Source organism: Bos indicus, chromosome 22 (assembly GCF_029378745.1).
Source record: "Bos indicus isolate NIAB-ARS_2022 breed Sahiwal x Tharparkar chromosome 22, NIAB-ARS_B.indTharparkar_mat_pri_1.0, whole genome shotgun sequence".
NCBI classification, from domain to species: Eukaryota; Metazoa; Chordata; class Mammalia; order Artiodactyla; family Bovidae; genus Bos; species Bos indicus.
This window is the reverse complement of record NC_091781.1, coordinates 18,500,607-19,654,039: the sequence shown is the minus strand read 5'-3', so window position 1 is coordinate 19,654,039 and position 1,153,433 is coordinate 18,500,607. Positions and strand designations below refer to the sequence as shown.

The 1,153,433-nt window shown below is 39.6% G+C and overlaps 1 protein-coding gene, 1 long non-coding RNA gene and 1 pseudogene across 7 annotated transcripts; 2 read left to right on the top strand and 1 right to left on the bottom strand.

The window, feature by feature from the left end:
- Positions 1-194,894: 194,894 nt before the first annotated feature.
- Positions 194,895-1,130,629, top strand: GRM7 (glutamate metabotropic receptor 7). Of its 6 annotated transcripts, XR_011562970.1 has the most exons (12): positions 194,896-195,722; positions 485,712-485,928; positions 666,489-666,630; positions 673,626-673,780; positions 779,414-779,554; positions 819,274-819,474; positions 832,372-832,511; positions 935,789-936,724; positions 1,076,973-1,077,219; positions 1,088,325-1,088,445; positions 1,090,444-1,090,503; positions 1,091,347-1,091,446. XR_011562970.1 is itself a non-coding variant. In XM_070776295.1 (11 exons), exons 1-10 carry the CDS (start codon positions 195,204-195,206, stop codon positions 1,082,906-1,082,908), a joined length of 2,733 nt encoding a protein of 910 aa, XP_070632396.1. In that variant the 5' UTR covers positions 194,895-195,203; the 3' UTR covers positions 1,082,909-1,082,929; positions 1,129,432-1,130,629. The 6 variants fall into 6 exon arrangements, 5 of the variants coding, with proteins under 5 accessions (XP_070632396.1, XP_070632397.1, XP_070632393.1 ...); XM_070776295.1 differs by lacking the exons at positions 1,088,325-1,088,445; positions 1,090,444-1,090,503; positions 1,091,347-1,091,446 and adding exons at positions 1,082,838-1,082,929; positions 1,129,432-1,130,629 and having other exon boundaries at positions 194,895-195,722; positions 485,712-485,892; XM_070776292.1 differs by lacking the exons at positions 1,088,325-1,088,445; positions 1,090,444-1,090,503; positions 1,091,347-1,091,446 and adding exons at positions 1,082,838-1,082,929; positions 1,129,432-1,130,629.
- On the top strand, positions 629,617-630,526 carry LOC109576476 (small ribosomal subunit protein eS10-like; annotated as a pseudogene).
- On the bottom strand, positions 1,013,645-1,018,805 carry LOC139178694 (uncharacterized). The gene is made up of 3 exons (XR_011563183.1): positions 1,018,671-1,018,805; positions 1,017,122-1,017,215; positions 1,013,645-1,013,857 (listed from the first exon to the last, which is right to left on the bottom strand). It is a non-coding gene; the product is annotated as an uncharacterized lncRNA (long non-coding RNA).
- Positions 1,130,630-1,153,433: the final 22,804 nt, after the last annotated feature.

The window sequence follows — 1,153,433 nt, the reverse complement described above, 5'->3', positions numbered from 1 at the left end:
CAAAGTTTTCCAGGCCTACAGATCTACTTTTCCAGAAGAGAATCCCAGGATTCTGGATTTGAACATAAAGAAAAAGTAACAAGCTCAAATTTGTTCACCCTCCAAGGTACATTTTATTTTATTTTTTATTTCTACCAGCTTACTGCTACCAACTCATCTCCCTCCACCCTCATGCACGCATGCTCAGTCATGTAACCCCATGGATTGCAGCCTGCCAGGCTCCTCTGTCCATGGACTTTTCCAGGCAAGAATACTGGAGTGGTTTGCCGTTTCCTTCTCCATCCAAGGTACATTTTAAATCCAACTCTACAAGTGACGAAGGTCCTATTTTGAAAATGGAAAAAACCCTTCCTGTTATTTGTTCTTTAGACTTGGGTTGGGATCTCAAGGGAGCCTAAGTATCACTTTTTTCCTCTAGATTATGAACTAATTTGGGCCTGTGGTCAGATCAGCAATGGGAGAGAAAGAAACACAGAGAGAGAGAGAGAGAGTTTAATGAATTGAGGTAAAAATCACTTCAAGGAACATTACATCAACTACATCAACTCATTTTCAACTGGGACTCAATGATGCCAAGTCCTCAAATGTTTATATTTATTTAATATGCATTTACCTGAAAATAAAATTCCATGACAGGCATTGTGCCAGGTACCAGAATTTCAAGAGTGAACTCAGGAATACATTCCCTAGTTTTATGGGGCTTATATATTTACAACTTAAAAGGAAGGATACATAAGTAATATAGAATGAGCTTTATAATCAGCCAGGCTGGAAATCAAATTCTGGTTACATAAATTATTAACTGGGGTAAACTATATTTGACTGGTTATTTTCCTTATTAATTATCATGATAGGTAGTTGTGGACATTTTATGAGTATTGTTTCCTTGTATAGTGTCAGAGTGGAATAGTAGGAAGTGACCTGGATTAGGAATAAAATTTGAGTGTTAATTCAGGTACAGAAAGAACTTGATTTTTGCCTCTGTGAAGATTGTTAATTTTTCTAAAGCTCTCTTTGGTCTGCATTTTGGAGAAATTCTCACTACTGTGGGGAAGATTATAGGAGACTGCAAAGGTAAAGAAACAAACCATGGTTCATCCAGTTCTGCAGTGAATGCCAGTTCTTTTTCCTTCTTTCCCCTGCCCAGTGTACTCTTTAGTCACCTCCAATCTTGCTACAGCTAACACTGCACTCTGGCCTTTTTAAGAGATGGTGTAGAGCATAGACATGCAATGCTTACAAATTGTTTTATATGAGTTATCACTGAGGAGAAAATAGAACTGTTCTTCCAGAGGGAAATCTCATTACATCCCCTCCTTAAATTCATATATGTGAGTGTCTGCTCAATTGCTCACTCGTGTCCATCTCTTTGCAGTCCCATAAACTGTGGCCCACCAGGCTCCTCTGTCTATGGAATTTTCCAGGCAAGAACACTAGAGTAGATTGTCATTTCCTACTCCAGGGCATCTTACCAACCCAGAGAGCATGTATCTGGCAATGTTTTCACATCCTTAGTTTCTGAGAACAGAAAATAGAAGATTTGCCTAGGTCTTTAAGGTACTTTTCTAAGTGTAATTCATATTTAAACTAAATATACCAAGTTTTACATCATTTTACAGAATGATGGGAGTATAATTTTATAATAAACTATTTGATATTCTAAAAAATAACGAGGACATTTCTGATGTATAAGTTGCTGACATTGCCGATATGTTTGCAAAATACCAGTGTAGCCAGAGGGAATGTGTCTATGAATGTTCCATACAATGTTCAAATACTGAATTTTTTGTATTAAGCAACTCTGAAACATAGTTACTTTCTAGTTTCAGAAGCCCAAAATGTTGCCTGTTTTAATACACATTTCTTCATCCCCAATGTGGAAAAAGAAATGAATACATTTTGTTTGGAAATATTATCTTAAGGTATTTCATCAATTACAGTATAATGGTACATACTTATTCAGATTATCCATAGCACTCTTACAACAGTAGTTATTGAGATTATTTTATATTTCAGAACTTGTTCTAGGGTCTATAACTTAGTCTTCCCAATAGTCCTCAGTTTTGAAGTTGAGGAAATTATCACTTAATGAGTTAAGTTGATTGACCCAAGGTCACATGTGTAAAAAATAGAAGAAAGAAAATAAAAATTCTAAATTCCAAATTTTTTATTGCTACCATGTCATGTTGGTAAGGACTTAGAAATTGGACCCCTGAAATAATCCACTCCCAAAGGTCAAATTGAATGTAAAAATTAATTCAACAAAACTACATACAGCTTGCAATAGTCTCTTCTCTTTACAGATGCTCATTGATCCACTCTAAGAATTTTGTCAGCCCCCTACTGTGTGCCAGGAAACAAAGCATGCATGTGAGACACGGATGAGATACCATGTTTGATCTTCAGCACTCACCATTCTTGCCCAAATCACTGGCTGAACCGATATGTTCTGTCATAAATCATGTAGTATTAGTAAAAATATGCAGATGAAATCTTGCTATTTTAAATCACATTTTTGTTAAGTTAGAGGGATACTTCAAGAAAGTTTGTTTCTTATGGTGAAGAATACTTATAATTCAGTAATTCCTTGATCCTCTCTCTTTAGTATCTTCTTCATCTTGTCAAATCAAGCAAAACAACATTTATTTGCAAACTTTCCAAGTCCTTGTGAAGTGACTCCATTTTATCAGTTTGACTATCTCTTTGTCTCTCTATCTGTTCACCACCATTATTCATTCATCACCCCTCAATCCATAAATACATACAACATGTACATAGACTATTTTATTTGCATAAGCAAGATCTGAAATGATATAGAAATATTAGTAATTTTTTTTAGTAGAGGGATTTTGTTTTTTTCACTTTTTTGTAGTTTTATTGTTAAGATTATTTTTTTATTTTGGCAATTTTACCCAAAAACATGCTCTCCAAAAACTACAGACAGCAGCACTCTGTATGGCCCAAGCATTGCCAGCAGAAAGGATAGGTATGCTTTGAGACCCTGTCTGAAGTGGACCTCTCTGCCTTCTATAGCGCAGAGGGCTCTTGCAGTTGGGGATGAGATCTCTTCTTTCATGTATCACTATACCCATCTTGTTGAATTGTTATGTACATGCCCTGTAGCCCTGGCTTGGAAGTAAAATACAAACCCCAATCATAATCATTCTCTTATTTGTCTGTGTTGCAGTCATACAGAGAAACAGTGTTCTTATTAAGGATGGTTTCACTAAGGATATAAATTTTTTAATCTGATCCATGTTAATGGATTTTTCAAAAGGGTTTCTTATTTTTAGGATTAATTGAAAGAATCTTAGTAGACTCAAAGTGGGGAGTTCAGCAGAGGATTTAGAGAGTTTTGATATCTGGGCTTACTTAGCTTAAGGCAGACGTTTCAAGATGGGAAACTAATTAGGACAGGGAAAAGTTCTTGAGATTGAGCAAACTCCAGGAGATAGTGACAGACAGGGAAGCCTGGCCTGCGGCAGTTCATGGGGTTGCAAAGAATCAGACAGGGCTTAGGGACTGAACAACAGCAGTGAAGTTCATAATGTAATAGTTTACCACTGGTGGTCATAGCAAGATGAGAGACTTCAAGTGGGTTTGACAAATGAACTATTTGCCAGATGAACACTCTAAAGTCCCAGTAGAAGACCCTTTTTGCCACGATGGGCAAACCTTTTGTTCAGATATGTAAGTTTGTAGGAATTTACTCATGCAAACAGGAAAGATATCTATTGTTTTGCAGTCTTACAACTGTGGGTATCGTGCCCTGAACAAATGGTGACGTCTGTTGACAGAGGTGCCCTGAGATCACATTTGTGTGAGTTAAACTATGTAGGTGCAGGTGGCCCCAATTCTTATACCTTTCCAATTTTCCTGCTCCCCAATCCAATAAAACTTTTTTTTTCTTTTTTTTCTTCTATTGGGAGATTACTCTTTCCTTTGTAACAAATTCCTTACATTCTTTTCCTGGTTTTCTTACTTTAGTTACTTGTCAAGTATAACTACACCAAGATGTGTCTTCATAGATGACAGGGATCATGTTTAATTTTTATTTTTATCTCCACCCTTTAGACCAATGCTTAACATTATTCATAGAAGATTCTTCAACAATTTCTATTGTATTTACATTTGCTTACTTGCTTTGCTTCCCTTTGATCCTCTGGTAACCTTATATTCCCAATCTAGCCTTCCTTTGGAAGAACAAATGTTTCTTGTGCATCTACTCTATGCCAAATATTATGTAAATTCACTTGTTCTTAAACTTGAATTCCTGTATGATGCAGTCCATGGGGTCACGAAGAGTCAGACACAAGTGAGCGACTGAGCAACAACAAAACTCAAATTCCATTTGAATCACCCTGAGGGTTTTAAAAATAAAAAAATAAATAAAATATTAAAGTTTTTAAATTAACGCTAACCATGCCAGCCCCCAGAGTTTCTGATTTAATTGATCTGCGATGTGCAGGTGTCAGGGTTTTTTAAATCTCTATTTTACTCTTCAGCCAAGCTTAAATACCATGTGATAGAAGAATCAGTGATGATTCAGAGAGCTTAGTGGTGGATACTATACAAATACTCAGGATAATCACTGTTTGGATAAAATTAACAGCAAGTGCTTTAATGGAAGAGTTCAGGGTATGATGAGAGCTTGTAGAGTGAATACCTAAATTTCCTGTTAAAGAGTCAGAGGAGGATACCCTGGGAAAAAGACATTTAGGGTGAAACTTGAAGGATGAGTAGAAAGTAACCAAGTGGCAAAGGAATAGAAGAAGGAACAGCATGCCTTGAGACTGAAAAGATTGTGATAAGTGAAATGATCAGAGAGAAGGCCAGGGTGGTTGGAGTCCAGTGAATGAAAACCTGTTTGTGTTATAATGACCATGGTTAACTAAGCAGGGGCTAACTCTCTTGCAGCTTGTAGGGCAGTGAATGATTTTTGATTTAAGGGAGAAACTGATCCAAAATGTATTTTATGAAGCTTCCACTAGAAGTAGACATAGACAAAATCAGTCTGGGACAGACTAGGACTCTGCAAAATAGGAGGAATGGAGACTGCTGAAAGCCAGAGAATGATAGGTTTGGACAGGAGAAGCTGAAGTGGTAATGGGGAAAAATGGAAGGATTGGAGATTCTCTTTGGTGATACACTCAATGGGGCTTTTCAATGGCTAGGGTATAGCCATCTGTTAATAACTGGACTGAGGGTGAATAACCACTAATTCTATTAGCACTCATGTTTTATAATTATATCACTTTAGTTTATTCACAGAATCTTGAGTCACACACATTAATGCATGACCTAGGTTCATTTAAAGTTCACTAGCACTCTAAATCGGAGAAGGCAATGGCACCCCACTCCAGCACTCTTGCCTAGAAAATCCCATGGACAGAGGAGCCTGGTAGGCTGCAGTCCATGGGGTCGTGAAGAGTCGGACACGACTGAGTGACTTCACTTTCACTCTTCACTTTCATGCATTGGAGAAGGAAATGGCAACCCACTCCTGTGTTCTTGCCTGGAGAATCCCAGGGACAGAGAAGCCTAGTGGGCCGCCGTCTCTGGGGTCACAGAGTCGGACACGACTGAAGTGACTTAGCAGCAGCAGCAGCACTCCAAATATGCAGACACTGGGACATTAAGTCAATATAATTTTTTTTGATGTTTTAGGGGGAATAGGGAGGTTAAGAAACTTTAACTCATGAACATCTGATAAAGTTACACAGTTCAAAACTAATTTTTTTAAGCCAATATCAAGAAAGTTGTGCCTTTTGCTACATTCATATATTGAAAGTGAGCTGACTGATGTGAGCTTGCTACAATGCTCTACATAAGTAATCTAGCCTTAAGAAATTTTAGATTGATAAAAACCATGTTTGCTACAAGTTAACCTCCTAAATTGAAATTTTGTTTTTTAGAAGAAAGTATAATGTAAAGGTCATCCTTCCACTTGTAGTGAATATAAGATTCAGTATTTTCCCTGATAGATTATCTTGTTCACACACCTGTAGTGAACAAGATCAGTTCAGTTCATCGCTCAGTCATGTCCGACTCTGCGACACCATGGATTGCAAAAGGCAAAAGGCCAGACCTCTCTGTCCATCACCAACTCCTGGAGCTTGGTCAAACTCATGTCCCTTGTGTCAGTGATGCCATACAACCATCTCATCCTCTGCCATCTTCTTCTCCTTACCACCTTCAATCTTTCCTAGCATCAGGGTCTTTTCAAATGAGTCATTTCTTCTCATCAGGTGGCCAAATATTGGAGTTTCAGCTTCAGCATCAGTCCTTCCAATGAATATTCAGGACTGGTTTCCTTTAGGATGGACTGGTTGGATCTCTTTGCAGTCCAAGGGACTCTTAAGGATCTTGTTCAACACCTATTTCAAAAACATCATTTCCTAGGTGTTCAGCTTTCTTTATAGTCCAACTCTCACATCCATACATGACTACTGGAAAAACCATAGCTTTGACTAGACAGACCTTTGTTGGCAAAGTAATGTCTCTACTTTTTAATAAGCTGTCTAGTTTGGTCATAACTTTTCTTCCAAGGAACAACTTTTAAATTCATGGCTGCAGTCACCATCTGCAGTGATTTTGGAGGCCCCCAAAAATAAATGGACCACAGCCTTGTCTAACTCAACGAAACTATGAGCCATGCCATGTAGGGATGGGTCATGGTGGAGAGTTCTGACAAAACGTGGTCCACTGGAGAGGGGAATGACAAATCACTTCAGTATTCTTGCCTTGAGAACCCCATGAACAGTATGAAAAGGCAAAAAGATAGGACACTGAAAGATGAAATCCCCAGATCGGTAGGTGCCCAATATGCTATTGGAGATCAGTGGAGAACTAACTCCAGAAAGAATGAAGAGACGGAGCCAAAGCAAAAACAACACCCAGTTGTGGATGTGACTGGTGATAGAAGTAAAGTCCAATGCTATAAAGAGCAATATTTCATAGGAACCTGGAATGTTAGGTCCATGAACCAAGGCAGATTGGAAGTGGTCAAGCAGGAGATGGCAAGGGTAAACGTCGGCATTCTAGGAATCAGAGAACTAAAATGGACTGGAATGGGTGAATTTAACTCAGATGACCATTATATCTACTACTGTGTGCAAGAATCCCTTAGAAGAAATGGAGTAGCCATCATAGTCAATGAGAGTCCAAAATGCAGTACTTGGATGCAATCTCAAAAATGACAGAATGATCTCTGTTCATTTACAAGGCAAATCATTCACTATCACAGTTATCCAAGTCTATGCCCCAACCAATAACGCTGAAGAAGCTGAAGTTGAATGGTTCTATGAAGACTTACAAGCCCTTCTAGAACTAACAAATAAAAAAGATGTCCTGTTCATTATAGGACACTGGAATGCAAAAGTAGGAAGTCAAGAAATACCTGGAGTAATGGGCAAATTTGGCCTTGGAATACAAAATGAAGCAGGGCAAAGGTCAACAGAGTTTTGCCAAGAGAACTCACTGGCAGACACCCTCTTCCAACAACACAAGAGAAGACTCTCCACAGAGACATCACCAGATGGTCAATACCGAAATCAGATTGATATGTTCTTTATAGCCAAAGATGGAGAAGCTCTATACAGTCAGCAAAAACAAGACCAGGAGGTAACTGTGGCTCAGTTCATGAACTCCTTATTGCCAAATTCAGACTTAAATTGAAGAAAGTGGGTAAAACCACTAGATCATTCAGTTCAGTTCAGTTCAGTTCAGGCGGTCAGTCGTGTCCAACTCTTTGCAACCCCATGAATCACAGCACACCAGGCCTCCCTGTCCAACACCAACTCCCGGAGTTCACCCAGACTCACGTCCATAGAGTCTGTGATGCCATCCAGCCATCTCATTCTCTGTTGTCCCCTTCTCCTCCTGCCCTCAATCCCTCCCAGCATCAGAGGCTTTTCCAATGAGTCAAGTCTTCGCATAAGGTGGCCAAAGTACTGGAGTTTCAGCTTTAGCATCAGTCCTTCCAAAGAAATCCCAGGGCTGATCTCCTTCAGAATGGACTGGTTGGATCTCCTTGCAGTCCAAGGAACTCTCAAGAGTCTTCTCCAACACCACAGTTCAAAAGCATCAATTCTTCGACGCTCAGCCTTCTTCACAGCCCAACTCTCACATCCATACATGACCACAGGCAAAACCATAGCCTTGACTAGACGAACCTTTATGACCTAAATCAAATCCCTTACGACTATACAGTGAAAATGACTAATAGATTCAAAGGATTAGCTCTGATAGACTGTCTGAAGAGCTACAGATGGAGTGAACAAGATAATATTTAGTAAGACAGATTAATATTTAACATAGAAACAATTTAGATTCATTCTGGACTTCCAGGAAATTCATTATTTATATGTTTAAGTTTATTTACTTAATATTGTAACATCATATACATTGCCTGAAGCAAACTGCAAAATAATATTGGGAAATCTAGCAGAGGTTGTCAAAGCTACAGCTGCTGGCTTGTATTGGTTGCTTTACAAACTTGTATGAATTCCTACTCAAACATTTCATTAACTCCATTGTGGTCCAAGATTTCCGATAGTGTGTAAAGATGCTCTCCTTTCTGAGACCAATTTTAATCAGATTTTCAATTGCTAATTCAGAAATGGAATTGAAATTCAGGCAATAACTATAATGAATATGTGTCATTATATATTTGTCAAAACCTGTAGAATATATAACACCAAGAGTGAACCCTAATGTAAGCTGTGGACTTTGAGTGACAATGCAGTTTTAATGTAGACTCATCAGTGGAAACAAATGCATTACTCTGGTGGGGGTTGGTGAGCAAGATTATGGGCAGTGACCAAGTGGTATATGGGAAATTTCGGTGCCTTTCCTAACTTAAGGTTTTGTGAAACTAAAACTGCTTTAAAAACAAAAGTCTGTTAAAAATGCAGGCAATATTATAATTCAAATCAGTTCAGTTCAGTTGCTCAGTCATGTCCGACTCTTTGCAACCCCATGAACCACAGAACACCAGGCCTCCCTGTCCATCACCAACTCCCGGAGTCCACCCAAACCCATGTCCATTGAGTCAGTGATGCCATCCAGCCATCTCATCCTCTGTCATCCCCTTCTCCTCCTGCCCTCAATCTTTCCCAGCATCAGGGTCTTTTCAAATGAGTCAGCTCTTTACATCAGGTGGCCAAAGTATCAGAGTTTCAGCTTCAACATCAGTCCTTCCAATGAACACCCAGGATTGATCTCCTTTAGGATGGACTGGTTGGATCTCCTTGCAGTCCAAGGGACTCTCAAGGGTCTTCTCCAATTCAAATACTCTATGGAAAACTATGCTAATGAAGTAGAAATATCATTGTGGAAAATACATTACAGAATACAAGTGTTCTAATGGAAAAGTCACAGGCTAACCTTATTATGCTCTGGTACTGAAGTCTGTACAACTGTGTAGTATGATACTCTCCTAGTCCAACTCATGACATTTGTTTTTTTCTCTGCACTCAGTTTGTGTTAAGAAACCAATAATTGTTCTAACTTCTTTGGGGGTACACTTTACAGCAGAAATATGTTATGACTGTGGACAAGGTAGCCTGGTGAATGGTGTGTGTGTGTGTGTGTGTGTGTGTGTGTGTGTGTGTGTGTAATTGGGGGTGGGCTTGAAGAGGAGGAAGAGGGGGAGCCAGAGAGAGAGGGAGAGAGATTGATTTTGTGAAGACTTAGAGAGAGTAGATTTAGAATTCAGTTTTCATTTCAAATCTCAGCTCTGCTATTTTCAGTCCTGCTTCCTCAAGCAAAATGAGTTAACTTTGCTGATTCTTTTTACACATATACAATTGTGTTAATATCACTACCTCTCAGCGTTGTGATGAGGATTAAATGATAAAGTGCTTATATTCGATGGAGCACAGTGGGTGTCACAGATCAGTGCCACTCACTGTGTGACCTTTGATAAGTTTCCTAACTTCTTGGGGCCTCCAGTTCTTTATCTGAAAAGAAGGTCATTGCACAGAATTAGGGTTTGATCCTTTTCAGCTCTAAAAATGTCATTTTCTTTTCATTGCTAACTAGACTTCAAGGGATACAATCCCTGTGACCTGTTTTCTCATTAATGCCATTTTGTGAACAGGGCTAAATACATTACTAAACTGGAGAAATAAAAATATCATTATTTTATAGGTAGTTTTTTTTTTTTTTTTTTTCCCTTTGAAAACCTGGCAGATGTTGGGAGTATTGAGACCATAGAGAAAGCAATTTCCATTACATTTCCTGTGTGGTAGTAGGGGAGTACTTGTGCTGCCCTTGCTCAGATATTCGTGCAGGTGTGGCTGCCCAAACCCTAAAACCACATATGGCCCAGGACTAGGACTGCCAGACAGAATTCAGTGGTACACTCAGGTAAATTTGGATTTCAAGTGATTTTTAGTATAAACATTTTCCAAATATTGCTTGGGGCATACACTAAAAATTATTCTTCACTTATCTGAAATTCAGATTTAACTGGGAATTTTATCTTTATTTGCTAAATCAGATGACCTTGTAACAGCAAAACTCACATAGCTATCATTTTAAACTTCTACCAGAAGGAGAAAATTCATAATTATCCTCAGATCTTTCTTCTCCTCTCTATTCCCACAGCCACTTGGTTAAGGGTCTGCTGTGGACCAAGTGTTCATGTCCCTCTCATCTCATGAGTCGAAGCCGTGGCATAAGGTGTGATAATATTTGAAGGTGGTGCCTGTGGGAGGTAATGGCTTTAGTTGAGGTCGCGATTTGGATTCTTCATGAGAGATTAATGTCCTTATACGAAGACATTCTCTCTCCTTCATCTGAAGGTACAGTGAAAAGGCAGCCCTCTCCAGACAGGAAAAAGGTTCTCCCCAGGGACCAAATCCTCTGAATGTCTAGCCTTCACTACTGTGAGGAATAAATGTATATTGTTTCAGCCTTCCAGTTACACTATTTTGTAACAGCAACCCCAAGGTTCATTGTATTATTTCTAGGGCTAAAATGCTCAATAGTTTCCTAATCTCCTTAGTTTCATTGATTCCATTTGATTTGATGGAACTTTCAAATAAAAATACTATCAGGATGAATTTTATCTAACCTTATAAAATCATACAACGAAGGTTCTTAACATCCTTTAATCCTTTCTCCTCTTCTTCCAAATTCATTACTGTGGCATAAATGTTGTAAATGGTTATGGTTATCATGTTTCAAAGGTTTACGAGGTAGTCTTTGAAGTGTAAGCATTTTTATCCAGGGTCTGCCTGTGTTCATAACTGTGCCATCTGCATTAAACTTTTTGTGCCTTGGTTTCCTCATCTGTAAAATGAAACATAATACTACCAACATATTTGTCTGTTGTGGTGGATATACTGGTAGGTTGAAAATAGTGAGCAAGAACTTGGCACAGAGTAAAGTCTTAAGAAATATGAGCTGTAATATGTTTCAGATTTTAATAATATAATGTAATGTCATTTCCATAATGACCTGGCCCCTTTGTCCTCTCCTACCATGTGACTGTACTTTAAAAATTTTTCTATCTTCTTATGTCTTCATTCCTGGAGAAGTGTCCTTCTGTTATGCCTCTCATCCTTTGCAAATGCTGTTTTCTCTGCTTGACATGTCTTTTTCCTAGAATCTACTTTTCTAGGCAGCTCAAATATATTTTCTCTAGTTAATCTGTCCTTGACTTTCCATGAATATTAGCTCCTGTCTAAATTGACATTGCCTGAAATGTCTTGTTAACCTCTAAACTTATATGTGAGATAACTAATTTATTAAGTGCTTCCTCTGAAACATTCATTTCAGCAAATCAGCAGAGCAGAAGAGCCTTTGTCATTTGAATCCTGTAGAGGCAGCACCTGAATTCAGGGTTTTGGATGCACTGTGATTATGCAGAGAGTGCTTTTTTGCAACCTCATAAGGATAAGGAAAGCAGGGTAGAGAAGAATGGATGAGAACTGACATGGTCTTACCTGGAGGCTTGCTTTGGTCTGGGAGTGAAGGATAGTCTGAAACATACTTTGCACTGGTGGTGTGCCATCTGGAGGCAGGAGGCTTGCTTTACCTGCCAGAAGGCATCTCCCCTCCTTGATCAAGGACATTTTTCCCAAGAGGGTGACAAACTTAAGCATAACTTGCAGGTCGTCTGGAGGATGAGTGTACTTGTCTTAAAAAGAGTATCAGCACAAGCCTCAGATGTCTGCTGGTGTCTTTTAACTGGAGAAGACTTATGACCCTTCAAATTAATACCTTTGTTTTTCTGCAGAATAACAAATAATGTAGTGACTTGTCCATATCCAATTGTAAATTAATATCTGTAATTAGAATGTAGGTCTTCTACTTTCTAAGCAGGAGCTCTTTCCATTACAGAAAAGATCATTTACTTCTTTGTCTTTTCTAGTATTGAGTAGGACTGCATACCCACTTATTCCCTGCTATGACTTCACTGAGATTCTGGGTTCCCAACATGCTCACTGACCTATTTGGAAAGGACAGCCTATGACCATGGCAAAGAAACTCAGCTCCCTGATTTAAATGAGAGTCAAATTCACAGTGCACATGAAGGGTAGTTTTAACTTATTATTCTAAGGTTAACACCAACCAAGTTAATGAGGTCAGAATTGCATTTGTTGGGTCAGAGTATGAAGTGGTGTTTAGATGAAAAGAAAATTGTTAAAACTGACAAAGAGAGCTAATGATAATGGTGTGCTTAATGGTGTGATGGAGGAGAGAGACAGCTGAAACACTCTCTTAATGGAAGTTCAAATAATTTTTGCTGAACTTTCTCCTAACTCTTTTGCTCTTGCATTATGTATGATTTATCCCACTAAAACTCTGAGCATAGTGGATAAGCCTGGATTTTGAGATATGCCTTCAGACACTCTTTAATCTATTTTGAGGTTTTGCTGTGCATAAGATCCTTTTCCTCTTGAAAGTAAACATAGCTAATACTTATCAGAATATACAGATGGAAATGATATGAGTGGAAGATAATAGTGGAAAAGACAAATCCTAATTCTTAGGCAAATTGTTAGATTCACTGAAATAAAATCATATTTTAAATCATTGCAAGAGTGGGAGAAAATGTACAAATCAAAGCAATATAATATTCTGTAGAACTTAATTTGTCATATTGTATCTCTGTCTTTCATAAAATAGCACTACCTATTGCTTTTCTAATGCATCACCAGCTCACCCCCATAAATTTATTCTTCCAAATGTGTGTCTTTCAGGAAACCAAACTATCAGTGGTATTTAAATATTCCAGAATCAGAAGTAGGCTGAAATCCTGGCTAGGCCACGCTGTAGCTTTCTCTGGCTCTCAATTCCCCCTTTTATACATCCATAGATAAAATCTGCAACTCTGTATTGTAATAAGGACCAAGTAGGTTTATTCATATTCTACTCCTAGTACATGGCAAAGTTTTATTATTTTGAAATAAATACTTATTAGTATTGATTTAATTATAAAATGTAAACTAATACTAGTATTAATAAAAATGATTAAATTCTGCTTTAATTTGGAGAAGGAAAAACTGTCTATTTTTGACTGAAAACTAAAGACAATGAGAAAAAAAGATTACATTACACTTTAAAAAAAAGCCTTTAGTTGGCAAAAATTAGCAGAAATAAAGTTCAAACAAACTAGGAAATAGCAAAACACAAACTATAAAAAATGACTGTTGTCAAGGACTACCTCTAGCCACATGCATCATTTCCTTTTACCTTATGCTTCTTCCTACCACCCACATGCTTTTCTCTTCCCTCTTCTGTGTGCCCAGAACAGTCCTAGACATTCTAAGCTGCTTTTTCTTAAAGCAACTTGTGTCTACTCTTTTCTCACCCATAAATCTCACCTGGATAATCCCTTCCCCCTGAATAAGTTAAACTGGGAGGTGCTTTATAAGTAATATACCCTTTGCCCTTGACTCAAAAATTTCCCAGAAGTTTGGACAGTCTATGTTAGATCTCCTAATTATCAGTGATTGTGTGTCTTTCCTCTGGTTCTGACCATTCTTGTATAGAAAGAGAAAATAGTTGTCGGAAAAGGGAGACAAACCTTTAGTACTTCTCCTGGAAGCCCTGAGAATCCATGAGATGGAATTTCCTTAAATGAAAACTTAGATCCGAATAACTCCCATGTTGGGTTCTACCAACTGCTTCCTTGATCTTGGTTGCTCATCTGTCATCTTCCTGCTTCATGGGGTAACGTACATTAGGGGTTCAGCTTAAACACTGGTTAAATAGCACTTGTATCCATTTCATTGTAATTTTTTCATTTTTCAGTTGATCTCCCCATATTATTTCTACGTTTATATTCATATTCTAGAATGAGTGTTTCTTGAAATAATCATATACTGACATTTTCTGCAAGATCGAACATATACTATTCACCTTATCATGTGGAATTTTGGTTGCCCAAATATCAAAGATGGCAGAAATGAATAAGCTGGCCTCCCAAACATAAGTGATATCAACCTGTCAAATTTCCTATAAGATGCTTATAAAGAGTAGAGAGGACAATAACATTTACTAACCAACTATTTTGTAAATATTGTTAGGCAAATAAAATAGTATTTTAATGTATAGAAAATTTTGTGAGGATATATTTTTCTTTACAATTTCCAGATCTAAAAAAATATTCACAGAGATTAATTTGTTTGATTATATAAAACAAATGTTTATTGAGTTTCTATGATGTGCCGTTTTTTCTTCTGGTTGATGGGGATACACCAGAGAACTACACAGAGGAAGCTCTCTTAATTCTGTAGAGTTTATAGTATAGTGGGGAGAGGTACAAGAAACATGATATTCACATGTATATTAATTTCTTCTCGTGTGTGAAGGTGATATATGCTAAGAAAAGAAAAAGGAAACTTAGAGCAGCACGACTAAGGGAGTGAGGTGGGACCAGGTTGCAGTATTAACTATGATGGTTAGAGGAGACCTCAGTGAAAATGTGAGATGGAAGCAGACACTTGAAGAAAGTGTGGGGACAAGCCCTGTAATTGTTTTGGGCAGAGTGTTAGAGACAGAGTCTGTTAGGGAAGAATATGCTCACACATTTGGGCATGATGGGGAGATGTAAGAAAGGGGAAGGCTTTTGAGAAGAGACTATGGAGTGAGGGCAAGGAAGGTGTAGACAGTGATTAGATATCAGGTAAATTCTCTGTGTAACATGTGTGTGCTGTTGTACTTGACTTGGCTACACATTTTTCTGGAGGAGCTAAGAGTAGAGTCAATTTCCAGGGGCCTCGTGGGCACTAGTATGGAGAATTGGTGGTCTGAGAAGGGGAGGAATGTATGGAAACTGGGGAAGTAGGAAAGTGATCACTGCACTGAGGCCAAGGGCACATGGAAAAGACAGAATGTCAATATCAAGGACATAGGGGAAAAAATCTAGGGACTTGAGTAGTAAGGCCATTTAAAATGGGAAAACGAAGCCCACAGTGGTGGATTAGCACCCAAGTACACACAACTAGTAAGTGGAGAAACTGGGGCTGGAGCCTAGAAATTCTAGCCCCAAATGTATTGCTCTCTCTACTTGGTACTGTTACTTCCACAGAGAACCATGTGCTTAGAGTGGATGATTTGCAGAGCAGTTTTGGCTGTGTCCCTGGGAATAAGTCTAGGGGTAATGTATGGCATAGACCAATGGCAGCTGCTAATTTTAGTTTCAGTTCCAGATACGGAGAGAGCTGAGAGAATGGTGTAGTTTCACTTGCAGGGCACAGTAATGCTTTGCACTTCTCAGAAGTTATTTTCAGCTAAGACTGTCAAAGGTCTTTGTAGAGATGAATCATCTCCTGCTTGATAACTGAGGAGCCAAAGGCAAAGGGTTCAGAATTAGTCAAGCCACCCCTCGAACTACCCAGATGGCCTTGGTCTCTGAAGAGTGGGTCATGGTTGCTTTCTACTATAAATAAGTACACGCACACAAAACCCTGAGACTCCGTAGACCAAAGGTGACCCAGGGAACCTGTGATTAACTTTTCTAGGGCTGGAAAAAGAAAATGAAAAAGCTCAGTAGCAATGTAAATTTTTACTGACATGATGTTGTTGAAAAGCGCCCATGACTCATGCCAGCAGATCTGAGATCTGCACTGGTTCAGAAAGACCATGACCTTAGGTTTTTCCCTTCCCTGTAAAGTGTGATGTCTGGATTGGACCACTGGAGAAGCCCTTTTCAGCTTTAATAGCTTGTGTTCTTTGTTTGGGATCTCTACAACTATATCAGCAACTGAGCTCTGGAACAGATGAGCTCAAAGTCAAGGGAGCATCAGATGGCATGAGAGTAGTCTCCTCATACTTAATCTTGTCAAGAGGAAAGATTCATTGTCGGATTCTGCACAGTTGGATAGGATCCTTGGAGTCGCATAGCTAACAAACTCCCCTTGATAACAGTGCTGCTCATTCTTCGTTCATACTTCACACACTAAGAGTAGAAGGGGTTTAGAGTTCAGTATATTTTCAGGGAAATTCATTCAAAGAAGAAAACAGGATGAGGAAGGAGATAGAAGAAGTGTTGACTCCATCAACAGAAAATCAGAGCAGTAACAAGTCCATTAAGAGTCAGGAACTGTAGATTAAAAATAAAACGAACTATATTTTGATAAAGGTATACTTCCAAATAAAAACATCTATGGAATTTAGTTAAGTGAATTATTAATGTCTTCATGGTTGATTATGAGGAGAACCACATATGATTGTCCTTTAATCAGCACAACTCCATTTGAGAAATAAGAGAGAGATTTTAATGGCTTCCCGCACTGGACACATGAAGGCACTGTGGGTCAGAGGTTTTCTTTCATAAGTGGCCTAGGGTTTCATTTCCAATGAGAAATGTATTGAAACTTCCACCTAATTCCTGGTAGAGGACTGTTTGTATTACATTGTATGTTCCTCAAACTAAGTCATTTTCTCTATGACTTACATTTTTTCCCCCCTTTTCTTTTTGATTTAATAGAATATTACACAGCCACAATGAAATGCAAATCATTTTCCTTTAAGTAATAACTATGGTGATTCTGAACTCTTTGTGTGGGCATCCTTCATTTATCTTTCATTATAATTTCAGTAATGAGTATGAAAGGATCTGGACAAGAATTTGTGTGGAAATACCAGCATAAGATTGAGCAGTGACTCATTTCACTAACCATCTTTATTTCCCCCGTTCTTGCTCCCTGGGTCATTGACGCTGTCACATTAACCAAGTTACAATCCTTGCTTCATATGTTCCCTCTTGCATGAGACTCAGTAATACTAATTAGAGCTTAAGATAAGTACATATCCTAGAAGGAATGGTCTGCCCTTTATTCACCAGACTGAAGTATGATTCAGGATTCTCAATTTCTTCATCACCATTCTTATTCTGCACATCCTGTTTGTTCTCTGCAATGCTTTATCGACTCCTGTCAGGTTGAAAAGAAGCAGACAAGACAAGAAGCCAACGAGGAGCTGGAAAGCATGTGTTGTGTGAATGCCACATGGCCCTGGAGGAGCAGTGGGCTGCCAGCCTGGGCACTGCTTCCTCCCTTCTCTCAGCAGATTGTACACACACACATGAGGTCACATACTGACTTATAATAAAATCATTCTCGTACCCTTAATTTAGGAGAGCAGTGGGAGGAAAAATCATTCAATTGGCCATTTCCAGGTATCCTGGTTACCAATTCCAAGTCAGTTTGATTCCAGGGGAATAATTTTTGGTCGTTAAAACTGTTAATTATCACAAGTCACAGGAAGATGGTTGGTAGTTCTCAGTGTGTTGATATATTATTGCAGCCAACCTTTAGCACCAATAGTCACAGCAAAGGGTGGTGATAGTAGCTAACATTTGTTGAGTTCTTACAACACCCAGTTGTATAGTTAAAATTACAGTGTCAGTTTTCCCAGTGAAACTGTAAATCAGCTATTGTCATTCTTCATCATATTATTAATTTTTATCTACTGTTGAAAAATATATAGACTCAGGAAGATACAGTAACTTATCAAAAGTTAGTGCTTGATTTGGTATGAAGCCCAGATTGAAATCAGCTCTGGAAATCACGCTCTTAACTTCTGTATTTGGGGTCTGTTGGCTTAAGCTCAGCACTGTTCATTCTGTTAAACATTTATTCATTGGCATAATGAATGCCATAATAAACATTCATTACAACTGCTCCCTGGGTGCAGAGGCCCTGGCTGTCCTACCCCCTGTAGTGGCATCAGGGCTTAGAATGGTACCTCCCACATGGGAGGGACTTAATGTCTATTTGGAAAGACAGGGAAAGAGAGAAAGAAAGAGAGAGAGAGGAGGAGGAAAGATAAAGTGAAGGCACAGAGCGAGGAAGGAAATAAGACAGCAGGTGAATTGACGAAGGGCAAGTTAAATTGTATTTTGTTTGTTTGTTGTTTACTTTGTCTTTGTTTTTTTCATCTAAACATCTCAGGAAGCCGCTAAAGGGAGGGAAGGGAGAGGAAGTGATAATGATAATGTTTAAGAAAAATCCAAACCAATCTGACAGTACTCTAGGCTCAACCTTTTACAACATTAGGTTTAATGCAAAATAACATTCAATAAAACATTTATTTAAATTTGTCATCTTAATTGGGAGGATATTTCAGAACATTTTATATGTGTAGTAAGTTATATATCAAGGTATTTTGATTAACTGATTTTTTTAGAGTATATAAATGAATTTATATCCTCAGTAGTTGCACTCCTTCTTTTAAATATATAATTACAATGAGAACTAAATAAAGCTACCATAAAAGTAGTTTATACATATGACGTTAAAATACTTCTATTTTTTGACTTGATAACTTCTACAAAAGCCTTTTATTTTTACTTGATTCTCTCGCTCTCTTTTTTTTTTTTTTTTTTTTGGTAAATGCTTCTAGTGTCAGTGTAAAAGAGGATGAGGGAAATATACTAAATATAGTATTTAACTGTGCATGTTGTATTTCAGTAAGTTATGATTACTTCTCACCTTTCTGTTCCTATTTCCCCTCATCTCTGAAATTCCAGGAACCTATCTAGGAAAGAAGTAGGTTTTCCATCACCCAAAGCAAAGAGCAATGGGCTTGCTAAAATGATCCAAGAACTCGGAGAAGGGAAAGGGATAAAGAATGAACACTTTTGTATAAGCCCTTCTCTTCCTCACACTGCTAAAATGTAATCTTTTATGTTGGTAAATTCACCAAAGAGGGTGATAATATCTTAGCTTCTTTCCATTTGGGAATGTGATATCCAGCTGTGTTTTCACAAGAGACTTTCATCAGAGCAAACATTTCACTTGCCCTAAAGGTTTAGATGTAATGGAATTTGATCTATATCAATTTTTCATAATGTATTCAACATTGAATTTTACTCCCTCTCTCCTAAAAACATTGGGATGTACCCCACCCTCTCTGGCAGCCTTCCTGGCCACTGTTTTGACATGTTTGTAGAGGATAGTACACATCATGTTTTCATTAGTATGGATCTCACCTCTGTTTTGATCCCCAACCAAGTGAAAGCTGTCAACAATTACCATATAACTAAATGTTTAAAGACCTCCCCAAACTATATGTATTAGATTATAATTTTGAGTTACAAGTCATATACAAAGTCAGGATAATTCATAATAAAAAATGAAACACTAGATTTAACTGATGAGTTTGAGCTTAGAAGATGCCTGCTAACTCAGGACAGAGTGCAAGACTTTGCATTTCAGTTCAACTTAATCTTTCACTGTCCAACAAATTTCACTCTTTCACATGCTGAGAACCCAGCAGTGAACACAAAAGAAAACCCGGCCTACATGGAGCTCATGTTAATAGTATATACTATATAAACATAACAATATATGTACTTTAAGCCTATTTACTTATATATTTAAATAATTTTATATACTTATGTATGCATATAAGTATAATGACACAATTATATATGTACTTATATACTTACAAGTAGAGTGTATATGTAGGTATTATGTGTCCTGTGTGTATAGGGGCATCCTGGCTGGTGCTAGTAGTATAGAACGCAGCTGCCAATGCAAGAGACATAGGAGACATGGGTTCAGTCCCTGGGTTGGAAAGATCCCCTGGAGAAGAACATGGCAACTCACTCCAGTATTCTTGCCTGGAGAATTCCACAGACAGAAGAGACTAGCGGGTTACAATCCACGGGGTCACAAAGAGTCAGACATGATTGAAGTGACTTAGCACACACACCACACATGCATACATAATATATATATATATATATATATATATATATAATCTGTAGAGAAAATTTAGCACTCACAGATACATACAAACATACAGATTCCTTCATCTAAAAATCTCATTTGTCTCTTCAGAGGAGCTTTGAAAAAGTCTTAGCAGCCAAAATTCAGTTTCCAAAACTAATTCTATACATATATATATAATATATATATATTATTCTCATTTGTCAGTGAGCCAAAAGAGCATTAAGGTTGTGGGGAAGGGAATGGAAAGGAAGATATGATGAAACTCCAACTGAACATCATTTGAGACAAACTTACTGGGGTGCTTTGTTAGTTTTCCTTGTTGCTGCTGTTACAAATTGCCACAATTTTAGTGATTTGAAGCAAGACATCTACTCTCTTACAGTTCTAAAATCAAAGCATGGCAAGGCTGTGTTCCTTCTGGAGACTCTGATGAAGAATTTATTTCCTTGCCTTTTTGGCCACCTGCTTTCCTTGGTTTGTCGTCCCTTCATTTTATCACACCGACCACTGCTTCTGTTGTCACATCTCCTGTGACTCTGACTCTCCTACCTCCATCATAAAGACTCATGATTATGCTGGGCCCATCCAAGTATCTGGGATAATCTCTCCATCTCAAGAGTTATGACATGAGCCCTGCAAAATCCCTTGTGTCATGTAAAGCAATATATTCAACGCTTTTAGGATTAGGATATAGATATTTTTGGGGCCCTACTATTCAACTTAACAACCTAATCTGATGCTTTCTATGAAATGTTCAGCTTCTGACCTGACTATTCGCTTGTTTGTATGATATAAGTATGTAAGGGTCATCATGGATGCCACTTCCAAAGCCTGAGACTCCCTGGGTGCTGTAACAACTTCCTTTGAACCACCCTTTGCTTGCACTGCTGCAGATAACTTTGCAGTCAGGGAGGAAATCTTTGTTTCATCTTGAGCAGGAAGGTCAAAACCATCCATCAATTTAAATCAACAGATGCATGTAGCTCCTTTGCATTTGCCATTAGGTGTCATACCTCTATTTGGAAACACAAATGTTTACATACTTTTCTTAAAAATATTTTCTATGTAGCTCTTACAGTAGTTCTCTCAGATGAAATTTTCTAGAGTTGCTTACATGTGGCCATCTTTTAGAGTCAATTAGGATTGCCAGCATAATACACATTAAGTGTCGTATATTTTATTTGACACACTAACTGTTACACAGGGAAACTGATTAGGAATCTCAGGACTGAAGGATAAACATGGCTACAGAGTGTCTTATGACCCCTATTCAACAGAAAAAGAGAATCTGGACTCAGCATTTTCTGACCCACTCCAGTACTCTTGCCTGGAAAATCCCATGGATGGAAGAACCTGGTAGGCTGCAGTCCATGGGGTCGCGAAGAGTCGGACACGACTGAGCGACTTCACTTTCACTTTTCACTTTCATGCATTGGAGAAGGAAATGGCAACCCACTCCAGTGTTCTTGCCTGGAGAATCCCAGGGATGGGGGAGCCTGGTGGGCTGCCATCTATGGGGTCGCACAGAGTCAGACACGACTGAAGTGACTTAGCAGCAGCAGCAACCTGACAACAGTTAAATTTATTCAATCTCTATTCTTTTCTCAGAATTTTTGGCCTCACACATATAGGGAAATAAAATTTATACAGAATTACATGCTGCTGCTGCTGCTCCTGCTGCTAAATTGCTTCAGTCGTGTCCAACTCTGTGTGACCCCATAGATGGCAGCCCACCAGGCTCCTCTGTCCCTGGGATTCTCCAGGCAAGAATACTGGAGTAGGTTGCCATCTAATTACATAGTAACAAAGTTAGCTCCATTTTGTAAAGAATTTTAAGATTCTTCATTGTGGATTTAATTATATGACTTCTCTTTGTCTTGACAACCCTAAAATTTGATGGAGGTAAGGGAGAAAAGCTGATTCTACCTGGTTCTCCACACCCAGCTTATATGTCATGTTTACTGATACAATTTTAAATAATAAGAACAATCTTCAGAGGGGCAAAGTATGTTTGTAAAACATATTATGAATTTATTAAGGTCAGGGGAAGATGGAGTAGACCTGCTTCTCCCTGCTTCTCTCCTTTGTTTAAAAATTTTGTTGTTGTTTAGTCACTCAGTCATGCCCTACTCTTTGTGACCCCATGGACTGCAGCACACCAGGATTCCCTGCCCATCAACAGTCTCCCTGAGTTTGCTCAAACTCATGACCATTGAGTCAATGATGCCATCCAACCATCTCATCCTCTGTCATCCCCTGTTGTCCCCTTCTCCTCATGCTTTCAATCTTTCCCAGCAACAGGGTCTTTTCTAATGAGTCAGCTCTTCACATCAGGGGGTTAAAGTATTGGAGCTTCAGCTTTAGCATCAGTCTTTGCAATAAATATTCAGGATTGATTTCCTTTATGATTGACTGGTTTGATCTCCTTGCAGTCCAAGGGAATCTCAGGAGTCTAAGTACAACTAAATACAATTATGGGCTTCCCTGGTAAAGGAAGTGGCTCAGTGGTAAAGAATCCACCTGCAATACAGGAGACCCAGATTCATTCCCTGGGTCAGGAAGATCCCCTGGAGGAGAGCATGGCAGCTCACTCCACTAGTCTTGTCTGGAGAATCCCATGGACAGAGGAACCTGGGAGACTGTAGTCCATAGGGTCACAAAGAGTTGGACATGACTGCAGTGACTGAGCACGCACAAATACAAGTATAAACGCTAGAAGTAGTATAAGAGGCAACTAAATAGATTTCTGAAAGGTGGTAAGAGGGGAAACTGATTAGGAATCTCAGGATTAAGGGATAAACATAGCCACAGACACTCTGTCAACAGGAAAAAAAATATGGACTCAGCATTTTCTGATCCCACCTCCCAGCCTAACAAGGCAGCACAAGTAGGCTCATTCCTCTTGCAAACTGGACTAGAGTACCATGGAAAAAAGAACCAGTAAAACTGGCTAAAGGATCTATTTGGAGATCCACTAACAACAAGCAACCCATAAAACACTCCCCTTCCCACCAGACTTGAAGCGCTGTCTCCACAGAGATAGCAAAGCTGTTGATAGCATCTGTAAGAGAGACTACAATAGCAGACTGATTGGAGAAGTCTCCTTGTCACTGTCTTCTAGTGACACCATAAAAAGTGTGGGGCACATTCTGTCACTTGATCCAAGGACTGCTTTCCAGTTCCCCTGTAGCATGGGAATCCTAACATAGTGAACTCTCAACAGAGATGCCCCCATAGGCCAAGACTTCCTGCACTCACTGGGTGATGCCACTGCAGACATACAGGACTGGCAGGAGGGACTTAGCCATGCAGGGTGTCAAAGTCACAAGGTCTTTTTTGCACATTGGGACTGCAACTCTCCCCTTCCACCCATAGCAAAGATACTGGGGCAGCTGTAGAGACAACAGCATTTACACAGGGATCCAACCACAAATGGCATCTGGCTAAGGAATTTCTTCTCTTTGCTAACTTTTCTTCTGTCAGGGGACACCTAGTTGCCCCACCTGAATAAATCTCTTAGCTTCCTCCTTAGGAAACACTCACAAGAGCCAGTAGAAGTCTTAGGTGTGTAAGACTAAACTAATACCACAAAGGATCTGAAAATTAGAATAATAAAGAACCCACCCTACAAAACACACTAGCACATTACATCTAAACAAGGGGGTTAGCTGCTCAGATGAAAGATTTAAGTAGAGTCCTGACTCTGCCACACAATAGGAAACATGGCCAGGATTCAACTGAATATCATCCATCATATCGGGAACCAAGAAAAGGACAATTTGAATGAGAAAAGGCAATCAACTGACAGGCATCAAACTGAAATGAATCAGATGTTCAAATTATCTGATGAGGATTTTAAAGCAGCAGTCATAAAAATACTCAACAATCAGTTACAAATTCTCTGGAAACTGATGAAAAAATACAGAATTTCACCAAAAACATAAAAGTTATTTTAAAAGAAACAAAAGTAGATTATAGAAAGGAAAATATTGTATCAGAAATAAAAAACTCACTGAGTAGATGCATAGTGGACTGAATAAAACAGAGGAATCAGTTAACCTGAAGACAAAGCAGTATTATTCACCGAATTAAAAAGCAAACAAACAACCCATTTTAAAAATGGGCAGAACTGGTACACATTTTTACAAAGAGGAAATATAGATGGCTAACAGGAACAGGAAAAGATGCTCAATCTCTTTAGTCATCAGTCAGTCAGTCAGTTCAGTCGCTCAGTCATGTCTGACTCTTTGCAACCCCATGAATCACAGCATGCCAGGCCTCCCTGTCCATCACCAACTCCCGGAGTTTACTCAAACTCATGTCCATCGAGTCAGTGATGCCATCCAGCCATCTCATCCTCTATCATCCCCTTCTCCTCCTGCCCCCAATCCCTCCCAGCATCAGAGTCTTTTTCAATGAGTCAACTCTTCTCATGAGGTGGCCAAAGTACTGGAGTTTCAGCTTTAGCATCATTCCTTCCACGGAAATCCCAGGGCTGATCTCCTTCAGAATGGACTGGTTGGATCTCCTTGCAGTCCAAGGGACTTGCAAGAGTCTTCTCCAGCACCACAGTTCAAAAGCATCAATTCTTCGGCGCTCAGCCTTCTTCACAGTCCAACTCTCACATCCATACATGACCACTGGAAAAACCATAGCCTTGACTAGACAGACCTTTGTTGGCAAAGTAATGTCTCTGCTTTTGAATATGCTATCTAGGGTGGTCATAACTTTCCTTCCAAGGAGTAAGTGTCTTTTAATTTCATGGCTGCAATCACCATCTGCAGTGATCTTGGAGCCCCAAAAAATTAAGTCTGACACTGTTTCCCCATCTATTTGACATGAAGTGATGGGACCAGATGCCATGATCTTCGTTTTCTGAATGTTGAGCTTTAAGCCAACTTTTTCACTCTCCACTTTCACTTTCATCAAGAGGCTTTTTAGTTCCTCTTCACTTTCTGCCATAAGGGTGGTTTCATCTGCATATCTGAGGTTACTGATATTTCTCCTGGCAATCTTGATTCCAGCTTGTGCTTCTTCCAGCCCATAGTTTTTCATGATGTACTTTGCATAGAAGTTAAATAAGCAGGGTAAGTCATCAAGGAAATGCAAATTAAAGCCACAATAAGCTGTTACCCTGTTAAATGTCAAGTTGGCTATCATCAAAAAGACCACAAATAACAAATGTTGCCAGGGATGTGAAGGAAAAAGTACCCTCAAACACTGGTTGGTGGGAATGTAAATTGATGTAGCCACTGTGGAAAACAGTATGGAGGTTTCTCAAAAAAAACTGCAGGTAGAACTGCCATATGACCCAGCAATTCTACTACTGGGCATATATCTGATAAATACAAAAAACTATAATTTGAAAAGATACATGCACTCCAATGTTTATAGCATCTTATTTACAATTGCCAAGATATGAAATCATCATAAATGTCCATCACAGATGAATGGATAAAAAGATGTGGTGTGTGCATATATACACAATATATACACAGACAATATATAAATACAATGGAAGACTACTCAACCATTAAAAAAAAGAATGAAATTTTGCCACTTACAGCAAAATGGGTGACCTTAGGCAGTATTATACTAAATGAAATGTTAGACAGTGAAAAACAAATACTGTATAATATCACTTATATGTGGAATCTAAAAACTACAATGAACTAGTGAATATAACAAAAAGAAAGCAGAGTTAGAGATGGAACAGACCAGTGGTTACTAGTAGGGAGAGGGAGGGGCAGTATGTTGCTGGTGCTGCGAAGTCGCTTCAGTCGAGTCTGACACTGTGAGACCCCATAGACGGCTGCCCACAAGGCTCCGCCATTCCTGGGATTCTCTAGGCAAGAACACTGGAGTGGGTTGCCATTTCCTTCTCCAATGGATGAAAGTGAAAAGTGAAAGTGAAGTTGCTCAGTCATGTCCGACTCTTTGCAGCCCCATGGACTGCAGTCTACCAGGCTCCTCTGTCCATGGGATTTTCCATGGAAGAGTACTGCAGTGGGTTGCCATTGCCTTCTCTGGGGCAATATAATAGTAAGGAATTAAGAAGTTCAAACTATTATATAAAATAAGCTACAAGGATATATTGTACAACATGGGGAATATAGCTGGTATTTTATAATAGCTATAGATGGAATATAACCTTTAAAAATTATGAGTCACTATACTATACACCTGTAACATATTATACATCAACTATACTTCAATATTTTTTAAAATAAAAACATTAAATAGATATAAATAAGCAGAAACAGAGGAAGAGGAAGAAGAATAAAATATGGAAAAGGAGAACGATCAATATAATTCACCATGTCAGTACATTGAAGAAGAAAAATCATACAATCTTACTAGTTGACACAGAAAAATTATTTGACAAAATTCAACACCCACACATGTTAAAGACTCCTAGAAATTTAGGCATAGAAAGGAATTATTTCAATTTGATTAAGAGCAACTGTAAAACACTAATGTTTTACTTAATGGTGAAAGACTGTGCTTTCCCTAAGACAGGGAACAAGGCAATGATGTCCTTACTCCTCATATTCAATATAGTGCTGGAGGTTCTACACACTGCAGAGAAGCATACAGATCAAGAAAGGAAATATAAACACATCCATTTCCAGACTCTGCAACCCTATGGACTATAACTCACCAGGCTGCTTTCTATGGAATTCTCCAGGCAAGAATACTGGAGTGGGTTGCCATGCCCTCCTCCAGGGGATCTTCCTGACCCAGGGATCAAACCAGGTCTCTTATGTCTCCTGCACTGGCACTCGGGTTCTTTACCACTAACACCACCTGGGAAGTCCCACGTAGAAATATAACCTACAAAAAAAAATTCTCAGAATTAATAAGTAAGCTCAGTAAGGTTTTAGGACACTAGATCTATACATAAAAGTCAATCATATTTCTATCAATAAATGTAAAGAAACCCAATTAAAAATGCAATAATATCTATGTTCATCCCAAGCATAAGGAAATGTTAGGTTTACCTCAAAACATGTACAGGTTCTGTATGCTGATTACTAAAAAACATTGGTAAAAGAAATCCAAGAAGACCTAAATAAATGGAGAGACATTCTCTGTTCAAGAATGGGAATTCAGTATAGTAAAAATATCAGTTATCCCAAAGTTTATCTGTAGGCTTAATGCAATTTCAACATTTTTTAAAATGGGAATAGAAAAGCTTGTTTTGCAGTGTAAATTGAAAGGTACAAGTCCTAGAATAGCTAAGACAATCTTAAGAAAGAAGAGAGTGCAAAGACTCACTCTATATTTATTGCTCTTATATTACTACAGTATTCAGAACACTGTGGTATTGGCAGAGGGAGTGATGGACAGATCAACAGAGCAGAGCAGAGAATCCAAAAACAGTGCCACATAAATATGCCCAAGTGACTTTTCACAGATCAGTGGGGGATGCTGCTGCTGCTGCTGCGTTGCTTCAGTCATGTCTGACTCTGTGTGACCCCACAGACGGCAGCCCACCAGGCTCCCCCACCCCTGGGATTCTCCAGGCAAGAACACCGGAGTAGGTTGCCATTTCCTTCTCCAATGGAGGATGAGTAGCCTTTAAAACAAATAGCGTCTGCATAATTAGACATACACAGACAAAATAATAAAACTCAACCTGAATGTTACCCCTTAAACAAAAGTTAGCAAAAAATGGGTGGTGCACCTAAAGGTAAAACTAACAGTATAAAATCATTTAGAAAAAAAATATTGGAGAAAATACTCAGGATTCAGATCTAAGCAGAGAGTTCTAGGGGCTTCCCTTGTGGCTCAGCTGGCAAAGAATCAGCCTACAATGCAGGAGATCTAGGTTCAATCCCTGGGTTGGGAAGATCCCCTGGAGAAGGGAAAGGCCACCCACTCCAGTATTCTGGCCTAGAGAATTCCACGGACTGAATAGTTCATGGGGTCACAAAGAGTCAAACATGACAGAGCAACTTTCACTTCACTTCAGAAAGTTCATAGGCTTGACAACAAAATGACAGCTAATCAAAGAAAAATTTTATAAATTGGGCTTTATTAAAATTAAAAACGTTTACTCTATGAATGTTTATATGAAGAGGATGAAAAGACATGTTACGTGAAAAGACCAGGAAAAAAATATTTGCAAAACATATATTTAACGCTAGACTAATATCTGGAATATATAAAGAACTCCCGAAAGCTCAACATTAAAACACAACAAAACAACAAAAAAACAGTTCAAAAAAAAAAAAAAAAAAAGACATCAAGAGACATTCCACTCACTGAAGAGGGTATACAGATGGCAAGTAAAAACATGAAAAGGTGTTTAACATCAGTAGCCATCAAATTAAATTCAAGTTAAAACTGCAGTGAAATGCAATTAAAACTGCAGTGAAATATCACACTATACACCTAACAAAATGACTGATGTAAGAATAAACAACAATAAATGTTGACAAGAATGCAGAGAACCTGGATCTTTCATATATTGCTGGTGGAAATGAGAAACGGTATAGCGATTCAGAGAAATAGTTTGTCAGTTTCTTATAAAACTAAACATTTTACTATAAAATCCATTAATTGGATTTTATAGTTAATGACAGTTATGCCTGGCATTTACCCCAGTGAAATAAAAATTTATGTTCACAAAAAGTCTGTACACAAATATTCATAGCAGCTTAATTTATAATAACCCTTAAATTGAAAGCTGTCCAGCTGTCCTTCAACAAGTGAGTGGTTATAGAAATCTATGCTGCATACATTCCATAAATAACTACCTAGCAATAAAAAGGAAAGAGGTATTGATACAAATAGCTTAGATGGTTCTCTAGGGGATTATGATGAATAGAAAAAGGCCAGTCCTGCAAGGTTACAAGAACACATACTCTATGATTATATAAAATTTTTCAAATGACAGCATGTTTTAAATGGGTAAAATATATTAGTGATTTCCAGGAGTTAGAAATGACCTGGGGGCATTTAGAAAGGAGAGAGTTTTGGTTGTAAATGAGCGGCAATAGTGATCCCCCTGTAGAAGGAACTATGTCATGTCTTCTACATCTCGACTATGGTGTTGGATACACAGACCTAAGTAAGTGATAAAATTGTATAGAGTTAAATATACATGTTAGTATGAGTAAGATTGGGAAATTCTGAGTAAGATTGCTGAATATTGTCAATGTCGCTAACCTAGTTATCATAATGTACCGTAGTTTTGTGAAAGTTATCATTGAGGGAAACCAGATACAGTAGACTTTCTCTGTGGTAGAAGGGCTTTTAAATGATTGTCAATGATCCTGCCCCCCACCCACCCTAGAATGTATGCCAAGAGTTAGTGACTTGCTTTTATCAAATAAAATATGGGGAAACAGTGGGATGTCCCTTCAAATATTAGGTTATGAAAACCTAATGGTTTAAATCTTGGGTATCCTCTTTCTGAATTATCTCACCTGCTTGCTCTGATAAATAAACCTGCCATGGTGTGATATGAGCTGTCCTGTGAAGAAGCCACAGGGCTTGGAACTGAGAGCAGCTCCAGCCAGAAGCTTAGTGAGCACCCTAAGCTGCCAGTCCAAAAATCCACAGGCAACTGAATCCTGCCCAGAGTCATGTGAGGGACCTTGAAAGGAGATCCTTTCCCAAGGAGCCTTAGGATGAAACAGTAGCCATAGCCAACTCCTTGATTTCAGGGAGTTCATTTGCAAGAGATCATGAGCTAAAATACTCAGCTAACCCACATCAAGACCTCTGACCAACAAAACTGTAAGATAATACATATTATCATTCTAAGTTACTACATCATAGGGGTAATTTGTTATGCAGCCTTAGATAATTGATGCAATCTCTGTCTTTATATTATCCGTGGGCATTCAAGAAGCAAACAATGGCAAGACCAAACAGTTTATCTTCTTCATGCAGTAGAGAGAAGAAAAACAATCTGAATGAGTCACCTCTTGTCCTATGTAGCAGCTGAAAGTGTCAATATTCTAAATAAGCATTTACAGTGAGTGGCATAAATATGTAAATAATGCTTGACAAAGCTTTCAGAAGTGTTTTTTAAAGAAACACTTCATTAACCCGGAATGACCTATTTTTGGTGGAATTTCATTCAGAGTAACAAAACAAGATGAATTGTTTTATGGAATGTTGATGATTGGGAGGTATTCAGGGAGTAAGTAGGAAGGTTGCAGTGTATTCACAGATCTATCTAGGACAAGCTCCATGAAGCCAGCTTTGTTCACACTTTCTCCTTTTTTTTTTTTTTACTTCTGAAACAACAGATTTTTCAAGAGGATAAATTATTTTTCCTTGTGTGTGGTAGTGGTTATCTGTTTCAGGTGTAGGGTGTGGGATGTTCCTGAAGCAGGAAAAATAGCTGCCGTGTTTGCAAAATGCATGCTGAAATTACATGTTAGTGAGACGAAGCTGCATTATTTCACCTCCTTTGCTGCACAGCAAGGATTGCCCCCGAAATACCTGCTGGCATTTGCTGTAGTTATGTTCTCCTTTATCATCTTTGGTTACAAATAAGGTGACATTATTTATATGTCTAAATTACTGTGCCTCTATGTACTGATGGACCATTCTTTCCTACCTGGGGATGCCAAAGACTTTAAGTCTGAGAGCTGCACAGGGGCTCACTCCATTCAGTGGAGTTCTTACTAATTCCTTCCTAAATGTTTTCACAAAGAGGAAAGTAAGGTTATTCCATCAAAAACCCTTTTTTCTCTGCTGTTGTTGCTTTAGCTCTGAGTCTCCCTTGAAAATGATCATTTTTTTCCAGTGCAGCACAGCCACTGACTGTAAATACAGAGATAAAGACATTTTTTTTAATTTATTTACTTATTTGGAGGCTAATTGCTTTGCAATATTGTGGTGGTTTTTGCCATACACTGACATGAATCAGCCACACGTGTACATGTGTCTCCCTGTCCTGACTCCCCCCGCTACTTCCGTCCCCATCCCATTCCTCTGGGTTGTCCCAGCGCACCGGCTTCGAGTCCCTTGTTTCATGAATCGATCTTGGACTGGTTTCACAGACGGTAATGTACATGTTTCAATGCTATTCTCTCAAATCATCCCGCCCTCATCTGATTTTAAGGAACATTGAAATGCTTGTTGTAATTTGAGTTGCCATATAGTTGTGCCAATGGCAAGAAATACGCAAGCAGTCAGACAGCCATTGGGTTGGGTCCTTGTACTTCATCTTTTCTCAGTGCTTCTCTATGATCCAGGAAAGTACCCAGCCTCTGATACCTCCCATGCTTGGTATAATGCATATGTGTAACTTTATGTCACTGAATGCCATCATGAAATTTTGTGGAAGAAAGAAAAGTGTGTCTAAGGAGAGACACAGTGTTCCTTAGCATATGTATAACTACCCAAAGAAGTTATATACAGATAGCATGAAAATGAAAATTAAGCAATTACTAAGTAAATTTAGTAATAAAAGACCTCTGTAAAATACTGTAGCCAAGGTTTGAAACTGACATACTATCTTTTCTGCCTTATAATATTGTCGAAAGCAGTTTACAGAGAGAGAGAGGGCAATCTGAACAATGAATGTGTTAGAAGGAAAGCTAAAATGCACTTTTCCACTGTATTTGATGGTTGGGTTGATGGGAATCTGAAATATTTATACTATAATTGTATCAAGTATTTATTGCCTGCATGTGGGAGCCATAGAGAAAGAAGAAGAAAATTGACAGTAGTGGCCAAAAACACATTTGAAATTATCTGCCAATTTTTTAATGTCTTGTCACAAATAAACAAGACTACTTCCTCAAACTTCCAAATTCTAGAGCAACCTAAAAGGGTAGAAACGCTTACTAAACTGCCTAATTTACTTTCAGTGCATAGTATCTGCACAGGAGTATCGGAGGCCTTGTTTGAACAGCATTCTCACTAAAGGTGCTACATCACACACTCACAAAATGGTGTGTTATCATATTATGACATTTACAGAACTTAAAACCAAGTAACTTCTTGCAGGCGTTTTGTCAATAAAATTAGACTAATAAAGAAGAAAACAAATCCAATGTAAGTTAATTGAAGATTATTTGTAACAACAGTTAATGTTAGTTTTCTCAAATTTAGGGTTACCACTATCATCATATTCACCTTGATGGCATATTATACATAAATTGTGTGCAGATTCTTGTGGGCACTTAGGGGCAGGTATTATGAAACAGTAAAAGACTGTTCATCCTTTCTGACCAATGGGGTGGTGATCATATCTAACTTCATAGTCTTTCCAAAATATTTTATAAATTGACTTTTGTCACCATCTTACTACCATTTTAATATGATATAATTATCATTAATACCATAGTGAAGTCACTCAGTCATGTCCAACTCTTTGCGACCTCATGAACTGTAGCCTGCTGCTGCTAAGTCGCTTCAGTCGTGTCCGACTCTGTGCGACCCCATAGATGGCAGCCCACCAGGCTCCCCCGTCCCTGGGATTCTCCAGGCAAGGACACTGGAGTGGTTTGCCATTTCCTTCTCCAATGCATGAAAGTAAGAAGTGAAAGTGAAGTCGCTCAGTCATGTCTGACTCTTAGCGACCCCATGGACTGCAGCCTACCAGGCTCCTCCATCCATGGGATTTTCCAGGCAAGAGTACTGGAGTGGGGTGCCATTTCCTTCTCAGGGAATCTTCCCAACCCAGGGATCAAACCCAGGTCTCCTGCATTGCAGACAAACGCTTTACCGTCTAAGCTACCAGCGAAGCATATCTCCACATTAAATGTCTGAGAGACTTTTTCTTAATGTAATGAATCTACAGCTTAATCTTGGAACTACTCACTTCTGTTCCAGCCAGGATACAAGACAGATCCCATTGAAATGCTGGAAAGAGAAAGTTATGTTCTAGGTCACTTGGCAGGAAGAAAGGGGGGAAATATCCCAAGTCCTTCTCAATTCTCTCCTCTTCCAGCTTCATTTCATGAACTTGAACAAGGAATTATGCTGAGACGTGTTATTCCCAGATTGCTTTCTGAGTCTGCAAGGGCTAGTCTGTTTCCCAAGTGTTTCCTCACACACTTCTCTTCAAACATGAAATACCCATCCTCACCTATTTCAAAAGGCTATGTTCTTATTTGCTCATCCTTAAAAGCAAAACCACCTACATTCCCCTCCCTAGGTCAAGTAACTGGTTTTTAAATTTCTGTGTAGTTTTTTGTTTGTTTTTGGTGTACTGTATTGGTTCAGTTCAGTTCAGTCACTCAGTCGTGTCCGACTCTTTGCGACCCCATGAATCGCAGCACGCCAGGCCTCCCTGTCCATCACCAACTCCCGGAGTTCACTCAGACTCACATCCATCGAGTCAGTGATGCCATCCAGACATCTCATCCTCTGTCGTCCCCTTCTCCTCTTGCCCTCAATCCCTCCCAGCATCAGAGTCTTTTCCAATGAGTCAACTCTTCGCATGAGGTGGCCAAAGTACTGGAGTTTCAGCTTTAGCATCGGTCCTTCCAAAGAAATCCCAGGGCTGATCTCCTTCAGAATGGACTGGTTGGATCTCCTTGCAGTCCAAGGGACTCTCAAGAGTCTTCTCCAACACCACAGTTCAAAAGCATCAATTCTTCGGTGCTCAGCCTTCTTCACAGTCCAACTCTCACATCCATACATGACCACAGGAAAACCCATAGCCTTGACTAGACAAACCTTTGTTGGCAAAGTAATGTCTCTGCTTTTGAATATGCTATCTAGATTGGTCATAACTTTCCTTCCAAGGAGTAAGCGTCTTTTAATTTCATGGCTGCAGTCACCATCTGTAGGGATTTTGGAGCCCAGAAAAATAAAGTCTGACACTGTTTCCACTGTTTCCCCATCTATTTCCCATGAAGTGGTGGGACCGGATGCCATGATCTTTGTTTTCTGAATGTTGAGCTTTAAGCCAACTTTTTCACTCTCCACTTTCACTTTCATCAAGAGGCTTTTGAGTTCCTCTTCACTTTCTGCCATAAGGGTGGTGTCATCTGCATATCTGAGGTTATTGATATTTCTCCCGGCAATCTTGATTCCAGCTTGTGTTTCTTCCAGTCCAGCGTTTCTCATGATGTACTCTGCATGTAAGTTAAATAAGCAGGGTGATAATATACAGCCTTGACGAACTCCTTTTCCTATTTGGAACCAGTCTGTTGTTCCATGTCCAGTTCTAACTGTTGCTTCCTGACCTGCATACAGATTTCTCAAGAGGCAGGTCAGGTGGTCTGGTATTCCCATCTCTTTCAGAATTTTCCACACTTTATTGTGATCCACACAGTCAAAGGCTTTGGTATAGTCAATAAAGCAGAAATAGATGTTTTTCTGGAACTCTTTTGCTTTTTCCATGATCCAGCAGATATTGGCAATTTGATATCTGGTTCCTCTGCTTTTTCTAAAACCAGCTTGAACACAGGAAGTTCACGGTTCACGTATAGCTGAAGCCTGGCTTGGAGAATTTTGAGCATTACTTTACTAGCATGTGAGATGAGTGCAATTGTGTGGTAGTTTGAGCATTATTTGGCATTGCCTTTCTTTGGGATTGGAATGAAAACTGACCTTTTCCAGTCCTGTGGCCACTGCTGAGTTTTCCAAATTTGCTGGCATATTGAGTGCAGCACTTTCACAGCATCATCTTTCAGGATTTGAAATAGCTCAACTGGAATTTCATCACCTCCACTAGCTTTGTTTGTAGTGATGCTTTCTAAGGCCACTTGACTTCACATTCCAGGATGTCTGGCTCTAGGTCAGTGATTATACCATCATGATTATCTGGGTCTTGAAGATCTTTTTTGTAGAGTTCTTCTGGGTATTCTTGCCATCTCTTCGTAATATCTTCTGCTTCTGTTAGGTCCATACCATTTCTGTCCTTTATTGAGCCCATCTTTGCATGAAATATTCCCTTCGTATCTCTAATTTTCTTGAAGACATCTCTCGTCTTTCCCATTCTGTTGTTTTCCTCTATTTCTTTGCATTCATCACTGAGGAAGGCTTTCTTATTGCTTCTTGCTATTCTTTGGAACTCAGCATTGGTTAGCTTTTATGAAAATAATACTATGTAATGGATTTCCCCAATGCTCAGCTAATTAGAATAATTATTTATTATTGCTTAGACGTCCGTGGGTTGGCAGGGTTTCAGCCAGTGTTGCAGTCCTTCATACTGCAAGTCTACAGCTCACCACATGTGGCTCTGGTCTTCCTGCTTCCAACACTATCAGCTTAACTACTGCATGTATTTCTCATGATAATGACTGGGCTGCTTTCTAAATGTGGTTCTAAATGAGGCACAAGATGACAAACAGAACCATAAAAGACTTCCTGAAGTCTATGCTCATTATGGTCATATGATCATTACTGCTCATATACCTTTGACCTGTTGGCCACAGGTCAGTGCAAAATCAAAAGCCCAAAGTCATATGGCCCCAGGATGAGGCTATGGAAAGGCTGTGAATTCAGAAATACATGAAGTTTGGAGCCAATGATGTAACATACTGCCTACCTCTCTTATGCAGTGTTATTGTTTACCTTATGAAGGTTATTTGGATGCCTACTTTGCTCTGTTACTGCCTTTTGCATTGATATTTTGTTTTCATAATGCTTTTCACATAGAAGGTTCTCAGTAATGAAGGAATATACAAGCCTACTGACTTTATTCCCTCTGCACATTGCTCATTACACATAAACTCATATGACCAGTTCTTTCTACAAAGGTGATAATGGCAGTTGACCATTATTTACACAGTGTTGCCCTAAAACTCCATTCACTACTGGGAATCACTGTGTAGAATTCAGCAGTATCAAAATGAATGTAAGCAAGGCCCATAATAAATATTTATTGGCTGAATTAATGAATTTCTAGCACAGGGCTTGGGAATTCCTTTTTGAAAATTTAGATTGAATAATATCCACCTTTAAATACATTTTAGCCCAGTTATATATTCATGAATTTTGGTGATGAAGAGTGGCTGGACAGCTGCCAACATATCTCATTTAAAGTAACTAGCTCATGACCATACTTAGGACTTGATTAACACTTATCAGTCTGACTTACAAAGGGGAAAGCGACTTTTTCCATTTGCATACACCTGACTTTTAGCTCTCTTTCCCCTTTGATGTGTTAGTTGTGGTTCCATGTCCACAGTGATTTATGATTTTCTTAATGGATTCTCCACTCAGAGAGACTTCAGCTAGAATTCTGTGTATTTATCCAACAAAACAAGGGCAAACATTATTGAATGCTGAGGTCAGGATTTTCTTATTTGATTTTCTTCCTCCACATTGTCATTTGCCACATTGTCATTTGCCAAATAGTTTACCTTTGGCACTGGAGAAGGAAACAGCAACCCACTCCAGTATTCTCACCTGGAAAATCCCATGGATGGAGGAGCCTGGTGGGCTACAGTCCACGGGGTCGCAAAGAGTCGGACATGACTGAGTGAGCGACTTTACCTTTGGCACACTTATAAATGTTGACAAGTTTGAGTTACTGTGCTAACGTATTGGGAATTGTTTAAATGTGGCAAAGAAGTAAACTGAATGTTAAACTTTAAGAAGAAAACAGAAAATTTACTCTCAAACCATTTCTGGATGGTTTAAAATAACAGGGATACTTTTTTTTAATTAATAGGTGATTAAAAATTAACTTCTCAATAGAGTGTTTGCTACTAATGATTGAAACAATGAGAACCCCGTAAGGCTGAACAAAACATCAACAACAGAATATCCCAAGTTGTGAATTTTGATTCTTTTTTCAATTTTAGATAAGAACCAAGAGTGTCCCCTAAAATGGTAAGTGGTATTAAATAATACACAGCAGTTAGTCAGAAATAACAAGAGGTTATTTATGATCTATACTTACCAATTCAGACATAGATGTATGAGGTCTTGAGAAACTTTTCATAACACATGACTGCTAACATTCTTTCCTTTTCTTCTCCTATAAACCCAGTACCAGAAAATGTTTGCTTACCCTGATTTCCTATAAGATTAGGCTAACTATCATTAAGACAAGCTAATTTTTAACTAAAATAAACTTTGCAGAGATTACAGGTGTATATTCTCAAATTTAATTCCATTGTCTGCAGGTACTATACCAAGCAAATCATTTAATCAAGGAGAAATTTCCATCTGATTTTCCTTTCTTCCAAATCAAATGTGTCTAATCCAAATCCTAAATATTTTAGGTCCAGAAAAATAGTTAGGTAGAAATTTGGCTTTCTGCATGATATAATGTACACAAATAGATTTTTATACTATTTTTGAGTAAAATCATTTCTGTAGACATTTGTTCTATAGATATTTGTGGTGTAATACTCTTGATAAAATAAGCAGATTGTATTTCTACCACCTGGCCTTCCATCCCATCAATTTCCTACATACCTGTCTTCAGAATCAGAGACACCTGAATGGTGGGGCTGTGCTATACTCATCTTTGTAGTTCATACATTCGCAGGTGCCCAGAGTATAGAAAGGAATTTAATTAGCATCTGTCTAAAGAATTAGGCAAATAACCTCTTGTTATTTCTAACTTACTAACTGCTGTGTATTATTTAATACCATTTTAGGGGACATTCTTGGTTCTTATCTAAAACCACCCCTTGATCCCAACTTAATTTTTTGGCAGAATCCCAATTTGGTTCAGTCCTACAAGACCATGTGACCAGGAAAGATGATGGATCTTTATCAGTTTAATTTAGCCATAGGTGAAATCCGTTCTCCTTATCATTGACTAGTTTGGGGAAAATCATTTTACCGTGTTGTGACCAGTGAGCTGTGAAGCAGACTGAGTGTGGGCAGCTGGGAGGGCTGTTTCTAGGGAGGATTTCCTGTGAATCCGAAGAGATATAAATGAAACATGCCTCTTTTTCTATTGGGAATCATCATGTATACATGTTACATCTGGAACCATAGACGGCAGAGTAGAAAATTTGCAAAACTTGCATCTTTGCCATTTACGCTATTTTTGTTTACTGATTTATGTATTTGTCACTATGCTGGGTCTTCGTGGCTGCTCACAGGCTTTCTCCGTTATCAGCGAGCAGGAGCAGGGGATCCTCTCTAGTTGTGGTGCACATTTTTTTCATTGAGGTGGCTTCTCTTGTTGCAGAGCACAGGCTGTAGGTGCACGGTCTTCAGTAGCTCTGATGCACAGGCTTAGTTGTTCCACAGCATGTGTGATCTTCCTGGACCAAGGATCAAGCCCATGTCCCCTGTATTGGCAGGCAGATTCTTAACCACTGTGCCACCAGGGAAGTCCTAAGCTATTTAAAGCGATTGCAGAACTGAGCTATCTGCAAGTTCTATAGTTTCTTATGATTTAAGTTGAATTTGCCTTTTCCTATACTCTAACTGGTATAAGCATACACTTTTCTAAACTCTTCATTCTTCAAATCTACATGACATTGAGTTTGCCTCATTTTCTAATTCTTGAATTGCTGCTTTTCCTGTGTGTTTCACGATTTGTTTATAGGCTTTTCCCAGGGTTTTTTGTTTTTTTTTTTCTTGGTGTGCTTCATCTCCAGTGGGTGTTCTTGGAGACTTTATTTCATCTCACAGCTTTACTTAGTAAGTCTATTTTGATAAGTACTAAGTCTTTTCTTTGGAAGGAATGATGCTAAAGCTGAAACTCCAGTACTTTGGCCACCTCATGCGAAGAGTTGACTCATTGGAAAAGACTCTGATGCTGGGAGGGATTGGGGGCAAGAGGAGAAGGGGACGACAGAGGATGAGATGGCTGGATGGCATCACTGACTCGATGGACGTGAGTCTGAGTGAACTCCGGGAGTTGGCGTTGGACAGGGAGGCCTGGCGTGCTGCAATTCATGGGGTCGCAAAGAGTCAGACCCGACTGAGCGACTGATCTGATCTGAAGCCTTTTCTAAAAAGTTCTGGCTTTTCAACTTTGCTTCAGATTCAGTTTTCTACTTCTCATAAAACACTTTAGCTTGGAGTTCTCCTGGATTTCCTCACACTAATAAGTTTGTATGAGAACTTATGATCCTTTTAACCACATACTGTCTCTCCTGTGGTCTTGAAGAACAGCTTCCTGAGTTTGCTGGATCAACAATTCACAATCATCTTTGGTCCCTTCTTCTTCCTTCATTCTCCCCAGATGATGAACCACCAAACCCTGATATTTTCCCTCTAACTCTTTTCTGAATTGGTGTCTTTGCTTTCATTGCTGCTGGTACCGTGAAGTGGTTTTTGTGGATTCACACAGTGCCTGGGATAGAGGCATGATGCAGTCTGAGGTGAGTTTAGTTCTTGCCTTTGAAGTTCAACTCCACTTTTTCTGATTCTTTTTTAAGATTCATGAAATATTCTGAAGTTTCTCTGTTATGAATCTGGGTTTGAATTACTTCTTATTTTTCATGTTTGGAATGTTTTACATCCTGAATCATAAAATATGTATTTTTTCATCATTTTCATGTCATTCTTTAATATTTGCTCTTCAGTTTCTGCTTTCCCTGTATTCTTTATATTATTTTCTTTTTGAACAAGATAGCACTTGACATTTTTTAATTTCTACCTACCACTGTATGATTGTCCACTTTACATTTTTCCAACAATAATTGTATTTTATCTAAGTGAAGTAAATTTATAAAAGTCTACCACAAATGGAAATGTGGTATCAAGAGCCAAAAGAGCAATAGCTGTGTCAGGCAGTGCTCTAAGCATTCATGTTAACACATTTTATCCTCTCTGGGACATTATGGTTATCATCTCTGTTTTATGAATAAAGGAAATATGGCGCTGAAGGGATAAAATAACTTGTCATTGGCCATGCAGCTCATAAGCGTAGAATCAGTATTTGAAAACAAGCTCCAAAATTTGTTATTTTTAAGCACAGCATTTGGTAGTCTAACAGTACACTAATCCAATGTGCTCCTCCTTTAGGGTTCTCAGATTGTTCTTTTGGAACTAAAGTAAATAATTTAGCAAGCAGGATCCAAATTTATTTAACTTAAAAATTACAAATTGAATGCAGCAGTGAGCTAGTGATGAGGTTTGAAGACATATTGGCTCAATTAAAAAAGAAAAACTTAAAAAAATATGCATATAAAATGAGGAAAAAAGATAAATCCAGTTATTATACAGTTTTGCCTATAATAGTGTTGTAGGAAGTTGTGTGCTATGGTGTCATTAGCACTCAAGCACACCGAAAGACAAGTGCCTCCTGTCCCCCAGTTGCATGCCTAAAATGTAAACATCATCATATTGTACAACTGAAATGCATTTTTCAGCTTATCAAAAGTAATGGTCATCGCTGAATCTTAGTGATGTTAACATGATGTATCCTACTTTAAATACAGAATGACTTTCCTCCTTGGAGAAGGTGGGAGGGGAACCCCAGTTGACCTGTATCTAATTTTTACACGATCAGGCACTTCCACTTCTTCCATTCATGATAAGAGAGGTGGTAAGTTGACAGAAACAATTTATTTTTATTTATTGGCCATTGCAGTTGTAAAATACTGCAGACATCAGCCTAATATAAATCAGTTCCCTTCAGAAGAATGTGCCTTCAGAGAGGCTTTGTGCCAAGGTTTCCTCACCCCAGCCATATCTCTCTGGAGTGCTCTTGCTCTGTCTTTGGCAGCACTTTTGAATTTATTTTGCTTTTAATTCTGAGTAATCCTCAATCAGAAGACAAATAAACAGAGGTTCAGAACTTTAGAGCTGAAAGGGACTTCGGAAGTTTTGTCAGTTAGATCATCTGTGTCAGAATTCTTTCTGCTGCAAGCAACAGGAAACATGATTCAAACTCACTTAAGCAAAGAGGGAATTAATGGTCTCTGAGAATTAATAGTTCAAATATAAGTCACATTTCAGGTAAGGCTTGATCTGCTGCTGCTGCTGCAGCTAAGTCACTTCAGTCCAGTCCGACTCTGTGCGACCCCATAGACGGCAGCCCACCAGGCTCCTCTGTCCCTGGGATTCTCCAGTCAAGAACACTGGAGTGGGTTGCCATTTCCTTCTCCAATGCATGAAAGTGAAAAGTGAAAGTGAAGTCACTCAGTCGTGTCCAACTCTTAGCGACTCCATGGACTGCAGCCTACCAAGCTCCTCTGTCCATGGGATTTTCCAGGCAAGCGTACTGGAGTGGGGTGCCACTGCCTTCTCTGAGGCTTGATCTAGTGGTTCAAAAATCTCTTTAAAGATTGCCTCACTTTCTATTACTCCACTCTTTATATGCAATATTACCGTCCTGAATTACTTTGTGTTTTGTATCACAAGAAAATGGAATGCACTTATATACTTTAGTCAGAGTCCACTCTTTCATTTGGCAGTACACCCAGTAGCAACCAAACTACATGGCTGCTCTACAAATGGAAATTCATAGTGCTAGATTAAGTAGGAAATATGAATGCTGTGTAAGAACCCAAAAGATATCTTTTATATCAACCCCATTATTTTATAGGGACATCTTTGAGCTACAAGATGGAAGGAGATCATCTATTTCAGACCATCTATTTCACAACTAAATTTGTGTGACTAACAATAAATGTTAATTTCACTAAGCTAGTGAGATGCCAATATTTTTCTCTAACAGTGGGGAAAGGCAGAGTTTCCCATCTAGTTATATTTTCAATGTTTATTTTGAGTTTCAGTCATTGAGCCACATACTTGTGGTGAATATACTTTCTGGCCCTTGCTTATAGAGAATCGATGCTTTGACTCTTAATATTGCAGATATTTAGATTTCTGAGTGGCTAAGTGAGGCTTCTGCTCAGTAAAATGGGGACAGTGAGAAATGTATGCCATGATGAAAGAAATCATTCACTGATTAGTTAGAAATCATATGCAGACCTAGAGCTGTAGTTACATTTCCTCTTGACTTGGACATATTACTTCTCATCTTTCCCTTGAGGTAGTACAAAGGAACCTTAAAACAACAACAACAACCAAAAGAAACCATATCATCAGTTGAATGCCATGCTTCTGAGACAGTGAGCTCACTCTCAAAGATGTTCAACTAGCATCTGAAGCTGTCAGCTCTTTTGTATGGTACTCATTTGCTCAGTAATATTTATTGAGAGTCTATTATATATCAAGGAATCTTCTAGGTAACTAGAGAAATGTATGAACAAATTGGACAGAAATTTTTGCCTTCATAGTATTTATATATAATGGCATAGAAGGGAAGTAAGCAAATAAGTAGAATAGTTTATGCTCATTCATGTTCAACTCTTTGTGACCCCATGGACTGTAGCCACCGGACTCCTCTGTCCATGGAATTTTTCCAGGCAAGAATACTGAAGCAGGTTGCCATTTCCTACTCCAGGGATGGAACCTCCTGTGTCTCTTGCATTGACAGGCAGATTCTTTACCACTAGAGCCACCTGGGAAGTCCAAGTGAAATAGATGGTATAACAAATGGTGTGAGAGCTGTTGAGAAAAATGAAGCAGAAGAGGGGATAAGGAGGGTGATATGCAATAGATTTTGGCCTTGGGTTAGAAGGTAAACAGATAAATTGGTTAATAAGCTAAAGCTAATTGAGATAAGTTTTCAGATTTATGTTTGGCTCAATTGTATGATTCTATAATTCTAGGACATATTCTCCCTTGTTATGGGCGTTTAACCTTGTACACTGTTGGTGGGAATTTAAATTGATGCAACTATTATGAATAAAAGTAAGAAGTTTCTCAAAATACTAAAAATAGTTCTACCATATGATTGAGCAGTTTTACTGCTGGTTATGTACATGAAGAAAGTGAAAACACTAATTTAAAAAGATTTATGCACCCCAATGTTCATTGCAGCATTACTTATGGTAGCCAAGATACCATAGCCAAGTGTCCATCAACAGATGAATGCATAAAGAAGACGTGGTATATTTACACACACAAAGGAATATTACTCAGCTGTAAAAAGAGTGAATTCTACCATTTGTAACAGTGTGGATGGACCTAGAGAGTGTTAAGCTCAGTGAAGTAAGTCAGAGAAACAAAAAATCTGTTATTGCTTATATGTGGATTTTAAAACATAAAACAAATGAATGTATGTAACAGAACAGAAGCAGATTCGCAGATAGAGAAAATGAGTGTGAAAGTCACTCAGTAGTGTCCAACTCTTTGCGACCCCATGGACTGTAGCTGGCCAGGCCCCTCTGTCCATGGAATTCTCTGGAATATTACCAGAAATTACCCAGAATATAAGACTGGGTAGCCATTCCCTTCTCCAGGGGATCTTTCTACCCCAGGGGTTGAGCCCAGGTCTCTCATATTGCAGGCAGATTCTTTACCATCTGGCCACCAGGGAAGCCCAAGAATATTGGAGTGGATCATCTATCCCTTCTCTGGCAGATCTTCCTGACCCAGGAATCGAACCAGGTTCTCCTGCATTGCAGGTGGATTCTTTACCAGCTGAACTACCAGGGATGCCCATTGAAAACAAACTAGTGGATAATAGTGAGGAAAAGGAAGGAGGAGGGGTAAAGAGATACAAACTAATGTGTATAAAATAGGTGAGCAAAAAGCATATATTGTACAGCACAGAGAATATAACCATTATTTTGTAATAATTTTAAAGGGAGCATAATCTCAAAAAATATTGAATCTCTATGTTGAACACCTGAAACTAATATAATATTGTAAATCAGCTATATTTCAGTAAAATAAATTAAAATAGAAAAAGAAAAGCAGTCCCCAAAAGATGTATTTGCACTCTTGCCATGGCCTTCTGAGATCTCAATGCTTATTAAAAGCAAGGATCAATCTTTAAGAAGATAAGTAGTGGCAACAGAGGGAGGTTTTTAAAGAAGTTATGCAGTAGGAAGAAGAGAGGAACAGCCCACTTTCTAAATCCCTTGGATATTATTTCATAAAAGATAGCCTTCTTTCTAACTGCAATTAGTATAGATACCTTTTCCAATGTTGAGGGTTTTTTTTTTTTTCCCTCTTGATTGAATGAGATTTAACAGGATATTTCTACCCATTTAAGAATTTTATCTAAGAAAACTCCCTTGTAGAAAGTATTAGCCCAGAATTTTTAAATGATTACATTAAGAAGAAATTATCTATCTACCTGTCTATAATCTATCATTTATTATTACTTGATGATGTATTCAGCTTCCTCAGAGGCAAGGAGGGGGTGATTTATTGATGGGACAAATACCTGTGAGTAAAAAGAAAAAATGAATATGGGGATTTTCTCCCAACAACAACAACAAACCGGCAATTTTAAAAAGAAGGATGAAGACTATGCAGATAATGAGGAAATTAGGGAAACTGACTTGTAGTGAGATTTCAGAATGAAGAGAAATCCCATGATTGAGAGAAAGAAACATCTATGAAACAGACATCTGGCTAACATTTAGAAGACAAAAACGAAGTGCCAGAAAGATAAAGAAAGTCTAATCATCAGCATTGTTTTGAAGGATTTAATAATGATGAAGAAGCTTGAAGCCAGTTTGGAACATGGCACATACACTGGGAGATCATTACCCTGTAGAGCTCTAATAATAATGTTGGGCTGTATATCCAGAAAGGAAATTACAGACCTACCATCTGTTTTACTTGTGTCAGTGACTCATTTGGATATTTCAGTTTGTATCAGCATCACACATTCGCAAGGCAAGAGCCGGTGGCTCTTGTGTGTTCCCATGGCCCAAGCCAAGCTGTGCTTGAGTGCAGAACTTCACCAAAAAGAGGTGATACACCATGTAATAAAGATGATGGCTTTTAAGAAAGGGTTTAGCAATTAATGACACATCGTAGGTCTTGGACTAAAAAGGCACTATCTTTGAGAAGCAGCTAAATGTCTAGACAGAAAACTAGAGATGCTGACTTTGGCATTTTATTTGCTGTGTGGCATTAGACCACTGGTTCTCAATTATTGGGGCAGTTTTGTCCTCCAGGGGATATATTTGGAGACATTTTGGTTTCCAGAGCCTGGGGAATGGAGGCAGTACCAGCATGTGGTGTGTAGAATCTGGGGTACTGCTGAACATACTTCAACAAAAAGGTAAGCCCGCAGCAGAGACTTGTTGTTTAGTCCCTGAGTCGTGTCCAGCTCTTTGTGACTCCATGGACTGCATCCGGCCAGGCTTTTCTGTCCATGGGATTTCCCAAACAAGAATACTGGAGTGGGTTGCTGTTTCCTTCTCCAGGGGATCTTCCTGACCCAAGGAGCAAACCCGCATCTCTATGTCTCCTGTGTTGGCTGGTGAATTCTATAGGCTAAGAACTCTGGTTCAGACTCATATTTTAATTTTTTTAGCCTATTTCCCCCACATTTTATATTAGGATTATATTTTACAGAGTTAATGTAAAGAAATCGATGAGATTGCATATATACAAATGCCTAAACATGGTAGCCATAAACTAAAATTTGAATATGAATATTTAAAATTGTTTGCCTAATTACAAATTGATTCTGAAATCTATGAAGTAGGTTGGAATATTGTTTTGAGTATAAAAAATGGACTTCAAATTGTAAGGGATACTGAATTGCATCTCTGGGGGAGAAGTGTATACAATATTTAATTTATATCATTTTCATGTTATTTGCTACTATGTATCATGGACCAGAGCCTTTTAATAAGTAGTGTGCATCCTCTCAGGAGAAGGCAATGGCACCCCACTCCAGTATTCTTGCCTGGAAAATCCCATGGGTGGACGAGCCTGGTAGACTGCAGTCCATGGGGTCGCTAAGAGTCGGACACGACTGAACGATTTCAGTTTCACTTTTCACTTTCATGCATTGGAGAAGGAAATGGCAACCCACTCCAGTGTTCTTGCCTGGAGAATCCCAGGGACGGGGGAGCCTGGTGGGCTGCCATCTCTGGGGTCGCACAGAGTCGGACACGACTGAAGTGACTTAGCAGTGCATCCTCTCTCATCCTTGCCCCAAATGTTCCTTAAAAATGTGTATGGAAATTTTAATATAAATAGATTAATATCATTGGAAAGCATCACATTGCTTTTAATAAGCTAACATGTTCTGCAAGTGTTAGAAGATATTATATTTTCTGAAAGCTATTTGACCAAGACAGTGCTGGTTTTCAAAATCTCTCAGTGTCTTACATTAAAATGAGTTATTTCAAAGCCGTTTGGGAAGTGCTGAAGTAAATGAAGGAAGGGAAGGAAGAAGGGAGGGAAGGGGAAGAGAAAGAAGAAAGAGAGAAAATATATATTTGTTTGTCCCCAGGCAAGTGAAATGATCACAATCAAATGGAATGCTTAACAGTAACTGTTGAGGCATCAATACATGCCCTCAAGAGGGTGGATAGTTACCATCTGGAATCAGAAACAGGGGAACAGTAGAAAACAGGACATATGTTCCAGAAAACCTGCTGGTGACAGGTATTTAGATTGCCCTCACATCAACGATGTTGAGCAAATTGAATGAAACACAGTACTGAGAATTGGATTTGGAAACAATCTGGAAATCAGGGACAGTTACTCATCACAGCTATAATATCACTTTTTTTTTTTTTTTTTTTTTATGACTCATGTGCACTTTCAGCCAAGCTGCTTTTTCTGGTCATGTTCTGAAGTTGTTGTTGTTGTTTGTTTTTTCTCCCTCAAACTTGAGTCAGAAAAATCTGAAGGAATAGAGTAAGAGGAACTCTCCCACTCTGTCTAGTACTGTTCTCCAACTTGGCAACATATTGAAGTCATCAGATCGTTAAACAGCCCTGAAACCAGTTTTTCCATCCCTCTACCACCATCAGAGATTCTAATTTAATAACTGTGGGGCCAACTAGAGCTCATAAGTTTTCTGTCACCCCAAGTGATTCTCTGGGACAGTGACCTAGTTAATGCATTACCTAGAATGCCTAAAAATTAAAGCGCTAAGAGAGAAGACTCTCTCTGTCTATCTCTCTGTCTCTCTTTGTTTCTCTCTCTCTCTGTCTGTCTCTTTCTCTGATAGGCATGTTAATAATCTGTGGGGCATCATTGACAAACTAGATTGGAATAAATCTTGAATAAAAGTAGCAATAATGAGAACAATATAATAATGGCTAACATTTACTACATATCTACTCCTTTCCAATTTTGTAAATGTGCTTTACTGTCGGTAATCTATTTAAATCCTTCAACAGCTCCAAGGAAGGTGTTATAATGCTCAACGTGGGATCCTTTACATAAACAGAGAGATAAGCTAACTTGGCAAGGTCACTCAGAAAGAAGCACACTAGTCTTCCAGATTCTAAGTGCAAACACACTGAAACTAAGACCTTGGATATACCAGAACCTGATCTTGACAGAAAAAAATCGAGTGCTTCTTAATTCTGTATGCACATTGATGAGCTTTTTAAATACACACACACACACACACACGTTATTTTTTAGGTTTGTAAAAATATTCTGTATGGTATTTTCATGGTGGATACTTGACACTATACATTTGTCAAAACCCACATAAGTTTACAGCTCAAACACTGAAATATAATGTATGCAGACTTAAAAAATCAATTAAATCAGAGACTCCCCAGATGGAATGCAGACTGTAAACAAAGAATCTAACTGTATTATAAATGTCTAACCACACAGAAGGAGGTGGAAGAAACAGTAACTTTAGATTTGAACAGAGATAAAAGACTTAAAAGCTATGGGAACTGAACATAATAAGCACTGCACTCTAGTAGGTGATTTTCTACAGAGGCGCAGGCTAACAATTGCTAAAGCTCTGTGCATGCATACCAGAAGTTAACAGTGAAGTAAGCAAATGGTGAGTGGTTGCAGTCAAGTTTCCCACTGCTAGTAGGGCTGGCAGGCTTGCAGATAAGAAAGAGGTGAGAAGGCTAGAATGGTCCATGGAATAATAAAATTAGAGCTGGAGACCTCAGTATGAACTTATGTTTATTTCAATATAGATACGTGTATTTTTACAGGATAATAATACACATATTTATTTTCTAGCTCTGTCCTCTGAGATGACCTGGAAGCAACAATATCTTGGAAACCTCAGAACACTAAGTTCACTGATGGTTTCTAATGCCATTCCCCAGTGCAGGGAAACAAGGCTTCTTAGAGAAATGTTTGATTCTAAGGCTAGGGGCAAGGGGTATGCAAGATAAGTCTGGAGCTCAAAAAGACAGAGTGATAGAGTATGTACAAGGGACGCAGGAGACAAAGAAAAGAGCTCTCGTAGCCAACCTTGTAATAAGTTGAGCACCAAAATAAAAAACATAGTACTGGAGCATAACCCAAGGTATAAATTAAATATCCATGAGTCCATACTAACATAAGTAAATAATTGAATACATAAATAAATATATGGGAGAAAACAGGCAAATCTCCTGTGTAGAAGAATTCTCAATAATTTATGAAGCTATTCCCCCCTCAAGGATGTGGAACTTCACTATCTTCCACATAAGTGGGGCTGCACATAGCGACTTCCTTCAACGTAGGGTGGTATCAATGAACAAAGAAACTGTAACTTTATGTGGAGAAACCTGATAAACCTCAGTCAAATGATAAGGTCAATGTCAATTGTAGGCTCCTGTGGATGGCATATCCTCTTGATGTGATGTGATGAGAATGACACTTTACCTCTGTGGTCTTCTTTCCCAAAGCCCAGAACTTCCATCCAAATGTGGGGAAAAACAAAACAAAAGCAAAAATATACAAATCTCAATTTAGGGACATTCTCCAAAATATCTGACCAGTAATCTTCAAAACTGTTCAACTCACCTCTCAAAAGCAAAGTCTGAGAGACTGTCATAACCAAGAGGAGCCTAAGGAGGCATGACAGCTGAATGCAGTGTGGTGTCCTGGATGTGTTCCTGGACCAGAGACAGGATGTTAGGTAAAAACTAAGAACATCTAAATTAGGCATGGGCTTTAGTTAATAATCATGTATCATTCTTATACACTAATCATAACACATGCATCATATTAATAATAGATGATAAACATGGAAAATTGCATTAGATTATAATTTTTTGTCAATAAAATTGACAAAATAGAATATATATAACATTCTCAGAATTATTCTTTTAATATAAATTTATTTATTTTAATTGGAGGCTAATTACTTTACAATATTGTATTGGTTTTGCCATACATCAACATGAATCTGCCACGGGTGTAACATGTTCCCCATCCTGAACCCCCCTCCCACCTCCCTCCCCATACAATCCCCATTTACTAGCATGTCCTGATGTCAATTAACAAAAGTCATTGGTCTCTTAAAAAAGATATAAATAAAAATAAACAAATGGGACCTAATTAAATTTAAAAGCTTTTGCATAATGAAGGAAACTGCAAGCAAAGTGAAAAGACAGCCTTCAGAATAGGATAAAATAATAGTAAATGAAGCGACTGACAAAGAATTAATCTCAAAAATATACAAGCAGCTCATGTAGCTCAAAACAGAAAAATAAACAACCCAATCAAAAAATGGGCCTAAGAACTAAACAGACATTTCTCCAAAGAAGACATACAGATAGCTAACAAACACGTGAAAAGATGCTCAGCATCACTCATTATCAGAGAAATGCAAATCGAAACCACAATGAGGTACCATTTCACGCCAGTCATAATGGCTGCTATCCAAAAATCTACAAGCAATAAATGCTGGAGAGGGTGTGGAGAAAAAGCAACCCTCTTACACTGTTGGTGGGAATGCAAACTAGTCCAGCCACTATGGAGAACAGTGTGGAGATTCCTCAGAAAACTGGAAATAGAACTGCCTTATGATCCAGCAATCCCACTGCTGGACATACACACTGAGGAAACCAGAAGGGAAAGAGACACATGTACCCCAATGTTCATCGCAGCACTGTTTATAATAGCCAGGACATGGAAGCAACCTAGATATCCATCAGCAGACGAATGGATAAGAAAGGTTATGATACATATACACAGAGGAATATTACTCAGCTATTAAAAATAACACACTGGAATCAGTTCTAACGAGGTGGATGAAACTGGAGCCTATTATACAGAGTGAAGTAAGCCAGAAAGAAAAACACCAATACAGTATACTAACGCATATATATGGAATTTAGAAAGATGGTAACAATAACCCTGTATGAGAGACAGCAAAAGAGACACTGATGTATAGATCAGTCTTTTGGACTCCATGGGAGAGGGAGAGGGTGGGAGGATTTGGGAGAATGGCATTGAAACATGTAAAATATCATGTATGAAATGAGTCACCAGTCCAGGTTCGATGCACGATACTGGATGCTTGGGGCTGGTGCACTGGGACGACCCAGAGGGAGGGTATGGGGAGGGAGGAGGGAGGAGGGTTCAGGATGGGGAACACAGGTATACCTGTGGTGGATTCATTTCGATATTTGGCAAAACTAATACAATATTGTAAAGTTTAAAAATAAAATAAAATTTAAAAAATAAAAATAACACACTGGAATCAGTTCTAATGAGGTGGATGAAACTGGAGCCTATTATACAGAGTGAAGTAAGTCAGAAAGAAAAACACGAATACAGTATATTAACGCATATATATGGAATTTAGAAAGATGGTAACAATGACCCTATGTGTGAGACAGCAAAAGAGACACAGATATGAAGAACAGACTTTTGAACTCTGTGGGAGAAGATGAGGGTGGGATGATTTGAGAGAATAGCATTGAAGCATGTATATTACCATACGTAAAATAGATGAACAGTCCATGTTCAATGCATGAAACAGGGCACTCAAAGCTGGTGCACTGGGACAACCCAGAGGGATGGGATGGGGAGGGAGGTGAGCAGGGTTTCAGGACAGGGGACACATGTATACCAGGGGCTAATTCATGTCAATGTATGGCAAAAACCACCACAATATTGTAAAGTAATTAGCCTCCAATTATAATAAATAAATTAATTTTTAAAAAAGATATAAATATTTTAATTGAGATTATAACCTAGATGGATAGTTCAATCCCAGAATGACAGCACCTCAAATGTGGCACTTGAAATGATCACTGTTTTAGTATCAAGTGGCAAACTTTATTGTTTCTTTGTACAGGTTTGGTTTTGAAATCAGAGCAGATGGATATAACAGACAGCAATTAAAGCTCATTTGTCTTTCAGTCTCTCAGTTGTGTCCGACTCTTTGCAACCCCATGGACTGCAGCACACCAGGCTTCCCTGTCCTTCCCCATCTCCTGGAGTTTGCTCAAACTCATGTCCATTGAGTCAGTGATGCCATCCAAACATCTCATCCTCTGTTGTCCCCTTCTCCTTTTGCTTTCAATCTTTCCAAGCATCAGGGTCTTTTCCAATGAGTCGCCTCTTCGCATCAGATGGCCAAAGTATTGGAGCTTCAGCTTCAGCATCAGCCCTTCCAGTGAATATTCAGGGTTGATTTCCATTAGAGTTGACTAGTTTGATCTTGCTGTCCAAGGGACTCTCAGGAGTCTTCTCCAGCACCACAGTTTGAAGGCATCAATTCTTCAGCACTCAACCTTCTTTATGTCCAACTCTTATATCCATACATGACTACTAGAAAAACCATAGCTTTGACTATATGGACATTTTTAGGCAAATTGATGTCTCTGCTTTTTAATACACTGTCTAGGTTTGCCATTGTTTTTCTTCCAAGGAAAATATCTTTTAATTTCAGAATCATAAGCCTTTGAGATTATTCAGCCTTATGGTTTTCCTCTTTGCCACATATTTCTCTAGAGGCTTCCTTGGTGTTTAGATGGCATGAGCCCCTCAGTTCCACTCTAATTCAGTCAGTGTCATTTCTGTGTAACCAATTATATTTTTCTGATGTTTCCATGTAAAAACCTCCTTAAAAACCAACAAATGAACAAAGTATACACACAAAAGCTTCTGATTCTAAGAAAAAAATTTCAGCCACCAAAATAGTCCAATTCCCTCAGTTTGCAGAATGAGTTATTTGAGGCACAGAAGAGTCAAGGACACACACATGGTTCCGATGCCCAGTTCTATCTACCTTATGCACGTAACAATGTATAACCTTGATCTCAACATGAGTGTCAGTGATGGCAGCAAATTCAGACTTTGTAAGATCTTGTCTCTGTGTCTTTCTGATAACCAGAGGAAGTAGATGAACTCAGTTTAAGCTCAGAAATGTTCAGTTACTCACACTAAATTTTGTTATTTATGTCCATATCTTTTCCTTCTCAGGAATCAGGTAATGTATGTTTACATTCCTTTTCAGGGCAGGCTCTACTATATTTCCTTGGCTGTGGATACCTGCTTTAATTACATATTGGACGCAACTGAAATAAGACACACCTGTGTGTCAGTGACTCCTGTATCTCTGAACATAGTGATTCTATCAGTAAAAACGTGCCCTTAAGTCATTCGAGCAGTGCCAATGAATTGAGAGAGCAATGAGCTAAGGTTATGTTCTTACCTATAAAGGAAAGTTATTTTTGTTTGTTTGTCTTTTTGTTTTTGTTTTTTTTTTTAACAAACACTCTTCTAAAGATGCTCAGACCAGACATAAGGTAATTGGTTGTAAAGATCTCAGAATATATTGCAGAAAACTCAGGCAAATGGCATCTTAGAAATATTACCTATTCAACACAGTGGAGTTTGAAGCTACTCCACTCCAGTGAGATAGTTCACTTCCTTACACTCAAGGGTTTAAAAGTTAAACAGAGCAATGCACAAAGAACTTCGGCCTATCTGGTGGGTACACTTCCAAAAGCTTTAATATTTGAGAAACTTTCAACTGTGCAAACACAGCCAACCATACTTTTATTATTACCAGTTTCTGAATATGGCTGAGGAGAGAAAACCCCACTGTATTTTCTTTTAAAATCTTATAATAAGATAGAGCTAGCAGATAGGATATGGCCGTGAGGTGACTTCACTGTATAACTCTTTTAAAAGTTCTCAAGACTAAATTACCCTTAGTCTTTGACTCAGCATTTTACAAGCTAATACCAGAACATCTACTTAGACTTTATTAAAAACCCTTGAGAGAACTGTAATCCCATTTCTGAAATTTTTTTTGGAAGAATTTATAATGTCTGGAAAGAAAAATAGTGGGTACTGTAAGTACATTTTGTTGAAAATCTCATTTAATTTTATTCAACATGAGTTCAGTTTTAACTTAGAAGTCAAAATTAGTGAGCTAGTGAAGAGAAACAGCAATGCTTCACTGATGAGAATATGTGCATCTATATATGTAGATTTTCTAGGTAAGTGAACCTTATGCCCTTCACACTGCTTTTTTTAATCCAAATCATTTTGTAAAGACATTCACGTCCTTTCTTAAACAGAAGGTGTTAATCACAATTATACCATTAATATGCTGAGGGCAGGTTCTTAGGTCAGAATATCTGGATTCATATTCTAGCTCTGTAGCTTGCTAATCCTGCAACTTTTGGCATGTTACTTACCTTCTCTGAGTCCGAGTCCTCATATATAAAGTAGAAATAATTATATTATATATCTCACAGGTTTATTGTGAGGAATGGAATAAAAAACCTATGCAAACCACTTATGCCTAATTTACGGTATAAAAGTATACAGAATGAAAGAAATGTGAGAATCACGTAGTAAAATTAGTTATTATTGCAACTGCTATTTTTATGGTGATGATTTAATATACAGCCCATTCTATCCAGACCCCTGTGTCAGCTATTGCTTTCCTTGCATTTTTCACCATCCCCTCACCTTACGTCTTTTCCCCAAATTCTTCCATTCTTTGATTCTAATCTGCCGTGAATTTGACAACTAGATAAGAAATCTTAACTGAGAATAATAAACTACTGGGAAGTTAGTAGACTCTGAAAGAATACGGATTTAACGTAAAAGTTTGGAGAAAGATTTTTGGCTCTGAGTTTTGTGGGGTTTTTTTGTTTTTTTGTTTTTTTTTTCAGTTTTATTTCATTGTATTTACTGGAGTATAGCTGGCTTACAGCGCTATATTAGTTTCTGGTGCACAACAAGGTGAATCAGCCATGTATCCCCTCTTTTTTGGATTTCCTTCCCATTTAGGTCACCAGAGAACACTGAGTAGAATTCCCTATATTATACAGTAGGTTCTCATTAGTTATCTGTTTTATACTCACTATCAGTGATGTATATGTGTCGATCCCAATCTCCCAATTCATCACCCTCTCCCCTCCACTTTCCTCTTTAGTATCCATACTGTATTTTCCTACATCTGTGTCTCTATTTCTGCTTTGCAAATAAGATCATCTATACCATTTTCCTAATTTTTATTTCAGTGTTTGGGAATTTGTTGTATGGAAGTTTCTGGAAATCTAATTTGCTGTAAAATATGCTTGAATTATACATAAACAACTTAATTCTGCCTACTTTCTCATTACCCACAGCCTACACATTTTATTTTAGCAATATAAAACTGAGCTCCTCATTTTCTTTAACTGTATAATAGTTGCTTGCAGTTTTAAAACAATTCATACAGAATGGACATTTTTAGATTTGGGGGTCCTATTGCAAACAAAGTTTATTTTTCATATGAAATCAGTATTCCAACAACTCTTAAAATGATTTGATGAAAGAGAGGAAAGGTCTCTCACTAATTTCACTGTTCTGGCACATGGATCATTTCTAGTTTTATGCATTCCTTTATAGTTCTTAGGCATAAACACATAAACTCTTAAGTCATTTTGATAAAAAATATATAAAGACTAGGAATATCATGCTTTTCTTAATGTGTCTGAAAAGCTTTAACCTGAACGTTATAGATCTGAAAATAAATTCTTCTTTTTAATCATGAACTCAGTACTGAGCCAGTAAAGAAATAAAAATGTACTCTTTGCAGTGGATATGTTTCTCAGTTTCAGACAAAGAACCAAGAATAAGAAAGACATATATTAATTTACAGATGATGATGAGAAATATTTCAAGTGAAAGCATATTCAGAACCTTTTCCCAATCATACTCCTCTCTGCTTATACATATTTTAATCACACACTGATACCAATTATTCCTTAAAAGACCAGAAAATCACTTTTTGAAGGTTATCAGCATCACACAGTGTTTAATCAAACAGTGAAATAAATTAAGATCTGGAAAGTGATTATAATCATTTAGTACACATACACAAATAGATTGGACTGTTAGAAATTTAAATTGTGTTAAGACTTTTTAAAATGTCATTGGATTATTCCATGCACTGCTGAAAACATTTTTTTCCCTAAGAGTCATAGTCTATTGTTACTGAGTTGGGAATGGGTTTGGCTTGAGTAATTTTGTTCTGTAATGTTCTTTCTGAAATAACAGATGTTCTAGACAGAAAAAAATCTTGAGGTAGAAATTCTCATATGTTATAAAATGGAAAGAGAATAGGGCATACTGTTGTCATAGTAGTAAAAAGGTACTTTTTAAAGAATAGGCAACGGAGGAAGTCTCATTTCTCTGCAAATCTTGGGGCTTTCTTACATAATTTGTTATTAACTGAAAAGCAAAATAATTTGTATGAAAAACTATGAATGATTTAGAAAAGTGTTAACCAAAAGTTGCATCATTTTAAATCAGCTGTGTTTAAAAAATATGAATGAATAAGCTCTAAACATTTTTACATATCATATCTTTATTTAGAATCTCATTTGTTCTTGATTTAAATATATTTGTGCCTTTGATAGTCGGTGTTTAGATGGCTTTGCAGATTTCCCAAGTTGCCAATGTCCCTACTGTAAGTGTTCAAGAGTTCAGGGCAGGCAAAGTGTTGGCCCTGACTCTTAGTGACCATGCAGTATTTGCGACTGGTCAATGCTGGTTTCTGTGCTGGAGGTCTGTGAAGCGTGCCTTTTCTCTGGCCTCTCCTCCTGGTTTCTGTCTTCCCCATTTTCCCACTTGATCTCCATCGTCCTTCCTGTAACCTGGTTACATCATCTTGACTCTCTTGATCCTGACGGGGTCTTCATTTAGCAGTCTCATTTTTCGGTTTTCAACCTTGAATTGTTACCAAGTCACCGAGTCAACATTGCCCCAAAAAACACTGAAGCTCCTCCCTTTATCAAATTCCTTCTTTAATGTGTTGTCTATAAATATTTTCTTCTTTGAATAATAAATGTCATTAAATAAATGTCATTAAACCCACTTACATCCTTGAAGTTCAGATCAGTGATTCTTTAGTCCAGCTGAAAATGACTTTCTGTTTCACCATGATAAAACCGTTAGGCAGGCATATTTCAGGTCACAAGTTTCTGATAAAGTGAGTCCATGATGAAAACATAACTAGACCCAGTTTGTTCAGACTCCTGAACCATCCGTAAATATAAAATAGTTGCTTTTCACTGCTCCCAGTCATCTACCTTTCCATATTGGAATTGACAGCTGCTCTACAATTTAAAAATGAAATTTCCAATTTTCAGTAACAGTTATTCTTTGGGGCTAGGACCAAAGAAAGACTGCACTAAGCATCATCATGGGCTTGGCACTTACAAAGGCTAATTTGAGTCTTTCTTCCAGATCCCTCTGTTTTATCTTACCTCAGTCTTGACCTGAGGGTTTCTAAAGGAATCCGATCACAAGGTTCTTTCCCTCCTCACATGTTAGATTGTGGAAATAGTGGTTGGCAGGAGTGACATCAGCATAACTATCTTATGCTTTCTTTCCGTCTCAGGGACTTACTAGTGCAGATTCTACTGGAATTTACCCTGTTATCACGCTTTGTTGATTTTGTCTTCAATTTAACTCCTTTACCTATCACTGCCCTGTATTTTTTGTGTCAGTGCCACTTTAAAATTGTTTACCTTGCTGATGGTTTTGCTACTACCATAATAGAGACTCGTCACAAGACATGACTGAAATCAAGAAAATAACTGGTTACTCTGGTAGAGGATATCACTGGACCTAGTTCTTACAGACAAAATGGGCATGTGGAGCACAGTCAGTGAAGAACACAGCAGTGGGAAAAGATCAGGTGAAAACCAAAAAATAATCAGCAAGCTCTGGCTTAAGTGATAAGAAGCAAACCATGGAGACTGAGTTCAGAGGTTAGACTTTTATATTTAGAGTGAGTCAGGACAACTTTGCAAGAGTACTAGTCTCTCAGAATATAGTATCAAGATAGGAGTTTATGTGTGAAATAGAATGAGAAAAAGTGCCATGTAGGAGACTGATTATAAAAATGGTCAATTATTTCCTTCTATCTATGCTATCTTCGGGGTAAATCTTCATTTCTTCCATCAAGGAATCTATTTCCCCATCTCATAAATCAGGCTGGTTTTGTGGCTTGAGACCTGCTTTGGCCAATTGAATATGGCTGAAGTGGCAGGGGGCCTGTTCTAAGCCACGGCATTAGAAGACTTTGCCATCTTTCTCTTGCTGTCTTGGATACCTGCAAGCTACCAGATGAAAAAGTCCAGCATAGCTTGCTGCAGGGCAAGAGATTACATGGAGAAAGGGACACTGCCTGCTGAAGCTGTCCTTGACCAGGTGGACCTTAGCTTCCCATAAGTCAATCTCACAACTCCTTTAAAGAAAAAAGGTTTGTACAGAGTTTGGTTCCATGTTAGAAAGCAAGATGCATTCAACCATTTTAATAGTGAATGTCCAGGATATTAATTCAGTGTTTTGTCTTTTTTTTTTCCCCCAGAGAATGGAATTTGTTCTGGGTTTACTGCTACTACTACTAAGTCACTTCAGTCGTGTCTGACTCTGTGCGACCCCATAGACGGCAGCCCACCAGGCTCCCGCATCCCTGGGATTCTCCAGGCAGAAACACTGGAGTGGGTTGCCCTTTCCTTCTCCAATGCATGAAAGTGAAAAGTGAAAGTGAAGTTGCTCAGTCGTATCCGACTCTTAGCGACCCCATGGACTGCAGCCTTCCAGGCTCCTCTGTCCATAGGATTTTCCAGGCAAGAGTACTGGAGTGGGGTACCATTGCCTTCTCCACTTCTGGGTTTAGAATGAGCTTAAGAGCCACAGGTCAGGACTCTACAATGTGGGAGAAATCATAGAGGTTGTTACTGAAAGAAGTATTTTGAAGAAACAAGTCAGCTAAACTCCTTTCATTCATTAAACATATGTATTAAAAGGGAAGCTGGCCCCAAAGAAGTCAAATGGTAGAAAGCTGTCCTTTAAGATTTTAAATGCTAGTTAAGGATTTTGCTAATCAGAGATTCTGTAAAACAAACAATATTATTTTCAAGATTGTGGAGAAATTAGAATGCTGTATGCTGTTCTTGGGAATGTAAAATCACTAAACTACTATGGAAAGCAATATGGGGATTCCTAAAAAAGTTAAAAATAGAACTATCATATAATTCAGTAATCCCACTTCAGGTTGTAGATCCAAAAGAACTGATATCAGGATCTTAAAGTGATATTGGTATTCCCATGTTTCATCTGGCATTATTCACAATAGCCAAAGAGTATAAATAAACTTCCATGTTCATTGACCAATGATCATATAAAGGAAATGTGCTATATGCATATAGTGGTATATTATTGAGCCTTAAAAAGAAGTAAATTCTGCCATATGCAACAACACTGACGAACCAGAAGGACATTATGGGTTAAGTAAAATAAGCCAGTCACAGAAGGAAAAATAGAGCATAATTCCACTTATATTAGGTATCTAAAATAGGCAAATTCAAAGAAACAGGAAGTGGGTTGGTGGTTATCAGAGGGTTGGGGAGGTGCTTTTCAGTGGATATATAGTTTCAGTTATACAAAATGGATCTAGAGATCAACTGTAGCACATTATGCCTATAGTTAACATTGCTTGTGTACTTAAAAATTTTTCAGGAGGGTAGATTGTATGTTAGATGTTCTTACTACATTAAAAAAATTGTGAATGGAGATCAATATGAAAAATCAATAATATTATTTTTCTGGTTTTTTTTTTTCCATGTAACCATAGATATATGAGATCTAACAGTTGGAACTACTTTGTCATTAAATTTCGAGAGAGAAAAGAATCATAGAGATTGTGTACTGCAGTTCTGACATTCTGTAATTATTAAAAAGATTCCTGATTAGATCCTATAAAGAGTAAATGGCAGAAGTTACTGTAACATACATTCATTTCTCAACTGGTGCTTTGCCTTTGTAATCTAATGAGTTCTTTCAAAAGTTAAATGAGTAGAGAATATTTATCTTCAGGCCAAAGTAAAAACAGGTGTGAGTTTAATTTTACAAAAATTGTCTACCTTGAAAGTTCTTTCCATTCTTCCTTAGGCACTGTTGTTATTACTATTCCAGTGGCATATTCTATTGCTGAGACATTTTCCCCTAAATTATTTTTGAGAGCCTCAGAATCTATTTCCTACTAATTGGTAAGAAAGTTATAACTTAGATCATCCTTGGAAAGAAAGAACTAGGTAGAAATGTCATCACAATTTGTGTTTTCAACCTAAAGAGAAGGCTGACTGAGTAATTTAATAACATTCCTCCAGATGATGAAAAGTTTATACAGTAGCATAGGTGACCACATTTTGTGATATTTTTTGTATGTATGCATGAGCACAAAGAGTGTAAGAAAATAAATATGAGCCTTAATGCTTTCTGGTAACTTTTAAGTCAGTTAGTTGTGGCAGGAAGATATAAACACATTTTAAAAAAGTAAGCACATTAAAAAAAAGTATGCTACTGTCTTAATTAGTCCAGGCTCCTGAAACAAAAATACCATAGATAGGGTGGGTTAAACATACAAAACAATGAAATTGCTTCTCACTGTTCTGTAAGTGTGGATGACCAAGATCACAGTACCAGCAGATCTGGTGTCTGGTGAAGGCCTGTTTCTGGGTTTGCAGATGGCTGTCTTCTTATATCCCCACATGAAGTAGAGTAGAGAGAGAAAGCAAGAAGTCATATCTTTTCTTTTAAGGATGCTGATCCCATTCATGGGGGCTCTACTCTTAAGACCTAATTAATCCTCCAAAGCTCTACCTCCTAATACTGAGGGCAAATTTGGATTAGGATTTCAACATATGAATTTTGAAGGAAATGCAAGCATTCAGTTCAAAACAGCTACTATGTTTATCTTTATATGGCCAATCTAAAAATGTTTTATAATGACAATCAACCCAGGAAGACACTATGAGACTGACATAACCTAGAGTGACTTGGGGAATCCTTTTTTTTTTTTTACAGTAGGATTTAAACTTGAAAGAAGGATGGAGAGAGCTATAATTAAGGAACAGGAATGAGCATTCAGTTTTAGGAAAAAGGAAAAGTTTAGTCTCTCATTGCTGACAATTCCTTAGGAAAATAGGGATAATAGCGAGATCTACTTGATTAGAAGAGGAGAAGGAGAGACAAAGTCAAATTAACCAGACTGAACAAAATTAATGGGGCTATTTTTATGTCACTGTGAAGAACTAGAATATTATTTTATAAGTAAAGATAATCTGACCAAATAGACACTGTAAACCAACTAATGCAATCATTGGCAGACTAGTAGTTTCTAACCACTATGAACATACCCCAAGTTTCAATGACATTTCTGTCAATTAATTGTGGAAGATGGTAGCAGTTGTTTTTAGTGTCTTCATCGAACCTAACCAGTCTAAATTTACTATTCCAATAGGAGGTCATTGCTTCAAAGATAACAAGCATATAGACTAACCTCATAGTCTCCCACAATAGACCAGATACTCATGTGAAAGACAGAATCCCCCTATTGTAAAGGCTCCTTGATGAAATTCCCTTAATCTGGACAAGCTTTCATTTTTGTCAGCCTAGGAAAGAAGAGATCTCATTTTAGACTTTCTAGATATTTCATTGACACTTCTATACATTTCACTGACTTGTCAATTCTTTTTTTTTTTGAGTTTTGCTTTAAATTCCAGCATTGCTTGTAGTACAAAGGAGACACTCACAAACTGTTGAAAGAGTGAATAAATGAGTGAACTCTGTTGGCAATATGTTCCTAAGAGCAGCTGTGAGTAGTAATGAGAGAGTCTATTCCTAGGCAAGTTGATAAGAAGTCCGGGGCCCCTGAGGAGGAGAAAGGGGTCTGGGGCTCTCAAGGAGGAGATAAGGGTCTGGAATTCTCAAGGAGGAGGAAAGGACAAACTTTTTTTTCCCCATACATTTCTTAGTCTTAGTCACATAAAAACTTTTTTTTTTCTTTTAAGCCCAGAGCTGATGACTACACAACAAAACAATTCATTTTAAACTCTGTACTAAGGATTTTATATAACAACAATGTATCCTGCTTGAGAGCAGTTTCTCCTTGAAAATCTGATTAATCCTGTCATCTTGAAATGTATATTATGGGAGTGGATCTGGTTCAGTTCAGTTCAACCTTCAGTCCTGTCTGACTCTTTTGTGACCCCACAGACTGCACCATGCCAGGCTTCCCTGTCCATCACCAACTCCTAGAGCTTACTCAAACTCATGTCCATTGAGTTGCTGACAGCATCCAACCACCTTATCATCTGTCATCCCCTTCTCCTTCTGCCTTTAATCTTTCCCAGCATCAGGGTCTTTTCAAATGAGTCAGTTATTTGCATCAGGTGGCCAAAATATTGGAGTTTCAGCTTCAGCATTAGTCCTTCAAATGAATACTCAGGACTGATTTCCTTTAGGATGGACTGGTTGGATCTCCTTGCAGTCCAAGGGACTGGCGGATTCATGGTGATAGATGGCAAAACCAATACAATATTGTAAAGTTAAAAAATATAATAAAATTAAATTAAATTAAAAAAAAAAAGAGTCTTCTCTAACACCACAATTCAAAGGCATCAATTTGTCAGCACTCAGCTTTCTTTATATCCCAACTCTCACATCCATACATGACCACTGGAAAAAACATAGTTTTGAATTTGGTTTTTGATGGACCTTTGATGGGCCTTTTGATGGACCTTTGTTAGCAAAGTAATGTCTCTGCTTTTTAATATTCTGTCTAGGTTGGTGAGAGCTTTTCTTCCAAGGAGGAAGCATCTTTTAATTTCATGGCTGCTGTCATCATCTTCAGTGATTTTGGAGCCCCCAAAAATAAAGTTTGCCACTGTTTCCTTCGTTTCCCCATCTATTTGCCATGAAGTGTTGGGACCAGATGCCATGATCTTAGTTTTCTGAATGTTGAGCTTTAAGCCAACTTGTTCACTCTCCTCTTTCACTTTCATCAAGAGGCTTTTTAGTTCTTCTTCACTTTCTGACATAAGGGTGGTGTCATCTGCATATCTGAGGTTATTTATATTTCTCCTGGCTGTCTTGATTCCAGCTTGTGCCTCATCCAAACCCAGCATTTCCCATGACATACTCTACATATAAGTTAAATAAGCAAGGTGACAATATACAGCCTTGACGTACTCCTTTCCCAATTTGGAACCAGTCTGTTGTTCCATGTCCAGTTCTAACTGTTGCTTCTTGACCTGCATACAGATTTCTCAGGAGGCAAGTCAGGTGGTCTGATAGTCCCTTCTTGTTAAGAATTTTCCACAGTTTGTTGTGATCTACACAGTAAAAGGCTTTGGCATAGTCAGTAAAGCAGAAGTAGATTTTTTTTTCTGGAACTCTCTTGGTTTTTTGATGATTCAATAGATGTTGGCAATTTGATCTCTGGTTCCTCTGCCTTTTCTAAAACCAGCTTGAACATCTGGAATTTCACAGTTCACATACTATTGAAACCTGGCCTGAAGAATTTTGAGCATTACTTTTCTAGCATGTGAGATGAGTGCAACTGTGTGGTAGTTTGTGCATTCTTTGGCATTGCCTTTCTTTGGGATTGGAATGAAAACTGACCTTTTCCAGTCCTGTGGCCATTGCTGAGTTTTCCAAATTTGTTGGCATGTTGAGTGCAGCACTTTCACAGCATCATCTTTTAGGATTTGAAATAGCTCAACTGAAATCCCATCACCTCCTCTAGCTTTGGTCATAGTGATGTTAGTTCGTAGTGATGGTTTGTAGTAGGTCTGGTAAAATGTTTCTATTGTTAAGTTCTATTCCTGTTGTCTTAAAATGTAAATTGTGGGAGTGGGTCTGATAGTCTTTACAACATTGAGACATTCTTTTGATTTATTGTAATAACTAATTTTAAAAAAGCATATAGTTCCCTTGATAAGACTAGTGAGTGGGACAGTCTCTGTCCCCCTTCTGATGTCTGTGTTAGAAGCTTTCTCTGTCCCTTTTTATGCTTTAATAAAACTGTGTTACACAAAATCTCTTGTGTGATCAAGCCTAGTCCCTGGTCCCCAAAGCTAAATCTTCTTCGGAGATCAAGAATCCGACACAGTTCACCGTAAGCTATTACTAACAGTGGGTCAATGTAAGCTTCACAAGGCAAGCATGCTACCTGTTACTATTTCTGCATTTTCCTGGGGACTTAGCATATTGCTGCATAGAGAGTAGGATTCTTCTCCGACATAATAGGTTCAGGGACCATAGGATGTTAAATTGGAAGGAAAATAACGTTCTTTTTCCTTAATGAGTTTTAAGAATAATATTAGATACAAGAGTGTCATTATATATTTAAGTTATCTGAGCAAATTCCTATTATTAGTTAAGCACTATAGAATGTATCTAGTACATCATAGATATTTATCTTCTGACCATCTTTGTTTCAACTCTGTGAAAGTCAGTGTATTTATTCATAAAACTGTGGAAACCACTTACTGAAAAAAAATGCAGTTTTGTAATAGCTTCTTTAGTCTGTGCTCTGCACTCACTGGCACTGGAGCGGTGGCTGTGAGGCACTGGAGCAACTTTCTGGAGATACCCCCACGTCCAAGGTAAAGGGAAAGCCCCAGCAAGAAGGTAGGAGGGGCAAAATTGCATTTAGAATCAAACCCCATACCCTCCAGAGATGCTCAGAGGTCTCAAGCATAACTTGTGGGCACCAGGACACAGAAATCCAACAGAGACTGAGACACAACTGTGTTTAGCTGTCTCCTGAGGAGGAACAGGTCAGCAGTGGACTGCTGCGGGGGCAAGGGCTCTGGGTGCAGTAGACCTGGGTATGGCATAAGCCCTCTTGGAGGAGGTCGCCATTAACCCAGAACTTACACAACACTGGAGAAACAGACTCCTGGAGGGCACAAACAGAACCTTGTGTGCACCAGGACGCAGAAGAAAGGAGCAGTGACCCCACAAAAGACTGACCCAGACTTGCCCAGGAGTGTCCAGGAGTCTCTGGCAGAGGCATGGGGCAGTGATGGCCTGCTTCAGGGTTGGGGACACTGAATGCAACAGTGCCTGAATAAGACCTTTTGGAGGAGGTTGCCATTACCTTCAGTACCTCCACCATAATTTGGCCTCGGGTCATATAAGAGGAGGGAACACAGCCCTGCACTTCAACAGAAAACTGGAAAAAAGATTTACTGAGCATGGCCCTGCCCATCAGAACAAGACCCGATTTCCCCCTCAGTCAGTCTCTCCCATCAGGAAGCTTCCATAAGCCTCTTATCCTTCTCCATCAGAGGGCAGACAGACTGAAAATCACAATCACAGAAAACTAACCAATCTGATCACATGGCCCACAGCCTTGTCTAACTGAAAAAAACTATGAGCCATGCCATGTAGGGCCACCCAAGACGGATGGGTCATGGTGAAGAGTTGTGATAAAATGTGGTCCCTGGAGAAGGGAATGGCAAACCACTTCAGTATTCTTGCCTTGGGAACCCCATGAACAGTATTAAAAGGCAAAAAGATAGGACACTGAAAGATGAACTCTCCAGGTCAGTAGGTGCCTAATATGCTACTGGAGATCAGTGGAGGACTAAAAACAAAAAGAATGAAGAGACTGAGCCAAAGCAAAAACACCACAGTTGTAGATGTGACTGGTCATGGAAGTAAAGTTCAACGCTGTAAAGAAGAATATTGCATAGGAAGCTGTAATGTTACGTCCGTGAATCAAGGCAAATTGGAATTGGTCAAACAAGAGATGGCAAGAGTGAACATCGACATGTTAGGAATCAGCAAACTAAAATGGACTGGAATGGGTGAATTTAACAAAGATGACCATTATATCTACTACTGCGGGCAGGAATCCCTTAGAAGAAATGGAGTAGCCATTACAGTCAACAAAAAAGTCCAAAATGCAGTACTTGGATGCAATCTCAAAAATGATATAATGACTTCCATTTGTTTCCAAGGCAAACCATTCAATATCACAGTAATCCAAGTCTATGTCCCGACCAGTAATGCTGAAGAAGCTGAAGTTGAATGGTTCTATAAGACCTACAAGACCTTCTAGAACTAACACCCCAAAAAATGTCCTTTTCATTATAGGGGACTGGAATGCAAAAGTAGGAAATCAAGAAATATCTGGAGTAACAGGCATATTTGGCCTTGGAGTACAAAATGAAGCAGAGCAAAGGCTAATAAAGTTTTCCCAAGAGAATGCACTGGTCATAGAAAATATCCTCTTCCAACAGCACAAGAGAAGACTCTACACATGGACATCACCAGATGGTCAATACTGAAATCAGATTTATTGTATCCTTTGCAGCCAAAATGGAGAAGTTCCATACAGTCAGCAAAAACAAGACTGGGAGCTGACTGGCTTAGCTCACAAATACCTTATTGCCAAATTCAGTCTTAAATTGAGTAAAGTAGAGAAAACCACTAGATCATTCAGGTATGACCTAAATCAAATCCCTTAGAATTATACAGTGGAAGTGACAAATAGATTCAAGGGATTGGTTCTGATAGAGTGCTTGAAAAGAAATGAATGGAGGTTCATGACATTGTACAGGAGGCAGTGATCAGGACTGTCCCCAAGAAAAAGAAATGCAAAAAGGCAAAATGATTGTCAGAGTAGGCCTTAAAATTGCTATGAAAAGAAGAGGAGTGAGAGGCAAAGGAGAAAAGGAAAGATATACTCATTTGAATGAAGAGTTCCAAAGAATAGCAAGGAGAGATAAGAAAGCCTTCCTCGGTGATCAGTGCAAAGAAATAGAGGGAAAAATAGAATGGGAAAGACTGGAGATATCTTCAAGAAAATTAGAGATACCAAGGGGATTTTCATGCAAAGATTGGCACAATAAAGGACAGAAACATTATGGACCTAACAGAGCAGAAGATATTAAGAAGAGGTGGCAAAAAAAAAAAAAAAAAAAACAGAAGAACTATAGAAAAAGATCTTTCTACCTAGATAATCATGATGATGTGATCACTCACCTAGAGCCACATATCCTGGAATGTGACATCAAGTGGGCCTTAGGAAGCATCACTACAAACAAAGCTAGTGTTGATGGAATTCCAGTTGAGTTATTTCAAATCCTAAAAGATGATGCTGTGAAAGTGCTGCACTCAATATGCCAGCAAATTTGCAAAGCTCTGCAATGGCCACAGGACTGGAAAACATCAGTTTTCATTCCAATCCCAAAGAAAAGCAATGCCAAAGAATGCTCAAACTACCACACAATTGCACTCATCTCACATGCTAGAAAAGTAATGCTCAATTTCTCCAAGGCAGGCTTCAACGGTATGTGAACCATGAACTTCCAGAAGTTCAAGCTGGATTTAGAAAAGGCAGAGGAACCAGTGATCAAATTGCCAAAATCCACTGGACCATCGAAAAAGCAAGAGAGTTCCAGGAAAACATATATTTCTGCTTTATTGACTATGCCAAAGCCTTTTACTGTGTAGATCACAATAAACTGTGGAAAATTCTGAAAGAGATGGGAATATAAGACCACCTGACTTGCCTCTTGAGAAATCTGTATGCAGGTCAAGAAGCAACACTTATAACTGGACTGGAACAACAGACTGGTTCCAAATTGGGAAAGGAGTACATCAAGGCTGTATATTGTCACCCTGCTTATTTAACTTAAGTGCAGAGTACATCATGAGAAGTTCTGGACTGGATGAAGCACAAGATTGGAATCAAGATAGCCAGGAGAAATATAAATAACCTCAGATATGCAGATGACACCACCCTTATGGCAGAAAGTGAAGAAGAACTAAAGAGCCTCTTGATGAAAGTGAAAGAGGAGAGTGAAAAAGTTGGCTTAAAACTCAACATTCAGAAAACTAAGATCATGGCATCTGGTCCTTTCACTTCATAGCAAATAGATGAGGAAACTGGAAACAGTGAGAGACTTTATTCTGGGGGGGGGGGGGCTCCAAAATCACTGAAGATGATGACAGCAGCCATGAAATTAAAAGATGCTGGCTCCTAGGAAGGAAAGTTATCATCAACCTAGATGGCATATTTTAAAGCAGAGGTATTACTTTGCCAACAAAGGTCCATCTAGTCAAAGCTATGGTTTTTCCAGTAGTCATGTATGGATGTGAGAGTTGGACTATAAAGAAAGTTGAGCACCAAAGAACTGATGCTTTCAAACTCTGGTGATGGAGAAGACTCTTGAGAGTCCCTTGGAGTGGAAAGGGATCCAACGAGTCCAATCTAAAGCAAATCACTGGAAGTACTGATGCTGAAGCTGAAACTCCAATACTTTGGCCACCTGATGTGAAGAACTGACTCATATCAAAAGACCCTGATGCTGGGAAAGATTGAAGGAAGGAGGAGAAGGGGATGACAGAGGATGAAATGGTTGGATGCCATCACCGACTCAGTGGATATGAGTTTGAGTAACTCCGGGATTTGGTGATGGACAAGGAGGCCTGATGTGCTGCAGTCCAGGGGGTTGCAAAGAGTCAGACATGACTGAGCGAATGAACTGAACTGAACTGAAGTGAACTGAACTGATCTGTACTCGCTGCCCTCCCTAGACTCATGATTCAGAAATATTCCAGGTGATATATGGTTGCTAATGACTCTCAGTTTCTGAGACTGCAGGGGCAGCTGAGCCCTCTTGTCACATTATGTCTTAACATTATGTCCCACAAACCACAGGCATCAGCCTACAAGTAGCAACTTCAAGTTAGGTTCACAATGAACTTGGCACTTACTATTTATTCTTGATCTCAGAAGAGCAGTCAACTGATGTGAACAGGGCCTCACTTCCCTGAGAATTCTGTGTGGCCACTGTGATGATATGTAATTGTCCAACTGCCTGCATTGTGTCAGACTTTTTGGAGGTGATATTGTGAGTGTTATCTCATAGTGGCAGGCCATGGAGTGTCATAGTTGAAAGTGGTAACTGAAGAGTTAGACTGTCACTAAAACTTGACTTCAAAATATATCAGTCACAGAATGACCGTGAACCAGTTGTTCAAACTGTCAGTTTCTTCAACTCTACAGGGAACCCATAATAGATTTTTTTTAATGGAATTGCTGTAAAGACTAAATGAAGTATTTGGCATTTGTTAGGCACTCCATAAATGTCAGCTAGTTGTTTTATAATCTAATCTCCAATTAGAATTAATATCACATTAAAATCAAAGTGCTCTAGGTTGGAATCCTGCTGGTACTTTTGAACTTATGATCATTTTTGCATTGATTGCAAAGGCAAAGTTGAATATGGGTTGGTTTGTGTAATGTTACCTACATTGTATAATGTTACCTATTGGGCTTCCCTGATAGCTCTGTTGGTAGATAATCCACCTGCAATGCAGGAGACCCTAGTTTGCTTCCTGGGTTGGGAAGATCTGCTGGAGAAAGGATAGGCTACCCACTCCAGTATTCATGGGCTTCCCTGGTGGCTCAGCTGGTAAAGAATCCACCTACAATGTGGGAGACCTGGGTTCGATCTCTGGGTTGGGAAGATCCCCTGGAGAAGGGAAAGTCTACCCACTCCAGTATTCTTGCTAGATAATTCCATGGACTATATATAGTCCGTGGGGTCACAAAGAGTCAGACACAACTGAGTGACTTTTACTTTCACCTACTCTGACTTAGAGATGCACATATTATGTGGTATTATCAGAGTAACTAAGCCAGGATGTGCCAGCAGGGGATTTTACATTCAGCAATCATTCAGGTTGGTTACTACCCCTGTTGTACTGATTATATATAGCACCAACACTTTAGTGTTAACATAAATTCTTGTTATTGTTTTTGTTATGTAAAACAGAGACATTCAAAAAATTTCAAAGGAGGAGAAATAATTATTATGAAGTTACCCATAGGTGAGAAGCTTCAGGAACTGGCAAATCCATGAACTGGCTCTTCTCTTCTTTTTTTTCCTAGAACACACACAGACTCTTTCAGTATTATTTCTCTGTTTTCTTACATACTACCTACATAACGTGGCTTCCTTGCAATTTTTCTTTCTTTTTTTTTTTCTTTTGCAGCAACTTTTCTGTTTTGTCCTCTTCCTTTATGCCCTGGCCTCTTGTTCCCATTTCTTTGTGTTTCTTAGTTCAAATTCCTGAGGAGGTGATTGAATCAGCCTACCTCGTGTCTTTGAGATGCCAGCCACTCTACAGACAGCTAATCTTTTGTTGACTGCTCACCTCAGCTGTGTGGCTGAGGCCAAGGAGCAGGCTGCATTACAAGGTATACAGTTTTGGCTGTGAAGTGTGAGGGGGGATGGGCAGAGCAGTGTCCCAGAAAATCTGTGTGGCTAGAGCAAGCACACGGACATCCATAGGTTGGTGATAGTACTCGTGGATGCCATGACTTCTGTTTGTCTGGCATTTTAGTAGTTTATTTATGGCAGCAGTTCTACTGAAGAGAATAATTGCTGATTCTTGTTGAGGCTTGGATATTAGAACCTAGAAAGTAAATTGAATCAGGCACTGAGTTAATAATGCAGTCAGAGAAAGCATCTAAAGAGAATTTTGGGAACTTCCTTTAAAACATTGTTATATTTAACTAAAGCAAATGTTAGTCTAAAAATGGGCCTTATAAGTCACAGAAGTATTGCTTTTGATATACTAAGTATAGTCAGCATCACTCATGATATAGTAAACAAAACTAAACAGAATGAACACATGAAGAGCTGTTAGGATATGTCATCGGATGCCTCATTTTGACCTGCACATAGATATTTCCTGATTATTAAAGAACACTTTCAACTATCCAGAATGATTAAGCTTCAGTTTTATAGCACGTCTGGAAGATGATTTTTCTTTAATCATAGGAAAGCAATGCTGCTACAGTCATATGTTAAAACACCATTCAATCACCAGTAATTTGAAGTACTTAATAATGAATGTTTATAAAGGAGATGTTTAAACTATGGAAGAGTGAGAATCGATTATTCTATTTCTGTATTGTTCCTTGGGCAAGATATCCTACTTTGTTAACAAATTTACCTCTTTATCATTTTAGCTTTAAATAAAATTTAGTCACCAAGTGGATCTTTGGGAATCATCAGAATATTAAACTTCCCTGCTTGACTTCCCAAAATTCAGCAAGGCACCAGGATAGCCCAATATTGTTAAGTAAAGAGGAGAATAAATAGCTCCATATGTTTCAAATCTGTGACGTTAGCAACATGTAGATTTCTTGCATGTTTAAAAACCTCAGTTTAAGCCTAATGCTTATGACACAGATGAAAGAAAACGACAGGCTCTGTTCACTGTGTCCAGTTGTGGAGGTCTTAGCCATAGGTGTTGTACGGGCGCTGTGGTATTTTTTTCCCCTTTCTGAATTTAATTTTAACATTCTAACTATAGTACGTTGTAACAGCAGTATCTAGGCTGAGCTGCTTTAATATGAAGGACTGACTTAAGTTGTGTCAGACTCAACAGACAGCCTTACAAACCAGCATACCAAGTAGAACCATTTATCCATTTAGACCACAGTGGATTATAGATAACACATAGTTGTTTAGCAATTTTCATGTTCTACACACTGATCTATAAAAATATGTGTTTTCTTACACATATTAATTTTAATAAAATTTAAAAAAAGCAACTTCAAATTAATCTTGTATTTATGTCTTAAAAACCAAGTTTTATGTACTCCTCTTAGTTCATCCTAAAATTTGCCTTTTCTAATGTGTACTTGCCACTTTATGTTTTGTTTGACTTTTTATCAATGTTATTTTAGTTTATCTGTTACCTAAACAAAACATATTACATAAATTATTTTTAGTCTTTATACATCTGCTGGTCAAAATATGAGATATTTAAGAGCGACTGATCTGATAAGTGCTTTAAAATGTTCCCTGTGAAGAAAGCATCTGTCCTGAGCTATGTGTAGGTCACTTGAGATCACTGTGTGGTAATATTGCCAGGGAGGGCTCCCCTCATGGCTCAGATGGTAAAGAATCTGCCTGCAATGCAGGAAACCAGGGTTTGATTCCTGGGTCAGGAAGATCCCCTGGAAAAGGAAATGGCAACCCACTCCAGTTTTCTTGTCCAGAGAATTCCATGGACAGAGAGGCCTGGTGGGCTAAAGTCCACAGGGTCTCAAAGAACTGGACACGACTGAGCGACTAACACACTGTGGGTTGGCTTTCCTATACGTGGCAGAGACTAGAAGCATGAAGCAAAACCTTGAAGCATTTCTCAGACCTGTTTGAGGTTTGAAATAGAGTGAAGACTATGAATGGGGAAAAAGTAAGGATTCTATGTGTTCAGAAAATTTAGCATCATTTGCTGATGTTTGGATAGTATAACCAAAGGTGTATAAAGATTACAAATATCCCCAATATTCCAGGTTAAAGGAATCTCAAGTAATTCCCATTAAGCATTTAGTCCTAAATATATGATGGGATAGGCTTCCCAGGTGGCGCTAGTGGTGAAGAGCCCACCTGGCAATGCAGAAGGCATGAGACTTGGGGTTCTGTTTTGGTCCCTAAGTTGGGAAGATCCCCTGGAGAAGGGAATGACAAGCCACTCTAGTATTCTTGCCTGGAAAATCTCATGGACAGAGAAGCCTGTCAGGTTACAGTCAATTGGGTCACAAAGGGTTGGACACGACTGAGGAGACTTAGCATGCATGCACACATATGATGTGATGTGTGTGTGAAAGAGAGAGAGAACATGACAAATGGTGAAAAATATCACCATACATAAATGCTTAGTTCTGTCTTATTTAGACTCCAGTGCTTGGTGATCAAAGAAGAATGTTGTGACTTGAATTTGACATTGAAGTCAATGTGTTGTGCATAGTTTGGCAAATGCTCCACAAGATGACCCCCAGTTAATGAAGGTGAACCCTTCTTGTGTGATCCTTTCCCCTGAGTGTGGGCTGAACCTGTGGCCTTCTTGCTTCTAACCCACTGAATATAGGAAAAGCAATAGGATGTCATTCTCACCACATAGACGTGTGTGTGTGTGTGTGTGTGTGTGTGCAGTTTTGAGCAGAGTAGTTTGGAGTGAGATATGAGATTGTGGGATGAGTCTCTGTCTTGCTGGCTCTGAAGAAGTGAGCTGCCATGTTGAGGGAGGGGCTGCGCCACATGGCAGGGAACTGTGAGTGGTCTATAGGATCTGGGAGCAGCATCCAGCCAATAAACAACAAGAAAACAGAGACCTAAGTGCCACTGTTGCCTGGAACTGAATTCTGCCAAGAACCACGTGAACTTGGAAAAGGAGCCTGAGCACCAGAAAGGGTGCAGCCCCGCTGGGCCTTTGATTGTAGCCTTGTGAAATCCTGATAGAGGATTCAGCTAAGCCTTGTGTAGACCACTGACCCGTGGAAACTGTGAGGTAATAGATCTATGTTGCTTTAAGCCACCACGTTTTCAACTGAAAACTAGTAACAGGTGGATAGGAAAAAATATGAATACATTTTAGATATATAGAGCCATAGACACTAAGGTACAGAGATTAAAATAGGGTTGATAGACTCTCCGTCTACTCATTCAGCATGTATTTCCTGAAGGCCTACTGTGTGCTGGAGCCCTACCAGAAAACCAATAGGGAAACTGAGGCTAAGAGAGCTTAGCAAACTTGCCGAAGGCTACAAAGGAGAAGTGCAGAAGAATATCAGGATTCTATGAGAAAATGAGGCCAAGTTTAAATGATACCACAGCTAGTTCATGGGGGCTCTGAGTACTCAATCTCCATCTTTGGGTGGAGCTTGTTTTGAGTTGTTTCCTTAGCCTTTTAACTTGTATTTTGTGTAAGATCAACGTGAAAGGATTCATTTCTCCTAGTGTCCAGAGACACATTAGAATAATTAAAGAGTATATAGCTGGAATTACCTCTGTGAATTATTTAGTTTTCTTTTTTAAAAAGTATGCTCTTTCTGTACTAAGTTTCCCAGAGTTTTGAAAAGAATGATAAAAATTGAAAAATAAAATATCTTGAAGGAAAGTAATAACAGGAAGCTGAATTGCTCTTTTTATCTTAGAACTGAAAAGTCTAAATCCATAAAATATTAAGAACTTTAAACTTTGGTCTGACTAAATTGGAGCTGTTAAATTATTGTGCCTTCCTGGGAATTCTTAGAAACCTCCCTGAACTAGAATCACTGCTTCTGCAGCTTTCTTCAGTTTGCTTTTTTTTATTTTTTTACCCTAGAGTGTGAGAACAGGAGATGACTTTTGCTCAACTCAACATTTTGAACAAATGGATACGTATTTGTGGATAAAATAAAATCCCTTTTGGAGTGAGAACTATGGGTGATCTGTCCAGATCTCCTTGGATACTCGTTTCTTTTTGGATGCATCCTTCTGTCTTGACTTTGCTTTGCTTGTACCTGCACTTCTGTTAGGACTGTTTCCCTCAGGTTCCTGAAATTACTTTACCCACATGCTACAGAGTTACTGGGAACTAACTCCCCTCCTTCCCAGACCCTTCCTCAAGCAGGGGCCCTTAGTCAATGAATAACCGAAAGCCTAGGCACTTTTGCCTGGAGTTGGATAACCGAAAGCCCAGGCACTTTTGCCTGAAGTTGGATAATTAAATTAATTTAATGCCCTGCAGCCCTTGCAGGAGTGGACATGCAAACTCTGAGAGACTTTGCGTACAGTTCCATCTTTCTTGGGCTTCCCTCTCTTTGCTGTTCTGCTGGCCTTGCACAATCCCTTACTAATCTCCCTTGGGAGCACTTCTTCAATAAGTAAATCACATTCACCAGAATCACATCCTAGTCTCGGAGTCTGCTTCTAGGGAACCCAATCTAAGACAGATAACTTCTTTTCTGCTTGCTGAAACATAAACTTGGTTTTCAATTCAGAATTGCCAAGGTAATAGGTACAAAGAGAGATATTTAAAAATAGGCAGATGAGTTATATTTTTGTTCATTTTAATAAATTTATTTTGGATTATAAAAGAAGTCACATTAGTTATTGAGTTACAAATCAAATGAAGTAAATTAAATGCTTCATTTTAGTTGCCATTCATATTTTGACAAATAGGAATATCTCCCCAAACTTCCCCCACTTCTACCTTCAACCGAGACTAAATCTTTGAGTGTGTTTACTAATTTTTCTGAAATTAAATTGTGATTCTAATCAACATACAGAATATACCATGCTTTATTGTACAAATATGTTTGACTGTTTACTATATTTTAAAATAAATAGCAACCCCTTTCATATTTTAAATTACAAATGAAAAATGAAGAAAGGAAGGAAGAAAAAAATAAAGAGTAAGGAAAACAATGAAAGGAAAGAAGTCAGGATTAAAATAGAAATTTCTCCTTTCCATTTTTAACTTCCCACATGTAACCACTGTTAAAAGCTTGGTGAAGATTATTCTAATTTTATATGCATATGCAACACACATATGTATGTGTGTGTATATGAAAGTGAAAGTGTTAGATCTCAGTTGTATCTAACTCTTTGTGACCCCACGGACTGTAGCCCACCAGGTTCCTCTGTCCATTGAATTCTCCAGGCAAGAATACTAGATTTGGTTGCCATTCCCTTCTCCAGGGGCTCTTCCCAGCCCAGCGATTGAACCTGGGTCTCCTCCATTGTACGCAGATTTTTTACCATCTGAGCCATCAGGGTATTTGTATATAATGGCTTTTGTATTCTCCTTTTTAATGAAGCTTGTTTATACCACATATGTATTTCTACAACTTGCTTCCTTTGATATAGGGACATGTTACTGAACTCTGTCAACATTTGAGGATAGAGATCTACCTCAATTTTTGTAGCTAACAGGTGAAAGCTATTTTTCCTATTAAACAGTCCTTCACTCCTTGTCATTGTGCATCTCCTTATGCATTTGTAGGGATATTTCATCCAGGATAAGCTAATAGTGAACTTGCTTATTAGTAAGAAATATTTAAATCAATAAACCAGTGCATTTAGGAAAAATTGGCCTCTCTTGAATGCAGATCCCTAGTTTCATACCTCCCTCACTAAAATCCCTGTTTCTTTCTCAAAATATTGTCTTGGTGTAAGTGCATGGATGCAACTTATGTATCCTCAATCAAAATGTTGATTGTTAAAAGCAAATTGCCTTGTAACAGATTGCACTAATATATATTCTAACAAATTTTAGCTTTTGTATTTATAAAACATTTGCCAATTTGTATTTTAAGTTGTTTATGGTGTTTATTTGCCATATAGGAGTTTTTTTTTACTTAAAAATTCTGGGTTTTAATTACATTAAAATTGAATACATTTAATTTTATTTAATTTGTTCATCACTTCTTATTTTTGTTTCATTCTTAAAGAGGAACACTTTCTTCTAATCATATATGTATTTTACATTTTATTTTCTTATCTTGAATTCATTTGGAATGTGTGCATGAGGGAAAGAGGGATATGTTAGGCATCTAATGTCTTTTCCCATACAAAATGGTAAGCATATTGTCAATATTCATCCTATTGAATATGTCTATCCTCTGCCTTCTGATTTTGAATTATATATTTTTTACTCAAGAATGTTTATGTATGTGAAAAATGTATATATAATCGTAGTAATGTATATATATATATGTATATATACACATATATATTTATGTATGTGTACGTGTGTGTGTATACACACACCTGCTGCTGCTAAGTCGCTTCAGTCGTGTCCGACTCTGTGCGACCCCAGAGATGGCAGCCCACCAGGCTCCCCCGTCCCTGGGATTCTCCAGGCAAGAACACTGGAGTGGGTTGCCATTTCCTTCTCCAATGCATGAAAGTGAAAAGTGAAAGTGAAGTCGCTCAGTCGCATCCACTCTTAGCAACCCCATGGACTGCAGCCTACCAGGCTTCGCCATCCATGGGATTTTCCAGGCAAAAGAACTGGAGTGGGGTGCCACTGCCTTCTCCACACACATCTACATATACATATATATATGTATATGTATAAGTTTATATGAGTATATTCATTCCAGAATCTGACTCCGGTTCCCTGATGTCACATTTCCACCTCAGTGCTGTACAGATACAATTCCAGCAGCTTCATGACCTGCTTCCATATGTAGTAAGGCAATATCTCGGCCATTATGCTGCCATGTCAAGATTATTTTAAATAACCTCAAAATTTTATCTTTCCTTCCTGCTTTTCTTGCCTTATGAGATCTCGGATCGCTTGGCGAAATCCACATAGTTTTTAGCTTGATAATCTGATTCTAAAATCAAAACTTACTTGCAGATGTTTTATAAACTCTAGGAGTTGTGTAAATGTCAACTGAACACCTTATAGGGAGTAGTATTTCTCATACAGTTCTTACTCAGCTTAGGTATAGGAAGGAAAAATGCAGTGTTCCTATATCGTAACTATTTGTATTTGTCTCCTACAACTTGATCTTCTGGTTATTAATGAAAAATGTATCCAATATGTAACCTAAGATATTTTCAAGTTGCTAGGGTATTTAAATTTTATTCCCTGCTCTCTCTCAAAGACTGTTCTACCCTAAGCATCCCTAACTCTTTCCTAAAGATGGTGTCCAGGTATGGGGGAGGATGTGCCTCTGCTTCCTCTCGCCATTCTTCCCTTTCTCTGGCCTCACAAGCAGTGCCCCTGGTCTTCTTGGAGCTGTCAGCCCTGTTGGCATTCGGGGCTGCAGTCAGCACCTTGTCTCTGGATGTAGACAGGGCCATGCGATGCTTTCTAACTACCGCAGCGTCACTCGAGCTCTTAATGGTGCTGCCCACCATGTGATTGTCTGACTGTGAATCCCATGTAGCCTGCAGCTCTAGGAGCAAGAACCGAGGTGGCCTCCTCTGCCCGGTGTCCCAGCTTCATGTTCAGCTGCTTTGGCTATGCCTTCTCCACAACTGACCCAAGGGCAGAGAATCTAGGAAACTAACCATCTGCAGCCCTCGGCTTTCATATTTCTACTTTCCACATAGATATGACAGCAGCCTATTAATCCTCCCAGATTAAAAAGTAGGTGAAGGCAAGAGTCGCTGGCCTCACGGTTTCCCAAACTACAGAGAGCGCTTCCCTTGCTGGGACACCCACATCTGGTCCATTCATGCCTTCCTCTCCCCTCGACTCCCATGACCCCACCTAAGTGAGCAGCGAAAACTGTTTTCCTTTTATTTCCTTCTCATCTTCTTGACTCCAGCTAACCCTAATGGGGTACAGAAGTATGTCCTTGCACATTATTCAGATTTTATTTCATGTGATGGCATCCTCTGAAGAAAACCAGTGAATATCATGAGGATGATCCCTCCTGGAGTTGTGCAACTTGGAGGCCTCTATATCTATACAATGAGGGATTCTTGCAATCCGTCTAACTAGGTCAGTCACAGGAAGTGGAAAGAAGACAGAAAGTAGTTTAGCAAATCTTTTATGGGGACAATAGCTTGGTTTTCAAGGCCATTGTCCTACTGAAATGTGAATGTCAGTAGAAGTATTTTCCTTTTTGCATTTCTTCTATAGTAAATTCTATTAACCAGACAAATAGCTAGAAAAGACTGGAAATAAGGTGAAAGCCAGGTGCTATAAAAAGTGAAATAAATATTAAAGAACTTGTAAACATCACCTCCTTATTCTTATAGACCACATAAGATGCAGTATTAACATGAGAAGAACGTGGATCTCAAAGTCATTGTCACCCAGAGCCTCAGATTTTATATAAAGAAAAGTGTATAATAACACCCTTCTATCTCTTCAGAGAACCTGAAAAGCAGCATTTAAAAGTCTGTATACCATTAATCATGTCTTTAGTCACCTCCATTTCCTTTTTGTATTTCATCTCAAAGACTGATTTTAACCACAAATTAGAGGTAGGAACAGCTCAATTAAGATCAGTTCATATTTCTGCAGTCACTAGAGGTTAGGGAGTGGCAGGGGGAAAGAAATGAATGGGTTTTGAAAGCTATCCAGTAATAACATTTCATGTTTTCACTTGGTCAGCATTTATGAGACTCATCTCCATTTCACAAATGAGGAAACCGAAGCTCAAAGGAATCTGGAAATGATTTCAGCTTATATGCTAGCAAGCAGCAAAGACAGAGTTGAATGCCACCCAGGACAAGCTTAGGCTATTTCTCTTTCCATGGCTCTTTGTACTACAAAGAGAATGTGTTTTGAAAAATTTTAAATGTACCTTCTTGCTCCTTAAAGAGTCATGTAAGTCAGAGGTCTGTGTGGGATAAATGTCAAGCTGCTCTATGGTTTTATTTCAGTAGGTGTTTGGCAGTTCCAGTTCCTGCAGATTTTTCCATAACACTTTCAAGGTTAGGTATTAAGTCAGTAAGTTAGACTGTGTTTTACAAGAATAAATATCTGTGGTTCTCTTAACTGTATTTTACAGCTACCAGACACCATATTTTTTCATCTCCTTCCCCTCACATATACACAGTATCACTGTTTAAATTTCATGATGACCATGTTCTCACTTTATTTTTTGTTTAACCTTGGCTTAGATCTTAGTTATTTCCAGGGGAAAAAAGTGACACACATTTTAGGAATACCTAGGTAGATTTAAGAATGATGTATTGCACATTCAATCTCATTTAATATTCAGCTTTACTTACGACTTAATTCCCCTGTCACTTCCAAACACTTCGGGTGTCTAGGACTAGGCAATTTGTGCATTCATTTCACATTTTATATTGATCCTTCTGACCTTACGTATCATGCCTCGTGTTTTTATTACATCTTATCAGACCTGATCTTATCAGAGGATGTTTCATTTTCTCCTATAACTAAGATTTACTGTGCCCAAGGGTTCTCAAATTTTAGAGGCTATTTCATTTTAATTTTGTGTCATTTCTTGAAATGAGCTCCATAATATATATGTAGCTTTGACTTGCCTCAAATTGAAGTTTATCATTAATTTCCTTTTGAAATTGGGCCCAGCCTACTGACACCAGGTAAATGGTTACTTCTCCAATAAATTGCAATGTCTTATTTGTGTCCTAAAACCAAAAGCTTTGTTGTAAAAAATAAAATTGCAGACACCAAAGGAAATAATATTTTGAGGTTAGCTGTCAGGTTGCATAAATGCAATAAAGCTTCCATTTTTATTTGAATTAATTCCTAGCTTTTTTTTTGGTGGGGGGTAGGACAAGTTTTTCAATGGCCTCTGAACTCTTTGGAGACAGAGCATGATTCTTCTGACGTTTAGGAGCTGCTGAAATGAGACCATTTATAAATTTAATAGATATGTTTGTAGGTCTAATTGTAAGGCCCTTATGGAAATACTTTCCAGTTAAGGCACTGCTTTTTAGCTAGAATAAAGAGTCATAAATAACAGTGACCTGCTTTAAAACAATGGCCGACTTTAAAAATAGATAAAACTTGGAGGGGGAAATAGTCGTATTTACAACAAATCTTTTCTCCTATGACCTCAGAATTCCAATTCTAGGAATTTGAAATCTGAAAGAATAATTAGAGACACTTAACAGAGTATTAAGAAGTTCCTTGTGGCCTTTTTCATAATAGCAAAAACATGGGAAACAGTCAAACTATCAAATAACAGGAAAATGATTTCCCATAATAAGCTCCACAGTCCTTACAAAATAATGATGGGTTTGATGTTAAGAAATGACATGGGGAAAGGTGTACAAAGTCAAGTTATAAAATATAACATAAAACAACAAACTAAAATATGAAAAATGAAGCTGTCTACAGTTATAATGGCAATTTGAAAAACATTATCTTTATGCAGAAGAAAAAATGATAAGAATTCATTCCAAAATGATAGTAGTGATATGAAAGGTTGGTATATTTAAGGGTGAATTTTACTTACTGTTTATTAAATTTGGGAAGAAAAAATTTCTAATATTTTTAAACAATAAGACTTATACTAGGCACTTCACAATGTGGCACAAGTAGTAAGGAACCCACCTGCCAGTGCAGGAAACATAAGAGACGCGGGTTTGATCCCTGGGTTGAGAAGATCCCCTAGAGAAGGGCAGGGCAACCCACTCCAATATTCTTGCCTGGAGAATCCCATAGACAGAGGAGCCTGGAGGGCTACAGTGCATAGGGTCCCAAACAGTCAGACATAACTGAAGTGACTTAGCACGCAGTCACTTTCCAAAAATCATAAGTAACTTCTTATTAAGGTTTAATGTTTTGTTTAAAAAAAAATCAGAAAACAATAGGCTAAGAAAATACCAACTGGTGGTCAGTATATTATGCTTTTGTTCTTTAAAGATATTACATCTTTTATACACTTCTGTGAAATTCCCACCGCACACATTCTATCAGATCTAAATCTCTTTTTCACTAAGAATCATGTTGTGCTCAGTGGTTATTTGTGTACAAAAGGGGAGGAATTGGGGACTTTTAAACAAACGTTCATTCATTAGTTCACTTAAGGCAGCTCCAATAGACAGGTCCTTCTCTGACCCTTAGAAGCATTCAACAGTAAAATGGCATTGTTTATGAACCCAGAGTTCTCATAGAAACCTTGAAAGAATTATTCCTAATTGCATCTGTTGCTTAAAATGAAATTTAAGGACATGTGCAGAATTCTTCTTGCAACTTCCCTGAAAAATGTTTTAAACTGTTAATATCATTTTTCAGATCCAATCTGGAAACCCCTAGTCTCTCCCACTCTGTACCCTGGGACCCAATGTTCATCACTAGCAAACTTGCCTTTTTTGTCATCCATACCCACTCTACCTGAAAATGGCTTTCTCCTAGGTCTCTCTGCTTCCTCTGTAGACCTATGCAGTGGTGGCTATTTTTCTTTTTGAGTTGGTGGTGCCATCAACCATCTCATCCTCTGTTGTCCCCTTCTCCTCCTGCCTTCAGTCTTTCCCAGCATCAGGGTCTTCTGAAATGAGTCAGTTTTTAGCATCAGGTGGCTCAAGTACTGGAGTTTCATCAGTCCTTCCAGGTAATGATTTTCTTTTCATATCTTTCACTGCACAGAATCAGAAGTGGGATGGATAGATATCCTCCTTGTTTCTCATTGCAGCTGGACCATGTTTCCTTCTCAGAACTCCAGCTTCTCTCTCTCTCTCTTTTTTTTTTTTTATTAAGGGAATATAACCATCACAAAGAGTCAGACATGACTGAGCAACTGAACTGAACTAAATCTGTTAATAGCATAGTGACAGACTTTATTTTGGGGGCTCCAAAATCACTGTAGATGGTGACAGCAGCCATGAAATTAAGACACTTGCTCCTTGAAAGAAAAGCTATAACCAATCTAGACAGCATATTAAAAAGCAGAGACATTACTTTGCCAACAAAGGTCCATGTAGTCAAAGATATGGTTTTTCCAATAATCATGTATGGATGTGAGAGTTTGACTATAAAGAAAGCTGAGCATAGAAGAATCGATGCTTTTGAACTGTGGTGTTGGAGAAGACTCTTGAGAGTCCCTTGGACTGCAAGGAGATCCAACCGATCCGTCCTAAAGGAAATCAGTCCTGAATATTCACTGGAAGGACATGCTGAAGCTGAAACTCCAATACTTAGGCTGCCTGATGTGAAAAACGGACTCATTTGAAAAGACCCTGATGCTGGGAAAGATTGAGGGCGAGAGGAGAAGGGGATGACAGAGGATGAGATGGTTGGATGGCACCATCAACTCAATGGACATGAATTTGAGTAAGCTCTAGGAGTTGGTGATGGACAGGGAAGTCTGACGTGCTGCTGTCCATAGGGTGGCAAAGAGCTGGACATGACTGAGCAACTGAACTGAACTGCACCTGTCAATAGCATCTGCTCCATCTCCCTAGCATTTCAGTGAAGGTTTTAGCACTTGGTCTTCATGTTCTTCTTCTCTCCTTTTCTGGTGTAGATTAATGCCCCATCACAGCATTTGTTTGGCATATACCCACTGTTCCTTTATACCTCATTCTCTAGTGTGCTCTCCTAGCAACATCGCAACTCTCCTTACATTGAAATTTCTCCTCATTTCATGTCTACATCTGATCAGTGAACATGGCTGAACAGCTTGACTGACTGATGCCATTTAAATTCCTACCAGTGAATCTTAACTTGGTCCTTATCACATTTTTCTGATAATTACCTGCTGTATGAGAGGACACATTTAAGTCCTCTCTCCTCCTTCTGTTCTCACTTTGATAGAGAAATACTCAGCCCATCTTCTGTGTCACTTCCTCCATGTATTCCTCATCCCTTTACCTAACTTAGCAGTGTACTTCTTGCATTTTCTAAGTGAAGCCAGTGCTTAATACATCATCTCTGTTTCATTGTGCTTATTCAAGGAATGCTGTGGCCTCTCATTCTTGACTCCTTTTTCTATTCCTAACAATAAAAACATAAACTAGCTCACCTATTTAAAATTAAATTCCATTCTAGGCCCCACAATCTTTTCTGACTACTCTCCCATTTCTCTATTTCGCTTTATGATAAAAATCCTTGAAAATGTCTGTACCTACCGTCTCTCCTCAACTCACCCCTCCTTTGTTTCTCAGTGTCCCTCATACAAGTTTTGGCCTTCCCCAGTCTACTAGGACCAATTAAAGCAAGGTTAACAAATTAGGTGTTTTTTTACTTTTTTAGAGGCTAGAAAAAAATGTGACATGGAAACCAACGTTTTTAAAAAGGAAATCTTTTTAAAAGAACTTTTAAAAACTTATCTTGGGAACAATTGTTTCCTTTTTTCCATCATTAGGAAGATAGAATCAAACAATTATAATATTAATATTTTGCTTCATCTATTAAAGGCAAAAAAGTGGGTGGCTGGTGGTTGGTCATTCACTTCACACTTCAAATTTGGTGATAGCAGTCCAGAGAGGACAGTGGTATATAATATAACCTGTGGCAGATTCATTTTGATATATGGCAAAACCAATACAATATTGTAAAGTTAACAAATAAAATTAAATTTAAAAAAATTACTAGAATTTACAGTTTTCTATCACATTAACATCTTGTAGTCAGGAACTTCTGTTTCAGTTTTATTAGTAATTTATGCAATTTATTTCCTTATTGCTTGAATTGCTCAAATTTTAATTTTTGTGATATTCTATTTTGTAGAAGTTATATATTGCCAAATAAGATATTTTAACTTTATTCTGATTAATGGATTATGCAATTGATCAGGAAATGACTGCCATATGCAGTCTTTTGATTTACTCTTTTTTTAGTTTTTAAATTTTTTTCTGTATACTCTGAATATAATTTTAATATTTTGATGAGTATTGGTATATAATAATATATATACAAATATAATTTGCTACTTAAGTGGTTTTTACTCAGGCATTTTTGGAGGGGGGAATAGCCAGAATCAGAGAACCAACTAGATTTAGACAGCTTGACTGTTCCAACTGGGCGATGTGGTCCAGTATGGTCATCGTCCAAACTTGACCTCTCTACTTAAAAAGGTTTTAGGAATCGCAGATATGAAGCAATATCCTGAAGCAGTGGTTGTGTGTGTGTCTCTGTGTGTGTCCGCGTCTGCATGTCTGTGTGTTCACATCAGTAACTTATTTCCCTACTGATTTTGATGTTTTGTTCTTTATCTTTTGTACTGATGATTGTCCAGCAAATTTTAATCCTAGTTTTAAGATGACTCCATTTGTAAATGTATAATAGACATAAATAAGATTATTAAAATAAAATAAAATTTAATAAAAGTATTAAAATATCAGACTATATTTCAATAGCACCTTTATATTATCATAGTTTCTCTTTATTTTTAAAAATTATTTAATTTTTAATATAAACCACCTGTAACTGCTAGTTTAAGTTTTCTACTCCAAAAACTGGAGTAGAACTTACTTAATTTTTGCAGTTTAGGTGTGTGTGAATATTATTGGTAACTTGTGCATGAGTTACATTTAATATGATGTTCTCCTTTTGTATATTATCATAGAAAGGTTTTTACAAATCTGACTCATGTCAGTTGATTATAATTATTATTATTTATTTATTTTTATTGCCAATATTTGGAGAATGAAAGCCGTTTTTGAAGTTGATTCCTTCCTTTTCAAAAAAAAATCACTATTTCCATATATGTTTTTAAGTTACTTTTGTTTAATGTTCATAACTTGTACTGAGTCCTTGAATTTTCCTAAATCCTTCAGTTTTCTCAGAGTCTTCATTTTTTTAACTGGTTATTAGTATACAGATTTTGATCTCTGCTTACATATGTGCATTATATCATTTCCACTGGGCATTGAGGAAGATAGCATAGGACTTCTAACAAATTTATGACAAAAGGAAAATTATATTTTTCTTGTTTATATTTCACAGCCTGAGTACATACTGATATTGTTAATTTATCCCAACCTTGTGCATATTCATTCAGGCGTGTCCAACTCTTTGTGACCCCCATGGACTGTAGCCCGCCAGACTCCTCTGTCCATGGGATTCTCCAGGCCAGAATACTGGAGTGGGTTGCCACGCCCTCCAGGAGATCTTCCCAAACCAGGAATCAAACACTGGTCTCCTACATTCCAGGCAGATTCTTTACCATCTGAGCCACCAGGGAAGCCCTATTTAAACCTTACCAGGTTCTTTAATCCTTTTTATCTCTTTTTCTGGTCAGATTTCTCTTCTGTTATTATAACCTATTTGCATATGATTATATATAATCATATATATTATGTCACAGGAAGTCATACTCTTAAATAATACATCCTATGAAATAAATAAGTACAGTGTTACTTATAATTTTAGAAAGAGTTATTTACACAATTGAATTTTAGTTATGCCAGATGTAATGTCACTAATGAATATACAATAAATATAGCATTTTAGAGTTAGAAGAAAAGAAATATGAATATAAAAATCACAAGTAGAATATACATAGGAATTATCTAATAACTAAACTACATGGTCTTTTAAACATTTTGACTGCTATAATGGCTGGGCACTCTTTTTACAGTTTATATATAACCAGATGATTTACTTTAAGATATTAAAAGAAAATAGTGAAAAATGGCAGGGGGGTGGTAAAAACAGTACCTTCTGTGTTTGTAACAGTATATATTGGTAGACTATTTTTTGTAAACAAGCAAGAGCTATATGAAATAAAAAACCTCGAATAGCCAAAGCTATCTTGAGAAAGAAGAATGGAACTGGAGGAATCAACCTGCCTGACTTCAGGCTCTATTACAAAGCCACAGTTATCAAGACAGTATGGTACTGGCACAAAGACAGAAATATTGATCAATGGAACAAAACAGAAAGCCCAGAGATAAATCCACGCACATATGGACACCTTATCTTTGACAAAGGAGGCAAGAATATACAATGGATTAAAGACAACCTCTTTAACAAGTGGTGCTGGGAAAACTGGTTAACCACTTGTAAAAGAATGAAACTAGACCACTTTCTAACACCATACACAAAAATAAACTCAAAATGGATTAAAGATCTCAATGTAAGACCAGAAACTATAAAACTCCTAGAGGAGAACATAGGCAAAACACTCTCCGACATACATCACAGCAGGATCCTCTATGACCCACCTCCCAGAATATTGGAAATAAAAACAAAAATAAACAAATGGGACCTAATTAAACTTAAAAGCTTCTGCACAACAAAGGAAACTATTAGCAAGGTGAAAAGGCAAAATTTCTTAACTCTTTGGTTTAGCTGTTTTACTTCTGTCAGCATACATATATTTTCATTTTATTTACGTGTGGAAAAGTTTAAGCCGTGAATTGGCCTCAAGTTTCATGGTTTTGGAGGATCACAATGATAGCATATTATCTCCTGGCCTCAAGAGTACGTGTGAGTCCAGGTTGCATAAATCACAAAACTTTGCCTTTGGTGGCGATCCACCCGGGTTGGTCCAGGGTATGGGCACACCACCCAAGACAAAGTCTAAAAGGTTTTTCATAATGGAATAAGCACAAGATATCTATTTCTGCTCCATGCCTTGCATTCTTAAGGTAGGAGCCTATGGTTCTTGCCACATGGAAATCACGAGAACAGGCAGCCTGAGAACCTGAGAAAATCCAAGAGTGCAAGGAGCAGTTAATAAAGGAGGCTAGCCAGAAGCAGGGAGATGGAGGGCAGAGAGACAAGACAGAGAGAGAAAGACCTGATGGGGTTCTGTCTCTGAATCCAGTTTCACTCTGTTCTCAGTTATTAACAAGTAAATCCTCATTTAATATTAACCAATAGATCCTCATTTTCGTAAGAGCCAGTTTGAGTTTTTGTTTTCTTGCAACCGGAGTATTCTGACTGATGCAAGCTTTATAAGGACCTATATGATGAAATTAAAGCTACTTATCATAGAACAGTAAATGTTAAAATTATTCTATAACATCTTATATGGAGCATTGTTACAGATGGCCAAAGAGAGACAGCAACCAGAAAAGTATACACTTGTATGTAAAACAGAAGGAAACATCCACATATGAAAAAAATAGCTGGCATTGATTGGTGAGAAGAGAAATAGTTCATTTTCTGAAATTTTTCTGCCTAGTTTTATATTTTAAAGAAAATATTTTACCTTAAAAATAAGTTTAGTAAAGACGATAGAAAACTTTAATGATAATTTTTATTTTACTGAAGAGATTTCTTAAACAGTGATTCTGAAACTTGTCAAAACAGAGTCTGGAGAGTACAGGTTCCTGGCTTTATCCCAGCCTACTGTGTATAAATCCTGAAAATGGGCCCAAGTATTCTGAATGAGAACCTCTGGAACTAAAACAGAGGTGGTACAAAGTAACAGCTGAGAGAATCTGGCTGAGATTTGACAGACATGGATGTGAATACACTTTTGCCATGAGAAACTAACGGTTCAGCTTTGAAGAATGTGTGTGTTCCCTCTCAGCTTTGACTTGTTATCTCTAAAATGAGGCTAATTATTTCAGTTGTGAGGGTGGATGAAACGATGCTTGTGTAGCATGCAGCACCACACGTAGGCACATGTAAGCACTCAAGTATAACAGTGGTGGCTCAGCTGGTAAAGAATCCATCTGCAATGCAGGAGACCTGGGTTTGATCCCTGGGTTGGGAAGATCCCCTGAAGAAGGGAATGGCTACCCATTCCAGTATTCTGGCCTGAAGAATTCCATGGACTGTATAGTCCATGGGGTCACAAAGAGTCAGACACAACTGACTGCCTTTCACATAATAATAGATTATTTAAAGATAAAAAAATACAGATAAATAATAAAAGCTAATATAAAAAAATAATAAATATTATCCCCATTACTATTAGCCTTGTATGCTGATAATGAAAATAAACAGAAAAAAAATAACTGAAGTGCCCTGTCAATTTATATAGTACAGTTTTAAGGTCACATCATTGATGGGAGAAAAATCCTCCATCACCATCTACCGTCCAGGGCAAACTTTCAAATGACATCATTTCCTGTCAGAAATTACTCCCCCGCTACCTTTTTGTTTAATTTCAATTAAAAAGGGATTGCATTTCAAGAGTCACTGCTGCTACACTGCTCTCAGAAACAAAAGCAAACAAACAAATCACCTTGAGTGTTCTTTAAAGGGAAAATGGCAGGAGTAGATTGGAAAGATTAATCATCTGATTATATTTACCCTCTTTTCAGATGCCCGGGTCTGGCTTGACCCCCAGTAAGGATCCAGAGGTACAGGGAACTACAAGAAAATTTCTAGAGATGCCAGAAGGCTCAACAGTCTGAGTTCCAGCCAGCATTTTTTAACTGGCAGGGAAAAAAAAAAAAAAAAAAAGTGAGAGCCAAACCCTTGTGAAATTATCACAGGGGAATCTACACTGAGTCTTTGTATCCTGGGGCTTTTATAGATGACAAATCAATAAAGTGCATATTATCTGCTATGAACAATCTAGAAGGTATATCTTGTAACTATTTAGAAACAAGATGACTGAATACTTCTTTTTCTAAAAGCATTATTAATTTTTTACTTACCTTCTATTTCATAACTTTCCCCTCAGGAAGAAATAACATAGTTTTCAAAATTATTTGAAGTTTATTTTTAAGCAGAAAAATGAGTTATCTGATAATATGTCTATGCCTGTTTCAAGGATGATTGTGGTTGACCAAGGTGTCAGGGATATTCATTTGGAGGCTGTTAGGGTATTTGGGTACCCTAGTCTTGGTATGAGTGTGCCTGTGAATTTTTCTCTACTGAAGTTATATTTTATTTAGGTCAAGTCAAATACATGAAGGACAGAGAGTGTCATGTATTTAAATTATTGTGTTATTTGTGTTAGTCATTCTTAGTTCATGGGGTCAGGGAAATGGGTGAGACATATTTGTTTTTTGGTTTGTTTTTTCCTACTACTTTGCTACCAGCAGTTAAAGCAGTGCCTGGCTTTGAGTAGGCTCTAAGTAAATGTGTTGAAAATTGGACACAGAACATATCAATAAGGTAATGCAGACAATGGCAAAATGAAGATACCTCCATCCCTTTAATACAGAAAAACAAACAAACAAACAAACTCGGAAAACGAAATAGACAAAACCACGAAGTAGCAGGTACCTGAACACCTCATATCACAAAAATCCCAGAATGATTATTAAGAAGTGCAATGGGAAGAAAGGCTCTAATAGGGACAGGAAGGCACTAAAGGGAAGCAGTGTTTCAGCCGCAGTTCCCAAATCCAGTGGATGCCACGGGGCCAAAAGAGCAATATTTTATAACAAAAGATCAGGATGTACAATTTGCTGCAAATCTTCCTGGTTTATAAACTTGATACCACAGAATGTCAGGGACTGGAGTGTAGGGATTGTTGAATCAGATAGCCCATGTCATTTTTACCAGGAGTAGTCTGTATAGGAGCTAAGTTGTAGGAGAAAGATGGGGGAAGTAAAGGCTAAACTACCTCTTTCTCTCTGTCTTGCTCTCACTCTGGCGCTCACTCTCTTTCTCTCCCTTGCCATAATAAACTCCACTCTGAACCAGAGACATTGCAGCCCTGGCCTCTCTGTAATACAAAATCCAGGAAATAGCTGATCTAGGAAGGACTGACCTAATTCAGAGTAAACAATATTTCAAAAGAACCAGCATATCTATGTAAAGATATTTTGGTTGAAGAGGGCAGAAAGAAAAAGGCAAACAGAGAACACACATCAGAAAAATATTGTAATGGGCACGATGAATCCTGTGACCAAATATATGGCTATGGACTCGAATACAGGCATAGCAGTTTGATTTCACTTCACTTTATTGCACTTTGCACGTACTGTATTTTTTACAAATTGAAGTTTTGTGGCAACCCTGCATTGAGCAAGTTTATTGTTGCCATTTTTTTCCCGATAGTATTTGCTTATTTTGTGTTTCTCTGAACGTCTTAGTAATTCTCACAATATTTCAAACTTTTTCACTACTATTGTATTTGTTATGGTGATCTGTGATCAGTGAACTTTGATGTTAGTATTATTTTGATGCATCACTAACCATATCTGGAAAAGAAGGCAAACTTAATTGGTAAATGTGTGTGTTCTGACTGTTCCACTGACCAGCCACTACCCATCTTCTCCTTCTCCTCAGGCTTTTCCAGTCCCTGAGACACTATATAGAAATTAGTCCACTTAATAACCCTACAATGACCAGTAAGTGTTGAACTGAAAAGAAGATTGACATGACTGTGCCTTTAAGTCAAAAGCAAGAAATGATTAACATTAGTGAGGAAAGAATGCCAAAAGTTGAGACAGGTTAGAAGCTAAGTGTCTTCAAACAGTCAGGTTTAAATAGAAGAGAAAAGTTCCTGAAGGATATTAAAAGTGCTTACTCTAGTGACACAAAAATGAGAAAGTGAAACAGCCTTATTGCTGATTTGTAGAAAGTTTTAGTGGTCAGAATAGAAGATCAAACCAGCCACAGATCAAATCAGACCAGATCAGTCGCTCAGTCGTGTCCGACTCTTTGCGACCCCATGAATCGCAGCACGCCAGGCCTCCCTGTCCATCACCAACTCCCGGAGTTCACTCAGACTCATGTCCATTGAGTCAGTGATGCCATCCAGCCATCTCATCCTCTGTCGTCCCCTTCTCCTCCCACCCCCAATCCCTCCCAGCATCAGAGTCTTTTGCAATGAGTCAACTCTTCGCATCAGGTGGCCAAAGTACTGGAGTTTCAGCTTTAGCATCATTCCTTCCAAAGAAATCCCAGGGCTGATCTCCTTCAGAATGGACTGGTTGGATCTTGCAGTCCAAGGGACTCTCAAGAGTCTTCTCCAACACCACAGTTCAAAAGCATCAATTCTTCGGCGCTCAGCCTTCTTCACAGTCCAACTCTCACATCCATACATGATCACAGGAAAAACCATAGCCTTGACTAGACGAACCTTTGTTGGCAAAGTAATGTCTCTGCCTTTGAATATGCTATCTAGGTTGGTCATAACTTTCCTTCCAAGGAGTAAGCGTCTTTTCATTTCATGGCTGCAGTCACCATCTGCAGTGATTTTGAAGCCCAGAAAAATAAAGTCTGACACTTTCCACTGTTTCCCCATCTATTTCCCATGAAGTGATGGGACCGGATGCCATGATCTTCGTTTTCTGAATGTTGAGCTTTAAGCCAACTTTTTCACTCTCCACTTTCACTTTCATCAAGAGGCTTTTTAGTTCCTCTTCACTTTCTGCCATAAGGGTGGTTTCATCTGCATATCTGAGGTTATTGAGATTTCTCCCGGCAATCTTGATTCCAGCTTGTGTTTCTTCCAGCCCAGCGTTTCTCATGATGTACTCTGCATAGAAGTTAAATAAACAAGGTAACAAGATACAGCCTTGATGTACTCCTTTTCCTATTTGGAACCAGTCTGTTCCATGTCCAGTTCTAACTGTTGCTTCCTCACTTGCATACAAATTTCTCAAGAGGCAGATCAGGTGTTCTGGTATTCCCATCTCTTCCAGAATTTTCCACAGTTTATTGTGATCCACACAGTCAAAGGCTTTGGCATAGTCAATAAAGCAGAAATAGATATTTTTCTGGAACTCTCTTGCTTTTTCCATCATCCAGCAGATATTGGCAATTTGATCTCTGGTTCCTCTGCCTTTTCTAAAACCAGCTTGAACATCTGGAAGTTCACGGTTCACGTATTGCTGAAGCCTGGCTTGGAGAATTTTGAGCATTACTCTACTAGCATGTGAGATGAGTGCAATTGTGTGGTAGTTTGAGCGTTCTTTGGCATTGCCTTTCTTTGGGATTGGAATGAAAACTGACCTTTTCCAGTCCTGTGGCCACTGCTGAGTTTTCCAAATTTGCTGGCATATTGAGTGCAGCACTTTCACAGCATCATTTTTCAGGATTTGGAATAGCTCAACTGGAATTCCATCACCTCCACTAGCTTTGTTTGTAGTGATGCTTTCTAAGGCCCACTGGACTTCACATTCCAGGATGTCTGGCTCTAGGTCAGTGATCACACCATCGTGATTATCTGGGTCATGAAGATCTTTTTTGTACAGTTCTTCTGTGTATTCTTGCCATCTCTTCTTAATATCTTCTGCTTCTGTTAGGGCCCTACCATTTCTGTCCTTTATCGAGCCCATCTTTGCATGAAATGTTCCTTTGGTATCTCTGATTTTCTTGAAGAGATCTCTAGTCTTTCCCATTCTGTTGTTTTCCTCTATATCTTTGCACTGATCGCTGAAGAAGGCTTTCTTATCTCTTCTTGTTATTCTTTGGAATTCTGCATTCAGATGTTTATATCTTTCCTTTTCTCCCTTGCTTTTCACTTCTCTTCTTTTCACAGCTATTTGTAAGGCCTCCCCAGACAGCCAACATTCCCTTAAACTAAAGCCTAATCCAGAAAAAGACCTGTGTGTGTGTGCGTGTGTGTGTGTGTGTGTTTATGCGTGCGCACTCAGTCATATGTGACTCTCTGAGATTCCCTGGACTGTAGCCTGCCAGGCTCTGTCCATGGGATTCTCCATGTGAGAACACTGGAGTGGGTAGCCATTCCCTCTCCAGGGGATCTTCCTGACCTTGGGATCAAACATGGGTCTCCTGCATTGAAGGCAGATTCTTTACCATTTGAGCACCAAAGACCCTAACTCTCTTTAATTCCATGAAAGATGAAAGAGATGAGGAAGCCACAGAAGAGTTTGAAGCTAGCTGATGGTGTTTCATGAGAATGAAGGAAATAAAACCATCTCCATAATGTAAAAGTACAAAGTGAAACAGCAAGTGATGATATAGAAACTGTAGCAAGTTATCCAAAAGATCTGGCTAAGGTAATTAATTAAGATGTCTTCACTAAACAGCAAATTTTCAATGAAGACAAACAGCCTTATATTGGAGGAAGATGCTACTGAGAGCTTTCATATAGAAGAGAAGTCAGTGCTTCGCTTCAAAGCTTCAAAGGACTGCCTGACTCTCTTGTTAGGGGCTAATGCAGCTGCTGACTTTAAGCTGAAGTCAGTTCTCATTTGCCACTTCGAAAATCCTAGGACTGTTAAGAATTATGCTAAATAAACTCTGCCTGTGCTCTCTAAATGGAACAACAAAGTGTAGGTGACTGGACATCTGTCGACAACATGGTTTATTGAAAGTTTCAAAATATTGCTGCTCATTAAGAGTGCACCTGATCACCAGAGAGCTCTGAAGGAGATAGATGTACCAGATCCACAGTGTTTTCATTCTGCTAACATGACATCTATTCTGTAGCCCATGTCAAGGAGTAATTTTGACTTTCAAGTCTTATTATTCAAGAAATACTGTTGTAAGGCTATAACTGCTGTGGATAGTGGATTCATCTGATGAATTTGCAAGAAAAAATCGGTTGAAAAAATTCCGGAAAGTATTCACCTTCCTAGATGCTGTTAAGAATATTTGTGACTTATGGGAAGAGGTCAAAATCATCAAGATGATTTGAACCTATGGATGACTTTGAGGGGTTCAAGACTTTATGGAGGAAGACACTACAGATGTGATGGAAATAACAGGGAAATGAAAATTAGAGGTGGAGCTTGCAGTTGTGACTGAATTGATACCATCCCATGATAAAACTTTAATGGATAAAAAGTTGTTTCTTATGAATGAGCAAAGAAAATTGTGAGAGACCATGAAGATTGCTGAAATGACAATAAAAGATTTAGAATAGTATATCAACTTAATGATAAAGCAATGGCAGGGTTTAATATGATTGACTCCAGTTTTGTAAGAAGCTCTATATGGGGAACATGCCATCAAATAGCGTTGCAAGCTACAATGAAATCACTTACGAAATGAAGAGTGATTGACACGGCATACTTCACTGTTACCTTATTTTAAGAGATTGCCACAGCTCCCCCACCCTTCAGCAACCACTACCCTGGTCAGTCAGCAACCATCAACACCAAGGCAAGACCTTCCACCAGCAAAAAGATGACAACTTGCTGAAAACTCTGAGGATGGTTACCAATAAAGTGTTTTTTTAATTAAGGTACACACATCATTTTTAAAACATAATGCTATTGCTTACTTAATAGATTACAGTATAGTATAAGCAGCACAACCTTTATATGCACTGGGGAACAAAAAATAATTGTGTGGCTGGCTTTATTGAGATATTCACTTTATTACTTTGGTCTAGAACCAAACCTGTGATATCTCCAATGTCTGAAAAGCTGTTTAAAAATTTTGATACAAGGGTTTGATTTCAGGGAAGAAAGTATTATCATGTTCTGGTAGAAACAGATGAAAACTGAATCGGTAGAGTTTGGGAAGGAATGGGAAGAGAAAAAGAAAACCATCACATAAATGGAGACCTATTTGCAAAAGCAAAACAAAATCAAGCAAACAAAAAAATCTCAGGTACAGTGGGCACAGTTTAAAGGACAGTGAAAATTTTGGAAGCCAAGACAGTGAACACACAGACTGGAAACTGATAATATATTAGACAGGTTTATAGGGAAAAAAGGATAGATACTGAAAACAAAGGAGTGCCAGTGTACATTTTGTATCCTTGAATAAAAAATATCCTCCCACCAAGATTGAAACTGAAATCATCTTCTAGAATATCATTCAAGAATACATTTTATAAACAAAAGATTTGAAACCATATCATGTCTTAACAAAAACCAATAAAGTGTGGTTAAAACTGAAATACAACCTAGTAAAGTTATCAGTTTTAAAGATAAGGGTATAACTTGTTGGGCATTCCAGCAAAAAGGCCAAATAAGTTATAAGGGAGAAATATCACACTGGCCTTAGTGCTCACAACAATATATATCATTAGAAAGCAGTGGAGAGATAAACTTAGAGCCCTGCAGGAAACAAAGAGTGAGCAATACCTAGACAGACAGTTGAGCTAGAAAGGCAAAGTCAGGTACTTTTGATCGTGCAGGCATTATGAGAATGGATTTCCTATATACACCCCTTAAACACTGAAAAGATAAACCTCAGTTGAACATAAGTTGAATAGAGACACTATAATGGAAGGAGAGAAGTGAACCTAAAATTTGTGTAACTTGAAAACTAAAGAAGAAACAACTTCTGGAATCACATTTCTGGTCTATAATGTGAATAAATGCAATAAATAAACACTATAACTAATGACGGAGAAGGCAATGGCACCCCACTCCAGTACTTTTGCCTAGAAAATCCCATGGACAGAGGAGCCTGGTAGGCTGCAGTCCATGGGGTCACTAAGAGTCGGACACAACTGAGCGACTTCCCTTTCACTTTTCACTTTCATGCATTGGAGAAGGAAATGGCACCCCACTCCAGTGTTCTTGCCTGGAGAATCCCAGGGACGGGAAGCCTGGTGGGCTGCCGTCTATGGGGTCCCACAAGAGTCGGACACGACTGAAGCGACTTAGCAGCAGCAGCAGCAGCAGCATAACTAATGAAAGTTGGGATGAGAATTAGATGGTGGTGAAAGAATATTGGTATTTAATCTATTATAATCAGAAGTCTTAAAGTCTCATTTATATCTGATAATTCAAACAATTGGGATTGAGTATCTTTTAAGGTGTAATAAGAATTAGAAGAAATAAGACTTACAGTAGTACCACTAAGCTGATGTTGGAGAATTGGAGATTTATTAGACCATCATTGCCCCTAGTGTCTACAAAATAGAAGGTTTACACATAAAAAATAATGTTATAGTTGTGAAACAAAACACTGATATGTCCCCAAACAAGATGGAAACTTCTTGAAGCATAGTGAGCTACCCAACACACAAAAAGGCAAAGAACTGTACAGACCTTAGAAAAAAAAAAAAAAAAAAGCAATAAAGGAGGAAACATAACATGTGGTGCTGGAATGAATATAAATCATATATTTTAATCTAAATGGCTTATACTTATTAAAAGAAAAGAACCTCAGTCTACTACAAAGCAAAAGTCAAGTAATGTTGTATATGTGTGATAAATCTAAATCAGAAAGATTAAAAGGATTGTAACACCATAGTAAGCTTACACATATGAAAATCAAGGTTTAATATTGACAAAGATAACTCAGAGCAGAAAGCATGGATTGTGACAGAGGTCTTGTAAATTGTATTGTGCCCGCAGAGACGATATATTTAAGTCCTAATCCTCTCCCTGTGAATGTGATCTTATCTGGGAGTAGGGTCTAGCAGATGTAATCAATTTAAGATAAGGTCATACTGGTTTAAGGTAGGCTCTGATCCAGTATTGTTTTTCAATTGCTAAGCTGTATCTGACTCTGCAACCCCATGAACTGCAGCACACCAGGCTTCCCTGTCCTTCAGTATCTCCTGAAGTTTGCTCAAACTCATGTCCATTGAATCAGTGATGCCATCCTACCATCTCATCCTCTGTCGCCTCCTTCTCCCCTTGCCCTCAATCTCTCCCAGCATCAGGGTCTTTTCCAGTGAGTCAGCTTTTCGCATCATGTGGCAAAGTATTGGAGCTTCAGCATCAGTTCCTCCAAGGAATATTCAGGGTTGATTTCCCTTAGGATTGACTGGTTTGATTTCCTTGTTGTCCAGGGGACTCTCAAGAGTCTTCTCCAACACTACAGTTTGAAAGCATCAATTCTTAAACACTCAGCCTTCTATATAACCCAACTCTCACATCCGTACATGACTACTGGAAAAACCATAGCTTTTGACTATATGGACCAGTGACCGGTATTCTTATAAGGGAGACCCTTGGACAAAGACACAGATGGAGGGAAATGGATGTATGAAGATGGAGGAAGAGATTGTTAAACTACTAGAAGCCAAGGAGCACTAGAGTCTGCCAACACCTGCCAGAAATTAGGACGAAGCAGTGATGGCTCCTCCCCTAGAGTCTTCAGAGAGAACATAGCTTTGTGGACACCTTGATTTTGGACTTCTAACTGAAAGACAATAAGTTAATGTTGTTCTAAACAAATGAGTTTGTGCTACTTTTGTTAGGGCAGCCCTAAGAAGGGTGATAATACACAAAGGAAGCAAAACTCCAATTAGAGTAGTTCATGAACAAAGATATACAGTAAAGGAATGAAAATTAAACAAATTTGCTTATAAGAGGCAATCATTTAACTCTCTGGCCATGAAAGATCAAGTGTACAAAAGTTAAGTACATAGAAGACTAAATGACAAATTGGTAAAGTTGATATAATTTAAATATAACAGTAACTAGACTCTGAAGAAATGTGTACCTCATTTGCCTGTGCCAATTAAATACTCATCCCAAAGAAGAAATTATAAGAATAGACCTATTATAGGCAACTATGTCTAACCCCAGTATAATGAAGCTAGAAATGAAGATCAAAATTAGAAATAATGGGTGACCACCTGGTAAAATAAATGAGAGAGAACAAGAAAGAGAGAGAGAAATAGCATAGGTAGATAGATATTGATGGATGGAGAGAGATCAGGAGAGTGTGTTTTCTTAATTTAAATCAGCAAAGAAATAAAAAAATAAGCCAGGATATGTAAAAAAATTATATAAGGGAACTTATGACATATAATTAAAAGAGTGCCCAGAGAAAATATATATACCTTAAATGATTGTATTATAAACAGATGAAATGAAAGTCACTGCTTTGGACACAAAATATAGAAAATTAATATATGCATGAGTGAGTGAAGTTGCTCAGTCTTGTCTGACTCTTTGTGACCCCATAGACTGTAGTCTACCCAGTCTTCTCTGTCCTTGGGATTTTCCAGGCAAGAATACTGGAGTAGGTTACCATTTCCTTCTCCAGGAGATCTTCCCAACCCAGGGATTGAACCCTGGTCTCCCGGGGAAGTCCAAAATATGCATAAGTATTATGTATTCCTTCAATGCCTATATTTGAGCTAGTGGGAAGATAACTTTCCATTGAAGCTAGACAATGGACAAAAAAGTGTCCATTGTCAAAAATACAAACATGGCATTAAACATTGTAAAGAACCAGATAATGTTATCATTATTTGCAAAAGACCCAGCATAGTAAAAAGATGAAAGAAATTTGGTTTGGAACATATTACACCAAAAAAGGACTCAGAATGATGACTGGGGGGCAAAATTAATATACAAAAATCTATAGCTTATTCATGGAGAAGGCAATGGCACCCCACTCCAGTACTCTCACCTGGAAAATCCCATGGATGGAGGCGCCTGGTAGGCTGCAGTCCATGAGGCTGGAGTCCATGAGGTCGCTAAGAGTTGGACACGACTGAGCGACTTCACTTTCACTTTTCACTTTCATGCATTGGAGAAGGAAATGGCAACCCACTCCAGTGTTCTTGCCTGGAGAATCCCAGGGACGGGGGAGCCTGGTGGGAGGCCGTCTATGGGGTCACACAGAGTCAGACATGACTGAAGCGACTTAGCAGCAGCAGCAGCATAGCTTATTCATACAACTATATTTTAAAGTGGTAGGGAATATTGCATTTATAATAGAATCTTTTTTTTCTAAACTGGAGTTATTAAATCACGATTTCCTGAAGGCTTACCTGTCTATATTTGAAGCAGGACTTTTGAATTTGCCCATTTACATAGGTCAGCTAATAAATCCTCCAAATATTTAATTTGTACACAAGATATATCTAACCCAGAGGCTCTGGTCTACCTGGATTTAATTTGATATTTTATTTATTTTAGAATGGACTAAATATTTACTGCAAAGACTGTAGTTTTCATTAAAACCTCATCATGGACCTTTTTATTCACTCAACAGATATTGGCTTAAGATTTGGATCTATGCCAATAGAGGGAGTATTTGTATAGAAAATAGTGGAAGAGAGAATTACATGTAAATGTCATGTTTTGAAGTACCTTGTAATCCTCAGATATTTTTGTTTAATGTAAAATATTTATGTATATTTACATTCAACTTTCATTTATTGAATGACAGACATTGGGATACAAAAAATAAATGAGCCATGGTCACTGATGATCTTGAAGGGTAGAGAGATGCATGAATGATTAAAGATAACACAATGTGGCAAATGAATTTATAGAAAGACTTGCATGAACAAAGAAGAAGAACATATACCTCCCTCTGGAGAGTGGAAAAGAGGGGACCTTGCTGGGTGGAGACAGTGCCTCTGAGTCAGAAGAGCTGGACTGAACTTATCTAGGGTGAAGACACACCGCTGCAGAGTGCCAGAGCCCTTGTACTGAAGCTCAGAATCTAAAACTTACTAGCCACAGGACCACAGGCAAGTTACTTTAACTCTGTTTAAAATGGTCATTTTTAAATGTATGGTTTTAATGGTGTGTTTTTTTTTTTAATATTTCATAATACTTTATTTTTTATTGCTTTTTTTTTTGTTTAAAATAGTTCATGCATGTCAGTGTTGATTGAATAGTAAATGTTTAGAACAGTCCGTGGAGCATAGTAAGAACAGTATTGATATAAACTATTTCCTTATGTTTATTACTAATTAGGGTAGAGGGGGAGGGGGAAAGGCTCACAGAAAAGAGAGCATAGGAACAAAGGCAGAGGCCGGAAAACCAGCCCTCTTGTAGGATGGAGTTCAAGGGAGGAATGGTAAGACATGACACTGGAGAGGCAGGCAGGGACGGGTTCATCTTGGTCTTGTGTGTCATCTTTAGGCACTTGAAAATTGAGCTGTTGTGGAGGTCCTCTCTGCAGGAGAATGCTACAGTCAGACTCAGCTTGGCGTTCAGAAGTATCACTGTGGGAGTCTGTGGTCGTTGCAACTTCAGTGAACTAACTAGCTTAGACAAGAAGTGATAAAGGTCTGACTAAAGGCATGATACTAGAAAATAGAGAGGACACAAGAAATAGAAGAAATATGTAACGGCTAATGTTATGAAGTGGGAGTGGATGACCTGTTTTCTATTGTGGGCAGAGAGGAAGAAGCATGGGTCCCCTGGACCTTGGCCTGAGGGGAGGTTTTTATGGTTAGCAGCAGCAGATGACATCTGTGGTCAGGGAAGATGAGGATGAGGGAGAAGAGCTAAAAGGCATTATTCACCATCCCTTTACCCGTTTTTTGAAATGCAGAGCCTTTCTTTAAACAGCTAAGCCTCTCAACTTGCTAAAATGTCAGCTCAGTTGAGCGTTACGTAGAATAAGAAAGTGTAAGAGTCTCCCCTGACGAATTATGCCTTCTCTCTGTCTATGTAAATGCTTCCTTAAATCACCCTTACAGTCCTCCCCTATTCCTGAGGAACTGATTGGGAGCTGAAGCAAGCTATAATAATTTAATCTCTACATAAATTCATAAAATGGAAGTGACAGGGCAAAGTTTTACCCTACTATATTCTAAATGTTCACATCTCATTTTTGGATGCTGTTGAATCTTTATCCCTTAAAAGAACATCAGGATCTTAAAATTTTGGTAATTTTCATCTTATTTGATTTGATGTGGCATTCTGAAGAAATTCAGGACGTTTCCCATCTCTGCTTTTGCTCATTTGAATTCTGTAGAGATGCTTTCAAGGTCTTAGTTGCTGAATCTGCATTGTTGAGATGAAATCATGAGCCTTTTGATTTAATGTAAGAGCTTCATTATTCTCAGCTGTGTCGTTTGGGGCCTGTATCTCTGCTGCCTGAAAATGCCATCAGGATTCATCAAAATAAACAAAACTCTCTTAAAATTTACTTTCTGTCTAAAAACAATAGGAAAAGTAGCTGGAAGGGTACAAAGAAGTCTAAAGAAGATGCACAATATAAGTGGGGGAACCAAACAAGAATAAAATATGTACATTTTTTTTATCTGCAAACTTTGTCTCATGCCAACATTTTTAAAAATTTCTGATAAATTCAGAGAACAAAGTCCCATTTCCTTTCCATAGAGGAAGAGTTCAGATTAAAGATGTTAGTGTAGTTTTTTCTTTCAGCTCGTGTTTATGTTGTATTCACCAAGTTAAAATGGATGTTTATTCCTGCAACATTTGTATCTTTGTTTGCTGTGTACTCTCTGCAGATAGATCAAATTTAGTATAACAGAGACAGGAGACCAAGCATCATATGCAACTGTACTTGAGAAACCAGGCCTTGAAATAAGAGGTGACCTAAGACTTATTTTTTTCCAAAGTGCATTCAGACCACTGGTGATAGAGTAATACAACTGGGGGCATGATCCAATGCCCCCAGTAGTATCATGAATAGGATTAAATTACATAGAAACAGATAATAAGGGAAACGTTCCTGGTTCAGTTATCTTTCTACACTTTTGATTACTTCAAGGCAGCGGTGTATTGAAGCTGCCTTCTAGATATCACAAGAGCCGACTGCTTGCATGGCCTCTCATTTATGTTCAGTAACATCACCTTGGGAGCTCCAACTTGGCTATGGTAGGAGTCAGGCAGTTGCTAAGCTTCACGCAGTAGGTCTCTGGTGAAAGGGGAAGGAGGGCCAACCTCTCTTCAATGACCAGGGCCTGAGCCTGCTGTGGGCAGTAGACCGAACACCATTTTCCTTTCATTGCCTTTAATTTTATAATTGTCTTTCACTTATGACTTGCCGTACAGGTTTTGCTTTATACTAATCAAGTGTGCAAAAATTTGAAGTGTCTTTGATTTTATTGAAGTTAGTTCTATAAGGAATGAGCATGGTTTAAAAAAGACTTGGTAAAAATAAAGACGATGTGTAAACTGGTCAATCAAAATTTGGAACAGTTTTCTGGTATTGATCGCTGTATAGTCAACGAGGGGCCTTAGTTCCCAGCGGTAATTTCTACCTTGTTAAACTAGCCTGAAGGAGTAAAGCTGGCTTATCAAAGAAATATGCTTCCTTTTGCCTCTTCTCTACCTTTCCTTTCACCCAGTGTAAGATTCTATGAAAGCTGAAGTAGGAAATTTCTCATTTGCTGTGTTTTTTAAATGGTTCTGTTTCAGTGTCTGCAGTTATTTTGTGGTTGTCTGCCTTAAACATAAATCTCCTTTTCTCTTGGTTCTCTGTGTTGGATCCTGGGTGTCTTCCCCGGGCTCATGTTGTGAGAGCTGGAGTAGGACTGATGGCTGGGGAGGGGACACATGTAAGCCACTGTGTAGCTGCAGAGGTTTTATGTGTGTCTTGTTTACCGATTTGTTAGTATAAAAAGGCAAGAAGATAGAATGGAGATTGGAGACTAGACTTTGGCAAATATATTATCACTGTAATATTGCCTTTGTTTGCCTCTTTTTGATCATTTTATTGATATCTCAGATACATAAACTAGACCAGTTCTTTCCCATAACTTATAGCATCAGCTGATTTATATTGTACTCTGTAGTCTCTTACTGACATGGGCACCAGTAGTCTGAAAGAAATGTGCTATTTAATCCCTTTACTGACTGCCATTCTCTTCAAAGACAGTATTTTGGAAAAGATATAAAGGTAAGAAGATATGGGAAATAGTTTTAAAATGTGTCAGTGTTCAATATTTAGAAGTCAGAATTTAGTTAACTCTCCCTTCCAAAGACTTCTTTCCTTCACTGTGCAGTCTCGTGGACAAGCCCAGAAGGAAGACTAAATGATTTTGGAAGAGTTGAAACAGACAATAAGATTAAACTATTGTTTGAAGGATTTTAGAAAGCAATATGTTTTGCTGAAACATTGCCTCTTGATTTAAATTTGCTTTTTTGTGTTGTTGCTTTTCATATGAAGATAAAACTATGTAGGTAGGAGCTGAGTCACCACTCGGGCACAAGACATTGTGCATTGTCTTTGTAGTAGTGTGACCATTATCACATGACAATTACGCTCATGGAAAATGCCCCTGTTCTTTTCTCCCTGTTTAGCAGACAGCTGTTGCATTTGTGCCCAGGAATGTGTGTGTTCATGCAACTTCTGTGTGTGTGTGTGTGTTGTTATGTTACTACAACATCCACTTGCTTTTCTGTTATACCACCTCTTACAATCTTCTGTGTTTGAAGAGAAAAACTCCTGAAATAAATATTTTATGATCAATATTTTTTTTAAAAATGAATGTGGAAAAAGCCTAAGTGATCATAACTTTCAGCTAGCTGGTATTTTTTTCTAAAACACTATCCAAAGTCTGTAAGTTTAGATGATAATTTTTGTGGGTTTTTTTTTTTTTGGTAGGGAAGGAAGAATCAAGGCTAAGAGGGAAGGAAAGAAGAAACATTAACTCTCTGTTTATAAATCATTAAATGTGACATCTATTTCATGCCTTGTCATGTATAATGACATACTGCTGAAAGAATACTTTGAAATCATAGGTTCTTCCTTTTATGAAAGAGAACTCTGGAACCCAGAGCGGGAAGTACTTGCACAAGGTCACACAGTCCTGTATAGGTCTTAGGCTAGAATCTAGTTTCCCCGTTTCCTTTCCTTGTCGGCATTTTGCTACTTCTATATGTAAAACAAAAATTAAATGTGGCCATAACAAACATCAGGCTATGTATGTTGGTTAGTCATCAACAAAACATGTTCACTGTGAATATTTATTTACTAAGGCAGAAATGTATTCAACTTTTACTTTATAAACCTTTGTATCAATGGATGCCAAGTCAGAAAATATATTAAAGCTGCTTACACTGACTTTGACACATATTAGGTGTTTAAAACAATGCCTACACTAGAGTTGCTTTTCTGCTCTTTAATTAAGAAGATTTTAACAAGTATGAATTTGAAGGGACATTTCCAAACTGTGAAAATTAGTAACCATGCTCTCCTAGACATCTTTGAGAAGTGGACAGAAAAGTACCGAATATGAGGCAGCGCTAAACACAATCTTTATCCAGCACATATGACTCCTTCGATTTTCACTCCCTCAGGACACTTTTTCTGACCAGCCCAACATTTTCAGGCAGCTTAGATCATTCCCATAGTATTCTGTGTCTAAATCTGATGAATTGCATTGAATTAGACTATCAGTACCCCCAGTATCCACTACGTCTCCTGACACAAGGTGAGGTTCTGGTAGTATTGGTAAAAGAACGTTGTGTAAACAGCTTTTCCCAGCATATCTGCTTTGCCTAAGCAGATTTTCCCTGCTATCTTTTCATCATTGCCTTAGAGAGAATGATGTCCACTCTCTAGCTTGATTTCCCAACATCCATTCTTTAATTAAATGATATAATTTTAAGTTGCCATGCTCCACAAAATGTGAGGATTGTGCTTTAAGAATTGTCAATACCACTGCTCAGCACTTCTGCCTCAGCCTTTTCTGATTAGATGCCTGTTAAGCAGGACCATACCTTCTTCCTTGTTTCCCCCACCCTCAGCTCTGTGCTTTGCACATTGCAAGCCTTTCTTGAGTTGAACAAATAAATTGAAGAATCTGAAAATGCTTTGCAACAGTTAAGAGAATTAAAGTGTCATTCGTAAGGTAATGGCACATGAAAGATTTGGGGGTCAGGTGGAGACGGTTCGGTTTCCAGAAGCATTTTGACAAGAGCACAAATTGAACGCATCCAGTGAATTTGAATTCATTGTGAGTCAGACAAAGGGTTGCTGTAAATTATTCTGTTGTCATGGCATATCAAGGAAGTTGATGGATAAAGGGACATACTAATGAGACTCTAAGTGACAATATGAAATGAAATCAGCGGTCTCTAAGAGACTTCTTTTGAATGACGTTGGGAAAGCACCTATTCTCATCATTGTCAGTTATCAGGATCACTAACCTTTGTAGGAGATACATTAACTCAAAAAGATCTTGTTCTTCTGGACCATATCTTCCCAGATATCGGGATGAAAAGTGATGAGACCATTTTAGGACTGTGAAAAGCGTTAAGTAGTCCTTATTCATGATTGGTTTTGCTGCTATGCTTTCTATAGCCACATTTATGTTTTCTAATAATTTCTGCAATCCCCGTACAACCCATATAACACAGAAAACTTATGTTGTTTTCCCATGTTTTAGGTGAAAAAGAGAAACTGAGACATAGAGTCTTTAAGAGTAACAGTAAATTTTTAAATTAAGCACAGCTATTTAGAAATAGAAAATGAGAAAATAATTATCATGATTCATAAAAATCATACTGTGAACATTGATTGCATCTTCCTTTTTTTTCAATTAAATCTTGCTTCTTTCATTTGTTCCTTCTTTCCTTTCCTTGGGAAAGGAAAAGGATCCCCTCTTTAAAGCCTGAGATCCTCTTCCCTTCCTTCAGTAAGACTGCTTCTTTACTATTCAGATCTTTGCTCAGGATCTGAGCAAGGCTTCTCAAAAGCTTCTCTTCCAAGAAGCCATTTCTGAGTATTCTCTTTTAAATCAGATCCAACCCTCTCAGATAATCCCTCTTATTTATTTTATTCATAGAGATAATAACAATCCAATATTAGATTGTGAACTTTTTTTCCCCTATATTTATTGTTGGTCTCTCGCTGGGGTATAAACTCCTCAAAGATAGGAACATCCTTTGGCTTAATTTGACATCTTGGCACTATGCTTAATCATACCAGGCACTTACTGCATATTTGTAAACTGAATGGATTCATTCTCCTTTAAATGAGTTCCTCCCATGGGCCAGGCACCAATAATATTCAACACAGTTGTTGCCTCAAGGAAACTAACGTTTGATGCCTTGAGAAAATTTCTAAGTGGGGTCAATTTCTATTTCCCCTTGAAAGTGAAAGTGAAGTCACTCAGTCGTGTTTGACTCTTTGCGACCTGGTGGACTGTAGCCTACAAAGCTCCTCCGTCCATGGGATTCTTCAGGCAAGAATACTGGAGTGGGTTGCCATTTCCTTCTCCAGGGGATCTTCCCAACCAAGCTCCTCCGTCCATGGGATTCTTCAGGCAAGAATACTGGAGTGGGTTGCCATTTCCTTCTCCAGGGGATCTTCCCAACCGACAGATCGAACCCGGGTTTCCCGCATTGGGGGCAGACGCTTTAACCTCTGAGCCACCAGGGAAGACCTTGCTACACCTTTAATCTTAAAGCAGCTGAGGTGTCAATGACCAGCAAGATCAATTATTATAATTTAATAAGAAACAATAGAGCATAATGACTAAGAAAATGGACAGTAGAGCCAGACTGTCTTATTCATTTGTGGGTTCTGCCATTTGCTGCCTATATGGCTTTGAGCCTGTTACTTTACTTCTTTGAGTCTCAGCTTCCTCATAGTATCTATTTCTTTTCTAAGGACTTAATAAATTAATAATTGTAGAGTGCTTAAATAGTGTCTCATCTACACTTGGTGCAGTGTAAGTGTAAGTTATAGTTACCACATATAGCCAAAGGTGAAAATTCCACACAAAATCAAATTCCATGTAACTCAGGTTAATGAAGTTCAGGGGATAATCTCCCCAGAAAAGCAGTCACTGCCATTGAGAAATATAAGGGATGCAGGGTGAGGATGTCTTACACATATAAATGCTAAGCTAGTTAGTATATTTTGACTTTACTTTACCATCAAACTCATTTTGATTATACACTGAGAACATATTTTAATTTCAAAGTAACCAGAATGAATTTAGGGAAATCAATAGCTTTGTAAGACATCATAGTGCTTCCCAGGTGGTATGGCCCAGTAATAAAGAATCTACTTGCCAATGCACAAGTGGCAGGAGACGTGGGTTTGATTCCCTGGGTCAGGAAGATGCCCTGGAGTAGGAGATGGCAACCCACTCCAGAATTCTTGCCTGGAGAATCCCATGGATAGAGGAACCTGGTGGGCCATAGCCCATGGGGTCACAAAGAGTCAGACACAATTAAGTGACTGAGCACACATTCACATACACACATAAGATTCATGTCATAAATCCTAAAGCCTCCTTTGGATACATCTATGCTGAAGAGATTGATGTATGGTTCCACACATGATGAACATACCTTCACTTAAAGAGACTCAGAATGTTTCAGCACAGCTCCAACAGATAAGGAGGGAATAAATAAAAAGAAGCCACATCTGAAATGGGGATTATGAGCATATCATAAGTACTGCCTTAGCAGCAGTAGCTTTTGGCTCAAAGGATTACACTAGAATCACTCAGAATCACAACTGAACAGAGATGAAATCTAGTTAAAGACTAAACATCTTAGCAGAAAGCAAATGAAATTTTAAAGAAAATGCACAGCAAGAAGATTGGTCAGTATAAACCCTAATAACCCCATACAAGCAATGATTCCAATTGAACAACCCCGTTTAAAAAAAAAATTGTGAAAATCTTTTTATATTATTTAATTTTGTTAGTGCATCACTTCTGTTCTGTGAAAATGTTTGACATCTCTAACTAAAAATTAAGGATCCTAGAAAAGATGATAATAGCAATAATAATTTAGGTTGTACAGTGCAATAACATTGCATTTGAAATGTGTATCTTCACATTAACCAGAGAATAAGTTTTCTAACCTTAATTTTGCACATAAAGTATCTGTCTTTGGTTAAATGTTCCTCAAAACCCTTTCCAGATTGTTAAAGAAGTCATCATGCTCTAACTTGAGCTGTTTAATCTTGTTTATTTTCTCTTTATGTAGCAGCCACTAGCTGTTCCCATTTTCTCATTTCCAGACCTTTCACAATTATTGCCAAAAAGCATATCCATTTGACTGTTCTGTTGTAATTTTGCGGCTTCTTTTTATTATACTGCTTGATCTCATTTCTACTCATGTGAAATTCAGACTGTTAATCTGCATCTTTTAGGTGGTCTATTAACCTACAGATGACATTTTTCTCTCAACTTCATCTAGACTTCACCGTCTACCCATGCATGCTCCCAAATGTCATCTGCTCTTGCTCACTAAAAATGCCATGCTTGTCACCTCTGCACTATTTTAATCTAAAGGCATCCTAATTAATGACTCTTCTATATTTCCTTGCTTGTTTTTCAAGGCAAAATCTCAAATTCTAAGCTCTTAACAAGGAAAAATATGAAAGACCTGGTGTTAACTAAAAAGAAAGTCCAGAATGTATTAAGGAATTATGGAGAGTATGATCTCATTCTTATTCAAATAAAATGATATAATTTATGCATAGAAAAACACTATAGGACTAGATCAACCATTTCAGTGATTATATCTTTGAATGGGATTTTATGGAATTTTTAATTATTCTATATTTTATTTTTATACATTTTCTCCTCAGTAATCACTGGTTTTATTATCAGAAGGAAATAGTAAAGGCTTGTTTTTCTATTGACAAGAAAAGAGAGAAATATATCTATTTTACTGAAAGAAAGAAAAGAACTGTGAGGTATATTCTATGGGATCAGTGATGATAAACATTTAGTAACAGAATAGAGAGAAATGAAAGATGGGACTCAAACCCCTAAGGTACTTGGAATTACCCTATACAATGCAGCGGATTATTAAAAAGTCATAAAACCCTCATTAGTAGGTTATTCAAAAAATATTGGAGCACTCTTAGGTCATTGTTGACATGGATATGTCCTCTGAACTATCAAATTCTCCTATTTTGCAGTTAAAATCTAGTGGAAGAGCCAGACTGCTAATAAATGAACCTATTACCTGGCAATAATAAGTGTTATGAAGAAGTGCATTGCAGAGTAAGAGGAGAGAAGGTCAAAGAGGAGGGACATTTTGGATAGCGCATTAAGGAGAAGCTTCTCTTTTAGCAGAAACATGTGTGAGGTGGCTCTATCAGAGAAGAGCAGAGGAAAGCACCAGACCAAAAGCCCTGAGACAGCACATGTGCGCAGCCTTGAGAACCCCCAGACCCAGCATGCCTGCAGGATGACAATCGGGAGGCAGTGCAGAGGGGAATGAAAGCAGAGTGATACAGTGAAGTGGAGACAAACCTATGGAGCCCCACAGGCCAAGGTAAGGGTTTCAGAGTTTGTAACAACTGCCACGGGAAGTTATGGAAGATTAAATGCGGTGACATTATTTTCTTTACATTACAAAAGAATCATGGCTCTTCGCTGGATTATACTGCTGGAGCTCAAGGAGGAAGTGAGATGACCTATTTGTTGAGAGATGATGGTTTAGGCAAGTGGTTGGCGAATGGTGGCCCACAACCAAATCTTATTTTCACATTTTTAAATGGTTACATTTTAAATGTTTATAGAAGTAGCTACATAGTTTCTTTGATTTTGCCTGTTGACCTGAGAAGAACATACTTACTATGTAGCCCTTTAAGGAAAAGTTTGCCAGCTTCTGGCTTAGGTAACAATATTAGGCCTTCCACCCAAGCAGTTTAATCATTTATTAAATGATTTATTTATCATCCATGCAAGTTTTTACTTTGGAAAGGAGAGGGAGAGAATGATCATTGGAAGATGGAATGAAAGATTGAACATGGGAAATAGAGAAGCAGTTGGATTTAGGCTCTATTTTAAAGGCCGAGTGACTAGATTCACTTATGAATAGGGAGTGTCCTGTGAGAGGAGCCAAAGATGAACATTTAAGTTTTGGTTTGAACAACTGGATGTGTGATGGGGCCCATTTATGAACTGGTAATGACTAGGAAAGAAGCAGTTGGGCCAGGGTAGGGGGGATTGAGAGTGTGCTGTTTGCGGAATGTTAATTTAGGATTAATTAATTAATTAATCTTGGATATGTCAATACTAGACATCCTTATAGAGATATCTAATGAATGCCAGGAAAGTGATTTGAACAATATGTGCTACAGAATTTCAAAAGAGGGCTGGGGACACTGGGGCTGCCGCATAGTGTCATTGGCAAATGAGTAAGACTAGTAATAGTAATGAAATGGTAATTAAGAATAGTAATAATAAGGTCTTAACTCTACTTGAAGAATTGTGCAAAGTACATGACATGCATGAGCATGCACCTGCCAGACCTCCAGTTACAAGGAGCATAACTTATCAAGGACCCCAGCTTCTGAGCTTTTATATCATTATGGTGGTTGCACCAACCACCAAAATGGATGACTCCCAGTGAAGACTAAGCGCAGGAGGGATTCAAAGGCAGGCGGGACTCCTATAAGGGCTGACTGTGGCTTCTGGACACCCCCTCAGTCTTGCTAGACCTTCGAGACTTTATGGCAACTAAGGGCACTTTTGCCCGGCCGTCCTTCCAGAGTCAGACTTGCACCATGGACAATGGCTTCAGTTTCTCAGGTCCTGACCTTGTATCTCTCACAAGGCTTTTCACCCAGATAAATTCTTGGAAGTTCAATCCCATCTAATTTCTACTTCAGATACCCAAACTAAATCCAGTATCTAACATTATTATCTGTTTAAATCCCATTAAAGACCATACAAACAACTCAAAAATAAGTACTTCATTTTTCTCACATTAGAGACCAGGAAAATAAGGACTGAAGAGGTGGAATGGTTTTTATATATTTCAACCATAATTTTCACAGCTTATTATTGAATGCCTGCCATGGTCAAAAACTGGGTAGAACTGATTTTCTAATTCTAAAACATAGGATTAACAGCAGTGGTTTTCCGTTAAGGGTGTTTTTCCCATGGGATATTTAACACCATCTGGAGACACTGCCGATTGTCGACTGCCTGGGAAATCTCCAGGCCAGAATACTGGAGTGGGTTGCCTTTTCCCTTCACCAGGGGATCTTTCTGACTCAGGGATCGAACCCATGTCTCCTGTGTCTTCTGCATTGGCAGGTGGGTTCTTTATCACTGTGCCACCTGGAACAGACAGCATGGGCTGAGGTATGGTACTAAAGTGTGGTATAAAACACATTATATTGGTTACATTTAATTTTCGTGACCTGAAAAGATTTTGTACCACATGTTATGCAGACTGGCATTATTTTAATTTTTTTTTTTTTTTTTTGGCTGTTCTGGATCTTTGTTTTGGTACATGCGTTTTTCTCTAGTTGCAGCATGAAGGCTTTGTTGCCCCATGAGATCTGAGTTACGTGAGATCTTAGGTATGTGAGATCTTAGTTCTCTGACTAGGGGTCACACCCGTGTCTCCTGCATTGGAAGGTAGATTCTTAACCACTGGACCACCAGTGAAGTCCCCTAGATTTAGATTCTAGTTTTATTTGCAAAGATAAGTTCATTAGCAGCTTCGTAATTATTACTTTGTAGAGGTAAGCATTTTGTTGATTGAATTCATTCTTAAGATTTTCATCAAGCCATCTTTTTCTGTAGGAAATAGTTTCCCTAGAGGGTCTCAATAGCCTTATCATTTAGTATTTCTATTGTAGAGGGAATTTAAATAGTCATCAATAGAGGCATTTGCTGTGACTTTTCTAGACTCAGGAGCCATTTGATTAAAAAAAAAAAAATCAGTATCAAGCTTGAAGGAAATATTTTGGTCATCTCTTTTTGAGTACACTTCCCCCAATTACATTGCTGCTTTATTCTCTTTTGTGGGTTTATAAGATGTTGTACAATTAAATCCTCATGCACATTTCTTAGAAATTTTTACACTGTTTAGGCCCATGCAATTTAGACAGATAATATATTTTCAGATTACATTTTTTATTGTGGAGTAGAAAGGGAATGGAATGAAGATAGGAAGTTACATAAAGGGCACAAAGGTTTTCAAGAAAGTTCTGCTATAGTACATTTATTTATTAATGGGCTTCCCTGGGGGCTCAGAAGGTAAAGCGTCTGCCTGTAATGCCGGAGACCCAGGTTCGATCCCTTGGTTGGGAAGATCCCCTGGAGAAGGAAATGGCACCCCACTCCACTATTCTTGCCTGGAGAATCCCATGGATGGAGGAGCCTGGTGGGCTGCGGTCCACAGGGCTACAAAGGGTCGGATACAACTGAGCGACTATTTATTAATAGATTGAACTAACAATTATAATACTAGTCACAACGGGTAAACATTGTTTATTTTCTATGCTAAATCTTTCATGTTTACCCTTACTTATCCCTCACACCACACACTCTAGGAAGTTGGTTCTAAATTCTCCATTTTATAGATGAGGAAATAGATGCACAATTCAGTTAAGTAAACTTGTTCAGCGTGTAAGTGGCAGAGCTAGGTTATAAACTGGGGTGCTCTGAATATCTTAACCAAAATAACTATAAACGAATTTGCTCTTTGTCTACTACATCTTGTTTTGAGCCTCATACAGTGACCTCCAGTTAATAAATAACTGTGCAGAATGGCACATACTATCATTCACTATTTAGAGTTAAGGATTCATTAAGGATTCAGTATACTGGGCTCCAGCCTACAGGATTAGAAACTTTGGAGGATGATTAAGTCCACCTCTTTGGGCCAAAGAAACTTCAGTTGTAAAACTGAATGGACTACATGATGTAATCTCTGAGATCTTTCCACACAGCCCGACAATACTCCAAAGGAAATGTCAGAGGGTTCGTTCATTCTTCATGCCTCTTTTAGGCAAATTCTGAATGTGTAAAACTAGAGACATTCTTGAAAACTAAACTGTGAAATATGGAATCTGAAGAGCTTCTCTCATAAATGGAGGTTCTTCCATTCCGTCCATTTAGAAGCACAGGAATAATATTAGATATCTGCTCTGTGTGGATCTCACTTCAGTTCAGGTCAGTTCAGTCACTCAGTCATGTCCGACTCTTTGTGACCCCATGAATCGCAGCACGCCAGGCCTCCCTGTCCATCACCAACTCCCGGAGTTCACCCAGACTCACGTCCATCAAGTCAGTGATGCCATCCAGCCATCTCATCCTCTGTCGTCCCCTTCTCCTCCTGCCCTCAATCTTTTCCAGCATCAGGGTCTTTTCAAATGAGTCAGCTCTTCAAATCAGGTGGCCAAAGTACTGGAGTTTCAGCTTTAGCATCAGTCCCTCCAATGGACTGGTTGGATCTCCTTGCAGTCCAAGGGACTCTCAAAGAGTCTTCTCCAACACCACAGTTCAAAAGCATCAGTTCTTCTGTGCTCAGCTTTCTTTATAGTCCAACCCTCACATCCATACATGACCACTGGAAAAAACATAGCCTTGACTAGATGGACCTTTGTTGACAAAGTAATGTCTCTGCTTTTGAATATGCTATCTAGGTTGGTCATAACTTTCCTTCCAAGGAGTAAGCGTCTTTTAATTTCATGGCTGCAATCACCATCTGCAATGATTTTGGAGCCCCCAAAAATAAAGTCAGCCACTGTTTCCAGTGTGTCCCCATAGATTTGCCATGAAGTGATGGGACCGGATGCCATGATCTTCATTTTCTGAATGTTGAGCTTTAAGCCAACTTTTTCACTTTCCTCTTTCACTTTCATCAAGAAGCTCTTTAATTCTTCACCTTCTGCCATAAGGGTGGTGTCATCTGCATATCTGAGATTATTGATATTTCTCCCGGCAATCTTGATTCCAGCTTGTGCTTCCTCCAGCCCAGCATTTCTCATGATGTACTCTTCATATAAGTTAAATAAGCAGGGTGACAATATACAGTGTTGACGTACTCCTTTTCATATTTGGAACCAGACTGTTGTTTCATGTCCAGTTCTAACTGTTGCTTCCTGACCTGCATATAGGTTTCTCGGGAGGCAGGTCAGGTCATCTGGTATTCCCATCTCTTTCAGAAATTTCCACAGGGATCTCACTTAGTTGACCTTATACCAAAAAGATAAATTAAATGAGTTAGTAGGGTCAAGGGCAAAAAATATAATATTTTCTAGTATAAATTATTTCTGCTTCTCCATAATAATGTGTACAGGGGAATCAGTGTCCCAGAACATGGAGGGGGTTGGCTACAGAAAGGTCACTTACTGTATGAGAGAATCTTCCATGTGCTGGACACCTCGATCTGTCTTTTGGTACAACCTCACTTTTATAAATTTAGCCAAGCAAATTTAAAACAGTGAGCTACTTATGGATATTGACATAGTCTTACTTTATGTATAACATTTGAACAAGGAAAATTCCCCTAAAGAATCTTATCAGTCAAATCTGGTGATTGAACTCCACTGGGAACTGGCTGTACCCTCCAGACGCTGGAGCTACTTTAGTTAGTAAAAAGAAACACCCATTTCTGCTTCACAATTAGCCTTGGTTTATTTGACATCATCTAGACCACCATATCCCTCTCTTTAAGGTTAGACTCTTGTATTTCATTCAGTCACAACACGAGCCCCTGACTTCATGTCTAGGCATCTCTTATAATATGTTAATGTTCCCATCCAACAGTTAAACTACCAGTGTCCATCTATAAAGGAGCGCATTTGAATCATTTGTGTGAGCATGAAGGTTATAAGCATTAGAATTTAAATACAACATGTGGCACAGCTCAAACTGACTACTTGCATTTTCTTTTAAGGTTTGTACAAGACTTTATTTAAACTTGCAAATGATTATGTTAAAAGCTGAAATCTTATGCATGAAAACTGAGCTACAGTGTGGATTCGATTTAGGAATAATGATGAATAAGCATGTTCATGAATATGTTTAGTGAGAAAGGACTTCTGTGGCAGAATTATCACACAGTTCAATCTATCAGAAACTATTCTTTGAAGGATGTGCAGTTATCAAAGTATGCATCCTTCTATAAAAAGCGCATTGGCCTTTAAATGTAGCTAATTACTAAGAAAGTAGAGATTTAGCTTGCCATTTTTTCCATCTTCAATATTATCAACATCAAAAAAATCATTCAGAATGCTCATAAAATTTGCTTTCTGTGTTTCTTATGACTAAAAACTGTTTCTTAGCAATTGGATTAATCCTCAGTTTCTGAAGCATTTGCCAGAACTCTGAGATGAAAGGAAAAACATTCTTATTATGTGCACTTCTTGAGAAAGCAGTAGAGACAAGATCTAAGTCCAAAATTATTCATTTCTGCTTCCAGTCTTTCTTGAAACCTTTTGCATGGCTGTGATGTACGAGAAATAACTGGAGAATTTTTATCTCCACCTCCTCAAGTAACGCGAATCATCTGTTCCCTTTTTTTATATATATATAAAAATGAAAGAGGGAAACTTGTCCGTGATGATTTGTGGAGAGTGGGTGTGTGTGAGATCTGCTATTTCCATGGTTAGCTCAGAAGTTGGTGTCACGATTGCTTCCTACACAACAATATGGGAAACCACTTAGCAGCAGGAATCCCAGTTGGCAGAATTGCCCGTTGTACCTGATAAGTAGACAGCTATTTGGAGGACAGATCCTCAGGGTACCTTAGAGAAATCAGTCAATGTTCTATTCAGAAATTAGAAACTCCTATGAAATGGGATCATATATTTAGGAAGTACACCAGAGCACAACAGTGAGTTATGGTGATGATGGAGATTATTATTATTATATTCTTATAGCCACATGCAAGTCTTTCAACAAACACAAAAATAGTTTTTCAGAAAACAAGAATTTTGTTGAACAGTAACAAACCTCCAAATTTAAGAAATAAATAAATAAACATTTCAGAATGTTTTCAGAAAAGATTTGGAGTGCAGGAAACGATGACTTGAAGGAAGATTGGAAAATGATGTCCTGAGATTCTGAGGATTTCTAAGATGACTGTGAGTGTTGTTTTGCTAGGAGGTCATTTTACCCGCACAGCACTGAGACTGCAGTACCCGCCTGCGATGGTATTGTGTAGACTGGTGATGTGTAGACTGAAGTATGATGTCAGTGTGATGGCAGCAAGGTCACTGGTTTGAACAACTCCAGGGTTCCACACATACATTCAGCTGCTCTGTGAAGTACCATGGGATAAAATATACTAGAAAGAAACAGTTTGGATAGGCCACCTTAAGTGATCCTTCATAAAATCAGAGTCCTGGTCTACAAGGTGAACACTGAGATCAGTGTTGTTTGGTCCTTGCTCACATAACATTTCTGCAGAGATATCTCTTCTCTCTTTTTCTGCTGTTTGGTGACATCAGGATGGATCTTCCAAGATGCTATGTTCCCCTCTCCCTGTAGAGACTGATTATCTCTTCCAAGAAGGTTGTCAAGTTTTCTGATGCACCCAGTGACAATAAATTATCAGTAAATAATAAATTATCAGTAAATCAGTTTTCTGGTTCTTATTCAGGTGTTTCAGCACTGACTGCCAGTTCCCTTGGAGGCCTTTCCTAGAACTGAGTATAGCCTGAATTTGGGAGCTATTCATGTTCCAAATCTAATGGTTTTCAACCTTTGTTCAAAGAGGTACTTGCAAAGAGCCAGTAAATAAATAAGTAGTCTCGTTGCTGAGTTTGGAGCCTTGTCTAATCCTTTTCTCCATCCACCTGTTGCCTTCTCTTGTCCACAGCAGCCACTGAGGCAGATCCATCGACCATCTCGGGCTCTGCCATGTCCAGTGTTAGAAACACTGCTTAGACAAAAATCTGTTTCATTGTCTTTAAGTCAGTTTCTGCAGGTCTCTCATCATGATATTGGAAATTGTTCTTTTTCCCACTCTAAAAATAATCTCTGGATTCTAACTCATAATCTAAAGCTAGCACTATGATATTGATCAGTGCCTATAGAATTTGTATTATTCAGGAATCCTTTGGCTGCAAGTGCCAGAAAATCCAACTCAATCTGACATAAAGGGGATTATTGGCTGACATAATTGAAAAGCTGAGGGGTAGCATGGGCTTCCCTGGTGGCTCAGATGGTAAAAAAAATCTGCCTGCACTGTGGGAGACCTGGGTTCTATCCCTGGATTGGGAAGATCCCCTGGAAAAGGGAATGGCTATCCACTCCAGTATTTTTGCCTGGAGAATTCCATGGACAGAGTAGCCTTGCAGCTACAGTCCATGGGGTTGCAAAGAGTCAGACAAAACTGAGTAACTAACACTTTAACTTTAGGGGCAGCACTGGATTCAAGTACGGGTGGCCTCCAGAAGGCTTTCTCTCTCTCTCCTCTTCTCCTCTTTTCCTACCTTTCATATTACTTTGCCCACATTGGCTTTATTTATGAGCAGGCCCGACTCCATGTGATAGCTCTCAGCTGGTCTTTTTACGTATTTATTCATTTATCAATGGCTGTACTGGGTCTCTGCATATAAGTTAAATAAACATGGTGGCCTTGACGTACTACATTACCAAATTGGAACCAGTCTGTTGTTCCATGTCCAGTTCTAATTGTTGCTTACTGACCTGCATACAGATTTCTCAAGAGACAGGTCAGGTGGTCTGGTATTCCCATCTCTTTCAGAATTTTCATCAGTTTGCTGTGATCCACACAGTCAAAGGCTTTGGCATAATCAATAAAGCAGAAGTACATTTTTTTTTCTGGAACTTTCTTGCTCTTTTGATAATCCAGTGAATATTGGCAATTTGATCTCTGATTCCTCTGCCTTTTCTAAATCCAACTTGAACTTCTGGAAGTTCACAGTTCACATACTGTTGAAGTCTGGCTTGGAGAATTTTGAGCATTACTGTACTAGCGTGTGAAATGAGTGCAATTGTGTCATAGTTTGAGCATTCTTTGGCATTGCCTTTCTTAGGGATTGGAATGAAAACTGACATTTTCCAGTCCTGTGGCCACTGCTGAGCTTTCCAAATATGCTGGCATGTTGAGTGCAGCACTTTCAAAGCATCATCTTTTAGGATTTGAAATAGCTCCTGCTTATTTAACTTATATGCAGAGTACATCATGAGAAATTCTGGACTGGATGAAGCACAAGCTGGAAACAAGATTGCCAGGAGAAATATCAATAACCTCAGATATGAAAATGAAACCACCCTATGGCAGAAAGTGAAGAACTAAAGAGCCTCTTGATGAAAGTGAAAGAGGAGAGTGAAAAAGTTGGCTTAAAGCTCAACATTCAGAAAACTAAGATCATGGCATCCAGTCCCATCACTTCATGGGAAATATATGGGCAAACCATGGAAACAGTGTCAGACTTTATTTTGTGGGGGGGCTCCAAAATCACTACAGGTGGTGATTGCAACCATGAAATTAAAAGACGCTTACTTGGAAGGAAAGTTATGACCAATTAGACAGCATATTAAAAAGCAGAGACATTACTTTGTTAACAAAGGTCCATCTAGTCAAGGCTATGGTTTTTCCAGTGGTCATGTATGAATGTGAGAGTTGGACTATAAAGAAAACTGAGCACAGAAGAATTGATGCTTTTGAACTGTGGTGTTGGAGAAGACTTTTGAGAGTCCCTTGGACTGCAAGGAGATCCAACCAGTCCATCCTAAAAGAGATCAGTCCTGGGTGTTCATTGGAGGGACTGATGTTGAAGCTGAAACTCCAATATTTTGGCCACCTGATGCAAAGAGCTGACTCATTTGAAAAGACCCTGATGCTGGGAAAGATTGAAGGTAGGAGGAGAAGGGGACGACAGAGGATGAGATGGTTGGATGGCATCATCAACTCAATGGACATGAGTTCAAGTAAACTTCGGGAGTTGGTGATGGGCAGGGAGGCCTGGCTGAGAAGGCACTGGCAACCCACTCTAGTACTCTTCAGGCAAAGGCTTTGGCATGGATGGAGGAGCCTGGTAAACTGCAGTCCATAGGATCGCTAAGAGTCAGACACGACTGAGCGACTTCACTTTCACTTTTCACTTTCATGCACTGGAGAAGGAAATGGCAACCCACTCCAGTGTTTTTGCCTGGAGAATCCCAGGGACGGGGGAGCCTGGTGGGCTGCCGTCTATGGGATCGCACAGAGTTGGACATGACTGACGTGACTTAGCAGCAGCAGAAGCAGCAGGAGGGAGGCCTGGTGTGCTGTAGTCCATGGGGTCACAAAGAGCCGGACACGACTGAGCGACTGAACCGAACTGAGCTGTACTGGGTCTATGTTGCTGTGCACAGGCTCTCTCTAGTTGCAATGTACAGGCTTCTCACTGCAGTGACCTCTCTCGTTGCAGAGCACTCAGCAGTTATGGCGCACGGGCTTAGTTGCCTTGAGGCCTGTGAAACCCTCCCAGATCAGGGATTGAACTTGTATCCCCTGCATTGGCAGGCAGATTCTTAACCACTGGACCACCAGGGAAATCCACCTACGTAATCCTTAATGGGCTTTTTCCAATAATAACTCCATTTTTGAAATGGTGACTCATCGGACCATTTGCTATTTTTAATTAACAAGCCTTCTCTTCAAGCCATTTTTACATTCACAGATAACGTGAGTAGAGAATATAGAGTTCTCATATATTGTCCTGACACAGTGTCTCCTATTAACATTTTGTGTTAATGTGGTACATTTATTATAATTGATGATCCAGTATTGATATATTACTGTTAACTAATGTGCATAGTTTATAGGTGTCCACTGTTTGTGTTTTACAGTTGTATGGGTTTTGACAAATGTAGCATGTCATGTATTCACCATTACAGTGTCATGAGGAATAGCTTCACTGCCCTAAAACTCCTACCTGTTCATTGTCCTTCCCTCCCTCCTGCTGAACCTGTGGCAACCAGTGATAGCTTTGCTTTTTACAGAATATCATGTAATTGTAATTGAAAATTATTTAATTTTTTCAGGCTGATTTGTTTCATTTAGCCATATGTTTTTAAGTTTGTTCCATGTCTTTTTGTCCATTTGTTTTTATTGCTGAATAATATTCCATTGTATGGAAATACCACAATTTATCCATTCACCTTTGGAAGAACACCTTGAATGCTTCCAAGTTGTGGCTCCCTTGGTGGTTCAGTGGTAAAGAATCTGCCTGCCAATGCAGATGACACAGGCTGTATCCCTGGGTTGGGAAGATCCCCTGGAGAAGGAAATGACAACCCACTCCAGTCATCTTGCTTGGAGAATCACCTCGACAGAGGAGCCTGGGGGGCCACAGTCAAGGGGGTTGCAAAAGAGTCTGATATGACTTAGCGACTAAACAAGTTTTGGCAGTTTTGAATAAGGTTGCTATAAACATTTGTGTGAGACTCTGCGTGGATGTCAACTTCACATCATATGGATAAGCACTAAGGGGCATGTAGTTTCCATGGTGTGGTAAGGCCGTGGTTAACTTCGAAAGAGCTGCTAAACTGTTTTCTGAGTGGCTATATAATTTTGTATTGCTACTACCAATGAATGAGAGTTCCTGTTTTCCACATCCTGGCCACTAGCTGTTGTTTCATTGTTTGAGATTTTAGCTATTTTAAAAAATGTGTAGAGATGTCCTGCTGTTTTAATTTGGAATGCCCTAATGAGATTTGACCAGTTTAATTGGTGTGCATGCTTGAACCAATCTCTATAATCAAAGGAATGGAATAAGTTGATTATTCAGGTTTTTGTATCAGACCTGATCACTCAAGCAGAGACCACAAGGATATGTAATGATCTGTAGTTACCAAATCCAAAAAAGAAAAACGATTTGCAGTTACCTAAAAAGAGAAGAGGTGCCATACTGATCAATACAGCATATACCCTCAGTCAAACAATCAATGAAACATCCTGATAAAAATTTAATGGTATTAGAAGAAGTATTCAAAGTGTTCATATTTCAACAATTCTCAAAGGTCGAGGAAATAAGTGGTGTCTGTATGGGGTGGAAGTGGGGATAAGTGGCAACGGGAATATCGGACTCAATTTCTGCAGTATATGTTCAGCTTATTTTCACTGTTATCTTCAATACATTTATTTTCAGTATTAATTATTTGATGCACATATTTATTCATGAGAATGTATAGCTTCTTTCTGTGTGAAACATCACATAGTGGAGAAGGAATAATCCACTAGAGGTCTTTTATGATTTAAATTAAGCTATTATTCAATGTAATTACTAGTTTGAATGTTTTAAAGTTTCTCTAAATTAGAACTATGTCTGCTGTGTACAAGATGGTTCATTGCACAATTATGAACAATCAGTAATGACTATGAGTTGATGATCATCATAGTGTATGTTTTAGTTGAGAACATAATTTTGGAAATGAATGTACAATGCCTATTAATTCAATCAAAAAGCTTTTTATATATGTTGATTTGATGTGTTCTTTGAAAATGAATTGATTGGCCAAGTAATAGGTTGTCACTCTGAATCTAAATTGATGAGTTTGAATCTTGCAGGAAGAAGGAGTGAGCATGGGTTAAATGTGCATAAATATTGGCACAAGTTAGTGATGTGAGTTTGGGAGGAAATAAGGGAGTCATTGTAAACATTTCAGGGTTTTATAATGATAGTTGTCCAACAATTGATTTAATCTTGGGATTGATTATTAACAAAAATGTAAGCCATATGGCATAAGACATTTACAAATATGTTTTTATCAGTCAGTTTTATTCACTGAGGACAACAATGTAAAGATTCAGTATTCTATAAATGTTTATAATACAGTGTTCTAAAGACTTCACTTAGTAACAAATATATTGGTGGAAAGATGCTACCATGTAGGATCTTTGTAGTATCATGGAAGAATAGTGTTAGAAAAGAATTTGAGTTGATGATAGATCACATTTATTCCGTTCAAGGATCTATGTTTATTTCATCCAAAATTCTGATACCATCTGCAGTTGCTTATTTCTGAAATACATTGGAAAAAATAAGAATATATTGACATAGAAGATATAGATTTTCACATGCTCTGTGAAAAACTATATTCAACCTATGTCAAATAGCCAAGAAATTAGAAGTTTGCTGAAAAGAGAAAATCTTATATATTTATGTAAATTTCATCAATATCTATCTGTTTTATAATGTGTTGAGATGATAGGATATTGAAAGGAAGATAATTGATTTACCTACCCATTCCACTGAAACCTTTTCACAGTAGCTATAGGCTTAATCAGCCCACCTCTGTATTTAAAAGGAGGCAAGCTATTTTTGCTGCTATAATGGAGAAATAAGACAGAGGACCATATTTCCTGACTAAGAATTGAAGAACTTAATTTGAAGTTTATGCACTCATTTAAGTGATTTAAGACGGGGGCAGGAGGAGAAGGGGACAACAGAGGATGAGATGGCTGGATGGCATCACCGACTTGATGGACATGAGTTTGCGTGAACTCCGGGAGTTGGTGATGGACAGGGAGGCCTGGCGTGCTGCAGTTCATGGGGTCGCAAAGAGTCAGACACGACTGAGCGACTGAACTGAACTGAACTGATAAATATAATTAAAGATATCATTTAACTGTCATCTTCTAATAATGTTAGGACTTGATCATAACATTTCATTTTATTATCATTTTATTATAACTACTGCTGTTGTCATTGTCATCATCATTTTATTTCCATAGCATTTTATAACAGTCAGGTAGCACACTACACATATCAATACTCAAACATGTTGCCATATTTTTATCAGAAATTATTTTTGGCTCTGAATCTATTGGAAGAGAGATAGAAGGAGAATCTAAATTGAGATGAAGGAATTTAAAGATGGAATCCATCACGTATGTTTAACTAAGAGAATAGTTAATTTGGGTCACTGTTTTACCATAGGTAGAATGTTAGATTGAGGATAGGAAAGAATGACTTGTTCATTAAATGATTTTCCAAAAACCACGTAGTCATTCTGAGTCTTTATTTCCCCAGTTGCAAACTGAGAGAACAGAGTAGAACCTAAAGTCAACATGAATACTTAGCTTATGTAGCCTCTCTCTTTCAAACCAAAATGGAATTGTTACAGTAGAATGCACTTTTACTGACATCTTTATCAGTATTTCAGTTTCTAAAAGAGATGCCAACTCTACCCAACTCTTTCAACTCCATTCTGAGTTATAACAATCTAGCCATTCATTCTCTGTCCAGAACAAGATTAAAATGTGTTTAATTTTAGCGGGGTGTTTTATTTTAGATTTCAGCTATGGAAAAGGACAAACAAATATAAACAGACAAAGCAGACATCATGGGAATATTTTTTAGAGAGACTCCAGTAAATATTTCTAGAAAAACATAGTCTTAAAACTTGCTGCTGGTATTTGCCCAACTTCATTTATTCAGTTTGGTCCAGAAAGGAGGGTGGTTGTTATTTTAAGAGCAAATATAGGACACAATATTTCATTTATTCAGAAGGGGGCACACTTGTGCTTTTAATAGCAGATATATTGAGATTTGCTAGTATATGAAATTTATACAAAAATTGTTAGGAAATGACAGAACCATTCCTCATTATCAGAGTTTCTTAAAATATGTATGTATATACACACTTTAATACTTCTTAAACATAGAGAATAACAATTCAACATGCAGATTTAGTTTTGAAGGAGGGCTTCTTCATTTTAAGTCCAGAGTCTTATTAACTTGAAAACTTTATATTTTGGTCTGATAATTATTCAACACAGTTAGCTTTGCTGTTCATAAAGAGTTATATAATCATGTAAATAACATGCCTTTGACAACCTCTCATGAATTTTAGTTTAGGCTCAGAAGTTAGTAACCTTGTAGTGTTAAGAATGTTTTCCTCACTAGTTTTCATTAATAATAAGTCATCTTCTGTTTGCAAAGATGACGTAGGCCCAATTGGAAGAAGAAGACTTATGCAATGAGTATCTTTCTACCAGTGGATTTAACTGTCTGAGGCCATAATCACCATTTTCAGGAAAGCAAGGTGAACCCTGGTGTGGTATTTGCCTAAGATTAGGAGTTTCTTCTGATGTTTTTGAAAGTCACGTCTAGTACTCACTACTTTGGCCTCAGTGTTGTTCTACCAAATTTAAATATTTTATCCAGATTGATAAAAATCCAAGAAGTTTAAATCATATAGAATATCTGGGATAAATTTGAAGGATATGAGAAGATAGCACATAATTAAATTTTGTTTTGAGATTTTGTTAAAAATTATCTTGGTTGTAATATGTAGCGCAATGTGTGTGACAAATGGTAATGAGTTTAACATATACAGAGCTTTTACAAATGATGAAGAATGTTTAAAATAATCCAATGAAATATGTACAAAAGTAAAAGATAGTCATTTGAATATTTATAAGAATGAAAATTATTATATAATAATAGAAAATTATTGTTATATATTCTATATTTGTGGGAGAATAGACAGTCTCCTGGAGGGCATGGCAACCCAATCCAGTGTTCTTGTCTGGAGAATCCCCATGGACAGCAGAGCCCGGTGGGCTATAGTCCATGGGGTTGCAAGGAGTCGAACATGACTGAGCAACTAAGCACAGCACAAACTTAGTCTATATTGTAATCTAAAAACCACATGTTAAATAGTGAGACTGAGTTTTGGACCCACGTGAATGACTAAGATTATTTTAATACTCTCAAACAATGTTTATTTATATCTGAGTAAAGGAATATATGTGTAAATGTCTGTATACTTATATATAAATACATACTACAAAGTTAAAACCTGTCTTTTGTGTATGTTGCAATTAAGGCTTTTTAATTAAATGTGATATAAAGAATAAGCGATGGATAGGACATACCGATGACAAACAGGCACGTGAAAAGATGCTCAGCTTTGCTAATTATTAGAGAGATTCAAGTCAAAGCTGCAATGAGTTAGCACCTCACACCAGTCAGATAGTCATAATCAAAAAGTCTGCAAATAACAAACGCTGGAGAGTGTGTGGAGAAAAAGTAATCCTCCTACACTGCTGGGGGAGTATGAATTAGTGCAGCTACTGTGGAGAACAGTATGGAGGTTCCCTTAAAAAGTAAAAATAGAGTTACCATATGATAAAACAATCCCACTCCTGGGCATAACTTCAGAAAAGATGAAAACTCTAATTCAGAAGGATACATGCATCCCAGTGTTCATAGCAACATTATTTATAATAACTAAGCCATGGAAACAGCCTGAGTGTCCATCTCAGTAGTTGAATGGATAAAAAGATGTGGTATGTATATACAGTAGAATATTATTCAACCATACAAAGAATGAAATACTGCCATTTGCAACAACATAGATGGCCCTAGAGACTATTATACTAAGTGAAGTAAGTCAGATATAGACAAATATTATATGAAATTGCTTATATGTAGAACCTAAAAATTAATGCAAATTGACTTATTTACAACATAGAAAACAAACATGGTTATCAAAGGGAGAAAAGTGAGGATAAATTTCAAGTATGAGATTAACACATACACACCATTACATATAAAATAGACAAGCAACAAGAATTTACTCTGTAGGACAGGGAACAATATTCAGTGTCTTGTAATAACCTATAATAGAAAAAATCGGAAAAATTATGTATATATTTTATATATATGTAAAACTGAATCACTTTACTATAGACCTTAGGGTTAAGGTTAGGGAAATTTACACAATATTCTTAATTAACTAAAGTTTATTTTTTTATAAAAGAAGATGCCTGAGGTTGGTATGTAATAAATATATCTAGTCACTAGTTATGGCCTAATCTAGTTGTATATTGCAAAATAATTCATCACTTTTGGCTTCTGAACTTCAGCTTCTTCATGCAATGTAAAGAGGTAGGACTACCTAAATCCTAAGCTCTCTTTCAATCCTAAGGCGACAAGATTCCATAAATATAAGGAAATGGCAACCCACTCCAGTGCTCTTGCCTGGAGAATCCCAGGGATGGGGCAGCCTGGTGGGCTGCCGCCTATGGGGTCACACAGAGTCGGACACTACTGAAGCGACTTAGCAGCAGCAGCAGCAGCAGGCACCTTCTAATATGTCTCCTTTTCTCCATCCTCCACAGCCATAAGCCATATCTTACTTGTATACTGGAACTGAATATTTGCCTCCATGGCAGCCATCTTAGGCTATAACACCATAATTTTCATCTGAACTCTAGTAGTTTACCTAAGTGGCTTCTCTGCATTGCTACATTTGCCCCGAGGGAGTCCATATTGACATACAAAGCTCACAAAGTGACATGTTTTAGAAAACAACTTAGATCCTGTTACTCCTATGTAACTTTCCAATTATTGATTACAAGCAGTTTGAATAAAAATCTGAATTTAACTTGGTTCACAAGATCCTATATGAACTGGCTCCTGTCTAACTCCTTCTTCAAATAACATTCTCTCCATTCTCTCCGGCAGAAAGATCAGATGTTTCTATATATTTCTAAAGTTCTATAGAAACTATACATATATACAACTATACTTGTATAGATACAAGTCACCTATCTTGCTGCTGCTGCTGCTGCTAAGTCGATTCAGTCGTGTCCGACTCTGTGCGACCCCATAGATGGCAGCCCACCAGGCTCCTCTGTCCCTGGGATTCTCCAGGCAAGAACACTGGAGTGGGTTGCCATTTCCTTCTCCAGTGCATGAAAGTGAAAAGTGAAAGTGAAGTCCTTCAGTCGTGTCCTACTCCTAGCAACCCCATGGACTGCAGCCTACCAGGCTCCTCCGTCCATGGGATGTTCCAGGCAAGAGTACTGGAGTGGGGTGCCATTGCCTTCTCCGTCACCTATCTTAGAATTCCACATATCTCCAACTTCTAATCATTCAGGATAGAGAACAAACGTTACCTAAGAAAGGCTTTCCCTAATCATTCTGGTGTATCTAAGACACCCCCATGCATTTGCATCCCACTGCCCTGTTTTATCATCTTCATGGTGCCATGTCCTTCTCTATATCATCTAGTTTATTATTTGGTTTCCCACTTTGTATGTCTTTCTCCAGCCTCATTCATATGTCAACTTGCTAAGAACAGGAGTGTGTTCTATGATATGTTTTTCATTACTGGATCCTTATGGCAGAAAGTGAAGAGGAACTAAAAAGCCTCTTGATGAAGGTGAAAGTGGAGAGTGAAAAAGTTGGCTTAAAGCTCAACATTCAGAAAACGAAGATCATAACATCCGGTCCCATCACTTCATGGGAAATAGATGGGGAAACAGTGGAAACAGTGTCAGACTTTATTTTTCTGGGCTCCAAAATCACTGCAGATGGTGGTTGCAGCCATAAAATTAAAAGATGCTTACTCCTTGGAAGGAAAGTTATGACCAACCTAGATAGCATATTCAAAAGCAGAGACATTACTTTGCCAACAAAGGTTCGTTTAGTCAAGGCTATGGTTTTTCCTGTGGTCATGTATGGATGTGAGAGTTGGACTGTGAAGAAGGCTGAGCTCCGAAGAATTGATGCTTTTGAACTGTGGTGTTGGAGAAGACTCTTGAGAGTCCCTTGGACTGCAAGGAGATCCAACCAGTCCATTCTGAAGGAGATCAGCCCTGGGATTTCTTTGGAAGGAATAATGCTAAAGCTGAAACTCCAGTACTTTGGCCACCTCATGCGAAGAGTTGACTCATTGGAAAAGACTCTGATGCTGGGAGGGATTGGGGGGCAGGAGGGGAAGGGGATGACAGAGGATGAGATGGCTGGATGGCATCACTGACTCGATGGACGTGAGTCTAGTGAACTCTGGGAGTTGGTGATGGACAGGGAGGCCTGGCGTGCTGCGATTCATGGGGTTGCAAAGAGTCGGACACGACTGAGCGACTGATCTGAATGTGTAGATACGGTGGTAAACATATGGTTATTGCCCAGGAAATATTTGTTGCATGTTAATTTTTTTTTCCTCAGGTCTTAAATGACTTTTTGACTGGTTCAATGATGCATATTCACCTCCGCAGATTTCTATAATACCACTACGAAATGTTGCAGGGTGTGTTATCTTCCTCATAGGGATATAAGGATGTGCAAAGGATTAAATGAGATATTGTAAATGAAGGTTACTTCATTATTATCACCATCCTGGTTTCACAGATGAGCAGATGACAAACCTGGTGCCCCAGTGGGTACATAATCACCCACGGGCACAGATATGAGCTCTTATATCCTCCACTAACCATCACAAAGGTCCTTTCACATAGTTATTTCTCCCCCTTTGGGCTGAACATCCCTCACTGAAAGGTCGCAAGGATCACAGAGATGTTTCTGAAAATTAGAAAGGGGGGAATAAAGCCACTCTTTGTTGAGAAGGGGCATACAGATCAGTGAAAACAGCCAAAGGGAATATAGGAATGAAAAATTCAGGGCAGAATTTGGCCTACTGGCCCAGACGGTAAGGGAATAAACTACTTGTGATGTTTAATGTAAAGCTATAGAAAAGTTAATAGGTTTGTGAACAAATGTCCCAAACTCTCAGCTCGGGGTATGATTTCCCAATTCAGCAAACTTTTTTACCCTGAGGGTAACAATTTTTACTCAGCTTCTGTGCAAAGAAACTGCTACTACTTCATATTTTCTTTTTCTGTTTCCTCAATAAAAACATTCAGTATTACTTGGTAGAATTCTGCCCTATTGTTTGATATTATGACACTTTCTTCTAGGCAGTGCAGTGTCCTGTCATTGGGAGCCTTTGGTGCTAACCAGAACAGTGTACATTACTGGGGAGAATGCTAATATATTGAACTGTATCTCACGTCTTACATAATTCACAAACCAGCTCTTCAAAATAACTCAATTTCAGACCTGGGTGATATCATTTGTACTATATTTAAGTCACACTTAACTTTTAGTTTGATATATGCTCATTAAAAATATACATTATCTTCCTTGATTTAGGGTCACACAGCTAGTGAGTGAAGGGACTAGTCTTCCAAACTCCATTATTTGCATTTTCAATTGTTTAGCACTTATGCAAAGGCAGAAATTAACTTTGCAGTTATATCGTCTATTTCTATATCCCAGTGGATATACCAATGTCCTCTGAAGTTGTGTAGCTCTGACTTGTCAAGATGTGGCAATGTAACGACACCTTGTGCTGGATTTCTGATGAATTCCCCCACCTTGGCCATTTTCTGAAGGAGCTGTCCAGAACTAAGCTTGCCACGGAGGGGCCACTGAGGGAGGAAGCGTGAAAACAGACTTTTAGGGTTTGAATATTTGATTTTATGCATATCCAGTCTAAGCTTCTAGTTGAAGAATCCTAATGTGCAACCCTAGGAGAATTTGCTTTCTGGATTTCAAATACAAAAGTTCAAATAAGTCTAGTTATATTTGAAAACCCCACATGAAAAAGTAAGTGAAGTACCTTGAAATTGCCAGTGAAGAGGTCATCGTGAAATCTACAGAGGTTAAACACACACACACACACACACACACACACACATGCACACGCACACACAAACACACAAAGAAAACATTGGTTTTAGAAGAGGAAACTGTGTTTTCAAATAAGAGAATGGATATTATAGCTTTTAAAGTGCCATTCATTTAGAGAAGGTGAATCAACAGGGACAAAAAACCTTGAACAAGACTCTTTTTCATGTCTATTTAAAAAACTTTTTTCAATTTGTTGTACTATTAAATAGGAATACAATATTAAATAGCTTAAAATTTATAGTGATATTTCTTACATCCAAATGTGTGAAAAGAATTTTATATAATTTATTATGGCTCATACTGAGGTGACTCTGAAATTGTGAACACTGCCTAATACTTCTCCCTAAAATATTAATAAATTTATATTTATTCAGTCTTAAAAATTTTAATATTATATTAAAATCATATCTATACTATCATTTGAAAATCTAGAATATAATTTCTCAGCCTTGATTTTTAATTCCAATTATATCAAAGCTAAAAATATAAGATTATAACATTTTTTTTAGACTGTGGTTACTTTTTAAAAAGCAATTCACCTGTTGAATTATTCAGTAGAGACACAGTGGCATGGTCTAAGTTGTGGTCATGTGATTCCAGCCTCCAGTAGACTTATAGTCTAGTGGAGGAAAGGTTAAGAAATTGAAACTTAAATGCAGCGTTTTAAGTCCTATAATGGGGGCAGTGCAGCATATTAAAGTCACACATTTCAGCATCCTCTTGTCTGAATTAAGGAAAGTAGGCAGAGAGAGTTCCGTGGGAAAGTGACGTGGAAGGTGATACCTGAAGTCTTAGTAGAAGTCAGCCAAGGCAAAAGGATGGAGAGGAAACTTTCAGTCGCCGTGAGCATAACATGTGAAAGTATGGAGGCAAAAAGAGGATTTGGTGTTCGACGAAGTAAGAGAAGTTCAATTTGACTTAAAAGTCACAATTTTTAAAAAGATAAAACAGAAACTGGAGATAATGAAGAAGACTGAAGCAGTAAGCTGAGGTTGTATCATGGAAGCATGACCATCCTTCTAGGAGATTTGGGATTCTGTAATAAAGTTTTAAATAAGGAAGTTGCCTGGCCAGGTTCACATTCTAGAAAAGTCATTTCAATGTGAAGAAAAAATCACGGACAGGTGAGCCTAAGTCTAGAGGCTGAGGGACTTTTTTGGAATCTGCTGTCATGGTTCCAGGTGAGAGACACTCTTAGCCTCAACTTGGATACCACTAAGGGGAGATGGAATCATCAGTTTTTCAGAAGATTAAATTGAGAGGGCTTCATGATTATTTATAAATAGAGAAGAGTGAGAGTATGAGGTCAGGAAAGCTAATTAGATTTCTAGAATCTTTAGCAGTGGTGGCTGGTTCCGCTTCCAAAGATAGAAACCAGAGGAGAAGTTTGCAAGTGAAGAAAATCATCTGGGGGTATAAAAGGTTTTATGCTTCCCACTGAAATGACTATCAGAAGTTTGGATCTATGGGTTTTGAGGCTCACGGATGACCTAGAGATAAAAATTTTGTAATTTTCATCAGGTAGATGGTAATTGAACATATGGAAATAGGTGATATTATCCAAGGAAGATTCTGAAAAAATTCTCAAACTTTGGGGTCAGATGACCCAGGAGACATGATAAAATTCAGAATCCCGGGTACCAATTTCAGAGTCTTATTGAGTGGGTATAGGATGTAGCTCACAAATCTGTATATTTTACAAGTAGAATCCCATCCGATGATTTTTATGTAGATAGTTCTCTGGCCAGCCCCACTTTCAAGTAAAAGGAAAAGAGAATCTGACATAGAAGCCTGAGTAGTATCAGCACATAAAAGATGGACAGAGGCGAAGGAACCCAGAAAGACGACTATGAAAAAGTAACCACATGCGTGGAAGGAAAATTAAAGCATAAAATATCACAAATTATATGTAAAGAGAATGGACATAAGAGAAGGAATTGTCAACAGGGTCAAAAGTGTTGAGAAATAAAGTAAAGATGAAGGCTGGAATACACCCAGTACATGTAACAAAAAAGGAGGTCATACCAAATTGTCAAGAATAGTTTCAGTAGAATAATGTGGGCTGAAGCCAGATTGCAGTGGGTTGAGAGTTGAATATGAGATGAGGATGAAGAGACGTGAAGCAGAGACAAATCTTTTAAAAGAAGTTGGAAGGGTGGAGGTGGCTACAGCAGAATGTGGGTAGGGGTGAATGTTTTAGGAAGGAAGCAGCTTGAGTAAATGTCTTATATCACCCTTGACATGCTCCGATCTCTAATTTTTTGAAGATTTTTTGAAGTGTTTCATCTATCAACTTTTGAATGAAGATACAGTACAATTCAGCAATAAAAAGAATGGAGTGTGTTTTAAGTTTATGTTTATTAAGAAATTTCTAAGAAACTACCAAATACTTTTCCAAAGAGCTATTCTGTTTTACATTTGTATGTGAGGAAGGGGGCAAACTAAGGTACTGCTTTATGTTCTGTGCATTATGGTTATGCTAAAAATACTGAAATATGCCTGAGTCTTAGCCTGCCCTCTAGTGGTGGCCCAGATCCATGGGGCCACACTTACAAATGAGCTTTTCCTACCCTTTCCATCACATGAGCTGCTGCTCCACCTCTGTCCTTTCTTGCCAGTGCATAACAGTAGACAGCTGGTTTAAACATGCCCAGACAAATTTAGATGGCGTACTGTGGGTTCCAGTGGGGCAGAAGGATATAAGTCGCTACATCCTGGAATGTGCTTGAGATCAGTATCTGCTATCACTGCTTAAAGCATCTCCATCTGGAGGACTTTGAGAATAATACTGAACTCCTTTAAGCTCAGTTTCCTCATATTTACCGTGAAGATTTTAGTAATAGCTACCTTAGGGGGATGCTATGATGATTAAATGAGATTGTGTATATAAAGCACCTAACATAGTTCAACTCAGATTTCACATTCAAGAAACAGCAGGTGTTCGTACTTCTTAACTATAAAAGCAATCAGGAATGTAGTCAAATATTACAATGCAAAGTTTATTAACAATATTTGTTTTTTCTGGTTTTCACTTGCTCATATTCTATGTTAATATTCTCTACTTCAATTGGAAGCTTTTCAAATTTAGAATTAGATCATTTTATTTGATACCGATAAAAGCCACACTCATATCAACAATAACATCCTTCATTATTTTAGAGTAACATTATATCAAGGCATTTGCTGAAATACTTCTTATGTAAAATTTAATGCTGAAAAAGTTTTATGAGGTAGGCAAAGGTCTCAAATGGTCTGTGTTGAAGAAGAGATTTTCATCTGTATCTTTCTCACTCAGACTCCACATCTTGAACTCAGCTGTGCTGACCCTGCCAGTGGCAACTATAATATCAGTTACAATTGGTTGATACTGAGAAGTACAAAGACTGTGTACAAAGTATTGATACTGATACAGATAGTGATAAAACTAGCTTTCTCCTCTTTCATCTTTTCCTCTCCAGAGAGCTTGGTGGAGGAAAAAATACCTTGTATTTACCCCTTGAGAAGCAAAAACAAAATGAACAAAAATCTATTAGCTTCTTTCATTACCCCAACAATACTAGCTATGACTGTTTTTATTTGAATTATGTTTCCAGGCATTTTCCCCCACACTCAACCGATTGACTCACAACCACATAATTTCTCTTCAGCAATGACTAGTTCAGCTTATATCAGAACAAACAATGTTCATCCAGAGCTATAAAGAACAAACTAAAATATTAGTACTTATATCACTTATTAATTGGCTCAACAAACTTACTCAGTCTCTTACCGAACTCATCTATACCCACTATGCAGTTTTCAATTACCTTAGGCCCAGTGGTTCATTTTGAACAGGTGCTGTAATCACTAGCTTCTGCCATAAATCAAGAGCATCTGTATCCCCATTTCTAGCACATGGGACACCAATCCCTCTTATCCCTATGCTAGTAATTATTGAAACTAGTAGCTTATTTATGCAATCAATAGCCTTAACCCTACAACTAAGTGGAGAGTATCACAGCCAGTCACCTGTCAATTCACCTAATCAGAGGAGCTTACTCGGCTCTAGTAAGCGTTAGCCCTCCCACAATCCTCGTTACATTTATTAGTCTTGTTCTTCTCACTGTTCTTGAACATGCAGTAGTCCTTATTCTAGCTTACATGCTCACCCCGACAGTAAGCCTCTACCTACACAAAAAGCACATAATGATTCACAAAATCCATGAGTGTCATGGATTAATAGTAAATCCTTGTCCCAGATCTCTTACAGGAGCACTCTCAGCCCTTCTCCTAACATCCAGTCTAATCATATGAGTCCATTTTAACTCAAATTTTTAATTATCTTTGGGCTGACTAACTAGTGTCTAAATAGTCTATCAGTGATGACGAGACATCGCCCGGGAATGCACTTTTCAAGGCCGTCACAACTTTCATTCGAAAAAGGATGTCGACATGGCATAATTCTCTATTATGGCTTCTTCTGAGGTTTTCATCTCTCAAGTCTTGCCCCTATACTTGAACTAGGAAGTTGCTGATCCCTGACAGGCATTCACTCCCTAAACCTGCTAGATATACTACATCTCAACACCTGTCTTACTGCCTCTGGAGCATCTATTACCTGATCTCAGGATAGCTGGATAGAAGGAAATTATGCATGTTTCTCTAGCTACTGCAAGCCTCAGAGTATTATCAAACAACTGTAAAATCTCAGACGGAATATATGGGTCAACCATTTTCATGACCAAAGTCCTCCAAGGCCTACAAATGATCATTGACTCTACTTTCCCTAATTGTCTGCTGCATGTGACAACTAAAACTTCAAATAATTTCATATTTTAAGCCTCTGCCTGATACTGATATTTTGTAGATGTAGTATGTCTATTTCTATACATCTCCATTTATTGATGAGGGTCCTATTCTTTTAGTATCAATTAGTACAGTTGACTTCCAATCAGTTTTGGTATAATCTGAAAAGAATAATAAGCCTTATATTAGCATTAACCAGAAACATGCTTTAATGTATTAAAGCATTAACTAGCTTTAATACTTGTACTTAGCAAATTCTGACTTCCCAACAGCTGCTGCTGCTAAGTCACTTCAGTCATGTCCGACTCCGTGCAACCCCATAGACAGCAGTCCACCAGGATCCCCCGGCCCTGGGATTCTCCAGGCAAGAACACTGGAGTGGGTTGCCATTTCCTTCTCCAAAGCATGAAAGTGAAAAGTGAAAGTGAAGTCACTCAGTCGTGTCTGACTCTTAGCGACCCCATGGACTGCAGCCTACCAGGCTCCTCTGCCCATGGGATTTTCCAGGCAAGAGTACTAAAGACATACAAAAAAATCAAATCCTTACAAATGTGGATTTGACCCCAAAAGGATTTTCCATAAAGATTGTGCTGGTAGCCATTACATTTCTCTCTTTGATTGAGAAAGTGTCCCCCTTCTGCCCCTGCCCTGAGCAGCCCAAGCTATCAACCTAAAAACAATACTCATCATACCACTAAGCCTAATCTCACTACTAGCAGTAAGTATAGCTCGTGAGTGAACTCAAAAGGGATCAGAATGAACCAAATAGGATAATTACTTTAAATTAAAACAAATTATTTTGACTCATTATGATTAAATTCATAATTACTGAGTATCTGTTGTCTACATAAATGCTATTCCAGCATTCACAGTTTTCCTTTTAGGGCTATAAATATATCAATCCCACTTAATATCTTCTCTACTATGTCTTGCCTGGAAAATCCCATGGATCGCGGAGCCTGATAGGCTACTGTCCATGGGGTCACAAAGAGTCAGACACGACTGAGCAACTTCGCTTCACTTCTACTATGTCTGCACGTGTGCATGCATTCTCAGTCACTTCAGTCATGTCCAACTCTTTGCAACCCTATGGACTGCAGACTGCCAGGGTCTTCTGTCCATTGGATTCTCCAGGAAAGTATACTGGAATGGGTTGTCATGCCCTCCTTCAGGGGATCTTCCTGACCCAGGGATGGAACATGCATCTCCTGCCTTGCAGGTGGATTCTTTACTACTAAGGCACCAGGGAAGACCTGTTGCTGTTGTTCAGTCACTAAGTCATGTCAAACTGTTTACAACCCCATGGACTGAAGTATGCCAGGCTTCCCTATCCTTCACTATCTCCCAGAGTTTGCCCAAACACATGTCCATTGAATCAGTGATTCCATCCAACCATCTCATTCTCTGTCATCTCCTTTTCCTTCTGCCCTAAATCTTTCCCAACATCCAGGTCTTTTCGGTTATTCACATCAGGTGACCAAAGTATCAGCATCAGTCCTTCCAATATTTATTCAGGGTTGATTTCCTTTAGAGTTGACTGGTTTGATCTCCTTGCTGTCCAAGGGACTCTCAAGAGTCTTCTCCAACACCACAATTCGAAAGCAGCAATTCTTCGGCTCTCAGCTTTCTCTGTGCTCCAATTCTCACATCTGTACACGACTACTGGAAAAACCATAGATGTGACTATACAGACCTTTGCCAGCAAAATGATGTCTCTGCCTCTTTAATATGCTGCCTGGGTTTGTCATAGCTTTTCTTCCAAGGAGCAAGTGTTTTTTAAACTCATGGCTGCCGTCATCATCCACAGTGACTTTGGAGCCCAAGAAAATAGTCTCTCATTGTTTCCATTCCATTCTCTCACAGATTCCATTCCCTATCTATTTGCTATGAAGTGATAGGACCAGATGCCATGATCTTTTTTGAACGTTGAGTTTTAAGCCAAGTTTTTCACTCTTCTCTTTCACCCTCATCAAGAGGCTCTTTAGTTCTTCTTCACTTATTAGAGTGATATCATCTGCATAGCTGAGGTTATTGATATTTCTCCCAGCATTCTTGATTCTGGCTTGTGCTTCATTTGGCTTATTAGTTCATGTGATATACTCTGCATAGAAGTTAAATAAGCAGGGTGGCAGTATACAGTTTTGTCTTACTCCTTTCCCAATTCCGAACCAGTCTGTTGTTCCATGTCTGCTTCTAACAGATGTTTCTTGACTGCATACAGGTTTCTCAGGAGACAGGCAAGGTAGTCTGGTGTTCCTGTCTCTTTAAGTTTTTCCGTAGTTTGTTGTGATCCACACAGTCAAAGGCTTTAGTGTAGCCAGGATAGCAGAAGTAGATGTTTTTCTGGAATTCCCTTTCTTTTTCTAGGATCCTGCGAATGTTGGTAATTTCATCTTTGTTTTCTCTGCCTTTTACTAAATTCAGTTGGTACATCTGGAAGTTCTTGGTTCACATACTGCTGAAGCCTAGCTTGAAGGATTTTGAGCATTACTTTGCTAACATGTGAAATGAGCACAATTGTACAGTAGCTGAAGGCAATGGCAAGCCACTCCAGTACTTTTGCCTAGAAAATCCCATGAATGGAGGAGCCTGGTGGGCTACAGTCCATGGGGTCGCCACGAGTCCGTCGCGACTGAGCAACTTCACTTTCACTTTTCACTTTCACACAATGGAGAAGGAAATGGCAACCCACTCCAGTGTTCTTGCCTGGAGAATCCCAGGGATGGCAGAGCCTGGTGGGCTGCTGTCTATGGGGTTGCACAGAGTCGGACACGACTGAAGCGACTTAGCAGCAGCAGTAGCAGTACAGTAGCTTGACCATTCTTTGGCACTGGAATGAAAACTGACCTTTCCCTGCTAGAAATATTATCAAACACCTGCAGCATTGATTACAAAATCTCAACCTTCTCCAATGTTAAAAATTATTATCTCAACTATTATATCGATGCTGCTAACATGTTTATCAAAAAACAATATAATTTGAATTAACATCACAACATACAACTTACTAATTAATTTTGTTAGTCTTTCCCTTTTAACCTTCCCTGGTGGCTCAGATGGTAAAATATTCTGCCTGCAATGCAGGAGACCCAGGTTCAATCCTGGGTCAGGAAGATACGCTGGAAAAGGGAATGGCAACCCACTCCAGTGTTCTTGCCTGAAGAATTCCATGGACAGAGGATGCTGGCAGGCTACGGTCTATGGGGTCACAAAGAGTTGGACACCACTGAGCAACTAACACTTTCCCTTTCACCTTCCTAACCAATTTAATGACAACAGCCTTAACTTTTCTTGAATCATCTCTGACTCTCTGTCATCAACTTTACTAACTGTAACAACTTACCACTTACACTCAGAGCTAGCCAATTACACCTGTGTAAAGAATCACTGGCTCAGAGAAAAAGCAAAACAAAACAGCTGTACAAAGCAAAGTGAAACTTGCTCAGTCATGTCCTACTCTTTGCAACCCCACAGACTGTAGACTGCCAGGCTCCTCTGTCTATGGAATTCTCAAGACCAGAATACTGAAGTGGGTAGCCATTTCCCTTTCCAGGGGATCTTCCCAACCCAGGGATCAAACCCAGGTCTCCTGCACTGCAGGTGGATTCTTTACTATCTGAGCCACCTGGAAAGCCCCACTATGTTAATTTCACTACATATATTTCTAATCTTAACAATCAAGGCCATGAAACTAATTCTATTATGCATCTTTTTGGAGTAACAGTAGTCCCAACATTAGTTATTATTACCTCTTGAGGATACCAGGCAGAATGACTTAATACAAGACTCTTCTATTTTATTTTACACACTAGTAGCATCCCTCGCACTTCTAGTCTCACTAGTGTCATCCAAAACACTCTAGGCTCACTAAACATTTTCACAATACAGTACTGAGCCCCCAAAATACCTAACTCTTGATCTAATATTTTCACGAGATTGGCATGTAAAATATTAAAAGCAAGTATGGGTAAAATGTCCCTTTGTGTGTTGCACCTATGATGCCAAAATTGCATGTAGAAGCCTTTATTACCTGACCCATGATTCTTGCCGCCCTGCTACTCGAATTTGGCGGCTGTGGTAAGCTATGATGAGTCACAATATGTTGTGAGCCCCATAACCAAGTAACAATTCCTTACATTGTCTTTATGAGGAATAATTATTGCGACCTCAATGTCTTTGCAACAAACCAACTTAAAATCATTTATCACATGCTCCTCCGTTAGCCAGATGGCACCTGTCATAGCCGCTGTCCTTACCCAAACACCTTGAAGTTACATGGGAACTACTGTCCTAATAATTTCCCGCAGCTTCATATCATCTTCTAATATATCATTTTGCCTGGCTAATTCAAATTACCAACATTCATACCCGAAATATAAGTTTAGTCCATGGCCTACAAATCCTTCTTCCACTAATGATGGCATGATGACTACAAGTACATTTTACAAACCTATCCCTGCCCCCAGCAATCTGCTTAATCAGAGAACTATTTGTAGTAATATCATCTTTTTCCTGGTCAGTATCATCCTTATTGTCATATAGGGTCACATTACACTCTATGTATTAATCATAACACAAGGTAAATATACATGTCATAACAATTATATTAATCCATCATTAACATGAGAAAATACTCTGATAACCTTGAACTATTATCTCTTCTGCTCCTATGGCTCAACCCATAATTATTTTGGGACCTATGTACTGTAGCATAGTTTAACAGAAGCATTAGATTATGAAGGAATAGAAGTTTACGTCTTATTTTTACTGAAAAGGTTAGCCTTCTCGTGGGTGAGCCTGTTTGCTGGAGAAAGCTAGCTCTTTCCAAAAGCAAGCTACCAGTGATTTACCCTCTGAGAAACAAAAGCAAAATGAGCAAACATCTATTTGCCTCCTTTATTTCCCCAAAGATAATAGTGCTCCTGTTGTTATTTTAATTATTATGTTTCTGTGTATTTCATTCACATCCAACCAACTTAGGTAGCTCTTCAATGAGGAGAAATGAGAGCATCTATGAGAATCTACGAAGATCTATGAGAATCTATGATTTTCTCAGACTCAGTACCTCATAAGCTTTTGTTATGCTGGTAAAGAGAAGAGATGAGACTGAGAATGGCCAGTATCTAATGATTATTACAATCGTCCACTTGGTGATTTAAGTTGCGTTCTTTTTACTGCTCCACGCAAACCACACTTATTTCCTTTTTTCACTTTAATAGCTGAGTTTTATCCCACACTAGTCAGAGGATTCTATTGACCTTTGGCCCATGTAGATGGGTGATAGGATTCAGACTGTGTGGTTCCTTCATGGGAAATAAGAAAGCATCTTCTTGGCCAAACATGATCAGTGCCATCCAGACTTACGCCTCACATGTCTGGCAAGGCATGGATTCTCTTCAGTTGTTTTTCAAGAAAGACATGTAAATTAAATTAGTGACAATCACGTTAACATATATGTTAGGCAACAAAATAGATGGTGCTGATGCAGATGGTGTTACAAGTTGTATTTTTTCAGGTTGGATCAACATTTTGAAAATATGTCTACTATTTCCTTCAATGTCGTCAATCTTAATGGCTTATACTCCATATAATTTTTAAGCTCCTAAAAAGAAAGTCAAAGTGATCCTCTGTAACAGAGGCTGAAACTAGTTTGTTTTGTCAACAAAATTAGTCTTCAGTTTACATGTTTCTGAGTGCTGGATTAAGAGTCCCCAAATCCCTAATTTATTCTAGAATACTCCAGTTAATAAAAACTGGTGTGAGAACAAGTTTGTCTCCTATGATTATTAATAAGAAAATGTCTGTGAAAAAGTGTTTAAATTGCAGGAGATTTAATTTTAAAAATCTTCATTTGGGTTTCTCTCACAAATCAAAGGTTTAGAAATGCTTCCTGTGACCAGAATAGGACTCTGGACAAGTGATACATGCTGTTCTCCTATCAGCTTGAGCGCCCTGGACAACTTTGACTTTTGCTTAATATCAATGTATATTTAATCTACATCTTTCCCTGTAGAAATTTGAACCTAAATTTAAAGGGGTTTTTCTAATGCAGTCCAAGCCAAATGACATAATTCATTTTAAATGTATTTTTAGGACTAGCTTCAAAGTGTGTAGGAAAACATTTAATTTCCCATGTTACTATAGAAATTATAATACCTAATAAATATTACTTACTCTTTGTCAGTTGCTGTGGTTTACATAGCTCATATTTTAAGTCTGACAACAAGCCATAAAGTAGGTGCTAAATGCTATTATTAGTTTAACAAGGACAATGTGAACCTTCAAGAGGTATGTACATTGCCCAGAGTCTGAGCTTGCAAGGGGCTGAGCTTGGAAAGTCTTTTCTTTAAAATTCATGTTCTTAACCACTCACTATCTTACTCTGACACATATATTCTAAACTATTTTAAGTGCATATTTTAAAATATATTAACTATTGCTTCTTTAAAACATGCTGCTGTTCAGTCGCTAAGTTCTATCTGACACTTTGCAACCCCATGGACTGCAGCATGCCTGGCTTCCCTGTCGTCCATTATCTCCCAGCTGCTGCTGCTGCTGCTAAGTCGCTTCAGTCGTGTCGCCTCTGTGAGACCCCATGGACAGCAGCCCACCAGGGTCCTCTGTCCACGGACTTCTCCAGGCAAGAATACTGGAATGGGTTGCCATTTCCTTCTCCATTATCTCCCAGAGTTTTCTCAAATTCATGTCTATTGAGTCAGTGATTATATAAAACCATATCATCCTCTGCCATGCCCCCTTCTCCTTTTACCTTCAGTCTTTCCCAGCACCAGGGTTTTTTCCAATGAGTCTGCTCTTCACATCAGGTGGCCAAAGTATTAGAGCTTCAGCATCAGTCCTTCCAGTAAATATTCAGGGTTAATTTCCTTTAGGATTGACTGGTTTGATCTTTAAAATATATAAATATGGTTATTTCTATAAAGAAACCTTTGTCCTCATACTGAATTAAATGCTCTAGATACTCTCTGCTCCCTTTGTGACCTTTTAGGTCATAAAGACACCTTTTTTAATGAGTTGTCCACCAAAGGGGTCAGGGTTTGCATTCCCCCCCTAGTAGTTTCCTTTTTACCCTGTTGTAAGTGAATTATGTATACACCCTAAAGTAGTTGGCAAAGACACTGTTGTTCAGCTGAATTTTAAACTAATTAATCTGACCTAATTCCTGTCAAAAATAATTAGGGTAAAATATGTCCTCCCTGAGCAACTCTTTCAAGCCAAGATCCTGAAGCGTGGTATCTCCTGTGTATGCACTATGCTGAAGGGAGAGGGCTATTTATTAATGATTTTAGAGGAAATGCTGAAATTACACCTCTTCAATTGCCACCTGGGCATCAGCTCCTCAGTTTCTATATGTAAATAAAAACAGGAAGCTGAACTAACAACATGAGTGAATAACGACACGAGTGATATCAATGACTCCTTAACATGTTGTGGTTTTCAATGAAAAGTTAAAAACTAGCCCCATTTCACAGCCTGTTCAATTTTCTTAATGTAAAATCTATTCAGCTGTCTTCTGACTCACTCCTCTCACCCCTTCCTGTTCTTTTCTAAATGCTTAACATCCTTAGTAATCTAGTTAAATGGTTACATTTTTCATGTAATAACCAAGTCCTAAGTGATATATTTCTAGAAAGACATTTTAGAAAAATTAAATAAGCAAGCTTTACCCCCAGATGCAGTTTGTCAAAAGAAAGGGAGATAATCTCTGGTTGCAGTGACGGCAGGTTTGAATATGATGATACTTGCTATCAGAGACTGCCTGGAGCCCTAACCACTGCTCTGTCACTCTGTAGCAGCCTCTTCTGCACACCCTTTGATCTTGCCCTTTAATATACTAAGGGGCTCATGGGAGAGAACACTGGAGAACATATATGTCACATCGCCATACAGTTCAGATTAATAATTTCCTTATTAAACCTATGAACCCTTCATGTTTTGTAGTCCTCCCTTCCCAAACTGCTTCCAAGTTAGTTTCTAGGCAACCAATAAGCATTGAATTACATTAAGCTCTTTATTTCAAAGCTGCAGTTCAGGATTTTGCTGCATATTTGTTGGCTCCTTTATGGAGACTGCAGCATGGTATTCATTAACTCTGTTGAATCTTCAGTACTTCAGTGATTTGATTCTAAACCACATTGCTGTTGCTGCTTAGTCACTTCAGTCGTGTCCTACTTTGTGCGACCCCATGGACTGCAGCCTACCAGGCTCCTCAGTCCATGGGATTTTCCAGGCAAGAGTACTTGAGTGGGTTGCCATTGCCTTCTCCACTAAACCACATTACCTGTACCAGGTTTTCCATGTTTAAACCACCCCAGTGTAATTTTATCTATTGATTATGTCAAAGCTTGGCTGAGCTCTAGTTTGAATCACAGAGGCAGAATATCCACCACTTCCAGTTCTTGGTGATGATTAAGCACTTTGAGGTAACCTTATAGGATACTGCTAGGTAGTTAGAATAGGAAAAAAGAGTCCAAATGGTGGTGGCTAAAAGACAAAGAAAGGGAAAAACCCACACACACACACACACACACACAACGAACAAAAGAGAATCCATGGACCAGAGTGAGAACCTCAGGTGAAACAAACAAGCCCGCTTCCTGGATAGCCCAATGTGCATAGGGCATGCTCCGGGGGAGGAGACAGAACCTATAAAAAGAGGAAGCCAAGGTGGATCGAGGCCTCTCCTTTGGGATTTGCCCACCTTCATGCCTTGAGGGTGTACTATCCTTTGCCAAATAAAACTCTGAGCTGTAACACTGGTCCACTGTTTTAAATCTTTGCTGTTGTGAGACAGAACCGAGGAAATTACACACTTTTCTGACAATACTAAAATTTTAAAAATCTCCTGTCTTGAATGGCCAACATGTCTATAGCTGGCTTTTATTAAGACAGAACATAGGTTTAGGAATAGTCCAAAATGTAATAAGCATTTGCAAAAAGATGGTATTGTTTGCTTTGACAAATTAAGGTTTTGATATGAAAGAAAGGTTCTTGGAAGTATCTCTTTATTGATGCAAATCAAGGAGTTGAAGTTGTAATTTCACATTTACCCAGCACTATGTGACAATCAATATTAGTTTTCCAGCAAGATTATTATCTGTTTGAAATGTTGACTGTTTTAAGAAATTCTCTAAAAACTCTAACAAGTCCTCTCTCTTTCATTGTGTGTGTGTGTGTGTGCATGTATCTAGGCCCTCAAAACTAAGCAAAAACATAAATTACATGTTTGCTTACTCTGATAAACAACTCTCTGGTTTCATAACACAAAGTATTCACTGATAATGGTCACACTAAAGGATAACTTAGAAAGGAGAAAAGTAAAACTCTTTCAAATGCCAGTTCAGTCTCTTTCTTCACCTACTTTCTAGTGGGGAAGGGTGTATAGGCTGGATGAAAAAAAGTGAGTAAGTCTTTTCAGGCTCAGCCAAGCTATTAAAAATGATTTTGTTGGTAGGATCTGGAACAGTGGTGCTCCGCGTGGTTACAGATGAGGGAGGCTATGTTGTGACATCTAATTGTGCCCCCATCTTTACTGGCCTCATAGGCATACCACTGTTCCAGTCCCTGCCAGTAGCGCTTTGCTGGAGCAGCTGCGAAGAGATACCCACGCCCAAGGTAAGAGAAACCCAAGTAAGACGGTAGGTGTTGCAAGAGGGCATCAGAGGGCAGACACACTGAAACCATACTCACAGAAAACTAGTCAATCTAATCACACTAGGACCACAGCCTTGTCTAACTCAATGAAACTAAGCCATGCCCGTGGGGCAACCCAAGATGGGCGGGTCATGGTGGAGAGATCTGACAGAATATGGTCCACTGGAGAAGGGAATGGCAAACCACTTTAGTATTCTTGCCTTGAGAACCCCATGAACAGTATGAAAAGGCAAAATGATAGGATACTGAAAGAGAAACTCCCCAGGTCAGTAGGTACCCAATATGCTACTGGAGATCAGTGGAGAAATAACTCCAGAAAGAATGAAGGGATGGAGCCAAAGCAAAAAAAAAAAAAATACCTAGCTGTGGATGTGACTGGTGATAGAAGCAAGGTCCGATGCTGTAAAGAGCAATATTGCATAGGAACCTGGAATGTCAGGTCCATGAATCAAGGCAAATTGGAAGTGATCAAACAGGAGATGGCAAGAGTGAATGTCGACATTCTAGGAATCAGCGAACTGAAATGGACTGGAATGGGTGAATTTAACTCAGATGACCATTATATCTACTACTGCGGGCAGGAATCCCTCAGAAGAAATGGAGTAGCCATCATGGTTAACATGGAGTATTACTCAGCCATTAAAAAGAACACATTTGAATCAGTTCTAATGAGGTGGATGAAACTGGAGCCTATTATACAGAGTGAAGTAAGCCAGAAGGACAAACACCAATACAGTATACTAACGCATATATATGGAATTTAGAAAGATGGTAACAATAACCCTGTATACGAGACAGCAAAAGAGACACTGATGTATAGAACAGGCTTATGGACTCTGTGGGAGAGGGAGAGGGTGGGAAGATTTGGGAGAATGGCATTGAAACATGTGAAGTGTCATGTATGAAACGAGATGCCAGTCCAGGTTCAATGCACGATGCTGGATGCTTGGGGCTGGTGCATTGGGACGACCCAGAGGGATGGTATGGGGAGGGAGGAGGGAGGAGGGTTCAGGATGGGGAATAAATTTTTTTTTAAGTAAAAAAAAAAAAAAAAAAAAGAGTCTGAAATGCAGTACTTGGATGCAATCTCAAAAACGACAGAATGATCTCTGTTTGTTTCCAAGGCAAACCATTCAATATCACGGTAATCCAAGTCTATGCCCCAACCAGTAACACTGAAGAAGCTAAAGTTGAACGGTTCTATAAAGAACTACAAGACCTTTTAGAACTAACACCCAAAAAAGATGTCCTTTTCATTATAGGGGACTGGAATGCAAAAGTAGGAAGTCAAGAAACACCTGGAGTAACAGGCAAATTTGGCCTTGGAATACAGAATGAAGCAGGGCAAAGACTAATAGAGTTTTGCCAAGAAAATGCACTGGACATAACAAACACCCTCTTCCAACAACACAAGAGAAGACTCTATACATGGACATCACCAGATGGTCAACACCGAAATCAGATTGATTATATTCTTTGCAGCCAAAGATGGAGAAGCTCTATACAGTCAGCAAAAAACAAGACCAGGAGCTGACTGTGGCTCAGACCATGAACTTCTTATTGCCAAATTCAGACTGAAATTGAAGAAAGTAGGGAAAACCACTAGACCATTCAAGTATGACCTAAATCAAATCCCTTATGATTATACAGTGGAAGTGAGAAATAGATTTAAGGGCCTAGATCTGATAGATAGAGTGCCTGATGAGCTATGGAATAAGGTTTGTGACATTGTACAGGAGACAGGGATCAAGACCATCCCCATGGAAAAGAAATGCAAAAAAGCAAAATGGCTATCTGGGGAGGCCTTACAAATAGCTGTGAAAAGAAGAGAAGTGAAAAGCAAGGGAGAAAAGGAAAGATATAAACATCTGAATGCAGAGTTCCAAAGAATAGCAAGAAGAGATAAGAAAGCCTTCTTCAGCGATCAATGCAAAGAAATAGAGGGAAACAACAGAATGGGAAAGACTAGAGATCTCTTCAACAAAATCAGAGATACCAAAGGAACATTTCATGCAAAGATGGGCTCAATAAAGGACAGAAATGGTATGGACCTAACAGAAGCACAAGATATGAAGAAGAGGTGGCAAGAATACACAGAAGAACTGTACAAAAAAGATCTTCATGACCCAGATAATCGCGATGGTGTGATCACTGACCTAGAGCCAGATATCCTGGAATGCGAAGCCAAGTGGGCCCTAGAAAGCATCACTACGAACAAAGCTAGTGGAGGTGATAGAATTCCAGTTGAGCTATTTCAAATCCTAAAAGATGATGCTGTGAAAGTGCTGCACTCAATATGCCAGCAAATTTGGAAAACTCAGCAGTGGCTACAAGACTGGAAAAGGTCAGTTTTCGTTCCAATCCCAAAGAAAGGCAATGCCAAAGAATGCTCAAACTACCGCACAATTGCACTCATCTCGCACGCTAGTAAAGTAATGCTTAAAATTCTCCAAGCCAGGCTTCAGCAATATGTGAACCGTGAACTTCCTGATGTTCAAGCTGGTTTTAGAAAAGGCAGAGGAACCAGAGATCAAATTGCCAGCATCTGCTGGATCATGGAAAAAGCAAGAGAGATCCAGAAAAACATCTATTTCTGCTTTATTGACTATGCCAAAGCCTTTGACTGTGTGGATCACAATAAATTGTGGAAAATTCTGAAAGTGATGGGAATACCAGACCACCTGATCTGCCTCTTGAGAAATTTGTATGCAGGTCAGGAAGCAACACTTAGAACTGGACATGGAACAACAGATTGGTTCCAAATAGGAAAAGGAGTACGTCAAGGCTGTATATTGTCACCCTGTTTATTTAACTTATATGCAGTGTACATCATGAGAAACGCTGGACTGGAAGAAACACAAACTGGAATCAAGGTTGCCGGGAGAAATCTCAATAACCTCAGATATGCATATGACACCACCCTTATGGCAGAAAGTGAAGAGGAATTCAAAAGCCTCTTGATGAAGGTGAAAGTCGAGAGTGAAAAAGTTGGCTTAAAGCTCAACATTCAGAAAACGAAGATCATGGCATCCGGTCCCATCACTTAATGGCAAATAGATGGGGAAACAATGGAAACAGTGTCAGACTTTATTTTTCTGGGCTCCATAATCACTACAGATGGTGACTGCAGCCATAAAATGAAAAGACGCTTACTCCTTGGAAGGAAAGTTATGACCAACCTAGATAGCATATTCAAAAGCAGAGACATTACTTTGCCAACAAAGGTTCATCAAGTCAAGGCTATGGTTTTCCCTGTGGTCATATATGGATGTGAGAGTTGGACTGTGAAGAAGGCTGAGCGCCAAAGAATTGATGCTTTTGAACTGTGGTGTTGGAGAAGACTCTTGAGAGTCCCTTGGACTGCAAGGAGATCCAACCAGTCCATTCTGAAGGAGATCAGCCCTGGGATTTCTTTGGAAGGAATGATGCTGAAGCTGAAACTCCAGTACTTTGGCCACCTCATGCGAAGAGTTGACTCATTGGAAAAGACTCTGATGCTGGGAGGGACTGGGGGCAAGAGTAGAAGGGGACGACAGAGGATGAGATGGCTGGATGGCATCACTGACTCGATGAACATGAGTCTGAGTGAACTCCGGGAGTTGGTGATGGACAGGGAGGCCTGACGTGCTGCAGTTCATGGGGTCGCAAAGAGTCGGACACGACTGAGCGACTGATTTGATCTGAGAATTTGAATGTGTCTATTCCAACAGTTGTTCTTGCTTTTAACTTATTAATATAAAGTCCCGAGAGCCCCATAATAGGATGACTTCAGTCAGTAGAACCACAAACATTCTTGACTGCTTGCTGTATGCCATGTAGCACTGCAGATTCCAGGGTTCCACAGTCTTCAGGACAGGAAAGGGCCCTGCTTCCATTCCAGTGTTAGACAAGCAGAGAAAACAGACACAGCTCAAACTATTTTGGTGAGTCTGTTAGTTATGCCCATGTAAAGAAATGCAAAATATAAATTCAATTTGGTGGCTATGGAACACATACTAAGATCTAAACTACTCTAGCATTGACCATTTTTTCAAATGTATGATTATTTCCAAATGTTAGTTTGGATAAAGATAAGTATGGATTTCATGTTATACTCAGAAAACTGTGTCAGAGTACATGTGTAGACTCAGTAGGTTAAACATTTCACTTAATCCTTCCCTTCACAGTGAGGAGAAACGCATTTTCAAACGAGTAATACCATCTGTTTTAAGAAATTAAATATTTATTGTGTGCTAAGAAGTGTGTTATTCTCTGTTTTAACCAATTTTTATTGTGAAAATTGGAATCATTAAAGATGAATCTGCTATAAAAGATATGCAGGTCAATGATTTATATAAAAAAGAAAAGAACAGCCATGAACCTGCCACTCAGGGCAACAGATGGGTAATTGCCTGCTTCCCAGAGACACTGACTAACCCAGCCCACTTCTGACTCCATTCCTTTTCCCCTCTCTACTATGCTTCCTCTAAGCTTCTTGATTATTCCTTTGCTTTTCTTTATGGTTTTACCAGGGCTTCCCAGGTGGGACAGTGGTAAAGAATCCACCTGCAAGTGCAGGAGATGCAGGAGACCTTGGTTCAGTCCCTGGGTCGGGAAGATCCCCTGGAGAAGGGAATGGCAACCTACTCCATTATTCTTGCCTGGAGAATCCCATGGACAGAGCCTGGAGGGCTACAGTCCATGGGGTTGCAAAGAGTTGGATGTGATTTAGCAACTGAGCACAATATAGTTTTACCACATTCATATGCGTTTGAAAATTATGTGTGAAGTCTACTTTTAACTTCAAATAAACTGAATGGTAATAGTGTGTATGGTTTTATATCTTTCTTCTTTTAACAATTCACCATTTGTGATAGTCATTCATATTCTTTTTTATAGCATTACCTTGGCCATTTTCATTCCATTGTTTAAATATATCACAATGTTTTCTACTGTATAACTCCATTTTAGAATAAATGGCATTTGGTCATTTGGCTGATCTATCTCCTAATTCTCAAAATCTGGTGTTAGTTATGCTGTATCACATGCTCATGCTTCTGCAGAAATCAAAGATATATGCTTATGAAAGAAAGTTCAAAAGGAAGGAAATGCTGAGGAAACATAATAGAACTATATATACGAAACTTGTTACCTGATTGCAATCTCACAGATTTTTGGTTCAATATTTAATGGATTAAGTTGAGTTCCATCAAGTATCTTGATGAAACAAATGAATAGGAAAAATAGATGAGCAGTGTCCTTTTTAGTGTATGATTACTAATTCTTTATTTAACCTTTGGTAACATGGAAGAGATGCAGTGCCTTTCTGCTCTTAAGTTGGGTTTTCTCATTTTCATTGTATTATTTTCTTCTTTTCTCTAGCCAAGTTCTTCACATCACAGCAAATGCTGCTCCTGTTGCCTGGAATATGTTCTTATTATAAAGTATTGGTTGCATGACTAACTCATTTTTTTATTGAGATAAAGCTGACATATAATGTTAATTTCAAGTATGTAACATAATAATTCAGAATTTGTATACACTGCCACGTGATTACTGCAGTAAGTCTAATTATCTGTCACCATGCAAAGTTACAAATTTTTTTTTCCTTGTGGTGAAAACTTTTAAGATGTACTGCCTTAGCACCTTTAAAATATGGAACTCCCTTCTTTCTCACACTCATTTCAACTCAACTCTGAAGTATTTTCCAATCGTTCTACTGCCCCCAGTCACTCTCTGTTACATTTATCCTTTACAATTGCTGTTAGATCATTCACTCCTTCAATGGTTATCTTGTTTATAGTTTATTCTTTTCTTTCTGTCTCCTCCTCTCCATGCCTTCCAGAAATACAAATACCAAGAATCTCATTTCTTTTTGTTGAACAAATTAGCCATAGTATCTGTAACAATACCAGTTCATAATAAGTGTTCAATAAATGTCTAATGAATAAATGGAAGAAAGGAAGATAGCAGTTTGGAAGGAGGCCAAGCAGTAAAGAGACTGTTCACATGTGTCAAAAATTCTGTAATTCTGCATGACAGGTGTAAATGAGATTTGTGGATTCAGATCTTATAACGAGACTAAGCAATCGAAGATACCAAAGCATTGAAGCTACAAAGAAGCAGGAAGCTCAGTGTTTCCACACAGTGAGACAGACTAAAAGCAGTAAAGCAGGGAGGGAAAGCAGTCTCAGGACAGTGTGTGACTGTCATTCCGGTTTTCTATAAATCTCTGTGCCAAGTTATACATACATGAATTCCTAACAGGCTGACTAATGTTCATCTCAAAGAAAGAATCTGAGTCAAAGTGACCTCAGGGTTACTAGGCATGGAAAGAGAGGAGGGACAATGTGATCATTAGGTGATTTTGTCAAAGAACAAAGGGGGAACAAAAAAAGAAGTCTGATACTCTCTCACATTCGTTTGGAGGAAAGTGGCCAACATCCAAAGTTTAATGTGAGCCAGGAAGTCGGGTAACCCTGGGAGAATGAGTTGTCTTGGCAGGCTCTGCAAAAGCCCTTCTGTCTGTCATCACTGTCATGACAGATACCAAGGGTCAGTATTTACAAGGGCCCACTAGAATGTGTCGTAAGATAAGTCTAGGAGAGGTCCCAGGAAATCCCAGAGCAGTGAGGCTCATAGCACAGGTGCACATTCCAGGAGCTGGCCAAACTGTTAGCAATAAAATGAATGTATATTTGAGACCTCAAAAGAAGAGAGTCAAATAGTGCAGTAGGCAGATCCAATAGGAGTGTAATACTATATAACGGTTGTGGGTATACACAGGGAAATGCTTACATATCTATAGTGTCAAACTGTCATATGTCGATATTAACCTTTTAGTCATATACAGTTTCTCCTCATTTAGGCTATTTTCCTTTCCCTCAAAGATGACAATTTTCATTTTACCATGTTAGTGAGTAAGGGAAATGACTCATTTTACAGACAACTTGGCACGAATATAAAATAAGAAAAGGAGGGCATGAACTGTATCTTGTAGATACAAAATCATTTTCTGAAGTCATTGCTAGGGAGATAGTAAAGCATAACAACCCAAAGCATAACAACCCAGGAAGTCCCAGGTAAATTATATGGGGGAGTAGTCCACTGATGGCCAAGGGGAAAAACATGAGCATTTCTGAGAGGAAAAAATAAAGACTTTAATGTGATGACTACGACACCTAAATGGAGCAGAGAATCTGGGGCAGAGATCCACGCCTCTCATTTGTGAGAGCTTGAACAGGGAAGGTTGTGCTGAGCAATTTTGCTTGCAATGAACTTAATACCTGCCTCCTCTTCCCTCCATTAAAAAAAAAAAAAAAGCAAAATTAGACTAGGTAACAGAACTAGATCATCTCCCTGCTAAAGCCAACTCAGCATTCCATAGCCTTTATATATCAAATTCCAAGAGCTAGGCTATAAAATGTGTACTTCATTTTGTCACCTTGCAAAAGGAGCTTCAGCTTCTCATTTCTCTTACCTTGGGATGAGGAGGCCTAGATGTGTTGTTCCTGAGGACCACAGAGACCCAAAGTGACAATGATAATGGTATCCCAACCTTGACCTCTGTCTGCCCTGGGAACTGCCGAGCCCGATGGGCCTTGAGGATTTTTCTATTTCTCCCCAATCTCCAGGAACAAAGGTATCTCTTTCAACTGGCTACCTCTCAAGGATGTTCAAGGAATGATTCCTTTCATTAAAGTAGCACAGGAAATCCCAGTGCTAAGAGGAGAGGCCAGTACAATCCTATGAAACATATTATTTTCTACTCTAGGGATAAGGCAATAAAAATACTCAGTTTCTGTTTCACATAAAGATAGTACAAGTCAAAAAGTAATCAAATTTCAGGGCTGAAAGGGATATTTCTGACCACCTAATGTAACATCCTCATCTTCCTGATGAGGATATTAAGTCCAGGAAGGAGAAAAAACACATACAATTCATCCTATCATGCATTTATGTAATGTCTTTTTACACAACACCAACCGTTCTTGTGCCGTGCACTTCACTATTGGTTATCAGATAAAATAGTGACCAAGTCTTGATTGTTGCCCTCAGGAACTAGCCATCAATTGGGCAGCCAAGATGAGTAAACTTAGAATGGTATTGCCATAGTACCAAAGAGGAGAAGGCACACAGTGGTTCAGAGTACAGGTTGCGGGTTGAAGCGATCTGAGTTTTAACATGTGCCACTGCTCACAGATTGGATGGCCTTGGGCAACTGAGTTCACTTTACTATGTTTCAATTTCCTTTTGCATGAAATGTTGATAACACTAGCATTTATCTTATATAGGCTTTCTTAATGATGAAGTGAGAAATTATACAAACAATGCTTAGTAAAATATTTAGTAGTTAGTAACTGATCAATGTAATCAAGGCTATCGTCTTCCCAGTGCTCACGTACAATTATGAGAGCTGGACCATAAAGAAGGCAGAGCACCAAAGAACTGATGCCTTCAGACTATGGTGGTGGAGAAGAATCCTGAAAGTCCCTTGGACAGCAAGGAGATCAAACCGGTCAATCTTAAGGGAAATCAACCCTGAATACTCGTTGGAAGGACTGATGCTGAAGCTGAGGCTCCAGTATTTTGGTCACCTTATGGGAGCAGTCAACTCATTGGAAAAGTCCCTGATGCTGCAAAAGATTGAGGGCAGGAGAAGAGAGCATCAGGGGATGAGATGGGTGGCTGGCATCGCTGATGCAAAGGACATGAACTTGGGCAAACTTCAGGAAGTGCTGTGATACAGGGAGGCCTGGCGTGCTGCAGTTCATGGGGTCACAAAGAGTCGGGACACAACTGGGTGACTGAACAACAACAACTGATCAATAAATGTATCATTGTTAGTAGTAGTTACAGTAGAGTAGTGATATAATCATCATTATTATAGAGTTCAGGTGTGGAAGTTAAAAGAAAGCTTCCCAGCAGTAGGATTGATAGACTATGGCTGTGTTTAGGCTTAGGAGGAGTGTTCCGGCACTCTTCCTAAAGGGTTAAATTATTTGCTGGTTTCTCTGACTTTGTGGAGCTTTCTAAATGTCAAGGTTTTTGTCAGAGCCATAACTGAATTACAAATATAACTCTCATGCTCATGGTGATCCTAGGCTTATATGTCACGTGTCCCACCCAGTAAATGATAGTGAAGTTTCTGAGGAAAAAGCAGTTCTTTCTGTTTCACACATAGAAAGAGTTTCAGTTGGAAACATGATTTCTCAGGGTGTTTATTCTTATCCCACTGACCCAAACACAATGAACTACATGAAAACATTGTGTATATCAAAATATGTTAGACAGATGTTGTAAGTTTTGTAGCATTTTCTGTCTTCCAGTATAAGCTGCAAGTATTCTGAAGTCTAGGATGTATCAGTTATCTACTGCTGAGTAACAAGCTACTCCAAGATTTAGTGACTGAAACAGCAATAGTTATTGAGTCTGCATGTTGGGCAGGGCTCAGTTGGGATGATTGGTTCTGCTCCCTACACCATAGCCAGGTCCTCTCCAGTTGAGACTGGGGATCCACTTTCAAGATGGCCTGCTCACATGGCTGGTAGTGAACTCAACCAAAACCAGTGTGCTCATTTCTTGCTGGGTGCTTATTTGGGCTTTTTCACAGCATGGCCACCACCTCAGCGCATTCAGACCACTTACATAATAGGTTAGTTTCACTGGAGAGTGTCACAGAAGTACCAGGCAGAGACCGCGTGGCTTTGTAAATCTAGCTTCAAGAGTCAAATAACGTTACTTATGCCACAGTTGCCAGCAAATGAAAATTCAGGGGGAAAGAACGTACACCCTCATCTCTCTGTAGTGGAAATGTCAAAGTTTCATGATGAGAAGTATGTGTAGGTGTGACACTGTTGAAAAACACAATCTGCTAAAACGGCCGTTCCTGTTTTGCCCACCAGAGTGTCCAGAGTCATGCTGACATAACACTGGTACTTAACAAATCTTTGCTCATTGAATGAATACATTCAGTGAATGAAAATAAGTGAATAAACTAGTATTATTACCGTAGCTCCTGACACTTTCTGGATGACACTGATATTGATATTGAACACGTCTCTTGGCTTGAAATTTTGCTCTTGAATCTGGCACTTATTTATGTGTCTACAGTTGGTGCTGGAGTCTTAAACTCCTTTGGGGAATAAGGAAATGACTACAGAGAAATATCAGCAGTGCCTTTGAAGGGTGGTAATTTGAATAAATGAGGTGGAATTTGATTGTAAAGATTTATTAAGTCATCAAAGAATGTTACAAGAGAAGAAAATAGTTCTGAAAGAGAAAAGTCATTGATGATGAACCAGTATGGTTGCAATGAAGGAAACGATGGGATGGCAAGAGATCGGGCGTTTCTGGAGGAACAGCCGCTGAAAGAAGCATCAGCAAAACTATGTTTAATTAATGAACAGCAGCAAAGAGGGTGCTCTAAAAAGATTAGAGATAGCAATTGAGGCTGTGTCTCCTGGGAAATATTGGATGACTGAAGCGCTTCTGTGTGATGTGATTAAAATAATCAACGAGAATGTTGAACATTGAATCATGAATTTAAAAGAGTCTGTCTCCCTATCTAAAGCTGTAGCAAACATCAAGCAGTAATTTCTGATTAATAGTGGGGTATGGAGAAGACCACCAATATGATGGCTATTTTCACGAGTCATAGTGGAAATGTCTTATTCTTGGTCCATAACAACCTGGTATATTATCATCTATTAAGATTTTAACTCTGTGTCTTTATTGTAAAATATATTCAGAGCTGACAATTGCAGCTTGAACTGTGTAACTTAGGATGTTAGAGACTGTAAATTTCTCTCTGTATCATCCATGGTTATTTTTATTTTTAATGAAAAGATAGAAAAGAATTTGTGTAATTTGATTAATAAGTGGAACCCCCCTCAAACTTCAGAACAAAAAAAAAGTGTTGATTATGTCACCCGATTATTTTATCAAATGTCTCTTGGATTCTTCTAAAATGTTGACATTTACCCAACTTTATTATTTTTTTTTTCCAACTACAATTTTATTTTATTTTTAAACTTTATAAAATTGTATTAGTTTTGCCAAATATCAAAATGAATTACCCAACTTTAATCTTTTAAAAAGTATTTATTTATTCCCTTATTTTCAACTTTTTAGAAAATTGTACTATAGGAAAAGAGTCACACACACAAGTTTAGATATCAGGCTTCTGAGTGTCATTAATTAACTGGAAAGCAGTATCCCATATCTTCTGACTGAACTTCCCATGTGCCCACTCTTAGAGTGGCAATGATCAACAATTCCTTTTATTTTTTTCTTATTTCACTGTATTACAATAAATATGTGTTGTAACTGAATGGGTTTGCCAGAAAATGTACTTCATGTAATTACACTTGTATTGATTTACATATGAACGATATAGGATTTGGACATCATAATGTTATCACTGGCTTTAAAAAATACTTAGAATATTCTTGATACAAGTTCAGATTTGCTATGACAATTCTAAAATATAATCTGTGCTAAATTCAAAGGAAAGACATTCTTTAAAAGTTCTCATAAACTTTAAAGTATGCTTGAGTTGATGTTTCTGGCTAAACTGAACATGAATTTGGTTTTACTGTAGATAGATATATCAGAATTAAAAAGTAAATAGCGTCATTGGCTCCTCAGTCACTCAGATTAAGGGATCTGAAGCAGGCTGGTTCCTGAACCCTTGACCTAGTAACAGAGTTTCCAGATAGGGCAAACACTTATAGCAGATCAGGAAGGTCACAGACAAATACACTAGGTATGCCTTCAAAACACAGCAAACATCACTAGTGTATGTTAAGATGGTCAGATAAAAGGGACAGAAAATTCCGGCTGTGACTGCAAATGAGACAGTGACCCGCCCACCTAAAGTGGTTTCGCTTCTTCATTCTCACCACCTCCTCACTTCCCACTAATACCTTTCAGTATAGTCCTAAGCATCACCTATAGTTAAATTTGCGTTTATGCATTAATATACTTATTATCCATCTCCCTCATGCATGAAAGCCCCTTGATGGAAAGACTATGGATAGTCAATAATTTGTGTTTCCCTCCGAACCTCTGGTACTTAGGATAGGACATCACATAGAATAGGCACTTCAGTTAATTTGCATTAAAGGGTAAAATATGCCATTTTGGGAAAGAGTTTTCTCATTTAACCTTAATCAGAGCAGCATCCGGATCACCAACAGGCTTAAGTTTTAGAGTCCCAGTCTACATTCAGATATATGTGATATCATCAGCACTGCCTCCTCTCAGGCAACACAGTCATATGCATTTAATTCAAGATCTCTTTGCTTCTTTACATCTTACTTTTACATGTCCTGTAGAAATGTTGCTCATCTAGCTATCTTAACTTCAATATCTTGAGGTGACTTGCATGCTGTAAAGTCCTTGATGGAGTCTTGAGGCATCTGCTGGAAAGATATGACTAAAGGCTTGCAAACAATAAAATGGAACAAACCACCTCATCTGTCAGTTAGCGGCATGTCCCTCCAGGGTACAGAGGAAACACTTCCTGGACCAGGTTGTCAGTCAGAAAGCAGGAAATGGCCTTCTCTGTTCACTTCTCCTTCCTCTCTTTAGAGAATTTTGCCTCTGGTGAGTGTCTTTGTATCCCCTCTGCATGCCCTACAGCCTCCGTTCGTGCAGTCTGTCCACCAAGGGCCTTGAGCAGTGTTTGAGGACTTGGATGCAGTCTCACTGCTCAGTCATTCGCTGGCGGCTGTGGTAGAGGTGGACGAAACAAGCTGTGATGGAGCTGGAACCTTCTACTGTCCACCCTGAGGATTCAGTGCTGACGGTAGCACTTTTGAGCTGTGTAATCTTCGGCAAGTTGCTTGAACTTTCAAAATCTCAGTTTATGCATTTATAAAATAAGATTGTTGTGTTTGACAAAATGATATAATCTTTGCAAAGCTCTTAGAAGAATGTCAGCACAGTGAATGAGGATATATACATACCCTCCCACAGATAATAAATGGATATTCAAAAACAAAAGCAAAATAAAGCTTAACCATTGAACATAATTCCCTTGACAAACTTGGAAAACCAAAATAATTATAGCACAATAACTGTCCCACTCCCATTGACTTTAGCATATAAAGTAAAAGATCAGATCTGGTGTGAACCAAGTCACAGCTCAGTTACTAAGTCCGACTTTTTGTGACCCCACGGACTATAGCCCACCAGGCTCCTCTGTCCATGGAATTTTCCAGGAAAGAATGCTGGAGTGGGTTGCCATTTCCTCCTCCAGGGAATCATCCTGACCCAGGGATCAAATTCATGTCTCCTGCATCTCCTGTATTGACAGGCAGATTCTTTACCACTGGGCCACCTGGGAAGCCCTAATGACCTGAAAAGAAGGCTCCAAATCAGAAACTTTTGTTTCCTAAGATATGTTCTTACCCTAAACAGATTATGGAAAGACGCTAGCATATTTGTGCCTCTCAGGAGTTTTTAAAAGTGTCTTTTTCACAATATAACAGAAGAGAAGGTGAGACACTCACAAGCTTAACAGGAGAAATAGATCAGAAACTTTTTTTTCTAAATAAAGATCTTATTTTCATGGTGCCTGGTCTCTCTGACCTAAATTGCAGTAATTCAGTATGTGTGAAATTACCTTTTCTAGGACAGGAAGATCATAGCAGAAAAAGGGGGAGGGGAATGGCAGGAGAAAGAGAAAAGAATATACAATACAGACAAGAGTTCAGGCTGCCTGACAAAGAGCCTGGAACTAATAAGAAATTAGTTGTAACAAAGACATCTCAGAAAGGTAACTGCTAATATGAAGGACTAGCAATTTTCTCCACTAGGCAGCCATGTTCAGGGGGTCAGAAGGTCTTTTAAGAACTAAAATAAAGCAGTGGTGAAGCCAAAGAATGCCATCTAATTGAGTGTCTATTTCTGGGGTTTATTTTATTTTATTAAACATTTTTTGATCACTTTCAAGTTCATGGTGATGGCATAGCAAATTTATTTCTATAATTAAATGGATTGTTAGTTACCAGCAGAAATAAAGCTGGCATAAAAAATACACATGATCAGTAACATAGTTCAGACTTTATGAATTATTACTTAGAACTAATGAATGTTCTTACCTGGAGAATACCAGGGACGGGGGAGCCTGGTGGGCTGCCGTCTATGGGGTTGCACACAGTCAGACACGACTGAAGTGACTTAGCAGCAGCAGCGATGAATGGGATCATTACTTCTTTCCATACAGGTTAGGGAATTGTGTCTCAGGTCTGACACTGGAAGCAGATCAGAAAAGGCCAGTTACCAGCAATTCGTGACCATCCCTGGTTCTCTGTTGCCTCCCTCACCTTGGCATCAGAATAAGTCATAAAAATATCACAAAGTAAGATCTCATTGTGCTGTGGTCAGCACTTAAAGAGCGTGAGTTACAGTCATAATATTGTCACTGGCAAGCGTTACATTGTGGGTTGAATTTTGTTAACCAGAGTCTGATGTGTGGGAGCCTCCAGCTTGGTGTTGGAGTTCCACATGTTAGGGGTGGGTGGTTTATGAACAGACAGGTTCTGAATGAGTCAGCCTGATCCAGGCTTGGCATTTTCACGTGGTGGAGGATACTTCTGGAAGATAATAATGACTTGACAACTCTAACACTCAAGGACTTTGGAATTATTACATCTAGAAGGATGTGTGATTGGTCTGAAAAGTGTTAAAAAGAGGTGACACAGTCTTCATGGCAAGAAAGGGGAATCCAAACAGGAATGCTAGGTCCAGCATCTCTAGTTAATCTCTGCTGAGTTTTACAACCCTTGCTACTACGCCCTTTGAGTTGCTATTGTTGTTTATTTGCTAAGTTGTGTCCAACTCTGCAATCCCAGTCTGTGGCCCACCAGGATCCTCTGTCATGGGATTTCCCGGACAAGAATACTGGAGCTGCTTGCCTTTTCCTACTCTAGGTTATCTTCCTGACCCAGGGATTGAACCCATGTCTCCTACTTGGCTGATGGATTCTTATTGCTAAGACACCAGGTAAGCCCACCCTTTGAGTAAATATGTTTACATGATACTGTTCAAAAAATTTACCCAAATCAACCAAATTTAGTAGAAGAGTGAAAGATAAAAGCACAATTTTCAGTTTGAAAATCTTAATAAGTGCAAGCAAATTATGTATGGAAAAGATCAAATCTCTCTTTTTTTGGTAATAGCCATAAATTAGTGAGAGTAAATCTTTTGAGCTTTACATGGAAAGAATGAAGACAAGAACAGACCTATTGGCAAGACAGTTATTTTGCCAATACAGTCCCCATGTCATTTAGGATGGTTCAGTTATGTTGTGTTAACAAAATTCCTCAGATCTTGGTGGCTCGCTTAGTGTTTGAAGTTATCCCAACTTACAAGTTTAAACTTACAAGTTTGAATTGGATGAAGGCTATCATTTCAGAAACACTGACTTTGGTATTAGAGAGATCTTAGATAATATTTGACCCATCCTCTCACATTACAGATGAAACTGATGAATAAAGTGGGACCTAGTATGTTAAATCACTGACCTAATTGCACAAAGACTTCCCTGGTGGCTCAGATGGTAACGAATCTGCTCACAAAGTGAGACCGGGGTTGGATCCCTGGGTCAGAAAGATCCCCTGGAATAGGAAGTAACAACCTGCTCCAGCATTTTTGCCCAGAGAATTCCATTAACAGAGTAGCCTGGTGGGCTACTCATGGTGTCGCAAAGAGTTGGACACGACTGAGCGACTCACACTTTCACCTCAATGGCACAGCCTCACCTCCTGTCAGAGGTGACCTCTGACTCTTGATTGGCATCTTTTCTGGTGCACTGTACAATATCCTTTGGGATACGATAGCAACAACATAAGTTGTTGAAGAATTTCAGTTGGGATTCAGTAATATTTTACATAGAAAGTAAAGCATTTTTTATTTTTGTTTTTCATAATGCATTCCATGAGTTTACATTCTAGGACTTAACAAACCCTCTTTAATAAAAGTTTATGAAGGACGGGGCATTTGTGTTTCAGTACCTTTAGTATGTATAATAGTATCAGGCACGTAGAAGGTATTAGGTAAATATTCATTTGCGTGTATTTTATTTTCATTTCCATCTGTCCTGGTATCTAGTGAGTTTAAGAGGAAAGAGAGTTTTGATCTATTTGTTTGTATGATATTGGTGCTATGAAAAATGCTTCAGCAGTACCACATAGATAAATATTTGATGGACAAATAAATAAAAGGAATAGTAGGATATCACTAATTTGAGTTATTTAGGAAGAAGACAGGGTGAATCTGAATAACTGGAAAGGTTGAGCTAAAATATATTTTTCAAATAAATCGTTTTATTTAAGTTTGTATAAATGCAGCAAAGCTAACACTATCACCCCAAAGATTCTCTGTCTCAAAATGTATAGCTTGCATGCAGAAATGTGCTTGTACATTTGTTCAATGGAGTGAGATTCTCATAGATTATCCAATAAATGTGCTTTTAAAAAAATCTTTCATTCTTATCTTGGAACTTAAATAACTGTCATCCATTCCATTTTAGATTTTTTTTAACAATTTGGAATGTTTAACCACTTTGACTATCAGTTAGCAAATATACAGGTGGACTTAATTTTAGTTTATTGTAGCTATATTAACATTCTGTCTTTAAGCTGCTGATTCACACATGCTTAAACCTAGTATTTTTAAATATTTATTGCAACTCTCTTTCCAGTACACATTTTGTTTTAAAAATGTGTAAACTACTCATCCTTTCTTCAGTAAAACATTCAGATTCCAAGTCAGATAGCTGTAATATTTGTTGACACATGCAAAAAGCTTAAAATATGAGTGCAAATCTCAAAGTAAACACTCCCTTCAGATGGTTCTCTCCCACTTCCATCTCATTTTATTTAAAGCTTCTTTGACATTCAAGAGATTTTAGGTGAAAGCTCTCTGTGGTCTCTGACCACCGTGGCCTCTCTAGGGATGCACTGGTTAAGTATTATGGTGTGATGAGACTTGTGTGTCTATGTGGAAGGAGAGAGGCAGGTGTGAAGGGCAGGGTAATTTAGTAATTTTTATTTTGCAGTTGAATAACATTAAAAATCAAAAAGGCTGATATAAAAGGCACAAGAGCTTGGTGTCTGTGGGATTGCCTGGAGCAAATAACGCTGTTAGCATCCGTATCCTGAATGTGTCAACCTCTGCTCTCATTGCTTTCTGAGAAGCAAACCTAAGCATTTTGACATATCCTAGGAAGAGCCAATGCTACATTGTATTAAATAGGATTGATATTTTTACCATTCCATGAAGACCCATGAATGGCAATCTATATCAGATACCATATGGCCAGACTTTACGAAATTATCCTAATTTTCTTCAAGTTTCCTTTATTTACCTCACCTTTACACAAACAGTTTTTTTCTATTTCCTTTCTCTGCAGCCTTTGCAGTCAGTGTAGCTGGTTGCAGCTTTCTTTACCCTCCCACCTCTCTCCTCCCCCGAAACACACACACACACACACACACACACACACACACACACACACACACACTGCCTATCCTTAAACAAATCATCTCTCTTAGCTTCTTCAGTCAGGATTCTCATCCTCACTCCATTCAGAAATATAAAATATATGTCCATTTAGGAAGCAAAAGAGACTGTTTATAGCAAAGAATGATTTTTTCCCTGTCACTCATCCAGGAATTGGTACACTGATCTGTGTCCAACTTTGTCCCACACTTAAATTGACATATTAATTCATTTAATCAGCTGTCACTTGTTGACTGACTATGAGTGCCATGCATTTTCCACAGGATGAACTACATATTTAATAAGGTCTCTCAAATTCATGATTTGTTTGAAAAAAAAAAAGCATTCATGCCATTCTCAGTAAACATTTACTGCATGTTGACCATGCAACATTCCCAGAAGTCATACTGGGAGGAGAAAGGATGTTTATGATGCTAAGAAAAGGCAGCCATCTCTCTTGGCGCTGTACAGGTGATAGAAGGAACTTCAACATGATAAAAATAAACCCAAATGGCCACATTAGCCATTGGATACTTATTTCTGGCCTGAAAGTAAAATTTTACAGATTTAAGGTGTCAAAGGTAGATGATCTAAAGCCTAAGACTAAATAGTAATAACAGGAGGTCAGAGTTGAAATGGACCTAGAAGTTATAATGTCTCAAGTTCTATTTCCTGTTTGAGAGCTAGAAAACACACAGAAAGGGGGCAGTGTTCCAAGTCTTCTTAAGTCTTTCCACACTTGGCACATGTTTCAAAATCTATTAACAATTTTATCAATCGTCTTTCCAGATTGATCCCAAATATCAATTTTCCTTTTCAGTAGAGTCTTCCCTAATCATTTCCTCTTCTCACAAAGCATTTTGAATGTGATAGTGCTCCAATTATTATATTTATATACATTTGTCTGCTGAAAATAATACATTGTCCTCTTTGCTTTATTCTTTTAAGCTTCCAAATATTGAACACCTTATGTACTATGCATTGAGGCCCTGTAGTTTTATCCTTATAACTCCCTTTGATTAATGCATTTACATCTCCATTTTATACATGGAAACCAAATCTTAGAGAGATCTGGTAACCTGAACAAGATCACAGAGCAAGTGCAGGTGTCAGTACTTAAACCTCAGTTCTTTAAATGCCAAACTATGTTTGCTTTGTCATAATCTTTATGTATTTAACCAATAACTGGGAAATGGCTAGACACCGATATTTTGTACATAAATACACATATACATATGTACACTAGAATAAGCACACAAATACATTTAGTCATTGTATGTAAACGACTTTAATATTTATAGGCATCTGGTCCTATCACTCCATGGCAAATAGATGGAGAAAATGTGGAAACAGTGTCAAATTTCATTTAATTGGGCTCCAAAATCACTGCAGATGATGACTGCAGCCACAAAATTAGAAGAGACTTGCTACTTGGAAGAATAGCTATGACAAACCTAGACAGTGTATTAAAAAGCCGAGACATCACTTTGCCAGCAAAGGTCTGAACAGTCAAAGCTATGGTTTTTCCAGTAGTCATGTATAGAGGTGAGAGTTGGACTATAAAGAAGACTGAATGCTGAAGAATAGATGCTTTTGAACTGTGGTGTTGGAGAAGACTCTCAAGAGTCCCTTGGACAGCAAGGAAATAAACCAATCAATCCTAAAGGAAATCAACCCTGAATATTCATTGGAAAGACTGGCGCTGAAGTTGAAGCTCCTGTACTTTGGCCACCTGATGCAAAGAGCTGACTCACTGGAAATGACCCTGATGCTGGGAAAGATTGAAGGCAAGAGGAGAGGGGGACAACAGAGGATGAAATGGTTGGGTGGCTTTATCGATTCAATGGACATGAGTTTGAGCAAACTCTGGGAAATAGCGAAGGACAGGGAAGCCTGGTATGCTACAGTTTATGGGGTCACAAAGAGTTGGACACTACCGAGCCACTGAACAACAACAATATTTAAATGTAGAAGGAAAAATCATTAATGTAAACATCTTGCATTAATTTCTTTCATCTTTGCACATAAGTTTAGTTTCAAATATAATATATAGTGCATCTTATCAGATTTTGGATATACAGCATCTAAACCTGCTTTCTGGAGTTAGGTGTATCACCTATCTTATTAGGCAGAGCCTGCCCTGCATTCATGCATACATGCTAAGTCACTTCAGTCATGTCTGATTCTGTGCCACCCTATGGACTATAGCCTGCCAGGCTTCTCTGTCCATGGGATTCTCCAGGCAAGAATACTGGAGTGAGTTGCCATGCCGTCCTCCAGGGGATCTTCCCGACCCAGGGATGAAATCTGGGTCTCCTGCATTGCAGATGATTTCTTCACACTTGGCCACCAGGGAAGCCTGCCCTTCACTACTGCAGTGAAAATACTCAGACTCTAGCTTTCCCAGCCTTTTCATCAGCTACGGGAAGGGCTGACTGACTTTAGATATCACTCTTGGTATGATGGTCACTGGCCTGAATTGCCAACATCCTAGAAGTCCTGGAAGATACCCAAGGGCCTCTTAAGAAATCATGTTCCATTTATTTAACCAGAAAAGATTTCTGCAGCATGGACTTCGGAACCCTGGGTTATGGGTTAGTGGGAAGAACAGAATTTGATGGCAGAATGTCACTTTTCTTTCTTGAATCTCAGTTTTTTAAACTATGAAAATTGGAATAGTAGTAATTGTCTCACAAGGTTATAGTGAGAGTGAGGTGATCTGATGACTGTCAGGTTGAAAGTGCTATATCTGGTAGCAGAAATAGAGCTGCATACAGTCCCTACAAACCAAAGGAATTCTTGAAAGAAATCAAGAGTCTTACAAATTTAAGAGAAAATGAAAAGTAAACACCAACTTTGTTTTGTAAACAATGGATTACAAATTTTTATTTCAGACAAAATCTACTCTGGGGAAAAGGTCTACCTTGGAACATTATCTTCTACATCCAAAGAAATTTTCTGTACTCCTGAAAGCTAACTTCTTAGTCAATGGAATCCTAGGGTAGAAGTCAGCATTATGAAGCACTTGTGGAACATGAGCTCTGTCCAGAAATTGTATATGTGTTATTTCAACCAGTACCCAAATCTAGTATAAATGTGCTTAAAACTCACATTTATGAGACACAAAGAAATAATATGTCTTACTGTAGTGCATAAATCTGGCAAACAAGGGTATGGGGAACCATAGCTTTGACTTCAAGTCCAGAACACTTTCTACCTCTTTATGAAAATGAAATAGGTATTTCATTCTCACCTCTTTGGAAGAGGTGAAAATTTCAGCCTTGTCGAATTTCTAAGTTAAAAAAAAAAAATTGGCGTTATTTAACTCTTGAAATGCAGTGTACATTTATCAGGGTTTTTTTGTTTGTTTGTTTGTTTTCGTTTGCTCCTATGTAGTAGTGCAGTAATTCGGAGAAGGCAATGGCACCCCACTCCAGTGCTCTTGCCTGGAAGATCCCACGGACAGAGGAGCCTGGTAGGCTGCAGTCCATGGGGTCGCTGGGAGTCGGACACGACTGAGCGACTTCACTTTCACTTTTCACTTTCATGCATTGGAGAAGGAAATGGCAACCTACTCCAATGTTCTTGCCTGGAGAATCCCAGGGACGGGGGAGCCTGGTAGGCTGCAGTCCATGGGGTCGCTGGGAGTCGGACACGACTGAGTGACTTCACTTTCACTTTTCACTTTCATGCATTGGAGAAGGAAATGGCAACCTACTCCAATGTTCTTGCCTGGAGAATCCCAGGGATGGGGGAGCCTGGTGGGCTGCCGTCTATGGGGTCGCACAGAGTCGGACACGACTGAAGCGACTTAGCAGCAGCAGCAGTAGTGCAGTAAACTCGATATAAGCCAAAGGGCAAAGAATAGTCCCTATTCATTTCAATATGAAGTGAATCTTAAGTAGAAATATTTCTGATACGTGGAGTTTTCCTCTTTTACTATAACTTCTTGCATTTTATTGCCACTTTATTAGGTCTGTATAAACACCATTTTACTCCTAACAACTAAGCCGTTTGGCTTAAATCTCAACTCCCCCAGTATCAAGCTGTGGAAGCCTGGGCAAGTCATTTAAACTTTCTGTGCATTGGTGTCCTCATCTGAAAAATGAGGATAGTGTCAGCACAGACCTCAGAGGGCTGTTGTATATAGTGCAAAATGTTTATAAAGCACAGAGTATTCAGACCATATTACCTTGTATCTCTCAAAAGAAAGCATAATCAGCTTTCAACAAATATATAATATGAAATTATTATAAATATACTATTGTTTAGTTGCTCAGTCATGTCCGACTCTTTGTGACTCCATGGACTATAGCCTGCCTGGGGATTTCCCAGGCAAGAATACTGGAGTGTGTTGGCATTTCCTTCTCTAGAAGGTAAATATATTAAAAGTAAAAAGTAATAAAGTAAATACATATAGGAATATACATTTATGAATGAAATAGATTTATAAATAAATATATTAACACATTTATATCTAAAATATAATTTATAATACATGTTTGATATATTTATGGCATATATATGTTACAATAGGTAAGATTTATTTAGCAGTAAGATAGATTGTCATTGATATACAGAAATGATACAAATGTAGATATCTTCTAGGAAGAAAATCCTCTGTGGAGTAAATTCTGTAGGGTAACCACAGAAACTTTCAGGGGTTCATACCAAATTTGCTTCTCTGATTCATAAACTATAAGCTGTGACTTTGGTGGCAGGGCCATTTGTCTCTCAGCTTGCAGTCTATAGTCCGTCACTATCAGAAGGTGTTGAATAGGCAGATTCCTAGGCCTCAAGCAAAACTGTCAAATTGGAATCCCTGGGAATAAAGCTTGGCAAGTTGCATTTTTGATCAGAACTCAGTGATTGTTATACATACTTAAGTTGGAATCCTGAAATGTTGTTTCCTTGTTCTTGCTCTGACAATTTCTTGAGCAAGTCATATAGCCTTCTGTGTTTTATGATTTGAATAAAAAAAAAAAAACGAAAAACCAAACTTTGGCCTTAGAGATGGAGATCCACAATCTAAATGTGAATCTTCCCAGTTTCTCATGTGCCTTTGAGAAGAGCACACCGTTAGCCTCTTTTTTATCCATATACAATGGAAATATTAATGCCTGTTCAGTCTAGCATGTGGATGTTATGAAGATAAAATTAGATAATAGAAGTGAGTAAAATTCACTATAGAAATGAGAGCACTTTTTCCTTGTAAAAAAGAAGATGAAAATTTCACAAGTGTGCTATGAAGGCAAATAATATTATTTAGAAAATGTTTTGAATTTTTTCAAGTTAGGTGTTTCTAACTTGAGAAGATTTTAATTTCCAACTTGAGAATATGACTTAGATGAATTAGTTATAATCCTTTTAGTTTGTATTGTTTTACATTGGACAATAGCAATAATTTATAATGTAGTTCAGAATTCTCAAATGAAAAAATATTATAAATATCCTTATGTTTCCCTTATAATTATATCCATAATTTCTAAATGCATCATGGTACAAATAAATGACATTTTTTAGTATAATTGCTTGTTAATGGAAATGCAGTTTTTATGCAGACTGAAATCAAGGACAACCTAAAATGTTATTATAATTAATAATAGCTTGTGCTGTTAAATGATAAATCTTATTTTCACATTATTCCACCCCCTTCCTGCCTGAGGTTGGGCACAGGGCTAGAGGACAGTTCATTTATCAGCATAAAATCCAATCCAGGAACTCATTCTAAACATAGTTAGAACTAAAAAGGACTTCTTGTTCTATTCTAAGTCTCCTGTTTATACCAGGAATTTAATACTTGATTCACAAAGTCTTTTCTCTGAAAGTTACTGTTTGTGCAATGGAATCGCAGAAGTACTGGAAAGCTCAAAAAGATGTGTTCATGTTCTAGCTACCTTGATGTTATCAGTTGAACCTCTAATTCTGTATCTTTTGCTGATGCAAATGATGAAGGATCCCAAGGTAACAAGAAAATTCAGAGTAGAAGTTTCAGGACACATCTTAGAATTGATCTGCGACCCTGACTGAGACTCAGGAATGAAAGGGCATTAGGACAGGCAGGTTAATAGCACCACTCTAGCCACTGATTGCATGCTCAAAAAAAAAAAATGTTTATATTACCCTGAAGTACTTTTACCCTTCCACCTCCATGTTCGTTCCTCTTTTTTTTTTTCATTTCTTTTTTCCATTCTACTTTTTATTTTCTATTTTCTATGGTTTCCTCATTAGGAGACAAATTCTTCATGCATTCTCAATAGAATCCTATATTCCCTTGGCTGGGAAGACATGATGACTCTAATTCATTATAAGGTGTAAATGACTGCTAGCATATCATTTTCAGAGTATTTAACAGGAGAAGGGGCATTACAACCTGATTAGAAAGAAACATAAAATCTTCTAGATACCTTTCTTACATGAATAAAATATTTTTGAAGTTTCTATTCATGGTTATGAGGCCTCTTAACTCAAATCCATTTGGATTTATACTTTTTGATCCAAATCGTCATTACTTTTGGATCACCTGAGGCAGAAGTTTCAATGATATTGTCCAAGTTAATTTATCTTATAAACAATTTAGGATGGCTGCCACATTTCTGGTGTAGTGAATTCTCCAGTTCCTAAAGAAACAATCACCCACGGAGATTTCACCCACCCTTTCAACAATGAAAGGGAGCACACTAATTTCTTAACTCATCCCAGCATACATGACAAAACCATGAATCGAAGATAAGTGTTTTGCTTGATTCAATCAACAAATGCCACTCTATTCTCAGTGTCATGTAGCCATGACACCTGAATATCTGCTCATCCCGACTCCAGCCAAGAGGTAATTGCTTGGATCAAGCCTAGGAATGAAATGCACATTGACTTCCTGTTGGGAACCACATTCAGAGAGAGAGAGACTGTATCAGCCTTTGATTCTTATGTAGTTTAAAAAAAAATCTTGACATTGATAATTCCTCACTCCTTGTAGTTTTTGGAATACTAAGACTACATTACGATTTATTTGGAGCCTCTGTAGAGACACCTATAGACTGTGGGAAAGATGAAAACCCCTCACACAACGCACAGGCAGACTCAGCGTGCTGTTTGCTCTGATTGCATTTCATTTATTGCTGCTGACAATTTTAAGAACATATTCTTCATTGTGTATCTGAAATGAAATTTTTGTTTGTATGAAATTTACCCTAATTCAGGCTTTGAAAAAAATTATCTTATGTGGGAAATAGCTTAAGAAAAGCACTGGAAGGAAAATGGGGGAGACAACATGTCTCCCAAAATTAAATGTCTTCATTAGTAGAAATTAGAGTTACAGCATTCATCTTTTAAATACTGAAATCTGACCTAACAAAATGAAAAATAATCTAATGAAATATTGCTGAACTCCAGTGGTTATTAAGTGTAAATACAATTAATTAATACAAAGAAACTTCATAGCACATTATATTTTATAATTATTTATAATAGTAATAAAATAAAGATTAAAAAAAACCTTGAATGATTGAACTTTTATTAATTGTACCAGTTTATAGTGCTTGCAGTAACTGTGTTTTGTTTTGTTTTCTTTTTCTCCAAAAACAGGTTGAACCTCTAATTTATTTTATTAAATGCCAAATTTTTCAAACACCATAATTAGGAACTAATCGTGATCTGACCCCTTCCAGAATTCACACATTGCTCAAAAATGAATTCCCTTAAAACTTTCTGATAATACAATCATTTCTGAGTGTTCTTGGAAATAGTTTATTTAATAATCTTTGCTTTCAGTTCAGTTCAGTTCAGTCGCTCAGTCGTGTCCAACTCTTTGCAACCTCATGGACTGTAGCACACTAGGCCTCCCTGTCTATTACCAACTCCCGGAGATGGCTAAAACTCAAGACCATCAAGTCAGTGATGCCATCCAACCATCTCATCTTCTGTCATCCTCTTCTCCTCCTGCCTTCAATCTTTCCCAGCATCAGGGTCTTTTCCAATGAGTCAGTTCTTCAAGTCAGGTGGCCAAAGTATTGGAGTTTCAGCTTCAGCATCAGTCCTTCCAAAGAACAGTCAGGACTAATTTCCTTTAGGATGGACTGTTTGGATCTCCTTGTAGCCCAAGGGACTCTCAAGAGTCTTCTCCAACACCACAGTTCAAAAGCATCAATTCTTCAGCGGCCAGCTTTCTTTACAGTCCAACTCTCACATCCATACATGACTATTGGAAAAACCATAGCTTTGACTAGACAGACCTTTGTCAGGAAAGTAATGTTTCTGCTTTTTAATATGCTGTCTAGGTTGGTCATAGCTTTTCTTCCAAGGAGCAAGTGTCTTCTAATTTCATGGCTGAAGTCACCATCTGCAGTGATTTTGGACCCAAGAAGATAAAGTCTGTCACTGTTTCCACTGTTTCTCCATCTATTTGCCATGGAGTGATGGGACCAGATGACATGATCTTAGTTGAATGTTGAGTTTTAAGCCAGCTTTTTCACTCTCCTCTTTCACTTTCATCAAGAGGCTCTTTAGTTTGTCTTCGCTTTCTGCCATAAGAGTGGGTCATCTGCATATTTGAGGTTATTGATATTTCTCCCTGCAATCTTGATTCCAGCTTGTGCTTCATCCAGCCCGGCATTTTGCATGTTGTATTCTGCACATAAGTTAAATAAATAAACAGGGTGACAATATACAACCTTGACGTACTCCTTTACCAATTTAGAACCAGTCTGTTTTTCCATGTCTGGTTTTAACTGTTGGTTCTTGACCTGTATACAGATTTCTCAGGGGGCAGGTAAGGTGGTCTGGTATTCCTCTATTTTTTTTTTTGTCATTTAAAAGCTAATTTTCTTTTTTTTAAATTTTATTTTATTTTTAAACTTTACAATATTGTATTAGTTTTGCCAAATATCGAAATGTATTCCTCTATTTAAGAATTTTGCACAGTTTTGTGTGATCTACACAGTCAAAGGCATTGGCATAGTCAATAAAGCAGACATAGATGTTTTCCTGGAACTGTCTTGCTTTTTTGATGATCCAACAGATGTTGGCAATTTGATCTCAGGTTCCTCTGCCTTTTCTACATCCAGCTTGAACATCTGGAACTTCTTGATTCACATACTTTTGAAGCCTGGCTTGGAGAATTTTGAGCATTACTTGGCTAGTGTGTGAGATGAGTGCAATTGTGTGGTATTTTGAACATTCTTTGAATTTTCGTTTCTTTGGGATTAGAATGAAAACTGACCTTTTCCAGTCCTGTGGCCACTGCTGAGTTTTCCAAATTTGCTGACATATTGAGTGAAACACTTTAACAGTATCATCTTTTAGGATTTTAAATAGCTCAACTGGAATTCCTTCACCTCTACTAGCTTTGTTTGTAGTGATGCTTCCTAAAGTCCACTTGACTTCAGATTCCAGGATTTCTGACTCTAGGTGAGTGGACACACCATCTTGATTATCTGGGTCATGAAGATCTTTTTTGTATAGTTCTTCTGTGTATTCTTGCCACCTCTTCTTAATATCTTCTGCTTCTGTTAGGTCCATATTGTTTCTGTCCTTTATTTTGCCCATCTTTGCATGAAATGTTCCCTTGGCATCTCTAATTTTCTTGAAGAGATCTCTAGTCTTTCCCATTCTATTGTTTTCCTCTATTACTTTGCATTGATCACTGAGGAAGGCTTTCTTATCTCTCCTTGCTATTCTTTGGAACTCTGCATTCAAATATCTTTCCTTTTCTCCTTTGCCTTTAGCTTCTCTTCTTTAGAAAAGTGATATTCGGAAAAATGAAGGAAAAAAAGTAAAAATTATTAATAAAGTATAAACTATGTTTGTTAGTTGTCCCCAAGGAGGGTGGGAGATTAGACTGTGGATTCAGAGTTTCTCAGAGAAGAGGAAGAATTGTGGAAGCAGTCATTATATAACTATAGGAGGAAAACACAGCTGTTAAAATTCATGGCCTGTGGCTATTCTGGACCACAAGTAGGAAAACCATGGAGGAGATGTATCTGGTAGGCCTGCCCTGTGATCCAAAGAAAATCTGTTGAACTGCATGTGCCTGGACCCCTGAACCTCAGAACATTCTTGTTCCTATTGGGCAAACAAACGAACAAACAAAGACACTGTTATTTTCTGAACTGCCCCCGCCCCGCCCCCGCCCACACACATACACACTCTACCGTGCTTATACAGTGGCATTTGTTATTAGGAATTCATGGTAGGGAGAGGATCAAAGCGAGACAGAGCAGAGGAGTGTTTGTGCTAGAAAGGATTCTAATACATTAGAAGGCTGTGACCACAGAAGTCTTAAATCATGACAAAGCACTCATTTCTTTTTGCCCTCTCAGACATTTGATATTTCAAAAATGAGCAGCTCTTACATTTTTGCAGCAAGGCCTTCTCATGCCTACCATGTCCTTGCTGCTGACTGGTGTTCCAGAGTCATCTGGTATCACGTCCCCTTGCTCATCACTGCAGACTCTCTTTTGATTTTAGTTCTGTGCTCCCATCTCTTTTCCAACACCTAGGATCACACTTTCCCTCGGATGGAACATAATTCTCTTTCTTTCCTCCCTCCCTTCCTTCTTTTTTTTTTCTTTCTTTACCTGCATGCTTTCGTATCAGCCTTTCTTTGTCTTCCTTTCTCTGTTCTTCTTGTTTCTTCTACCTCCACAGCCTCTTTTGTAATCACTCCCTTTCCATGCTTATGTCCTACCTGATGTGTCTCTTACCTGGAGATGCTTCCCAGTGCGCCTCATCTGAAATAGGTCCCCCCGTCTTACCCTCAGATATTAATAGCCTCAATATCCCATTTTCATCTAAGAACTATTAAAATAAGATTTTTTTTTTAATTGTGCTCTTCTTTTTGTTGCTCTGCTCCATGGGATCTGGTCTAATTGCTAATACCTAGAAAAATTTGAATACATAACTTCTGAGGTGGGGTTGGGGGATGAGTGAATTTAATAGCTGTAATGAGAACCAAGTCAGTACAACATGCTATACTTCTGAACTATTCTACTGACCTCATAGGAGACCATGACTGCTTGGAAAATGTGGTGGTGGCTTAGTCACTAAGTCGTGTCCAACTCTTGTGACCCCATGGACTGTAGCCCACCAGGCTCCTCTTATCCATGAGATGCTCCAGGCAAGAATACTGGAGTGGGTTGCCATTTCCCTCTCCAGGAGATCTTCCTGACCCAGGAATCAAACCCAGGTCTCCTGCATTGCAGGCAGATTCTTTCCCAACTGAGCTATAAGTGAAGTCCCCATGTAGTATTAGTGAAAAAATAAGCCTTTATTTCCACATTAAGTCAGGGAATAAAATGTATCTCAGAAGAAAGTAAAATTTCAACTAGAGAATGTTGTATCTGTTGTCTGTGGTGGATTCATTTCGATATTTGGCAAAACTAATACAATATTGTAAAGTTTAAAAATAAAATAAAATTAAAAAAAAAAGAAAGGTTGATGAGAATGTAAAAAAGTTAAAAAAAAAGCATTCTAGCAAAATTAACTTTCTTGAAATCACTGTATTCCTTTTTGATTTGTAATTAGCCTGAAATGCATGCATGCATGCATGTTTGGTCACTTCACTCATGTCTTCTTCTTTGCAACCCTGTGGACTATAGTCTGCCAGGCTCCTCTGTCCATGTGCTTCGCCAGGCAAGAATACTGGAATGGGTTGCCATGCCTTTCTCCAGAGGATCTTCCCAGCCCAGGGGTCAAACCTGCATCTCCCACATTGCAGGCAGATTTTACCCATGGGCCACCTGGGAAGCCCCTGGAATTCTTACTTTAGCCTAATAGGATATAACAGACTTAGCATTATATATATTCTATAAAAAAAAAAATAGACAAGCACCATTAAATTGAAGACTATGAGGAGAAAGTGATCAGAGCCAAAATATTCTTCTTAAAGAAGAGCATATTTACATTTTTTGAATTTGTTTCAAGTTCACTGCTATATTTCCCTGACAGCATCAAATGGAATTTTTTTTAAAACAATGGGTAACTTAAGAAAAAAGATAGCCAAGTTGGGAACTTGCACATAGATGATTCTATTCCACTCAGATTAGAATATATTTTTTTAAAATTTTTCTTTCAGGTAATCATTTTTGTGGGGGAAAAAACCAAATTTTTTTTGTTAATGATGAATATATTGATTTGCTGAACATTTGATTCTTTAAAATATTATTTTATGCTCTCATGAAGATAGTCCAATTTATCTGGAGCATGCTACCTATTTTATCAAAAATAGAATTTTTCAATAATATGCCTTGCTATAACATGGTGTAATTCTTATTGAATTCATTGGCCTGATTCAGAAGCCATGAGCTTTGAAAAATGAGAAAATGAGACCAGAATTAACCTCAAACATAAAATAATTCTCCACAACTTTAGTACTGCCATGTTTTTAGGCTATTGATATTTACATATATCAGAATAATTAATTCTGGGATGTAAATTCTTATTACTGTTTAAAAACATTTTGAAGGTATATACTAAAGAGTTGCTAGTTTTCAAAACTGGCTCATGAATCATTTTAATAAAAAACAAAAATAAGAACTCCACATTTTCATTCATGCACATTTCCATAGAATCAATGCAATAAATATTCTTTTTTTCTCTGCAAAGAAGTCAAAATGGTTTTCCTCAGATACTTTTATGTTCTATTCTTAGATTTGTATATTTATATGTTTGAGTGTGTATGTATGTATCTTTAAGTGTGTGTGTATATGTGTATTTTGCTTCCACTCAAATGTGGAAAGAACAAAATATAACACCGATAATTTTCCATAAGTGTACTTCAGGAAACTTTAAACTTTCTAAGCGAATGTAACTCATTATGGGGTGAATACTCAGTGAGTCATAGTTCACACTTAATATCAAGGTTGTTGATCTCATCTCATAGGTGTTCTGTCATTCCCTTCCCCATGTAGACCCACTCTAGGTGAGCAGACCTACCTATTTGTGCCCATAGATTTGGTGAAAGCACCTCGTGTCTACATGTTCTTCTTTTCCTGACATAATATATTCTAGATGACCCGTAAGTGATCTTAACTAGACTCTAAGCCATGGTTTCACATCTTGCTCTACCTGCTGCAGAAGAATCTTAAGGCTGGTATAACTCATAGTCTGTTCATAACACTGTGTTTCCCTTTCCCCAGTAAACTGGCTCAGTCTTGATTTTCCTTTGCTTCAGATCTTCTGACTTTCAGAAATGCTTGCCTTCCAGATCCTGGCATACTGTTCATGTCAAGCATTCCTCCCTAAAGCTACCTGCTCCCTCAGCATGCTGGTCCTAACCTCCTGGCAATCTTGTCTATGAGTCCTCAGCAGTTCCACTGGGTTGTACCAGGCCTTCTAGATCTCTCTCCCATTCTGTGCAGACCTGAGAGCTTCTCATCTCTAATCCCATTGTAAACATATCGAACCACCCTCTCCTTAGGTGAAAATGACAGGCAGCAAATCCTTTTCAGAGGGAAGAACTTTCAGGGTAGTTGGCAAGTGAAGAGGCATCACCATACAATTTAAAAAGTAGATCTCCAAAGCCAAATAATTTTCTAGATGCCTTTCTTGCAAGAAGAGGTTTTTTAAAAGGTTGTATATAAATAACTGTGAGACCACTAACTAAAATACATACCTAATTAATATTTTTTAATCCAAAAGTAGCTTCTACCTTGCTAGGTGCAAGGTCCCTTGGAATTTTGAGATTCTGAAATTATTGTTAACATAATTAGGGTATGAATATTTTTTCCAATAGGAAAAAAAAGTCAACATTGATACTTGAAGCTGAACAGTGACTGTGATATTCTGGGCTGAACTTGCTCTATTTTTACCTCAGGTAATATACTTCATGGCCAAGCCTTCATGGTAGAATGGATACAAAGAAAGAAATCAGCCTACCAGTAAGAAGGACTAGAAAGGTGTTTTAAAAATAAATACATCATATCATATATTATGCTTAGTTTGAACAGAAGTCTCCTGTTTACTCTGATTGGCCTCATTGGTCAATTAATGATAGAAATAATTAAAAAGATGGAGTCATTTAAAAATGTTCAGTATAGATGTATAAAGTTAACTATTGTTCATTTTACAATCATTTGAATTAGGGCTACATTTACTGTTGTTTGTTGTTTTTTACTATTGTTTGTTTTTGTTTTTTAAACGTGAATTTACTTATCTTGTATAAACCGTATTTATAATACATTATCTTTAATTTCCCAGTTGTTTGTCTTTTTTAAGTGAAATGAGAATGCAGACATATTTGTGAAATGACCCAAAACACTAATCCTTATAGATTTTATATTCCACTGCCTGATTTTTTAAATTTATGTTTTTCTATACATAATTCAAGACTTTCTTTGTAACTTGCTTAAGAATTCTGAAACCTTTAAGCATAGATTTCAAAAGAACTGATCTTTCCATGGTCATTTTCCATGATATTATATAAATAAGAGAAGCAATAATAAAAAAAAAAAAGACACCTGGGGAACATTTAAGAGGAAACACAAATTATTCTTGGTAAGCATGCAGCTTATCTGGTGGTAACAGGAATGGGAGAGTATTAGAGAATCATTTAGTATCCTAGAGCAGTCCTTGGTTGATGAATGTAAATTATAAATTTTGCGAAGAAAACTGGGATTCTTAGTTAATCCAAGTGTTTAGTTAAATTGAGGCCAGTTATGAGGGCTTCTCCCATATTTACAAACATTTGTGCATTATAATATCAATCATGCATGTATTTATATTTCTTTTCTGTTTTCTTTTAGCTTGACTAAATCCAGTAGCTTTCTGAAGCCCCTTCTTCCTGGACACCTTCTCAGCTATGTGTTGGGTAGATCAAGGTGAATAATGACTGGAACCTGAATGCAACAAGGGTCTAGAAGAGGGATGGCAAACAAGCATCCATATTTCACGTGGTAAATCCCACCAAGCACAAAGACTAAAAGTGCCTGGTGGTGGTTTAGACTCTTGCGACCCATGGACTGTAGCCCTCCAGGCTCCTCTGTCCATGGGATTTCCCAGGCAAGACTACTGGAGTGGGTTGCCATTTCCTTCTCCAGGGGATCTTCCCAATCCAGGGATCGTCCCCAGGTCTTTAGCACTGCAGGCAGATTCTTTACTGTCTAAGCCACCATGGTAGCCCAAGCAAGACTCCTTGGGCACTGGCCCCCCAGATCACTGAGCCAGTGAAAAAGCACTGGGTTTCACCTATTAAAAATAGTCCCCCATGTCATTTATTTTCCTTTTCTAAGGAATTCCCTACTCAATAATCTTCTTAATTTATTTATTTTTTAATTAAACTTTTTATTTTGTATTGGAGTATAGCCAGTTAACAGTGTTATGATCATTTCAGGTGGACAGCAAAGGACTCAGCCATACATACATACATATATATATATATACACATACATGTATCCATTCTCCCCCAAACTTCCTCCCGTATGTCATTTATTTTTATGCCAGTTTTTCTTCAGTATTTTATGTAAAATTTTACTGCATAGTTTAGGGTATGTTCAAAGATGTAAGAATATCTGGATAAAAGTATGTGTCCTTATCACTAATTGTCAGTCTACATCAGCTGCTATTTTTTTTTAATGTCCTTCACTACAGTGTTTGGGGGGTTAAATTTAAATATTTCTCAGTCTTCTGAGAGTTCTGATTCATATATATAAAGCTCTGAAATACTGTGAGCAGGATGGCATCCAATGCTTTTATGGGTTCTTTTTTTTTTTTTCGCTTATGAACTGTTGTGTGCCAAATGGCCCATTCATAACATCTCTTAACTCTGATAATGAATAGATGTCATTATTTTGCCTTCTGGCACTTCTGATCAATATTAGGCCAATATTTTCTGTGATTTCCCTCTATCTTTTTGAAATTTATAGCAAATACAAAATAAAATATTTAATGTTTAACATAGTACAAGAATGTCTTTTAAGACTTTGTAACTAGGGTCAATTTTATTACATTTCAAAATTGTGAACATATTTTAGTATACATATTTCTTTAGCTTTTAACAATGAATTTATGAGTTCATTGTTAATGGACCATTAACAATGAATTTATGAGTTTTTTAGTTCACTTTCCAAACTACTTTTTGTTGCAATTAAGTTTTGGGGAATACTTTTTTAACTCATTTGCAAGAAAATATAAGGCTGAAAATGGAAATTAGCTCACATTCTTTAGAATTATCTTTCTGCTTATACCTAGTATTACTTATTCATCTTAATAAAATTGCAAGCCAGGTACCTGACACATATTAATATTTGGCACTCAGAAAAGTTTATTAAATGAAAGCATTCAAACTGAAATAACATAACTGCTTAGTTAAGCCTTCTCTTGTAGGTGTGTTTTTAACAAGATTTTTTTTTTCTGTTTTAAAATAGATAATAGAGATAGAAACAGAAAGGTAATGCTAATAGGCACCATAGCAATTATCTCATCTATCTTCTACAATTTTCAGATGAAGCTGACAGCCAAAGAAATTAAGTTATTTAACCAATGGCAAGCTAAATCAACTTTAAGCTTTCAAATATATTATTAAGCCATGTAGCTAATTTGGCTGAAAGGTTTTTATTTAACTAACATATTAAGTGTGTGTAGTGATAAAGGCAAACTAATGAGTACTAAGCTTAAAAAAATGAAATACAAAATTCCTCCCCAAAGTCTGCAAGAGCCATACTAGTATTTGGGAACCACTGAAATTTGATTCTTAGGCTCAGGACTGGAGTCTGGGGTGGAGATACTGATTTGAGAGGCATTAGTATAATAGTCGCAGAAAAGGCAATGGCACCCCACTCCAGTACTCTTGCCTGGAAAATCCCATGGACAGAGGAGCCTGGTGGGCTGCAGTCCATGGGGTCGCTGGGAGTTGGACACGACTGAGCGACTTCACTTTCACTTTTCACTTTCATGCGTTGGAGAAGGAAATGGCAACCCACTCCAGTGTTCTTGCCTGGAGAATCCCAGGGCCGGCGGAGCCTGGTGGCCTGCAGTCTATGGGGTCGCACAGAGTCGGACATGACTGAAGTGACTTAGCAGCAGCAGCAGTATACAGTAGTTATAACTGAAGGCATGCAGTGATTTGAGATCACACAAGAAAAGGAGATAAAAGAAATAATAGAACTAACGATGGAGTCCTGATGAAGATGTATTTATAAAATGAAACAAAGAGTATTAAGGGGAAAAAAGACACAAAAAAAGAAATGAGAATCAGATGATAAATAGAAAGTAAAAGTGAAAGTGAAGTCGCTCAGTCGTATTCGACTCTTTGCGACCCCATGGACTGTAGCCTATCAGGATCCTCCGTCCAGGGGATTTTCCAGGCAAGAGTGCCAGAGTGGATTGCCATTTACCTTCTCCAGGGGATCTTCCCAACCCAGGAATCAAACCCTGGTGTCCTGCATTGCAGGCAGACGCTTTACCGTCTGAGCCACCAGGGAAGATGATAAATCGGTCCTTGAAAATTGAGGGACACACAGAACCAGGTAGTAAGTGATGGAAAGTTTCAGGTATACTGCAGAAAACTTAAAATATGACTTAAAAGATGTCAGTAAAATCAGACATTCAGAATCATTGGGGATTGTTGCAAAAGTGCCTTGCCACAAAGGGAGTAACATATTATGAGCCACACTGAAGACTGCAAAGAATTTTGAAAAGAAGGGAAAAGGAGGAAAAGAGATAAATAAATAAACAGAAGTCCACAATATTCCAGAATGCGTTCTGCTAGCTTTACAGGTTTTAATTGCTATTACTTGAAAAATATAAAGGAGAAGTTTGGGGGAGAGCTCAGTTGTGAGATATCATGAGAACATTTAAAAAGTTAATTTTGCTGCAGGATTTTAGAAAATTTATTTGGTAAATGTGAATGGAGAATATTCACAAGAGGGTATACTTGGTCATCTATTTTCTTTAAAAAAAAGAAAAAAAAAGAACAGTTTTGGTATTAATATTCTATATTAATCACTTGGGAGGTTTTCTTTTGGAATAAAAAGAAATAACCAATAGTGTTCTATTTAACATTAATAGAAAAATAAAGAAGGGAAGGAAAGAGCAGGAAATTAAAATAATTCCTCAGCTTTATTAAGGTATAATTGACATAAAGTTTAAGTGTGTTGATTTGATAGAATTATATATTGCAAAATGTTTACTACCATAGTACTAGCTGACACCTCCATCATGTCACATACTGCCTTTACTTTTTGTGGTGAGAATATTTAAGGTCTAAGAAATTTCAAGTATATTAACCTGTGTTATTAGCTAAAATCACCATACTGTACACATATATGCACACACCTCACATCATCAGTATCCATTCATCTGTTGAGGGATACTTAAGTTGTTTCCCTATTTTAACTGTTGTGAATAATGCTTCAATGAATATGAAACTGCAGACACTTCTCCAAGATCCTGTTTTCATTCCTTTTGCATGTATACCCAGAAACGATAGTGCTGGATCACATAGTAGTTCTGTTTTTAAGGTTTTGAGGAACCCACTTAATTTTCAATAGTGTCTGCACCAATTTACATTCCCACCAATGGTGCAGGAGAGTTCCTTTTGTCTACATGCTTGCCAACACTTGTTCCTTTTTGATAGTAGCCATTCTGACAGGTAGGAGATGGTGTCTCATTGTGGTTTTGCATTTTTCCCAGTGATTAGAGATGTTGAGGACCTTTTCATGTATCTGTTTGACTGTCTTCTTTGAAAAAAAAAAAAGATTGAAGTCATATCAAATGCCTTTTTGGACCCGCAATTGCATAAAAATAGACATTTTCCCAGTTCCGTAGCTTTTCCTAGTTTACCAAGAAGAAAACTGAAAAAAATTTAACAAATATGTGGAGATTAAACAGCATGCTAATGAACAACCAGTGGGTCAAAATGAAAACATTTCTTGAGACAAAAATGAAAATACAATATACTAACATTTATGGAATATATCTAAAGCAGTTCTAAGAGGGAAGATTTTAGTAATAAACATCTACATGAAGAAAAAAGAAAGATCTGAAGTAAACAACTAATTTTATACCTAAAGGAACTAGAAAAAGAAGAACAAACTATAACTAAAGTTACTGAGAGGAAAGAAATAAAGATCAGAGCAAAAATGAATTAATGAGAGGCTCACAGGAAAATACACAAGATCTCAGAAAGCTGAATTTTTTGAAAAGATAAAAAGTACACAGATCTTTAGCTAGACTGATCAAGAAAAAAAGAGGATTCAAATAAATAAAATTATAAATGAAAGAGGGCACATTACAACTGATGCCACACAAATGGAAAGGAATATAAGAAACAACTATGAACAAACTAGAAGAGATGAACAAATTCATAGTAGGTACTTCTACTGGTCCTATATTCCTGCTCATTTTCTAGTACTCTAAAATCTTATTTGAAAGTTTTGGCATAAACATACTTAGGGGAATCCACTGGTTAACAAAGAAAATTTTGTTTCATAATTTAAATTTTCTTTTCAATTCAGAAGTATTTTTCTGTGAGACATTTTTTTTTTTTTTCTTATATCAAGCGAATGCTATAGGGAGTAATCTTCCATCACTCGTCCCTGTTTCTGGAACATGGTTTGCTCTATGGCTTGGCATTTTGGAACTGTCCCTTTTAGGCAAGTCTTGAATAAGCCACCTTTTCACATAATTTGGCAGAAACAAAATGGCACCCTCATGTAAAATGTCACCTGCACTAGATGGTCATTTTTCTTGAGATTTTCAGTATTAGAATAACACTCCAAGATTCCCTGGAGAGGGAAACGGCAACCCACTCCAGTGTTCTTGCCTAGAGAATCCCGTGGTCAGAGGAGCCTGGTGGGCTACTGCCCATAGGATTGCACAGAGTCGGCCAGGACTGAAGCAACTTGGATTGCATGCATGCATTGGAGAAGGAAATGGCAACCCACTCCAGTGTTCTTACCTGGAGAATCCCAGGGACGGGGGAGCCTGGTGGGCTGCCATCTATGGGGTCACACAGAGTCGGACACGACTGAAGCAACTTAGCAGTAGCAGCAGCCAAGATTCCTCTCTGTTTATCTCAGAAATGTCACTACCTGATGGTTTCTAAGAGGATATATTTGGTTATTTTATTAGGTCAAACTTTAATTCTTAATAGAGAACAAAATATTATAAAATATTAATATGACAGATAAAGCTTGATTTATTTAGTAATTAAACACTGGATCTGGAAAGGAAAATATAATTCATTGATTTCTGTAATTAGTAAAATAAATCTAGAAGAATCTCACTTTCAGTATCATTGTGGAGCAAGAAGGTAAGCTAAAATAGTAGAGTTTCTGGTTTCTCCGTTTTCTCCCCTCATAGCGTTTCTTTGAGTTTCTTTCCTTTATTTTTTTATTTTTTGGGGTTTCTTTTTACATTGTGTTACTCTTTAGTAGATGAACATTTTATTTTAAAACAATAATTTAATATAAATATTTCATATTGAAAAGTCAGAAAAAATGTTTCTAAGAGATTAAATGATTCTCCCAAGTCATGACTCTACTAAAAGATATAATAAGAACCAGGATTATGGTTTCTTGTGTTTTAATGCTTTCTGATTTTTATTTCACTTTTCTGTTCTATTACAGATCTAAGAACCCAACTGAAATTCCATGATAGGACATGATGGCTTGAAAAAATAGAAAGGATGAAAGAAAAGAGCTATAAAGAAAATTACAATCATCAATAATTACTCTTGCTACTGTATTTTTTCCCTCAAGTAAGTATTTCTTTACCTGTTTATATTCTGCATGTTGGACATGATAAAAAATTTAAGTAAGCAAATAAAATTTTCTCTGAAATCTGTTCAGCTAGATCAGGGTTTCTCAACCTCAGCACTAAAATTTTGGACTGACACATTTGTTTTGTTGTTTGCTGCTCTATGTATTGTAGAATGTTTAGCAACATCTTTGGCCTCAATCCTCCAGATTCAAGAAGACACGACAGTCTTTTACTCTGTCATGATAATCAGAAACGTCTTAGACAACGCCACATCTCCACCAGGGAGCAATATTACCCCTGGTTGAGAACCATTGCTCTAGATAGTGTACAGTCCGGATCAGAGCTGAGACACCAGGCTGCAGATAATCTTACTGTTAGTTATTGTGTGTAGACATTTGTTGCAAGATTTTAAGCAGTACATTGAGGTATTTTAGAAATTCTAAGGGAAACAATCATGGCTGTTAAGAAGTGAGGTGGGTGTGGGAATCAAACCTTAATGCAAGGAGATGAAGTGGGCTACATGAGAGGTGACTGTATGGTTAGTGAGTATGATGAGTCAAAAATATTTAATATTCTAATTAATAGAACACAGTTCTTGTTAACTTTTTTTTTTAATTTATGTGACCCTATAAGTAATAAGCAGAAGAGTTACATGTTTTTCTTTGATGTCTGGACAAGGTAGTCAAACTCTAAAGGAAAGCGTGGTGATGGTGATTTTTTTCAACATTTATTTATTTTATGTGGCTGTGCAGGGTGTTAGTTGCAGCATGTAGGATCTTTCAGTTGAGGCATGCAAACTCTTAGTTGTGGCATATGAGATCTAGTTCCCTGACCAGGAAACCAGACCTGGGCCTCCTGCATTGGGAGCTTGAAGTCTTAACCACTGGGCCACCGGTAATGGTGTTTTTAAGCTTGCCACTTCAATGCCTGGATGTGTCTTAGAATGGAAGATGGAAAAAGTCATGAAGAAAGGGTTATCTTGAGAAGTGATCTATAGCATTCTATATAGCTTCTGTTCTTAACCTACTCCTTTACTACCAAAAACCAAGTGTCAAAGTGTTAGTCGCTCAGTTGTATCCAACTTTTTGCAACTCTATGGACTGTAGACCACCAGACCCCTCTTTCCATGGAATGCTCCAGGCAAGGATACTGGAGTGTGTTGCCATTTCCTTCTCTAGGGGATCTTCCTGACCCAGGGATTGAACCAGATCTTCCACATTTCAGACAGATTTTTCAACATCTGAGCCACCAGGGAAGCCCCACCAAACACCAAGGACAGCTGTAAATCAGCTTCCCTTAGTTACTATAAAAGGGAATTATTTCTTGGTTGTTTTCTTTTACTTTGTATTTAGTGAGCAACTATTAATCCCAGTGTGGAATTGTTCCTCTGTGACCCACATAGTTCTGCAGAGTCTCTCAACAATAGTGACGGCTTACTTCCTGGTATAAAGCATGACTAAGTTCTGCCCAACAAGATTACTCTTTTAGTTTTTATATTTGTTCTTTGGTCATTGGCACAGAGATATCTGTTTCCTTAGGGTTTTGACCTGTAATGATGTAGTAAAGTAGCTGGGACACTGATTTTCTTGCCTTCCAATGCAAAGAGCCTGGCTACAACAGGAGAGAATTAAGTCACCAAGAGAAAGATACAAAGGCAAACAGACCCTGAAAGATAAAGAGCCTCAAGACTTCTTTAAACACCTGGATCCAGCCATATCTAAACCTCAGGTTTCCTGTTAACATCCAGCAACATTGTTTTTGCTTCATCTAGTTTGTGTTAGGATTCCACCACTTACAACTGAAAGAGATCTACTAAGTATGGAGAATATTCCCACTGGGGAAATTTGGGCAAGGAATCATAAACTCAGGGAAATAAAGTGACAGCTATACAGATGAAAGACTAATACAGAACAACAAGGAAAGCCCCCTGAACTTTAATGCAAGAATAATAAACAAATAGAGTAGGTATGTGCTATCTTGCAAGACCTGTTCCTCAAGGACAAATAAGGCATCAGTGAAAAATGACCTCGTAACAAATTGAAACAGAGATGATAATGGAGGAGGAAAATGTCCAGAATCAAACTAGAGGCTGTGTCCTTCTCTTCACCTACTGCTTGCAAATTCTAATGATGAAGGGCCAATAATTCAGCTCAACTGTGTAAAAACTATATAATTTATTTATTCAGCCAACATTGGCAAATTATCAACCAAGAAGGGAGGATTCTAACCTGCTAAACACCAAGTCTCTGAACCTCAGTCTTTATTTAAGATGTCATTCTACTGGGGAAAATGATAAACAATTCCCGAAACCGTGAACAGTATGAAAGCTATTATATTGTAGGCAAGTGTAGAATGTAAGCGAAAATTCACTCTATTACTTATGGCTTCTTCACTCTAAGTGACGGAACAGACAGTTCAAACTAACTTGCTGCTGCTGCTAAATCACTTCAATCATGTCCGACTCTTAGCGACCCCATGGACTGTAGCCTACCAGGCTCCTCCATCCATGGGATTGTCCAGGCAAGAGTACTGGAGTGGGGTGCCATTGTCTTCTCCATCAAATTAGCTTACGCAGGAAAAAAATTGCCTGAGGGAGGCATTCAGGCACAGCTGGACTCAAGAGTCCAAACCATGGCCTCTGAACTCTGTCTTCCTCTTTATCTCTTAATTGTGTTTGCTTCTGAGTTGGCTTTATCTTCAGGGAATGTCTTTTCATGTTGTTGCAAAGACCATTAGCAGATCTACATTAATGTCATTAGAAGTCATGATTCCAAAGGTAAATTTACCTCCTTCCCCCACATGACATTGATTGACTCTGCTTTGGTCTTAGACCATTTCTGGAGCAATCTCTGTATCTTAGAAAACGTGCCTCAGCTTTGTCCATGTACTGCTTGAGCAGCTGGGTGCTGGAGCCATGATACTGACAGACCCACCAAGATAAGGAGAAGTGAGAGTTTCTTAAAGGAAAAGATAATGATGATAGTGATGATGGTAATCTTCATCATTATGACTGTGAATGTCATTCAGTCTCTTAACACGTCCTGGGTGGGACCCTGAAGTTGTCAAAGCACATCTGAGCTAACTATTACAGAGTAAATATTTGTGTGACCACTATTCAGTTACGATGGAAAAAAAAAAAAAAGAGGATACATTAGTAGAAAGGATTTGGTATAATTACGCAGGCATGCCTTAGCAAAATTCACTGATGTCCAAATATACTCAAATGTCATCTACCATTTATTGAGTACTGATTATGTGCCAGGCATTTGCTAAGTAAGCTCTTTAATTTGATCATTTCTTTTAATTCTCCCAAATTTTATAAGGTAAATATTACTCTCTTTCTCAAATTGCAAATAATGCTCAGTGAGGTGAAATAATTTACTCAACTAGCAAGTGGCAGATTGGATTGAAATGCAGGAAGTGTGAAAAGAGAACTTGGATGTTTAATACAACTTTGTATACTTAGGGGGACCATACATCTCAGTTTATGCCTCTTGTACTGATACAATTATTAACAGCATCCTCTTCTACTTCAAAACATGTTCAGATTTTGACAATAAATTATATGATCACAACAACACTGCCTTCTTCACGGATATGTTTTAATTCCTATGTATTTTTATATACTTGTCTTTCATTCAAAATGATTTTAATAACTTTTTATTTTAAGAGAAGAGCTTCAGGTTTACAGAGAAGTTGCAAAGATAGTAAAGAGAGTTATGAAATCCCCACATTCATTGTCCCTTATTATCAGCATTTCGTATTAATTTGTCACAATAAATGACATTAATCCATTATTATTAGCTACAGTTCATGCTTTATTCATGTTTCTTTAGTTTTTACTGGGTGTATTTTTTTCTGTTACATGATCCCACCCAGGGTATCAAGTTGGGTATCTCATTGTGTTTACTTATCATGTCTCCTTAGGTTTCTCATAACTGTGACAGTTTCTCAGGCTTTCCTTGTTTTTGATGACATGGACTCCTTTGAGAAGGACTGGCCAGGTGTTTTCTAGAATGTCTCTCAATTGGGATTTCTCTGATATTTTCCTCACAATTAGAATGGGGTTATGGGTTTGGGGGAAGAGATCACAGAAGTCAAGTCCCAAATTTATCATACAACATCAAAGGTATATACTATTAATATGGCCTATCAGTGTTGATATTAACCTTGATCACCTGGCTGAGGTAGTGTTTGACCTGTTTCTCCATTGTAAAGTTACTTTTGTAAAGCAGTTATTAACCTTTTCATGGAGAACATGCACACATTTTGTGTGTGAATTCATGACTCTTGACAGATATATTTAACCATGTAACCACTATCCCTATCAAGATGTAGAACATTTCCATCAGCTCTCTAAAGTTGTTTTGTTTTAATTTAATCTTTTGATTTCATAGAGTCCCTAAAGAATCCTTTCAGTTACCACTGCGTGAAAAGTGCCCCAACTCTAGCAGTCATATACAATTTAGAGCTGCTCTGGAAATAAATAACCAGATTGTTGACTATGCTTGACTCTACCAGATTAATTTTTTTGATTGGCCATCTCTCCACATATCTTTCCTGACTGGATTAACTAGGTAATGCAGACTTTACCATCCCATGGACTTGAAACTTTGACCCATAAGTAAGAACACAAGGTTGAACAAATCTAAGAAAGGAAGAGTTGCCAAAAAATCACAAGGAACCAACAGCTGCCTTTATGACAGCTAAGAGTGTGAAAAGATGTGAAAAAGTCTGACATGATGTGACAGAGTTGACTTAGAGAATACTATTGTGGATAAAATCATGGGATACCATCTTCCAAAGAGTAAGAATGCAAAGCAAGAGAATCAAATGGCATTTTATATTCAAAGATTTCTAAGAGCAGACATGAAGTAGGAGCGAGACAGGTATGGTCTTAACATCCTGAATAAGATGTTATAAGATTTGAAAGAGATTTCTAATGAATTTTTATGAATTCCTTTTTAAAGTGTTAGTTATAATATTAATCACTGTTAGATTTGTAGGGAAATGTTTTGCAAGAAGCAATGAATTCCTTTTTAAAGTGTTAGTTATAATATTAATCATTGTTAGATTTGTAGGGAAATGTTTTGCAAGAAGCAATGTAAATATAAGTATAAAAGTTCATGAGGAAACATGCAAGTTTATATTTTATTAATAATTATAAAAACCATGGCACATAGTTCATACTAAGAGATATGTTAAAAGTCAGAGAGCAAAAAAAAACAAAACACAATTCTTCAGTTTATAGATGACAAAAATGGATGAGTTGAAAAATTTGCCTAGATAATGGTATTTTAACCTTTTATATACACTTTATTGAGGTATAATTTAGATAAACAAAAGTATATACTTATTAAATATATAGATTTGTGAGTTTATAATTATACAAACTAAGCATAAAACTTTCTATATGAAAAACCACCACAAATAAAGATGTATAACACTTCCATCGCCCTGCAAAGGTATTTTATACTCCTGTTGACTCAGTCCACCCCCTGTTCTCAGACCCAGGCCGATCTGCTATCACTGCATATTAATTTTGACTTTTCTAGAATTTCATATAAAATGTTTCATATTGCAGACACTCCCTTTTGTATTTCTTCTTTTACTTGCTTTAACATTTTTGAGATATGTCTGTTATAAATATTAGTTTGTTCCTTTTTATGGTTGAGTAGCCTTCCATTGTATGGGCATACCACTTGTAGTTAACGTTTTGATGGAAATTTGTTTTTTTTTTTTTTTTTTTCATTTTAGAGTTATTTTGAATAACATGACTATAAACATTTATACAGAAATAGTGTGGACATACACTGTCATTTCCTTGGGCAGAAGTGGAAATGTGGGGCTGAATGATGAGCATGTTTGCCTTTTTAAGAGGCTGAGAACACCTTATCTGAAGTTGCTGTGCCATTTTGCATTCTGACAGTGTGTGAAAGTGCTAGTTCTGCTCTGTCCTTTCCAATACTCAAAACGATCAGTCTTTTTAATTTTAACCTTTCTAATAGGTAGTGGGATCTCATTGTGGCTTTAATTTGCTTATCCCTAAAAACGAATGGAGTTGAACATCTTTTATGTGCCTACTGCCTTCTGCGTATTTTCTTTAGTGAACTTCTATGTTCTGTATCTGTGTGTATTATACAATCTTCTTGTGCACAAGTTCCTTATGAAATATATGTTTTGTGCAATTTTCTTCATTTCTAATTCCTCCTTCTCTATTTTTTGAAAGTCTATGTGAGATTGACATTTGTCCTTAAATTGCTGATCAAATTCATCAGGGGAAGCCATCTGAACCTAGAATTTTTGCAAGAAGTGTTTTTTATATGTTACTTTATTTTGTTTATCTTATTCAAACAGCTTTGTTGAGATACATTTTATTTATAAAATCTACTGATTTCAAGGGTAAAATTTAGTCATTTCTAGTAACTACTGAATTATACAAACATTAGCATATTACTATATCTGTTTTAGAATATTTTTATTTCCCTAATAACATCTATCATGCCCATTTCCAGTTAATCCCCATTTAGACCACCAGTCCCAGACATGGGAAGGTTTTCCACTGTAAAGGAAATTTAACAAACATAAAGCTTTTAGATTTTTTCTTACTTTTTGAGTCAATCTTGGTGAGTTACATCTTTCAATTCCCCATTTCACATCATTTTTTGACATAAAAATTTTCATGAAATTTCCTTACATTTTTTTTTCATGAGTCTAAGATCTAGAGTGATGCCTTTTCTATTTACATTGGTTGATTCTCTCTTCTTTCTTTTTTCTTAATCTATCTAGCTTAGAAATATTCAGTTTACTGGTCTTTACAAAGAGCGACTTTTGGTATTACTGGTTTCTCTCTTTTTGCTCTTTTCTGTTTCTGATTTATACTCTTTATTCTTTCTTTTTAATTATATCTAATTTATTTTGGTTTTCTATTATCTAATGAAGTTTAGAAGATTGAATTAAATATATGTTTTCTTTTCTACTATCAGGCTTTAAGCTATAAATCTCTCCCTAAGACCTGCCTTAGCTATGGTAAACAGATTTTGACAGGCTTTTTTGTCATCAATCATTTAAAAATATATTCTAATTTATCTGGATTTTAAAAAATGTGAGTTAAATTTCATTTTAAGTGTGTTGTTTAAATATCAAATATTAAAGTATTTTCTAGATATCATTTTGATACTGATTTTCTAGTTAATGCCATTGTTATGAGAATGAGTTCAATCATTTTAAGTGTACTGAGACTTGTTTATAGAACAATATGTGGTCTATCTTGAACAGTGTTCAAGTTCATCTTTCTTATCTTTTGCAGTGTATAACTGCTGTTATACACATGCAGTGAATTACAAATAATGTATTTTTCAGCTCTAGACATTCCATTTATCTATATATTTTTCACTTCTCTCCATGCATTCATGTGTCCCTCAAATGTTTGAAGATCTTTACACTAGCTGTTTATATTTATTTCCTGTTGCTGTGTCACAAACCACCACACATTTAGTGACTTAAAAACAATACTTATCTATCTCACAGTGCTGTGCTGTGCTATGCTTAGTCACTCAGTCATATTTGACTCTTTGCAACCCCATGGACTGAAGCCCACCAGGCTCCTCTGTCCATGGGGATTCTCCAGGCAAGAATACTGGAGTGGGTTGCCATGCTGTCCTCCAGGGGAACTTCCCAACTCAGGAATCGAACCCAGGTCTCCCACACTGCAGGCAGATTCTTTACCAGCTGAGCTACCAAAGAATCTCAGTATCTTACAGTAGAGATGGTAATATGATTTTTATCTTTGTTTTGTTTATGTGGTATATCTCATTGATTGATTTACTGATACTTAACCATCCTTGTATCCTCAGGATAAATCTCATTTGATTAATGTTTCTGACGCTTTTAATGTATTTCTGAATTCGATTTGCTAATATTTTGTTGAGGAACTTTGCATCTGTGTTCATTGGTGTCATTGGCTTGTAATTTTCTTTCTTTGTGGTTTCTTTGCCTGGTCTGGTGGCAGTGTGAAACTAGCCTTAGAGAATTATTTCAGAGTGTTTCTTCTGCAGTTTTTTGGAATAGTTTGAGAAGGGTGGAGATTAAGTCTTCTTTAAACGTTTAAAATAGTTCACCTTGGAAAGCTCTCTGGTCCTAGACTTATGTTAGCTGGGAGTGTTTTATTACTTATTTTGTGTCATTACTGGTGATTGGCCTGTACATATTTTCTATTCCTAGTTCAATCTTAAGAGATTGTAACATTTCTAGAAATTTGTCCACTTCTTCTAGAGTGTCCAGTGTATTGGGGTATAACTGTTTGTAGTAATCTCATGATTCTTTGTATTAGTAGTGTTAGTTGTAACTTCCCTTTCATTTGTTATTTATTTTGGTCTACTTTTGTTTTCTTTTTTTCTTAATGATTTTGGCTAAATCATTTTCTTAATGATTTTATATTTTCAGAGAACCAGGTCTTAGTTCTACTGATCTTTCTATTTTTAGTCTTTATTTCATTTATTTTATTTCTTCTCTGTTTTTTAGTATTTCTTTCCTTCTACTAACTGTGGGATTTATTCTTCTTTTTCTTGTTCCTTTCATTGTAAGGTTAGGGTGTTCATTTAAGATTTTTCATGTTTCTGCAATAGATGGTATTGCTATAAACTTCTCTCTTATTACTGCTTTTGTTGAATCCCATAGACTTTGCATCATTGTTTTTCTGTTTTCATTTGATTATGAGATGAACATAAATTGTGCTTTTAAGATAATTTAAAAACTCACCCATTATACCGAAGCCTTCTTAACTTTTAATCTTAATTCCCACTTAACTGGTCATTTGAAGTCACTGCCATATCGACTTTTATATCATATGCTTAAGGCCTGGATTCATCTTAAGAGGTGGTTCTAAGACCACTACACACTCCATATTGTAGAGATTTAAACTTTCTATAGTTCATTCTCACAGGATTCTAAGAATCAGCAGCAATTTATTAATTATCTGCTTATTTTTAATCAATGGCAACCTAAATTAGTATTCTCAATTTTGAGAGACTCAACTGGAGTGAATCACTAGCTTAAGTGAGGGATGGAATATACTGGTGAACAAATGGACTGTTCAAAGACAAATACAGCTTCAGGCATTGCCAGATCCAGAGTCTCAGATGACTCATCAAGATTCCCCTTTTTTCTCTGTATCTTTGATGTTCTTCTTTTTATGGGTGGATTTTATTCTTAGATGAGCTTTATCCATGTGATGGAAAAGACAGCTACTGGAAGTTCCCGTTTCTATCTTCATAAGAAAGAAGTCAAAAGGAATCGATCTGCCTTGTCTAAGTATTGGCAAATCTCAGGTCCTTTACCTATCCTCAAACTCTTCAGCAAGGGGAGAGAGGACTCAGTTTTGCCAACACTAGATGTGTGCCCACACCTGAGTTTGGATACCGCTGCTGCTGCTAAGTCACATCAGTCGTGTCCAACTCTGTGTGACCCCATAGATGGCAGCCCACCAGGCTCCGCCGTCCCTGGGATTCTCCAGGCAAGAACACTAGAGTGGGTTGCCATTTCCTTCTCCAATGCATGAAAGTGAAAAGTGAAAGTGAAGTCGCTCAGTCGTGTCTGACTCTTCGAGACCCCATGGACTGCAGCCCACCAGGCTTCCCCGTCCATGGGATTTTCCAGGCAAGAGTACTGGAGTGGAGTGCATGAGGTATTAAAGTTGACAGCTCCACCTCAGCTCATAGAGACCTGGAGGAATTCTTTACCAGAGAAATAGCTCATGAGGTTACTAAAGGAACATAAGGAATATTCCAGCCCCTATTAACTTAGGGAAATGTACAAAACTAAAGCTCCTTAACAAGATGGAATCAGGAAATAGATGGAATTAGTGATACAGATGTCTACTACAAGTAAATATGATAGGAAAGTAAAACAGTTAAAATAGAATTTTTTCTGTTTCTCTCTCTCTCTTTCCCTCTCTCCAGGAAAAAAAAAAAAAGGTGACCTTGACCTAGTAATGCAATACAAATGTAAGATTGTATTTCTATAGATAGCATATTGAAAAGTAGAGACATTACTTTGCCAACAAAGGTCCGTCTAGTCAAAGCTATGGTTTTTCCTGTGGTCATGTATGGATGTGAGAGTTGGACTGTGAAGAAGGCTGAGTGCCAAAGAATTGATGCTTTTGAACTGTGATGTTGGAGAAGACTCTTGAGAGTCCCTTGGACTGCAAGGAGATTCAACCAGTCCATTCTGAAGGAGATCAGCCCTGGGATTTCTTTGGAAGGAATGATGCTAAAGCTGAAACTCCAGTACTTTGGCCACCTCATGCAAAGAGTTGACTCATTGGAAAAGACTCTGATGCTGGGAGGAATTGGGGGCAGGAGGAGAAGGGGACGACAGAGGATGAGATGGCTGGATGGCATCACTGACTCGATGGAAGTGAGTCTGGGTGAACTCCGGGAGTTGGTGATGGACAGGGAGGCCTGGCGTGCTGCGATTCATGGGGTCGAAAAGAGTCGGACATGACTGAGTGACTGAACTGAACTGAACTGTATTTTTATAAAAAGCTATGAATGGAGACATACATGAAGGATGGAAGAGTAGAAGAATAGCCAGAGTACTTTAGCAGCAGTAGCAAGAGTAGCAGCACTTAAGAAGGAAGACTTTGTAAACTACAAATTAGATTTAAATAGAGAAGGAATTGAAAATGGAGGCATTATTTTCTACAGAAGATGATGGGCATGGAGAACAACAAAGAAAATAAATAAAAGAGATGATTGACAAAATACATTGGTAAGAATGTAAGTTAGGACTGAGTCCTTAACTTTCATTTTTATTAATCTCTCCGTGAAGATAGATAAGTGACTACACAAATCCAAGCCTGTGGACACACTTTATAATTATGATCATTGTGCTTAAAACCAGATTCTTCTTTAATTGAATATTACACTAAAACAATGAATGGCCAAGTTGTAATCACTCTTACACAAAGATTTTCCATTTATATAATCTCAAACAAAACAAAACAAATTCTATGTCACCTGTCAAGTTCCAGACCCTATGCACTGTGGCTGAAGATAGAAAGATTTTGCAAGCTCAGCATCACTTTCCTGTTTGTCTGGAGCAGTCACCCTTAATCTTCTCTTCAGGTCCTGACCATCCTCAACCAGCTTATGACAATGATGATGGCTTCTGTTATTGGGCCAGCTATAAACACTTGATTCAGGAAGAACCAATTAAAGCCTGCCTTTACAGTTGATCAAGAGCCATGAAATTATAGCATTTTAATCTTATGCAATTTTTGTAAAACAAAATTATTTCAAAATCTACTAATTATCCTTTAAGTTCTAGAAAGTACATTCTGTGACTAAGAGGACAACAATTTATCTGCCATCATTTCTGCTCTGCCCACTGTATGTTTCTGTCACTGTGATAGAAAAGCAGTGGGAAATGGCAAAAACCAGTTCTGATTCATTCAACACATGAGTGCTTCTTAGGTACAAAACACCATTCTGAACATTGCCCTGGATGAAAAGATAAATAATACCCAGCCCTTACCCTCAAGGATCTTACAATTTGGCAAGGGAAATAAAACATGCATATAGATGACTGCAATAAAAGAAGATAATGATTACTGCCAGATGTTTGGGGAGACTGAGCAGAGCAAAAAGACAGCACAGAATAAGGCAACATTCAATAGTCAGCCAAGAACTATTTGTTGAACAGTTGCAAGATGTGAGCTGGAAATGGAAGAGGAGAACATAGACATTCACATGGGCAACTGAAAAAGTCAACTGATATTACTTGTAACACAGCTCTCCAAATATATTTTTGGCACTAAGTTCCCAATATATAGCCTTAAATTAAAAACTCAATGAGGATATAGCCTCTGTCAAGTATAGCCTGAGGTACTGATGCCTAAATACTAGGAGCACCATTTGTATGTTCCCAAGTATGCCTTTCTATTGCTTTGCTTCTTCCCCCTTTCCAAATTAGCTAATTCTACCTTAATAGGATACCTAGTCTACCTGTTCCATCCTTCTTGTTCCTATATAGTAGAATAGGTGAATTACAAGAGGATTTTTAACTTCAAACAACCAAAATAAAATATTACATAACTGGGAAAAAAAAGGCATGTGCGGATCCAAGAGTTCACGTGTTTTAATCAGGCCCCTATCTCTCTCTTCCCCAGCCCTTCTTCTCTCTTCCTTTTCACCTCTCTGGTATCTCTCATTAGAGGATTCAAATATCTCCGTCTATGTAGCAGCTTCTAGTACAGCTACAGGCTTATACCCTCACAGCTCCAGGGTGGCTGGAAGGAGGCGGGGCCATCGCAGGCAGCGTAAGGTGGCACTTACGTACACTTTATGTAGCAGAGCATCACATCTATGAATGATGGATAATCACACTGTATACAGGGGTAGATTCTTATATTTATTATAGTACTGTTTCCTTGAAAATGGCAGTAAAATGTACAAAATCAAATAGTATAACATTGTCCAAAAAATATGCAAAAAGCAATTTCAGGAAAGGGGCCCCTTTTTCTTCTAACTCTGGCACAGTGTCTATTGGACCATGGTAGTTCTGTGTGGCTATCCAAGTTGTCCCACCAGGAGTCCAAGGATTAGCTATGCATGACCATGGTTGGCCTCTGTTTACATCCTTGAACTCATCACTGTAACCAGAAGGTTTTTTGTTTTCCCTCCTCAAACTTTAAATACTGAAACCTGCAGGAGGGGCAATATCTGAAAAAAAATTAATGGACTGTCCATTTTTAAAAGGAAAAAAATAAGTCCTCTGTATCAGGAAATGTTGTTTGGCCATCAGAAAACAGGTATTGTGATCCATAAAGGAACAGAGGATATTGGTCTAAAAACACTACCATGGCCAAAGGGGCGTGGCCTATTTTAAACAGAGGATTTGAGAGTTAAAAGATAAGTTGTAGAACATTCAATTCAGTTTCCTTATTTTATTGATGGAGAAACTAAAACTGAGACACAGGAACAGACATGCCAAGGTAACACAGGTGGCTGATGGAAGATACAGCTGCTCATGTTCTGACTTTTTAGGTTTATGTGTTGTGTGTATTTTGTACAAGGACATTTTTCTTTAGAACATTAACATTAAAATAAAAAGATAGTCTTGTTTTTGGTTTTCTCTCCACCCTCGATTCAATGTAAGATGGTTTTGCTGCACTCCAACAGTAAGCCACAGAAAGAGTTGAGTTCACCATATGGAGTACACTTTGGTACCACGGACAGAGACATTGCCTTTCTGTAAGCAGGAAAGACAATGTCTAGGGCCACTTGTTGCTTTAAGGGGCCAAGTTTGGGTTGGACCTGAAGGAGGGAACACCTTTGAAAAACAGCTTCCTAACTGCACTAAAAACTGCTCTGGCATCCTGTTTCTTTCCCCTCCCCCCACATCTTCAGTCAGGAAAAAAAAAAAGAATAGCATACTGGATTGATGGGGAGATTTCTGTCTAACCCTCTTTCTTCCTCCGACTGTCACCTCTTCCTTGCTATTTTCTGTCCTCGAAAACCTGACTCCAGCCCAAAAGTATCTCTGGAAGTGGGTAGGAGGGAGCCTTCCACCTGTCAAAGCTAGAGGAGAAGGTGCGCTCTGAGGAGTTCTCAGTTGTTCCATCTCTTGCAATGAGAGGAAGAAAAGGAGTGAATCCGCCAGATTTGCTGGAGATCAGGGTTAGTTAGTTCGTCCAGCTCCGGTCACAGTAACCCCTGTAGACCAAGGCTGCACTTCCATTCCCAGCGTTTCTCGTTGTCTTTCCTTACAGGCTAGCCCAGTGCCTGGCTCCAGAGAAGTCTCTGGTTAAAGGTTCTTTACGTCATAAATCAGGTTCTTGTGTGTATGTGTGTTTTTCTTACACAAAACTGGTACAGACGGATTAGCAGTAGAGACTAGGATCTCCCTACTTCTCTTCACCCTCTACCACAGCATCTTGAACTACCTTGCATTCTCCCGGAGCTCACAGCTCCGGCTCCGACCTCAGGGTTGGGAGCAGTCAGCCCCAGACAGCACCGCCCTGTCCCGGGGCCGATGCCACCAGTGCCTCGAATGTGTGTGTCAGTGCAGGCGGGCAAGCCAGAGGCTTCTACACTGAGACAGGAGCAGGAATTCAGCTTTCGCTTGCGATCTGCAATCCCCAGATTCCCTGGGGACCGCGAAACTCCCAATCGGAGGCAGCCGCCCCCCCTTCTCCAAGCCGCCCACCCATTCCCCCCTTTACCTCCTCACGCAGCCCCTCCCTGCGTGATGATGCAAACCAGTGGGGAGGGCGGGCTCTGAGAAGGGTGGGGAGAGCCGGAGAGCGAGCGAGGGTGGGAGGGAGTGGGAGGAGGAGGAGAGGGAGCCGAACGACCATTTAAAGCGATAGCAATCCGTGCCCTCTCCCTAGTGCTGGGCTGTTGGAGAGCTCGAGCTGCAAACCGCGGAGCGCGAGCGCGAGCGCGGCGCGCCGGCCGGGGAACCCCAGAGCGCACGGCACCCCAAGCTGGCAGGCTCCGCGGGACCCCCTACCCTCGTCGGCTGCCCCTCCCCGGGCGCCCCCACCGTCCTCGCCAGCAGGAGCTCCTGGGCTTCCCACGAGGAGCTCACCCCAAGGAGCCCGAACCCCGGCGAGCCCGCCACCGTCCCCTCCAGCGCCGCCGCAGCCGCTGGAGCAGCATGGTCCAGCTGGGGAAGCTGCTCCGCGTCCTGACTTTGATGAAGTTCCCCTGCTGCGTGCTGGAGGTGCTCCTGTGCGCGCTGGCGGCGGCGGCGCGCGGCCAGGAGATGTACGCCCCGCACTCCATCCGGATCGAGGGGGACGTCACCCTCGGGGGGCTGTTCCCGGTGCACGCGAAGGGTCCCAGCGGAGTGCCCTGCGGCGACATCAAGAGGGAGAACGGGATCCACAGGCTGGAAGCGATGCTCTACGCCCTGGACCAGATCAACAGCGATCCCAACCTGCTGCCCAACGTGACGCTGGGCGCGCGGATCCTGGACACTTGTTCCAGGGACACTTACGCGCTCGAACAGTCGCTCACTTTCGTCCAGGCGCTCATCCAGAAGGACACCTCCGACGTGCGCTGCACCAACGGCGAGCCTCCAGTTTTCGTCAAGCCTGAGAAAGTAGTTGGAGTGATTGGGGCTTCGGGGAGTTCGGTCTCCATCATGGTAGCCAACATCCTGAGGCTTTTCCAGGTAGGGGGGCGCTCCCACTGGGGCAGAGCGCGCTGTAGCTCCCCGCGCTCTTAATTCTAAAAAAACCACTGGCTAGGACTTGAGGGGCGCGGGGTCAGGTCAGCCTTCGCTCATTGCCACCCTGGAGATCCTGGCGAATCCCTCCCGCCCCACGCGAGGAGGTACTTTCCCCGTTGGGTTCATTTCCCTTTCATCTCTCCCCTGTCCGCGCTCCACTCCATCCGGCTTGACATCCTGGATTTATGGCCCCATTTACAAGAAGCAATCTGCGAAAAACAAGGCGATGATTTAAATGGGTTTGCATTTGAGTGAAATATGGTCCAAAAACTGGCTCGTAAAAGTGCCAGGCTCCTGTGAGAGCCGGTTAAGCGCAAGGAATTTGAAAGATGAGAAGACGCCTCGAAACTGGGCATTTCTCAACTCCCAGCTTCCCAGTCCCATGCCACCCGGCAAGACGCAGCTCCCCAGGAAAATGTCGAGAAAAGATTAGGGAGGCACTTCTTAGACCGAGGGCTAGGTCTTCACCTGCATCTGAATGTTAATTGCCCATTTCTCCCAGGTCGGATTTCCCGACCTGTAGCCTGTCTTTGAGAAGGCATGGGGCAGAAGACGAGGGGGACGGCCCCCAAGTGGGGAGAGGCCACCCACAGACGTGACCCCCAAGTGATTTGCTCTGGGCAGTTTGCACCGTCTAAATTGCATTTGCAATCCAGCCACTGGCAGGAGCTGGGCGATCAGCTTTCTACTCTTGCCTTTCGGAGCCCAGAGATGAGCTCATGCTAACTGCGAAACAAAATAGCTTTCTCTGTCTCCTCCCTCCGCCCATCCTTTCCCACGACCTCCCTAACGCAACCCCCCAACCCAATCCTGGGCTTTGAGGACGATTCTCAGAGGCAGGCGAGAAGGCACCTGGAGGGAGGCAGTAGGGTGCGATGAGCAAGGCTGGGCGTTCCTCCTGCTGGGGTGCAAGAGGGCGACGGCGAAAATGGGAGAAGGCGGATGGGGCAGCTGAGTGATGGGTTGGTTAGTCTACTGCAGTGCTCTCTCTCGCCGCCTGCTCCCGGAGCCTCAGCCCCAGGGCTCGTGCGCTGCACTGGGTATAAATGGATGGCTGTGAATTAAAAAATTGAATTTCAGGGTCCGCGTGACTATGGGTTCCCTTTTCCTTGTTTCTCTGTCTTTCTCACTGTCTCTTTCTCTCCTCGTGTCTCTTTCTCCGTGCTTTTTTTCCCCTCCTCTATTTTTAATCCCCCCTTTCAATTTCTGCCTCTCTTCTCTTTCTCTACCTTTATTTCCAAGGTTTGTTGTTGTCGTTGTTCATCTCTATCTGGAAGTGACATTTTTTTTTTTTTTTTTTAATGCACAGCTCTCTCCCTGCCTGATAGTATCCAAACTCCCTCAATCCCTTCTGAAGATCTTCTGTCTGACCCTTATGCTCACCCTGTCTAGAGAGTTGGCTCCCTCTCAAATGCCTTTCCCTAAGGGTGTTGGGTTTCTGGAGGGGACTCTGGGTGAGAGTGCAGCCATCACCCCCGTCTGCTCCCAGGAGTATGAAGTTTGTGTTTGTGCCAGTAAGAGGGGTGCCTGTCCAAAGCTGCAACCTGGTATGGACCCTCTGATCCTGTGAGCATCCTTAGTCCCTCCCCAGGATGCCATCACAAAGATCTCTAGATGTTTGCAAACCCTAAAGTGCTTGGGGAGGAAGCCTTCACTTTGAGTTGATGCATTCAAGAAGAGCCTGAATCGTTGTAAGCAAAACCCAGAAGCAATTCCTTTACCTCTGAGATTAAGCCAGAGAACCTGAGGAGGCAGTCCTGTAAGGAGGATGAGGCCAGAGGTCGCCTGAAAACCACAGAGGTGACTCACAGAATTTTAACTGGAGCTCTGGGATTTGAAGGCCCATTTGCTCTTTGACATTTTTTTCTTTTATTAATTATTTTACTGCCTATTTCTCTCTTCCCTCAGAGCTTGGGCAATACTGCAGATCGGCCTGCATGTCTAAAACAGTGAAATCTTAAAGTCAAGAGAGAGCTTGCAGACTAGGCTCACGGATTGTGTTTGCTGAAAAAGATTCCAGGGGGAGCTGATTCCTTCTCTGGTGTGTGGACCTGAGGCCGTTGCAAGAAAAGAAAACGCTTGCCTTGTGCTTAGTTCCCCCATTCCCTGGGCTGGGAAGGAGAGGAACTGAATGCCAGTGTTAGCAGTGTGGGTTGGGACCAAAACCATTCAGAGAAAACACTGTCATTTTCCTCTAATTTGCAAATTACAGCTATTCATGTTGGACTAAACAGCAGAGGGAAAAGAACCCCCAGTTTTCACCTGTATTTATTGAGAAGAGGCTGATAGTAGGAGGGACGCAGCAACTTGTCGCTTGTGCTTTGAGCTCGGTATAAGCGTTGGTGTGGCCATCCCAGTTAACCATTGCCCATGTTTAAATATATAGAGAGAGATTTCGACAGTCTCTTCCAATAGCCTTTTTTTTTTTTCTTGCATGTGATCTTAGAAACTCATGGCGTGCAAGTCCAACCCCCAGTTTCCCAGCCTCTGTAAAACTGCAAAATGAATAGAGAAAACAGTGGAACACAGACCCATTGTTCAAAGGCACAGTCACTTTGGGGAGAGAGGACAAGAATGGTGGGTGCAGTCTTCTCTGGGATTGCAGAGTTCAGCTCAATTAAGATTGTCCTATATAAAAGAAACTCCTCTAAATGATTGAATTCTTAGTTCTCCAGAGATTCAAGTTTTCTTTTGCCTGGTCACTGTGGGTTGCTGTGGGGGAATATGCCAAACCGATCACTTGAGATAAAAATTTATGGTGAGATAAACTTCTAGGTGGGGGGAAGGAATACTTAGTGACTTAAATGGGGATGCTAAGTACTGAGGGTTGGGGGAAGGAGTAAGAAGATAGTAATAGATGTAACAAATGCTGCAGCTGCCAGCAAAGCCTGGAATGAAGTTCTTTCATGAAAATGAGGACCAGGGCAAGATTGAGTACTCAGATGTAAATAGTGTCTCTGACTTGGAATCCTCCTCTGCCTGCTGGTGGGCCAGAGCTGAGTGAGTGCTCTCTCTCCTCTGTATGCACACTGTGTTGGTTAGTCAGTGACATGTCAGAGCACAGGAATCATACCCAGTGGATCTTTCAAATCCAGGAATTTGAGGCTAATGAAATTAGTGTGTGGCCAGGGCTCTGCCAACTAGAATTAAGTCACTGCAACAGCCCTGCAATGCATTTTCAGCCTGAAAGAAGCATCAGGGAGGCATTTCTAGAGATTTGTTTCTGAGCCTGTACAAAATAATACTCTCCTAATGCTAAGAAAGATTAAATGTAAATTAATATTGACTATGAGTAACATATTTTTAAAAAATGATCACAGAGTGGGGGATGGCTTAAAAGTGAAGAGCTTACATAATGTGATGTCCAAAAAATAAATCTCCCCTGACCACTGTTTCATGGGCTATAAGTAAGATATATTATAGTGGAAAGTAATGGGAACGTTTTTATTCAAGGCTTCTCTGCTATTGACTTGAGAGCAAACACTCTGAGAGTATAAATTACTCTTGCTGTGTCCTGACTCTGAATGAACAATATTTCATGTTCAGTGACGTGGTCTAAGGTATAGACTTGGGATTGAATGGCATCTGTTTCGGTTGTTTTGTCCTCTAAGGGGCAACTAGATAGAACAAAGTGGTCAACTTGACCCTTGTGGAAGCATATTGCAAATCTAAACCTGAGGCCCTGGTACCATAAATGAAATGCATTTGTAAATTTGTGTTTTCCTTCTGCTGATTGATGCTTGAATATAATCTCAAACTTGGGGGGCAGCATTTTATACATAAGTACAAGGTTTTCTTGCTTCTTTCTTTCTCTCTCTCTTTCTGCAGCTTATGTAATTGATAGAACTGGGCACCTAGGATAATGTGGTGTTACTATAGTGGGAATAAAAAAAAAACTCTTACTCTTAAAAAAAATTCACAGATATAGGTGTCAGTGCCATTTGGAAGAGTCTCTATAACAATTTCCGTCTCCACATTTACTGTGTTTCGGCAAATTTACCTAACAGATGGTGAGTGGGCAATTTTTAAAGGGGCATTTTTTAAAAGAGCAGAAAGGGAAGGAATAGAGACAGGCACATACTATATCTGAAGATACCTCCACAAGTATTTTATGTATATATATATATATATATATATATATATACACACACACACACATATACATATATATATATATAAACACACACATATACATGCATATATATACTTATACAATTAAAAAGTCTTTGGATATTTTTTTTTCTTCAAGAATTACTGAGATAATGGCTTACTTCAATTTCACAAACATTTAGGATTTAGCAGATTATAAATGCTCTCTTTGTTACAGATAGAAGTTGTATCATGGATTTAAAAGACCACAGTCAATTACACAAAGTGTACTCTAGTCTCAATCCTGCCATTAATTAGCTGTGTTACCTTAGGTCATTCAGTTTTTCCAGGCCTCATTTTTCTCATCAGATATTTATTTTAAAAAAAATGTACTGACGTTTCTAATCTCTGTGTCACAGTTTAGTTTGGAGAAAATCTGTTCTTGTCCAAGCTCCATGATGTCGTATTTCCAGCTCCAGCTTTGAACTTTGAGTGAGTTTGGGGCAACTTTTTAATGATCTTTTCACACAGCTATTTTAGCTAATATTAGTCTAGCTGATTTCACCACTCAAACTTTTTCTTGTGTTCTTCTACCAGTGTGTGCCTTAGTCATATGTATCAAGGCTATTGCAGGAAAAATTGCCTCCTGGGTCAGCTTCCTACGTGGTCATATGACACAGGGCAGGGAGTGGGGACTGTGGATTTTACAGAAGCTGATACAGTTTTCATTATCCACGTCCTCTCCCCTTTCATCTTGCAAAAACAGCAGGCTTTTCTTGGAGAACTGCCAGATAATGACATCCTGCCTCCTCTCTGGCCCTGGGGATGAGTCACAGCAGGTGATTGGTTCATGTGTGGGCATCTAAGTCTCTCGGACTCCTCCTTGAGATTTCTCTCAAAGAAGGATGAGGAAAAAAAGTCTTTTCTCTGTGGAATTTCTAAGCTAAGGAGCCATGTCTCTGGGACTCCCAGTGATCATCCAGCACAAGAAGAGATCTTCTGTAACATAAAGTCTTGCAGAGGTAAGCAGGGCTGAGTGATGGAGAGAAAGCTGGAATTCTGTTGATACTCTGGAACTCCCAAATCCAACTTTGTCTGAATATTTGGCAGCACCCCTGAATTTCCAGTACTTGTCCCTTGAGGTTGTTCTTGTTTGTTTCTGTTTTCAAATTTCCTTTGATGATTTTGAGTTTGTTTTCAGCTGTGTTCAGCTGAAAGCATCATAGCTAAAAGAGCTAATCTTCATTAATGTCAAGTTTGCTTATTGACATTCCTTAGACAAAAAATAATAACTGATATTTTGTTTCAGGAAAATCCGTATAGCCCAGGTTTGAGATATATGAAACTTTGCATCCTCCCCAACTCTATCCAACATTTATTGTTTTACCTTTAAGCATTTATGGAGAAGGAAATGGCAACCCACTCCAGTACCCTTGCCTGGAAAATCCCGTGGACGGAGGAGCCTGGTAGGCTACAGTCCATGGTGTTGCAAAGAGTCAGACACGACTGAGCAACTTCACTTTTAAGTATCTGTGACCATGTATTTCCCATCTTGATGCAGCTGAGAAAGAGAGCAAATACTTCTGATGTAAGCCCTCCTGTTTGGAAGCTTTAGAACAATAGTTGATTCTTATCATTTAAGCAGATCTTTTGCTGATGTCTTCAGAGCACAGAAGCATTTTCATGGCATACTAGAGTACCAAGTACATTAAGCCTGCTCTGCTTCTCACTCTGTTTTAAATTAGTCAAAAAAAGAACACTCTCAAATACATTTTCCCAACAACTAAAATATACATGTGATTATGTTTAGAAGACATTTATGCAACATGTAGTTAGACTAATAAATTAATGAACCTTTTGCCAATTGGCACAGCAAATATATATGTTCAATGTACTTAATTAAAAAGAAGACAATAACCTATTTTTGCAGGCTAAATAATTACCTGAGAAGAGTATTGTGCCTGCACACTTAATATTATAGTATTTCATGCTTGACAAGTAATTTTCTTTCAGTTATATTTACTGCCAAATGTTTCTTGGATCAAGTTATTAAGTTATAAAGTCAAAAGTAAAATGATATGAAATTACAATGATAAAGGAAACATATCTCCCTTTATGAGAAGTTCTAATTTCTTTTCAATATTACTAGCAGTGACCACAGTACTCATTGGAGTTCTTACTGTGAGCCACTGTGTCATGTTTGTTTAGTTCTGACCGTAGTTCTGCAAAGGACGTATAATCACATTGTAAGTCTGAAGAAAGTGATTCTCATAGTCCAAAGTCACCTAGCTAGTAAGTGGCAAAGGCTAGATTCATCTTAGATTTGTCTGACAGTGTGTCGGTTGGTAGTGACTATGAGCACTGCTCAGCTGTTGCACCAAGAAGTGCTTAAAATAATCATAGATTTGCCTACCCTGAAACTGTAGTGATTTAAAGATATCAAAGTTGCTAATTGCTTAACCAAATCTAACATTTTATTTCATTTCTTTAGCAAAATTAATTCTGGGCACCCATAGAAACTTAAGCACACAAATCCTTATCTCCAAAGAACACATGCTTGTTTCCCATTATTCAACAGGTAGCCCTGTGCAGAGGTAATAAATATATAGTAGACTTTTCATACAAATAAATGAGAAAAGATGTTTCTTCTTGTCCTGATTCAGTGCCCATTCATTATGGATTATGACAGTTCTTCCTAAACTTTATTTCATTCACTCCACTCTTTCTATAAACTTCAAGTGAGGGAATCCATCATTCAGATATATGTGCAATGCGAGAGGACTGTATTAATACAATTTCTGGAAGTCAGGTTGATAGAGCACGGGAAGTATATCCTAATAAATGCAACATTAATGTTTGTGTGGGCCGTGAAATGAAGGGTAGGAGAGTTTCCCAGTCTAATGGATTATTTTGTCTATGAAAGTGCTGCACCTTAATAGTCTTATAATTGGTCATTTACAGAGTCTTCCATCTCTGGGTTTTGTGCTTTATTTGCTCTGAGGCTGTTGATTCCTTTTCTCATTCTGGATGGAAGATAGCAATGGAGCCACTTCAGAGGGCTCAGCCTACCTTTTTGTGTTATTCTTCAGTTGAAAATACTTCTATTTGTTAAAGCGCTGTTTAAACATTTTTATCATGTTTTAAACTTGATTGTGTTCTGAAGGTATTAGCACAGGCAGACATAATGGGGGATGTTTTCCAGGAGAAAACATGCTTTTATCAAAGGAATTATCAGAATTTTCATGTAGAGATTAAGAATCAAATTCTAGAGTTAGATAGACCTGAATTAAAATTCATACTCATGACTTATTACCAACCTCATCTTGATCAAACAGATACCACATCTCTCTTTAATTTCCTTATCTTTGAAATGGGAACAAGAGAAGTGTGCCTGATGGAGTTATGCATAAAGCATGTCTGAAAGAATAATCATACAGATAGCACAAGATACACATGGAAATAGTTTAGCATCGAGTTGAGCATGTGATTCATGTTTAATACATTTAAGTGCTATTGTTTTATTATTATTATGCTGTCATTAAATATCATTGTTACTTGAATGTCATTATTGTTAAGTCTACTGTAAAATTACAATAATAATCCATGATGAATTCTACTCTTCTGTTTCCTTTGTTTAAATCAATATCTATCTATCTGTGTATATATGTGTGTGTATGTATATATATATATATATATATATAGATATAGAGAGAGAGAGAGAGAGAGAGAGAACATTTTATCAGTACTACTCAGTGGACTGAGAATTTCCATGGTGCTGGTTAAAACGTATCATTCATTGCATGGACTTGGTGTACTTAGCAGAGAGACTAACAGATTTGAAGTCAGCCATCCCCAAGTGTGAATTCCATGGTGACCCTTTTCTAGCTGTAGAACCTTGAGGAAATCACTTAAACTTTTTGAGCTTTACTACTTACTAGTTTCCCCATCTATATATTTTCCAGAAATACTTACTAAGCATCTTCCTCGTGCACTGTTTTACATGCTTGGACATAGTAAATGAGTAAATTAGACAAGAGCCTTTATGCGTTTCTCTCTCTCCCCCCACCTTTCTTTTCTTGTGCTCTTATTGATAACAGATGGATGTTATAAATAAATTCTATGCTTTGTCACAAGTTGATGGGTTCTATGGGATGAAGAAAAGAATTTGAAGCCACTGAAGAGCCTTGGTTGGGAATGCTAGAGGGGTGTACAGGTGGGTTCTATTTTTAAATAGGGTAGTCAGGCTGGATTTCATAAGTTGACATTTGAGCCAAGACTTGAAGTGAGGGAGTTGTCAGAATGGATTAGGGTGGGGGCATTCCCTGGAAGCAGGAACAGCCGGTGCCCAAACTCTGAGGCATAAATATGCCTGGCAGGTTGGAGGACTATCAAGGAGGCCGCCCCGCTGACTTAGTCAGTGGGGAGGAAGGCGCAGCAGGAGGACTTGAGGTCAGACGAACTGAGTGAGTCCTGGGAGACCATCACATGCATTTTGTCTTTTACTCTAAATGTAGGCAGCCAGAGGCAGGATTTTAGCAAAGGTGTGGCGTGATCTGTCTCTTGTCTGACAAGCATAACTCTATCTGTGGTCTTGAGGAAGAGGGAGAGAGCAGAATCAGGGAGCCTCTCAGGAGGCGATTATAGCCTCCATGAGGTCCATGTGCCGGGATGTTGATGGCCAGTGTTCTCAGAAGTGGTGCATCGGGGAGATTGTGACAGCATTTCCTGGTAGATTAAGTGTGAGAATGGAGAAAAAGGGGTCAAGGGTGAAATCAAGATTTAGTGCCTGCACAACTAGAAAGGTGTGGTTACTATCACATAAAATGGAAAAAGTTTAGGGTAGAGCATACGTTAGGGGATTAAAGGTTTTGGAGGTATAAGACAATATTTTTCTTGACACCCAAGTAGAGATGCTGAACACAGAGTCAGATACACAAGTCTACAGTTCTCATGAAAGGTCTAAGCTAGAAATACATTTTACTAAAATGGAGATATTAAGAACAATTACATGGAAGCACTGTTTTAAAGATAAAATGAAGTGATGTAGTTAACACTGTCTTCTCAACACTTTTAACAACTCTTAGCTAAAATAGCAGTCTGAAATGAAATACCTATAGGTTTTATTGTTTGTTTTTACAGTAAAACTGAATAAAATGTTGTCACAGTTATTTTATTAGTAATAATATTTGTGACACAGTTGTTTTAGTTAAGACACCATGACTACAAAGGTTTAGAATAAACCTTTCAGTCTCCAAATTTTCACTGCTAGTGTACTTGAAACTGTGTCTTGTAACATTTAAGTTAGTTGTAATAGAGTACCTCTTTAAATAGAAGTAATTCTGAACTATCCAGATCAATGCAGTCTTATATACCCTTATATATAATTATTGTTTTATGATCCATCAAACTCACTTGAAAATTTGTATCACTGATAAATGAGAATCTAAGCATTTACTCATATATTCAAGGGAAAATTGTACTTGTCATTTCCATTTGGGTCCCTACTTTGAACAATTTTGCCAGACATTGCACATTTTCCCTTCACTGTGCAATTGAAACATGACAGGGGAAATATTATCTTACTGGTTTTGAGTTCCCCTTATTGTTGTTGTTCAGTCGCCCAGTCACGTCTGATCTTTGCGACCTCATGAACTGCAGCATGCCGGGCCTCTCTGAGTTCCCCTTAGCTATCTGCAAATCCTTAAACCGACTTTGTGGCTTAACCAAAATTCTCTTCCATATTCATTCCACTAGCAGCTATTGGTCTAGGCATGTACTTATACTAAAAAATGCATGACCACGTTGTCTCTACACATCTATAATTTTATGTTAACACTATCATTATGTAAGCTATATTTTAATTGTAATTATAACAAATTTTACATCAACACATCCATTTCTAGTGTTCATCTAGTGTTCAAGGAGAGAACAGAATGTAGTAAATTTTATCAAAATATACCATCTGAAGAATAGAACAGAGGGTAATTGTCTAATTCTGTATTCACTATAATTAAGTTCAGTGGAGTTGGCATAATAGAATTAAGATGAAAAAAAAAAATAGATGTTGAGGTACCATGGCTCCCTCTCCTAACACACCCTTTTCATATCGGAGAGCAGCAGTGTAGCAGCTTTTTGTACAGAAATGGAGACAGGAAGAGGCCAGAGGATGAATGACAGGCACAAGTAGGGTTAAACTATGAAGAGTAATATGGAAATGAAATTTCGCTGTTGGCTTTGGTGAGTGGGGGAGATGTATCAGCATTTGTGCCTACTTTGATCACATTTTCTGGAACAGTTAAGCCCAGCGTCAACCATACTGTCCCATTGTCCTCATAAGTAGGAACATACTGTTACTCGAACCTTTGCTTCCTGTTTCTTGATGATTGGTTGAGAAGATTATCACAGGGACTGCATCTTGTGAGTAACTACATTGTTTTGAAAAGATTGAAATGCACTTAAGAGTGGTAACTCCAACTGTCCTCTTTCTTGATCTTGGACTATTTAAGTCTGGAGTGTAGCAGTAGGTTATGGGGGAGTATTATTGGAATTTTTGGTTATGCATAATGGTTATAGCATGATGGTTAGGAATGTAGATGTTAGTTCAGATCCTGACTTTCCATTTACTAACCGTACGAGCTTGGAAAATTTACCTGATTACCTGAACCTCAGTATCCCTATTTATAAAATGATGATAATAACATTCTATCATTATAGGATGGTTCTCAAGTTTAAAATGAAGTTACCTATGCCAAGCGCTTAATACAATGCCTGGAGCACACTAAAGTTGTTATTATCAGTATTATTATCACAATGCCAGGTACTATTTTTCCTATACCCTTATTCTGTTATCTTCTGTCCCCTTTCATTCCTTTCTTGTTTCTGTATGAAGGTAGGCTTGTCACAGAGCATTTTCTTTCACTGATTCTGACCCCTAGTCATCAAGGTGACTGAACCTCGACCCTGCATTCATTGCTGTTCATTGAAACAATCCCTGTTTTGAGAAGTTGGATGTTGAAGCCAAGTGAGGTCAAAGAGAGAGAAATATTCAAGACATCTTCACTCAGGGGCTAAGGGAAATATTCAGGATTCAGATGAAGAATCAGGCAAAGGGCACCATGCTTAATTTCCTACTGTAGTGATTAAGAACAAGTCAGACAGGCTAGGTTTAAACTCACTTCCATTAGGCTGGCAATGGGACCTTAGGTGTTTTTGTAAGTCCTATATAAGCCTGAGCTTCAATCTGAAAGAGAGCAGTGACATTATCAGGACCTATCATATAGCCTTGTTGTAATAAGTGAAAAATCCTTTTTAAAGTGTTCAGTACACTGTTTTGCATCTAGTAAGAACTTAGTAAGTTGTAACTTCATTGACTACTACCACTCTTAATATTGTTAAGTAGCTGACCAAATCCTAGGCCCATTCTTTTCTTAAATTGCACATAAACACTTGGACAACCAGCTAACATTTATCAAGTGTTGCTTTTATAGAAACCCTCATGAATCCAAAGGTGCTTTTAACACTCTCCCATTCAGAGCGTGTTCTGGAGATGGAATCAACACAGCACTGCCTCCATCATCACTGCCATTGCTGTCACTGTGCTCCCTTTCCGAGTGCCTTCTGTGTGCTGGGCACCACGTTTAGCCCTCTGTTTACACTATATCCTGTTGTTCTCACCTCAGGTGACATCATCCCCAATTTTCAGATAAAGACACTGAGGTGTTGGAAATGTAAGAAACTTGACCCACAGCAAAAGATGGAGGCAGGGAATTCAAATCTCTTTTCTCTCTGACTTCAAGAACCCTTAAATATTAGTATACTATCCATACTACATCTGGTGAAGAAAATCTGCTTCCCTCCACTCTAGTTAGTGTAGAAACAATTCTCAATCCCCATATTCCTCTATTGCCCACGCCACTGTGACATCAGGACTAGTAGGGAGAAGCGACCTCTTCAAAGACAAAGGCAACCTAATCTCTTTCTGCCTTTCCAGAATGAACTAACCAACATTTTCTTTCCTTCTTAAGACTCCCCACATGTTCCTTTTGGTATTTACCTTGGCCTTTTTGAATTCTGACATTCTGTACATGACTCAGCCACTCTACCTAATGCGAGTTTATCGGGGTCAAGTATAGAGTCTTACTCATCCTGAAGCCCAATTACACCCCTGTAACATCTCACTCTGCTTTTCTTCTTAAAGGACATCTGCAGATATTTGTTTGAATTTTGTTGAATTGTTCTCATCAATACTACATTAAAAGTTGTATAGAAAGTACTTTCCTGTCAGAAAAGCCATCTAAATAAATTTCTAGATGGTTACTTTTTGTAGGATTATTATAGAGGTTATGGATCTTCAGGGAATATCTTTTAGATTAAGTTCTTCATATCACCTTATTTTTACATAGAATGATACATCTGAATTTTCTCTATCAAACCTGTGTGGCTTCACTGGCTTATAACTTAGCTTTTTGGTTGCATCTTGTTGACTTTTCCACTTACAATGATATTCGAGCCTGGTATTGATGGGGTTCAGTGGGAAAACACATCTTAAGGCCATGAATTGGTTTTGTAGAGAACTAACATAAAAAACTAACGTTTTATCATATTCTGCAGAACTCATGAATTTTTTTTAAATTCTATAATTCCATTCTTTCAAGGAGTATAAAACCAATTTCAAAATGTTTATCTTAATTTGTTCACCTCCTCCTTCTTAGTCTTAGTGAGAAGAGAATAAACTGAATGGAAAAAAGTCATTATGACCACTGAGGCCACAAGGAAATGAGTCAGTGCCTGAGTATTATTTTCATCTCTCCCCTATGCGTGTGGTCTAAGGTCTTGAATGGTTAGTAGGTGAAAATTACCTAGTTGATCATTGCTAATGGATTGTGTCATTTAATCCCCTGGTAGTCATTCAATGAAAGTATGTATTATTATGGTATCTTATAGAGCACATGCATGGAGCCTAGACTCAGCAACAGTTATTTGCTCATTAAAATATGGATTTTGGACTTGGGTCTCTGACTTCTAAAGCACTTCTAGTGATTTTTACCACTAAATTAAAGTTGTAAAACTCTGAGAGTAGATAGCTTCTAAAATTTCCTCACCTCTAAGTTTTTAGAATTAAATTTTCATATGATTTACAGTCTTAACAGTTGACGGATAGGAGAAATACCAGCCTGTTAAATGGAATTTTCCTTAAATAAGCCTGTTTTATGACACCAAGTCACTCATTCATTCCCTCAGGGTATATTGGATATTCTCTCTGTGCAAAGACATTTTAGGCCTCACAGTGGAGTGAGCTCCCCTTCTATAGACTCTCCCACAGCTTCAGAGAAGCCTTGCACTGTACAGATGGGGTCTTGGTGATGGAAGCCTGGTTTGTCCCCCACTGATAAAACTAAGACATACTCACATTAGTTCACAGGCCTCTTGAACCCATGGTGTAACAGTACAAATGAACCTTACCATTTTGCCTGCAATTAATGATATGAAGGCTTTGGATTTGGATATAGAAAGTGGATGCAATCATGGGCTTGTTGGTTATACATGTGTATGCGTATCATATGTTATCAGCCTGCAGCTACCTGCCAGCCACCACTACTATGTTTCACAGACTAAATAGATACATTCTTATCTCTTCTATGGATAAGCTCTTGACAATATATTTAATATATATATTTAATATATTTATAACATATATATATACTGTTAAATATATTTAGTATATATATATACTGTTAAATATATATAGTTACTAGAGCCTCCCCCAATAAATATATCATTGGCTAACCAATGGTTTCTCAAATATGCTAATTAAACCACCTTTAAAGTAGACTGACATACCACTGCCTATAGTAGACAGTGGCATTCTTTAGAAATCTTAGGGGAAAATGCCACCAGGTACACATTTTTTAATTTATGACTGTCCATATATATATATGAGCAATTTTATATATGTGTATATACTTGTTCATACATATGAATGATTTAAAATTGAAGATATACTTAAATTTAAATTTTGAGGATGTATTTCTATGTTCTTCTGTTAGCAGGTAGCAAATGAAATTATTAGCAGATTCATACAGCAGGGAAATAACCAATCAGATTTAATTCAATAAGTTGCTTTTTTTGGTAAATTTATGGTTGTGGTTATTATATATATAATACATTTGCTGAAGAAAATATTTCTACTGCTTTTACACAAAATTAAAATCATTTAATATGTATACAGTGTGTCTCAAATGTCTTAGTACAGTTTTGATATTTAATATCATCATAAGTAATAGAATTAGAAACATGCCCCCAAAACCATGTAAAGGTATAATTACCTTCATTTCCCTTATATTTTTGAGACTTCTGGAAAATAAATATTTAATTGTATTATCTATTTCTATCTAAGGATAGCAACTAGGAAAACAAATTTTATTTTAAAAAGTCAATATTAAAATATGTTTTTTAAGATGATCAAAACTAAGGAAGTGGTTAAGAAATTCAAAATTTTAAACTTTACAATGGTGCTTTTTTATGAATGTATAGTACTTCTTCTGAAGGAATTAATCTTTTAAAAATATAATTTATTTTTATTGATGTATAATGTGTTAATTACTGATATAAAGTGACTCAGCTATACATATATACACACACACACACACACACACATTCTTTTTCCTATTATTTTCTATTATGTTTTATCATAGGATACTGAATAGAGTTAGTTCCCTGTGCTCTACAGTAGGGCCTTGTTGTTTATTCATCCTATATATAATAGTTTGCATAAGCTAATCCTAAACTCCCAATCCATCCTTCCCCCATGACCCTCCCCCTTGGCAACCAACAGTCTGCTCTCTATATCCCTGATTCTGTTTCATAGAGAGGTTAATTTATGTTATATTTTAGATTCCACATATAAGTAATATCATATATTGTTTTTCTTTCTCTTTCTGATTTACTTCACTTAGTATGATAATCTCATTGCATCTTTGTTCCTACAAGTGGGATCACTGCATTCTTTTTTATGGCTGAGTAGTATTCCGTTGCATATATGTACCACATCTTCTTTCTGCATTCATCTGTCAGTAGACATTTAGGTTGCTTCCATATCTTGGCTATTGTGAAGAGTGCTGCTATGAGCATGGGTGCAGGTTATCTTTTCAGATAGACTTTTTTCTGGGTACATGCTCAGGGGTGAGATTCCTGAGTCACATGGCAACTCTATTTTTAGTTTTATGAGGAATCTCCATACTGTTTTCCACAGTGGTTGCACCAACTTACCATTCTACCAACAGTGTAGGAGGGTTTCCGTTTCTCCACACCCTCTCCAGCGTTTGTTATTTGTGGACTTTTTAATGATGGCCATTCTGACTGCTGTAAGGTGGTACCTCACTGTAGTTTCGATTTGCATTTCCCTGATAATTAGTGATGCTGAGCATGTTTTCATCTGTATTCCTCTTTAGAGAAGAAATGTCTATTTAGGTCTTCTGCTCATTTTTTGATTGGGTTTTGTTTTTATGTTGTCAAGATGTATAAGCTATTTGTGTATTTTGAAAATTAAGCCTTATCAGTTGCATTGTTTGCAAATATTTTCTCCCATTGTGTAGGTTGTCTTTTAGTTTTGTTTGCAGTTTTCTTTGCTGTGCAAAAACTTGTAAGCTTCATTTATGTCCCTTTTTTTGTTTGTTTGTTTTTATTTCTATTGCTCTGGGACACTGACCCAAGAAAACATTGGTACAATTTATGTCAGAGATTGTTTTGCCTATGTTCTCTTCAATGAGTTTTATGATTTCATGTCTTATGTTTAAGTCTTTAAGCCATTTCGAGTTTATTTTCATTCATGGTGAAAGTGTGTATTCTAACTTCATTGATTTACAACTTTTTCAACACCACTTGCTGAAGAGACCATCTTTTTCCCATTGTATATTCTTACCTCCTTTGTTGAAGGTTAATTGGCTGTGGGTATGTGAGTTCATTTCTGGTTTATTTATGTCTATTTTTGTGCTAATGCTACACTGTTTTGATTAGTGTAGCTTTGTAGTATTGTCTGAAGTCTGGGCTGGTGATGCCTTCTGCCTTGTTCTTTTTCTTCAGGATTACTTTGGCAATTATAGGCCTTTTATGATTCCATATTACTCTTAGGATTATTTATTCTAGTTCTGTGAAAATGTCATGGGTGATTTGATAGGGATTACATTAAATCTGTAGATTACTTTGGGTAGTATGGCCATTTTAACAATATTAATTCTTCCAATCCAAGAGCATGGGATGTCTTTCCGTTTCTTTGAATCATTTTCAATTTCCTTTATTAATGTTTTGTAGTTTTCAGCATATAAATCGTTCACCTCATTGGTATTTTATTTCTGGGGTTGTGATTTTAAAAGGTATCATTTCTTTACATTACATCCTTTTTCTGATATTTCATTGTTGGTGCAAAGAAATGCAACCTATTTCTGTATGTTAATCTTGTATCCTTTTACCTTGCTGAAATCAGTCATCAGTTCTTGTACTTTTTGTGTGGTGTCTTTAGGGTTTTCTGTATATTGTACCATATTATCTGCATATAATGACAATTTTCCCTCTCCCTGAAGGAATTCATGTTTAAGTTCTACTAAGACTTTTGGGATGTCTATTTAATGAGCCACTACTCTGTGCCTGAAATTGCTCTATACACTAGAGATTCTAGAATTAGCATAATAAAAACAATAATGCAGATAACAGCAAAAAGCATTCACAAACCTTTCTTGCAAGGAAGCAAAGTCACCAGGGGCAGGGAGGAAAACAAGTGAATCACACGTTCAAAATGGCAGCAATTCTCAAACATTAACGTGCTAAAGAGTCATAACAGGCATGTTAACCAGGGAGATTACAAGATCCCTTCTCCAACTGATCAGGTGTAAAGTCCCATAACTCTCCTTTTGGTAAATGCATTTGGGAGAGTCTCAGACAGATGTTCTCAGTTGTCATCAACCTTCCGTGTGTATCGAATTCACCTGAGAGTGTTATCATGACACAGATTGCTGAGGTCCAGTGCCAGAGTTCTAACCAGTTTCCGGATGGGGCTGATATTATTGGCCCAGGGGGCACATACTGAGAACCACCTTTCAAAACTCTGCAGTATGGGATGGTATGTGTTGTGAATGAGACAGGCACAGAGAACCATAGGAGAGCAGAGGGGCTTTGCTTCAAATTAGCCAAAGGTAAAATCAGTAGCTAGAATTGGTAGACCCAAGAAAAGTTATCAGAATTTTACCTACATTTGCTCATTTAATCCTTTCACTAAAGCACATAGGTGCTACTTAGTGTTCCTGTTTATTAGAGAATCCAGAGGAGGCAATTATTTTGCCTGAGTCCTAAACTGGTAAGTAACAGGTTAAGAATTCAAGTCTAGGAAGTCAGATTCCAGAGCCCACACCCTTAACTGTTCTGCATGTAGAGAGGGGTAAAATGTTGTCACTGAAGGCTTCCTGGGACACTGGTCTCTGAGTGTAGATAGAAGGACGAGTGGACATAAATACTATTATTTGTGTGTGTGTGTGTGTGGCAGCAGTGGGGGGAGGAAGTATCAGGACTTCCAGAAGAATGAGCCCTCCCCACACATCTACTCTAAGCAAGTCTACTTATCAGGAGTCCGGAACAGGAGTATGACTGTGGGGTACTGAGAAGGGTTCTAGAAACCCAAGGTTAGAATTCCCTATCAGTTTGTAACTAACAAAAAGTGGATGAATGACTTGTCTCACTTTCTACGTGTAGCTGGGAGTTTGAATACAGTCCCTATAGTGTTTGTCCAGCTGCTGAGGAATGTCAGTGGGGGACTGAGTTGCTTGGATATTCCAGCTCCCACATCTCTAGCATGTCCCTGTGGTCCACATAGTTTCAAAGGGACTCCAGAATCTCTAAGAGTGTTCCAACCATCTGAGCAGGAAGAAAGAAAAGTGAAAAAGAAATTAAGTAATGTTAAAAAAAAAAGGAAGTGTCTAAATCAAGGAGCAAATTACTTGCCACAAATGATCAGCAGACTTCCTCTTAGAGATATATCAGCTAGGGCTTTAAATCGCCACCGTAGCCTTAAAGGTAATGGGGTCTCCTAAACCAGGACTCTGATACTGAGGAATAAGAGAAGAGTGGCATTGATTAGCAGTGTCTGCACAGATTTCCTCCCTCAAACAAATATTATCCCCAAACTATTTTTTCATATATTTTACTTTAAAGAATGGAGAGGAAACATTACTTATCTGTAAATAGCCTCTTAGAAAGGGTACAGTTACATAATTACACAACCCCCTGGAGAGCTCCTTTCTTCTAAAATCTCTTTGAAAACTGTTCAAGGTAAAGGACATTTCTATCTTAATTTAGTAACTCGGAGTTGATTATCTTGGATTAACAGCCTCTTTCTGCAGATATCCTGTCGGGATTTAGAAAATTCTAGAAGTGGACAGAGAAGTTTTATGGTACACGTACAAGCGATATGCATCTCTTTGAAATAAAATCCATTTAGGGACAAAAAGGCATTTCACGTCTTTGCTATATGTTTTCACAAAATTTCCTTTCCAGTGCCATCCATTTCTCCCATCTGAATTCGTTATTACTAAACATTCTTCAGCACGTTGTCTCTCACTCTCTCTTTGGTCAGAAGTGTTCTCTGGGTCCTCACCCTTCTTCTCATCTCTTATGTGAACTCAGCCATCTGAAACTAAAGCAACTGGCCTGCTATGACTTCTCCATATCTTGAAGAACCAGTCTTTGTGGGAAAAAAAAAATTACTAACTAAAAAGGTAAAATACATCCAATCTTTCTGAGAATTACACAACCAAGAAAGAGAATAAGCACTGGAAGAAACTTATTTTATTTTACAGATATTTTACAGGCAAATGAGGTTTAAAGAAAAAATGCATTAGTTAAACTAAGTAATAAACTTTAGACCTCAGTGGAGCAACACATCAAAAGTTCATTTCTTACTCATTCAGAAGTTCAATATGGACTTTGGCAGTCTGAGGGTCGGTTTTCTGCTCAGTGTTTTCAGGGACTCACCACCTTCATCATGTAGCTCTACATTTGTCCTAAAAGGGAAAGGAGACGGGAAGTTGCAAGCTACACTTATCAACTCATTGCCCTTCAGATATAAACTCTGCATGTCACCTCTGGTCACATTCTTTAGAACAAAACTATACCCAGATGCAAGTGAACATGGAGAATATCGTTCCTGGCTTGGTCCTAGTGATGCCTCGCCAATCTAGAGGAGCTGGCTAAGATGTAGTCAACAGCTGGTTGTTTCTACCACAATGAGGGATTGGTCTGAGACTGGATTAAGTATGTGTGTGGTGTATATACATGTAATACATGCAAACATATATGTATACATGTGTACATGTACAAGGCAATGGCACCCCACTCCAGTACTCTTGCCTGGAAAATCACATGGATAGAGGAGCCTGGTAGACTGCAGTCCATGGGGTCGCTGAGGGTCAGACACGACTGAGCGACTTCACTTTCACTTTTCACTTTCATGCATTGGAGAAGGAAATGGCAACCCACTCCAGTGTTCTTGCCTGGAGAATCCCAGGGATGGGGGAGCCTGGTGGGCTGCCTTTTTTGGGGTCGCACAGAGTTGGACACAACTAAAGTGACTCAGCAGCACATAGCTGCATTAGTATGAGCTGACACTTGAGGCTTCTGCCTTGTAAAATTATACAAACTGCCTCTCTTTCCTGGTTCACAATGACTACTAGTATTTCCTTTCATCCTGCTAGTTCATCCTCACCTTTCAGTATCACATGAAAATTATGAAAGAAATTATTTCTAAGTTTCCAATGCTTTTAATAATAGAATACTCAAACCCTGACAATTTTACTATGTGAAACTTTTGCCAACCTAAAATGGTTAATTTATGAAAAGTAATTTAGATTGATACAAAGAAAAAATGAGCTGATATATATATATATATTTTACACAAATACCCAGAGCCAAGGTGCAACATAAATGGAATATTGGAGGAATTTAAATCCTCTTGGTGTAAATTTAAATATTTTTAATTGTAAAAATAATATAAATTCATTGCATAAACCCCCAAATTGAAAGATTTAAAGAAAAGAAAAGTAAACTCAATCCCATTTCTGATAAATCATCTCTGTAACATTTTTGAGGTTATCTTTTCAGATTTCTTATAACAAGTGTGCATATAAATACAATTCAAGCATAAACTATCTTTAATTATTATGTCAAACTACAAATTGTCTCTAAATAACATATTTTTATTTAGTAATATATTATACTCATGATTTCATATCACCTAATAGAAATCTGCATCATATTTTTAATGGTTAAGCAGCATTCTATTATTTATTCTACCAGTCCTTACTTCTCAAAATTTAGATTATTCATGTTTTGCTTTGCTAAATAATGAGAGAAGCATCTTTGTTCATTTGTCTTTGAGCATTTGTTTATTTATTCCCTTAGAATGGACTTCTAGAACTAGAATGGCTGCTTGTCAGTTCTGGTGCATACCACAGTATTGCCTTCCAGAATGGTTACCTTGCCTTTTGTTTCCACTAGCAATTTAACATCTGGTAAGATTTCTTATACTCATTAGTACCAGCAGTATCAATACTGATACCAATATCAATATTATTATCAATTAAAAAAATTTGTCATTCTAGTGAGTAAAATATGACACCTGGAATATTTTATTATATTTCTTTGACTGATAATAGCAAGATTGAGCATACTTTTATATCTTTATTGGCTGTTAAGACTTTTATTGGAGAAGGCAATGGCACCCCACTCCAGTACTCTTGCCTGGAAAATCCCATGGATGGAGGAGCCTGGTAGGCTGCAGTCCATGGGGTCGCTAAGAGTCGGACACGACTGAGCGACTTCACTTTTACTTTTCACTTTCATGCTTTGGAGAAGGAAATGGCAACCCACTCTGGTGTTCTTGCCTGGAGAATCCCAGGGACGGGGGAGCCTGGTGGGCTGCCATCTATGGGGTCGCATAGAGTCGGACACGACTGAAGTGACTTAGCAGCAGCAGCAAGACTTTTATCCATTTTTCATCATTGATTTATAACAATCTTTTACATATCAGTGTGTTGATTTTGTTTGTTATAAATGCAGTTTTTTTCCTTTAACTTACTAACTTTTATTTTGTGTGTGTTGAACTTTAACATTTTTGAGTCTGTTCAAAAACCCTTTAATGAAAACAACAAATGTGCAGAATCAGTCATTCTCTTGCATTTCGTAATCAATGTATTTCCTTCTGGGCAAGATGGAAATGTCAGTCCTTACTTCACCTTGTGGTTGGAAAGAATCTATCTCCTTGGAAAGGGACGATAGTCTCCACGATGCAAAAATGGAAGATTTTATAGGGTAGGTGGGGTCGGCAGAAGAAAAGGCCCTAAATTACACTCCTCTGGTGGTGGCCTTATTTGTAAAAAAAAAAAAATGGCATTTGAGGTTGTGTGACCACCGTCAGATAAACAAAATTAATTTTTAGCATGAAATACTAATATCAGCAAGAAAAGGCCAGGATAGGCTGACAGCAAGAAGTGAGGGTTTATGGGAGTGAGGCACAGCCTCTGTTTCCTCAAAAACAACTAGAAATTTAAACTCTGGGGCTCCTACTTGACCCAGTAAGCCTGTCTAGTATGTGTTTCCAGGGAGGATGAGTAGACTCAGAAGTCCAGGAATTCATCCTTGGTCCCCTCTGGGAATGAACAGAGGTGATCGATCTGTGCTCTGGAGACTTGGATATCCCCACATAGTCCTCAAAGTCATGGTGAGACAAAATGCCAATACCAATGATCCTAATGACAGTATCAATGAGGTGACAATGAGTCCTTTCAATGACCCAGCATGTGTCTGCACTGTGCCATCCATTAGTAAGTGGGCAAAGCCACTTGACAGATCTATCTGGTACAATGAATGAATCTGACACTCGTATTTTGAAAAACTGAAATTGTATCCATTTGTCAAGAACAGTGGCTACTTGTGCTGCTTTATACCCCCAGTTGGAACTAGATGACACTGCAGGCTGTAAGGTGTTCCTGCATTTTACCCCTGGAGCTGTTAAAAAACTGAAGAAGCTGCATCATGAGTGGTTAGCTCCTTGTCACCAAGAATAGTAAAGTAGATTTGTATTATTAACAGTTAAAGAGATTATAAGGTCTACAATTATTGTATTCATAGAGTATCCAAGTTACTCTAAAGAAATCCTAACATTATATTAGGACAGTTTTGAATATTTTTGTTTGATTAGCCATAATCTTCTAATTATAATGTCCCTTACCATTTTGACCATTGAAACTTGGTCTCATTTTCTTGTAGACTACCTAAGTGATCTTGGGCAAGTCAGTAACCTTTATATGAAATAGAAATAATATTACATGCTTTGAAGGACTGCAGAAAGTTGATCACCAATGTTCATCATGTGCCTAGTAGATAGTCTGGCCCATAATAACTACTTGGTTAATTGAAGATGTTGTTAGCTTCATTTTTAATTTTATTTCCAAACATTGCTCTTTATTTTTGGAAATCTAAAATTTATTCTGAGAGTGGAGGCCTTAGGCATCTCAGAAAGTTGTCTGGACTCCTCCAATATTCTCCATATATCCCTTACGTCTATCTCTATATCATTTATATTAATGGAATAAATGATCTTTGGCATGGTGATTCCAGGGTGATGAGAAGCTAGGTGGAGGTTCAGTAGACCCAGGGAAATATAGGTTTCCATGCCCAGTGCAAGTGTGGAAAAGGTGTTATTCCTGCATTATTGAGGAAATAAAGGATAACCAACTCAAAAGCAAAGGAGAATTCAACTCTGGGTTGGGAGGTAAGAGATTTCATTTCCTGCTGTGTTTATCCTACAGATGCCCACAGGAACTTTTATGTTCTTTAGCAAGAATTTACACCTTATACCATTGTAGTTAGAAGTAAAGTATACTACATAATTAGTATCTAGTAAGGGCTGGAGTTAGAATAAATACCATTTATTTGTTTTGTTTGGGTTAAGCATCTTATAGTTACAACATATTGAGGGATACAATATTGTAGTGATTAAGAGTATAGCGTTTTGAGCTAGATAATTCTGGGTTAGTATTTCACCTTTATTACCTCTTTTTTTTTCTGTTTTATTGTGGTATAATTGACAACATTGTAAGAGATTCAAAGTATTTATTATGATGATTTGATATATGCAGTGCAAAAGGATCCTTTGCATCATGTTAGTTAATGCATTTGGTACCTCATCTTTTTTTTTTTTTAATGAGAACTGAGTTTCTACTTTCTAAGCAAATTTCACTTATACAATGCAGTAGTACTGACTGCAGTCACTACATTATACAGTAGATCCTCAGACTGTATTCATCCTACAGCTGAAAGTTGCTATCCTTTTACCAATCTCTCCCTATTTTCCCCACCTTCAGCCCCTGGCAACCACTTTTCTACTCTCTCTTTCTGTGAGGTTTACTCTTTTGCTTTTAGATTCCACATATAATTATCATTCAGGATTTATCTTTGCCTTGCTTATTTCATTAGCATAATGGCCTCCAGTTTCATCTCAGTTCAGTTGCTCAGTCGTGTCCGACTCTTTGCGACCCCATGGACCACAGCACGCCAGGCCTCCTTGTCCATCACCAACTCCCAGAGCCTACCAAAACTCATGTCCATTGAGTCGGTGATGCCATCCAACCATATCATCCTCTGTTGTCCCCTTCTCCTCCTGCCTTCAATCTTTCCCAGCATCAGGGACTTTTCAAATAAGTCAGTTCTTCGCATCAGGTGGCCAAAGTATTGGAGTTTCACCTTCAGCATCAGTCCTTCCAATGAATATTCAGGACTGATTTCCTTTAGGACGGACTGGTTGGATCTCCTTGCAGTCCAAGGGACTCTCAAGTCTTTTCCAACACCACAGTTCAAAAGCATCGATTCTTCCATGCTCATCTTTCTTTACAGTCCAACTCTCACATCCATACATGACTACTAGAAAAATCGTAGCCTTGACTAGACAGAACTTTGTTGGCAAAGTAATGTCTCTGCTTTTTAATATGCTGTCTAAGTTGATCATAACTTTCCTTCCAAGGAGTAAGCATCTTTTAATTTCATGGCTGCAGTCACCATCTGCAGTGATTTTGGAGCCCAAAGCCCTCCAGTTTCATCTATACTGTCACAAATGACAGGAAGTCCTTCATTTTTTAAGGCTTAATAATATTCCATTACCTCATAACTGAGTGACTTTTAGCACATTGTTTATACTTTCTAAGTCTCAGATATTTTTTCCCGTTTAAAAAAATAGACTTCCAGGTTATTTTCTGGCACATGGAATGCGTGTTGAATCAGCAAATAATTGGTTGAGATCATAAGTGTTACACTTAGCATGACATTAACATTCATTAATACTCTTACTGTCAATTTTATAATAAATTATGTAATAAGTAACAGTAATAGCAATACTATTAATAGCTTTAGAAAATGCTTAGGATGTGCCAGGTATTTTTCATGGACTGTACTCTTTCCTTTGTAACACAGGTTACATGTGGATATCATCTTCCACATTTTTTCCTCTAGAGAAAATTGAAGCTCAGCAAGATTCAGTAGTTTTCTCAAGACATGAACTCAGGTCTAAATACAGGTTCTTAACAATTCCCTGTCTTTAATGCCACATCTGCATTTGTCTGTGGTTGTTGTTTCTAACTTTCCAAGCATCTGATCTAAAATTCCTTTCTTTATTTGGGGTATTTTTCCACTTTGTGACTCTTGGTGAGAAACAGAGCTTTCTTCCTGTTATATAAGCCGAAAATGTCAGATCCACTGTTTATTCTCAAGCTCAGACTCACTTAAAGATGGAAAATAGTCAGATGACCTCAGGTTGACCAGTTGTATCCCTGTCCTGGATTTTGAATTAGAAATATGTGGTGTGAAGAATCAAGGACAGCAGTGCTGGGTCAGCCTTTTGTATCATGTTCCTCTTGGGTAAGCAAAACCAGTTGGAAGTTATGACATCACTCTGGCCTGATCCTATAATTGCAGTAGCCCAGCCTTGGCTTCCTGTTATTTAGTCTGCTTCTAGTTACTAAGACTTAACCAGTGCACTTCCAAAAGTTTCCTTTTCTGATCTAGTTAGTCATATCTGATTCCTGATGTTTACTAATAAGACCCTTCCTGATATACAGTGGTGACCTACTTATCAGGGCAGATATATAACATCGCCTTGGCAGGGACAGAGGGCAGAAAAGTTCTTTGTACATTTGAAGAAGCAGCAGAAAACCTAAGAAGGAAGAATTGAAGCCAGTTCTGCTTCTGTTATAATTTTACCTGCAGCTGCCTCTGTTTCACAGACCACATGCTAAGGACCACATCCCTTCACTTACTGTAGATAAGTAAAGTAGACCAGGGCCTTCGAGCCCAGAGGCCTGCAGAGCTGTACAGTGGACAGTCCAGGATGTGAAAGACTTCACTCATTGTCTTTGATATTGACACGTTGTTCCTCTCTTTGGAAAGCAGCTTTTCTTTTGGGTGACAAGAATATGCTAAACAAAGATTTAAGTGGGTAGAGGTGAAAGATGCCAAAATTGGCTACAGAATAAAAGGCATAAGGACATATATTTCCTGTTATTTGATGGTGTTAAGACCCAATGTAGAATATGAGTCCTTAGGAAAGTTGTGTATGGCCCAGGCCATGCTGAACTTCCGTGTGGCCATATGTTCCTCATCAGTCATGATGATGGTGGTGGTGGTGGCAACATCAGTAGTGTCTTCTGGGCAAAAGGCCCATTATCCTAATGATGTTTTATTCCCATGATAACCTCATGAAGTAGGAAATACTATTCCAGTATCTTCAGGTTTAAAAAAAAAAAAAAGGAATTTATCCACAGTTTGGTGGTAGAAAAAAAAGACCTCTTCCTGAAATCCCCAGACTGTGATCTTGGAAGTTGTATTGCCTGATGCAGAGCCATTTACATGTGTGCTCAGTCACTAAGGCATGTCCGACTCTTGTGATCCCATGGCCTGTAGCCCGCCAGGCTCCTCTGTCCTTGGGATTTCCCAGGCAAGTATACTGGAGTGGGTTGCCATTTCCTTTTCCAGGGGATCTTCCTGACCCAGGGGTAGAACCCGTGTGTCCTGCTTGACAGGCAGACGCTTTACCTCTGGATCACCTGGGAAGCTGCAGAGCCATGTAAATGTTACCAAAGCAGAAACATGTGTCTACTTCTGACCACTTCTAATTCAGAAGCTCTGGAGTTAAGTGCAGAGTAGTTGAGTGTGATCGTCCTTATAGATACCACTGTAACTTAAGAGAAGTTGTTTAAAAGTATATTTTCACAACTGCACTGTGCTGTCCTACCTGTGATAGTTTAGCTATTGAGTAACTAACACACATTCCAATCTCTTCTCTAATCTCATTCATCTCTTGTATAGTATTTGATCTGATGCATTCAGTTTTCTTTGCTGTTTCCCACGAATACAAGTTAAACGTCCAAACATGCTTACCATCTGTGAGTATATTCCCTTAATTATTTAGGAACGCAGTGAGAGTGAGGTAGAGAAAAGACACACGAATATGAAACACGTGTCATCATTTTTATATATCCTTTGTGCTGTTAATCCCTCTTGGTATTTCCTAACATTCACTTATTTGTGATTTCTGTGGTATAGCAGTATATTCACACAGAATTTTTGCGTGTGACCTATTACTTATACTCTATTTTAAGAACACTAGTAATTATAGACTATTGACAAACTCATCAGACCCTACATATTCCTTTCAGAATCAAGAAAATAAGGCAGAAGGTAAGGTGTAAAGTGGAAAATCTGTGTGTTTCTTTTCATTGGTGGAATGAGAAGCTATCTTAATATTACTCTTTTAGCTTTTCCTTTAAATTGTGCATTTTTTTCCCCTTCCATGCAACTTCCATTAGGTAAATAGTAGTCTTAGGGCAAATCTAAGAAGCAGAAACTTCTACTACAACTTCTTTTCAGTTATGGTAAGATCAAACACATTTTTTTCCTCTATAATGAAAAAAATTCTTTATGAAAATTTCACCATGAAAATCTTTCCACTTATAGATATAACTTCCCACTGAATTCTGAGAAATGTCATTATAAAGAGAGGCATTGAGAACACCTGTTTCATTTCCCTCTGCTTTTTTGCCTTTCCTTTTGCTATTGACATTACAATGTACAGTAAATTCACATAGTAAGCAGCCTAGGACATTAATATGACATTTGATCTGAATCTCCAAAGATGAGGATGCTATCAAAGTCACAGGAGGGAAAAAATTTAGAAAGCAAATTTCATTTCTAGCTAATAAAATAACATTTAAGTGATATCATATTATGGCAGAGAAGAAATATATACATCTATTTATTTTTCTGTCTTAAAACTGCTCAGGAGGGGGGACCAATGAACAAAATACATTGTTTTAGGTTCAAATAGTAGTTTTTTATAGCCATCCTTCTTAGCAAGTTTTCAGAAACAAACGTAGTTCACTTATTCTCACTATTAAGTATGCAGTTGTGTACATTTATATGAAAAATTATCAAATATACATGTATTTTTAAATGATTTGTATAGTATGTCTATTCGTATTTGTGCTTACCATTTGTGAATATATTCTCACAAGTATAACAGAGGCCAGTGTTCTTTGCTTTGTACACTGCTTTGATTCTGTAACATGCACCAACATAGTAATCTGTTTAAGACTGTCATTATTCTAGATGGTTCTTATTAACAGGAGTGGAGAAGGAAGACCTCTCTTCTTGTGTTTCCACTCTAGGCTCATGAGCCAGAGAGGGTACCAACATCACTGACCTGACCTTGTTTCAGATATCTATCAGATATCTAGCGTCATTCTAGTGAAAGGTAACTAGAGATCCAAAAGACTCCCTATAACTAGAAGTCCAAAAGATACCCTGTAACTTTTGTGTACTTTATAAACTTGGTACAACAAAAATGTCACTGGAGTGGTCCCTTTTCCTAGAAATTAGAGTATGTTTTTCCAGTGCATGGCAGGATAGAGGTAAAACTGGGATAAAAGTGGAGAACAGTCTTAAAATTCTAGTCCTGGAACAGTACCTCACACACAACAGGTTTTCAATAATCTTGGCCATCATAATCACAAATAACGATCATCAGTTTAACTGTTCTCTTGTGCCAAAGTACATTACCATATTACTTTTTTCCCCCTTCAGCTCTACAACATGGGGTCTGTTATTGTTTCCGTGTTACAGATCAGTATAGTGAGGCTCAGAGCTACTAAATTACTCAGGCAAGGTCACACAGCTTGTAGGAGATAAATTTGCACCCTTTATCTTGGATCCTACAAAACAGGCCATCATTTAAGTCCTGCAAAACAAACTCAGAACATTTGAGTGAATTAATGAATAAATTCTCATAGGGTAGCCAGATCATTATAATAGGTTCAGTTAAGTGAAGGAATGGCATAATATTTGGATAGTTAATACATTAATTTACTTTCATTGACCTTTCTAAACGATGCTTAGCTGATAATTTTGTGGTTATAAACACTGAATAAAAACAAAAATATTTTGGTGTGTGGAACAAGATCTCACACTAAGTAAAATGCATATTATTCCTAGACCTATATGATGTGAGTAACAGATGACATTGAGATGCCATCTAGAAATACTCCTGTGCAGTTCATCATGTCAGCCCAGCCAATACTTTTAAAATGTTCTGAGTATATAATGTATGCAGCCATAAAGCATATTTCTAATCAATGCAAATAATATTTTTTCTTATGCTAAACCCAGAGTTAAATTATAACACTCAGCATAAGATTAATGGGCCATTTTTTCATCATCACTTTGCTAAATTACTTAGTTTGGAAACCATTCAGAAGGCTGTGAATTGGAGCTGAGCAATAGGAACGAGATTTTGCCTTTGATGAAATGACTTCCACCCCTGACCCCTACTTCTACCTTCTTGGGAAAGACAGCAACATTTCTTCTAGAAAAAGTCACAGGTTTATAAGCTGGCTCATATAATACATTTGGAGGAATGTTATATATTTTAAGCAGAGGCTATCTGGGCATGTGAAATATTTTTAACCTAACATTTAATGAAATTAACACTGAGTTTGAGGTTAGGTCTTTTGCCGTTTGACCTCTGGCTCACTTTTGTGAATATATTTTTCTCCTGAGACGGTGTAAAACCAATATATTATCCGTAATTCAGTCTGTGTAGCTGATGTACACTATCTGAAGCATGAGACCAGGCTCTTTATCGACACCTGTATCAGTGTAGCTCTGATGCTTAGTGTCTAGCTTTTAGAAGATGCCCAATAAGCACGTGTACTGAATAAGGTGTGTCTGTGGTGAGCAAATGTTGGCTTCCCATTTTAGAGTTCATCCCAGGTGGCTCAATGGCAAAGAATCTGCCTGCCAATGCAGGAGATGCAGGAGACGAGGTTTCGATCCCTGAATTGGCAAGATACCCTGGAGGAGGAAATAGGAAACCACTCCAGTATTCTTCCCTGAGAAATTCCATGAACAGAGGAGCCTGGCAGTCTATGGTCCATGGGATCTCAAAGATTCAGACCCCACTGAGCACGCACACTATCCCATATATATTCTGTATGCATTGGATAACCGAATCTTACTGTTATTTTTCAGTTCCCTTTGCAAGGTTCATGAAAGGGCATTTCCTATACTTAGAACGTCCACTTCCTCCTGTCTTCCTGGAGAACAACTCTTCTTTCTTAAATACTTAGTCCCATGATTGACTTTTTAAGGCTGAATTTCTTACCTCCCTACAAAGAGAAAGATGTGTGTCCAGCATATCAGCAGCATTTAAGAATTTGTTAGAAATGAAAAGTCTTGTGCCCTGCTCCAGACCTACAGAGTTGGAGCTTCTGGAGTGCGGCCCAGTAGCTGTTTCAGCCAGCTCTCCCGGTGATGCTCATGCATGCTCAAGTTTCAGAACCACTGCTCAGACCTACAACTTAAGGTGTAGACTTTGGACAGATCTGAGTCCTAAACTCCACTAAGACAGTGGAGTGACCATGAGCAAGTTACTTCTGGTAACTTTTTATGATCTGTGCTGCTTGCTTAGCTAATAGCAATTTAATTAAGTAGCATAATGCACACAGTACACTCAAAGGAGTGACCAAAACATACCACGTGTTCCATAAATTCTAGCTGTTGCCATTAGCATCAATGAGAGCTTACTGACACAACCTTGAAGACATTCTTCTAATAAATGTAATAACATGGTTTGCAAAATTAACAATTTAGAAGTGCATATTATGAAGTTCATCAGACTCTCAGCAGGAAATAAGAGGTACATCAGTAAGAATAAATTGAGCTGAATGTAAAGAATCAAGACATAGTGTAGCGCCCTGGATTCAGTAAAACTGTGGCTATTTTAAAGGAGGGGAAAGAGAAAGGAAGTCTTGCCTCCCCAAAGGTGCTGTGATGCCTCACAGAGAAGCTCTGTATGTTAGTTAATGGGGTGCAGCCAACTCCCAGCAATGTGGCAAGAATTCATACCCTGACTTCACTCCCCTCCTTCATTCCCTAGAGTCTCTTATTGGAACTGTTCATTGGTGAGCCCCAACAGAAGCCAGAACAAGGACACATAATAAGACAGGTCATGCATGCCATCCAGAGCATGGAGTTGGATGGAGAAAGGATCTGGAGGGGCAAATAGGCTATATTCCCCACATGTGGTTAATGAACTGTAAAATCACTGGCCATTCTAACCTCATTGCCATTACAGGAGCATGGAGGAACAAGTGGTTAGTTCTGACTTGGCAGATCCAGGAAACTTGAGGGCAAAACTGGTATTTGAGTTGGGCTTCAAAGGTAGATTTGAATTTCCATGGAGAATATGAAGTAAGCACTGGTGAAGAGCCAAGGAAAATGGAGAAATTCATTGCGAAGGGCAAAAAGACACAAAAAGTCAAGTAAATGGAAGAAGTATCAGATACTCTAGATAATGGGTAGATGACAGTTGGAAGTTAAGATGAGGTTAGTCCTTGAATAGCATTAAACCTTCCTCCTTTAACCTCAATTCCCACCTTCTACTCCCTTTGTTAAGACTGAAAAATTAAAAGTAAATTTGACTGGGTTGGTGACACCGGCAGTACAATAAAGAGAGAAGAATAAGAGTAAAAAAAAATTGTAATATCTTGGTGAAGCTGGGTAAACAATGGGTTGTGTTATCATATCAAAGCATGGGCAAGCAATTGTGACACATACAGGTTCATTTCTTGACTGCTGCTGCTGCTAAGTCACTTCAGTCATGTCCAACTCTGTGTAACCCTATAGACGGCAGCCCACCAGGCTCCTCTGTCCCTGGGATTCTCCAGGCAAGAATACTGGAGTGGGTTGCCATTTCCTTCTCCAATGCACGCATGCATACTAAGTCACTTCAGTTGTGTCTGACTCTGCAATTCTATGGACAGCAGCCCACCAAGGCTCTTCTGTCCACAGGATTCTCTAGGCAAGAATACTGGAGTGGGTTGCCATTTCCTTCTCCCCATTTCTTGACTACATGATTTCAATTTAAAATACTTAAACTTTGTAGGCTGCAATCTCCCAATCTGTGAAATGAGGTAAAGTGTGGTTTCCCCTGAGGTGGCTCTGAGGATCTAATGAGAAATGCAAATAAGAGTTGAGTCCAGTAATCAGTTGAGTCCAAAAATCAGTTTGTAATACATATAAACTAATGTGATGATGATAAGGAGACAAACACTTGCTATCATTTATTGAATACTTATTATGAGTCCAGTACTGTGCTAGTCCATTTACTTCTCACTTACCTTTCTTTTCTCTTATCTACCTTTCTATAGGGAAGAGATAGCTGATGGCTCAGTTGTGGGGGAAATGTCAGAGGGAAAATGTGCCCGGGAACTTAATCCTTAATGAATCTGCCAGTCTTAAACAGGGCATGTCTCTACTAAAATGTGTAAAATGTCTGAAAGTATCCCACTGAACACATTTTGATAAAGTATTAATGAATAGCCATGGAGAACTTGGAGCTTTTTGGAGGGTATGTGGTACCATTAGTATTGGTATATCTTTTGAAAGTTCTATGGTGTCTAGAAGTCAAAAAGAAGACCAGGAAAGGGGCAACACTCTCTGAAAGCTACTGGGGAAGCCTAGCTAGGAAGATTCCAAAGTGGAGAATCTAAGAGGCCAGGCCACTCATAGGCCTTCAAAGAATGAGTCCGTGAGTAATATTTACAAGGATTAGATGCTGGAATAAAGGAGAACTCTGGCTTCATAGGGCTTCCCTGGTGGCTCAGTGGTAAAGAATCTGCCTGCAATGCAGGAGACCCAGTTTCAATCCCTCAGTTGGGAAGATCCCCTGGAGGAGGGCACAGCAACCCGCTCCAGTATTCTTGCCTGGAGAATCCCATGGACAGAGGAGCAAGGTGGGCTACAGTCCGTGGGCTTGCAAAGAGTTGGACACGACTGAGCTATTTGGAAACACTCACATTTTATACTTAACATGCTGCCTTTATAAATGATAATTTATTTTATACAAACAAGCCAATGATAAAAATAATGAAAATCTGATGGATTTTTGAGAGTTTCATTAACCAAACTGGTACAGAAGTACGTAACACCTAGATGCTCATAGTTTTAATCAGTTCACTTTGGAGTTAAGGAAAGAGATCACCTGTAATGGTAAGGGTCTTTTATGCAAGGTCACAAAGATTTTTAGTGCTGCATTTGGTTTATAAACCCACTTTCATAAGTATTCTTTCAGAAGTCCAGTGTTTGCCTGTCAGAAATAGCATGGACTTACTTTCAGGAAAAGTTCCTAAGAACAAAATATTTTGAGCAATGAAGAATACCGAGGTAACAATTCATATAAGAATCCATAAACAGAGGTAAAGAGTAAAGCAATTATTGGTTAAGAGTCTGCATAAATTCCCCTGGAAGGGAGATATAGTCAAAGATAGCAATTTAAAAACAGTGAGTCACGAAAAGTAAAAGTTTAAATTACAAGTAGTTCGGGGGGCCTTCAAGAGAGATTTTATAGATTGAACAACAGCAGCAGCAAGGATTCAATATAAGGTTTCTTGTAGGCTGCAGCCTGAAAAGAAAGCATTGCAGAAAAGCCGTATCATCCTAAATTTATATTTCTGTGTATTTGAACTGGTTGGAGACACTAAAGGTGTTTTAAAAGCAAGTGATTTAATTCAACCAGCTGGTGAATAATATGAGATATTTTTGCATTTACATTAGTTTATGATCATAAATACCACTTTAACAATGAACAAAATCCATAATCCTGACACTCCTAAAAAGACTGGCAAGATAACCTTTACCTTGAGAAGGCAGGATGAAGAAGACAGCATAGAAATTTAGGGAGACAGCAGTTTTGGAAAAATTAAATCGACATTTATTAGCTGGTACAGTTTTGTAACGTGATGATGAAAAGTAGACTGTTGATTTCTAAAAGGTAATGGGTTGGCTGAAAAAGAAGAGAATCTTGTTGGGACCTAAAGTGTTCTTTTAAGGATATATTTCAATGTCATTTTGAAAAATACACACATTTCCAATAACAATGCAGTGAGGTTAATGGAATAATGCAAATGAAAGCTTTTTGATCCAAAGGCATTCCATCAGGGCAAGGTATACATTATTATTTAACACACCATGGCCCAGGCTTGTGAATGCCTGCACGGTGACAGCTTTTACATGGTCTGGTGGAACATTCACAGTGGTTCTGGCCTCAGCACTAGGCAAAGATAATTCTGTTTGTATCTTCCTGATTGTTTTCTCTACTAAAATGGGGTCATTCCTCCTCTCCTAAACTGGAAAAGAGTTTTATTCACTCAATAAAAGTAAAGTTTATTCTCCAGGTAGAGGTTTTCTAACTCTTAGAAGTCTAAAATGAGTGACTTGAAATATAGTGTATTTGCGTCTATTTTTATTTGGAAATTATCTAAGGTAGTTTATTTGATTAAATAAGAATTGCCTGACAGATGTCAAAATAAACACTTAACAAACACGTTTTCTTTAAAAAAAAAAGTCATATATATTATATAACTAGATCCACCAAAGAGTTAAATTGTAGATAGGCATACAGTTTAACTATTTGAAGATAATTTTTATTCTTACCACTGAAGTAGTAAGCAGTTAGTAGTACAGTTTGGGGAAAATGATGATTCAGGCTTTTGTTTTATTTTAACTTGTGATTATTTATGAGATCTTTTGTGAAGCCTTTGGTAATAATGTGAAATTAATGGATTTTTAACTTTGTATTGACTTGTATTTTTGTACATCTTAATTTTTTTTCCCTCTGGCTTTAATCTATGCTATCTCTGTTTATTTTTTCATTTAGAAATAATTTATTTTTCTCACTGTAATCTCACTGTAGTCCTCTTAATTTTCTACTTGTCAGACATTCTCTTAGACATCTACTTTTTTGTCTAGTTAGTACATTTCTAGTTTTTACATACTTGAAAAGAACTTCTTCATCTTATGAATTTTTTATATCTTCTCTTTGGAGACAAGATTTATGGGGATTTCCTCAGGCTTAAACTAGACAGAAAAATAAACTTGCATATGACATGTTTAAGGCTTTGTTACAAAGTGAGTTAACGTTATATATGTATGTATGAAATAACCTATATACTTCAACCAGAGCACCTAGCTGTTAACCTCCAGATATCTATCATAACATACTTCCAATACATGGTATTGCCTCCTATTATTGCATGTCCAGGGGAAATTGTTTTATCTTCTAGCAAAAGGCATTAGCTTTTTGCACATTTTTTTTTTTAATGACAACCATCCAAAAAGCAAGCTGATGTCTTCTATCTGAAGACAGAAAAGGACAGTTTTTAGGTAGGTCTAGAATCTAGTTGTCGGAGAAGGCAATGGCACCCCACTCCAGTACTCTTGCCTGGAAAATCCCATGGATGGTAGAGCCTGGTGGGCTGCAGTCCATGGGGTCGTGAAGAGTCAAACATGACTGAATGACTTCACTTTAACTTTTCACTTTTCACTTTCATGCATTGGAGAAGGAAATGGCAACCCACTCCAGTGTTCTTGCCTGGAGAATCCCAGGGACGGGGGAGCCTGGTGGGCTGCCGTCTATGGGGTCACAGAGAGTCGGACATGGCTGAAGCGACTTAGCAGCAGCCGCAGAATCTAGTTGTAACTTTCAGTCACATAGAGAGAAAGGTTAGACCCCTGAAGCCCAAAGTCACAAGTTTTTAGGATTATAGTGGTATATACCTGCAGGGTATAAATTTTTTTACAGGGGGAAAAAAATCAAGTTGCTGAAAACCCAAGTTCAGTTAGAACTAAAATCCAGGTTAAACCCAGAACTAAAATTTTATTCCCTGGAATACTTGGGCAGTCTTTTTCAAATTATAGGTTACTGCCCCATTGTCCATTTTAGCAGCTGCAAAATATTTGTTAGTATTTCAGTGCTACTAACAAAATATAAAAATGTATTATGTCTAAAAGCAGAACATGATTGCCAAGCCAGATCTGCCCATTACTTGAGAGTTTGGAGGCCCACCCAAGTGGCATCTATTGCTCTGACCTTCAGTTAGATTGCTCAAGAATTGTTATGCTGTAGTAACATGCATCGTATGTACTCTTGAGTTTATTGAAAACACATGCAAACATGCATATGCACACACACACATATACACCAGCACACCAGCACACACTTGAATTCTAGAGCTTAGAATTTTAAGAGTCAGAATTTTTTATTTGCTTCTGGATTAAGATGGACCCAGTATTTCCTCCTCGTGCTAATTAGAAATTGTATGAACAAATCAAAAGTGCTTCTTAAATTTCTGTTTTTGAAGAAATTAATGTTAAGTATTGTCCCCAGAGAGTTTTCCTGTGACTTTTCCAATTGATTTTTCTCCTTTCATGTTATAAGCAGTTGGGTTTTTTGTTTGTTTGTTTCTTTGTTTATATTTCATTGTAAAAAATCTATCTTAAAAGTTGATTTCTCACTGCTTCCTTAGCATGGTTGACATGGGAACAATGATGATATTTTATCAGTCTTATATTTAGGTTGAAAGGTTATATGTTCCTACTATCTACTGCAATAATGCTAAGTATTTGTGCAATACTTATGAATCTTACAATATTATTTTTAGTTGTTTTTAAGGCATTTGTACAAAACATACCATTACTTCAGTACATGTTACTTTATCATCAATGTGTATAATCACTCTATTTTCCAGTATCTTAACATTTGTTTTGATCCTCACATTCTTCAGCCAGATTTATTTCTTTTCTCCCTCCCTTTATAACATCATTTGGGCCATTCATCTTTCATATTTATTTTAAACATATGTATATATTTGAAAAACTTAATTGTTTTGTATTTTCTAATTTTTGCAAAAGTAGTATTGACTACAAATCACATCCTATTGTTCATTTATTTCTATAGAAAATTATCATTTTAAAATTTATCTGTGTCACTCCATATAAGTTATTGCTCTGGCCACTGTCTAATACTTCACCATATGTCAATACCAGGTTTTGGTTATCCTTCCCTGGTGATACATGCTTAGATTATTTTCAACACTTTATGTCAACCATAAAGTATTAACACAGTCTTTCTGCATGTTGCCCTGAACAACCATGCAGAGTTTCTCTAGGGATTTCACTTAGACATGAGTGTAATATATATGCCTTATTTCACAGATTCCTCCCCAGAATAGCTGTGCCGTTTTTGTCTCACCAGCAATACTTGCAGTTTCTCTCTACGTATCCTTCATTACCACATGATGTTAATTTGCATTTTAACTCTTGAAATTTGGCATGTGTGGATTAACATGAAATAAGGTGTTTTAATTCTGCATTTCTCTGATTCTAGAAAAGTTATCTTCATATACTTTCTTGCTACTCATGTTTTCCTATGAATTGCCTCTGAATTCTATGAATTGCTTATTCAAGACCTTTGTTCATTTTTCTGTTGAATGTCCTGTGTCTTTATTTAAAGATGTAGAAGTTTTTGTATTCAGATATTCAGTCATTTGTTTTTATTATAATGTATATGTCTTCTATGCAGCAGGTGTTTTTGAATCTGCTTGGTATCCTTTACTGTACATTAATTTCTAGTTCTTTATTAAAGTATAATTTATTCACACTATTGTGTTAATTTCAGCTGTACATGTAGTGATTTAATATTTTTATAGATTGTATTCTATTTACAGTTATTAAACAATATTCGCTGTATTCCCCATACTCCACAATATACCTGTAAATCTCATTCATTTTATGCTATTAGTGTGTACTTCCTAATCCCCAGTCCATATCTTGCCCCTCCCACTTCCCTCTCTTCACTAGTAACCACTAGTTTGTTTTCTGTATCTGTGAATGTGTTTGTGTTTTGTTGTTTTCATTCGTTTTATTTTTTTAGAGTCTACCTGTAAGTGATACCATTCCGTATCTTTCTCCGTCTGACTTATTTCACTAAGCATAGTACCCTCTGGGGCCATTTATGTTGTTGCAAATGGCAAAATTTAATCATTTTCTATGGCTGAGCAGAAAGAGAAGGCAATGGCACCCCACTCCAGTACTCTTGCCTGGAGAATCCCATGGATGGAGGAGCCTGGAGGGCTACAGTCCATGGGGTAGCTGAGGGTCAGACACGACTGAGCGACTTCACTTTCACTTTTCACTTTCATGCATTGGAGAAGGAAATGGCAACCCACTCCAGTGTTTTTGCCTGGAGAATCCCAGGGAAGGGGGAGCCTGGTGGGCTGCCGTCTCTGGGGTCGCACAGAGTCGGACACGACTAAAGTGATTTAGCAGCAGCATGGCTGAGCAATATTCCATTGTGTATATATATTGTATGTGTGTACTAAGTGACTTAAGTCGTGTCTGACTCTTTGCTACCCTATGAACTAGAGCCCACAGGCTCCTCTGTCCATGGGGTTCTTCAGGCATGATTACTGGAGTGAGTTGCCATGCCCTCTTCCAGGGGATCTTCCTGACCCAGGGATCAAACCCTCATCTCTTATGGTTCCTGCAGATGGGTTCTTTACCACTAGCGCCACCTGGGAAGCCCTGTATAAATACCACATATTCTTTATTCATTCCACTTTTGATGGACACCCAGGTTGCTTCCATATCTTGACTACTGTAAACAATCCTGCTGTGAACACTGGGTGGGTGCCATCTTTTTGAATTAGTGTTTTTGTTTTCTTCAAATATATACCCAGGAGTGGAATTGCTTGTTTTATTTTTAATTTTTGAGAAGCCACTGTACTGTTTCCCAAAGTGGCTACCTCAGTTTACATTCCCACAACAGTGCTGCCGGGTTCCCTTTTCTCCACATCTTCACCAGGATTTATTATTTGCGTTCTTTTTTTATGATAGCTATTCTGACAGGTGATATCTCATTGTTTTTATTTGCATTCCCCTGATAATTAGTGATATTGAGCTCTATTATTGGCCATCAATATGTTTTCTTTGGAAAAGTCTATTCAGGTCGTCTGCCCATTTTTAATCCAATTTTTTAATATTTATAAATATCTAATTTTAATTTGGTTAAGTTCATTATTTTTGCTTTATACTGTATGTGCTTCTGTTTGTTCAAAGATATATTTCACTTCTTATCCTGAAATCATATATGTTACATTGAAATTTGTTTTATTCTCTCTAGATTTTATCTTTCACATTTAAATATTAAAACTTTTGTATTTTAGTTTTGTATATAGGGTAGAATTATATAGAGTGAATGAGTGAAGTCACTCAGTTGTGTCCAACTCTTTGCGACCCCATGGACTGTAGCCTACCAGGCTCCTCCATCCATGGGATTCTCCAGGCAAGAGTACAGGAGTGGATTGCCATTTTCCTTCTCCAGAATTGTATAACATAACGGTTAAAGGATGATTTCTGAGGACACACTCAGGGGGTTTAAATTTCAGCTTCATCATGAACTTCTTAGGCAGTTTTCTCACCTTTAAAATGAGAATAATATTTATACTTTAAAGTTTTTTTTTTTTAATGAAAATTAAGTGAGTTCTGTAGGACTGGGCACAACATAAGTGATATCATTAGGTTAGGATCCAATCTCATATCTCTATATAATGACATTATTTCTCCAAAAGCTGTAATTCAACTTTCTCCACAGGACTATGTTGCCGTTTCTTCCGTGTGCCAATCTCTCATCTGTATGTAGCTCTATTTCTAGCCTACCTGTTTGGTTGTGTTTTCTTGTTCGCCATTTCTTACAAGGGATATCACACTGTTTTTATCCATCATGACTTCCCAATATATCTTAATGTGTAGGGCATGTTCTCCATTCTGAGCTTACTTTCCAAAACTACCTTAGTCTTTGGATAACTTAATTCTTTCAGATACATTTTAGAATGACTTTTTTATGCTGTCCCTCAAGAAAAAAAAGAGGTTAGTCATTTATTAGTTATATTTATAGATTAATATAAGATAATTTATATTATTACAGTAAATCATCTCTTTCACACCTATGGTATATGTTTCTTTTACTCATGAGTTAAATTTTTCACTATGTTAAATATTTAGTTTAGATTAATAAATAGTTAAAGATTTAAGTTAAATATTAAAATAGTTAAAGATTTTTTGCATAATTTTTTAGGTGAAGGCCCATATTCTATGGTAAATGCACCTTCTATTATATCTAGTTATTGATGTTAATGAGGAACACAATTGATTTTGGTGTATTAATTTTTTGCAGCCCCTATGTTGAGCTCTTTTTGTAGCTTTAATAGCTTAGTGATTTTCCTGTGTTCTCAATTAAATACATGATCAAAACAATCTACAAATACAGCATTCTAATTTATATTCACCTAAACTTTCTTTCTGTTTTTTTCTCAATACACATATCATTATTTTGCAAGGTTCCAAAAGGTCAGTTCCAATAGATCAGTAACATTAGAAACACTTATCTCAATTCTCTCATTGAAAGAATTGCTAATATTAAAAAAAAAAAAAACTAGGAGTATAATAGTTTTTGTTAATGTGTACATGTGCCATGTACTTTTAGTATATAACCTTTATCAAGGAAAGATAGTTATTATCTGGATCTAGTTTTATAAAATTTACCTTATCCAATAGACTTTGAACTTCATGGGATGCTTTTTATCCCCTCTATCTAAAAAAAAAAAATGTTCATATGATTTCTCCCTTTATTTAACTAATACATAAATTACTTTAACTGATTTGCTGATACTGAACCAACCTTGCATTCTCAAGGATAAACCCACTGGACTATATCATATTACTGTATAGGTTAACTTTGCTATATTACAAACTACCTCAAAACTTAGTGGCTTAAAATCACAATTACTTGGTAATTTGGGACTGTATCCATCCTGTCCCAAATAGGTAGTGTTTACTTTTGGTTTTATCTGGGCTCATTTATACAGCTTTAGCCAGCTGATAAGTCAGCTGAGTGAATGCTGGTCATAGAAAGCCTCACTCATATGTGTTTGGTGGTTGACTTGACCAATGGGAGCACCTGGTCCGCTTGTCTTCAGAACCAAGTAGACTAGTCCGTGGCAACTAAGCAGTCATGCTGATTTGCAATTATCTGGGTCAAGTATGTCAAAACCCCAGTCATTTTGAAGTGATGACCTAGGGATGAGGGTTTTGAAAGGGGATTATACTATCATTTTTGAAACATCCTATCATAATATTCTAATATACCTTAAAACTCTGTTGAATAATATTGTATTTAGATTTTCTTTGCTTATATTTTTAACAGGGGAATTTTGATCGTAATCTTTTTTCTATTATCTCTATTTGGTATGATATTTTTCTTCAGTTTGATCTCTAATTTAAAAATTGTTGGCAAGAAGTATAAACAGTGCTCTAACACCATGGCCTAATAGAACTACAGAACAATTTAAGGTTATTGGATCCAAATTCATATCTTTCATATGAAGAACCTGAAAATCATGCATTAGTGGATGATCTCTAATTCTGTCGTTCCAGATGCTATTTTCTATGTTGAAGAACCGCATTTGAGAGAAATAAGAAGGGATAAGGTCAATTTAGTTTTAAAAACTAATGGAGAAATGAAGATTATTTACCTCATAGTTTGCTGGTAGATAGAGGCCTTCTATGACTGGTTGTCTCATTAAAATAGGGAAATATAGGACAGCATCCAGGAAATCACATCAGTATCCAGGGCAAACACACCTTTAACTTCATTTGTATTATATAGTATTTTAAATTATGAAATTGTTTTCTCTTTTCAGATCAGTTTCTTTTAGTCATGTGGATTTGTTCTCTATTTACTCCTCCCTCTTTCCTTCTCTTTCTCCTTCTCTTCCTTACTGTCTTTCTGTTAGTGAATTGGAAAGAAGGTTTCCTTGTATTTGCTAAATTATGCAATGCTGCTGCTGCTGCTGCTGCTGCTAAGTCGCTTCAGTCGTGTCCGACTCTGTGTGACCTCATAGACAGGAGCCCACCAGGCTTCCCCGTCCCTGGGATTCTCCAGGCAAGAACACTGGAGTGGGTTGCCATTTCCTTCTCCAATGCTTGAAAGTGAAAAGTGAAAGTGAAGTCGCTCAGTCCGACTCAGCGACCCCATGGACTGCAGTCTACCAGGCTCCTCCGCCCATGGGATTTTCCAGGCAAGAGTACTGGAGTGGGTTGCCATTGCCTTCTCCAAATTATGCAGTAGAAAGTCTCAAATGTAACTAATATTTTATAAATAATATAACTATAATGATAACTAGAAAATATTCCAGTGAAAAATCTTGGGAAACTGGAAGGAATTTGGGAGTCTTTCTGTCTGGAAGGAGTTTGGAATGTGAATTTTAAGTTGTCTTTTTTAATGCAGGGTTGCTAGCTGAGCTTTTGTTTCCAAAAAAACAATCAGCTTACAAAGGTGATAGCTTACTTTTTTTTTTTTTTTTTTTTGGTAACAAGGTTATCTTCACATTTGGAAATTAGTAATGATTAAAAAGAATATTATATACTTAAGTGATGTCTTCTTTTTTTTTTTCCTCATGAGCTCAATGTACTTCAGTTACAGCCCTGATCTGTTTAATTTCCAACAATCCTGAGAGGAAGCAAAGGGGCAGATGTTCTTCCCTCATTTCACAGATGAGAAAACTGAGGTTCAAAGAGGTTAAAGTGATTCTGCCAAGGTCATTCTCTGTCTGGGGTGATGCCAGAGCCAGAAACAGCACCCCTAGCCTCTTATTTTCTCTCATGTGATTCTCCATTTGCTGATCCGCTCTGATTGTAAAAATGTACTGTACCAGGCCTCACACAGTCCTTGAAATGTCCTTGTACTAGGGCACTATGATAATGAGAAGACTGACCAGATACAAAAATGCTATAAAAGAGGACTCATCTTTTCTGTTGACGCTGTCCCATAAAATTCTGCAGCCACACTTCATGAGAAACACGAGACATCCATTAAGATCATGTTCCCATTAGTTCTAGCTAGAACTCGATTTTGCAGAAATTAAAGATACATCTTGTGGCCTGACTGCTAAAAATGAGTGTCTCGGGAGTCAGAGATGCATTGCTGCTCAACTAAGTCAAGAATGCCCTTTGTTAATTGTTTCTCCTCCATTTCTGAGAGAATTTAAATTCATGATCGGCACCATATATTATACTTCAATACTATTCATCATCCATCTTGTACATATTTGCAAGAAAGAAAGTTGCCCAAGTCATTATGATTCACAATCTTATGACATTAGGTGGCAGCCCAGAGGGAGCTTCCCAGTACCTTAAATCATCCCTGTTGTGGACATACAAGAGCATGACCTCCGACTTACCAAGCTGTCTCTCCATGAGATGAAAGTGGAACTGAGAGTTTAGGGGAAAGTTTTGAAAGTGTCTGGCTCTTGTAGTCATCTAATGAGATCCTTATTTCTAGCTGCTAAGCCTGTCCTTTAACTTGTGGCTCAGCTGGTAAAGAATCTGACTGCAATACGGGAGACCTGGGTTCGATCCCTGGGTTGGGAAGAGCCCTTGTAGAAGGGAAAGGCTACCCACTCCAGTATTCTGGTCTGGAGAATCCCATGGACTATATAGTCCATGGCTCACAAAGAATCAGACACGACTGAGTGACTTTCACTTTTCACTTTCAAATCAAAAATCAATGATACTATTACTATCCAACTCTATATTTCTCTTTGCTTTCCATCCCTCATATGCCCAATAAAGGAAGCCGCCTATTTGGCCATTATCTTGTGTCACTTACTATTCAAGGATCTTTTTTGTGCTCCTTCAGAAAAGCCCTGGGATTGTATTTTTCACTTGCTTAACAGGAAAATAGCAGAATCCTTGGCACAGATTAAAGCCTCAAAAATGTTAGATGAGTGGATGGATGGTCAATGATTTGCAGCACATAAGCAACTACCTAACATTGTGATTTTTTACTGTACATACGAGGAAATGACTTCAGGCAGGAAAATAAATGCCTAGCACATATGCCACCACTTTTCCCTTCCATCTTCATTTCAGTCCTTACTAATTTATTATGACATTTTTTCCCATTGGATCTAGACATGACCTCAGGATTCTTGTAGAATATAAATAGGACTGCAATATAAACCTTGTACAACACAAAGGCTGCGTTGCTGTTTGATTTGAGTTGGGCCACAAGAAGAATCCTATTTTCCATCCAAAACATAGACATTGGGAATAATAGCTAGTGTTTATATAAACATACAGATTTACAGGATATAAAAAAATAATTTTTAAGAAATAACCTAGTAAAGACTCAGGGGGAAATATTTGTCAACTTGATTATAGAAATTTGGTTCAACCACTCAGCTTCATCCTTGAAAAGGCATGTAAATTTTTATTTTAAAGCATCTTATGGATCCAAGATGTAGCAAAACAAACCATACGCCTTGCAAAATAGAGCCTTTCTAGATATGATCTCTTTGGGACCTGATCCACCATGATCATATCTGTAGAGAGGGATAATGGCAGCTTCCTTACTGGAAAGGTGGATCGGAGGAAGAGAGAGAGATAGAGGTAAAACAGGTAATTCTAGGTTCTCATGGTCACCAAGAATTCTTATGAAAAATAACTTCTGATAAGTAGAATAAATCAACAATGAGAAATAGAGAGGATTGGAATTAAGTAGACTCATCACTAGTCTGTGGTTATTGTGTGTGTTAGTTGCTCAGTTGTGTTCAACTCTTTGTGACCCCCATGGACTGTAGCCCACCAGGCTCCTCTGTCCATGGAATTCTCCAGGCAATAATACTGGAGTGGTTTGCCATTCCCTTCTCCATAGGATCTTTCAACCCAGGGATTGAACCTGGGTCTCCTGCATTGTGTACCTTCTGAGTCACTAGGGAAGCCCAGTCCATGGCTATTACCAGCGTACTAATTTAGCAATGAATTAATCGAGGCAAATGATGCTAGATACTATAATAAACACTCCTTAAATTCAAATTTCCTTACTCAATAAATGTTTATTTCTCATGTCAGAGACCAATGTGAATTAGGTAGTTCTTTCTTAGCAGATTGCTTTCAAGTAGTGAATCAGGAACCAATGCCCCCTCTACCTTGAGGTGTTGTCTTGAGTACATGACTACCTAAATTACAGCAAACCTTTGAACAAGAATGCAAAAATACGACATCTACCTAGCTCTAAGGGAGGTTAGAAAAGGTAATGGTCCTATGTGTCCAGGAAGAGGGGAATGAAATGCATCTCATCGTCTCATCTGTAGCTGAGGGCAGGTAATCTGTGACAGAGAGCAGTGTATACAGATGGTGATACATGAAGACTGAGGAAGATTGATTCTTTAATCATTAAGGACAACTGTCTCCTCTAAATTCTGAATGGTAATAAATTAAATCATTCACTGAGAATTTACCCATTCTGTTTGTGTGCAGGATAATAAGAATTATAGTCTTATCATTTATTTAGTAGACCAACAAATATTTACATCTACTAAGCACGGTGCCAGCAACTGCAACCTACCAGTCCTTCTTTCCTGGGCCCTGGGTAAGTTCCAGGAGTTGGTATCAGGATCTGAGCTCTCCACTTGATGTGGACACTAGACCCCTTTTAGCCCTCTTGTGGGAACTGCTAACCATTCTCAACCAAAAAAAAAAAAAAAAAAAAGGAAATGGACAAGAATTCCTGTTCTGCTAATCAGCAAATGTCTCCTAAATAATTTTCCTGGCCACTTTATAATAATTCTATGCTTCTTCAAATTTCTTGGCCTACTGAACATTATAATCAAATTCTCCCTCAGTTTTTATTTTTTTTTCCTGACGTATATACAACTACATTTTCTTCAGCCTGTTTTTGAAAAAGGACAGTTATTTGGTTTATCTGTATTTGGAAAAATCTAATGAGATGACATTAAAAAATCACATACTACACAAAGATAAATAGTAGTAATTCCTTCTGGGACTTTTTTGTCCCCTTACCCAGCCAATTTTAGATCTCATACCCCCTTTATTAGCAACTTTTATTAATTTCTCATGTGAATATCAGAAGTTTTCTATGGACATAGGAAAAGGTACATATGTATGCTTCAAAGGTTATTGTAGCATGAATTTAAAGAATCCAGCAACCGGAAAAAGTTATTAAGTGGTCCTGAGCACTCCATTTCCAATGAGAGAGTGTGGAGATTTCCTCACACCACCGAGCAATGCTCATACAGCTGGGTATCTTGTAATTCAATTCAATTCTGGCACCATCTCCATACAGATAGCATCGGATCTCACAGCTTAAGGGTTCAGTCCCACAGACATGCTGAAGGAGGGTATGGTGACCCACTCCAGTATTCTTGCCTGGAGAATTCCATGGCTACTGTTCATGGGGTGGCAAAGAGTCAGACATGACTGAAGTGGATTAGCACACATGCACCCACAGAAATGCACATACACACACACACTTCAGATGCCAGTCACCAAGTACAAGTTATGTATTGTGCTTCTGACCCATGCACTGTAGATCAGAAGTTCTCCAAACCTGCTTCTTAGCTTTAATTAATTTGCTCAAGTGCCTCAGAGAGCTCACAGAAACATTTTACTATTAATAACTAGATTAACTGGTTTTTTATAAAATGATAAAACTCAGCAACGGCAGATAGAAGAAATGTATAGGATGCAGTATGGGGAGAAAGTATGGAGCCAACTCTCCATGAATCTCCATGTGCTCACCAACTGGGAGGCTCCCTGAACCCTGTCCTACAGGGATTTATGGAGGCTTTGGTACACAGTTCAGTAGCTCAGTTGTGTCCTACTCTTTGTGACCCCATGGACTTCAGCACACCATGTTTCCCTGTCCATCACCAACTCCCAGAGCTTGCTCAAACTCATGTCCATTGAGTTGGTGAATCACTGACTTGATTGGTACACAAACAAGATTGAGTAAATCCCTGGCCACTGGTAATTGAAATCTATCTTCTGCTGCTCTTCCCTATCTTCAAGTCAAGGGAGTGGACTCTCTAAATATAAGGTTGGCTCTACTGGCTACCAGCTCCCATTCAGAGGCACTTTCCAAAGGTCACTGGATGAACATAACAAAAGCCTCTAGTATGATCTCATCACTTAGGAAATCCCAAGGATTTTAGGAGCTGTAGGGCAGAAACAGGGACAGAGATCAAGAATATTTCTTATTATAAATCATAAATCACAGTTATCTAGGTAAATGTTTGTACACCCCAAATAGGCAGTGGTCACTAAGGAAAATAAGTTAATTGTGTCTTTTCTATTAATTTTTTAGAATCAGATTTAAGAAGAGATTTTTAATGGTGAATGAAAATGTCTCCTACTTTTGTTGTTGTTTAGTTGCTATGTTGTGTCTGACTCTCACAATTCCATGGACTGTAGCCCTCTGAGCTTCTCTGTCCATGGGATTTCCCAGGCAAGAATATTTGAGTGCATTGTCACTTCCTTCTCTAGGGGATCTTTCCCACCCAGGGATCAAACCCTCGTCTCCTGCATTCGCACCTGAATTCTTTACCACTGAGCCACTAGGAAAGCCTGTTTCCTAGTTTAGCTCTTGGCCTATTTCTACTTCTCATTTATTTTTTCAGTTTAGTTTTGAAAATTCTCTTTAAGTTTTTTTGAGGTTAGAACTGAACCTTCCAAGGTTAAAAATTATTGCCTGTCTTAAAAGATTCTTTTAGACTTAGTGAAATGAATATGGTGAAAGAGAACATGTGACATCATGCATAAGACCTTTTTGAATTGATTTGCATTATATCAGCTGTACAGCAACAGAAATCAATAAAGAAAAACAAAACTGATAATTAAGGCAATTTTTTAAATTGATGACATTAGATTATTAAGATCTCAGTTTTAAACCAGATTTTTTCCTTTAAATAGCAATCCAAATAACTCTAGTTTTATGAATGAGTGAAGTTGCTCAGTCCTGTCGGACTCTTTGCGACACCATGGACTGTAGCCTACCAGGCTCCTCCATCCATGAGATTTTACAGGCAAGAATACTGGAGTGGGTTGCCATTTCCTTCTCCAGGAGATCTTCCCAACCTAGGGACTGAACTTGGGTCTCCCACATTGTAGGCAGACACTTTACTGTCTGAGCCACCAGGGAAGTCCATAGCCTTCTGATTGTTTAGTGCCTTCATTTAAAGGTCTAAAATATCTTGAATATCACCAAGGTTTCTGTGGGACATTAGTAAATGTGATGTGAACAAAAATGGAAAAAAGGGGAGGAGGGAAAGAAAAGAAAAAGAATTTTGGAGTAGAATAAATTTGAGAAATGCTGGGTTCTGTGAATTTAAGCATGTTTCATGATTGGAGGACTTTTGAGATGTGGAATGAGCCATAATATGAACTGTAAATTTCCTTGTTAAGTGAAGTGTTTTTTAACTTTATTTGGCTCTACAGCCCTTTGTCACTGGAACATTTTAAATACTCTTGTTTCTAGCAACTTTGGTAAATGCTGTGCTAGTCTCAGTTAAGCCGTTGAAATCTCAGCGCTTGGAAACAGGCCCACAAGCAAGCTTATCCAATTTCCTGTATGGAAATCTACACTGTATCCATGCTATAGGCTCACTCTGCTGTACATGAGTATTTTGATAAGAAAATGCTCACTACCCATAAATCAGCTGATTTTATAGTCGGACTGCTAGTCTGTTAAGAATTTTTAACTTTTTAAGTGCCTTTTACCATTAAAAAATATTTTAAAATTTTGTCTCCTGGACCTAGATCTGATAATTGGATTAAGAATAAATCCTACATAAGTAAAAGAATCCTTATTTTTCAAGGATGATTGGTACATGAAAAAAAAAAAAAAAAAAAAGCCAGACAATTGAAATCATCTGTAAATTGTGACCACAGAATTATTGACAAATACATTTTAAAATAATTTTAATTTGAAACTTATGTCAATATGTTTTTATATAGATAAATCCAGTACATTTTCTCTTTATAGCCAATAAAATTTAAGTTAAATTGTAATTGATAGAATTTTTTTAAATATTTTTTAGAGTGATTACTTCAACAAAATTGAGTTGTAGAACACCACCTTGCTCTTCACTGCATACTTAATGTTAGCAGCACAGTCAGACAGGCTAATTTGGTAAAATTCATCAATTTTTCCAAGGTCATTTCTCAAGTACTTAATACTCATTTTTTGTTTACTTTTATTGTATCTCTTTCTTTTTTAAATTGTTAACTATACATCCTCATTTATCAGTGGGTTTGTCTGTTTATTACAACAGAGCTCTGGTATTATTTACAATGGTTTTGTAATATTACATCTTTGAAATTTAGCATTTCACTTTACTGTTGATTTGAATTTTATTTTCATTATATGGTGTTAATGTTTATGTTGTGAATCCTTCAGTGGCTAATTTGCTGAAACAAAATGACAGGTTGCTAACTTAGAAAGTCTGGAATCTATGGATGTCTTGAAATTAGGATGTAGATAATGAATAGTTGGATGACAAAAAGCCCTGTTATATGAAAACATAGGGACACTAATTGTCTCCAGTCTTATCCTTTCTATTCTTATCTTTTCTTCAAATATTAGTTCTGGAGTCCTTAGTTCTCCTTTCAATATTAAATTGTTGACTATTTTTAGCCTTCCCACCCTTCTCCCCACTTCTAGGTTCGGGTTTGAGGAACCTTTTGGTTTCATCCTTTATTTGTTGAGTGGTGGTCTAGTCAAGCCAGAAGATCGTGCCACTAACGGTTTAGGGTTGTAGTAATTTTGGTGGCAAGGGCAAGTTGTCTTTGGCCAGTCACAGTCTTCCACCCAGCCTGCAATAGAAACATTACACATCCAGACTGAATGATTGAGTCCCCGAGTATAACTACCAATTAACTTCTCAACCCTGGCTTCCCCAGGCATGCCATCCTTCCAAATCATCCTACCAAATAAAATCTCAATCCCCTAGCTTGGCATGGAACATACTTATATACTAATCCCTCCAAATCTACTTCTGGTAGTTCTCCCCCACTTCTTTCTTTCATACAGCAAATATCCACTTACCCAATTGCAGTCAGTTATCTGGAGTACAAGTTCTTTTACTTCTCTTATATTCTGATGTATCCTGGTTTTGTCTGCCTAGGAAGTCCCTTCAAATTCTTCACAATCCTAAATTCTAGGTGGTCTTCACTTTTCTACCTTTACTACTGGACTTTAAGAAAATGTTTGCTTTCCAAGATAAGTCAATCAATCAATAACTGTTAATAAGTTCATAGGTTGCTTCAACAAAATTCTCAATACAAAATAGTTGTCAATTTTTAATAATAGCAACTTATATTGATTCCAAAGAAGTATATTTTAATTCACAGATTTGACATACTGTTATCTAAAATGATAATATAGTGTTCTTCATTGTGCTAGTTACTTTCATGTTTTAATGTCCCTGTGACAGTAAAACCTCTCTGAAGCCTTAAAGTATATGTTATACATTTTTTTCAGTCTTTTAGTGTTTTACACTTAGTGAGTGTTCAATAAATATGACTTTAACATTGTACAGAATGAATAAATTTTTTCCTAGTCCTACCTAATCCTATGAGTGTGGGCCCCCTCTTTCTTTTCACATTACTTATTTATGGCAGCTGGGTAGTTGTGTTTGATAGAAATTCAAGGAAAATAAATTCTGTATGTTTCAAGATGGAAGCCAGTAAGCACAGTCATATGAAGTCCATAGTCAGCAGCATGAATACTTCCTTAAACATATACAATGGATTTGCACTTTTCTGATTTTGTGATGAATTGTATGTAAAATAGCCATTAATATTTTAAATATCTTTAAGAATACAATTTTTTAAAAATTTTTCTGAACATAACAATTATTTTACAGTTAAGAGGAGTCAAAATATTACAGTTGATTTTTTCTTGTTGTTCTATTTGTTTGTTTAATCCCATATTGTATCTTGGAGATATTTGGGCAACTTATATTCTATAGTACTATATAGTATACATGCACAATATTTTTAAAATCTCATGTGTAAATATTGAATTTTACTGTCGACTAGATGGCAGATATACAAAAAACGTGATTCATTAAAATATTTCTAATGTCCTGATTTTAAAATAGGAAGCACTTTTTCAGTGTTCATCTCCTCATACAGTCATAAAATTTCCAACCTTAACAAAAGTCACTGGGTTCTGTGCATGCCAATGAACTTGAATGTTAAATTTACAAGTTCATGCTAATGTGGTCTATGCTAAATTTGGGAAATTTCAAATATCCATTGATATTTCACTATTCTTCATGGTGGTGTAAATGTTTGGGTGAACTTGGCATAAAGCCATCCAAATTTATGGAAATTAATGTAGAAATGGGACGATAGAGTTAAATATCATAATTAATGGACTTGATCATCCCATTTTCTTTGCCCAAATGTATTAAAAGTAGACTGTTTTTACCTAAGACTTGGTCCTACATGTAGTTCATCCAGAAGCAAAATTATTCCTAACTAATCCTGTTTTTCAACCTAACCCATCAGCTTCAGCCTGCCTGTACATAATGACAAAGTCAGACCTTGATTGGTTTTTCTCTCTTCCAGCTGGGGTGTAGTCAGGAAACAGGAATCTTGTGTGAGAAGAGTTTCTCTTATAGACACAGAAAAAAAATTTAACATGGCACTGTTGTTTATGTTATGATGAACCAAATTCATTGATCCAGTCATTTATTTATTCTTACAAAGTCCTATATTCATTCATTCAGTTCACTTCCTGCATACTTACCATGCACCAAATACTGAAACTAGTGATGAGCAAAACAGGCATAGGCCATGGAGTCATGGATTTTATCATTTATCAGTGTTGATTTTATTTTTTTTTCCCAACTACAATTTTATTTTATTTTTAAACTGTACAAAATTGTATTAGTTTTGCCAAATATCAAAATGAATCCGCCACAGGTATACATGTGTTCCCCATCCTGAACCCTCCTCCCTCCTCCCTCCCCATACCATCCCTCTGGGTCGTCCCAGTGCACTAGCCCCAAGCATCCAGTATCGTGCATCGAACCTGGACTGGCAACTCGTTTCTTACATGATATTTTACATGTTTCAATGCCATTCTCCCAAATCTTCCCACCCTCTCCCTCTCCCACAGAGTCCATAAGACTGTTCTATACATCAGTGTCTCTTTTGCTGTCTCGTACACAGGGTTATTGTTACCATCTTTCTAGATTCCATATATATGCGTTAGTATACTGTATTGGTGTTTTTCTTTCTGGCTTACTTCACTCTGTATAGTAGGCTCCAGTTTCATCCGCCTCATTAGAACTGATTCAAATGTATTCTTTTTAATGGCTGAGTAATACTCCATTGTGTATATGTACCATAGCTTTCTTATCCATTCATCTGCTGATGGACATTTAGGTTGCTTCCATGTCCTGGCTATTATAAACAGTGCTGCGATGAACATTGGGGTACATGTGTCTCTTTCCCTTCTGGTTTCCTCAGTGTTAGACATTTCTCCAAAGAAGACATACAGATGGCTAACAAACACATGAAAAAATGCTCAACATCACTCATTATCAGAGAAATGCAAATGAAAACCACTATGAGGTACCATTTCACACCAGTCAGAATGGCTGCAATCCAAAAGTCTACAAGTAATAAATGCTGGAGAGGGTGTGGAGAAAAGGGAACCTTCTTACACTGTTGGTGGGAATACAAACTAGTACAGCCACTATGGAGAACAGTGTGGAGAATCCTTAAAAAACTGGATTTTATCATTTAGAAAGCACAGCTAGGACTAGAGTTACCTTTAGAGAGAATAGATTTAAATATATAGTTAGAATAATCACACAAATGTGTGAAATGAATAATGAACATATGATGCTGTTAAAGCAAAGGAGAACTAGTATTTTTGGGAGCTCAAAGAGAGACTTTTGTGTCCATACAATTCAAACTGAGATAGAAGGGTTGCATTACTAAATGATGGTGGTGAAGGGGAAAGTACAGGAAGATGAAACTTTATTAATTCACATATTCATTCATTTATAACCTACCACCCACTCCAGTGTTCTTGCCTGGAGAATCCCAGGGGCAGGGGAGCCTGGTGGGCTGCCGTCTCTGGGGTCGCACAGAGTTGGACACGACTGAAGTGACTTAGCAGCATGCCAAGAATACACAGAAGAACTGTACAAAAAAGATCTTCACGACCCAGATAATGATGATGGTGTGATCACTCACCTAGAGCCAGACATCCTGGAATGTGAAGTCAAGTGGGCCTTAGGAAGCATCAGTACAAAGCTAGTGGAGGTGATGGAATTCCAGTGGAGCTATTTCAAATCCTGAAAGATGATGCTGTGAAAGTGCTGCACTCAATATGCCAGCAAATTTGGAAAACTCAGCAGTGGCCACAGGACTGGAAAACGTCAGTTTTCATTCCAATCCCAAAGGAAGGCAATGCCAAAGGATGCTCAAACTACTGCACAATTGCACTCATCTCACACGCTAGTAAAGTAATGCTCAAAATTCTCCAAGCCAGGCTTCAGCAATATGTGAACCGTGAACTTCCTGATGTTCAAGCTGGTTTTAGAAAAGGGAGAGGAACCAGAGATCAAATTGCCAATATCTGCTGGATCATGTAAAAAGCAAAAGAGTTCCAGAAAAACATCTATTTCTGCTTTATTGACTATGCCAAAGCCTTTGACTGTGTGGATCACAATAAACTGTGGAGAATTCTGAAAGAGATGGGAATATCAGACCACCTGATCTGCCTCTTGAAAAATTTGTATGCAGGTCAGGAAGCAACAGTTAGAACTGGACATGGAACAACAGACTGGTTCCAAATAGGAAAAGGAGTACGTCAAGGCTGTATATTGTCACTCTGGTTATTTAACTTATACGCAGAGTACATCATGAGAAACGCTGGGGTGGAAGAAACACAAGCTGGAATCAAGATTGCCGAGAGAAATATCAATAACCTCAGATATGCAGATGATACCACCCTTATGGCAGAAAGTGAAGAGGAACTAAAAAGCCTCTTGTTGAAAGTGAAAGAGGATAGTGAAAAAGTTGGCTTAAAGCTCAACATTCAGAAAACGAAGATCATGGCATCAGGTCCTGTCACTTCATGGGAAATAGATGGAGAAACAGTGGAAACAGTGTCAGACTTTATTTTTGGTGCCTCCAAAATCACTGCAGATGGTGATTGCAGCCATGAAATTAAGACACTTACTTCTTGGAAGGAAAGTTATGGCCAAACTACATAGCATAATAAAAAGCAGACATTACTTTGTCAACAAAGGTCCATCTAGTCAAGGCTATAGTTTTTCCAGTGGTCATGTATGGACGTGAGAGTTGGACTGTGAAGAAAGCTGAGCCCTGAAGAATTGGTGCTTTTGAACTGTGGTGTTGGAGAAGAGTCTTGAGAGTCCCTTGGACTGCAAGGAGATCCAACCAGTCCATTCTAAAGGAGATCAGTCCTGGGTGTTCATTGGAAGGACTGATGCTAAAGCTGAAACTCCAATACTTTGGCCATCTCACGGGAAGAGTTGACTCATTGGAAAAGACCCTGATGCTCGGAGGGATTGAGGACAGGAGGAGAAGGAAACAACAGAGGATGAGATGGCTGGATAGCATCACCGACTTGATGAACAAGAGTTTTGGTGAATTCTGGGAGTTGGTGATGGACAAGGACGCCTGGCGTGCTGTGATTCATGGGGTCGCAAAGAGTCGGACACGACTGAGCAACTGAACTGAACTGATGTGTCTATATTATTTTCAGACTTGAAATGTAAGGGGAAAAAAAAAGAATGATTAAAAAAAAAGTGGTAGCTGGGTGTAGAAAGGGAATGTTGCAAGATAGGGCTGATTTTAGGTAACCAGTGTAAGGAGCTCTTAGGGTTTGCCCGAGTTTAGACCTAGTTGTCTCCTTTTGACTGAGGAGTTTCATGTATTCCTAGTGACTCTATCCAGAGGGATCACAGCTATGCTAATCCCTAGCTGTATTACTTCAGGCAAGTTACTTACCGGCTTAATGTCTCAGTTTTCTCAGCTGTCAAATGATAAGGTTGATTGTACCCACCTTCTAGGCTCTGGTAAAGATTTGGTAAGATTTTTATGTTCACTACATGGTCTCTATATAAATATTAGATATTGTATATAATTACATGGCATTTTTACCCATAGTTTGCTAAATTAGAAAAACTGACAAAAATAAAAATAATTCAATAATATTGAATATTGATAGCAGATTTATTCAAAGGAAGATGCAAGTTACACATAAAACTTTCCATACAAGTTCAAATTTCAGGTAGAGAAACAACAAAGAAAATCTTGAAAGAGGGGAAAAATGATGATATGAACTGTTTAAAATATATGCATTATAAAATGACACTTAGGCAAACTGAAAATCAATGAAGTTGTGTTAATTGCTTTTTTTTTTTTTTTTTTGGAAAGGGAAGATGGATGGTTGCAATAAACTTAAATGAAAGATTTTTAAAAATGGTTCCCTGGGAACAGAGAGGCACAAACAAATGCTCATAATTTTGTGGCTTGGGCTGAAGCATTTCTCAAATGTCCTTGAAAGTTCCCAAAGACAATCTTTCCTCAGGAAAGTATTTCTCCTGTGAGTAAATAATGTTCTTGCCTAGAAATGAAATGCAGTAATATATTACATTGCCACTGAACTGATAGGAAGACCGGCAGCAGAAGTTAAAGAAAAAAATGTCAGGTCACAATCTAGAGTTTGAGGCTCCATATCTGAACTTTGACACCTTCTAAAGGGATTCCTTTCACACAAAATCAAAAGAGTCCAGAATAGAATTTTGACTACTTTACTTAATTATTAGAAGGGTTTACTTGGAATTATTGTATCATATATATTCTGCCTTAAATTTTCTATGATTGAGTTGCACAGTCGATAAGCTAAGGTTTCTCTTCACCATAGAAAGGCTTCTTTTAAGGAGTCCAGTAGTAATAACATTTGCTTGCTTTTGAAGAAAGCGTCATACTTTCCAAAGTGCTTTATAAATGCATTTCTGTGAGGCACGTGGAACACCTCATATCAGTGGTACTTTGCAGAAGAGAAAACGGAGGCTGTAAAGCAAAGCTGCTTGCTCAAGGTCATTCAGTGAGTTAGGCAAATTTTCATCACAGGAATACTCGCAGTTCAGCAGGGAATCCAGCAGAGAAAGCTTAAGCCTTTAGTCTGTCTTTACACCAGCATTTTTGCATAAATGAAAAATTTTACCCCAAATGAAGTGCATTAGGTACCTAGTACCTCCTTCATGTTTCTTAGAGTCTAGTGAGAGGTTCAGTCTTAGCATATTGTATCCTGATGGAGATAACTTAGATCATCCTGAGACTGGTCTCATGCACTTTTAGAATTGAATTCCAGCTTCATCCCTTACATGAAGGACATTTCTTAACCTTTCAGAGACTGTTTCTCCATCCATTAAATGGCAGTTTTAATGCTGTCTTATATGTTTGTTAACTTATTCACTTAACAAAGCACCTGTTAGATGCCAAGTACTCTGCTAAGAATGGTGAAGCTTCTAGAATGTCAGAAGGCATTGTACAGGGCATAGCAGAGGTCAACAGAGGTTGAAGATGAAAGGCTCACATGACAAGGAAAATTGGGAAAAAAATATTCTTATCCAGCTTAGAGAGATAGACCTGGAGACATTTGGGGTGACAAAATTTGTGACTTGGGATGTACCCCAATTCCTTCCTCAGTTTCCACATCTTAGAATTGGGAATGATGATTAAACATGTCTCACAGTATTCCTTCCATAGAGATTAAATAAGCATGGAAAGTGGCACAGGGCAAATTTGGTAAATTATTATATACGAAAGTGTGTATAAATAAAATCAGCTGCCAGGACCCCTCTATACCAGCTGATCACAGCACTCTTTAATCTTCAGGCTGAATCTGGATATGGACGTGTAACTTTATTCAACCAGCATGTGAGGCACCCCTTAACCTTTTGATTGGTTAGAATTTTTGGCCCCTCTGTTCTAATATAATTTTAATTTTGTTTGGAAGGCATGTGAGTTAAAATAAAGGAGAATTTTAAAGAAATACAATTCAGATTTTAAGTTCAGAATTATGGGAAAACATTCTTTCCATATTTTTTGTTTTACCTTTGGGTGCACTGACCAGTGACTTCTGCACCCAGGCAAGAGGGATTCTGAAGAAAACACATTAACATTTTGATTTCAGATATGAGATAGTGAGAGCCTCTGCCTGCTTGATTTAGATTCAGCTCACCTTCAGCTTTAGAGGGGCACTACGAATTGAGGCACTTTTTATACAATTTCAAGTTATTTAATTCCTGAACTATATTCAGCCAGGGTAGAGAATTGGGATTTGCCTAAAATATCCATCCTTCCTTTCCTTATACCTTATCTTGTTCAGAGAGGACTTTTGACTATTCCGCCTTTAATTTCTCAGCCAGTTAAGTTGCTAAAATCTAATCTCCCTAAGGTGAAGCTTAGTTTCTGCTGATTTAATCTACTCAAATGAGAGTGTGAATTTCTGAATTTTTTAGCAAATATTTACTATGCCTTAAAATTATTTTTTAAATACATGGTCTTATTTGCTGATGTTACTGGGAAATAATTAATTAGGTTTTAGTTTCACAATAAAATTGGACAGAAGGTACAGAGATTGCCCACACACTCCTCTGGTGGAAATGTAAACTGATGTAGTCACTGTAGGAAACAATATGGAAGTTTCTCGATAAACCAAAAATAGAACTACCATATGACATAGCAATTTCACTCCTAGTTATACATCCAAAAAAAAAAAAAACAAGAACACTAATTTGAAAGGACATGTGCATTCCAGTGTTAATGGCAATAATATCTACAATTGCCAAGACATGGAAACGACCTGAATGCCCATCAACAGATGTGTGTGTGTGTGTGTTTGCTGTGTGCTTAGTCACTCAGTCATGTCCAACTTTTTGTGACTCCATAGACTGTAACCCAACAGGCTCCTCTGTCCATAGGGATTCACCAGGCAGGAATACTGGAGTGGGTTGCCATCTTCCTCCAAGGGATCTTCCCAACCCAGGGATCGAACCCAGGGCTTCTGCATTGCAGGCAGGTTCTTTACCATCTGAGCCAGCAGGGAAGCCATATATTATATGTGTATAATATGTGTATATCAAGTTCATAATATATATAACATGGTTAACATATATAATATATATAACATATATGAATACACACACATATATAATGGAATGTTAGTCACAAAAATGAATGAAATTAATTTTGTCATTTGTAACAACATAGATGGACCTGGAGGGCATTTTGCTAAGTGAAGTCAGACAGAGAAAGATAATACTGTGTAATACCGCTTATATGTGGCATGTAAAAAATAAAACTAGTGAATACAACATAAAAGAAGCAGACTCACAGTTACAGAGAAGGAACTAGTGATTACCAGTGGGGTTGGGGGAGAGGGGCAATGTAGGAGTCAGAGTGGAGGAGTTGAGGTACACACTATGGCTGTAAGAGAGGCTCAAGGATGTATTCTGTAACAGGGAATATAACCAATATTTTGTAATAACTGTAAATGGAAAGCAGCCTTTAAAAATTGCATTAAAAGATTTTCTTATTTTTTTAAAAAGATAGTTCTTACCTGATAGAAGCTTTAGAAAAGTCTATGGAGGCAGATCATTTTAAAATTGCAGCATATAACTTCTGGATACTGGCTGACATTCTCAGAGGAACCACCATGAAAATTACTTTCAAAAGCATTCATCACCTTAGCTTGAAGGATTCTATTCCTTCAGCGTGTATTAGTCCATGCTGCATCCTTACTTTGACTTATCTGTGTGGTTCAGTTCTAGCCCCTAGGAACAAAGGCTGCCGAGAGGCAACTTGTTTAGCTTGGGAGCCTGCCCGATGTGAAAAGTTTGCAGGCAAAATCAGAAAGAACAGCTGCAGGAGGAGAGATGTGGTAGATGACAGCTAATGATTCAGAAAACAATTTGCATGAGAGCTTTCTGCTTCACAAGAGGCGGCATGTGCTGGGTGATGGTTTACTACCCACTGCCACGCTGGTTTCTATACCCCGAGTCCTCCTATCAATACTTGTGTCCTGAGGGAATGCCCAGCCACCAGCTTCTACTTATCTGAGTTAGCATGACCTGCCATCTAGAAATTCAAAGAGCTTTCCTTTATTAACCCACATGGATCTACTTTATCCTGAGGCTCAGGATGATAGTCCCATACAAACTGATTTAATAACAAATGTTTAAATGCAAATCCAAGGTTATCTAGATAATATCCTTTGACGTCTTATTGGACATGAGACACTGCACTGTGCACTTTATATGCTGTATCTTATTTCATAACAGACCTCTGAAATGGATGTTTAAGGTTCCTGCCAAGAGCTCCATGCACAAGAAAAAAACAGTCAGAAAAGATTGAAGTATTATTTATTATTAATGAGCTAACCTCTGAACCTCATTTTGGAGTTCTAAATGAGGGTTTCCTTCTCTCTTTTTCTTACCCCCACGTCATGGATGAGTAGGTCTTGGGACAAGCCTAAGCTAATATGCCTTATTGTTTGAATCACAGGCTGAGCTTCTGGGACAGAACCGTGTGACAGGTCTGTCACTTTCAAATGTGACAATTCTCATTGCTCCATAGATGTTCTGGTTATTGATCAATAATGTTAGCAATTCCTCTTCTAAGAATAGGATGGAGGGGGAAGTCACTGAATCTCCTGTTCCCTCCCAAACATGTGAAGACCAAAGCATAGTGGAAGGAGAAGCAAATCTGTTTATAATATGTTTTATTCGCCATTTTTCAGAGGTGCCCATGGTAGATTTGAAAGGCTGAGTAAGTTGTCCATGTCATGTAGCTCATGCTTTTAACCCCTTTATCATACCACTTATCCTTCTCACCTACTCATTTGCCTTTTACGCCAATGTCCTGACAAATGGATCAGTGTACAGGATAGAAATAAACAACAGCAAATAAGCTGTAAATCCATTTCTGTTTCCATTAGCTAGGATAGTCACTTGCTTCTTTTAAGTGAGGTCCTCCACATTTTTAGGGTACTGAGTAACTAAGGTTGTGCTCCCTTTGGTTAGGCAAGATTTCTCCAGCCATAATATTCCAAAGAGGAATCATATATGTAAGCCCTATGTATGTTTCTAGAGTTTAGATTCTAAATCAAATAGGTTTCTGTTTTTCAGTAAAAAATGAACACAGGATTTCACTTGTAAGTTTATCAACTATTTTTTCTCTTTCTAGCAACAAACAGAGATGGTAATTGAGTTGGTGGCTGTGGTAGAGACAGCTGTATCCTTCAGAAAATCACAAATTTTAGGAATCATGGAGCTTCCTAGGTGGCTCAGGAGTAAAGAATCCACCTGCCAATGCAGGAGGCACAAGAGACACTCATTCAATCCCTGGGTTGGGAAGATACCCTGGAGAAGGAAATGGCACCCCACTCCAGTATTCTTGTCTGGGAAACCCCATGGACAGAGGAGCTTGGTAGGCTACAGTCCATGGGGTCTCAAAAACTCAGATACAACTCTGCACACATACGCACATAGCACACAGCAAGTGTGTAGCTCAGAACTTTAAAATGAGACCACAGGAAGATTAACATGCTTGAAAGTATATTACAAATCAATATTGAAATAGAGCTTAACATACAATTCATCTGGAAAGAAGCTCAGAACATGGCTTTAATATTTAATATTCTGGTCTCAAAACAATGGAAGTGCTATTGAAATATGGCATTTTGATTGCCATTGGAATGGTCAGGTTTCAAACAGTAGTTCATTAGTTGAGCTCAGATGGGTAGACTGTTGAATAATAAAGTGAAGATGAGAAGGGAGATTTGTATTCTAATCTTGTCTTGGCCAATGACATATGGACTTTAAACCCATCACACAACCATTTACCACCTTGGTTTTCTCACCTGTAAAATGAAGAAATGATTGTAATGATTTCTTTGATTATAGTTCTATAATTCTAGAATTATAGATTTAATACAGTTCAAGGATTTATTCCTAAACTCTAACAAGTAGAAAAATGTTCTTTTATTTCTAAAATGGCTTTGATATTGCATTAACAGAGCAAACGAAATCATTTGAGGATTGTTCAAAGAATCACCAACTTAAAATTCAACTCCACTGTTGGTTTTTATTGTCTGTTTAACTTTTACTAGATCTATAATAGTTTTATTTATTTTCCTTTGCACCTGGACTGGCAGCCTGAGTGGTTGGAGAAACACATCAACAGTTATTTTAGATATTTTGTTATCAGAGCCAACTCTGTGATCTTTGCTCTTCCTATGAATTATTTATTTAATTTGATGTGTTTTTCCCTGGATTCATAGAATTTCCTTTTGTCATGATGTTTCTTTCCATTTGTGGGACTGTAAACACAGCTGACTAAACCTCTCCAATGGCTGAATATATATAAGGTCTTTTGTGTGAAGGATGCTAGCTAACCTTCCTTTCACAGGCCCACTACATTTTGAGTCATTTACTTTTTTCCTGCTCATCCCCAATAGTATCACTGTGGAGTAAATAAAATAACAATAAATACCATTTATTTAAACTAGATCAGAAAACTTGATCTTTCCCTGCTTCTTAGGTTTGCTCGCTTTGTGGCAGTGTGCACACCTATTTTCCTCTGAATCTCAATTCAGCTTCTACATGGGAATTATTATGCCTACCATTCAACATGATGAACATAAAATAAATTCTACCCATCTGCTACCATTTTGGACAAAAATAATTGGATTGAGTTTCATCAAATTTGGAGGCACATGTTTACAATGACTTGTTTGAAAATACTGACTACATAGGGTACAGTGGGATACTCTGAAGTCACTTTAAAGAGATACACCAATACCTCCTAGAACATCAACAACTAAAATAAAGTGAGAAGCATGTTTATTTCTCCTTAGGAGACACATGTTGTGATGTGAATGGTTCTTATATCAAAATATCCTGGGGAGCTTTTGATCATCTTAAATTTATGATCATCTTAAAATTACCAGTCTGTAATTTGTACCAATTAAATATGAATTTCTTGGAGTTGGACTGAGATACTGGTAAATTTTAAGGTTTGGAGAATGTGATGGTTAATTCATGTGTCAGCTTGACTGGATCATGGCATACACAGATATTTTGGTAAACATTATTTCTGGGTGGGTCTTTGAGGGTGTTCCCAGATGAGAGTAGCATTTCAAATGGTAGCTGGAGTAAAGCAGATTTCCCTCCACAGTGTAGGTGAGCCTCATCTAATCTATTGGGAGGCTGAAAAAAATAAAATGTCAGAAAAAAGGAGAACTGGCTCTCTCTGCCTGAGTGCTTGTTCATATCTCCTGCCATTTGACTGTGACTCACACATTGGCCCTCCAGTTCTCAAGACTATACCACCGGCTTTCCTAATTCTCCAGCATATATTTAATATACAAGTATATTTAATACTTAGCATATGTTTAATATCAATTACATATGTTACAGCAATTATATATATATATATGTACATATCAATTCAGTTCAGTTCAGTTGCTCAGTAGTGTCTGACTCTTTGCGACACCATGAACTGCAGCACACCAGGCCTCCCCGTCCATCACCAACTCCCGGAGTTTACCCAAACTCATGTCCATTGAGTCGGTGATGCCATCCAATGATCTCATCCTCTTTCGTCCCCTTCTCCTCCCACCCTCAATCTTTCCCAGCATCACCCTCAATCTTTCCCAGCATCAGGGTCTTTTCAGATGAGTCAGCTCTTCGCATCAGGTGGCCAAAGTACTGGAGTTTCAGCTTCAACATCAGTCCTTCCAATGAACACCCAGGACTGATCTCCTTTAGAATGGACTGGTTGGATCTCCTTGCAGTCCAAGGGACTCTCAAGAGTCTTCTCCAACACCACAGTTCAAAAGCATCAATTCTTCAGCACTCAGCTTTCTTTTTAGTCCAACTCTCACATCCATACATGACCACTGGAAAAACCATAGCCTTGACTAGACGGACCTTTGTTGACAAAGTGATATCTCTGCTTTTTATATGCTGTCTAGATTGGTCATAACTTTCCTTCCAAGGAGTAAGCGTCTTTCAACTTCATGGCTGCAGCCACCATCTGTAGTGATTTTGGAGCCCCAAAAAATAAAGTCTGACACTATTTCCACTATTTCCCCATCTATTTGCCATGAAGTGATGGGACCAGATGCCATGATCTTCATTTTCTGAATGTTGAGCTTTAAGCCAACTTTTTCACTCTCCTTTTTCACTTTCATCAAGAGGCTTTTGAGTTCCTCTTCACTTTCTGCCATAAGGGTGGTGTCATCTGCATATCTGAGGTTACTGATATTTCTCCCGGCAATCTTGATTCCAGCTTGTGCTTCTTCCACTCCAGCGTTTCTCATGATGTAATCTGCATAAAGTTAAATAACCAGGGTGACAATATACAGCCTTGAAGTACTCCATTTCCTATTTGGAACCTGTCTGTTGTTCCATGTCCACTTCTAACTGTTGCTTCCTGACCTGCATATAGGTTTTTCAAGAGACAGGTCAGGTGGTCTGGCATTCCCATCTCTTTCAGAATTTTCCATAGTTTATTGTGATCCACGCAGTCAAAGGCTTTGGCATAGACAATAAAACAGAAATAGATGTTTTTCTGGAACACTCTTGCTTTTTCGATAATCCAGCAGATGTTGGCAATTTGATCTCTGGTTCCTTTGCCTTTTCTAAATCCAGCTTGAACATCTGGAAGTTCACAGTTCACATATTGCTGAAGCCTGGCTTGGAGAATTTTGAGCATTACTTTACTAGCATGTGAGATGAGTGCAACTGTGTTGTAGTTTGAGCATTCTTTGGCATTGCCTTTCTTTGGGATTGAAATGAAAACTGAGGTTTTCCAGTCCTGTGGCCACTGCTGAATTTTCCAAATTTGCTGGCATATTGAGTGCAGCACTTTCACAGCATCATCTTTCAGGATTTGAAAAAGCTCAACTGGAATTCCATCACCTCCACTAGCTTTGTTCATAGTGATGCTTCCTAAGGGTCCCTTGAGTTAGGTCTAAAAGGGAAATATGATCTCAATTTTAGAAGTTGATGTCAAGTCTTCTAACACTTCATCCAATGTAAAAAAGTATGCACCTGCAGAACTTTGAGGTAATTATTTTTTAATTTATTTTAAATTGGAGGATAATTGCTTTACAAATTGAATAAGCCATATCTCCCCTCTTCCTTGAACCTCCCCTCCCAACCCACATCCCACCCCTTAGGTCATCACAGAGATAATTATTATCTTTTCTATGTTTGCATTTACCCACTTATATATGCATATATATTTATATAAATATATGTATTTATATATACTTATATTTATGCCCATTTATTAATAATACTAAAATGCACTATTTACATAATTTTTACTTCTATTACATCTTCTCCTAATGTTATCATAACAGTTTCCCACATGATCTAACATTCCTCATCTAGATAATTTAAAAGTTATTTAATATTTCAATGTATGATATCAGTTTAAATAATGTGCTGTTGTTGGAAACAAATTATTTCCAAGTTTTTCCTTTTTAAATAAATAGTGTTCCAGTAAATGTCATGGTACCTAGATTTCTGTGAAATCCTTAGAATACATTGCTACATATGTACTCACTAGGTCAAATATCCAACTTGTACTCATATGGAAAATGTTTTTAAAAATCTACATTCAGATCTGTGCTTGAAGTTTCCTGACCAAGGACTCTTTCTTCTCTTTCCCCCAAACCCCCCACCCCGCCCCATGCCTTTCCCCCTCTTTCTGGATAGCTTTGTTTGGGGCGGATGGGTGTGTGTGTTCTCTGATCATTTTTCCAAAGGACTATCATCACCTCTCCAGATTCCCTCTGTGTTCCCCCTCCCTGCACCTCCTCTCCTCACCCGCTTCAACAATGTTTTTTCAAGGCTGATGGGGGTTGAGGGGGCAGAGAAAGAGTGAAGAAAAGTTGCAAATGTCTCCTCACTTCCTAAGCCTCCCGCCCCCACCCATCCCTCTAAGCAGAAGATAATATAGTGAACAGAAGAGGCAGAGGAGAGCATGGGCAGGATGGATGCGGGCACGAGTGCAGCAGCCCTCCCATCTCCGCTGTGGTGCCTCAGTCTGGGAGGTGAAAGGGCCCCTGTGGGGAGATGCTGTGACAACTTTCATTTCCCCCCGATGCCCTGAGGGAGCAGCGAGGTCGGAGGCCCTCAAAGACAAGACATGAATAATCCATTTCACAGAAGAAGAAACTAAGACCTTAATTTATCCAAATCCCAAAGCAAGTAAGAAGCAGCAGTGACTTGGAGCTGAGACCTTCTGACTCATTCTCAGAGATCAAGTTCTGAGCCTTTGGAGTTGGAGCACAAACTCCAAGACCCTAGACTTCAAGAGAACTAACCTTTGGGAGTATAAAATAGTGAGCATCCACACTAAAGAAAGCACTTGAACATAAGACCCGGCATCACCCAACCACCAGTAGCACCTTGTGCAGGAAAGAAAGAAAGAAAGTAAAGTTGCTCAGTCATGTAGCTCTTTGCCACCCCATGGACTGTAAGCTACCGCACTCGTCCATCCGTGGGATTTTCCAGGCAAGAGTACTTGAGTGTGTTGCCATTTCCTTCCACAGAGGATCTTCCCAACCAAGGGATCAAACCCAGGTCTCCCGCATTATAGGCAGACGCTTTACCATCTGAACCACCAGGGAAGTTGCCTCATCTAAACAACAGACAAAACAAAAATACAAACCAAATCATCAGCAGACAGGATCACCGCCTCACTCAGCCTTGCCCATCAGAGGAAAAGCAAACAAACAAAAAAAAAGCCCAGCACAAATCTCACCCTATGTGAACCAACCTTAGGAGGGCAGAAACCAAAGGGAAGTATGAACCAACCTTAGGAGGGCAGAAACCAAGAGGAAGAAAGAATTAAACCTTGAAGCCTGGGAAAAGGAGACCTCAAACACAATAAGTTAAAAAAAAATAATGAAAAGGCAGAGAAACACTGCACAAATGAAGGAACAAATTAGAAGCACAGAAATACAAATAAATGAAGAGAAAATAGGGGAACTACCTGAAAAAGTATAGTCAAGATGATCAAAAACCTTGAAAACAAAATGCAGAAATCAATTAACAAAGATCTAAAAGAATGAAAGAATAAACATACAGAGACAACAACACAATTACTGAAGTTAAAAATACTCTGGAAGTAATCAATAGCAGAATATCTGAAGCAGAAGAACGAATTAGTGAGCTGGAAGATAAAATGGTGAAAATAACTTCTGAAGAGCAGAATAAAGTAAAAAGAATGAAAAAAGCTGAGGATAGTCTCAGAAATCTCTGGGACAATATCAAACACAACAACATTCGAATTATAAGGGTCAAAAAAGAAGAGAAAAAGAAAGGGTATGAGACAATATTTGAAGAGATTATAGTTGAAAATTTCCCCAATATGGAGAAGGAAATAGTCAATCAAGTCCAAGAGGCACAAAGAGTCCCATACAGGATAAACCCAAGAAGAAACACACCAAGACACATATTAATCTAACAAAGACTAAACACAAAGAAAGAATATTAAAAGCAGCAAGGGAGAAGCAACAAGTAACATACAAGGGAAAGCCCATATGTTTAACAGGTGATCTTTCAGCAGAAACTCTGCAGGCCAGAAGGGAATGGCAGGATATATTTAAAGTACCAAAATGGAAAAATCTACAACCAAGATTACTATACCTGGCAAGGACTTCATTCAAAATTGACGGAGAAATAAAAAGCTTTTCTGACAAGCAAAAGTGAGGAGAATTCAGTACCACCAAACCAGCTTTACAACAAATGTTAAACGGACTTATATAGTCAAGAAATACAAGAGAAGGAAAAAGATCTACAAAATCAACTCCAAACAATTAAGAAAATGTCAATAGGAACATACATATCAGTAATTACTTTAAATGTGAATGGATCAAATGCTCCAATTAAAAGACACAGACTGGCTAAATGGATACAAAAACAAGACCCATTTATAAGCTGTCTACAAGAAACCTACTTCAGACCTAAAGGCCCATATAGACTGAAAGTGAGAGGATGGAAAAATATATTCCATGAAAATGGGAAGCAAAAGAAAGCTGGAGTAGCAATCCTCATATCAGACAAAACAGACCTTAAAATAAAGATTACAAGTGATAAGGAAGGACACTACATAATGATCAAGGGCACAATCCAAGAGGAAGACATAACAATTGTAAAGATCTATGCACCAAATATAGGAGCACCTCAATACATAAGACAAACTCTAATATACATAAAAGGAGAAACTGACAGTAACACGATTATAGTAGGAGACTTTAACACCCCACTCACACCAATGGACAGATCATCAAAACAGAAAATTAGTAGGGAAACACAAGTCTTAAATGATACATTAGATGAGATGTGTCTCATTGATATCCTCAGGTCATTCCATCCAAATGCAGAAGAATACACCGTCTTCTCAAGTGCACATGGAACATTCTCCAGGATAGACCACATCTTGGGTCACTAATCAAACCTCAGTAAATTTAAGAAAATTGAAATTGTATCAAGCATCTTTTCCGACCACAATGCTATGAGACTAGATATCAGTTACAAGAAAAATACTGTAAGAAACACAAACACATGGAGATTAAATAATATGTTTCTAAATAACCAACAGGTTACTGAGGAAATCAAAAAGGAAATCAAAAAATTTCTAGAAACAAATGACAACGAAAACACAACAACTCAAAACCTATGTGATGCGGCAAAAGCAGTTCTAAGAGGGAAGTTTATAGCAATACAATCCTACCTCAAGAAACAAGAAAAACATCTAATAGACAACCTAACTTTACACCTAAAACACCTGGGAAATAAGAAGAAGAAGAACAAAAACAAAAAACAAAATTAGTAGAAGGAAAGAAACCATAAAATCCAAGAAGAAATAAAAAGAAATGAAAGAAACAAAAGTAAAGATTAATAAAACTAAAAGCTGGTTCTTTGAGAAGATAAACAAAATTGACAAGACTTTAGCCAGACTCATAAGAAAAAAAGAGAGAAGAATCACATCAACAAAATTAGAGGTTACAACAGACAATGCAGAAATACAAATATAGATGAGTGGATACAGGAGTTTTGGTACCTATACACAATGGAATATTACCCAGCCATAAAAAGGAATGACTTTGAGTCAGTTCTAATGATATGGATGAACCTAGAACCTATTATACAGAGTGAAGTAAGTCAGAAAGAGAAAGATAAATATCATATTCTAACACATATATATGATTTAGAAAAATGGTACTGAAGAATTTACTTACAGAGCAGCAATGGAGAAACAGACATAGAGAATAGAATTATGGACATGGAGTGAGGGGAGGAGAGGGTGAGATGTATGGAAAGAGTAACAGGGAAACTTCCATTACCATATGTAAAATAGATAGCCAACGGGAATTTGCTGTATGGCTCAGGAAACTCAAACAGGGGCTCTGTATCAACCTAGAGGGGTGGGATGGGGAGGGAGATGGGAGGGAGGTTCAAAAGGAGGGGATATATGTATACCTATGGCTGATTCATGTTGAGGTTTGACAGCAAACAACAAAATTCTGCAAAGCAATTATCCTTCAATAAAAAAAAAAAATCTACATTCAGACCTTTACATTCACAACTATATCAATTGTTTCTATTTCATTTGTTTTGCTCTCTTGTTTTCACCTTGTTGATAGGTAGGCAGATAGAGAGATAGACGTTAATTTTAATACATCTTTCATTAATATCATTGCCTTGCACCTCTGTCTCTTCTGAATATTTTTGCAGTTTTGATGTTAACTGGGTGTTTTGCCAAAATGTCAGTTCAATTTTCCTCTGATAGTTGCTCAATACTGCCCCCCTCCTCAGGGACTGAAAAATGAAATTCTAATGATTTGTTCACATATGTCAATATAGATAAGATTAAGGCCCACAGTTTTCTAATGAAAACTTACTATTTGGGGCTTGTTTCACAGAAATATTATAACATTATTTGCAGTCAAGTTGCATTGATATTCCATATATGCATCACAGCATATGAGTAAACAAAATCTGTGAAATGATTTAAATATGAAAATGATTATGTAAATGATAAATATTATTTATTACTAAATATAATTAGTAGTTGTCAAGCAGATCCTTTTCTGCTAGTCAAAGTGCCACATACCTTTCAGAATGAATGCTTGTAATTAAAAGTATTTAGATAGGGGAAAAATGAATTCTTCTCAACGTTTGCATCATAACCCAGATACTGCCAGGCAAACAACTTGATAGAATCAATGGAAGCTTAGTTAAACAGGTGATAATCTTCTCTTACCCTCCAATTTATCACTAACTGGCTTTTCCATAGATTGCAGTCATTGAAAGTTTGTAATTGTAGCCTTCTGCTATATTTACCATTAGAAAATTCCCTTTTAAATGGAGCAGGCTATGCTAATAAGTGGTGGGTTTGTCACAAACTTGTTTATCATTCACAGTGATTAGGTTCCCCTTATTTGAACTGGTATATAAAATGCTAGTTATTGTATTTTTAAATCTTTTTTTTTTTTTTTTCTATCTGTTTTTCCTGTTAGTGTAACTGAAAGTGAGGTCCAGCTAGTCCTCACTCAAAAACCAATGAAAAGACAAGTTTTGTGGAATGGAAAGTTTGCTTTATTTTAGGTGCCAGCAACCTGTGGGGAAGGTATCCGCCTGTACAACGGTCAACTCCCACCCACAACAGTTGAGGACAAGAGCTGCTATATGTTGAAGGAGGGCCTACCTCAGAAATAGCACAGTCAGTTCTGACAGCCGTCTTGAAGTTGGTCATCAGTGGTCTGACCAGCGTCATCTTGATCATTGTACAGTTAGGCTTCAGTCCAGGATCGGTTTGTTTCTGTTTCTTTGAGGCCAGACTTGATGGACGTGAGTTTGATTGAACTCCAGGAGTTGGTAATGGACAGGGAGGCCTGGTGTGCTCCGATTCATGGGGTCGCAAAGAGTCGGACACGACTGAGCGACTGAACTGAACTTGGAACTGTGGCAGCCTACCTCATGGCTACAGTCTTGGTCATCATGTAGTTAACTTCTCAACCTGGCGGGAGTTTCCAACAGCTCACAGAATATGGCTCAGAGTATTACCTATAGCCACTGAGGAGGAACTAAAGGTCCTTGATTTTGCTTACTGCCTAAACTAGTATTATTTTGTCCAGTTTCTTTTTTTCCTTGCTTCTGCATTTTTCTCATTTTCTCACTTCTCTGATTAAACTTATTCTTTGGCTAACGTTTTTCCAGACGAAAGGCAAGCGGAGGACTTGGGGGGTGGGAAGGACTGTAGGGTCCTGCCCTGTTTCATTAGGAGCCTTGTTTAGGTGAGTAGTTAATGTCTGCCACATTTAGGCTCTGCTAGAAGAGGAGAGTGACGTAGGACACCCACGGCCGGCTTGGAAAGCCAAGAAACACTGAAGTGGGATGGCGCTGTCTGCAGCGCTCTCAGTCTGTTCTGTTCAGTGTGATATTGCTGTTACAGCACACGCTGAGCTGTCAATAAGAGAGTTAGAGCATTCTGTGAAGTAGAGGGAAGTGTGGGAAAAGGGGTCATTCCAGTTACATAAAGACGGTGCATCTGGTTGGCACAAGGGCCCATTTTATCTTTAATCAGGCACCGAGTTTCTGTTCTCCTTCCTTGTCCCCATTATTCATCTGTTTCAGTCTCCCTGCCTCCCTGGCTGCCTCCCCCCACTTCGCAGCTGCTCATCTCTGTAGTTACTCTGGAGTGACTACCAGAGATGGCACTGAGATGCAGGGCCTGATCTCTGTAAAAATGAATCCGTCTTTCATGAACAGCACAGAACAAAATGAGAATCAGGAAAGCAGTGACAGGGGACATAGCTAAAATTGAATAATTATACCTTGGTACCCTGTTTCTAAAGATGATACAGCCTACTTCCTGCCATATTATCACCCAGTAAGTTTTTTTTTCCCCCAGAGAAGAGATAATGCATTTATGTCAATCTATTCATGCTTGAGACTCACGGTGCATATTGTCTATAATTGTGAGATAAATCTTTGTGGGGATATAGATGGGGGTATTTGGCTTCAATAAATTGGCTGGGGCAGGAAATGGACCCTACATCTGGTCCTGTTTACAACAAGTGCATTTATATACGAAGAAAAATTAATCAACATATGTAGCCACAGGGAGGATGGGAAGTGTTGATCACACACATTGCTCAGGTGCTGTCAGAGAGATTCCCGGGCTGGTGGAGGCTCAACGAGCCCTAGGTCTTAGTAGCATCCATTGGGAGCAAGTCTGTCCCCTGCAGACAACCCACTCTCCCCTTCTGAAAGTCAGGTCCCTACAAATGTGGTGTCTGGGGTGATCCTCTCGTTCTCCCTAATCCACGTGGGGCTGTGGAATGAAATAAAACTAATGTGCAGGCAAACAAAGGGTAGAGAAAATGACATGAGCTCTGGAATGCTCTCTCTGGAGGAAGACAGAACTGCATTCAAATCCCAACCCTGTCATTTTTTGTTATGTAAATTGAACAAGTTCCTTAAATTCTCTGAACTGCAGTTGCCTCATCTGTGAGGTGGAAATCGGGTCAGTCCTTACTGGGTTGTTGTATGTGTTATGAATAACATATGTAAAAGGCCAAGCACAGAACTGACATAAAACAAAGTAGTGATTATTACTATAACTCAGGAATACTACTCTGCCCAATGTAGACAGTCCTAAATGGAAACAATATATAATAAAATCTTATTCAGAAGAACTTGTAAGTGGGCAAGGGTTCAGTGAATTGGTGGCTGTATCCTGTGGCTAGGTCTCAGTGTATCAATTCATATCCATGGAGAGTCTCAACATGCAGTGGAAGCAATGCATTTCCACTTAATGTCATCATATGAACTAAATCTTTGTATCTCTTTGGTTTCTAAGTGTTTGATTTTTCAACCTTAATAATGCATTAGAGTACTCCTGAGTTTAGCTCCTGCTAAATTATAAATGCTTTCATTTTATACCTGAGATGCATGGTTCTCTCAGTGCAGGTAGGGGGAAAGAAAGCAACATGTTTTTGACTGACTGACTCTGACTTGCTGGAGTTCTGGTACATAGACTCAGTGGTGAAGTCAGTAAAGCTAATGAGTGTTCATTTCTAAGTGAACGAGAATTAGGTCAAGATACTCGTTTCCAATCACACATACTTTTCTGATGATCATTTATTGTTGTAGCGTAAAGATACTGCTTTCCCTTTGTTTTTGAGAACATGTTAGTTGTGTTGTCCCAAGTAAAAACTATGATGTCGTGAAATAAATCACTTTCACGTATAAGAAATCACTTTCACACATTACAGTTTATTCTTGGGGCATCACAGCTAACATGTTCTGAGAAACAAAGGGAAAGCAGTGTCTTTACGCTCGGTCATTTCTCTCACACACAGGAGTAGCCTCAAATGCTTGCTCCCACCACTTACTAGGATGCCCTATATTTTCCCACCATGGTTACCTTCATCATCACATCATCACATTCATTATAATCACCCCTATCAATTCAACACCTAGAGTGAGCCAGTCTTCTTATCCACTTACAATCGTCACTGCTTTTATATATACACACATACATGTATTAGCTCGGTTTGCTGGCTCTTGTTCCCCTCAAGCTGATATCAGACTGCTTATTCATTAGGGGAAAGTGGTATTAACCATTTAAATGAGGAAGGGCAAAAGAGTATCATACTGAGTGTCCATTTTGAAAGATTGGTAGTGGCTGCAAGAGCACTGAATTAAGAAAACATGTTAAGGCTCTGTCCACTCTGTCCAGGCTTTGTAGGAAAAGAATGCCATGACTGATTCACAGTGTCTGCCTTGAAGACAGAATAGAAATAGAATGAGTTACATGCGGGACTTAAGGGATGGTGATCCTTAGGCTCAGTTTCCTTGTTTTTTATAAGCTACTTAGAGACACAAATAATGTTTCAACTTCCCATCATGTTGTAGCAGTGTTCATTTCCAAATCATTTATTTATTTTTTCACTCATCCACTTACTCCTGCTGAGTCCTCCTTGACTTAGAAACTTCACACACTCTGTTCCCTTATGCTGAACCTCATATACTCTAAAAAGCTTCTGCAGGGAGGCCTTGTCCTGTTTATCCTAAGAAATTGCCCTAGATTAGTATATATTGCAGCATCATTCTCCTTTATGCTATAGAACTTGTATGAATTTGTAATTATTTGTTAGAATGTTTATTTGTGACTACTGTTTCCCTCACTGAACTCTAAATTTTGTGAGGTCAAGAACCACATCTCTCTTTCTGACAAGCCATCTTATACCCAGCTCACACATCTAGGAGAGTGTAGACATTTAATACATATTTGTTCAGATAGGGCTTCCCTGATAGCACAGTTAGTAAAGAATCTGCCTGCAATGCAGGAGACCCCGGTTTGATTCCTAAGTCAGGAATATCCACTGGAGGAGGGATAGGCGATCCACTCCAGTACTCTTGGGCTTCCCTTGTGGCTCAGCTGGTAAAGAATCTGCCCACAATGTGGGAGCAGGGTTCGATCCTTGGGTTGGGAAGATCCCCTGGAGAAGGGAAAGACTACCCACTCCAGTCTTCTGGCCTGGAGAATTCCATGGACCATATAGTCCATGGGGTCGCAGAGAGTCAGACACGACTGAGCGACGTTGACTTTCACTTGGTTGAAACAGCAAATCTACTAAACTTTGGAGATTTAAACTTAATAAAACACATATCCTGGCTTCACAGAACTCATATCCTAGTGAAGGGGAAAGTTGATTAAATAAATGATTATGATTCCATGTGAAAAAAAAAGAAATACAGATATAAGGAAATTTTACTGCCTGGATCAGGAGACAGCTGTTGGGGAAGCATTCCAGAAAAGATGTCAAGATTGAAAAGTAAGAAAATGTAAACACAGACTTTTAAGGAGAATCAAACACTGCAACTTGTGCTATTTGAATCTGATATTTTCCATCATTAAAGTTTTGGAGAAGGGCACGGCAACCCACTCCAGTATTCTTGCCTGAAGAATCCCATGGACCCTGACCATAGTTCATGGGGTCACAGAGTCAGACACGACTGAAGTGACTTAGCACTAGCATCATTAAAGTTTTGTTTTTTAATCAAGCAAGATATATTTTGTATTTGTAGTATAGCCCTAAAAATGTTTTAAAGGAAATATACTGGATATCTTACCTACAGAGGCACTCAACTGAGCTTTTCTCTCAAGGAGAGTCTTAGTGTTAACCCTTTGTATTGCTTTTTACTTGATATGTCCTCTAATTGTTCTGATTTAGTGGCCTTGATAAAGTTCTTGTCTTTTGCAAAAGGGTCATTGGGGATTATGAACAAGAGTCTTTCAGAATTTTAAGTAGAAAATTGCTCAAGCATCTCCTACAGTTAGAGTACATGTGGTTACAGTAGACTAATTCAGAGAAGTAAAATTGGGTTTGTCTTTTTAGGTTTAAAGATAGGACTTGGGGATAATAAAAGAAAAAGTATTATAGTACAGCAAGGGATTTTTTCAAATAAAAGATGGTTTTAGGTAAAACACTAACTTTCTTACAGCATCAGTGATATTGTTAGGTATTATATTGATGGTAGAAGGAGGTAACATGTCCCTTTAAGGTTAAAGCTATTTACAAATAAGCTGGAGAATTTTTTGGCAGAAATATTTGGTTATTCTTTTATAAGGTAAGGGGGAAGAATGGGAGGGATAAATCAAGGAAGTATGGAGCAAAACACTTCCTTAAATCACATGTAAAATAAGGTAGAGTGTAATAAAATACAAGAAGGTAGACTGAAAGGCAATACTAAAATTAAAAAAAAAAAAAGCTTTTGTAATTATAGTACTTGAGAGAGCTGTGGTGCTTTGTATAGGACTTTAACATTTCCCCCAGATATGTTCATTTACCTTGATTCAATCATGAACACAGAACAATTTCTTTGTTGGGTTGATAAAGCAGAACTATACTCAGGCGCTAGCTGGATCCAAACATGATTGCAATTCTGTACAAACGTGTGTGACACATACAGGCAGAATCAGTAATACGTAACCCTGTTCTGCTTTGGTTCATTGATCATTTACTAAACTTATTTCACCTGTACCTGCCACCCCTCCACACATAACAATGCACTAATTAATACCCCTATAAGATATATTGAAAGTGTTGAGTTGGATGACTAGAGTGTGATCAACGTTATTCCTCCAGTGAGAGAGAGCTTTAGGTAGAATGAAAGGGAAATTGATTGAGACCCTTGAATCATCCTTTTTCTTGATTCCACAAAATGAGTAAGGCTAATCTAATTCCTTTAATAGGCAACATCCACATTGCATTTGTACTTAAACTTCGCATTGTAAGTATATGTAGAGTAAAAGTTATTGAGTGAATATTAAGTTTATCGGGGAGCTCAGTTGATTATTGTATTTTATTTTTGTGCATAGGAAATCTATTTACATTTACATTGCTGGTTATGTCAATGCTTCAAGAAAATTGAGAAATGAACTGGTAATCTCCCACCCAAAGAGAGCCATTGTCAATATTTTAATACTATATACACTTTGTGTCTTTTTTTGGTCAAAAATGGCATTTTATTGCTTGGCTTTGCATTTCCCTAGTTAAGTATGTGATAAAACTGTTACAATTTAATTTTATTGAGGTAGTCTTGGTAGAAAGCATCACTACGAACAAAGCTAGTGGAGGTGATAGAATTCCAGTTGAGCTATTCCAAATCCTGAAAGATGATGCTGTGAAAGTGCTGCACTCAATATGCCAGCAAATTTGGAAAACTCAGGAGTGGCCACAGGACTGGAAAATGTCAGTTTTCATTCCAATCCCAAAGAAAGGCAATGCCAAAGAATGCTCAAACTACCACACAATTGCATTCATCTCACATGCTAGTAAAGTAATGCTCAAAATTCTCCAAGCCAGGCTTCAGCAATATGTGAACCGTGAACTTCCTGATGTTCAAGCTGGTTTTAGAAAAGGCAGAGTAACCAGAGATCAAATTGCCAATATCCGCTGGATCATGGAAAAAGCAAGAGAGTTCCAGAAAAACATCTATTTCTGCTTTATTGACTATGCCAAAGCCTTTGACTGTGTGGATCACAATAAACTGTGGAAAATTCTGAAAGAGATGGGAATACCAGACCACCTGATCTGCCTCTTGAGAAATCTGTATGCAGGTCAGGAAGCAACAGTTAGAACTGGACATGGAACAACAGACTGGTTCCAAATAGGAAAAGGAGTTCGTCAAGGCTGTATATTGTCATCCTGTTTATTTAACTTATATGCAGAGTACATCATGAGAAACGCTGGACTGGAAGAAACACAAGCTGGAATCAAGATTACCGAGAGAAATATCGATAACCTCAGATATGCAGATGATACCACCCTTATGCCAGAAAGTGAAGAGGAACTCAAAAGCCTCTTGATGAAAGTGAAAGAGGAGAGTGAAAAAGTTGGCTTAAAGCTCAACATTCAGAAAACGAAGATCATGGCATCTGGTCCCATCACTTCATGGGAAATAGATGGGGAAACAGTGGAAACAGTGTCAGACTTTATTTTTCTGGGCTCCAAAATCACTGCAGATGGTGACAGCAGCTATGAAATTAGACAGACGCTTACTCCTTGGAAGGAAACTTATGACCAACCTAGATAGCATATTCAAAAGCAGAGACATTACTTTGCCAACAAAGGTTCGTCTAGTCAAGGCTATGGTTTTTCCTGTGGTCATGTATGGATGTGAGAATTGGACTGTGAAGAAAGCTGAGTGCCGAAGAATTGATGCTTTTGAACTGTGGTGTTGGAGAAGACTCTTGAGAGTCCCTTGGACTGCAAGGAGATCCAACCAGTCCATTCTGAAGGAGATCAGCCCTGGGATTTCTTTGGAAGGAATGATGCTAAAGCTGAAACTCCAGTACTTCGGCCACCTCATGTGAAGAGTTGACTCATTGGAAAAGACTCTGATGCTGGGAGGGATTGGGGGGCAATAGGAGAAGGGGACGACAGAGGATGAGACGGCTGGATGGCATCACTGACTCGATGGACATGAGTCTGAGTGGACTCCGTGAGTTGGTGATGGACAGGGAGGCCTGGCGTGCTGCGATTCATGGGGTCGCAAAGAGTCACACATGACTGAGGGAATGATCTGATCTGGTATAAACAGTATATGTTTCATGTGTACAATATTCTGTTTCAACTCTTTATTTATTCAGCCTCATTTTGAAATTCAGTTTCTTCTTTCTTTTTTTTTACTTGCTATGTGAAATTTGATAGGGCCCTTTAAAAAGCTTTTCCTTCCCCAGCTGGTGTGACGTTGGCCTTTACTAATAGCCTGCACCTGAGGAGCTTTGCAGAGAAAGGTGCAGCTGCGTGCCGCCCCGGTGTTTGCTGGGAAGGCCCCTGGTGGCGTCTCCAGTGTCCGCTCCTGCAGACTCGGGAGCCTCTTAGGATCCCGGGCTCAGGACTTCTCCAGTAGGCGGCTTCAGCGGCCAGCCCCGGACAACAGCTTCCTTCCGCCACTCATATCAAGCGGTTTTGGAGTAGTGTCTCAGCTGCCGTCTATGGGGTCGCACAGAGTCAAACACGACTGAAGTGACTTAGCAGCAGGAGCTCAGGTGAGAAATCTCGTCATGAATAGCTTTTTTTGGAATCCTAGATGCTGGATTTCCAGCAAGTTACAGAGGGCATATTTCCAGAAAGTTCCACCACGGCAACTACTTTACCTTCCAGTGAGCCATAGTCCTGCTGTCTTCAACCATGTCTGGACTTCAGTCCAGGCAGGGAGGAGGTCTTCTTTCTCAGCTCGGGGGTTAGTGGCTCTTCTGTTTTCTTTCTTTTTAAAAATTATTTATTTGCGATTTTTAGTTATTAACTTTCCGCTGCACCGGGTCTTCCTTGCTGGACGTGGGTTCTAGCTGTAGCGAGCAGGGGCTACTCTCTGGTTGTGGAGCAGAGGCCCTAGTGTGCAGGCTCAGTACTGTTGTGGAGCAAGGACTTAGTCGCTCCGCGGACTGTACTTCCCAGACCAGGGATAGAGTCATCATCTCCTGCATTGACTGGCAGATTCTTAACCACTGGACCATCAGGGAAGCCCTCTCCTTCTTACTTCAATGTCTGTGTGTTTTGGAATGCTCTTGTTGCTAATCATTTCTGATTCTAAGCCTCTTTAATAATTAATAGTTTTACCGTTACACTTTCCCACTTTCCATGCTCAAATTAGTGTGTTTTTTTCCCCCCACTTCTGGTTGGACCCAGAATAACAACTAAATTCCCTAATCTAATAATAGCGCATGTACTGCTTTAAAAGTATCATAAACCCCCTTTTCCACATGTTTTGTTTCTACATCATTACTCTAATGGTTTAATAGTAGTCCATGTAGTAGTAAATACTTCATGTGAATTGTTATACAGTTTATAATGTATGCATTTTCATTTTCACAACTGTAGACAATGCTTTCGTGAACATCTCAGTACACATCCTTTGCTCCTATCAACAGTGGATTTCTTACTATTAACTATCAGTCACTTGGTCATTTTAGTCAGAGAAAAATGACAAATATACCACTTAAAGTGCTTTATATATTTCTAGGAAAATACTGAACATATTACTTAGTGTCATAATAAAACATCAGAAAAAAAAGTGAGAAAGTCATGGTTTTTATTGTCTTCTTCCAAACTCTAAAAGCAGGAATCTGAAAAAAAAACTCTCTCTAGTAACACAACTGAAACTAAGTTTGAGATTGAGCCATTAAATGCCATTTATCACCAACCACTGCTAGCTGCCTCTGATCAAATGCTTTCTTTGTGTTTACAATTGGGGAGTCCACCTCTTGAAAAGAATGATAAATGGGAAAGAAGTAAATGATTCGGAATATCCAGGTTGTTCTTGGGAGAGAATGCTCTTACAGAGCAGACTCTTAACCTAAATGTCTTAAGCACATTGAGCTTGATGGATTTCCTGTAGCTTCAACCAGAAACCCAAAGTCACTGGTCACTGGCTGGTTTTTTTTTTTTTTTTTGACATAACTACATCACAGGTATAAACAATCTGAAATATTGAGCTAAGAAGATCTAAACTGCTGAGAATCTTTCAGGTTAACTTGAACCAATAGACAATGATCCAGATTGGCAACCTTGGAAAGTTCTCTCCCAGTGGGAAGTGCATGGGGGCATCCCTTCTACTAGTGAGTCAGACATGCTTCAGAGACTGCTCCTGGAAGCGGTCATCTTAATTCCGTGTTTGTTTCTGAGCTCCTCACAGATGTTTCTCACCAATACTTGTAGAGCCACTTGGCAGTTTCCAAAAGAGGCTATGTTAGTCTCAGAACAAGGAGATGTATTATATGTGATGTATAATCACAGTATAATGATAAAGAATAGACACATGGCATCACTGTCACATCCATCATAAAAAACAGAGTCCCTGTCACTTACTGGGTGCCTACTGTGTAGACAACATGTCTCTTGTTCATGGATTAGTTTGGTTAATCCTCACAAAGCTCTCAACAAGTACCAAAAATATCCCCATTTTACAGATGAAGACACTGAGGAAAAGGAAAGTTAAGGGTTTGTCTATGATAAGTTATCCATCTGTTCAGCCAGGGTGCAAATTAGCTGCCTGACTCCAAGATCAGGTGAGTGCAGTGGCCTGAGCACCATGCTTGACTGCTTCCCACATTTAGGAGCTAAAGGAAAACACAAGTGGGCCTTAAAGAAAACCGTCTTCTACATCCTTCAACTCCTTTTGCTCTCGTTTCAGTGAAGTGTCTGACTTACTATTTCACGTAGAATTATCAAGTTGAGTGACTGCATTTCCCTCCCTTAATTGACCAATTTGAAGTGAATTGCATTGATTAACCTGATTTTTATAATGCATTGTGGCCTAGCATAACTATTACCAGCCTCTCCCCGACCATCACCACACTTGACAAATAAAATTCACACGTATGACATGCTGGCATGTGCTTGTCAAGAGTGAATGCACAGAACTGCAGAAATAAAAGTCTGTGGTTTCTGTACAGTTTCTTCCAGGCTAGCTGCTGTGTCTCCCACTCATCCTGGGGTCAGCAGTTAAGGACCTGCAAATCTAGACAAGAGTTGGATAACTATGGTGGGCTTGTCAGGGATTAAAAATAATAAGACAGACTAGGAGTCAGGCTTCGACACCATAGATAAAAATCACTTCAATCACCAGGCGGTGAGAAAACGAGGAACGTGGGGAGAGGAACATGTCCGCAGGATATGCTGTGTATGATCCATTTTCAAGTTTCTTAATTGGAATTTTACCATTCAAATGTGGGCCACTTCTGGGAAGCTGTGTACCATGAGGTTTTTGCTTAATATTTAAAAAGCCTGATGGAGAGATGAACAGGAGACAAAGTAGGTGCCTCAGAAAGTTGGGTCCTTTGACAGGGGCAGGTCAAACCTGCCTCCCAATCCCAAAATTACTGCATTGCTATCCAGTAATATAGAATCCCTATTAGGATTTAGTGTTTATTAGTGGCAGCATGGCATAAAATCAGGATAATTCAGTGTATAAAATCCCTTCCTTGTGTTTGAACTTATGACTAGTATAAATACTTATAGGATTTATACTTACATGAATACTTAAATCTTATACTCTTACATTTAAATATGTTTTTGTACAAGTGAGAATCACGGAGTCACATGATGCTCTAAGGAACACTCAAGAAATAACGCAAACCTTCATTCTAGTGATAAGGAAACTCCAGCTCAAATAAGAAGTGATTTATTCCGTGCTCAACCAAAACAAACAAACAAAAAGAAGTACAAGAGTTGTAATCAGAAATATCCAGTTGTCCAGTTTCCTATATTCTTATCCCTCTACCTCACCATCAATCAAAAAATCTAATTCTTTGAATAAGGAACACTTTGACTTGGCTTTATATAGCAAGATTAAAAAAAAAAAAAAAAACAGACAAAGGAACAAGCAGCAAAAATTAAGTATATATGGGATTTTTCTTTTTTACCCAGGGTTGTTTGCATTGTTATTTTTAACTCAGAGCAATAGATTGATGCCACATTTAAATGGAAAGCATATCTACTCCATATTTATAAATCTTCAGATTCTGCATGTGTCATGAAAAATGTTTTACAATAGTGAGCTGTATGAGATTAATTTCTATTCTATGATGAAAAGCTCTGTGGTAGGTAATTAATGCCTGAAACACCAGCGATTGCTGCCTTAAAGACTGCATTGCCAGATGAAATTATAGATTTCAAATCTTATCATTAAACTGGTATTTATTTTTTATTTGTGTGGTCTAGGGAGTATATGGAGAAGGCAATGGCACCCCACTCCAGTCCTCTTGCCTGGAAAATCCCATGGACGGAGGAGCCTGGTAGGCTGCAGTCCATGGGGTCACGAAGAGTCGGATACTTACTGAGCGACTTCACTTTCACTTTCATGCATTGGAGAAGGAAATGGCAACCCACTCCAGTGTTCTTGCCTGGAGAATCCCAGGGACGGTGGAGCCTGGTGGGCTGCCATCTGTGGGGTCGCACAGAGTCAGACGTGACTGAAGTGACTTAGCAGCAGTAGCAGCAACAGCAGGGAGTATATGATCTTAAATTGAATATTTACCTAATCAGTAGGTTAGGGGTATCTTCTGAGTTCTGGCCCCTTCAAATCTAGAACGCATTATCTAATTGTGAATATTAACATGTTGCTTATATAGTAGGGTATTACTACTTACTATTTTCACTTCATGGAACTCCTATAAAATGATACTTGTATGCTGTAGTAGGATAAACTGGAGGGGATTTAATGGAGGTTTGTAAAAATTGTGTATCCTTTATATTAAAACAATGATAAAAGAAGTCTAATATAAATAAAAATATAAAATAATCAGCTATAATAAAGTATAAGCTGTTGGGGAAGATATCAAATAATTTGCATAAAATTTTCAAATACTATAATGTCAGGATTTTTAGTGAGAAACTTGTGCTTGCTTCCACGAACATAAGTTTTTCTACCAGCTCTTACTCTTTAAGTGGTGACTACAGTTCTAATCAAAATGTTTTAGTAACATTGTCTTTCAATTTTTGATGATCACATTAGATAAGAAAATTTTAATTTTACAATCATTCAAACATGATCATGTTTTTAAAAGAATCTAGTTTCTCTCTTATTTCCTTGCCACACAAAGACTCATTGCAGAATCATCAGATAATGTGTATGAGATTGAATTCTATCTAAGTTTGTGGTTGCTCTCATGAGTATTTCCCAATAAGGATGGTAGAAGGCACAGGCTATGGTAGAAGGCACAGGCTGTGGTAGAGATTCCACATCCACTAGGAAGTCGTATCTTTACCTGAAGACAGGGACAGAGGGTGACTACCTAAACCCACGCTGATAAGGTCTCCCTGAACTCCCATCTCTGAGCTGCGGAATCTGTGCTGTGGAACGTTAGCAGTTCTAGAAATCTTGTGTTCACCATGAGACAGGCATCCTCACTACTACCGTTGTGGAAATTGATGCCCACTGATTGGATGAGGGGCGGACTTTGGACCCATGGGTGTGGAGTTTCTCACTGTGTCTCTCATCCGAGACCACTTTTGACCTTCTGACTTTTCTCTATTGCATAACCTTCCTGGGAAATCCAAGAGAGACTTACTTGTGGCTGATGTGAATAGTTCAAGGGTTCCAGGTAGCCCAGGCTTCACTGGGGAGCCCCAAAGGTTGAGCGAGTCGTCATTTCATGTCCCAATTTCAGAATTAGACTCAAAACTGTATACCTAATCAGGCTGCTTGGGACCTTCTGGTTTAGTTATGTGATTTAAAACAGCCTTGAAGAACCTTGAAAGTAGTACCCAATATGGCAAACTTCTCTATTTTACCCTTTCTTCATTGAGATTAAACCTGCAGCTTCTCAGGAGTGGAAAAAGTATTTATTCTTTATCTTTTGCTTGAGATGACAGAAAGGGAACACAATTTTGAGTGAAAAGGGACAGTTCAAATTAGGTTGGTGCTTTGTCTAAGCAAGAAAGGTTTATGGAGAGAATTGGAGGATGAAGAATGAAATAGAGAAGCTTTTTTCTTTAACCTTAATGGTTTGACTTAATTCTCTTATTTGAATGGTTTTAAATTGATTTAGGCATGCCTACGTTAAATATAAGTTCAAAACTGTATTCTCAAGTCAAATGGAGAGTAATCTATGTGGTATTGATATGAAAATAGTCATTTTATTCTCTGTATACTCTAGTCTCTCCACTCATTTATTCATACCTGTGTTCATGTATTCATCTATTTACATACTGTTTCATATATTCAGAAAATATGTATTGCTGTGGATTCTGTAGTTGGTATCGATCTGGGTGCTGGGCTGAAAAGGTGAAGTCATTGTTACTATGTTAGAGGCTCTCCCAGTCTTGAGGGGAGTCATAGAGGTTAACACATCATTATTATACAGTTGAGCAAGTATCACTGTAGTGTTGTGAGCGGAATAATCAGGAGAAAAATGTTTTCTCCTTTCTTATTATATATTTGAGTGTTTACCTGCCCAATATGGATATTTGCATAACAGAGGTTGTGCTTTTAAGGATACAATCTGTGTTTTTATCACCTCATTTACCTGTGTTGCATCAGGTACTGCTCATGCTACTGCTCATGCTATTAATTCTATTTTATGTTTAGCTCTTTCTTAGGATTCCTCCCTACATTCCCCTTCCCCAGAAGTGTGGGTTTTATTTTTGTAAAGAGGCAAAACTACCACAGTTACTAACAGTAAGGTTATGAGGTTTTAAAAAAATGATGCCTGGTTTTTAACAGCTTTTTGAAGTATAACTAGCATAGAATAAATTGCACATAATTTAAATAAACACTATGGTAAGTTTGGACTTGTGACTAAATCTGTGAAACCTGTCACGGCAATATCCAACACCCACAAAGTTTCCTTATTTTTGTGTGTTACTGTAGATTCATTTTGTAATCTTCTAGACACCCACAAAAGCTTGCTTAAACATTTTTTATTACTGTAGATTTTCTAAAATGTTAAAAGGAAGGACTGACACAGTTATTTGTCTGGCTTCTTTTACTCAGAATAATTGAGACTCATCCAGGCTATTGCAGGTATCAATAGTTTATTCCTTGTAACTGCTGCATACTATGGGAATAACTTTTTACATCCTATGGAAGAAACATTGTATGGAAGTAACTTTTACATCTTATGAAAGTAACTTTTAAACTTTTTAATTTATGTTAGTTTTATTTTTACCGTGGGTATCTCTTATTTATTCTCTTAGCCTTATTAGTGACTAGAATCTCTAGAACAGTGTTGAAAACAAGTAGTAAAGGATTATATCATTGTCTTTTCTCTGAACTTAGGAGGCAAAACAGACATTCAGTCTTAAATCATTAAGTATGATGTTTGCTGTAAGTTTTCCATAGGGCCTACCTACTCTTAATTTTCTAATAACTTTTATTAGGAGTGTATGTTAGTATTGTTAATTGATTTTTACATCTATTGAGATAATTTTATGGCTCTTCTTTCTGTTTGTTGATATAAGTACAGTGTCTTTTTTTTTTTTTGAATGCTAAACCAACCGTATGTTTTCAGAATAAAAATGCATGAATTTTTTTTTCATGATAACTGGTGTTTTTTAAAATATTGTTAGATTTTATTTTCTAAAATTTGGTATAGAATTTTACTGTATGTAGGAGAGAGGTTGATGTGTAGTTTTCGTTTCTTGTAATGAAAGTGTAGTTGTACTTTCTTTCCCTCCTGATTTTGGTATCAGGGTAGGGTAACACTGGTTTCACAGAATGAGTTGAAAAACATTCCCCCTCTTCAATTTTTTGGACTTTGTGTATAATTGGTACTGACTCTGTTTTAAATATTTACTTGGTATAATTTATCAGTGAAGCTGAATGAATTATCAGTTTTGCTGAACGAGCTAAATCAATGAAGAATTTATCAATTTATCTGACCTGGAGTTTTTATTGTGAGATTTTTTTTCCTCCAGTTTTGATGAATGTAGCAGATACATACCTGTTCAGACTTTCTATTTCATGAGGGAGCTTCGGTAACATGTAACTTTTATCTGAGGTATCAATTTATTGGCAAAATATATTCATAATATGCCATTATTATCCTGTTATCCTTTGAAAATCTGTAGAATCTACATTACCTCTCATTTGTGATATTGGTTATTTACATCTTCCCTCTTTTTCTACACTCAGTCTGACTAGAAGCTTACCAATTTATTGATTTCCGCCCCCCACAACCAAATTCGATTTGTGGTCACATGGATATTAACACTTTTTTTGTTTGTTCTGTTTTCTGTATTACTGATGTCACTCTGATCTTTATCAGCCTCTTTCTTAAGCGGACTTGGAGTGTAATTTTCCCTTCTTTTTCTGGCCCCTTCGTGTGAAAGCTGAGGTCTTTGATTTGAGATTTTTCTTTTTCCAATAAGGGCATTCCCTGCTGTATGTCTCCTTTTAAGTACTGTTTTAGTGGCGTTCCACAAGCGTGGGTGGACTGTGTCTTTATTGATATTTAGCTCAAAATAGTTTTAAATTTCTGTTTTGATTTCTGCTTTTATCAATGGTTCATTTAGAAGTGTGCTAAAATTTACAAATATTTAGAGATTTATTTCAGAGGCCATTCTGTTACTGATTTCTAATTTGTAGAACTTTAATCCTTTTTAAACTTCCTGAGGCTTGTTTTGTGGCCCAGAATATTGTCTATATTGATAAATGTTTCAAGTTTATATTTGTGTGTTCTACTATTGTTGGGTAAATATTTCTATAAATGTCAGTTAGGTTAACTAGTTGAAAGTGTTGTAAAAGTCTAATATGTCCTTATTGATTTTTCTATCTTCTTCTGATTATTTTGCTTCATGCATTTTGTAGCTCTGTGGGTTTTTCTTTGTGTGTGCTTGTTGACATTTAGGACTATTATGTCCTGTTGATATATTGATTCCTTTATTATTATGAAATGAGTTTTATTCCTGGTAATATTCTGAGCTCTGAAATCCACTTGGACTGATCTCACTATAGCCCCTCAGCTTGCTTTATGAATTATTATGAATATAGGTTTAAGTCTGTTATTAATGATTAAATTTAAGTCTCTGATGTGTTTTCTGTTGCTCCAGTCTGTTCTTTCTTTGGTTTCGAATATTCTTGAACCTTTTTCTGGAATGAATTTATGTTACACAGAATACTTCCATTCTTTCTGGTGTTGCTTTTAAAAGTTCTGGGAAAGATCTAGCCCTAAATTTGATTTAGGGCTAATTTTCACAGACAAATGAGGCCAGGCCCTTCTGAATCTTTCTCTGGATAGTAAGAACTGGCCCTATTTCAGGCCTTGTGTGCATCTGGCTCTGTTGCCACTAATTCTTTTGTACTGTTCTCTCTGTGCTTTCTGATGTCTTCTTCACAGGCATATTCTAGTCAGTATTCTTCTAAATGTTTGGGGAGAATTGTGGGCCTATCCCTGGAGTTTTCTCCTTTATGATTTTCTATTCTATCAGCTATAATGCCTTTGATCTCTTCAGGCTCTCAGCTTTATCTTCTCAACTCGAAAAGCCTGCCAGGCTCTCCCTGTCTTCCCTTCCCTGCTCTGAGGTCATCTATCAGTGCAGCAAGCTGGTGCAGTCACTGGACTCGCCACATTTGTGTCCTTCTTCTTAGGGATCATGAACCTACAGCCTGATAGAAATCCAGTTTCCTGAAGAATTTGCTTTATATGTTTTGGGTTTCTTTTCTTTGTTTCAGATAGGAAGTGCAAATGCAGTTCCCATATTCCATCTTAGCTAGGATCAGGCATATGAGAGCATACACAATTGAGTTAACAGGAACATATGCCTGTCTGTCCTATAATACTCTATTACCAACATATTCATGGCTAAAATGAAGTTTCACAGTTCCCTTTTCCCAGTGTAGTCATGATGCAAAATTCTGATGCCAATGGATAATTGACTGCACAATACAACATCTGTTCTTAATGAAATAAAGACTTTTCACATTTCTGTATTAAAGTGGTGAGGGTTATATGAGCTGCTTAATAACAAATCTCTATCTGTTAGTAACCTAACATTAAAAAGGCTTATTTCTTGTTCACATAACAATCCAACATGGTGTTTTAGATTTGCTGAGAACTTTTCTCTATGAAGTGAAGCAAGAATCCAGTCTTCTTCTCTGTCTTGATTCTGCTATTTCCTAGGGCCTCCAGCCTTTGGAATATAGTTCGTTGGAAGATAGAGGACAGAAGGCTCTAGAGGCTCTGCTCTTCATCACCTCAATCCAGAAGTGGCATTCATGACCTTTGCTCACGTGCCGTTCACAAGGGCTAGGTGTAGGAAGTGCTGGGACATGCAGCTCTAACAAGCTAATGTCTGAAAACTGTTTTAAACAAAGGAAGGCAAGCAAGCTCTGTGCTGTGTTGCTTACCATCTCTTGACAAAAGTAAGGAGCTCTGGCCTTTTACCTCCTTCTGACATATATGATTCATAAAATTATTTTTTTCCATCCCTCCAACTCTAATCATGGGCAGCAGTCTAACTATGTCTTCAATATTTTATCCACTGGTGCTGTCAAGGGAGGTCTCTTCAGCACAGCAAGCAAGGCACATTGGGTTTATTGTTATAGCCGATTTCCCACATTCATATCAAAGCCACACATTACATCTCTCCAGGTGACTGCAGAATAATCTCAGAAATGTGGCTTCTATGTAAAAGGAAGAGATGATTTGCTTCCAACATGTTTGTGGGCCAGAATTTACTCTGCTCCCCTTGATAGATTGATTAGCACCTGTTGGGGTTGACTTGCAGGAAGACATCATAGGCTTCATGGTATCTGGTTGTGAGGGTTAAATGAGATATTTTATATCAAGTGCTAAGCAGGACCTCATGCATATATAGAAAGCAATCCATAACTGAGGCTCTTGTCATTGCTAATTAAGGTTAGGATATTAAGCTGAAATGGAAGTGTCCTGCTTGTGGAGGGGGGTGATATATTGAAAAATTTAAACCTGTATTATTTTTTTGTAACTAATTTGTAATAAGATTTAAATGTGTGCTTGCTGTCTGATACCCCAAGAAAATGGATTTTCTCCCTTATCACATAGATTAAGGTCTGACTACTTGTAACTGAATTCCCTTTTAGGATTTCACTATTGGATGAAAGATGCTGCCTTTAAGAGGCACCAAAGTATATTAATAGAGTATTGGTTCTAAACTTGGAATTTAAGTTCTTTGTGCATTACTTACCAGCTGTGTGACCTTGATAAACTTGTTTCTGAATCTGTGGATGTTAGCCAGTGATTTTCCTTAGAAGGGACATTATGGCAAGAATGAAATGACATGTATATAAAACACTTTGCAGGGAAGATGACATATAGCATGTACCTAATAAAGATTACTTTAGTCACCATGATTATAAAGAAGAAACAGAATATTGAGATTAGGGTCAGATAACTTGAGTTTAAATCCATGTCCTGTTTTTAGTCTTACTGAACCTCAGTCTCCTCATCCATAAAAAGGGGCTTATAATCCCTTCACACAGTTGATCTAGTGATTGTAAGGTATGTGAAAGTACGTGGAATCCTGCCTACAACCTGTAAAATAGTAAATATGTGTTGCAGTTCTTTTTGTTTGTAGTATCTGTGGTCCTAGGCAAGTTGATCTTCCTCTCATATTGATTATGCCTCCTACTTGGTCTGTTACATTTAACCTTAAAAGATGAAACAAGGAAATAAATCCTTAAGCAAATGTGAAGAATAGTACTATATATAACATTATTATTTAAGAAGAGGATGGCATTCTTTTCCCGAAGGATTTGGCCATTGGAATTATGGAGGGAAACCATCTTGGAATTTGTGTGATATTTTGTTAACACATGGTGTGATATGGGTTGCTTTCATCACACAATAGGGAAATAGTTATAATTTTATAATCCTTAACCCAAGTTAATTTTAAAGTCATTAGTAAAGAGTCATTCCATTTTAATGTTTAGTACCCTGCTAGAGAATCTCTTGCTACTGAAGTTTAAAATTAGCATAAAAATCCAGAATAGCACTAGCCTATAGCACATAACATGTGTTATGGAACACCATGTTCCTGGGGAGCCCAAGTGTGAGGTCCACAGTCAAAAGGGACTGTAATCCACGAACAATGTCTGCAGTGGGTATTGGCCGATGGTGAGGAGCTGGTGCCCTTTTACCCTCCCTGTGTCCTCGGGTGGTTTCTAATCCAGGTTAGATCATTGCACCATTAGAGAGAAGCTGTGCTATGCCCAGGTATTTTTCTCAGACTTAGGACAAACTCAGGCACCGTAAGTTTTTTTTTTTTTTTACAAGTAGAGAAACCTGAGAGGTTTCTTTTGTGTCTCTCTTGTGCTCCTTCTCCTGTTCTCCTGCATGGATGCCCTTCTCTGTCTTATATCCCTTTCCCGGTTTAAGAACCCTTCAAGAATTACCTCAAAGCCCATTGCTTCTATGCAGAGTTACTTGTTCCGCACTGTTTATGTAGGTCTGTATTCTTCTTATCCCCTTGAAGCACTATTCATATCTTTTAGCTGAGTGTTAAATCGCAGAATTCCAATCATTTAAGTGGGTTACTATGTTTTATTCAGATAACACAGGGGCTACTTTCTTTGAAGGGAGAGGCCAATCCCTGAAGGCAGGAATTGATTATGTCTTAAATTACAATTTGCAACTCCATGGTATGGAACACAATGGCTAAATAAACATTGATTCAGTTAAAATACTATGCATTTACAAAATTTTGATGGCTTTACAAAAATGTTAAGAATAACATCATTTTCGTCAAATTGAACATCTAAAAATAGCTAGGTGAGTATTTAACCCTCCATTTGTATATATAGATATAGCATAAAGATTTGCACATTAGGACATTATTTTCATGATAGGTCATTGCAGCTGCCTTGAGTGACCCTATAAGCATCTCTTTAAGATTACCTTTGGACCCTGGTGTTTCATCTTGGGATTGTTGCCATGTACAGTTCTAAAATTTTCCATAAAGGCTCAATCTTGCTTTTATTTCATGAGACATTTCCATTTAGTTAAAATTAATCTCTGAGCTACAGGAATATCTCGCAGGACTCAGAGCTCTCCCTTCTTGATTAAAGTGTCTAACCTGCTACCTTCCTGAGAGCAGTGAGCTCAGAGCATAACTGGATGACCGTGAAATCCCAAAGCGATGTGATGTCACTTCATTCCAGAATGGGTGTTCCCTGAGGGCCATATCTAACCCATGCACAGAACCTCCCTCTGAACTTGCACTTCAATACCATTTCTAAAACGTGAACTTTGTTCTTTGCTGTCCCGTAGCTAGCACAACTTGCACAGTTGTTTTTTAGATTGTATTCCACTACTGTGTAGATTCTTCTTTTTTAAAAACTGGTTTCTGCAAGTGTCTCAAGTTAAAGCATGACTTCCTACCTACCTCACGCCCTCTCCTGTCTGCTCCCACCCCTCCCTTGCACACTGGAGCACAGTAGCAGACACCTTTCCCCACATCTACCTTCTGTTGCCCTCTCCTTAGAGAACCTGATTTGACAGGAGGGGACTCTCCCAGATACTTAGCTGAGACCATGATGCTTCATCTTTTCATTCATTGAGTTGGGTTTATACAAAACACGGGGAGCAGAAGGGGCCTAATCTCTTTTGGCATGTAGCTGGCAATCCATACGGATAGAAGGACATTAAGCAAGCAGGTATGCTGCTAATGATTAAACAAGTTTATGATGAACATAGAACAGGAACTGAGAGCCAACCTGGTTGTAAGTAGGTGATCAGTTTGACTGATAAACAGTCAAACAGTTTGACTTTTTAATACCTTTATTGAGGTTTAATTTATATACATCATTCATTTCATACTAAACAGTGTGAGGTTTAATCATTGTGTAGACCCACAAACTCATCATTGCAATCAAAATACAAATTATATCATTCCAAATGCTTTCTTGTGCAGCTTTGCAATTCGTTCTCTCTATGCTTTGCTCACTCTATGTTAGGTCACATCTGGAATTTTATAAAAATGACCTCATGCTCTTTTTTCCTATTCTGGGTTATTTTACTCAGCATGATTGTGAGGTTTACCCATATTGTACATATTGCTAGTTGATTCTATTTATTTATAAATCTATATAAATATTGGGCTTCCCTGTGGCTCAGATGGTAAAGCGTCTGCCTCTAATGCGGGAGACCCAGGTTCGATCCCTGGGTCAGGAAGATCCCCTGGAGAAGGAAATGGCAACCCACTCCAGTATTCTTGCCTGGAGAACTCCATGAACACAGGAGCCTGGTGGGATACAGTCCATGGAGTTGCAAAGAGTCCGACACGACTGAGCGACTTCACTTTCACTTTCATATAAATATTTGTCTACAAGTCAATATGGTATTGATGGTATACTTTCATTTCACCTTGGTGAAGAATTTAGGAGTGGAATTGTTGGGACATACTTTTAGGACTTTGGACTGATGCAGCAGCATTAAGAGGTTGGGGCACATACAATATTGGGTGTTTGGAGAAGGAGAGTTGACTCAACTCTAGGGTCCCTTCATGGATAACTATATAGTTCTAATGTCCTTCAAATTTGGCAAGTTTTGAGTCTCAGTTCTCAACTTTCTCTTTCTAATGTGGTCCCTTATCTGGGAAGTTGGGCAACACAAAATCAGCCCTGGCACCTGCCTCTCTTTCACTCCCATTATTCTGTTGGTCAAGTCCTACCATTTTTCCCTCCTGAAAATCCCTACCATTGGTACTGCCCATGCTCAAGTATGGGTCGCTGTGACCTGGTCCCTTGGCCAGTGTGCAATGGGCTCACTGCCACCCCCCCCCCCCCACCACCACTTCCCTTGACTTATACTCTCCATCCATTTCCTGTGGCTAGGATAAAAATGACCTTCCAACCTTGATATATGCAGTATAAACCTGGGTATATCACTTCACAGATTAAATTTTTAAATAGCCCTCTATAATCCTTAGGAAAAAACCCAGAATCTTCACCATGGTTTACACAGCCTGCATACCCATGTCCCTGCTTAATGTATACACTCAGCGTTATGACTCAGTATTTTCCTCCTGTTCCATTTTCTGTTTCACCTACATCATCAACTTTTCCAGAGTTCTTTATTACCTGTGGACCTTGGCACTCTCAATGTCCCTTTCTTTCTCTTCACTTATATGTCTAACTCTTACTTAAGCAACTTAGAATATCATTTCCCCCTGGAAAGCTCCCATCTAAGTAAAATAACTTAAGCTTGATTTTCTGTGCCAATCTTAAGCTATTACAATGGTGGAGATTCTGGTCAGCCTCCATAATTAAAAATAGGACCTAACTCATTAATACTGCATTCCTAATACTTAGTACAGCAGCATGTCTTGAACAAATTAAGTGCTGTAGCGCATTTGATCATTAAATGAGTGGTTATGACAGTGATCTAGGCTTTATATAACAGATAACCTGACAACCATTTGAAAAGTTGAGATTAATGAAGTTCAAGAAATGATTCAAAATAACCACCATGAATATCACCAGTGTCAAATACTAGAATCCATGACTTTGCTTATGAGAGAGTCCCTGGGGCTCTCATTCAAAATTTATTTTCTCCTTAGTTCATACTGTCCTTGTAAATTCAGGTATCAAGTTTCTTATACTTGAATATATTAGAAGCAGAAAATCCAGTTGTTGAAGAGAAAAAAATTAATGCAGACGTGTATAGGCACAGATGCTGCAGCAGAGAGTGAAGATCCTGAAAAAAACATGAAGCTGCAATTTAAAACTTCAGTCTAGGGTCATTTTGTCCAGGTTCAAATGATGTGATGCCATCATGTGATTAGAGTGGAGGCAAATTTTGATGTTACTAATTAAAATACTGATCTGATAAGCTACTGATAATCATAGGTACCTTTAATTGTGTTCTGTGTGACAGAATTGGAGTTAAGCTTTCTTTACATTATCTCATCACATTCTCATAAGGACCCTATAAAATTGGTATTGATTCTATAGAAAACGTCTAGGGAAGTTAAAAATCTTGGCCTTCATTTCCTAGCTTTCAGACATGATTCTAGCCTGCTTAGTCTAAGTAATCAAGAAAGGATTAAATTATGTTCTTTTGCCTTATTTAAAGAAACAACAAAGTGTAAAAGAAGTCTATTGAAACAGACTATTTTCTTCAAAATTTGGATTCTCCAGGGGGATGTTTGACTTAACTAATAAGGTAGGAACATTTACTTCCCAATCATGCCAAATAAATGAAGTTTTTCTCTAAATGCTTTCTCATGATTACTTTACACTTACGACTATATGTAAAATTACAAAAAGATTCTAGCAGACAGTGCTTCCTGAAAAGTGCTAATAGCATGATGCTGCCACAAGACAATGTATTACTCCATAAGGGCTCATTAAAGGGCCTGGTTTTCATCTTTAATTGCAAAGAACATATATCGCTCAAATGAGTTTGTAGCCACTTTGATCAGAAGCACCAGAAGTGTAAATAGAATCTATCACCAGATCCATTTAGAACCCATTTATCTTTATGACTATATATGTTATGGATCATCAGCCCACGATCATACAGACCCCATCAACACTCATCTCCCTTATGGCAATTTTGAAATGCAGTGTCTCTACTGGGAAATTAATTTTTTTCCACACTCCTGAGTGATAGACTCCTATGCTCCTAAACAGATTTTACCTCAAGTAATTAATTCCAGCCTTGCATTAGGTAAATCTATAATCCCCAGCTCTGTCTTTTTTTTCCCTCCTTCTCTGTCTTCTAAGACATGTTCACCTCCAGGCAATGACTCAAGGACAACCCACACCCAATCCATTCCTCCTCTCTCCTCAGCCTCTTCACACTGTCTAACTTCTGTCTTCCACACTTTTTGATACATTTATGCTCTTGGATTTAATAAAGTGCCCCCCAACCTCGGTTCTGTGGTCCAAGTAGATATAAACTTTCTCTTCCCCAGCCACGACCTCAACTTTCTTAAGCATTTCTAAAGCCAACCAGTATGGTGTATAAACAACACTTCCCACCAGTACACATCAGCTTCTCTCTCTCTCTGTTTTCACCACTCATTCATCTTCCCCCAGAAGACCAACAGGATTACTCTCACCATTCTTTTATTTCTATTTTACTTTGTAACTACCAAGAGTCCAAGCATTCAAGATATTTCAATACTGAATTTTATTTCCATAGCCCCTTAAACATTTTGATCTTATCTAATTTCCCATCTCTTTCCAATTCCTCGCTCTCCAAATAGTTTCTTATGTATCCTTTGGAATAGATAGTTTTCCATTACCAAAATTCCTAATCTTCAGTATTTTCTTCATCTTCTGGGGCTTGAATAAAAAACCGACTTCCTCAGATGACACAGCTTTCCTTACAGTCTCCTAAGAGAAGGATAACTGTTGTAGAGCTTAAAGACTGGATTGTCATTCTCTTTCTCCTCCAGTAATCTTCTAAGACATTTTTCTAATTATAAAAAAGAAAAAAACTGAGCTTATGTGAACTATGTGCCAACATACTGTACTATCCTGGCTGCCATAATCATCTATTAAATCTCATTCTTTTCTCCTCAATTCCTGGATGTGTTTGCCTGTAGCCTCCTATCTTTCTGTCACTATTCTTGTCATTGTTTTTGGAGACTTCACAATGTGCCCAGCTCATCTGCTCCAAAACGCATTCTCTCAGTTCCTTGGCCTCTGCACATTTGATGGTCCTCTCTCCCACCAGCCTTGAGACATTTTTTTTTTGGATCTACCTGTCGTCATGGTGTAGGAGTGCATTTGTCACATCTCCTGTTGCTAGCATCTCTCATCCTCACAGCTCCCTCTCTTTCAGTATCACACAAATAAGCTCGCTCTTCTACTTTGCTTCAGATCCCTAATAACCCATCCACATCAGTTCCTCCTTCCGCAGTTCAGTAGCTACAACCCTCCTCATAACCGCTGTCTTAATCATACCTTTCATTCCTTTCCTTCTTTTCCATCCATTCTACTTTCCTGGCAACTCTGTTCTAACTCTTCATATGTTAGACACCTGAATATGTGTTGAGAAAAATTCACAAGAGTTCAGACTGGTCTCACACTGGTGTCTCAGTGGACCTCCCCACTGACTGAAATTCCTGCCTCTTACCCTCTGTCAACCACACCTCCTCTCTGCTTATATGTCCATCCTATCTATACCATCCATCCTCCTTCTTCTTCTTCCTCCTCTCTCTCTTCCCTCTCCACTTTTTCTTCCCTCTTCCTTTCTCCCTTGTCTCAAACCTGAGAAACAGGATTATATTAAAACACCTTTTAACAGTCTGTGAAGACAGAACTCATAATGATTAGTAATGGTGACATATATTCTTTCTCATCCAATTGACCCATTTAATATATAAGTGAAAAGAGGTTTAACTTGAAAAGGTTTAGTTAAGCACAAGTAATTTGACTAGATTCACAAGACCAGTGGTGCCAAGACTGGGATTCAAACCCAGAACTGACTGGAGTTCTTGCTCTTAAATCATTGCATCATAGTGCAGAGTGAGTTACATCCCCAAAGTAGTGAAGGAGCTTTCATTAAGAAGACTCAGTTCAGTTTAGTTCAGTTGCTCAGTTGTGTCTGACTCTTTGCAACCCCATGAATTGCAGCATGCCAGGCCTCCCTGTCCATCACCAACTCATGTAGTTCACTCAGACTCATGTCCATCGAGTTGGTGATGCCATCCAGCCATCTCATCCTCTGTTGTCCCCTTCTCCTCCTGCCCCCAATCCCTCCCAGCATCTGAGTCTTTTCCAATGAGTCAACTCTTCGCATGAGGTGGCCAAAGTACTGGAGTTTCAGCTTCAGCATCAGTCCTTCCAATGAACACCCAGGACTGATCTCCTTTAGGATGGACTGGTTGGATCTCCTAGCAGTCCAAAGAACTAGCAAGAGTCTTCTCCAACACCACAGTTCAAAAGCATCAATTCTTCAGCGCTCAGCTTTCTTCACAGTGCAACTCTCACATCCATACATGGCTACTGGAAAAACCATAGCCTTGACTAGACAGACCTTTGTTGGCAAAGTAATGTCTCTGAAAAGGTTTAATTAAGCACAAGTAATTTGACTAGATTCACAAGATCAGTGGTGCCAAGACTGGGGTTCAAACCCAGAACTGACTGGTGTTCTTGCTCTTAATTGTTTTGTCGTAATGCAGAGTGAGTTACATCCCCCAAGTAGTGAAGGAGGTTTCATTAAGAAGACTAACAACTGGATAAAGCAGAGAGAATTTGTTCCTTAAAAAAAAAAAATGAATATGGTAATCATTTTACTTTTTAAAATATAAGCTGCTTACTTGTCTCCCGCTATTATCAATCCTGAAGTGATTGTGAGGAAGTGTACTTCAAAGTTAAATGCAGGGGAAACTGCCTTCATCTCTGGAAAACTGCCAGAGGACCCATGCTCAGTTCCTTCTTCTGCAGTGTATAATTAAAGCTTTTCTAAATAATGTTAAAAAGAGGCTAGTCAGACTTTGGGAGTCCTTATTTTCTTTGGGGATGTTTTTCAGATGGCCAGTGTTCTGCAAAGTGGGTATAACTGCTGTCTCAGCATTGCAGTTTTGCCAGGAGAGGTAAATGATTTTCCAAAAGAGGGCCATGTGGAAAACTCAAAAGTTGAAGGTTCTTAAGAACTTTTACTGGTAGATATTCAGCTTTTTTGAGCTCAGCAACCCCAAGTACCTACTTTATAATTAAAAACATCTGCATAATAGTGTTGTCAGAATCCAGATGTTTCTGGATGGGTAGAAATACAAGAATATACAGGTAGACTGCTGCCCAAAAAGATATGTCCCTGCTAATGAGTCATAAACTGGAAAATAAAAGTGATAGCCCTAAAATTCAGACACACACACACACATACACAAGGGCATTTCTGAAGTCAGGGCATAGCTTATAATTGATAAGGACTGTAATTTAATTGGTAGAAATTTTGTTTCTTTTGTAAGAGAATGATGTGATCTACATGGGTAGCGTCCTAATTTCAATGAAATAAACACTGATATCAAGAATACACTCAGATGAATTAGCTTCCTTTTTTAAAATTTACAATGTGTACATGAGATTTTGCCAAGCTATAGTTCTGTTGGCATTTTTTCTACTTTGTACTCATTTGTTCATGACACTTCATTCCTTCAAGCAACTGCCTTCATTTCATCATTTGATTTCTATAAAGACCTTCACAATTGTTGCTTCCCAGTTGTCATCACGACTTACCAGCCCTACGCCCACTTCCTTACTCAAGGCTCAAATGAAACTGCCCTCTTCAAGGCCAGAAATAGCCTCTTAAACACCAAATTTAAAAGTCTCTTGATAGCTTTTGACACTGCTAAGCATCCCCTTCTCTTCAAACTTCCTCTTGCCTCCCGTGGTTACTTGCCCTACTTCTCCAACATGTCAGGTCCGTCCTTTGCTGACTACTTCTAACACATAACAAAGATGTGTCCTAAAATTCAGTGTTTAATCCAAATCAGTACCCCTCTTTTAGTCAACAAAAGCTTCTCTTAAAAATATATAGCTAATAATTTTCATATATCTTTATATATAATGCAGATTATATATAATCTTTGTATATCTTTATATATAATCTTTGTATATCTTTATATATGATGTATATTGTATGTATAATTTATGCAATGCATAGTATATGTATAATCTTTATATATAGTGTATAGTATGTGTATACTTTTTATATATAATGTATATTATATATAATCTTTATATACTGTGTAGATTATATGTATAATATTTGTATATAATTTACTTATATACATTTTATATATGTGTGTGTGTATATATGTATATATATACATATATAAAAGATTCAGTTTTCAACTCTCTGCTCGTCCTTCCAAAATCAACACATTTTCCATCTTCATCTGTATTCTCTATGTTAATCCTAAAAGATTTGTTTCTGTCATTCCCTCTCTTGAGTCATGGTGTCTGTCTGATGACCATTTTCAACTTTCTTTTATGCTTTTGCATCAGCTGAAAATTGAACTCATTGTGGCTCTTTTACATAGGCTTCCATCCAGACCTCTTGGGATCTGACCGCAGCAGCATCATTCTCCCTACCTCAGTGTCAATCTTGAGTGCCACTTTTTCCTTTTCTTTGACCTTATGTTGGATTATTCACTGGGTGCCACAGATGCTTTCTTCCAAATGTGTTTTATCTGCCCTTCGTCTACTGTAGTTGCCACCACTCTGACCCAAAATTCATGCTTCTGATCAATTCATCCTTGAGGGAAATCTGAGTACCAGAGAAGTACCATGGCACTTTCTACCCTGACCTTCACTAGATTGGTACCTTGTAGAGATCAAAGCCCAAGCTCCATGTTTGGCATACAGGAGTCACTCAACACCATTTGTCAAATTGAATTGGATTGAATTGTTCCATGATAACCCACAAAGAGTAAGGATACCTGGGAGACAGGGAGAGAGATGATGAAATTGTTTTCATATACCAAGAAGTCTGGAGGATGAGCTGATGAGAAAGAACCATGATGAGTTTCGTTCCAGGTACAGATGAAAGCAGAAAAATACATGTGCAAATGGTTATCAGACTTCAGTCCTGAGTCAGAGGAGGATTGAACCCTAAACACCGCAAGGATTTCACCACTTCTCTTGCTTCCTCAATCCTGCTAAAGCCACTTCTTTTTTTAATTTTCTAGATGCCAACATGAATGTTTAAAATCTCATTGTCTTCTCTGTTTCGAGCCCTTTCAGGATTTCAGACAACTTTAAAAAAGTTTTGAGACAAATTTGTGAAAAGAACTCTGTAGTCATAGATATGAGGTTCAATGTCACATGCAAACTAGAATTCTAATATTATTTCAGCTGCACCTCACTTAATTTTTATCCAGCTTTATTGAGATATAATTGACAGGTTAGAATTGATACATTTAAGGTGTCTGCACAGCATGGTATTTTGACATACATTGTGAAATAATAACTAAAATCAACTTAATACAATATTAATACAATTAATCCATCACTTCATATGGTTACCTTTCTATTTTTATGATGAGAGTACTTAAGATCTACTCTCATCAGATTTAAGGTTACAGTACATTATTATTAGCTGTAGTTACCATGCTGTAATTTTATGTCTCCAGATCTTACTCATCTTGAAACTAAAATATTTTAGCCTTTGATCAACATCTCCCCAATTCCTCCATTTACCTCAGCCCTTGGTAACCACTATTCTGTCCTGTTTTTATTAGTTTGATTGTTTTAAGTTCCAAAAATAAATGACATCATGCAGTATTGGCCTTTGTAGGCTTTGTCTGTTTCATTTAGCATAATGTCATCCAGGTTCATTCATGTTGTTGCAAATGGCAAGGTTTCCTTTTTTTTTAAGGCTGAATGATATTCCAGTATATATTCTCTCTCTCTCTCTCTGTATGTATATATGTATGTATATCACAATTAAGTCTCATTTAATTTATCGTAAAAATGGAGATGATAAAGCCTGCCATACCTACTTTGTAAAGGTGCTGTAAAGATCTTCTCAGTTAATATATGTAAAAGACATTAATCTGACTTCTAATGTTACTGTTGTTAATTTAGAACCTTGTCCTTTGAGAATTGTGAAACAGAGAAACTTTATTATTCATTTTTTACCTGTTCAAGACCCTTATAAAAGACTCTGTTGACATATTTTTTCATTAACTGCACCACCAGTAAAGTAAACTTCATCCCTCCTCTCTCCTTCAGAATTACTCCCTTTACCCTTGGCCTCATATATACGCTAATTCAATTATGAACTAATTCTTATCTAAGTGGCATTGAGTGAAGAGACTGATAAATTAATTCACATTAAATGTGGCTTTTTGGATGACTACCATAATAATCCTTCAAGAGCTATATATCCTTAAACATTCCTTTTTGTTTAAAGGCAGTATATTAAATGCTATGATAAATTATATGCAATCTGAATGTCAGTTGTATTTCTAATTGTTGTTTAATGTTCCATTATATCGAATTAATTTTATTTTCTAAAACCTAGTCCAAAAAAGGGAACATTTCTAATTGTCGCATAGTATTCCATTCTATTTTATGATGTTAATTCCATTTTATAAAGCCCGAGAGTCTGAAAAGGGAGGTTGGTTAACTTAATTCCTATAATGAAATACCACTGAGTCATTAGAAATCATAATGTACATCTATATTGGTTTGGGAATATTTTATGAATGTTATTAATTTCATAAAAATATTATTAAATTATCTATAATATGATATTTGTATTGTGTATGCATTTGTACTTGTGTTTGTCTAAAAATATGTGCATTTATATATAATATTCACAGTGATCAAATTCTTTTTAATATTTTTCTTCTCTGGATTGTCAGATATTTCATGTAATAGTCAATTTAAGTCATATTAAAATTAAGTTAAATGCATTTGAAAAGACCATGAATCTGGAAAAGATTGAAGGTGGGAGGAGAAGGGGATGACCGAGGATGAGATGGTTGGATGGCATCACCAACTCAATGGACATGAGTTTGAGTAAACTCCGGGAGTTGGCGATGGACAGGGAGGCCTGGCGTGCTGCAGTCCATGAGGTCGCAAAGAGTCAGATACAACTGAGCAACTGAACTGAACTGCTGTTACCTATTTTAACAGGTGCCAGTGATTTATTCATTTAGATGATATTTACTGAGCACTTGGAAGGTGAATGATAAATTAACAGACTGTACTTGTGTGTACCCCATCATTTAATGAAGGAAACCAATATAAATAAAATTATCACACATATGTACAAGCACAAAAGGTAAGAGCTGTAAGGGAAATGTTAAGTGAGTTTCTGAAACTCGCGGGTGGTATGCGTATCTTTTAAAAAGGCTTTATTGACAAAGTGGGGTGTTGGCTGAGATCAGAGGGATACAAGTAGGTGGTGGTTGGTGGCGAGATAACTGAAGAAAGGTCCCCAACAGTGGGAACTCTGTGTCTAAGACCTGGGGTGGGAGGGAGCCTGCCACCTGCCACTTGAGAGGAGCTGATTGAAAGCCAGTGAGAGTGAAGCACGGAGGGGACAGGAGGAAGCTGCTTGAGCTTGATTCTGGTTCTCTTGGACTCGACAACTTTGTCTTGCAGACAGCACCTTTCACTTCCGCCTCTGATCTTCACCTGACAGCTCAGGTAGGTGCTATAAGGAGACCCCTTTTAAACTTAAAATCTTGGTCTGCCACTCATCCTTCCCAACCCAATTTCTGTCTGCTTGAACAACCACTTTTCATTGCTTTCTGGAGAGAATAAGTGGGTACTGTTCTGCTTACATCAGTGGAAGGGTCTGTTGGTACCAGACAGGGGAAGGAAGGAAGCTGAGCAACTTTCAACATTTCCACTAACAGGTCACACTAGAGATGGTAAACACTGCCCACACTGCAGAAAGTGCTTTGATCATCTGTGCCACCAAACCCTATCATTTCTGCCAAGGCGATCTGAAAATCTTCAAACTTGGGAGAAGAATTATTTTTCAGGAACTTCCTAGAGGGAATACTGCTACATTTGGTGGTTGTATTAAGTGCCCATTGGGCTTTCCCAGCCCAGGTGCTTATGATGGTAATACAAATTTACTGTGATTCTACCAGTACTAGCCAGATTCAAGGAATTGTGCTCCTGGAATTTGTGTATTTCAATGGCATCATTTTAATCTCCACCATCAGACCACAGAAGAGAAATGCAAACAAGCAAAATGGCTGTCTGAGGTCTTACAAATAGCTGTGAGAAAAAGAGAAGCCAAAAGCAAAGGAGAAAAGGAAAGATATACCCATTTGAATGCAGAGATCCAAAGAATAGCAAGGAGAGATAAGAAAGCCTTCCTCAGTGATCAATGCAAAGAAATAGAGGAAAACAAAAGAATGGGAAAGACTAGAGCTCTCTTCAAGAAAATCAGAGATACCAAGGGAACATTTCATGCAGAGATGGGCTCAATAAAGGACAGAAATGGTATGGTCCTAACAGAAGCAGAAAATATTAAGAAGGGGTGGCAAGAATACACAGAACGATACAAAAAATATCTTCACAACCCAGATAACCACAGTGGTATGATTACTCACCTAGAGCCAGACATCCTGAAATGCAAAGTCAAGTGGGCCTTAAGAAGCATCGCTACGAACAAAGCTAGTGGAGGTGATGGAATTCCAGTAGAGCTATTTCACATCCTAAAAGATGATGCTGTGAAAGTGTTGCACTCAATATGCCAGCAAATTTGGAAAACTCAGCAGTGGCCACAAGACGGGAAAAGGTCAGTTTTCATTCCAGTCCCCCCCAAAAAGGCAATGCCAAAGAATGTTCAAACTACCACACAGTTGCACTCATCTTACATGCTAGTATAGTAATGCTGAAAATTTTCCAAGCCAGGCTTCAACAATACATGAACCATGAACTTCGAGATGTTTAAGCTGGTTTTAGAAAAGGCAGAAGAACCAGAGATCAAATTGCCAACATCCGCTGGATTATCGTAAAAGCAAGAGAGTTCCAGAAAAACATCTATTTCTGCTTTATTGAGTATGCCAAAGCCTTTGACTGTGTGGATCACCACACACTCTGGAAAATTCTGAAAGAGATGGGAATACCAGACCACCTAACCTGCCTCTTGAGAAACCTGTATGCGGGTCAGGAAGCAACAGTTAGAACTAGACATGGAACAACAGACTGTTCCCAAATAGGGAAAGGGTTACATCAAGGCTGTATATTGTCATCCTGCTTATTTAACTTATATGCAGAATACATCATGAGAAACGCTGGGCTGGATGAAGCACAAGCTGGAATCAAGATTGCCGGGAGAAATATCAATCACCTCAGATATGCAGATGACACCACCCTTATGGCAGAAAGTGAAGAAGAACTAAAGAGCCTCTTGATGAAAATGAAAGAGTAGAATAAAAAAGTTGGCTTAAAGCTCAACATTCAGAAAACTAAGACCATGGCATCCGGTCCCATCACTTCATGGCAGATAGATGGGGAAACAGTGGAAACAGTGACAAACTTTATTGTTTTGGGCTCTAAAATCACTGCAGATGGTGACTGCAGCCATGAAATCAAAAGACACTTACTCCTTGGAAGAAAGTTATGACCAATCTAGACAGCATATTAAAAAGCAGAGACATTACTTTGCCAACAAAGCTCTGGCTAGTCAAGAAAATGGTTTTTCCAGTAGTCATGTGAGAGTTGGGCTATAATGAGAGCTGAGTGTTGAAGAATTGATGCTTTTGAACTGTGGTGTTGGAGAAGACTCTTGAGAGTCCCAAGGAGTTCCAACCAGTCCATTGTAAAGGAGATCAGTCCTGAATATTCATTGGAAGGACTGATGCTGAAGTTGAAACTCCAATACTTTGGCCACCTAATGCAAAGAACTGACTCATTTGAAAAGACCCTGTTGCTGGGAAAGATTGAAGGCAGGAGGAGAAGGGGACAACAGAGGATGAGATGGTTGGATGGCATCACCTACTCAATGGACATGAGTTTTAGTGAACTCCGAGAGTTGGTGATGCACAGGGAGGCCTGGCGTGCTGCAGCATGAAGTCACAAGGAGTTGGACACGACTGAGCAACTAAACTGAACTGATCAGACCACATAATTAGCAGTAGGTAGAAGGTGAAAGAGTTGTGACAATATACTCTTCCTTCTCAACTGGCTATACTGTTTTGCTGGTCAAAATAGAATAACCTTAAATAGTGGGAGAAAGATGTAAGGATGTAAGGTCGAACTAGCAACATAGAGAGTTTCTAAGCTAGGGTGTTTTCTGGGGGCTCCAGCTATGCATGGACAATCCTTTATTTTTGGAGTTTGCATTTTTTGTTCAAGGAGTGCAGAGCCAGATTCTACTGACTGTTGGACTTTCCAGAGATTGCTCATTAGATTGGGTTCAGTCAAGAGTTTGTACACCTGAAAGTACCACATTATTGTAATTTGACTATACTTGAATTTTAAAAAATGAGTTTGTACAACCATTTACCTTTCTTCCTATCCTCACTCTGCAAAGACACCTTTTAAGATTGAAACCCATTTTTAACTTCAAGATATGTGATAAATCAGTGTGTCTATTAGAAAGTTCCAAACTTTGTCAGAGAGGAAGGTGAAATTTTTAAAGTCAGATATTGAAATGGTGGCAGTAACTGATCAGTAAAGCAGGAGTTTCTGTAATTGTTAATAAACAAAATACACAGAGCCCAGATATTGTAGCCAGAGCAGGAGTTTCATTGGGGCATCAGTGTTGGCTTTGTCATTTATAACTTATGTGAGCCTTGGCAATGAGGCGTAACCATTTTCAACTTCAGGAGTCTCACCCTTAAGGAGGAATGATAAAAGCTTGCAAAATTATGATGAAAATTAAAATTGAATAAATACTGTCGTACGTGAGTGTGTTGTAGCCTAGTGACTAGAGCATTTTACTTGCTTTCAACCAATACTAGTAATCACCATCAGATCAGATGGGTCGCTCAATCGTGTCCGACTCTTTGCGACCCCGTGAATCCCAGCACGCCAGGCCTCCCTGTCTCTTACCAACTCCCGGAGTTCACTCAGACTCATATGCTAAACCATAGTAAGCTCCCTCTGACTTCCTGTAGTTGGATGATTCTATTGTTAGATACGTGTCTTCTCACTTTTGTACTTCTTCACTTTTGAAGTTGAAATGAGTTTATATAGCTATACCATAGAAATTGTTGTATTTGGGGTGTTCGTGGAGAGGGATACTGTTTTGGGGATGAGTATTTTAGCTATATAATCAGCTAGAATGGACGGTGTTTGATACTGATGTAGAACAAATTTAAAAGAAAAAACTCGTGTTTCCTATATAAATATGTGATGTCAGTGTATTATCTTGATGGCAGGTGTGGAGGCCAGACAGACCTGGGTTGGGATCCCCAGTCTATCACTTAATACTGTGGTTCTCAATCCTAGCTGTACCTTAGAATCCCCTGTTACGGTGCCACCCCAGGTGATTAAATCAATGTCTGGGTGAGAAAGAGGGATAGTAAGAAGATCTGAGCATTGCTACTTGTTAAAAAAACAAACATTCATGTCAGGTTAAGAATTTGATAGCTATATGCATTAAGGCCATCTGTGTATCCTCTGTGAAACTTAATGTATTGGTTTCCTGGGGCTGCCTTAACAAAGCCCTGCAAACTGTGAGGATTAGAATACCAGAAATATATCGCCTCGTGTTTTGGAACCCAGAAATCTAAATAAAATCAAAGTACTGGCAGGCAGACAAAGAACTTCCTCTGAAGGTCCTAGAAAAATATATCTGTTTCATGCTTTTCTCCTATCTTCTTGTAGCGTTAGGTGTTCCTTGGCCATCACCTCCTTCTCGTGTCTTTTCAGTCATCTTCCTTACACACCTGTCTGTCTCTGTGTCCAAATTTCCTCATTGTATAGGGTTACCAGTCATAGTGAGTCAGGACCAACCCTAATGACCTTCTTTTTTTTTTTTGCATCTTATTTCCTTTTTAAAGACCATATTGTTAAGCACAGTCACATTCTCTGGTATTGGGGTTAGGACTTACTGTTTGGTGAGGACTTAATGTTATGGGTTTGGTGTTCAACCCATAACACAGGGGATGCATCTGGAACATGGAGATAATAACCATACTTCTTCCACTGTCTTGTTAATAGAATGAAATTGGATCATTTGTATGCTGGCCATAGCATCTAGCTAAAAATAAGCAATTCTAATGTTAGCTACATTGTCGGGATCATTTATTGTGATATTTTGTTCTCGTTATTTACACGGTCCTCTTCTCTTCTTAAAGAAACAGCCAAGAGTTTTGAGTTGCTTTGGCTCAGGGGAGGTTTTTATTGTAGTTAAGAGGTGCCAGCTGACTGAAAGTGTTCTTGTCTTTTGAGCCATCATGAAAAGTGTCCCAGAGCAGAAAGCCGAATCGTGCTACCCGTACCACACGTTTACCAGGAAACGATTACCGTTAGGTGAGATATGGGGCCATGCTGTCAATTTTCTTGAGCACTCCAAAAAATCCAATTTGTATATGAAAGGTACCAAAGATCAAGTGTTAGCAATTATTTCCATCTCTTCTAAACTCCAGTGTCAATGATGTCATGTTGGTAGCTTGAAATTGATTGTGATAGGTGTACTTAAACCACTGAAATCAGTAAACACCACAGACCAGAGGGTTTTGGTTTCTAGGTGACCTGATAATTAAATGTTTAAAGAACAGCCCTTTTGTTGTGGTGTTTTTTGTTTTTTTTTTTCAGTTTCTGAAATTTGTAGTTTTAAAAGTTTTTAAAAAATCAGGGCAGGGTAGGTAGTATGTCATAATAATGTCATAAGAATTATATATACCTGCCTAAAGTAGGTCATGTTATAAATAAGTATGGCCCTTGACAGTTTGGAGAAATATTTGTACACATAATGTCGTTTCATCTTCAAAATAGCCATGGGAGATGATCACTATTAACTCCGTTATATAGATGAAGACACTAACTGCTCAAGGAGGTTTATGAAATTTCCTGAGGTCACACAGTTAGTGAAAGGTTAGCGAATTCATGAACATAGACTCAAACTCAAGACTTGTAAATCCACCCTCTGTGGCTCATCTCATTTAGGACGTTATAAGGAGTATCAGAGATACCAAAGGAATATTTCTTGCAAAGATGGGCTCGATAAAGGACAGAAATGGTATGGACCTAACAGAAGCAGAAGATATTAAGAAGAGGTGGCAAGAATACACAGACGAACTGTACAAAAAAGAGCTTCACAACCCAGATAATCACGATGGTGTGATCATTGACCTAGAGCCAGACATCCTGGAATGTGAAGTCAAGTGGGCCTTAGAAAGCATCACTATGAAGAAAGCTAGTGGAGGTGATAGAATTCCAGTTGAGCTATTCCAAATCCTGAAAGATGATGCTGTGAAAGTGCTGCACTCAATATGCCAGCAAATTTGGAAAACTCAGCAGTGGCCACAGGACTGGAAAAGGTCAGTTTTCATTCCAATCCCAAAGAAAGGCAAGGCCAAAGAATGCACAAACTATAGCACAGTTGCACTCATCTCACACACTAGGGAGAAGGCAATGGCACCCCACTCCAGTACTCTTGCCTGGAAAATCCCATGGATGGAGGAGCCTGGTAGGCTGCAGTCCATGGGGTCGTGAAGAGTCGGACACGACTGAGCAACTTGACTTTCACTTTTTATTTTCATGCATTGGAGAAGGAAATGGCTTCTCCCACTCCAATGTTCTTGCCTGGAGAATCCCAGGGATGGGGGAGCCTGGTTGGCTGCTGTCTATGGGGTCACACAGAGTCGGACATTACTAAAGTGACTTAGCAGCAGTAGCAGCAGCACACGCTAGTAAAGTAATGCTCAAAATTCTCCAAGCCAGGCTTCAGCAATATGTGAACCGTGAACTTCCTGATGTTCAAGCTGATTTTAGAAAAGGCAGAGGAACCAGAGATCAAATTGCCAACATCCACTGGGTCATGGAAAAAGCAAGAGAGTTCCAGAAAAACATCTATTTCTGTTTTATTGACTATGCCAAAGCCTTTGACTGTGTGGATCACAATGAACTGTGGAAAATTCTTCAAGAGATGGGAATACCAGACCACCTGATCTGCCTCTTGAGAAATTTGTATGCAAGTCAGGAAGCAACAGTTAGAACTGGACATGGAACAACAGACTGGTTCCAACTAGGAAAAGGAGTTCGTCAAGGCTGTATATTGTCACCCTGCTTATTTAACTTATATGCAGAGTACATCATGAGAAACGCTGGACTGGAAGAAACACAAGCTGGAATCAAGATTGCCGGGAGAAATATCAATAACCTCAGATATGCAGATGACACCACCCTTATGGCAGAAAGTGAAGAGGAACTCAAAAGCCTCTTGATGAAAGTGAAAGTGGAGAATGAAAAAGTGGGCTTAAAGCTCAACATTCAGAAAACGAAGATCATGGCATCCGGTCCCACCACTTCATGGGAAATAGATGGGGAAACAGTGGAAACAGTGTCAGACTTTATTTTTCTGGGCTCCAAAATCACTACAGATGGTGACTGCAGCCATGAAATTAAAAGACGCTTACTCCTTGGAAGGAAACTTATGACCAACCTAGATAGCATATTCAAAAGCAGAGATATTACTTTGCCAACAAAGGTTCATTAGTCAAGGCTATGGTTTTTCCTGTGGTCATGTATGGATGGGAGAGTTGGACTGTGAAGAAGGCTGAGCGCCAAAGAATTGATGCTTTTGAACTGTGGTGTTGGAGAAGAGTCTTGAGGGTTCCTTGGACTGCAAGGAGATCCAACCAGTCCATTCTGAAGGAGATCAGCCCTGGGATTTCTTTGGAAGGAGTGATGCTAAAGCTGAAACTCCAGTACTTTGGCCACCTCATGCAAAGAGTTGACTCATTGGAAAAGACTCTGATGCTGGGAGGGATTGGAGGCAGGAGGAGAAGGGGACGACAGAGGATGAGATGGCTGGATGGCATCGGTGACTCGATGGACATGAGTCTCAGTGAACTCCGGGAGTTGGTGGTGGACAGGGAGGCCTGGTGTACTGCGATTCATGGGGTCGCAAAGAGTCCGACACGACTGAGCGACTGATCTGATCTGATCTGATCTGAAGGAGTAATGGGGATATCGTAGATTGTGTAAGACCTGTTTTTCTGACCTAGCAAAGTAAGTCATGAGTGAATTAATGAATTAGTTGGATAAAAGGAAATTCATCAGTTCTTGAGAGTTCCTGGGGAATCTATGAAACACCACCATGATTTTACCCTGACCATTCCTTTTCTTGGGAAGTTGGCAATTCCAACCCATACTGAGACTTCAGAGCAAGATAGTGATCATTAATTGAGGGCATAGTAGGTCCCCATCCTCAAACAGATTATCCACATGGCATTTCCTAGAGCACCAGGGAGTTACCAGCAAGAGCAAATACTGGCTATGACTGGAATGTCAGCTCTCACTTCTCCAAGCCACCTTCAGACGGTGTAAAGCAGAAACACAAATATCCTTTCCTAAGAAGTGGGAGAAGTTTCCTCCCGAGGAAAGTAAGAAGCACAGTGGACAACCCCCCAACTCGCTCCACACTGAGAAGAGAACTAGGCTAGAAGGTACCTCTTTTTGTAAAATTACAATTCCTTTTATCCAACTCATTCATTAATTCATGCATGATTTAACTTTGCTAGGTCAGAGAAACAGGTCTTACACAATCTACGACATCCCCATTACTCCTTATACAAGAAAAGAGATATTTCCTGTATTCTACCTGGTCCCTAGGAAGCAAGGAATCAAGGCATGTTTCAGCCTCAGAAAGACAGCCTCGTCCCCTGAAGCAGCTCCAAGATTTTGCTTTCTGATCATCTACAGACTGGATCTAATGTCAAAAGTCACTGCAGTATAATTAGGGGCTGTTTATCTGTCAAACCAGAGTTAGCCAGGCCTCCCAGGTAAATCACTGGGTTCAAACTTCTTATTTTGTCTTCAAAGGTAATTTCTTGAGTTTAAAACAAATAAACATCAAAAACAACAATAAAACGCTTTTTTAATAGATCCTAATCAGTATGCTTATTTTAAAAACGTTGGCTTCAAGCCATGTACATCAACAAAAAAGAAGTAAAAATGTAGTGGATATTTTAGCCTTTTATTATTTTGAAACAATTGCAAACATAAAAGGTTTAAAGTAATAATTTTTATTGAGAACCATTTGAAAATCAGTTTGCCTCCTAATGCCCATGTTGTTGTTCAGTCGCTCAGTCATGTCTGATTGTTTGCAAACCTATGGACTGCAGCATGCCAGACTTCCCTGTCTATCACCACTCCTGGATTTTGTTCAAATTCATATCCATTGAGCCGGTGATGCCATCTAATCATCTTATCCTCTGTCGTCCCCTTCTCCTGCTTTCAATCTTTCCCAGCATCAGGGTCTTTTCCAATGAGTTGGCTCTTTGTGTCAGGTGGCCAAAGTATTGGAGCTTCAGCTTCAGCATCAGTCCTTCCAATGAATATTCAGGGTTAATTTCCTTTAGGATTGACTGGTTTGATCTCCGTGCAGTCCAAGGAACTCTAAAGAGTCTATTCCAGCATCACAGTTTGAAGGCATTGATTCTTTGGTGCTCAGCCTTTTTTATTGTCCAGCTGAGCCATGAATATTTTTAGATCTCACACACAAGAACATTTCTCTTACAAAAGCTCAGCATCACCATCAAAATAAAGATATTGGCATTTGCTACGTTACTGATGTTTAATCCTCAGGCCCAACTCATTATTCCAAAGGTGTCTCTTACAGGGGGAAAAAAAAGTTAGTTCAAGATTATACATTGCAAAATATTTAACTTCAAAACATTTTAGACATATGAATACTAGCTTCCCTATATGTTTGTGTTTATGTATATTTAGCTCCATATTCTCTTTTTTTACTATGTATTTTAATTCATTCGTTCACTCATTTAATGGAGACAGGATGTGCATTAAGAAACCCTTTTAAGAAATGAAGGGAAAAGTCCTATTGAATAAAACTAAAGTATCAACTTCTAAAGATGTCATCACAGACGTTTTACTCAAACTAAAAGTAAAACCTAGAAATTAGATTTTTAAAGGACAGTTTTTATTGCACTTCTTTAGTGTAAAAATGATAATAGCAACTAATGCTTATCGAACATTGTACCAACCTTTTTACAATATATTTTCTTATTTAATCCTCACATAACTAAGCAGGTGTTATTGTTATTGTCTCTGTTTTATATTTGAGGCATCTGAATATGTTTGTCATCTTTTCCAGCTAAATTTGTAAAGGAGATTTTTACTACCAGCACAGACTTCCAACAGTTATGTGGGTTGCATTAAATGATGTTTTTCTCACCTCACTGATGTCAGAACATGTAGTACCATTCCCTTTTGAAGTGTTTTTGGAATCCCAAGGCAGAAAGGTACTCAGTTATTAAAATACTCCTGTGACTTTTCTCTGAATTAGATTTTGATTGTGTATCCTCTTCCTCAAACTTCTTCAGCCCTATGGAAAACTCTTTCCACAGTGAGAGAGTTCTGATTTTCTTTGTCCCTAAGTCTTCTGAAAGAAGGCAGAAGATGAGGTGAAGAAGAAAAAAAAAAACCTGTCATTTTTGCATAGTTGTTCAGAAATATATGATACAGCATATCTGGTGAGGTCCCTTGCTTTCACTTACTTTCCACACAGTGCCACCCCTCGGGTCCATTGGGTATCATCTGTTGGCATGTGCTGGTTTGGATTTTCTGAAAGGTGGATGCTGAGATGAAGATAGTAGTGCAAAAGGTCTATTATAGAGGAACCTGCGGAACTAAGAGAAAGGAGTCAAGAAGGGGCAGGGGGAGACATCAGGCCAGGTCTTAGATCAGAGGTATCTGTGCCAGTCCGGTGGGCAGCCCTGGAGCAGAGGCAGGTGTCCAGAAGCATCTTACGCCCAGCAGAAATGGGGATGTCCTTGTGCCACCCCCTTGTACAGTCGTTTGCATCTAGAAAGCTTGAACTCAGCTCAAAAGCTGAGGGGGATCCTGATGAAGCCAACAAAAACGTTGTTAGCAAATCACAGCCCTTTTACTTGGACAGCAAACTACTTCTTGAAGGGGCAACTGAATGGCAAGTCTGCATCTGCAACAGGGCAGTGTACTGGTGAAATATTCTGGGGGGAGCTGAGACTGGACGCAGAGCCAGAGGACGGCTTTTCCAGTTTTGGTTTCTCTGTGTCCTGGTCCTGGCATCTGGAGCCTTACTTTCCTCCTTTGTAAAATGGAGCGTAATATACATCAACCATTGAGAGTGGTGGAAAGGCATAAATGAGGCTTTGCAGATGCTATTGTGGTACATAAAAATGCTTTGCATTTTATTGTGGTGGGTGTATTATTATTGTTATTCTTGAATAGCATTCATTCATAAAGTGAATAACTTTTATGAATACACCCCAATTTACATATCCACTTCACTTTCTTTAAAGTTATCTTTTATTGGAGTGTAGTTGAGTTAAAATGTGTTAGTTTTTAGTGAACAACAAAGTGAATCATATATATATATGTGTGTATACGCACACACATGCATACGTACATATATACCCCTCTCTTTGGGATTCTTTTCCCATGTAGGTCACCAGAGTATTCAGTAGAGTTGCCTGTGCTATGCTGTAGGTTCTTATTAGTTGTCTATTGTATATATAGTAGTGTGTATATGTCAATCCCAGTCTCCCAATTTATCACCCCCCCATAACAGTTTGTTTTCTACATCTGTGACTCAATTTCTATTTTGTAAACAGGTTCATTTTACTATGTTTTAGATTTCACATATAAGTGATACCATACTTGTCTTTCTCTGTCTGACATACTTAGTATGACAGTCTCTAAGTCTGATATACTTAGTGTGACAGTCTCTAAGTCTGACATACTTAGTGTGACAGTCTCTAAGTCTGATTACTTAGTGTGACAGTCTCTAAGTCTGACATACTTAGTGTGACAGTCTCTAAGTCTGACATACTTAGTGTGACAGTCTCTAAGTCTGACATACTTAGTGTGACAGTCTCTAAGTCTGACATACTTAGTGTGACAGTCTCTAAGTGTGATATACTTTGTATGACAGTCTCTAAGTCTGATTACTTTGTATGACAGTCTCTAGGTCCATCCATGTCACTGCAAATGGCATTATTTTGTTTTTTTTTTTTTTAATGGCTGGGTAGTAATTCCATTGTGTATATGTATCACATCTTCTTTATCCATTCTTCTTTCGAAGGACATTTAGGTTGCTTTAATGTCTGGACTGTTATAAAGAGTGCTACAGTGAACACTGGGATGCAAATATCTTTTCAGATTAATGGTTTTATCCAGATATATGCCCAAGAATGGAATTGCAGGATCATATGATAGTTCTGTTTTTGGTTTTTTAAGGAATCTCCATACTTTTCTCCATAGTAGCTGCTCCCATGTAATTCCCACCAAGAATATAGGTTCTGAGTGAGTTTCCCTACTGGAAACAGAAAATAGGAGTTGGTTGTGACCCTGGAAAAGAAGTAAGAGAACGTGGAGAGAAAACTTGAAGCTGGAGAGTTGGAAAAAGGCTATAGACTTGGGGACATGGCCCCTCTTCATGATGAGCTGGTGAAATTACTGAAGTAACAAAATGCTATCTTAGGAAGGGATTTTTCCCTGATGCAAAGCTTTGCTTGAGCTAAACTTTAACCTGCCTTAGAACAAAACTAAGTTAGAAGCAATGGATACAGAGGTGAAGACAAACAGGGAGTCTTAGCAGGAATTTGGGAAAGTCGTGGAATGCAGCTCAGTTAAAGTTTCACCAAAACTCTGAAGGATGTTAGGACCCAGCTGACTTCTGGATTACATATTTTTGATATTTAAATAATAAATGTGTGATTCATTTATAATTCAGATGTGTTCTTTTAGGGGAAAATATCTTGGCTTTAAAAATCTAATATAGTTACATGCACAGGCTAAATTTAAGCATATTATGTAATTCACCACAATTTCTGGACTTTTTTCCCCACTGTGGGTGTTTTCCTCCAGCACTTTCTTTGTCGAAGGTGAATAAGGGCCTTGGAAGAAGACAATGGCATCTTCCCATCCCTGCCCAAAATTATTTAAATGAGGCTCCAGAAGTGTCCTTCGTTCCTTTTATAAATAATTGTCTATTTCCAAAGGCTGGTGTTGGTCTGTCTTGGGTGTGAAAATTGCATTGCAGGATAATTACTTGGAGCATTAATTGTTCTCCTTTGTGGAGGGAAATCGTCTCCCTCTCATGTGATTCTCTGGTCACTTGATCTCCCTCAGATTGATAGCCTCAGGTTTGCTAGACTACAGGACAGGACTGTGTATTTTTTTATTGAAATTATATTTTGATCTGTGAGGATACATGCTGCAAGGAAGTCGGTGGGGAGAAAATAGAACATAGCATGTTAAAACCAACTATCAGACATTTTTTCCCTCCAACTTTCCTTTTTAAATTATGGCACAGTGAAACTGATTTTGGTGTATATAGTTCTTTGAACTTGATAACATGTATAGATCAGTGGAAACGTCAGTCAGGAAACAAAACAATCCTGTTACCCTCCAGAAAAATCCTCCCTCAAGCCAGCCCTGCATGGTCAGAGTCTTCTCCAACTGCTGACCTTGAGCAAACCACCCATCTGTTATTCACTATAAAAAATTTCATATCAGTGGAAGCTTACAGTATGAAACTGGCATTTTTCATTCAGCATAATGCCTTTGAGATTCATCCAAGTTTGTGCATTTCTAGCTTATTTATTATTGCTGAGTAGTATTCCATTTAAGGATATACCACAGTTTATTCATTCATCCATAAAGAACATTTGGGTTGTTTCCAATTTCATGATGTTATTCATAAAGCTATTAGGGATATTTATATACAGGATTTTGTATGCATATACTTCTTCATTTTCCTAGAGTAAATACTCAAGAATGGAATTGTTCATATTGGCTTTTGAAAACAAATTGGTGGCAAAAGTTATTCTTAAATTATTTTTGATTATCAATTCATCTCTACTCTTCTTTTAGAAATTCTCCTTTTATTGATTTTTATCCTTGCCCTGAATATGCAAACATGAAGGATTGCGGAAGTAATAGGATTGCTAGAAAATTTAGGCCCAAGCAGAAACCACTAAAAAGTGGTACATGTCTCTGACTATTCAAGAGTATTTGGGAAGAAAAGTTGCCAAGTTAATTAATAAAAAGGGGAAATGATAAGTTATGAATAGTTCACTTTCAGGATAATAGTTTCATTTTCATGGCACATTAAATCTGGCATTACCATACTGGAGTAGAACAGGATCTGACATAAACCCACCAAGGAAAACTTTGAGGGTTTCTGTGGTTAGGAATCTTTGTGGGTTGGTAGAAGGAAGGGTTTACCCTGCTTAATGGTTTCAGAAAGTTGGTTTGTCGAGTACTAAAGGGACACATCAGTGACACTTTGTGAATTAGGTGTTTACTGAGGGTCTCATTGTTTAGCATAATTGTCATATGTAAACTGAGCTCAAGGTTTATTAAAAAAACAACAAAGTTTCATGTTTCAGTGGAGTGTTACAAACCTGTAAATCATTGTAGAGTATTTCTTTTTTCTGGCTTGACATTGTGAACAGTGCATTTCATGTACAAGTTAAACATTGTGGAAGAATCCCACTTTTGTAAAATTCCTGTTTGAAGATTTAAATACATTAAACTCTATCTACAATTCTACTCTCAAATGACTTTTTTGTTTTGTTTTCTCAGTGCCAAAAATTGATTTTATGAAAAAGACTGCCTCATTTAATCTATAAAACTACCAGAATCATCCTTGCATGGTTTGTTTTCTTATAGAACAAAGACCTTCTACCAGCATAGGACAATGACAGGTGGACACTTTCATGGCATAACTTGAAGGACAAATCAAAGCTCACCTGTTAAAAATATTTCTCTTGCTTCTCTGCCACATTTGGTATTTAAGGACCTTTATATATTCTTTAAACAATTATCTCCAATGAACCTGGCTAAAATTGGTACCTTATCTTGGGGACAGTATACCCTTATAGTTAAGAAAGTGATTTATAAATCCAATCACTCAATGAATGTACCTATATTATTATTACTGTTTCACCAGTTTCAGTTCAGTCCCTCAGTTGTGTTCGACTCTGAAACTCCATGGACTGCAGCACACCAGGCTTCCCTGTCCATCACCAGCTCCCGAAGCTTGCTCAAACTCATGCCCATTGAGTTGGTGATGTCATCCACCCATCTCATCCTCTGTTGTCCCCTTCTCCTCCTGCCTTCAATCTTTCCCAGCATCAGAGTCTTTTCCAGTGAGTCAGTTCTTCGCATCAGGTGGCCAGAGTATTGAAGCTTCAGCATCAGTCCTTCCTTTAGAATTGACTGGTTTGATCTCCTTGCTGTCCAAGGACCTCTTTAATGACAAAAAGCAGAGTGGGGAAAAGGAATACTATTTCATCAGTACAATTAAAATCTCTTCCATTGATAATCCTGCTGTCTCATATGTATTCCCCTAATTCTTTTAAAAGTCAGTGTGTTAAAATGACAGTCCTTATTAAGGAATAGATAGATTTCATCCCATCAACATTTATTGAACTCATCCATAATCTATTTTCATTAACGATTGATTGCCAGGCATTTCATACTAATCATAGTAAAAAGTAATGTATCTGTGATACAGAAATTAATTTTTTTCTTCCCAAAGCTCCTTTCATTCCCCCACACAATCCCATATCCACTGAGAACACATCTTTATCTATTTTGCGGTAGAACAGACATTCTTCTGCATATTGCAGTCACCCTGAATGTTTTCTTTAACCTTTATGGAGGGAAATTGTCAGACCGCCCTTCTGGTACACTGCACATTCTGATGATGGTTCTGAGGTCAGAGTTTGCCAGAAAATAAAGTGCAAGAAAAGTGAGGCCATAGACTGTTGAGAAGCTGTTTCTGGACTGGAATTAAGCCTTTCCCCATTGAGACCTAGAAAGTAGGCTGATGACTTAATGCATTTCATGATGATGGGTCTGCATGTGCCAAACAGTTTGTGTATATGTTTATGGAGGAAAAGCAGCCCTTTTCAGTTCCTCATCTTTTTATTCAGCTTCAGACAGACCACAGAGGCTGGGGCACTGCTGGAGGCAAGGCTCACACCTCGCTTTGTTTTTCTGTCATTCGTCACGTTGTCAGGGTACATTTCCAAACCATTTCCACAAGCATCACATTGTTTAATCCCTACCACATGCTTGTAGGTGTACCTTATGGGTTCTGTGGTATAGACGAATAAACTGAAGGGTTACATGACTTGCCCAGTGTCACAGGGCTCATAAAAGGTAGACCATGGGTCCCTGTTTGCCCGTTGAGCTCCACGTCCCTTTCCACTCTTCCATAGCTGAAGTGGAAGGAAAGGGATGCAGGTCCTGGCACAAGCACTTTGGTCTCTATGTACCAAGAACAAGTGCCAACTCTGGGAAGGAGCTTGACATCAAAGGGGTACATTTATAAAAATACATATGGTACCTCAATATTTTTCTAAAATAATGTGTGAGAAGAGCCTCTCTAGAGATATCACCAAGACTCACGTTCACCTAGTTCAGTTCAGTTCAGTTCAGTCGCTCAGTCATGTCCGACTCTTTGTGACCCCATGAATCGCAGCACACCAGGCCTCCCTGTCCATCACCAACTCCTGGAGTTCACTTAGACTCACGTCCATCGAGTCAGTGCTGCCATCCAGCCATCTCATCCTCTGTCGTTCCCTTCTCCTCCTGCCCCCAATCCCTACCAGAATCAGAGTCTTTTCCAATGAGTCAGCTCTTCGCATGAGGTGGCCAAAGTACTGGAGTTTCAGCTTTAGCATCATTCCTTCCAAAGAAATCCCAGGGCTGATCTCCTTCAGAATGAACTGGTTGGATCTCCTTGCAGTCCAAGGGACCCTCAAGAGTCTTCTCCAACACCACAGTTCAAAAGCATCGATTCTTTGGCGCTCAGCTTTCTTCACCTAGTTAGGGACTTTCAAAACGCCCAGTAATCCCACCATAAGCATTTATTTAATTCCCAAAACTCATTACTTGTTTTCCTCACTTGCTCTGGGGTCATCTTGTTGAGGTTCATACCTGGCTTCTGCCTCCCACCTGACTGGTTATTTCATGATCATGGAAGTAACCATGATGATTTTCTAAGCACTCTTTGCTTCTGTCCCTTGAACCCCTGTCTGGAATAGATCCTTGCTGTTTTTCACATGACTAACGTCTGTGTGCTCATTAGAATGCCATTTTTCAGGAAGCCTGCACTGGCTTCATGAACTCTGTGTGAGGGTCAGAGGTCCTCTTCTGAGTGTCACAGCCATTCTTTTCGTGTTTCCATCTCAGCGCTCTTCACCCCTCTGTCATTCACCTCTTTTTTCCCTCTCTAGTGAGTGAGTGAGCTCCTAGACCAGGAGTATCAGGCCTTTCATCTCCATACTTACAATTCTTAGCATAAGTCCTGTTACTTTATAAGCACTTAATAAATGCTAAATTAATTAATACATGATGTATTTTTCCAAATTTAATCCTGACCTCTGTTACTTAGTTCTTCACCCATTCAGATACAGTTTTGTCTCCTCCCCATCCCTCTTAAACCTTTTTTTTTTCCAGTTTATTTTTCGCCTCTGTCACTTCCCTACCTTTCCTTTCACCTCCCTCCCTATTTGCCTTTTCCCCTCATTCCTTCTAGCCTTCCTTTCTACCTTATGGACAATTGCTTCTGGGTACTTGCTATGTGGTAAGGACACACAAGAGTCCCCAAAGCAAAATGGTGAAAAATGCAGACAATTTCCCTACATTTAGGGCACTAACATTCTAGTGATCGGGGAGACAGACAACAGGCAAATAGTAAAAAGAAAATAGTTTTAAAATTTGTCACTGCTGCAAAGAAACTCAAATTTGATAAATTTATTGAAAATAGCTGATATTACCTTAAACAAGGTGTGTTACAGAGTCCAACCTTGCTCTGCTCATTGCACAATAGGCCAGTATTCCAAGAGACAAGGTTTGAGGCAAGGAAGAGACTTTAATTGGGGAGCTGGAAGACCAAGAAGATGTCAGGCTAGCACCTCAAAATAACCATCATATGGGGTCTGGATGCCAGGTTCTGTTATAGACCAGAGATGAGGGGAGGTTAGGAAGCAAAGTGAAAAGGCCATTAATCTTCCATTAATCTTCAAACGTATCCTGGAATGGCAAGCCTCAGGCTGGGGATGGTATTAATTTCTTCCTTCCTGCCATCCGCAGGTGGACAGGGTTCTGAACAAAGGCACTCTAGTTTAACAGGCAGAGGGGCAGAATTCTCTGAGGCAGGCCATTCTGTATGATTATAATAACAAAATCAACAAAAAGCAAGTCATAAAACAGTTCCAACACGAAATCAGAATTGGCTTCTCCCTGCAACAGGTGGGCGGGGAAGACTTCTCTAAGATCGAGCCAGCTGAGTTGAAACTTGAGTGAGCTGGAGGTGTTCGAGGAGCAGACAACAGAGGAGTGGACGGACACCGAGGGAACGTTTGAGAGCACAAAGTGAATGCCTTGTGCCTTGTACCACTGTTTCTTAAGTGCAGTGGGAGGCTGGTAGATTTTCACAGGAAAGTGGCATGATCAGATAACCGTGTTTAAAATGTAGCAGTGAGTGCTATATGAAGAGTAGAGTATTAGGGCCCAATGTGGGAAGACTTCTGGAAGAGAGACTGGAAGAAGGCTGTGGACATGGTCCAGGGAAGACCTGACAGTGGTCTGGACCAGGTTGGTAACTGGAAACAGAGATCATCTTTTTGGTATCTTTGCTTCTTTTCAGAAGAACAGTGTAACCTTCAAGGCCCATAGTTAGACTGCTTTTCTTTGTGAATTGGCCCTGAGAATCAGTCTGGCACTTAGGGGAGCTACAGGAATTCAAGCTTTCATCAGTCATCGTGGTCATTCTGGACCACTCTTTTAGGAAGTAGCAGTTGGACCTTTTTGAATGATCATCAGAAGTTCCAGCAAGCACCAGATAAACCCAGTGTTCTCTGAGAACTGTCCAGTCACTGAAGGTATTAACTTTCTTAAAGCACTATGTTTCTTTTCCTACTTACTGAGTCTCCTAATGGCAGGTCTAAATGTTATTATTGTAATTATTAACTGTAAAAGAATCAGCACTTCTCAACGCTAGTTCAGTATACAGAATAACATATACTTACTGTGTTCTTTCCACACAGAACTTTATAATGTTTCATATCATTTTTTTTTCTATTTCATACAACAGTGTTAGAGATTGAGGTATTATAATTTTAATTTGCAGATCTTCCAAACAGGAAATTCTCATAATGTGCCAAATTTTTCATTTGGACTGTGAGTTCCAAATCATTTATATTTTCTGTCTTTTGAATTGCAAATTATCAAGAAAGTTGGCAATGTTTTCACTCCATGTACATGAAAGAGTGTTGTTAGGCCATGTAAATAAATGTTCCTAAGGCAGCATTTCTCAAAGACTCAAGTTGATGCTTGAGATATTAATAGATATCATTGCCAAATAAAGCTCCTGATTTCCTGTCATTTTTTTAAAATGATAGTTTAACTGAAATCCACTTCTTCAGGAAGGGATTTATTAAATGAGATATGCTGTGAAGCTCTCAAAGTGGGCATGAGGTGGGGAGAAGGTACCATATTTCTCAAAGTAAATCAACAAAATAGCCCGTCTACACAAAGCTTCTAGAAGTAGTGGTCTGTGGAATACACATAAGGAACATCATTTGAAGGTGTTTATATGTTCCAAAAGCAGTTTGGAAGATTATTCTTTAGACCAGAAGAAATATCACTTCAATGTTTAATACACTTCATATACTTGACTGGATTTACTCATGCTATTAATACTACTTAGATCAACATAGAATAGTAACTGCACAACATGAAAAATTTTTAAGGCTACTGTATTATGTTTATAAATGAGAAAACTCAGAGTCCTTAGATGAGGTGAATTGCCTGTGGTGGCAGCTGGTTAGAGGAAGGACCCAGTATGTTATTCCTTATTCTGCTATATGTTGGTGTCCACCATAAATGAGTGAAAGACTTAAGCTTATCTCAGACTTCCTTCCTCCTGTTAGGACCTCTCTTCCTTTTCCCAAATCATTACTCTGGATCATACACCTGTTAACAATTATGATGACAAATACATAAGTTATCTAAAACCACAAAGTACTGTAAAGGGGATTGTCCAAACCAAGGAAGCCAGAAGTGAATGCGGATAGGTAGAAGTTCCAAAATTTAAGTTCAAAAAGTCAATAACTCATGACTTTAGGAGTGTTATTGGCTAGAGGAACGCTGGGGTCTTATTGATCACTCACCCAGTATGAGTCATCAGTGTAACAGAGCTGTGAGAAAAGCTAATGTTCTCTTAGGATGCATGACCAGAAATACAACTTCCAGGATAAAAGAGGAACACTCAGATGTGCTAATGTGTCTTCTCCTGGAACACTGGCTAAACATTCAGAAATGTGAATAGCAGTTGCCTCCATTATCTTAAGAGAATCTCATCCCTAGGTTGCTCTTTTTCTGTGACTTCCTAGAGCACATGATGCCAGCTGACTCTCCCACTTCCTCTTTGATTACCTATATTCCTTTGTTCCTAACAAGCTGTGTCTTAACAGAGCAGTTAATTGTTTATGCCAGTAGGGGACATCCCTTGGATTTCTTTTTTTTTTTAATTTTTTTTGGTGTGTTTTTTTTTTAACTCAATGATTTATTTATTATTATTATTATTTTTTACTTTACAGTATTGTATTGGTTTTGCTGTACATCAGCATGAATCCACCACGGGTATACACGTGTTCCCCATCCTGAACCTCCCTCCCTGCTCCCTCCCCGTACCATCCCTCTGGGTCATCTCAGTGCACCAGCCCCAAGCATCCAGTATCATGCGTCGAACCTGGACTGGGAGCCAGATGCAGGCAATCCCTTCCCAGCTTCTCCTTTTATCTTGAATTCCTTGGAAACTGAAGGCAAGTGGCAGGATTCAGGATTTGATCTTTATTTTGCCAAAATCTGTGAATGATGGAGGTCACCTAGCCATATACTTTAGTCCTTTGCTTCCTTGATATTTAAAAGTTTCATGAGGAGAAAATACATTCAAAGCAAGCAAACAAATTTAATGGTACAATTTCACATATTATTTCGGGGTGGGGGTGGTAATCCAAAAATGAATAAATTTTACTTGTTAAGGTCCATTAATTCTGGATTAGGAGACTGTAGTTAAGAATTACATAGAAAAAATACATATATATTTGTTTTTTTTTCTTCCAAATGCCAGACATCCAAGACATGTAAAAGTTACTACTGTTATCCCAGTTTTCAAAGTTACTAGTGGGGAATATAGACATGTTAATAAACATTTTGTTTCCTTAATTTTGGCATTTAAGGGGAAACAAGAGGATTTGGAGAGATGGAAACAGGAAGACGGAGAAGGAGGTATTGTCACCGAAACAAAGGCAGAAGTGGAAAGACAGGATACTGGGAGATTACGAGTGTAGCGACAAAAGATGCATGTTAGTTTTGAAAATGGGCATTTGTCAAAAAATTGCTCATAATATTCTTTCCAGGCCTTGTCTATTGTGCTGTGTGTTCTGTGACATAATTTACTACTATTCAGTAAACTCAATTTAACAAGTATTTATTGAGTCTCTGTATGTGCTGGATAGTCTGTTGATTATTTGGAGTCTCAAAGATAAGTATTTAACTGGAAACCACTTACAGTCAAATGGAAGAGATACTTTGCACATACATATAACAGAAATGCAATGCAGAACTGGCCATAGGTCACCAAAATGGGAAGAAATTGCCTTTGGTGGCTCATAAGTGGGTTATGTCACCACTTCATATCAATAAGGCTGCCAACAGGGAACAGAATCCAACTCAGATGATTCAAAAAACTTTAATGAAGAAACTATTTTTAGAGGTCTGGATGGGTTCAAGGGAGCTAAAAAGGGATGTTGAGGTTGCAGAAGTAGCAATCACGGGAAGCTATTAGCCCTAAAGCGGCCAGGAGAGGAAATGGTTTCCTGAAGCCAGGGGAGGAGAGAGGCATGGAGACCTGCCCCACAGGAGCTGGCGTCATCAGGAAAAGCAGGCACTGCCTGAAAACATGGCCTCAAACAAGGAGAGAGGGAGAAGTATCTCCAACTGTCTCTCTTCCCACCTTCTCATTTCTTGCTGCCTCATCCCACTGGCCAAGGCCAACTCACACTTGGCTGCTGTGGGAGGTTGGATAATGCAGTGAGTGAGGTCAGCTTTCTGGGACACAGAGTAGAGCAGGGAAAGATAGAAGAGCAAACTAAGGATGAGGAAGGAGATAGAGGTATCAAAAAGGAGCAGGTCTCATAATGATACAAGCCTTGGCACTTAATGACATGGTTGGTATCAGGGAAGGGCATTCCCAGGGCCATGAACAGATTGAGGAGAGGCAAGGGAGTAGAAAATCAAGAGACAATAATTCAAATTGGCTAATATATGCAATATAAAATATATGGCATATGTTGGGTAAGTGGTCTGGAGAAGAGATGGAGGGAGGAAGCCTTAGATGTCTAGCCAGATGGTTTGTACTGTGGTTAGTAGTCGAATAGTTTTGACCTAAAATAATAGCATGTTGGAAGAAGTAATCTAGTGTCACAAAGGAGAGCTTGGTGCTGTAGAGACTCTACACGGAAAAACCAGGCAGGAGTATATTGCAGTGTTCAAAATTTGCAATTATGTTGGTCCTAAAAAGGTATTGGAAAAGGGAATAAAACAGGAAATTATGGTTCTGGAACCAACAAGGCTTAGCAATGGGTTAGACATGGAAGGAGATGTAGGAATAAAGACTTTGGACCTGGGTGATCTGTGTAATATCCTAACACAAGGAAGGAAGTCAGCAAGAAGTCGGACTGAGGAAGGCAGCAGTGAATTCATTTTCTTTTACTTGATGGGGGATGATAATTTGGAAATGGGTTGCAGCATGAAGTTGCAGATTTGGGAGTCAATCGCATAGAGATGGAAATTGCCTAAAATGAAAAGGGTTGTCAAGAGTAGACAATAACATTAAATTTGTTAGAGGAAATTTAGTGAGTAACATCTTAGTAAATGTAATTATTAAAAAAAAAAAAGAGTTTAATACAGGATGTAGACAGAATTATTTTGAAGTAAAAGAAGAATGGGGGATACATACTGGGCCTTTAGAGTACATTAAAAGAGGTATTTTTCAAGGTAAAATATTTCTGAGTGTTATTTTCTCTGACAGGCAAGAGATTGTTGGGTTGGGTTGTTCTGTAAATTACTCTTCCAGAGACTTTGATGGTCAAGAATCAGCATTAGCGGAGATCAAATGTGGGGAGGTGACAGAATGAATGTGGTTTTGTTTTTCTGGTAAAGGAGATATGAGCCTGTTTACAGGGAGAGGGGAAGTGATTCTGCTGGTCTCATGTTTTCTGCCTGCTTTTGTGTAAATGAAACAGTGTTTGTTTTCTTTAATAGAATTTATTAACAATATGCTGCTGCTGCTGCTAAGTCACTTCAGTCGTGTCCGACTCTGTGTGACCCCATGGATGGTAGCCCACCAGGCTCCCCCATCCCTGGGATTCTCCAGGCAAGAACACTGGAGTGGGTTGCCATTTCCTTCTCCAATGCATGAAAGTGAAAAGTGAAAGTGAAGTCGCTCAGTCGTGTCTGACTCTTAGCAACCCCATGGACTACAGCCTACCAGGCTCCTCCGTCCATGGGATTTTCCAGGCAAGAGTACTGGAGTGGGGTGCCATTGCCTTCTCCGAGCAATATGCTAAAAGTCCATAAGATGGAGACACTAGTTTTTTTAAATGACCCAATAAGCAATTGGGGCTTCCCTAGTAGCTCTACTGGTAAAAAAAAAAAAAACCACCTGCAATGCAGGAGACCCCAGTTCAATTCCTGAGTGGGGAAGATCCTCTGGAGGAGGGAACCCACTCCAGTATACTTGCCTGGAGAATTCCATGGACAAAGGAGCCCAGCATGCTGCAGTCCATGGGGGTGCAAAGAATTGGACATGACTGAGCACCTTTCAATGAGTAATTAAATTGCCATAATATCGCAATTTTTAAAGTGGAAAGCTAAAGTTCTTTTTTTTGTTGTTGTTGAAAATTTTAAAAGAAATTCTTTAAAGGACACCAGTAGCATGTTTTTTCCTGGACATACAGTCTTTTTCTCTGAAACATCACAATTTTTTTGAAAAGTCAACTTCTTGCAGAGTATGATTTTTATTTTTGTGGATTTTGACCAGTGATGGTGACATAAAGTATTTTCTGCCACCCTTTTAATGATCATATGGTAGATGCTTAAAAAATACCTTTTAGTATTTTTCTGAGCTCTTTCATAGTGAAATTGTGTGTCTGGATTGCTGAGTTTTGTATTTGTATGTTTAGAAGTAGATTTTTAAGGATGTGCAGTTATTCTTTCAGTTGTCTCTACCCAGAGCACTCAGGTTACACTTCCTGCTGTCTTGAAATCAGTCAGGGTCACATGAGTTGCTTTGGCTAATGAAAAGTAAGTAAAAGAGACGCATTTAAGAGTTGGTACACCTCCCCATGCTCTGTTCTCCTTTGGCTAATCCATGTTGGCATCAGAAGGCTGGAGCGATGAAGGCTCATCCTAGCACCCTGAATGACCTTCAGCCTGTGTTCTTCATGAAACCTAAGTGATAAACTTTGTTACTATAAGCATAGGTTACCAAATGTTTTCTGAAGAAGACAGGAAAGAAAATGTTTTTGACTCTTTTTAGGTCATACAGTCTCTGCCACCGCTATGCAACTCTGCCATTGTAGCAAAAAAAGTAGTCAGGGAGAATAAGCACCCCCCACCAAAAAAAAGGAGCATGGTTCTGTTTCAATAAAACTTTATTTGTAAAAGTGGGCAGCAGCCAAATCCATCCTGTAGACCGTATTTTAATAACATGTGCTATAAGCCACTGAGTTCTTGAGTTTGTTATAGCACATATAACCTAGGCTATACTGTCTGATATGATACTGCTATATCAAAGGAATTCTTTTTGAGATCTGAAGAAATACAGTGGTAATTTGTGTTTCTCTATGAGACTTTTTTTTTTTAAAGGCACCATGCACAATTGATTTGGGTTTAGATCTTTGCTTAATCTGACTGAGTCATATCTGGAATCAAAGAAATAGTGACATAAAAATTGCATGGAAGAGCTAATTTTTAAGTGGTACAAACATTTAGAAATTTTCATCAAAATAAAACACACAGAAGAGAACACCAAAAGAGCACCTCTCTGAGAAGATACGGTGAAGGTGAGAGAATAGCATCTAGGGAAAAAAATTATGTCCAACCAGGGGTCAGAAGGAGGTTTTCTCACTTCTTCCATTTCACTTAAACCCTATTAAAAATGAAATTTGAGTTCACATGATAATTTTTGAGGTCCACAGAGAGCCCCCAGTAGGCTTCAGGGACACTAGTAACTTTCTGTTTGTTGAGTTCATTGTCAATTGTATAGTTGTGCTCTCTTTGTAAAAATGCATATAACTGCACAGTTGCAACAAATGCCCTTTTTTGCACTTAGTATACTTAAAATTTATAATGAATTATTTAACGAAGTGAAGTAAGACAAATTGTTTCTGAAGGCAGTGGTGAAGCTGGGTGATGCTAAATTTTTGAACTGGCTCCCAAACTGCCTTATTAAAAAAAAAACAAACTTCCCTTAGTCAACCTTTCAACTATTGGATATCTTTTTGGTGAGAAAAATGCATTGGATTTTCTCCTTACATTAACAGTGAGAGTCATGTCAGCCAAATTTGTTCCATTCCTCACATTTTCTGATATAAAGGCCAAGGGTATCTTCTTCCCTTCAGCCATTATGTCTTATCTCCTGTCATTTATGTGGCTGATTTCTTGCTTCTTGCAAACAGAAGTCTGAGCCAAGGATTCCTAATGGGAGCTAGAAGGTCTTATTCAGCAGAATCAAAATCCATGGCAAATAGATCTGGGGAAAGAGGCAAGCACAGAGGCAATGAGGAAGGAAAATTATGCACTTAATTGTCTGGTCTACAAACAGTCTGAATCCAGATAAAATGGCTTCACAATAAAAAAAATATATATATATATGTATATATGTATCATATATCTGGAACATAGTAAGTAGGAAATTCTGATTAAAAACAAAAACATATGCCAATAATTTTAGAATCCCGTTTTTAATTATATTTTGCTCACTATATGTAACAGTAAAAATTTTAATATGTCCATAGTTAATTCATCATTCCATAGATGTCATATTCTGTCTTTTTTTGTTTTAAACCTGGTTTTATTAGCCATATTGGACAATTAATATTTTCTTAGTCCTGTGCCATGAATGATGTTGATTTTCTACAGGGATAATTTATTTCATCTCCTTTTAATAGAAACTTTGGCTTAATATCTTGATAGCATAAGTTAATATGATTACATTATTTAAAATAAAAGATGTGTTAATTTTGTTTTTAAATTAAACTTTGGAACATAGCATACGTTTTCAGTAATAAACTACACTGAATTCATTATGCACTGTATGAACATAGCAGAGTGGCTTACATAGTATTTTTCAAGATCTATTTTCTCATATTGAAGTTTTTATAATAATTTTTCATCAATATGAATATTTTCAAAAATAATGATGCAGAGTTTGACATTTTACAAAGCACGTGTTGAAGTTCCTAACTGTAACAGGAAAAGCACGAACTAAAAGTAGAAGTAACTAGCTGCTGCTCAGTCGCTTCAGTCGTGTCCGGCTCTGTGCAACCCCATAGACGGCAGCCCACTAGGCTCCCCTGTCCCTGGGATTCTCCAGGCAAGAACACTAGAACTAAGTTTAATTTCCATCTGTACTACTTGTTTACTCTGTGGTCTGGAACAACTTAGTTTCTCTGAACATCAGTTCCGTTATGTGTATAACAAATACAGATTCCTACCTCATGTAGTTTTGTCTGAAACAAATGGGATAGTGCACATTCAATACATGGTCCTGTCTCTTGTCTTCCAAAGATTATATCTCCTTTAAGTTGCACAATAGCCCTATTGGAAAATGATTGTTTCAATCAACTGCTTTAAATAACAGTCCTGAAATGCTGGTGGCTTACACCCAAAGGTCTTCTGGCCTCACACCCAGAATAGGCCAGCAGCTTTGTACTGACTTAACACATTTCCAGATCTTTTTCTTGGAACTTAGGCTCATGTAGTGTTTGGGGTGGCATTTTTCCATGGAGTAGGGAAAGCAAGGGACAGAGCCAAACTTTTGCTTGAACATGACCTATGACACCTCTGCTCACATTCCATTGGCCAGTGCAGGTTAATGAAGAGGATATGTTAATGAAGACGAAAAGGTGAATCAATAATGGGAAATAATATAATATGCCCCATGGTGTTATCAATTAGGCAATACTCAATGCAGTAGTGAGTAATGCAGTAATGGCCTTTTTCATAAAGTTCTAATCAAAAGGTGATGGTAACTGATACCCCAGCCAACATAACTCAAAATGAAGAAATACATAATAAAACAAACAAAAAAAGAAACTATGGGAGAATTTACAGTCATGTAAAGGTTTATAAAAGCTATGTTTGTGTACCTATAAATATGATGTAGTTTGAAGGGGGGCATATATGTTACTTTTATCTATGTATAACTTATACATGAGCTAGTTAATTATGAATTTATCTGTGTATCTTTTAAGACCAAATTAATATATATAAATATGATGTAGTTTGAAGGGGGGCATATATGTTACTTTTATCTATGTATAACTTGTACATGAGCTAGTTAATTATGAATTTATCTGTGTATCTTTTAAGACCAAATTAATAATATTTATATATATATAATATATATATAAATCAGCAAACAGGCTTTTCCCATATATAAAGAATAGATTGTTTCAGAGTTTAAAATATAATAAGATTAACTTTTAAATTGAGTTGAAAAAAGTATAAGTTACAGATAAATTGAGTTACTAGAATGGTTTCACTTTTAAAAACTGAATTAAGGGTTTTGAAATTAATTTATTTTTTAACAAATTATACCCAATGAAAGTTTCATGTATTAACTTGTCTTTTGACCAACTGTTTTGAATAAAAAACAATTATTTTAAAACTTAAGTTTTCACATTTATAGCCCTGCCTCAAAGTTTTCTCTGTAATAAACATGAACTGTAGTCTCCTGGCAGGTAAAGGCTCCATTGGCATTGGGCTCATATTGCATGGACAGTTACCATAGTATGCACTCAGTCCTCCAAACCAGTAACTTCTTTGAGATAATTCATTTTAATCTTATGCGTTTTTGATTAATGTTGGGAATATTCTTAAATTACATCCTTAATATCCCATTTTAATTAATGGGAAACATTTTGGGACAGTTTGAGAGCCTTGCTTACATATCTTTTGTTTTAGTTTTAAAAAGTATACGTGTGAAAAGCATTCTGAAGAAAGACTCATACCTTGGCAGTTTAGTGGTTAGAAGCATGGACCTGTAATCAAACAGACCTGCCTCATTTCTGATCTCACTCTACTACTCTCCAGATTTGTGTTTGGGAAAGTTTGCATAGTCTTTATTAAACTCAGTTTCCTTGTGTGGAAAACAGTATAACAATAAGTTTGCTCTGATAATTAAATTAGAACTCCTGTGCCTGGCAGGTTGTTGCTGTTCAGTCACTCAATCGTTTCTGACTCTTTGCGACCCCATGGACTGCAGCACGCCATGCTTCCCTGTCCTTCAACAATGCAGTGTCAGTCATTAAATCATAACCTTTGTACTATCCACCATTTAACATAAGGCATGATGTTTGGACATACAGATTACTAACAAAGAATCACTAATACACACCTGTAAAATGCTTAAATATGTTTTGAGTACATAAATGAAAGGGCATTATTAAGTACCGACTTTATCAAGAGCACTCTATTAGCTGCTTAAAGATAAGAGAGATGTGAAAAATCACCAGTGATGCCTAGCCTAATGGAAGGGGCATTAAAAGTTACAGTGCTCTGCATTAAACATGTACAGTAGATAGATATTTCTTTGCATAAAACTCTATACAGTGATCGAACATTTTTGGATAGGCCTCAGAGAATTGTAATATACAAAAGTCTGAGATGTTGCTGGAAAACCACTATGAATTTTCTCATTGTAAGACCAATATGTAGAAATGAATGACTGAACTAGTGATTGACTCTAGGTCTCTGTCAAGCAGATGCTTCAATTTTGTTTTCTTTTGCAATTTTAAATAAGTGCAGACTGATTGCTATTATAGCAGTAATTAATGTAGTGTAGTACTATAATAATGATCCAAGGTACTGGTGTATGTATCTGTTCCTGCATAGCAATCTCCCCCTTAAAAGTAGTAGCTTAAAGCACCAGTAAATACATATTATTATTTCATGTACTTTCTGTGAGTTAGGAGTTGTTAAAGTTGCTTAACTGATTCAGGGTCTCTTAAGAGGCTTTAGTCAAGTTGTCAACTGAGGCTGAAGATCTGGTTGGAATTAGAAGGGCCACTTACTAGATGCTACGTTCACATGCCTGGCAGGTTAGTGCTGGTTGTAGGAGAGAGGCTTCAATTCCTTCCTACCTGGACTGCACCAAAGGGAAGTTTGAACATCTTAACATCATGGCAGCTGGATTCCCCCAGAATAAGTAATTCCAAAGGGCTCATGGCAGAAGCCACATAGAGTTTTATGATCCAGCCTTAGAAGTCATTTATGCAGTATCCCATAGTGATACATGCAGCCATAGGTGATAAAGGAGGTGACATAATGAAAGAATGAGTAAATGAACAGTAAGACCTGAGGATAACTGGGACGCATAGTAAGACACTGACTATAACAGTAAAAAATGAAAACCCAAAGTGTGTATTTCCAGGGTACTGGAGTTAACTGGAAGGATCTGAAAATACAAGTGAGGTTGGTGAAAATATCCTTTTTTAAGTATAACTTGTAGAATAAAAAGTAATAGGACAGATATATAATACTGAAAAGATAAATTTTTAAAATAAAATCATTTAACTTATTAGTAATGAAAAACTTGAACTGTCCTTTGAGGACAAAACTATTTTTAAGAACTAGATTAATGCTTGAAATGGTTACATGAAATTTCTGATCAAGACTTTTTTATGATGATCTCTTCAAATTCTTGATAAGCATCTTTAACAAGAAACTTCATTCACAGGAGGAGATAATAAAAGAATCAAATTCATCTTATACCCATTTAAGAATTACATCAAATTAGGTTTAAAGATTATAAGAGCTCTTTCTTTTCAATTTGTTTTGATAATGTGGATGGATTTACAATCCAGTCACATTTTTTCCAAGTCTAGTGTTTCAAAATAATGATGAAGCTCTAATTTACAAAATGCATTGTGTTGTTGGATTAGGGATGTGACAACAGGTTTGGATGCCTATTTTTTTTTTTAATCAGAAAAATGCCTCTAAAAAATACATCAGAAAGTGGACAGACAAATCAATATACAGTTATACAATATACAAATATGTAATATACAAGTCACTATACTTGAATTTCAGGCAGCTGACTGGAGTTGTGAATAGCAGAGAATAACAAACAGAATAACCTTGTTTGCCATGCCCAGGTATAGTCCCTTCTATGACTTACACAAGACTGCGTGCTCGACACTATAAGTCTGATTGTACACCTTATACACATGGGGAGGTCCACATTTTACAGTCAGTTGGCTGTTGAGATTGACGTTCAGGTGGTAGTTCATGATGTTTGCCAAATTTCCACATCATAGTGAAGCAGCGAAGACTAGATGTGGTTCATCATTCCCACTGCCAGTAAGGACCAAGGGCTTTACAGTCTTACTCAGTATTTCCTTCTGTGTAAACCTAAAGAATCTCCTCACAGGTGGAGGAGGCTGTCCTGGGAGATCCAGCCAACTAGACATTGGTTGATTTTACTTCCACCCAAGAGAACGGAATCCACATCCTTTGACAGAGTTATTTATGATGCTCATGCAACATGTTAGTACAGTCACTCAGTCGTGTTCGACTCTTTGCAAACCCATGGACTACAGCACGCCAGGCTTCCCTGTCCATCACCAACTCAGAGCTTACTCAAACTCATGTCCATCGAGTCGGTGATGCCATCCAACCATCTCATCCTCTGTCGTCATGTTAAGAGTCTGATAAATTAATTTTTTTCTGTAATCCAATTCTGACATCTTTAAAGTTCTGGAAGTGTCTCAAACCTTTCAGTCATACTGCATTTTATGAATAAACATATTCATTCTTAATATGCTAATTTGAATGTTTGAAGATACATTAAGATATGCTCCTTTAAAATATTTCATACAGTGGTTTTCTAACTTGGCTGATCATGAAACTCAACTGGGAAGGTTTGTATGGTTTTTAAAAACTGATGATTTTAGGCATTGTTATTTATGACTGTTGCACTAGTAAGTATCCAAAATTGAATTTAAATGTAAAAGTCCAGGATTACTTCAGATGTAGGACAATCCAGAAGGATCAAAAATGATACCAGAATATTTGCTGGAACTCTGCTGTCTCATCTTATAGGCAGCAGCAGGCTTATTTCCTATGTTCACACTGTGCTTAGACTAAAGAGGGTGTCTGTTTCTTAACAGCTCCCACAAGGAGCTCACTACTGAGTCTCATTTTCTTACTGCTGAGCCATGCAATGTGGTCATTACAGAGTAGTGCTCTAGCTGGCCAGAGCTGTCCCATGTGCCCACTCTTGTAATGAAAAGTAGAGAGTCAGTTCCATCCAAACTACATCACTGAGATGCAGGAGAAGGAGTGCTTAGTTGCTAAGTTATATCTGACTGTGACTCCATGGAATATAGCCTGCCAGGCTTCTCTGTCCATGGGATTTTCCAGGCAAGAATACTGGAGTGGGTGGCCATTTCCTCCTCTAGGGGATCTTCCCGACCCAGGGATCAAACTCATGTCTCCTGCATTGCAGGTGGATTCTTTACCCGCTGAACCATCCAGGAAGCCCCACAGGAGAGGCAGGATTCCTCAAAGGAAACATGAAATGGTATAATCAGAAAAAATAGATACTTGGCGACCCTTCCACTCTCCCCCACCCTGCCCTCCAAATCCATTATATCAGCTAATCTGAATTTTAGAGGAGTAGGATTTGGATCTTCATTTTGAAAGAGTTCCCCAGGAATTTAGAAACCACTGGTCTACTGTATATTGTAGCCTTTATAATTTCTAGATAGATAGGATAACAGAAAACTAAGTGGATCATTAATTTTTACTGAAGCTGAATCGATAGCCTGAGCTTCAAAGTCACACCAATTAGATCAGCAAAAAGTGTGTGAAGAGCACGGCTCTATCTGCTGTGAACCATTATCTCAGAAACTGTGTCACTCAGCATGAATGTCCATTGGAGAAATCCCTGTTAATATCATTTCTTCATGACTTGATGTGCATCTTTCCTTCAGATCAAAGAGATTGCTTATCTAATTGTCTTAGCCTTTTTACTCTAGATGCAAGGAAGGTCAAAGGGAAAGTTATTGTCTTGCCACACTAGTAGCTATAGTCTCTGTAGCTGTTCTATCTTCTCTGTCTTTCATCATAACTTTGTTATTCAGTGTCTCATATTATAATAATAATAGAAAACACAGTAAATCATATTCAGAGGAGAAATTTGGAAATACTCATTAAGTTTCATAGCTATAAAAATAATTTATAAAAAATGCCTATACACATGTGAATATATATATATATATATATATATATATATATATACACACACACAACAAAAAGGCAAAAGGGGCATTGATTTTACTTCATTAACTACAAGTATTTCTAGTGAATTTAGTTAAACAAGCTCTTGCTTAGCACCTACTAGATGTTGATGCTGCTGCTGCTAAGTCGCTTCAGTCATGTCCGACTCTGTGTGACCCCATAGACAGCAGCCCACCAGGCTCCCCTGTCCCTGGGATTCTCCAGGCAAGAATACTGGAGTGGGTTGCCATTTCCTTCTCCAATGCATGAAAGTGAAAAGTGAAAGTGAAGTCGCTCAGTCATGTCCAACTCTTAGCGACCCCATGGACTGCAGCCTACCAGCCTCCTCTGTCCATGGGATTTTCCAGGCAAGAGTACTGGAGTGGGGTGCCATTGCCTTCTCCAACCACTAAAGACCTGTGTAAATAACTGCAAACCATGCAGACTCTCTCAAGGTGTATATGAGGGTCCATTTATTAAGAATAGCAATAAATCTTAACAGACAACTGGATAGAGCTAATGTGACAATTATTTCTGGATAGATTGAATATACTGCACCAAGGTATTTCAGCTTGGGTCTGAAGCTTAAATGAGATTTCTTAAATGATTTAGTGACAGTGTGGCCAGTGATGAGAGGGCTCATATCTGGGGCAGGTGACCTTCCCTTGACTCTTGGCTCTGCCATTTAAAGCTGCCGTGTGTCCCTCATCAAGTTTCTTTGGCTCTTTAACCTTCTGTTTCCCATAAATCAAACCATATCTGCACCTATAAAACAGCATAAGCATTAATAGAAATATTGGTTATTGATATTATTGGTCTTTGAGATATACCCTATAATTTTAACTCTCCTGTAGCTGATATTATACACCCAAAATAGAGATAATATCTGTTAACTTACTCAGAGACCCAAGTCTAATAGCAAATCTCTCTCAATATTTGAAATAATTCAAAGTCCCTAAGCACTAGTTATCTCACACTGTCTTTACTTTCCCAGTTCCTGCCACTGCACCTCATGGCTTAAGGTAGCCACATGGCTTAAAATAAAAAGTTTGCAATCACCAACCCCTGTCTGAATTTGCTCTGAAAAATTTGGTGTGCATTTTCCTCTTACTAGAAATTTTGATATTACTTGTTCAGTTCAGTCGCTCAGTTGTGTCTGACTCTTTGCGACCCCATAGACTGCAGCAAGCCAGGCCTCCCTGGCCATGTCCAACTCCTGGAGTTTACTGAAACTCATTGAATTAGTGATGCCATCCAGCCACCTCATCTCTGTCATCCCCTTCTCCTCCTACCTTCAGTCTTTCCCAGCATGTGAAAAGGTTTTAAATTTTCTGATGACCCACAAAAGTTCGAGTTCATGCATTGATTGTTCCTTTCTTGAGACAGAAAACACTAAGTTACATACAGTAGTTGACACTGGCTTCAAATTAAATCCAAACTGAAACCGCAGGTTTAACAAGTTTCAATATTGGGGAGGAATCTGTTTACTCATTAACGGATAGTTCACACTGAGGACATTTCGTCCTTGATCCAATTGTCCCTTCAGAACTAGGAATACAAGAAACGTTCAAAACACTCCCTCTCTTCCTGTCCTGCATTCAAATTAAGGTAAATTATCTTTTTTTTTTTGAGGCCAAACGTTCATGATATAACAAGGAAATGAAAGATGTCACAGCCTTACCATGTGTCATAGCTAGATGGAACAATGTTTGCTTGAATGACATCTGCAAATTACAATAACAATGTAACTGAAAGAAATCAAAGATGACACAAATTGATGGAGAAGTATAACGTGTTCATGCATTGGAAGAATCAATATAGTGAAAATGAATATACAATCCAAAGCAATCTATAGATTCAGTGCAATCCCTATCAAGATACCAATGGTATTTTTCACAGAACTAGAACAAATAATTTCACAATTTGTATGGAAATACAAAAAACCTTGAATAGCCAAAGCAATCTTGAGAAAGAAGAATGCAACTGGAGGAATCAACCTGCCTGACTTCAGGCTCTACTGCAAAGCCACAGCCATCAAGACAATACAGTACTGGCACAAAGACAGAAATACAGATCAATGGAACAAAATAGAAAGCCCAGAGAAAAATTCATGTGCCTAAGGACACCTTATCTCTGACAAACGAGGCAGGAATATAAATGAAGAAAAGACAATCTCTTTAACAAGTGGTGCTGGGAAAACTGGTCAACCACTTGTAAAAGAATGAAACTAGAACACTTTCTACCACCATACACAAAAAGAAACTCAAAATGGATTAAAGATCTAAATGTAAGACCAGAAACCATAAAACTCCTAGAGGGAAACATAGGCAAAACACTCTCTGACATAAATCACAGTAGGATCCTCTATGACCCACTTCCCAGAGAAATGGAAATAAAAGCAAAAATAAACAAATGGAACCTAATTAAACTTAAAAGCTTTTGCACAATGAAGGAAACTATAAGCAAGGTGAAAAGACAGAATGGGAGAAAATAATAGCAAATGAAGCAACTGGCAAAGAATCTCAAAAATATACCACAGCTCATGCAGCTCAATACCAGAAAAATAAATGACCCAATTAAAAAATGGGCCAAATAACTAAACAGACATTTCTCCAAAGAAGACATACAGATAGCTAACAAACACTTGAAAAGATGCTGAACATCACTCATTATCAGAGAAATGCAAATCAAAACCATGGGGTACTATCTCACACTGGTCAGAATGGCTGCTATCAAAATGTCTTCAAACAATAAATGCTGGAGAGGGTGTGGAGAAAAGGGAACCCTCTTATACTGTTGGTGGGAATGCAAACTAGTACAGCCACTATGGAGAACAGTGTGGCAATTTTCTTTAACAGAAACTGGAAAGAGAACTTTCATATGACCCAGCAATCCCAGTGCTGGGCATACACACTGAGGAAAGCAGAATTGAAAGAGACTCATGTACCCCAGTGTTCATTGCAGCACTGTTTACAATAGCTAGGACATGGAAGCAACCTAATTGTCCATCGGCAGACAAGTGGATAAGAAAGTTGTGGTACCTATACACAATGGAATATTATTCATCTATTAAAAAGAATGCATTTGAATCAGTTCTAATGAGGTGGATAAAACTGGAGCCTATTATACGAGTGAAATAAGTCAGAAAGAAAAACACCAATAGAGTTTATTAACGCATATATATGGAATTTAGAAAGATAGTAACAATGACCGTATATGCAAGACAGCAAAAGAGACACAGAGATAAAGAACAGATTTTGGACTCTGTGGGAGAAGGCAAGGGTGGGATAATTTGAAAGAATAGCATTGAAACATATATATTACTATATGTGAAATAGATCGCCAGTCCAGGTTCAATGCATGAGACGGGGGCTCAGGCTCAGTGAACTGGGACAACTCTGAGGGATGGGATGGGGAGGGAGGTGGGAGGGCGGTTCAGGATGGGGGACACATGTACCCCCATGGCTGATTCATGTCAATGTATGGCAAAAACCACTATAATATTGTTAAGTAATTAGCCTCCAATTAAAATAAATTAATTAGTTTTTTTAAAAAAGAATGCAACTGAAAAAATAAGTAAACTCTTCTTTATCCATCTGACATTTAACCTAAATGTTCATGGACATTTAGTTTGTTTCTGTGTCTTGGCTGTTGTGAATAGTGCTGCTGTGGACATAGGAGTACATGCATCTTTTTGAGTTACAGTTTTATCTGGGTATATGCCTAGGAGTACTACTGTGCCAACAAAGGTCCATCTAGTCAAGGCTATGGTTTTTCCAGTGGTCATGTATGGATGTGAGAGTTGGACTGGACTGTGAAGAAAGCTGAGCACGGAAGAATTGATGCTTTTGACCTGTGGTGTTGCAGAAGACTCTTGAGAGTCCCTTGGACTGCAAGGAGATCCAATCAGTCCATCCTAAAGGAGATCAGTCCCGGGTGTTCATTGGAAGGAATGATGCTAAAGCTGAAACTCCAGTACTTTGGCCACCTCATGCAAAGAGTTGACTCATTGGAAAAGACCCCGATGCTGGGAGGGATTGGGGGCAGGAGGAAAAGGGGACAACAGAGGATGAGATGGCTGGATGGCATCACCGACTCGATGGACATGAGTTTGGGTAAACTCTGGGAGTTGGCAATGGACAGGGAAGCCTGGCGTGCTGCGATTCATGGGGTCGCAAAGAGTCGGACACGACTGAGCGACTGAACTGAACTGATGTCGAGGAGTGGGATTGCTGGATAATATGGTAACTCTATGTTTAGTTTTCTGAGAAACCTTCATACTGTTTTCGATAGTGGCTGCACCATCTTGCAGTCCCACCAACAGCGTAGGAGGGTTCTCCACACCCTCCCCAGAATTTGTTATTCATAGACTTTTAAAAGATGGCTCTTTTGACCAGTGTGAGGAAGTACTCTTTGTAGTTTTGATTTGCATTTCTCTAATAATTAGTGATGTTGATCATCTTTTCATGTGCCTGCTGACTATCTGTATGTCTTCTTTGGAGAAATGCCTATTAAGGTCTTCTGCCTATTTTCGACTGGGTTATTTTTGTTATTTTTGTTGAGTTGTATGAGTTGTTTATATATTGTGGAGATTAAGTCCTTATTGATTGCATCATTTGCAAATACTCTCTCCCATTCCATAGGTCGTCTTTTCATTTTTTTGTGGTTTCTTTTGCTGTGCAAAAGCTGCTGTTGAGTAAGTCCCATAATGGAATACTACTCAGCCATAAAAAGAATGAGATAATGTCATTTGCAGCAGCATAGATACAACTGGAGATCCTCATATTAAGTGAAGTAAGTCAGAAAAAGAAAGGCAAGTACTGTACTTATATATGGAATCCACAATATGGCACCAATTAACTTATCTAGAAAACAGACTCACAGACATAGAGATCAGACTTGAGGTTGCCAAGGGCGAGTGGGGCTAGAGAAGGAATGATTGGGAGTTTGGAGTTGATAAATGCAATTGAATGGACAGAGTAAAATCCTACTGTATAGCACAGGGAACTACATTCAGTCTCCTGGGATAAACCATAATGGAAAATAATATTAAAAACAATGTGTATATGTATATAACTGTGTCGCTTTGCTGTACAAAAAGAAATTAGTTATACTTCAATTAAAAGCAAAAAAAAAAATACAGGTATCCTTTGGTCTCTTTATCCTCTTTACAGTAGATGGATTCTCTCCTTTTAACAAGGTATCTCTAATCCAGAAGTCATTGTAGGACTAATTGGCTTTGAAACATCTACACAATATCCTGACACCTCAGCAGAAGCCAAAATTTGCAACTGTCTATTGTCTTTGTCAAGAATGGACTAGTTAGTTGATTATATTCAAGCTCATCCTTGTGTAGGGTCTGGGCTTTATGGAACTCACTTGGTATTCAAAGCAAACACTTGGGGGGACTCTGATGACAGCTCACATCATCATGGGAGACCTTTGGACACCACTACACAGATTTGCCAAATGTGTTTACATTTAATTAGGAGAACTCTTCTCAACCAGGAGAAAGCTGATGAATGAGAAGCTTAATTGTTTGGAAATTTGCATCCCCTCCAACAGACAAACAAAAGGAAACAAAATTAAAATACCATCTTGTTAAAGAAAAATGATTTGCAGAGAGAAAAAAACTACTGGATGATGAAGTTGTTCCCCTCAAATACTAGGTTGTACTTCCAATTTAAAATGAAGTGTTGTGTTTTTATCCCATTTTAGGGAGCTCAGGTCACCTTAGCCTCTGATCTCCTTTGTGGTCCTATTCTCTCTTCCTCTCTCAGAATGAGCTCAGAACTAATGGATAAGATCCTGATTCTATCTGTGCTGCATATCAGTAGTATGAATGTCAATAAAACACCTGACTTCTTTCAAACTCAGGTTTTCTTATCTGTAAAATGCCAGTGATGATAATAACTATCAGAAAATTTATGTGAGGATTGAATTAAACCAAGAATATGAAAGGACCATCTCCAAAACTGTGAGTCTTTATTATTAGCATCTAGTGACTTCTTTAAAGGAATAATATCAATATTAACTCATCATTGCTGTCATGAAGGCCTTTGTTTATTCCAAAACAAATAGTTGCTGCTTTATTCATTTAAGCCAGTTTCTACTTTTCTGTCTCCAGAAATGAAACAACTGGTGCCTCCTTAGCCTTTCCTTGGTTTTATTAAGGTTCATCATGTCGTAGTGATAAAAACATCTGTATCATCCTGTCTTCACCATTTTCATAAGTATTTCATGAGTATTTACTGTGCTGAGCATTAAACCACATTATATGATTAACACTCCAACAACTGTGATATGGTAACTAGAATTAAGACAACTTTAGAGATGAGGGGATTGGAGTTTGTAGAGAGCTTGTCAAGGTCATAGAGCTGGTAGGTGGCAGAGCCAGGTGCATACCCTCCTGTGTGCCTGATCCTCTGTGTACTGCCTGCTTTCCATTGTTAGAAAGGATTGATGTGTTTTTGACACTGCATGTGGGGTAGTCACAAGAGCGAGAGTTCTTACCCAAGAGTCTAGGAGAGCCCTCAGGTGGGCTTTGAGAGTCTGATAAATCTATGGAATTGGATGCAATTGTTTTGGTAGTTGAGCAGCTTATGGATTCTTAGACTCAACTCCAAAAGACTACGACCCAGAGCCACATTCTAAATTACCTCTAACTGCTTGGATCTTTATCAAAGGAAACCCTTTCTCTAAATTCAGCATTAAAAACAATGGGCTTTCCAGCTACACCTGCAAAGCTGCACCTGCAGCAGGAGATGGGGAGCCAGAGGGGAGGGGCAGCAAACCTCTTTCAGGGTTCAGTCTCTTCGCAGAGAATTTACTGGGCAAAATTATGGATATCTGAGGCCATAGAATGATCAGGAAATACAAACACAAAATTTTCCTGCAACACTGCCCCATCAGCAGAAGGACCGCAGAAGCAGAGTCAGGGGTGAAGGGTTTTCCACATCCTTTGAATCACATGGTTGATAACTTAGTTTAAGAAAAATAGAGCGGTGCACATAGGCCAAGAATGTCAGAATGGTTAGAATGTCAAGTCATAGTCTTAGGTCGTATCCTGTTTTTCTTCTTGATTAACTCTACAGTTTATGAAGATTTTATACCCAAAACCTTGGTTCTCTTATCTGACATAAATGTTCAGGTAGAGAGGTTAATAACCATAATTAATCTGTAAAATTGTTATGTGAAATACATGATTCATACATGCAGCTAGAATGGTACCTTGCATATGTATTAATGTTATTATTAATAATTATAAATAATAGTATTAGCATGGACATAATTGAAACCCCTATACCCCCTCCTCTTTTAAGTAAGAGGAGGCTTTCCTGGTGGCTCAGTGGTAAAGAATCAGCCTACCAAGCAGGAGATGCAAGTCCGATCCCTGGGTTGAGATGATCCCCTGGAGAACAATATATAAAAGAACTTTCTGCAAATACAAGAAAATAAAAACTTTGTTATCTTTAGCTAATTGGTCTCTGGTGTTCTTAGTGTTGAGTTTTCTCTTTAAAAGTGTTTATACATTGTTCCACTAAATATCTTAATTTTTAAATGAGCTTTTTATACAGTGGTATATGACCACCATGAGATGCTTTTTTGGGACCAGTTTTAGTCTTTGCATCCATTTTCCCCCAGCTTAATGAAGAGAACAGACAGGGTAATTACTTCCTATTTTTCACTTACTCAATGCCAGTGATTTTTACAGAGAAAAATGTGTTTTATCTAAAATGACATCCATTTAAAAACATCAAAAACTTATTCCTATAATTGACTAACAATTGAAAGCAAACCTAGAAACAGAAAAAGGCAGAGTTTCCTGTACTAAGAGCCCTGGTATTATAATTGGAGTCTCTTTTCTTCAGTCCTGAAGGTTTAAAAAGAGATTTTAAAATGTTAAGTGAATCTGTAATAGAAACAGTAGGAAAGGTATCATTTTATATTTTAGCTCCTACAAAAGCCTTAGGAAATAGCAAATCAGCCATTTGAGTGTCTGGTGGTTCATTTTTATTCTGTCCTTTGTCTTGCAAATAAAGGTTACTCGAAGAGAGCTTTCCTCTAAAATAAAGCTTTTGAATTAACCTCAAGAAGAGGTTAAAATGTTGAAATCAGATTAACCCTGCCTGTGAGTTGTGTCTTGGGCTGCATTCTCCTTCCTGGCCACTAGAGCACCAAATTACAGCTTTGGTTTCCAAGGTGGTGCTGCAGGAATGTCTAGTTTCCCTAGAGATCAAATACACTTACTGTCCAGAAATATAACAAACAGGAGTGAAGCTGGTGCAGCAAAGGCACAAGAAGCAATGAGGTCATGGTCAACTTGAGATAGTTCTATGTGAAGAAGAGATCTCTCAGCTCTCAGGTCCAATTCCTCATTGTCTGATCCTTGGATATCTTTTAAGAGGATTTGAAAACCAGAGTTTTAATGGAAATATCCTATTAAAAAAAAAAAAAGATTCATTATTATCCCAAACACATATAAAAACAGAAAACAGTATTTAGTCTTTTAATTTTTTTATTTTGTATTGCAGTGTAGCTGGTTAACAATGCTGTGATCGTTTCAGGTGAACTGGAAAGGTGTTGCAGGAAGGGGGCTGCAAACTGGGCCCCTTTCCAGGGCCCGAAACGGGGCTCTTGCCTAACACTCAGGAATGAATTGTCCAAGGAGACACATGTGCTGACAAAGCAAGAGATTTTATTGGGAAAGGGTGCCTGGGTGGCGAGCAGTAGGGTAAGAGAACCCAGGAGAACTGCTCTGCCACATGGCTGGCAATCTCGGGTTTTATGGTGATGGGATTAGTTTCCAGGTTGTCTTTAGCCAGTCATTCTGATGCAGAGTCCTTCCTGGTGGTGCACACCTTGTTCAGCCAAGATGGATGCGAGCAAGAAGGATTCTAGGAGGTAGTCGGACATGTGGTGTCTCCTTTTGACCTTTCCATAACGCTTCCGGTTGGTGGTGGCTTATTGGTTTCCTGTTCCTTACCGGGACCTCCTGTCGAAAACAACTCATGCAAGCAGACTGTGGTGTCTGGCCAGGGCGGGTGGTTCCAGTCAGTGTGCTTCCCCTAACAAAAGGACTCAGACATACATATACGTGTATCCCTTCTCCCCTGGATTCCCCTCCCATCCAGGCTGCCACATAACATTGAGCAGGGTTCCCTGTGCTATACAGAAGGTTCCTGTTGGCTTTCCATTTTAAATACAGCAGCGTGTACTTGTTGATCCTTAACTATCCCTTTCCTCTATCCTTCCTCACCACCCCCCCAAGCATAAGTTCCTTCTGTAAGTCTGTGAGTTTATTTCTGTTTTGTAAATTACTTCATTTGTATTATTTCTTTTCAGATACTCCATATAAGGGATAACATATGATATTTCTCTGATTTACTTCACTTAGTATGACCGCTTTCTGCTTTCAGTTTTATAAGGAGCCTCTGTTCTCTTCTCCACAGTGGCTCTATCAATTTACATTCCCACCATCAGTGTTGGAAGGTTCCCTTTTCTCCACACCCTCTCTCAGCATTTACTGTTTGTAGATTTTTTTATGATAACCCCTTTGACCAATGTGAGGTGATCTTACTAATATGTCATTGTAGTTTTGATTTGCATTTATTTAATAATTAGGGATGTTGAACATCTTTTCATGTGCCTCTTGGCTCAGGTCTTCTGCACATTTTTTTAAATTGGATTGTTTTGATGATATTAAGCCTCATGAACTAAAAAAAAAAGGAAATAACATTTAATGAAACTCCATTTACTCATCACTGAGCTTCCAAATTTATCAGTCCCTAGTCTTTCTTGTCCCTGTTCTTCATTCTGCCTGATTGTTTTGAGGCAAAGCTCAGCTATCATATTACTCCATCTGTAATAATTTCAGTAGATGTCTGTAAATGTCAGGGACTTTTTAAAAATTTGGTCAAAACATTGTGATCCCTGCTGCTACCGCTAAGTCACTTCAGTCATGTCTGACTCTGTGTGACCCCATAGACGTCAGCCCACCAGGCTCTCCTGTCCCTGGGATTCTCCAGGCAAGAACACTGGAGTGGGTTGCCATTTTCTTCTCCAATGCATGAATGAAAAAGTGAAGTGAAGTCACTCAGTCGTGTCTGACTCTTAGCGACCCCATGGACTGCAGCCTACCAGGCTCCTCCATCCATGGGATTTTCCAGGCAAGAGTACTGGAGTGGGGTGCCATTGCCTTCTCCAAAAACATCATCAAATATATACTCAGTGTTCAAATTTTAATAATGGTTTCATAATTTTCCTTAGTTTTAAATATGTATCTTTTTTCACTTCTAAGAGTTTTTCTTTCTTTCTTCCTTTTTTTTTTTTTTTGAGAGCTAAATAAAAGCAATGCATTGTAATTGGTTGGTATATATTATAAGTTAAAAAATTTTAACCTATCAATACAGGTTTTCTTATTTTTCTTATTTTCTTATTTTTCTTGATATTAATTAGTGGAAGAAACTACATTATTTTTCCACAGTTTGGATTTTTCTCCTTGTGATGTTTACATGTTTGATCCTCCTTGTAGTTTAGAATATTGATAATTATATATAAAATTTTTATCACATTCTGTTTTTTTAAAGAATATGTGTACAACCATAGTGGTCTTTTATATACTTCCATTTGCATACATGTGGGGTCTGAATGCCTGTGTTTTAGTAATGTTGCATCTCTTGATCACAGTTGCCTGAGTGTTAGTATACAAGGGTATTAAAACAAACAAACTAAAGCCCTGGGTACTGTCGTCACTAGCTTCTGACTCTGCTCTAGGTTTTCTTGCTTCTTTTGAAGCTGGGAAGAAAATCAGTTCAGTGTGTACCAGTGTGACTAAATCCATGACATTAGCATATCTGTAAAAAACTTAATGTCAGCTAAAATTTACTTTACCATGTTCTACCTCAAGTAATTTATCAGATATTTATTGTATAGTTACTGCTTTACTTACCTTGACTGTAAGCTCCATAAGGAGAAGGTCTGCATTGTATTCCACTATCATATCCCCAACATCTGGAAACCACTTGAAATGTAGGTTCTCAATAAATGTTTGAGAAATGGATGGATGTGAGAATGACTAAGTCATTGAATGAATATGTTAATACATCCTCTTTTAGATCCTTTGCTTTCAGTCTATTAGAGAACACAGATGAATAATAATGTATCAGTTATCTCTTGCTGCTCAACAAATTAACAGAAATACTTAGCAGCTTAAAACCATAAAAATTATTATCTCATAGTTTCCATGGATGGAGAAGGAAATGGCAAGCCACTTCAGTGTTCTTGCCTGGAGAATCCCAGGGACAGGGGAGCCTGGTGGGCTGCCGTCTCTGGGGTCACACAGAGTCGAACACGACTGAAGTGACTTAGCAGCAGCAGCAGCAGCAGTTTCCATGGAAGTGAATGAGATATCACTGTAGAGGGGAGAGCAGTGAATTTAGGGTTTTAAATCTGGGTTGAAATACAGACTGTCTCATTAGAAGCTAAATGTGTGACCTTAGGCAAATTATTTTCCTTCTTTTGATCATAATTCTGACCATAGAAAAAGTACAGAATTGAACTTGACTGTAATAGTAATATGGAGAAGGAAATGGCAACCCCCTCCAGTATTCTTGCCTGGGAAATCCCATGGATAGAGGAGCCTGGTAGGCTAGTCCAGGGGGGTCACAAAGAGTTGAATATAACTAAATGACTGAGCACATGCATGTAAAAGTAATAATAATAATATCACTGGTTACATGTCAATAATAGCATAGCACTCTAAGTGAAGTATCTTTCTGTCTTCTTGGTAGTTACTTCTGTTTTGTTTTTGAGGGGAGGAGATGAGACACATGGAGATTGAGTGACTGGTCCAGGGTATGGAAATTTCCAGTCATAAATATAATTCTAGATTCTGTACACTGTGAAAGATAAATACCTTAAAAAAAATGAAACTTTAGATATGTTACTGTAGTAAGATTATTGATGTTTTCACATCTTTCCAGACAATTAACAAAGTTAAGGAGCAACATTTAGCCTTTATAAAGAGATAAAAATTTGATATTATACTTTAATAATTATACAATACATAAGACAAGGGTTTGAGAAAATTCTGTCTTCACACCCAGAAGAGAATGAAAACTTTTGTTTAAGTCGCCTAAGTACAAACACCTACAGACTACTAGAAACTGTTAGTTGTCTAGTCTTCTAGCTGGAGCTGGGTTGATTGATGCCAGAAAGCATTCAGACATCCCTCAGACAAAGGTATTCTAATGAGGAGGATCTGAGGCCCCTTTACAGTGTTTAGCATTTCACAGTAATGGTTTAAACAATGTTCATGCAAGTCATTTTTGCTAATTAATATTGAACAGAATCTTATAGAAATTGAGAAAAGTTTCAGAGCATTTGATGTTCATAAGTAACTACAGGAAAGGTAATGGTGTTCCTAGAGTCTGTCGTTCATAGTCATATCTCCCCACATTCAATGTGGATAAGATAAGCTGTCTAGACAAGCTTTGCCACTGATTCTTCACCGGCTACACATTATAACCACATGGGAAGTTCCTAAAAACACTGATGCCTGGGCTCATCCCCCAGAGATCCTGACTTACTTGGTCTTCAGTGAGTTCCCTTTATCAGAATATTTCCAAAGGCTGCTCACATAGTCTAATTTGCAACCAGAATTTTTGACTTAGAGAATGACTGAGAAGGATGATTTGTCTTTGTTCGTCCTGATGGCTGGGTTAATGCTGGTTGAATGGGCAGAAATGGAGATAAAATGAAAAGTTACATAATCATCTCTTATCTCTTGTCCTGGTAGATTTATTGGCTGGGTCCTTTGGTTCCAAGCACCCTAATAACTACCTGTGAGTTAATAAAGAGGCAATTTTCTGAAGGGTGTGGGATGGTCCACAAAGCTGATAGTAGTGCTGGCCAACGTAAATGAGAACCACATATCCAATGTTAAGTGTCTAGGAGCCATGCTCTTTAAGAGGAAAAAAAAAGAGTAAAAACAGCCAGGTAAGACTAATCATGTATTTTATTTAGCTGATAAAATTATCGTTTTAAAAGCCCTCTATTTCCATTTTCTACTCTACTCTCAGTACTTCTGATATCAGATGTGTGTGAGCTTTTCCAACATCAAGCAGTTCTCCAACCTGTTCACTACGTGGGCTTAGCACAGACTGCACAGGTTAAGGTTTCAGTCCCAGAAGACTGGTCTCCACCTGTTCGCTGAACTGCCTCAAAAGTCCAGGTTGTCATCTGTGCTTCTGATGACAGGCTGCAGGTTGGAGGTTCCCAAACTCTCTGCTCAGGTTTAATAATTTGCTAGAATGGCTTACAGAACTCACAAAAAGAGTGTACTTCCTAGATTATCAGTTTATTATGAAGTGATAGGACCCAGGAATAGCCAGAGGGAAGAGGGGCATAGGACAGGGTATTGGGGGAGGGGTGTGGCTTTCCATCTGTCCTTCCGGTGTGCCACCCTCCCACACCCCCATGTGTTCAGCAGCCCAGAGGCTCCCTAACCCTGTACTTCAGGGATTTTCATGGAGGCTTCATTACATAGGCATGACTGATTAAAGCTTTTGACATTGGTAAGGGAACTCAGTGTCTAAAACCCTCCCCTTTGAGGGGTTGTGGACACAAGGGAAGTTGAACTTTCAAAACCTCTAGTTATCTGGTTGGTTCCCCTGATAACCAGCCCCCTTAGGAGACTGTTCTGGGTCACCTCATTAACGTAAACTCCAGATGGGATTGAAGGGGGGCTTCAGTTACAAAAGTCACATTTTTTACCTTTATCATCCTTAGCACTTAGGGAATCCCGAGGGTTTTAAGAGCTCTGTGACAAGAATGAGGATGAAGACCAAATATACATGTCTTACCGTAAATCACAATATCACAATTGAATGTATTCCAAATAGCATTTCAACATGTAATCAATATAATGTTATTAAGAAGGCATTTCTGTCCTTTTTTATACCAAAATCTTTGAAATCAGGTGTGTATTTTATATTTAGAGCTCAACTGAATTTGGACTAGATGTATTTCACGCCAGTTTATTTGGGAAGTGATTGCATAGAGTTGGAGTGAGGAAAGGGTAGAATTAAAGAGAATGGGGAAAAATGCATTACCAAATTGGCAGCACCTACAGGCTCTATGGTGTTTATATCATGGAACCTTCTGAGGAATCTTGCTAAATATGCCTGAAAATTTTGTACCTTGGGATGAACAGAGAAAAGTCTTATCCGTCATCCCCTGGGTGAGGATGGCCTGCATGTCTGGGTTGCCGAGGCCTATGGGACAAGCTGGTTCCACTGGGTCCTTTGGTGGAGCCTTTGGGCAGCACACACCCTGCGCAGGACGTAAGCAGAAACGTGGCGCAGGAACGATGCGATGTGCAGTCAGTGAGCTCGTGACGGACTGGGAGCCGAGAGGAAATCGTTGTTGCAGCTGTGGTTGGAGTAGGGGTGGGACTGAGCAGCTCTGAGTGGCACAAGAGATGTCCCACGTTCTAGACAATGCCAATTTCTGGGCAGTTAATGGTTAGAATTTTGTGAAGTTAAAATTGTGACAATACATTGTATAACTTTACCACTTTTAATGTATAACATTACAGTGGATATTACCATATCTCCAAGAGTGAGTTGTAGCATACAGTCCTGAAAGTGTTCATTCATCCAAGGAACACTTTTGGTGAGATGTGTCTTGTAAGACTAGTATATCATGTATCACATTTTAGAGACACCCTATACATCTTTGCTACTCAAGATGTGCGTTCCATGGAACCAGCATCCTCCACATGTGTTTATGTACATTGCCTAAACGCTCCTGGGAACATACAAGGGAAATAGAGAATTCATCACTTTAAGGGGCATAACTGGGAGCTTTTCGGAATGCGGAATTCCAAGCTCACCTCAGAGTCAGTGAGAATCTGCATTTTAACAAGATACCTGGTAATTATGTGCACAGTAAAGCTTCAGAAGCACTGTACTGCTGCATGATTTGCTGAATTAAGTTTTATGATGCTCTTATAATGATTCTTTCAGTGTAGAAAGTAGGTATGTTTCTAAAAAGTAAATCATAACCTGGATGTACAATCAGATGCACCAAAGAAGACCTCACTGTTTACAATAATGTTTCTCAAATTGTTTATCAGAGAATGGACTTCTGTGTTCAGAGATTCCTGCCTCATACCTTATAGCTATGAGATCATAATTTCTAATGAAGCCTGCATTTAAAACAAGCTACCTATACAAATAATACATCCATTAAAGTTTGAGAACTATAATCCAAAGGAATGTAATTATGAAATCTATTGCCTAAAGTCCCCCTTTTAGGCTAAATACAACATCATAAATTTCATCCTGATTACCTTGTATGTAAATATGGAATTTTAGTATATTGATGCTTTTTGATGTATTCTTTTCTGAGTGTCTACTACATGCAAAACTCTGCTTAGATGCTGGGAAACTCATGATAAAATATTATCTCTTGTCTAAAAATGCTCAGTTTGGTTGACAGAGCATAGATTTTCATTAGCTTGCTGATGGCCAAGTTATATAATGGAAAGTTCTGAGAGTCATGGAGAGAACATCCCTAGCTATAACTCTGGATAAAGTTGTTTAGTGGGATAGTGAACCAGATTTCTTTTTAAAATGATACATGAAAAATGGTGAGGTCAGATCACCATAATAAACTCTGCCAAATTATGTGTTTTCCAGATACAAATTTTTCTTGATTCATTGATCATGAATATAAATGTGATAATAATTACCAAGTCATTATTTTCAAGCTATTAAATATTTGCATTTTCTCTCTCTTCTCAAACAACTATGTAGTCTTTAAGGTAATGAATTCTCTATTTCCCTTGTATGTTCCCAGTAGCGTTTAGGCAAAGTATATAAATGCACAGATTGTCCAACTAATTCAAAAATATCTTGTATAATACACTGAGAAGCAATTTTGTCTAATGGAGAAAAAGCCACTATTTTAACTGATGCCTTTTTTCTTTCTCAGGGTGGGGATAGGTATAGCCTGCTCACAATTATCCATTTAGTATATCAAAACCTTAAGCAAATGAACTTAAACTTACTAGTCTTTGGGTTACAGCAGTGTCCTCTTACCTAGAAATAGTCACGTGTGTGGAAATTGTCAGTGGATTGCAGGCTGAACCTCCAGAAACTGTCTCAGGTCTACACAGGTCTCTGGGGAGGAAGAACAGTTCTGATGAATGAACCAGAGGTGACCTTTGCCTAGGAACTCTTAGAGGGAACCTTGGTTTTAAAGGTTTTAAGCCAAGTTTTGTTTAATTTAAGCATTCTTATCTTTCTGCTTGTTAAAGATAATTTGGGGAATGCTTGCCATTTGCTGTATGTTGTTTCTGTAGTACATCACACGGCTGGAAACTTGGTATGACCTCAGCATTGCCCACTGTGTTACAGCACTAAGAGCCTTTCGTATAGAAATGCATTTCACACCCTGCCAGCTATGTAGTTAACCAAATGTAGTCCTAGCTGAAAGAAAACTCTAAAAAAGACATATGGACACTGTGAACTGTGTGGTGATGTCATGAACCTCTGTCCCAGCTCAAAGAGTTCCGATTTTGTCGGGTTGCGCAGGATGTACTGAATTATTCAACAGGCTTCTCTGGTGGCTCAGCAGTAAAGAATCTGCCTGCAATGCAGGAGATCTGGGTTCAATCCCTGGGTTGGGAAGAACCCCTGGGGAAAGGTATGGTAACCCACTAGAATTCCATGGACAGAGGAGACTTTTGGACTATAGTTCATGGGGTCGCAAAGAGAGTCGACTTAGTGACCAACATTTCACTTCAATCAGTCCTGGGGCAGAGGCTGCATACATCTAGGAGCCCAATAAAATAAGATCCACAGGAAGAAATTGAACTTCTAAGTTAAAGAAAATGGTTGAATATATGATCTTAATACATTAATCGTCATACCAATGCAGTTGTAAAATATAAGTTTTTTTTTTTTTGTAAAGGAAGAGACCCAGGCAAGCAAAAGTAACGACCCCATGAAGGACATTGTGCAGCCATAGCAGCAAAAACAGGGCCTCACTTAGTGTCTGGGGGTCTCTTCTTTTTTGACTTACAGGCTTCCTTCTGAAGACTATTAGTGTCCTAGATCTACTATAAAAAGGACCACAGACTGGGTGGCTCCAGACAACAGAAAGCTGTTGTTTCACAGTTCTGGAGCCTACAAGTCCAAATGCAGGTGTTGGTAACCTTCTGAGTGTCAGTCCATTTCATGTCTGTCTTCCAGCTTCTGGTGACAACTGCTAGTACTTGATTTCCTTGGTTTGCAGCTGCGGCATCTCAGTATTTGCTTGTCATCACATGATATTCTCCCTGTATGATTTTATCCATTTTCCTCTTCTTATAAGGACTCGTCATATTGGATTAGGGCTGGCCCTAAAATTGTTTCCATGGGGTAATCGGAAGGGCACCAAACAGAATGGGTGGTACCCTCCTGAGGGCAGAGCAGTGAGATGCTGGTAAAAGTCATCATGGGATGTGTTGGTGACAGAAGCCCAGCCTCTTGTCTCCCATCAGCTCTGTGATCCTGTAGTAACTAGACCACACAGGCCTTTATCCCAGAGCAGCAGGCCCACTTCCTTGCTGGACAGTCTGTTCAAATAGCTCAGATAATGTCTCTCCTCCAGGTTCTTTTTAGTTCTCAGAATATCTTACCACCTCTTCCTATTTCTTTCAGAGGTGATCTTTCCTCACATCTTCCTCCTGTCTTATTAACAAGAGACCTATTTAACTGAAAGTTTAGTCATGGAAAAGCTATTTCCTCTTACGTAGGTCAGAGAAGTCTTAATGTTTAAACCTTCTCCAGGAGGGAGGGGTAGTAGAAACCTTCTTGCTAGTTGGCAAAGAAACAGCAACCAACCCAAACCCACCAAACCAAACACAGTCATTTTGGTTCCCAAGTAAAGCAAACTAATCAGTTATACCCTGATATCACCAACATGCCACAGAGGAGAGAGTTCCTTTTTTCTGAGCAGGAAGACAGGGGGCATAAAGGCCTCGTAGAGGAGATGGTGAGAAATTGAGGACTGCTGGGCACAGAGAGAGAACTTCAGGGACAAGCCAGTGGGGAGAGGATCCCAGGCAGAGCCCACAGCATGAACAGAGACCCCAGGGTGACAACAGATGACAGATTCACAAAACGGCAGTCGATTGTGGCCACAGGACTAAGAGTGTGGGGGCACAGAGCAAGAGCTGAGCCCAGAGAGGACTGTCCATTAGGCATCATTTTACCATTACTCTATTTGGGGAGCTATTGAACATTTCTCTGTAGAACTATCTCTGTTCCAGGAATCTCACTACATAAAAGTGATATTGCAGTTGCTCATGGGGCATTTTCCATGGCTGCTCTAAGTAATAACCATGAACTTACAGGCTTAGAACCACGTAAATTATTTTCTTATCTGAACACAAATTGAAGTGAATTGCATTGGGTTAAGGTATTGGCAGGGCTGTGCTCCTTTCAAGAGGCTCTGGGGAGGAATCTGTTTTCTTACCTTTCCAGCTTCTGAAGACTAACTACCTCTATTCACGGCCCATGTTTGTCTTCAAAGCCGCCAATGGCTGCCCCCGTCTGTCTCTCATTGTATCACTAGGTTGCTTTCTTCTGCCTCGCTATTCCACTTAGGCGGCCCTTGTGAATACGGTAAACCCACCAGGATCATCCAGGATATCTCCCCCTTTTAAGGTCAGCCAAGTAACATCCTCAGTTTCATCTACAATCTTAATTCCCCTTGCTATTGACAGATGTGTCCTTGGGCTCCCGGGATTAGGGCATGGTCCCCTCTGGAAGAGGACTATATTCTTTTCACCATAAAGTTCCCCGTGTACACAGAGCTGGTACAAATCTTTAAATGACATCACAACATCCCCTGAACTCCTCCCAGTCAACTCTTTGAAGGCTGGGCCATCATCTCCCGAGTCACGCCTTTGTTCCTGTGAGTATGTTTTCAGAACAGGATTATAGGTGCACCCCTCTGTCCTCTTTCTCTCTTCTGTATCTTCCCTGGTTTTTCTGTTTCTGGCCTTCCTACAGGTGTGCTTACTCTGCTTACATCTTATTCTAACAGCAGCCTCCTGTGCTCTTCTAGAAGCCTCATTACCCAGACATCTAGTTAGAGGGAATTAGCAAGTGACCATGACTGGGAGAATGGCATTTGTAGCATCTTCATTTGGCAAATCCTACACTGCATGGGGATCTACCATTTAGTTACAAGCAGCAGGAGTCTCTGGCGCCAGGATTAATGCACTAATGTATTTAAACCCCTTACATAGCTCACAGTACCTAGCTTGCAAAGCCTTGTATGACTAAGAAGATACAGCTAGGTGATCCTTATGATTCTTTATTATCCCCCTACTCCCTGACAGTGACTAACCTGCATTTTCTCAAGGGTGATTACCTACTTCATACTCCAAGCAAAAAGCAGGTGGAGGCAGAAGGACTGGATTATGGCAGTGTCACAGCTGTCCTATTGGAGAGCCTGACGAGACCTGATGCAGCCTGGTGATTTGGGGAACATGACTCTTGCAGCCTCTCTGTCTGAGGCAAGCTGGGGTGCACTCTAGGCAACAGCTGAGATCGTTACCTCTCAGGGCCAGGCACCTTGTGTGGTAGGATCAGGAGTGATGGCTCAGCACTTGGCAAATCCACTCCGTTTGGAAGAAATAACCACACCATGGATAGCGTTAGGCTTCTCTTTCAAAGGAGGATGGCTGAATCCTAAATCAAAGGCCTCTTTGAGGTTCCCGTAGTGTCTCCTGCTTACAAATACTGTAGGGCCAGAGGATTCATGGCATTGAAGGTTCAAGGGCTTTTCTAGCCCTGGGAGTTTGCTGTTTTTGAAAAAGAGATTAAGTGTGCCTTTAATCACAGTTTGGAGTATTTATCACCATGACGCCTATCTAAAAGAGAAACTTCCTCCTGGCACTTAGAAGAGGGAAGAGAAATCTCTCATTTATGAAAATGCATGCTCAGAACTTATGCTTGTGTGAAAGTAATCATTTATCATATCAACTCAGTTTTTCTCCAGCAAGTTCTCTCTTGCCCTTCAATTAGTTGATTTAAACATCTAATACAACAGTTGCTAAGAGAGCATAATTGTTGAGTCACTATTCCCTGACTCTATCTCATGGGAAAATATAGGATCAGTTTATAGCATGTCTGCATTGAGTTTCATAGCTCCCTGAATTCATGTGTTTGACCTACTTTCCAGTTTGATTTACTTGTACTCTATTATCAAACTTCTCATTCTAACCCGTGAACTCATCTTAATCCTAACAGCTCTTGGGTTTTCAAAACTCATTGATTTGGCACTAACTGTGGCTTCTGTCTAAAATGCCCTCCCCATGACATTCTGCTACTTCAGAACACGTAGCCTTCAAGGGTCACTGCAAATTCCACCTCTTCCATAGAGCCATTCCTTAGCCCCATCGTCTATCTCATGGTCACCTTTTAATCTGCAAAATTCACAACACAGATTTCAGTCTCTCTTTTCCCAGATATCTATATCCAGCCTTCAAATTCTTTTGTATTATCAGTTGATACCAGGGACCACAAACTGTTGGCCCTTAATACTATCCTCTCATACAGACATTTTGAGGCATTCCATAAGGTATTCCAGAATTAGAATGTCTTAAAAATCTGGGTGTCTGGACCCTTGAAGCATTAGAGTAGTTGGCAATATTGGGTCTATATAGAGTGTCCGTAATTAACCAGAATGGAGTGGCAACCATTCTCTGTGGCTAGGAGTGTATTCTTCAGTTTGCTAAAGATCACACCATTACCTTTTAGTTTTATCTGGCCATCTTCACTCACTCATGTTCTTTCATTATCCCCCCCTAGCGCTCTGCATTAACACACAAACTGGCTTTTACCCTTGTTTCTGTTTTTTTCTTTTATTTATTATTCTTCCTCCCTACTGTTGGCCATTCATGAAGAAGGTGGGATCATCTTTTTTAAAGGGCAAGGAGACAAAAAGTACCTAAAAGATTGTCATCACTTTATTGGTTAGCCTCTCCCAAACCCCAGTGATTTTCTGTTGACTTAGAGAAATTTTCATATTCCTATGACAGCCTTGGAAAGGAATATGAGACCCTCACTGGAGACGCCTCTCTCAGTCACTTCAGCAATATTGTCTTTCTTCCTCTTCCTTGAATATATCAAATTGTTCCTCCTAACATGTTTGTTTTTTCTCCAAGTCTTTTTTTCAGTTTTACTGAGTTATAATTGACATGCAGCATTGTGTGAGTTTAAGGTATACAGGAGAATAACTTGACTTACATATATTATAAAAGAATCAACACATATCAACACAAAAAGATAAATTAACATCCATCATCTCATATGGATACACTCAAAAATTTTTTCCTTGTGAGAAGAACTTTTAGGGTTTACTCTTTAGCAAGTTTTATATATACCATTCAGAAGTGTTGACTATAGTCATCATATTAGACAATATGCCCCCAGTACTTATTTATCTTGTGTGTTTTGACTGCCTTCATCTAATTCTTCCACCCCTCCCCTATACCTCACCTTGGCTCTCTGCTCTAGTAACCACAAATCTGATCTGTTTGCAGTGAGTTTATTTTCAGATTCCACATAGACAGTGTTTGTCTTCCTCGGATTATTTCACTTAGCATAAAGCCCTCAAGGGACATCCATGTTGTCAAAAATGGGACTGAATCATACTCCATTGGGTGTGCGTGTGTGTGTTCATCTGTTGATAGGTTCTTTTCATGTCTTGGCTATTGTAAAACAGTGTTTCAATGAACATGGGAGTGTATATATCTTTTCCAGTTAGTGCTTTCATTTTTGTTGGTTAAATATCCAGAAGTAGAATTGCTGGATCATAAGCTAGTTCTGGTTTTAACTTTTTAAGAACCACCATATTAGGGTAGTTTTTCATAGTGGCTGCACCAGTTTACATTCCCAACAGTGCACCAGTGCACAGGAATTTCCTTTCCTCCGTAATCTCACAAACACTTGTTATTTCCTTTCTTCTTGGTGATAGCCATTCTAACAGATATTGAGGTAATATTTCATTGTGGTTTTCTTTTTTTTTTTTTTTTCATTTCCCTAATTATTAGTGTGGAGAAGGCAATGGCACCCCACTCCAGTACTCTTGCCTGGAAAATCCCATAGGTGGAGGAGCCTGGTGGGCTGCAGTCCATGGGGTCGCTAAGAGTCAGACACGACTGAGTGACTTCACTTTCACTTTTCACTTTCATGTATTGGAGAAGGAAATGGCAGCCCACTCCAGTGTTCTTGCCTGGAGAATCCCAGGGACGGGGGAGCCTGGTGGGCTGCCATCTATGGGGTTGCACAGAGTCGGACATGACTGAAGTGACTTAGCAGCAGCAGCAGCAGCAGCAGCAGCAGCAGCAGCAGCAATGATTAGTGATTTGAGGCTTTTCTATCCTGGTGGCTCATGGACTTCCCTGGTCACTCAGAGGGTAAAGAATCTGCCTATAATGCAGGAGACCTGGGTTTGAGCCTCTAGTGAAGAAGATCCCCTGGAGAAGGGAATGACTACCTAATCCAGCATTCTTGCCTGGAGAATTCCATGGAGAGAGGAGCCTAGTAGGCTACAGTGCATGGGGTCTCAAAGAGTCAGACAACTGGGGCGGCTAACACTTTCATTTCCAAATCTTGACTTCCTGGTTCCTTCTCACCATTTAGGTCTTAGGAATTATTTGACTAAAGAGCCACTCTTATTCCTCCCAAATCTTATTTCCCCCATTATCCTACCTTATTTTCTTCTGTTGCTTATCTAACACGATCATGTGTATTTCCTGATTCCTTCCACTGGAATGTAAGCTCCTGGAGGGCGGAGAACTTATCTTTTTTCATTTTGGTTGTCCCTCTGCTTAGCACAAAGCAGGGCAAACCTAGGTGGGCGATAAGTTAAAAAGTCAGCTTACTGAATACTTCTTATCTATCTGACTTCTAACTTACAATGTCATATAAAAACTGTTTCTCATTTTTCTGCCAAGTGAGTTTCTAAGCCTCTTGTAAATGGGCACCTGTCTTTGCTGATAATTTTGAAAGCACTAAAAATGGAATTAGCTCTTTATAGTATTTATGATACATTTGACAATAAGTTTATAGGTTGACTCAAGAGTTAATTTAAAAGGCCAGGGTGAGGAAATGTACTTGTTATGTTAGCTTAAAAACGTTCATATAGTAACAGCCTTGGCTCAAAAATAGTCAATCCAGACTTCCACTTTCTGGCCAAGATGGAGTACCAGGTCCCAGATTTATTCCCTTGTCTGAAACAATGGTTAAGAAAAAGAAACTATATATAATAAACTAATGCTTTTTAAGACACTGAAAATCAGGCAGGTAAGAACAGATCTTCCTGAGGGGTGGGAAGCAAGGTGTGATCCCTGTGGTCATGTCAGCTAACTGCACAAGTAAATGCAGAAAATGATGCTCAACACAGTGAGTCATTAGGGAAATGCAAATTAAAATAAAAACACCATGAAATAGCGCTACACACCCATGAGAATCTTTAAAATGAAAAAGACTGATCATATGAAGTGTTTGCAGTGACACAGAGAAGTAGGAAGTGCTAGATGGGATGTGTAATAATGCAACCACTTTAGAAAACAGCTTGGTGGTTTCTTAAAAAGTTAGACATTCAGAAAGAAATGGGAACTCTTTCACATTGCTGGCAGGAATATAAAGTGGTACAGCCTCTGTTGAAAACAGGATGGCAGTTCCTCAAAAAACTGAACCTAGAATTGCCCTATGGTCTATAAGTTCCACTCCTGGAATTGAAGGCTAAAACTCAAACAGATATTTTACACCAACATTGAGGGCAGCACTGTTCACAATAGCCAGAAGTGGGAACAGCCCAAATGTCTTTTGAAGTATGAATAAAATGTGTATGAAATTCGGACTCCTGCCACTGTTAATGAACTTTGTAGCATTAGGTTAAGTGAAATAAACCAGTCACACAAGGACAGATAGTGCCTGATTCCAGTTATATAAGGTACCTAGAACAGTGACATTTATGGGGTGAGTATGATGGTGATTTCTAGGGTGTGGGAGAACACGGAGATATTTTTAATGGGTACAGAATTTCAGTTTGAGAAGATAAAGTTCTGAAGATAAATGATGGTGATGGTTGCAAAACAATGTGAATGTACTTAATGCCATTGAATTTTACACCTAAAATACTTAAAATGATAATTTTTTGTTTTGTATGCTTTACTGCAATAATAAAGTTAGGCATTGACTTACAGTGTGACCCAGCCATTCCACTCCTGAGTTTTCACCCAAGAGAAAAGAAAGCATACATCTCTACAAAGACTTGTACGTAGATGTTCTTAGTGTTTTACTTCTGGCCACAACACTGGGGACAATCCAAGTATACGCCCACAGGTAAACAGATTAAAAAATTGTGTTATATGCACAATAAAAGAATGCTAAGCTGTTAAACATGGATGAACCCTCAAGCACACACTGATAATGAATAACAAAATAATTGTTGAGTGAAAGAAGTCAGGCATACAATCTATGATGTTATTTGCATAAAACTTTAGAAAATACAGTTGAGTCTCTAGTGACAGAAAGCAGGTCAGCTATGGCCTATGGGTTTGTGAGTAATAAGGAGGACAGAGTGGGCAGGGTAGCAAGGCAAGATGGGTTCCCAAAGAGCAACTAGGAAATTATGAGAAGTGATGGATATTGTCCTTCTGTATCTGGCTTATTTTACATGGCATCATGCTTCAAAGTTTATCCCCACTGTAGCAGGTGTATGAATTTCAGACTCCACATTATGCTTTTCTCTTCATGTCATAGGGTATTTGGGTTGTTGCCACTTTGGGCCATTATGAATAGTGGTCATTGTGGTGGTTTTCTAATACTTAGTATTATATATGTCATAGAACACCAAATTGAACACATTAAATATGTGTTATTTTTCTGTTGTACGTAATAAAGGGTGTTAAAATAGTAAATCTAACTTAATAGCCATCCTGTTGGATACATGTGTTGGATGTTTCAGAAGGCTTGCCTTCTGATCCAAAAGCCACTGTTATTTGTGAAGGGCAGAGCCAAGACCTGGCTCATAGTCAAAGTAATTTGATCAAGCTAATACTGGTAATCATTGACTTTAAGAGATGGAATATATTTGGTGTCCATGCATCTTAATGAAAATTAATGATAATGATTTATAATTTAATGGATCTCTTGCAGACTTATTGAAATTTAATAGAAAATGGTATAGTATAATTTGAAATCAATTTAAATTATCTAAATGAATAATTAATGTGCCTGTCATAAAATTGTCTAGTATCTATTATTTAGAAGCAAATGATTCAGAATCAGGTTTACCAAGTATTCTAGCTCTCTTAAAGTGTAATGTTAAAGCATCTTTCTCTCTTGGCTCTCTTTGGAAGTTCATGATACAGAAGAAAGAGGAGATTCTATGTTGTACTTACAGAAAAATACACTTGTAGCAAGAATTACCTTATTTTGTATGACATATGTATATATATAATGCATATTCATAAACACTATTGCATTATTCCTTATGTAGGAAATAAAAAAATTAATGCCACTCTGCTCATTTTATAGTTGTAAAAATTTCAATATCTGTAAATTAAACTCAGGATAAAAATGCAGTCACTTCATCCCATGTCTCCCTCTTCATTGCTTTTAACTTTGCTGTGCTTGCTTGCTTTCAGTTCAGTTCAGTTCAGTTCAGTCGCTCAGTCGTGTCCGACTCTTTGCGACCCCATGAATCGCAGCACGCCAGGCCTCCCTGTCCATCACCAACTCCCGGAGTTCTCTCAAACTCACGTCTATCGAGTCAGTGATGCATCCAGCCATCTCATCCTCTGTCGTCCCCTTCTCCTCCTGCCCCCAATCCCTCCCAGCATCAGAGTCTTTTCCAATGAGTCAACTCTTTGCATGAGATGGCCAAAGTACTGGAGTTTCAGCTTTAGCATCATTCCTTCCAAAGAAATCCCAGGGCTGATCTCCTTCAGAATGCTTTAGCATCCTTCAAAACACCAAGTCCCTTCCCACATAAGACTCCTGCAAACCTTTCCTCCCTTTCGCTTAACTTGCATGGTACTTTCATGTCCTCAGAGTGACCTTCCTTACCCCATACACTTTTTCTTTATAGTCCTTGATATTTTTAATATCATGTGCTATTTATGTGTTGGTGTGTTAATATATTAGTAGATAACTTTATGTAATTTTTTGTTTCCCCAGTATACCAGACGTTCTGTTTCCATTTTACTCACTAATTTATCCCTAGTGTGTACCACCAGGCCTAGCACAAATAAGCATCTGGTAAATATAGTGTGGAAGTCAATCAGTCAAACAGAGGCATGGACAAATTTAGTGACTTGGCCAAGGACCTTCTGACTTAAGCCTTCTGTCAATACCCTTGGACTCTTAACATGAATTCAGGGAATGGTAACAGTGCTTCTCTTTCTAAGGGAAAGGTTTGCAGATAAATATTGCATTGGAAGTATCTGATCTCCTAAAATATGTAAAAGACATCTCACACAGATGTCAGCTGGGAGTCAACTGGGGAAACCAGCTTGTGGAACAATATGTTCTTATGGTTTAAATTATGGTTTTGCTGTCTAAAATGTATGTAGGCCTTCTGCTGGAGAGGAATGTAGAGTCTATACTTCATCCCCAAACATGACTGATTAAATAGCTGTGGACACATGTGACTTTAAGCCTGAACTATGCTTATATGCTGAGAAGGCAATGACACCCCACTCCAGTACTCTTGCCTGGAAACTCCCATGGATGGAGGAGCCTTGTGGGCTGCAGTCCATGGGGTCGCTGAGGGTCGGACCTGACTGAGCGACTTCACTTTCACTTTTCCCTTTCATGCATTGGAGAAGGAAATGGCAACCCACTCCAGTGTTCTTGCCTGGAGAATCCCAGGGACGGGAGAGCCTGATGGGCTGCCATCTATGGGGTCGCACAGAGTCGGACATGACTGAAGCGACTTAGCAGCAACAGCAGCATGGACTGTAGCCCGCCAGACACCTCTGTCCATGGGATTCTTCAGCCAGTAATACTGGAGTGGGTTGCCGTGCCCTCCTCTAGGGGATCGTCCTGACCACCTGGGATAGAATCCATATCTCCTCCAGTTCCTGCATTGCAGGTGGATTTTTTTTTTACCACTGAGTCACCAGGGAAGCCCCACCTCTATAATATTTCATTTCAATTCCATATGACTGTGGACAATTAAAGAGGATAATATGAACAAAGCACTTTAGAGATTAAAACCTAGTAAGTACTCAGTAGATGTTCATTATTATTATTACTCCCTTGCTTAGGATAAAGTTGACCAGAAATACACTTGGAGACAGACCCTGTCTCCTTCCCAGCAGGTGAAAATCTTCTTCCCAACTGTATTTTCAGTCAGATTTCCTAGGGTGTGTTTTAAAGCAGGAGCAGATAGACATCTTGAGTTTCAAGTTATTTGTTCTGAGAAACTGTTGTTTGTGTTGTGAGTAGAAAGTGACTGGTAAACCTAGTGACAGAATGGTAATACAAAAATAGCTAAAAGATTCTCTCTGATCGTGAATTACGAGGGGTTGGAGGAAATTCTTTGAAAATCATCTCATTCTACTCCATTTTCTCATTTTGCAAGTGAGGCAATTAGAACCCAGTAAGTAATGTGTTCAAAGTATTAAACAAACAAAAAAATTGAGCCAAAGACAATACTGGACAATACTGGGATTAGAATTTAGACTCTGTTTCCTCACTGCAGTGGTCTTTCCAGTGCCCTTCAATGTATCCACTTCTACAGCCAGTTACTTTGCAAGGGCTGACATAAGGAATTATCACAACTGGGTGGAGATTCATTCTCTCATGGTTTCAGAGGCTGGAAGCCTGAAATGAAGGTGTTAGCAGGGCTGGTTCCCTCTGGAGGGCACCGGGGAGGGTCCATCCCATCCCTCTCTGCCTGCTTCAGACAGTTGCTAACAATCCTCCACATTCCTTGGCTTGAAGACACATCCCTCCAGTCTCTGCCTCTCTCTCCACATGGACTTCTCCTGTTTGTGCATCCATGTCTCTGTCTCTCCTTTTAAAGGGTCACCAGTCATTGAGTTTAGGGCCCACTTTAATCTAGTAACACTTCATCTTAACTAATTGGAAAGAGCCTAACTCCAAATAAGGTCACTTTCTGAGGTTTCAGAATGGATATGAATCTGGGGATATGCTATTCAACTCACAAAATACAGAAAGTTATCATGACCTGTTAAAGAAAAGAAAGAGTTTAAAGTCAAGTTTTCATTGTTTTGTGCTGTTACTTAGTCATAAATATCAAAGTATTGATATTGCAAAGCAATACTATTTATGTAAACACTTTCAACATATAACTGCAAATCTAAAGTTCTTCTCATGCTTAACATATATATTCTCAGGTTTATCCTTGAAAGGTACTTTGTTCACAGCTCAGCCATTTATAAATGCTTCTGAAAGGCATCTCCCACTGCCAAGGGTAGGCCAAGGGGGTGATTTTCCTCTGGGTAAGATTTTGCCAAGGCCTTGAATTATCTCATTCATCATTGCTCATTTGTTCCTAAATTGGACTCATTACCCATGTCACTTGGGGGAACATCTTTGGGGGGAAAATTTTTTTTCTGATCCCATCTCCAGAAGTTTAATAAGTCTCTGGTAGGGATTAGAAATCTGTGTATCAGAAGCTGTCACAGGTACTTCTGATAATCAAAGAAATTTGAGAAGAAAAATTAAATCACTGAAATATTTGACTTACATTTGAATTATCAAAAAAGAACCCCAAAGCACTGACTGAACAGATAACTTTCACAAATAGAAGTATTTCTACTTGATTTACAGCTATTTTAGAATAAAGCATAAAAACAATAATAAAATTTGAATATTATGGCTTCTTCTAGAGTTTAGTAGCCATGTAATTTGAGAACCCTAGGCTCATCACGCGGAGAAGGCAATAGCACCCCACTCCAGTACTCTTGCCTGGAAAATCCCATGGATGGAGGAGCCTGGTAGGCTGCAGTCCATAGGGTCTCGAAGAGTCGGTCATGACTGAGCGACTTCACTTTTACTTTTCACTTTTCATGCGTTGGAGAAGGAAATGGCAACCCACTCCAGTGTTCTTGCCTGGAGAATCCCAGGGACAGGGAGCCTGGTGGGGTGCCGTCTATGGGGTCGCACAGAGTCAGACACGACTGAAGTGACTCAGCAGCAGGCTCGTCACGAATGGTACTCTCTTCTCAGTTTTAAAGATTGTAATCTCAGAGCCCAGGAACATATGTCTGCAATGAAGGACAATAAAAAGTCCGATCATGTGTGTACAGTAAGCAGTATCCAATGCAGCTATAGCATGACTGGCCAAGTCCATTTCAGGTGGACAGTTGATGTCTGCGTTGATCTCCTACCCTCTCCTAAGGTAGGAGATAATATTGTAACATGGCTGAGACAGCATGGAGGTATGGAGGGAGGCCTCTCCGATGTTTAGGAAGTATGAGGCATCCAGAGAAAGGAAGGAGCCGGAGGATACAGACCTGAATCAGGCTTGTACAGAGAACACAGCTTCATGGATGGTGGTCTTCGCTTGGTTCATGGGGAGGCCCCCGGGTATGCAGTTGGAAGAGCATGTGGATGTATGAGTCCTAGCACTGGCCACCTTTTTGGGACTGAGCAACGGCACCCTCTGAGGGACTGTGGGCTTACCCTCCAGCAGGAAGGATAGCATTACTTGTCGATAGAAAATTCCTCTCTGACATCACGGATGCACAGTGCCTGAAACACCAGAACTCTGGACCACTGAAATAGAGGCAGGAAAAAAATGAAATCAGAAGAGTCTAGTTAGAGTTTCTGGCTGCTCAGTTAGGGAAGATGACATTGCAGCATCTTTCTCCAGTAACTTAGAATCCCATTGGAATACAATGCAATCACCTTCAGAAGAGGACAAGAATGGAAAAGGTTGTTTCATGGTCTATACAAAGAGCTGCATAAGAAAAGTACTGTCTGCAAGGAACAACCCAAATATCACGTTTTCTTTTAGACCTAATATAAGAGGAGTTATCATGACTATGATCTGCCTTCTCATGAGCCTATAGACATGTGAAAGTGAGGAAGTGTCAAAGGTATGAGAGACTTTCAGAGACTAGTCCCAGAGCCACCTTTTCAGCTTCCTTGTCTTGAAATCTTCATGGTTTCTTTAATTCCAGGAAGAAGACATATGTGACTTAAGCTTGCACTGATTTTTTCTATGTGTTAACATTTCATTGAGTGTGTACTACATACTAGACTCTGTTGCTTAAGTTATGACAACAGTCCCATGTTGGGGTGGCATGTTCTGTTCCCTTTAACTTGCATCATTTTGCTTATTCTTAACCACAAATGATAGTGTTTTTGTTACTTCCATTTTAAAGATGAGACTAAGAGTGGGAGAGCCGAATTAACTTGTCTGAGGTCAGAAAGCCAGAGAAGGACATAAATCTAGGTTGACCAAACCCCAAGTCAATTATTGTGTAGCCCACGTTGTAGAGGTTATTGTATTATGATTTGTAGTTTGTACAATAAATATCTCTGAAAAGGGGTGATAAAGAAGAGGCTGATAACTGAGTTGTGGCCATTGGTTTAGAGTAGAATTGAAAAGAAAAGCAGAAAATAAGAATGTTACAGCATAAGGACATTTAGATGTAATTTCCATGGCTGATTTTATTTATGAAAGTGAATTTGCTTGTCTTTTGGGGTTAGAACACACCTCATATTGCTTGAACACTGTATGAATGATAATTTTGAAAGTGAGAAGAGCTCCGGAGGTCATAATCTTCAGGACAGCATCCAGATAACCATTCTAGGAGATGATCATGGAATCTCTACCTTGTGTATCTGATCCTGTGGGAAAGGGAGAGAGGAAAAGCAAAATACAATTACAGTTTAACAAATAGTTAATTAAACTATAAAACGGACATTTTATTTGGATAGCTTTTTTGTTAAAATCTTCTATACTTTCACTTTACTAAATGACTAGAAAGAATTTCTATTTAATACAGTAATGACATCAAATTTTATTTTCTTTGTTAGTGTCATAATTTTGCAGTTTAAACCATTGTTTTTCTAAGACATAGAAACATCTTTATTGCTTTTTCTTAGCAGAGTGAATAGCAGTTAACAAACTTACCAATTTTGAATAAGATTCAGTTAAGTCCTGAACTGTCCCATGTTTCAAATCCCTCCATCTACAATGCTCTGGCCAAAAAGTTCCTGGAAATTTATGAAACGAGGGAGGGTGAGAGAATGAGAGCCATGTATGAGTGGGTCTATCTTGAGTGTCAATTTTCTCCAAATGTGAAACAGTCTAACCAGTGAGCCCCCTGAATTACCTGAAATGAAGATGGCACAGCACTGTGAGTAATCAGTAGATGGATGGCTTAGGGTGTTGCAATGTTTATTAATAGTTACAATGATGCTTTATCAAGTACCTAGGGATACCTTTCGGAGAAGGCAATGGCACCCCACTCCAGTACTCTTGCATGGAAAATCCCATGGATGGAGGAGCCTGGTGGGCTGCAGTCCATGGGGTAGAGAAGGGTCGGACATGACTGAGCGACTTCACTTTCACTTTTCACTTTCATGCATTGGAGAAGGAAATGGCAACCCACTGCAGTGTTCTTGCCTGGAGAATCCCAGGAATGGGGGAGCCTGGTGGGCTGCCATCTATGGGGTCGCACAGAGTCGGACACGACTGAAGCGACTTAGCAGCAGCAGCAGCAGCAGCAGGGATACCTTTGGCCTTGGATAAATACCTAGAAATATTTAAATAGCTGTATGAGTTTTTTCCCCAACCAGATGAAAAGACATCAATATTTTACTTGAGTTTACTGGCTAACTCAACTGATGAGCCTCTGGTGGACTTTATGTTACCTATATTAAGAACAAAGTTGTGCTGATCAGGTTAGAAGACATCTGCTCTGTACATTACTAAGTTGTGAGGAATCAGGATACCAGACTCCATGGGTTTTAGTAGCTTTGTCACTTATTACCAGTAAATCTTCAGGTAAATTATTTAACCTGCTCCTGTCTCAGTTGCCTCATCTTGAAAACAAGAATGATGAAACTATATCCTGGTCTTGTTTTAAGAGAGTTCATGCACGTGAAGTGTTCAGAATAGCGCCTGGCACACAGGAGGTGCTGGATCAGCATAAGCTCTTTACTTTTCTCACCTCAGTTGGAACCAGGGTGCCCTTCTACAGAGACATACAATCTTTACCACACTTCTTGAAACACTGAAAAGAACTTGAAACACAATATATCTGATTGAAAAAAAGGAACAAAAAAGTATATTTGATACTGTGCTAAATGCCTGTAGGAACAGGAAAGTTTTACTTGATGCAAATATTCTAATTTCCTCAAGAAATAGATTCTGTTACTGCAGCAACAGTCACACATCTGACTACAATGAATTCATAAGATAAAAGAGAGTAGTCATAGAAACCACAGAGGGGAAATTATATTCTAAGCAGAGTTTCAAGTCTCTAGTTATTAAATAATAAACTCAGACCTCATAAACATGGAAATGTATTCTAAATGTAAAGTACTCAGGCTTTCTTACACTAATTTAACTAAACTCTTAATTGTTTTCCACATTAAAGAGATAGCCTTTTTTTAAAGCCTGCTACTCTTATGCTGATGAAATACAAGAAATATTATTTCAGTCAATAAGAAAATTGTTTCAAACTAATAAAAGTTTTCTCCTCACATTTCAAAACCCATATGTTGACTGAAGATGGGTTGATCCACTTCAGCTTTTGATAGCTCTGTCCTCAGGGACCAGGATGCCCAATGCCTGAGTGTGTGCATGCTCCATCCTGTCCCACTCTTTGCTACTCCATGGACTGTAGCCTGCTAGGTGCCTCTGTCCATGGAATTCTCCAGGCAAGAATACTGGAGTTGGTTGCCGTTTCCACCTCCAGGGAATCTTCCTTACCCAGTAATAGAAATTACATTTCCTGCATTGCAGGCAGATTCCTTACCACAGAGCCACCTGGGAAGCCCTATCCAATTCCTAGTGCCCCTATATAAACTTAAACTCTCTTGAGTAATATTTGGAAAAACTATCCCAACCAACTTCCACTCTATAGCCAGCCTGGAAAGGAGGCTCCAAGGCATTCATCAGCGCACAGCCTAAGAGATCAGTCTTCTTAAGAATATGGCTGCGATCCAAAAGTCTACAAATAATAAATGCTGGAGAGGGTGTGGAGAAAAGGGAACCCTCTTACACTGTTGGTGGGAATGCAAACTAGTACAGCCACTATGGAGAACAGTGTGGAGATTCCTTAAAAAACTGGAAATAGAACTGCCTTATGATTCAGCAATCCCACTGCTGGGCATACACACTGAGGAAACCAGAAGGGAAAGAGACACGTGTACCCCAATGTTCATCGCAGCACTGTTTATAATAGCCAGGACATGGAAGCAACCTAGATGCCCATCAGCAGATGAATGGATAAGAAAGCTGTGGTACATATACACGATGGAGTATTACTCAGCCATTAAAAAGAATACATTTGAATCAGTTCTAATGAGGTGGATGAAACTGGAGCCTATTATACAGAGTGAAGTAAGCCAGAAGGACAAACACCAATACAGTATACTAGCGCATATATATGGAATTTAGAAAGATGGTAACGATAACCCTGTATACGAGACAGCAAAAGAGACACTGATGTATAGAACAGGCTTATGGACTCGGTGGGAGAGGGAGAGGGTGGCAAGATTTGGGAGAATGGCATTGAAACATGTGAAACGTCATGTATGAAACGAGATGCCAGTCCAGGTTCAATGCACGATGCTGGATGCTTGGGAATGGTGCACTGGGACGACCCAGAGGGATGGTATGGGGAGGGAGGAGGGAGGAGGGTTCAGGATGGATTTTCTTTTAAAAATTTAGAAAAAAAAAAAAAAAGAATTACAAAATATTGGTCTTTTGAGACTGTTTTCTTATACCTAGCATAATGTTTGTAACACGTATTAGTATTGTGTTCCTTTTATTGTCAAATAACATTCCATTGTATGGATATAATCACTTTATTAATTCATTTATCAGTTTATGGGCATTTGGGTTGTTTCCACTTTTTGGCCACTATGAATAATGCTACTATAAACATACTTGTACAAAAAAAAAAAAAAATCCTGTGATAAACCTTAATGGAAAATAATATAAAAAAGAATGCATAAATATGTATAACTGAATCACTCTGCTGTATACCAGAAATGAACACAACATTGTAAATCAGCTTACTTCAATGAAGAAAAAATAAAGAATAAAAAAATGTCAAAAAAAAAAAAAAAAAAAAGAATATGGATTCTCCCTCTGCACTCAACCTTACTCTCCTGCCAACTATGGACAGATTTGCCCAATTCTCCTTTACCTTGCTTATGTCCTTGAACTCAAAAAGACTTTTACGAACAGATGAAAGAAAAGCAAAGCTCATTGACTGGCTGCTACCCAAGAAAATGCTTAGCTTTGAGAGTCAGAGCTCATGGGTAGGAAGGGAAGAGCTTCATACAGTAAGGAGCTGGGAAATGACTCACCTGGCTCAGAGACCGAGGCTCTCGTTCCCTAGAGGCTGCGTAGCTAGTATCTATGTGATTAACTGCTGTGAATGATGATGGGTTGGCTAAGATTTATTCATGCCTCCATCCTGCCATGCAACGATAAATTTGTTACAAGCATTTTTCTTTATAATTCTCTCATCAGTTAAAAAAAAAAAGGCATTAATACAATTATCATGTTTATTTTATTGATGAGGAAGCTGAGGCTTGGCCAGTACTTGCACTGGGGGTTGGAGGAAGATCATAAGGTGGTTAATAAATACCAAAACTGTTTTGTTTTAGTCCAACACTCATGTTCTTAAGTTTTATGCCAGTTCTTCTCAAAGTAGAGTCTCCAGAAGGCATCAGCAGCATGACCAGGGAATTAGAAATGCAGACTCCCAGGCTCCATCCCGGACCTTCTGAATTAGAATCTCTGGGTGTGAAAGCCCAGCCATCTGTGACTCAACATGTTTTCCAGGTGGTTGTGATGCATGCGAAGAGTACAGACTACTGCTTTATGCTCCACTGCCTCACTGTTAAAAAAAAATCTTTTGGTTCAAGTATCAGAAAATGACAGCTGAGCTTGTTGGGTTTCTTCTAAGCTTGTAATTATGGAATTTGCACAGTTCCTTTGAAGAAGGAACAAGTTGTTAAGAAAGACTTGGGGTAAACCCAAGACTTCCACATTTCCCAAATTCCTGTCATGTGGTGGCATGCAACTTATGATCCTAACTATAAAGGAAGGCAGATGACATGGGGAAAATTGACTTAATCTCAAATGAGAAAGTATTTTTTTATGTTTTGTGACAGGTATTATATGGATCAAGAAATTCCACTTATGTCTTTATTTCTCTAATGAAGTGCACTGAAGTAAAAAAGTAACCTTCCTTATCCTGAGCATTTGTGACAGCTTATTTCCTTTCAGGGAATTAGAGCAATACATATGCTAATAAATCTACAGCGGCATCATTTTACTTGCAAAGATGATGATATAGCAAATGCATGTTACATGTATAACATTGGATGTGCTGTGATAGGAGAAAGCAAAAAAGATAATTTACACCTGGAAGTGTCAATCAATACAAAGTTGACATTTAGTTCAGGAGAAATGTCATTCTTCTGTTATTCTGACAGAGTAACTAGGGGAAAAAAAAAAAAAAAAAAAACCTCTTTGAGAATTCCTAGAGAAACTACAATCTGTTCCCGCAACTGTGGATTCGATCTGTTGTTGCTCATCTGTCTTTTGTAGCTGAGTGGCTCTTGTGAATATGAAGACTGGTATTTCCTTTGATATTTAATGTTTTGCAGTGTTTATGGGTAGGAAAGCATATCCAGTTTTCCTGGTCCTATCCATAGCATTTTAAAAATGATGGATTTGCCAAGTTCTGGAATGCCAGTCATATTTGTTACTTTAGCTCCAGTACCAGGCACACAGCGACAGTTTAATAAATATCTGTTGCGTAGATGGATGCTGCTGCCTTCGTCTGTGAAGTTATTCCCTAGCCTGTGGCCGGCCCTTGTGTTGTTTCACTAGGCCAATACAGCCTTTCTATGGCCACCTTTCAATACTGAGAGTTTATAAAACATATTTTTTGATGTTTCAGTTTATTGAATCATCTAATTTTAGCATTGCAAGGAAGCTCAGAAATATTGTAGTTCCATCATCTCTACAACATGACTGAATACTGATGACTTTTTCAGTACCTCTAACAAAAACCTCACTGCTCCACTGGGGAGTGTGTTTCATGATACTACCTTCTCTCTGCCACCCTATAATCCTAACCTTGTTGCCTAGTTCTGTTGTCTAGGGCACCAAATATGACTCTGGTCCCTTGCTGCTTCAAGGATTGCCCTGAGACCAGCAACATGGTTTGCATCAGGCACATGTTAAGAGATGCATAGGAGTCTCAGGTACATTCCAAACCCGTGACTCAGAATTGTCATTTTAAGAAGTCTTCAAACATTCTCTTCAGAGGTCTCTAGTCTACTTTAAATTTTATCCAGTGTATTTTTTCGTGTTGGACATCATAGTTTTCATTTTTAGAAGTATTGTGTGCATCTTTTTCTCCAGTCTCCCAAGTCTCTACTTAAAATGAATAGTCCTTCTAGCTTCTTGAACATATGAAATATAGTTATAGCAATTGTTTTAATAAACTTGTCTGCTAATTCTATCATTTGTATCATCCCTGGGTTGATTCCAGTTGATTGGTTTTCCTCCTCTTTGTAGATCAAAATTATATATAAATTTTCTTTAGGTATAAATGATCATTTCTGACCCACTTGTTTATTTTTTATTTTGTTTACTTTGCTTTTGGAATCTTTACCAAGTCTTTGTCAAAGAACTTACCCTCCTATATTTTCTTCTGAGAGTTTTATGTCTTTAGGTCTTATGTTCAAGTCTTAAATTCATTTTGAGTTGCTTTTGGGGTTTGGTGTAAGATAGTGGACTACCTTCATTTTTTTTTTTTTCCATGAGACTATCCAGTTTTCCCAGCACCATTTATTGAAGAGACTATCCTTTTCCCATTGTTTATTCTTGGCTCCTTGCTTGTAAGTTATTTAACCATATATGTGTGGGTTTTTTCAGGCTTTCTGTTCTGTTTCATTGATCACTGTGTCCCTGTTTATGATGGTTATTTTGCTGTTTTGAGTATTATAGCTTTGTAACATAGTCTGAAATCAGGGAGTGTGAAGACTCCTGCTTTGTTCTTCTTCCTCAAGATTGCTTTGGCTAGTTGAGATTTTTGTGGACCCACACAGATGTCAGGGCTTTTTTTTTTTGGTCTTTTTCTGCAAAAAAATGGCATTCAAATTATTTACAAGGATTGCCTTGAATCTATGAATTGCTTTTAGTAATATGGACATTTTAACAATATTAATTCTTCCAATCTATGGGCACAGAACAGCTTTGCATTTATTTGTGTCTTCAATTTCTTTCATTAATGTCTTTTAGTTTTTAGTATACAGGTCTTTCACCTTCTTAGTTAAATTTATTCCTAAGTGCTTTATTCTTTTTGATGCAATTTTAACAAGACTGTTTCCTTAATTTCTCTTTCTGATAGTTCATTATTAGTGTATAGAAATGCTGACAATTTTTGTATATTGATTTTGTACTTTGCAACTTTATTGAGTTTGTTTAGTTCTATCATTTTTTGACAGTCATATATATATATATATATATATATATATATATATATATATAATCATGTCATCTGCCATTAGAGATAGTTTATTTGGATACCTTTTATTTATTTTTGTTTTCTAACTGCTCTGATTTGGACTCTAGTACTATATGAGTAAAATGGAAGAATGGGTATCCTTGTCTTGTTCCTTATCTTGGAGGAAAGTTTTCAGTTTTTCAACGTAGAGTATGATGCTAGTTTGAGGCTTAGTATATATGTCCTTTATCTGGTAATTTTTGATTGGTTATCCAAACTTGTGGATTTATCTTACTGAGTTCTGGATCTTTTTATGCTTTTACAAATGTTATTGAGCTTTGTTCTAGGAGGTACTTAAGTTGCCTGGAGCCAGTATGATTCTTTTTTCATCTTTCTTTTAAGCTTTGACAGGTGGAACCGGATCAATGTTAAGTAAAGAGATACTTGCTCCTCCACTGATGAGAAAAAACATTCTTCTGAGTATTCTATCCAGTGATCATGAGTTGTGAGGTTTTTCATATTGGCTAGCAGAGAACTAAATTCCTTAAGTTACACTGAATGAGAATGAGCAATTTCAACTCTTAAGTTCTCAAAAAGTTCCAGAATGAACTTTATCTGATAAAGATCACTCACGCTCATAAAGATTTTTTCCTATCTCTTTAGTGAACTTGTATTGATATTTCTTTTATAAAGCCCAATTTGCAGGTCATTTATTATTCTTATGTCTTGACAGAGTTTTGCCATGAAATAAGTTGAAGCATTTAATTTCCATTCCATTGATACTTATCATTGCATCACTGGCCAATTTTTCTTTCTAGTTTTAGGTTTTAGTATGAAAGTTCAACTATCAAACATACAAATAAATGAAGTTTTATAAAAACTACTCTCAAGTGCACTTGTGACCACTAATGCCATGTGTTAATGTGGGAAAAGGTGATGTGCTTTTGATGTGTGATCTGTCCTTGTTCATTACTGAGAAATGTTACAAGGTTGAATTTCCTAAGTTTTATATTATAACTGCTAACCTCAGCTGTAATACATTACACAAAATCTCCATGGTGTAACATCTAAGCATATACATTCTAATCAGATGTATCGATAGACAGCCTGCAATGTAAGGTGCCTTCCATCTTGTGATATTGACATCTTACAGGACCTCCTCCTGAATCTTCTGCATCTGCGTGGGCAACAAAGAAAGAATGCAAGAAACCTCACATTTCAAGGCTTTACCTTGCATGGAGGAGAATTGGGGCTCTTCTTGAAGACCATGAGGAGGAAAGAGAAATCAGTGAGCTAGCCAGATGCAGTCACAGAAGAGGAGGCGTTTTAGACTGCTCTCACTATTTACCACACTGCTAAGAGTTTTTAACATGCTCATTTTTTTTTTTGGTTATACTTGCTACTCCATTCCTGCACTGCATAGTAAAAGTCAGCATTACTCTGATGTGGTTGGGCACTGGTCTCATGGGGTTTTTACCTCACTTGTCTATTAATGTCCCTTCTTAGTTTGGTGACTGGACAAAGCATTGTGTTATCCTCTCTATCACATTTGTCTGACTCCTGAGCCTGTGGTGTGTTTCTTAGGATCGAGCAGGCCTTAACAACTCAAAGAAACTCACGCAAGTGTTTGATGAGTAATCCTCTCTGGCACAGTGGTGAAGAGTCTGCCTGTTAATGCAGGAGATGCAGCTTCAATCCCTGGGTCAGGGAAGATCCCCTGAAGGAGGAAATGGCAATCCACTTCCATATTATGGCCTGGGAAATTCCATGAGCAGAGGAACCTGGCCAGCTATAGCCCATAGGGTTGCAGAGTTGGATACAACTGAGTGGCTGAGTGTGTGCGTGAGTGCACACAGACACACACACACACATAATGCTCTGAAAAAACTGGATAGATTCCCTCTTTTTCCTTTTCCTTTCTGCTGCCCCTCACTAAGAGTGTTGCAGGAGATCTTGCTTTTGAGCATCCCATTAGGATTTGAAACTGTTGCTAGTTGCACCCTTTGTAGACTTTCTTAAACAGGGCCCTAAGGTGAATTTGAGGTCGTGAGTGTGAGTAGCTAGCAGAGTTATATTATGGAGAGCTGCAGCTAGACTCATTCCAAATAATTTGCATGTCACACTATTTATCACTTCTGTCAAATATCAGTGTTTCTTCAACATGAGAAACTACATAAAGTTATTAGCATTTTGCTTGCAGTTGGAGGTTGATATGATGGGAAGATGGATTTTTTTTTCAGAGTTTGCCTTTGCTTGCTGTCATTTTCAAACTTTAGCAACAGCCAGGTTTGTTGCATATTCTGGTTTGCAGTTTTGTCATTTCCAGGATATTTTGCACATTGCACTCCTCTTCAAGAGGTGGAGTTTATACGGGTAACTAGCTGTCCTGTCCTAAAGATTTATTCTGAGCAATAAAGTCAGGTAAGTGAGCGAATCTAGATGCAGATGATTGAAGAGAGAAGGAATGGATTCTTTTGCAAGAGTTCAGAGGCAAAACCTTATCTGATTGATGAAATTTAGATCCTGGAAAGAATAATCTGGCATGGAAGCCTTTGGATCCATCATTGCCAGAAAGTATTGCATTTTTGTTATAAACTGTGTTCTAATAAATTCTGGGAAGTAAATCTGTAGGGGCAGTGAAGTGGTTTTTATAAAGAAAGAGAAAGACAGAATAGTATATAAACAAAGAATGAGTGAAGGATAAGGAAATGAACTCTGAAAAGAGATATAGAAATATTGATTACATATGTCTGAACCATTTGGGCAGGTCCAAGGATGGAATTGAGGTTTTTTATCTGCAAATTCATCATTGTAGTTGCTATGGTATATATCAGAGACTGGAAAAATCTACTATATGGTTCGTATCTGTTCCACCACCTATTTTTGTAAATAAAGTTTTATTGGAAAACAACTCACTAATGTATTTTAATTGCTACTTTTACTCTACAATGGTAGAATTGAGTAATTATATTACACAGAGACTCTGTAGCCTAAAAAGCTGAAAGTATTTACTATCTGGTATTTTACAGGAAAAGTTTGTCAACACTATAATACACAACAAACATATAAGTACTAGGGAATTGTTGTTACTCAAATCCAGTGTGAATGGTCAGGGCTTCCATGCAACTGGGAAACAGGTGTCTGACTTTAAAAAGAGCTTGGCGGTTTGTTGGAGTGTTCAATCCAACCTCCATCTCTCCTGCCAGGATAAAACCAAGAAAGATGAATTGACTTGCCCAAGGTCACAGCTAGTAAGTGACAAAGTCAGAATAAACCTCCAGGCCTCTACATTTTCAGCCAGAACTTTTTTTCAGATGTGGATAAAGAAGGTGTATCAGTTCAGTTGCTCAGTTGTGTCTGACTCTTTGCAACCCCGTGGACTGCAGCACTCCAGGCTTCCCTGTCCATCACCTGGAGCTTGCTCAAACTCATGTCCATTGAGTCAGTGATGCCATCCAACAATTTCATTCTCTGTCATCACCTTCTACTCCTGCCTTCAATCTTTTCCTGCATCTAGATCTTTTCAAATGAGTCAATTCTTCATATCAGGTGGCCAAAGTATTGGAGTTTCAGCTTCAGCCAGTCCTTCCAATGAATATTCAGGACTGATTTCCTTTAGGATTGACTGGTTTGATCTCATTGAATTCTAAGAGACTCTCAAGAGTCTTTACCAATACCATAATTCAAAAACATCAATTCTTCTGCACTTAGCTTTCTATATAGCCCAACTATCACATCCATACGTGACTACTAGAAAAACCATAACTTTGACTAGACATGCCTTTTTTGGCAAAGTAATAATGTCTCTACTTTTTAATATGCTGTCTAGGGTGATCATAGGTTTTCATCCAAGGAGCAAGTGTCTTTTAATTTCATGGCTGCAGTCACATTATAAATGAATAAATGGTCTCTCTTATTTAGTAAAAATTTCACCGATTAGGGAGCTGATGCTTAGTGGAATGCTATATTCTGGATTCTACCTAAAGATGATTTAATCTTTAGAAATGATAGAAAGACTTCACTGTAATGTAGAGTTATTATTTAGTGAAGATTATGGAAAGAACTTTTGGGTCACCATTATCATAAACCTTGAGTCATCTTTCACAGAATATCTGTATTGCTTCCAAAGATGATTTTGCTCTTAAAAATCTCTATCTTTATTTTGAAAATTTCTATGAGACTTCAAATTCTCAGTTCTACCAATGTAATTCAGACCCTTGCTGCTTAATTATATTTCTTTTCAGTTGCACTTTCTTGATGCTAAGTATTGGCAATGTGAAGATTTGGATGCTAAATAACTTCCTCTGACACGAACATAATTAATGATCTTTATTTTGAGTTCAACATTCAATGAAATGGAACACAGCTGAATGTGTGCATCAAGTTCTTGGAATATTAAAGTCCTCCACAAAAGTTTGATTTCCTATATTTTTAATTATCTCCGACTTACATTGTCAAGCAGAAGAGATAAGCAAAGTAACAGATTACATTCCAAATTTTCTCGCACCTGATCCAAGCATAACTGAATCATTGTTTTTTTAAATGTCAAAGCCTGTAGCTCGGAGTTGGGTTAGCATCTACCAATGGAGAATGGCATAGTTTTTTCTTCCTTGTTTATTGTGATATTGTTTATACGAGATGTACACAAAATTCAATACCTTGTCATTAAAATCAGTGTCTGATGTGTTCTCATTAAATGAGAGTTCATTGAAATTTATGCTGAATTGATGCTTGTATTTTTGTTTTGCTGACCAAAATAGATTTAGGTTATCAGTTTAAAGGGGAAAAAAGGTGGCAGCAGCAGCTTTGGGGTGTATTAACTTACTTAGAATTAAGTAAGATGTGTAGGTTTAAAAAGACAAGCTTTAATTCTCCTGTACAATTTATTTCTCTTAAGAATTCTGTTCCTCAGATAAAGCCAAGTGTGTTTCTGGAAGTTGTATAAGTGAATTATCATAGTGTGATAATTCAGGGATTATACACATACTAAAATCTCGAAATGAAGCATCTCCCTCATCCACATCCATGTATTCTTTTCACACTCACTCGTTAAACAAGTGTTGATTTAGAGTTCATTCCATGAACGGTGACCCAGCCAGACGCCGCTGTTCTCACACAGCATGGAACATACACAGTGAGGGAGGCGGCTATTACTAAAGTCATTCCACAGAAGTTACCATAGGATTATAGCCTGAGAAACGTGCAGAAGAAAGAGCATGCACAGAAAACTGGGCAGACTGGGTATTCAGGGCCCCTTCCTGTTTTCAGATTTTACTGAGCTGAAAGCTCACGGATAAGTAAGGTGTTAATTAAGGGGAGGATGGTTCAAGAGTCAACTAGTGCCCCATGCAGAGTTAGCTGCTTGTATAGAGATTCCCTTACAGAGGAGGCAGATCTCTGACTAGTCCAGAAAATGAAGACCAGCCTAGTTCAGTGTGAGAAGCTGTGGACACAGAAAGTGGAGATACCATCCTACTACAGAGTTTTGTCTCTTAAGGATCACAACCATTGGAGGGTTTGATCAGAGAAGTCCCATGGTGGTGTTTTAGAGTGTAAATGCCTCTCCTGCTGCCAGGGTGGTACTGAATTAGAACAGCGGTGAGGGTGGAAGGTCATGGGAGGTCTGTGCCGAGTGATACATGCAAGGGGATGTCGCTTCATGCTCCACGCCTTCAAGACTATTAGGGTTTTCTGTGGACCTCATGCAGGTGGTTTTTGTGTGTGTGTGTGTGAAACAGAAGACTTCTGCTAATGAAGAAAGAAGAAAACTGATGCAAAGGTCGGCTCTGAACCAAAAGCCTCCATGCATCAAACTGTTAAATGTCAGCTTCACATTCCATAAGGGAGTCCCATTCTTCTTAAGAAGAAATCAAGCTTTAGAAATCTTCAGGGACTCTCAAAGTCACATAGCTGCTTTAGCTTGGGATTGAAATTTAAATCCATGATAGTTTTATTTCTAAACCCATTTTTTTCCCAATTTAGTCACCTCAGATTCCTCCCTTAATGGAAATACTTGAATAGGGATCAGTGACCAAATAGATTCTTTAGTAGAATCTAATAAAGTTCTGGAAAGTTAATCCACATTTTTTTTCCCCCCGAGGTACAGCAAAGAACCTCAGGGGCAAATTAAATCATAACCTAAAAAAATGTAGGGAGGAAATCCATAGAACTTCATTTCAGTGTACTCTCCAGTAATTTGTACAGAAGTGTTTTTATACTGAATATTGCTTATGTAATGTGTTCTTCTGCCAGAATTTAGAATAGAAAAGCATCCAGAATGTCTTGTTGTTACAGTAGAATTAAATGATGTTTCTCCTTTCTCCACAGTGTTTAATTCTTCATCAATTAGATGCCAGTTGGAAGAAACTTTCAGTTGTTTTGAAGTCAGGATTCTCTTTGTTTTACTTTGGGTTAAACGTGTCTACATGTGAAAGGTCCTCAGGAAAGTGTGGGTAAAAAAGTAGTAGAACTTAATTTTCCCCATTTATAAAATGTCCTATATATGTAGAAACTACATACCTTTACACATGTATACATGTACATACACATGTGTTCTTAGAGTTTGAAGATGGCTAATTTAATTTAAGGTAAAAATCTGATGGTGTTTGCCTTTGAGGAAACATGGAGTTTACAAAGTACGCAGAATCAAAAGCATCATCTTGGAGAGGAAAATTCCGTATCAAAAATCCTTTAAACTTTCCAAAAATGCTCACTTTTCTCATTTGATATTTACTCCAGCCCTGTGAGATTGATTTGGTCATTAAAAATAATGGTTGGCCTGAATTTCATGAACCAGGGTGGTTCATGTCTAGTGAGCAGAAGTGCATAAATTCCTGCTCAAGCTCAGTGTGAGTGTAAAGTTTCCAATGAATTGTAAGGGAAGATAAAGTGAAGCTGGAGCCAAGATAGTGATCTATGAGTACCTTCCCTTCTATCTTCCAGGCCCTCAGAGCACACATCTCCAGATGTGAAAATCTGGATGTTTTGGAGAGTTTAGCTGTGAAACACATAAGCATTTGAGTCTTAAATGAGTTTTTCCTTTTAACTGAAGCTACTGCTAAATAAAATTCTTTGAGAAAGTTGGTTCATGGAAAATTCCATAGTTAGAAATGTATGGAGTGTGAAGAGACTCCCACTGCACAGGTTGGTCAGCACAGACCTCCCCATGGCCTTGCAGCCTTGAAGTGTCCAAAGGAATTAGGTAACCATGATGCTTTCTCTTTTTCTCCCACCTCCTTGTGCCCATAGTTTAGCAGATTGATTTCAGTTTTTTAGAGATTAAGATGAAGTCAGCAACTTAAAATACCTTTTTAATGCAAGAGCATGTCTTGTGTTCTGCAGTGGTTCCTATTGATTTCGGCCAGAACAATATTTCTAGAAGGATTCAGAGTAGATAATGAAAACAGGAAGAGATGCTGACCTGCTAGATCAACCTATAATCTCAACATCAACCTGCAACTTTATTTAATAGTTTAGGAACTAAATAAATCTAATCCAATTAACTTGCTCAGCTGTAAAAGATATTTATGTGAATGAATTTTTAATTCTTTGTGCCAGAAGGCACGATGATGCTCCCCACCCCCTTCATAGAAGCAGAGTCTTAACCTAATAAATTAGTTAATCATGTTAGGGAAGAGTGATCTCACTGCTTTAGAAATTCTCTTTCTTCTTATACTTTGCTCCATGGGGCTAATTTTGGAGCTCCCCAGTTATGAAGAAATCACAGAATATTTTGACCAAAACTGTATTTTTTTTAAATTAATGATTGTTGCAAATGATTGTTTACCTTGAAGTTTGATTGCCTTGATTTTTAATTGACATCTTCATTACCTGAGATACCATGTGGTCAAAACTATTTATCCATCTTGCTTAGTTCTCTGCTTAAGGAGAGTACCATAAAAGTTCCATATTATACTTTACCTGTTGGACTCTTTGAGAATTGTCCAAATCTAAGTATTTAAAATTTAACTTTCATTGACTTTTTTCTTCTATTTTCATATTTTCATTAGTTTAACCATAGTATAATTTACATATAAAATCATCAGCTTTAGTGTATAATTCTGTAAGTTTTGAAAATCTAAATCCCCACCCCAGTCAAAATATAGAACTTTTCCATCATCCTCCAAATTTCTTTGTGTTGACATCTCTCTAAATTCAGTTCCCTTCTCCCACCCCCAGACCCTAGCAAACACTGGTCTGCTTTCTATTCCTGTAGTTGATCCTCCTCCATAAATGAAATAAAACAGTATTTTGAAAAAGTTAGTTCATGGAAAATTCCATAGTTAGAAAAGTGTGGAGTGTGAAGAGACACCCTATTGCACAGGTCATTCAGCACAGACCTCCCCATGGCTTTGCAGCCTTGAACTGTCCAAAGGAATTAGGTAACCATGAAGCTTTCTCTTTTTCTGAGTGGTATTGCATTGTTGAGAGACATCATGGTTTGTGGGTACTCGTGTTCACTACATGATGGATATTTGGATTCTTTCTAGTTGAATATTAAGAATAAAGCTGTTGTAAATGCTTTTGCACAAGTCTTTGAGTGGACCTATGTCTTACTTTCTATTGGCTAAATACCTAGCTGCATATTGCTAGGTTTTATGTTAAGTGTGCACGCACTTTTACAAGAGTGTTAAACTAAACTGTTTTCCAAATTGGCTATGTCATTTTGCATCCCAACCAGTATCTTATGAGTAACCATTTTTCTGTATCCTCAATGACACTTGAGTTTTCTTTTTTTAATTTTAGTCATTCTAGTTGGTGTGTTGTGGTATTTCACTGAAGTTTTCATTTGCATTTTCATAAGGCTTAATTATGTTAAGAATCTTTTCATGTTCTTATTTGCCATTCATAAATCTTTCTACTGTCTCCACAGTTTTACCTTTTTCAGAAAGGCATGCATTTCAGATTGGCTTCTATCACTTAGGCATATGCATTTAAGGTTCTTCCGTATTTATCCTGGCCTTTATAGCTCATTTCTTTATAATGTCAAATATTCTATTGTCTAGATGCACCACAGTTTATTTATCTGTTTACCTACTAAAAGACATCTTGGTTGCTTCTAAGTTTGGGCAATCATGAGTAATGCTCCTGTAAATGTCCTTGTACAGGTTTTTGTGTGAACATACGTATGTACCTTCATTGGGTGAACACCAAGGAGCGGAATTCCTGGATCATATAATAAAAGTATGTTTAGTTTTCTAAGAAACCTCCCAGCTACCTTCCAAAGTGTGCCTACCATTTTGCATTCCCATTGAAAATGAAAGAGAGACCCTGCAGCTCTTCCAGATCCTCACCAGCATTTGGTGCTGTCAGTGTTTCAGATTTTGGCCTCACACTAATAGGGGTATAGTAATATCTCATGGTTGTTTTAGTTTACATTTCCCTCATGGACCATCTGTTCATATGCTTATTTGCCATTTTCTTTGCTGGGATATCTATTAAGGTCTTTGGCCCATTTTTAAATCACATTTTTTTCTTTAATTTTCTTTATTTTTTTTATTAAACTTTTTATTTTGTATTGGAATATGGCCAATTATCAATGTCGTGATAGATTCTGGTGGACAGCAAAGGGACTCAGCCATACATACATGTATCCATTCTCCCCCAAACTCCCCTTCCATCCAGGCTGCCTTTCAGATTGGCTTCTATCACTTAGGCATATGTCTCCTAGCATTTCTGTCACATAATGTTAGGCAGAGTTCCCCGTGCTATATAGGCCCTTATTGGTTACCCATTTTAAATATAGTAGTGTGTACCTGTCCATCCCAAACTCCCTAACTGTCCCTTCCCCCACCCTTCCCCTGGTGACCATAATTTGGATCTCTAAATCTGTGAATGTGTTTCTGTTTTGTAAATAAGATCATTTGTATCATGTCTTTTTAGATTCCACATGTAAGAGATGTCATATGATGTTTCTGCTTCTCTGTCTGACTTCACTCCGTATGACTATCTCTAGATCCATCCATGTTGCTGCAAATGACATTATTTCATTCTTTTTGGTGGCTCTGGGTGATATCCATTGTATATATGTTCCACATATTCTTTATCCATTCATCTGTTGATGGACATTTAGGTTGCTTCCATGTCTTGGCTATTGCAAACAGGGCTGCAGTGAACATTGGACTGCCTGCATTCTTTTGAACCATGTTTTTCTCTGAATATATGCCCAAGTGTGGGCTTGCAGAGTCATATGGAAGTTCTATCTTTAGTTTTTTAAGGAACCTGAATACGGCACTCCATAGTGGCTGTACCAATTTATACTCCCACCAACAGTGTAGGAGGGTTCCCTTTTCTCCACACCCTCTCCAGCATTTATTGTTTGTGGATTTTTTTTTAATGATAACTATTTTGACTGGTGTGAGATATCTCATTGTAGTTTGATCTGCATTTCTCTAATAATTAGCAATGTTGAACATGTTTTCATGTGCCTCTTGGCCATCTGTATGTCTTCTTTGGAGAAATTTCTATTTAGATCATCTCCCCATTTTTCAATTGTAAAGTTTGTTTTGATGATGTTGAGCTTCATGAGCTATTTGTAGATTTTGGAGACTAATCCCTTGTCGGTCACATGACTTGCAACTTTTTTTTTCCATCTGTGGGTTATCTGTTTTGTTTATTTTCCTTTGCTGTGCAAAAGTTTTTGAGTTTAAGTAGGTCCCATTTGTTTATTTTTGTTTTTATTTCCATTATTCTGGAAGATGGATCAAAAAAGATATTGCTGCAATTTATGTCCGAGAGTGTTCTACCTATATTTTCCTCTAGGGGTTTTATAGTGTCCAGTCTCACACTTAGTTCTTTAATCCATTTTGAGCTCATGTTTATGTATTGTGTTAAAGAATGATCTAATTTCAATTTTTTTTTTTACATATAGCTTTCCAGCTTTCCCAGCACCATTTGTTGAAGAGACTGTCTTTCCAACATTGTGTAGTCTTGCCCCCTTTGCCATAAACTAATTGACCATAGGTGTGTGGGTTTGTTTCCGGGCTTTCTATCCTGTTCTGTTGATCTATATTACTATTTTATAGATGTGTCAGTACCATATGTGTGTCAGTTCAATATGTGTCAGTGCCATATTGTTTGGATAACATTAGCTTTGTAGTATAGTCTGAAGTTGGGAAGCCTGGTTCCTCCAGCTCTGTATTTCTTTCTCAAAATTGCTTTCACTATTCAGGGTCTTTTGTGTCTCCATACAAATTTAAAATATTTTTGTTGGAGTTCTGTGAAAAATGCCATTGGTTATTTGGTAGGGATTGCCTTCAATCTCGGAGAAGGCAATGGCACCCCACTCCAGTACTCTTGCCTGGAAAATCCCATGGATGGAGGAGCCTGGTAGGCTGCAGTCCATGGGGTCGCTAAGAGTTGGACACGACTGAGCAACTTCACTTTCACTTTTCACTTTCATGCACTGGAGAAGGAAATGGCAACCCACTGCAGTGTTCTTGCCTGGAGAATCCCAGGGAAGGCGGAGCCTGGTGGGGTGCCGTCTATGGGGTTGCACAGAGTCAGACACGACTGAAGTGACTTAGCAGCAGGCTCGTCACGAATGGTACTCTCTTCTTTCATCAGCGTCATATGGTTTTTAGAGTACGGGTCTTCTGCCTCTTTAGGTAGGTTTGTTCCTAGATATTTTATTATATTTGATGCAGTGGTAAATGGAATTGCTTTCTTAATTTTTCTTTCTGATCTTTCATTTTAAGTATACTGGAGTGCAAGAGATTTTGTATCATGCAGCTTTACCTAATATATTGATGAGCTGTAGTAGTTTTAAGGTAGCATCTTTAGGATTTTCTGTATGTAATATCATGTCATCTGCAAACAGTGACACTTTTCAAAATTTCAACTTTATAGAGGTATAATTGGTGAATAAAAGTGTAAGATATTTAAAGTGTACATTGATGTTATTTTATATATATATATATATAATGAAAGAATTCCCCATGAAGTTAATTAACACATTTATTATCTCATATTTATGTTTTATTTGTTTGGTTTTGCTGAGAACATTTTAGTATACTCTTTTAGCAAATTTTGATTACAAAAACTATTGTCACCATGTTTACATAAGATCCTAAAAGATTTTTCATCATAGATGTGGGTTTATATTCTGTTACCAACTTTTACTTGTTTTCCCCTATCTCAAAACTACTGATAACCACTTCTCTACTTTCTGTTTTGATGAGTTTGACTTTTTCTTTTGTTTATAGATTCTGCATATAAGGAATACTATGGATGATACCACTCAATATTTACCTTTCTCTGTGTAGCTTATTTCACTTAACCTGATAACCTAAAAATCAATCTGTGTTGTTGCAAATGGCAAGATTTTCTTCTTTCTTAGGGCTGTAAAATATGCCTTACATGTTCTTTATCCATCTGTTTATTAATGGACACTTAGATGCTTTCCGTATCTTTACTACTGTGAATAATGCTGTAATGAACATAGAAATGTCAATCTGTTTTAATATCCTGTTGTCATTTCCATTGGATATCCTACTCAGAAGTGGGACTGCTGTATCATATGGTAGTTTTATTTTTTTTTTTTTCAGGAACTTTCATACTATTTTCTGTGATGGCCACGCCAATTTAGATGCCCATCGAAAAGTTCACGAGGGTTCCCTTTTCAAAAATACTTGTCTTTTGATGATAACAATTTTAACAGTTGTGAAATGATGTCTCATTGTGGCTTTGATTTGTATTTATCTCATTAATAATAACACTGTGCACCTTGTCATATACCTGTTGGCCATTGAGGTGTCATCTTTGGAAAAATGTCTATTCTGCCCATTTTTTAATTTTTTTTTTTTTTAAATTTGAGCTGTATGAGTTCTTTATATTTTGTATACTAACCGCTTATCAGATATAGATGGTTTCCTACTTATGGTCGGTGGTTCAGCTTCTGACGTTTTGACTTACTAATGGTGAGAAGGCAATACGCATTGAGTAGAAACCATACTCTGAATTTTTATATTTTCCTGGCCACTGATATGCAGTATGACACTATGTTCTGAGAAGGTTTAAGGTAGCTGAGGATAAGCTAAAATGTTTGATAGATTAGGTGTATCATATGCATGTTTGAGGTAGGCTATTTTCAACTTATTATTGGTTTATTGGGATGTACCTCCATTGTCAATCAAGGGAAATATGTATATGATTTTTGAGATTTTCTTCCATTGCATGTGTTGCCATTTCATTTTTGATCCCTCATAGCTCAGTTGGTAAAGAATCTGCATGCAATGCAGGAGGCCCTGGTTCAATTCCTGGGTTGGAAAGATCCCTTTGAGAAGAAAATGGCAACCCACTCCAGTACTCTTGCCTGGAAAATCCCATGGATGGAGGAGCCCAGTAGGCTACAGTCCATGGGGTTGCGAGGTGTCGGACACAACTGAGCGACTTCACTTTCACTTTCACTACTTTGCTGTGCAGAAGCTTTTCAATTTGATGTAGTCCCATTTATTGATTCTTTTGTTGCCTTTCTTTTGGAGTCAGCTCTAAAATTTCAATGCCAAGACCTATGTCAACTTATTGCCTATTTTTTTTTCCCCAGGAGTTTTGTGGTTATAGGTCTTCAGTCACTCAGTCGTATCCGACTTTTTGCAACCCCATGGACTGCAGTGTGCCAGGCTTCCCTGTTCATCACCAACTCCTGGAGCTTACTCAAACCCAGGTTCATCAAGTCAGTGATGCCTTCCAACCATCTCATCCTCTGTCATCCCTTTCTCCAGCCTTAACTCTTTTCCAGCATCAGGGTCTTTTCTAATAAGTCAGTTCTTCACATCAGGTGGCCAACGTATTGGAGTTTCAGCTTCAGCATCAGTCCTTCCAATGAATATTCAGGACTGATTTCCTGTAGGATGGACTGGTTGGATCTCCTTGCAGTCCAAGGGACTCTTAAGAGTCTTCTCCAACACCACAGTTTGAAAGCATCAATACTTTGGCACTCCACTTTCTTTATAGTCTTAACTCTCACATCCGTACATGACTACTGGAGAAACCACAGCTTTGACTAGATGGACCTTTGTGGGCAAAACAACGTCTCTGTTCTTTAATAGGTTGGTCATAGCTTTTCTTCCAAGGAGCAAGTGTGTTTTAATTTCATGACTGCAGTCACTATCTGCAGAAGGAAATGGCAGCCCACTCCAGTCTTCTTGCATGGAGAATCCCAGGGACGGCGGAGCCTGGTGGGCTGCCATCTATGGGGTCGCACAGAGTTGGACACGATTGAAGCGATTTAGCAGCAGTAGCAGCAGCAGTCACCATCTATAGTGCTTGTAAAGCTATGAAAATAAAGTCTGTCACTGTTTGTATTGTTTTCCCATCTATTTAACATGAAGTGAAAGGACTGGATGTCTTAATCTTAGTTTTCTGAATGTTGAATTTTAAGGCAACTTTTTCCCTCTCCTCTTTTACTTTCATCAAAAGGCTCTTTACCTCTTCTTCGCTTTCTGCCATAAGGATGGTATCATCTGCATATCTGAGGTTATTGATGTTTCTCCCAGCAGTCTTGATTCCAGTTTGTGCTTCATCCAGCCCAGCATTTTGCATGATGTACTCTGCATATAAGTTAAATAAACAGTAACAATATACAGCCTTGACGTACTACTTTCCCTATTTGGAACTAGCCTGTTGTTCCATGTCCAGTTCTAACTGTTGCTTCCTGACCTGCATACAGATTTCTCAAGAGGCAGGTCAGGTGGTCTGGTATTCCCATCTCTTGAAGAATTTTCCACAGTTTGTTTGATCCACACAGTCAGGTCTTATGTACACATTTTAAAACCATTTTGAGTTGATTGTTATGTGGTGTAACATGTCGATCTAGTTTTTTCTTTTCTTTTCGTATGTGGCCATCCAGTTTTCCGACACTTTATTGAAGAGAATGTACCTTCCCCACAGCATTATTATATAGGAATGTTTCTGGGCTCTATATTCTGCTCAATTGGTCAATGTCCTTGTTTTTATGTCAATATCATACTATTTTGGTTACTCTAGCCTTGAAATATGTGGAGAAGAAAATGGCAACCCACTCCAGTATTCTTGCCTGGAGAATCCCAGGGGTTGGGGGAGCCTGGTGGGCTGCCGTCTATGGGGTCACACAGAGTCGGACATGACTGAAGCGACTTAGCAGCAGCAGCCTTGAAATGTAGTTTGAAATCAGGAGAGTTGATGCCTCCAGCTTTGTTGCTCTTTCTTAATATTTCCTTGGTTATCTGGGGTCTTTTGTGTTTAATACAAATTTTAGGATAGTTTATTCTATTCCTGGGAAAAATGTCATTCTTTTCATTTTTTAGGATTTTATTCCAGTGCAGTTAAATTACTTGAAAGGCCTTTTATTCTATTGAAGTTTACTTCTTCAGTTCAGTTCAGTTCAGTTGCTCAGTGGTGTCCGACTCTTTGCGACCCCATGAATCACAGCAATATATGAATATATATATATATACATATGTATTATATGTATATGTGTATATATTCATAAAATATTTATTTTCACATTTAGTCATATGAATTATAAATACATAGTCCCATTTTCCTGTTGCCTCATGTGAGTATACAATGTGTAAATCTGGTCTCCGTTATCCCATTGGACCCCAAAGTAAAAGTTCAGTTATTGGTTTTCTATCAATCTTTTTTTTTTGCCTTTCCCATTTTTGTTTGTCTGTTTCTTGCTTGGACCAAATACAAATCGTCTATAGTTTCTGAATGATATTTCAATTCATTCTCTAGTGTTATAGTTAAGATATCTAATAATATGTTGGAATTTTCTTTTTCCCCTCTTTCCCTTCCTTCCTTGCTTCCTTTAGGGCAGGGTTGTTAGTTTTCGATACCTATTTCCCATAACCCTTTTTAATGCTAACAATTACTCTTAGGTTGCCAAACAAGCTGGCTGCATCCTTATTTAAATCATTTATTTTACAGGTGGTACCATTATCTTGAATTCATGCTTAATGACTATCATCTTTACACATTAAAACCAGGAAATTAAGTACATGTATTCTGCATTTGCACACACTCATGGTCCTCTTATTGTTGACCAGGAGAGTCATTAGGCTTTGTTGAATAAGGGCCCTTCACTGCTCACCTGAAACTGCCACGACATTGTTAATCAGCTATGCCCCAATACAAAATACAATGTTTAAAGTTTGGATAAAAAAAATAAGGTCCCCCCCCCACCCCGCTACTCACCTTGGAATAACTATGCCCAGTTGTTCAAGAGAGAAGCAGCTCACGAGTTGATTGACTTTGAAGCAGCTCTGGAAAATGACTGTTTTTTTCCTTTGTGGTCTGTTTTCTATCCCAATTCAATCACTATGGGATCTCTAAAGAAAACTTTCTGTGTGCCGTGTTATCTGTTTGTGTTAGATATGACATCAAGATATTTTTTTTTAAATTTTGTATCACTTTTCAAATAGTGAGGTAACAAAGAGACACAAATCTTAATTATTTTTCTCTAAAATTAGTATAATATTTTGTTACATCATCAGCTTGAATTTGAGTTGTTATAGTAATGTATTTTAGTGCTTGATTTTACTGTAGCCCTTGTCGATGTCCTTATTTGTTATAAGGTTTTGAAAATGTCATTTTCTTTTTTTATCTGATTTAATTTTCTACACTAAATTAAATATACTAATTTGACTTTCAGAAGTCTGTATAATGATGTGAATTAATGAAAATATTAAAGGAATTCAGTTCGGTTCATTTCAAGACCATTTGGTATGAAAAGCTATACTGATGAAGTAAGCGTTGTCTAGATAGATTCCCTAGGAAACGTGTTTGAATTAGTAGATTGGAATGATTTTCAATTAACATATGGGTTGTTTCTATGCAAATAAAGGTTTCTCAAGTGCTTAAGGGAATGTTTGAGAAGTTCATTTAATTACAATAGTTCTGAGTATTACCTCTGAAATCTGTTTACCCCTGTATTTATACATATCTTTTGTTTTATAGATGATCCTTCATTTCAAATAATCTATTTGAAACTGGGATTCCCTGATAGCTCAGTTGGTAAAGAATCTGCCTGCAATGCAGGAGACGCTAGTTTAATTCCTGGGCTGGGAAGATTCGCTGGAGAAGTGATAGGCTACCCACTCCAGTATTCTTGGGTTTCCCTTGTAGCTCAGCTGGTAAAGAATCCCCCTTGAATCTGGGAGACCAGGGTTTGATCCGCAGGTTGGGAAGATCCCCTGGAGAAGGGAAAGTCTACCCACTCCAGTATTCTGGCCTGGAGAATTCCAAGAGCTGTGTATAGTCCATGGGGTTCCAAAGAGTCAGATACAAGTGAGCAGCTTACACTTTCACTTTTCATTTGAAGTTAGTATAGTACAAATGTAATACAGTGGTTATCTCTAACTGTGTAAATATGGATGATTAACTTTCTTTTTTAGCTGTTATTTGACTGTTTTTTGATACATTTAGTCACCTTTTCCCTAAATAATTAATTCTCATCCACATTGTAGATGAAAATGCCCAAAAACTTTTTCTCTAACAAATCATTTTCCTTTTAATAATTGAATTTTGGCAAGTCATTGCTTTTCACAAAGAAAAATATACTGTGGTATTTCTAGAGAATATATGATCTACAGCATGTATGCTTTAGAAGACTGGGATGATTCAGTTAGATGAACTGATGGATAATCTTTTTTTCTAATTTGAATTTTCCAGTTGGAGAAGTTGAGTCTCAACAAGATGTTCCGGCATATTGTGATAGCCTCCTTTGAAGTCGAGTGAATCATTCGGATCTTAACTTTTATGAGTATAACCACATTGAGCATTCTGTATTTTGTAAATTCAGATCCCCTTTTATTGAAATCCAGAAGCTTGGCCTTTGTGAGATGATTGATTATATCAATTGTTCTTTGAGCTTCCTGTACTTCTAGGTAACCATCTATACAAATGTTTACAAACTAATTATAGAAAATGTCAACTAAATATTTTTTTATTTATAGATTTATATTCTGTGCATTTTACGTTTGGAAGAGGTCAACAGAGACATTAAAGCTTTTGGTTCCGTGTAAATTGCGTAATTTAGGATCTTGCATTGATCCATACCGAATGTTAGCTTTGGAAAGGCTTGGCTCTGTTTGGTCCCACTGAGGTTTTTTGTTTTTCATCATGCAGTAATGCCTTTAGGTGCTTATGAATCTGGGGTTTTGATTGTTGCCAATGTTGTCAGTTATTCGGTTTTACATTTACTAGTATTTTAGTATTACATAATTTAAGAAGGACAGAGTGAATCCAAACAAGATTGAGAGTGTTTAATTTTTGAATGTTACAGCAAAATGGTTCATATCTCTGAGCTGAGCCTAAAGAGTGAATATAGGCTGCCTCTTTTTATACACTCTCCTCCTTCATTTCCTACTACTGTTCAACTTACAGATGATAGTAATTGGAAAAGGTAAACTTTATTTTAGAAAACTTCTTATTCAATTTTTTCACTGTGATATAAGAAAAAGGAGATCTCTAGAGATTAAGAGGTTTGTCTATATTAGTTCTGATCACTCATCATTGATCATGACTAGTATTGAATATTCCCCAGAAGATTGCTAGAGTTCTCTAAATGTAACCTAAATCTTGCTAAAATAGTTTCTTTTCTTAAAAGTGGACAGTGTTCATATGCTTGGCAAAACCCAGCCTCAGTTCTTTCCCTGTATTCTACAGTTATTTGAGGGAAGGAAGGACAGCATCTAAGAAGATGGAACTAGGTTTCTTAGGAGGTCTCTTCCACTTGGACTTGATTTCTTTCCTTTTGTTGCCTTTAAACTATTGGCAGAACCCTTGGACTCAAAACTGCAAGTGTCTCCTTTAGAGCATTTAGCTGGTCTATGGGCAGCAGAAGGAGACCAAGATACCAAGGTTCCAAGACTGTGGTTCCTGTCCTGTGGTTTGACATAAAACCATCAAGAATGGCTGTCTGGAGGGACTGACTGTACAGCTGCCACCACTGTCACATCACAGCATCCTCACTTTCAGGGAGACTGTATAACTAATTTCTGCTACCTGAGTAGGGGTGGAAGGATACAGCATTGTAGGGACAAGATGTGAGAAACAAATGTGTGTTTTCTCTCTTCCCTTCCTTTGTTGACTGAGCCCAGAGGAGGCAGTGGTTGTGGGAGTCATCAATCTAACAGTAGAAGCAATCCCTTTGGGGACAAGAGCTGCCTATGAATCAGGACCATCCTTAATGAACTGTTACAAGAATGAGAAACAAACCTTGGTTTTGTTAAGCTGCTCCAGTTTAGGAGTTTGTTTGATACAGCTACTGACATTACAGTGACTCAAACGTGCCTTTTTGGATTAATCATGTCAAAGAAAAATAATATGCTTATTTCTTTACTGCCTAGATATATTTCCCTGTGTCTATAAATTAAAGAATAGCCTTATTTTTATTGTGAAAAGTAAGGAAGAACAAAAATCGTATGGGGAATCATAAAGGCTATGTCTTTGAAGCATATGTTTATATTTATAACGTGTATCATTGTTTATCTCTCAAGCAGTTTTCCCATATCACATGAGAGGCATCATCCCCTTTCACAGAGCCTGCTGTCATACTGGGTGACTAATATATACAACACATTGCCATGGAATCCTTAAGCCTTCTCCAAAGCTATTTCTGTGAATGTAGCGTAATGCCCTTTAAGCTCTATTTGGAATTCACTGTCGTGTTACTATGGGCGTTTTGTGATGTGCTTTCATAAAAATACTAAGATTTATATGCAGGCCAGACTCCTGAAAAATCACATCCCTCATATGAGCATTTGGGGTATGTAAGATAAATCTCATAAGGCTTTACATGAAAAATCAACATGATATGGATACAGCTCTTTTATATTGGTTGAATTGTTCTTTAGTACTTATAGAGTGACTGCTGTTGGCTATAAAACATCACAATAATAATTTTACTAGCAGTTACAGTAATAATAGCTAGCCTTCTTAGAGCTTTAGCTATGTGTCAGATACTGTTCAAAGTTTATAACATATAATTAACATTTAATTTTTCATAGAAAATGTCACTAAAATTTTACACATTTACAGATGAATAAAGTAGGGATCGAGACTTGAAGTAACTTGTGTAAGTCTCTGCAGATAGTAAGCTGATGTTCAAACTTAAGATTGGTCATTGTTACTCATCACATTACACTACCTCCCAGTTAAGACCTGGAAATTGTGATAGGAAAGAATAACAGTTTATATCTTGCTCATCCTTTATGGGAATAGCCAGGACTGCACATGAATTAGATTCCTCACCAAAGAAAATGATAAAGCATCGATTTAATGAGACGCTGCGCATTTGATCCTAATGCTGGCTGGTATAAACACTATTTGACAGAGAAAGAGAGAAACAGGAACTATTATATGGGATTCTTTACATGTCCAAATCTCATTTACTATCCCACGCCACCCCCCACCAAAAAAAAAACAAACCAACAAAAAACCCAGCATTGTTTCTGTTATTGAGTTTTGAAGCAAGGTACCTGAAGCTCAAGGAGGTTAAGGAAATTTCTTACCAATCTAAGAGTAAATGTAAGAGGTGAGATTTGAACTCAGCCTTTTAAAACAGTAATAGCAAATTTCCCACATTGTTATCTATATAGTGTGTTAAACGGGCCTTCCAGGAAGGAGAATGGTATGGGAATGCTTACAGAAATTAACGTGGTAAGAATCAAGCAGCTTAGAAGGATTTTAGACAATGAGGGAAAAAAAGCATGGGAATCAGGAGATGGGTACTTAAGGGACAGGAGAAAGCTTTATATTGAATATATATGAACATGTGTACATCATTGAACACACACTATATATGTATGTGTGTGTATATATATATATTTTTCAGTGAATATGAACAAAATAGTGTACCATTTTAGTCAGAGTAGGGCCACAGAGTTTCATTACACTATTTACTATATGTACAATATTACACTAAGTTTTAGAAAAAAATAGAAATATAAAATGTGGTTTCTGTAATTCATCACCTTTAATTGTGCCAATCAATCCAGAGTGTTTTCCATTTTGAAGAATGTGACCCAGATAATGGGACAGCAAGGCATAATTTGATAATGGTAATAAACAACAGAAAATTTCAAGTACAAAGTATACTTTTAGCATATGTGTCTAAAGCTGTATTCTCAGATCTCAATTGTATGAAATTGTCGATCTGTTCAAAAACAGAATCTCTATCAATATTAGTTATCATCAACAAACTTAAATTTAGGTAATGTGCCAAACATAGTACATAAGAGGGATTTGCAAAATACTTATTTTTTCTGTGCCTCTTCATAGAGGAATAGTTCTGTAAGAGGGGTAACTTATGGTTAGCCATGTCCCTTGAAAAACTGTACTAAAACTGTAACTGAGATAAGTAGTGATTGTCTGAGGGGCCATCTGATTTCTGTCGGTGTTCTGGGGAGCCATGAACACCAGGGCCATACCAAGAAAAGGGCACTGTGAAGCATCTGTTTCCTGTCTCCCCTTCGCAAAGTAGCACAAACACGATTTAGTTCATAAGGCTGCCATTTTGTCCCCGGTTCGTCTACTGTTTCTTATCCTGCACACTCCCTGATGTGTAGCTATCTTGAGGGCTAGCCCTCTCCTGCCAAGACCAGTTGGTCGATAAAGTAACATATCAGTAGGGCAATTAAGACCTGAATAAAGCTTGGTATACAGGCTCACTGAATCAGAGATAATCTTCATGTATTAGATATATATTCTTTTTTAGTGTCTTTTCCATTATAGGTTATTATAAGATACCGAGTGTAGTTCCTTGCGCTGTACAGAAGGTCCTTGTTGTATATCTATTTTATATGTAGTTGTGAGTACATTTTAATCCCAAACTCCTAATTAGCCCCTACCCCCACCATTACCACTTGGGTAACCATGAGTTTGTTTTCTGAGTCTGTGGGGCTATTTCTGTTTTGTAAATAAGTCCATTTGTATCATTTATTTCTAGATTCCACATATAAGTGATGGCATATTGGTCTTTCTGTGTATGACAGTCCACTTAGTATGATAATCTCTAGGTTCATCTATGTTGCTGAAAATGACACTTTTTCATTATTTTTGATGGCTGGGTTATACTCCATTATATATATATGCACCATATTTTTATCCATTCATCTGTCAGTGGACACTTAGATTGCTTCCATGTCTTGGGTATTATAAATAGTGCTGCCATAAACATTGGGGTGCATGCATATTTTGAAATTAGTTTTCTCTAGATATATGCCCATAGTTACCTCTGTCTATAGTTTGCTTCCTGGAAAAGACCCTTTTTCTAAATTCCTTTAGTCAGTTAAGGGGAAGGTAAAAATAAAAACTTCATGGTCTTATGTTTCTTAAAAGTAATCAGCCTCAAATAATCATGCCAAAAAAATACATTTTAGGGTGGTAAATGTTGTTCCCCTATACCTTATTGGACCATGAGCCTGGTGAGTAAGCAGGGGAAGGTAGTGGTTGGAGAAATGATGGGGTGGACATGTGGAAAGAGCAGGAAAAAAAAAAAAGCTGTGCCTAATATGCAATAGATTTTTCAGTTCCTGACATATGCTGATTTCTTTGCACAAAGTTCATTATCCATAAATTTAGTAAGACTCTATATACCTTAAAATGATTCCTTTTTTGTGAAATAATTTGGAAAAGTTTATAATCCTTATAAGCAAAAGTGTCTTGGTTAAAACACATCAACTGAAGAAAGAAACCTGTTGGCAAGTAGCTGAAACTCCCTGCTGGATCAGCCCCCAGATTGTTCCTCATGAACTTAAGTGCTGGATTACATGCTAGTTAACACAAAAAATTTTTAAAGTTACCTTTTGGGTCTCCATTTGAGTTTTCAGTTTTTGAATACAAACCTAATGAAGTCCAACAGAAGCTGTGCATATTAGTTAAGGCACCAAAAGGTGGTATAACAGATGAATCTAGATGTCTCTATGATTTAAAGCAATGAGAACTGGTTTCTAACTCATGTAGAATAAAAAATGGTGGGTCCATAGGTTCAGAGCCTCTTACCCTGCCAGTCATTCAGGGGACTAAGCTGACAGAGAGTCTGCCATATTTAATGTGTGACTCCCTAGAATACTATAACTGTCATCAGACAGCAAAGAGAGAAGGGGAAAAGAGCATGGGGGCTGGAAAGAGGCATCCGTGGTTCAAGTCTGTAAGGATGACACGCTGTTTGTGTCCAAATTCCATGGGCCAGAGTTTAATCATAGGGTCATACCTTATTGCATGTAAGCCTAGTTCTGTGCCTAGAAAGAAAGGAAAAAATGGGTTTGTGCCATGATATCTCAACTTCTATTATCCATCTTGGTTACAATGAAATATAATAATTATGATATAAATATATCATCTTTAATTTAAAGTAAAGGAACAGTTTGACCCGCACCTCAGCCTGTTTATAGCAACTGCTACCTGGTGATGTAGTTGTTGTAGAGAATAGAACATTTTAGATATATTTTCATTCATGAAGACTTCCCTGGTGCCTCCGATGGTAGAGCATCTGTCTACAATGTGGTAGACCCGGGTTCCATCCCTGGGTTGGGAAGGTCATCTGGAGAAGGAAATGGCACCCCACTCCAGTACTCTTGCCTGGAAAATCCCATGGACAGAGGAGCATGATAGGCTACAGTCCATGGGGTCTCAAAGAGTCGGACATGACTTAGTGACTTCACTTTCACTTTTCACTTTCATTCATGATGCGTCAGGATATTGCATTTATGATGCTGAAAGAAGTCTTTATGACAAATCATTAAAGACTGGGAGATTGCATGGAAATGAAAACCAAATTCAGGTGTGCTTTTAAAATACTTAAAAGTAATTACTGATAGACTAAAGGTAATGTATGTGCTACATCACCAGCAGAACAACTGAGCAAAGGGAAAAAATGATAGCTTTGTAGAGGTACAGTCTGTTCTGGTACAACACGTGCTCCTGAGATGTGAATTAACCCATAAGTTATTTGTAAACAGGAAAAAGATGACAGCATAATATGGAAGTCACCTTGATTTATACACTTTTCCCCCAGCTTGTTAAAAGCTTTTGCCATCTAGTAGCAGTAGCTAAACAGAAAGTATACTAGCAGAGCTGCTTACAGTACACAGTGGGGCACAGTACTGTCCTGTATACCCAGTGCATATTATAGACTTCTCTGGGGACCAGTTTTGATTATATGCTCTTTTATTAAAGCAATGTCTATTTATTTATTTGGCTACACCAGGTCTTGTTCTGGCTTGCAGGATCTAGTTCCCTGACCAGGGATCAAACATAGAGCCCCTTGAATTAGGAGCACAGTCTTGATCATGGAACCAACAGGGAAACACCCATATACTCCATCTTGAAAATATTTTGTGCAACATCGCTTACCTCAGTTTGTTTATATTGAAAGTACAGTGTATTTTTCAAAAATGAGGTGGTGTTTTATTAGGATTATTTTTGTTTGTGAGTGAGACACAGAGTTATAATTGTATAGGTTTTGAATGCTTTGCCCTCAGACTTCCTTTTTCTCATAAACCGTGTAATTTTTATTGATGTTGCAGAGTATGAAGTTCTCAGCACTGCATGCATTCCATTATAGTCTTTTCAGTTGCCAGTGCCACAAACCCAATCAAAAATTAACCTCAGAGAAAGTGGAAATGTACAAAATCACATGACTGGAATGCTCAGGGGTTTACCTGAGTTCAGACATCCCTGTACCCATGCTTAAAAAACTGATTTTTAGGTATTTATCACTTTTTTTCCATCCCTTACCTGGACTTCTCTCAGCTGGATTTTAGCTTGAATGCAAGCTTTTTATGTAAGGTGGATCAAGTCTGCATTTTCATACTAAGGCCTTTTTTCATAATGTCTGTCATACATGCATGCATATATGTGTATGTATATACACAGACACACATACACACATACATATCAGTCTAGAATACAGGAAAGCTACAGGAAAGAAATGGCATGGTCAAAGTGATAGTTAAAGAGACTTAAATGAGGAAGCGGGTTTGCAAGTTTCAGGCAGGTTCACAGATGGCTACTAGGGGTGGTGGGGCAGTGTGGGGTGGTGGGGGTGAGAATGTTTGCAGTCACAGACTGAAGGAGTAAGTGGTGGATTGGGTTACCAGAACCATCCGGTGCTGCAGTTACAAGAGAGGGCCACCAAACTGCAGCTGCAGACTTCAGTAGAAAAACACAGCCACCCCCAACCTGCAGTTCAGGGAGAGAGACCGGGTGCAGAGTCCAGCCTCTCTCTTCATTCCCTCTAACCTTCTAGTGCCTCCCAGTGCCAAACCCACCTGAATGTAAGAGAATCCAGTTGGTGCCGGCTGTAGAGGTCAGCTTCCAAGGGTATGGAGCAGGGTGAGGATTAAGTATTGAAGGGGAAAAAGAGACTGTCTAACATGCCCAGGTTAGACACTGGAGTAAAAAGGTAGTTTTTCTTCCAGCAGGTATGTGTGATTTTTAGGAATACTTCTCATTGGCTCTGTGTGGACCACACATCCACACACGTGGCAGTGGAGATCTGGTGCTCTGGTCCCATGCCTCTGTCAGTATGGTGTCTGGATAGAGTGATTAACAAACTGGCTGAAAGCTCGTAGATGGTGGAGGAACTTTCAAATAAAACACGTCTGTGGATTTAAGAAGCTGATAACACAAGAGAGCGACATGGTAGACCCTGTATTAGGTCTTGAGACACCAGTTTTCTCCCACAGGTGACTTACCCCAGCAGAGCTCAAGTATTTTGCATTCATAACAGTCTGATGATTCACTTTTCCACAGAGAAGGAAGAGGAGTGGATACTGAGGGTGAAGGGTGTACATTAATCACAGTATTTTCCTTTGGGAAGACGAGTTAAGTAGCCTTTGGGAAAATGTATGGAGATGGAGGAAGAGCACGCTTTCTCATAACTCAATAAATATTTATATCCTCAAAGTCTAATACAACATTGGAAGATAAAATCTTGTTAATAAATGTTTTAGAAAATGGGGAACAATATATATTACAAGAATAATCATTTCCAAACTGTATTGTTTAAAATTCCCTAGATAGCTGAGAAAAAGGGAAACTCACCTGTTTTAGACTGCTGCTACTGCTGCTGCTGCTAAGTCGCTTCAGTCATGTCCGACTCTGTGCGACCCCATGGACGGCAGCCCACCAGGCTCCCCCGTCCCTGGGATTCTCCAGGCAAGAATTCTGGAGTGGGTTGCCATTTCCTCCTCCAATGCATGAAAGTGAAAAGTGAAAGTAAAGTCGCTCAGTCGTGTCTGACTTGTAGAGACCCCATGGACTGCAGCCCACCAGGCTTCTCCATCCATGGGATTTTCCAGGCAAGAGTACTGGAGTGGGGTGCCATTGCCTTCTCCGTTTTAGACTAGGTAGTGTCTAAATCCACACTCCAAATGCTTAGCACTTTGTCCTTATGGAATAAATATTTGTTTAAATTCCAAATGAATGCTAGAAGTTAAATTGATTTGCTATTAATATATTTTATAGTCAGTGCTACAGAAAAATACAATAGTATGTAAATACTATCCAAATCTGAGTACATAAGTTGTTTTTCAAGTAAAATCTGTTCTTTGGTTTGATAGAAATAGTCAGACACATAACAAAAATTAATAAAAAAAGCTGTGGAAATGTAATCAACATCAGCCTGATTTTTCTCCCTTTTCCAATGGTAATTTGTACCTTGAGAGAGCTTCTGAATGACTTAGTACAGACAGTTGCTCATAATTCTTTTTTAATTTTGTGAGGATGCAACTTTAAATGATTGAGGGATAGAAGAACAGAGATATGGACAGCACTAATGAAAATTTTGCACATCAAATAGAGGACTATTGACTTAAATATATATATATATTTCCCCCCCCCCCCCAAGAGTACTAGTATGACACTGGGCTTATGAATGCTAAACTGGGTTCAGTTCAGTTCAGTCTCTCCGTCGTGTCCGACTCTTTGCGACCCCATGAATGGCAGCACACCAGGCCTCCCTGTCCATCACCAACTCCCAGAGTTCACTCAAACTCACGTCCATCGAGTCGGTGATGCCATCCAGCCATCTCATCCTCTGGCGTCCCCTTCTCCTCCTGCCCCCAATCCCTCCCAGCATCAGTCTTTTCCAATGAGTCAACTCTTCGCATGAGGTGGCCAAAGTACTGGAGTTTCAGCTTTAGCATCATTCCTTCCAAAGAACACTCAGGACTGATTTCCTTTAGAATGGACTGGTTGGATCTTCTTGCAATCCAAGGGACTCTTAAGAGTCTTCTCCAACACCATAGTTCAAAAGCATCAATTCTTCAGCACTCAGCCTTCTTCACAGTCCAACTCTCACATCCATACATGACCACTGGAAAAACCATAACCTTGCCTAGACAGAATTTTGTTGGCAAAGTAATGTCTCTGCTTTTGAATATGCTATCTAGGTTGGTCATAACTTTCCTTCCAAGGAGTAAGTGTCTTTTAATTTCATGGCTGCAGTCACCATCTGTAGTGATTTTGGAGCCCAAAAAAATAAAGTCTGACACTGTTTCCACTGTTTCCCCAACTATTTCCCATGAAGTGATGGGACCAGATGCCATGATCTTTGTTTTCTGAATGTTGAGCTTTAAGCCAACTTTTCCACTCTCCACTTTCACTTTCATCAAGAGGCTTTTGAGTTCCTCTTCACTTTCTGCCATAAGGGTGGTGTCATCTGCATATCTGAGGTTAGTGATATTTCTCCCGGCAATCTTGATTCCAGCTTGTGCTTCTTCCAGTCCAGCGTTTCTCATGATGTACTCTGCATATAAGTTAAATTAGCAGGGTGACAATATACAGCCTTGACGTACTCCTTTTCCTATTTGGAACCAGTCTGTTGTTCCATGTCCAGTTCTAACTTTTGCTTCCTGACCTGCATATAGGTTTCTCAAGAGGCAGGTCAGGTGGTCTGGTATTCTCATCTCTTTCAGAATTTTCCACAATTTATTGTGATCCACACAGTCAAAGACTTTGGCATAGTCAATAAAGCAGAAATAGATGTTTTTCTGGAACTCTCTTGCTTTTTCGATGATCCAGCAGATGTTCACAATTTGATCTCTGGTTCCTCTGCCTTTTCTAAAACCAGCTTGAACATCTGGAAGTTCACGGTTCACGTATTGCTGAAGCCTGGCTTGGAGAATTTTGAGCATTACTTTACTAACGTGTGAGATGAGTGCAATTGTGTGGTAGTTTGAGCATTCTTTGGCATTGCCTGTTTGGAATTGGAATGAAAACTGACCTTTTCCAGTCCTGTGGCCACTGCTGAGTTTTCCAAATTTGCTGGTCAACTGTGTTGCTGCTGCTGCTGCTGCTGCTGCTAAGTCGCTTCAGTTGTGTCCGACTTTGTGGGACCCCATAGACAGCAGCCCACCAGGCTCCCCCATCCCTGGGATTCTCCAGGCAAGAATCCTGGAGTGGGTTGCCATTTCCTTCTCCAATGCATGAAAGTAAAAAGTGAAAGTGAAGTCGCTCAGTCGTGTCTGACTCTTCATGACCCCATGGACTGCAGACTACCAGGGTCCTCCATCCATGGGATTTTCCAGGCAAGAGTACTGGAATGGGGTGCCATCGCCTTCCCCAGGTCAACTGGGTTACCAACACTCAAATGACTGTTTTTTTTAATTTGCCTTTGAAATTATTGTCCATGACTTACCATTTCAAGAGTGCTGAGAGTTTTCCATTTTAGATCCTCTGGTGAGACAAAATGTTCCTTCTACACAAAAATAGTGTGTTCATTTAAAAAACTCAGCTTCATGTTCTGCAGTGAGCTAAACAGTGGGTCCCACTTGAGTTAACTGTTAGCAAGTGATGGTGGATTTTTTTTTTTTTTTTTCTCTTAGATTCTTACCTAGACCCATTTATCTTTCTGAGTATTTTTTACAGATGCTTCCCATTTTCCAGTAGAGTATTTCTGTCTTAGGGGAAAAGAGTCAGAAAAAGTTGATGGGAATCAAATAGGTGACATTTTTCTGTCACTGTTAAAATAACATTTTCACACATCTCAAAGGAACATCTAGGACTTGGGAGATCCAACAAGTTTCATCTGGATAAAACTTCCTACTTCTGTCCTCCTTATTGGGGAGGAAAGGTATTCTAACCCTTGCAGAGGTGAGGGAACATTTTCCTCTATTTCCTAAACATTGTTAGGTTTCTCAGTGTTTTCTCCTCAAATGTTGGGATGGTTTCATGACTCACTGCCTTTGCATTAGAATGAGCTATGTCTAAGAAATAGATGAAAACCTCTTGTTCCTCCCCCTGTGGATAGAAAGATCCATCACAAAAGGAACCATAAAACAAAGATCAGGTCCTTTGCTTTAAGTATGTACAATTTTTATCGATTTGGAATCATACCACTCAAGATTTACTGTTTTGACAACAATTGGATTATTTTTGGTATCAATCAGTGACTCAAGAAGCTGCCTCTGCAGTCAGCTGATGCATGAAGTTATTATCAAATTCTTATGGGAATGAATTCCATTTGGTCATGTTAAACCTACAGAAGCATCACTACTGATTTATAATAATGCTTAGTATTTACTCAGTGTTGCTTAATCCAGACAACTAAGAAAAAAGTAATTGAGTGAAATGTTAAATTCAGCCCCACTGTTACCATGACAACTGTGAGGAAAAGAAGACATCTGTCTGCCCCTTTCATGGATAAATTCCCATTATATCTTAAGATTTCCTCCTGCTAGTAGTCCCGGGTCACTCTAGGTGACAGTAAGATGCTCAGTTCCTATGAGGTGAGGTTTCTGTTTGGAAATAACCTGTAGCATCTCTTGTATGTGGGGCTGGTGTCAGTGTAATCCCTTCCCCCACTGCTTTGTTCATGATCCTAAACTTAAGCATCTGTCATAGGGGCTATTCTCTAAGTCCATCAACCCTTTAGTATTTTTGGTAAGTTATCGTCTGTGAGTTCATGTATCTAGTGGACTGTGTTGTACCTAAAGGTGTCACCTCAAGTTACTAAAGTTGAAAATGTCCTTTAATACTGTGCACCAAAAAACTGTGAAAGATACTGATACTCTTAGGATTTCAAAATGTGTATCATTGTTTGAGGGCCTGCTGGGTTTTTGAATCATATCACCCTGGCTGAAGTCTGACTAAATTTAGATCATGATACTGAACACCCTCAATGTGAGTGCTTTCCTCTGATTTTTGTGGGGGCCTTTAAGAAGGATATAAGGGGTCAAACGGGGAGATTCCTCTAGTAAGTAAACCTTAAGATAGCTAATGAGATATATTTTTACATGGTAGCAAGGACTACAAAAATATTTTTTATCTTTTATACTTATTTTTATTCCATGTCAAGAACCACTATTTTAATAACAAATATACAAAATGCATAAGCAATGTGGTAAGGATCCTTTCAGATTGATAAGATGATAAAATAGTTAAATGGATCTGTGATATGAAGAAAGAGCTTTGAATACTTTGCCTCTTATATCTCAAAGTGATGCATCTCTGTGCTACACCTGTTATCTTGTCAAAATGAGTGCTGATTAGCTAATGGCAATACAGTTTGAAAATAATGGTTCATATCCCATTAAATCCCCATAGCTGGAAAGTATTCATGACAAGTGAGTGGTTAAGCCCCTTGTTCCAAGGCAGCTCTAGACCTTAGTTCTACAAACAAGTAGACCATCTTCTTGTTTATTTGAACAACAAAACAATTATAATCCTTCCTTCATGATTGCTGGCCAGGTTTCAAGAAATCTTTGATACCCAAGTGACTGTGGGATACTTTAAAGATTCATTATAGAAAAAGAAACAAAGTCTCCGTGTTCATTTAATGCAAGACACTTGAGTTCTGTCAAACGTACATGTTAGTCCCTTGTAGATAGTTTATGCTACAATTTCCAAGTTTGACAGGTTATTGGGACTTTACCTTAGTAAGTATTAACTGAGCTCTGACTAGCTTTAGGATAGATGAGGCAGTCCTGATTAAGATGAGGAAGATGCCCTCATGGTTTCTTGCTCTCATCTGTAAGAAATAGACCGGCTAAATAGAGACTGTGTCCTGCCTTAGACAAGAGCTGTCTCAGTGCCCTGAAGGAGGTACAAGGGAAAGGTTATTGAGATGAAGCATTTCATAAATGTTCCCTTACTGTTGGATTTTTTCTAAATCATAAAGATAAAATAAAAATACACATTGTGGCAATTTAAAGAGAAAGATCACTGGATAGTGTTGACATGTAAAGCAGCACTGCGAGGGCCATACATGCGGCAGGAGGAGAGGGATGAGGCAGAAGAGGTTTATGTTGTTACAGTTAATATTGTAGCAAAAATCACATTCTGAATGTTTCCCAGTGTACTAAACTGTATTCTGAGCGTTTTACCTTCATTGGATCATTCAGTCTTTAGAATAATGCTCTGGAGTTCGTTCTGTCGTTATCCCAGTTTTGCCGCCAGAATGAAATGGGGCTTAGAATTTGATGCACTTGCCTAAAGTTGCCCTAGTGGTGAGTATTAGAGCTCACATTCAGATCCGATTAGTCTTATAACTGTCAACATGAGGTTAAATCATTCTGTTTGAATCACAAGGCACAGAGAGGTGACCAGTAGGAGCTAAGAGTGGAAGCATTCTTTGTCCTTTGTCAGATGCAGTATGCGAAACATTGTTTTCAGATCTGTGTGATGCAGGGAGCACCACTTGGAGTGTGCTTCATGGACTTGTGCCAGCGGTGTTTGTTACTGTTACGTAATTGCAGTGTTCGACCTAGAGATCATCATACTAAGGGAAGTAAATGAGAGAGAAGTATTATATGAGATATATATATACATATATATATATATAATTTATATGTGGAATCTAAAAAAATAGTACAAATAAACTTATTTACAAAACATAAATGGACTCACAGACATAGAAAACAAACTTATGGTTACCAAAGGAGAAAGAGGTGGGATAAATTAGCAGTACTGGATTAATAGATACACACCACAATATATAAAATAGATAAACAGTGACCTACTGTGTAGTGCAGGGAAATGTATTTAATAGATTATATTAACATATAATGGAATAGAAATAAAAAAGAATATAGATACATAATATGATTATGTATAACCAAATCACTGTACTATACACCTGCAACTAACACAATATTGTAAATCAACTTTACTACAATTAAAGAAAAAGGAATCAATATTTCAATTGTAATGACAATTTGACAGTAATTTTATGTCTGTTGAATCTACTAATAATTTTAAAACATCTAAAATTTATATTTTTTTATTTCATATTTCTAGGGCTTTATTTTTTAATGTGTTATACAAGTTATGATTGATAACATTTAGGAGAAATTCTTGTTAAAAACTGGTATTTTATGGTATATCATCTGAATACCACCAACGTAGTATAAAGACCATCCTGGTTTCAGTTAGTCTATATTATTCTTTCAGTGGATTTAATGTCTACCTAGCAATATTGTTACAGAATTTAAGAGCATGAGCAAATTAGCAGCTTTTAACACCCTGTTTTGCAGAAGGTAGGTTATTTCGATCAATGCTCACTAAACTAAACGTGTCACCATAAGAATGAAAACCAAGAGTTGCTCATCAGCATTTTCATTGCGGCTCAGTGGAGAGAGCACCGTGGCTGCAGGAGGGGAACTGAAGCAGAAACTCCTCTCTGGCAGATCCTCCTTCAGCCAGGCTGTTTCTGTAATTTGATCCCAGGGGAAAGAGGCAAATGAGATGAAAAAGGCACCAGTCAGAGATTTATGCAAAAAGAATTTGCAAAGAATCTGGAGTCAAGAAGGACCCAGAAGCATCTTCTGCAGTAGTTTGCAGTGAAAATTGCTGCTTTAGGATGAGGACTGGAGCTCAAGGGACAGCTGTCGGAGGGGATTGCCCTCATGCTCGGTATGTGCCCAGAATGCGCCCCACCACCCCCACCAAGGCAGTGAGGGGAAGATTTTGAACAGTAAAGTAAGGAGGCAGCCTCAGCTGTTGCCTTCAGGGATGTCAGCCTCAGGTACCATTTTGCTGGGATCATCTTCCCTTTGACTTCTGGGCCTCTGAGGCCCATTCTCTACCCTCCTTCACTCCACATGGATGGTTTACTCTTGATCTCTTTTCTCACTACCAATCATCCCGCTTCAAAGGCCTGAATTGCTACATGACTTTTCACAGAATATTCTAGAGTCTTTCATTGAACATTCTGGTCCCACTGCAAACTTATTTTAGCAGTTCTCTGTGCCACATGCCTAGAAGAGAGAATTTTCCCTCCTATGCTTCAAAATGACTTTATATTCTGGCTGTCTTCTTCCATCCCAGATTCTGAAACCTTAATGAAAGTAATTACATTTTGGATTTTAAAGTAAAAAAGAAAGGAAAACCTTTACTAAATGAATGAGTACTTTGTGAAAATTTACTGTTTCTTCTCTGTGCAAGGCCCTCTGCTGGGTAGGAGGAGAATGCAAATATAGATCAGTTACTCATTCAGTACTTATTGAGGAGCCCACTGTAATACACAGTAGGGATAATTCTAAAGTGTAAATGAATACACCAATTTAAATAGAATACGACAAAATAAAGAAAGTCCATTGTTTTCTTCTGTACCCCGTGAACCATCTGGACCACTGCTTAGGCAAGTCTACACCACTGTAAAGACCATGATTCAGAGATGATCATACAGATGCTAGATAAATTTATCACAAAGTAGAAAACTATGTATCTTAAGAGTTGCCAATAAAATGATATGAAGTGATCGATTGGGAGCTATTATGTTAAACTGAATGGATCGTAACCATTTGTTTTAAAACACTCTCTATACATCTGGTTCTGAGTATTTATAAAACAAAATTAACATGACAGAGGGCGATGCTTAAGAGCAGAAGTTAGAATACTCTTTCAAAAGAAGGGACCTGCTAGTAAATATTTTAGGTTTTGCAGGCTGTGTTGTCTTGGTCTGAGCCAACTCAACTCTGCCATCTGCAGCATCAGTGAACACAGCCACAGGTAACGCTTCAGTAGCAGGGTCTGGCTGTGTTCCAGTCCTGCCTGCGGACTTCAGTGTACTGAATCCTGCTGAAGAGTGCAGGCTTTGGATTCATACTGGGCGATGAACTCTGGAATCAATGCAGGTGTGTGGAAACGCGCCAGTTATGTAAACACCCCGAGCCTTGGTTTAACGCCTCGGTGAAAACCCCCTGGGTGTCACCTAGGAAATAGTTAGAAGTGCAGAATCTCAGGCCTTGCCCAAGGTCTATAGATTCAGAATCTGCCTTTGAATAAGCTCCTCAGGGTATTAGTTTGTGCTTTCTAGTTGGAAGAACCCTGGGGTCAGTAGTGGTGACGGTGAGAATACCTGCTGACTAGGACTGCTTAGCTGTGGTTAGTTGAGATGATACTCTTAAAGGACTTCCAGCAAGGCTAGGGCTGAAACAATCTCTCCTGCGATGGTTGCTCATGGTGACTATGTTAGGACTTCTCAGAGAGCTTAGAGTCTAGTGGAATATAGAAAGGTATTTTATCAAACTGCCCTGGAATGGTGAGTAGGATTTGGGTTTCCCCAGTGGTACAGGGGTACAGAATCCACCTGCAATGCAGGAGACACAGGTTCAGTCCCTGGGCTGGAAAGGTCCCGTGGAGGAGGTCATGGCAACCCTCTCCAGTATTCTTGCCTGGAAAGTCACATAGACAGAGGAGCCTGATGGGCTATTGTCAGCAGGGTCGCAGAGTCAGACACGATGGCAGCAACTGACCACACATACACATGATGAGTAGTATTTAGTCCTGCAGTGATAAGGGCTACAGTGATAAGTCCTGCAGTGTATAGTAGGGTCACTATACATATGCACAGGTTTAAACCAACATAGCTGCACTTTCAACAGTGAGTGAGTAAATGGTGTCTATGAATGGGAAAAGCTAGGCCTACTCCCTGTTGGCATTTTTTAAACCCTCTTGGAATCCTGAGATTTTTTTTTTTTCATTGCGTGCTTGTGATAACTTGAGTTAATAGATGATACAGAGCAAGAACTCAAAAAAAAAACCAAAACTTATTTGTTATTATACATAGAAAGCCTGATGCCAGTTTATTTGACAAATGGTATTTATGGGAAAGAAGGAGTTGTGGATTTTCTTAATGTAGCCGCCTTTACTCTTTCTACCCCTTACAGGCAAGCTTCTAAAAACACCTACTCAGCAACATCCCTATGCAGACTCTTTGTTACCTGTTTTCTAGTAGTTAAAGTGTCTCCATTTCTTCCCTCCCATTCACTCCACAAACTTCTCTAAACTGCTCTTTCCTTCACAAAACTCCATCAGAAAAAGTGGTCCCCAACCACTTTGGTGTTTTTAAGGTCAAAGATTGGTCATATTAAGTCAGTCAGTATTTTCAACACTCAAGGATTTTTCTGTTCATGAAGCACTTTTCCTGCGCGCTTTGTAATCCTCGACTTTCCCTTGGTCACGCTTGGTCCTCTGCTCACTGTACACTTTGCTTTGGAAATGTCATCTGTAACCATGAAGTTATTAACTAACCTATGACAAGTTCAACAGGGAGGTTGTCAGTTGGTTTTCACTCTGACTTCACACTAACAGATAATCCTACTTATTTGGCATCTCTTGTTAGCTGTTTCCTAGGCAACTAGACTGTAACAAGTCCAATCTACATTCCTGAATATGACATAGTCATCTTTGTTAGATAATGTACTCTCCTAGACTATAGTATTCCATTAGCTTCATCTCATCCTGTGATTAGACCTCAAAATACATGGTGACTATGTGGTCTTTCCCCTCTAGCAGACTAAAAATGGAAACAACCTTCCTTCCTCCTTCAATTCCTCCCGTTCCTCCTGCCCTTCCTTTCCTAACTCTCTTCCTTCTCCTCCTTTTCTATTATCCTTACATGCCCTATACCTAGATAAGTATTCACATTTGACACTCAAAATATTCACTGAATGAATTAATCTGCTTCAATGAAAAAAGCATAGTCTAAGCCACAGAGGCATACAGACTTGACTCAGGATCCTAGGCCCTGCCTCATGCCTTTGTTTTTTTCAAAGTAATTATGTGTCTTTCCTGAGTCCTCCTCTTATTCTCTTCAATTCAGTTCATTTCAGTCACTTAGTCGTGTCTGACTCTGCAACCCCATGGACCACAGCACACCAGGCTTCCCTGTTCATCACCAACTCCTGCAGCTTCCTCAAACTCATCTCCATAGAGTCAGTGATGCCCTCCAACCATCTCATCCTCTGTCATCCCCTCTTCCTCCTGCCTTCAATCTTTCCCAGGATCATGGTCTTTTCTAAAGAGTCAGTTCTTCGCATCAGGTGGCCAAAGGATTGGAGCTTCAGCACCAGTCTTTCCAATGAATATTCAGGACTGATTTCCTTTAGGATAGACTGGTTTGATCTCCTTGCAGTCCAAGGAACTCTCAAGAGTCTTCTCCAACACCATAGTTCAAAAGTGTCAATTTTTTGGTGCTCAGCTTTATGGTTCAATTCTCACATCCATACATAACTACTGGAAAAACCTCTTTTCCTCTTATACTCTTAGTACAATTCATAAAAACACCTACAGTCCATGGTTCTTGTAAGGTTATAAATGATGCCATAAGGGAAGTATCCATCATGGTGCCTGATACAATGCAAAGTAAATACACATTAATCCATCACTCCTTTTCTAGGGCTATATCTATTTATTTTTTCACTATTTGTTCCCATAATGTATGAGCAGCCACTATGTGTAAGAAGATGCTGTTTCAGATGCTGAGGATCCAGCAATAAACAAAATGGGCCACGTCTCTACTCTTGTGTTTACTTATATTTTCATGTGGGGAGACAGGAAATAATTAAATACATTTACTAAGTTTTAAATACTTTCTCTGGGAATGCTAAGAGGAAATAGGAAAACCATTCTGGTAGGGTGCCATTTGGAGAAGGTAATGTGGCATCCCACTCCAGTACTCTTGCCTGGAGAATCCCAGGGACAGTGGAGTGGAGCCTGATGGGCTGCCATCTATGGGGTCGCACAGAGTCGGACAGGACTGAAGCGACTTAGCAGCAGCAGCAGCAGCAGCAGCAGCAGCAGGGTGCCATTTGCACATTCCCAGGGAAAGCAGCCTGCCAAAATCCAGAGGGTGAGGATTGCAGGCAGAACCACCGGCAAATTGAGCAGCACTGAGATGGGAATGCATTTGGATATTCCCAGAGCATCTCCCAATACAGCTGGAGAGGATTCAGTGGTGAGAGGTAGGAGGGGGCCTCGGTGCTGTATAGGGATCTATAATCTAGGTCATTATAGAAACTCCAGATTTCTCTCTGAGATAGGAGTCATGGGTTGATTTTTAAGAAGAGAAGTCACATAATTTGACTTGGATTTAAAGCAGATCATCTGGACTACTTTCTGGAGGGAAAAGTTGGCAGAACAGGGGCTGAAAAGGGAAAGCAGAGCGGTGTCTGTCAGTCTAGGTAGAAGACAATGGCGATTTAGTCTATGATGGTCTTTCTCAAGGGTGTATCCCAGAGCAGCATTAACATCACCTGGGCCCAACTTTCTGAACTGCAGAGACTCTAGAGGTTGGTGAGGCCCAAGAATCTGTGTTGTAACTACCCTCCCAGGAGATACTGATGCTCAGCAACAGTGGGGAACCCCTGCTCCTGGTCATTAATGTCTTTAAAAGCAGTTAAAAAGTGGTCAGATTCCTGATATGTTGAATGTAGAGCTGATTGAATTGACTGATTTTCTGTAAAGTATGTGTGAGAAATGGGTGATTATGTGGTTTTTGAATGAAGTAACTGGTAGAATTGAGTCACCACATGATGAGAAGAGCCCCTCAAGGAACATTTGGAATGGGATCACTTTAGTTATGGCTGTATTCATTTCAATGTATCTGTTAGACATTTAAGTGTGGTTTTTGAGTAGGCAGATAGATATTGAAGTCTGGAGTTCTGTTTCTCTTAATAAATCTGAGTAAGTTGTTATGTGGAGACTGATAGATTGCTATTCTGGAATTTTTTAATTCAAGAAGTGAAACTAGAAGAGGACCTACAGAGATTAAAGAACTATCTAGGGCAGCATTTTTAAAATTAGCTCAAAAGGAAAAGTGAATTCTGAAATTTCTCCTGAGATGAATTCCTTCAACTTGTCATATGCTGTGGATCACCTAATAGAGTCCCTTAAATGTGTAAGTGTGTTTTAATGAGCCCGGAAATGAAAATCATTCCATGATTACTTTGAAAGACAAAGGTGTTATGAACATTTCATATCCTTTGGTAGCACTATGTATCTGATTTAATAGCTTGCTGAGGGGCTGGGTTGCTTTAGAAGTCCATAGTGTGGCATTTTTATGTAGATCCTACCAAGGATCTTAATCGTCTGTGAAGTCTGTTTCACATTAGATCTTTTCAAAATCTTCTAGGCCTAATTTGCACCAATCAATTTAATTTTGAACAGCCCAGGTTCAAAGTTATATTGGATAGTAATACATAATTTCTTTTTTTACAAAATTCACATACCTGAATTATGTATTGTGCTATCCAATTTCTTCTTTGTTTAAAATACAGTAGATTTTCTTTATCTTGAAAGAATTGAATGTTTTTATTTTTTAACTCACCATATGCCTAAATTTATAATAGAATGATTGTATTAAAACTTGTTGCTGAATTAAGAATCTAAACTCATGACATTATTATTTACCTAAGTGTAAGCAAGAGTACTTGCATAGTTCTGCCCTGAATTATGGTTCTGACATATTTTGATGCTCCAGAATTTCAAAAGTGGCAAATTTAGAAGGAAGTGTTGGAAAATAGAGTAAACTCTCAAACTAAATATTTTTGGTGTCTTGAAAATTGAACAAAGATGTATTCAGTGCAGCTAGCTTTTAAAAAAACTTTTACATTTTTAATTGAAGTGTAGTTAATTTGCAATGATGTGTTAGTTTCAAGAGTACTGTGAAGTGGTTCAGTTACATACATAGACACACATTCACACATGTATTCCTTTTCAGATTTTTTTTCCATTATAGATTATTATAAGATATTGAGTATGGTTCCTTGTGCTATACAGTAGGTCCTTGTTTGTCAACTAGCTTTTTTGCTGAGTCCCAAAGTATGAGCAACAGACTGGTTCCAAATAGGAAAAGGAGTTCGTCAAGGCTGTATATTGTCACCCTGTTTATTTAACTTATATGCAGAGTACATCATGAGAAACACTGGACTGGAAGAAACACAAACTGGAATCAAGATTGCCGGGAGAAATATCAATAACCTCAGATATGCAGATGACACCACCCTTATGGCAGAAAGTGAAGAGGAACTCAAAAGCCTCTTGATGAAAGTGAAAGTGGAGAGTGAAAAAGTTGGCTTAACGCTCAACATTCAGAAAATGAAAATCATGGCATCCGGTCCCACCACTTCATGGGAAATAGATGGGGAAACAGTGGAAACAGTGTCAGACTTTATTTTTCTGGGCTCCAAAATCACTATAGATGGTGACTGCAGCCATGAAATTAAAAGACGCTTACTCCTTAGAAGGAAAGTTATGACCAACCTAGATAGCCTATTCAAAAGCAGAGACATTACTTTGCCAACAAAGGTTCGTCTAGTCAAGGCTATGGTTTTTCCTGTGGTCATGTATGGATGTGAGAGTTGGACTGTGAAGAAAGCTGAGCGCCAAAGAATTGATGCTTTTGAACTGTGGTGTTGGAGAAGACTCTTGAGAGTCCCTTGGACTGCAAGAAGATCCAACCAGTCCATTCTGAAGGAGATCAGCCCTGGGATTTCTTTGGAAGGAATGATGCTAAAGCTGACACTCCAGTACTTTGGCCACCTTATGCGAAGAGTTGACTCATTGGAAAAGACTCTGATGCTGGGAGGGATTGGGGGCAGGAGGAGAAGGGGACGACAGAGGATGAGATGGCTGGATGGCATCGGTGACTCGATGGACGTGAGTCTCAGTGAACTCCAGGAGTTGGTGATGGACAGGAAGGCCTGGCATGCTGCGATTCATGGGGTCGCAAAGAGTCGGACACGACTGAGCAACTGATCTGATCTGATCTGAAAGTATGAGCTAAGTGGTTGTCATACTAGGTGGTAACTATTAAGTTAAAAATCTCTGCGGGAGGGTGGGGGGGTGGGCTTCAGTGGTCCTCTCAGTCTCTTACTGAAGAACTGTGTCAATGGCCAAAATATCTACCTTCTCATCTAGAAGTGGAAATGACCCAGTCTGGAAACATGGATCTTGTTCAGTTTTTAAAAGTCATTAAAGGCTATTCAGACCCAATAGAAATGTCAGCATACTTTAAAGATGCAAATTTATGAGTCAGATATAAAACAATATGTGGTGTGCATAATTAAGAAGATAAAGTACGTGATAAAAATTGTTATGGCAAACTTTGAGCTGTAATGACTTGGCTTTAAGTTGGTAAGGATAAAGTTCTTTCCTGGGTGAAAAGTTTGCTGAAATTGATTCTTTGAGGAAAGACCCATTAATCCTATGTATCTAATAACTGCTAGCTCTGTGTGCTCATGGATGTTCCTGCTTATCCTCATGTATTCTGCAACCGCATTTCTCTGTGCCCTGTAACTTTTCCATTCACGCCTGGCTTAGCTCTTAGCTGCTTCACCTTGACATCAGCTGCTTGTAGTGCAGCAGGCGTTCATGCAGTGCACTGACTTGCCCTTCCTTGCTGCTGCTCTGGCTTTGTGAGAGACTCTGTTCTGTTGTTCAGTGTGTGGAGAGACTCAGAAATGATGTTTGTGAACGTGCTTTCCCTGATGGGTATGTTTTGCACACCTCTTCCATGGTCTCCTCTCTGGACGTGCAAAGGTTTTCTTTCAAGTTTAGTTGGAAATATGGATAGGGGTTGTGGCAGGGGTGTTTTGTTTTCAAAGTGAGATGACAGGATATTGCCCTCTGCAGTTTTGGCTGGAAAGTGTCTAGCCCAGATAAGAGACTGTGGTAATTTTCTGCTGTTTTACAGCTATTACAATACCAATTTGTCTGATGAGGTTTCAAAATAATAATCCTTCTAATAATAAACCCTGAAATAAAGGGGATAGCTCATACTGAATTCCTTACAAACTCCTACAATGTAAGGCTCCTTCTTGATTTATTTATTTAGAGGAATATTACATCGCTTACAGAACACAAGGGAGCCCAAAATAACCCGAATCAATGCTCGTTTTGGGTACTTACACAGGTTATGTAACAACCACAGAGAAAAGTTAAAAAGAAAATTTAGATAGATTTGCTATATACTTGTGAAAATATTACCTCACAGCTATAGGTATTTGGTATCATTGCAAACATGTCTTCAAATTCACTTTACAAGGTAGTAAGTAGTTACCTTGTAGCAATAATGATTATATACTTATGGGTCAGTTGAAAAAAAAATGGTGCGTTCTAATATTATGGAACTCCATGTTTTATCTTGGGATAACATTTTTAGGAATAGGATTATACTCAAATTGAATAAAAATCATCTTAACAAAAAAGATAATATAAGAAAATATATTACAACACATGCTCTAGTGAAAACAAAGGCGGCAATGTTGAAGCACAAGTAGATGTTTAAAATAAAACTGTTTCATGAATCTTTAGTGGAAGTAATAAATGTATAAATCTATTTATGTACATGTAATAAAATTATATATATATATACACACACACACATGTATATTAGTTACTCAGTTGTGTCCGACTCTTTGTGACCTCATGGATTGTAGCCAGCCAGGCTCCTCTATCTATGGAATTCTCCAGACAAAATACTAGAATGGACTGCCATTCCTTTCTCCAGGGGATCTTCCCTACCCGGGGATCGAACCTGAGTCTCCTGCATTGTAGACAGATTGTTTACCCTCTAAGTTACCATATATTTGTATATCTTTTAAAGCACAACCTTAGCTAAACAAATATTATAGATAAAACTAATCATATGTATATCCTATCATATATATATACAATGTACATGTGCACGTGGGCTGACTGTATATAGCTGGGTTGGCTAAAACATTTTATTTTATTAAATTTGAGATCATAATGAAAAGAGAGGATCTGTTTAAAATTTGAGTGATTTCTTTTCTGGTGCAGATGGTGTTTCCTTATTGCTCTTCACATTTTCTCTCTCAGTATGTGTAGTTTACATTGTTATAATCCTTTTTAAAAATACAAATGTCCCCTGGGAGGACAAACATAGTATCAGTTATCTTTACAAGCATTGTGTTTTTAACATTTAGTTGAACAATGAATATGTTAGTTTTTACTGGGCAAAGCAGTAAAGGGCTGTGTGATATTTTTGGAGAAGCGTGAGGAATTGGAATTGAGTTTTAATTTCACCATTGTAAAATTCGAATCTATTGCTATTGTTGTTAAACTCTTTCTTCAAATGTACTAAAAAAATCTCTGCTCTAATTATGTTAGTTATTAGGAAAATCCAGAAAGATTGTAGAATCTTAGAAATGTAAGACAACCTTCCAGACTATTATATTGAACCAATGCAGCCTTTTTAACTTCACTCCTAGTTCTGCTCCCTGGAACCATACTGTGTCTATAGATATCTTGCAATTTGTGACTGGCTGGGTTTTGAATTTATTTAGAATGGCCTTCCAAAGTGGTGCTTTATAAGGATCAATAAATATGCATGTGAGGGTGTATGTGTGTAAATCTATATGTGTTTATAAATGTTAAGACTTACAAAGCCTTTTAGGAGCACAAGTTCTTGTTCTTCTTAAACATGCATCAATCCTGCTAGATTGAATTTCAGCATTCAGAACTTTTGTTAAAGTGAAGAACTACATGAGAACACTGGATTTCTAGAAGGTAAAAGTGAGGGATAAATAAAGGAAGTATTTCCAAAGAAATATTTCCTGTCCTTTGTGATAGTCACCTGCTACCCTGGTGACTCCGGTGCAGATAACTCTTGATTGGAAGGACGTGGGCACAATCGGATTGTTGTTCAGTTGCTAAGTCATGTCTGACTCTTTGTAGCCCCTTGAACTACAGCACACCAGGCTTCTCTGCCCTTCACTATCTCCGAGAGTTTGCTCAAACTCATGTCCTTCGAGTTGGTGATGTCATCCAACCATCTCATCCTGTTACCCTCTTCTCCTCCTGCCCTCAGTCTTTCTCAGCATCAGGTTCTTTTCCAGTGAGTCGGCTCTTCGCATCAGGTGGTCAAAGTATTGAAGCTTCAACTTTAGCACCAGTCCTTCCAATGAGTATTCAGGACTGATTTCCTTTATGATTGACTGGTCTGATCTCCTTGCTGTCCAAGGGATTCTCAAGAATCTTCTCCAACACCACAGTTTGAAAGCATCAATTCTTCAGTGCTTATCCTTCTTCATGGTCGAACTCTCACTTCTGTACTTGACTACTAGAAACACTGTATCTTAGATTATATGGACCTTTGTTGGCAAAGTGATGGCTCTGCTTTAAATATGCTGCTGCTTATGTTTGTTATAGCTTTTCTTCCAAGGAGGAAGCATCTTTTAATTTCATGGCTGCAGTCACTGTCCAGTGATTTTGGAACCCAAGAAAATAAATCTGTCATTGTTTCCACTTTTTCCCCACCTATTTGCCATGAAGTGATGGGACCAGATGTCATGATATTAGTTTTTTGAATGTTGAGTTTTAAGCCAGCTTGTTCACTCTCCTCTTTCACTTTCATCAAGAGGCTCTTTAGTTCCTCTTGCTTACTGTCAATACAGTGGTATCATCTGTATATCTGAGGTTGTTGATATTTCTCCTGGCAATCTTGATTCCAGTTTGTGCGTCATCCAGTCCAGCATTTCACATGATGTACTCTGCATATAAGTTAAATAAGCAGGGTGACAATATACAGCCTTGATGTATTCCTTTACCAATTTTAAACCAGTCTGTTGTTCATATCCAGTTCTAACTGTTGCTTCTTGGCCTGCACACAGATTTCTCAAGAGCAGGTAATGTGTTGTGTTATTTCCATCTCTTTCAGAATTTTCCACAGTTTGTTGTGATTCATATAGTCAAAGACTTTAAAGCAGAAGGAGATGTTTATTTTCTGAAATTCCCTTGCTTTTCTGTTGTCCTGAGGATGTTGGCAGCTTGATCTCTGGTTCCTCTCCCTTTTCTAAATCCAGCTTGTATACCTAGAAGTTCTTGATTCATGTACTGTTGAACCCTGACTTGAAGGATTTTAAGTATTACCTTGCTCACAACTGGATATTAACTCATCTACTCAGCACTTTGTTCATTTTTCAAAATGAGACGCGCCCAGGAGATCTAGGAGCTGCTTACCACAGAAAGCTGCAAAGGGCCTAGCATGTGTCAGAGAACTGAAGGGAATAAGGAGTTAGCCTCATATTTGTCCTTTATTCTTAGGCTTGTGTAATTAAAAGACAAAATAATAGAAAGAGGAAATCTGGGCTCAAGAACTCAGGACAGGAAACTTTGCTTCCTGGGGAAATCCCCTCTGGCTGTGATGGGGGAGCCTGGGCTCCTGTTTCAGAATTGCAGCTTATCATGATTCCAGTTGGTGTAGCTGCTATCCTGGGTCTTCTTTCTGAAAATAAATAAGGACATGAAACAGGCACATTTCCTGGATGAGGCAATGAATGCTAAATAAAGGAAGACATTACAGAAGGCCAGAATGAAAGTAAATAGAAGTGGAAAACCCTGATTTGTAAATTTAGGGGCCATACAAAAATCACTGCCAAATATCTGATTGATAGGCATTCCTTTTATTTTTAAACCTAAGAGATCTTTTTAATGATTAAGAGATTTTGTTAACCAAGAGAGTTTTTCCAAGTTTTCTAGATAAAATAACCTTCCTGAGAGGTTAAATTTTGTGGAATGTATCCCTTCTGTCTTCTGAGTAAACAGTTCTCTTAATTGCATTAAGTTTTTGGATGTGACTGATGGTTCTATCTGATGAGGGCCAAGCTCTCTGCTAAGTGATTGTATATCTTCTATGTTGGAAAAGACTCAGTTTTTTTCAACCTAAATAAAAGATTATTTATAGCCAGGATGACCTTTTTCCAATTGATAGTTAGTACAAAGACAAGCTCATTTACAGCTGAGAGAAGAAAACTTTCATTATGTAGGAACCTGAGAGAGACAATTGAAGGTAAAGAAAGATAGGAATTTTTTCAATATTTTTTATTCTCTGGCAATTTGTCCAAAATCACCAAAATTTTAAATATTATTTTAAGTCAATACTCTTTTGATGAAAGAGATTAAATGAGGAATGAATGATCTCAGAGCTAAGAGCTGCCTAGGGAAGATGTATTACAGAGGCAGTGCAAGGACTCCGTAGCACTGGGGTTTCTCACATTAATATATCTGTAGCAAAGGAATGATACCTTGCCTACCTATGAAAAAGGTTGTATATGACCTGGTTAATATTGCTATAAAAACACTACTATTTGGCCACATCAGCTAAGACTTATCAGAGATACAACATGGTTTCCTGGACACAACAGCTGGATGAGCCATACGTTTTGTAGTCAGAGAGGCCTGATTTCTTTACTGCTTCCTAACTATGTGCCCTTGGGCAAAGTACTTGACATCTTTGAACCTCACTTTTCTTTCATGATCTGTTAAAATAATAATGTCAAACCTTAGGTAATGGTCATACTAAGAAGACTAATGTATAGTAACTAGTAGTAAACCTGTAAGTGGTCCACAGAACTTACCCATTAATTTCCATTACTCAGTCCATTTGATAAGGGTTCCACACCATTATCCCACTCCTGGCACATAGACCTGAGCTTCCCTACAGAGGGGCCTCAGGATGGAAGAAAAAGTCAGTCCATCCTTTCTTTATGGATGTCCATCCTTTCTTCTTGCCAGAATCTGACTTCAGGGAAGACACTGCTGAAATATATCTTGAAGGAGAAGCTAAGAGAATCTTTAAAACATCTTTCAGTAGGGATCTAAAATGGATTATGAAGTCAAGAATTTGAGATTTACATGGAATTGAAAGTGGCAGAAGCGGGTACATTATAAATGATGTTTACCTACAGTAGATGGGTTTGGGGGTTTTGTTTAATGGCTACCATTGTGCCAGCGATAATATGAATCACAGTTATCTAAGTATGTGGCTTGGAAAACTCATGGTTCCAGTTTCTACCCTTAAACTCTGAGTGTGAGCTGTTGAGAGAACCCCTTTATTCCTTTTCTCCATCTCTAAAAGTCACCCAGATCCATGGTGGATCCCGCAGTTTCACTGACTTCTCATCCCATAGGAGCCCCAGTGGTGCCAGTTGGTCCCCTCCATCCTGGCACCCTTCTGATTGAAAGATTGGAGAATGGGAAGCTACTTTTTAGAGCTACATGCAGAGGATGGAAAAAGGTTTTTCTGTTTTAAACAATTAAAAAAAAAAAAAAAAACTTAGTTAAGACTTTTCTAAATGCCCTCAACTTATTATTTGGTGAAGATAACATCTTGAGATGATGTATTTGTGTGCACATACCACTGGTAAAAGTAAGAACTTACACATTTGCCAACTTGCTACTGCTCTTGCTCAGAAATAAAAGGTCAGCTTTCCACAACCCAAAGGAAATGTCAATTACAGAAATTGTGTGAACTTTTCATTGCTTTTGGTATAAACTCTCAGTTTCCTAGTGATTTTGATAAAAAGTATATCTTTTGGGAAATTCTAATTTCACTTGCTAGAGTTATTTCAGAGTATTCACCTAATGCCTCACAGAATTCAGTACTACCAGGCATAGCATAAAATCTGTAGAAGAGAAAATAGGATAAAGAAATATTATAAAGAAAACATCAAGTCATAAAATCAATGAGAAAGGTAAAAGTATAGGCTTATGATATTATATAATTTTCTTGAATCAGCTGTGAGTTCCATATAATAAGCTGTTTTGTGTATCCACTTCTTTTGAAAGCTGTTTGTGTTTCTTTCACAGTTCTCCAAACATATTCATTCTTACTGAATAGTATTGGTTCAGCTAATGCTGACTGTGAGCTGTGAGAAGGCAGTAAGTGAGAAGCAAAATAAATGATCTCAAAATTTAATGACATAGTCAGGAATGAGGATGGGACTATGAATTGACTTCTAAACTTTGTTTGAAAATTTGGAACCTATACTACATCTTCAAAGACCTTGTGTTGGAATTGTCAGAGAAAGAGGAAGATACAACATCAAAAAGTTGGAAAATAACTGTATTTCAAGGAGTGCTGAGATAGGCCTGACTAGAGCAGTTATGGAAGACAAAGCCAAATGCTTCTATTAATATTGAAATTACCTGAATTATAAGGAGTATAGTGTTTTTTTTTTTAAGTGGATAGGCATGTGATGAGTGGGATTGGTGTATGGCAATGATGTCATGAGGACTTGGGTTGTTTTTGTGTGTGAACAATGGGCAGGCAGCCAGTGAGGAGGATGGTCTGAAAGATTTACTGGTAAACTGTGGACAGCTTAGTGGACACAGAGCATTGTTAGGAGGCTGTATGGGTGTAATCATGGCTTTAGTGAAGTGCTGTTGGAAATGGAACAGGGGTTGATGTAGGAAACAAGAAAGTTTCCAGAATGCAGTGTTGATTCAGAATGCAAGACTGTTTCAACTGTGACGCTGCTAGGAGACTCCACCCACCTCTTTCTAAACTGAAGACTTTGACCTATAGCCACTCAGATCTGATAACTGATTAATTCATTGATACTCTATGATTATTATTATCATGTTTATAGGCAGGTATGCTTTTTTCTTAATATTGATTTATTTTTTAATTTCTTAAAATTTTTATTGAAATACAGTTGATTTAAAATGTGGTAATTTCAGATGGACACCAAAGTGATTTGGTTGTCTGTGTAGGTGTGTGTGTGTGTATACACACATCTCTTGCATCTCCTGCATTGGCAAGTGGATTCTTTACCACTGTACCATGTGGGAAGCCCATATATATTTCTTTTTCCTTTTTTTGCATTCTCTTTCATTCCACTATGGCCATAGGGAATTGATAGTATTCCAAATCAAAGACTAAAAAAAAAGGATTTCATTATTCTATAGACAGAGAACTCTTATTTCTACCATCTGTTGTCTTTAAGGAACTCAGTCTAGTAACTTGTGATAGGTAATAAAGTAAAAAAAGAAAAGACAATAAATTCTTGGATTGAGAAAGTGATTCTTTAGCATATGGTAGCTTCTAACTCAGGGTCAGCAATAAGCCTTTAAAGTTCTAAGGAAAATGAATTTAGCTTCTTGCAAAAAAAAAAAAAAAGAAACAAACTATTATGGGAAAGTACAGAGCTTTTTCAAGCAATAACTTAAGAAAATAGCATGGAGGTTAAGAAATATATTAGAATAATATGGACATGTTGAGATGAACATGAAAATTTGACTCTTAAAATGATTAAAATACTAAATATACCTGTAATTATTTATCCCAAGATACTGACATTGTATGTTTCCTATTTTGGAACATCCTGTGGAATTTATATTATGTAAAAAGTAATTCATTCAGCTGTTCAGAAAGATAGAGGATGCGTGCAGTTTCTTTTTTTTTTTTAATTTTATTTTATTTAACTTTGCAATATTGTATTGGTTTTGCCATATATCAAAATGAATCTGCCACAGGTATACATGTGTTCCCCATCCTGAACCCTCCTCCCTCCTCCCTCCCCATACCATCCCCCTGGGTCGTCCCAGTAAGTATCAAAGGATCCATCTCTGGGTCCAGTGGTGACCTGCCAGAAGGTACCTGTGATGGAGTAGCCGATGAATTTGTTCAGTGCTGATAACTAAAGGTAACTCTTGGGACTTAAACATCCTCAAGGTCCTGTAGCAACATAGAAGGATACCACAGCAGGTAGCAGAAGCACAAGACGTTATTTCTGCCATTTGATAGAAGATGTTTATTATCTTCGTCAAACACAACACATAAAACACCTTATAAGTGGCTGCACAGCACATTATGAAGTACCTTCTGGTGAGCTGATGCTAGTCCATTTTGAACACTTCCCTGTGCTACAGGCATCAAGAAATGACCTTTTTGGCAGCATCTGCTCCCTTTTGGATTTGCACTCTCATCTAGAGTCCCATTATCTCATTAAATCATTTATGTGCAGGAGGAGAGCTGCAGTGGTGAATAGCAAAATCTCACAATTTGTTTTTGATATGTTCTGTCTTTTCGACAAACACATTTGGAATAAAACCTATATAAATAACTTAATTAAAGTCAGGCCTTTTATGTCAAGAGTGAGTGTTTTTGACAGTGTGGTACAGGCTGAGTTTAACAACTTAGAATAATTTTAGAAGCTCTGAATGATCCAATAGCTACTTATGCTACTTTATACTTTAGGTAAGATTTTTTTTTTTTTTTTTTTTTTTTTTGCCTTAGCACAATGTAGGCAAGCTCTTTCCTGATGAATTTTGCAATTATCAACCCCTGACCAGTCACATGGGATCACTTTGCTACTTGGAACTTCGATTTTCTCATTGGTAAAATAGAAGAATACATTGAAAAGTAAAGATTTGTTGAAGCCATAGAGTAAAGGAATCAATGAGACAATGATAAAACAGTTCAGTATCTAGTTACAAGTGTCCGAATCAACTTTTTCTGATCCTAAATTAGTCACCTTCAGGACAGAATGCTTAATATAGTTTTAGTTGATCTTAAATTAGACAGATTTATTGTTCTGCTCCTAGTCCTAAGAGCAGAAGTTTTAGCTGCAACTTGATGATTCACTCTGGAATTCACTAGTTGCTAGTTCTGTGTTTTTAGATAATTGATTACCATTTTGTACTTCTGTTTATTTTTCTATAAAATAGTTTATTGGAAGTTTCCGGTAAGATCATCTGCATTAATGGCTGAATGCGGACTGACACTTAGTGAGCATGCAAACTCAAATAAGTTCCTTTTCCTTTTTATCTGTGTGGATGTTTTCAGCTGTTATACTCTTCTTTGCATGTGGGCATTCAATACCTTCATAAATCCCTTGAGATTCTGAAGGAATCCCAGGGCTCTGATAATTACTGTGCCCAAGACTGAAGATTAGGGTAATTTGTAAGAAAGATGGCAGTCAAGTTTATAAAAGTGCCACTGGAGTATTTGGAGCTAAGCAGAAAGGTGGGCCCTCTATACTTTCTCCAAATATTAAATGTAAAGAAGTTACTGAATCTTTAAACTCTGATTTAGGAGGGCTGCATAGAACATTGCCATTTACTCTCGTTCACTTAGAAACTTGAGGTGATTAAAATAATTTTAGTTTTTCAGTGAGGCAACTTAGGCCCAGTTTGGTTGATTGACTTTCCAAAGTCATATAGTCAAACAAAGGTAGAGAAGTTAAATAATACTAGGTCTATGGCCTGGGAGTGAGAGAGAGAGAGAAAGAGTGAGTGTGTGTATGTGTGTGTGTGTGTATGTGTGTGTGTGTGTGTATTGGGAGAAAAGAGAGGATTCTTATACTCTTTGCTTAAATACCTGTTTTGCTTTTTAAAATGTGAGATATTGGAACCAGGTAGAGTTTTATGCTAAGCTGCAGGGAACCTCTATTGAGTACGTACTGTGTACCATGAACTATTACAGTTATTGGCTTCTGTGCCATCCCACTTGATATAATGTGGTTAGAGACTAACAATCCGAGAACAACTAGCCCAAGTGTAGGAGTTTAAAATATATACATATATATATTTTCTTGCTGTATACTACTAGTTTATCTTGGATATTGAATTCTTTAATCATTCTCTCTCGTTGACTTACTCATTCAGCAACTGCTTAGTAAATGTCAACCAACACTATTCTAGATGCTAGAGATACAGAAGGAGCTAATATAAATTAGCCCACTGCCTTCAGAGAGCTTTCATTTTAGTGAAAGAGCCAGTAAATAAACGGATGACTAATTTAATGTCAGGTAGTAGAGATGGTGTGTAGACAAGTAAAACAGGCTAAGAAATGCACGATTCCTTAAGGCAAAGAACAAGTGTGACACACATTATCTTATTGAGTTGTCTGCATCCCGTCTACATAACTGACCGCACAACCTACTTTATGCATACCAGGTTTAGGCCAAATTATGACACAAAACCATTTTATACAGGAAATGGCTTTTATCTCAAGGATGACTCAGAACAAGTAAAGACTTAGGAAATCTCCTAGGCCATTTTCTTAGTTCACAGATAGATTACTAAGAATTAACTTGACCAAAACTGAAGAGGTAGGTAATGGCAGAACTGGGCTTAAAATATGTCGCCTTTCTCCCAGATATAATACTCTTTTCCTTGTACCAGATGGACTCCCATCTGGGCTACACTTTTGCCTAAACTTAATTATCACATGGAAAAAGTTTAAATAGCTTTTGTAGGAAGTATAATTAAAATTTTAGGCTATGGAGTTTATACTTTGGCTCTGCTACTTCGCTATATAAATTGGGGCAAAATAATTTAACTTGTTGAGGCTCCATTTTATAATTTGTAAAATGGGAATAATAAAATGTATTAGAAGCACTATAAATTGTGGAAATTAAATGAGTTCATACATGTAAGTCACTTTGCACATAGTCTAGAATAAAATAAATGTTAAAAAATATTAGAACTTTATTTAATCACGAGTCTCCTAATTAATTAATGCATTGCAGTGTTTAGTGCAGGAAGAACATTATTAATGTTTGATGAATAAGATAGAAAAGTGCTACTTCAGTTGAGACTGAACACTTTTTTTTTAATCTGGAGAGTCTTTTCCATCCCTTTTGTTTTAGTTACTTGTCCCCTGTAATATGCTCTTGGGTTGCCTTAGTGGAATCTCTCCAGTCTCTAGTGTTAATTTATGGAAATGCCCTATCTCATAAGCAGAAGGAAGAGAATTGCTGAAAGGAAAAATATTCACCTTCAGCATATTTCAAGAAATTAATTAATCATCTCTAAATCTCTCAAAAAAGGTAAATAACTTTAATTGTGTGACAGATGGAGAAATAGAAGCAATGAGTCCCTAGACTCTGCTCTTTTGCTTAGATTACTAAGTGGCTTTAGTTCATCTATAAACTCATTAACTTGATACTTGGCACTTTCTTTTTCATAGCAGTCCTCAGTGTGGAATTTATCACAAAATTGATACCCCTTTTAAAGAAATGACCAAGTTTAATGTCTGTCATTTTGCTTGCTTTGAATATTTGCCTGCTTTTGTTTGTAAAATAAGAATTTATTCACATTGGTTGTACCCATTTTGGGGAGCCTCAGATTTTGGGAGACGCAAAACAGCATCCTTTTCTACTGATTGCTTGGAATGTAAGTCAATGTTATCTGTTTTATTGGCAATAAAAAACTTCTCATTTCATATAGAATATATTCTATATTATCTTCATGGAACACAGAGATGAAATAAAAGTACAAAATGTCCTAATAAATGGGGTCAAAATTTTGGTTTCAGAGGAAATGTTCTTTTTTGTGTATACTTGGCCATATTTCTTTCTGGCTGCTGGTTTAATTTCTTTACCAACTTCTCTTTGGATCCTCTAAGATGTTCATTTTCTCAAGGAAAGTAGCAGACTTATTAAAAACCCAAAATACTAGTTAAAAAAAAGGTCTTACCTTAAAATAATAAATAGTGCATAATTACTTTTTGCATCAAATTCTAAATAGTCAAAATTAAAGTATAGTGGAAAAATTGAATAATAATTGTTCCTGGAGCTTTGGGAAGACGATTATAATGTTAGTTGATTATAATGTTATATATCTCTTGAATCATATTAGGTGTATGAATTTGTCAGAACTTGACAAACATCACTCAGAATTTGTGCTTTACAGTATATGTGAATGTTACACAAATTTAAAAAAATATTGAAACTAGGTAATTATGTGCATTTTGAAGTATTTAGAGGAAAGTATTCTGACATTTATAGGTTACTCTGAAAACATGAAAAGTAACTTAGATTGATGGATGGATAGAGGAACAAGTTTGTGATAGGGAATATGATAAAATGCCAGTGGTAGAAACAGATAATAAATAACATGGGTGTTCTCAGTAAATATTTTTAAACTTTGATACTTGTTTGAAAATATCTATGAAAATACTGAAAGTATTTGGAACAAAGCTAAAGAGCTGAGGACTTTCAAGGGGTTGCGTTTCAAGTGAACTTTGGATTCAGAAGCTATCTATTCCAAATCTCAGGTGGTGCTGGTGGGAAAGAACCCACCTGTCAATGCGGGAGACAGAAGAGATGCAGGTTCGATCTCTGGGTCAGGAAGATCCCCTGGAGGAGGGCTTGACAATTCAGTCCAGTATTCTTGCCTGGAGAATCCCATGGACAGAGGAGCCTGGCAGGTCTGTGGACCATAGTGTCACACAGGGTCGGACACAACTAAGCAACTTGGCACACAGAATGAACTGAACTGTAAAGAAAATGAAGATTTGTGACATTTGGCTGTTTGGCAGATAAACACTCATCTATCTTTAGGAAATTCTAAACCACATGAGTATTGCTGGAAGGCAAAGTCTGACTTCCACCAAAGAAGCCAAAATTGCTTCGCTTGTAGTTTGGTTAAAAACCTTTGCAATTTATGGACATGAGTTCAAAGCTCAGTCCATGAGGCTCATTTAATCTCAAGCTTTGAATTGGAAGTTCATGAATCAAAACCACAGTGTTGAACTCATTTTTAGCTGCGACAACCAATTTCCAAGGAGTGTTGTGGTTATAGTAACAGGCATCCATATTCTATGCTGGTGGTGATTCTAGCAACAGACGTTATTTCCTTATGACATTAATTTATCCCTATTTTGACAAGGTTCAGGCCAATTTTTACACCTGCTTTCTGGCTTTCCTGTCATTTCTGGAAAAAACTACTTAATATCTTCTACCCTTTGAGAATATGTGTGTGTGTGTGTGTGTGCCTATTTTATGTATGTATATGTATGGGTGTCTATACATGTAGTTGCATATACATATATATTTATAAACATATATACATGTATATTTATATAAAAAGATAAATATATATATGCACATAGGGGGTTGAGCTCTCGTGTGTATATATGTGGCTTCCCAGGCAGTGCTAATGGTAAAGAATCCTCCTGCCAATGCAGGAGATAAAAAAGGACATAGGTTCATTCCCTGGGTTGGGAAGATCCCCTGAGAAGGGCATGGAAACCCACTCTAGTATTCTTGCCTGGAGAATCCCATGGACAGAGGGGCCTGGCAGGCTACAGTCCATGGGGTTACAGAGAGTCAGACATGACTGAAGTGACTTAGCATGCATGCACATGTATATAAGTATGCAAAAACATGTAAATGTATATATAAGTATATACACACATATATATTTTACACACACACACATATATTTACATATAATATACATAGTAAAATATCCCTACACTATATATAAAGTATTTGTGTGTTTATATGCACATATAACACACATATGCTTTCCATTACTTGAATCCAAGGCTCTTGAAAATAATGTATTAACTTTGTAGTTATGTGAATCAGTTATTTTATGAATATATTTCAAATATCTTCTGTATAAACTTCTTTATCATGTCTTCAAAAATAGTCTGGTCTCCTCTATCCTAAAGATATCTAAGCCAGCTGGTTTCTTCAGGTTCTATTCTGTTCTAGCCCTGTTGGCTAACATCAACTAGGTGTACAGCAATATGATTCTGATGCTAACACCAGAAGTAAGCACAGACCTCTTCAGTTAAGGGCTCAGTCTTCCACAACACTGCTTTTCCTTCAGATGCCAGCAGCATGTGGAGGGCCTCCAAGTTTTCCACAATTCTGAGATACCCCAGTAAATAAGTAAATCCCATACTCCCATCAGGTTCAGATTTCTAGGGTGACTCACAGAACTCAAGACAGAGTTATACTCAGTGATCACAGTTATTTTAAAGGATTTCATGCAGGGTGAGGGCTGGAAGGAGCACAGGGTTTCCATGCTTTCTGCCCTGGGGGCCAAGGTACATCAACCTCCAGGAATAACAGTGTGTTCACCAACTAAGAACCTCCACTGAGTCCTGATGTTCAGATTTTATTGAAGTTTTGTTGCATAAGAATAACTGAATAAATTATTGGCCACAGGATTAAACTAAATCTCCAAACTCCATCTCTTTTCCAAGAGGTTGAGATGGTCCAAACTTCCAGTGCTTGACTCCTATCTTTCAGCTGATGAACCTGCATCCTGAAACTGGCTAGGGGTCTATTGTAGGTCATTCATTTGCAAAACAGACATGCTTCCATCATTCAGGAAGTGCCAATGGTTTTTAATGCTTTTGCTAGAAACCATGGACAAAGACCAGGTACATTATGTATTATACTAAAGATATTTGTAATCAAAATTTCCAGTAATTGGGAAATGAAGGCAAAAACAAGTGAGTATTAACAGAATTGTGGAGCATCCTTCTATGACCTTTCCTTCCATCTGAATTAGATAACTAATCAATAACAAATACAAAAGACTTGAATGTGGAGCAAATGACAATACAGTCTGGATCTAGGGCCTAAGGGAACGTTCTCACAACTTCACTGTTGTATTGAAGCCATCATGCTTGCAGGACAAAGGAAACCTTTTCTTTTACCCGCTTATGGATGAAGAAGAATGGCAGATAGAGCCAACCCAGATGTTGAGAACCTGATCCCCTCACCTTTTAGAAAGACTGATAAAGTGAAAAGTGTGCCTACACGCTGTCATGTCTAAGAGCATGTGAAGCAATTAGTGAAGCAAAAGTGGCTACGGCTGTGTTTTCCAGTGAGGTAACAATCTACTCTGGTGAAAAATATGAACCTTCAGATACTAGTCCCTTTTTCCAATCAGATTAACTGTTCCCACAACATTGGCCTGAAAGGAGTGTTTTATGGAAAACTGTAAACAGTCCCTGAAACATTTCTTTTGCCTAGGGAGTGGTGTCTCAGTGTCCTTCAATCAGTGAAACCTTGAGGACAGCATTGAACTCATCCACTAACAATAAAGTGTCAGTAGAGTGGTATGGAATATGAAAGAATTGGGATAACTGGAATAAAGAATCTCCGGTTCACTCTACATAACACTGTGAATAAATAAAATACTTTCCACTACTTCCCTTCTGTTGTCATGCTTGCCAGTTTGGTCTCTATACTCTTGACACTACTTAGAAATTCTTCTGATAAGTCAATTAGCTCAGCTCAGTTGCGCAGTTGTGTCCAGCTCTTTGCGACCCCATGGACTACGGCACGCCAGGCCTCCCTGTCCATCACCAACTCCCGGAGTTTACTCAAACTCATGTCCACTGAGTTGGTGATGCCATCCAATCATCTCATCCTCTGCCATCCCCTTTTCATTCTGCCTTCAATCTTTTCCACCATCAGGGTCTTTTCCGATGAGTCAGTTCTTTGATTCAGGTGGCCAAAGTATTGGAGTTTCAGCTTCAGCATCAGTCCTTCCAATGAACACCCAGGACTGATTTCCTTTAGGATGGACTGATTGGATCTCCTTGCAGTCCAAGGGACTCTCAAGAGTCTTTTCCAATACCACAGTTCAAAAGCATCAATTATTCAGTGCTCTGCTTTTTTATATAGTCCAACTCTCAAACATCTATACATGACTACTGGAAAAAAACATAGCTTTGACTAGATGGACCTTTGGTGGCAAAGTAATGTCTGTGCTTTTTAATATGCTATCTAGGTTGGTCATAACTTTCCTTCCAAGGAGTAAGTGTCTTCTAATTTCATGGCTGCAGTTACCATCTGCAGTGATTTTGGATTTATTTTAGAAGAAAATAAAGTCTGTGACTATTTCCACTTCTTTTCCATCTATTTCCCATGAAGTGATGGGACCAGATGCCATAATCTTAATTTTTCTGAATGTTGAGCTTTAAGCCAACTTTTTCACTCTCCTCTTTCACTTTCATCAAGAAGCTCTTTAGTTCTTCTTCACTTTCTTCCGTAAGAGTGGTGTCATCTGTGTATCTGAGGTTATTGATATTTCTCCCGGCAATCTTGATTCCAATCTTCTTCTAGCCCAGCTTTTCTCATGATGTACTCTGCACATGAGTTAAATAAGCAGGGTGACAATATACAGCCTTGACATACTCCTTTCCCTATTTGGAACCAGCCTGTTGTTCCATGTCCAGTTCTAACTGTTGCTTCCTGACCTGCATACAAATTTCTCAAGAGGCAAGTCAGCTGGTCTGGTATTCCAATCTCCAAGAATTTTCCAGAGTTCATTGTGGTCCATACAGTCAAAGGCTTTGGCATAGTCAATAAAGCAGAAATAGATGTTTTTTCTGGCACTCCCTTGCTTTTTTGATGATCCAGTGGATGTTGGCAATTTGATCTTTGGTTCCCTGCCTTTTCTAAAACCAGCTTGAACATGTGGAAGTTCATGGTTCACATATTGTTCAAGCCTGGCTTGGAGAATTTTGAGCATTACTTTGCTGGTATGTGAGATGAGTGCAATTGTGTGGGAGTTTGAACATTCTTTGGCATTGCCTTTCTTTGGGATTGGAATGAAAACTGACCTTTTCCAGTCCTGTGGCCACTGAGTTTTCCAAATTGGCTGGACTATTGAGTGCAGCACTTTCACAGCATCATCTTTCAGGATTTGAAATAGCTCAACTGGAATTCCATCACCTCCACTAGCTTTGTTTGTAGTGATGCTTCCTAAGGCCCACTTGACTTCGCATTCCAGGATGTCTGGCTGTAGGTGAGTGATTACACCATTGTGATCATCTGGGTCATGTAGATCTTTTTTGTACTGTTCTGTGTATTCTTGCCACCTCTTCTGAATATCTTCTGCTTCTGTTAAGTTGATACCATTTCTGTCCTTTATCGAGCCCATCTTTGCATGAAATGTTTCCTTGGTGTCTCTAATTTTCTTGAAAAGATCTCTAGTCTTTCCCATTCTTTTGTTTTCCTCTGTTTCTTTGCACTGATCTCTGAGGAAGGCTTGCTCTTCTTATTCTCTCCTTGCTATTCTTTGGAACTCTGCATTCAAATGGATATATCTTTCCTTTATCCTTTGCTTTTGGCTCCTCTTCTTTTCATAGCTATTTGTAAGGCATCCTCAGACAGTCATTTTGCTTTTTTGCATTTCTTTTTCTTGAGGATGATCTTACTCCCTATCTCTTGTACAGTGTTACAAACTTCTGTTCATAGTTCATCAGGCACTCTGTCTATCAGATGTAGTCCCTTAAATCTATTTCTTACTTCCAGTGTATAATCATTTGGGATTTGATTTAGGTGATACCTAGATGGTCTAGTAGTTTTCCCTACTTTCTTCAATTTAAGTCTGAATTTGGCAATAAGGATTTCTTGATCTGAGCCACAGTCAGCTCCCGGTCTTGTTTTTGCTGACTGTTTTTCTCTTCGTCTTTGGCTGCAAAGGATATAATCAATCTGATTTTGGTGTTGACCATCGGATGATGTCCATGTGTAGAGTCTTCTCTTGTGTGGTTGGAAGAGGATGTTTGCTTTGACCAGTGCCTTATCTTGGCAAAACTATTAGCCTTTGCCCTGCTTCATTCCGTACTCCAAGGCCAAATTTGCCTGTTATTCCAGGTATTTCTTGACTTCCTACTTTTGCATTCCAGTCCCCTATAATAAAAAGGACATCTTTTTGGGGTGTTAGTTCTAGAAGGTCTTGTATGTCTTCACCATTGTGAAGTCCACTGGAGACTTCCAATGTAGTCCACTGTAGTCCACTTCCAATGAAGACCAATGTAGTCCACGGGAGAAGGGAATGGCAAACTCCTTCAATTTCCTACAAACTGTTCCATTTCCGCTTTTGCAGTATTACTAGTCAGGGCATAGACTTGGATAACCGTGATATTGAATGGTTTGCCCTGGATATGAACAGAGATCATTCTGTCATTTTTGAGATTGTATCCAAGTAGTGCATTTCAGACTCTTTCGTTGACCATGATGGCTACTCCATTTCTTCTAAGGGATTCCTACCCGCAGTAGTAGATATAATGGTCATCTGAGTTAAATTCACCCTTTCCAGTCCATTTTAGTTTGCTGATTCCTAAAATGTAGACGTTCACTCTTGCCATCTCCTGTGTGATCACCTCCAATTTGCCTTGATTCATGGACCTAACATTCCAGGTTCCTATGCAACATTACACTTTACAGCATCAGATCTTGCTTCCATCACCAGTCACATCCACAGTAAAGATTTAGTGAGCATGGCCCCACCCATGAGAACAAGACCCAGTATCCCCTCAGTCAGTCTCTCCCATCAGGAAGCTTTCATAAGCCTCTTATCCTTCTCCATCAGAGGGCAGACAGACTGAAAACCACCATCGCAGAAAACTAACCTATCTAGTCACATGGGCCACAGCCTTGTCTAACTCAATGTAACTATTAGCCATGTTGTGTAGGGCCAGCCAAGATGGACAGGTCATGGTGGAGAGTTCTGACAAAATGTGGTCCACTGGAGAAGGGAATGGCAAACCACTTCAGTTTTCCTGCCTTGAGAACCCCATGAACAGCATGAAAACGCAAAATGATAGGACACCTGAAAGAGGAACTCCCCGGGTCAGTAGGTGCCCAATATGCTACTGGAGACCAGTGGAGAAATAACTCCAGAAAGACAAGTCACTGGAACTTCTCAATTGGAAAATTCCGTGGCTTAGTCTACATGTAAAAATTAAGGACTCCTCTGCCTCATTTAACACTTGTAATCACCCTTTTCTTCTTAGAACATTTTCCTGTTTTAGTCATTACCCAGCATTCTTTGAATTTGCTGTTCCTCTGGCATGTAGAAGTTCGTAGGAAACCACTGAATCTCTTTGAGGAGATGGGTAACTGATGAAAGCCCAATGTATTATATAATCTCTGCTGTTATACCCTGATGACAAACATTGAAGTGGCTATGGGACAAAAACAAAATAAAGACTGAAATGTATGCATTTTGTGTTTTCAAAGTAGCTGTTAATTTTCAAAATTGAAACTGAATCCCCAGAATGATTTTTAAATTCCTTACAGATTTCCCTTGTTTCCCTAGTAATAGCTGTTTCCGTCTTCTGGTGATTCAACTTCGTGTGTCATGAATGTTGAAACGGTATGCCAGGTAGTGTAATCCATAGCACTTAGAGTGATTGGGTGAATAAATGAACTTCAAATCTAGTAAATAGTTATTTGTTGAGTCCTTCTCATATTAAAATAATAACAGTAAAACCCAAATCTGTAGAAAGATGGATTAGACTACCTTGAAAATCTAATTCACTGTTTTGTATTACATAATTCTGTGGATAAACTAGCACCATCTAGGTTCACTTCTAACCTGTTAAACAAATAATGATGTTATTAATAAATGTCCACCAATCCTAAAATTTAGAATCAGATGTTTTATTCTTACCTGTGAGTTAATTTCATATATTGTGTTCCACATATTTATATGGTCCACTAAAAAGCAGGGAAGGCAACTGAAGAACTTCAGGGTGAAATTATGTCTTTCATTTTTGGTTTTACTCTTCAATGAGACTATAATCGTAGCTCTGGTGGAGAAAGCTGTAAAATATTTTAGGTGAAATTGAACCAAAACAAACATTTAAGATGGGTAATAGACTGATGGGAAGAGCTGACTCATTGGAAAAGACCCTGATGCTGGGAAAAATTGAGGGCAAGAGGAGAAGGAAGTACCAGAGGATGAGATGGTTGAATGGCATCACTGACTCAATAGACATGAGTTTGAGCAAACTCAGGGATATAGTGATAGACAGAGAAGACTGATGTGCTACAGTCCAAGGGGTCTCAAACAGTCAGACATGACAGTCTCTGAGCAATAACAACAAAGATGGGTAATAACCATAGGATGGGCGTTGTACCTCAAGAAGGTGTCACAGTCTCTTTGAGCTCGTTATGGTATTTGGCTATATATACGGTGTACTTTTCATTTGAGGAAGAGATGAGACTTGACATGTATACATGTTAGATGAATAATGCTTTATTTCTTCCCTTGAGAAATAGTGTTCAAACACAGGCATGCTTAAGTAGCTGTGAAACATGTTCTCTGATACTCAGGAAGCTTTCTTTCTTCCAGCACTTATTAAAAAGTTTTAACATCTTTATTTAATTACAGTTAACTGTTATTGGACTCTGAGTTTGTTAAGGCCAGGATCTGTATCTTCTTTCTTCTTGAACTTGTTTTACCCTAATATTCTTTTATTGTAATAGTTTGGCAACTGTTGTGATTGAATGAATGAATAAATACATGCACAAGGAATGAAGAAAGGCATTAAGACCAGAAAAGTTCACAGGTTTAATTACAAAAAGAAACATACGCAGTCTTTAATTTCTCCACAGAATGTCATAAGCACTAACTCACTTAAATTTTCAGTAGATGTAATAGGAAAATGGAAGAGTTGAAGAACCTAAGCTTTTATAACATGCTAACATATTCCTGTGTACTTTTCATTTCTTTTGATGACTACTGAAGTACGAACTTTAGAAAATTACTTGGTGTTCATGGACTGCATCCTTGGTAATATGGGAACTGAACGTCTATCTCTGGAATTGAAATTCAGGCATTTCTTGAAACTGTGTTAATTGGCATTCCTGTAGTTTTAAAAAAACCTGATGCAGTTTCCCAAGGGATCACTTCTTCCCCTGCGCCCCCACCTTCATGGGAAAAAAAATGCATGAAAGGAAGATGTTGCTGTTAAACAGAAACTAGGAAATTCTTTGATAAGCCAAAAATACCAGCCTAAATTGTAGTATAAAAATCCCTGGCTCCATGTAATGTTAGCAAGTGCAATGTGGAAAAGTGAAAAAAAGTATGAGGCTTGAATTTAGATGAGCTTTAAAATTTCAGTTCTATCATGATTCAGAAACATGATTTTTCTCATTTTAGAAAAATTTACATACAGTGAAATTCTCAGATCTTTTTTTTTTTTTTTAATTCTCAGGTCTTAAGAGTAAAACAATGTGTGTTTTCATAAATGTCTGTTCCCACATAAGCATTTGACCATTTGTCTTAACAAGATGCAGAACCACTACACCTACTAAGATTTAGAACATCCTGTTCAACACAAAAGGCATCTTTTGTGTCTTCGGACCAATCCCTACCCCTAAAAGCAAGTCATATTTTGATTTTTATTGAAGTATATTTGTTTTGCCTATTATTTAAAGTTACATAAAGTAATAATATACTATGCACTCTTTTGCATCTAGGCTATTTTGCTTCATGTAGTTTTTTTTTTTTTTTTCCTCTTAGTATAGGTTTTTGAGATTTGTCTATATTGTTGTGTGCTTTAGGAGTTTATTTCCATTGCTGAGTCATATGCCATCTTACAAATAGCCCACAGTTTATCTAGTCATTCTGCAGTTGATGGACATTTATGTAGATTTTAGTTTGGGGTTATTGTGAAAAAAGCCATTCTATGTCTTCTGTACAAGTCTTTTTGTGGACAGTGTTTTCATCCTTTTGGATAAATAATCAGGAGTGAGATTACTAGGGTATATGGTAGCATCATTTAAAGGGAAAAAAACCTGCCAAACTATCACCCAAAGTAGTTGTCCCATTTTTTTGATTCCAACAAATAGTGGGTGAGAGTTCCAATTGTTTCATAGCTACTTCAACTTTTGATATTGCCAGTCTTTTGAATTTTAGCCTTTCTGATTGATGTGTATTGTATCTTATTTTGGTTTTGCATTTCTCTGTTTGTAGACTTGTCAGATGTGAATATAGACTATCAGCTTTCTTGTGCTCACTATTTGCATGATTTATCTTTTCCCACTTCTTATTGTCCTTTTATTTAAAGTGCAGGTCTTATCCAGGGGTCTCCAACCTCAGGGATCTTTTGTCTGATTCTCTAAAGTGGAACTGATGTAATGATAATAGAAACAAAAGTGAAGTGAAGTCGCTCAGTCATGTCCGACTCTTCGCGACCCCATGGACTATAGCCTACTAGGCCCCTCTGTCCATGGGATTTTTCAGGCAAGAGTACTGGAGTGGCTTGCCATTTCCTTCTCTAGCGTTTAAACCTTGTAAATAAGCATTGGCCTAACAAAACTAAGATGGTCAGCCTGAGTGAAGTTGGACAGGGTGAGAGCAGAGTTGAGAGCACAAGAGTCAGTGCGGGGCTAGTGGGGCCGCGGTGGCCCCAAAAACCCAGGACAGGAACTTCCTAAAACGCATCTCCTCCAATGTTCCTTTCCTGTTTCATAGTCCAGTGAGTCCTTTCTTCCTTTTGCCTGCCCATCCATTGTGGGAAAGTTTCCATCTAAAAATTCTCACCGTGAAGCGTCAGAGTAGAGCTCCCTTTAGTTTCTAGTCTAAAAACCTGAACAATCCTTGCCTCTAACTTCTTTTGGAAACCGGCTAGAGCTGAGTCAATATCCAGAGAGGACGCTACGATTTTCCCCATCCCTTATTCATAAAAAACTCAGGTGACTCAAATGTCATGTCTCCGGGGCCTGTTTCTGGTGACTGAAAATGCGACTTCCCAGCATTATGTTCAGAGGAATTGGACGGGGAGCAGAAGTGGGCACTGAAATTGCCGCTCAGAGGGAAACGTGAGTGCAGGGGCCCCGCAGTGACGTCCGACTCCAGCAGCTGCTCCTGATCAGGGACCCCCGAGGCCAGCCTGGGGGACGGGAGGTCCTGTCGCCATCATCCACGTGTGTGCTGTAAAGGAGGACACGGTGGAACATACTTCTCAAGGAGAGACCCCAGCAAGCGAGAAAAGAAACGTGCTCCTCCGAAACCTCTAGAGGTGGGGACGCTGGTTGTTCAGCTCGCCGACCATCCTGATAGTTTCCGTTTCGTCGCTGACGTAGAGGAGGGAAAAGAGGAATAGAAACGAAGTGTGCAATGAGTGTGATGTGCTTCAATCATCCCCAAACCATCACCCCAACCCCAGACCATGGAAAACTACTCCACGGAACTAGTGCTTGTTGCCAAAACGGTTGGGGACCCCTGTTAGACAGTATATAATTGTGGCTGTGTTTTGTACTTAGTTCACTTGAATATTAAGTACAGTTCCATGTGATATAAGCATCAATATTGTTGAATCTACCATTTTCGCAGTATTTTTATCCTATTTCTTTCTTAAGTTGAACTTTTCCTCCTTTCACACCTGATCTTGGATCAATTAAATATCTAATGGCTTGTTTTCATGGCTTTTGGCTATAAATTTTTGTTGTTATTTAGTGATTTTTTTTTATGACTAGCAAATGGAAAAGGTCAGTTTTCATTCCAGTCACAAAGAAAGGCAATGCCAAAGAATGTTCAAACTACTGCACACTTGCACTCATCTCACATGCTAGCAAAGTAATGCTCCAAATTCTCCAAGCCAGGCTTCAGCAGGACATGAACTGTGAACTTCCAGGTGTTCAAGCTGGATTTAGAAAAGGCAGAAGAAGCAGAGATTGAATTGAAAACATCCACTGGATCATAGAAAAAGAAAGTACAAGAAAAGTGTCTACTTCAGCTTTATTAACTATGCTAAAGCCTCTGACTGTGTGGATCACAACAAACTGTGGAAAATTCTTAAAGAGATGGGAATAGCAGAACACCTCACCTGCCTCCTGAGAAATCTGTATGCAGGTCAAGAGGCAGCAGTTAGAACTGGACATGAACAACAGACTGGTTCCAACTTGGGAAAGGAGTACGTCAAGACTGTATATTGTCACCCTGCTTGTTTAACTTATAATCAGTGTAGAATGCGAAATGCTAGGCTGGATGAAAGACAAGCTGGAATCAAGATTGCTGGGAGAAATATGACACCACCCTTATGACAGAAAGCGAAGAACTAAAGAGCCTCTTGATAAAAGTGAAAGAGGAGAGTGAAAAAGTTGGCTGAAAACTCAACATTCAGAAAAGTAAGATCATGGCATCTGGTCCCATCACTTCATGGCAAATAGATGCAGAAACAATGGAAACAGTGAGAGATTTTATTTTTTGGAGGCTCCAAAATCACTGCAGATAGTGACTACAGCCATGAAATTAGAAGACGCTTGCTGCTTGGAAGAAAACTTATGATCAACCTAAACAGCATATTAAAAAGCAGAGGCGTTACTTTGCCGACAAAGGTCTGAAAAGTCAAAGCTATGGTTTTTCCAGTAGTCATGTATGGATGTGAGAGTTGGACTATAAAGAAAGCTTTGCACCGAAGAATTGATGCTTTCAAACTGTGGTGTTGGAGAAGACTCTTGAGAGTCCCTTGGACTGCAAGGAGATCAAACCAGTCCATCCTAAAGGAAATCAGTCCTGAATATTCATTGGAAGGACTGATGCTGAGGCTGAAACTGCAATAGTTTAGCCACCTGAATCGAAGAACTGACTCATTGGAAAAGACCTTGATGCTGGGAAAGATTGAAGGTAGGAGGAGGAGGGGCCGACAGAGGATGACATGGATGGCATCACCAACCTGTTGGACATAAGTCTGAGCAAACTCCAGGTGATGGTGATGGACAGGGAAGCCTGGTGTGCTGCAGTCCACGGGGTCACAAAGATTCAGACACGACTGAGCAACTGAACTGGCTGTCTACATCCTTAATTTATCAGTCCATTTAGAGATGGTATTGTATAACTTCATATAAAATAAAAAAGCCTTGCAAAATTATACATTGCCTTAACTTGCCCCTATCCATTGTGAAATTTCTGCAAGCTATTTCACATCCACATATATTATATATCCCATAATACAATGTTAAAATTTTTGCATTCAACAGTTATCTTTTGCAGAAACTAAATAAAAATAGTCTTTCTTTTCTCACATATTTACAGTTTCTGTTTCTGCTCTTTCCTTGTTGCATTCAGCCTGAAAAAAACCTTGAATTTCTTTTATACAATTCTGCTGCCAACCAAATGTCTTAGCTTTTGTTTGTCTGATAATGTTTTATTTTGGTGGTTGTTGCTGTTGTTTGTGTATGTTTTGCCTTCATATGGATGATTTTTTTTTTAATTTCTGAATATGGGATTTTAGTTAAATGTTCTTTTTTTAAGACTTTAACAAGTCTATTCCATATACTCTGGCTGCCATTGTCTGAAGAGAAGGCAATGTTTCTTCAAAACTCAGTATTCATTCCTATATAATGTGCTATTTTTCTCTGACTGCTTTTGATATTTTCTTTTGCATTTTTGGTTTGCTACACTTTGACTATGATGTACCTAAGTGTGATTTTCTTTTTTTTTTTTTTTAATCATGCTTGGAATTTATCGAACTTCTTGAATCTAATGGTTAAGGTGTTTTTCTTAACTATTTGGGAAATACATGGCTAGTGTTTCCTTAAATATGTTTTCTATGCATTTTTCTCACTCCTTTCTTTCTGAGACTCCAATTTTGCATATGTCTGATTATCTGATGATTTTAGCCTGTCCTGTAAGTCACTAAGTCCAGTTTAGGGGTCAGCAGGGATTTGAGTTTGCCAAAGTAAAGTTTTTGCAGCCCGTGTTTTCAGGACACTTGGACACTGCACCTTTCTGGCCTGGATACTGCAGATATTTGTATTCCAACACTGAGTTCTATTTGTCTGACTTCTTATCTTTTCTTAAATTCATGTCCATAATCTGATTTATTTCTTCTTTCCTTATGTTATAAAATTATATAGAATGGGAGGCTCTTTTAGCTGTAATGCATAGATAAAAAGTGGAGACCTTTTTCAAGAAACTTCCTTTCTCCTCATTTTCCAGGCATTCTGACACCTGTAGATATTCTTCCCTATAAACTGGGCAGTGTCCCCGTGTGATAAACCAAATGGACAGTCGACCTCAACCAGAGTAGTTCTTTTCTTCCAGAATCTCCAGTTCCTACCTGGTGTTAGTCACTTTCCAGTATCAGTTCAGTTCAGTCCAGTCACTCAGTCATGTCTGACTCTTTGTGACCCCATGGATGGCAGCACGCCAGGCTTCCCTGTCTATCGCTAACTCCTTGAGTTCACTCAAACTCATGTCCATTGAGTCGGTGATGCCATCCAACCATCTCATCCTATGTCATCCCCTTCTCCTCCTGTCTTCAATCTTTCCCAGCATAAGGGTCTTTTCCAATGAGTCAGCTCTTCGTATCAGGTGGCCAAAGTATTAGAGTTTCAGCTTCAGCGTCAATCGTTCCAGTAAATTTTCAGGACTGATTTCCTTTAGGATGGACTTGTTGTATCTCCTTATAGTCCATCCAAGGGACTCTTGACAGTCTTCTCCAACACCACAGTTTGAAAGCATCAATTCTTCAGTGCAAAGCTTTCTTTATAGTCCAACTCTCACATCCATACATGACTACTGGAAAAACCATAGCTTTGACTTTGTGGATCTTTGTTGACAAAGTAATGACTCTGCTTTTTAATATGCTGTCTAGGTTGGTCATAAGTTTTCTTCCAAGCAGCAAGCATCTTCTAATTTCATGGCTGTAGTCACTATCTGCAGTGATTTTGGAGCCTCCAAAAAATAAAATCTCTCACTGTTTCCATTGTTTCTGCATCTATTTGCCATGAAGTGATGGGACCAGATGCCATGATCTTACTTTTCTGAATGTTGAGTTTTCAGCCATCTTTTTCATTCTCCTCTTTCACTTTTATCAAGAGGCTCTTTAGTTCTTCACTTTCTGCCATAAGGATGGTGTCATCTGCATATCTGAGGTTATTGATATTTCTCCTGGCAATCTTGATTCCAGCTTGTGCTTCATGCAGCCCAGCATTTCTCACGATGTACTCTGCATACAAGTTAAATAAGCATGGTGACAATATACAGCCTTGACGTACTCCTTTCCCTATTTGGAACCAGTCTGTTGTTGCATGTCCAGTTCTAACTGTTGCTTCCTGACCTGCATACAGATTTCTCAAGAGGCAGGTCAAGTGGTCTGGTATTCCAATCTCTAAGAATTTTCCAGAGTTTGTTGTGGTCCACACAGTCAAAGGCTTTGGCATAGTCAATAAAGCAGAAGTAGATGTTTTTCTGGAACTCTTGCTTTTTCGATGATCCAGTGGATATTGACAAGTTGATCTTTGGTTCCTCTGCCTTTTCTAAATCCAGCTTGAACATCTGGAAATCCACGTACTGTTTAAATTTCCAGTATAGTCGAGCATTTTGTCCTTAATGTTTTGACCACATGTGAAAATTGTTACCTGTGGAGTTTTAGTCCAATACGTGTGAGAAGTCTTCCACTACTGAAATAATATTTTTAAAAGTGAAATTTTTTTAAGCCTCAGCTTTGTCATCTGACAAGTGTGAGAAGTCTTCCACTACTGAAATAATATTTTTGAAAGTGAAATTTTTTTAAGCCTCAGCTTTGTCATCTGACAAGTCCTTAACAGCTGTTTAAGATTAAATTATGCAAATGCAAATTTGTTGCGATTAACGTCATTGTGCAGTTGTTTTTCTGAAGCCCTAACCTAGAGATTGAACTTTTCAACATGCAGGGTCTCCCTCGTGAACCTCACTCTAATTTCAGTTTTTTGAGATCTCCTAGGGATTTTTCTCTTCAAGTCTTTGCTATTATCGTGGATACTTCAGACATTGTATGCATATCTCTTTCAAGGAATGAATTTGTGGACATACAGTTACAATTGAACTAGCTTTATGAGGGTCCTAATACATTAGTCCTTCTAGAAATTGGTTGCTGATATGTGCCCTGCAGTTAGCCTGTGAACTCATTTCTTTATCTTCTTAACATTCTTTATCTTCTTGGGGAGACAATGGGTAAACAGAGAGCACTATCCTGTAGTTGCTGCCTGCCAACTCAGACTTCATTCAGCATTGAATGTTAACAAGTAAAATAATTCCATAATCCCTTATTCGGTTTTTAAAGCAAATCAAAGTATGCTTTGCGAATGAAAAGATCTTTAGTCAGGGGAAAAAAGTACTATTGATAATAAATCAAAGTGGGATCATGAAAAAATGAAGGGAATTAAAAAGAAAAAAAAAAGATCAGAGAGGCAGAGATTTCAACAGAGGCAAGCTCATGATTGCCCGTAAACATTCAGTGGCCTGGAACCTATGCCTCAAGTCAATGATGAGCAGGCCTAAAACAATGCATTCCTTTAGGGAACAGGGATAAAACAGGCCAGACTTTCTCTCTGTATTCAGCCTTCTATGCCATGCCTCCTCAATCAAACACGTTTTTATGTTTCATTGCATATCTTTTACACACCATGCTTATGGGCTGCTCCTTAGCCTTTGATTTCTTTTTCTTTTTCCTGTTCTTCACTTCTGTGATGTAAATCTCATGAATACTTCCTGAAATCTAGAGCCCACCAAATTAAAATTGTTTGTGCCAGTGTTTTCAATATACCCACTCAATGACCATTATGGTTTATTGCTACAGATGTTTAAAATTTCAACATTGGTTTCTTACCTTTCAGTAGCTTCATAAATTCTCCTGTAGTATACTATGGGTTGAATTCTGTCTCTAGGATTCATATATTGAGATCCTAATACCTATTGTGTTAATATTTGGAGATGGAGGCTTTGGAAGGTAATTAGGTTTAGATAAGGTCAAGAGGGTGGAGGCTTTATGGTGAGATAAGTGCCCTCATAAGAAGAGACACCAGAGAGCCTGCTGTTTCTCTCTGCTATGTGAGCATACAGTGAGATTGTGTCTGTCTGCAAGGTGAGAGGAGAGCTCTCATCAGAACTTGAACACACTGGCACTCTGATCCCAGACTTTAAGCCTCTAGAACTGTGAGGAAATACATTTCTGTTTTTTTAGCCACCCAGAGTGAGGTATTTTGTTTTGGCAGTTGGCACTGAATAATACACTGCACTTTCAAAATTTGTTTGCCTTTATTTTTTTTCCTATTTATAAAAGTTACTGTATGAATTGCGTTCCATTGACTACCACTGCAAAAACAATTCTCAAATGTTGGTGACTTCAAATCTCAAAGCTATACAATTTGTTTCTTGTACATCCAATGAATATAAGTTGGACTGAAAGGCTACTAGAAGGGAAGAGTAAAGTAAGACTGTTTCACCATCCTTTGAATTTTAAAAAGGTTAGTTGCCAGTTACCAGGAATTGGTGGTTTCCCCGATGATTGATTATGCCTACATTGCCTCCTTAAAAGAGACGAGATTCTGACACATGCTACACTGTGGCTTGAATTTGAGAACATTATGCTAAGCAAAGTAATCTAGACATAAAAAGGAAAACAATAATCAATGGTTCCAGTTAAATTAAGTGCCTAGAATAGTCAATTTCATGAAGATAGGGAGTAGAATGGTGGTTACCAGGGCTAGAGGGAGCAAGGAAGGAGGAGTTATTATTTAATAAGTATAGAATGTTTGTTTCAAGATCAAAAGAGTTCTCGAGATTGGTTGCATGACCGTGTGCAACTTAACACCACTGAAGTAACACTTAAAAATTTGTTAGGATGATAAATTTTGTTAGGAATATTTTAGCACAAATAAAAGTTGTTTAAAAAACATATTTCTATGACATTATGTTCTGGATGCTACTGTAAGTACCTAACGTATTGTCATTTAATAGTCTGTGATTTCATAGTTTGTTCCATATGCATGAAGTTATTATTTTACTCTTGCCAAGTAGGCATAAGGGATTATCAATAGATGCTTATATGTTTCATTTTCCATATTTCTGAGATATTCAGAGTTTAAATCCTGACATATTGTTTAGCATTCGTCACAGTGATGTTGTAATAAAAATAAGAATCTTAACATGTATAGAAACTGAAGATTTTCCATAGTTTAGGATGGCCAGGTATGGGTTGTTGGCCTAGAACTAATTGGCAAATTTGGTTATCTAGAGTGAATGAAAATCGCTGATGTCCTGCATCTGTAACCACCTATCTACCCAGAGATCCAGCTGCGATGTTGACCTGGTTTCAGTTTTGCCTCCTTTGAGCTCATCCTCCGGCTCTGAACTCTCTCTCTCTCATTTTAGAGCACAGGCAGTGGTGCCATGACCCAAGTCGTATTACAGCAAGTTTTCCAGGTCCCTCCTGGAGGAGTTACTTTTAGAACTGTTGGTCCATTCTCCATGTTTTTTGTTGGTTTTTCTAGCCTCGTTCAATTGACTAAATTGACTAGACATCTGCAGTGTTAGAGACCAACAAGCTCTCTCTTAAATCTTTCAGAGATTTATGTTGTGGAAACTATTCTTTCTTCACTTACTAAAAAAGGAAAAAAAAATTTTTTTTGAGATCTTGGAAATGTTGATAAAATCTCATTCATTGATTTTGTCAGCTATCACATCTACCATACCTTCATTTCCTTTGTTTGCTTTAAATTATTTCACGTATTTGGTGAGATAGTGGAATAATAAAGTTAGGGCAAACTTTTAGAATGGAGTGGGAGGAATAACTTAAATGATTTTTTAGATATAATATTTGAGATTTTTTTTAAATAGAGAATTTTGATTACTATTCAATGTTCATGATAATATGTTAAAAATCAATATTGCAACTTTCTTTTACTTAGCAGTAATATTAGCATAGCTTGAATTTAATTTCAAATGTCCCTTGTTTGGAATTAATAGTGGTCTTTATTGACATTTTCTCTTTAATTCAAATTACATAGTACAATTCTGCCTGGAAAGTCATTAATTTCTCAAAAACCTTATTTGGAAAATATACATAGGTTTTATGTTCCCCAGTCAACTCATTCCTACTTTTCTGTTCATTCATTCACTCAGTTAATATTCACCAAATGACATGCTTTTAAATTAAAACTAGTGACTTAAATCTAAAATAGAAATATCAGGTATTTTGTGCAAAATTTAAATCTTTGAGAAATTGAAAGAAATTGGAGAAGGTCAGTATAAATTTCTTTAATATAGTAATTAAGATGTTTTTCTTATTTTTGTTCTTTTTTGAAGCCATTCATTTTCCTTACCAGCCACACTTTTGGTCCATTTTTTTTTCATCAAATGCCTGAATTTTCAAACTGCTTGGACATTTCTATGATAGGCAACTATCAAAAAAAAAAAAAAAAATCCAAATGCAGATGATAATTTTCAGGAAAACAAAGCTCCAAATGAATGGGATGCCTATGCATTTCCAAGAATGGGCCAGTAATCAACAAATGAATAATGGCAACAGCTGAGTTGGAACACACACAGGATGATCCAGCTGAAGCAAAGGCTACAATTGGATTAATTTGGCACTAGGTCCATTTCAGTTCTGTTATTTGGACCACATTTGATTTCTGCTAGTGACCTAGTTCCACCTGCATTTGTCATTGCTACTTTTAGACACTTGACAAACTATTTGTGGAATGAAATTGGAATGGTAATCTGGACTAAGGCGAACACATATTGTGTTTTCTATTCAGCCATTTACTGAATGGCTACGAGGAGACAGATTGTGTGTAGCACACAGGTAATAAGCAAATCTCTAGCAGTATTGTCTGCCTGAGACAACACTCAGCAAATGTCTAGAGAAAATCACCCTGTTCACTGAACAAATGATTCAATGTTTAGTGCAAAGTCTGGTGGTTTCCTAGGGAAGTAATTGTGACCCAAACCAACTGTCGTTAAGGCACTAAACTGGGAAGGAGTTACCTTTTTAAACTGATGTTAGGCGCAGGGGATCATGACATATGGATTGAGGGGCATGTTAGCCTGACAGTGTTGATAAGACAAGACAAACTTAGATCATGTTGTGTTTATTTTCTTTCATTTAACTGAGCGTTACTGAGTGCCCTTTGGAATGGAGGTCCTCTCTTAGCCACTAAGCAAATGGTATAGAGGTAAACAGACATTCCTTGTTCCTGTTCATTCTTGGATGATACAGTCTATTTTGTTCAGTAGTTAGATAGATGTCTGCTGCCCAGTAGGAGCTTAGTAAATGTCTGTTGAGTGAATATTCAGCAAATATTACAATATTCTAACTGTAATAGACTTTGTAGTCAAGTCTACACCGGTTTTCCCAAGTGGTCCTGTCCCACAAATCTATTATTTGAATGGATATATTTTTAAGGAGGAGTTTCCTGAGGACAACAAAGATGTCAATTATCATAGCCATGTGCATATCAATGTACTTTGTGCTAAGTGAGATACCAAAGATATATAATAGACATTTGCCACAGTAAAATTCAACCCTGGAAAAATATCCTGTGAAATAGCACTAATCACCCATGAATATTATGGAAAAGATGCTGGGCTAAGTTCTAGTAGAGCCAGTAGCTTTGACATTTTATATTTTCAGAAGGTATACTGATAAAATAGTTGTAAGTAAAGTGTTGTTCATCATGCAGTTGATTGCAGATAGGTTGGCAAGACACCTTTACAAGAAGTTAACAGTTATTGAAGAATTTCAGAAAGGAAAAGGTGGTCATTTTCACCATACTACCAGAAGGACAGGCAAGATAGTATCTAAAAGGTAAAAACTAGGTTTGGGATTAAAATATACACACTGCTATATATAAAAGAGGTAACCAACAAGGACCTTCTGTAGAGCACAGGGAAATATACTTAATATCTTCTAATAACCTATATGGGCTTCTCTCATATCTCAGTTGATAAAGAATCCACCTGCAATGCAGGAGACCCTGGTTCAATTCCTGGGTCAGAAAAATCTGTTAGAGAAGGAACAGGCTACCCACTCTAGTATTCAATAACCTATCAATAACTCCAGTATCCAATAACCTATATTGAAAGATAATATAAAAAATGATCTTTACATTTATATATGTGTGTCACTGAATCACTTTGCTGTATACTTGAAACTAACACAACATTTTTAATCAACTCTATTTCAATAAAAAATTACTTAAAAAAAACAAAACACTAGACTTGGCAAGCTAGGAGTTACTTGGCCTGTTACTATGCTGGTTTAAGTGGCAGGATATTGCCAAAGACTCAGTTTCAAAGAACTGAAATAAAACAAAAACAGGACATGTTTTTGAATATTATAGGATGCTTGACAGTGAAAGTGAGGTAGGCAGAGAGAACAACAATTTGTGTGCAGGTCGAGAAGAGGTACATGTGAGCCTTTGGGGGACAGTTATTTTCCTTTTTGTTATTCACTGTTCCAAGCAATATGGTTGTTTGCTCGGGCAGTAGGATTTTTAGTGGAAATGGTTTTGTACAATGATTGGAGCTGGTTTAACTTTGTAAGTAGGTGCTGGTTGATATAGTGTTCAGCAAACCATTGAGTCTTCTACAATCTATATTTCAGAGTAAAAATTGATTGTCAACAAGCATATAAGGGAACTGTGTTAGGCTCTCTGACTGCAAAAACGGAGTGATATGGCCTGGTGGCCTTAAGTGACGGGGGTTATGAAGGAGTCTTAGAGCAAGTACAGCTAGGTTCTGTGGAAACCTGGAACGTTGCTGATTTATCATAGACTATAGACCTGCTCCTCTGATTCTGAGGAAACAGTGGTCTTATCTTCCATTAGAAACACTGTTTGCTGTGACTTTTCTGCACCTCAGACTCAACTGTTTGTATTTTCTGATTTTTCTTTCTTTCTTGTCCTCTCTCAAGATCTCTGCATCTCTATTACTGTGCTGTCTTTTCTCTACATCTTGTGTTCATGGTGACAGCAGAGGAAAGATGGGTGCTGTCACGCCCCATCCATTACAGACTCTCCCCTTTGGATTTCTAATGCCAAGTAGACAGAGGATTCTGGGCTCTGACATCTGCCTTGGGCCAGCAGGTAGTTTCCTGGTCCAGTTCATTATGGCTGAAGTGATAGAGGCACAGGCTACACAAAGCAGACCACTTCAGTGGAGTGAATGTCCCAGTGTATTAGTCGTGGAAGGAGCTTGCCAGTCACGTCAGGTAGATTCAATGTAGATGAATCTCCCCCATTTTCTATACCACGATTTGACTCAACATAATAGTAGCAGAATTCATGAGTAAATTTTTCTCAAAGGTAGCACACTATTGGAGATTTCATGCAGTATCTTTCCCCAAAGTAATGTTAAGTCTTATTTTTTTTTGATTTAGAAAAGTATCTCAGGGACTGATAAGTGATGAAGGTCTGAGTAGACAGACTCCTAAGTAAACATCTGTGACCATGCCCTGAGGACAAGACGGGCTGATACAGAATGGGGAGGCGCCTACATTCTTAAATTTGTTTTCCCGAATGAGTTCAAGAAAGTGGTTACTTTGAAGTTTGATCATCAAGAAAAGCTATGAGGAGAGAGCTACACTTAGAAAAATCAGAAGCAAAGATTAGTCTCTGTTTTGTTGTTTAGTTGCTAAGTCTTGTCTGTCTTGCCACCATGTGGAGTGTAGGCCACCAGGCTCCTGTATTCATGGGATTTCCCAGGCAAGAATTCTGAAATGGGTTGCCATTTCCTTCTCCAGGGAATCTTTCTGACTCAGGGATCGAACCCACGTCTCCTGCATTTTCAAGTGGATTCTTTACCACTGACACACCAAGGAAGCCATTCTCTGTGTTAAATCTGTGCACTTTATGTTGTTATATTGTTGATATAAAGCTATTAATTTAACCAAATTCTGTGCCATCTCTGAATGTTTTGCCGCCTCCCTCCACTCTGCCAAACTACTGTCCACAATATAAATTTAAAGTCAGTCTCATAAGTTTTTAAGTCTAGCTGTTTTGTTGGTTGTATTTTGCTGAGACATGTGATTATCTATAGGAAAAAGAATCACTGCCATAAGCCTACTGTTCAGGAATAGACAAACAATGGCCCACATATGATGCTCCTCAGGACATTCTCTACCATTCTCCTCTGCTGTTTCAATTCAGCACGGAGGAGGTTAGACGCTTTTTCATCTCGTCTGCTATATTCAGTTTTACATGCTAAAAATAAAGGCTTGCTATACAAATGAATTGATTCACTTGCCAGTAAAAGGAAACTTCCATCTGTGTATTTATTTAATCTTTTTGGAAATGGATGCAGGTAATACTAATTTAGAGAAAGACAACACCATTGCATGTAATTATGACAATTTCCCCCTTCTACCCACCATCATGAGGAGCATGTCCATGATCCCATTATAAATGCAATCTTCTCATCTAGAATGGATTTTTCTTTTCTCATGTTTTTATCTCCCACTTTTAAATTAAATCAGTTTAGCTTCCCTTAAATTAGATGAACAAAAATCAAAGCCAAACTGTTCTATCTACAAATGCATTTCATTGCTCCTCTGACTGTAAATAGCAGTATTTAAAAAAAAATTCTATAGGACATGAGGGTATTTCACCCTGGAGACTAAATCTCATTATTTATTTTGAAACGTTGAAGCTGCAAAACTTCAATCCATTGATTGTGGAAAATCATTTAGTGGCCAAGTAATTTAATACTGTACCTAAATTTCCAACAAGTTTTGCTTATGGCAAAAACTTTTTAAAGACTTCAGTGCATGATGTTCAACCAATTCATACTATAGGCATATTGATTATATAGTATTCCTTATAGGAAACTCTGATGTAAAATATAGCACCAATTTGTAGAAATGAATAAGAAACATGCCAAAAAATCTCACAAACACATGGAATGAGCTAATTAAATTAACTTGCTTAGACTTAGGTTAATTATTGCAATTTAATTCTTGCTAGAGGAAGCCTCCCATTTCAGTGAATCTTCTGGTGTTCATTTCAGTTCATAAAGCATTAATAGATCACCTACTAAGTGCCAGATGCTAGACTGAGAGTGACAGAGTGAACAAGATGTATAGAAATATTTGTTGACTATTTTGGGGGTGGAGCAGGGGAGGAAGTATAAATAAACAAGTGATGACAAGATCCACAGAAGTGTACACACTCTGGAAGTGAACGTAGATGAGGCACATTCAGCACAGCATGGGTGGTGAAAGGCCTTGAAAGATTCTTCCAGAAGATGACGTCTGAGATACTAGCTGAAGTACAAGCAGTGAGCCTGAGAAGTAGGGATGTGGGTAGGGGCTGGGAAGAGGAGTTGGGGTGAGGAAAAGAATCCTGTTTTAAGTCAGTGCAGCAGCTGGAGTGGAGCCACAGGATAGTGAAATGGCCTGGTATAAGGGGAGCTTCATCAATTTGAGGTTAAACTGCAAGGCAAGGGGTGATGTTGAGAGGTTGCAGAGGCTGGCCATGCCCTGATAAAGGTTTTTGTCTCTCAAGCTCAGTGCTGATCTTGCCCCATGGACGGGTCCCCAAAGTAGCTTGTTAAGCAGGGCCTGGCATGCAATTGAATTGATTCCTTCAGGGTACATGGCGACTCAATGGCTTGCAAGTAGACAAGACTAGAGCCCAGAATGCTTTCAAGTTATTCTGTTACAGAGGTCCAGGGAGGAAACTATGAGGGCCTGATACTAGGGATAAAAGTCAAAGACCAAGTCAAGATGCATTTATGAAATCAAATCAGTGAGACTTGGTAATTGATTCAAGACAAGGAGAAGAGAGAGAATGGAAGAAAGTATCAGTAACCCATTTCTAACAGGAGTGGCTGAGAGGTGGTCTTACCCTTCACTTTAGATTTGAATGAGCAAGAGGTTCAGTTTAAAGAATCATTATAGTTGTAACTAGATCTGTTGTTATTAAATAGGAAAAATAAATATATATTTGATTATTGCTATATTTCCCCTGTATTTTTCTTCAGAATATTTCAAGACCTTTTTAGATTTTAAATTATAATATGTGTTCAGAAAAGTACATGTATCATCACTACATAATGGTTTTCACTATGTGAAAAACTCATTGAACTGAAAAATTAAGATTGGTACACAGCTCCTTTTTTTTTTTTTTTTCAAAGTGAGCATAGGTATGTAAATAGCACCTTGGATTAAGAAGCAAAAAAGATTATCTGTCCTCCAGAAAGCCCCATTTCAGGGCTTTTTAAAGATAAGCCTGAGACTGACTTTCTGTAAAAAGCATGTTGCTCAGTTTGCCCAGTATTTTTGGCAAGGGGCTAACATTGATGAGATTGAAATTTAAGTTGGCAGGAGGGCAAAAGGCAGGGGATTTATGGAAGCTGTTAATACTATATGGGGCAAAGGGCGGATCTCAGAGGAAGTGAGGGTTATGCAGTTTGTACATGACTTAATACCAGGAGGTCATTTTTATGGAGGGGGATATGCTCCCTGTTAATAGTCTGCCAATTTAATTTCATATTTTATCATTTTTTAAAATAAATTTTTGATTTTTTTAAATCTCTGACAATGAAATGTGTCCTACAGCTGCCTACTAAGTTCTGGCCATTGGCCTGGCAGGTAGCAACTGTCACTCAGTTGCCTGCCTCCTGTGCTTGCAGCCAAGCTGAGCTCTCACCATCACCAGCTCAGCTGAGTTGTGTGCATGGCTGGTGCCACATATGTTGGTGCCATGTGCTGAGTAGTGCCACCAAAAGCAGGAGAAATCGTTCCACTTCTCACATAGAGGAAAGGAATGTCAAAGTCACCATTGACTGGTGTGACCGTTTCAGCAGGACTGCTGGGAACCCCTGGAACAATAGTACTGTCTTTGAGCAGAAGCTGCCTCACTTGCAGTGGCTTCTGACTCACTAAGTTGTGTGTGCTCGTGCTCACTTTCTTATCCAAGTCTTTGTGCCCCTAAGTATTGTGCCCACCAGGCTCCTCTGTTCATGGCATTTTCCAGGCAAGAATACTGGAGTGGGTAGCCATTCCATTCTCTAGGGGATCTTCCTGACCCAGAGATCAAACCTGCATCTCCTGTGTTGGCAGGTGGATTCTTTTACTGATGAGCCTCTGGGAACACCAGTGGCTGATTCATTAGAGAAAGAGACAAAACTGAATTTGGTCAGGTTGGAGAGTGCTAGCAGCAACACTTAAAATGAGCTTAGATGAAAATTCTGTAGAATATAGTAGAGCACAGACGTTGATGGTTCCCAGGGGAAAAGTGATAGAGAAGAGCTGGATCTTGCATGTGATGGAATGTTATAAATTAATTTGTATTGAAGTATAGTTGATTTACAATGCTGTGTTAGTTTCTGTTGTACAGCACACTGAATCAGTTATACATACACGTATATCCGCTCCTCTTTAGATTCTTTCCCCATACAGGTCACTATAGAGTGCTAAGTTGAGTTCCCTGTGCTACACAGGAGGTTCATACCTATTTTATAAATAGTAATGTATATTCAATTCCAATCTCCCAATTTATCCCTCTCCCCCCTTTACCACTTGGTAACTATAAGTTTTTACATCTGTGACCCTATTTTTTTTGTAAGTTCATTTGTACTTTTTTTTTTAGATTCCACATGTAAGCAATATCATATAATATTTGTCTTTCTCTGATTTCACTTAGTATCATGATCTCTAGAGTCATCTATGTCACTGCAAATGGCATTATTTCATTCTTTTTATGACTGATTAATATTCCATTTTACATATGTAAAATATTCCAATTTATATTTTACATATGGATAAAATCTTTTTATCCATTTAGGAATACCTTAACCACTTCATTTTTTACACTTTTAAACCATACACTAAAAAAAAGTATGTGATTAAAATGTTTCAATAAGTGTAAAATAAGACTGCATATAAATGCAAAATAATTCTAAGTAATAAGAACATGTGTCATAGCCTATTTGTAGCATTTTATATTATTGTTGTTCATCTGAAAGTCTCTCAGTCGTGTCCTACTCTTTGCGACCCCATGGACTGTCCATGGAATTTTCCAGGCCAGAATATTGGAGTGGGTAGCCTTTCCCTTCTCCAGGGGTCTTCCCAACCAAGGGATTAAACGCAGGTCTCCTGCATTGAGGGGGATTCTGTTCTTCAGTTCAGTTGCGTACAGTCACTCAGTCATGTCCGACTCTTTGCGATCCCATGAATCGCAGCACGCCAGGCCTCCCTGTCCATCACCGACTCCCGGAGTTCACTCAGACTCAGGTGCATCGAGTCAGTGATGCCATCCAGCCATCTCATCCTCTGTCGTCCCCTTCTCCTCCTGCCCCCAATCCATCCCAGCATCAGAGTCTTTTCCAATGAGTCAACTCTTCGCATGAGGTGGCCAAAGTACTGGAGTTTCAGCTTTAGCATCATTCCTTCCAAAGAAATCCCAGGGCTGATCTCCTTCAGAATGGACTGGTTGGATCTCCTTGCAGTCCAAGGGACTCTCAAGAGTCTTCTCCAATACCACAGTTCAAAAGCATCAATTCTTCAGTGCTCAGCCTTCTTCACAGTCCAACTCTCACATCCATACATGATCACAGGAAAAACCATAGCCTTGACTAGATGAACCTTTGTTGGCAAAGTAATGCTTCTGCTTTTCAATATGCATTCTAGTTTGGTCATAACTTTTCTTCCAAGGAGTAAGCGTCTTTTAATATCATGGCTGCAGTCACCATCTGCAGTGATTTTGGAGCCCAGAAAAATAAAGTCTGACACTGATTCCACTGTTTCCCCATCTATTTCCCATGAAGTGATGGGACCAGATGCCATGATCTTCATTTTCTGAATGTTGAGCTTTAAGCCAACTTTTTCACTCTCTACTTTCACTTTCATCAAGAGGCTTTTTAGTTCCTCTTTACTTTCTGCCATAAGGGTGGTGTCATCTGCATATCGGAGGTTATTGATATGTCTCCTGGCAATCTTGATTCCAGCTTGTGCTTCTCCCAGCCCCGTGTTTCTCATGATGTTCTCTGCATATAAGTTAAATAAGCAGGGTGACAATATACAGCCTTGACATACTTCTTTTCCTATTTGGAACCAGTCTGGTGTTCCATGTCCAGTTCTAACTGTTGCTTCCTGACCTGCATACAGATTTCTCAAGAGGAAGGTCAGGTGGTTTGGTATTCCCATCTCTTTCAGAATTTTCCAGAATTTATTGTGATCCACACAGTCAAAGGCTTTGGCATAGTCAATAAAGCAGAAATAGATGTTTTTCTGGAACTCTCTTGCTTTTTCAATGATCCAGTGGATGTTGGCAATTTGATCTCTGGTTCCTCTGCCTTTTATAAAACCAGTTTGAACATCAGGAAGTTTGCGGTTCACATATTGCTGAAGCCTGTCTTGGAGAATTTTGAGCATTACTTTATTAGCATGTGAGATGAGTGCAATTGTGTGGTAGTTTGAGCATTCTTTGGCATTGCCTTTCTTTGGGATTGGAATGAAAACTGACCTTTTCCAGTCCTGTGGCCACTGCTGAGTGGTGTATTAAAGGACAATGGTGCATCTTACAGTGGATGGAACTACATGTGAGGAGTTACAGTAAGTCTCCCACCTGTCCAGCTCATAAGCCATCACCAGGATCCTGTGCAAGCTATTAACAGTTGGCCGTTCCATGATGATGGCTAAAGAGAAGATGTGTGTGTACTCAGCTTTGTCCGACTCTGTGTGACCCCATGGACTGTAGCCCGCTAGGCTCCTCTGTCTGTGGAATTCTCCAGACAAGAATACTGGAGTGGTTTGCCATGTCCTCCTCCAGGGGATCTTCCCAGCTCAGGGGTCAAACCCATGTCTCTTGAGTCTCCTGCATTCTCAGGTGGGTTCTTTACCACTTTGCCACCTGGGAAGCCCAAAGGAAAGATAGCAGTTGGCATTTGAGTACTTAGTATTCATTAGATATTCTGATAAGTGGTTTGCATGTATTAATTTTAATGATAGCATCTCTATAAGATATCTTATTATCCTCCTTTTATAGATTAAGTACCTTCTCAAAGATATACTAGATCTTCAGGTTTGGATTTTCAACCTATATCTGTCTTACTTCAAAAGCCTTGAATTTAGTAACCATGCATATTGTCTCTTAGACAAGTAGAGACCAGAATCTTTTCTAACCAGCTATGTCATAGAAAATATTGTAAGAATCCAACTTACTGGAAATAAAACTTCAAATTTGGGAAAAACATTTAGGAGTTCAAGGATTTTTTTTTTTTGTAGTGTTTTGGTTACTGAAGTTCAGATGTGAACAGTAGCACATAACTACTAGAAGTGGAAATCTTTGTTTCACTCTTAACTCCGGGAGTTGGTGATGGACAGGGAGGCCTGGCGTGCTGCGATTCATGGGGTCGCAAAGAGTCGGACACGACTGAGTGACTGAACTGAACTGAACTGAGCACATAACTACTAGAAGTGGAAATGTTTGCCTCATTCTTAAACTTTAAGAGTTCAGTGAGCAGCAAGGTCATCACATGAACACAGCTAGTTTTGAAGATGTTCAGTCCATTCACATACCTCACTTCAGAGTCTTTTTGCCAATAATAATAACAACAACGATGACAGAAAGTCTGTATTCTATTAAAACCTCTTCTCCAATATGTGGCCAGAATTCTTAAGCTCTTAGTTTATATGTTCACATTTGATGGCTCCCTGATAAACTCAGGAACTTTGTTCTAAAACCCAGAAGAATATATATATATATATATATATATATATATATAATAAAGTTTATATAATTATATATAAATAAAACTGACAGATTTATTTTGTATAAATTAATTCATATGAATAAAATAAAGGTGTACATCTAGAAAATGCAATCTCCTTCTGCAAGAGAAAAGGATTTCTTTTCTAATAAAGCCAGAAATAGTATCAACCAAGCTATTTAATCCATCTTGGTGTAAACAAAAAGGGCTAATTGATAACCACACCCCCCAAATTTACCTGGTTCTGCTGGAATCACCCCAGAACTTGTGTCCTTGGCATGCTTAAAAAGTCTGCACTCTGGGGAAGCTGTGAGTATATCACTAATTAATCAGTTGCGAGTAGAAGGCTGAGAGTCTGGGGAAAAAGTCAGAATCGGGCCTGAACCAAGTTTCATCAGTTTCCAGTGCCTGTTTCGGGGTGCTCTGACCATTTCTGGTCTCAGGCCCAGCTGTCAAGCATCATTGCCCTCAGCTCATGTTTCACCCTCTCCTGGTAATGGCATGCCCATCTCCCCAGGTCTGCCTGTAATTGGCTGTTCATGAGAAGGAGGATGGACGAGGTGGTGAAGACCACCACTTGATGAGCACTGGCTGTGTGCCAAGTGCTGAGAGACAGAAGGTAGCATGAGTCTTCTTTGTTATCTTACCTCCCACAGATGTGATCCCAAGTCGCAGAGGGTCTGTGTTGTTGATCCAAAGTCATGTGTTAGATTTTAGGATTCATGGACTTGAGGAGGATTGGACAGTCTTGGCTCGTAGTCTACTTCAGCTTCTTGCTCCACATCCCTGTGCAAATTGCTTAATCTTTCTACTCTGTGACTTCCATATCCGTGAAACTCACATTGACAGATTTGCTGAAGTTTTGTAAAGAATGTTTATGACAGTGTGTGCCAAATAACTGAGTCAGTGCCTGAAATATTCTAGTTGCTCAGTACATGTCAGCATCTCTCAAGTTCCTTTACTCCGGTGTAGTTCTGAGCAGAAACTTACCATCTTCAACTTTTAGGTATTTTTGTGCTTTGTGCCAACTGTGAGCTGATAGATGGATGCCAAGGAATATTTCCTAGAGCCCTTTTCTCAGATTAGGATCTATAAAAGGCCCGTGGATGATAAGCTTATATCTGTTTTCCAGCCTGTTTATGTTCATTCGCTTAGTCGTGTCCAACTCTTTGCAACCCCGTGGATTGCAGCACGCCAGGCTTCCCTGTCCTTCACAGTCTTCTAGGGTTTACTCAGACTCATGTCCATCAAATCAACGTTTTGGTGAAAGTTTTCACTTTTGTCTCAGGCTCAAAGGATTTGTTAACAAAATAAGCCACTCATTATATACAAAGAAATAATACAAATATTTATCAGATAATTAAAGAAAAGAGAAATAGCACAGAGAATACAACCAAATTGGGTTTTGACCAACATCCAGACTTAATCAGCACTGGGAAGTCCTATGTCACAGCACATCTAGAGTCCCAGTTGGGAAAGGGTCCCAGTCAGCACATCTGTTCCACGGGTAAGACTTCAAGGATTGCAGTTCAGGGTTCCCACCTATAATCCCAGGACAGACACAAACTAATACAATCATCAATCTGTGACCAAATTGCAAGCCTGGTTTCCTGTTAAAGTTGTGTGTTTTGTCTTGTAAAATTTCAGTTCATTCATTCAGTTGTGTCTGACTCTATGTGACTCCATGGACTGCAGCACACCAGGCTTCCCTGTCCACCACCAACTCCCAGAATTTGTTCAAACTCATGTCCATCAAGTCTGTGATGCCATCTAACCATCTCATTCTCTGTCGTCCCCTTCTCCTCCTGCCTTCAATCTTTCCCAGCATCAGGGTCTTTTCCAATGAGTCATTTCTTCACATCAGGTGGAAAAATACTGGAGCTTCAGCTTTAGCATCAGTCCTTCCAGTGAATACTCAGGATTGATTTCCTCTAGAATTCACTGGTTTGATCTCCTTGCACTCCAAGGGACTTTCAAGAGTCTTCTCCAACACCACAGTTCAAAAGCATCAGTTCTTCGGCACTCAGCCTTCGTTATGATCCAACTCTCACATCCATACATGACTACTGAAAAAACAATACTTTTGACTATAGAGACCTTTGTCGGCAAAGTAATGTTTCTGTTTTTTAATACGCTGTCTAGGTTGATCATAGCTATTCTTCCAAGGAGCAAGCGTCTTCTAATTTCATGGCTGCAGTCACCATCTGCAGTGATTTTAGAGCCCAAGAAAATAAAATCTCTCACTGTTTCCATTGTTTCCCCATCTGTTTGCCATGAAGTGATGGGACAGGATGTCATGATCTTAATTTTCTGAATGTTGAGTTTTAAGCCAGCTTTTTCACTCTCTTCTCTCACTTTCATCAAGAGGCTCTTTAGTTCTTAGCTTTCTACCATAAGGGTTGTAAAACTTGGAATGTTGCTAAGCCTGGGGCTGGGTTGCCCAGGCCCCCTTCAGGGGCCAAACAATCACTAGATTCCTCCCCCATCATATCTGTGGTGCTGCAAGTCTTGCACTCACAGCAGACAGTGACTCACAATCACTCCCTGTCAGGGCAGTGTCCAGGCAGGTTAGAAGCAAGGTCAGAGGCCTGTTCTGCTTTGTCTCTGAAGCCTAAACAAGATTATTTATTTAATTTCCCTAACAATCAATGACGCCATCCAACCATTTCATCCTCTGTAGATGCCTTCTCCTCCTGCTTTTAGTCTTTGCCAGCATCAGAGTCTTTTCTAATGAGTCGGCTCTTTGCATCAGGTGGCCAAAGTATTGGAGCTTCAGCTTCAGTATCAGTCCTTCCAGTGAATATTCAGAGTTGATTCCTTTAGGATTGACTGACTGGTTTGACCTCCTTGCTATCCAAGGGACTCGAAAGAGTCTTTTCCAGCACTACAGTTCAAAAGTATCAATTCCTCAGAAGGGCTAATCTACTACAAATATTGGTCTTTCTTGGAGACTGTTATGGAAAGTTGCTCAGGACAGGTCTCTGTAGCAGTGTCATTTAGATCACCTAGTGAAATGATGTCTAGGCTCTGACTACTCCAGAGAGTGCCCAGAATGGAATGCAATGCATTTACCCTTTTCTAGAAATATTCCTGATAATTCTAAACAAATGGAAAGGCTGGTAAGAGAAAACTTGTATCAGTAATGTATATTGCCAGGATTGAAATGAGTCTTTCAACCTCCTAGAAACATCTAACTCGTGTAAATTAATAACCTGGCATGACTTCCTTCGACCACAAAAAGGACTAAGAAATTATGTTGTTTATACATTGTCTTTTAAGTGTCTGATCATGGCCACGCCAGAGGGCTATTATGCAGGGCTCCTGGCAATACAACTGCAACTGTGGAAGTAAGGATTTTAAGGTCTTAAGAGTTGTGAGGATTCTTTCCTAGACCTCTTATCAGTATATTCCACAGGTGCATGCTTCTTGTGTTTGATGCAGATACTTGGACAGTCTGAACAGAGTGGTGGCAAAAAGAATTCTTCCCATTTAGAATGGATAGTTTACTTGAGGGGCAGTTTTAACTTCAGCTTAAAATCCCAAATTGTAGTGATAACTGAGGTGCAACTAGCATTGATCCAAGGCTTTATTGTTTGTTAGGCACTGTTAGATACTCGACTTATATTTACTTCCTTGAGTATATACAGCCTGTCATCATGGCCCTTATGCAGATGAGGAAACTGGGGTGCAGAAAACACGGCTAATAAGTAGAAAACCACAACTTTGCATAGAGTGACCTGACTCTGAAACTTAGCCCTTCCCCTCACCATCTCTCACTGTCTCTATTCATACCTTTAAGAGTGAACTGCCTTGCATTTGCAAATAAGTGACATTTCAGATCCTAAAAGAGGATGTTGTGAAAGTGCTGCACTCAATATGCCAGCACATTTGGAAAACTCAGCAGTGGCCACAGGACTGGAAAAGGTCAGTTTTCATTTCAATCCCAAAGAAGAGCAATGCCAAAGAATGCTCAAACTACCACACAATTGCACTCCTCTCACACACTAGCAAAGTAATGCTCAAAATTCTCCAAGCCAGGCTTCAGCAGTGTGTGAACTGTGAACTTCCACGTGTTCAAGCTGGATTTAGAAAAGGCAAAGGAACCAGAGATCAAATTGCCAACATCTGTTCAATCATCAAAACAAGCAAGAAAGTTCCACATAAACATCTACTTCTGCTTTATTGACTATGCCAAAGCCTCTGACTATGTGGATTACAACAAACTGTATAAAATTCTTCAAGAGATGGGAATAGCAGACCACCTTACCTGCCTTCTGAGAAATCTGTGTGCAGGTCAAGAAGCGAGAGTTAGAACTAGACATGGAACAACAGACTGGCTCCAAATTGGGAAAGGAGTACAAAAAGGCTGTATGTTGTCACACTGCTTATTTAACTTATATGCAGAGTACATCATGTGAAATGCTGGCTGGATGAAGCACAAGCTGGAATCACGACTTCTGGGAAAAATATCAATACCTCAGCTACACAGATGACATCATCATGGTGGCTGAAAGTGAAGAGGAACTAAAGATGAAAATGAAAGAGGAGAGTGAAAAAGTTGGCTTAAAACTCAACATTTAGAAAACTAAGATCATGGCATCGGGTCCCATTACATCATGGCAAATAGATGGGGATACAATGGAAACAGTGAGAGACTATTTTCTTGGGCTCTAAAATCACTGCAGATGATGACTGCAGCCATGAAATTAGAAGACACTTGCTCCTTGGAAGAAAAGCCATGACCAACCTATACAGCCTATTAAAAAGCAGACACATTACTTTGATGACAAGTGTCTGTATAGTCAAAGCCATGATTTTTCCAGTAGTCATGTATGGACTTGAGAGTTGGACTATAAAGAAAGCTGAGTGCCAAAGGATTTATGCTTTTGAACTGTGGTGTTGGAGAAGTCTCTTGAAAGTCCCTTGGACTGTAAGGAGATCCAATCAGTCAATCCTAAAGGAAATCAATCCTGAATAGTCATTGGAAGGATTGATGCTGAAGGTGAAACTCCAGTACTTTGGCCACCTGATGTGAAGAGCTGACTGACTGGAAAAGACCTTGATGCTGAGAAAGATTGAAGGAAGGAGGAGAAGCGGACAACAGAGGATGAGACTAAACTGAACTCATATGATTACTTTGCGCTTACAAGAATGCAGTAGCTTCTCAATAAAATAGAAAAGCAATGACTTGATGTGGTACCAATAAAAAATAATTCTACACCACAGTTACTGTACAGATGTTGGTCTTTGGGAGGAAAATCTAAACCTCCTTTTTTCAGATGATCCTCTAGTTTGCTGCTTCTTTTTATATAACGCCAATGTTGGTAAAGAATTGCCAGTGCCAATGCAGGAGACCTGGGTTCTGTCTTTGGGTTGGGAAGATCCCCTGGAGAAGGGAACACCTACCCACTCCAGTATTCTGGCCTGGAGAATTCCATGGACGGCGTAGTCTGTAGTCTGTGGGGTCTCAAAGAGTCGCACACAAGTGAGTGACTTTCATTTGTTAACTCACTGATTTTCATTTTGCTGTAAAACAGTTTCATCAACACAACACAGTACTCATAATTTGGATACCTTTTGAAAAAGCAATTGGAAAGTAAATGGGCCCTTCCTAACTATTCAGTATTTCAATGACTTGTGATTGTGGAAATGGATTATTTACTGTACCCAGAAATTGTTGTTTTTTAGTTGCTGAGTCATGTCTGAGTGTTTGCGACCCCATGAACTGTTTTGTGGTCCACTGGAGAAGGGAATGGCAAACCACTTTAGTATTCTTGCCTTGAGAATCCCATGAACAGTATGAAAAGGCAAAATGATAGGATACTGAAAAAGGAACTCCCCAGGTCAGTAGGTGCTCAATATGCTACTGGAGATCAGTGGAGAAATAACTCCAGAAAGAATGAAGGGTTGGAACCAAAGCAAAAACAATACCCAGTTGTGGATGTGACTGGTGATAGAAGCAAGGTCCGATACTGTAAAGAGCGATATTGCATAGGAACCTGGAATGTCAGGTCCATGAATCAAGACAAATTGTAAGTGGTCAAACAAGAGATGGCAAGAATGAACGTCGACATTCTAGGAATCAGCAAACTAAAATGGACTGAAATGGGTGAATTTAACTCAGATGACCATGAACTGTAGCCCACCAGAATTCTCTGTCCATAGGAATTTCCCAGGCAAGAATACTAGCGTGAGTTGCTATTTCCTTCTCCAGGGGATCTTCCCTACCTGGGAATTGAACCCACATCTCCTGCATTCGCAGGTGGATACTTTACCGTTGAGCCACCAAGGAAGTCCTCAATATTTTATCAGTTAATATTAAGTTTAGGGCTTGAACCCAAGTTGGATAGTAAAGCTTTGGCTTTGGCAATGTGATTTTGCATGTTAAGGTGAAACTATAGGAAGGAATTAGTAGGAGATGACAACACCTTTCAGCACAGGCAACCTGATCACCTTTGGGGATACAGAGAGAAATCAGTCCCTGTCTTGAAGCTTTCAGTCCACTCGAGGAGGTGGAGGAGCACCACCAGGAGAGCATTGCAGGGAAGAGGATCACAGTGTTCAACCTGGTGCGGTGTTGTTTCCCCCGGGATCTCCATCATCATGGGATTCAGGGTGGAAAAAACAAGTCCAGATCAAAATGCCTGATCTTTTTATCTTCTCCTCCTTTTCTAACAGTGTCTGAAAAGAGGACATAACAATGCAGTTCTTGCTCCAAAGGCCTTTGGTTCCAGTAAAATTCTGAACCTAGCATTTCATCTTCTGTTCTTTTCGTTGGAAGCACACAGGGACCACTTGTATCTACGATGCTGCATGGACCTTTCCTTTGTAGAACTTGCTCTCAGTAGAGGGTGGCATCTGATTCCTTCATCGGGGTGCCTGATGTAATATCCTGAAGCTGTATCCTCCCTGGTGTAAGAAGACCTGGAGTTGAGTGTATTGCCCCTCCACTGCCCTTATCTTCCCCACTCAGTTCCTCAGTCACTCCATAGTTCAAGGAAGAAAGAATGCGATCGTTCATTTAAGGAAATCTAGTTTAAAAGCCCCAATTCCACCCTTACCACTGTGTGAAGTTGGGCAAATCCTTGGTCACTATAGGCCTCAGTGATGTCACTATAAACTGGAACATCAGACACCACTCACATGTTTGCACTTGAGAGTGAATGAGGTTTCTCCAAACACTTGGCTCATAGAAATCACCCAGAATTAAGTTCTTTCCTCCTCCTTCTTTTACTTACTAAAGCTAAAACCCTGTTTCTTGCCATCGACATACCTGTAGGACCATTTTGATTTATCTTCTGTTAGATTTCAGAAGGCCAGGGCCTTGTATGTATAGGAAAGAAACTTAATAATCACACATTACAAAAAATAGAAATTTCCATCACAGGAAAAATACTTTCCAAATATAGAATTTTGTGTAAAAGCTAAGAACTTTTATCAGTATAGTAAACCTTTTTGAGATAAGGAATATGATTTAATCTAGTCTTTCCTTTTGCTGTGGCACATAAAAAAAATTGTAGGAAACACTAGTTTTATTTTGATTTATTATCAAATGGCATTATATGTGGTTGATTTGGGTGTTGGACCAGCTCATCCCTTCCAAATCCTATAAAAAAGAAAAAAGGAACAAGAGGATGAAGGAAAAAAAAAAACCATATTCCTCCTTTCTAATGATAAGATAAAAATGCTATCGTTCTGTGTGGTTTTTGTGACACTGTACCTGCAGATGATAAGCTAACACCTTTGGAAACTTGCTAAAGATACTCTTTGGCTTTTTTTTTTTTTTTTTAACTTTACAATATTGTATTGGTTTTGCCAAATATTGAAATGAATCCGCCACAGGTATACGTGTGTTCCTAAAACACTGAGAACCAGAAAGCTTTTTCTTTGTTTTTTTTTTTTTCTTTTTGATCATAAGAACATCAACATGCTCACCTTCCCAAATCTTTGTACATCTGCGTTGCATACTACATGGGAAGTTACACTTACATCTTAGAAGTGTAACATTTATAATCATATCTTGGCCTGCCTTAAAGCAATAATTAATCTCTCTTTCTCCTCTTTTAAGTCTTTGGGAGTTTTCCAGTTTCTTGACTTTAAGATCTAGCAACATCTTTCCTATAGAGTTTTGTTAAATTAAAAAAAAAAAAAAAAAGAGTTGAATTTCCCAGCCATTCTTTGTTGTTTCTTCCCTTATTAGAAATTGTATGTATGTGTGTGCTGTTGCATATTTATGACCAGGTTTATCATTCTAGTGTCCCAATGCCATATAGACTTCTGCATAACATGCTCCCCCATTTTCTTTAAAATTCTCTATTATCATTTTCCCATATGATACATTCACATTTTTAGGGATGGATTTGGTCCATCATTTCTTTTTGCCTCCCTAGAACTTTTCAAAACTGGACCCTTAAAAACATTGTATGATGATTTTACTGAACCTCTTCTATAAACTCGTATACCTGCTAGGTAAGAAGTCCTTTGTGCTTTCCTGAGATGTCATAGACCATTAGGCTTGCAGTGCATGCACCTTAGAAATCTGGGAAGGTGCCTGGACAGAAGAAAAGTAGCTGACTCTCAAATTTACTTTGCTGTTTTAAGCATTATTAGATATTTGGGATACACAGTGAATATTCTAGGTGGATCATTTGAAACACGCTTTAACATCTATAATCTGGGAATGGATATTTTCATGTGGCCACTCACATTACACCAAATTCTGGGTATTAAATGATTAGTCTAATTGTTCCTGTCAGCTTTTCCACTGTTCTACTTTGAATCAGGAAAAAGTTTCACTCTTTTGTAGATGAATTCAGATTAGATTTATTCCAAGTAGAGCAAAATTGGGTTCCTGTATTAGAAGATGACTTCCGCTCCCCCTTCACTCTGATGGGAGCTCTGATTTACATAGCTCATTTCCTCCCATTGTAAAATCTGTTTACATGACATTTTGTTTTGTTTTGATTTAATGCGGTTTTTCCTTGTAAGTGTTCTAGAGAGGACAATCTCTCATTAAGGTAGCAAATGATGACTTTTTTTTTCTCCAGTCTTTCTTGCAAATAAATCCCAAGAGAGTGAGAAATAACATAAGCACGCACAAAAAGTTTCCAGTAATATTTAACAGTACTGAAGACCTTTGAGATTTTGTCTCTGGTGGACAGAGCTAAGAAGAAAGGGGTAACCAGACAAAAAAGGCTGGAAAATCCTGATGATATTCATATATCAGAAAGCCTATCACAAGGAAAAAACAAACAAACAAACAAAAAAACTCTGGGTCAAGTGTGGAAAAATTGAAATTTTTGTATGGGAAACTAGAGTTCTGAATGTCTAAGATCTCAGCCTCCCAAATTCACACTTGAACGGTAGGTAGTTGTCAAAGTTTACCTTAGGGTAGCTAACGTGTTTAAGTAGTGAAAAGCTGGGGAGATTTTTAATGCTCATGCTCTATCATCATTATCATCAATATTAATTTAATGTTTCTCCAAGGATCACACAGAATACTGCTCTTGCTATAGAAGTGCCTAATACTCTTAGGGACTAAACATTTTCTATCAGACACTTATAGTTTTGTGGGAACTTGATAAGATTGTGTAGCAGTTGACTTTAGTAGATAATTTTATAAGATTATGCCTTGATTCTACTGCATGTATTTAGATGTATTGCAAGTATTGTAAAGGTGATATGGATATATATGTATATTTATAGTACTATACATATATATATATGTTGTCCCATATATCTATATCAACAAATATGTGTATATATATATATATATTTTTTATATTTCACATTAAATATGCCAAAATTTTCAACCACACGTGTGGATCAAAGACTTTTTGCCATTTCTAATATCAACCAAAACCATAAATCCATTAGCTTCTTGGATCAAAAGTATTCATTTGACCAATAACCTTAAAACCCATATAATATTCTACATGCCTGGAGCCAGTTTTATACTTAGCCCTCAATAAGGTTACCTTTATAACTTCCTAGAAAAATAACTTTTCTTAGGACAGTTGGGATGATAAAACTCAAGCAGCAGAGAATCTTAAATTGTCACTGAGCTCCATCAAAGCTTATTTGCCCTGCACCTTGCCCTCGTTAACATCCTGTACTTTACTAGATCTCAGCACTCATCATGTTCCACTATTGTGACTTTTTCTTCCCCTTCTCTCTCCACATCCACATATTAATCTCCTTAGCTGTTACACACTCCCAGTCCTAGCAGGGTTCCCGACTCATACAGAGCTCAATCAGTATTTACGGAGTGAACCCTAGGTGAAAAGACCATCATAAGGTCCTTCCACGGCTACCAGGGATATTCTTTTGGACTTGGCCCCGAACTCAAGGTATCTTATGACAGATTACATTAAGAGGGAGTGACTAAATGGCCTTTAGCCCCAGCTGCCACGTATAGAAAGCCAGACCATTTGAATTTTGCTCTAGTTTTAGTTTCTTGCGTGGTTTCTGTCATTTCCCATCTACCCATTCATCCATTTTAAAGAATGATGTTTATGTTACTTTGCCTGTTATGGTGTAGATTTGTTGATGAATGTGTGACTGCCTTCTTTAAGTTTTTATGATGCATTCTTTCTTAAATCTATGCCCCATTCTGGTGTATTTAAGTATCACCTTAGTTCAGGCTGCTGTAGCAGAAAACCGTGGACTAGGTGTGTGTCTGTTGCTCAGCTGTGTCTGATTGTTTGTGACCCCATGGACTGTAGACAGCCAGGCCCCTCTGTCCATGGCGTTTTCCAGGCAAGAACACTGGAGTGGGGTGCCGTTTTCTTCTCCAGACCATGGACTAGATGACCTACAAAAAACAAATTTATTTCTCACGGTTTTGGAGGCTAAGTTCCAGATGGAGGTGCTGGCAGGTTTGGTGTGTGGGGAGGGCTCGCTTCCTGGCTCACAGATGACCATCTTCTCGGTGGTCATGGCTGATGGGACAAGGGGTCTTCCTGGGTCTCTCTCTTAAACTACTAATCCCACTCATGAGGGCTCTTCTCTCATGACCTAGTTACTCTCAAAGGCCCAAACTCCTCAAACTCTGATGGTTAGGATTTCAACATATGGGGAGAGGAGAATAAAAAAAATTCAGTCTGTTGAAAATATTCAGGTGTGGATTCTCTTCCCCAGATACCCTTACAACCAGGCTCTGATTTGAGCCCCGACTTCCTCCTACTTCTGATTCTTTTCAGTCTCCCACTCAGTCCCTGTGAAAGGATCCTCACAGAGCAACTGGACATACACTGAACATCTGTAGATATAAGGGCACATGAAACTACTAGAAGGTAAAGACCAATGAGGGAGCAGAGATGGAATTTACAGATGATGCTGAAAATGATAGCAACACGTGCTGGTCAAACCCAAGCTTGGGCAGAGACGTAGCTCGGGTAGCTGTGGGTGTCCCTGCTTGGGAAGGTGAGATTTAGCAGTCCATCTGCAGACATGTTAGTAGGCAGTACAGTCTTATATTTACTACATTTTCCCAAAATATTGAGTTCTTTATCGTAAAGACTGCTTTGCCTGCATTGCAGGCAGCTTCTTTACTGTCTCACACAAGGGAAACCTGTCTAAAGAAGTAATAACCATAAAGAACAAAATGTGTGCATTGTACAAAGTGATTATTTAAAATTCACTGAATACTGTGTATAATAAACTGGTAAGCTGTCAAAACAGATTAGAAACCCTTTCTCCAAAGGACAAAATGACTCATAAACATATTAAGAATTTGTCAAAGTATTGTTATATGTGATTAGTATGGTTAGCTCTTTAAACTGTGCAAAATAATTTGGTAAAACTACATATTTCACCAAGATGACTTTTGCAGAAAATGGTGGTAAAAATGCTTTGAAAACTCTGGCTAACTTACCTATACAGTAATTATCTAACTTTTATTCTGCTTTGAAAATACTTACGAGCAAAAGATATTTCAGTGCTAACATTTTAAATTATTGAAGCTTATAGTAAGAGAACGTTTTCTGCATCTAGCACATGTTATTTAGCAAACATCTGTCAGGATAGATTCCTGCCATTAGATACAAATTAGTTTTCAAAAATAATAGTTAGCTTTTAAGTCTCAGGTAAATCGAAGAGTGAAAGCAACTAATAAGCTCTTAGCGAGGATGTTATTGTGAGGAGGGGCATCTGTTTAACCTTGAATGTCAGCAGTAGGATCAACCCAGTAGCTATAAAAAAGCAGCCCTGGGAATTTTTGAAAGGGTTCCATTTTCCCTGTTGAGAAACATATGGAAATTATGCACCCTTGCTCAAAGTGAAATTGGTAAATTGGAATTACTGTAATAAACAGCTCATCTTTGAATGTGTCAGTGGTGAATACACGATTCACACACGTAATTTGCCCATCGTGTATTCTTTTACCCTCTTTCTTTCTCCTCCTCTATTCAGATTCACTTCTCTTTATCAGCAAAGGAAGGTTTGCCAAAAATTTGCGAATGCATTCTTCTATTCTTTTGGCTGCTTAGATGAGGATGACCAATGTCTTGGGGGAAAATGGAGTTGGGGAAATTGATGTGTTTAAACAGTGACAATCAGGTACCATACCTTATTGTCCATTGTACAGGCAATGACACCCCACTCCAGTACTCCTGCTTGGAGACTCCCATGGACGGAGGAGCCTGGTAGGCTGCAGTCCATGGGGTTGCTTGAGAGTCGGGCACGACTGAGCGACTTCACTTTCACTTTTTCTTTCACGCATTGGAGAAGGAAATGGCAACCCACTCCAGTGTTCTTGCCTGGAGAATCCCAGGGACAGGGGAGCCTGGTGGGGTGCCGTCTATGGGGTCGCACAGAGTCGGACACGACTGAAGCGACTTAGCAGCAGCAACAGCAGCACCCTTGTTAAACAAGTGGGATGCCTCATTGTTCGGAAATACACTACCTCGGGGATTATCCTTGTGACTCCCTCACTGGCCACTCTAGTGGAGGCTCCTTAATAATGCAGTCATCACCCTTGGGTCTCAGTGTTTTCTGGGCCTGTCTTTGTCTTTAAAAGAACATCAATGCCTCTGTCTCATGGGTGGGGGGGAAGTCTTGGCTGTTTAGGTCTTGTCTGCCGGGACTTTGATCCAGCCATCAGTTCCTGTGGATCAGTTCCCTGTCCTGCCCTACTGTCTGTGCGGTGGGGTGTCTCCATTTCACTGTACTTCTGTTTTTAGTATATTCCTGCCTGGACCCATTCCTATGCCTTCATGTCCCACCCTTGTCTTGATCTATTGTCTGTTCTAATCTTAGCACTTTTGAGTGTATTTCTCCCCTTTCTCCTCACCCCTAATCTGCTACTGCTTACCCTGTAGTATAATATATAATTACCTGTGATGGAGCTGCCAAGAATATGTTTGTTTTTTATGGCATTCATCAGTATAGTTGAAATAAAAGGTATTATTAAATCAGAAGTTATACCTCTGACCTGTAAGTGTACACCTTGATTTTGACAACATTGTGATTGAAGAAGCAGCCTGACTTCAGGAAAGTTACAAGTGAAGTATAGAATCCTTAGATTTGAAGAAATGTGGTAATGCAGGCCCTTTTATTAATATTTTTAAATGAGAGCTCTAGAGAATCCAGAAATTAGGAAAAATTAAGACTTGGAAGGGGAGGTATATTAGAGATAAGATCTGGAAACTGGCTAGCCCAGAATCATTTTGATTAAATTATCTAATAATAAAAAGCTCATTTATTTTTCAGGATAAGTATTACTAGGAGCAAAATTTAGCTTGTTTTCAGTTTCTTGGATTATACCAACTATGCTTTTGTTTAATAACAGAGAGGTGGTTCAGACATTTGTTCATAGACTGACTTCAATCCAGGGCTGTTTCTCCTCAAAAGGAACAACTTTTAGAAAGAAAACAGATCCAAGAAAGAGACTATTTCAGAGAAGGCAATGGCACGCCACTCCAGTACTCTTGCCTGGAAAATCCCATGGATGGAGGAGCCTGGTGGGCTGCAGTCCATGGGGTCGCCAGGAGTCAAACACAACTGAGCGACTTCACTTTCACTTTTCACTTTCATGCATTGGAGAAGGAAATGGAAACCCACTCCAGTGTTCTTGCCTGGAGAATTCCAGGGATGGGGGAGCCTGGTTAAAAAAAAGAAAAAAAGAAAGAGACTATTTAATATAATAATTGAATACACCCATGATACAGTTGCACAGGCTAACCTAGTGCTGCCTTCTGTATATGAGACATACTATGCTAGCCTAATGCAGCAAGGAGAAGGAAATGGCAGCCCACTCCAGTGTTCTTGCCTGGAGAATCCCAGGGACGGGGGAGCCTGGTGAGCTGCCGTCTATGGGGTCACACAGAGTTGGACACCACTGAAGCGACTTAGCAGCAGCAGCAGCATGTTGGCCTAAAGTGAATATTATTTGTTTAACTTACAGTATTTCCTTTATTTTTGTCTCATCCCAATCCTCACATATGTACTTTACTCTCTGGGCTTTTCATAGAGCATGCATAGAACAAAGATTGCCCATTGTGGGCAAAAATAATCTGAGATTTAAAAAAATCTCTCAGGCTAACAGATTTTTAGCTTGTATCCAAATGACTAAAGATAAGAAAGCTATAACGTCTCCTTAATCCATTCTGAGCTAAAATCTCATACTGCAGCTGAGCGGTAACGTGTTCCCACCACAAGCTACCTGCTTGTTTGTTTTGTGTCTTTTGAACGGTAGCTCTCATTTATCTCTGTGTCCAGCGCGCTGACATGACAGCTCCGAGTTAGCCTCATAAGGGCCACTTGCTGCAGTGGCTTTCACGTCACTCCACACCATATTAGAGTCAGACCGGCAGTAAAATTACTCACGGCGAGGGAGTCCTCTGTTTGTTCATGTTTTCCCCTGTTGTACTTGCTGTCATCTTTGTGACTGCTTCCTTCTCGGGGCAGTGAACCAGCTAACGACAGCATCCGCACTGTATCTGTTTTGAAGGTGAGAGGCTTGCCTTGCTTGCATGGATAGAAGTGGGGTTTATCCATGACAACTGACAACCGAATTGTCACCTTCCCTTTAGGTGGTTTCCTAATTATAATTTGTTCTGTGCAGTGTCAGGGAACCCAAGAATAGAAAAACAGAATCTCTTTGTTGCAAAGTGAACAAGATCAGGACAGCCTGGGAGCCAAGGAAAGTGAGACTGGAAATAGCTCCAAGATGCTGGCTGGTTGTGAAGATATGCTACTTGGGAAGGCTACTCAGGTGGCTCAGATTGCCTGAACTTGACTGATGATGGGCTCCGTGATTTCTGTCTCAAAATAGGCTGGTGCTCTGGTAGTTTGTTAAGATTTGAGATTGCCTTTTTGAAAGTGCCATCTATTACTATAACTTTGCACTCAAACTCCCACTTTTAAATAGTCAGTAGAGGTCAAATGTGCAACACTCAGAGAGCAGTGAATTCAAAATAACCCTGGACATGTCCACCGCCAGGCTCTAGACAGCATAGGTTGTTTTTTAAATGGCTATAAGAACCCACCAGTCACATAGGAAGTGTGACTGTCAGCTTTGATGGAGTCATGATTTGGTGGTTGAAAGAATGATCAGGCTTATAAATGCCTGAGTATCTTGTTTTCCAGTTCTTGTTTCATTTATAACTTTTCAGTGTTTCCAGGACCATGTGAGATTTGGAGGGTAAGTTAGTTAATTTCTGTTTACAGCATGGGGAACTTGAAAGGATACTTAGTTTACAAAATATTAAACCTCCCAAGATAAAAGTTATTGTCTTTTTAAGAAACTGTTTGAGTTACTCTCCTCCTTCTCTCTCTTTTTCTCCCTCTTCCATGTCTCTTTTTCTCAGTCTTTCTGTTTCTTTATCCATTATTAAGCTCTCCATTTTCCACTCTCTCTCTCTCCCCTCTATGACTTTCCCCTATTTTTTCTCATGGTCATAGAATTTGTAGTTTGTTTTTTTAATGCTTTTGGACACCTTGACTCTGAGATATTGGAAGCAAGATACACATAAGCCTCTTCTAACAGATTGAGTAAGTCTCAGTTATCTAAACCTTTTTCTTCAGAACAGTCATGCAAAGGTAGGCAGTGGGCAGAGCTGCAGGCTGCTCCAGACTGACATGGTGCTTGTCTTCAAAGAGTTCACTTGTGGAATTATCTGGAATTCTGGTGTTCTACTGGGAAGGTTGAAGAAGATATTTAGAGAGAGACTCTCCGTTTTGTATTTAGAGACATCTTCCATATATTTTTGCATTGTCATAGCTCTCTGTCCCCTAAAGAGAGATCACAGCTCTTGGTATCCCTCATATTGTCCACACAATGGCTCCAGTGAAGTGTTCAGTGACGAGAGCTGATCAGAGAAAGGATCAAACCAGTCACTGTGGCTGGATTCACCCTCACAGCTCAGTTGGTAAAGAATCTGCCTGCAGTTCAGGAGACCAGGGTTCGATCCCTGGGTTGGGAAGATCCCCTGGAGAGGTAAATGGCAACCCACTCCAGTATCCTTGCCTGGAAAATCTCATGGACAGAAGAGCCTGGTGGGCTGCAGTCCATGGGGTTGCAAAGAGTCGGGCACGACTGAGTGACTAACACTTACTTACTTACTTACAGAGAAAATGGATTAGAGCTTCCAGGTCAAACAACAATGCTGTATCATCTCACACAAATTAGAGCTAATGTTTCCACATTTTTTATACTGCCAACTGCTAAATTCAAGATGATTGCTTCCTATTTCACCTTTAAAAATTTTTATTTTATACTGGAATATGTAGATTTACAGTGTTGGGTTAGTTTCAGGTATATAGCAAACTCTGTTTATATACATATATTCATTCATTATCAGATTCTTTCCCCGTGTGCGTTATTACAGAATATTGAGTAGAGTTCCCTGTGCTTTACAATAGGTCCATGTTGGTTATCTGTTTTATATGGAATAGTGTATATATGTTAATTTCAGACTCCTAATTTACAACCTCACCTTCCCTCTATGGTAACCATAAGCTTGTTTTCTATATCTGGGAGTCTGCCTCTGTTTGTGTATATAAGTTCATTTGTATCTTATTTTTTTAGATTTCACATATTGATATAAGGGATATCATATAATATTTGTCTTTCTGTCTGACCACTCAGTATGGTAATCTCTAGGTCCAACCATATTGCTGGAAAGGGCATTATTATTTCCTTCTTTTCTATGGCTGAATAATATTCCATTTTATGTATTTATTTCTGTGTGTGTGTGTACATACACTGTATATTCTTCACCCATTCATCTGTTGATGGATATTTAGGTTGCCTCTATGTCTTCGCTATTGTTAATAATTCTGCAGAGAACATTGGGGTGCATGTTTCAAGATACAGTTTTATCTGGATATTTTATCCCCAGGAGTGGGGTTACTGAATCATGTGATAGCTCTGTTTTTAGTTTTTAACCAACTCCATACTGTTCTCCATAGTGACTGTAGCAATTTACATTCCCACCGACACTGTAGGAGTGTTCCCTTCCCTCCACATCCTGTTCAGCATACATTGTTTGTAGCCTTTTTAATGGTGATCATTCTGACCGGTGTGACATGATACCTTATTGTGGTTTGACTTTCATTTCTCTAGTACTTGGTGATGTTGAGCTTCTTTGCATATGATTTTTGGCCATCTGTATGTCTTCTTTGGAGAAATGTCTAATTAGATCTTCTGCCCATTTTTGATTGGCTTGTTTCTTTTTTTGATACTGAGCTACATGAGCTGTTTGTATATTTTGGAGATTAATCCCTTGTCAGTCACATTGTTTTTAAATATTTTCTCCCATTCTGTGGGTTGTCATTTCATTTTGTTCATGGCTTCCTTCCACTATTAATGTTCTTTAGAAAAGCTTTTAGTTAAAATATTCCTTAGAGTGTAAGTGGGTTTTTAGGTTTATTTTCTTATACTAACTAGGAAGATGTAAACTCTGAATTATGTAATAGTAAAATAGAAAGGTAGTAAATATTACATTACAGACACAAGCACACATACACCTACACATGCTGCTAACTGCTGCTGCTGCTAAGTCGCTTCAGTCCTGTCCGACTCTGTGCGACCCCATAGACAGCAGCCCACCAGGCTCCCCTGTCCCTGGGATTCTCCAGGCAAGAACACTGGAGTGGGTTGCCATTTCCTTCTCCAATGCATGACAGTGAAAAGTGAAAGTGAAGTTGCTCAGTTGTGCCCCCGACTCTTAGCGACCCCATGGACTGCAGCCTACCAGGCTCCTCCATCCATGTATTTTCCAGACAGGAGTACTGGAGTGGGGTGCCATTGCCTTCTGCGACATACACATGGGATATATACAAATATTTCAAAACCTAAGAGCGACTAGTGTGGAATTTTCTCACGTTTGTTTTATTTAGAATATTATTTGCCAAACTCCAGTGGTCAGTTTTCAGATTTGGAAAGTTTTAGGTGAATTATCTGTCAGAAGCAGAGAAGTCAGCATTCCTTAATATGCTTATTGATTTTACTGTGGCAGTAGATTAAGATCAGAATGAAAAGTGAACCCTTTTCTCTGAGGTATAATACAGCCAGCCTGGGTAAATAGGATTCTTTTAAGTAGGAAGCACATACAATGCAATATTAGACAGATAAAGTTAAAAGATGGCTAAGGGAAGACTAGAAAAGTTCAAAATTAAATAAATGTATGTGATCCTTTGCTTAAAAAATCTGGCAGATATAAAACAAGATGACAAGTATTGAATAGAAATTAGAAAAAAATCTCTACCTGCCATCATAGTTCTTTAACTTTGAAAAAGTTACTTAACAGTTATTGATCTTGAGACCATTTAAGATTTGTGACTTAAAAAAAAAGTACATCCATTCCCTGTAAGAAATGAGATATGTCTTTATAGCTTTGATATTTTAGCAGGAAAATTATATTTTATTTCTATTTTATTTTCTGTGCCTTAATGTAAACATGAGTCTGACTGCTAGAAACCAGATACCTAACACCCATAGGCACAGGGTACCTAACATAGGTACCTAACACCTTGTAGCTCATTGCTACAGGATATATGGCGTGATCATAATGATAACCAGATATCATGGATCTTTTATTTGGGATTATGTTTTATAGCTTTAAGTGTTTTCCTGCCACTGGTAGTGAAGAAATCAAGAGTTGCAGCTTAATTGCTCAAAGTGGTGAAGGTTAAGGGAGCTATCTTTCCAATCCATAGAGGGACATTACTGCTGGAAAGAACCAGAAACTTGACTGAATTATCACCAAGTTGTGATAAGTTGAAGTTTGAAAAAACAAATGTATATAAAATTAAACTTCCCATATCATAAAATTTTTTAAAACAGTCTCAGGTGGTAGAAGCTTGAACACTTTTATTAACATCATGGATGTTCATAACAGAAGAAATGGGGAGTTATAAATAAAGGTCATGCCATTCAGTTCAGTTCAGTCACTGAGTTGTGTCCGACTCTTTGTGACCCCGTGGACTGTAGCATGCCAGGCTTCCTTGTCCATCACCAACTCCCGGAGCCTGCTCAAACTCATGTCCTTTGAGTCAGTCATGCCATTAGATGCACAAAGATTTAGTGCCTGGAAAGTTTTGATGTGAATAGGAGTACTGCATGGGGGTTATTTGTAAGCTAATCCTAATGGTAGGGCTGCCATCAGTATTTATCACCTGCGGTCGATATATGGTGAGTACCCTATTAGGGAATTATTGACTGTTGATTGTTTTCTTTGCCTTGTAAATAATTGTTTAAAGATTGATTTAATCATATCTAAATTGTCAGCTGTATCTACTTAATAGTTCCTGCCCTAGAGCCACACATGGCCAACTCATCCATCCTTCAGGATTGTGGCAAGTGATAGTCACTCTCTTCCTATTAATTCTACTTCCTTAGGGATAAACCTAGGTTTTATTTGGGAAGACAGTGTACACAAATAAATGACTACATTTTTTTTCAAAAATATTTTCCAGCAATTAGGTTTACCATGAAACTATTTTGGACACTGGTGTACAGATGGAAGTGTTGTGTGCAAAGCTTGGAAGTTGCCATTGAAGGACTTTACCCAATTGCAAAAGGTGCCCTTTTGTCTTTGTTCATATATCCCATCTTGCTGTCAGGAATGAGTCTATGGCTGCTGGAGCTTTGACAGTGTTCAGGACCCTAAGTGGCCTTGAGTATGGCAATAACTTGATATGATGCTGAAACAGAGAAGTATAAAGAGCTTGAGTCCCTGGAAACCATGGGACTTTCAGGCCAGCTCTGGACCTTTACCTGTCAGCTTCATGTGAGAGAAATAAATGTTGAACAACTGTTATGTGGGATTTTCTATTTTTACACTCAAATTGGTTTCTAATTCTTACTGCTTAAAAATCAAAATGTCACACTAACTCTGAAATATAACACAGAGAGGGACTGAACACTTGAAACAGTAGAAAATTTTAGAAGATCACTATAGGACCTAGTCAAACAAAGATTTTAGTCCTTTCCCGGTCACTGTATGACAGTGTGTGTTTTGATAAATTACTGTCCCTCTCTGAGTATCATTTCCTTCTGTAAAAGTAGAGATCTGAATCCATTAGCACTAACATTGTATCCTTGACCATTTGAGAAGCATTGTCCTTGCAACCTGACTTCTAAAGAAAAGGTCAGGAAGAGGACAAAATGCTGAAGTCTAGCCAAAGCTTGCCTCTACTGGGAATCCATGCAGTGTGGAGGGGATTAACAGTTCCATCTCTCTTTCCAGAAGCAGCTGCATTAACTAACATCCACCTTGTAGAGCTCCATTGATGACATTCTCTTTCTCATCCTCAGTCTCCACAGGCAGCAGTCAACCTCAAATTACATGTAAAAATATGCAATCATGGTAATTAGAAGATGATATGGTAGCAGGTAATGAGATAGCAGAAGCTACAGGATATAGGGAAGGATTCTTAAAAATGGTAAATTCTGGAACAAATACATATTTCTGACAATGTGCTGTGAAGAGAACCTACCAGGCTACCACACCCTGAACAATATCTTGAGAATTTTACAGTAAGTACTTTGTCACATACATATTTAACTGAGAAACAGTCTCCTGATTCTAAAAGCTGCAGCTAAAATAGGGGTGGGTGAAATAATTTTATTTCTAGAGGGAGGTGTTTGGGCCAATGAAAGACGTGAGAACAGAAACCATTACAAGCCCACTGGCTTGCTGTTTGCATTCTGTTTAATATAAATTCAAATATTTAACAGCAGTTATATCAAGTTCTATTAATCCTAGATGAACGTCACAATATTTTGGATGTCTAGTTAAAGCATAACCATTCCAAACCTTTACTGTTAGTTTTCCCTTATATCTTCTTTGTCCATCCAGAGACTAGGAAGATGGGCTGAGAGAAAATAGACAAATGTTCAGCTTTGTTTCTTCCACCATTCCCTGTGATCTGCAGGCACTGGAGTTCCTTATGAACAAAATCAGCAGATTCCTTATTGCCCCTAAAGCAGGGAATAGCCTGCTTCTGATACCAAATGAACCATGTGAACCTTTCATCCCAGAGACCTCATTGAAGAATCACTGACATTTTCCCTGATTGTATCCATGTTAAGAGATGCAGGTATTTGAGTGAAGGCGCCCCTTAATTATTACCGTGGAGGTATTTGGGACTTAGTAATAACTCTTGGAATTTCTGTTTATGTGTCACCTAACTGTTCTCCCGAGAGTGCTGTCACTGATGTTACAAAGATGTTTCATGTTTTCTTAGCCTATAAGAATAATTACTGTAATAAGAGAAGATACAAAATAAATTTAAGTAGACATTAAGTTTAGTTTATCATCTTATCTTATCCTTTTCTATAAATAAAGTGGAATTATGGATTCTACCATCAAGCCATACAAGTTTCTCTATTTTCTTAAGAAGAAGCCTGCTCTTCATTACTCTCTACATTTGTCTTTATCCTATCCAGAGCAGGCTTTTCTTTGCTTCTTTGCTGGGGAAAACTGCCTTCTGTCCTCCACTTAGCTTCAACATCTCTTGGTCACGTCTTCTCCAAAATTCCAGTTTCTTAGGGTTGTTCTCACCTTAGTGACCCTTCAGTATTTGATTTAGACCAGTTTCCCCCACCAAAGTGGTTTCTGGGGAACAAGACTAATCTAATGATTCTGTGGAAGAAAAGGATGGTAGACCAAATATAAAAGTCACGCATTATATTCCATCACATGTGAGTAACAATGTGTGAATGCATTCAGGGAATTCTTTATGCATTCTTCAAAAAAAAAATTCTTGCATGCTGCAAGTATGTCAAATTCAAGTTAATTTTTGTGTCTCTTGCCATGAGACACAATTATTAATTTGCCAAATATTCACTTATCTATCTTCTTTCCTGTGAAGAGAATCCAGACTTTCCCTGTAGAAAGAGGAAACCCATCCTCAGGGGATGAATCATAAGTCAGTCATGGCTATCATCGCTTAGAGGAGGGATGATAATATGATGAAGTTTCAGCCAATGAGTTCTGAGGAAAATATCATGAGGAGAGGAACATTCCAAAATAAAATCTCCTTGGTCAGAAATCAGATAGATAAAAGCGAAAGGCTTTGTCTACCAGAGCTCTCCCTTCCTTCTCTATTGTTGTTCTTATTAATTGGTGGGGGCGGGGTTGCTGCACTGGGTCTCTGTTGCTGCCTCTGGGCTTCCTCTAGTTCTGGTGAGCAGGGCTACTCTTCACTGTGGTGCACAGGCTTCTCACTGTGGCAGCTTCTCTCACTGCAGAGCATAGGCTCTAGAACGTTTGGGCTTCAGTAGTTGCAGCGTGGGGCTCAGTTGCTCCTTGGCATGTGGCATCTTCCCAGACTAGGGATCGAACCCACGTCCTGTGCATTGTTAGGTGGACTTCTAACCGCTGGGCCACCAGAGAAGTCCTACCTCCCTTCCTTATCTTAATGTCATGTGGAGTGTGATGCCTAAAGCATCAGGAATCACCTTATGAATCTGACACAAAGGTGAAGAGAACATCAGGGAAAAAATCTAATGCCCTGGCATGGTTGCGTCACTAAACCAATCTGAAAACCAGGTACCTCCAGATTTATTTTGTGATTTTATTTTCTAAGTCACTGCTTATTTATTTATTGAAGTATAGTTGACTTACAGGGTTGTTTTAGTTTCAGGTATGCACAAAGTGATTCTGTTACACATATATATGTATCTATTTTTTCTTTTCAGATTCTTTCTCCTTATAGGTAATTACAAAATATTGAGTATGGTTCCCTATGCTCTGCAGTAAATCCTTGTTGGTTCCAACTCACTAATAATTGAGTAATATACATCACTATAAGGTTACTTGTAGCCCAAAGTATCCTCACCTGTGACTTTCAGATACCAATGACACCTCAATATTTCTGCACATTTATATTGTACATGATGTGGTCTGATAAGATACATAAAAGAAAACATAGTTTCTTTCCTCATGGAATCTCGTAGCATGCAACAATGGTAATAATAAAAATGGGATGAGAGTTGAGTCACAGCAGAGAGTGATGGAGGACCCAAGAGAGAACTCTTTGCTGTGCTGGAGAGGATCAGGGGAAATTCCACAAAGCGGTTTGTATATAATACATCTGCATCTTGAAGCAGTATTAGGATTTAAATAAGCAAAGATAGGAGGCAGTACATAAGCTTATATTTAAATAAGAGAAGGCCACAGCGAAGTAAGTGCATTAGTCTGTAAAGTGGTTAAATAAATGTATTTACTGTAAATGGTCTGTAAAGTGGCCTGGGAAATGTATCTGGTCTGATAAACTTAGTTACATATGTATTTTGGAATAACTTGGATGTTTTCTGTGAGTGTGTCTCTGTCTGTCTGTCTATGCTTTAGGACACTTTGGAGGCTTTAAAATGCTACTTAGCTCAAATTTTACCTTCTCCCTTTCTATGGTACCACTCCAAGTTATTCTCTTATTTAACCATTTTGTTTTCTTCACAGTATGTATCTGTGTGTGTGTGTGTGTGTGTGTGTATAATATGCTGTGTGTGTGTGTGTGTGTGTGTGTGTGTGTTATAAGCATGTGTATGTCTGGGTACTTTTATGGTTGCATGTATATTTGTATGTAAACACACACACGTGTGTGTGTGTATATATATATATATATATGTATACGAGGTACTTATATGTTTATATATTAGGTTGTCAGACTTCTAAAACTGGTTTATCTCCTTAATTATTATGTATATAGCTTCTAAACTTTACAGCTAAAAAATGGTTATATGCTTCTTCTGTAGTTTTGCATTATCTGAATTAAATAATAGGAATTATTTACTGTGCAAAACTCTTATGAATTATCTTTTTTGCATTAACGCATAGTCATCAAATTCTTATTTACTTGAAATTTGAGCCATATGAAAGCTAAAACAGGCAGCATAGTTTTCCTCTTTTTTTTGTGAGGGGAAAAAGTAAATAAGAAATGTTTGTCAAGTAAGCCTCTTTCAGGGAATCAAAGGATCAGCACAGATTTGACTTCACCTTCTGGAATGTCTGCATCTGTAGTCTTATAAAATGAGAGTCAGAGTGCCTGCCGCCCTGCCAGACCCTGACCCTGAAAGTGGTTTCAGAATCGTTGAGAGAAGATTGCATCATATTCAGGAGCATTTTGCAGTACACTCTATTACGCTCTTGCTTTTTCACAACTGGAATTTACACAAAGGCTAGCTCATAGTTTGCTAAAATATTCAATTAACTATAATGCTTCATTTTCAACCATCCATAATAATCAAGTTTTTTTTTTTTTTTTTAACTATAATGTACTCAGGAAGGTGGCAATGGTTCTCAAACAGAAAATCAGTTTAGATTTAATTTCATTCTCTCCTGAAAAGCACTGTCTTCACTTTAAGGGTTTCCTGGCTGCATCCCTGTAAAGGACTGAGCCTTTTGGTAGCATTGTCATTGTGCTCTCTTCCTAGAGACCAGATGACTGAGGTGGCTGGGAACACACTGAGCTTTGGGTAAGTGGGAAAGTTGGCAGGTAGAAAAGAAAAACAGATGAGATAGAGAGGCCACAAGACAATAAAAAAGATCTCCTCTTATTTTCACGTTGTGACCACGTTGCTGTGACTGTGGTGGTCCCTTTGCCCCGACAAACCTGATGCCCAGTGGTTCTCAACCACAGCAATTTTGAACTGCCTCCCTGCTCCCTAATGCCACACACACACACACACACACACACGGATACTTTGCATTGTCTGCAGTCATTTCTGATTATGAAAACTGCTAGATACACTACTATTATCTGGGGACAGAGGTCAGGGATACTCCTGAATAGCCTACACTGCACATGATGGCCCTTCTTCCTACCACACAAAGAATTATCTGACCCCGACATCAGTAGTACCAAGGTCAAGAGAAGTCATTCTGTAGAGATTTGACATTTATCCGTTGGAGAAACACCTTAAAATAGCTAGGGCATGGAAGCAACCCAGATGTCCATCGGCAGATGAATGGATAAGGAAACTATGGTACGTATACACAATAGAATATTACTGAGCTATAAAAAGGAATGCATGTGAGTCAATTCTAATGAGGTGGATGGAAGTGGAGCCTATTATACAGAGTGAAGTAAGTCAGAAGAGAAACACAAATACTGTATATTAACACACACACACATATATATAGAATTTAGAAAGACAGTAACCATGATCCTATATGCAAGGCAGCAAAAGAAACACAGGTAAAGAACAGACTTTTGGACTCTGTGGGAGAAGGCGAGGGTGAGATGATTTGAGAGATTAGCATTGAAACAGGTACATTACCATATGTAAAATAGATGGCCAGTGAAAGTTTGATGCATGAAGCAGGGCACCCAAAGTCAGTGCTCTGGGACAACCTAGAGGGATAAGCTAGGGAGAGATGTGGGAGGGGGGCTCAGGATGGGGCAACACATGCACACCCTTAGCTGATTCATGTTGATATATGGCAAAAACCATCACAATATGTAAAGTAATTACCCTCCAGTTAAAATAATTAATTTAAAAAAAGTCAGCCCTTTGGGTTTGAAACCAAACCTCTAGGTGTAAATCTGAACCTCAGAGGCCGAAAGAGACCTACGATCATTTCTAATGTATTAAGAAATGCTAAGTATTTATGTTGATTACTTTTTGTTTCTTAATATATGATTGTGTATAGGAATACTGGACAGAAAGAAATATTTCATAGACATGTAAGATTAGTATGAACCCTGAAAGGTTGTAACAGTTATTTCTGTGCTTTTCTTCTCTTTTTGCTTCAAATATATGCTAGTGATTTCTGTGGTGCCATGTTGGGAGGGAAATTTTGCTTTGTCCATTGTCATTTTATGTTATGGAAAGATAGGTAGAAGTGTTTCTCTAATCTACAGAAGGCCTCAGAAAGCCCGTTTACATGCTGCACACACACACACACACACACACACACACACACACACACACACACACACACACACACGTGCAACCCCTCACACACTTGTAACCAGAGTGCCTATCTAAGTAGATAGCACCGGACAGAACAGCCCTGTATGTGACTATGATATGTACCATTTTCATTTGGAAATAAGTCATGTTTTCCCTGAGGTACATCTTAGGTCCGTCTGATTAACTTCATTTTATGGATAGAGAAATAATCCTGGAGAGTTTGTCTGACCTGATGGCAGGTCCAGGTGTTTCTGTTTTGGCTGCTATAAACCACCCTGGAGTTACAGTTTTCTCTTGATCTTGTGTTTGAAATGGGGAGAGACAAGTTTTATCTCCAGTCTTGTTTCTAAGATTTGCCACCTGTGAGATGTGAAGGCTTTCCTCCTTTCCCCCAGCAAAATCATCTTCATTGTCATCACTAACCACAGGCTTAGATTATTATCTCTCAGACATTTTGGTAAGAATGTTTCTTTTGTCTGTTAATTCTGACCTTGCCTCAATACTGCATCTCTCGTGTTCATTCACCTTGGCCTGGATCATGTGTGATTCCCTCTGTCAACCATGTAGCTAAAGGAATCCTGTGTTTTTGTTGATCAGCTCTTGTCACACAAAGCATGTGGACCCTTCTGTACGGTCATCTCTATGCAAGCTACAGGAACTCAGTGATGTGGAAGGCAAAATAGTCACTATTTGTGGTAATATGTGTATCCGTTACATTGTTTAGTCACTAAGTCATGTCTGACTCTTATGACCCGAACTGGAAGACCCGAACTGGACGACCTGGACGGTAGCCTGCCAGGCTCCTCTGTTCATGGGATTCTGTAGGCAAGAATACTGCAGTGGGTTGCCATTTCCTTCTCCAGGAGATCTTCCCGACACAGGGATCAAACTCCCATCTCCTGCTTGGCCAGTGGGTTCTTTACCACTGTGCCACCTAGGAAGCACGTGTCTATTATAGGGTGTTGCAGAATTCCATGGAATTCTATATGTAAAGTACTGCATACCCCAAAGCCTGGTAAACAGATATTTAATCAATCTATAATAAAAATAACATTCTTTGAAATATGCTGCTGCTGCTAAGTCACTTCAGTTGTGTCCGACTCTGTGTGACCCCATAGATAGCATAGATGGCAGCCCACCAGGCTCCCCTGTCCCTGGGATTCTCCAGGCAAGAACACTGGAGTGGGTTGCCATTTCCTTCTCCAATGCATGAAAGTGAAAAGTGAAAGTGAAGTCACTCAGTCGTGTCTGACTCTTAGCGACCCCATGGACTGTAGCCCACCAGGCTCCTCCATCCATGGGATTTTCCAGGCAAGAGTACTGGAGTGGAGTGCCATTGCCTTCTCCATTGAAATATGCATTAGACTTATTTGCCTTGCAATCTATGCATAAAATTACTTGGTTCCAAGAAGATGGTTACTACCACTTATAGAATATTGAAGGTATTTGGTGTCATGCAATTAAAGAAATAAAAGGCAAAGGAAAAAGAGCTGTAATATTTGATGATAAACTCTGTCATGAGTAATTTAAAGTTGAGTGAGATTCCAGACTTTAAATGCATTCAAAAGTATTAGTCATTCCTCAGTACTTTGAAATAAAGAACACTATCAAAAATCAGAATTGAAACCCACCCATCCTAATGTGAGCAGAGGTGTTATCTAGGGAAGATATACGTATAAATCATGGAGAGTGATGCTTCAAAGAATGAACCTGAAAGGATTATTTCACCATTTCTTCCTTTTCAGGGGGATCCATATCAATAAAGTTTAATAAGAACTAAGAGTAGAATTACTGCCAGCTGTGAATTTAATAGTGCCCCACTGGGAGTTCATTAATATCTCAATAGGTACACTGAAGCATTATCTTAATTGCTCATGATACTTCCAAAAATTGCCTTTTACAAGTTTTGTGGAAACTGCCCTCTGGAACAAGTGTTAGTACATTTTAGATTGCCTTTCTTTACTGTGCAAATTCCCCAGGAACATGGAACCATAAACCTCATTTACTTTTCCAAAAGTAAGAAGTTCCCAGGTGACTTTGTTATAAGCACTTCCCTTATAGCATAAACAAGAAGAAGCTCAAAATGTGTGAAACAGTTTCAGATCTTTGATTTCTTTCTGTGTAAATGCAATGGTTCTTTCATTTTTATAAATACTTAGGCATTTCCTTTTTTTGATGGCAATCAAATTTGTGTCAGAATCCTGGCAGGAAGAATTTGGATGTTTAAAGTATTTATATTATTCTAATCTGGTCCACATCTGGATTTGGGTTTTTGACAGATGTTGAGACTAAGATGATAACTGCAGGATTGTATTTCCAAGCCCATGGGATCCCTTTGCCTTTAGAGTGATTATGGAATAAAACTAAATTTAGAAGGAGTCTATCTTGACAACACTTGGAAAGTGAAAGTGCTTCATAGCAAGGTTGTCTTGCAGAGTTAGCCTGAACTCTGGGTACTGTGGTGTATGTTGCTTGGAGTCGTCCAGTCTCAGACATAAGAGGAGGGAAAAAAAAAAAAAAAAAACAGAATGAACAGTCCCTAAGTGACTCCCTAGGTCTCTTTATCTTTGAACCCTGTCTGTGTCAGCATATCCTATATTCCAGTGATGAAGAGGGGAATCCAAGGGGAAAATGTGCCAGGAAAAAGAAAGAATAAGAACAGCGCTTGCTGCTGTGACTGTCGTTGCCCCTGAAAGCCACTGCTTGCAGGCAAAGGCCACTCACAAGTGTTGAGGGTCCCTATGGCAGTAACAACCCTATGCATGAACGACTCTGTTCCCTCCTGATAATTCCATTCATTACTTTACTGGCTTTCCCTTTCATTCAGTAAATAATGATAAGGTTCATATTCTATACCCAGTGCAGTGTATCTAGTAGTGATAAAATGATGAAGAAGGTCTTTACCCTCCACAGGGGCCAGTATACTCCAGGAAAGATGCAAACAACAAACAGATAATTTTAATAAGTTGTGACACTTGTTATCAAAGAAAACGAGTGCTCTAAGATAACCCGTCAGTTGATTCATGCTTTCTAGGCAAATACGAGAGAGATTAGGGGGGAGCCTTGAGCGCCGCTTAGTGACTGGTGTGTGCCACTGATTGGATAGAATTTAACTTTGGAAGATTCCTTCAGTTCAGTTGCTCAGATCAGATCAGATTAGTCGCTCAGTCGTGTCCGACTCTTTGCGACCCCATGAATTGCAGCACGCCAGGCCTCCCTGTCCATCATCAACTCCCGGAGTTCACTGAGACTCACGTCCATCGAGTCACCGATGCCATCCAGCCATCTCATCCTCTGTCATCCTCTTCTCCTCTTGCCCCCAATCCCTCCCAGCATCAGAGTCTTTTCCAGTGAGTCAACTCTTCGCATGAGGTGGCCAAAGTACTGGAGTTTCAGCTTTAGCATCATTCCTTCCAAAGAGATCCCAGGGCTGATCTCTTCAGAATGGACTGGTTGGATCTCCTTGCAGTCCAAGGGACTCTCAAGAGTCTTCTCCATCACCAACTCCTGGAGCTTGCTCAAACTCATGTCCATCGAGGCAGTGATGCCATCCAACCATCTCATCCTCTGTCATCCACTTCTCCTCCTTCTTTCAGTCTTTCCCAGCATCAGGGTCTTTTCCAATGAGTCAGTTCTTTGAATCAGGTGGCCAAAGTATAGGAGCTTCAGTCCTTCAAATGAATATTCGGGACTGATTTCCTTTAGGGTGGACTGGTTGGATCTCCTTGCAGTCCAAGGGACTCGAAAGAGTCTTCTCCAACACCACAGTCCAAAAGCATCAATTCTTTGGTGTGCACCTTTCTTTATAGTCCAACTCTCACATCCATAGAGGATTACTGGAAAAACCATAGCTTCAACTAAACAGACCTTTGTTGGCAAAGTAATGTCTCTGCTTTTTAATATGCTATCTAGGTAGGTCATAGCTTTTCTTCCAAGGAGCAAGGGTCTTCTAATTTCATGGCTATGGTGATTTTGGAGCCCAAGAAAATAAAGTCTGCCACTATTTACTGTTTCCCCATCTGTTTGCCATGAAGTGATGGGACCAGATGTCATGATCTTAGTTTTTTGAATGTTAAGCTTTAAGCCAACTTTTTCACTCTCCTCTTTCTCTTTCATCAAGAGGCTTTTTAGTTCCTCTTCACTTCTGCCATAAGGGTGGTATCATCTGCCTATCAGAGGTTATTGATATTTCTCCTGGCAAACTTGATTCCACCTTCAGTCTACCTAAATTCAGTCAACATAATCACTTGTATTCAGTCACTTCAGTTAAGTTGCTCAGTCATGTCTGACTCTTTGCAACCCCATGGACTGCAGCACGCCAGGCCTCCCTGTCCATCACTAATTCCCGGAGTTTACCCAAATTCATGTCCATCAAGTCAGTGATGCCATCCAACCATCTCATCCTCTGTAGTCCCCTTCTCCTCCCGCCTTCAATCTTTCCCAGCATCAGGGTATTTTCCAATGAGTCAGTTCTTTGCATCAGGTGGCCAAAGTATTGGAGTTTCAGCTTCAGCATCAGTCCTTCCAATAAATATTCAGGACTGATTTCCTTTAGGATGGACCGGTTGGATCTCCTTGCAGTCCAATCACTTGTGTTGGTGAGATACAAATATTGATGAATTGCAAGTTTTTTATAGTGTGGAGAAGATGTAAGTTATCTATATATCCATTTTAACTATCTTGAAAGTATTTTTCCCTTAACCTATTTCTTAGATTTATAGAGATTCTTGGTGTGTGTTAGACACTCAGTTGTGTCCAACTTTTTGCAACCCGATGGACTGTAGCCTGCCAGACTCCTCTGTCCATGGGGATTCTCCAGGGAAGAATATTGGAGTGGGTTGCCAGTCCCTTCTCCATGGGATTTTCCCAACCCAAGGAACGAGCCCTGGTCTCCTGCATTGCAGACGGATTCTCTACTGTATGAGCCATGAGGGAAGCCATCATAGAAATCCTTAAATGTGCATAAATATTTCAAAAGTTAAATAGAGTGAATTGGGCCTTTATTCTCCTCCTTTAAGAATAATACACAAACTGGAGAAATTTTACATGTGATGACTTGAAGGATTATGGTTTTCATTTCTTTTACTGTTTGGCTTTCACTGTTTAAAAAGGGTCAGGAAAATTGACTTCTACATAGATTTTTGAATGATAACTTTGAGGTACGAGATGATTTTAACCTGATTTGGCATTCATCATTAATAAAACCATTTTTGTGTGATGGACAAATTTTTATTAAAAGTAAAGAATAACAATGAGATGAAAATGTAGTTCTATGATAAAGATGAAAAGTGTTTTTGGTTTTTAAATCAGAGAAAGGAAAGCTCAAAGGGAGATGGGATTATTTTTATATAGCAGAAGTGTGATTATACTAAATTGTCTTCATCAAAAGATTAGTTCTGCATTTCTAAAGGAGACTGGCAACAGGGTAGAGTTTCTATAGCAGAAAAAGAAAGTATATCTTACCAAGTGGAGTGTGTCAGTTAATCACTAAAGATGACTAGTAAGAATTTGGTCAGTTTCAGCTACCAGTTATAATAAGCACTTCAAACATTTTGTAGGCTTAAACATTTGTTTGAAAACAGGTAATTACATACACAGAATAACAGTTGATAAGTAATAGCATATTTTATAGATTACATACATTCTTACTGTTTTTCATCTCTTATTGCTGCTGGGAATTTCTTTATATGGCCATATTTTTATCTCAGAAATGATATCTGTTTATTCATTCATTCCTTATTCTAGGATCATTATATGTATAATATACAAATAAGTATAACTGAATATAGGATGTGTATGTGTGATCGTAAAGGAACCCTGTGAGTCTTAAGCCAGTAGGTGTTTCTTATTTGTAATGAAAGGGATAAACCACAGACAGCAACCATTTCAAAGGGTATTGAGGAAATAAATCTGCTACACTAGGATTGTCATTACTAAAATTTGGGGTGAAGTTTAGAAAATGCATTTGCGTTGGAGGCATTTCACAGCTGCAATGTTTTACAGCAGCTACATAAATGCAAATTTAAGTAGAGAGTGGATGTATCTTTATTAGTCCTCCTTCAAAGGTAGAAAGGGATTTTGGCAAGGAAGTCATCTGTGCAACCACACAAAGATTTTGCATTTCCCCAAGTTGAAATTGATGGAATTGTACTGCCATGCTTGGCTTCTTCTCTTTTTATTTCTTGTAAGAAAAGTATTTTTCTTGCTGCTCCCCTTCTTTCCTTTAATTTTTGCCCAAAGCCTTTATTCAGTTGATATTTTTTTCACTTAAAATTTATAACCCCTCAATGAAACATAGGATACTCAATCTATTTACATATCTGTATAATCTTTAATAAGACACCTAAATAAAATGTTTGAACAATAGTCTAAGAGTGACCTGTAAGATTATTTTCAGTGGCTCTAGAGTAGGTGCTGTGCATGAAACGTGACTTACACTCCACTAATATACTACTCTTTCTTCTTTTATGCTTATTATTAATAAGTTTTAGCAGTAATTTAGCAAAGTATAATAGTTAAGAGTTCAGAAGTTTGCATTGGGTTAAGTTTGAATATGGCTCTTTCTTACAAGTTTGTGACCTGAAGCAAGCTTATATTCTATTTTTAAGGCTCAATTTCCTCTTTCATAAAATGATTTAATAATTGTATGACATGAAGTGAAAATGTTAGTCACTCAGTCGTATTGGACTTTTTGCAACACCATAGACTGTCTCCTCTGTCCTAAAGGATTCTCCAGGCAAGGATTCTAGAGCGGGTAGGCATTTCCATCTGCAAGGGATCTTCCTAACCTAACCCAGGGATCAAACCCAGATCTCTTGCATTGCAGGCAGATTCTTTACCATCTGAGCCACCAGGGAAGCCCTAGTGTAGTATAAAAAGTATAATGAAGAATGTTTACTGATGGTTAGATAAGGGGATGCATATAGAACTTTCAGTGATAACCAACAAAGACCTATTGCATAGCACAGGGAGCTATACTCAATATTTTGTGTTAATCTGTAAGGGAAAAGAATCTGAAAAGGAATATATTTATGTGTGTATATCCCATGGACTGTAGCCTGCCAGGATCTTCTGTTCATAGATTTCTCCAGGAAAGAATAATGGAGTGGGTTGCCGTTACCTTCTCCAGGGCATCTTCCTGACCCAGGAATTGAACCATGGTCTCCTGCATTGCACGCAGATTCTTTACTGTCTGAGCCAACAGGGAAACCCTATATATGCACACATAGGTGTGTGTGTATGTTTGTGTATCTAAACTACTGTGCTGTAAAGAATCCACCTGCAATGCAGAAGACCTGGATTTGATCCCTGGGTTGGGAAGATCCCCTGGAGAAGGGAAATGCTACCCACTCCAGTATTCTGGCCCAGAGAATTCCATGGATTGTATAGTCCGTGGGATTGCAAAGAGTCAGACACAACTGAGTGACATTCACTTCACACATATGAAACTAACATGATATTGTGAATAAGCTATATTTCAACAAAAAAAATGAATAAAACAAAATCCCTCTCTAAACTTTTAGAATATTCCTGTTACATGATGAAGATTTAAATAAATACTAAATATTATTTCTAAAGCAATAATACTAGGAATATGTAAACATTTTTTAGGACAGTAAGTGAAATGCTTTTGCTAGTGTGTCACAGAGAAAATGGGAAGTCAAATGTAGAAAATGGGTAAATATATTAAGAAAACACATGATTTTCTCTATTTGATTGTTGATACCCCATGTAATAAGTGCCCACACTGTTCCAGGAATAACACTAAGCAATCCCCATTTGTTATTCCAATGCAATCTTATTCTAATTAATAATGTAACCAACTCAATGAAGTGAAATACCCAGTAAACACAAGTGAAGAGAAACATCAGGCTTCTGTTCCATATATTCTAAATACAAAATCCCATTTTCTTTCCATTGCCCTTCATTCCCCCTGTAATTGAGAAATTACTCAAATGAAGACCATCAGGAGACTTGGAGACTTTCTCAAAACTGGCTTTGGATTTTGAGGCAGAAATGGAGAGCCTGCTCCTAGTGGTCATAAATCAGAACTGCATCAGGGACCGGCTGCATGGGAAAGTTCAGTTCAGTTCAGTTGCTCAGTCGTGTCCGACTCTTTGCGACCCCATGAATCACAGCACGCCAGGCCTCCCTGTCCATCACCAGCTCCTGGAGTTCACTCAGGATAGCATCACTCACGTCCATCGAGTCAGTGATGCCATCCAGCCATCTCATCCTCTGTCGTCCCCTTCTCCTCTTGCCCCCAATCCCTCCCAGCATCAGAGTCTTTTCCAGTGAGTCAACTCTTCCCATGAGTGGCCAAAGTACTGGAGTTTCACATGGGAAAGGGTGGGTCATCTATTCCCAAGTGGTTCAGTTCAGTTTATTTCAGGCTTAGTCATGTCTGACTCTTTGTGGCCCCATGGACTGTAGCATGCCAGGCCTCCTTGCCCATCACCAACTCCTGGAGTTTACCCAGACTGCAATGGCACCCCACTCCAGTACTCTTGCCTAGAAAATCCCATGGATGGAGGAGCCTGGTAGGCTGTAGTCCATGGGGTCGCTAAGAGTTGGACACGACTGAGCAACTTCACTTTCACTTTTCATTTTCATGCATTGGAGAAGGAAATGGCAACCCACTCCAGTGTTCTTGCCTGGAGAATACCAGGGATGGCGGAGCCCGGTGGGCCTCCATCTCTGGGGTCGCACAGAGTCAGACACAAATGAAGCAACTTAGCAGCAGCAGCAGCAGCAGCATGTCCATTGAGTCGGTTATGCCATCCAATCATCTCATTCTCTGTTGTGTTTCCCAGCATCAGGCTCTTTTCCAATGAGGCAGTTCTTTGCATCATGTGGCCAAAGTATTGGAGTTTCAGCTTCAATATCAGTCCTTCCAATGAACACTCAGGACTGATCTCCTTTATGATGGACTGGTTGGATCTCCTTGCAGTCCAAGGGACTCTCAAGAGTCTTCTCCAACACCACAGTTCAAAAGCATCAAATCTTTGGCAGTCAGCTTTCTTTATGGTCCAACTCTAATCTGGAAAAACCATATCCTTGACTAGATGGACCTTTGTTGGCAAAGTAATGTCTCTGCTTTTTAATATGCTGTCTAGGTTGATCATAACTTTCCTTCCAAAGAGTAAGCGTCTTCTAATTTCATGGCTGCAGGCACCATCCCAGGTGGCTCAGTGGTAAAAAATCCACCTGCCTATGCAGGAGACACAGGTTTAATCCCTGAGTAGTGAAGATCCCCTGGAGTAGGAAATGGCATCCCATTCCAGTATTCTTGCCTGGAGAATCCCATGGACAGAGGAGCCTGAAGGGCTACAGTCCATAGGGTCTCAAAGAGTCAGACATGACTTAGTGACTAATCAGGCATGCAATACTGTTAGGACCACAAGACCTGCTAAGTCACTTCAGTCGTGTCTGACTCTGTGTGACTGCATAGATGGCAACCCACTGGGCTTCCCTGCCCCTGGGATTCTCCAGGCAAGAACACTGGAGTGGATTGCCATTTCCTTCTCCAATGCATGAAAGTGGAAAGTGAAAGTGAAGTCGCTCAGTCGTGTCCGACTCTTCGTGACCCCATGGACTGCAGCCTACCAGGCTCCTCCGTCCATGGGATTTTCCAGGCAAGAGTACTGGAATGGGGTGCCATTGCCTTCTCTGACAAGACCTGACTACAATGCTAACCTAGAGAGGTTGGTGGAGAAACTTGCTTTATAGAAGTGGTAACCAGCTTTAAACAATAGCAAATGGGTAAGCTTTAGGCCAAATGCCCTCAAAGGAGAAAAATACATTAGTACTGGGTAGAATTTTCAGGGCTCAAAGAAATAACTTGAGTATAGCTTTGATGTCTTTGGGGCAAAGAGTTGGACTGTTGGTCTTTGAGCAAATATCAAAACCAGTTTTTAGATACATGAGATAACCTTATGCTACAGCAGGGATAAATCCTAGGAGAGTTACAACTGGAGTTTTGTAGAAGTTGGTCATTCTTACTGATAGGTAAATTGTACCTTTCATGGTCTACTGCATGCTATTGTTAAGAGAAAGAACTGCAGTGTATTGCATTGTAAAAACAACTAGCCTAGAGATCCTGGAGTTAGACCCTAAGCTATGTTCCTCATCTATGGCTGTTTCGGGTCTTTCCCTAGTGTATTTGTGATCCCAGGTAAACAATTTTTTTCTAGGCTTCTTTCTATGCACAATTGGCTTTAACTAAGATCACTATATCAGGACTACTCAGGTATTGCAATCTCACATGATCCTGGGACATAAATATTTTGCCAGCCAAGAGGAGTATTCTGTTCATTAGACTGCACTCTTGGAACCAGGGTCTTGGTATAGGATGACTCATATAGACACAAGTTCTAGAATTCTTGAGACATTTGGTTAATCACATGTGAAGCTGAGGGTCAGATAATTCTGCAAAGGGAAAAAAATAGGAATCAGAGGTCACTGTCATTCAATCAAGACTGTCAGCCTCTCTCAGCATCCAAATGGAAGCTAAAAAAATTTTGAGAAAGGCCTTCCAAAGTGCATAAGCCATTGAAGTGATGGTGGGGCAGGGAACCCTCTTGCCTTGGTCTTAGGGCATTAGTGATCTACTTCATAATGTTCTTATGAAAAATAAATAACACATGAAGCTTGCTTAGATATTTCCTCACAGGTGATCAGCACTCAGTCAATGTTAGATAGCTAATTACATCCACAAACATTCTCAAGATGTGTCAAATAAATCAACCTTTATATACCAGATAGGCTGTCCTGTCTTTTGTTTGTATTAGTGTATAGTAACTAAAGCATTATTCACAATGTTAGAATGGTTATATATTTTTTCTCTTAACCACCATGATGTAAGTAATTCCCACTCCATTCCCATTCCTTTCTCCAAGAGGAGAAAAATAAAAGGTCATAACACAAAAATAGATGCATTTGGTTGCATTTAGGTGGTTTACACTTTCATGCAGTGTTTGGCAAGCACACATCCTCTCTGGAGCTCAAGACCTGTATTTTAAGTAAATTGTCGTAAGTACAAATGAAACTCTCCCATCTTGATGGTGCCCTCATGTAGTGCTTTCTTGTCTTTTCAGATCCCCCAGATTAGTTATGCATCGACGGCACCCGAGTTAAGTGATGACCGACGCTATGATTTCTTCTCTCGTGTGGTCCCTCCCGATTCCTTTCAAGCCCAGGCCATGGTAGACATCGTGAAGGCCCTGGGTTGGAATTACGTGTCTACTCTCGCATCGGAAGGAAGTTACGGAGAGAAAGGTGTGGAATCCTTCACCCAGATTTCCAAAGAGGCAGGTAGGATGAGATCACAGTGATCAAGATGACCTCTCTAAATGTCTGTGGCTTTAGGCTTCTTTCCACCATTAGTGAACACTGTTGACCATAACCCTGTTCCTACCTTCACATTCCCCATTGCCGGTGAAGCGAATCTACAGAGTCCTCATTTATAGCACGTTGTGATTTGGAAGATAATATTTTCAAAGATGTGAAACTGAAATGCCTTAAAAGTGGAAGAAGTAGAGAGAAAATAATAGGTACTAAAATTGCTGTCTGACTTCTGTGCAATAGCTGGTAGTGTGGATTAGATTATCTCTAAGGAAAATAAGCAAATGTGGCTGAATATGCCTCTTCATGTGCCCCTTCTCTTTGCCCCTCTCCAAAATGAAGAGACTTGCTTAAATTATGAAAACCCAATTACAGTCACACTGGGCTTTGAAGGTGAGTGATGGTAAGGGCTCTGAATGACTTGGCCAAAACAAATTAAATGAATTATCCAGGCAGTAGAGTGTACTTAGATATCCTTTGAAACTGTAGATTCTTTTGAGACAGTTCTATTAGAAAGCATTTGGAGAAGGTTCTTTTATGTTTGCTTATTAAACTCAAAATGGAAGGTAACGGGTTCAAATGTTTGACGGATTTTGTAAAAATGAGACATAATCTTCAAACTTAAGAATCGTGACAATGCATCTGCTGGCTTCCCCATATGGAAATGTTGAATCTAGTAAATATAGATTTTTTTTTAAAAATTGCATGCTTCGATATTCCTAAAAAGTTTTTAGGCTAAAGTCTGGTCCTTGGTTTTGGTGGTAAGGATATTATCCAAACTGTCATTTATCAGAATAGTTAACTAACTGTAAGGCCAACAAACAGAGCAGTAGAAACAGAGGTTCTTTTCATGAGGATAGATGCCATAAATCCTGAAGACATGGCTTGGAGCATTTGACTTTCAGTCTATGTCCTCAGATATACGATGCTCCAGCATATGGATGGTGTGTCTGTACATGGCTGCTGAAAGAAGGGAGCCATGACTTCTTTATGAATCTTGTGCTTCTTACTCAGAGCCTTATCATTATGTCTCATCTGAAAATGTCACTGGAGGGCTGGGTGATTATACTCTTCCTTCTGGCTGAAATCCTGTTACTCTCAGCACCTTTGACTGCATAGCTCCTAATGATTTACAGGGTTCATCCCTAATGCCATTTCTAGGTCCATACACACGTGTATACAACAGCTTCTGGGTTCTGTCAGTTTGGTCTTGTGTTTCTAGTGACCTCTTCCACACCAGTTATCACCAGTTAGCATAATTTGTTGTTGCTGTCGTTTTCTCTCTTGCCCCATAGACTCTAAAAGAGAATGTGTCTTTCTGAGTCACTGTTGTACTCCCAGCTACACTGTTTCTAAGGGAAACATTTCTGGAGTGATTCAGTGGGAAACTTTCTGATTAAGAAATAAGTCTTAACTCTGGCCTTGTGTCTTCCATGCTGTGATTTATAAGACTCATTAACAGCTGAATTCATGACTCTTTTGAGAACAGCCTAACCACTTTTGATAACTATGCATTTCTTTCTTTCTTTGTTTCTTTGACTTCTGCTTTAACGAAAATAATGTTAGAGGCTGACTTAAAGGCATATCTAAAATATGGGCATAATAACCAATAGGTAGAATAAAATGAAGAGAAAATATGGGTAAAGTAGTAAGATAAAGCTCAGAAATAAAGTTCAGATACCATCTTGTCCTACAGAATTTCCACAGGTGAATCTCAAATTTAATACTGAACTTTGTACTGGACAAAGCAAAGGGTACTACCCACTTTGCTGCAAAATGTGCAGTGTTCAAAAGGCCAAAATCATGTTGATTGTTTAGTAAAGGACAGGATCAAGACAAATGTTGGCCTTTATAAAAGTCTGTATTCTATAGTCAGGTCAGTGCTGAGTTTCCAATGGTTGTTTATACTTGGTGTCACTTGGTGAAAACTTTATATATACAAAGTCTGCTGTATCTGACTCTTCACAAAGGAAAGGACCTTGTAATATGACCTGAACTCCCCAGCTTATCATTTTAGCTAATCATACATTGAAATGACCCAGCTCAAAATAAAATTATTGGCAGCCATTTAGGATAAAACCCTTCAATCTGAAAGCCTTTGAATTTGGGTATGAGGGTAACCAAAAAGCCAGCTGCAGAAATGCCAGAAAACACTGTGAGTTCAAGTGATGTCTTGCAATAAGTTCTTCTTCATTATGACAGTTGACATGCATTTATATTAAATTTCATTGGAACCATACCATATGTACAATGAATTTAAGTAAATTCATTTGTGTGCTTAACAGACACCCCAGCATTCAACTCCCTCCTTTCTCCCCAAGAAAGGAGGAAAAAAGAGGAGGGAAACTTATAACTGAAGTGGTGTGTGATAAGCCTGCTCACTCAATATGTGTATTTCTTAGGAAAAAAATGTGAGATGGGAAGCATGATTCCATCATTTCTTAGGTGGGTGTCACTTCTGCGGGCTGCTCATATTGTGAGCACGTTGCCAACCCAAAGGTGATTCCAGTATATAGAGGTAAATATTCATTTTCCACGACTTGTAAGAAGACTCCAGCTACCTTCTCTGGCATTCAGAGGAACAACAATATATTCTAATTCAGAGTATAAGAAAAAGGATTATAAAAATGTGCCCTATTGAAACTTCAGGAAAGTATACATTCTTAGGGAATTTTAGGTAACTTTCAAGGGTAATTTTCAGTGTTTACTTTTTTTCTGTGCTAGTTCTAGAACTTGATCCTCTAGAAAGACACAAGTCAAAGTGTGTGTAAGGAGAGGTAGTGTGGCATACTACCACTAACGATAAGCTAATGCAAAGGTATCAGAAAGACATGGATTTGGATAATGATTTCCATCACTTGTATTCTGTGTAATGTTTGACACGTAATTGAACTTTCCAAGTCTCAGATTCCTGTTATAGAGAATGAGATTAATAAGAATAAGATAAATTAAATCCTGTATGGGAAACACAACACCCAATGATGCCTAATTATTAGTGTTCCACACTAGTTTCTTATAAATCAGTGAAGTTATTGAAGTTATTCTTGAGTTTGAAAAGATTGAAAATAACTGGCGTGGTAGATAACACTTCCCTTTAGTCATAACTCAAAGGTTATGTATGTATGTGTGTGTGTGTATGTGTCTGTGTGTGTATGAAATACAGCTGAGTTGCTATTCTTACTAATATGCTTTCATTGTATAAGAAGCATACCAAGAAAAGGAAGTGAGCTATTCAGGTTGACCTATTCATGTGGTAGGTGTGTGTATTTGTGGGTATGTGAGGGTAAGTGGAGAGAGCAAGCGTAAGCTCAAGGATAATGTTTCTGTGTTCTGCTGGAAGGTTCCCAGGAGTTACTTCCATTCTTTCAAATAGTTTGAATATTGTGGTTCTTCTTTATAAGTGTCTGTAAAAGTTGCACTGTTTTAAAGTGTTTCAGTTCCAAACTTTAGGCTTAAGTCTTTAAGCAAAGGCTACTTATAAAACTGGATCCTAAAGGATCCTCACCATGCATGTAGGCATAGCACGGGTACGTGCTCCTTTGTTAGACTAATAGAACAATTCAAGACAATGTCAGAAAAGAAAGCTGTCCTTCAACAAGGGGCCATCTAATTTGTCTGGGACATGAAAGTTTATATACAGTTTCTCTAAGCTGCCAGAGAAGACCTTAATAATTGTCCTCTCATGTATAGTCATGGGATATTTAAATATGCATGGAAGTTGCTCCTTGTTGAACTTTCAGAGAGGACTGTAACATGATTTTCTCAGATGATGAGATTTTTGTAAAACAGTTATATTTGCATAAATTGCCCTGTTTATTTGAATGGCTGCACATGCAATATCAACAAAAGCAATTTATTGCTTAATATCACACAGAATGAGAGCCTATTCACTCCCAATGTGCTTTAAAATTCAGGTCAGCATAATAAAATAAGTAGTGTAAATTAGAAATAAAGACTTCTTTTCTCAGTGAGGGTCAAAAGAAGTGCTTATGATTGTGTAAGGCAGTAATATAGTCCAGAGCTTTTGAACCAAATTTGGGTCAAGGATTATGAGAGTAAGGACATCACATATAACTACTCTAGTTTGTCACAATTTTCAGGGGAATCTCATGACCACTGCTTCATAATGTGACAGAAATAGTCACGCTCCATTACTGCCATGGTGTCATGAGACATATCAACTTTTCCAAACCAGAAAGAATATTTGAACTATCCTTTGGTAGTTCATGCTAGTCACTTAATTATTTCAGCTGGTCTTATAATTATTAGGTAAACTCTGCTGCTGCTAAGTCGCTTCAGTCGTGTCCAACTCTGTGCGACCCCATAGACGGCAGCCTACCAGGCTTCCCCTTCCCTGGGATTCTCCAGGAAAGAACACTGGAGTGGGTTGCCATTTCCTTCTCCAATGCATGAGAGTGAAAAGTGAAAGTGAAGTCGCTCAGGCGTGTCCAACTCTAGCGACCCCATGAACTGCAGCCTACCAGGCTCCTCCTTCCATGGGATTTTCCAGGCAAGAGTACTGGAGTGGGGTGCCATTGCCTTCTAGACTTTTTTTTTTATTTTTAAACTTTACATAATTGTATTAGTTTTGCCAAATATCAAAATGAATCCGCCACAGGTATACATGTGTAGACTTTTTAATTTAGAACTTTCTCTTGACCTACAATAGTTTTACCTAGAATAACTAGAAGATTTAACTGCCTATTAGTAAACTATTATTCAGCCTTCAGGTTTCTTTTTTTTTACTTCAAGAACAAGTTGGATTTGTTCATTGTAGGATTTGGTTATCATTAGAGGATCCCTTGCTCTGCCCTCCCTCACAGATGCAATGCTTTCTTTCATGGGCTGTGTTACCGATCTTTCCCACCTGACTGTAACCTCTATGAGGTCAAGGGCTTTGCCTCGGAACCCTATCATCTAGCCTAATTTTTGACATATAGAAATCATTCAGTAAATATTTGCTAAGGAAAGAGAAAAGAATGAACAGTTGTATTTTCTGCTTGCCTTTATTGGGGGTAAAATGGCATGTAGAGGAAAACCTTATGATATATAATTTTTAGAATATATAAATATTTGATTTGTGAGTCACATAACTTATATCCTAGATCCATTTGCTTAGATTTGTCACAGTTACCCCCACCCTAAATCTACTCCATTCTTCCCTGTTACCATCCCCACACTAAAGTTACAGCAGTATGATGCAACAGGGCTATAATTCACAATATTCCCATCTATATTTCTATGCTAACTTTCAGGATTTTCCAATTTTGTTTTGCCTCTGTCTATATCATGGTGAATATAGAAAACTCTGAGGCAGTTTAATATCTGCTTGGAGTGTTTCCTTAATGAACTGTTCAGTGATCCCATTTTAAATTACAGGTGTTGAATAAGGACTTAATTTCAAAACACAAAATCACAAGCACTCTCATGATATCATTTATTTTCCGTTGTGATTAAAATGAAACTAAGTTCCTCAAGAAGAAACTTTATTATTTTAATTTTTGGACCTTCAGTGGTTAACACAGTACTTCAGATTTTAACCCACACCCAATTTGTTACCACATCTTGGGTATATCCCTTATCCCCAACTATCATTACAGTTACTTTAGTTCTGAGTCCCACTTTATTCTTAATGGTTCATAGCTTCAGTTATCCATGCCTCCAGGTCAGCTCTTCCAATATAGGATCGGCTTAACTAAGATGATCATCTTTTCAAAAAACAAATACAGAAATTACGTTATCTGTCCCAGGCTTCCCTTACTCCATCAGTTCAGTTCAGTTCAGTCTCTCAGTCATGTCTGACTCTTTGTGACCTCATGAATCGCAGCACTCCAGGCCTCCCTGTCCATCACCAACTCCCAGAGTTTACTCAAACTCATGTCCATCGAGTCAGTGATGCCATCCAGCCATCTCATCCTCTGTCATCTGCCATCCAGCAATCTCATCCTCTGTCATCCCCTTCTCCTCCTGCCCCCAATCCCTCCCAGCATCAGAGCCTTTTCCAATGAGTCAACTCTTCACATGAGGTGGCCAAAGTATTGGAGTTTCAGCTTTAGCATCAGTCCTTCCAATAAACACCCAGGAATGATCTGCTTTAGGATGGACTGGTTGGATCTCCTTGCGGTCCAAGGGACTCTCAAGAGTCTTCTCCAACACCATAGTTCAATAGCATCAATTCTTCGGCGCTCAGCTTTCTTCACAGTCCAACTCTCACATCCATACATGACCACAGGAAAAACCATAGCCTTGACTAGACGGACCTTTGTTGACAAAGTAATGTCTCTGCTTTTTAATATGCTATCAAGGTTGGTCATGACTTTCCTTCCAAGGAGTAATCGTCTTTTAATTTCATGGCTACAATCACCATCTGCAGTGATTTTGAAGCCCAAAAGAATGAAGTCTGACACTGTTTCCACTGTTTCCCCGTTAACTTCCCATGAAGTGATGGAACCAGATGCCATGATCTTAGTTTTCTGAATGTTGAACTTTAAGGCAACCTTTTCACTCTCCTCTTTCACTTTCATCAAGAGGTTCTTTAGCTCCTCTTCACTTTCTGCCATAGGGTGGTGTCATCTGCATATCTGAGGTTATTGATATTTCTCCCAGCAATCTTGATTCCAGCTTGTGCTTCTTCCAGCCCAGCATTTCTCTTGATGTACTCTGCATATAAGTTAAATAAACAGGGTGACAATATACAGCCTTGACATACTCCTTTTCCTATTTGGAACCAGTCTGTTGTTCCATGTCCAGTTCTAACTGTTGCTTCCTGACCTGCATACGAATTTCTCAAGAGTCAGATCAGGTGGTCTGGTATTCCCATCTCTTTCAGAATTTTCCACAGTTTATTGTGATCCACCCAGTCAAAGGCTTTGGCATAGTCAATAAAGCAGAAATAGATGTTTTTCTGGACCTTTCTTGCTTTTTCGATGATTCAGCAGATGTTGGCAATTTGATCTCTGGTTCCTATGCCTTTTATAAAACCAGCTTGAACATCTGGAAGTTCACAGTTCAGGGTATTGCTAAAGCCTGGCTTGGAGAATTTTGAGCATTACTTTACTAGTGTGTGAGATGAGTGCAATTGTGCAGTAGTTTGAGCATTCTTTGGCATTGCCTTTATTTGGGATTGGAATGAAAACTGACCTTTTCCAGTCCTGTGGCCACTGCTGAGTTTTCCAAATTTTCTGGCATATTGAGTGCAGCACTTTCACAGCATTATCTTTAAGGATTTGAAATAGCTCAACTGGAATTCCATCACTAGCTTTGTTCGTAGTGATGCTTTCTAAGGTCCACTTGACTTCACATTCCAGGATGTCTGGCCCTAGGTGAGTGATCACATCATCATGATTATCTGGGTCGTGAAGCTCTTTTTTGTACAGTTCTTCTGTGTATTGCTGCCACCTCTTCTTAATATCTTCTGCTTCTGTTAGGTCCATACCATTTCTGTCCTTTATCGAGCCCATCTTTGCATGAAATGTCCCCTTGGTATCTCTAATTTTCTTGAAGAGATCTCTAGTCTTTCTCATTCTATTGTGTTCCTCTCTTTCTTTGCATTGATAGCTGAGGAAGGCTTTCTTATCTCTCCTTGCTATTCTTTGGAACTCTGCATTCAGATGCTTATATCTTTCCTTTTCTCCTTTGCTTTTTGCTTCTCTTCTTTTCACAGCTATTTGTGAGGCCTCCTCAGACAGCCATTTTGCTTTATTACATTTCTTTTCCATGGGGGTGGTCTTGATCCCTGTCTCCTGTACAATGTCCCGAACCTCTGTCCATAGTTCATCAGGCACTCTGTCTCTCAGATCTAGTCCTTTAAATCTATTTCTCACTTCCACTGTATAATCATAAGGGATTTGATTTGGGTCATACCTGAATGGTCTAGTGGTTTTCCCTAAAGAATTCAGAAAGAATCAAGGGATGGAACCAAAGCAAAAACAATACACAGTTGTGGATGTGACTGGTGATAGAAGCAAGGTCTGATGCTGTAAAGAGCAGTATTGCATAGGAACCTGGAATGTCAGGTCCATGAATCAAGGCAAATTGTAAGTGGTCAAACAGGAGATGGCAAGAGTGAACATTGACATTCTAGAAATCAGCAAACTAAAATGGACTGGAAAGGGTGAATTTAAGTCAGATGACCATTATATCTACTACTGTGGGCAGGAATCCCTTAGAAGAAATGGAGTAACCATCATGGTCAACAAAAGAGTCCAAAATGCAGTGAAAGAAAGTGAAAGTGAAGTCGTGTCCGACTCTTTGCGACCCTGTGGACTGTAGCCTACCAGGCTTCTCCGTCCATGGGATTCTCCAGGCAAGAATACTAGAGTGGGTTACCATTTCCTTCTCCAGGGGATCTTCCCGACCCAGGGATTGAACCCGGGTCTCCCGCATTGGAGGCAGATGCTTTAACGTCTGAGCCACCAGGGAAGCCAAAATGCAGTACTTGGATGCGATCTCAAAAATGACAGAATGATCTCTGTTCATTTCCAAGGCAAACCATTTAGTATCACGGTAATCCAAGCCTATGCCCCAACCAGTAACACTGAAGAAGCTGAAGTTGAATGGTTCTATGAAGACCTATAAGACCTTTTAGAACTAACACCCCCCAAAGATGTCATTTTCATTATAGGGGACTGGAATACAAAAGTAGGAAGTCAAGAAACACCTGGAGTAACAGGCAAATTTGGCCTTGGAGTATGGAATGAAGCAGGGCAAATGCTAATAGAGTTTTGCCAAGAGAATGCACTGTTCGTAGCAAACACCCTCTTCCAAAAACACAAGAGAAGACTCTATACATGGACATCACCAGATGGTCAACACTGAAATCAGATTGATTATATCCTTTGTAGCCAAAGATGGCGGAGAAGGCAATGGCACCCCGCTCCAGTACTCTTGCCTGGAAAATCCCATGGACGGCAGAGCCTGGTTGGCTACAGTCCATGGGGTCGCTGGGAGTCGGACACGACTGAGCGACTTCCCTTTCACTTTTCACTTTCACGCATTGGAGAAGGAAATTGCAACCCACTCCAGTACTCTTGCCTGGAGAATCCCAGGGACGGGGGAACCTGGTGGGCTTCCATCTATGGGATCGCACAGAGTCGGAAGACTGAAGCGACTTAGCAGCAGCAGCAGCAGCCAAAGATGGAGAAGCTCTATACAATAAGCAAAAACAAGACCGGGAGCTGACTGTGGCTCAGATCATGAACTCCTTATTGCCAAATTCAGACCCTTACTCCATAGGATTAAGCAAAAGATGCCTAGCCTGGTGTATGGGTTATTTCTGACCTGGTACCTGATGTAGTCACCAGTCTTACTCCATACAATGCCTGTAATCTTTGATTCCTACTTCAAGCCCCCATATATGCATTTCTTGTCCTACCCCAGTCAGCCTTCTGTGGGTGTCAGGTTATTCTGTGCCTTTGCTAATCCTTTGCTTTCTGCCTCGACTGTGAGCTAAGTCTTTTCCCAAAACATAACACCTTGAAAAAAGTTACCCCTGACTTAGTCTCCCTTCATGGTCCTGTTTTGGATCACAGTGTGTACATGTGTCTTTTTTTAATAGCACAGCACTGTAAAGTCCCTCTCCATTAGTAAAGTCATGGGATAGACCAATTGCCAAGTCATGATGAGACAATGAGGGTGCATACCATGGTAGAGCCAAAAGGCCAGCAATTCATGTTCCAGCCTCCCTTGAAGTTAGAACACAGCGATGTCACCCAGTCTTGGCGAATCAGACATACTCAGGCAAACTTGCCATAGGTCGATCAAGAGCTAGAGACGCAAAGGAGGGACAGTGGAATTCCATTTTATTGACAGCAGCAGCAGTAGTATCCAGGATCCAGGGGTAGATGTGCTATCTAGCATGAAATGGCAGTGGTAGCAGAATCTCCTACTTCCCATTTCCAAAAGTAGCAGCAGCAGGGCCCAAGCGAACTTGGCCCTGTGGTACACTTTCATTATTTTTTTTAACCTTTGATTCTAACAGCCTAGTCATCCTTTGCTTCATCTTTTGACTTTGGTTCCTTGGTCTCCCCAGTGATTCTGGAGATTATCTAGAATAATTTCAATCAATATTTTACTACTTAATGTAGAAAGTCTTAGCTTATGTTATTTGGCTTCCATCTTCATAAATGTAATTGAGTGTTGCTTCTAAGAGTTCTGTAACACTTTGTGCATAACTATTATGGTATTTGTTGCATGTCATTTAATCATTATAATCTATCTAATCCTCTCTCATTTGAATATGAGTTTATTTTTTATTTTTTCTTAGCATGAAGATTTGACTTTTATATGCCACAAAATGATTATCACGATAAGTTTAGTGAGCATCCATCATCTCATATAGATTCAGAATTGAAGATATAGAAAAAACATTAATTGTGATGAGAACTCTTAGAATTTAATCTCTTATCGAGTCTCATGTATAATATATAGCAGTGTTAATTGTGTTTCTCATGTTGTATATTACAACTCTGATACTTATTTATCTTATAACTGGAAGTCTGTACTTGTTGACCACCTTCACCAGTTCCCCCTCCTTCCGTCCCTTATCTCTGGTAACTAGAAGTTTGACCTGTTTTTCTGTGAGTTTGTTTTTGAAGTGTAGTCGACCTAACAACACTGTGTTAGTTCCTATCATATGATGTGGTGATTCAGTGTGTCTGTACATTTCAAAATGGTCATCATGACAAGTCTACTACATAGAGCATGTCACCACACAAAGATATTACAGATGACTGTCTTCCCCACACTGTACATTGCATATCTGTGACTCATTTATTTTAGAACGTAAGTTTACTGAAGGTAGGAATTATGTTGTGTTTGACTTTTGGTACTCTGTATCTAGGATAATGTCCAACAGAGATTAGGCTCAGTATATGTACACTGAGTTTAAAAATATAATAGTGTAAGAGTATACTATTATAAGAGTGTATGCGTATAGTAAAATAATATAATGGTATATAATAGTATAACTCCAAGGTTATAGCTGGAAATTTCTTCCCATTTTAGCTTTCAAGGTTACCATTAATATGCTATAGTAAACTTATGAGAAGAGAAAAACGGGGTAAAGCATCTGGTGGTGTGTCTTATACTGTGCGTGTCTGAATACTTTCTTTGGGTAATGTACACTATGAGTAAATAGGAGTTAGCAGATAAGACTGCCCTAAGGCTGCCCTAAATGGGGTAGTGACTGACATTTTAGGAAGAGGTTGTCATGTAAAAAAACCCCAAGAGAAAATTGTTTAATAGCATTTAACATTTTAAATGTTTCAAATGAAACAGAATCACTTTGAAAGAATTTTGACTCAGATTTCTAAATGGAGAGTGCTCTTTCTCTCAACATAAAAAGTACTGCAGAAAATGCTTGGGCTCTGGGGTTAAGAACTTGTGCTTCCAGCCCTAATAGTTTTGGTAACTGAGAGCCAGCATCTTGCTGCTTTGGTTTGCAAAGTCATCACCTATTTATTGTGAAAAGTAGCCTCTCTTGGTTCAGAGAATTCTAATCCACCTTGATTGAAAAAGATATGTTTCCTCTGGGCAATAGACCATAATTGTTGATGTGGGACGAATGTGGATGATAACACTATTTTCACTGCAGGTAGAAATACAGTGAAAAAGTGTATCTCAGCAAGTCCTCCTCATGTCTTCCACCTACCTTCATTGCAGCTGAGCAACGTGGAGGAATGTGAAAAGATATGAATACGAAATGAACCCCTCCTTTATTCATTGACTTAAGTATGATTACCGTAAGTTTCATGTGCTGAGGAGAAAAGGGATATAGGATTCTGGCATCAAAGTTAAAGATGTAGTGAAGAGGCACATAGGTCATCTTTTAATATAGGAGTGGAGACTCAAATATAGAAAATTATTTTGAATAATAGAATTTTTTGGTCATTTGAGTAGAGGGAAAGAGAATCGTGCTTCTGTAGTAGTTATCATCATACCACTGAACTTCAGAGGCAGAACATGGAACTTATTGCCCCTGTTGAGTGACACTGCATTTAGCATTCAAGTGAACTTTTCTTTTCCCAGTCTTTACAAAAATGCTCATTGCATGAGACTCCCAGTTTTGAATCCCATAGGTTTTGATAAATGTCAGCAAGAGAGAGAAAATATTGGAAGAATATTAGGTAGCTTATAGAATAGGAGGAAGCTATATAAAACCTGAGTGCTTATGGGGCATACCTATGCTTTGCTTGTGGGAAAGTATGACATTTTGATTTTGAGTCCCACTAAGACTACATGGCAACCCACTCCAGAGAACTCCGTGGACAGAGGAGCCGGGCAAGCTAGAGTCTATGGGGCCACAAGGAGTCAGATAGAACTGAGCAATTAACACACATACAAGACTATACACAGCAAGGAAAAGTTATTTCCATTGTCATTTCAGTGCTCTAACTGAAACTTGGGGTGGTCGGAGTCTAAACAATGCTGTCTTTTTGGTTGCCTTTGCCAGAGTGTTCCTCTACATTGGAATAGGCAAGTACACACACCCATGTAGAAAAATAGCAATGCTTAGCAAAACAGAGGCAAGGAGGGGGGTCCTGGAATTAGTCAAATGGATCAATGTCAGTTCAGTTGCTCAGTCGTCTCCAATTCTTTGCGACCCCATGAATGGCAGCACACCAGGCCTTCCTGTCCATCACCAACTCCTGGAGTCCACCCAAACCCATGTCCATTGAGTCGCTGATGCCATCCAACCATCTCATCTATTGTCCCATTCTCCTCCTGCCCTCAATCCCTCCCAGCATCAGGGTCTTTTCAAATGAGTCAGCTCTTTGCATCAGATGGCCAAAGTATTGGAGTTTCATCTTCAACATTAGTCCTTCCAATGAACACCCAGGACTGATCTCCTTTAGGATGGACTGGTTGGATCTCCTTGCAGTCCAAGGGACTCTCAAGAGTCTTCTGCAACACCACAGTTCAAAAGCATCAATTCTTCAGCACTCATCTTTCTTTATAGTCCAACTCTCATATCCATACATGACCACTGGAAAAACCATAGCCTTGACTAGATGGACCTTTTTTGGCAAAGTAATGTCTCTTCTTTTTAATATGCTATCTAGGTTGGTCATAACTTTCCTTCCAAGGAGTAAGCATCTTTTAATTTCATGGTTGCAATCACCGTCTGCAGTGACTTTGCAGCCCAGAAAAATAAAATCAGCCACTGTTTACACTGTATCCCCATCTATTTGCCATGAAGTGGTGGGACCAGATGCCACGATCTTCGTTTTCTGAATGTTGAGCTTTAAGCCAACTTTTTCACTCTCCTCTTTCACTTTCATCAGGAGGCTCTTTAGTTCTTCTTCACTTTCTGCCATAAGGGTGGTGTCATCTGCATATGTGAGGTTATTGATATTTCTTCCGGCAATCTTGATTCCACTTGTGCTTCCTCCAGCCCAGCGTTTCTCATGATGTACTCTGCATATAAGTTAAATAAGCAGGGTGGCAATATACAGCCTTGATGTACTCCTTTTCCTATTTGGAACCAGTCTGTTGTTCCATGTCCAGTTCTAACTGTTGCTTCCTGATCTGCATACAGGTTTCTCAAGAGGCAGGTCAGGTGGTCTGGTATTCCCATCTCTTTCAGAATTTTCCACAGTTTATTGTGATCCACCCAGTCAAAGGCTTAGACATAGTCAATAAAGCAGAAATAGATGTTTTTCTGGAACTCTCTTGCTTTTTCAATGATTCAGCAGATCAAATGGATAGTTCTGAATAATAGATGGATACTCCAGCCCAAGAAATATTAAATTGATGGGTCGTTCCTTGAAAAATATCTATTTACTGGAGTTCAGTCTTTCCTAAATTATTTTGTGGTTTGAACAACTTGATGCCTGTAAATGTAATTTCTCTGGGACCTGCACAGAGGGATCTGTTTACCTTTTATTTGGCAAATAGACCCCTGCTGTTAAATCTTTCAAGAGATTATAGGAAATTCTACAAAGCCCCATATCACTTGCATTACTGCTCCCCAGGCAAACTGAAGCCAGCTAGATGATCAATATCTCAGCAGTAATAGTAGCCATCCTAAAGAAGTACCGCACTGACTGACTGAGGTCCCGGACCACATATAGCTCCAAATTTGCCTATTCCCAATTCTTCACATTTCTTGTTACCTATAAATAGCAAGCACTTAAAACATATTGCCAACAATCATTAGATGATATTATTCCACTGAATGCATTAATATGTTAGAGTCAGCATGAATTATCAAGCAGGCTCTTTATAGGTTGGTATTACTGGGATGTCATCACAGTGTACAAGCCATAGTACTGGGGTGATCCTTTGAAAGACTAGTAGAGAGACTAAAACATAGGATTTCCATAAAGGGGCAAATATTAAAAGTGAAGTCATCATAACAACGTTAAAGGTCTCAAGAAAAATTCAAGGTATTTATTAAAAGGACTTAAAAATAAATGGTATCTACTAAACATGTCAACATGTAAAAAAAAAAAAAAAAAGGTTAATTTTCCTAGAGTGTTGGTGATCTTTTGGATTTAAATATAAAAGTTTAAAAAATCAACATCACAGTGACATACTGGTATATTTTTTAATGAAGACAAATTCTCTTGGTTTTAATTCTGTTGAAGTTGTCAGAATTAAAACTATAGAACTTTTGGTGTTTGGTGACTAATTATATAGAAATATGTTATTACCAATGTCTTAATCCTAGAGGCTACAGAAATCATAGATTCCTCTGGGCTAATTTTTTTTTTTTTGGCTGAAAGTACTTAATACTTAGCTCTCTAAAAGGATCACATGTGTTATTTTCTAAAAACCTGATATATGGCGTTGCACTTAGTACAAATTCTACTGCACACTTTTGATTAACTGATATAAATTGTGTTGTCAGTCTGTTCTTATGGGTGCTTTGTTCAACAGTTACTGGTAATTAAGATCGGAAGTAGACATTAGAATGGCTTATGGTAGACTCACAGATGGCATCCTGCTTTAGGTGTTCCATCATTTATCTCTTGGGATCCCACTCTATTTCCCCCCAGCTTTCTTGAAATATAATTGACATTTAATGTTGTTCAAGTTTAAGGTGGACAACCTGATGATTCGACACTTAATATTTCAAAATGATTGCCACAGTAGGGCTAGTCAGCATCTGTCATCTCACACAATGACCATTTCTTTCTGTGGTGAAAACATCAAGTCTTACTCTCTCAGCAGCTTTCAAGTGTGTAATAAAGTATTATTGACTATAATCATCTTGCTGTACTTTAGATTCCTAAAATTTATTTATATAATAACCAAAAATGTGTACCATTTGACAGACGTCTCCTGATTACCTCCTCCCTATCCCCTGGAAACTACCATTCTACTTTCTATTTCTTTGGGTTCAGCCTTTTAAGCTTCCACGTACAAGTGATATCATATAGTAATCGCATTTCTCTAACTTATTTCATTTATCATAATGCTTCCAAGTTCCATCAATGATTGTTGCAAAAGTCAGGATTTCCTTCTTTCTCATGATGGAGCAATAGTCCATTGATTGTATGTATGTGATTATAGCACATTTTCTTTATTCATTCATCCCTATATGGACATTTAGGTTGCTTCTTTATCTTAGCTCTTGTGAGTAATGCTCAGTAAACATGAGAGTACAGATATCTCTTTGAGATCCTGATTTTATTTGCTTTGAACATATACCCAGAAATTTAATTGCTGGATCATGTAGTAGTTCTATTTTTAATTTCTTGGGGAGCATTCCTACTGTTTCCCATAGTGGTTGTACCAATTATATTCCCACCAGCAGTGCACAGGAGTTCCTTTTTTCACCGCATTCCTGTCAACACTTGTTATCGCTTACTCTTTTTGATAATAGCTTTTCTAACAGATGTGAGATGCTATCTCATTGTGGTTTTAATTTTCATTTCCCTGATGATTAGTGATGTTGAACATCATTTCATGTACCTGGTGGCCATTTGTTTATCTTTTTTGGAAAAATACAAATTCAGCTCTTCTATCCATATTTTAATCAGACTGTTTTTTTTTTTTTTCTTGGTTTGTATGTTTGTTATTGAGTTACATGACTTTCATATAAATATTTTGGATTTTAATCCTGATAATGACTTCAACTTTTGTAGGTTGCCATTTCATTTTGCCTTTTGAATAGATAATTTAATCTATTTACATTAATGGTAATTATTGATAGGTAAAGACTGCCAGGAGATCCAACCAGTCCATTCTAAAGGAGATCAGTCCTGGGTGTTCTTTGGAAGGAATGATGCTAAAGCTGAAACTCCAGTACTTTGGCCACCTCATGTGAAGAGTTGACTCATTGGAAAAGAGTCTGATGCTGGGAGGGATTGGGGGCAGGAGGAGAGGGGGACGACAGAGGATGAGATGGCTGGATGACATCACCGACTCGATAGACGTGAGTTTGAGTGAACTCCGGGAGGGAGTTGGTGATGAACAGGGAGGGCTGGCGTGCTGCAATTCATAGGGTCACAAAGAGTCCGACACGACTGAGCAACCGAACTGAACTGAACTGAAAGACTGCTAATTTCATTTTATTGAGTGTTTTCTGGATGTTTTATAGTTCCCTCATTCCTTTTTCCCTCACTACCTTCCTCATTTGCTGGTTTTCCATAGTAGCTTTGATTCTTTAGTTTATCTTTTGTCTGTCTACAGTAGGTTTTTGTTTTGTGGCTACCATGAGGTTTATATAAAGCATCTTATAAATATAGCAGTCTTTTTAGGCTGATAGCAACACAACTTTAATTGCATATAAAACTCTACCTTTTACTTCCTCGCTCTTTTATATTTTGATGACATAATTTACCTATTTTATATCATGTATTTATTAACCTATTATTATAGCAATAGTTTTTAATTTTTTTTATTTTGACCTTTCTACTAGAGTTATACATTTAAACACCACCACATTGCAGTATTAAGTATTCTAAATTTGACTATATACTTGAATTTAATTACTTACCTTTACTAGTATGTTGTATATTTTTATATATTTTAATATTAGCTTCCTTTAATTTTAGGTTTGAGAATTCCTTTCATCATTTCTTGTAAGACCGTTCTGGTGGTTAAGTAGTCCCTCAGATTTTGGTTACATAGGAAAGGTTTTATCGCTTCTTCATTTCTGAAGGATTGTTTTGCTGGATAGAACATTCTTGGTTTGCTTTTTTTTTTTCCCTCCCATCTCTTTGAACCTGTCCTCTTAATCTCTTCTGCTGAAAATATGACAATAATCTTCTGGGGGTTCCCTTGTAAGTTACAAACTTTATTCTCTCTAAGATTCTTTCCTTGTCAAAATTCTTTGATTTTGACAGTTTAATATAATGTGTCTTGAAGAAGATCCTTCAAGTTGAATTGTTTGGCAACCTATGAACTTTACAAACATGGATATCCAAATCCCTTTCCATATTTGGGAGGTTCTGAGTCATTATTTTTAAAATAAGCTCTTTACCCTCTTCTCCACTTTTTATCCTCTGACACTCCAGTGATTCATATATTGCTTCTTTTGATGGTATCTGATAGATTGATCACATTGGCTTTCCTCATTCTTTATTCTGTTTATTCCTCACTCTTTATTCTTTATTCAATTATAAACTGAATAATTTCAAAGTCTCTGTCTTCTAGTCTATAGATTCTTATTTCTGGTTGATTTATTCTGCTATTGATGTCTTCAGTTGCATTTTTTATTTCATTCATTGTGTTATTTAGCTTTAGATTTTATTTGGTTCTTTCTTATGATTTCTCTTTATTAGGCTTCTCATTTTGTTTCTGTGTTTTTTGTTTGTTTTGTTTCATCAAACTGTGTTTTCTATAGCTCACTGATCTTCATCAAAACAGCTACTGTGGATTCTTTAGTGGATGAGTTGTAGCTCTCCATGTCTTTGGGATTGGTTATTGGAAGATTAGTGTGATCCTTTAATAGTGTCATCTTTCCTTTATTTTATACATTTCTTGAGGTCTTACAGTGCTGTATTTGCATTTGTTGTAGCAGTAACTCATCTAGTCATTGCAGACTGACTTCAGGGAAGGAATACCTTCCATCAGTCCTGATAGGAAGTCTGAACCTTTTCAGTCCCTCTGTGGATATGCCTGCTCCATGCTTGTTGCTCCCTCTTGTGGCAGAATTCTTAAGCTTATATGTCTTTTTTTCCTCCTTCAACACAGGTTGCTGGGTGCTGGCAACCTCCCTTTTGCTTTCCTAAGGGTGGAGCATAAGCTCAAGTTTGTGGTCTATCCCTGGTCACAGATTTTTATGAGTTTTGTACGGAAGTTCACTAGATAATCTGCCAAAGATCACACTTGCTATCATCAGGAGCACAGATAGAGAGCCATTCTCTGTTTAGGGGTTTGTGGGATGAGCTACAAGAAGCACTGGGGAGTGTCCATGAGCCAATAAAGGGGATCTGTAGGCAAGTTGTCCCCAGCTATTCATGGGAGACTTCTTGATGGTGTTTGTGATGCACTTAGCAGGACCTGTATCCCTTTAATGCCTTTTAAGAGTCCCATATACTTCTTTCCCAGTGTATTTTTATCCTCCCAGTCTTGAAACTCAGTACTTGGGATAGAGTGAGATAGCAGTGAGCCTCTTTAGAAATGTCCCATGTAGTGAGCTGGGTACTCACTCCTCTTCCTTCCCCTCTGGGAGATACCATGGGCCAAGAAGCTTTCCTCTGGCTCTGAGTTGAACCTCCATGAAGGACAGTTGATGTGAGTAAAGTAGAACTGTTTCTGTTGCCTTCTCCGGTGCATCTGAACATACTTTGTCACTCCACCACTATGTGGGAACTTCTCCACTGAAAATCTGAACTTCCAGCAAGGGCTCAGTTGTCTGTGGCAGCTTGTCTAAGACAGTGTTCTCCAGGGGCTCATGGGCCATGGCCAAGGGGAGCTGTCTTCAGTTAATGGGCCACTGTAGAGTTCATATCCAAGGTCTGTACCCTTATTCCTCATTGCGTGAGTGGTCCCTGAATCCCTTGATGTATTGTGCTGGATCCCACTGACAAAGACACTTTTGTCTGTGGATAGATGACTAACTGTTTTTACTGAGGGAGGGATATGATGTGGGGTGTCTTACCCATGTTGCTAACACCACTCCTATATTTTTAAAGAATTGAATATTGAGTTTTACTTGGGTATCCTAAGTCTAAATTGAAAGGAAAAGATAGAACAAGCATATTTTTTTAATAAAAACACGTATGTCAATGCAAGTGACTGTTTTTTGAAGAATTTTTGCTGGATCAACTTTCACATGTTTCACCATTATTCTGTATGTTTTGCTAAATCAGTATAGATCACTCAACCAAGTTGTAGTAGTCTATTCCAAACTTCTTAAAATTTCTAAATAGAATTTCTTATTGATTAGACAGACAGAAAAGCAGACAGAAGATGCTGGTTGGAGGTTAAGCATTAGTGATGAAAATTACTAGAGTAAAGATACTGAAAATGAGGAGGAAGGGTATGGAGTATAGAATAATCAGGAGATAAAGGGCCCTGGTAATAAACCCCTTCTCTTCTTCCAATGTTCTCCTTGGAGAACAGTGGTTTCCTAGGTGTTCCCTTAATATTATTGAACAAAGCAAAGTTTCAGTTTTCCTGTACATGGTAAACTAAGGTTTAACAGTAGCTTGCTTTCTCTAAACAAATTCTCTCAGCCTTAGAATACTGCATTCATATTAGAGTAATGGTTTTGGTGGCAACCTGTATGAATAACATAAGACATTTCTACTGAGCTGTCTGATTTCCAGTTTGACTGGCTTTTGACTGATAATTATTATTTGCTACCTGGCTTGTATCCACTCCTTTAAAAGTGGAACTCATCCTCTATTCACATCTATTATGTGAAAACATAAAACCTTATTTACATTGGAGTGTGTACAAAAAACAACTTTAGCCTTGAAGTCATCCTCCTAAGTGTAAAATGCATGCATTACTTCACAGTGAAATACTGAGTGTTTTCATTTTTATATCATGACCTTGTATTAAGCTCCACAGAGACAGAGCTGGTGCCATGAGTCATAACAGTAGGATTTCTAGTTATTTTGAAAGTTGTTTTTAATCATTGTGGTTTCATTGTTGCTGTTTTTATTTGTTTACTATTATTTAAATAATTTGGTCAAAAATTTTTGAGAATTATAAAAAAAAGCTAAGTATAAGCAACATAAACTAATGATAAATGCAAAAGAGAAAGATGGATCTATCTGGAAGGTTATGCAGCAACCCAAGGAATTAGAGGAAAGAACAAGGAATTAAGCTTAAAACAGACAAGTAAAAGTCGACTCTAATAACTCAAAAAAAAAAAAAAAAGGAGATGATGATCTCTTTGGGGAACCACCAACAGGGTGAATCAACTCCAGCTCAGTTTAAGCCATCAGTCCTATTCTCCAAACTCAGCTTCCAAGAAGATGAGAAACCAGTGCTCTGCCGTTGACCATGTGCCCATTCCATTGCAGTTGATTGACAGTTCTGCCAGACAGTTTTTTGGAGTTATTATAGACATCTAAGGTAAACATCAGATCTGAATATCCAAACAGTAACTAGTAGGGGGTTTGTGACAAAGGCACAGTGCCATATATGATATGGTAATGTCTTACCATGCATATTATAGAATGTTCTAGTGGAAGCAGTTCTGTTAAATTTCTGAAATACAAGTGTTTTCCTTTTCCTTTAAACAGATCCTCAAGAGAAGTAACTAACTACTTAAATATTTGTAGAGAATTCCCCAAACTACTGGCTTTCTAAAGACATAGAGAATGTAATTTTCCAAGCTTTACATCTGCGACAGCATTCATTGAGAGTCAGATTCCAATCATCTGGTGATCCGATTAGCTGTACTTTACCCCATGACTTGAGGTATAAGAAATATGAGTAGGGCGCAATTTATCACGACTGCTGGAAAATCCCACAGTATCTGAGCACTCACTCTAATGGCAAAGGTCAAGAAGAGCATTTTTACATGATAAGAATGTTTTTTTCTCATTTATGCTGAGCAGCTTGGAAAAAGAAATGCGATTTCATTTTTTTTACAATCGCAGATTTCCTCCAAGCCAATCTTTCTGGCTGTAGGTTTTTGATAATGGAAATAAATAAACTTTCTATGTAGAAGTACCAATAGACAGGGCTCATTCCTAAGTTCTTCCCTGTAGGGAGATGAATTTAATAAGGTGGCTGAACATTGAAGCCCAGGAGGAATGAGACTTGTTGAGAAGGAAATGACAGGACCCACTGCATGCTAGTATAGGGATGAGAGACTTCTGGTTGTGTTTGGTATGAAACCTAATAAATCACTTTTCAAAAACCGTGAAAGACAATTACAGACAAAAAAAGTTTATAGTAAAACTAGCATTATAGAACCTACCTTTAACTGCTCAGTTGAGAAAATGCTATGGGAAAGAGGAGTATTTAAAACACATGACTACTTTTCCAAGATCTGAAAAGCATGTATAGAATTGAAATGCAAACACTTAGGTGTGAGTTATTCTGTTACAAAACAAAGTTCAATGCATGGGATGATGCAGAGAAAGAAGACCGACACCCTTTTCTTCTGGTTTAAATTTATGTCCCCTTCTCTCAGCTTCTTTTGGCCACTGGCTTAGTTTTTCCTTTGTCCTTTATTTTCCCTGGACAAGCCTGTCCCCAAACACCAAATATTGCACCCCTCTAGGCTTTGACTCAGCCAGTTTCTTCTGCCTGGAATACCCACCCCCGCCAAGCTTTGGTGACTGGCAAAATCCCTCAGTGAAGTTTCTTCAGTATGTTCTTTTCTGCTCATCTCTTCTCCTGTGTTTTGTTCCTGGTGCTTAGACACATACGTGTAGCAATACTTATTTCATGTTGTCACCATTAGGATACAAAAGATTATGAACTCCTCAAGGGAAGCTACAGATACTAAAAATGATAAAGAAGAAATGAAAATTCTTGGGTGTTTCCCTCAATCCATATGCTGACCAGAGCTTCTAACACCATGCCATGAAAAATGTTAAATACTAAATAAACACTTGTTTAAACCTAGTGTTAACATTGTATACGTTTTGTAATTCATCATAAACTCTCAGCTAAACCAGCCTTAAGAAATGAGGGAATACATGTTTCTCTACCAGATTGCCATGGCAGCTTGTCCCTAGTATTACACCAGGTGGGATGAAAGGCTCTCTGGAGAGGTGAGATTTACAGAAGATTTGAATGAAAAGGGCAAAGATATTTATGGATTTTAGATGCCAGAATTTTACTATAATTTAAAGATTGTAAAATTAGTGAATTTTTTTTTATCAGTGTTGTTGAGTTGTTATTTTTTTTTAAAGCAAGACCTAATTTAGTTATATTTTAAATTGAAATTTAAACTAATTCTGCCCATGGACTAAAGAGTTTTTTTTTTTTTAATATATTCAGTACATGAAGTAGATTTTTGTAGATTTGTATGTGTGTGTTTGTGTCACAGAAAGGTTAAGAGTAAAATAGACAAATGATACATGTTTGGAAGCAAGATAATTAACAGCACATTGATTCTATTAAGTTGGGAGATCAAAAAGTAAGTATTTTTTCTCTAAATTAAGAAGAAAAAATTTACCATGAGAAACAAAAATCACTAAGCTTCAGGTGAAATCTCTATCTCATAGGGCAGAACTAGTACCTGATTCAAGACCAGCTTGCTTTAGCTTTTGCAGCATTCAGATTCTAAGTAGACTCATCAGAAAAGGGAAGGGGGTGACACTGATTTCTCTTTTATTTATTTTCTTCCAAAGAGAAGGGGGCTTAGTGAGGGAGAAAAATCAAATTTCATTCTAGTTCTTTGGTCTAATTCTTTGGAGGAATAAAGAGACTGCTACAAGGAGATGGGGAAATACTCAATACTTGGCACCTATTCTTACATCCTCCTCTCCCTTTTTTTCCCACATTTCCATCATGTGCCCAAACATTGATACAACACTCACATATTCTTGTTTTATAGTGGTTAAGAGCATGGTTAAAAGTGAGATGTACCTACATTGAAAATCTAACTTTGCTCATTAGTGAAATGTGTGAGTCACTTATGCTCATAAAGGATCCATGTCCTTGTTTATAAAACAGAAATAATACTAGTTCATTCTTTCAGAGGCTTTTATGCAGAATAAGTGAGCTAATCCAATGCATAAAATTGCTTGCAGTAGTATCCATCATAGAGTAGATGTCCCATAAGCATTAGCTGCTACAATGATAATCCTAATCATAAAGATTATGCCTATAATTATATAATTATAATCATAAAATTGGACTATAACGAAAGCTGAGCACCGAAGAATTGATCCAACCGGTCAATCCTAAAGGAGATCAGTCCTGGCTGTTCATTGGAAGGACTGATGCTGAAGCTGAAACTCCAATACTTTGGCCACCTCATGAGAAGAACTGACTCATTTGAAAAGACCCTGATGCTGGGAAAGATTGAGGGCAGGAAAAGGGGACGACAGAGGATGAGATGGCTGGATGGCATCACCAACTCGATGGACATAGGTTTGGGTAAACTCCAGGAGTTAGTGATGGACAGGGAGGCCTGTCATACTGCAGTCCATGGGGTTGCAAAGATTCAGATACGACTGAGCGACTGAACTGAACTGAATTGAATCATAAGGAGAAAAATAATAATGATAATCCTTGTCTTTTACTTCTATTTTTCACATATTTCATATATTTGTTGGGTGTCTATTGTCAAGCATGGTTCTGGATGTCAGAGATGAGAAAGAACTAGTCCTTTCCTGTACATTCTAGAAAGATGAGAAAAAAGTAAACATGTAATTATTTGTTGGGGATAATAAGTGAGAAACAAAGACAGAATTCATTCATTTTTTTTCCATGCCTCTTTATTTCAGTGAGCCCCTAACTGAAATTTGGGGTTTCATTTGATTATAAATGTGGACAACTGACTATAGAAGTAGGAGAAGTTCTTTTTTTGTTTGTTTGTTTTTATTTATATATATATTTTTTTACTTTACAATATGGTATTGATTTTGCCATACATCAACATAAATCCACCGCGGGAGAAGTTCTTGTGACTTTGTAACCGTTAATAGAGATAACACAGTGCAGTTGTTGCAAATACTGCAAAATATTCAAATAGGATCACTCCTTGGAAGTTATGAAAGTTATTTGCTACAACAATGAATTTGGTAATGTCTTTTCACTTTTGATGCTTACATTATAATGGGGGACCCAGATGGCTTTAGAGAGGGTAAACGGTTTGAGACGGTGACAAGCACTTGGTTCAAGGTAGAACTAAGAGTACTCATTAATCACTGGGATATGGTGTTTGAATGACATTCATTATGAATCAGAGGTGTTTGTTGTATGCAGCTAATTGGATGTTGACACTAATTGGTGCCTTTTTACTGAGGTGTCGGAAGCAGGTTTGGGGAGAAGAGAGAAAATTAGAGCCCTATTTTGTTCTTGTAAAATTTCAAATGCCTTCTATATATCCACGTGGGAAAGCTGAGTGAGAATTTGATTGTACAAATCTAGAACTAAGAGGAGAGGTTCACAATAGAGATCTCATTTTGAGACTTCACGAGGGTATAAATGGTATTTAATGCTGCAAGATGGGATGTAATCACTTTAGCATAGAAGACACTGAAGGACTGAGCCAATATAATAGTTACAAGTCTAGAATTGGGATGGATCCAGCACAATGGACTCAGAAGTGCCTGAAGAGGTAGAAAGAATGCCAGGAAGTTTGGTGCCCCAGATACCAAGTTTAAAGTGTTTCCAAGAAGCGAAAATTGAGGAACTGAAAATCAGACAAGACCAGACCTGAGAATTGATGATTGGATTTATGAAGGCGGAGGTCATCATTGGCTTTGAAAGAGGTACTGGTTAGAAGGTGAAGACAAACTTCAGTAGCATAAGTTCAGTAAAGAATGAGAGGAGATTACATTGGACAAACTGAAGAGAGAGTTTAACAGAGGAGTATCATAAAAGAAATGAGAAAGCTGAGTTGTGAGGGGTCTAAGAAGACATTTTTGGAGTGTTTATTTGTTTTTTACATTTACTTCCTGTTCTGTTAATCCCATGTTTATTCTTCCCATTCCTCTAATCTCCCCCCAACACACACAAAAACACTCCTTTCATCCTTCCTTTTTTCCTTATCTTCTCCCTCTTTCAAAATTCTGCTGCTCTGAATTATGGTGGACTGAGGATACGCATATGAAATGACCGGGCCTGTCTCTCAATTACTCATTGCCCAGGTCCAATCCATGTGAATAGTATCACAGGGTATCCTGGCTCTAGGGCGGGCTTTCAGGGATAGATAGATAAGCTCAACAAAAGTTGCAGCCTGGGTATTTGTCTCCGGTAGTATTAAGGAATGTTTTCTTCCTGATCATAATTAAATGGAAACATAAGAGTCTTGTTCAGAAGGTGTAACCAGCAGCCCCTCCTTTCTCTTGAACAAGTATAGAACTGAAAGTATAACTTTCCTTTATATTTATTCATCAAATGATTAGTGAATGTCTGCTCTGTGCTCATCACTGTTAGAGTTCTTGAGTTATCCGTGTTAAATAGTCATTATCCTCATGGATTTTATTTTACTAGGTGAAGATAACAATAAGCAGATAAAAGAGATTCAAGGGAAAGAGGAAAAGGAGTCTGCGTAAGATGTTGTTTTACATAGAATGGTTGGAAAATCCTCTCCAAAGAGATGTTTGAACAATAGATGAATAAGGTGAAGAACTGAGCCATTTTAAAATTAGGGAGAGATTATTCCAGGTGGAAGAAACAGCAGTGTTTAAAGAGCTTGAGGTAGGAATGTCTTCAGTTCAGTTCAGTCACTCAATTGTGTCCAATTCTTTGTGACCCCATGGACTGCAGAGCACCAGGCCTCCCTGTCCGTCACCAAATCCCAGAGTTTATTCAAACTCATGTCCATTTAATTGGTGTTGCCATCCAACCATCTCATCCTCTGTCATCCCCTTCTCCTCCCACCTTCAATCTTTCCCAGCATTAGGGTCTTTTCAGTTCTTCGCATCAGGTAGCCAAAGTATTGGAGCTTCAGCTTCAACATCAGTCCTTCCAGTGAACACTCAGGCCTGATCTCCTTTAGGATGGACTGGTTGGATCTCCTTGCAGTCCAAGGGACTTTCAAGAGTCTTCTCCAACATCACAGTTCAAAAGCATCAATTCTTCGGTGCTTTATAGTCCAACTCTCACATCCATATGTGTCTTACACCTCCAAAGAAAGGATCTCATTGTGTGGAATGATTTAGTTGAGATCATGCATCTGCCATTCTTTCAAACGTTTATTTGATCCTTTCCTAAAATCTTTATAGCATCTTTGAAACAAAAGGCTAACTCCTGAGGTACTAGTATAACCTCCTTTCCAGTTCACAAGTCCTCTTGACAGCTTCCCTGTTGGATGAACTTCCTTACAGCCTCTGTGGTTAAACTTCACTGGCCGCCTTTGAGATCATCCCCTTTCATTGCTTATCAGAAAATAAAATCTCAGTATAAACTCAGATTTAGTCTCCTTATACTTCTGGGCACTTATGAGAGTGAAGCAACTGAGAATGGTGAGACTTTCCTCAAAAGTGCATTTCTGCAGTCAGTTATCACCCACACCCCAGGCCATCAGTCTAACACGTCCCTAAGCCTGCATCCAACATCTCCAGTAACAGTCACATTTTCACCTCTTCCTTTGCACTCCCATTAGTTGCTCGATGTTATTCTTTTCCATTGATGTTGCCATAGAAATCAGAATTCTTTGGTTGCAAACAATAGAACCAAACTGTCACTGATTTAACTATAAAAAAGTGTATTGAAATTAGCAAGAGTAAAGTACCTGATGAGAACCTGAAAGTTTTAGTAAGAGTCACCCACTTCCTACTGGCTTTGCTATTGGAATGAATAAATTTCCACTTCTTCAGTCCTTCTAGCACTTGGCGATTCCAAGGCAGTTCTAGGAAAGAAGGCTTCAGTTGGGTCCACTGGGCCCCTTGCCCATGATCGGGTGATAGGAGTGTAATGAGAACCAGTTGAAAAACAAATAAAGAAAAACAAAGACAGAAAAATAAGTCTCTAGGAGCCATGCTGTTCCCGTAGTGGGAAGATAGACATTTGTATTTATTGCTTTGCTAACACTGTGTATTTTCCCATAGATGTTATCAGGATGCCACTAGAGATGGGAATGAATCCAGAAAGCAAATATACCAGGTATCCATTTTAGATTTTTATTAGCCCTCACTTGAGACCCTGAGGTAGCATTGCCTAGAATGCTCTTATTTTTCCCACCTTGCTCACCCGCCCTGACTCGGCTGTCCAGTGAACTATCCCAAGGCACACTCCCAACAACCACATTTCTTGTTTGGACACCTTTAGTATGTTAAGATTAAGTATTCTGTATAGAGCAGTCATAAGCCAGATTTGCTCATAGAAGACAAGTCTCTGGCTTTCTGGTAGAATCATGTATAATATGAAAAAAAAAATTTAGACTATCAGAGTAATTTGAATCAAATGCTGTATTTTCTATGTTCAATTCACTATACCATTTAAATATATAAATATATTTTAATGTCTTAGTCCGTGCTCAGTTTATACTTTTGGTTCAACTTTCATGAAGTTTTGAACCATAATGGACTCAAGATACACCGAGAAGAAGAAAATCTTTCATTAATATAAACTAACAGTAGAATTACAGTACATACTGGATAATTTCAGTATATATGCATATGACACCACCCTTATGGCAGAAAGTGAAGAAGAACTAAAGAGCCTCTTGATGAAAATGAAAGAGGAGAGTGAAAAAGTTGGCTTAAAGCTCAACATTCAGAAAAATAATATCATGGCATCCAGTTACATCACTTCATGGCAAATAGATGGGGAAACAGTGGGAACAGTGGTTGACTTTATTTTTTGAGGCTCCGAAATCACTATAGATGGTGATTGCAGCCATGAAATTAAAAGGTGTTTACTCCTTGGAAGGAAAGTTATGACCAACCTAGATAGCATATTAAAAAGCAAAGACATAACTTTGCCAACAAAGGTCGATCTAGTCAAGGCTATGGTTTTTTCAGTAGTCATGTATGGATGTGAGAGTTGGACTGTGAAGAAAGCTGAGCACCAAAGAATTGATGCTTTTAAACTGTGGTGTTGGAGAAGACTCTTGAGAGTCCCTTGGACTGCAAGGAGATCCAACCAGTCCATCCTAAAGGAAATCAGTCCTGGGTATTCATTGGAAGGATTGATGTTGAAGCTGAAACCAATATTTTGGCTACCTGATGCGAAGAACTGACTCATTTGAAAAGACCCTGATGCTGGGATAGACTGAGGGCAGGAGGAGAAGGGGACGACAGAGGATGAGATGGTTGGATGGCATCACCAACTCAATGGACATGAGTTTGGAAAAACTCTGGGAGTTGGTGATGGACAGGGAGGCCTGGTGTGCTGCAGTTCATGGGGTCACAAAGATTCAGACATGACTGAGCGACTGAACTGAACTGACACTTATTAAATTCAGTAGCTATACTTAACACAATACAAGAACTTAGGTACTTATGATCATAACATTAGGGGGAAAGTATTGTTTACAACAGTCTCTTTAGGAATTGTTATTTTAAAACATATATTAATGATAAACTCCTTTAAAGCTCTAAATGAAATGTTTAAAATTTCATTTGAGCCATCTAGCTTTCCAAATTTATATTCTAATGCCAACATTTATATTATTTATTTGGCTTTGCCAATTAATTTTTCATTTCCATGAATTTTCACAGTAATTGCAAATTCAATTTTGCTTTCAAAGTAGTTTTAAATTTTGAAGTATTTAAAGATGTCAAGAAAGGAGGAAAACTTGGTTTTGGTCCATATAAAAGTTAACTTTGCTTTATCTTGCTGTTATTCTTAATATGTTATTTGGAAAGCTCGTTGATTTGGCTAAAGGTTATCACCCATTTTAAGAGTAAGAGAAACTGAGGCAGAGAAATTTTGTATAATTTTATACTTAGCAGTCTTTCCACACTGAGGGACAAGGTACTGGACCTGGTATTTGAATTTGTAGAATATTACAACATTTTTCCTCTAAGAAAATGAGTTATCCATGTGTATAAATAGGAAAACATTTTTCTTTCATGTCTAATAGAGGCATTGGTGAGTTCTTTTTCCCTGTCCATATGTTATGCCTTTATCATTGTAATATTTTTGAGGACCAAGGAATTGTGTTCCCATTTGAGCCAGTAGCCTTAAAAGCATTTTGAATAAGAGCCATTGATGTATTTTTGTTGCCCACCCCCACATTAACTGATGAATGAGTAATCCAATAGTTAACAGGAGACATTTTCTCTGGGATGACAAAGGGGTGTGACCCCTCCCTTGCCCTTCTCCAGTCACTGCCTCTGCGCAAATTAGGAGGCAGTTTTAGTGTCATAAAGACTTTCATTCCAAGGCAGACTGAAGTGACAGTAACAGACCTGGGACTCTAGCCCAGAAATGTGGACTCAGCCTGCTGTTCTAACCACTAGAGCATGGACACCAAATCCATGCATTTTCTAAGCCAATTCCAGGGCAGCTGCTTATTAACAAACAGATGTCATTCGATGGCATTGACATCCATCAGAGAAAATGATTCTGCGTGAACCAGTCCCTGGGCAGTGTAGAAGTCACCATTGTGAACATCATCCCAGGATTCCTGCATTTTGCTTTATTAATAATGAATGCCCATGTTGCCTTGGCATTTATCTGACTTGAGGAAGTGAATAAAATTTGACTCTTTGTGTTTAAATGAAATGCCTTGTAAATCACGGCAACCTCTGCATTTTACTCTATTTCGTTTATTACAGAGTAAAGTAAGCTCTGGCCAGCTGAATGGGATGGAAGCTCATTATACCACAAACAAACTGATAAAAGAACAGTTTTTTAATAACACAGACAACATGACTCTTTGTGTTGTAGTATTCACTATTCTGTTGTTAATGGAATCTTAAGAACATGATTTTGTTTTCAGTCAAATATTTCCAGTCACAACTCTAAGCAAAAATACTATAGTAGTCTCTGTTCTTTAAAAAATATTGTCCACGTAAGAAATGGCATCCCTAATAAGTGTAATTTGCATTAGCCACACAGTAAGCATTCTGTTTTGAAACTTGTTAGTTTCTTATGCTGCTGCTGACATACCATCTCTAATCAGTATACAGTTGACGATAGCTATACTTTTTCTAAGCCTTACTGACATTAAAGTCTGCAGTTTTTCAAATATCCCTACTGTGTCTTTGCAGCGTGCCATTTTGTGCTTAGTTAAGAGTCCTTTGGGACTTCCTGGAGGTCCAGTGGTTAAGATCCTGCACTTCTAATTCATGAGGTACAGGTTCAATCCCGGGTCTGGGAAGTCAGATCCCACATGTCACATGTGGCGCAGCCAAAAAAAAAAAAAAAAGAGTTCTTTGGTTGCAAATAACAGAGATTGATTTTTACCAACTTAAAGAAAATGTTGAATTTATTGAAAGAATACTTGCCTATGTCATAGTAATCAAGGCAGATTAGAATAAGTGGCTCCTGGAAGGATAAGATCAAAACACACCAGGACCTCTAGCAGTAGGTGTTCAGGAGTCTTCTTTTTAGAATCTTATCACATCAGGAACAATGACTGAGTCTGTCATACTCAAGGGGAAAAAAAAAATTCAAATCCCTAAGACACTGGGCCAATTAAAATCTGATACTCTTTTTCAGATCAGGATCATGGTGGTAGTTCTGAGAGAAAAGGAGGTTAGTGTGATCTACCCAAGAGTGCCTGCTATGTTCCACCCCAGTAGATTCTGAGAATATATAAGCACCTCCTTTTTATATAAAACATTTATTATAGCACCTGCTGCTGCTGCTGCTAAGTCGCTTCAGTCGTGTCCTACTCTGTGCGACCCCATAGACGGCAGCCTACCAGGCTCTCCCGTCCCTGGGATTCTCCAGGCAAGAACACTGGAGTGGGTTGCCATTTCTTTCTCCAGTGCATGAAAGTGAAAAGTGAAAGTGAAGTCGCTCAGTTGTGTCCGACTCTGAGCGACCCCATGGACTGCGGCCCACCAGGGTCCTCCGTCCATGGGATTTTCCAGGCAAGAGTACTGGAGTGGGGTGCCATTGCCTTCTCCATTATAGCACCTAGCACTTTATAAATGTGCAATTAGGTTTCCATTGTTATTTTGGTGATTGTTATATGATCTTTATTTTTGTGGCTTATTGACCCCATTTAAATGCATTCCTGTTAACATAATTTCAATGTGTACACAGCGTTAAACATTTATTTGCCTTTTTCTAATGGGAGAAAATGCACAGTGCTACTGATGACTACATTCAGAAGTGATGTTATGGAATAACTTCCTCGGGTTAATAAGCGACTGCTTCATGGTAGGATTTCATCTTGTTTTGATATTAGCATATAGTGGACTGAGGTATAATATGATCACCTTTGTGTTACCTAGAGAGAAAGAATGAGAACAGAAAAGAAACAGTATTTTCATTCTTCATGTGCATGAATATTCTCACATACCTTCATTTTTGTCTAGATGTCTGTATATATTCAGAGGCTTTATAAACCACTTGTAAAGCCACATCCTGTATTCAGGACTTCAGCTCCCTGCCACATCCCTGCCAGGACCTCTCCTGCTTTCCCTTTAAACCGATTCCTTTCTCTTTCTTTGCCTAGAGTGTATCCCCATCAGAGCTTCCCTTTTATAGAGAGTCTTGTCTGTATAGGGGTGGGATTATTTGTTGGAAGCCTTTCTCTCTGGAAGTGGAAGTACACAGCCGCTCTAGGTTTTCCCTGGGATTCTGTCCAATACCACTGGGCATCCATTTTGCAGAAGTACCCTTTAGTCTCTGTGTTAATAAAGGTTCCTCATTCCAGTCAACAATGTGACTCCAACTGTTGCCCACCTAATACCTTCGTGTTATGAGGAGCTCCCAGCTTCAGCTACGTGGTTCCATCTTGGCGTTGCTGGGTGAAAACAGTATTTACTTAAATTGAGTCCTTAAACTTCCAGACCAACTAAATTTAAAAAAAAAAAAAAGAAAAAGAAAATTGGGTGTGAGGTAGTGTGAAGAAGTCTAAAATTATATCCTTGAGTGAGATGTAAAGAGTTATGTTATCTGAGCTTTGAAAGGTAAATGAGGCAGTAAATAGCAATGAACATAAGTAGAATTTCAGGTAAAACTATACTTTAGTTTTGTCTTGCATAAAGTATTTGATCCATGTACTATTATTTTATACATTGTTCTTAGGATAAAGGTCTATTGTCATGCATCCACTTATGATACAAACATGGTAGACAGGATTCCTGAGGCCGTGATTTGCTCATTTTGGCACAAAGAATAAGAGAAATGTTTCTTTGCCAATCATTAAACAATTGTGCCAGTTGACTCTAAACACTGAGGATATACGTATAAGACAGGGGTTCCCCCAGGAAGCTTGGAGTCTGATAGGAAGGAAGACATTTTTAATACCAAAAAAAAAAGTATTTAAAATGGGAGTATATAAAGGACAATGTTTTGTGACTTTTAGTTTGTATCAGAATCACCTAACAACTTGTTAAAGCAAATATTTCAGGGCCCCATCCCTAAAGCATCTTATTCAGTTGGTTCAGGGTTGTGCCTGAGAATTTCTGTGTCTAAGTCCTTCCTGGATGTTTCTGGTCTGAGGACCAAGCTCTGAGAACCAATGACATGAGGACCTATGTAGGCATGATGGAGGTCTGTCCTCCTCACCCTGGGGCAACTAGGAGAGCAAGTCAGTTATTAAGGCTCTGGGTTATATAAAGCAGATTGTAGCTGTTTTTGGTAGAAAGAAGATTAAATAGATACCAGGTGGTTCATGGGGAATCAACTTGGAGGCCAGCTCTCTAGGAACGGTGCACCAAACCACACCAGGCAAGCGGTCTGATGACTAACTGGCCGATGAGATCTGAGCAAAGGTTACAGCTGCAGCTTCAGAACTGCCAGGGGCCTCACTCCCCAGCAGTTGTGGTTTTGCCAATGTGGAGATCGCTTCTTAAAACTACTAGCATCCCTGAGTGCCAGATGCCAGAGCGTTTTCCTCACTCTTGGATTCTGGGTGGAGGTTTCTTTCCCCCCACCTTGCTTTATCTGAGACTAATTGTCACAGAGTTGAACCTAATTGGTGGATCCTTGTCATATACATAGACATTAGATGTGAAGGAAGCTGGGGAAGTGACACTGTAACCAGCCTAGACCTATCTTCACACATAGCTGCTAAGTCACTTCAGTCGTGTCCGACTCTGTGCGACCCCATAGATGGCAGCCCACCAGGCTCTGCCATCCCTGGGATTCTCCAGGCAAGAACACTGGAGTGGGTTGCCATTTCCTTCTCCAATGCATGAAAGTGAAAAGTGAAAGTGAAGTCGCTCAGTCATGTCCGACTCTTGGCGACCCCATGGACTGCAGCCTACCAGGCTCCTCCGTCCATGGGATTTTCCAGGCAAGAGTACTGGAGTGGGGTGCCATCGCCTTCTCCGATCTTCAAACATAGCAGGATTATACAAATGGGACTGAGCATATGGAAAATGATAAGGAATCCACCTGCAATGGAGGAGCTGCAGGAGACTCAGGTTTGATCCCTAGGTCAGGAAGAGCCCCTGGAGGAGGAAATGGCAGCCCACTCTAGTATTCTTGCCTGGAGAACTCCATGGACTCCAGGAGCAGCCTGGCAGCCTACAGTCCATGGGGTCACAAAGAGTCATACACAACTGAAGCAAGTTAGCAGCATACAGAAAACATGTCCACTTCAGGGAAGTGTTATGGAAATTTGACTGCTTCTGCTTAGTAGAGAAGGTTAAGGATGGCCTGTTTTATAGACTGAGAGAAAATGCAAGAAAAAGATAGAGCTCCAAAGAGAATCCTTAGTGAGTCCTACATAGCTCTTCATGATCTGGCTTCAGCACCCATTTCCCACATCTTTTTTCCTTTCATTTTCTCCTGGTCTTTAAACTCCAGAAGGGCTGACTGTCCTTCAGAGTCTTATAAGTGCTGAAATACTCCCATTCCCATCCTTCTGGGAGGGGTAGGATTAGCAAAGTGATGAGGTAGGCACTTAAAATTCTTAAACGAAATCACTGGATTTACAGTCCTCTGTCATTTATACATTACCTGTAGTTGTTCTAGAGATACGGAAATGAACTTGGTGATTTTCCAGTCATATTTCTGTGACACTGTGACTTTAATTCATAGAACAGTAATTCCAATAATTTTTGCTTATTTTTTCCAGAGCTCAGCCAATTGAGTTGAATTCTGTTCCCTGCCCCTGGAGTAATTGTTTTCTATCTGTTTCCTATCCTTGGGGGCCGGACCTGTGTTATGCCATAACAGCAGATGTGTATCATCTCAGTGTTCTGAAGCCTGGAAGTCCAAAGTCAAGGTGTTGGCAGGATTGATTCCTTCTGAGGGCTGTGAGGGGAGAGTCTGACTCACAGATACTTGCCTTCGTCCTGCATCTCTTCACATTGTCTCCCCTGTAACGTGTGTACATGTGCCTGTGGCCCAGCTTCTCTTTTTCATAAGGACACTGGTCTTATTGGACTAGGGCCCACCTTTATGACCTCATTTTAACTCGATTACCTCTATAAGAGCTGACTCATTGGAAAATACCCTGGTGTTGGGAAAGATTGAAGGCAAAAGAAGAAGAGGCAGCAGAGGATGAGATGGTTGGATGGCATCACCAACTCAATGGACATGAATCTGAGCACACTCTGGGAGATAGTGAAGGACAGGGAAGCCTGGTGTGCTGCAGTACGTGGCGGTCACAAAGAGTCAGACATGACTTAGTTTCTGAAGATCAACAGTAACAACACCTCTATAAAGAGCCTGTCTCTAAATGAGGTCACATTTTGGGGGACTGTGGGTTAGAACTCCAACAGATCCTTATCTGCAGGGCACTATTCAAGCCTTACCAATAGGTGTCATACACCATGGAGTTCTAATTCTAGAACACATTACGCTTATAATGCTGTTACTTATGCAGTGATGTGTTTGTCTATCTCCCACTGGATCATCCTCCCTAAGAACACAAGGTCTGCACCTCAGAGGTGCTAGAGGGTATGTGGTAAATAAACAAAAGGGAAGAGACCTGCGTGCCAGGCTCAGCTGTTTGGTCCTGGTCATGTGGTCCATGAGCCACAGCAGCCTGACTTGTTGAGAACTCTGGTTTAGGAAGTGGAAACAGCACCTCCTCCTTGGAAACCAGCATCAAGTCAGTGCCAAGTGCATCATATGTTGCCAAGTGAGGGTCGTGTGCAGTCAGGAAAGCTTCACAGTTTAAAGCTTCTCTATGCAGCTTCCCCTCAGAAACAGTCCATCAGCAATGAAGTGGAAAAAGTATTTGGTGTCTCCTGTGTACTCATTCCCGCTGCAGCAGTAGGTTTAGAGTATATTCTTGCTAGAAATATGTATCTTTCAGCACTTATGTGGGAAAAGGACTTCCATGCTGGTACTTGAAATTGTCAGTGTGCAGCACGCCAGGCCTCCCTGTCCATCACCAACTCCCGGAGTTCACTCAGACTCATGTCCATCAAGTCAGTGATGCCATCCAGCCATCTCATCCTCTGTGCTTTCAAAACAATGCTGACATCTTCTGCAGCTCACAGTCCCCAGACCACCATGATAATCATAATGTAGTCTTCTACCCCCCCCCCATTAATATAGTACAGTGTTACATATTTATCACAACAGGACATCATTGGGCATTGTATCCATGGCAATAAACTTAATTTCTAGTGTTATAGTTTTGGAAAGAACACATTCTGAGTATTTGGTGGCATGATAGTAAGAATTTTGAGTTCTCTGGGAAAATAGAATCCTTCCTTTGAAGGATTAAACCCAGTGGTACCATTAGATTAAATTTTAGAAAAAGGATGTGTATAATAAACTGTAGGTTTTAATGTATCTCTATTGATTCTCTGTTAGAGTCAGAAAATATTTCTATGGTAGTCCCATCCTTAAGAAGATAAGCATTTTACCAGGGGAGGATAAATATATACACACCTACAGTATCATAATAAAAATAATAACAAATATGCACATATAAACATATATATGTATTAGACATCATATTAAAAAGCAGAGACATTACTTTGCCAACAAGATCCGTCTAGTCAAGGCTATGGTTTTTCCAGTGGTCATGTATGGATGGGAGAGTTGGACTATAAAGAAAGCTGAGTGCCAAAGAATTGATGCTTTTGAACTGTGGTGTTGGAGAAGACTTTTGAGACTCCCTTGGACTACAAGGAGATCCAACCAGTCCATCCTAAAGGAGATCAGCCCTGGGTGTTCTTTGGAAGGAATGATGCTAAAGCTGAAACTCCAGTACTTTGGCCACCTCATGTGAAGAGTTGACTCATTGGAAAAGACTCTGATGCTGGGAGGGATTGGGGGCAGGAGGACAAGGGGACGACAGAAGATGAGATGGCTGGATGGCATCGCCAACTCGATGGACGTGAGTTTGAATGAACTCCAGGAGTTGGTGATGGACAGGGAGGCCTGGCGTGCTACGATTCATGGGGTCGCAAGGAGTCAGACACGACTGAGTGTCTGAGTTGAACTGAGTTGAACTGAACTGAACTGAACTGAGTTCATATAGAAGATATGTATCCTAAACAGTCTTTAAGGTGGGTTCTATTTTCCTTGTCTTCCAGGTGAAGCTACTGGGGTATCGTCACTTGTCCAAGATCACAGAGCTAGCAAGTGACAGAGACAATATTTGAACAGTGGCTGTTAGTTTGGCTTCTGAGCTCCTGCCTTAAATTGCTGTTTCACCCAGAAGTGTTACTAAGTCACTGGTGAATCTAACTAACTACATTTAAATTAATCATCAAGTTATCTATCTTGCCTTTACTACTTACAGTCTTCTTAGATTCAACCACTTCTTTCCACTTCTGCTGCCACTTCCCTGGTCCAGATCAATGTAATGCCTGAGATCATTACAGGGGACCACAGCAAAAGCTTACCAGCTCCTTTCTCCACCTCCTCACTTAGTCTCACTGATCCATATGGCACCCGTAACAGCTTTATACAACACGTTGCATACATCATTCTTTCCTAAACCTGTCCAGTGAATTACCAATCCTCCCTGGATGAAGATCAAAATCTTCATGTTTGCAAGGCCCTTTAGTGATCTGACCGCCACCTGGCTTAGCACAGTGTCATGTGTTCCTGTGTTGCTTATTCGTGTCCTCATCACACTGGCCTTTTTCATTCCTCGGATGTGCCATGCTATTTTAGACTTTAGGATTAAATATATCTTATTCTCTCTACCTAGATTTTCCCCCCAGTTCCCTCAGCATCATCGATTATGCATTTGCCAAATAAATTCTACCCATGCTTCACAGCTTGGCTCAAATTTCATGACCCCATGGAAGTCTGATTTCTTACTCCAGACTGAGACAGGCCTCCATTTAATCAGTTGACTTAGAAACCTACACTCCCCTTTATGTCAGTTGATATCAAGTCATGGTTTATTTTGTCTGATGTCACTCCCCTGTAAAATGTAAACTCATAACTAAGAATGGTCTTCTCTTTTGTTTCCTGCTGCAGCCATTGTAAACAATGTACAGTCTTTCATGATTGAACTGTTGAATTTCTGTTGAAGGACCAGAGTAAGAAAACTATTTCTATTGAGGCAAGTAGAATGCAGCATTGGGAAGTCACATTTAATCTCCATTTTGAAGGGTGACTAGGATCTAAATAAGGCTAAGGTTAGGAGTGGGGAAGAAGTCTTTCTAGGAAACAGAAATCACTTGAAAATGTTACTGATAAAAAAACACAGTGTTTAAAGATGTTGAATAGTGTAGATTTATTTGAATGCAGGGTGAGAAATGACAAGTAGCCCATGATTTTGAAAAGTTCGCTTAGGTCAAATCAGAGAGTTGAGTCGTACATTTATTCTATAAATAATGAGAAACCACTACAAATATTAAGGATGGGACTGATAACATGGTGATTTAGGGAGAACTATTTGCTAGGAATGTGCTTAAAATTTAAAGTCTTATAACCAGATATATTATGTTTCAATCCCAGTTCTCATCTTTACTTGCTCTTTGACCTTGGAAATTATACTGAAGACCTGTATTAGTTAGGGCATTGGCTTTTCTATCAAACAAGTCCTGAAGTCTCTGTATATAATAAAAGTACAGTGTAAGTTAATTTCTAGCTGTTGTCCAATATGGAAGTCCTTGGTAACTATCCCTTAGTCTTCATTCCTTTCATCTGACGTTGTGCAGTCTTCTAAGAGATTGCGGTGTTCAGCTGGCACAATGGGGTAGAGGAGGAGATCTGCTTGCTTCTTCGAAGTTTTATCTTTACCTTCAGTGGGTGAAAACTTGTCACACGGTCATACCTGGAGGCAAATATACTTGTTGACTGGCTAGATGCCATCTGGACAACTCCTGTGTAAAGAGGAATTTGAAATTTTGACAAGCAGTCAGCCAACTTTGCTGTGTACTCTAAGCCACAACTTCTTTTTCAGTAAAATGAGGATGTGAATAATATCTAATATAGAGAGTCATAAAGAAAAACAGTGGTATATTATATATGAAATGTCCCAGCATAGTGTTAAGAATATAAATGATCCACTCCTTTGATTAAGGGGAAAGATCAGAGACTAAATGCCACTGAAGAGACTAGAAAAGGAAAGGCCTGGGAAGAAACCAGGAAAAGTGTGTGTTAAACTTGGTTCTTAATTGATGTTTTCAGTTTCGCTTTTGGAACATATATTTAAACTCTTGAGAACTTGAATGAAAATGATAACTTTCCTGTATTCAGCTAGAGACAGCTCTGCAATGCAGCCAGCAGCTGCTCTCAGCAGTCCTATTCTATGCAAATATCATAGTCCTACATCTATCGTTAGTTAGCCCAGTGTTCAAAGATTGCCAGGATTCTATAATCATTAGCAATTTTAATTTATTTTTTAAGATTCATTGATACTGTTTAGTGTCTCAGTGGACTTTGCTTGTAACATGGAAGAGATGATTATATCACTTCTTGCTGTTGTTGTTTAGTGGCTAAGTTGTATCTGACTCTTCTGAGACCCCATGGACTGTAGCCTACCAGGCTCCTCTGTCTATGAATTTCTCTGTCTATGAATTTTCCCTATGAATACTAGAGTGGGTTGCCATTTCCTACTCCAGGGGAATCTTCCTGATCCAGGAACCAAATCCACATCTCCTGCATTGGCAGGCAGATTCTTTACCACTGAGCCACTAGGGAAGACCATATCATTTGAAAAAATATGAAAACAATTTAATAATGGATAACTCTGTAAATCAACTTGAAATTTTATCAGTAAATATCATCACAAGTAAAACAAAATTCCTCTAGGTTGATACATAGCCCCTGTTTGAGTTTCCTGAACCATATAGCAAATTCCCACCTGAGAAGTCAACACAAAATCCTTAAAAGTAGTAGTATCTTCATCATTGGCCAGTTTTGTTGATGTCTCTTTTCATCTATCTGTCTATCCATCCATCTATCCAATCTACCTACCCTATCATTTAATCATTCATATATTAATACATGCATTTGAAATGTTATACTTGCATTATTAGTTATAATCTTTTCTGTGTGTTGTCAGATTTTGACATTGGCTTGACTAAGATGATATCCTGTGACATGGAAAGCTTAGAAAAACGGATTTGCATTTGTTGACTAGATTTTAAAAAATCAAATAAAGCTACAAAATGTGATACTTCATGTTGCAATTTTACAAGCTCATCCTTTCATCTTTATCTTTCAAAGAAGAAAACAAATGGAATTGACCTGCTAAATTTATCTGCAAAACCAAACTCTTCTTTTAAAGAGTTATTAAATATTAAGTGATTTTAATGACTCCTAGAAAAATAAGATAGTTAAAAATAACCTTTCCAAGTACTCAAACTGAAAACCTTGCAGTTATTTTTCCACCTGTGTTACTTCCTTGTTTCTTTGAGCTGTTTTACTGGCCAAAACTTTTGAGTTAATTATATCTTGGTCACACTCCATCCTTCTGTCTTCACACTGTCTATGTTTACTCGTGTCCTTACCTCAACTAATAGCCAATTAGCTCAACCAGTTTTCCATTTTGCATTCGTGACTTAGTGAATCATCTTTATTCATGTCACTTAAAGTTCTGTGACTCAGTATTGCCTAAAGCAATATAGAAGCTAATTTTGTGATGAAGCTTTGTTTATTCTTGTCCCTAATTTCTTACCTAGCATTTGAGTGTGAATTTGTCATTCTTCTCCATACAGACCCCAACGTTTTCCGAAGACTTCTCTGTGCTTATTCGGTTCTCTTCTTTCTTAACTTCTAATCTCTACAAGTAAGGGTTCAACCAATTCTTCAAGTCCTGAGGAGTCAATGTTGGAAGGACTAGGAATTCTTAAGCTAGAATTCCCTAATTCTGATCTCAGTGCTGCTTTTTGTTTGTTTGTTTGTTTGAAGACCATTGAGCAGGCTGTTTAACTTCTGCAGCTTTGGCTTTCTCATTGTTTACATAGGCCCCCCAATTGCATAGCATTAGGGCTCTTGGAGATTGAAATATCAAGGTGGAAGTAACATCTATTCCTTCAGAACAACCAGGGCATGTTTTCTGTTTTTCTAAAATGATAGGAACCTTTTCTATTTATCTTAGGTACTGGTTTTATTCTACGACCTGAATATGAGCTGTTTGAAAATATAGTAATTATGTTTGTCATCTTGATATTTATTTAGCCCCTACATTTATAATGACAAAGACCAATTTCTGATTTCTCTGGGTATCCCATTAATAGAGTGTGATTATTAGTTGAAGGAAGGAGAAAGAAAAGAGAAAAGGAGGGAAGGAGAGAAAGAAGGAAAGAAAAAAGAGAAATAATGTTTTTGTTTTTACATTTTGAGAATATGGTCATATAATGTGTTTTTAATCCTACTGCTTTTTAAACCACTTGTGTTCATGTATGCTCTTAGGACTCAAAAGTAACACTTTCTTATCATTACTATAATTCATTATTAGTTAAGTTCCCAAGTTTGATTAAATTCTGTCACAAATGAAGAAACTTTTAAAATAGCTTTAAAGTAAAAATTTTCATTCTAGTAGTTATATCCTTTCCTCCCAGAAATAATTCCTTTTACATCTTGTTCAAAATATACAGTCTTGTGTTAAATGTTAGTTTGCTTTTTAGCTTAATTTCTTTCTTGCTTTTGCTCAGGTTTGTTGATTAATTGCCTTCCTTATTAGAAGATGTCTCTAATAAATTTAACATTTTGTGTAAGTGTATCTTTCAGCTAATGTGAAAGCAGGATTTCTTAGAGCATAATTTGTCTATGTTTTATTGAAACCAAAGTCATATTGCGGCATCAGAAAGTCTAGACAGAACGTCTAAGAACATTTACTAGTTAATTGAAATTACCCAAGGCAACACTTCTGATGTATTGGGCAAAGACCAAGATAAAAATTGATTTAGAAACCTTTTTAGTCTTCATCAGGACCTAATTCCTGCCATTGTCTTCCTGACTTATTATACATCATTTATTTTACATTGTGTTACCAAACTTTTCCTTCTTTCTGCACTTTGAATTTAAATGGCCAAGTGGTCCTGCTCTGCCTTAAATACACCCTATCCATGTAGATCACTAGCTACACATTAGCTGTGTAATAAGAATATCTCAGTGCTTAGCCCATGAGCGCACCACAGCCCCAGCTCTGATTCCTCTCCTCTAAAGAGAGGGGTTTGTATAGGCAGATAAGCCGAGTAAAATGGTTAGGTCAAGAGTCAGCCCATGAGGCAGGAATTGTATACTGCCAAAATTATCCTTGAGAATCCCGTACAGAAGGACAAAAGTTTCAGATGGACCCATCTTTCAGTTGGTCTAACACAATTTTTTTTTTTTCCTTACTAAAACAGATACCTATTATCCAGTGGAATAACAATTAACTGTGTTTGGTTTGTTTCAGGGATAATAGCTAAAAAATACCTTGATACACTAGAATCTAACAAGACAGCTCATTATGGTCAGAGAAACTCAGTATCTGAAGTCTGTGGAGGGAATGCCAGTCATGGCTTCCTCATCCCTAGCCCCATGGATACTCACAGGAAACATTCACCACAGGGTATAAGCAAGTGGAAGCATCTGCTGTATTTAATTTCCCTCCTCCTAATTATCTTTGTTTGTTTCAACAAACAAACTTAATTCATGGAAGTGACTCTACTATATCTGAACTATAGTAGAAGACTAAATCTGGGTTTTCTATGTGGACAATCCCAGCTTGCCTGTGTATTGGTTTTCTTCACAATAGCCTCTTGTAGATTAGAGAGATTAACCACTGGTTCTCTTTTCTATTCTGTATTTTAAATTCAAAACAGTCACTGGAGTTCAAGAAACCTCATATCCCTGAAGAAAGATGATCAATTTTATCTACTAACTTGTTAAACTGAAGTGACTTGTTTGAATTTAACAAGAGTTGGTTGAACTCTTCTTCCCTGTAGACACCATGTAACTTGCCTTCTCCTTGTCTCCTCTTGGTGACTTGGGAGTTCTAATATATCTAGGGCTGAGTAAGATGTGTAAGGTTCATCTTAAACTTTATACATAACACAAGCTCTGTCACATTAAAGGGAGAACAGATCTAGCTAGGGATTTAGTTCAGTTCATGCCGACACAACCAAGTCATAGAGGAAAAAAACAGTTTTACTTCTGTATTTTTTTTTTTTTCTTGCTTTACCTGAGAAACAAAACTTTGAGAAGTCTTCAATACCTTATTCACAACTCAGAGATTCACTGTACATTTCTTTATTAGCAGTTTTAAGAAGCCTTGAGTAGATAACTTTTACATTGGTATCTCACTTTGGTTTTGAGTTGCATTTCCCTAATGATTAGGTCTTCCCTGATGGCTCAGTGGTAAAGAATCACCTGATTGTGCAGGAGATGTGGGTTCGATCCCTGGGTCAGGCAGATCGCCTGCAGAAGGAAATGGCAACCCGCTCCAGTATTCTTGCCTGGGAAATCCCGTGGACAGAGGACGTGGTGGGCTATAGTCTGTGGGATCACAAAGAGTCAGACAAGACTGAGCATGCACGCAAGTCATACCCATGACACAGTTACCTCTCATAGATGTAATTCATTCCCATCACAGCTTCTAGTTTGAAGAGCTAGAGTTCAAATCTAGAACCCTAAATTCTGACCACAAATTTCAGATTCTTTTTTCCAGTAGACCACGAGTCAAGCCAAGGATTTACAGATGCTTGTTTTTAATAAGGAAACCCTCTAGCAGATGGCTGTCAAACTTATGTCTCCCATTACTCTTGAATATGTTTTCTGTGCCTGTCATTGAGTTAAGACATATCCCATCTGACTAGGTGAGTGAAGTCGCTCAGTCGTGTCCAACTCTTTGCAACCCCATGGACTATAGCCTACCATGCTCCTCCATCCATGGGATTCTCCAGGCAAGAGTACTGGAGTGGGTTGCCATTTCCTTCTCCAGAGGATCTTCCTGACCCAGGGATCGAACCCGGGTCTCCTGTGTTGTAGGCAGACGCTTTACCCTCTGAGCCACCAGGGAATTTAGGAGTCTGCATCTAATACCTTTTTGCTTCTAGTTAATTGAACTTTTCTTTCCTATTTGTTACCTTTGAATTTTTAATTTTAAGCCAGTCTGTATTTTCCTAAATGCATCTGCTACTTAAGTTCTGTTTCTAACAAGTCATTTTGTTTTTAACTGAGCAAAACATGCCATGATAATTTTTAAAAATTTATTATTTGACTTTGCTGGGTCTTAGTCAGAGCATGTGAGATCTAGTTCCCCAACCAGGGATGGAACCTGGGCCCTTTGCATTGAGAGCACAGAATCATAGCTGCTGAACCACCAGGGAAGTCCCCCATGATCATTTTTTAATAAATGAATCCGATTAAGCAAAGCCTCAGTAATTGCTGAATTATTTCCCCCTATTCCAGTCTTCAGATCAGATCAGATCAGTCGCTCAGTCATGTCCGACTCTTTGCAACCCCATGAATCGCAGCACGCCAGGCCTCCCTGTCCATCACCAACTCCCGGAGTTCACTCAGACTCACACCCATCGAGTCGGTGATGCCATCCAGCCATCTCATCCTCTGTCGTCCCCTTCTCCTCTTGCCCCCAATCCCTCCCAGCATCAGAGTCTTTTCCAATGAATCAACTCTTCGCATGAGGTGGCCAAAGTACTAGAGTTTCAGCTTTAGCATCATTCCTTCCAAAGAACACCCAGGGCTGATCTCCTTCAGAATGGACTGGTTGGATCTCCTTGCAGTCCAAGGGACTCCCAAGAGTCTTCTCCAACACCACAGTTCAAAAGCATCAGTTCTTCAGCGCTCAGCCTTCTTCACAGTCCAACTCTCACATCCATACATGACCACAGGAAAAACCATAGCCATGACTAGACAAACCTTTCTTGGCAAAGTAATGTCTCTGCTTTTCAATATGCTATCTAGGTTGGTCATAACTTTCCTTCCAAGGAGTAAGCGTCTTTTAATTTCATGGCTGCAGTCACCATCTGCAGTGATTTTGGAGCCCAGTCTTAGTCCCTACTTATTATCTATGTTTTGAGCAGGAATATTCAATCGTAGATATTAAATATGGTTTCAAATTTCTTTCCAGTCCTCCATTGTAAACTACCGTAGACATCTTAAGCTAGTGCTCCTTTCTCTTCTTACCGTACCTGGTGGCCTCCATAATGACTGGACGCACTGCATTCTCACATTTGTCATGCTGTGTTCCCCCTACACTTTTCCTTTCAGTTGAGGGACCCCCTCAATTAGATTTGTCTCTCTTTAGCATAGATCCATTTTTGCCAGGCTTTAAATGTTTTCTTTCCCTGAATGCCCATCGTTTTGGAGCCTTAGCCAAGGTTTCAAAATCCAGATTCCACATCTTTGGCCCTAACTACCTGGACAGTTGTTAATTTCCTCTTTTCTTGTGTTTCTTAAAACATGTTGAAAGTAGCAACAACAGCAAACAAAAACCTTTCTTTTATAAGCTCTGTTTGACATGCCTTATAGGGAAAATGTCTTTGGCCCCAGCTTTTAAAGCAATGTTAAATTACACAAAACTTAAGAAAAACTATAAGCATTTAGTCTAAGGGACTAATGTGATATGCTATCAATCTATTATCTTCTTATCTGAGTTCACAGCTAGAGATGGCCCAGGCCCAAAGTGGTGTGGTTTTATTCTGCTTATGACTATTCTCAATGTTTACATCTTTTTCCCACTTACTTCATTGTCCTTGTTTTTACATACCTTCAGTTTTCAAGTTAGAGAATTATGTAGGTAATAAAAAAAACTTCTCAGAATGTACCGATAATACAAAAATCACCCTATTTAAATAAAAGAACATTTTAATGTATTTTACCCTTTAGATAGCCTAAAGCTTTTCACCCCTTAATGTGCCATTATCCAAGCATTGTAAAACTAGCTACCCTGCAATTAGCTATTTTGTCGTAGCTTGCAGATTTTCCTCCCTTTGGTATCTTTTTGGATACCTTTTAAACATTATTGCTTCAATAAAAATCTTTTGGACAAGATTGCTTTTGTTTTAAGTGTGTTTATTTATTTATTTTTACCTTTAGTTTCCCAATAATAAAGGAAGAAAGATCTCAGGGGAAAAAAATGGATGCAGTTGCAACCCAATAAATCTAGCAGTTTGTGTTCTGCTTGTAGCTCCTGTTAAACAAGTTCAGAAACGGCACCAACTTCCTCAAAGTCGCTTTGTATTTCCAATTGCTCAAGTAGGAAAGGTTCACTTAATTGTAACAGTATTTTTTTTTTTTCCTGAAGAAGCAATGTTCTGTAATCTCACCAATAGTAAGAAGTCATGTTCAAGGTAAAAGAATTCTCTCTAAAGTCAATGGAATTCTTTCATTGATAATGTCTTCCATTGCTGATGTCCACAGGGAAATAGACTATTTTATGAAATCATGTGTGATTTTATGTAGTAGCTTTTTTTGTGACCCTACTTTGTGCTAGGTATTAGGTACAGGGGTGGGAAATATGTTAAAAAGATAAGAAAACTGTGATTTTGAACTCTAAGTTGTTTTCAAGGAGAGTATAATTCAACCGATAACATCACATCTTGGTAAGTATAGCAGAATAGCATGGTGACGGTGACTCTCAAACAAGCTGGGTCAAAGTGAATTATAAACATTTAAAATATATATTCTTGGGGTAAGAAAGGGATGGATAGGTGAAACAGAGCATTTTTAGGACAGTGGATGTATTTCATATGTTGTAATGGTATATATGGTATATATCTTATCATTTTTCCAAACCCATAGACTATATGATACCAAGAGTGAACTCTAATGTAACTATAGGCTTTGGATAATTATGATGTGTCCATGTAAATTCATCAGTTGTAACAAATGTACCCCTCTAGAGGGGAATGCTGATTAGAAAGGAGGTTGTGCATGTGTAATCTCCAGGTATATACGGTTAATTTCTGTGTCTTACCATTAACTTTGTGGTGAATGTAAAACCACTCTAAAAAATTAAGTCTTAATAATAGTAAAAAAAATAGATGAATAAAATGATAGAGTTAGCTCAAAAGGGAAAGTGTGGGTGATATGAATCATCTGATTAAAAATTCTCATCAATCAAATAAAGCTATTAAGGTCTTTCATTAACTCTCTCTGTAGATAGGTAGACAGATTGATCTATCTACCTATTTATCTATCTATATATTTGCCTTATTCCAAGAGATTCTGGTTCTCTAGTTCTAAGTTGTACCTTAGCATCCATAGTTTTTAAAGTTCCACATGTAAATCCAATGAGCATTCAAAGATAAATGTCAGTGATGTCAAATCAAGTGTCTCGATGTCAAAGACCAAGACATTGGTTGACGAAAAATCCATAGCTAAGTCTTATGTATTGTACTTCCTAATTCTATACCAGGGAGAAAAATACTTCATGCCTTTAATACCTGAAGTTTTATATTTTAATGCAACTTGGAGAAGTAGTGATGCATAGAAAGGTCTCATCTTGGGCCTGGAACTACGTAAAGTGAAAGTGAAAGTCACTCAGTTGTGTCCAACTCTTTGTGACCCCATGGACTATATAGTCCATGGAATTCTCCAGGCCAGAATACTGGAATGGGTAGCTGTTCCCTTTTCCAGGGGATCTTCCTGACGCAGGGATCGAACCAGGGTCTCCTGCTTTCCAGGTGGATGCTTTACCAGCTGAGTTATAAAGGAAGCCCTGGAAATAAGTAAGTGTTCACTTACTGTTAATTTTTATTTGTACCATTGTTTTTAATGTGGTTATTGCGGGTGCCATTAACAAAGATGATGTGAGTACACACACGTGCAGTGTGATAAAAACTCAAAGAAACAAAACAGTTCAGGGTGGAGAAATTGAGATAGTCTTTAGGAAGGAAGAGAAATTTAATATGAATTTCAGACAATGCATTGAGTTGAACTGATGGGAAAAATAATACTCTGAAGACAGAGAATGGGTTGTCCTGAATGTCACGTTTAGAAACATGGCCCTGCTGAAAGATACCACTTAGAACAATTAACGTCTGTCAACAGATGAATGGATAAAGAAGATGTATATGTATGTGTGTATTTTTTTCCCAATGGGATATCATTTAGCAAAGAGAAAGAAGGAAACCTTGCCATTTTTGACAACGTGGATGGACCTTGAGGATGTTGTGCTAAGGAAGACAGATAAGACAGAGAAAGAGAAAAACTGTATAGCATGACTTTCATCTGGAATATAAGAAAGCCAAACTTATAAAAAACAGAGTTGAATGGTGGTTGTCAAGGGCAGGGAGACGGGGAAAAGAATGTTTCTTAAGGGTATAAACTTTCAACTAGTAGTAAAGAAGTCCTAGAGATCTAATGCACAGCGCAGTGAATAGAGACAATATTATAATCCTCAAACTTTCTAGGAGACTAGATCTTAATTACCATACTACAGACAAGAAATGAGAATAACATGACATTAGAGAGGTCCCGACTATCTCTACAGTAGTGATCGTTTACAGTTTATAAATGTGGAAAATCAGCATGTTCTTTACCTTAAAGTTACAATGTTATATATTAAATACATATCAATAAAAATGAACTTTACATGCATGCAAAAGAAATAAAACTAATAAACATATATGGCAAAAAATGTGACATCAGATTTGTGTTTTTAGGTGATTAATCTTATGACAGTGGGGAGAGATAATAAGGGAGGGAAGATGAGAAGATGGAATATAAAGTAGAATGAGAGAGACTAGAGGCAGAGCCATTGTATTAGGGGTACAGCATACTCAGTAGCACAGGTTTATAGTGGAAGATGCAGCTTTAAATGGAAAAGAATCTTGTCCCATTTTTGAAACAGTAAAAAGAAAAGAAAAAATTGTGGCTGTCTACATATATCCTGTTCTAAAGAACTATTCCCCTACTGTGATCTCTGTCTTTTTATATAGCTCCTTGTATTAGCTGAATTAATTGGTTTTATGTATCAATTTCCAAAATAGAAGTAATTTTATTGTTTTAGCCTAATAAAAACAGTGAACCACAGTTTAAAATATATGCACATATGTATGTATACGACGGAATATACTATATATACTTTTACATTTATATTGCAAAGGAAAAATATTCATATGATAATATAAAATATGTTAATTATCCTGTTGTTCAGTGATAAATACTATTACCATTGTGGAGTATAACTACATTCTAATGTAATTCTTCTCTGACTTCCTGTGTGCATGTCTTCCTCTATTTTGTATGCTCTTTTTTTCCCACTCAATGCATCATAGTATTTTTACATATAAATAAATTAAAACTATTAAAAAGAATTCATTTGAATCAGTTCTAATGAGGTGGATGAAACTGGAGCCGATTATACAGAGTGAAGTAAGCCAGAAGGAAAAACACCAATACAGTATACTAACGCATATATATGGAATTTAGAAAGATGATAACAATAACCCTGTGTACGAGACAGCAAAAGAGACACTGATGTATAGAACAGTCTTATGGACTCTGCGGGAGAGGGAGAGGGTGGGAAGATTTGGGAGAATGGCATTGAAACATGTAAAATATCATGTATGAAACGAGATGCCAGTCCAGGTTCAATGCACGATACTGGATGCTTGGGGCTGGTGCACTGGGACGACCCAGAGGGAGGGTATGGGGAGGGAGGAGGGAGGAGGGTTCAGGATGGGGAGCACATGTATACCTGTGATGGATTCATTTTGATATTTGGCAAAACTAATACAATTATATAAAGTTTAAAAACAAAATAAAATTAAAAAAAAAAAAACTACATTATCATTTTTAATGACCATATGCTATTTCACCTCATGAATGCTGATATATTTAAACAGTCTACTCATGATGAATATTTATATATTCAAATATATTTGTTTTTGCAAACCATGTTGTGATATACACCCATTACATTATTCATTTCTGGTCCTATTCTGCCTTTTTAGTTCTTATTGTTGATCCATTTTTATTTCACTTTGTGTTTCTACTTACTGATGTTCTGTGCTCACCCAATTGTCAACAATAGTAGTAATAAACAAAAAATGTTGAGTATTTAGTGTCTCAGGCACTGTACTGAGTGTTTTAACACATTATCTATGTTTTTAAGTAAGGTATTGTTAGAGTAGTTTTAGTTTCACAGCAAAACAAAGGGAAGGTATGAGTCCCTTAGCCCCACATACACAGCCTCCCTCTTATTAGCATTCCCCAACAGAGCTGTGCCTTTGTTATAATTGCTGCACTTACATTGATACATCATAATCATCCAAAGTTTACTCTTGGTGTTTTGTATATTCTATCAGATCAGATCAGATCAGGTCAGATCAGTCGCTCAGTTGTGTCCGACTCTTTGCGACCCCATGAATCGCAGCACACCAGGCCTCCCTGTCCATCACCAACTCCCGGAGTTCACTGAGACTCACGTCCATCGAGTCAGTGATGCCATCCAGCCATCTCATCCTCTGGCGTCCCCTTCTCCTCCTGCCCCCAATCCCTCCCAGCATCAGAGTCTTTTCCAATGAGTCAACTCTTTGCATGAGGTGGCCAAAGTACTGGAGTTTCAGCTTTAGCATCATTCCTTCCAAAGAACTCCTAGGGCTGATCTCCTTCAGAATGGACTGGTTGGATCTCCTTGCAGTCCAAGGGACTCTCAGGAGTCTTCTCCAACACCACAGTTCAAAAGCATCAATTCTTCGGCACTCAGCCTTCTTCACAGTCCAACTCTTACACCCATACATGACCACAGGAAAAACCATACCCTTGACTAGACGAACCTTTGTTGACAAAGTAATGTCTGCTTTTGAATGTACTATCTAGTTTGGTCATAACTTTCCTTCCAAGGAGTAAGCATCTTTTAATTTCATGGCTGCAGTCACCATCTGCAGTGATTTTGGAGCCCAGAAAAATAAAGTCTGACACTGTTTCCCCATCTATTTCCCATGAAGTGGTGGGACCGGATGCCATGATCTTCATTTTCTGAATGTTGAGCTTTAAGCCAACTTTTTCACTCTCTACTTTCACTTTCATCAAGAGGCTTTTGAGTTCCTCTTCACTTTCTGCCATAAGAGTGGTGTCATCTGCATATCTGAGGTTATTGATATTTCTCCCAGCAATCTTGATTCCAGCTTGTGTTTCTTCCAGTCCAGCATTTCTCATGATGTACTCTGCATAGAAGTTAAATAAGCAGGGTGACAATATACAGCCTTGACATACTCCTTTTCCTATTTGGAACCAGTCTGTTGTTCCATGTCCAGTTCTAACTGTTGCTTCCTGACCTGCATACAAATTTCTCAAGAGTCAGATCAGGTGGTGTGGTATTCCCATCTCTTTCAGAATTTTCCATAGTTTATTGTGACCCACATAGTCAAAGGCTTTGGCATAGTCAATAAAGCAGAAAGAGATATTTTTCTGGAACTCTCTTGCTTTTTCCATGATCCAGCGGATATTGGCAATTTGATCTCTGGTTCCTCTGCCTTTTCTAAAACCAGCTTGAACATCTGGAAGTTCACAGTTCACGTATTGCTGAAGCCTGGCTTGGAGAATTTTGAGCATTACTTTACTAGTATGTGAGATGAGTGCAATTGTGCAGTAGTTTGAGCATTCTTTGGCATTGCCTTTCTTTGGGATTGGAATGAAAACTGACCTTTTCCAGTCCTGTGGCCACTGCTGAGTTTTCCAAATTTGTTGGCATACTGAGTGCAGCACTTTCACAGCATCATCTTTCAGGATTTGGAAAAGCTCAACTGGAATTCCATCACCTCCACTAGCTTTGTTCGTAGTGATGCTTTCTAAGGCCCACTTGACTTCACATTCCAGGATGTCTGGCTCTAGGTCAGGGATCACACCATTGTGATTATCTGGGTCGTGAAGATCTTTTTTGTACAGTTCTTCCGTGTATTCTTGCCATCTCTTCTTAATATCTTCTGCTTCTGTTAGGTCCATACCATTTCTGTCCTTTATCGAGCCCATCTTTGCATGAAATGTTCCTTTGGTATCTCTGATTTTCTTGAAGAGATCCCTAGTCTTTCCCATTCTGTTGTTTTCCTCTATTTCTTTGCATTGATCGCTGAAGAAGGCTTTCTTATCTCTTCTTGCTATTCTTTGGAACTCTGCATTCAGATGTTTGTATCTTTCCTTTTCTCCTTTGCTTTTTGCTTCTCTTCTTTTCACAGCTATTTGTAAGGCCTCCCCCAACAGCCATTTTGCTTTTTTGCATTTCTTTTCCATGGGGATGGTCTTGATCCCTGTCTCCTGTACAATGTCACGAACCTCATTCCATAGTTCATCAGGCACTCTATCTATCAGATCTAGTCCCTTAAATCTATTTCTCACTTCCACTGTATAATCATAAGGAATTTGATTTAGGTCATACCTGAATGGTCTAGTGGTTTTCCCTACTTTCTTCAATTTAAGTCTGAATTTGGCAATAAGAAGTTCATGGTCTGAGCCACAGTCAGCTCCTTCTCTTGTTTTTGCTGACTGTATAGAGCTTCTCCATCTTTGGCTGCAAAGAATATAATCAATCTGATTTCGGTGTTGACCATCTGGTGATGTCCATGTATAGAGTCTTCTTTTGTGTTGTTGGAAGAGGGTGCTTGTTATGACCAGTGCATTTTCTTGGCAAAACTCTATCAGTCTTTGCCCTGCTTCATTCCATATTCCAAGGCCAAATTTGCCTGTTACTCCAGGTGTTTCTTGACTTCCTACTTTTGCATTCCAGTCCCCTATAATGAAAAGGACATCTTTTTTGGGTGTTAGTTCTGAAAGGTCTTGTAGGTCTTCATAGAACCGTTCAACTTCAGTTTTTTCAGCGTTACTGTATATTCTATGGGTTTGGACAAATATATAAATGGCATGTATCTATCATTATGGTATCATATAGAGTACAGTCAGTACACTAAAAACCCATGTTCTGCAAATTCATCTCTTCTCCCACCTCAACTCTTAACAACTACTAATCTTTTTTGCTGTTCCCATAGTTTTATTATTTCCAGTATGTCGTATATTTGGAAACATACTGTACATAACCTTTTACTTTGGCTTCTGTCTCTTGTAATACACATATGCATCTCCTCCATGTTTTTTGTGGCTTGATAACTCATTGGATGTGCTGCAGTTTACCTATTCACCTGCTGAGGGGCATCTTGCTTCCAAGTTTGGGCCAATTATGAATAAAGCTGCTATGATCATTACTGTGCAGGATTTTGTGGGGACTTAAGCTTTCAACTCCTTCAGGTAAATACCAAGGAATGCAACTGCTGAATCACTGTAAAGATTTTTTAAGTGTTATTAGGAGTTGTCAAACTGCATTCCCACCAGCAATAAATGGGAGTTCCTGTTAACTCGGCATCCTTAACAACACTTGGTATTGTTGGTGTTCCGGATTTTGACCCTTCTGATAGGAGTACAGCAGGACCTCGTCTCATCATTGTTTCAGTCTGCATTTGGCATATGGTGTGGAGCATCTTTTCCTGTGTTTATTTGCCATCTGTTTATTATCTTTGGTGAGATGTTTGTTAAGGTCTCTGGTCCATTTGTAAATCAGCTGGCTTATTTTCTTATTTTTCAGTTTTAAGAGTTCTTTTGATATTTGGATACCAGTCCTTCCTGAGATGTGTCTTTGACCAATATTTTCTCCCCGTCTGTGGCTTTCTTATAGTTCTCTTTAAAAGACATGCAATTTCGTATTATTTTTATGAGTTAAGTGGTTATTACCAGTATCTTACAGATAAGGAAACAGAGGCTTAGGAAATTTAAAAAGACTTGCCCAGGTTGACATATTCAGTAAATGCTGAAGCAAATATTTGAACTCTAGTCTCTTTGAATGCCGGTACAGTGGCCTTAATTATTAGACCGTATTATAATGAGGGTGAGGAAAATAGCTTCTACTTTTATCCTTTGATATTCACCTCTCCCAAAATAGACCTCAGTACTTTCTCAGGGAGTTTGGAAGGGCTGGTTATATGTCACAGTGCACAAAGGGAGTTGAGAAATGACTTTTTTGGCCACGGTTGTTATTATGTCCAGAAGTTTGTCTGAGCCTGCTAGCTAATTAAAAACCTCAGAGAAGAACTGAAGACGATTTATGCCCCGTAGAAAATAATCATCTTGGCTAGGTTTCCTCAGTGTTCAGTCGATCCTACTATGCAGTGCTATTTGAACATTTTAGTTAGGCTTCTGTAGCTGTTTTGCTGCTACCCACTAAGGGTGAGCTCATTAAAAAGCAGTGTTGTTTCATAGGAGATGCTGTCCAGGCATCCTCGGACTGTGCTATTGAGATAGCTCTTGGGTATGGTCCCTGAGCATCTACGTCACTGATGTCCTGTGAGACATGCAACATTCTTGGGGTTCACATCTCACCCACTAGCATAGAAACTCTGGGAATGGGGCTCAGTGATCTGATTTACTAAACTCCCTAGGAAATTCTGATACTGCCAACACATGAGATCCTGTGCATTATGCCCGATGTCACTAACTGTGGGTACCTGCTCTTCAAAGTCCCAGATCGTGCAAACACTCGTATCTCTGGGGCCAGAGCCAAATACCTTTCCAGGAAATTGAGAAAATTGTGTCTCTGAGGATATTTTGGCCTGTCCTTTCTCACTTTTTCTGGTGGAAGTTATACGGTCTAACTAAAACTACAAGTCAAGATCTGTAATTTTCCTAATAAAATTTTGCTAGTTTCTGCTGGAGCAGGATATGTCTTCTGTACACCAGGAGACAGAACCTGTTTTCCAGTCATTCTGTGGAGAACGGACTCTCTACAACCATGTGGCTTCTGCCAGAAGCCTCCCTAGATCTGTTGGCATTCAGAGTGATGCTGAAGCAGAGTAACGGGTACAATAATCATCCACAGTTCAGATTGTGTGTTTGTCTTTTTGGTCTAGCACTCTGTCATTTAAAGTCAACAGAAAGTCAAGTGCTTGGGACGTGCTTTTTTGTTTGTTTGTTTCTTTCTTTTTTCCTTAGGGAATTCAAGTACAGATAGGTACTTCAAAATATGCTATATTCTAGAGTTGTCCTTTTAAATATTATATATGAACATTTTATTTGTCTTTGTATGAGAATCGAATCCAGGTAATAAGTTTTGTTGAAAGTTTACTGCCAGGAGAAGTGTGAACTGAATACCTTGATGTCAATCCTAATTGTTCATTAAATAAATTTTAGTGAGATTGATTAAAATCTGTAAGTCCATGGCATAGTTATTAAAAAAAACAATCTCACCAAGTATTTCAGCCATTCTAGTTAACTGATTCTCTTCCTTTAATCAGACAATGTTATCTATCTCTTGCTCTCTATTGTGTATTTTCATGTATTTTGTGTTAGTTACTGTCTAGCTTAGGGAAATATTTAATTCACTATTGTAATAACCTTCTTTAGTTCATCTCTCTGAGATAATCACAGTTTCCCCTGGACTATATTACGTTTCCATTTTTATTTTAATGATCCTGATGTTAATTAGTCTTCTGTTGTTAGTAATCTCAAACTTTTCCTGGAACTAGTGTAATTATAAATAATGTTTTATTTTATTCCAGGATACCAATGTGTGTAAGACAACCTTCATATAAGCAAGCCACAATTAACCATTGGTTTGGTCTGAATTCTTGTATCTCCATCAACTGAATGCTTCTCGTTCCCTCAGCAAGAGAGCAGAACACACACACATGCAGGCATACACTCATGCACACACCATCTTCTTTTCTCTAGCTAGGACCAAGATGTGTCTTTGAAATCAGACAGACATGGCAGGAGAGAAAACTATTACCTGCATACTTCCCAGGCTACTCTCTGATTCCCATTGTCATCACTTACAATCTTGTATGATCATTGCCTTCTGGTCTTCCTATGGGTTTCCCTGGGGCTCAGTGGTAAAAATCCACCTGCCAATGCAGGAAACATTGGTTCAGCCCCTGGGTCAGGAAGATCCCCTAGAGAAAGAAGTGGCAACCTACTCTAGTATTCTTTCCTGGAAAATTCCATGGACAGAGGAGCCCTGCTGGCTACAGTCCAGGGGGTTGTGAAAGAGTCAGACATGACTTGGCGACTAAACAGAAACAACTTGTTTGGTTTTTCTGGTTCTTCATTCATTTCTCAAAGGCAAGGGCTGTGGCACATGCATTGCTGTAGTCTCAGTGGAGAATGTACAGAGTAGATTCCCAAGAATAAAATTGGTGCTAAACAGTGTGATGCAGGGCTTCTCTCTCATTAACTTAGACGAAAAACAAAAATAGAAGGATCAGAGTTTCCTGGTGAAGGTTTATAGTGGCAACGACATGGCCTGGACATTGCCTGAGCAGCTGTTGTATTTGGCATCGAACATGGGCAGAAGCTTAGATATGTGTTGTCCAGGGGAGGTCTAACCTAGGAACAAGAGATTTGTTTGTAGTGGAAAAGAGATTTGTTTGTAGCGGGGAATGAAGAGATGACTTATTTTGGGGGTGGTAACTGGAAGTAAAATGGGGAAGTCTGCATTACCGGCCTGAACAAGAGCCAAAAATCTGGGAGAAAACTTTACAGCTGAGAAACAGAAAGCATATGTCCAAAGAACTTTGCAAGTGGGTATGCAGTATAATTTGTAATTTAACTTTTAATGTGGCAGCAAATTCTAAGTCAGGGGTTGGCAAGCTATGGCCTGCAGGCCAAATCCAATGCACAGACTCTTTTTGCGGGGCCCTCAAGGGAAGATTTTTTTTTTTCCGCATTATTAAAGGGTAATTAAAAATAGAATATAAAACACTGAACTTTTGTGGCTCTCAAGGCCTAAAATATTATCTGATCAGAAAAGGGTTTCCTGGTCTCTGCAGGTGAAAGAGGTAGGGAGTGATGAGTAAAGATACTGGAGTAAAAGGTTTACTTGAATGTGTTAGGGCAGGAAAGATAGCAGTAACAGATGGAGCAGTCTGTTTCAGCAGCTAAACACAATAGTTTCTCTCTCACACATGTTTTTGATGGGTGGTTTCCTCTCTTGTGGTAATTTCGATAGCCAGGCTCCTTTCTTCCTGTGGCTCTTAGGTTCTGTAGGATCTCATCATTATTGTATCCAAATAGTGAAAAGAAAAAGAGAGTAACAGACATACCTGCTTATTAAAAACCTTGTTTTAAGCTGACCCATATCCCTTTTATTTACTTTTCATTAACAATAACTGGTTGTGGAGCCTCACCTAGAAATAAAAGCCTCGGAACTTTTGCTTCTTGGCTGAGTAAGATGGGGGGTCAGCCACTGATTTGTGTTTGGCTATCTATCTAGATAGATAGATCTATCTCTATCTTTAGCTCTGTGTTTGTCCTTTCTCTAGGGGTAGGAGGTGGTTGTGTCAGTTAACTCAGCTGGGAGGGGATTGTTTCCCATAACAGTAAAACCAGAGCCATAGAGTGGCACATAGATCATGTCTGTGTGTGTCTGTATACACATTTATATATGTAATTATACACATGTATGCCTTAGGTACACACACATACACATGTATAAATGGGGAGGTGATGAATGAGGGTGGGTTGGAAACTGAAAGCCTGGATCTCTCCTACTTTCTGCTGCCCATTTTCTATATTTCTCTCACTTCTCTTGGAACTTCTGACTTTCCTAAATTCCAGTTACGATACTGAGCAGTGTGTTATCCTGTCTCATGTACTTTTCTCCAAATGAGGATTATGTAGCTCTTGGCTTGTAGTGAAGGTTACTGCTATGAAGCTTTAAGATCACTGCCTGGCCAAATAGTAAATGCTCAGTAAAAGCTGTCTGCTACTGCTATAGTTATCACTATTTATGTTGTGATTGCCTTAAAATATCCTAAGGAACATTTATGGGGCTTATCAACAGCTGGCTATGGATGGATGGAAGAGAGACAAGAAGCACAATGGCCTCGATATTTTGTCTTATATGATGGGATAAATAGCAGGGAAGATGGGAAGAGCTGGTATTCTGGGTGAATCTGAAATATGTGTCTATCAGTCAGGCAGAAAGGGTAATGAAAATAATTTGTGCACCCATGTGCTTCTCAGGGACTCTGGAATTTACTGGTCATGAATCAAACATAAAACATCGCAGAAATGCCACATTGACGAGTAAGGAATAAATAGTGATTGCTCCAGCACCATATTAGAATGACTAAATAGTGCCTCTTTTGCTATCACACTGAGTATTTTATACACACGCACACACATGGTTCATAGTTTTCATGATAAGCAACTTGTTTTTTGTTTTGTTTTTTTCTTTTCTGAGAGGTTGTTGAATGTTGATAGAGTCTTCCTGTCTGTATCGGTCCTGTCTTCTGTCCTAAACCAGAAGCCGTGGTCCTGATTGTGATTATGCTCTAGTCAAGTAACAAGTCCATGAGTGATTTTTGCAAATATCCTTTATGCATCCTTCTTGGTCCTCTCTAGTGTGTACAATTTTTAGAAGCACGTTGATCAGAGGAAAGCAGGTCTTCAGCCTCATTTCATGTAAACCAGTTTATTCCTTGACCAACTTAAGTCTTTCCAATAGTTATTCTCCACATACAATATATCTTCTGGTAACAATCCCAAGCGGATGTTTTCTTATGAAAAATAAAGACTCAGAAGCAGATTTCAAAACAGACACCTGCTGTTTTTAGACACATGGATTCCTGGGCCTATTTTTAAAGCCAAGGGAAATTTGAACTCTCTTGTTTTTTCCAGTGTGGGAGCAAGATCTGACAGACCATGGTTCCTTCCCTCTTACTTCCTAAACACATTTGCTTTATTTTGTTGAGTTGTTTATGGAGAGCTCCACTCATACTAAAACAATGCTTTTTTGTGCCAGTTCTTCTGATTTCTGGTGTGAGGCAAGACTCTAGGAATCACCATTTTGCAAGCTTGTTACTGATTGGTGGCTGCCTCTCCTGCAAAAAGAGTACTTATGGTTCTTTTTTCCCATGGGAATCCCCATGCCGCACACAAAGACAGGGTGGGGTCCGCAAGTAACACATGCTGTTGAGTGAAGCATTCTGTTAGACCTGGGGAAGGACAGGTGCAGCTCCTGGCTCACCCTCGCCAGAGATCAGACAGACATCTGGCAAAAGCTGGGCCCTGTGTGGGAATCTATTTCCCATCATCCCCAAACCATGATTTCACTTCATAAAAATGATGAAAGTGCACCTGATCTCACTTCCTACAGCATTAATGACAAACAGCTTTCATTGCTACCTTCCCACCTCTTTTGAAATAGGCATGCCCTTTGATGCCTGAGATATATATTTATTTTATATATAATCTCCTTTATTCTTTACCAAGCCTTCACTGACTGCATATTATATGATAATCTTTTGATACAGTTGTGAACAAAAATATCTCTATGAAGCTTTTTTAATTTTAATTTTTACTTGATTCAGATTGGTTATTGCTTTAGAATCTACATGGTCCTATAGTGCCAACTATATGAGAACAGAAGATGGTCCTTCCATATGATCACACCGGCCTTGAAGTTGAATATCTTGATATTCAACCCATAGGCATAACTTCCATCTTGAGCCACTGCCTCTCAACCCTTCCTTCAATATTTTGTAATAACTGTGTGTATGTCTATATCTCCCACTTTGTTTTGAAGGACATTCTGCATCTTTTTCAACTTTGTGATAAGTCCTGTATATCTAGACAGTTAAAACTTCATTTTATACACAACAGCGATTCAGTAATCATTTGCTAATGAAAAAAGACATCATCTTTGTAGAAATCTCACTCCTGGATATTTATGCTAAAGGAATAAAAGCTCATCTTTATACAAAAATCTACACAGGTGTTCATTGCAGCATTTTTCATAATCATAAAAGCTGATAGCAATTGAAATGTCCATCAATTGGTAAATGAATAAACAAATTGTGATGTACCTACATATATGTGAATACTAGTGAGTCATCTGACAAGTATTTGTCTGACTAGTATACTAGTCAGATCAAACATGGTGGCTCAGATGGTAAATAATCTTCCTGCAATGCAGGAGACCCTGGTTTGATCCCTGAGTTGGAAAGATGCTCTGGAGAAAGGAATGACTACCCATTCCAGGATTCTTGCCTGGAGAATCCCATGGACAGAGGAGTCTGGCAGCGTATAGTCCATAGGGTCACAAAGAGTCAGACATGACTGAGGGACTAACACACACAGCAATGCAAAGGAAATATATTGACAGGAGCAAAAACTTATCTGACTCTCAAAGGCATTATACTGGGTGAAACAAGTCAGTCTCAAAAGCTTATACCTTAGGATTCATTTATATGACATTTTTAAAAGGGCGAGAGTATAGAAATGGAAAACAGATCCATTATCAGAAGTTCGTGATTAGGGGAGAATTTGACTACAAAGCGAAATTTAGCTTTTTATGGGGATGGAGGCTGATAGAACTGGTGTAGTTGTGACTATAAAAATTTATGAATGAGCTAAAATTAATACGTGCCAATTTTTCTATGTATCAATTAAAACAATACAATGAAAATACCTTTTGTGAACTCATATGGCACAGGTAATACTCCTAAACAGGCTCCGTCACATCTAAACTTTAGCTCAGTGTTCTTAAACTTGACTGATCATCAGAAATATCTGGACCTCTTGTTAACAGTACAGACCCCAGAACTCTGCTGAAGATGGTGACTCGTAGATCTGGCTGAAGGTCAAGAATCTATACTGTAACCAGCGTGTGGGTGATTCTGGGGAGTGAGAAAGTTTGAAAATTGCTCTAGGTCAGTGTTTCAAACTTCAGTGAGAAAACCTAGTATGGTCTGGAATGGCACCTGTACGTCAGCATTATGAGCAAGGACTCAGGGGGGATCCAGCTCAGGAGGTGTGTGAACACACATTGAGAACTGCCAGTCTAGCTCAGTGCTATCAAAGAAATGTCCAACTCAGCTGGTTCTCTTGTGTCTTCTCAGTAATTCTCAGTATCCTCGTTTGGCCCTCTCTCCCATTCTCCAGCGTAGGTCTGTCATGCATGCCCCAGCCTCTTCAAATTCCTACCCGACTCTCCTGTGTGTGCTACTTGCTCAGCCGTGTCTGACTCTTGGCGACCCCATGGACTGTAGCCCCGCCAGGTTCCTCTGTCCATGGGATTTCCCAGGCAAGAATACTGGAGTGGGTTGCCATGCCCTCCTTCAGGGTATCTTCCCGACCCAGGGATCAAAACCAGAACTTCTGCATTGTGGGCAGATTCTTTACCATCTGAGCCACCAGGGAAGCCTGTACCTCACTCTCCTGAGTAATTGCTTGAATCTTGCCTTTGCCACCTGGAAAAACAGCATTTTGAGATGAACTCTTCTTCACCTTCCTGGTCTTTTACTTAAAAAAAAAAAAAAAAAGTAGGGGATTACATGTAATTCCATCCTGTTTCCAGTACCCAAGAAAGAGTGTGTCGCACCTTCAGAGCATACATGTTTCTGCCTCTGCACTCTTGATCTGAGTGTCTCTTGATCCCCTACTCTCTCTCTCCTGCACCTCCAATCTCTCCCCCTTCACCATCTATGCATGTGTTCAGGTCACTTCCGTCTTACACTATCCACTCTCCTTTGACTTGAAATATCCTTTACTGCTCGCCCTTTCTGTTTTTCTTCACAGCCAGACTCTTCAAGTAGATAATCTCTGATTACAGTTCCTATTGAGTGTTTGCCCTTCACTTTTCAACCCATCGTAATCAAGCTTTTATCTCCAGCCTTGCACTGAGATGTCACAGGTAAAACCTTCCAATAACCTCCTGGGTACCTAATCCTCTGGACCAATTCAGTTTTCATCTGACTGCATCTTGCCTAGTCCTCCTTTCTTATTAAAAATGTTACACCTTTTCTGTTCTTCTAATTTTCTGTATGTTTATTCCAGTTTTTCTTCTCTATCTCACAATTCTTTATGCTTCAGTGTCTGCATTATTCAGGGCTCTGTCTTAGACCCTCATTATTTTTTTAAACTGGATTATTTTTCTTTGGGAAATTGCTTCCAGGCCCATGACCTCAGCCACCACCTACAAGCTCATGATTCCTATAACTGTACTTCTGGTTAAGATTATTGGCCTGGAATGAATAGGTGCTTAGTGAGAGTTGGTTTAGAGAATAAATGGGCAACTTCCTGGGTGGGTTGATAATGGAATGAATATAGTGAACTAAAGAAACATCACAGAAAAAGGAAATTTGTTGTTCAGTTGCTCAATCATGTCTGACTCTTTGGGACCCCATGGACTGTAGCATGCCAGGCTTCCCTGTCCTTCACTATCTCCCAGAGTTTGCTCAGATTCATGTCATTGAGTCAGTGAAGCCTCCAATCATCTCATCCTCTGTCATACCCTTCTCCTTCTGCCTTCAGTCTTTCTCAGAATCAGGGTCTTTTCCAATGAAATAGGTTACTGATATCTGATTGTGTGAGTTTATTTATAGGCAGAGACAAACTTTAAGTTGCTTATTTGCTTTAATTAATTATTTTATCAGCACTTAGGGATAATTAGGACATTACATTATGTTTATTTTGGAAGCTCTGTGACGGAACCTAAAACCTTGTTGACCACTGGACACTTTGGGAAGGGCAAGAATTCAGTGGACCTCTCATTCTATTTTCTTCCAAAGACCTGATTGTCATTACAAATTAATGATGACAATAAAGCTATGAATTAATGGGGCAAGCAAATGGTAATATATGGGTATTGCATCTTTGAAACATCCCTGATGACTAAGATATTTTGTGACATACCCATTCATATCCATTCTGTGTGTGTGTGTGTGTGTGTGTGTGTGTGTGTATGTGTGTGTATGTGTGTATGAGATCCCCTCCCTTCTGTCTCTTATTCCCTCTCTCTTATTCTTATACTCTATTTCTTGTTCTCTCTCTCTCTCATTCACTCACATAGACTTACAGGGATATGTTGGGATAATTTATTAAACTAAGGAGCAATATTTTCAGAAGGACTTAAAATATAAGCTATGACAAAAGTATAGGAATTTTGACACACAAACGCATGTGAAACCAGAAACTAGTCTTGTCACAATTAGAAGAAACTTCATAGAACCAGGGATTGGTGAGATAATCATGAATGTGAATGCAACCTCAGGACCTTGGTCTGCTAGTGGATATCTGGACTATTTGAAGCTTCAAAATTACAATCCATTGGCTCCAGAAAGCAGTACCTAATATAGAATAGAACACAGAACATAGAATTGGAACACAGTACCCAATATAGAATAGATACTCAAAAAATGTTTGGTTCTGTTCTCTTTTATTCCTTTTCAAAAAGAGAAGTTCTCTCTGCTTTAAACATCCTCATGTAGGCCAACCATTTCATCTCTGTTATTTAATGGAGAAATTAATTCTGTGTATTAAATATGTTTTCTGTTCATTTAAGTGACTTTGCCTTTTCTGGTCTGTAGTCTTCAGTTCACTCCCTTATATAGTCTTCAGACTTTTCCAGAGTCTGTAAGTAAAATCAGTCCTTGTCTTCTGCTGATTCACAACAGGCTCTCTATGTTTCTGTGAGTCTCTCTTTTCTCCTCATGAGAACAGGGAGAGGAGAGGTGGAACTGCCTGGTAGGAATGGTGTGAGATAGGATAGGCTGGAGCCTACTGGTGAGCTTACCACAGAGTTTGGCTTATAAGGAGCATTACAAAAATGATAGGTGATATTATTGATGGCAGATGTCTATTTAACATATTGGGCATTTTCAGTCCTTGGATCCTCCATACTAGTCATGTCTCAGTCCTTAGGGGGACTTTTCTGGTTATCCTATCTAATGTGGTACCCCAGTATCCTCCTCTCACAGCACCCAGTGGAGCATGAGAGTGAGGATCACACACTGTGGAGCCAGAAAGCAGATCCTGGCTCTACCTAGTTTCAGCCAAATTTACTTACCTCCTATTGACTTAGTGCCCTAATCTGTTGAACAAAGGTACTAATAGTACCTGTCTCGTGGCGTGTGATGAGAGTAAAATGAGTTCATATGAACAAATTGCTTAGTATAGTTTCTGGCACAAATTGTATGTTAAGTGTTTGTTCTTTTTATCATCACAATCACAGCACTCATTGCTTTCTGAAATTACCTTGCTCAGTTATCATATTATAGTCTCCTACACCCCTCCAGAAAAAAAAAGAAAAGAAAAAAAAGAGGAGCCAGTGAAAGAGGGAAAGATTCATACTTCATCTCTCCTTCTTCACTGCTCTGTCCCCAGAGTCTTGCATGGGACTTCGCATCCATCATGTCTTTGTGAAATGAATGAAGGAGTGGTGTACATAATCAGTCACTCAGTCCCTAGTATCTGGCCTGGCACATTGTGAAGAGTAAGTTATCAGAATACACTGGATGATGATAACATTTAAATGCTGTCTTTTTTTTTTTTTCTTTTCTTTAGTAGAAGTCATGCAGGCATTGTATAGTAAGAAAGTTGAGTGACATTATTGCTATTTGAATTGTGTGGATTCTTTGAGAAGAATCCTGACCTCCCTCCATGCTCCAATGAGCCAGAGGGGCTACCTTTATCACACTTCATTTAGTTTGGTGGCTTCCCTTGGATGGGAGCCAGGAAAAGAAATTATAAGAAAACCCCCCACTGTGTACCTTAATTCAAAGAAAGTTCTTTACAGATTTATTTCTAGTAGGAAAATAAATTGATGTTTGTTTTAACTTGAGGACCTGGACTGAATTTTTCTTGCCATTCCACTATACTCCACATACAAACTCTGGAGAAAAAGAAATTTGGAAACTGTGTAGTTGGTATGCTGGGGGCCATGGAATTAAATTGGCTTCAAAGCAGCTGTATTTTTGTGATTTGTCCAGTAAAAGTTTTAAAGCAGGCAGCTGCAGAAACTTTGAGATTGGACTTTATTAAATAATCGGAAGGTGCGAAGCTATAAAGGGCATACCAGAGAATATTAAAGGGATAAAGGGACTTTGGGAAGGCTGTGAATCTGGCAGTCCTTTCTAGAAGTCTGTTCTGATCTACTAGGATAAAAAAACATGTGCAGACTAAATATGTGATGGTCATTATTTGCTAACAGCATTTGTCTGCAATGGCTCCCAATTCGAATCTTAAGTCTTACTGTATTAGAGTTCTCTAGAGAAGCAGGACTGATAAGATATGTGTATATATGATATAAAAGTCTGGTAGGTCTCATATCTAAAGGGTAAGTCAGTGGAGTGGAGATCCAGGGAAGGGCCAGCATTGCAGTTCAAGCCAAAGGCCTTCTGACCAAGCTCTCTCTTGCTAAATGGAGCCAGGCTTTTGCTCTATTTAGGTCTTCAACCTATTGAACAAGGCTGACCCACATTGTGGAGAATAGTCTCTTTTGCTTCAGACCCACTTATTTAAATATTAATCTCAACCAGAACATTCTCACAGAAACACGAGAATAATGTTGAACAACATACCTGGGAACTCTGGCTCAGACAAGTTGATACATGAAATTAACCATCACCCAGAGCATGGTGTGGCTCCTTGCTGACTCTCTTTTGGGATCAGTCATCTGCTTCAGACACAAGGGCCTTCTTTCATTTCCTCACAAACACATTTCTTCTCCCCACTCTGGGGCCTCCTTACATGCTCTTCTTTTTGTTAAAAATGCTCTTCATCCTACTTGTGGCCTGGAAAGCCCCTCCCTGTACTTCAGTCTCAGCATAAATGGCATTTATTTAGTGGAGATGTCCTTGATTTTATTAAGATCTTCACTTTAAGCCTCATATTTTCTCATTACATTTATCATAGTCATATTTATAATTACAAGCATTTTCATGTAGCTTTTCACCATAAGACATAGGTATTTCTTGAAATAAGAGAAGTCTTAGATGGAGGAGCCTGGTAGGCTGCAGTCCTTGGGTTCGCTGAGCGACTTCACTTTCACTTTTCACTTTCATGCATTGGAGAAGGAAATGGCAACCCACTCCAGTGTTCTTGCCTGGAGAATCCCAGGGACGGGGGAGCCTGGTGGGCTGCCTTCTGTGGGGTCACACAGAGTTGGACAGGACTGAAGTGACTTAGCAGCAGCAGCAGCAGGCCCTTGCTTAAAAAACAAAACATATTCTTTAGAACCACGCCCCATGTGTGTCGGTAGATTATGAGGTAGAACTAGAGAATCTTGCTTTGTAAAAGGGGCCCAAGTCACTGATGTTTCTAGTTAATATACCAGCATCTCTTGTTCAGTCTCTCAGTCGTGTCCGAGTCTTTGTGAACCCGGGGACTACAGCAGCCAGGCTCCCTGTCCATCACCATCTCCTGGAGCTCTCTTAGACTGATGTCCATGGAGTCAATGATGCCCTCCTGTCACCTTGTCCTCTGTTGTCCCCTTCTCCTCCCGCCCTCAATCTTTCCCAGCATCAGGGTCTTTTCTAATGAGTCGGCTCTTTGCATCAGGTGGCCAAAGTATTGGAGCTTCAGTTTCAGTATTAGTCCTTCTGATGAACATTCAGAACTGATTTCCTTTAGGATTGCCTGGTTTGATCTACTTGTAGTCCAAGGGACTCTCAGGAGTCTTCTCCAACACCATAGTTCAAAAGCATCAATCTTACATGTTCAGCTTTCTCGATGGTCCAACTCTCACATCAATATTTGACTACTGAAAAAACCATAGATTTGACTCAGTACAGTTCGGTCCGTCAGTCATGTCCAACTCTTTGAGACCCCATAAACTGCAGCATGCCAGGCCTCCCTGTCCATCATCAGCTCCCAGAGTCTACCCAAACCAATGTCCATTGAGTTGGTGATGCCATCCAACCATCTCATCCTCTGCCGTCCCCTTCTCCTCCTGCCCCCAATCCCTCCCAGCATCAGAGTCTTTTCAAATGAATCAGCTCTTCACATCAGGTGGCCAAAGTATTGGAGTTTCAGCTTCAACATCAGTCCTTCCAATGAACACCCAGGTCTGTTCTCCTTTAGGATGGACTGGTTGGATCTCCTTGCAGTCCAAGGGACTCTCAAGAGTCTTTTCCAACACCACAGTTCAAAACCATCAGTTCATAAGCACTCAGCTTTCTTTATAATCTCACATCCATACATGACTACTGGAAAAACCATAGCCTTGACTAGATGGACCTTTGTTGGCAAAGTAATGTCTCTGCTTTTGAATATGCTATCTAGGTTGGTCATAACTTTCCTTCCAAGGAGTAAGCATCTTTTAATTTCATGACTGCAGTCACCATCTGCAGTGATTTTGGAGCCCCCCAAAATAAAGTCAGCCACTGTTTCCACTGTTTCCCCATCTATTTGCCATGAAGTGATGGGACTGGATGCCATGATCTTATTTTTATGGATGTTGAGCTTTAGGCCAACTTTTTCACTCTCCTCTTTCACTTTAATCAAGAGGTTCTTTAGTTCTTCTTCACTTTCTGCCATAAGGGTGGTGTCATCTGCATATCTGAGGTTATTGATATTTCTCCCGGCACTCTTGATTCCAGCTTGTGCTTCTTCCAGCCCAGTGTTTCTCATGATGTACTCTGCATATAAGTTAAATAAGCATGGTGACAATATACAGCCTTAACATACTCCTTTTCCTATTTGGAACCAGTCTGTTGTTCCCTGTCCAGTTCTAACTGTTGCTTCCTGACCTGCATACAGGTTTCTCAAGAGGCAGGTCATGTGGTCTGGTATTCCCATCTCCTTAAGAATTTTCCACAGTTTATTGTGATCCACATAGTCAAAGGCTTTGACTAGACAGACCTTTTTTGGCAATGTAATGTCTCTGCTTTTTAATATGCTATTCTTGTTTGTCATAGCTTTTCTTCCATGGAGCGTCTTTTAACTTCATGGCTGCAGTCACCATCTGCAGTGTTTTTGGAGCCCAAGAAAATAAAGTCTGTCACTCTTTCTATTGTTACCCCATCTGTTTGCCATGAAGGGATGGGACTGGGTGCCATGATCTTCTTAGTTTTCTGAATGTTGAGTTTTAAGCCGCCTTTTCACTATCCTCTTTCACTTTCATCAAGAAGCTCTTTAGTTTCTCTTCATTTTCTGCCATAAGGATGGCATGTGGCACATCATCTGCATATGTGAGGTTGTTTGATATTTCTCCCAGAAATCTTGATTCCAGCTTGTGCTTCATCCAGCCCAGCATTTTGCATGTTGTACTCTGCATGTAAGTTAAATAAGCAAGGTTACAATGCTCAGCCTTGACATACTCCTTTCTCAATTTTGAACCAGTCTGTTGTTCCATGTTTGGCCCTAACTGTTGCTTCTTGGCCTACATACAGATTTCTCAGGAGACAGATAAGGTGGTCTGGTATTCCCATCTCTCGAAGAATTTTCCAGTTTGTGTGATCTGCACAGTCAAAGGTTTAGGCATAGTCAATTTTTTCTGGAATTATCTGGCCTTTTCTATGATCCAGTGGATATTGGCAATTTGATCTCTGGTTCCTCAGCCTTTTATAAATCCAGCTTGAACATCTGGAAGTTCTCGGTTCACATACTGCTGAAGCCTGGCTTGGAGAATTTTTCGTATTACTTTGCTAGCACATGAAATGATTGCAGTTGTGCAGTAGTTTGAACATTCTTTGGCATTGCCCTTCTTTGGCATTGCCCTTCTTTGGCATTGCCATGAAAATTGATCTTTTCCAGTCCTGTGGCCACTGCTGTGTTTTCCATATTTGCTGGTGTATTTGCTGACACTTAAACAGCATCATCTTTTAGGATTTGAAATAGATCAACTGGAATTCGATCACCTCCACTAGCTTTGTTTGTAGGGATGCTTGCTAAGGCCCACTTGACTCCACACTCCAAGATGGCTGGCTCTAATTGAGTGATTACACCATCATGATTATCTGGGTCATGAAGATCCTTTTGGTATAGTTCTTCTTTGTATTTTTGCCACTTCTTCTTAATATCCTCTGCTTCTGTTTGGGCCATATCTTTTCTGTCTTTTATTGTGCTAATCTTTGCATGAAATGTTCCCTTGATAGGTCTAATTTTCTTGGAAGAGATTAGTCTTTCCCATTCTGTTGTTTTCCTCTATTTCTTTGCATTGATCACTGAGGAAAGCTTTCTTATCTCTCCTCACTATTCTTTAGAACTCTGCTTTTAGATGGGTATATCTTTCCTTTTTTCCTTTGCCTTTCACTTCTCTTCTTTTCTCAGCTATTTGTAAGGCCTCCTCAAACAGCCATTTTCCCCTTTTTGCAGTTTTTCCCCTTAGGGATGTTTTTTATCACTGCCTTCTGTACAATATTACAAACCTCTATCCATAGTTCTTCAGGCCCTCTGTCTATTATACCTAATCCCTTTAATCTATTTGTCACTTCCATTGTATAGTTATAAGAAATTTGATTTAGGTCATACCTGAATGGCCTAGTGATTTTCCCTACTTTCTTCAATTTAAATCTGAATTTTGCAATAAGGTGTTCGTGATCTGAGGTACAGTCAGCTCCCAGTCTTGTTTTTGCTGACTGTATAGAGCTTCTCCATCTTTGACCACAAAGAATATAATCAATCTGATTTCAGTATTGACCATCTGGTGATGTCCATATGTAGAGTCATCTCTTGTGTTGTTAGAAGAGAGTGTTTGCTATGACCAGTGTGTTCTCTTGGTGAAACTCTGTGAGCCTTTGTCCTGCTTCATTTTGTACTCTAAGGCCAAACTTGTGTGTTACTCCGGGTATCTCTTAACTGCCTATTTTTGCATTCCAGTCTCCTATGATGAAAAGGATATATTTTTTTCCTGTTAGTTCTAGAAGGTCTTGTGGGTCTTCATAGAACTGTTCAGCTTCAGCTTCTCTGGCATTACTGTTTGGGGCATAGAGTTGGATGACTGTGATATTGAATGGTTTGCTTTGGAAACAAACAGAGATCAATCATTCTGTCATTTTTGAGAATGTACCTAAGTACCACTTTTTGGACTCTTGTTGACTGTGAGGGCTACTCCATTTCTTCTAAGGGATTCTTGCCCACAGTAGTAGATATAATGGTCATCTGAGTTAAATTCACCCATTCCTGTCCATTTAATTTACTGATTCCTAAAATGTCAGTGTTGACTCTTGCCATCTCCTGCTGACCACTTCCGATTTTCCTTGATTCATGGACCTACCATTTCAGGTTCCTGTGCAGCATTGTTCTTTACAGCATCAGACATAACTTTTACCACCAGACACAACTTTTACCACCAGACACATTCACAACTGGGCATTGTTTCTGCTTTGGCTTAGCCATTTCATTCCTTCTGGAGCTATTTCTCTGCTCTTCCTCAGTAGTATGTTGGACACCTCCCAACATGGGGAGTTCATCTCTCAGTGTCCTATCTTTTTTCCTTTTCATACTGTTCATGGGTTTTTCAAGACAAGAATACTGAAGTGGTTTGCCATTCCCTTCTCCAGTGGACCATGTTTTGTCAGAACTCTCCACCATGACCCATCCGTCTTGGGTGGCCCTACATGGCATGGCTCTTAGTTTCATTGAGTTAGACAAGGCTGTGGTCCATGTGATCAGATTGGTTAGTTTTCTGTGATTGTGGTTTTCATTTTGTATGCCTTTTGGAGGATAAGAGCTTGTGGAAGCTTCCTGGTGGAAGTGATTGACTGTGGATAAAACTGGGTCTTGCTGTGGTGGGCAGGGCCATGCTCAGTAAGCCTTTAATCCAATTTTCTGCTCATGGGTGGGGCTGTGTTCCCTCCCTGTAGTTTAGCCTGAGGCCAAACAATGGTAGGGGTAATGATGACCAGCATCTGGGAACTATGTTATTAGTGTCCATGCATGCTAAGTCACTTCAGTTGTGTCCAACTGTGTGCAACCCTATGGACTGTAGTCCACGAGTCTCCTTTGTCCATGGGATTCCCCAAGCAAGAATACTGGGGTGGTTTGCCATACACTTTTCCAGGGGATCTTCCTGACCCAGAGATCGAACTCAGGTCTCTCATGTCTCCTGCATTGGCAGGCAGGTTCTTTACCACTAGCGCCACCTGTCTGAGAAGATATGTTATTAGAGCAAATTTTAAGTCAGGCCGATTCCCACCACTGGTGATGGGAGCACAGTTATTTTCAAATAATTAAAAACATCTCTAAATGCCTCTATTTCTTCATTTCAAAATAAGATTTTACACTTACCTCAGTGATGATTGCTCCTTTTTGGACCCTTAACCTTCTCTTATTTCTTCAGTTCTTTAATACATGGTTCTTCCAAAGCTGTAATTACGAGACTTAAGCAGTACTCTTTTTCTTGAGGTATTCCTAATATAGAAGAATGAGAGTTTCTTAAAGGTAATGTAGTCCCATTCATAGTGACCTCTGTTTAGTATTTTTTTCCCTTGACTTCTGCTCCTTGACTTGTTCCTAATCACCTCACATGAAGAGTTGACTCATTGGAAAAGACTCTGATGCTGGGAGGGATTGGGGGCAGGAGGAGAGGGGGATGACAGAGGATGAGATGGCTGGATGGCATCACTGACTCGATGGACGTGAGTTTGAGTGAACTCCAGGAGTTGGTGATAGACAGGGAGGCCTGGCGTGCTGCGATTCATGGGGTTGCAAAGAGTCAGACACGACTGAGCAACTGAACTGAAGTGAAGTGAATCAGTTTATATCTTTGAAATCTCAGTCAAGTTTTATGTTTTCAAAATCCCTGCTTGTAATTGAGGTAATACCTCTACCTCAAGAGAAAATACTTTATACCTCAGTGTTTCTCCCAGATTAGCAAGAAACAACATGAACTTTCTTGTGTTATGATTTCTTTACTAATCAGCTAACAGAATACGTAGTCACTGCAGTGTTTAAAAACTCAGAATCAAAAGCCCAACCAACTCAGGACCATGGAAATCAGTTTCTCCATTCTAAGACCCAGGGAGGCTGAATGAAAATGAAAATTTGGTGAAAGCTGAAGATTATGGGAGACCCAGTTGAGTATTCTGTTTGTTGAGCAATATAATATTATAAAAATAGATTGGTATGATATTGTGGAGGCTAGTCATGGATTTATTTTGAAAGTAGTAGAGAACCAGTAGAGCTGATGATGAGTGTGGACACTGTGAGAATTCCATGCCTAACCATTAAGAGAGCTGGAACCTTCTACTCTCTTGGGAGATCTGTCCGTGGTGCTAGAAAGCAATCTCGTTTACACTGACAAATGCTGAGGCATCACGTGGACAGAGAGAGCTCTGAGAGACCTGATGTGTGAATGAGGTATTCATGCATCTTCCAGTTCAACTGTTATCAGAAGGCAACTGAGGGAGTGTTGGGGGCTGATGCCACATGGAATAGAAGAGCCACTCAGCCATCCCTTTACTGAACTCCTGACCCACAGGAACAAGTGCATGGTTGTTAAGTTCCTAAGCTTTGGAGTAGAGTATCACACAGTAATAGATAAATGCAACCATTTTCTTCTAGAACAGTGGCTCTCAATGGAGGATGAGGGGATTTTGTCCTCAAGGGGACATCTGTCAATGTCTGAAAACCTTTTTAATGGTCATAACTGGAGAGGCTGTTACCAATACCTAGTTGGAGGAGGCCAGGAACATCACTAAACTCCCTACACAGCTCAGAATATCCCCACAACAAAGAATTCCTTAGCTCAAAGTCATTACAGTGTGAAGCTTGAGAAGTCTTGATGCAGAGCAATTATTCACTTAGGTAGTGCCCAGAAATGTTTCTCTAAAGCTATATTTTTTTAAACATTTCTTATATAATTATCTGGTATTAATGTTGTATATAATTTAAAATCATCCCAGACTTTCAGAACCAGAATCTCTAGGGAAGGGACTTGGGAAGTTATATATATTTTTACTTTAATGGAAGTTTAAAAAAAACAAAACATTGCCTTCGTCCCCGATTTCTCAGATTTCAATGTGTGTAGAAAAAAATCTGGGCATTTTGTTAAATTGTAGCATCTGATTTCCTTGGCCTGAGATGAAGCCCAAATTTCTGATATCTAAAAAGCTCCCAAGTGATGCCCAAGCATTATTTTGAACCACACTTTGCATAAGAAGACCCTGGAGCAGTGGTTCTCAAAATTTTAGCTTTCCTCAAACTTTAGGATCACCTGGAAAGTAGGGACTGCTGGATTTGCCCCTAGAATTTGATTCTGCAGGTTTGAGATGGGGCCCAAGAATTCGTAATTTCAGTAAGTTTCTACGTGATGCTAATACCAGGAATGAAACTTTGAGAACCAATGCCCCAGATTATTATTTAGCACATCTAAGTGTGTATAAAGTTTCACCTAAGTGACTACAAACACTGAAGTTTCTCAGAACTCTCCCCATGTCATACTATATATCTTCCTTCAGAAGAAATGAAATAATTCACATTTTAATAAGGTGCCTCACCTGGAGTGATTCTAGTATTTGTAATAGAGGACCACACTTTAGAGGGATGTTAGAATATCTAGAGTTTGAAGGAGGAGCATGGGTATTTTGGGAAAATGTGTATGATTTTACAAGTGGTTTAATTTGCATCTAATTCCCATTCTGAACTTATTTTGAAATATCAGAAACTATTAAAACAGTAGAGGACATTTTTATGCTTATCAAAGATGTCCATGGCTTATATACTAGAACCAGAAGTCCTGTCTTAGGAAGGATGTTTTCTCCCTGGGGCAGTCACTCAGTTTTTTGTACCTAGATTCTCTGTAGCAGCTACAAGTGGGGTGCTGCTGCCAGTTTAGAAACAAGGCGTTAAGAATAATGACTGCAATTCAACTTTCTTGAATTTTTGCTGTGAAGACATTATGTCAGTCTCTTGCCGGTGCTGTCTAAGATGATACACTAGATAATCCCTTCATATGCACTTATTATCCCCATTGAATAGCTGGGAAAATGAAGGCATACCAAGTTTAAGACACTTGCCTAGGAATCTATAGCTAGTTGTTAATAATATCAATATCAGTAATAGTATTAATCTAATGATATCAAAGTCAAAGTTTTTCACCTGCATAACTAATAGGCTAACTGGTAGATGGATAAGAGATAAGATACAAGCATCTGTTTTTCTTGTTGTACTAACCTTTCCTAATATGTTCATATATTCTTCCTACCCTGATATTAGGAGCAAGACTTTTGAGGATGTGCGTTTTTCAGTAGTGCTTTTAAACTTGTTGGCACAGTTAGTTAAGAAAGTTCATAGTCATTTTGTGTCAAGTCACATATAGTTTTCAGGGTTATCTTGCTCTCCACTCTGATTATGTAGGAGGTGAATGTTTTCCTGGCCATATGCTACCTTCTTCTACTTAATACCTGCATACAGGTGAGGTTTCAGACAGACTTTTGCTCTTGTCATTTGTCAGGTCCATATTCCCAAGTCGAAATACAACATATTTTAAGACAAAAACACACATGTAAAGTTTATTTTGCTGCTTTTATAAAAAATATAACTTCCGATTCTCAGTGACATCAAAGATACAATCACCATCTTAAACATATCTGAGACCTTTTGAATCAAAAATCTTCATAAAAAAAGATTTATAAAATTGTTTTGAAGCTTTATGGAGCTTTGAGCTTGTACATTAATCTCTGTTTCCACAATCTGGGTTTGAGCTGCAATTTCTTAGAAGGCTAGTGGCATTTTAGAAGCGATTCTTACTAATTTTTTTTTTTTCAAAATGCATTCCTTTTTGAGTCCAGACATTAAAAATATTAATATAGTAATACCTTCTGATATATTAGGCATCATATAATAAACCAAATATTGTGTACTCATACACAGCAAATGGATGCTGTTGTGTGTTCTTATTCTTACCACTGTAAATTTTTATACTGGATGTTATATTGATTTCAGAACAAGCAGGGGGACTTGCTTGGGTGGATAAAATTGAACTGTGCTGAAAGAAATATGCAGTTGTTAAGGTCCAGGCTTTTTAATTTTAGAGGAAGGCAGGGTATCAGTGTTTGAGTTATGAATGGTGGGAAAGAAGAAAGTTCAGACTCACCCAATATAGGGAATATATTGTTTCAGTTAAAGGAAGAAGTTCAAATACCTGGGCTTCATGCCAGGAGACAAAGTTGAGAGGAGATGGTCACTCCCAATAGTTCTCTCTTAGGAACAAGGAGATGTGTTCTTCAGTGCCTGGAGCAATAGTTCAGTAAGTTATATTGGCCAGTATTGGGTTGCCTGCCAATTATTTAACCAGTCCCCTTAGCCAGGAAAATTTCATGAAATGCATTGGCTTAGCCCTGCGTTCCTGAGCCCATCGCTGGCAAAGGGAAAAGGATGTCCTTAGCCTTATCAGGTCTGAAGATCAGGGCAGGTCTCCCTAAACTGTGCAGACTACCTCACAAGGAAGGATGGGCACATACATGAAAACATGGAGAAATGGGCTCCGGGAAGACATAACCAGTATCGAGGACTTGCCCAAGTCAGAAGTCTTCTTGGTTGCGTCATACATCATAAACTGACTTCTCCATTGCTGGAAGCTCCCTTGCTTTTTAATAGAAATGGAAAAGTACTACATCTAGTGCTGCATTAATTGTAGAGCAGTGTTTCTTATGCCATTTATAAATGAATTCATTAATAATTACTCATATTAAAACTAAGTTTATAAGAGGGAAATATATGAAATGTATGTTCTGGGTCAGTTTGTTTGGGATTTCTGAGGTGTTTTTCATCTGTGAATAACTAATTCAGTGAAAATCAAAAAGGCTTGGCTCTTGATAAGTAAATAATTAATAATCAGCTTGCTTTCTGGGTGATTTATTTAAATATTGTTTTTAAAGTTAAACATAGGAAGAAGAAAGTAGTGTGGAAGGATGTTGATGTATGTTCTGTATATTCAGATTGAATCACGAGAATATGAAACTAGGGTTTTAGACTCCCAACAGTGTTAATTTCTCTTTTTTGTTGTTATTGTGTTACCTCTGTAAGAGGGGTGTGTGTGTGTGTGTGTGTGTGTGTGTGTGTGTGTGTGTGCATGTGCTCACTTATGTCCAACTCTTTGCAACCCCATGGACTGTAGCCCACCAGACTGCTCTGTCCATGGAATTTTCCAAGCAAGAGTACTGGAGTGGGTTTCCATTTTCTAGTCCATGGGATCTTCTCAACCCAAGGATCGAACCCACGTCTGTTGCATCTCCTGCATTGGTTTCTTTACCACTGTGCCACCTGGGAAGCCCAACTGTATAAAAGTGCTGTTCCCAAACACCATGTTCTATCTTTCTGGGTTAACATCAATGCTCATACAAAGTGGTCATCAGAAACATACTAAAAATAATAATGTAATCATTTCAAAGGGCCTTATCTGGGACTCTTAGGTTACAAATGGTACATTCAGTTTATTGTCACATTTTCCAGTGCAGTTTATAATTTTGAATTAATAATTTGGGAAAGATCTTTAAATAGGGCCAAAAATTGTTCACTTCAACTTCATAGCTAGGTTAACCAGTTAACATACCCTCCTAGTGCCATTAGGGAATGGAGAGTCAGCCCTGAGGGATGCTTCCTAGTTCAGGGACACATAATTCATCAGGTGCCAGATACTAAGTGGGACTGGTAAGCTGTGCTGTTTTTATGCAATACTTTTACATCATGTTTCTTTTTTTTTTTTCTGTTCTTAAATTGCTTCCCAATAACAAGACTCATTGACTTTAATGTTCTCTAAAATAGTAAATCTTTGAGGATGACTTCAATATTTGAAAATACAACAAAGCCAACCAGGATGGTGTGTGGTTAATTACATGAGTATGGTAACCCATTGCAGGGAAGCAGAGAAGGACAAACCAAGGTATGAGCATAGAGTAATGATTGTGATTTTCCTGTAGTGCTAGTAAATTGGCCATAAGGATGATTTCTGCAAAGGGAAGTAAAATGATAATCTGCTCGTTTTCACCGCATTGAAGACTCATTTGAAGGACCTACATTTTTTGTTTGTTTTGTTTATTTAAACATCCTGGTGAAAGTAAGAATGGCTAGAGTTATGTTATGTATCTTTAAATCCTTCTTAAATTTCCCCCAGCTCCCTTAGTGTATCAGACATCATTGCCTTGGTTTTAAGGTGAATATACACTGAAATTTTTTAATAAAGAGAGAAGGCTGTGCCATAGTCCTCATTGGTGTAACTTGGCTTGTGGGGCTTGGAATGTACTTTCTTCTATGTTCCTTAGTCTTTTTTGCTCTATTTTCCTTCTCTTTCTCACTGCCTACTCCTGGCCACTTCTTTGCTCGTTAGATCTCTCATTACAAGGCAGATAGGGAAATCAAAAGGTAATGAAACTTAAATCTGCTAATTTGGCAACTTGTTAGCAGCTCGTATAAAATGTTCAGTGGGAAAGACACTATCATTATTAGCTAAAAGGAAGCATAGGGATAATCTATGGAATGTATTTATCTGTTACTAATTCATTAATAATTGATCATTAAATTAAGCCAACTTAATTTATTGCACAACTAAATTACATCATGTGTACTTTCTCTCTGCCCATGGTTAAGTTTTTTTCCTGGAATAGAAATCAAGTTTTATGTAGTTAATAAGCCATAGATTTCATAAAACAAGGTTCATGACCTGGCAAAGCCAACCTCTCTTATCCCCTGGCATGTATAACAAGTGCTAATAATGGGGATGCTGAATCATCTCGGACCAGAAAAAGAAAAATAACCCTATAGATTCTGAGGTGCAAGACAGGAGAGTCTATATATCTGCTAAACCTTTGCAAGAAAAGAAAAGCAAGAGATAGCATCAGAGAAAATTCATAACTATTGGTAGATTTCAGGGCCCAGCTTGTGATAGTGTGACTCTAATTGGTTTCAAGAACAAGGTGATGTAAAGGAAATTTGAAGCTATTTCAGCCTTCTTTTATCATTTGATGTGCTCTAATGGATGCTTGCTTCCAAACAGCTGGCTTTGTAATATAATCAGAACCCCCAGGTGCCAGGAAAGGCTTCAGTAGAGGAAGTGCCAGAGAAGTTTTTTTTGGTTGAAAATCTGGACAAGATACCTATGTAAAGTGAAGTAGAAATTTCGGCTTAGAAATCATTTCCATATGGACTGTTTGCATGGAGAGAGAGTAAAACCGATGAAGAAAGTGAGCGTGAGCAAATTAAATGTAACCTGAAAGAGAAATAGAAGAAAGTAAGGGAGAACAAAAGGCTGTCTAGGGAGCATGCAGTAGATGAAAGAATACGTTCATCAGTGCGTAAATGAGCTCCTGTAACCCCCACTCTCTAACAGCTGTCTCCATTAGAGGTGCGGGAACAGTGGGGCTCAACCTTGGCTTAACTCTGACATTTCCTGGAGGGTTTGATAATATACTGATGACTGGGCCCCACTCCTAGAGAGTCTGTGTTCAGCAGTCACAAGCCTAGGGCAGGGCTTGTTTATCTGGAGTTTTTGCAGTGGCCCAGGTGGATGTAATATATAGCTGAGCTGGCCAACTCTTGCTCTGGAAAATGAAGATTTCATTTCACGCCGTCTTCTCTGACCGCACTCTCCTTTCCATCCACAGGCTCCCTTTTTATATCCTGTCCATTATCCCCTTTGCGCATATCACCTCAGTCACATCACAGACCCATATAATCTGATAAAATATTCTAACACCCAAATTCAAGAAGCAAATTCTTTATAACAGCATCTCCATAAATCGAGGCTTCTACCTCAGGTTGAGACTTCTGTCTCCTTGGCTTCAGCTTTGAACACTAAATGTGTAGGACGTTAAACTCTGTAATTGGAAGCAGTAGAATTATAGTGGATATTTAACATTTTTAAGACATTCATAGCATACATTTCAGATTATGTTGCTCTCTTTCCAGATCACACCAGCTTTGCTGTGTCTCTTCAAAAACACAATGAAAATGGCACATTTTATCTTTCAGATGTCTCTGCAATTATAACCATGAAAATGGGTTATTTATTTACTCAAAATCTGTTTCTTCTTGAAGAAATATCTGAAACACAAAGGATAAGTGCTCTTAAGTGGGTCATTTAGATATATTGGACCTTCTATGCTTAGTGAAAGAAAGTGAAAGTGAAGTCACCCAGTCGTGTCCGACTCTTTGCGACCCCATGGACTGTAGCCTACCAGGCTCCTCCGTCCATGGGATTTTCCAGGCAAGAATACTGGAGTGGGTTGTCATTTCCTTCTCTAGGAGATCTTCCCAACCCAGGGATTGAACCTGGGTCTCCCGCATTGCAGGCAGACGCTTTACTGTCTGAGCCACCAGGGAAGTCCTATGCTTAGTACAACTGCCTTAAAATGTGGCAAGATAGAGAAAACACTCAGAACAGGGCATCGGCCTTGGAGGGCAGATAGTTTAGCCACAATTACTCCTGAGAATTGGGGAGAATTAATACTCCTTCCCCATTTTCACTCTCTCCAGATATTCAGTTGTTCATGTTATTTAGTGGTTCACTCCTTTACTCTTTTTTTCTTTCCTTTCAAATGGCAGTGATACTAGAAAAGAGCAAAGTTCACACAGCCCTGGCCTTCCCTGAGCTTTCCGTACTTCTTAGTGGTGGCTGTGATGAGGTGATGCAGAAACACGAACTCAGGACAGTGGCCTGAAGGCCAAGGTGGTATAGAACTCCAGTCCTCAGGTTGCTGGCTTGTCCTTGCTAGTGTGTGGTCTTGGGAGAGTTACTGAGCTTCTCTCTGGTTCAGTTTTCTCATCTGTGAGGTGCAGATTTATTTATCAAGTGTCCATTAGCACCTTCTGGGTGCCGGGCATGGTGCTAGGTGAGGGAGGCACAGAAGGGCATAGCAACAGGGAACCTTGCCCACAGGGCATCTGTTACACAATTCTCACTGTAATGAATACAAACCACCATCATTATATCATCACAGGACTCTTTTGGGGGATTCAGGACATCACGGGTGATTACTGTTATATCCTATGACAGTCCTACTAGACAAATTATTTTCTTTGATTTTGTTTAACCAAACAGTGACCTCACTCCATACTGCTCTGAAGTGTGTCTTCTCTAACAGCACTCAGGCATCAGGGTTGGAAACAAAGAACAAATGTTCAGCATCAGATCAGATCAGATCAGATCAGTCACTCAGTCGTGTCCGACTTCTTGCGACCCCATGAATCGCAGCACGACAGGCCTCCCTGTCCATCAAATGTTCAGCATAGGCTTGGATAATTTTTTTTTTTCCAGGAGGATGTGATAGATAGAAATCAAGTGGTTCCAGGATTCTATGTTATCATGGTGGAATGTACCTTCTGCAAGTTGAGGTATCTTATCTATGCTACTTACTACTGGGTTCCCAGGGGTGAGTGATGTCTGGCAAACACTAGGATGGAAAGAATTGGTTGAATGAGTAAATGAATCAAATAAGGGACCTAAGTGGGGTAGATAAAGGAGTAGGACATGAGGGGAGGGGTTTGACCTCCAGAGTCAGTATGCTGTAAGCGAGGGAGTTCGAAAGCTGGAGAACATGAAGCTGGTTGTCAGAGGTCTAGGTGTTTTATTTGAAGCTAAAAAATATCAAAAGGCAATTAGTGACTGAACTGTGGCATATATAGCCAATGTTTTATGTACAAGAAAAAAAATTCTATTGTACAGACAGAAGTCATCTGGGAGTGAGTGTTCAGGATTGAAGAGGCAGAGTATGAACCAGATGTAATGTGTTTGGGGAACATGGAACTGGGAAGGAGATTAGCCAAGAACCATAATACAGGGCAGGAGATGAGGTGGGGAAACAGCGGCTGCTGCTGCTAAGTCGCTTCAGTGGTGTCCAACTCTGTGCGACCCCATGCACAGCAGCCCACCAGGCTCCCCTGTCCCTGGGATTCTCCAGGCAAGAACACTGGAGTGGGCTGCCATTTCCTTCTCCAATGCATGAAAGTGAAAATTGAAAGTGAAGTAGTTCAGTCGTGTCCAACTCTTAGCGACCCCATGGACTACAGCCCACCAGGCTCCTCCATCCATGGGATTTTCCAGGCAAGAGTACTGGAGTGGGGTGCCGTTGCCTTCTCCGACAGAGGAAGGTATAATTGGTTGGCATGAGACTGAAAGGATAATGCTCATTTTAGTGCTTTGCAGGAGGACAGAGAAACAGTAGTTTAAACTTGGCAGGAGAGACGTGTCATCTCACTTTAAGGAACAAGGACGAGAGGAGTGAAGCAAAAAGACCCAGAAAGTAAAACTTCTCAGCAAGATGGCCTCACATGTACTAACTCACTCCTATCTTTGTAGAGAGGATCCTTTAGGCATGCTGATGAAGTGTTTCCTTTCAGGCTACTCAGGAGCCTGTTCTTCATCAGGCCATTCACAGTCCGATCATATCCAACATCCAACACCTCTTTGCATTCAACTATTGCCACATTCTTGGAGATAATTGGAAGTGGCTTGGGTGCTGAGTCAAGGAATCCTAGCTAAGAAACTTCTCAATGAGCTTTGGCTGCACCGAGCCAGCACAAGTATTATCAGCTTAAACAAATGGAGGATTTGCTCTGTTCTCATCTCTTAGCTATGGTAGCTTCACAGCCATTAGAAATGTATCCAAAAAAGTACTCCCACCACTGTCTTATAAACCTTAGTGTGCCATTCAGCATACAAATGAGGCTTGGGTTATCTTCAGAGGATTTGTTATCGAGAATGTAGAGCCCTTATACACATACATATATTTATACACATGTTCTTTAACTGATATGCTTTAGGAAATGTAGGGATGTGGAAGCATAGGCCAGGTGTTACGGAACAAATATGTTTTTAAGAAGCAAGAACAAAAATGCTGAAAGCACCCCAGATGGGATTTTAAAGGAACTTCCCTTCTAATTTAAAATCCTACTCTCCAAAAATAAAAGGAGTATTCAAGAAATGTAGTATAAAATGAAGTATCTGAATATTTCAGCATCAAAGTGAAACTTGAGGACCATATTCACCACAAAAGCCTTCAGTGACCACTCTGCTTTTGGCTCACACATTCCAGGAGTGTGATGTGACAAGACACAGTGATACAGCTGATGGACAGTTATGCATGTGTTGCGTGTTGGTATTTTTGAGGAATTACAGTGTTTAGTTCCGTTTTGTACCTTATAAAGTTTAAATCATTGTTACTTTGGTGGAAGGCTGGTGTGATGAATAATTGAATAAGTAGTAAATAAAATTGAGGCTATACAATATTAAAAATGGAAACCATTCCAGTATTAAATGGAAAAGTTTCTTACCCCTGGTGGTGCTGAATCAGGAGAGAAATAGTATTCACCAGTTTTACTCCCAAGTGAAAAGGCAGCTCCACAAATAAATACATGATCCACTAGGTGCTTATTTGTACTCATTATTGAGGTGTTCAGGCTTTTACACAGTATGATATTTAGCATGAATAAAGAAAAAAGTAGACTTTTCCTTATTCCTAGACAATTGATGAGAACACCTCACCTTTGATAAAATACGTGTATGATTTGATGAAGCTTTCTAAAAGGGAAATGCACAAATGTGAGTTCTGCGTAAATCCGGGTGTGGTTTTGCAAACTGCAATGCACATGCAGAGCTCCTGGGGTGCTTATTATGTTTGCAGAAGCTCCAATTGGACTTCCCATTCAGATTCTTTACCGGGAAGGCCCAGTCCCTCTGGAATTCTGATGCAGGTTGGAAGAAAAACAGACACTGAGAGGAACTGGGTTTGGTGACGATCATTGTGTGTTTCTGAGTGGAACTTCTAGAGCCTTGAACCCATAACTGGTAAAGCCTGGCTGTAGTTCTTACCAGGCAGAGTAAGGTAAATCCACCACCTGTGAGTGTCAGAGGTAGGATCTATTTTGAAGACTGAATTTTATGTAAACCTTTAAAGAGGGCCAATAAATTCCCAGTATTCCAAATTAGCCTTCTGAATTTCTGAAAAAAAAAAAAAAAAAGGCACCCAGGAGAAAATATGATATGATTTTGCATATCAGCTGGGAATAGCTATACAAAATAAATATGGACAAAAACTCGTTTTGCATTTTAGGCTTCCCATTGAATTTAATAGCAGACATGATTAATGAGGAATGTGAGGGAGCCGGCTCTTCTTCCTGACCCCGTTCTTGCCTTTGCCATCACTAAGCATGGCTGCTTTCATTAAAACTCTCCCACTCTTGGCTTCCCTGACCGTTCTTTAGCCTCCCTGGATCTCTGACCATTTTTTGACTAACTTCTTTTGGGGGGCCAGCAACTGTTCTTTCCAAATTAACAAATGTCAGTCCCTCCACATCAGCATTTGTTTGTGAACAGGATCCACTATTACAGGCAGGCACATCCCCTTCTAAACCGCCTCCCCAGACTTGACTTTGTACATGCATACTCAGCTGCTCAGTCATGTCTGACTTTTTTGTGACCCTACAGACTGTAGTCCACCAGGGTCCTCTGTCCATGAGAATTCCCAGGCAAGAGTACTGGCATGGGTTGCCATCTTCTTCTCCATGGGATCTTCCAGACCCAGGGATCGAACCTATGTCTCTTGGCATCTCCTGCATTGGCAGGTGGATTCTTTATCACTACGCCACCTGGGAAGCCCATAATCTTGACTTCCCAAATTATGTAGGTTCCCAATTGAAGACGCATTCTTGTATATCAAACAATGAAATTAATCCCCCCTTTCTCAATGAAGCATCATTTTCCAAACTCCTCTTTGTCCTCTTTCATTGTCTTGCATCTTCTTTCTGTGTTTTGTTTTATTTTATCTATTTATTTTTTACACTGAGATTTAGATCCTTTCCAACTTTTTCATTTTTACCAAGTGGTAAGAAAAGCAATAGGCGTGCTTGGTTTCCCTGATTCTTCTCCCTTCTTTTTCTTCTTCTTCTTCTTCTTCTTCTTCTTTTTTCCCCTCTTTCTTCATTTCCTCCTCCTCTCTGTCTCTTTCTGTCTTTCTCCATGTATCCACTCAGTACTTATACACCCATCCATACACTATTCAATAAATATTTAAGTGAAATCTATGTGATAGAAATTGTGCTCATATCCAGAGATATAATGGGTAAAAGAGAATGGTGTGTGCAGCCTTTAAAGGAACTTTAAAGATTAAAAGTTTAGTGAAATATTGGCCCAAATATATAATTGCAAACTTTGAGCACTGACATATGTCCAGAATGCTATGGAATCCATGAATGAACAACCTGATCTCCTGAAAGTTCAGGAAGGGATGAAGGAGGATATTTCTGAGAAAGATACTTTCTGACCAAAAGACAAGGAGAACTTACCTGGCTAAAGTTGAGTATGAACGATTAAAGAACATTCTACACTTTTGTGTTTTTATTTATCCATTCCTTCATCAGTCAAGTAGTAACCATTATTTGAGTGAATATCTTTATGGTGCTAATACCTGGAGATTCAGTGGTAAGCCATACCTTCAACAATTCAATCACTATTTATCATATATCTATTATGTGCCAGGCACTGAGAAGATACTGCAGGTTGAGTTTCCATTCCTCATGCACACATGTGTATCCCTGTAGGGACACACCACCTTTTCTCTGATGAAGATCTTATGAAGTCTGTAGTGTATCCAACCTAAACTGTCTGAAAGGGCTGTCATAGCTTATCCCAACCAGACTATAGTATTGGATTACTGAGATTCCAGTATTTTTGGTTAAATGTATCACTTTAGGATCCTCTGTGACATGGTATTTTTACTTTGGTACTTACTTGTCTCTCAGTATATTTCCTTGGCTTGGACACTGCCCTCCAGGAAGTGGCACAGCTAAGAGGAAAGAGAACAAGTCATGGAGACAGATTCAACTTAAATCCTATCTCAAGCAGTCACTTGTCATGGACCCTTGGGCCAGTGACTGAACCTATCCGACTCCCTTTTTATCACCTTCAAAAATGGAGAAGAAAACAAGCTTGCCAAGTTATTTTTCATGATTAAGTAGGACTCAGTAATGCCTAGTACATAGTGCTTGTCCAGTGAAAGATAGTTGGGGGTGAGCAGACTGTTGGTAGCATTATAACAGCGATGATTGCAGTTGCATTGCACAGTTTGGTCCAAAGCATTTAACTGTTTAGAGGACTTTTCGGATTTTCACCATTTGATTCTGTTTCATTTTTACATGTTCGTTTCCCCATGCTTTCGCTAAGCTCCAAGTGAGATACTTACTAGCCAGTTCCGTCATTTCTTGCTCAAGTCAAGGAAATCTCCTTTATACATCAGCTCAACAAATCAGAAATGAAATTGTTAGAGGATTGTCTTTTTGAGTTATTTTTTGTGTCCTCTTGATATGAAAATTGGATTTGAACAGTATTAGCCAAATACTCCCTCCCCTACAAGATTGATAATAATCATGATTTCTTTCTTCCAAAAAGTCTGTGGACTTTACCACTCATTTGTCTCATAATAACATTATTGAATGGTAGACTCATAAAACTGTATGGGTAGGGAAGTCCTTGTAGTTCACCCACTTCAATCTTTTCTTGTTACACCTAGAATAAAATCCAAGTCCAGGGGTATGAAGTGACTTCATTATAGTTATGCAAAAACCATATACAACCTTAATACAAGGTTGGATTGTCTGGGATGTAGGTATGGGATACCTACAGATGTGTGTGCAGGAGGTTTATTGGGAAGAACTCTTTGGAACACTTGTGAGGAAGTGAAGGGAACAGGAGGGTAGAGGAAGAGGTTGAGCATCCATGCAGTCCCAGTGAAAGCCTCGTATGGTCCCACAGTGGGCTCTGGGCGAGGATGGCCCTTCAAAGACATCCTGCCTTGAGGTCTTAGATTGGTGCAAAAATAATTACAGTTTCAGATCCTGGATTTTAAATTATTCTAACTAGACTCAGGCACATCTTTATTAATCAAAATAGGGACCAATACAATAAAGCATTTTTGGCAATGAGAAATAATTTTGTTTATTCCGGTAGCATAAAAATCCATGCTTCAGGATTTGACAAACTCTTGGAAAGCATTTTCTGCATCCTGCTGGTTGTGGAAGCATTTTCCTTGCCAAAAGTTGTCAATATGTTTGAAGAAGTGATGGTGAGAGGACAGGTGAATGTGGAAGAGGAGGCAAAACTCTATAGCCCGATTCTTTCAACTTTTGAAGAATTGGATGTGCGACATGTGGTCGGGCGTTGTCTTGGAGAAGAACTGGGCCCTTTCTGTTGACCAATGCTAGCTTCAGGCATTGCAGTTTTCAGTGTCTCATTAATTTGCTGAGCATACTTGTCAGATGTAATGGTTTTTCTGGGATTCAGAAAGCTGTAGTGGATCAGAGCTGCAGCAAACCACCAAATAGTGACTGACCTTTTGGTGCAAGTTTGACTTTAGGAAGTGCTTTGGAGCTTCTTCTCGGTCCAACCACTGAGCTGGCTGTCTCTGGCTGTCTTATAAAATCCACTTTTCGTTTCATGTCACTATCTGATCGAGAAATGGTTTGTTGCTGTTACACAAAATAAGAGAAGATGACACTTTAAAATGACAAGGTTTTTTGTTTTGCAGTCAGCTCATGAGGCAACCATGTATGGAAAGTTTTCACCTTTCCAGTTTGCTTCAAATGCTAATGACCATAATATGGTTGACATTGAATTCTTGGACAGCTTCTCATGTAGTTTAAGAGGATTCGCTTCAGTGATTGCTCTCAGTTGATTGTTGTCAACTTCCAATGGCCAGCCACTGTGCTCCTCATTTTCAGGGCTCATGTCTCCTTTGCAAAATTTCTTGAACCACTAATGCACTGTAAGTTCATTAGAAATTCCTGGACCAAATGCACTGTTAATGTTGCAAGTTGTCTCTGCTACTTTAGGACCCATTTTGAACTTGAAAAAGAAAATTGTTTTTCATATCATCTAATATCAAAATTTGCCTTTTGTCTAATATCGTTTCCATAGTCTAAAATACATATAAAATAAACAGCAAGTAATAACTTATTAGCAAAAAAAAAACATAAAGCAAGAAACATGCATTAAAATTATATATAACATAACCACATTTATTTAAGAATGTATTCAAATATCAAATGGAAAAGTTCAGCAATGCAAAACTGAAATTACTTTTGCACCAACCTAATGCATGTACAAGCAAAAAAGTGTGGGCTGTCTCTGGGGAGTGGACATGACCTTGGACAAGGACAATTCTAGGAATGCCATGAGTTTCTAACAGTTCTGGCCACTGGAGGAATGAGAGTCTTGGTCTTGAAAGGAATCTAGGAGGCTCACTACAGCATCCATCATACAGGATGAGCATAATTTCATCACTTTATCTTCCAGTAAAGAGAAGCAAAAAGCCTATAATTGATTCCTTAGTAAGTGTCCCATTACTGGGCAATATCTCCATTCTTGTCTTTTAAATAAAGAGTACTATTTGAAGAAGATCCATTTGCCTGAAAACCTCGTTCAGTAATAGTTTGCGATGTTCATAAAGATCATATGAAAGAGGAGGAAGAAACACTTAGTGATGGTTATTGGGGATAGGAGCCCACAGTCAAAAGAGTCAAATGCTATTTGAACTGCATTTTGGAAACAAGGCTCTACAATGAATGTAGAGGTCAAAAGTATACACCATACAGGACAGTGAGAAAAGCTTATCTCACTTTAAAAAGATAATTGGACAAGAAATTACTGTTTCTCAAAATCTTAACTCCACAAATCTTTGTTGAGCCCCTCTCTGTTCCTGGTGCTGTTCTAGGTTCCAAGATTCAGCAGCAAACAAAGTCAAAGTCCCTGCCCTTAGAACCTCCACTCTTATAGGTCATTCTATGTGTTTTTACAGGTCTTGCCCTGTGTTGTGAATTTCTGAAGGATGGAGCTGTGTTCCATTTTTCTTTATATCTCAAATGCCTGAGTTTGTGTCTGGCATGTAAAAGTTTGTTGAATGAAACAAGTTAAATGAAACGAGTCACAAGCTCTTCTACACATGTAGACAAGTACCTGAGCTTCAAACTTCACACTTCTAAATATTTAATTGCCCAACAAGTATTTCATCTTGAGCCAGATTTCAGAGATCTCATAAATCATCTGAGGTGGACTAGAAGGAAAGGAAATGCTGCCAGGTTTGAAAAATCCATGCCGAAGAAAAGAGTATAATTTGCTAGTCACTGAAATAAGAAATCTTGGCTTTGATATTTTTTGTTTGTTCTCATTTTCTTGACATAGTTATTCAAACGCCTACAGACTTTACCTGAGAAGGTTTCAGAGTTTGTAACATTAAATTTCTTGTACATCCCAGGACTTGTCTGACATTAGTGTTCAGAAAGACCTAGAAGCCTCATTTGTCAATGATTATAAAATATGCCCCCATTGGAACTTCTTTCAAAGTGAGTAAACATATTTGCTGTTTCATAAACTCATGTTTTATGTGTTTTAAAAAAGACCTCTGCAAAAAAAAAAGACAAATGATTTTATCACATGGTAACATGCTTAGTCTTCTATAAGCCGCCTTGTAAAATTAATTAAATACATATTTCCCTAAGATTTTACCCTAAAGCTCTGATTTTAAAAGTTGGGCAAAACCTTGTAATCATTCATTGCTGAGCATTCAGAATTGTTTAATACGTTGGAAAGAACAGAGACTTTAATGTCAAAAGTGCAGCCTGTGTCCTGACTCTGATGCTTATTATTTCCTGGCTCCAGGCAAGCCCCAGCCAGGAGCTTACCTGTGCCTCCATTTCCTCGATGTGTTTGAAGTGATATTAATGTTAAATGTCTTTTCTACTCTTAGAAGTTTGTTAGCATATATTTAAGATGTGAGTATGCATAGAAGTGTTTTATAAACCTTAAAAACTATGCATATGACCTTGTGAATGAAGTGCTAAAGAACTAGACATGATGCTTCTAACTCAGTACCCTCAACACAGCTGTTGCAAAATTAGCCAAAGCTCAACTTTCCCACCAAGTGAATGTCTAATATCAATGGGAGATTCCCATCCAGTTGTCTTTTTTTGGAAAACCTTGCAAAGATATCCCATATCACGGGACAAGAATAAGAATTGTCAAATAGTCACCATTTAAAGAAAAAAAAAAAAAAAAAAAACAAGTTTAGCCCTATGTCTGTGTAAAGGTTTAAAATTTTTCTGATCTCTTTAAAATAACAAAGTGAGTATTTTCCCTGATCTGCTCTGATTCTGTTTTTATTTCCAAAAGGTTTTAGGAAGGCCTTGGAAACTTATCTCTTTCTGCTAATCTATTCACTTTGTAGAAACACGACTTACTTAACCGGTGGTTGAGTGCCAGTGTTTGTCATTTAGAAGCTGGGGAAAGCACAAGGTGTGAATTTTCTGTTTTCGTATTATTATCATATGTTAGCATCAGCTCAGTTCAGTCACTCAGTCCTGTCTGACTCTTTTTGACCCCATGGACTGCAGCACTCCAGGCCTCCCTGTGCTTCACTATATCCTGGAGCTTGTTCAAACTCATGTCCATTGAGTCAATGGTGCCATCCAGTTGTCTCATCCTCTGTTGTCCCCGTCTCCTCATACCCTCAGTCTTTCCCTGCATCAGAGTCTTTTCCAGTGAGTTGACTCTTCACATCAGGTGGCCAAAATATTGGAGCTTTAACTTTATCATCAGTCCTTCCAATGAATATTCAGGGTTGATTTCCATTAGGGTTGACCTGTTTGATCTCCTTGGTGTCCAAAGGACTCTTAAGAGTCTTCTCCAACACCACAGTATGAAAACATCAATTTTTTGGTGCTCAGCCTTCTTGATGTTCTAACACTCACATCCGTACATGACCACTGGAAAAGCCGTAGCTTTGACTATACAGACCTGTGTCAGAAAAGTGATGTCTCTGCTTTATAATATGCTGTCTAGGTTTGTCATAGTTTTTCTTCCAAGGAGCAAGCATCTTTTCATTTCATGGCTGCAGTCACCATCTGCAGTGATTTTGGACCCCAAGAAAATAAAGTCTGTAATGAAGTGATGGGACCAGAGGTCATGATCTTAGTTTTTAATGTTGAATTTTAAGCCAGCTTTTTCACTCTCCTCTTTCACCTTCATCAAGAGGCTCTTTAGTTCCTCTTCACTTTTTGCCATTAGGTTGTAGTTGTCTGCATATCTAGGATTATTTATATTTCTCCTGGCAATAACAAGGGTACTCTTATAGGAAGCCAATGTGTGTGTGTGCATGCATGCATGCATGTGTGTCTGATAGACTTTTGAGTGTAGAATTTTAAAAATATTATTTCTCTAAAATAAGTAGACACCACAACTGAAGACAGAGTATTTTCATGCTGTCCTTGCCAACACTGTGAAGAGATGAGACTGCCTCAGTTCTGAGTGATACATAGAATTTGAAATTGCTTTAAAGTCCCGTTGAGAATTGAAAAGTAACATATCTTTTTGTGGCCACATTGTTTTATATGCAGTACTAATACCAATAATCACCAAAACAAAATGCTCTCTATTCTTGCAGAAATTTGATAACAAATGTTTCTGCTAAAGTTGAAAGTCTGCATCTTTCAACTTTAAGGGTGTGTTTAAGGGTGTGTGTGTGTGAGAGAGAGAGAGAGACCCAACTGACAGCTTTAGAGATGGTATCAGATATGCCAGTACTCAATTCTGCTCCATCACCACATGTTAGGATATTCATGTCATTGCAGACATCAATCTTTGATCCATGATTCAGGCATCCCTGTAACCTGTTAGATGTAATGATGTTTTTAGTAATTTATATAATCACATCATTTACTTTTTGCATCCTGAGGGAATGGTTCCCTCTCTTTAGGCAAGCTGGTATACCTAGGGTCATTTGTCTGCTTTACTGTTGCTGAAATTGAGAAAAAAAAAAAAGGAAAAAAAGGAAAAATAAAAAGTCAAAATGCCTTTCTTAACAAAAGAGAGCTCATTTGAAAGAGAAATGAGGGACTGAGATGCCAGACTGAGATAGGAGGCAAAGAGGCTCTACAGCATTACAAAGGGGCCACCAGTCAGCCTGCTGATGGGATTCTGGCAAGTTAGATTTTTGCTCCAATGGAGTATTGACTTGCGTGTCTGCTGACTGACCTAATTCCCACTCAGCTGGCAGAGTATGGAGTTATGACTGTTTCCCTATGGCTTCCTGGTTGTCCTCTTCAGCCTTATTACCTGCAACTGATTTTTCCATTCAGGTTCAGGTTCTTACTATAGACTTTTTAAAATGGAAATGATTATCCAAACCTAAAATTTGAAGGAAAAGATTATAAATCACCGAGGCTGTTATACTTTTTTATTTCCTTTAAAAGACATTGAAATAAAAATAGAATTGTGAAAACCATAATCACTCATAGTCCTTTATTTATGTTTTATTGAGGATTTTCTTCTTTACACATCAGATCAGATCAGTCGCTCAGTCGTGTCCGACTCTGCGACCCCATGAATTGCAGCACGCCAGGCCTCCCTGTCCATCACCAACTCCCGGAGTTCACTGAGACTCACGTCCATTGAGTCAGTGATGCCATCCAGCCATCTCATCCTCTGTCGTCTCCTTCTCCTCCTGCCCGCAATCCCTCCCAGCAGCAGAGTCTTTTCCAATGAGTCAACTCTTCGCATGAGGTGGACAAAGTACTGGAGTTTCAGCTTTAGCATCATTCCTTCCAAAGAAATCCCAGGGCTGATCTCCTTCAGAATGGACTGGTTGGATCGCCTTGCAGTCCAAGGGACTCTCAAGAGTCTTCTCCAACACCACAGTTCAAAAGCATCAATTCTTTGGCGCCCAGCCTTCCTCATAGTCCAACTCTCACATCCATACATGACCACAGCAAAAACCATAGCCTTGACTAGACAAACCTTTGTTGGCAAAGTAATGTCTCTGCTTTTTAATATGCTATCTAGGTTGGACATAACTTTCCTTCCAAGGAGTAAGCGTCTTTTAATTTCATGGCTGCAGTCACCATCTGCAGTGATTTTGGAGCCCAGAAAAATAAAGTCTGTTTCCACTGTTTCCCCATCTATTTCCCATGAAGTGGTGGGACCGGATGCCATGATTTTCGTTTTCTGAATGTTGAGCTTTAAGCCAACTTTTTCACTCTCCACTTTCACTTTCATCAAGAGGCTTTTGAGTTCCTCTTCACTTTGAGCCATAAGGGTGGTGTCATCTGCATATCTGAGGTTATTGATATTTCTCCCGGCAATCTTGATTCCAGTTTGTGTTTATTCCAGTCCAGCATTTCTCATGATGTACTCTGCATATAAGTTAAATAAACAGGGTGACAATATACAGCCTTAACATACTCCTTTTCCTATTTGGAACCAGTCTGTTGTTCCATGTCCAGTTGTAACTGTTGCTTCCTGACCTGCAAACAAATTTCTCAAGAGGCAGGTCAGGTGGTCTGGTATTCCCATTGCAAAAGTAATATGTGCACATGATGAAATCTTTAAAAAATTTATAAACAAGTATCTATAAGATGAAAAAATACTTTATAACATAAAATTATATTTCATATTTAAAATGACTTATAACTCCTAAACTTAAAGGTTATGGTTGTTCATATGTACATAGGGATATATATGTAGCTGTGTGTATGTATGTATGTGTATATATAAAACAGACACTTTTTTTACAAATAAAATAAACCCTACATTATGTAATTATGTTTCTCTTAGGACTTACAATAATGCAGTCATCCTCTGATATCCTTCTTATCCAAGATTTGTATTTCTTTAAAAATTGTGATTTAAGTACCACAGTATTACACCTATTATATAGCTTTACCAGGATATATTTAGCCAAATCCTATCGTTGAACTCAAGGTTGTATCTTATCATGACCATGTGTGACTGAGATGTGACTGACTTTGTAGTAGTTAGTTTTATAGGTAAGCCTTCAAAAATCCCAGATTATTTCTTAACATAAATTCCTAGAAATTCAGTTGTTGATTGAAAAGCATATGTATGTTTAAATATTTGATGTACATTTTCACATTCCTACAGAAGTCTCTTATGGACTTACAGTCTGAACAGCACAGATAACATCAGTTTACTGAGTATTATCCATGTTTTTCAGCCTCGAAAATGTCTTAGGTAACACAAGATATTGCCTCAATTAGCATTATTTTGATTTCTACTGAAATTAAAAATATTTCTTATTTTCACATCTTGACTGTTATCACAGTGCTACAGGCAGTGTTTTTGCATGTCATTTGTACATGTATGAATCAGTCTGTATGATTGAAATTGTTGGATATGTATTTATTTTTAAATGGCATTGTTTTCACTGATAAAACAGGATGTTATGATAAATAACATGATAATTGAGTACAGTTGGAGACATCAGTATAAATTCATGTTTAGTTTATTGTAGTCACAGATGGTTACACGTAGAAATATTTACAGCTATCTTTATACGTGTGAGTTAGTGTACACACACATTTTCTTGCTCTGTTCGTGTCAACTGAGAGGACCTGGAAACAACTACACCTCAGTAGAGTTGTAGGAAGGGGGACCCCTTCTAGGGCCCAAAACTGGGCTCTTGTCTAACACTCGGAAATGCATGTCCGAGGAGACACATGTTCTGACAAAGCAAGGGATTTTATTGGGAAAGCAGGAAGGTAAGGGAGCCCAGGAGAACTGCTCTGTCACATGGCTTGCAGTCTTGAGTTTTATGGTGATAGGATTAGTTCCCGGGTCGTCCTTAGCCAATCATCCTGACTCAGAGTCCTTCCTGGTGGTGTGCACCTTGTTCAGCCAAGATGGATGCCAGAGAGAAGGATTCTGGGAGGTGGTCAGACTGGTGGTGTCTCCTTTTGACCTTTCCCAAACTCTTCTGGTTGGTGGAGGCTTATTAGTTCCCTGTTCCTTAGCAGGACTTCCTGTCATAAAACAACTCATGCAAATGGTTACTATGGTGCCTGGCCAGGGTGGGCGGTTTCAATCAGTGTGCTTCCCATAACAGTAGCATCAATGTACCTGGCACCCAGGTCTTGGTTTCCATACCATTCTCCAATAAATAGAGCCAAGCCTCCTTGGGAAAATGGCTGATTTTATGATTGGGTCAAAAAATATATGAAATGAATCTGAATCATTTTACAGTTTTAGAAAGTAAAAATTTTTTTTTAAAGTGCTCAAAATTTTAAAAAGCCTCAATGATAGGAATATATAAATGGGACACAGGAACCAATGAAGAGAGTTCTCAATGGCCAAATTTGTAAACATCATAGCAACACAATGAATAAAGCAGTATCAAATTATAACCTGAAGTGTACAATGAGTATCCATCAGTCTGTACTGATGTAAATAAATGGCTTACTAAATAAGAAAATGGAAAAGAATAGAAAAGTCTCCCACACTAAAGAATTCCAAATGCAGTAATTTCTATAACTACTCCATCTTTAAGGAGTTAAGAGATCAGTCTCCATTCTTTAATATGGGCAGCATAAAGTGACTTTCATTTAAAAAACACAGTATGACAAGGAGGGGAAAGAGTAACTCATAGTGGAAAAACCTGACCAACTATTTCAGTCAGGTGATTGAGGTGAAAAGCAGTAGTAAGTTGTGTTGATAGTACATTCCCTTAATACGAGATCATGAGAATGCCACTTCTTGCCTTCGCAATCATCTTTCCAAAAATGCATACCTAGACTAATAATTTTAAAAAAATGCAAGTCCCTACTGAGGGGCTTTATGCAAAATACCTGTTCAGTACTCTTCAGCATTGCCAAAGTCATCAAAAACCAGGAAAGTTTTAAGAAAACACCATAGCCAAAAGAAGCCTAAGGAGGCATGCTGACTAACTAAAATTGTTAGCTGATACATCTAGAACAGAAAAAAGGATGTTAGAGAAAATAAGGAAATCTTAATAACGTGTGGTGTGGACTTCCATCAGTGCATCAATACTGGTTCATTAGTTGTGATACATGTACCATACTTATATAAGATACTAATAACAGGGGAAATTAGGTGAGAGGTATCTGCAGACGTTTTCACAACTTTTCTATAAATTCAGAACTGCTCTAAAATAGTTTCTTTTAAAAAGAGAAAAAAGAGAGAGATTGCTCAGTCAGCCTGCTCTGAGGTTTTATGCATCTTAACTCCCAGCAGCAGTAAGAGATGTTTCCATTACAAAATACACATCAGGCATTTTTCATTTCACTACTCTGACAGGCTAAAGATAGAATCTCTGTTTCAAACTTTATTTTTCTTCTAATGAGTAAAGCTGAACAGCTGTTTAAATGTTTAAAAAAAATTTTGTATGTTTTTCTGTCAACGCTCCATCCATTTCCTTTGCTTTGCTTATTTTTCCACTGAGTTTCTTTCCCCCCCTTTGGATTTGTAGGAACCATGCAACAAATAGTTTTCCACTGTGTCTTTTATTTTTGTTTCTTGATATGTAGATGTTTTCTCTTTATTTAGTTGGCATAGCCAATCTCCTTTTACATGGGTTCTGTATTTTATATCATAAGTGCTTCTCACTCTGTGGTTATTTAAATAGCCTTCCACATTTTCATCTAGTATTTTTATATTTATATTCTGTACTTATTTTCATATATTGTCTCTAATAACAAATTTTATTTCTTTCTAATGTTTTTGTTACATATTTACTTCCTTCTGTTCTCCTTTATCTGTGTTGGTATCTGGTTTGCTTTCTCATTTCTCTTGAATGATTTGAAGGAGACACATCCTATTTTTAAATTTCATAATAATTACCTTTAAGTTAAAAATATCTTGAAGTTATATTTTTGAGTCATCACCAACAATATGATAATACATCTGAATACTTCCTTACTAGATGTGATCGGCAGGATTTCAAGCTACCCCTTGATCATTCCTCTGATCATTCAAACACTAAGTGGTGCTGTAAGGAGATTTTGCAAATGACATGAGTTGATATGAAACTAGGTAGATGGTCAAAGATTATCTGAAGAGGTCCCATATATCTATGTGAGCCCTTACATGTGGAAGAGGAAGGCAGAAAAGTTAGTCAGGGAGACATGTCTGGAAGAAGAGAAGAGATGAGGCAGAAGAGAAATCTTTAAAATAGATTGGAGAGTATCTGAAGGACGTGTGTGTGTTAGTCGCTTAGTCATGCCCCACTCTTTGCAACCCCATGGACTGCAGCCCACCAGGTTCCTCTGTCTATGGGATTTTCCAGGCAAGAATACTGGAGTGGATTGCCATTTCCTTCTCCAGGGTATCTTCCCGACCCAGGGATTGAACCTGGGTCTCCTGCACTGCAGGCAGATTCTTTACCATCTGAGCTATGAGGGAAGAATGAGAAGGACCCAATTCAACTCAAGGTTTTGAAGATGGAGAGAGGGTCCATAACCTAAGAAATATGGCAGTTCCGGAAGCTAAGACTGACCCCCCAGTTGACACCAACATGGAAGCAGGACCACAGTCTTACAACCACCAAGAACCAAATTCCTGCAAGCCAACAGCCTTGCAGGAGAGTCATCCCCAGACTCTCCGTAAAGGAATGCCAGCCTTGCTGACACTTGGATTTCAGCCTGTGTGACTCAAAACAGACAAACTAGTAGCGGCCACCAGCCTCCTGACCTACAGAACTAGGAGATAATAAAGGGATATTGTTTTAAAATGCTAAATTTGTGATGGTTTATTGTGGCAGCAATAGGAAATTAATACAGCAGGCAGTGAAATTAGCTTGATCTCAGTTTCCTTTTACACACTACTCCAGCCTAGATTTGTTGGTGTGATCTTGCAATTTGCATTACATTTCACAAGTGTTAATTAGAATTCATTTTATTTTAAAATTATTTCTGGGTTCATTGCCAGTCTTTCAGTAATTTTACCCAGTTTGTTTTCTTAGCACTTGGATATGTACATGTACGAATATTTATTTCTTGCCATCAACATAAATGACAGCATATCTGGACAGTGAATTTTGGAGTCAGTTTCTTTCTCGTAATTTTGTTCATATTATTAAACTAATGTTGGAGGGGAAACAACTTATTTTTCCCTATCATCTATGGTATTTGTCTATTTAGATACTTGTTCTTCAAAATAATGCTGATATAATTGTATATATGACTTTTTGCTATTAATATTTCCAATTTGCATCTATACTCAGAAAATGTTTGTGTGTTATTCATTAATGATTATCTGACTTCCTTTTATTTAGTCTTTGAGGACTGCCAACATCTCAATTTTTGTTTTCTTCTGATATTCATACTTCAGTTTCATAACTCTTGTTTTATGGGCCCTTGTCTTTTTTCCTTCTGGATGGAACTGTATGAATGCTTAAGCTTCCATCTCGACCACCATATTGCTTATTTTCTTCACTGCTTCCAGGGCTACTACTTTTAGTTCTGCAAAGTATCAGCAGATTTTGTCCCATGGTTCATCTCTCATTTCATGCTCTATCTTCTAATTTTATTGTAATCACAGGGTATAGTCTCTGTAATATTCTTTTTCCCCATAAGGAATTGTTTTTTCAAAAATAAATTTCTCCTTCTTGAGTTATATATAGTCATCCCTTTTTACAGAAGCTTTTCGTGGTTTGGATATTTTTGGTTTATTCTTCTGTACATGGAGAAGTCTATTCTGGTCTGATCTTCTCTATAAACATGGCAAGAAAAATCCCTTTTTCTGTATCATTGCCCACAAGGACACTCTTGAATTTTTGTTGTTATTGTTGCAACTTAATATGGAGAGACCAATAATAGAAATACATATGGCCATTGTAGGAGCTTTCTAGCTGGGAGACTGAGGAGGCAGCTGCAGGTTACTGGGCAAAGGAATTTGATCTCTTCATGGTTTCTTCTTTAAGTTAGTAAAGTTACTCTATTATCTATTTTTTATACCTTTATTTTTAACTGGGTCTTCATTATTTTATAGAGTATAGCTAGTCATTATCTCTTTCCTGTTGCTTTTATTTTTATCTCAGGGAATATTTCTTGGCTTTCTCTTTGATGTCTTTTTTGGCTTGGATCATCCTAGAGCAACTACATTCAAAAGTTGCTGTTTGAGAATAGGAGATAATTGCAGGGTAGTGATCCCTTGTGGATTCCACAGCTAATCCTATTGACCAGTGTTTGTTTGTTTCCTATTTAAGAAGTGGAAGAGAAGAGAGACTACTGAGTGTGTTTATTAAGGAAATTATATTTCTTTCGTTCTCTAAACCACTGATCCTAGCAAAGTACCTCAAAATCTGTAGATATGTTTTCAGTGCCAGCAATTATGGAGGAACTTTTTTCTCTGCATGCATGTGTGCTAAGTCACTTCAGTTGTGTCCCACTCTTTGTGACTCGCTAGGCTCCTCTGTCCATGAGATTCTCCAGGGAAGAATACTAAAGTGGGTTGCCATTTCATCCTCCAGGGGATCTTCCCAACCCAGGATCGAACCCGCATCTCTTACGTCTCCTGCATTGGCAGTCAGATCATTTACCACTAATGCCGCCTGGGAAGCATGTTTATAGTTTTGACCGTGTGGTAGATGTGTATTTGATGCAGTGTGTATAGTGTGGGAGGTAGGGGACAAGTCATACAGACGGGTGGGCACATACACCGAAGTCACCACTTATTCCCAAGTATCAAACATTTCATATATCCCATGCTCAGTAGTTTTGCTCAGCCTTATGTGTCCTTCTGTTATGCTTTGTATATTACAAATTGTGTACTAAAATATTAATGTTCTTTTTAGTTTTGATAATTATAGTTTTATAGCCATTTAATATAATATTCTGGTAGTTTGTGCACCATAATATATAAATTGCTTCCTTGCTGACTCATTATAGTTTACTCTTTGCATTAATAGGAAATACTGAAATTAATAGTATCATTTTAATGTTACTTTTGGCTTTTTTACTCACGTATATTTTAAGAAAGAGTAGGGTTAATATATTATAGTGTAATTTTACCATTGGATTCTTCACTCATACTTTTCAAATTGCTTTTCAAGATATTTATACCAGTTTATTTATGAAACATCTTTAACAATATGTAACCATGCTTTCTACTCAAACTTAGCAGCATCTGGTGTAATGTCTTCTATATGTTAACTGAATCAATAGCAAGAAATGGACATGTCCAAATTGGCAAGGTGATTATTTTCTTAGCTTATTATAAGTTTGCTGGTAGATTAAACATATATAGAATAGTTTTTAAAAATTAATACATATATTTAATTATCTCATTTATATGATAGTGATGTCCCATGAACTATTTGAAGGGAGATTCTGAATTTCTGGAGCTGAAACAGTAGTTTACAAATAGTACCTAGAACATCAGCTTCATCTGATAATCTACTTGTAATAACTATTTATATGGCTCTCTGTGAGAATAGCAAAATCTCTGGTAAGCAGTTTAGAAAGTTTATATCATGCCCTAAGATCTTCATGGACTTTTTTGAAATGAAGAGTACCAGTGCTTTCTCTTGGTAAGGTTGTATTCTCAATTATGGCTTCAAAAAAAATGACATTCACTTGTTAAATATTTGCTGTGTACCTATTCTATGTTGGGTCTTCAGACTCATCCAACCTACAAAACAACACAAATTTCAGAACAGAATGTAGATCAGTTTTCTGTCACTGTGTCACAAATTACCATAAATGTAGCAACACACGTTTCTTACCTCACAGATACTGTAAGTTACAAGTCAGGGCAAAGTTACATGTCTGCATTCAAGGTGTCGGCCTAGGCTGGAGTGTCATCTGAGACTTGACTGGGGAAGAAGGCAATTCCAAGCTCACTGAAGTTGATGCCAGAATTCATTTCCTTGTTGCTCTGTGACTAAGTGCCCTGGCTTTTTACTGGCTGTCAGATGGAGGCCACTATAGTCTAAGGCTCATGACAGTTCCCTCCCATGTCGATCTCTCCATGGATATTACTTCTTCAAGGCCAGCCGAAGAGACTCTCTCACTCCAGTGTGCTAAGAAGGAGTCCCATAATATGTAAACATAGGCGTGATGTGCCCAGTACCTGTGCCGTAGTCTAGCGATCAAAATTATCTCTCTGCACTCAAGGGGAAGTGGTTATACAAGGTTTCATATCATCAGGTCACCTTAGTGTGTATCCGAAACAGAAGGTCATCAAGAGAGTTTGAATGTTTCTCTTTGAAATTATATAAAACAAGAGCCTCCCGCCCTGTTCTTCTTTATGTTCAATTGATTCTCTAATTTATCTACTTTGTTTTTGTGAAAGTCCTCCTGCTGTGTTACACTCTTGAGTCTGTACTTGGGGAATTTGCATGATAATAAAACTCTATTTTAAGGGTTTTTATTATTTCATCACAAACATTTGTTTCAGGATCAAACCATACAAAGCCTAAGAGTGGCATTGCTTTAATTTGTTCCCATAAATAAATTTCACTTATCATTAAGCATATTCAAAGGGCACTCTCAAGGTCATTTTGATTTAACTAAGACTTGCTGTTAGTTAACGAATTACCTATCCATTATTAGAAGAAAATAGATTTCAACTGTAGTATATGGTTGTAATTTTCATCTAAATTATTTTAATATTTATTAAGGTGTCTCCTGCAATGTTTAGCCAGTTATTTAACTATAGAAGTCTTATTTAGTCATGTATTAATCATTTTCTGTATTAGATATCATGATTTCTTTTTGAGTTACATTTTGCCATTTGTGATTTTACCACTTACACTAATCCATGGGAAATCATGAAAATTCAATTTATGTGAGTGAATGTTTATAATTCAGGCACTTGAAGCAAAGGACAGTCATTCATTCTAGAATAATCGGGCAACTCTGTACAACATGGTTGTTGGAGTTCTAGCAGACAGTGGTATAGCTAGCTGTTGCCTCTGGAGTGCCTCCCCTCGTATGTCTGACATCTTCTTTCATTTTCTCATTTAATTCACTATGTTGTCCCTCAGAAAGTACAGTCATTGAGATCACAGAGACCTAGGATTGTGCCCACCTCTTTCAGTACAACTTTAGATAAAATACTATTCTCTCCTTTGAAATTCTCATGGGAATAGTCATACATACATCACGGGAATAGTAATACTACCTTCTTCCTGCAGATGTGACTGCTCTTAAAGTGAAATGTCAAAACAAAGTGCCTATCACTGAAAAAATACAAAGAACTCAACAAACAGGAGCTGTTTTTTTTTTTAAGTCACAGTTATTCCTAAAAGGCATAAAAGGGCAGCATGACCGCCACCTGTCAGCATTGGAACCAAATTGTGAAAGAAATTTTCACTGGCTATCATCAGATAAGACTCTTTTGGTTGTAAGTGACATAAATACAACTCACAAAAAAAGGCAGGGAATATAATTTCTTAGAAAATACAAAAATCCAAGGGGGTTCCTTGTTTTAGGGATTGTTGGACCTCTGGGCTCAAATACTTGGTCAGACTTAGGTCTCTTCCATTGTCTTGCATATACTTTACAATGAATAGTCTTCGCTTAGTCACAGTCACTCCGTTTACCACAGTGACCAGAAAGGTATTCCTTCCTAATATGTTTCTTAAAAAAAGTACCTGTCTTTAGCTCTGGTGTTACAAATTTATGTCATATTTCCATCACTGATCTTACAGCTGAAGCACATGGACCAAGAATAGATGAGGAGAAGTGCTGATAACCTGAAGGAGAAAGGGTTAATGCTGGATATTATATCAATAAATAACACAGCAGACATTCATTATAGCTATGTTTAAGGTAAATGCCCAGGTGTATATAAGTTACAGGGGTTTTGGCAGTAAGAAATAGATATTGATTCTAATTAACACTAGCAAAAACTTTATTAGTGGGTAAACAGGATTTAGGAATTTCAGCATTTTCAGGAATCCAGTCTTGAGCTCTTGTTTAAGGAGAATGTCCTCTAAATCTTTCATTGTTGAGATAAAAAAATTAAATTATTGGGCAAGTGTGAATGATTCACCCAGCTTGGATCATGTTCCCATCCTTTGCACAGCAGTGGAGGCCGTTGTGAGGCCACCATGCCCAGCACTGACTGCATTCAGAATGTTTCCACAAGGAGGGGGGCGTTTCCCAAATCATAATCGAATGGACTTTTCCCAAAAAAAGTGGAAATGGACACTTGACTGGCGAGAATAACAGAGGACTCCATAGCCATGTTCTCCGCTCTCATGGTGGAGTCATTTCCATAAGACACTCAAGGAATGTACAATCATATATTCTGGCTTTTAATCATGGCTCTGCTACAAAGTATGTTGTATTACTTAATATCTCCATATTGTGGCTTTCTTGATGTGGATGGTATTGATATCTATGATTTGAATATCTAGAACAGGAAATGATAGTAGCTTTGATAATGATGAAGATGTGGTCAACCCCCTGTTGACTAGGGTGATATATTAATACTTTTGAGAAGGGCATGGCAGCCCACTCTAGTATTCCTGCCTGGAGAATCCCCATGGACAGAGGTGCCTGGCAGGCTACAGTCCTTGGGGTCACAAAGAGTTGTACACAGCTGAGTGATAAGGCACAAAGCATACAGATGAATACTTTTATCTAAAAATTTGACAGTGTTGACATAGTAGTGAATGTGTATTTTTACCCCAAAGGAATAGTAATCAGAATCTTCTTTTAGCTTCATAGCATCATTCACTGGAAGGATCCATGGGGTGAGAATGAGTAGATTGAATGATTTCCCTGATGTAGATTGTGATCAGCTATATGACCCCCTGGTGGCTCAGATGGTAAAGAATCTGCCTGCAATGCAGGAGACCCAGGTTCCATCCTTGGGTCGGAAAGATTCCCTGGAGAAGGGAATGGCAACGTACTCCAGTGTTCTTGCCTGGAGAATTCCATGGAGAGAGGAGCCTGGAGGGCCACAGTCCATGGGGTCACAAAGAGTTGGACATGACTGAGTGACTAGCCCTTCACTTCATATGACCCCTTAGAAGAGGTCTCATAATATCCCTGGGCTCAATTATTAATCTGAGGGGTGGTGTGGGAGAATGCATGGTCTTGTATTTACCTTCTAGCCTTAAAATTTATGACAGTGAAACAGACAAATGAGAGACAGGTTACTGTATAGAACTATCAATATTTTCACCATAGATAGCCTTTTGAGCATTGACTAAGAGATATTCATTTAAACATGTACATGTATTAATTCGTTCAGTCTTCATAATGACCCTATGAGGTAGACTCATCATTTCCTTGTTAGAACTGAGGAAACTGAGACACAGAGAGTTAATAAAATTGTCCAGCTTCTTCCATGTAGAAGTGGCAGAGTAGGGTTCAAACCCAAACACTCAATAAGTATTCTGTAAACTGTCATCCATCTACATGCAAAAATACTGATTATTTATCCACTATACTAACTAGTAGACTCAATGGGATTTTTGTAAGATGTTGAGGTGGCTTGAATATAGCAAAAAATAATGAAGAGTGGATGAATTTTAATGGGAAATTCTCTCTGGAGAAGAACAATAGCAGTGGGAAAAAGAGAGAAAACAAATGAGCGTCTTCCCATTCCCCATTCAGCTTCCCCTAGACACACTTTTTCTTTGGTTGACAGATGTTTAATGCTTCTTTATGTTTCTAGACTCCATGTATCAGCAGTTTCCCACCTTCTACCCCAATGTAGCAAAGAAATTACCTACTCAAACTGATTAAATTAATAATGATATAAATACAGGTTCACAGATTTAATAACCAAAACAAGCACAATGTTATACCCAGCACTTGAAATAAAATTAATATAGAAAAGGCACCATGAAGATGCTTATCATTTTAAAGTAATACATATCTTAAGAGCAGCCAAGATCATATAATGCAGGGTTGTTTTTTTTTTTTTTTTTTTGCATCCTCTTTCAGAGGTCACCAGGTTGCTCTTCTGTAGAAGTTACATGAATCATTGTCATCTGATTAAGTATGTGCCAGAACTGCTCTTTAGTGTTCAGCTCTGAGTTAAGGTTCATTTTTCAGTAGGAGGCACTTGGTATAATTTTGGTTCTTCTCTTGTAAATGTTCAAGATTCCTCTGAAGTTAATGAAAGCAGTGGAAAGTAAGGAAAAACTCAATCATACAATAGAAGTTGGGTATGGGCCAGTGCTTGAAGGAACTTTCAAAGAGATTTTGTTTATGTAAGAACACACACACACATATATATATATACATATATATATGTATATATATTTTGAACAGCATTTGTGAATAGACAGTAGTCTGAAAGAACTTAAAATATGTGTTAATGGCATTGAAACATGTATAATATCATGTGTGAAACGAGTTGCCAGTCCAGGTTCGATGCTCGATACTGGAGGCTTGGGGCTAGTGCACTGGGACGACCCAGAGGGATGGTATGGGGAGGGAGGAGGGAGGAGGGTTCAGGATGGGGAACACATGTATACCTGTGGCGGATTCATTTTGATATTTGACAGAACTAATACCATATTGTAAAGTTTAAAAATAAAATAAAATTAAAAAGAAAAAAAAATTTTACAGACAGCATTAAGCATGCCTCAGGGGAAAAAAATAATGGAGTGAACCAGGCTGTGAATGTAGGAGTAATTCTCGGACATGGCTATTGCTCAAGACCCTTGTGGTCCATTTATGAATCTCTTAGTGGGGAGATGGTGATATGGGTCATTACCACCTCAACTGGACTACACGAAATAGTACTTATACCTACCCATTCATTCCTTATGAGCATCAGCACTGAAAACCTTCCCAGCAATAGGCTTAAACATGGAGCTGTCACAAATTGTGTATGTAGTATGGGGAGGGGAGTGGGGAGTGGGAAGACGGAGGAAAAGAGGAGGACTCTGGTGGGCAGTACTGCAAGGAAAAAAAAAAATGTCTGGATGTCGCCCCTCCTTTTGGAAGTTTCTAGCAGTGAGGCCTGAATTAAGCATTTGGCAAGTGGGTTAGTGATTCTCGGCTTTCAGTCAGTTTTCTTGTTCCATACATAACCCATCCAAAGAACATGTGTCCTACAAAAGTTGTTCAGATAAGCTCAGCAATCAATTGAAAGGTGTTTCATAATACAATATCAGCACTTAAATATTTCCTTAGAATTTCATCAAATTGGCCATATGAGCATATGAACAGATGGCATTCTAAAATATTTTTATCTGAAGTCATTTTTTAATTGGGAGTGTATTTTTTCCCTTCTGGAACACCTTGTGTATTGGCCAAATTCCAAGGCTAACCAATGAAAGCATCTTTGCTGGGATCTTCCTGGGCAGTGACGTGAGGGATCTGTAGAGGCGAATCACCATAACGACTGCAGCAACAGAAATCACCATAGCAGGTGGCGTATACGGAACACTTACTACGTGGGAGGCACTGAGCTGAGGACTCTCCGTGCACTCATTATTTAATCCTACAACCTGTCTGTGAGACAGATACGATCATCTGTTTACAGAAGGGAAAACCAAGGCATTTGGTATTTGAGTAAGTACCCAAGATTCCACAATTAGGAAGAGGCAGATTTGGATGTAAACGACAGTCAGGTTCTAAATCTGCCCCCCTTAATACTGCCCTCTAGCGGGGCAGTGCCTCAGTTCACCATTTATCAGGACCCGGTCTATACCAGTCATGCTGCACCGGATGCCCATGACAGAAAGGAACCCCAAGCCCCTGTGAGTGGCTGGGCGAGACAGATGTGAGCAGATAACTACAGCACCACACTGAACAGAAGTGTATCATAGATAATCAAGTCAGAAAGAGGAGTAAGTGATTGACTGTAAGGAAGCAGGAAAGGAAAGATTTTCTGCATGTGGTTGCATTTGAGATGCTTTTGATGCACAAGTAAGAGGTTCAAGAAGTAACGATACAGAAGGGAGACATGAGCATATGGGCACAGTGCAGAGACATGAGAAAGCTCTCTCCTGAACATGGGGAGAGTCTCTTCCAACATCTTTTCTCACTCTTCCAACATCTTTTCTCACTTAGATCTTGTTTTAAAAAAAATGCCAAATTCACAATGTTGGCTCTGGATTGAACCAAAATATACATCAATTTTTCACAAAACATAGGGCAACTTTCCCAAGTTAGACTGAGCTTTTTTTCTTATTTGATTAGTGCTTTAAATTATTTTAGACTTTATAAAGACAAGTTTTAGGTTCACAGCAAAACTGAGAAGATGTAATTTCCCCATCTACCCCCTGCTCTCATACATGAGTAGCCTCTTCAATTATCAACATCCCTAGCCAGAGTGGTATGTTTTTTACAATTGATGAACTTACAATGACACATTATAATCACCCAAAGTCCATAGTTTACATGAGGATTCATTCATTCTAATACTGTACAATCTATGAGTTTGAACAAATGCATACTGACGTATATTCATCATAACAGGGTAAGCTTTTGATCATAGAAGTTGGAGCAGAGATATGATAAAAAGTAGGGAGATAAAGTCTGAGCATTTACCTTCCCTTTGCCTACTATAGGCTTTTTCTAGACCAGACCAGATGACAGTAATCTAGATGCAAGTGGAAGAAAGTGGACTGAAGTATCAGAGGGTAGGAGGAGAAGTAAAGAGGGAAGGATTTCTCAGAGTCAGTTTGTTTGAAAGGGATATGAATCAGTCAGTGTCATTTTGAAGCTCTTGCAATTCCTGAGAGATGTATGTGGGACTCTCTTACAGTGATATGATGAAAAACTAGTATGTGGGGGCATTTGCCATGTGCCAAACACTATGCTGAGTGGTTTGTCAGTTATAATTATTAAAGTTCAATCAACCTGCTCACCTACCTGACTGCAGTAGCTACTTTTATTAGTGACAGTTTGCAGATGAAGACTCTATAACCACTAAGAAGCCAAGTTAAGATTCTAACTTGAGGCCTGATGGACTCAATTTTGGTTGCTTAGGATGGACTTTCAGCCTCCTGACTTAGCATTATCACAGTCCTTTCTAGGTGACTCCTTTCTGTGAATCTTCAGATGATAGTTGAGTCTGGATATTTATGGAGGAATATGAGTACCCTAACGGGACTACTCAGTAAATTAAGAGCTTGTCTGAATACAGATTCTTATTTTCACAACTATAGGGAGAGTAACGTTAAAATAATTCTGTGTTGAACAAATTTAAAGCTGTTACCAAGTTTTGGTTCTGACTTTTTTTTTTGCTTCAGAATCTGATTATGTGTCTTGAAATAGAGACTAGAATATATATGTCCTAGTTTAGAATTCTGGAAAACTTTGTAATTGAAGTTAGAGAATTACATTTTGAATTGAGAAAGTGCAATTTATTTAATCTGCTTATTTCAGCTTTCCAAGATAAGATTTGTCGGAAGGCTAAAAAGTCTTCCTGACCACTGGCAAGTTCTTCTAAATGGGCACTTTGATTAATTATGATCCTTCCCCTGATTAAACATCAATGACTAATTCTCTAACACAGGGGGAAGGAAGCACTGCTATAATTGCTGGAAAATGTGTGGATAGAATTTGGAGGAAAATATAGTTATGATTATGATATCAGATTGTACCAGCTATTGTAATTAAAGTTTCTTAAAGTCTTCCACCTTATTTAATCTGTGCAAGGAGAATAAAAATTTGTAATAGGAGTTTTGAAAGACTCTATGATCTTTTTGTAATTGTACAAACTATAAGCAATACAGCAATGGGTACTTAATGAATATCCATTATGTGGGAGACATTTTCCTGGAGGAAAGAAAAGTGTGAAATGGCTAAACTGCTCTATTAAGTTTTCACAAGTATCATGACTTTTGATCAAGTCAGAACCTTCCTTTTACAAAATGACTCCAAACTGCAGTGAGTAAACCCAATGATGGGATTTCCATGGAATATCTTGGCTGAAGGGAGGCCATCAAATCCCTTCCCACTATTATTTAATATCTTCTTATCTTCAACATTCCTTTTGGGCGACTACCTCGTCTTTTCTTGAATACTTTGCACCATGAGCAATTTATCATATCCTAAAGTGGTTCGGGATACTTTTAAGGAAAGTGAAGAGGAACTAAAAAGCCTCTTGATGAAAGTGAAAGAGGAAAGTGAAAAAAGTTGGCTTAAAGCTCAACATTCAGAAAATGAAGATCATGGCATCCGGTCCCATCACTTCATGGGAAATAGATGGGGAAACAGTGGAAACAGTGTCAGACTTTATATTTGGGGGCTCCACAATCACTGCAGATGGTGACTGCAGCCATGAAATTAAAAGACGCTTACTCCTTGGAAGGAAAGTTATGACCAACCTAGACAGCATATTAAAAAGCAGAGACATTACTTTGCCAAAAAAGGTTCGTCTAGTCAAGGCTATGGTTTTTCCAGTGGTCATGTATGGATGTGAGAGTTGGACTGTGAAGAAGGCTGAACGCCGAAGAATTGATGCTTTTGAACTGTGGTGTTGGAGAAGACTCTTGAGAGTCCCTTGGACTGCAAGGAGATCCAACCAGTCCATTCTGAAGGAGATCAGCCCTGGGTGTTCTTTGGAAGGAATGATGCTAAAGCTGAAACTCTAGTACTTTGGCCACCTCATGCGAAGAGTTGACTCATTTGGAAAAACTCTGATGCTGGGAGGGATTGGGGGCAGAAGGAGAAGGGGACTACAGAGGATGAGATGACTGGATGGCATCACCAACTCGATGGACGTGAGTTTGAGTGAACTCCGGGAGTTGGTGATGGACAAGGAAGCCTGGCGTGCTGTGATTCATGGGGTTGCGAAGAGTCGGACACGACTGAGCGACTGAACTGAACTGAAGTGTTCTTCCTGCAATTGCTCCCTGTGGGTCCTAATTTTAGTTTCACTATAGTCTAGTATTTGTTACACATTTTTTTTTTAAGTGGCTTTCAATTATTGGTTTAGATGTTCATGGGCTTCCCAGGTGGCTCAAGTGTTAAAGAGTCTGCCTGCCAGTGCAGGAGATGCAGGAGACATGAGTTTGATCTCTGGATCAGGAAGATCCCTTGGAGTAGGAAATGGTAGCCCACTCCAGTATTCTTGCTGGGAAATCCCATGGACAGAGGAGCCCTGTGGGCTATAGTCCATGGGGTCGCAAAGGGTCAAACACAACTGAGGACACAGGCATGTGAATTCGATGCTTATGTGATCCATAATTCAAAAATGCACGTTAAGTTACCATTTGGTGCTTATTGTAAGTTAGCAAAGACCAAAGAGGTTAATGTCACAGTGTTGGCAAGATTTAGAAGAACAGGCATCATCAAACACTGTGGATGGGGAGAGTAAATCACACAAGCTCTTTGCAAGGCAGTTCAGCAATATCTGTTAAAACTGCAACTGCACACACACGATGACCCTCTAATTCCATTTCCAGAAGTTTATCCTATAAATGTGCTGTGTGTGTGTGTGTGTGTGTGTGTGTGTGTGTTAGTCACTCAATAATGTCTGATTCTTTGTGACCCTATAGACTGTAGGTAACCCACGAGGTTCCTCTGTCTGTGGAATTCTCCAGGCAAGAATATGGGAGTGGGTTGCAATTCCTTTCTCCAGGGGGTCTTCCCAACCCAGGTTTCGAACCCAGTCTCCCACATTGCAGGCATATTCTTTTTTTTTTTTTTTTTTTTAATGTTCAAGCTGGTTTTATTTTTTTAATTTTATTTTATTTTTAAACTTTACAAAATTGTATTAGTTTTGCCAAATATCAAAATGAATCCGCCACAGGTATACATGTGCGCAGGCATATTCTTTACCATCTGAGCCATCAGGGAAACCCAAGCATACTGTAACAGTTTTAAAAGTCTAAAGTAGAAACCTTTATAATAGCCAAAGAAAAGGAATCCTGATGCAAATTGCAATGGAATTTAGGAAAATGAAATTATGTCATATTTAAGCAGAAGGAAATGGCAACCCACTCCAGTGTTCTTGCCTGGAGAATCCCAGGGACGGCGGAGCCTGGTGGGCTGCCGTCTATGGGGTCGCACAGAGTCGGACATGACTGAAGCGACTTAGCAGCAGCAGCAGCAGCAGCAGCAGCTTCATTAGTATTAATAATTACCTACAATCACCTGTGTGTGCACGTGCATACTCAGTCATGTCCAGCCCTTGGGACCTCATGGACCGTAGCCCTCCAGTTCCTTTGGCCATGGGATTTCCCAGGCCAGAATACTGGAGTGAGTTGACGTTTCATACTCCGGGGGATCTTCCTGACCCAGGAATCTAACCTACACAGGTCTCTTGCATGTCCTGCATTGACAGGCAGATTCTTTACCACTGTGCCACCTGGGAAGTCCATAATCAACTATACTTCAGTATAAAATTAAAATGTAAAAAAAAAAAAAAAAAAGAAACTTTTAGTAGTTAAAGTGGATTCCGACTGCCTGGTTTGGGTTCCCCTCTCTACCATTTACCATCAGCACCTCTTCTGATGAGTTACTTATGTCTCTGGGCCTCAGTATCATATCATAGAATCCTTGTATGATTGTGATAAGATAATGCTCATAAAATACTTAGCATTGGGCCTAGTCTGTAAGACCACACTCAATAAAATCATCCTTTAACAAATGTCCATTAATGACACATGTATCAAGTATCTAAGATTGATTCTTTATATGACACAGTGTGATAACCTTTCTCAGAGGAAAATGCTTTTTTCCACATTTTTTTTTTTTCCTGGCAACACTAAAAGATGATATTTTCTTTACATTTTGAGGAAATGAAACATTAGGTTACAGACACTTTTTGGTTGCAAAATAGTGCAACCACTGGGATTTTCAAAAAATCCTAAAATAATTATTGAGGGATAACTGTTAACCTAACAGATAAGAAAAAGGTTTGTGACGTGTTTCCATATATACTCTCCATTAGAAACGATGTTTTGCTTTCCTCTTTAATATTCTTGAAAGAAGTCAGATCAAAGATTCTTTCATTAAACTCATAGAAGTTTTTTTTGTTTTTTTTTTTTAAACCCGTCTTAGGCCCGGCCCCTGCAACATGACATTCATCTTTCTTTGTACTGCCTATAATGAGATTGCACTCTTCATAATATTCATTTATGTGACCCCACTCTAAATCCATGTTGATACCTAATTAGTATATAAGCACCTCCCTTTATTAGAATACAATTTTCAGTCTTTAAGCTAGATAACCAGGTTTTAAAGCCCTTTGCTTTAAACTGATGTTACCTTGCTTATTGCTACTAATCAACTAGGCAGTGAATAGCAGGAACAGCCAGTGCTTTTCTTCCCTTCTATTTAGATGTGGATGTCCTGGGTATTTGTAATAGTCCTTCATGCATTGTGCTGCTGTAATTTTCTGCTCCTGTAAATAGTGTTTTTCAGCTCCTAATATGTAAGCCAAGTTGCTCAGTATATTTGAGACAGCATGCTCTGTACACAGGCAGGTACAGACTCTTTTGCTTCTTAAGCTTCTCTGAAGAAACATTTATGCTAGTAACTTGGCCACCACCTACATAGATGGCAGTGCTGGTCAGCACTCCCTGGCTGTCCATGCTGCTCAAGTATTGACCGGGCTTCGTCTCCAGTCCTCAAGGACTGTGACACAGAGTTACACCCGCCCCTCCAGACATTCGACCTCAGCCACCAAGCAGACCCTTCCCAGCAAGGCACGGTGCATTCCTTATCTTGCATTCCCATCTTGCTTCTCTGTGTACCACTGTCACATGAAAGATGCAAATGCATTCAACTCTCAATGGAAACATAGCCTATTTTTGTGCTGCCTACACAGATAATAGTCATCATTTCTCAAGTAGGTGAGAAGAATATACATATAATTTGTTCCTCACCCAGAATTAACTATATCTGGAGCTCAGAATTTCTTTGAAAGGAAAAATACAACCTACTTAGAAAATGTTTGAATGAATCATAATGCATAAATTAGATCGATACAGCAAAGGCAGCAAGATTTCCTTACTGGGTGCCTAGAATGTGCCACACAGTACTTAGATCTTTTAAATATCTTATCTCATTTTATCTTTACTACAGATGTGGATGGATATTAGCATTTTCCTTTTTCAAAAGAAGGGAAAAGAGGAGGTATGGAGGATTGATTGTAGTTACAATATTTTGTCCTTCCCCTGGCCATGCCTCAGGCAATGCGACTCGATAGCAACTCTTATCGAGAGAGAATTTTCCCCACTGCTTGAATATGGGCTGCCCTGGTGACCTGCTTTGACCATTAGAGTATGTTGGAAATATAGACATTATGCTAGTTTCCAGTGCTAGCAAGAGGCAGTGCCTTCTTTTACTTTCTGTCTTTGAACTCTGCCCAGATGCCTTAGCAGCATAGATGGGCCTTTTAGATGATAAGAGATCCAATGCTCACTTACTACACTTGTCAGGACAAGAGCCAGCCACCCACCAGGCAGATGAGCCATACCTTGCCTAGCACATCCAGTCCCAGCCTGCAACTCAGCTGACTATAGACCCATGTGCCAGCCCTAAAAGGGCAGCCATGCCCGACCCAGATTGGCAAAACCACTCACAGATTGCTGAGCAACAATAAATGCCTGTCGTTTCAAACTGCTTAGCTTTGGGGTGGCTCATTACACAGCAACAGCTCTCTGATACAGGGAGCTCTCATCCTTTAATTCTTCCTTCTCAGCCACACACGGCACCAATGCTGTTAATTTTTAAAAAGGAATAATTAAGGGCTTATTCGTGTACAAGCCTGTGAGGACCAAAGTTCACTCATTTGTTCCTCAGTGAATGTCAGAGAACAGTATTTTATCTCCATTCACGATCAGAGGAGGCCTCTTGCCCCAGTCACTGGGTCATTAGGGGCAGTGCTTGAATTTAAGCAGAATCCTGAGGCCCCTGTCCTTTCCCTTTTGACACTTCTCTTGTCCGCAATCCCTTTCTGATGTTGATGGTTAGCAGTTGTCTTAAGAAATGTCTTTGCTGGGGATTCCACAGAATGTCTGGTAGACAATTACTCTTTTTTTTCTGCCCTTTGCAATTTGGGGCCACTCTAGGTGGTAGGGAAAAACCCAAAACATAAAACCCCATTTCTTCTCTTGAAAATCCAACCCTACAGTATTAAAGGATATATTGCTCACACTACAGAAGTGGATCAAAATGATGTCTAACACAGCATTCTTCAAATTGTGTGGAAAGTTTCTTTTTCTGGGTGTGGTAGTTTGCTCCTCTATAAAATATCAATATGACTGCTGCTGCTGCTAAGTCGCTTCAGTCGTGTCCGACTCTGTGCAACCCCAGAGATGACAGCCCACCAGGCTCTCAGGATTCTCCAGGCAAGAACACTGGAGTGGGTTGCCATTTCCTTCTCCAATCCTACCTTATAGACTGATTGTAAGTATGAAATGAATAACTCTCATCTGGCATGTAGCCCAGTATCCTAAATGTGATAGGCTCTGAATAAGGGAAATTTCTCCTATCACTGTTCCTTCTCAGTTTAGTTCAGTCACTTAGTCATGTCCAGCTCGTTGCAACCCGTGGACTGCAGCACGCCAGGCTTTCCTGTCCATCACCAACTCCCGGAGCTTACTCAAACTCATGTCCATCGAGTCGGTGATGCCATCCAACAATTTCATCCTCTGTTGTCCCCTTTTCCTGCTGCCTTCAATCTTTCCCAACATCAGAGTCTTTTCCAGTGAGTCAGTTCTTCTCATTAAGTAGCCAGAGTATTGGAGCTTCAGCTTTAGCATCATTCCTTCCAATGAATATTCAGGACTGATCTCCTTTAGGATTGACTGGTTTGATCTCCTTGCAGTCCAAGGGCCTTGCAAGAGTCTAATCTAACACCAAACTTCAAAAGCATCAGTTCTTTGGTGCTCAGCTTTCTTGATGGTCCAACTCTCATATCCATACATGGCTACTGGAAAAACCATAGCTTTGACTGGATGGACCTTTGTTGGCAAAATAATGTCTCTGCTCTTTAGTATGTTGTCTAGGTTGGTCATAGCTTTTCTTCCAAGGACCAAGTGCCTTTTAATTTCATGGCTGCAGTCACCATTGCAGTGATTTTGGAGCCCCCAAAAATAAAGTCTCTCACTGTTTCCATTGTTTCCCCGTCTATTTGCCATGAAGTGATGGGACCAGATGCCATGATCTTAGTTTTTTGAATGTTGAGTTTTAAGCCAACTTTTTCACTCTCCTCTTTTACTTTCATCAAGAGGCTGTTTAGTTCTTCTTCGGTTTCTGCCATAAGGGTGGTTTCATCTGCATATTTGAGGTTGTTGATATCTCTCCCGGTAATCTTGATTCCAGCTTGTGCTTCTACCAGCCTGGCATTTTGCATGATGTACTTTTCATATAAATTAAATAAGCAGGGTGACAATATACAGCCTTGACATACTCTTTTCCCAATTTGGAACCAGTCTGTTGTTCCATGTCCTGTTCTAACTGTTGCTTCTTGACCTGCATATAGATTTCTCAGGAGGCAGGTAAGGTGTCTGGTATTCCCATCTCTTTAAGAATTTTCCACAGTTTGTTGTGATCCACACAGTCAAAGGCTTTGGTGTAGTCAATAAAGCATAAGTAGATGTCTTTCTGGAACGCTCTAGTTCCTCTGCCTCTTCTAAATCCAGCTTGAACATCTGGAAGTTCTCAGATCACATACTGTTGAAGCCTAGCTTGGAGAAATTTGAGAATTAATTTGCTAGTGTGTGAGATAAGTGCAATTGTGCAGCAGTTTGAACATTCTTTGACATTGCCTTTCTTTGGGATTGGAATGAAAACTGACCTTTTCCAGTCCTGTGGCACTGCTGAGTTCTCCAAATTTCCTGGCATATCGAGTGCAGCACTTTCACAGCATCATCTTTTAGGATTTGAAATAGCTCAGTTAGAATTTCATCACCGCCACTAGCTTTGTTCGTGGTGATGCTTCCTAAGGCCCACTTGACTTCACACTCCAGGATGTCTGGTGAGTAATCACACTCATTAAGATCTTTTTTTATATAGTTCTGCCATGTATTCTTGCCACCTCTTCTTAATATCTTCTGCTTCTGCTAGGTACATACCATTTCTGTCCTTTATTGAGCCCATCTTTGTGTGAAATGTTCCCTTGGTATCTCTGATTTTCTTGAAGAGATCTCTAGTCTTACCCAGTCTGTTGTTTTCTTCTATTTCTTTGCATTGATCGCTTAGGAAAGCTTTCTTATCTCTCCATGCTATTCTTCTCATACCTGTCCAAATTTAAGTGAAGCAATGATCTGAATAGGAGTTTGTGTGGGCAGACTTTATCTCAAAGGGTCACACAACTTCTATAACAGCTACCAGAGTGTGCTGTTGCAGTGCAAATATAGCCATGGTCGATATCTAAATAAATGGATGTTGCTGTGCCAAGAAAACGTTATGTACAGAATCCAGACAAGACTCTATGGGCCATGGTTTGCTGAACCCCTGATCTGAAGTCTGTGTTACGTTTTGTATCAGTTCTGCCTTTATTTTGGCTTTTTCTTCTTTGGCTTGGTTCTAGGTTTTGTGGAGTTCAACAGAGGCAGAACCTTCCTGAGACTTAACCCTCTAGGTTAATTTCTACTCTAGGAGTCTCCCTTCCTAGCCCTTGAATTTTCTACGAACATCCTCCTAAATATCCATAAGTCACACCACCATCTCTTAAGAACATAATTTCTGACCCTGAGCGTTATAGGTAGAGGAGGACATTTTTTTTTTTTTTAATCTAGAGAATTTTCCTGAGGACTTTTAAGAGATACTGTTCATTTAACTGGTTTTCAAAAGCCAGTGTCTGAGAGCAAGAAACACAGGGGTTAAGGCTTTGTGCTACTTCTTTCAGCATGAGGCTTTCTCTCAAGGCTTCAATTCACAAGTTAGTTCTGCCCTTCTTCTGAAATCAGAGCATCACACACAGTACCAAGTAGCCTGACTGTAACTTTTGATCACATTTTCAATTACTTTTTGCTGCAAGCAATCACCCAGATTTTAACAAGCATCCTGAGTAAAGACACTATCATTTTATCAATTAATTCTCCATACCCTACTAGAGATAGTGCCTAATAAGAGCAGATATCCACTCTTCCCAGTGGATTTCCATCGAACATCTGTGAGTTAGGAGGGGCAGCAATCTTTTAGAATGGGTTTTTTTGTTGTTGTTGGTGGTGGTGGTGAGTTTTTCATTCCAGTCTGACAATCTCTTAGAGACAGTGGAGGCAGATATTGGTGGTATGGAACTGAAACTTAGTTCTGGTGGTGGGAGGCCTCAAAAAATAAATGCTGATAGTGATATAGACACAGATATAAAATGAGGTGTAGGACCTTGCAAGGATCTGTGTTAGTGAGAAGCCCTGCACTGAACATTCATTAACTTTGCATTGCATCATGGTCATCGAGGAGGGTAGTAGAAATCTATGGATATAGGGCAGAGGTCACAGTCTCTAATGTTTGGATGGGCTGAACAAGTAATATAAGACAGTGAAATGAGCTCAGTGTATGCACATTCATGGGGGGAGTGGTAGGGCTCTGACACTCTGTAGAAGACAAACCTTTTCTAAATAAGGGGGCTGCTAGTCCTCTTCAGGGCTACCCTAGTGGCTCAGTGGTAAAGAGTACACCTGCCAATGCAGGAGACACAGGGGATGCAGGTTCAATCCCTGGGTTGGGAGGATTCCCCTGGAGAAGGAAATGCCAACCCACTCCAGTATTCTTGCCTGGGAAATTCCATGGACAAAGGAGCCTGCGGGCTACAGTCAGTCTATGGGATCGCAATAGATTTGGACACAACTTAGCAACTAAACAATGACAAAAATTCCCCTTCAGCTGATTGTGGCCATGCAAGCCCTCTACTGCCACATCCTGGAATTTTTTTAAAGCATCTAGACATATTTTTTTAATTAATTTTTTTTAAATTGAAGTACAGTTGCTTTATGATGTTGTTAGTTCCTGCTATACAGCAAAGTGAATCAGCTATCAGTTCAGTTCAGTTGCTCAGTCATGTCCGAATCGTTGAGACCCCACGGACTGCAGCACGCCAGGCTTTCCTGTCCATCACCAACTCCCGGAATTTGCTCAAACTCATGTCCATCAAGTCAGTGATGCCATCCAACCATCTCATCCTCTGTTGTCCCCTCTCCTCCTGCCTTCAGTCTTGAAGACTGAAGAATGATTGAAGGCAGAATCAACTATACCTATACATATATCCACTCATTTTTAGATTTCCTTTCCATTTAGGTCACTACAGAGCACTGAGTAGAGTTCCCTGTGCTATACAGTAGGTTCTCATTAGTTACATAATTTATACATAGTACTGTATATATGTCAGTCCCAATCTCCCAGTTCATCCCACCCCTTCTTCCCCCCTTCTATCCATTAAGCTTTTTCTCTACTTCTGTGTCTCTCTTTCTGCTTTGTGGATAAGTTCATCTGGAACATTTTTATAAATTCCATATATAAACAATATTTTACACTATCTGTTTTACTCTTTCTGACTTACTTCACTCTGTATGATAGTCTCTAGGTTCATCCACATCTCTGCAAGTGACACAAATTTGTTGCTTTGTGTGGATGAGTAATATCCCATTGTCTATATGTTCCATATCTTCTTTATCAGTTCCTCTGTTGATGGACATTTAGGTTATTATTTTTAAATCTTAAGGCTCCCAATTTTAAGATGCACCAAATAAATATATCTGTTGGGAGTAAATTTAACCTACTGATTTATAGTCTCCAACCTCAAAAATATTTTTTATTTGCAAGAAGACATTGCAGTAGTTTGAAATATGGATGATGGAATTATATATAATAATTAATTATATGTAACTATTAATATGTGGTTAAATGTTGACATATACTGAAGGTCTAGCTTGTAAGAAGGACAATACATCTCACTCAGCTCTCAAACCTGAAATACCTAAGTCTCCCACTTCTGGTATTGATACAGGATGTTAAAAAAAAAAAAAAGTTTTACCTTTTCCCAGTACTTTTCTAGAAAATTTCAGTCTTATCTCATACTGCTTATTCCTTCACTCATTCTTTCTCAAATGGTTCTTAGCACAGTGTCTAGCACCTAAGTAATCAGTATATGGTTATTGAATTCATTAACATGTAATTCAGCCAAGGTTTCCTTAATGTGGACTTTCCTTATTTGATTTCAAATTTGAGAGGACCTTAATCAATGAATGACATAGCACATGACTTCATTTGATCAGAAAGGTTTGCTTTGATTTCTGTGTGGGTTGTGAATGAAGGTATCTATATGAATTATAAATATGAATAATAATAATAGTACTGTCAATAATAATTGTGATTATAATAATTACTTATGCTTATATATGTGTCATGCACTATTTGAATGAATTACACATATCAGTTAATGTAATACTCATAATTGGCATTATTGATAACCTATATGATAAGGTTACCTACACAATAACTACCTATATAGGAAGTTGCTTTTTTAAGTTTAATTTAGGAATTTTTAAAAACTGTGAAATTATTGAATAAGACCATCCCATAAGCCTGAGATAAAGCAAGGAAAAGGAAAACTTAAAGGCAAGGCTATTTACTTTTGTGTTAAATATACTCAATCAAGATAGATTATTTACCTAGTGTGAGCTGGATGCTGGATTAAATACCAGACTATGCAGTTTGGTGAGCTGGTTATTGAAGGTGTAAGCAGATCTTGAATTTCTAAAGTTGTTCCAATCTTCTGTCAGTATGAAAAATGGGAGATGTAGGAAGCTGGTGGTACTTCAGATTTGCCAGCTGAGTAAGTCACATGGTTTTTCTGACCAGCTTTCCAGGGCACCTCTCCTGATTCCCGTGTAGGCACAGATGCATGTGCTACATGTTAGAACATTTCCGAGATCTGTCGGCTTTTAAGGGTCCCAGCTCTGTCATCGTGCCTTTGGGAGCAAGTTTCTCAGCAGTGCTGGCTTACAGTGGCAATCGCTATGCCTGTTTTTTTCCCCCTAAATCCCCTGCTGAAATCCCTAGTTTTTACTTATGGAACTTTTTTATAGCTTCAGTGTAATGGGATGGAAACAATGTCCTTATTTCTGAGAAAAGTGAACAGACACTGGTACCACCAGCTGAGCTGTTATAACCCCTTTTTGTGCTTGATCTTTTTATCTGATTCCCTGCTGGATATATCTTAGCATCAGAAGAAGATTAAACAAAGATGTCAACTTAAATCATGGTTCTCTGACTGGCTAGAGCTAAACGGTCCAGAGAAATAGGACATGCTGTTTACTTCCCAAGGAACCCCTCTGCTCACAATACGGGATCTCTTACAGGATGTGTATGACAGCCGTGGTGGAGGGTAACGTGGCCAGAGAACCTATATGGTTCATCAGAAAATGATCAGATTGCGAATGGCCCTTCTCATCTTTAAAATGACAGAGTTGAGTTAGCGTATGGGTTAAAATCTCTTCCCACATCATGCAGTGGGTCTTTCTCCATGAAATTTGATATGACCACCTTCAAACTATGCCTTGTCCTATGCAGTAGATTATTTGAATGCTGTTGCCTTTATTTTTGCAATTGTTTTACACATGGTAATGCAATTATTTAAAAAATGGTGAGTATTATTCAATGATGGAAACCTTAGTGTTCACTGGGCTTTAGACTGAGTATCTACTTTTGGCAAGTTTAAGACTTTGGGGTGTAGGAGTTTCTCAAACCTGGACTCTGCCACAGATCATCTAGGTTTCAGCTGAAGGACACTGACACATTTTAGAAATTATTTTTCTGCAAACTCATCTCTAGTCCCCCTGAGTGTTCCAGGGTTGTGTGTTAAATGTCTTTCCATTTGTTAATTATGCCTTTTAATTTGTTTCTTCCAGTGTTTACATAACCCCTTTCCCTTCATGCTTGTACAATATGTCTTCAGACTTTGCCCTTGGAATTTTGCATACAGAGCTGACAATGTGGAGTCATAAAATGATATAGATTAAAAATCCATTAAAGAGCTCTTTCTCATTTTTCATATTATAAAAGTGAAGTTAGATACACTAAATGGTTTGCCTAAGGCAGTGCTTTACAAACATTTTCATAGCAGTGCACAGACAGAAGATAATGATATGCATATGACAAAACTGAATAACCTTTTGAGACTATTAGTGGCTTAAACTGACCAGCCCAGGGCCTCCAGTGACTGAAAGTCTTTTCTGGCCTTCCTAAAGGTGGAAAGAGTAATATTAAGCATAGTTTTCACTCATTTATGACACATTTCATAATACATTAGGCTTCCCTGGTGGCTCAGATGATAAAGAATCTGCTTACAATGCAGGAGACTTGGGTTTGATCCTTTGGTCAGGAAGATCCCCTGGAGAAGGGAATGACAACCCACCCAGTTTTCTTGCCTGGAGAATTCCACGGACAGAGGAGCCTGGTGAGCTGCAGTCAATGGGATCACAAAGAATTGGACATGACTGAGCAACTAACACTTCATAATGTTTCATTCGCAAAGCTCTGACCTAAATTCACCTGGTAACAAAGCTACCAGTAGGCTAGTGTCTATTGGCTTACGTTAAAATGGCATTTATTGCCTCATGCTGGAGAAGGCAATAGCAACCCACTCCAGTACTCTTGCCTGGAAAATCCCATGGATGGAGCCTGGTGGGCTGCCATCTATGGGGTCGCACAGAGTCAGACACGACTGAAGCGGCTTAGCAGCAAGAGTAGCATTGCCTCATGTAACATAGATCATGTTGAGACTTGTGCTGTGTATCCAGCTTCCCTTGGAACATCTTTAGTCCTTAATTGCACTGGTTCCTGTCTAGTGTGCCAGCCATCTGTTGGCCGCATTCTCAGGAGGTCGACAGTGTCCTGATGGCAGCAAAGTGGCATCAACAGTTCCAGACTTTTCAGACTCCTAGGTTAAACTTCCACAAGAATGAGAAGCTCCTTCCCAGGATTCCTATAGAAAATCTCATGTCTCATTGGTTCTGAATGGAACATGAGCCCAGCCCTAAATCAATCAGTGTGCTCAGAGAGTGACTTGTGAGCCTGACTCAAATGGGAAAATAATTTTTCAAAGCAAAACTACAGTGCCCCAAAGAAGAAGTGATTCTCTGTAGTCTGAAACCTGGATTTTCAGATTTCTTTATCACCTAAACTTTGTATTATAATCAGGAGAAATACAAAACAATTAAAATAACTAAATGGAAACCTAGAACTGAAAAATTCAATATTTAAAGTCATAAATTTATTAGATGAGATTAGCATAATGTTGGACTTAATAGATCTTTTGTTCAACGAGCTTTAAAAAAAGGCAAACAGGAATCAATTAATGGAAGCCCAAATGATTGGAAAAAAAACCAAACAGGTGAATAAAACCTTAAAAAGCTATGAGATAATATCCAGTTGCATAATGTATGTCTGTTTAGATTTCCAAAATGGGAGGAGAGAGAAAAAGAGGTTGAAGATATATCAAAATAAATAATGCCAAAGATGTTTTAAAATGAAGAAAACAATACCTTCCACATCAAAGACTCTTACTGACCCTCAGGCAGAATAAGAAGAAGAAAATCATATCTAAGCATATCATGGTCACTTGCTGAAAACCAAAGAAAAGGATATTGAAAGTAGGCAGAGAGAGAGAAGAGAGACATGAGAGAAAAAAAAAGAAGACATGATCAGCGATGCCTGACTTCTTGTGAGGAATAATAAAACATCCTTAAAATGTTGAATTGGAAATAAAATTTAAAAATGTTATAAAACCCATAAACCTTGATTCCTAGATCCAGAAGAAATATCTGTGATGGTTAATTTTATGTGTCAACTTGACTGGGCTAGGGGATGCTCAGAAAACTGATAAAATGTGATTTCTGGGTGTGACCCTGAGGGTTTTCTGGAAGATACTAGCATTTGGATCAGTAGACTGAGTAATGGTGACAACCTGAGCGCTGCAGGTGGGCATTACACAGTTCCAAGAGCACCCAGAAAGAACAGAAAAGGGCAGAGAGGGCACTATGCTCCCTTCTTGATCTGAAGTATCCGTCTTCTTTCCTCAAAAATTGGTGCTCATGCTTCTGAGGTCTTTGCCCTTGAACTGGGACTTAAATTATTGGCCTCACTAGGTTCTCAAGCCTTTGGACTTGAGCTGGGCTCCCCTGGTTCTCAGGACTACAGGTTGGGATTAGAATTCCAACACCAGGTTTTTCTGGGCCTCCAGTTCACAGATGACAGATGATGGAATTTCTTAGCCTCCATAATTGCATGAGCCAGTCCGTCATATATGTACACATCTATATATGTATATATGTCTCATATATGTACACATAGCCTATTGATCTGTTTCTCTGGAGGACCCTGGCTAATACAGTGTACTTCAAAAATAAACATGGGAACTTGAAGAATTAATCTCAACAAACTTGCACCAGAGGATATGACAAAGGAAATTCTATAAGCATTAGGAGAATAATGCCTAATAGAAAGTTTGATCTTTGGAAAGGAGTGAAGAACACTAGAAATGTAAACAGTGATAAAAATTATGATTTCGTTCTATTCTTAATTCTTTACAATTAATTATTGAAAGCAAAAATTATAGCAGTTGTTTAGGGGCTTCTGATATATGGGCAGATACAAATTGCAGTGGTAGTAAATTGTTCACTTGTGAGTTTCTTCAATTGTTAGTGTCCTCTGAAATATCATCAAAATAATAAACTACTTAGTAATAAATTGAACACATTATGTGTGTGACTTTTACCCTGAAGATTTCAAACATTGCTGAAAGAAATGGAAGAAACTATAAATGACTGGAGAAATTGAAGTCGCTCATTGTTAGAAAGACTTAGTATTATTCATGTGCCTTTGAATGCATTTTAAGTAAAATCCTTTCTCCTGTGTTAGAACCTACATTTGTTCTCAAAACAGAGCATGTATCTAACCACAATGAAACTTTATTAGAAATACAAAAAATTATGAGATTTCTGCAGTTTTCTAGCTCTTCTCCCTTGGAAATGTGAAAGAGTTGAAGCACCGGTGATATGATGATTGTGAACGTTAAAGTGCTGGTTGCTCAATTGTGTCTGACTCTTTGTGACCCCATGAACTGTAGCCCATCAGGTTCCTCTGTCCATGGAATTCTCCAGGCAGGAATACTGGAGTGGGTTGCTATTTCTGCCTCCAGGGGATCTTCCCAACCCAGGACTCAAATCCAGGTCTCCTGCATTGCAGGCAGATTCTTTACCATCTGAGCCACCAGCGACTGTTTTTGATAATTGTAACCCCAAGCAATTAGCTTATTGCCTCTACCCGAGAAGTATTATAAATTGCTGGAGGAAAGCCTTAACTTTGGACTTCCTTTCAGTTCAGTTCAGTCGCTCAGTCATGCCCGACTCTTTGCGACCCCATGAATTGCAGCACGCCAGGCCTCCCTGTCCATCACCAACTCCCAGAGTTCACCCAGACTCACGTCCATCGAGTCAGTGATGCCGTCCAGCCATCTCATCCTCTGTCGTCCCCTCTCCTCCTGCCCCCAATCCCTCCCAGCATCAGTCTTTTCCAATGAGTCACCTCTTTGCATGAGGTGGCCAAAGTACTGGAGTTTCAACTTTAGGATCATTCCTTCCAAAGAAATCCCAGGGCTGATCTCCTTCAGAATGGACTTCCTTTAGTGAGTGGCATATCTCTGGAAGGAACCCTAGATACTGTGTCTATGAAGTTATTACAAGAGACATTGGCTCCTGTGTGCTTAGAGCTTCTAAGGAAAGTGAACCTCACGTCCACAGTGGGGATTGTGTCCCCTTTCGCCCCAGCTGTCATCACTTTGTAGATCAAAGACAGTCATTCCTGGATGGCTATTTAAATAGACATCAAGTTCTACTTTGAACAGAACTATACCCTGCTGACAAGTTCTTACCTGATCTAAATCCTTTCTCATAGACTGGTAACGGTGTGGCCACCTTGGACCATGTGAGTCTGAATGAGACACAAATGAGACATTAAATCACTTCCTGGTATATATCACTGTCAACTTTCTAGTCATCTATAGATTCACTGCCATCCCAGTTGAATTCCCAGAAGGACTTTCTTGTGCAGAGATTGTAAAACTGATTCTACAGTTTATATAAAAATGCAAGTGGACTACAACAGCCAGTAGCCAAAACATTCTTAACAAGGGAAAATATTCTTGGAGGATTTACAATCCCAGATATCAAGACCTATTATAAAGCTACAGTAATTGAAAGACTATCACATTGACATACAGATAGAAAAAGATATCAATGAAATAGAGTCCAGAAATTGCCATTATTCATATATGTCAATAGATTTTCTACAAAGGTCCCAAGATAGTTAAGTAGGATTAGGAAAGTCTTTTCAACCTATATTGCTTGAAAAACTATGTATCTCTATATATTTTTAAAATGACCTTCAACTCTTAACTTCTCAACATACATAAAAATTAAACAGAAGCAAAAACATTAAAACTATTAAGCTCTTTGAAACAAGGGGAAAAGAACACATAATAGTATACATGCATGACCTTAGGGTAAGCAAATATTTCTTCGGATATAAAAACCACTAATTATAAAATAAAAGAAAGAATAGATAAATTTGACTTTGTCAAAGCTGAAAGTTCTGATCAACAGAAAGGCAAATCACAAATTAGGAGGAAACCTTGTGTATAAATATCTTGTATATATTGTGTCTTAGTAAGAAAGAATGCCTGCAAATCAATAATAAAAAAAGACATAATCCAGAGAAAAGTTTGAAGACTTAATGAAAACTTCACAAAAGAAAATATACAAAAGGGAAATAAGCATGTGAAAAGCACCCACAATGTCATTATCATCAGGGGAAGGCCAGTAAAACTGTGTGAGATGCCACCTTGCTACCACCAGGATGGCTAATAGTAAAACTAATACTAAAAACAGTTCTGACAGTATCAAACTGGAACACTCATGTATAACTGGTGGGGATATAAAATGGTACAGCTGTGTTAGAAATATGTCTGGCACTTTCTTTCAAAGTTAAATACCTGGTCTATAACCCAGCTGTGTCACTGCTGGTTTGTTTTTTTAAAAAAACAAAAGCCTGTGTTCACTTAAAGACTTGAACATAGATGCTGCTGGCTGGTTTACTCATAATCATCAAAATTAGGTGTTACTCAAATGTTCATTAAGAAAAAAGGACAGTAAGGATTGTGCTATACTCATACATGGAAATAATATTTACCAGTAGAAAGGAACAGACTCCCAATATATACATCCAGATGGATGGATCTTGAAAACCTGTGGAATAAAGGAAGTCAGACATAAAAAAGGCATACTGAATAATTTCATTTCTATGACATTCCTGAACATTGAAACCCAAAATATGGTGATTAAAGTCGGGTTTATACCTGACTTTGGAGAAGGAAGTGGGTTTAAAGATGATTTGGGAGATTGATAGAAATGTTCCTGGTCTTGATTATGTTTGTCAAAACCTGTTGAAACTTACAATTCTGTACATTACATAACATGGAAATCATTCAATTAACAAAAGTTTTTGGATATACAATTAACCAGTAAGGTTAATTTTATCCAACATGATAAGGGGGTTTTGAATTCTGGCTCCATGTTAAATGATTTTAGTTTCAAATATGTCACTTTTTATAGGGTGAAGGCTTTGACCAGTGATAGAAATGATCTGTGCTTCACGTGCACTGTGTGTAAATTAACTACAGAAGATATTTAGTTTGAAGGTCAAATAAGACAAGATGTATTTAGTACCTAGGGCACAGGAGGTCATCAGTGCTGATAGCTTTGCTCCTCTTATTGCTTTTCTCACCTTTATCATCATATGTAAGTGAAGATCAGAAGGAGAACACAATAGTTTATTAAGCACTGTTATTAAAAATCTAGGAGACAAATATATAGTTCATGATAAAAATAGAGATACAGATACTTAAATAAATGTCAGTCTAGATGTTTACTCTGGAATTCACATCTGGTTCTACAAGTCTGTGAAGTGACTTTAAGAAATTAAATGTGAAAAAAAAAAGAAATTAAATGTGAAGTGCATGTGTGTATTGATATGTACTTTTGCAGAGATAGAACTTCCATAGCTTTGTTGAAATTTTCAAAGAGGTTTTGTGACCTCCACTAAAAGATAAATTATATGTATTCATGGAATTACCTGTCATTAGGTTATTTTATTCCAAGCAGTTATCCAGCTTTAAAAAAATTAATTTTCTATTGGTGTATAACCGATTCACAGTATTGTGAGAGTTTCAGGTGCACAGCAGAGCCACTCAGCCATACATATGCATGTATCCATTCTCCCCCAAACTCCTCTCCCATCCAGACTGCCCCATAACACTGAGCAGAGTTCCCTGTGCTGTACAGTAGGTCCTTGTTGATGATCCATTTTAAATATAGCAGTGTGTACATGCTGATGTCAAACTCCCTAACTGTCCCTTTCCCCCAGCCTTCTTGAAAATAAAGGCAGAAAGACTCTGGAGAATAATAGTTAGTTCGTCATCTGCAGACCTCCTCAAGTATGTTTATTGGGCTCCATTTAGCTTTTACAATTACCCATCATTTCTTGGCGTGAAGGTAAATGAGCAGGGAGAGAGAAAGTTATCTCACTATTATTATGGACAGAATAATCCTATGTGTTATCAGCCACATACATATAAACAATTAGAAAGTGTGGGTAGGGGACATTTTTGAATGCTTATCTTCAAAACCATAGTGTTTTATGATATTAAAACTTAAATATGGTTTAATAAAATAGAAACCAATTCTGATAAGGGAAATATAAATAGATTTAAAGGCAGAAAAGAGCATGACTGAACATATCACTTCTTAATCACCAAAATTAAAAGTATCGTTACAGACAAGTCACCACATTAGAAAGTGGTTGCTTCCTCCTGAATTTTCCATGTGAAAAATCTGTGGAAATACTCAAGGATTGATATTTCTGTATTTGTTATAAATACAACTGTGTGTAAGGAGGTTGATTCAGGTTGGATTGTGAGGTACCTTCCAAAGCTTAGTAGGAAATTTGAATATTATTCTGTAGGCAGTTGGGAGACATAAAGTGAATGTTATGTTATTAGGTCTTCACTGATGATATACTGAGAGGGAATTAGGCAGAGTTGATGGAGTTCATCAAGGGGCTATTAAAATTGTAAGAAGCCAGGAGAATTTTAATGCTTCCAAAGAAAGGGTAAAAGGAATGCGGTTCATTTACTGAGAAAAGTGTACTTAGCTAAGAGTCAAGAGAATAATTATTCTCTCAAAGCCTGACCTTAAATCACCTACTTTTTTTTTTTTTTTAGGGTTTCAGGGTCAATGTGAGGGTATTGTTATGCTTTTCACAAAGACAGTGCGGCAATAGAATGACAATATGCATACAAGTATGGGAAAAAATACTACATGGGATTCAAATCTTATACGCTTTGATCATTTAAATATAATCGTAACAGAGCAAATAGATGTTTAGGTTAAAGTAGTGTTAGGCTATTCTGGTCCTTTTAGTTGTGATAACTTGTTATGAAATAGAGAACCATTGTAGGCCACCATTTGGTTTAGATGGTAGCAGCGCAATAATATTCAGAGCAAACTGGCCACTAGTTGGATTCACTCCCAAGACATTCACTTTTTTATTCCATGAACTCAATTCATGTGCCTGATCCTCTAATAGATCCTGCAAGTAGAGTGACTCCCTCACAATATCCCTGGTCTGCAGGTCAGGAAGCAACAGTTGGAACTGGGCATGGAACAACAGACTGGTTCCAAATAGGACAAGGACTTCATCAAGGCTGTATATTGTCACCCTGTTTATTTAACTTATATGTGGAGTACATCATGAGAAATGCTGGACTGGAAGAAACACAAGGTGGAATCAAGATTGCCGGGAGAAATATCAATAACCTCAGATATGCAGATGACACTACCCTTATGGCAGAGAGTGAAGAGGAACTCAAAAGCCTCTTGATGAAAGTGAAAGTGGAGAGTGGAAAAGTTGGCTTAAAGCTCAACATTCAGAAAACGAAGATCATGGCACCCGGCCCCACCACTTCATGGGAAATAGATGGGGAAACAGTGGAAACAGTGTCAGACTTTATTTTTCTGGGCTCCAAAATCATTACAGATGGTGACTGCAGCCATGAAATTAAAAGACGCTTACTCCTTGGAAGGAAAGTTATGACCAACCTAGATAGCATATTCAAAAGCAGAGACATTACTTTGCCAACAAATGTTCATCTAGTCAAGGATGTGGTTTTTCCTGTGGTCATGTATGGATGTGAGAGTTGACCTGTGAAGAAGGCTGAGCACCAAAGAATTGATGCTTTTGAACTGTGGTGTTGGAGAAGAGTCTTGAGGGCCCCTTGGACTGCAAAGAGATCCAACCAGTCCATTCTGAAGGAGATCAGCCCTGGGATTTCTTTGGAAGGAATGATGCTAAAGCTGAAACTCCAGTACTTTGTCCACCTCATTCGAAGAGTTGACTCATTGGAAAAGACTCTGATGCTGGGAGGGATTGGGGGCAGGAGAAGAAGGGGATGACAGAGGATGAGATGTCTGGATGGCATCACTGACTCAATGGACGTGAGTCTGGGTGAACTCTGGGAGTTGGTGATGGACAGGGAGGCCTGGCGTGCTGCGATTCATGGGGTCGCAAAGAGTCGGACACGACTGAGCAACTGATCTGATCTGATCTGATCTGAAGATTTAAGACCTTTAACCCCCTTGTATGTATCAAAAGTCATATGGATAACCTGCCTTCAAGAATGAATTATCAAAGAGATTTATTACTATTGCATTTCTGTTGCTAGAAGTGAGAGGCCCAAAATGAATGAATAATTTCCCTTAGTCAAAGGACAAAGGGCTTTTTTTTTTTTTCCAATTATCAGAAGTAAATATTTAAACTGAGGGTGGAAGCACAGGGAATCCGCTCTCTGCCTCCATCCTCCAGAGTAAACATCAATGCAAGACGTCTGACTTATATTCAGATTAAATTATAGCTCTTTCCTCAGCTGACTTTTGATACTGAAAGAGAGAAGAAAAGATTATGTGTATGAAATCAGGCAGAGAAAACAGAAAGTGTAGTAGAAAGGAAGCCCCCTGATGCTAAAAGCTAGTTTGAGAGGGTTCTGATGTTGGCAGTAGAAATGACTGTATTAAAGAGAACAAGTTGTATTTCCCTTGTCACCTGTTTCCCCCATTGCCCTGGTGTCCTTCTGGATGCAGAGCTCCACACCATCACAGAAGGTCTTCTAAATTAGAACAGTTTTCCCTGGGCTGAGGAATGTTGGTGGTCCACTGATGCTCTAGAGTTGGAGTTCTCGCTCTTTTTTGGAGCTCACACCCCTTTGAGAATCTGATGGCTGTTACCCAGCGAAGCTTGCACAATGTTTGACTAGAGGATGAGGTTAGATGCCGTTTGACATGCCTAGGGTATTTAAATGAAATTGAATTCATTGTCAACATTGAAAAATTGGGAGATTTCTTGCAAATATCTAGATGTCTGGCTTTCTAGGGAAAGAGAGTTGGTCTCACTGGCCATAAAGCTGAGTGGTTGATGATCCTTCAGAAGAAGATATGCTTTCTTCGTTATAAGCATTGCCTGCCATTCTATTTTTAAAGTACCAACTTCATTTATTTGCATTCATACCGTATTGATTTAAGGTAGATATTTTAGTTTATAATCTCTTGCTTTTAGTTCCAGCTGCAGGAAATGATGAGGAGGAGGGTGAGGATGGTGGTGGTGATGAATACTTCTGTAGTATTCAACATTTGCCAGATGTTATTGTAAGAATTTTACACATTTAAGTTCATTTAATCCTTTAAGGCATCCCTATGAGTCAGTTGTATTTCGAGTCCCACTTTACAGCTGAGGAAACTGAGACACAGAAGTTAAGGACCTTGCCCAAGGTCACGGTGTTGCGATGTAAAAGAGTAAGGATTCAGGTGCAGGCGTTAGACTCCAGAGGTAGGGCTTTAAAACTGTTCTAATAATTTTGCTGACCATTCAGACTAGACTGAAGTGCCCCCAGCCTTTTGAGGGACCCCCCACAAGGATTTCTTGGGCAGTGGGTTAAAGGCCTCTCATAAAGTTCATCATGAAATAGACAATTATGGAAACTGGAAATTGAGTTGTTTCATTACCCTTTTATAAGAGTTGACTGTATCAGAACATGAAACCAAAATTGTTCATCATTTATGTAATCTGACAAATGATGGCTACATAAGTATTGCTTTAAAAAGGGAGATAATCAGTGAGTGAGCACTGCCGAGTATAAGGAACATGGCTTTGCTATTGTCACCCCTTATGGTATGTGACCATTATGGATGGCCTTCTCCCCCATCCCAGTAGCTCACCCAGGACTGAAGGTGTGGGAAAGAATCACGTCCCTTCCTTAATCATGGAGATCACCATGCCAGGCTCTCTTGGGCACAGTAGTTTCACAGATGATATTTTCAAGGCTATATAAGGAGCAGGGCCATCTTCATCCCACCGGGCCCCATGGTTGCTTCAAGGCTCTGCTGTTGCCATTTGGAACCTATAAATATGTTATTTTTTTTAATTCAAGGTCTCCATTTTCATTTTGTACTGTGCTCCACAAATTCTGTAGGCAGATCTGATCAAGAGGCAGCAGGTCTTAGGGTATCACTTCCCAAAGGCAGGGAGCTTTATCCATCTGTTTACTGAACTTCCAAAGCACCCAGAACTGTGCCCCCACACTGTAAGCAGCCAATGAACATTCTTAAAGAATGTTCAGAGTACACGCTCCAGTTCAGCAGATGTTTTCTATGAAAGGCAAGATAGTAAATATCTTGGCCTCAGCAGCAATATGATCTCTGTTGCAAATTCCACAACTAAGCCACTGTAGCTCAAAAAGCAGCCATGAGAGCAAAGGAAGCAGTGAGCTCAGCTGTGTCCCAAACTGTATCTGTTGATTAGTAGATAGTGGAAGGCAATGGCACCCCACTCCAGTACTCTAGCCTGGAAAATCCCATGGATGGAGGAGCCTGGTGGAGTCCATGGGGTTGCAAATAGTCAGACACGACTGAGAGACTTCACTTTCACTTTTTACTTTCATGCATTGGAGAAGGAAATGGCAACCCACTCCAGTGTTCTTGCCTGGAGAATCCCAGGGACAGAGGAGCCTGGTGGGCTGCCGTCTATGGGGTCGCACAGAGTCGGACATGACTGAAGTGACGCAGCAGCAGCAGCAGCAGCAGCAGCAGTAGGCTGGATGTGGTCAACAGGCTTAGTTTGCCGAGCTCTGCTCTAGAGTCACACTGCTCAGATTCTAACTCTAATGATACCATGTACTCTGTGACTCTGGGGTGGTTGTTTAACCTCTCTGAGCTTTATTTTTTTGTAAAATTGGGATAATAAGAGTACTTTCTTCATGAGATGGTTGTGAGGATTAAATTGAAGTCATGTATAAAAGGCACCAAGCCTAGCTCAGCACATGGAAATAATGTAGTTGTTACTTCTCTAATCATTGCTATTAGTGGGTTTACCTTCAAAACTCTAAGCATTCTACAGATGATAAACAGATAAGACTCAATTTCATCTGATCCTTTCCTGGATCAGTTTTGAGGGAAGAACAAGTATTCTGTTAGTTATTCCAAGGAAGTAGCCTATCTCCACTTTCCTCAGCAAAATTTTTCATGGTGAGGAAGTAACAAGTTTGGTCTTCATAAGGCATCCATGCTTACTGGAACTAGTCAGTGAGGAGAAAAAGACCTCCTTTTTCCTCTGCAGGAGGCCTACTGTCTTTGAATCTCCGTTTCTCACCAGTTAAAGAAGGGGCTGCACTAGAAAAGCGTCCAAGGCCCATTTTGAAATGGAAGAGGTACCATAATGTAGACATTAAGCACTTAGACTCGGGAACTACATTTTTTTGTTTGTCTTTTTGTTGTTTTTTTGTAAATTTTATTTTATTTTTAAACTTTACAATATTGTATTAGTTTTGCCAAATATCCAAATGAATCTGCCACAGGTAAACCTGTGTTCCCCATCCTGAACCCTCCTCCCTCCTCCCTCCCCATACCCTCCCTCTGGGTCGTCCCAGTGCTCCAGCCCCAAGCATCCAGTATTGTGCATCGAACCTGGACTGCCGACTCATTTCATATATGATATTATACATGTTTCAATGCCATTCTCCCAAATCTCCCCACCCTCTCCCTCTCCCACAGAGTCCATAAGACTGATCTATACATCAGTGTCTCTTTTGCTGTCTCGTACACAGGGTTATTGTTACCATCTTTCTAAATTCCATATATATGCATTAGTATACTGTATTGGTATTTTTCTTTCTGGCTTACTTCACTCTGTATAATAGGTTCCAGTTTCATCCATCTCATTAGAACTGATTCAAATGTATACTTTTTAATGGCTAAGTAATACTCCATTGTGTATATGTACCACAGCTTTCTTATCCATTCATCTGCTGATGGGCATCTAGGTTGCTTCCATGTCCTGGCTATTATAAACAGTGCTGCGATGAACATTGGGGGTACACGTGTCTCTTTCAATTCTGGTTTCCTCGGTGTGTATGCCCAGCAGTGGGATTGCTGGATCATAAGGCAGTTCTATTTCCAGTTTTTTAAGGAATCTCCACACTGTTCTCCATAGTGGCTGTACTAGTTTGCATTCCCACAACCAGTGTAAGAGGGTTCCCTTTTCTCCACACCCTCTCCAGCATTTATTGCTTGTAGACTTTTGGATCGTAGCCATTCTGACTGGCATGAAATGGTACCTCATAGTTGTTTTGATTTGCATTTCTCTGATAATGAGTGATGTTGAGCATCTTTTCATGTGTTTGTTAGCCATCTGTATGTCTTCTTTGGAGAAATGTCTATTTAGTTCTTTGGTTTTAAATTCTGTCTCTACTAGTCTCTATTCTGTGATATTCATTTAACTCTCAGAGGGCCCACTGCCTTTTCAGCTCTGGGAGTAAATAGTCTACCCACTTCCTTCTCGTTTGTCAGATTCTTCATGTAGAAAATAAGAAATCAACACATTATCTTGACTATTCAAGTATGACTTTAAATTAGGGCTAGTATTTTATAAGAGGATGCTCAGAAATGTCTCCATTTAAACTACATGCTTTGGCAACACTGTTTATTTGTTTCAATATTTTCAAAGAACAGAACCACAAATGGTCTCAAAACCAAGTTGTATACTCATTCAACATGTTTAAACCATAAATTTTCAAATACAAAAGATGATGGAGAGAAGTTGGTTGGGTGAAATTTTTAGCAGTAATAGTTTGATTTTTCCCTTAAAGATAATGTTGATGAGAACTTAATTTTTTTTTTTTTTTAAGAATTAACTCAGCTTCTATCTGGATTCCACAAAGCACACCAACCAGCTATAAATGTTATCCCCAAATGACTTACCACAGATTTCCCCTGTGGGGTTTCTGAGTTTACACTCTTGTTTTCCTACAGTCTGTTTCTCTACAGAGCTGTAGAAGTCATCTTATAAAACTGCAGATCAAAGCATGCTGCTCCCCTGGGTAAGTTGCTCCATTAACCCACAAAAATGTGCATCCCTCACCAGGTCACAGGCCTAATATGGATGTTCCTGCCTCATCCTTTCTGTCCCTCACTCTGTGTACTGACCTCTTCTCTGTTCCCCCAGCGTGCCATGTTCATCTGCTTCCACGGCCCCTGCCTGGCTGGTTCCTCTGTCTAGAACAATATTTTCCCAGATCTTTGCATGCTTGCCTCCTTGTTACTCTCCATGGATAATCTCAAACATCAGATCACACTTACTACTCTAGGAAATTCTCTGTTTCATTCATTAATGTATAGTTTTGTCTGTTAGAGGGAAATCACCATGAAAAAAAGACTGTCCTGTTTAGTCCCTAGATCACTTCCTGATACATGGTAAGTGTACAGTATTTTTGAGTGGATAAATGAAAGAATAAGAATTATTTCTATTTGGAGTTTGTTTAAAGGAACACTTTTAAACAAGTGGAAAAGCTTACCTGCTCACCATTTTATCACTGCAGTATCAGAGAAAAATGTTTGGTGATAACTGGAGTGCCTCTATGGTTTTCTCTAGTTAGAAGTTTGGGGAGTTTTTATAGTGAGGTGACCCACTTGATGTAATATGATGGTTGTTTTGTCTTTGAGACTGTAGACTTTCTACACACACATACACACACACACAAACACACATGCACACACTCAATAAGAGACATCAAGTTTCTAAAGAAAGGTCCCAGGAACCATTTGCTGAGCACCTACTGTGTCCTAAGGAATATTCTAGGCTCTGGAAATGCAAAGCTGAATAAGCATGACACTTATCCTTGAAGAATTTATCATCTAGTTTAGAGACAATTCAATAAATAAGTATTACTTTGATAAATTTCTGGTGAAGATTGCTAAAAGTTGCCGAGAGAATCTAAGATAGAGTGATTACATTTCTCAGGGAATTTGAGAAGCCTTAACTAGATAACTAGATCTCAACAGTAGGTTTTGCCAGAAAAGATGAGGGTGTGATTTCAGAGTATCTGCATAAGCAAAGGCTTGGAAGTATGGAAGTGGATTGTACATGATATTATTTCCCCCTTTTCCCATGTCTTACATTAAGGTTCTGGCTACCGAGTAATGCAAGTCACTCCTTCATTAGTTATCAGATTCTTTTTTGGAAGTCCTAAATGAGGGAGGCCCTTGAGATAGGGGCAGGTTGGGTGAGGGGCCTATATGGTTTTTTTATTGAGGGCCTCTCTGCTATCAAGAGTGTGTTCTTAAGAGACCATGTCCATTTCATTATTAATATATCATCTGCACAGTGTTTATTTTATCTTCAGTCTTATCCATAAAGGCATTTTCTGAGGAGATCTTGACCACGTGAGATTAAGAATCTTCCTGGTCAAGAGTAACCTAGTATTTTAACTACCAGACCAAATTCCTATGAATGGCAATTAAAATGTGCTTACTGCTTGTCAAAAAATTTAGGAAGCTCAATACCTCACATGAATGCTAGTATCTGGAGAGTAAATCTGTGTTTGCTCCAATTTAGCTTCCACTCCTTTCTCCTTCCCCTACAAGAATAAGAATTGAGCAATGAACACAAATGTACGAAATGAACTTTTGGTTACCAAAGTGGAAAGGAGGGGAGGGATAAATTAAGAGTTAGTAGCATATACACACTCACGTCAGTTCAGTTCAGTCACTCAGTCGTGTCTGACTCTTTGCAACCCCATGAATCGCAGCACGCCAGGCCTCTCTGTCCATCACCAACTCCTGGAGTTCACTGAGACTCATGTCCATTGAGTCAGTGATGCCATCCAGTCATCTCATCCTCTATTGTCCCCTTCTCCTCCTGCCCCCAGTCCCTCCCAGCATCAGAGTCTTTTCCAATGAGTCAACTCTTCACATGAGGTGGCCAAAGTATTGGAGCTTCAGCTTCAGCATCATTCCCTCCAAAGAAATCCCAGGGCTGATCTCCTTCAGAATGGACTGGTTGGATCTCCTTGCAGTCCAAGGGACTCTCAAGAGTCTTCTCCAACACCACAGTTCAAAAGCATCAATTCTTCGGTGCTCAGCCATCTTCACAGGCCAACTCTCACATCCATACATGACCACAGGGAAAACCATAGCCTTGACTAGACGGACCTTTGTTGGCAAAGTAATGTCTCTGCTTTTGAATATGCTATCTAGGTTGGACATAACTTTCCTTCCAAGGAGTAAGTGTCTTTTAATTTCATGGCTGCAGTCACCATCTGCAGTGATTTTGGAGCCCCCAAAAAATAAAGTCTGACACTGTTTCCACTGTTTCCCCATCTATTTCCCATGAAGTGGTGGGACCGGATGCCATGATCTTCATTTTCTGAATGTTGAGCTTTAAGCCAACTTTTTCACTCTCCACTCTCACTTTCATCAAGAGGCTTTTTAGTTCCTCTTCACTTTCTGCCATAAGCGTGGTGTCATCTGCATATCTGAGGTTACTGATATTTCTCCCAGCAATCTTGATTACACCTTGAGCTTCATACAGCCTAGCATTTTGCATGAAGTACTCTGCATAAAAGTTAAATAAGCAGGGTGATAATATACAGCCTTGACATACTCCTTTTCCTATTTGGAACCAGTCTGTTGTTCCATGTCCAGTTCTAACTGTTGCTTCCTGACCTGCATACAGATTTCTCAAGAGGCAGGTCAGGTGGTCTGGTATTCCCATCTCTTTCAGAATTTTCCACAGTTTATTGTGATCCACACAGTCAAAGGCTTTGGCATAATCATACATATATGTGTGTGTATATATATACACATACATACAAACATACACACACACACACACACACACACACACACACATATATATAACTGAATCACTTTGTGGTACACCTGAAACTTAACACAAGGATTATAAATCTACTATACTTCACTTAAAAAAATATAAAGAATTGAGTCATGAATATAGTTTTCTCACATCTATTCCATGAGCTTATTTATTCAAATCCAAATAAGCCTAGATAAAAACCCAGCAGTAGGAAACCAATTTTGTACCTAAAAATTAACTAAGGTAATCAATGCTTTTGCAAAACCATTCATGTTATTATTAATTGGATTTCATATGTCCACCTGTAGCCTCTTCCATAGATCCCATCACAGTTCTGTGAACTTTTAAGTGTCTTTCATTGACCCATACAAGGGATTTCCAGATGTATGGCAAAACCAATACAATATTGTAAAGTAAAGTAATAATAATAATAATAATAAATTAAAAAATAAAATTAAAAAAAGAAAAGTTTATACTCTACAAAATTTCATTCCTTCCCCTCTTCTTTTTTGCAATTGAGTGACTTCTCATAGGAAATCACAGGGACTATTATCCAGCTACCTTCTTGCTCTTCTGCATTTTTTAGTTTCTGATGATTGAGTCATCCATGTATTGAGTGTTGTGCAAAACCTTTTATTTAACCCTTACAGTTTATCCCTAAAAGTGAGGTAGTGCACATTTGCATCATATATTTTTCCAGTTGAGGCTACTCAGGCCCAGAAAATATAGTATTCAGGCACGTGCAGTGAGTGACATGGTGGCCTGATTCAAAGCCCGTTATTTAACCACTTTTATTTACTTAATTTTGTTAAACCATTATTTAACACAGTATTTCCTTGCCAGCTTATTCTCTTTCTCTGTCTTTGCACTTCCCTGTTTCTTAGCTAGCTCTCTCTATTCAATCCACTTGTATTGTGTCTTCTAGCATCATTGGAGGTTGGAAAGAAGCATGCTTAAACCTGGAGTGTAGAGGACCAAGAAACAGGTGATCAGGTTAAGAAAGTAGGCTTTATGCAAAAATTCAAAAACCTAAAGGCCTAGAATCAAAATAGATAATACTGCCAAGAAAAGCAGACAAAGAATGAAAGCAATGGGAACTAGTATGAACAAGGGCGACTGGAGGGTCCACATCCTTGTTAGAAATGAAACTCCTGTTCACCCTTGGACAAAGGGACCCATTGGCTAAGTCCTCTCATTCTCGAGGAAGAACCGTAAATCCAGATTTTTCCAAGAACATTCCAGTTTTTGACTTTGTGACCACTAATTTGAATCTGTGAAGACAAAGTATAAACAAAAAACTCATGCAGCCTAAGCTTAGGCTGTGAATTCCTAGTTTACCCCTTTATATACTCTAAGACTAGGGATGTTTGCCATCATTCCTTGTATCCTCCTATTTTATTCAAGGAAATCTGTGTTGTACATTGAGTGTTTTGTTGCTACTCTAAGAGCTTAGAAAGAATCAGAAGGAAAGGAATATGACAAAAGGGTTGTTGAGGGGTAAGGAGAGTCTGGATCATGGACACAGGTGCTGAGAGAGCAGAAAATAAAGATATGGAAATATGGTAATCCAAGGTGAAGACTGAAATCCCCAAGGGTTTTGTAAAAGTACTTTACCAGACTCACTTAGGGTATGTGTGGAAATGAATGAGTGTGTCCTGCAGCAGGTTCCAGATAAATAGTATTGGCACTGGTCTTTGCTAGGCTGGAGCCAGATAGAGCAGACAAAGCTGACAGTGTAAATGATCCATTTGTGGTCACAGCTCTTCATCCACTCATTTGGAGTCTCTTTTTTACCTCTTTTCTGCTAGAGCATTTGGATAGCAGCAGGCACTGCTTAATTGGAATTCTAAAGCCCACCTTGCTTGCTTGATACATTTTGCACTTTTTAAAGAATGTTACTTTATTTGTGAAACAGAGGTCTTGGAAACACCCAAGCCACATGGAGGAGCCTTATGCTTCATAGGATGTTAGAAATGAAGGGGGAAAAAAAAAAAAAAAAGAAATGAAGGGGGAATCCTGGAGAAAGGTTGTGACTGGAAATCTACAGGGAAGTGGTCATTGGAGGTAGTCAACAGCACTGATCCTTCACTGTTTTTTGTGGGGAGGGCTCTGGTCAGCAGTTCTGATTTTCAGCAGCCACAGAACGTTAACTGCACAAAAGCCCCTTGAGATGCTCCACCATGCTCCTCTCATTTTGCCGATGGAGAGGTGAGACTTGGAGATGAACTGAGTCTCCATGAAGAGAGGCTGCATCTTGTTCTCTGCATCCCAAAGGCTGGGGCTAAGGGTCTGCTCTGATTATGGGTACCGTAAGCAGTGGAGTCTCTGAGACTAAAATCCAGACTCTGCTAGCTTCTAGCTCAGTGACTTCTTGGAGTTGAGTGCACAGCTCTATAAACTGAGGATTACTAAGTGTGTGAATAAATGAAAAGCTCTTGGCACTAGATGTGTCAAAACATATTAGAGTCACTCTCTGGGGCTCAGTTCCCTGACTGTCAAGTAAAGGTAGCCCAAAGTGGTGAATGTATTTAAGGCAGCTTGCATTAAACCTGCCAGTGAATTAAGAGTCAGTAAATGTTTACTTGATTATTAGTGAAGAGTTAATATTTTTTTTTTTTGCTTTTTGTTGGATCTGTATGTATTTTTCCCAGTATGTATTGAGAATATTCATGTAGTGACTGGTGAAGAGACAGTTGTTCAAATTTAATTTTCAAATCACTGGTATGCGTCTCAGCAGGCACCTTTTCTTTTCCAGGTGAATGGGCAGTTGGGTATTTGTGAATTCTTTCCCAAGACCTCAGGCCACATTCACATAAATCCTATGCTAGATAGGGGGTCAGAAATGATACAGCCCAGCTGCCTTTGTACTAGGATATAACACCCTAGCTATTTCTGTTTGGAATGGAAACCATTTTAGTCTGAATTTTTCAATTGACTTCAGGTTAAATTAAGGGCAGACCTTTAAAGGAAGTACCTATATGATTCTGGAGAAAGAAACGGTAACCCACTCCAGTATTCTTGCCTGGGAAAACCCATGGACAGAGCAGCCTGGCGGGCTACATTCCAGATGGGGTCATAAGAGTCAGACATAACTTAGTGACTAAACAACAACAGTCTATTTGTGATTTACTTATTAAAAAATAGAAACAATGTTTATAATCTGCCAGACTCTTCTACAATCATAACTCATAATAATTCTGTTCAGTTCAGTCACTCAGTCATGTCCAACTCTTTGTGACCCCATGGACTGCAGCACGCCAGGCCTCCCTGTCCATCACCAGCTCCCGGCGTTTACTCAAACTCATGTCCATTGCGTTGGTGATGCCATCCAACCATCCCATCCTCTGTCATCCCCTTCTCCTCCCGCCTTCAATCTTTCCCAGCATCAAGGTCTTTTCAAATGAGTCAGTTCTTCACATCAAGTGGCCAAAGTTTTGGAGTTTCAGCTTCAACATCAGTCCTTCCATTGAATATTCAGGACTGATTTCCTTTAGGATTGACTGGTTTGATCTCCTTGCAGTCCAAAGGACTCTCAAGAGTCTTCTCCAACACCACAGTTCAAAAGCATCAATTCTTCAGTGCTCAGCTTTCTTTACAGTTCAACTCTCACGTCCATACATGACCACTGGAAAAACCACAGCTTTGACTAGACAGACCTTTGTTGGCAAAGTAATGTCTCTGCTTTTTAATATGCTTTCTAGGTTGCTCATGACTTTTCTTCCAAGGAGTAAACTTCTTTTAATTTCATAGCTGCAGTGATCATCTGCAGTGATTTTGGAGCCCAAAAAATAAAGTCTGCCAGTTTCCACTGTTGCCCCCGTCTATTTGCCATGATCTTAGTGTTCTGAATGTTGAGCTTTAAGCCAGCTTTTTCACTCTCCTCTTTTACTTTCATCAAGAGTCTTTTTAGTTCTTCTTCACTTTCTGCCGTAAGTGTGGTGTCATTTGCATATCTGAGGTTATTGATATTTCTCCCAGCAATCTTGATTCCAGCTTGTGCTTCATCTAGCCCAGCATTTCTCATGATGTATTCTGCATATAAGTTAAATAAGTAGGGTGACAATATACAGCCTTGACATACTCCTGTTAGATGATAATCCTGTTAGATGGATATTATTATTATTATTCACATGTTATCCATCTTTTAATTTCATGTCTACAGTCACTGTCCACAGTGATTTTGGAGCCTAAGAAATGCTCTGGGAGGCCAGGTGAGGTTACAGGGAAGGGTATTTGGCCATCTGATGTTGTTTTAGGACCCCCTGAGCTAGACAGTGGTGAGTGCCATGTATGGGGCATTGTTTCCATCCTGACTCCAGGGCCACTGGGTAACCCTCTGAGCCCTTTGTCTCCACAACAATGAAGTGAAAAGTTAAAAATGGTTCTAAAAAATAGAAAAGAAAAAGAGACGGGGGTGGGGAGAGAAGGAAGCTCTGATATATCTCACCATGATGAAATGACCAAAGGAAGGTGTGATTGGTATAATAATACACTAGAAGAATGAAAAATACTAGTCTGTTGTTCAAGAGGAAAAACCGAATCTAAAATACAAGTTAAAGGCAGTGCTATTAAAACTCACTTTTTTCTGGCTAAAAATTGAAAAATTCAGTACAGCAAAGTGTTACTTTTCAAAAGAAAGCATTTAGTTTGAATACACCATGCTTGACAATCACCTAAATTACTGCATGAAATTACAAGAACTGGTCTTGAACAATAAAACCATGTCATGGAACATGGAGTTTCTCATTGGGGACAGAGGCTGCTGGAAATTGCTTTTTGCAAGGAAGCCCAAGTGACATCAGAAAGGATTGTTTGTGTGTGACCAGAGTTGCACCCAGAAATTACATGCAACAAACAAATCTCTGTGAATTAGAAATGCTTGAACATTGTTATTACTCACCCTTGAAAACCTTATGTAAGGAAAACAATGTGCCTACTTACTTATTTTTTTTTTACCAAACAAAATGATTTCTATTTTATTCTACTTTTTCAATCCAGCAGAAAATATTCAGCTCAGGATTTTGGGCATGAACTCTGAAACCCAGAAAAATGTGTCTATTTTATGACAGTCTAAACAGAAACCATGCATTGTATCACTTTCAAGTTGCTGAATGTACTTGAACCTCCAATCATAAAACCACATTCGCTTTTTAAACTTGAATAATTCACTTTTTTTTCAACAGAGGTAACTAACTCTTCTGAAAATAAGCTTTATTCAATATCCATATGTAACTTGAGCTTATTTTACATCCCCTGAACTGATCCTTTGACTCTGGAATTGTATGAGGCCCGTTTAGTGTCTTAACTGGCCATTTAATTAGTTTTGTAATAGCAGTTGGTAGTTTTCCAAACAGAGGGGAGATATTTGCTGAAATTGGGTATTGTTCTCTGGTGCTTTTGTCTGTTGTTTCAGGGAAACTCATAACACTTATTGTGCTCTGAAATTTGTTAATTGTATTTTTTCCTTTTTTTGAGGGAAAAAAAAAGAATAATGTTGGAAATTGCTTCTTTGTGGAAAACTGAAATGCACTGATTTATACTGGTTATAGGAACTTAAAAGGCCCACATTGATTTTGGCAACTATTGATTAGGCCCACCTCACTACCTTTGGTTAGCAAGGAGACAAGAAAACTGAATTTTTCCTTGTTGTTTTTCTTTCTCTATTAGCAAAAAAATTCAGAAAGAATATTCTGTCTCCCATAATGAAATCATGCTGTTACCACAAGGCCTTGAAATGTTAAAAGTGTAGAATGGGTTAATGAGAAAATTGTATCAGTTGATATTCTAATGAGAAATCCAGAGGCAAGGGGTTAAAATTGTATTGTTATGAGAGCTTAGTTTTGCAGAGTCTGGGAAAGAAAGGAATAGACACTGGCCCGTTGGTTATAAATACCCCTTGAGGCTTTCCATTGGACCCCATAGAGACTCCTCATGATCCCATGTCTCTCAAATGTTTTCACCCCTAATTTAGAGTCAGTCATGTTTAAATATAATCCTGCAATAATGGTGAAATCATGAGTCTCATACAGATTTAAAATGAGCCCATTGAAGTTTTTATTTAAGTATTAACAGAGGACCCTGGGTGATGTTACAGCCAGTTCAGAAGAGAACCAAAAAACAGACACATTTAGAGATTAGGAATACTGAAACACACTTGCACATGGATTCAAAATTGACTAGGGGGAGGGGTAGTCAATAAAACTTCCAGCAGGTAAAGCTTCCATATATTCGCATGTCTTTGGACTAGATTATTATTTCCTATTGCCATCAGTTATCTACAGTTTGAGATTGTGACCTATCTCAAAAGAAATGAAAGCACAAAACCCCTGTATAATCAGAAGCAGATGACCTAGAAGGAAGGATGTTCTCTGAACTAGGCTGTCTTCCATGGAAGCATATGGTTTATACTACAGTTGTATGGTGGGATCCATGATTCATTTTGCTCATGAAGATACACCTACAGTTTAACAGAAAACTTTTCCCAGTGTGAAAAGATAGGACCTGAACAAGAAAGCCGAAATGGGCACTCCTGTATTCTTTTTTGCCTTTTTGTTGTTACTCAGTTGCTCAGTCTTGTCCTACTCTTCGCGACCCCATGGACTGCAAGCCTGCCAGGCTCCTCTGTCCTTCACTATCTCCTAGAGTTTGGTCAAATTCATGTCAATTGAGTCAGTGAAGCTATCTAGCTATCTCATTGTCAGCCACCCTCTTCTTTTGTTTCTTGCCTTAAGCAACAGCAAAGATATTCTACCAGAAGCATAACTTTGCTGACTCATTCTTTCAAACTAAATGGTGCATCAGTCAACCCTTGTTGCTCATTAGAACCATCTGAGGAGCTTTAGAAAAACCTGATGCCTGGACCCAGCCCCAGATATCAAGTTTAATTGTTCTCTGTTCACCTCCTGCATCTGTTTAGAGCTCCTAGGGTATTTGTAATATGTGAGCAGGCTGAGAACTACTTCCCTAAAGAGTTGAGTACCATTTCTCAACTGTTTCTCCTGTGATGAGTTAGCCAAAGTTGCAAAACCAAAGGCATTTAGGGACCAGGCTGATGATGAAAACGCATGAAGAAGACCTGCTTCTCCTTCTCAAAATAAAGTTGAGTTTGCTGCTGCCTAAAGGGATAAGAGCAAAATCAGCCTTTGGGCTGCTCTTTCCTGATCCAAGTCCTATTGCTGTGAAACATCTCCCCTCTTTCTTTCGAACCTTCCCTCCCCTCCACTTGGTCTTTTGCAGATTAACTCCTACCCTTCCTTTAGGCTAATATTTCACAAACTTTAGCATGCCTAGGAATCACCTGAAAGGCTTTTAATGTGCATACCCCTGGGTCCCACCCCAAGATTTTCAGATCCAGTAGATGTGGGATAAAGCCAGAAAAAGTTGCATCACTGACAAATTCCTGTGTGATGCTGATGTTGCTTATATGGGACCATAAGCTCAGAACCGCTGCGTTAAATCTTAACTTGTTGTCATTTCTTCGTTGAAGGTTTGAAAACTGAATTAGCTCTCCACTGGCATTTAGCTAGACTGTGCCTCTTGTGATCAAAGATGGTCTTTTGGGGACCATAGTATCTTTAGTGTGTGTACTGAAGTATGGACAAAAAAGACATTGGTGGATAAACATGAATGCTTAAGAAGCAGTTATCTTAAGACATCAGTTTTTCTCAGCACGTCCTCATTTTCTTTGAGTTACTTTTTTCCAATTCTCAGTTTATTACATGGCTTCTTATCTATTCAGAGATAAGCTGTGACACCTCAGCTTGGTTTAAAAATGGTTCCCTCTCCAAGTTGCATGTTCTTTATCCTTGGAGCTTCACAGCTTCCTCATCACCTGGTATTTGTTAGAAATTCAGAATCTCAGACCTTACCCTGGGCTCCCCGAATCTGAATCACACTATATTAAAATCCCCAGCTGAGCAGTACAGAGGACCACACTTCCAAATTCAAGAAACACTCTTATCAGCCTAAATGCATCCTCAGTCTACCCTGTATTAGTATTAAAACAAAACAAAACAAAAATACAAAGCCTCTTGAGCTAGTTGCTGCCTTTGTTTTCAGGGCCGTCTTGGCTGAGTGCCTTTCGAATCTTACCACATTTGTGCTGCACTCTTGGCAGCTGATAACTGCTTCATGTATCCTTCCTGAGAGATCTGTGTTCCTGTTTTAACAGGGTCTTTCTCAGCCCCATCTAAAAGAATTAAGGAAGCAGAACTCTTAAATATTGTGACAGATTCATGGAGAAGACAGACATAGAGAGCTTTAAATCATATACACATTTTATGGAAGAAAGCCATCTCTGCCTGGTTATGATACAATCATTATTTTTACACCCCAGCTTCATCTTATTTCCCCACTGTCATCTTTTTGATCCCTCTTCCCCACCTCTTTCCTCTCTCCCCTCCATGACCTTTTCTCTTCTTCCTCTCATATTCTCAGACATTTTTACATTATTTTATAATGTAAAGCAACTCATTTGGAGTCTCAACTTCCAAATGACATAGGCCAGAGAACACACATAATCAATTTCCACTTGAGTAACTACGGCTAGAATGATGCAACCTTCTGATACACTAACTGGAGATCATGAGTTTGACCTAGTCCTTTCAAGCTCTGGCCCCGGACACAGCAGTCATCACAATGTTGGTGCCCAAGAAGAACCAGATTGCCATTTATGAACTTCTTTTTAAGGAGAGGGTAATGGTGACCAAGACGGATATCCACATGCCTAAGCACCCCGAACTGGCAGACAAGAACATGCCTAATCTTCATGTCATGAAAGCCATGTAGTCTTTTAAATCACAAGGCCATGTGAAGGAACAGTTTGCCTGGAGACACTTCTACTGGTAGCTCACCGAGGGCATCCAGTATCTCTGCAATTACCTCCACCTGCCCCCCTGAGGTTGTGCCTGCCACCCTGCACCACAGCCGTCCTGAGACTGGCTGGCCATGGCCCAAAGGTCTGGAGGGAGAACATCCTGCAAGACTCATACAAGGGGAAGTCAATGGAGACACCTGCAAAGCACCATGCCCCCTGATACCGACAAGAAACCCAAGACTGGGGTTGGGTCAGCAACTGAATTCCAGTTTAGAGGTGGATTTGGTTGAGGACGTGGTCAGCCACCTCAGTAAAGTTGAAAGGGATTGTTTTGTGTTGAATAAACCTGTAGCCAGGAAAAAAAAAAAAAAAAGAGTTTGATCTAAACTTCCCATGAGTTGCCACTGAGAATGTAACCTTATGTCGTAGGACTGTATTGGAGGGCATGTTTTAGATGATTGCAGAAGATGATGCACTACCACACTATTAAATTTCTCGTTTTAACCACTACCTCTTTAATGAAATACATGTATAAAAATGCTTCTCTTTATTGTAAACACATTGCCTTGATATAAGAGAAAATGAACAACCTCTAAATTTTAGTATCTCCCTTACAAAAGTGTGACTTCCATCCCAACACAGTTAATTACAAAAGGCTAATTTGTTTGTTTTTTCCCTTGATTCCCTGCCAAGATGCACTTCTAAAAGAATATCCTGTGTCAGGCTCCCCTAGGTGGGAGCCTCTTTGTATGCTAGACTTAATCTTTAATGTACTCCGACTCCTGGTCTGACGAAGGACTTAGTGCATGCTTCATAACTATCTGAGATGAAAATTGCTGCTGGATCAATTGCTAAGATACAGGGCTAGAATATACCCTTAGAGTTCTAATTGTCAAGTTCTTTATGGGTTATATTTCATACTAGCTCAAACCAAAAATGAGGCCACATGATCAGTTACTCATCTTTTTGACCCACTGAAATCTAGCCCTAGCCCTTTTGATTTATAAATGCCTAAGTATTTTTGACTTTTTTTTTTGATTGTACAGCAAGAACCACATATACAGTATAAAGTATAGAAAAATACTTCGTTGGTATAGTAATGTGTCATATGTTATTATTATTGTTGTAATATTGTCGTTATGCTCAAGGATCATTGGTTTATTGTAAAAGTGTTGCCAAAAGGAGTGTGGGATTTGGCTGCTCTCTGCTCAAAAGCCAATAAACAGGCTAGGTTGATGACAAGGAAAGTTTGCTTTATTTCAGATGCAGGCAACTAGGCGAGGAGGGGCAGACATTTGTCCAAAGACCAACACTCAAGCCCCTGCACTGGCAACCAGTGGGCAAGAGCTTTTATAGAGCGGGGGAGGGGGGAAGGGGGGGAGCGCATGTTACAAGCAGAGGCCTCACAGTCAGCATTTGTCTGAGGACGAATCTCAGAATTGTGGCAGCTCATGTCCTGGGTGCACTCTGGTCATCATGTAGTTAAGTTCTCCCCCTGGTGTTTTAGTATCTGTAAGATAGCTCAAAGGATGTGCCTCAGAATATTATCTGTAACCCTGAGAAAGAATTAAAGGTCCTTGACCATGCTTAATGACTACATTATTATTGAGTCTCCTTTCACTGTTTTCCTTTTTTCCTGCATTTCTCTCTTCTCTGATTAAACTTATTCTTCCACTAAAGTTTTCCACAGACAAAAGGCAGGCAGAGGACATGATGGGGGGCAAGGGCCATAGGGTCCTGCTCCCTTAAAAAAATGCAGCGCCTTGCCAGCTTAGCTTACAGTTAGGTTTTGTTATGAGGGTTGTTTGGTTTGAACTGGAACCAATGAAAAACAATATTACAATTCGTCGTCAGTCCAGTCAAAGGAAGGATGCTTAATCTACCACGTGATCAAACTCTCATTGCTTGGGCTTCAGTGAATATATAGACACAAGCAGTGCACATGTGCACGTGTGTGTGTATTATAATATTTAATCTCGGCACCCCAGGGCCCAGTCAATTTGACACATGAAAGGAACCGTTACAACCTAGAGTGCAATTTTGTCCTCATGTTTTCTCCCACATAAAGTCTTTGGCTTGCCACCCTATCTTCTAGAATGTTAGGTTTCATGAACCAGACAGTTTTCTAACAGAACAAAAGTGTGAGCTAGAAGGAGATTTCCAATGCTTTATTTTGCCATGACCATTTAAAACAGAATCTATTTCTATTTACTATCCACATTATTTTGTAAAAGATGAGTATCTCTTATTGGCCACATTTGATCAGAATGGATATTCTGAAACAGTCAGTAGTGGCCTGGGGTAAATGTTAAAATGGTATGAATCTAGCTGTCTGGATCTATATCTATTCATTAAGAAGAAATAGTTGCTCCTATACATTTTAAATATTTTCATTGCATTGTCTATGTTATTATGGTTTTCCTTTAATAAGACTTTAAAAAGGAATAAGTTGAGAGAGAATAAGATGAAGAGGAAAGAAAATGGACAGGAAGATATTGGCATGTTTTGCATTTTTTATAGTTACCAGCTAAGAAAAATGATTGTGATACATATATGTTATATTTGAATCTCTTTTTTTCCCTAGGCTATTATAAGACAAAGTAGTAATTTATGATTTTTCAAGATACTAAGAATTCTATGTAATATATTATTGTGAGGACACTTTTTTCTTTGATATCTTGTCTTTTTAATATTTGCATTTCAGTTGTTATTGAATAGCATTTTGATTTCTTTTTTTTTTAATTTTATTCTATTTTTAAACTTTACATAATTGTATTAGTTTTGCCAAATATCAAAATGAATCCGCCACAGGTACACATGTGTTCTCCATCCTGAACCCTCCTCCCTCCTCCCTCCCCATACCATCCCTCTGGGTCATCCCAGTGCACCAGCCCCAAGCATCCAGTATCGTGCATCGAACCTGGACTGGCAACTCGTTTCATACATGATATTTTACATGTTTCAATGCCATTCTCCCAAATCATCCCACCGTCTCCCTCTCCCACAGAGTCCAAAAGACTGTTCTATACATCAGTGTCTCTTCTGCTGTCTCGTATACAGGGTTATCGTTACCATCTTTCTAAATTCCATATATATGTGGTAGTATACTGTATTGGTGTTTTTCCTTCTGGCGTACTTTGCTCTGTATAATAGGCTCCAGTTTCATCCACCTCATTAGAACTGATTCAAATGTATTCTTTTTAATGGCTGAGTAATACTCCATTGTGTATATGTACCACTGCTTTCTTATCCATTCATCTGCTGATGGACATCTAGGTTGCTTCCATGTCCTGGCTATTATAAACAGTGCTGCGATGAACATTGAGGTACATGTGTCTCTTTCCCTTCTGGTTTCCTCAGTGTGTATGCCCAGCAGTGGGATTGCTGGATCATAAGGCAGTTCTATTTCCAGTTTTTTAAGGAATCTCCACACTGTTCTCCATAGTGGCTGTACTAGTTTGCATTCCCACCAACAGTGTAAGAGGGTTCCCTTTTCTCCACACCCTCTCCAGCATTTATTATTTGTAGACTTTTGGATCGTAGCCATTCTGACTGGTGTGAAATGGTACCTCATAGTTGTTTTGATTTGCATTTCTCTGATAATGAGTGATGTTGAGCATCTTTTCATGTGTTTGTTAGCCATCTGCATGTCTTCTTTGGAGAAATGTCTATTTAGTTCTTTGGCCTATTTTTTGATTGGGTCGTTTATTTTTCTGGAGTTGAGCTGTAGGAGTTGCTTGTATATTTTTGAGATTAGTTGTTTGTCAGTTGCTTCATTTGCTATTATTTTCTCCCATTCTGAAGGCTGTCTTTTCACCTTGCTAATAGTTTCCTTTGATGTGCAGAAGCTTTTAAGGTTAATTAGGTCCCATTTATTTATTTTTGATTTTATTTCCAATATTCTGGGAGGTGGGTCATAGAGGATCCTGCTGTGATGTATTTCAGAGAGTGTTTTGCCTATGTTCTCCTCTAGGAGTTTTATAGTTTCTGGTCTTACATTTAGATCTTTAATCCATTTTGAGTTTATTTTTGTGTATGGTGTTAGAAAGTTGTCTAGTTTCATTCTTTTACAAGTGGTTGACCAGATTTCCCAGCACCACTTGTTAAAGAGATTGTCTTTAATCCATTGTATATTCTTTCCTCCTTTGTCAAAGATAAGGTGTCCATATGTGCGTGGATTTATCTCTGGGCTTTCTATTTTATTCCATTGATCTATATTTCTGTCTTTGTGCCAGTACCATACTGTCTTGATAACTGTGGCTTTGTAGTAGAGCCTGAAGTCAGGTAGGTTGATTCCTCCAGTTCCATTCTTCTTTCTCAAGATTGCTTTGGCTATTCGAGGTTTTTTGTATTTCCATACAAATTGTGAAATTATTTGTTCTAGCTCTGTGAAGAATATTGTTGGTAGCTTGATAGGGATTGCGTTGAATCTATAAATTGCTTTGGGGGGTATACTCATTTTCACTATATTGATTCTTCCAATCCATGAACATGGTATATTTCTCCATCTATTAGTGTCCTCTTTGATTTCTTTCACCGGTGTTTTATAGTTTTCTATATATAGGTCTTTAGTTTCTTTAGGTAGATATATTCCTAAGTATGGCTGAATGGATACAAAAACAAGACCCCTACATATGTTGTCTACAAGAGACCCACCTCAAAACAGGGGACACATACAAACTGAAAGTGAAGGGCTGGAAAAAGATTTTCCATGCAAATAGGGACCAAAAGAAAGCAGGAGTAGCAATACTCATATCAGATAAAATAGACTTTAAAACAAAGGCTGTGAAAAGAGACAAAGAAGGTCACTACATAATGATCAAAGGATCAATCCAAGAAGAAGATATAACAATTATAAATATATATGCACCCAACACGGGAGCACCACACTACGTAAGACAAATGCTAACAAGTATGAAAGGAGAAATTAACAATAACACAATAATAGTGGGAGACTTTAATACCCCACTTACACATATGGATAGATCAACTAAACAGAAAATTAACAAGGAAACACAAACTTTAAATGATACAATAGACCAGTTAGACCTAATTGATATCTATAGGACATTTCATCCCAAAACAATGAATTTCACCTTTTTCTCAAGTGCACATGGAACCTTCTCCAGGATAGATCACATCCTGGGCCATAAAGCTAGCCTTGGTAAATTCAAAAAAATAGAAATCATTCCAGGCATTTTTTCTGACCACAATGCAGTAAGATTAGATCTCAATTACAGGAGAAAAACTATTAAAAATTCCAACATATGGAGGCTGAACAACACGCTGCTGAATAACCAACAAATCACAGAAGAAATCAAAAAAGAAATCAAAATTTGCATAGAAACGAATTAAAATGAAAACACAACAACCCAAAACCTGTGGGACACGGTAAAAGCAGTCCTAAGGGGAAAGTTCATAGCAATACAGGCACACCTCAAGAAATAAGAAAAAAGTCAAATAAATAACCTAACTCTACACCTAAAGCAACTAGAAAAGGAAGAAATGAAGAACCCCAGGGTTAGTAGAAGGAAAGAAATCTTAAAAATTAGAGCAGAAATAAATGCAAAAGAAACAAAAGAGACCATAGCAAAAATCAACAAAACCAAAAGCTGGTTCTTTGAAAGGATACATAAAATTGACAAACCATTAGCCAGACTCATCAAGAAACAAAGGGAGAAAAATCAAATCAATAAAATTAGAAACGAAAATGGAGAGATCACAACAGACAACACAGAAATACAAAGGATCATAAGAGACTACTATCAACAATTATATGCCAATAAAATGGACAATGTGGAAGAAATGCACAAATTCTTAGAAAAGTACAACTTTCCAAAACTCGACCAGGAAGAAATAGAAAATCTTAACAGACCCATCACAAGCATGGAAATTGAAACTGTAATCAGAAATCTTCCAGCAAACAAAAGCCCCGGTCCAGACGGCTTCACAGCTGAATTCTACCAAAAATTTAGAGAAGAGCTAACACCTATCCTGCTCAAACTCTTCCAAAAAATTGCAGAGGAAGAAAACTTCCAAACTCATTCTATGAGGCCACCATAACCCTAATACCAAAACCTGACAAAGATCCCACAAAAAAAGAAAACTACAGGCCAATATCACTGATGAACATAGATGCAAAAATCCTTAACAAAATTCTAGCAATCAGAATCCAACAACACATTAAAAAGATCATACACCATGACCAAGTGGGCTTTATCCCAGGGATGCAAGGATTCTTCAATATCCGCAAATCAATCAATGTAATACGCCACATTAACAAATTGAAAAATAAAAACCATATGATTATCTCAATAGATGCAGAGAAAGCCTTTGACAAAATTCAACATCCATTTATGATAAAAACTCTCCAGAAAGCAGGAATAGAAGGAACATACCTCAACATAATAAAAGCTATATATGACAAACCCACAGCAAACATTATCCTCAATGGTGAAAAATTGAAAGCATTTCTTCTAAAGTCAGGAACAAGACAAGGGTGCCCACTTTCACCATTACTATTCAACATAGTTTTGGAAGTTTTGGCCACAGCAATCAGAGCAGAAAAAGAAATAAAAGGAATCCAAATTGGAAAAGAAGAAGTAAAACTCTCACTATTTGCAGATGACATGATCCTCTACATAGAAAACCCTAAAGATTCCACCAGAAAATTACTAGAAATAATCAATGACTATAGTAAAGTTGCAGGATACAAAATCAACACACAGAAATCCCTTGCATTCCTATACACTAATAATGAGAAAACAGAAAGAGAAATTAAGGAAACAATTCCATTCACCATTGCAACGGAAAGAATAAAATACTTAGGAATATATCTACCTAAAGAAACTAAAGACCTATATATTGATTTCTAAATTAAGTTTACAATAGCATTTAAATATTATGGGGAATTTGATTTACTTAGCAAAAATATTGTTAGCAGTGAAAAGATGCATAAATGCTATATTTAAGATATACTCAAAGTGATAAGGTCATGTTTAATAGAAGATGCCCTAAAGCAATTTCCAAATAAAAATTGTTAATTAAGCAGTATTAGGCTCTTGGTTTGATTTTGTTTTTATCTTTAATTTTATCATGGTTAAACTAAATATAAGATATAAATGAAAATTTGATAAACCCCAAACTACAATTTGTCTTACTTGAGCAAACCAGTATTCAGATAAATTTTAAAAAATATATATAATTATTAACTGAATAGTATTTTATGTTTAAAAAGTGAGTGACATCATTGCTTTAATTCATCTTGTTAAGCTTCTTAAAGGACCATCTCATTTCCTTTTTTCTATTCTTCTTTCTAACTTACTTATTGATTATTTAATATATAGACTTTTGGATTCATTTACTATTGATCTGACAAGCATCTATTGAACACCAATTTACATAGGCATTTACTTGGTGTTAGGGACATATGAGTCAGTTGTGACTGCTGGTATAATATGGTAACTATCCAGTTGGTAAGAAAAGTACATGAGCAAGCTCAGAGCGTGTATGGCATGTGCCATGATGAAGTATAAGGTTGAATTGAAAAGAATGTTAGGAGAAAAGATATAGTTAGAAAACAGGGAATTCTCAGGTCTTTGCTGAATGAATTGAATATAAACTGAGTCATTTCAAAATAAATAAGACGTATCAAACAGAGTTGTCATTTCGTTTTTTGGGAAGGCTAAGATGTAGTCAAATCTCTATGACTATATATAGAGAGTAGGACCCTAAATAAGGCTGAGTGCCTTCTGTGGATGAGTGAAAGCTCATGTTATGAGGGACCAGAAACCACGAGGAAGCAGAGAAAGTTCTCTGTGAAGGTAGGAGTATAAAGTTGAAAGAAGGTAGAAAGGTAAGGCATCAAACAGCTGTAAGGTGTGCCCCAAAGAGAAAGTGGGGAGTGGCCACCCTTGACTTCGGGCCTTTTTAGCTCCACTCCTGTAAAATTCAGCTAAACACCATTTCCACGGTGTGAATGCTTCTCCAGGACTTCATACTTCCTGATGTGTGTGTCTGTGCCGGTGTGTGTAAGTGGAAAAGCAAGCTTTACTTGGTTTATATTCATTGAACCCGAAGAACTGCTTCTATGAAACGCCTGTTGAATTGTGGTTATGGTTTTTCCTGCTGGGAATCAGTTTTACGAAATAAATGGTCACATCTGGACTGTTTATCTTGGTCCTGAAAACCATGGCCCATGTTCTTCCCTATAAACTTCTCTCTTGGTTCAGTGCCAGGAAGGGGACCTCATGACCACAAGGGAACTTCACCAGCCTGAGTTTCTTCCAAGGCATGGATGGTCCCATCAGAAATAGGTGTGTTTGCTCTGTTAAAATAAAACTTAATTTATTGTCTAATTGGAAAGTCAGAAACATTTAACACTTTGTATACTCATTAGTTCTAAAAAGGCTTGTTGATATTGTTGTTGTTCAGGTACTCAGTTGTGTCCAGCTCTTTGGACAGCAGCACACTAGGCTTCCCTGTCCATAGTCTCCCAGAGCTTGCTCAAACTCACATCCATTGAGTCGGTGATGCCATCCAACCATCTCATCCTCTGTCATCCCCTTCTCCTCCTGCCTTCAATCCTTGCCAGCATCAGGGTTTTTTTCCAGTGAGTCAGTTTTTCACATCAGGTGGCCAAAGTACTTGAACTTCAGCTTCATCATCAGTCCCTCCAATGAATCTTCAGAGTTGATTTCCTTTAGAATTAACTGGTTTGATCTCCTGGCTGTCCAGGGGACTCTCAAGAGTCTTCTACAGCACAGCACCACAGTTCGAAAGCATTGATTCTTTGGCGCTCAGCCATCTTTATGGTCCAACTCTTAACATCCATGCATGACTACTGGAAAAAATATAGCTTTGACTATATGGACCTTTGTTTGCAGAGGAATGTCTCTGCTTTTTAATACGCTATTTAGGCTTGTCATAGCTTTTCTTATTCTTATGGATAAAAGTTGAATCTATCTACACCTATCTATTGGCCCTTAAAACCACGACCCATGTTCTTCCCTATAAACTTCTCTCTTGGACCAACTTGGACTCTTGGACTTCTTGGACTCTTCTTCTCTCTTGGACTTCTCTCAGGCCAAACTATCTATTCATTGAGCAAAACTCAGTGAAAGGTAGCATGCTGACTCACTGTATCTGGAACAGTTGGAAAGTCCTTGGTCTCTGAAAAGCAGAATGCTGCCTTTAAATATGACTTCCTGTGTATGACACTTGGCATGCCACGCTCCCTGTGTATCAGTTTCATCATTTAGACAATTTTGTGTCTTTTTTAATTATGACAACAGTTATATAATTATGAAATGAGTTCTCTCTGGAACCGTATCCTGGATTAAAGTCCTGGCTCCTCTGCTGGTTAGCTGTGTGACCATAGGCAACATATGTGGTGATGGATGTGGTGATTCTGTGTTTTGGCTTGTGCATCTACAAAGTTAAAATTGTGGTGATACCTATTTATAGACTGTCATGAAATGTAAATATGATAAAACATGTAAAGCCCTGATACAAAGCCTCAGCATGCCTGGCACAGTAGCAAGAGCTCAGAAAATTGTTTCCAGTACGTGTTGACTATTATAGAGTGCTTTGTAAATTCTACAGCCCTGTACACATGTGGTAATGTTGAAACAAAGGTGTCTCGAGTCACGGAACAATGTATTTTGAGTTAATCTTTAAACTACCTACAATCGACAGCTTGCTAATGGTTGAGCTTGTAATTTCTATCTCCTTATATAAAGACCAGTTAAGTAGAAATGGTCCAGAAATGAGCTCTCCTGTGGGACTGAGCAGTTTTATGAAAAAGCTTTTATCACCATTGCCAGACTTGCAGGTAAGGAGAATGCATTCGTTTCTAGGGATTTTAACTTGGCACCTTTCACAGACACTAAATTTACTCTGAAAAGAAAAAAGAAAAAAAGCATCTGTTCTTTTTGTGCTGGCAAGGTAGCAGAGAATGGTTCTCTTTGGCATCCTCTTTATTACTTAAGCCCTTTTTCCTCCCCCAGGCAGGTAAGAGGTGAGATAATTGATGAGGCTTTCTGGTTCCATCCTCTTGGGTGTTTCTAAAGCAAGGATGAAACATCGGGAATAAAATTTGTTTTAAAGTACAGTTTTTAAGAGAATAAGGCATAAATTTCCAGAGTCTTATTTTATATTTTATTTTATTCTGTGTGACTCTAATTCTTTTTACAGTGCTAAACAATTATTTTAGGTGGCTTTGTGGTCAAATTGAAAATATTTCATAAGACCTCCTCTTGTGCCTCATGCTTCTTCTGTCTTATTAGTGATGCAGATTATTTCTAAATTGTTAGAAATAGGAGACACCAGTGAATTGTGACATTTCCTTCTGCCCCCTTTGTGTAGAAATTTTTCTGTGTCATAAACATTGATGGATGAAGCAATACTTACAAATCTATTTCCTTGATTGTTTGTCTTCAGGTAGTCATTTTCTGTTTGAAACTTCATGGGATTCGTTTTATCAAAGTTTTCCTCAGAAGACTAGAATTGTTTTGGGTTTGTTTGTTTGTTTGTTTGTTTCTTTTTTGGGGGTGGGGTGGAGTGTACACTTTTAACTTTGCTGCTCTAAATGTGAATATCAACCAGCAGCATCAGCGCCAGTATCACCTGAGAGGTTTTCAGAAATGCAAAATTTTAGGTCCCACCCTAGACCTATAGAATCAGAATCTGTATTTTTAAAACACTCCCACACAATTCATGGTCACATTAACATTTTAGAGAAACTACATTGCAATGTCAGATTTCCATTTTCCACAAGCTTTTAAGATGTGTCTCATCAAGCCAGGATAATGGACTAGGTCTGTATTTCCAAAATTAAGTTTGACATTGGGTGTTGCAAGGAGCATGGTGTATTCGTTTCCTGTGTACCACTGTAGCAAATTACCTTAACAGCAGTGGCTTAAAACAATATAAAACAAGATGGACTATCTTATCGTACTGAAGGTCCAAGGTCCAAAAGGTGTCTCAGGTGTCTAAAACCAAGGTGTCTGCAAGTTTGTCTTCCTTCTGAAATTTGAAGAAGAACTTGATTCCTTCTATTTTCTGGATTCTAGAGCTTGACGCCATTCCTTGGTTCATGGTCCATCTTCAAAGCCAATAGTGTAGCATGTTTGAAATTCTCTCTGACTCTTCTTCTTTCTCTCATACAGTGACCCAGGATGAGCCCACTGGATAATCTCATCTCAAAGTCAGTTACCTGACAATCGTAATTCCATCTACAATCTTATACTTTCCTTTCCATAAAATCTAACCTAATCAACATTTCTGAGATGTAAGCATTGAACATCTTTGGGGCATCATTGTGCTGCCTATACACATAGGATCTGTGAACTAGTAAATCTGAGCAACATTGATTAAACAGAATTAAGAAGGTGTCTTTTATGCAGGACTTGTCAAAATCTTTGTAATATTAAAGTCACATTATGAAACACTGAGAGAGAAATATTGTGCAATAATCCCCAAATGTGTTTGCCAAATTACTCTTCTGTTCACATCTCCCAGAAGAGGGAGCTTCACTTGGGAAATCTGGACCAGAGGAATTTCCCTTCTTCCTTTCTATCCTGTCCAAGGATTAAGCAGCAGACAGAGGGCTTGGAGTTTTAGACTGTTTTCGTCACTGGACCTGATCTCAAGTTGTAGGCAAGTTAGCTTACTCTTCTGTTTCAGTTTTGATTGGTTTATTGGAAAACTTGTATTCACATCTTCAACCTACCATTTGCTTTTTGCGGCCTTGATTTTATTCTAATTCCAAGTTCTGAGCTGTGGGAAATGTCAAGAGCATGGGTCCTAGGGTCAGACAGCTGGGGTTAGATGTTAATACTATAGACTACAACACAGAAAAAGGGTCTTTTTCTTTAACTCCTTTGTGCTTCAGTTTTCACATCTGTTAAATGAAGGCAAGAGTGGTGTCAGCCTCATAAAAAATGTGAATTTAAAGTAGGTAGTGCCCATGAAATGCTAGATGCAAAGCTTAGCACACACTAAGTTCTCAGATCAAGTCTGGATGAGGATCTTATTTTTCAGTTATTATCATTAATATTAATAGGAAATAAAGACAAACACCAAAGTTGTATGCAAACTACAGTATAAGAAGGACAAGCCCCATGTTTATGGGATCTTGATTTAATGGATATGAAAGAGCACTTTTGACTCTTTAAAATAAGAAAGAATTTGAAGTTAAGCTTTACAGTTAAATGCAAACCAACCAGGGAGAAGAGTTTGGAAAGGCATTTCATTGTATAAATAAGAATTGAGTTTAAAGGCTTTGGGGCATTAGTTGGCAGAAATACTTTTATCAAGAGTATCATTCCAGAGCAGTATCTACACAAATGTAACTTATTGGAGCCCAAATCACTGAAAGAATCTTCAAAATTGTACACATGGATTTTTCCTGGAAATTAAAAATTTCAGAAAGAGAATTATTGACATACATAAACCACTTCAGCAGTTTTTCTAAAAGAAATAAATACGGTTCCTGACATGATATTTTATTTTAAAATTCTGTAAAACCAATTTTACATGAAAGCTGATTCCAGCAACATACAAATCAAACCAATTCAGAAGATTAGGTCTTGTAATTAAAAGTGCTGTATATACCTTTTTAAAGTGACAGTTTCAAATATAACTGGAACTACAGTGTCAGTATCTTTCTGAAGAAGGAGAACATAATCGGAAATCTTAATTTGTCTCTATGGCACCCTAATAACTCATTTAAGTTGTGATAGAAAAATGAACTTTGAAGGAAATTGAGAGAAACAAACTAACTTCCCTAGGTTTAATTAGCTAAGTAGAAATCACAAAACTCATAATCACAGATACACATAGTCGTGAAATACTGATTACCAAAATACCAGAATATTTGGCTTCAGGCGTGAGAATGTGTGGTGTGTGATGTGGTCATGGTGTGTGATGTATATTTGTGTAGTATGTGTGGTGTGTGTGTGTGTGAGAGAGAGAGAGAGAGATATAGGTGTGCACTTGTGATATCTGTGTGTGTATATGTGTGATGTGTATTGTATGTGGTACATGTATGTGATATGTGTATGTGGGTATGTCATGTGTGTGTGCATACTCAGATCAGCACCCTAGTGCATAGAACTGATGCTAACAGTCAAAATGGACAGATTTTTGAAAAATCAGTACTGTATTATGTAATTAATAGGAAGTGCTATGTCATCTGCTTTGAATAGGGAATGTAGTTTGGGAAAGGTTGGACTAGGTGAATTTATAAGTTGTGACCTCCTTCTGTCTCTTTATTGCAATTCATATTTAATCAAGTCTCAGTAGCGCACTGGCTAGGAAACCTAGGGCTGGCTTTCCATATTATAACTCAGGTTTGCTCCAAGTCATAGCTATTGTTATATTCTGTTTATAGTCTGTTTATGATGTAGTGGGATATTATGTTATATAGTTAGACCTACTTTTTTTCCATTATGGTTCATTATAAAATATTGAATATAGTTATCTCTGCTTTACAATAGGAGCTCAAACTTGTTTATCTATTTCATAAATAATAGTTTGCATCTGCTAGTCCCAAACTCCCAATTCAACCTTCCCCCCACATCCCTGACCTTGGCAACTGCAAGTCTGTTCTCTATGTCTGTAAGACTGTTTCAATTTCATAGATAAATTCATTTGTGTCATAGTTTAGATTCCCATGTAAGTGTTATCATATGGTATTGGCTTTCTCTTTCTGACCATCTCTAGGTCCATCCATGTAGCTGCAAATGGCATATTTTCGTTCTCTTTTATGGCTGAGTAATATTCCATTGTATGTACTGTGCCACATCTTCTTCAATGGACATTTCAGTTATTTCTGTGTCTTGGTGTATGTGTATTTTCAAAGTATGGTTTTGTCCAGATTCATGCCCAGGAGTGGTATCACTGGATCATGTTGTAATTCTATTTTTAGTTTCCTAAGGAACCTCCATACTGTTCTGCAAAGTGACTGTAACAACTTAAATTCCCACCAGCAGTAAAGAGGGGTTCCCTTTTCTCCACATTCTCTCCAGCATTTCTCATCTGTGGACTTTTTAATGATGGCCATTCTGACCAGTGTGAGGCCATACCTTGTTGCATTTTGATTTGTATTACTCTAATAATTAGCGATGTTGGGTATCTTTTCAAGTACCTATAAACTTATTTTTGAAATTAGACTTAATTTACCTCACAGCTACTCTTGGAAAAATCACTTTCTCATCTTTTCCCCCATTTTTGAAAGAAACATACCATTTACCTTTGGTGTTCTTAGCCTATTTGACACTGTCACAAAATTTCTAATGACTTTTTCCTCTACATGACAAAATTATTTTCAATACTAATCATGAAATGAAATGAATAATAGTAATAATGAAAAAATTCTAGCAGTAAAAATCTTAATTTATTGCAGTTCATGTGTCTACACAGGCTTGTAATAAATAAATATACAAATAAATTTACAGTATAGAATAGAAAAACAATAAGAGAAGATGAAATTTAAATGTATCATCTTTTTTACTAAAAGGAAAAATCCTAAGTGTCCATATCTGTTGGCCTATTGCAGTAACAAATAACATCCCAGTTTTTGTTTGCAGGCTTTATCTTTAGTGAATTTAACTGTTTTGTAAAAATTGATCTTCTTTGCATATTCATGTTTATTAGACAACTTAACCAGATTTGTTAATCTGAATTTGTTCACAGTTGATCAGAGAGCCCTTTTTACTAATTTTATTTCAAAAATAATTTTTCCCCCACAAGAAGCAATAAATAAACAACTAGCAAAACTCTTATAGATAACCATAAAATACAAACTTCATGAAATTCTATAAGTTGTCAGAACATCAGTGTCTGTACTTCTTTGATACGAATTTTTCAAATGTTTCCACATTTGGATATTTTCCCCTGAAATATGTTTGCCAAAACAAATCATTAATGTAACCCATATGTTGTAACACTTTCTGAAATTTTGTTTCTATAAAATAAGATAAAATGGTGACTGAAAAGTCATTGACATTAATCCATTGCTTTACAACAATGAACAGAATTGAAGTATTAAGTGTTCTTCCTGTCTGCAATCATCGTGCTGTTATTATTACAAATGTACTTTTAAAATCTGAGAATATGCAATGCTAGAGGAATTGGAGGGTTTCCCTGATAGATCAGTTGGTAAAGAATCTGCCTGCAATGCAGGAGACCCCAGTTTGATTCCTGGGCTGGGAGGATTCTCTTTAGAAGGGATAGACTACCCACTCCAGTATTCTTGGGCTTCACTTGTGGCTCAGCTGGTAAAGAATCCACCTGCAGTGCAGGAGACCTGGATTCAGTCCCTGGGTTGGGAAGATCCCCTGGAGAAGGGAAAGGCTGTGCACTCCAGTATTCTGGCCTGGAGAATTCCATGGACTATATAGTCCATGGGGTTGCAAAGAGTTGGGCATGACTGAGTGACTTTCACTTCATTTCAGAGGATTTGGAGGCATGAACTATGCCTAATGTGACTTGGTTGATTCCTAGCTATAGTGAACTTATTCCTGAAATGTGTAAGTGTATGTGTGACTAAATCTGCATATGTCCGGAGCAGATGCATAATTTAGGGTTCTCTGAGTTCAGTTCTATGTAGGCGATGTTTGTTAAAAGGAGTAAATGATACAAGTTGCACTCATTTGAAGCTTGTGTATATATTACCAAAACTCAACAGTTACTGCAGTGTGCAGAACTTAGATCAAGAGTGGTCAGTAAACTTTGACCTTTGGGTTAAAGTTTTTCAGCTGTCTATTTTTATAATTATTTTTTTTAATTACCATTTTTTTAACATATTGTCTAGGGAAAATGGCTGCTTTTATGCTAAATTGAGTAGAATTGAGTAACCACAACAGAGATCACATGACCTACATGGTCTGAAATATTTACTATCTGACCTTTTACAAAAAAAGTTTGACAGATCCTGGTTTTGACTGACCAGAGTTTTTGGAGGGGAGCATATTTTTCCTGCCATTGTTTAGAATTGCTAGCCCAAGTTTGTAAAAAAAAAAAAAAAAAAAGCAAACAGATAACTTGTAGTTATTTCTTGTTGAGATTCCCTACAAATAGTGAATCTCTTATTGCCTGACCATTTGTACCACCCCATTTCAGTATTCCTTTGATTCATCCTGTAGTATTCTTGGGTTATTTTATTGAATGAAGGTCATACCTAAACACCAAGTAGGGTCTAATGCATAGCAAACCTCCCAGGATTATTAGTGTGCTTTCCCTTGCAAAAGCACTTGACTGTAAATTATAAGGAGAGAGAGCCTAAAAATGTACAGATAGCAGAATTTTGGGTAAAATGTTGTAAGGCGCAGTGCACATATGCTTACAACATCCAGGTAAACCCTATATCCCTGAGGGCCAGGCAGGACACAGTGTGTGATGGATAGCCGCTGAAATTTTAGATCACCCTCACTTACACCTGGGGCTTCCTGGGTGGCTCTGTGGTAAAGAATTTGCCTGCCACTACAGGAGGCACAGGAGACCCAGGGATAAGATCCCCTGGAGGAGGAAATGGCAACCCACTCCAGTGTTCTTGCCTGAAAAATCCCATGATCTGAGGAACCTGGCGGGCTACTCAGCCCAGTGGGTCACAAAGAGTCAGACAGTACTGAGCAACTGAGCACACACACAGCTTCCACATAGTCCACTCCTTTATAAAGCTGAAATGTGATGTCAACTGTCTTTTGGTTTTTAATCTGTATTTCATATTGAACTATAGTTGATTTACAATATCGTGTTAGTTTCAGGTGCACAGCAAAGTGATTCAGTTATTCATATACATGTATCTATTATTTTTCTAATTATTTCCCCATTTAGGTTATTACAGGATACTGAAGAGGTCCCTGTGCTATACAGTACGTGCTTATTGGCTATCTGTTTTAAATATATCAGTGTATATATGTCAGTCCTAACCCCTTTTTGATTAGACAACTCAAACTTTGGTTTGAAAGGAAAGAAGATTCTTGATTTTTTTTTTTAATGTCTTGCCACTCTTCTATTTATCATCTTGTTTCATGTAATTTTCTTCTTCCCATTTATCTCTTTGAGTAATTCCTGAAGCTTGCAGTTGATTTCAGTGGGGATACAGGGTTCAAAACTGAAGTCTCTGTGTCGTTCACAAGTAACATGAGTTGAATCCACATTATATGTGAATATAGAACATCTCTTTAGATACAAATGATCTGTGTGTTCATTCCATTCTAATTCTCAACACTGTCAAACAAGTAGCAATCTAGATCTGACCCTAGTCTCTAATTAAGGTATATGAGTGACATACAACATGTACCTTCCCCTTAAAGGAAGGAAATTTAACAGAGCTAGCTCAAAGCTTGGAGCTCATATCATCACAAAGGTGATTGCTTGGTTCAGCCTAAATTAAAACCCCTATTCATTGTTACAAGATTACATGCATTTTCTTAATATTTTGCGAAACACTGGTTGATTGCACTGTATTTTGTATAATCACATTTCAAGATGTAATTTGGCATTATTGGGACAATCAGTAAACTTGAGGTTTGTGTGATTGCTGACTTACTATGCTCTGGGTGGAAACGTTTGTTCTCTTACATTCTTTCCTTGTGGGTGTTGCTCTAACACTCACCTGTAGCTCTGCCTACCAAAAGCAATCACATTGCAAGCCCAGCCGCTTCAAAAACCTCAGTTTTATTTTTATGCATGAAACATAGACTTCTCATTAATTATTTCATTTGTTTAATTTAAGTAGCCCTTTGCATATGCAATAATAGGTGGCTGTGATGCCTCATCCTCTCTTACTCATTTTTTCTCCACTTTGTGACCCAAAACATAAATCCGGTCATGTTAAAAACTGGTCATGTTTTATTTAGTCACTCATATCTCTTTCTGGAGAAGGCGATGGCACCCCACTCCAGTACTCTTGCCTGGAAAATCCCATGGACGGAGAAGCCCGGTAGGCTGCAGTCCATGACGTTGCTAAGAGTTGGACACGACTGAAAGAATTCACTTTCACTTTTCACTTTCATGCGTTGGAGAAGGAAATGGCAACCCACTCCAGTGTTCTTGCCTGGAGAATCCCGGGGACAGGGGAGCCTGGTGGGCTGCCATCTATGGGGTCGCACAGAATCGGACATGACTGAAGCGACTTAGCAGTAGCAGCAGCAGCTTTTGAATATATTCTGTCTTTAAGAATGAAAAATTGTTCATTTCTCTTATCAAATCACAATAAAAAATGAATATGTCACTAAAAACAAGTATGTTTGCAAAGGCATTGAAGGAAAAATAAATGTCATCCTGGTTTAATACTAACAGCCCTGTCTTAGAACAGGACCTAGGCTTTATCTGGTACAACTTTGACTAAAACTTATGAAATGGTTGTAGAAGGATCTGTTTCTTGACTCCTGATGGAAGCCTTGCACCCCATCAAAGCTAGAGTGGTTGATAATGTGGAAGGTGGTGAATTAGATATGTCAAAATAATCTTGTCAATAAACTCATATTTCATTTGCAAATGGTAGACTGACCTATCGGGAGAGATTTATTGCAGTAAATTCTTCACACTCTTAAGTGACCTGAGAACTCAGGAAGTACTGATTTCCCAAACTTGATGGCCTGGTTTGTGACTTGGCTTGTGAGAATGCTCTAAAGAAAATTGAGTGCAAACAGGATTTCTCCAAGGGCAGACTAGTAAATTGGAAGATGGAGGAATTCACTTCACATGTCTTATTCTACCCAAGACCCTTGGAAAACTCAATGAACACTTTACTACTTCACTGTTAATAATTCAGTCATCTCTTGGGACATGAGAAGCATTTACACAAAGCCACCTGCTTTAGTCACATAGATGAAAACCCACATGTGACCCAGCATCCTGCTTATGTCTTGTGCTTAAAGAAACATTATCTGTGTGCACATTAATCCTGATAGAAGAGATCACCAACAGAGATCTACTGTGGAGCACAGGGAAATATACTCAATATTTTCTAACAACCTACAGGGGAAAAGAATTTGAAAGAAAAGACATATACAAATAACTGAGTCGCTTTGCTATATACCTGAAACTAACACTATGTTGTCAATCAACTATACTTCAATTTTTGTTTCTTTTTTTTTTTAAGAAGCATTATCTGGCATAAAGCCTTAAATATACACTCCTCAGTGAGGGAGGGGAAGACTTTCTTCTGAGTATGTGAAAAATGGTGGGAGTGACATATTTCTAAAGCCATTAAATGCAGGATCCATTTGTTTCCACTTCTTTGGTTTCAGACATACACACTGATAAATAACAAGGTTCCTTTAACAATGATAAATGCTCGATTTCTTCAAAAATGTCTTTTATTGATATGTGTACTCTTTCAAGTCTCAAGAGAATAATATTTTGCTGCAAATCTAATCTATCTTAGCAGAGACACCAAAGGGAGATGGGGAAGAGAACTACAGAAAAAGATGTTGAGAAATAGCAGAATACTAAAAGTTCAGTTTAATTTCATTTTTTGCATGCAGAGGTCACAGTTTCAATGACAGCTGGTCACATGAGAGAAGTCTAATTTTGATATTCACCATAGCAAACTGTTATCCAAATTGATAGTTAATCATATGAAATTGATGATTTCTTTATGTTTTATAAAGATAAACTCCATGTATTTAAATATTCCATCAGCAATGCTGAATGAGCCTTGAGATCTGAGTACAATTATCCCTTTCTGATGGTGAGGATGAAGACTCAATCAATTTTATCCTCTAAGGATATACAAAGGAACATGTGATTTTTTTTGGGGGGAAGGGGTAGGGATTGAGTTAAAATCTCAGGCACTGATTCATTAAATGAAGAGACACTCTTATAAAAGGTTTAACAGAAATGTTCACTGTATAGAGAAGTTTGATGGGCTAGGTCAAGGGGGTTACATGTGTTCCATCTGTGCTGGTTTATTGATTCATTTAGAGAAATATGATGGAGGAAAGAGTTAGGGTTGGAGCAGTGGGGAGACCCTCATCTCATCAGAATCCTGAGAGCTGGTGGGGACACAACAGGACTAAGGATCAGCTGACCTCGGTTTTTGTCCCAGCACTGATTTTAGCTATGCAGGGTTGGACAAATCAATTTCCAAGCTTCTGTCCTCTCATCTATAAAATGTATGAGTACCCCCACATTTCCCCACCTCTTCCAGTACTTGGTAGTGTTCGAATCTCCTTCATGGATCACAGCCTTGTTGTGGTAAAGGAGTTTGTGTAACTCAGTGAAGCTGTGAGCCATGCTGTGCAGACCTGCCCAAGACAGATGGTTCAGAGTGAAGAATTCTGACAAAACATGGTCCACTGGAGGGGGAAATGGCAACCCACTCCAGTATTCTGGCCTGGAGAACCCTATGAACAGTATGAAAAGGCAAAAGATAGGACATCAGAAGATGAGCACTCCAGGTCAGAAGTGTCCAGTATACTCCTGGGGAAGAGCAGAGGGCAATTACTAATAGCTCCAGAAAGAATGACGGAGCTGGGCCAAAGCAGAAATGGAGCTCAGTTGTAGATGTCTGGTGGTAAAAGTAAAGTCTGTTGCTGTAAAGAAAACTATTGCATAAGAACCTGGAATGTTAGGTCCATGACTCAAGTTAAATCAGATGTGGTCAAGCAGGAGATAGCAAGATTGAACATTGACATCTTAGGAATCAGTGAACTAAAATGGATGGGAATGGGTGAATTTATCAGATGACCATTATATCTACAGCTGTGGGCAAGAATGCCTTAGAAGAAAACTACAGTTGCTCTCCTTTCACATGCTAGCAAGGTTATGCTCAAAATCCTTTAAGCTATGCTTCAGCAGTACGTGGACCCAGAACATCAAGACATACAAGCTGGTTTTGAAGAGGCAGAGGAACCAGAAATCAAATTGCCAACATTCGCTGGATCATGGAGAAAGCAAGGGAATTTCAGAAAAAGAAAAAAACCTACTTCTGTTTCACTGACTATGCTAAAGCCTTTGACTTGTGGATAACAAAATCTATGGAAAATTATTAAAGAGAGATGAGAGTACCAGACCACCCTACCTGTTTCCTGAGAAACCTTTATGCAGATTAAGAAGCAGCAGTTAGAACCAGACATGGAACAATGAACTGGTTCCAACTTGTGGGAGGAGTATGACAAGGCTATATATTGTCACCCTGCTTATTTAACTATTATGCAGAATACACCATGTGGAATGCTGAGCTGAATGAATCACAAGCTGGAATCAAATTGCTGGGAGAACTACCAGCAACCTCAGATACATAGATGATACCACTCTGATGGCAGAAAGTGAAGAGGAACTTGATGAGGGTGAAAGAGGAGAGTGAAGAAGCTGGCTTAAAACTCAGCATTCAAAAAACTAAGATCATGGCATCCAATTCCATCACTTCTTGGCAAATGGGGAAAAAATGGAAGCAGTGACAGATTTTATTTTCTTGGGCTCTGAAATCACTGTTCACTGTAAGTACAGCAATGAAATTAAAAGACACTTGCTCCTTGCAAGGACTTCCCTGGTGACTCAGATGGCAAAGAATCTGCCTGCAATGCAGGATACCTGCTCCTTGGAAAGAAAGCTATGACAAACCTAGACATCATATTAAAAAAGCAGAGACATCACTTTGTTGCCAAAGATCCATATATTCAAAGCTATAGTTTTTCCAGTAGTCATGCACTGATGTGAGAGTTGAACCATAAAGAAGGCTGAGTGCTGAAGAATTGATGCTTTCAAACTGTGGTGCTGGAGAAGACTCTCGAGAATCCTTCTTGAGGACAGCAAGGATATCATACCGGTCAATACTAAAGGAAATCAACTCTGAATATTCATTGGAAAGACTGATGCTGAAGCCAAAACTTTGGCCACCTGATACGAAAAGTGGACTCACTGGAAAAGACCTTGATGCTGGGAAAGCTTGAAGGCAAAAGAAGGAGGTGGCAGAGGATGAGATGGTTGATGGCATCACTGAATCAACAGACATGAATTTGAGCAAACTCTGGGAGATAGTTGAGGACAGAGGAGCCTAGTGTGCTACAATTCATGGGGTGTTCAAGAGTCGGGCATGACTTAGCAACTGAACAATAACAAAAGTGTTCAAATGAGGTTTCTAAATGGGGAAAGGGGTAGGGATAAATTAGGAGTTTGGGGTTAATATATACGCAGTAATATTCCTATAATAGGTGGTCAATAAGAACCTACAGTATAGCACAGGGAACCCTACTCAACACTCTGTAATAACCCATATGAAAAATAATCTGAAAAAGAATAGATGTATTTAGACATATATATGTATGTATGTCAAGTAAATCACTTTTCTGTAAACCTGAAACTAACTCAATATTGTAAATCAACCATATCTTAATAAAAAGAATGGAAAAATTAAAAAGGCTTTGGAACCAATAAAGGGAGTCATTATGGGGACATATACTACTTTAGTGAAAGAACCAATGAAGACTCTGAAGAAAGAAATCAATTATTAGTTTATTCTGAAAACTAGTAGTGTGGAGATTATTTTAAAAATCACTCTAATAGAGTTCTGCAAGAAATGCACACACAGATTACTAGAGAATTCACAAAAGTAAGAGCATATCTTTAGAACCACTGCCCTAGTTATATAATGAAAGAGTAAAATAGTTTATACACACACATATATATATGTATTTACACACATATGTGTGCATGTGTGTGTGTGTGTGTGTATGTCTTCCCTAAATGCCCACTGAATTTGAATTATCTGGATGGATTTCCACAGAGATACAATATCCGATTATCCCCTAATTTTCAAGATTTAAAATGAATCACAAAATGGGTCTGCTCCATTTCCCCTATACACAGCCAAGTGAGAACTTGGATAAATGCTACCAGTGGTTTGGAAATACCAGTCCTGTTTGAAATCCATGGCTGACCTCCTTTTTACCGTCCAGGGATGTGTACTGGGCCAGCCTCACAGAGTCGCTGCTTGGAGACAAGTGACAATTGCTTCAGATGGCCCAGGCTCCTCAAGCCACAGGGAAAACCAGTGACTGCAAACAATCAGCCAATTTCTTAGTTCTTGTTTGGGGAAAGGAACAGCTTGCCTTCCAAAGGCTTCCTGAATCAGAGCACATTCTTGATTAACCTGTTCACAACCTGCCAAGGTACCAGCTGTTGAGGAGAATAACTTGATGTTTCATACTGGCTATTAATGAAACTCAGAGCATTCTCAGAGGCCATCAGTTTTGAAAGAGAATTAAGAAGAAAAGTGGTGTTATTTGTATGCATCCCCATGAGAATGAATAGGATGTTTGTCTTTTATGTTGATTTATTTATCCCTAGCAACTTAAAGTAAGACGTACATACAAGGCAGGTGCTTGGTGAATTTTCTGTTAAAGAGTGAATGTGTGGCTATAAAATGGCAAAGAGGGTAACTCGGAGGGTAACATCACCAGCTGAGAGAGGGTCAAATCTGAAATTTAAGAAGAAAAGCATATTGCTCTCAGAGCATCAGCTCTGTTCCCAAGTTGCCTGGTCAGCTGCCCTTTCCAGACCATTGTCACCATCTTTAAAATGAGAGGGTTGTACTGCAGCTGCTGCTACTAAGTCGCTTCAGTCATGTTCGACTCTGCAACACCACAGATGGCAGTCCACCAGGCTCCCCATCCCTGGGATTCTCCAGGCAAGAACACTGGAGTGGGTTGCCATTTCCTTCTCCAATGCATGAAAGTGAAAAGTGAAAGTGAAGTCTCTCAGTCATGTCCGACTCCTAGTGACCCCATGGACTGCAGCCCACCAGGCTCCTCTGTCCATGGGATTTTCCAGGCAAGAGTACTGGAGTAGGGTGCCATCGCCTTGTCCAGAGGGTTGTGCTAAGTGTCATTAAATCTCCTAGGTTCTCAGATCAAGCCAACTAGAATATGCATGACTGCGTTCAAGTTTGCTTTAAATCCCAGTGTCTCCCAAAGTAAGATGCAAATTCTTCTCAGGTACAACGATGCTCCTGAAATTGCTGAACATGTTTAAGTGAGATTTGAGGTCTGACATTTCTTGGCTGAAAGATATGATGAATTAACCTGTCATTATCTTGTGCAGACACCACGTGAGTTCTGCTCTCAGCCAGACACATAGTGCTCCCTGACAGCGACAGAGATTTTTCACCCAAGCATATACTTTCTTCTGGTTTGTCTCATGAAGTCTTGTGCAGTCCCTCCCCAACTCCATTAGTCTAACCACTGATTTTCATTCCACTTTGCTACGGGCAAGCTCATCTATCCAAGCTCCCCCAATATTCCTTACATTCTGGCTGCTGAGTATTTTATTTTAGTGTCCTTGCTTCCTGCTTTCCATCCTCTCCCCTCTCAATCTAGAAAGGAATATGTGTATGTGAAAGATTATGCAGACAGTTAGTGACTTTGAAAAATCAAGAACCCTGAACTTGTTATTCTCAGGCTTCCAATAAATGTGTCCCTGTCATCAGACTTTTTGCCCTCTCTTCCTCTGACCCTGGGTACCACTTCATTTTTCCATGTGGCAGCTTACTTTCTTCCACTTTGTCTTCCTCTTGCCCACAGATCCATGCAGGTGCCAGTCAGACCTTTGCCACAGCATCCCCCACCACCACACCGTGATTCCTGGCCTTTATTCTGCCTCTTCCCTTTATTTGACTCTTTTGAACCGTCAGGAATTTTCTGTCCTTTTTAATGGGCTGGAAGTTCTTTAAAGGCAAGGATAAATTAGGACTGTGTTCAGCTGCAAGTAACTGGAAACGGAATGCTAGTAATTAAATGAAAATGTGCTTTGTTTCCTCACATATCAGAGGTCAGTGACTGCTGGCAGCATGGCTTCTGCACAACCATGCATAAGATCAGGGACTCTAGTTCTTTCTGTCTTTCTGGTTTACTGTTTTTAGTGTATCGCTGTTCATTATTCTCCTTGTGGCTGGATGGTGTCAAGAAGGCAGTAAGAGCTCTAGACATAACACCTAAAGGCTGGAGGAGGAGGAATGTCAGCCTTTTTTTTCTCTCTCCTTTTCAAAATGAGCAACTTTTTTCCAGAACTGTCCTCAGCAACCCCTACCTGCATTTCATGGTCATTTCTACCTTGAGACAGAGGCTGGCAAATTTGGAAGCAGAACTGCCCATTTATGTATAATCTGTGATGAACTGTTACTTGGGACCAGACATCTCTCCACCCTGAGCAAAACCAGGAATCTGTGAGCCAAGAAGCAAGGGAAGGCTGGGTGATCTTATCCATGATGACTTTTCCAATTTGACTTCTGTCTTCCCTCCATTAAGTGTCCTTCCACTGACCCCCTGCACAGATGTGAAACCTCCCATCTGAGACTAAATTTCTTTCATTACACCTCTGGTGATTCCTCTAATTCAGTGTGTCAGCTATGTCTTTTTCTGCTTGTATGATATTTGTCATCCTCTCTCCATAATTTGTGAGGTATATTTTGAAAGACAAACATCCTCGCACTCCTCTGTTGTTGAATTTGTAACTTGGGATGAGTTACATCAGAATGCGTCTGTTTCCACCTGTCCGAATGGGAATGTTAGCACATTCCCATTATATGTTATATGGGTTATATGACCAGCCGGTATGAGAGAAAGTACTTAGGATGGCATCTGACACGCACACAGGACTCAGTGAGTGACAGTCCCCCTGCTGTGACCAATACCATTGCTATCAAACGCTATGGACCTCAGCTTCCCTGTTTGTAATAGAGAATGGGACAAGGTCATTTCTGTCTGTTTGTACTGCTTTTATTTATTCCTTCAGAAAAATAATTCCTAGAGGACCCTTCACAGAGTAGAGTCTCAATAAATATTTGCTAAGTTGGATTGGCATATCTAAATAGCAGGCCAAATCCTCAGTTGGATTGTATGATGTGGAAGCTCTGACAGGATTGAATTTCAAACTTTAAATGCTTTCCTATTGCTTCTGCTTATTAGATGGGAGAGAATCTATAATCATTTGGGAGAGAAAACTATTTTTAATGGAAGCACTCTTTGGCCTGACTCCTGAAGTTTCTCTTGCAGTTATAGATTGCTTGCTACCACAGGCAGACAGAAAACTGACCAGTTTTTGCAGCTCCAAATTGAGAAGCAGATTGATTCCTGGGATGCTGGAATTATTTCCATGACCTCAGTGGCTTTAGTCCTCAAGCTCCTGACAGTGGGCTTATTCAGTCAGAGCTGACTTGTCGAGAAGGAAGCTGTCCTGGCTGTGACATGTCTCTCCATTTGCAACATGTATGATGATACTGTCCAATTTTCCCCATACCTTTGATCCCCTCCACAAATGTGAATTGGCAGTTGCAATGCCATCCAGCACTGCCAAACTCCAAGTGCTCTTTACACACAAATGAAATATCCCTCAGATGCTAGATTCTTAAACTCAAGGTGCTGAACCAATATTTTCTCAGATATAGATTGCTTATGTACTGTGGTGACTAACATCAGGTATGTAAGAGAGAGAAATCTGAATCCACTGTGAGTGATCACGCTAGAACACAAACCATAGAAAGTTCGCATCCAATAGGGCGGTAGCTTAAGATGAAAAAATTGGCTACATGTCACAGGGTGCTGGGTTATCACCATGAATGAGAAATAAGGTAACTGATATTCAAACGCCAGAAGTGCATGTGTGTGCGTGCGTGTGTGCCTGTGTGTTAGACCACTTCCTTTCTTGCTGGCACACACACAAGACCTGAATTGTTTTCTCTAAGTGGCCCATTTCTGGCAGGGCATGGTTGGTCTGAATTGGATGCTTGGTTTAAGTCACCTATGTGTGATATACGTACGTTTTTCATCCTGCTGCATTCTCCTGTGGATCTGAGCAAATGAAATGACTGTTTTTCCAGCAGGTACCATTCAAGTCTTCCAAGAGAAGATGATCAAAACAGCATGTTTCTCTCTCATCCTCTGTTTTTCCATTTCCCTTGCATTTTACATTTTAGCTTTATGAACACATCCATTCTCATTACCACATTAATAGCCAGTGTCTCTCCTCTGTTGAGTTGTTTGATTTTACTCACGGTGGGCAGTTCTCTGTAAGACAGGGTGAGCCTCTCAATTCTGCAGTCACGAAACTCCATGCATGGGTTCCCCTAGTGTGAATTGGCTGAGCCCAAAACCCACAAGTGCAGACCGCCCCTCCACTAATCATGGTGCCAAATGGAGTTTGCTCTGATTTGCTTAATCACTCAGCTGTAAATGAATCCTGATGAGAAGCTGACTTTCCATCCAGAATTATTCCCCTTCTCCTGCCGAAAAAGTAAAGTGGCCATTTCTTCTCCACAGCAGCCCCAGAACACTTTGCTGGTGGTTTCATCCATCTCTACTGCCTGATATTTTCCAGATTTGGAGCCATTACAGCCTTGAGACTGTAGTCACCATTACCCAGGGACACTTTTCTAGTTCTCTCTCTGCATCAATGGAAACATTATGATAAAGTGCAACAATCCATCCCTCCCTTCATTCTGTCTCACTATCCTGAGTAAGTAAGTGTTAATCATTAGTCATGTCCTGCTCTTTGAGACCCTAGGGACTGTAGCTTGCCAGGCTCCTCTGTCCATGGGATTTACGAGGCCAGAATAGTGGGGTGGATTGGCATTCCCTTCTCCTGGGAATCTTTCCTACTCAGGGATCAAACCCAGGTCTCCTGCATTGCAGGCAAATTTCTTTACCATGAGAGCCACCAGGGAAGCCCTAAGAGTTCCCTAAAATTTTTTGGTGAAGATACCCATGCATAAATTCTTCTTCTATCTAAACTGGCTACAACCAATCGGGAGATACCTAAGAGGAGATCCAACCAGTCCATTCTAAAGGAGATCAGTCCTGGGATTTCTTTGGAAGGAATGATGCTAAAGCTGAAACTCCAATACTTTGGCCACCTCATGCAAAGAGTTGACTCATTGGAAAAGACTCTGATGCTGGGAGGGATTGGGGGCAGGAGGAGAAGGGGACGACAGAGGATGAGATGGCTGGATGGCATCACTGACTCGATGGACATGAGTCTGAGTGAACTCTCGGAGTTGGTAATGGACAGGGAGGCCTGGCGTGCTGCAATTCATGGGGTCGCAAAGAGTCGGACACAACTGAGCTACTGAACTGAACACCAAGCGACCTGGAGAAGGAAATGGCAGCCCACTCCGGTATTCTTACCTGGAGAACCTCATGGACAGAGGAGCCTGGAGGGTCCATGGGGTCACAAAGAGTCGGACACAACTGAGCGACTGAACTGAACTGAACTGAAGAGGATATTTCTCAGAATCTGATCCCCTGGCTACCTGCAGCAATGTCATCTAGAACAGTGATCTCAAAATACGGTCCCTGACCTGCAGTATCGGTATCACCTGGGGACTTGTTAGAAATGCACATTCACAGGCCTCACCCAAACCTGCTGATGAGAACCTCTGGAAGTGAATGATACATTAGAATCATTGAGCTAAGTGTGTTAGTTGCTCGGTTGTGTCTGATTCTTTGTGACTGTAGCCTGCAAGCTTCCTCTGTCCGTGGGATTCTCCAGGCAAGTGTATTGAAGTGGGTTGCCGTTTCCTTCTCTAGGGGATCTTCCCGACCCAGGGATTGAACCCACGTCTTCTGCATTACAGGCAGTTTCTTTACTATCTGAGCCAGCGTGATAAAGCTCTAGTTTAAAATTCATATTCCTGCATCTGATTCACTACTTACTAAATAAGTATTCATTATAGAGAAGAATGGACAGTCAGGTAGGTATAGATTGGTTAGATAAACAGATGATACACACTCACACACACACACACACACACACACACACACACTTGTTGTTGTTTAGTTGCCCAGTCATATCTGACTCTCTGTGACCCCATGGACCTCAGCACACCAGGCCTCCCTGTCCCTCACCATCTCCTGGAGTTTGCCCAAGTTCGTGTTCTTTGCATTGGTGATGCCGTCCAACCATCTCATCCTCTGACACCTTTTTCTCCTTCTGCCCTCAATCTTTTCCAACATCAGGGACTCTTCCAGTGAGTCATCTGTTTGCTTCAGATGACCCAAACTACTGGCACTTAAGCATCAGTACTTCCAGTGAATATTCAAGTTTGACCTCCCTTAAAATTAACTGGTTTGATCTCCTTACTGTCCAAGGGAATTTTGGGCGCTTTCTCCAGCACCACAGATCAAAGGCATCAATTCTTTGGTGGTCTGCCTTCTTTATGGTCCAGCTCTCGAAACTATGCATGACCGCTGGAATGACCATATTGTCCACTTGACAATATGGACCTTTGTTGGCAGAGTGATGTCTCTGCTTTTCAACATATTGTCTAGGTTTGTCATTGCTTTCCCACCAAGATGCAATCCTCTTCTGATTTCATGGCTGCAGTCACCATCCGCAGTGAGTTTGGAGCCCAAGAAGAGGATCTCTGTCACTACTTCCACCTTGTTCCCTTCATTTGCCATGAGGTGGTGAGGCTGGATGCCATGATCTTAGTGTCTGGCTTTGTTTTGTGTGTGTGTGTTTTAATATTTAGTCTTAAGCCGACTTTTTCACTCTCGTCCTTCACCCTCATCAAGAGGCTCTTTAATTCCTTTTCACTTTCTGCCATTAGAGTGGTATCATCCGCATATCTGAGGTTGTTGATGTTTCTCCTGCCTGTCTTGAGTCCAGCTTGTAAGTCATCCAGCCCGGCATTTCTCATGATGTGCTCAGTGTATAGGTTAAATAAACAGGGTGGCAGCAGATGGCCCTGTTGTATTCCTTTCTTGATCTTGAACCAATCATTTGTTCCGTACAGGGTTCTAACTGTTGCTCCTTGACCCAGAAGACAAGTTAGACGGTCTGGTATTCCCATCTCTCTAAGAGTTTTCCATAATTTGTCATGATCCACACAGTCAAAGTATTTAGCATAGGTGATGAAACAGAGATAGACATTTTTCTGAAATTGTCTTGCTTTCTCTATAATCCAGTGAATGTTGACAATGTGATCTCTAGTTCCTCTTCCTTTTCTAAATCTAGCTTGAACATCTGAAAGTTCTTGGCTCACATAATTCTGAGGCCTAACATGCAAGATTTTAAGAATGACTTAACTAGCTTGGGAGATGAGTGCAATTGTCTGATGGTTAGCACATTCCTTGGTACTACCCTTCTTGGGAATTGGAATGAGGATTGACCTTTTCCAATCCTGTGGCCACTGCTGGGTCTTCCAGATTTGCTGACATAATGAATGCAAAACCTTGATGGCATCCTTCTTTAGGGATCTGAATAGTTCTGCTGTAATTTCATCGCATCCACTAGCTGTATTAACAGCAGTGCTCCTTAAGGCCCACTTGACTTCCCACTCTAGAATGTCTGGCTCTGTGTGACTAACCACACCATCATAGTAATCCAGTTCATTAAGATCTTCTTTATACAGTTCCTCTGTATATTCTTTCCATCTCTTCTTGATCTGTTCAGTGTCTACTAGGTCTCTACAATTTTTATCCTTTATCGTGTCCATCTTTGTATGCAATGCTTTCTTGATGTTTCCAACTTTCCTGAGGAGATCTCTAGTCTTTGCCTTTTGCTGTTTTCTTCTATTATTAAGCATTGTTCATTGAAGAAGTCTTTTGTGTCTCTTATAGCTAAGTTTTGGAACTCTGCATTTAATTGGAGGTATTTTTCCCTCTCTCCCTTGCTTTTCACTTCTCTTTGTTCTTCCACTTTTTGTAAAGCCTCCTCAGATAACCACTCTGCCTGCTTGCTTTGCTTTTCCTTTGGCATGGCTTTATTCACCTCCTCCTGTGCAGTATTATGGACCTCTGTCCATAGTTCTTCAGGCAAACTGTTAACTAGACTAGTCCCTTGAACCTATTCATTACCTCTGCTGCAAATTCATACAGGATTTTATTTAAGTCATACCTGGCTGGCCTATTTTTTTCCCTGGTTTTCTTTGGTTTAAGCCTGAACTTTGCTATGAGAAGCTGATGATCTGAGCCACAGTCACCTTCAGGTCTTGTTTTTGCTGGCTGTATACAGCTTCTGCATCTTTGGCTGCCAAAAATATAATCAATTTGATTTTGGTATTGACCATTTGGTAATGTCCGTGTATAAAGTCGTCTCTCGTGTTGTTGAAAAACAGTGTTTGCTATGACCAGTGCATTCTTTTGGCAGAATTCAGTTAACCTTTGCCCTGCTTCATTTTGTTCTCAAAGGCCAGACTTGCCCATTACTCCAGGTACATCTTGACTTCCTACTTTTGCATTCCAATCCCTGATGATGAAGAGAACATCTTTTCTTAGGTGTTAGTTCTAGGAGGTCTTCTAGGTCTTGACAGAACTGATCACCTTCAGCTAATTTGGCATCGGTGGTAGGGGCATAGACTTGGATTACTATGATTTTGAATGGCTTGTATTGGAAATAAACCAAGATCATCCTGTCATTTTTGAGGTTGCACTCCGCTACTGTATTTTAGACTCTTTTGTTGATTATGAGGGCTACTTTGTTTCTGCTATGGTATTCTTGCCTACAGTGGTAGATATAATCTTCATCTGAATTAAATTTGACCATGCCCATCCGTTTTAGTTTGCTGACTCCTAGGATGTTGATGTTTATTCTTAGCATCTCCTGCTTGACCATGTCCAGTTTTCCTTGACTCATGGACCTAACATTCCAGTTCTATACACTACTGTTCTTTGCAGCATCAGACTTTTCTTTCATCCCCAGACACATCCATGACTGAGGGTTGTATCCACTTTGGCCCAGCTGCTTCATTCATTCTGGGGCTATTGGTAATTTTCCTCAGCTCTTTCCCAGTAGCATAGTGAACACCTTCAGACCTGGGGAACTCATCGTTTGGTGTCATATCTTTTTGGCTTTTTATACAGTCCATGAGGTTCTCACGGCAAGTATACTAGGGTGGTTTGCCATTCCCTCCTCCAGTGGATCACGTTTTCTCAGAACTCTCTGCTATGACCTGTCCATCTTGGGTGACTCTGCATGGCATGACTAGTAGCTTCATTGAATTATGTAAGCCCCTTCGCCACGACAAAGCAGTGATCCATGAAGGGGACATGCGCATGCACACACATATATATAAATACACACACACACACATATATATATATATATATATATATGTGAATTTAAGTTTTACTTTGAAATTTTAAATTTATAAAAGAGTTATAAAGAAAATTCCCACAGACCCATCTCACAAATGTTAATACTTTAAATAACTAGTTTATCACAATTGAGAAATCAACAATGCAAAAATACTCTTAACTACAGACATTATTTAAACTTCACCAGTTTTTGCATGAATGTCTTTTCTCTGTCCAAGGATCCAATCCAGTTTCCCATGTCTAAGTCTTGTGTCTTGTGACCTTGACAGTTTTGAAAAGTGCAAGTCAGGAATTTTGAAAAGTAGAATGTCCCTCAATTTGGATCTTCCTGACATTTTTTCATGGGTAGATGAAAGTTATGGATTTGGGGGAAGAATGACATTCAAGTGGGGCCACCCTTATCACACCCTCTCAGGGTGACTTAGCACTAGTGATGTTAACTTAGTGGTCTAGTTACAGTGGGTTTCTCCACTATTCAGTTATTCTTTTTCCTTTGCCATATTCTTAAGAAGTGAGGCACTAAGTCCAGACTACATTTAAGGGCAAAAACATTATTCTCCACCTCTTCAAAGGAAGAGTATCAAAGAAGTTGTAGGCATATGCTTAAACTATCTGAATGACTGGTAAACATTTGGAGCAAGACTCTTTTAAGCTGTATAAATGTTCACGGTCTTCTTAGAGTTTCCCATCCTTATTTTAGCATTCATCAGTGGACCTTGCATGCAGCAGTTTTTCCTCTAATGCTCTAACAGTGATAGTCTATCCTCCTTATTCGATTCTCCTTATCCTTCAACACTTGTTAGTTTGGATTTTTCTGTGAAGAAGATTCATCCCATCTTTCCGATTTATTGATTGACTTGGTCATTTTTAATAGTATGGATTCCTGAGCATGTATTGTAGTTTTTGGATAGTCACTAATTACCATCATTATTTATTTTGTTGCTAACATTATTCTAGCTTTGTTCACTGGGATCTCTCTTAAGTTGGTTCCTATGTCGTATTGACCTCTCCCCCTTTACTGTTTATTTTTTCTCTTTTGTGAACTTCTTATTGCCTGACATTGTCTTTTATATGCTTCCCCTCAACTTGAGAATCACTCATTTCTCCAAAAGACCTTTGGTTGAAAGATGGTATTTCAAAACCAGTATCACCAGGTGTGTTTGCTGCTGTGGAGTATCATTATTTCTAGAGTCTCTCAGCGGATAGTGGTAGGGTCCATGTGTATATATGTATATAACCCATGTGTACATGGATTTATGTATAAAATGACCCATCCATGGAAGGATCTCGCTATAAACCATGAGTTTACACTATATCTGACTCTCCCTCACACCACATGGTCCATTCTTTCCACATTCTTGTTTATATATAAATTCTTTATCTCTCTCTGAGAAACCTGCCTCCCCTTATCTACAATTCATTTCCTGTTTTGTTCGCCTTGAGTACGGAAAGCTGTTCCAGTATTGCTAACTCCTGTGAAAATTTTACAAATCCAAGTACCATTTTATGTGCAGTTCTTGTCTTTATCTTTAGTTGCTGGTTGCACACTATTTTAAAAAGTTGCTTAGGCTAACTCCCCTTCCACCCATCCCCTTCAGTGAAATGCTCTGGAACATTCTTAATGCCATTCATCTCATTTGTCACAGTCCACATCTCGTAATATCTTGGTTGATTTTGCATACAGTAAAGTCCGGTTGTTGTGACACATTGTTCTTCGGGTTTTGACAAGTGGATAGAGTAGATTTCTGCATCCCATACCATACAGACTGCACGCACTGCCCAGCGGTCCTTGTGCAGTCCCTGTGTGGTCAACCCCTCCTCTCGCTCCTAAATCTTGACATCCACTAATCTGTTTCCCAACCCTATGATTTTGCTTTTTTTCCCCCGGAATGTCATATGAGTAGAATTATATAATATGCACTCTTTTTGGTTTGACCTTTTCACTTAGCAAAATGCATTTTTGAACCATTCATGTTCTTCTAAGGATCAGTAGTTCCCTTTTGTTGCTCAAAAATTTCCTATCACCTGCATGGACTATGGTTCATTTATCCATTCACCTATTAACAGATGTCTCACTTGTTTTCAGTTTTAGTGATTAGGAATAAAGTTTCTACAAACATTTTGAGCACATTTGTGTGAACATAACTTTTCAGTTCACTTGGAAAAGCACCTAGCCTCGGAACCACTGCTTTATATGTTAACTCTATATTTAACATTTAATGCCAACCTGTTTTCCAGACTATTTGTACCATTGTGTGTTTCTACCAGTGATGAATGAGCATTTCTGTTGCTCTGCATCTTCTCCAGAATTTGAAATTTTCATTATTTTTAAAAGATATTTTAGGAGTTATGTAATAATATACCATTGTGGCCTTTTCTGCCTTTTGGGAGGTGAGTTATTTAACTCTTCTTTGTCTTATTTATTAAAGTGGAAGCTTAGGTTACTGATTCTGTGTGTTTCTTCTTTCCTAACTTAAGTGTTTAATTATATCTATTTTCCTGTAAACATCAGTCTAGCTATAATCTATACATTCTGAGATGTTACAGTTTAGTTTTCATTTAGAGATATTTTAAAATTTCTTGGTACTTCCTCTTTGACCCATGGGTTATTTAAATGTGTGCTGTTTAATTTCCAAGTGTCTGGAGATTTTCCTGTTATCTCTGTGTTATTCATTTCTAGTTTGATTCTCTTATGGTCTGAGGTCATAAGGTTCTTTTAAATTTGAGGGTATTTTTCTCTTTTATGACCCAGAAGATGGTCCAGCTTCATGAATGTTCCATTTTCACTTGAAAATAATGTGTATTCTTCTGTTGTCCTGGGGATTATTCTGTAAATGTCAATTAGGTCAAGTTGGCTGACAGTGTTGCTGTACTTAATAGGACCATTGGTGACTTCAAGCACACTGAAGGTTGAGAGCCACTTACAGACAGCTGACACTGATTAAGTACAATGGATTAAAATGTAATGGAGGCTCACTTCTGGATTAGAGTTTATATTTTTCTATATTTATGGAAACCTGGTAGCATCCGCGCAGTTGTCCATGCTTTGGATATAAGCTCATTGGTTACGGGCATCTCCAGGTTACAAAGAGAACAAAGCTTTCCTCTTGTCTCTGCCCCTAGGCCTTCTGCCCATTGGATGACCTTTGAGGCTTGACCTCCAGATATCCTCTCTACCCCTTTTGCCTATACCAGCCTTTCTTAAGGTGTATAAAACACTACATCAGGGAGTAACTACTAAGCAAGAGTTGGGGTAGTGAGGAGGATATCAGTTGCTTCGTAAATGGCTGCGTATTGATAGCATGACAGCCTTGAGAAGTCTGCAGTAAATACATCTATTTATTTATTTAATCAGATGGTGACTGCAGCCATGAAATTAAAAGACACTTACTCCTTGGAAGGAAAGTTATGACCAACCTAGATAGCATATTCAAAAGCAGAGACATTACTTTGCCAACAAAGGTTCGTCTAGTCAAGGCTATGGTTTTTCCTATGGTCATGTATGGATGTGAGAGTTGGACTGTGAAGAAGGCTGAGCGCTGAAGAATTGATGCTTTTGAACTGTGGTGTTGGAGAAGACTCTTGAGAGTCCCTTGGACTGCAAGGAATCCAACCAGTCCATTCTGAAGGAGACCAGCCCTGGGATTGCTTTGGAAGGAATGATGCTAAAGCTGAAACTCCAGTACTTTGGCCACCTCATGTGAAGAATTGACTCATTGGAAAAGACTCTGATACTAGGAGGGACTGGGGGCAGGAGGAGAAGGGGACGACAGAGAATGAGATGTCTGGTTGGCATCACTGACTCGATGGACGTGAGTCTGAGTGAACTCCGGAAGTTGGTGATGGACAGGGAGGCCTGGCGTGCTGCGATTCATGGGGTCGCAAAGAGTCGGACACGACTGAGCGACTGATCTGATCTTATCAGATTTATTTAATCCCCTTCTCTTCCAACATGAAATGGGCAATGCTAACCACCTTTAAGGTTTTTAAGATCAGGTAACATACATAAAGCACATTATTTGTAGCCTGAGTATATAGCATATAGTCAAAAAAAAATTCATTACTGTGATTTATAATAGTTGATCTTTTTCTTATTGTTATTTTATTTTTTTGATTTATTCCATTGTCTGTGAGCTTGAAAAGTTGAGATGGATATGAAGGAGGAAAATTATGAGACTGTAAACACCAGAAAAGTAATAGAAATTGACATGAGTTTTATCTCTTAGAGTACTTTTCTTTAATATATATGTTGTAGCTGACTGTGGTTTTCTTGTAGCATATAATGTTCATTTTAAAGGCCTCCCATCCAGTTTGTCTCCCTAAACCTACCTCCCCAGAATCACTATCATTGGTATTCCTGGGCATACCTGGCTGTTTCCAAGTACCTTGAGGCTATGCCATACCATGGAAGGCATGCCAAGTATGAATGACTGCTCAGGACTCAGCTTACTAGCCTAAGCCTTCCTCATTCAGCAAGATCACCAAGGAAGAGCTGTGTACTCAGAATTCATAATTCCCTCCTCCCTGTCTACTTTCCCTGGTTCCTTTGGTATTTCTTCAGGAACTTAATTGACATTCTGCTTTCTTTTCTTGAACAGGTGGGCTCTGCATTGCCCAGTCCGTGAGAATCCCCCAGGAACGCAAAGACAGGACTATTGACTTTGACAAAATTATCAAGCAGCTCCTGGACACCCCCAACTCCAGGGCCGTCGTCCTTTTTGCCAACGATGAGGATATCAAGTAAGGCTGCCTGGTGAAATTCATTAACATGCATGTTGTAGTTTAGGAGACAGAAAGAATCGAATGCTGGCACAGAAAGGGAGAAGATAACATAGAATCAAATTGCTAATTACACGGTGGCAAGGTCCATTCGTGCTTTCTACCCCTACAGAAGAAGTCAGAGCGAACCGTGGAAGCAGCAGCCTGTTGCTGCCATGAATTTCCCCCTCATATTTGCTAAAGAACTGCTTTCAGTTACTTGTAAAAGGAGAAAACCACTGGACTTTGCAAAGGTTCTTTTACTAAAAATATATATACGCATGTGACAGACTTTTATCTAAAGAATAGTTCTTCTAATGTATAAGAAAAAATGCCTTATATTTCTGGAAGTATTGCTTCTGCTTTGGACTTTGTATGTTCAAAACCAAGCTGGTCATGTGTCTGCATTCTCCAGTCCACTTTTTCTTCTGTCTCTTTACCTTGATGCTCTTTGACGTCAAAAATCTGAGTACAACCTTGACTTTCCCTTTTAGCTCATGACTTGCATTGTTGGCCAAGCCATGGGGTGCTAACCTTTGAAATTGTTTATAGAATACAGATTTGCCCTGTGTTGTTTCCTGACCACTGCCACCTTGGTCCTGAATCCTTAACATTTTTTTTTTTTTTAGAACAAACAGTAATTACCACTGATTTAAAAAATCAAAAAGTGTTGAGAAATCTAGAAATGAAAAAAAGTTGGATTCATTTTGTCCTCTAGCTAACAGGTTCTCCTTTCCAGATGCGAATAATAACTGTGTATTTTGTAACTTTTGTATTTTGTAATGCAACTGTGTATTTTGTAATATTTGTGTATTTTTCTAGAGGCAGTGTGTGAATTTTTACACAAATGGTAGAGCACTGTGTATTATCTTCTTCTACCCCTGCTCTCACCTTGGCTTACTCTTTCATCATGGAGGTCTCCGAACATCAGTACTTTTCAACAGCCACACAGAATTTCATTTTATGTATTTACTGTAATTTATCTATCCTCTCTTTTACTGACTGACATTTGGTTACAGAATTGTGTGATTATTAGGGGCTTCCCTGGTGGCTCAGATGGTGAAGCGTCTGCCTACAATGCAGGAGACCCGGGTTCGATCCCTGGGTCGGGAAGATCCCCTGGAGAAGGAAATGGCAACCCACTCCAGTACTCTTGCCTAGAAAATTCCATGGACAGAGGAGCCTTGTAGGCTACACAGTCCATGGGGTCGCAAAGAGTCAGACACGACTGAGTGACTTCACTTTCACTTCTTCTTGTGCAATTATAAATTACCTTGTGGTAACCATTGTTTTCCACAAATCTGTGTGTGCCACAATATGACGTTAATGTACACATCCTTTACAATGTATGGATGCATTAACATAATGCAAATAATAATACATAAATATATTACTTTTTATATTAATAACTATTTAAAACATAAATTCCTGGAAAAGGAGCTTCCAGGACAAAGATGTGTGCTTTCTTAAATGTGAATATTGTCTTCCAAAGAGGTGGTGTCACTTTACACCTCTGCAGATGGAAAAGCTCTGTTTGGATTTTTTAACTTTTTGTCTTATAGTTCAAATAATAACTAATTTTATTTGAAAGTGAACATCTTATATCAAGGGCAAAGTTGAAGGGTCCAGGCCATTACCACCCCCCTCCACAACCAGTCGGCCAGTCCTGTGTCTCCCTTCCTTGTGTGGCCTCCATGCTCCCCCTGAGTCCACCCATCTTCCCAGCCCTGAGCTCTGACTGTGGGTGGCAGGACTATTAAATGAGAAGAGCATTAAACCTCAAGTCAAGATACCTGAGGTTTTTTTTTTTTTTTTTTTTGCTATGACCACCGTCTCACCTTGGGCAAGTCCCATCCCACACCCTACTTCTCCAGCTCTTTGAGGTCTCAGTTTTCCCATCAGTAAATCCATTTGCACTCTTTCTATGATAATCTGGACTTCTACTTTTCTAACCTTATTTCATTCCATGCCCCCCTCATGGTTTGTGTGCTGTAGGTGAGGGCGCCCTTGTGTTTCTTCCTTCCCAGGCTTTTGCTCATTCTCTTCCCGCTTGCTGGAATGCTTCCCTTCCCCACGTCATCATTCCAGTGCTGTCAGTAGCATTGCTTCTGAAAGATGTCTCCAAACAGTGTAGCTTTGGAAAATTTGTCATAACAGCTTGGTTGCATGGTTAATGTCACTGAGGGCATTCTGTACTCTTGGATCATGTAATTGGAGTCTATATTCTCCACTAGTCTGCATGCATCATTAAGATGAAGGTGATGCCCCTTTCGACTTCTTTCATATCCTTAGCCCCTAGCACATTGCTCGGTTAGTGGTGGATGCTCAGTACACATCACTGAATGAATGTATGAAATGCCCAGTGCAGTGTCCGCTATTTAAGTACAAGCCTCTCTCTCTGAACTTCATGATGCTTTAAAATACAGTCCTGTTTTTGCATGTAGACCCCACCTTCATGCACCCACTTCTCCACCTAAGATGCATGACTGACACATCAGTGTACCTTAACAGCTCCTCCATCATGGTCTTGGCTCGTGGTGTTTCTTCTTTCCTTCTCTACCTGTTGAAATTCTGTTTTTCAGACATGCCCTTTTCCGTGAAACCATTTCTGTCACGCCTTAAATGTGTGTTTGTCTCCTTACAAAACACTGATTCTGCTGCTCTTAGGGCATTTTCTGCCATACTTTGTGATTTAGTTATTCAAGGCACTTTGTTTTTATGACATGACTCTTTCTCTTTTTTTTTGCTCCAGATTTGTCAACTCATACTTCTCTTAATCATCTCATATATGATTTTGATACATATTTTGTGCATTTCAAAATATGTCATATGTTGATAAAGGTGGCCCCGTGTTCATTTTCATGTACGTGGCACTTAAAAGATTTGTTACTAATACCTATGATGCCTAATTGGTCATAATATCCTTGATTTGCAGATTGTGTGAGGTTTTAATTGGCAGTGTTAAAAGGTATATAGTCAGCTCAATAGCTGTGCTTATCATTTTTTGCATGGGGATTTGTGTGTTGGAACCATTGTGTACTATGACTCACAGAAGTGATAGCAGTAATAGTTCTTGGCTACAGTAATAAAAATCAAGTGCATATCTTCCAAAACAGGAGCTTAAGCCCACTGATGTCTGATAACCCACAATGTTATGTTATTTCTTTTCTCAGAAGATTTACACTGTAGATGGGAAATTTGGAGATTTCTTAGAACATTAACTTCAAATACTTTGCCGGAGAATACCAGTGAGAAGACATTAATATCTAGATTTTGAAGCTAAGATAAATGCTCAATTGTTATGGGTATTGATAATTTGAATGTTAGACAAGAGTGTATTCTGTTCCTGAGATACTTTTTTTTCTGATTATAAAAGTAATATTACCTGGCTATTTTACTCCATTGGAAACTAATGGAAATATTTTTGTTGTTGCATTTTAATAAAAGGAATTCTACCTTTACTCTGCCCCTGATTATCTAAAAAAAATGAAAGGTTAGAGAGAATAATCACAAACCATGATTGTAAGTAACCCCCTATAACACTTAATATCTTAACACTCGGAGATAACCACTAATAAAATTCCTGTTTAACATTTGCAGTTATTTTATTCTAAAAATTTTCCCTAGTAGATTCAGATTCACACAGAGTTTGATATTCTATTTTTTGCAGTTCACATCTCACTTTCAATACTATAATATGTTTAAACAGTTTAATCTTATTTCTCTTAATAAATTAACCCACATTTTTATGTAAGCATATTAAGGTGAATTTTTTTTTTCTTTTTGTATGGGTTTGTCTTTCTTACTTTGTTTCAGTTGGATTCTCCGCATCCTTTTCATACTTCATCAGCAGGTTCTCAATGAATTGTCATTAACAATGAATTACCTATTATCCATATTTTTCTGTGCTCTCATACAACCCTATACTTTTTTTTTCATGGAATGTTAATATGCATCTATTCATTTATGCAGGCCAGTTTTCATTATTGTAAGAAATGACTAATCATTTGCAGTATTTTTAATTTGACTTTTTTTATTCTTAACAGTACCCTGCAGAAATCCAGCTCTGTGTGTTTTTCATTGGCCTCTGATGCATCCTTTAGATTCACTACCATTTCTTTAACCACTTCCCTGCTGCTCTGCATTTAGGTGGTCTCCAGTAATGCACATATGATTTTGACAGCATCAGTGATCATACCCTTTGGTTAGATTAATAGAGATGGTATCTCTAACTCAAGAGTACAAATGATTGATTGTGTGAAAATAATAAATGCACATAATTTAAGAGGAACAAAAATGTAATTAAAATACTTTTTATGCAAAGCCCTAGTATCCTTTTCCATCCCATCCCACTCTCTGGTTCTGTTCTTCTTGAGCAATTATTTTGATTCTTGAAACTAATTCTTTAGGTCTTCTCGAAATGTGCCTGTATTGCTATTTTGGAATCATTAATTTAAAATATTGTCTATGAATTCCTCTTATGTTATTTAGAACTTGTCTCATACCTCCTTTATCTTCCTAGCATTATACTATCAGATTTCCATTTAGTAAAAATCAGAGTTGAAATTATGAGCATGTAAATATTATGTACTACAGCAGTATTTTTTCCGTGATGTGATTTTACAGGTAGCTTTTTTTGTTCATCAAGTTAATATGACAGATTTTTAACTTGCACGGTTACCTTTAGTATTTTATTATTAATGTCCTAGGTCTATCACTTTTCTCATATGTTTATACACATGTATATATATATATATATTTAAAAAATAATCTCTGAGTTCCATTGTTTTTCTGTACATTTCCCTCCAACTCCATCTTTCTGTTTTAAACTAGGCTAGTCTTTATTATTTTAACTTTTTTGTTTTCTTTCTCTTTCCATTTCTTTTATTTTTATTCATCATTTAGTTTCTTTTTTTGGGGGGGGGTGGCTAGAATGTACCCTCCAGTAATTTTCTTGTAAAGGATGAATTAAAGAAAAACATTTTTTGTGTTTATGACTAAAAATATTCTTCACCTGCCTCCATACTTAATTACTAGTTGGATATGTAAGGTGTGGTCACATATTTATTTTTAAATACATCATCCCAGGCAAATAAATGATTTATAGCAACTATCTATGGGGACTAATAAGTTACAGAACTCATAACTTGCAAGGAATTTGAGATTCTGAGTTTGGATAGAAAAATCTTTAATATCCCCTGAATATCTATCTATCCATCCATCCATCTATCCCTCCCTCTCTCCATCCATACCCATCTATCTAGATGCCAGTTCTATTTGTATAGAGATTCTCTATTTGCATAGAGATTCTATATGTGTTAAATATTAGAATTCTAGATTACAAATTTTTTTTCCTCATAATTTGGAAGGCATTACTCCATCATCCTTTTTTTTATTTTTTCCTCTCTCTGGAGAGGTTGGTAATATTCTGCTTCTTATTACTTTCCAAGAGTCCCAATTTTCCCTTGAAAGCTTTATTCTCACTTTATCCAGAATTTGTAATTCTGTGACATTTGGTTTTTCCCTACTAATTTGCTGGATGTGTGTGTGTGTGGTTTAGTCATTCAGTCGTGTCCGACTCTTTGCAACCCATGGACTGTAGCCCACCAGGCACCTCTGTCCATGGGATCCTCCAGACAAGAATAGTGGAGTGAGTCCCTTTAATTTGGAAAGTCATACTTTCAGTTCCTTGGATTTTTTTTTCATTAAGAATTATTTTAAAAATTACTTTAATTTCTCGTTATATTTGTTCTTGAAATATTGTTAGTTGGATGTCAGTCCTTCTGTGTTTCTTTCTTTAAGATACTCATCTTTTCTTGTATATGCTATACCTTTTTGCTATTGTTTTGCTTTCTGAAAATATTTCTTCACTTTATACTTTATCTCTTCTAACATAATTTTAATTTCATACTTTTAATAACTAAGACCTCTTTTTTATTGTTGTTTGTTTCTTATTCTTGATAATCTTTCTTGTTCCTGATAATAGAGATCCTGATTCTTATTTAGCTACATTTTTTATTTTTTGGTATAATTTCTTCTCCATACCTCACACCAGTTTCCTTTTTCTTATTTATTTGGTTTCTGTTTTATATTGTGGATTTTCCACAATGATGGGTCATTTCGGGCAGTTCCCATTTGAGTAAGACACAAGAAAATTCTACATACATGGGCAAAACTTGTCAGCTGATAGGCCTCTCAGTGGACTGGTCAGGTATCTAGGTGTCCATTCTCTTAGAAAAAGTCTCTATGTCAGTATCTAGAATCTTTTTCATAGGGTAGTTCAGATTTTTCCAGAAAAGTTGTTTTCTGCCTGGGGCAACACACTCCTGATTTCTAGAATTCTATAAGCAGAGGTGAAATTTTTCTTCATGAATAATCAATTTCCCTTTTTTTTTTTTTAAATTCCTCCTTTTTTTTCTTGCCCTTGCTATTTATATACTATTTTAATTTATAAATATGGATTGTACATTTTTCAAGCTTAATGTGAAGCTCTGCTTATTTTAATAAGTAATTTAAGATGCTTCCTATAGACTGATACATTGCTTTCCAGAAATGATATGTACCACCAGCAGTGAATGAGAGTGCTCATGTCTCCAGCCTCATGTCAAAACTCACGACACAAAATAAAACCAAACAAACATTTTGGCCAAAATAAGGAGTGAATTTGATAGATCGTTCTCATTCACATTTTCCTCCTTTTTAATATATGTGAATAAGCAGCTTATTACTTACTTATATTTCCCCTTTTATCTTTTGACTTTGAATACTCTGCCTATTTTCCTCAAGCTGCCTTGAATTTTTTTATTGGCTTATAATATCTCTCTATATACTAAGAATGAAAATCCTTTGGCTTACTACCAGCTTATTTGCTTTTTGAGAAATAGTAGCTTGTTTTCCTTCTGCTTGATTCTGAATATGTGTATGTACAATAGCTGCTCTTTATCATTAACATATCTTTTTAATGTTCCTCTCCACAGGCAGATCCTTGCAGCAGCCAAAAGAGCTGACCAAGTAGGCCACTTTCTCTGGGTAGGATCAGACAGCTGGGGATCCAAAATCAACCCGCTGCACCAGCATGAAGATATTGCAGAAGGAGCCATCACCATTCAGCCCAAACGAGCAACTGTGGAAGGTATGAGTTTTGTCAGTAGTAGGATTTGCTGAGAGAGCGGCTGGTGCTGTGTAGAGTGGCTGGGGCATGAGTCTCCTTGAGGGTTGGGTGTTTTTACATAATTTATGCAGGATCTGTTCAAACTTCCAGCTGTGAAATACAAATGAAGCCCTATATCTGGTCTGTTATTTTAGTTGATAGTCTTCTCTTGAAAAGATCATGTTATTCTCATAATAATATCACCATTAGCATATATCTTTGTTTTATTATGCTGCAAGAGCTTTCTGTGAGATCATTATCTTTAATAAGAGGTGAAATAATAACACAGTCCAAGTATGTGTAAGTGAGGTACATTTTTTTCTGAGAGAATGTTTTCCCTTTGTAATTTGTCATTGCTTCCATAGCAGGACACCTTTTTTTTTTAATGCATTTACTTATTTGATTGTGCCAGATCTTAGTTGCCGCATGCAGCATCTTTGACTTGTGGCATGTAGGATCTTAAGCTGTGACATGTGAACTCTCAGCTGTGGCATATGGGATCTAGTTCCCTGACCAGAGATCAAGGCTGGGCCCCCTGCAAAGGAAGCCTGGAGCCTTAGGCTCTGGATTCTTTCCCCCATTACCTCTCGGGGTCTCCTCCAGTCCCCAGGATCATTTGGCATACCACCTGTCCCAGGCATCACCATCATTTTTCCTTCCTGGGTCTCTTTTGTCCTTGCATTCTTTTTCTCTTAAGCTTCCTGCCCCTTTTCTTTCCCTTTGCCTTCCTTGTAGCTACAAAGATTCTTTAAGAGGTAGAAGGAGGAGAGAGCATTTATTGGCATCTTTCTGATGTCACAAAAGTTGCTGATTACAATTTATGTTCTCCTTTAATTTGAAGATAAGTTACTTCTGAAAGAAGATACTGTAAAGAAAAGGAACTCCTCTGCTGGTTTTGGGTCTTTGTCTTCCTTTTCTGATGGGCCAGGTCTCCGAAGATTTCATAAAGCATGCTTTGCATGTTAAAAGAACTCTATCCACTCACTCAAAAAAGATCAAATATTTGTCTTTCTTTCTATTCTGTCTCTACTCCAATCTAATTAATTATTCTCCCTAGAAGGCTGCATGGTCTATGTGGGCTTTTTAAACAAGCCAGGTTATGGTTTTGTCACTGTTCCCTTTCTGTGTTATCTCAGGGAGATAAAAATCCTATAAGTCACCCATGTGGTCATGGAGAGCCTTTGAATTAATTGCAGTACAAGTCCAAAGCAGATTGCCCATCTTCCAAACCAGACCAGTACATCTGCAGATGAGCTGCAAACACAAAAGACAGTTTAACTATTTCCATTCCTTTTCACTCAAAAATTTAAGTATTTACTGTGTGTTTTGCTTTGTGCTAAGTTGGAAAAATAAGGACAAAAATCCCACCCTCAAAGCAAACACAGCTGAGTAAATGTATCAGAATGTAGTTGTTGACCGTGTAATAGAAATACTATAAACACAGTTTAGAATAGATGGTTTAGGTGAGGTAATGTGCCAGCTTGTCTAGGGTGGTGATGCTGTGGTTGTGGAAGACACCTGAGAGATGGAACAAAATGATGTGCTAATGCTCATCGGACCATAAGAAGCTCCTCTACTCTCAACCCACGTGGTGGGAACAGGAGCAATGGAGCAGGGCATACCGGGTAACATTAAATCATTCATTCGGCAACATATACCTTCTTTGTAGCCATCCTAAACTTCTTCCAGCTCTTCAAAAATGTTCTCACTGATGTTCATTGGGAAAGCTCTTCCCTCTCCTACAGTTGTGGTCACTGCACTGTTTGCCTGATTAACTCCTTTCTAACATATGTGTCCCTGATTAGATATTATTTTTCCTTGGAAGCCATCTACAACCATTGCACTCCAGCCAGGTCTGGTTAGGGGCTCCATGTGTTGCTCTTACGGCACCTTCCCATAGCTCCTACCATTGTAACATCTCTTTACTTGTCTCTTTCTGGAGACTTATCCTTTACATGCCATCGAACCACAAATGCCTTGATCTTGGCTTGGACTGGAAGGTGATCAAATAGGTTTTCAAGTGGTTGGATGCCTGGCTGGATGGAGGAAATACATACCACATAAGGACCTGGCACAAATGGCTGAGAAGTGGGCCAGGGTTGGATCATGAAAGGTCTTGTAAACTACACTGAGGAATTTGTATCTTACTCTGAAGCCTAGGCAACGTCTGAGGATGAAAATGGGATGTTGTAAAAGGGAATGAGGAAGCTCACTCAGATGACTCTGTAGAGGGATGAAGTGTCAAGTTTGGGTGAGGACCAAAGCAAAGCACATTACAGGGTCTGTGCTGAGGTCCTCTCTTCCCAAGCTGTAGACACGTCATAGGCATATTAGTAACTCCATGGTTGCAAGACCCAGGTTCAACATGTTTTAGGAAATGACTAAGTAGCTTAATACAAATTATTGAAACAAAATACATTTTCATATGTTTCTAGGGATACTCAAAGTTGTTAAAGTAGACACAAGATAGCATCCTGAATCTGCTAAGCAGGAAATATGGCCTCAAAAGCAAGATGGTGAGGAAATGCTGTTATCAATGCAAGTACTTTTGAAATGTGGCAAAACAGCATCTCTTCATGCAAAACTCTGCATGGCTACCCAGAAAGAACACGAGGCTTTTCATTTTGTTCTTTAGGACTTGTGTGGCTTCTGTCTACCCATGTGGTCTTGTGCATTGATACAGAGTGGAGATTTGTTCATTAATATAGAGGATGGGATCACAGGATTGTGGCTGTTTATTTGGTGTCACTCTCCTAAGGAAATGAAAAAAGAAATGCCTTCAGTTGCATTAAGGTTTCTAAACACAGCTGTGAAATATATGAAATGAAACTACAGAGCATATTCCATATGGGCAAGTATGTTTTCCTCTCCTACTTTTTTATCTTTTTTCATTTTGGGGATGTTCCGTAGTGGACTCTACTGGAATGGAGCATTATCCAAATACTCAGAACACTATTGCATACCTTTTAATCTTTGACTGTGTTGTATAATGTTGTACCTTCAAATGGAAATAAGAAAAAGCCAGTCAATAATCAACATGATTTTTTTCCCTTTAGATCCATATTTGGAACACATTTAGCAAACATCTATACTTTTGGCTCATCATCTCTATATTTGCATGAACAATTAACAGTACATTGCCTTAGGCCAAAAGGCTAGCAAGGGCTGGGTCCTGTGAAAATCATGTTCATCAACTTTTGTCTTCTATTTGTATTTATTCTCCATTTATAGAAAACAGGGCCTCAGTGCTTGCCAGCCCAGGGGGTCATTTCCCCTATTTTGAATGAGACAATGATAGCAACTGTGCCCAGGAAAGGTCAGCTCTGGCCCCTTTGGCTGCTCTCTACATGGGATATAAAAGAATGTCTCTAGATTTGGCAGCGCTTCTCCAGCTCCTGAGCCAAAACAGCTCCATGATTTTTAATATTTCTGTATTGTCTGATGAGCCAAGGGATCCCTAGCATTTTTCTATTTTCTGTTGTCCCATTAGCAGGGTCCCCCAGTCATCCTCTCCAGCCCTCAACAAGTCCTCAAAGCAAAATGGCCAAAACGCCATGGACTCTGCCATCTAGGGTGCTCAGCTTCTTCTAGAGTAGGCTGTCCTAAACATCCTCTAATTATAGCCAGCAAGGATCATTGGCCAGGCTCTTTTCGTCTCTGACATAATCATTAGCATCAGGGAGAGAACATAATAAAGGATGAATTTTCAAAGACAACTCTGACAGCTCTGACTATTGGTGATGATTTTCCAGTGGGTCTATAGCACAGCTTGGTTCTTGAATTAAATCAGTGATGTGTGTAAGAAGAGACAAAAAGTGCTGTAGATCTGGCATGAAAAAGTTGGTTATTTCATGCATTTATTTTTTTTTTTACTCAACATAGAAAGACATTCTATATTTTTCTCAAAACCAGAGATCAAAGCTATGAAGAGCTGAATGAAAATATTTCTGGCTCCAATATATATATGCCCTACTTTAGTCTTTCTGATTACCTGAAATGTTCCACACACATCACAGAGTTTTGTTAGGGGAATGACAGAAAATGCGAAGCAATAAAATATCACCTTAAACCACAATAGTATTTCTAAGCGATGCTATAATTAATAATAGACCTATAACCTTGTTTGATGAAAGAGAAGTGAGAATATTGCATGTTCAGTGTTATGACAATGTTTTTCATTAAATCTGTCATAAATGTTTATAAGCTCTAGCACGGTATCAGCCCTTGATCTAAAAACTGAGATATATAGCAGATGACAATCAGATCACACCCCTGCACTCCTGAAATTGCCCTCTTAATGTGGAGGTGACAGGTGATAAAGAAAAATGTAAATAAGAAAATATCATACTAGAATAATTACTATCAAGTGCATTTCCTTAAGAACCAACTTGTAAATCAGAGAGATACAGATGGCAAAGAAAGAAGAGAGACAAAGCACCAGTATACCATGCAGGCTGAAAAAACATCAATTTGGAGGATGTGTAGGGAGGTCAGCAGCTCAAGCCTCTCTAACCTGTTCTCAATTCCTGGCACACATTCATATCAGATCCTTTCACTGCCAATATGCCAGGGCTTTCCATTGCACCGTTTCTTGTTGATCTGGAAAATATAGGTTATTTGTGTATGTGTGTGTTTGTGTGTGAGAGATCAAATCATTAATTTTTTTTTGAAAGAATTTCTCCTTTTTTTCAGAATTAGCCTACCCTGCAAAACCAAGCAATACTCCTGCAGTTCAAAAGGTATCACATACCCCCTTTATGGCAACACAGATTATACTCTCGGGCTTCACACCCAACTGGAATCTGATCCTTCAGGGCAGTGTCTGAGACCCATGGGTTCCATGGGATTATCCATCCTTTTTTTTTTTTTTTCCCCTGAAACTTTGGCAATTTCTAATAGACCTAGCATATATATGACTTGACGGATATGGTTGAATATTAGGATGTCCTTCTTATAACCCCTGGTAGCTCAGACAGTAAAAAATCTGCCTGCAGTGCAGGAGACACAGGTTTGATCTCAGGGTCAGGAAGATCCTCTGGAGAAGGAAATGGCAACCCACGCCAGTATTCCTTCTTGGAGAATCCCATGGACAGAGGAGCCTGGCGGGCTACAGTCCGTGCGGTCACAAAGAGTCAACCATGACTGAGTGACTAACACTTTCACTTTCTTGTAGCCATCTTGTTTCACCCTTTATCTTGTCTGAATTGCATTCTTTCCAAGTATCATTTAATTCACAGAGATGCCCCTCTCTCCCTTTGCCTCTCTTATGTATCCCTCTTCTAAGAAAAACGATACATTCTTCAAGTCTCACCATCAGTCTCATCTCCATTTCTCCATTGATGTGTTTGGTCCTTCCCTCATCACCTCAGCCTCGCTCTGTACTCATCACATTCAGAAACTTTCGCTTTACAAATATCCTTCCCTCTTTATTTTACCTACCTACTCCAGAGTTGTATTCACTGTCTTCACATCAAAGTTTAATGTTTCTTTGTGTCAGAGAACTATAGGTAATGGGCTGTTTAATGTGGAAGAGACCATTTATTGTCAATCAGTTAACAAAGGTTGACTGCCTCCTATCTGTTAAGCACTGATTAGGTACTGGTAACCAGGAAACAAAAATTCCTCTCCTCGTGGAGATTAAAGCACAGCAAAAGGAGAGTAATAATAATAATTTATTATTATTATTAATAGGCATAAGAAATAAGTAAATAGTAGTGTTAACTGTTGGTAAACAGTATAAATTCTATCTCTTTATGAATATTCTCATTTCATATATTCATCATTTTCCTAGTGTTTAGTTCCTTGCTCATTATTTTCTTTAAATATTTGAGTATATTTAAGATGTTGATTTAAGGTCTTTATCTGGTAAGTCCAGCATCTTACTAATTAGGGTATACATTAGGTCATACCAATGGATAGTTTGTATCATTTTTTTCCCTTGAAGTGGACTTGACTTACCTATTTTATTCTACACCTTTTGATTTTTTTGTTGATAACTGGGCATTTGAATACTGTACTGTGGGAACTCTGGAACTAAGATTCCCCATTTGCCAGGGTTTGATGTGCCTGTTTGTGGAAGGCTGAAGTTGTTGGTCTGTTCAGAGATTTCTCCAAACTTAAAAAGACACTATTCCTTATCATTTGTGTAGTCACTGAAGTGCCTGCTCTGTTAGCTTGTATTCAGTTAGCATTTTGACAAAAATTTCCTTAAATGCCAGGAGCTAAATCAAAACAAGATAAACAAAAACAACAACAACAAAACATGCCCTTCACAGCCCTGATTAGTTAGTTAGGGCTTCCATAACAAAGTACAGACTGGGTGACTTAGACAACAGAAGTGTGTGTGGTTTTTTGTTTTTTTTTTTTTTTTTTTCGCAGGTTGAAATGCTAGAAGTCCAAGATGAAAGTGTTAACAGGGTTATTCCTTCTCAGGGCATGAAAGTATACCTGTTCTTTTCCTCCTGCCCATCTTCTGACAATTTGCTGGCAAGCTTGGCATCCCTTGGGTTGCCTTCATCATCACATGATGTTCTTTCTCTGTGTCCTGATTTTCCTTCTTATAAGGATGCTGTTCATATTGGATTAGATCCACTCTGAAGACTTCATCCTGACTTTACTAATTACATTCATCATGGCCCCATTTCTGAACAAGTTCACATTTGAGGTACTGGGGTTTTGGACTTCAACATATGAATTTTGAGATAGACTTAATACATAACACTCAGTCTTGGTGGTTTTGCTCTGTTCTGAAACATGCCTTTAACACTTAGCTAGGTTATTTGCAATTTTCCCTTAACCTTCACTACCTGCTTCTGCTGATCCTCAGGATTAACCAAAGATGAAAGTCTTCTCATGAGTTTTCTCAGCCTCCATCCTGCTCTGGGTATGTATGTGGCTTTCTAAAACCCACCCCTCTCTAGTGTACACAGGCATTTGCTAATGCCCTAATTTCCCAAGGAAATACTCTTTCAGATTTTCCTCCCAGGGTTTCAGGTATCACTTTTATGTTTCCATAATAATCATTTGCTCCAGGTGACTGTAGGTTGTTCAATCACTTTATAATGTGTATAAACAATGTCTGCCTTTTTCTCTCTCTGAATGAGTCCCAGGTTAGGTAAAACAGAGAGAAGTGTGTTGTACCCATCCTTCAGGTAGTCTCCAGAAATATTACAATAGAGAAAAACAATACTTTGCTAATAAAGTCTGCTATGCACTCTCTGGTATGTACTAGGGTCCCCCCCCAAGAATGTGGGCTGTGGTCTTCAGGTCTTCAAGACTGCCACTGAGAGAGGGTAGGGGTTGGAAAAAGAAAAAAAAAAATCCACAAAGCTTTTCTATCATTTTCAAGCTCGTCTTTTTCTTAATTTAGCATTCAGCATTGTTTGCTGCAAAACTTTGGTCATCTTCCAGAGTTATAGCAAAGTTGCTTTTGACAGTTTCTGTTGTTTTCAGTTTTTGAATTGAGGGACAGGAGTTTGGAGCTGCCCATTCTGCCCCTTTGCTCACATCACGCCTGGCAAGTGCTACAAAGAAAGAAAAAATAGAGAAGGCTAAGGGGCTCATCAGCGGTGGTGGGAGCACTGCGGTGTTAAGTAGACTGGTCAGGATGAGCCTTATTAACAAGATGACGTTTGGTCAATGACTTAAGGAAGTGAAGGGACCATCCAAGTTAATACCTGGGTGAAGATTATACAGAGTATAGAAAGCAGCACCGGTGTGCTAGGGCTGGAGAATCTCTGGTATGTGTAAGGAACAAAGATGCTTATGAGGCTGGAACAGAGAAAGAAATCTGAAGTGTGGGGTTGATGTTTACATATTACTGTATATAAAATTGATTATCAGCAAGGACCTATTATATAACATGGGGAACTCTATTCCATATTCTGTAATAATGTATATGGGAAAAGAATCTGAAAAAGAATGGGGATATGTGTGTATATAACTGAATCACTTTGTTGTACACCTGAAACAAATGCAGTGTTCTAAATAAGCTATACTCCAATATCTAACTCCAATATCTAATCTAAATTACAACAAGAGATAATGAGAGAGTTGGGTCACATAGGACCTTGAAGGCCATTAAAAAATGTTATCACTTTATAGAATTAAAGTAGAAGATCTTTTCAGCACTAAAGCACAGGAATAGCTTGTATTGTCCAAATGTTAAAAAGAATAATACCGGCTCTTCAGTTCAGTTCAGTCGCTCAATCATGTCCAACTCTTTGCAACCCCATGAATCGCAGCACGCCAGGCCTCCTTGTCCATCACCAACTCCCGGAGTTCACTCAAACTCACATCCATCGAGTCAGTGATGCCATCCAGCCATCTCATCCTTTGTTGTCCCCTTCTCCTCCTGCCCCCAATCCCTCCCAGCATCAGAGTCTTTTCCAATGAGTCAACTCTTCGCATAAGGTGGCCAGAGTACTGGAGTTTCAGCTTTAGCATCATTCCTTCCAAAGAACACCCAGGACTGATCTCCTTTAGGATGGACTGGTTGGATCTCCTTGCAGTCCAAGGGACTCTCAAGAGTCTTCTCCAACACCACAGTTCAAAAGCATCATTCTTCGGTGCTTAGCTTTTTTTCACAGTCCAACTCTCACATCCATACATGACTACTGGAAAAACCATAGCCTTGACTAGACGGACCTTTCTTGGCAAAGTAATGTCTCTGCTTTGCAATATGCCATCTAGGTTGGTCATAACTTTCCTTCCAAGGAGTAAGTGTCTTTTAATTTCATGGCTGCAATCACCATCTGCAGTGATTTTAGAGCCCCAAAAAATAAAGTCTGACACTGTTTCCACTGTTTCCCCATCTATTTCCCATGAAGTGATGGGACCAGATGCCATGATCTTTGTTTTCTGAATGTTGAGCTTTAAGCCAACTTTTTCACTCTCCTCTTTCACTGTCATCAAGAGGCTTTTTAGTTCCTCTTCACTTTCTGCCATAAGGGTGGTGTCATCTGCATATCTGAGGTTATTGATATTTCTCCCAGCAATCTTGATTCCAGCTTGTGCTACTTCCAGCCCAGCGTTTCTCATGATGTACTCTGCATAGAAGTTAAATAAGCAGGGCGACAATATACAGCCCTGATGTACTGCTTTCCTGATTTGGAACCAGTCTGCTGTTCCATGTCCAGTTCTAACTGTTGCTTCCTGACCTGCATATAGGTTTCTCAAGAGGCAGGTCAGGTGGTCTGGTATTCTCGTCTCTTTCAGAATTTTCCACAGTTTATTGTGATCCACACAGTCAAAGGCTTTGGCCTAGTCAATAAAGCAGAAATAGATGTTTTTCTGGAACTCTCTTGCTTTTTCCATGATCCAGCGGATGTTGGCAATTTGATCTCTGGTTCCTCTGCCTTTTCTAAAACCAGCTTGAACATCTGGAAGTTCACGGTTCACATATTGCTGAAACCTGGCTTGGAGAATTTTGAGCTCTACTAGCATGTGCTGCTACTGCTGCTAAGTCGCTTCAGTCATGTCCAACTCTGTGCGACCCCAGAGATGGCAGCCCACCAGGCTCCCCTGTCCCTGGGATTATCCAGGCAAGAACACTGGAGTGGATTGCCATTTTCTTCTCCAATGCATGACAGTGAAAAGTGAAAGTGAAGTCTCTCAGTCGTGTCCGACCCCTAGCGACCTCATGGACTGCAGCCTACCAGGCTCCTCTGTCCATGGGATTTTCCAGGCAAGAGTACCGGAGTGGGGTGCCATTGCCTTCTCCGACTAGCATGTGAGATGAGTGCAATTGTGCAGTCGTTTGAGCATTCTTTGGCATTGCCTTTGTTTGGGATTGGAATGAAAACTGACCTTTTCTAGTCCTGTGGCCATTGCTGAGTTTTCCAAATTTGCTGGCATATTGAGTGCAGCACTTTCACAGAATCATCTTTCAGGATTTGAAATATATCAACTGGAATTCCATCACCTCCACTAGCTTTGTTCATAGTGATGCTTTCTAAGGCCTACTTGATTTCACATTCCAGGATGTCTGGCTCTAGGTGAGTGATCACACCATTGTGATTATCAGTACTGGCTCTTAGGTTGACTTTAAAATATAGGAGAATGAAGGATGAAGTCTAGGAGAATGGTTCTGATGCTATTAAAATAAACTAAGTGAGAGATGATAATGGAGTGAAACAGGGAGGTAGCAATGAAGATTATGAGACGTGTATGGGCTTAAAATACAATTTGAAAATAAAGTCAACAGAATTTTGGACATAAAAAAATATATAAGTCAAGAATGATTGCATGTTCTTTACATGAGCAACTGGAAGAATGGAATTGTCATTAGGTGATGGAAAAACTGACAGCAGAGCCATTTTTAGATCAACAAACAAAATTTGGATGTGTTGAACTGAAAATATTTACTAGATAACCAAGTGGAGAAATGAAGTAGACTATTGCGAATGTGAGTCTCAAAGGCTTTTGGAAATAGAATTATTTTCTTGGAGTCATTGACGTAGAGATGGCACTGAAAGAAGTAATATACAGAATAATAGGGAACCAAAGAGCAGTTGCTCTGACATTTCAGCATTAAGAGGTTGGAAAGAGGAGAAAGTAGATTGACCAGTGAGATCAAATGAAAATAACATGAGCCTGTTTCCTTGGAACCAGGCTAAGGAAACATTTCAGAATATAGGGATTTTCATCAGCATCACCAAAATACTACTGCGTAGTTGGGTAGAACTATGGAGAATTGATCATTTAACCTGGCAGTGTGGAGCTCACTGTGATTTTTTTTTTTTTTTTTTTTGCAAACTGTTTCATCTGAGTGGTGTTAACAAAAACCTGGTTTAAGAGAGAATTGGAGGAGTGTATTCATAGTTAAGTATCATCCCCTTAAACTCCTACTACCATCTCCCAGTTTGCATATCATAGACCTCAAGGAAGGAAGACATGGTCACCCAGATCTTTTGAGTATCTTCAAAAGTAAATGACAGAAAAGCATAACTGTATGGGACAAGTAATAATCCTGTCCTCCAGAATATCAAGCTGGTTTTGGACGTGAGGTTATGTCATGACATATAGAGTGAAAGCCTTAGGGGAACTTCCTAAGGCATGTATTTTTTCTATTCTAGCAACATGATGCAGTGTCCTTCTAGGCATTTGTTTCATACTATAGAACTTGATTATATTTTGCCTTATAGAAAATATGGGGTGTGTATGTGGTTTAATCATCGCCAACTGCATCGCTAGATACAGAGATAGTGAATTTACATATGAATCTGACCAACATCAATTGTTACATTTCTCCACCATCAAGGTAGGATGCTACGTAGCCTGGGAAATTTTTTTCCGCCAGTCCAGTTTTCTCACGTTGAAAATGAGTGGATAGTATTAAAATGATTGGTGAGAAATGTTACAGCTCTAGTTTTCTCTTATAAGCTATTGAAAAAAAGTACGTGTGTGTGTGTGTGTGTGTGTGATGTAGTTAAAGATAATGAAGGCAAGAGTGTTGCTGAGAGGAATAGGGAAAAGAAGAAAGAGAGGAAATCACAAGTAAAGTAAAGTACTAGGGACAGAAGTAAAATAGATGGAAACAAAATTAAAGTACCCATCTAGGCTTTCCTGGTGACTCAGATGGTAAAGAATCTGCCTGTAATGCAGGAGACCCAGGTTTGATCCCTGGGTCGGAATGTTCCCCTGGAGAAGGAAAAGGAAGCCCGCTCTAGCATTCTTGCCTTGCCAAGGACACAGGAACCTGGTCAGCCACAGTCCATGGGATTGCAAAGACTGGGACACAACTAAGCAACTAACATCATCTGAGTTTTATTCAAGTACAAGACAGTTAGAAAACAATGAAATGAATAGAGGAAAAGTTGAAGAAGAAGAAGTAAAAAGAAAAGTTATCAGGGAGAGGTAAATTGTAAAATCGGAAGCTGAGAGAAAGGAAAAGGGAAAGTATTAAGTCGCTCAGTCGTGTCCAGCTCTTTACAACCTGTGGGCTGTAGTCCACCAAGTTCCCCTGTCCATGGAATTCTCCAGGCAAGAATATTGGAGTGGGTTGCCATTTCCTTCTCCAGGGGATCTTCCCGACCCAGGGATTAAACCCAGGTCTCCTACATTGCAGAGAGATTCTTTACTGTCTAAGCCATCAGAGAAGCCCAGATATATATAAATTGAGTGGAGGGGAAGAAAATCACAAATACCTTAACAGTTTGAAAAGCCTATCTTTGAAATTGATGAAGCTAATACATAATTTTCTTCTCCTTTCAGAGCTATTTTTAACTGCTTTTTTTCCCCTTATCACAAGGAAAAGGAAACAATTTTTATTTTTTCAAATTATCCTTATATGTGTATATGATCTTTTATACTTTACTTTTATTATATTTATTTTTAATTGATTGATGATTGCATTACAATATTGGTTTGGTTTGCTTTCTGTCATCCATGAACATGAATTAACCATAGGTGTACATCACCATTTGTGAGAACATGGACTTGACCCATTACCTCCTTCCATCACCGTGGACTGAGAATAAGATTTCCCTTCTTTGTGCCTGGGGGGTGGGGATGGGAGGAGGGGTTATCCCAGGAGCCCACAGACTCACCTGTGGTCTGTGAAGAACTGCACCTACAGTAGTTAAAAATGTCATTAGTTTGAGTAAGTGTTAATAGTAAGACAGAAGCCCTTGAAACTATTAAAGGCGGAACTGTGAAAGCAAATCTGTAGTAAGAATTCAAAGGGCCATTAACTTAGCCATAAGGGTGGCTGGAAGAAAAATCATTTAAAGAAATTAGAAGACTGAAGAGGCTTCTTTCATGTTCTTTAACAAAAACTAGATGTTTGATAATCTCTTCTTTTTTTTTTTTTTTTAATGGTTACAGACTTTAATTACATTGGTAAATCCCATGCAATCCCTGATATACAACATAATCACAAGAGTATAATAATCTCTTCTTTCTTGGATAAGAGGAGGAACAGAGATTCTTTATTTTTTTCTCCAGTTCAGCATGTTCTTGATGTTAGGTATGTGCTATTATGTTAAATAAGATTTTAAAGTTAAAATTACCTCCTTCCAAATTTACATAGAGACTTTTTTCTTCTCTTAATCAATTGTAAAAGACTTTTCACACTTGTCACTTGACTTAGAAAATTGCTTCCCTAACCTCTTAACACCCTGTGCCTTTTAAAATTGCTAAAATTATCTTTTTTTTTTCTTACGATTCACATTTTAGACAGAAATACCAGTTTGTCTTTTGGATTCAAGGAGCTTTGGGCACAAGACAACATGTTATTACTTAACATAAATTCAACACACTTCACCTGAATACAGCTCAGAAACCTTAATAAGTGCTAGTGATGAGATAAGATGCCACCCCCATAGTGAAAGTACCCCTGGTGTATTTGGGAAATCAGATTTTTTTTTTTTAAATCAGATTATCAGAATAATCTTGCAGAGAGATTGAGCAATCCTGAAATAAGTGAGCTTAGTTCCCTGCCCAGGAATTGAACCCGGGTAGCCTGAATGAAAACCAGAAATTCTAACCACTAATGTAGGGGTTGGAGGCTAGAAGCAGAGTAGCCCTGGCTCTTGCTTCCATTTGAAAGCAAGAATGTTTCAAGCGAGGAAAAAAAAAAAACCAAACAAGCAAACAAACAAACCAAAACAAGTACACAGTTTATTATTAGAGACAGAAGTCAGGGAGCACACAGAGAAATAGTTTTAAGATTGAAACAAGGTGGAATTACAGGCCCAGAGAGAAAGTGTGTGGACATCCTCTAATGACAAGGAGCACAGTAAAGAGGCTGATAAATCACTTACATGGGGCAGTTCTTCCAGGTCTTTGTTTACCTTTAGCCAATTATCTTGTTTCTTTTCCCACATCCAACCTGTACGAGGATCCTTCTCCATTTTCAAGCGTATCTTTTCACCAAGATGGATTCCAGTGCAGAGACCTATGGGGGGCTTGACTCACCTATTATGGAGCATTGCCGCCCCCTTTTTGACCCTCAAGGAGCCTTCCTGCACATGTGTAATCAGGCAAGTTTTCCTTGACCTTTCAAGTGGTCATCTTATCTCTACCTCAGCAGAGCTCAGCTCTTGCCACCAGCTTTGTCCTTGAAGTGTCTTGGGAAAACAAAGCTTCAGTTTTACTACACTTGACAAACACCAGCTGTCCAGCCCAGGGGCCCATCCGTCTCCTACCTCAATAATGTCAGAGGATGAATTGTGATAATAGGGGTTTCCGTGAACACTAACAGGTAGAGGGCATTATCTGACAAAAAAATAGGTGACACACGAATTAATCCTTAAAGGACTAATAGTAGTTGACCTAGTAAAGAAGCAGTTGAGGTGTTGCATTTAGCGAGAGCAGAATTTACAATTTACAAAGGTCTCAAAGCAGCAAATGGCATGTCGACATATTAAAAAGAGCTGGAGGTTGTGAAGGAGTTTGGGTGAGTGGTGGAGAGACTGGCAGGAACTGAATCATAAACAGCTCTGAACATGCTCTCCTGGGAGCACATGGACTGCCCTGAGCCTTCGGAATTTTGATTCTAGGACTTGATATCAAGGTAGAGCTGAGACTAGTCTTTCCTTTGATTTCTAATGGATACCAGAATATATCCTAAGATAACCAGGACGCCTATGATGGAGCAAAAGGCTCCAAGAGTGACTTGCTACTTGGAAGTATCTAGGTCCAGCCTTTCCAAAACTACTAGTAAATCCTACACAAGTCAATAAGCTAAAGATAAGTTAAAGTGACCAAGTTAACCTATAATAAACATTCTTGTGTTCTCACAAGAATGTTTCTTGTGTTCTCTAGGTGCACTTCCTATAAAAATTAATTTATCTTTCTATCCTGTTGGCTTATTTTTTTAACTTTTTTATTGAAGTATAATATGCATAGATGAAAATATGTAGATCTTAAATGTACCACTCAATGATTTTACACACACAGCTACATGTGTGTGAATATATGTGTGTGTATATATATGTGTATACACATATGAAGGTAACCACCACATAAATCAAAACAAAAAAAAATATTTGTCACACAAGATAAATCCTCTTGGTTCCATTTCCTATGACTAATAGATTAACTTTGTCTTCTCTTTTACTTAATGTAAATAGAATTATTTATCTTGAAAAGTGAAAGTGAAAGTTGCTCAGTTGTGTCTGACTCTTTGTGACCCCATGGACTATACAGTCCATGAAATTCTCCAGGCCACAGTACTGGAGTGGATAGCCGTTCCCTTCTCCAGGGAATCTTCCCAAGCCAGGGATCAAACCCAGCTCTCCCACATTGCAGGTGGATTCTTTAGCAGCTGAGTCCCCAGGGAAGCCCTATTTATCGTACAGAAGATCAATTTTGCCTAATTTTGAACTTCACTGAATCACATATATTCAAATGGAATCAGACTTTGTGTGTGTGTGTTGTGTACATGTACATGTGTACGTGAGTTCCTTCACTCAGTATAATGCTTTAGAAATGCATCTTTTCTATTATATATAATAGTAGCTTCTTCCTTTTATTGCTGTGGAATATTCCAGTATATGAATATACCACAGAGTGTTTATGGCTTGATACATCATAAACATTTGTTTGATGGTGCTCTGCCAGTGTCATTCCTGATATTTCCTGTTTCAAGCTGAAAGACTGTATTAAGAAACAAATATCCCTGTTTTATTAATTTCAAAGAACATGTCTTACTGGGTAAATCCATATTCTTGCACATTTTTCAGCTAAGATACCATTTTAACAAAGTATCCCACTGCTTTTTTCCATCATCTTATGTCTCACTGTCATTGAGCACCCTTGATGAGCTTTTGATGCAGTCATAAAAAAAGCTACAAAGAAAAGCAATTCAGATGGATGGAAAATCATGGGGAAGTCAGAGAATGCAGAGAGAGGTAGCTATATAATGCAAGCTGTATTAGAAAAAGATTATTTATGATCTAAGCCTGAGTTGTCTCACAAGTATTATGGAGTTCATAAGTTTCTGATATTAATGATAAAATTAAGAGGTTTTAAGTTCAGACGAATTTCTATTTGTAGTTATATGTATAAACTCACTTGCCTCATGACTTGTGTATATACATAGCAAATGTACATTAAGTAGAGAGTTCAATTATTTGATGACTATAGAAACTAACCTCTGATAAGTACTTAAGGTGGAATAATTTCCTTCTTAGAAAAAAAGTTTTTTTGTTCTACTTGTGATCTCTCTGTTTTATATTATTTTCTGTCTTTATTTTTCTTTTCCCATTTTAGTACATAGTTTAACACTCTCCCGGAGAAGGCAATGGCAACCCACTCCAGTAATCTTGCCCGGAAAATCTCATGGACAGAGGAGCCTGGTAGGCTGCAGTCCTTGGGGTCACCAAGAGTTGAACAGTGACAATGATGATGATGATAACAGGAATGGCATTAGTACACCTCTTAAACCCTTGTAATATGCCAGGTGCTATGAAATACAATCTTGAAAGTATGAACTGCTTTATCTGCATCTTATAGATCAAGACAATAAATGTGTGGGTTACATAACTTGCTCAAAGCTAAACATGACAATGTCTGCATTTCTGTAAGAATCACTACATATTGAGTCGTTTAAATATTTGTAGCATAAAAAATTAATATGGATACTCTTATCCTTCCAAATGATGTAGCAATGAAAGCTTTGGTGTTTGTGGGCTTTCTTTTCACTTATTTAATTTATATATATATATATATATTTTATTTTTTTTTTTTTTTCTCTCTTGGCCATGAAGAAATATTTCCCAATTCATGGGTGAGAAAGCACACAGAAACCAGACTGGAGCATGTGTCACATCCTAATGCATCATTGCTTAAAGGAGTACAGTTAACCCTTCACATCCAACACCATGTTGAATCTGCAGATGCAGAACTCATGGGTACAGACAGCTCACTGTATCTTTTGTAAAATGAAATCTACATTGTCTAAGGAAAACAAGCTACCCCTTATATTCTCCCTAGACCAGTGCTTATATTCTCCCTAGACCAGTGAAAAGAGTTTTGAAATTAGATTTCAGGGACAACCACACTCGTTAAGGGTTCCAACATCTGTTGAACAACAGTGTGTGCATGCTGAGTCACTTCAGTTGTGTCTGACTCTCTGCGATCCATGTACTGTAGCCAACCAGGCTCCTCTGTCCATGGGATTTCCCAGGCAAGAATACTGGACTGGGTTGCCATGCCCTCCTCCAGGGGATCTTTCCACGCTGCAGATCAAGTCTGCATCATCTGAGTTTCCTACATTGACAGAGGGGTTCTTTACCACTGAGCCACAGGGAAGGCTGTTGAATAAGACCCTCCAGTCTTTTTTCACTGTTTTTGAAAGGAAAATAAGAGCTTAATCCTGCAGTTTTATACAAGAAGGTCTACTTAAAATTTAAATGATAGTTATTAGATAAGTCTCTTTCTTTCAATGTTAGGCTAATTTTGTTATGAATACTTATTCAGTGTAACTGCAGGTGAATTGCTAATATAGTCTTTTTACCTGGGAATGGTGATATGTCACAGTGACTCTAGTCTTTTTTCTTTGAAGGGCTCAACAGTAAAGGTGTTTCCAGACGACGTTTTTGTTAGTTATTGGCTGTATTGTTCAGTTCAGTTCAGTCCAGTCACTCAGTTGTGTCCGACTCTTTGCGACCCCATGAATCGCAGCACGCCAGGCTTCCCTGTCCATCACCAGCTCCCAGAGTTCACTCAGACTCACGTCCATCGAGTCAGTGATGCCATCCAGCCATCTCATCCTCTGTCGTCCCCTTCTCCTCCTACCCCCAATCCCTCCCAGCATCAGAGTCTTTTCTAATAAGTCAACTCTTTGCATGAGGTGGCCAAAGTACTGGAGTTTCAGCTTTAGCATCATTCCTTCCAAAGAAATCCCAGGGCTGATCTTCAGAATGGACTGATTGGATCTCCTTGCAGTCCAAGGGACTCTCAAGAGTCTTCTCCAACACCACAGTTCAAAAGCATCAATTCTTCGGTGCTCAGCTTTCTTCACAGTCCAACTCTCACATCCATACATGACCACAGGAAAAACCATAGCCTTGACTAGATGGACCTTTCTTGGCAAAGTAGTGTCTCTGCTTTTCAATATGCTATCTAGGTTGGTCATAACTTTCCTTCCAAGGAGTTAAGCGTCTTTTAATTTCATGGCTGTAGTCACCATCTGCAGTGATTTTGGAGCCCCCAAAAATAAAGTCTGACACTGTTTCCCCATCTATTTCACATGAAGTGATGGGACCAGTTGCCATGATCTTCGTTTTCTGAATGTTGAGCTTTAAGCCAACTTTTTCACTCTCCTCTTTCACTGTCATCAAGAGGCTTTTGAGTTCCTCTTCACTTTCTGCCATAAGGGTGGTGTCATCTGCATATCTGAGGTTATTGATATTTCTCCCAGCAATCTTGATTCCAGCTTGTGCTTCTTCCAGTCCAGCGTTTCTCATGATGTACTCTGCATAGAAGTTAAATAGGCAGGGTGACAATATATACGGACTTGATGTACTCCTTTTCCTATTTGGAACCAGTCTATTGTTCCATGTCCAGTTCTAACTGTTGCTTCCTGACCTGCATATAGGTTTCTCAAGAGGCAGGTCAGGTGGTCTGGTATTCCCATTCTCTTGAAGAATTTTCCACAGTTTATTGTGATCCACACAGTCAAAGGCTTTGGCATAGTCAATAAAGCAGAAATAGATGTTTTTCTGGAACTCTCTTGCTTTTTCCATGATCCAGCAGATGTTGGCAATTTGATCTCTGGTTCCTCTGCCTTTTCTAAAACCAGCTTGAACTTCTGGAAGTTCACAGTTCATGTATTGCTGAAGCCTGGCTCGGAGAGTTTTGCGCATTACTTTACTAGCATGTGAGATGAGTGCAATTGTGTGGTAGTTTGAGCATTCTTTGGCATTGCCTATCTTTGGGATTGGAATAAAAACTGACCTTTTCCAGTCCTGTGGCCACTGCTGAGTTTTCCAAATTTGCTGGCATATTGAGTGCAGCACTTTCACAGCATCATCTTTCAGGATTTTAAATAGCTCAAATAGCTGTATTGTTAATGAGGTTTAATCAAGTGGTCTGTGTATCAAGAGAGAAAGGGAGAGACATTGGAGAGAAGTAAAGTACATTTAGAAAGAGGAGTTGGGACTGAGGTCTGGGTAACAGGGTAACTGAGAGGGATTGAGAAAACAAGAGGTTGAATGGTGATCAAAGGGGAGATGGAAACAAATATAGAGAGAGGAAGTGGACAGACACATGTGGAAAAGAAACAGGCAGACAGACCTATGGGGAAAAAAAAAGAGAAAAATGTAAGACAAGCTCCAGATTCATGACCTTGTGGTCAAGATTACATGGGATGGGGATTGGGGATGGAGGGAAGAGAGTTGTGTGTGTAAGTCTGCTTTGAAAGAAGGAGGAACTTTCCAGGTGAATATACATTATACAGCCAGTCACAGAGCAACATTTTCAACAAAGGCAAACCACTGGAGTGGCAAGAGAATGTTTATTTTTATCTTTTCATGTCGAATCCAGTCCTTCCTGGTTACTGTGGAACTTGCTTGGGGAGGCTGAGGTCATGTGACTCTCCTTCTCAGGTCCTTGCCTTATCCTAAGCGACCCTCATTTGACGCGGTCCTGTGCTTTGCGATGGTCTTCAGTGAGCGCAGCACCACGGTGTACCAGCTGAGAAGGGGCTTAGTCCCTAATTATGCAGAGAGAGGGGCTCCTCCGGGCAGCTACGCAGAAGCAATACTGTGACCTACTACTTGGGGGAAGGAGGGGACTTTGGAAATATTTAGTAGTTTCTCTTACCTGCCTACAGTGTCTACTTGGGGGACGGAGGGGACTTTGGAAATATTTAGTAGTTTCTCTTACCTGCCTACAGTGTCTACTTGGGGGACGGAGGGGACTTTGGAAATATTAGTAGTTTCTCTTACCTGCGTACAGTGACAGCCTGTTTATTGTAGCTTTTTAATTGAAAATGCTTATAGTTCATACATGTAAATTGCTTGAGAAAGTGCCTTGTTGTTGTTCAGTTGCTCAGTCATGTCTGACTGTTCACAACCCCGTGGACTGCAGCACCCCATGCTTCCCTGTACTTCACTATCTCCCAGAGTTTGCTCAAACTCATGTCTACTGAGTCAGTGATGCCACCCAACCATCCATCTCATCCTCTGTCACACTCTTCTCCTTTTGCCTTCAATCTTTTCCAGCATCAATCAGAGTCTTTTCCAACGAGTCAGCTCTTCGCATTAGGTGGCCAAAATATTGGCGCTTCACCATCAGTCCTTCCAATGAATATTCAGGGTTGATTTCCTTTAGGACTGACTGTTTTGATCTCCTTGCTGTCCAAGGGACTTTCAGGAGTCCTCCAGCACCACAGTTTAAAAGCATCAGTTCTTTGGTGCTCAGCTTTTTTTATGGTCCAACTCTCACATCCATAGATGACAACTGGATTAAACCATAGCTTTGACTATACAAACCTTTGTCAGCAAAGTGATGTCTCTGCTTTTTAATACACTAAGTTTGTCATAGTGCCTAGCACCTGTTAAATATTCAAAGGTAATTTTTTATTGTTGCAGTTACCAGGACTGTCTAAGTTATTACTACACCATTTTATCTCTACAGCCACTTATCTACACACCAAACATGCACCCATCATTGCTCAGCCTTCATCTCTCTGCATGTCTTCATATCTGATTGAAGAGCCTTCATTTGTCTCTTCTCTGTCTTTCTTGTTGACCTTCTAGCATGTATCCATCTATGCACACATAAAAAATAGTATTTAAAATGCACTTTGCACTTTCAATGATGTGAAGTCTTTGCCATTTCTTTTGCCTTCTGCAAAAGCAAAATATTTTTTTTATTCATTTCCATAATTTGTATGACATTTGATTGGGACATGAAAGTCACTGAGAAGAGAGGTGTCAGATTTTGGCTCCTTCTCACCTGAGGCCAAAAGAGCCCTGGATGACTTGACCTGCCTCCTTCTGGGCCACATCTGGCCCCATCCCTTGCGATTACAGAACTCCAGGTGTGCTGACCTTCCCTCGAGGTTGCAAGTGTTTCCAAGTTCCAGGACAGCTCATCTTTAATATTTACACATTTACAATTTAGCCTTGGTCAACGTGTTCCCTGTGCCTCCAGTGTTTCTAACAACTGATTTGCCCACCCCTCTTTGATGTATCTCTAAGGACCCTGTACTTTGCTTCACCACAGTAGTGGTTTCTATTATATTTAAGGACTTGTCTGTGTAAACATTTGTTGACTGTCTCTCTGTACTAGAATTGAAGCTTCGGGAGAGTACATATTGGTCTTTCTTGTTCACTCCCAACATGGGGCCTGGTACGTAATAAGTGCTTAAGAAACTGTTTAATTAATTAATTAAAGTGATTTTCTGATACCCCTTGGCCAAAACATAATAATCCTGAACATGCTTGTGAATTCATTGTTAATTGCTTAAATTGCATTTTATCAAAAAGGAAAAAAAAATCAGTGAGGGAAAAAATTATTGCGTTGAGTATCTCATTGCCAGACCTTGAGTGTCCGTGCCTGCCTGCTAAGTCTCTTCAGTGGTGTCCAACTCTTTGCGACCCCGTGGACTGTAGTCCACCAGGCTCCTCTGCCCATGGTATTCTCCAGGCAAAAATACTGGAGTAGGTTGCCATGCTGTCCTCCAGGGGATTTTCCTAACCCAGGGATCAAACCCACATCTGTATGTCTCCTGCCTTGGCAGGCAGATTTTCTACCACTGCGCCTGGGTTGTGAATTTCCCCCTTTTTTTACCAATCAAAGATACTGGTAACTCCCCTCTGCCTCCAGAAAAAGATACAGAGAGAAAGAAGTAAGAGAGAAGGGAAGAAAGAAAAAAAAAGGGTAAAGAAGGGAAGGGACGGATAGAGGGAGAGAGAAAGGGAAAAAGAAAGAAGGAAGGAAGGATGAAAAGAAGGAAGAAAAAGAACATTATTATGGACCTTTTCCCTCAGATTGAATATAATTCAATGATGCAAAATTCACTTGGGGTCTACATGATAAATATTATACCTTCAGGATAACATTCATATTTTTCTTTCTTTCTTTATTGAAACTTTGACCTTAATGTCATCTAAGTGCAGAATTCTCTTTCTACATTTAACCCCAAAGCTCATCTTGCTATTCCCTCATTAAAAATACTCTTACAATGAAAAAACAGTTGGACTTCTTTGATTTTTCACATCAAGCTTTGTGCTTTAATCTCTATTGTAGCTTATTATAAAATAAACATGCCTGATCCCTATCTGATTGACTAGATAAAGAGGTCTCATAATAATTGATTCTTTATTTTTTATTGAAACATAGTTGATTTACAGTATTATATTGGTTTCTGGTGTATAGCAAGGTAATTCAAAGTGTATTATACATACATATATATATAATAATCTTTTTCAGATTATTGTCCACCATAGGTTATTACAAAATGTTGAATATAGTTCCCTGTGCTATACAGTAGGATCTTGTTATTTACCTATTTTATATTTAGTAGTTCGTGTCTGCTAATAGCAAACTCCTAATCTATCCCTCCTCACCCTTCCCCTTTGGTATCATGTTTGTTTTCTGTTTCTGTGAGTCTGTTTCTGTTTTGTAAATAAAGTCATTTGTATCATTTTAAAAATTAGATTCCACATTTAAGTGATGCCATGTGATACTTGTCTTTCTCTGCCTGACTTCCTTCACTTAGTGTGATCGTGTCTATGTCCATCCATGTTGCTGCAAATGGCATTATTTCGTTCCTTTTAACTGTTTTATATATATATAAATACATATATATATTTATTATAAAATATATATATATATCACACTATATATATATAGTGTGATAAATATTTGCATTAAAACAAATCTATCAGGTCATCCTGATGTGTATTCCAACTGATTTTAAACTCACATCTATTTCCAGAAGCAGTCATTTAATGAGCATGTGTTTTGAGCTGGACAGTGTTCTAAATAATGTATAAGAACAGTGTAAGTCCTACAGGAAAGCTATGAAAGGAAGGTGGTATCTTATAGACGCACAAAACAGGACTTTGAGAGGCTGTGATTTTTGGTCAGGGCTGTTAGCTGCCAATGACAGGGTTTGAACCCAGGGCTCTGAAATGCTGAAACCCCCAGTTTTCTATCACACCCCAGCATTGCCTCCTAAAATCCAGTCTAAACCACAATCATGGAATTAAACTCTAGGGTTAACAGAAATTTCCCCGTGGAATGCCTTGTATTGTACATGGTCGACTTACCAAAGATAACAAATTAGGAAAAATTTACTAACTCCCTTTCATGATTTTGTGTCCTGTGGTTTTTAAACAGGGGCTCTGTATCAATCTAGAGGGGTTGGATGTGGCAGGAGATGGGAGGGAGTTTCAAAAGGGAGGGGATATATGTATACCTTTGGCTGATTCATGTTGAGGTGTGACAGAAAACAACAAAATTCTATAAAGCAATTATCCTTCAACAACAACAAATAAAAAATAAAAAAGTTATAAAAAACAGATCGAGTTCAAAAAAAGAAAAATACTGTTGACACTATGCATACCCTGATCATTTGGCCTAGTTGAGAAATCCCTGAAGAAGGATTTAATTTTACAGAAACTATTGACTTGTGTGCCCCAAATCACTGCCAGTCTCTCCCAGCTAGGCCACGTCTAAATATTTTAGCTTCCATGCTGCATAGAGGTACCAGGTAACTAGGTTTTTCCAGGAGACGTGAGTAGCACAGCCCTTTGTACCTTGAGCTGCCTCCATGCCTTACACATGGACGTGATGCCTAGTCCTGCCATCTTTCTCCTGTGAGTCCTTAAGCCAACGTGGTAAAGACAGCAGGGTAGAAATTTAAATAAACCTTCATCTCTGATGACATCATTGATCCTTAACACAGGCCTAAGACTTAAGTTTTCAGAATATTTGTTAGGGAAAAAAAAAAAGTCTGCTGTCCTTCTATGGCCCTCTTAGCCATTTATTCTATGCCTTTTTAGCTAAATGCATTTCTCTCTGATGTGAATTTTATTAGGTATAGAAAGCCACATGGTAAGCCCCTCATAGGTCAGGTTTCTGATTTATTTCTACAGTGTCTCAGATTGCGGTTTCCACATGGTAGGAACACTGCAGATTTTTGTGTGTGTGGGGATGGTATGTGTCATGTCTGTTTGATGTTTCAGTGTGTCTGCCTCATATGCACTGGGCCTGCTAGTCTCTCTGTAGAGTCTCTTCCTTCAGAACATAAATTAAAGTTTACTTGGAGTTAGCGTCGATAAAGAACTTAAAACCATATTCCAGGCCCCCTTATATTTATAACCTGGCCTGTGTTAAGGATGCTAGCTGCATGACATTACTATTAATCATAGCCTGCCTTCCGCCACCAAAGACATCATCAAAATATCCGAACCAAAGCCACGAGTCACTAGAGGAACATTCTGATGACAAATTCTCCCTTGGACTTGGTTACTTTGCTACTGCTTCTGCAAGGAGAGGAACAGATTCCCCAGATGCTCATTGCAAGTAAGCCTGCAAGACAGAAAGCTGCTCCATCCATCATTCAACACATGGGTCCCTTCAGCCCTGCTTCCCCATAAGGTGCTTTAACCTGCCACCCTCTATCATTAGACCTTGCAGAGGCTACTTGACCCAGGATGTGTGGAACTGTACCACTAGTAATTGAGGAGTTGCAGTCTGATTTATTCTGAGTATGTACAGCCCCTTACAGGTCAGCTACTCTTTTCTTTGTCCTGTTTTGAGGAATTGAGACAGGTTTTCAGAATAAAGCCAGGTGAATCAATTCAGACCATAGCTTCGGAAAGGACAATGTGTATCTTCAATAAAATGATTTTAGGTATACATAAATGAAGGTTTAAAAAGTTTTAAACACATGCATTTTATGTGGTTTAAGATATATCTAGCCTATCACCTAGACAGCATATTAAAAAGCAGAGACATTACTTTGCCAACAAAGGGCAATCTAGTCAAAGCTATGGTTTTTCCAGTAGTCTTGTATGGATGTGATAGTTGGACTATAAAGAAAGCTGAGCATGGAAGAATTGATGGTTTTGAACTGTGGTATTGGAGAAGACTCTTGAGAGTCCCTTGGACTGCAAGGAGATCCAACCAGTCCATCCTAAAGGAGATCATTCCTGAATATTCATTGGAAGGACTGATGCTGAAGCTGAAACTCCAGTAGTTTGGTCACCTGATGCAAAGAACTGACTCAGTTGAAATGACCCTGATGCTTGGAAAGATTGAAGGCCAGAGGAGAAGGGGACAACAGAGGATGAGATGGTTGAATGGCATCACCAACACAATGGACATGAGTTTGAGTAAACTCTGGGAATTGGTGAAAGACAGGGAAGCCTGGCGTGCTGCAGTCCATGGTGTTGCAAAGAGTCGGACACAACTGAGCGACTGCACTGAATTGAGCATATCACATTCCTGATTTCATAGATATTCAGTAGTGTATTTGCATCTATGCATGGTTTGTTTCCCTTTAGCACATGATTATATGTGTGTGTGTGTGAATGTACATATACATATGTACATGTATGTATGTATTTCCTTTAAAATAGGCTTATTTGAATAAGAGGTGGTTTGTTTTAGAAAAATATATCAGTCAATGGTACAGATGATACATGAATTTAGGTCCATGAATGATACTGTTTGGGAAGCACAGGATAGAACCAATATTAACCCTAAGAATACCACTGGGGAAAAGGAAATGTAATTATGCAACACAGAAGATAATTTTAACATTTCCCAATCACATAAATTGAGACGTGAAATATCCACTTTAGATAGATGCAGTCCTTCTTAAATGAACCCCAAATGTCTCATAAATGTCATATTATATTCAGTCACTCAGTCATGTCCAACTCTTTGCAACCCCATGGACTGTAGCCCACCAGCCTCCTCTGTCCATGGAATTTCCCAGGCAAGAGTACTGGAGTGGGTTGCCATTGCCTTCTCCAGGAAATTTCATGTTACATTTTGTCAAATAGGTATTGAATTTGTACTATTTTTTAGCCATGTCTTAGTCCTGTCAGAGGCACAACGAATGTCCAAGATGCACTTGATGTCTCCAATGATTCTGTAATAATACAATGGAGAGCTTGCATGAAACCCTCCAGTGACCTCTGTTTTACTCAAAAAAAAAAAAAAAACAAAAAACCAAGTTTCTGTGTTGATTTGTGAGGATTATAAGCTGACCTCCATTCTCATCTTCTAGCCTTCTGCAATCTGTCCCTTTATATCAGTCATATAGGCTTAGGGCAGAAGGAGATATGTTATAGTCAAAGATAATCCATCTTGAGACAATAGTGTATCTTCACTATATCAAATAGCTTTTCTAAGTAACATACATACACTTTGAAATTGTGGATTTATGTCTTTGTCTATTTCCCCTCAGGGTCATCTGTGAATCTGTAACTGAATCAATAACAACAAAGTTTTGAAAGATCCTTTCCTTCAAGTAAGGATACATTTCTTCCACATGAATCTTCATAATAGTTGGTACTCAGGAAATCTGAGCAGCATCTTATGACTACCCAGAGAACAGTGACCTTTTGAATTTCATGATCATGAATGCTTTATAAAAGCATGAGTATCGCTTGGAGTCACTGTTCCATGGGTGTTAAAATTAGCAAACTCTCCATTTGAGAACATAACCATGGGGATGATTGTTCATCATCCCTCAAACACAACTATAAAGTTGAGTATCAAAACCAGCAAATTGTCTCTGTTTGTTTTCATCAGTGTAGAAATAAAATTTGGCCTAGAAGCTTGACCTTCCACTAGCTGAACACCAATCTTGCCATCATTTCAAAGATTCTTCTCCAGGCCAGAAAAGCTCCCCATAATCAACACCCCATACTATTATCTTTTCAAATCTCTATCAGTTTGGTTCAGTCACTCAGTGATGTCCCACTCTTTGCGACCCCATGGACTGCAGCATGCAGGCTTCCCTGTCCATCACCAACACCCAGAGTCTACGCAAACTCATGCCCATCGAGTCGGTGATGCCATCCAACCCTCTCATCTTCTGTCATCCCCTTCTCCTCCTGCCTTCAATCTTTCCCAGCTTCAGGGTCTTTTCCAGTGAATTAGTTCTTCACATCAGGTTACCAAATTATTGAAGCAGCATCAGTCTTCCCAATGAATATTCAAGACTCATTTCCTTTAGGATTGACTAGTTTGATATCCTAGCAGTCCAAGGGACTCTCAAGAGTCTTCTCCAAACCAAAGTTCAAAAGCATCAATTTTTCGGTGCTCAGCTTTCTTTATGGTGCAACTCTCACATCCATACACCACATCTGTATAAGTCAGAAAAAACATCAGAATTTACAAAGTAACATTTTAAAAATAAAAAATCCTTAAGGCACAGAAAATTGTGTTTAAACCATAGTTTGATAATCCACAGTAGATCATAAGAGCTGTATCTCTAACATGCACCAGGCAGAGATATAAATACTTGGAATCTCTGAGAAAAAGCACTGGAAAAATCCATTTCAACTATTATGAAATTTTAGAGTAATAGTGACTGTTCAGAAGTCACTCGAGTAGCCTCTAGACTTAGATTGGAAACCAGTAAAAAGGACAAAGATCAAGACAGTTAGTAAGTGCCAACTTATACTCCATTTCTGACTTGCCACCCTTTCCCTTTACCAAGCAAGCTTGAGACATACGGGGAATATATCTCTTCAGTAATTATAGTAATTGTACACAGGGTATAAGCTTTCAGTGAAATAGACATTTCACATAAATATGGTGTCTTAGGCTTACTGGTCTCTGATAGAATCTATAACGTCTGCTGTGGAGTTAGGGTAATATTAATTTCTGGAGGGCTCTGTCAGAATTTTAAGATGGCCTCTCTGAGTTCTATCATCTTAAGCTTTTAGAATCAACTGGAACAATAGTTAATGGCATCTAGAAGATTAGCTTACCTAGTGTACAGTTTCCATGTTTCAGAGGAATTGACTTAAAGGAAAATTGAGCTACCTCATGGAAAGGAACAAGGTCAGTCATATCTCAGCAAGGATGGGAAAGATGAATTGATGCGCTTTGCTGAGAACTTCCAAGGTGTTTGGAAAAATGAGCTATGGGACTGTTTTCCCTAAATAACTAGGGAGTCAAGTTTGTTCAGCTACCTCGAAGAACATGTTCTATCAAGTATACGACACACCTCCAGTGACAGCTGACGGCTTACATCCATTTGGACAGCAAAAGAAGAAAGACATAAGCCAAAAAAAAGTATATTTTTGGCTCAAAGATTGTTATCCAAAAGTCTGGATCTTTGGGAAGCTGAGATATAACTTTCCTAAATATAATTTTAAATATGCAGGACAAAAGTAATATGATTATATTTCTTCTGATTCAAACATTCAAGACACACTCCTTATATGTTGAATAAGCAGTCTAACATTACAGTCACTGGGATAACTTTTGATCTTCCTTCTGTAAAATAATAAGCCCTTACTTCTGAGAAAGAATGGCATTACACTCATCTTTTTTGGATATCTTAACAGCATGCCAAGTCAGTTCAATCTACTTGAATATTCTACATTTTCCATAAACATCTGTTACTGTGAATTCGTATTTCCTCCTGGTTAGGAGGAGGACATCCTCACAAGTGAAAGCCCTTGCCTTTAACCACGATATTATGTCAGTTTTAGGTCAACCATTTACATTGTTTTATCCTGGAGAGGGGAAATGTAAACATCCATGATGAACAATAGATTTAGTAACTGCCAATCTCTGACCTGTTAAGTAAGAACACAACAGAAGAGAGTAAGAAGAGGTGGCAAGAATACACAGAAGAACTATACAAAAAAAGGTCCTATGACCCAGATAACTATGATGGTGTGTTCATTCACCAACAGCCAAACATCCTGACCCCATGGACTGCAGCATGCCCAGCTTCCCTGTCCCTCACGATCTCCCAGTTTGCTCAAACTCATGTCCATTGCATTGATGGTGCTATCTTATAATTATCTCATCCTCTGCCACCCTCTTCTCGTTTTGCCTTCCCAGCATCAAGTTTTTCCCCGCATCAAGCTCTTTTCTCAACTGGTTACCCTGTCTCAAGATTACCTGCTTGGACTCTGCCTGACTGTATGTCTGGGCTGGAGCCAAAGAATTCCTGATTCCAACAAGTTACCAGGTTTTGCTGATGTTTCTTGGCCAAATATCACACTGTGAGGACCATTGCTATTTAATTAGGATTATCAGGGTTGAGGTCATGGGCTCCAGAGCCAGATTACTTGCTTCATTGCCAGCCCCACCACTTACGAGGTGTGAGGCTTTGGTCAAGCTATCAGGCTTCAGGGTGCCTGAAATCCCTGAGAGGTAAAATGTGGTAATAATAATGTCCCTCACGGGGTTATTGTAGGAATTAAGTGAGTTCAAATATGTTAAGTGCTTTAAAGAGACTGGGGCTTAACAGGTTCATTAAAATATGTCAGCTAGTATTATTTATTCATGGTGGTTAATGCACTTGGCATTTACTCAGATGCTCAGTTTATGGGAATTAACATTCCTTCCAAGGAAAATGCATTTGATATCTGGCTTCTTTCAGCCACAGGGGACACTGAGATTTAGGAGGTTACCATAGTTTACAGCTATTTTAGGAGATTATTTTTACTTGAAATGTTAATTCACAGACTACATTACCCATTGTTTGAGTTTTTTGATTATGAAGTTGATTGGCAAAGAGAGGAAGTTATTGATGCTCAGAAAAAAAAAAAAAAGGCAAACACTTGTTGTAAAGAAGAAAAAGTGAACTGCTGAAACTTCTTCCGTGCTGCCCTCTTGTTAAAAGCAGAGCAGGATATTTCTTTTCAGAAATGGTGGGAGAGCTTGAAAATAATTGTGTTGTCACACACACAAAAAATAACCAAACCATTGTTTTATGACTGGCACTTCTCATGATGTTGATTGAAATCTGTCATCTGAAATCCTTTACTCTTTTCATCATTCCTTATGTGTCCACAGTGATGCAGTGACCATGATACTCCTTTTAAGCTGGCAAACAACAGCAGACGGGGAATGAGGGACTTGGGGATTTACTGCCCTGATGCAGAGGCTGCAGCTGAAAGGGTGACTGTCTGAACCTAAAATCAGAACACACAAATAAGCAAAAGCTTCTTTTCTCTGACTTGTGAGGTTTTATATGTATACATAACTGTAGTTGTATGTTTACCAAATTATGTTTACTAAGAAAAAAGAAAAGAAAATGCATAAAATGGAAAGTGATGAATAATCTAGAATGTACGATTATTGTAGAGAGAAATTGATCTGCTATATAAGAAGCAGATCAGGAAGATCCCTTGAAGCAGGAAGTGGCAACCCTCCCCAGTATACCTGCCTGGGAAATCCCAAGGAGACAAGAGCCTGGTGGAGTCACAAAAGAGTCACACACAACTTGGCAACTAAATAGCAACAAATTCTGATAGGTATGAGGTGGTATCTCATTGTGTTTTTTTTTTTTTAATTTTATTTTATTTTTAAACTTTACATAATTGTATTAGTTTTGCCAAATATCAAAATGAATCCACCACAGGTATACACGTGTTCCCCATCCTGATCCCTCCTCCCTCCTCCCTCCCCATACCATCCCTCTGGGTTGACCCAGTGCACTAGCCCCAAGCATCCAGTATCATGCATCGAACCTGGACTGGCAACTCGTTTCATACATGATGTTTTACATGTTTCAATGCCATTCTCCCAAATCTTCCCACCCTCTCCCTCTCCCACAGAGTCCATAAGACTGTTCTATACATCAGTGTCTCTTTTGCTGTCTCGTACACCGGGTTATTGTTACCATCTTTCTAAATTCCATATATATGCGTTAGTATACTGTATTGGTGTTTTTCTTTCTGGCTTACTTTGCTCTGTATAATAGGCTCCAGTTTCATCCACCTCATTAGAACTGATTCAAATGTATTCTTTTTAATGGCTGAGTAATACTCCATTGTGTATATGTACCACTGCTTTCTTATCCATTCATCTGCTGATGGACATCTAGGTTGCTTCCGTGTCCTGGCTATTATAAACAGTGCTGCGATGAACATTGGGGTACACGTGTATCTTTCCCTTCTGGTTTCCTCAGTGTGTATGCCCAGCAGTGGGATTGCTGGATCATAAGGCAGATCTATTTCCAGTTTTTTAAGGAATCTCCACACTGTTCTCCATAGTGGCTGTACTAGTTTGCATTCCCACCAACAGTGTAAGAGGGTTCCCTTTTCTCCACACCCTCTCCAGCATTTATTATTTGTAGACTTTTGGATCGCAACCATTCTGACTGGTGTGAAATGGTACCTCACAGTGGTTTTGATTTGCATTTCTCTGATAATGAGTGATGTTGAGCATCTTTTCATGTGTTTGTTAGCCATCTGTATGTCTTCTTTGGAGAAATGTTGCATTTCCATGAGGAAATGTTGAGCATCTTTTACTGTACCTGTTGAGCATCTGCATTTTCTCTTTGGAAAAATGTCTATCTGCCCATTTTTTAATTGGGTGTTTGTTTTTTTTTTTTGATGTTAAGTTGTATCAGCTGTTCTTATATGTTCAGCATTAATCCCATATAAGTTATATCATTTGTAAATATTTTCCCCCATTCAGTAGGTTGTCTTTTCATTTTGTTCATAAAGCTTTTGAGTTTAATTAGGTCTCATTTGTTTATTTTTGGTTTTATTTCCTTCATTTAGGAGACGAAGCCAAGAAATTATTGCTGCAATTTATGTCAAAGAGCGTTGCAAGATGTTTTAAACCTTAAAAATATTGATGTATTAATGTAAGGTACAGTTGCCGCTTTTAAGCAGAATATAAACACATTATAATTAGCAATGTCAATATAGAGAAGTAATTATAAACTATAAATCAAGCCATATTCCTCTCCCACAAGTAGATTGACCACATTTCGTGAAAGCTACTAATTATCGGTTAGCCACTAATCTAGTCATTCATACACATAGCAATATGCAGCAAAGACCTTCATTATGTTCTATTTGAATTAAACGACGGCGACCGTAGTTGAGGGAGGAACATTCTCATAATGCATTTTCTATCACTGATGGTCTCTGTGCCTTGATAATTTCAATACCGTGGAAGCGCGGATTTCAGATGTGACGGTTTATTTGTCTGCAGCTAGCCTTTACTATATCCACTGTCACGTGCCGCTCTAGCAGCTCTGAGAATCCGCCTCAGTTTTCTCAATGTGGGATTTCATGAATTTCAAGAGTGATCGGACCTTTGGGTTTCAATTTGTGTAGAAAGTAGATGACATGACTCTCATTTTTCAAACTAAGCCAAGAGTTGAAATACTAACAAAAATCCCATGAATTGCCCTAGGATGGCTAGTATGATTTCTCCAGTGAATCATTTTCTTGTGAGAAAAATCATATCTGCAGTGATGCAAAAAGAACAATGACTCCCTGGAATGTCTAGATACAGGTGCAGTGGTGTGGGAGAGAAGAAAAAAAAAAAAGTACTGTGTTTTCATTTATTACTCCTCTGGAAATGGGTAATTATAAGATTCATATTTTTCTTCATCTTTCTATTCTTGTTCTGTTATTAAGTGAGCCATAAGGCACCCACTGGTAAATGTATTGCCAGTGAGCAAAGGACACAGGATATACTTCCTTTTTAAAAATAGCTTTCCCAATTTTTGTAATTTTATCATTTAAGCTGCATCCTTTGTATCTAATATGATACTTTCTTTTAAGATGGGAGATTCTAGTTGTGCTCTGGCACCAAGAAAGACTGTCCGTCTTAAAACATGAAATCTTAAACCTGAATGACAGCTCCTAACTCCTACCTTGGGACTTTTGACTTCAGATTTAGTGAGATCCCTTGCAATACCTATACTCTTTTAGAAATAAACCAGATGGATAAAATGATCAGGCAGATGGGCCATGGAAGAAAAACACTGCATTGAAAACAAATAGGACATCCACCAGGGAAAAACGCCCTTGAGGAACTTTTAGTGTTTAAAGCTTCTCCAAGTTTTCAATCAATCCAGGTCACTTAGTGAAATCGATAAGATGTCATCACAGTTCCAAAGAAGCCTTCAAGTATGTTTAGAGAGAAGGATGGCTCTGAAATTTAAATGGAGTGTTGTTGCCACAGTGTGATCACCCCACATTTGGAAATATTCCACGGCTGCTCCTTAGAGTAGTTTTGAGTTTATGACAACATGCCTGGACTTCTGTCCCACCTGCCTATTTCCTGGGTAAATGGATATTTGGATCTTACTGTATACCACGCAGTAACCTCACAGTGGATATGCCCACTTTCTGAACCCTTCTTGGGTTACTTGAGAATCTGCTGATGTGCCAACAAAATATGCTTGGGAATGAGTCATCTTAATGTGGAAAATATTCTCTCCACTGCCATGAGTGAAATTTGGAGAAAATCTTTTATCATAGGTAAGTAAGTATTAGTCACTCAGTCGTGCCCGACTCTTTGCGACCCCATGGACTGCAGCCCACCAGGCTCCTCTGTCCATGAGATTTTCCAGGCAAGGATACTGGAGTGGGTTGCCATTTCCTTCTCCAGGGGATCTTCCCAACCCAGGGATTGAACCTGGGTCTCCTGCACTGCAGGCAGATTCTTTACTGATTGAACTATAAGGGAAGCACAAGGTAGGCCTATGATTATCTGTTAATCCAATTACCATGCAGTGAGTTCTTCTTTCAAGTAAGTATGCCAACCATGGCCTATTTTGGCTATGGATGTTTGGAGGTGTGTAATATATTTAATACAAACATCCCAAGTTCAGGGGTGTCTACCAATCCACTTTTTTTTTTTTTTTTTACCAATCTACTTTTGACCAAATGTGAACAATAGATAAAGGAATAAAAAGCAGAAACAAACAAAAATACAATAGGTCATTGTTTTGCATCCTCCTATCTTTGCATCTTCTGCTTTTCTATCATTTATCATATTCTTTGTAGGCATCCCAGGTTAAAACATTTAATCTGTGTCCCAGTCATCCCTCTCTAATATGCAATTGGTTACAGTGTCCTCAAAATGCTCCTTTGGTACTGAATTTATTCCTTCCATTTCTTTCATCTAAATTCTGGCCTTATAGCTCATAGTTATTGTGGGTTCACAGCAAAACATTTGTGCCAGATGTTTTTCATACACATTTGCATTTAATCCTTGAAACAACGCTGAAAGGCCATTTTCTTATTTTACAGAAGAGGAAACTGAGGCTTTAATTGATCAAGGGATCTTGTCACAAAGTCACCCTGCTAGTAAATCTGAATGGCTCTAAGTCACGGTAATGGGCTTCTACAGGGCCCACTGAGCTCTCCATCCTCAGCCCTTTAATCTAAACTTCAGGACATTATTCTTCTAAGCAGTAATTTTTAACAGCCTGGTTGAACTATTTCCTTATAAATTTCTTTTCATTCCTTCTTCTGAGTTAAATTTCCTATCTATGACTTTCTAGGCTATATTACCAAGGACTCTAGTTTATATCTGGAGACTTAGATACTCATCACTTGTTAATGCAAATTGTTTTCTTCAGCAGAGTCACTCTCTTTGTTGACATGTCCCAACCATTCCAGGACCTCCATTTCCATTGTCTCCTGTTGAAGTGAAGTGAAAATTGAGTGCAAATTGCTCAGTCGTGTCCAGCTCTTTGCAACCCCATGGACTGTATAGTCCATGGAATTCTCCAGGCCAGAATACTGGAATGGGCAGCCTTTCCCTTCCCCAGAGGATCTTCCCAACCCAGGGATCGAACCCAGGTCTCCTGCATTGCAGACATTCTTTACCAGCTGAGCCACAAGGGAAGTCCTTGTCACCTGTCAGTCGCTCCTTTTTTCCCACCCCCATCATTGTTTTTTTTTTTTTTTTGCTTATATTTGTTCTTCCTAGAAATATCTTCTCTTGCTTATTTACTTCAAGTCCCAGTTAAATATGAACACTATGCTTGAACATTCCTTATCCACTTGCTTTATTGTTTAGAATGGCAGTGACTGCTTTATCAGTGTATAAAGTTGCAAGTATAATAGAAACATAGAAACATATGTCCATGATCAGCAGGTGGTTTTGTTGATGCAGTTACTCAAGGACCCAGACTCCTCTTACCATCACATGGCTCCTCCAGCCCTCAGATAGTGGTCCTCACGCCAGCAACATCCACATCACCTGGGAACTTAGAGATGCACATTATAACACTGCATCTTAGATCTACTGCATCAGAAGCCATGGAGAACAGGCCCAGAATTTTGTGTTTGCACAACCCTCCAGGAGATTCTAATACACAGTCAAGTCTGAGAATCGTTACTGTCCAGCCTCATAGCCATCTGTATCCAGCCTGTGGAAATTCAGAAAATGGGGACAAGATATACATGCTTCTTATAAGTGTTGTCTCAGGAGCAATACACATCACTTCCTTTCATGTCTTACTGGTGAGTGCTAATTAAATGGCCCTTCATAATGCAAGTGAGATGGGAAATGTGATCCCTGTAGTCCTCATCTTAGCCACATACAAGTGGACAAATGTGAGTGTAGTCCTTTAAAAAAAAAAAAAAAAAGCTGCCTTCTATCCCTTGATTTTCGTAAAGCACCCGCTCAGAATGCCTTCTGACAGGCTGCTAAAGTCTGTTTCAGGGTTTTCTTCAGCTTAGTTCCTCACAATGAACATTTTTATTTCTTTTTGCTGTAGCTTGATTTGCTTAATCATGTCCTTGGTGAAAGCTTGACATAAATTTTCTCTATTCATCAATGGGCCAGCCACTGCAAACTTTCCCATTGCAGGTCGTGGGAACACGTCAGCTTATTTTCTGTCAGCATAAAGTGGTCCAGCTGGTGAGCTTGTGTTGCAGAACTCGGGGACGAGGTGATAAGCTGTTCCTCAAGCACAGGCGCAGTGGTTCTCATTTTGAATTTGTCTTTTCCACACATATTCTACATGGAGACTCACTGCCTTTCAGGTCCTGAAGGTATTCATTGACAAGAGGGGGCATTTTTTAACTCACAGTATCAAAATAGAGGAAGCACGATATTTTTGTGCATTCTGGCTCTGTGCAGTAAGTCTAGTTCATTACTGTAACTAGGTGTGGCCTACAGAAAGCATTTAATGGTTTAGGGGATGACCCAGTCACAAAATCAGATATATAATTAATCCCCTAATAAGACATAACCTTCTGTGTTCCCTAGAACACAATTCAAAAAATTATTTTTTTTGCTAATTATATATGTAAATATCAAGAATAGATGGAATTAATCAAATATCTATTTATACACTTTAATCTACTGACTTTGTTCTCTATGTGTATTTAATCTATGTATAATATATTATTAGTTCAGACATACTCTTCTTGTTCTTTTCATAATTATGTTCAAATGTTTCCTGAACATCTTTTGTTCAATTTCCTTGTCCTCTCTAGAGCGGCTTTTTTAAACATCTTACAGTTTTCCAGAGCACGCTATCTTTACTTCCACCTGTGTTGTCAAAAATACCATCCTAAATCAATCAGCATATGAATCTGTTGCTGGGCCATTGATCATAGTACAAGTAGTCAACCATAAAACATAAGGACTCTGTGGTTTTGTGTTGTTCAGAGTTTACTCCAAGTGTTTCTGATGTTCCTTTGCAATATAACATGGGATATTGTGTTCTATAATGACTTTGAAAAGGTTCTTTTTAAGGTTGCTAATACATATCACTTTATAATTCATCCCACCAAGAGTAATCCATAATTATCTACTACACTTCTTTGGCTCTTCTTTTAAAATTTTTTTTTTACTTTTTTAATTGTTGACTGTCCTGGGTCTTTGTTGCTGTGCGGGCTTTGCTGTAGTTGCAGAGAGAGGAGACTCGTCTCTACTGAGTTGCACGGGCTTCTCATTGCAGTGGCATCTCTTGCTGTGGAGCACAGGATCTTGGTTGCAAGCGCTCCAGTCATTGTGGCACATGGGCTCAGTAGATGAGGCTTCCGGGCTCTCAAGCCCAGGATCAGTAGTTCTGGCGCATGGGCTTAGCTGCTCTGCAGCAGGTGGGATCTTCCTGGACCAGGGGTCGAACCTATGTGCCCTGCATTGGCAGGTGGATTCTTTACCACGGAGCCACCAGGGAAGCCTTCTTTGTTTTACATGCAGCTTGATCATACACTAAACTGTCATTAATATTATTGCATGTTAGACTTTTCCCTGATGGTGTTCTGCTATTCCAAATTAAACCAGAGAATGTACAATTATATGAATGATTTATACGGATTCAATTATAAGCAATTTCCATCTAGTTTAAAGCATAAAAGTAAATATGTTTATGATCAAATGATTAAGGGATAATCTCTGAGATCTGTAGAGAGATCTGCTGCTGCTGCTGCTAAGTCGCTTCAGTCATGTCCAACCCTGTGCGACCCCATAGACGGCAGTCCACCAGGCTCCCCCATCCCTGGGATTCTCCAGGCAAGAACAGTGGAGTGGGTTGCCATTTCTTTCTCCAGTTCATGAAAGTGAAAAGTGAAAGTGAAGGCGCTCAGTCATGTCCAACTCTTAGCGACCCCATGGACTGCAGCCTACCAGGCTCTGCTGTCCATGGGATTTTCCAGGCAAGAGTACTAGAGTGAGTCGCCATTGCCTTCTCCAGAGATCTGTAGGATATCGCACTAAATCCTCATCATTGAAGACACATCACCCCATTTATTCTTATTGGCCATATGAGATTTACATTTATCTTCCTGTCTGTTAGGAGGATGCTGAAACTCAAGTGATTTTCACAGTTCCCAGTCAGTAAATAATGAAGCCAGGACTTAAACTCTGGTTGGTCTCACTCCAAAGAGCATAAGATTTATCTCTTCTTCTCAGAGAAAGGAGTTTTTAATGGGAACAGGCTCCTTGCTTCCATCAGAGGATAGTGATAGGATAGTGTGCTTGTCTTTGGATATCAGAGCTTATAGAAGACATTGATCTTCTGTCCCAGGAAGCTCAAACCATCCCATGGACTACATGCAGTTTTCATGACATGTTCAGGATCCTTTCCCCAGCTTCCCCTCAGCTCCTTTATAAACTGAACCAGGTCCTCTCCATCATCATAAAAATAACATGTATGTCTTTTTGGAACCCCCACTGAAGCTGTGACTCACACAGTCCAAAAGGCAAACATAAGCAACAAGGAATTTGATGCTTTTTACAGAGTCCTTGAAGAATACAAAAGGGGAGGCAGTTCACGAAGCTCAGTGACACCACTTGGCTTCCATCCTTGCAGTTTTCTTTCATCCTGAAACACTTCAGAACTTCTTAATTACAAAGACTTTTCCAAAATTGCCATTCCTCCCCATCTCTTAAGACATATTTCTCCTCTCATCTTTTCCTTACCCTGAAATCTCAATCTTAGAGAAGACATGTTTTCTTTCCCAGGGTGCTACAAAAATATTGAGGCAATATTTAAAAGCCAGAGATTTCTCATAGCATCTGAATGCCTGGCATCTCTGAGAATCAAATAAGAATGGCTTGCTGCGCTGCCTGTTTTCCTGGCTGGTGACAGAGCCGGATAGCTTCCTGCTGCTAAGAATAGCATCTTTGGTCAAGGCCTGTGCCACCAGAGCATCAGAAACCCAGTCATTTTTATTCCTTCTCATGCTCAAGCTGGCTGGTCACTGGGTGTCCCAGATTTTGCACTCTCACGTTCCCCTACAATAAGGAAACATATTTCTGTGTTCATGTCTTTATCAAAAATGGGAAATTGTAAATCTGACCAAGAAGATTACACTTTAGTTCAGTTCAGTCACTCAGTTTTGTCCCACTTTGCAAGCCCATGGACTGCAGCTCATCAGGCTTCCCTGTCCATCACCAACTACTGGAGCCTACTCAAACTCATGTCCGTCATGTCTGTGATGCCATCCAACCATCTCATCCTCTGTCGCCCCCTTCCCCTCCCACCTTCAATCTTTCCCAGCAGCAGGGTCTTTTCCAATGAGTCAGTTCTTTGCATCAGGTGGCCAAAGTATTGGAGCTTCAGCTTCAGCCTCAGTCCTTCCAATGAATATTCAGGACTGATTTCCCTTAGGATTGACTGATTGGATCTTCTTGCAGTCCAAGGGACTCTCAAGAGTCTTCTCCAACACCACAGTTCAAAAGCATCAATTCTTCGGCACTCAGCTTTCTTTATAGTCCAATTGTCACATCCATACATGACCACTGGAAAAACCATAGCCATGACTAGATGGACCTTTGTAGGCAAAGTAATGTCTCTGCTTTTTAATAAGCTGTCTAGGTTGGTCAGAGCTTTTCTTCCAAAGAGCAAGCGTCTTTTAATTTCATGGCTGTCACCATTTGTGACTTTGGAGGTTTGAAGTTTGGAGGATTTCAGGTAATAAGCAAATTAGCTGTTTGTGGCTAGGAAAAAAAAGCACTTTCAATCCAAGAAGTCAATGTTCAGACTGCTTGCCTCATGTTGGTTTCCTGCATGGGCCCTGTAGACATGAAAATAGAACCTCAAATATAGACCTATATAATGTTTTGCTCCATCCCTCCCATCTTTCTTCGTCCCCGTCCTCCATGGATCAGTCTTCCTTCAACCCATTCCAAGATGACACATTACAAACTCCTCAGGGCTGGAAGTTGAACACCAAATTACCACTTTAGGGATGCCCTTTGGAGAATTTGGGGAAAGGGACAAATCTATAAAGACCTCCAGGAGTAAAAGGAAGGACCTTTCACATGTGGAAGATTATGATTCTAGAGTCCCTATGATGTTAAAGTAAGGAAGGACAGACTTGAGATTATTAGCAGAAATCTAGTTAGGACCACACCCAAGAGTGCATGAATGGAGTCTCAGGACTTCATCATTTCATTAATAAGAACTATTCTTAAAAGTTGAAGGGATTCAGTGATCCTGTGGACCAGAGTTTCCTAAATGTCTTTCATGAAGCTCTAGTGTTCAAAACTCTGCTCTAAAAATTCCCTGGTCAAAATAATTTGGAAAATAGGTATTTACTTTTTATTTTTTCTGGAAGATTCATAATAGATTTTAAAACTGCAAAGACTCTGAAAGGTCCTGTAATAAAAAAAAACAATTTAACTTTAACCTCTTTTCAAACCTTATTTTGGCATAGAACTCTTCTATGCAAATATTTTTTTAACTTCTTACAGAATTTAAGTTCCACATTATGCCTCTTGTGATGTATTTCTTTTGAATACAGATTGTATTTATGGGTGACCATCGCTTTTGTCACTTATTTTTATTTATAAGCTTGTCTTTTACTATATTGTACAAGTGTTTTGTAAATTTTAACTTAGAGCAGTTCCTTACGTCTAGGGACTTTGCTTTTACCATTTTATCTGTGTGTGTGCACACGTGTTTCTGCATGCTTGTGTGTGTGTGTGTGTGTGTGTGTGTTGCAATTTGTTACTCAAGTTTTCCTTTTTATTAGACACTTCCTGAAAAATAACTGAACTAAATGTTTAGTAACATTCTTACTAAATGTCTCTATCCAGGGAATATACTCATCTCTTCTCTCATTACGTTTTCTTTGTAACCCAATTTTTAAAGTTGACTTTGCATCCTCATCTCATAAATGAGTTCTGCTCATGATCCATGATAGACATGAAGAAAACGTTTATGTAACTACACAGAGTAGATTATAAATCTCATGATGAGTAAGGCTTTTATTCCCATGATTCTTGCCATTTGCCTATTAGTTACTGTCTTTTTCAGAATTCAGGCTCAAACAGGATTCTCCTTCTGGGTTTCTTCTAATGAATGAGAAGTGAGTTAGTAGGCAAGGCAAATAAAATCTTTATCAGTCACTGAGATTTTTAGGAGACATCAATTGCCAGTACAAATCTGGCTGTTATTAGAGATCTGTTTTACAGTGATCAGTGTTCCACTCTGACATGGGGGAAAACTCAATTTTATCTTTAACTTTCAATTGTGTAAAATTGGCAGGGATGAGAATGCCTTTGTAGTATCTGGGTGTGTGTGTGGCATGGGGGAGTGGGGGATAGAATGTAGAGAGAGTGTAGATCCATGACTTGACATACGTCTTTGGATCAACCTACATGTGTCTATTCACAAGTCATTTGTACCACAAAAGAGTGATATTAACAAGTACTCAGAAAATAAACCCTGGAATTTACACTTTAAAAATCATCTACATTTAGGTTATCTGAAAAAAGGGCAATTAAAATTAGTAAACAGTCATAAAATATACAAATACACTCTTAAGAGAAATAAAACATGACAAAGAATGAACTTTTTAAAATACACTTTAATGTATCAGGTAAAAATAATTGGGATTATCATAAAAATTATGTAAATTGTTTCCAAAGTAGAGTAGTGGTTTGGGGAGTCAGTGATATTTAAATATTTTCCTAATATTGCTGCTCATCAGTATCTTTATTAATCAGTTCCGTTGTTTACCTCAGCTTCAGGAATTCCAGTCCATTGGGAGCAATAATCTCCTAGGCAACCAAATGAGACCTGCTAAACCATTTTTCCCATTCATGACTGAAAAGAAAGGTATTATACCAATATTGTTAAAAGTTGGGTTCTACGTATACTCTGGATGCTGCTGCTGCTGCTGCTAAGTCGCTTCAGTCATGTCTGACTCTGTGTGACCCCATAAATGGCAGCCCACCAGGCTCCCCTGTCCCTGGGATTCTCCAGGCAAGAACACTGGAGTGGGTTGCCATTTCCTTCTCCAATGCATGAAAGTGAAAAGTGAAAGTGAAGTTGCTCAGTCATGTCCGACTCTTAGCGACCCCATGGACTGCAGCCTACCAGGCTCCTCCGTCCATGGGGTTTTCCAGGCAAGAGTACTGGAGTGGGGTGCCATTGGCTTCTCTGATACTCTGGATAGAGCCTATTAATTATGCCACTCAAACTTTCTTTCCCCCTAATAGGTACATTTATGTAATCTCTGTGTTTCTGAGAAAGATGTGGTAAAATGATCCATTGTGATTGTGTGTGTGTGTTTCAAATTTCTCTATATAATCATATCAATATTACCTAAGAGAGATAGAACATTTGTTCTTCCTGGTGAACTTTCCTTTCATATCTCTTTAATAACTTTAGTTTTGGTAACTATTTTTGCCTTAAATTTTGTTTTGTCCCTTATATAGGCTCTCTCAGTTTTGTGTTCAATATTGTGTTTACTGAAGGTCTCCTGTAAGCCACAGCTATCTAGATTTCTAAAAGTTAGCTTGGGCATCTCTGTCCTTTTAGTAGAAAATTTAACTGGGCTCGCTTTATTGTGATTATTGGATTTAATTTCTACTATTTTATTTGTGTTTTCTATAGTCAACAGTTTATATGTCTTTTTATCTTTTTCTACTCCTACTGGAATTAACATTTTTTTCAATTCCTTTTCCTTTTCTCTTTTAGAAAGTTATACATTATATTTATTTTTCTTTACTGATTACTGTGAAACTACATGTTTGACTTAAAAATTTTAAATCATTTGGTGCGTCTTTTCTCCTATCAAATAATACTAGATATTTTGAAGACTGTAAGCTGCCCACCTAGTTCCATATTCCATGCTTGATGTCCACTTTTGTTACATTCCAGTGCTTATAAATCTCTTAATGCATGTCCTTATTGTAACTAGTGTTATTTATAATTAAAATTTTGATTATCATATGATAGAAAATTCCTTTTATATAATCATGGCATCTAGTCCCATCACTTCATGGCAAATAGATGGGGAAACAATGGAAACAGTGAGAGACTTTATTTGAGGGGGGCTCCAAAATCACTGCAGATGGTAACTGCAGCTATGAAATTAAAAGATGTTTGCTCCTTTGAAGAAAAGCTATGACCAACCTAGACAGCTTATTAAAAAGCAGAGACAGTACTCTGCCTACAAAGGTCCATCTAGTCAAAGCTATGATTTTTCCAGTAGTCATGTATGCATGTGATAGTTGGACTGTAAAAAAGCTGACCATTGAAGAATTGATGCTTTTGAACTGTGGTGTTGGAGAAGACTCTTGAGAGTCCCTTGGAGTACAAGGAGATCCAACCGGTCCATCCTAAAGGAAACCAGTCCTGAATATTCATTGGAAGGACTGATGCTGAAGCTGAAACTCCAATACTTTGGCCACCTGATGCGAAGAACTGACTCATTTGAAAAGATGCTGATGCTGGGAGGGAAAGTGGGTGACAGAGGATAAGATGGTTGGATGGTATCACCGATGCGATGGACATGAGTTTGAGTAAGCTCTGGGAGTTGGTGATGGACAGCAAGCCTGGCATGCTGCAGTCCGTGGGGTTGCAAAGAGTTGGACATGACTGAGTGACTAAACTGAACTGAGAACATTCCTTTCTCATCTTTTCTTTTGCATCCTCCTTGCTCACCTACTTCACTTGTTTTTTTTTTTTTTTTTTTTTTTACTTCCTTAAGTAGAGTTTTTATTTATCTCAGTAAAGGTAACTGAATGGTAATTTTTGTCTAAGTTCCCCCTACTTTCCCTATGCCTTGATGGATAATTTAGTTAGATATAGAAAGAAATTAACAATTGGTTATGTTTGCCTCTCCACATCATTGGAGATAAAATTCTATAGTTCTTTGGTTCTATACGTGGTGATTGGTTTGCTGCCTGTCAAATTCTTTTTCAATTTGAAGTAATCTGCTTTTCTTTTTGATTTTTTAAGGCACACCCTATCCCTTTGTTTTCCTAGAATTATTTCTCTTGGATAAATGCATAAGTAGTTTACATGTATAAATGAGTGTGCTCTTTGAAATTGAAATTAACATATTTCATAAAGTTAAGGAAACTCTTAGTCGCCAAAAAGAATTAGGGTTAGGGTTAGGGTTAGGGTTAGACTATTGGCTATAGTCTATCTTAGACTATTGGCTCTGTACTCTTCCTAGTTTCTTCTTATGGAAGTCCTTCATAGTGTCTCCATCCCCATGCCTGGTAATATTACTTTCATTTTTTTTTCTTCTGTTCATTTCATTGTGCTAAATTCCATGAAGTTTTCTCAAACTGTTTTCTAGTTAATGTATTATCTCTTTTTCTGCGTCAATCTGATATTTAACCCTTCATTGTGCGTTGCTTTATTCAAATTAAGGTTATTTTCTATATTTTTCATTGTCATCTCAGATAATCTGCTTGCCACTCTCTATTCTATCTTTCTTATTCACCACAGTATTCTGTTTTGTGTTTGTTTTTAATTGTATATCTGTATTTTGGGCTTCCCTGGTGGCTCAGAGGCTAAGCATCTGCCTGCAATGTGGGAGACCTGGGTTCGATCTCTGGGTCGGGAAGATCCCATGGAGAAGGAAATGGCAACCCACTCCAGTATTCTTGTCTGGAGAATCCCATGGACGGGGGAGCCTGGTGGGCTACAGTCCACGGGGTCGCAAAGAATTGGACAGAACTGAGTATTTTATCTCATTAATAGTTTAGGCTCAATATGTTATAGTCTGTTTCACATGACTGTACTACGTGATTCATGAAAGACTAGTTTAACTGTTTGCCTTCTCCATCAACTCTCATTCTCTTACATGGTTTATCATTTTTGCTAGATAATCTATGCACAAAGTGCAGAGATTCTGGATAACTTGCTCTATGAAAGAGTGGCTACAGAACAGATTAGTAGGTAAATTGTCAGGGATTTGGGAATATCAGCAGTCTAGGACCAGTTTTAATGTTAAATACTCAGTGTGAGAATCTCACAGTCCATCAGTAGAGTGAATGTAAGCTACAAAATAGTACATGATACAAGCTTGATAAATTTTTCTGTTGTTACTTTTCTGGACTGGAGAGGCCAATTATGTTTCCTTTTCCTTGAGTATATGGAACTACCTTTTCCAATTTCTATCTCTATGCAGAAGTCTGTTGCCTCCTGTTGACCAAAATCATAGCTTCATTCCCAAGAGGACTTCAGTAGTGTGGCCTGTATCTGGCTGCTATTACCTTCTCTGCCTCTCTACTCTGACCTCTGTGGCTTTATAGGTCTGTCTTCAATTTTCTATATATTTTTGACATATGGTCACTTTGTCTTTACACTATCAAAATCATCAATGTAACTGAAAAATGTAAAGTTTTATATCATCCACACTGTTTTTTTTGTTTTGTTTTGTTTTTACAACTACTGAAAAATAGGTAATGGTTGTAAAAAAAAAGAAAAATTATCTAAATACTTTCCAGTGGTTGTTTTGCAAGCTCACCATGTTGCTAGAAATAGGAGTAGTTCTTTTCAATGTCACAAACACATTGTCATAAAGACTTTTTGAGTAAAGAGCATTCTTAATTAGGTTAGATTCAAGTAATGAATTGGGGAAATTGAATTTTCTCAATCATGTTCTATGTTAGCCTGATTAGAAATTATCAAAAATCATTCTCCTTATTTTTCTATAAATGTATACCATTTAATAATACTTAAGTCTTTCTCTGGTGTTGAAGGACCTTGCATAATCTAAGATATATCATTTGTGACATAATCTTACTGTATAAAATGGAAGAAAAGATTGAGAAAGCTACAAGAGAAGATGGCTGCATGGGTTCTGAATCACATTGACTAGAATTTCTGTATATCATAAGACTGTCTTATCATTTCAGTCTTTCTTCTAAAAGTGATATTAGCAAAAGCCATGGGAAATTAAGATTTCTATTTAATCAAAGTAAATAGTAATAGGAACTGGTCAGATAAATTATAGTGCTCGGTTATGTTATACATTTAATGAGTTATTTTAATTAACTTCAAAATTATCTTGGAAGTATCTTTTCCTACTTTTACTATGAATCTCCCTAAGGATTCTTGTAGGAATATAATAAAATTATGTTCAAAGTGACATGTAGGTGCTCTCTACAGTTGTGCTACTTAAGGTTTCCTAGGGTTTGTCCATCCATTTTTAGGTGAGTCTATTCTTACTCCAAGAGTGTTGACATGGTTATTCGATATGCTTTCTAGATAAGAATAATCTTACTGAAGAAGGGTTAGGATTATAACGCATTACCCTTTTTCCTCCTTCATGACATTCTGTTTTTTGAACTTTTTTTTTTTTCCCCAGCATGCACAACATCACTGCTATGTATCCAAATACATTTGTTATTCACAGTTTATCTTGAAAATGGATTTTGGTATTATTGAGCTCTTTTTGGAGGATATTTTTATTTGTAAGAATAGTATTGATCTAAAACCTGAATGTAACAAGAATCAATTTATTTTATATGCCAACTCCATTACTGAATATATTGAGAATTCCTGACAAAATACTAGAACAGTGTTTTAATGTGTTTACTACAGTATGACTGCTATTAATCTTTACTCTAATTTTCCATTCTGTATTTTCTTTAGAAGAAGTTGAAACCTACAGGAGAATAAGCATGGGATTGGGGGATGGCCCTGAATAAATATTATACCTGAGTTAAAAAAAAAAAAAAACTTCCATTAGCTTCTCAAAATGCAAGTGTATTTTAACCATAGAGTATGGAATGATTGTTCTAAAAGAGAGGAAAAGCAAACCAAAAAAGTAGACTCACAGTTGAAAAAGTTCTAAAGAGAGTCTGGATAATCAGGCATGTAGAATTGTTCCTATTGGTAGCTGATCCAAACCTTTCTTCAAAAATTTACATTCTACATTATTTGCCATAATTATTCCTTAAACCTGCCCCTTAATGATGAAACAGCATCAATTCTCAAACACAGAGAGAAATAAACAATAAGTAGATTAACAATTATGAAAAGGCTTAAGAGAATCAAGGAAATAATATCTTTATTATTCTTCAGTCACTCAGCCATGTCCAACTCTATGCAAACCCATGAACTGCAACACGCCAGGCTTCCCTGTCCATCACTATCTTCCAGAGCTTGCTCGAACTCATATCCATTGAGTCAGTGATGCCATCCAACTATCTCATTCTCTGTTTCTCCTTCTCCTCCTGCCTTCTGTCTTTCCCAGTATCAGGGTCTTTTCTAATGAGCCAGCTCTTTGCATGAGGTGACCAAAGTATTGGAGCTTCAGCTTCAGCATCAGTTCTCCCAAAGAATATTCAGAATAGATTTCCTTTAAGATGGACTGGTTGGATCTTCTTGCTGTCCAAGGGACTCTCCAGTCTTCTCCAATACCACAGTTCAAAAAACATTGATTCTTCAGTGCTCAGCCTTCTTTATGATCCAACTTTCACCTCCTTATGGTCCAACTCTCATATTCATACATGACTACTGGAAAAACCATGGCTTTGACTATATGGATTTTTCTTGGCAAAGTAATATCTCTGCTTTTTAATACACTGTCTAGGTTTGTCATAGCTTTTCTTCCAAGGAGCAAGCATCTTTTAATTTCATGGCTGTAGTCACCATCTGAAGTGATTTTGGAGCCCAAGAAAATAAAGTATGTCACTGTTTTCATTGTTTCCCCATCTATTTGCCTTGAAGTGATAGGACGTGATGTCATGATCTTAGTTTTTTGAATGTTGAGTTTTAAGCCAGCTTTTTTACTTTCCTCTTTCACTTTCATCAAGAGATTCTTTAGTTCTTCTTTGCTTTCTGCCATAAGAGTGGTGTCATCTGCATATCTGAGGTTATTGGTATTTCTCCCGGCAATTATGATTCCTGTTTGTGCTTTATTCTGCCTGACATTTCACATGATGTACTCTGCATATAAGTTAAATAAGCAGGGTAACAGTATACAGCCTTGACATATTCCTTTTTCCCAATATGGAACCAGTCCTTTGTTCCATGTCTGGTTCTGTTGCCTCTTGACTTGCATACAGGTTTCTCAGGAGGCAGGTAAGGTGGTCTGGTATTCCCATCTCTTGAAGAATTTTCCACAGTTTATATTTGTTGTGATCAGATGGTCATGTATGGATGTGAGAGTTGGACTGTGAAGAAAGCTGAGTGCCGAAGATTTGATGCTTTTGAGCTGTGGTGTTGGAGAAGACTCTTGAGAGTCCCTTGGACTGCAAAGAGATCCAACCAGTCCATTCTGAAGGAGATCAGCCCTGGGATTTCTTTGGAAGGAATGATGCTAAAGCTGAAACTCCAGTACTTTGGCCACCTCATGTGAAGAGTTGACTCATTGGAAAAGACTCTGATGCTGGGAGGGATTGGGGGCAGGAGGAGAAGGGGACGACAGAGGATGAGATAGCTGGATGGCATCACTGACTTGATGGACATGAGTCTGAGTGAACTCTGGGAGTTGGTGATGGACAGGGAGTCCTGGGGTGCTATGATTCATGGGGTAACAAAGAGTCGGACACAACTGAGCGACTGAACTGAACTGAACACAGTCAAAGGCTTTGGCATAGTCAATGAAGCAGAAGTAATTTTTTTTTAATGGAATTCTCTTGCTTTTTCTATGATCCAATGGATATTGGCAATTTGATTTCTGGTTCCTCTGCCTTTTCTAAATCCAGCCTGAGCATGTGAAAGTTCTCAGTTCATATATTGTTGAAGCCTAGCTTGGAGAATTTTGAGCATTGCTTGCTAGCGTGTGAAATGAGTACAATTGTGCAGTGGTCTGAACATTTGTTGGCATTGCCTTTCTTTGGGATTGGAATGAAAGCTGACCTTTTCCAGTCCTGTGGCCACGGCTAAGTATTCCATATGTGCTGGCATACTGAGTGCAGCACTTCAACAGCATTGTCTTTTAGGATTTGAAATAGTTCAGCTGGAATTCCATCACCTCCACTAGCTTTGTTCACAGTGATGCTTCCTAAGGCCCACTTGACTTTGCATTCCAAGATGTCTGGCTCTAAGTGAGTGATCGCACCATTGTGGTTATCTGTGTTATTAAGATCTTTTTTTATATAGTCCTTCTGTGTATTCTTGCTACCTCTTCTAATATCTTGTGCTTCTGTTAAGTCCATACACTTTCTGTCCTTTATTGTGCCCATCTTTGCATGAAATGTTCCCTTGGTATCTCTGATTTTCTTGAAGAGATCTCTAGTCTTTCCCATTCTATTGTTTTCCTCTATTTCTTTGCATTGATCACTTAGAAAGGCTTTCTAATCTCTCCTCACTTCTCATCTTTTTCAGCCATTTGTAAGTCCTCCTCAGACAACCATTTTGCCTTTTTGTATTTCTTTTTCTTGGGGAGGGTTTTGATCACTGCCTCCTGTACAATGTAACAAATGTCTGTCCATAGTTCTTCAGGCACTCTGTCTATCAGATCTAATCCCTTGAATCTATTTGTCACTTCCACTGTATAATCGTAAGGGATTTGCTTTATGTCATGCCTGAGTGGCTTAGTGGTTTTCCCTATTTTCTTCAATTTAAGGCTGAATTTGGCAATAAGGAGTTCATGAACTGAGCCACAGTCAGCTCCTGGTCTTGTTTTTGCTAACTGTTTAGAGCTTCTCCATCTTTGGCTGCAAAGAATACAAATCAATCTAATTTCAGTATTGACCATTTGGTGATGTCCATGTGTAGAGTCATATCCTATGTTGTTGGAAGAGGGTGTTTGCTATGACCAGGGTGTTCTCTTGGAAAAACTTTGTTAGCCTTTGCCCTGCTTCATTTTGTACTCCAAGGCCAAACTTGCCTGTTACTCCAGGTATCTCTTGACTTCCCTGTTTGACATTCCAATCCCCTATGATTAAAAGGATATATGTTTTTGCTGTTAGTTCTAGAAGGTCACGTAGGTCTTCACAGAACTGTTTAATTCTTCAGCCTTAGTGGTTGGGGCATAGACTTGGATTACTGTCATAGAGAATGGTTTGCCTTGGAAATGAAAACGACAGATATTGTCATTTTTTAGATTCCACCCAAGTACTGCATTTTGGACTCTTTTGTTGACTACAAGGGCTACTCCATTACTTTTAAGGGATTCTTGCTCACAGTAGTAGATATAATGGTCATCTGATTTAAATTTGCCCATCCAGTCCAATTTAGTTCACTGATTCCTAAAATGTAGATGTTCACTCTTGCGATCTCCTGTTTGACCACTTCCAGTTTACGTTGATTCATGTCTACTTGGAAATAATGTCTACTTGTAGAAAGTAGAACAAGCGTAAGAGATTCACATCAGATGGAAGACCATCACTCTTTAAGGAAATGTTTTACCTCAGTGAGTTTCTCACCTTCCTGGAAGTGTGCTTAAGAAGAGTAAGAAGACATTTATGGGAGTTCTGCTCCCTGGAATATAATAGTGAGCTTGTCAAGCTACAACTTATAATTATGCCACTAATTAAAAAATGGAAGTGATTTGCAAAGCTAGAGTGACACATGATTATATTCCTCAACACTTCACAAAGCAAATTATTTTTCTTTATATAGGGTTTATTTTTGTATTTTTTTTAAATTTCGTTAAGTTCATAGAGTTTGTTGGAAACAGGTAAAGTGGAACTCTGTAATAGTTTTTTTTTTTTTTTATTGGTAGTAATGGATCATTTACTTTAATTCTTTTCCATTCATAAGGCACATGCCTTTGGGTTGCTTCATCATATACTGTTGGAAAATAGGAATTACCTAGTTCCTACTTTGCCTCATGTTACTCCATGGGGAGTTGCATGATTTAGTTTGTGAAAGTATGGGCTTTAGCAACAAGCAAGCCAAATTTGGTTCAGCGTACTTAAAAATCCTCTGAGATTTGTCCTTCTAATCTGTAAATGTGTGATGGTTGTAAGCCATGCAGTCTGGTGTTTTTTTGTTTTTTTTTTTTTATTTTTATTTTTTAACTTTACAATATTATATTCGTTTTGCCATATATCAACATGAATCCACCACAGGTATACACATGTTCCCCATCCTGAACGCTCTTTCCTCCTCCCTCCCCATACCATCGCTCGGGGTCATCCCAGTGCACCAGTCCCAAGCATCCAGTATCGTGCATTGAACCTGGACTGGCAACTCAATTTATATATGATATTATACATGTTTCAATGCCATTCTCCCAAATCATCCCACCGTCTCCCTCTCCCACAGAGTCCAAAAGACTGTTCTATACATCAGTGTCTCTTCTGCTGTCTCGTATACAGGGTTATTGTTACCGTCTTTCTAAATTCCATATATACGCATTCAGATCAGATCAGATCAGATCAGTCGCTCAGTCGTGTCGGACTCTTTGCAACCCCATAATTGCAGCACGCCAGGCCTCCCTGTCCATCACCAACTCCCGGAGTTCAGTCAGACTCACGTCCATCGAGTCAGTCATCCAGCCATCTCATCCTCTGTCGTCCCCTTCTCCTCCTGCCCCCAATCCCTCCCAGCATCAGAGTCTTTTCCAATGAGTCAACACTTCACATGAGGTGGCCAAAGTACTGGAGTTTCAGCTTTAGCATCATTCCTTCCAAAGAACACCCAGGGCTGATCTCCTTCAGAATGGACTGGTTGGATCTCCTTGCAGTCCAAGGGACTCTCAAGAGTCTTCTCCAACACCACAGTTCAAAAGCATCAATTCTTCAGGGCTCAGCCTTCTTCACAGTCCAACTCTCACATCTATACATGACCACAGGAAAAACCATAGCCTTGACTAGACAGACCTTTGTTGGCAAAGTATTGTCTTTGCTTTTCAATATGCTATCTAGGTTGGTCATAACTTTCCTTCCAAGGAGTAAGTGTCTTTTAATTTCATGGTTGCAGTCACCATCTGCAGTGATTTTGGAGCCCCAAAAATAAAGTCTGACACTGTTTCCACTGTTTCCCCATCTATTTCCCATGAAGTGACGGGACTGGATGCCATGATCTTCATTTTCTGAATGTTGAGCTTTAAGCCAACTTTTTCACTCTCCACTTTCACTGTCATCAAGAGGCTTTTGAGTTCCTCTTCACTTTCTGCCATAAGGGTGGTGTCATCTGCATATCTGAGGTTATTGATATTTCTCCCAGCAATCTTCATCCAGCTTGTATGTCTTCCAGCCCAGCGTTTCTCATGATGTACTCTGCATATAAGTTAAATAAACAGGGTGACAATATACAGCCTTGACGAAGTCCTTTTCCTATTTGGAACCAGTCTGTTGTTCCATGTCCAGTTCTAACTGTTGCTTCCTGACCTGCATACAAATTTCTCAAGAGGCAGATCAGGTGGTCTGGTATTCCCATCTCTTTCAGAATTTTCCACAGTTTATTGTGATCCACACAGTCAAAGGCTTTGGCATAGTCAATATATGCATTAGTATACTGTATTGGTGTTTTTCTTTCTGGCTTACTTTGCTCTGTATAATAGGCTCCAGTTTCATCCACCTCATTAGAACTGATTCAAATGTATTCTTTTTAATGGCTGAGTAATACTCCATTGTGTATATGTACCACTGCTTTCTTATCCATTCATCTGCTGATGGACATCTAGGTTGCTTCCATGTCCTGGCTATTATAAACAGTGCTGCGATGAACATTGAGGTACATGTGTCTCTTTCAATTCTGGTTTCCTCAGTGTGTATGCCCAGCAGTGGGATTGCTGGATCATAAGGCAGTTCTATTTCCAGTTTTTTAAGGAATCTCCACACTGTTCTCCATAGTGGCTGTACTAGTTTGCATTCCCACCAACAGTGTAAGAGGGTTCCCTTTTCTCCACACCCTCTCCAGCATTTATTGCTTGTAGACTTTGGATCGCAGCCATTCTGACTGGCGTGAAATGGTACCTCATAGTGGTTTTGATTTGCATTTCTCTGATAATGAGTGATGTTGAGCATCTTTTCATGTGTTTGTTACCCATTTGTATGTCTTCTTTGGAGAAATGTCTATTTAGTTCTTTGGCCCATTTTTTGATTGGGTCATTTATTTTTCTGGAATTGAGCTGTAGGAGTTGCTTGTATATTTTTGAGATTACTTGTTTGTCTGTTGCTTCATTTGCTATTACTTTCTCCCATTCTGAAGGCTGTCTTTTCACCTTGCTTGTAGTTTCCTTTGTTGTGCAGAAGCTTTTAAGTTTAATTAGGTCCCATTTGTTTATTTTTGCTTTTATTTCTAATATTCTGGAAGGTGGGTCATAGAGGATCCTGCTGTGATGTATTTCAGAGAGTGTTTTGCCTATGTTCTCCTCTAGGAGTTTTATAGTTTCTGGTCTTACATTTAGATCTTTAATCCATTTTGAGTTTATTTTTGTGTATGGTGTTAGAAAGTGTTCTAGTTTCATTCTTTTACAAGTGGTTGACCAGTTTTCCCAGCACCACTTGTTAAAGAGATTGTCTTTAATCCATTGTATATTCTTGCCTCCTTTGTCAAAGATAAGGTGTCCATAGGTGTGTGGATTTATCTCTGGGCTTTCTATTTTATTCCATTGATCTATATTTCTGTCTTTGTGCCAGTACCATACTGTCTTGATGACTGTGGCTTTGTAGTAGAGCCTGAAGTCAGGCAGGTTGCTTCCTCCAGTTCCATTCTTCTTTCTCAAGATTGCTTTGGCTATTCGAGGTATTTTTGTATTTCCATACAAATTGTGAAATTATTTGTTCTAGCTCTGTGAAGAATACCGTTGGTAGCTTGATAGGGATTGCATTGAATCTATAAATTGCTTTGGGTAGTATACTCATTTTCACTATATTGATTCTTCTAATCCATGAACATGGTATATTTCTCCATCTATTAGTGTCCTCTTTGATTTCGTTCACCAGTATTTTCAAGGATCAGATGGGTTGTGCATGGAAGAGAACTATTCTGGTAGCAAAAGTATAGCCTTTGCTCTCAGGGACTGTGTCTAGTCTTGATTCCAGTTATACTTCTAACATCAAACACAGAGTTTAACATAGCTTGCTGCTAAGTTGCTTCAGTCGTGTCCGACTCTGTGCGACCCCATAGACGGCAGCCCACCATGCTCCCCAGTCCCTGGGATTCTCCAGGCAAGAACACTGGAGTGGGTTGCCATTTCCTTCTCCAATGCATGAAAGGGAAAAATTAAAGTGAATTCACTCAGTCGTGTCCGACTCCTAGTGACCCCATGGACTGCAGCCCACCAGGCCCTTCCATCCATGGGCTTTTCCAGGCAAGAGTACTGGAGTGGGGTGCCATTGCCTTCTCTGTAGCATAGCTTAGTCTGATAAAAATTTCTTGAATACAAAAAATAATAATGTTGGTAATCAGTGTTTTCCATGTTCTCCCCTAACCCACCAACTTATTATTCCATTTTCAAAAATTCTGCTAAGTACCAAGCATCTTTAGTGCTCACTTATTTGAACTTACCTGTCCTAGAGTTCTCCCCATATTTCACAATTCAACTGGAGAGTTCTTTCTAAGGGACATGAGTAGTAATGTTGCACACTGATCTTAAGATGACATCCTAACGTCTTACATAGCTTTAGGATCCAATATGGCCCAGTTCCTATCTCATACTTCCATCTCCTCTTTCACCACAAGCTTCTGCATGCTCTATTATCCTTTACACTAAATAGACCCAGAAAGCTGACCCAGGCTTTCTATTAGTTAAGGTATATTTTAAGCTGCTGTAATAAAGAGACCCCGTAAAGAGATAGCTTAAACAAGATAAGCTCTCTCTCCTTTATATAGCTGGATAGAAGTGAGTAAGTCAGGTCTGGTGAATGACTCAGGTGTAGTCAACATGTGTTTTCATGTATGGGCCCTTGTGTTTAGTGAGGTGGAAGGAGAAAAGAGGTCCAGACAAGAAGGGCATGTGTGCATTCCTTTCCAGAGCGGCAACCTTTACTTCTTTTTACATCCCCTTGGATGAAACTTTTTTATACGGCCACAGTCAATTACAGGGGGAGCCGGGAAGTAGAGTATGTAGCTGGGTAGACATGTCCATAGTCACAACATGGGAAATCTGTTAATAAAAGGTGAGGGGTGGATGTCAGGGTAAAATTTTCAGTCATTCCCAGAGGAAATTTTATAATTCCCCCCTTACATCACATTTTTCCTAAAAAGTTGTCAATTCATCTTGTCCCATTGTATCCTGCTACAGTTTGGAGTTTCTGAAGAAAGGAAATATGCTTCCTTCCTCTATCATTTTATCACTAATACTGATTATAGTTTCCACTCTACAATAGGTGCTCAATCCTAAGATCAAGGTACATCTTACAGAAATATGTGGTAAAGAGTATACATATGGAATAGCACAACTGTTCTCTGCTTTACCGTTTCTTTTCTCACATTTTTCTTGTCTGTATTCTTAACTAATCAGGGATCCTGTAGATAAAGGAAATAGCTGAAAATCCCTCATAGGAAATTTCTCTGTGAGAAATAGCAACAAGGCAAAATTTGATTATAGACACTCTGCCTAGCATAGTCTATGGGGTGACTACATAATGTATTAAATGAATTCTGTTGAAAAGGTCTACTTTCCTGAGTTAAAAAAAAAAAATGTTTTTGCTCTTTCAGAGAACTGAAAGATATTTTGGTATCTGAACCAAGACTTAAATAGCTGATAATGAGGGATTTTTTTTCCCTCCAAATTAGTCAATGGAAAGTTCTATAATAAATTGTCCAATGTCCATTAGTGTCATATGTTAGTAGAATATCTCCCTCAACTCATTCCTAGAGAAGGCAGTGGCACCCCACTCCAGTTACTCTTGCCTGGAAAATCCCATGGGCGGAGGAGCCTGGTAGGCTGCAGTTCATGGGGTCTCAAAGAGTCAGACACGACTGAGCGAGTTCACTTTCACTTTTCACTTTCATGAATTGGAGAAGGAAATGGCAACCCACTCCATTGTTCTTGCCTGGAGAATCCCAGGGATGGGGGAACCTGGTGGGCTGCTTCTAGGGGATTGCACAGAGTCAGACACAACTGAAGAGACTTAGCAGCAGCAGGAGCAGCAGCAGCAGCAACTCCAGCAGCAACTCATTCCTCACATCCACATATATCTCAAGCTTGGGTGATTTGAATCCAAGTTGAAGGAAGGGAAAGGGTTAAAGATGTCCCCAGAAAAACCCAGCACCTGAGGGGCAAATAGCTAAATGGCTATAAATGAGACCAGAAATAATCCGTCTTATCCCTTTTTGCCTTCTTAGCTCACTTTCCCTCATGGAAGGAGTGGTGCCTGTTAATAGGATTGACACTTCAGGGAATGTGTTTGATATTACAAACATTAAAATCAGAGTTCATAATTCCTCTTTCATTCTTCAGGTAGTGGTGTGGTAGTGTGTCTTACACATGGTCGAAGATGTTTTTAAATTAATTTTTTTAAAAGGATAGAACAGTCTTTTGGACTCTGTGGGAGAGGGAGATGGTGGGATGATTTGGGATAATGGCATTGAGACATGTATAATATCATATATGAAACGAGTCGCCAGTCCAGGTTCGATGCACGATACTGGATGCTTGGGGCTGGTGCACTGGGATGACCCAGAGGGATGGTATGGGGAGGGAGGTGGGAGGAGGGTTCAGGATGGGGAACACATGTATACCTGTGGCAGATTCATTTTGATATATGGCAAAACCAATACAATATTGTAAAGTTAAATGAAATAAAAAATTAAAAAAAAAGGTTCTGAAATTCAGGACCCAATAAATTAATCCAAGTTTAAATCTCAACTCTTGAATTTGATTTCAGAAGTCTGACTCATTGTTTATCTGTGTATGCTGCTAACTTGAGCAACAACAGAGATTCTAAGTAAAGCACTATTTTAAATAATTTTCCTTCACTCAGAACCTAGTGAGTATTCAGTGAGCATCTACTGTAGATCTGTCTGTGGAATGTACATAGTCTAGGACAGTGCAACTCAAATCTTCAGTAAAGCTCTATTTTTTATTTTTTAGTAATTTAATCCATTGCAGACTACTGTTCCCTGTGAAATAGAAGTAAAGTACTATAGGTAGCTTCTGTCTGCCCTCTGATTAATAAGGATAAGAGCCTTATGGAAGCTTCCTGATGGAAGACTGACTGTGGGGGAAACCAGGTCTTGTTCCAATGGGCTATGATGGAGAAAAGCTATGACCAACCTAGATAGCATATTAAAAACAGAGACATTACTTTGCCAACAAAGGTCTGTCTAGTCAAAGCTATGGTTTTTCCAGTAGTCTTGTATGGATGTGAGAGTTGGACCATAAAGAAAACTGAGTTCCAAAGAACTGGTGCTTTTGAACTGTGGTGTTGGAGAAGACTCTTGAGAGTTCCTTAGACTTCAAGGAGATCCAACCAGTCAATCCTAAAGGAAATCAGTCCTGAATATTCATTGAAAGGACTGATGCTGAAGCTGAAACTCCCAATAGTTTGGCGACCTGATGCAAAGAACTGACTCATTGGAAAAGACCCTGATGCTGGGAAAGATTGAAGGCAGGAGGAGAAGGGGACGACAGAGGATGAGATGGTTGGATGGCATCACCAACTTGATGGATATGGGTTTGAACAGGCTCCAGGAGTTGGTAATAGATAGAGAAGCCTGGCGTGCTGCAGTCCATGGGTCACAAAGAGTCAGAAACGACTGAGTGATTGAAATGAACTGAAGTAGCTTCTGAAAGCTCTCTTGAATTTTGAAGCCCTCTCACTGTGGATCTCAGTAGCAAGCAGTCCACAGACAGACTACACTTTGAAAGCACTGATCTTGGAAACAGAGAAATTGTATTTCTCCTCTCCAGTTGCTGACAACTTGGTGAGAGACAGCCATAATTAATTCATAACTAAGACAGATAATAATTTTAGTAAGTGGCTTATAACCCTTGACCTGAGCATGAAAGAGTGTTTCAAGATAGAGGCTTGTTAAGCTAGATGTGATTAATGGTAGTAGCTAATAATTCTTAATTGCTTATGGTATGCTAGGGACTAGATTAAGCTCTCTTTACATGTATTGGGTCATTTAATTCTCAGCAATGCACGAGGAGGTAGCAGCTACTGGTAGCCCAGTGTTGTACAGGAGAAATAGACATTTCTCTGTCTCTGTCACTCATTGTCCCTCTCTGTTTCCATCTCTGTTCTCTCTCTCTGCCTCATCCCACCTTCAGTGTGTGCATACCCACACACACATGCACAGTAGATCTTGGATTTACACTCAGGTCAGTCTGACTCAAACAGCTGTCCGTGGACTTAACCTCTTTGCTATAATGCTTTGTTTAAAGAATTGAGTTTTGAAAAGGGAAGATGTTACTGAGACTCAGCAAACAGAATCAACCAAGGTATAAATCAGTGAGTGAGTGGGCTTGCTGTATATCAACCAGTGTTCTACAGTGGAAGGCCCTGAAGATCTCAGTTGGAGATGATCCTAAAGAAGTAAGAGATGCTCAGAAAGAAGAGAGAAGTCATTGGACCTGCCAGAGGTGGGGAGGTGTGGGGCGATGTCTGAGTCTGAAGGAGGAGATACCCACTCAGAGACTGTGTTGCTGTAGGTGGGGGGTCTCACCTAATGCCGTAGAAGCTTTAGCCATCGGCAGGTCTGATAGGCAGAAGCACAGGCGCTGTAGGAGCGAGGTGCTGCTGCTGAGGAGAGTGAGGGATAACTAAGGAAAAAAGCATATTGGGGGGCAGAAGATAGGATTCACATTAGAATTTGTTGGGTTTCAAATATTAGCAAGGCAGTAATGTAAAGATGTATGTATATGTGGAATTTCTCAAGCCCCTAAAGCATTTCAGACACTCCTGGTGCTGGAAATATTCACCTTGTATCCTCAGGCTGTTCACATGCTGTTGACATTGAACATATGTTGAGAAATCCAGGTATGGAGTCAGGAGTGAAGTCTTATCTTTAAGGCTCATGGTCTTAGAACCAGAATTGTAGGAAGCAGTCTGCATGCATCAGACCCCAGCCTATCTTTGAGGCTGTAACTGTACTGGACACCCTCGTGCCCTTCATTGTAGGCTCTGCTCCCAGGTTAGAGGCTGTAATATTTCCACAATTAATCATCCTTGTACCCTGTATCAGAACGACTCAGGATGAGAGCTCCCCAGGAGGAGCAGGTCTTTCTGAATTCAGCACTTTGATACAAAACAGGTAACTATTGATACTTGGAATCTTCAGCATGCCCTGTCTTCCCACAGCAGTTTTGATGTACATCAAATTATACCTACGATGCATGTGAGAGGAGTGTGTTAAGAGTGGGGGATAGGAAAGAAAAGAAGAGAGCAGAAAGCACCCCCCCGCTTTTTTTAATTTTCAAGGAAACATGTCCTTGGCAGTGGAGGACAGTTGCAAGATACTTTCTCCTTCTATTTAATGTATTTTCCTTGAAAAAAGAAAAGCCTTATATAATGTACCACTAAGCCAACATAATTCAAATTGCCATTTGGAAAGCATAATTAGATCAGCATATTTGAAATCTTCCTGGAATTTGAAGTTATGATCCAGCCATATAAGAAATCTGAAGGCACTCAAACTGTTTCATTTTCTCTCAAGGACACTTTGAATAGTCTCATAGTTCAAAAGAAAGCTCCCACTATCTGCTTAATACCTTAATTATTTGTGATACCTTATCTTGGTTACCACTGATACCTTGCTTTCTAAATCCTGTTTGCCAAGTTTTTCTTTCAATATCACAAGTAGCTTTTATTCTTGGTACCCAGAAAATGGGTCATTAATTTTCTTTCCAAGACTGCCTGATTTGGTTAGCTTGAGTTTGTTTGTGATATTATCTCAAATGATGTTCATTTGGCCAGTTTTATTTTATTCTATACACATGGGTATATTAATATGAAGAAATCAGATTAGGTGAACACTTAGACTAAGCTTTAATCCCCCATATAGTGTCTGTTAGGTAGACCTTCTTTATCCATCTTCTTTAGTTAATCTCCAGTTTCCCTTAAAAAGCATTAATAAACATAGCACCAAGAAGTGGGACCTTTATAAGAAAATCCCAGAACATCTTTGCCTAAACTCCTATCTCTCATTCATACTCTGCTTTCCCTTATTTTACTGTGGAGCTCATATCCACAGAAATGGGGGGTCTCTGCTGCTGACAGAGACAGAAAATGAAATGGCACCCAATGCCCCTTGGATCTGGTTTTTGACATCAGAAGTCTGCTTTGAATCTTCTCCTTTAACAATCTTAAATGAGGCATGCATCTTTAGAATGTCATACTCCAGAGGAGCCCCACTATTTATTAATAATAGAACTTTCTGCCAGGATGAAGTGTCTTCTCTCTCTGCTGTGCCATTTGGTCTCCACTTGTCATGTGTGGCTACAGAGCACCTGAAATGCTGCTTATAAGAGTGAGGGGCTGCATTTTTCAATTTTATTTATTTTAGGCCATTTAAATTGAAATAGCCACATGTGCCCAGTGGCTGTCATGCTAGGGAAGTGCACTTCGAAGAGTAGTTATCTTGTGGCATGCTCTACAGGAGAAGCAGCGTGGTAGATTGGAGTCCAGCCTTTTCTTGTTATTATCTCTGGGGTTTTAGGCATGTTACATGTGTCTCTGAACCTCAAATTCCTTTCTGGAAAGAGTCCATGTAAAAACACTTCCTTGCATGAGATAAGTCACTCACGACATGGGTATAACACATGGAGATCCAGCACGTGAAGGCACTCTGGAAATAGTTATTTACAAATAGAAAAAGGAGAGCATGAGATAGAGGACCTGAATTCAACCTCAGCATCTATATTTGAGATAGTAATTAATAACTAAAATTTTCAGAGGTTGTCGTCTCTTATTTAATTCAGTGAGTTGATAATTCCTGGCCTGCCTATTTGAGAGGATCTCTAGGTCCTGAAATTGTTGCCGCCTGTCTTCACTGAGTCTGAAGTCCCTCCTTTCATCCACCCCTGTCTCCTCTCTTTTGTGGAGGACACAGCAGCCTCCTCCCCAGCCTCCTTGCCTCCACTCTCCTCAGATTTCAATTTTATACTGTGATGTGAGCTTAGAGATTTGACCTCTGTGCTGTCCCTCATCTAAAGATTCAAGTGTGTACCCTTCCAAATGGCAACAGAAGACAAACCAGGAACTGGCTCTCATGTAAGCATCCAATCTTTATTTCCTTCCCCAAAGGGAATCTTGGGCTTCCTGACCTCCTTTCATGCTCCTATCACACACCACATGTCCTGCTGTTTCTCACCCCTGGTTTTGCTGTCCCTGTGTTTGCAAAGTCCTCCTTCTCTCCACCACCATCAGCACTCCTCACTTTTGATTGACTTCTCATGCACTAATTTAGCACTCAACTCAAGCAAGCAACCTGCCCAAAACCCTGTGACCCCATCTTCCCTAACCCTCACCCCCAAACCAGGCGGCATCCTCATTTTCTTCCAGATGAAGGACTCTTTGACTGAACGTACACCATCGTTCTCTCTCTTTCTTCCCTGTGAGACCAAAATCTTCCTGAAAGAAAATCTCAATGCTCACTGGCCTTTGTAACCTAAATATGTGTTAGTTCTAGCTCAGAAAGGTTTATTGAGGAGATGAGATTGTCCCAGGGATGCCATGGAATAATGCAGGTAGAGGCATTTTCAAAATGGCAAAGCATGCCAAAGATAAAAGGTGGGACTGTTTTAATTAAACGGGCCCGCTGACTTGGTGTCTGTCTCCTGCTGACCAGCTTTATCACAAGTCAAGAGCTCACCCCTCATGGTTCCAGCTGTCTGAATGTTTCTCACCAGGTGGGCCAGACAACTCCATTTCAAACAGAATGTTTCCTCTGCCCTCTGCTTCTCACTTGCTAGCTCATGGCCCATTGCCGCAAGTACTCTTGTTTACTGTCCACTCATAAATGCTGGAATCCTCAAACCAGGCTGTGTCCCTAATACATGCCAGGTATATATTTCTTCCTCCTGTATAAAACAGCCTTCAGGTTCAAAAGGAGGACATAATAAAGTATTTCCAAAAAGCTAGGATTCCCTGGTAGTGTGAGTTGAAATGATTGCTTACTGGAAAATAGTCTTCCTGAGAATATGTGTAATAGATAGACCTTCAGCCACCTTTGAGTCCAGGTTAGGCAGCTTCAGACCCCCTCTTGACTAGAGACTGGTAGTGTATGACTCTCAGGACAAACCTCACCCGTTTCTTTGTACGCCTGTATGCGTGGTGAAGCTTTTTGGAACATAGCCATGTCCATTTGTTTATGGATCATCTCTGCTTGCTTTCACACCACAGAGGTTTACTTAAATAGTTGAGCTAACAGCTAGTTGAGCTTAACAAACTATATGACCTGCAAGGCCTGAAATGTTTACTGTGTAGCTCTTCACAGAAAAAAAAAAAAAAGACCTGACTTCTGTTCTAAAGCAGGTTATTTTTGTAAGCTTATTTTTTTCAGTTTTATTGAGATATAACTGACATTCAGATAAGTATGTATAAGGTATGCAACATAATGATTTGACTTGTGTACATTGTGAATTGATCACCACGATAAGATTAGTTGGCATACCTCATCTCATACAGAAACAAAAGAAGAAAAAAAGAGAAAGAAAAAAAAAAATTTCCCTGTAATGAAAACTTTTAGGATTTACTATCATAACTTCATATATACCATACAGCAGTGTTAACTATAGTGATCATGTACATCTCTAATACTTACTCATTGTATAACTGGAGGTTTGTAGATTTTGATCACCTTAATCCAATTATCCCTCCCTAAACTCCCATCCCCCCCCCATCAAATCCCTAACCACAAATCTGATCTCTTTGAGTTCCTTTGTTTTTAGATTCCACAGGTAAATGAGATCATATGGCATCTGCAGTTCTCTGTCTTACTTATTGCTTAACATAATGCTCTCAAGGCCCATTTACATTGTCACAAATACGAGGACTTCCTTCTTCTTTTTTTTTTTTTAAATGGCTGAATAATAGTCATGTGTATATGTACATATCACAATTGTCATCCATTTATCTTAAGTGTTTCCATGTCTTGGCTATTTTTAATAAGGCTGCTGTGAACATGGGGTTGAAGATTTCTTCATAGTAGTGTATTTGCTTCCTTTGGATATATTCTCAGAAAGGAACTACTGTATCATAGACTTTATTTTCTTGGGGTCCAAAATCACTGCAGATGGTGACTGCAGCCATGGAATTAAAATTGCTTGCTCCTTCGAAGAAAAACTATGACCAACCTAGACAGCATATTAAAAAGCAGAGACATTACTTTGCCGACAAAGGTCTGTCTAGTCAAAGCTATGGTTTTGCCAGTAGTCATATATGGATGTGAGAGTTGGACCATAAAGAAGGCTGAGCACTGAAAAATTGATGTTCTTGAACTGTGGTGTTGGAGAAGACTCTTGAGAGTCCCTTGGACTGCAAGAAGATCCAACTAGTCCATCCTAAAGGAAATCAGTCCTGAATATACTTTGGAAGGACTGATGCTGAAGCTGAAGCTCCAATATTTTGGCCACCTGATGTGAAGAACTGACTCACTGGAAAAGACCCTGATGCTTGGAAAGATTGAATGTGGGAGGAGAAGGGGACGACAGAAGATGAGATGGTTAGATGACATCACGGACTCAATGGACATGAGTTTGAGCAAGCTCCAAGAGTTGGTGATGGACAGAGAAGCCTGGCGTGCTGCAGTCCATGGGGTCCCAAAGAGTGGGACACGACTGAGAGACTGAACTGAACCGAACTGATGGTGGTGTATTTTTAATGTTTTGAGGAATCTCCATACTGTTCTTTCTAGTGGCTGTATCACCTCAAAGAACCACTAGCACTGCATAAGAGTTCCCTTATCGCTACATCTTTTCCAGCATCTCTTATCTCTTGTCTTTCTGATGATAGGTATTCTATAATAATAGGAATGAAGTGATATCTCATTGTGGTTTTACTTTGCATTTACCTTATGATTAGTGATGTTAAGCATCTCGTTCCTTGGATAAATATCTATTTAGTTTCTTTGCTCATTTTTAATTGGTTTGTTTTTTACTATTCAGTCATGAGTTTTTTATATATTTTAGATATTGACCTTTTATTGAATATATGATTTGCAATTATATCTTCCCATTTCATAGGTTGTCTTTTTGTCATTTTGTTTATCATTTATTTTCCATGTAGAAGCTTTTTAGTTTGATGTAGTCTGTCTTAATTATTTTCTATTTTATTTGCTTGTGCTCTAGGTGTCATATCCAGAAAATAATTATCAAAGATCCATGTCAAGGAGATGTTTTTTCTATATTGTCTTTCTAGTAATGTTATGGTTTCTGGTCTCACATTTAAGTCTTTAATCTATTTCAAGTTAATTTTTATAAGTGATGTGAAATGGGGGTCTAGTTTCATTCTTTTACTTGTGAGAATCCATTTTTCCTGGTATTATTTGTTAAAGATGCTATCTTTTCTCCATTATATATTCTTGACTCCCCTTGTCATATATTAATATTGCATGGATTTATTTCAAGGATCTTGATAATGTCTCATTGATCTCTGTGAGTTTGTTTTTATACCGGTACCATACTGTTTTAATTATGTGTTTGCGCTCAGTCACTTCAGTCATGTCTGACTCTTTCTGACCTTTGGACTGTATCCCGCCAGGCCCTTCTGTCCATGGAATTCTCCAGGGAAGAATACTGGAGTGGGTTGCTTTGCCTTCTCCAGGGGATCTTCCTGACTGAGGGATCAAACTAGAGTCTCCTGCGTCACAGGCAGGTTTTTTTTTTTACCATCTGAGCTGTAACCAGGAACTACCTGTAGAGGTCTTTTGCTTCTGTGGTTAAATTTATTCCTGAGTATTTTATTGTTTTTGATGCCACTGCAAATTGAATCATTTTCTTTATTTCCTTTTCAGATAATTCATGGTTAATGTATAGACGCTGAAGCCGTAGTTCTTAACCTCAGAAATACTGCCATTTGGGGCAAGATAGTTTTTTGATGTGGAGGTGGTCTTGTTCAGTGTGGAATGGATGTTTGGTAGCATCCCTGGCTTCTAACTCACAAAATGGGCAACCCCACCCCATGTGTGACAGCTAAAAGTGTCTCCTTTGCTTGTGCGCTCAGTCATGTGGAATCTTTGGGATCCCATGGACTGCAGCTCACCAGGTTCCTCTGTCTGTGGGCTTTTTCAGGCAAGAATACTGAAGTGGGAATGGCAATACTGAAGTGGGAATGGCAATACTGAAGTGGGTTGCCATTTCCTTCTCTGATTGGTTGGTTTAGTCACTAAGTCTTATCCGACTCCTGTGACCCCATGGACTGTAGTCTGCCAGGCTCCTCTGCCCATGGGATTCTCCAGGCAAGAGTACTGGAGTGGGCTGCCATTTCCTTCTCCAGTTTCCTTCTCTAGTTTTTGCCAAATGCCTCCTGGTAGGACAAATGCCTCCGAGTTGAGAAACACTGCTCTAGAATAAATTAACCCAAATATATTTTAGCAGAAAGGGCAAATCATCCATTTAAAAATGTAAACAAGTCAGGTATATCACATTCTTTCTTTCCTTTGGCAAATTCATTATGCAGATCCTATTGACCTAGGGCAATATCTTCCTATTTGCCTGGTCGGGAGAGGAAAAACTCAGATTTTTCTAATCTGGTCCCTATTACTGTCCTTCAAGCAGAAGTTCAAGATAAGTAGTCTGTGTGCACTGGCAGCCTGGCCACAGGGTGTGGAGCACAGCCTGTGACACCTACAAAAACTGAGTTTGAGCCTGAGGCTTTACAACATACCGACTGTCTAAATTGGGGCAGTTTACTTTGTTTCTCTGAACCTGAATTTCCTCATTTGTAAAATGTTACTAGAATTACATGAGATCAAGTTTTTATAAAGCCTTTGTGATCCCAGGTGGCCTTGGCCTGCAACGGCTTAAAGTGGGGCTTGAGTTTCCAGCCAGGGGTTGGGGTCATGTCATGGTGGTGAAAGCACCGGATTCCAGTCACTAGACCAGTGCTCAGTGACAAGGGCCCTGGTGCTTTGCCTTTGCAGAAAAGAATTTCCACAAAGATGGAACATGGTGAAACAAGTAAAGTGTTATTAAGAGGAGAAAGAGTATGCTATGTATGGATAGACACACACGGGCAGACTCAGAGTCGCTGAGTCACTCCCTCGCAGCAGTTTGACTTGCTTTTATGGGGCATTTCCTCTGTGTATCCTTTGGCCAGTTATTTTGATTTGCCTGGTCCACAGTCCGTATTTGGTATACCTCAGGATGCTCCCGTGTGTGTGCCTGCAGCTCTTAGCCAAGATGGATTCTAATGCAAAGGCATGTGGGTAAAGCATCCTTTGACATTGCTACCCCTTTGACCTCCAAGGAGCTTTTCTGTGCATGTATGGTCGGTAGGTCTTATGACCTTGAGAATGAGAAATATGTGGTCTGGGCAAGGCCCAGCCTCTTCTCTTAACCATCCTGCTGTTCTTGGAGTTTCAGTCCAAACGGAATGGATCTCCAATCAGTTTACCCTGAGGAGGTCCATCTACCTCCTGCCTCATTAAGACAATGATGATAGCAGTGATAAGAAGGGTGGGAGTGGTGTGGGGAAGAAGGAACAGGCAGGGAGAAGAAGGAGGGAAGGCGAGCCAGAAGAAACTAGTCCTTTCATGCACCACCTGGAGCCACAGAAATAAACATTAAAACTGTAATGTGTTAGGATTGAAAACCATTAAAGGAGCTTCAGATGTTGGAATCCCTGCCATGCCTGTGTGTTTCTGTCCCTTGCAAGTTGTGAACTAAGTCTTTTGATGCAAGACATGGTCCAATTATTCTAGCAGCTACTCTAAAAGACCAAATAGAAATACTTACATAACAAGAAATTATATAAGGAGAGTTAAAAATACTGAACACTGGTTGTGCTCATGGAATACAGAAATCTTGCCTTTAGAGTCTCAAAGACATCAGAAGTTTCCACTTAGTTAACTAAATAATACAGTTTTTTATTTGCAGAAAAATCTCTGATCTTTAGTTCGGCATCTCCCAATTGGCCCTTTCTGGCTCTCTGCATCCTTAGCTGTGTGGGATTCAGTGTTTCCATAGAGGCTGATACAGAGTCTTCCTCATCTGTTTCCTCAGTGCAACCTCACACACTGCTGCCTCCCCTTCTGTCATCTCCCTGGGTCTCCAGCTCTCTAAGGCTTCTCCCCTTATTTTTTGCCCACTGAGAGAAAGCAGTGCAAAGTTAGCTTGCACCTAACTTTGGTTCCACACCAGCTCTAAATGAGGTTTCAAAACTAGTGAAAGAAACTTGAGCAACAAGCAGGGAAAGCTGGCATGGCTTGAAATGTGAGAGTTCATATTCACAGATAAAAAGATGAATGTGGGTTGCCCTTTGAGAAAAATATGGTATTGTTCAGAGGCATGTTAGATGTGTCCCACATGAATGCAGGCAGTGCTTTGAATGATCTACTTTGGACACAGTCTTAACATCCTGCTGTGGAAGCTCTGTGCTCTTGAGGCTAGGAGGTCAGTAACAAGAGGAAAAGAGAGAATTTGTACCATGCATATTATATTCTGTTCAGAACATGTTATATTCTATTCAGAAGATATTCTGTATCACATAGGCATCGACTAGAGTTGAAATATTGATGGATGAATACCCTGATGGAGAATGAATTAGTACCCCATCAGGTTGATGCCCTGCACATTTATTCTCTCTTGATGTCTCTATTCCTTTTTCTCTGGCTTACGATTCATCCCACATGGATAGTATAAACATCTACTTGGTAAGATGTTGTACCAAGATAAGTACAAAGGACCCCTGGCCCCTTCTAGCCTATTCAGGTGGTAACATTCAGTCTTTTGAGTTCTGCTCAGTTGTGACCATGCTAATTCAACTTGAAGATAGTGGAGGGGAATGCAACTAAATATGTGTGCCCCCCACACTGATCTAGCCCATGAAGGTTCAATCCCAGGGGTCAGAATTTCCCTACATCCCATCGGAACTGCTCAGCCAGGTAGGTTTCTGCTCCTTCTGTTCTGTTCCTCTTCGCAGTGTATAACCTTTGGGAAACTGGTATTTTTCCATTGTAACATTGAAAATTTCTGTGAAAAGAGATGTGTTAAGGTGAAGAATATGAAAGGAAGGCTGTGTGTTTTGAGGTCATAAGATAAGGTGTTCAAAAATGGCACATTATAATTGAGGAAGGATAAGGTGACAGAAAAACTCAGATTTGGAAGTGGGATTCATTTTCCTCTCGCAGCTCTGGCCAGTGGAAATGCAGAGCCAATTTCACTTGCCTCTCATACGTTTTTGTATTTCATCTGTCTCCTTCCCTGGTTTCATTCTATTATTTAGTGTATTTCTTTTTAATGCTCAACCTCATTACTCTTAAAATACTATATATTTTAAAATTTATATATGTGTTTTGTTGTTTCATCTGCAGTATCTGTGGCCCTGGGATCAAGTAGACCTGGATAGGAATCCAGGCTTTCCTACTCAAAAGCTATGCAAATTTGGACAGACTCACTCCTAATTCATTCCTTCTTTTACCTATTCATTAATTTATTTTGCCAATATTTATTGAGTGATAGCTAAGTCCTGCTGCTAAGTCGCTTCAGTCCTGTCCGACTCTCTGTGACCCCAGAGATGGCAGCCCACCAGGCTTCCCCATCCCTGGGATTCTCCAGGCAAAAACACTGGAGTGGGTTGCCAGTTCCTTCTCCAATGCATGAAAGTGAAAAGTGAAAGTGAAGTCACTCGGTCCTACATAGTGTATAAACATTGGAGTTTCAGTGGTGAACAAAATTAGCTAAGGTCTCTGTTCTTGGAGATTATAGTCCATTGGGGAGGCAAGCATAAATTTATCATACAAAGAGGTGTAAGTATAAACTGAGACAAAATCTCTAGATAGAAGAAAAACAAATGATAAATAAGTTGGTTCTGTGAAAGTATTTCCAAAGAACCTGACCATACTTAATTACTTGAATCACCTGATTTCATTAGGCCTCAGTGTACTCATCCATAAGGTGGAACCAGTAAGAGCGACTAGAGTGTGTGTTTGTTGTGAGGATCAATGTGATACTGTGGAGAAAGTGTTTAGCATAATGCCTGGAAGAGTAGGATCTTATTAACATAAATGTTCAGTACTACTGTGATTTTTATTGTATTCTATTCATATTGAAATAATAGAACAATTTCAGAGTTAGAGGAACATTTGACATGATACAGTTGAGAATAAGTGGACCTCAGAAGAGACCACTGTGATCAGATACCATAGAGCTTTGTGTATGTCCATTTATTTCTAGGATGATGATCCATAGGTTACATCAATTTTTTTAATCTACAACTCAAAATAAGAATCATTGACCATCAAGTCCTTAGATAAGAAAACCAAGACACATTTTTCAATAGTGTTTTGTGAAATGTTCCCTAATTATCCTTCATCTCTCTCTCTTTTTTTAAAGTACTGCCCCCCACCGCCACTCCCCACAACCGGGTTACTCACAGTTTCTTTTATTGTTTAAAATGGGATATTTATTGAGATTTCTACCTTGTCCTTATGATATGAATGAAAGTTGTTAATTTCGACTTGTTCATATTTACCAAGCACTGTTGTGAACTTTTATTACCTCTAGATCGCTGTGGATTTCAGTGTATGAAGGTATTTTGGATGCAAAGTATGATGAGTTTGTATCTTTCTTTCTAATCTGTCTGTCTCTGGTTTCCTTTTCTTCTTTCCTTGTGGTAGAGAAGCTACTGGTCATGGTACAGAGGAGGGCAGTGGTGCTGTGTCCGTTTGCCTTACTCTTGAACTTTCCTTATCCCTCATCCAACCTTCAGAATTTATTACAAGCAACAAAACCTGTTTTGGGATCCTTAAGAAGAATGTAAACGCTATGAGGCAAAAATGTTCATCTGTCTCATTCCCTAATATTTGCATTCACTGTGAATAATAAGTGTCACATAGAAGACCTTCAAAAGTTTCTTTTTTTATTACAATCTTATTTTTATTATTTTTTAATATAAATTTATTTTAATTGGAGGCTAATTGCTTTACAATATTGTATTGGTTTTGCCATACATCAAAAGTTTCTTGAATAAAAAAGGGGAACCAAAAGCAAGAGCAGAATAGCAAAGAACAAATTGGTCTAAGAATGGATATTTGTCTGTATTTCTTTAGTTCTTCAGTTTCGTTGTTGTTGTGTTAGTCGCTCAGTCCTGCCCGACTCTTTGCGACCCCATGAACTGCAGCCTACCAGGCTCCTCTGTCCATGGGATTCTCCAGGCAAGAATACTGGAGTGGGTTGCCATTCCCTTTTCCAGGAGATCTTCCCAACCCAGGGACTGCAACGGGTCTCCTGCATTGCAGGCAGATTCTTCACCATCTGAGCCACCATAGCTGCTTTATTTTAGAAGCAGGCAGCTTAAAATAACATTAGATGAAGGTTGGGAAGACTTCCCTCTCAGTTATGTGAAGGAATCAGACTTTGAAGACAGTTAAGAATCTGTATTTCTGTATTCTTTTTTTCCATCTGCTTCTTTGGTTGGTTTGCAGAACTGTGGTAGTGAAGAGGACATAGGAAAAATAGGAATGACAGGATGATGGTGTGGGGTGGAGTCGAAACTATAAACTTTAGGATCCAAATAGGGAAAAGTGAAAAATGAGCGTTAAAGCCACTTCCATGTTATTAAAAAGTAACACCTTGTGTATATAACCATACAAAAAAATGATACAAATTCACTTACTGCTTATATACTTTCTTTCCTACTGAATTATTGTAGAGTAGTATTTACCTGTGAAATAAAACATTTCGAAATCCAACAAAGTTTTCTCTTTAGTACACAGATTTTTTTTTAATTTTATTTTATTTTTAAACTTTACATAATTGTATTAGTTTTGCCAAATATCAAAATGAATCTGCCACAGGTATACATGTGTTCCCCATCCTGAACCCTCCTCCCTCCTCCCTCCCCATACCATCCCTCTGGGTCGTCCCAGTGCACTAGCCCCAAGCATCCAGTATTGTGCATCGAACCTGGACTGGCATCTCGTTTCATACATGATATTTTACATGTTTCAATGCCATTCTCCCAAATCTTCCCACCCTCTCCCTCTCCCACAGAGTCCATAAGACTGTTCTATACATCAGTGTCTCTCCATCAAGAAGCAGTTCAATGTGAAATGTCACAGATTTCCCCAGAGACTATTTAATGAATCTTTTGGCTTTCTTCACTACATTGGAAGGCAAAGATATTCAAACAAAAACAGATCTGCATTTAAGTCATCCAAAATTAGCCCAATGAAATAGACATAAGTAGACCCATACCACAGTGGGAATAGAGAAGTCTACCTCAAGATTTATTTTAATTAACCTTAATGTTTACCTTTTTAAGTGGAACTATAATTTCCCTAGCCTCTCTTTAGCTTTGTGGAGTTTCTTTTTTATACCTAGACATATAAAGACTTTTCACTAGGAATAAGTTAACTACCTAGACCTTACTGTAAGTATAAAAATGAACTTCTATGACATTACAGACCAAAAAATAATAATGCATTTATATTCATTTGAGGAATATAATGAAATAAATATATGAATGGGTAAAGAACTATGGAGTTTTAGAATATTTCATTTTCCCTCTACCAGTGCTGTTCAGTAAAAATATAATACAAGCATATATGTAATTTTATAGCATTAAGAAAAGTAAAAACTAAATTATCTCCAATAATACATTTTATTTAACCCATATATATCAAAATAGGATCATCTTAACATATTATCAAACTAAGTCTTCAGAATCTTGAATGTATTTTCTATTTACAGCACACCTAAGCTCCTCTTGCCATATTATTATTGCTCAACCACCAATAGCCACAGTTGTTGGGTGGCTACCTAGATGGATGGTGCAGGTGTTTGCACAGCCAGCAAACAGCTAAAGTCTCACTGCCTTTTGGAATATAAGGGATCGTTTAGGAGGGTATCACTTTTGCCTGATCAAAGCTTTTCATTGCCCTTCCCTTAGGACTTCTCTGGTAGCTCAGACGGCAAAGTGTCTATCTACAATGTGGGTGGGTTCAATTCCTGGGCTGGGAAGATCCCCTGGAGAAGGAAATGGCGATCCACTCCAGTACTATTGCCTGGAAAATCCCATGGACAGAGGAGCCTGGCAGGCTACAGTCCATGGGGTCACAAAGAGTCAGACATGACTGAGCGACTTCACTTTCCTTCTTTTTTTTTCCAGTAAGCATCAGAAAGGAACTTACTACAGAAATCAAACATCTTACAAATATATTTTAATAATGCATTCTACTAATAATTACTTTAAAAGACAATGTTTAACCTTCCTTTGTAAACTTCCTTTAAATAGAAACTGTTTCATCTGTAAAACCTCAAACTAATATTCAGTGCTCACATTTCCCCTCAGGAGTAAAGAAGGAGATTAAAGACACCTTTTAAAAATGCAAACAATACTCTAAAAATCCTGTATCAAAATAAGGAAAAATATATTTCTGGGAAATTAAACTGAGTTCCATTTGATTATATAGAATGTGACTTTATTTTAATATAATTTATGTTTTTTTGAAAGGAATGTATTAGATATATTGATTTTAAAATAAAAGAACTTATTTGTGGTCAAGATATATTGGTAAACCTGAGTTCATATAAAATACGTTCAGCTGTTATCATTAAAGTTTTTGAATCATTTTTCTATGTATATCTTTATATACAGAGGTGTCAAAAGAATAGGTTTAACTTGCAAGATTTAGGTTGTATGTCTTGGCAATGGAAAATAGAAAATAATTTAAATAACAACTATAATATACTTTTATGATTGTTCTTCCATGTGCACACAAATGCACTGTAAGACCTGAACAAAAATATCCATAGCATTCTTGTCACCAAAAGACAAAGATTGGAAGCAACTTAAATCATCTACCAGTGACAGAAAGGATAAAAACACTGTGATACATGCTTATCCTAGAAACTATATAATAAAAATAAATGAGCCATAATGGAATGCATCTATAGGAATGACTGTTCATATTGTAACAAAACACTGATCAAAAGATGCAAAATACTAAATGCATGCAGTATACTTCATTTATATCAAGTTCAAAATATTATCCTGCATTTCTACATCGTACCTGGTGTGTACTGTAGGCTAAAATGATAAAGAAAAACACGGAATGCAATGGTGAGGGGACAGCTCCTGGGGGCGAGCAGCATTATCCTCCTTGACCTGCTTGTTGGTTGCACAGATGCTTGGTTTATAAGTATTCATTCTACCATGCAATTAAGTTTTATGCAGTTTTCTTCATGTGCATTATACTATTAAAATGGCTTTTTGAGTATGCATATTTGTTCCACTGAATTTCATCCCATTCATTTCTGACTCTGTGTGTCTCCTAGCACACACTTAACTGTCTTCTACATTTCCAACTGCGGAAGAATACATTCAGAAGTGTATGAACTCAGTCTTAACTCAGTCAGCTGTTGATGAGAACCATGAAAAGATCGAGACCAAGGAGAGGTCGCAGTAACATACCATTTAGCTACCTCTCCTCAGATGTAGTGGTAGTGGTAATACTCAGTATCAGTAATGATAATTAGAGCAATAATCAAATGGTAGATTTTCCTCAGCTTCGACACTACATATTTTACAGTACCATTTTATATAATGGAAAGTGTTGTTGTTTTAAATCCCAAGTCATTATTGCTATCCTTACCTTAGAGCTAAACCCGGGCTTAGAAAAATTTAAACAACATTCCCAAGGTCACAGGGCTCTGAGGGAATAGAACCTGAATGTGAACCCAGATTTGCCTGATTGCAAAAGCTGTGTCCTTTCTACCCCTTTGTCTTAGTGCTCTGTTTTGAATCATTATTCAACAAGAGTGTTTAGTTCAGTCATCTGTAAATCAACCTACTCACATCTCTCCACATGGTAGATTTACACAGCATTTTTTTTACTTTTTTTTTTTTAATTTCAGTATAGTTGAATTTCAGTGTTGTGTTAGCAAAGTGAATCAGTTACACACACACACACACACACACATATGCATACACATTGTTTTTCATATTCTTCTCCCTTAGGATTTAACACAGAGTATTGAGTATAGTTCCCTGGACTATATAGTAGAATGTTGTTTATCCGTCTTATGTAATAGTTTGCATCTACACAGCATTTCTTTTGTCTGTTCGTGGGATCTGTAAAAGATGGTAATGAAATGAACATGCCCAATGAGGACACATAGAATGTTCTACATGTTTTTCCTGCATATCTTGCCTGGTCACTGAAAGTCCATGTACCTTGTTTTTGTCAAGATCCATTCAATTATTTTATTATGTTTACCTATCACTTGTTATTTAAGTGTAGAAATTGTCCAAAGAACGGCATCTTTTTTTTTTCTACAATTCATTTTTCTTTATTCTATCCTTTTTAAGACAGGGGAAATATTTTATTTTTTCTGTCTGAGATGGCAACTCTCGAATTCTTAGAGTTGTCATCAATTTCTGGAAGTCTTCCTTCAATCCTACCAGCATATTCATAGTATAATTGGTCTGGACCTAAATTTGAACTCATTAAAAGTGACAGGACACCCTCTTAGTCTGTCCTCAGCTGGTTGGAGATTTAGTTCCCATTATATGTATATATATATTTTTTTTTTCCTACTCTAAGTATAATTTTCTTTAAATGAAAAAACAAAGTCAAAATAGACTTTGTACAGCCTCATTTACTTTTCTTTTATTTGAATCACATCATATTCACCAAATAGGGTCCACGTTTGTTCTTAAAATATATTTTAAATGACTTTTATTGCTTGTTTTTTTCTCTTCCACGTCAAGTACAGACTTTAATTCAGCATCTCTTCTTTTCATCATTTTTTCACCTAGTTAAAAAAAAAAAGATTAAACCCAAAACATCATGTTTCCTCTTTATCTATGATTTTCATAGACCCTTTCCTATAAACTATAGGATATAAGTTCTTTGTAAACAAAGAGGAAATACAGAGTCACACAGGAATCTGTCATGTTAATCTTCCTTGAATGTGTCAGGCTTTACCCTCTTCCCATCCACATGTTCATTTTTTTATTTCAAAATTTAAACACTTTCTTTTCCTCTGATTATAAAATTTTTTTCTTATTAACAACTTAAAGAGCATGGAAAATGTGAATAAGGAATAACTCCCCTGCCCAAAAAAAAAGTATAAAGAGGAAACTGAAGCTCACCCTATTCAGGGAGGTTTACCATATTGAAATTTTAATTACCATCCTTCCATGCATCATAAAATTCGTATGTAACTTGAGAAACATGATGTCATACACTAGACACATTTTTTTACATTCATTTTTAAGCTGATTTAAAGAAACCTGTAATTCAATGAAGCAAATACTGTACATCTATTAAAGACATTGTGTAGTTGTTTTGTTTTAATCAGCGGTTCTCATCCAACAGTGATTCTGCCCCGAGGAAACATCTGACAATGCCTGGAGACATCTGTTTGTCACTTTGTGGTGGAGAAGATGATGCTGGCATGTAATGGGCAGAAAGCCTGGGATGGTGCTCACCATCCTGCGATGCACGGGACAGCCCCCCCTAGTTAGATGGGACCTCAAATATGTGGCACATACCCAAGTTACAAATGACCTGAGTGATGGAAAAACTCCCTGCCTTATCGTTTTTGAGAAAGTTGAAGAAAATGAGAAGATTCTGTGTAAAAATGACTGTTGCCCTTCTAATAACGTTTGGGGTTGCCATGTGGAGATTAATTCAATTTACAGTGATGCATATTCAGAAACGTTAAGTTGGATGGCTTGACCCATAAATATTAACACATTGAGAAACCATTTAAGTGGTTCAGAACCACTTCCATTCATTAGTATTTACAGAGTGCCTACTATGTGCTAACCTCATTCTTGGCAGTTGGCAGGAAAGATTATAGAGTGTTTGTGGGGCACAATGTTTGAAATCAGGTAAATCATGAAAGAAGTGACACAGCAATGCAATTAAAACTTATACTTTGTTTCTTCCAATCTAGGACCAAGACAACTGTATACATGTTATAGAGAAACAAATTTTAGATTACCAAAAGATGCATATAGGAATAAAGAAAAAGGTTCCTATAAGCCCAAGAATCCACTCAGCAAGGAGCTAGCCCCAAGATATAGCAAGTTCCTTGTGAATGGATATATTAATAGAGATATTTAATAGCCTATAGATGGGAAAATTTTAAAGAAAAATTTATTGACTGAGAATTGGAAAAGATCAGACCTGAGATCTTCCTAGGATTGGCTACATATTTTTGTGGGCTCCAGTGTAAAGTAAGAACAGGACCCTTGCTCAAAAATTATTAAGAATTTCAAGATGGTGACATGTGAGAAATAAAGCTGAGTGCCAAAGAATTGATGCTTTTTTTTAAATTTAATTTTATTTTTTTATTCTTTTTTTTTAATTTTATTTTATTTTTAAACTTTACAATATTGTATTAGTTTTGCCAAATATCAAAATGAATCCACCACAGGTATACCTGTGTTCCCCATCCTGAACCCTCCTCCCTCCTCCCTCCCCGTACCCTCCCTCTGGGTCGTCCCAGTGCACCAGCCCCAAGCATCCAGTATCGTGCATCAAACCTGGACTGGCGACTCGTTTCATACATGATATTATACATGTTTCAATGCCATTCTCCCAAACCTCCCCACCCTCTCCCACAGAGTCCATAAGACTGATCTATACATCAGTGTCTCTCTTGCTGTCTCGTACACAGGGTTATTGTTACCATCTTTCTAAATTCCATATATATGCATTAGTATACTGTATTGGTGTTTTTCTTTCTGGCTTACTTCACTCTGTATAATAGGCTCCGGTTTCATCCACTTCATTAGAATTGATTCAAATCTTTTCTTTTTAATGGCTGAGTAATACTCCATTGTGTATATGTACCACAGCTTTCTTATCCATTCATCTGCTGATGGGCATCTAGGTTGCTTCCATGTCCTGGCTATTATAAACAGTGCTGCGATGAACATTGGGGTACACGTGTCTCTTTCCCTTCTGGTTTCCTCAGTGTGTATGCCCAGCAGTGTGATTGCTGGATCAACTTTACAATATTGTATTGGTTTTGCCATATATCAAAATGAATCCACCACAGGTATACCTGTGTTCCCCATCCTGAACCCTCCTCCCTCCTCCCTCCCCATACCATCCTTCTGGGTCGTCCCAGTGCACCAGCCCCAAGCATCCAGTATCGTGCATCGAACCTGGACTGGCGACTTGTTTCATATATGATATTATACATGTTTCAATGCTATTCTCCCAAATCATCCCACCCTCTCCCTCTCCCACAGAGTCCAAAAGACTGTTCTATACATCAGTGTCTCTTTTGCTGTCTCGTACACAGGGTTATTGTTACCATCTTTCTAAATTCCATATATATGCATTAGTATACTGTATTGGTGTTCTTCTTTCTGGCTTACTTTGCTCTGTATAATAGGCTCCAGTTTCATCCACCTCATTAGAACTGATTCAAATGCATTCTTTTTAATGGCTGAGTAGTACTCCATTGTGTATATGTACCACTGCTTTCTTATCCATTCATCTGTTGAGGGACATCTAGGTTGCTTCCATGTCCTGGCTATTATAAACAGTGCTGCGATGAACATCGGGGTACATGTGTCTCTTTCCCTTCTGGTTTCCTCAGTGTGCATGCCCAGCAGTGGGATTGCTGGGTCATAAGGCAGTTCTATTTCCAGTTTTTTAAGGAATTTCCACACTGTTCTCCATAGTGGCTGTACTAGTTTGCATTCCCACCAACAGTGTAAGAGGGTTCCCTTTTCTCCACACCCTCTCCAGCATTTATTGCTTGTAGACTTTTGGATCGCAGCCATTCTGACTGGCGTGAAATGGTACCTCATAGTGGTTTTGATTTGCATTTCTCTGATAATGAGTGATGTTGAGCATCACCCTTCACGGTTCAACCATCACCTAAAGCACAGTGATTTGGAAATCACACCATCTTTCTAAAAAAAAATAAAATAAAATCCTCAATCAACCAACCAATTATTTTCTCAAGTCTTTCTTGAAGCTATGCTCAACCTCAACCATTTTTTTTTCCAAACTCTAGATTGAATTACCAAGTGTCTGTTTTTTCTTCCCTGCAGTTTCTTGTTTTCCATCTATACCCATCAGATTTTTCTACTCTAGTTGACATGCTCAATAGTTGGTCAGTTGCCTCTGTAATTGAAAGGCTCATAGGAGAACAATGAGCACAAACTCTAGAACCAGAGAATCTAGATGAAACCCCATTTCATCCAGAAATGATAGAATGTTTTGCCCGTCTCCATGGGCAAATGACCCAAGCTATCTCTGCTTCACTTTTCTCATCTGAAAAATGTGGTTAATTCAGTTCATATGTCAGGTGTTTGTGAAGATTTAAATACATAATTTCATGTATGTCACATAGAACCTAGAAATAGTAAATGCTCATCAGTGTTAATTTTTATTACAGATTTCCAATGTCTCTTTGCTTAGTGTTTTCACATTGAATAGTTAATTAAGAGTCTAGGTTTTCAAGTAAACAGGCCAGGACTAAAATATTGTGTCCACCTTTGCCGTTTGATGACCTCAAAAGAGGCATCTTCCCTGACATCCAAGTACGGACATGATCGTTTCTACATTCCAGGGTATGACAAGAGTTATAGTAGACCTCTCATATGAATGCTTCTGTCACATTTTCACAACAAATAAGAACCCTTCTCCTGCTCTGGCTAGTTCTCCTCAAGTCCTTCTGTTATCATGGTATCCACTCTTTAAGAACCAACCCTCAATGACTTCACAATGCTTGTGAGATAACATCCAATCCCTTGGCTTTATGACCCTCCAGCATCTGATTCCATAGCGTCTTTATGTAAGATTCTCTGCATAAAGCCTTCATTATGGTCAAATTGGTCTGTTCATCACCCAGAAACATGTACGATACAACCATCTCACCTCTTTATTATTGTTTTTATCCTCTGCCATCTGTAGTCCTTCCCATGTATATGAGTCTGCATCTTCAAGGTGGGACTTAGATCAGAGTTTCTCCATGGTATAAATACAGATAACTCTAGTCTGGCATTCCCCTTCTGTCCCTGAACTCCTGTAACATTAATAGAGCACTTTTCAAAATTTTATATGGATTTATTTTCTCATTTCTTCTTGCATCGTGGCTGGGAGTTTACCCTTCGGAATGAGGCAGATTGTGTTCAGGTTCTGCTCATTAGATATGAGCCTTTGGGCAACTTATTTACACTATGTAAGTTTCAGTGTATTCATTCACAAAATGGGTATAATAATGGTGGCTAATTCATACAGAGGAGAGTGAAAAAGTTGGCATAAATCTCAACATTCAGAAAACTAATATCATGGCATCTGGTTCCATCACTTAATGGGAAATAAATGGGGAAACAGTGGAAACAGTGTCAGACTTTATTTTTGGGGGCTCCAAAATCACTGCAGATGGTGACTGCAGCCATGAAATTAAAAGAAGAAAAGTTATGACCAACCTAGATAGCATATTCAAAAGCAGAGACATTACTTTGCCAACAAAGGTCCGTCTAGTCAAGGCTATGGTTTTTCTAGTAGTCATGTATGGATGTGAGAGTTGGACTGTGAAGAAAGCTGAGCACTGAAGAATTGATGCTTTAGAACTGTGGTGTTGGAGAAGACTCTTGAGAGTCCCTTGGACTGCAAGGAGATCCAACCAGTCCATTCTAAAGAAGATCAGTCCTGGGTGTTCTTTGGAAGGGATGATGCTAAAGCTGAAACTCCAGTACTTTGGCCACCTCATGCGAAGGGTTGACTCATTAGAAAAGACTCTGATGCTGGGAGGGATTAGGGGCAGGAGGAGAAGGGGGGAGGACAGAGGATGAGATGGCTGGATGGCATCACTGACTCGATGGATGTGAGTTTGAGTGAACTCCGGGAGTTGGTGATGGACAGGGAGGCCTGCGATTCATGGGGTCACAAAGAGTTAGACATGACTGAGCAACTGAACTGAACTGAATTCATACAGTGTTTGTGAGGATTGGTTTAACACTAAGCCCAGGATAATGGTTTATATTTTTTCGGTAAACATTACTCAGTATTACTGGTATTGTTGTTTGTATTTTCTTATCTGCTTTCAAAGACTGAAAGTGACTTGGGGGTGAAGATTGTGTATTGAATGTTTTCATAATTTCTCTGCTGTGGGGCCTTTTGCTTTAATTAATGTCTGCTGTGATTAATTGCTCTATTATGCTATTTTCGGATTTCATCCAAGACACATTTGAAGTTCAGATAACAAAAGAGCAATCCCTGGTGACCAAAATGGGAAGGTATTCCTTTGGATAATGCCGCAGACCTGGGTTAGCAAGCAGAGGCTTTGCCTGTAATGGTCACAAAACTCTCCCTTAGCACTCAGCGTGCTGCCTGCTCCTTAGAGGAGGGGAAAGCCCTGAGCAGGGCTCTGGTACAAACAGCGCTGACCATACTTAGTTGTGGGAAGCATCATGTTCAAGGTGACACCATGTTTATTATATTGCCATATGGTTTGAATACCAAGTCCATTCCATAGCTACGCTAAACTGCAGAGCATGAGGCCCTCCCTCCAGCAGTGTTCCACAGTGGGAGGAAAAGCAAGGGTTTCTGTGCCTCAACCAAAGGCAGAAAACTGAACTTGTACTCCTGCAACACCAATTACCTAGGAAAAAAAACTGAAAGAAAAAAGCGTTTGTTATCATTCTAGACATGTTCTAGACATTGATTAGATATCACTGTGCTAAAAACTTCCCTGATCTACCTTTACCAGAGCCAGAATGTTTGCTTGTTCTTGTGAAATTGTCTATCATCTCATCTCTATAACTTTTGAAACTGTCTCCCTTTGATTAAAATTATCTGTGTGTATCCTCCTGCTTGGCAATCTCCTTGAGAACAAGATCCATATCTGACTTATCCCTACATCAATATTAGTTACAACCCTGGTAATTGGCAATCGATGGAAGATACCCATTGGGATTTGTCCAAGCACAAAGGAAGTGGGATGATTTATCGTAAAGAGATATCTTATAGAACCCAAGGGAAAAGAATATATCTAGGTATTAGAAACAGATTAGAAGCACATATTTGAGCCCTGTAGAAAATGCAAGACACTCCTCTTTTTTAAAATATTTATTTTACTTGGCTGTGCTGGGTCTTGGTGTGGCGCGTGGGATCTTCCATCTTCCTGTGGTATGCAGTTCTTTAGTTGTGGCATATGAACTCTTAGTTGAACTCCAGTTCCCCAACCAGGTTTCGAACCCTGGCATCCTCTGTTGGAAGTGTGGAGTCTTATCCACTGGACCACCAACGAAGTCCTGACATTCTTTTTTTTTATCTCCATGTCTCTTCTCTCTTGGCCTCTGATGGACTCATTTTGCTCTCGCAAAGCAAACCAACTGTTTCAACCGTCCAGTCTATTCGGTTGCTGTCAGGAACGTATCTGAGTTTGCCTCCTACTATTAAAGGAGTCTGGGTTGACACTGAAATTTTATCTTTTCCAATTTTGAGTTCCTAAGAAAGAGAAGTTGACTGACCCTGATTGAGTTAGACACTCAACCATAACTCAGTTAGTGGACATGTAGTATAACCATATGAATGTGTAAGTAGATTCCTAGAAATAGGATATAACCCAAAAGCAGAGGAGAGCAGAGTTCAGAACAAATAACCATTCTTAATGTAGTAACTCATGCAGTGTCTCCATCTCAGAAATACCTTGGTAATGGGTGGTGAAAGGATAAAATGCCCTGAATCTGCTTTCTGAACTCAATCTCTGCATGAAGACATTTATTCACATGGGACAGCTATTCTCAGGTTGTTTTTACATTTCTGAAAGTATGATGTCTTTATTAGTATGGTATATAACACACAGAAAATATACATCAAAATAGCAGGCATTCGGAGCTGCTAAGGTAGAAATAAAAAAATGAAGATATTAAACAGTTTTACTAAAACCTGAAAAGTACCCCCAAATAAAAGTCACCTATGTCATGAATTATTAGGTAATATTTTAAGTAGTAAGCTTTTCTTGGTCTATATGTTTTCTTCTCCTTTTGATTTATATTCCAAATAATTCAACTAGTAACAGTCACATATTTGGGACACTAGAATGATTATTCCACCAGGTTTTCTCTTCCTTATTTTTATCTTTTCTTTTTTTTCCTGTCTCTCCAATCAGCATAACTAAAGCCCTTCCTTCAAAATGTTTTTTTTTTTTTTTTCCTTTTTCTTTCACTTAATGTTTAGTCAGTGGCTAAATCTATGACTAGGAAGAAAATGGAATATCATTTTGAATAAAATTCCTTCTGCATTGTTATAGATGTTTGATTATATAAGTTTAGGTGTGGAGCTCACCGAAAACTTCTGGCTGCTGAGACATTTTTAGATCAGAGTACAAAATGAAGATGGTAACCAGGCAACGTGGTTCTTGTACGGTTATTAAAAATAAAATGTGAAGCTTCCACGATGCAGAATAATTTTCTGACAACTTTGCCTGGTTTTTGCTTTGTCATTGGCTGGAAAAATAGGTAGAAATTCCATTTGTCGAACTCTGCATTGCTTTATCTGGGTTAAATTCATTATTTAAGGTCATGATTGTTGGAAAATCATATATATGTACATGAATGTAAGCATGGTAATTTAGTATGACTCAGAAAATTCTTAAACATTTCTGTACTATATATGTAGTGCAAAAAATTAATAATTTAAATTATATATATAATTATATATACATATATGCTTGACAAATGTTCACAAAATTTACTATGGAAACAAACGTGATCTTGCATCATTAGAATGTTTTGAAGCTTGATTAAACATATGTATATTCCTTATATATCAAGGTATTGTTGATTAAAATCTTGGAAACCTTTCATATAATGGATACTTTTCAAAGACTGGCACTGAGATGCAGTCAATTATGGCAACATGCTTCAATACTTATTTGATGTTTCTGTAGACATTTGAGCGTGTAATCTTGATACATATAGCAAAAATGGATACACTCGAAGTACCTTGTCTTCTGTTTCTGGTATCCCTTGGACCACTCTTCTGAGGCTGTGTGTAAAAATGGACATTTAAGTGATCAAATCAGATAATATTCTAGAGCAGGTTTTGTCAACCCAGACTGAACATAAGAGTTACCTGGGGAGTTAGAAAGTCAGTGCCTAAGCCCACTAATAGATACTCTGATTTAGTTGGTCTGACTTGGACTCCAAGTAGAGTTCCACTGTATAGCCAGGTATATGAATTCTGTTCTAGACATAAAACACTCTGCAAGCACTCATTTAGAACAGAGGGCAGTTCCTGGAAAGAGGAGCAATGCACAAAGGATCTGTGCATTGTTGTCAGTCCAAGGTGGATGTGTCTGTAGCCTCAGGTCCTGGCGAACACTGCTTTTCCAATTTAAAGGCTGTCCTCTATGAAAGATGAATCTAATTCAGGAACTTTTCTAGCAGATCCTTCGTGATTGTCTTTGATTTCATAGGATCCTCTCTAGCTAGGTTATAGGGCCAACCACCTCTGTGAGAACTTACTTTCCAGTTTCTTCCTGAATATTGAGAAAGTATAGAAATTAAGACAGGGTCTTAGAGTTTAGGAGACAGACAAGGAACTCTGGTAGATTCTTGAAGATTTGCTCTTTGAAAAGAAGGTAAAGAAGGAACTTCCCTGAGATCTAATAATCATAAGGCAGGTCTTCAATGTTGATGGCAACAGAGATAGAATATCTAGTTGTGTGTTCTTTGAAATTTAGGAACATTCAACCTAATTCTTCTCTCCTACCACAAAGCCTATTGGGACCTAGTAGAAACTCATAGGAAATCTAAACTCTTTGAAGAGCTATAAGGAAAAAAAAAATCACCTTTATAATGCAAACAATAAAATCAAATCTAAGACACTGACTAATCAATAAACAATGTTTGCAACACACCCTACCATTCTTGTTTTTCCATAAAGACAATCTCTACAATCTGCCACATTGATTTTGTGAATGTAATTAGCAGATTATATTTGGCAAAAGCACCATATGGTTTTCCTTAGTATTTTCTAGGATATATTATTAGACTAAGAGTTCTTTGAGAGCAAATAATGATGTTTTTTATGTGATGTCCAATATGTGAAATCCATACAAGGTATTCAGGCCAAAACTTCTAGAATTGTAGTCAACTATTAAGTATTAGATTGTATTATCATTAATTTATTTAAATATCCATATATAAGAAAAAAATTTACTGATATACAGTAAATTTCCAGGAAAAATTGCTTGAAAATATACAATCATATCAAGGGTATCAGGCTTCTCTGAGAGCTCAGCTGGTAAAGAATCTGCTTGCAATGTGGGAGACCTGGCTTCAATCCCTGGGTCGGGAAGATCCCCTGGAGAAGAGATCGGCTACCCACTCCAGTATTCTGGCCTGCAGAATTCCATGAACCGAATAGTCCATGGGGTCACAAAGAGTCGGACATGACTGAGCGACTTTCACTTCATTTCACTTCACTTCATCAAGGATGGCACATAAATTTATCTTATAAAAAGCCTGATAAACATTAGCTTTCTGAAGCACTGACTGTAGGAGTTGGAGACCAGGTTCCTTATGACTGATTATCATGATTGATCGGTGATGTCTGCTATGGTTGTAGATGCAGGAAATGATGACATGACTATATTTACTATGCATACTTTACATAAAGTCATAAATAACAGATTCATAAATTGTACTTGTGAGAATCTGATATATATGGAAGCAGAAATTAACTTACCTTGGAGGAAAGCTGTTCTTCTGCAAAGTATTATTTCTTGCAGGAAACTGAATAGTATAGGGAATGGGTGTATATTAATATTCTGATAATATATATTTATAAAGTATATGTATATATACATATGTGTGTATATATATGTTTTTATATGTGTGTATGTTTTTATTTATATATATAATTATCATAATATATAAAGAAATGGAAAACACGGTTGAGCTAAAGTAAAATAAACATCATTTACTCTCCAGTTAATAACCAACTATTGATATTTGATGAGTATTACATATGAAAAATAGCCATATTATCAAATTATTTTTAAAATTTTAATATAGCACACTAAGTTTAATTTTTGGTTCCTAGGTACACTCTTCAAATTATATTAGGTTGGTGAAAAAGTAATTGTGGTTTTAGACTGAATTTTAAATCATTATAACTAGGCTCAAACACATCTTTATTAATCAAAATAGGAACCATTACAATCAATGCATTTTTGCTAGCAAGAAATGTTTGTTTATTCCTGTAGATTAAAAATCTATGCTTCAGGATTCAGTGAACTTTTGGAAAGCATTTTTTGCCTTCTGCTGGTTAGGGAAGTGTTTTCTCTACAAAAAAAAAAAAAGTTGTTAAGGGACGACCCAGAGGGATGGTATGGGGAGGGAGGAGGGAGGAGGGTTCAGGATGGGGAACACATGTATAATTTTTTTAAATTAAAATTGAAAAAAAAAAATTGTTAAGATGCTTGAAGAAGTGCTAGCTGGTTGGCAAGAGGCCAGGTGAATGTGGTAGATGAGGCAGAACTCTGTAGCCCAGTTTGTTCAACTTTTGTAGCATTGGTTTTGTGAAGTGCAGTCGGGCATTGTCATGGAGAAGAATCAGGCCCTTTCTGTTGGCCAATGCCTTCTGCAGGCTTGGCTGTTTTCAGTGCATCTCACTGATTTGCTGAGCATACTTTTCAGATATAATGGCCTCACTGGGATTCAGAAAGCTGTATTGGATCAGCCAGGCAGCAGACCACCAAACAATGACTATGACCTTTTTTTGGTGTATGTTTGGCTTTAGGAAGTGCTTTGGAGCTTCTTTCTGGCCCAGCCACTGAGCTGGTTGGTCATCGCTAGTTGTTATATAAAATCCACTTTTTGCCGCACGTCACAATCTGATCAAAAATGACTTTTTTTAAAAAAAATTTGCGGTCAGCTCATACTTATTGGGCTTTTTTCACTTTTCAAATTATCTTCAAATGTTGGATGGCCATAGAATGCTCTACATTGAGTCCTTTGGCAACTTCTCATGTACTTGTAAGAGGATCAGCTTCAGTGATGGCTCTCAGTTGGTCACTGTCAACTTCTGATGGCCAGCCACTGCCCTGCTCATCTTCAAGGCTCTCATCTGCTTTGCAAATCTTCTTGAACCAGCCCTACACTCCATGGTCGTTAGCAGTTCCTCATCCAAATGTGTTGTTGATGTTGTGAGTTGTCACCACTGCGTTATGACCCATTTTGAACTCAAATATGAAAACCCCTGAAATTTGCTTTTCATCTAACATCATTTCCCTAGTCCAAAATAAATATAAAATAAACAGCAAACAGGCTTCCCTGGTGGCTCAGTCAGTAAAGAAACCACCTGCAATGCAGGAGACCCAGGTTTGATCCCTGGGTTGGGAAGATCCCTTGGAGAAGGGAATGGAAATCCACTCCAGTATTTCTACCTGGAGAATTCATGACAGAGAAGCCTGGAGGGCTACAGTAGCCAATGGGGTCACAGAGAGTCGGATATGACTGAGTGACTAACAGATAGCAATTAATAAGTCATTAGCAAAATAAACGTTAAGTGAGAAATAGGCATTGAAATGATGTATAATATAACTACATTTATTTAAGAATGTATTCCCGTATAAAAAGGCCAAGGTCAACAATACAAAACTGCAATTACTTTTGCACCAACCTAATACTTTCCTGTCATCAGATTCTAATGCCTACATATACTTGCATCATATAAATACTGTTTTGTCATGTCTTCAGAGTATTTGTGATGATTCTAAGTTTTCATTGTTATTAACAGTGTGCAAATCCTCATTTTCATAGCAATTTTAAAATATTCTATTATAGAATTTATCAAACATACATACAAGTATAGAAAATTGTGTAAATAACCTCCCATGAACTGACAACCCAGTTGTAAATGCCATCAGTATCCTGCAAATCAGGTATAACTGTCCCCTCTGAACTTTTATTGTGAAGGGACAATTGAAATTGAATTTCAGACATTATGTCTTCTTACCAGATTGAATTTCAGACATTATATCTTCTTACCTAAAAATTTCAGAATGCATTTCTAATTGATAAGAACACTATAATCACCATGCTGCATACCACACCTGAAAAAATTAAAAATTCCCTAATTCACCTAGTACTTGACACATTTTTTTCTGAAAAAAAATGCATGTTCTACCTCTATGAGCATGGTATCTTGAAGTAAAATTGCTAGAGCAAAGAGTTTGTACCTTTTTTATGACTTTTGATAAGTAGTATCAGTATCTGTCATGGTAAGGATTGATGCAGTCAAGGTTGCTCAAATGTAGTGTCACAGCTCTGATATTCATTGTTACTGGGGAGGAAAGAAAGATATGGAAATTTGGGACATCTTGAAAATAAAATAATATGGATGTAGGAAGGAGAAGATGAGGAAGACAGAATGGGAGGAAGGCAAGAAATTACAATGACAATAAATACCCAAACGAAAGAGTAATGCTGTAATCTTAGTGACTGGTGCTTCTGAGTCAGGTTCTTTACCAGGGTTCTGTACAGAATATTGAAACAGTGAAGTTAGGGTTTCAAGTTGAGCTTCATAGTACAGGTTGGGTAGCAGAAAGAAGAGCAGGGATCTTCTAACATGCCCTGACTCACCACCCAGTTCACACACTGCAGAAGCAGCTTGTGGCCTCCTGGAGCTGGCCTCTTCAACTCTTACTTCCTAAAGGATCTGCCAGAGGGATGCCCTTGTACCTTTCATCTCTACTGACCTGTGCATCCTGAGCTGCCCCGAAAGCAACAGATGCTCATGCTTTGAAGTTGACATGACTGCACATGGCACAGGAGAACAATGAGGGACTTGACTCTCTAGTGTCTATGACTGATACTAAAACTGCAGACTTAGAAAACACAAATATATAGTTGCCAAAGGGGAAAGAAAAGGGAGAGGAAGGTAAATCAGGAGTTTGGGAATAACAAATAAATGCTACTATACATAAAATTGATAAGCAACAGTGACCTACCATGTAGCATAAGGGACTGTATTCAATAATTTGTAACCTACAATGGAAAAGAATATAAAAAAATTACATAATTGATTCATTTTGCTATACACCTGAAATTAGCACAGTATAACCAACTATACTTCAATTAAAAAAAAAAAAAACTGTACACATTAACAAGAGAAAATGAACCATCATTTACCATCATTTAATGAACATCATTTACTCCGCAACCACAAAGGTGTTAGTGGTTTTTGACTTAATATTTTTCAATCTTTACATCTATCTGTAAGGAAAGTACTACCATCCTCATTTTTATACATGAGAAAAATGGAAGTGTCGCTTAAAGTCTTTTCTGGAATGAATGAAAGAAAAAATAACTAAATGAACAAATATAGAATTCATCAACAAAGAACAAGTCATAGAAACCTGAGTGATTAAATTTATATAAGATAAGTTAAAGAAAATAATTTATTTGATAGAGCCAGGATTCAAACTCAGGTCTATGTGAGTTCAAAGCCAGGTCTATGCATGATAATTGAGTATGTCATGCATAGTCCCTAGTGTTTAACTCTAATTTTCCTCTTCTTGTCCATTACCACCTTTTCTGTGTGAATATATGTGTTAATTTTCTATTAACTTAGTTAACATTTATACTCTTACCCTGCACCATGAGTGTGACTTTGTTGTAAACACTGTATACATCCCCACGTGGAAGCCTGCCATCAATCCTGTGGAGTAGGTGCCATCGTCATCCATATTATAGGTGGAGAAACTTAGACTGATCAAGTTACTTGCTCAAGGCCATCTAGCTAGCAAGTAACAAAGTCAGGAACTGAACCCTAAAATTCTAGTTCCAGAATCTGTTTTTAATCATTTTAACTATTAAAATATCAATTTAACATGTGCTGTTTACATCCATATTTTTTCTCATATAACTATACTCAGATTGTATAAATTGCCCTTCTATTTGCCAGGCAGTTTAAAGGAATGAAAGATGGCAGGCATTCTCTCATTAAATAATATGCAGCAGCCCTTTGGAGGCATTTTGTGAGATAATATTGCAAACATTATTCCCTCCACCTCATCCATAAATGCTCCACATGGGATTTGTGTTCTTTGTGGAATAATTTCCATTGCAATAATTCTTATTTGTTTTCTCAAAAATAATGGCTGGTTTCTACCACTCTCATCAGTATATACAGCCGGCAAATTTGTGGGCGCTGCTGAGAGTCTAAATTTGTCCCAATAGATCAGTAATGATTTTCTTGCCAAACTGATTTACATGTCTCCAACTTCAATTTACTTCAGTAAATGTTTACAAAAACTTGAATCGGGGAGGCAGAGATAAGCAGGGCACAGTCTTTTGTCTGCCAGGAACTTCGAGTTTCTGGGAGAAAAGGACAAAGAGCTGTCTGCCCACAGCACTGGCCCAGTACCAGCAGGGCCAGTGCAGGGAGTATCCGAGAACACACCACATGTACGGAAACCCACTGCAGACATCCTGCAGTAGGTGACCTCAAACCAAGGGCGAAGGATCCCCAGTTTATACAACTGTGCAAAAGTCCTCCTCTTGTGAAGACTGGAAACTCCACATTCATGGTTAAATCCATGCACTGCTTTCCATATTTCTTATGGATTAATGCAGTGTTAAATGTCTGCCTGGGGTCCAATGTGATCCTTATACAATTATGTTGGAGGAGGTTACTTGGAGGATTTGACCTTCGATTGACCCTCAGGCTGGACCTACCATTCCCACAGTGGGAGCCATTTTCCAGAAAGCAGACTTGAGAAGGAAAGGCATAATTGAGACCATCTGAATGGTATAAAGGCCGGTATCTCAACTTTTAAGATTCTGGCAGGTGGACACCCAATACTAGCCTCATCTGTAAGTTCCTTGGCTTATTAAAGCTGCCACCTACCCATCAGAAGTTCTCTGTCTCTTTCTTTGGTCTCTCCTTGTCCTCTGTATACAGGGGCCAGTTTCAAATTTCACCCAGGGAACTCCCAAGTTTATAAACCAACAAATATCCTACAGGTTGATGTTTGTTAGATTATTATTAAAAGGTTACTCTGTTTGTGGTGATCTGAATTACTACCTTTATTTTTTATTATAGGAAATTTTCATATGCAACTGGATCTATTTCTGAACTTTCTGTTTTATTCCAACAGTCCATTGATCTCTTTGGTCTTGTATCAAATTTATTATTTTTCTTCCTGGGTATTTATAATCTGCTGTCACAATATCATACCGGGTAGGCTTTGTCTTCCTCTACTTCACCTCCATTCATCAGCTTCCCCAAACACTCATGCACACTTGCTCTTCTTTTTCAGAGTTCTCTTGGTTTTTATATTTTCTCCATATGAATGCTAAAAGCAGCTTATCTAGCTCTAGAAAAAGTAAATGTGTATCTTTTCTATTAAGATCACAGAAAACTTACAAATTAGCTTCAAGGGAGTAGACATAAGGGACATTTTAAAATTCTAATGAAAGACAAAAGTCAACCTAATTAAATGAAAAGATACACTTGTTCTTGGATAGGTGATTTTTTCATAGCTATTTTAGTGGTGGTTCTCTCTGACACATCTTATTAGTGGTTTTCTTTGTGTATATGAAAATAATCTCTCAATTTTATATCCTGATGCTTTTCAGCTTTCCTTTATAGTAGCTTTTTCAAGGATGTATTCTTGAGATAATGTTTCTTTTTTTTAAATTTTATTTTATTTTTAAACTTTACAATATTGTATTGGTTTTGCCAAATATCAAAATGAATCCACCACAGGTATACATGTGTTCCCCATCCTGAACCCTCCTCCCACCTCCCTCACCATACCATCCCTCTGGGTCGTCCCAGTGCACCAGCCCCAAGCATCCAGTATCGTGCATCGAACCTGGACTGGCGACTTGTTCCATATATGATATTATACGTATTTCAATGCCATTCTCCCAAATCATCCCACCCTCTCCCTCTCCCACAGAGTCCAAAAGACTGTTCTATACATCAGTGTCTCTTTTGCTGTCTCATATACAGGGTTATTGTTACCATCTTTCTAAATTCCATATATATGTGTTAGTATACTGTATTGGTATTTTTCTTTCTGTCTTACTTCACTCTGTATAATAGGCTCCAGTTTCATCCACCTCATTAGAACTGATTCAAATGTATTCTTTTTAATGGCTGAGTAATACTCCATTGTGTATATGTACCACTGCTTTCTTATCCATTCATCTGTTGATGGACATCTAGGTTGCTTCCATGTCCTGGCTATTATAAACAGTGCTACGATGAACACTGGGTACACGTGTCTCTTTCAATTCTGGTTTCCTCAGTGTGTATGCCCAGCAGTGGGATTGCTGGATCATAAGGCAGTTTTATTTCCAGTTTTTTAAGGAATCTCCACACTGTTCTCCATAGTGGCTGTACTAGTTTGCATTCCCACCAACAGTGTAAGAGGGTTCCCTTTTCTCCATACCCTCTCCAGCATTTATTGCTTGTAGACTTTTGGATCGCAGCCATTCTGACTGGCGTGAAATGGTACCTCATAGTGGTTTTGATTTGCATTTCTCTGATAATGAGTGATGTTGAGCATCTTTTCATATGTTTGTTAGCCATCTATATGTCTTCTTTGGAGAAATGTCTGTTTAGTTCTTTGGCCCATATTTTGATTGGGTCATTTATTTTTCTGGAATTGAGCTGTAGGAGTTGCTTGTATATTTTTGAGATTAGTTGTTTGTCAGTTGCTTCATTTGCTATTATTTTCTCCCATTCTGAAGGCTGTCTTTTCCCCTTGATTATAGTTTCCTTTGTTGTGCAGAAGCTTTTAAGTTTAATTAGGTCCCATTTGTTTATTTTTGCTTTTATTTCCAATATTCTGGGAGGTGGGTCATAGGGGATCCTGCTGTGATGTATGTCGGAGAGTGTTTTGCCTATGTTCTCCTCTAGGAGTTTTATAGTTTCTGGTCTTATGTTTAGATCTTTAATCCATTCTGAGTTTATTTTTGTGTATGGTGTTAGAAAGTGCTCTAGTTTCATTCTTTTACAAGTGGTTGACCAGTTTTCCCAGCACCACTTGTTAAAGAGATTGTCTTTAATCCATTGTATATTCTTGCCTCCTTTATCAAAGATAAGGTGTCCATATGTGCGTGGATTTATCTCTGGGCTTTCTATTTTGTTCCATTGATCTATATTTCTGTCTTTGTGCCAGTACCATACTGTCTTGATGACTGTGGCTTTGTAGTAGAGCAGGTTGCTTCCTCCAGTTCCATTCTTCTTTCTCAAGATTGCTTTGGCTATTTGAGGTTTTTTGTATTTCCATACAAATTGTGAAATTATTTGTTCTAGCTCTGTGAAGAATACCATTGGTAGCTTGATAGGAATTGCATTGAATCTATAAATTGCTTTGGGTAGTATACTCATTTTCACTATATTGATTCTTCCAATCCATGAACATGGTATATTTCTCCATCTATTAGTGTCCTCTTTGATTTCTTTCACCAGTGTTTTATAGTTTTCTATATATAGGTCTTTAGTTTCTTTAGGTAGATATATTCCTAAGTATTTTATTCTTTCCGTTGCAATTGTGAATGGAATTGTTTCCTTAATTTCTCTTTCTGTTTTCTCATTATTAGTGTATAGGAATGCAAGGGATTTCTGTGTGTTGATTTTATATCCTGAAACTTTACTATAATCATTGATTAGTTCTAGTAGTTTTCTGGTGGAGTCTTTAGGGTTTTCTATGTAGAGGATCATGTCATCTGCAAACAGTGAGAGTTTTACTTCTTCTTTTCCAGTTTGGATTCCTTTTATTTCTTTTTCTGCTCTGATTGCTGTGGCCAAAATTTCCAAAACTATGTTGAATAGTAATGGTGAAAGTGGGCACCCTTGTCTTGTTCCTGACTTTAGAGGAAATGCTTTCAATTTTTCACCATTAAGGATAATGTTTCCTGTGGGTTTGTCATATATAGCTTTTATTATGTTGAGGTATGTTCCTTCTATTCCTGCTTTCTGGAGAGTTTTTATCATAAATGGGTGTTGAATTTTGTCAAAGGCTTTCTCTGCATCTATTGAGATAATCATATGGTTTTTATTTTTCAATTTGTTGAGATAATGTTTCTAATTTCAGTGGAGTTTGTATATTGCTGAAGTTTCAGCCAATGTGTGTTAGAGAGAGATGCTTTTCTTGGTGGTGGAAAGCTCAGTGTCTACCAAACCACACCCATCCTACTGATGATAAAAGAGACTCAGGTAGACACTATCAGAGGTGGTAATGATGGGGGAACAGATACTGTAAGCTGAAAAGCTCAGGCCACCTGAAGGTATAGATGTTCTTCACTACTTGCTGACAGCTGCCACTGTAGGAATGGGATCTGTGTTCCCAGACTGTCTTTTCAAGGAAAGCTAGAAATCTGGACTTAAAAATAACTCTCCTGATTCTCTAGTTGGCTTTAAAAATACTCTGAGGCAAAATAGAAAGGACATGTCTACAAGTTAAATATATTCCACAAGCCCTCAGTGTATCATATTTGGGAAACAAATGATGTCATTCAGATGAGAGAAAAGTTGGAAGGAATGATAGATGGGATTTTTGACTTGTTATGGTTGTATTCTGACGACAAAGGTCCATATAGTCAAGGCTATGATCTTTCTAGTGTTCACATATGACCATATATGACCATATGAGAGCTGGACCATAAAGAAGGCAGAACACCAAAGAATCAATGCCTTCAACCTGTGGTGGTGGAGAAGACTCCTGAGAGTCCCTTGGACAGCAAGGAGATCAAACCAGTCAATCTTGAGGGAAATCAACCCTGAATACTCGCTGGAAGGACTGATACTGAAGTTGAAGCTTCAGTATTTTGGTCATTTGATGTGAACAGCTGACTCATTGGAAAAGTCCCTGATTCTGGGAGAGATTGAGGAAAGAAGGAGAAGAGGGAGTCAGAGGATGAGATGACTGGATGGCATCACTGATGCAAAAGACATGAATTTGGCCAAACTCTGGGAGATGGTGAGGGACAGGGAGGCCTTCCATGCTGCAGTCCATGGGTTTGTGAAGAGTCAGACATGACTGGGTAAGGGAAAAGCAACAAATGGTTGTATTCATTTCCTGGGGTTGCCAAAACAAGTGACCACAAACTTGTTGGTTAAAATAAGAGAAATTAATTCTATTACAGTTCTGGAGGCTAAATGTCCAAAATTAAGGTGTTGACAGGGTCAAATCCTCCTCTGAAGGCTCTGGAAGACGATCTTTTCTTGCCTTTCCAGCTTCTGGTGGCTCCAAGCATTGCTTGACTTGTGGCCACATCACTTCAGTCTCTGCATAACTTCAGTATCTGCATCACTTCGGTCTCTGTCTCCATCCCCACACAGTCTTCTCCATGGCCCTTCTCTCTGTGGGTGTCTGCTCTGTGTGTCTCTGTTGAGGATACTTGTCATGGGTTTCAGGGCCAACACAGATAATCCAGGATGACCTCAACTCGAGAGTCTTAACTCCATTTGTAGTATAACTTCTTGTTAGGTAGACACTATCCAAATGCTTTCCCTATAAGGTCATACTCACAAGTTCAGGAGGTTAAGAAGTGGGCATATCTTTTGGGGTCCACAGTTTAACATACTACAGTGAATTATGTAACCCCTGGTGGCTCAGAGGTAAAGAATCCACCTGCCAAAGCAAGAGATAAAGGAGAAGCAGGTTTGATCCCTGGGTTGGGAAGATCCCCTGGAGAAGGGAATGGCTACCCACTCCAGTGTTCTTGTCTGGAGAATCCCATGGACAGAGGAGCCTGGCGGGCTACAATCCACAGGGTTGCAAAGAGTAGGACAGTGCTGAGAGATAGCATACCTATGCACAATGCGCAATGGGTTATAGAAATAGAAGAAGGTATAAAACAAATACTTGTTTTCAGAATATATCATTCTGATTGATCCTCTCAGAAGGAGAGAATGTGAGTTCCCTGCTGTTTTTCTTTGTCAATGTCTCCATCATCCCTTCCCACCTCCATCCTCTACTTCCTGTCCTTGCTTCTACTTGCTCACTTTTCTTTCTTTGTCTCCTCCCTCTCCTCTCTCTCTTTCTGTCTCCATCTGTCTTTTCTCCTCTTCTTTTTATTTGCCAATTCATTCTTGTCTTAGTGTTGTGTCCCTATGATGTGCTAGGAAAGGTGTTTCTGAATCATGACCATGCCCTTCCTGTGTCAGAGGCAGACCAGGAAAAGCTAAGCACCTCTTGTTTACAGGTTCCTGCATAGGAAGCTTTGGGTCCTCCCTGCCAAGTAGACTAAACATGAATATTCTACCCTGCAGTTCATGAGCTGTGTGGATAAGCCAGTGATCAAGGCTACTGGTCAGTTTCTGATGCCTCATGAAGCTCCATTAGTACCTGACAAGCTCAGCTTCACCCTGGCTGAGCTGGCAGCTGTGTCCTCTGACCCCCTCTTGACACTCTGATAGTTTTCCTTTCATCTACACATTTGTGAGAGCTTTCTTCCTTCTCAGCTGGAAAGGTCACCTCCCAAACATACTGCCTGGGATGAATTATGTGTCTATTGATTTGCACATTCTTGTCTTGACTGCAAATTTCAGGAGTTTAAGGGCAGCACCCCTGTTAAAAGAACAAAGATAGTTTTGTAATACTAGCTAAAACCTTGCTCATTATGTCTATGCTGATCTTAGTTTACTTCCAGGATTATAGGAATATTGTTCACCACGTACCCAATGGGATATTTGCTTTGGCATCACCTGCAGATTTAATTTCTGAAATTAAAATTGTCTGTCTAACAAAAGAAGAATTTAATATAAAACATTTCATCAACTCCACATAAAAGATGACCTTTCTTCCTGAATATAATTTTTACTGTGTTTTCTGTGAACTGAAATCATAGTCTTTTAAAATTCTGGTAATTTAACTAATAATAAAGGGATATCTGTACAGATCACTTTTCTTCTGAGCTTTCAGAAAATGAGAAGAAAATATCAGTTGACTGTTATTCACACAGATACACATCAATATGCATATATTATTAGATTATAATTATTCTAATTTCTGCTTCAATTCCTGAATCTCTGTTGCTCCTTGGTGACTATGGTAACTACACTTAAGTAGTCTGTTCTTTAAAAAAATAGGAATATAATATAAAAAGTGTATATAAGTTCCACAGAATCATTTTCAAAAATGGGAAAGGAGTAGGCCAAGGCTTGTCACCCTGCTTATTTAACTTATATGCAGAGTACATCATGCAGAACTCCAGGCTGGATGAAGCACAAGCTGGAATCAAGATTGCAGGGAGAAATATCAATAACTTTACGTATGCAGATGACACCTCCCTTATGGCAGAAAGCAAAGAAGAACTAAAGAGCCTATTGATGAAAGTGAAAGAGTAGAGTGAAAAAGCTGGCTTAAAACTCATTACTCAAAAAACTAAGATTGTGGCATCCAGCCCCATCACTTAATGGCAAATAGATGGGGGAACAATGGAAACAGTGACAGACTTTATTTTCTTGGACTCCAAAATCACTGCAGATGGTGACTGCAGCCATGAAATTAAAAGACGCTTCCTCCTTGGAACAAAAGCTATGACCAACCTAGACAGCTTATTTAGCTGAGACATTACTTTACCAACAAAGGTCCGTCTAGTCAAAGCTATGGTTTTTCCAGTAGTCATGTATGGATGTGAGAGTTGGACTATAAAGAAAGCTGAGCACAGAATTGATGTTTTGGGACTGTGGTGTTGGAGAAGACTCTTGAGAGTCCCTTGGACTGCAAGGAGATCCAACTAGTCTATCCTAAAGGACATCAGTCCTGAATGTTCATTGGCAGGACTGATGCTATAGCTGAATCTCCAATACTTTGGTCATCTGATATGAAGAACCGACTCATTGGAAAAGACCCTGATGCTGGGGAATATTGAAGGCGGGAGGAGAAGGGGATGACAGAGGATGAGATGGTTGAATGGCATCACTGACACGATGGGCATGAGTTTGAGTAGGCTCCAGGAGTTGTTGATGGACAGCAAAGCTACAGTCCATGGCGTTGCAAATAGTCAGACATGACTGAGTGACTGAACTGAGTCATTTTGCACTACAGCAGAAATTAGCACAGCATCACAAATCAATTATACTTCCACAATGGCAAAAAGGATAAAAATAAACAAATAAAAATATAAGTTAAATTGCGAGACTGTAGTAATTGTAATGAAGTGTGAAAGTGGTTAGTCGCTCAGTTGTGTCTGACTCTTTGTGACCCCATGGACTGTAACCTGTCAGGCTCCTCTGTCCATGGAATTCTGCAGTGAATTTAGTGATCTGTGATGAACTTGAGGGGGTAAAAATAAAATAAAGACCAAATCTGACCTTCATTGAGCCTGACCTCTGTGTTATCAGCTCTCCAGTTGTTGTTGTTATTGTTTAGTTGCTGAGTCAGTCAGACTCTTGCTACCCCATGGACTGTAGACTGCCAGTCTTCTGTCCATGGGCTTCTCCAGTCAAGAGTATTGGAGTGGGTTGCCATTTCCTCCTCCAGGGGATCTTCCTGACCCAGGGATCAAACTTGCATCTCCTATTTTGGCAGGCCAATGTTTCCCCACTGTGCCACCTGGGAAGCCCAACTATCTCCCACAGTTTGCTCATATTTTTGCCCGTTGAGTTGGTGATGCTGTCTAACCATCTCAACCACTGCTGCCTCTTTCTTTGTGTTCAGTCTTTCCCAGCATCAGGGTGATTGTGAGACCTACCCAATTACATGAATAGTGATTCATATAATTCATGATTCATATAATTCATTCATATAATGAATAGTGATTCACTGCTCTACATGAGAAGAAACACCAGGGTCTGGAATTAGCCAGACTTGGACCCCAAATTCCTCTCTGAGCCTTAGTTTCTATCTCTAAAGTATAAATAACCTAAATTTAGTACCTAGTTTCTAGGATTTATGTGACACTTAATAAAAATATATATATAATACTTATTATTTTTCTAATTATAACTATTGGTACAACTTTCTATATAAACAAATATAAATCTGTGTGACATCAGGATTTTTAACAACTACTTGGGAGACTTATTCATATATTTATTCATTAGATAAACATTTATGCCTTGGTTTATTAGAATTTAGTAGCAATACTAGATAGCATATACATGGAAGATGGTCCATTTATATGTGTTGATTTTGAGGCCAGCTGTCCTGGGTGTTGTGTAATGTGACAGTGACTTTGATATTCCTATTGTTGTTGTTCAGCCACCAAGTTGTGTCTGACTCTTTGAAACCCCATGGACTGCAACACGCCAGGCTTTCTTGTCCCTCACCATCTCCTGGAGTTTTCCCAAGTTCATATCCATTGAATCTGTGATGCCATCCAACCATCTCAACCTCTGTCACCCTCTTCTTCTTCTGTCTTCAGTCTTTCCCAGCATCAGGGTCTTTTTCAATGAGTCAAGTTTTCTTTGCATCAGGTGGCCAAAGTATTGGAGCTTCAGCATCAGTCCTTCCAAAGAGTATTCATGGTTGATTTCTTTTATATGGACTGGTTGGATCTCTTTGCTGTCCACAGGACTCTCAAGAGTCTTCTCCGCACCACAGCTCAAAAGCATGAATTCTTCAATGCTCTGCCTTCTTTATGATCCAGCTCTCACATCTGTACATGACTCCTGGAGAGACCAGAGCCTTGACTATATGGACCTTTTGTCAGCAAAGTGATGTATTTGCTGTTTAAAACACTTCTTTCCTGCCAAGAATCAATGATCTTCTAATTTCATGGCTACAGTCACCATCTGCAGTGATTTTAGAGCCCAAGAAGAGGAAATATGTCCCTACTTCCATCTTTTCCCCTACTACTTGCCTTGAAGTGATGGGACAAAATGCCATGATTTTAGTTTTTGTTTGTGTGTGTATTTTTTAATATTGCGTTTTAAGCTGGCTTTTTTACTCTCCTCCTTCACCCTCATCAAGAGACTCATTATTTCCTCTTCACTTTCTGCCATTAGAGTGGTATCATACGCATGTCTGAGGTTGTTGATATTTCTCCTGGTGATCTTGATTCCAGCTTGTAATTCATCCAGTCTAGCATTTTGCAGGATGTGCTGTGTATAAATTAAATAAACAGGGTAACAATAAACAACCTTGTTGTGCTCCTTTCTCAGTCCTGAACCAGTCAGTTTTTCCATGCAAGATTCTAATTGTTGCTTCTTGACCCGAATACAGGTTTCTCAATAGACGGGTAATATGGTCTGGTATTCACATCTCTCTAAGAATTTTCTCTAGTTTATTATGAGCCACACAGTCAAAGGGTTTAGCATAGTCAATGAAACAGAGGTAGATATTTTTCTGGAATTCCCTCGCTTTCTCTGTGATCCAGTGAATGTTGGCAATTTGATCTCAGGTTCCTCTGCCTTTTCTAAACCCAGCTTAAACATCTGGAAATTCTCAGTCCATGTAATGCTGAAGCCTAGCTTGCTGAATTTTGAGCATAACCTTGCTAGCATTGGGGATGAGTGAAATTGTCTGGTGGTTTGAACATTCTTTAGTATTTCCCTTCTTGGAAATTGGGATGGGGATTGACCTTTTCCAGTCCAGTGGTCACTTCTGGGTTTTCCAAATATGCTGACATATTCAGTGAAACACTTTAATAGTATCATAACTTAGGGTCCCATCACCTCTACTAGCTTTATTGGCAGCACTGCTTTCTAAGGCCTACTTGACTTCACACTCCAGAATGTATCTGGCTTTAAGTGAAAGACTACATCGTCATGGTTATCCAGATCATTAAGATCTTTTTTTATACAGTTCTTCTGTGTATTCTTTTCATCTCTTCTTGATCTCTTCTGCTTCATTTAGGTCTTTACTATTTCTGTCCTTTATTGTGCCCGTCATTGGATAAAATGTTCCTTTGATATTTCCAATTTTCTTGACAAGATCTCTAGTCGTACTCTTTCTGTTCTTTTCCTCTATTTCTTTGCATTGTTCATTGAAGAAGGCCTTCTTGTCTTTCGTTGCTGTTCTCTGGAACTCTGCATTTAGTTGGATGTACCTTCCCCTTTCATCTTTTCTTTGTGCTTCTCTTCTTTCCTCAGCTATTTGTAAACCCTCCCCAGACAACCACTTTGTCTTCTTCCTTTTCTTTTTCTTTGGGATGGTTTTGTTTGCTGCTCCCTGCACAGTATTATGGACCTCTGTCTATATTTCTTCAGGCACTCTGTTTACTAGATCTAACCCCTTGAATCTATTTGTCGCCTCCACTGTATATTCATAGGGAATTTGATTTAAGTCGTACTTGACTGGTTTAGTGGTCTTCCCCAGTTTCTTTAGTTTAAGCCTGAATCTTGCTGAGGCTGATGATCTGAGCCACAGTCAACCCCAGGTCTTATTTTTACTGACTGTATTGCTACATCATCAGCAACAAAGAATGTAGTCAATCAGATTTCGGTATTGACCGTTTAGTGATATCCATGTGTAAAGTTGTCTCTTGTGTTGTTGGGAGAGAATGTTTGCAATGACCAGGGCATTCTCTTGGCAGAAATCTGTTAGCCTTTACCCTGCTTCATCTTGTACTCCAGGACCAAACTTGCCTGTTACCCCAGGTATCTTAACTTCCTGCCTCTGCATTCCAATCTCCTATGATGAATAGAATATAGTTTTTTGATGCTAGTTCTAGGAAGCCTTCTAGGTATTCATAGAACTCATCACCTTCAGCTTCTTTGGCATTGGTGGTTGGGCCATAGACTTGGATTACTGTGGTATTGAATGGTTTGCCTTGGAAATGAACTGAGATCATTCTGTCGTTTTTAAGGTTGCACCCAAGTACTGCATTTCAGACACTTTTTTTGATTATAAGGGCTACTCCATTCCTTCTATGGGATTCTTGCCCACAGTAGTAGACATAATGAATTAAATTCACTATTTTCCATCCATTTTAGTTCACTGATTCCTAAGGTGTCAATTATTTACTTTCGCCATCTCCTGCTTGACCACACCCAATTTACCTTGATTCATGGACCTAGAATTCCAGGTTCCTATGCAATATTGTTTTTACAGCATCGGATTTTACTTTCATGACCAGACACATCCACAATTGAACATTGCTTCCGCTTTAGCCCAGCCACTTCATTTTGGAGCTATTGGTAACTCTCCTCCACTCTTTTCAGTAGCTTATTGGACACCTTCCAATCTAGGGGGCTCATCTTTCAGTGTTAGATCTTTTTACCTTTTTATACAGTTCATTGAGTTCTCATGTTTAAGATACTGGAGTGGTTTGCCATTCCCTCCTCCAGTGAATCATGTTTTGTCAGAACTCTCCACTATGACCCGTCTGTCTTGGGTGGCCCTACACAGCATGACTCATAACTTCATTGAGTTACACAAGCCCTTTGCCACGACAAGGCAGTGATCCATGAAGGGGATATTCCTAAGGCATAGCTATTCCATGTGAATGAATGTCCTATCTCTGCTCTTATCTGCTCCCTGGTTTTCCTTTTTTTTTTTTTTCTACCTACGTATCTACTCTCTCCAGGAAGCCCTCTCTGACTCCCTAACACAGTTCTGTCTCTGTGCTCCCCAAACATCATGTACCCTTCTTTCATAGAAGCCATCATAGTTGTAATTTTATATTTATTTAAATGGTGCTTGTTAAGTCTATCTTCTCCATCAGACTGGCTCTTAATCTCATGAAGGGCCATGTATGTTTTAATCCCAAGGTCTGTGAGTACAGAGTAGAGTACCTGTCACAGGGTAGCTGCTCCATAAATGTTTAATGGATGAGTGTGTTTACTAAAGAACAGTTCGTATTTTACTGGAGCAGGCACAGTGCTGAGTGCTTGACACATAGTAGATTGTGAAGACCCACAGATCCGTAGCAGGTCTCCTATGGGTTAGCAGTTGCAGTCTCTAGAAAACCATCCAAAAGCCAGTTTATGCTAGGTTGGTACCTGGCTAGGGGCTCTGAGTTTTCCTTGAAGGCGATGGGCCTTCAGAAAAGGTAATTAACATGTGACCAAAATTGGGGTCTGGCTGCTTGCCACTCAAAAGCCAATAAAGAGGTGCAACTCGTGAAAAGAAAAGTTTGCTTTATTTCAGAGGCCAGCAACCAGGGCCAAGGGTAGATTTGTGTCCAAAGGTCAGCTCCTCCACTGACAATCAGTGGGCAAGAGCGTTTAAAGGGGACTTTCAGGGGTGCACAGGCAGAGGAGGGGCTACATGCAGAAACAGCACAGTCAGCTCTGACAGTCATCTGCAAGTTGATCATGCCATGGTCTGATAGTGTCATCTCAGCTGTTTTGAGTACAGTTAACCTTTAGTTCCAGGGTCAATGTGATCCCACTTTGTTGAGGCCAGTTCTCAGAATTGTGGCAGCGTATGTCATGGCTACACTCTGGTTATCATCTAATTAACTTCTTCCACATGGTGGGGGTTTCAGTATCTATAAGACAGCTCACAGGACATGGCTCAGAATATTATCTGTAACACTTAAGGAGGAACTAAAGGCTCTTGACTTTGTTTAATGCCTAAACTATTGTTATTTTGTCCTGCTTGACTCTTTTCCTTTCCTTCTGCATTTTCTCACTTCTCTGATTAAGCTTAATCTTTGGGTAAAGTTCTTCTACAGGCAAAAGCAGGCAGATGACATGCGGTGAGAAGAACCGTAGGGTCCTGCTCCATTTCAAAGGCACAAGGCTATTTCAGGTTAGCTTCTTAGAATCATTAAAACATTGAACCAGGATGAAAATTCCTGAGGTGGGGAGTCCAGGGCATTAACTGGAGACATGGGTGAGGAACACAGTCTTTGAGGCTGCAAAGGAGCTCCAGGCAACAATGGAGCAAAGACAGTAGGAAAATTCACTCATAGGCCACCCAGCACCCTCCACCTCCCCCCAGCCATCTGCAGGCCACAGGAGGCAAAGCATGGCTCCTGCCATGCTGAGCAAGGTATGGTGCGAAGCAGAAGTCTCAACTGCAAAATGAAGACTCTGGCATCTGAACCAGGGCAAACATTCAAGGTTGAGAAGGTAACAACGCTGAGAGTTAACAAATTGGGCTGAACCCACTTGAATCCCAGCTGTGGAGACTCCAGAGTTTCTCTCGAGCCCTGCTTCTCACAATCTGGGCAACAAGAGCAACACCTGGAGCTTGTTAAAAACCCAGGATTGGAGAAGCCCTGCTTCTCAAAACCCGAGCTTCATGCACAGCACCTGGGGCTTGTTAAAATCACAGCCTCTCTGGTTTCACCCAGAGCCTCCGCATCTTATGAAATGCCCAGCAAAGTTGGTCACTCATTCCTGGGGGGGGGCATGAAAGCCAAATTCAGCCTACAGGTGAGTCCCTGCTGTGAGAAAGAAACTGAGAGTGAACTTGGTGTGTGAGGAAAGGATGGCAGTTGTGACGAGGGAAGCCTGCTACTTGTCCTTTCTCTGTTAGAGTGCAGGCTTTCTGGGAATCGTTGGTTCTAGAGGGAGGAACCTGCTGCTTTCTCACGCTCGCCAGCGTGTTCACTAGCTGCCTCTTGGTCCTTCCTGACCCAGCATGTCTTTGCATTTCCAGCAGATAACAGGCTGAAGAGAGAGGTGTTTTGAAGTGGTGGACTTTTTCAGTGATGAGGATCCTCTGAAGATGTTTTCTTCTGAGCTGGGGAATGTAGGTATGGATGCAATGTTTTGAGCCATTTTAGAAGCTGCTCTTCTGAGTCTGGTTTGAGGCTCAGACCTGTGGCATGTGGCCAGGGAGTTTATTTCTATGTGTGTTCTTTTGAGGCTGTGTCTTCCTTAAGGGTGTGTTGTTCAGGGCTCAGGGTGCTGTGCCTAGGCAGGAGCATTTCACTTTGTCTGTGGCTGCAGAAATAAACCACCTCAACTATCAGTGATTGAGAAGACGAGTCACCCCAGTTCTGCAGCCGGGGATGGTCTCGGCCGAGTGGTTCTGCTGCCGTCAGCAGCAGGGGTGCAAGGTTCCAGAGAGGCCTGGCTGAGAGGGTTGGGGTCTGGCTGGGCTCTTCTCTTTGCACATGGTTTCCTATCCCCCAGGCATTCCTGTTAGAGCCTGGTAGCTGGATTCCAAGCAGGAGACTCTCACAAGGAAGGGTCGCAGTGAGGAAAGGGTTTTCCAGACTATTTGCATCATGCCAATGGTGCATGAACAAAAAAGCCACCTCCATAAGAGGGGATGTCACAGGGCATGGAGCTTAGGAAGTATGGTCTGTGGGGCCCCCAGGGCCACTGTTGCTCCCCTCTCTCAGATGGAGGGGCAAAGATGGAAAGAGAAATGAAAGTTTAGTCACCTGTGTGAGTGGATGTGTGTATTTACATGACCAAGGGTGTATGTGCAGTATTCCTGGAAACTTTTGGGGACTCACCTGTGTTTTCCACAGAGATTCCTTTTATGTAGGAATTGTCATTTTACTGAACAGTCATTTGGTCTCAGGGTTATGGGAGAACAGTGAGGCAGGAGGTGACTTCCAGCAGACTCACGAGTCTGTCAGTACCAAGATCAGGCTGAGATCAGACGCTATAGCTTGATTACATCAAATCAATGAAGTCAGGAGCATAGAAAGACTAGATACTGGGTCAAGGATTGTGTTCTGACAACACCCTAGAAAATAAGCAAGAGATGTAGACTATTCTTTTTATTTTCCCTAAAATATTATGCAGTCTCCTTTTTTCTTTGCTGTTTCTTTGTCTCATTTACTTATTTCAAGTTTTCCACTTATAGTAGGGTTACTGTGTATTAAGCCAGGAAGATAGTGTGGATAAAATTAAATCAATGTGCTCCTCTTGTGAAATTTAGTTGGGACCCCCCCCCCCTTTCCTTAGGGCTTTAAATAAGTTTAACTTTGAATGATTTAATTAATGTGAAAATAAATCCACCTTCTGTGGTTCTTGATCTTAAAACCAGTGAGTTTCCAAAGTCTTGCCATGGCTAGAAAATAGATGCTGTGAGGGAAACAGGTAGTGCGGTTTTCATTCTACAAGTAAATGAAAGGGAAATAAGACCACTCCAGCCTGTACTTGTTCATGTTTCCATGACTTACTGAGATTTGTGGAGTTGGGATTAAATGCCCGCTCTTCTGATTCTGAGTCCAATTTGATTCTTGAAGGACCATTGGATCATTTAAGGCTGAACCATACTAAAGAGGTAGCTAAAGATTTCCTAGGAACTTATACTCTCAAGTCTGTTCATCTAATGCTCTTCATAAACAGCTTTACACTCATGTTAGGGTCAGTTTACCTATGATCTCTACATAAACTTACTTTTTGAGTGGAAAGTCAGTTCCATAATGGATCTTTACTAAATGCAGGAAGGTTCTTAGAATGATAATCACAGGTCATAACTTACATGATTAGGGGTGCAGAATATGGCATAATGATTGACCTTAGGCATGGTGCTGTTTCTTCTCATATGACTATATTAAGTTGCTAAGTCACGTTTGACTCTTTGTGACTCCATGCACTATAGCCTGCCAGGCTCCTCTGTCCATGGGCTTCTCCAGGCAAGAATACTGGAGTGGGTTCCCATTCCCTCCTCCAGGAGATCTTAGCAACCCAGGGATTGAATCCCTAGTCTATTACAGGTAGATTCTTCACCATCTGAGCCACCAGGGAAAGCCCTATTTCTTCTAAGGCTCTGTTTTTTCCCTGGCATAATGGAAGTGGTAGCAGCTGGCACACAGGTTGTTAAGAAAGAACAACCTTTCATTTCTCAGTGAATGAAAGAAAGAACCTACGTCAAGCAGAGTCTGGTCCATAGTAAGTACGGGAATGATCACTTATTATCTCAGTGATGATAAAGATGCTTTGTCCCTGGTCTAGTTCCCAAGAGGCACAAGGGATGCTGTGGTCGTCATATTATCGCTAAGATCTGTAACTCAGATTTCACTGTGAAATGTCATTTGTCCGCCACGCATCTGCCTGACAGAATGAAGTAAAGATTTAGCCACGTGTGTTGGCATTAGAATTTTTTACCTTTTTCTTATTCTTTTTTTTTTTTTTTGATTGACACAAAAGAGCAAGCATCCAGTCCACTAAAACAAAGAAAAACTATTATTGGTATTTTTATTTCCAAATGTTCCAGCAGTGCCCCGCAAGCAATGACCTTTTCATTTAACTCTGTTTAGGGTTCGATGCCTATTTTACATCCCGCACTCTTGAAAACAATCGAAGAAATGTGTGGTTTGCAGAATACTGGGAGGAAAACTTCAACTGCAAGCTGACGATTAGTGGGTCAAAGAAAGAAGACACAGATCGCAAATGCACAGGTAATCTCATTCTCGTTGTCCTTCTCCTGTTACTCTACGTGGCCAGCATTGAAATTTCTGTAGAGCTGACAGAAGGAAGCTTGGCTGGAGACAAATTGAAAAAGTAAATTGAATCTTACTAGATTATTCAGAAAATGGAACAGGAGCATGAGTCTTGCAGGACAAAAACACTACGGACAAGAATGTATTCTTTTCGGCCTGTCCATCTAGTGATAATTGACATTTTCATTGATTCTTTGAATTCAAAAGGGGTCATGTTGCCTTGAATGCTTTTGCTGATAAATATTAGTTCATGTTGTAGCCAGGAGTATAAAGTCATTTTCACAGAGGTTTAAATCTCTTACCAATTCCATTTTAGCATCAGAATGAATGGTCAGCAGAGACATGACTAAAAATGCTAAAATAACATCTTTGATGAAGGAAACAAAGTGTATGTTGGGGTCAGAGTAATGAGGATTTCAGTGGATTTTCATAATGTCCAAATTGAGTTACCTGCTATTTAAAATATGCTTTAAGATACTAAGCCTCATATATAACCTTATATAAGTATTCTAAATAAGAAGCACAAGTGTTTACCATTTATTTATGTGTAGTCCATAATCAGAAAGCAGAATCACATATTTATTCATGGATTCATTCATAAATACGTATTGAGTGACTCCTTTCTACTCATCACTGTGCCAGGTCCTCCTGATCCAATGGGGAGTAAACCAAGTAAGTAAACCATGCTTTCATGCTGCTAGAGAAAGTAGGGGGGGAAATCTACATTATTCCAGTGACCTTTCTATGAATACATAATTATATACTGTAATAAATATTCTGAGAGTGTATGGGCATATAATCAAGGAATTTTACTCATCTTAAAGGTAGAAGCTTTCTCAAAAGATGAGTAGACACTGGCTGGTTAGGAATGGAGAAGAACAGGCTGGAGAGTTTCTGAGAGAGGAAGAGCATGGCACAGGGCTCATAGCAGGAAAAATGATGATGCCTCAGAGGACTTGAAAAGCAGAAAAACATGCTCTAAAGAGAATAGGATGCATGTGTGAGTCAAAGCTGGATGTATAAAGATATGGACAAAGGAATAAGCTGTGATGGGACATGTGTGGATTTGGGTCTTTATCCTTCGGATACTGGAAATCGGGGGAGATCTTGCACCAGGGTGTAGCCTATCCTGCCGTCTTACCACCTAGCCCTGTATTACATAACATTCACCAATTTTATGCTTAAGTGGGTTTCAACATTTGCAAAGATGACCTTGAGGTAGCACAAACACTGAAATGTCTTTAGTATGATCAAGAAAGAGACCTTCATATTGTATATACTCATGAGGAGTCTTTCTCTGCAATGTAGGTCTTTGAATATTGGCCATCCAGATATTATAGATTCACCCATTCAGCAAACATCTCACACGCTAGTAAAGTAATGCTCAAAATTCTCCAAAGCAGGCTTCAGCAATACGTGAACCGTGAACTTCCTGATGTTCAAGCTGGTTTTAGAAAAGGCAGAGGAACCAGAGATCAAATTGCCAACATCTGCTGGATCACGGAAAAAGCAAGAGAGTTCCAGAAAAACATCTATTTCTGCTTTATTGACTGTGCCAAAGCCTTTGACTGTGTGGATCACAATAAACTGTGGAAAATTCTGAAAGAGATGGGAATACCAGACCACCTGACCTGCCTCTTGAGAAATTTGTATGCAGGTCAGGAAGCAACAGTTAGAACTGGACATGGAACAACAGACTGGTTCCAAATAGGAAAAGGAATTCGTCAAGGCTGTATATTGTCACCCTGTTTATTTAACTTATATGCAGAGTACATCATGAGAAACGCTGGACTGGAAGAAACACAAGCTGGAATCAAGATTGCCAGGAGAAATATCAATAACCTCAGATATGCAGATGACACCACCCTTATGGCAGAAAGTGAAGAAGAACTCAAAAGCCTCTTGATGAAAGTGAAAGTGGAGAGTGAAAAAGTTGGCTTAAAGCTCAACATTCAGAAAATGAAGATCATGGCATCTGGTCCCACCACTTCATGGGAAATAGATGGGGAAACAGTGGAAACGGTGTCAGACTTGATTTTTTTGGGCTCCAAAATCACTGCAGATGGTGACTGCAGCCATGAAATTAAAAGACGCTTACTCCTTGGAAGGCAAGTTATAACCAACCTAGATAGCATATTCAAAAGCAGAGACATTACTTTGCCAACAAAGGTCTGTCTAGTCAAGACTATGGTTTTTCCTGTGGTCATGTATGGATGTGAGAGTTGGACTGTGAAGAAGGCTGAGCGCCGAAGAATTGATGCTTTTGAACTGTGGTGTTGGAGAAGACTCTTGAGAGTCCCTTGGACTGCAAGGAGATCCAACCAGTCCATTCTGAAGGAGATCAGCCCTGGGATTTCTTTGGAAGGAATGATGCTAAAGCTGAAACTCCAGTACTTTGGCCACCTCATGCAAAGAGTTGACTCATTGGAAAAGACTCTGATGCTGGGAGGGATTGGGGGCAGGAGGAGAAGGGGACGATAGAGGATGAGATAGCTGGATGGCATCACCAACTCGATGGACGTGAGTCTGAGTAACTCCGGAAGTTGGTGATGGACAGGGAGGCCTGGCGTGCTGCGATTCATGGGGTCACAAAGAGTCATACACGACTGAGCAACTGATCTGATCTGAATGTATATTGAGCACAGTACTAAAATACCATGAATGGTGTGAGGATGCTGAAATTTAGACCTTTACTTCAAGGAGTGTTGTTTGTGTGTGTGTGTGTGTATGTATGCATGTGAAGAATGTGTGTGTGTATGTATGCATTTGAAGAAGGGGAGATAAGATATAAAGAGACATGAGTTACAATAATGATTTGAAAAATCTGTACAATACACAACTGGATGTGTGACTCAGTTACCTAGAATATCAGATTAACCACATTCTCTAGACCATAGTGTATAACAGCAGTGTTGTCAGTAATAGGATCCTTATTACGTTGTAGGGGGTTGGGGAGAAAAAAAATTAATTCAATGTTGACTAGACCTGGGTGACACAAAGCTTTCAAGTGGAAACCGAAAAATTAGTTTGACATGTGGATAATTTGTCTCTATGACAGGGGACATCCAAATGTGCTGGAAGTATCCAAATGATTGATGACAGTTTTCTGGCTCTTTCTGACATTTGATGTTTTGTAGAGTCTGAAAGGGGGACTGAATGCTCTAATGGCCATTAGGATCATTCTCAGGCCCATCTCCAGTCTGTATAGATACTCTAACCAGACTGTTTTGTCTGCAGTCATATTTTAGTGCTGATTATCGAGAGTTTAAGTTTATAAAAACATGCAAGCTCATTATCCAAACCACTACTTTCAGAAATAGAAACAGCAGTGTTTGTGTTCTCATATCATGCTTCCTCCATGCGAAGAGTCCATGATCACATCTGCTAAATTACCTGTGACCCCAAATTATGTAAATATCTTCTGTTTTCTTACCTCCCACTTCCCTTGCAGTAGCAGCTGCCATCCTACGTGAAGGTAGATGTTACCACTATCAGTGTGTCTTTCGTTCTTCCCATTATTGGCTATAAGAACATGGCTGGTCTGTGCTTGTTATTATTTCTTATACTTTCTTTGCCCAAATTCAACTAAACTTGTATTTTCTTTGAAAGTATCCCCAAAATACTGTTTCAAAAATCCTGACACTTTGGAACTTGGAAAAATGGGGGAAAGGACAGACTGAGATTTGCTAGATCACAGGGAAAGAAAACATGGAGAGAAATGACATAATAAATGCATTAATGAGAATTCTTGCATTGAGAAATTGTTTTAATTAAAGAAAAGAGTGGATGGGAGTGCCATCCACTTAAGTGCCATTGGTGCACTTAAGGATATGGGGTGATGTGAGGCAAAACTTGTGTTGGTATCAGATTTTGAAGCATCAAGAGAATGGGCACGTGGGGAAGAAGCAACCAGAGGTGGAGGCAGGCTGAATCATCTGGCAGTGCAGAGAGTGTAGTTAGTAGATGTCTTGACCTGAGGACTGCAGAAAACAGCCCCCTTCGCATATCTGTCTGTGACTGGTCTCTGCTGAAAAAGAAGAAAGTCTTGAAATATCCATTCCTAGTATTTGGACACAAACTAGCATGCACGCCTTTTTTTTTTTCTGGAATATATATTCTCTTTAGCCATCAGTTCAGTTCAGTCGCTCAGTCATGTCCGACTCTTTGTGACCCCATGAATCACAGCACACCAGGTCTCCCTGTCCATCACCAACTCCCGGAGTTCACTCACACTCACGTCCATCGAGTCGGTGATGCCATCCAGCCATCTCATCCTCTGTCATCCCCTTCTCCTCCTGCCCCCAATCCCTCCCAGCATCAGAGTCTTTTCCAATGAGTCAACTCTTCGCATGAGGTGGCCAAAGTATTGGAGTCTCAGCTTTAGCATCAGTGCTTCCAAAGAACACCCAGGACTGATCTCCTTTAGCCATCATGAGCTACTTATTATCTATTAGTTCCAAGTAGTCTTGGATCATTCAAGATCATTACATAAGTTATCTGGTCAGATGAGTCTTAAAGATGAGGTGTGGTATCTATAACTATTTAGAGAGAGCAAGTCCCTGAGATCAGGGGAAAACAGTGAGATCTAAAAGACCCAAGATGATACAAAGTCACAAAAAGGAGAATAATTGTTAAACAAGAAATTATCATTAAAAAAAAAAACTGTGTATGCTTTATAATTTAATGTGCTGTTACTTGTGCATAGATTCTTTTTTTTTAATTTAAATGTATTTATTTTATTTTTTTAATCTTATTTTATTTTTAAACTTTACATAATTGTATTAGTTTTGCCAAATATCAAAATGAATCCATCACAGGTATACATGTGCATAGATTCTTATAGGAACTTACGTGAACAACCATATAATTTCTATTCCTGTAAATTTTCCCTATGCACTTAAAGTCACCTTCAAACAAGGAAAGCTACCACATTCCTCAGTGTTTTAACAAATCCCAACTTTCCCTGATACCCAGTTCCAAGATCTCTCAACACTGAGAACTGGACATTCTTCATGCTGCCTTCCCCAGAGGTTGCCTAATTGTTACTGATATAAATTAAGACTCGCCAGGGACCGATGCTGCTTATTGGTTGCCTTGGCTGCCCTTCCCCAAGGGGTCATATCCTTGAGATTTGTTGGTGTTTTAAGCTGTCACAGAAAGCACAAACTCTACCTGACAGGTACTAATGCCATTCACGCTACTTCGTGGAAGAGTTCCGTCTCCTTATGCATGCAGTGGCAGCTACACACGTCATAGAGGAGGTCATTTTAGATAGTTCATTATAGATTATGTGTCACATGTGAAAAGAAAGAGCGGATGTGATATGTTTTTCAGGTTAAATGTATACTCTGCCACCCCCGCCCCACTGGGTAAGTGTTCACCCTTAATGCTCACCAGTATGTTGCTGACATAGAGACCAAGCCAGTGTATGATCTCTTTGGGAATAGTATGTTTTTGTGGAGATACCAAGGTCAAAAGAAGTAGGAAAACACATAAAGTGATGTGTCTGCAGAAGAGATTGAGGCCATCTTGACATCAGAAAAATCACTCTACCAAAATGGTTGTGAAACTGTCTGTCATGAAAGAGGCTAAGACTGTGTTCCAGTGCTGTATCTTCACATCCCTGTGGGAGATTGGAAAATATTGCTTAACCTCTCAAAGCTTTTCCTCATCTTTGAGATGGGAATAAGAAAAGTTTACTTCCAAAGTTATTGTGGGGATTAAATTAGATCACTCAAACAGGGGATCTAAAATGATATCATTACGTAGTAATAGCTCAGTGATGGCAAGTGTCTGCTGTTCTGGGCTGAAAGCAGTTACCTGGGATGTAGGGGTGGCAGGTCATGAAGATCCTACTGCCTTATGTCAGTCCTATGGAAAATCAGCATGCATATCAAATTCTAACAGGAAAATAAAGTCAAGGATTTGAATAAGCATATATGTATACACAGGAGATTCTCACTGGAGTGCACATTGCACAGCAATGTACAGAGGCATTGAACAGTTTGTAGGCATGCAACATTAAACTTTGTTACAAATGGAATGATGGAATGAGGCTCAAAGATTATTTAATTTCAGCACCAGAAGGACTTCCCTGGTGACTCAGATGGTAAAGAATCTATCTTCAATGAAGGAGACTCGGGTTCAATCCCTGGGTTGGGAAGATTCCCCTAGAGATTGGGAATGGCAACCCACTCCAGTATTCTTGCCTGGAGAATTCCATGGACAGAGGAGCCTGGAGGGTTACAGTCCACTGGGTTGCAAAGAGTCAGACATGACTGAGTGACTAATGCACACACACATGCACACACTCACTGGTAGAGTGTCCCCAACCATTTTTGGACTTTGGACTTGCTGAACACCTCCTGCCTCAACTTTTGTACCATTTATCCCTGACGCACCATATCCCTATGTGGTTAGTAGCATCCCCAAGGTCTTTGCTTGTAAACCCATTATTTAAAGTCAGAAGGTCCTGAAAATCTGAATGTGCTTGCCTGTGGCAGTCCATAAAAATTATCACTGTGTCATATTTTAAGGCTCACACAGACATTTGTCTAACTAACATTATCGTCCTGCCAAATGTCACTTTGTAAATACTGATTCATCAGAATTATCTCTGTTGAAAAGAAGGAACTCAGCATTTAGAAATCCATCATCCCATGAAGGGATAATTTGACTTTCAGAGATTTGTTCTTCTTTTGAGATGACAGAGGAAGAATAAATTGGTGACATATTTTTTGTTTTGTTTTGTGGCAAAAATATAATGTATTCCAATTTCAATTGGAATACAATTGAAATGTATTCCATGTCTGGAATTCAGTCGGACATGACTGCAGCAACTTAGCCCACACACACATTTTCAAGTCACACAATAGGCAAATTCAGTTTTGATCTGAGTCACTAATCAACCAATATTTACTGTGGATGTATATCAGGGGCCAGAGAGTATCCTTTGGTAAATGTCCATGTTTTGGGAGGCCAGTATCATTAAGCTGTGTTTACACCTTACTTGTCAAAATTAATAGTTTAAGTAAAGGCCACTCTATTGGGAGTGGGAGGTGGCAAAACCCTATTAAGAAGTGCTGTTAGTGAAAATGGATTAAAGATCTAAGTGTAAGATCAAAAACTCCTAGAGGAAAACATAGGCAAAACACTCACTGACATAAATCACCACAGGATCCTTTATGACCCACCTCCCAGAGTAATGGAAATAAAAGCAAAAATAAACAAATGGGGCCTGATTAAACTTAAAAGCTTTTGCAAAACAAAGGAAACTATAAGCAAGGTGAAAAGACAGCCTTCAGAATGGAAGAAAATAGCAAATGAAGCAACTGACAAAGAATTAATATCAAAAATATATAAGCAGCTCATGCAGCTCAATACCAGAAAAACAAACAACCCAATCAAAAAATGGGCTAAAGAACCAAGCAGACATTTCTCCAAAGAAGACACACAGATGGCTAACAAACACATGAAAAGATGCTCAACATCATTCATTATCAGAGAAATGCAAATCAAAACCACAATGAGGTACCATCTCATGCCAGTCAGGATGGCTGCTATCCAAAAGTCTACAAACAATAAATGCTGGAGAGGGTGCAGAGAAAAGGGAACCCTCTTACACCGTTGGTGGGAACGCAAACTAGTTCAGCCACTATGGAGAACAGTGTGGAGATTCCTTAAAAAACTGGAAATAGAACTGCCTAATGATCCAGCAATCCTCCTATTGGGCATACACACTGAGGAAACCATAATTGAAAGAGACACGTGTACCCCAGTGTTCATCGCAGCATTGTTTATAATAGCCAGGACATGGAAGCAACCTAGATGTCCATTGGCAGACGAATGGATAAGAAAGCTGTGGTACATATACACAATGGAATATTACTCAGCTATTAAAAAGAATGTATTTGAGTCAGTTCTAACGAGGTGGATGAAACTGGAGCCTATTATACAGAGTGAAGTAAGCAGAAAGAAAAACACCAATACAGTGTACTAATGCATATATATGGAATTTAGAACGATGACCCTATATGCAAGACAGCAAAAGAATCACAGATATAAAGAACAGTCTTTTGGACTCTGGGGGAGAAGGCGAGGGTGGAATGATTTGAGAGAATAGTATTGAGCCATGCATATTACCATATATGAAATAGATCACCAGTCCAAGTTTGATGCATGAAACAGGGCACTCAAAGCTGGTGCACTGGGACAACCCTAAGGGATGGGATGGGGAGGAGGTGGGAGGGGGTTTCAGGATGGGGGACACATGTACACCCACGGCTGATTCATGTCAGTGTATGGCAAAAACCACTACAATGTTGTAAAGAAATTAGCCTCAAAAAAAAAAAAAAAAAAATACTGGAGTGGGTAACCATTCCCTTCTCCAGGGGATCTTCCCAGCCCAGGAATCAAACCCAGGCCTCCTGCATTGTTGGCAGATTCTTTGCTGTCTGAGCCACCAGGGAAGCCTATTCCAATATAAAATAAAAAGTTAAAAAAATAAAATTTTCTTCCCATGTGTTAAAAAAAAATGATATTAGTGAGAACAAAGCAAGCATTTCTCAAGTCTTTTGTTTTTACCTGAGACCCGGGCCCAGGAGAGACTATATAATTTGTTAACTATCAGGACAAAGGAGTTACACTAAAGTAAGTTAAATTCTCTGAGACTATACAGGCATGGCGGAGAAGGCAATGGCACCCCACTCCAGTTCTCTTGCCTGGAAAACCCCATGGATGGAGGAGCCTGGTAGGCTGCAGTCCATGGGATCACGAAGAGTCGGACACAACTGAGCAACTTCATGTTCACTTTTCACTTTCATGCACTGGAGAAAGAAATGGCAACCCACTCCAGTGTTCTTGCCTGGAGAATCCCAGGGACGGTGGTGCCTGGTGGGCTGCTGTCTATGGGATCACATGACTGAAGTGTCGGACATGACTGAAGTGACTTAGCAGCAGCAGCATATAGGCATGGGGAGAGGAAGGATTCACTCTACTAATTAGTTTTCCCTGTCATTTTATTATTCTATTCTGAATTGACCTTTAATAGGTATATAGATGTTATATTGTGATTCCTCATGTATTCAGCATGATTAAGGGATCCACATCAAAATGCTATAGACAAATAGTCTTACTCCTTGTTGCTCTAAGACTTTTTGAAGCCATTTTGATGAGAAGTAAAGTAAAATGTATTTTTATTCCCTTTTGCCTTGTTAAACTAAGGTTCGATGCAGATTAATTGTGATTTAATCTGCATAGAACATCCATTATGGATTGGATTGTGTGTTAATATGGTTCTTTGTTAAATTTTTAATTCTCTTCCTCTTCTCTGAACATCAACATCTTGTTTGATGTCTGTCTTGCTACCATCACCCCTAAGTCTTCCCCTACCTCCCTCCACAGTGATTGGTTTCTATCTGTGTGGAAACTGGAAGTATGAACCAGATTATTATAATTTTTATATGTTGTCATTGTTTTTAAAATGAATATTAAATATGTATTAAGTGTCTCAGAATCATCTCAGAATGGCTTTGTGGATATAGGACAGCATTTTATAGCAACTCTTTGGGTGAATTAACTAATAAAATTTAGCTAGATGAAATGGTAATCACTATAGTATCACCCAAATTAGAATTACCTGAATGTCACATCTGAAGTCATCATTGTTCTTGGAAAACATATTTTAAATACTTTTTGGAATAGAAGTGTTGAATAAAAATCCCACGTTCATAAAAGATGATTATAGGTATGACTTTGGGTCCCTGTATGTACTAGGTGACAGAAAGACTTCAGCAGAGCATTAAATCATATGAAAGGCCATCCTGAGGGATGGTGTGGGGAGGGAGGAGGGAGGAGGGTTCAGGATGGGGAACACATGTAAAAAAAAAAATGAAAGGCCATCCTGATTCTGTGGCTTTACTGTTAATTCAATTAGATACGAAAGTTTATCTTTCTAAAGGAATTTTAGAATGAAAGGGTAGCCTGACTTCAGTGGACATCTTTCATCAAAAATGTCAGTTATGCCACTGGACAAATTAGAAAGAAGATAAATGACACGTGGTAAGGCTGCTTCTGAGAGCGGTGATCCCTGCACCCTCTCCTGCAGCTAAGTTACAGAAAATACAACTCAGGGCCACAAAACCAGTAGTGCAAAAACTACCACTTTTGATTGTTTTCTGTCACTTTGTTTTTGCACCTCCATTCCAGTGATGTGTAAAAGTTTAACCAGGCTTTTTAGAGTCCCTCCTTCCTTCATATCGGTGTGGTTGAGGCTTAGTTACAGAGGGCTCTATGAAGGTGGGGCACTGGAGTTGTTTGTGAGGTCCCTTTGCTCTGGGCCTTTGACATTTCCCTGTGACTCCCGCCTGCCCAGGAATCCATCCCCAGGAACGTGGTACTGTCTCTTAGGAGTGGAGATGTGGTGGTGAGCACAGCATGGTCTCTTGGCCCCGCCTCAGGGCTTCTCCGGACTCACCTCTGATCATGATGGCTTGTCCAGCTCTCCTGAAGCCGCGAGGTGGGAAGGCATGGAGCCGAGGACTCTTTCCAGGGGTGCACAACCCCCTTAAACTTAGAGGCTTCCACTCAGTCTCTTCCTTTTCATCTTCTATTCCTGACTGTCTTTAGTAGAGGCTTAGAGAGAATGCTGACTTAGGTGCAGCCATGTCCTCGTAATTCTTTGGCATGTGGCAACCCTGTATGTCTTGAACCCTCCAGGACTCCAGCCTCTGAAGCTCAGAGCTTTCTATTGACCACATGATGCAAACTCAAATCAATCTTTTTTTTTTTTTTTCCATGTTCTGTTATAAACATCTTAAAAGCAATGGATAAGAGCTTTGGAGCTTACAATGACATATAAATATATAAGGATATTACTGCCAGGCTCCTCACTCCAGGCAAGAATACTGAAGTGGGTTACCATGCCCTCCTCCAGGGCATCTTCCTGACCCAGGGATCGAACCTGCATGTCCTGCATTATAGGCAGATTCTTTACTGCTGAGCCCCTACCTTAACAAGAATATTACTGGAGAGCACTATATCCATACAAGCAAAGTTAGAAGAGTCATGCATGGCAAGCCAGGCCCTTGTGTTTAAACAGTGCGGGTGTAGCACTAAATTCTTAAAGCTCACTTTCCCATGTCTTGACCAGATGTGTAAGGTAGAGGCTAGCTGCCTTCAGCCTTCTCAAATAGACATGTAAAGACGGACTCTGCAGAAAAATGGATTCTTCTTTCTGCCGCTGATCCTCCAAAGCATGAAAAGGGTTCTCCAGCACACATCATTGTACTTTAGGGCATACGACTCACCAGGGGATCGACGGCGCCAGGTTAAATTCTGTGCAGAATCAGGCGGATCGTGGAACACCATATTGAAAACCCATATTGAAAAATCCAGGCAAAAACCATTTCCATAAACGGTAAAAGGGGTAATTATTCAAAATTAAATGTGTGTCATTTCTTTCTCATTAGCTTCCATAGGCGATGGCTTTAAAAACTGAAGTTGCGGCCTTGCCACATTTTGTAAACTCTGTCAGGCTGCGCAGTTAATGAGAAGGAATTCCCGAATGAGGGGAATTAATGCATCGGTGTCATCTCAGCAACAGTCCTTGTAAACAAAGTGCCTCTTCTAAGCAATAGAAGTATTATAAATTGGCTGCTTAGACTCATTCTAGTAGGTATGAGAAAGGGCTGTTGCGTGACTTATCAAGTATCATCAAGAAAGTTAGACTGGAATATAGTTTTCCTTTGGAAGCATTTCTAGTAATACAAGTTTCCCTCCCTGCCCCCAACCGTTTTACTCCTTCCAAAGAGAAATATTGGTACTAAAAGCATTTTAGGCTTTTACAGTGTGTACAGCATCATATTCATTTTTTCTAGAGAATAAAAACTGTGCTCACAAAATAAACATCTACCCTTTATATTAACCCAGATAGAACTGTCCAGGGGTACTTCTAACTTTGGTTTAGTGTTTCCAATCACACCTGGTCAGGTATCTGGTGAACACATGGGGAGGCTTCCCATTTCCTCATCCTCAAATAGTATGCGTTTGCCCTCTTGGTGCACAGAGCTGTTATGTAGAAACAGTATTCAAGCTGCCTGATATAGTTACACTAATTGACGCATGAAAAATGGTTGAGACCTGAAGAGTCCCAGTGCCAGGTGTAAGCCCCAGCTCTCTCCCATACTGTGTCACCATGGACACGTCACCGAGGCCGTCTCAGCCCCATGTTTCCTCAGCCGTAAAATGGGGACAACAGGAGTCCCTGCCACATGGTCTCACTTGCCAGGATTTAATAGAATGATGCCCAGTGGGAATAGTTTATGTGCCATTATTGTGGTGGGTGGTGGTGACTAAAGTTAACTTTGGCTTTGTTTTTATAAAAAGCATCTCCCCCATGACTGAAACCCTCTGTCCTTTTTAATGTTCATGCTCAGTCTTATTTCTCTCTTGACGTTAAACACCCTTGGTCTTGTAAAGTACTATGCACAGGTTGGAGAAGGCAACGGCACCCCACTCCAGTACTCTTGCCTGGAGAATCCCATGGATGGAGGAGCCTGGTAGGCTGCAGTCCATGGGGTCGCGAAGAGTCAGACATGACTGAGCGACTTCACTTTCACTTTTCACTTTCATGCACTGGAGAAGGAAATGGCAACCCACTCCCATGTTCTTGCCTGGAGGATCCCAGGGACAGCAGAGCCTGGTAGGCTGCCGTCTGTGGGGCCGCACAGAGTCGGACACGACTGAAGCAGCTAGCAGCAGCAGTAGCATGCGCAGGTCAGTATACCTTTATGTGTTTATATCCTCCCGAGTGGTGCCCCATCAGCCTGGTGAGATAAACAAGATGTGTATCATCCTCCTTTTACAGATTAAAACAGAAGTGAACCTTGGAGCAATTCTGTGACCTGTCTGAGAACCTGTTTGCTAATGAGAAAAATAACCCCAGTAACTGGTGATACACACTCATTTTCTCTCACATTCTATCCCTCATTCATTCATTTGGAAAATATGTGTCAGGTACCTGCATAGGGTGAGCAACTGAGCTGGAAGCAAGATATAGGCTCTGCCCTCAGGGAGCTTCTATTCCAGTCCAGAAGGCAGGTGGAAAACCAAAAGCAGATGAATAAAATCATTGCAAGTTATGATTTGTGCAGTGAAAGAAATAAATAAGAGGTTAAACTAGAAAACAACAGTTAAGAATTGTTCCAAGAAACCTTAAACACCCTTGGTGTTTAAGGGTGTTTAAGTTCTGCCGACTTAAGAAACCATTGCCACAGCCCTGACTGTCTGTAAGAGGTTACTATTCCCATTATACAGATGAGGAAAGCATGGGTCAAAGGGATCAACCACATAATAAATGCAGCTGATATCTCCCTGTGCTCTTTTTCCTCTGACACCTAATTGCCTTCCTAGACCCTTAGGATGTAAATAGGCACATTCTCCTTTGGGAATCAGTTTCTGGTTTTGTTAATGCAGCAGTTTCCTCATTGCTGACACAGAGCCCATAAAGGATCTTCAGTAGAATGCCTCTGATCATGATCCTGGATGAATCCCTCTGGTCCTCACTTAGAAATGGCTGTGATGAAGAAGTGAGTTGACCTGGTTTCTTCTCTCCTCTCCTGAGCTCAAAGCAGGGCAATACTCTCGGTTTGTGCTCAAACTTTGTTATGTTGATGAAAAGCTAGTAGCTTGTACCAAGAAAAAAGACACAAATACACATGCCCTGTCTAATAGGCAGCTTAATCACACAACAGGAAATTGCAGCCTGAACTATAAAGTTCTCTCTGAATGTGTCTCATCCTGGTGGGACTCTCTGTCCTTTAAGGATGGGGCGAACAGTCCTGCCACCTTATGAAAACAGATGGTGGAGACCGAAATCATGAGAAACCATATGAAGTACAAAATAATACCTTTAAGGAAAAGCATCCCAATATCAGAGTAGCAGTTATAAATTGAGCTACCAAAATGGTCTGATGCTCTGGCAGGAATGGGCAATTTACTATGGTAGGAAAATGTCGGAATTACGAGATGCTGTTGCTTTTTTTCATTTGAGAAAAATGCAACTGTCACAAGCAAGTTTCAGGCAAGTTTGTAACAAATGGCTACATTTTAGAATTAAATTTTAAACCACCAAAGAATCAAAGGAAAACTATGCCAAGAGCGAAGCGGAAGCGGTTCTCTTTCTGTGGATACAAGTGTACAAAAGTCATTAGGACAAATAGTTATTGGACTTCAAATGTCTGACAGCCCGCCTGTTAACTTGACTACATTAATCATGCCTCAGGCATGGACTATATTTCAACAGATTCTCTCTTTCCTTGGACAAGTTTTAAGATTGCAGAAGTGTTATTGAATTTCAAGAAGGGCTCAAAACCTAAATCAGTGCTATTTTTAGCATGCAGAACTAATCCTGCTACTGCCAATATGTAAGACATGTTATTCATACATCGTTCACAGGAAGAAGACAAGCTCTGAGCATGTCTCTAGGGCCCCATCTCCTGTTGCTGCAGCTCTGACCTTCCTTTATTTCTGTAAATGCTACTGAATTCTTGCTACCACAGGGCCTTTGTACATGCTATTCCATCTGCCCAGAAATGGTTTTCCTCAATACAAGACTTGATTAGTTAAGACCTACTCACACTTCACATCTCAGAGTGTCACCCCCTTTAGAAAGACTCCACTGATGCTCCCTTCCATGATCAAGTCAGTCTCTCTGCTGTCTCTTCTCCCAACTTTCTTTCCTTCTGAAGGTTACTGGCCTCAGTTTGTGATGTTACCCTCCTTAGTGTGAATTTGTGGTGAACACCTCTCTCCTGTACTCTGCTGCAGGTTCAGTGACACTGGACACTCACTTTTTTTTCAATACCCAGCTCAGGTCAGGCATAGAGTAGAAGTTTAGTAAGTCAGTGTTGAGGAATTAATTTTACTTGCCATGCTTAAAAATCTGCACAAAACCTATCAATTCAGTTGATTAGGTTGGGAGAGGAGGGGAGGATGGTATGTGCCTGTGTTTTCCAGAAGGTGCTCAGCTTGCTGCCCCTTTCAAGTACTGAAACAGAATCTCTTGTTTGGAGAATCAACCTGGGCAAATGTATTGAATCAGGGGCTCTGTAGGATTTATGTACTGCACATGTTAAATGTTTCATAACTCCATTATGTTGGTTTTTAAATGACACTGAAAAAAAAATGCAAGATCTGCATTTATTTGAGTTGACGTGCTCCATTTTAAGTAAAAAAATGAGAAATTCCCCAAATTCAATAAAATATGATGTATAAGCCATCCCTGCCTTAAAAGAAAAAAGAATCACAGGAACAGAGGACTAAGGGATGCATCAGCCTCCCAGGTTTGACCATATCCTTCCCTCTATTATTGTTATTCTCATAAATGAAGAATTGTTACATTTTACATCCTATGATGAAGAAATTAGATCTAGGGCTAAAACTTTAGTAATAAAAATTACAAAATAATCAATGCTTATTAGGTCCTTACTTAAATGACAGTCTCTCATCATGCAAAAAAAAAAAAAAAAGTAGATGAATACAAATCTAAATGAACAAAAACCTTCAGCTTTTTGCAAATGTTACACTTAAGATTTTCATTTTGAGTCTTTTTTTTAAATTTTATTTTATTTAACTTACAAGTAATATAGTAACTAATATTTATTGAATGCTTGCCAAATGCCAGCTACCAGACCAAGCGCTTGACATAGATAATAATGATCCTCAAAATGGGAATTATATTTTTAGCCTCACTTTTTTAATTAAAAGTTTTATTGAAGTAGAATTGGTTTACAATATTGTGTTAGTTTCAGATGTACAGTGAAGTGATTCAGTGTGTGTGTATATGTGTGTGTGTGTGTATACACACACACACATATATTCTTTTCTCACATTATTTTCCATTGTGGTTTATCACACGATATTGAATATAGTTCCTTCTGCTATACAAGAGGACTTTGTTGTTTATGAAAATGAAAGTCGCTCAGTCATGTCTGACTCTTTGCAACCCAGAATTCTCCAGGCCAGAATACTGGAGTGGGTAGCCTTTCCCTTCTCCAGGGGATCTTCCCGATCCAGGGATCGAACCCAGGTCTTGCACATTGCAGGTGGATTCTTTACCAGCTGAGCCCCAAGGGAAGCTCAAGAATACTGGAGTGGGTAGCCTATCCCTTCTCCAGCAGATCTTCCCGACCCAGGAATTAAACCGGGGTCTCTTGCATTGTAGGCAGATTCTTTACCAACTGAGCTATGAGGGAAGCCAGAAAATATGGATCAGTTCATGAATTTGCTGTTTATGTCCATCCTAAATTTGCATCTGCTAATCCCAAACTGCTGATCCGTCTTTTCCCGTATCCCCACCCGCGGCACCCACGTCTGTTCTCTCTGTGACTTTGTGTCAGTTTCATAGATATGTTCATTTGTGCCATATTTTGGATCCCACTTATAATTAGTGTCATATCATACTTGTCTTTCTCTGTCTTCGTCCGTTTAGTATGTTCATCCCTAGGCCCATCCATGTTGCTGCAAATGGCATTATTTTGTTCTTTTTTATGAGTGAGTAAGTCCATGGTGCATATGTGCCGCATCTTTATTCATTCACCCATCAGTGGACATTTTGGTTGCTTCTGTGTCTTGGCTGTTGTAAATAGTGCTACAGTGTATGTTGGGATGCATCTATCTTTTCAAATTATGGTTTTCCCTGGATATATACCCAGGAATAAGATTGTAGGTTCATATAACAACTCTAGTTTTGTTTTTTTTAAAAAAAAAAAACCTCCATACTGTTTTCCATGGTAGCTGTACAAATTTACATTCCTTCCAACAGTGTAAAAAGACTCCTTTTTTTCCCACACCCTCTTCAACATTTATTATTTGTAGACTTTTTAATAGTGACCGTTCTGACTGGTATGAGATGGTACCTCATTGTAGTTTTGGTTTGCATTTTTAGAATAGTGAGCAGTGTTGAGCATCTTTTCATGTGACTGCGGACCATCTCTATGCTGTCTTTGGAGAAATATCTGTTTAGATCTCCTGCCCTTTTTCCTGATGGGCTGTTTTGTTTGTGTTGCTGTTGTTATTGAGTTGTAGGAGCTGTTTGTATATTTTGTAGATTAAGCCCCTGTTGGTTGCATCATTGGCAAGTATTTTCTCTCAGTCTGTAGCTTTTTTCATTTTGTTGATGGTTTTCTGTACAGAAGCTTTTAGGTTTGAGTAGCTTCCATTTGTTTGTTTTGATTTTATTTCTATTGCTTTGGGAGAGTGACCTAAGAAAACATTGGTACTGCTTATTTCAGAGAATGTTTTGCTGCTGTTCTCTTCTAGGAGTTTTATGGTGTCTTGTCTTATATTTAAGTCTTTAAGCCATTTTGAGCTTATTTCTGTGCATGGTGAGGATATCTTCTGGTTTCATTGATTTGCATGAGGCTGTCCAGCTTTTCCAAAACCATTTGCTGAAGAGACTGTCTTTTCCCTATCCTCAACTTTTAGTTGATGAAAGTGAAACACATATTACCTTCACAACGACTCTCTAGCATAGCTAGGGTTTTCATTTTTCACCAGTTTATAAATGAGAAAATGGAGGCAGGCAGAGGTGCCGCTCTTTGCCCAAGCTCACATGGCAGGAAGCTGCAGTCCAGGCTTAGGGAGCTCCATTCTGCCTTCAGCTCTGGGTCATTCAGTCAGAAAGAATGCAAAACCCAGGTCTGGCCATCTGGAAAGGCTTTGTCAGTATTTGTTTCTGCCGTCCTGTGCCGCCCTCTAGGGTAGAGGCACTTCATGGTAAATATGCTATAATGTCACAGCATTCGGAGCCCAGGAGGGGCTACCACTGTGGCAGCAAAGAAGGATGACCCGGCTGACTCCAGGCTTCTGGGCTTTTTGTTTGTTTGCTTCTTGAGTGTCTGTTCTAAACTTGGGTGTCTGAGAGGAGCTCTGGTCCCCAGGTTTGTCTTTTGTCGATTTAGCCAAATGAGAGAGGTCTGTCTGCCTACCTTTAAATCCCTGAGCCACTTTTCTACACATAAGTAGGGAAAGGGCATGGCCAAAGGAAAAGCCATTGTCCTTGAAAGAGAGGTTCACTCCTCTGATGGAGAAAGGTTGCAGTGAAATAAACTTCAGGCTTGTGTTCTGATAAGAACTTTCTTCCTTTCTCTGGGGACAGCATATCTAACTGTTCACTTATATCTGACTTTCTTCTGAGGTTAACACCAGAATGTGTAAGCTTTTATTAAAATAGTGAATTCTGTCTCATTGGCTCTGTCTTATTCGTTAGCACTCATAGAAAGAAAGACTTGGGGATGATGTTGTTGGGCTTCCTGACCTGGATTTGTCATTTGTAGGAAAGAGACCTTTATAGTCCTTGAGAATACATGGAATGCTGGCATGGGCAGCACTAGAAATTCTGGCAGTCTTGTAATCCTAACATAGTGATGATAAGAAATTGACGTAACTTTGAATTTAAAAAATACGGATCATAAATACTGTCCTTATTGCTAGTTTTCTTGATTATTTTAAATATCATGCAATAGTCAAGTGATTTGATTTGCCATAATTTGCTGAATCTTTACTCATATCACTTCCAAAATTGGTGGGTATATGTGCTTCAGTCGTGTCTAACTCTTTGCGACTCCATGGACTATAGCCTACCAGGCTCCTCTGTCCATGGGATTCTCCAGGCAAAAATACTGGAGTGGGTTGCCATGCCCTCCTCCAGGGGATCTTCCCGACCAAGGGATCGAATCCACATCTCTCACATCTCCTGCATTGACAGTGGATTCTTTACCAGTAGAGCCACCTGGGAAGCTCTCCAAAATTGGCAAGTATATACAAAACACATTCAGAAATATCTCTAAGACCTCTTGTTCTTTTCTTTTGTTGGATTACTTTCTGAGAATGAATTTATAAAAATCATTAAATGGAGTAGTAAAGAATGAGGACTTTGAAACTAAATCACCTTACATCAGTTGTGTTTCTTGCCCCCATTCTGTTGGATTGGCCAAAAAAGTTCATTTGGGTTTTTCTGTAATATGTCACAGAAAAACACAAACTTTTTGGCCAGCTCAATAGCTATGAAGCCTAGCACTCATGAGCTTGCATCTCTGTGCCCCGTTTCCTAATTTGTAACATGTAAATGATAATCAGAACTTAATAGAGTTTTGTTTTGTGTTTTGAGGAGAAGTTCTAAATGAGCTTGTACGTTTAACCCTTGCTGAAGACCTGTTTGAACTACACAGGTCCACTTGCATGGAGATTTTTTTTAGGAGTAGATACCATGGCACTACACGGTGCATGGTTGGTTGAATGAGAGGATAACAAGGAACCATGGATGCAGAGAGTTGACTGTAAGCTACAGGCAGATTTTCAACTGCATGACGGGTTGACACCCCTAGTCCCCACATGGTTCAAGGGTCACCTGTCCAAGTAGAGTGTTTAGTACAACACCCGACATATAGGAAGCATTAGACAAGCAATAGTAAATGTATGTTTAATAATATCAATAGTAAATAATGAAAATACTATTTTTATCATTGCAGATTGAGAGTAGAAAAAATTTTTGATCAATTGAAGGGTAGTTAAAATTTTTTTTTGAAAGCACTGTACTTATTTATTTAGCCACTGGCAAAACTACTGAAATATTGCCTCTGTTTGGTTTGCCTTTCTTGGAAAACTTGCAAGGTGAAATATTTTTTTTCCATCTCTGTGGGTACTGATTTATCTTTTTTATGAGATGCACTTTAGAGTCTTTAAATTGTTTTAGTATCTCCTGTGTCATTTGATCATCCCTACAACTCAGCAGAGTTGGCAGAGCTGGTAATATTTATAGTCAAGTGAAAGGGAAGATAAAAGCAAAGTTCATAAAGGTCTGATGAGTGGTTTTCTCCCAGTCACTTGGCTAGTGTCTAGCAGTACTGGGATTTGAACCAAAGCATTTTGCTTTACTCTTGAAAACAATGACTCAAGAAATGGTACCTCCTGGCATGAAAGGATTAACATTTCATTAAAAAATGGGGTAAAAAAAACCAAAAACATAAACTATGCATAACTTTTTCCTGTAAAAAGTTTATGACCTTAGGAGAATATGATTTAAACAACCTATAAGCTGCTTTATAGAGACCTTACATTCTAACTGACTCCTTGAAAGATGAATGAAGTGGCAAAGGATCACATTTAGAACTTGAAGGTTATTGTGGTCTTGCAAAGTATAATTTAATGGCTGCAGTTTATTATAATTTTAAAACAAATTATATACATATACCTAAATTGAATTATTATAATTGACCTACACCACTATGTTAGTTCCAAATGTATAATGCTTTGCTATCTGTATACTCTACAAAATGATCGTCAAAAGTCTATTTACCATCTGTCACCATATGAAGTTATTACAGTGTTATTGACTCTATTCCTCAAGTTAGAGATTTCACCCCCAACAAACATTTATTTTGTAATTGGAAGTTCATACCTCTTAATCTCTCTCATCTGTTTACCCTATACCCCCACCCCTCTCACAGCCACGTTTGTGATATGTATCTATGAGTCTGTTTCTGTTTAGTAATGTTTGTTTAATTGTTTTTTAGATTCCACATATAGGGGATATAATATACTAATCTTCTTTCTCTGTCTGACTAATATAATGTCTAGTAGGTTTATCCATGCTGTTGCAAATGTCAAGATTTCATTCTTGTTTATGTCTAAACAGTATTCCATTGTGTGTGGCTGTGCCTGTTTGTATGTGTATATATCACATCTTCATTCAACTATCAACGGACACTTATGTTGCTTCCATATCTTTGCTATTGTAAAAAAAAAAAAAAAAAGACTGCAATGAACATGGAGGGGTACATATCTGTTTTCAAATTAGTGTTTTTGTTTTTTTCAGAAAAGTACCCCAAAGTGGAATTGCTAGATCATGTAATAGTCCTCTGTGTGTGTATGTATGTGTGTGTGTTTAAACATATATGTATATATAAATATACATATATATATAAACATATATATGTATGCAAATGTGTACTTGTTTTTTGACTAGGTCTTCATTTCGGCTTTCTCTAATTGCAGCAAGTGGGGGCCACTCTCTAGTTGCGGTGTGTGGGCTTCTCACTGTGGCGGCTTCTCTTGTTCCTGAGCGTGGGCTATAGGGTATGTGGGCTTCAGTAGTTGTGGCACATGGGCTCTGGAATGTGAACTCAGCAGCGGCATCTCACAGGCTTCATTGCCCCATAGCATGTGGGGCCCTCTCAGACCAGGGATCAAACCAACGGTCCCCGCATTACAAGGTGAATAATTTTTGAGGAACCTCCATATTGTTATCCATAGTACTAGCTGTGCCAATTTACTTTCCTTCCAGCCTTACACTAGGATTCCCTTTTCCATACTTCCTTGTCAATACTTATCATTTGTTGTCTTTTGATAATAAACATTCTGATAGATATGAGGTGATCCCTCATTATGCTTGTGATTAGCCAGGTTGAGTATCTTTTCATGATTCTATTGACCATCTGTATGTCTCTATGGAATAATACCTATTCAGGTCTTTTGCCCATTTTTTAATCAGGTTGTTTGTTTTTGATAAACTGTATGAGTTTTTTTTTTAATATTAACCCCTTATCAGACATATTATTTGAAATATATTCTTCCTCCATTTGGTAGGTGGCCTTCTTTTTTTAACAGTTTCCTTCACTGTGCAAAACAGTTTTATAGTTTGATGCAGCATCATTTGTTTAGTTTGGGATTTGTTTCATTTTCCTGGAGTGGTATATCCAAAAAATGCTCCTAAACAATGTCAAAGAGTTAGCGTATTGCCAACATTTTATTCTAGGACTTTCCTAATTTCAGGTCTTACTTTCAAGAGTTTAATATATTTGAGTTTAGTTTTATATATGTGTAAAGAGTAGTGCAGTTTAATTCTTTTACATGCAGCTATTCAGTTTTCTTAACATCATTTATAGAAAAGTTTATTTTTTCCACATTATATGCTCTTGCTTTCTTTGTTGTAGCTTAATTGCCTGTATAAGCATAGGTTTATGTCTGGGCTCTCTATTTTGTTCCATTGATCTATTTATATGTTATTGTTGTTAGTACCATGCTATTTTAATTGATAGTTTTAAAGTATAGTAACTTTAAAGTATACCTTGAAATCAGAGTGTTATATCTCCAGCTGTGTTTTTCTTTTTCAAGATAGCTTTGGCTATTTGGGGTCTTTTGTATTTTGATACAAATTTTAGAATTATTTCTTCTAGTTTAGTGAAAAAGTCCATTGCTATTTTGATAGGGATTGCACAGATGATGTAGATAGCCTTGGGTAGTATGATGACTTTCACAATATTTTTTTTTCATTCCATTAACATGGTGTATCTTATCATTTGTTTGTGTCATCTTCAGTTTCTTTCATCAATATCATGGATTTACTAGAACAAGTCATTGTCTGTTTCATTAGATTTATTTCTAAGTATTTTATTCTTTCTGATGCCATAATAAATGGAATTGTTTCTTAATTTTTCTTTCTCATGGCTTGTTGTTAGTGTAAGAAGCAAAACAAAGTTCTTTATAGTAATTTAGTCTCCTGCAATTTTACTGAATTCATCCTTTTAGGTACAGTAGTTCTTGATGGCATCTTTAGGATTTTCTATTTATAGTAGTGTGTCTTCTGCAAACAGTGACAGTTTTACTTATTCCCTTCCTACTTGAATTCCTTGTACTCCCTTTTATTATTATTACTATTTTTATCTGATTGTTGTGATTAGAACTTCTAATTCCTGTGTTAATAAAAGAGGTGATGATGGGCATCATCCTTATTTTGTTCCTGATCTTACAGGAAATACTTTCAACTTTTCACCATTGAGTGTTATGTTAGCTGTGGGTTTATCATAAATGGGCTTTATCATGTTGAGATATGTGTTCCCTCTGCACCCACTTTATTGAAAAATTTTTATCATAAATGGTGAATTTTGTCAAAAGCTTTTTCATCATCTATTGAGATGATCAGATGATTTTTATTCTTCACTTAGTTAATGTGGGATGTAACATTGATCAACTTGTGGATATTGAGCCATCCTTGAATCAGTGGAATAATTCCCACTTGAGGATGGTATATGATCCTTAGAACGCATTGCTGAATTCCATTTGCTCACATTTTGTTAAGGATTTTTGCCTCTGTGTCTATCAGTGATATTGGCCTATAAATTTCTTCTTATTATTTATTTATTTTCTGTGTGTGTGTGTGGTGTCTTTTGTCTGATTTTGGTATCTAGGTAATGCATAAATCATAGAATTAATTCAGAAGCATTTCTTCCTCTTCAGTGTTTTGGAAAAGTTTGAGAAGATTAGGTGTGAAGTTTCCTTTAAATGTTGGTAGAACTCATCTTTGTAGTCCAGTCCTGATATTTTTGTTGTGGGGAGAGTTTTTAAAAATTACTGATGCATTTTCATTGCTGGAGATTAGTCTGTTTATATTTTCTATTTCTTCTTGATTCAGCCATGTGTAATTGTATATTTCTAGCAATTTATCCATTTCTTCTAGGTTGTCCCTTTTATTGGTAAATAGTTGTTCATAGCAATCTGTAATGACCTTTATATCTCTGTGGTGTCAGCTTTAAATTCTCTTTCACTTCTGATTTTATTTATTTGGGCTCTCTTTTTATCCTAATGAGTATGGCCAAAGGTTTATCAATCTGATCTTTTAAAAAATCCAGCTCTTAGTCTCATTGATTTTTTTTAACCATTTATCATTTATTTATTATTATTGTTTTTTACTTTACAATATTGTATTGGTTTTGTCATACATCAACATGAATCTGCCAGGGGTGTACACATGTTCCCCATCCTGAACCCCCCTCCCACCCCCCCTCCCCATACCATCCCTCTGGGTCATCCCAGTGCACCAGCTGGAAGCATCCTGTATCCTGCATCAAACCTGGACTGGCAATTTGTTTCTTATATGATATTATACATGTTTCAATGCCATTCTCCCAAATCATCCCACCCTCTCCCTCTCCCACAGAGTCCAAAAGACTGTTCTATATATCTGTGTATTTTTTGCTGTCTTGCATACAGGGTTATCGTTATCGTTTCTAAATTCCATATATATGCGTTAGTATACTGTATTGGTGTTTTTCTTTCTGGCTTACTTCACTCTGTATAATCGGCTCCAGTTTCATCCACCTCATTAGAACTGATTCAAATGTTTTCTTTTTAATGGTTGAGTAATACTCCATTGTGTATATGTACCATAGCCTTCTTATCCATTCATCTGCTGATGGACATCTAGGTTGCTTCCATGTCCTGGCTATTATAAACAGTGCTGCGATGAACATTGGGGTACATGTGTCTCTTTCAATTCTGGTTTCCTCACTGTGTATGCCCAGCAGTGGGATTCCTGGCTCATAAGGCAGTTCTATTTCCAGTTTTTCAGAAAAATAACGACCCAATCAAAAAATGGGCCAAAGAAATAAATAGACATTTCTCCAAAGAAGACATAAAGATGGCTAACAAACACATGAAAAGATGCTCAACATCACTCATTATCAGAGAAATGCAAATCAAAACCACAATGAGGTACCATTTCACACCAGTCAGAATGGCTGCGATCCAAAAGTCTACAAGCAATAAATGCTGGAGAGGATGTGGAGAAAAGGGAACCTTCTTACACTGTTGGTGGGAATGCAAACTAGTACAGCCACTATGGAGAACAGTGTGGAGATTCCTCATTGACTTTTTAAATGTATATTTCACTTATTTATGCCCTGATCTTAATTATTTTTTTCCCTCTACTGACTGAGTTTTGTTTGTGGTGGTTTTTCTAGATCCTTTTGGTGTTAGGCTAGGTTGCCTCATGTAGGAGAGGTTCTTTAGGATTGAGCTACACTCTCCCCTCTAGTCACCAGGGCTCTCAGGGTGCCCATTGTATGAACTGGGTGGCCCCTCTGTTGTGGGAGAGCTGACTACCATTAGTATGCTGGTGGGCAAGGCTGGCCTGACCCGGTTGGCTGTCAGGAACTGCTTCATGTGAAGACTACTGCCCTGACGGTGGATGAGACTGGGCCCCAGTGCAATGGACTGTGTGTCTAGGGATCCCAGGCTGGGTGCAGGCCATTGGTGGCCTGGGTCCCAGGGCAGTTAGCTGTGAGGTCTGGGGTCCTGGGGCTGGTGTTGGCCCACTAGTTAGTGGGGCCAGATCCCCACACCACTGGTTGCTTGGTCTGAGGAATTCCAGGACTGGTACCTACTAGCTGCTAGACAAGTAATCCCCCAGTACGAGTAGGTTCGAGAACAGAATTCCAAACGGCCTCATGGTAAAATGATCTGCCCAAAATGGATCCTGCTAACATGTGTATCCCTGGGAGAGTTGCATTTACCTCAAGTCTCTCCAGGAGGCTTTCCCAAAATCAGAAATGGGTTCTGATCAAGGCTCCTTTCAAGTTACTGTGTCTGTACAGGGTCGTGGAGTGTGAGTTTTGTGCACAGCCTTTGAGAGCAGAGTCTTTGTTTCCTATAGCCCTCTGGCTTTCCCACACACCAGTTTCATTGAACTTCAGAGCCATATGCCCTGGGGGCCTTTGCTTTTCCTCCTGGAGTAGGACCCTGGGCTGGGGAGCTCAATGTGGGGCTCAGACTTATTACTCCTTGTGAAAATTTTCTGCAGTTATGATTTGTTGTTGTTCAGTCACTCAGTCGTGTCTGACTCTTTGCAACCCCATGGACTATAGCATGCCAGGCAATTATGATTATCCTCCCGTTTGTAGGCTGCCTCCCAATGGATATGTGTCTTGACCCCACTTATTGTCTCCACCCCTACTACCTGTCTCATTGTGACTCCTTCTTTATATCTTTAGTTGTAGAAAATATTTTCTGCTAATCTTCAGATTGTCCTTACTGATAATTGTTCTGTAAATAGCTAATCATTTTAGTGTGCTTATGGGAAGAAGTGAGTTCGGGTCTTCTTACTTAAGCATTTTGGCTACACCTCCTTCTTAAATAATACCATTTAACCATCATTCAGGCATTAACTCGGTGCTCTCTTGGACTGTTGTACTACTCTGATAGAGAATCTGCATAGCCTGCGATGCTGAACTTCTAAGACACTTAGAACATGAAACTGTTATGTCTAATACAAATGGTCAGTGGCATATAAAGAAATTGAAGCTCCTCATTACTCATTAGAAATGCTTTAAACCACAATGAGGTTCTAAATCACACAGATAACATGGAAAAGACTGATAGCATCAAATGTCGGAGAAGATATGGAGAAGCCTGCATTGCTATTAAAATACAGTGGTATAAGTTCTTTAGAACATGGTGACACCTTTAAATGTTAAACATGAGCTTCTAATATAGCAACACTTATTCCTAAATGTCTCTAAATATTTACTCAAGAACAGTCACAACATATAACCACAAAACTCTTGTTCTGAAATACTCATAGAAGCTTTATTCTTAATTGACCTTTGGGGGGACAGTCCTCTATTGGTGTCCTTTGCTATACTGAGGGCAGAGGAACTGATTATCTTTCCAAGATATTTTTATATAGCAAATGGCCTTGGAAGATACAGATAGCATATCATCAAGAAGCACAGGGATGGTTTGTTTACTATTCAGTATATGAAGATAATATCTCTCTCTGGAAAAAAGGTCAGGTAGCTTTGCTTGAAGTCCTTTATAAAAGATTCAGACTCCCAAAGCTCAGAGATTGAAAGTGTTACTTTAAGCTCATTGTACGTACCTGGACTGTGCTTTGTCACCACCTTGGACTTGAGGTGGTAAGGAGAGGACTCTGAGAGCACATTATGTTCTTACTGTACCCAGCTCTGAACCAGGGGCCTCGCGTCTTCAGCCAGTATCCACACAACTGTAGCAGGCTGAACTCTTACACATAGAATAAACTCTCAGAGCCTCCATGGGGCTTGACAAGCCCCAAGCTAAAGATAACCCAGATGTCCATCCAGAGGAAAATGGATAACTAAACTCTAATATATCCATTCAGTATAATGGTACTTAGCAATAAAAAGAATGAGTTTTTGATACATGCCATTAACTGAATAAATATGAAAACTATTATTCTGGGTGAGAGAAAGGAGAGAGAAAAACGCATATTGTATAGTCTTTATATGAAATTCTAGTATAGGCAAAATTAACTTAGGTTACAGGTCAATGGTTGCTTTATAGTGGAGGGAGAAGGGTTAATTGTAAAGGGACACAGGGTAACTTTCTTGAGTGATGAAAACATTCTGTATAGGGCTTCATATTTGTCCAATTTGATTAAACAGTTCATTTATGACCCAGTGTTTCACTATATTCAGAATGTATGACCATTAGAAATACCACAGTTTGAACTGAGAGTCAGACAACTGCACTCAGCTCTTTACTAGACACTTGTTATCTGTGTAATTCTGGGGATAAGTTATTTAAATAAAACTTCAGTTTCCTTACCTGTAAACAGCAATATAACAACAGCATCTTCATCATTGTGTGATTATCAGAATTAAATGAGCTAATGCATGTAGAGTGCTTAGAATAGTTTTTGGAGAATAGAAAATAATGAATGTTAGCTATTGTTTTTCATTGCAGTACTCTCTATGAATACCAGACAACTTGAATTTTGTAAAGTAGTCTGATAAAGAGTTATATAACTATGCTTTAGTCACAGATAAAATGCCTGCAGAGGCAGAATCGCAACCCAGATATGTCTGATATCAGCCTGCATGTTCCTAACTCTTGCCACGGTTGGTCTGAAGATAGGAGAGATGGAAGTACCATCACTTTGGTTTCAAAACATTGAGATTTTTTAAGAACTTTTTTCTCATTAAATCATACTGGCTACATGTGTAAATTTCTAGATTTTACCTCAAGAACCTCCTCTGCACTGGCCCATGGAGGGGTGTCATCCAACACTACTTAACTTCCTTCCACTGTAGCATGGATATGTAGCTAGTTGCTCCTCAGCCAAATCACCCTGTGTGTTCTGGATGTTGAACTGTCAGTTTCAGGCTTCTGGTTATTACTTGGTTAAGATTTTTTTTCCTTGCCAGTTTAGCTGTTCTATATTTGTTTTTTATTACAGATGACATGTGATATTCCTAGAAGCTCAGAGCCTTTGTCTGAGAAGCTGAGAACTGCCAAGTTGAGAACTGTATCGACTTTATTTCTGTTATGAATATTGTTAGGGTTCAGTAGGAAGAAACCTATCTATTTCATTTCTGAATGATAACGATTAAATGGTCAATAGAATATATTATAAGGTATGTGTACATATGTATAAAACAGTGTAAAATCAATCTTGCCTTGAAGAAAGCTAACTCAATATTTTTTTTATCATGGTCATTTGAATAACTTAATTGAAACCAGTGAGAACAGTGATAAGTAGAGTTTTTAGGCACTAAGAACCCTGTCTAAGAGAAAGATCCCAAATATCAGGGTTCAGTGACCTCCTGTTTTCTCAGCGTCTTTGTCTGCAGCCATCTGCTCACCTAAATTAGGTATTCCTTCTCAGTCATTGGCTATCCATGGTAAATGATTATAATCTTTGTTTTCTACCTTTATACAAAAGTTACTTTCGTATTATTTCCCTTTCCTTTCCACTATATTCACTCATCCTTTCCTCCTTTCTGGATGCCCACTATACCCCAGGCCCTTTTTTGGAGTTCTGGGTATATAACAATGCTTAAAAATCAGACTTGCTTTTGGGGAGTTCCACATACATATATACATTTTTCCTTTTTATCTATAGTCACCAGCACTGGATATGGAATTCAAATGGAGCTAAGCCATGGCTCTTTCTTTTTATTTATACTTCATTGGACTGATGATCCCACAAATCTTTTCAAACCTCCTCATGGGATCAATTCCCTTATGCCCTTTCTCTGCATCTCTCAAGGCAAAGAGGCATTATGCCAGTGAGATGAAATCATTCCATCCCCACAGCATGCTTACCTTGCTTCAGGAAATGACTTTGGACCCTAGGACCCTGTTTGTATCTGTACTCTGTACGCATGTGTGTGTGTGCTAAGTTGCTTCAGTCGTGTCCAACTCCTTGTGGCTCCATGGAATGTAGCCTGCCCAGCTCCTCTGTCCATGGGATTTTCCAGGCAAGAAAAATGGAGTGGATTGCCAAGATCCCCCTTCAGGGGGATCTTCCCGACTCAGGGATCGCACCTGCGTCTCTTACATCCACCTGCACTGCAGGCAGGTTCTGTGTGCTCCTCCCTATATACCTGTGGAGCAGAGCCCTGAAGCTCCGCATTTCAGCAGAAACACTGGAGTGGAGCTGTGAACAGGGAGATCAGGGGAGGGTTTTGTGTTCATGTCTGTGTCCCTTGGCTCTCTTGGGTATTTGGCACATAATTCCAGGCAGCTGACTTCACCGCCTCTGTTTTCTCCCTGTTTCCCCTTTTCTTCAACCCAATTGTCTTCTTTTTCCTCCTCCTCCTCTTCTTCCCGTTTCCTTATCCATCCTCTTCTTTTCCCTCCTTGTCTTCCTCTTTCTTACCCCCGTCTCCCCCTTTCCTCCTCCTTCTCTTCTGTTTCTCCTCTTCCTACTCTCTCTGTTTTTCTCTCCTCCTCTTTTTATTTTTGTAAATATCATGTGATCTTTCAAATAAACACAAAAAACAGAGGGGATACTGCAGTAAATCCCCGTGTATTCATCACAGAACCGCAACAATAGTCAATATACAGCCAGTGTATATTCACATGTACTCCACATGTTTTTCTCTCACCTTTGCCCATTTCAAAGTAAACCCAGAGATTTATTTTTTTTGATACTTCAGTATGTTTTCTAAGAGATACTCTTAATATAACACACCAACACACACAGTAGTTCCCCACAATCATCCTACTGGGCTCTCCTTTTTTTCTTGAAGTCTTCTTAAAATTTTAAAATGTTTTTTCCACTCTTTTTTTAACTTTTGCAATTTACTGTTGAAAAAAATAGATTACTTACTATTTTTGTAGAATTTCTTACATTTGGATTTTGCTTTCATCTCTGCAATGTTGACTTGCATGTGTATTTTCTGTACTTCCTGTAAATTAGTTAATACCTCCAAAAGCTTGGTCAGGGTTTACGCTGTTCTTTCTTTCTCTTTATTTTCCTCTCCTCTCCTTTTCTTTTTATTTCCTCTTTCTTTCATACTTTTTCTCCCTCCTTCCTTACTCTCCTTCCTCCCTACCCCCCCTTTTTTCCCTTTCTTTGTGTGGGAATCTGTTTATTGATCTGACAAAACATTTACCAGTTGATACTGTACATTTACCAGTGCCTCATATCCAAAGACAGATATCTGCCTTTAATTTTGTGAGATGTTAAGATCACAAATGAAAATGTTTCTATTTAGGGAGGAACAAATACTGGGGGCAAAGAAGCTAAATTGATGTTTAATTTTTACTCTGAAAACTCATCTTTTTGTATACTCTTATGCAGACTCACATATACAATGTCATTGTCTAAATTAAGGCAAATAACTTATAATTTCTAAAACAAACAAAGAAAGAGGATGGTGGAAGAGAAGGAAGAGGACAAGAAGAAAGGGAAAGATTAGCAATAGTTCCAGTATCATCCCCCTGACCTACTGTCTCTAAAGTTCTCATCAGCCTGCCACCTCAGGGTTTTAGTAGCTATTGGTGATGATAGTAGAGACCCAGTATTTCACCTGATGTTTAAACAAATTTCTAATAAGTTGACTAGTATTCTAAAATTTCAACCTAAATATAATTCTTGGAATGGCATAAACAGAATTTCAGAGAAGTAGAATGTCATTAATGAAGGGGTTCCTGCTGAGGGGTCAGTTAGCAGACAAGGCATCTATATGAGTGTCTTTTTCTTACTCTTGTAGTCATTGCCAGAAAGATTGTTTCACCAATAAATTTACTGTTTGTGTAGAAGAAGCAGCCTAACCCATATAAATAGAAACTTAGGCTAAGAAATCAGAAATGTAGGTGACAGAGGAAATCTAGGTGAGAAGCGGAAACTGAATCTGCGCACTGTAAGAAGCCCCGTCTTCTTGTTTGGTGTATCAGGGTTTCTTGTGTGAGTTTCAGAAGCACTGTTCTTCCCTGTGCTCAATTGGCTGGCAGTACCTACAATAGACTTCTCTTGGAAGTCAAGTTCTTGATTGAGTCTCTCAGAACACCTTCTACACATTGGGGGTGGGTGAAACTTGGGTCTGAACTATAGTTCCTTCCAATTTGGTGCCTTGTATGCATTGTGTAATAGATATATATAGGTTTTTCCCTGGTGGCTCAGACGGTAAAGCGTCTGTCTACAATGCGGGAGACCCGGGTTCGATCCCTGGGTTGGGAAGATCCCCTGGAGAAGGAAATGGTAATCCACTCCAGGACTATTGCCTGGAAAATCCCATGGACAGAGGAGCCTGGTAGGCTATAGCACATGCGGTTGCAAAGAGTCGCACGACTAAGTGACTTTGCTTTCGCTTTCTATGCATTGTATAAAACCTACCCCTGCTAAAACATGTTGACTCACTGCAGTATCATTGCCTGCACCCATCTTGAAATAAAAAATGGAAGTGCAGAGAAAAACCCAGCTGTGCCAATTAAGTGGTCTTCTGGGAAGCATTCTCCATGGAAAATGGTAAGAAATGAGGATTTGTGGTCAGACATCCTTTTATTCTTTGCTAGAGTTGTTTTGCAATGGCACCCCATTCCAGTACTCTTGCCTGGAAAATCCCATGGGTGGAGGAACCTGGAAGGCTGCAGTCCATGGGGTCGCTGAGGGTCGGACACGACTGAGTGACTTCACTTTCACTTTTCACTTTCATGCATTGGAGGAGGAAATGGCAACCCACTCCAGTTCTCTTGCCTGGAGAATCCCAGGGACAGGGATGGGGGAGCCTGGTGGGCTGCTATCTATGGGGTCGCACAGAGTCGGACACGACTGAAGTGACTTAGCAGCAGCAGCAGAATTGTTTTTGCATCTATAGCAGGATACTCACTGAGTTCACTGCAGAACATACTGTTAGTGGTTTGAGTCACAATTTAGTCATCCAAAGTGGAGGCTCAGTTATTTTATTGTGTTCTTTTGTTGCTGTTCCTCTGCCAGCCTTTTGGCAATGTCTCTGGGCATTAACTTTTCCACTCAAGAAAAGGTCAGGGGAAACTATGATGGTGGTTGACAAACTGTCCATTTTCTCCTTTCAGGAAACTCACGTGAAACATTCGTTGGAGTATGAGGATGTAAAACTCAGGGCTAGCATGAACTTTGAGGTTATTTGTGGCTCTAAACTCAAGTTGGAAATAGAAATAAACAAAGGGAAAGCTCCAGGTTCGTGGCTTTTCCGTGTGCAGCTGTGGACGGAACCATTTAGTGAACGGTCTCTAAATGAAGTAACAGAGGGATGGGAAATGGTACCCACGAAAGCACTGGGAAGTTTTAGCATGAAACCGTGAAAAGTGCTTAGCACAGAGCTGTTGCCCAGGAAGAGCATAGTAGGTGCAGGCTGCCTATTGCACTATGACAAAAACCACCATTGTTCTTTGCACAAGTGGCTTGACTCATTCAGTTCTTACTTAGCCTCAGCTCCAAACAGAGGCCCAGTGGCAGTGAAGGCCTTTGGTCTCAATCCGGAACTTCTGACTTTTCTTCTACTGGTGTTTCTTGGTGTGATTTGTTACCAGATTCTATGAATGGGGAGGTCACTGTCCAAAAAAAAAAAAAAAAGCCACAAAAGAAATTTGCATAAAATAGAGTTTTATTTTACCATTGACATTCATCTTAGAAAGCTGGACCCATGAGAGAGAAAAAAAAAATCTCTCTGAGGTAGTTATTTACATATTTTTAAATTACGGGAGGGAGTACAGTAGCATTTTCATAAGGCTTGCCTGGTCACTGTAGTGTTTTGAGAACTTGCAACATTTTCTAGTGCTCCAGGATATCCTCTTTACCTAGCTAGATGCTTTCCCTACATCCTCTTTACCCGGCATCTAGCAGTTCCGTCACCACTTGAATATGCCCCGACTCTCTCTGCGACATATCTTTTTCTTGTTTTTGTTAAAGCATTTATCATTTGCAAACTACCCAAGCATTAATATTTTAGTTAATTATATACAGTACCACTCAGGACTTTAGCCTCAAGAAATTTTTACGTTTGTGGCTTTATGGTCAATAAAATGTATTTCTGTAGTGCAGAAGCCCAGTCTGCAGGAGCATGTCTACTTCCAAGAGGTCTTCCTGATGCAAATAACTGTCATTAATATGTGACATCAAAATAAAAATTATAATTTATGAATCCACTAGAAACATAGGATAAACACCTGGCCAGTTGTTCATATCTGCTTTTGGGTAGGTTTCTCAGTTCACACTGGCAAGTATCTTTGGTTTGTTTCCTGCTTAAGCCCAAACCCCTCTTTCTTTTAGTTTAATTTTGCAATAGGATTATTTCTATTAATAATTTCAGATCCATAACTTCTTACATTTTCTATTCTTTTTTTCTCCCTAATAGTTTGCTCTTACAGATTACCTAAGGCATATATTCTGAGAAAATAGTATATTAAAATCGGCAAGATAAGTAGGTCTTTCAAAGAGAGAAGACCTCGCTAGCAGAACAAACACTAGAAATTCTGGTTGTGAGAGAGTTTGTGTAGAGCAGCTGATAGTTTATTCAACAAAAGCTTACAGGAGTGTGCATTTAAAGATAAATACTGGACTGTTTGGGTAAAAATAAAAATACATCAGAAAATCAGGAGATTTTAAAAGGAAAGCTTCTTTGCATGCTGAGGAAATAAAAAAAATAATTAATGCTTTGGAGTTCTCATTTTATCTAAATCTCAAACCCTTTCCTGGGAAATGTGATGAAAAGGATGAACTTCATTCAAGAAAAGAATATAACGACATCTCAGTTCATCAGAAAGCCTGAAAGAATGAGGTGTTAACTGTGAACTGACGGAAAATGTTTTCTTTTTTTTCTATTTTAATCTACATTGTTAAAAATATTTCTTGAAACTACCCTTCTTTGCAATTTTGTTGGGGAGAAAGCATTCTTATGCTTGTCCCTTGAGATGTTATAAAATGGTACATGGATAAGAAGTGCAGTGTTCAAAAAAGCCTGGGAAACATTGATTATCAAGCTTTTTAGTTAAATAGATATTGAATGTGTCACTTAGAAAAAAGTGTACAGTATTCTTGGCTTGGCTAACTCACAGCTCAGTAGTATTTTCACATCACTACCCCATTTTTATTCTGCTGTTATTTGTATGCTGGGTAATTGGCTCAGGACCACAAAATGACTAGAGTAATTGCAGAATGTGTGTGTGCAGATATGTGCATGCCTGTATATGTGTATGTGTTGGGGATGTGTGAAACGTCTGATACAATTGAGTTCCATCTCTCTTTGAGAGCAAATGAACTTTCTCAGGAATTCCCCTATATACTTAACATTTTTATTGACATATAGTTGATTTACAGTTTTGTGTTATTTTCAGGTATACAGCAGGAGATTCAGTTATATCTACATAATTGTGCTCTACAGTAGGTCCTTGTTGTTTAACTATTTTATATACAGTAATGTGTGTCACTTAATCCCAAACTCTTCATTTGCCTGACTTTCCCCTTTGGTAACCATAAATTTGTTATCTGTGTCTATGGGTTGATTTTTGTTTTGTAAATAAGTTCATTTTTGTTATTTTATATGTGGAACCAATAAACTCTTTTCTTACATCTCATCATGTAGAATTGTAACCCTGGCCTGTTCCTAAATTAGTGCTTGCTGAGGAGGAAATTGAGTTGTCTTAGATAAATGAGGATTGAGTCAGTGAGGCTCAGGAAATGTCCAGAAGCCCGTCCTCCTGCAGTGGCTGCTGGTACTAGAAGAGACCAGATCTCAGTTAGAGGAGGAGGGGTAGGGTGGTAGATGAAAAACCAGAGACTCTGAACCTGGTGCACAGTTGCATTTACCACAGTAGGGGAAATAAAGTTAGCCTTTTGTTGTTAATGAACTTGATGTTGTTGCCGAAACACAGCCTCTGATCACTGGTACTGAACAGAAATGCAGAGACAGAGTTTTGGGTGAAGTAGAAAAGAGTAGCTTTTATCGCTTTGCCTGGCAGAGGGGGCCACAGCGAGCTAATGCCCTCAAGACCATGTGAGAGGGTTGTGAGGAGTTTTATAGTGTTCAAGAAACAGGGCGTGGTCAGCAGGAGGATCATTCTCGGACTGGTTGGCATCAAGGTGGAGTTTCAAGCATCCTCGTTCTTCTTGGTTTCAACCGTCTAGGGTCTATGTACTTGTGGTCAGCAGTTTTCCCCTGGAGGGGGTCTGCTTCCTGTAAAAACAGCTTAGACCTTTGTCAATATCTTTTGGGTAACTGGGAGTTCAGTGATTCTGTCATGTGGCAAATTTATGGTCTAAATTCTTACCAGTTCTCCAGCCAACAGCAACTCTTTGTTTCTACATCTTCACATTTACCAAACATTAACTCTTCAGCTAGCATTTTACTTAAGAAGATAAGGACACAGGGGCCATACACAGCTTCATTATGAGGCTACATTTTCCAAGTCCTAGTGGCCCCAAAGACAAATGTGCACCTTTTCCTCACAGCCTTTAATAAGCTAATGTATCTGTCTGGTGACTGTTCCAAAGAGGGATAAAGCCTATAATGTTTCACACATAATAAAGTATTTCATCATTTAAAATATTGCAATTATTTTTCAAGGCATTCCATCTGGTATGAATGTCTTTATAAAAGTAGTTGAAAAACTGCTGTCTTGAATTACTAGTCTGAACCTGTTTCATAATGTATATTTTGTAATGGTCATAACACCTTCAAGATTGCCTTTTTAAGTACTATAAAAAATAAGAGAAATTTGTAAAGTAGCAGGTTATAAAAGTAATATTAGAAAATGAATTGCCTTATATCCATAAGTATAGTAAAATGTTAATATGAGAACCTAGTGAGTTCACTGTAAACTTCTTTCATCCTTGCTCTACATTTAAATTTTTTCATGACAGAAAGTTGGACAATAATAAACGACCACAACAAAACGAGGAATAATTTTTTTGTATGCAACCATAAACCAGTGGAAGTACTCAGGAAAGAAAGCCATACTTATAATTGCAAAACCAAGTAAAATACCAAATGCTAACTTTCCACAAAACACTCAAAACTCACGTGAGAAAAATTTTAAGACAGCATTAAAGGAAACAAAAATAGACGAGCAAATGGAAAGTCACACATGGGCATTCTCACCTTTGTAGACTTGTGTTCTAGCTAAGTGCTACAGCATATACAAATACAGTGTAAACCCAGGAAATGTGATACCAATTTTTTTTTTCTCTTCTCAAGATAGGTAAGTAGTTAGTAAAACTCATTTGAGTACATAAACAAAAACTACCAGAACATTTGGGGAGGGGGAGGAATAATAATTATAGTGAGAGAGAGGTTAAATCTACCAGTTATTAAAATACATTATAAAGACTTTATAAATGAAACTGTAGTGTTGGCTCATGAATAAACAAATCAAACAGTGAAATAAATGTTAAAAATCCAGAAATATATCTAATTACACATGGAAACAGTATATAATAAAGGATACACTTCATATCAGTGAGAAAAGTTGAACTGACGTATGTTACAATAACTAGTTATATGAAAAAAGATAAAATTTTAATTCTTCACATTGCACACCAGAATATATTCCAGGTGGATGAAACATCTAAGTTTAAAAAATAAAATTATATAAGTGCTAGAAGAAAGCATGGATAAAAATCATTCTATACTCTGGGAGTGGGGCATTTTTTCTAGCTGTGATTGAAAATCCAGAGGCAGTAATAAGAAAATAAATTGGTTTTTTTAAGAAAAAGTGTTTTTATCTAATATAATTTTATGCAGAAAATATCTAAAGTGAGTAAAAGAAAAATGACAAACTAGGAAAAATATTTGCAACTTAATCTGAAAGAATGAATATACTTTATTAATAAAACTATTTTTTAAAACAGAAGAAAATGACTTTTAATTAAAACATATAGCATAAAATAAATACAATAGCTTTGAACTGTATGCAAATATATTCAACCTCCTCTGTAGTAAGAAAAATGCAAATAAAAATATACTGTTACAGCATTTCTCACCTATATGACGGAAATCCAAGTTTGAGGACATGCTCAGTTGTCAAGTTGTTGGGAAATGAACTCTCACTCTTTGCTCGTGGGAGAGCAAATTAGTGCAACCCCATTAGAGGGGAATTTGCCAATATTTAGCAAAAAACTCTTGAGCACAGCAATCGCCTTTCTCAGACTAAATGACCAAAATATTCAGATAAGAACTGAGAAACACACATTTTCCACGGCTGTTCATTGCACTACATTTTTAGACTGTTGGTTAGCATGATTATTATTCTAAGAATGTTACCTGTTTATTACAGAATTGAGGAAATAAATAGTTATAATGGTGTCATTAAGAACCAAGATTTTCCTCATTAAAAAAAAAAAAAAAAGAGGCAGACATGTAAGGGTGTCGAGATAAGCAAACACCCTGTGGTCCAGAATTTGAATTGGAGGGAGCAGTGTGGATTCATGACAGATTTTATCTTCTCCCAAACAGATCCCTGCTCTAAACACACTGCACAGGTCTAGACCCAGTGAAGAGCAGTGAGCACAAGGTTGATTGGTACTTGAATGGTATACATATGAAACACAGAAGTGTCTGCCATTTGAGATACTAATGTGTGCTCTGTAAAGCAAAAACACGAATTCACATAATTTGGGGAAATTCTGAACTTCCACCTTGGAAATTATACTTTATGTTAAATACTCTGAAACAATCTCTCAGTAAAGAAATCAGGTAATGTTGAACACAGTGGCTGTGGGGAGCACTCTGTTTTGTAGGGGAATGGACTGGGATTGTAGAATCCCTGTTGTTTCATTCCTACACAAATGTGTCATTGAAAATAGTCTGGGCAGTGCTGCTGTGAAAGTGAAACTCAGTCTGTGGTTAACTATTTGTCGTAGAGGTTCGGGAGTTCTAAAGAGAGTTCCTGGTATTATCATGTACTTAATGAATGACTAATACAAGTGTTTTTTAGAATCTATCAGATATAAATTCTGTGTTCAGTGCTGGGAATGTAACGGGTGTGAAAAGGAAAGGAAAGTCTGGTAAAGCATTAAAATGCAGTGATACTATTAATTTGATTATAAAGATTTGAAACATTTTATGAAGATCTTTGTGATCAAGAAGCTAAGTATAAGCAACAATTGTACTATGCCATGGAGTGAGAATTAAATTATGATGAGCAAAAGCAAGGAGGGACATTTCTGGCAAAGCAAAAAGCTTGAGCAAAGATAACTTAATATTAGAGTTGATGTTTACAGGAAAAATAGCCATACTTGTCTGGAGCAAAATATATATGTGTGCGTGCCTGTATGCTAAGTTGCTTCAGTCGTGTCCAACTCTGCAACCCTATGGACTGTAGCCCGCCAGGGTCCTCTGTCCATGGGATTCTCCAGGCAAGAATACTGGGGTTGGTTGCCACACCCTCCTTCAGGGAATCTTCCCAAAATGTGTGTGTGTGTGTGTGTGTGTGTGTGTGTGTGTGTGATATTGTGAATTCTAGGAAGAAGGTGAGGTAGGGCCAATGAAGTCAGAGAAATGTTGCTTCTGGGTTCTGGAAGCGGGGGTTGTTATCATTGCTATTCCCATACATGACCTTGGGAAGGTGATTTCATTTCTGTGAGGCTCAGCTTTCCCATCTGTATAATGAGGACTAACAATATTTAAGTCACAAAGTGAGGATAAAATAAAAAATCATGTATATAAAGCTTTCAGCACAGTGGAGGGCACTTAATCGCTGCTGGTTCTTACTGTTACTAGGCAGAGAGGAACAAAGTGATGACTATCCTCCATTGTCAAGGGAAAACATTTGGATTTCATTTTGCAGGCGGTGAAGAACATTGCAGAATTCTGAGCATGAGGGTGAAGTGTTTAGCTCTGTGGTTTGGAAATATGAACACGGAAGAATGAGTGAATGAAGAGGGACACCTGGCATTGTGTCCTGATTGGAGATGAGGAAGCAGAAATGGGACGCTTGTAGTGTGGCCAAAACTGTTCACTTTTTAAGAGATTTTGGCTATTCGTTAGATATATGTATGTAGGAGGGTGGACTAAGAGACAAGAAAGAATTAAAAAAAAAAGACATCAGGGTTTCCAGCCTGAGCATCTGAGTTGCCAGTAATACCAAAACCTGAGACAGACAACACAGGAAGAAGGGCAGGTATATAGAAGAAGGTAGTGATTTCAGGGGTAGTATTTAGTTAGTTTTCTCTTACTTTTTTTTGGTCCATCCCCTTCTAGAATAAGTGAGCTTTGAAGATTTGAATGTGGTGGCCCAGCTTCTAATCCCATTAATCCCTTGACTCTCTGGGACCACTGTGTTTTAGAAAGAATGTTGGCTTATTACAAAGGTTGTGATTGTGATCATTAGAAGTGCTGCTTCTGAGATCTATCAAATATATCAGAAATGAACTCCCAGTAATGAACTCCAGTAATGAACAAATAGCCAGGAATGAACTCCAAAGTCAAACACCCAAAACCATCAAAGCAACCCAACATGGTAGCCAAATGTAGAAATGTGGCCTGCAGGACTGTGTTCCTCAAAGCGTTGCTTTCTTTAAGCAGAGTTGAAAGTAAATGCAAATTGAAACATTCTCCTCAACACCAGTGTTTGTGTGTGTTCCTTGTTTCCATGTGCAGGACAGGAGAGAATTGGGAAAGACTCCAACTATGAGCAGGAGGGCAAAGTTCAGTTTGTGATTGACGCGGTGTATGCCATGGCTCACGCCCTTCACCACATGAACAAGGATCTCTGTGCTGACTACCGGGGTGTCTGTCCAGAGATGGAGCAAGCTGGGGGCAAGAAGTTGTTGAAGTATATCCGCAATGTGAATTTCAATGGTGAGTCTCCGTGTTTTTTTATCCCCCTCAGGCTGACATGCGGAGTTTATGTTTTAGAAAAACAACACCTAGAGGATGCCATGCAACTCTAGTATGTCTAAAGTATTATATGTAAAACTGCTCATAATGACAGTGAAGCATTGGTACCAAAGTACTTTATGAATCTAAGAAGTCACATTATGGCAAGTATGATTTTAATGCTCTTATATATTTACCAATATTCTAATATGCTGATAGGTGGTAAACCAGATAACCAGAACATCCAATAGTATAACTCTGGGTGATACATAACTTGGTGGCATTTAAGTCTTTTGGCAAGACAGAAATTTGTCATAATCATCTGGTATATTTTTAAACAAATATTTCAAAATTCCAATATCTTGATCATGTGATATATTTTGCTTGCGCTCATTAAACGTATTTAAACATCTCTATTCCAGGCTTTTTTGGAATCCTAAGTGCTGATATTCTGGTTTCATCGGTTAAGTAGTCAGATTACAGTTTACTCTTGAGTATGTGGATTATATCGTTTCAAATGATTGTATAAATCCTAAATGTCTTATTTAGCAGTGAGTGAGCAAATGAATAAATAAATTGGGGAGGGTTATAGTTTACCTGGGGCTGTCCTGGTGGCTCAGAGGGTAGGGAGTCAGCCTGCACTGTGGGAGACCCAGGTTCGATCCCTGAATCAGGAAGATCCCCTGGAGAAAGAAATGGTAATCCACTCCAGTATTCTTGCCTGGAGAATCCCCACGGACAGAGGAGCCTGTAAGGCTACAGTCCATGGGGTTGATAAGAGTCAGACATGACTGTGCGACTTCACTTGCACTTTCATGGTTTACCCTCTTTTTCTTAAAACAGAAGTTTGTTTTTTTGCCAAATTTTTCCTTGGTGAACATCAGTAATAAGAGGAAAAGGAAGGGCCAGTTCTCTACGTGCTCAAGTTAATTGAAATAATGATTATCATTTTCTGTAACACCAAAATCTCATATTAGAAACTTATTTCTCAAGGTATAATACTTTGGTAGAAATTAATAAAGAAAGAAAGTGAAGTCACTCAGTCGTGTCTGACTCTTTGCGATCCCATGAACTGTAGTCTACCAGGCTTCTCTGTCCATGGGATTTTCCAGGCACGGGTATTGGAATGGGTTGCCATTTCCTTCTCCAGGGGATCTTCCTGACCCAGGGATCAAACCCAGGTCTCCTGCGTTGCAGGCAGACACTTTACCCTCTGAGCCACCAGGGAGGCCCAGAAATTAAATAAATGAGTAGAGATGAGTGAGGAATATAATAGGAGATTTATAATGAGCATTGGCTGACACAGTTTTGGAGACTGACATGCCCCCACGACCTGCCACCTATAAGCTGGAGAACCAGAGAACCAGCAGGGTGCTTTAGTCCAAGTGCACAGGCCTTGGGGTCAGAGGGTCAGTGGTGTAAGTTCTGATCTGCTTCTGAAAGCCAGAGAACTAGGAGCACCAATGTCTGAAGGCAGGAGAGGATGGGTGTCTGCTCAAGCAGAAAGAGTGAATTTGCCCTTCTTCTGCCTTTGGTTCTAGTCATACTTTCTAGGGATTGGGTGGCGCCAGCCCACATTGGGGAGGGTAACCTGCTTCATTCTGTTCAGCAACTCAACAATTCTTTATTCACTTTAACCATTCTTCCAGGAACAATGTCATATATACACAGAAATCAAGTTTTGCCAGCTGTCAGGGCTTCTGCAGTCAAGCTGACACATAAAATTAACCATCTTGAATGTCAATTATATCTTGATTAAAAAAGTAATCTCTACATGGGATAATGCAAAATTTTATACAGTAATAAACCTAATATATTGCATATGAATAATGTAACCATACTGCAGGGAGTGAGGGAAAAAAAAGAATGCAAGTAATTTTTGAAGACAGTATTTCACTGTATACTGTCAGTCTGAAGATATGAAGAGTAGTACACAGATAGTGCACAGTAGCTAGAAGTTAGTATGTTTTTTCCCCACAATTCTGAGGCTTATTTATGTGCATAAGAGAACTGAGAGATTTAATAAAAGATATTGCAGATAATGAGCATCAGGTGTCTCATTGTCAGGGAGAGAAATGACTAGTAAGGATGGGAGAAAATTAAAGTAACACTATGTTGACTATACCAACATGCAGTATACGCACACAGTCGGGGAGATACAGAAATGGATAGGGTTACGTCTGTATGCGCACAAACCTCTACTGTTAGTTCTGTCCACTGAGAGTGCCTAGGAGTGATGACATCCTGATAGAAATAACTGCACCTTCATTCGCATCTTATTTATAAATACCATTCTCCAACGAAATAGAGCTAGGGATCTCTAGTGGAACTCTTAATTCAGGGGCCAGAGCAAGGCAAGTAGAAGATGAGCTTGAAACCGTGTTGTGCCACAAAGTAAGAAAGTGCTCAAAAATTGATGGGACCATGTCGAAGGGGCAAAGGAATCAGCTTAAAGAAGATCCCACCAGCTAATTCTAGACCAATAATGGATTTAACTGATATAATATAATAAATATCAATAAGTTCATGCTCACAGAAATAAATAATTGAACACATACATGCAGGAGACGGGACAACATGATGGGAGGATGCAAAAATGGAGATATGAAATTCACCAAAGACCTCAGTAATAATTACTTAAGGTAAAATCATCAATGGATGCTAAAATTCTGGGGCTAGACTAAGATAAGAAATAAGATATTTTCATAGCATCAAAGTGTCATTCATCATGGAACATATTAATTACAAAGGGGAAAAGAGCAACTTTGAAGTAGAAAAACCTGGAACACAGTACTTAACCAAGTTATCTAGGTTAATGTCACCAATAATGAGACTTAACAGCATCACATGCTGCTAATCATTAGAGATATATAAGTCAAAACTTCAGTGAGTACCACTTCACACTAGTCAGAATTATCATTATCAAAAAGTCTGCAAATAATAAATGCTGGAGAGTTTTTGGAGAAAACAGAATCCTTCTACACAGTTGGTGAGAATGTAAATTGGTGCAGTTACTGTGCAGAACAGTATGAAAGTTCCTTAAAAAACTAAAAATTGTGCTACTATAATATATGATCCATCAATCCCACCCCTGGGCATGTATCCAGTCAGTCAGTCAGTTCAGTCGCTCAGTCGTGTCTGACTCTGCGACCCCATAAATCGCAGCACGCCAGGCCTTCCTGTCCATCACCAACTCCCGGAGTTCACTCAGACTCACGTCCATAGAGTCAGTGATGCCATCCAGCCATCTCATCCTCTGTCGTCGAATTCTCCTCCTGCCCCCAGTCCCTCCCAGCATCAGTCTTTTCCAATGAGTCAACTCTTCGCATGAGGTGGCCAAAGTACTGGAGTGTCAGCTTTAGCATCATTCCTTCCAAAGAAATCCCAGGGCTGATCTCCTTCAGAATGGACTGGTTGGATCTCCTTGCAGTCTAGGGGACTCTCAAGAGTCTTCTCCAACACCACAGTTCAAAAGCATCAATTCTTCGGTGCTCGGCCTTCTTCACAGTCCAACTGTCACATCCATACATGACCACAGGAAAAACCATAGCCTTGACTAGACGGACCATAATTTGAAAAGATACATGCACACGAATGTTTATTGCAGCACTGTTAGAGTACTAAGACATGGAAGCAACCTGAATGCCCATCAGCAGGTGAATGGATAAAGAAGACATGGTAGATATATCGATATGTACAATGGAATATTACTCAGCTGTAAAAGTGCAACCATTCCATTTGCAGCAACATGGATAGACCTAGGGATTATTATATAAAGTGAAGCAAATGAGACAGAGAAAGACAAGTATCATATGATATCACTTGTATGTGGAATCTAAAAATAATGATACAAATGAACTTATTTATAAAACAGAGACAGACTTTGAAAACAAACTTATGGTTTCTGAAGTGGAAAGGTGATGGAGGGGATAAATTAGGATTTGGGAATAATATACACATATTACTATATATAAAATAGATAATGGACAATGACTTACTATAGCACAGGGACCTAAGTATTTTGTAATTATCTATATGGGAAAAAAGCTATGTATATAAATCTGAGTCACTTTGCTGTATACCTGAAGCTAACACAACATTGTAATCAACTATACTTTAACAAAAATAAATTAATTTTAAAAAGATACCCTGAAAGGTTACAGCATCACTTCTGAGGTCTTATTTCCAAAAATATATAACCTCCATTTAATCATGAAGGAACATCAGACATCCAAATTGAAGGGTATTTAAAACATAACTGGCTCATACTCTTCAAAAGTGTCCAGGTCAGGAGAAAGACAGATGGATGAATTGTTCCAGACTGGAAGGAATTTAGGAGACATTACTATTAAATGCTATGTGGAAACATTGATCTTAAACCAAAAAAAGATATGAAGTATTTTAAGAACATCTGTTGATTAGTTTTAAGTAGCATGATAACAATGTTAATTTCCTGGTTTAGATAATTATGGTTTAAAAAATCTTCTTGCTTCTTTTAAATAATAACCCATTTAAACCCACAATATTGAATCAATCTTTCAGGAGTTACTTAGCATCAGGGTGAAGAAAAATCATATCCAGTTTGGGAACCAACAGTTTCCAAGCTGAGATGGAGACAAAATTGACTGTGAATACAACCAGAAAAATAATTCAACTACAAATCACCTTCTTTTTGTAGTTTTCTTGCTCATCATACAGAATCTCCTAAAATATATAATTTTCCCAGAACCAGGTACATATAAATTTCATCATATATCCTGGGGTCATTTGCTAGGCTTTGTATTCTGGTCCATAGATAAACATCACCATTCAGAGGCCAGTAACAAAAAAAATAGGTCATTTTGAGAATATTTTCGGTGATTCTCATCTGATTCTTCTTCCGTAGAGTGCTTGTAGACTCATTTAGTTAAGATGGTCTTACCCGCTGATGAGCCAGAATTGCTGAGTTACTGACTGGACTCAGGGTCTATGTCCCAAATAAATATTATGTGCCGGAAACTGTTCTAAGTACTTTTTTGTATACTGGCTTCTTTAATATTTATAATCCCAGATGGCTTAGGTATAGTTATTTTCCTTCTTTTTTTTTTTTCCAACAGATAAACTAATTTATAGAGAAACTAAGAATCTTGGTGTTTAAAGCCACGTGGTTTTGTAGTGATGATGCTGTTATTGTTACCTCGGGTACCTAACTCCGTGGCCTGCTTTCTTGACTTTAATTACGCGTTTGAGAGAAATGGCTTATTCCTGCTATTCCATCATGGAACACGGACTTTGTGGGAGAGCACAGGCAGGGCCAATTCGTTCCCTTTCTCTGTTGTCATTGTAATCATGCTCTGATGTCAACATAATCTCCTTTCTCTGAGGAAATTCTTTCTGCCACATGGACAGGCAGGAGACTTCCAGGGCCGTGTGACGTTTGTTAATAGCAGGGCTCAACGGTTTTATAAAGCAGGAAAAACAAAAAAACAAAAAAAAATGTTAGATTTAGTTAAGTGGCTTTCATGTCACTTTAATTGAGCAATTATTAGGGTGAAAAGAAATTTGACTTTTTGTACTCATTCAGTGTCCTGACTTTTAGACAAATTAATCAGATGCTAGGGAGGAGAAAATATTTGTCCAACACTTTACAGCTAGCACATGACAGAGACAGACCTATAAGTTAAGATTCTTTTTTGTGAAAAATGTCACCTCTCTTTTGTATATTTTAGAAAAATATTGATGTTTCTTGATCATAGTAAGCTTAGTTGTGCTCTTCTGTTACTTCAGTACAGAATTTTTCATACCCCTGGGAGTTTTTTTTTGCAGTACAGTTTAATAACCTCAACCTTCACATTTACAGAAACGTCAATTTAGGAAGTGATAATAGAATGCTCTAAAGGATTGCTACATCTTCACCAAGCACTTAACCTCCTCTTGTGTACCAACAGAAAAGATGGCTAATTTTGTCTTTATGACTTCTAGCCATCTTTCCTGCATCCCTCATGAATGCAGTGACCTGAGCCTAAATTTTAGTTATCTCAACGTTTGCTTATCCAACCAGATGTCAGTATTTGTAAATTTACCAAATTTGTTCTCATGGGTACATGATCATAGATAATTGCTCTATTGCGAAGTATTTAATCTGAAGTATGTCTGTACCTAGAGTTAGTTATTACTTTCCAGAAAACACACTGGGTTGTGGTAAATTTTGTAAAGATGATGCATCTCTTGTCATCGTCTTGAAATACGTAATTACCTTTCCTTCATCAAGGGTGAAATCTGCGTCCCCTCTCCTTGAATCTGAGTGAGCTTGTGTCTAATACGGAAGTTGCAGTCTGTGAATTTTAAGCCATAAACTTTCATAGGGCCGTTGCATGGTTTTTTTGTGACTTCTGTATTACAAACACAGCTAGCACGTTAGGAGGAAGCCTAGAAGCTAAGAAACAGGTTGCATGTGAGTGTTCCTTTCGTGGCTCCAGCTGAGGTTACAGCTGATAGTCAGCATCAGCCTTTAACCATGTGACCTTCAAGCTGCCCCAGCTGATGTGAGTGAAACAGAGAGACCCTTTTTTCTTTGTTTAAAAATAATCTTATTTATTAGTTTTTGGCTGTGCTGGATCTTCATTGCTGTGCAGGCTATTCTCTGGTTGCAGTGAGCGGGAACTGCTCTCCACTTACGGTGCGCGGGCTTCTCATTGTGGTGGCATCTTTTGTTGCAGCTCCTGGGCTCTAGAGCACAGGCTCAATAGTTGTGGTGCACAGGCTTAGTTGCTCCAGAGCAAGTGTGATCCTCTGGGATCAGGGATCGAAACTGTGTCACCTGGGCTGGCAGATGATCTCTTTACCACTGAGCCACCAGAGAAGCCCCCAGAGAGGCCCTTTTTGTGCCAAGCCCTGCCCAAATTGCAAAATACACATTGTCCTTTTGTCAGCACTCCCTGTTAGGATGGTTTGTTGAGAAGTAAAAGGTAATAAACAGAAATCAGTGCTGTGTTTCTGAAACCTATGTTCACTTCAGTTCAGTTCAGTCTCTCAGTCATGTCCGACTCTTTGCGACCCCATGAATCGCAGCATCCCAGGCCTCCCTGTCCATCACCAACTCCTGGAGTTCACTCAAACTCACGTCCATCGAGTTGGTGATGCTATCCAGCCATCTCACCCTCTGTCGTCCCCTTCTCCTCCTGCCCCCAATCCCTCCCAGCATCAGAGTCTTTTCCAATGAGTCAACTCTTCACATGAGGTGGCCAAAGTACTGGAGTTTCAGCTTTAGCATCATTCCTTCCAAAGAACACCCAGGACTGATCTCCTTCAGAATGGACTGGTTGGATCTCCTTGCAGTCCATGGGACTCTCAAGAGTCTTCTCCAACACCACAGTTCAAAAGCATCAATTCTTCAGTGCTCAGCCTTCTTCACAGTCCAACTCTCACATCCATACATGACTACTGGAAAAACCATAGCCTTGACTAGATGGACCTTTGTTGGCAAAGTAATGTCTCTGCTTTTTAATATGCTATCTAGGTCATAACTTTCCTTCCAAAGAGTAAGTGTCTTTTAATTTCATGGCTGTAGTCACCATCTGCAATGATTTTGGAGCCCCAAAAAATAAAGTCTGACACTGTTTCCACTGTTTCCCCATCTATTTGCCATGAAGTGATGGGACCAGATGCCATGATCTTCATTTTCTGAATGTTGAGCTTTAAGCCAACTTTTTCACTCTCCTTCTTCACTTTCATCTAGAGGCTTTTTAGTTCCTCTTCACTTTCTACCATAAGGGTGGTGTCATCTGCATATCTGAGGTTATTGATATTTCTCCCGGCAATATTGATCCCAGCTTGTGCTTCTCCAGCCCAGTGTTTCTCATGATGTACTCTGCATAGAAGTTAAATAAGCAGGGTGATAATATACAGCCTTGACGTACTCCTTTTCCTTTTTGGAACCAGTCTGTTGTTCCATGTCCAGTTCTAACCATTGCTTCCTGACCTGCATATAGGTTTCTCAAGAGGCAGGTCAGGTGGTCTGGTATTCCCATCTCTTTCAGAATTTTCCACAGTTTATTGTGATCCACACAGTCAAAGGCTTTGGCATAGTCAATAAAGCAGAAATAGATGTTTTTCAGGAACTCTCTTGCTTTTTCGATGATCCAGAGGATGTTGGCAATTTGATCTCTGGTTCCTCTGCCTTTTCTAAAACCAGCTTGAACATCTGGAAGTTCACGGTTCACATATTGCTGAAGCCTGGCTTGCAGAATTTCGAGCATTACTTTACTAGCGTGTGAGATGAGTGCAATTGTGTGGTAGTTTGAGCATTCTTTGGCATTGCCTTTCTTTGGGATTGAAATGAAAACTGACCTTTTCCAGTCTGTGGCCACTGCTGAGTTTTCCAAATTTGCTGGCATATTGAGTGCAGCACTTTCACAGCATCATCTTTCAGGATTTGAAGTAGCTCAACAGGAATTCCATCACCTCCACTAGCTTTGTTCGTAGAGGTGCTTGAAACCTGTGTATGGGTTGGCAAAAGGAGAAGAGAGCCCATCAGGTCAGTGCTTTGATGCTGAAAGGCTGTTTTGTCACTGGAGCAGCCTACATCCCAAATCATTCTCCATCCAAGGAAAAAAAGAAAAGTTTCACTCTGATGCTCTCTTTGGGAAGATTTCCTCCTTGCATGTGTTCTGTCACCTATTCTCTCCTTTCAGCCTCCCACCTGATCAAGCGGCCCTGCTTCCTTTACCTTAGGACACTTCTTTTCTGGCCTTGATACCTTGTAGACATTTCTGCAGGGAATCACTTGTCCTTTGATAATTTATTAATCAAATAAATTTCCTCTGCAATTGTTTGATCCTTTTTTTTTTTTTTTTGATACAGATTTCATTGAACACAAATCCCCTTTTTTCTCTTTCAAACAGTTCAGGGGTGATGTTAAAAGGGAGTTTTGTGTGTGAAAGGGCAGGGTGAGGGGGGACTGTAAAAAAAAAAAAAAGCCAGTTGCATTGTAGAATCCATCAAAAAGGTCAGAGTCACACCATGCATTACACCTCACTTAGGCAACATATTCAGCTCTTCTGCCTTATATGTTTTTAAGAATGATCTTTAATGAGTATGGAAAGGGCACTATAAGAATCATTTCTCCTCAAAAGGATTGTAAGGAGGGAGAGAGATGAGGCAGTCTATACCTTTTTCATGAATATTTACTGGGTAGGGTGAGATCCTTTGGAGCCCCAGGCCTCTGATATTCTTGCCCTGTCCTCTCACAGACTCTGAAAAGCTCCCATCCTATTATTTAATGAGTAGAAGCTGCAGAATTATAGCAAAGCACAACATGAATCCTAGTATCCAATGTGAAAGAAAACAGCTGTATCTGAATAGTAATGTCTTTCTGAAAAATAATAAGACTTCTATTGCTTCCTACACAGAGAGGGCTTGGGGGGTGTCTCTGTGGACTGTGGGGCTAGTGTCTAGGTGAAGCAGAGAAGAAACACATTGAAATGGAGCCCTTGGCCACACACAGATTCAGCCACTGATTCAAGTTATTAGGACCAAATCAGTGTTACTCATAGATGAACACCCATTCCCAGAATGGATTCTAGCCTGCTGTTTGGAAGTTTTTTTTGTTTTTTTTTTTTTCAATGTGTACACCAATGGAGAAATTTAAATTAAATGCCAGTTAGAAGAGACAACTTTGATGCATTGGGAAAAGTGATCAGTCTGGGAGGACTTCCCTGGTGGTCCAGTGGCTAAGACTCCATGCTCCCAATACAGGGGGCCCAGGTTCAATCCCTGGTCAGGGAACTAGATCCCACGGGCTGCAACTAGAAGATTCCACATACCACAGCAAACATAGAAGATCTCACGTGCCACAGCTAAGACCCAGTGCAGCCAAATATATATATATATATATACACACATACATATATATAATATATATGTATACACACACAAAAGATTATTAGTCACATGTTTGTATGCATTTCAGCAAAGTAAATGATAATAAAAGTGAAAGCTATTTTAAAAAAATGACCATCTATTGAGCATTTAGGGCATAAGGTTAAGCACCTTGTGCACATTATTACATTTAATTCTCTCTAACCTCTTGAGGGCTTCCCTGGTGGCTCAGAGGTTAAAGCATCTGCCTCCAATGTGGGAGACCCGGGTTCGATCCCTGGGTTAGGAAGATCCCCTGGAGAAGGAAATGATGGCAACCCATTCCAGTATTCTTGCCTGGAGAATACCATGGACAGAGGAGCCTGGTAGGCAAAGGTGTTATTACTTACAATAAGAAGTAGAGGGAGTATGAATAGCTTGATTCAAGTCACACATATAGGAAGTGTTAGACCTGGGATTTACAGCCTTTCTGGTGGATTCCAAGGCCAGTTGTTGTGTACTCTTCTAGTTCAATGAGCTCAGTGGACCTGGGGCAAGTGACTTGCCATCTCTGAACCTAAAGTAGCCTTCCTCACCCGTAAAGTTAGGAAGTTTATTGTTCTGTGTCCTCCAGGTATATATTGGTTTCCTATTGCTACCATTAAAACCTACCATATATTTGATTGCAGTTGTCCAGTCTCTAAGTCATGTTCAACTCTTTGCGACCCCATGTTCTGCAGCACACCAGGATTCCCTGTCCTTCACCATCTCCCAGAGTGTGCTCAAACTCAAGACATATATTTGGTATTAACACCTTAAATGGCACATGTTTATTGCCTTACAGTTCTGTAGTTTGGAAGTCTGATACCGGTCCCGCTGAGCTTCGGTTATGGTGAAGACAGGGCTGGATCCTTTTAGAGGCTCTGAGTATCTGCTCCCTCGGTTTTTCTGACTTCTGAAGTCCACCTGCTCTCCTGGACTCAGGAGTCCTTCCTTGCATCCTCCCAACCTCTTGTTCTCATCCTCTCACCTCCTTTCTCTTTTGACTCCTGCTGCTTTACTTAAAAGGGCCACTGTGATTAGACTGGGCCCACCCAGATTATCTAGGTTAATCCCTCCCATCTCCTGATCCTTCATGTAATCACACCTACAAGATGTCATTGCCAGGTATGGTGACATTCACAGGTTCTAGGGGTTAGAACTTGGACCTGCCTGGGGGACCATTATACGTCCTGTCACAAGCTCTGATTTTTTTTTTTTTTTGTAATAGGCAGAAGCATCATAAAAGTCTGTGCCTGACACTTGTCGGATAGTGTAGAGTTCCTTTTAGTTGCCTCTGTACCCTGTCTACAAGCTGGGCCGTCTCTCCCAGCAGGGGTAGCTGGCAGGCCCAGATTGCAGTTCTGTATTCCTCTTGTCACCGGCTATATTGTCCTACTTTCTGGACCCTTTTTGAAACTTCATTGTTGTGTTGATTGATCGTTTGTGTGGAATCACTCTCAGCATCATGCTTGCTCCCTGAGGTGTGTGTACACACGTGTGTGTGCTCATTTGTGTCCAACTCTTTGCAATCCTATGGACTCTACATAGTCTTCTAGGCTCCTCTGTCCATGGGATCCTCCAGGCAGGAATACTGGAGTGGGTTGCCATTTCCTAATCCAGGGTATCTTCCCGACTTGGAGATTGCACCCGAGTCTCCGGCATCTCCTTCATCGGCAGGTGGATTCTTTACCGTTGTGCCACCTGGGAAGCCCTTCCTGAAGAAGACATCCTTTCTTACTGGATCAAGCATTCTCTCTCCTTTTCAGTTAACATGCCTTAGTTCTTTCATCCATGTCATTAATTCAAATACCATGTTGGCCCAAGTTCTGTAGAAGCTAATGACTACTAGCCATATGCAAAGCTCTGCCACCATCAGCATCTTAAAATTTTTAATGAGAATTATCGAAAGTGTTTCATCTCTTTATCTAAGATTTACTTGCCCCCCCCCCTAAAAATAGCAAAATGTTCTCAGTGATTCTGTTTCAGCCTGTAATTGATCTATGAACTTCCTTGTAAACAGCAGGAAATAGAGCACTGTTTTCTGTTGGAAATATAGATCATGTATTAACTTATAGGCAGAGCAGACATACCCTGAAGTCACATACCCTGAAGCCAGTATTATTTTTCCTATTTCTCAGAGATCATGAGTGAAATAATGCTCAGTTATAAACTTCTGGTGATTCTTCTTTAACTGTTGGTAAGGTAACTAAAATTCACATCTTTTATACTTTGTGTGTGATTTGCCTCTTGTTCCCTATGGTTAATATTAAGGAACTTTTCACTCATATCCAACTTTTAAGTTATATATTTTTTCAAAACAATGCATTAGTCTTTTGAAATTGGCTTCACTATCTAATTGTTTACAGTCTTAAGATAGACATTTCAAATAAGACCCAAATAGAAAATTGAGAAAGAATCCATTGTTTGTTAAGCATTCACCAGGCAAACTGCTAAGCATTTCAGCTGCTTATCGTTTAAAGCCAATTAGAAATAATCAGCCAAAAATACTTTTAAATGCAATCAGTATTCAACTATGTATTTAAGTGAACTTTTGAGCTTGTTTTTCACTTCTCTTGTATTTCATTTAAAAAATATATTTATTATGTCTTGATTCTTTATGCACAATTTAGCGTTTGGTAGAAACTAAAATAATAATAGTAACAACAACAATAAAGCTTAAGATTTTCTCTGAAAAATAATGCATTTAATTTTTATTCCTTACAAGAGAAGACAAAGTAGAATAAAATGCTTTAAGACATTAAAGAATTGAGATGTTCCAAGGAGGAAACAAATTGTCTTCCCACCTTATCTACTGATTCACAGAGCATAGTGATGACTTGTCCAGGAGTTTCAGGGAGCATGCTGGGGAACCTGTTAAACAACAGGGCTACCTCTAGGCTACCTTGCTCATCACTAGGTCTTCAGACTATTCCCCAGGGCACAAGAGATTGACGGAATCTTGTTTAACTATAAAATTTGTCACTGTCTTGTCTTCCCCAGGTAGTGCGGGCACCCCAGTCATGTTTAACAAGAACGGGGATGCCCCTGGGCGTTACGACATCTTCCAGTATCAGACCACGAACACCACCAACCCCGGCTACCGACTGATTGGACAGTGGACAGATGAACTTCAGCTCAATGTGAGTTTTGCTGGCCCCTCTTCCTTTGCCTGTGAAATGAGTGAGCAGGTTTTTAATATGCTCCATGAGGCAGATATGTTTATGAGTATCCGCAAGTGTACTTGCAGCTTGTTAAGAGCATCAGTAGGGACTGATAACCATCATAATGCAACAGTGAGAGCATTGATGATGATGGTGGTGATGGGCATGCATGTGGAGTTCATGCCTGACTGAACTGGGCAAATCTGTGCATCATCTCATCTAAACTGAGGCTCAAGTTGCTTAACCAACAAGGTACCAGCTAATACTTCAATACTTTCATGAGATCTTTCTCATGCTCAAATTATTTTCCTTCCTTTCTTCCTTTATTTGCTCGTAGATTTTTTTTTCTTTTAATTCATTTTACTGAGTCACTTTGACTTACACTGAGGTTCTCTGGGTAATATCAGTGTTGGTTAATTTCCATAACCTCTCTTTCATTCTGTAAAGCATGACCTTGAGTGAGTAACCAGTTATTTGTGCAAGGTTATGTCAGAGTTCACCAGGCACAGCCCATCAGGAACTCACCTGTAGTCAAACACAGTAAGGTTTTTTTACTTCACTACATGAAAAACAAACTCCTGCCATCACTCCTCTTCTTCAGGGTGGAGGAATTCAGATGAGATTTGTTGAGTTGGGAATTCTAAGGAGGTTTTGGGAAGCAAGGACCAGTTTTGGGTTGGGCCATTCTTAGGAAGTAGAGACCAATATAATGGTTGGGTGTCTTGGTGATTTTGAACTAGGAGGTGGGAGGATAAGAGCTGGGCAAGAATGGTCACTAACAAAGGAATGGTTAGACCTCATGTGAACTGGAAAAGGAGATGTCTAGATATTTTTGTAGCTGCAGAGTGTCCTGTGTATCTAGTTTCACACATGATGGCTGAGTGGCCTTGCTTTGTCTTGTTCTCCCATAGTCATGGGATGACCTCATCTGGTTAGCATTTATATTCTTCTGAAGTTTGAAAGATGCCTGCCTAGGTATTAACTGACAACTCTTCAGCCCCTTTTTTATTTATTTGTGTTTTAATTTCTTACTATTTCAGGTTCAACATTCAATAATGTGCTTATAATAATTCTTAAAATGCCCTATTTGAAGTTAACATTTAGTCTAAATGAATATGCTTGTCTTCCTGAGGAGTAACGAACACTTGGGCCAGGATCCTTCTACCTTGGCCGGGCCCAGTACAGCTCCTCTTTCTCCCCTCCTGAGAAAGGATGTAAACTGTCCAGCCCTAAGCCTGGTGGCTGGGGTCCTGGAGCCTGAGGGCTGTGGCAGGGATGCTCTAGGGCCTCTTTTTCTGAGATATGTCGACTAGGGGGTTGTACTTCAAGAAGTTCTACAGCAGATCCCTTGATGTGGCCTTGAGCTCACATACAATGTTCACCTGGGATGCTGTGGACAAATACATTGGGTTGGGCTTATGAATCAGGTAGGGCTCCTTAGTTCCAGAGACCTACTTTGAAATAGTAATATATACAATGCATGATTGTCTTACGAGCCCTGTATTACTATGAGTTCTCCAGAGAAGCAACCAATAGGATAGGCCGGTAAGTAGATAGATAGATAGAGAAATAGATATGTTGTAGAAATTGGCTCACATTTATCATAAATGCTGAGAGGTCCAAAGATGTGCAGTTGCCAAGCCAGAGATCCAGAAGACTCAATGGCTTAAGATCCAGTCTGAGTCCAAAGGCAGCAGAAGACTGATGTCCCAGATCAAAGATAGGCAGAGAGAAAGGGTTCTCTCAGGCTCAGGCTTTCAGTTCTGTTCAGCTCTTCAACAGGTTGTTTAAGGCACACACACATTGGGGAGGACAATCTGCTTGAATCAGTTAACAGTTCAAATGTGCATCTCAGCCAGGAACACCCTCGCTGTCTGTAACCACATACCAGGGCACCCATAGCCCATTCAGGTTGACACATAAAATGAACCATCACAGGCTGTGTCCCAGGGAAGTCCCTCTAATGTCTCTTCCAAACCTGGAAATGATGCCATTAGCCTTTCCTCGTGTAGACCTTAGGAGGCACTTTGGAAATGATTGAGAGTATGGGTTTTTGACCATAAAACACAGAATGGACGTCTTGGGGCTGGTACAGCTTGGGTTATGGTTTTTAGAAGAGAGGATTGTGCATGAGATGGGTTGGTCAAGCCATGATAGGCCATTTACATCCTTTGAACTTGTCCCACCTGGTTCTGCTTGTATCTGTTCAGTTCTTTCCCTCTCAAGGTCCACCGTCCCAGTGAGCTGATGGGAAGGTTGTTCTTTGGTTTGTATTTTAATACGAATTGTGTTTATCAGCCATTCAACAAGTCTTTGTTTTATTTTTTGTATTTTTAAGTACCTGTCCTGCAATAAGCATTGTACAAGGCAGTGGGTGCATAATGGAAATCAAGACAAACGTAGTTCTTGTTTGTACATAATTGAAGATCTTGAATAGCATTACATGGTAAACAAGAGATAGGAGTATGAAAATTCCAAAGTGTGGTAAGAGGCATGGCAGGAGAAAGAATGATGGAGGTGAAGAGAGGCCTTGCAGATGAGGAGCAGACGATGGGGAGAGAATGAGTGATCCACAGAGCAGGTCAGAAGTAGACACAGTGATGGTGTAGCTAAGGGAGAGGATGGGAAGGAGGGATGAGAGGAGAAGTTAGGGCATTAGGTAAGAGCCAGAGCCATCCCTTGTAGACCATGATAAATATTTTAAAGATTCTATTCTGAGTACATTTAAAAACCATGAAGAAATATTAAACAAAGGAGTGGCTGGCTCAGAATTAGGAATAAAATATTGCTTTGTCTACTGAGAAGGTGATGAATAGTAAGGGGCAAGCATGGGAGTAGAAAGACTAATGAAGACTACACTGCAGTTATCGAGCTAAAATAGGGTGGCTTAGTGAAGGAGTTCTCCACCTCAGTATCCAATGGAAACCATCTGGAGGGCTTGTAGAAACACATCTGCTGGGCCCATTCCCAGGGATTCTGATTCAGGACATCTGGGAGTGCAAGGAGGCCCAAATATATGTCTTTTGAAGGAGTACCTGTGCTATGCTGATAGTACTTGGAGAACCACTGGTTTAGAGAATGTGGTACTAGCAGAGATACAATGAAATGAGTGGAAACATTTATATGTGTACTATATATATATATATATATAGTATGTATATGCATATACAGCTATAATTGCATTTCTTACAGGAAGAATAACATAATTGGGATTTAGTACTGGAGGCAAAGGAAGAGTAATACTGGGATTGGAGGAAAATAATCAAGAGTGAATCCCAGGTTTATAGCTTAAGGAACCCTGTGGATGCTCTAACAAGAGAGTAGGGAGACAGCTTGGAACAGGAGGGAAAGATTGAGAACCCTGATTGAGTCTTTCCAAATCCATGAGGGCCAAAATGAAATGGATATTAAGTCTGAAGCTCAGAAAAGAGTTTGGGGCTATAGTTATTAAAAAGAAAAAAAAAAAGAAAGAAAGAAAAGCAGTTGTTAACCTATAAATGGCCTTGAAATGCATTAGAGAAAGAGAGAAAATGTAATAGCAGAGAACCCAAGGCCTTGAAAACTTCATAGAAAGTGTCACAGTTCCAATCCAACTACTCCAAATAACACCCAACTTAAAAGAGTCTGTCTCATTTGCCTGGAAAGTTGGGACAAGCTGTATTCTTTGAATTTTTATTTTTGTTTATGGAAGCTAGACAGGCATATATGCTTGATTTAGCACTAAATAGGAACAGCTTTGATTCTTCCTTGTCATGCTGAGAGGTTATGGTAGGAAGAGCAGACAGGACCACAATTCCTCAGCTGAACCCAGTGACTGATGCTTGCTATAGCATGCACCTTAAAATTATGAATGGCTGAGCCAGGGGGAGGACTGTTTTTAGACCCCTGAAAGGCTGAGTTAATTCAGAGGGTGACCACTGAGATAACTGGCCTTGCAAAGAGGTTACCCTGTTGATGTCTTTTATAGACTCCTTAAGATACTGTAAAATCTAATTGGAATCACAAAGAAAAGACTTGCATGCACTCCCCAGAGGGTACTCCACCCATCTCACCTGGAGCCCCAGGCCGCAGCTGCCAGTCTGTCCATGGTGCGTGTCCTGTCCATCCAGGGCCATCCTGCTCCCGATGTTACTTCTGCTCTAATTATTCTGATTCACCTCCAAGTTTGGTGAGAGTGGACTTTCCACAAACTTAGTTTGGTAGGTTTTCTTGCTCCTTGTCAATGAGATAAAACAAGTATTTTAAGTAACATGTATGCTTATCATTTAGAAAGACTACAGAGTACTGTTTCAGCCCCCAGTGAGATCATCTCAAGGAAATGGAGTTTTCAGGAGAGCTTTCTCTGTGGTCAGTAATTGCAAATACATTTCTTAGCTAGGAGGTGAATGTTTTAGAATCTCATGATCCCAGGGTTATAGACCAGACTGCCTGGCATTCTGTATCCGATCCTCTGGAATTTAGGTGTCTGAGAGCGTCCAGTCTATTACAGAATGCCACCCTGAGTCCTCACTGCTGGAGTAATAGCTCTAGGCCCTGCTTCTTCTTGGGCCAACAGATGACCACAGGGTTTGCTATTTGAATGTTCCTTCTCCAACAAGAATTCATCAGAAGGACGTCATTAGGAAGAAAGCCATTCATTCTCCCACTTGCCACCCCTACAGAAAGAACTCTGCTTTTTGCCTCAGGTTTGTGTGGTACCATGCAGAGATGCTGGAAAATGTTATTCCTGGCAGAGAAACAGTCAAGGGAATAATGCAGTACATATCCATTGCTTACCCACAGGGTATCAGGAAGGATGGAGCTACTGGAGATGTTGGGAGAAACAAGGGGACATGTCCCTGCACTTGGAATTCCCAGGATAGGGTCAGGGCTCTGTAATAGATAAACTCCATGTCAGGGTTTATTTTATTTATTTCCACTTTATATATATATATTTTAATTGAAGGATAATCACTTTCCAACTTTGTGTTGGCTTCTGTCATACGTCAACATGAATCAGCCATAGGTACAGGCATTTCCCCTCCATGTTAAACCTCCATCCCATCGCCCACTCCATCCCACCCCTCTAGGTAGTCATGGAGCACTAGGCTTGTGCTCCCTGGGTCATACTGCAACATTTACAGGGTTTAGATATGCGCCGATTTAAGGCACTGACATATATTTGAACTGGAATTTGAAGGATAAGTCATAGTTCCCAAGATGGAGATGAAAAAAGTATTTGAGAATGAATAATGCAATACTATGTAGAAACTAGGATGGAAGTATGTTGGGGATAAGGGCATAATATGAAAGGTAGGGAGTTATAAAAGCTATACATTTATGATGTGATTAAGCTCCACAATTATTTTGCATATTAGAAACAAAATTTCTGTCATCTTTCAGTTATTTGCAGTTAGTAGGACATTTAGATATGCCTGCAATGTAAATTTTTCTAATTAACTGAAATCCTTTAAAATCCAAAAATGTTAGTTTTTTGTTGTTGTTTTTTTTTTTTTTTAAGGAACTACCCTTAATAGGCAACTTCCTACAGTTAACTGCACACACTCTTAAATGGAAGACTGAGTAAATATCACTTAACCTTTTCCGGCACCTTAGTCGTCAGTCACTCTACAGGGTAGTCCACCTTTATAATCTTCTGAGGTGTGTCAGGGGCTTTTTAAGAAATTTGTTCGCTATTAAATTTACCTTCTAACTAGAGATTGAAATCTCCTAAAAGATAGAATCCGTGTTTTAATTATTTTTTTGTACAATTACTAGCATACTACCTGGCACTCACCAAGCATTTGTGTTTGTTACTGTTGTTACTATATAAAACCGTGGTAAGATTAATATGATCTCCTTAATGGTAGAGATTTTCTTCGACAAGCAGCCACACTTCTTCCCTCTGGGAAGAGCACCCAAGCGTCCTCTTAAGTCATGTGGTCTGCCTTGCACAGTTCCTAAATCCAGAGGCAAGACTGGATTTAGCCTAAACCCATCACCCGTGTTCATAGTGATGATGGGCAGTAAACTGTCCAGTTAGGATGAACCACTTGATGCCTGTCAGCCAGTCTGAGACCCCACCTCTTAGAGGAAGCGGATGTGCCTCTCAGGAGCCATAGGCAGACATTTGGAGGCCACAGAGCAGGAGCTCCAAGGAAAAGGAGGCAGAGCTTAGAGCACCTAGGCTGGAGGCAACATGCTTTGAGCCCTAGGAAACCTTTGCGTGCTTGCTAAGTCACTTCAGTCACGCCAACTCTTTGTGACTCAATGGACTGTATCCTGCCAGGCTCCTCTGTCCATGGGATTCTCCAGGCAAGAGTACTGGAGTGGGTTGTCATGTCCTCCTCCAAGGGATCTTTCCAACCCAGTGATCAAACCTGCATCTGTTATGTCTCTTAGGTCCCCTGCATTGGCAGGCAGTTTCTTTACCACTGAAGCCCTGGAAGGCATTTATAGTGCTCTCTGGATTGTTCCCTTATCAGTAACTGAAGGAAACTTAAGTGTCTTACTTTTCTACTTGCAACTATTTCACTACAGCAATCAAAAATTAAAAAAAAAAAAAAGTTTTTGTTTTAGTACACCCAAACTTGGGTAAATAAAATGTCAGTCTACACTTAATAAGCTGAATTTTTAAAATTTCATTAAACTAAGGTGATTAAAAATTAATTTTAAAAGTTGTAATTTTGTTAAATATTTGAATCTTTCACTCTGGTTAGAATTTTGTCTTTCACTGGCGTTTAAAGACAAAAAGTATGGTTGATTGCAGCAATCACTGTTTAATCAAATTATCTCTTCCCAAATCAATACTTACTTATACTGCCTATAAAACTCCTAATCACTCTATTGTTTCATAATTGCAGCAGTAAAAATGTTTTAGAAGTCTAATCATGCTTATAATTTACAAAGTATTACATGAGATATGGGGTAATGGATAGCCATAATCAAAGTAATGTTGCCAAAGAGAAAAATATGTAAGTTGTCAAAATCTAGTACTTCTTTAACTTCAGTTTAAAGACTGCTTTTATGAAATTACCCCACTGATCATCATAATGAATGACTCATATCTTATAATGTATAGTTTTGTTATTAGTAACTAGGGCCACAGGCTTTGTAGCTGATGTGATTAAATGGGAACTGAGTCTTCGCTTCACCAGTTACGAGCTGTAGAGGATTACAGAAGTACCAGTTTCATAAGGTTATTGCTAGAATTAAATGTAGTAATATATGTAACCAACTTAAAACAGTGCCTGGCACATTGTAAATATTTAACAAATGTTAGCTGTAATAGCAAAAGTAATAATAATTTAATATCCTTAGTTTATCACATAACTGTTGAAAGTGTCAGTTTCTAGTGCTCCACTGTATTTTGTTTTCTTTATCCCCCTACACCTAGTAAGATGCTTATAAAATGATTGTTCTATATGAAATAGATGAGTGGATGAGCAGACAAACAGTTGGGTTATATTATAAATTACTTAGGAATAAGGGTGTCTTTTTTGATTTAGAATCCCCAGTGCCTATTGCATGAATGGATGAGAAGATGTATCCAGAAATCTACTGCAGTCAGCAATTCTGTACAATTTAGAGATCCACTTAAGACCTTGGTTCACCAGACAGGTTTCTTAAGAATTGTATATGTGGTCTGTAAGCCAGTTCACATTGCAGAGATAGATTCTTTCAGTCTCTGAATGATGGAGCAGGGCGGGGAACGATGAAAAGGAATATAAGAATTGGTTTTAATTTTTTCCAATTGATTTTTCATTTTAGAAACCTACCTGTGGCTATTTGAGAACATAGGGTGGGATAACTGTTCTTGAGGGATTGTGTCAGGGTGTGAATGGCTACATTTGTGTTAGTGAAAGTGAATTGATAATCACACCACTGAAACTGATTCCATCCACCGCCTACCTATCTAGTTTTTAATGTCTCATTGGAGGAAGAGTTAAAACAGCAAAGGATTTAGGATCGTGGCTGTCATGGCTGGGCCCAGATCCTTGGTCTGTGAACCAGGACAAGAATGGCCTCTCTGACAAAACGGCATTTACCCTGAGACCGGAGGGCCAAGAGTTATTTCCATGTGTCAATATCTCTGAATGTGTGGCATTTTACACAGGACATGTACAAATCCAGAAGTACTGCTTCCAGTTGAGGTGCAGCCTGAGACTACAGATCCCAAACTGAATACAAACAGCAGGAGCGTTTAAAAATGTAATGCCTTGCTCATATTTTAAGAATCAAGAAATTTTTCAAGAATAACTTTTTGGCTTTTCTTTTCAAAATCAGATCAGGCAGTAATGTGCCTTTATTCGATGCTATAATAGCTAGTTGGATCTCAGGAAAGGCTTCCCACTTCTCTGTGTCTCCACAGACCCCACTCTCCCCCATTGCCTGACCCCCCTCCCCGATCTCTGCTCCCTCACCTGTTTCCTTATGCCCATAGGTATCTCATTTCATTCACTAAATCTAGATGTAGATTTCAACTTATTTCCACTAATTTGGTTTCCAGATATCGTTGACTTTTTATAAATGATCCCTAGGAATTGTTTTTCAAAATCTTCAATAATATACTAATAGTGTCAGTGACTCAAAACAGCCATAAGAATGTAACAGCTTTTTAAAAAAAAATGGTCAGTAAGTACAGCCTTCTAAAGAGAACTGCTTTAATGAAGACAGTGCTTTTGTTTGGAGACATGTATTTGTGCAAATTCTGAAATATACCGAAAATGAAAGAAACCAAGATCACCCTTTGTCGTGAGCATTTCTTCTTGTAACCAATGGTGCATAATTGTATTCTGTCTATGAATGTCTAGAAGATGCATAGTATTTATAATTATCAATATGTTTTCATAAGCATGTGCATTACAGAAGCCTGAACCCCCATTATTTCTTGTTTGCATTGTAGGCGTTCCAGCAAATCACTCTTGTTTATTAATATACAACTATGTTCTGTGGGGAAATTGTTGAATTTCATTACTTACTATGTTTGGAGCTCAGGCAAAATACATTTGAAAGAAGAAGTAATAAGGATGAGTTTAGAGAGCTCAGATGTTATAACAGGGATTCTCACTTGCTATTGCCAATCCAAAATTAGAAAAGGGAAAAGATGAGCTTATGTACCCTCTGCCTAACCATTTGCTCTGGGAAGCCAAAAATCCAAGGGTGACATGATGATGTTAAAAAGGAAATGTAGGGATTAGGTTAGAAATGTTTTCAACATGCTGTGAGATAGTCTTATAAAGTGGGATAGCATCAGAAAGCCCAAGTTTGAGTCCTACGTTCTCAGCCACTTGTGGCTAAAGCAAAGCATACACTATCCTTGAACCCTAGCCCCTTGTCTATTTAAAATCTAATCAAGCCAAGCAAAAGAGCTACTTCACAAGGACACTTTGAAAGTGAATTGCTATAATCTTCCTGATAGAAGTAAGCATATGGGATTCATGGTCATACTTCTTGTTGTATTTCTTGCTGCCGTAAATAATTACCAGAAACTTGGTTGCATAAAACAGCACACCTTTCTTTTCTTGTAGTTCTGAGGGTCACAGGTCCCATAGGGATCCCACCGGGCTAATATCCAGGTGTCAACAGAGTTGTTTCTGGATACTGTAGGAGAGAATATGTGTCCTGCTCATTCTGGTCCTTGACAGTATTTAGTTCCTTTTGGTTGTGGGACTGAGAGCTCTGTTTCTTTGATGTCAGCCATGGGTTGGCCCTGGCTTCTCGAGGCCACCTTGGTGCATTGGCTGGTGTCCATCTCTCCATCTTCCAAGCTGGCAGTGGTGGGTTGAGGCCCTCTCATGCTTCCACTGCTTCCTGCCTCCTCTCCATAGTTGTATCTCCCACTGACTCTTCTGCCTTCCTCCTCTACTCCAAGGGCCACTGTGATTATCCTTGGCTCATTCAGATAATCCAGAATAATCTTCTTATTTTTAGTCTGTAATCTGTTCCATGTGCAAAGTCTCTTTTGCTGTAACATATTGATAAATGAAGAAATTAAGATATGGAAATCTTTGTTGGGGAGAAAGGTAAAGGGGGCAGATTATTTTGCCTAAGTACTGTTCTTTACTACCTAAATTTGTTTTTCTGTGAAATCTGTAAAATCCATATTGTCATTCAGTCACTACGACATGTCCAGCTCTTTGTGACCCCCATGGAGTGCAGCACACCAGGCTTCCCTGCCCCTCACTGTCTCCCAAAATTTGGTCATATTCATGTTTATTGAGTCAGTAATGCCATCCAGCCATCGCTGCTGCCCTTTCTCCTTTCGCCTTTAATCTTTTGCAGCATTGGAGTCTTTTCCAGTGAATCAGGTCTTTGCAACACATTTTCATTATTCTTTTAATTTTTTATTTTTATTTTCTTTAATTCAATATGCCTCTATCATTGTCATATTTTAATTAAATATTTTTGTGCAGTGAAAGTTTACTTTCCAATTACAGTTATTAAAAATGTTGCCTGGTATTCCCCATGTTATACATGTATTGTTAAGCCTATCTAAAATAGATAACATAGTTGTATAAATAGATAAGATTTGTATGAGATTTTCTTAAGCATCTTTAGTATCTATCTTGACTTCCTTGGTGGCTCAGATGGTAAAAAAAAAATCTGTCTGCAATGCAGGAGACCAGCATTCTATCCCTGGGTTGGGAAGATCCTCTTGGAGAAGGGAATGGCAACCCTCTCCAGTATTCTTGCCTGGAAAATTCCATGGTCAGAGGAGTCCGGCGTGCTACAGTCCACAGGGTTGCAAAGCGTAGGACATGACTGAGCTACTAACACTTAGTAGCTAATTGAGCTAATCTGTTTGATAAATGTTCTAATCACATACCTAGAAAAGCCTAGAGAAGAACCCTGAATTAAGAACCCTAAATTAATGATAAGCAAACATAATCCCTCTCAAGTGAGGAGTCAGGATTGAAGAGGAACAAAAGAGTAACACCATAGGAGGCTTAGCTAAACCTCCAGCCTTGTCCTAGTTTAGCCTCTACAATCCTGAGCATTTTGCTTCCATTGCATTATTTCTCTAAATGACAAAGCAGAAATGCAGGGAAAGAGAATAGATTGGCAGTTTCTGAAACAGTTAAACATAAAATTGCTGTATGAACTAGAAATTCCACTCTTGAATGTATACCTTGTTCTGACCTTCTTTGGTCTGTATTAAAGGTCATGGAACAGTAGAACATCATAGCCTGGAATTTGGAAGCTGTTGACTGCTGACTCCCTGACATGGCTACCAAAGTTGTCTATTGATAATGCAAAGTTGAGTTTGTAGTTTACTCAGTAAGGGGGCCACCATCTCCAAAGAGTCTTGGTAGAGTCTCAGGAGAGGGAGGTCAAGGGCAGATACTTTTGAAATTTGGGGGTCTGGAATAAGGTACTTCTTTCAGTGGGAGAGGTTTGATCAGAATTGGGCAAAGTCCAAGATATTTTCGTTTTGTATTAGATCCAGCGAGGAGGGTTTTAAACCAAGTCTTTTAGCATAAACTCTTGTTTGATGAGAGACTATATCCCAATTGAGTGATAATTGATCCTGAAAATGAGCTATTTATCCTGATGGAAATTTATTTATTTTTTTTTTTTTTGGAGTGATATATTGTGCACATGGATGGATTTTCAGGGAATTCCTAAAACAAACCTTAAAAAATACATATTTGTAACTTTTATCTTCCTGAATAAGAATTTCTTAGTTTGTAAAATCACATTAGCATAGACAGTTTTACTTTCCTTGATTCTTTTAAGCTGGGTAGTTGCAGGCAATCTGTTCTGAGGAGGTAGACAGAGTTAGAATCCTTTAGTCTCTGATAAACCATCTGCGTTCAGAGCCATCCCCGATGGAGGTCTGGGACACTTCGTGGTGGGCTACTTGGTGGCATCATTTTTCCCCACCATCAAGGTTCATTCTTGTTCCAATGTCTTGGGCCATAATGAAAAGTGAAGCTTCTCTCCCTTTTCTACTGTCCCCTACCCTTCAGAACCAAAATAGCACAACCACTGAGCACATGTCATCCTAAACTACTCCAGCTACTTAAGCAAGCCAGCCCCGTAATCGATGCTATTACGGGCTTCCTGTTTATGTTACATTGTCTGTCCTAAGTAGGGGCCTTCGTCTAAGAGAATTCATTTTTCTGGTTACTGTACCTGGAAGACCCCCACCCCCAGTTTTCTCTGGTGAGCCCTGCCATTCCTAGGGATGTTTTGCTCATGCCATCTTTAAATGTCGTGAATTTGATAGGATCCTGTCTACAGACAACTTCTCCAAAAGATTCTTCAGTTGAGAGTAGTAAACAATCCCCTAAAATCTAAATGAGCAGCATCCCCCCACCCCACCCCCACCCATCCTTCAATTGGACAAATTCATGAGTGTGTTTTCCATGCCTGGAAACAGGATCTGGCTGGTCTTTACACAGCTGCACAGCCAGTTTCCCATTGTTAAGAATAAAAGTGGCTTCAGTGAACTTCTGACCCCAGAATTTACCCTCTCTCATTTGATTGATTCTGGAGCCCAAAGAGATTTCCAAGACAGAAATCTCTGTCCTTGGAAAATGGGGTAAGGGGAGCCTAGGAGAAGTAGTTGTCTCACCACACCCTTTGTCTCACGTCTCGGAGTCATCTCACCCGCTATTCAGACAAGCTCTTTGGTCAATAAGTGTTCATTCCTTACAACCTCCTGACAAACATTCATCCACTCATCGATGTAGGGGGTGTTTTCATTTCCCTACTGAACAGTCCTTTTAGCTATGACAGTGAGGAAGAAATAACAAGCAGAGAGCAAGAAAGACAGAAAAGATGCAGTGAGAAAATACCAAGAAGGCAAAACTTCTCATAAATAACAAAGGCATTCTTGATTTATCATGTGGCATTAGTATAACAGAGCCTTCACAGTAACTGAATGGGACACGAAGGTCTTTATCTTAGCAGGGAACATGATGTCTTCCATTTGAAATCACACCATGGAAGCGAGCTTTAACACAGTGATGGATATGCATGGGAAAGGTAAGTGGTTCTTTGAAATTGCCCTGAAATCATTTATGCTCCAACAAGAAGCTAGCTCGCACCGAAGTTGGTAAATAGTCAGTTGCATGATTTGTGTGTATATTTCCTGATAGTTAATTTTTTTTCTATTAAAAGTATAGATAACCTTGACTATAAATGACAGTTTACAGGATTCAATCAAGAGTGCCAGATTATAATAACAGGAGTCTGGCAAGAAGGGGTGGAACCAGTAGCTCTTCTCTCTCATCACTGTTATTGTTACACAAATGAGTTCATCCCACTTGATGTGACTGTCTGCAGAAGACTAACTGATCTGCTTTGTAGCCATTAGCTTGCATTTTATAGTGAAACCATTGAAGATTCCCTGAAAGCCTCGCAAATTTTCACCATCAAGCATCTTACTAGGAATAACCAATATTATGAGCATTTTGATAATGGACTATTCAGGATTTAGGGATTGTCTGTTGTAGGTTTTTTTTTTTTTTTTTAATTTGTCCTGACTTGAAATTTTGAAGTTCCACCAGGGGATTCCCTGGTGGCTCAGACAGTAAAGCGTCTGCCTGCAGTGCAGGAACCCCGGGTTCTATCCCTAGGCTGGGAAGATCCCCTGGAGAAGGAAATGGCAACCCACTGTAGTACTCTTGCCTAGAAAATTCCATGGATGGAGGAGCCTGGTAGGCTCCATGGGGTCGCAAAGAGTCGGACAAAACTAAGCAACTTCACTTTCTTTTCTTTCTTTCAACTTTAAATTTGTCGTTAGAGATAAGTAGAGCTAAAGTGGCTGAGAGGGTTATTTGTAAACAGAAAATACTAGGGCTTCTCTGTGTGACCTTTCTAGACTCATACCTGCTTTCTCTGCCTTAATTTTCCTTTCTGAAAAATGGAGAGGAATTTAGTAGGTTAATGTTAACGGATACGATATCTGCTGACACAGGTCATCTCTGAAGAGGTGATATGACACAGGGTTAAAACACAAGGGTTGGGGAAGCAGGCTGCCTCCTTGTCAGGCCCAAGCTTCAGCACTCTCTAGTGCTACCATTCAACTTGCTTCACTTCACTTAATTTGCCTCACTTGCCCTGTCTGTAAAACGGGACTCATAGGGACCTATCCCATAGGACTGTTTTGAGAATCAAGTGCCTGAAAAGTGGTTAGGATGATGACTGATACAATAACATAACCCAAACTCTTTACTAACTTGATGTTTGTGTGGACTGCTACTGTATTTGTTACTGCTTTTCTTAAAACCTGAATTGACCTTGTTTCTTCTTGGTGGTAACATCCCCGCCTGTCTCCCTTTCCTCTCACCTCCTGCCTTCTCCCCCTGTGGCCTTTGTCTCCCCCAGCCTCCATGCTCCCGTCACACAGCCCACCCTAATGTGTCTCGAATCTGTCACATGCTCTCTGACCTTTCTATATCTTGTCACATCTGTCAAAATGCCATAATCCACTGCTGAACCGAACACTGGCCCGGGAGGACATTCCGGCTTCCTTGGAAAGACCTGCATCAAACATTTTCTCTACCTTTTCCTCGCAAGAGGGGCTTCCCCTCTCCCTATGGCAGCTTCATTTCTTTTACCTCCTCCATGACGTTCTCAGAGGTCCTGGCCCTCCCAGTGCCCAGCACATGTTAGACACCGAACTGATGCTTACAAATTAAGTTGCACAATGGTCAAATAATACAACCTTGGATCTTTTCTCTGGAAGCAACTTGCTTCATTTCAGAGAACTTTGCAGTTGCAGTATAGGGAGAAAGGATATTGGAGCAGGCTGAAGTGCCTTGAGCCTAAGTTTATTCATAAAATGCACCCAACAGAGTAAGGTGCCCTGAAAAATGCAGCTCCCAGAGCCTCAGAGCACAATGTCACCCCAAGAGACAGCTGAGTGGGGACAGGAAATTTTTCCATAGACAGAGACTCAGGTAATGTTAATTACCCTTCCCCTATCCTTCCCAACCCTGGGGTATACTTTAGACATCTTGCCTCTTTAATTCCCTGATTCCACCTGGCTTTCAGAATGAGTCAGTGGAGACCAGTTACTATCCGAAGTGGCTATTTTCAAAAGACACCCGTGTATATGTGGCCAGAGATAATAGACTGAGCTGTGTAAAATAACTTCTTTAGGCATGAAAAACCCTCTGCAGAGGCCATAGCTCTGGGGCCCCCATCAGCCTGCTGCGCGTGTTGATCGTTTCTCTGTGAGATGTGTATCTTCATTATTTCTGTTCTCCTCCTCTTCACTGTGATCGACACAAAGAAGAGTCATCCCGGGTTTCTTTCTAAAAGATGCCTTCTGAAATTTAATTTAAACATCTTTGACTCCTATTTTGCAGCCGTTTCTCATGGGATTGCTAATTTCCCTTTCTCCCTGCAAAGTCTGTATCTTCCAATTAAAAAGTGAAATCACATATGAATATATTCAGGAGACTTCGGTACATATCAGTTTCTAAGCTACAGTGTGACATGAAAGGGGTTCTGATGTCCAGTTGTTGCATCCAAAGGAAGTGTTGGTCTTTAATCACAAGCCCTCGTTCCTTCCCCCAGAAGAGCAAGCTCAAAGTGTCAGGAAAGGTGACTTCATTAACGTGAAAAATGCGGCTGTCCAAGTCTCAACGTGAACTTGGCCGCCGTTGTTTATCTGTTCTGCTGGTACTTCCCTTGCAGTCATTTTCCTTTGCTCAGATCACCGAACTTCACACTGATAGCGCCTTTCAGTAACCGTGAATTTGCAGGCTTAGTCTTTCGCAGGCCAACTGGAGGGAAATCTGGGAGTTACTGACCTGTTGAAACACCATATGTTTCTGCCATCTTAGGTGGAAGTCTTCACAGCTAAGCACTGGGCTGTGCTTCATCAGCTCTCGTGCTACGGGGAAGGCTCTGACTGGGTAATTGCTCATGGCATTAAAAATTTATGTTGGCCAACGTATCACACAGACATTTATTTTTCAGCTGTGAGATGAATGGGGCCTTGAAAAGGAAAAGGAGGGGAAGAAACATGGGGTTTAACTAGTAAATGTCTTTGCCCATGCTCCTCCTTCTTCCAGGAACATCGACTGCAAATATTGAGTAATGAGTGAAGTAGACCAGTAGTCACCAGTCCTTGCTGGACAGGAGTCCTGGGAGCTGCTTACTGCTGTTAACCCTTAAGCCGCTGGATCATGGGCAGACCTAGCAAAGCCCTGGAGGAAGGGGGACCCTGGAGGGAGGAGGGCGGTGCTGTTCACCAACTTGGGAGAGGGCATGTTTGTATTTTAACAACTCACAAGATCATTCCTGTGTATCTGATTGCATGTGAGTCCTGTCTCAACCTGCCTCCTCCAGGCATGTCATTTCCTATATGTCCTTGCATGTGTGGATCCAACATGACTCTCTCTGCAGAATCTTCCCTAATTCCCAGCTTATTTGACTTAGCATCCCCAGAGCGCTGTAACCATGACTGAAGGCATATGCCCAGGACCAGAGAACAGTTCCATCATGGAGGAGAAAAGAGTATGGCCTCTGGAAGGCAGTTAACCTCTCTGGGCCTCAGTGGATACAACCTGGAAAGTGAGGACAGCAATACTGTCCTGAGCTACTTCCCCCAGAGGCAGATTATGAGACAAGGGTTTGGGTGAAGCATTAAGGAGATGATGGCAGTAAACTTGCAAGAGGATAGGTGAGGAAGAGGGGCCGGACAGAGTGTGTTCACAGATAGGCTCCCATTGCGAGTGCCTGGAGCCAAAGCTCACTGGAGACTCTCAGAGAGTGTCTGGAACATTCTTACAATCATAGCAAGGAAGCTGCAGGACTTCCTTTGCAAACTCCCGTGCCTTGCAGGCTGAGGGATGCTCCATGGACACTGTCTGCACAGCATTTCCAGCCACTCGTGGCCAGAAACCACCATCAAGCAGGTGACAAGCAATGCCAGGGTCAGCTCGTTAGCAGAGCAGTTAGCATGTACCAGGACTGTCTACCAGGGACTGATGATGTGGGCCAATAACAAGCAACTCCTCTATAATTACCTCCTTTGTAGAGTTTCTGTGATAATCTGTGCAAAGGAGCTAGCTCCATGTCTACCACATAGGATCATGAGATCTGAGATTAATAACAATTAGTCATATAGGGGACATTTTGATTACCGACTGTATGCTGAACACTGTGCTGTGTGCTCGCTCGCTTAACTCTCAGGGATAATTTATTAGGTAGGTACTATTTTCATCCCCATTTTACAGATGAGGAGTCCTAGATCTTCAACTACATTGTTGGTCAATGTTGCCTAGCTGATTAATGAAGGTGATATGCACACCAGGCCTTCTGGTTTCATAGTCTGCACTCATAACCACTGTTGGCACATGGTCTGTCTGTGAGTAAGAGGAAAACAAAAATTGGTTGAAAAAGAGCTTTAGATTCACACAAATGTTAACTTACTCTTAACTTACCCTTTTTTTGCTGCTCAGGAAATGTGTATGACCCCATAAGCAGACCTCTAGGATAAAGGTCTTGGCACTTCTCTGAACTTGGACCAGCCCCTTTCATTCTCATGACGTGGTGGCTACTGGGCTTGTGATACACAGAGGCCATCATTGCTGCTAAGTCACTTCAGTCGTGTCCGACTCTGTGCAACCCCATAGACGGCAGCCCACCAGGCTCCCCCGTCCCTGGGATTCTCCAGGCAAGAACACTGGAGTGGGTTGCCATTTCCTTCTCTGATGCATGAAAGGGAAAAGTGAAAGTGAAGTTGCTCAGTCGTGTCTGACTCTTCATGACCCCATGGTCTGCAGCCTACCAGGCTCCTCTGTCCATGGGATTTTCCAGGCAAGAGTACTAGAGTGGGGTGCCATTGCCATCATTAGTCAGGAGCATTTACTTCAGGTCTCTCGTGTGCACAGTGTGATTGCCAGGACTGTGAGGAGTCACAGAAGGGGTGGGGGAGATAGGATCATCCATCACAGAGGGTAACAGGCTAGTAAACATGCCCAGATACCTCCCTGGGTGGCAGAATTGAAAACTAAACAGGCAGCTCAGCCAGGCCTCTCAAGGTAGCAGAATTGGGTTCTTCTTCTGCCCCTGCAATGTCTCCCCCAAGTTCCAGCTGGTGAAAATACAGATCTCAGGCCACATAATAGAAAAAGAAATCAGAGAGTCGGGTATGGAAAATGGAAGGGCCTGCCTCTTCATACCCAGTAGAGAAAGCAGTTACACCTAAACAAACCTCCCAGTGAGTGGCATTAAGCTGGGCTTTAGATTTAGAGCTGTATTAACAGCAACTTAACCACTCTTAGATTGAGCTTCGAAGTATGAAATTGGCCCAGTAATATTCAACTCACCAATGTGTTGCATTGTTAACTAAAGAACTACCCCACAACATGATGGTCCATCAATGTTATTTTCTTCCCTTGCTTGCACTCTGGAAGTAGTGATTCACTGTGAGTGTTGAAGACTCATTGCTGGTTGGGTATAGGAGATGTTAAATGTGGAGTTTAGAGTTTCAGTTATTATTGTTATTTTGGTCGTGCTGGATCTTCGCTGCTGTGCACAGGCTTTTTGTAGTTGTGACGAGTGGGGGCTTCTGATAGCTCTGGTTTCTCTTGCTGCAGGGCACAGTCTTTAAAGCACAGGCTCAGGAGTTGTCGCTCACAACCTTAGTTGCTCCACAGCCTGTGGGCTCTTCCTCGACGAGGGACTGAACCCATGTCTCCTTCAATGGCAGGTGGATTCTTTTCTATTGAACCACCAGGGGAGTTTTAGAGTTTCCATTTTTGCCATACATGTGGATAGATTGCCATACATGCTGCTGGGAGTGAATGAATGGGATGGATGTTGAAATTGAGTTTACCAGAGGCCACAAGCACCTTCAAAATTCTGACTCACTAAAAGCAACATCATTTAGTGATGGAGATAATCCAGAGGTAGATGAACTGTGGCCCATGCTTTGAGAAACACTGGCCCACATAATTAATATAATGGTCAAATAACTACTTACTTATGTAAATTTAAAAATGGATTTAGAAAAGGAGACACATTTTAAAATGGGACTGTGTCTATTAGGGTCCAGAATGGTTACCTAGATTAGAGTGGTGCAAAGGGTGTGAGTGGGTGGGTAGGCTTGAGAGAAGGCCACGGGTTGCATCAGTCTTTTTCTTTCTCAAATCAAGTTCAAAGTCATCCTTAATTCAGTGCATATGATAGGCAGCTAGTGAGATGGACTGGGAATCCTAGATTTGTCAAATAATGACTACAAAGCCTTAAGCAACTTTTATGGCCTCTCTGGGCCTTAGATTCCTCAGTTGAGAAAGAGGGAATAATATCCAGCTAATAGGGTTGTTTAAAGGATTAATGATCATTGTTATCACTGTGACTAAGCTCTCGGTATTATTTGGCAGCAGAAAGCTTTGTCAGAGAGAGAAAAGGACTTATGTCTATTGCAGTGGATATTGACCATGCATACTACCTGCTCAAGGCTCTCAGAGAATCCAGAAGCAAGATTTTCAGTGTCTCTGGGCTGAGCATAGGCTGCCGCTGTGCAGACTGCCCTGCTGTGAGCTGCAGAAAGCACTGGAGCTGTGAATGCACTTCAGAGATCAAAGCATTTTGCTAATTAGAAATTAATATTTCACACCATGGCAGGTGAGTTGGGTCCTGTGAACCCAGTGAGTTTGATTAAATGTGTCTCAATCTCATAGACACTGCTCTAGACACAATATCTGCCACTTGACTGCTTCCAAGTATCATCACATGCCACCTTGTTGAACTGCAAATAGGAGAAGAGATTGAGAGTTGGTACCAGCAATTTGACTCTGCCTGGGGAAACTGGGAAAGGTCATTGAGAGTCAATGGCCTGGCGTGCTGCAGTCCATGGGGTCACAGAGTCAGACACGACTGAGCGACTGAACTGAACAGATGTGAGTTAGGGCCTAAAGAAAGACAGTGCCAGAAGGGACCGGCATGTCCTTAGACGGTCATGAAGTACTCCTGGATTTGGGGGAAAGGCAGTGATCAGAGAGGCCAAGGATGCCAAGGAGACTGTGCCCTGTATAGGCCAACAATAAAGTCCAACTGTGAAGACAATTCATAGCAATTAGGGTTACTGGATTCTTCTCTGGTAGAAAGTTGATCTAGGAATAGAGGACATTTAAGTGAGAAAAATGGCAGACAGAATGAGCAGCCTTTACTAGTGAGAAGTTAACCAGCAAGCTCTCAGAAGCGCTCTGGGGACATATTAAAGACATGGTTCCTCTGTTTCTGAGGATCCCTGTGTTCCCTCTTATCAGAGGATGTGTTTTGAAATAACTGACGTTAAGCAAATGTTGCATTCTTTAGGAAGAGAAGAGGAAGAACTAACATTTATTGTATGCATACTGTTAGGCTTCCCATTGAAAATTTACTTAAATCATCTCAGCGTTTCCAACAAAGTTAAGAAGTATGCATTTCATGACTTCCCAGTTCTTCAATAAGGAAATGAGCAATAAGAAAATGAATGATATGAATCCCTTCCCAGCATATTCACTGATTCATCCATTCACTCACTAGATATCCATTGAATACCTGTTAAACAAGATTCTAAACACTGAGGGTTCTACCTTAAACAGAGGGAGTAGGTTTCTGGTCGTGAGCAACACAGCATTGGTGTGCAGGTGTGTGTGTCAGAGAAATTAGTTGCTCATTTATGTCTGACTCTTTGCAACCCCATGGACTGGAGCCCACCAGGCTCCTCTGCCCATGGAATTTCCCAGGCAAGAGTTTCCACTTCTGTTCCAGAGAATATTCCCGACCCAGGGATTGAACTCGCGTCTCTTACATCTTCTGCTTTGGCAGGTGTATTCTTTACCACTAAAGCCACCTGGGAAGTCCGATGTGCAGGATATGGCAGCAAAGTAGTAAATACATGAAAAGTTCACCATAGACACTGTAAGTCAATAAAATGGGGTGATCCAACACAGAGGAATACTTCAGAGTGGAAGGCAGGTGTCTTTGAGGAGATGACAGGTGAGTTGGCATGGGAGTGAAAAGAAGCAAAGACGCTGATGTGGGTACAGAGCAGACTTGATGGAAGAAAGAGAAAGCAACAGAACTCTCAAGGAGGCTAGACCCTGGTGGGTCCTGGGAGCTGAAGTAGCCACTGGGCTGGTGGAAGGTGAATAGGAGGGAGAGGGACAGGTGACAGGGTCAGTGGCTGTCAAGGACCAGTATGTCTTGCATCCTGGGAGGAAGTGTCTATACTTCCATCAAAGTACAGTGGGAAGTCATAAGGCTTTTAATTAGGATTCTATCACTGGTTTGGGGACTGAGGCTAAGTAGAGAACAGAAGTAGGAAAGGTAGTTAGGCCACTTGGTTTTTATTATTCCAGGTAAGACAATGATTTATAATGACTTTAAACTGGAAATCCCAAGGAGTAGAAATATCTTTTAACATTCTCAGTTTCTCCTATCTTTTTCTCTATATAGGTAGGTAGGTAGACAAAGATATATCAGTATATGCTTATGTCTACACACATATATTAATATATCGGTATGTGTATATATAATATATATAATATGCATATAGATGTACATAATATAACATATGTATAAAATAAATTATATATTAAGTACTATAATGTTATTTAGAAATTATAAAACAAAATAAATATTAGGAAACTGCTAAAGAGGAAAGAAACATTTTAAATAATTTATTGTTTTAAAAATAAAAAATCACTCTTGTTAAATCTTATTAAAAGCACTGGTGGCTCAGATGGTAAAGAATCCACTTGCAGCATGGGAGACCTGGGTTTGATCCCTGTGTTGGGAAGATCCCCTGGAGAAGGGAACTGTTACCCACTCCTGTATTCTGGCCTGGAGAATTCCATGGACAGAGGAGACTGGTGAGCTACCGTCCATGGGGTCACAAGGAGTTGGACACAGCTGACCAGCTTTCAATATGATGGAATGTGCTCCATCCTTTGAAAAAGTCAGTGTTTGGTTTAATACCTTCTGATCAAGAGATTGAGAGACCTGGCTCTTAAATCAGTTTATTTCCAAACTTGTTTTTGAATGGTGAATAATTTCTTTGTGAGAAAGCACTTCATAAAGAAACAGTATGTAAATGTGACATACATAGGCTTTAGTGTGTTACTAAGAGTAGTGGAGCAATCTTTACTTTCGATTGCCTTCCTGATATGTTTGATTTTTATGTGTGAACTTTGTCAAATCTAATTGGATCAGAATATTTTATACACTTAAATGGCACTGAAAAGTGAAAATGAAAGCCGCTTGGTCATATCTGACTCTGCGACCCCATGGACTCATGCATGGACTTCTCCAGGCCAGAATACTGGAGTGGGTAGCCTTTCCCTTCTCCAGGGGATCTTCCCAACCCAGGGATTGACCCCAGGTCTCCTGCATTGCAGGCATAAATGGCACCGAAGAAGGAGTTTTTAAAGTGACAGTTGTGCTATTATCTTAATGTTCAGTTGTCTAGTAGGAGTATTTTTATTCAGTCCAAGGTCCCATTTGAATCCATTTGTCCATATTGTGAGGCTTACTTTACATTGAATAATGTCAGTATACTAAGTAGAATACCCGGCAGTTCTCATAATGTGTGAAAATACGTCTCCTCCAATGCCCAGATCTGGAAGAATCATAGAATAGGGATTACACACTCCAAACCCCTAGATGTGAAGATGATTGAAGGGAGGCCCAGACAGGAGGCATGGCTTGGAACATCCTCCATGCATTGTTTCTTCGAGTTATGTGTCAGGCACTGTGCTTAGAACTGGGATTCAGTAGGATCAAAACAGAAGAGAAATAGTCCCATGTGTAATATGCTTATACAATTTCCTTATAACTCAACTTCACTGATCTCTAATGCTGAAAAATTTAGTATTAGATCACGCCTCCAGTCTCTTGTGGCAGGGCTTCTCCAGTGATGCTGAGTGGTCCTCACCTCCTGGACTCATGCTCTTGAGCACTCCCTCCCCTGTGTGCATCAGCCAAAACCAGTGACTCACTTCTAACAGATAAAATACACAAAGGTGTGGATGTTCATTTCTGAGATGTGGTTACATAATGACTCTGGCCTCTGGCATCTTCCTCGGGTGTTCTGTCTCACGCTCACCCTCGCTTACTCCGAGAGAAGTTAGCTGCTAGGTTGTGAGTTGTACTGTGAAGAGACACACATGACAAGGAGCTGAGCCTTCCCGCTGACAATCAGGAAAGAACTGAGGCCCTCGGTTCAACAGCCATGTACTGTCAGCAGCCACATAATGAGCTTGGAAGACCACCCCCTATCTGAGACTCCAGAAGAGACAGTCCCAGTTGTCAGGTGTAGAAGTCAGTGTAACAGACTCTGAGCCAGAGGACCAAATTAAGCTGGGTCCAAATTTCTAACCCACAGAATATGTGGCAAATAGATATTTGTTGTGTTAGGTCAGGAAATGTTGAGGTGCTTGGTTACAGCAGTAGGTATAACTAATAAGCCTCCTTTACCTTAGCTTCATTCTTTTAATGCATACACTCTCAGGAGGATTAGAACTTACCAACAAAATATTCCTTAATGAGCTTCTCAGTTCACCTAGTGCCCAGGCACATCAATAGATCCATCTCGTTGGGGAAGTATGCCATACAGCAGGATGAAGGAGCTTAGTTCTAACATCGCCAGTCCTTAAGTTTCTGGGAGATGGATTTGTTCAGATTGTACTTGTCATTTCACATCACTTGTCTCAGTAGAACACCAGGAGAACTTCTGGTGCCTCTGTGTAAGAAGTTAACGGCATAGATTGTTAACCCGTGCTCATAGACTATCTACGTGTAAGAATGAAGCTGAGAATTGGAAATACTTAAACATTTGGCTTTTCTCCAGCAGTTCACAAATAACTGCTGCTACTAAGTCACTACAGTCGTGTCCAACTCTGTGGGACCCCATAGACGACAGCCCACCAGGCTCCCCCGTCCCTGGGATTCTCCAAGCAAGAGTACTGAAGTGGGGTGCCATTTCCTTCTCCAATGCATGAAAGTGAAAAGTGAAACTGCTAATAGAAGGTATAACTTGAGGCACCTTTAACATGTTGACGTAAGTAGATGTATAAGTCGGAGAAGGCAATGGCACCCCACTCCAGTACTCTTGCCTGGAAAATCCCATGGACCGAGCAGCCTGGTAGGCTGCAGTCCATGGGATCGCTAAGAGTCAGGCACGACTGAATGACTTCACTTTCACTTTTCACTTTCATGCATTGGAGAAGGAAATGGCAACCCACTCCAATGTTCTTGCCTGGAGAATCCCAGGGACGGAGATGCCTAGTGGGCTGCCGTCTATGGGGTCGCACAGAGTCGGACACGACTGAAGCAACTTAGCAGCAGCAGCAGCAGCAGCAGCAGATGTATAAGTAAGTGCGTACGTGTATAAACAGATATATGATACATGCAATCAAGTCCTCCAGAAGGTTTCTAGAGGCAGAGTTTCATAGAATTTAAGCAAATGCTTTAAGCTTTTTGAGAGAGTTCAAGAACAAGGTGAAAATGTGGATTTTAAATGTTGCTTCTTGATCTGACCCTGATCTAAGAATACGGTTCACTCTGCTCTAATGAAATACAAGTAATACATAAGATTTTCATTGATTTTAGAGTATCTGGTTAACTTTATTAGTTTTTTTCCCGTTTTATTTGTGACATTTTCTTGTTTCTTAAGAAATGATGATGGTAATGATGGTGATAATAGGCTGTCTTATTTGTTTTTATGCCCTTGGAAAAATAGAAAGTTAGTTGTTTTTTTTCAGACTCCTCTCCCTACCGTTTGTCGTTCTACATTCTGGAAACCACTGATCTAGAAAGATCTTTGTTTTTTATTCTAAAATGAGGCATCAGTGGTAGACAAATGGAGTTAGAGTCACATCAGATAACACTCCTCACATAGATGGGGGTCTTCCCTGGTAACTCAGCTGGTAAAGAATCCACCTGCAATGCAGGAGACCCTGGTTCAATTCCTGGGTCAGAAAGATCCCAGGAGAAGGGATGGGCTACCCACTCTAGTATTCTTGGGCTTCCTTGGTGGCTCAGCTGGTAAAGAAACCACCCACAATGCCAGAGACCTGGGTTTGATCCATGGGTTGGGAAGATCCCCTGGAGAAAGGATCGGTTACCCACTCCAGTATTCTGGCCTGGAGAATTCCATGAACTGTATTGTCCATGGGGTCACAAAGAGTCAGACTCTACTGAGCGACTTTCACTTTCTCATTTTTGGAGACAGAAGGACAGTAACACTGATACCAACAATAACTAATAACTAGTAATTGTTAACCTGCAACAGGTGCTCACCTTTTGCAGGTGTTGGTTCAATTACTTTAGCTGTTTAACATTTAGAAACAACTATATGAAGTAGGTACTGATACCATCCTCAAAGTATCAAAGTGTCTCCACAGATGTATTTTTGGAGACTTTTTTTTTTTACTTTGGTACACAGTAAGAAACATATCTTACATCACAACTCACACACATACATACTCTTACTACCACACAAACACACCCACGGAAAAGTATTTTCTAATTCAAAATATACGTGCCTCGCAATGTTCATTGCAGCCCCATTTATAATAGGCAAGACATGGAAGCATCCAAAATGTCCATCAACAAATGAATAGCTGGAAAGATGTGGTACGCATATATAGAGGAATACTATGAAGCCATAAAAAGAATGGAGCAATGCCATTTGCAGCAACACGGATGGACCTAGAGATTATCGTTTTACATGAAGCCTACATCAGAGCACATAAACAAGGACCTTAGAAATATAAAAGAAAGAGTTCAGTTCAGTTCAGTCGCTCAGTCGTGTCCCACTCTTTGCGACCCCATGAATCGCAGCACGCCAGGCCTCCCTGTCCATCACCAACTCCCGGAGTTCACTCAGACTCACGTCCATCCAGTCAGTGATGCCATCCAGCCATCTCATCCTCTGTCGTCCCCTTCTCCTCCTGCCCCCAACCCCTCCCAGCATCAGAGTCTTTTCCAATGAGTCAACTCTTCACATGAGGTGGCCAAAGTACTGGAGTTTCAGCTTTAGCATCATTCCTTCCAAAGAAATCCCAGGGCTGATCTCCTTTAGAATGGACTGGTTGGATCTCCTTGCAGTCCAAGGGACTCTCAAGAGGCTTCTCTAGCACCACAGTTCAAAAGCATCAATTCTTCGGCGCTCAGCCTTCTTCACAGTCCAACTCTCACATCCATACATGACCACTGGAAAAACCATAGCCTTGACTAGATGGACCTTTGTTGGCAAAGAAATGTCTCTGCTTTTGAATATGCTATCTAGGTGGGTCATAACTTTCCTTCCAAGGAGTAAGCGTCTTTTAATTTCATGGCTGCAGTCACCATCTGCAGTGATTTTGGAGCCCAGAAAAATAAAGTCTGACACTGTTTCCACTGTTTCCCCATCTATTTCCCATGAAGTGATGGGACTGGATGCCATGATCTTCGTTTTCTGAATGTTGAGCTTTAAGCCAACTTTTTCACTCTCCACTTTCACTTTCATCAAGAGGCTTTTGAGTTCCTCTTCACTTTCTGCCATAAAGGTGGTGTCATCTGCATATCTGAGGTTATTGATATTTCTCCCAGCAATCTTGATTCCAGCTTGTGTTTCTTTCAGTCCAGCGTTTCTCATGATGTACTCTGCATATAAGTTAAATAAGCAGGGTGACAATATACACCCTTGATGTACTCCGTTAGAAGGCAGCAATCACAAAACAGACGCCTAATATAGAAACTGTTCCACTTGTCCAGAGGTGGGGGGAAAAAACCACATAGACCAACTGAAACATGAACTTGGATGGTGTTTAAGTATAGGGGACCCCAGCCTCCAAGATCTAATCCTGGATGATCTGGGGTGAAACTGATGTAATAATAATAGAAATAAAGTGCATACCAAAAGTAACATTCTTGAATCATTCCAAAACCATCCTCCTACCTCTCTAGTCCAAGGAAAAATTATCTTCCATGAAACCAGTCCCTGGTGCCAAAAGAGCTGGGGACCACTGAAGACATATACAAAGATACTGACAACAATTCATGGTCTCATAATTAATGATAGTGGTCTGTAGTTCTTGTTTTGTGTATTGGCCTTTGCAGGATTTTGTTATCAGAGCAATGTTGACTTTATAAGATGAGCTGGGAAGTGTTTCCTTCTTTTTTCTAGAAGAGATTAGATTAAATTGGTGTTAATTCTTATTTATATGTTTGGTAGAATTGTTCAGTGAAGCCATCCAGGCCTGAAGATTGCTTTGTTCAGGAGATTTTAAATTACAGATTCAATTTATTTGATGGTTATAGCACTATTCAGATTGTCTATTTCATCTTAATTGAATTTAGGTAGTTTATAGTTTTCAAAGAATTGGTCTATTTCTTTTAAGTAGCTGAATTTAGGAATGTAAAGTTGTTGGTTGTCTTCACTTATTGTTTTAATGACTGCAAGATCTGTTGTTATAGATCTTATTTAATTTCTGATGTTGTTAACTTGCATTTTCCCTTCATTTTCATCACTCTTGCTAAAAGTTGATCAGCCTTATTGATTTTTTTGAAGAGTCAGATTTGTGTTTCATGGATTTGTTTCTATAGATTCCCTATTTTCCAATCATTTCTATTCGTATTACTTCTTCTTTCTGCTTGGTTTGTATTGATTTTGCTTTTTTTTTTTTTTTTAATAGTTCCTTGCAGTTGGAACTTTTTTCATTTCTAAAGTAAGCATTTAGTGTTACAGATTTCTCTCTTGGCGATGTTTTAGCTATGTCCTAAATATTTTGATATGTCAGGCTTATGTCCATTCATTTCTTGGATATTTTAAAATTTTCTTTGAGATTTGCCCTTCAACCCATGAATTGTTTAGAAGTGGATTGTTTAATTTTTTACATGTTTAGAGATTTTTCTCTTGTCTTTCTCTTATTGCTTTCTTCTCTGATTCCATTGTTGTTCTAGAACTCTCTTTCTGATTTTAATTCTTAATTTATTGACACTTGTTTAATGACACAGGATATTGCCTACCTTGGTGAATATTCTGGTGACACTTTAAAAAAAATCTGTTTTTCTCTTGTTGAATATTCTATTCATGTCAACTGGATTCTTCTCATTGACTTTATTTTTGCTATGTTCAATATCCTTGCTGCTTTTTCGTCTACTTATTTAACCAGTTGCTGAGAAGGAAGTGTTGAAACCCCCAGCTATAATTGTGGATTTATCTGCAACACTTTTCTGCCATATTAATTTTTTTTCATGCATTTTGACACTCTATTTTTTTTGATGATAGTACATTTCAGATCATTGTGTCTTCCTGGTGGACTGATTCTTTCATTATTGTTATAACATTCTCCTTTGTAGTAACTAGTTTTGTTCTGAAGTCTGCTTTATCAGATATTAATATAGCAATTTTTTAATAATCATTGCTTGTTATATTATTCCCCCTTTTAATTTCAGTCTGCATATGTAATAGAATTTGAAGTGAGTTTCTTTTAAGCAGCATATGCTTTGGTCATATTTTTATCCATTCTGCCAATCTCTATCTTTTGATTGGCATATTTAAGCCATTTACATTAAGGATAATTATTGATATATCAGTGCTTCATTCTGCCATTTTACATACATGACTTATTATAGTTTACTAGAATCAACCATTTACCCCTTGAGTGAATTTTGGAGGTCTCACTTCTGTTTAGGTCTCTTTATCTTCCTCACTTTTAAACATCATTGACTTGTATGTCAGGCAGTGTTATAATTTTTGTTTCAGTTTCAAATCTTACCTATGAATCTATGAGGGATATGATGAAGAATTTGACAAAATATTAAAAGTTGGTGGAAAAGTATCTGAAGTTTTTCTGCATTGTTTTTTGCTACTTTTATATAAGTTTAACAGTGTGGTGTGAACTATTTTTAGTGGTGTGTGAAATTTATGTCGCCTCAGTAGATAAACCCTGAGGTGCTTCAAAGCTGTCCAGACACAGCAAATCACAGCCAAGCCATGACATGAGTCCGTAAGTAAGAAATGTGACAGGGGTTTCTCACAGTGTATCAGAAGCCACGTACAGGTCTCTCGTGGAGCCTGAAGCCACCTGTCAAGATCTGTTAGGTCTCTCGTGGAGCCTGAAGCCACCTGTCAAGATCTGTTAGGCCTCATGAATCTTTCCTTCCTCCCAGCGGCTTTTGATTCTTAGATTGCTCTCCATGTAGCCATTGTCTGTAGATTTTAGTGCTTATCTAGATTTATCTTTTGGTCTCAGGATCATGTTTTCTTACAGATTACATGTAACACTCAGTATACAGGGCATATCCACATACTCCTTGTTAAATGATTTTCTCTTGCATCTAAAAAAAACAAATGGAAGACTAAAGTGTTTTGTAAATATTAATATATATATATTCTTATATATAATTCTTATGTATAATCATAGTATATATATTCTTTTTAATTCTTTATATGCATTATATATAATATATATATACTATTTTCCATTATGGTTTATTTCAAGATATTGATACAGAACATGTATATATATATATATTTATGTGTATATATCTATATACATTCACACCCACACACATGTCTATACATAGATGTATATATGTATAGTTCTCTGTGCTATACAGTAGGATCTTGTTATCAACTCTATATATAATAGTTTGCATCTGCTAATCCCAAACTCCCAATCCATCCCTCCCTTATCCTTCTTCCCCTTTGGCAACTACAAGTCTGTTCTCTGTGGGTCTATTTCTGTTTCAAAGTTAAGTTTTTTTGTGTTGTATTTTAGATTCCACATGTAAGTGATACCATTATATCTATCTTTCTCTTCTGAAAGACTTCACCTAGTATAATTGTCTCTAGACCCATCCGTGTTGTTGCAAATGGCATTATTTTATTCTTTTTTATGATTGAGTAGTATTCCATTGCATATGTGTACCACATCTCCTTTATCCATCCATCTGTTGATAGACATTTAAGTTGTCTCCTTGTCTTGGCTATTGTAAACAGAATCACAATGAGCATAGGGGTGCATGTATCTTTTTGAATTACAGTTTTGTCCAGACATCATCCCAGTAGTGAGATTGCTGGATCATATGGCAAATTTATTTTTAGTTTTTTGAGGAAGCACTCTACTATTTTCCATGGTGACTGCACCAATTTACATTCCCATCAACGGTGTATGAGGGTTCCCTTTTCTGCGGGTTGGGAAGTATTTTAGAAGCCAGATGGGTCATGTAGTAGCTTCTCAACTTACAAGTGGACATGGCCTTCGTTCACAGTTGTCCTTAAGAAGCATGAACACTGTTGCTTGGTAGGCAGTATAGTTCACTTCAGGAGTGTTGTTGTGTTATTCTAATTGGAAGTGTGGGCCCTGAGATCAGGATATCTGAGTTCAGATCCTGCCTCTGTTCTTCTGCAGTGGATTTATCTTGGGATGGTGGGGATGGTGAACATGTAATGATTCATTGTACAGAAAACACTTGGCACTCTGTGTGTAGCTTCAGATTCGGGCATTACTATTACTCAATGTGAATTTGAATTTTGAAACTGTGAATCTAGAAAATATTGGAAGTATTACTGGCTTCAATAGCTTTCACACATTTTCTTTGATCAGTAGAAGCCTTGTTTCCTTAAAATAAAAAAAAAAATGTATAAATAATTCCAAACTTCTGGGAGATGGTGAGAGACAGGGAAGCCTGTCCATGGAGGTGCAAAGAGTTAGACACAACTTAGCAACTGAGCAACAACAACAGAGAATTCGAGTGCAGGAAAGCCAGCTATCCTAACTGACATAGAGTCAATCAGAACCCCACCCACTGTGGCCACCCTGGCCCCCTTTCTTCCGCTGTAGTGGCTATAGGATCACTGCCATCTCATCTGGGTCTGTTGGTCCATGATGCATCATGGGGAAGCAGTGAATTAAAACAAAATCATTGACTTTGCCCCTGAATCTAAAGTTCACTAGATCTGGTAAGACAGGTCTCCAGATTCCACCATATAGTTGCAGTCAGGTGGTGCCTGGGCCTGGCAGACATTGAAGTCTTTGCTCCGAGTCTGATTCTGGGTATGGATGAAAAAGCTGGTCACTTAGAGTATCTCTTACTCTCTGTAAGGTCTTGGGATGTGGCCTTTCTGTGTGGCTGCCTTAAGATCTCTGGGCTTTTTACACGGCACCTGGCACCTCCCAGAGAGGGCACCCCAACCAGAAACCAGCAGAAGCTACAGGCTGTATCTTGTCTTGCCTCAAGAGTTACCTGGAGCTTCCAAGATGTTCTATTCCTCTAAGTCACAGACCCACCAGATTCAAAGGGAGATGGCTCAAATACTGCCTCTTATTGGTCTATGAATTTGAAGATCCTTATCAAACACCACCCCTTACAGTCTAGAGATTCTGTTTTGAAAATCCCTGATAGAGTAAATTCCTTTACACTCTCGTTATAGATGCGACGATGGTCATGCTGCTGACATCCATAAAGTCTAATATGAAATGAGAGATTACTCTCTACCAAGTACTACTTTAAACACACAGACATACAAACAATCATAAGATATTATGAACAATTCTATGCCAATCAAATGGGCAACCTAGAAAAATGTGGATATATTCCTAGAAACATGCACTCCCCTATGGCCAAATCAGGAAAAAATGGAAAATATGAACAGACCAATGAATCAGCCATTTTCAAAAACCTCCCACCGTATAGCAGTCCAAGACAAGAATTCATAGGTGAATTCTCACCAAATATTTAAAGAAGAGTTAACACCGAGCCTTTTCAAACTTTTCCAAAACATTGACTAGGAAGAATTACTTCTTAACTCATTCTCTGAAGTCAGCATCACCCTGATACCAAAGCCAGAAAAGAAGACCACAAAAAAAGAAATTACAGGTCAGTATCTCTGATGAGCAGAGATGCAAAAATCCGCAACAAAATGTTAGCAAACCAAATTCAATATTACTTTAAAAGGATCATACATCACGATCACAGTTAGGAATTAAAGCTCAAGTCTTGACCACTGCAAAGGTAAAACTGCTGAGCCTGAGAAATCAGCCACCAGTCAAAAGAGGACACTTTAATTACAGAGTAGGTGCTAGACACTGTGCTTTCTCACTTCCCTATACCTCACACCATTTCACTCTCACATTATTCCTTATGAGCTATTTTTGCAAACCTGTTTTGACAAACTAGAGTAAGGTGCCCCCTTAAATTCACTCTGAAACTCATGTGAGTTCATGTCTTTTTGGGTTTAGGCCTCCTTTTGGTCCATTGTATATTAAACAGTCTGTTGAATCAATTTCACAGTATTCCTATATCACCTGTCATCTGATCTGGAAAGAAATGGGTTTTGTTTTGAGGTAGATTGAAAGTGTCATCTCTTAGATGATAATCAGGGTTGGGAATTGGCATTTGCTTCACTGTGCAGTGCCCTAAGCTCTGACATTCCTTAATTGGAGTTTCAAATGCATCCTGGCTGCCAGAAGGTCAGTTTTCTTCAACTTAGTCTGCAGGAAAAGCTTTAGAGAGGAATTGAACCTGCCCTTATCCAGTCCTCCAAATCCTAAAGGTTTAGCTGTCTGGAGACCTGGAGGGAAGTTTACTTGATACTGGATGATAGTGATTACATCGGTCTATCCAATTTGTGAATGCTTGGAATCCAACCATCATGAATTTGATGAGTAGTTATCAGATCTTCATTCCCATCCCTCACCCCTTCAGGCAGATATACCTCTCTTATCCACCTTCTTGCTTTGGGCCACCTGACTTGCTGTGGTCACTAGACTGAGGCATGATTTGGCTAACAGCTGCATTCCTGAAATTCACAATAAGATAAACATGTGTTGGGGATCCACTGGTAAAGGAGGATAAGAAAAACACAGATCAATTTCAGACTCAGCCTGCAGCCTACATCCAAGTCCAGCCATCCCATTTCATGAAATGGAGCTGCCCAGCTGAGGCCAGCCAACCTCAACCAAATCAGTCAACCTGCAGATCCATAAGAGTAAGAAAATATTGGTCATTGTAAACCACTGAGGAATTTCTCTTTTAGCTTCTTTTTCATAGAATTAATGAAGCAGAAGATAACTGATGTACCAATTAACATTTTTGGAACTAAATAGTTGTGATGTGATTTAAAATAAGAAGTATGTATTTATATTTGGGTTCCCTTCCTTTCTAGCACAGAGACTCTAAAGCCCTGGGAATTTCCTAAGTGAAGTGAAGAAAGTGAAAGTGAAAATCGCTCAGTTGTGTCCAACTCTTTGCGACCCCATGGACTATAGTCCATTGAATTCTCCATGCCAGAATATTGGAGTGGGTAGCCTTTCCCTTCTCCAGGGGATTGTCCCAATCCAGGGATCAAAACCATGTCTCCCTCATTGCAGGTGGATTCTTTACCAGCTGAGCCACAAGGGAAGCCCAAGAATATCAGAGTAGGTAGCCTATCCCTTCTCCAGCAGATCTTCACAACCCAGAAATCGAACAGGGATCTCCTGCATTGCAGGCAGATTCTTTACCAACTGAGCTATTAGGGAATCCCAAGTGAGGAGACCAATAAAAATGTCTTTGATTATGTTAAAGAGGTGACTTTTGGGAAGCACCAAAGGTTGGGGCTGGTTGCCAGCAGTCAAGCATGTGATTAGAGGGTTTGAATTCTCAGTCCTACTCCACCCAACCTCCAAAACCCAGTCTCCAGGGAGGAGCTGGAGATTGAGTTCAGTTACTAATGGTCAATGATTTAATCAGTCAGGCCTATATAATTAAGTCTCTTTAAAGACCCAAATGTAGAAGGAAATGGCACCCCACTCCAGTACTCTTGCCTGGAGAATCCCATGAATGGAGGAGCCTGGTGGGCTGCAGTCCATGGGGTCACACACAGTCAGACACGACTGAAGCGACTTAGCAGCAGCAGCAGCAGCAGCAAAGACCCAAAAAGAGTTCAGAGAGTTTCTGGATTAGGAAACACCTGGAGATGCTGGAGAGCATGCAAGCCCCACCCCCTTTCCCTGTACCTTGCTCTGTGCATCTCTTCCATATGACTGTTCTTGAGTTACATCCTTTTATAACAGACAAATAACATGAGTGACTAAAATGTTTCTCTAAGTTCTGTTAGCCACTCCAGCAAATTAATTGAACCCAAACAGAGTCAAGGTCATGGGAGCCCCAGATCTATAGCTCTGTGATCAGAAATTCAGGGAATAACCTGACCTTACAATTGGCATCTGAAGCTAAGATGGGGGTAGTTTTGCAGGACTGAGTCCTTAACCTGTGGGATCCGATGATTTCTCCAAGTAGGGAGGGTCAGAATTGAGTTGTAGGACTCCCAGCTGGTGTCAAACATTGCTTGGGAGTGTAGAGGAAACCCCCCCACACACTGGACTTGGTATGTCAGGGTCTTAATATAAGGTGTTGGCTATTTTAAAGTTGATCTTAGTATGTAAGATGTGGTGTCAGGCACCACCCAAGCGTGTCATTCACTAATTCTCAAACAAGTCTATAAAGCAGATAATACCATTATCTCTGTGTTAGTCTTAGTGAAGACTTTTCCTTTGATAAAAATGATAAAAATTGTTAATCAGAACTTTCACTTTTGAACAAGGAAACAAAGTGGGTTTTGGGAATCCTTCTTAAGATCAGAAAAGCAAATGCTTCTGAAATTCTTAGGAACACTGACAGCATATGCCTTGTAAGAAAAGATCCTGGTAGAGTCATGCAGCAAACCACTGTCATAGGCATAGCTGGTAAAAGAGCAGTGATCAAGACTGCTGTTTACTGATTGCATGTGTCAGAGTGGATGCTTTGATCATATTCATGAACCCACAGTAGCCATCTGGGGTTGCTAACCTTTATCCTTCTGTATTATAGCTGGACAATTGAAGTTCAGAGAGGTTATGTAATGTACTTAGTCTCACAAATTGTAGATAACTGAAGTGAAAAGTGAAAGTGAAATTCGCTCTGTTCTGTCTGACTATTTTCCACCCCGTGGACTATACAGTGCATGGAATTCTCCAGGCCAGAATACTGGAGTGGGTTAGCTGTTCCCTTCTCCAGGGGATCTTCCTGACCTGGAAATTGAACCAGAGTCTCCTGCATTGCAGCAGATTCTTTACCAACTGAGCCTTCAGGGAAGCCCATAGGTAACTAAAATGGAATTCAAATACAGGCCCAAATTCTTATCTAATAGACTAGCTACCTATTAGTAGCCAACAGTCATTGGATCATAGAGAAAGCAAGAAAATTTCAGAAAAAAACATCTACTCCTGCTTCATTGACTATGCTAAAGACTTCAACTGTGTGAATCACAACTGTGGAAACGTCTTAAAGAGATTGGAATCCCAGACCACCATACCTGTCTCCTGAGAAACTGAACCCTGTATGTGGGTCAAGAAGCAACAGTTAGAACTTGACATGGAACAACAGACTGGTTCCAAATAGGAAAAGGAGTATGTCAAGTCTGTATATGGTCACCCTGCTTATTTAATTGATATGAAGAATTTGTCATGCAAAATGCCAGGCTGCATGAATCACAAGCTGGAATCAAGTTGCCAGGAGACATATCAACAGTCTCAGATATGCAGATGATGCCACTCTAATGGCAGAAAGTGAAGAAGAACTAAGGAGCCTCTTGGTGAAGGTGAAAGAGGAGAGTGAAAAAGCTGGCTTAAAACTCAACATTAAAAAATACAAGATCCTGACAACCAGTCCCATCACTTCTTGGAAAATAGAAGGGGGAAAAGTAGAAGCATAGTGGATTTTATTATCTCAGGCTCCAAAAATCACTTAAACAGTGATTGCAGCCATGAAATTAAAAGATGTTTGTTCCTTGGAAAAGCTCCAATAAATGTAGACAGCATATTAAAAAACAGAGACATCACTTTGCTGACAAAGGTTCATATAGTCACAGCTACGATTTTCCAGGAGCCATGTACAGATGTGGGAGTTGGATCATAAAGAAAGGTGAGTGCCAAAGAATTGATGCTTTCGAATTGTGGTGCTGGAGAAGACTTTTGAGAATCCATTGGACAGAAAGGAGATCAAGCCAGTCATTCCTAAAGAAAATCAACCCTGAATATTCATTGGAAGAACTGATGCTGAAGCTCCAATAATCCTTTGGCTACTTGATGCGAAGAGTCAGCTCATTGGAAAAGACTCTGATTCTGGAAACAATTAAAGACGAAAGGAGAAGGGGGCAACAGAGGATGAGATGGTTTAATAACATCACTGACTCAATGGACATGAGTTTGACCAAACTCTGGGAGATAGTGAAGCTGGGAGAGAGTGAAAGACAGGGGAGCCTGATGTGCTGCAGCTCATGGTATTGCCAATAGTTGGGCACAAATCAGTGACTGAACAACAAAACCTATTACAGTAGCTATTTCTTTGCTGCATGATTTACCACCTTGCTCACAATGATTTCTCTGTATCAATGTTACAGTTTTATTTAAATGATTTTAACTTATTTTGCAATTTTTCCTTACACAGATAATTATTGAGAATATAGTTTGTGCCAGGCCTTGGACATACATTCTAGTGTTATCAAGTTGGTCCCACTGCTCACCAGTTTACAAAATCACTACCCACAGATGTTGGTAGAACGGAAAAGTGCCAATAAACAGAGTGATCACAATCTAGGGAGGTGGTGGACTCAGTGTTTCCCCAAAAGCCACCCCTGAAGATTCTGTTCAGCCATGAAAGCTTTTTAAAGAAAGCAGGGAAGTCAATTCACTTTATCACTGAGATAAGGGCTTGGAGTCTTTGCCATCAACCCCGATGCCTCGTGATCTGTGTTTAGATGCTATTCACAAGGTTTGTTCGCTAGATTACTGAAGGGGAAGCTAAGGAAGAGATCTGCCATCTATTGCTTACTTACTTTTCATTTCTACTTCTTTGATCTATGGAAAGAACCAAGAAGTTAGGCAGAGTATTATATGATCAAATGATGTGAAAGGTGTGCTAGGGCCATAGACAAGTAGAGCATGGGGGTACCTGGTTGAAGGTTAGTGACATGACAAAGGGGCGCCTCTTGCAGAGACCCCTTTCACGCAAATAGCTTTTTCCTGCCAAAAGCTGCTTCCACTGGCTCTATGTGTGTGTTTAGTTGCTCAGTTGTGTCCTAGTCTTTGCAACCCCATGAACCACAGACCACCAGGCTCCTCTCTCCATAGGATTTCTAGAGTGGGTTTCCATTTCCTCCTCCAGAGGATCTCCCCAACTCAGGGATCAAACCTGCATTGCAAGTGGATTCTTTATCCACTGAGCCATCAAGAAAGCTCACACTGGTTCTGCTTCTACCTAAGAACTTGGGCAAATTACCTCACCTTGCTAAACCTCACCATCTTTTATCTCTGCAACTTTAAATGTAGAGCACATCTCATATTGCTGTGGAGTGAAGTGTGGAAATGTGCTAAAGCTCCCAGGTCAAAGACTGCCCCCAGTAAACAATCAAGAAATTATATACGAATAATCTCTATTGTCTCTGAGGGAATTTTGTTCAGGCCACTCACCGTCTGGATCATTCTCATTGGAATATATCCTCATTTGAAGGCATTACTCCTAAAAACATTACAGAAGTGAACACCTTTTTCTAGCTGATTTTCAGCAGTGGGTGTGTGGACACCAAGCAGTTACCAAGTCTGTTCCTCTCCTGGGACCTCAGTTCTTTGACATTAGAACATTTGGATTAGGTCAACTTTGGGATCCTTCTGGCTGTAGAACAAAACCAAACCGAGTAATAAACCAAAATGTATGATTCAAAGAGGAAATCTGGGTGAATATTGATTCTCATGTTTTTGTGTATATGTATGCATGGCTGAATGTTTCTAATTGGTCATTTTTAATAGGTTCACTGTTATCTCTGTCTCGTGAAATGTTTTGTGCCCCAAGAGGCTCAGAGGAAATGTATGGTATGTTGGTATTTCTCCAGAAAAATGCTTCTCTTCTGCTCACTAAATAGCTGCTGCTACCCAAGTGGGTGAGAATCTTGGTTGCAATAAATCAAAAGCAAAATACAAGATTTTTTTGTTTGCTGAAGTGGTGGTGGTTTGAATATTCATCAACATCCATTTGAATTCTGAGGCAGCTCTTGAAGTGTGATAAATCCTGTTTCACAGATGATGAAACTCAGAGAGAACACGTAACTAGGTGGTTTCCATTCAGTTTTATAGTAAATTATGACTTGTGATCCTTACATTCCTGCTACTTCTTTGTCCATATGTAGACTTAGTAATAACTGATGTATGTAACTCATTCTGTATGTGCATGCTCAGTTACTAAGTCATATCCAACTCTTTGCAACCCCATAGACTATAGACTGACAGGCTCTTCTGTCCATGGGATTTCTCAGGCGAGAAAACAGGAGTGGATTGCCATTTCCTTCTCCCGGGGTCTTCCCGACCCAGGGATTGAACCCATGTTTCTTATGTCTCCTCCATTGGCAGGCGGGTTCTTTACCACTCAACCACCAAGGAAGCCCATTTGGTTCTGTAGGATATTACTGTTCCTGTCATTAAAAAGCAGGGAGGGTGAGAATCATCCTGGGTGGCACGATTGCTTTCCTAGGGTAAAGACATCCCCCCATATCAATATATCTAACAAGGTCGAACAGCCTAAAGAATTCTTAAAATTCATTAACAAATGAAGATAATGTTCATCTCCCTCATTTTCCTCTACTGTGGCCTCCACACCAGGAGGAAAAAGAGAGACATTTTCCAGGATTTGCCTGAGACATCCTTGTATATTACATCATATGCAATCTGTTTGAGTTCCATCGCTTTCTAGAAGCATACCAGACAAATCACTTACACACCCTTTGGCATATCTCTAGTGATTATTCCTTAAAAAAATATATCAGTTGTGCTGGAAACATTATCTTTTAATCATCTCCTATAGGGGGACCCTGCACTTGGTAGTATGTTACATACACCCTCTGTGTCTGGTGCTAATGCAGTGTATTAAATGTGGTTATTTCTGGGTGTTAGCGAGATTGGAAGGATCTGTGTGTTTGTCATTGTTAGCTAAATACTGTGAGGTCAATGGCTAATTATAAGAGATTGTAACTTTAGGGACTGAGCTGATGAATCCGATTGAACTGTCAGCCTTTCTAGGCTAGATTGGATATATAAAGAATCTCCATCCTAATTGCTTTAATTAATGAATGCAGAGATGAGGCCACCCATAGAGGGAAACACTGCAGCGTCTTTACAGCTTCATTGCCACACGTGGTGACAGACTAGCAATGATATGGCCTGGAGGGGTGCTTGGCATCTCAGTTGCTCCCGTTTTATGGGACACCTACCATGACCATAATGTGTGGGATATAAACAAAGAGTCTGACATCTCCCAGGCTCTGAAAAGGCTTATAATTTTTACAAAGAAACAAGCCTCAAGTGTATCTAACAAGTTTAGAATAAATAAAAATGTGTTAAAATAATTTTAGAGAAAAGGAGATGTTTCTTTGGAGTGGGGTTTGCCCCCAGGGATTTTATTGCCTCGGGTGATTACTGGGGCAGATTGGAGAAATCAGGGCCCATTGACTGGATCAAACCCTTCATCCTCTCACCTGGAAATTGCCAACTTCTTTCCTCCTGTCTTTGTATTTAATAGTTATTCTACCCTTCATATGGATTCTTGTTGTCCCAGCTATTCACATGGCTGCCTCCCTTTCTGTGGTTGGGTCTGAACTCTGTCATTACCCCCACAGGTTCATCTCTCCATCACCCTATCCAAAGGGACACGCTGTTCTTCCTTGTCTTCTACCCCTTGTCTTTTACCAGTCAGCCCTCACCACCGTTTTCATAATCACCTCTTCTAGGCTGTGTGCTCCTGTGAGCAGAGACCTAATGTTTGCCCATCACTGAATCAAAAGCACTAGACAGATGTGGGCATTTAAAAAAAAAATTAGTGGAAGAAATGGTTTGTCAGCTAGGAACATTTTATTGTAAGCAGTAGACACAGACTCTGGTTACTTGAAGCAAAAGAGAATTAAATGGTGTTTTCTCTTGTAAGGTTGGAGAACCAGGCTTGCAAACAGGCAGTAAACAGCCCAGTCTTAAGGACTAGGAGGCAGGAACTATGTAGAGGGCTCAGCAAGGAGCATCTGCTCAGGGCACAGCTGTTGGAGTTTGTAAACACCAACCACATCTTTTAACTTTGAACATGCACAGATTTGCGTTTCTACATTGAGAAGTTTGAGGAGATAGGAATCAAATGAAGTCCTGAGAGAGAGCAGCTCCGACCCTGTGTGTCTTTATTTTAGGGAAAGCTGCTTCTGGGAAAACACTGGCTATATTCCAAAGATTTGTCAGGCTAAAGGGACTACCATAGTTGTAATAAGGTGCACACGCTAGTGAAAGCCAGTTAACCTGGCAGCAGATGAAAGCTGAGGCCACATCCTCTCTTAATGTAGAGTCCAACTGGAAAACTGATCCCACTAACTTTACATAGGATAGATGGAGTAAAGCTTGAACTGACTATTATTTGGTCTCCTTAGTGGCTCACATAGTAAAGAGTCTGCCTGCAATGCAGGAGACCTGGGTTTGATCCCTGGGTTGGGAAGATCCCCTGGAGAGGGAAATGGCAACCCACTCTAGCATTCTTGTCTGGAGAATTCCATGGATGGAGGAGCCATGAGGTCGCAAAGAGTCAGACACAACTGAGCAACTAATATTACTAATTAAAATAGAGACAAGGCTTGTTGTTCAGTTGCTAATGTGTTCTGATTCTTGGAAACACTGCTTATCTTCAGACTTCTGTGTACTTTATTTCTCTTTTAATGATTTCATAATAGATCATGCAGCGTTTGGTTTTATTTCAAAAAAGGTATAATTTGTAATATTTTTATGTCTCAATTTGGTTAGAAAAAAAGATAATTTCTGGTTACCATTTGCTTATTCAATGCCTATTTGCATTCTTCTGGTAATAGTATGTTGATATTTAATATGAGCAGTCACTCCTCTTCCCATATCCTCTTTCCAAGAGTAGATTTGTAGTATCTGAAAGCAGAAAAATGCCTTATGCATTATATGCTTATTAAGTATATTAAAGACCAAAGTGATACTATGAATGTCCAGGCACTAAAAACACTGGGCTGCATTTTTTCCTTCTCAGATATTTAATTAATGCATTACTAATTTCTTATACTTAAACAAAAAGTCAAATAATTGGTCCTTGTGAATGGAGGTGGTAAGGGATATAGCTGTAGTGAGACTGTCAAAATCAGAATATGTATGTTAGCCTGTGAGTGATAAAATAGCACTAGAAGTAGAAATCACATTTTTAATAAGCCCTATTGGAAATACAGAAGGAAAGTTGAGGATTAAACTAGGGAGTGGTAAATAATGGTTGAGATATCGGGGAGAAAACATAGATCTGCTCCACAAAGTTGTGTAACTTTAATGTTACTTCAAATAGTGTTTTTTTTTTCTTTTATTTAAATGTGATTATCCAAGTCAATACCTTGTATGACCAGAAAACAAATACCAGAAAAACAAACAACCCAGTCAAAAATGGGCAAAAAAATGAAACATATTTCTCTAAAGAAGATATACAGATGGCTAATAAACACACAAAAAGATGCTTAACATTGCTCATTATTAGAGAAATGCAAATCAAAACTACAATGAAATATCACCTCACACTGGTCAGAATGGCCATCATCAAAAAATCTACAACAATAAATGCTGGAGAGGTGGTTAAGGGATATACCTTACCACCTCTTGCCCTGTTGGTGGGAAATGTAAATTGATACAGCCACTATGGAAGACGGTATGGAGATTCCTTAAAAAACTAGGAATAAAACCACCATATGACCCAGCAATCCCACTACTGGGCATATACCCTAAGAAAACCAAAATTGAAAAAGACACATGTCACCCAATGCTGACTGCAGCTCTGTTTACAATAGCTGGAACATGGAAGCAATCTAGATGTCCATCAACAGATGGATAAAGAAGCAGTGGTACATATATACGATGGAATATTAATCAGCCATAAAAAGAAACACATTTGAGTCAGTCCTAATGAGGTGGATGAACCTAGAGCCTATTATACTGAGTGAAATAATTCAGAAAGAGAAAGACAATGGTCTTATCCTAAAGCGTGTATATGGAATCTGGGAAGATGGTACTGATGAATCTATCTGCAGGGCAGCAATGGAGACAAAGATTGAGACAGACTTGTGGACCTGGCTGGTGGAGGAGGGGGAAGGCGGGGAGGCGCAGAGATAGTAGCATGGAAACATACATTATCCTGTGTAAACTAGATAGCCAATGGGAACTTGCAGCTTATGTTTATGTTTATCTAGTTTACCATGTCTTAAGGTCAACCCAGCAGCAGTCTTTAGGTGTACTTCAGAACAGCTTGATAGAAAAGGCAGCTGCAATTCATTTCCTCTGAGTATATGGCAAGTGGGCCTAGGCTTATATCTTCAGCTGGTGAGATTATCTTTAGTATTAAGAAGATGTTCCCAAAGCTAAATATCAAGGGGTAAAATTAAAAAATATGAAAGATATAAAGCCATCAATAAGGACTTGAAAAACCAAAACCTTGGTGGTTCTGCTTGTTTAATTGTATATCATCTTGGAAGAGAGTTAGATAAGATCCCATATAATCACATAAAATTGTGATTCTGTCCACACCTGGCAAACCATGAAAGTAAGCCAGTGTGATCACTAATATTTATTTAGTCAAATATTATTTTAGTTGTTAATATTATTTCTTTGGTTAACTATTAAAAATGTCTTAAATTGAATGCATTTGTTTACATTGATTTTTGAGATTTTGATTGTTTGTTCCTTTACCTTCTCACTAGTGTTTCAAAGTCCCTCTTTGGTAGACTTTACCTTGTTTCTATTTCTAGAAGCTCAATTATCTGGGCTTTCTCTTGCCATTTAAAACTTTGTAATTTTCCCCCTCTGAACATGCCTTTGGAACATCCAAGCTCCCCGGGGAGTGTCCTGTGCAGCCACAGGTGATAATTTAAACCCCTATCTTTGTTTCCCATCAGGATGGTCCATGCCTGCGGTATAGAAAGCTCCCTGAGGAAGACAGGATGGTGTTGCCCTAAATTATGGCTGTATTTTCAGTGCCTGCTACATACAGTCCCTGGAGCATAAAAGGTTCTCAACACAGATTGAATGCATGAATGAACAAAGAAGGAACTGAATAGTATTCACTGGGGAACCTTGTAGCCAATGTTCTTTAGATCCAGATGAATTCAGTGCACATTATAGTCACACTTCTTCCCTTGAAGGCAAGAGAAACTGACTGCAGTTAGATTAGGTAAAATGAAGGGAGTTAGTAGAGGGAAGTGCCTTGGCCCAGAGGGAGTTAGGGGCCAGGTCAAGTCAGTTCCTCTACCTGTTTTTATAGCCCACAAGCTAAGGATAGTTTTTACATTTGCAAATAGTTGAAGCAAATCAAAATAAAAACAATTTTCTGACAGCGTGACAGGTACACACAAGTCAAATTTAAGTGTCCCTAACTAAAGTTTTATTTTGACACAGCCATGCCTTCTGTTGATGGATTTCTAGGACTATATCTGCATTGTGATGGCAGAGCAGAGTAGTGGTGACTGAGACCTTATGGCCAGCAAAGCTCAAAATAGCCTCTTCTTGGTCATTTTCAAAAGAAGTCTGCTGATTCCAAAGTTAGCCTATGGAATTCAAGCCAGGCAGTTAGAGCTCAGGGAATTCAGAAACCAGAATACTGTTGGGAATTTAGGTGGCAGAAAGGAACAGATGGTGTCTGTTGCATTGCCACCATCAGAGGAAATCTGTTCACCCCCATCTTTATTCCATTCAGATCTCAAATTCCAGTCAGACGGAGCCTGGTTGGTGTGGCTTAGGGTCCACGCCCACTCCTTGACTACAGGGATGAGGATGGAGGGAACCTTGGTTAATATCCCCATCAAGAGACTTAGCAAAAAGAGCAGATGTTCACTACTTGAACAGCCACAGCAAGATAAAATCATAGCTAAGCCTGTTGCCTTCTGCTTCCAAAGATACACAGTAGCTATTTGCTACCTGGTCACATTCAGAGGCTGCTGAGTGGTGGTGGATACATACCTGACCCCGTGACCTCTTGTCATTAAGATTGAGTGGACTCCTCATTATGGAGTGTGTTCCCATTCATCACAATGTCAATTTCCATCTCTTCAGCTGTGTGCTGTTCAAGCTGATCATACCCAGAGTTGCACCATCTCATGCCAACGTAGCCCAGCACCATGGCAGGCACTGGACGTCAGTTTTAAAGATTTCTTTTGATTTTCAACCAAATTTCAAAACTGTTTTCAATCAGTTTTGAATGGAGCTAAACTGGCAATGTCTAAATGAGACCACAGAGGCATCAGTGCTTGTCCCAAGAGGTGAAAGGAAGGCAGACTGGGAAGCATAGGCCTACTCAGCATCCTGTCTTTGGTGTGTGTCCAGCCTCCCTGCTCAGGAGTTAGTAACATGAAGTTTAAAAGCATCCAATCAGTGACCATGGAAAGGCTTATTATAAGCAACAGGTCTCAGTGCAAAAAACATTTTACTTTTGTTCTTTCTCAGAGACTCATGTTAAACAGGATAGGAGATGTAGGTTACTTCCAAGCCTGAAAAATTCAGGCTTGAATTTGAATGTAAAAATTAAGTTTTATTAAAAATATTAAATGTGATAGAAAGATGAGAGTTTGATTATTACCTTCCGGTATAAGAGTCAGCAGAGTTGAACATGACTGAAGCAACTTAGCATGCATGCATGCATGCATTGGAGAAGGAAATGGCAGCCCACTCCATTATTCTTGCCTGGAGAATCCCAGGGACAGAGGAGCCTGATAGGCTGCTGTCTATGGGGTTGCACAGAGTCAGACACGACTGAAGCGACTTAGCAGCAGCAGCAGCATAAGAGTCAAAGTTTCTCTGAAAGAAACTCAACTTCTGTAGAGCCCATGTGAAGCTGTTAGAGAAAATGAGCCTGAATGTGTGTGTGTTGTATATAATGATGTGAAATATTTGACATTTTCCCATGGCCTTGACATGAACGTGTTGTGACTCAATCTTTATTTTCCTTCTTCCTGGGATCCAGAGGAAGAGACCTGTTTTGAGGAGTCTTTTTTGGGAGGAAGTGGATATGCAGGAAGGGAGGTAGTATTTATCTTTTTCTTTTTTATTCATTTATTGTTTTTGGAACTGAGGAGTCTTTTGGGAACTTGAGGGTTTGGAGAGAATTTCAAAGTGCTGGTGGGTATACTTCCTTCAAGTCAAAGATACTAAATGACGTCAGTTTCTATTAAAATGCCTTCCACTGATGCTGTGGACAACATTTTAACCCAACCAGGAGCTCACTTGGGAGCAACCCCAGCAACTGTTGCTCTGAGAGGAAGAAGCTAAGATAGGCATTCTTGGGGAGGATGGAGATGAGGCAGGATGGGGAGAATGGGACTGGTCGGTCTGGACCCTGGGGCCGTCCTTCCCCACCCAGACAGTAGCTGCGGTCACCATGTTTAAAAAATTCATCAATGTGACAGAGGCAGGAATACTAATTAAGTGTTTTGAGCATAATAGAAAATCAATTTTAATTGTCCCAAATGGAACTATTGTTTACAGTTACAGATGGCTGCCAGGCAGTACCTGGAGAAGATAAATGAGTCTGGGGAGTAGGGAATTGCTTTCAGTTCTTGGGAGTATTGCAGAGAAGCCGTTCGAGAATTCTGCGTAAGACGGTTATTGCCCAGAAAACAGATTACCTATAAAGTCTGAAAAATAGTGTTTCCATTAGGACCCTGCAGTCCGTGGTATCATCGATTTGCACGTTCTCACCTGCGGCCTGGTGTTTCTATAGAAAGACAGAGCGCCCAGAAATAGTTATGTCTCCACGTGGATTAAAAACCACAAAAGCAACCAGCACGGCCTTACCCAATGTTCACTAGGTTAAAACTGTTGCATGTGCTCAAGGCTTATCTTTCCCCTCATCCACCTTCTTCTACTTCCTGTGCTGTGTCTGCCTTAAGAATGGTGGAATGGATGACCACATACCCCACACCCAGATTCACAAAATGTTTACCACTTCACAAGGCGGGCAAAACCAACCCTTCCATGACTGAGCATGTAGAGACCAGTTCAGTTATCTTCTTGTCCCTTTTCTTTGAAGAAATATTTGGATTCTACTACATACAAAAATGTATAATTTTCCTGTTGAAAAATTCCAGGAAAGGACAAAAATAAGAGGTTGGAGACAGAGGCTCACTGTAAGAAATGCTCAGTATGGGCTGAAAGCAATAATTATAAGAGCTTCTTGCGACAGAACTACCTGAGGTACTTGTTAACATTGTCGATTCCTTTTGAATAGGAATCCCTGAAACGGGACCCCAAAATACTTGGATTTCTCATAAGCTACCCAGGTCATTCTGATGAAAGCTAAATTTGGAGATTTTTGTCAATGAAAAATGATGAGCCATGAATTTATTAAGAGGTGAAACCCAAGTGCTGGTTATGATAGGGGCCAATTTGTTTTCTCATCAAAGGGCCCTCCGTTGAGATGGCTATAGCCAGTCAGCATCCTAATTGGTTTCTGCCCACTCCCCTGAGGATCACTGATTTCTCAGATAGTCTCCTGAAGCTTTGGGGCACTGCTCCTAGGACTTCCCTGTCACAGCTATCAGACCACGTCATTTTTAGGGTGTAATAAGGAACATACATCATGGCATGGTACAATCTCAGTCCAGGGTGATCCCAGCTTTGCTCTGAGTATGAACTGCAATTGAAGGAGACATTGTGGCCCTTCTCCCACTGTATCTCAGTGGAGTACTTTTCATGAGACACTAGCACATGAGTTCCAGAGAAGGCAATGGCACCCCACTCCAGTATTCTTGCCTGGAAAATCCCATGGACGGAGGAGCCTGGAAGGCTGCAGTCCATGGGGTCGCTAAGAGTTGGACACGACTGAGTGAGTTCACTTTCACTTTTCACTTTCATGCATTGGAGAAGGAAATGGCAACCCACTCCAGTGTTCTTGCCTGGAGAATCCCAGGGATGGCAGAGCCTGGTTGGCTGCCATCTATGGGGTCACACAGAGTCGAACACGACTGAAGTGACTTAGCAGCAGCTGCACTTGAGTTCATCCTCCAGAGTCCTTCTCACTGAAACTTTACTCAGATTCTAATACCGCTAAAACTTAATTGGCATTTGAGAATTAGCTGGATATTTTTTTTCCTAATTTTGAATTAGGAATCTGAATTCAAAGAGGATATCTAGTGCATCAAACAAATCTGGGTTTGAATTTTGTTCTTCTGTGACCTCAGGCAAGTTCTTCAACCTTTCTGACCCTCAGTCACCCCATGTATAAAATGGGAATGCTGATGGATACCTCAAAGCACCTTGTGAGACTTAAGAATACATGTAAAAGTACTTGCTACCCTTGCAGAGTCCCAGAGGTGGTAGTTTTTTTGTTCTGAAACACAGGAGCAGTGTTAGAAGACAAAAAAAGAGAAAAACGTTCTCTCTTAACTAATGGTTTCCCAACCTCAGGACTATGACATCATGAGCAAGATAATTGATTATGTGTTTGTTGTGGGGTGGCGAGGGGTGGGGAACAGGGATGACGGAAGCTGTCCTTTGCATTGTAGGAGGTTGAGTAGCGTCCCTGGTCTCTCCTCACAGGATGTCAGTGGAACACTCGTAGACCTATTAGGATGTAGCAAAAGAATCCAAGTTCATCCCCCGGAGGACTCACAAGCAATCAATGACTTAGCCACAGCAAAAGACTAGATTCTCAGCCTTGAAAGGCCATGCCCTCAGACTTTCTTATGTCCTGGATCTTAGGGAACTAGGGCTGGGTGTCTCTCATTGCACAAACTAGAGAGCAATGACCCTGGCCTGAGGCTGATATAGCAGTAAGATGGTTGTTTCATTGCTCTGGAAAATGAGCTGCAACTGTCAGGAATAGCTTCATTCAAGTTAGTGTGCACAGCGCAGTTGATGCCTAAAATAATCGCAGTGGAAGCCAAAGCTGCCTGTAAGAAGCCCGGAATGTTGGGTGGCACCCAGACGTAGGAACCTGATGAATCTATCCCTCGATGGGCTGTTTACCCGTGAGGCACTTGTAATTTCTTTGATGGGTATAGCCGACACCGCCTCAGCCATCTGACTCTTCCTCTGCTTCCATGGTCCTCCTTCCACTTCAACGTTTTTTCACTAAGATTTAATCCAATCCTATTAGACTTAATGCCTTGTTATTTGCATTGAGACAATTTTGTGAATCTCTATAGGAATCTAATGTGTTTTTATTGGAGAAACTTAATTCCAAGTTTCAAGGAGGCACCTATTTCTAGATCCCCTCTTCCACCTACCACCTGGAAAACCACAGCCTCCCCAGAGTATGCCAGTCCCATCCAAAATTTCTGTTGCAAGTGGGGCCATGATAGCTTTCTCACTCTGTGACTCTCCTTGCATCACAGTCGCAGGACATGTTGAGAAGGGAGACAGCAGACTAGCCAGGGCTGTGTGAATCACACTGAGACCCCAGCTGTGCCCTTGCCTTCCCTGGTGGTAAAGTTTTGAGGTGGGAACCTGGAATTCATTATTCTTGTGTTTTGTTTTGTTTTGTTTTAACTGCACAGAAGTTGTTTCATTCTCACTTCACATGTAGTTATGAAACATTAATAAATATTGATGGAATGAGGAATAAATGCTATTTGCCTCGATTAACAAATGTTTGGTAGGATTGTTATAACATTGGTTATTACTTATTGATATTAGGTGCTGGTTCTTTTTAGGGCTTATGTGGCCCAGCGAATCACATTTTGTATGGACTATCCTAATTCATGTACATAATGGTCCAATGAATCAGAACTTCTTGTCTTTTTTGGGGGTGGTGTGTGGGGAGCACTCAGCATGTAGGATCTTGGTTCCCTAACCAGTGATCAAACCCAAGCCCCCTGCACTGGAATGCTGACTTCTAGACTGCATAGAAGTCCCCATAGAAGTTGACTGACTTATAGTCAACTTCTAGACTAAATAGAAGTCCCCAGAACTTCTTTTATCCCCAAGTTTTAAGTGAAGTACCCAGAGGATATGTGACAGAGGTGGGATCTGACTGCTGCCCAAAGGGCAGATTTCAGGTGGCTGATGACCCCAGGAGATAGTCTGCCTGTCATAGCTAGATGGCTCCTGTCAGATAATGTAACTCAGGCATGATCAGCTTCAAACAAGAGTACAGAAAGATACTAGCCACATTGATCTTTTCTCTCTTCCTAGGAAAAGATTCCATATCTAAGACTGCCCTTCCTAATTTTACCTGGCTCCTTTCACTAAGCCTTTAACTCACTGATATTAAAATGCTAAGTAAAATATTTCTGAACCAATTGGATTTGTCAAACATAGAAATTACGATACTGTAGCCACCAGCCCTGGTTTCCTGTAGCTTATGTTTTGACTAAAAGCCTAACATCAGCCTGTCAGACTCTGAGAAGCCAGGGGAATTTCAAATAATAGCCGCCTAAATAGAAATGAATAAGACGGTTATCAGTAAATGGAAAATAAGTGTCATGTAATACCTCTGAACATAGGTTAATGAAGTAAGTCCTTAATTTCCCTCAGTGAAAACGAGACCTCTGACTATGCTAAAATTTAGCTGACTATCTTTAACATTAATCCTTTTCTAAAAAAAAAATCTCTTGAAATAACTCTCATAATTCTCATTCATGTAATAATTTTGAGCACTTTTCTCTCTATTAACCCACTTAATTAAATTTTCACAGGAACTTTGCTATGAGACATTATTCTCAACCCAATTTGAATTTCAGGAAACTGAGGTCTGGATACATTAAGGGACTTGCTCAGCTAGAAAATGACACTGTAAACGTTTCAACCCATCTTTTTCTCCCTGTAGAGGTACTGCTCTTCATGAGATCAAGTGGCTTCTCAGTAGAGCTTAATAGTGTTTCCTTGCATTAGTAAACCTGGTTTACTATAATTTTGCCATTATATCCTTTATGAAAATCAATATGTTCATCTATCATGTAGTCTGGGTCTAGAGCCTTTGTTGTTGGGTGGGACTTGATGTTAACTTTAATATCCAATTCAGATAACAGTATTCAACTAACAGTATATGGTTAATTGAGGCAGAAGGGTCAGAGGTCAAAGGTCTTAGATAATTCCAAGTTACCAATGAAGCAAAAATAGGATCATTTCTGGATGAGCCAGGGATCAATTTATTAGTACCTTTTTGTGCCTGAGTAATATTAGGCACCTGCATTTGTTGGCTTGGGTTTCTATAATAGAATATGTAGAATGGATGGCTCAAACAACAGAGATATATTTCTCCCCGTTTTGGAGGAGACCTATTCATCAGTAAGTTACCTCTAAGCAATATAAAAAATTACTCTGAAATTTCATGGTTCAAAGCAAGATACATTTAATTTGCTCATGAATCTGTAGTTTGGGCAGAGTTTGCAGGGGCTAGCTCATCTCTGCTCTACTTTGCATCAGCTGGGGTAGCTCAGAGCCTGAGCATTGGACTCTTCTGAAGCCTCATTCACTTGCTTCGGTGTTCCTTGATGCTGGTTGTTGGTTGGGGGCCTCAGTTCTGCTCCACATGGGCTTGTGCATGTCATCTATCTGTGGCTAGGTTTTGCTTCCTTATAATATGGTTGCTGGTTACTGAGGAAAAACATCCTAAGAATGATATTGAGAGAGACAGGTGGAAGCTGTAGTCCAAGGACCCAGCCTTGAGAAAAAAAGTATAGCATCATTTCCACTATACTCTGTCATCTGGAAGAAAGATGAGCACTGAAGAACTGATGCTTTTGAACTGTGGTATTGGAGAAGACTCTTGAGAGTCCCTTGGACAGCATGGAGATCTAAACAGTCAATCCTAAAGGAAATCAGTGCTAAGTATTCATTGGAAGGACTGATGCTGAAGCTGAAGCTCCAGTGCTTTGGCTACCTGATGTGAAGAACTGACTCATTGGAAAAGACGCTGATGCTGGGAAAGATTGAAGGCAGGGGGAAAAGGGGATGACAGAGGATGAGATGTCTGGATGGCATCACCAACTTGATGGACCTGAGTTTGAGCAAACTCTGGGAGTTGGTGATGGATAGGAAAGCCTGCCGTTCTGCAGTCCGTGGAGTTGCAAAGAGTCCAACAAAACTGAGCAACTGCACTGTACTGTCATCTTGGGCAATCCCATTCCCTGACCAGTATCCAAGAAGAGGGAACGAAAATCTCACTACCTGAGGGAGAAGATGTCAGTAATATAATAAGAAGAGCTTGTGTGATGGGCTGTCTTTGGGACACATCATCTTTCCATAACAGCTGGGTCATCAGTTTTCCATGGTGTTAGAACCCTGCAGGAAAGGCAAGACCACAGCAAAGAGGCAGACACATTCCTGCTGAATTAACAGGTTTAAGAACCACTTTTGTGGTTCACTAGGTATATGTCTGGTCTTACATTTATTAATCCTCCTGACTTCTGATCTTCCTTGTATATCACTTAGTTCTCTTAAATTCCATCCTATTAATGTCCCAAATTCAAGTGACCATTATCTGTCCATTAAGATAAAATGTATCTAAAACCCATAGTCAACTGAAACTGACCCCAACACAGGGAGTAAGCCAGGCTCTCAAGCAATCTATATAGCTTCACCAAAGGGCTCTTACAACCTTGTGTGTGCGTGCATGCTCAGTCACTCAGTTGTGCCCGACTCTTAGTGACCCCATGGACTGTAGCCCACCAGGCTCCTCTGTCCATGGAATTATCTAGGCAAGAATACCAGAGTGGGTTGCCATTTCCTTCTCCAGGGGATCTCCTCAACCCAGGGATTGAACCCCATCTCCTGCCTTGCAGGCAGATTCTTTACCACTGGGAAGCCCTTCCTGGCAACCTAGAGGAGACCCCAATCCTGAAGGAAGAGCAAACTTTCCTGATATGCATTGAGTGTCTGTTTAGTGGTTGACTTCCATCTTCCCCCTGGCCTGGTTGAAATCAATAGGAGACTTAACGAAGTGAAGATGAAATCAATAGTTAATTCCCACAGGTAAGAGATACTTCCATGGTCTACATTCAGCTGCCAACTTCCCCCAGCTCCAAAGGCTAATAGGAGATGGTCCATCTCCACCTCATACCCAAGACTTATCCCTATGCTTTCTTCCTTAGTGATTTATTACTTTCCTGGTATGTGTCAGGCATTATGAATACAATTTTACTGCACCCACACAATAACTCCCACAAAGGATTTGTTGACTGAGCATTAAGTAATAGCACAGATCACATCAGATCAGTTGCTCAGTCGTGTCCAACTCTTTGCGACCCCATGAATTGCAGCACGCCAGGCCTCCCTGTCCACCACCAACTCCGGAAGTTCACTGAGACTCACGTCCATCGAGTCAGTGATGCCATCCAGCCATCTCATCCTCTGCCGTCCCCTTTTCCTCCTTCCCCAATCCCTCCCAGCATCAGAGTCTTTTCCAATGAGTCAACTCTTCGCATGAGGTGGCCAAAGTACTGGAGTTTCAGCTTTAGCATCATTCTTTCCAAAGAAATCCCAGGGCTGATCTCCTTCAGAATGGACTGGTTGGATCTCCTTGCAGTCCAAGGGACTCTCAAGAGTCTTTTCCAACACCACAGTTCAAAAGCATCAATTCTTCGGCGCTCAGTCTTCTTCACAGTCCAACTCTCACATCCATACATGACCACAGGAAAAACCATAGCCTTAACTAGACGAACCTTTGTTGGCAAAGTAATGTCTCTGCCTTTGAATATGCTATCTAGGTTGGTCATAACTTTCCTTCCAAGGAGTAAGCATCTTTTAATTTCATGGCTGCAGTCACCATCTGTAGTGATTTTGGAGCCTAGAAAAATAAAGTCTGACACTGTTTCCACTGTTTCCCCATCTATTTCCTATGAAGTGATGGGACCGGATGCCATGATCTTCGTTTTCTGAATGTTGAGCTTTAAGCCAACTTTTTCACTCTCCACTTTCACTTTCATCAAGAGGCTTTTGAGTTCCTCTTCACTTTCTGCCATAAGGGTGGTGTCATCTGCATATCTGAGGTTATTGAGATTTCTCCCGGCAATCTTGATTCCAGTTTGTGTTTCGTCCAGTCCTGCGTTTCTCATGATGTACTCTGCATATAAGTTAAATAAGCAGGGTGACAATATACAGCCTTGATGAACTCCTTTTCCTATTTGGAACCAGTCTGTTGTTCCATGTCCAGTTCTAACTGTTGCTTCCTGACCTGCATACAAATTTCTCAACAGGCAGGTCAGGTGGTCTGGTATTCCCATCTCTTTCAGAATTTTCCACAGTTTATTGTGATCCACACAGTCAAAGGCTTTGGCATAGTCAATAAAGCAGAAATAGATGTTTTCAGAGAGTACTAAATACCTTAAATACACCATCTCAGTTAAGTCTCACTGCCGCATTCTGAGGTAAATGTTATTATCTGAGTCTACAGAGGAGGAAACTGGGCACAGAGAGTTAAAGAAATTTGCCCTGAATATCGCAGAGCTTATATTTGAGCCTATGTCTGGCTAATTACTCATCATGGGTGTTTAACACCATTCTTTGCTATCACCCATTTTACAGACAAGGAAACTGAGTCTTAGAGATGACTTTGTAGGCCACACAGAGCTAGTTAAGTAGTCCTTCACTTTCCAAAGTCTGTTCCTTTGAAGTACAAGTTAAATATCCAGTGTCCCATTTGTCCTGTTTATTAAGAAGCTACAGTGAACACGGCCCTACACTCATTCCTGTGGGAACTATAAAGTTGAAGGCATGGTCCTCGTCCTTACAGAATGTATGGTCTACTTGACATCCATATGAGAAGTGGAAACAATAAGCAGTATGTGGGAACCCAGACATGGCTCAGGTGGTGAATTCATCAGCTGCCTCTGGCTGCAAGAAACAGAAATCCATGACTCAGGCTGACTCAACACATAGGAGTTGCATTTCCTCACAATGTAATGTAAAGACCATAGGCAAGTGGGCTGGGGTAATTCATTCTGCATCTCAGTATTGTTAAGATGCAGATACAGGCTCTTTCCCCCTTTCTGCTTTTCCACCTTTGTTTTGTCATTTGTCTTCCAACTGATCTCCTTCATTGTTTCAGGGTCATTGTGTGAGTATTAGGCGTTCCCTTCAGAAATGACCACAAATGGACCACACACCATCCCTTCCCATTGTCTCTTTTTCAAGAGTGACAAAGCCTTTCCTGGGTGTCTCCCTGAGACCCCAGGGCCTCTTCAGCCAGAAGTACTTACTATGCATCCTCCCAACTATTAGTGTCTCAAGAAATGGAACAATAGTACTGACTTAGAGGACTTGAGGAACAGTACTGAGATAACTGGAGGAGGATGGGTATTGGAAAGAAAAATGAAAATTCTGTTTGAAACAAAGTAGGGGAAAGTTTCAGAGCATCGGAAGGGGACAGTATAGCTTTTAGTAATAAACCTGAGATGGTCACGTGGTAGGTGTAGGACCTTGTGGGATGACTGTTACTAGCTTTGGGAATGTCATGAGAGGTCAGAGGGAAGCTTGGGGCCATAGAGACGACAAGCACCTCTGCCTTTTGGGGGACTTGTAAGGGCAGCACACAGGCAGGTCAGCCATGCAAACTGGAGTGTGACCTTCATACCTCTGAGCTTCAGCTTTCTCTCCACTTTCTGCCAGCTACTCTGGCATGTCCCTTTCCCCTCCCTCTCCATTTCTTTTCTCTGACTATTTAATCCTTGACAGATTGATTTCTGATAACATCCACTTTCTTGACAAAAGCTAGGGTTCTTGACTCTCAGCTGAGTCCAGCCCTGAAGAGCTACCTATGCAGACTGAAGGTGGATGTCAGCTCTAATGAAAAGCTGTTTTGTGAACTGAGTGTGTGATTCTGTGGCTTGAGGCAAGCAGCCGGGTACACCAGGACAGATGCTGGAGAACTGGGAGGACAAAGGGAGTAACTCTCCAACAAATTAAACAATAGATGAAAAAGGCAGGTGGATTGCTGGCATTTGATCTCAATGCAAATGCCTGCAGGCCCTTGCTTTTGTTGTGAAGTGAAGTGAAGTCGCTCAGTCATGTCTGACTCTTTGCGATCCTGTGGACAGTAGCCTACTAGGCTCCTCCACCCATGGGATTTTCCAAGCAAGATTACTGGAGTGGGTTGCCATTTCCTTCTTCAGGGGATCTTCCCGACCCAGGGAGCAAACCCAGGTCTCCCACACTGTAGACAAACGCTTTACCATCTGAGCCACCAGGAAACACTTGTCTCGTGGTTCAGACCTCAGGTCAGCCCCATAAAATGTGCTGGAGGCCTGATAGATGCAGACAATGCATGAGCAGGATTATTCCCCAGAGATGGATTGCAGAAGCTTCCTCCTCTCTGAAAGGCAAGCTGGTGGGGAAGGGGGCCTAGAGGTGATCAGTTTCATATAAATGCTTCACCTGAGGGTGTAGATGTCCATATTTAAGAGAGAAAGTCTACTGCTTTTGACAGATTATGTTAAGGACCCCCATCAAAGTGTAAGAACCACTGATCTAGGGCAGTACTGTCTACAATTTGGATCAATATGACAGAAAATAAAATTTCCGCAGAGCTTTAATTTTTTTTAAAGAGTCATGGCAAGATGAAAAGAGTATTTCAAAAGAATGTGCCCAGTGGCAGCATCCAAAGTTGAGCTGTGTTTAAGCTTATCGTTTCCTTGTTTCTGCTGTTTGCATGACTCACTCAGGGGTTTGTGCCTCTGCAGGTGATGCATTTTGATTTAGGAGCATTTTCTCTGGCCCAGTTTGGCTACTGTTGCCTCTGGGCTAGGAGCACATAGGCCAGACCTGAGGAACTGTGTCAGTAAATGCCCTCTTTCCACAAGTGTGAAAAGTATCCAGGTTGAATTGAGTCAGCTTTGTTGATTGGTAAAAGCGTATTAGTGTGTTGGCAGTTTTTGAAGTATTAGTAAACTTACATTCAAATAAGGAACTGTTAGATAGTGGCAGCTAGATGTCAGATTGAGGGCTCTGTAGCAACTAGAAAGACGGGAAAAAAAGAAATGTGACAAAAAGAACATATAATTACACACAGCACAATAGTTTTTGAAGGATTCAGAAGGACTATTGACTGTTTGAGGAGCATTACATACAGATTTTGTTTTTCCTTTTGTTTTTCCTCTTTTCCTAACAAAATCAACTGAATAAATGCAGGATAAACCTATGTTATTAAGCAGGTTGTCAGAACAGGGACTTGGCAGATCAGATGTGATTTTATGCTTGACTGCAGCTCAGTTTGGTTCAGTTGCTCAGTTGCGTCTGACTCTTTGTGACCCCATGGACTGCAGCATGCCAGGCTCACCTGTCCTTCACCAACTCCAGGAGCTTACTCAAACTCATGTCCATAGAGTCAGTGATGGCATCCAACCATCTCATCCTCTACCATCCCCTTTTCCTCCTGCCTTCAATCTTTCCCAGCATCAGTGTCTTTTCAAATAAGTCAGCCCTTCGCATCAGGTGGCCAAAGTATTGGAGTTTCAGCTTCAGCAGCATCAGTCCTTCCAATGAATATTCATGACTGATTTCATTTTGGATTGACTGGTTTGATCTCCTTGCAGTTCAAGGGACTCTCAAGAGTCTTCTCCAACACCACAGTTCAAAAGCATCAATTCTTTGGTGCTCAGCTTTCTTTAGAGTCCAAGTCTCACATCCATACATGACTACTGGAAAAACCATAACTTTGACTAGATGGGCCTTTGTTGGCAAAGTAATGTCTGCCTTTCAATATGCTGTCCAGGTTGGTCATAGCTTTTCTTCCAAGGAGCAAGTGTCTTTTAATTTCATGGCTGCAATCACCATCTACATGATTTTGGAGCCCCCCAAAATAAAGTCTGTCACTATTTCCATTGTTTCTCCATCTATTTGCCATGAAGTGATGGGACCAGATGCCATGATCTTAATTTTTTGAATGTTTTAAGCCAGCTTTTTCACTCTCCTCTTTCACTTTCTTCAAGAGACTCTTTAGTTCTTCTTCACTTTCTCCCATAAGGGTAGTGTCATCTGCGTATCTGAGGTTACTGATATTTCTCCCAGCAATCTTGACTGAAGCTTGTGCTTCACCCAGGCCAGCATTTCGCATGATGTACTCTGCATATAAGTTAAATAATCAGGGTGACAATATCAGTCATGACATACTCCTTTCCCAATTTGGAACCAGTCTGTTGTTCCATGTCCAGTTCTACCTGTTGCTTCTTGAGCTGCATACAGATTTCTCAGGAGGCAGGTCAGGTGGTCTGGTATTCCATCTCTTTAAGAATTTTCCACAGTTTATTGTGATCCACACAGTCAAAGGCTTCAGCGTAGCCAGTAAAGCAGAAGTAGATGTTTTTCTGGAACTCTCTTACTTTTTCAGTGTTCCAGCAGATGTTGGCAATTCGATCTCTGGTTCCTCTGCCTTTTCTAAATCAAGCTTGAACATTTGGAAGTTCTTGGATCACTTACTGTTGAAGCCTGACTTGGAGAACTTTCAGCTTTACATTGCTACTGTGTGAGATGAATGCAATTGTTCAGTAGTTTGAACATTCTGTGGCATTGCCTTTCTTTGGGATTAGAATGAAAACTGATCTTTTCCAGTCCTGTGGCCACTGATAAGTTTTCCAAATTTGCTGACATATTGAGTGCAGCACTTTCACAGCATCATCTTTTAGGATTTGAAATAGCTCAACTGGTATTCCATCACCTCCACTAACTTTGTTCGAAGTTATGCTTCCTAAAACCCACTTGACTTCACATTAAAGGATGTCTGGCTCTAGGTGGCTGATCACACAATTGTGGTTATCTGGGTCATGAAGATCTCTTATGTATACTTCCTCTGTGTGTTCTTGCCACCTTTTCTTAATATCTTCTGCTTCTGTTAGGTCCATAACATTTCTGTCCTTTATTGTGCCCATCATTGCATGAAATGTTCCTTTGGTATCTCTAATTTTCTTGAAGAGATCCCTGCTCTTTCCCTTTCTGTTGTTTTCCTCTATTTCTTTGCCTTCCACTGAGGAAGGCTTGTTTATCTCTCCTTGCTGTTCTTTGGAATTCTGCATTCAAATGGGTATATCTTTCCTTTTCTCCTTTGCCTTTCACTTCTCTTCTTTTCACAGCTATTTGTAAGGCCTCCTCAGACAACCATTTTGTCCTTTTACATATCTTTTTCTTGGGGATGGATGTTCTTGATCACTACCTCCTGTACAGTGTTACAAACCTCTGTCCATAGTTCATCAGGCACTCTGACTATCAGATCCAATCTCTTGAATCTATTTGTCACTTCCACTGTGTAATCATAAGGGATTTGATTTAGGTCATACTGGAATGGTCTAGTGGTTTTCCCTGCTTTCTTCAATTTAAGTCTGAATTTGGCAATAAGGAGTTCACGATCTGAGCCACAGTCAGCTCCCAGTCTTGTTTTTGCTGACTGTATAGAGTTTCTCCATCTTTGGATACAAATAATATAATCAATCTGATTTCGGTATTGACCATCTGGTGATGTCCATGTGTAGAGTCTTCTCTTGTGCTATTGGAAGAGGGTGTTTTCTATGACCAGTGCATTCTCTTGGCAAAATTCTGTTCACCTTTGCCCTGCTTTATTTTGTACTCTAAGGCCAAATTTGCCTGTTACTCCAGGTATCTCTTGGCTTCCTACTTTTGCATTCCAGTCCCCTATGATGAAAAGGACATCTTTTTTGGGTGTTAGTTCTAGAAGGGCTTGTATATCTTCATAGAATCATTCAACTTCAGCTTATTCAGCATTACTGGTAGGGGCATAGACTTGGATTACTGTGATATTGAATGGTTTGCCTTGGAAAGGAACAGAGATCATTCTGTCATTTTTGAGATTGCATCCAAAAAGTGCATTTTGGACTCTTTTGTTGATTATGAGGGCTACTCCATTTCTTCTAACGGATTCTTGCCCACGGTAGTAGATACAATAGTCATCTGAGTTAAATTTGCCCATTCCAGTCCATTTTAGTTCACTGATTCCTAAAATGTCAGTGTTCACTCTTGCCATCTCTTGTTTGACCACTTCTAATTTCCCTCGATTCAGGGACCTAACATTCCAGGTTCCTATGCAATATTGTTCTTTAGACCATCGAACTTTACTTCTATCACCAGTCACATCCAGAATTGGGCATTGTTTTAGTTTTGGTTCCATTTTTTCATTCTGTTTGGAGTTATTTCTCCACTCTTCTCCAGTAGCATATTGGGCACCTACTGACCTGGGGAGTTCATCTTTCATTGTCATATCTTTGCATTTTCATACTGAGCAAGACCTGCCTTTGAGTGGTTGAGTGTCTCCTGTGGAGGTACAGGTCAGCAGTTGCCTACTGCAGGGACAGAGGTTCTGGGTGCAGCAGACCTGGCTGTGGCATAAGCCCTCTTGGAGGAGGTCGCCATTAACCCCACCACAGAGCCACCAGAACTTACACAGGACTGGGGAAACAGACTCTTGGAGGTCACAAACAAAACCTTGTGTGCACCAGGACCCAGGAGAAAGGAGTCTCCAGCAGAGGCGTGGGTCGGGGGTGGCCTGCTGCAGGGTCCAGGGTACTGAGTGTGGCAGTGGGTGCACAAGACCTTTTGAAGGAAGTCGCCATTATTTTCATTACCTCCACCAAAATTTAGTCTCAGGTCAAACAACAGGGAGGGAATACAGCCCCGCCCATCAGCAGAAAATTAAATTAAATTAAAGATGTACTGAGCATGGCCCTGCCCATCAGAACAGGACCCAGTTTCCCCCACAGTCTGTCTCTCCCATCAGGAAGCTTCCAGAAACCTGTTATCCTTATCCATCAGAGGGCAGGCAGAATGAAAAGCACAGTTACAGAAAACTAATCAAACTGATCACGTGGACCACAGCCTTGTCTAACTCAATGAAACTATGAGCCATGCCATGTAGGGCCACCCAAGACGGATGGGTCATGATGGAGAGTTCTGACACAATGTGGTCCACTGGAGAAGGGAATAGCAAACCACTTCAGTATTCTTGCCTTGAGAACCCCATGAACAGTATGAAAAGGCAAAAAGATATGACACTGAAAGATGCCTGCAGCTAGTAGAAGGAAAACCTGAATTTTCACTGTGCTGTGCCTTTGTTTTTTGGAGAGGAATGCATAGCAGCCTCCACCCTCAATTTAAGTGTCCCTTCATCAAATGATGCAGAATTTGGTTCCTCTTCATGGACCTCTAAAATTAACTTTCAGATGGTTGATTCTTATAGATGAGCTCTGGGATTCTAAATACACAGAGGTTGTCAAAAGTATCTGCTGAGGTCATTCATTGTGTCCAGGTCAGCAGAGAAATGAGCTGCATGATAAAAGGGCAGACCACAGGACTCTCCACCCAACCCAAATCTTGACATTTATTCCCTGGCCTCTGGCAGAGTTTGATGCAAGTTTCTAGGGGAAAAAAAATCCTAGAATGGATAATGTGCACATTTCCATGAAAAATAAAATGCACCTTTCCTCTTACAACTTACAGGAAGTTCCTCTAAACATCTTACTGAACATTTTTTATTTTTTTTAAACCCAGTCCCTCATCAGTCACTGATAGCCTGGGAAAGGCAGACCACAGAAATGGAGAAGGAGAGGTTAAAAGCTTAAATTGTTAGGGTTCTTTCAGCCTTAAGAGTTCATTAGAATTGCAAATAACATTGGCACTGAATTGAATTTCAAAGACCACTTGTCTTATTTAGTTATTAAAATATCGTGTGTGTCTCTGTAGCACAGGCAAGAAATACTCCCTGTATTTTCTTTCCTCTCCTTGCTTCTATTGGTGTAATAAGGACAACTATCAATTTAGAAAGCATTTTCATATCTATTATCATATTTGCTCTTCTTAATAACTTTGCAAAGTGGATTTTCTTATTATACCCCTGTTTAAAAAACACAAAACTCTCTGTAATCAAAAGACAGGATGGTAACAGGTGTTGGCAAGGATGTGGAAAAATTACAAACCACGTACATTGCTGGTGGGAATGTAAACTGAAGGAACTGCTTTGGAAAATAGTTTGGCATTTTCTGCAAAGGATAGCAATGGGTTTACCAGATGGCCCAGCATCCCCACTCCTAGGTACATTTTCAAGAGACTTAAAAACTTGTGTCCACAAATAAACTTGTACATGAATATTCAGAGTACTGTTGTTCATAACAGTATGGATGTTACGGAAACAGTGCAATTGTCATCAACTGATGAGTGGATAAATGTGGTCTTTCCATTCAATAGAATATTGTTTGACAATAAAAAGAAATGATACTGATCCCAAAATGATTAAATATCAACAATTTCATAAAATACAGTTTTTTACAATAAATGTAAAGAGGAGAATACTAATTTGGGCTCAAACATTCTGATCCTAAATTTAACTTAGTATACACTGCAGATGGTGATTGCAGCCATGAAACTAAAAGACACTTACTCCTTGGAAGGAAAGTTTTGACCAACCTAGATAGCATATTTAAAAGCAGAGACGTTACTTTGCCAAAAAAGTCCATCTAGTCAAGGCTATGGTTTTTCCAGTAGTCATGTATGGATGTGAGAGTTGGACTGTGAAGAAAGCTAAGCACCAAAGAATTGATACTTTTGAACTGTGGTGTTGGAGAAGACTCTTGAGAGTCCCTTGGACTGCAAGGAGATCCAACCAGTCCATCCTAAAGGAGATCAGTCCTGGGTGTCCGTTGGAAGGACTGATGTTGAAGCTGAAACTCCAGTACTTTGGCCACCTCATGAGAACAGTTGACTCACTGGAAAAGACCCGAATGCTGGGAAGGATTGGGGGCAGGAGGAGAAGGGGATGACAGAGGATGAGATGGTTGGATGGCATCACCGACTCGATGGAAGTGAGTTTGGGTAAACAACAGGAGTTGGTGATGTACAGGGAGGCATGGCGTGCTGCGATTCATGGGGTCACAAAGAGTCGGACACGACTGAGCAATTGAACTGAACACTTGTGGGGGTTAAGTTTTGTACCAGACTTTGTTAGGTTCTGATGAAATAATGTTAACGTTAGCAAGAACAGTCACCTTTTTATTAGGTGCTTATTATGTGCCAGGCACTGAGTAAACCTTCATAGAAAGTCTGTTATTCATATTTCACAGGTAAAATTGTGGATCAGTTTTAAGAACTTATCCAAAGTGATTTGGAGTGCTAGTTCCTATGTTTTTGTTTGTTTGTTTTGAAGTATAGTCGCTTTACAGTGTTGTGTTTGTTTTTACTATATGGTGAAGTGATTCACGTGTCAGTCCAGTTAAGTTCAGTTGCTCAGTCGTGTCTGACTCTTTGCAACCCCATGAATCGCAGCACACCAGGCCTCCCTGTCCATCACCAACTCCCAGAGTTCACTCAGACTCAGGTCCATCGAGTCAGTGATGCCATCCAGCCGTCTCATCCTCTGTCGTCCCCTTCTCCCCCTGCCCCCAATCCCTCGCAGCATCAGAGTCTTTTCCAATGAGTCAACTCTTCACATGAGGTGGCCAAAGTACTGGAGTTTCAGCTTCAGCATCATTCCCTCCAAAGAAATCCCAGGGCTGATCTCCTTCAGAATGGACTGGTTGGATCTCCTTGCAGTCCAAGGGACTCTCAAAAGTCTTCTCCAGCACCACAGTTCAAAAGCATCAATTCTTCGACACTTAGCTTTCTTCACAATCCCAACTCTCATATCCATACATGACCACAGGAAAAACCATAGCCTTGACTAGACGGACCTTTGTTGGCAAAGTAATGTCTCTGTTTTTATGTATACATAAATCCCCTCTTTTATGGATTTCCTTCCCATTTAGGTCACCACAGAGCATTGGGTAGAGTTCCTTGTGCTATACAGTGGGTTCTCATTAGTTTATTTTATACATAGTATCAACAGTATGTATATGTTATTCCCAGTCTCCCAATTCATCCCACCCTGCCTTTCCCCCTCGTAGCTATATATTTGTTCTCTATGTGTCTCTATTCTGCTTGTAAATAAGATAATCTGTACCAGCTTTTTCAGGTTCCACATATACACGTTAATATAAGATACTTGTTTTTCTTTTTCTTACTTGCTTCACTCCATATGACAGTCTGTAGATCCATCCTCATTTGTGCAAATGACCAAATTTCTTTCCTTTTTGTGTCTGAGTAGTAACACATTGTATATCCTACCTCTTCTTTATCCATTCCTCTGCTGATGAATGTGTAGGTTGTTTCCATGTCCTGGCTATTGTAAATAGGGCTGCAGTGAACATCGGGGTGCGTGCGTCCTCTTGAATTATCCTAGGTTTTTACTGAAGTCCAACATAGAACTATAGGCTCCAATTAAAACAAACGAAGGAGCTAGCCCTTTCCATTTTTAATGTAACAAACAAGGCACCATCATTTTTTGTTTTTTTTTTTTTCTCTCAGCTACTGCAAGTCTCCAGTATTCCCCACTGCCTTTTTGTCCTGTCTTCAGTCACACAGAATAAAATCTGAATCCTTCCTGGCATCTCTGAGTTGGTGTTTGTTTCCTAGGGTTTCCATAACAAAGTGCCACTGGAGGGCTTACTATAACAACAACAGAAATGTAATCTTACTGTTCCAGGACCTAGAAGTTCTAAATCAAGGTGTCAGCAGGGCCATTCTCTATCTCTCTGGGTGAAATATTCTTGGCTGCTTTATAGCTTCTAGTAGCAGCTGGAAATTCTCAGCATCCCTTGGCTTGCGGCTACATCCTTCCAATCTCTGCCTCTTTCATGACATTCTTTTTGTATGTCTGTCCTGTATCTTTAAAAAAAAATATGTCAACTAAAATATATGCACAACTTGAGAGTTGTGAGTTAAGTTTTAATTGAGGCAAAACGAGGGCTGCAGCCTGGGAGGCAGCACCTCAGTTAGTTCTGAGACACTCACTGCTCCAAGGAGGCAGGAGGGGAAGTCCAACTATATACAAGCTTGTAACAAAGGGAGCAGGCAGTCTGAACATCAAAGATCAGGTATCAAGTTAAGGAATTTAGCATTCTTTGTATGGGAAGAAGCAAGCCTCTGGGCTCACTGAATTCATTTGTGTGGGCGGGGGCAGCATCTGTTGGATCACAGTTTTGGGAGGCCTCATTCACATTTGGAGGCCAGAAATTGCTGATGGCTGTGACATTTGGAGAAGGCAGTGGCAACCCACTCCAGTACTCTCGCCTGGAAAATCCCATGGATGGAGGAGCCTGCTGGGCTGCAGTCCATGGGGTCGCGACTGAGCGACTTCCCTTTCACTTTTCACTTTCGCGCATTGGAGAAGGAAATGGCAACCCACTCCAGTGTTCTTGCCTGGAGAATCCCAGGGACGGTGGAGCCTGGTGGGCTGCCGTCTATGGGGTCGCACAGAGTCGGACACGACTGAAGCGACGCAGCAGCAGCAGCAGTGACATTTCTTGCTTATAGATATGGCAGGAGATATTTTCATTTCATAGGACATGGGTCATATTTGATTCGTTGTCATTGTTCAGTCACTAAGTTATGTCTGATTCCTTTGCAACTCCATGGACTATAATCAGGTTCCTCTGTCCATGGAATTTCCCAGGCAAGAATACTGGAGTGGATTACCATTTCGTTCTCCAGGGTATCTTCCCAACCCAGCGATCAAATCCATGTTTCTTGCATTGGCAGCAGAGTCTTTACTACTGAAGCCCCAAATACTGGGCTTCCCTGGTGGTGCAGTGGTTAAGATTCTACATTTTCAGTGCAAGGGGCCAGGGTTCAGTCCCTGGTCAAGGAACTAGATCCCATTTGCCATAACTAAGACCCAGCACAGCCAAATGAACAATTTGGGGGCTTCCCAGGTGGCACTAGTGGTAAATGTTGTGGCCTGTGCACGGGTTGGAAAAGAATTTCCAGACCTGAGGCAGGATTAGAGGAGAACAAAGTTTATTAGAGTGGGAGACACTGTTAGAACCGCAGGCCAGCTCAAGGGAGAGCCAACATTGAACAGGGGTCACTAGTCCATTTTTATACCCAGCGTACAAGGGGCAGGTTAGGGATCTTGCAAGTCATTTGCTGATTGGATGAGACATGTATACTGGGTGGGGGAAGAGTAGGGCAAATACCTTCTCTCTATGGGGTAGGAGGGGGAGACAGGGTATGTTGCTCCAGAGGACCTGAAATTCAGTAATAGTTACATATGGGTGCGGGGATTGGGGGGAAGGACGATAAGGGACTAGTTTTTTCCATTCCTGCATTCCAAGGCCCTCCTTGTTTTTTTGTTTTGTTTTGTTTTGTTTTGTTTTCTGTTCTTTTGTCCTTGGGCTGCTACCACAGTAAAGAACTCACTTGCCAATGCAGGAGACAGAAGAGACCCAGGTTCAATCCCTGAGTCAAGAAGATTCCCTGGAGGCGGGCACAGCAACCCACTCCAGTATTCTTGCCTGGAGAATCCCATGAACAGAGGAGTCGGGTAGGCTACAGTCCACAGGGTCGCAGAGAGTCAGACATAACTCAAGCGACTCATCATGCATGCACCCTAATCAAGTGTGACCTCATCCTAATTTGATCTTATTAAGACCTTATTTCCAAATAAGGTCACATTCTGAGGTTCCATATATAGTTATGGAGGACACAATTCAACCTATATCAGTGGTCTTCTAAGACGCAGTGCCCATCTCCCCAGTATGCTACTGCACTGATCTTTCACTTCCTAGACGATCCAAACTAGTTTCTACCCCAGGATCTTTGCATTTGCTACTCTCAGCCTGGAATATATTCCCTCAGCTTTTCTTGACTTTCTTGTTCTCCATCTTTAGGTCTTAGTTTTAAATAACAGCTCCTCTAAGATGTGTTTTCTGCTCTACTCTCTCTCTTAAGCAGACCCTTATTCCTCTTTATCATTCCATTTATCTTTATTTTCTGACAGTTTACTTCAGTTACACCTAAAAACAGTTTATAAATATTTAGTGATTTACTGCTTATTTTCTGCTCCTTGCCCCTCTCCGCCCAAATATAAATGCAATGAAGGGCAGAAATCTTGAGTCTTTGGTTCTTGATTGTAGCTCTCTGCTTGGCACACAATGAGAATTTCAGTTTTTTTGTTGTTTGTCTATTTGAGTAAATCAGTGAGTGAACAAATAAGTAAATGAATAAGTTTGTATTTAGTTTGTATATGGTACTTGCATACTATACTAAGCAAGTATAGTGTGTATAGTATAGTATATATGTATGTATAGTAAATACCAAGTGGTTTGTATATAGCATGCAAGTATATACTTGCATATTATACTAAGCAAGTATAGTTGGTCTTCTCTGAAACACACAGCTCTATTAGGAAGTCAGTTTTATATAAAAGGTTCAGAGCAGAGAGGTTAAAATGAGACAGACCTTTCATTTCTACCACTTACTATATGACCCTGACTTTTCTGTAAGTCTCTGTTACACTGTCCAGAGAGCAAGGTTGATCATAGTACCTACTCAGCTCAATAAATAAGGAGCAGGAGGAGCAGCAGGGGACATAGGTGATGGAGGAGGTAGTGGTGGAAGGACGATTGGGGAATTTACCAGAAAGCAGAGATGTAAGTCATAGCCAGCCCAGAAGCTCCCAAAGGAGCAGTCCTGTCTCCCTCAGGTCATGCACCTGCTCCAGAAATCTGGAAGAGACAATTATCTTGAGGCTACTTTGTGTGTGCATTTCACTTTTGCTGGCACATTTCGGCTGTTTGGTTTTTCAACAATTTTGCCACCAGGCTGGCAGGTCTGGCCATCCATCCATCACAGATGATAGTTCACATCCTTGAAGCAGGAAGATGGGAGTCCAGGAACTGGAAAAGTTACATATACTTCTGATAGTATGAAGGAAAAAAAAAGAGGCTATGAAGGGAACATTAGCCAGGATTTAATACAAGAAAGGGATTCTATGCGTACACATTTGTCGGTGTGTGCTCAGTCCCTTCAGTTGTGTCCTGCTCTTTGAGACCCCATAAACTGTAGCCCGCCTCTCTGTCCACAGGATTTTCCTGGCAAGAATACTGGAGCGGGTTGCCATTTCCTCCTCCAGGGGATCTTCTGGGTCTGGGGATCGAACTCACATCTGCTGTGGCTCCTACATTGCAGGCAGATTCTTTACAACTGAGCCACCAGGGAAGCCCTGGATACACCTTGAAGAGGCAATAAAACACCACCAAAGTCTGCAACCAAGGGAGAGCACTTGCCCTGGGGCACAGGAGATAAAATGCAGGTCTGGGGATGGCTCTGCAGTAGAGATTCCTTTAAATGAAAGGCACAGATTCCTTCCAGTGACCCAGTAAGAGCTGAGTCTCTGTGCGCTCTTTAGCAAGGATCTTAGCTGTTCCTTAAATTAGAGCTTTTCACAATCAATCATATAAATTCTACGGTTACATCTAAAAAGTACCTAGACATGAAGTTCTTAGTTGATTACAGGCAGAATGGAGTAAAGTCAATGTTTGGTGTCCAGAGAAGACAGACTTGAGATAGAATTCCAGATCTGTCCCTTGTAAGACCAGAGAACAAATGCTCACTTGAGCTTAAATCAGTTAGAAAGACAAACTGGCGTGAAATCAGATCAGCTTGCTTACCGGGAGGGACCATCTAGTAAAGGCTATGGTTTTTTCCAGTGGTCATGTATGGATGTGAGAGTTGGACTGTGAAGAAAGCTAAGCACCGAAGAATTGATGCTTTTGAACTGTGGTGTTGGAGAAGACTCTTGAGAGTCCCTTGGACTGCAAGGAGGTCCAACCAGTCCATTCTGAAGGAGATCAGCCCTGGGATTTCTTTGGAAGGAATGATGCTAAAGCTGAAACTCCAGTACTTTGGCCACCTCATGTGAAGAGTTGACTCATTGGAAAAGACCCTGATGCTGGGAGGGATTGGGGGCAGGGGGAGAAGGGGATGACAGAGGATGAGATGGTTGAATGGTGTCACTGACCCGATGGATGTGAGTTTGAGTGAACTCCGGGAGTTGGTGATGGACAGGGAGGCCTGGCGTGCTGCGATTCATGAGGTCGCAAAGAGTCGGACACGACTGAGTGACTGAACTAAACTGAAACTGAACTGAAGTAATCTTAGACAATTAGAAACCTAAGTGAGCACAGTATCTCATTTGTAGATCAGAAGATGATAATTGTTCCAAGAATCCCTTTAGGTGGCAACCTGAGATCACATCCACATCTCCACTTATGAGGACTTAAGAGTTTGTTCTTCTTGGGGCCCCTGGATGGCTTCTGTTCTAATTTGCATGATTTAGTTTTAGTGCTGTCTTCTCCCATAGCCTATGTGTGTCTCTTTGTTTTTCACAACCGCCCATTATGGAGTATTTTTGACTTTTTCTTTTTTTCCCTAATCGTGCTCTCTCTTCCCCATGATATTTTAATACCATAGATATTCTCTATATCAGTTTGTAAACTGTGGTCCTTTGAAAGGCCATGAAACTTTCTAAGATTTATCAATCCAACCCCTTTAAGTCTATTCTTGTCCCCTTGGGGGCAATATTGCCCCCTGTTGAGAACGTGTGCCTCAGATTGTAAGCTAGAAATCAGCAAGAAATATGTGTCTTATGTACAAGTTTCCTCAGCACATGACATATAAGAAATGCACAGTGAGATTTATTGGATGGGGAGGAGGTGTGAGTCAAGAAATGGACAAAAAGATTAATTGAGAATAATGTCAAGAAAATTCTTAGTCTTATATCAGCTACATAGTAAGTAACAAATGCATATATTTGTTCCTTCTGCTAAAATCCAGTCTGAACCTTCTAATAACCCTGATCAAAATCACATCCGGTCTTTATTTTTATGAGTTAATGCCTAACCCTCCTATTGATAATGTTGAGGGCCTCTATTAATTGCCTATTGCTCTGTATCATCTGCCTCATCTGTTCACTGTTTAATAAGTGAATACATGCAAGGAAGAATGGAAAAGTAGTGCTCATCTCATCCTTGGTTGGACCAGTTCTGAGTCTAGTGACCTCTGCACTGGCCAAGGAGTGGAACCTCAGATATGCAGATGACACTACCCCTATGGCAGAAAGTGAAGAAGAACTAAAGAGCCTCTTGATGAAAGTGAAAGATGAAAGTGAAAAAGTTGGCTTACAGCTCAACATTCAGAAAACAAAGATCATGGCATCCAGCCCCATCACTTCATGGCAAATAGATGGGGAAACAGTGGCTGACTTTATTTTTTTGGGCTCCAAAATCACCACAGATGGTGACTGCAGCCAAGAAATTAAAAGATGCTTACTCCTTAAAAGGAAAGTTATGACCAACCTAGACAGCATATTCAAAAGCAGAGATATTACTTTGCCAACCAAGGTCTGTCTAGTCAAGGCTATGGTTTTTTCCAATGGTCATATATGGATGTGAAAATTGGACTATAAAGAAAGCTGAGCACTGAAGAATTGATGCTTTTGAACTGTGGTGTTGGAGAGGATGCTTTAGAGTCCCTTGGACTGCAAGGAGATCCAACCAGTCCTTCCTAAAGGAGATGAGTCCTGAATGTTCTTTGGAAGGACTGATGCTGAAGCTGAAACTCCAATACTTTGGCCACCTGATGCAAAGAACTGATTCATTTGAAAAGACCCTGATGCTGGGAAAGATTGAGAGTGGGAGGAGAAGGGGACAGCAGAGGATAAGATGGTTAGATGGCATCACCGACTCGATGGACATGAGTTTGGGTAAACTCCGGGAGTTGGTGATGGACCGGGAGGCTTGGTGTGCTGCAGTCCATGGGGTCACAGGGAGTCGGAAATGACTGAGTGACTGCACTGAACTGAACTTTCTTCCCCGAGCTTCAGTTTCCTTCTTTATAACACAAAATATGCCAGCACCTCCCTCACTGGTTTGATGTGAGGATTGAATGAAACAGAATACAATTCAGTCAACACAGTGTCTGGTGTCTGGTTCCTTGTTTATTTGTTACTATTAATTAATTTGTATCCATTATCATTATTCATTTAGCACAAATTTATTGAGACCACACCACAAGTGTCAATCACTGTTAAATCACGTGCAGGAAGGGTCTAAATACAGAAACGGGGTAAGATGAGTTTTTTCTTTCTCTTCAGCAGTCCATCACAAAAATTTTCAAACACACAGAAAAATTGAAAGAACAGTACAGTGGACTTGCATAGACTTTTCATACTCAACATTTTACTGGATTTGCTCTTTCATGTAGCCATCTATATGCCCTTCCCTTGGACCATAATTGGGCTTCTTTTTGCAGAGACCTGACCAGGGCCCTGGGGTAGAGACAGCCAGGGAAATTTAGTATGGAAAACAATGCACTGGGTTCAGGATATGTCCCAGATAAACTTACCCACGTGGTGGCATTGAATAATTCAGGTCTTCCCACCCAAACCTCTCAGCAGTACAGAAGCAAAAGAGCTTGCTTTGGGAAAAGGAGGTAACATGGCTTCAAGGCTTCTGTATCCTCCACAGAAACAAAGCCTTCGGCTGACCTTGGCTTGGCTAAGCGGCCCAAGAAGTAAATTCTCCCTAGGAACTTCTGAATTCATGAATTAACACTGACCTTGAATGAGGCATATTTTCCACTGAATGAATACTGAAAAACCTAGCATTATTTTTCTCGCCACAGACATGCTGAGTTTCTGTATTCTAATTTTTCTATAATGACTATGGATCATTTGTACAGTAAGAGCATGTTTGGGTTTCTGCTTTAATAAATTGTGGTTCTGCCTTAATGAACAAATACAAATAATTTGTAATTGGTCCATTAATTATTTGCATGTAAATGCCTCTGTTAGAGTAACTTAATACGCCATTGAAAAACATCCTGCTTTGCCAACTGAGTTATATGCTATTTAGAAAGCAACTCTCTTTTGGGGAAGGTTGTTTATTTTGTTTAAAAACAGGGAGCCATTGGGAAACTTAATCAGACTGAATCTCACGCATCTGAATCCTCGTGAATCCATGAAACCTCAGGTAGTAAGGGGGGGCTCCATGAAAGTCTGATTAATTGAAGGGTTAACTAATGAGTCTATCCTTCTGAAGTTGATGAGAAAGCCCCTAGGAGAGGGCTGTTTCCAACGCAGGCATCCACAGACTGAAGTTTCAATAACTAGAACAGTGTTTGCCAAATTTTGCTGCACAGAATCACCAAGAGAATTTCAGAACATCCCAATGCCCAGGCCCCACCTCCTACTAATTAAATCTGAAATTCAAGGGTGGGAACCCAGTATTAGTATTATTTTATTTATAATATAATGGGCATGTGACATTGTATTAGTTTCAAGTGTCCAACATGCCTTGATATTTGTCTATATTGCAGAATGATCATCATGTAAGCCTTGTTAACATCTGTCTTCACATGGAGTTACAAACTATTGTTTCTTTTGAGGAGAACTCTTCAGATTTATTGTCTTAGCACGTTCAAATATACCGTACAGTGTTATTGACAATAGTCACCATGTTCTACACTGCATGCCTGGGACTTGTTTACTTTATAACTCAAGTTTGTTCCTGTGGACTCTCTCCACCCATTTTGCTCACCCCTCACCTTAGACAACTGCCAATCTGTTCTCTGCAAGTTCATTTTTATTTATTATTATTTTTTTAATTCTGCATGTCAGTGAGATCATAAGCATTTTTCTCTTTCTCTTTCTAACCTGTTTTACTTAGCATGATGCCCCTAAGATCCTTCTCTGTTGACAGGCACCACTGTTTGTTGCTGCTACTGCTGCTGCTAAGTCGCTTCAGTAGCGTCCGACTCTGTGTGACCCCACAGACGGAAGCCCACCAGGCTCCTCCGTCCCTGGGATTCTCCAGGCAAGAGCACTGCAGTGGGTTGCCATTTCCTTCTCCAATGCATGAAAGTGAAAAGTGAAAGGGAAGTCGCTCAGTCGTGTCCGGCTCTTAGAGACCCCCATATGGTTCCCAAGTATAGCAGAGTTTGTCAAATGCTGGCCTGGGAGCTGATCCTCCTCCTTCATCTGTTCCCCCATGTACCCAATGGAAAAATACAGTAATGAAAACAAACAAATACAGGCATAAATGCCCCCCTAGGCACATACATAGTGTAAGAAGCGCCCTTCCTTTGGCTTTTGAAAATACAGGTGACTTGCAATCAGGCTAGTCATTTGGGTAGCCGGAGATCTTTTCTTCAAGAGCTAGTTTGGAAGGGGAAAAAAGGGCAGACTGTGGCTCCCAAAAGGAAACCCCAGGAAAGGACAGTGCTGGAGATGGGTGGAAGTGGCAAGGAGGACGGAAACAGCACAGATAAAGATGTGTCGAGTTGGAATCCTAAGTGATTCCAGCCAGCACAACCAGCACCCCAGCGCGTGACAGAGAAATATTCCAAAATAAATCTGGGTTTTATCTAAATGGGAAAACTGAGGCAAGAATATTTAACATAATTTTTTTAATGTGTTTTTTGGGGAGTGTCTGAGATTTTTTTGACTCTTCTCTCTACCTTGACCACCTGGAATTACCTCTCATTTGTCCAACTCAATTTAAATCACACCTTGAAGACCTTCTAGAGAAGCAGAACAGGAGAGTTAAGAACAGGCTTGTGTCTGGCTTGGGCTGTCGTGCTAGGTGTTCACCTTCCAAAGAACCATGCCACCCCCCACCCCCTCCCCATTTTTGTGTTGGGAACCCGGAGATGAAAGTTTGTACAGTTAATGTGAAGGTAAAATGAAATCGTGACCAAAAGCACTTCTGAGTGTCTAGAACTTTGTGGGACTCAGTACATGAGGATGATGGCTATCATCCAGTCAGCTTATGTGGGTGTCTTAGTATTTCCAAAGTTCACTTTGTGAGCTGAGTGTAGAAAGAGCACGTGCCCTTGAGATCTCTGGTTGGTTGCATGGGAGACCTTATTCTTACCATCTTGTAACAGCTCATGAGGGCTGCCTATTAAATTTCTAGGATATTAGTGAGTTTGTTTTTATATATTCTTTTTCAGGTTCTTTTCCATTATAGGTTATTACAAGATATTGAGTGTACTTCCCTGTGCTGTACAATAGGTCCTTCTTGGTTACTTGTTTCATATATAGTAGTACGTGTATTTTAATCTCTAACTGCTATTTTATCCCACTTCTCCCTTTTCCCTTTGGTAACCATAAGTTTGTTTCCCATTTCTGTGAGTTTATTTCTGTTTTGTAAATAAGTTAATTTAGATCAAGTTTTAGATTACATGCTTAAGAAATATCATATATTTGTTCTTCTCTGTCTGACTTCACTTAGTATGATAATCTCTAGGTTTATATGCTACAAATAGTATTATTTTATTCTTTTTTATGGCTGAGTAATATTCCATTGTCTGTATGTTACCACTTCTTTATCCATTTGTTTCCATGGACACTTAGGTTTCTTCCAAATCTTGGCTGTTGTAAATAGTGCTGCAATGAACATTGGGGTACATGTGTCTTCTTCAATTATGGTTTCCTCAGGGTATAGCCCAGCAGCAGGATTGCTGGGTCGTATGGTGGTTTTATTCCTAGTTTGTTTTGTTTTGTTTTTCGGGAATCTTCATACTGTTCTCCATAGTGGCTATATCAATTTACATTCCCACCAACAGTGTGGGAAGGTTCCTCTTTCCCCACACCCTCTCAGGCACATATTATTTGTAGACCTTTTAGTGATGGCCATTCTGACTGGTGTGAAGTGATACCTCATTCTACTTTTGATTTGCATTTCTCTACTAATTAGTGGGTTAGTTTTTAAACAACCATTATTAAACTTAACACAGACTTTCAATTGGTGGTGATGGTGGTGGTGGTTTAGTCAATAAGTCGTGTTCGACTCTTGCAACCCCTGGCTACAGTCCATGGGATTCTCCAGGCAAGAATACTGGACTGGGTTGCCATTTCCTTCTCCAATTAATTATAATAAAAATAACAAATACTCAAATTTATAATTTCTAGTTATTTCACTACATTTACCATTATCTCTGTGCTTGGGACTGTTTATATCATTTGAATAGTGGAAATACTATTAAAGGGTATGCTATGCCACCTCATGGCATCGTATTAGCAAAGTGAGACTGTCTATTTATAGCATAGAAATCATCAAATACTACAAACTGAGGTGTTGCCCTCCGAAAGCTTATCAGAAACATGCAGGCACACCTCCAGGGAAAGGCAAGTGTGTGAGGAAAGGAAGGCTTAGGTACAGCTGAAGCGTCTTTGCTATTTTTAGGAAGCACAGTCATAAGTTAGAACTTCGAGGAAGATTTTCCCCAAAGTTTTCTAGAAAACCAAGTAGAGAGACAGGGGGGTGAAAAAAACTCTTAGCCCCTTACTTAGAAAAGGCCAGACGAGAAAAGAAATCCAACAACGAGCTGCGGAATCCACACTCTACTTTCAAATGGCAAAATCAATCTGTTTCCATGAGTGATGATGCCAGAGAATTTTGCAGTTGCCTAGTGAAGACCAGCTTTCTCAAATGCTGAGACTTGATCTTACAGAACAGATAATCCTTGATCATAAATTTTTAGTGTTTACATTTTTAAATGTAACCTTTAGAAGAAATGTATTAAGGTGGCCCAAACAATCAGAGCTTATAGAAAATTATGAATGTGTCTGCCATCTTTCTAATATCCCCACCAGTAGTATCGTTCCTGTTCTTTTTATACATACTTTCAGGTTCCTTTTTGCACATACAAGTAATATAAACATAGATTTTGATGACTGTCATCCTTTCCCTTATTACACAAATTGTCAAGTAATATACTGACTCTTCGGTACCTTTCTATTTTTCCATTAATAATAGTTTTTGGGTACCTTCCCATATGAGTGCATACAGAGCTCCTTCATTTTTTAAAATAATAGCTGCATAGTGTCCCATTAATCATATGAGCTCTAATTTATTTAATCAGTTGCTTAGTTGTTGATCCGGGATTATATCCAGTCTTCTGCTATTGCATAGTACAACGATAGCTAACTTTTTATAATGTTGGCAGCCTAAGGGGTGCCTGTTTCCTCACAATCCAGCATAGTGAATGAGTGGTCAGAGTTTTGGGTTTTGCCAATCTAAGAGCTGAATAATGGTGTATCCAGGGGATTTAATTCCTAGTTCACTTCATTCTGAGTGTCAGGGAGCTCTTTTCATATGTTCAGAAGCCATTCTCATCTCTTTTTGTCTGGCTTGCTTTATATATGTATTCTCAATGTGTTAGCTGTTCCTACCCTTTGCTCATTTTCCTTTGTGTTGTTGCTGTGGTTCAGTCTCCAATTCACGCCCAGCTCTTTATGATCCCATGGACTGCAGCACCCTAGATGTCCTTGTCCTTCACTATCTCCTGCAGTTTGCTCAAATTCATATCCATTGAGTCAGTGATGCTATCTAACTCTCTCATCCTCTTCCTTGTCCTTCTCCTTTTGGCTTCAATCTTTCCCAGCATCAGGGTGTTTTTGAATGAGTCAGTGCTCCTCATCAGGTGGCCAAAGTATTGGAGCTTCAGCTTCAACATCAGTCCTTCCAATGAATATTCAGGTTGATTTCCTTTAAGATGGACTGCTTTGATCTCCTTACTGTCCAAGGGACTCTCAAGGGTCTTCTCCAACACCACAGTTTGAAAGAATCAATTCTTTAGGGCTCAGCCTTCTTTATGGTCCAGCTCTCACATCCATACCTGACTACTGGAAATCCATAGCTTTGACTAGATGGACCTTTGTCAGCAAAGTGATATCCCTGCTTTTTAATACACTGTCTAAGCTTGTCATAGCTTTTCTTCCAAGGAGCAAGTGTCTTTTAATTTCATGACTGCAGTCACCATCCACAGGGATTTTGGAACTCACGAAGAAAGAAATCTATCACTGTTTCCACTTTTTCCCCTTCTATTTGCTGTGAAGTGATGGGACCAGATGTCATGACCTCTTAAATGTTGAGTTTTAAGTCCATTGTGGGAGTTGTTTGATTCATTAGAAAGCCTGTAGACATCACCTCACAAGTCTACTAGGACAGAGCCTGTATCTGATGGCTGGCGCCATCTAATCTGTGTTGCTCTTCCATCATGCTCTGCTCTCAAATGGATGGAGGGGAGGCAGTCACAGTGTGGTGTGGCACAGGCAGGTTAGCTAATCTGAGAAGAGGAGGCAGGTCCCTCCCCAAAATGTCTGTCCATTTGGATACCTCCATTTTGAATCAGATGACTGCTCAGGGCCTGAAGATAATAAAGTTAAAATCAGCCTCCAAAGTCAGGTCTGGCTACTCCTTCCCTCCCTCCCTCCCTCTATCCATCTATCCATCCCTCTCCTGGTGTTCTTCTACTTCCTCACCACGGGGTCTTCCCCCTTCATCTTAGCAAATGGTGCTTCCTGTTCTCTCCATGCCTTTCTTCACTTTCTTTGCTTCTCTTGAAATGCCCTGGGTCTCCCAACAAACTCATGGGGGGGTCTGGTGTTTGGTCAGTAGCTGTGGTGTGAGGGGGAGATGACCCAGTCTCAAGTTGGATGCTGTGGATCAAATCTCACTTCACTCATACACTTAACAACCTTCATCTACTTACTCCTCAATTCCTCTAATTCTTATTTCCTGCTCAAAAAAACCTGGAAGCAGTGTTGCTTCATGGCTGAGGGTATGACATGTAGAGCTAGTCTGACCATGGTTGAAATCCCTTATCATCTTCCTAGTTATGAGTTAGTTGGCTGGGTGAATTATTTAATGACACTGATCCTGTTGACACATTTGTGAAATGGTTGAAACAGATCTCCATGGATCTCTCACATTTCGGCACATTTTGTGAACAGATAAATTCAGCTTTTGTTTCAGACTATTTTTTTCAAGGATATTTATATAGAGGACACTCTAGAAGGTAGTAATAAGAGTCTCCTTATATGAAACATGGGATGGATTTGTTTTCTGCCCCAGATAATGAAAATAACATCTCTCTCCATGGCAGAGCTTGAACAGGTTTGCGTGTCAGCCCTGTAAGATACTGGAGTTTCCTGAAATTAGGGTTCTGTGCTTGGAATGTGACCCAGAGCATGTGCAGCATCCATCTGGCTGTCTACACCTTGCCCTGTGGGAGTGGGGCTTGGGAAACCAGCGCAAATGACGTGACTCGAGCTCTTGCTATGACTGTGAATAGTAAATGGCCTTTGTAAGGACATAACCCAGAGGTCACATATCTTTTGCCAGTGTCCACAAGACCGTGGCAGGCTAACTTGATAGCAGGTAGGGTCAAATCCCAGAAGCTTTATACTTCTTGACATTTACTTCATGGATCTGTTGTAATAATTAAATGTAAAAATGTATAAAGCACATAGGACGATGCCTTTGCCTCATTCATAACAGTTATACAATAAATGTGAGCTTGCCTTAGTATTTTCCCTGTTATTAATGTTAAGATCATCTCAGATGATTGACTGGGGACTAAGGTAAATAATACTAGCATAATTTCTGGCCCACAGTAGGCTTTCAGGCACAAGATTTTTCCTTTTATTCATATATTGTATCATATTAGGGAGGCTACAATAGCAGGAAGGGACTGCAGACCCACCTGGAAGGTGAATTTAGTTCTTAATCTCTTTTCCAAAACTCAGCTGAAGGAAGGTGGCTCCACAGGGCGGGGACAGGGACCTCAGGCCTCCTTGAAGCTTGCTAGGACTGTGCCCTCCGTTCAAAGCCATGGTGAATCACACCAGACAGAGTCCTGCCAGATCGAGGGACAGCCCTTGGTGCTGTGTTCTAATTCCACACAAATTCCCCTCTCTGAGAAGAATATTCTCTCCTTGCACCTAAGGTTTCCATTTAAGTAAATGTTTGCAGACACTAACACTCTTGCTTCTTGAACTACGCTCTGTTCCGCAGTCACATGTCACGCGGGAGGAAGCGCTGTGTGACCCAGTGTCCCTGACCACTTGCAGTCACTCCTTAGCCTTCCAACCTTGATCTGAAAAATCTGATCACATGTTTGCCAGAGGTTGGGCTTTTGCTATGCTCTAGCTACAGTGGTGGAGGAAAGAGACTTGGCCCCTGCCCTCAGGGAGATTAAAATTGAGCAAAGAAAGCACCACTGAGTAAGTAACATCCTAATGAAATAAGATTGTAACGGTGATGATTGCTGGAGGAGACCAGCACTGTTGAGTCACGATGGCTTTGAATGGAGGGCATGGTCCTAGAAGCTGCAAGGAGGCCTGAGTTAAGGAACCCACTTGCAAATTTCAGCAGCTGAGCATCATAAAAGTGTGTCTCTTACTTATGTTGCAATCCAGTGTGGTTCGACAGTGGGGATTTGGGTTGAGGTGGGTATGGAACGGCCTCTTGTCCTTCTTCAATCTTTTCAGGATCCAGACTGTTGCTTTAATCCCTGCACTTCTCTGTGTCCAGCCGGCAGACAAGCCTGCCAGTGGCTCACTTTGCTACAGTTTATATTATAAATTCAATAGAGGCTCAGAAACATGGTCTACCCAGGTGCCTAGAAGGAGCTCTAGTTGTTTTCTGACACAGAGGAGATGGCAGGAGAGAACCAGGTTGTCAGGGATGGCATTGCCCATAAAGAGTCTTTGTTAAGTCCCCAGATTCTGGAGGCATACTGCCTGAGTCCCCTCCTGGCTCTTCCACTTGCCAGCTGGGGACCTTGTGTTTAGTTTTGCAGTAAATTATGCTTCACTCTTCTCAGCTATGAAATGTGGGTAAAAATAATAGAGAGTTCTGAGAAAGCAAATGAAATAACCTGTGCACTTCAAGAACATTTAGTACAGGGTTAGCTCATTGGTTTATTCTAAGTACACTGGTACAGTTAAATTATTATTGTGGTCATCATTAGTAATGGTAAGGCAAAACCTGAAGGCATTAGAATGTTAAGCCCATGTGGCAGAAAATACTGTTGTCTAACTCTTTGGTGTCCTACCCTCCATTCCCTCCTCACCTGGCGCTTTGCTAACTAGTACTGGAATAGCCTACAGTCTCCTCCCTTCTGGTAATTTCTCTGGTTATATCAGGTTCCCCATGCCTGGCTCTGAACTAGCACTCTGGATCCAGGTAGATGTATGGTTTTAATTTTAACTCAAAATTTGCCAATTTTGTTGTTTCTTTACCCTCTTTAAAGTGTTTCCAACTCACTTTTCTCCAAGGTTCCATTTTGTCCTAACAATCTGTGTAACTTGTCATGGGAAATTCAAACATTATGATGACTGCCTGGATTCCAGGTCTTGTGTTTGGCAGTAAGAATCTTAAATGGGCAAATAGTTTCCTGGACTGGCACTTAGATTGGAGGCAAACACCAAGAGTTGAGTAGAATCGTGACTTGTCGCAGTGGAATGACTAGCTGCCCCTCAAGTCATCAGCCTGCTAAACGTTTTCCTTTTGTGCTCAGTAGAACCAGCTTAGACTCCTGTCACTCGAGTAGCTGGACCTCCATGTAGTCAGAAGACTGCCCCTTCTACCCGCATGAAAGGCACAATCTGCATGGGCCAGGGGTATTGTTAAACTTTATAAAATTAATCTCTAGATTAAGTGCTTAAAGCAGCATTGGCATTTCAGACATCATAGACTAGACTGTATGTTGGCATTTTCTTCACCTCTGTGACGTAGGGTTCACTTTCGTCTTTATTGGCTGTCTGTTTCATGCCCAGCACTGTGCTGGCTGATGAGGACATTTGATGAAACAAACACTGTCCCTGCCCTCAGTGAACCTACTACTTGACAGGAAGAACAGATGACAGCCAAATGCTAACTCATATATAGTATCTAATGGCATCATAACAATGAATGAGGCTGTAAGTGTCCATTGCAAGGCGATTTCACGGACATGGCTGATGAGGAATACCTTCCTTGAAGAGGTGGCCCAGGAGCTGACAGCTGAATGATGGAGCAGGAGTTATCCAGGCACAAGGGGAAGGAAGGCCGTCCATCAGAGGGAGCAGAATGTGCTCAAGGGACTCAAATGTGGGTCAGCCTTTGAAGAAAGTTCAGGGGACCTAACAGAAGCAGAAGATATTAAGAAGAGGTGGCAAGAATACACAGAAGAACTATACAAAAAAGATCTTCAAGACCCAGATAATCAGGTGTGATCACTCACCTAGAGCCAGACATCCTGGAATGTGAAGTCAAGTGGGCCTTAGGACGTATCACTATGAACAAAGCTAGTGGAGATGATGGAATTCCAGTTGAGCTATTTCAAATCCTAAATGATGCTGTGAAAGTGCTGCACTCAATATGTCAGCAAATTTGGAAAACTCAGCAGGGGCCACAGGACTGGAAAAGGTTAATTTTCATTCCAGTCAAAGAAAGGCAATGCCAAAGAATGCTCAAACTACCACACGATTGCACTCATATCACACACTAGTAATGCTCAAAATTCTCCAAGCCAGGCTTCAGCAATACCGTGAACTATTACCTTCCAGATTTTCAAGCCTATTTTAGAAAAGGCGGAGGAACCAGAGATCAAATTGCCAACATTCGCTGGTTCATCAAAAAAGCAAGAGAGTTCCAGAAAAGCATCTATTTCTGCTTTATTGACTATGCCAAAGCCTCTGACTGTGTGGATCATAGTAAACTGTGGAAAATTCTGAAAGAGATGGGAATACCAGACCACCTGACCTGCCTCTTTAGAAACCTGTGTGCATGTAAAGAAGCAACAGTTAGAACTAGACATGGAACAACAGACTGGTTCCAAATAGAAAAAGGAGTACGTCAAGGCTGTATATTGTCACCCTGCTTATTTAACTTGTATGCAGAGTACATCATGAGAAACACTGGGATGGATGAAGCACAAACTGAAATCAAGATTGCCAGGAGAAATGTCAATAACCTCAGATATGTAGATGATACCACCCTTATGGCAGAAAGTGAAGAGGAACTCAAAAGCCTCTTGGTGAAAGTGAAAGAGGAGAGTGAAAAAGTTGGCTTAAAGCTCAACATTCAGAAAACGAAGATCATGGCATCTGGTCCCGTCACTTCATGGCAAATAGATGGGGAAACAGTGAGAGACTTCATTTTTGGGGGGCTCCAAAATCACTGCAGATGGTAATTGCAGCCATGAAATTAAAAGACGCTTACTCCTTGGAAGGAAAGTTATGACCAACCTAGACAGCATATTCAAAAGCAGAGACATTACTTTGCCAACAAAGGTTTGTCTATTCAAGGCTATGGTTTTTCCTGTGGTCATGTATGGATGTGAGAGTTGGACTGTGAAGAAAGCTGAGTGCCGAAGAATTGATGCTTTTGTACTGTGGTGTTGGAGAAGACTCTTGAGAGTCCTGTGGACTGGAAGGAGATCCAATCAGTCCATCCATAAGGAGATCAGTCCTGGGTGTTCATTGGAGGGACTCATGTTGAAGCAGAAACTCCAGTATTTTGGCCACCAGATGCAAAGAGCTGACCCATTTGAAAAGACCCTGATGTTGGGAAAGATTGAGGGCAGGAGAAGGGGATGATAGAGGATGAGATGGTTAGATGGCATCACTGACTCAATGGAGATGGTTTGGGTAAACTCCAGGAATTGGTGATGTACAGGGAGGCCTGGCGTGCTGCAGTTCACGGGGTCACAAAGAGTCAGACCCGACTGAGTGACTGAACACCAGGGGACTGTGGCACATGGGTGAGGCCAGAAGGGCAGGTGCTGCTGGAGGCCACCATGTGAATTATGTACTTTCACAAAGAGCAATGAAAACCCACATAAGGACTTTGCACAGAGAAGTGTGCGGCTGCTGTGACTAGGTCAGATTTGCCTCTAGAGAAGATTGCTGGGTCTTGAGGGTGGAGTGGATGTATGTGGACCAGAGGAGAGGTTCTTCTATTGTCAGGGCTTCATGAGAATTGAAGAGAGCTCAGTGTCTGGGGGATTGAGGTAGACAATGAGAAATGTAGGCAGCTCTGGCAGGTACTTGGATGGTGAAATTTACAGGACTTGACAACGGATCACATGTGGAAGATGAGAAGGAGGGAGTGTCTATTGAGACTCTCCTAGGATTCTGACTTCCTGATTTGCATAGAAAGCCTTGCCATCCACAGGCATGGTGCCAAATCTGGTGAGGGAGAGCACGGAATAGTTTTGAAGTTTAGAACATATGCCATCATTTGTCGATTCGCAAAAAAATATATTGTGGAAAGAAAGAAAAGGAAATAAATTATTATGTCTTCATCTCCTACGTTTGGAGTGCTTTTAATGTATCTTGGTTTATTTTTCTAGTAACCTTGTAAGGCAGACACCACCCTCATCTATCAGCTCAGAAAAAGGTCCTGAAAAATCTGCTGACTGGCCTGTGCTGTGCCATGCTTAGTTGCTCGGTCATTACCGACTCTTTGCGACTCCATGGAGTTAGCCTGCTGGGCTCCTGTCTATAGGAGTCTAGGCAAGAATACTGGAGTGGGTTGTCATGCCATCCCAAGGGGATCTTCCCAACCCAGGGATCCAACCCAGGTCTTCCACATTGCAGGCATATTCTTTACTACTTGAGCCACCAAGGAAGCCCAAGAATACTGGAGTGGATACCCTACCCCTTTTTCAGGCCCAGGAATCAAACTAGGGTCTCCTACATTGCCTTCGGATTATTTACCAGCTGAGCTATCAGTGAAGCCCTGAGAACATACAATTAATGATTAGAAAAATATAGTTTTGATCACAGGTTTTTGTGAAACCACAATCTTCTACAGGCTTTTCCAGCACAAAATATTTTATCTGTATCTACTTGATGTTGGTTTTCTGAGAAACAGCATGGAATTCTGGCTCTTGAGAAATTTACAGTGATCGCCTAGGAAGGTGTTGGTTATAATGCCACAGTGGTGGATAAAACAAGATGTCCTGGGTTTATGGAAGAAGAGGTTTGGGACTGCGGTGTGCACATGACGGGATCTGAGCTGTGTCTGAACAAGATATTTACTCTGACCAGGGGCAAGAACATATAGAGCTGCAGATGTGCTCTGGCCTGTACAGGCTGGAGAGATTGATGAAGGGGAGATGAAGAGAAGGGAAACAGGGAGAGGAGAGAGTATATAAACACATATCTGAGTAGTGAAAACTCTTTGCTATATTGAGAAACTTAATTTTGCCCATGAACTCAGTAACCAAAAGTCAAAATTAAACAGACTTGGTAACAGTAAGAGACTTGAACTCCTTAACAGTCTTCAAATAATTTATAATTAGTAATATTAAGAAGAATTCTGAACAGGGTCATGAATATGCAAAACTCCTTTGTGTTCCCTTAAGCCAGCAATTTCCAAACCCAGCCACTCTCTTCCTATTTGCACATAACCTCAAAGGGCCACAGAGCTGGGTGAGGAAGAAAACAATTCTTACAAAGAAGCTGGATCAATATTTAATGATTACCATTTTGACCAACCTAGATAGCATGTTCAAAAGCAGAGACATTACTTTGCCAACAAAGGTTCGTCTAGTCAAGGCTATGGTTTTTCCTGTGGTTATGTATGGATGTGAGAGTTGGATTGTGAAGAAGGCTGAGCACCAAAAAATTGATGCTTTTGAACTGTGGTGTTGGAGAAGACTCTTGAGAGTCCCTTGGACTGCAAGGAGATCCAACCAGTCCATTCTGAAGGAGATCAACCCTGGGATTTCTTTGGAAGGAATGATGCTAAAGCTGAAACTCCAGTACTTTGGCCACCTCATGTGAAGAGTTGACTCATTGGAAAAGACTCTGATGCTGGGAGGGATTGGGGGCAGGAGGAAAAGGGGACAACAGAGGATGAGATGGCTGGATGGCATCACTGACTCGATGGACATGAGTCTGATGAACTCTGGGAGTTGGTGATGGACAGGGAGGCCTGGCGTGCTACGATTCATGGGGTTGCAAAGAGTCAGACACGACTGAGCGACTGATCTGCTCTGATCTGATCTGATTTTGAACTCCTCAGAGCTCTTCTTTATTTTTCTTCTTGTATCTCCTGGAAAACACACACACACACACACACACACACACACACACACACACACACATTAACATAAGCAATGCAATTAATGCAGATATTTTCACAAACCCACTAAAACACATATAGGAGACTGCTAATAGCATTTGCCTCCACAAAGTTGGTTGTAAGAATGAAAAGGCGACCAGCTTTTCATTGTCTGTGATTATGCACCTCTTAAGTTTTTAGAAGACGAGTAACGAAATACACTTTCAAAAGTCCATTATGTTTGTGGCTTGAAAGGCACCAAGAAGTAAATAAAAAAGTTATGGACTCAGATTCGTCCTACCTGAGCCTGAGTTTCCTTATTCACAGAGTACAGGAAATAATTCTTACCTTGCATGTTGTTTCGTGTGTGTGTGTGAAGTTTATTTATTCATTTTCAGCTGTGCTGAGTCTTCGTTGCTGTGCAGGCTTTTCTCTAGTTGTGGCAAGCAGGGGTATTCTCTGGTCTCAGTGCATGGGCTTCTCATTGCGGTGGCTTGTGTTTTTGTGGAGCGAGGGCTCTGGAGCACATGGGCTTCATTCAGTTGTTGTAGTGCAGAGCTTGGTAGTTGCGATCACCAGGCTCTAGAGCATGCAGACTAGGCAATTGTGCTGTGCAGGCTTAGTTGTTCCATGGCATGTGGGATCTTCCCTGATCAGGGAACAAACCCCTGTCTCCTGCATTGGCAGGCAGATTCTTTACCACTGAGCCACCAAGGAAGCCCCCCCTTGCATGGTTTTTAATGAGGTTTTAGGGATAGAGTGTATTTAATACCTGGCACAGAGTGAATGTTCAATCATAAAAATTGTACTATTGACAAATGCAAGTCTTTTTGATAGTTTGTAGCTAAATAAACCAGTCTCTGGCTAAGTTTTAGGTCTCCAGAGGTTTTGCAGGTCGCAATACTGATCTGGTTCAGAAAGGAAAAGAAAAGGCACCTGGCTTTGATGTAGTGCTTCTGAGTGATGGGAGAATTCCACAATTTCAGTGCAATTAACCTGCTGGGAGGGAAGACAACAAAATAATAACAATAGCCATTACTGTTATTGTTATTAATGGCCCATTATTATGCCCAGAAGGCTTATTTATCTGACGCAGGCCCAACCTAATTTCATCTCCATCTCATGTATTTAGTAAGAGAATTAGGCATTCATATATTTCAGTGAATTGTGTTGCTTCAATGTTATTGACATACTCTGAGCATTAAACTATTATCATTTTCAAGCCCCGGATTAAGAAACTAATTACGACGCTTTAATAGTTAAATCCTAGCTGCCAAGTCTTATGAATATTGCAGCACTGTCTATAAGGCTGAATAATTGTTTGATCTGCTGACACGGTAACTCTTTTGCAGAAGCAATCTGAAAGGTTGCCTTCAATCTTTGAAGCAGTCCTCAAGCATTGTGTTCAGATATGGCCACTGCAATCTGGAAGGCTTGTTATTAAAAGCATGACCAGAAAAGTGGTTAATTTTCCTGTGAGAAGATGTCAATTAACCCTAATAGAGTTATTTGGGGGCTGATTTTGTTTAATCAAACATCACAAAATAATTGAGCTGTGAACAAATGGCTTATCATAGAAATGTGTAGGTTGGCAAAAAAGCTTGGAGAGTGCCTTTCAGTAACTCCCATTTATTAACAGTTACTTTTTTCATTCAAATGGGCAATTACCAAGGGGCCTGCTGCTCAGAGCCTTAACAGGATCCTGTGGCCCTTACAGAGTGCTTGGCTCCTCATCCAAGGCAAGGTCAGATGCTTTGACAGTGGACACTGGGAAGTTTGAAGGAAAGGGAAGCTTTACTTCTTATTTATCACCTATCAAGTCTGAAGAAGGACAAATCCAAGGTTCGTGTCCCACTTTTATTTATAGACATCATACTTACTGTCCCTCTGGGTTCTCCGGAAGCATCTTTAAAAACATAATTTAACCCATTGTTTCAGACTTCTTAATGCATTTAAGAATCATGTGTGTGGATGTGTGTGTGTTTTGAGGAAAGTTTTCACTTTCGTCTCAAAGGATTTGTTAACACAATAAGCCACTCGTTATATACAAATAAATGATACAAATATGTATTAGAGAATTATCTAGCTTACTTTCAATATACTAACATTAAAAGAAAAGAGAGAGAGCAGAGAATACATCACCAAATTGGGTCTTGACCAACATCCAGATTTAAATGGTGCTGGTAAGTCCTGTGTCATAGCACAGCTGGAGTCCCAGCTGGGAAAGGGTCCCAGGCAGCGTGTCTGCTCCATGGGTGAGACTTCAAAGATTGCAATCTGGGGTTCGCTCTTATAATGCCAGGAAGATCGCAAACTGCTATCACCATCAATCTGTGAATATGCCTAATGGCTGGGACCCATCCCTAAGCAATTAAATCAGAATCCCTCTGGGTGGAGGCTGGGCATGGGTATGTTTCTAAAGCTCCCAGCAAGTCCTGGGCAGAGGACCATTGCTTTAAGCCCTCCATCATTTCTGGGATCATTTCTCAGCTCATCTGCATAGGTGAGTGAGCACAAAGGATTAGATTGTCAAATGTGATTTGCATTGGTGATCTTACCCAGTGTACCAGTCAGCTGGGACTGCTGTAACGGAATACATGGACAGGGTGGCTTCGATAACAAACATTTGTTTTCTCATCGTTCTGGAGGCATCACCTTAAAGCCTCTGTCTCTAGTTGTTTTGCAGGGTTAGAGCTGCAACGTAGGAATTTGAGGAGGGCGCTCTTCAGTCCTTCGCAGTAATCAATGTTACTCCTAATTTCAGAATTAAAAGTAATTGTAGATACAGGCAAATTTGGGAGAGGTCCAGAAGTATCAGTATCCCTCCCCAAGTCCTTTCTTGCCTAAGTTCATACTTTGGCCCAGGATAATAAATTAAATTTTTAAGTAATGTATGGGTCTGTATACAAAAGTGAGAACTGTTTTAGTCGTGAAAAATTATTAAACTTAGGTACACGGCTTCATGATGTTTTCCAGGGACTCATACGCTATAAATTGACTGACTCTGGATTTATTTATCAAAATCCATCCCAGACAGACTACTACGTACATCCTGCTAAAAGCATTCCATAGATACAAAATCTCAAGTTAAAATACACCAGTTGTTTGTTCTCCATGAGATCTGTTGTTAGCAAAGGTCTCCATGGACATTTGATCAAACGACCTTTCTTTTATGTTTCTGGAAGATCCTCCCATATTCACTGCACTCCTGCCCCAAGAAAGGAGGAGGACAAAATATAAGCCTTCTTCTAAACACATCCTTTCAAATGGGGCATTTGCCAGTCTTGAGCTGACCTTATGCATCCTGACACTCTCCTAGAGAGTGTTGTTTCCCTTACCACGAAGCTCCAGACAAACCCCGTGATTTGTTTCCTCTAACAACTTTGGCCCTAAAGTGTGGTTCCCAGACCTGGACCATCACCTGGGAGCTTGTTTAAAATTCAGACTCTCAAGCCCACCCCAGGCTGAGTAAATCATAAATTGCATTTTAGCAAGGTTTTCAAGGGATTTGCTGGCACATTCAAGTTTGAGAAGCACAGTTCTAACACCCCAGGTCTTTCCTGCTTCAGGGCCTTTACACCTGCCCTGTGTCCTCACCTTTCAGGGTCACAACTTAAAAATCACCTTTTTTGCCTCTCTTGTCTTCTCTTTAAAGTAAATGCACCAGTGTTACTCTAGCACTTGCATTCCTGCTGAAAACTTGTTGTTGTTCAGTTGCTAAGTCATGTCCATCTCTTTGCGACCCTATGACCTGCAGCAGACCAGGCTTCCCCGTCCCTCACCAACTCTTGGAGTTTGCCCTAGTTCATTTTCCACTGAATTGGTGTTTCCTTCCAATCATCTCATCCTCTGCCACCCTCTTCTTCTTTTGCCTTTTGTCTTTCCCAGCATCAGGGTCTTTTCCAATGAGTTGGCTCTTCACATCAGGTGGCCAAACTATTGGAGCTTCAGCATCATTGAGTAAACCAATCAATCCTAAGGAAAATCAACCCTGAATACTCATTGGAAGGACTGATGCTGAAGCTGAACACTTGTTACAATATACATTTTATTAATTTGTTGTATTGTTGCTTCAGCTGTCCCAACAATTCTAATTCAATTCCTTGAGGTCAGAAGTCTTAACCAACCTGTTTATAAGCCGTCTCCTAATGAATATCACTTGGTGTATTGGGTGGGCAGTGAACAGTTGTTGACTCAAAATGAGTAAACTGATAGTCCACGATTTGGTACCCACCTGCATCTCTAACATTATCTTCTTTATTCCTTTCTTGTTCTCAACTTAAACTACCTATAGCCCCTCATCCTTGTCCCCATCACTGAATCAAGTGCCTTCTTGGATTTTCTTAAGCTGCTCACTCTTCCTGAATGATTTTCCCCATCTACTCCCACTAAAGGACACTTAGTCATCCTCAGAGACTCTGCTCCAATATTCTAGAAAAGACAGCTTAGGGATCATTTGGGTCACAATTGTATTTTGAATTATACTGAAGTTTAGTGAGTTTGCATGCATTTTCTACTATGACACCAAGATCCTCTAGGGGGAAATGGAATCGTTGTCTGTCATATCTGTATTGTCACTGCTTAATGTTGTGCATGAGACACAGGAATGGCTCAGTAAATGGCCTTTGAATCATGAGCCAGGAGAAATATAAGAGGATGTGAGAAGGATAATAGAAAGAAAGCCCATCTGTGTCAACTTCAAAATCCTGGCATAGAAGGAAGAGAATAGTCCCTGTGGTCTCATGTGGACTTTTCTTGATGAAAAAGTACTTTTCATCTCCCTCATCTTCTAGCAGTCCTGGAAATAGAAGCTGAATCAAGTAAACACTTCATTTGTCTCACTTTCCAAAGAAAACTTAACTTCTCAATGTAAAAATAAGCCAATAGGCTGTCTTAGACCATTCAAGCTATTAGAACCCAATGCCATAGGCTTTGTGACTTACTATAAAATAAATGGATTTCACACAGTTCTGAAGGCTCAAATGTCCAAAATCAAGACCCCAGCAGATTTGGTGTCTGGTGAAGCCTGCTACTTGGTTCATGGATGTCTGTATTCTCCCTCTTTCCTAACTGATACAGGGACTCTCTGGGGTCCCTTTCTAAGGGTATGAATCCTATTCATGAGGGCTCCACTCTTACAACCTAATCACCTCCTAACAGCACCCCCCACCCCCAACACAGACATTCAGTCCATAGTATGTGCTGTTTGGTAGAAGCCACTTGTGTCTTAGCTCATGGACTACTAAGTGTATGAGACAGTAGACTCAATTTCTGAAATAGCCTAATGTTGTTGGTATACCTGTGGATATAGACATCAACACACATACATCTCAAGAGCTTTCTGCAGAACTGCTTAGGGCATGGAACGAATTCAGGAACAGTATGTGACTACTTACTTAGATGCAGTATGAAGGGTAGCAAAGAATCACCCACCCAAATATATCACATCCACCACATCTTCTGAGCTGGCAACTGAGCATAAGAGTCTGACAATTTGTGTTGTTTCCTTAGATTAACATGGAGGTGTCAAACAGATGACTGTTCAGCTCTTCATTGGACAGTATGTGCCCTGAAACAAAACTTGTGGGCTTATACTCAGTCTTTAGGGAGTGGTACCCAGGTCTCTGTAGTACAGAAGTAGTCTTTTTAGTTTGACTTCACTTGGTGTTCACCTGGAGACATATTTGGCTTAGTCTTGATGAACTGAGTAGGGGAGAGGACATGCCAGTGAGTAAGGGTTTCATGAACCTATGGAGACGTTATGCAAGAGAAATCTGAAAGCCACGTGAAATGAGATCTTCTTTGTCTTATAATGAAGATCTGAAAGGCAATGCTAGAATCCCAATAAACATATTACTTAACCAGTGTCACTGTTTCCTACAGTCTTACTGGAGGGGTGCAGATTCTGCAGTGTGTGGAGATAATAAATGTTACAAGAGAGGACTAAATTATTTGGTCTGGACTCCAGTGAATTAGAAAGCACTGTCTTAAATCAAAGCATGTTCTCTCCTTAATAGCATTACTTCTCAGGGTCTTTAATAAACTAATATGCATTCTGGCTCCCCTGACATTGTGATATTGAACCGTGTGGTTTTCTATGTTCAAAAGATAATGTTTCAGTGCTCGTATTCATCAGAATGAAATACAGGAAAATGGTGCTAAATAATCTGTATAAAAACAGTTTCTATCCCCTAGTTCAGAAAATGGAACCAAGAGATTCAGAGGCTTGGGGCGGGGGGGAAGAAACTAGAAAGGAGGGAAAAGGAAAAAAAGAAAACAGGAAATCAAATGCTCTTCCTGTCTCCGTGGGTAAACTTAACTGATCAGCATGCTTCCCCACTTACCTGGCAGAGAGCATGACTCAGCCCAGGTGAGTGGGTGAAAAGCAATTTGCAAGTTGTCTGGAGTGTGAAAACCTATGATGAGTGGCTGAGCTGGATAGAAAAGAAGATTTAGTAGCAGGAGTAGGAGGACTTCTTTTGTTCTCGCATGTATAGTTTGTCATATTTAAGCAAGTCAGAGTTGGAAGGCTCAAAAAAAAAGGAAGAATAAGGAGCATTCAATGCAATAAAAGGAGGCATCCTCTCCTAAGGATTTATACCTTTATGTCTTTCTTGGAATAGAATTTGTCCAAGTTCCATTCCACCTTTCAGGCTCTATAGGAGATTTCAAAAAATGCATAGTAGCCCTATTATCCCAGTGGAAGTAGAAGAGGTAGAATAGTATAGATAAAATGCCAAGAGATTTCAAAAGAAAGTAAGGACATCAGAGAAGGACATCATCAGGACATCAGAGAGGACATCAGCTTACAGGCATCAGAGAAGATTTGGGTTATTTGAATGGTTGCAGAATTAGGGGAAAAACATGACAGATAAAACGATGCATATAAACTAAATAATGCCAATAGGGGAGCCATGGGGTCTTGAAGAGAAGCACAAACATAACCCTTTACTAGAAGAAAAATGGATATTGTGGGCTGGAGACTGATGAGGCTGGAGGAAAGGGTTAGGGGTTTGCTCTGCAGTAACTTGAAGGCTAAAATGAGGCATCTGCACTGTCTCAGAGAGTAATTAAGAGAACACGATAATGTAACTTTAATAGAGCAGCATTTAAGGACAAGAGGAAAGGGGTTTATGGAAATAAATTGGAACAACTTATGCTATTTTTTCAGGAGAGCAAGGTGGAAAGGGTGTCAAAGATGACAGTGTAGTCACTAATAATAATTGCGGTAGATGTAACTCATTCAGCTTTTTACTTTGGCCCATACTGTGTGCTTATATATTACTTTTCTCATTAATTATGAAGCCAAATCCAATACCAAATTAATTCTAAAATACAGTTTTGGATGAAGTATAAAAGAATAGATTTATTGATTTGCCAGGTAAAAAGGGACAGAGTGGGCTAGTACCCTCAAAACTATGTGTCCTAACGGGGGTGAGGGGAATGGCATGAGGAATTTTGTAGTCAAAGGGCAGGGTTGTTGATAAAAATTAAGGTGCCTAAAGGGCCTGAATACCTTCAATCAGGAAATCTTCTGGCTTCAGATGATGATGCATGAACTGGAACTTTCTCTGGAATGAATGGAGTTTCATCAAGTAGTCAACACTTTCCATTTGGTGGAGGTTTTAGTTCTGAGGACTTCCCTGGTGGCTCAGATGGTAAAGCATCTGTCTACAATGCGGGAGACCTGGGTTCAATCCCTGGGTCGGGAAGATTCCCTGGAGAAGGAAATGGCAACCCACTCCAGTACTCTTGCCTAGAAAATCCCATGGACAGAGGAGCCTGGTGTCCATGGGGTGGCAGAGTCAGACACGAACTGAGCAGCTTCACGTTCACATTCACGTTTAGTTCTGCAGAAGAGCTCAAGAGATTGTTAGGTGTATCCCTTGAGGAGAAACCAGGATGCTGTCCTAGTGAGTGAGTGAGTGAGTGAGTGAAGTCGCTCAGTCGTGTCCGAATCTTTGCGACCCCCATGGACTGTAGCCTGCCAGGCTCCTCCATCCATGGGATTCTCCAGACAAGAATACTGGAGTGGGTTGCCATTTCCTTCTCCAGGAGAGCTTCCCAACCCAGGGATTGAGCCCAGGTCTCCTGCATTGTAGTCAGATGTTTTACCATGTTTTGCCTCCAGGGAAGTCATTATGCTATTCTTTGCTCCCATATCTCTGCAACCTGTCCCTTCCCTATTTATAATCTGAATCTGCCCTTTGGATTTCAGGGAAGGGGACACAGAAAGGCTTTTCTTTCCAGGAGCCCCATAGAGTCATCCTCAGTTTCAACTCTAGGAGGTAGTTCATGGGGTCACAAAGAGTTGGACAGGACCGTGTGACTGAAGAATAGTTCAGTTCAGTTGCTGAGTGGTGTCTGACTCTTTGTGACACCATGGACTGCAGCATGCCAGGCCTCCCTGTCCATCACCATCTCCCAGAACTTACTCAAACTCATATCCATCAAGTCGGTGATGCCATCCAACCATCTCATCCTCTGTTGTCCCCTTCTCCTGCCTTCAATCTTTCCCAGCATTAGAGCCTTTCCAATGAGTCAGTTCTTCACATCAGGTGGCCAAAGTATCGGAGCTTCAGCTTCAGTATCAGTCCTTCCAATGAATATTCAGGACTGATTTCCTTTAGGATGGACTGGTTGGATCTCCTTGCAGTCTAAGGGACTCTTAAGAGTCTTCTGCAACACCTCATTTCAAAAGCATCAATTATTCTGCACTCAGCTTTCTTTATAGTCCAACTCTCACATCCATACATGACTACTGGAAAAACCATAGCCTTGACTAGACGGATCTTTGTTGGCAAAGTAATGCCTCTACTTTTTAATATGCTGTCTAGGTTGGTTATAACTTCTTCCAGGGAGCAAGTGTCTTAATTCCATGGCTTCAGTCACCATCTGTAGTGATTTTGGAGCCCAAAAAGATAGTCTCTCACTGTTTCCACTGTTTCCCCATCTATTTGCCATTAAGTGATGAGACCAGATGCCATGGTCTTAGTTTTCTGAATGTTGAGCTTTAAGCCAGCTTTTTCACTCCCCTCTTTCACTTTCATCAAGAGGCTCTTTCGTTCTTCTTCACTTTCTGCCATAAGGGTGGTGTCATCTGCATATTTCTCCTGGCAATCTTAATTCCAGCCTGTACTTCATCCAGTCCAACATTTCTTATGATGTACTCTGCATATAAGTTAAATAAGCAAGATAACAATATACAGCCTTGACTGAAGAACAAGAACAAATCATAACTGTGTTTCACAGATGAAAAAAATAAGGTTCAGAAAGTTCGAATGGCTTGACCAGTGTCACTCTGCTAGGATTTGAACCCATGTCTGTTGGAGTCCAAGGCGTGTGTGGTAAGATTTGGAAAATGAGAAGGAAGGCAATACTTACAGGCTCTGAAATGCCATTATTACATTAATTGCTGATACTGTGACTGTAAGAATAAGAGCTCAAGAGAGAGGCGAGGCCTGACAGTGGCCATCTTGAAGTTTTTGCCTAGATTAAGTTGATCATTGAAACCAAAATATCATAGCCATAACATTCCAGTAAAAATAATAATTATTTAGAAAGCTACTCAGGCACTTGCCTTGCACATGTTATCTCTTTTATAACAAATGTCTCAGTCATAACAAATAAGGTTGGGCAATGGATGCTCCAAGTTGTTGACTTGCCTTTGGTCACAGTGTCTGGAGAGACGAAGCCTGCCTTTGAACCCAGGAAAGGCTGACTTCGTAGCTCCTGTTCTTTCTATTTTGAGCTGTAGCAAAGTTTACCAGAGGAGAATGTACAGAGAACAGTCAGCTACCTATTGAAACCCAGTTGTGTCCTTGTATGCAGACTGTTTTTTTTTTTTTTTTTTTTTCGCTCTCCATGGTGTATTAATTATGTTCCACTACCTAGCAACTCGGTTCTCCAGATTTAATTCCCTTTCTTCCCTCAAAATGCCAAGGACATTTCAAGTGTAAACATACACTCTATAGATGTGTGTGTATTAAATGAACAAAAAATAGATGAGACTCGCATAAGTCCTTATGGATCCTTTCATCAAGTCTAATTACAATAAAAGTGCATAAAACTGCAATTTTGGTTGGGGAAAAGTCCCTTCTAGAGGAGGGGTCAATCTTTTCTCTCACCTCTTTCACCTGCCAGGGCCCTTGAGTCCACTCTCAGATACTGAGCATCCATCACTGAATAAATGGACAGAAGGTCTGACCTCATGGAGTTTACAGAGGAGTTGGGGGACAGACTTTAATGAGTTGCATATTTGCATAATTACAAATGGTGCTAGAGTCTTTGAAGAGGGATCCATGAGGGGTTATAAAAGGAGGAATTAACCCAGTGCGGGTGAGTGTCCTGAGCAAGAGCTGAGTGGGTCGAGGAGTTGCTGAACATCCCGTGACAGCAGAAGGGGCTCTGTGGGACAAGATGCTTCCTGGGACTCACATAGCCAGCCAGGAGAAGCCACCTACTGTGTGTCCCTGACAGACAACACTCGCTAACAGGTCTAAGAGCAAGAAGAAGTCACTGAGGAATAAACAAAAAGATGACCTGGTCCGATCTCCACTTAAATCCGTCTAGCTGTAGTCAGAGGATGGGATTAGAAAATGCCAGCAGGAAAGGGAGGCCAAGAAACCCCACAGAATACTTTTGCAGAGGAGGTGTGATAACAAAGGCAAGAAAAGAGAATTCACTTCTCGAAAGTGTTCATTTTTGACTCCTTTGGTCCTGACCCAGGAAGCTTACTTACTATACAGTTTGTTGGATAAACTAATTAATGTACATGATGACAAGAGATAAATCCAGCACAGGTTGTTGATCACTTGGATATGGGAGGGGGAGTAAAGGAAGGGAAGAGGTCTAGGGTGACACCACTCCTGATTTATGGATTGATAAAGCTGCCATGTGCTAGGGCTTTGTTCTTCTCTTTTCATTTCCTCTGAGTCAGCCAGAGTTTTCTGCAAAAGACCAGATAGTAAATAAGTTGGGTTTTACAGGCCTTGCATTCACAGCTCCTCCATTCTCATTGTAGCGTACAGTCAGCCATAGATAATATGTAAATGAACAGTGTAGTGAGGGGGGTCTGATAGAACTACTCATGAAAATAGATGGTGGGCAGGATTTGGCTCACTGGGGCCGTAGCTGGCCAGTCCCTGGTGAAGATCATAAGTTCAGTTTTGACCAAGCTTGCTTGAGGTATTTTTGAGGCATATATGTGAATATGTTTATGTTATACATTATCCTTAAGTCTATGCTTTAAAAAAAATAAACTACTTTCAGTTGTTTTTAATAAATAAAGCACGATTAAATGCCTAATGTTTATTGGTAAGCATCATTTAGAGAACTGTGTCCCCGGAGAGGGATTAAATAAGAAATGATTTGTGGTTAGCATGTAAATTATAAGGAAATGGCTCCTCTCCTGGCAGTATTGTTTCCAAAAGAGATAGCTGACCAGTGTCAGCTCAGTGTGGCCATCTGAGTGTATGGTATTTTTGAAGCATGTCAACATTGTGAAAAATTGGAGGTTCCACAGAAAGCTGATTCTTCTGGGGAAAAGATAAATAAAAGGAAGTTCTCAAGCCAAGTCAAGTCAACCCTTTGTAATTAGAGGGATAGAAAGGTTTGATGAAGAAAGAGAAATCTACAGTTACTGTAGGGATAAACTGTTCAGTCAGTCTGGGAGCTTTTAATTATGCAAATGTAACAAGAACTACCCCATTTTCCATTGTGTTTAAGGAAAATGCAGGCATTGAAACAGTAAATGCAGATCATTTAGGCAGAATTGTTATGAAATCTGTTCTTGATGTATAATTTAATAAATATATTTATATGGACATATAATTTGATTTGTGTTCCTTTAGCCTTTGTTTTTTGGAGCAAGAATTATTTCTTACTCCCACCCACATCGTTTGTTTATGTGCTGGGCCTCTGTAGGCATTTTCTGTTATTTGGCCAGTAACATTATGAAACATAAGTCTGGAGACCTTTCTGAACTGTGGAAATTTGTAATTCCACTACAGCTCCATACTTTCCCATTAAATCATAAAAAGAGCATAACTGTACGTTTTAGGTGACCTTCTCAGACTTTCATTAAAAGTGCATTAAAAGAGCGAGTGCATCGTAAGGTCAAGAATAGAAGCCTGCGGTCACTAGGTTCTCTAAACAACACAAATATTTTCTTCCAAACCCCAGCCCTTCAGAGAGTATAGTTCATCAGTTCCCAAACTTGTCTACATATTATCAAAGGAGCTTTTAAACACAATGCTGCCCCAAGAAGATCCCCAAGTGATTCGTATGTACAAGCAAGCTTGGGAACAACATCAGAAAAAAATGTCTCAGTAACAATACAGAACTATCTACATCTCAGAGCTCAAGGGACTTGATAGTGAGATGAAGCTCTGAGTCCCTCTGTGGATGGCCAGTGACTACTGTAGTTAAAAGCCAATCTTTTACATACTCTTCTATGTATTAATCTTTTATGTACAGTTTTATGAAGCAAGTGTACGGTACTTTCTTCCTTGAGTACATTAAAAATGATGAATTGTACAAGTAATTACACATTTTGAATACGTAGTATCCGAATTAAGTGTGTTTATAGCAGTCCTGAAATTCTGTTTTATAGTCCAGTCGTGCTGCCTAAGGTTTAACAATCAAGACTGAGTCTCAAAGAAAAAAAAAAAAAAAAGGCATAGACATGCTACAAAACTCCTTGTGAAGCCGTTCCCCCTTACCCACTCCACACTGGAACCTAAAGCTGGTTCTTTTCTAGTATTAAGTGTTCCACATTCCTGTGCATTTTTCCTGAAAAGATTTTTCCATAAATTAGCCAGGACAAATATATTTTAATGAACAAATGGAGTTTTAATAGAAAGCTCTTTTTTAAATTAGCTCATTCTGTTATGGTTTTAATAAGCAAAAATAATATTGCAGGGAATTGTGCAATAAAAGCACCAGCCAGCCTGCTCTACAGAGCATGCACTGGAAAGATGCACATGGAATTTCACAGAAGAAGATATCTCTGGAGTGACACAATTTTCTTTCAAAGAGAAGACGTCTGTATGGGGAAAGGAACAGATCTCTTCTAGATAAAAATGGATGCACTGAACAGTGTTTATAAAAATCCTCTCAGTTTGATTCCTGCATTTGGCAGTAAGACAGAAACTCATTGGGTTTTATTTTAAAATTCCAGTGATTATAAGGTTTCTGCACCCCCTATGGAGCATAGAGCCAGACCCTTTTTTTCTTTGCCAGCACATGTGCTAAGAAACTTCAGCTGACAGGTGCTTTTTCATTGTCTCTGTATGAGCCAGAAGCAGCGGGATCACAGCTGATTTTCTGAGTCCAGGTCTTCCCCACCCTCTTTTCTGAGTGCTTTCAGGAGACAAAACCAAGTGTTTCTGATTTCGTGTAATTCACAAGTTTGCTTTTCTTCTGGAACTCTCTACTAATCGTGCAAGAGCTTGAATTGTTGGCTAACTGTCCACTAGTCTCAGGCCTTCACATACCAGATGCAGAAATAAGAAAGAGTGTATTAGAGTGTTTGACTGTAAGCAGTGGGGTACCCATGAGGTGTTGGTTAACCAAGGGAAGTTTATCATTTCATGTTTACAATTCAGGGTTGGGTGGTACCAGTATTGGTTCATGTGGTTGACATCATGATGTCACTGTTAAAAAATGATTAAAGAAGACAATTTAGGTGGTACCAGCACACTTTACTTAACACTTTGTGGACAGTCTTCTTTCAGAGAACTGAAAAATGGGTGGAAAGCAGAAAGCTCCTATAGGATAAAAAATGAAGAACAAGGAAAAGACATATAAAAATTATCTGATCAGCCCACATAGTCTTTTTGGGGTGAGAAGCTCCTGAATTCACTTAGTCTTTGAAGATTGACTAATGGCTAAGTGGACATACTGCATTCCTGGCTGAATGAAGCTTGTTTATAGGAATGTGAAAGTTGTGTAAGTGTTGGCTTACTAACATGACACCCCATAGAGGAGTGGCTCCATGTTGACCCTAGAAAGTTATTTCAACCCCATCAAAGATACAAATTCCATTTTGGTTTCTTTTACTAGCCTCAGCATGTTGGCTTTATTCCTTCAGTTTGTGTCTTTGTGGTGGCAAAACGGCTGCTTCAGCTCCATGTTTCACATCTGTGCACATCAAAGACTGATGACACCATGTCAATTCTTTGTGTCTCTTCTTTAAAGAGTAAAGAACACTTTGCTTGGACACCACAAAAGACTTATTTTTGCTTTCATTAGCCATAATTGCCTAATTTTCTCTTTATTAAACTTTTGATTTGCTTACTTATAAAAATCTATGTGCCACCCATGGTGCTAATTAATGGTACTAGCTCTACAGCAAGCTCTCTTGCCAAGAACTGAGATCTCAGCAGGCCTTCTCCGTGAGCCAGCTACTGAGCTGATCCGGTCTCCATTAACCATAAACTTTGGGTGCCCAGGAAGGAGATGCATCCTTATCAGGGAATTTAGAACTGTCTTCTACAGAAGATAATGGTGACCATCCTAACATTTTTTCTAGTCTTTGCAAACCTGAAACAAATAGACTGATATACATTGTTCCAGCAAAGATGGGTTTATTTGAACAAGGGAATTATAATTTGAAATCTGAAACTATGGCAAGCCACATGCAAGATCCCTCACAGCAAGGGAAGGAGAATACTTTTATGGTGGGGAAAAGGAAGTTGGAGGGCAAAGGGTCCCTCAGCTCTTCATTGGCTGAGTCCTTGCCAGGGAAGAGAAGTCTTCCTCCTTTTGAATTCATCTGTGGGCACAGGGCTTGGAATCCTCCCTTTTTGGTCACCTGACACTCTTTGAGATTTCTGTTTTCTTTTTTTTTTTTTCTCATCTTTCTGCAATTTTATTTTGCTTTCTGGCTAACTGAAACACAGTTTTGTTGCATAGTTCAGAGCAAACTTCAAATTTGCATTCTTTCTAGCCTTTTGACAAAGTCAATTGACATTATAGTCGAGTATTTGACAAAGGATGAGATGGCAGGATGGCATCACCAGCTCAGTGGAGATGAGTTGAACAAACTCCAGGAAATAGTGAAGGATAGGGAAGCCTGGTGTGCTGCAGTCCATGGGGTTGCAAAGAGTTGGACATGACTGAGTGACTGAACAACAACAAATCCATAGCCCTAAATTATTATTCTCTTTTAAACAGGTGCCCATGACATTTGCAGCTGTTTATTCTTATTAAACAAGGCTCTGAATTTGTGTGGATAGGTAGAAATATAGACAGATCATGTGTATTGCTTTAACAAAATTCTCACTTACTGGAGTTCTTAAAGGTTAGTCAGTCCATTTATGGAACATAGATTATATTTTCAATAATGATTCTTGTTGTCAAAGCAAGTAAATTAGACTTTTGTTCATTTGGAGCAAGAGACAACTTTGCTGCTTTAATATATACAATTAAATTGAGTGGAGATCTACTTTAAATGAAAATTGAAAACAAATTAAGTAATCAGTCAATGTAATGTTTGTGGTTATGGCTTTTGTATATATTTGGTTAAGTCTGAGGGAAGAAAATCTGTTCAACTTTGCTGACCATTTTGTTTGAAAGGAGGAGGGGGTTGCAAGCTGGCTTTAAAATTGGCTTTAAAATATTACATATAATGATAATTTGTTTTTATATTTGAGCCCTACATCTGTTCCATAGATCAAGTTTAATCGTATGACATTTTAGTTTCCACTCATGTTGGAATCAGGCCATCTCAAGCTTAGCTAATGAAATTTATTTGTAAGTTTTTTGTTGTTGTTGTTAATATTTCTTACTGATCATGAGTAGGGCCTTTTACTTTGACATTTGGAAACATTTGTATTAATAATAGCAATTTTTTTAGGCTCCCACTTCTTGAAATTGGACATTTATAAAGTTAATGCATGTCTCATTCTCTCTTATTACAAATTATTTCCTTAATTTTATGATTTTGGGACAGCTGCCAGTGACTTACTGGCTCAAAAATGATGATGTTGAGAAAGAAATGATTACGTTTTAAATTTAGTTAGATTTATTAATGCTGACTTGGGCTTTGTGTTCATGCAAATGAGTTCATAGAAGTCATCCGAAGATTCTTGGGTCTCTGATTAAAGTTTAAATTCAACCACTAGAAGGTTATATTTTATAAAGTTTAATCTTTGAACCATTCTTTTTTTCTAGAGTTAACTACATTTGATTTGGATGTTAAATGTAGTTCTCATTCAAGTTTTGATGGAAATATCACACCCTGCTATACACTGCATCCTGTTTTAACACAGCAATGGAATTTCACTGTGCAATAAATTAGTAACCCCTACCTTATCTCTTAAAAGTAGGCATTTTTAAAAAAAGTCTCAGACTTTCCAGTATCTTTCTAATCTATATTTTAGTTCAATATCATAAAAATTTAATTAACTAGATATGGGGATTATCAGCCAAATTTTTTCATTGGAATTTATTCTGTATTTTTCTCTTTTAAGTGAATCTTTTTTGCAGATTACAGATACTGAAGTTATTATTTGGTATATTCTTCAAGACCCTTCAGTTCAGTCACATCCAACTCTTTGTGACCCCATGGATGGCAGCATGCCAGGCTTCCCTGTCCCTCACCAACTCCTGGAGTCAGGACGTTTGGTGATAAGTAATATAAATGCAATTTAAAGTATTTAAGCATAACAGAATTTCCTGGCTCACATAATTACACAATGTATGGAAAACCTGCTTCAGGCACAGCTATATCCAGGAGCCTAAGCAAGCTCATGGATAGAGAGTCCTCTTCAACTCTCTGCTCTGCTTTCCTTTACATTGGCTTCCTTCTCTGACAAATGCCTTTCTTCTTGTAGCCATGTACACCACATCCATATATCCTGGAAACTGCAAGTCCAGCAAAAGCAAAGATTTTTGTCCTATGTAATCTCTGTAAAAGTAACAAAGTTAAATTCTGCATCATGCCATAATGACCCCATTCCTGATGCAGTCTCTGTGACTGGGAGGTTGGAACATGTCAGTGTTTACAAGGTGTGATGGATAGAGAATCTCTAGATAAACCATCTGAGATTTTGTTAGAAATACATACTCTCCAGTCCCCTCCTAGTCCCAGTGAATCAGAAAATCTGAGAGTGGGGCTCAGCATCAGTTCAGTTCAGTCACTCAGTTGTGTCCAACTTTTTGTGACCTCATGAATTGCAGCACACCAGGTCTTCCTGTCCATCACCAACTCCTAGAATTCACCCAAACTCTCAGTGATGCCATCCAGCCATCTCATCCTCTGTCGTCCCCTTCTCCTCCTGCCCCCAATCCCTCCCAGCCTCAGAGTCTTTTCCAATGAGTCAATCTTTGCATGAGGTGGCCAAAGTACTGGAGTTTCAGCTTTAGCATCAGTCCTTCCAAAGAACACCCAGGACTGATCTCCTTTAGAATGGACTGGTTGGATCTTCTTGCAGTCCAAGGGACTCTCAAGAGTCTTCTCCAACACCACAGTTCAAAAGCATCAATTCTTCGACACTCAGCTTTCTTCACAGTCCAACTCTCACATCCATACATGACCACTGGAAAAACCATAGCCTTGACTGGACAGACCTTTGTTGGCAAAGTAATGTCTCTGCTTTTGAATATGCTATCTAGGTTAGTCATAACTTTCCTTCCAAGGAGTAAGCGTCTTTTAATTTCATGGCTGCAGTCACCATCTGCAGTGATTTTAGAGCCCCCCAAAATAAAGTCTGACACTGTTTCCACTATTTCCCCATCTATTTCCCATGAAGTAATGGGGCCAGATGCCATGATCTTCATTTTCTGAATGTTGAGCTTTAAGCCAACTTTTTCACTCTCCTCTTTCACTTTCATCAAGAGGCTCTTTAGTTCTTCTTTGCTTTCTGCCATAAGGGTGGTGTCATCTGCATATCTGAGGTTATTGATATTTCTCCTGGCAATCTTGATTCCAGTTTGTGTTTCGTCCAGTCCCGTGTTTCTCATGATGTACTCTGCATAGAAGTTAAATAAGCAGGGTGACAATATACAGCCTTGACGGACTCATTTTCCTATTTGGAACCAGTCTGTTGTTCCATGTCCAGTTCTAACTGTTGCTTCCTGACCTGCATACAGGTTTCTCAAGAGGCAGGTCAGGCGGTCTGGTATTCCCATCTCTTTCAGAATTTTCCACAGTTTATTGTGATCCACACAGTCAAGGGCTTTGGCATAGCCAGTAAAGCAGAAATAGATGTTTTTCTGGAACTCTCTTGCTTTTTCCATGATCTAGCGGATGTTGGCAATTTGATCTCTGGTTCCTCTGCCTTTTCTAAAACCAGCTTGAACATCAGGAAGTTCACGGTTTACAATTTGCTGAAGCCTGGCTTGGAGAATTTTGAGCATTACTTTGCAAGCATGTGAGATGAGCGCAATTGTGCAGTAGTTTGAGCATTCTTTGGCATTGCCTTTTCTTTGGGATCGGAATGAAAACTGACCTTTTCCAGTCCTGTGGCCACTGCTGAGTTTTCCAAATTTGCTGGCATATTGAGTGCAGCAGGCTCAGCATACTGGGTTGTAAAAACCCCTCCAGGTAATTGTCAAAGAACCTCCCAATATCTCGCAGGAAGCACGTGGTGGGGATGAAATTCAGAGGACTGATATCAGGAAAATAAAAATAATAGATGCTGTGCTGGAAAAGATGAGATGTCATCCCAGCGATAAAGCTCTTATTTGTATCTAATGCCTTTACTTCTCAGAAGACTTTTAATTATGAATTCCCCTCCAGAAAGCCAGTATTCTAATTAAGTAAGCATACTTTCATCTTCCTCTAGGATATAGTGTTTCAGTTTAAATTTCATCTTCAAATAGGTACATGGCTAATCTTTAGAGGTTTCCAGACTGTATTATTTTCTTATCAAATGCTTCCAGAGCTACAATTAAAACTTTTGATAATGAACCTTATCATTCCTCTGTGAGAAATAGAATAGGTTCATTCAGTTCGAAACTTCTCAATGAAATGGCAGTGATGCTTACAGAATTTTAGAAAAAGTGGCCAGCTCTGACATATCTTCCAAAAGAACTGAAAAACACTTTTTTTTTTTTTAAAGCATCTAATAAGGGAAATGAGTGTAGCATTTCATATTAAAGATTTTTAACTTAACTTGGGACATTTGCACTTCTTGTCCAGGAGACGGCAGTAGAGAGCGTGTCAGTAATCACTGACTAATTTTAAGAATCTTCTGAGTACTTGCTGAAAATAAAGCTCCAAAGGCTCCTTTTCAGGATATTCTTATTTTGGGGTTCTAGGTGGGAACAGGAAATTTGTACTTCTGAAAGCTACCCCAGGGATTCTTATAATCAGGCATGTTCGGCACACTCTGTAGTAGTTAGGAGGATTTCCCTGGTGGCTCAGATGGTAAAGCGTCTGCCTGCAATGCGAGAGACCCAGGTTCGATCCCTGGGTCGGGAAGAATAAGGATGCTGCAGTGAATGGTGTGGGTCGAATCTTGGTTGTAGCTTCTACCAGCTGGGGTTAGTTAGTTTACCTCACCAGGTCTCACATGTTGCTGTAATTACTGTTTGTTTTTTCCTCTTAACTAACCTACCTGTTTCACCCTCTTATTTCTTGCTACAGATAGAGGACATGCAGTGGGGTAAAGGAGTCCGGGAGATCCCCGCCTCTGTGTGTACGATGCCCTGCAAGCCTGGGCAAAGAAAGAAGACACAGAAGGGAACTCCTTGCTGCTGGACCTGTGAGCCCTGTGACGGCTACCAATACCAGTTTGATGAGATGACGTGCCAGCATTGCCCCTACGACCAGCGGCCCAATGAAAACCGAACTGGCTGCCAGGATATCCCCATCATCAAACTGGAATGGCACTCGCCTTGGGCTGTCATCCCCGTCTTTCTTGCCATGTTGGGAATCATCGCCACCATATTCGTCATGGCCACTTTCATCCGCTACAATGACACTCCCATCGTTCGGGCGTCTGGGCGGGAACTGAGCTACGTTCTGTTGACGGGCATCTTTCTCTGCTACATCATCACCTTCCTGATGATAGCCAAACCCGACGTGGCAGTGTGTTCTTTCCGGAGAGTTTTCTTGGGCTTGGGTATGTGCATTAGTTACGCAGCCCTCTTGACCAAAACCAATCGGATTTACCGCATATTTGAACAGGGCAAGAAATCAGTGACAGCCCCCAGACTCATAAGCCCAACGTCACAGCTGGCGATCACTTCCAGTTTAATATCAGTTCAACTTCTCGGCGTTTTCATATGGTTCGGTGTTGACCCACCTAATATCATCATAGACTATGATGAACATAAGACGATGAACCCCGAGCAGGCCCGGGGGGTTCTCAAGTGTGACATTACGGACCTACAGATCATCTGCTCCTTGGGATATAGCATCCTTCTGATGGTCACGTGCACTGTGTATGCCATCAAGACTCGGGGTGTCCCAGAGAACTTTAATGAAGCCAAGCCCATCGGATTCACCATGTACACGACATGTATAGTTTGGCTTGCCTTCATTCCAATTTTTTTTGGCACCGCTCAATCAGCAGAAAAGGTAAGTGAAAACGCACACCACACCACACGTTTCAAAGACGTGTTTCTTTTTGTAAATATTGAAACCAGATTGAATGTATAGAGCGAGAGGTTTTAGAATGTAGAATGATATTCCCAAGCCTAGGCAAATCCTAAATTAGTACAGATGGATGCTGCAGAAGTCTAAAACCTGCGTTGAGCTGAGCTACATTCATTCCACTGGAAACCAACCAAAGGTAAGCCTTTTCAGGTTAACTTATTAGAGTGATTCAGTGTAGCAAGAGATTATCCAGCATAAAATAATCTGTCTCAACTAAGCCTTCGTATTCATTCATTACCCACTCCCTCTTCTTTCATACCTATTTCCTCAGGATAAGAGAGGAGGGCATAGTCCATTATTCCTAAGGATGAGGGTGATCGATGCCAGCTCTCTTTCTTCGTAGCAGCTGTGTAGGCACTCCTTGTGGATTAGGTCATGTATGTGAGCTATACAACATGTATATCTACATGGATCTCTAAATTGGTGGATATAGGAGAACTTTGATGTTGATTCTACTCTAGGCTCCTAACAGCTGGATGTATATTAATTGTTTCAAATGATGGAGTTAATGTAGCTGGATTAGCTATATTCAGTCACAAAAGTTCAAAGTTTTCAAAATGATTGGGCTTTACTATGTTGGTCCAAGGTATGTTCAGTATACATGCTCACATCATATAGTTACATGTTTTATACGAGTCGGTAAGTTTAGCAGTTGTAATATGTTGAATCTTAATGCAATCAGTGTGTGTCTATCTGGAGATGTGAATGTGGGCAAATCATGCAGTGCTACAGTGTTGATTCTGAACGTGATTTATATATATCTGAGTTCTGTGCTTACCCGTGTATGGTTGTGGGTATATGTAAATTGGGCAGTCCTAACAGGTTGATCTTAATGAACTGTCTTGTCCGTTCCTCACTGAAGTTGGCTCTGATTGGCTGGTACGGCTGAAACCAGAACTGGGACTAAGCCCTCACTGGATGCTCTAGAGAGAGAGTGCAAGTGTAGCTTGATGAGAGGTCAGCACATCAAATGTGGAGCCTGATTCCATGCTACTTTGGAGAAGTCTGTTAAACATTGAAGGACTTAGTGCCCTAAATGGGGAAAACAAGGACTGAAGTCGAAATGGCTACAAATTTACATATCCTTGCTTCTCAAATTAGTTGAATCTGACTGCTTACATTGTTACTTCTGTTCTCTGTATAATCATAGAAGGGATTAGTGGACTTTGGCTAGTTTTCCAACTGAAAATATGTCTTTCCCCTAAATGGTTTGATTCAGCAGCTAGAAGTTGGGGCTGTCTTTAAAATGAAAATGAAACCACATAGTATTCTAAAACCAAGGACTGTGATGGTTCCAGATTATGGTTTGAGTCATAAAAGGAAGTCCTTAGAGTAAGTTCTTCTAAAATATATGCTCAAGGAGCATAGTATGTGTCAGAAATGTGTTTCAAATTCATAACACATGTGTACTGTGAAATCAATTGAATATCATTTCATTACTTTATCTATCCTTGGGCCAGAGGAATAGTGCCATGCCAGTTGGAGTAGTGAAATGCAGTGTATGCCAGTAAGTTGATAACCATGGACATGTTCATGGGGAATGATGTGCAGCATCAAAGTCTATGGACGTGATAAGTATTACCCATGCAACAGGTTAAAAACATGAAATCTTTTTCTTGGAAATTTATGCTTGAGAAATGTGAAAGGCAGGTATCATTGCAATTGTTCTATAGATGAGCCTTGTTTTAATGAATATTTGGCAATATAGGCTCTACCATTTCATTTATTATTTCTGGTCATGATTTTTAATCTTGTCAGTTAACATCAGGGATATAATTTACCCACTTAAAAACTTGAGAAGTATAAAAGTTTTCAGGATTTGAATTCACTGATTCTAAGTGTTCTAGAAGACACTGCATTGGGAGAACAGGATTACAGGAATAATTAAGCTGTCTTTAAGCAATATGCTTTGTACACCAGGGTTTAGAAGGCATATATTTCTATTAGTGTATTCTCAATGGATTATGATGTTTTACATTGTCGATTCACACAGTTAAAGGTACTCAATTGCCAAATGGAAACAGTGAATTTTGTATGAAAATGTGCATGCCTTTGTGGTAGGCATATGGCTAGAGAAGCATGAGCGATCAATTAAAAATATTTTTCTTCTGTAAATGAAACCATGAAATTTGAGTTGTGGAAGGCAGCAAATTGCAAAATGCAAAAAGATATCACACTGAAGGCATTATTGCCAACCTAAAACATACAAAATCACAGTCCTTCCATTTTTGTTTAGATTTAAGAGTTGAAGTATTTCAAATGGAAGAATTCCATTGTTATAAGACACACAAAAAAAGGCAGATTAAGCAATGAGCTCAGTAATAACTGTTTACTCTTTCAGGAAATTGAATTTGTTTTGATTAACGATATCTTTGTGAAACTTCTCATCAGTTGAGTTCATTAGCACAGCATAAAGTACGAGTACGTACATTAGCACAATATGAGAAGTATTGTCTTGCAAAACATCAACCCTCATGAATTTGATTTTTGCTTTTGTTAAGGAGGGCACAGAATATGACCACTGTCTTCTCTTTTCCTTGCTAACCTTGTGACGTCTAGAATGAGGATCTTGTGACATGGCCAGGGATGGAAGAGGGAAACTCTAGCCATAAAACAACGTTTCCTTATCTAAGGATTAAATTTATGTGTCTGAAATGATTCAAGGAAACACTGTAAATGGTAGAACAATAGCACAGCAAGAGCTAGCTTGTCTAGAGAAGTGCTCTGATATCCTGTTGTTGCACACTGGCACAATCTGTGAGAGCAGTCTCACAGATTCACGGAAAACAGGCATGGCTTGTGGGCATATCTTTACAAAAACTTGTGTGTGCACCCAGGGACGGATACAGGTTACCCTGCCCAAATCTGGGAAACCCTATAGATGGTGTGTTTATCTGGGGTTTTTAGCCAGTTGTCTGGAGAACTTTCTAGGTAAGCCAATATTTCGTTTCTTACACATGGTCAAGAAGACAAGTTTTGTACCCATTGGCTCTACAAAGGCAATAAGAGAGTCCCTTGGATTGCAAGGAGATCCAATTAGTCCATCCTAAAGGAAATAAGTCCTGGGTGTTCACTGGAAGTACTGATGGTGAAGCTGAAACTCCAATACTTTGGCCACCTGATGCGAAGAACTGACTCATTTGAAAAGACCCTGATGCTGGGAAAGATTGAGGGCAGGAGGAGAAGGGGACGACAGAGGATGAGATGGTTGGATGGCATCACTGACTCAATGGACATGGGTTTGGGTAAGCTCTGGTGATAGAAAGGGAGGCCTGGCGTGCTGCGGTTCATGGGGTTGCAAAGAGTCAGACAGGACTGAGTGACTGAACTGAACTGAACAAAGACACTATCTAAATATGTCCTGATTTCTAATTTAAGCACCTTTTGGAATAAATTAATTATCATGCCAAAGAAATGAGGGATCCATCAAAGAACCAAAAGGTCAGAAAGATACTATCCATGGTCAGAGACAAAGTATAGAGTCAGAAGGTCTGAGTAAAGCATCAGCGTCATAGTTTGGACTGGAGCTCTTAAAAGCTAGGCCCAAGGCACTGGCTCTGAACCAGAGACAACAAGAGAGCAGGCAGGGAGATGTGTTCCCCAGGAGTATTTCCTGAAGGACTAGGACTACACACCAGACCTTCTGATTTTTCAGTGATAGCAGATAACACCCCAGAATCTGAACAAAAAGCAAGACCAGCCCAGGATCAGAAATATTAGGCAGGGAGGTAATCATCCCCTAATCCATGCCCAAGGCAGACATCACTAATCAATCATGGCATGCTTCCCCTGAAACCCTGGAGTGGTCTTAAAACCCTTATCGTTACAGTGTTTAGGCAACCACTACCAATGCATCTGAACTAGAAGGAACTTGACATCCATATGCTATTTCTGACTTAGTGTTGGGTTCCAATGAATGACTGCCGATACCTCTTCCCATCGAGCTGTTTGTTGTTACTGTGCTAAAGACATTGAACAGTTTTCATTAAGATTAATCTGATTAAAGGCAAAGAATAGTCAGGGAAATGGGATGTGCTTTAATTAGTCTTCCTTTTGTCTCTGATCATACATCTCTTTTTTTTTTTAATTGCCTAGTGCCATGCAGGAAGGAAAAGACCTAGTTCTCTTGGAAAGTAATATATTACTTTATGCTTCAACGCTATTTGAATTGATTAAAAATTTCTTCTGGTTTTCCAGCAATTGAAAGAACTATTATGAAATACCTAGTATGTCCCTAGTGCTCTGTGAAGGTCTCTGATGCAGATGTAAAGATGACACCATCCTTGTAGGATGGGAACGGGAAGCTAGTGGTCCACACAGGCCTCTAAAAAACATCAACTAGTGTAGGATAAACTATAGTTGTCACACAAAAAGTACAAGATGGACACACAGAGAAAGGGACCTCCAGTTAAGTGTCAGGAAAAATGCAATAAAGAACCAGAAGTTAACAAGCAGAGGAAGTGCTAAGACAATCCAGTAAGAAATTATATCCAGTGTGAATAAATAAAAGGAAGCTGCTTTAAACATATGGTCTGTGGAGTGAGGAATTAAGACTGCATTTAGGATATTTTGACTTTGCAAACCTGAGAGGGTGTAATAATAAAATTTAATTAAAACCTCATCATATGGGCAAAGTTTGACACAATGTGAACACCATGTTTCCTTCTCATATCAAGCTTTTGGCAAGAATCACATCTTTTGGGTGGGCCAAGTGAATTTTAAATACTATAGCGTGTAAACTGAAACTCCCAGTGTTCTTTCTTAGGATGAAATACTCCCTTATGCATATGTTGACTTAGGCATGGTCTTCCCTGTGATGTGGGGCTTCCCCGGTGGCTCAGATGGTAAAAAATCTGCCTGCAATACAAGAGACCTGCATTTGATCCCTGACTCTGGAAAATCCCCTGAAGAAGGGAATAGCAACCCACTCTGGTATTCTTGCCTGGAGAATTCCATGGACAGAGGAGCCTGGTGGGCTACAGTCCATTGAGTTGCAAAGAGTCAGACATGAATGACTGAGTGACTAACACTTGTTCCCTGTGATGCAACCCTCACCTTCTTCTCCGGTTTTGGGGGCCTAAACTCTGAAACAGATAATGATGAAGTGGAAGATTAACAAATCCAAACTGTGAAGGGCTGTGTTTGGACCTTGTCCTTAGAGCTATGGAGATCCATCAAAAGTTTCCAAGTGTGGGAGGAATGTCAGCATAGGATATCTTGGAAAGTGAATCCCAGCAATAGTACTGGAGGATGAACCAAGGTGAGGCGACTAGGTGACTAGTTAAGTAGCTATTGTCATACATGGATAAAAAGATGGCATTGGCTTGAAGGAAGCCTGAGGGACTAGAAAAGACAGCAGGTCTAAAAGCTGTTTTGAATGGTTTGAACGTTAAAAGAATATGTAAATAGGCTTTACTTTATCTTTCTTTTTGTGTTATTCTGCTTTATTGTTGAAATAAGAGATATGGACTTTTTTGTGTATGTAGGTTTTTGCAAATAACATTGCCCACTTTTAGTCTTTTCAAATAGTAACTAAGTAAGGAAACAAAGGGCTCTTACCATCCAGCCCTCTAGAGACAATCATTGTCAACAGCCTGATGGCTCTACCTCTATATGTATGAGTACACTCCCCCACCCACACACACACATTTTAAAATAAAAGTTATTATTTTCCCTTCTGAAATGCTCACTAAGAACTTCACCTCACATCCAAAGATAGTGGAGGGAACTATCCTAGGCAACAGACAATGCTGAGGCCCTCTCTTCATCCACCCACACTGTGATGGGCATGGATATTCATGGTAGAGATGTTACTTCTGCCCTTTAGTCTTGTCCATTCAAATCTTTATCAAAAGCCTGTGAAACCATCTCTTCTCTGCTTCCTACTGTGACCTTGGTGGTAGCTGAGCTTCTCTCCTAACAGTCCTCTGAAGCCGGCTGTTTGCACATCTGATAGTACCAACAGCATGAGATAGGACAGTCCTCTTGTCTCCCTTCATGATGCATCAGCTAATTTCAAGAGCAGAAAGCTAGGACAGTTGGTGCCTTCACCATCTTCGTCCTTTCCTTTAACCAGAAAAGGTCATTTGACAGGTAAAACCCAAGATCCTGCGTAAAACTGAACTGAGCTAGAACTAATAAAGAAATAACTTAGTACATTAAAACAAAGGCCCCAATCGTTAAAGGTTTGAACACAGTGTCCAAACCTTGTTTTACTCAAGAAAAACATCTCTGCTAAAAAGATGACTCAGCAAGAGTCTTGAATCTGCTCCTCCCCACAGTATGCTCCCTGGAGCCCAGTTTCCCCATTAGAAGTCTTTCATTTTGAGACCTCAGCCACTGAAATACTTGGTAACAGAGACCAAGGCCTCACTGTTATAACTAGGATAAGGAGAATCAGACAAATCTCTGTTCTTAGGCAAGTCTAAAAGTGTCACAGACCACTCATCATTATGAAGTAATATGAGAGAGTGTAACGGGGAACTCTTCTCAAAGCACAACTCTTCTCAAAGCAACTCTTCCTACTCTTTTTCGTTGGAAATCCCAACGAAGCATGGTCTACTCATGAGCAGTCAGAGGATTGCCAAATCCAGACTTGGGGGCCTGAGGTCCCCGTACTGTAGATCATAATACTGGTCCCATTAGGGTTTCTTTCAGGTCCCAGTTGCCCTCTGGTCCTGAAAGACCATTCCTCCCTACTCAATCCTCCTGTGGGTCTCTGAATCTAATCATCACACACCTGGAGGTGTGTCATTTAACCTTTCTGATCCTAGGGTTTATCATCTGCACAATGGGTATAATTATTTCTGCTCCGAGGTTTGTTTAAGACCAAATGAGCAAAACATTCAAAAGGCTGAAGAGACCAGATACTAGTGAGGCTGTGGGGCAGGAACTCTCATACTCTGCTGGTGGGAGTGTCAACAATAGGATAATCACTTTGGAAAACAGTTTGGCGGGTTCTTAAAATGGAAAGCATGCACCAACCATACTCCTAGCCTTTTCTCCTGTCTTCACCCATGAGGCATGAATGAATAAGTACACAAGGGTGTGCAAGTGAATGTTTTTGTAGATTTATTTTTTATTGTTCAAAATTGAAGACAATCCAAGTAAACATCAGGAGGTGAATTGATAAGCAAATTACACTCTATAAGATAGAATACTACTCTTCAGTAAAAAGCATTGGGCAGTTGATACATCCAGCACCATGTACAAATCTGAAATAATTATTCCAAGTGAAAGAAGGCAGACTAAAAAGAGAATGCATATTCATGATCCCATTTATATCAACTTCTTTTTAATATACAAGTGAATCTATAGTAATAACAGATCAGTTGTGGGCTGCAGGTGAAGATGATACTGAAGAATTACCAGAAGCAGGAGGAAGCTTGGAGGGTGATGTATGTATTCCTCTCTTGATTATGGTGATGGTTTAGTGTGTGTGTGTGTGTGAAAGTTCATAAAATTGTATCCTTCAAATGTGTGCAGTTTATTATGCAACAGTTCATTGTTAACTGGCTCAGTCATGTCCGACTCTTTGCAGCCCTGTGGACTGTAGCACTCCAGGCTTCCCTGTTCTTCACCAACTCCTGGAGCTTGCTCAAACTCATGTCCATTTAGTAAGTGATGCCTTCCAACCATCTCATCCTCTGTTCTCCCCTTCTCCTTCCACCTTCAATCTTTCCCAGCATCAGGGTCTTTTCCAATGAGTCAGTTCTTTGCATCAGGTGGTCCAAGTATTGGAGCTTCAGCTTCAGCATCAGTCCTTCCAGTGGATATTCAGGACTGATTTCCTGTAGGAATGACTGGTTTGATCTCCTTGCTGTCCTTATATATCAATAAAGCCTTTAAAAATTGCTTTGCACAGAAACCCTTTTCTGCCTCTCCTTTTCCTTCTTTATCTCCAAATGTAATAGTAGTTTTTTTTTCTTTTTTTTTCTTTTAATATAAATTGATTTATTTTAATTGGAGGCTAATTACTTTACAATATTGAAGTGGTTTTTGCCATACATCAACATGAATCCGCTACGGGTGTACATGTGTTCCCCACCCTGAATCCCCCTTCCACCTCCCTCCCCATCCCATCCCTCTGGGTCATCCCAGTGCACCAGCCCTGAGCATCCTGTATCATGCATTGAACCTGGACTGGCAATTCATTTCACATATGATAATATACATGTTTCAATGCCATTCTCCCAAATCATCCCACCCTTGCCCTCTCCCACAGATTCCAAAAGACCATTCTATACATCTGTATCTCTTTTGCTGTCTCGCATACAGGGTTATCATTATCATCTTTCTAAATTCCATATATATGTGTTATTATACTGTATTGGTGTTTTTCTTTCTGGCTTACTTCACTCTGTATAATAGGCTCCAGTTTCATCCACCTCATTAGAACTGATTCAAATGTACTCTTTTCAATGGCTGAGTAATACTCCATTGTGTATATGTACCACAGCTTTCTTATCCATTCATCTGCTGATGGACATCTAGGTTGCTTCCATGTCCTGGCTATTATAAACGGTGCTGCAATGAACATTAGGGTACATGTGTCTCTTTCTTTTTTTTTTTTAATTTTATTTCATTTTTAAACTACAATATTGTATTCGTTTTGCCAAATATCAAAATGAATCTGCCACAGGTATACATGTGTTCCCCATCCTGAACCCTCCTCCCTCCTCCCTCCTCCCTCCCCATACCATGTGTCTCTTTCAATTCTTGTTTCGTCGGTGTGTATGCCCAGCAATGGGATTGCTGGGTCGTATGGCAGTTCTATTTCCAGTTTTTTAAGGAATCTCCACACTGTTCTCCATAGTGGCTGTACTAGTTTGCATTCCCACCAACAATGTAAGAGGGTTCCCTTTTCTCCACACCCTCCCCAGCATTTATTGCTTGTAGACTTTTGGATTGCAGCCATTCTGACTGGCGTGAAGTGGTACCACATTGTGGGTTTGATTTGCATTTCTCTGATAATGAGTGATGTTGAGCATCTTTTCATGTGTTTGTTAGCCATCTGTATGTCTTCTTTGGAGAAATGTCTGTTTAGTTCTTTGGCCCATTATTTGATTGGGTCATTTATTTTTCAGGAATTGAGCTGTAGGAGTTGCTTGTATATTTTTGAGATTAGTTCTTTATCAGTTGCTTCATTTGCTATTATTTTCTCCCATTCTGAAGGCTGTCTTTTCACCTTGCTTAGAGTTTCCTTTGTTGTGCAGAAGCTTTTAAGTGTAATTAGGTCCCACTTGTTTATTTTTGCTTTTATTTCCAATATTCTGGGAGGTGGGTCATAGAGGATCCTGCGGTGATGTATGTCGGAGAGTGTTTTGCCTATGTTCTCCTCTAGGAGTTTTATAGTTTCTGGTCTTACATTTAGATCTTTAATCCATTTTGAGTTTATTTTTGTGTATGGTTTAGAAAGTGTTCTGGTTTCATTCTTTTACAAGTGGTTAACCAGTTTTCCCAGCACCACTTGTTAAAGAGATTGTCTTTTCTCCATTGTATATTCTTACCTCCTTTGTCAAAGATAAGGTGTCCATAGGTGCGTGGATTTATCTCTGGGCTTTCTATTTTGTTCCATTGATCTATATTTCTGTCTTTGTGCCAGTACCATACTGTCTTGATGACTGTGGCTTTGTAGTAGAGCCTGAAGTCAGGCAGGTTGCTTCCTCCAGTTCCATTCTTCTTTCTCAAGATTGCTTTGGCTATTCGAGGTTTTTTGTATTTCCATACAAATTGTGAAATTATTTGTTCTAGTTCTGTGAAAAATACCATTGGTAGCTTGATAGGGATTGCATTGAATCTATAAATTGCTTTGGGTACTATACTCATTTTCACTATATTGATTCTTCCGATCCATGAACATGGTATATTTCTCCATCTATTAGTGTCCTCTTGATTTCTTTCACCAGTGTTTTATAGTTTTTTATATATAGGTCTTTTGTTTCTTTAGGTAGATATATTCCTAAGTATTTTATTTTTTTCATTGCAGTGGTGAATGGAGTTGTTTCCTTAATTTCTCTTTCTATTTTCTCATTATTAGTGTATAGGAATGCAAGGGATTTCTGTGTGTTGATTTTATATCCTGCAAGTTTACTATATTCATTGATTAGCTCTAGTAAATTTTCTGGTGGCGTATTTAGGGTTTTCTATGTAGACGATCATGTCATTTGCAAACAGTGAGAGTTTTACTTTTTCTTTTCCAATTTGGATTCCTTTTATTTCTTTTTCTGCTCTGATTGCTGTGGCCAAAACTTCCAAAACTATGTTGAATAGTAGTGGTGAGAGTGGGCACCCTTGTCTTGTTCCTGACTTTAGGGGAAATGCTTTCAATTTTTCACCATTGAGGATAATGTTTGCTGTGGGTTTGTCATATATAGCTTTTATTATGTTGAGGTATGTTCCTTCTATTCCTGCTTTCTAGAGGGTTTTTATTATAAATGAATGTTGAATTTTGTCAAAGGCTTTCTCTGCATCTATTGAGATAATCATATGGCTTTTATTTTTCAATTTGTTAATGTGGTGTATTACATTGATTGATTTGTGGATATTGAAGAATCTTTGCATCCCTGGGATAAAGCCTACTTGGTCGTGATGTATGATCTTTTTAATGTGTTGTTGGATTCTGTTTGCTAGAATTTTGTTAAGGATTTTTGCATCTATGTTCATCAGTGATATTGGCCTGTAGACCTATTGGCCTTTTTTACCAGTGCTGACACTAGAAATTGCATTGGAAGTAAAACTAGAATTATATGAATAAGAGTATAGAGAGCACTTCAACACTCTATGATAAGTACTCAATAAAGAACAACTGTGTGCTCCCATGCTTGGCTCCCCGTAGCAAAAATCTCTCTTTAAGTCAAGGCAGGAGGGTGAACCTAGGTAAAATAGTCATGTATTTGGGGAAACTGTAAGTATAGGCTGTTGTGTGGATTAGAGGGAAATCAAGAGTTAACTCAGGAGAGGTGGGTAGAGCTGAAATCTTAAAGGATCCTATACACTTGACCTTGTTTTCTGGGGAAGAGGGAGGTGTGCTTCAGTGATTTTTAGGACAGAGGTGTGACCTTGTTGGATTTATATTTTAGAGCGATTACTCATGGCTTGTAAGTAGTGGTTTGCATGATAGTTGTCATATGGTGATTTATAAAATGAAATACATATTTGATCTTCATCCCATTTATGGCACCTGCCTTGTGCCACACTCAGTCACTTTAGTTGTGTCTGACTCTTTGCAACCCCATGGACTGTAGCCTGCCATGCTCCCCTATCCATGAAATTTTCCAGGTAAAAATACTGATCAGATCAGATCCGATCCGATCAGTCGCTCAGTCGTGTCCGACTCTTTGCGACCCCTTGAATCGCAGCACACCAGGCCTCCCTGTCCATCACCAACTCCTGGAGTTCACTGAGACTCACATCCATTGAGTCAGTGATAACATCCAGCCATCTCATCCCTTGTCGTCCCCTTCTCCTCTTGCCCCCAATCCCTCCCAGCATCAGAGTCTTTTCCAATAAGTCAACTCTTCGCGTGAGGTGGCCAAAGTACTGGAGTGGGTTGCAATTCCCTTCTCCAGGGGATCTTCCTGACATAGGGATCAAACCTGGGCTTCCTCCATTGCAGACGTATTCTTTACCAACTGAGCCACCAGGGAAGCCCAATGGTAGCTGATACATATTTCGGGCATTAGTAAGAGTTTATTTTGAAGAGTATCTACATGCTAGAAATACTGTCTGTGTGTTGCCACTACTCTGTTTTCTTCCGAAGATAATGGTTCTGTGGGTTTTGAACTGTAAACAGTGGTTGCTAATGAATAAAGCTGTCCTCAGCTGATTGGCCTTGTGTCTTGAGAATCAGGGTGCACATCATCTGCTGTGGAGTTATACACCCTCTGATTGTGCAGCTTATTATCCTGTGCCTTTGGTTTCCCCCTCTCCCAGCTCAGCACTGCACTTGACTCTCTAGGTCTGACTGGGTTTGGACATAAAACCATTGGGAAGCCAGTGTATCAAGAAGCAAATTGTCTCAAATGGCATGCCACTTATAGACTTTGAAGAGGCTCATGTGGAATTTCTCACCTCTGATTGAACAAAAGTCACATTTCCCCATTTGAGTCTCAGGCAGATACAGGTATTAGAGAACGGAGGGGGGCCACCAATAGCCAAAGAAAAATCTGGGGCCAAGGCTGAGAGTATGCTGTAGCAAGGAATTTAAAGGACAAGTCTGTGCCTCTCAATAAGCAGTCCTATGAGGTTTTCAAAAGTCTAGATACACAGGCATAGAGAATAGATCTGTGGTCATTGTGGGGGAAGGGGAGTGGGGGATGACTTGGGAGATAAGAATTGGCATATATACACCGCTACTGCTGCTAAGTCACTTCAGTCGTGTCCGACTCTGTGTGACCCCATAGACGGCAGCCCAACAGGCTCCCCCGTCCCTGGGACTCACCAGGCAAGAATACTGGAGTGGGTTGCCATTTCCTTCTCCAGTGCAATAAAGTGAAAAGTGAAAGTGAAGTCGCTCAGTTGTGTGCGACTCTTAGCAACCCCATGGACTGTAGCCTACCAGGCTCCTCTGTCCATGGGATTCTCCAGGCAAGAGTACTGGAGTGGGGTGCCATTGCCTTCTCCGATATATATACACAACCATGTGTAAAACAGATAGCTGGTGGGAAACTGCTGTATAGCACAGGGAGCTCAGTTCTCTGTGATGACCTCGAAGGGTGGGAAGAGGAGGTGGGAGGGAGGTCCATGAGGGAGGGGATTTATGTATAGCTGATTCATTTCATTGTATGACGGCAACTTACACAAAACTTAAACTTTACCCATTGTAAAGCAATTGTACTCCAATGAGGGGGTGGAAAAAGCCTTTTTATGTGTGAAGGAAGAACCTCAGACACAATGGATCATCAGTAAAAATCGTTTGGTGGACAGTTGAATAATGAAACATAAAGTCCTATTTTCTGTATTCATTCTTCACTGTGAATGTAGACACAGTCATCTAACTTTTCTGATTTCTTTCTTGCAAGAAGCTAAAAACTGTTTCCAAAGAGGCTTTATTTATATATAAGGAGTCAGTTTTTCACACCTGGGAGATTCTGGCTAACAGACCTAAAGCCCAAATCAGTTTGTGGTGATTGGGTTTTCGCCTCCAAGATCGGATATGTAGGCTAGCTAAATCTACCTTCCAGTTCTATCAATTTTGTTGGGTTTCTCCAGCAACCTTCCCAGTGCCACGTCAAAGTGACTAGATTGGAGTACCATGGCCAGACTGCTCTGTAGATGTGGTAAGGGCTGCTGCCGGTGCTGACCCTCATGCCAGATGAATGAGTTGCTTAGTTTTAACCCAGTAATCACATCATTATCTCCCTGTTTAACATTCTAGATCTTGAGATTTAGAAGTATGTTGTGCAATTTTTTTCTATTTTAAGAAATTTAACTAGAGGCAAGGAACCACCCACATGTTTCAAGTAGAAAAAAATTAAAAATTTAATTTAGGAGTAGAGATTAGTGTATAGGACTTTGGTATTTTCATATGTTTTGAAATTGAGGCATTACTCAGTTATATTGTAGTGGGACATGGGCTCAAAATCTTCAGATTTTCCACTAGTGAAAATAGGGCACAAGAGCTTATGAAAAAGAAGGGCAAATTGCTGACACAGGAATTGAACTGGACACTCTAGGAATACCCATGTAAGAGGAGGAGACGTCACCATCTAATTTCAGGATTATGAGCTGTGCAGATTTGTAAGAAAGCTCATTCAATTTTCAATCCTAATAAAAAAGCATTGGAGAATGGAAGGGACTATAATTTTGTCATAGAAATCCAGTTTCACACTACAAAAAGAAAATGTAAGAAAATGATTTTTTAATGGTGATGTTGGCAATCGGTTTGCCTGATACGGAAGCATCGGTATCTGTAACGGGTCCTCAGATACCTAAAATTGAAAATTGTGTCTCTAATGTGTCTGTGCATTCCATTCAGCTGTATGTTCCAGTTGAATGCTTGGCTTATAACCAACAGTCAGTTTTTGGATACAATGCCTCCCACTGCACAGGTCTGAAAAAAAAAAACAGTTTAGTAGATGTACTGAAACCAGAAAATATGAAAGTTGTTTTGGTTTTTTTTCCCCCCCAACAGTGGCACCATTTTTTTTTCCCCTCCATGCCTACTACCTCTGAGCTAGATATTGTAGGAGAGAGAATTTTAAAATGGTTTCCTTTTCTTTTACAATGTCCCTTGTTATTTAACAATTGATTTAAGTGCCTGTAACATGAAAGGTCCAGAGACCTCAACAACTGAGGATCATATACCTCCTTTAAAAATTATATGTATATATTCAGCGGCTTCTCATTGATAATAATAATAATAATTACAATAATTACTATTACTCCCTCCTTACCAGTATCAGAATTAGAATAGTATTTAAGCACTTCCTTAGAGCCTATGAGACTTAAATCAAGGGCCATAAAGCCCATGAGCCAAATCCAACCAGCTGCTTGTTTTTATAAATAAAGTTTTATTGGAACACAACCATGTTCATAAATTTACATATTCCCTATGACTGCTTTCATGCTACAAGGGCAGACTTGAGTAGGTGTGGCAGTTAGTATGTCTGCAAAGGCAAAAATCTTTGTAATCTGATTTATTAACCAAAACAGTTTTGTGTCTCTGACTTAGATAATCTCGTGCCTTCATATTTCTCTGATCCTTGTGTCCTATGCATTTCATGCTCATTGACTTTTTCTTTTTTCGATTGGAGGGTAATTGCTTTACAATGTTGTGTTGCTTTCTGCTGTCCAACAATGTGAATCATCCATAATTATATATATGTATCCCCTCCCTCATAAGCCTCCCTCCATCCTCCAACCCTACCCCTCTAGGTCATCACAGAGCACCAGGCTGGGCTCCCTGTGCTATACAGCTGCTTTCCACTAGCTAGCTATTTGACTCATGATGGTGGACATATGCCAATGCTACTCTCTTGATTCATTCTGCCCCCTCTTTCCCACTCTGTGTCCACATGTCTGTTTTCTATGTCTGCATCTCCATTCCTTCCCTGTAAATAGGTTCATCAGTATTATTTTTCTAGATTCCATATATATGTGTATTAATATGCAATACTTGTTTTTCTCTTTCTGACTTACTTCACTCTGTATAACAGGCTCTAGGTTCATCCACCTCACTACAACTGACTCAAATCTGTTCCCTTTTACTGAGCTAATAGTGTATTAGCTCAGTAATACACTATTGTATATGTGTACCACTTTTCTTTATCCATTCATCTGTCGATGGACATCTAGGCTGCTTCCATGTCTTGGCTGTTGTAAATAGTGCTGCAGTGAACATTTGGGTACACGTGTCTTTTAGAATCATGGTTTCTTCAGCTTATATGCCCAGTAGTGGGATTCCTGGGTCATATAGTAGTTTTAATCCTAGGGTTTTTTTTTTTTTTTTTTTTAAGGAATATCTGTAGTGGTCTCCAATCCCTTTGGTCTTGCTGATATTATTTCTTCTCCTCAACATTCTGAGACCATTTCCTTCCCAGGACCTTTACTCAGGTGTTCCCTCTGTCTCAGATGCTGTCACCTGGACCTTCTCACGCTGCCTTTTTCATCACTCAGCTCTCAGTTATAGACGTATCAGAGGGGTCTTTCAACTCTCCTCCATCCAAGTTCAAGTCCTCTCTATCCCAGATATATTCTGTTTCTTCCTAGCACTCATCACTACCTGCCGTCGGTTATTGTTTTCTTCATGTGTTTTTCACCCAAATGCTTGGTTTGTCCGGTTTTTCTCTGAATCCCTGGGACCCCAGGCAGTGACTAGCCATAGTAAGCAATCAGTGAATCTCTGTGTGTTGAATGAATGAATAACCAGTCAAAGGAATTACTCTCTTTTGAAGTAAGATGCAGTCCTGACCTCAGCAAACTGTTTAGAAGTAGGGAGAGTCAAGTAAACTAATGTCTGTGAGAAGTGCTAAAATATAAAACCATAGGGAACTTGGTTTATAGATAGAAATGAGAGAAATCAGCCTCACTGAAGGAATATATGCATGAAGACAAAGCAAATCTTCAAAGATGACCAGGCATTGTTGGACAGAGAAAGGCTTTCTAAGCTGGAGAAATTTTCCATGTACAGATTTTTATGTGCTTGGTAACATTCATCCAAAGGTATTTCTTTATTTTTTCCCCCCAGCAATTATAAATGGATTGTTTTCTTAATGTCTATTTCTGACAGTTTGATAGTGGTGTATAGAAACACAACTAATTTTTTCTATATTGATTTTGTATCTTGTACCTTTACTAAATTAGTTTATTCTATTAGTTTTTATGTTGAAGTCTTCGGAATTTTCTATAATATAATGTCATCTGCATATAGACACAGTTACTTCTTCGTTTCCAAATTGAATGCCTTTTATTCATTGGCCTAAGTGCTTGGCAAGTCTTCCCGTACTGTGTTGGATAACAGTGTGGTGAGTGGACATCCTTGTCTTGTTTCTGATCTTAGAGGAAAAACTTTTCGCTTTTTCTCTATATTAGTTGTGGACTTGTCACTGTGGCCTTTGTTATGTTGAGAGATGTTTTCTCTCACCTAGTTTGGTGAGAGTTTTTATCATAAGTGGATGTCAAATATGGTTTGTCACATACTTTTTCTAACACCTATTGAGATAATACAGTATTTATTTTTCATTTTGTCTCTGTGGTATATATCACATTGATTGATTTCTGCATCCCATTTAATCATGGTATGTGATACTTTTCACATACTGTTGAATATGGGTTGCTAAAATTTTGTTGAAAACTTTTGCACTTAGGTTCATCAGGGATATTGGCCTATAATTTCCTTACTTGTTGTGTCCTTGTCTGGCTTTTGCATCAGAGTAATGCTGGCCTTGTAAAATGAGCTTGGAAGTGTTTACTCTTTCAGTTTTTTGAGGAGTTTGAAAAGGATTTGTATTACTTCTTCTTTAAATGTTAGGTAGAATTCAGCAATGAAGTCATATGGACCTGAAATTTTCTTTGTTGTGATGTTTCTGATTATTGATGTCATATCCTTACCAGTAATCTATCCTTTAAGGTTTTGTATTTCTTCCTGATTTGTTGTTTGTAGGTTGTATGTTTGTAGGCATTTTCCATTTCTTCCAGGCTGTCTAATTTATTGGTATGTACTTGTTCATAGTAGTCTCTTATGATCCTTACCCGGGTTTAATTACTTACATTTTATGTATCAACTCCTTTATTTATAAAATGAGAATGTCAATAATATTTATATTAAAAGATTATCAGGAGGATTGACTTGGTTAACTCATTTTATATGTGTATTTTGTTGTTCAGTCTCTAAGTCATCTTTGACTCTTTGCAATCCCATGGACTGCACCACACGAGGTTTTGCTGTTCTTCTCTATCTTCTGGAGTTTGCTCAAACTCATGTCTGTCACGTCGATGATGCCATCCAACCATCTCATCTTCTATTGCCCCCTTCTCTTCCTGCCCTCAATCTTTCCCAGCATCAGGGTCTTTTCCAATGAGTCAGATCTTCACATCAGGTGGCCAAAGTATTGGAGTTTCATATATGTGTGTATATGTCATATATGCATTCCATATATATGGGATATATATATGTGTGTGTGTGTGTATGTGTATATATATATGTGTGTGTATGTATACAATACACACACCAGATATGGTTGTATATGGTGAGGAAATAGCAGGAAGCAAAAGAGATTAATTTATCAGTCTACGTTCCAATGCATGGAAGAAAGACTTTGAATAGATATAAGAAACATGTAGAGAATGTCAGACTTTGGCAGGTAATATGGAACAAAGTAAAGGGGAAAGTAAGTGCCAGAATCAGGGGAGGGGCAGTATTTGAGATTTTACATAGGTACTCAAAATCAACCCCAAATACTCTTTAGAAAGACTGATACTGAAGCTGAAGCTCCAGTATTTTGGTCACCTGATGGGAACAGCTAATTCATTGGAAAAGTCCCTGATGCTGGGAAAGATTGAGGGTAGAAGGAGAAGAGGGCATCAGGGGATGAGATGGTTGGATGGCATCACAGATGCAATGGACATGAACTTGGGCAAACCCCAGAAGATGATGAGGGACAGGGAGGCCTGGTGTACTGCAGTCCATAGGGTCACAAAGAGTTGGACATAACTGGATGACTGGACAACAACAACTCAAAGAAGGCCTCACCGGGAAGATGAACTGGGAGCAAGAAGCAAACTATGAGATCTGGGAGAAGAACATTCCAGGTTGAGGGAAGAACATTGCACAGACCTGAGGCAGAAGGAGGTCAGGAATGTTTGAGAGAACACGTAGGACAGTACCTGTAAGGAGGTGAATAGTAGGAGACATAAACAGAAGGACTGGGAACACAGCACCGACTCACGTGGGAATTGGGTTTGATAACAATGGGAAAATCTTAGAGGGTCTTGTATGAGAGCAAATTCATTTCACTTAGATTTTTAAAGGATCAGTCTGACATCCATTTTATTTTCTGTGAAATACAGTCATGGCCTGGTACATATTAAGTAGATTAAATGCTCCATCAATTCATTTCAGTCTCCCAGTCATGTCTGACTCTTTGTGACCCCATGGACTCCATGCTTCCCTGTCTTTACCAACTCCTGGAGCTTGCTCAAACTCATATCCATCGAGTCAGTGATGCCATCCAACCATCTCATCCTCTGTCATCCCCTTTTCCCCCTGCCTTCAATCTTTCCCAGTATCAGGGTCTTTTCCAATGAGTCAGTTCTTTGCATCAGGTGGCCAAAGTGTTGGAGTTTCAGCTTCAGCATCAATCCTTCCAATGAATATTCAGAAAGATTTCCTTTAGGATGGACTGGATGGATCTCCTTGCAGTCCAAGGGACTCTCAAGAGTCTTCTCCAACACCACAGTTCAGAAGCATCAATTCTTCAATGCTCAGCTTTCTTTATAGTCCAAGTCTCACATCCGTACATGACTACTGGAAAAACCATAGCTTTGACTAGATGGACCTTTTTTGGCAAAGTAATGTCTCTGCTTTTTAATATGATGTCTAGGTTGGCCATAACTTTTCTTCCAAGGAGCAAGCATCTTTTAATTTCATGGCTGCAGTCACCATCTGCAGTGATTTTGGAGCCCAAAAGAATGAAGTCTGTCACTGTTTCCACTGTTTCCCCATCTATTTGCCATGAAGTGATGGGACTGGATGCCATGATCTTCGTTTTCTGAATGTTGAGTTTTAAGCCAGCTTTTTCACTCTCCTCTTTCACTTTCATCAAGAGGCTCTTTAGTTATTATTTGCTTTCTTCCATAAGCATGGTGTCATCTGCATATCTGAGGTAATTGATATTTCTCCCTGAAATCTTGATTCCAGCTTGTGCTTCATCCATCCCAGCGTTTCTCATGATGTATTTTGCATATAAGTTAAATATATAACTTTGACGTACTCCTTTCCCAATTTGGAACCAGTTTGTTGTTCCATATCCAGTTCTAACTGTTGCTTCTTGACCTACATACAGATCTCTCAGGCAGGTAAGGTGGTCTGGTATTCCATCTCTTTAAGAATTTTCCAGTTTGTTGTGATCCACACAGTCAAAGGCTTTGGCATAGTTCATAAAGCAGTACTAGATGTTTTGTTGGAACTTTCTTACTTTTTTGATGATCCAGCGAATGTTGGCAATTTGATCTCTTATCCATCTGCCTTTTCTAAATCCAGCTTGAACATCTGGAAGTTCTCAGATCACATACTGTTGAAGCCTGGCTTGGAGAATTTTGAGCATTACTTTGCTAGCGTGTGAGATGAATGCAATTGTGCAATAGTTTGAGCATTCTTTGGCATTGCCTTTCTTTGGGATTGGAATGAAAACTGACCTTTTCCAGTCCCGTGGCCACTGCTGAGTTTTCAAAATTTGCTGGTATATTGAGTGCAACACTTTCACAGCATCATCTTTTAGGATTTGAAATAGCTCAGCTGGAATTCCATCACCTCCACTAGCTTTGTTCATAGTGATGCTTTCTAAGACCCACTTGACTTCACATTCTGGGATGTCTGGCTCTAGGTGAGTGATCACACCATCATGCTTATCTGGGTCATAAAGATCTTTTTTGTATAGTTCTTCTATGTATTCTTGCTACCTCTTCTTAATATGCCCCATAAAATTTAGATATTTTTGTTTGAAGAATTAGAATCAGCAGCAGCATCTAGCTTGAATACATTTTCTAAAATTTACCAACACACACACACACACACACACACACACACACACACACACACACACCTATATATATATACACATACACATACACATTTTTATTTTTTTAATAAGAAAACCTTCATCTTCCCTCATTCCCTTACACACCTATACTCACACCAAGGTCCCACCATGTAATTCGTGCACCAGCCCTGCCCAGAAACTCAGCCTAGAAGCAGTTAAACCCAAGTGGAGCTGGGCAGACTGGTGACTTCATTCCTAGGACCAGGCACTAGGGCTCCTATATGTCATCATGCAGTAATTTGAATACAGTGTAACAGCTTGGAGAGTCTTTTTACAACGCATTCATCTCTACAGCTTTGATCTGACAATAAGAATTTGGCATTTCAAATACTGTTTTGATGCAATCATTGCTCTGGCAACTGCCCCACTGTATTTCTCTTTTGGCCTTTTGTTAAGTGTAGCTTCATCAGGTAGCTATAGTGAGAGAATGGTTCCAAATCCACAGCCGTGTTTTCCTGTGATTTTCTGTTTATTCACTCTGCTTTTGACAGTTTCCAGTTTCCAACAATACTCATTCATCCATCCCACACATATTTACTGAATGCCTACTATGTGGCAGGTAACTTTTCCAGGTGTTGGGGGAATAAAACAGAAAACAAGACAGTTCTCTGGTCTCAGGGAAATTACATTCTGGTGGAATAGTAAGAGAGTCCACAAACAAATGGATGATGATGAGAAGAAAATTGGAGAAACACAGGAGAGGTTGGAATAGACTTTTCAGGAACTCTGTTTTAGGTAGGACTGATCAGGGAGGGCTTCTTGGAGGAGGTACTTTCCAACCTGCATGAAATGAAATAATAGAGGGAACGGCGTGGATAGGGTCCCTCAGAGGAGAGGGACTTGGCTTGAAAAAGAGAATGGGGGGTTTAGAGGATGAAAGTAGGAGGCAGAGTCAGGGAGAGTGCTGGGACTTTAGAATCCATTCAGAGCAGGATGGCTAACAACAGGAGGCCTCAGAGTATGTTGTCTGATGTATGTTGTAGAAAGACAACTTTTACCGCCTGTAGAGGGGAAAGGAGAGGATCAGAGAGGCCAGACAGAGGTTTCATAATCACCTGCACATTTGATAGAACTTTTGAAATCATACCCTTAACACAATCCATGGAATGAATAAAGACACTGATCTACCTACAACATAAGCATCACACATTCCTACCTTTGGGGATCCCATTTCTATCAGCACAATCAGGCAGGCAAGGTTCTACAGCTTCCCTCAAGTCGTAAATCCCATGGGCAGTGTCCCAGGGTTCCTGACCCTAATTGGCCCTCCCTTCTGAAAGGTTGCCAATGCAAGTCCTGTGCTACCCTGGGATTCGCGACCTCCAGAGGAGAGGATTTTGATCTTGGGTTCAGAAACCAGGCTTGACCACTGGAGCTTTTTGTATAACAGAATTTTATTAAAGTATAAGAGAGAGAAGGCTTCTGATATAGACATCAGAAGGGGGCAGAAAGAATACCCCCTTGATAGCTTTTAGCAAGATGTTTTATGTCTGTTAGCAAGCTATTAATCAGATAAGAGAGACACCTCAAGGCCGAGGGAGTTTCACCAGGCCCCTCTCCCACAATATGCATTTTTGAGATAAAATGGCAGGAGGTGTGTCATCCCCAGCCTTAAAACAATTGACTTGAATACTGGTTTGTTGAGCCATTATCAGCCCAAGGTTTGAGAAAAGAAAACAAGTTAGTCTTAGGAGGAGCCATTTTGAAGAAAGGCAGATTCCAAAGCAAATACATAGGTTCATTAACATAGCTTAAGAGAAACATTTCCACACGAAAAACACATTGGTTAGTTCAAGGCAGAACCAGTTGTGTCAACAGAGAAATAAAAGAAGCCTCTTTGAATTTTGTGTAGAGAAGGAAAAGAGAAAAGTCTGCCACTTGGAGACCTCTGGCCTTCCTACCTGTTACCCTCTCACTTCTCTGAAAAGATGCGGGTGTTGCAGGCCCTCCCGCCTGCACAGAGCCACCTGAGATAGTTCCCAGAAAGCAGCGGAGCCTCCCAGGCTTTCCTGCCGCGAAGCCCATTCAGCACATTTTCTAGTGCAGCTGCCGGCCGTGAATCAGGACCACGAGGAGGGGGCATGTGACTGCCTCCCGCGCATGCCCGGGGCTGCCGTTCACACAGCCTGTGAGGAGAATTCTGTGGACTTGCACAGTGAGCAGCCTGCCCAGCAGTCCTCCGCGTCCTGCCTCTGTGCTAGGCAGAGAGAACAGAGCTGACCAAAGACATCGTCTTTTCTCTTCCTAGGGGTTACACAGTATTGACTTTCTAATGAGTTCACTTATCAACATGTAAAATCTTTTTATTTATTTATTTTTCTCTGCGCTGGCTCTTCGTCGTGGCATGTAGGCTTTCTCTAGTTGCGTTGTGAAGCTTCTCATTGCAGTGGCTTCTCTTGTTGCAGAGCACAGGCTCTAGGGCACACAGACTTCAGGAGTTGAGGTGCATGGGCTTAGTTGCTCTGCAGCATATTTTCTCTTCCCAGACCAGGGATTGAACCCGTGTCCCCTGCATTGGCAGGTGGATTCTTACCCACTGGACCACCAGGGAACTCCCCATAAACATCTTTTATGTAAATATAGGAGTGGCTGGACTAACAGCAGGGTGCATTTCCCAAAAAATGAACTCCCCAACCTGTCTCCTAGACAGGCCTGGAAACCCATCATAAACGTGTTATATCAAAGCAGGTAGCAGAGGCGAGCTTCAGCCTGGCTGATTGGACATTCCAGACACACCCCTGAGCACCATCTGGGCCTCTGCTGGAGCATCTGCAGTCTCCCCTCAATGCTCAGGGCCCTCCCACCACGAGCAAGATGAGATATATGATCTAGGAGAAACCAGCAGATGGCAAGTTGCCTCATCTCTCTTGGGGGTTAAAAGCATCAACTGAACATCATTGTGGGAGGAGGGGTAAAGTTGCCATCTATTTGCGGACCTTTCTCTGTGTGTGTGTGTGTGTGTATACATGTGTGTTTCTGATGTAGTCCACATTTTCTCATCTTACGTGCTCTGGTGCCTTTTATTACAAAGAAATCATCTGTTCAGTCAGTTGGTTCATTCATTCATTTATCCATCCCTTCTTTCACTATGTATTTAGGAACGTCACTTTTGTGCCTGGCACTGTCTAGGCTGTGGGAACAGTGATCAAAATTGACAAGGCTCATGTTTTCGCAAAACTTACATTCTAGTGAGAGAGAAAGCTTAACATACCATTTCAGAGAGTCTTGGGTATTCTGAAGAAGTAAAACAGACAATGGGGGAATAGAGAGAGCAGTGCAACTTCAGATTTGATGGCCATGGAAGGCTTCACAAGGAGCCCTGATATTTAAGATGCATCAGTGATGAGAAGGTCCAGGGGGTAAACATGATCTGTTCAGCTCACTCACACTAGGGAACCAAATACTTCCCTTTATCCTTCCCCGCCCCCCATACCCTTGTTTCCTTTGTTCACTAAATATGCATTGGGCATCTACTTTATGGCATAAAAGAGTTAAAGAGTCATATTACCTGTTCTCATGGTATTTCAGTTCTAGAGCAGGAGAAACATATTAAATTTAGCAAATGAATGTGTAATATAATGCCAGTTGCTTAAATGCTGTGATATGATGGGCTTGAGAGAGGAGAGGCCTTGGGGGGTAGGGGGTTTACATTTGAGCAGAGAACAAGGCAGGAGAAGGAACTATGAATATTCCTGGATGTGGGGGGCAGAGGATGGAGGTGGGGGAGACGAATGAGCAAATGCAAGCTCAAGAGCTGAGACAGGAGCATCACTTTCTAGAGGAGGAGCAAAGAGGCAGAGAGGGCAGAAAGGGCCCAAGAAGGGCAGGAACCAGATGGTTTAACTGTACGGGCCATGGTGAGAAAGTCTGATTTTATTCTACATTGTATGGAAGTCACTGGAAAATATTGAGCAAGGACATGATGTGACCTGACTTACATTTTACACAGACCATCTGACTGTTGTAAACAGAATAGACTCTAGAGGTTAAAGTAGAAGCAGGGAGATGAGGTAGGGAGATGAGGAGGCAATTACTATAATTCAGCCGAGAGATGACAGGAACCTGGTTCTGGAGGAAAACTGGAAGAGCTGACAAAATGTCATTTGATAGGGAGATGTGAAGATGAACCAGACAGAATTTGGTGATTGGTTTTATGTGTTAGTCACTCATCCTGCCCGACTCTTTGCGACCCCATGGACTATAACCTGCCAGGCTCCTCTGTCCATGGGATTCTCCAGGGAAGAATACTGGAGTGGGTAGCCATTCCCTTCTCCAGGGGATCTTCCCGACCCAGGGATCGAACCTGGGTCTCCCACATTGCAGGGAGACAGAGGCTTTACCATCTGAGCCACCAGGGAAGCCCCTGGTTTTGTATGGGGAATGAGCAAAAGGGAGAAATCCAGATGGCTGTGTGGCTGTCAGTGTGAAGAGTTGGGTAAATGGAAGTGTCACTTTCTAAAATGGAAGCGACTAGAGGAGGGGTGGACATGGTGAGCATGGGGTGCCCTTGGACATGTGAGATGCCCACGACAAATGGTGACAGTGTCAGGAAGGGCGGGATATACGATTCTGAAATCCAGGAGAGATGCTGGGGGTTATCGAATTACCAATGATGCATTAAACTTTGAGACCTCCATGAGATCATTTAGGTGTGAATCTAGGTAGAAAGGTCAGAGGAATGATCCTGAAGATGTGCTGATATTTACAACTAAGGAAGATGAAGGAGAGGAGGTAGCAGAACAAGAACATCCAGGTAGAGGTGAAGAGAACTGGGTGAGAACCATCTGCCAGAGACCAAGGGACAGGAAATGATCAGGAAGAGGAGTAAAAGGTCGGATACTGCAGAGAAGTGGAGTAAGATAGAAACCAAGATTCACCCATTGGATTGGGCAGTGGGGTCATTGGTGGAGACCTCAGAAAGTGGTCTGATGAAGTAGCAGAAATGAAAAGTTAGAGTAGATGCAAGGGAGAATGGGAAGACAGAGTTACATCAGTGAGCTTAGTAAATGCTATGAAAGGGCCTTACTGCAATGATTCCATAGAACATCCAAGGATAGCTGTAAAGACCCAAATGGTGGGTGGAGAATGGGGTAGGCTCGAAGGGAAGGGTGTCTTTGAATGTTTGTGTGGAAAAGACAATGATCTTGCAGAGAGAGAAAACTGAGAAGAACTAAAGAGCGAGGGGACCATTATAAGACTGACATGATTGTTGTCATTTGCTTATTTGTTATTTACAATTTTTTAAACGTGTTTAAAAAAATGCTTTTACAGCTTTCAGGTCATACAAAAACAGGCTAGGTGTACAGGTCACATTCGGCCCATGAGCCATGGTTTGCTGACCTCTGCTATCCGGTGGACTAGTGAGCTATCTTCCTTGACTGGAATTGGATACTCTGGTTTTAGCACATTACTTCTGTGTGTGGAGGTGTCTTCAAACTCCAAGCCACTGCCAAGTACCTCCTGTCAGACCAGCAGCGGTGTTAGATTAGAAATCTAGTATACAATCCCTGGAGAAGGAAATGGCAACCCACTCTGGTATTCTTTCCTGGAAAATCACATGGACAGAGGAGTCTGGTGGGCTGCAATCCCTGGGGTTGCAAAAAAGTTGAACACGACTTAGCAACTAAACAATGAAATTAGTGCACAATGAATGTGATGTGCTGGAATCATCCTGAAACCATCTACCTTCACCCCTTTGCCCCTGTCCATGGAAAAATTGTCTTCCCCAAAACCAGTCCCTGGTGTCAAAAATGCAGAGGCTGGGGACCTCTGCATTAGACAGTGTTCATAGTAAGGCTTCAGATCGCTTTGTTTCTTGGTGTGGCTCTTTTTTTGTGTTTCCATGAGGATGAGATTTTTCCAGTGTGTTATGTGCTGGAACGATGTCCATCACTAGAAGTTAAAATTGCAGCTGTCAACAAATCGATCCCATAGTGCTGGCTGATGCCAGGGAAGGAGGAGAGTGAGGATGGAAGCAGCACACGCTCTGGTTGCCCAGGACGTGTCACAGATAAGGAAAAGGGCAGGTTCTGGGACAAACGACAGAGCCCTTATTGTATCCGAGACAGTAGGGATCTCCCTTCTCTTTCTGCCTCCTACTCTCCCAACAGCTGGCGAGTGAGAGAGAGCTTCATTGTTAGGAAGGCCAGAGGACAGAGGCCTCTTGACCATTGACGCCGGGTGTTTTAGCCTCGTGAACAGTAAAATCTGCATGCATATCAGGACCTTCTCTAGATCTCAAGATTCTCTTCTACAGTCATCAATATCTAATGTAAAGATGTAAAGACCTAGTCAGTCCAGCCTAGGGAACAAAGACCAATCCGCACATCCCAGTGGCTGCTGACAAGGTCAGGTTTGATGAAGATTGGGCAGAGACTCTCTATCCTCTAGGGATGCTTTCTAGAACACGTGACTTCAGAGGTTGCAGTAGCAGAGGAGGGTCATGGAGAGTCTGGGAGATGCAAGGAAGGACCTGGGAACTGGGCAAGCTGCAGCTCTGCCCCCAGGATCTGCTGTCACCACCCACCTGTCTTTGGTAACACAGGTACAATTCGGTCATATTCCCACCCACTCATCCAGCATCCTCAGTGAAGACACAGTGCCCCCAACCCTTCCAATAGAAGAAAGATACTTTCTTTAAAACATTTTAATGGTACCATCAAAGGAGTCTCTTGCTTATGAACTTTGATTATGGAGTCTTTCTAAATAGGAGTATAATTGCTTAACAATGTGTGTTAGTGTCTGTTGTACAGTGAGGTGAGTCAGCTATATGTAAATACATATCCCTTCCCTCCTGGACCTCCCTCCCACTCACCCGCCATCCCGCTAATAGGATTTTCAGAAAGTTGAGCAAGAAGTTGTCCTTCAGAAGACACTATACCAACTAGAACTTTTTAATCCTTGGAACAACTGTAAAGTTAATTTTAGAAGTTGTGACCTTTGTTCAAGTTTCTGAAAATTCTGTTGGCAGTTCTGTAGTTAATCAGGCACACTTCAAAGTGGTCTGGACACACGTACTTCCTGACAGGGTGGAAGAGTTGCTTCGTGCTGAAAAAAATACGTATTTACATCAATAGTGAAATAATTAGTAACTGACTTTGGTGTATTAAAAATGGATCAGTGATGACTTGAAATGTGCATTTGACTTTCCAGAAGAACTACCAGTTTGAATATAATGAAGATATCTAGAGTTAATGAAAGCAAAAGATAGGAATGCACGGGCTTTTTTTCTTAAATCTTCATATTTGCCTCTTGGAAAAGAATTCTCACTCACAGGATATTTGAACTGGAAGGAAATATAGATGTAATCCGGTGCAGTTATTTTAGTCTCTACAGATCTGAGGACAGAAACTCAGATTGGAAATGACCTGTCCAAGGGTCCCATCAACATTGGCACCCTTGATTTCATCTAACTGGGGCTCATGTAAATTATCTTTCCCATAATGCACTGAGAACACCTCAATATCTTTACTAATGGCCTTTTTCATCATTTTTAGAAATCATTCTTGATTTTATTTATTATAAAAGTTATGTTTGCCATTTGACCTAAATCAAATCCCTTATAATTATACAGTGGAAGTGAGAAATAGATTTAAAGCACTAGATCTGGTAGACAGAGTGCCTGATGAACAATGGATGGAGGTTCCTGACATTGTACAGGAGACAGGGATCAAGACCATCCCCAAGAAAAAGAAATGTGAAAAAGCAAAATGGGTGTCTGAGGAGGCCTTAAAAATAGCTGTGAAAAGAAGAGAAGCCAAAAGCAAATGAGAAAAGGAAAGATATACCTATTTGAATGCAAAGTTCCAAAGAAGAGCAAGGAGAGATAAAAAAGCCTTCCTCTTTGATCAATGCAAAGAAATAGAGGAAAACAATAGAATTGAAAAGACTAGAGATCTCTTCAAGAAAAGTGGAGATACCAAGGGAACATTTCATGCAAAGATGGGCTCGATAAAGGACAGAAACAATATGGACCTAATAGAAGCAGAAAATATTAAGAAGAGGTGGCAAGAATACACAGAAGAATTATACAAAAAATAGGATTTCATGACCCAGATAATCACGATGGTGTGATCACTCACCTAGAGCCAGACATCCCAGAATGTGAAGTCAAGTGGGCCTTAGGAAGTATCACTGCGAACAAAGCTAGTGGAGGTGACTGAATTCCAGTTGAGCTATTCAAATCCTAAAAGATGATGCTGTGAAAGTGCTTCACTCAATCTGCCTGCAAATTTTGAAAACTCAGCAGTGGCCACAGGACTGGAAAAGGTCTGTTTTCATTCCAATCCCAAAGAAAGGCAATGCCATAGAATGCTCAAACTACCACACGATTGCACTCATCTCACACGCTAGTAAAGTAATACTCAAAATTCTCCAAGCCAGGCTTCAGCATTACATGAACCGTGAACTTCCTGATGTTCAAGCTGGTTTTAGAAAAGGCAGAGGAACCAGAGATCAAATTGCCAACATTCTCTGGATCATCGAAAAAACAAGAGAGTTCCAGAAAAGCATCTATTTCTGCTTTATTGACTATGCCAAAGCCTTTGACTGTGTGGATCACAATAAACTGTGGAAAATTCTGAAAAAGATGGGAATACCAGACCACCTGACCTGCCTCTTGAGAAATCTGCATGCAGGTCAGGAAGGAACAGTTAGAACTGGACATGGAACAACAGGCTGGTTCCAAATAGGAAAAGGAGTACATCAAGGCTGTATATTGTCACCCTGTTTATTTAACTTATATGAAGAGTACATTATGAGAAACACTGGGCTGGATGAAGCACAAGCTGGAATCAAGACTGCTGGGAGAAATATCAGTAACCTCAGATATGCAGATGACACCACCCTTATGGCAGAAAGTGAAGAACAATTAAAGAGCCTCTTGATGAAAGTGAAAGAGGAGAGGAAAAAGTTGGCTTATAGCTCAACATTCAGAAAACTAAGACCATGGCATCCGGTCCCATCACTTCATGACAAATAGATGGGGAAAAAGTGGAAACAGTGGCTGACTTTATTTTTTGGGCTCCAAAATCACTGCAGATGGTGATTGCAGCCATGAAATTAAAAGACGCTTACTCCTTGGAAGGAAAGTTATGACCAACGTAGACAGCATATTAAGAAGCAGAGACATCACTTTGTTAACAAAGGTCTGTCTAGTCAAGGCTATGGTTTTTCCAGTAGTCATGTATGGAGTAAGAGTTGAACTATAAAGAAAGCTGAGCACCGAAGAATTGATGCTTTTGAACTGTGGTGTTGGAGAAGACTCTTGAGAGTTCCTTGGACTGCAAGGAGATCCAACCAGTCCATCCTAAAGGAAATCAGTCCTGGGTGTTCATTAGAAGGACTGATGTTGAAGCTGAAACTCCAGTATTTTGGCCACCTGATGCAAAGAGCTGACTCATTTGAAAAGACCCTGATGGGAAAGATTGAAGGCAGGAGGAGAAGGGGACAAAAGAGGATGAGATGGTTAGATTGCATCACCAACTCAACGGACATGAGTTTGGGTAAGCTCCTGGAGTTGGTGATGGACAGGGAGGCCTGATGTGCTGTGGTTCACGGGGTCACAAAGAGTCGGACACGACTAAGCGATTGAACTCAACTGAACTGAATGTTTGCCCTAAAAATTAAACACTGGAAATTCTATAGTCTTTTGTTCTTTTTCTTTTTACTGTGAAACCTTAGTACTTTAATGCTGCTGCTGCTGCTAAGTCACTTCAGTCGTGCCCAACTCTGTGCAACCCCATAGACGGCAGCCCACCCGGCTCCCCCGTCCCTGGGATTCTCCAGGCAAGAACACCGGAGTGGGTTGCCATTTCCTTCTCCAATGCATGAAAGTGAAAGTGAAGTCACTCAGTTGTGTCCAAATCTTAGCGACCCTATAGACTGCAGCCCACCAGGCTCCTCCATCCATGGGATTTTCCAGGCAAGAGTACTGGAGTGGGGTGCCATCGCCTTCTCCAAGTACTTTAATACATTTATATTAATATAATGTATTAATACATTATGTAATGTAATACAAATGTATTAATACAATGTACATGTATTTTAATAATAATATATTTATTAATACAAATACATGTATTTTTTAAATTTTTTTTTATTTTTAAACTTTACATAATAGTATTAGTTTTGCCAAATATCAAAATGAATCCGCCACAGGTATACATGTGTTCCCCATCCTGAACCCTCCTCCCTCCTCCCTCCCCATACCATCCCTCTGGGTCGTCCCAGTGCACTAGCCCCAAGCATCCAGTATCGTGCATCGAACCTGGACTGGGAGAAGGTGGGAAGATTTGGGAGAATGGCATTGAAATATGTAAAATATCATGTATGAAATGAGATGCCAGTCCAAATACATGTATTTTAACACATTTACTTCCTACTAGCTATTGTACCTGCTCAGAGTGGTTCAGAGCATCACTTGAGGATGTATTATGGGCATATGTTTACACCTTAGTCCCTGTATCCTGAATGAGTGATGAAAAATCTGGTCCTCGAAAGACTGTCATTCAGTTTTTGCACTGACACCTGGTGTGTGAGTTCTCATAGTTGGGAGCCTGCTCTTCTCCTCTACACGGTGGCTGGCACAGGGACATCTCTGCTTGCTTCAGCATCAGAAGAAAAATGCAGGCTCAGTGACTAGTGGAGCACCACATGGAGAAGCAGTCTTTACCTGACTGTGAAAGCTGGGGAGGGATTGTCTGAAGGACGCGTGGGAGCAACTGACAAGGGATCTTGGTATCTCGAAGTTCTGGTAGATTACTGGCAGCTTGAACCTGTGTAGCCCTAGGTAAGGTTCTCACCTACCTGCTATGATTTCAGGGTCACACAGTTGGAGGCTGGGTTTTTAGACCCTGACATATGTGATTATCCCTAATCACATATGTTAAAGGTTGTTCTGACCCTTTGAAAGTTCCTCCTGGTTTTTTTGTTTGTTTTTCAATGATAGAGTGGTATATTTCATCAGCTGTTTTGCCACCTTAGCAACAGTTCAAGCAAACAGGTCACTTATCATTGGTCATACAAAATACATATCTGGACAACTCAAGTTTTTACTGAAGCTGATGAACTGCCCAGAAATGTTGCCAACATAGAGATACAATGGCTGTCTCCAGGAAAGGAATTCGTTCTCATAGTTAAATTGTTCAAAAGGCACACAACGGCACCATGATTTTTATGCTTCTTATTGTTTTTTTCTTCCAATGGATACTTAAAAATCAATTTATTTTTATTCTGGTGTGTACCAGGGGTATAGTGTTGGTTAGGATGAAAAAGCAATTTTAATTTAGTGGGAAATGGATTTTCTTTATCACAGAACAAAGTGTAGACTAGATGAGAGACACACCAAATAAAACTCTCATTCTCCATCCCAGGGGCTGAGGTGGGGAGATGGGCCTGACAGGAGGACGAGTTGAAATTTTGATAATTCTGTTTGAATTTCTCCTTAGAGCTCTTAGTTGTCAATAAAAACTCTTGGTTAGCAACACAAATGACCTAGTTATTCCTTGAACTGGGTGTTCAGAAGCAGCAGAATACAATGAATTAAAGGCCCAGGGCCTCGAGCCGGCTCTGCATTGGTCTACCTGTGTCGCCTCCAGCAACTGATCTCTCTTCTCGGGGCATCAGTTTCCCCATGCATTAAATTGATTTTACCACCATCTTGAGTCTCAGATTCTTAAGTTAACGGAGAAAATGTCTTCTAATTTGCCCATATCATCTCAATCAAGGTTTTTTGATGATAATTGACTATAGATGATAGTGACTCTGGAAAAAATTGGTGTTTAACTGAATTGATGAATAGACCCATTCATTTCTAAGGCTGCATCTGCAGTTTCCTTTCTATAATTATTTCATTGTCATTTCCTGTCCTATTTCAGCCAATTCTTATGCTATTTCCTTATTATAGTTATTTAAGTGTGCGTGTGTGCATGACTCTGTGTGTGTACACATGCACGTGAGTGTGTGTGTGTGCATGAGAGGGACAGAGAGGAGCAACCCATCTTCACTGATGCAACTTCATTCATCGCCTTCTGCTGTTTTTCTGTTATCCAGTTACTCCGTCCTCAGCCCCCAGTACTCGCCACATTTCGCCCTGCCACAAGGCCTTTGCACATGTTAAAAACTCACAGACGTGTTCAGATCACATTAGACTCATTACAGCTACCTAAGTGTATCACTGCTGTTCATCACTACTTTGTAATTCTACTGGCTATTAAACCCTCCACCGTGATCTTATTATTCAAGGCATTGATAGGGAAGCATGTATATGATAATATCACAGTTTTAGAAGCACTGTCCTAACTTTAACATATCTTCTTCCTTTCTAATGCCCTGTATCTTATCCTATGCATCTAAAGTCAGTATTAGGAGAAAAGGTCCACAGGTTTCCCCAGGTTGCCAAAGAGACCTTTGGGTACCTCAAAGCTGAAGAAAATCTGTGTGAGTCCATAAGTTAGAGAGAGCGGGAGTTGTGTCTGACTCCATGCATCAGAGTTTTTGGCAGACTACTGGTGCTAAATAATTGCATACTGAGTTAAAAAAGAAAAAAAGAAAGAAAAAAAAGGCAGAGATAGAAGGTTAGAGAAGATAAGTATTCAGAGATTTAGTTATTTGATATAACCTCTGAAAGTTGCTCGGTCAAGTCTGACTCATTGCGATCCCATGGACTATACAGTCCATGGAATTCTCGAGGCCAGAATACTGGAGTGGGTAGCCTTTCCCTTCTCCAGTGGATCTTCCCAACCCAGGGATCAAACCCAGGATTCCCGCATTGCAGGCAGATTCTTTACCAGCTGAGCCACAAGGGAAGCCCAAGATTACTGGAGTGAGTAGCCTATTCCTTCTCCAGCGATCTTCCTGACCCAGGAATCAAACTGGGATCTCCTGCATTGCAGGTGGATTCTTTATTAGCTGAGCTGTCAGGGAAGCCCTGATATAACTTGCTGAAGTTTAATTCTTGGAGAAAAGGTATATTAAGCCTTTTGTATATTTAAAATGGTTAGGCCACAAAGAACAGAAATCTGACTCAAGCTGCCTAGAAAACCAGAGATGTGTGTTCATGAGTCCAGAGGTGGCCAGGCTTCGGGTAGAATGTGGTCAGTGTCTCCACAGGCCATCGGGAGTGCGGCTTCTGTCCATGTTTGTGTGCTGCTCTCTGCATTCTAGATCACAAGATGCTGCAGGTGACAGCTTCTTTGTTTGTGTCCAGTAGCAAAGAGAGATCCTTATCCCATTTACAGGAAATACATTCTCCCATCAGTCTTGTGAAGCTAATGTAGAATTCATGCCATTCCCTGGACCAACAGTAGCTGCCGGGGGAATGTCACATGTCAGTTGGGTAAGACCACACAGAACCCAGCATGGCAGCCGAGATGGGGAGATTAAGGAAAGAAACAATAGGGCATGTAGGAAGGAGGAAAGGAGACAGGTTGGGTGGGCAACAGGCAGAGTCAGAGACTCGTAACTCTTCAGGAAGGCTCATCAGAGAACACATACTAGCAGGCCAAAAACAAAAACAAAAAAACTGCCATTCTATGTATGTTCAACTCTCATCTTTGTCAAGGACAATACAGGGAGAGCCAGTCTGAAAGGCAGTATGCTCCTGCCCATAATGATGTACAGATTTGCAGGCCTGCCCCCTGCAGGGGAGATGCTGTCTCACATGTGAAGTGACCATTCACGTGTTTCCAGTCTTGTCTCCTGCGTCGTAGCATTCAGCATCAGGGAATGACTCATGCATAATTAGCCTTCCATTGATTTCCTGAAATTTCCACTCTTGGAGTAGAAATCTTTATGAAGATGCCGTTGTAGTTAATTTGCCTGCTACTGTTTCATAATAAAGAAAGGTACTTCGGGAGACATTATGCTTTTATAAGCTAGAATTCTCTAAGGTAGGCTGGTAGTCAGTGTGAAATTCTTTGAAGCTTGCAAGTTTTATGCTTTGATGGGTTTTTTTTTGGTAGAAAATCGGTATTCTGCCATCGTTGCCAACTATGAGTAATTATTCCAGCCACCTATATACTATTTCCAGAGGTTTGTTGGCAGCAGGGTATAAATGAGTGAGTTAAGCTTGTAAGTTTTAGGTTCTCTGACAAGCAAAGCGTCTACTGTCAAAAGAGGGGTTATCTTGTGAAATTTTTATAGTAGGAAATGAGACATAAAATCACAGGCATCCAATTTCCTTTAAAAAAAGATGCGTACCTCAGAAAGAAACCGTCTGGTACAACCACCGTTGAATATGGCAGTAATGCTCAAGTTGTTGTTCAGTCACTAAGTTGTGTCCGCCTCTTTGCCACACTGTGGACTGTAGCCTGCCAGGCTCCTCTGTCCTTGAGCTTCTCCAGGCAAGAATCCTGGAGTGGGTTGCCATTTCCTTCTCCAGGGGATCTTCCCAGCCCAGGGACCAAACCTGCATCTCCTGTGGCTGCTGCACTGGCAGGTAGATTCTGAGCTACCTGGGAATCCCAGTGCCGAGATAGGTACCTTTTCATCAAACTTGTCTATTTTCAGTTAATACGCAAGAGTTTAGATCTCTTTCCTGAAGACCCAGACATACACCTTGCACAAGTGCAAACCTTTACTTATTTAATGGGGGGGGGGGGGGAATCTGTCCAGTCAGATGTTGAATCCACAAGCCTGAGGCTGCCTTTTGTAACCTGGGAAAAGGCAGATCGTTGCTGGTTACTGTGGTGTGCCACTTAATGGAAGTTGTTGTTGTTATTACCTATTTGTTTTTCTCGCTGCCCTCTGCTGCCAAGTTTATATTATTTTATGATACATGTCGACTTCCCAGGTGACAGGTGAAGAACCCGCCAGCCAAGGCATGAGACTCAGGTTTGATCCCTGGGTAGGAAAGGTCCCCTGCAGGAGGGAAAGGCAGCCCACTCCAGTACTCTTGCCTGGGAGATCCCATGGATGGAGGAGCCAGGCAGGCTACAGTCCATGGGGTCACAAAGAGTTGGACATGAATGAGCGACTAAACAACAAGGGAAACATAATACATGTCACAGAGACCAGGATCCCTAATAGGGCAGAAATAGCACTAGAGTAAAAGAGTCATCCTTCTGAATTTTGGTGCCTCCCAGAGAATGAAATTGTGCAGTTCAGTTGTTTCCAGAATAGCAGTTCATGGCAGTGGCATCCTGTATTTTCCTTATGGTACTGTCACATTCAAATGCACTATCGGACTTACATACTTACTTTATTCGTTGTTCCTGTCCCTCCTTTAGAGTGTAGGTTATAGTGAAAGGATTTTGTCTATTCCACCTGATTGTCGTATTTGTCATATGTTTTAGTCAAGCACGAAGGTGGGATGGAAGTTAATTCGATACTTTTGAAAAAAAGCCCAACTTTGCCAGCAATTTCCAAGAAACATTCCTGTGTATGCTTCTTATTTTATTGTATAGCTGCTCCACCCAGATAGCGCAAGCAACTGAAAAGAGAAAACCAAAGAAGCACAAATTTGTGTGGAATAAACTTGATATGAATGTATAAATAGATCCAAAATTGGCTTTTGCTTTAGGGTCGGGGTGGGGGTGGTTGGAAAAAATCAATTTCACTCCTGGAAATACTGCACAGACTTATCTCCTTGTCTGTAAACAAGAACTATTTTACATTAGTGAGTTAACTGTAAGTTATGGAGTGTACGATACCTGAAAGGCAATGAAAGGCCATCAGGTAACCAGAAAGGCTTGCTCTAAAAATGCAGTTTTCCACTACACATTTCCCTAGTTTGTCATCATTTTGCATAATCTCGGTTTTCTTAGTCTTCTTCCCTTTGGATCACAGAAATCTCAAAGTTTATTCTTTAAAAAAAATTAGTATAGTTGAATTACAATGTTGTGTTAATTTCTGCTGTATAAGAAAGTGATTCAGGTAACCTATATATATGTTATTTTAAAATATTCTTATCCATTATGGTGTATCAAAAGATACTGACTATAGTTCCCTGCACTACACAGGAGGACCTTGTTGTTTATCCAGTTTTTCTTGACTGCAAATAAGCCTGGGCTCATGAGACTTGGCCTGGTTTTTGACATAGGTGCAGCTAGTGTTAATTTACTGTCTGCAACAGCTTGTTTGTTCTGTTGGAAGTCTTTGTAAGGAATCCAAGATTGGACCTTGAAAGGCTCTACCATTCACCATTCTGAGGCCAGAAGGCCAGCTCCAATACTGCAGGGGAAGCCTGCCAGATTTCCCCTTCAGTGTTTATAAATTTGGGTAAGTTGATCTCTTCTTGAGTTTCCTGAATTATTCCAGGACTCTTGGCCTGCCAGAAAGTGACATTCCTTATCACTTGCAGTGCTGAGACCCCTAAAGCCAGATACCAAACTCTTTTTCTTGTGAGGGCTCCAGAAAAATGAAAGTGATAGTTGCTCAGTCGTGTCTGACTCTTTGTGACCCCATGGAGCGTACCCCACCAGGCTCCTCTGTCCATGGTATTCTCCAGGCAAGAACACTGGAGTGGGTTGCCATTTCCTTCTCCAGGGGATCTTCCCTCCGCACAGTTCGAACCCTGGTCTCCTGCATTGCAGGCAGATTCTTTACTGTCTGAGCTACCAGGGAAGCCCCAGGGCTCCAGAAAAATCAGTGTTATTTCCTTAAATGTGGCTCACCCTACTCGATTAAACAAGTATCATCCTCAAGTATAATATACTGGGCAAGGCGTTGGTTGCAAAACTAGGATTTCCTATATATTTTGGGGAAAAAAGGGGGACAGACTCTTATTTAATCTCTACAAATAATGATACAGTTATGTAAAGTAAGTAAATTCAGTAAGTTTCTGAATTGGGGATGGGAGAGTCAGTAAAGAAGCACAACTCAGAGCAGTTCAAATGTTTCATTTCCATTTACAAAAGCAGAACCTACTGAATCTGTTCTGAGTTAGAGATAGCTTAAGGAGGAAGAGTCACCTTATCTATTCAAAAGTTAGGACTTTAGGCCACATCAAGCAAGTAACAATACAGTTTATCTCATTAGTCCATTCAGTCCTAGGTAATTCATTTTTATTCCATTTGGACTGTTGGGTAAGACCTTTATGAAGCTGCCTTTTTTTTTTTTTGGTAATTGATGAGTTCTGGAAATCTTGATAAGGTCTGAAAGTTGTGCTGATGATACTGTCCAGGTCAGATAGAGCCCTTTCCCTCGGGGTTCTGAAAAGGTCTGTAGCTGATTACAAAGCCTTCAGGGAAAAGGCAGAAAGAAATGAAGAGACTTATAGTGGCTGTGGTTAACCTGAAGGTCCACTGAAAGTTCAAATCAAAAATAATGCAACTTGCAAGGAAATGTGGTTGTTCCTGTATCATGTAAAGCCAGATGAAAAAGCTAATCCTGGAAAAGTTTTAGACAGGATATCTCTAAGAATCATGGTTAAGGCTACTCTCAAAGAAGAGAATGGCTGCTGCCTATCTTTCATATACAGTAAATGAAAATAATTTTTACAGAGGAAACAATGTGAATGTGTAACATAATAATTTTGAGACCTCATTTATGTACGATACCAGTGATGTACCAAGAATATGGCAGGGATGTCAATTAATGAGATTCAGTAGTTCTGAAGTAGGTCGTAGATGTCTACACTTTTATAAAACTCCTTAGGTAAGGCTGCTGTTTATCCCTAATTAAAATCCATTGTTCTAGAAAATGCTAGATTTAAATGAAAGAAGTGATGCTGTGGCCAAGTAAGCCTTTTGATTAATAAATGGAATTATGGAAGGTAACACTGTACAAGGAAATTGCACACGTTTTTGGTAGAAGGTCAGTTGGTACATCTTTTTGCAGGTGGGGTGTAAGCTCTCTGTGACTGCCGACTACTCAACTTTGCTGTAATAGTGCATAAGCAGCCATAGACAGTATGTGGACAAATGAGCTTGTCTATGTTCCAGTAAGACTTTGTTTATAAAAACAGGCAGTGGGCTATTGTTGACCAGTGTCTGTCCTGTGCTGTTTTTGCCTGCTATCATCAGAGAAAGCATAAGCAAAAGTCTGAAGAAAAGAAGCAGACAGAGTGAAGACACTGGTGACTCTCTAGGAAATGCCCACAAGCCATGTAATTTCTGATTATTTATATTTGTAACATTGACCTCATACAAATTTAATCTGGGGAAGGCTCATCAGCTTTTCTAAGTTAACTTTCCCCCATGCGACTCATAAATAGTAACACAGCAAATGGATCTATTTCTAGCTCCTCTCTTTTTATAAGGTGAGAGAGCAAATCTTTGTGATTCTAAATGTTCTCTATGAAATCTCAGAGATAGTTTTAGGCATAAAAGATAACCTGAGAGCTTTGCTCTTTTTCCTACATTAAGAATCTCATTTGTGGAAAATGTTTCTTTTTTTGTTGTTGTTGTTAGAGATGATTTGCACTCTTGATGATGTGATAGTAAAACACAAGGTAAGCATACAAACTAATACCACTTGTAAAGAAATATAGGGTCTTTATAAAAGTGAGAAAGCTTTGTTTTCTTAATAATCAAGGCATACTAGGGTTTCCCTGGTGGCTCAGACATTAACAAATGTGTCTGCAATGTAGCAGACTTGGGTTTGATCCCTCAGTCAGGAAGATCCCCTGGAGAAGGGAATGGCAACCCACCCCAGTATTCTTCCTGGAAAATCCCATGGACAGAGGAGCCTGGTGGGGGCTACAATCCATGGGGTCACAAAGAGTCAGACACAACTGAGCAACGAACACTTTCACTTTCTTTCAAAGGCATAATAAGGTCATCAAAAAGCATAGAAAGTCTTGCAAAATGAAATATTTGTTACCTAGGTAGATTAAACAGGAAAAATGTACATCTTCATATTGCAGCTTATTGAGTTAATCAGTACATGAAAAAAAAGTAGTGCACCATAGCTGAAGAAATTTATTAATATTTGAATACATTTATAGCTTTTTAGATTCAGGTCTCATAAACAAGGGCAAATACATTTTATCCTCCAAGTAGTGTCAATCATGCTCTTTGTAATTCTGGATAAACCAACACTTCATTTTAGGACAGATCTCAAGAGGTCCATGAGGTTGGAACTAATTGTACATTATCCCTAAGATGTTTTTAATACACAGTGTTGTCATATGTGGTATCATCACCTTAATCATTATATAAGCTTTGTAAAAATGGTTTCCTTTACATTTCCAACATGGTAAATATTGATATTTTCAATCTACAAATAAAACCTCCTTTGAGTCTTCAGTAAGTTTTAAGAATGTAAGAGTAGATGGTGTGTACAGAGTGTAAAGTTTAGAGTCTAAAGGAGACAAAACCAACAACAAAAAAGTGATTTTCCACTTCCCTTGAAAATAGAGTCTCTGAGTAGGAAGCAAACATAATTAAGTTAGCAGTACAGTGTTCTCTATTAGAAATGATCTAGATATCCAAAACTCCAGAGAGGCTGGAAAGTGGTATTTTAGGCAGTGAGGGAATTGGCATATATGTATGTGGATGCAGAGATTTAGTGGACAGATGAAAAGTGATGTTGAGGCAGGCTGGGTGGAGGGGGGTAGTGGAAATTGCCAGAAACATTTCCTTGAGTAGGGGAGAGTAGATGAGCCCCAGAGCACCAGTGGAACAATTAACTGAACTGAGGATAGATGGGCCATCCTGTCTCCAGGAGGGAGGCAGAGTCCGTGGGCACAGATGTATATCACTGAGTAAATGTGGATTTGGAAGATGGTGGAAATTTCTTTTTGGTGGCATCTATCATGGCAACCCACTCCAGTATTCTTGCCTGGGGGATCCCATGGATGGAGTAGCCTGATGGGCTACAGTCCACAGTGTCACAAAGAGGTGGACACAACTGAGCAACTTCACATCCTGTGAACTAGAATGAAAAGTCATCAGATGAGGATGAAGGCTAGGGGTGGAGGTGTTGAGGTCTTAAGGAGAGGGGACAGTATATGAAATGGTCAAGGGAGCTGGAACGCATAGCGCCAGCAATACAATCTGATGGTTGGGTCATGTCCAGAACACAGTAGAGTTGTTAGTGTTGAATTTCAAGTAAAAACAGCCAACTTGGGGAATCCACTTGAAGAACACCTCCCTTAAACCAGGAATACTAAATAACTGATGCCAGAAGGAATCACATTCAGAATGTAAGTGGCCCATTTATACCTACGTGTTCACACCACAAGATTCCTAGTCCGTTAACACTGGTTCTCAGTTGACTTTGGTTTTACTTATACAAGATAGACTCAGTACTGCTGTCCTATGGCTGGCGCATATATTTTACCTTTATGAGAAGAAAGGTGATCATCCAGCAAGTGTGACTGGGCATTTCTCTCACTGAATAAAAGGCACTTTGACAAGTTCTTGACTAACTGCCTTGAGCTTGAATTTTAAGTCTACAATAGCATAGGATTCTAATGCCTCAAAGTGGTAGTTAGCTCTAGGAATAATTCTTTAAAAATGTGCAAAGTCACTCATGAATTGTCTACTGAATAAAGAATTAACTATAATAGAGACGCTTTTCCAAGTAATTTGAACCCCCTCCCTGGGAACGCCAGTTGACATGTCGGTTCATTATCAGGAATTTCCAACAGCCGTGCTGATGCCGGTTTAATCTAGTCAAATGAAGCAATTACCTTGCAGATGAAACAACCAGATAGTATGTTTTTAATCTCTCCAATGTCATAAGGCATTTTCTTTTATGTTCTAATTTCTATTAAAATACACAGCAATGGCCATGAAACTAGTCCTTAGAATTAAAAGATCTGTTCTGTATTTGGGGGATTTTTTTTTAGTTTTCAGTGGGTGGTTGGCCTAACCAAAAAGAAGTACACCAGAAAAATGCAAAACAGCTATTACAAAGGAGACGAAGTGGACGAGGTGTGAGTCCAGAAGAAGCATCTTTAAATTTTGTTTCTTATTTTCATGATTCAGGTCTGGTCTATGCTGTTGTCTTTGTAGAAATTTAAACTTTAGTCTCCCACAACCTGCAGATCCTCCCCAAGGCTACATGTTCTTAGATGTGAAGGATTTTTTGTTTTGTTTTTTTGGTTTTTCCTATAGGCATCACATTATTTGATGTAGTGGAAAATTATAACAAATAGGATATTGTTAGCAGAAACAGTTCTTGGACCATCCTGCTCTGAAAACAATACAAAAAACAAATATCAGTAAAAAGACTTTAATATAAATTTATTTATTTTAATTGGAGCTTAATTACTTTACAATATTGTATTGGTTTTGCCATATATCAACATGAATCTGCCACGGGTTTACATGTGTTACCCATCCTGAAAGCCCCTCCCTCGTCCCTCCCTGTACCATCCCTCTGGGTCGTCCCAGTACACAAGCCCCAAGCATCTAGTATCATGCTTCAAACCTGGACTGGCGACTTGTTTCATATATGATATTATACATGTTTCAATGCCATTCTCCCAAATCATACCCCCTCCCTCTCCCACAGAGTCCAAAAGACTGTTCTATACATCTGTGTCTCTTTTGCTGTCTTGCATACAGGGTTATCATTACCATCTTTCTAAATTCCATATATATGCGTTAGTATACTGTATTGGTGTTTTTCTTTCTGGCTTACTTCACTCTGTATAATAGGCTCCAGTTTCATCCACCTCATTAGAACTGATTCAAATGTATTCTTTTTAATGGCTGAGTAATACTCCATTGTGTATATGTACCACTGCTTTCTTATCCGTTCATCTGCTGATGGACATCTAGGTTGCTTCCATGTCCTGGCTATTATAAACAGTGCTGTGATGAACATTGGGGTACACGTGTCTCTGACAATTCTGGTTTCCTCGGTGTGTATGCCCAGCAGTGAGATTGCTGGGTATATAAGGCAGTTCTATTTCCAGTTTTTTAAGGAATCTCCACACCGTTCTCCATAGTGACTATACTAGTTTGCATTCCCACCAACAGTGTAAGAAGGTTCCCTTTTCTCCACATCCTCTCCAGCATTTATTGCTTGTAGACTTTTGGATTGCAGCCATTCTGCCTGGTGTGAAATGGTACTTGCATTTCTCTGATAATGAGTGATGTTGAACATCTTTTCATGTGTTTGTTAGCCATATGTATGTCTTCTTTGGAGAAATGTCTATTTAGTTCTTTGGCCCATTTTTTGATTGGGTCATTTATTTTTCAGGAATTGAGCTGTAGGAGTTGCTTGTATATTTTTGAGATTAGTTGTTTGTCAGTTGCTTCATTTGCTATTACTTTCTCCCATTCTGAAGGCTGTCTTTTCGCCTTGCTTATAGTTTCCTTTGTTGTGCAGAAGCTTTTAAGTTGATTAGGTCCCATTTGTTTATTTTTGCTTTTATTTCCAATATTCTGGGAGGTGGGTCATAGAGGATCCTGCTGTGATTTATGTCAGAGAGTGTTTTGCCTATGTTCTCCTCTAGGAGTTTTATAGTTTCTAGTTTTGCATTTAGATCTTTAATCCATTTTGAGTTTATTTTTGTGTATGGTGTTAGAAAGTGTTCTAGTTTCATTCTTTACAAGTGGTTGACCAGTCCAGTTTTCCCAGCACCACTTGTTAAAGGGATTGTCTTTTCTCCATTGTATATTCTTGCCTCCTTTGTCAAAGATAAGGTGTCCATAGGTGCATGGATTTATCTCTGGGCTTTCTATTTTGTTCCATTGATCTATATTTCTGTCTTTGTGCCCGTACCATACTGTTTTGATGACTGTGGCTTTGTAGTAGAGCCTGAAGTCAGGCAGGTTGATTCCCCCATTTCCATTCTTCTTTCTCAATAGTGCTTTGGCTATTTGAGTTTTTTTTGTATTTCCATACAAATTGTGAAATTATTTGTTCTAGCTCTGTGAAAAATACCGTTGGTAGCTTGATAGGGATTGCATTGAATCTATAAATTGCTTTGGGTAGTGTACTCATTTTCACTATATTTATTCTTCTGATCCATGAACATGGTATATTTCTCCATCTATTAGTGTCCTCTTGATTTCTTTCAGCAGTGTTTTATTAAAAAGACTTTTAATATGCAAGGAGAGTGTTCTGTTCCCTAGACATAGCTGAGCCAAAGGAGTACTGTCAATTCTCACATATTCAGATAGCGTTTGAATGCAAAGCATCCTGGATACTATGTAGAAAGGACTTGTACATTTCCTCATAGGCCACACCCAGTTTAATTCTACAATGTTCATGTTACTTAAGCTTGCTGAACCTTGTATTCCTCATCTACCAAGTAGAGATGCTAATGGTACTTATTTTCTTGGACTGTTGCTGGGATTAAATGAATCAGTCCACCCAAATTCCTTGAAACAGTGCCTGGCCAATAGTGAGTGCTAAGAGTAATTACAGGAAACTGTTCCTTTATTGTATCAAGGAGTCTCTTACTTTGTAGAGAAGGGTGGGTGTGAGATCATTGTGCTGTGATATGTAGATGAAAGCCTTCTGTGTGATGAGGAGGAAACAGGAAGTTGGGAAGGACCCATGGGGATGCAGAAAGTCCTTTGAGGACAGTGAAATAGCCTCTGATAAAGTCCTTTCTGAAATCTGTGTCTGTATCCCACTGTTTTTCCTATGTCCACTGCAACCACCTGAATATGTGCTGCCATTTCCCCACGACTGATGACACCCTCTGGACTGGGAGCTCCATTTGCATCCTAACATCCTCTCTTTTCCACAAAAGAGTGAGAGAGTTTTTTGTTTTTTAATTTAAAACAAGAGATTATGTTTTTACCCAGGTACAATTTTCTAATGCCTTCTCAGTCATCCACTATTCTTTGTAGAAAGTCTAGAATTTCAAAGACCAAAAGGACACATGGTATTTCCGTTCTAACCAAGCTCACCCACTGTCTTGTCAAAGCCTTCACTTTCTTTATCCCCAAGCTTTCTCTTTCCATTTCTTGGGACACATGATGCTCATTCCCTATTATACTTCGACTACTTCTGTACCACCTCCTGATAAGTACAGAACCTGCTTTCTTCAGCTGCTCTCATACCTCCAGGCTAAACACAAAGGCCTGCTCCTCAGAGAAGCCCTCCATGGCTGTGCTGTGGAGAGTGGCTCTCCTTCTCCCACGGTCAGGGCCTCCCGGGTCCCTGTAGGTCACGGTTGTGTTTAGTCATCTCCACAGGACTCATCAGTGGGTGTAATTAGGTTCACTCGTGTCAGTTGTGGGACCATCTGATTCAATTCCCACCTCTATAATAAGTCCACTCTAATTATCCTAGCTCAGGAGACTGATGTATAAAAACAGAACTAGCAGACTATTAGTTTGCAATGTCAAACAGAATTGTCACAGAAACCAGCACGTCCAGCTCAATATGAAGAGTCCTTTTTCTTATAGTCAAATGATGTGGCAGCAGATGGCTGAATGGTTAAGGGCTTCAGCTGAGTTAACCTAGTAACTCTCTCCTCAGTCCAGATACTCCTGCGGAGAGAACTGGACACACCTGTCAGTACCTGGCTCTTAGATGGTACCGTCTCTAAGTTGACCTGGTGGACCAACCCCCTCACTTATTCCCTGCGGGTCTTTTGGCCTCATGTCATCTTTGGCCTTAGACTTCTAGGCTTGGTCTTCTTTTCTAAGGTGGCTTTGCATATACTGATCCCTTATGGTGGGCTTAAAGATTGAAGAGAAGCATCTTATTTTGGGAACAGTAGTGAGAGAAGACTCTATATACTCCCATATAATAATAATAATGGTTACAGTGGGATTGAAAAATGATGCTGGTAAGCTCTAAATAACTTTTGAGAAGGCAGGTTATGTGCTTGAACCTGTAATTTACTTGAGAGTGGTGTTGGTGAGGAGGGGACAGAAACTAGCATCTGTTGAATTTCTACAATGGGTCAAAGTGTAAACATCACCCATGGGATCCTTTTGGCCACCCAGTATAGGTTAGGGATTACTTGTGTTTATAGAGAAGGCAAGCAGAGTTGGGGATGTCCCCATTTGTAAGGCCTTTCTCATCCCTAACACACTTATTGGAATCACACCTAACATACCAAAGAGTCAACCAAAAGAAAAAGAAAAAAAAAAGAGGCCAAAGAGAAAGAAGATGTCATAGACTTAGGAAGGCTGGACAGCGTCTTTATAATTCCTGAGGCCCAGCCTCCCAACAGCTGGAAATGGAAATGGAGCCCACAGGACTAGACAGCTGTGTCCTTGCTTATTAAAGTAGACCCATGGACCCAAAGCCTTGGCATCCTCTGAGAACCTGGGAGAAATGCAGAATCTCAGGCCTGGCTCCAGACTTGCTGCATCAGAATCTGTATGTGCCCCTGAAAGGCACAAAGCACAGTTCTGTGGTCTAGGCCCTGAGAGGTCTAGACATATGGACAGCTGTTGTTGTTCAGCTGCTCAGTCATGTCCGACTCTTTGTGACCCCATGGACTGCAGCATGCCAGGCCTCCCTGTCCTTCACGCTTCCATGGGGATCATGGAAGGACACAAATCATTAGCATATGGCTCAGAGAATTTTCTCAAAAAATATTTTTTCTATAGTATGGACATTCTGGTGATGTAATTTTTTTTCTGTGTCTGTTTACTTAAAAATATTTTTGCCTTAGTTTCTGCATATAGCATTCTGGTTTCTCCACTATCTTCTCACTTGCATCATTTCCAACAAGAAATCTGCTATCATGCTTGTCCCTCTCTAGGTAACACTTTGATTTTCTCTTGCTGATTTTAAAGGAACTATTGGTAATTTAGGCTTGAAAGTGTCAGTCACTCAGTCAAGCCTGACTCTTAGCAACCCCATGGACTATAGCCCACCAGGCTCCTCTGTCCATGGGATTCTCTAGGCAAGAATACTGGAGTGGGTTGCTGTTCCTTCTCCAGGGGATTGTCCCAACCGAGGGATCAAACCCGGGTCTCCCACATTGCCAGCAGATTCTTTACTATCTGCTCTTTAGGCTTGGAGAATACTCAATCATACATAATACTTTTTAAAAGCAATGGACAATATTTTTCTTAGATATTCACAATTCTCATGAAGACTTTTATAGAAAGAGCTTCAGCCCAAAAGCCTGGAATTTTGATCCTAACTTTTTTTTTTTTTTTTTTTTAACCTTAAAGTCCCTTGAGCTCTCTTAGAATCACTCCCTTACCCATGTGGCTTTGCTTGATGCTTTCTAATATCCTTCTGAAAGACTTGGATTATAATTCTATATTCATGGTACTAAGAGTATAGGAATAATAAGATGATTAGAGAGTAGCTTAGCAGCAAAAAGCCTGGACTCCAGAGTCAGACCTCAAACACCCTGATACTCACTTACCACTGTTGGGTTATATGCCCTTACTCAGGTTTCTTTAACCACTTTGTGTCTCAGTATTTTTGTCTGTAAATTGGGTGTGTCAACAACAGCAGCTACTTCCTAGAATCTGTTTTCAGAATTAAATTAGTGTTTACTAAGCATTTAAAACCATTGAAAAACATGTGTTTCATGTGCCGGGTCCTGAGCTAAGTTAAGGTGATCAGAAGTGAAGAGAGGCCCCTGCTTTTGAGCGGAAACTCCAAGCTTAAACTCCTTGGATAGGTTGGACTCAGGTTAGGGCTGGATTAAAGTGAATGACCAAGTTTAAGAGGATCACTGAAAAACTAAGCTCTAACTCAGGGAGGAAATAGGATATATTTAACTCAGCCAAAGAGACATAATAGCTTTCTTAAAATAGACAGCGGGTTGTCAGGGAGCAGAGGCTCAGATTTGTCCCTGTGGCATCAAAGTGCAGAATGAAGATAAAAGGTGGAAGCGGTTGTGGATGGGTGACTATGAAAGATCTGGGAAATAGCTGTTCAGATTTGTTAATATATGGGAAGGCTTAGATTTAGAGGAGAGAATGCTATTTATTTGGGCACCAAGGAAGAATCTTGAAGACAACTTCAGTAAAACTGCATGAATTTGAATGAGTTCGTGGAGAGGACCAATGAGATTCAGTAAAAAGATCCATTGCTTATCTTCAAGGAAGAATTTCATTTCTTTTCAAATATGCACAGTAACTTGAACCAATTACTCTTTCAGAGCAAATTAATGAGCTGCTTTAATGAACAGATAACATGAACATATAATTATCAGCAATATGAATATATAATTACTGTTTCAAAGTCTTTTCTCACATATTTATGTGATGTAAGGACCTTATAAACAATCTCCCAGTGTATTTACTCTTTCAGTTTGCCTGGAGAATACTTTTTATCAGCCGTGTTGAATTCTGCCAGTTTTGCTTTGTCAGAATGAATGTGGATTTGAAATCGAGGGCTACAGGATGCGAGAGAGTTTGCTTAGACAGTGAGGGAGTTTGGTTAACTTGACCATGAAAGACCTGCCCTGACTCTTGTCCTTCACCTTCTGGAGAGCATTCAGCCTATGCAGTCATTGTCCTGAGCAGAGAGCATCCACATGTCAGGCATATTTCAATAGGATTCAATTATAGCTGACAAAACATTTGTAAAGGCAGCTAAAATTCAGCCCAGATGGTGACTGGGCATTTGATGAACACTCCCAATATGTGGCATTATTCATCCTTGACACTCAGAAAATAAACATAAGGCCAGCATTTCTCCCGGGGCAGGGAAGCAGAGAACAAAAAGGTCCTCCTCTTCCAAATGTACAGAGTTGCTGTTTTTCTCTAGGAGTTGCAGAATGTTTTTGGCTTTTTAATTAAACAGTTTAATTCAGTTCAGTTGCTTAGTCGTGTTCAACTCTTTGCGACCCCATGGACTACAGCACACCAGCCTTCCCTGTCCATCACCAACTCCCAGGGGTTGCTCAAACTCATGTCCATCGAGTCGGTGATGACATCCAACCATCTCAACCTCTGTCATCCCCTTCTCCTCCTGCCTTCAGTCTTGCCTAGCATCAGGATCTTTTCCAATTGGTCAGTTCTTCACATCAAGTGGCCAAAGTATTGGAGTTTCAGCTTCAGCATCAGTCCTTCCAATGAACACCCAGGACTGATCTCCTTTAGGATGGACTGGTTGGATCTCCTTGCAGTCCAAGGGACTCTCGAGAGTCTTCTCCAACACCACAGTTCAAAAGCATCAATTCTTTGGCACTCAGCATTTTTTATAGAAACTTTAACAAGGGAGGACATTCTTAAATGTTTTCCCCAGGATATGTGATTTGTAACTAGGGAAATAAATGACCCAGCCTGGATTTCTTCTCTATGGCTCCTTCTAAATAGCATGAACAGCAGAAGATGGTGATATTCAGTCTTAACTTGTGACATGAATATCCTGTGTTGGAATTTTGATTAATCTACACACCCTACCTAGGTTCTAGTACAGGAAAAGTCTGGGAAAACTTATTTTTTTAGTATTAGAAGTTCTGATAAGATCATTTAACTTGTGGAAAGCCCTAATTAAAAAAAAGAAAATCAACAAGTTGATTAAAGAAAGTGCCTGAACCATACGGGGACATCTCAAAGAACGTTCATGAAATGAGTACCTACAGATAACCCTAGCCCAAATAGGTAATCAGATTAATTATCAGCATTTAGAAATCCCTTTTGTCCCCCTCTTTCTGTCACTCACTCCTTAGTAGACGTAGTGATGGCAGAAACTGAAGAAGCTGGTGGAAGGTAAAAACCCAGAATCTCCAATCTTGGCCCCTTCTCAGGGGGTTTAGAGTAAATGGCCAAGTTCAAGAGGAATATCTCTTCTCCCCTCTTACTTTCAACTTTCTGTCCTCTTGCATTTAAACTATCAGTATATCACTGGATTTTAATTTATAACTTAATCTAGCAGGCTTGATCTTTTACTCTGTCATGCTTGATTAATCCAGAGGAAAGCAAGAAAGGAACATAAAACAGATGTATACTTTTTTCATCACCCTCTCCTGCATTAATCTGTTACACAGGTTTTTAGTGACCGCTAAAAGTACAACAGGCAATCTTAAGTCAAATACTAATAGAAATAATTACCTTTACCATTTTTTTCTCATAGTGCTGTGTCTTGGACTAGTTACATGAACTAATTACCCAAACTCCCTTCCTTATTTATCGGTCACTGTTGTCATGCATTCTATACCACAAAAGTTAATACTGTTGTATACTAGATTTAAGATTCATTTATACCTTCCAATTTATGTATTCTTTCTGGCATTTCTTTTCTTCTTAAATCTCTGAATGATGATCTGAACTCATTCTTCCTTTTGTCTGTGTCATACTATTGGACAGTTCAGTTTTTGTTGAGAAATTTAATTCCACTTAATTTTTTTTTTTTATTTTTACGGAAATACACATGACTTACTATGTTATACATTATACCTCTATCCTTTTTCAGATTCTTTTCCCATATAGGTTATTACAGAGTATTGTGTACCATTCCCTGTGCTATGGGTCTCAAGGTCCCTGTATAATAGTGTGTATATGTTAATCCCAAACCTCTAATTTATCCCTCCCCCTTTTGCTCTTTGGTAACCATAAGATTGTTTTCTATGTCCGTGAGTTTGTTTCTGTTTTGTAAATAAGTTCATTTGTACCATTTTTATTTTTTAGGTTCTACATGTAAATGACATCCTATGATATTTATTAGTTCCACTTTAAAGATAGTGTTTTATGATATATAAATTATATTGTTTTTGTTGAGAAGTCAGCCATAGTTTCTCTTTTTTGAAAGTAATATGCATAATTTTTTTTCTGTTTTTAAGATATCCTCTTTGTTGTTCATCGATTGTGTGTTGTGTGTGCGTGCAGCATGTGTGTGGGTGTGTGTCACCATCCTGCCAGAGAGTTCTGCAGCACTTTTTAAATCTGTGTATCACTGTCTCCATCATGTTATCAGTTTTGTACATTCTGACCCATTATCTAATTACGTATTATGTTTTCCCCATGCTCAGTTTTAATTAATACTGAAATTCTAAGTAACTTAGAATGATTTAATGCAACCATTCTTTTTCATAATTTTCTGCTTTTGGTTATTTTCTTCTGACAAATCTTCTAAATCTGTTTTCTCTTGAGCTCTGTCCTAATGCACTAAATTCCGAAAAAGCACTAAAATTGTTGTCATCTCTTTTTAATCCTGTTACCCTGACCTTGGATACCTAATAATCAATGCCTGCCTGCTGACACTGTGTGGAAGAAATTGTACAGATAGGTTGACATAGTAGATACTAATACTTTATCCAGAGAACACTGACCCTTGCTTTTAAGCACTGCTGAGCTGATTCCCTAGGCATCCTTATGACACTAAGAGGTCTCAAACTAAAGCCTGGATGTACCGGAGGATTTTCCAGAATAAGCATACCCTTGTTGAGGAAAAGCAAAATAGAAAGGGGAGAAAGACGGCCCCAATACCACGATTGCTTCACTATGATTTTTTTTTCTGGCTTCAAATAATCCACCTGGGATTCTTATCTGCCTTGTTAGCTCTTCAGTGCTTAAAACTGACTAGATAATATATTTAGATATATCTTAGAGCGATAGACGGGTGAAAATATATTTAATTTTGTTCAGTTTTTTCTGTTGTCCTCAGTGGAAGGGTTGCTCTGAAGTAGGTTGTAAGCCATTAGTAGAAATGTCCCAAAATGAAACTTTTAATGGTATTCTATTTGGATATTATTTTAATTTATGATAAAATTTTAGAAGTTTTCTTTCTATGTAGAAAATGTAATATCTTGCACTAACAGACTTTACCACTGGCAACAATTTGCACACATTGTTTTAAGTTTCTAAAGTGAAAAGCACAGAGCTCTTTGAACTCTAAAGACCACCCCCACCAAAAAAAGTTTTCTTCGTGACTCAGAGTATTTTCAAGTATAGAAATCTGTGTATTGTATGCTTGTTACACACAACATACACCGTCCTTCCCGAAACCTTAAAGCCTGGGATGCTAACCCAGAGTTCCTGTGCATGTGGGAGCTAATGCCTTGTTGATGGCACAGGCTGCTCCAGACTTTCAGCAGGTCTGTAAGGACTGAGCTCCTTTCCCCACCTCTGCCAAGTCCCACTGGGACTCCAGCCACACTGAACTCGCCTCACACAACAGGCCAGCACTCGTGAACTCCTGCATCCTGCAGCTTCTTCTTGTATGTTTCTATTTTCTTAGAAAATATGTACGTTTGGTTTCTCCTACGTATGTGTAATAAAATTCTTAAGGAATAGATAGGACACACAAGAGAACCTCAAAAATGTTTTGAGCATCACAATGGGAAGCCTAAAATTACTAATTAAAGGCACTGATTAGCTCAGAAACCCTGCCTTAGACAATATTTATGTTCAGTTTTATTGCTATAATGAATGACTTCAGGAGGGGAAACTTAAAAAGATGCCTTATGAATTGAGAGAGAAGCTTTAGGAGGGAAAGCAGAACTGATTATTCAGTTCCAAATTCACCTATAGATTCAATGTAATTCTGATGATAATTGTAAATGAATTAGGTAAACTGATTTAAAGACAATCTGGAAAAAAATAAGAAAGATAATTTTGGAAAAATGAGTGTTAGTGACTTACATATCACATGTCAGGATATACATCCAAGCAGATGCAATTAAACTGCTGTGGTATTATTGTAAGAGTGATAAACAGTTCACATGAACATAACAGAGGGCCCAGAAAGAGACTCATGTTTTGGGGAAAATTTGTTTTATAATAAAACTGTCATTGCATATCATGAAGTTAGGATATTCTGCTCAGTACAAACTGTGAAGTGAGCTGAAATATACATTATGGAAGGAAAAAGATTTCAACCCATATTTCATGTCTTATACAAAAAAGAAACTCTAGATAAATAAAGCAGCTAAAATTAAAAAGAAAAATCTATAAATATAATAAATTTGAGAAATATTTGAAGGCAATAACTTTATCAGAAAAGCAATAATCAAGAAGCTGTACGTAGATATACACACAATACATACATCTACATAAACCATATATATGTAATTATTGCAAGTAAGGAAAAAAAGTAAATCAAGGAGAGGGAAAAAAATGAAACATAAAACAACTCCGAGACAGAGCAGACAGGCTCAGTAAAGTCAGAAGAACAAAATGACGGAGTGAAAGCAGGAAGATTCCTAATATACTAACTTACTGGAAATCGAGATCTTGGAGAGATTTGAGGGGAAATCTTCTGGGCAAACACTTTCAGATATTCACCCTTTATTAAAGGATATGGATTTTTAAAAGTAAATCAAAAGCATTTCAATTTAGTAACAAATACCCCAGTACGTGGGGGCACAGTGGTGGCGGGACAGGGGAGAGGGTCCAAGTGTTGGTGTTAAGAGTGCTGGTCCGACCCTGCTGTGCGGGATGCAGAATCAGACCCTGGGCAATCCCTGAAGGCCCACTGGGCCCCAGGAGTGCACAGTGGAGGGGGCGGGGGGAACACTTGTAGCGCAGGATGCTTATCTCGGTGACAGGCACACAGTGCGTGCATTGTAATTGTTGGCTGATATGGTTATTACGTTTCCTTTGTTTAATTTTATATACCACCAAAAATCAAGCCCCATCTCTGCCTGAAAGAAGTAGAAATAATTTAGAGTGAATCGTTTACCTTTCTGGCCTCAGTTCCTTCATCTGTAAAATGGAGAAACTGTGGTATCTGTTTGCATAAGTAGGGTTCCATGATCATTAAATAATACTTCGAATCCTGGGTGTTCTTTGGAAGGAATGACGCTAAAGCTGAAACTCCAGTACTTTGGCCACCTCATGTGAGGGGTTGACTCATTGGAAAAGACTCTGATGCTGGGAGGGTTTGGGGCCAGGAGGAGAAGGGGATGACAGAGGATAAGATGGCTGGATGGCATCACTGACTCGGTGGACGTGAGTTTGAGTGAACTCCGGGAGTTGGTGATGGACGGGGAGGCCTGGTGTGCTGCGATTCATGGGGTTGCAAAGAGTCGGACACGACTGAGCGACTGAACTGAACTGAACTGAGAAAGCACTTTTGTTTTGGAACTGCCATAGCATTCATTAGATCCTATTTAAGTTCTGTTTGTTTGTTTTATTAGAGTATAATTGCTTTACAATGTTGCATTAGGAACATTCTGTTGTACAAGGAAGTGAATAAGCTGTAAGTATACATACATGCCCTCCCTCTTTGACCTCCCTTCCACCCACCTCATGCCTGTAGGACATACCAGAGCATTGAGCTGAGCTCCCTGTGTCACACAGCAGCTTCCAACTAGCTGTTTTGCACACGGTAGTGTACATATGTGGAGAAGGCAATGGCAGCCCACTCAGTGTTCTTGCCTGGAGAATCCCAGGGACAGAGGAGCCTGGTGGGCTGCCGTCTATGCGGTCGCACAGAGTCGGACACGACTGAAGCGACTTAGCAGCAGCAGCAGCAGCAGCAGCAGTGTACATAAGTGAGTGCTCTTCTCCCAATTCGTCCTACCCTTCCCTTCCCACTCTGTGCCCATATATCTGTTTTGTGTATCTGCCTTTTGTTCAAAGAAAAATGCTGGGTCTAGCTAGCCAAAAATAACTGTAGCAAAGGCTGTGGGTTAAATGTCAATGGGAACAGTTGGGAAATTTAACAGTTAGTTACCATTTTCAAAGTAGGAGGGACAGGGGAGCAAGGCTTTTGTTTTTTGATTTTATTGTTGTTAGTAGATCCAAGTAGGTTCTTTTCTTTTCTTTTTAATTTTTACATTGGAATATAGTCAATTTAAAATATTGTGTTAGCAGGCTTAGAAAACAAACTTATGGCTGTTGAGGGGGAGGTGATAGTTAGAGACTTTGGGATAGTCACGTACACAATGCTACATTTAAAATGGATAAGCAGCAAGGACCTACTGAGTAGCACTTGGAACTCTGCAGTGTTATGTGGCAGCCTGGATGGGAAGCGGTTTGGGGGGAGAATGAATACATGCATATGCATGGCTGAGTCCCTTCGCTGTTCACCTCAAACTACCACAACATTGTTAATCAGTTATACCCCCAATACAAAATAAAAAGTTTAAAGTTGGGGAAAAAATAAAATATTGTATTAGCTTCAGGTGTACAACAAAGTGATTCAGCTATATATCATAATATCCATTATTTTTCAGATTCTTTTCCCATACAGCTTATTACAGAATGTTGAGTAGAATTCCGTATGCTATACAGTAGGTCCTTCTTGATGATCTATTTTGTATACAGTAGAGTGTATATATTAATACCAAACTCCTAGTTTATCCCTCCCCCATTTTCCCCTTTACTAACCATAAGTTTGTTTTCTACACCTGTGAGTCTATTTCTGCTTTATAAATAAGTTCATTTGTATCATTTTCTATATTCCACATGTAATATCATATGATATTTGTCTTTTTCTGACAAGCTCACTGAGTGTGATAATCTCTAAGCTCTTCTGTTTCCAAAGTGACTTAATGAGCCCAGTTAAATATTGCATATAGAGTAAGAGTACACTGTTGAATTGAATCAGGATGAACATTATTTTCCAGAGTCTATTTTGACTGTAACCTAGAATCCCTTGCATAACTCACCAACACAGATCCTCACACCTTTCAAGGGAGCTGTCAGCAACTGCTCCATCCGCTCACTTTTGTAGACCAACAGACCTTGACGGGTGTCAGTCACAGTGGGACAGGCATGTCCACAGCTCCTTCACGATATTAACATAGAAAAGCCATTGGAAGGTTCGGTCCTCCTGACCATGGGCAGCAGCCTACAAGAAGAAATTGCCTACGTTCAGCTGGAGAATGCAAACCTATAGTGAATGTTGCTTGGTAAAAGGTTCATCTCTGGCGGTCCAGAGACCGTATTTTCAGAAATTGGTCATGTATCAGACTGGAGAGTATGTGGGTGATTTTTCCTTGAACCCTAATGCTAGTGAGGACAAGGTGACAAGGCAGAGGCACAAGAAAACCCAGGATGTTCAGGAAATGAGATGCACTAGCTTAGTCTGCCTACTTTGGAAACACGTGCCATGCAATGCTGTTACCCGTAATGAAGGTAATTAAACGTAATTTGAAGGCAAATATTTTTCCTCTTGAGTGGTATGATGCAGCTCCTGCTAACAGTTTAGGTTATTGACCTAATGTGAAGGCTAAATTGGCCCTAACGGATAAAATTGAGGAGTCGGAATGTCACTCAAATGTCAAATAAGTTCAGTTCAGTTGCTCAGTCATGTCCAACTCTTTGCAACCTCATGAATCACAGCACGCCAGGCCTCCCTGTCCATCACCAACTCCCAGAGTTCACTCAAACTCATGTCTATCGAGTCAGTGATGCCATCCAGCCATCTCATCCTCTGTCGTCCTCTTCTCCTCCTGCCCCCAATCCCTCCCAGCATCAGGGTCTTTTACAATGAGTCAACTCTTCTCATGAGGTGGACAAAGTACTGGAGTTTCACCTTCAGCATCAGTCCTACCACTGAACACCCAGCACTGATCTCCTTAGAATGGACTGGTTGGATCTCCTTGCAGTCCAAGGGACTCTCAAGAGGCTTCTCCAACACCACAGTTCAAAAGCATCAATTCTTCGGCACTCAGCTTTCTTGACAGTCCAACTCTCACATCCATACATGACCACTGGAAAAACCATAGCCTTTACTAGATAGACCTTTGGTGGCAAAGCAATATCTCTGCTTTTGAATATGCTATCTAGGTTGGTCATAACTTTCCTTCCAAGGAGTAAGCGTCTTTTAATTTCATGGCTGCAAACACCATCTGCAGTGATTTTGGAGCCCAGAAAAATAAAGTCTGACACTGTTTCCACTGTTTCCCCATCTATTTCCCATGAAGTGATGGGACCGGATGCCATGATCTTCATTCTCTGATGTTGAGCTTTAAGCCAACTTTTTCACTCTCCTCTTTCACTTTCATCAAGAGGCTTTTGAGTTCCTCTTCACTTTCTGCCATAAGGGTGGTGTCATCTGCATATCTGAGGTTACTGATATTTCTCCAGGCAATCTTGATTCCAGCTTGTGCTTCTTCCAGCCCAGTGTTTCTCATGGTGTACATTGCATAGAAGTTAAATAAGCCGGGTGACAATATACAGCCTTGACGTACTCCTTTTCCTATTTGGAACCAGTCTGTTGTTCCATGTCCAGTTCTAACCGTTGCTTCCTGACCTTATATAGGTTTCTCAAGAGGCAGGTCAGGTGGTCTGATATGCCCATCTCTTTCAGAATTTTCCACAGTTTATTGTGATCCACACAGTCAAAGGCTTTGGCATAGTCAATAAAGCAGAAATAGATGTTTTTCTGGAACTCTCTTGCTTTTTCCATGATCCAGCGGATGTTGGCAATTTGATCTCTGGTTCCTCTGCCTTTTATAAAACCAGCTTGAACATCTGGAATTTCACAGTTCATGTACTGCTGAAGCCTGGCTTGCAGAATTCAGAGCATTTTTTTTTTAACTTTACAATATTGTATTGGTTTTGCCAAATATCAAAATGAATCATTTCTTTACTAGCGTGTGAGATGAGTGCAACTGTGCGGTAGTTTGCACGTTCTTTGGCATTGCCTTTCTTTGGGATTGGAATGAAAACTGACCTTTTGCAGTCTTGTGGCCACTGCTGAGTTTTCCAAATTTGCTGGCATATTGAGTGCAACACTTTCACAACATCATCTTTCAGGATTTGGAATAGCTCAACTGGATTCCATCACCTCCACTAGCTTTGTTCGTAGTGATGCTTTCTAAGGCCCACTTGACTTCATATTCCAGGATGTCTGGCTCTAGGTGAGCGATCACACCATCATGATTATCTTGGTCATGAAGATCTTTTTTGTACAGTTCTTCTGTGTATTCCTGCCACCTCTTCTTAATATCTTCTGCTTCTATTACGTCCGTATCGTTTCTCTCCTTTATGAAGCCCATCTTTGCATGAAATGTTCCCTTGGTATCTCTAATTTTCTTGAAGAGATCTCTAGTCTTTCCCATTCTGTTGTTTTCCTATATTTCTTTGCATTGATAGCTGAGGAAGGCTTTCTTATCTCTCCTTGCTATTCTTTGGAACTCTGCATTCAGATGCTTATATCTTTCTTTTTCTCCTTTGTTTTTCACTTCTCTTCTTTTCACAGCTATTTATAAGGCCTCCTCAGACAGCCATTTCGCTTTTTTGCATTTCTTTTCCATGGGGAGGGTCTTGATCCCTGTCTCCTGTACAATGTCACTAACCTCCATCCGTAGTTCATCAGGCACTCTATCAGATTAGTCCCTTAAATCTATTTCTCACTTCAACTGTATAGTCATAAGGGATTTAAGTCATACCTGAATGGTCTAGTGGTTTTCCCTACTTTTTTCAATTTAAGTCTGAATTTGGCAATAAGGAGTTCATGATCTGAACCACAGTCAGCTCCCAGTCTTGTTTTTTGCTGACTGTATAGAGCTTCTCCATCTTTTGCTGCAAAGAATATAATCAGTCTGATTTTGGTGTTACCATCTGGTGATGTCCATGTGTAGAGTCTTCTCGTGTTGTTGGAAGAGGGTGTTTGCTATGACCAGTGCGTTCTCTTGGCAAAACTCTATTAGCCTTTGCCCTGCTTCATTCCGTACTCCAAGGCCAAATTTGCCTGTTACTCCAAGTAGCTCTTGACTTCCTGCTTTTGCATTCCAGTCCCCTATAATGAAAAGGACATCTTTTTTGGGTGTTAGTTCGAAATGGTCTTGTAGGTCTTCATAGAACCGTTCAACTTCAGCTTCTTCAGCGTTACTGGTTGGGCATAGGCTTGGATTACCATTGTATTGAATGGTTTGCCTTGGAAACGAACAGAGATCATTCTGTCATTTTTGAGATTGCATCCAAGTACTGCATTTCAGACTCTTTTGTTGACCATGATGGCTATTCCATTTCTTCTAAGGGATTCCTGCCCACAGTAGTAGATATAATGGTCATCTGAGTTAAATTTACCCATTCCAGTCCATCTTAGTTCGCTAATTCCTAGAATGTTGATGTTTACTCTTGCCATCTCCTGTTTGACCACTTCCAATTTGCCTTGATTCATGGACCTGACATTCCAGGTTCCTATGCAATATTGCTCTTTACAGCATCGGACCTTGCTTCTATCACCAGTCACATCCACAACTGGGTATTGTTTTTGCTTTGGCTCCATCCCTTCATTCTTTCTGGAGTTATTTCTCCACTGATCTCCAGTAGCTTATTGGACACCTACTGAGCCGGGGAGTTCCTCTTTCAGTATCCTATCATTTTGCCTTTTCACACTGTTCATGGGTTTTCAAGGCAAGAAAACTGAAGTGGTTTGCCATTGCTTTCTCCAGTGGACCACATTCTGTCAGACCTCCCCTCCATGACCCTCCCGTCTTGGGTGGCCCCACACAGCATGGCTTAGTTTCATTGAGTTAGACAAGGCTGTGGTCCATGTGATCAGATTGACTAGTTTTCTGTGATTATGGTTTCAGTGTGTCTGCACTCTGATGCCCTCTCACAACACCTACCATCTTACTTGGGTTTCTCTTACCTTGGACGTGGGGTATCTCTTCACGGCTGCTCCAGCAAAGTGCAGCTGCTGCTGCTTACCTTGGACGAGGGGTATCTCCTCACAGCCGCCCCTCCTGACCTTGAGCGTGGAGTAGCTCCTCTCGGCCCTCCTTTGCCTGTGCAGCTGCTGGTCCTTGGACGTGTGGGGTCCTCTCAGCTGCCGCCCCTGACCTCGGATGTAGGGTAGCTCCTCTCTGCTGCCACCCCTGACCTTGGACGTGGGGTAGCTCTTCTTGGCCGCTGCCCCTGACCTCGGATGTGGGATAGCTCCTCTCAGCCGCTCCTGTGCTGTTGCAGCCTGGCACTCTCGGCCGCCGCCCCTGACCTCAGACATGGGGTGGCTCCTCTCGGCCGCTGCCCCTGACCTCGGACGTGGGGTAGCTCGTCTCAGCCGCCCCCCTGACCTCGGACGTAGGATAGCTCCTCTCAGCTGCTCCTGTGCTGACACAGCCTGGCACTCTCGGTCACCAAATGTCAGGTGTCAGTAAATGTCTGAATTAGACTGTGCAACACAGTGGCAGAGTCTGCCTGTGGGCACTTACATGGAAGGGAGAAAGGGGTGGATTTCAGAAAACATTGGCCTTTGCATGGAAAGAGCCGCCTGGTTTCAGGAGATCGGATGAAGAAGACAAAAAGCAAGATATCAAGGGTCTACGTGCTACCCAGTGTGACTTAGTAGAGTAAAGGGGGTCGGTTTTAGAACAAAGCAAGAGTGTGAGGTGTGACTCCAGAAGCCACTCCAGAGGGACCCATCCAGCAGGGGCTCATTGTCAGCCGCTGTGCTGGCCATGTCTTCTGAGCCAAAGCACTGAAACATGGATGTTATCCAGGGATTGATGTTTAAGACACCGTTCTAGCTATAGATGATGTGCCTACGTAGGCAGCACTGAGTGTGCGGAGGGATTCCTCAAGATTGATGTCTGTATCAGAGCAGGCAGCATACTGTCATGTGGGCCCAGCACCAGTATTATAAATGCTCCCCATCCGTGTGTGTATGTGACTTTGGTCCTGAAATGACTGTTATATGCTGGTGGAGGCATGTGGCCTGTTACTTTTCTCTTCATTCTGATATCCAGTTATTGAGCACAGAAATTGCTTTAAAATGACCCAAAAGGTAAAAACTCCCATTTAGCAATTCCTGTTCAGGAAACAGATTCCATCTTCTTGCCAGTTGCGTTATAGCAGCCTTGTCCAGAATTCAAATAGTGTGCCTGTGTTTCCTTGTCAGCAGTGGAGCAGACTCTGGTGGTAAAATGACCAAAATGAATATTCTTGCCTCACAGGAATAAGGAGAAAAACCCATCTCAAAGAAGCAGGTGAATAATTAATTTCCTGGTTGTCACAGCACTAGCCTAACACATTTTTATCTTCTCCTTGTTAGACCATAGAATAGGGATTCATTTCCCCACCCCCATGGTGAATTCAGATCTATTTTTATGAACTTCAATATCTCTCTAATTGAACATAAATAGGAAGGACCTGGAAATGATTAGAACTTGGCAAACCTGAGTGAAATGAAAGACTCCTTATAATGACATGTGTCAGAAATGAGGAGCTTCCCGTTTCATTAGAAAATGACCAAATCCCCATTTAGAAATAACCATAAACACATGCTGTGCAGAGTTGTGTGCTTGATGGGCTCCAAAATAAAGCCATCCTCATTTTAAGAATTATGATGGAGCCAATGGTTTCCATGGCTACCATTTGCTCTAATTGTGATACATGAGTAGAAACAAGGATTGGATGGCTCAAGTCATTTAGTTAATTAAACACAGGAGGTGGACCCTGCCAGAATTATGCATGAAATTCACGTCCACCGGCATGTACCTGTAAAATGTGTACCACATTAGTCCTGGCAGTTGAGGGTGAGAGGGAAGGGATGTGCTTGGATATTCAAAACATGCCTTTCTTACCCATATTCCATCACAGGACTCTCTCCATCATTTAGTTTTATAATGCCTTCTCAAATGAAAGACAACAGCTCGTATCAATGAAACGTGGTTTCTTGGTTGTGGCTGCTCAGACCAAGGAAATATGTGAGATTTCATTCGTGTGTTGGAAGGTGACAGCTCACAGCAATTACAGAAAATGATGAAACCAGAGAGTGTCCACTAGCACACTGAGCTCCTGAAAATAGGAGTTTATAATGGAAAAAGCCGACTGAGGCGTAACTGTGGCAGCCTGCTCTGTGCTGACATCAGGGGAAGCCCAGTGGACTTTTCACCAAGAGAAGCCGGGACATGATAGTTGAGTTCAAGATAAAGGGGTGTGCTGCTGCTACCGCTAAGTCGCTTCAGTCGTGTCCGACTCTGTGCGACCCCATAGACGGCAGCGGAGGGGGTTAAATTCTGCTGATGAGTCTGGGGGAGAGCCTAGAACGGCAGCCCTCTCTCCTCATCAGACTTTGTAAGTTTATGTCTGGATCCATTACGTCACTTAATATGTGCAGTTCTAGAAAAAAGGCGTGATAACCTCCATTTATTTGTTTTATTGGAGTATAATTGCTTTACAATGCTGTGTACAGTTTCTGCTCTACTGCAGATGAATCAGCTACATGTACATATATCCCCTCCCTCTGGAGCCTCCCTCCACCCCACTATTCCACCCCTCTAGGTCATCCCAGAGCCCTGAGCTGAGCAGCCTGTGCTGAGCAGGTTCCCACTAGCTATCCGTTTTACGTACAGTAGTGGATATATGTCAGTCCTAATCTCCCGATTTGCCCCACCCTCCCCTCCTCCCTGTGCTCACCTCTGCTCTCTACATGTGTTTCTATTCCTACCCTGCAAATAGGTGCATCTGTACCATTTTTCTATATTCCATGTATATGTGATAGTATACACTACTTGTTTTTCTCTTTCTGACTTCTCTCTGTATGACACACTAGGTGCATCCACATCACTACAAACAACCCCTTTTTGCTCCTTTTTATTGCTGAGTAGCATTCCATTGTAAAAAATGTACCAATCTCCTTTATCCATTCAGGTAATCTCCATTTTTCAGACAAAAGAGCTGAAGCCTGGAAAGGAGTAACCCCAAATCAGACACCAGAATCATTCCTGTCCTGAAAACTGCAAAGCAGAGAATCATAAATAGCTCAGGGATGGATTTTAGGGCGTTAGCTTGTTCAGTTATTTAGTGATCATATTCGTTAAGCACCTGCTCTGTGGTAGGCACACGGGGTAGAAAGCTGAGCAAAATCTAGGCATGAAACGTGCCCACCCACATCATCCTGCCTGTGCCGTGCCTCCCTTTCTTTCAAAGTGCAGGAGGGCACCTTGGCTTTGAACATGTGCTTTCTCACTCGTACTTTCCACAAATATCCATTGAATGCACACCCTGAGGAAGGGTCCCGCTGTGAGCAAAATGGACATGGCCCTTGTTGTCAGGAACTGTGGGCAGGTAGAGGACGTGGCGGTTCTTTTTGTCATCCCACAAATAAGTGGAAAATTACAGTGATGATAAATGCTATGGCGACAGATGTAATGTTCTGGGGCACAAAGCAGGGTGCAGCTGACCCAGTTTGAGCAAGGATGGAGGTGAAATCTGAAAGCAAACTAGTGCAGGCTCAGTAAGAGGGGCAGAACCACCAGGGGGCTGCGGGAGCTGGCGAAGCAGTGTCAGTAAGACAGGAACTTGATGCTGAAAAGCCAAAGCCCCCAGGACAGGCACAAACCCCTCTGAGTTGCAGCCCTTTATAAGGAGAGGTAATCAAGTCCAATAAACAAGACTCTTTGAGAATTAGATACAGCAACACACCAAACTCATCAGAGTTCACATTCGACAAAAATGCAAAAAGTGAGCTGACGGCAATTGCTGTGACGAAGAGTAAAGCGTGTGAGAGATCAGAGCGGAGGGTTGCTGTTTCACACGCGGGCTGAGGATGGCCGCTCTGAGTCATGCCATGTGAGGGTCGGCGACAGGATGTGAAGTAGGACCTGCAAAGAAAATTGTAATTGTGCCTACACACTCAGCAACTGCAAAACTACAGATCACTCACATCTGGCTTTAGAATAACAATGCCGTTACACTTGGTTGTGATAATCCTAGTATCCTGTAAGAACTGCTAAGAACACCGGCAAAACCTGCACGTGGAGTTCAGTTTACAGAATGCTTTTTCACACATTATAAAATTTTAATGTACAACTATGGCTGACTCATGTTGATGTTTGGCAGAAACCAACACAATTTTGTAGAGCAATTATCCCTCAATTAAAAATAAATTTAATTATTAAAAAAATTAATGTCTAGAAAGTGCTATATAGTAGCTTGCAGGTTTTCCACTTAAGCTATTAGCAAATTATCTGTAGAGACCTGGGTTCGATCCCTGGGTTGACAAGATCCCCTGGAGAAGGGAAAGGCTACCCACTCCAGTATTCTGGCCTGGAGAATTCCATGGATTGTTTAGCCCATGGGGTCGCAAAGAGTTGAACACAGCTAAGCGACTTTTACTTCACTTTGCTTCGCTTCACTTCACTTCAACAGTGATGTAACCTACTATTTTTGAATTGTCATGAGGTTTTAATGAAATCATGTATGGAGAGTACCTAACTCAGAGTCTGAAAAGTTTGGGGGCCTCAGTGAACCTGAGTGTATCTTAAATTTTTTTTTCTTACTGCAGATAGGTTGAGTTATAACCTTCTGACTGTTCTTTGTCTTTTCAAAGTCTGTATTTCCCCTGGCTAACAACCCTGGGAAGATTGGAGCAGGAAGGGAAAGTCGGGCTTTAGGAAGGCCTATTTAGACACATTAGTGCTGACAGTGGCAGTGGGAACACTTCCAGGAAAAGAGGACTCTTTCAAATCCTCTAGTAGCCACCCATTGTGTTGAGGGCGGGCTCTGAAGTGGCGCCTTGGGAATGCTGAGTCACGTCCATGCAAGGGACCTTTCAAAGAATGAACAAGATTTGTTGGAGAAAGTAGGAATGAGAAGAATCCCAAATTCCACATCTGGAGGGCCAGAGAAAATGATGAAATTCTAGCATAAAACAGGGCAACAAGTACAGCGGTTAGATAGATATAGATATTTTATATCTGTTGGCATCAAGGCACTTCACTAACAATATCAGCAAAGGGGAGAGGAGAGAAAAGGTGAGCAGAGACAGAGTTAAAAGAGAACAAGAAGGCAGAGAATGTGCAGGTTATATATATATTGTCATTAGAGCCCAAAGAAGGGTCATTTCTTTTTTTTTTTTTAAGAAGGGTCATTTCAAAGGGGGCATGTTGTTGGTCATCGTAGAGCTGTTCTCTGGGGAGAATGGGAGCTATTTTAGGATAGCAGGAGATCCAGAGATCTTATCACAGGAGAGGAAGGAGGCCCATTTCAAAGGCCAGTTTCTCTGGCAGCTCTCTCTTCTGGGACTCCTCCAGTGTCACCCTGGGCCCCTCCCTTCCAGGCCTTACCTGACATGTGGCTCCCTAATTGTACTGGGTGGAAGTAGCCATCCTGTTTGGTAGTAAAAAGTAGTTCTGTGAGGTAACTGGACAGACTGGATCCTCCAGAATGAAATGTCTGGAAGTCAGACCCCCTCTATCAGTTCTAACACCATTATCTGAGGATCCTTGGTATGAGGACTGTATCATTTGCAAGGACACTGAATCAAAGGAGCACAGACTAGGTGGCTTAAACCACAGAAGTGTGCTGTGTCACAGCCCAGAGGCGGGGGGTCCTCTGTGGGTGGGGCTGGCTCCTCTGAGTGCCAGGGCAGGTACTGCTCATTGCCGCTCCCCCAGCTTCCGAGATTTTGCTGACAGTCTTTGGTGTTCTTTGTAGAAGCAACACTCCACCTTCTGCCTCCTCTTCACCTGGCATCCTGTCTGTATGCGTGACTGTGTCCAGATGCCCCCTTGGCATGAGGGCACTCGTGCACATGGCTAAGTCTTGTCTGATTCTTTGAGACCCATGGATTGTATACCATCAGGCTCCTCTGTCCATGGAATTCTCCAGGCAAGAATATGGGAGTGGGCTGCCATTTCCTTCTCCAGGGGACCTTCCCGACCCAGGGATTGTGTGACCCCATAGACGGCAGCCCACCAGGCTCCCCCGTCCCCAGGATTCTCCAGGCAAGAACACTGGAGTGGGTTGCCATTTCCTTCTCCAATGCATGAAAGTGAAAAGTGAAAGTGAAGTCTCTCAGTCGTGCCCGACTCTCATCGATCCCATGGACTGCAGCCTACCAGGCTCCTCCGTCCATGGGATTTTCCAGGTGAAAGCACTGGAGTGGGGTGCCATTGCACTAGTCCTACTGAATTACAGGCCCACCCACTCCAGGATGACTGCATCATAACTAATTACATCCACAGCGGTCCTCTTTCTAAATAAGATCACATTCTGAGGCATCCGAGGGTTCAGACTTCAGTGTGTGAATTGGGGTGCATGCAGTTCAGTCCATAAGAAGAATCAAATAGTTGGTCATATCAGGATCTAACCTTACTAATGTCTTACAGTAACCAAGTCCAAGGGCCTAAGCAAGAAGTTCTTTTAGTTTGCCTTTTCTAGATACTCTTAAGTAATAACTCTGTTGCCTGCCTTTGGCTGGTTTAAAAGGGTCAGTGGTTGACTGGGAGAGAAGCATCATTGGACCACTCTCCTATCTCAGCTGTTACCAGGCTCTTCAGTTTTGAGCCTCAGCTTTCTTGTCTATAAATTGGAAATTCATCCTTCCAAGTCTGAGTGTTGTGGTTCAGATCAAATCAAGTGCACAGGTCGGAAAAGCGATAAAGCATACTCCATGTTATTTTTGGCACTTACAGTTAATGCATATAAAACCAAGATGAAATCTGGTCTTTTCAATTTTTTCTCACATGGATCAAAGTATGTTTGAAGTCATGCACACACCTAAGGTGGCAAGTTCATCTCAAAAACATTACCTGGAATACAAATGAATGCTCTGGCTTTCAGAGGATGTGGATCAGGGATCATGTCCTCTGTTTCAAATGGTATTAGTTCCTTAAAGTTAGATATCTTAGGAAATAATTGTTCTCTATTGGAAGAGTAGCAGCTCATAGTCAAGACAGTGAGAAATGTTCCTTTTGAGGTGAGAAAGGTCAGCATGACAGATCTACACGCAGTGTTAAACCCACAAGATCTCAACTAGTCAGAGGCAGAAGCTTGTTGCGGTAACTTGCTGCAAACACTTGTGTCTCAAGTTATGGGTGGGGTGGGGCTTCATCATCAGAAATGCATCGTCTCACAGACCTGGATGCTGGAGGTCGGAAAGGAAGGTGTGGGGTTGGTTCCTTCTGAGGTCTCTCTCCTTGGCTGGCAGAAGGCCATCTTCTCCCTTTATCTTCACATGGTCTTCTCTCTACTCATGTGTATGTCTGTCCCCAGATTTCCTCCACTTAAGGAGACCCATCATATTGGATGAGGGCCACTCTACTGACCTCACTGTAACTTAATTAGTTCTCTAATAACCGTTTTTCCAAATACAGTCACTTTTTGGATCTATTGTGGGTTGGGATTTCAGCATATAAATTTGGGGGAGTACAATTCAGGCAATAACACTCAGCCCTCTGACCCCTCCAAATTCATGTCCTCCTCACAGGCAGAATATATCTGCCATTTTACTTTAGAACCCCAAAGCATGGCTCCCAAGATTTTTTTTTTTCTTTTTAGTGAACTGAGGCAACTTTTCCTCGAAACATCAAGGGTCATTGTTCCTTCCTCTTAAAAATAGGTGGGAAAAAAAAAATAGGTGGGGTATACACCCATTATTGGAGAAGGAAATGGCAACCCACTCCAGTATTTTTGCCTGGAGAATCCTATAGACAGAGGAGCCTGGTGGGCTACAGTCCATGGGGTCACAAAGAGTCAGACACGACTGAAGCGACTTAGCACATACATCCATTATAGTATAGGTATGAGCTGATGTAGCCAGCACACTTTTCCTGAAGGCCTACTGTGTACCAGCAACTTCAGATCTAGTCCTTACTCCAACAGCCTCCGGGGTGTTTCACAACTTGCTGAGGCCATGATTTTACAAAGAACTGGACCTATTTCTTCTCCCTCTCCCTATCCTCGGTGCTTGGCACTCAGTACTCATTACCAACTGGCTCTTCTCCTTTCAGGTACATATTAAAATTATTCCGGGTATAAATATTTTTAATGTGCAGAGGTAAAGTGTGGACTGGGAGTCCTGATCCTGTGAGCTCATTCACCTTACATTTTTCAGCTGTACAATAATGTAATTTGGATCGGAAATCTCTAAGTGCACGTGCAACTCACTAATCCTATGTTTATCTCAAGTGTGTGGAATCGAGTCTCGGAGGAGGAGGCACCTGTGATCCACCCCCACATGTTAGCTCGAGTTGGTTGGGGGGCAGTCTGTGCGGTGGCAGGATCAGGAGTGACAGTGGTCCCAGTGAGCTCCTAGAGCTTGACCCACCACCCCACCTCGCTGGTATTTGAGCCCAAGTCAGGAAGATTCCCCGGAGGAGGAAATGGCACCCGCTCCAGTACTCCTGCCTGGAGAATCCCATGGACGGAGGAGCCCGACAGGCTACAGTCCGTGGGGTCACGGAGAGTGGGATGCAGCCGAGCACACAAGCACAGGAGACACGTTTAGCTGTCACACGTGGGGCAGGGTTGCCCACCCAGTGAGGAGAAGCCGGGGGTGCTGCCAAACGCCCCACACTGACCGCAGTGAAGTGAGGATTCATGAGGAGGGAAGGGTACGACCCGGGGCTTCCCTGGTCGCTCAGCAGTAGAGAAGCCACCTGCCAGTGCAAGAGATGTGGGTTCCGTCCCTGGGCCGGGAAGATCCCCTGAAGAAGGAAATGGCAACTCACTTCAGTATTTTTGCCTGAGAAATCCCATGGACAGAGGAGCCTGGTGGGTTACAGTGCAGGGGGTCCCTAACAGTGAGACACGACTGAGCCACTGAAGATCAATGCTCACCTCTAGAAAGAGGCAGAGGCGTCATTCCAGCTACACACTGACCACTTGGTTGTGCATCTCCACTGATTCATTCGATTACCGGCCTTTATTTAGTGTTTGTTTTGTGTGTGTGTGTGTTTACCCTCAACTGCTGTCCTGTTTCGAGTAGACACGAGGATTTATAGTCTGCATCTCCAGCAACCCTATACCTAGAAATAGCAACAATCTAGAAAAGACAGTGTGATTCCAGTAGGCTAATAGATAATATTATTTATGAAGACTCTGTTATGGAGGAAAGAGACTTGACTCTAACAGCTTAAAATATGTGGACTTTGGGACAGCTGTTTTCATTATTTAATTCCTGTAAATGAGATTTCACTGCCCTATATGGTGCAGTGCTTATCGGATCAAACCAGAGGAGTAGGTTGTTGTTCAGTCACTCAGTCACATCTGACTCTTTGCGACCCCATGGACTGCAGCACACCAAGCTTCCCTGTCCTTCACCATCTCCTGGAGCTTGCTCAAACTCATGTCCATCAAGTCGGTGATACCATCCAGCCATCTTGTCCTCTGTCGTCCCCTTCTCCTCCTGCCTTCAATCTTGCCCAGCATCTTTCTAATGAATCGGCTCTTCACATCAGGTGGCCAGAGTATTGCAGCTTCAGCTTCAGATCAGTCTTTCTAATGAATATTCAGAACTGATTTCCTTTAGGATTGACTGGTTTGATCTCCTTGCAGTCCAAAAGAGTCGCCTCAAGAGTCTTCTCCAACACCACAGTTCAAAAGCATCAATTCTTTGGCGCTCTACCTTCTTTATAGTCCAACTCTCACATTCATACATGACTACTGGAAAAACCATGGCTTTGACTAGAGAGACCTTTGTTGGCAAAGTAATGTCTCTCCTTTTTAATATAAGAGAAATTGGTAGAGTTGTGTATAATATGCTCAAGCTGTCAGGGCAAAATGCCAGAAGAGTGGCTTGAACAACAGACGTGTATTTTCTCACAGTTCTGGGAGCTAGGATTCTGCACTCAGGATTCCAGCAGGGATAACTTCCAATGGGTTCTCTTTTCTTGCTGTGTTTTCACGTGGCCTTTCCTCTGTCTGCTCATCAAGAGAGAGTTGTGTGCCCTCTCCTCCTTTCCCTATAAGGGCACATTCCTATCTGATTAGGACCCACCCTTATGACTTCATTTATCTTTAACTACCCCTTAAAGGCTCTTTCACCAAATACAGTCACAGTGCTGGGGGGTGGGGGGGGGTGGGCGGGGGGCGGCGGTTAGATCTTCAGCCTATGAATTTTTGGAGTATGTGTCCACTTCAGTAAGCATCTGTCTTGTGTTAAGTACCATGTGGACCAGGTAACCAGAGCGCATCATCTAAAGTCTAAAATAGTCTCTCAGAAGGCAATTTTGAAAAGATAACCAAGTTTCTTAATTCTCTCTCAAAGATGAGAAAATTATTCTACATTCCGTCCACCCCACCCCCACCCCCTGCCTCTCTCTCAGCCTGGTGCATTTTAAAATAGATCTGAAACCCAGGAAATTAACACCTTCAATTTATTCCCAGAGCAGAAAGCTAATAAGTAGGGAAAATTAAAATTTTCAGCCAGCTCACTTTCGTGTTTTATAACACATACCACTTTGGCTTTGGAGTAGTTTAATTTGAATTAATCATTAGACTCTCTTCAGAGTTAGAAATGAAGTGGTATTTAAAGTAAGTTATATTGTTAGTATAATCTGACACGGAACGTGTAGCCTGAGGTGTGCAGTCATACATAAGCCTGATAGTCTGCCTAATTTTTGTCCCCCAAATTTTAGATGACAAGGATGATTTCCAAGCTCCAGGTTAAATAATTTGAGGGTGAGGGGAGACACATGAATAGGCCCCTCAGGAACACAGACGACAGAGTGGAGGGTTTTCCACCTCTTCTTCAAGCTAAGGAATCCTCCCTGGGATGTTTGCTCAGCCACAAGGAAGTGTGACGATAGAATGGGCTGGTCTGCCGCAGCATTTTCAGCATCTGACCAAATCCACACCAGTTTACAAAGACCGCTGACCGTCCAGTCACATTTCAGTGATGACCTGCATCTCGGGTGAACCTCCCCCCACTCTGCCAGAACTAGCTACACATCCTCCTGACCAGAGAACAGAAACTCAGGGGACAGGGGCTGCTCCTTTGACAAAAATGTTCTCTCATTTTGCTGAAGATGTTTACAAATCACTTGGAACTGGGAAGGCAAATGTGCCTAGTCCCTTAGAATATAGTAGAAGGTGGGCCCATCCTAACTCTCCAGTCTGGGAAGCTGACCTCTGCGTCCTTTGAGAATTGTTGACATTATCATGAAAGCCAAGTGATCTCCTTATAGAAAGGAGAGCAGGACACTTTCTAAGAAGAGTTAAGTACATGTCCCCTTTCTGAATTTCATAGACTTGCAAGTTTGGGTGAATCCTGTTGACCCTGAGGGGGCACTTCACATTCACTGTTACTTGGCAGCCGGGGGCATGTGATGTATGTCATTTCCTTTTTAATCTCTGTCTTGTCATCTATGTTGCCACCATATGCATAGTCCAGTAGGTAAAGGAGGAGTGTTTGCTTCTAATTGAGGTTTTTTAGTTTAATTTTCATTGGAGGATAGTTGACTTACAATATTAGTTTCAAGTGTACAGCAAGGTGAATTAGTTACACATATACATAGATCTATTCCATCTCATATTCTTTTCCCATAGAGGTTATGCCAGTGCTCTGCAGTGTTCCCTGTGCTCTGCAGTAGATCCTTAATGATGATCTATTGTATATGTGTTAGACTGTATACAGTACTCCCAAACTCCTAATTTATCCCTTCCTCCCACATTTCCCTTTTGATAACTGTTAATATAAGTTTTCTAGGTCTGTGATTCTTTTCTGTTTTGTAGCTAAGTTCATCTGTGTGTGTGTGTATATATATATATATTTTTTTTTTTTTTTAGATTACACATATGTGTTATCATATGATATTTGTCTGATTTGCTTCATATGGCATCATATGGTAATTCTACTTTTATTTTAAGGAACCTCCATACTATTCTCCTTAGTGTCTTGCACAAATTTACATTCCCACCAGCAGTGTAGAGGGGTTCCCCTTTCTCCACCTTCTCCAGCATGTATTGTTTGTTAGACTGTTTGATATTGGCCATTCTGACCTGTGTGAGGTGATACCACACTGTATTTTTTATTTTTCTAATAATTAGTGATGTTGAGCATCTTTTTGTGTGCGTTTTGGCCATCTGTATGTCTTCTTGGGAGAAATGTCTGTTTAGATCTTCTGCCCGGTTTGTGTTGGGTTGTTTATCTTTGATATTGAGCTGCATGAGTTGTTTGTATATTTTGGAGATTAATCCCTTGTTCATAGTTTCATTGGCAAATATGTTCTTCCATTTTATAGGTTGTCTTTTTGTGTTGTTTATGTTTTCTTTTGCTATGCAAAAACATTTAAGTTTACTTAGGTCCTGTTTATTTTTGCTTTTATTTGTATTATTCAGGGTGTTGGATCCAAAAAAAAAGTCTTGCTGCCATTTTTGTCAGAGTTTTCTACCTATGTTTTCCCCTAAGAACTTTATAGTCTCTGGCCTTCAGGTCTTTAATGCATTTTGAGTTTATTTTTGTGTATTGTGTTAGGGAGTGTTCTAATTTCATTCTTTAACATGTAGTTAGCCAGTTTTCCCAGCATTTCTGAACAGACTGTCTTGCCTCTTTTGGTAGATTAACTGACCCATAGGTGCATGGATTTACCTCTGGGTTTCCTATCCTGTTCCATTGATCTATATTTCTGTTCTTGTTGGGCCAGTACTATAGCTTTGTAGTATAGACTGAAATCACGGAGCCTGGTTCCTCCAGATCCATTTTTCTTTCTCGGGATTGCATTGGCTATCCAGGGTTATTTGTGTTTCCATAAAAAAATTTTTAAACTTTTGTTCTAGAGGAATTTTGTTTTTTAATGATGAGGTGATTTCTGCAGAAATGCCACATATAATCGCCACTGAAATCCTGAGATATTACAGAAGGGGAAATGCCTGAGAAGTTCTCATTTGGGTCCCCTCTGGATCCATACATAGTCTGTTTCATAGCCGAATGCTGGCGTCTAAGTCAAAGATGTTTCATGTTTTCAGCTGTGGGGGCCTGACAGTATGAATACAATTGGCCCCTCCAATGACACAGTGCTGCACTGCTGCATCAGACCACTAGGAGGCAGTCAGCAGGCTGGTATCCACTGTGCTTTGTGCCCGACAGGCCTCACCTTTGGGTAAGTCTGTTTTTGCTGTAGATCTCTAATTTTGTACATGACAAGATTTCCAACAGAGGAATACTTGATGCTTCAGGTATAAGTAGACTTCAAAGGGGAGAACTGGAGAATCTCGGGCAAGGATGCTTATTTTGACGGAGCCCATCCCAACAGAATGGGATTCCAAGTAAAATGTGAGGTCTCTGTGTTCGGATAGTTTCTGCTCTGAGGGACTTCATCTACCTTTTTCTCCTTGATATTATCCACTCATGCATCCAGGAGGGTATTTTCTAGGTTCTGGGACCACAGATAAATAAGCTGGGGAAGGCACTGCCTTCATAACGCATTTCAATACAGTGGTAGAACTAGACCAAGGTTTCTCAGCTTTTGCAATATTGACATTTTATGTTGGATAATACTTTTATAGGTTTGTGAGGGGGAGAGGTGTCCTGTGCATTACAGGATATGTAGAAACATCCCTGGCTTCTACCCAGCATTTTCCATCAGCATCCCCCTTTACCTGGTCATACCAACCAAAACTGTCTCCGGACATGGCCAAATACCATCCCGCATCCCCTGAATCCAGTTGTGGGTAGGTATAACTAGGCTAAAATATAAAAAATAAATAAGTATATATACACACGTTTTTATATGTATATTTTAAGTGATAATTAGTACCACAAAGGAAACGAAGTGGTACTAGTTGAGAGAGAAATGCGAAGAATGGGCTTTGATGCTGTTTGGCTGGTTAGGGACCATCTCTTTAAGGAAGTAATATTTAAGGAAGACCTTCAGGAAGGTAACGGTGAATAACATTGGTGTGTTCCAGAGAAAGAACAGTGGGGAAACCCTGCAGAAGACAGAGCCTGATCTGTTCAGGGAACTAGAGCCCGTCGGTGCACATGGAGATTCTAGAGGGAGCCACAGGAGCCGTGTGGACCATGGTGGGAGCTTGTCTTTTATTGTAAGTGTAGTGGGAAGGCTTTGGAGAATTTTGAGCAAGGAAGAGAGATGACTGAACTTACAAGCAATGGTTTTCTTCTGTGATGTCACATATATATCTGGCAGGGATGACGTGGGATAGAGGGTAAGTCACCATCATCATTCTCATTCTCTTGTGTGAAGTTTCTCTTAAGTTTGGTGCTTGTGGGTGGAGAGCGTAAAGGAATAGGACCAGGAACAATCTGGAAGAACCTCATCAATAAGGGACAGAGATAACCAGTGAAGACTGAGGTCAGTCAAGCTTTATTCCAGTGACAGAAACGAATCCCTCAAATGGCAGTTAATAACAGTAATTGAAGTAATTATGCCCATGAGAACAATTTAACATTAATCCTGTTTAAAATTTATCCCAGCGAATATTCAGTGATTCTGAATCGTGCAGCATCCAGTCTAACAGATGGGAAGGAACTGTGAGGAGCTGTACAGGGAGACTTTTTCAGTGACATAGAGTCAGTGTACAATGTTGGGGTGGTTAGTCTCAGGGGGACAGCAAAGTGACTCCGTTATTCACCTATATGCTTGTTATATTCTTTTCCATTGTGGTTTATTACAGGATATTTAATATAGCTCCCTGTGCTGTATACAGCAGGACCTGGTTGCTTATCCATCCTGAATGTAATAGTTTGTATCTGCTAACCCCAAACTCCCAGCCCATCCTTGCCCAGCCCCGACCTCTTGGTAACCACAAGTCTGTTCTTTGTGATTCCATTTCTGTTTCAGAGACGGGTTCATTTGTGCTATATTTTAGATTCCATATATAAGTGATACCCTATGGCATTTGTCTTTCTCTTTCAACTGACTTTACTTGGTATGATCATCTCTAGGTCCAGCCATGTTTCTACGAGTGGCATTATCTCCTTCTTTTTTATGGCTGAGTAATAATTCCATTGTATATAGGTACCACTCTTCTTTATTCATTCATCTGCCAATCTGCATTTAGGTCATTTACATAGCTTGGCTATTGTAAATAGTGCTACTAGGAATGCATGGGTGTGTGTATGTTTTTTTAATTGTGGTTTTCTCTGGATATACACCCAGGAGTGGGGACTGCAGAATCAGTCGGTAATTCTATGTTGAGTTTTTTTAAAAGAACTTTTCTGCTGTTCCCCTCCATAGCGGCTGCAACAACATACATCCCCTACCTCTCCACTCTCTCTGCAGCAATTATTTGTAGACTTTATGATGATGGCCATTCTGACTGGTTATAGGTGACACTTCATTGTAGTTTTATGTGTATCCCACGGACGGAGGAGCCTGGTAGGCTGCAGTCCATGGGGTCGCTACGAGTCGGACACGACTGAGCAACTTCACTTTCACTTTCATGCATTGGAGGAGAAAATGGCAACCCACTCCAGTGTTCTTGCCTGGAGAATCCCAGGGATGGTGGGGCCTGGTGGGCTGCCGTTTATGGGGTCGCACAGAGTCGGACACAACTGAAGGACTTAGCAGCAACATACGTACACATCTCATCATCTTCATCCATCCATCCGTTGATGGACATTTGGGTTGTTTCTATGTCTTGGCTGTTGTGGATAGTGCTGTTGTGAACACAGGGGTACATGCATCTTTTTGAATTATAGTTATTGCAAATCAAAACTATAATTAGGCACCATCTCTCATTGGTCAGAGTGGCCATTATTAAAAGGTCTGTGACAAATGCTAGAGAAGATGTGGAAAAAGGGAAGCCTCCTACACTGTGGCTAGGGATGTGGAGCCACTATGGAAACAGCATGGAGGGTTCCTCAGAAAAGTAAGGACAGAATGAAAGATGTTATAGGTGGAAGGGCGTGGGAAGAAGGCAGTTTACACTAGGCAAAAAAGCGGGTTCGTTATTGCGGGGTTCCTTTCCTTTAGAGGTTGGCAGGGGTCAGTCAGGCAGATGACCTAACTAGTGGATCCAGCAATTCCTGATGGACTGGTTGAAGATTCATTTCTAGGGGAGTCAAAACCTTCCTTAGGTTAGGTCTTGGTTTGCTGAAGTGGAACTTAGTGTAAGAAACTCCACTGTGTGCTTGTTTCTCCTTGTGTTTAACTATTTCCCGCTTGGAAATCAGACTCACAGTCTGAGAGATGTGATAAAAATTTAAGGTATCAGCACCCCCCCACCACCAGTGATGGCTCTTACAGTGTTTTGCTGAATCTCCGTGGCATTCAGAGGTCACAAGGTCAGATCTGCATTCTTTATGTTGCTCAGGCTCTTCGATCCTTTCCTCATGTTCCAGTCTCAGGGTGATCATTTGTGTGGTGGTGATCAGCTGTGAACATGCATTTAAAAGCTTTTGAGAATATATCTCACTAGGGAGACCACTGTGATTATCAGCAGAATACCCAATGTCTGTGCGCTGCAGAGACATGCTCCCCAAGTCCCAAACCTATCAGAGAAAGCCAAAGACAGACCCCAGTGATAGTCTGGGGAGCTGGGTCGCAACTTCCTCAAAATGTCGATTCACCAATAGCAAGCGGTGTTCATGTCCCATGGCATGGACACCTTGGTTAGTTAAGAAATAATGAAAGGCTGTCTCATTATCAAGAACAACTTTGAGCAAAGAATCTGGGAATTTCTGTCAGGCAGCTCTTGCTTTAGCAGCAGATTCCAAGAGCAAGGAACAGTTTCTGATCATAGACTCATTTGCAGTAAAGGTAAGCATACTAGTCAGTTTAGTAGGAATCTGCTGAAGGAAGTAAAGTTGGATTCATGAAGGCATCCTGGTCATTCCCATTTGAGTCTGTGGCTCTGGACTGGAAAGATGACAGCCATGGAGGCCAGTGAAGTATAGGGTCTGTGAAACGGCAGATGGATTTATTGTGTTTCTCCTTGCCTCGTGTCCCTTTCTTTGTACAGAGCCTAGATGCAAAGTTCCCCAGGCTTGGGAGTCTAACATGAAAGATAAAGAGGCTGAGTTTCTTTCTTTGAGAAACCTGAGGCTTGGAATTACAGAAGTACCAGAATCCTGGCAAATCCAGCAGTTGTTTGAAGGTTGGATTAGTATCCTCTCCACCCTAGTAATGGGCTGAACAGGGCCAATGGCATTATCTTTCCAGGCCAGAGCCAGGCAATAAAAGTAGACAAACGAATCGTAAAGACCTTCATAATGTAAGATGTAGGAAAAGGATGATCAGAGGAGGAAGGAGAAATTAAACATTCTTGATCTGACTTCTTACCTCTATGTCAGCTAATTCTCTTTCTACTCAGTGTGATTTTTGAGGTCTCCATGTTGGCACAGGACCAGATGTCAGGTAGAGCCTATGTCACCTGTGAAAATGCACCCAAGTTTCAATAGCTAGTAATTTGGCAAGTGCTGTCAGTGATCAAGAGTACACGGTAGGATTCTTTTCATGAAGTTGACTTTTGCAAACACAGGGTGAAATGAAAGTAGACTTAAAAATGTCCATGGTTGCATTGCGTGTATCCTAAGTCGCTTCAGTTGAGTCTGATTCTTTGTGACCCCATGGTCTGTAGCCCACCAGGCTCCTCTGTCTGTGGGATTTTCCAGGCAAGAACACTGGGCTGGGTTGCTGTGCCCTCCTCCAGGGGATCTTCCCAGCCCAGGGATCGAACCTACATCTCTTATGTATCTTACCACTGAGCTAGCAAGGAAGCCCTTACCGGGAAATGAACATGGGCTGTGGTGGTGAAAGTGCTGAATCCTAACCACTAGACCACCAGGGAAGATTTAAAAGTGTTCATGGTTAATCAAGATAATAGCTGGGAAAATATGATAACATTATTATATAAGAACATATCAAATTTCTAGGATGTTACACAGTTTCAGAACATTAATATTAACAGCATCAGTTCAATTCAGTTCAGTCGCTCAGTCGTGTCTGACTCTTTGCGACCCCAGGGACTGCAGCACGCCAGGCCTCCCTGTCCATCACCAACTCCCAGAGTCCACCCAAACCCATGTCCATTGTGTCGGTGATGCCATCCAACCATCTCATCCTCTGTCGTCCCCTTCTCCTGCATGCACCCATACAAATATAACCTAAGAAGGCTTAGCATCACTTCTTATTTGATAATGCTTCCTGCATAATTGAACATATCGAATAAACCTAATTTATTTTAACATCTTACCATAGGAGAAACAAATCCCTTGACATTTCCCAGAGATCCTCTGGGAAATATCAAAGTTAGTTTGAGGTCAAAAAGACTACATAAAATTTGATTTGGGGAAAATATCAAAAAGTTTGAACATTTGATTAAATAGGATCACAGATCATTATTAGATAATGCTTTAGTCATTATCTACTTAGCTGAAGTTACAATAAAAGATGGTAAAGGTAAAAACAATTATGTAGTTATAAGCAAAACTTACCTCTTTTAATATTAAGAAGGTTGAGTTTTCTTAAGGAATTCAAGACCTAATAGAGATAACATGAAGCACAGTCAGTTAATTTGGTCAATTATAAAACTTTGCAGTCCAGGCAGATTACTTTTAAAAGGTAAATTTTCATAGTCTTTATGAAAAGAAGACCAAGAGTACAACACTTGGCTATTTTAATGGAGAGGAAACCAAATTCTGATTTTTCTACAGTGAACTTAATCCATTCCAAACTAGCTTGACCACACATAAAATTCCTTTCCCAAGAGTTCTTTTCTGCAAACCTTCTACAATTTTTCTTGTGTTCAATCAAATTGTGTCCTATTTTATTTTCAGTTGGGAACAACCAGTTTTTTCCTTTCATACTTATTATTTCTAAGTCATTATAATTCCATATAGTGATTAGAAGTCTTATCCTTTAGAATCCTTCCTTCCTGGTATAAACTAAGAAGTGAGCAATTGTAGACTGTTAAACAAGCATTCTGGGGATTGGTATAACATTTCATAATTTCCCAAAGTATATTTATCATAATACATTTTTCAATATAGTGTTTACTACTAGATCCAAATATCTTTAGTTCCTCAGTAAAAGGAAGCCAAAAATAAGTTTGATAAACTTATATTCAGTAATAGTTTCAGTATTTTATGGTATTTGAAAATAATCTAGATATTCAGTAAATATCCATCATTTGACTTATTTCAATACAACTTTAGGGTTCCAAGTTACCAAAAAAGACCTTGGAAAAGACCATAAAGCATAGTTACTGTTGAAAAGTGTATTTATAAATTTCTGTTTAATTACATTTAGATACTGATGAAAAGTTCATGAGACATTAAACAGCTAACCATCACCTTAAGGTACCTTTCTTGCAAAAAAAAATTCCATAATACATTACATGAGCTTATTGGACTTTTAGTAAGCCTAGGTAGAATAAAAGTATTCTATTTAATATTGGTAACTCTAAAGCATGCTTGTTTTAATTAAATCAACAAGCTTAAACTAGCTTGTTTATTGAAGATTATCATAGATCACATGATCTTGGAAAGTATTTGTGTGAGTTTTTATATTTCTGAAAGTATATTTGATTAATAGAATGTGTGTTTGTCTTTAGGCCAATTCAGCAGAGCTCTTTACATATTAACATTGGTAATACCATCTGCATGTAGGAAAATATCACACATCTATAGCATACACGGGCTTCCCTGGTGGCTCAGAGAGTAAAGAATTCATCTGCAATTCAGGAGACCTGGCTTCAATCCCTGGGTTGGGAAGATGGCAAGTGGAGAAACCCATGGACAGAGGAGCCTGGTGGGCTACAGTCCGTGGGGTCACACAGAGTCAGACATGACTGAGCACATAACATACACACACAGATGGATGCAGACAGAAATCTTAATAGATTTTGTTTTACAATTTTAGCCATGAGGCAGGTATGATCATTCAAAAGTCACTAGTTTATAAAAAAACAATTGGATACAAATTCTGGATTTGGCAGATGGAGTAAAGTAAGGTTATGTACTCAGATGGTAAAGCCTTTTCACTAATCAAAGATTTTCTACCAGGCCTAGGTTTCAAATAGCTATTCTTTTACCATTATTTCTTCTTTGAGTTGTTTTTTCTTTTTTATTTCTGATGAGAAGTATCTTCCTTCCTAGAGAAGACCAGGCAAAATATCCGCATCTCAGAAGGCACAGGGAAAGGACGTAAGTCCCCCCGAGAAGGCCTGGCTCCTAAGTCCAGATCTTTTACAGTCTCCACAGGCTTTCTGGCTCTGTGTGTCCCCGTGGCTGGGCGAGGTTTGGGGATTGATAAGGAGGATGGGTGGCCCTTGAATTGCTTTTAGAACTGCATTTCTGTTGTTGTAAAGACTTAAAAACAGTCATTTTTTAATTCTTCATAGACTGGGGGTTGCAGCCTGAATGACATCCTAGGCTGACCCACCCACCCAACTACATTATCTTCAAATCACCTCTGAGTATCCTGGAGAAGACCTTCAACTAAGATGGAAAAACAAAGCAAACAAACAAGCAAAAAAAAAAAAAAAAAAAAAAACTTGTATTCTAGACTTAGAGCTGCTTGTTTTTGAAATGATTTCTTTCCCTCCAGGTACTTAGGTTCATTTTGGCTTAGGGGAGAGGGCCTAAAAAGCATTTTCCTCTGATTCTGGTGTGTGTGTGTATATGTTTAGTCACTCAGTCGTGTCCGACTCTCTGTGACCCCATGGACTGCAGCCCGCCAGGCTCCTCTGTCCATGGGGATTCTCCAGGCAAGAATACTAACTCTGATACCAGCTTCCAATTTGGACAACTTCTGGCAAAAAAGCTGCTTAAAAAAAGAAACCTTTCAAATATGTTTGTCAGGTTTCAGCTGGGACAAACAGTAGGTATCCCCGGCAGTACTGAACCCACCCCAAGGACATGAGAGGTGTCTCCCAGAAGGGTTCAGAAGACACCACCCTCCCAAGATCTAGTGCTGTGTGCTAAGTCACTTCAGTCATTTCTGACTCTCTGCAACCCCACGGACTGTAGCCTGCCAAGTTCCTCTGTCCACTGGCTTCTCCAGGCAAGAATACTGGAGTGGGTTGCCATTTCCTTCTCTAGGGGATCGAACCCATGTCTCTTATGTCTCCTGCATTGCCAGGCAGGTTCTGTACCACTAGCGCCACCTGAGAAGCCCACCAGGGTCCAGAACTTCGGTTTCAGAGCCACTCCCATAGATGACCAAAGGAAAGCAAGACTGAGTTCCCCTGAGGGCTGAAAATGATGAGTAGGCCCCAACCAAAAATGGAGCCCAACCCAGGTTCTCAGGACAGGAAAGTAGACAAGCAAGATGAAAGATTTGTATCCAACTGTTCTTTTATAAACTAATGAATTTTACAGTATCACACCTACCTCCTGGCTAAAATTGTACAACAAAATCTACTAAGATCTTGGTTTGCATCATGTGTTTATGTATGTAGATATGATAACCAAGATTTAGAGAGAAAGGGACAGGTAAGATTTCTCCTTGCTCCCTCACCTAGCCACTGCACACATTCAGGAGAGGACCCTAGTAAGGATGCTCAGTTTCTGTCAGTTTTCCTAGGCCCCTATCTGTAGCTCCAGATGACTGAGGTTTAAAGCAGAGAGCATAGCCCCAATATCTACCAGAATTTTACAAGATTGTCCACTAATGTTAGTTTTGCATTAGCTTTTTAAAGGTGCAATTGGTAGCGGTTTACTTGAGAATCCTTCAGAGTCCCATCACCCCTGGAAAGGACCCTCCTTCCAGGGTTGATATGGGGATGTCCATGGGGCCACTTACTTGGAAGACTTTGGTTTCAGTCTTGGAGCCTCTTCAGAGTGGAAAGTCAGTCCAGGTGGAAGATGAGCAGATTGCAAATGCTTAGGTAAGGAGCCTAGAGAGGAGAGCAGGAGTCATGTTAGTCTTCCCGCCCTTTGTTCTAGGTACTCTTGCATCTTTGATCTCTCACTAGTCTTCTGGAGACCTCTACAAGACAATCAAAACAAGTACCCCATCCTGCCTGACTTGGGGGTCTTTGCTTTCAAGAACAGTTAAGTGAATGGTGGCGTTGACCCGGAACATTCATCAGCATGGCCACTGTAGTTCTAGGTTGTGTCAGGAAGGTTTTACCATCCTTCTAGGACCTCAGTTCTTAGACATACAAATAATAAGCCGTTGTGCCCAAAGAGGGTGCACTCAATTATTTGAAATGTGTGGATCTCACTTCTTTGCCTAAGCTTGGGTTCTACTAGAGCCAAATTAATATCCAATTAATGCGCCTGTGTTTGGGATTGTAAAGGGTATGATGTTTTAAATGTTCATCAACAGAAGAAAGGATAAAGGAGATATGGTACATATATACAATGGAGTATTAGTCATCAGATCAGATCATAAAAAGAACAAAATTAGATCACTTGTGGAAATATGGATGGACCTAGATTCTGTCATAGAGTGAAGTAAGTCAGAAACATTGAAACACATATTGTATATTAACACATACATGTGGAATGTAGAAAACGATGTGTGGGGGGGGCTTCCCTAGTGACTCTGATGGTAAAGAATCTGCCTGCAATGTGGGAGACTCGGGTGCGACCCCTGGGTCAGGAAGGTTTCCTGGAGAAGGGAATGGCAACTCACTCCAGTATTTTTGCCTGGAGAATCCCATGGGCAGATGAGCCTGGTGAGCTACAGTCCATGGAGACACACACAACTGAGCGACTAACACACACACATTCCTGCATTGCAGGTGGATTCTTTACCATCAGAGCCACCAGGAAAGCCAGAAAACACTATCGACTATCTTATTTGAAAAAGAGAAATGAGAGACAGACATAGAGAATGAATGTGTAGACACCAAGAGGGGAAGGCAGCTGGGATAAATAAAGTGTACCTGGTCACATGAAAGTCTCTTTGAAATTAGGGTGGTGTATCGTCACTCTAAGTCATTCTGTGAACACCTGACTCTAGGATGGGAGTCCGAGTTGGGTGGCAAGCATTCTAATGGCTTTTTAGTGCTCAATCCATGCCCGCTGGTTTTGCAGCTTTGCCTTCTAAGATTCCCATTAGCAGGAGGACTATTATTCCCTTCCTGCATGTACACAGTAACAAAATCCAGTAGTAGCTGGGGAAATTCAAGTGTGGATACCAGCAATCACCAGTGAGGTGGTCCTGGGGACTGGCCAAGAGAAGGCCTGAGGTGTGCGCCAAAGTGGCTCCCAAGTATAACTGGGAACTGATGTGACTGTGGACTGACAAGGGCTGAGGACTAGCACTCTGCTACAGCCTGTCCAGACTGACCCAGGACTGGAAGGCCAGTTGCATAAGGAGCTCAGACCTCAGGGGAACTCACACAGTGCACTTGGGAATGATGAGAAGCCAGCGAAGTTGAAGGGTTCATGGGGACAGATGTCTGTGTCTCCCATTGTCCTCAGAGCCATTGGTAGTCTTCTTCAGATTCAACCACTGCCATCAAACTCTAAACAAACAAAATTCAACTAGGTAAACTTTACAGATTTCATTGGCTTTATTCAATAATTCAAGAATCAGGCAAAATCTAGTCTAGAAGATAAAAGGATCTCCAAGGAGCTGTAGAAAATGAAAGACTTCTGAAGGCAGAAAGGAGCAAGAACAAAGATGTTATACTAGGCAGAAAAGTAGGCCAGCTATTGCGAGGTTGCTCTCCTTTAGGGGATGGCAGGGGTCTGTCTGGCAGCTGACCTAACTAGTGCTGGTCCAGAGATGCCCAATTCTCTGGTATAAAATTCTGTTTCTGGGAGGGCTAAAACTAACACAGTTAAGTGTGGAGCTTAATGGGACTGTTTTTGTTTTTTTTTTTTAAACAATTTCTTACATGTGAATATTGTATTTCCTACATATTTCTCAAATTCATCTGCTCTATTGACCACCATCTTTCCCTTCCTCTACCTGGACTTAATCATGGAAGTTTGCATGAAACACATTTTAAATTTTTTTTTAAAGAGACTACATAGTAAGTTGCATACATACATATATATATATATATATATATATATATATATGTAAATATATAAATAAAAGAAAACCCTGCAGCGGAACAATCTGGCTTCTTAATATCATTTATAGCATTGATACCCAGTCTTGAGTTTTACAGAATGAACCTAATTATACCCTCACGTAGAAAAGGGGATTATACTTTGACAGAAACAGAATCAGGACCAAACTGTGCCCTGACGGATCACCCGGGGAACGTAGAACCAAGCAGTCATTCATCCACAAATCTGGACTGATGGCTACTTTGAAGGGGCTACTTGCCAGATCTTGGGGTAAGATGGGCATCAATGTCTAGAATGGTCCAGACCAGTGCAAGAGTGCAGGAGGCACACATGTATACATAATGATCACCAGGATTCAATGTGAATTTGAGTATAAAAGTACTGCCAGGCTTTCCTGATGAGGACATTGTGCTACTGATGACATATACAAATACAGCACTTACTGTGTGCCTAAGAACATTCATAATTATGCTCTTATTCATTTAATACTCATAAGAACCTGACAGAGTAGGTATCATTTTATAGAAGAGGAAACTGATGACTTCGAAAGATTTAGTCATGTGTCCAAAGCTACACAGTGAACCAGGACTGAAAATTAAGAAGTTTCTTTCAGAGTCAGTATCTTAATATCATAACCATTATAATACACTGCTGCAGAGATAAACCCACATACCTTTGGTCACCTAATCTATGACAAAGGAGGCAAGAACATACAATGGAGAAAAGACAGTCTCTTCAGTACGTGGTGCTGGGGAACCTGAACAGGTACTTGTAAGAGAGTGAAAGAACAGTCCCTAACACCATACACAATGCAGAAAAGACCTAAATGTAAGGGCAGACACTATAAAACTCTTAGAGGAAAATATAGGCAGAACACTTAACATAAGTGGCAGCAGGATATTTCTTGCCCTACCTAATGAAAAACAAAACTAAACAAGAGAGACCTAATTAAACTTAAAAGTTTCTGCACAGCCAAGGAAACCATAAACAAGATGGAAAGACAACCCTCAGGATTAGTCTCCAAAATATACAAATAGCTCATGTAGCTCAATATCCAAAAAACAAAGAACCCAATCAAAAAATGGGTGGAAGATATAAATAGACATTTCTCCAAAGACATACAGATGGCCAACTAACACATGAAAAGATGCTGAACATCACTAAATACTAGAGAAATGCAAATCAAAACTACAATGAGACATCACCTCACTCCAGTCAGAATGACCATCATTTAAAAAATCTACAGATGATAAATAGTTGAGACGGTGTGTGGAGAAAAGGGAACCCTCCTACCCTGTGGGTGGGAATGTAAATTGATACAGCCACTATGGAGTGCAGTATGGAGTTTCCTTTAAAAAACTAAAAATAGAACTGCCATATGCCCAGAAATCCCACTACTAGTTACATACTCTTAGAAAACCATAATTCAAAAAGACACACACGCCCCAATGCCTGTCACAGAACTACTTAAATACAATAGCCAGGACATGGAAATAACCTAAATGCACATCTACAGACGAATAAATACAGAAGATGTGGTACAAGATACAGTGGAATAGTACTCAGCCATAAAAAGAAATGGAATTGGGTCATTTGTAGAGATGTGGATGGACTTAGAGTCTGTCATACAGAGAGAAAAAGAAAGAGAAAAACAAATATCATATGTTAATGCATATATGTGGAATCTAGGAAAATGGTACCGTTGATCTTATTTGCAAAAAGAAATAGAGACGTAGAGAACAAAGACATAGAGAACAAATGTATGGATGCCAAGGGGGGAAAGAGTGGGAGTGGGATGGACTGGGGGACTGGGATTGACATATGTACACCACTGATACCATGTACAAAATAGAATCTACTGTATACTTCAGGGAAATCCGTTCTGTGCTCTGTGGTGACCTAAATGGGAAGGAAAGCCCAAGAGGGGATATATGTATACATACCAGCTGATTCACTTTGCTGTACTGCAGAAACTAACACAACATTGCAAAGCAACTATACTCCAAGAAAACCAATGTAAAATTAGACAACTGACAAGGACCTACTGCATAGCACGGGGAACTCTACTAAGTAACCTATATGAGAAGAGAAGCTGAAAGAGAGTGAATATATAAACATGTATATCTGATTCACTTTGCATAAGACCTGAAACTAACACAACATTGTAAATCAACTATACTCAAATAAAAATTAACTTGAAATACATATATCTGCAAATTAGGAAAACAGGTGAGAGAGAAACAAACTGGACCTGAAGACCAGTCAAGTTAGTGCTTAGGGGGAGGGAAGGATACAACCAGAATTGCTGGTGCCCCAGATGCTGAAGCCCCTTCTGATTCTCCACTGCTTAGTTTCTGAAAACAAGACAGAACTAGTTCCATTCTAAGCACAGTAGCCTATTCGAAAATGCTAACAAAAAATTCCAAAATGATGCTTGATGCGCTTTTCCCTGCAAGGCATCGCTATTTCTTTCTTTCTTTCTATGGATCCCCATGGTTTACCAACAAGTCCCTTTCGGGCTGAATCATTTTTTTTTTCTTCTTCTTTCATTACAGCTCATTCTCACCAACTCAATTACACCTCAATAAGTAGGGCTCTTTCTTAATTAGCTATGTCCTCCTCCTTGACCTTGGGGTATATGTGTAACAATAGATATTGCCAGTAGCCTAAGAAAAAAATATCCCAGTTCATCTTATGCTTCCTTTTCATTCACAAAGATGCTGCTGCTAATTTAGTGTTCAAAAAGCCTTGTAAACTTCATTTCATCTGGAATAAAATCATATATGGGGAACTCCAACATTGTGTTTAGTATATATGGTATCATACTCAGAGGTCCATTCCCCTTTGAGTGTAGAGTGACATTTGGATGACTTGGTCAATAATGTAATAGTAATCTTAAGAAAACATTAGGTTTCAGCTCAGAACTGTTTAATCTTATTCTACACCAGGTAGTTTATCAAAACTTTTCTTTCACCAACAACTGCTTATAATATACTAAATTGTCACATATCAACTTATTCTTCCCTAGGTCAGTTGGGAACCTGTGTCCTCAACAACAGCAAAGAAAATATTGACACTCCAGTTTTTTTTCCATTGCACAGTTAAAGAATATGCTATTAAAACATACTGTCAGATTTTCATGAAGGGTGAGAATTGTTGGGATCCAATGTTGTACTTCCCCCCAGCCCCAGAATCTGCCATCTGGCAAGGTAACTGGTCAATTGTCCAGGCGTTTGAATATACTAGCCACAAAAATCAATATAGACAATCTCTTGAAGAGCATAACATACTTCACTTATGATATGGGTAGGTGGGATTCCCAGGTGGCTCAGTGGTAAAGAATCTGCCTGCCAATGCAGGAGATGTGGGTTCGATGCCTGGGTTCGGAAGATCCCTTGAAGAAGGAAATGGCAATCCACTTCCGTATTCTTGCCTGGAGGAGCCTGGTAAGCTATGGGGTTGCAAAGAGCTGGACATGACTGAGCGACTGAGCATGCAAGCATGAAGATGGAAATTTTCTACAAATGAATTGTCCAGTATGGTAGCCGTAGACTCAAATGCCTATTGAGCACTTAGAATGTGATTGGTGGAATAAAATACTGAATTTTTAAGCTTAAACAGCACATCTGTGTAGTGGCTACCATATAGGACAGCCCAGCTATAGATAGTTTCTTGGAATAAAAGTGAAAGGAAGAAGCCAGGAATTTGTAAATCCTAAAACAACTGGCAACAAGTAATGGGACTTGGAAAGCCTGAGAAATGACTTCAGCAGATATACATAGATTCAGTCTCTGAAATTACTAAAGAAAACTTTGGCTGGAGTCACGCAGAACTTACTTGACGGATGTTAGGCACTGTGTCTCTTTCATCAAGAACTTTGAGGCATGGGGCCGTCACACTTTAACGAAATGGCATCTTCAGTTAACTCTCCTAGAGGATACTGTGTCATTAGTGTTTAAGATGAGATTCCTTATTTCTCAGCTGAAGCCTATGGATTTCCTTGTTGCCTTTCGATGGAGCATCTGTAGAAGATAATTACTCAGATCCTTTTTTGGAGTTGTTCATGCTGATTGATCTAAGGCCCAGAAGAATCCTCTAACAGCGTCCTGATCCAAGGCCAGTGGTGCTACAGATATGTATGAGCTAATTCACTCCGCCGCAAAAGTACATCTGACAACTTTATCATTCTGAATATATACTACAATATCACACCCAGAAAATTTTAACTATAGGTTGTTCATCTTGATGCATGTTTAACTTGTGCTTGAAATGCCCTTCCTTATCGTGTCCACTTGGCTAATTCCCATCCATCCTTCAGTATTTAACTTGAGCCTCACTTATTTAGTATCATCTTTTCTTGCCTCACTCCCCAGTTCCTAGACTTTTTCTCAATCATGATGAGATGGCAGTGATGCAGGGGTTACATTTTTTGTTACTGTACTTCAACTACATGAAGCCAAGGTCTCTGTCATATTTATCTTTGTTTTCCTTATAGCCCAGTGGTGCTTGGGCACAATAAACACACTCTAAATGTATGGCAGATTAATATACATTTACTCTAAAAGTTACATAAACAATTGCTTGAGAAAAATGCCATGAGAAATGATAGAACAATTTCAAGGGTCAGGTCTCAGTCAAGATGATAAGTAGACATCTGCTTGTCTATATATCAAAGTCATCAACTGGAAAGATAGACCAGGCAGGTTTTTATAAGTGGTCTTAAGGAGCTTTGCCTTTAAAAAATATGCAGTAGACCCTTGGCATTCAAGATAGATTCTGGATGCCTTTTTTAAATTAATTAATTTATTTTAATTGGAGGCTAATTACTTTACAATATTGTAGTGGTTTTTCCCTAAAACCAATGTTTTCTAGAAGATACAATAATTTCCTCAAAGAGCATACTCTGAAATGCTCCTTTGCCTTGATATGGAAACAGCCTTTAAGTTGGTGGTCACAGCACAATATTCCAGATGAATTGAGGCACACCAAATTTTTGATCCCTTGTTTTTCAAATAGCTACTACAAAAGAATGGTTAGCAGAAATCCATGTGTAAAGGGGCTACAGATATTATTAATAAAGTATCTGCCCCCCCCCCCCAAAAAAAAAACAAGAAGACCTAATCTCCTAAAAGAGGTGTATTAGAAAGGTTCTTGATAGGATATCCCTTAAAAAAATGATCATACACCACCAGCCATTTGGTCAAGGAATGTCTGGTTTCCTTTGTTGAGTAGCTGTCCCGGAGAATAGCAAGTCTAAAGCGCCAGGCACCACGAGCTATTAAAAAAATCCCAAAAAAGCACAATACACATTGGCTTCAAGTGCACAGGGAACATTCTCTAGGATATATCACATGCTAGGCCAAAATAAGCCTTAACAACGGAAGATGACAGAAATGATATTAAGCAGTTTTTCTAACCACAGTAATACGAAAGTAACCTTCGATTACAGACAGGAAAAATGGAAAGAGAACAAATACGAAAAGACTAAACAATATGCTACTAAAAACCCAGTGGGTCGATGAAGAAATCAACAAGGAAGTCAGAAAATACCTCAAGAAAAATGGAAATACTACAGTCTAAAATCTGTGGGATGCAGCAAAGCAGTTCTAAAGAGGAAAGTTTATAGCAGTAGAGCCCTTCTTCAAGAAACAAGAAGAATCTCAAACAATTTAACCTACCGCCTAAAGGGATTTGAAAAAGAAGAGCATAAAAATCCCAAAGTCAGCAGAAGGAAATAATAGAACAGAGCAAAGAAACCAAGAGCCGGTAGAATAAAAAGATAACTACAGGAGATCAAACTGTAGCCAGGCTCACCAGGAAGAAAAGAGAGAGGCTCCAAAAAACAAATTAAGAAATGAAAGGAGAGAAGTAACTGAGACCACAGAGTTACAAAAAATTTTAAAAGAATACTCATTATAGTTATATGCCAAACAACCTAGAAGACAGCCGACAAATTGGACAACCTAGAAGAAATGGACAGATTTCTAGAAATATACCACCTGCTGAGGCTGTAGAAGCACTAGACAATTGGAACATACCAATCACTAGTAACAAACTTGAATTTGGTGTACACACACACATACACACCTCCCAGCAAATAAAAGTATAGGCGTGGATAGCTTCACAGGTTAATTCTACTACACATATGAAAAAGGAATTAACACCTATCCTTCTCAAATCAATCCAAAAATTTAAATAGGCTAGAATACTTCCAAATTCATTCTATGAGGCCACCATTACACTGACATCAAAACCACACAAAGATGCTACCCAAAAAATTACAGGCCAAATCTCCGATGAATACATATGCAAAAGTCCTACATATTAGCAAACTAAATTAAATAATACATAAAAGAGTCATATACCTGAATCAATTGAGATGTATTCCAGGGGTGCAGGGCGTTTCAAAATCAAATGGTTCAAATCAATGAATGTAATACACCACATTAACAGAAGTATAAAAACCACATTATCATCTCAATAGACTCAGTGAAAGCATTTGACAAAATTCAACATCCATTCATGATAAAAACTTATTAAAATTGATATAGAGGGTACATGCCTATGTAAAAGCCATTTATGACAGACCCACAGCTAACATCATGTTCAACAGTGAAAAAGCTGAATGTCTTTCCTTTAAACTCAGAATTAAGACAAGGATGCACACTTTTGCTACTTCTATTTAACATCATATTGAAAGTCCTAGCCCCAGAAATCAGACAAGAAAAGAAGGTGACATGCTATTATACATAGAAAATCCTAAAGTTTCCAGTAGCAAACTATCAGAACTAATAAATGAATTTAGCAAATGGGCAAGATACATGATTACTATACAGAACTTTGTTGCTCTTCTATACACTAATAATAAACTATCAGAACAAGAAAGTAAAAATAAAATTCAGTTTAAAATAACATCATCATAAAATACCAGGAATAAACTTAACCAAGGAGGGGGCAAGACCTATACTCTGAAAAGCATGTTAACACTGATAAAGGAAATTGAAAATGACAGAAAGAAATGGAAAGTTAAATCATGCTCTTGGATTAGAAGAATATTGTTAACAATGGATACACTATGCACAAAGTTATCTAGATATTTAATGTGATCCCTATAAAAATACCCAACACATTTCCCACAGATCAAGAACAAATAATCCTAAAATCATACAGAACTCCAAATACCCCAAAGTGAAAAAAAAAAAAAATGAGAAAAAGGAACAAAGCTGGAGGTATGACCCTCCCAGATTTCAAATTATGCAACATTACTATAGTAATCAAAACAACCATACTGACACACACAAAAATCATAGTCTAGAAATAAGTCCACATACTTAGGGTCAATTAATCTACAACAAAGGAGGCAAGACTATACAGTGGAGAAAAAACAGTCTCTCCAGTAATTAAGTGGTGGTAAAAAAGCTGGACAGTTCCATACAGAACAACCAGGCAAGCATTTCCTCACACCATCTACAAAAATAAATTCAAAATCTATCAAAGACCTAAATGAAAGATCTAAAAACCATGAAACTCATGGAACAGAACATAGGCAGACCACTCTTTTGACAAATTGTACCAATACGTTCTGGATGTCTCCTAAGGCCAAAGAAATAAAAGCAAAAATAAAGAAATGGGACCTAATTAAACTTAAAAGTTTTGCACAGCAAAGGAAACCATTCAAAACATGAAAAGATAGCCTACAGAATGGGGAAAATGTTTGCAAATGGCGTGTCCAACAAGAGGTTGATATGTTGTTGGACATATAAACATATAAACAAATATATATAAAGAGCTCATATAACTCCGTTAATATAAAAAAACTCATAATTATTTTAAAAATTTTGTTATTTAAAATGGGCAGAAGATGTGAAAAGACATTTTTCAAAAGTAGACATATAGATGAATAGCAGGCACATGAAAATATGCTCAGCTTCACTAATTGCTGCTGTTGCTGCTGCTAAGTCGCTTCAGTCATGTCCGACTCTGTGCGACCCCATAGACGGCAGCCCACCAGGCTCCCCCGTCCCTGGGATTCTCCAGGCAAGAACACTGGAGTGGGTTGCCATTTCCTTCTCCAATGCAGGAAAGTCAAGAGTGAAAGTGAAGTCACTCAGTCGTGTCCGACTCTTCGCGACCGCTTGGACTGCAGCCAACCAGGCTCCTCCGGCCATGGGATTTTCCAGGCAAGAGTACTGGAGTGGGGTGCCATTGCCTTCTCCAAAGGTAAAACAGGAGAGTGAAAAAGCTGGCTTAGCACTCAACATTCTAAAAACTAAGATCGTGGCATACAGTCCCTGCCTTCACGGCAAACAGAAACAGAAAAGTGGAAGTAGTGACAGAGTTTCTTTTCTTGGGCTCCAAAATCACTTCAGATGGTGATTGCAGCCATGAAATTAAAAGACGCTTGCTCCTTGGAATAAAAGTTATGACAAACACAAACAGCATGTTAAAAAGCAGAGACATTGCTTTGACAGCAAAGGTCTGTGTAGTCAAAGCTATGGATCATCCAGTAGTCATGTATGGATACGAGAGTTGGACCCTAAAGAAGGCTGAGCATCAAAGAATTGATGCTTTCAAACTGTAGTGTTGGAGAAGACTCTTTAGAGTCCCTTGGGAAGCAAGGAGAGCAAACCAGTCAATCCTAAAGGAAATCAACGCTGAATATTCATTGGAAGGACTAATGTTAAAGCTGAAGCTCCAATAGTTATGGCTACCTGATGCGAAGAGCTGACTCACTGGAAAAGACTCTGATGCTGGGAAAGATTGAGGGCAGGGGGAAAAAGGGACAACAGAGGCTGAGATGGTTGGATGGCATCACCAACTCAATGGACGTGAGTTTGATCAAACTCCAGGAAATAGTGAAGGGCAGGGAAGCCTGGCGTGCTGTAGTCCTTGGGGTCACAAAGAATCGGACATGACTTAGTGACTGAACAACACCAGCAGATGTTTATAGCAGCATTATATATGATAGTCAATACATGGAAGCAACCCAGATGTCCATCAGCAGATGAATGGATAAAGAAGATGTGGTATACATACACAAAAATAAACTTACAATGCATTAAGCCTTAAATGGAAGGATGGATAGTGTAATGCTTAGAGGAAAACACAGGCTGAACATTCTCTGACATAAATCGTAACAATATGTTTTTGGATCCCCCTCCTCCAGTAATTAAAAGCAAAAACAAATGAAATCTAATTAAACTTAAAAGCTTTTGCATAGCAAAGGAAACCATAAACGATATGAAAAGACAACCCACAAAATGAGACAAAATATTTTTAAATGATGCAACTGACAAGGGATTAACCTCTATAATATACAGACAGCGCATGCAGCTCAATATCAAAAACAAACAAACAAACAACCCAGTCAGAAACTGGGCAGAAGATCTAAACAGACATTTCTCCAGAGAAGACATACAGATGGCCAAGAAGCACATGAAAAGATGTTCAACCTCACTGATTACTAGAGAAATACAAATAGAAACTACAATGAGGTATCATTTCACACTGGTCAGAATGGCCATCATCAAAAAGACAACCCAGAGGGATAGGGTGGGGAAGGAGGTGGGAGGGGGTTTCAGGATGGGGGGCGGGACACATGTATACCTGTGGCTGATTCATTTTTGTATGGCAAAAACCATCACAATATTGTACAGTAATTATCCTCCAATTAAAATAATTTGTAAAAAAAAAAAAAAAAAGTCTACAAACAATGAATGCTAGAGAGGATGTGGAGAAAAGGGAATCCTCTTGCACTGTTGGTAAGAATGTAAACTGACACAGCTGCTGTGGAGAGCAGTATGGAGGGTCCTTAAAAAGCTAGAAATAAAACTACCATATGACCCGGCAATCCCAGTACTGCGCATATACCCTGAGAAGACCGTAATTCAACAAGACCCAGTGTTCACTGTAGCACTCTTACAATAAAGCTAGGATGGAAGCAACCTAGATGTGCACCAACAGATGACTAAAGAAGCTGTGGTACATATATACAATGGGATTATTCAGTTCAGTGCAGTCGCTCAGTCGTGTCCGACTCTTTGCGACCCCATGAATCCCAGCACGCCAGGCCTCCCTGTCCATCACCAACTCCCGGAGTTCACTCAGACTCACGTCCATTGAGTCAGTGATGCCATCCAGCCATCTCATCCTCTGTCGTCCCCTTCTCCTCCTGCCCCCAATCCCTCCCAGCATCAGGGTCTTTTCCAATTATTATTCAGCCATAAAAAGAAATGAATTTGAATTGGTTCTAGTGGAGTGGATGAAGCTACAGCCTGTTATACAGAGTGAAGTAAATCAGAAAAACAAGTATTGTATATTAATGCATGGAGTGAAGTAAAAGTCACTCAGTTGTGTCTAGCTCTTTGCGACCCCATGGACTGTACAGTCCATGGAATTTTCCAGGCCAGAGTACTGGATTGGGTAGCCTATCCCTTCTCCAGGGGATCTTCCCAACCCAGGGATTGAACTGTGGTCTCCTGCATTGCAGGTGGATTCTTTACCAACTGAGCTATAAGGACAGCTATAAGCTATCCATATTATATCCATATTAATGCAGGTATATGAAATTTAGGAAAGTGGTTCTGAGGAACCTTTTTGCAGGGCAGGAGTAGAGACGCAGACAGGGAGAACAGACTGTGGACACAGTGGGGAAAGGAGAGGGTGGGATGAACTGAGAGAGTAGTACTGAAACATTACCATATATAAAACGGATAGCCAATAGGGATTTTCTGTATGATGCAGAGTGTGTGAGCTTGTGCTCTGTGACGACCTAGAGTGGTAGGATGGGGTTGGGGTGGGAGGTTCGTGAGGGATGGGACATATGTATACCTATAGCTGATTCATGTTGATGTATGACAGAAACCATCACAATATTGTAAAGCAATTCTACTGTAATTAATTTTTTTTAAATCATCTAAAAAGGTAGACTTGAGATTAAAATTTACACTGTATAAAGAAAAGGTCAGGAGAAGAAAGAGCATTAAATGAAATATGAAGCATTAAAAAAAAGTCTACAAACAGTAAATGCTGGAGAGGGTGTGGAGAAAGGGGAACCCTTCTACACAGTTGGTGGAAATGTAAATTAGTACAGTCACTGTGGAGAACATCATGGAGATTCCTTAAAAAACTAAAAATAAAACTACTATATGATGCAGCAATCCCACTCCTGGGCATATGTCCAGAGAAAACCATAATTCAAAATGACACATGCACCCGACTGTTCACTGTAGCACTATTTACAATATCCAGGACATGGAAATAGCTGAAATGTCCATTCGAAGGATGAATGGACAAAGAAGATGTGGTACATGTATACCATGAATCTGTCATAAAAAAGAATGAAATAATGCTATTTACAACAACATGGATGGACTGAAAGATGGTCATACTAAGGGAACTGAGGTACGATATCACTTATGCCAAAGCCTTTGACTGTGTGGATCACAATCAACTGTGGAAAATTCTGAAAGAGATGGGAATACCAGACCACCTGACCTGCCTCTTGAGAAACCTATATGCAGGTCAGGAAGCAACAGTTAGAACTGGACATGGAACAACAGACTGGTTCCAAATAGGAAAAGGAGTACATCAAGGCTGTATATTGTCACCCTGCTTATTTAACTCATATTCAGAGTATATCATGAGAAACGCTGGGCTGGAAGAAGCACAAGCTGGAATCAAGATTGCTGGGAGAAATATCAATAACCTCAGATATGCAGATGACACCACCCTTATGGCAGAAAGTGGAGAGGAACTCAAAAGCCTCTTGATGAAAGTGAAAGAGGAGAGTTAAAAAGTTGGCTTAAAGCTCAACATTCAGAAAATGAAGATCATGGCATCTGGTCCCATCACTTCATGGCAGATAGAAGGGGAAACAGTGGAAACAGTGTCAGACTATTTTTTTGGGCTCCAAAATCACTGCAGATGGTGATTGCAGCCATGAAATTAAAAGATGCTTACTCCTTGGAAGGAAAGTTATGACCAACCTAGACAGCACATTCAAAAGCAGAGACATTACTTTGCCAACAAAGGCCCGTCTAGTCAAGGCTATGGTTTTTCCAGTAGTCATGTATGGATGTGAGAGTTGGACTATGAAGAAAGCTGAGTGCTGAAGAATTGATGCTTTTGGACTGTGGTGTTGGAGAAAACTCTTGCGAGTCCCTTAGACTGCAAGGAGATCCAACCACTCCATCCTAAAAGAGATCAGTCCTGGGTGTTCATTGGAAGGACTGATGCTGAGGCTGAAACTCCAATACTTTGGTCCCTCATGTGAAGAGTTGACTCTGATGCTGGGAGGGATTGGGGGCAGGAGGAGAAAGGGACGACAGAGGATGAGATGGCTGGATGGCATCACTGACTCAATGGACGTGAGTCTCAGCAAACTCCGGGAGTTGGTGATGGACTGGGAGGCCTGGCGTGCTGCGATTCACGGGGTCGCAAATAGTTGGACACGACTGAGTGACTGATCTGATCTGATCTGATCTGGATAGCATAGGGAACTCTACTCAATATTCTCTAATAACCTATATGGGAAGACAATCTGCAAAAGAATGGATATATGTATAACTGATTCCCTGAGTTGTACGCCTGAAGCTACTGCAACATTTTAAGTCAGCCATATTCCAGTGAAAGTAACTCAGTCATGTCCAACTCTTTGCGACCCCATGGACTATACAGTGATCCCATGGACTATACAGTCCGTGGAATTCTCTAGGCCAGAGTACTGGAGTGGCTACCCTTTCCCTTCTCCAGGGGATCTTTCCAACCCAGGGATCGAACCCAGATCTCCCACATTGCAGGCAGATTCTTTACCAGCTGAGCCACCAGGGAAGCCCAAGAATACTGGAGTGGGTGGCCTATCCCTTCTCTAGTGTATCTTCCCAACCCAGGAATGGAAATGGGGTCTCCTGCATTGCAGGCGGATTCTTTACTAGCTCAGCTACCAGGGAAGCCCTATAGATCACTATACTTTAATTTAAAAAAAGGCAAATTAGTTAGACACGATGCCTCTCTCAAATTCCAAAGAAAACCAACAAAGACAGAACTCAGTTCACGGAAATTGTCTCTGGCATGGTTTTGCCTTGGCTTTTCAAACATGCCTGGAAGTCCACTGACATAAATACACCTAAGGGGGTGGGGACGCCCTCAGTGGCCCATTTGCTGAGGCGACAGGGTTGGCCAGTCTCAACAGCAGTGTTGCCCTGTCACTGTGGCGTGTGAACCTGATGTCCTAGTGACAGCAAACAGCTACTACAAAACCAGCAGTGACACTCAAAGGCACAGACCGACAGGCTGGGTTTCTGAGTAGCTTCTCCCCTGGGAACTGGTTTCAGGGCAGTCTTTATTCACAGAACCTGATCTGACAATTCTGACATCAACTTCATCAGACTTGTAAAGCTGTATTTGCCCCTGACAGCACTGCGGTATACAGCTGCTGAATGTCCCCCTGAGCAAAGCCCGATGACTTCTCCTGGGCAAATCTCAAAGAACTCAGCCACAGTATAAGCAGCCAAGAGAAAGAAACCCCAACCCCAAAAGTGTATCTGATTATGAGTTCAACAGTTATCCACTTCTCTCCCACTCATTTCCATACTTCTTCACTCTACTAAGGCCCTTTCGGTGGAAGGTGAGGTCAAGTTCCAAATGCACAAATTTTATCTTGGCAAAAGACTAACCTGCCTTGTTGTCCTGGGAACCCACTCAGCAATAGAGGAAGTAGCGGCACCACAAAATACAAGGACTTGGTCATGATGAAACAGGATAGCAAGTATTCAATCTTCTTCCATGATTTGGGTTTTATAATGCATTTTGACACCAATTAGATGATACTCAAAATAACTCTTTAAGGTGGACATTGTTATCTCTGTCAGAAGTGGAAGCTAAAGCCCAGATGGAAAGATTTTCCTAAGATCACAACTTGACGATGATAAAGATCGGTGGCCTCGATTCTTGAAGTTCCTCCCATACAACCCCCCAGCAAAACAGTGAGGCTTCCCAGGAAGTGAAGCCTTTTTTTTTCTGGTGAAGGATTAACCTGGTGTTTGGGTGTCTCAAGTTTTTGAGGTTGTCATGCCATTATCCCTGAGTTGGGACTGGTTTCATCATCAAGGCGGAGGCCCTTTTCAGGGGATCATCTTTGAAGGAACATTCATATCACCCAGATGAGTTTAAAAGCATGTATACCTGTGGCGGATTCATTTTGATATATGGCAAAACCAATACAATATTGTAAAGTTAAAAAAATTAAATTAAATTAAAAAAAATAAATAAATAAAAGCTGAGTCCTCAGAATATCAGAAGGAGCTCAGCACAGAAAGACAATGTTGAAACAACAGACGCAGCTGTATTTGCTTCTTAGATCAGTTGGATCCAAGGGCTCAGTGAAGGAATTTAAGTCCAAAGAATTCCAAGGAACAAGAGAGCAAAATATGTGGCAGAATCTCCTAGGAGCCTCTGGTCTGAGCTGCTCGACTTTGCTGACTACTGACCCTGTATTCAAAACATGCTTACTAATACTGAAGTACACAGTGGAAAGTTGCTAAGAGAGTCCATCTTAGAAGTTCTATTCATAAGGAAAAAAAAAATACAGCAACCAGTAGTGACTGATGTAAGTTAGACTTCCTGTGTTGAGCCTTTCACAGGGCACACAGCTATCCAGTCACAATGTTGAACACCTGAAACTAACAATATTCAATGAGAATTATCCATCTTTTTTTAATGTAATTATTCACCAGCCCTGGCTTTTCTCTTACTTAAGATGCCCAGCAGTTCCTCTCTGATCTCTTTTTCTTCCTGTGTTACTCATTTGCTGATGCCTCCTTCCAGCGACTTGTAAACCTTTGACCTGTCTCCCTGACCTGCCACAACCAGACACCTCAGAGACAGCCCCATGCCAGCATATTACACTTGTTCCTTCTCTCCGTGCAGTTAGTTCTCATTAAACAGGTGCAGCACCAACCTTTGCTTATTCAGAAACTCTAGCAGCCTCTTCACTCATTTTCATCAACCTCCTCACCCTCCTCCCAGCCGTGGGACACACTGGGGCCTGACGCATCATGCCCAAATGCGGATACAGTCACATCTCTCTGCTGCCTGCAAAGAGGTAATGGCACTCCGTTGACCTGACAGACAGCTCCCACAACTCTACTGCAAATATTACTTTAACAACCGCCCTGTGCTCTCAAGACTCACTGAACTGCTGAGCCTTCCATGGACACTCCCTGAAGTGGTTCTCTGTGTCATCCCATGGAAGTGATCTTATTAAACGCTATTCCTTTTCTGGCCCATCTCAGTGTCACTGCCTCCTAAGTCTTTGCAAGTTTACCACTTCTCCTGCCTTCAAACTGCTATAGCACTGTTTTTAAAGGAATGATTATACACACATAAACACACACACCAAAATGAAATACACAAGTTTTAAGTGTATTGGGGATGAATTTTCACATATGCCAAAGCCTTTGACTGTGTGGATCACAACAAACTATGGAAAACTCTTCAAGAGATGGGAATACCAGACCACCTGACCTGCTTCTTGAGAAACCTGTATGCAGGTCAGGAAGCAACAGTTAGAACTGGACATGGAACAACAAACGGGGTCCAAATAGGGAAAGGAGTATGTCAAGGCTGTATACTGTCACCCTGCTTATTTAACTTATATGCAGAGTATATCATGAAAAACACTGGGCTGGAAGAAGCACAAGCTGCAATCAAGACTGCTGGGAGAAATATCAATAACCTCAGATATGGAGTTGATACCACTCTTATGGCAGAAATCGAAGAACTAAAGAGTCTCTTGGTGAAAGAGGAGAGTAAAAAGTTGGCTTAAAGCTCAACATTCAGAAAACTAAGATCATGGCATCTGGTCCCATCACTTCATGGCAAATAGATGGGGAAACACTGGAGACAGTGAGAGACATAATTTTGGGGGCTCCAAAATCACTGCAGATGGTGATTGCAGCCATGAAATTAAAAGACACTTGCTCCTTGGAAGAAAAGTTATGACCATCCTAGGCAGCATATTAAAAAGCAGAGACATTACTTTGCCAACAAAGTTCCGTCTAGTCAAAGCTATGGTTTTTCCAGTAGTCATGTATGAATGTGAGAGTTGGACTGTGAAGAAAGTTGAGCATAGAAGAATTGATGCTTCTGAACTGTGGTGCTGGAGAAGACTCTTGCGAGTCCCTTGGACTGCAAGGAGATCCAACCAGTCCATCCTAAAGGAGACCAGTCTTGGGTGTTCATTAGAAGGACTGATGCTGAATCTGGGACTCTAATACTTTGGCCACCTGATGCAAAGAGCTGACTCATTTGAAAAGACCCTGATACTGGGAAAGACTGAGGGTGAGAGGAGAAGGGGATGAGATGGCTGGATGGCATCACCGACTCAGTGGACATGAGCGTGAGTAAACTCTAGGAGTTGGTGATGGACAGGGAAGCCTGGCGTGCTGCAGTCCATGGGGTCGCAGAGAGTCAGACACAACTGAGCGACTGAACTGAACTGAACTTCACATATGTGGACACTCATTCACATCAAGGTAGAGATTTTTAGAACCAAGAAAATTCCCTTTGTCTCTTTGCAGTTATTTTGCAGTTTCACTGTGTTAGTCACTCAGTTGTGTCCAGTGCTTTGTGACCCCATGGGCTGTAGACCATAGGCACCAGACTCCTCTGTCCATGGAATTCTTCTGTTAGGAATACTGAAGTGGGCCATTCCCTTCTCCAGGGGGAGCCCCCCAACCCAAAGATTGAATCCATGTGTCCTGCATTGCAGGCAGATTCTTTACCATCTGAGCCACCAGGGAAGCCCTCTTTCTAGTTAGCACCCTATCTAAATAACTAGTATTCTGACTTACATATTCATTCTGCATATTTTTGAACATACAAATGCAATTATACCATACATACTCTTTGATGTCTAGTCTCTTTTAACCCCCCAGAATTTTTTTTTTTTTTTTTTTTTTTTTTTTGAGATTTCATCTTGTCATTGTTTATGTATCTGGGTCTGAACTCCTTGGGCACCTTGCTGCCACATCTTCTAAGAAAGCCTTTCCCTTCATCCTTTTTGTCCCATTGCTAATGAATTACCCCTTATAGGCAGTGTTTTCAACCAGTTTATCTTTTGTCTCCCACAATACCCATACTGGGTTCTGAGGTATATTGGATGCCCAATACATATTTCTTGAATGAAACTGAGTAAATGATCAATTCCTTTATTGGGTTGCCAGATCACTTCAGCAGAAAGGATTACATCTAAGCAGGATAGCATGTCCTATTGTGAAACAATAAACCACTGGAGAGCTATTTTATAGAGATGATGGGTTTATTAGGCATGATGTGAAGAGGGAGGCCAAGCAATATCTGAAGCAGTTTATCACATTCGGTGAGAACTGAGAGCAAAGCCTCAACACGTCATGCAATGAAATTCTGTGCTGTGACATGACCGTATGCCTGAGATAAGTTTCCATGCCCTGGATTCTGTGGGTATTGCATGCTAAGTTGCTTCAGTTGTGTTTGACTCATAGTGACCCCATGGACTATAGCCCAACAGGCCCCTCTGTATCTGTGGAATTTTCCAGGCAAGAATACTGGAGTGGGTTGCCATTTCCTTTTCGAGGGGATCTTCCCAACCCAGGGATCAAACCCCGGACTCCCACATCATAGGCAGATTCTTTACTGTCTGAGCCACCAGGGAAATTCTATATTACAATCACAAATTTGAAACTAAAATGTCCAAAATTCTCCTTATTCTCAAATAGTAGAATATGATGAAGTTCAAGAATTTAAAGTCTGAATGCCACTCAAGCAAATATTCAGAAGGGGAATATATTGTTTGCCCTTTTAGTCTGTGTAAACAGTGAACTTAAAGGGAGGCAGAGGTATTATTTATCGGAGAAGGCGATGGCACCCCACTCCAGTACTCATGCCTGGAAAATCCCATGGATGGAGGAGCCTGGTGGGCTGCAGTCCATGGGGTCGTGAAGAGTAGGAGACGACTGAGCAACTTCACTTTCACTTTTCACTTTCATGCATTGGAGAAGGAAATGGCAACCCATTCTCCAGTGCCTGGAGAATCCCAGGGACGGGGGAGCCTGGTGGGCTGCCATCTATGGGGTCACACAGAGTCGGACATGGCTGAAGGGACTTAGCAGAGCCTGGGACTTCAAGCTACTCAAGTCTTAGGAGGGAGTGGCAATGTAATGGGACAAAGAAAACAAGAGGACTTTCGCAAAGGCTTAAAAGCCTTCTGCAGTGACGCCATCTGCTTTCATGGACAAAGGGCATATTACTTTGTCTCCAAGCTGAAGTTAGGACTCCATAATGCACTGTCAAGACCTCTGCCTCTCAAGTAGAGCATGACAATGGCTACACGAGATGCCTCTGCTGGTGATAGCCCCTCTGTCCATTCATAAACCACCTTAGACTCAGGAGAGGAATCAGTTATAGAGCAAATGTTCAAGAATAGATTCTTAGAGGCTCTGGAGAGAAGGACATTACCTCTGGGCCATTTGGGTGATTATTATCAAGACTGTGGTTGAGTCTCTCTAAACTGAGTAATTTACTCGGTTATATTCACCAGTTCAGTCAGTGAAAAGCTAAGTTTCCAACAGCGCCTGTTTGCAAATGAAGCAGTAAATGCAGTTCTAAATCCAATTCTTCCTGCTTCCTCCTCAAACTGTGAGGCCAGAATTTATTACTTCTCTGGTGTTACTTTCTGACCCTTAATGACTACACTGAAAAGTCATCTCGAGTTTGCCTGTGAGACCAAATTATCTATTGGAATTAAAAGGAAAAAAAGTAGAAGAGAAAGGTGAGCTGAGAGTATTATTCAAAGAGTTCAAATATATCCTGGTTTGACCCCAAGATTGTATCATAAACTAGAGAAACAGATATAGAATAAAACCATGAAACAGTTAGAAGCTCATATGGGTGAATGCCATCTGATCTTGCTACAGGGAAGGCCTTTCTGAAGCAGTAGTACTCAACTCTGATGTCACGGTAGAATCAGCCAGGGAGCTTTTGAAAACCCTGATACCTTTATAGGACACCAGACTAATCAAATCAGGGTACCTGTGGGTAGAGAAAAGAGGAAAACTCAAGCACCAGTAGTTTTCAAGGCTTTCCAGGTGATTCCCAAGTGTAATCAAAGTTGAGGATCACTGTTCACTGCTCTCAGCACAATCAGAACATAAAGAAAATAATAATCAACAACTTTACTAGATAAAAACAAGAAGATTTTTATAAACAGTACAAAAACCAGGGAAATATTGACAGCACATGTAAAAGACAAAGTGTTAACGTCCTTACTGCATAAAGAATCAGCGGAAGACAACATTTTTTGCATTTTTAAAAACTTTTCTATGTGCCCACACTCTACCACTTCCCCACTGTGTTTATTTTAAATCAAGATGGGGGAAAATGTCATTAAAAACACCAACATTTTCCAAGCAGGCCATCGTGTAGATACCCCAGATACTTTATATTCCCTACTTCCTAGCTCATTTGCATCTGAAGATCCTTATGATATAAACCCATAAACCAAATCAGACACATCTTGGGACATGCCCTCCATCACCAACCCCATTTTGAGATGTAACAGACATAACAGTTTGTAAGCTGAAGTTGTACAATCTGACAACTTAAGTACATATATGGAAATGACGACCACAAGAAGGTTCACTGGGACTGTTAACACAAAATCTTACTCAGGGCTTTTCAGACATCCATGTGCGTGGAAGTAACCTAGGGATCTTGTTGAGTGTAGCTTTGAGCCTGAGAAACTATATTATGAGCAAACACCTTGAAAGTACTGACTGATACAGATGGTCCTGGGACCACATTTTAAGTATCTAGTACTTAGTTATCTTTGAAAATTTTACAGAGTGCTAGAGTTTATATATACCTTTTGTTTCCCTAAGGATTTCAAATAAATAGGGGCAGTATACATACAAGCTAACTTGGGTTTCCTAGGTGGCTCACTGGTAAAGAACTCGCCTGCCAATGCAGGAGACATAATTAAGAGATGTGGGTTTGATCCCTGCATTGGGAAGATTCCCTGGAGGAGGGCATGGCAACCAGTATTTTTGCCTGGGAAATCCCATGGACAGAATAGCCTGGTGGGCTACAGTCCATGGGGCTGCAAAGAGACATGACTGAGCAACTGAGCACGTACATACAACCTAACTTAGGTACATGCATCTTTATACTCTCAGAGACTAAGGCAAGCATTACAGTTCTTGTGGTTTAACATCATCAAAACAAACAACCCAATCAAAAACTGGGCAGAAGACCTAAATATACATTTCTCCAAAGAGGATATACAGACGGCAAAGAGGCACATGAAAAGATGTTCAATGTCGCTAATTATTAGACAAATGCAAATCAAAACTACAATGTGGTATCACCTCACACCAATCAGAATGGCCATAATCTACAAATACACAAATAATAAATGCTGGAGAGGGTGAGGAAAGAATGGAACCCTCTTCCTCTGTTGGAGGGAATGTAAATTGATGCAGCCATTATGAAGAAGAGTTTGGAGGTTCTTTAAAAAACTACAAATAGAGCTACCATATGACCCTTCAATCCCAGTCCTGTGTTTATATCCAGAGGAAAACATGGTTCAAAAGGACACACACACCTCAATGTTCATAGCAGCACTGTTACAGCTAAGTCATGGAGGCAACCTAAATGTCCATTGACAGACGAATGGGTAAAGAAGATGTGATACATATATATAATGGAATATTACTCGGCCATTAGAAAGAAGAATATATATAATGGACTATTAGTCAGCCATTTGCAGCACCATGGATAGATCCAGACATTGTCATACTGAGTGAAGTCAGTCAAAGGAGGAGAAATATTGTATGATGTCCCTAATATGCAGAATCTAAAAAAAATTACACAAATGAACTTATTTACCAAGCAGAAACAGACTCACAGACAGTGAATGAACTTAGCAGTTGCCAAGGGAGAAGGATGGGGGAAGGGGTATTTAGGGACTCTGGGATTGCTGTGTACACACTGCTATATTTAAAATGGATAACCAACAAGGTCCTACTGCATAGCACAGGGAACTCTGGTCAACGTTATGTGCCAGCCTGGATGGGAGAGAAGTTTGGGGGAGAATGGATGCGTGTTTGTGTATGGCTGGGTCCCTTTGCTGTTCACCTGAAACTCTCACAACACTGTTAATCGGCTTTGTGAAGGGAAGTGAAAGTCGTTTAGTTGTGTCTGACTCTTTGCAACCCCACGGATTATACAGCCCATGGAATTCTCTAGGCCAGAATACTGGAGTGGGTAGCCTTTCCCTTCTCCAGGGGACCTTCCCAACCAAGGGAAAGAACCCAGGTCTCCTGCACTGCAGGCAGATTCTTTACCAGCTGAGCCACAAGGGAAGCCCAGGAATACTGGAGTAGGTAGCCTGTCCCTTCTCCAGAGGATCTTCCTGACCCAGGAATTGAACCGGAGTCTCCTGCATTGCAGGCAGATTCTTTACCAAGTGAGCTATCAGGGAAGCCCAATTGGCTATACTCCAATACAAAATAAAAAGTTTAAAAAAGAATAAATGTTTGATGAATAAATAAACAGGGTATTTTTCACAGTACCCAAGTGGCATAGAGAATATAATGATCATCAACCATTTCACAGATAGTGAATGAAGCTAGGGTCCCCAAAATGTTACCCTACCCAGAGTCAGAAAGCAGAGTGCTTTCTGTGTGACTGAGACTTGAGGGTTCAATGACAGAGAGGCAGACTAGTTTAATCAAAGGACCAAGGGGACCCTAGGTCTCAGACTCCTTCGACAGGCCCTGGGTATTTTCAAACAGTCTAGTGTTTTAGTTACATTGCAACCTGGGTCGTTGTTCAAAAGGCAGATTTTCAGACCTCATACGTAGAATTCTAAGATTCCAGGTCATTCTGAGACCTACTCCATAGAGACAGAAGTAGAGATGGACTTGGTACCAGAGTTCTGATTTCAATTTTCACTTCTACCATTAATTGGCCATTTGATCTTAAGTAGATGTGTTATCCTTCTAGAGAACTGGTGACAAACTCTAGTGATCACAGGAACTGGGCACAAAACTTAAGAAAGGGTGGGGTACAGTGGGGCTGTGATAAGCTAGCACACACGTGCCCTGCTTAGAAGAGGTCACCCTTACCTAGTTCCAGAGAAGTGGTGGCTTGGCCTTGAATTTTTTAAGGAGAGATTGGAAATCCAGAGCTTTACATGAAAAAGAGACTTTTAAATGTTTGTAATTCATTCAGAACTCTTCAACACACTGCATGCAGCTCTCTGGGTCAGGATCTGTCCGCTGGCTTACGTACTTTCTCTTAAAGCTTTGCTGTTTTGTCTATCTTTTTAGCTGTCAAAAAAGGCTAATAACACCGTGAAGGATTGTGTGGCAGGGGTCAGATAATGTGAGTGGGAAGCACTTTAAACTGCATAAAGCATAAAAGTAAGAAGCTATTAATATCAGTATCATCATGACCATCATTGCACCTCCATGTCTAAGTCTTTTACACATTGAGGAGGAGAGAGAGTGCGATTTCTTTTTCAACACCATCTACCCACTGAGAACAGGTGCTGTATATCCCTTCCCTTATCAGCTTCTTCCTGTGTAAGGAGTGACTGGATAGTCATCTAATGGGCAGTGCCATTCTTTGGTCTTGGTGATTCAGAATCTGGCCTTGGAGAGAAATTTTTCATACACACACACACACACACACACATATATATATAATGTATAAATACATATATACATGACCCTCATCATGGCTGTAAGTACAGTTAAGTATATGTCATGACTGAGATAGCAATAGAAGACAGAAAGAAAGAAGATACAGCCATAGACATGCATGAACATGTTTCCATGACTACAGATCCACTGACATGACAATCTGCAGAAATGGTCTTAATAGCACAGACTCAACCCCTCCCTCATCTCCTGGTCACCATTTGATATATATTATGTCCAAGAGTAACATGATTTTTCTTAATTCTTTTTGTCAAGCTAGCTAAATAATTGAATTGCCTTCCAGACTTGTTCCCAGAATATTAACAGACATGGAAACTGAGGAACATTCTTTACTCCTAAGTCTTTATCCCTCCTGATGCTTAACAATCTAAAATGACACTTCACCGCACACTCTCTGAAGGACAGTCACTAGAACACCAGCAGGAGATGGTGACAGTGTGAACCTCATCATCATCATTTACCATAGGAAGTTCCTTGGTCTCAATGATCTGGATTTCTCCAGGTAGTTCTTTAGTCCCATGTTATCTGGAAAATTGCCCCTAACACTTTGCCAGTCCCCAACTGGTCTATATAATTTTGTTGGTTTACGAAAAAATGGTTTCTTTTTTCCCCCAGAGGGAATGGCTTGGCTTCCACGCTCCTGCAGCCACAAAATTAAAAGATGCTTGCTGCTTGGAAGGAAAGCTGTAACAAACCTAGACAGTGTATTAAAAAGCAGAGACATCACTTTGCTGACAAAGGTCCATCTAATCAAAGCTATGGTTTTTCCAGTAGTCATGCACAGATGTGAGAGCTGGACCCTATAGAAGGCTGAGCATCGAAGAATTGATGCTTTTGAATTGTGGTACTGGATAAGACTCTTGAGAGTCCCTTGGACATCAAGGAGATCAACCCAATCTTAAAGGAAATCAACCTTGAAAATTTATTTGAAGAACTGATGCTGAAGCTCCAGTACTCTGGTCACCTGATGTGAAAAGCTGACTCATTGGAAAAGACCCTGATGCTGAGAAAGATAGAAGGCAGGAGGAGAAGGGGACAAGAGAGTATGAGATGGTTGAATGGCATCACTAACTCATTGGACATGAGTTTCAGCAAATTCCGGGAGACAGTGAAGGATGGAGAAGCCCGGTGTGCTGCAGTCCATGGGGTTGCAGAGTCAGACACAACTGAGTGACTGAACTACTCCCTCTGGGTCGGGTCCAGAGGGAAGAAACCTCTGCTTAGTCTTGGCCGAGTTCCATACATGTCCACCTCCTGCCTGGATTTCTAGCCAGACTCCAGTCTAAGTCCCCTCAGCATCATTCTCATCAGGCATGCCTTTCTGCAGAAGCCTCATTCTGCATGTTGATTCAGCCTGGAACTGGGGTATGAAAGGGAGGGAGATTCCATCCCCCGAAGGCTGAGCTCCTCACACTAAGTCCAGCTCTCTCTCCCCTAAATGACCCTTGCGTCCTGTTAGGCAGGAGGAATAACTGAGGCATGGCCTCGGGAACCACTGACTGCTTCCCTGTGCCTCACACTTTCCTGACCTGAGGAAGAGGAATCAAAGCTAATTCCAAAGAAATTGGATCCCCTGCTGTCAGCCCCCAGAAAAATGAAATAAAATTGACCAGTCTACATTCTCTGTCTTCTAGACCCTGGAAACCCAATGGACAAGCCAATCTCTACAAGGCAGGGTTGTAAGACATGCAGTCTTAACTTGGATCTCAGAGTGCCGTGTTGGAAGCAGCCCCTGTGGTGGTGTGTGTTGCTGGGAGACAGTCCTGAACTTGAACCCTCCTGGACTCCTTGATGAGCTCAGTAGCTCCATGCGTGGTCATCCTCCCCAGTTTGACCTCAATTTTCCTTTCAGTGTCCAAAGCCTCCTGCTATTCAGGAGGACATTGAGGCAGATTTTAACAACCTCAGTTCCTGCCTAAGGAAGCTTTTCTTTTTTTTTTTGCCAATGTCTGGGGAGTATCTAGTTGGTTGTTCTAAATCCTAGGGTTTTTTTGCTAAAGTCCTTATAAACCCTGTTAAAGAGCTATCAGAATATTACATCTTCATTTTTCTTTCTTGCTTTTGGACTTAAATCTAATGAGCGGGTTCCAATCTAATGAGAAAAGAGAAGTCTTTGTAGCGATGCAGGGTCTCTGAGCCCCAGCTCTCACACTGGTTGCTTTTCCTGTCTCCACATGTGTTTGCTTGGGTGGGCCACAGTCCATTTTCAAGGCATCACCGGGCAGTTAGCCCTGTCAGATCCAATATCCAGTTTCTTGACAGGCCCTGTTAGTGCCATGCAGGACACTTGGGGCCAGACACATGGTAGTAATTTTCCGTCAACCTCTTCTGCCTTATTTCCCAAGCCCAACAAAGCCGCATGCAGAGTTCTCTCTGCTTCAGAATGATTTTTTTTTTTTTGGTGGGGGAGATGAGTCTGTGTGTATGAGAAGAAGGGGGGCCTCAGAATCTCTAATGACAGTAAATAGCTGTGGCTTGAAACCCCGTTTCTGGTCAGAAGGACACTTTCTTAGGCTGCAGTCATATAATTGCACAGCCAAACTGTTTCATTAATCCGCGTGGGGTTTCCTTGGGGAGCCATGGGAAGTCTGTATTCCGGAGTTCATTTTAAGGGGTGAGGCAGGAAAAGAGCCGTGTCCCTGCATTCCTAGCTGATGCTTTTAGAGGCGAGCTGGGTTTCCAGCCCAAGGGCTCGTCCTCTGCCTCTTTCTTTTGTCTCAGTATTTCCTTGCTATTTCGCTTCATCCACCCATAGTCACTGCCTTATGCGAGTTGGCCACATACCTGGACAGGCGACTACACAGACGGAAAGAAAGCAGAACCTAAATCTGTGTGATGAGGTCGGTGTGGACATGGGTCCCCTCAGAACAGCCGGGCAAACCTCTTCTTTTTCCTCCTGCTCCTAGGTCATGGGGTCCCTGACTGACCCTGGCCTCCTACTCAGTTCTGGAAGAGCCCCATCCTTGACCTTAGGGAGAGTGGGTGCATACCCCTCCCTTTGCTTCCCTCCCATTATTCAGAAAGCGGTTTTCTACTGCTGCTAACCTTGCCCACTGACACAGCACATCCACCTGAGCCTCCCTGTCCATCTAACTCAACCAGAGAAGAGAAGGACTCTTTAGGGACACAAACATGGAGGACAGTGTGTTGAGACACTCAGGCAAAGAGAAGGAAGGGGCCAGGCTGCATAATGTAGACCCTACAGAGGTCTCTGGAATTTAACGCAATCACAATGGAAAGGTGAAGGATTTTAAGTGTAAGGGTTACATAATTTAATAATAATAATAAACAACCTCCCCCTGCATCATAGAGGAAGCAAGAATGAAGATGGAAACCCCTCAGGAGTCTTCCAGGATATGATGGTGGCAGTGGAGACAGAATTAAGTAGACATAGATATAGGTCTGGAATCACAGATAGAACAAGCTGCTGGATGGTGAAGTGGGTGAGGAAAGAGAAGGGAAGATGGACGGACCATGACTGGCTTTAACAGATGATCTCACTGTTGAAGGAGAAGTGGCAGACTAAGGAAGAAATGGGTCTGGGAGCGGGGACAGATTGGAAGTCTCTAAATCTATTTGGGATTTTAATCATTTATGTTATTCATATTATGTGTATTCCTATTATCTATGTAGCCCTGCAAATAGAGGATTTCAGCAAGAGAGGAGTTCTCTGGCTTTTGAGGCTCACTAGGCCTAACCTCCATTTTATAAGTTTATGAGCTTGGCTCACCAGCCAGCTGAGAAATAAAATAGGACACGACTTATTTATATGGCAGGGAATCCAAAGCCATGTGTAATCTTTCTCTATCCTTTGAGTCTAAGTGTGTTTAGAGCTCCCAGAGGAGGTTCTGACAAAGAAAAGAAAGAGAAAACCCTTTAACTTATTTTTAGTGTGACTATAAGTGTAAATTATTAACTATGTGTAGCTTACTTCTAATGCTTGTACCAGAAAAGAGAGTTGTTTTGGTGGGGAGGGATAGGAAAGAGGGGGAAAAAAACTTAATAGAGAAAAGAAAGGCAGAGAGATCCAGGACACAATAAGGATCAAGAAGAGGCTGCTTCCCTTCACAGTCGGGGCACAGAAGTTTCCTCCTGTGAAGATATCAAAAAGGTTTTCAGATTCAGCTCCGCTAAGCTGTGCACAAAGCATGCTTTCTTCCAAGGTGACAGGCTTAGAGACACCACAAAAACTAGGTCTCCTGGGAGATGCGCATGCCAGAGTGTGGTGTCCACAGACAAGTGGATTGCAGTGGGTTTTTCTCATTCTCGTTCCAGAGTTCTGAGAACTGAAGCCAGAGGGGCCTGGGTCTCTGGTTAATTTCCTTTCACCCCAACCACTCAGGATCATGTGTCTGTCTGACAGCGCCAGGCTCCCTCTACAGAGAAAGTAACTCCCTTGAAGAAATCAAGATGCTCTTCAGCTTACCCTGCCTTTCATTAGACTATTGTGGGAAAATAAACCTTTCTTGGAAAGTTTTCAGTAGACACAGAATGTCTGCCTTCTTGTCGAGGACGATTGTTGTTAAGAGGTTCAGAGGGGCAGAGAAATACCAACGCGGTGAGTGTGTGTGTACTACAGTATTACCCTCCACACACCAGCCCCTTGCTTGGCTGCATGAAATGACTATTTTACACCATCACATTTTTCATAGAGTCAGTTTGCCCTTCTATGGGGAAGTAAGCAGCATTGATATTTAGGTAAAAAATATGAAAACATTTTTCAAACTGCCGTATTATCTATATATCTATATCATACATACATAATATACATGATGTGTATATACATATAATATCACTTTTCTGTATATATGAAAGTATCACAACTTTGTAAATCAATTCTACTTCAATTAAACAAAAAAGACTGCAGACATTCTTCCTGCCCCAAACTATCGCTAATCATATAATACGGCCTATGTAATTTTCCGCACAACTTTATTTCTTCTACTGGTTAAAAAAAATAAAGGGGGATGGGGATAAGGGAGTGCTACCTTAACAAGGAGAGATGTTCTAAGCCAAGATGAATTCTGTTATCGCCACTGATTTCATAGTGGTGCTAATAGATTGTTATGTTTATAATACTTACAGCACATCATTATCCAGGCTTCAGCCGGAAAATGTGAGAAGAGTTATTTGTTGTTATGTTTGCTCCTACATTATTTTGATTTGAATGCTTACGTCTGCATATCTGCTTATTCAATATGGAGAGGAACCTTTTACCCTGCATAAGAAAAATATAGCACTTTGAAAAATGTTTTCATATTTTGAAGCCAGTGACCCTAAGCAACTATCAGTGTTTCTCAGGACCTCCCTTGCACTAAGCATGCAGGCTATGCAGTGAAGACTCCTGGGTGGCTCTGGGTCTGCCACTCCTTGGCTACAGGCCCTTCCATTAGGCTCTGACTTCTCTGAGTCTCCCTCTCTCCTCTGACCTCTGGTGGTACTAACAGGCCCCACCTGCCCATCTCCCAAGCTGTGCAGAGTTTAAGTGTGGCACGGTGCACACCACACCGAGCCTGTTGGTTATTACACAAGAAAGGTGACAGTTCTTCACATCAGGCCATAGGCGACGTCACCATAATTCTTTGTGCCAACAAAGAAAATACCTCTTTCACCCTGCAGAAGGTGTTCGCCTGGTCACCTGCGGAGGCTCTGGCCTTAAATTGGTTTCAAACATGTAACAATATTAATGACTATAGGACTACTGGTGTTGTGTGGCATTCATTTCCATTTTACAGAGACTGAGCAGAAGCCATTTTCTAAGAACAGACTGAGAAAATGCAAAGTCCATATTAATATTCATCATAAAAACAAAGTTGGGGGTCCTTCAAATATCGTAGCAGGGATGCCAAAAAAATTGAAGGCCAGGGTCTTCTGATCTCCCCCCAACTCCAGCTGGAGTTCCTATTTTTTGAAAGAAATCTGGAAAGGAAAAAAAGTAGCTTCTTTTTCATTCAACACATGAAGTTCAAATAGCACAGAGTGTTCCTACAGCTCAGGTCTACTCTGGATAAATGACAGGATCCCACAGCGGACAGACCCAAAGGGTTTCTTTCTTTCTAATGGAGTTTACCTTCAAGTACATGAAAAAGAGAAATCTAGCCATGGATCTTGTGCTGGGAAAGGAATTACAGCCACAGCAAGAAGGAAGGTGGGGAGTAAGGCAGGAGTCCTTTGAATCCTCCAAAAAAAAAAAAAAGAAAGAAAGAAATGAAACACTTCCTTTGCTTCCCAAGGCATCACGCAAGCTACACCCTTCAGTATTCATTTGCATCGTCTGTGAACTGCCAGTTTATTTGCTTGTAACAGCAGCTTCTCTGCTATTATGGACACGTGGGAATAAGATGGTTATTTATAGGCTTCTTACTGTCCGTCTTACTGGACCGGAGAGGTGGATTTCTAGAAACTGGGAGAACTGGCAAGGCTCCCATTGCATAATTGAGAAGGCCAGTGCCAGAGAGGGTGGGTGGGGGAGAATTATTTACATACATTTCAGTAGACCTCCTCAGGAAAGAATATCCAGTCCTGGCTCTGGCTCTGTGTGAAGAATGCTTACTCACTTCCACAGAGGGAATTTCAACCAAGCACATTTGGTCCAAAGAGCTGCCCATTCCATGGGCTGCCACTGTGAACGTGTGGGAGGCTGAGATAACAGAGCTTAACCCTTCACTTCAAAGAAGAAACAGCAACTCAGAGGGAGGAGATGATCACGTGGCAAGTTCATCTCCAGCCCACACGAGTGGGTCTTGGGGTTGAGAGAGGATTCTTTCCTCCGAGCTGCACACTTGCCCAGCATATTCCTCAACCAGTGAGCCCCGGCCTGCGCTGGTAAATATTCGGCATAGCCTGTCTGCCTCTGCCTGCCTCACATCCCTTTGGAATTGGACAAGATCTTAGTAGCACACTTTGATCAACATTTGGCGGGGGGAATAATAAGCCTTAAATCTTCCTGAGGTGACATCTCTCCTGGCTTCCCTCATTCTCTTCTGTGCCCAGAAACTCAGAATTGTGCTCTAATGCTCATCGCTTGTACCTATCCTTCCTTAGGCTCCTTTTCTGTCTTTTTTTTTGTTGTTGTTTCTGTGAAGAACGGGAGTGTGTGAGGTGTTCAAGGATGAGATACAAATAAAGGCAAAAGGAAAGAAGATAAAGAAACAATAGAGAAAAGTGAGAGGAAAGACGATGGTGAGATGATTCTAGGTGTGTCCAGTGATGGTGCCCAAAGACCCAGCGGTGTGTGCACACCAGCCTTGGGAACATGCACGTGTGGCACTGCGTGTGGTTGACCTGCACACAAATAAAGTTACTTCTGCAAAATCGTTGCTGCCGCACTTTTACCACATTTTATATTCCCAAAAGAGTGAAAGAAAGACATGGTGATGCATCCTTTTTCAAAATGGTGTCTTCTCTACTTGGCATTCTTGGGGATCACACGCGTCATCTCCCCCATCTTGTGGCCTCAGTGCTGATACAGCACACACCCTCTCCGGGCTCAGCTCAAGGACCCGGGGCTGATGAGAACCCAGATCATTTCACAATAGCTTCTGAAATCTACATGTTTCAAAAATAACGTAAATAGTAGCAAAATGTTACAAATAATATAGCAAAAATGGAGCTAAATAATAGTTACATTTGAAGCCACTACTTCCCATGGCCCTTTGGATAGGTGGTGTCACCAATATTTCTCCAACAATTCACAACTTTACCTCCATTTGACTTTGGTTCCTTCTCACCATCTCCTCCCATTCTCTATTTTGATGTGTTCTGGGCTTTTTCCTCTGAGCTTACATAGTTTTATGGTAAGCCCCTGAAAAATATCTTTGAAAAAGACCTTTGTGGAAATAGAGGGAACACATAAATAAGTTGCAAGATAATTAATACTATAAGACTGCCACAGGACAGACTTGGACACAAGAATGACAAAGGACGGCGGGGCCAGCTCCGTGCATCACTCCCATGGCTGCTGCAGTTATGTTGAGTCCTTGTGCAGTCTCTGTAATTACAGCATCACCAACGCCAATCATTATTTCTCTCTTATGTCTTTACCTTATGAATGAATGGCCCCAGAAACTTTTTTTTCCTTAAATTAATAAGGTGTCTAATGGAGGGAACCAGAAGTTTTGTTTTGTTTTGTTTTGTTTTGTTTTCTGGATGAGTTACAGGTATGACACCGTTTTTTCTCATTTTGGTTTGCCTCCAAGTAAAGAGGCTGAAACCTGGGCTTTGGAAATGGAGAGCTTGGCTTGGTCCCCCTTCTGAGTTTATAGGTCTCAACATAGGAATGGGGGTCAAACATCTGAGGCTGATTTTCTGGTACTGAAGTGAGCTAATGTATACATTACTACACACTACACAGAGTACAGCCCTGTAAGTGCTCAAATACTGTTGCCACAAACTATTTGTTGTTCCTATGAAATACTGTCCATTACTTTATTCCTGACTCAGTAGTAGAAAATAATCCCACCGGACTGCCTTCATTTATGTTCTTTGCGATCATCTCTACTGATTGAGAAGACCAGAAATGTACTTCTTTTCCCCACTTTTGTCTCTCTCGTTTCTTCTTCCAGCGATGAAGGAAGTCAATGGGCTTAAATAGGGACATTCTTATCCACTGCTTCAGTTGTTCCTACTTCTGTTTCTGTGAATGGAAATATTTAAGTAAAATGAAATTGCTAAAGACCCAGCTTAAGTCTAGTTTGGACCCTTTCCATCCCAAGAACATACAGGGTACGTTCTTTCAAAGTAATGTAGAAAAACCAGTAGATGGATGCTAAAATTTCACACATACACAAAAATAAATATACATATATATGTGTGTGTGTGTGTGTGTGTATATATATACACACATATACATATATATACATATACATATACATATATATACATGAGGTTGATTGTTGTCAAAAACCTGAATGAGATATATAGTTAACTTTGATGCAGAAGAGCAGGAAATTTTCATCAACATCTTCCAAACTGGAAAGACCATGCCTGTTTCTTGAGCTTCTCTAATGAACTACCACCCTGTTGGCTGACAGCTAAACTACCAAAGAGTAAATTTCACAGACCTGGGCCTGCAGCATTAGCAGGCAAGCTTGGTTTCCTCCCCTCTGAACTCCCAAAGCTGTGGTATTTTGCAGACTCCATTGAGTCTTCTCTTTTGTCTGTGTATAGTCCATGCAGCGGGGGCAGGAGGAAAAGAGGGGAAGGAAGCTGGAACAGCTAAGGGAAGAGAGAGATTGCCCTTCCCTCAAATAATAACAACAACAAGATCTCCTGTATGTGAACCATTTTCTAAATGCCAACTGATGTATTCACTCACCTATCATATGCATCACTTCAATCATGTCTTATTTCACACACAACAATCCTAGCAGAGTTACCGTCACCCCCATTTTATAAAAATGAGGCTCAGAGGAATTAAGTCACATGGCCAAGACCCACCAGCAGCAGAGTGGTGGAGCTCAGTGAAAGGCATGTGGTCATGCTTAATGGACATCGGAGAGCTGGACTCCAAAGACACAGCAGCCTCACACTTTATGCATACTTTGGGGCTGGTTTCCTGGGGATGGCTGCCCCGATCCAAGAGCAGGAATGATTTTCTCACACTGACTTCTCATCAATGATATCTGTCAGCCTATATTAGTAGACACCTATTATTGATAAACGGAGGAAAGTCTGCATACCAGATCAAGATTATTTAATGTTCTTCACAGAATATCAAAGTTAGCATAAGCTTGAGAGGATTCAGGCAAGCTTCTTTCAAAATACAGCCAAAGGGCCACCAGCCTAGATATTACAGGAACTGTTAAAATTCCAGACCCACCAGACTAAAGGGACAAATGAAAACATATGTCCACACAAAATTACACGTAGACGGTCATAGCAGATTTATGTAAAATCACCAAAATCTAAATATCCCAAATGTTCACCAACTGGTGAATGAATAGACAAATGGTGGTCTACCCCTACAATGGAATACTAATCTGCCATAAAAGTAACTACTGATCCATACAAGCAAATGGATGAATCTCAAAGGCATTATGCTGAACCAAAGGAGCCAGACACCAAAACCAGCAGGCTACGTGATCCTGTTTATATGAAATCATAGCATAGACAAAACTGCAGAGATAAAAAAGCAAATTGGCATTTCCAGGGTGTAGGGAAAGAGAGAGAACTGACTTCAGTCAGGCACAGAGGAACTTTCAGGGATGATGAAAATATTAGTTGTAGTAGGAGTACATGGCTACATGCACACGTGAAAACCCATCCAATTATACAGTTGAAATTGGTGATTTTTACTGTATATAATTATATCTCAATGGAGTTGACCCAAAGATGAAAAATGAAGCTGTAGGGAGAGAGAGAATACTGACTTCAGTCAGGCACAGAGGAACTTTCTGGGATGATGAAAATATTGGTTGTAGTAGGAGTACATGGCTGCATGCACACATGAAAACCCATTCATACAGTTGAAATTGGTGATTTTTACTGTATATAGTTATATCTCAATGGAGTTGACCCAAAGATGAAAAACGAAGGACGTAGGAAGGAAAATGAGTTCAGACTATCTGTGCTTTCTCCCAAAATTTACATGTTGAAGCCCTGACTCCCAGTGTGATGGTATTTAGAAATGAGGGCCTTTGGGGTAGGTGACTTCTCAAGAGCGGGGCCATCATGATGGGATTACAGAAGACAGCTTGCTCTCGCTCCCTGCCAGCACAGAGAACAGGGGACCTTAACTCCATATGAGCCAAGACAAAAGGTCTAAGAATGAAACCTATATGCCAGCACCTTGATTTGGGCGCCAGCACCTTTTCAGCCTCCAAACTCTGATAAATACATTTCTTTTGTTTAAGCCACCCAATTGGTGGTATTCTGTTATGACAAAGAAAAAAAGGAGGAGAGGGAAAAGAAAATAAAGGAAAGGGAAAGGCACCAAGGAGAGGAGGAGGAAGAGAAATCTGTCCCAGGGCCATGGTGTCCATGGAGACCCTGTGGTTTGCATAAGTCCCCAGGTCAGCTGTGTTAGTTTCCTAGCGTGCTTGTATGTACGCTCAGTTGTGTCCAATTCTTTGCAACCCCATGGACTGTAGCCTGCCAGGCTCCTCTGTCCAAGGGCTTCTCCAGGCAAGAATACTGGAGTGGGTTGCCATGCTCTCCTCCAGGGGATCTTCCCAACCCAGGGATTGAACCCAGGTCTCCCATGCTGCAGGCAGATTCTTGACTGTCTGAGCCACCAGGAAAGTCTGAAATGAAGGAGCTGCCACCAAAGTATCAGGAACTTGGTGGCTTAATAGAAACAGCGATGTACTCTCCCACAGTTGGGAGGCCAGAAGTTCTAAATCAAGGTGCTGGCAGGGCAGGCTCCTTTTAGAAGCTCAAGGAAGGGTCTGTTTCTGACCCCTCCCCAGCTTCTGAAGGCCACCAGACCTCTTTGACTCCACATGTGCAGAACTCCAAAACTAAATGCATCCATTTGCATGGTTTCCTTATAAAGGAACGATGGGCAACACAGATCTGGGTTATATATACATACTATCTGACCATACCTGTGTTACATCAAGAACCTCAACTTATAGTCCATAGTATGAGAATAATACCATGTGCGAAGGCAAAGTAAATTTTTTCTTGAAAAAGTGAAGCATAAAAAATAATGGTCTAGAAGAGGTTCTAGAAACACAAAATAATTGGGGGCCTTCAGATTCTACCCTAAAATATCAGGATAGCAACTGAAGTAACAGATGCTCTAAAATGGGCATAATTCTCTAGTGATTGAGCTGATAAGTGACTGTGCATTGACTAATGCCATTTGAACACTTGTGGTTGTGAAAACATAGTAAGTATTTACTTTGGGTGAAGTACAAGGTTATTTTGAAATTGACAGAGGAAGATCTACAGTGTTTTTATGGGAACGAGTGTACTTAACCAGGTAATGGCTGCCCAGCAAGAGATATGTCTGTGTTTAGGGAAGTAAACCCATTTTCCATGCTTCCTGCTGTGTCAACAGAATGTGTTATTTACAAATCAAAATCCCCTTGCAGGGGTAGTGTCATTCTGGAATTGCCCCATTCTACTATCACTAGACTCCCACAAATGAGAAATACATGTTCTGAAAGTAGAAAGGAAAATAGAAAGAATTGGGGCAAATATGGTGTTCCCAAAAAAGTGACTATTTGGGTCATGCCTTTGTGATATCAGAATACCTTGAGTAGAAACCAACGGAGATGACAAATCTCCCATCACGTGTAAACTTAGGTATAACACATGGGCAGAGTTCACTACTGATGTCATATGTTGTTCTGTACTCAGTTGACAGCAAAAGAAATTTTTCAAGTAGCTGGAACATGCTCCTGGAAGAGGAAAAGGGGTTTCACTCAATTTAATTTCTATTGAGGAAGGGTAGAGTTGTGAAATATCAAGGCAAAGAAAAAGATAAGAATTTCCTCCATTTTTTTCAAATAAATACATAGTATCTGCTACTTTGTTCGTCACTAATGTAAAGGGCTAAATTTCAGAATGAAGATTTCATGCTGCAGAAAGCCTTGAAGTCCAGGGTGGTGGTGGAGGGGATGAGAGATCAAGACATCAACTGCTCCATCCAGTAACTACAGGAGAGGGAACACCTTACTCTGTGGGACAGTTGGAAAGTGCCGTCGCCTTCTCTGATTAAGGACCCCACCCCCCAATAAATGTTCACTATATATCTTTTATGGGTTTTCCAGGTAGCTCAGAGGTACAGAATCCACCTACTAATGCAGGAGACCAGGTTGATCCCTAGGTTGGGAAGGTCCCCTAGAGTAGGAAATGGCACCCCACTCCAGTGTTCTTGCCTGAGGATCCCACAGACAGAGGAGCCTGACTGGCTACAGTCCAGAGAGTCACAGAGTCAGACATGACTGAGCACGCATGCACACATATGTCTTTTAAACAGACAATATTCTAAAGAGTAGGAGAGGAAAACACTTGATTGTGAGACCCCAGGACTCTTCACTTTTAGGAAATGAAAGGTTGCCTCCATGCCATTATGTGGTAGCCTTTTGCCCAGATAGAAGTTGGCAATAATTTTGGTTTGCTTTATCTTATCTTGTCAGCTTATTCAATCTGTGACAAACCTAGCCACAGTGAGAGATCCCAGCAGTAGGAATGTATGAAGTCCAGTGAACTTGACTCACAGTCAATTTTTGGAGAGAGAGCTAATATAAAGAAAGTTAATGATATCTTCTGTGGTACATGCTGCCTAAACAATTCAAGAGTATTTGGGGGTGAAAAAGGAGTCTGTAAACAGTTTTAACATATCTTAGGAAAATCCATATCATTGTTTATCATATAGTCCACAAAATGGCAAACACCAAAAAATAAAGTGAAATCATCAAATAGTTACTATAAAATACGTGACCTAGATCTATTTGAGTCTTTCAAGACTTCCAGCACTACCATCTACTTTCAATTTACATTCATTTTAGCTTTTTCCTAGTGCTGTTTTTTAATTAAGCACTAAAATTAAAATTTAATTTTAATTATCTTAATAATTATTAAGATATAAGGCATGCAAGTTTTTAAAAAGTTTTTACAAACATTCACACTCACATTGTCTATAAATATAACATTGGTGTATACTTGATAGCAAAGATTTTTTAAATTTCTGCAAATTGAAATTTTTAAATAGTCAAAGGAATTCCTATTCGTCAGTCCAGTAACTGAATACCTCTTGTCTGAATTGTTCATAATTCTGTCTAGCTATCTCCTTTCAAGACCTGCTCTGATTCAAGTCAAATGAGGTGAACAGTAGCTGTCACTTGCTGAATCTTGGCAATTTTCCCCATGAGCAAAAAATAAATATTACAGCTTCCCCACAATTTGCAGTACAGCTGTTGACTCAGGTCTTCAGGGATGAAAAGGAAGGAAGAAACGCTGTGTGCTGGGAACACTGTGGAGCATGCAGTTTGAGAACAGACTAGCTGCAGAAATGGACTTTTTCACTCTCCTCTTTCACTTTCATCAAGAGGCTTTTTAGTTCCTCTTCACTTTCTGCCATAAGGGTGGTGTCATCTGCATATCTGAGGTTATTGATATTTCTCCCGGAAATCTTGATTCCAGCTTATACTTCATCCAGCCCAGCATTTCTTATGATGTACTCTGCATATAAGCTAAATAAGCAGGGTGACAATATACAGCCTTGACATACTCCTTTTCCTATTTGGAACCAGTCTGTTGTTCTATGTCCAGTTCTAACTGGTGCTTCCTGACCTGCATATAGGTTTCTCAAGAAGCAGGTCAGGTGGTCTGGTATTCCCATCTTTTTCAGAATTTTCCACAGTTTATTGTGATCCACATAGTCAAAGGCTTTGGCATAGTCAATAAAGCAGAAATAGATGTTTTTCTGGAACTCTCCTGCTTTTTTGATGATCCAGTGGATGTTGGCGATTTGATCTCTGGTTCCTCTGCCTTTTCTAAAACCAGCTAGAACATCTGGAAGTTCACGGTTCACGTACTGCTGAAGCCTGGCTTGGAGAATTTTGAGCATTACTTTACTAGCATGTGAGATGAATGCAATTGTGTGGTAGTTTGAGCATTCTTTGGCATTGCCTTTCTTTGGGATTGGAATGAAAACTGACCTTTCCAGTCCTGTGGCCACTGCTGAGTTTTCCAAATTTGCTGGCATATTGAGTGCAGCACTTTCACAGCATCATCTTTCAGGATTTGAAATAGCTCAACTGGAATTCCATCACCTCCACTAGCTTTGTTCGTAGTGATGCTTTCTAAGGCCCATTTGACTTCACATTCCAGGATGTCTGGCTCTAGGTGAGTGATCACACCATTGTGATTATCTTGGTCATGAAGATCTTTTTTGTATAGTTCTTCTGTGTATTCTTGCCACCTCTTCTGAATATCTTCTGCTTCTGTTAGGTCCATACCATTTCTGTCCTTTATGTATTAGAAAGGCTAAAATTTAAGAAGACTGACTATACCAAGTGTCAGAGAAGGTCTACAGGAACTGAAAGTCTCATAGTCTGCTGATAAGAATCTAAAACGATACTGCCACTTGAGAATATACTTTGGAAGTTTCTTAAAGAGTTAATTTTATACCTACTATATGGTCCAGCCCCTTTTCTCCTAGGGTGTGTGTGTGTGTGTGTGTGTATGTACATGTGCATGCGTGCAGTAACATCTGACTTTGCAACCCCATGGACTGTAGCCCACCAGCCTCCTCTGTCCATGGGATTTTCCAGGCAAGAATACTGGAGTGGCTTGCTGTTTCCTTCTCCAGGGGATCTTCCTGACCTAGGGATTGAACCTGAGTCCCTCACGTCTCCTGCACTGATAAACAGATTCTTTACCAGTAGGGCCACCTGAGAAGCCCTTCTCCTAGGTGTTCATGCAAAATCAAATGAACATATGCCCTTATGAAGTCTTATGTATGATGTTCATAAGGGCCTTATTTATAGTAGCCCCACACTGAAAACAACCCAAGTGTCCATGGACAAATGAATTGTTAAATAAATGCAGTACTTCCATACAATGGATACAACTCAGGATTAAAAAGCACTAGACTTGAACTTTCAACAATATGGTTGAATCTCAATGCTGCTGAATTAAAGAAGCTCAACATACCAGAGTACATATTATGATATTCTTCATATGAAGTTCTAGAAAATACAATTAATTCACAGTGACTAAAGAACAGATCAGTGGTAGTTTGAAGATGGGGCTGGGTGTGGAGGGGTTAAGAGGACAGATTAAACATCGGTAACAAGGAAGCTTTCGGAGATCATGTGTGTGTTCGTTATCTTGATCGTAGCAATGATTTCACTGGGCTGTATGTATCTGATCATCAAATTTTGCTCTTTTAATATGTGCAGTTTATTATTTACATCAATAAAGCTATTTAAAGACCAAAAGGATGAGGACCACTCAGGAAGAATCTAACAAAATATAACCAACTGTACTGCATGAACCTAGGTTGAATTTTGAACTGGAGAAAAATCATATGAAACATTTGTTTTTTAATTGGGGAACTTGATTTTTGTGTATTTGATGACACTATGTAATTACTGTCAGATTTCTTAAGTGTGGTAACAGTATTGTGGTTATACAGTAAAATACCCAATTTTTGGTGATTCGCAGAGTCTGACACAACTGAGCAACTGAACTGAACAGAAATAAAAAAGAGAAAAAATACAATGTATATGGCTTTGAAATTGTTTAGCAGAGAGAGAGAAAGTAAAAAACACTGTGGTGGGATCTCAGTGGGGACTGTCCAGATGTTCTTCATTCTGTGTCTGAGTTTCTGAACATTTGTAAGTTTTTAAAATTGGGGGGACATATGTGTAGTGTATGTGCTTACATTGTATCTGGATGAGAAAGAGGGGAAAGTTTCAGTCAATAGATAGTCCAAAAAGATATTACTCAGCCATAAAAAAGAATGAAATTGGTCATTTGTAGAGCTGTGGATGGGCCTAGAATCTATCATACAGAGTGAAGTAAGTCAGAAAAGCGATAATCATATATTAATGCATATATGTGAAACCTAGGAAAATGGTACAGATGAACCTGTTTGCAGGTCATGACAAGAGGGGTTGGACAGTGGGGAGGTTAAAGAGGGAGAGGATATATGTATACACATAATTGATTCAGTTGGTTGTATGCCAGAAGCTAACACAGCATTGTAAAACAGTTATACTAAATTAAAAAAAGAAAAAGAAAAAGTCAACAGAGAATCTGGAGAAACTGCTCTGGGGAGACAGCTGGGTCTTGTGTGAGATAGCATGTACTATGAATGTTGTAGGGTTCTCAGTGGGTCTTTGAGGGTGTATGCTGCAAAAGGAATTACAGACTGAGTTGCATTACAAATGTTCTTGATTGCATCAGAACTGAGATGCATGTTACAGTTCTAAGTGATACACCGAGTCTCAGCTTGGCCTCTTAGGAGCACAGGTGCAAGTTTATTTGGAGTATCAACACCAACCAGCAGAAGGAAAGAGGTCCAGGCCAAGGGAGAGGTGGTGCTGTGATGCAGACTCAACAGGGTCTCAGTTGAAGGAGAAGGGGGTGAGGCTTAGGCAGCAGGAGTCTCCTCAGACAAGGCAATTCCCACAGAGGGCCACCAGCTGAGAGCAGAATCCGCAGCATCTGGGGGAATAAATCCAGATTCCTGCTGATCCTGAAAGAGGATCCCACTACAGGACAGCGTGACATCCCTAACACCCTGCCCCCACCCCCAGCTCTTGTACCTGTTGTTCATACTTGTACAAGTTGCACAGGACTATATGTTCACAATGCTTGTGAACTGGTGAATAATTATCCAATCACTTCTATACATTGTGGTATACTGATTTCAAACTTTAAATTTTATTCAAGTCATGTCTTAACTTTCCTCAATTCATGTCATAAAATGGAGAATATAGGTTTTATTTTCCTTACCTGTTGTTAGCTGGAGAAAGTAGGCACTTTCTGGGGTTCAAGGGTAAAGACTGCAATACATTGTCACAAATGTCTTTACAAATGGCCTTGCCCAAATTCCACAACTATGAAGTGGAAGAGAAAAATGAGAATTCAGGTTTCTGGATACCTGAGTCCAGTGACCTCATCTCTACACCCTTAATGTCTGTCTTAGTCCTAATAGTGACACAGACAGCATCACTTTTCTGACCACAAGGGAAGCTTGTCCTGAAATGTCACTGCTGGGTATTAGCTGCACACTGAAGCTTTCTGGTGGAGGAACAAGTGGAACAGTCTCCCCTGTAACACCCTGTAAGCCAAGCCCCCCAGAGTCCAGGAAGATGTATAACTGCTCAGTTCCTTATGATTACAGCTATTTTCCAAGTCTGAACAGTCTCCTCTCCCCTGGCCAGCTAATCCCCCCAGCTCCTTGACGGGCAGAGGTGTTTGCACATGAAGCCACCCCCAAGGCTGTCTCTGTTTCATGGTCACTGGAGAATGAACCCCCTTTGGTCCTCTCCCTTGACTTGGATCGCCTTCCACAGGGTGCTAGTTCTGGGCTTCATCCCCTAGTCTGTGTAGTCCGCATTTTCCATCTGTTCTGAACATCCATAAAGGATTAGACCTTTCCCACTGCAAGGATGGATCTCCTTTCAGCCTGTCTCTTTATGGGTATTATGCACAGAGTCTCTTCCTGGAGAGGAATCGCCAAGTGTCCTTTATCCCATGTTCTGTATAAGCTAAACAGCTAGAAGGTGGATGAAGGCAGACAGAGTACTGTCTCACCACACAAAGAAAAAGACACCGGGGTAGTCAATGTTTACTGGCAAATCACAGAATTCCAACGTACCTTCCCAGTGGGGCTTAGTCCCCCTCCTCCCCTACACCTGGTGTCTTTGGTCTACCCTTGACCTTCTCCAGTCAGTCAGTAATCATCTCATAAACACTTTGACAGAACCATCAGACACTGCAACCTGTTCATGCTTCAGACAATATCTACATTCCATCTATGTATTACTTTTTTTTTTTTTTTTCTGCCTGCTCAAGCACACTTTTACTATTGGGGCATCTGCCTTGGTGTAAGTCTGTGTACCTTTGGGGAAAAGATAGCAACACTGAATCCTCTCGACAAGCAGCTGGATTTGGCAAGGAAATTGGACACAGTTTCAATCGCGTGCAGAGGGGGTTTGCTCATTATTCTTAGTAGGGAATATAGACTTAAATAGAAAACATACTTACACAAATATGCAATCTGTGGTCAAGAAAGGGAATTTTCTGTCAGTTCCCTTTAGAAATAGTTAGAGCTGTTTGTTTTCCCAAGCATTGGCAATTAAAGCCTCGGAGAATGAAAAATTAAACAGTTCTGTGATTTACTCTTTTATTAGATACGCTTTTTAGTTGAATGTGAAAATCAGTGTAGTAAAATAAGCTGTAGAATCAAAAGGATTCAACTTACATCTTAGCTTTGTTCCTGATTACTGTGACCCTGCACAAGTCATGTGAGTGCTCTGCTAACTCAGGATTTCAACTTAACATTCTCTGAATGTACTCACTCTAAGAACCAACTTCTACTCAAAAAGTATTTATGGCTCAGAAAGAGAGTTTTACTCATTGGGATGCTTCTATTTGTACCTCACTTTAAAATTACTTTCTGGACTGTTACCCTTATTAGTTAAAATAATATTTTTGAGGTCATTTGTTACAGGTCTATTCCTGCCATCATAAGCTTAAATTCCTGTAGGAGAGAAACTGTTGAGATAAATGAATCCATGATTATGTTGATGATCACTGATTGTAACATGCACTATGAATAATAATAATAATAATAAAATAGGCTGCTATGTGAGAGAATCATGGAAGGAGAAAATTCAAGTTGGTGAAGCAGTGGTGTGGCCATAGAAAGTCTGTTCAAGAAAATACATGAAGTTAACCTCAAAGATGGGACAGGAGTCATTTGGATGAAGAACTCAGGCAAAATACCATTGTGGGCAGACAGACTGGTATGTATGGTGTGTGCTAAGTCCCTTCGTTGGAAATAAGCTTGAAGCACCCAAGAAGCCAGCACAGATAAATCTTAGTCAAGAGACTAATCAAGAGGCTAGAATTGCAGCTGGTCCAGAGACTACAGGGCAATGGGAAGTCTAGAGGGGACCAGGTTGTCTGATTTTCAGTTTTTATAGAGATCATCTTGGTTACTCTAAAGAGTACTGCTTAGAGGGAGGCAAGAAATGGAAGAAATGAAACCAGTTGGGATGCTACAATAGCACCCTAGGAACAGTGTCCAAGTGCATCATTGTCTTCACCATCACTGTCATCTTCATCAACCATGAACAGCTCCCACCTGAGAACTTACAAATATACCCTCTGTCCTCTGTGCTTAAGTGTGTTAACTGGTTAATCATACTTAAGACAAGGGCTGGGGCAGTGGGAAGAGAATAGACTCCATAAGTATTTTACAGATAATACTAGCTAACGGAGTAATAGACTACATATAAAGGGAAAATGTGAAGGAACAGCAGGTTTTTAAGAACAACCCTTAAAAGTTCCAATTTGTGCAACCAAGTAGATGGAAGTCACAATCCTGAGATAAAGAATATTAGTATTATTTATGTACATATTTATATCTATCTACCTACCTGTATACATACATACACAAGGGAATACTACTCAGCTATAAAAGAGAGTGAAATAATGTCATTTACAGCAACATGGATGTACCTAGAGATTATCACACTAAGTGAAGTAAGCCAGAAAAAGACAAATACCATATGGTATCACTTACATGTGGAATCTAAAAATATAACACAAATGAGCTTATCTGCAAAAGATAAACAGAATCACAGACATAGAGAGCCGACTTGTGGTTACAGGGAGGGGAAGAATAGGGAAGGGATGGACCGGGAGTTTGGGGTTAGCAGATGTAAACTACTCTGTATTGAATGGATAAACAGCAAGGTTCTACTGTTGAGCACAAGGACCTACCTTCAGTATCCTGCAATGAACCATAATGGAAAAGAACATAAAGAATCATTTGTTGTATAGCAGAAATTTGTACAACACTGTAAATCAATGACACTTCAGTAAATTTAAAAGAGTATAAGTACAAAGCCAGGTTTTGCAAGAAAATCTCCACTTTCAACATGGTTTGAGATGCTGATTTGACTGTGGCAGCAGCCCTATGAAGTTGATGAAGATGATAAGCCTTGCATTGAAGATGATAAATATGTACCTGCATATAACTGAGAATAACCTTTACAGAAACTTCTTCAGGGCACTCTGCTCTTTGGGCCTGGACTCTATGTAGATAGTACTCCCACACCATGAAGACCTTTCATGCTTTGTCTTTTTCCCATAAATAATGTACGGTGATTTCGTAAGTCAAGATGGAATAGAAAATTTGCCATTAAAATTATTTTTTTAGACTCATTCATGCATTTTTCTTAGTTTATATCAAAGTTTGACATGGTTTCAAGAAACAATAGACCTCTTTTTTCCATAAGTTATAATGGCTCTATACATGAGCCTGGGCAGTTTCTGTTGAGAGAATCTACTTGCATGCTTGCCATTTAATCATTTTGTGGATCTCTTTAGCACTTTCTAGAGAAAGTAGGCTTATTTTCTTAAGAAGGGAAGATTGAGAATTCCAATTGGGAATACATGCAGGGTAGAAGCTTGGAAAGAGACTCTTAACCAGAGATGTAAATGATGGTGAAGGATTAGCTTTGGGTGATTGGGATTAGATTAGGATATGAGCTCATGAAGGTTGGAGGAGATGAAGCTGGCATAAATTTCTGGGGCCTTGCACTCCAGAAGAGTGGCAGGATTGAACTGTGCTGATATCATTTGAAAGCCTTTGCAAATATTTTTAGTCAGGTTGCTTGGAAAAGGGAGACCACATTTATTTTTTAAGAGAGCTCAAACCTGCTCTGGATTTGTATAGTGTTGGTGTGATTTCAGTTCAGTTTAGTCACTCAGTTGTGTCCAACTCTTTGCGACCCCATGAACTGCAGCACGCCAGGCCTCCCTGTTCATCACCAACTCCTGGAGTTCACTCAAACCCACGTCCATCGAGTCAGTGATGCCATCCAGCCATCTCATCCTCTGCCGTCCCCTTTTCCTCCTTCCCCAATCCCTCCCAGAATCAGAGTCTTTTCCAATGAGTTAACTCTTCGCATGAGGTGGCCAAAGTACTGGAGTTTCAGCTTTAGCTTCATTCCTTCCAAAGAACACCCAGGGCTGATCGCCTTTAGAATGGACTGGTTGGATCTCCTTGCAGTTACTAACTTGGGGTTTGCATAAAAGGAGGTAGAATATTAAGAAAGTGAGTCCTTGGTTTTTCCCTTACTTTTCTTTCTTCCCAGTCCAGTCCATCCACATGTTCTTTTATTTTTTTCTCTCAACGTAGCTATCATTTGTCCCCTCAGCACCCCTGATCACTATTATCCTAATCTGAGCCATTCCACTTTCTAAAGGTGAATTTTTTAAGTGATACTTATTGATGATTCAGAAAAGCTCCGGGAGGGATCTGAATTGAACAAACAAAATGCATATACATTAGTAGTTAAGTCAAAGTCAGCATTTTTGGGTCAAAAAAAAAAAAAGCAAAACTCAATGACTGAACACGTCATTGGGTTGTCATGGCAACCGTTTCTTTTTTTTTTTTTTTTCTATTGTGAGGAGACAATTGGGTGCTGACCTAAGCGTTAGCCTATGCTTTTTGAAAGAAAAGCTCCCATCCTTCCAGAAGGGCAGGGTTGTTGATTTTTAGTGCAGTTTCAGGCTCTAAAAGGGTCACTCTTGATAGTTATACTTTCTTGTCTAGTGAACACATGACGGGGGGTAAAGAGGTTAAGCACCAGCGCCCCAGGACAACACAGTCCATCCTTCCCCTTTGCCAAACGAGAAGAACCCCCTTTACAGGGAATCCACAGGAACATTGCACACTTACTTCTTTCTGTCAGGTACCCTTCTGAGTCTGTTCTCTGGGATCACCCAGAGACAAAGCCAAAGACCACAAATATAACCTCTTATCGTTGTGTCCCCCATATTTCCTTCCCCACCAGTATCAATGAGGCCCCTTGAATTTGCCACCACAGTGCTAGGTACTGGGGATACGACAGTGAGCTAAGCAGATGCTTCCTGGTGGCAGAAATAGATGCTAATCACACACACACACACACAAGTGTTTAGATGTGAATTACTGAGATTGCTTTGGGAGCCTGTAACAGGATGGAAAGACATGGTCTTGGCTAGAAGAGTCTTGGATGAGGAAGTGATGCCGGAGTGGTGAGAGCTGAAGAATGAACAGATGAGGGAGGCGGTGTGGGAAACACTGCAAGGAAAGGGATCCAAACATGCAAAGGCCCTGTGGCAGGAGATGGGCCTCCCTGTTGACTCAGTGGTGAAGAATCCTCCTTCAGGGGAGGAGACCTGGGTTCAATTCCTGGGTCAGGACGATGCTCTAGAGAAGGAAATGGCAACCCACTCTAGTATCTTTGCCTGGGATATCCCATGGACAGAGGAGCCTGGTGGGCTCCAGTCCATGGGGTGGCAGAGTCAGACATGACTGAGTGATGGACTCTCATACACTCTGGCAGGAGAGAGCAGGGCAGATTCAGGGAAGTGAAAGAGGCCAGTGTGGCTGGGGGCATATGATGAACTGTGACATGGAGATGAGTGAGTGGCTTTGATTTGGGCTTGGGTTTGGCAAATGAGTGAAGACCATCTCATTCATCAACCATATATGCAACTTGTTCCCTGTACCAGGCATGAGGATGCCGAGATAAATTAAAACACGGTTCCTGCCTTGAACTGCTCACTTCTGAATGCTCCCTCCCTCCCCGACATGCACAAAGTATTCTGGTTCTGTTCCTAGTGTAGGGGACAATTTATCTCTGTGCTTTAAATCTTCTGTTTATTAGCTTTGAATACTTTGACTGGATCAGAGCAGTGCCTCTAGTTACAGGACTGGGGAAGACAGGAAGCCAATGCAACTGCTAAAGGAAAAATTATCTGGAAAGATGGGAAGAAATGCAGCTGTTTGGAAGCAAACAGCCTCTGGATGTGGTTACACCATCCAGCGCACATAAATTGTACCGGGGTGGCATTTAGACCATGGGTTCAGAGTTTAAGAGGTAGGACCACTTATAAGTCATCTCCTCTGCCACCGCTCTGGGAAGTGAGCCCATGCACCTCACGGTGCATCACTATCCACGCTTGCAAATGCTATGTGAGCTACTTGAGAACCCGCAGGAGTTAGTCAGTGGCAGATCCTACCTCCAGACCCAGAACTTTTGACTCCAGTGCGAGTGCACTTGTCATATGTTTCACTGCTCTTGGCTGCACAGTGTATATGTCCTAGATTGTATTCACTCATCTGTCCAGCTGCTATGAACTCAGTACTTTTAAGTTCCAGGAGCTCTGTAGGGTAGGTCAAAATATATGGTCTGTGCTATCATGAGGATAGTCTATTGAGGGGATACTTATTTATTAAATAGACACTCAACTGAATAATCCTAATTTGTGATTGATGTGATGAAGGGTGACAGTATGTTCTGTGAGCAGGCAGAAGAGGAAGGACATAGTTTCCATTTGAGGGTCAGAGAAGCCCTCCTCAAGGAAGTGAGACTGAGACCCAAAAGGCAGATAGGAGGGAGCCAGGAACAGATGAGAGGGAACAGCATGTGAAGCAGAGGGAACAGCATGTGAAAAAGTCTTGCAGATGAACAGTGCACTGCATATCAGAAGCACTTAGATAAGGTGAGGGAAGGTGGAAGGAGGGCCCTGCAGAGTTCCTGGGGCCAGAAGCACTGTCTCTTCATCCAAAGTATCATGGAAGGTTGAGTTAATGCAGTAAGACAGCTGGAGCCCCCAACACTATAGGCCTCAGCATTGAGTTTTAAAGAGGAATGAGACCTGCAAAAATCCCTCTTAGGTCTGCTAAGAAGTGTGGGCAGGTTCAGAGGGCAGATTCAGGAGGTACAGACAGAGGCAAGACTCTAGGCCCTCGGGAGTGAATGGGTAAGAAACTGTACTTTTGAGATCCATGATCCAGGACCTCAGAAACAACAAGAAAGGAACATGGATCTGGTGACAGTAAGATCAAAGCATGAACCAGTCGGCCACTCCTCTTCAGCCTTCCTCACTCCCTCTTGTTCTGTTTCTTCCTGCAGGATGAGTGTTACTTCTCTGCCCCCATCTCAGAGCCCTCACCATTGCAGTAAAGGGCACAGGCTGAGCAACTTTTTATCTACAATTTGCTGAGCAGCTGGATTGTAGTTATTTTCTCCTGTTAGATTTAAACTAAACCTCAGCTGAGGTCCTCGCTGAGGAGTTCAGAGCACAAGTTACCCCTGGGTGGGCAGTTCTGGCCCTGAGGTCTAGCTGTTAGCCACTCTGCCCATCAGCCATGGCCACCGTTGGCTGAGTGGGTCCCACAGCACAGAGTGGGGCCCACTGAGTCAGGAGAGAAGTTGAGGAGCCTGTGCCTATCCACACCCACAGTGCTGCACCAGAGACAGTGGAAAAGCAGGGAAGCAAAAATGATACATAAAAAGTATGAGCTAATGCAAGGGGAAGGGCGAATCTGAAGGGAAGGAAGGGAGCTGCCATAGGTCAGCAGTAAGATGGGGAAGGTACAGTCCAGAGCGGACAGAGGAAGACAGACAAAATTAACAGCTAGAACTAACAGGAGGAAAGACAGCTGTTGGATGATGATCAAAACCTGCCAAAGTTCATCAGAAAGTCATTGCCAATGTCTCTGAAAACTGAGAGAAGGCCCCTCTTTTTATAAGGATTCGACACTGTCTTCTTGTCAGTGACACTCCAGGCCGGTCTCAATGAACACTTTACAAGCCCAATTTAAAACACGTGAACTATTCCCAAGAGATGCCAAAACTGTCTCTCTCTCTCTCAGCCATTAATTCAGCATCAGTATTTTCATTGGATTCCTGTCTTTTTTATGTTCACAAGAACCTGAAAGATGACTTTACAAGTTGGCAAGATGAGACAGCTTTGCACTTCTATAAGTGGAATATTTCAAATGACAGCTTTAGAAGTGGAATATATTAAGTTCTTTTTAATGCCCTGGTTTACTTGCAGAGTGATACAGAACATCATCGTATGTTACCTAATGTGTTCCCCAGTGAGGTACATGTCAGTACTTTCTTATTATAAGACAGGATCCGACACTGCCTCCTACAAAATGCTGCTAGGTTCAGTCTTGAAGAATATGGCCAAGGGTTCCTGGAGAGCCAGGGAATCTGGCAGAAATGTGTTTCTGCAGGCTGACAGCGGGGTGGGGAAGGGTGAAGGGGTTCACCTTTGTATGTTAAATCACAACAAGGCGGGGACCTAACATTTGTGGGGCTCTTGAACCAGCAGGAATGGTAAATAACCTTCTAGATAATAGAACAGACAGGGCCAATGTTGGCTGTATAAAAGAGTGAAACTCCTGCCTTGTAGCTGGAGGAGGAAAAAAGCTTGAAATCAAAATTGAGGGATAGCAGGGCTGGTGAGGGGGGAAAAAATCCTGTGTATCAGTGTGTGTAGGCTGTGCTCATAGGTGCCCAGCAAAATCAGAAGTGACTGCCTGGAAGAATTAGCTATGAGGACGGCGCACAGCTCGTTAGGATGACATGGGAAGTGAAACCCCGGTCTTCCCAAGGATGTGGTCAACTGGAATAACAGCATCTCACTGATGACGTGACATGGGAATAGACAAAGCATCAGGCTCTTGATCAGGAGAGCAGAGAACTGAGATGTAGGTGATTTCAAGCATGACATAATCACTTATTTCATGCTCCAGGAACTGATTTGCATCCACCTGGAGTGTGTGTCCTTATGTCCCTCCAAAAAAATAATGTGATTGTGTGTTGACTTAGCATCATGTCTGCCTGGAGATACTAAATGAGAAAAACAAAACAGTCAAATGAGGTCTTGTCCAATAATCATCCAGTTCAGTTCAGTTCAGTCGCTCAGTCATGTCCGACTCTTTGCGACCCCATGAATTGTAGCACACTAGGCCTCCCTGTCCATCACAAACTCCCAGAGTTCACCCAGACTCACATCCATCGAGTTAGTGATGTCATCCAGCCATCTCATCCTCTGTCGTCCCCTTCTCCTCCTGCCCCCAATCCCTCCCAGCATCAGAGTCTTTTCCAATGAATCAACTCTTCGCATGAGGTGGCCAAAGTATTGGAGTTTCAGCTTTAGCATCATTCCTTTCAAAGAACACCCAGGACTGATTTCCTTTAGAATGGACTGGTTGGATCTCCTTGCAGTCCAAGGGACTCTCAAGAGGCTTCTCCAACACCACAGTTCAGAAGCATCAATTCTTTGGTGCTCAGCTTTCTTCACAGTCCAACTCTCACATCCATACACGGCCACTGGAAAAACCATAGCCTTGACTAGACAGACCTTTGTTGGCAGAGTAATGTCTCTGCTTTTCAATATGATATCTAGGTTGGTTATAACTTTCCTTCCAAGGAGTAAGCATCTTTTAATTTCATGGCTGCAGTCACCATCTACAGTGATTTGGGAGCCCAAAAAAATAAAGTCTGACACTGTTTCCACTGTTTCCCCATCTATTTCCCATGAAGTGATGGGACTAGATGCCATGATCTTCGTTTTCTGAATAATCACCCAGTTGCTTCCATTATTTATAATTTCACGCCATACACCTGTCCACAGAGTGTGTCCCAAAATGTTTGGAATGTGTGTCTGTATTCTTTTATAGATATTGTCTGTTACTCTTTACAAATTGCCTATTCAAAGATAACAGGTTTGAATGGAACAGCATGAAAATCATCTGCCAAAGATGGGGCCATGTACTCTAATAAAGACTCTTCCATTTTTTGTGCATGCCACCAGGCAGTATACTATCTTTTAATATTCCAAATGGTCAGAATGTCTCTATGGTCATGGTAGAATGAGAGATTTTATATCAGACACTCTGGTAACAAATTTCTTTGGTTTGAATTTTGACTGACTTGTCAGAGGTGAAGTAGTTTGCCCACAGTCACCAACCAATAATCCAAGGCTGAGTTTGAAATCACTTCTAACAAGAAAGATCTTGTTTTCCCATTACACCATCCCTCCAGAAGATGCGAGTATCTTTCCTCATCATCATACTGAATCCTTTTATCATCAGGCATTATTTCATTACTGTGCAAAAGCCTTCAGCATGTTGACCCTCTGGAAACTGAGAAAGTCTTACTGGAAACACCCTGTCTCATTTCCAGCCATGTGTCATTATTATTTCTCATAAATATGGTGACTCTGATCAGGAACCAAGGGGTCCAGGTGGCAAGGATCAAAAACACTGGTCTTAACTGCTAAGAATTTGCATTTCAATTTAGACACATGGGTGTTCCAGACATTTGTCAGATAAAAATGTATGCTTTATCTCTACTCTGCCTACATCAGACACAGTTTTCATTTTTGCTGTACAGATTTTGGGATGTCATGAGAACTGTGAAACTTCTCCCATCCTACCAGACTCTGTGAAAGCCTCCTTGTCCCAGTTTTCAGTGGTCACCTGGGAATGCACTTAATTGGTTATTTCTCATAATAGTCAATGACAGGATAGGGGTTTGAACAGACTTTCAAACAAAATAGAAGCACACTTAATGAGATGTTTTTCCCTAAAATAGGTTGTCATTCAGTGGATTCCATAAGAAAGATGATCATTTCAAAGTGTATTAATACTAAAATGATATGAAAGAGAACAACATAGAAAACAAGTCATTTTATGTTATAGCTAATAAATCAATCATCAATACTGACAGCCTTGGTTGAGTGGTTCCTACATGCTAGGCACCCTCCTGTGTATTTCACAATGGGCCACCAATTCGATCCCAACAGCCTTACAAGACAGCTAGCATTACGGCCTCAACTCTAGAAACAAAGAGCTAGAGATCCACACGTAATAGCCAAACAACGACGACGATGATGATAACTAACAGACTGCAGATAATTGCTTTCCTTAGAACAATCCTCCATGAATGCCAAGGCTATTTCTAATATCCAATACTTCCTCCAAGTGTAGAACTTACTGTGTAACCAGAATTTAGTGAAGTGCAGGCAATGAGTTTATTATCCAATCAGCTCTGCTATAATATGACTTATGCATTCTTAGACGTCACCATGCTATGCAAAATTGCACAATGAAAGTACTAGATTTATGGGGAAAATTGGGTTATAGGGACACTTTAAGTACAAGGAGACTTTGGACTGAACATCAAATGCAAAACAGGGTATCAGAGGTGAAAAGGTGAGCAAAGGACATGCCCAGGGACAAGCAGGCGGGGCCGAGTACACACTATGGGAAAAAGGACTGGTGAGCAGTGTCGACACCTTGCATATTTGATTCTAGGCTGTGATCCTTCTGCCACTAGAATGTGGCTCCCTGACTGCAGAAAGAATGCTCTGCCACTGTCACAGCGGCCTGTGTGGCTACTTGGTAGTGGCCTACTGCTATCCACCACTGTGGATACCTCTGTATCTATGGGTTTCACATCCATGGATTCAGCAAACTGCAGGTGAGAAATATTTGGAAAAAAAAAAATTTCCAGAAAGCTCCAAAAAGCAAACTTTGAATTTTCAGCATATTGGCAACTATTTACATAGCATTTACATGGTATTTATGACTATTTACATAGCATTTACATGGTATTTCGACCCACTCCAGTACTCTTGCCTGGAAAATCCCATGGGCAGAGGAGCCTGGTAGGCTACAGTCCATGGGATCGCTAAGAGTTGGACGTGACTGAGCGACTTCACTTTTACTTTTCACTTTCATGCATTGGAGAAGGAAATGGCAACCCACTCCAGTGTTCTTGCCTGGAGAATCCTAGGGATTCTGCAGTCTATGGGGTTGCACAGAGTCCGACACAACAAATGTGACTTAGCAGCAGCAGCAACATGGTATTTATGAGTATTTACATAGCATTTGGGCTTCCCAGGTGGCACAGTGGTGAAGAATCCATCTCAATGGAGGAGATGCAAGAGACACAGGTTCTTTCTCTGGGTCAGGAAGATCCCCTGGAGAAGAAAAGGGCAACCCACTCCAGTATTCTTGCCTAGAAAACCCCATGGGCAGAGGAGCCTGCTGGGCTACAATCTATGGGGTTGCAAAGAGTCGGACATGACTGAGCAGCAGGTGTGGCATGGCATTTACACTGCATCAGGTATTACAATTAATCTAGAGATGATTTACAGTATACGAGGGTACATATATGTATACTGCATCATTTTATATAGGGACCTGGGCCTCCTCAGATTTTCGTATCCTCAGGAGGTCTGGGAATCAATCCCTCGTGGATGCCGAGGGTGACTAATCTCACTGAAAATGCCAGTGGTAAGTGGATGATGTACCAACACTGGAGAAGAAAAGTCTCTGTCACATAGCCTATCTGGAAAATACAGCTACCGGTGAATTTATACCATGAAGTCGTTAGCGACATGCCCAGGAATCTCTCAAAACTGTCTTCAATTAAACTGATTCTGAAACTTTGACAGAAGAGTTGGCAACATGCAAAGTTTGTTCAGGAGCAATCTAGACTTTTTGAATTTCTTAGTATTTTACCAATCAATACTTACAGAAGGAGAACGCCAATAACCCTCAGTGCAACATCTATTTATAAAGCAACAATGACATCTCATGGGGTTTTGCAGTCACATTTATGTGACAATGAACTTTTAGACCAAGATGAGAAAATGCACGGGGCAGATTTAGCTGGGCTTTTCCTGGCCCTGAATTCAGCACAAAGCTGTGTCTCTAATGGTATACTTGCTGGCACATGTCAATCAGACAGGACATGAATAGGCCTGGCTTTTTTAGACCCTACATTCTAGTTAATTACTAAGACGTACATTAAAAGTTTAAAATATATGACAGTGAATACTAAGGAAGACTTATCTTAAGGTCTACACACCAATATCCTGATATAAATATTCGGCAGAATATAAATATTAGCAGCTCATATTTCATTTATACGTGTTTCCCAGGCATTGTACTAAGCACTTTCCATATATAAAATGAATTAGGTCATCAGAGTCAGCATTTGAACCCTAAACCATTGTTATCTTCAGTTTGCAAATGAGGAAACTGAGAGCCAGAGGTTCTGTTTATCAGACTTGAAGAACACTGCTTGGTAGAGTAATGTGCAAACCACCACCTGACTTGGAACCCTTTGCCCACATTTTCCTTAGTTGTACAAGCTGGGTTACACATGGTGCTTGGGAGGAAAGCCACATTCAACCAAGGAAAAGAAACTGGATTCTGGAAATGTATTGAAGTTGATAATAAAATTCAGGCTTAAGTATCCCAACACTGCAAGGCAGGGAGCATTTTTCCCACGAGCTCAGGCCATCAAGGATGGACCATGGTGAGGCAATGAGCCTCAGACAGCCAGATGGGACAAGGGCAGTCTGGGACAGGGGATGGGGGAGGAGCTGACCCCAGTAGAGCTGTATGTGCCAGACCCCTATGTGCTGGTAAGAGAGACCAAAATCAACCACTAACACCTTTACATCTCTCAAGAAAGTATAAGGAAGATAAAGCAAAATGGTATAAAATATTCAAAATCAAACAGGGTAATTCTACAATCTGCATTGCTCATTTGACAATAAGCATTGGATAAAACAAGAATAGCCTTGAGACTAAAAAATAAATATGTTGTAATCCACCACAGATTACCACGCTGAGCTCCCTGCATCATACAGCAACTGCCCACTAGCTACCTGTTTTACATACGGTAATGTTTATGCTCACTGCTGATCTTTCAATTCATCCCACCCTCTCCTTCCCCACAAGTCCGTTCTCCGTGTCTGCGTCTCTGTTCCTGCCCTGCAAATAGGCTCACCAGTACCATCTTTCTAGATTCCATAAATACGTATTAATATATGATATTTGTTTTTCTTTTTCTGACTAACTTCACTCTGTATAAGAGACTCTAGATTCATCCACCTCACTTAAGTGGGGAGTGAGGGGCAGGGGGAGGTTCAAGAGAGAGGACATATATGTACTTATGACCAATTCACATAGTTGTATGGCAGAAGCCAACACAACGTATTGTAAAGCAATTATCCTCTAATTAAAAATAAATTAACTGTTGGAATTTGCTTTAAAAAATTGTACTAAAAGGGCTTCTAGGGTGAAAACTCAGAGTCAAAAAGCAAACATCCCACCAAAGGCCAAGAAGAGAGCAACTGAGTTCCCTTCCTGGGGCTGAGCTGGGTTGTATCCCCATGAACAAGTACCTCTGGGTTCTCTGCAGACTGAGGTCTTCCTGTCTTTCTACGTATGTAACTTATTTAAAAATCCTTTCATAATACTTACTACATGCTAGGTCCTATCCTACTTTACAAATACTCATTTAATCACCACAACAGCATCATGAGGTAGGGGGGCTCATGTTATCATCCCCATTTATAGATGTGGAAGCTAAGGCAGACAGAGGCAAAATAATTTGTCCCAGGTCACAAAGCTAGTAAACGGGAATTGAACTCAGATTAGCTCTGGAGTCTTCATTCCTAACCACTCTGCAACATAAAGGATTAAGGGACAGAAATTTGTCCCTTAATGGTCAATGATATTCCTGTTGGTTTTCACAGATTCCTGAAATGTCCCCCGAAATTACAAAAATGTCAAAACAAGTATCAAAGTCTTGATAGATTCCAGCTTGACAAGAACAAAATTACAGACTCCATAAAATAAGCAACTTTGCTACTAGAGTCCTAAATGACTAAGAGGTCTTTCTTGAGAAAAAGCATGTATGTATACACAGACCAGCACAAATATTTACATATGTATAAAGTATACAAGTTATGTATATAAGTCATAAACTCAATAAACTACAGATGGTTTCTTCAACTGCAAAATTTGCTTTTGAGTGGATAAATAGAAGGAAAGCTTAAGATTCCATGGGTCAGTTTAGATCCCTTTCTTTCTTAGACTGGCTAATCCATGGTTTGCAAAGCCCTTATTAGCAGGATGACAGCAGTGACCATGGGGGACAAAATGACAGCGTCTAAGTTCATAAACCTCTGTTTCAGGGTAAGACTTTCTTGGACAGGGTGGGCAGCAGGGTAGAATGGAGATGAAAGTCTAAAGGTATTCTAATAGGAAAAGATGAGCTTTAAACATATGGTCTAGTTCACAACCAAAAGGATCATTAATTCAATATTGTTGTCTTTATATTTTACATTTATTACGCATTATACAGTTAACGGCTGCCAGCTCCTGTAAAGCATTCAGAAACACGCACATTCAAATTAATGTTTGCTGGAAAACAGTATTCCTTCCAGATGAAAAGCAAAGTCTCTTTTAATTTCTTCTCCAGAGACCCAGATTGAAGAACTAAAGTCAGAAATGGCCAGGCAGCTAATAGATCTGATGGCAATCCCTGTATATTTAGAGAAAGGCTGTCTGACCACTGAGTCATCAGGAGGAAGAAGGTGCCTCTTATCCAAACACAGGAGCTCATCCACTGTGTGCTTCTTAAGTGCCTACTGTCCGTCAGCACCGCAGGCACAGTGACACCACTACCCATCATCACTGCCTTCACTGAACTTGTGGCTCAGTTTGAGAGATGGGCGTTCAGATGATCAGGTTAGTGGGTAGAGGATTACAAACAGGCAGCCATGACCTAAAAACAACAGTGTTTTGAAGGCCTGTATGTAGAAGAGGGCAGCAGAGGACAAGATGGTTAGATAGCATCACCGACTCAATGGACATGAACTTGCATAAAACCCAAGAGATAGTGAAGGACAGGGAAGCCTGGCGTGCTGCAGTCCATGGGGTCACAAAGAGTTGGAAATGACTTAGTGACTGAACAACAAATGTCATTAAAGAAGCTGGCTGAGAGTTAAGGTCGTGGGGGAGGCAGGCTGGAATGGATGTTCTAAAATGTAGAGGAACATTCCACACAGAAGGAAACAATAATAAATAAAAATCACACACCTGCCTGTAGAAAAGTCTGTGGTTGAATAAGCATAGCATCTTCAAGAACTTAAGGAGGGCCATGTGGATGAAATCCTGGGGAGAGAGGAAGGAGAGAGGTGAGGAGAGTGGTGGACAATTAGTCTGAGAAACCAGACAAGGGGAAAGACCATGTGGGCCCTTGTAAAACCCATTAAAGATGGGGGATTTTATCCTCAGACACATAGGAAGACACCGTTGTGGAAAACCATGATCAAATGCATTGTCAAGAGACTAGGTTTTCCACTGATGTAAAAGGCTATAGGAACTGGTCACTTGAACTTTTCTTTTTAAATGTACTTGAAATGTACTAATTTATTTACCTACCTATTTTTTACCGGTTTATTTATTTATTCATTTATTTTCAGCTTTACTGAGGTTATCACTGATTAATACAAATTGCATATGTTTAGGTTATATAACATTTTTTAAGAGGTACACTGTGATGATGTAATATACATATGTAGATATTGTGACATGATTTCCACAATCAAGTTAAGGAGCACACCCATCACCTCACAGTGAGTCTAGGCTTTAGAAGTCATGAAAACCACAGACGTATCTAAGTGAATGGTGGGCTATGAATCATGACAAGGCACTTCATAAATGCAAACGGATCAAGTCAAGCTGTCTGTAGCTTTCCCCTTACTGATCTTACTCTTCCTCATCCGCTTCAACCCTCATCTTTTCCACTTTAGGCAAGACAATGATATAACACAGTGAAGAATGAGTGAATGGGTGGCTCTACTGATTTCTCAAGAAGCGAAAGAACATAAGGACAGCTGCGAGCACCATCTGAACTACACATAACACATGTCAGGGCAAGGTTTTGTAGCCCCTTAGCAACTCTATAAGCCAACATCACTAGGTCTTGGTCTTGCCCATTGATGCTTTGTAAACCAGAATGAAGCAAGAAGGGCTTACTTTCCAAGGAAACTCAGCTCACTACTCTGTAGGCATGATGAAGGTGAATCCTTTCAAAAAAAAAAAAAATACAGAAAAATACATGTGTTGACATAATGACTTTTTCAAATAAGGTCCCAGGGTATCTGTGCAGTAAGAGATCATGTAATGTTAATTGTTTTGTTAATGTATGGGGGGTAGGAAAAAACTACCCCTTACTCGAGATTGCAAATATGACCTTCCTTGTTTCATATCCAGTTGCCATTCTGAGTAAAGGTACTTCAGATCTGATGCAAGGTTGACGCTGAACCTCTACAAAGCAGACTTTCGAGGACAGACCTGCACTCAGAGCTACCCTATGACTTTAAGCCAATGATATTTATGTGTAAACTCGCCAAGAAATGTGCAGAGCCATTCTGTCTCCCCAGGGTTTATGCTTCCTCTCCCTGTCATGGTCGTGCTTGGCATCACGTTAGGTGTTCAGCCTCCCTCTGCAGCCATTTTATTTGTAATAGTGTCTTGTGTGTTATGTCTCCTAGCTCTACATACAAACCACCACGCTTACAATCTCCATGAACCTAAGTGCATCAGTGGCGCTGGGGATGCTATACATGCCGAAAGTGTACATCATCATTTTCCACCCTGAACTCAATGTCCAGAAACGGAAGCGAAGTTTCAAGGCAGTGGTCACGGCAGCCACCATGTCATCACGGCTGTCACACAAGCCCAGTGACAGACCCAACGGTGAGGCCAAGACAGAGCTTTGTGAAAATGTAGACCCAAACAGTAAGTACCTCTCCTTTCCTTCCGTCTCCTCATCCTGCATCTGGAAGCTCTGGCAGATGTGGTGTATGCTTGCCTTTCTTTGGGGAAAGGCCGTGCGCGCTCTTGTCTTCTCGGCTGGGTTGCCTTGGCGAATGCTGCCGTTTGCTCCTAAGAGTGTGCTCACCACCTCCTTTTTGCTCCCTGTCGGGAAGCAGCTTTCAGAGGCTCTGCTTCAGATGTGTGAAATCTCCCCCATCCCTGGCTTCTTATCCTTTGGTCCCAAGCCCTCCAACTGACATCAACACAGCTGTTGAGCCGCCTTCCTTGTTCCCTTCCTCTTAGGGGATCAACTTCCTGCTAGGGAACCCCGGACACCCCATGGAACTGTAGCAATAGAGATGAAATTGAAATATTTAAGAACTTTGGAAGCATAATTTCTTTCCACTGGAGCATGAGTGTGGAGAAACTTACGATTCTTTACTAAGGAAGCCTTAGTAAAGAAAGCACATCAGATATTTAATGGAACAGGCAAACTTCCATCCAGGTACACAGGCCCAGACACCACCATGCTAATGGCCTCCCCATGTGGGAAAGCATCTGCCAGATCATTGCAGAGGAGTTTTAGCCCATGAAAAATAAAGTATTTGAGGTGAGATTAAGCAGGAAATGCCAGATTTTATATCTTTGTGGCTTGTCTGCAAATCCTGCATGGCCTTTAGCCATCCCTGCAAATGACTGCAAAGAATATGGACATACAGACGCTAGTTTGTTTAAAAAAGGAAAAGAAAAAGAAAGACAATTTTAGCCGGATTTAAATGCTTAAAATTCCCACTTGCTAACTTTGTTAGTACTATGGTGGTAAGAGTGAATTGCAAATTAAACATACTACTTCCAGAATTGGTTTTCCAAGACAACACTTCATAGGGCTGCAAAGAGTCAGACACAACTGAACCAACTTAGTGCATATAGAATGAAGCAGATTGGTATGTTCATGATGTTTCCTGTTTTATTTAGAGGAGGATTTTGGCTAGCCATTAAGCCATTCAAGACTCACTGTCCAGTTATGACCTGATTTTGTTGTACCCAAAGATTTACTGCCAAGCAGAAAGCAATTCCTGTTCTGGATACTCTGAGGTACTCCTTGATGCTCTACAACTGAGATCTTTAAAAACCAGCAAACAACTGAGTTTGGCCCTGATAGCTTTTGACAATAGCCATACAAAGATCCATGATCTCAGCCCAATCCATTTCTCAATAGTTAGCTGAATAAATACAGTGAATGCTTGAAAGTCTGTAGACAAGGAAACAAAGGCCCATTACCAACATCATGGGCTTCACTTAGATGTTTCAATAGAAGAGATTTGGGGACAGGGGAGAGGAGGGAGAAACCATGGAGGTATAGGCTCTGTTCTTATGTGTGCAGAACAAATGGTCAGTTCCGGGAAGGGGAATAGAGAGAGAATCACTGTGACAATCACTGGGGTATAGGAAAAGACTTTGGGTTGAGACAGACCTCAGTTCAAAGCCCAGCCACTCCACTCAGCAGCTGTGTGCTTTGACAATCACTGAGTTTTCCTCAAGCTCAGCATGCTCATGTATTAAATGGAGATAATAATATCTAGGTCATATGCATATCATCATGTCTCAGGCATCTGGAGATATGTATGTCAATTGCATGTTAATTTTCTTCCACTTCTGAACAGGTAAAAAGGTTAAAGGCATACCAAACACCACAAGGTAGATGAAACTGGCCAATAAACATACTTCCGTGAACATATTGATGGATCTATTTATATGTATTGTTAAATATACTACATGGTTATACGTCTATAGCATTTGATTCTAGGACCCCTTGCAGGATTTGCATTGTACAAAACCCTTACCCTGAAGATGCTCTAATAGCAGTGTTACATTTATATTTGTGCAGACATACACATTTAACAACATATGGCCAATACTGATAAAAAGAAAACATGATCAAAAGTCTATATGTATTGAAAATTAATGATCAATTAGCAACTTTGAATTGGGATAATTAATCTAATACTGCGCTACTTAAAAATAACTAGCTTTCAAATAACATTTCTACTGTTTCTAGCCTTTAATGATGAGGGTCTACCCTTGTTGAGGCTGTGTGGAGTATGCTACTGGCTGTTAAAATGTTCATATTCACATGACCCTGATAATAACAAAAACACATCTGTTCTCCTTTGAGATAGACATTAAATAGAATGCTCTGGGTGGGAGATCTCTCTTACTCTTCCTGATAACTCTGTAGGCCAGTGACCATTGTTGTCCTTTTACTGAAGAATCCCAGGCTCAGGAAGATCAGGGACTATCACCAAAGTCCTACACCACATAGCAGGGCAGCTTGGTCTGAAACCCAGGTCTGATCCCAAACCCACGCTTGCTGCTCTCTGCCGCTCTGTTTCCCACAACATGAGTGATATGTGATAATCCTAATGCAGAAATTCCTCTTTGGGCTTCTCTGTTTGGCACTCCAGCTTGCATATACAGAATATGATGATGTCTGGTGGCCGACTCTGGTGAAATGTGCTGTGGGACGCATTGCTGTTTGCTGTGTTGTCTGCAAAGACAGGAGCTCAAAGGAGGCTGCCTGGGTAGAGGCCTCATCTGACAACTCAAAAATCCAAGTATCTTAATTACCTGTGTCAGTCACAACAATCGTTCTATTTGGGATTCATCTGATGCCTTCCCCTTGAAAAAGTTTTATTGGGTTTTGTCATTGTTGGTATTTTGGTGTCTACACAGAACAAAGATAAATAGTTCAAGGAGGGGGGAAAAAAAAAGAGATGAAATCCAAAAGAGCCTTTGTCTCACAATAAATCCAAAAGATGTTTTAAAAATTATTTTAGTTATTTTGGCTTTGTGTAGACACTCCCTGAAAGTAACCATCAATAATGTGCCCAGATATCATCTGAATTATAGGAGGAGATTCATGTACCTCCAAACATTGGGGTTTCTGATGACCCAGCTCTCAAAGGTCCCTAAGAAAAGTCAGAAGACCTTTTCTGCACAAAATCTGTCCAGTAGAGTTTTCTGCAATGATGGAAATGTTCTCTGTGTTGTCCACTGTAGAAACCACTGGTCACATGTGGTGATTCAGAACTTGAAATATGGCTACTTAACTGATGAAATACACTTGAAATTTTTACTTCATTTTAAATAAATTTAAATAGCTATCCATGACTCCGAGGACTCCATCGGAGAGCAGAGCCAGAGATCATAAAAGCAAGGATTTCACTCTGGGACACTCAGTTTGAGCCCATTCTGGAAATACCTCCCAAGGTTTTAGCAATGATGCTGAACTGGGACAAAGTCAACTTAACAGAATGAAATATGTGAGGTAAGACAAAAATGCAAACCTATAGTTACTTTAAATGAGCCCTAAAGAGCCATTAAGATGGAAAATGGTGACATCATAGATAGCCATTATATCTGGAAAACCAGTCCCTAGTAATAGAAAAATGAGTATATATAGAGAAAGAAGAGTAGTGAAAATTCAATCAATGAAAACAGACCAGGCTGTTTTGATGAGAGAGAATATTATTATTGCGTTACTTAATACAAAATGTAGCTCCAAGTCATGTCAAACTTCTGAACTTTGGTAACAGAGACAAATAAATTACTGGCTGAAAGGAAACTTTCTGGTTAAAAAGAAACAAGTAAAAGCACAGACCATGGGCCTGAAGAAGGACTCTCTCTCCAAAGGGAGAGTTCTGCCTCCTGTTCTCAGAGGGAGTGTGTCTGGAAGGATGTTGAATTTATAGGATGAGCTACCTTCCTGTTTCCCTAAACACTTAGTCTCAGTGTATTTCAGTCTTCACTGTTTTCATTTTTAATCATTGCAGTTTATCATCTGGCGCATGCTCACTTCTATTCATCCAACTCCATACAGCAAGTATACATCCATATAAAAATGAATTTGTTGGCATAATATGGGCAGAAATTAAAGCTGCCCCCTACACTGCTTGTTTTTTTTCCCCAAGAAGTTTGGTTTTCCTCTTAGGTTGCCTCTTCAGTTCAAATTTCATTGCTTGAAAGAAAAAGTTATTTCTGCATGGATTCAACAAAAAGTAAATCTCAAAAACTGTCATGCATCTCTGTATTGCTGCCATATGGAATATCCAGAATTGGGTCGATGCTGGTTGGTTTCTGAGCTCAGATGAAAAACAATAGGGGGTCTAAGGGTGTAGCTCCGCCACTTACTGTATTTTTATTTATACAAGCCGTAGTTCTGCTGCTAGAGGACCACGAATGCCTGACCTAATGTGGGGAGCTTTAGATCTGGCCACCTTGAAGACTTCTCCACACCCCTTCTCTGCAAAGAAGGGCACCTCAACCTCTGGTTCTCGCACCTGCATCTTGAGTTAGGCTCATTTCTCCCAACTTTCTCTTGTTGACTGGGCAGATATATGTTCATGGCAAACTTGAAGATGCCAGATCAACTGGAGGACTTGGTTCTTGGCTTATCTATGGCCACCAAGACCTTTTTCCAGTTGGATGAATAATATGAACCGAGGCAGCATGGCTTTATTGAGATGGTGGGTAGGAACTGCTAGCTTCCTCGCCTGGTGTGGTCAGAATCAGAAGATGCTCTGTGAATTAGCCTCTGATCAGATGCTTTCCTTGTAAAGGATTGCAGTGCACAGAATGAGCAGCCCTAAGCTACCTGGTTCTAAACAACCATCCATTTTCTAAGCCAGTGCCCCAGCCAGTGCAGAGAAGCTGCTCAAGTACCTGGACTGGTTACAAATAGTTTACTCTGGACCTTCCTAGTGATTAGAGATGGCAGGAATGAGGACAGCTGGGGCACACCGCCTTTTTGGATATGGGGCAATATGACTGATAAACTGACCTGGAGAAAGAAGCTGGACACACACTGTGCAAAAGACTAATTTAAGACAGTGAGCATATTGTGATGAAGCACATTTTAGAAGAATGGCCTTTTACCACCAAAACAGAAAATCAATAATAAGATTTTAAATATAAGTTTGTATTCCGGTCCTTTGTTGAAAATTATCATTTTGCATATACTTAAGGAAAATATACAAATAAAAACTTGTGCTGCTCAATAAATCCCTCAACTGCTAGAAAATGGATGAGGGGACCACAATCTTCCCAAGTAACAATGCCAAGAAAATTCTGGAACATGCTCCTGTGCTGTGTCAATTAGTGATGGCTTTTGTTTTGTTTTGCTTGTTCATTTGTTTGGATCCCTGACATTCTCTACATTATGTTACTTGTCTCATTCTTCTGGACTAATCATGCAGGTCAGCATGAAAGGTCTAGGCTGAGTCAAAAATAGGATATCAACAAGAAGAAAAATAACCTTCTGAGCAGGTAGATACATTATTTTGGAGCTGGTTCCCTCACCTGCTTCACTTCAAGTAAAGTCCAAATGCTTTAAACCATAAGCCACCCATACTCCCATGTTCAGAGGTACCTGAATTGTGGTCAACTGGTCTACCAAAAGCTACTGAACCCACTGAGAGAGTGGGCATAATATCTGTGGTCTCTATCGCAGCCTCTTCTCCAAAAGGAGAGAAAAAAGAATAAAAATGAATATTGTGTGCACATTTATTTTATACATACCTATATATTTACTTTTCCTGTAGACTGTATACCACCAGTAAGAAAGAGTGTACAAAAGTCTGTTACTTGGTACACTATTCCACCAACAGTATAGCTTTTGCCTGCTTTCCAAAAGGTAAGAAACAATCTACTTTTTGTTTATTTGTGTGTTCTTGTCTCCACTGAGAATTAGAAATGTTTCCATGAAAACTGTGCATGATGACCTCAAAATCTATGTATACAAAGAAATACATTTTCAAAGATGTTTGCTAAGTTTAGTGTAGATGGCTGCTGTGGGTCACGTGCCTGGTTTATTTTCTGGAGAACAGGTGATGGAGTGTGTGCGTATGTGTATTTCCTGAGCCAGATTCAGTAATGGCAGGTTTGGTGCTGGTCACTCTACTTTAAAAGTCTCAATGGTGATAGCTTATTTTTATATGTATTTGTTCATACTCTGGTTTGAGAAGACAATATGGAAAACTTGGATGAGAAGGTAAAGCTTAGTAAAAATATTTGTCCTGGTTTACTTTTTTATTAAATATATACTGAGAAATATCAATGAATGACTCTACCATCTCAAACCCAAAATGGTCATGGTTCCTTTTTTGCAGCAAAGAAATAGAAAAGATTTGCTGGCTGGGCTTGATGATGAATTAAAGAGGACATGGGACTCATAATTCTGCCTAAGAGAAACAAGGAACCACCTTCACTTATCTGAGAAAGCAGGGAGAGGTTCAGTGAAAGACCTAAAGAGTCTAAAGATAAATTTCAACATTAGTCAAACCCAAGAAATACCAATAAATACCTCGGGTATTCAAACTTATACCTTAGAACAAATGGTCAATTGCGTGATGTGTGAACAGGCATGGGAATGGTCTGCTCTGAGAGTTGTTACTGACTCACCACTGATGGTTATGTTGGGTTGGCCAAAAAGTTCATTCTGGCTTTTCTGTAACATCTTATGGAAAACACTTGAACAAACTTTTTGCCCAGACCGGCGTATCACTTTGAGCCCTTACTAAAGGATAAATGCTATGAAATAGTAGTAGTAGTAGTAATAGTACCTCCCTGTTTCAGCCTAAGCAATATGATAGAATAGTAAAAAGTAACACTTGCTTTGGCAAGCATCCTTGTCCACCTGGTCAGGGCAATTCATACTGAAGGAAAACAAACAATAGAAAATTGTGGCGGATTCATTTCGATGTTTGGCAAAACTAATACAATATTGTAAAGTTTAAAATAAAATTAAAAAATTTAAAATAAATAAATAAAAAGAAAACAAAAAAAAAGAAAACATGGAATAGTGTCATTAAATTCATGGGGTGGCTGTGAATAAAAGGCCCCCTTTTGTTTTCCTCTAAACCTCCTACTATACTAATACAATCAACAGAAGCACTTCTCTCTAGAGATGTCAAGTAAGAGATCAGACACAGGAGGGGGAAGTATTGCGTCATAATGTGGGCTAGTCTTCCTCTTTCCTATCGAGGACCATTTTGTCAGATCATTGCTATGCTTCTTTCCATCTTTGTTTTTATTATGGTATTCTGAGTACCAATCATATTCTTTTCCTTTTAATCCATTTAGAACTGTAAGACAGGACAAGAGTGCTTTCAAAGTATAATTACATTTACTGTTGATTTAGATGGATGCCAGCAACTCAGTCTTTAATTTGAGATGTATTGTTCACATAGCTATTCCCTTTTCCATATTAACACGGTCTGTCCTAGTTTTTAAATAGGGCATTCTTCTGTCCCAGTGAATTTATAACTGTATTCCAGTGAGATTTCAAGTTTTCCAGTACAAGTACTTGTCAAAACACTGCAGCTCATCACTTTAATAGTCCTCTTACATGAAACTGCCTGAGCATAAATGGGAAGGAAGTTTCCCTGGGTAAAAATGATAGATTTAATCCAAATCCATTAAAAATTCTCCCTAGCTCCATTCTCAGTCGATGCCTTTTGGTTTAAAGGGTGCAAGATGAAAATGTTGTAAGTCAACCTTCCGGTTAAAAAGTACTTTTAGGATCTGCTGCTTAGAAACAAACTTTTTTCTAGGATTTTCTTGTTTCAAAGAGTTTGATTAGGTGCTCACCTTTTCTGCCAATTTAAAAATGTATAAACCTTAATTAGGTTGAATTGGTTAACAGTGCTTTTCAGGTCTACTACATCCTTCTACTTTTCTATCTATTCATTCTATTAATTTTTGAGAGCTTGATACTAAAACTCCAACCAAAAATATTCATCTACTTAAAAATAACTGTAATACATAGTAGAACTATATGTAACTTTGTTCTGTATTTTCCAAATCTTCTGTAAATGTGTTATCATACTTTCATAATTTAAAAACTAAAAAAGAAAGAATATTCAAAGATTATAGAAGTGGCTTCATAAATTAATGATAAACATCTTACACAGTTACTTAAAAATAATTGAGAATGGAAGTTGGTCTAAGTTACAGGTATTCAAAGAGGGGAGTATATGACCATGTTCAAGTTCCAGTGAGACTGGACAGCTTGGGCAAAGAGTGAAAGAAGGCCTGTCATGTTGCTCCTTCAAATCCATCTCTGTGCCTATTTTCGGGGCCACAAAACAGTAAAGAAAAACCTATCAATTCTAGAGTGAAATTCTGTAAAACTTCAGTGTAGGCCACCATGCCCCAACAAAGGCAGATGATATTGAGCAAATCAAACATCTGCTTTTGGGGGATTTAGAGGAAGCAGGTTCAAATTCAGACAGAACAGAATAACCCGATTTGAAAATACTTTCCCTGAAACCCACTCTCCTTTGACAGATACAGTAGATCAGATACCACCTGACTCAGCACTGCCTCTATCTCTTGTCTGAATGGTGTTTAATTTTGAAATTCTGCAGTATTATCAATCCAGTGATATTTATTTTAAACTTCAATGAAGCAAAAAACAAACAAAAACTGATCACATATAAATTAAAATCCTCCATTAATCTGGCATCATCACCAGATCAGGAAACACGTTGTTGTGTTAGGAGGTGTATTTTCATACCACAGGATGGTTTTTCTGATTGGAAAACTTTGAGTTGAATTCAGCCTTGCAAATATGGACAGTCCCAAGTCTGATTTTACATTCTGCTTAAATAGTACTGAATCCTGTTTTGTCCAGGTATATTTGTCCAGGTTCTGAGCAAGTGCATTGGTTACAATATTATGGACAGTTCACTAATGTATTATATGGTATTGTACATCATTTATGTTTTTTATAATTTCTTGTTTATCATTTCTGCATTGGGGTTGTTTCACATTTTTAAGCTTTTCAGAGGTGTGCAATCTCAGTTTTTGTAATGTGTTGAGACGCCCCCCTCCTCTTTGACATTCAAGGCAGTAACCCTGAGTTAACTGAAGATGCCTTCAACTGAAATTCCATTTAAGAACACTCTATAAGTACAGCTTAGCAAGGAATATATGTTCCCTGGCCTTTTACATAGAACCACCTTAGAAATAAATGCAGCTATAAATCTTGCCAGCATATTTCTTTCTGCCTAAGTGCTCTGTGAAGTACCCCCGTTTCTCTCATCAGGGTTTGGTCTCGGCATCCTCAAAAACCAATTAATATCTTCCCTCCCCATTCTGTAACTTTGGTTGGACTTAAAGAATGGAATGAAAAGTCCACATGCCTAGGATGTCTACTAGTTCATGACATCAAAGGAACATATACGTCATTTCCCCAAGTCCTGAAAACTATGTCAACTTTTACATTGAAATCTGGCACCACATCGTCTGGCCAGAGTCTGTGAAACAGAAGAGTGTTTTTAAGTTGGGTCAGTCAGAAAAGTGTTTGTCGAGCACCGGTCCCCTGAGTCAGCCCTAAACTGACTAGGAATGGGGGAGAGAAGCAGACAGTACCCTCAGGGACCTCAGATCTAACAGAGGACTCGCAGGTAAGCAATTTCAATTCAGGTGACAGGGGATCTTAGAAGAAGTAGCAGGAGGGAGTGTGGAGAGCATCACCCAGAGGGGTTTGTTTGAGCTGCTCTTAGATGAAGGCCTCCAGGCAGCCATAAAGAAAAGGCTGGAGGCAGGAAACAAGGAAGCACAAACAAGCTGAGATACAAAGAACGTGCTGGGTCATGGGGTGGGATCACAGTTCTGCGAGACTGCGCTACTACTGTGTACTGAGGCAGAGGGTTTTGAGGATGACAGAAGCTGTGTAGAGAGGGACTGAAACTTGCTCATCTTTGTGCTGTGAATACGGTGCCTGCAAACACTGAGGCCTCAGAAAATGTCTGTGGCATGAATGGAGTGTAATGTATCACATATCAAAGGCTCCCAGCCTCACCCAGGATGCAGTAGGCAACAGTAAATACCTACCAAGTGGGGCTTCCCTTGTAGCTCAGCTGATAAAGAATCTACCTGCAATGCAGGAGACCCCAGTTCAATTCCTGGGTCAGGAAGATCCCCTGGAGAAGGGGCACTCCAGTTTTCTTAGGCTTCCCTGGTGGCTCGGATGGTAAAGAATCTGCCTGCATTGCAGGAGACCTGGGTTCAATCTCTGGGCTGGGAAGATCCCCTGGAGGAGGGCATGGCAACGCTTATTCTTGCCTAGAGAATCCCCATGGACAGAGGAGCCTGGCAGGCTACAGTCCATAGGGTCGCAAAGAGTCAGACACAACTAAGAACAGCATAGAGGAGTTATTAACAATAAGAAAGCACCAAGTCTACAGCTTCAGCAAGCAGAGGCGTAGTCTTCCAGATAAAATTTCTAAAGTCACAAGAGGCAGTATTTGACCCTGTTGTCACAGGTCTCCAAACACTGTTTTTATTGATAACCCTTAAAACTGATGGTCAGCGCTATTCCTGCACTTGCATAAATACCATTCCTACTGATGAGCTACCCTGTGGATGAAACCAGCCAAGTTTTATGCCCATTTGTTTCCTTGTATGGACTGCGGAGACCAGTTTTCATTTGAAGGGAACATCAACTTCAAAATAAATTTATATTTTAAAAATAATAATAAAAATAAAATAAACAAAAAACAGAAAACAAAGTTATCTTTGGAAATGAATCCTAAGTGCTTGAGTTAAATGGTTATAGCTTCTCATTTGGTAAAAACAGAAACATGATCAATGTAATTTTTTTTTTTCTTCTAAATATTCAGTGCATTTTCTCAGAGACTGGCATTCAGGACAGAGTTTGTGTTTTAGACCCCCCGTTTAATTTGCATTTGAAAAGAAAACAGCATGTCCTAAACCAAGGTCAGTTAATCTCTACAATCTTTCTTCCTTCCAATTACTGTGAATGAGCATCTTCTCAGGACACAAGCAATGGTGACTCTGGTTTCTGCTACTAAAGACATGTCTCAGCTCCGCAGATGTTCTTTTTTTTTTTTTTTTTTGGCTGTACAATGGAATTCGGATGCATTTTAAATTAACTTTCTCTAGGAATCAAAGGTAATCATTATTTCTTTTTATGATCCACATGAATATTATCATTGTCTTTTTTTTTCTTTTCAAATATAAGATTATTTTTCAGTTCCTTTTATACCTCTGTCCTCTTTCAGAGTAACCTCTGGAGACCCCAGCTTGTTCAAAGAGGATTGAGAAGATCACTCCAAAGCCTCTTCTTGTTGAGCTGATCCAAGCATTTAGAGGACATAACAGGAGTCAGCCATCCCATTCTCTGTAAGTTGTGGTCCTGATGTCACTTATGACCTTGTGTGTGCTGTTTCTTTTCTCTGGCTAAGAATAAGGAAACCTGCACCAGGGTCCTAACCATGGCGCTGATACTCTGAGCGGCATAAGCTTCACCACCTCATGGACCTCTGTGACCTTGAATAAGTCATGTCCTGTATCACCTTTAGGCTCCTCTTCTGTGAAACAGGAGGAAGCTTCCCTTGCTGAGACACTATGGAGATGACATGGAACCACGTACACGAAAACCTTCCTTTATGAAGGGCTGTGCATATATAAGGCAGCATTGTTGGTCTGTGATCATCTCTCTGTGTCACTGTAATTGGCTTTTCTTTCCCTTCTTCTTTCATGGTTACATTTTTATTTTATTTTATTTTTTTGTCTACTGTGAACCATCAGAGTTGGAAGGAATGACATCTGGATTGCTATGAAGTCAGGAACCTTTTCTCTAAGTACCATAAGCTCTGTTTTTGAGATGGGTCACAGTGGTCTCTGATGGGTTATTAATAGTCTTTGGGCTAGGTAAAATTGACACAGAAGGTGATCAGTCACTCAGCAAGACTGCTGTGGGACAGCTAGGCTCATACCACCTGATATAAGAACCACTCCCTGTGATTAACTCTGACAGGTCACTCCAGGCCAACTGGCAAGCTGAAGTGCATTTTAAGTACAAATAATACTTCTGGGTATGTCTTGAGTGATAGACTAATGGTTGAGTGGAACAGAATCACTCAGTCTTCACTTGTGAAACACATCTGATTTCCTTTCTAGGCCGAGATATTACAACAACATCAATTAATAAGATCTCTAGGATCTCCATTGATACTTTGGTATTTATCAAGCTTACATCAAATACAAGACTGACCCAAAGGGCCAGGCTCATTCATCTCATTATCAAAGGGCCTAGAATTGTGCTTCAAAGCAATAACAATAATATCCATTCTGATGGTTGTTATAACTGCACCATATTATGCCTATAGACTTACAAAGTGCTCAGCCATCCAGTGAGACAGGTCTTACTGTCCCCACTTAACATGGGGAGCCTCAAATGAGGAAACTGAGGCTCAGAACCATAAAGCAATTTCAAGTGACTCACACACCACGAATACATGCCTGAACTTGGCTTTCGTGGCCAGAATTCTTTCTCATAAACTTCTCTAAAATTGAGTGGAGTAGGACAGAATGTTTCAGTCTACCATAGTCTATCAAATGAGCATTTATTGTTCTCATTAAATTGATTCTAGGAGTCTTCAACTTCCTGAAGATGAGAGAGGCCCTTCAGGGAAGAAATCATAAGCTGTTCCCAGGGCCATTTTAGAATAAGATGTGTTTTGGTTTGTTTTTTTCCTTAATGGTACTTTGAATGATAAGGCTTCTTGATGTCATGTCTCCTACTATTGAATTCTTCTGGTGGTCTGAAAAAAGTTAAAGACTATTGTTTCTGCCTCAAAGAACATGGCCTTCTGGAGTTAGAAATGTCTAACTCTTAAGAATGCATCAAACTCCACAGAATAACATACTTGGGCAGGGCGCAGTCTGTTCAGAGTAAAAATCACAGGTCATGCATTTTGATGACTATAAGCAGACTCTACCTCTGCATCAGGTGATCGAATTTGGCATGGGAACCTAAGTGAAGGAAATTAAACTCGGAAAAGGATTTGCTAGCATTAAAAAATGGCACTTCCCTGGCTTACAAAGGTGTAGAGCTAATTCCCTCCCCAGCTTCATCACCTGCTCCTTCTCTCTTCTGCTTCTGCCACCGCAAAGCTCTACAAAGAAGTGGGCCACCAGGGTCATTACTGTCCGTGTTAGCTGAAAATCTGATTAAGCTGGCTTCCTAGGGTTAGCATGAGAAATGTTAGATTTTCATGCTCAGAGCTTAATTCTTCTTTCCCTCGATTCTGTCATGTTTGCAAACTTCATTTGCATTTTAATTTCCCGTGGTTTGCCAAAGTCCAGACTGAGACTTGAGCTGTTGTTTCTGTTCAGGTGAAAAGTCCGACCACAGTGGAGCATCTGCAGTGGCACTGAGTCAGGCAACTGGCCAAGGCAAGTATTTGCTGCCTACTTCTGAGGGTCCCCAGGGAGCTTCGCCACCCAGCCCGCCAATGCACTTAATGAGTAGAGGAGACTCTGTCCAGTTTCCAGAACCATCTTGGTCCTGGGTGGTCCTTACTACATACTAACCAGTGCTCTCAGCATTCCCAAATAAGGAGAAATTATCGTAAATGGGAGTTGGGATCTTGGTCTACTAGGATCATATCATGGGGCTTTATTTAGGGGAGACATCAGTGCCATTAAGTAGGAAAGATCCCTACCGTGAGTTACTGTTATCAATTACCAAGGAAGGCAGTCTCCTCCTGGGGGCTGGATGCTCTGCCTTCTGTGTTCTAGAAGCAAGGATGGTAGTATCAGTGGGGCATCATCCCTGCTCCCAGAGGAGGCAAGATAAATGACAAAAGGGAGGCATTTATGCCAAGCAGGCAAAGATGATCTTCGGAAAAGGTTATCTCTGCCTGCGTTTTGTCATTGGTAACATACGCCTGCATACAACAGTCGTTCTTGTTTAGTCGCTCAGTCATGTCCAACTCTTTTTGACCCCATGGCCTGTAGCCCACCGGGCTCCTGTGTCCACGGGATTAACCAGGCAAGAATACTGGAGTGGGTTGCCATCTCCTTCTCCAGGGGCTCTTCTCAACCCGGGGATCAAACCCGCCGTCTCTGGCATTGGCAGACGCACTTTTTACCACTGAACCACCAGGGGAGCCCTCATACGACAGTAAAGCACTAAGAACAGCGTTGGCACCATGGCCAGCTCTGTTGGAAAGTTAGCCATCAGCGTTATTACATTACCTACAATTAACTGAACTTTTCTCTGTGTCTTCCCTCTAGGAAAGAACTTGGAGATTTCAATCTGATCCTCTCCCCTGTGATCTCTTGTACCCCTCTTCCTCTGTACACCAACACAATAAAATTCAAGACTGTCAAATAATCCACGTGTGTCTGATGTTTATTTGGAAAACCTGCCAGGTTTTCCGACTGCGATATCAACCCACATCTTCTCTTGTCATATTTAGTATTGACTGTTTAATGAGCAACTGTGCCTTAAAGCCAAAATTTCACTGCACTATCAGAGACCAGAGGAGCTACCTGGGAATGGACATTCAAACACACTTAGTTTCATTTCATAACAGAGAAACTACTGTCCCAACTTTTGGCATAAATGCATTCAACACGGTCACCATTGCAGCAATGTTTACATTGCTATTACCACCTGTTAATACTCAGATATTTAAGAAAATACCAGGGACCAATTTAAATATCCAGTGTATAACAGAAAATCTGCCGTTAAGAGATCTGAAATGCATTTTAGTTTGTGCTTCTAATTTAAATCTTTTCTTCCCTAACCTGCTGCTCATCAAATGTCACCTGTATGTGTCCTCCCTGGGGACTCTGATGCACATTCAGGTTTGGGAACTCTTTTTTAATCCCTTCTTATAATCAACATGTGCAATGTGGCTGGTGCGATGGTGACACTTACAGAGCAGAGTTTTCCAGAATATTAAAAAGACTAATTAAAAACATGTATACACACACACATATTCAGGTTTATCACACCAGCAGCATCTACCACTCACGTTCCCAGGAGCCATCTCTAGCTGTCTGCTAGCACAGTGAGAAGCTATTTCAAGGTCTTCTCTCAAGAGACTCTTCCAGACTGGTACCACAGACTAAATAAAGATGAAGCTAATTGCTGAGCTCTATTATTGGAGCAGAAAACATAGCACCATCTTTGTTTAAAGCTGAGTCTCCATGACAACAGCAGATAAGAAGCTGGGTTAACAGTCATCTTTCCTGCACTTAGTGAGCCCCAGGTCATGCCCTTCATGGGCAAAATGAATTGATACATCCTTATGCAGTCGTTTCAGACTGCTCAGCAGGGCAACTCTGATTTTGTTTAGCTGGGAGGTCCTCAAAGAGATAAACTATTTTCATACTTTTCTTGATGTTTTTCATGCCTTCTTACCCAATCAGAAAGTGAAAACTGTCAGAATAACCACTGTTAAAATGGCCATTGCTGTTAAAAATGCACCTTGATTTTATGTGGCAGCCTAGATGCTAAACCCTACTTTGCCCTGTTCTAGATTGCTTAACTCTCTGTGCATCGGTTTTCTCATCTTCAAAATGGGTATAATATTATTAACTACCTCATACATGTAGGGTTGTTATTAGGATTAAATTAGTTCCTATGTTTAACACAATGTTTGGTATATAATGGCCAAATAATTAGTTGATATTATGAGCATCACCAGTGAAACAATAACCGCTCAGTTCATACAGTAGCCATTGGCTACCTGTGGCTAATGAATTAACTTGAAGTAAATAAGTTGAAAAACTTGTTCTTCAGTTGCAATGGCACATTCTAAGTGCTCAGTGAGTACCTGTGACCTAGTGTCTACTCTGCTGGAGAGCAAAGATGTGGTACACTGAAATCGTCACAGAAGTCTACTGGACAGCTGAGCCATAGCTCAGGAAAAATAGAGGAGAAGAACTTCCCTTACAGGAGAGAGATGTGTTGTTCTCAGCAGTCTCTGTTGACTGTGCAAACAGTCTTCAGACTCTCTGGGAGCAGTGGGGCCGATTTCTTTTGTAGCATCTAGTCAAGAGTGGTTTCCAGTGTGAAATATGCAATCATCATTGTCAGTTTAAAAAAAAAAAAGTTTTCTGAAAACAGTTCTCTCTCAGTTGGCACAGTTCCCCATTCCTTTCATACACTCTTTTAATTGCTGTATCTGTTAATTCTACAGTTGCACATACTTCTCGAAAAGCAGGTCAGGTGGCAACTTCATGGCCATCACATGTCTTGCAGTAGAACCCCGTGGCTACTGGAGAGGATGGTTTTCTTAACCGCCACTCAGAGGGGACTGATGGGAATGTTTACCTGTCAGGTCAGTGATGCTCAGAAAGAGAAGCAAAGTTAAATATTTAGAGATGGAGACACAGGCCTTTGCTCCATCTCAGGAAGCAAGTTTCATTGGTGAATGGTCAATTGTGGATTCTAATGTTGGCTGGAAATGCTTGGTCCTTTTCCTTAGAGTCAAATTGCCATGTCTTGTTCGTCCTATGTCTGGTTAGGCCCTGATATCATTGCCTGGAAGGTGCTTTGTGAATGTTTGAGAGTGAGAGAAAAACATAGGCAAAGCAAAAGATGTCCAACATTTCTAACAAGTAAAAGTTTTATGTGCATCATGGACAGTTAGTGATGTTATACATGACCCAGAGGAGTCTTTGCTGCCAATTTATATTTTGGGAGAACTTCTACTATAAAACTAGCTTGGGAAGTTGGGAACAATAGCCAGTGAAATGTCCTTAATCTCAGGCCAGTTCTATCAAACTGGTTGAATATACAGCTCTGCTGCAGAGAAACCTCTCCCAGTATTTCCAGTGCTCTTCCAGACCTCAAGATATAAAAGGGCGGCATAGGGAGAGGGAAAGCAAAAACTTTCCCTTCCTACTCTTGAATTTTCTAAATTGGTTTGGCCAAAAAGTTCATTCAGATTTCCTGTACCATCATACAAAAACCCAAATGAGCTTTTTAGCCAATCCAATAAAACAAAACAAAATAAAATTGATACTACAGGTAACTAAATACTCTCAATAGAAGAGTATCAATGCATCTATGTTTCAGAAAAAGATTTTTTAAAATCCACACAATTGAAATCACATCAACAACTAATGCTTACAGTCGGCTCACCCTATTATGGCATTTCAGCATTTCATAGTTGGGTTTTAACATGCGCTTACACAGACAGCATCTTATTTCGTTATCAGGGCAGCACGATGTGGCAGGTGGTCTCACTCTCACGCACAGGTGCATAAACAACGGCTCCGGGGGTTACAAAAATTGGCCAAGGTGTTACTGATGGAAGAGGCGTTAGAAGCCATTCTGACCCCAGTACACCCCTGCATCCTTTCATTAAAGAAGTGCAGTATCTTAGGACTGACAAGTTCATCTTTAAGCAAAAGAGAGAGAGAGAAAAAAAAATCCCTCATTATAGAAGATTTAGATTATAGTGCAATCTGGAAAAAGAATTTGTCTTTCCTGTAGATAATCATCAGCTCTGAGTAGCCATTGGGTCACCTTATCTACGAAAAGGTATATAGCTCAGCCAGGATGGAGAATAAAGATGGATGGCTATAGGAGGAGGAGAGAATTATTAACACCAGGTAAAAATGCAGGCCGTTTATCTCTCCAAGGCCAGGAGGCTGGAACGGCTGGAGACGCGTGTACTGTGTGTGATGGGAGGAAACAGGGTTCTGTTGGTGCTATTTTAGCTGGTACCTTTCGATGCGGTCACCACATGGGTGATAAAGACACCGCAGAAGCCCAATTTAAATCCAGGGGTCTTACATTTAATCAAATAGCCTTGTGAGGCTGATTAAAGAGATTAAATTAAGTCTGAAAAGAAAGGGAGACATTTCCACTTTTTGGCATCGACTAATCTTGATTCTAATGGAGCCTGACTGAATCCACCCCACATGATTTATGGAGTGCTTACTGCTGTCAGGGTCTGGGTGCACATAGTGGAGACACAGCAAGCTGCCACTCCTCCAGGAATTTATATCGTCCACAGGAGAAGGGAGAACAGCTAGCCTTATTAGACACGATACACGGATGCATGATAGAAGTGTGTGAAAAGGGCTCGGGACTTCTCCAGTGGTCCAGGGTTCCCACGGCAGGACCTGGGTTCAATCCCTGGTCAGTGAACTGAAGGCTGTGAACTAGACCCCACATGCCCCAAGTAAAGATCCTGTGTGCTGCAACCAAGACCTGCAGCCAAATAAATAAATATGAAAAGAGGGCTCAAAGTAGCCCTTGGCTCTCCTGAGGGGGACAGGAGGACATTTTCCTTGTGGCTTAAAGAATGGGGCAGTATGGGAGAGGGTGTTCCAGACAGAGGGAGGGGAAATGGAAATGACAGACAAGTGATGAAACGGCAGCAGTAGTATCAGCAGTGCTGTGGTAACAGACCTTGAGTGTTTTCCATGGACCCACCAGTGTTCCAAATACTTAACATCTATTAGCTCATTTAATCGTAAGAACCTCCTCAGATAGGCATCATTAGGCCCGTTTTACAGATCAGGAAAGTAAGGCACAGACATGTTAAGTAACTTCCCTAAAGCCACCAGGAAGTAGAGAATTCGGTTACAAACTCAGCCATCTGGGCCCCAAGACCATGATTCTGACCAATGCAGTGCCTTACAGGGATAGGTATGTGGTGTGTTTGAGGAAGATCCATTTTCCAGTTCAGCTAGATTGCAGAGCTTCTCAACCCTGGCACCAGTGACATTTGGGATTGGACAGCTCTTTGTGGTGGGGGGCTGTCTGTCAGGGGTGATGTTCGTAGAAGGTTTAGCAGTATCCCTGTCCTTTGTCCACTAGACAAAGATGCCTGTGGCATCTCCATCCTGCAGTTGTGCACATCAGCGATACCTCCAGACACTGCCCAGTGTTCTCAGGGGCACAACTGCCCCAGTTAAGAATCACTGGACAAACGTATGATATGTGAGATCCGAGAGAGGCAGGAAAACGTTATCAGAGCCCCACTGTGAATATCCTCCAGGTCTATGCTGAAGGCTGTGCGAATGCAGACTACAGAAGGAAAGGTGCCACCTGGGGTTTAATAAGTAAGGAGCTACAGAAAAGATATAACTTGCAAAGCATCAGGGCAGGAGGTCCTATGGGAATCAACACAGACTTCTGAGTTCTCAGGTTAGGAGCAGGATGTGTTCTCAGGCTTTATAAATTATATGTTCAAAAATCCTAAAGCTAAAGATAGCAAAGGATAATATACAAGAACAGAGGACAAGTCCAGACACTCATTTCACCGACTGGTCCTTGGAATGCAGCCAATCTCTGACCCGAAACCTCAGAACTCCAAGTTTCATTTTAGGTAAGAAAGCTCCTGGATCTGGGAGGAAAAAGAAAAACTAACCACTCAGTTTTCCTAAGAGGCTGCAATGTCAGATCCCATGGCACTATGTAAGTGTGAACACAGTTGTGGTTCTGTCAGATTCAGAGAGTACATTTTTGCGTAAATATTTACTGGACACTTGGCCACCGTGGAAAAAAAAAAAAATGGAAACATTTTCTCCCCAAGTTTCTATGTGTGTTAAGCCGTTTAAGTCATGTCCGACTCTTTGCGGCCCCATGGACTATAGCCCGCCAGGCTCCTCTGTCCATGGGATTCTCCAGGCAAGACTACTGGAGTGAGTTACCATTTCCTTCTCCAGGGGCTCTTCCCAACCTAGGGATTGAACATATGTCTCTTATGTCTCCTGCACTGATAGGCGGGTTTCTTTACCACTAGCGCCACACAATTGCAAGCCAAGGATGTTTATGATCAGAACAGCAATTTTATAAACAGGAATAAAAGGCGTATGAACCTTCTAAATATTCTACAATAACAGACTACTTTTGTAAAGCCAAAGATGGTTTTAAAATGATCTAGCTCAGAATTGTACCTCATGATAAACACCCACCTAATTAAACAATTACATCCATTCCTCAAGCATCCTTCTTTTCCATTACCTGTTTTGATTTCTGGTGAGTTCTTTTTCATGTCATTGGGAAGGATTATACAGAAGTATTTTCTTAGCCCTCTTTACAAAGCTGCAATGACCATTTTGAATCTCGTATAGTTGCAGGCTTCTGGCTTACTTCATAGTTTTGAAGATGGAATTCTCCTGGGGAAAAAATAACTTGATTGCCTAAAGAAAAGGTAACCCAATCTCTGAGAAAGCCAACAGCACATCTCTGACAGAAAGCCATCCGAGGGTCAGGGCCCAGGGCTTTGGAATCAGACGTGGCATAACTTTGAGGCCAACATCTTCCCATCTCAGCTGTCTTATCTGGCAATGCAGGGATGTGAATAACTTCATTAATCAGGTTCTTTCAAGGCTGCATGAGGTGGCTGGCCTGAACTATATGATCAGGAGTACAGCTAACGTTCAGTCCTAGGTATCCCTTCTGATCCAGAACTTAGAATCATTCAGGACTTTGGGAGATCACACCAACCTTGCAATCTCTTGGAGGTGTTTCTTGTGTTTCTTGGAGATAAGGAAACGACCTACCTTCTATAAGAGCACATCCCAGTTACTCTGTGAACCTCTCAAAAGTTAAGGCATAAAACTGCCCCCACAACCCATCTCACTTTGGTCCCAATGAGATGCTGGAATTGTGAGATTCAAGCCTCTCTCTCAATACCAGTGCTCCCAGGAATAATCTCAGACTCCTGGCTTGCGCTGTAGTGGAAAAAGATGTAATAGAGAATGCTGTCTCTTCAACAGCTTTGTTTAAAAAAAAAAAGATTCTCAGGTAGAATGGTGAAGTCAAGTTCAGGCATTAGACTAATACTTTGAAATTTTAAATTTCAAGCTTTACAGTTTGTCTTTGAGGAAAAATGCTAAGCTTTTAGATTCTTCATAAGTATTAAATAGGTTTAATCATAAGTACCCTGCAATATGTGCTTTGTTCCTTTTATTGGGAGTCAAATTGAAATTTCCGATTAAACAGGATAAATTATTACACAGCAGCCATTGTAACGGAAAAGCAGTTACCAAGAAGTTTAGTTTCTGTACTGATGAAAGGCATGTAAAGACATCAAAACTCAAACATCTGCAAGGCCCTGTTGGGAAAGGCGACACTGCGTGATGCCTCGTGACATTTTAAGGGCAGCAGACAGCTGGTGTGAGTGTAAGCAGTTTTAAGATGTCAGGAAGAAATTCAGATCACAGGATTAGGGGATCAGCCCTCATTTCATAGGTGACTTCTTCCTTTGCTTCAAAAATGAAAACACTTTCTTCTTCTCTAAGACAGATGTTAACAGAACAGAAGGCAAGCAGCCAGAAAGAGCAATGGATAAACTCCCGAGAGGGCAGTGAAAATGAGGGTCCCCAGACCCGTCTCCTCCAGAGAAACAGGAGCGTGAAATTGTTCAGACCATCTGGGGACTCGGTTGCTGGGTGTGGGGTGGGGCTTTCGTGCTTATGGCTGTGCAGTAGTGAAGGGCTTAGGCAGAACACAGTTGGGACATTTGTTGGCATGCTGCCCAGCCTTTCCCTGAAGATGCTTTTCCTTCTCAACACCAAGGCTCCTCCTCGGCCATTGGAGGCCTGGGCCTAGGAGCCCCCACAGAAGATACATGACATATGTTTGTCTCTATTTCACATCATCCCTTCTGGCCTCAATAACAGTTAGAGGAGGAGTATAATCCAACCAGTGGTATGAACTTCATTCAGCCAACTGCCTCTTAGCCTGAAGAGCAAATGGTCAGTGAACAGGGATACCTAAAGGAAGATGCTTTTTACTAGAATTGTTCAAAAATCAAACCCTAGGTTGAACAGAGAACAGTTCAGTTCAGTCGCTCAGTCATGTCCGACTCTTTGTGACCCCATGAACTGCAGCACGCCAGGCCTCCCTGTCCATCAGAAATCAAACCCTAGGTTGAACAGAGCACAGAGCGATTCATGAAAACCCAGTCTGCTAATGACCATCTCTGGGTAAAGATTTCCAGATGCTGAGCTTTACGGTGATAGGAGCTGCTCTCTTCCTTCCTGTTGCTGCATGTTCACCACTGAGCACCGTCTCTGGCAGGTGGTAGCTGGGCGGTCCACTTTTAGAACTAATATATAAAACACACCAGGCGTGGTGACGCGAGTACTTTCAACTAACATTAACACCACCCTGTGGATTCTGTAGAAGCAGAGGGTAAGAGCAGAAGAGGAAGAGAAGGAAAAACTTTCTTCTTGCTCTTCCTATTTAACTGGGAGCCAAGCTTCTGCTCTGAGGGGAAAGTGAAGCCTCAGCAAAAATGCAAAGAGAATCCAAGTAACTCATTCTGGACACTTCTGCTTGTGCAGTCCCAGGTCCTAGCAATTAAGAAATAATTGAAGAGCTTCTCAAACTCTAATGTCCATGCGATCACCCAAGGATACTGTGAAGTTGCAGCTACAGAGATGCATCAGCTCAGCACGTGTCTAATAAGCTCCTGGGCGATGCCCTCAGTGAAGGTCTTTGGACTGCATTTGGGACTGCGTGGGCTGAAGGGATGCTGAAGGGAAATACCGATCATGCCCAAATTTCCCCAAACATGCTGACTTTAAAGCCTAACTCTTATGAAAGATGTGAGTCCACTAGACACCAGTATTTAATCTAGCCTCAGGGAGTCACCTTATAATTAAATTAAATAGTGAATGTGAAAACTTGGTGTCATTCAACTGGCTATTGTTACGTGAAAGTGTTTCTGTCTCTCTCAGCAGAAAACATAAAAATATGGAAAGTTGTAATTTCACTTACAAGGTGTTTGAGGTTAATCTCTCACGGATAATGGCACTTGCAGCTAAAGTAATAAAAATATAAATAATAGCATATTCAAGACCCATCTGCACTGTCTTATATATCGATCTTAATTACAGACTGCACATTTTCATCTAATTGCTAATAGTAAGTCAGCTCTGGAATAATTAGGAAGAGGAAGACTTATCATCGTTGGAGCAGAGTACGAAAACGCTTTTGTTTTTTTCAAATGTCACTATGACATTAAAAAAATTCAGCAGAGAAAGACAGTAATAAAAATGTGAATGCAAATATTAGTCCAAGATCAAAGTCAAGGAAAGGGGGCTCAGATGATCCCTGGCTGAAATACAGATGTTCTGACACTTTGGTTCTTAGCACTGGCTGTCCCCTGGAAGCACCTGGAGACCTTTTAACCTACACCCATGCCTGGACCCCACCACCCCAAGTTCTAGGTTGTTGCATTAGGATGGGGTGCGGGCAGTTAGAGTTAAACGTCTCCCCCAGTGAGTCTACTGGCAGCCGGGGCAGAGACCCTTGCTCTCTTGTAGAATGTCTCCACTGTGGTCCCCAGCCAGCAAGATCAGCATCACCTGGGGACACAGGCCAAGCACACATTCTTGGCCTCACCCTGGACCTGCTGCAGCAGAGGTCCTAGGCTTGGGGCCCGTCCATCTGCACTTCGACCTGTTCTCAGGGTGAGTCTGGTGCATGCTCCTGGAAGTTTCTCCCTGAGAATTCTGAGGGCCCTGTGCTTCTCACCCAGAGATTCTTATGTGGGGCCACTGAAGTATCTCACATAGAGACCTCCCTGCTGGATATCTTACAGCCTGGGCTCTGGTGTTAATTCCAGAGAGGGTACCACCACCCCCAGTCTGGGAGTCTCAGTAAAGGAAGGAAACCTAAGGTCACTTAATTAAAGATTTAATGGCTACTATCTGACTCAATGGACGTGAGTCTCAGTGAACTCCGGGAGTTGGTGATAGACAGGGAGGCCTGGCGTGCTGCGATTCATGGGGTTGCAAAGAGTCGGACACGACTGAGCGACTGATCTGATCCGATGTTACCCCCAAAATATGATCTTGTATAACAGGCTTGAATACTTTTATGATAAGAAACTTGCCAGCATCCAGTCTACTCCACTTCATCTTCCGATGCTCACTAGGTACACACTCTCTACTTAACGTATTTACAAAGATGACTCGTTTACACTTGGCCATGGTCTCCCATGATGAATGCTGTAATCTGAATTTGACCCCTGTACGAGATGCATTTCAGGGAGGTTCTGAGATATGCAAGGGTCATGTGGTTTCTTACAAAATAGACACCAAATTCTTTGTCTTGAGAACACATAGAAAGTTCATTTTTCAGCACCAATAACTTAAAAGCTGTTGTTAGAAAATCAAACCGATGCTTTCCATTCTCTTGTCTCCAAAATAAATATCCTTTGCTGGTGGTGGTTTAGTCACTAAGTCGTGTCTGACTCTTGTGACCCCGTGGACTGTACGTAGCCTGCCAGGCTTCTCTGTCCATAGGATTCTCTAGGCGAGAAAATTGGAGTGGACTGCCATTTCCTTCTCCAGAGGATCTTCCCGACCCAGGAATCGAACCCAGGTCTCCTGCATTTCAGGCAGGTCCTTTGCTCCTCATACCCAGTATCTAGGACTCTTATCCCTGCTGAGTTCAATTGATCAGCACACAAAACAGCAAGACTATGAGTAGATATTCACACATTCCACGTATCCATTAGAATGATACTTTTCCATGTCTTGTTGGCACATGTAAAAAAAGATAATATTCATAAGGCATATTTGGTAAACTGAAGAAGATTTGGGGGAATCTGTATAAAACTTATTAAAAAATCCATATTATCTATAAGTATATTACTCAATAATCAAAAGCTTTAAAGAAGAGGTTAAATACTGAATTTGTGTCAAATTTGAAAACCCAACATTTTCCATTTTTTAAATGAAATTTGGGGCTTCCTTTCATGAAAAGAGAGTTCCTAGCAACTTAAATACACAAAATGGCTATGAACAATTCCCAGTTAAGACTTTGATGATGATCTCTTCAAATTCTTAATAGAGAATATAAATGAAAAACTTTGTATGAGGAGATGATAGAAAGTTTGAAAGCATTTTTTTTTACAAGAATTCAGAATTGTGTAACAGTCAAATCTATATTTAAAGACTACAATAGCTTCTTAATTTAAAAAAGTAATACTAAAATGTCTTGTGAGCATAATAATGTGTTCACATTTTGTGAACACATTATTTGCGAACAATACTGTGAACACATTTTGAATTTAGTTCACGCGTTTTTCCTCTCACATGTTTTAAATAATCATGATGTTTTAATTCTTTGATGCACTTGTATGGTTAGAGCAGTTACCACATTAGCATGCCTCCAAACATGTGCATCAGTCACAAATGGACGGAAGTATCGATGCATGCGTGAATGCAAATAAAGGCGTCGAATATACGGATGTGGACCTGCAAGGAGGCCCACCGACCATGGTGCTCAGTTGATCCCAATGCATGGTTCCCTGGGCACATCAACAGGGACCCCCTCTCGGAGCTCTATGGGCTCCTGCCCTCCCAGGGGGCACATGATACAGTGAACCTTATATCCAGGTAGGGGAGCACCCTGGCCAAGCCTCCTGGAAGAATGGGGAGAACTGTTACTCATTTACTTCGCGCTTCACCTTTGGGAACCTGAGACAAGTCACATTTCCTTCTCTGTTCAGAAAGCCTTCCTGTCCTTGGCTTGAAACACATTACTGGTTATCCCAGGCCTCAGCTAGCTGCTGCAAAAGGGATTATTGCGTCATGACACTGCATTTCTGGAGCCCAAGATGGCAACACCCTGGTCAGCTGTCCTACCCATGTCATCCTTGGACATCAAGCACATTTTTCTGAAAGGAGTGACTCAGGAAAAATCCACTAGGAGGAGAACACCTGAAAGCACCTGCCAGGTACAAACCATGATCTCAGATGGCTATGTTGTTATACCATCACTCTTTCCGACTAATATTCGTCCCCAAAGGACTGCTGCAAGCATCCTGCCTCACCATCACTATCTGAATAAAGCTCGGTCTGAAGCCCACCTGCCTCAAAGTGACCTGAAGCTCTTCCTAAAAGTTCAGACCCATAGATACACCCAAATTCAAATTACCCAGTCTAGTTGGGGATGCAGATGGTCAACTTATTGCTAATAGATATGAGACTACAACTATGAGAATACTTTGCTAACAAGAAGTACAGGGAACTAGGAAGATCAAGGAGTACTGGCTACACAGATCAACAGTAGCTTTTTTTTCTCATTTAAATTATTTATTTTAATTGGAGGCTAATTACAATATTGTGGTGGTTTTTGCCATGTGTGTATTATGTGTGTTAGTTGCTCAGTCATGTCCAACTCTTTGCGACCCATGGACTGTCGCCCACCAGGCTTCTCTGTCCATGGAATTCTCCAGGCAAGAATACTGGAGTGGATTTCCATTCCCTTCTCCAGAGGAATTTCACAATCCAGGATCAAACCCTGGTCTCCTGTGTCACAGGCAGATTCTTTACCATTTGAGCTACAGGGAAGTCTGTGGGTTTTGCCATACATTGACATGAATCAGCCACGGGTGTACATGTGTCCCCTGCTCCCGAACCCCCTCCTACCTCCCTCCCCATCCCATGCCTCTGAGTTGTCCCAGTGCACCAGCTTTGAGCACCATGTTTCATGCATGGAACTTCAACTGCTGATCTATTGCATATATGGTAATATACATGTTTCAATGCTATATTCACAAATCATCCCACCCTCACCTTCTCCCACAGAGTCCAAAAGTCTGTTCTTTATATCTGTGTCTCTTCTGCTGTCTCGCATTTAGGGTCATCATTACCTTCTTTCTAAATTCCATATATATGCATTAATATACTATAGTGGTGTTTTTCTTTCTGACTTACTTCACTCTGTATAATAGGCTCCAGTTTCATCCACCTCATTAGAACTGATTCAAATGCATTCTTTTACATAACTGAGTAATATTCCATTATGTATATGTACCACAACTTTCTTACAGTAGCTTTTTAAGGCTTGGTCAAGGGATTTGTGAACTTCCCAGGTGGCTCAGTGGTGAAGTATCCACCTGCCAATGCAAGAGATGCAGGAGATATGGGTCAGGAAGATCCCCTGAAGGAGGAAGTGGCAACCCACTCCAGTATTCTTGCCTTGGAAATCCTAAGGACAAAGAAGCCTCGTGGGCTACAGTCCATGGGGTCACAGAAGAGTCAGCCTACTGAGCACACATGTGCACATGAAGGATGTGTAGGCATTGGTAACACAAAGTGAGGGGAAAGGCCTCCAGGCAAAGAGAAGAACATGTGCAAAGGCCCTGTGGTAGAAGCATGGCAAATACAAAAGACTGAACCAAGGTTGGTGTGACTAGAAGGAAAAGATCAAGGGCAAATGTAGTTCTTGATAAAGATCCCTGAATAATTGTCAAGTCACACAGAAATGTGTAGAACAAATTAGAAACATCAGTCTTCAGTCTAAAATTGCTGCAGAATCCTTGAAAAGTTTTAAGCAAAGGAAGTGAGAATACAAAGAACAGATAATGCAGTTTATCTTTTTAATATAAATCACTTCAGTAAGTGTGTGAAGTAATAGGTACATGTAGACATCTAGAATTTGGTTTGGAGATATTTCATTGGTTGAGGTGATGATGTTAGCTTTGATTACAGAGGTGGTGATGGAGATTAAAGTAATGGGAGATAATGCTTCAGAGGTGAAAGCAACAAGATTTGAAGATTAGTTGTCTTTCAACTCCACTTCTTCACCTGTAAGAAATTCCACTGACTTGCACTCCAGTGCTAACTTACACGCTGACTGCTGTGGCCCTGGACATGCGTCCACAAAGTGGGTTGGTGCCATATTTACAGAATGCAGTGCCCGGATTCAGTTGGTTGGATTTGTTATCACTTAACTGTGCTTTGAAGTGGAGGGTAATCTCCCCAATTCATAAGGCCAATTGTTTCAAGAACTTTATGAAAATATCTTTATGTTTGCCTCTCTGTATTATATGCATGACTCTATGCATTACTTTATATTTGTGAAGAGTTTAGGTCAGTTACAATGTTTAGGGGGAGCAGTCCTCAAAACTGCCCCTGCTCTTACACAAAATGCAATCCTGGAGTATCCCCAAACCACCCTGAGACTTGTTAATTTGCTAGAAAGCCTTGGTTGGATTTGTTATCACTTAACTGTGCTTTGAAGTGGAGGGTAATCTCCCCAATTCATAAGGCCAATTGTTTCAAGAACTTTATGAAAATATCTTTATGTTTGCCTCTCTATATTATATGCATGACTCTATGCATTACTTTATATTTGTGAAGAGTTTAGGTCAGTTACAATGTTTAGGGGGAGCAGTCCTCAAAACTGCCCCTGCTCTTACACAAAATGCAATCCTGGAGTATCCCCAAACCACCCTGAGACTTGTTAATTTGCTAGAAAGCCTTGCTGAAAGCTGCTAGACTCACAGTTATGGTTTATTATGTGAAAAGGACACAGGTTAAAATCAGGCAAGAGAAGAAGTGCATAGCACAGAGTCCAGGAGACAAGCCACACAGGGACCTTTCACTGTCCTTTCCCTGCTGGAGTCAAGATGCATGAATGTACCACAATCACAACAAAAGATGTTCACTCCAACCTCAGAGTTTCAGTTAGGGCTCCCTTCTATCTGAATGACTGTGACTGACTGTAGGGTTGAACTCAGTCTCCAGGTCAACTAATATGACCCAAAGTTCCCTAAATCACATTGTTACTATCTGGATAGCCTGAGGCATCCAGGCAAATAAAGGTTTCATCCCAGGATCCAATAACAAAAGGTCAGACCTCTTTTTCTGGAAAGGTTTAATTATTTATCATATGTGAATAACATCAAAAGCTAATGATTTACGCCACTAGCAGTAGAAAAGTAGCTCAAGTTAATATTGCATTGAAATTAGAGGATAAACTTGTAGAAACATGCTCTTTTTCTTATAAAAAGTAGACTACACAAACCAAGGTTAGATCCCACGTTACCCAGAATTAGTTTCGTTATCTGTTAGAAAGCTTCCCTTAAGAATTTCTCTGTTTTTCTTTACTGACCTCAAAATCCTACTTCCTGTGGCCGACTAGGGAAAGTGCAGTTTTTTAAATCGCTGAAAAGGGAAGTCCATTTTAGCATTTTTATCTTATTTCTCCAAATTCTGAGTTTCTTGATTTAGTCATTTCTTGCTTATTGTATCGGTTAATGGGCCAGATTCTAAGGTCTTTCCTTCAGTGGCTGAGGAAAAACCACAGGGAAACAGAGAGACAGGATGGTTTTCTGTTTAGAACGACTTCTCGTTCTAAAGAAGTAACATCCAACAGTTTCCACAGTAAGTTGGCACAGTCACTGATACTCGATCTCATTTTTTTAATTGACATCATCAATTTCAAAGAAGGATGAAAATGTTATTTACAAGATACCAGCAGATGGTGGAACCATTATGGTCACCAGAAGTTTCCAGAACTATTTAGGCCAGATGCCTCCAGAGCATGCCTTGTAACTACTCTGACACTTGCTATCTCTGAACATGGAATGTGAAGTCCACAAATCAGGGTAAATTGGAAGTGGTCAAACAGGAGATGGTAAAAGTAAACATCAACATCTTAGCAATCAGTGAACTAAAATGGACAGAAATGGGCAAATTTAATTCAAATGACCATTGTATCTACTACTGTGGGCAAGAATCCCTTAGAAGAAATGGAGTAGCCCTCCATAGTTAACAAGAGAGTCCGAAATGCAGTACTTGGGTGCAGTCTCAAAAATGACAGAATGATCTTGGTTCATTTCCAAGGCATCCATTCAACATCACCGTAATCCAAGTCTATGCCCCAACCAATAATGCTGAAGAAGCTGAAGTTGAACTGATCTATGAAGAACTGGTCATAGCAAACTGGTCACAGACAGCAAGCAAACTGGTCATAGAAAACACCCTTGTCCAACTACACAAGAGAGGACTGGACATCCCCAGATGGTCAATACCAAAATCAGATTGGTTATATTCTTTGCAGGGGAAGATGGAGAAGCTCTATACAGTTGGGAAAAATAAGACCTAGAGTTGACTTTGGCTCAGATCATGAGCTGCTTATTGAAAAACTCAGGCTTAAATTGAAGTAAGTAGGGAAAACCACTAGGCCATTTACGTATGACCTTACGATTATACAGTGAATGTGACAAAAGGATTCAAGGGATTAGATCTAGTAGACAGGGTGCCTGAAGAACTATGGATGGAGGTTTGTAACATTGTACAGGATGTGGTGACCTAAACCATCCCCAAGAAAAAGAAATGCAAGAAGGCAAAACTGTTGTCTGAGGAGGCTTATAAATAGCTGAGGAAAGAAGAGAAGGTAAAATCAAGGGAGAAAGGGAACAATACATACAACTAAATGCAGAGTTCTGGAGAATAACTAGTAGAGATAAGAAGGCCTTCTTAAGTGAAGAATGCAAAGAAGCAGAGGAAACAATAGAATGGGAAGGGCTAGAGAACTCCAAGGAAATTGGAGAGGTCAAGGGAACACTGCATGTAAGGATGGGTACAATAAAGGACAGAAATAGTAAAGACCTAACTAAGAAGCAGAAGAGATTAAAAAGAGGTGGCAAGAACACACAGAGCAACTATACAAAAAAGATCTTAATGACCCGGAGAGCCACGATGGTGTGGTCAAGTGTGAAGTCAAGTGAGCCTTAGGGAGCATCACTATGAACAAAGCTAGTGGAGGGGATGGACTACCAAGTGAGCTATTTCAAATTCTAAAAGACGATGCTGTGAAAGTGCTATGCTCCATATGGCAGCAAATTGGGAAAACTCAGCAGTGGCCACAGGACTGGAAAAGGTCAGTTGCACTCCAATCCCAAAGAAGGGCAATGCCAAAGAATGTTCAGACTACTGTGCAGTTGCACTCGTTTCACATGCTAATAAGGTAATGCTCAAAATTCTTGAAGCTGGTCTTCAGCAGTATGGGAACAGAGAACTTCCAGATGCACAAGCTAGATCTAGAAAAGGCAAAGGAACCAGAGATTAAACTACCAACATTTGTTGGGTCATAGAGAAAGCAAGGGAATTCCAGAAAAAAACATCTACTTCTGCTTTGTTGACTACACTAAAGCCTTTGACAGTGTTGATCACAACAAACTCTGGAAAATTCTAAAGAGCTGGGAATACCAGACCACCTTACCTATCTCCTGAGAAACCTATATATGCAGGTCATGAAACAACAGTTAGAACCCGACAGGGAACAATGGACTGGTTCCAAATTGGGAAAGGAGTATGTCAAGGATGTATATTGTCACTCTGCTTATTTAACTTCTATGAAGAATACATCATGCGAAATGCCAGGCCAGAGGAATCACAAGCTGGAATCAAGACTGCCAAGAGAAATATCAACAACCTCAGATATGGAGAATTATACCACTCTAATGGCAGAAAGTGAATATAAACTAAAGAGCCTCTTGATTAGAGTGAAAGAGGAGAATGAAAAAGCTGGCTTAAAACTCTGTATTCAAAAAACTAAGATTATGGCATCCATCCCATCAATTCATGGCAAATAGATGGGGAAAAAGTGGAAACAGTGACAGACTTTATTTTCTTGGGTTCCGAAATCACTGCAGATGGTGACTGCTGCCACGAGATTAAAAGACACTTGTTCCTTGAAGGAAAGGAGTCCACCTAGAGGGTTAACTGGGATGAAGACTTTGAGGTCAGTAGTAATGGTTGGAAAACATTCATCTGCGTGACATCTGATGTCCTATGGTTGGACAATATTCCCCAGCTTATTCAGCAACCTCCAGTGGACCTAAGAAGGGTACCTGGGACCAGGTGTGCCTAGCAGGGTACATCCGGTTGAGCTTTCTTTCTCAAGGAAAACATTACATATAATTATATTGTCTATTATTTATGTATTTTATGAGATATAAAACATCTAATTTTAACATTGCAAATCATGTTTTAAACATGGCCTTGGGTCATCAGGAAGTAGCCCAGAGAGTAAGGCGGCGGCGGGTGGAGGTTGCTGCATGGGCCCCTCTCCTCTGTATCAACCAGAGCAACTTCTCCATCTTCTGATATACATATATGTGTGTGTGTATGTGTGTGTGTGTGTGTGTGTACATATTTGTTGTCATTGTTTGTTTTTGGCTTCCCAGGTAGGATTCATTTGAGTTAGGATTCTAAACAAGTGTGAAAGCTTGTGATTTCAATAAGCAGCTCAGTGTTTCTCACACTCCCTGCATTGGTTTAGAGACACTTATTTGAGGGGTTCTGGGATTCCCAGGTGGCGCCAGTGGAACTTGCCTGTCAATGTAGGAGACATAGAGATGCAGGTTCGATCCCTGGGTGGGAAGATCCCCTAGAGAAGGGCATGGGAACCACTCCAGTATTCTTGCCTGGAGAACTCCATGGACAGAGGAGCTTGGTGGGCTACAGTCCATGGGGTCACAAAGAGTCGGACATGACTGAAGTGACTGAGCAGGCACTCACCCTATAATTTCTGAACCCCTTTTCCTCATAAGAGGGAGCTGGTGTCCACAGAGGGTGGTAAATAGGTCAGTGCAGATGGACCACTGGACTATTCTGGGTTCTAGTCTCACTCTCCGTCTTTCAGCCTTGGCATGCACATTAGCTACTCCCTTCTGCCTGCCCCAAGCTCCTTTTTTCTCTGTCACCTGTCGTTGTTCTAAGAATCCAGACAGACCCTGGGATGGGACCTCTGGATTCTAAATGCTGACCAGCTGCACTGAAGTATAAGAATCATATTATTGCATTCATTTCTAACTTAGGCATACATTTTTCAAAGAGGTTCAGTGTATCTCCTTATGAAGTACATTTAAATAACCATAATTAGCCTCATTATCTGGGCAAAACAATGCCTAATGGCACAGATCTGAGCTATTTTCATTAAAAAAAAAAAATACTCTCAGACTTGAGAACTTCCCAGGATGCATTTTGCTGCAGTGAAAGGTTTTGCACCCAGTACAACCCTGTCACTCACAAACACAGCAATCACTGGAGATTACTCGTCATTTGCATTAAAGGTAATTTCAGGGTGCTGCGTTTCACCTTGTCACTCATGTTCCTGGGTCCTTGCCAGAGGGCACCACAAGGAATAATTCAGGACGCCAGCCAGAGCCCCAGACCCAAAGGATAAACCTGGATATTCCAGAGCAGACAACATCTCCCTAAATGACAGGGTGGAATCTGGGGTGTTGGTCCTACAAGACAAAAAAAGCTTAGTAGAAGATGCTGGGCTCTTTCTTTCCCCTGACTCAGGCTTCTGCTCCACTGAGTAGGGTATGTTTGTCCAGCCTCATCAGCTTGGGATGGCAAAATGCTTGTAAGATATCAGCCTGTCTCATCTCTCCCAACTCCCCGTGTGAATGAAGTCAGAAGGCAGCACAAAGCATCTTAGAACCTGAGCCCTGCAGAAAATTTGGACTCATCCTGAATGCTGTACTAAACCAAGGAGACTTGGGGATGAGATGATGGCACAGCTTCTCTTTAAACACACGAAGCAAAGAATAGAGAATTGTGGCAGCCATTTTGGTACCTCAATCTTAAGACCGAAATCAGACCTGGGTCCCATGTCTGATCTACCAACTTTTATGAATTGCACAGTCTGGCGTGAAAGGCAAGTTCTCCTTTTAATTACATGTGCCATCAAGGTCAAGCCTGATAAACAGAACTTGGCAGGGCTGTACATTTCCAGAAATGTCTGGTCGGTGGGCCAACAACAGCAGCATCACCTCAGGCTTGCTAGAAACGCATACACTGAGGCTGCATCCCACGTTAACTAGGTTGGAATCTGCAGTCTAACAAGATCTCCACGTGGTTCACAGGCACAATACAATATGAAAAGGGCTCTCTGACACCAGTCTGCTTGCCCAGTCCACCTCATGCTCGTGTACATGTGTGTGTGTATTTGTTTGTTTATCTACCCTGCAGCCTGGCTGCATCAACCGAGGGCCACCAACACATCCTTCCCTCTGTGCAGAAACTCCCCTGGTGAAGAGCTGCTTGGATCCTGAAAGGCTATAACTGAGTCCATTCATTCCCAAGTCCAGAGAGACACCATCACCAGAGTCAACACTGTCCAGCAGAGATAACGGTGCTGCCTGGCTTAGCTCCCACCGATGAGACATGCAGGTGGAAAAATACTACATCAGTCTTGGTTCCAAGCCAAGAGCAGATGAACAGCTACCCAGCTGGTGGCTTCTGTTTCTGGCCAAAGCACCGGCTAAAAACAAGCTTCTCCTTGCCAAAATCATGGGCATTCCAGGCTCTCACAGGACCATAAACATGCCTCTCCATTTCAGAGAGAAATGATCCATTCCTCTCACCTTCTGCTGCTGTGGGTTTTGAAGAGACTATCGCTGAACGTCCCAACCAGGAATTTTGTCACCCTCACTGACAATATTTCAAGCTGAGTGTGATCCGGACATTCAAGGGTCAAAATGTTTCACATCTAATCTGTAGAGACTGGACAATTTTCCATGGATTAAGCTGATACTCTCACTTGTAGAAGTTGATGTAAACAGCCCTAAGAAACAAGAGCACCTACAAATTAAAGACAGTATGAGTCCCAATGTGATAATTCCTTGCTCCACTTCAGTGGAAAAAGAACTTGTTTCAGCCCAAACTGGATTATGGTAAAATAAATAGATATCACATACCACGCCTCCCCCACAGCAGTATTCTGAGTTTCCTAAGGACTGGAGCAGTAGAACATGGACTTTCAAATTTTACACCCCAACAGCCAGCAGGCTGACTAGAACGCACAGGATCCATCAGAGTGGCTTTCAGCGCTTCCTGTGATTTTTATCCATTTCTTCTGTAGTCAGTCCTGCCCTTTCCATTCTATATTTTTCTCACTAGTTTATACAATCGTTTTGAGAAAAAAAAAAGTTTTCAAATTTAAAACATGCTTACAAGAAGACTATTTTTTTTTTTTTTAAGTTCCTTGTAAACTAAAGGAAACTGTATGTTTAGAGGAGGGGCAGTGGGGCGGGGGCTGGTTAGACAGTAAGTCTTTACCTCAGGGAATCAGAAAGACATAGCATACCATTCTCCTTTGAAATCTTTTGGGGAATGTCTACACAATTCTGAAGATACATACATTGCTTCAGCTGTAAGCGTTACTTGGGACCCAACTGCTCTGTGTGGTGGTTAATACTTTCTTAGGTGGAAGAGTCTTAAGGAGACTTAAGGAGAGCCATTATGTAATTTGTAAAAGTAGTGAAGTGGCTATATCCATGGAATGATTACAGCACACAAAATACGGTTGATAGCCATTTCTAAGGAAGCATCTTAATGTTCTAAGAGCCTGATACACCACACAGTCAGTGTTGGTGTTCCTGGTACTCAGAGGTGGCGCTGCGTGCTATTCAGCTTAAGGGACTATGACAAGAAAAGACTGTTTTTGCTATAGGGATAAGGACTTAGTTGACCATGAATAAATAAGAATGATTAAAGATTACTGACTGACAATAAGATCTTTTAGAGTAAGGAAAATATATTTGTTACCTCTGAATGAAAAAGGAGTGACGGCTAGTGAAAAAGATGGAGGCCACGTGAGGATCATCTAGACTCCCTGAGAGGTCGCTAAGGGAAGTAAGTGTTTAGAGCTCACCAGAACAGCAGGGCAATGGCTTGTTGATGCAGCTGGGTCTTCATCACCAACTCTTATGTTCGAACTGAGGTCAAGACACAAGGGAGATTCCTTTTATCAAAGATGGTGGTTAGGAAAACAGATCAGTGAGGTGTGTCTTATAAGAACTGGCTCTGCTGCACTCCCTGGGCAGCAGCCCCTGGTCTGGTTTCTCTGGGCCCCATGGAGGAAGAGTAAGACAAGCCACAGAGCAGGGAAGATGAACCTGGGTTCCTGCCTCTGGGCTTGTGGGAAGAGAAAAATCGAAACCGCCACCCTCCCAGCGAACAATCTTGAAATAGCCTCTGGAAGCTCTACCCCCTGGGTGGTGGGTCTGTGCAAGGCCCAGAAATGGTACCAGTCTTCCTGGGGAGGTTGGTAGCATTGAGAGCAAACGGAGAGGCACAGAGGGCTACTTACAGAGGTCAAAGCCAACAGCATGGTGCTCAACAAATGCTCCCTGTTAAATCTGAACAAACATTCGCATTGCTCTAACAACACACAACAACAACTCAGAGCATCTGTAGGGAGGACGCTCCAGAGACGCACTTCGGCTGCCCAAGCAGAACAACCCATACCACTCTGCGCTTTAACTTGCCAAGTGAAACACCACACATGCCAAAGGTTGGGGACACAAGTGAAAAACAGTCCATAACCGAAAGCTACATATAGTCCCTTAGTAAGCAAACCTGAACTTCAGAATCGCTTATGGCTCCAAAATGAGTTTACAAAGGAATTCATTACACAGTTCCTACTAAATGAGCAGCCTGGCTCTTATGATTGAGTAATTTATTTCTATACTATGTTTCCAGCCGAAATGAAGGAGACGGAAGTCTACTTGCCTGTTTATCAGGAACTGATAAAATACTAATAGCAAATGCTTTTTCAATGATTCCTAAGTGCCAGTGTTATGTGATCCTTAGAACCCCTCAACGAATAGCTTCTGTTGGTATTCCTAGTGAGCAGTTAAGTAAACCAAAGCACAGAGGGGTGAACTGAACTGCCCGACATCACACAGGAAGTGGCAGAGCAAGGATTCAGACTCCCAGTCCCATCCTAGAGTCTCAGTTATTACCTCGTCCCTCCTATACATGCTGAGAAAGAAGAGAGCACTCGAGAGATTACAAATTCAGCTCTCTTTTAATTTTTTGATCACAATCTTCTCTAATTTTTCATCATCTCTCACCATATTGTGTGTGTGTGTGTGTGTGTGTGTGTGTGCATGCACACACCTGGAGCTCCCAGGTGGCGCTGGTGGTAAAGAACTTGCCTGCCAATGCAGGAGATGTAAGAGATACAGGTTTGATACCTGGGTGGGGAAGATCCCCTGGAGGAGGCAATGGCAGCCCACTCCAGAGTTCTTGCCTGGAGAATCCCATGGACAGAGGAGCCTGGTGGGCTGCGGTCCACGGGGTTGCAGAGAGTCGGACACGACTGACTGAGCAAGCACGCACATGTGTGCCCTTTCCATTTTGCTCATCTCTACCTCCTCCTACAAACGAACTGCAGGACTTCAGGGGACCGCCCTGGGCCAGGCTCTCCTCCTCAGTGTTATTCCTCCCACCAAATTCTTCACCAGTATCTCCCCTTGACCCACTTGTCGCTGCCCTTCCACTGAACCAACCCTGTGTGCTAGAGCACAAGCAAAACCTCAAGGTTTAGTTCAAAAGGAGCTTTGACCAGTGGAGAGCTTTCCAACATGCTGTGGGGGACGTCTTCCTAATTCAGAGATGTGAGGAATGGAGACACACACCTCCCCACTCCCCACCCCGCCCATTCTCATCCCACTGATGGCCACAAGCTGTCTCCTCTTTATGGTCCATTCTAAAATGCCTGCTCCTCTGGCCAACAATTCCCCACAATCATTCCATAACCACCCAAGGGCTAGGATGCACTGATTGCCCTCATTTCCATTTCTTCTGCCTACAGAGAAAATAATGCTTTTCAGAATATGAACAGGGGCCTGGAAATTGACCATTATCCACTCCCATTTCCCACAAAAGTGATACTAATATTTAGGACTTCATATGTCAACATCTCAAGGCCCAGGGTATGCATTAAGAAGAGGAGAACATCTGTAAGCTTTTATGGAAAAGGGAATACAGGGGGCATGGGTAGAGCCGAGTTTGCTCATGCAGTGCTGCCGAGGACACTGAGATGCAATGAAATAAACAGCCCCCGTCCAAGCTGAATACATAATATAGTTAATGTAGATACCCTAATCCCATGGGTTGAATGATTTCATTTTTTATGGTCAGTTCTGTTGCAGAAATGGATATTTGGGCTGTATTTACAGGACATCAAAACAGCCAGTTTAAAAGTAAGTAGATTCCTTCAAACTGATTCCAGCAACACTCTGATTAAGTAGTGGGCAAGGGAAGGGATGCACAAGGCTTATTGAATTTTCTGGTTTGATGGGGTTACCTGGTAACCTCTCTTTGTTTCATCCCTTACCGTTGAAATTCTTATTTTCAAAAACATATCACTTCACTCTGTTTATTTGGTGAAGCATGTTGGGCATGATTTAATCTTTTTCTGCTAAGATGGGAGTTCTGAAAGGGCTTTGGGTTCATTTTTCAGACTGCTGGTGCTAACTGTAGAAAGACTGAAAGTGTAGAAATTCAGAACATTGGTTATCTTCCTGGAATTTTCTTAATTTCTTGAAAATGGATCGTTCTTTTCTATCACTCTTCTCAAAATGCTGATTGAAGACTGTTTTCTTCTTCCCTATCTAAAAATGGATGAACTAGAAGTGGGCCAATGTGAGTTTTCATTTTGAAATCATCAGAAAAATGTATAGAAAATACTTCCAAAACATTGATCTTAAAAATATAATTGAAATAAGACTAATGTCTTTCCTAGTAGATAAATGCAAAGCACAGCCTTCTTGCTGACTGCAGATTTGGAAAGATCAGGTTGGTTGGAAAATTTACAGCCAGTGATAGAATGTATAGCAACTGCTGGTATATTTATTGTCCCCCCACCCTGCCCCGGGAGAGACCAAAAACAGTCAGCCGTTCAGCCAAAGGTTTTTTCGTATCATAGAGTTTCAGTCCATGACCTTTCTGAACTGGTCTTCAGAGAGGCAACAGGTAAATTATCCAAATGCAGAAATTATAACAAGCTAGAAACTTGGATTCAAATACAAAGGCCTGAGACAAATCAAACACGTGTCCTATTGAAAACTGATATGTCCTTGCTTCTGGACATCTGCTGGCAACCTGTAGCTCACCAAATACAATGGCTCATTATCACTAGCAAGGGAGAAGCCTCGGTGCTGGACAGAAATGAGATTCCATTTCCAGGCATGAGCTTTTTCAGAAGCAGGGAGAAAGGATAAGGGTATTTAGAATGGCAAATTCTGCCCACCAGAATCCTACTCTCCACTTTTCAAAACCTGCTACATTTTCTCAGTTCTCTTTTATGGGGCAACTATAGAGATGCTAGAGCAGGCCAGCTGGAGGGGCCTGACCTGTCACCGAACCCCGATCATTCATTTTCTCCACTCTCCAGCTTTTCCATTTCTTAGAATTTTCTAGAAGAAGGTGAGCAAGAACAAAGCCCATCACAAGAGGAGGTTCACAGTGGTTCAGACATGGACTCTGGAGTCAGATGGCCTGGCTTAGCTAGCTCTATGGTTGTGGAGTCCTACTTTACCTCTCTTCTCCCATCTGAAAAATGGGAAGAAAGAAAGCACCTTCTCAGACCACTCATGTGATGAGCTGGGCACAGCAAGCACTCTACAAATATTAACCCTTACCACTGATTAAACAAATTATCATTAACTAACCATTTCAAATTATCCCTTCACTCCAGTGTCTAACAGCTTATGACTCTTGTTCAACTCCATCCCATACTTTCCCTCCCTGTCCACTTTTCTCACAACTGACAAAAGAGCCTTAATCCTAATAGTTAACTGGTTCTGATTGATCACTGTAAGGGAGTGGCAGGTAACAAGAGAAGGCCTTAGCATAAGACAACACTAAAAAGAGTAGGAAACAGTTATCCTAAGTTTCCAGGAGACCTCAGACACGAGCACATGGCATTCATGGAAGGTAGCCAAAAAAGAAAGAAATGATTCACCTAGACACTGGGGATTTGAAAACTAAGACAGTATACCACCAGCATACCAAGACTGGAGGGGGACAAGAAAAGCCAGGAGTCACCCACATAAAAGACCCGGGGTGGAAATTTGAGCAAGGCCTATTGACCACGTCCAAGGTCTGGACCTCCAGGTTGACAGGCTGGTGCTTACATCTGCTCCAGGAAACAACACCATGAGTAGAAGGTCATGGAGGACAGATTAACAGCAAGTGACGGCCTTCAGAGTAGTGGAGTCTTTGGTGACCATTTTGCTTAAGTCTGCAGCCTTGGCATGTGCCTACATAGTTTAGATTTTCTACCAAAGCAGACATTCTTCGAAGGTTATGGGGATTCCTTCTATGTCTGTGTACCATCATCGTCCTAGAACCTAGAATGAAAGATGGCTCACATTAGGAATCTGGCAAATGTTTATCGACCGATTGCTATTTTATCCCAAAGAGACAGGGAGTCATGGTGGTGCAATAGTGTGACTGTCACTATAGTTTGAGGTGACATCTCCCAGGGAACAGATGCCTGGAGAATCCCAGGCATAGGGGAGCCTGGTGGGCTGCTGTCTATGGAGTTGCACAGAGTCGGACACAACTGAAGCGACTTAGAAGCAGCAGCAGCAGAGAACAGTTAACAGGAAATACTGTCAGAAAAAAAAAAAAAAAAAAAAGAGTTCTGTTCTCCTTAGCAATGCAGCAGCCTAGATTTTAAGAATTTCCTGTGTTGCTGTCACCAGAAGTAAAGGAATATCCTAGAAATTAAAATAGTTCTTTAGCCTAACCCTATCTCTCAGGGCCCACTGTTGTTTTCTGAAATGATGTGAAAATCTACCTGCTGTGTTCCTGTGTTTTCTTTGCAACAATACAGTCTCCTGCACAGTGTAACACAGACTCAGAAAGCTACCTCCTCAAGGGTCTAAGGGTTTGCAATGAAGACTGAGTTCAGAGTTTAAAACTCTCTAGTACATAACAGCACAGTTGGCAATTCCAAGTGTCACATAGATTTCTTGTTTAAATGACATCCTGTGAAAGAAGTTTACCCTATGAAATACAGGACACCAGCTGAGTTCAGATATGACCATTTTCCTGAATTCCATTATCGTGTAGAGCTGACTAGCTTTCAGTGCTGATCTTAAGATTGTTGCACAATGGAGGGGACGGTAGTGGTGCTGGTGGTGACAACTGCGTTTTCTTTAAAGTCCAACACTGTGCCAATGAACACATGACATCTGATCCTCCCAGCATCGTCAGTATCACCATCTTGATTTTGTAAACAATTGAAAGGCAAGGAATCTGAGGCTTAGAGACCTGTCACAAGATCACGGCTTATGGAGCACAGCTGGGGTTTCAATCCCAGAACTCGGACATGAGAGTCGTCTTGTTAACCCCAACTTCACATCACCTCCCACACCACTAAGTGGATCTTTCTCATCTTTGGAGGAAGGCAAAGTCCGCATGATCTTCAGCATTTGTCCTCAGTCATCGTCTTTTCTCCGAATTTAAAGAGGGATCTGTGATCACAACGTCTATTTCAAACCTTCCCTCTAAGCCTGAACAAACATCCCATTTCTTTTTTTCAAAACATTTGTTCTGCACTGGCTTCCTTGGGGAGAAGGAGGGGGCTACTGAACAACCTCGCCCACCAGGTTTTGCTGTCAAGAGTCCCTCACTGCTTAAAGGAATACTTCTCAGTCTCCTGAAATCTATGTATCCAGAATGCCTATTCAGTCATTACCGAGACCTCCTGCAAGAGTCACTGCCTCCTACAACAGGCAGAACACTCATGGGAATTGGGGCGTGGAATTTCAGGAAAGAAATCAAGGGGTGGTGGATGCTGAAGATCAGAAAGCAGTAAGCTGCAGAGAAGTTTCCTTGGAACTTCCTGTCCAGCTCTGCCTGGTAGAGAGGAGATAGTTGGTAAACATTTGAGTGAGAAAGATCTATGACCCCTGATGTCAGTTTCACCTCTCTCACCCTATCAATAACTAAAGTTCAAAAAAGGTGGGGATATAGGATGTGTTCGTTAGTCTCCCTAACTTGTGATGTCTTTTGTAAGTTCAGTTCAGTCACTCAGTCTTGTCTGACTCTTTGCAACCCCATGAATCACAGCATGCAAGGCTTCCCTGTCCATCACCAACTCCTAGAGTTTACTCAAACTCATGTCCATCGAGTTGGTGATGCCATCCAGCCATCTCATCCTCTGTCATCCCCTTCTCCTCCTGCCCCCAATCCCTCCCAGCATCAGGGTCTTTTCTAATGAGTCAACTCTTCACATGAGGTGGCCAAGTATTGGAGTTTCAGCTTTAGCACCATTCCTTCCAATGAACACCCAGGACTGATCTCCTTTAGAATGGAGTGGCTGGATCCCCTTGCAGTCCAAGGGACTCTCAAGAGTCTTCTCCAACACCACAGTTAAAAAACACCGATTCTTTGGCGCTCAGCCTTCTTCACAGTCCAACACTCACATCCATACATGACTACTGGAAAAACCATAGCCTTGAATAGACAGACCTTTGTTGGCAAAGTCATGTCTCTGCTTTTTAATATGCTGTCTAGGTTGGTCATAACTTTCCTTCCAAGGAGTAAGCATCTTTTAATTTCATGGCTGCAGTCACCATCTGTAGTCACTCAGTCGTGTCCAATTCTTTGTGACCCCATGGACTGCAGCATGCCAGGCTTCCCTGTCTATCACCAACTCCTGGAGCTTGCTCAAACTCATGTCCATCAAGTCAGTGATGCCTTCCAACCATCTTATCCTCTGTCATCCCCTTCTTCTCCTGCCTTCAGTCTTTCCCAGCATCAGCCTTTTAGTAAAGTCGGGATAATATTGGTACCTGCCTCATATGGCTGGCTGGAAGGATTAAAGAGTTTGCAAATACTAGGTGCTTGAGATTTTTTTTGAACATATTACATGTTTAACAAATGCTACTACATTCAGAGCCCAAGTTTGGACTCGTTGATGCCTTGTCCAAGAATCATATGTTTCTCAACTTCTTGGAAAGAAGAACTATCAAGAGAAAAAAATGTTCATGTCCCGTCAACTCAGCAGTATTGATTGTTTCCACAAGGACTCACCCCACTCCCTTTTTAGTCAACTCAGTTGGAATGCCCTTTGGGATATTACAGGTCACTTGTGGTGCTGTATACATAAAAGCTGCCTGGAAAAAAATGTGGTGGAGTGATAACAGTTCAGTCTGTTTCATAACTAACCTGAGTAACATGGACCCAGAGGTCATAAACATTCATATGTCACGGTCACCCGAGGATAGTTTTGGTCTCAGTCTTTCTGATAGAATTGGCTTGATTCTTGATCCAATCTTCGCTTTATCAATGCAGACATAGCTCAATTCCAAACTGCCAATCTGAGCACTGAATGAATAAAGGAGAACTCATCTCAACTAATCTAACTGACAGTCTTAGGACACTCATCAGTAGATATCCAATTTTTTCAATCAAAATGGAAAAATGGTATATATAAACAGATGCAGTTAAAAAATTCCAGCAATTGATTTTGCCAAAAACCCAACAATAAGTGTCCCTGGAATCAATGATTACCAGCTCCAATACTGCACACAGAGACTGTCTGCAGGAGTAGCAACAACCATTGATTAGGTGTACATGGCTGTCTGGCACAGTAAAAACCCGTCACTGCTGCCACAATAGAAAACACCACGCCCTCCAGGTGACCAATAAAACCTCTCATAGCTCAGGATTTCAATATCACACTTCTTCAGAGTTGAAATGCTGGCTGATGACAGTGGTGCAAATGGATGGAAGTGGCAACGTGTTGACAATGACTTGACAGATCACGTTCCCAATGAACAGATGAAATCTACAGGTGCTCTGACCACTCCTCAAACCTCCTCAGGGATTGCTGTCAGCACCCTAACAAGCATCCAGTCATCAGTGAGTTTAGTCTCACTGTACAGGCAGCCTGACCTGCTTTGGAGGAATTCTTTCTTCCAAGAGAGAAGAATATGCACACACGAGTCAGTGTTATCTATGCAAGAGGAGTTCTCTACATGCACTCAGAGAGAAGACTAATTACAGCTACACATGGTAAAATTACATGTGACCCCATTCTGAGTGTCTTACATATGTTACCACCTTCAATCTTCCTAAGGACCCTAGAGGTTGATACTATTGTTAGGTCCATTTTCCAGAAGAGGAAACTAAGCCACAGAGATGATAGTCCCTTGCCCAAGGTCATACTTGATCAATGGCTATCCTTGTACTTCTTATGTCCTTACATTTTCCCACTGTTCTTTTACTCTGGTAGGGGTTTTCATGATCACTCTTGAATTATGACCAACAGAATTCTACACCAGGCTATGGACACTACTGCAATTCTTTTTATTTTTTCTCTGAGATACATGACTTTGTCAAGAGTATTACTTCTCAGTGGCAGATACTATAAGATAAAGGTAGAACTATCTCTGAGCAAAGTGCTAAAGCATACATTTTGCTTTGGACATGAAACTTCTCAAACATTCAGAAAAGTTGAAAGAGTGGTGGTATAATCCACTACTGAGATAGTCGCTGTTAATATTTTACCATTTTTGATTCATGCATATCTATCTATCTCTGCCTTGAACCATTTGAAAGTTGGTTATCAGATATCATGAGACATTACTCCAAAATATTTTAGCTTATTACAAAATGCAGACATTCTCCAACTCTACCATTACCTCATTATCACATCTAACCAAGTTCAACATGATTCTCTAATAGCATCTAACGCTCAGTGCCTGGTCTTCTAGCTTCAGTCTCTTTATCCCTCCTGATAGCAAGCAACCTTTCAGCTTCCCCATCAAGTTTCTCCAGACCCAGTGCTTTGAATCCAACTCAGTGTTCACTTCCACAAACCCCTGCTGACTTCTAGTAAAGGAAATTTCAGTCCCCTATCAGAATCAATCAAGTTATACCCCAAGTGCTCTAACCAAGACTTCAAAGAGGAACAGGCACTGTGGACAGATCCATTAGACAGCCTCAGGGCAAACAGAATACATTGAAAGAAAGACTGTAAACCATCCATTTAAAATTAGGAATTTGATAATTTGAAAAATCCCAAGGGATTGTTAAATACATTCATATACCTTGAACCTGAAGGGGTTAAACTTCAATGCCAATTGCAATTCACCCTATTCAAATGAACAGATTTGCAGTGTGTTTAAGAAAAGGAGAGGAGAGGAAGCACTTTTACACAGAGCAAAGAAGGTAGAAAATCTGGAAGCATTGTAGTTAAGCACAGTTTGTGTGGTTATGGTTGGTAATGGGAGTCCACAGTTAGAGAACCAGGCTCACTATCATTAGACCCCAACCATGACCAAATTCCAGTGCTTTCCATTTCGCCAATAGGAGCCCCTGTCTGTATTCAGAGAAAGGATGGTTAGGGGTTTGCTCCATCCATCTTTTATGTGACCACAAAGTCTCTTTTCTCTTCCGTCAGCTAATACTTGTGATTACTCTTGATCATGCTCTGTAATAAACAACCCTTCAGTTTCCTCTGACTGGGGGACTAGGACTGCTCTATAGCTATGAAGATCAGAAGACTTTCATGCTGCAGGGAACAATCTGGGTCAGGGCTACCAGGTTCCTCATTCCGATTATCTCAGAAAGAAGGAGAAAAAAGCCTGGCAGAAAGTCTAAAGCCAAAAGGAGAAGTTTTAAGGACTATCAAACAGATGTGAATAGGCCCCTTGTTATCAGTTTCAACTGACCCTATCATCTTTAGTCATCCTGTGATAAATGTAGGTGCGTACATACTGAGGGGCACCTGGTCTACCTGACTCCTTGAGGACAGGGGCATGTCTTATTCCCTCTGCATCCCAGGCAGCCCGTGTTTAACACCTAGCAGACATGTGTTTTGCATTTGCTGTAAACTAAAGCTCTGCCTGATTTCTGTCACCTGAAAGAGAATCTAATCCTTCCACCTTCCAAAGCCAGGATCCAGATATACCGTCCAGGGGATGCTCCTGCCTGCACAGAGCTTTAGTTGTCAAGCCCTGCTTTTTATCCACAGGTTAAGCTGAGTTGGATTCCAAGGAAGGAAGAAAAGTGAAGGTTTCCTTTGTCTCTTTCCTTTGCCAAGATTAAGAGTCTTCTCTGGTTTCCCCTCCTTTGAGCACACAGGTCCTCTAAGATCTGCCACTGCCAAACAACTCAGCTGAACCAAACACAACAGAACTTGATTGTCATGTCACATACAGCCACTCCCAAATTAAAACAAACAGCACAGCTCTGGCCTCAAGGATACTTCCCCACCACAGTGACCAAACAAGCTCTCGCCTACGTCCTCATCCCCAGGACAGCATGGTGCTGCTGAGGCCACAGGTGGACCTAGGAGCTGCTTGCTCACGGATGGCCCCACTGTGGTTTTATCTTGGAATCCCACTCACTACAAATACAATCCTCATCTCTCTGTCAACTCCAAGCTGATCTCCCTTCCTGCACTTCCCATCTTTCACCTCTCTCCTTCTGTCAAATATGGGTAAGATGCTCACAGTTTATCCAAAAATCCAGAACCTTATACCCAGCATAAAATGCTCTTGGCAATCAGATTAATTTCCCTTCCATCTCTCTCCCAGCATTCTTTCTTCTCTTGGTGAACCCTCACCAAACTCCTCAAACTCCTCAATTTTTTTTCTCTTCTCTCAAAACCCTGAGCTTTTTCACAGAAAAAACTAATGTGGCACCCTCCAGGTAGAAGTGTGCCCTGACACCCATGTCTCCAGGCAGGGAAATATCTCTAGTTCACTGTTCAAGACACAATTCCATATTCCCTCTACTTTGAAACCTCTCTCGAGTGTCTCAGGCAAGATTTTCCACCTTCCTCGGTGCACACATTAGTGATGTCACCTCCTGGCAGGGTTGGAATTCTCCACGCACATTTCACTCTTTGTTCCAGCCACCCTGGCCTGTCAGCTGCCAGCTTCACTCAGGGCTTTGCCCCTGCCATCACTCTGTGGCCCAAATATCTGCATAGCTCCTCTCTCATCTCCTTTCAAACTCTGCTCAAATGACATCCCCTTCTGAATCTCAACGGCCACCTTTCCGAGGACAGAGGTCTTTGCCCGAATCCCTCTCTACTCGCTTTGGCCACCTTTTCCCTGGTGTTTGAGATCACCTGACCTTCTCATGGTATTTGAGTCTCAGTATTCATGGACCCCCAATTTGCAGACTCGACTATTTGCTGAAACTGATTGTAAGACTGAAAGCAACACTGCAGTGTTTTCGCAAGTGTTTGTGCAGGGCAGGGGGATATTTGTCACCGAACATATGAAGTCTCAGAGTAGATCAACAGGGCGATATTTTACCTTTTTTCAGCTCTAATGTGCAAAAAAAAAAAAAAAAACCACCAAAAACAGTGTGCTCCTGGTCTATTGAATGCCTGTGCTTTACGTATTTGTACTTTTTTGGGTGATTTTACTGTTTCACTGAGCAGAGTACAGTGCTGTCTGAGAAAAGTGAAGGTCACTCAGACTCTTTGTGACCCCTTTGATTGTTGCGATCCCACAGACTGTAGCCCGCCAGGCTCCTCTGTCCATGGGATTCTCCAGGCAAGAATACTGGAATGGGTTACCCTGCCCTCCTCCAGGGGATCTTCCCAACCCATCTAAGCCACTAGGGAAGCTGGAAGTGCTGTCTAGGGTTCCTTAAGTAAGGGAAGGTTAGATGTGCATTCCAGGGAAAAAGAAACATGTTAGATAAAGCTTTGTTCAGGCATGGATTACAAACTCAATGTTTGCAGTAACTTCACAGGCTACAACTGCCATTAACAAGAATTGGCTGTATCTATTTTTTGTAAAAAAATAATCCACCTTCCTGCAGTAGACTGTAAGTGCCTCTCTCAAAGGAGAGAGTGCACCTCAGCATAACGCATCTATATTGTCCCTGCCTGTAACAGTGTCTCACACACAGCAGGCGCTCCATAAATGTGTGCTGAATTGCACTGAACCACAAACTATTTCAGAACAGAGACGACTTTTCTCTGCCTCCGTGCCACCAGTTATTAGCCAAACTACTATCACAGTTGAATTTTTGGTAACAGCTGATGAAATAAAGGGTTGGATACATAGACTTGTGAAACTCCTGTCCCCAAAGAGTAAGGCCTGGATTTTAGGTCCAGCTTTTCGTCCAGGATCACTAGTACTATTCTGCTACTATTTTATCACTATCGCCTTACTTGTAATGGTACCCTTAAGAAGGGCTTTAAGGCACATCTCAGTCTTGGACACATCACTGCACTGCATTCAAATCATGCTCCAAAATTCTGGGATCCATGATATACTGAAACCGCCAATACACAAAAGGAGCTCACTGCCTTGGCAAAGTGCATATGAAAAAGTAGAAATCTGTGACGCAGTATTTCAGTGCATCTTTCTTTTCCAAGGCCAAACATATTTGGCCTCAATCCAATTACCTAGATATCAGCTTTACTAAGCAAAAACCTGTTTCAAAACAGAGACTTTGTATATTTTGCCTTAAATGCACATTTTAAGAACTGTGTAAACCTGTGCTCGACATTCTACATCTTAAAGTACCAATTAGGTTTTTCCAAATAAACACTAAAATGTTCATTGACTCCTTTCATGTCAGAATTGGAAATTGATGTCTCAATTTTAGCTGGGCTATTTTGGCCCTTCTTGGATGCTAAGTGGGAAAAATAGTGCTGTGGTTTAACTTAGAAATGAAATCTGAGGAGCTGGAACAATGGTTAGTTTTGTATATAACACCACCACAGGGACGCTGTGGGGAGGAAAAGAAAAAGGGTGGCCAAGTCCATGAGGTTTCCATGGATTTTTTTTGTGCTCCGTTTTCGCCTAAGATCCTCCCAGAGCTGACAGGGACTTCAGAGAGCAGAGGCCCTTCTATAACAACACACATTAAGTAATACATACATTATTACACACATTAGTAAACATGGGCCAGTGACGTTGTATGACCCATTTCCTAGGCACTTGGAAGAGAAGGTCTCTACCTTCCTGACAGTGACAGGTATGTACATCTACACACACATTTGAATTTTTTTTAAGTGCTCAGTAAAACACATGGTCTTTGCGACTAAAGTATTGAATTCCTTGTTATTTAAGAAAAATAAGAAATTAAATGTCGATGAGAGAAAACAACTCTATTTAATTTTACTTACTCCCTGTTTCCCATAATTCATTGGTTCCTATTATATCCATTAGATTATGTCTTCTCCATTTTTGTCCCTTATCCTTCATTTCCTATAGTCTGAGTGACAAACATTTCACAGAAAACACTTTGAGAAATTTTTGTGGGACAAAAAGGCTCAGATAAAATTCAAAAGAAAACAACTAGTTCAGTGAAGTTAATTGAGCTTGATTTTGACAGAACACCAAGAGTAAATTGGGATGTCTGAGCTTTCTTAACTAGCAAAAGTGAATTAGTAATTCATTTCCAAACCAGTGTCTGCAACATTGTCTCATTGTGAATACCAGCTCCTAAAGCTTCTCTTGCTTTCAGAACTTCTGATACAGATGGCTTTAAAAATTCCATAGGGACCATGCCTAATACTCATTGTTCTTCAAACTCATAATCTTATAAAAGAAAAAAAAAATTCGTATTTAACAATAAAAAGCATACTTCCTTACTGAGTACTTCACTGCATGACTATTTTGAACTAAGCAATTTTCTTTCCTAGGCCATAAACCACATTGCTATTCAAATAAATGGAATTATCAGACACCATAGGCACTTATTTTATCTACTTATAAGGCTAGAATGGTTTAAAAATAAACATTCTAATAATTGGACAGTGCTCTGAAAAGTACAGAAATTGTCATTTTAGGAGTTTAAGGTTTGTGAGCACAAGCTAATGAAACTGCCATTTGCGGCAACACAGAAGGACCTAGAGATCGTCATACTGAGCGATGTCAGACAAAGATGAATATCACACCACTTAGATGTGGGATCAAAAATAATGTTACAGATGAAGGTCCTTACAAAACAGAAACAAACTCACAGACTTAGAGAATGAATTCATGGTTATCAGAAGGGAAGGATGGGGAGAAGGTATAGTTAGGGAGTTTGGGACAGACATGTACACACTGCTATATTTAAAACGCATAACCAACAAGGATCTACTGTACAGCACAGGGAACTCTTCTAAATGTTATAGGGCAGCCTGGATGGGAGGGGTTTGGGGGAGAATGGATACATGTATATGTTTGGCTGAGTGACTCTGCTGTGCACCTGAAACTCTCACAACTCCGCGAATCGTCTATACTTCAATATAAAACAAAAAGTTTAAATAAAATTAAAAAATACTCATGGTAGGATCTACACAACTCTATGATTTTGCTGCCAAGTTTCTAAGCTGTTCTGCAGAGAAAGCACGCATGGGTACTAAGCATATGTATGGAACTTTGCAATTTAAAGAGACAGTTATGCATTATGTTATCAGACAAGAAACTGGGATATTTCATACATTTGTACCATTAACAACCTGCAGGGTGATAATTATTCTACCTACTTTCCAAAGGCTCGGAGAAGTTCAGTGTGTCATGGGACAGGTCTAGGTCATACCTTGAGTAAGGGCTAGAGCTCAATCAGACCCTGGGTCAGGTGAACCCAACGCAGCATCAGGAGCCCTCATCCCAAGGTTACTAGAGAACACGACAGACAATCCACTCCAGGCAACAGTGAATTCCCATGATCATTCTCACTTCTGGGTTTTTTTAATGTTCTTTTTTCTTTTTTTTTTTTTTACTATGACCTCATCTTTAAATGCAAATGAATGCTCAGATTTGCAACTCATGGACAATATCTTCTAGCCTACTTACTCTTTGTACTAAGACTCTTACAATGAATATTCCTCCTGAATAATGTGCATTTTATAGTAAAAAGCTTGAGGAATTTCAAATACATTGGGCTTTTTCCACTAGATGGCTACAGTTATGCAGAAAACAATCTTAATTATCCATGCAAAGAAGTAGTCTCAGGTATCTAGGTCAGGATCAGTTTCTGGGTTTCCTGTTTCTTTTTCTTCCCTTTGTCTTGAGGATGATTACAATGTGGGTGTTTGACAAGGCATGCTGTCACTATTTCTTGCAACTGTAAAGCTGGGGTTTTCTAGATGCAACACTGTAAATAAGCTTCAGAGTTTTAAAATATATATATATATATATATATACATATATGCATATATTTAGAAAGTTTTCCTATGTGACTGCAAACCAAGAACTGTTGAAGACAGTGAAGGCCATGATAACAATGGGAACATTTTTAGAAGACTGAGGCATTAATGGAGTCATGCATTTATTGACTGATGATGCACAACAACTAGCCTCATGATCCGATTCTGGGGGATCCCCAATTTCATATAATTATATTGAAAATCTGTATTATATATAGCAACATAATAGTTTTCCCTCTAGTTTTAGTTAATAAATGCAACATGATTTAATAGGGAAATAAGCCTATGTCTTCAAACCAGAATTTGTCAAGAGACTCTCAATATTTAATCCAGAACCTAAGATCAGCTTTGTTGTAGGCTGTACATGAGCGTATATACTTCTGTAACATACTGACTGCCTTACTCCAAGTACAGAGTCTCTTTTGGTATGTTGCTGTGGCTCTTCCTTGCCTCTGAATTCACACCTAAATCCCTACTTACTATAAAGCACAGGAAGCTCAGCTCAGTGCTCCGTGATGACCTAGGTGGGGTGGGGCTAGGGATATATGTATACGTACAGCTGGCTCACGTCACTGTACAGCAGAAACTAACACAGCGTTGTAAAGCAGTTATACTCCAATAACAACAAGGAAGTTCTGGAAGAATTCTTGCTACACGTTTGCATTAAATGGGCAAAAGATTTAAAACCTAAGAACAGGAAGGAATCAGTAAATGCTACATGGTGGTTATCTTGCGTCCAACAGAAGCTGATGCAAAACCACAAAGATTCAATGAATAAAGACCATATCAGTTGACAGCAATGTGTATGACTTGATATTGGGAACTAGAATGCAGAGCAGAGACATACCTTGGGATCTCAGTGTCCTTGTTTCCATCAGGAGGACAGGAAAGGGTCTGACTTGCTCATCAGCTGCTCCCCAGTGCCTTGCCTCTTGTCTGCCGTATGGTAGGCAACTGACGCATACCTACTGAAAAAAATGAATGAATGACTGAATGAGTGAATTAGTGAAGATGAGTCCTAAATTCACTGCACCAAATATAAAAAGAATGTAGTCTACATTTAAGGAAAACAAAGTAGTCTATGCACGTTGAGATTCCTGGCAGATTTAAGTAAGCTTCAAACCTTGATGGAAACAATCCTGCAAATTACCATTTACAACTTACTGATGAGAACACTATAAAAGTCAATCTATAGTAATTTGATTGTGTAAATCAAAACCAGAGCAGGCACTCTGGTTGGTCTAGCCTCCTGTCAACCTAAATTAATTCCAGTGACCCAGGACAGACCTTTGCCAAGCAAGAGCCATTTATTATAAGAAGGTCTGGGAGAAGATCACAAAAGGAAATTTACTACAACATGGGTGGGTCCTTTAAGCTAATTGGAAAGCATGAGACCCACTGATAAATTTACTAATGGTATGGACCATAAAAAGGATTGGAAATACGTCAGAATAGAGAACCCAGCTGGTTTCAGAATTGCTGGGCATAGCAGATTCTAGCAGATAAAATCCTACAATTAGGCAGAGGAATCCAGCGCCATTTGCATGGTCCCATCTTGACTTGGCACGCAAAGTCATCACAGATCTAATTCTGCTTCTACCCTTGTACATAGAGTCACTGTCACAACTGATTCTTTCACATTTATCTTCCAGGCCCTGCTGCAAAAAAGAAGTATGTCAGTTATAATAACCTGGTTATCTAACCTGTTCCATTCCATGGAACAATGGAGGAGGACGACCCTCAGTTCTTTTGTCACCCAACCTGGCATTGGACTCTTTTGGTCCAGCCTGCTGCCCATCATCGGAGGAGCATCCCCGGCCAGGAGACCAACGGTAGAGGATCCAAGTGTCCTACACAGCTGCTTTATGAAATATTCTTACTTTATCTTGGCTTAATAAGTCACTGGCATCAGCACTGCCAACTCGGCTGCAACTCTGGACTTTTCCCTACCAAAGGGAGCATTGAGACTCAAGTCCCACCCAGGCTCTTGAGGGCGAACCCCTTGAGAGCCTCAATGACCGTTTTTGGGGCTGCCCAGTCTTTCTACGTCTGTACTTCCAGGCTGCAAGGTTTTGAACTTTTCTGTACAGTTTGTGAGGACTTTTGCACTTTGCCATCCAATGTTGTACCTCGGTTCTCTGTTTGTTTTCGAATGCCCTGTTTTCATAGAACCCTATTCTTTCAGACAGCGGGATCTTTGGGGAAAACTTTGAAACGATTAAAATTTTAAAAGGCTCTCGGCAGACTAAAAAGGAAAAATGTGTGTACGTGACTGTATAATTATGATTATAGTACCGCTGCAAATCATGTTATTTTTTTTTAAAGACAAAAAAAAAAAAAAAAAAGATATTTAAAGACCAAAAACTGTGCTGAGAAAAGTATACCCTACCTGTCTTTGGTATGAGATAGGTCACAAGGGAAAAAGGTATTGGCTGAACGGAATAGAGGTCTTGATCTTGGGAATGCATGCCAGTAATGTATTTTACAGTACACGTTACTCATTTATGTTCAATATTTGTATTTGTGTTCCCTTTTGTTACTTTAATTAGGATATGGGTATTTTGCAATAATTTTAACAATGATTAAACTATTTGAAGGAAAGAATATGGATTTTTCATGTCTTGAGGTTTGGTTCATGCCCCCCTATGACTGATCAGTGTGATAAGGACTTTAAAAAAAAGAGCATGTATGTTTTTTACTGTTTGTAAGAAGTACTTTCGTTAATCCTGCTGCTCATGTGCCAATTTAGTGGAGAAACACCCTTGCTGAAAAATCACCCTTTCCATTCTCTTTCAATTCTGTGATATTGTCCAAGAATGTATCAATAAAATACTTTGGTTAACTTTTTTATTTCCTGCAATAAATATTTTTAGTTGTTTATCCCTTTTTAGTGACAGCTGCTTCCATACTTATTTTAAGTTAGGGAACCACGTGGACAGCCAAGCCTGTTAAAACCTCATATCTGAGTCCACAAATGAAGATGTAGCTGACGGACATTTATTAACCTGTTGTTATCATTTAAGTCCCTAAGCTGTGTCTGACTCTTCTGTGACCCTATGGACTGTAGCCCACCAGGGACCTCTGTCCATGGGATTTCGCAGGAAGGAATACTGGAGCAGGTGGATCATTTCCTTCTCCAGGGGATCTTCTCTAAGTATCAGACCCACATCTCCTGTACTGGCAGTTGGATTCTTTACCCCTGAGCCACCAGAGAAGCCCATATATTAACCCAAAGGTGCTAAATTCTCTCACGGAAAAGCTGCTTCTAAGCCCGCACATTCCATTTCTTCATAATTGAAGTTGAGACCTAACCATCTCAGACACTTTCTCAGAGAGTTATCTATCCAAAATAGCAAGAATGCGAGAAAGAAGAGAAAAATTAAAAAGCAACACAAGCTTCAATAAACAGCAGTCTAGGTCAATGTAGTAAAATGATAAACATACCCCCAAAACTTAACCAAAGGAGAAGTAAATAAAGATAACTACTATACAGCATTTGTCTATATTTTCAAATAAATAGGTGGGCCATGCAGATGATAAGATTAAGATTTGGGGTTACCAAAGCTCAACAGGAAGAATGGCCTCATAGATCAACTTGTAGTAACTTGGGTTTCAGAGCACAAAATAATCTCCCTTTGCAGTGATACTGGTCCTTAGAACTCAGGATTAGACGGTAAAATCCAAAGTGAATTTCAAGAAACCACTGTGCATCTAAGTGTAACTCCTTTTCAACTTTGATTAATAAAACCCACACCTAATCCACCTTTGAAGAATTGATGCTTTTGAACTGTGGTGTTGGAGAAGACTCTTGAGAGTCCCTTGGACTGCAAGGAGATCCAACCAGTCCATTCTGAAGGAGATCAGCCCTGGGATGTCTTTGGAAGGAATGATGCTGAAGCTGAAACTCCAGTACTTTGGCCACCTCATGCGAAGAGTTGACTCATTGGAAAAGACTCTGATGCTGGGATGGATTGGGGGCAGAAGGAGAAGGGGACGACAGAGGATGAGATGGCTGGATGGCATCACTGACTTGACGGACGTGAGTCTGAGTGAACTCCGGTAATTGTTGATGGACACGGAGGCCTGGCGTGCTGCAGTTCATGGGGTCGCAAAGAATTGGACACGACTGAGTGACTGAACTGAACTGAACTGGACCTCTTCCTGCCACCGCTTAGCTCTCTCGGCCCAGGTAAGGTATGTGCAAAGAATAGAAAACTCATTTCATTATCAGCTGAAAAAAACTAATCTACCCCCCAGGTTTTCCTATCCCTCAAACACCCTTCAAATTTTGCCATTTTGCAAACCTCCACTCATTCTGGACTAAGGATTAGGGTTGTAGGTTCCCATCATTGTTTCATGGACATCTGTGTTTTTGCTCCCTAGAGTTCTTTAAAATCAACTTCAGGCAAAGTTTTCTATGTACCCACTTGGGTCTGTTTAGATTGTTTTCCTCTCTTTTTCTGGAATCAGGACCAGACAACTCAGAATTCTACACTTAAGTGTTTCCCCCGCTCTTGGGATTGCCATCTTTTTGTTTCCAGAGTCAGGCTTATTACCATATTTTAACTTTTTGAAATCTGTCTTTCCTAAGTCTCATGTGGCCACCAGGCTACACCAGGCTTCTGCCCCAGACTCCAGAGCCCAGATGACACTGGTGTTTTCCCCTAAGCTTTCTTTTGACCAGGTCCTCCTTGCTGGTCCGAATCATCAGGTTCAAGAAGCGCTTATCTTCTCTTCACCACCCCCTTGGGTGTGAAGGCAGTGGTTCAGCATTCAGTCAACAAATGATTTGAGCACCTACTGTGTATCAGACACTGTTGTATATTCTTAGGGAAACAGCATTTAGACAGGAAGTCACACCCCTTGCCCTCAAAAAGCTTGCATTCAAGAGGATTATCAAGCATTTCTTGGATGCTTCTCTTTGACCCTGAGCTTCCCTGGTGGCTCAGACGGTAAAGAATCCACCTTCAATGAGAGAGATCTGAATTCGATCTCTGGGTTGGGAAGATCCCCTGGATGAGGGCATGGAAACCCACTCCAGTATCCTTGCCTGGACAATCCCATGGACAGAAGAGCCTGGCAAGCTACAGTCCATGGGGTCGCAAAGAGTCAGATACGACTGAACGACTAAGCACAGCACAGCACAGCACTTTGACCCGGAGGTGATCTTGTTAGAAGAGACACTACAGTAAGATTCGCTGTAGAAATACACAAATTTATAGCTGGCCTTTCCCTAGTGAGCTTTTTCTCTTCCTCCACTGAGTTTCTTCTCTTTCTCCACAGCCTCCTCACTTCCACTTAGAAAGTCAGACCATGCCAATTCTTTATTCTGCTTGCTGTTCCTTTGTGTTTGTTACCCTGTGGGCTCCAAGAGCACACGGAGAGCCAAGGAGGAAGACCCCCAGCCATGTACACATGTGGTTCCATAGCTGAGAAACTGCATTTGCCTGTCAACTGCAGAGATCTATTTAGGACAAGAAAAGGAAATCCCAGGGAATGATTATTCTAACTTTGAGTGAGCCAGGAAGCCATATCCACTATTAGAGTAATTGGCACATTACTGTTTACCTTCTTCAAACAAGCAGGGCTTTCCAGCAAGTTCTGCACTGGCTACTGAGCAGGACAATGACAGAGTCCATCACAGTGACTGGTACCCCTCCAGTGAACATTTACTACCAGAGAAACTGGTCAGGCAAACCGTACTGGCCCTTGAGCCAAGGGAGGCGGGCTGCCTTTGCTATTGCCTGGACATTTCGTGCATAAATTCATCAGGTACTTGGTATGTGCTTAGAATTGTGTTAACTGATTTTTATTCATCCCACTTAATCTTAAAAACAGCTCTATGTGGGAGAGATTAATATTATCCTCATTTTCAAGAGTAAAAATGAGAATGATTCCCCTACCATTGGTAAGTAGCAAAGCTGGGACTGGAGGGCTTCCCAGCTAGAAAACCTGCCTGCCAAGGCAGGAGACATAAGAGAAATGGGTTCAACCCCTGGATTGGGAAGATCCCCTGGAGAAGGGCAATCCACTCCAGTATTCTTGCCTGGGAAATCCCATGGACAGAGGAGCCTGAAGGGCTACAGTCCATAGAGGGTCACAACCAGTCAGACATGACTGAAGTGACTTAGCACACACTCACACAAAGCTGGGACTAGAAGCCAGATCTCACTGACTCCGGACCCAAGACTACAAAACATTCTATCGTAATGCCCAGAACATGCTGTCCTGTTCTCCCTGAAACAGCAATTGCAATCACCATAAATAAAATAATAAATATCTAACTACAATAAGATTTTACAAGATAAGTATTTGTATGAAATATACACTATAATAATTACTATAAGGATAGATTCTTAAAACAGTATTTATAGTAATTAAGAATGTTATAGAAAAATGCCCATACAGCTATTTTCAATACAAGTCTAACTATATCAATACACGTTCATATGCCAAGGTAAATTGAACAAAATATACAAAATGAACTAGGCAAATATGAATGATTATTTTTTACTCAATTTGTTTTTCCTGTACTTGTTGTTTCCTTTGCAGTGCACACACTACATTTATAAATCAGTGGGAAATGCTAATTTTAAAACCATCCTGTGGATTTCTGCTAAGATGGCAAGCTAGCACAGCATGTCCTGGCTTCATACTTAAAATCATCTCTGGATGTAAATTCTACAGCACCTCTTCTGGACTCTGCACTGATGTTAGAATTTCCTGGGACTTTTGAAAAATACTGATTTGCAGCCTCTACCCCAGGCTGATTAAAACAGAAATTTTGGAGGAAGACTTAGTTTTAGAATAGATGTAGTTTTTAAATCTCCCCACACATAGTTTTAAGAAAACTGTGGATATGAGGGATAAGGACTTGAATGGATACTAGGAATTCTGAATGATGAACTGTCCCCACCCACCACATCACTCACCTCCCATGGTCCCCTAGCATGGATTACTGAACAGAAAAGCCAACACCCCAATGGGCCAGAGTGAGGGCCCAGAAATGGAGTTGTGCGTATGGATCTTTCTCACAGCCAAAATTTTACAAAAGCAGTACACTCACCCATATTATACACAATCAATTCCAGAGTGATTAAGGATAAAAATGTCAAAATTTTTTTTAAAGGCCCATAGAAAAAAATATAGAGGAGTATATTTCTGCCCTTGGGTGTAGAAAACATTTTCTTACAGAAGACAGAAAGAAGGATCAGCGTGAAAGGAACAATTCCTTTTGACTATATTAAAATTGAGTACTGTTCATTAAAAAACACTTTAAAGCAAGTTCAAGCAATCTACTATCTATAAGAAGGTATTCACAATACATATACCAACAAAGGATTAATATTATAAGTATATATTAGGAATACATCTACATATACACAAGGTATATATGAGAAATATATTCATTGGAAAGACCAATGCTGAAGCTCCAATTCTTTGGCCACCTGATGTGCAAAGCCAACTCATTTGAAAAGACCCTGATGCTGAGAAAGACTGAGGGCAGAAGGAGAATGGGGTGACAGAGGATGTCATGGTTGGATGGCACTACTGACTCAATGGACATGAGTTTGAGCAAGCTCTGGGAGATGGTAAAGGATGAGGAAGCCTGATATGACGTAGTCCATGGGGTTGCAAAGAGTCGACATGACTGAGCAATTGAACAGCAACAATAATCAAATAAAGGTCCTAAACTTCACTATGACTGGATTAAATGAAAAAGATACCTGTTGATGAACTAGTCACTGCAACAAGAGGGTGGGGTTAAGCGTAGGTCCTAACCATCCCTCCATAAATTAGAGTAGCTGGTTTTGTCAAGTCATATCTGACTCTTTGTGACCCCATGGACTGTGACCTACCAGGCTTCTCTATGAGATTTCTCAGACAAGAATCCTGGAGGGGGTTGCCATTTCCTTCACCCAGAGATCTTCCCACCCTAGGGATCGACCTTGCATCCCTTGCATCGGCAGGCAGATTCTTTACCACTGAGATGCCAGGGAAGCCCTCGACTACAGTAAGGAACCTACACATGAACCTTCAAGTTCTGAATTTTGAAAGATATGAATGTGCTGACTGTTGTACTGTACTACTCTACTGTTCAGGGAACTATATGGTAGGAAACATAATCTTTATTTTTTATGTTTGTCTGTTTTTTAATGCATTATTTATGTGAAAAGTATTATACACCTATTACAGTATGGTGATATATAGCCAAATGTGTTAGCTGGATACTTAGGCTAACTTAACTGGACTTATGAACAAATTGGACTTTAGAATGAACTTCTGGAATGAAACTCATTCACATGTAGGAGACATGCTGTGTGTGACTCTGTGGCTGTGTATGTGTGTGTGCAGATGCACGTGCACTCAGTCGTGTTTGACTCTCTGCGACCCCATGGACTGTAGCCTGCCAGGCTCCTCTGTACCTGGGATTTCCCAAGCAAGAACACTGGAGTGGGGTGCCATTTCCTACTCTAGGAGATCTTCCTGACCCAGGGATCAAACCCAGGTCTCTTACATCTGCTGCATTGGCAGGCAGATTTTTTATCACTAGCACCACCTGGGAAGCCCCATCTCAGGGAAATTGAGATGGTTGATTCTATTAAATAGTAATCCTGAGCAAGTCATTTAACTCTGATATTACTGGCCTCCTACTCCTTCCTTCTTGAACAGAAGAAATCTTGACGATAGATCAGAATAACACTCAGGTTTCATACCTGGGTGAGGTCATGTGTATATTTCCAGAGGGAACTTGACAGAGCTATGTATAAATCTAGCATTAAGAGTTCTTAATGCTACTCATGCCGGTGAGGAAGCCACAGTTAGAACCAGACATGGAACAACTGACTGTTTCAAAATTGGGAAAGGTGTACGACAAGGCTGTATATTGTCATCCTGCTTATTTAACTTATATGCAAAGTACATCATAAGAAATGCCAGGCTGGATGAAGCACAAGCTGGAATCAAGATTGCCAGGAGAAATATCAATAACCTCATATATGCAGAGGATACTTCCCTAATGGTAGAAAGTGAAGGGGAACTAAACAGCCTCTTGATGAGGGTGAAAGAGAAGAGTGAAAAAAACTGGCTTAAAACTCAACATTCAAAAAACTAAGATCATGGCATCTGGTCCCATCACTTCAAGGCAAATAGAAACAGTGACAGGTTTTATTTTCTTGGGCTCCAAAATCACTGCAGAAGGTGACTGCAGCCATGAAATTAAAAGACGCTTGCTCCTTGGGAAAAAAGCTACGAAAAACCTGGACAACATCTTAAAAAGCAGAGAGATCACTTTGCTGACAAAGGTCTGTACACTTCAAGTTATGGTTTTTCCACTAGTCACGTACGGATGTGAGAGTTGGACAATAAAGAATGCTGAATGCTGAAGAATGGATACTTTTGAACTGTGGTGCTAGGGAAGACTCTTGAGACAGCAAGGAGATCAAACCCATCAGTTCTAAAGGAAATCAGTCCTGGATATTAATTGGAAAGACTGATGCTGAAGCTGAAACTCTAATACTTTGGCTACCTGATGCAAAGAGCTTACTCACTGGAAAAGACCCTGATGGTAGGAAAGATTGAAGGCAGGAGGAGAAGGGGGCAACAGAAGATGAGTGGTTGGATGACACCACTGACTCAATGGACATGAGTTTGAGCAGGCTCTGGGAGACGGTGAAGGACAGGGAAGCCTGGAGTGCTACAGTCCATGGGGTCGCAAACAGTCAGATACGACTTAGCAACTAAACAACAACTCATGTTACCACTCACCTGTATGTTTTCTCCATACAAAAACCCTCATTTTGATTTAAAAATGCCTTGTATGACTTATTGGGATACATACACCTTCCTTGAACAAAATGTTCTGGGCCAAAGTGTCTGACTTTCAAACATTTGGAATGAGGTTATTAATGACTTCTTACCGTGGAAGTGAAAAACTTAGCTTAAAGCTCAACATTCGGAAAACAAAGATCATGGCATCTGGTCCCATCACTTCATGGGAAATAGATGGGGAAACAGTGGAAACGGTGTCAGACTTTATTTTTGGGGGCTCCAAAATCACTACAGATGGTGACTGCAGCCATGAAATTAAAAGACGCTTACTCCTTGGAAGGAAAGTTATGACCAACCTAGATAGCATATTCAAAAGCAGAGACTACTTTGCCAACAAAAGTCCGTCTAGTCAAGGCTATGGCTTTTCCTGTGGTCATGCATGGATGTGCGAGTTGGACTGTGAAGAAGGCTGAGCGCCGAAGAATTGATGCTTTTGAACTGTGGTGTTGGAGAAGACTCTTGAGAGTCCCTTGGACTGCAAGGAGATCCAACCAGTCCATTCTGAAGGAGATCTACCCTGGGATTTCTTTGGAAAGAATGATGCTAAAGCTGAAACTCCAGTACTTTGGCCACCTCATGTGAAGAGTTGACTCATTGGAAAAGACTCTGATGCTGGGAGGGATTGGGGGCAGGAGAAGAAGGGGACAACAGAGGATGAGATGGCTGGATGGCATCACTGACTTGATGGACGAGAGTCTGAGTGAGCTCCGGGAGTTGGTGATGGACAGGGAGGCCTGGCGTGCTGTGATTCATGGGGTCGCAAAGAGTCAGACACAACTGAGAGACTGAACTGAACTGACTTCTAGAATTACACACAGTTCATTTCCTCATTCTCTTTGGAAAGAAACTAAAAAGTGAGAAAGACAAATGATATGTAAACAAGAATTCCCCTCAATTGTCATATATGGAGTAGAATGCCACACTCGTTGCCAGCTCATCAGTAGTGCAGAGGTAGCAGTGTAAATATTAATTTAGCAAGTCTGCTGCTTTTCATTTTATGAGACAACCAGCACAATTATACTAATGATGGAAATTGACACTCAAGAAGACCTGACAGTCGAGTTGAACATTGTCTACAACAGATCCACCGGCCCCCCCATAGGACTGCACTTTCCTTTTTTAGTGGTATGCCATAATCTATCCTCCATGATTCTGCTTTTAGGGGAACAAATGTGCACAGTCTATCTCAAGTCAAATTATAAGAAGGAATACATAATATAAGTTCTCAGCCACTGCTACTGCTACTGCTAAGTCACCAGTCGTGTCCAACTCTGTGCGACCCCGTAGACGGCAGCCCACCAGACTCCCCCGTCCCTGGGATTCTCCAGGCAAGAGTACTGGAGTGGCTTGCCATTGCCCTCTCAGCCACTACCATCTGATATTGTTTGGTTGGTTTTTTAAGAATACTAGCTGTCTAACTACAATCAACCCCTCCAGGAAGGCTAGCTAAAGGCAGATTGGAGGGCTCACTTGCAGCATCTCTGATATGCTGGAATGGAACCTGAGAATCTGTAAGTCCAGCTGATCCTGCTCTGGAAGAACCACACTTAGAGCACAGGGCTTTAGAAGGACTATGGAAACAGGTGGGCCAGGAACACAGGAAAACCACACCCATCTCTAAACTCAGTTGTTCCCACACCCAGACAAGTCCAAGTGTGGCAAAGAAGCCAAATCTGACTCCATGTTGAAAACTTTCTTTGAGTTGCTTTTCATTGCTTTTGTTATTATAATCATGCAGAATGGCTTGCCTCAAAGGACCTGCCACTCTGCCTGACTGTAAACTAAAGTGCCTTTGCTCAGCTCAAAGAGAGATAATCTGACCCCGCCCACCTGTGAACAGAAGAGATTAACATACTCCTTCCAAAGGCTGGTGAGGTGATGTTTTTCAAGATTGAAGACCCTTTCACTTTGCTTCCCCACTGCCTCTTCCTCTCTATTCTGCCTTTTGACTTTAATTCCTCCTTGTTTCTTTCTCTCTGACTCCACAAGAGAAACTGGCATCCAGACCATGACAAGATGGTTACTCTGAGACATTAGTCTGCCATCTTCTCAGTCAGGTGGCTTTCCGAATAAAGCTGTTTTCCTTGCCTCAACACCTTGCCTCTTGGATTCACTGGCCTGTAGTGTGACAAGCAGAGTGAGCTTGGACTTGGTAACAGAAGTCTGTATGTCTGTAGGGAGCTTGGCAGAGCTTCACATCACTCTCTCTCAAAGATTCCTTAATACTCACTAGCACAGGATTCTATATTCCATTGTTGGAAATGGCACATGGGACATGATCCTAGCTCTCAAGTGGTAATAGAGTTATATGATGAAGCAAAATCTAAGTGGATGATTTTATGAAGTAGTAAATGGGAGGTCACTGTATAATGTTTCCAGTTGTGTATGCTTCAAAATATCATACTAAAAAAGTAATACCCAATCTCATTTCCAATGTTTGAGTCCTATCTAGCATGACCCCAAAACTCTTTGACCTTAAATGTATTACACTTTTCCCCAAAATGTTTTAAGGGACTACATAAATAACATATGCCTGACACACATTTTAAAATATTTTAAGCCCTGGGATGGTAAGGGTTGGGGACTGAGCTGTTAATGGGTCCATGTGCCCATGTGTGTACGTGTGTGCAAGTGAGATGTATGGGAGAAAATGGACGAGGAGCTGTGTCACTGATGGACTGTCCACATGAAAGAGGTGGAAGACAGAAAAAAGTTTAAAATACTCAACAAGCTGGATGAAACAGGACTGCATTTGGCTACAACCAACAGAAAACTCAACATATATAGATTTATTTTGTAAGAAACCAAATTATTTAGGTAAACAGTTGAGGTCTGTTGCAGTTGGTCAAAAATGATGTTAAGAACCAGAGTTCTTTTCCTTTTCCTGCTTTGCATTCCTGATGTGTGTAACTTTAATCCACATAGTCACAAAATGGCTACTGCATCTCTGGACAATACGCATACTCTCTAAGCAGTAAAAACAGAAAAACTATAAAGATTTTGAGATTTGCCTTTTATTCAGTAAGTTAAACTTTTCTCCAAGAGTCCTTACAATCTCTTGGCCAGAAACATACCACTTAGCCCCCTCTGAAACGTGGCCTCTTCCAACATACAGAATAGAGAACAGGAGTAAGTGGGAATGCATTTTGACTGAGAAAACAGTATCTGTCAAGTTTATGTCCTGGGAAATGTTATATAAACTCTCCCTACTTCTAGCAACGTCTCATAAAATAGTGGTGACAACTATTAAGGACACAAAATCACTACGGCCAATAAGACAAACGTAGGAATTTCCCAGGCAAGAATACTAGAGTAAGTTGCCATTCCCTTCTCCAGGGGATGTTCCTGACCCAGGTATTTAACCTGGGTCTCCTGCATTGCAGGCAGATTCTTTACCTTCTGAACCACCAGGGAAGCCCAGAAAATCTTCAAATAACATCAAATTCTGAAAAACCTACCCCAAACGTTGAGATTTAGGGTAAGGAGCGACTTGTGTGTCGATTTGGATGGGGGACTGCCTCACTGAGAATTCCATAGAGCAAAGGATCCAGGTGGGCGGCATTCCACAAATCTGTTCGGAAGCTTCCTTAACTGTGTGCCACCCTGAGAGCTGTTTAACTAAAACTCACCGTGGGAAATACCAGGGCTGGCGAGGACCACTCAGATCCATTTTGCATAGCTCATTAGGCTGTTTCAGAAGCCTGCTTGCTCTCTGGGTAGCAGCAACTGTCCGCATATTCGCTCTCATTCCGGGCTGTGTTTGAAGGCAAATTATCTACTCAGCCAAACTCCTTTGCTTGCACATGAGCAATCACACTGAGAAGCCCCATATCAGGCTGCAGTTTCAGTGCCAAGCGGTCTTGGAACAGAACTGAGCCCGGATCTAATTCCTCCCCTCCCTGCTTTAGTCCACTCTCGTCTGCCATATACCAAAATGAAGTGCATTTCCAACTTGTGGACGTATGTTGTTTCCTTCCAAACTGGAGGCAGAACTCACCCCAGATACAATAAAGGAAGTGTATTTTCAACCCCATCAAATCAGTAGTGAATGGGAGGTATCAGATACCAGATTGAAACCTTTTAAAAGCCTTTGCCCAGGTTACCAACTGATTGAAAAGTTTTTTTCAGTTTCTTTTGCTGACTTGTGTTCCCTCTTCCCACTTAATTACCTTACTAGACTAGACATCCTGACATGCCTTCAAAATCAAAACAGAAGCCATACAGTCATTTCAATAGTTCAGCCCACTCAGCACACTACTGGCATATTGTAAAAAATACAAAGGTATCCTAACGTTGATGTTTACTCATCAGCAAGTTCAATTCCCAGGCTTATAGTCATCCATCCATCACCTCCAAGCACCTGCCCCATTCTGGGAAGACTCTGAACACACAGAGTGACTCTTGCTGTGTAGTGATGACAGGGAAAGTAAGAGTGTCACACCCCTGGCAGCCCAATCTGTGTGTTGATTACTATGGAATTCCTCTCTCAAGTCCCTTCCAAACTTCGAAATGGGAGGAAAAGCTAGATACATTTCCCAGATGCCCTTGCAACTATGACTTTGGATCTAAATTAGTTTTCACTCTCCAAAGGCACACACAGGGGATTTTGACAAGGAAATGCAGTGAATAATAAAAAATATTTTATTCATCCAGAAGGCAGCAAGAAAGGAGAGGAAAAAATAAAATGGTAGGACAAACAGAAAACAACTAGTCAGATGGTTGCTTTATACCTCAGTGGGCACTTTTGTTGAATATAAATGAGCTAAATATGCCAATTAAAACACAGGGACTGTCAGACTTCTTTTTTTAAAAGAAAAACTAAGTTGCTTACAAGAGATATTCCTTAAATTCAAGGCACAGAAAGGTTGCTGACTAAGGGAGAGACTTTTTGGTAGTCCAGTGGTTAAGAGTCTGCCTTGCAATGCAGGAGACATAGGTTCAATCCCTGTTTGGGGAACTAAGATCCACTTGCCATGGAGCAACTAAGCCCATGTGACACAACTAGAGAGAAGCCCAAGAGCTGCAATGAAAGATCCTGCACGCCACAGTGAAGATCCTGTGTGCCTCCACTAAGACCCAATGCAGCTAAAAGAAAAATAAATAGTTTTTAAAAAGTCATCAATGGATATACGGTTAAAAACAAAAAAGAAGAAGAAGAAAGAAAAAAGGGAAAAAAAGTCTAATAGACTGGGCTGAATGGTGGCTCCAAAGACATCAGGTCCCCATCTCTGGGATCTGAACTGTTACCTTATGTGGAAAAACAGTTTTTGCAGATGTAGGTGAATTAAGGATCTTTGGATACGGAGATTATCCTGGATTATCTAAGTGAGACCTAAAGGCCATCACATGTATACTTATAAGAGGGACACTGAGGAGTGTTTGATACACAGACTAGGAGAAAGCTCCTAGTTTGATACACAGACTAGGAGAAAGCTGTGTGATCAGGAGGCAGGAGCTAGAGTGATACAGCCACGAGCCAAGGATGCTGGCAGCCACCTGGATCTGGAAGGGATTCTCCTCCTAAAGCCTCTTGGGGGAATTCAACCGTGCTGACACCTTGATTCAGCCAGGGGTTTCAGACTTCTGGGATCCACAGCAGTGAGACAATAAATTTAGGTCTCCCGCATTCCAGGCAGACGCTTTAACCTCTGAGCCACCAGGGAAGCCTTTTAAGAAACTACATTTGTGTTAATGTCTTACAGATGCTCTAAGAAACAAATGCAAGTGAAGAATGGCCAACCAAAAGAAAACTAGTGTGACTCTAGTTTGCCAGAGTTACAATCTCTAGTATTGTCTCTTGCCGTAGAGGGGGCACTGCATAACAATAAAGGGAAAATAAAATTGAGAGCCATATTTCTGCTTTGCTTGCCTTTTCTCCTGGAAAAGTAAGGTCTGGGAATCATCAAGCTTTCTTGAGATCTCCTGCAGGCTCTGTGAGCATGAATGCTGTCAGTAATTAATTAAACAACGTGAAAGCATAATCACCAAATAGCCACAGAGCAGAACACCAGCAGGATACCAAGGCACTGAGATACATTAGCCAGTGTGGTCTTAATGCTATGACCCACCAGGGAAGAAAAGGAATATAGACACACACATCTTTAAGGGACAATGCTTCAAATCGCCTAAGTCTGGATCCTTCCATGGAATAAGGCAAAGTGCCCACTAAATTTCTTTTCCACCAAATATCCACCATCCACCACAGGCCTTTCTTAAAGACACACAATGAACAGCTCCCTTGACATACGCTGTCTGAGTCTGTTTGGGGCAATCTAACAAACATACTAGTGACCAGGCTGCTTATCAACAAATGGAATTGCTCACAGTTCTGGAGGCTCTGAGCCTAAGATCAAAGTGCTGGCAGATATGGTATCTGGTGGGGACCCATTTCCCAATTCATAGATGGCTGCTATTTGCTGTGCTAGACAAGGGAGAACTCTGGAGTCTCCTTTATAAGAGCATTAATCCCATTCATAAGGACTCTACCCTCATCACCTGATCCCCTCCCAAAGGACCCATCTCTAAACACGGTCATACTGAGGGTGAGGATTTAACATATGGATTTGTGGGGGGAAACACATGTTCAATGTGTGACAGACTATTTTCTTGGGGTCCAAAATCACTGTGGATGGCAACTATAGCCATGAAATTAAAAGACACTTGCTCCTTGGAAGGAAAGCTATGATAAACCTAGACAGCATATTGAAAGCAGAAATATCACTTTTCAGACAAAGGCCCATATAGTCAAAGTGATGCTTTTGCCAGTAGTCATGCACACATGTGAGAGTTGGACCATAAAGAAGGCTGAGCACTGAAGGATTGATGCTTTTGAACTGTGGTGCTGGAAAAGACTCTTGAGAGTCCCTTGGACTGCAAGAATATCCAACCAGTCCATCCTAAAGGAAATCAGTCCTGAATAGTCATTGGAAGGACTGAGGCTGAAGCTGAAGATCCATTACTTTGGCCACCTGATGTGAAGAGCCAACTCACTGGAAAAGACCCTGATGCTGGGAACGATTGAGGGGGGCAGGAGGAGAAGGGGGCAACAAAGGATGAGATGGTTGGATGGCATCATGGACTCAATGGACATGAGTGTGAGCAAATTCCAGGAGACAGTGAAGGACAGGGAAGCCCTGGTGTGCTGCAAGTCCATGGGGTCGCCAAGAGTCAGAGACATCTTACTGACTGAACAATAGCACACGTTTAGTATACATATTTCCATGAGGAATGTGTGTTATCTTATTATGCCCTGAATCACATCCCAACACCCATGAAGACACACAGGAAGCATCAACACATACTTGTTAAGTGAATAATGCAAATCAGCATTAACAGTGGCCCCAGTCAAGTGGCTCTGTGGTCCACACTGAGCTCTTATGAGACCATTCACAGTGCAGTGCTCGTGAGAAAATATAGTCCGTCAGAACAAATGGTCATGTGGGACACTACCCAGGGCTTAGACCATGAGGGTAGAACCCTCAGGAATGAGATTGCTGCTGCTCTTCTTTAGCTGTTAAGCTGTGTCCGACTCTTTTGGGACCCCATGGACTGTAGCCCATTAGGCTCCTCTCTCCATGGGATTTCCAACGCAAGAATATTGGGGTGGGTTGTCATTTCCTTCTCCAGCGGATCTTCCCGAACCAGGAATAGAACTTACAGCTCCTGCATAGCAGGCCAATTCTCCACCTACCTCTGGGCCACCAGGGAACCCCTCGGAATAAGATGACAGGGTTCCCTCACCTCTGCCACCCTGTGAGCTTACAGACAAAGTGGCTTCCTATGAATCAGGAAGCTGGTCCTCATCAGAACCAAATCTGCCAGCACTTTGATCTTAGACTTCCCAGGCTCCAGAACCCTGAGAAATAAATGCTTGCTATTTATAAGCCACTCAGTCTTCCAGCACTCATAGCAGTACACATGGACTTAGACACTTGGTAAGCCTGTTATGTGAGGAGAGAGAACCTGTAGACAGGATCTGTTGGGAGACAAGATAAGACACAGCTAGATAGTTCTACATGAGAGAGAAAGAGGATGAGCCAGAATAGGGAAGAAAAGAATGCTAAGCAAATCGGTGGAGTACTGGGCTCTCAGCAGTGGAAGTGACTGAGGAACAGTTAAAAACAGAAATAGGTAAAACTGAACTTTAAGTATATTTTTTTTCTTTTTTTTTTAATTTTATTTTATTTATCTCATTTCATACATGATATTTTACATGTTTCAATGCCATTCTCCCAAATCTTCCCACCCTCTCCCTCTCCCACAGAGTCCATAAGACTATTCTATACATCAGTGTCTCTTTTGCTGTCTCGTACACAGGGTTATTGTTACCATCTTTCTAAATTCCATATATATGCATTAGTATACTGTATTGGTGTTTTTCCTTCTGGCTAACTTCACTCTGTATAATAGGCTCCAGTTTCATCCACCTCATTAGAACTGATTCAAATGTATTCTTTTTAAAATGCTGCAGTATAAATATCTTCATCATTACCAATCTTAAGTCATTTATGATTATAAAAGTCTAGTAAGAGAACTGTCTGGAACCAGAGGAATACATGTATACAAATTCAAGGAGAACATTACATTTCCACAGGTGGAGGAACAGCTCCCAACATCTGAACTGGCAGGAAGATCTTAGTTGTGATACAAGTCACATTGGTAAGTGACCTTCTGAACTGAAATCTTATCATGTTGTCTACCATTTAGCCTAGTCCTTTCCTTTGGACCCACAGGAAGCCAGAATATGCCCTCTGACCTGTGGCCACCAACAGATGGCCTTCTCTCGCCAGGTAAAGCTGGCCTCTCTCACTAGAGACTCAGCTTTGTCTGTGACACTGAACTTCCTGTCCAGCAGACAAACTACATATTTCAATTTATTTAATGGAAATAAAAACAAAAATAAACAAATAGGACCTAATTAAACTTAAAAGCTTTGGCACAACAAAGGAAACCATAAGCAAGGTGAAAAGACAGCCCTCAGAATGGGAGAAAATAATAGCAACAAAACAACCAACAAATAATTAATCTCAAAAATATATAAGCAGCTCATGCAGCTCTATACCAGAAAAATGAACGGTCCAATCAAAAAAGGCAAAAGACCTAAACAGACACTTCTCCAAAGATGACATAAGGATGGCTAATAAATACATGAAAAGATACTCAACATCACTCAACACTAGAGAAATGAAAATCAAAACCACAATGAGGTATCATCTCACACGGGTCAGAATGGCCATACTCAAAAAGTCTACAAGCAATAAATGCTAGAGAGGGTGTGGAGAAAAGTACACTATTGGTAGGAATGCAAACTGGTACAGTCCCTATGGAGAACAGTGTGGAGATTCCTTAAAAAACTGGAAATCTGGGAATAGAAATGCCGTATGACCCAGCAATCCCACTGCTAGGCATACACCCCAAGGAAATCAGAACTGAAAGAGACACATGTACCCCAATGTTCACTACAGCACTCTTTCCAATAGCTAGGACGTGGAACCAATCTAGGTGTCCATCAGCAGATGAATGGGTAAGGAAGTTGTGGCACATATACACAATGGAATATTATTCAGCTATAAAAAGGAACCCATTTGAGTCAGTTCTAATGAGATGGATGAACCTGGAGCCTATTACATAAAGTGAAATATGTCAGAAAGAGAAAGACAAATACTGTATATCAATGCATATATATGGAATTTAGAAAGATGGTATCTATGATTCTATATGCAGGGCAGCAAAGGAGACACAGACAAAAAGAAGAGACTTTTTGTGTTTGTTAGCCATCTGTGTGTCTTCTTTGGAGAAATGTCTGTTTAGCTCTTTGGCCCATTTTTTGATTGGGTCATTTATTTTTCTGGCATTGATCTGCATGAGCTGCTTATATATTTTTGAGATTAATTCTTTGTCAGTTGCTTCATTTGCTATTATTTTCTCCCATTCTGAAGGCTGTCTTTTCACCTTGCTTATAGTTTCCTTTGTTGTGCAAAAGCTTTTAAGTTTAATTCAGTCCCATTTGTTTATTTTTGCTTTTATTTCCATTACTCTGGGAGGTGGGTCATAGAGGATCCTACTGTGATTTATGTCAGAGAGTGCTTTGCCTATGTTTTCCTCTAGGTGTTTTATAGTTTCTGGTCTTACATTTATATCTTTAATCCATTTTGAGTTTATTTTTGTGTATGGTGTTAGAAAGTGTTCTAGTTTCATTCATTCTAGCCTATGTTTTTCTCTAGGAGTTTTATAGTTTCTGGTCTTACCTTTAGATCTTTAAGTCATTTTGAGTTAATTTTTGTGTATAGTGTTAGAAAGTGTTCTAGTTTCATTCTTTTAGAAGTGGTTGACTGGAGACACAGGGATAAAGAACAGATTTTTGGACTCTGTGGGAGAAGGCAAAAGTGGGATGATTTGAGAGAATAGCACTGAAATATGTATATTACCATACATGAAACAGATCGCCAGTCCAGGTTCAATGCATGAGACAGGGCACTCAGGGCCAGTGCACTGGGATGACCCTGAGGGATGGGATGGGGAAGGAGGTGGGAGGGGGCTTCAGGATGGGGGACATATGTACACCCATGACTGATTCATGTCAATGTATGGCAAAAACCACTACAATATTGTAAAGTAATTAGCTTCCAATTAAAATAAATAAATTATTTTTTTTTAAAAAAAGAACAGATTTTGGGATGCAGTAGGAGAAGGCAAGGGTGGGATGATTTGAGAGAATAGTGCTGAAACATGTACATTACCATATGTAAAACAGATGACCAGTACAAGTTCAATGCATAAAGCAGGGTACCCAAAGCCGGTGTTCCGGGACAACCCAGAGGGATAAAGTGGGGAGAGAGGTGGAGGGGGCGGTCAGGATGGAGGGGACACATGTATGCTGCTGCTAAGTCACTTCAGTCGTGTCCGACTCTGTGTGACCCCACAGACGGCACCCCATCAAGCTCCGCCATCCCTGGGATTCTCCCGGCAAGAACACTGGAGTTGGTTGCCATTTCCTTCTCCAATGCATGAAAGTGAAAAGTGAAAGCTCCTCCATCCATGGGATTTTCCAGGCAAGAGTACTGGAGAGAGGTGCCATTGCCTTCTCTGGGACACATGTATCAGATCAGATCAGTCGCTCAGTCATGTCTGACTATTTGCGACCCCATGAATCGCAGCACGCCAAGCCTCTCTGTCCATCACCAACTCCCAGAGTTCACTTAGACTCACATCCATCGACTCAGTGATGCTATTCAGCCATCTCATCCTCTGTCGTCCCCTTTTCCTCCTGCCCCCAATCCCTCCCAGCATCAGAGTCTTTTCCAATGAGTCAAATCTTCGCATGAGGTGGCCAAAGTACTGGAGTTTCAGCTTTAGCATCATTCCTTCCAAAGACATCCCAGGGCTGATCTCCTTCAGAATGGACTGGTTGGATCTCCTTGCAGTCCAAGGGACTCTCAAGAGTCTTCTCCAACACCACAGTTCAAAAGCATCAATTCTTTGGCGCTCAGCCTTCTTCACAGTCAAACTCTCACATCCATACATGACCACAGGAAAAACCATAGCCTTGACTAGACGGACCTTTGTTGGCAAAGTAATGTCTCTGCTACTGAATATGCTATCTAGGTTGGTCATAACTTTCCTTCCAAGGAGTAAGCGTCTTTTAATTTCATGGCTACAGTCACCATCTGCAGTGATTTTGGAGCCCAGAAAAATAAAGTCTGACACTGTTTCCACTGTTTCCCCATCTATTTCCCATCAAGTGATGGGACCAGATGCCATGATCTTCGTTTTCTGAATGTTGAGCTTTAAGCCAACTTTTTCACTCTCCACTTTCATCAAGAGGTGTTTTAGTTCCTCTTCACTTTCTGCAATAAGGGTGGGGTCATCTGCATATCTGAGGTTATTGATATTTCTCCCACAATCTTGATTCCAGCTTGTGTTTCTTCCAGTCCAGCGTTTCTCATGATGTACTCTGCATATGAGTTAAATAAACAGGGTAACAATATACAGCCTTGACCAGTCTGTTGTTCCATGTCCAGTTCTAACTGTTGTTTCCTGACCTGCATACAAATGTCTCAAGAGGCAGATCAGGTGGTCTGGTATTCCCATCTCTTTCAGAATTTTCCACAGTTTATTGTGATCTACACAGTCAAAGGCTTTGGCATAGTCAATAAAGCAGAAATAGATGTTTTCCTGGAACTCTCTTGCTTTTTCCATGATCCAGCAGATGTTGGCAGTTTGATCTCTGGTTCCTCTGCCTTTTCTAAAACCAGCTTGAACATCAGGAAGTTCATGGTTCACATATTGCTGAAGCCTGGCTTGGAGAATTTTGAGCATTACTTTACTAGCGTGTGAGATGAGTGCAATTGTGCGGTAGTTTGACCATTCTTTGGCATTGCCTTTCTTTGGGATTGGAATGAAAACGGACCTTTTCCAGTCCTCTGGCCACTGCTGAGTTTTCCAAATTTGCTGGCATATTGAGTGCAGCACTTTCACAGCATCATCTTTCAGGATTTGGAAAAGCTCAACTGGAATTCCATCACCTCCACTAGCTTTGTTCGTAGTGATGCTTTCTAAGGCCCACTTGACTTCACATTCCAGGATGTCTGGCTCTAGGTCAGGGATCACACCATTGTGATTATCTGGGTCGTGAAGATCTTTTTTGTACAGTTCTTCTGTGTATTCTTGCCATCTCTTCTTCATATCTTCTGCTTCTGTTAGATCCATACCATTTCTGTCCTTTATTGAGCCCATCTTTGCATGAAATGTTCCCTTGGTATCTTTAATTTTCTTGAAGAGATCTCTAGTCTTTCCCATTCTTTGCACTGATCGCTGAAGAAGGCTTTCTTATCTCTTCTTGCTATTCTTTGGAACTCTGCATTCAGATGTTTATATCTTTCCTTTTCTCCTTTGCTTTCGCTTCTCTTCTTTTCACAGCTATTTGTAAGGCCTCCCCAGACAGCCATTTTGCTTTTTTGCATTTCTTTTCTATGGGAATGGTCTTGATCCCTGTCTCCTGTACAATGTCATGAACCTCATTCCATAGTTCATCAGGCAGTCTATCTATCAGATCTAGGCCCTTAAATCTATTTCTCACTTCCACTGTATAATCATAAGGGATTTGATTTGGTCATACCTGAATGGTCTAGTGGTTTTCCTTAATTTCTTCAATTTAAGTCTGAATTTGGCAATAAGGAGTTCATGGTCTGAGCCACAGTCAGCTCCTGGTCTTGTTTTTACTGACTGTATAGAGCTTCTCCATCTTTGGCTGCAAAGAATATAATCAATCTGATTTCGGTGTTGACCATCTGGTGATGTCTATGTATAGTCTTCTCTTGTGTTGTTGGAAGAGGGGACACATGTATACCTGTGGCCAATTCATGTTGACATATGGCAAAAACCATCACAATATTGTTAACATAATTATCCTCCAATAAAAATTAATTCATTAAAAAAAAAATAAAGCACAAAGAGAAAACAACATCCCAGAAGTAGCTGATCCATCCTGTGAGTACCAAGGATGCCTCAGATCATATTGACACATGTGCTGCCATGACACCAATGAATAAACATTACTGAACCAACAGCAAATTGAAAGCTCACACCATGGTTCAGTGTGCTACTTCTAACGGATGCTCCCCATCCTGTTCCCAGGATGTGGCACTTAATAGTTTTCTTTGGACCAAGTTTTGGACCAAGTTTTCTTTGGACTCAAGAAATTACAGTCACCCCTCCTAAATTTAGTCTTGCATTAGACCAGTTATTCCAGGCAGTTGAAATTATTTTAGAATCTGATTCTTGTACCTTTTAAATAATTCTCTCAAAATTTATCTCAATTTGTGATTCATGAACTCTATCTAAGAGCCTGTGACACACACATAAAGAACATCTCTGCAAGTTAAACAGTGAATCTTGGGTACAATGATCCACCCAACCTCAACATTTGCCTCTCGGTTCCTGTTGCTCTGAGCTGGCCTTGCGGACTTGCATGCCCAGGAGGCTCTGGAAACCCACTGTGTGTGCAAGCCTTGAACTTGATGAGCAGCTGTGAAGGGGTATAAAGTACACAACATTCCCTAGTGATTGGCACAGTGCCTTGCACGGAGCAAACACTCCAACAGCCTGCAAAGTGGTGCTCCACATAGTCCTCTATTTCTTGCCTCCAGGGAAATTAGCAGAACTGATACATGAATCAAGTTGAACATGATCTCCACTTCACAATAACTCAATGTGCAAGGAGACAAAACAAGCCTGATTATTGCCAAGCTTTCTTTCTTCTGCTTATTCAAAAAGCTTGCAAATGTCACCCAATTTGTTTCTAGCCAGCCAGAACTTTCACTCAGGTTTCTGCCATCATCAGATTGAACATTTTAGAGTTTGTGATGTGGAGCCGCAAAAGAAAATGACAAAATTGGAAAGGCAGAGGGGTGGGGACAGGAAACATCAGGCCAATGTGCAGGAAAGGAAATGATGGGAGCTGAGAGAGAAAGGAAAAGACAGTTCTGGGCTGTAAGGGGAATGAATGGAAATTCTAAGAAATAGCGCAATGGACTATTTCCCTCTTGCTTAGTAAGTCAGAATCACAGGTGAAATTTTTCAATTATTTTGGAATAGTCCTTTGGTCTTTGGTCCATGCTTCTTTGACCATGGCAGAACTCAACCTGAACCACACGCATCTCTAACTTTTATATATCTGCCCTTTATAGAATGCCTCCATTTCAATTCATCTTCTGGTGGAAGAAAAGTGTTCACACCTTTGCTTTTACTCTTTTTTTTTTTTTAATTTTGCCAAGAATACTGCTGAAGGAAACATGAGAAATGGACTTGTGGTTCAATAGTTACAGTGTCTGAAGTTTATTTAAAAAAAGTGAAGATCAAATAGGCTATTGCCTTCCTGGTGTAACTGTATTTTAAAGTGATCCAAAAAGCTCCATACCCTCAAAAAGTTTCCTCAATGTCTACTCATCTAACCTCTTATTCCCACATTTTGAAAAACAATAGATATCTAAAATTCTATAATATATAAGCCCATATATGGTACCTCAGTGGTAAAGAATCTGCCTGCCAATGCAGAAGACTTGGGTTCAATCCCTGGATCAGGAAGATCCCCCTGGAGAGGGAAATGGCAACTCACTCAGTATTCTTGCCTGAGAAATCCCATGGACAGAGGAGCCTGATGGACTACAGACCTTGGAATCGCAAAGAGTCGGATACGACTTAGCAACTAATAGCAACATATTTATATATTATATATTATATATATAATGTATATATAATACACAATGTGTATATGTATAATGTATATATAATGTGTGTGTGTATATATATATATATATATAATGTGTATATATACACATGGGATTAAGGTATTATCTCCTAAAATAATCTTATTAGGGAAAATAGCATTTCCTGGCATCTACTACACTTCAGATACTTCACGTGCATTCTTTAATTTCTTGCCCATGACATGGGGTTTATTTCCACACTGTAACAACTGGTACAGGTTGAATCATATCCCCCAAAAGGCTGTGTTGAAATCTTCACTCTCACCACTTCAGTGGGATCTTATTTGGAAAGAGGGTCACTGCAGATGTGATTAGTTAAAACAAGGTTGTACTAGGGTAGGATGGGCAGCCCCTTCATCCAACAGGACTGCTGTTGCCCTTACAATAAGACAGACACAAAAGGAGAAGATAGACATGTGATGAGGAAATAGGAGTCTGGAGCCATCCATCTCCAAGCCAAGAAACACCAGAGGCTGGAAGAGGCAGAGAAAACTCTCCCTTTAGGTTTCAGAAGAAGCCTGGTCCTGCTGACATCTTGGTTTTGGACTTCCAGCCCC

Excerpts from the sequence above, each read along its gene's own strand:
- GRM7 (XM_070776292.1), top strand. The coding sequence starts at position 195,204 with ATGGTCCAGCTGGGGAAGCTGCTCCGCGTCCTGACTTTGATGAAGTTC. Across the intron at positions 819,475-832,371 it reads CCGCAATGTGAATTTCAATG|GTAGTGCGGGCACCCCAGTC; the intron begins GTGAGTCTCCGT and ends TGTCTTCCCCAG. Across the intron at positions 936,725-1,076,972 it reads CCGCTCAATCAGCAGAAAAG|CTCTACATACAAACCACCAC; the intron begins GTAAGTGAAAAC and ends TATGTCTCCTAG.